The sequence below is a fragment of the Cervus elaphus genome, chromosome 4 (assembly GCF_910594005.1).
Source record: "Cervus elaphus chromosome 4, mCerEla1.1, whole genome shotgun sequence".
Classification (NCBI taxonomy): domain Eukaryota; kingdom Metazoa; phylum Chordata; class Mammalia; order Artiodactyla; family Cervidae; genus Cervus; species Cervus elaphus.
The window spans coordinates 55,862,425-56,961,098 of NC_057818.1; the positions used below are offsets into that span (position 1 = coordinate 55,862,425).

Here is a 1,098,674-nt window from a genome sequence, read left to right on the forward strand (position 1 = left end):
CCTCATATATGAAAATTAAAGAGGAAAAGGGCTCCCTTAACAAAAGGGGGACAGGCCTCCCGGTACCTTGAGCAATACTACCAGGTCTGGGATGAATATTTCTGGATGACTCCTGAGAAAGGACAGTTGATTACCCCTGCTACTATTTGCTGGGAACAAAAAAGAACAGAAACTTGTATTTGGAGACCACCCCCTAGACCCAAAAGAATTAAAATATATGGGTTATTTGCCCCCTGAACAATGTAAACAAATCTTGGAAGTTACCTATCACCCCAATCAGTCTGTTCAGTGGCCCGGTTCCGACTGGAAATATAATCCTGGAATCCGCTGGGTAGCCCCCGATGGGACCCAGTGGCTCTGTGGGCTTAACTTATGGCCATGGTTACCAGTTGGCTGGGTGGGGTGTTGCCCATTAGGATTTGCTTTCGCCCATGGCAGTATTAAGCCTGGCCTACACCAGCCTCCAGTAAACCTGCCTTATCTGCATGCAAGATGGACACGATCTGTGTTCCAATGGTATGACTATCTTGCTGCCTTGTTTGTACCCTCTGTAGGAACAACAGATATCATGGTTAAGGTAGAGGCCTTAACTAATTTCACTAAACAGGCCCTCTTAGACAGTACAAAAGCCATTCAAGCTTTGAACAAAGAACAAATTCAGATGAGGAAGGCAGTAATTCAAAATAGGATGGCATTAGACATACTCACAGCAGCCCAAGGAGGGACTTGCCCTGTAATTAAAGTCGAATGATGTGTGTACATCCCTGACCTGTCTGGAAATGTATCTACTGCCTTGAAGGATATGCAAAATCAAGAGAAAGCCACGTCTAATGAAAATATTCCCTTTTGGACTTCAGTTCTGTCCTGGGCAAAGGGAGACTGGTGGAAAACCATTGTAACTGTTGTTATAGTAATCTTAATCATACTGCTCTGTGGGCCCTGCTTCCTACAATGTCTTGTGAATTTTGTAACCCAGAGGTTGATAGCATTCTCTCATGTGGGTGACAGGAGGGCTAAGGTACAATATATCTCAATGAGTGATGCTCGTTATGGAAACTAAGAGCATCAAGAGGGGGGAATGAAGAAGGAATTCATAGGGCCTGGACTCCATCTCAGGCCTGTCCGTGCTGGCTGTGCTCGGCTGCCTCTCCAGTGGACTCTGAACTCTCTGCTTAGTGCCTGTGAGGACGACAATGGAAGGATAAGACCCCCTCCAGACAGGGGAATCTTGAAGATCACATCCAGGCTACTCATTGCCTAAGAGGAAGCATACTGTAATCACCCCTGTCCCCGGACAGGTCATAAACTTTTTTCGTATCTATCAGGATGTAATCACAGGCTTATCGATTATTAACTGGTTGGAATGTAACTGTGGGCTTATTGACTATTGACTGTTTAAGACACGTACACATGGGGTAGGTGGTGGGTTTGGACACGTACGCATGGGGTAGGTGGTGGGTTTAGACACGTACACATGGGGTAGGTGGTGGGTTTAGACACGTACACATGGGGTAGGTGGTTGGTCTGGACACGTACGCATGGGGTATAAAAGATTTTCACAAATGCTGGACGGGGTCCTTGGCTAAGAGGAGACTCTGCCTTGGGCCCGCCAGCGTAATAAACTGCACTCCACTATCTGCATTGTCCTTCTGAGTGAGTCTGTTTCCCGGAAAGTGTGGCTATAACAGTTGCAGCTCCCAGGCTCTACAGCACACGTTCAGTACTTGCGGTGCACAGATTTAGTTGGACAGCAACGAGATCCAACCAGTCAATCCTAAAGGAAATCAACCCTGAATATTCAGTGGAAGGACTGATGCTGAAGCTGAAGCTCCAATACTTTGGCCACCTGATGTGACAAGCTGACTCCCTGGAAAAGATCCTGATGCTGGGAGAGACTGAAGACAGGAGGAGAAGGGGATGACAGAGGATGAGGTGGTTGGACGGCATCATTGACTCAATGGACATGAGTTTGAGCAAACTCCAGGAGGTGGTAAAGGGCAGGGAAGCCTGGTGTGCTGCAGTCCGTGGGGTTGGAAAGAGAAACAACTGAGCGACTGAACAACAGACTGTGTTGCTCCGAGGCAGGTGGGTTCTTCCCAGATCAGGGATCAAACCCGTGTCTTGCATTAGCGGGTGGATTCTTTACCACTGAACAACCAAGGAAGCCCAGTTGTGTTGTCTTAACATGTGTCAGCTACAAATTGGCACTTGCCAAGAGCACTGGCCAGCGAGTGAACAACAACTTCCCTTGGGAATCGCCAATTCGCAGTTGACAAGTTGGATCCCTGGTCTGGGAAGATTCCACATGCCGTGGAGCAACTAAGCCTGTGCACCACAGGTACTGGGCCAGTGCTCTAGAGGCTGTGTGTCACAACTACTGAATAAATAAGTAAAACGAAAACAGACCACAATGAGATATTTAAAAAAAAAAAACTAAAGATATATTAGGTTAACACTCATTACCTGGGAGGAAGGCTTCCCAGAGATGTATAATTTATCCTTACAGGAAACATCCCTTTAGTGATTAGCTTGTAGCAAAAGCAAAAAATACAAAGCTTAAAGTAAAAGAAACAAGTCCAGTATGGAGTCAGATTTGTTCTTCCCTCTTATACTAGGTTCCGAGGACACCCAATAGCCTATAGAGACTCCATCAGACAGAGAAGTGAGGCCTCTAGCCAACAGCCCCATGAGTGAGCTTGGAACCGACTCCCCCAGCCCCACTGAGCCTTCAGATGCCTGCAGCGTGACTGCCAGCTCATAAGAAAGCCTGAGTCAGAACCACCCAGCTGAAGCTGTTCTGAATTCCTGACCCTCAGACACCAAATGAGGTAGTAAATGTTTGTTATTCGAAATTTTAAAAATGAAGTTCCAATTTTAAGAGGAATTGGGGCGGGGGTAATTGATTACACAGCATGAATAATACACTGGCACCCACATCCGAACAGCAGGTGGAGAAGAGAGATGGACACACTGAGAGATATTTATGAACCAGACCTGGAAGCGGAGCAGAGCTCTCTTGCTTCCATTCCATTGGTCAGAAGCTAGTCACATGACCGAACCTTCCTGCAAGGAAGGCTGGGAAATGTAGTCTCTCCGTGGGCACTGTGCAAGGGGAACGCACATTCTTGGTAGTCAGCTGCCCTTCTCAGCCACCAGCATTCCTCTGCCTGGAGGATTCATCTCCATCACGATCTGGTTCAAATGTCACCCCTTTGGGGAGGACTTTCTCAGTCCATTAGCCCATACCACCTCTCAGTAACAACTCTCACTCTACTAGATTCTCAATGAAATGTGTAAAATTGGGGACTAGGGTTGGGTTTGCCACTAAACACGTCTGATTCATCAGCTATCTTCATCTTCCCCACAACCCTGCTTCCTAAAGTGAGTTTCAGGATCACTTTTGGGATTTTTTTTTTTCCAGGCTGCCGATCAGTACTGTGAAGTCCATAACTTTGATATCCACACACATGCAGGCAATGAAAACTTACATGATCCCAAGGGTTATAAGATACATCTCTACTTCAGAGATGTTAAAATGTGCCCCGTAGGACTTCCCTGGTGGTTCCATGGTTAAGACTCTGCACTTCCAGTGCAGGGGAGTGAGGGTTTGATCCCTGGGTGGGGAATTAACATCCCACATGCCACATAGTACAATAAAATGAAATAAAAATTGTCCCTTAGACCAATGAAGTGCAGGGTATATTGGATACTCTGTCTGTTCAATTCATTTTGCTCTTGGAGGTATCCACGCTAGCTGGTGGCTGCTTTAACCATGCCAGACAGGGCTGTAAATTAGAGCATCATTATTTTGAAATATCCAGCAGGAGAAAGTTCGACTGGGGTTAAAATCCATTTGCCTTATCAAATGGAGGTGGTATGGGCTAATAGATTGAGAAAGGTCTCCCCAAAGAATTGTCAACATTACTCTTGTCAATGAAAGAAAAGGGAAAGCTGTTAGGTTAATTTTTAAGCCTTTATCCAGACATATAACATAAACACAAAACACATGAATAAAACTGAAATGTTTGGTTGCTGAACCAAATTACTATTAATTGGGTGCCTTAAAATGAAAAGAAATTATTCTCTCACAATTCTGGAAGCCAGAGGTCCAACGTGAGAGTCACCAGGTCAAAATCAAGGTCTAGGGACTTCCCTGGCTGTCCAGTGATTAAGACTCCATGCTTCCACTGCAGAGAGCATGGGTTTGATCCCTGATCAGGAAAGTAAAAGCCTACATGCTGTGGCCAAATGTAAATAAGTAAATAAAACTGACAAAGAAAAAAAGGAAATCAAGGTGTGGGCAGGGCTTTGCGCCCTCTGGAGGCTCTTAAGGGAGAATCTGTTCTTCTTTATCTCCTCCAGTTTTCAATAATTCCGAGCAATCCTTGGCTTGTGGCCACATGACTCCAATGCTCTAGGCCAGCATCTTCAAATCTCTCTCTGCTCCATCTTTACATCACGTTCTCTTCTCTGTGTGTCAAATATTCCTCTGCTTCTCTTGTATAAGGATAAACCTGATTGCATTTAGGACTTGCCTGTTGCCCAGGGCTTCCCTGGTGGTTCAGTGATTAAGAACCATCTTGCAATGCAATGCAAACATTGGTTCTGTCCCTGGTGTGGGAAGATCCCACTTGCCATGGAGCAGTTAAGCCCATGTGCCACAACTACGGAGCCCACTTTTTAGAGCTTGCAAGCCAGAACTACTGAGCCTATGCATTCCCACTACTGAAGCCCATGCACCCAGAGCTTATGCTCTGCAACACCTGCTTGCCACAACTAGAGAAAGCTACGTGCAACAACGAAGATCCACCCCGGCCAAAATATAAAATAAATACATCTTTAAAAAACAAAAAGACTTTTCCCAGATAATCACCTATCTTAAGACCTAATTTAATCAGATTTGCAGTAATCTTTTGTTGTTGTTATATAAGGTAAATTGGCTGGTTCCAGGACTTAGACTTGAATCCCACTTAGGACACTTTTCAGCCTACCACGTACCGTTTAAGAAATAAGTATGAAATGAACTCCTTAGCCACCACCACCCAGGTGAAGCAATAGAACATTTTCTCCCCGTTTCTGGCTGTGGAGTGTAATCATGAGAAAATATCAAACAGACTGAAGCTGAAGGTCATTCCACAACTTACTCAACCAATATCCTCCCAAACTGTCAAGGTCATGGAAAGACAAGAGAAAACAGAAAAATCACAAATAGAAGAAAACTAAAGACATAGGATGACTATATGCACTGTGGCATTCTGGATGAATCTTAGAACAGAAAAAGGACAATTGTGGGAAAATTGATGACACTCAAATAAAGCCTACATTTTGTTAATAATATAGTACTGTTGATTTCTTAGTTTTGACAAATACACCATAGTTATTAAGATGTTTACATTAAGAGAAGCTGGGTGAAGGGTATAGGAACTCTGTACTAGCTTTGCAATTTGTCTTTGTAAATATGAAGTTATTCCAAATCAAAAAGTTGACCTGGAAAAAAAACAAACAACAAAAAAATCAGCACCACAGAAAGGAAAGACAAAATAAAAAAACAAAATACACCTTCCCAAAGAAACCTCCTAAACTAAACTAAACTGAAAATAAAAATAAAGCCAAAAACACTAAGTTCATTGGTTGGTGGACACTTGAATTGTTTCCATATCTTTAGTTCAGTTCAGAGTCTGACTCTTTGCAACCCCATGGCCTGCAGCACGCGAGGCTTCTCTGTCCATCACCAACTCCCCGAGTTCACTCAAACTCATGTCCATTGAGTTGGTGATGCCATTCCAACCATCTCATCCTCTGTCTTCCACATCTTGGCTATTGTTAAAAAAAAAAATGCTAAAAAAAATGCTGCTATGTACATCAGGGTGCATGTATCTTTTCTACTTAGTGGGGTTTTTTTTGTGTGTGGGTGGTGGGGGGGATATACCCAGGAGTGGAATCTCGGGTAGTTCTATTTGTAATTTTTGACAAACCTCAATACTGTTTTCCATAGTGACTGCAACCTCCCATATTACTTTAAATCCTCTCTAGATTACTTACTTATAATACCCAATACAATATAAATGCAATGTAAATAGTTATAATTACCACGTAAATACCGCGCTAATAGTAGTCAGCACGCAGCAAGTTGAAGTTTTCAATGAGCCAACTAACACAACACAGCATGAAAAAAAAAATCTCATAAAACAACGTTGAGCTGAGGAAGTCCTATTTTATTTCCCTTTCTCCTCTCATATGTGGCTGGTAGGCGTGTGAATCAACACTTCGGCAAATCCTGATGGTCTGATCTTCCACATGCACCCTGATCCGATCACTTCTAGCCCCTCCGAAGTTACCACCCTGGTCCTGCGGTCACCACAGTCCCCCGGACTCTTCACCGTCTTCCTCAAGGGATGCGCCCCGCTGCCCCCCTCATCGCCCTCTGTCGAGTCCTCCACACGGCCGCCAGAGGGCGCCTGTTCCCATTTACTGACGGTCAAGGTCTTTCTGCTTCCAACTCTCTCCTGGCTCTGGGCTCATTCCTTGCTGTTCTTCAGTCGAGTCCGACTCTTTGCCACCCCATGGACTGTGGCACACCAGGCTCCTCTGTCCATGGGTTCTCCAGTGGGAAATGGAGTGGGTTGCCATTTCCTACTTCAAAATGCTTAGTAATATATAAATATATATAACAACTGTTGGAATATTCATTGGAAGGACTGATGCTGAAGCTGAAACTCCAATACTTTGGCCTCCTGATGTAAAGAGCTGACTCATTTGAAAAGACCATGATGCTGGGAAAGATTGAGGGCAGGAGGAGAAGGGGACGACAGAGGATGAAATGGTTGAATGGCATCACCGACTCAATGGACATGAGTTTGAGTGAACTCTGGGAGTTGGCGATGGACAGGGAGGCCTGGCGTGCTTCAGTCCATGGGGTCGCAAAGAGTCGGACACGACTGAGCAACTGAAATGAACTGAACTGAACTGAACAACTGTTGAGCCTGCGCTCTAGAGTCCAGTAGCTGCAACTACTGAAGCCCGTGGGCCCTAGAACTTGTGCTCCGAAACAAGAGAAGCCACAGCAATGAGAAGCTGGTGCATGGAAATTAGAGAGTAGCCCCTGCTCGCTGCAACTTGAGAAAAGTTCATGTACAGCAACAAAGACTCAGCACAGACGAAATAAATAAATGAATTAAAAAAAATTTTTTTAAAGAACTGCTTGTTGCTAATTAAGGATTCATCATTACATAACACATTCAGTACAACAGTCCAGGACAGAATGCTGGGTGTAGGAACCCGAGGACCCGTATTCCAGCATCCTAGTTGCATCACTAACTACAGACACTTCCCCATTTTTATGTAACATGATGTGCCTGCTCAGTCGTGTCTGACTCTTTGTGACCCCATGGACTGCAGCCCACCAGGCTGCTCTGTCCTTGGGGATTCTCTGGGCAAGAACGCTGGAGTGGGCTACCATTTCCTCCTCCAGGTGTGCTCATTTTTATTTTGGGTTGTCTTTCTGTCAAGTTGTAGGAGTCCTGCTGGGGACAGGGGGCTTGTAGGAGTCTTGGTAGATTCTGAATCTAGACCTTACCAGTTATATGATTTGCAAATACTTTCCCCATTCTGTGAGTTGTCTTTTCATTCCCATGATAACATCCTTTGATGCACGAAATCTTTACTTTTGATGAAGTCCAGTTTTCCTGTTTTCTTCTTCTGTTGCCTGTGCTTTTGGTGTCCTAAGAAATCATCGCCAAATCAAGTCATGGTGATTTAGCCCAGTATTTTCTTCTAAGAGTTTTCTAGTTTTAGTTCTTACATTTACGACTTTGATGATTTAAAGTTTGTATATGGTATGATGTAAGGGGTACAACTTCAGACTTTTGCAGGGGGGTATCTGGCTGTCCCAGCACCGTTTGTTGAAGAGACAACTCTTTCTGCCATTGAATGGACTTGGCTCCCTCATCAAAAATCAACTGGCCATTGATGGATAGGTTTATTTCTGGACTCTGCATCTACTCCATCGATTTCTATGTCTTTGTGTCAGCACCATATTGTTCTGACAACTGTGGCTTTGTAGTCAGCTTTGAAATCGAGATGTGTGAATTCTCCAACCGTGTTCATTTCCAAGATTGTTTTGGTATGTGGGGTCTCTTGTGATTCCCTGTGAAGTTTAGAGTCACCTCTTCCATTCTGCAAATAAGGACTGGGCTTTTATTTCATCTTATTTTGGTGTTTTGATAGAGATTATATTGGGTCCCTAGGTTGCTTTATTGCTTTGGGGACTTTTTTTTTTTCCTCTCATGCCAGGCAGCATGTGGGATGTTAATTCCTTGACCAGGTATGGAACCCTCATCCCTGCATTGGAAGCAAGGAGCCTTAATCACTGGACTACCACGGAAGTCTCAGTATTGCCATCTTAATAACACTGCCTTCCAACCCATGAATTCAGGACATCTTCCCCTTACATGGCATAATGGTAAAGAAACTGCCTGCCAACGCAGCAGATGCAAGAGACGCTGGTTCAATCCCTGGCTTGGAAGATCCCTTGGAGTAAGAAATAACAACACACTCCAGGATTCTTGCCTGGAAAATTCCATGGACAGAGGAGTCTGGTGGGCTATAGTACACTCACAATAGGTTTTAGTGTGGATTTTTTAGTTGTTGTTGGGGAAATCTTAACCAGAGAATTCCCACCAGGGGTGTCCCCTTTAGCATTTTCTTTTTTTTCATTTATTTTTATTAGTTGGAGGCTAATTACTTCACAATATTGTAGTGGTTTTTGCCATACATTGACATGAATCAGCCATAGATTTACATGTATTCCCCATCCCGATCCCCCCTCCCACCTCCCTCTCTACCCGATCCCTCTGGGTCTTCCCAGTGCACCAGGCCCGAGCACTTGTCTCATGCATCCAACCTGGGCTGGTGATCTGTTTCACCCTAGATAATATACATGTTTCAATGCTGATCTCTTGAAACATCCCACCCTCTCCTTCTCCCACAGAGTCCAAAAGTCTGTTCTGCACATCTGTGTCTCTTTTTCTGTTTTGCATATAGGGTTATCGTTACCATCTTTCTAAATTCCATATATATGTGTTAGTATACTGTATTGGTCTTTATCTTTCTGGCTTACTTCACTCTGTATAATGGGCTCCAGTTTCATCCATCTCATTAGAACTGATTCAAGTGAATTCTTTTTAATGGCTGAGTAATATTCTATGGTGTATATGTACCACAGCTTCCTTATCCATTCGTCTGCTGATGGGCATCTAGGTTGCTTCCATGTCCTGGCTATTATAAACAGTGCTTTGATGAACATTGGGGTGCATGTGTCTCTTTCAGATCTAGTTTCCTCCGTGTGTATGCCCAGAAGTGGGATTGCTGGGTCATATGGCAGTTCTATTTCCAGTGTTTTAAGAAATCTCCACACTGTTCTCCATAGCGGCTGTACTAGTTTTCATTCCCACCAACAGTGTAAGAGGGTTCCCTTTTCTCCACACCCAGCATTTTCTATGTATAAGATCATGTTATCTGCAAATAAAGATAATCTTACAACTTTGCAACTTAACTACCTTTCATTTTTTTCCAGCTTGACTGCTCTGAATAGAACTTTGGCTACATTTTTGAGTGGAAGATGCAAAGGCAGCATCATTTCTTGCTCCTGATTTTAGAAAGAAGGCTTTCAGTCTTTCATCATTGAGTATGATGTTTGATGATAGTCCTTCTTAAATACCCAAGCCAGTGTTTCTTTCTTGTTGTTGTTGTTAATTTCATTAAAGTAGAGTTGATTTACAATGTTGTGTGAATTTCTGCTGTACAGAACAGTGATTTGGTTACACACATATATACATTCTTTTCATATTTGTTTGCATTATGGTTTATTACAGGATCGTGAGTATAGTTTCCTGTGCTATACAATAAGACCTTGTTGTTTATCCATCATATGTATGATAGCTCACCCCAAACTCTCAATCCTTCCCTTCCCATCCCAAACCAGTGTTTTCAACACATCTCTGAAAAGGAACCTTGTCAAAAAGTGTCCCCCCAGATGTTTGTAAATTTTTATAATGCAATAAAATTGTTTTTAACCAATCACATTAGAAACTGCTGAAATTTTGTTTGGACTCTGCTCTTCCTTCCGCCTTTGAGACTTTATCCTACAATTGGCCGCCAGATGGCGCCAGAGGCACTTCCTGCGGCGCCTGAGGCCGGATTGCTCAATGATGGTTACTTTTAGCTGAGATTTACTTTCAATACAGGTTTTCTTTTCCTCAGTTTAATCTTATTCTTCATTATTTTGTCTTGTTTATTTATTTATATCACTATTTTTATATGTTACTGGATATTCCTACATAGAACATAAGTGATGTTTATAAGTTTCTCTGATCTTTTCATCACTTAGAACTAGAGTGTAGCATTCACAGTTAGACTAAATCTGATTTTTTTAACTTATTGTTTGTTTTTTAGAAACCAATGAAAATATTTGTATACAAAAGCATGATTATTGAACATGATTAGTGAAACAGGTATTTACAGCTGCAGACTATCGAACTTACAAAAGGGTTTTTTTGTCTTTGTTTTTGTTTTTTTGGCCACATCATGCAGCATGTAGGATCTTAGCTCCACAACCAGGATGGAATCTGCACTGGCTGCAGTGGAAGCATGGAGCCTTAACCACTGGACCACCAGGGAAGCTCAAAATGGTTTTATTATATATTAATCCAAGGAGTTTTGGTGAACTTTTCAGAATTCTGAATAAACTAAATGAAAATTCCCATTTTGCTCTTTCCACTTAGTGTATATTTATTATTTTCTAATGAAGAACATCCTTAAGCATGAAGATGACATAATATTTTGAAAAAAAAAAAACACACACACACATAATTTTTTAAGCCATTAAGATCTACAGTCCCCTAAACATTGTTTATGTTGTTGGTCAGTCACCAAGTCGTGTCCGATTCTGTGACCCCACGGACTGTGGCAGCCAGGCTTCCCTGACCCTTACCATCTCCAGGATTTGCCCAAGTTCTTGTCTTTTGCATCAGTGATGCCATCCAACCATCTTATCCTCTGTGATCCTCTTCTCCTTCTGCCCTCAATCTTTCCCAGCATCAGGGTCTTTTCCAAAGAGGAGGAGCCTGGCAGGCTACAGTCCATTGGATCTCAAAAGAGCCGGACAGGACTTAGTGACTAAACAACACCGACATGGCCTTAATAGATAGGTACTGTGATCTTCATTTTTGAAATGAGAAAACCGAGGCTCAGAGAGGTGCACTCACTTCCCCAACATCACACAGTTTTGGTGTTGCAGCTGTTTAGTCCCTAAGTCATATCCGACAGTTCTTTTGCGACACCATGGACTGTAGCCCACCAGGTTCCTGTCTGTGGAATTCTCCAGGCCAGAATTTTGAAGTTTGGTTGCTATTTCCTACTCCAGGGGATCTTCCCAATGCAGGAATCAAATCCAAGTCTCATGTTTGGCAGGCATACTCTTTATCACTGAGCCACCCGGGAAGCCCATCACACAGCTATTAGAGAACTTTCAAAAAGTTGATCTTTAATTAGGCAAAGTATGAAGGGTATCTGAAATGTGGATGTGTGTGCCCTAATAATTCTCATTTGCACCCTGAGTGTCTTACTCACTGTGAAAAGTGATCAAATGAAGTAATAATGCCAAGTAAGCCTACTGGAATCTTCCTACAGAATGTCTCAGACAGAAAAGACTCTGAAAATGTCTACAAATGCAAAACAAGAAACAAAGTTCTTTTCTGTGATAAACTGCAACCAGATCAGATTTGTTGTTTATTTTGTTATTTAACCAATGGTCACATCAGCTTGCTGAGAGTCAGGCATTGTCCGTGGATAGCCTTTCTCAAACTTTTTGGTCCTGAGACCACTTTACACTTTTAAAAATCACTGAGAACCTTTAAGAGTTTTAGTTCATATGCGTCACAGCTATTAATATTTATAGATATGACATTATGACAGAAAGTGAACAAAACATTCATTTAAAGATAACAATCCTTAGCCTATGGCGTGTCAAACACATGTCTCTGTTTAATCTCAGATGCTACTGCCTCAAGTGACTTTCAAAAAGTGAGGTGAGGAGCGTCCCAGGGGGCACTAGTGGTAAAAGACCCACCTGCTGATGCAGGAGATGCAAGAGACACAGGTTCGATCCCTGGGTCGGGAAGATCCCCTGGAGAAGGAAATGGAAATCCACTCCAGTATTCTTGCCTGGGAAGTCCTATGGACAGAGGAACCTGGTGGGCTACAGTCCATGGGGTAGCAAAAGAGTCAGACACAACTGAGGCACACACACACACACACACACACACAGTTGTGGTCCAGTGGTTAAGACTCTGCCCTTCCACTGCAAGGGGCACAGGTTTGTTCCGTGGTCAGAGAACTAAGATCTTGCATGCCACCCAGTGTGTCCAAACAAAAAGAAAAATTGAGTGGGCTTCTGCCTTGTCTCCTAACAATGGCTAAAGAAGATAAACAAAACACATGCATGCGTGCTATTGCTCAGTCGTGTCTGACTCACTGCGACCCCTGGGCTGTAGCCCGCCAGGCTCCTCTGTCCATGGGATTCTCCAGGCAAGAACACTGGAATGGCCATACCCTCCTCCAGGCAATCTTCCTGACCCAGGGATTGAACCCAGGTCTCTTATGTCTCCTGTATTGGCAGGTGGGTTCTTTACCACTAGCGCCACCTGGGAAGCCCCGTAAATGTTGCCTGCCACCTCGATAACAACGGATGTGGCAGGTCATCCTGCCACAGGTCATCACATCCACCAGGTCATCACATCACAGTCCCCCTGACAGTGAACCCTGAGGGAACTCAGGGCAGAAACAGAATGCCTGCCATCAAGCAGTCAGCTGCTGCAGCCACCCTTCTCCCCAACGATGCACCCAGAGACCAAAGGTGGAAAAGAACAAGACGCTGACCCTAGATAGCGAAGGAGCATAGCAAAGGAATGATTTCAAGGAGCAGACTCTTGCGTCTTCCCATACACAGAAAAGGGCTAAATTCCTTAACTTGAGGTATTCGGTTTTCTTTAATTGACATCATCTCTGTTTTTGGCTTCCCAGGTGGGTCGGCTCAATAGGAAAGAATCTGCCTGCCAATGCAGGAGAGGCAGGAGACTTGGGTTCGATCCCTGGGTCGGGAAGACCCCCTGGAGAAGGAAATGGAAATCCACTCCAGTATTCTTGCCTGGGAAATCCCATGGACGGAGGAGCCTGGCGGGCTACAGTCTATGGGGTCACAAAGAGTTGGACGTGACTGAGCACCCACACAATCTGCTTTTTAAAATTTATTTTTACTTATTTATTTGACTGTGCTGGGTCTTAGTTGTGGCACACAGGACTTTTAATCTTCATTGCGGCATGCAGGATTTAGTTCCTGATCAGGGATGGGATCCGGGGCCCCTGCATTGAGAGCACAGTCTTAGCCACTGGACCACCATATTTCACAGTAATCTCTTGATGTTTTGACTACCTAGTTTGCATTGCAAAAACTCCTATATATCCTGGCTCCCCCACACTTTGCTTCTTTGGAGCATCTCTCATTATCTGAGATGCCATGTCTTTGGCTTAAGTCTTCAGTTTTGTCCACCAAATAAAACACAATTCTGAGTTTTTTTGGGTTTTTTTTAAAGGCGACAGCTACTTACCCTTTCCTGATCATTCCCTTAGGATTCAAATCTAAGATAAAAATCTGGCCTAGGTCTTCATTTGGGACCTGGCTACTAGAATCAGCAGTTTTTCCTGAGGTGCGCAGCTCTGGCCAACAGAAGATCCAGGGAAGCAAAGAAGTTTTGACTGTAAGTCTCTCTCCCTCTCTCCCTCTCTCTCTCTCACACACAAATAATACAATTGCAAATAACAAAAGATAAACCATCTGACAAGTGACTTAAATGGCTTTTTGTTCTTTTTTTTTTTTTTTAAACAAAACAATCCAGAAATCAGAGGCTTCCCAGTTGGAGGAGCCAGGATATTTCTTTGTGCTCTGTTATATTCAGAGTAGGCCTGGCACTCTTGGCCATGAAATGGCTGCAGCAGCTCCAAGCATCACACTTGTAACTAAGCCAAAACATAAGAGGAAAGAAAAGCAGACATAGCCCTTCTGGAGTGTTTAATTTAGGAAGGACAGCTTTCCCAGAGGCCTCCAGGCAAATTTCCTCTTGTATCCTCTTGGCCCACGGCCTTCCCTTGAACAACCCTTGAAAAAGAGAATGAGGGGGGTGTGGCAATGGTTGCCTGCTGTCTCAACAGATCAGAATCCTGGTACCAAAGCTGATGGCTGCTGGACAGGCCACAAACAGAGTCTACCCAATAGTCCCACAGGGTCTCCCCCAGGATCAGAGCTCATGTGGCATACCCCAGGTTACACACTGATAAAATAACAGAAGAAGGCTAGAATCCAGAATCCAGACCTGTAGCCTGTTATGCCTGGCCCTGCAGGGACAGCTCTGAGTATAGAAAGACTCTTTCCAGGTCAAACTGGAGGCCAGGACAAGGGTCCAGACAGGAGACAAGATCTGAGCTGAAGCCAAGAAGACAGAGTCTGGGGAACGAGGACAGGGTTGGGGACTCGGGGGCTTTGGGGGGAAGGGTACAGTGCAGAGGGGTCTGGCAGAGTGACTGAAGTGTACAATGGGGCTGTCCTGCAAGATGGGGAGGTGGGGGAGGCACGGCTTAGCAAGGGAAGATGCTAAGCTCAATTTGTGACAAGTGGAAAAATCTCCCCATCTGAGAAACCACCAGGACTTTGAGGGTTTGGATTGCTGGGCCCTTGAAAATGAAATGGGTTGAACATGTGGGTTCCTGGTTAAGACGCTAGAGCCGCTGAATTGCTTCATTGAAGATGAAACTTAATGTCTTGTTCTTTGGCATTTTATTTCAAAATGGTAGCTAGGGAAAAAAAAAAGAAAGAAAAATCAACTGCAGCACCGGGAGATCCGGCCTGAAAACGGAGATGCAGATTTGGGGTCAAGGTGTATCCCTGACCACAACACGGAGCAGCGGGGAGTACGGGTCCCCAAGGCCTGAGTGGCGGGGCTAGGGGCCAAGACGCCTGGGTCAGGCCCTTATGGCTTTGGGAGTGTAACGTGGGAGCACCTGAGACCCAGGCTTCCCGGCTCCCCCGTCTTTTACTTCATATTGCACTTCAGGTGAGTCATTGGTACGGAGGTGAAGGTCCAACAGGGGCTGGATGCTACAGGTCAGTGGTCCGTGGAGTGGTCCAGCGTAGCCCAGAGCATTACACCGGGAGCATCCATTCATGGGCTTTTGATCCGTGCTATGGGAGAACAAACACAGGCGGAGGTGAGAGGAAGACACACTACAACTCCCAGCAGGCCCTGGGGCATCCTAGCCTGAGTGCCGGCAAAGTTACGCCCCCAGGGCCTCATGGGAAATGTAGTCCGCTTCCCGGAAGCCCACCGACAACCATGGGGAGGAGGAATCGTGGCAAAGATGGCGCAGAGGCCCAAAGGAGTTGTAGTTCTGCAAAGAGGAGTTCTTGTAGGCTCTGAAGGCTCGGGGGGAAAAAGTTCTTCAGCTGAGACAACCTGGATAGGCAGGAGGTATAGTTCTCGGTCCAGATACTCAGGAATTTACAGAAGCTCACAGAAAAGGAGCTTCCAGTTCCAGTGCCAGGAAAGGCAAGATAGCTCGGTTCAGACGAATCAAAATACCTCCAGAGGCTTATGATAGCAAACGTTCTCAGGCCACAGAGTCGGGGCAGAGTCCAGAGGCTGGTAGGAGCAAGATTTCTCAAGCCAGCGGAATAGCCCAGGGCTCCTGGGGATCCCAGGGACTCGGAACTCGGTGACCAGAATGTTGGCTTCAGGTCCCGAGGCTCATGGGAAGGGAATTTCTCAAGCCGGGCTCCCGAGGCTCACAGAGAAGCCCCCTTTAGTCCCAAGAAGTGCTCTAGGCCATAGGGCCTCGAGGAAAGCAAACTCAATCGGAGGCCCAGAGGCCGATGGAAGGAGCCGTTTTCAGCTGGTGGGACTATGGTGGGGGGTGGGGGAGGGGAAGCCTCAGTTCAGAGGCTCGTGGGACGGGAACTTCTCTTGGGCAACCGAGCATCCAGCCCCGCTCCCAGCTGGTGCACCTCACCTGGATCGCCTTCAGTTCCTTGTAGAAGCGGAGGATAAGCTGGGGCCCGTTTTCCATAGTGGGAATGTGGACATGCTGGGGAAGAAAGGGTGGTAAGGACGGGCCCCCACCACCTTCTTCTCCCTGACGGTCCAAGCTGGCCCTTCCTCACCTTGCCTTGGTACAGGATTTGGTGCACGGGGCAGACCTGGCAAGCGGTGCCTGAACCAAAGACTTCTTGGACCCGGCCGTCCTCCAGCGCCCGCAGGAACTCCTTCATGGTGATCTTACGCTCTACCACTCGGAACTCACCCTGCGGGGCAAGACACAAATAACCTCTGAGCCCGGGGTGCTGCCCTGCCGCTCCCTCCGTGTGGATGGTGAAAAAGACAGAGACGTGCCACTGTGCCCCAGTCCCCTCCACCCACCCCCCAATACTCCAGCCCTGCAACACAGCAGTACCCCATCACTCTGGCCACCCGAAGACAGCATGCTCTCACCCAGGTCCGGGCCAGGTCCAGCAGACTCTGTCGGATTACTCCAGGTAGGATGATGCCATCCAGTGGGGGGGTCACCAGTTCCAGCACTGGGTAAGGTGGAAGAGAAGCCGGAGGGGGCGTGTTACCTCACACCATCCCAACCTCTTAGGAGCCTCCCCACTCACAGCCAAGCCCCAAGACCTGCAGCCCCTAAGAATTTCTGCTCCCACCCACTTCCGCCCGGCCTGGGGTTGGTCATGGGTGGGCTCACCCCCATCCTCATAGGTCCAGAAGACGAAGATGTTCATGGTGCCCACCTCAGTGAGCTCGTGATCAGGCCCGTACAGCCAGAGGACCTGCTCGCAGCCCTTCTTTTGTGCCTCCTGCTGCACTAACACGGTGGGCCCGTAATTCCTGGAGGACAGCAACATGGTGGACCAGGTCAAGAGACCTCCAGCCTTCCCCCGATGTGGCCCGATGTGAGTCTTTCCAGACCAGCGCTCATCTTGCTCCCGCCCGACTCACAAACAGCTGTGAGGTCCTTCAAAACCACCTGTGATGTCACCTCCTCTGAGAGGCTTACTGAACCTCCAGGCTGGGTTTCAAGCCTCCTCTGGGCTCTCGTGATCAACTGACCACCTCGATGCTTTCCCGTTTTGCCCTGATTTAACACTCACTGTCTCTCCCCCAGAGCTGACCTCTCACCTTGTCTGCTCACAAGCCTTCCAGGGCTCCCCACTGCCTCTGGGACAAGATCCCAGCCCTTTAGTCCAGTGTCAGGGCTGGGCCTGGTCTGGGACTACCTGTTAAGCCTTTTGCAAAAGCCAGACTTATTTTTATTCTCTGACAACTTCGGTGACTCTGCCCCTCCCCCCTGCCTCCACTGGTGTGTTCCCAGGATTTGAAATCGACCCACTCCAGTATTCTTGCCTAGAGAATTCCATGGATGGAGGAGCCTGGTGAGCCACAGTCCATGGGGTTGTGAAGAGTCAGACATGACTGAGCAACTCACATACACACCACTTTTGTATCCAAGAAACCATCTCCACCCTACCCATTGGACCTCCTCTGTGAGGACTTTCCTGTGTTCTGGTCATCTCCATCAGAGCATGTGCCGCCCTGGATACTGGGGCTCCCACCAGCCTGGGAGCCCCTGGAGGGCAGGGCCCAGATCAGACTCATCTGTGTCCCCAGCTTCACCCAGCACAGGGGTTCAGTTCAGTTCAGTTCAGTCGCTCAGTCATTTCTGACTCTTTGCGACCCCATGGACTGCACCACACCAGGCCTCCCTATCCATCACCAACTCCTGGAATTTACTCAAACTCATGTCCATTGAGTCGGTGATACCATCTAACCATCTCATCCTCTGTCGTCCCCTTCCTCTCCCGCCTTCCATCTTTCCCAGCATCAGGGTCTGTCAAATAAGTCAGCTCTTCGCATCAGGTGGCCAAAGAATTGAAGTTTCAGCTTCAACATCAGTCCTTCCAATGAACACTCAGGACTGATAGCCTTTAGGATGGACTGGTTGGATCTCCTTGCAGTCCAAGGGACTCAGGAGTCTTCAACACCACAGTTCAAAAGCATCAATTCTTTGGCACTCAGCTTTCTTTATAGTCCAACTCTAACATCCATAAATAACTATTGGAAAAACCATAGCCTTGACTAGACGGACCTTTGTTGGCAAAGTAATGTCTCTGCTTTTTAATATGCTGTCTAGGCTGGTCATAACTTTCCTTCCAAGGAGTAAGCATCTTTTAATTTCATGGCTGCAATCACCATCTGCAGTGATTTTGGAGCCCAAGAAAATAAAGTCCGCCACGTGTTTCCCCATCTATTTGCCATGAAGTGATGGGACTGGATGACATGATCTTAGTTTTCTGAATGTTGAGCTTTAAGCCAACTTTTTCACTCTCCTCTTTCACTTTTATCAAGAGCCTCTTTAGTTCTTTGCTCTCTGCCATAAGGGTGGTGTCATCTGCATATCTGAAGTTATTGATATTTCTCCCGGCAATCTTGATTCCAGCTTGTGCTTCCTCCAGCCCAGCGTTTATCATGATGTACTCTGCATATAAGTTAAATAAGCAGGGTGACAATATACAGCCTTGACATGCTCCTTTTCCTATTTGGAACCAGCCTGTTGTTCCATGTCCAGTTCTAACTGTTACTTCCTGGCCTGCATGCAGATTTCTCAAGAGGCAGGTCACGTGGTCTGGTATTCCTATCTCTTTCAGAATTTTCCATAGTTTATTGTGATCCACACAGTCAAAGGCTTTGGCATAGTCACTAAAGCACAAATAGATGTTTTTCTGGAACGCTCTTGCTTTTTAGATGATCCAGCGGATGTTGGCAATTTGATCTCTGGTTCTTCTGCCTTTTCTAAAACCAGCTTGAACATCAAGAAGTTCACGTTGGCCCTCAGGAAACCTCATGAGATATGTTTTGAAAGGACCTGAATGAACTCCCAGCTGGGGCCACACCTGCTGTCCCAACACACCCTACGCCCGCCCTCTGCCTTATCTGCATCCTAACCCTCCGTGCCCTGCTGAGCCGAGGCCCGTGGCAAGACAGATAAACCCACAGGAAGTCCACAGGCAGGCTGGTGGATGCCAGAGCCCCTGGGCATGACAGGAGCTGATGGAGGTTGGGTTTTCAGGGGAGGCTACCTGGAGGAGAGACCAGTGAGCTAAGTGTGAATTCATTTCTAGAGACTTCCCTGGGGGCCAATCTGAGTTTCTCCACTGGACACCCAAAGACACACCCTGGTCTCTGATGCCCCTTGCACCAGACCCGAGGGGTGGGCAAGGCACTACTTACCCTCCCAGCTTGTAGTTGCCGACCCCACCCACCCAGGCCCGGATGAATGATGGATCTGCCAGGAGGGAGATAGGTTTCAAGGCATCTCCAGAGAAGTAGGCGCCCACCGGGCTGAGAATGACGAACAGGAGGGCTCGAGTGGGGTGGCCGACACCTAGCGAGGGCTGCAATGGGCGGAAGGGGGCATCAGGGACCCAGGAATCCAGGCCCCCAGCCCCTTCCCTGACCCATGCCTGGGTCCCCGGCCCTTCTCCTTCAGGAAGGCAACCCACCCCCCAAGTGTGGCTCCCCAGCCCCCCGGAGCCGGCCCACCTCGTTCCCGATCAACACAGGCCGCACGTAGAGGCTAGTGCCCGCGCTGCCAGGGACCCAGTCCTGGTCCACTTCCACCAGCCGGCGGATGCACTCCAGCAACTCAATTTTGTCGAAACTCTGGGCGGGATGAAGATGAGTCAAGGGACCCTCACGACCCTGGCCCCCGCCCATGCCCCCCTACCCCACCCTCCTCGGGCGGCAGGGTCCCCTCACCGGCAGGCAGAGGCGGATGGCCGAGCGCAGCATCCGTTCCATGTTGAGCCAAGGTCGGAAGAGGCGCACGCGCTGGTCCCCGCCTTTGAACGCCTTCATGCCTTCAAAGAGCTGCAGGGAGAGGAAGGGCGGGAGGCCAGGGTTCAGGGAGACAGCTCACTCAGCCAAGGAGAGACAGAGGCTGATACACAGGGATACAGACAGAAAAATACAGCGAGCAAGGAAGAGATTAACCCACTGAGCACAGAGAAGCGGAGAGAGAGAAAAGATCCGACAGACCAGGAGAGGAGACAGCAAAGGACAGAAGCCAGAAAAAGCAGAACAGAGAGACCCAGAGCAAGGAGCATGCTTTGTTTAAACCCTTTCCACGTTAGTGGGACCATTTCTCAGGAATGAGGATGACGTGGAAGTTACCTATTTATTTATTTATTTGGCCACACCACATGCTTTGTGGGATCTTAGTTCCCCCGACTAGGGATTGAACCCAGGTCATTCGGCAGTGAGAGCTCAAAGTCTTAACCACTGGACCATCAGGGAATTCCCAGAAGTTATCTTTTTAAATAGACTTTTTGTGTTTTAGAGAAATACTTTAATAGCCATGGATGAAATCATACAATGTCCACCCAGATGGCCAATGGGAAAAGATGCTCAATATCGCTAATTATTAGAAAAATGCAAATCAAAACTACAGAGAGGTACTACTTCATAGGTCAATATGGCCATCATTCAAATGTCTACAAATAACCAATGCTGAAGACCGTGTAGAGAAAGGGACCCCTCCTACACTGTTGGTGGGAATATAAATTGGTGCAACCATTATGGAATACAGTATGGAGGTTCCTAAAAAAAAAACCAAAAAACTAAAAATAGAGTTGCCGTATGATTCAACAACCCCACTTGTAGGCATATATCAGACAGAACTAATTCAAAAAGATGCCTGCACCCCTGTGTTCATGGCAGTGCTATTTACAATAACCAAGATATGGAAGCAATTTAAATGTTCATCAACAAATACATAAATAAAGATATCACTAAAGAACCACCCCCCTACTCCCACTGAGCCCAGGGCAGTTCTTGGTGAATAGTAGGTTTCTGTTGACTGGATGAATAAATGAATGAATGAAGAATGCAAAATAAAAATAATTGGAGTATTTGGGGGAAAAAAATGTAAAAATAAGGGCAAGAGGTAAGAGAGGGAAGCTGCCTTATCAGATATGAAAACAGATTATAAATCTACAATACGTAAAGTCACATTGACAAATGAACTGACAGATCTAACAATGCAAGATACTAGAAAGTGGATTATCGTATAACTGAATCACTTTGTGTATACCTGAAACCATCACAATATTGTAACCCAACTGTATTTCAGTAAAAATTATAAAAACATGATCAATTCAGTTAAATGGTGCTGACCAACCAAATATCCATTTCTGGGGGGAAAAAAAAATTAACTTTGATCCCTCCTTCATACCTCACATCAGGAAAATTTTCAGGTTTAAATGAAATTTCTTCTGTAAGCAATAGAGGAAAACACAAGAGGACCATTTTATATTTTGAATTGGGGCTGGTGTTCTAAACATGGCAAGTCACAGAAACCAAAAAGAAAAGACTGCATAAAAATAAACAAACTGGGTAGAAACTTTCAACTCACATCACAAACAACTTATCTTTAATACACAAGGTACTCCTCCAAATAAATACAGAAACCCACTCTAATAGAAAAATCAGCCAAGAAAATGGACAGTTCACAGGAAGGAACTAAAAATGGCTCTTACGTTGTGAAAAGATGGTCAATTCCACTCATAATCAGGGAAGAGAAGGCAAATTAAAATTACTTTGAAGTGCCTTTAAAAACACTTAGGAGGTTACACAACATCTAAAAGTTTGACAAGGGTCATCCAGGGTAAGGGGAAAACAGGCCTGGCGGGTAAGTGTGGAAAATGACACAACTTCTATCACAACATCTGTCACAGAAGATATTGATGACTCAACATCTTTCAACAGTTACAAGCACATACACCCTTTGCGCCAATAGTTCCGGAAATTGAAAGGAGAGATATATTTGCTCTTAAAGGAAGTGAAGGGTTTGCTAGTTTACTGCAGTGCTGTTTATAATAGCACAAGACTGAAACAACCTAAGTGTCCAACATGGAATACTACACAGCAGCAGAAAAGGACAAAGCTCTTCAAGGGCGGCTCAAGAATCTCTAGGCTCCATTAAAAGAAGGAAAAATGAAAGTGCTCGTCACTTGGTCGTGTCCAACTCTGTGACCCCATGGACTGTAGCCCACCAGCCTCCTCTGTCCATGGGGATTCTCCAGGCAAGAATACTGGGGTGGGTTGCCATTTCCTCCTCCAGGGGATCTTCCCAACCCAGGGGTCAAACCCACATCTCTTGCATCTCCTGCATTGGCAGGCGGATTCTTTACCACTCTGCCACCTGGGAAGCCCTATGTAAGAGATATCATGAAAGACATGTTTTTTGGATGCTCAACCCCTTCATCTGCACTCACTCTGCTAAAGAAAAAGTATTGGGTCCCCAAAAGTACTTTTGTCCTCCAAAAGTACTGTTGGAGGACATCCTATCATGCTGGGCTGAAAGGAGAGCCAAATAAATGGTGATCTCCAAAAGCCACCTTCCTGGGGGGGACTCTGTAGACATGTCCTGACCATCCGTCCTTTGTATCTGTTCCCCACGCTGGGTCTCCTTTGCACAGAACTGATCCATTCGAATCAAATGTCCAGAGTAGGTGGGAAGAAAAACCATCAAAATTCTGAAAAGAAAAGAAAAAAAAATGCAGGGGAGACCATGCCTAACATTGGAGAACGACTCCGTAAGGGACAAAAATTACTCAAACTGCCAACCAGCTACTAGAACTGCAGTGTGTCCCTCCAAAAGTTTGCAACAAGTAAAGCTTCTTTGGAAAAGACTTTACTTTCAGCCATAGCTTGAAGCTGGAGACTGGGTCAAATGCCTTCTGGGTCATTCTCCTCGTGGGCCCTCACCAAGTCCCACAAAGCCAATCCTCCTCCTCCTATGTCCCCATATCAGCATGGTCCCATGGTCTACACAGTCACCCGACTAAACAAACCCCCAGGCATGGTCCTCAGCCTTCCCTGCCCTTCTCTAGCCCAGCCGGTCAATCCCTGGTATCCCTGAATCTCTCTGCCCCATCCCCTCCTGGTGATCCCCCCGGCTCTGATCTCAGCTTATCCTTCACATGGCCTGAGAGAGGTCTTACTCTACCTGCTCCATGCCTGCTCAGAGTCCTCTGGGGCTCCCAGTGCCCTTGACAAGGCCCCAGCTCCTCTGGGGTTCTGATGACATCCTCAGCCTCCCCGTAGCCTCCAACCCCATGCTTCCCTCCCAAATATACCAGGCTCTTCTTTGGACTGTGTCTTTATACTGATGTCATCTCTCCCTCTAAGGGTCTTGGCTCCCCTCTTTGCCAGGAAAGACCCCACTTTCGGTCGAATCCGAGGTAGGGTAGGCGTTCCTCTTCTGGCCTCCCACAATACCTCAGCTGCCTCCATCAGAGTCCAGGTCCCCCTGGGTGGTCACCAAAGGGTGGGGGTTTTCAAGTGAAGGAACTGGGTCTGCTCATCTCGGGGGACCCGGCATCACCCAACATGGGACCTGGAACATGACAAGCCTCAGAAAAATGGATGAGGAGTGCGTGGAAATGAGAAACACACAAAAAGCAAACCCAGGGAGGTAGACCCAGCAAGAGACCCAGCAAGATGGAAGAGATGCAGGGAGAGACGGGGGAGGGAGGGCAGCCGCCCTGCCACCTGCAGGGAGTAGTGCAGAGCGGAGCAGGCCGGGTGCAGCGTGAGGTTCTGGAAGGGCTGGATTCGGGGCTGGCCCCAGCCCTTCTCCTGGTTCCATTCCACCATCAGCATGTGGTCGGTGAATGTCTTCCCGAACAGCAGGGGCTGGCTGGGGTCAGGCTTCTTATGAGGCTCCTGTGTCATTTCTAGCTGCAGGTCAGCAGCCTGAGAAAAGACAGGGGTCCTAGAGCCTGACCACAGCTTCTAATCTGAAAAACTACAACTCCCAGGAATCCCTGGGGCTGAGAACCAGAGAGAAGAGGGATCTGTCGTCCCAGAGGCTTCTGGGACATGCAGTTTCATCTCTTTCCCATGGCCTGATGGCAAGCAGTTAGGCTAACCCATTGCCACCCACCTTCACCTTTGGACCTTGGATCTTTTGAAGAGGCCCAAAGCTAGCTCCCAGCCCTTGCCTCCCTCAGACCCACTGGTCCAGACCCCCAGCCCCTCTTCCTTGAGATCCAACCCTAATCCCCACTGTCACCTTGAAGCTGGATGAGGCATATCTTCTGGGACCACACAGAAACCAAGGTACAGGGAGAAATCTGGGGGTCCAAATCTGGGGGTGGGGACAGAAGTAAGAAAGGTGATGAGACCAGGAGACAGAAAGAGCAGGGGGTCCTGGCACCCATCTTTCCCACAACCTGCACTCAGGATGTTCCTCGGGCATGCTCTGTCCCAGGCCCAGTGCTTCCAGACAGAGCACACGGCCCTGGCCAGGTCCCTTCCCCTGTCCTGATCAGCGTGGAGCAGGAGATCCCCAAGGAGGCCAAGTCCGCTCCCTGCCCCCACAAGGGCCGTCTCAATAAAGAGCTGAATCGGCTCCCATCCCTTCCTCCAAGCTGGGGCAAAGTCAAATACAGGCGCCTCCTACCCCAGGGAACTTTGGCCCCAGCCCTGCCTGAGCCCAGATCAGACAGAGGACGACAAGAGAAGGTGTGTAGGTAAGTGAAGGCCTCCCTGGGGAACTCAAATCCTGAAAAGAGTTAGAAAAGTGGAGGACCCATAGGTCATGCTCCCCCAGGACCCAGGAACCAGGGCCCCAGTCCTTCCTATTACAGACCCCGGATTCCAGGCCCCCACCTCAGGTTCCAGACCTCCAGCCCCCTCCACCCTCAGACCCAGAATTGCAAGTCCTTCTCTTTGGGAGCATTAGATCAACTGGGCTTAGCTTACTTGAGGCCCCAGTCCCACAACTTGGACACCAGCAATTCCCATTCCCTATGGTCCCCAGGGCTGTAGGGAACTGAGGGGCAGCCACATACACTTGGGGAGCACCCCAGTCATCAAGAGACACTGCTCAGACGAACACTTCTGCTCGGATCAACACTTCCCCTGTGGTCCGGCCCGAGGCCAGAGGGGGAGAGAAGGTCTGTCTGGGTCTAGCAGGATGGCTTCTCCCCTACAGTCTCTGACCTCACGATACCTCTTTCCTCAGCCTGGTGGGAAGGCAGCTGTGATGAGGTTTGGCAGAGACGGAACAGCCTAGCCTACTCCTGGCCTGTGAGCTGAGGGGACAGAACAGATGGGAATGGCCGAAGTCACTGGTCAGTAGGTGAGTCATGGGGAGACGGGGGCTGTGGGTTTGGAATGTCCTAAAGTCAGATATGCAGATGACACCACCCTTATGGCAGAGTGAAGAGGAACTAAAAAGCCTCTTGATGAAAGTGAAACAAGAGAGTGAAAAAGTTGGCTTAAAGCTCAACATTCAGAAAACTAAGATCATGGCATCTGGTCCCATCACTTCATGGGAAATAGATGGGGAAACAGTGGAAATAGTGGCTGACTATTTTTTGGGGCTCCAAAATCACTGCAGATGGTGATTGCAGCCATGAAATTAAAAGACGCTTACTCCTTGGAAGGAAAGTTATGACCAACCTAGATAGCATATTAAAAAGCAGAGACAGGGACTTCCCTGGTGGTCCAGTGGCTGAGACTCTGCACTCCCAAGGCGGGGGGCCAGGGTTCAATCCCTGCTTGGGGATCTAGATCCCACATGCTGCGGCTGGGACCTGGTGCAGCTAAATAAATAAATTTGAAAAAAAAAAAAAAAGCAGAGACATTACTTTGCCAACAAAGGTCCATCTAGTCAAGGCTATGGTTTTTCCAGTGGTCATGTATGGATGTGAGAGTTGGACTGTGAAGAAAGGTGAGCGCCAAAGAATTGATGCTTTTGAACTGTGGTGTTGGAGAAGACTCTTGAGTCCCTTGGACTGCAAGGAGATCCAACCAGTCCATCCTAAAGGAGATCAGTCCTGGGTGTTCATTGGAAGGACTGATGCTGAAGCTGAAACTTCAATACTTTGGCCACCTGATGGGAAGAGTTGACTCATTGCAAAAGACCCTGATGCTGGGAGGGACTGGGGGCAGGAGGAGAAGGGGATGACAGAGGATGAGATGGTTGGATGGCATCACCGACTCGATGGACATGAGTTTGAGTAATCTCTGGGAGTTGGTGATGGACAGGGAGGCCTGGTATGCTGCGATTTGTGGGGTCTCAAAGAGTCGGACACGACTGAGCGACTGAAATGAACTGAAAGTCTAGGCCATGAAGTCTGAGGAGTGGTCCGGGATGTTATGAAGGCCAGACAGCTTCTGGGATGATCGGAGTGTGGGTCCTGAGCATGGCCTCTAGGTGGCGCTCTGTGGCCTGCCCAAGCCAGGGGCGGATTACTGCCCAGGAGGCGGACAAGACACCCGTGGTATGGAGATAACACCCACCAGCAGGGCAGAGGCAGGCAGCAGGTGGACAAGAAAGCAGCCCTCAGAGGAAGGCAAAAAGGAAAAAAGTAGAGAAGAGGGAGAATAAGAGACAAGGAAGTAAAAGACACGGACATTAAGGAACAGGAATCCAAGGCCAAGGGAAGTCAAATTAGATATGATCATAGAGGGGCTCAGCGATAAAGAATCTGCCTGTCAATACAGGAGACTTGGGTTTAATCCCTGAGTCGAGAAGATCCCCTGGAGAAGGGAATGGCAACCCACTCCAGTATTCTTGCCTGGAGAATCCTAAGGACAGAGGAGCCTGGTGGGCTACAGTCCGGGGGTTAAGAAGAGTTGGACATGACTGAGCAACTAACACTTTCACTTTCATACAGAGAGAAGGGAAAATCCCCTGGAGGGGGAAATGGCAACCCACTCCAGTATTCTGGCCTGGGACATCCCTTGGACAGAGAAGCCTGGCAGGCTACAGTCCATGGGGTTGCAAGAGTTGGACACAGCTTGGTGACTAAACCACCACCACCACCATATAGAGAGAGAGACTGAGACAAGACACACGAGGGAGGGAAATTCAGGCATGGTAAAGCCTGGAGAAATCAAGAAAAAAAAAAAAAAAGAAATACTGAAGGCAAGATAAACTGAAGCCATAAGAGAGAGAGAACAGGAAAAAGGAGAGAAATAGATCAAGACCCAACTCCGGGGGACAGCATAAAGTGAAAGGGAGACCTAGGGAATCGAGGAGAGACTGGCAGAGACAGAGCAATGCCAATCCCTGGAGAGAAACAGTCTCAGCGATGTTTGGAGACAGAGATATCCAGGAGAGACAGAGACGAGGAGCAGGAAAACCCACCCACAGGCAGAGAAAAGGCGCCGGGCGCTGTTTCCAGGAGATTATAAATCTGTACTGGCCACAGAGACACTGTCACACTGGGAGAAGCTGCCTTCATCCTCCCAGGATATTTTTCTGGGGGCAGGGTTCTCACCTCACCTCAGGGAAGGTGCCCACCACCTGATACCTCAAACAATTGGGGGACTGGGCCCCAAGATCTCAGATGATTGCTGGGCTTTAGGGACATAGAGGTGTAAAAAGGACTGGGGCTGAATTAGGAAATGAGAAATGGTTGGAGTTGGGGTGGGGTATGCACAGGGCAGGGCTCTATAACATGATGGAATCTCCACTGACCCCAGCACTCACAGCCCAAGGCTGTCCTACCTCCACGGCCCAGGAGTGTCATCATAAAGCCAAGATTGTCCCAGACACAGCCCAGGCTGGTCTCTGTCTCAACTCAGAAAGGAAACATCTGTCCTGCTATCCATCCAGCTAACAGTCCCATATAAAGTCAGGTACAAAGTTAACAGGAACCATTTTTCCCAATGTTAAGCTGCAGCTGTCAAGGGTTATAAAGACTCCCTTCTTCGAGTTGTTATTGTTTCCTTCCTCAGTGAGAAACCTTGTTCTCTCAAATCACAGGCTCTCTGAAGCTCTGCCTGTTGACATGTATCAATAAGAATGGAGGGTCCCACTCTTGGCAGGAGAATCCCTGTCGATGACAATGAGGTACTAACTCTATTTTCAACCCTGGCACAGAGTTTCAGATAAGGGGTTTCCGGGACACAACATTCTACCTCTATCTTTAGTGCCAAGAAAATAGGGCCTTGGGTCCTAGTCCCAGTCCAGACCTGAAACTGAACTCTGCCTTCATCCTGCTCCCACTCCTAGAGGTTCTGGGAATCTTCTCCTGTCGCCCCCAAAGGCTGATTCCTCCCTCCTAACCCATCCTGTCGCCCCAGGCCCATGCTTCTCCCATTGCCGTCTTCTCTTCCATATATCCATCCCTAGAAGTCCCACCTGGGTCCCCCTTCCCACCGATTACTTCTCTCCCTTCATCCCCATTAAAGCCTCGTGCTCCTTTCTAAGGGGCCCCCTCCTCCTTGGCTCCCTGCAGCGGAACCTGAGTGCGGGAGGACCGGCGCCCCATCGGATGGGCCACCGGCGAGTGGTCCACCCGGAAGTGCGCCTCCCCTAAGAGCTCCCCAGACCCCGGCCGCGAACCCACCTGCCTCAATGCCGCTGCAGCCATGGTCTTTGCGGCTGGTATCTGTGCCTGCCCAGGGCGCGGCCCGGGATAAAGACGTTCCGGCCCCGCCCCGCTCACGCCTCCTTCTGTGGGATGGTTTGTCAGCCTAGCACCCCAGGCGGGCCTGGCCTTCCCAGTTGCAGCGCGCCCGCGGGGAGCAGGGCCGTACCGCAGAGCGCATGCGCTAGACCCCGCGAGAAGAAGGGAGTAACTTAAAACACACCCTCCTTCCAGCCCGGACGCTAGAGTGTGCATTCAGCGGTTTTCAGAAATGCATTTTAATAGGTACAGTACCGTGGTGGAGAGCTAAAGGGAAAAGAAGGGAGGGGTGGGGAGCAGAAATCTTCACGTATCGCGATTCTTGGTGAAAAGAAAAACCACGCAATTAAGATCGGTGGGCGCAGGTGTTATGTAAAAATACACTTTTTGAAGGGAAAGGACTCTGAAGAGGGTGGCAGATAGGGATGAAGGGCAAGCTTCACTCTGACCGGATGCTTCCCTGTTTGAATATAGGTTTCCTTTCCAACGAGAAGATATACGTGTACTCTTTGTAACTTTTTAAAGAGAGAGACACCCAGGGTTCACCATGCCTCCTTCCAGCCCTTTTCATCAGGGACGCCTGGAAATGTTCAGTTCCCCAGTTCACCAATGAGCTCCAGTGAGCAGCCTCTAGGCAGGATTCCCTGGTTACGCCCCTTCAAGACTCTCTCCCCAATTTCATGACCCCCAGAGGCAGACAGTCGATTACAGTCCCTGCTGAGTGCGTGCACGCTCAGTTGTGTCCGACTCTGTCCATGGGATTTTCCTGGCAAGAATACTGGAGTGGGTTGCCATGCCCTCCTCCTTCCCGACTCAGCAGGGATCGAACCCGCTTCTCCTGCATTGCAGGCGGATTATGTACCCACTGAGCCACTTGGGAAGCCCTACAGCCCCTCAGGATCTCTCTAATCGCTAGCAATTCAAACCTGTTTCAGTGTTCCCTATATCGTGCCCCGAGGTCACCGTGCGAACCAGCTCCCCCCCCCCCCAAAATCTTCCGTGGTCGAAGTTCCCCCATCGCCTGCATCCAGGTTACTGTGACACCAAACCGTTGTTCCTGTTGTATCCTCAAACTCTGCTCTTTAGGTCACTCTACCCTGAGACATTTTGCTCCCAAATTCTGGTTCCCCAGCACGAAAAGCCACAGGCCCAGGCAGTCAAATTCTGAGTCCTTCCCGGCAGGGTGTCTCCTTGTTTTCCTTTCCACCTGCCCAGTCCTCCTCCCCTACCACCTAGGCTGGAGCCGCAAGGGTGCGGCGCCCAGGCGGCTCCCCGCCTCTGCCACGGCCAATCAGCGGTTGCCGCACACACCCCCGCCTCGGCCAATCCCGCTGCAGCGATGCAGCCCCACCTCCGCACCCGGGGACTCACCCGGGATAGGGCCCCTCGCCCCATCTGAGGGGGAGGCCAGACTCCGCTCCCTCCCAGCCGGGGCGTCCACACCCCCTAATTTCCTCCTCCTCAAACCCTGGAGTCCAGATGCCAGCCCTTTCTCCCTCTGACCCGGCAGTGTCAACCCCCTAGCTTTCTCTTCCCTCATTATTTTTGGTGCTGGCCAGCCTCCTACTCAGCTGCAAGCGAGGTCAAAGCTCCTTTTCCCTAAGGGCCAAGAATAAGGTGGAGGCCTGTTTGCTTAACTCCCTCCATTATCTCCTAATGAGAGCTTAATTGACTCTCCCTTGCGGGCCTTTTTAATTAGCTCGCTGGAGAAGCCGACCTGCAATACTTTTCCCAGGAGCCCTCGGCTGCAGTCTCTTGCTGCAGGGCCTGCCGGGAGTTGTAGTCCCTCGGGTCCAAGCCACGCGTAAGAATGCGTGGGAGCTGGGTGGGGCGGGGTCGGGCGACCCGGTCCTGGCATGGTAGGACTCATAAAGGGCCGGAAATAAATGCAATGATGCCCTCCTCCTGGTTGCAAAGTGCTTTTATGGGAAACTGTGGGGGTGGTTTGGCACATTGGTGAGTGGGCTGAATGTCTACAGTCGGGGCTGGGGTGGGTGGAGTGCTGCACCTGAGAGGCAGAGGGTGGAAACTGGAATTTGGGAGACTGAGTTTGGGGTGGGAGAACCCTCGTCAGGGAGGCCCAGGTGGAAATGTGGGGGATCAGGAAGGGGTGGTGGGGGCCTCCGCCGGGGCGGCCTGGCCTGCCTTGCGCCCATACCCCAGCTCCGCACCCCCAGTCACGAGCAGCTCAGTCCCCGTGCAGAAGCTGGCTTCGGAGGCCAAGAACACAGCAGCAGCCGCCACCTCAGCTGGCTGGCCCATGCGGCCCAGGGGCTGGGGAGAGACAAGGAGGGAAGGAGAATCAGGAGGAGCCCCGCCTGACCTCCACCCCCACACCGCCTCGACCCGGCCCCCACTCTACCTGGGCCAGTGTGCCCTCTCGGATTGTAGCAGTGGGGTCAGGTGTTGAGGCCGCCAGCTCTTCCCACAGAGGGGTCCAGATGTTTCCAGGGGAGATGCTGGGGTGGGGGAGGACAGGGGGTCAGGGACGTCCAATGCACACACTGCCCCTTGGGCTCACTCCCCCAAGAGGCTCTCCACCCACGTGGAGCTGCTCACCAGTTGACACGGACGCCATATTGACTCTCATCCAGGGCCAAGGCTTTGGTCAGGGCTATCACTGCCCCCTGCAGAAGACGGGGCACGGAGAAAGTTCAGACCGGAGGAGATGAGGTTCCTTCTGCCGTCTCCTCCCACCCCTGAAGGAGGGCATGGCAACCCACTCCAGTATTCTTGCCTGGAGAATCCCATGGACAGAGGAGCCTGGCGGGCTATTGTCTACAGGGTCCCAAAGAGTCAGACACGACTGAGCGACCTAGCATGCAACCTAGCATGCGTGCACCCAACCAGGGGGCGTCAAGCAGGGGCATCGGAAGAGGGAAGTCACGCTCTCCCCGCAGGTCTCATCCGGCTGCACCAGGCTCTGTTTCCTGGAAGGCCAGGTGGCCATGCCTCAGGCCATACCTCAGGGCTGAGGCACCTGCAGGAAGGGGCGGGTCTCTCAGCGGCGTACCTTGGTGGCCACGTAGGGAACCGCCTGGGATTGGCCGATCGCCCCGACCAGGCTGGAGATGTTGATGACATTTCCCCGGCTCTTGCGCAGATGAGGGAGGGCGAGCTGGGGAGACAGAAAGCGGAGTAAGCTGCCAGCCTGTCTCTCTGCTCTTCAGTCATGCAAGACCTTGAGTAAATTCCAATTCTATCCCTCCCTCCCTTGCCTTGGGCAAGGCCCGCTCCTATCACAAAAGATTGATTAATGGGTACAAGGTGGCTTACCCCAAGGGATACTCAGAATGGGAAGCTAAACAAGTTCCCTCTCCGGATCACCCCACCAGCTCTTGCAGACCTCGACTCCCTCACAAAACAGCCTCTGCCCCATCCTCAGTGCTGTATCTTCAGATACTCCCCCAAGTGTTCCAACCTCAGGGCCTCTGCACTTGCTATTCTCTCTGCCTGGAATGTTTTTCCTGACATAGCATGTGACTTACTCCTAGGGTGACCAACTCTCCCCAGTTTTCCCAGGACTGAAGGGTTTCTGAGGACATGGGACATTCAGGTCAGGGCTGAAAGGAGACGATCCTATCCCCTCAGCAACTTCAGTGCAAATGTCACCTCCTCAGTGAGCTTTCCCTGACCATGCTCTTTAAAACATCATGTTTTTTTTTTTTAAAGGATGGCTAGGTGTCCAGTTCTGTAGGAGTTTGGCTTACTAATCCTAAGTGGCCATTCACACATACATTCAACACACTGTGACTTTCTTTTTTGGCAGCACCTCATATCTTAATTCCCCGACCAGGGATTGAACCCACACCCCTACGGAGGAAGCACAGAGACTTAACTACTGCACCACCAGGGAAGTCCCTACCATTCTATTTAAAAACTGCAACCTGCCTATCCCTGGGCCCCCAACCAATTAACTCCCTCCTCTCCCCCACCCTGGAAAGCTGAGGTCCACGGGGACTGAGCCAGGCTTATTCGCCACCTCATCTCAGCACTGGGCACACAGCTAGTGTTCAATAAATATTTGTCCCACACTGCTGTGGCCCCTGTCCAACCCTCACGTGCACTCCTTGGCTGGCATCCTCCCCCACCCCTCCACCAAGGTCACCTATGCCTCTGTGTGGCTACATCAAGGACCTGCTAGTCTCTTATCAGCCTGACCTCTGCACCTCCCTCCCTCCCTTCAGACAACCCGATCTGAGAGAGCCTGGCTCACTCAGCGGACGCACTGTAGCACTCACCCTGGCCTGATTCCACTTCCCCTAAATGTTGGGGTTCCTGGGTCCACTTCTTGCCTCCCTGCTCTGCCATGGGAGCCCCACTTCCCTGGGTTTCCACAGGCACCTCCTAAGTCTCCCTCGGGCGCCCCTTGTGGAGCTCCTGACCTGCCACCTGCGGGCATTTCCATCTCTGTCTCAAGGGCAAAACTTAAGTGTTGGGTCCCCCAAACCTGCCCCCATCCCTGGTCCTCAGTCTCTGATGTGGGGTCCACTCCCACTCAGCCTCTCAAAACAGAGTCTCAGGAGATCTGGGTGGCCTTCCAGAGACTCCCCCTCAGGTCCTCAACAGACCCATCACCAAGGTGCTCTTAAATCTCTACAAGTCCCCCGCTCACTAATTCATTCAACCAACATTTCATGAGGACCTATTAAGTGCTGGGTAACGGGGTAAAAGCCGGGGATACTGCAGGAATTAAGACCGGGAGAGATTTCTGCCCTCATGGAGCTGAAGTTGCATGGGGAGGCAGCCTGAAGCAAATGCAAGTGCACTGTGGAATGTTCTAGAGTGTGGTCAGGCTTCCCAGGTGGCTCAGTGGTAAAGAATCTGCCTGCCAAAGTGGAAGACAGGTTTGATCCCTGGGTCGGGAAGATCCCCTAGAGAAGGAAATGGCAACCCACTCCAGTATTCTCGCCTGGGAAATCCCAAGGACAGAGGAGCCTGGCGGGCTACAGTCCATGGGGTTGCAAAGAGTTGGACACAACTTAGCAACTAAACAGTAAATAAAGAGTGTGACTGGGGACACGAAAGCAGAAGGAGAACAGGATAAGGGAGAATGGGACTGTTGGGCTGGGTGCAGTTTCAAACAGGGTGCCCGAGGGTGGGCTTTGGGAAAGTGCGAGTATGTTCAGTCATTTCAGTCGTGTCCAACTCTTTGAGACCCCATGGACTGTAAGCCTCCAGTCGCCTCTGTCCATGGGATTCTCCAGGCAAGAATACTGGAGTGGGTTGCCATTTCCTTCTCCAGGGCATCTTCCTGACTCAGGGGTCGAACCTGTGACCCCTGCAATGGAAGCATGGAGTTCTAATCACTGGATGGCCAGGGAAATCCCAGATTTGAGCATTTTGAGTCCAGGTGTGAGCTGTGGGCATCTCTTAGAGAAAACTATGCCAGGCAGCAGGAACACAGAGTGCAGAGGCCCTAAGGCAAGGCCAGGCGGGGCGTGTTTGGCAGCAACGAGGCCACTGTGGAGGGAGGTGAGATCAGAGGAGTGACAGGGGTCAGATTGCGTGAGGCCTTGAAAGCCACCTCTTCTCACGTGCGCAAATGCAACCGCCTCCTGATGTCAGTTCCCACCCCACTCTGCCCTCTGATTTCTTCCTCATACAAGAGCCAGTGTGGTCTGTTACTAGTAACGATCTTAGTATTCATGGGCTAACATCATCTTCCCGGCGGGCACTAGTAGTAAACAACCTGCCTGCCAATGCAGGAGTAGCAAGAGACACGGATTCGATCCCTGGGTCGGGACGATCCCCTGGAGGAGGGGCCTGGCAACGCACTGCAGTATTCTTGCCTGGAGAATCCCATGGACAGAGGAGCCTGGTGGGCTACAGTCCATAGCGTCACAAAGAGTCCAACAGGACTGAAGCGACGTAGCACGCACATCACCTTCTTGCTCAAATGCTTTCGATGCCTCCCTGTTGCTCTTGAGGTGAAGACCAGATGCCTCAGGGATTTCCCTAGTGGTTCAGTAGTTAAGTCTCCACACTCCCAAATGCAGGAGGCTCGGGTTCTATCCCTGGTCAAGAAACTAAGATCCCACATGCCACTCAGCGTGGCTGGGAAAAAAAAAAAAGACCAGATGCCTCAACAGGGCCTCCAGGCCCCATGTATGTGCCCCTCAACCCCTTCCCTCAGCCTTAGGTCCTCAACAGACCCATCACCAAGGTGCTCTTGAGTCTCTATGATTCCCTTGCTCATTAATTCATTCAACCAACATTTCATGAGGACCTACTATGTGCCAGGTAACAGGGTAAAAGCTGGGGATACTGCAGGAAACAAGACTGGGAGAGATTTCTGCCCTCATGGAGCTCAAGCTGTGTGGGGAGGCAGCCTGAAGCAAATGCAAGTGCACTATGGAATGTTCTAGAGTGTGTTTGGGCTCCTAATTCTCTCTCAGGGCCAGGCCTGTGCACAGCCTGCTCCCTCCCAGGAACATCTGCATCTCTGTGTACCTCCATTAAGGACCCACCGGACTCTTAACGGCCTGACTCCCTCCCCTTCAGACACCAATCTCCCCCACCTCTCCCCGAGTTAACATCTCTCATCTTTCATTTCCTCCAGGACGCCTACCATGACTTCCAGAACACACTCACTCATATAAACTCGTCTCTTGTTTATTTAGTAACAGTTGGCTGCCCTGTGACTATAAACTCCACAAGGGCAAAGACCACGTGGTGCACCCCCGCCCCCAGCCTTTGATGAGTAAATTAGATAAATGAATGGATGGGTCTCTAAGAACCTATCCAGCTCTGAGCGCTTACAACAGACACTCCAGTGCTCAAACACCTTCTGTGAACGCCCTCCTGACAAGATTCCCTTTCCTTAACTATATAAATATCCCAACCTCCTCTGGTGTTTTTTCTAACCTGGGGAATGGCTAACTTTGCGTCAGAATTCGCCAGGGAGGTCAAAGACCCAGAGATTCTGACTCAGGAGGCCTGGGCTGGGGTCCCAAGAATCAATATTTATAGAACTTGCAAGGAGGCGCTTCCCTGGTGGCCCAGGGGCTAAGACTCCAAGCTCGTAATGCAGGGGGCATGGGTTCGATCCCTGGTCAGGGAACTAGATACCTCGTGCCACAACTAAGACTCGGCACTGCCAAATAAACAAATAAATATTTTTAAAAATAAATAAAGGGCTTACAAGGGATGCTGGTGGTGGTGATGATGATGGTGATGAAGGTAATAATGACGATGGTGGGAGGATGATGGCAATGATGAAGATGGTCATGACAATGATGGTAAATGATGATGATGTTGGTGATAGTGCTGATGGAAATGATGGTGATGGTGATTAAATTGATGATGGTGGTGAAGGTGGCCATCATGGTGACGATGGATATGATGAGGCTAATGATGACAATGATGGCAACGGCAGTCATGGTGGGGATGGTCATAATGACGGTGGTGCCAAGGACAGCACCTTACGCATGTGACAAATTTCTTTGCAATAGGCACTGGGACAGAGGCAAGAACAAGCAGACAAAAGTCTTTGCCCTCTGCAAAACCAGATGCAATGGGCAGACTTTGGAGCTTGGTGTGAACAAATCAACTGTATTAATAATAAGACATTTGGGAACAACTAGGTGAATTTAAATAGGGCTTGGGCATTAAATGGTATTAAGAAATTGCTGTTCATTTTCTTAGGAGAGCTAATAGTAATTTGGTCATGTAAAAAAGTCTTAATTTTAATTTTTAACATGAAGTCAAATTTTTCATTGTTAGTCTTGCTTTCTTTTCTTTTCTTTTTTTTTTTTTTGCCACCCCAAGCCACTTGTGGGGGTTTTAGTTCCCTGACCAGGGATTGAACCTGGGCTCTTGAGTCCTAACCACTGCAATGCCAGGGAATTCCCTAAATGTATTTTTTAATTAAAACAGTATTTGGCTTTCCTTTGCCTCTTGGGAGTGGGAGGTAACTCTTGGGTTCATGTTTCCCCGTGACTCCCAGAGTGTCCCCAGGGAGTGGCCCCCACTTGCCCTGGTGATGCCCTTCATTGGCTCCCTGACAACTACTCCCCAGGCTGAAGATAGTGATTCACAGGATTGCTTTCCATCCACCCTGCCCTTCAATCCCCACCTAGGCTCTGCTTCTGGGGGAACCCCAACTAACACAGGTGTGGCCACGAAACTGTGATGATAAGAATTCTAAAAGTCTGAATAAGAAAGTTTCAACATTAGCTAAGACCATGGTATCAGTGTTAGTCTTACTGTGATTTCATAAAAGAATGTTCTTTTGGTTTTAGGAAATGCCCTCCAAAGCACTATGGGTAAAGAGACATCATACATATACTTGCGGACTCAGTTATGTCTTTGCAACCCCATGGACTGTAGCCCGCCAGGCTCCTCTGTCCATGGAATTCTCCAGGCAAGACTGCTGGAGTGAGATACCATTTCCTTCAGGGAATCTTTCCAACCCAGAGGTCGAACCCGAGTCTCTTGTAGCTCCTGCATTGGCAAGTGGATTCTTTACCACTTGCCCCACGTGGGAAGCCCTCAAAATAGATTGCAACTTATTCCCAAATACAGAGATAGAAGGATATAGCAAATGTGGTTTAAAGAAAAAAAAAGTGTTAACAACGGGGAGTCTGGATATACAGGAATTCTCTGTACTATCCTGGAAATATTCTGCACGTCTTAAGGTATGTCAAAATAAAAATAAATAAATGTTCTAATCCATTGGTAGTATTCATGAAGTTCTTACTAATGAAATTATATGATGTCCGGGTAGGGGATGGTAGAAGGCAATGGATACAACAAGCTTAACAAAGTGTTTCTAATATAATTGGACTTCCTTGATGATTGGTTAAGGCTCCCAGGTCAGGGAAGTTCCACATGTCACACAATGTGACCAAAATAAATAAAATAAAATATATTAACCTTGCAAAATATTTATAATTGCTAAGGGCAAATGGAGATGGAGGATTTCTTGGTCTTAAAATCCACCTGGGTGGTTTCTGCCCCAGGGCCTTTGCTACTCTTTTGGCAAGCAAAACGTCCTTTGTCTCTACTTCCTTCACTTCCACTCAAAGTTCAGCTCATGCGTTACCCTTTCCCTACTATTCCTCCCAGGCTTCATTTGCATGTGTATCAGAGACTGCAGACTGAGTAGCCTCCAGAAACAGGATGGAGCAAGGTTCACAAAAACAATGATACCTTGCAGAGAGTAAACTGGGTGCCAGGCATGTTCTGAGGGCTTTGTGGGTATTTAATTTAATCATATTCAATTCTCAGGACAGCCCCAGGAATTAGCTAACGCTATTCAGCTTCCTACTACAGATGAGAAAACCTAGATGCAGAGAGACTGAGTAACTTGCCCAATGTTACAAGCAAGGAGTGACAGAGAAACCGGGCAGGCAGACACCAGATCTAGACCCTCAGAGGTTTCCGCACCAGCCAGTCACAGGTAAGAGTCAGGAGGAGACCCAGGAGGGAGAACTTGGGACTGGGATACAGTGGAGAGTCAGGCCACATCTAGCAGACTGTCACCCTCCCCGTGGGTCCAGTTGGCCAAATTTCCAGGAGAAACCAGAAAACTGGTTGTTTATGAGACATTTCTCTCTCTCTCTCTTTTTTAAATGCTGATAGCTAATGAGGGAGGGAGAGAAAGAAAAAAATACATAGGGCTTCCGTAGTGGGGCCCAGTGGTAAAGAATCCACCTGCCAATGCAGAAGACACAGGTTCCATCCCTGGTGGGAAGATCCCCCCTGCTGTGGAGCAATTAGACCTTCACGCTGCAGCTACTGAAGCCCGAGGAACCTAGAGCCCATTCTCAGCAACAGGAGAAGCCACCGCAGTGAGAGGCCCTGCGCACAGCTACAGAGTCGTCCCCACTCTGCACAACTAGAGAAAAGCCTGAGCACAACAAAGACCCAGCACAGCCAAAAGAAAACTTTAATTTAAAAAAACAACAAATATATATATATATGCACACACATATCCTTTATGGGCTGTGATTTATGCCTGTGTTACTGTACAGAGGTGCTAATCTTCCTCTTATTATTATTATTATTATGCCATGCCCCACAGCTTTCAGGGTCTCAGTTCCCAGACCAAGGATTAACCCCACACCCTTGACAATGAAATCAGAGTCCTAACCACTGGACTGTCAGGGAATTCTGGCTGTGCTGTCACTCAGTCATGCCCGACTCTCTGTGACCCCATGGACTGTAGCCCGCCAGGCTCCTCTGTCCATGGGGATTATTCAGGCAAGAATACTGGAGTGCTAAAAAGAATTCATTTGAATCAGTTCTAATGAGATGGATGAAACTGGAGCCCATTATACAGAGTGAAGTAAGCCAGAAAGATAAAGAACATTACAGCATACTAACACATATATATGGAATTTAGAAAGATGGTAACGATAACCCTATATGCAAAACAGAAAAAGAGACACAGAAGTACAGAACAGACTTTTGAACTCTGTGGGAGAAGGTGAGGGTGGGATGTTTCGAAAGAACAGCATGTATATTATCTATAGTGAAACAGGTCACCAGCCCAGGTTGGATGCATGAGACAAGTGCTCGGGCCTGGTGCACTGGGAAGACCCAGAGGAATCGGGTGGAGAGGGAGGTGGGAGGGGGGATCGGGATGGGGAATACAGGTAAATCTATGGCTGATTCATATCAATGTATGACAAAACCCACTGAAATGTTGTGAAGTAATTAGCCTCCAACTAATAAAAAAAAAAAAAAAAAGAATACTGGAGTGGGTTGCTATGCCCTCCTCCAGGGAATCTTTCCAACCCAAGGATCGAACCCAGGTCTCCTGCATTGCAGGCAGATTCTTTACTGGTCTGAACCACCAGGGAAGCCCACGCATACTGGAGCGGGTAGCCTATCCCTTCTCCAGGGGATCTTCCCAACCCAGGAATCAAACCAGTGTCTCCTGCATTTCAGGCGGATTCTTCACCAGCTGACCTAGGCACCAATCTTAGAAGCTGAACAGAAATTGGGGATAGGAGCCACGGCTGACTGGTTGAGCAACAGATTATCCAGTTTCCCCAGGGATGTTTCACCTGGATCTCGGACAAGATCTGGGTAGCACTTGAGCATCCCCATGCAGGTGACCCCTGACCCACGGAGTGGGCCTCTGACCTCTGATTATATATATATATATATATATATTTTTAACATTTACTTCTTTGGCTGTGCCAGATCTTAGTTGCGTCACGTGGGTATTTTTTAGTTGGGGCCTGTGGGATCTAGTTCCCTGATGAAGGATGGAATGTGGGCCACCTATATTGGAGGTGTGGAGTCTTAGCCCCTGGACTACCAGTGAAGTTCCAGTTTATAGGGCTGTTTTTTTTTTTTTTTTTCTGAGCTCCTTTAGCCTTGGGCTGGAGGGCTCCAAACTGATGTCGTCAGGCCTCAACCCCTGCCCTAGATGCAGGGCTCCCAGGTGGGCGTTTGGTTACCATCTCTCACTCAACAGTCCCCCAGGCCACCTACTTCTCCCCCTATTGGTTCAGAAGGTAAAGAATCTGCCTGTAATGCAAGAGATCTGGGTTCCATCCCTGGGTTGGGAAGATTTCCTGGAAAAGGAAATGGCAACCCACTCCAGTATTCTTGCCTGGAGAATTCTAGAGACAAAGGAGCCTGGCGAGCTACAGTCCCTAGGGTTGCAAAGAGTCGGACACAACTGAGCCACTAACACTTTCACTTTTCACTCCAGAAAAGATAAAGGGAAGAAAAAAGTGAGGAGTCAACAAGAAGCAAGAATGGTAGAACATTGATTGTTAGCATTTGGGTGATGGGTGTGTGGGTTCAGTGATATTAATACAATTCTCTCTGTTTTCATGTGTGCTTGTAAATGCCACAAGAAAAGTTTTATAACATAGCATTTACACTTGCCCATACTTCTCGATCCCCTTACCTCCCTTCACTTTTTGGCACCACACTTATCACTCCCTGACATTATATTGTATTTCCTGGCTTACTGTCTGTCTCCCCCATGAGAATGTTGGCTCCCCAGGGTCACAGCACTTTGTCTATTTTGGTCCCTGCTGCACGGCCATTGCTTAGCATGTGTCTGGTGCTAAGTAAATGTTTGTTTAATGAGTGAATACAGAAGTATTATGATGGGGAATTCCCTGGTGGTCCAGTGGTTAGGACTCCGAGTTTCTACTGCAGAGGGCATGGGTTCAATCCCTGGTTGGGAAAATAAGATCCTGCAAGCTGCCAAGTAGCCCCCTAAAATGTATTATGATAAAAAATAGAAGTAATCAATTAATTAGAATTTATTTCTTTTATTTACTAATGATGGGGCTCCCCTGGAAGTCCAGTGGTTCACCTTCCAATGCAGGGGGTGAACGTTTGATCCCTGGTCGGAGAGCTAAGACCCCACATGCCTATCGGCCAAAAAACCAAAACATAAAGCAGAAGCAATACTGCACCAAATTCAATGAAGACTTTTTAAACGGTCTACATAAAAGAAAAAAAAAAACTTACCAAAAAAGAGAGTAAACTATAATCTTCAAAAATACTTTGATGAAAATAAGCTGTTATCATAGAGAATGAACATATAGGTGTGAAAGTGAAAGTCGCTCAGTCGTGTCTGACTCTTTGCGACCCCATGGACTCTACAGTCCATGGGATTCTCCAGGCCAGAATACTGGAGTGGGTAGCCTTTCCCTTCTGCAAGGGATCTTCCCAACCCAGGAATCGAACTGGGGTCTCCTGTTTTGCAGGTGGATTCTTTACCAGCTGAGCTGTCAGGGAAGCCCCATATAGGTGTAGATGCCACATAAGCAAGGATGATCGGTAAAGGCTTTTCTGAAGATGTGGTATTTGAACTGAGATGGTAAATAGGAGGTGGCTATAGCAAGATTCAGAGGAAAGGCATACAGATAGAGGGGGGATGCTCTTTTCTCCTAATAGCTATTCGTTGGATGGCAAAGCTGTATCTGTTACTGACTCCTTGTCCCAATCCCTCCCTCCATATCCTTAACATCCCTCACCACACCATGCTGGAAGGTTCTGGAAGGTTCCTGAGAAGACGGGACTATGTAGCCAACACGGGTAGCTTTGGCTGGATATAGGGATCTGCGGGCATTTCTTTTCTACGAAGAATGGAGCCCTTCCAGAATAAGATCAAAGCAAGGCACAGAAAACATTTGGCTCTTAGACAAAAATGGGTCTGACAAGCTCATGGTCAGGAGGTCAGCCAGGCCTGGTGGCGGGGACCCCAGCCTCACCTTGGTCAGGGTGTACGTCCCCAGCAGGTTCAGCTCCAGCAGCTGGCGAAAGCCCTGGGCGGAGGTCTCCTCGAGCCACTGTGGAGGTGGGTCTAAGGGTGGGGTGAGAGAAAGACAGAGGAGAGGATGAGGGAACCGTGAAGACAGGAGAACAGGGAAGGGAAACAGGCATGGGGGATGGAGGGCGGGGGTGAAGAGCGTGGGGGGAGTGGCAGACAAGAGGGTCAGGGTCCTGAAAAGGAAGGGAGGCTGCATAATGGTTACTAAAAGAAAAAAAAAAAAAAAAGCAATCCAGCTAGGTTAAGAAGATGGAGTTTAGGATTTCCCTGGTGGGCCGGTAGCTAAGAAGCCACCTACCAGTGCACAGGACATGGGTTCGATCCCTGGCCCAGGAAGATTCCACATGCCCAGGGCCAGCCAAGCCCACGTGCCACAGCTACTGAGCCCAGGCTGCAACTGCTGAAGCCCCAGTGCCCAGGGCCTGTGCTTCACAAGAGAAGCCTCCAACTCTCTAGTTGCAAGCACCTCAACTAGAGAATAGCCCCCTGCTTTCTGAAACTAGAGAAAGCCCTCGCACAGCAACAAAGACACAGCACTGCCAACAAAAAATAATAAAAAATTTTTAAAAGAGGTGGTTTATATGTACAAATGGAATATTACTCAGCCTTAAAAAAGGAAATACTGCCATTTGCAGCAACCTAGAGAAGATTATGCTTAGTGAAATAAGTCAGCTGGAGAAAGACAAATGCTGTATGATATCACTTGTATGTGGAATCTAACACATAATATAAATAAATGTATTAATAAATGCAAAATGGAAACAGACTCAGATATAGAAAGCAAATGTATGGTTACCAAAGGGGTGAAGGAAGGAAGGAGGGACAAATTAGGGGTATACAAGGTGAAAAAACAGAAACAGAAAACCAGGGGTATGCAAACTCCTACAGATACAAACTGCTCTGTATAAAATAGATACGCATACATTTCATACATTCAGCTCCCAACTTCAGGGCTTCTGTGGTGGCTCAGCAGTAAAGAATCCACCTGCCAATGCAGGAGACATGGGTTTGCTCCCTGATCTGGGAAGATCCCACACGTAGCAGAGCAACTAAGCCCAACCACTGAGCCTGTACTCTAGAGCCCAGGAGCCACAACTACTGAAGCCCACTCGCTCTAGAGCCTGTGCTCCACAACAAGAGAAGGCACCACAATGAGAAGCTTGAGCACTGCACCTAGAAAGGAGCCCCCAGTCTCTGAAACTAGAGAAAAATCCGTGCGTCAACAAAGACCCAGCACAGCCAATATATATATATAAACTGTTATAAGAAAAGGAAATCCTAACTTTTGAGAAGGTGGTATTTGGAGTGGGGGTCTGTGGGAGTTAAGTCATGCAGATGGAGCCTTCTTGAATGGGATTAATGCCCTCATAAAAGAGACCCCAGGGAGGTCCTTCGCTCCTTCTACCTGTGAGGCCCCAGCAAGCAGGGCCTCAGCAGACATCAAATCTGCCTCTGACTCGATCTTGGACTTCCCAGCCTCCGGAAACAAACGTTCACTGTTTAAGTCACTGAGTCCATGGTATTTCTATTATAGCAGCGTGAGCAGGCTAAGACAGAACATATATGTGTTATGTGTATAAGGAATATCATGCTCCTGCTCAGTCGCTTCAGTCATATCCAGCTCTTTGTGATCCCATGGACTGTAGCCCACCAGGCTCCTCTGTCCACGGGAGTCTCCAGGCAAGAACACTGGAGTGGGTTGCCATGCCCTCCTCCAGGGGATCCTCCCAACCCAAGATTGAACCTGAGTCTCTTGCGTCTCCTGCACTGCATTACCACTAAGCCACAGGGGAAGCCCAAATATGCACATATGTATATGTGTACAACTATATGTTTCTCTAACATAGATTATAATCTTAAATCCTAAAAATAACTCGCACTGGTGGTCTCATTTATTTCGCAAATAAGGCAATGGGGTTCAGGAGTGTAGGTGACTTGCCTGAGGCTGCCCCACTCCAGGTACCGGAGTTAGGATTCAAACCTGTCCAACTAGCCCCAGAGAGGCTCACAAGACACTGCCCTCTTCTGCCTCCGCCTCTGGGCATCTCTCTGAAAACTGAACTCAGAGGGCAGAGCATCACCTTGTTTGACCTTAGCTGGGAACATGTGCTGCTGGTGACTCAAACTTTTGCCTCTCTGAACTTGTCTGCAAATACCCAGAAAGCCCAGTGGGATTCTGAGGTTATAACCCACGCCCCCACCAAGTAGGTGAGTTCGCAAGTACAGAATCCGTGAATAAATGAGCATTAACCATATCTGCCTTTTATTGTCTATTTCCTTACTTTACAATGTGAATCCCATGAGGACAGGAAGTGCAAGTTTCTCAGTTGTGTCCGACTCGTTGCAACCCCATGGACTATATAGTCCATGAAATTCTTCAGGCCAGAATACTGGAGTGGATACCCTTTCCCTTCTCCAAGGGATCTTCCCAACACAGGGATCAACCCCAGGTCTCCTGCATTGCAGGCAGATTCTTTACCAACTGAGCTATGAAGACAGGAAAGCCTGGTGGATTTTGCTCACTGCTAAATCTCCAGTCCCCAGGACAGAAGGTGGAGTATAGTAGATGCTCAATAAATATCTGCTGAATGGATCAAGCACACGGAGAGAAAGGAGGCACTAGTATCTCTTTAAATCCTTCCAACAAGAGGAGAATGCAGCCCAGGGAGAGTAAGTCAATTGCTCAATGTTGCCCAACCAAGAAAAAAGGCTTCTTTCTACCATGGTGTGTGATCCCAGTCCAATCAGTTCGCCTCTCTGAGTCTCGGTTTAGCAATGTGAGGCATTGTTATGAAGGGTAGTCATTAAGTGGATGGCAATTTCTCTTCAAAGCCTCCACACCAAGCCCTATAAACCATGTGTGGAGAAATATCTTCCCAGTCATGGAAAAAGGGAAGGGCCATCAGCCTCACATCCTAGATAAGAAACAGGCTACAAGATGGAAGTTATTCGTCCAAGACAGTTCCCGTAATTATGAGGCTGAGCAGTTACACTGTTTAGCACAATGACCCTATAATGATGATGAGGATGGTCATTTTCGTTTTAGAAATGTAGAAACGGATGCAGAAAGGGCTAAGGGCACAGGCCTGGGGGCACACAGCAGGGGTGGAGCCAGGATTGGGGTGAGAAGCCAGGAGGTGGGCTGACACCGGTGGGGAACAGCCCTCAGGCCTCACGACTCACGACTCACGGTAGCCAGCATTGTTGACTATGCAATCCAGGCGACCGAAACGGCGGATGGTCTCAGAAACGAGGGTCTGGGGAGAGAGAGATCTTGTGAGTGAGCAGTGCTGGAACCAGGTCTTATAGAGCCAGGGGTCCCAAAGGCAAGGTGGGGACAAGAGTCACAGCTGAGGGGCCAGGGACCAGTGGGCTGGTGACATTCACACTGTGGTCCCTACCCTAGAGACCTGGGACTGGGGACAGATGTCAGAGATACTGACTAGACGGAAGGATGGAAACTGAGGAAACAGAAAAGAATCTTATAGGATGAGACCCGCTGTAAGGAATGTATTTGTCCCAATCCATGTGACAGCTCTGACAGAGCCTTGAAAGAGTGGGAGGTAAAAGCGAATCCTCCCAGGAGACACAAGACGTGGTCAGTACAGTAAGGGAAAGCCTTGAAATGATACTGAGCTGAACCGTACAATAAAGCCAGGAGAACTGGGAAAGGCAGAGGGAATGGCATGTGCAAAAGCCTTCGGGGTGGCCAGGAGAGTGGGGGCGTGGGGAGAGAGAACCAATTGGACATGGCAGGTCGTAGAGACAGAAAATAGGCTCACCCTCACATCTTCCTCCCGAGTCACGTCACAGAGCAGAAAGACAGTGCCAGGAAGCTCTCGCTCCACAGCCCTGCCCCTGGCCTCTGCAGGAAGAGAAGGGCTGGGGGTCTGGACTTCTGAGTCTGGCAGAGGAGGGGTCTGGGGGCCTGGACTCCTCCCAGGGGGTTGGGGATGAGGACTGAGGGACCTTCACTCACCATCTTTGTCACAGATAACCACCTGGGCACCGCTTTCCACTGAGAATTGGAAAAGAAGAGGTTACCACAACGAAGACCTTGGCGAAGGCCTCTGCTGCCCTCTAGTGGCCAACTGGGGTGGGTGGGGCCCGTCTCCCACTCTGCTCCCCTCGTGACCCCAAAGTCTCATGATGACTCTCTAGGACAAGGGGCAGAAGTTGTTTTTCTTTGCGGAGGGGGGGGGGGGAGCAGAAGTTTTGACAGATACTCTTCTGGGTTACTCTAGGTGCCTGCTGGGGCTTCTGAGCCTGCCTTCCTGGGTTCCAGAGTAAACCTGAAATCTGCAAGAGACATCATCCCCCAAACCGCCTGTTTTGCAGAGACTACTGAGACCACAGAAACGGCGTTTGGAAATCTGCCAAAATCCCAGGCCCTAGGCAACCACTGCCTACCTTTTCGTTCACTTTGCAAACCGGATCTTGTAAGATAAGAATCTAGACTCCAGGATGGGACCTACTTTTTCTCACACCCACAGCCCTCGGGGATCCCTCCTCTCCCAGATTCCCAATAATTAGAGCCAGCCAGACCCAACTCACCGAAAGCTCGAACGATCCCGGCTCCTATGCCGCGGCCGCCGCCGGTCACGATGACCACCTTTCCAGCATAGCGCGTTCCCATTGCCATTCCGCCAGACACCGCCTCTCCTCTGTCCCTCACTCCGGGCTTCTATCCACCTCCAAAATCGGGTGAGGTCGTGGGGTCGAATCGTAAATAGGGGCCGGATCCTGGAAGCCCGGCCCTGAGGATGGGGGTGGGGGGCGTTGCCAGGAAAGCTAGAGGCCTGGAAGCCTGGTCCCTCCCTCAGATCCAAGAGTCTGGATGCCCAGACCTTCTTCCCTCAAATTCAGGATTCCTGGCGTCCGGCCGCCCTCTGCCCTCGGACCTAAAAGTCCAGGTCCCTCGTCTTCCTTCAGGCGCAAGAATCCGGTCCCCATTCCCCTCTTCCCCCAGACCCAGTACTCCGGACCCTGAGATTTCCTGCTTTCTCATACCTACAAGTCCAAGGTCCCGGTCCCCTCCTTTGCGACCCATAAATCCACGACCCCAGCTCTAACCGCCCCGCCCCCCTCCAGAGACACCAGGGTCACAACTTCAAACAGACAAAAAGTTATTGACTAAAAAGTTCAAAGTTTTAATCCAAATTTGGACGAGTGTTGGGAAAAGCAAACTTTGGCCACAGAAACCATTTCTAGGTCACGGGAGGCGAGAGGCTCCAGATCTTCTGGTGGCCCCGCCAGGCCACGCCCTCACGCTCTGATTGGCTGCCACTTCTGAGCGGGTCAGAAGCTGGACTGCAGCAGGGTGACTCTCAGAGGCCACGCCCCCTCGTCGGGGGTCAGGGCGGGAGGGGCGGGCCCGGAATCCCAGGTCTGCTCCCAGGAGGCGGGGCCCGCGCCGCGCCCACTACCTCTGGGGGAGAAACCCGTGGAGCAGGAATTGGCTGTTGGAGGAGATCTTCGGGGTGAGGACGCCTGGGGCGTGGGATCCGACGGAGGCGGCGGCGCAGGGGGAAGAGGGTCCCCTCGAGAGTCCAAATTTCCACCTGGAGAGGAAGGATGGGGAATGAGAATGGGAAACTCAGGAATCCAGAAGTCCAGACACCACCCCCCACCCCCCGGCCTTTCCTCTCAAACCCAGGAGTCCGGCCTGCCTGCCCCCTGCTCTCCCAGACTCCGCACTCCTGCACCCCAGCCCCCTCCTGCCTGGAATCTAGCACTCGCAAGCCCTGTCCAGGCCTTTCCTCATCAAGACAAAGGATTCCCAGGGGCCCTCAGACCCCTCCCCATCACGACCTGCGATTCCAGACCTCCGACCCTCCCTCATCCCTAAAACCTAGGAGTCCTAAGTCCCCAGCTCATTCTCACCTGTCATCATTCCGCGCCACTGCGATGCCTCAGCGGCCAGGGCTTGAGAGAGGCTGAGAACTCGCTCCCGGTGCCCTTCGGATGTCAGCAAATAAGGGATGGTGTTCCTTGGGCTAGAAAAAAAAGAGTTTGGGGGAACTTCAGTTAGCCAGTACAGTGAAGGCCACAGTGCCGCGCGTGTCCTTCTGGGAGTTGTAGTCCCTAGCACGTGTCTCTAAAGGATTTTAGAGCGTGGAGCGACCCTCTTTTTTAGAAGCCCTCGTGCATTGTGGGATTTGTAGTCCAGTTGTCCGAAAATTTCTCCGATTTCCTGACAGTTGGGCGGAGTTTGATATAGAACTAGGAACTGCAGTTCTCCCCGCGAACTAGGGTTTTCTGATTCCCCAAGAACTCAACCGACTCTAAAAGATTCTGCGATCTGTACTTTAGTACTCAGGAGACATTAACAGTAATACTACTCCCCTTATCTTTGTTATTTCCCTTCTTGTTGCCGCGATCTCCAATTCCTTACCTGCTCCAGGACCCCGAACTCCTGAGCCATTTCTGGGCTCCTGAGTGTCCCAGGACAGGCTGCAAAGGAATGGGGGCATTAGAATTCCTCACCCCGGAAGTTCCCATGTTCTCATTTTGAGGGTGAAGGGGCTCAGAGGATAAAATTGCCCCAACGATACTGCTAATTCTTAACTTTACCTGAACTCCTGGGAAAGAGGGAAGAGTTTGGAAAATCACCACCCCCCAACCACTTCCCCACGCCTTTTTGCATTCTGGTAAACAGCTTCTTCATATGACTTAGATAAGCCTGATGATGTGAAATTGATATTTTAAGGCAAGACAGGAAAATTAAAGATCAAAGTCTCTGTGTGCTTGTTTGGGGCTCCTCCATCCCTAACGTGCAGTGTGCACCCGGATCACACATTAGCCAGAGCTCCTCAGAGTTGGCAGTGCTTGCTCTGTGCTGAAGATCATTTCTTTTTCCCCTTTCTTCTGACACTACCAATGTAACTTCTTAAAAGAACAGCCTTCTTTCCCAGCTCTGCAGGGGATCACAGCAACTTGCTGCTGGCTTTGCATGTGCTTCCCTAGACTGTGTATCCTTGGTGAACCTTAGGTAAAATATCACTATGTTATTTTGTTTCTCTGTTTGTTTTAACTTATCTGGCTGCATCAAGTCTTAGTTGTGGCACTTGGGATCTTCGCTGCATCATGTGGGATCTTTTGTCAGAGTGCATGGGGCTTCCCTGGGGGCTCAGTGGTAAAGAATCTGCCTGCCAATGCAGGAGACTTACTTGCTCAACAGGAGATGTGGGTTCCATCCCTGGGTCAGGAAGATTGCCTGGAGGGCTACAGTTCATGGGGTGGCAAAAGAGTGGTACACGACTCAGCAACTAAACAACAACAGATTCTGTAGTTGTGGCGTACAGGCTGAGTTGCCCAGAGACATGCGGGATCTTAGTTCCCAGACCAGGTATCAAACCCTCATCGCCTGCATTGCAAGGCAAATTCTTAACCACAGGACTGCCAGGAAAGTCCTGTCAGTATGTCATTTTGATGTTCGATCTTTTTTCTGGAAAACAGATATGAATGTGCCTCCTGACTTCTAACAGATGGTGAAACAGTTCTCAGAACTTTCTGAGAGTCTCTCTCCCAAGTTCTAATCCTGTTTGGCTCAAATAACAGTCCCCTTTTTTTCTTGTTAACTTGATTTTAATAGAATTTTCATCGACAAGATTCACAGATGAGCCCCCTGTGACAAGGCCAGAAACAGACCCTCCAAATTCACATTCCTTTTGTCATAAACGATTAATGAACTTGTTGCCCCCGAAAAACTAGCTAGACATAGAGATCAAAGTTTGATATTCAGCAGATTTGAGATGCCCCCCATTTACAAAAATAATCACAATCACAAAATCACCCCACTTGTCTAATTCCTTCCTAGAAGAGTCTTAAGATGAAATTATCCATGGGGAACTCCCTGGTGGTCCAGTAGGCAGGGCTCTGCGCTCTCACAGCCAAGTCCTCAAACATGGACTGAACCCAAGCCCTAAAATCCCACAAGCTGCACAGTGGCACAGCCTAAAACAAAAAACAAACAAAAAAACCATCCTAAAAAAAAAAAAAAAACCATCCTGCCCAGACACTCTGATCTTCAGATTGGCAGTGTTATCTCCATGGCAATAGAGTAAATACATTTTTTTCTTTTTTCTTTGCCTTTGACAACATAGTAACTGAACAGGAAAACTTGGCCTCCAATCCAGCTCTAAAACCCACTCCTCCCAGAGGAGTGAGAATGCTGGTGAGGATGGAGATGTTGCCTCTGGCCCATCCTGTTCTCCACTGATAAGGAAGACAGGATTCTGAATTTAAAACAGGTACAAGTAAACCTGATATAGAGGAAGGAAAAAATCCCCATTTTACAGAGAGGAAAACTGAGGGTCCAACCAGGAACTGAGAACCCACTGCCGCCTCACTGACCCACCCCTGTTTCCCTCACTTTTTGTTCCGCATCAGGCTGGCGTCTGGCTGGGGACAGTGTCCTCCCCAGGGTGAGGAGCCGGGGGGAGGCTGGGCGAGGAAGAGGCCGTCCACACTCTTGATTTCTTCGGATTCTCTCCAACTGCTCCTGAGCACTCATCCGGGGCCGGGCCAGGGGGACCTGGGGAGATGAGAAACATCTAGAGATTCCAACCATGGCCTCTGTTTTCTCTCTTCCCTGAACCTCTCAGCCTCCTGTGTCTTAGGCTTTCCTCATAGCTCAGTTGGTAAAGAATCCGCCTGCAATGCAGGAGACCCTGGTTCAATTCCTGGGTCAGGAAGATCCCCTGGAGAAGGGATAGGCAACCCACTCCAGTATTCTTGGGCTTCCCTGTGGCTCAGCTGGTAAAGAATCCACCGGCAATGCAGGAGACCTGGGTTCAATCCCTGGGTTGGGAAGATCCCCTGGAGAAAGGAAAGGCTACCCACTCCAGTATTCTGGCCTGGAGAATTCCTGTGTCTTGCCCTTCCCAGTAAGTTCAGCCCAGCCCTGGATCTTGAGGACTTATTTCTACACCTGGAGCCCAGGCTGTCCCTCTGCTGGATATGCTCAAGTCCTTCCATATCCCCCAAGGCTCTCAGGACAAAGGTGTTACAGTTCCTGTGAGACTGGTTGCTACCCACCTGTCTGGCCTCAACCCCATCAGCTGCCCTGTTGGAACCTGTAATGCCAGCCTGATCAACACCCACTCTTCTCTGGAGACAACAAGTCTCTTGGAAGTAATAGTCAGGACTCTGGTTTGCTCATGATTTAAAAAAAAAAAAATAAGTCTGGTTTCAATCAGCTTTGAAAACATTAACATGAAGGATGAGATTTATTGTGTAACTAGATCATCAAAGAAGATCACTTTGGGTTTGCCTGACGGAGGACTCGACAAGTTCTCTAGTGCCCTCAAAACCAGAGGGAAGAGACACACAGGGAGACTGTCCTGTGATAATTGTGGTTATCCACCACAAGCCAGGGAACTCTGTCTGAAGCTTCCAGAAGTATGATCCTGACGACACCTTGTTCTTGGGCTTAGAGCCTTAGGAACTCAAAACGCGAGAGGATGGGGATGAACGGAAGGAAAACTTGAAATCTGGAACATTCTCTATCTATCCGCTTTGCAAGGAGGCTTGCTCTGAAGAGAATGCCACGGGTGTGACCGGAAAACCATTTCCTAAGAGATCAGGCATGTAATGTGTGAGTCCAGTAAACCAGCTCAGCAGAAAAGCTGTCCAGTCAAAACGAAGGAGACAGAGATGGGATAAAATGAAGGAAGGCTGTTGGACATCTGGGATGCTCTGAGCAGGAAAGGGGCCAACAGAGCAACAAACATGTGTTATCCTTCAGGAAAGGGGGTAATTTGGACACAGATTGCACCTAGGGAGAACGCCAGGTGACAGGTGAAGTCATGTTGCCGCAAGCTGAGGAAGTGATCCCTCCCTAGCGCCTTTAGAAGTCGCGTGGCCCCCCTGTGGACACCTAGATTTCAGGCTTCTAGCCTACAGAACTGCAAGACAATACATTTATTGTTTAAGCAAAAAACAAAGGGAAGGGGGTGGGGAGAGAACTGACTGCAGTCCCCAGTTAGAAAATTCTAGGCAGACAGCTTGGATCTTGTTTATTGTAGGACCAATCACTGCAGTTTACTCGCTTTGATTTGATCGATCCTGGGTCACACGCCCACCTGGAAACTGGCCCTATGTTTTTGTTTTTTCCTGTCCAGCCGTGGGGCTTGTGGGACCTCTGTTCCCAAGGATCGAATGTGCGCCTCTGCAGTGAAAGCGAGGAGTGTTTGTTAAACACAGGACTGCCAGGGAGTTCCCCGGCCCTGTCACCTACTTCTTCACAACAGGCTAGACCATAAAGTCTCCCCCAGGGCCAAACTGAAACTTTTACACATCCACTTGTTTCAGAGACAGCCCACATGGGTGGATATTTTTAGCCATTTGGAGCTTGTCTGCTTTAAATTCTTCCTGAAGTTGTAACCAGCATCTGGAGCCATAAGCAGGATTAACTTGTAGCTATAAAAGCCCCACCCAGCCACCCCCACAACAGGCTGCTGCCCTTAGGAAACTCCCCTCTGTGCTGCCAAGCACATCACCTAGATCCTTAAGCCCCTTCTCCAATCTCTTTCTCTCCTGGGAGTCCCCTTGTCCCCGGCCTCTCTCCTCCTGGGCGGTGGCCCCCACGCAGTAATGTCCGGAGGGTCCCTTGCTGTGAGGGACTTATTCCATGAGCAAACCATCAGCCGTGGACCAACTAAAACCCTTTGTGCTCCTGCCACCTACTGGTACATCTTTCCTTGCTCAGTTCTGAAATTCCTGAATTCCCTTGCCCCACCCCTATGTAAGCTGCCCATAGGGTTGGGGGAAGAGACATTCCCAAGATTATTATTATTATTATTATTATTATTTTTGGACATGTGACATCGCATCGCATCGGTTAGTTCCTGGACCAGGGATTGAACCTGAGCCCCCTCCACTGGAAACGCGGGATCTTCACCACTGGACCTTCACCAGGGAAGTCCCCCACGATGTTACTTGGTGCAGCCCCAACCTGATGGCTCAAATGGCAAAGAAGCTGCCCGCAATGCGGGAGATGCAGCTTCAATTCCTGGGTCTGTAATATCCCCTGGAGAAGGGAATGGCTGCCCACTCCAGTATTCTTGCCTGGAAAATTCCATGGACAGAGGAGCCTGACGGGCTACGGTCCAGGAGGTTGCAAAGAATCGGACACAACTGAACGACGAACACTTTTCAGCAATCCTTAACACACACCACTGAAAATAGTTCTTCTCTTCCTAAGAAAGGCCAGATTGAATATTTGGTTTCCACCCGACAGTAAGGAAGCACCAGAAACGCTTTTAAACCTATTCCAATAAGCAGTTATAACTGGCATTCCCCCGCTCCCCTCCATCACCCTAAAAGCCAGCCAATCAGCGCTGGCCCTGCGTAGAACCACCCCTCAACACTCCAGACTCCGCAAGCCCACCCGTGTCCCAACTAGACGCGTATGACATCAACTCTTTGCTTTGCTCAGATCGCTGTGTCTTACAAGAGGTCTGTCTTGGCTGTGCTGTGCTGTCGCTCAGTCGTATCCGACTCTGCAACCCTTTAGACTGTAGCCCACCAGGCTCCTCTGTCCATGGGATTCTCCAGGCAAGAATACTGGAGTGGGTTGCCATGCCCTCCTCCAAGGGATCGTCCCAACCCAGGGATCGAACCCAGGTCTCCCACATTGCAGGCGGCTTCTTTACCATCTGAGCCACCAGGGAATAAATTCAGCTTTGTTTCCTATACAAAGCAGCTGCTTTTTCCCTTATCTGCTCCATGCCTTTGCATGCATAGCCTGTTCCCCTTTGAAGTACTGTTTCCTGCACAGCCAAAGTGTTTTCATTCATCCAGACACAGCTAATTGTTGTCGTCCTCGTTTAGCCGCTAAGTCATGTCCAACTCTTTTGCTTACCTAACCTTATGCTGAGTTCCCCTAGAAAATAGCTTAACTCTGTTAGCTGTGTGTAAGGATTGCATTCATGCCTCTCTCCCATCAGACTCCAGCATCAGGAGTAATTCCTGGCAGGTCCCCCAACACCTTCCACACAGGCTGGCCCCTAGAAAATCAGAATCTTGAACAAATAAGGGGATTTGGGATTTCTTCCTGCACGCGCCAAAGTTTAGGGGGAAAGGGAGAAACAGCAACTCCTCTTGACACTGTACTTGGATTGGTCATCTGCTGAGGGCTTAGTGGGCATCAGAATGGTCCTGCCAAGTCCAGCAGCCATACTTTTCCTGCAGGATCTGTTTGCCAGCTTCAGGATGGGGGGAAGCCACAGAAAAATGGGGTTAGTATGGACTTAACCACTGGCAGTCCTGTGGTTAAGACTCTGTGCTTTCAATTCAGGGGGCACCAGTTCAATCTCTAGTTGGGGAACTAAGATCCCACATGCAACGTGGCATGGCCAAAACAACAACAACAACAAACAAACAGCAACAACAAAGTTGAAAAAGAAACTAGAGATTGTGAGGCAGAGATTCACTACACTGGCAAACTCAGAAACGTAGGTCCTTGAAAATAGGACGTGGTCTGGGGATCTTGCCTTGTAGGGCCTGGCAGTCAGGAAGGGTCTGAGAAATTCACTGACTTGAACTCAACTACCTTCAGTTGGTGGATGGCATTCCGGAGATCAGAGCTCTGTGCTCCCAAGAGGCCATGTGCAGTTGTATGGGTTGCTCACTGCCCAAGGGTTGAGCCCTCCATTGATGGCTCCAGGTTCTGCCCACATAGAAGGGGGCGCCTGTCTCTAATTCACAAAAAGGTATCCTGTAGGCTAATAGAAGCCCTGGCTTCCTAAATCCCCACTTCAGTCTAGACTTTACACCAGCTTTGTCCTGCTTTGCCATGGATAAATTCTTTGCCATGGATTCATTCTTCAGGATCTGTCTGCCTCCAGGAAACAATCCCCAACATGCCCAGGTTGCCTGGAAGCTGTCCCCTAAAGTCCCCAATGATTTGTGTTTGCAAGATTTTCGATCTTCACTGTGTCACATGGAAACTTCAGTTGCAGCATGGGAAGTCTCCTAGTTTGGGCATGCAAACTCTTAGCTGTGGCATGCAGGATCTAGTTCCCTGACCAGGGATGGAACCTGGGCCCCCTGCATTGGGAGCACAAGTCTTAGCACTGGACCACCAGGGAAGTTCCCGACCCCTGCTCTTTTTACCCAAGGTGAGCAGGTAAAACTGGACGCTCCCACTGGTCCCAGCAATGACTTGCTCCGTGAGCGCTGGTGGGAGACAAAGAAACCGAGGCTGTGGCTCGAGATTCTGAAATGGGAGATTACAGCGATGCTGTTGACGACCTTGGGGCTACAGGGTGGAAACTCCCCACAGACAAAATGATGAAATGAACAGTCAGTTCAATGCTGACCTTCAGCAGTTTGTGTTTATGAGCAACCAAGAGACTCTAACCAGTGTACTCAGTTAAAAGGACAGGGCCCAGACAAGACCCTTTATTAAGGAGCAGACAAGGGAATTCCCAGTGGTTAGGACTTGGCACTTTCACTGCTGTGGCCTGTTTGGGGAAGTAAGCAGCTTGGGGCGGGGGGGGGGGGGGGGGGGGGGGGGGCGGGGAAACACAGATGACACAGCAAGAAACTCTACAGAGGTCACCTGCTTCATCCTCAGGAATCCCCCGCCCCCGGTCCTGCCTCTTATGTCCAACTTGATGATGGCACTGCTGGCCTGACCAATGACCTCTGTCCCCAGAGTCCTCAAGCCACCAGATGTCATATGCATTCACTGCGTATGAATAGTTAGGTTCTTGGCTTCCTTTGTACTTGGATGTGTGACATGTTTACTAAACCTTTTCCTGAGGAAAAAAAAAAAAAGCAGCTGATATTATAATCTATTTTTATTCCACTGACTCCTTCACTTAAGTAATTCACTGCTCTGCTTTTAGCTTGACATTTAAATGGCGGTATTATTTATAGCTTTTATCCCATTTCATATGCAGATTCATACATTTTATTAGAGAAATGGTAATGTATTTGATGAAGCATATGCTCCAGAGAGAGTAGGGCATGGTAACCCACTCCAGTATTTTAGCCTGGAGAATCCCATGGACAGAGAAGCCTGGCGGGCTACAGTCCATGGGGTCGCACAGACTTGAAAACAACTGAAGCGACTTAGCACGCATACACACGCTGCTCCAGACACACACAGTACACAGTATAAGCACCAAATTACCAGTCTAGAATCTGCAAAATTTTGCATTTTAAACCTCCGAATTCCCTGGAGGCTCAGTGGTTAGGACTTGGCTCTCTCGCCACTGGGACTGGGGTTCCAACCCTGGTCCTGGAACTAAGAACTGGCAAGCCCGTGGTGGGCAGCCAAAACAAAAACAAAAATGGCATCTGAGGTCCCAAGGGTTTTTAATAAAGTTTGAAAACCCAGTATATCTAGAATCTGACTCCCTCTTGATGTCTCCACTTCTAAGTTAGTGCAAACAACTGTTATCCGTCCCCCCCAAATATCCCACTGGCCCCATCAACCCTGACCCAGGCCGCATCCACACAGTCCATTCCCTCAAGTGGCCGCCAGAGGGCGCCAGTTTCCATTTATGGAAACTCCCGCTCCTCTGCTCAGAACTCTCCATGGCTCCAGCTTACCCAGTGTTAAAGTTAAGTCCTCACGTTGGACCACAAGGCCCAGCACGGATCTGCCCCTATTACCTCTCTGTCCTCATCAGCACCCCCTCCCCCTTACTCGGTTACTCGGTTCCACCCACATTGACTTCCTAGCTGCTCCTCCAGCACGCCAGACTCTCCAGCCCCAGAACCTCAGCACACACTCTTCCCTTTGCCTCTAACGCTCTTCCACCAGACATCCCCAGGGCTCCCTCCCTGACAGAAGCCTCCGCAGACCAAAACAGTTACAACTCCATCCCTTCGCCAATGTTCCAAGTCCCATCCCCAGGCTGTTTTTATTTATTTAGCACTTACATAAAATAATGTATAGTCAATTATTTATATTTACCCCTTCCCACTAGAATATTAGATTCATGAGAGAAGGATGTTTTTTCTCCTCTTGCTCACATTTGGGTCCTGAGTGAACTTTCCTGAATGATGAAAATATTCTATATTTTCACTATTCAACAGGTTAGTTGCTGGCCATGTGTATCTCCTGAATACTTGAATTCCTCAAATGAAAGTGATTTTTTATTTTATTTCATTTAAATTCATTTAAATTTAAATAGCCTCGTGTGGCTACTGGCTACCTTATTAGATAGCAAAGTCTTAGTCACTAAGTCATGTCCGACTCTTTGTGACCCCATGGAATGTAGCCCACCAGGCTCCTTTGTCCATGGGATCTTCCAGGCAAGAATACTGGAGTGGGTTGCCATTTCCTTCTCCAGTTAGATAGCAAAGAGGGCATTTAATAAATATCTGTTGAATGAATGATTGATAAATGAATGAATGAATGAATGAAGTGCTTGCTCTAAGGCACTACTTTCAAACTTTAGGGGCATTCATCTAGTTTGACTCTTCACATCAGCTCTGGGTGGTAGACACGGCTATCAGCTCCATTTTGCAGATGAGAAAATGGAGGCAGAGAGGTTTCTTAACCAACCCAAAGTCACACAAGTTAGAAGTGGCAGAGACAAAATTCAGTTCCAGTGCTCTTAACAAATCTCACTCTCTCTGCTCTGGGGTGTGGCTTAGAACACTCCTCTCCCAGATGTTTCCCCGAGTAGGGGATCTGTGGTGGGCAAAGGGTTACGATGGACCCGAGGAGAGCGGATGGACTGCCTACCTTAGTTCCTGGCTGAGGGGAAGTGGGACGGCGACCCTCAGGACTGGAAGCCCGGGAGACCCTTGGAGATCCAATTCCTGGAGGGGCAGAATGGGATGGGTGAGGCTGCAGAATGCCGAGTGAGTCCCTCCCAACCCCAGATGCTCACCTGAGCGAGGGCTGGTGAGCTCTCTGTCGCCCCCTGGGGGCCTCCCCCAGTCAGCCTCGGGGGACCGGGATGCGCTCAGTTCCAAGGACTCCGTCAGGCTCTGGAGAGGTCAGGAAAGGGGATAATAGATCACTAGGACTACAGTTTTCAAGCACTTAGCAGTAGAGACACTACATAAGCAGGATTAAGATTGAAACCAGGAGCCAGACCTCGTTTTCAAACCTCAGCTCTGCCATTTTGCTTGCTGTGTGACCTTGGGCAAGTTACTTTCCCTCTCTGTGCCACATTTCACCTTTTGACACGAGGACCAAATGGATACAAGTAAGGCCCTTAGAACAGTGCCTGGCACATAACAAGTCTTTACAACCTGTGAGGGGGGGTTAATTAATTAATTAATTTTGGTTTTTCTGGACCTTCGTGGCTTTGCCTAGACTTTCTCTAGTTGCAGTGAGTGGGGGCCACTCTCTAGTTGCAGAGCACAGGCTCTAGATGGCACAGACTTTAGTAGTTGGAGTACTTGGGCTTAGTCACCCAAAAGCATATGGAATCCTCCCGAACCGGAGACAGAACCCACGTCTCCTGCCCTGGCAGGTGAATTCTCAACCACTGGACCACCAGGGATCCCCACACTGGTCCACGTGTGAGGTTTCATAATGACTATGCACCTGGCATGGTGTCAAACACTTTACCAGAATTATCTCATTGAATCCCCTCAGCAAATGTATGAGATGCTATTATTATCCCTATTTGACAGATGGGGAAACTGAGGCTCAGAGAATGAGGTCAGTGACTGATGTCACAAAGACAGCAGAGGTGAGATCAAAACCCAGGTCTCCCAGATACATGACCTGATGATCAGGCTTGGCAACAGTTCTACTCAGCTATGACCACAATGGCTCCTGGGTCCTGAGGGCTTACTCTATGTCAGGCACTGTCTAGTCACACTGTCTTCCTTCTAAAGAACCCTGCAGGAGAAGGAGATGGCAACCCACTCCAGTGTCCTTGCTTGGGAAATCCTATGGGGTGTCTGGTGTGCTACGGTCCATGGAGTCACAAAAGGGTTGGACGCAGCTTAGCGACTAAACAACAACAAATGGCAGTTCTAGCCAAAGTATGAGAATAAAAACTTGTAAGGAATTGGGGGTTGGGGCTGAAACCAAAATCCTATTGTCTACAGATGCGAATGTCTATTTAGAAAAACCAAAATAAACTGCAAGCAAATATTTAAACTAAAAAAAAAAAAAGAACCCTGCAGGGTAGGGATTAACATCAGTGCTATCTGGTAAATGTTTAACAAAAGGCCTCTGGAAAAAAAGAACCCTCCTTTGCAGCAGTTTGCCAATTTCCATGGTGTAAATACTCCCGCCATAGTCAATTTCAAGCTACTGACATGTCATCACTGAGTGTGGAGTTGAGATGCAGGCAACTGGATCTTGTGAGGTGTTCACAACTCACCAAGTTGTTGTGTTGTGGTCCAGCACACCTCTGGACTATGACCATAATACCAAATAAGGAAATAGAAGCTTCCAAAGCTTAGGATATGAACCTGAGGTTGGTTAGCCAATCAAGAGTGAAAGAGGTGAGTGGGTAATGGGTTAGGCCAGGGGCAGACGGGACAGGAAACTGGAGGTGGGAAAGATGTGTGTGGCCTCACCTCCCTCTCTGAGGACTCCTCGCCTTGGAGAGCAGGGGATGGGGAGTCAGGCTCAGTGTTGGAGGGTGGCTTCTGGGGGCCCCCCAGACCTGCCAGCGTGTCTTCCACCATCCACAGTTGCTGCTGAGCAGATGCTCTGTCCTGGAGAGAGGAAAGGAATTTGTTACTCAAAGGTGGGAAAATGCAAGGAGGGATAAAGTTGATAAGCCATGGAAAGGGTCTGAAATCTCCCCATTCTACTGACCCATTACTGTTTATCATAAATATTGTCTTTTTCTGCACTGTTCTGCAGTGTTACCTCTGTTGTAAATAAGTGACCATATAAGTAAATACGAGTCTGTTCCTGAATATTCTATCCCTTTAAGTCTATTTGTCTAAATTTGTGTCAGTACTGCACTGCCTTCTTGTTAACTGTAGCTTTAAGGTCAGACACTATCCAGTTGTGTTAGTCCTCGGGCTTTGTTCTTGGAGGCTGCCTTGGCTTACTCTCGGCCTTCTGCACGTCTAGATACAATTTAAAGTCAGTTCGTCAATCTCCACATATTGTATCGGGACAGCAGATCCCCACTGGGGAAGTCAGGCTGCAGAGACCACGTCTTTATACTACTGTATTTCCTATCCATACACATGGTACATCTCTCCATTTGTATAGGCCTTCTTTAATTTCTCTCAATGACATTTTGTGGCTTTCAGAGTAGATGTCTTGCATATCTTTCATTAGACTTCTTTCAGATAGTTAATTTGTTTATGTTAATTGTAAACACTAGTGTTTATTTATTTTCTAATTGTTTGGTATTAGCAAACAGGAAGATGATTTTTGTACATTATTCTTGCCTTCAGTTACCTTGCTGGATTTGCTTATGCTAACAGTTTATCTGGAGATTATTTTGGATTTTCTACATATACAATTTCGACATCTGTAAGTAATAATAGCTTTACTTTTTCCTCTTTGGTCCTTATACCTTTGATTTATTTGTTAGACTCACCTGTACTGTTTAGGATCCCTGGTACAATGCTAACTGGAACTGGCAATAACATACATCTGGCCTTATTCCGAATATTGGGGGAAAGATTTCAGTATTTCACTGTCAACAACAATGCTTTGTTGTAGGTTTGTTATAGGTGCCTAATCAGGTTAAAGAAGTAGTTTATATTCCTACTTTGCCGAGAGATTTTATCATGAAAGGATATTGAAAGTGAAAGTGAAAGTGAAGGTGGCTTAGTCGTGTCCGACTCTTTGTGACCCCATGGACTATACAGTCCATGGAATTCTCCAGGCCAGAATACTGGAGTGGGTAGCCTTTCCCTTCTCCAGGGGATCTTCCCAATCCAGGAATCGAACCGAGGTCTCCTGCATTGCAGGCAGATTCTTTACCAACTGAGCTATGAGGGAAGCCCCTGAAAGGATATTACATTTTATCAATGTTTTTCCTGCATTTATTGAGATGACCAAGTGAACTTGGGAGAGCAAGGTGGGGCTTGGGGCAGGGGTGCACCTGGGGGGACCCGAGGTGCAGCAGGTACTCCAGGGTCTCTCTCAAGGTGCTCAGCTCCTGCTCCAGGCCGCTGTACGTGTCCCAAACACGCTCTCGCTCCTAAGGTCCCAGAAAAAGAGAGACACAGTTAGCATGCCCACCCACCATATCTTTCCCCATTCTATCTTTTCCTAGCTGAGCAGGAGGAAGTGTCCCCTGGGGCTATATGGACTACAATCCCAAGGGCCTCCTTGCTCAGACTACTGGGAACCCCAGCGTCTATATGGAACCTGCCACTCCAAAGAACAGCTAGTGCAGACACAGAACAGCTTTTCCTGAATCTTCTGAATGACCTCTGCACTCCTCTAGGGCGACAGAGTCCACAGATCTAATGAATTCTTGGAACAGACAAAGCCACAAACCTTACGCCCCACTGGGCAGCAGAAACTTCTTTGCCAGTACCAATAACAACAAGAGCAGCTAACACTTATTCAGCACTTACTTAACATTATTTGGCTCATTAACTTGGCACTGTTCTTAGCTCTCACTTAATTTTTGTGAGGTAGGTACGATCAATGTCTCCATTTTACAGTAACAATGATTACAGCTAACACAAGTAATGCTTACCATATACTAGGTGCATAAGTGTTAAATATTCTGTGATTCGTTTACATATACTTATGAAATCTTCACAATGGCCATAAGAAGTAAATATTACTTTTATCATCTCAAGTTTACAGATTTGGGATCTAAGGTCCAGAGAGGTTAAGTAACTTTTCTAAGGTCAGACAGCAACTGTGAGTGGGAGCTGAGATTCAAAGCCAGGAAGTCCACATCGAAATCACCCCTTTTAAATGGCTAAATTAAATTCTGCTGTTTCTTGGCTGCTTGCACCTCACCCTCTAGGACTGTCAAGATCGTTGGTTTCAAACAGAGGGGGAGTCTCAAGAACTACCTTCCCAAGAGTCTTTGGGGGAAAGTTCCCTTTAGTAACAACTTGTGGAGTCCTGGGGTCTCCTAGGAGGTATGTCCCCTCTCAGATGCTCACCTGGGTCAGGTGACAGAGAGTGGCCCTCACACTGACTAATCGGTCCTGCAGGAGGCGCTGGTGCCCCCAAGCCCTCCCGGGAGCTGCGGCTTCCCTGGTTGTTTGGCCCAGCTGCTGTCGGGTCAATTCCAGGGCTGCTTCTAATTGCTCCTGCACCAAGAGAGAAGATGGTTAGACTTCTGAAACCATACCCAGCCTTAGGACAAGAGAAAAGCTGGCTTCTGGTATCCTCTCGTATCCTGGGCGTCAGGATGGGCTAAGGGCAGGTGGAGAGGCCAAGTGTCCCTCCCTGTCCCGGAGTCCTGTACCTTCTCCTCCTGCCTCTGATCTATCTCCTCCTGCAGCCTCCTCAGGAGCCGGTCCTGCCCACACAACTTGGTCAACAGAGTCTGCAGAAAGGAGGACAGACTGTTCATGGACCAGACATGGCTCTTCGCCCTGCCCACCCTCCCACCTTCCAAAACATTCTATCCCCAGTTCTGCGTATTCAACTAGGGTTGGATCAGGAGCGCTTACATCTGTCTCCAAGCTTTGATGGAAGGTTGAGTCTAGAGGGGGTCCCGGCTGAGGAGAGAGAGAAAAGTTGGGGGTCACACGCCCAAACAAGTCCTCATTGTAGCTCAGTGCTGAGTTGAGCCCTGTTTCTACTGGCAGGCGCCCCTTGTCCTTATTAGCTTTGTTCCAAGCTTTAGCAAAGCAAACCTCAGCGGACTAATTGCCAGATTTTTGGCTTTAGGAAGATCCAGTGGGCTTTGCTACCAAATAACTATAGCAAATACAATAATTGATGGAGAAAATTTAGACAGTTCCTTTGTGATTGAGAATAAAACAAGGATGCTCACTGCCACTGTGACAGTGTAACACAGTACTAGACATCTTGACAAACGCTACAAGTTAAGAAGAAGAAAAGTGTAAAGATAGGGAAGGAGAATGATAAAACCCTTGTTATTTACAGATGAGGCACTCATCTGCCCTGAAAATCAACAAAATGAAAAAAATTATTAAAAGAAAAAAAATGAAAAAACTTTAAAAAATTATTAGAGCAAATAAGTGAATTCAGCAAGGATGCCCGATGTAAAAGGAAGTTACAAACATTAATAGCATATCTCTACATCATCCATAATGATGTAGAAACAGATAGAAAAATAATAGAAAATGGAATAGAAAATAGAATATAATAGGAAAATCATAGAAAATAATTTTTTAAAAAGAACACACCATTCAAATAACTATAAAAACTATCAGAGTTACCTTAACTAACAGCACACAAAATCTCTATGGAAAAACTTTAAGACTCAAATGAAAGATGAAGAATACTCTTGAGAGTCCCTTGGACTGCAAGGATATCAAACCAATCATAAAGGAAATCAACACTGAATATTCACGAAAAGGACTGATGCTGAAGCTGAAGCTCCAATATTTTGGCCACCTGATGTGAAGAGCCAATGCATTAGAAAAGACCCTGATGCTGGGAAAGAATGAAGGCAAGAAGAGAAGGGGAAGACAGATGGTTAGATGGCATCACTGACTCAATGGACATGAGTTTGAGAAAGCTCCGGGAGATGATGAAGGACAGCGAAGCCTGGCGTGCTGCAGTCCATGGGGTCGCAAAGAGTCGGACACAACTGAGCGACTGAACAAAAAGGAGATTGTGTGAATGGTGGAGAGATATTCAGTATACATATGCCTCTGAATTTTCAGCAGCCCCAGGAAACTAACACAGCACCTATGCAGGCACCTTGAAATGCCCAGGCTTCTCTAGGCACACTAGTCAACGAAACGACATTCACTATAGCAAAGAAAGCATGGGAGGGGGCTCTGGCAGATTCAAGGTGCCCCAGGATACCTACCAATAAAACCATGGAAGCCCGGGTCCCAGGAGGCCTTGGAGGCAGTTGGAGATATGTGGAGGTTCCAGAGTGGGCCTGGGAGGAATATTCAGAGATGTTTAGAAATTGGCATGTCTTAGTAACAGATACAGAAAGGATGTGTCTGGCATTGAAGTGCCATAGGAGACTCTCTGAGGTTCAGAACGGGGCCCCCAGAACTTCAACTATCTTCTCTCCAGCTGTGTGCCACTGTGGGGACACGCAGGATGATAATAAACGAACAGCCTGCAAAACAGTCCCAGGGACCAATGAAAGTTGCAGCCTACTCTTACTCTCACATTTGTGGTTAGCTGTGGATTTTCTGGGCTGCAATCCCGTGATGCTCAGAGAAAATAGTAGGTGACCAGCTTGGAAAGATAAAAGTGGAGACACAAGGCAGATGCAATTCACACTGCCTCTCACAGCATTGTACTAGAGGAGCGTATTCTGGACTAGTTCATAATGTTTAAGGGGTAGTAACTGCCAAAGACCAGCCTGAAGACAGCCCTGAGAACCGACAGGAGATAAAGTTCACTGTCCCTTTCACATCTGAACCCAGCTGTGATTACGCTGAACTATAGTCTCCATGACACCCAGGGGCCAATGGCTTAGAGAGGAGCCCGGAAAGGCAGCCCGCTGGCCATATAGGAGTTGCAGGCCCTCTCGCTGCCATCTCTGCTCACCGCTGTTCTGGCCTCTTGACTCCAGTGCTGAGGACTCCTGGGGGGCCTTCCTCCCCTAGCCTCAGAAGAGGGTCCTCGGCGGGGAGTGGGGGGCCTGGAGAGGGTCTGGCGCTGGAGGCCCCAATCTAGGGGAGGCCGGACATCGATGCGACTCAGGGGGGTATGGGGTCTGGCAGAAGGTGCTGCGTCTCCAGAGGAGGGCGGAGGTCTGCGTGCAGGAGCAGAACGGGGTCGGGGGAGGCTCAGAGGAGAGGGAGGACGAGAGAGCGGTGTGAACAGGCTGAGGAGAGGAGAGAAAAGGCGAACTGTGTCGACAAGAGCTCCCTCATCCCACCATCCATCAAGTCAGCCCCGAAGACGTGTCTCCCTTCATGTGTCTCCTTGTCCCTCTGGAGCGGACCCTCCTCTCGTAGCCAGATCCCGAACAATTTTCCTCTTTGTGACATCCCCTCCTTAGGACGACTCAACAGGCTCTAACCCCGCAAGCGTCCAGCAAGTCACACCCACCTTCGAGAAAGCGCTAAGCCACGCCCCTAACCAGTCCCAGCCCTGCCCTTCGGCCACGCCCTCAGAATGCCCTCGGAAGCTCAGCCCCGTAGAACCTTCTCATCCCAGTCTCCCTTGTCCCACTCACTCTGGGCTCCTCGTCCTCCGAATTCGGGGTCCAGATTGCAGGTCAGCCGTGGGGCTGGGAGTGAGCTGCCCGGGTCGGCCACGACCTCTGGAGAGCCGCGCCACCTCTGGTGATTCTGAGCCGCGCCCCTCTTCCGCGCCCCTGTTCACTTCTGGGGGACCACCGGGGCCGCCTGGGCCCTCCCCAGTCTGGGGCCGTGCAGATGACCTGGGTTGCCCACTAACGAATGGACACAGAAAAAGACATCACTCCTTTGAGTCTTATAACAGCCCTTACTCTCATTTCACCGACAAGGACACAGGGATCTACAAGGAAAAGGGGGGAGGTGGTACACTAGCAACCGTTGTCCCCATTTTGCAGATGGGGAAACTGAGGCCTGAGTAGTATATTGTGCAATGCCACAAGGCCCTCCAGGTCGCTGGGCCCAAACTATGGGTCTCTAGCCTGAACACTGGGGCAAGTAGACAGAGACCGCCTAGAGCCTTTCCTTTTTTTAATCTGACATTGTTTAGGTGGCAGCTTCAAGGGGTGGAGATTTCTGCGGGAGCCAATTAGAGTGAGCAGTACTGATGGACATGGAACAGAACCGGACATGGAACAGCGGGACCGGTTCCAAATTGGGAAAGGAGTAGGTCAAGGCTGTATATTGTCACCCTGCTAATTTAACGTATATGCAGAGTACATCATGCGGAATGCCGGGCTGAATGAAGCACAAGCTGGACTCAAGATTGCCGGGAGAAATATCAATAACCTCAGATACGCAGATGACCCCACCCTTATGAAAGAAAGCGAAGAAGAATTAAAGAGCCTCTGAATGAAAGTGAAAGAGGAGAGTGAAAAAGCTGCCTTAAAACTCAACATTCAAAAAACTAAGATCGTGGCATCTGGTCCCATCACTTCATGACAAATAGATGGGGAAACAATGGAAACAGTAACAGACTTTATTTTGGGGGACTCCAAAATCACTGCAGATGGTGACTGCAGCCATGAAATTAAAAGACGCTTGCTCCTTGGAAGAAAAGCTATGACCAAACTAGACAGCATATTAAAAAGCAGAGACATTACTTGGCCGACAAAGATTCATCTAGTCAAAGCTGTGGTTTTTCCAGTAGTCATGTATGGATGTGAGAGTTGACTATAAAGAAAGCTGAGCACCAAAGAATTGATGCTTTTGAACTGTGGTGTTGGAAAAGACTCTTGAGAATCCCTTGGACTGCAAGGAGATCAAACCAGTCAATCTAAAGGAAATCAGTCCTGAATATTCATTGGAAGGACTGATGCTGAAGCTGAAACTCCAATACTTTGGCCACCTGATGCGAAGAACTGATTCACTGATGCTGGGAAAGATTGAAGGTGGGAGGAGAAGGGGACGACAGAGGATTAGATGGTTGGATGGCATCACCGACTCCATGGACATGAGTGTGAGCAAGCTCTGGGAGTTGGTGATGGACAGGAAAGCCTGGCATGTTGCAGTCCATGGGGTCGCAAAGAGTTGGACAGAACTGAGCGACTAAACTGAACCGAACTGAATACTGATGGACAAAGTGGCCGGCGGAGCTCACAGAGAGATACTTTTTGCCGATTGGAGATGAAGTTTCCTGGAGGTGGGACCTGAAGGGCGGAGTCGCCTTAGCTAGAAGACTAGTGATTGGACACTGAAGGTGTCAGGGTCTCAAGGGGAGGAGTTTGATTAGCTGGACCCAGATTGGAGGTATAGGGTCAGGGGCGTGGCCTAGACCTATACTCACCAATCGTCCCCCTCCGCTCGAGAGGCCCGGCCCAGCGCGCGTAGCCAGCCCCGCAGGTCCTCTAGCGTGTCAGCAGCCAGAACGTAGGTCCTCATGCCCGGGTGCTCTGCCTGCGAGAAGAGAGAGCTGGGGGACTGAGACATCGGGCCCTCTAAAAAGAAGGATGCCATGGACCCTGGTAAAGATCTTTTATCTCCAATAATGGATGCTGCATGCCTGTCCCCACGGCCCAGTGCCTTGGAGCCCACTGGGGATGGAGGGACTCACGGTGAAGGTGAAGCGCCGCCCTCGGGGAGCTCCTGGCCCATCTGGCCTGATACTGTAGCTGGGCAGCAGGACGCTTCCCAGGACGCTCTCCTCGCGGCTGTCTGCAAAAGAGAGGCTGGGATAACGGATCACACAGAGACCTGGAGGCCCAGAGACTCGAGGAAAGGGAGATGGGGAGGGGGGGGCCCGCCCACCCCATGCCAGCTGGGGCACTGACCCTTGTAATAGAAGAGGCAATGGCCAGAGAGGACGAACCAGCGGCGTTTCCAGAGCCGGAGCCCGGAGCTGTCCTGGGGAGACAGAGTGGAAGTAGAGAGGGGAGGGGAAAAGGTGGAGATAGCGACACTTGGAAGCAAAGACCCACAGAAAAGGGAGGAGCAGAGACACATATGAGACGTAACAGATTCAGATGGAGAACTGGAAACCAGTGGGTTGCAGCTGAGGGGACATAGATTTTAGACACAGCGGGACCTGAGTATGACTCCTAACCCCAGCACTTTCACACTGTGCCCTTAAGCAAGTCATTTCTCCACTAGGAACCTTATGGTTTCTCATCTGTCATTTGGGGATTGAGAAAATTACAGCAAGACTGGGACAGAAAGATACTTTACCACACACTGGCAGCAGCTTTCTGTAGGATAGTAAGTGAAGTCACTTAGTTGTGTTCGACTCTTTGCAACCCCATGGACTCTAGCCTATCAGGTTCCCCCATCCATGGGATTTTCCAGGCAAGAGTACTGGAGTGGATTGCCGTTTCCTTCTTGGCCCATTTAATATGGCACGTGAGACACAGAGAGGTCAGGTAGGTGCTGCTGAGCCATACCCTGGGTCCCCCCATTTCTTCTGCCAGAACTAATCCATCTCCAAACTTGTGCTCCTCTTCTCTTCCATCCCTTCCCACAGGAGCAGCATGATCTTTTTAAAAAATGTCTATTATATATATTTGTGTGTGTATATATATATAAGACCAGGGATTTCCCTGGTCTTAGTTGTGACACTCCTGATCTTCATCCTGCCATGTGGGATTTTTAGTTGCACCGTGTAGGATTTAGTTCTCCGATCAGGCATGGAACCCGGGTCCCCAATAGGGAGTGAGGAGTCTTAGCCACTGGACCCCTGGGCAAGTCCCCACTCATGATTCCTTAAATTTATAAATCAGATCATGAGAGTCCCCTGCTCAAAACAGAGATGACATCACAGTTAGAATAAATCTCAAATTCCTTACCCTAATTTGCTGCTTTACAAGGCATCTCCAACTCGGGTACACATAAGAATCACCAGCAGGGTTTATTAAAACACAGATCCCTGGGTCCCGCCCCCAGCGTTCTCCAGTCAGTAGATCTGGGGTGGGAGCTGACAATTTGCATTTCTAGAAAGTTCCCAGGTGATGCTGATACTGCTGGTCTGGGACCACTCTTAGAGAACCCTTCCCGGCCTCCTGTCGCTCCTCCTTTCTTTCACCTTGAAAGTGAAAAGTGAAGTTGCTCAGTCATGTCCGACTCTTTGTGACCCCATGGACTGTAGCCTACCAGGCTTCTCCATCCATGGGATTTCCCAGGCAAGTGTACTGGAGTGGGTTGCCATTTCGCTCCAAACACCAAATTTTTGCCTGCTGCAGGATCCTTTGCTTTCAGATTCCCTCTGCTCCCCAGATCTTAACACAGTGGGATCCTTCTTGACATATAATTCTCAGCTCAAATATCATCTCCCCAGAGACACCTTCCCTGACCTACAATCAAACATAGCTCTCATCCTTCAACCACCTTCCAGCACATTTTCCTATGTTATTTCTTCCTGCTCCGTCACTAGGTCATGTTCAACTCTTTGCAACCCCATGGACTGTGGCCCGCCAGGCTCCTCTGTCCATGTGATTTCCCAGGTAAGAATACTGGAGTAGGTTGCCATTTCCTTCTCCGGGATTCTTCCCGACCTAGGAATTAAACCTGCATCTCCTTCATTGGCAGGCTGGTTCTTTACCACTGAGCCACTGGGGAAGCCTGTGTTATTTCTTCACAGCGCTTCATTTCCCACCATTGTAAATCATCGAATCTATTTTTATATACGTTAATTTATTATTCATCCCTGCCATCTTGGATGCAGCTAGATACTTGTTTGTTGTATTTACATGATGTGTGCCCCAGGGCTTGGCACAGGGAAAATGTTCAAGAAGTAGTTATTGCAGGAATGAATGAGTTGACAGAATAAGGGAGGTAGCAGGGATCGGAAAAACAAATAAACATATTTGGAGATTTGGAAGGAGAGAAATGGTGGACAGCCAAGGGCACAGCCTCTGACATCACGTGGAGGGTCCTTTCCCTTGTCTCACTCACTCTACCTGTTTATGAAGCCAGCCTCGGATGTGCACAGGAAGGTTGGGGTCCCTTCTGAGCGCATTGCCCCGCTTGCCAAAGGCATGCACCTTGCTTACTGCCCGGGTGGACTTCTGAGGAGACAAGGAGGACAGAAGTGAACGCGGACTTGGGAAGGGATGCAGTGGGACCCAGGCAACCCAAGGCCCTCGCTCAGCTGTCTTTAGAAACCTGGTCAAGGAGGGAGCTGAGTTGGGGCATTAGAATTGTATGTGCATGGTGCAGAGTTGAGAGACTTTCCATGGGTGGATGGATGTGTCTGGAATCAAGGAAAAGGCCATTGACCACTAGGGAGGGGCTTGGGGAATAAAGGGTCCATTGCCAAGGAGAGCATGCCCTTAGCCACCAAAGCCAGAGATGGAGATCCAAAGCCTTTGGGATCTGAACCAGCAACATGGCTGAGTCCCTGGTGATGGGTCAGCTGCAATCAACGGACACCTTTGATTTGCCAGGGAATGGTATTCCATAGTGACCACATCCAGGTGGTGGTGCGAGCTCCAAATCCCTCCATTCCAACAGATGCCACCTCCCCAACCCCCATCCCCACAGATATCCCAGGTCAGATTCCCAAAGGATGCCCTTCCTTGGCAATGGTGCTGACGAAGGTCAGAGTCAAGTCTACAGAATCTGAACTTGGGAAGCTGGAAATGAGTGAGGGGAGGGACTGGGGGACAAGAAAATGAATGTCACTGCTGAACTTTGGGCTGGGATGATGATTTGGGAGGCAAGTATCTTGGGCCCCACGAGGCCTTAAGGTCAGAGAAGGGTCTTTCCTTTATCAGATTTCAGAACTGGGGAGATGGGATGGCTAGAGACAGGATTTCTTAGTCCCTAATAAAAGTGGACAGTGAGTTCCTGGATGGGGAGGGGGGAGGTCATGGCTGGGGAGTGGCCTTATCCTAGCAACCAGAGTCAAGCAGGGTTGTTAGTCTGGCTTCAAATTAGGAAAATACCACGGGGTGGGGACAGCTGGGAGTGCCTCTGAATTCCTAGCTTCGGCGGGTGGGCAAGTTGGGACCTTGCTAGGTCTGGCAGACCCCATTGCTAAAGATCTTTGCTCTTGACAACCGGAGTCCCTTGGGTGGCGCCGAAAGCAGGGCTTGGAAACAGGAGGATGGGGGAGCCCAGAGCACCCCCCGCTCCTTCCCAGTCCCGCCAAGAAGTCGAACCTTGGTGCTCAGGCCACTGAGCGAGGAGATCGTCGAGGCACTGCTGGCCAGGCTGAGACTGCTCCGAGGTCTGCCGTCCTCCATTGGGGGCTTGGGGAGAGAAAAAAGGGAGCTGTGTGCGCCTCTCTCTGCAGATGACCCGGGTGGGGACAGAGACAGGGTCAGGGGCTTGCAGGTCGGAGGAGGCTGAGGAGAAAGAGCCTGTTGTTTGGAGCCTGGGGGGTGCTGGGGGAGGCCCCGGCCTGGGACCGCATACCAAGAGTGATGCCAAGAGAGGTGGGCGGCCCTGGCAGCTGTGGGGAGGGGTGGAGGGGAGTCATATGTAGCCCGGGACAGAGAATAGGGGCCCCTTTATTCTTGCCCCCCTGCCCTCTGGCCAGGAATTTGACCCTCTCTCTGCTCAGGAACCCCCCCATTCCCTGACTCTTTTCGGGGCTACCCCACCCCCACCCCCAGCTACCTGTCTCCTGCCCTCCCTCCCACATGCACCCCTAAAACATCCCTGCCAAGTCCCAGGACACCAAGAATGTGCACTCTGGCAGCTCCTTGCAGCCCAGCCAGGGGACTTACCGGCTCTGGGGTCCGGAGGGCAGAGAGCACGTGAGGGCAGCGTGGGTGCTGGGACACCCAGCCTCAGTCCCCCTCCTCGGCCGCCTCTCAGGGGCTGCCTCTCATAGCCCTCCGCCCTCACCTGCTCATCCACACCCTTTTTGTCTCTTTGTCTCTGATGGTGTCTCTTCCTCGGACGATCTCTCTTCCGCTTACCCTGTCTCTCTCTCCAGTCTCACCTTCTGTCTCCGCGTCTCTGGCTCTCCAATCTCTTGTCTCTCCCAGTCTCTCCCTCACTCCTTCTCTCCTCTGCAGCACCCCCACCCCGCATACCACTTTCTCTCCCAGTCTTTCTTGTTTCTGTCCAAATCTTTTTCTGGGACTCACGGAGTTCTCCTCTTTAAGTCTCCATCCCCTTTTCTCTCTCTCTCCCCCTCGCTGTCTCTCCCTCTCCCTTACAATCTCTTTCTCTTTCTCTCCGTGGCCCTCCACGACCGCTGTTTCCTCCTCTCCCGGATTCCCCTTCTCACTTTCTCTCTTCCTCGCTCGCCCAGTTTCTCTTTCCTCTCTGCGGGTCCTTCCCTCCCTCTGCCAGCCGCCCACGCGCCTGTCTCCCCTCCCAATCCCAGCTGACCCCGCCCCTCTTGGCCTCCCCACCGCAGCCTGACCTCTGGCTCAGCTGCCCCCGCAGCCGAGGGGAGGGGTTGGGGGCGATTTCTAGCCCCCTCCCCGACCCCTAGATCCCTGCTGGACTGCAGCCTGGGCCACCGGGATCCCATAAAAGCTGAAGTTAGAATTCCTAAATATTTGGCGAGTAGGAACTGGGCCTGGACTCCAGGGCCTCAGTGGGTTGGTCGCTGTCAGGGGCCTGGGTCACTGGCGAGCCCTGAATGGAGATCACTGGGATCTTGGAAGGGGCGGGGGCTCAGACTCCTGAACACTTGGAAAGATGTGATCCTAGGATTCAGGACTGCTGGGCTGTGAATGGAGCTGGGATTTGCAAGGGTGGCTTTAAGTGGACGGGTCCAAGTGTGCCAGCGAGGAGGAGGGGCCCAGATTCCTGAGCGAGCAGGGTCAAGTGGCCAGGGTCAATGTCCACCTTGGACTCAGGTGAGAATTCCATTCTAGACTGAGGATGACCCCTTCAGGAGGGAAACTTGAGTCCTGAGCATATTTTGAAGAACATGATTATGGGGTGGGGGGTGGAGGGCGTGAGTGGGGGGGGGGGTGGTGCGGGGAGGACTGGAACTGTGTTCCTGGGCCTGGAACTTGTGGCAGAAGACTCACCCCCACTCCCATGAGGTTCCGTTGGTGCTTCACAGCCAGAATTTCAGTTTGTGTAAGCAGAGGTTTTTTGTTTTGTTTTGTTTTTATAAATTTGAAGCAAGTGAAACCTACGAGTGGAGACTTGTGCCCGAGACAGGGAAGGGGTCTGAATTTTTGGTTAGGTATCCCCTCACCACGGTAAAGAATCTGCCTGCAATGCAGGAGACCTGGGTTCAATCCCGGGATCAGGAAGATCCCCTGGAGAAGAGAATGGCTATCCACTCCAGTATTCTTGCCTGGAGAATTCCAGGGACAGAAGAGCCTGGCTGGCTACGGTCCATGGGGTCGCAAAGAATCGGGTACAATTGAGACTAACACCTTCACTTTCACCACGTATTTGTTGAGCACCTGCTATGTGCCAGGCAGTGAGCAAAGCAAAGTGCCTGCCTTCAAGGGGCTTATACATTCTGTCTCTTTTGCAATGAATCCAGACTCTGCTGTGACCGCTTTGGGCAAGTGATTTCATTCCCAAGCCTCAGTTTCCCCATCTGTGATATGGGAACAATAATACTTTCCCACACCAGGTAGGAAGCCGAACAGATGGAAAGTGGGAGACTCTAGACGGGGGCCTGGTCTTAAATTAGAGGCGAGGCGTTTGCCTAGAACAAGGGTTAAAAGAGCTCCCTTTCTGCTTCAGCAGTTCACGCGCCTTGAGTGATAGCTCGCTCGCTTGGGGCGTGGCCACGCTTGGAAACACCGCCGCCGCGTGACGTCACAAAGCCTGGAATCTCCGCGAGAAGTCCAACCTTGTTTTCAGTTCCCTTCCCTCACGTTTACGTTTCGAAACCCCGCCTCCCCTCTGACGTCAGCACGTCCGGCTGCCTTGGTCCATAAAAGCGCTGAGGGTAGCGTCACCTCTCCGTGGTTTCCGGCCTGGATGTATTTGTATGTTTCCCTGGACGATCGTACGCCTCTTTGTCGCGACAGCGCTTGCAGCAGCCGGTGACAACTTGAGTCCTCGAGCCCGAAGCCGGAGGGCGAGATGAAAGCGCTGACCTCCCGAGCCGTCCGAACCTGCGATCTCTTGTGGCAACCTCAGCCGGCACTCCTGCCTCCAGGTTGACGCGCAGTCCAGAGCTGGTGAGTTGAGGGGATCGGAACACCTAGGTTCCGAGGGGTTGGGGGCTGGGACCGGACTCCTGGCCAGTTAGGAGGCGGGAGCTCAGACTTGTGAGTTACGGTGGGTATTAAGGAAGGCCTGGGAACCTGAGGGGTTCTGGAGGGGTGGGTGGAACCCCAGGGTTCCGACTTAGGAAGCAGAAAGAATTGGAAACTTGGGAGTCCTGAGGCAGACGGAGGAGGGGTCTGGGAGCCAGACTCGTGGGTCCCCAGAAAAGTAACCATCTAGGGATCGGAATTTTTGAGTTTCCAAGGCGGGGGTGGGTGACGGGGGCTGATTTGTCAGTCCTCAGGAGGTTGAGAGAAGCAAGGACTAGGACTTTGTCCCCAAGAGAAGCAAGTAGAGGACCTGCGTTTTGACTTCCTGGGACTAGGACTTATGGGTTTGAGAGCAGATGGGGCTGGGGGCTTGTTGACTAAGGGAAGGAGAACAGGGGACTCCTGGGTTTTGAGAGAAGAGGTGGGGAAACAAAGGTCAGAGATGGGAGTGGCTGGGATCAGAAAGGAATGTGGGGCAGGAACTCCTGCGTTGCTATTTGTGTTACTATTTCCGTTGCTATGACTCAAGGTCATCCTCTGATGCTATTCCCTTAAATGGCTTCTAAACTTGACCCCTTTTTTCCCTCCCTTTTCCCCAGCCCAGACAGATGGCTCCAAGCCAAATGCCCCATCAGCCTGCCCACTGGAGAGGTACCCACCCCTTCTTCCTCCTGTCCCCACTGATGGGCCTTCTCAGCCGGGCGTGGAGCCTCCTGAGGGGCCCAGGACCTCCAGAGCCCTGGCTAGTGGAAGCAGTAACCAAAGCAGATCAGGGAGGAGCTGGCCTGGAGGATGAAGCAAAGGCTTCTGTGGCCACCTACCATGCCCCCTGGGGCAGGCGCCCTCAAGAGGAGACCAAAGACAGTGGAGCGGCTGAGGAGGACGGAGAAGCCTCCCCGGGGGCCTACCCTGACCTGGAAGCCGAGCGCTCTCTTCCCGAAGTCTGGGGACTTTCAGATGATGATGATGAAAAGTATGGTGGGGAAGAAGCAACTGGTGTCCCTGGAGAGCAGGAAGAATTTATGGATGGCCAGCCTGCTCCCCTGTCCCTCAGCCTTCTGATGAGATCTCTGCCGGACCTTCCTGGGGAGGAGGAATCTAAGGAAGAAGCGGTTACTGGAGGTAAAGAAGTGACCGCATTCTCTTTTCCTCTGTCACACTGGGAGTGTTGCCCAGGGGAGGAGGAAGAAGAGGAGGAGGAGAATGGAGAAGCCATTAGGGTGTGCGGCCCGGTAAATGGAGCCACAGAAGGAAGAACAGAGACTGAAGCAGCCACGAAGACCTCCATGTCCCCCTCATCTGTAGGCTCCCACCTCAGGGCCTGGGAATGTTGTTTGGGAGAGGAGCCTGAGGAGGAGAAGGACAAACAGGCTGAGGAAGGAGATGCTGACCCAGGGCCACACTCCACAAGTCTAGCCCAGAGGCCCTCGCTCAGGACCTGGCAGCATCCATCCAGTGTGATCACAGAGGAGGAGGAGGACAGTGATTCAGAGGAAACGGGGGCTTCCTCTTCTGTCCCAGCCACAAGTGCCTTCCTGAGCGCCTGGGTGTATCGACCAGGAGAAGACACAGAGGAGGAGGATGAAGAGGAGGAGGACTGTGACTCAGAAGCATCTGAAGATGAGGGAGAAGCCGAGGCCTCCTCTTCCATCCCACCCACAAGTGCCTTCCTGAGCGCCTGGGTGTATCGACCAGGAGAAGACACAGAGGAGGAGGATGAAGAGGAGGAGGACTGTGACTCAGAAGCATCTGAAGATGAGGGAGAAGCCGAGGCCTCCTCTTCCATCCCACCCACAAGTGCCTTCCTGAGCGCCTGGGTGTATCGGCCAGAAGACACGGAGGAAGAGGAGGACTGTGATTCAGAAGCAACTGAAGATGAGGGAGAAGCCGAGGCCTCCTCTTCCATCCCACCCACAAGTGCCTTCCTGAGCGCCTGGGTGTATCAGCCAGGAGAAGACACGGAGGAAGAGGAGGACTGTGATTCAGAAGCAACTGAAGATGAGGGAGAAGCCGAGGCCTCCTCTTCAATCCCACCCACAAGTGCCTTCCTGAGTGCCTGGGTGTATCGGCCAGGAGAAGACACGGAGGAAGAGGACTGTGATTCAGAAGCAATTGAAGATGAGGGAGAAGCTGAAGTCTCCTCTTCCATCTCTCTGACAAGTACCTTCCTGAGTGCCTGGGTGTATCAACCAGGAGAAGACACAGAGGAAGAAAATGAGCATGAGGATGAAGATGATGAATCAGGAGCAGCTGACTTGGGACCCAGCCCCTCCCTTCAGACCCAGAGTGCCCTCCTCAGGGACCAGATTTATCAGCCTGGAGAGAAAACAGACAGAGGGGAAGCTGCTGAGAAGTGGGGAGAAGCTGAGCCCTGCCCCTTCCGAGTGGCCATCTATCTACCTGGAGAGAAGCCCCCTCTTCCCTGGGCTCCTCCTCGGCTGCCCCTCCGACTACAAAGACGGCTCAAGTCTGCACAAACCCCCACCAGGCATCCGGACCTTGAACCTCTCCCAAAGACCAGAAAGGTGGGTACTGAGAACTTAGATCCTTGAGGTTAGGGAGGAGAGGGCTGGGAGCTGGCACTCCTGGGTCTGGGGACCAAAGGACTGGAGGCCCCGACTCCTGGCTCCTCCGTGTTGCAGAGGGTTGCATGTGAGCTCCATTGGTAGGGCTGTGTTCACGTTAATGCAATCCTTTGCAAGAGGCTGGCCCCTGTGGGAGGAAGGAGCCTCTGAGCTCATGTCAACCCCAGGGCCCCACCTCTACCTTCAGTGAGTCAGCTGGGGAATCTCTTGGCAGGCGAGATAACAAACCAGATGACAAACGTTGTTGTGCAACTCATTTTTCTTTTGTTTCTCTTTCTCCCCACCTCCCCACCTGCTGCCCTTTGTATCTCGTGTGTGTATGTGTGTGTCTTCCATGTCTGTGCCCGTCCATCTCCAGGTGCGCTTCTCTGAGAAGGTCTCCGTCCATCCCCTGGTTGTCTGGGCAGGACCGGCCCAGGCCGCCCGCAGAGGCCCCTGGGAGCAATTTGCCCGGGATCGAAGCCGCTTCGCCCGACGTATCGCCCAGGTCCAAGAGGAGCTGGGTCCCTACCTCACCCCTGCTGCCCGGGCCAGGGCCTGGGCACGTCTCGGGAACCCTCCCACTTCCCTGGCCACCGTCCCTGCCCCTACCTGGACCTCACCGATGTCCCCCATCCAGGCCACGCCCTTGAGCCACGCTCTGGCCCCTCCCTCCCCTCCATGTGTGTCTCCTAGCCTAGACCTCAGTGGGAGGCGTGGCTAATGTGCAGTAGTTTTTGTGTTAACTATTTATTTATTTGAATGTTAGTTTACATAATGAATAAAGCTTTTTGTAGTAAGCAGCGTCTCTGTGTGTGTCTGAACTGACAGCATCCACTACTCCTCAGTCCCCAAGACAGTTGAGGGGGGAATACATAAAGGCCACACGTCCATGGAGGATAAACTACATTTCCCATCATCCGTTGAATCTGCCTCTTCCCATCCTGAGGCTTCTTTTGAACTAAAGACTGGTGGGTTTTGTCGGGGTGTTTGTTTTTTTTTTTGCTTCTGCCTACATTTTATTAAACCTAGGAAAGTTTTCTCCCCAAAGGGTCTGGGAGCTGAACTCACTAATTCCTAAAAAAGGGTTAAGCTCCAGTTTTCTGTGTGCTCCTGAAATAGACTTATCCTCCCTACTGGCAGATGTGGTGAGTTCCCCAAGGCTTTTATACTTACAAATGTATCTGATTTCACATTTATAAATCCTATGTCCATAAACTGTTTCCTTACCTGTAAAATGCGGCTAACAACTGCGCATACCTTATGAGTTTATAAGATCCCCAAATAAGTCATAATTAAAACAATGTTAAATAACATGTTAAGTGTTGGCTACTACTGTAACTATTCTTTCACCCACACATGCATGTCTTCAATTACCCATCCTACTTACTGCTCCAACTTAAAAAACTGCTCAGCAGTTCAAACAAGAGTGCTCCAAATGTCCTGCACCTGGTCCAGCCTCATACCCTGCCCCTCCCCACTGGTTCCCCAGGCTGATGCTACACCACCCTTTCATTCGGAAAACCACCAACGTCCCTCCCACCTTTGTATGAGCTACTGCCTGATGTGCCCGTCCCTGACCTCTCTGGCTCAGCTAGTTCCTTGTGGTTATTCAAATGTAGCATAAAAGTATATATATTTTAGAGCTGCCTTGCTCTGACCCAGCCCTTATATTTTCCTCCTTTATAGTAGGCGAGCCTTTTAAAAAGACCCATCCCCCATGATCGGACTATGATTTCAGGAGAGCAAGTGTTGCCCAACAGCCCACTCCCTAGAGCACAGAACGGGGCGCCCAGGCGCCATCTAGTAAGTATTGGTTATTAGTAAATTCATGTAAAAGAAGGCATGTTGAGGCCCTTTCTTTAAGTGAGCAGGCACAGAAGCTGATGAGAGTTATTTATTGAATTTACTCACATGCCAGCTTCCCATCGAAACTGGACAAGCAGATGGCAAAGGCTTGGAGTGGGCAAAGTGGGAAGCGGAAGTCCATGGTGAACGTGTCTGGGGCTATACGACCAAACTGGAGCACGAGGTAGTCAGCTGAAGAGGAAGTCAGGAACTGAGGCTGTGTTAGTTCCCTGCCGCGGGCCTCTGAGCCGCGAGAACTACGACTCCCGAGAGGCTGTGCGGCGCCCTTATTCCGCCCAGAATCCCGGAAGCGTGTTTACATGGCCCTCTGCCGAGTAAACTACACTTCCCAATAGGCTTTGCAATAGCGTGGAGTCTGCCCTCCCTACAAAAACGCTCAAGTGCTAATGGGAGAAGTATTTCTCCTCCTGCCCCCTTGCCAAGGTAAATAGGTTCCTAGCAGCTCACGGTCATCCGGATGAACGATCTGGAAGTTCTTGACCGAGGCCCGCGTGACCCGACCATGAAAATTGAGCACGTAGGCGCCGCTCTTGTCGTTCCACGATGGGGGTTTATTTCGCAGCAGGACCAGGCCCTGCCTGGCTCCCCGTTGGAGGCGACTCAGGAGCGATTCTTGTTCCTAAAGAGTAAAGTAGGGGGCGTGGTTAGCCAACTACCAACCAGCTTTTTTCCTCCGAACGCAGAATTTTGAGTCCCTAGTTTTCCCTTCCTAAGGCATATAAATCTGACAAAATCCTCCCGGCTTATGTGACCTTATGTAACCCATCGGCCCCCTCTCCTCTTAGCACCTATGGCCGGTCCCCCAGACCTTCCTCCTCCACTGACCCAGAGATTCTCAAGTTTGGTGGACTCACATTTTGTGGCTGGACACACATTCTCTGGTTCTGGGCGTTGATTTCCGGAATAACAACATTCATTTTCCGGGGCCCTCGGAATCCCAAGACGTTGGTCTCCTGAGGGTGGTATGCTCCATTTGGCCTGCTTCTTTCTCCCTCCCCACCGTTCTACTCCTCTCTCTCATCTCCCCGAACACTCACATAACATACAGCCGCCAGCTCCTCCCTGATCCGAGCAGTCTCCGGGAAAAAATGTTTCCTTTCCGGATTCACCCCATTGTCGAAGATGCTGAACTTGGTGCCCAAGACATTAGATCTGCTCCAGAAGGGAAGTGGTCAGAATAAAAACAATAATTATTCCTGTTTTGCCGTACATTAACTGCTTTCCTATGTCATCTCATCAAGTCTTTCGATCCATCCTCTTATGTAAGACTCATCTTCCATGTACCAGTCCCAGGTCCCTCTCTTCCTTTGGGGAGGATTTTTAGGCTCCTGCCTTGAGGCTTTAGCAACACTCTTCCTCTAAGACAGAACTCACATATACCAACCCTCTTCTGTCACAGGAACTTAGGAATCCCAGCTCACTGCCGCTCAAGAAATCAAATGTCTTTAATGCCAGCCATGCCTCCAAAGTCTTCAGTTCTATCCCCAACCACCCTGGAGTTATAACTTGAAGGACTACATAACCCATCAGTCCCTAAGAGAAAAAGTTCTAGAGCAGGTGGAACTTGTACCCTTGGACCGCTGGGAAGTGTAGTTCAATCGTCCCCTTCCTCCCACCCCTTGCCACCTGTTTAGCACACACATCAGGACTCTGCCCACCTGACTTTGCCCACAAAATTGTCCCCATCCCGAGACAGGTCTGTAGGGTCCAGAGAGATGAGGTAATTAGAGGTTGTGCTCCTTTTCCTCTTGCGCCCCGCCAGAAGGAAGTGCTGTGGATGTGATAAATAGCCCATTAGAATCGACTTCTGATACTTGGCTAGAGCTAGGGGCCCAAAGACCGGGTCTTCCCTGGTAGCAGTGGTGCTAGTGGTAAAGAAGCGACCTGCCAATGCAGGAGACCTTAGAGATGTGGGTTCGATCCCTGGGTCAGGAAGATCCCCTGGAGGAGGTATGGCAACCCACTCCAATATTCTTGCCTGGAGAATCCCATGGACAGAGGAGCCTGGTGGGCTACTATCCATAGGGTCACAGAGTCGAAAAGGATTGAAGCGACTTAGCGTGTACACAGGGGTCCAAAAACAAGGAAATACCATGTCCCAAGACAGAGGAAAGGGTTATAGAGCAATAAGTGTCCTAAGGCTTGCTGGAGAGGAAAGGTAATCAGTCCTGAACATTCACTGAAAGGACTGATGCTGAAGCTGAAAGTCTTTAATACTTTGACCACCTAATGCAAAGGTCTTCTTCATTGGAAAAGACCCTGATGCTTGGAAAGACTGAAGGCGGGAGAAGGGGATGACAGAGGATGAGATGGTTGGATGGCATCATGACTCAGTGGACATGAGTCTGAGTAAGCTCTGGGAGTTGGTGGACAGGGAAGTCTGCCATGCTGAAGTCCATGGGGTCACAGAGTCGAAAATGACTGAGCAACTGAACTGAGGCTTGCTGGTAGATGCAGGAAGTCAGGTGGGTCCCGAAAAGGGAGCCTCATTTCACATCTTAATATCTCCCCCTACTCCTTCGGATATTGGGCCCAGGGCTGAGGGAAAGCCAAGGCAGGGGGCGAACTTGCCTGGCAGGCAGGGCCTGGCTTTAGAATAGGGAAGGGCCTCACTTGGAACATTACAGCAGGACTTTAGTGTTTCATCTGTAAAAACCCAGTCTGGCACTGAGTAGGGGAAAAGTTTCTTTCTGGGGGAGAATGAATAATTGAGAGGCGGTCACACGTGAGACAGAAATGACCTGAGAGGGGCATAGCTTGGCTATCAATGGAAAATCCACGAAGGGAGAAGCTTAGCTCCTGAGAGGGGCTGGGGCTGTCTCAGGATTGGGTGGGACTAGGGCCTAGATTTGGATCAAGTGAGAAGTGAAAGTCGCTCAGCCGTGTCCAACTCTGTGACTCCATGGACTATACAGTCCATGGAATTCTCCAGGCCAGAATACTGGAGCGGGTAGCCGTTCCCTTCTCCAGGGGATCTTCCCGACCCAGGAATCCAACCGGGGTTTCCTGCATTGCAGGCGGATCCTTTACCAGCTTAGCTACCAGGTAAGCCCCAACAAAAGGTGGCCGATATCTGGAGGGTCTGTAAGGGGTGGGGTTTGGGACTCTGAGGGGGCGTGGCCTACCTGTGAGCAAGGCCAGCTCTATTTGAAAGTGGACAACCCTGGGTTATGGGATGGGGAGGGCCTATGCCACTGGGCTCTGAGTATAAAGGAGCCCAGTTCTCTGAAGGGCAGGGCCTGGCGTTGGAGCTGATTAGTCCTAGCTCAATGAAGAGCAAGGCCTCGATTCGCCTAAGTCAGTCTTGACCTCACTCAGACCCTGCGAGGTGGGACTTGTTTCCAAGCTGCCAGACCACACCTTCCGGCCGTCGGCTGCCTCCAGGTAGAGATAGTAGAAAGGGAACATGCCCTTGTCTACACCGCTCTTGTCGCGGCTGATGCAACACTGCACCATGCAACCGCGCATCGCTGGCCGCAGCACATATGCTTTCATGTCTTCGCCCAGCCGAGGGCCTGGGGCGCAGGGAGGCGTGTGGGGCGAGCTCCCCACATCGCCGCTGCCCACACCGTGTGCGCCCTCGGACACCACTTCGACGCCCGTCTCTGGGGATTTCCTCATGGTAAACTCCGGCTCCTCTTTCTTCTCTTCCAGGTCTTCACCCTGGCCCACGCACCAAATTCAAGTTCAGAGAGAGCAGACTCGCCCTCCTCAGCCGGCTCACCCTCCCCCGCTCGCCGCTATGCCAACTAGTGATTGGCCATCCCAGGTCAGGGTTACACTGTCTCTCGACCAAGTTTCTGTCTATTGGTCAAATATCTCAGCTGCCTGCTGATTGGCCAGTACGGTTCAATGCCCAAGATCAAACCCCAAGATCGCTTCATTTGTTGATTGGCCAGTAACATTAGCCACACCCATTTCACCTACCGATTCGAGAATCCTGTTGAAAGCACTGCCCATTCCTTTAATACCCGTGTTCACAGGGTCTATATATTAACATATAATACCGCCCAGATCTTCTCAACTGAAACTGTCTCGATTTCATTCATACCAAAATGAGTGCCACCTGGCCCTTTCCTATCACTATTTCACCCTCTCCAAAGCTCACTGCCTTTTGGTGGGCTGGGTTTTAAGGCATATGCTCACATCAGTTCTGATCCTCTAGGTTAAAAATAAATGGTACACACAAAGAACTTCCGCTAGCCCAAACATAACAGGTTCCACCCACCAGTAAAAAGGGCCCTTGATTGGGCTGCAGAATTTTAGCGCCCCGCGAGCCTGAGACTAGCCCTCCTCCTCCTATATCTTTATTGGCTGTGCCACCTCCCACCTTGTTGGAGGCCAAGTCTCCAAGGCCACCGTCACCATCCATTCCAGGGCTTGATCTGGCACTGGGCACTTCGTATTCATTTCCAACATCCTGTAATTTGCTCTCGTCCTCAGCACTGGCGCCTAAAGGTTAGAAAAAGCCCTGAAAAGACTGAACTCAGGACACCTGGATCCCAGGAGCTTGGGACAAGGTCATCAGTGCTGGCTGGAGAAGGTCAGAACTCCCAGGTTTCCGACTCCTACTTATTTATCATCAACTTCACTTGCCGGATCCTCCTCCTCCCCTATGTGCACAGGAGTCTATACAAGTTGAGAAGTCTGTGACTGCCCTGGATCTAAGGACAGGGAGGGATTAGAGTCCTCTCTTTCCTTTGTCCCAGAGAGAGCATCCGGGAGACTGGGGAACTAAAATGGGAGGAGGGAGCAAATTTGGGGTTATAACTCAGAGTCCTGTTATTGAAATCACTGGTCAAGTCATGAGAATAAAAGGAAATGTCCCTACCATTGAATATTATAAAGAAAAAGGAATGAAATACTGATAATGCTACAAAATAGATAAACATTGAAGCAAGCAAAAGAAGCCAATCACAAGAGATTATATACTGTATTATTCTATATATGAAGTGTCTAAAGAGACACAAATTAAAATAGTAGTACTTAGGTCTGGGAGAAATGGGGGGTGGGGCAGTGACTGATAAAATGTATAGGGTTTTCTTTTGTGGGTAATGATAATAGTCTAGAATTCATTATGGTGTGTGTTGCACATCTCGGTAAATACACTGAAAACCATGGAATTGTAAATTTTTAAATGAGTGAATTGGTATAATATGTGAAATATATCTCAACAGAGCTATTACAGAAAAGGGGGAGGAAGTGCCACATGGACCAGTGGACCAGATTTCACCCGGTGTCACAGAAATTACCAGATCGTTGGTGGGCTGGCCAACCTTTGCGCGACAGAAGAGTCCCCGGAGGCTCTTCACAAGGAGGCGGCGAGGCAGGAACATCCTCCACGGAGACTTCCTCCAACTCCAGATCAGAGCTGCCTGGTAGTCAAGAAAGGGAGGAGAACTGGAGACGGGGATTTCTGAATACCAGGGAAGGAAGAGGGCTGGAGATGCAGATTCCTGGGTATTGGAGGAGAAGGTTCATGACCTGGACTCCTTGCGGTGAAGCATATCCGGGCCCGCGGGGGTCCTTTGGAGACAGCAATGACTGAGTGGTTCTAGACTCCTGAGTTCTAGGGGGAGTGGAGTTCCGGGGTATCAACCGCCCAAGGATTTGAGATTACCTGCTTCTGTCGGCAGTAACAGAGGGTCACGCTCGCCACTGCCATCTCCACCGCAGCTCACGGTGCCCAGGATACCGTGGGATTCAGTGCACAAATGCGCCTCTGGCACATTCTCCTGAAGGAAAGGATTCCTGGGGCCTGGGAGGGGGTCTGGGAGAAGGTGTGGCAAGGCCCATTAACACGAAGCACAAAATCCTGGTCCTCTGAGAAGATCCGCCTCCTCGCTGGTCTCCCAAACCTCGTCCCAGATTGACTACCCAAACCCTCGAGACCAACTCAGAACCCGAACCCCAAGACTCAAACAAGCACAGCCCTACCACTAAACTGTCGCGATTCCGTGTGTAAACAATCCCACGCGGACTCTCCAATAAATCGGCTTTAAATTGCCCAGGCCTGGCCCCGGGGCTTTGCCTACTTCAGCCCTCCGGTTTCTTCGGAGCTGCGTCCCAGCGCTTTTCCAGGCACCTCCCCCAACTCTCCCAAGCCCACGAGTTCCACGACTCCTTAGACCCCGTCCCCACCCGCACTCTCTGGGCGGTCCTCGGCTCTCCCAGGCTCCACCCTAGCCGAATCCCAGAACTCTTTCGGGGCCCGCCTCTACTAGCACCATACCTCGTACTCCCCGAACTCTCACAGGCCCCGCCCACGGATCATCAGGCCCCGCCCCCGCGCTCTAACAAAGCGCCGCCGCCCTCCACGAGCTCCGCCAGGCTCCTCCCCTCTAGGCCCTTTAGGCACCCCCCCTCCACACACTCCCACAGGCCCCTCCCTCCAGCCTGAGCTCCTGCGGGACTCGGGGCAGCTTTCCTCACCGGTGGCAGCCGAGAAGCGCTCCTCCCGCCGCCTCGGTCTCCGCGGCCGCACTGAAGCGTCAGGATTGGCCTGAACCATGAGGGGCTCTTGGCGCTTCCGTCGCTGCTTCTTCTCAAACAGACGCCACTGCAGGAGCGGGAAAGAGGTGGGGTGGGGGTCTAGGAACCGAACCGGAAGACAGGGGTGAAAGGGGGCCTGGGGCAAGGGGAGTCCTTGCATAGGTGGGAGAGTTCCAGGCCTTCAGTCTCTCAGCAACTCCTTCCGTAGAACCCTGAGTCCTGGCATCCAGGCCCCTCCTCCCGAAGGACCTAGGAGTCCTAAGGATCCAGAACCCTTGTTCCTTAGAAATTTTGGAGTCTCGTCACCAAGATTTGCTTCCCGAGGATTCCTAATTCCTGTTTTCTCGTTTCCCAATTGCAAAACTTGAGACTCCGAGAGAGCCAATGAGGACCAGGAGTCCCAGAGCAAGTCCTGGGGGTGGGACTCCTGAGGGGGTATGGGAGATGGAAGGGGAGGGTTGGCAGGATTCCTGGGCACAGTACCTGCTCTTCCAGCTTCTGCAGTCTCATAGCGGCAAGCTCATCTCCCAGGGCCCTGAGAGAGGTGCAGGCTCGTAGTGACAGCAAGCAGGGCACCCCCGTTGCCCAAGAGCCCTTCCCCTTCTTCCCGCTGCCCAACTTAGGGTTCTGAACGCTTGTGAGGTCACAGAAGAGATAGAACCTGAGTCTGCTCCACCAGTGCTGAAGTTCTTTCTCCCTGCACTGGCCTATCTAGAGTCCAGGGGTCAGAGATCTCAAGCCCCTCCTATCTCAGGACTCAAAGCCCCCAGCCCTTCCTCTTTCAGACCCAGGGGTCCTCATCTGTAGCTCCCTCCTGTTAGGTAGGTAGGACCCAGAAGTCCAAGCCCCCAGCCCCTCCCTTCAAGGCACACAAGAAGAGCTGCTGAGCAGGTGTGGGCATAATCAAAGCGCCCCCTTGCCCCCTCCATCTCTACCCTTGCCCATCCCGTTTCCCCCACTCACTCTTTCTTCCATGTATCACTTTTCCGAGACATTCTGGAGAAGCAAAACAAGGAGTCAGGAACCAGACCCAACATCCCAATAGGTGCTGCCCTCCAACACCTGATCTTAAGCTTGGGATTTTCTCCTGGACCCAGGCAACCCAAATTCCAGTGTCAGTACTTGTTAGGGACCCTGAAGCCTGTTTCCAGCTTTCACCACTATCAGGAGCCCAGAAGTCCAGCTTGCTCTTCCCCCAATACCTAACTCTCTCCTTCACCCAGACATGAGAACTCAGGACTCTGGACCCCAAACACCCCATCCCCAGTGATCCCAGACCCCCAGTACCCACCTGCCTGGGATCCTGGAGACCTCTCCTGCTCTCTTGCCTGGAGAGGCTTTTCACATTCACACCTCAATTCCTTGCCTGTCTGGCCAATTTCTAAACATAACTGACCCTCTCTTTGGAAATCAGGGACATAATCTCTGGCTCTCTGGGAAGTAAGCAGGGGAGAAAAGAGGGCTCAGAGGGAGGGCAGGAGATTCCCTTGGAACCTGCCCTGATCCCCCTCCCTTCTGACCCACCCCACGCTCCACTTCCAACAAAGCAATGACCTTTGGCCTCTGCTGCAGCCTGGCAACCCTGCTCCAGGGGTTCTAAATTGGAAGAACGTACAAGTGTTCCTTAAAGGGACCTGCGAGGGGCCTCGTCGCAAGCTCTCTTCTCTCTTACATAAGAAACTTATAATGTGACCTGTGCCAACTACTATCGATCTGTAATTTACAGCCACGTCCAGGCGAGAAAATAAATCAGAAAACTACAACTCCCATGAGCCAAAGAGGCCAAGATGCCCGCTGAAGTAGACTCATTTTTGCCCCGGTCCGAGAGGGAGTTGTAGTTCTCTTTGAAAGTCTCCATTCTTTCTCCTAAAAAGCAGGATATGTGGCGTCAAAAGGTAGGGCTTCCAAGAAAAGAGGCTAGGCTTTCGAGAAAAGGCCAGCGACTTCGACAAGGGGCGGAGCCGCTAGACAGGGGCCCGAGGAACCTGGAGCCAGCGTGGACCAATCAGGCTGCTGAGATCGGGTCCTCTGCGGGAAAGTGGGCGTGGCCTAGGGGGGAAAACACCAAGAAAGCTCCGGAGGTTCTATGCCAGGAAGACGCCCTCTGCGGTGAAGGAGAGGTAAGGGGCTGGAGCGTCCTAGACTCTTCGGTCCTGGGAAGAAGCGAGGCGGGGGACAGGAGGGCTGGAAAACCGGATCTCGGGGGAGGACCCCGGTACCTCTAGGTCCTGGGAGAAGAGGAGGCTGGGGCCTCGACCTTTGGGTTTAGGGAAAGAGGGGGTCGAGATCCCGGATTCCTGAGTCTAAGCGAAGAGGATGCTGGAAGCCAGGACTCCTGGGTCTGAGGAAGGAAAGGCTGGAGGCTCAGACTCCTAGGTCCGGAGAACTAAACGCTTTGAATCTTGATTCTTGGAAAGGGGCGGGGAGCGGCGCTGGAAGTCCAGACTCCTGGGTCCAGGGGGAGGAGGAGTCTTGGGACAAACATATCCCACCTCTCCGCCCCCAACAGACCACGCCGCCATGCCTCCCTCTGGGCCCCGTGCAGCCCTCTTCCTCCTGCCGTCTCTACTGCTGCTGCGCGCTGTTCTGGCCGTGCCCCTGGAGCGGGGGGCGCCCAAGGAGGAGAATCCCGCGACCGAGAGCCCTGTAAGTGGCCCTTCCCTGCTTGCCAGTCATGTGTTTGCAGTGGTACTACAGTTCCCGCTACCCCGTGGCCCCTGGGTGGCTACGGATGTGGCTTGGAGTTTGCCTGCCATTCTTTGCGGTCCCAGGGCTTTGACGTGGTGAAAAACTTGAGGGCGTGTGTGCGTGTGTGCGTGTGTGTGTGTGTGTGTGTGTGTGTGTGTGTGTGTGTGAGATTTTAAGTCTCTCTCTGACTATGAGGTATGGGGAATCAGGTCAGATTTTAGATAGAAAATCTGCATCCCGCCCCCGGGACCCTGCCCCCTACCCCCCACACACCTAAATATCTCTGCTCCTTTAAGACGCCCTCCCCTCAAGAAGGAAGCTGGGGGCGGGGGGGGGGGGCGAAACTACATTTCCCAATAGCACGCTGAGCTGGTGATGTTAGCTAACTGTGGTGTTCTCACGTCAGGGAGCTCATGGGAGTTGTAGTTTAAAGTATGATGGGCATGGGGCATGGAAAATACTCATTTATTCCAATACGTGTCTGTCAAACCCTATGAAACCTATGGTCTTAGGGAATTTGGAACTTTAAAAGAGCCTCAAGGCTAGTGCCCTGATTCGTGGCCCGAATCCTACAGCTTCCAATAGGAATGGACACGTTGCTGTCTCTGGAACAGTTCATTCTGAGTTCCTGTGTGTGGTGTGGCAGGTCCCCACCCAGCAGCTGAGACCTTTGCCCCGTGAATTCTCTGCAGACACAGAAGTGCAGCTTGAGTTCCCTTTCCCTTAGTTCATTTAGAGCAAGCCCCCTGCCCTCACAGACCAGCTTAGCTCACTGGAAAGGCTGGGGCCACTGAGAATGAACCACCAGCGGTGATGGTCAGGGAGGAAGGAGGGATCATTTGAACTGAGATCTGGAGTGCCGGGAAGAATATTCCAGGCAGAAGGAACAGCCTGTGCAAAGGCTGCATGGTGGAGAGCGGAGTGAGTAGAAGGACATAGAGGAGGCCAGTGTGGCTTGAGACAGAGTGAAATAAGGGGAGACTAGGTCAGAGATGGACTGGGGCAGATCACACATGGCCTTGTGGACCATGGTGGAGACTTTATTCTGAGACTAACAGAAGGTTATAAATGGCAATGACCACAATCATAATAATACTGACAGCTCCTACTAAGTGCTGAAGGAAAAAAGTGAAGGCGGCAGCAGAGGATGAGATGGTTAGATAGCATCACCGACTCAATGAACATGACTTTGAGCAAACTCCAGAAGATAGTGAAGGACAGAGAAGCCGGCATGCTGCAGTCCATGGGGTCTCAAGGAGTCAGACATGACTGAGCAGCTGAACAACAACTAAGCTCTGAGTTAAATATTTAGCAATATTAACTCCTCTAATCCTCATAACAGCCCCTATGAGGTAGGTATTCCTTAACCTTACTTTACAGGTGAGGAAGCTGAGGCACAGAGTTAAGTATCTTGACCAAGGACTAAGGCTGCAAGACTTCGCACATAAAGGATGCTCACTTAAAATTAAATTTCAGATACGCAATGAATAATTATTAATATAAGTGCCCTCCATGCAGTATCCATATTCTGAAAGTTATTTGTTGTTTTAGCTGAAATTTAAATTTAAGTAGGCATCCTAGCAGTCCTACTAGTCATTACATGGCTAGTCATTGGCAGATTTGGGATTCAGCCTACTCTGTTTGGTTGAATGATGGCCCCCAAAGATGTCCATGCCCAGAACCTGTGAATATATGGCAAAAGAGTGTTTGCAGGTATGATTGAGTTAGGTGGAGAAGTAATCCTGTATTTTGTTTGTTTGTTTACAGAGGATGACTTTACTTTTATGAAACAGCAACAAAAAAAACCCTGTATCTGAATATATATGACTAGTTGCTGGCATACACAGGGGTGTATCCATGTGTAGAAAGAATTGCAAAAACATTCCATGCTGCAAACTTTGTTTTTCTCCTTGACACTTTTCACTTTCTTTTTCACAGTTCTGTATACTGTAGTATTTTGTTGTTGAGTCGCTAAGTCGTGTCTGACTCTTTGAGGCGACCCCATAGACTGGAGCCTACCAGCTCTTCTGTCTGTGGGATTTCCCAGGCAAGAATACTGGAGTGGGTTGGCTATTTCCTTCTCTATGTCCTGTACTGTTCAGATGGGCCCAGTGTAACCACAAGGGTCCCCTAGAAGAGAGGCAAGAAGGTCAGTGTCAGAGGCGATGTGATGATGTAAGCAGAGGTCAGAGTGAGGCAAGGCCATAAGCCAGGGAATGCAGGCGGCCTCTAGATGCTGGAAGAGGCAAGGAAGCAGACTGTTCCCTTAAGTCTCCAGAATAAGCCCAGTCCTGCTGAACCTCTTTGGACTTGTGACTTCCCGAACTCTGTTAAGAGAATAAATTTTTACGGCTCTAAGTCGCTTAGTTTGTGATATTTGTTAGAGCAGCAGTAGGACGCTATTAAACCCACAGTGACATAGGTGGGCGATCTCTTCCCATTTCTTTTCCTCAACATGTGTAATGATCGCCGTGGTAGACTGAGTGTCTTCTAAAGGCTTACTATGTGTCAGGCTTCTTATCTCATTACTTTTCACCACAGTTCTGAGAAGGAGGGAATTTTATTGTCTGTGGAAGAGTGAGACCCTGGAAAAGGAAAGTGGCAGGGCTAGGACTAAGAGCCCAGGGATTTTTATCAGTCTTTTTCTTTTTTTGGCCTTGCCATGAGGCATGTGGGATCTTAGTTCCCCAACCAGGGATTGAACCTTCACCCCCTGCATTGGAAGTGCAAACTCTTAACCACTGGACCATAAGGAAGTTCTGGTTTTTGTCTGTCTGGTTCACTGGCTGTGTTCTCTTGAACAGTGCCTAGGAAATGATAGGGGCTGGGTGAATGCTGGTTGAATGGATGACTGTGTGTTTCACTGCTTGCCAATAAATTGCAGTATGTCCACTCTGGGGGCATAGTGTTTACCCATGTGATTTTAATTTCATCTCCAGCACAGACAGACCTAAGAGGAGGTGAGAGCTGAGGCCCATAGGATTGGGTAATTTGTCTGTGATTACAGAGCAACCGAGGTTGCTGGCTCCAGAGCCTGTGTCCCAGGGGGGAGATCTCCTGCTCAGGGTTGTGGGGTGGTCTTTGGGTCCTATCTGCAGGGCAGAACCAGAGAGGGGGCCAGGGCTGGCACTGCTATGTTCATCTTTGTTGCCCCAGGACACAGGCCTGTACTATCACCGGTACCTCCAGGAAGTCATCAATGTGCTGGAGACTGACGGGCACTTCCGGGAAAAGCTGCAGGCTGCCAACGCCGAGGACATCAAGGTGCGGTGTGGCTGGGTGCGAGCACGCTGGGTGGGGATGAGGGGATGCGTGCTCAGAGGGCAGAGTCTGAGCCTGGGGAAGTCGCTTCTCCAGGTTGCATAGCTGGGAAAGGATCTGGGCCGGGGGGAGAGGGAATGTGTGGTTAAGTGTGGATGTGGGTGGGCCATGGTTTCCAGTATCAGCTCTATCAGCTGTGTGGCCTCCCTGCACTGTGCCTCAGTTTTCCCATCTGAAAAGTGGGGCGACGACAGGACTGTCTGAGGTAAGACATGTAAAAGACATGGACGTGCACAGTGTCTGTCCTCAGTCTGCACTCTGCAAGGTATGATTCTGTGAGTTCTCAGCAAAGTGCTGTCCACACAGGAAGAATTCAAAACACAGGAGATGCTGTCATCACGCACATCTCCTCTAACTCACCTTAAGCCTCCAGAGGAGTTGGGATTCTCCCCATTTTACAGAGGCGGACCCTGAGGTCCTGGTAGCAGTGTTTGTCCTTCCCAGAGGCCTGGGTCTCAATCCCTGGACTGACTGAGCCCTGAGCCCATATCCTGACCCATCCCCTAAGCAGAGTCTCTTGAAAAGAATGCTCACTCTCACACACACACAGACACACACACAACTGCCTGCCCCGCTCCTCTGCCCTACCCCAAACTCCTTGACCCAGGGCTGATGAGGAGGGCAGCTCTGCTCCCTGCAAACCTCCCAGCATTCCTGGGGTTCTCATCTGTCCCCACTTACCTGGACCCCCCGACAATGGATGGGTGGAACCAGAGGTCAATGAGCCCAGCCCGTCCCGCTGCCTAGCCAGAGAAACAGTAGCCCTAGAGCCTACGTAGCTTGTTCAAGGTCATACAAGTGGGAAATAACGTCAGAAACAGTGGCCACGTAGGCAGGCAGGTTCTGGAGTGGCATGGTGCTGGGTTCCAATCCCAGCCCCGCCCCCTCACGCTCTTCTGAGCAAGTGGACGCACCCCTCTGTGCCGCCCCCCGCCCCCCGCCCCGCACTTTCTCTGTTTCAGGGGCGGGGGCGGGGGGTGTCGTGTGAATCAGCCTTATCTAAATGTCGATCCTGTCTTGGGGGCTTTGGGGCACCCCAGGAAGGCATCAGAAAGCTTGCAGAAGGCTCCAGAGAGGGCGGCTTGACCAGTGTCCCCTCTCTCCTGGGCAGAGTGGGAAGCTGAGCCGGGAGCTGGACTTCGTCAGCCACCATGTCCGCACCAAGCTGGATGAGCTCAAGCGGCAGGAGGTGTCTAGGCTGAGGATGCTGCTCAAGGCCAAGATGGACGCCCAGCAGGAGCCCAGTGAGTGCGGCGCAGTGGGCGGGGCCGATGAGGCGGGGGGCGGGGCCAGTGGGTCAGGAGGCCTCCCTCCCCTGCATCTAGGTGATTTGGGCAGGGAGCGCCTCCGGGGTCTCCTCCTCACCACGTTTGTAAAATCTGTGTAGAAGATTGATCAAATTTTCTTCCTAACACTTTAAAAAATTTTTATTTTTTTTTAAATTTATTTATTTGGCTGTGCTGGGTTTTCCTTGCTGGGCAGACCACCAGTGAAAGAGCAAGGGCTACTCTCTAGTTGCGGTGCAGGGGCTTCTCTTGTGGTGGAGACGGGCTCCAGGCGCGGTGGGCTTCTGTAGTTGCGGCTCCCCAGATCTAGAGCACAGGCTAGATAGTTGCAGCGGTCAGGCACAGTTGCTCCAAGGCATGTGAGATCTTCCCAGACCAGCGATCGAACCTGTGTCTCCTGCATTAGCAGGCAGATTCTTCACCACTGAACCACCAGGGAGGCCCCCAGATTTTCCATTTTTATAAGGACTCCTGTCATATGGGATTAAGGCTCACCCTCATAACCTCATTTTAACTTGATCACCTCTGTAAAACCCTGTCTCCAAATAAGTTCTGCGATACTGGGGGTCAGGATTTCAATCCCTGTGTGAATGTAGGGGCAAGGCAGTTCAACCCATAACGGAGGTTGAGTATCATGTGCTATGAAGCCCAACTAGTCTTCATTCTGCCTCTTCTTAGATGGTGACCTAGGTGTCCCTTTCCCTCTCTGAGCCTCAGTTTCCGCATCCATAATGTGAGATAATTGCGGAACCTATGTGAGACTTTTGTGAAAAGTAAATGCATTAATATATTTAATGTGTTTAGGGAGCAGGGCCTGGCATATAGTACGTATTTGACACATGTTGGTTATTATCGTGGTTATTACAATTTTCAGCATCAGATTCAGTTGTGTTCATTGCCTCCTCCACGAAGCCCTCCATGACTGCTCCAGGCCCATCCGTGCTGTCCTCTGTGACATCCTTCCATGCCCTCTGTGACCTCCTTTAGAGCAGATCCAGCCCATCCAGTCCAGGATAGGGATTTTGGAAGAAGGAACATTCTATGAGTTCATGCTTTTCCCCCCCATCTTCCCTCTCATCCAGATGTACAGTTGGATCACCTGAACCTCCTGAAGCAATTTGAACACCTGGACCCTCAGAATCAGCACACATTTGAGGCCCGGGACCTAGAGCTGTTGATCCAGACGGTAACTTGCAGGGGACCTGAAGGCAGAGGACTGAGGGCAGCCTTCTGCCCTCAGGGGAAGAAGGGGGCGGAGCCCAGGACCAGCCTGCTCACCCCCGCCTGGTGTTCTCTGAGGCCAGCAGGCTGCAGAGGGCTGGGTGTGCCTAAAAACGGCTTCCCCAGATTCTCTACAGGAAGGCAGAGTTGAGGGGTGGGGGGAGTTGGCTCCAGTCACACCTGGGTTCAGATCTCTCCCCTGTGACTGGAGGGCAGGGATTTCCTCTGTGTCCTTGTTGTAGGCAGAATAACAGCCCCTCGAAAGATGTTACCTGTTCACTATATGACCTGATGTGGCAAAAGGGCCTGTGCATATGTGATTAAGCCAAGGATATTGAGATGGGGGATGAGCCTGAGTTATCCCGGTGGGCCCTTAGTGTCATCAAAAGGGTCCTTATAGGGTTCTCTGGCATTCTAGTGTTAGGATTCCAGGCTTTCACTGTAATGGCCCAGGGTCCATCCCTGGTCAGGGAACTGAGATCCTGCCAAGTGTGTTGCATGGCAAAGAAAAAACAAAAATTGAGTTTACTTCTGGATGTTCCCTGGGGGTCCAGTGGTTAGGATTCTGAGCTTTCACTGCCGAGGGTGCAGGTTCATCCCCTGATTGGGGCAGCCAAGAAAAAAGTCTTTGTAAAAACTGGAAAAGTCAAAGAAGAGGATTCTCTCCTAGAATCTCCGGAGGGAGGCACGGCTTTGCCAGCACTGTAATTGCAGCGCACTGAAACTAATTTCAGACTCCAGCCTCCATACTGTAAGATGATGTGTGTGTTTTTTTAAGCCACAAAATTGACTGTAATTTGTTAGACCAGCCCAGCAACTAAACAGTCCTCGTGTGAGAAGTGGAATCCGCAGCCGGGCCTCCTGCGCAAAGCCACGTGTGGGGCTGGGGAGTGGCCAGGGATGCTCAGGCCTGCCCTGGCCTCTGCCTCTCCCTGGCTTACAGCCCTGCTGTAGCTGCCTGGACAGAACCCACTCCCTTCCTCCTAGCCTGAACCTCAGCCTGCTTTCCTGGCTGACTGGAGCGCCATCTAGTGGCCATAAAGATAATAACAGTCATTTGACCTCTGTCCCTGAGGGATGTTTCTGCCGCTTCTTTCCAAAACGTTCTGGAAACTGTCTGCTTTCCTCCAGCCCCACTGTCATTCTCCTGGTCTCAACCCCTGTCATATTGAGAAATGGGCTTCTTGCTTCTGCCTTTCACAGGCATCAACAGGGTTTCTTGGCACTTTTGGCATTTGGGGCTGAATAATTTGTTGTGGGGCTATTTGTGCATTGTGTGGTGTTTAGCAGCATTCCTGGCCTCTACCCACTAGATGCCAATAGACCTCCCCCAGCTGTGACCAACAGTATCTGCAGACATTGACAGCTGTCCCCTGGGGACCACAGTCAGCCCAGGTTGAGAACCTCTGTCTGTTCCCCACACAACAGCTGTATTGGCTTTCTATTGCTTCCATATAACAAATTACCACAGACTCATGGCTTAAAACAACACAAAGGTTTCTCTCATAGTTCTGGAGGACGGAAGTCCAAAATCAGTATCCCTGGGCCAAAACCAAAGTTTCTTTAGAGGCATCTGCTCCTTTCTACCTCTAGCTGCTGGGGGTTGCCAGCATTCCTTGGCTTGTAGACACCTCACTCCATGTCCAGGCATGCTCTCTGTCTTTCTCTGTGTCCTCTCTGTAGACACTAGTCCTTAGAATTAGGGCCCACCCTCATCCAGCAGGACCTCATCTTACCTAATTAGATCTGCAAAGATCCTGTTTCAAAGAAAAGTCACATTCTGCAGTTCTGTTCAGATGACTTCTGAGGTGGGGGGTGGGGGACCCTGTACCACCCACTATGCATTGTTATCTCCAATTTCCAGAGGCAGAAACAGAGGCACAGAGAGAATGAGTGATTAGCCCGAGGTGATACAGCAGCTGGGACTTGCTCACATAACAGAGCCTAGATTTGAACCCTGGACAGAATAATTACAGCCCTCATCATCTTTATTCTCTTAACTGTACTGCTTTCCCTAGTAAGCCACCTCATGAGCTATTCCTTATTATTTATTCCTCCAAAATCTTGAGATTGTGGAGGACTTGAAAAAGGTGAGTTAATGTCACTATTGTGTAACCATCCTCATCTTTTTTTGAGCAAAGAGGGGAGGCTGTGGGTTATGGGGCAAGAAGCGACATCAGGACCTAAGACCCAGCATGGTGGGAGAGGGGCCAGATTCAGAGCCAAGGGCCTGGCGCTCAGAGGTTGGAATTAGGAACTGGGCATAGAGGTGAGGTGGGAATGACCGGCTCCCTTTCCCCAGGCCACTCGGGACCTGGCCCAGTACGACGCAGCCCATCATGAAGAGTTCAAACGCTACGAAATGCTCAAAGAACACGAGAGACGCCGTTATCTGGAGTCCCTGGGGGAAGAGCAGCGGAAGGAGGCGGAGAGGAAGCTGGAAGAGCAACAGCGCCGGCACCGAGAACACCCCAAAGTCAATGTGCCTGTAAGGACCCCCATTCATGCCTAACCCCCACCACGTCCAACTTTCCAAGCTCCACAAGAAAGCAGCTGAAAAATTATAACTCCCAGCAGACCTTGAGGCAGAGCTCCCTTTTAATGTGCCTAGCTACCTCCAGGGGCTGCTGGGAGTTGTAGTTTTCTTGTTTGAGGGGTAAGACATTCGAGGGATGGGGGTAAAAGGGTTCTCTAGCTTCATCCTGTGGGACCCAGCCTTCTTGCTCATGAGCCCCTGGCTCTCCCTTCCACAGGGCAGCCAAGCCCAGTTGAAGGAGGTGTGGGAGGAACTGGATGGATTGGACCCCAACAGGTTTAACCCGAAGACCTTCTTCATACTGCATGGTAAGGTGGGGAGGGAGTCCCAGAACCCAGGTTAACACTGAGGTCTGACCTGTCTGGGGCCTGAATGCTGAAAAGGGGTCTCCCTCATGTCATGGGGCTTAAGAAGGCCAAAGAGTGCTGAGCCCCTCTCCCCTGGTGGTCAGGAAGACCCTGTCGCTCCCTGTTGTTGGGGCCAGGATCTGCATACAAGAGCTGGTCCTTTCTTCTGGGGTACACCAGACTTCTGGGTTGTAAGGACTGATCATTATCCCTAACAGAGCTTGGCTTGGCTAGGCATGGACCCCCCACTTCATGGCAGTCCAGAAGCCCCAGTTGCCCCTGGGGTCCTGTCGCTAAGGCGGGGTTTCTGGGGGGTGCTAAACCCTAGTCACCAGGCCTCCAGGGAGCCCCTTCCACCTGCTAATTCCGGGGCATATTCCCCTTCATTCTCCTCCTGTCTGGAAACATCACCTCTGTGTCCAGCCTCTAATTCCAAAACCTCCAAATACCAGACGTTTGGCTCTGAATCTGGCCCGTGCTAGATCTTATATCCTGATGTCACTTTTTTTTTTTTGACTGTGCCTTGAGGCTTGCAGGATCTTAGTTCCCTGACCAGGGATTGAACCAGGGGCCCTTGGCAGTTAAAGCGCAGAGTCCTAACTTTACAGGACGACCAGGGAATCCCCCTGATGTCACTTTGTCACTTCTTGCCCGGCCCCCTCAGGTGTGCCCAGGATCCCAACGCAAAAGCTATAGCCTGTCACCAGAGCTTAGCAGGGTCTGATTCATTTATTCAACAAATGTTTGCTAAGTGACCTCTAAGGACTGAGCTTCATGGAGACCCTGTAGATACAGATGTGAACAAAAGAAAGTCTCCCTGCCATCACAGAGCCTGTGATCAGGCAAATACTCTATTTTAAGTGAATCAAAGTGACCTTGGAGTGTAAGACACACTTGAATTTTATACAAACTGCCCTTTAAACTGACACACCCTCAATGATAAGATGCCTCCCAATTTCATGGATGATAAAATATGGGGAGCAAAAAAAGGACATTTTTAGAATTGGTGAAGTTGGTTCTATAGTAGATGATCAGAGAGTCACATGTACCATGGAAACAAGGACATCGGAATTTCGGGTCTACAGTGACGATTTTTAGATAGCTTGGTCTGGAAAGGTGTTTGCTAGGTCAGCATTGTCCAGCAGAACTTTCTACGCTGATGGAAATGTTCCACGCCTGTGTTGTCCAATACAGCAGCCACCAGCCCCATGTTGCTTTTTTTTTTTTTTTGCCATACCACACAGAGTACGGGATCTTAGTTCCCCAACCAGGGATTGAACACGTGCTCCCTACAGTAGAAGCATAGAGTCTTAACCACTGGATCACCAGCAAAGTCTTTTTTTTTTTTTTTTTAATGAGAAAGTTTATTAACCCAGCATCCTTTGTTCTTTTTTTTTGAATTAATTTTTATTGGGTCGTAGTTGATTTACAGTGTTGTGCTAATTTCTGCTGTACAGCGAAGTGACTCCATTTTAGCTTTTTTTTAGCTTATTTTTTTAAGCTACTTTCCCCATGTAGATCATTACAGAGTATTGAGTAGAGTTCCCTGTGCTATACAATAGGTTCTTATTAGTTCCCATGTGTTCCATTAGTTCCCATGGCTATTAATTAAGGACTTGAAATGTGGGTTTTACAACTAAGAAACAGAATAGTGGGGGGGGGGGCAGTTAAGTTAAATTTTTAAAATTTTGTGATTGTAGTAAAATATGCTTGACATAAAAAAAAATACACTTGACATAAAATCTACCATCTTAGCCATTTTTAAATGTACATTTCAATCGAGTTAAGTACATTCACATTGTTATGCAAGTGTTTTCATCTTTGCAAAAACTGAAGCTCTGTGTTAATCATCAGTTCCGCATGACCTTTCCCCCAGCCCGTAGTTACTTCTGTTTTCTTTTCTCTATGATTTTTAACTCTTCTAGCTACTGCATAGAAGTGGAATTGTACAGTATTTGTCTTTTTGTGACTGGCTTATTTCACTTAGCATAATGTCAAGGAAATGAGTTTTTCATTGTATGTGATTGTTGTTCATTTAAATTTCATTTGCCCCATGTAGCTAGCAGCCACTGGATGGCACAGCACAGCTCAAGAGAGATGACATTTGAACCAAGACCTCGGTGAAGTGAGGGGTGGAGCCTCACAGATACTTGTCTAAATCGGGGGCACAGCAAACACAGGCAGGGGAGAATGAACTTGGTAGGTTTTCCAAGGTCACTGGAACAGAATGCTGGAAGAGAAGAATGATGAGAAACGGAATTCCCTGGCAATCCAGGGGTTAGGACTCCGAGCTTTTACTGCTGAGGGCTTTTACTGCTTTTACTGCTGAAAAAGGATTTTGAGCAGAGGAACTGACCCCACCTGCCTTAAGTGTTGACAGGATTCATCTGAGTGCTGGGTGCTGTGTCGAGGACAGGCTGTAGGGGCCAAGGGTCAAAACCAGGACCCAAGTCAGAAGTCATGAGATGCTGATGGCTGGACCATGGAAGTAGGAAAGAGTGATAGGATTCTTCTTGAAGGTCAAGCTGGTAGGACTTGGAGATGGACTGGATGAGGACTGTAATAGAACAAGAGTCAAGGGTGACTCTGAGATATTTGGCCTGAGCAACTGGAAGGAATGGGAGAGAAAAGCAAAGAAGACTGGGAGCTGGGTCTGTTCACATCAAGTTAGAGATGTCTGTTAGACATTTAGGTGTCGATGGAGAGTAGGCAGTGGGATATTCAAGTGTGGAGGCAGCTGTGGATGGCATTAAAGTGAGGGAAACCCATCTAAGAAGTCTGGGTCAATTGAACTCTCCTTATGATGGCTAATGTTCTGTGCTGCCCAATATGGCAGCCACTGGCCATTTATGGGTATTGAGCACTTGCCATGTAGCAAGCGGAGAAGACGATGGCACCCCACTCCAGTACTCCTGCCTGGAAAATCCCATGGATGGAGGAGCCTGGTAGGCTGCAGTCCATGGGGTCGCGAAGAGTCGGACACGACTGAGCGACTTCACTTTCACTTTTCACTTTCCTTCATTGCAGAAGGAAATGGCAGCCCACTCCAGTGTTCTTGCCTGGAGAATCGCAGGGACAGCAGAGCCTAGTGGGCTGCCATCTATGGGGTCGCACAGAGTCGGACACGACTGAAGTGACTTAGCAGCAGCAGCAGCATATAGCAAGTGGGACTGATAAACTGAAATCTTACTCTTATTTGATACTGATTTAAATTTAAACAGCCCATCTGACTCATGGCAACCGTAATGGACAAATCTGAATATTTGATAGGAAAGACAGTCCTGACCCCTGGGGTACACCGAAGTGTAGAGGTCAGGGAGAGGGCAGGGCTGGCTAAGGAAAATAAGGGCAGCTGGAGAGGAGAGAATGATGTTTTGGGAGCCAAAGGCAGAAAGTCAAGTTAAGGTGCAGGCTAAAGACTAACCATTGGATTTGCAAGGTCAGGGTTCCTGGATACCGCCATGGGGTCAGTGAGCAAGGCACATATGGCACATTGGCAGGGAGAAGCTTCTCTGGCGATGGGAGTCAGCCCTGGGGTGGTTCTCAGGGAGGTGCCACTGACACCCCTGGATCCTGGGCAAAGGGGCTGATCCTGTGGCCAGATCACTGGTAGCTAGAGATCAAGTTATTCTGTAAGACAGTGGGCCCACGAATGGTCCCAATGGAGCCTGACCTTCATCTATTCCATTCTTGAGATCCTGGTTGGGAAAGGGGTGTCCTAGCATCAGGTCTGTGGGGCACTGAAGCCTGAAGGCTACCATCCTAACAACCACCCTGCTGTTGCCCATCCTCTGAGAACAGACCTCACATCAGCCAGAATTCCTTCTCTAGCAGATCAATAGGGACTTGACCCACTCTGTGCTCGGTCCCCCAAGAAACCTTGTTGTCTCTTCCTCAGATATCAACAGCGATGGTGTCCTGGATGAGCAGGAGCTGGAGGCCCTCTTCACCAAGGAGGTGAGTGTCTTGGAGGCCGTGGGTGAAAAGGATGCCCATATCAACCACATGTCCCCTTAGGATCCTCAGGGTCCCCTCAGGTCCCCCTGGATGTGGGTTCAGGGGGGAAACTACAACTCCCAGCAGCCCCTGGGGCAAAAAGAGGCTGCCAGGAGTGGCAGGGTATCCCAAAGACTGATGGGAGTTGAAGTTTTCTGTGTGTGTGGGGGGTTGGTTAGGTTAGCCTGGGAAGGAGCATACCCTGGACCTCTCAGTACGTCCTGCCTTTCACTTGATTCTTGCAGCTGGAGAAGGTGTACGATCCAAAGAATGAGGACGATGACATGCGGGAGATGGAGGAGGAGCGGCTGCGCATGCGCGAGCACGTGATGAAGAATGTGAGTGGAGGGACCCGGGCTGTGGGCGGGGGTGAGATAGGTAGGTGGAAGGAGGTCCTGCTCCCGTTGCTTACCCTTACCTGGCTCCCCAGGTGGACACCAACCAGGACCGCCTCGTGACCCTGGAGGAGTTCCTCGCATCCACGCAGAGGAAGGAGTTCGGGGACACCGGGGAGGGCTGGGAGGTGAGGACAAGGGCGATACTCTGGGTCCTGACTATCCCTCTCTCACAGACCTAGCCCTTCCTTCAGGGTCTCTGGCCACTTCTCTTTCTCTCTGGGTCTCCCATCCTCAGCTCTCTGTCCCCCCATCCCCCTGGAATTTCTCTCGCCCCATCCCTGATCTTCCCCAATTCTGGCCTTTATCCCCTTTCCCAGTTCTGGTCTCTCTATCCACACACCTGACCCAGGCCTCCCCACCTTCCCTGAATCTCCTCCATCAGCAGGGCCAAGGCTGGTGTCCCCCCTGCCGATGGCCCCTGTTCTCACCCTGCAGACGGTAGAGATGCACCCTGCATACACGGAGGAGGAGCTGAGGCGTTTTGAGGAGGAGCTGGCTGCCCGGGAGGCAGAGCTCAATGCCAAGGCCCAGCGCCTCAGCCAGGAAACCGAGGCTCTGGGGCGTTCCCAGGGCCGCCTGGAGGCCCAGAAGAGAGAGCTGCAGCAGGTGACTGGCCAGGGAAATGGATCCATTCTCTGATCCCTGGTGGCCTTTGTCCTAGTGTGTCCACAAATGGGGAAGGCCTGAGGCCACTATGTTAAATCACCGGTAGATCCATGGGTGGCAGCAGCCGCCATCTTGAGTAAGGGCAGACATTGTTCTCATCCCTGGCTGCTGTGCAGCTGCCATGTTGGATAAGGGCAGTGAGGTTGTAAGCAGGAAAGGAGGGGGCCAAAGAGAGAGGAGGAGGCTTCCCTGTCCCAAGGTGTGACCCAAGCCATGACAGGTAAGGGAGAACTGGATCTTTAACTTGTATTAAGTCTAACTCTCAATGAGAGAGAAAAACTGAAGCCCCTTGAGAAAGGACTGGTCCATGACCACACAGCAGGTTGCCATGGAGACTCAGTATCCTACCATCTTGCCTTTGTGATCTCCCCCACCCCCTGCAGGCTGTTCTGCAAATGGAACAGAGGAAACAGCAGCAGCAAAGCCACAACAACCCAGCCCCCGGCCCCGAGGGACGGCTGAAGTTCCACCCGGACACAGGTGCTGGCCCCTTGGGCCCAGGGGCCAGGGAGGGAGCTGGGGGCCCAGATTTCTGGGTCGGAGGGAGGAGGGGCTGCGATGTCTAGCCCTACCATGTTCTCCCTCCCTTTCCAGATGATGCACCCGTCCCAGCTCCAGCCGGTGACCAGAAGGATGTGGATGCTTCAGAACAGAAGGTCCCAGAACAGACCCCTGAGCCTGCCCAGCTGGACTCACAGCACCTGTGATCGTTCCAGACGCCAACACTCTGGGTTCCTCCCAAGGCTGATGGGAGGGGGGTGGAGTGTCACAATCAAACTCCTCTGGGGACCCGGCCACACCCGTGGCCTCCTGGGGGAGGGGGAACAGGCTGGCTGTTCCCTCCTCATACTGCTGCCTGGGCCCCATATCTGCCGCCTCAGCCTCCACAGCCTTCCAATCTGTGGTCCCCTCTTTCTGTTCCCCCTCCAAGGGACTTGCCTTCTTGTATCCAGTTGAGTGCTCACTGGCCTCAGCCTCACTTAGGGAAGCCCCCTCCCTCGAGGGAGGGTCTGTTCACACCTGCCTTTCTAGTTGGTTTAGCCTTGACGCCCAGGTTGTGGCCACTCCAGCATCCCGCATCCCCACAGTTGCTGGAATCCTGCTTGCTGCTCTGGGCCCAGCTTCTGCTGGTCTGTGGGGCTTCGGTGGCCCCTCAACACCTTTCTCTACCTTTTGTGGGACTGGTGATGCCTCAAAGACAGTGTCTCCCCCATGGCTGGGTGTGAGAGCCAGAAGAATCCTCCGCATTGCTGATCAACTCTGATCCCAGGAGCCCTGCCTCTCCTGACCCCTGGTTTCCAGCCATCTCAGCCCCCTCCCTGATATCATGGCTCCTAGCCCCTTCCTTCCACAGCCCCAGAAGGGTCACAGAACTGACCCCATCCCAGGATTAGGTTCCAGCCCCTCAGCCTTTCTGGCCTTATCTCACACGGCTCCCTGTCCTGCTCTGTATGCTGGTTCCATCCAAATACACTTTGTGGAACAAATCCATGCCTCTGTTTCTTTGGAAACCCTGATTCTTCTGAAACTCCACCTGTGCTTCACCTGTCAAAGCCCTCTTCATTCTTTAAGAATCAATTCAAGCATCATTTCTGAGAGGCTGCATCCTGGCATCTTTGTCCTGTCCTGATGGGTCTGCCCATCAGATATGTATGCCTTCAGTAGAATCCCTTCAGCCACAAGGACAGGAAACCCAAACCTAGGCTTACACAATAAAGAAAAGTGTATTATCACCCCAAACAAGAAGTCTCAAGGTAAAGTGACTCCAAAACCTTCAGGGAACTAGGTTCTCCCATCTGCTAGCCCTGCTGTGGTGGGTGTGCATGGGGGGAGGAGGGGGGAAACTGTACTCCTCTTGTCCCAAAGTAGCTGCAGCTGCTCTGGATGTCATACCTGTCTGCACTAAAAACTGACAAAGGAAATTGGCAGAGGCTAAAAATCAGAGCCTCCTGAGCCCACCCAGAGCCTGTTTACCAGAATGTTACCAAGAATGAGACAGGTCTAGTTTAGCATCCACAAAGAAGAAGAAATGTAAAGGAGGCCCCAATGATAAAAATTATCTGTGAGGGTCATTAACAATACGGATTCTCAGGATTTCCCTGGTGGCCCGGTTGATAAGAATCTGCCTGCCAATGCAGGGGACTCAGGTTTGATCCCTGGTCTGGGAAGACTTCACATGCTGCAGAGCAACTAAGCCTGAGTACCACAACTACTGAGCCTGTGCTCCAGGGCCTGTGTGCTGCAGCTACTGAAACCTGTGTGCTCTAGAGCCCATACTCCACAACAAGAGAAGCCACAGCAATGACGAGCCCTCGCACCCCAACAAAAAAGAGCCCCCGATCGCCACTACTAAGGAAAAGCCCGCACAGCGATGAAGACCCAGTGCAACCAAAATAAATTAAAAACAAAAAAGCAATACATATTCCCAGATCCTGGAATGTTCAAGGAAGTTTACTGGGATGCATCCACCCTGCCCTTAGGAACCTCAACAACGACCTTTGCAAACATCAGCCACAGCCTCTCTGCTTCTCTTGGAAAACTGGAGGCTGGGCCTCAGTGACCAAATCTGGAAAACAGGCTTAAAATGGTAGCCACTTTCCAGCATCCTTTGAAGGATCTAGTAAGCATATACTTGAGTGGCATCTCTCCTGGCCTGAAATACAAGCTTAGCAAATAATAGCTGTTATTAGTATTAAATGAACATGTTTATACAACTAGGGCTTGCCAGGTGGCGCTAGTGGTAAAGAATCCACCTGCCAATGCAAGAGAATCGAGTTCAATCCCTGGGTCAGGAAATCCTACCCACTCCTGTATTCTTGCCTGGAGAATCCCATGGACAGAGAAGCCTGGCAGACTACAATCCACGGGGCTGCAGAGAGTTGAACGTGACTGAGTGAGCACACATATAACTAGGGTCTCTGGGAGCCAGTCTCTGACTCCCGTATCTAAGGAAACCCATTCTAGTCACCCAGGGTGCCTTTTACATTTGGTAATTCTTTGCCTACAAGTGTATCCACTTGTTTACACTCTGTCTCCTCCAATCCATCTAAATTCCAGGAGTATCAAATTCATTGTCTCATACAACAGAGTCCCTGCATACATGGTCAAGAATGGGGTCACCTCTGCCCTGGACCACCACCACCCATCCCTGTCTCCTGTCTGAACTTCCATCCTGTCTTAAATCAACAGGTATCTTGGCCCTTCGTATGTAATCTGAAAATGATCTTTTTGATCTGTGTGCTCAAAGGTTTTACAATGATGTAATCTCTTTGGAATGTTCTTTTGCATAGGAGCTGCAGTTCCTGCTGTAGACAGGACTCAGACTGGATTGAGAGAGGATTTGGGAATCTCAGGAGAGAGACAAAAATGGGGAGCTAGGGATTCCAACTCTTGCCTTCACCTCATATTTGGGTCTCTGCTCCCCCTTTGTAGTAACCATGTGATTCTGATGTTTCGACATCTGGTGTCTTACAGACTCTGGAGGGACTGCCCCTCCCAGAGTTAGCTAGTTGCTAGAGATCATAAACAACTCAGCTGCGAGTGACTGTACATTTCCTACGCAGACCAACCCAGACCCCAACCACCTGCTTTAGGGAGTTTCTACAGTCCCCATAGTCTGGGACAACAGTTCCCTGCCCTAGTCATGCCAGGACCAGGTCCCAGACAATTCAGACAGCTCCTCCACCACAGAGTCTGCTGAAATTATTCCAGTTTGCCAGTCCTAAACCTGCTTATCCTGAATTGCCCATTCCTTCCTACAGAAACCACAAAAGCTCTTGCCCACATTGCTTCCTCACTCCTTGTCTCCTGACCAACCCTGATGGCTTCCTCACGTGGCCCTTTGCAGCATGGCCTGTCCCCTCCTCTTGTTTTGTTGTTGTTTCCTTTTAAATATTTATTTTTGGGCTTCCCTGGTGGAGCCAGTGGTAAAGAATCTACCTGCCAATGCAGGAGATGCAGGAGAGTCAAGTTCTATCTGGTCGGGAAGATCGCCTGGAGAAGAGAATGGGACCCCACCCCAGTATTCTTGCCTGGAGAATCCTATGGACAGAGGAGCCCGGCAGGTTAAGGTCCATGGGTCCTCAAAGAGTCGAACACCACTGAGTGGGCACAAACAAGGGCCTACCGTACAGCACAGGGAACTACAGTCAGTGTTTCATGAAGTGAAGTGAAGCGAAAGTTGCTTAGTCATGTCTGACTCTTTGTGACCCATGGACTATACAGGCCATGGAATTCTCTAGGCCAGAGTACTGGAGTGGGGAGCTGTTCCCTTCTCCAGGGGATCTTCCCAACCCAGGGATCGAACCCCGGTCTCTCGCATTGCAGGCGGATTCTTTACCAGCTGAGCCACAAGGGAAGCCCAAAAATCCTGGAGTGGGTAGCCTATCTCTTCTCCAGTGGATCTTCCTGACCCAGGAATTGAACCTGGGTCTCCTGCATTGCAGGCGGGTCCTTTACCAACTGAGCTATCAGGGAAGCACCTCATAATAACCTGTAACGGAAAAGAATATACATATATACATACACACACACACATATACATACATATTCACAGATACATATATATATGAATCATTTTGTGGTACACTTGAAAATAACATTGTAAACCAACTACACTTCAAAAAAGCTGTTTTGAAAAAACAAAACAAAACACAGTTTAAACTCTCCGTCATGTACCTCCTCACCTTTTTCATGAGCTTTGAGCAACCACCAGAACTCTCATAGTATAAACCCCAATATTACCACTGATGGTGGGTAACTTCTTCCTCCTCCGGGGGATCTTCCTGACCCAGGGATTGAACTCGATTCTCCTGCATTGGCAGGTGGATTCTTTACCACTAGCGCCACCTGGGAAGCCCTAGTTGTATAAACATGTATAAACATGTTAGCAACAGATGGAAATGAATACACAGTAGCTAACAGTCCCAAAACACTTAGAAGGTAGCAGGTGCTATTCCAAACACATTATATATTATAAATAAAATTCATTTTATCCTCACAAAAGCCCTGGGAGGTAACACTCATCACTCCCATTTTACAGATGAGGCAAATAAGAGAAGCCAAGACACTTGCTTGAGGTCTCACAGCTGGTAAGTGGCAGAGTGGGGACTGGAACCCCAGCAGGCTGGATCCAAAGTTCACTCTCTGAAGAATGATGAGGGGTTGGTTTGGGTGGGGGCTTGGGGGGTTGGCACAGCATGTACACTCAAAAAAATTCTGATGAACAAAAGAGTTAATGTATAAATGCTATTGGTCTCTTCCTAGCACACCATCCACCCAGTCATTGCCTGGCTGACAGTTTCTGTGTGACCTTTATTTTCACAGGTTTTTTTCTAAGATTTGAATATGATGCAGGTCATCATCTCCTTTCCCCTCTCCTTCACACTTCATGGCCTGCAGGGTGAGCTCTTTGACCCTTCACACATGGCCCAGTTATTCTCTGTAAATGAATCTTTCATGCATCCCCTAGGCTCCAAGCTCTCAGTTCTAACTGGATTCAGCTTTTTTTCCTGCATGGCTTGTTTCTTCTGTCTGGAAGGCCATCTCTCTTTCTATACCAGGAAAACCTACATCAAAATCTTGAAAAATGCAGGACTTCCCAAATGGTGCAGTGAACGAGAGTCCACCTGCCAATGCAGGGATCACTGGTTCGATCCCTGGTCTGGGAGGATTCCACATGCCGTGGAGCAAGTAAGCCCAGGTTCCACAACTGCTAAGGCCTACATGCTCTACGGCCTGAGAGTCACAGCTAACGAGCCCCTGTGCTGCAACTACTGAAGCCTGCGCACCTAGAGTCTGTGCTCTGCAACAGGAGAAGTCACTGCAATGAGAAGCCCGTGAACCACAACCAGACAGGAGCCCCCAATCTCTACAACTCAAGAAATCCTGCATACAGCAATGAAGACCCAGCACAGCCAGAAATAAGTAAATAAATCAATCCACTCTTTTCAAAAAAATCTTTCAAAATGCGTCTCAATCATGCCCTCATCTGCCCAGTTTTCCTGGTCTTCAGGTTGGGCTACGAGTGTTTCCACCATTATGACATGTATCATCCAAGATATGCAAAAAGAAAAGTGGTTGTCTGAGGAGGCCTTACAAATAGCTGAGAAAAGAAGAGAAGCAAAAGGCAAAGGAGAAAGGGAAAGATATACCCAAATGAATGCAGGGTTCCAGAGAAATAAGACAGATAAGAAAGCCTTCTTAAGTGAACAATGCAAGGAAACAGAGGCAAACAATAGAATGGAAAAGACTAGAGCTCTCTTCAAGAAAATTGGAGATACCAAGGGAACATTTCATGCAAAGATGGGCACAAAAAAGGACAGAAATGGTATGGACCTAACAGAAGCAGAAGATATTAAGAGGTAGCAAGAATACACAAAACTATACAAGAAAGTCTTAAGGACTCGCATAAACATGATGGTGTGGTCACTCACCTAGAGCCAGACAGCCTGGAGTGTGAAGTCAAGTGGGCCTTAGGAAGCATCACTATGAACAAAGCTAGTGGAGGTGATGGGATTCCAGCTGAGCTATTTCAAATTTAAAGGATGATGCTGTTAGAGTGCTGCACTCAATATATCAGCAAATTTGGAAAATTCAGCTGTGGCCACAGACTGTAAAAGGTTCACTTTCATTCCAATTCCAAAGAAAGGCAATGCCAAAGAATGTTCAAAATACCGTACAATTGTGCTCATTTCAAATGCTAGCAAGTTAATGCTCAAAATCGTTCAAGTTAGGCTTCAACAGTATGTGAACTGAGAACTTTCATATGTACAAACTGGAGTTAGAAAAGACAGAGGAAGCAGAAATCAAATTGCCAACATCCACTGGATCATAGAAAAAGCAAAAGAATTTAAAAAAACAAAAACACCTGCTTAATTTACTATACTAAGGCCTTTGACTGTGTAGATCACAACAAACTGTGGAAAATCCTTAAATAGGTGGGAATATCAGACTACCTTACCTGTCTCCTGAGGACCCTGTACGCTAGACAAGAAGCAACAGTTAGAACTGGACATGGAACAACAAATTGGGAAAGGAGTATGTCAAGGCTGTATATTGTCTCCCTGCTTATTTAACTTCTCTGCAGAGTAAATCGGGCAAAATGACAAACTGGATGACTTGCAAGCTGGAATCAAGATTGCCAGGAGAAATATCAACCTCAGATATGCAGATATCCCTCTAATGGCAGAAAGTGAAGAGGAAATAAAGAGCCTCTTGGATGAAGCTCTTTAGTGAAACAGGAGAGTGAAAAATCTGGCTTAAAACTCAACATTCAAAAAACTAAGATCAGATCCTTTTGTAGTTCATGAGCATGATGATTGGGTGTTCACGCTGCTGCGTGACATGTGCCTCCCTCCAAACCTTGTTACGACATCGGCACATTACCTGTCTGACGTAAAAAAAAAAGAAAAGAAAAAAAAAAACTAAGATCACGGCATCCGGTCTTATCACTTCATGGCAAATGAATAGGGGAAAAAGTGGAAACCATGACAGACTTTATTTTCTTGGGCTCCAAAATCACTGCAGCCATGAAAAAAATTTTTAAGTAGCTTTCTTCTTGGAAGGAAAGCTATGACAAAGCTAGACAGCATATTGCAAAGCAGAGACATCACTTTGCTGACAAAAGTCCGCATAGTCAAAGCTATGGTTTTTCCAGTAGTCGTGTATGGATGTAGGAGTTGGACCACAGAGAAGGCTGAGCGTCAGAGAACTGATGCTTTTGAATGGTGGTGCTGGAGAAGATTCTTGAAAGTCCCTTGGACTGCAAGGAGATCAAACCAGTCAATCCTACAGGAAATCAACCCTGAATATTAACTGGAAAGCCTGATGCTGAAGCTGAAGCCCCAGTACTTCGACCACTTAATGTGAAGAGCCGAGTCACTGGAAAAGACCCTGATGCTGGGAAAGACTGAGGGCAGGAGGAGAAGGAGGCGACAGCAGATTAAAATGTCTACAAGGAAAATCGACGAATTTGTTGTGGGTGGAGTTGGCCAGTCTTTTTATTTATTGTTCGCGTTCCTAGCTAAAAATGATCATGGTTGGCTGGGTCTGTTTCTGCGTCTGTAAATAGGGCACAAGAGAATCTTATTCGCAAGTTTGTGGTGAGAAATTAGGGATGAGGAGAGGAAAGCACGGAGCTAGGGGCCTTGGACTTCCACGGGCGTTCTATAAATATTAATAATTAAGAAATATTAGTAAAAATTGGTGAATACATTACCTTTGCTATTATTATCCTCTCTCTCCCTCTGGACAGTTCCTAAGGGTACACGGCTTTCTGAACAAAAGAGAGGTAAGTTCAAAGGGTCGAAGTTGAATGGAAAAGAAAGCGCATCACCTTGTGTCACGTGGCTAGTCTCTGGAGGAGACGACTCTCAAGTGTTTTTGGTCCATCGCTGTTAAGCTGAGCCTCGGGTGCGTACCTCCAATGGGGACGCTATAATTAAATATTCGTCCCCTTTGCCTTGGGATTGGCAGGGCGCACAGGCATCCTGGCCAATGAGGAGCGGCGTAGGAGCAATGGGGGCGGGGACAAGGGCCACGCCCCCACGGAGCGCCCGGCATCTGGTCCTTAACTCCCACCGGGAAAAGGTAGCGACATTTGGGACTCTGGCTTGCGGCGATGGCGCTTCGCTGGGGCATCGTGTCGGCTGGCCTTATCTCCAGCGACTTCACGACGATGCTGCGGATGCTGCCTCGCTCTGAGCACCAGGTCCTCCCTCTCTCCAGAGACCTGGGGAAGGGTGGGAGGGGGGTCTGAGGGAGGAGGGAACTAGGCTTCTGGACTTCCGAGCCCCACAAGGCCGTGAAACAGCCTCAAAATCCGTATCGCTCTTTTCTCCCCTCTGTCTTTTCAACACGAATTACGCGAGGTTTGGGAGAGTCTTGATCTGATTTTGTTGTGTAAGGAAAAAATTTAAATATTAGGAAGTTTAATAATCGGGGTTGAATAATCGTCTGCCTCAGATCTTTTTCCCAAACCCAGGTGTCCAGCCCACGGTCACCTCATCCCCCAGGACCACATCTCCCCTGCCCCGTTTTGGGAGTTGTTAATTTCTCCCTCCCCCGCCAAGGCCTTCTTCATCACCTCCCTCCCATCCACCCGTCTTCCTTACCTGCCCCAGCCCCTCCAGTCTGACTCAGGCGTCCCTCTAGGTAGTGGCGGTAGCGGCCCGTGACCTGAGCCGGGCGAAGGAGTTTGCCAAGAAACACGACATCCCCAAGGCCTACGGATCCTATGAGGAACTGGCCAAGGATCCAGACGTGGGTGAGTGGCCTGGGCGCGGCGGGGGAGAGGGCCGTCAACGGGGGCGCTGCCTTCAGGCTGCTCCGTAGGAGCAGCGAGGCTCTGCGCGATAAGCCAATCCCTCTAGGCTGCCGAAAGGACTCTGGGCTGGGAGGCGGGGCGATAAGAACCGGTTTCGTCTGAAATTATCTGTCCAGCATTAAATAGCGAGTAGGGGCCACACCTCCGCGGTAAAGGCAGGGTTTGAATTTCTGAGCGAGGCCTTTCAGGTTTTAAATACGACCCGTGTGGCTCGGGCTTCTGCGTTCCAGAGGAGCCTGGATGGAGAGGGAGGACAGCATAGTTGGACAACAGCCTGGCTCTGGAGTCAGATTGGCTGAGTGGGCATTTTCCCCTCTTCTGCTTGCCCTTCTCAGGTTCTTCATTTTTGAAACGGGCAAAATAGTAATCTTACTTCTTGGTGGTGTTGTGAGGACTAAGTGAGTTAATACGATAATTTCAGAAGACTGGAAATAATCTGAAGGAAATAGAGTGATAGTCGAGAATGGTTTTGTTGTTGTTTAGTCGCGAAGTCGTGACCAACCCTTTTGCGACCCCATGGACTGTAGCCTGCCAGGCTCCTCTGTCCATGGGATTCTCCAGGAAAGAATACTGGAGTGGATTGCCATTCCTTCTCCAGGAGCTCTACCTGACCCAGGGATCGAACCTGACTTGCCTGCACGGGCAGGCGGATTCTTTGCCTCTAAGCCATCAGGGAGGCCCTTCAGTTCAGTCACTCAGTTGTGTCCCACTCTTTGCGACCCCATGGACTGCAGCACGCAGGCCTCTCTGTCCATCACCAACTCCTGGAGCTTACTCAAACTCATCTCCATTGAGTTGGTGATGCCATCCAACCACTTCATCCTCTGTAGTCCCCTTCTCCCACCTTTAGTCTTACAATCAGCATCAGGGTCTTTTCCAATGAGTCAGTTCTTCGCATCAGGTGACCAAAGTATTGGAGCTTCAGCATCAGTCCTTCCAATGAATATTCAGGACTGATTTCCTTTAGGATGGACTGGTTGGATCTCCTTGCTGTCCAAGGGACTCTCAAGAGTATTCTCCAACACCACAGTTCAAAAGCATCAATTCTTCGGGACTCAGCTTTCTTTATAGTCCAATTCTCACATCCATACATGACTACTGGAAAAATCATAGCTTTAACTAGATGGACCTTTGTTGGTGAAGTAATGTGTCTGCTTTTTAATATGCCATCTAGGTTCAGTTCAGTTCAGCTCAATCGCTCAGTTGTGTCTGACTCTTTGCGATCCCATGAACCGCAACACGCCAGGCCTCCCTGTCCATCACCAACTCCTGGAGTTTACTCAGACTCATGTCAATCGAGTCAGTGATGCCATCCAACTATCTCATCCTCTGTCGTCCCCTTCTCCTCCTGCCCTCAATCTTTCCCAGCATCAGGGTCTTTTCAAATGAGTCAGCTCTTCTCATCAGGTGGCCAAAGTATTGGAGTTTCAGCTTCAACATCAGTCCTTCCAATGGACACCCAGGACTGATCTCCTTTAGAATGGACTGGTTGGATCTCCTTGCAGTCCAAGGGACTCTCAAAGAGTCTTCTCCAACATCACAGTTCAAAAGCATCAATTCTTTGGTGCTCAGCTTTCTTTATAGTCCAACTCTCATATCCATACATGACCACTGGAAAAACCATAGCCTTGACTAGATGGACTTTTGTTGGCAAAGTAATGTCTCTGCTTTTTAATATACTGTCTAGGCTGGTCATAACTTTTCTTCCAAGGAGTAAGTGTCTTTTAATTTCATGGCTGCAGTTACCATCTGCAGTGATTTTGGAGCCCAGAAAAATAAAGTCAGCCACTGTTTCCACTGTTTCCCCATCTATTTGCCATGAAGTGATGGGACTGGATGCCATGATCTTAGTTTTCTGAATGTTGGGCTTTAAGCCAACTTTTTCACTCCTCTTTCACCTTCATCAAGAGGCTCTTTAGTTCTTCTTCACTTTCTGCCATAAGGGTGGTGCCATCTGCATATCTGAAGTTATTGATATTTCTCCTGTCAATCTTGATTCCAGCTTGTGCTTCCTCCAGCCCAGCGTTTCTCATGATGTACTCTGCATGTAAGTTAAATAAGCAGGGTGACAATATACAGCCTTGACATACTCCTTTTCCTATTTGGAACCAGTCTGTTGTTCCATGTCCAGTTCTAACTGTTGCTTCCTGACCTGCACACAGGTTTCTCAAGAGGCAGGTCAGGTGGTCTGGTATTCCCATCTCTTTCAGAATTTTCCACAGTTTATTGTGATCCACACAGTCAAAGGCTTTGGCATAGTCAATAAAGCAGAAATAGATGTTTTTCTGGAACTCTCTTGCTTTTTCGATGATCCAGCAGATGTTGGCAATTTGATCTCTGGTTCCTTTGCCTTTTCTAAAACCAACTTGAGGGGACTTCCCTGGTGGTCCAGTGGATAAGTCTGTGTGTTCCCAATGCAGGGGGCCTGGGTTTGATCCCTGGTCAGGGAACTAGATCCCATATGCCGCAACTAAGAGTTCGCATGCCGCCAAAGACCTGATTCAGCCAAATAAATAAATAAATGTTTAAAAAAAAAAAAAACCAACTTGAACATCTAGAAGTTCACGGTTCATGTATTGCTGAAGGCTGGCTTGGAGAATTTTAAGCATCACTTTACTAGCATGTGAGATGAGTGCAATTGTGTGGTAGTTTGAGCATTCTTTAGCATTGCCTTTCTTTGGGATTGGAATGAAAACTGACCTTATCCAGTACTGTGGCCACTGCTGAATTTTCCAAATTTGCTGGCATACTGAGTGCAGCACTTGCACAGCATCATCTTTCAGGATTTGAAATAGCTCAACTGGAATTCCATCACCTCCACTGGCTTGGTCATAACTTTTCTTCCAAGGAGCAAGTGTCTTTTAATTTCATGACTGCAGTCACCACCTGCAGTGATTTTAGAGCACCCCAAAATAAAGTCTGTCACTGTTTCCAGTGTTTCCCCATTTGCCATGAACTGATGGGACCAGGTGCCATGATCTTAGTTTTCTGAATGTTGAGCTTTAAGCCAACTTTTTCACTCTCCTCTTTCACTTTCATCAATAGGCTCTTTAGTTCTTCTTTGCTTTCTGCCATAAGGGTGGTGTCATCTATCTGAGGTTATTGATATTTCTCCCAGCAATCTTGATTCCAGCTTGTGCTTCCTCCAGCCCAGCATTTCTCATGATGTACTCTGCATGTAAGTTAAATAAGCAGAGTGACAATATACAGCCTTGAGGCACTCCTTTCCTGATTTGGAACCAATCTGTTGTTCCATGTCCAGTTCTAACTGTTGCTTCTTGACCTGCAGACAGATTTCTCAAGAGGCAGGTCAGGTGGTCTGGTATTCCCATCTCTTGAAGAATTTTCCACAGTTTGTTGTGATCCACACAGTCAAAGGCTTTCGCATAGTCAATAAAGCAGAAGCCCTTAGCTCCGTCCAAATGGGAGGCTACAGTTTGACCACTCCAGTAGGACTTCCTACCTGCTTGGAGGAACTCAGGCTCTTGGAAGCTTGGGGACAGGGCCTCTAATCGGTGGGCGGGGCCGGAGGTCTCAGTGGGCGGGGCTATTGATCTCTACCTTTCTCCTCCCGCCCTAGAGGTGGCCTACATTGGCACCCAGCACCCCCAGCACAAGGCCGCAGTGTTACTCTGCCTGACAGCAGGCAAGGCTGTGTTGTGCGAGAAGCCCATGGGCGTGAACGCCGCGGAGGTGCGCGAAATGGTTGCTGAGGCCCGATCCCGAGGCCTCTTCCTTATGGAGGTGAGGGTGGAGGGCCTTTCCAACATCCCACATTAGAGCTGCTCGCCATGGCTAAACGTGGTTGTCGGTCGACAGTTTTGGAGGAACACAAGGGTGGATTGCCAAGAGTTAAGATGACCACAAAATGAACTGGGGCCCTTGCGTTTGTTGGGATGCCGTTGAGCTATGTCAGGGAATCCCCCCATGGGTGGGAGCCATTGCTTTTTGTCCTTAGTAAACGTGGCCGCCTGAAGGACTGCGTCAGCGTCTCTGAAAAAAGATGCCCATAGTGAAAGGGGCACAGAAAACGCAATGGGCTTAGTTTGGGTGGATTTACAGAGTTAGAGATCCGAAGTACCAAGGAACCCCCTACCAAACCTCAATGTCAAACTGCCTTTGTTTTTACCCTTATAGGACTTGGCTAACTATAGGGGCCTTTGACATCTTTCAAATTGCCAGTAATTAGAATGGCCACCAACAGCGATGGCTAATGCCAGAAGATGGCCACCATATGACACCATCTGCCCCACCACCACCCCAAGCCATTTTCATGTTAAAGAGTATTAGGGTTCTTTTTTCTTTTTGGTCACACCAAGAAGCATGTGGAACTTTCCTGAACAGGGATGGAACCTGTGCCCTCTTTGGAAGCAGAGTCTTAACTGCTGGACCACCACCAGGGAAGTCTGAGTACTACGGTTTTTAAACATTTTGCTGTAGGTTCTGCCAGTAGTCACAACAGCTCTTCCCCATGTTCTACCTAGTTATCATACACTAAGTATTGCTGAGCCTCCTAGTCTGCAAAGTTCTATGTGCCAAGAAGTAGTCAAGATGTCAGTGCCAAAATTCTGTGAATTTATTATTTCTTCATTTTTATTGGCACCTAATGTGCACCAGATCCAATCCTAGGAACTGGTGCCAGGGTCCAGGCCCGGCAGGATCCAGGGATACCCTCAGGATGAATGGCATCAGCGAGGGAGAGAGAGAGAGAGAAAGAGAGAGAGAACAGACTGGGGGTGTGCAGCAGAGTCTGGCAATGCTTTATTTTTTACCGTAACTTTTATACCCTAAGTTAGTACATTCCTAAGGGGAAGATAGTTTAACATGACATCAGCTTGTCCTTCATGAAACCAGGGTGTATTCTGCATACTTTTTTGTTTATGAGAGTCTTGTACATTATCTTCTGGCCTTGGGGCCTATTAACATTTTATGCAAGTCAGGTGAATGTAAACCTATTTTCTGTTTCTGTGGTGATCTTAACAGAAAAGTTACAGTCACATAGGGCAACAGTACAGCATGTCACAACATAGTAGAAGTATAACCTTGTTAACATAAAAGTCAATTCTTCTGCAGAAGTTGTCAGTTGAATTTATCTAAGAGGTTTACCCCACACAGACTCTGTGGCTTCAGTGAGGCAGCTTCTGCCTAGCACTCCTGGCTGACAATTAACAACCATCTCATTGTTACCACACTAGGGCTAAGCTTTTATTTTTCTAGATCTTTAACTATATTAACAATGGTTTCCAAAACACAACCTTAGCACATTAAGAGCAAAAACACAGCAAACAAATATTAACCCAATAGCCACTTTTAGAATAATTTTTCTTGTGTTTTCTAATAGGGCTTCCTCACCCCCCAAAGGGCTCTATGTCTATTAGGGACCCTATGTGATCAGGTTCTTTATGCTGTTTTATGATTAGGGTATTATAAGCAGTCATGCATATTAGTACCAAGGGCATAGACGCATTTGCCAAACAAACTAAAATACCAGCAAAGGAGTTTAAATTAAAACACTCCTTTTACCCTGGATAATCTCATAAAATATCACCACCTGGGAAACTTATTGATTAAAGTTCTAAATTGATTCTTATTTGGAAAGAAATCAAGGAAGGCCTTCTGCCTGTGTCACAGAAATTAGGGAGTAGTCTATTGGAGCAAGCATCAGAAAGACAGATATCATATTTAAGGCGAGCGCCGGGGGCAGTTTTTCAGAATCCCTGAAAATCTGATCCGCCTTGCCTGTCAGGTTTTCTCCTCATGACCTTGTCATGGGTGGGATCTCGTGAGCTGGCTCCCAGCAAACTGGGGACTCATAACATATAAGACAGAGGCTCAATTTTCAAGGAGCTCAAGATCTCTTTTGGTCATGGAAATGGGTAACCCCAATGTCCACGGGCATGGGCTTTTGTGGACATAGGACTGAGCAGTTCATGGAACACAGACACCCTGTCCCAGCTTGGGTAACGATCAAGGTGGTTTCTTGTGGGTAGAGGCTGACCTGTGCCTTTCAGAAAAGTAAATTGCATAGGTAAATAGGCCAGAGAGGGAAAACAGAGTTAAGACTTAAAGAAAATAAGAATTGGCAGATTTCATTTCCTTAGTATGAAAAATCTTGGACAAGCCAAGATTTCTGGCTTTAGAGTCAGAGGACTCTAGACTCCAGTTCCCCAGTTGCTAGCTCTGTGACCCTGGGCAAATAATTTGATTCAACTGAGCCTCAGTTTTCTGATTTAAAAAATGGATATAATGATAGCTACCTGGCAGAGATGTTAGGAGGACTCATTATGCACAGCATGTACATATTATCTTGCTCATAATATATACCCAATAAATGCAAGCTGACATTAGGCAATGGGGAGCAACAGAAGGGGACTGGGCAGGGGTGAGACAGGGTCAGCTCTTAGAGAAGGAAAGATCCCTCTGCGCCATGTGGGGATTAGACTGGAGGGGAGAGACTGGGCGTGTTAGTTTGCCAGGGCTGCTATATAATAAAGTGCCACTAATGGACCAGGTGGCTAAAACAACAGAGATTTATTTTCCCAGATTTCTGGGGAGTTCTTTGGTGGCCTAGAGCTTAGGACTCTGGGCTTTCACTACAGTGACCTGGGTTTAAAATTGCGATCCCACAAGCCTCATGGTGAAGCCCCCCCAAAAAAGTAATTAAATTTTTTAGAATTTAAAAATAAAATTTTAAAAAATAAATATTTTCTCACACTCTGGAAGCTAGAGAAGTCAAGGTGTCAGCAGGGTTGGCTCCTCCTGAGGCCTCTCTCTTTGACTTGCAGATGGCCGCCTCCTCCCTGTGTCTATACATGGTCTTCCCTCTGGGCAGGGTTGTGTCCTAACTTCCTCTTCTTCTAAGGACACCAGTCCTATTGGATGAGGGCCCACCTTAATGACCTCAGTTTAACTTAATTACCTCTTTTAAAAAAAACCAGCTCTGGGAACTTCCCTAGCAGTCCTGTGATCAAGACACCATGCTTCCAATGCAGGGGGTGCGTGTTTAATCCCTGGTCAAGGAAATAAGATCCCACATGCCATGAGATGCGGCCAAAAAAAAAATACACACACACATACACATATACACACTCCAAATACACTCACATTAGGAGGTTCTGGGGAGGGGGTGGGCCTCAACATGAATTTGGTGGGGAGACAATTCAACCCATAACATTGGGGGACTGATGTAATGGTCCAGATAAATAAGGACAAGGCCGGCCTTGGGGCTGCAGGACTAGAGAGGAAAGAAGGCGGCAGGAGGGTCAGGCTAGATACAGCTTGGGGACTGCAAGGCTGTGGAAGGAAGACAGACGGGCCTTGTTTGGGGAGTGGTGGGTACCCACTCAAGATTGAGTCCTTGAAGAGAGAAAAACTGGTTGGTTAACTTCTGGGGCTTGATCGCTATCCTTCTCTTTCTGCATCCTGCTTTCTTCCCTCTGTGGTCTGCAGGCTATCTGGACCCGGTTCTTCCCTGCTGTAGAGGCTCTGAGGTCTGTCCTGGCCCAGGGAATTCTGGGGGACCTTCGAGTGGTTCGGGCAGAATTTGGGAAGAATCTCACCCATGTACACCGGGCCACAGACTGGGCCCAGGCTGGAGGTGGCTTGTTAGACCTTGGCATCTACTGCCTCCAGTTTTTCTCCATGGTCTTTGGTGCACAGAAGCCAGAGAAGATTGCAGCTGTGGGAAGGCGCCATGAAACAGGTACGGTCTCTCCTGGACTTGGTTGGTTGGTTGGTCAAGTTACTAAGTTGTGTCCGACTCTGCGAGCCCATGAACCATAATTTACCAGGTTCCTCTGTCTATGGGGTTCTCCAGGCAAGAAATACTGGAGTGGATTGCCATTTCCTTCTTCAGGGGATCTTCTCGGACCAGGGATCGAACCTGTGTCTCCTGCATTGGCAGGCACGTTCTTTACCACTGAGCCACCAGGGAAGATCCTGGACTATATGATGGTAAAAGGAGTGATCCTTTCTTACTGAGAGCAGTGAGCTGGGATAAGTCTCCTCCCTGATGAAAATCAGGTTAGACAGCTAGAGAAACTTCCCACATGAAGCCACCCAAGCCACCTCCAGCCTGGGCTCAGAGCTGAGAGCGTGAGCAGGGTCTGTGCTGGGACTCTGCTGTGTGATGTTGGCCGAGGGACACATCTCTGAATCTTAATCAGTTACCAATTAGTTACCTAATTAGTTTTAATTAGGTAAAATGTCAATAATAGAGTTATCATAAGGAGTTAATGAAGTAACTTTTGAAGCAAATGGTAAGCAGTTATTGAATATAAACAATTATTATTTTTTGCATTTGTCTCAGCCTTTGCTGCATAACAAACTACCCTAGAACTTGGTGACCTTAAATAACAATCATTTATTAGCTTGTGATCCTGTGGGTTGGCAATTTGGGCTGGGCTCAGCTTGAGTGGTTCTTCTGCTGGTCTTAGCTGTATAGCTGCAGTTGGCTGACTGTCCCACTAGAGCTGGATGCTCTAGGATGGCCTCACTATGTCTTGCAGGTATTCTATGGGGAGCCTTGGTTCTCCTTCACATGGCCTCTCCTGCTGGCTAACTCAGGTGCATTCATATGGTGGTCTCAGAGTTCCAGGTGGAGCAACAGGAAGGTGGACCTCAGCGTGCAAACACTTTTCAGACCTTTGCTTCTACCATATTTGCCACAGTCCTATGGCTCAACAGCAGCTCAGATTTCAGAGGTGGGCAAATAGACTTTACCTCTTGATGGAAGGAGCTACTGCAAAGGGGCACTCATAGAGGAACAAGAGGAATTACTGTGGCTATCTTGGCAAACCACAGAAAGCAATGAATAGCCAGGAAAATAGTACTCAAGATGAAGGTCACTCTTTAGAAAAACTGTCTCTGTCTAACATCTGGCCAGTTCCTAGGCTAAATAGTAGTTATAAAATCAGATCCCATTTATTAAGTGCTACCTTAATAAATATTAAGGTTATTATAGATTATAACTTTAGGGTTACTATAGATATGACCTTTCTGATATATTAAAGGTTGTCCCCATTTTACAGATTAGGAAACTGAGAGTGCAGAGAGGGGTAATGACTTATCCAGGGTCACACAGCAGACCTGGGATAAGAACTTGGGCTTAAAAGAGAGCTGAATCAGGGGACCTGCCTGGCAGTCCAGCAGTTGGGACTCTGCATTTCCACTGCAGGGGCTGCAGGTTTGATTCCTGGTCAGAGAATTAGGCTCCCCCATGCCACATGGTGGAACTAGGATCCCAAGTTCCAAAGAGAGAGAGGGCTAAGTCAGTAGACTCCTCCATCTGTGGCCTGCCTGATGTGGAACCAGGCTAGTACTTTACCTGCTGTGTTTAATTTTTAACTAATGCTTATATATCACTTATTGTCATCTGAATAGTCTTCTAAGTACATTGTGCATTTTATAGCACTTAATGTAATACTTGAAATGGCCCTATGAGGCAGATTCTCTTATTACCCCCGTTTCAGAGATCAGGTAACTGATTCTCACAAACCTATACAACAGGTATTTACAGAGGAGGAAACTGAGGCTTAGAGAGATGAAGTCTCTCTCTCTTTACTTTTTTGGCATATTTTTCTTTATTTATTTAGATTACATCTTTACTGTGATATAATTCACATACCATATGATTTATTCATTGAAAGTATATAATTTCGTGGCTTTAGTATAGTCACAGAGTTGTGCATTTATCACTATAATCAATTTTTAAGTTAATTTTTATTGAAGTATAGTTGATTTTATGGGATTTTCCAGGTGGCACTAGTGGTAAAGAACCTGCCTGCCAATGCAGGAGACATAAGAGATGTGGGTTCGACCCCTGGGTCAGGAAGATCCCCTGGAGGAGGGCATGGCAACCCACTGCAGCATTCTTGCCTAGAGAATCCCATGGACAGAGGAGCCTGGTGGACTGCAGTCACAAAGAGTTGGACAAGATCAAAGCAACTTAGCACACACATGCATGCATCATACAGCAAATGTAGCATGGACACATAGTTGATTTACAATATTGTGTTAGTTTCAAGTATATAGCAAAGTGATTCAGTTATGCATATACTATAGCCACTCTTTTTAGATTTTTTTCCCATATAGGTTATTGCAAAGTATTGAGTGGAGTTCCCTGTGCTATACAGTAGGTTCGTATTAGTTATCTATTTTATATAGTATGTATATGTCGATTGCAATCTCTCCCAATTTACCTCTCCAGCACTGTAATCAATTCTAGAATATTTTCATTACTCAAAAACAAACAAACAAACAAACCACACACACCAATTTTCCCATGCCCCTGAGCCTTAACCAACCACAAATCTGCTTTCTGGTTCTATGGATTTGCCAAATATTATTCTCGCATGGAAAATTCCAAGGACCGAGGAGCTTGTCACGCTACAGTCCATAGGAGTCAAAAAGTGTCGGACATGACTGAACACATGGCACCAGACATTTCATATGAATGGAATCCTGCAACATGTGACTTCTGTTTCTGGCTTCTTTCATTTGACGTGTTTTCAGGGTTCATCCACGTGGTAGGACATATCACTACTTCTGGCTTCAGTATCTCTCATTGTCATATTAGAGATGAGATCTCAGGACTTCCCTGGTGGTCCAGTCCCGGGTCGGGAAACTAGATTCCCATATGCTGCATTGAAAAATTTCACATGCTGCAAGTTAAAAGAGCCCAGATGCTGCAACTCAGACTCAGTGCAACCAAATGAACACTTAACATTTAAGGAAAAAAGACATCTGGCCCAAGGTTCTTCAGACGGGACTTTTTTTTCGGCCGTGCTGGGTCTTCACTGCTGCTCAGGCTTTCCCTCATTGCAGCGACTGGGGGCTCCTCTCCACTTGCAGCGCGTGGGTTTCTTGTTGCAGTGGCTTCACTTGTGGAGCACCGGCTCTAGGACGCAGGAACCTTAGTAGCTTCAGCACGTGGGTTCAGTAGTTGTGGTGCATGGGCTTAGTTGCCTTGCAGCTTGTGCGGTTTTCCCAGACCAGGGATCGAATCTGTGTCTCCTGCATTGGCAGGCGGACTCTTTACCAGGGAAGCCCTCGGGCAGGATTTGAGGCCAGGCTTGCCCTTGTCCTGTGCCTTCCCCCAGGTGTGGACGACACTGTCACTGTGATACTCCAGTACCCAGGAGGGGTCCACGGTAGCTTCACCTGCAGCATCTCTGCCCAGCTCTCCAACACGGTCTCCGTGAGTGGTACCAAGGGCATGGCCCAGGTGAGGCATGACTGGCTGAGCTGGGATGGGTCCAAGTCCTGGGAACCAGGGCCCTTAGTGAGAGGAATAGGCCAGTTGTGGCTGTTGGAGCTGGATGGGGACTGAATTTGCCTCTTCCCACACCATTGATAAGAAATTCATCCTCAGCTACTTGGCCATGGGATGGAGTTTGGACCTCCAGGCTCCTTCCTGAGGGTGAACCCATTGGTCTGTCAAAAGTCCTTAGTCCTTTCTTGGGAGAAACCAGTTCTTAGTCACCACCCTCTGAGAGCAGCTATAACCTTTGGAATTGCACTCAGGACAGAATACGGGCATTATCAAATGGCAGCTTCATTGGGGCTTCCTGGAGCCATGTTGCTAGAAAGAAATTCCATTCTCAGCAGAAGAATTTGTACCCTGCCCCAAACTGGAACTGCAGAATCTGCCCCAGCTGTATCTCTGTATTTCCATTTTGACTTAGACTTGGGTATGGGAATAATTTAGGCTTCCCCGGGGGCTAAAACAAAATGGATAAGCAGGTGATGGGTTGTCTCTGCTCCTCCTTGCAAAGGGGATTCCACAGAGGCAATGATAACCTGTCTTCAAGGCCTGAGCATAGGGTTACAGAAAGGTTTCTTCCTGGGGAAATGAACAGACAAGACAGGCTTATACTGTGGCAACCCTGATGCTAAGGAATAATCCCCCCAGCAACCAGGGCAGGGATAGATAGGGTCTAGCCCTCCCTGAGGATGGTGGGTCATCAATGCTTAACTGATAAGAGAGAGACTCCTGAGCAGCCCTGTTGGTGAGGGCAGTAGGAACACCTCTTATCTCTTCTCTCAGCTCCTCGACCCCTGCTGGAGCCCAACAGAGCTGGTGGTAAAGGGGGAGCATAAGGAGTTCCCACTGCCTCCAGCCCCAGGCAAGGAGTTCAATTTTACAAATGGAATGGGCATGAGTTATGAGGCCAAGCATGTCCGGGAATGCCTGCAGAAAGGTAAGGATGTGGAGGACAGGGGTGGGAGGGTGGGAGGGTAGCAGGGCAAGCCCGGTAGTGGAGGTAGGTATCCTCCCTTCCCCTCACCCACTCAAGCAACTGTTTAGAACTACATCTCCCAGGATCCCCCGTGGCATCCGTATGTTAGACCATAAATTATTGTGCCTCATGGGATTCTGGGAATTGTAGTTCTTTTAGTCTATGGGATATGAGTAGGAGGGTGTCCCTAACTGCACTCTCCCCCAGGCCTGAAGGAAAGTCCTGTGATTCCTCTGGTGGAAAGTGAGCTCCTGGCTGACATCCTTGAGGAGGTGAGGAAGGCCATTGGAATCACCTTCCCCCAAGACAAATGCTGATGTATGCCCTGAACAAATAAAGACATGCTGGGAATTCTTTGGCTGTCCAGTGGTCAGGACTCGGCACTGTCACTTCTGGGGCCTGGGTTCAATCCTTGGTCAGAGAACTAAGATCCTGTAAGCGTCAGGCATGGCAAAGTAAATACAAAAATTAAATAAAATAATAATAAAGTTGTGATTTCCACAGAGATCTTGGCAATGGTGGTTTGAGAGGAGCTGGAGAGAGCCCACCATCAAAGAGGTCACTAGAGCATAAATTGGTTGGAAGGATGAGAGTGGGGGAAGGTGGGATCAGGACCGTCCCACAAGCTCCTGGAACAGACATGTGTGGGAAGAGCCACAGTTTGCCTGCCTCAGCCTGTGTGACCTTGGCTGGGGAACAGTGTATGGGTAGAAGGTGTCCCTAAATGCACCCTCCCTAGCCTCTCTCTGACTTTGTCTCGTCATCAGTAAATGGGAGATACCACACTAAACACCCTCTGGTGAGGATTAAATGGGCCCTAGCACATAGCAGGTTCTCTGTAGATGTTAGCCAATGGCCCTTCACTTTGAGGTCAGGCCTCCAGAAGCTCCAGGCTCCCATTAAGGTATAGAGAATCATGGGACTTCCCTGGTGGTCCAGCGGCCAAGACACCATGCTCCCAATGCAGGGGGCCTGGGTTCAATCCTTGGTCAGGGAACTAGATCCCAAATGCTGCAACTAAGAGTTCATATGCAGCAACTAAAGATTTTGCATGCCACAATGAAGATCAAAGACCTCAAGTTCCAAAACTAAGACACGGCACAGCCCAATAAATAAATAAATAAAATATTTTAAAAAAGGGGCTTTGCTGGTGGTCCAGTGGTAAGACTTTGCCTTTCAATGCAGGGGGTGTGGGTTCGATCCTCAATTGTGGAGCCAAGATCTCACATGCCTCACAGCCAAAAAAACAAACAACAATAAAAACATAAAACGGAAGCAATATGGTAATAAATCCAGTGAAAACTTTAAAAATGGTCCACATCACAAAAAAAAAAACTAACATTACAATCAAAACAAAACAAACCTTTGTTTGGAAAAAAAAGGTATAGAGAGTCATTTCTTTTTTTTTTTTTTTTTGAGTCATTTCAACAGGAATGTTCACAAGTATTCAGTGGTCTTATTGGCAAAGCCTAGGTCATATGCCCCCTTGTGTGGCATGGGTAGGAAGTCATTCCCACCCAAATTACAGAGAGTTAGAATGGGGCTATACGTGGGCGCTTGGCCAAGCAATTAGGGTTATCTTTGTTCTCCTAAGAAAGGTCTCATTTCCATATTTAACCATAGTAGTGAGTATAGGTTAGGTTATGCTGTAGTAACAAACAATCTCCAAATCTCAGCTTAGCATAACAAGGTTCTTTCCTCACCTGTGTTATATACTGACTGAGAGTTCTGGACTGTATCTTTCTGGGACCCAAACTGACAGAGCCGCTAGTATCTGGAGTCCTGCTGGTCAAGTGTGGCCAAGGAAAGAACACCCTGGAAGCTTCTGTACCAAAACATATATGCTCTGACATGAAAGTGATACACATAATCTCAGAATGTATTGGCCAAAACTAGTCATGTGGCCTGGATGAACTACAGAGCATCTAGAAAGTTCATATCTACCACATTCCAGAAGATGAGATGGATATATTGGGTTTATGACACTAATAACTCTCACTCTGAGGAAAAAAGAAATTTGGTAGAAATTTCAGAACACTGAGAGACATCCGTGAAATGAGTTTTCTATTGTTTGCTTGTCCTGCTTTGTCATAGGTTTTCTTCTGAGGAGCAAGCTATAAGAAACCTAGACAGCATGTTAAAAAGCAGAGACATCACTTTGCAAATAAAAGGTCCATATAGTCAAAGCTGTGGTTTTTCCAGTAGTCACATACAGATGTGAGAGTCAGACCATAAAGGCTGATTGTTGAAGAATTGATTTCAAACTGTGGTGCTGGAGAAGTCTCTTGAGAGTACCTTAGACAGCGAGATCAAACCAGTCTATCCTAAAGGAAATGAACCCTGAATATTCATGGGAAGGACTGATGCTGAAGCTGAAGCTCTAACGCTTTGGCCACCTGATGCAAAAAGCCGACTCACTGGAAAAGACCCTAATGCTGGGAAAGACTGAGGGCAAGAGAAGGGGGTGACAGAGGGTGAGACGGTTGGATGGCATCACCAACTCAATGGACATGAATTTGAGCAAACTCTGGGAGGTAGTGAAGGACAAGGAAGCCTGGCATACTGCAGTTCATGGGGTTGCAGAGTTGGACATGACTTAGCAACTGAACAACAACATTGTTTGCTTATTCCAAGTCCCACTACGCATCATTCAGCTATCACCATATTGGGTTTCAGCCCTCTGCTTGCTTGGTTTCAACCATTTAATTGTTGGTAGAGATGCCTAGGTATCACCTCTGATACAGAAGTTTCACTGGACACAGGATTACACAGCTAAAGACTGCATTTCCCAGGCTCCCTTGCATGTGAACGGCTTTTGGCCAATGGGATGCCGGCAGCTTCTGAGTTATGGCCTTAAAAGGCAAGGAGGATGGCAACCCTTCTCGTCTCTCCCTTCCTGGTGTGGAGATGTCTTGCACATCGGTGTGTCCACCTTGTACTGTGAGATGGAAGTGCTGTGTTGTGAATGGTGAGGTAACACGCTAGAATAGAAGGCTAGAAGACAGACATGATCATGGAAGTAAGCACGCCCCAAGATCTTCAGGATGTGTTGGCAAACTGGAGACCCAGGAGAGCTGATGTTTAGTTCCAGTCCAAGTCTGCTGGCCCGAATACCAGGACAGTTGATGATGCAGGTCTTGTCTGAAGGCTGGTAGCTCAAGACCCAGGAAAAGCCAATGTTCTAATTTAAGTCCAAGGGCGGGAAGAAAGTTAATGTCATAGTCCTAAGATAATGAGACAGAAAGAATTCTTTCTTATTCAGAGGAGGGTCAGTCTTTTCGTTCTATCCAGGCATTTTATGCAACCTACTTCACTAAGTCTACCGATATAATATTGATCTCATGCAACAACACCCTCACAGAAATACCCAGAATAATTTTAGATCAAACATCTGGGCATCCTGTGGTCCACTCAAGTTGACATGTAAAGTTAACCATCAGGGGCTTCCCTGGTGGTCTAGTGGTTTAGAATCCACCTGCCAATGCAGGGGACATAGGTTTGGTCCCTGGTCTGGAAAGATTCCACATACCATGGAGCAACTAAATCCTTGTGCCACAACTACCAAGCCAGCACTCTTGAGCCCACGAGCCACAACTACTGAGCCCATGTGCTGCAACTACTGAAGTTTGTTCGCCTACAGCCTGTGCTCTGCAACGAGAGAAGTCACTGTAATGAGAAGCCCATGCACTACAGCCACTCACTGCACCTAGAGAAAGCCCTGGCAGCAACAAAGATCCAGCACAGCCAAAAATAAATAAAATAAATATTAAAAAAATTAACCATCATACTTTCTGACACTGTGGAACTATACTCACTGTTACTAGCACTTAGGGTTGCAATTTCTTGGACTGTCACATGAGAGGGAAATAAACTTCTGCATTGTTTAAGCCACTGTTATACTGATCTTTGCTAAAGCAGCTGAACTAGCATGCCACCTTACATTTTCAAAAAGTATCTCCTCTCTCTGCTGATCTCTCTCCATTGAGAAGTAGAGTCTAGTTTCCCTTCCCCAGAAGTGGAGTGGGCTCCTGAATGCTACGTAGCTGTTGCAACATGGCAGAACTGACACTGTATGATTTTGGAGGTCAGATCAGGAAAGGCAGTGCAATTTCTTCTTTGTTAGCTGAAATTCTCTTGAAACCTTCAGCCATCAGGCAATAGTTTGGCTGTCCCAAAGCCACTAAGCTGTAAGGCAGCTCAAACTATCCCACACTAAGAAACCACAGGAACAGAAGGAAATGGCAACCCACTCCAGTATTCTTGCCTGGAAATTCCATGGACAGAGGAGCCTGGTGCACTATAGTCCACGGGGTTTCGAAGAGTCAGACATGACTGAATACACACACACACACACACACACACACACACACACACATGAATATCTGTGATGAATATCTTTCTACCACCTTCAGCTCAACATCTTCCAAAGTGAAATGATCACCTTTGGATTCTCCTGTCAATTTCATTGTCCTATTTTCATCCTTTGTAAGATTTTTTGCATTGGAAAAAAGGTCAACTTTGTCCTCACTCCTACTCAATAGTTTTTTAATATTTATGAAAGTGAAAGTCACTCAGTTGTGTCCGACTCTCTTGCGACCCCATGGACTATACAGTCCATGGAATTCTCCAGGCCAGAATACTGGAGTGGGTAGCCGTTCCTTTCTTCAGGGGATCTTCCCAACCCAGAGATCGAACCCAGGTCTCCCGCATTGCTGGAGGATTCTTTACCAACTGAGCCACTAGGGAAGCCCAAGAATACTGGAATGGGTAGCCTATCCCTTCTGCAGTGGATCTTCCTGACCCAGGAATTGATCCAGGGTCTCCCGCATTGCAGGAGGATTCTTTACCAACTAAGTCACTAGGGAATTCTTTTAATATTTATATGTAATGGCTAACCTTAGAAACTAGAATTCCCTCTAAGATTTAAAAAGATTCTCTGAGCTTTCTTTAACTTAACTGGAAGAGACAACCATATATACAACAATGACAACCATATATACAACAATGAAATTTATAGGGAGAATTGAATGTCGGTATCAGTGGATTTGTGTAACATTGTTTTTGGTGCATGGTTGGTGCCCAATAAATGTTTCTTTGTGTGGATACAAAAAAAAAAAAAAGGAACCACACGGAAAGTCTTGAGGCTCCATGAAAATAGAGAGATGCTCCATCAGGTCCCAACACCCCTCAGTCTCCCTGCTCTTCCAGTTCTAACCATCATCTGACTGCAGAGGTTGAGTGACCCCAAGCTGGAACTGCCCACGGAAGCTGGCTCAATCTCACTATCCATGGGTCTATCAAAGATAATAAAATAATTGTTGTTTTAAGCCACTAAGCACTTGTTACACAGTGACAGGGAACCAGTACATCCAGCATAACTTTTATAACCTGAGAAATGGGTTCATTTTTAGTATGTCTAAGCAGAAATCCTATTCATTGTTCTTCACCTCAGAAACTTACCTAAATCAGCCACCAGGGCCCTCTGACCGTCAATAACAGCATTTACAGCACGTTAGCCCTCTCCTCTGCAGCCCACCCTCGGCGTGCAAAGAGTTCTTCTTTGCCTGGTGTGGTAGTCACTTTCTTTTTTTAAATTGAAGTACAGTTGATTTACAATATTGTGTTACTCTCAAGTGCTGCTGTTGTTTAGTTGCCAACTCATATCCGACTCTTTTGTGACCCCATGGACTGTAGCCCGCCAGGCTCCACTGTCCATGGGATTTCCCAGGCAAGAATACTGGAGTGGATTGCCATTTCCTTCTTGAGGGGATTGTCCCAACACAGGGATCAAACCTGTGTCTCCTGCTTGGCAGGTGAATTCTTTACCACTGAGCCACCAGGACTCTCAAGTGTATAGCAAAGTAATTCAGTCACGTTGTTCAGTCACCCAGTTGTGTCCGACATGTTGTGACCCCGTGGACTGCAGCATGCCAGGTTCCCTGTCCCTCACTGTCTCCCAAAGTTTCCCCAAGTTCATGTCCATTGCATCGGTGATGCCATCCAGCCATCTCATCCTCTGACACCCGCTTCTGCTTCTGCCCTCAATCTTTCCCAGCATCAGGGACTTTTCCAATGAGTCGGCTCTTCATATCAGGTGACCAAAATAGCATCAGTCCTTCCAGTGAGTATTCAGGGTTGATTTCCCTTAAGATTGACTGGTTTTATCTCATTCCTGTCCAAGGGGCCCTCCAGAGTCTTCTCCAGAACTACAGTTCGAAGGCATCAATTCTTCGGCACTCAGCCTTCTTTGCGGTCCAGCTCTCACAACCGCACGTGACCACTGGGAAGACCATAGCCTTGACTATATGGACCTTTGTCAGCAGAGTAGTGTCACTGCTTTTCAACACACTGTCTAGGTTTGTCGTAGCTTTCCTGCCAAGAAGCAATAGTCTTCTGATTTCATGGCCGCAGTCACCATGCACGGTGATTTTAGAGACCACGAAGAGGAAATCTGTCACTACTTCCGCCATTCAGTCATACATATCCATATCCATATAAATATATGTGTGTGTGTGTATTCTTTTTCATATTCTTTTCTAAGCTGCTTAAAATTTTTTATTTCCTTATTTATTCTATTTTTGGCTGTGCTGGGTCTCTGTTGCCACACTCAGGCTTTCTCTACTTGTGGTGAGTGGGGCCTCCTCTGTGTAGTTACCCTGTATGGGCTTCTGGTTGTGGTGGCTTCTCTTGTGAAGCAAAGGTTCTAGGGCACTCAGGCTTCAGCAGTTGTGGCACGTGGGCTCAGCACTCCCGGCTCCAGAGTACAGGATGACAGGCCTAGTTACTCTGTCGCATATAGAATCTTTCTGGACCAGGGATGGAACGCACGTCCCCTGCGTTGGCAGCTGGATTCTTAACCACTGGACCACCAGGGAAGTACTCCGTTATAGTTTATTATTAAAAGATACTGAAGGACTTCCCTGGTGGCCCAGTGACTCAGATTCCGTACTCACAATGCAGGCGTCCCAGGTTCAATCCCTGGTCAGGGAACTGGACCCACATGCTGCAATGAAAGATCCTACATACCACGTGAAGACTGAAGATCTTGCGTACCACCACTAAGGCCCGGCACAGCAAATAAATCAATATTTTTTAAAAGGCATCAAAAATGAAAGAGCAAATGACAATATAAAAAAAATTAAAGTAAAAAAAAAAAAGAAACAAAAAACAGAAAAGAAAGCCCTGTCTAAGTGACACAGTTGACCTGAGACAGCACCCACAAGAACTGGACAATTTTGGCAAATCCATCTCCTTCTCCAGGCTCTGTTTTCCTCATCTGTAAATAGGCTGTACTTATCTTAGATGTGGCTCAGAGGTTAAAGCATCTGCCTGCAATGCAGGAGACCTGGGTTCAATCCCTGGGTTGAGAAGATCCCCTGGAGAAGGAAATGGCAACCCACTCCAGTATTCTTGCCTGGAGAATCCCATGGAGGAGGAGCCCCGGGGTTGCAAAGAGCTGGACACGACTGAGTGACTTCACTTTCACTATCCTAGATGTATTAGTTATCTGTTGTTGTGTAACTGATTGCCCTCAAACCTAGCAACTTAAAGCAACAATAAATGTTTATTGTCTCACACAGTTTCTGAGGGTTGGCAATCCATTGAGTGGCTTAGGTGGGTGGTTCTGGCCTAGGATCTCCCATGAGGTTGCAATCAGGATGTTGGTGAGGACAGCTGTCATCGGAAAGCTTGACTGGGGCTGGAGGATGTGCTTCCAAAGTCGCTCATTCCCGTGGCTGGAGGACTTGGTTCCTCCACATTGTTTCTCCAGAGGATGATTGCTTGAATGTCCTTACAACATGGCAGCTGCTTCCTCTAATAAAGCAAATGATTCAAGAGAGAGCAAGGCAGAACCTGCAGTGACTTTTATGACCTAACCTTGAAAGTTACACTTTGTTATTTCCACAATATCTTATTAGTCATACTGTCAGCCTGTTCAGTATGGGAGGGAACTACACAGGGGCGTGAATACCTGTAGGTCTCATTGGGGGCCCACTGTGGAGTTGGGCTTCAAAGTTCTGATATAGCATCTTTATTATTGTAAACAATTTTGACTTCAGAGCTATTGCAAAGATTCCCCCTCCCCCAACCAATTAACAATTGTACTGTTTAGACATCTGTGGCTGCATTAAAAGCCCTTTCTTTGTATGACAAAACCCACTGAAATGTTGTGAAGTAATTAGCCTCCAACTAATAAAAAAATTTAAAAAAAAAAAAAAAGGAAAAAAAATAAAAATAAAAGCCCTTTCTTCCTTTTCTGTAATTGGGATGGAAAGAGGGCTAATTCATTGGGCTGGAATAACACACAAATAAAGCCAATTTCTAAATTAATAGGAAACACTATTTCTCCCAAGGACATGCTTTCTTACTCACAGAGAAACTTTGTTCTCTAAAATCATCAAGCGTTAAAAATTCTATCAGTAAAAATGCAACATTCCACTCTTGCCTGGGGGATCTAACTTGTTGGATACAGAGTAGCAGCTTCAATTTCCAACTCAAGAGCAGAGCAAAGGCTTTCTGGACCCAACAGTCCACACCCACATTAATCTTGTAGCTTGCAAAGATACAGAACCCTGGTTCCTTTCACAGTCCACCAACTGCTTGGCTTTGAACCTATCATACAGTCGTCACCTAAACTCTACATTTCCTCCAAATCCAATAATAACTCTACCTTTTCCTCTGTCAAGATGCTCCACGATTGCTCTGCTGTGTCATTTCCATCATCTTCATGGGTCAATAAACTTTATTGACGGTCAATAAACTGGTCAATAAACTGGTGTTGTTAGGCTGATGGACTAAGACACTATAATCTTCAATTTCCATGGCTCCCAGGCACCCCTGGGAAATAGATTCCCTTCTCTCTCTCTCTTTTTTTTTTTTTAGATTCCCTTCTCTTATAGGCTAAACCATTCATCATCTGACCCAGCCAATTTTTCTAATCCCGGTTCTTTTTTCTTCTTACTATTTTCTTTTTACAAGGAGATATAATCATTTCCATACATTAAAGTGCATGTCTTATGTGTAGAGATCAAGGAATTTTTAAATATGTGAATGGGCCTCCCAAGTGGCTCAGTGGTAAAGAATCTGCCTGCCAATTCAGGAGACACAAGAGATGCAGGTTCAGTCCCTGGGCTGGGAAAAAACCCCGGAGAAAGAAATGGCGAACTACTCCCGTATTCTCGCCTGGGAAATCCCATGGACAGAGGAGTCTGCCAGGAGATCCCAAAGAATGGGACACCACTGAACACAGCACAGCACCAGCTCAAGTAAGTATAGCACATTTCTAGCACCCCAGGAGCCCCTCTTGGGGTCCCTCTCTGTCCACACCCTGCCAATCTATCACTTTTTGAACTTCAAATTCCTTTTTTTTTTTTTTTTCCCCCCACACACATAAACATTCATAGACGTTAGTCATCTGGAACGTCCTGCCTCAAGAAATGCTATTTTTGACTTCCGATGCTCCTTCTCTCCTGCGAAGGGCTCGAGTCCCCCCTGAAACTTTTGAAAATACTGCAGGAATGAAGAAAAGTTACAGCTGCGACTCACCGCTTAGCCGGTAGAACGGCGCCACGACCAGTTCCTAAAGGGAAACGCAGACTGGATAGTCACGTGACAGGTGCCAGCCCTCCAAGAGCAGGTGAGGCAGGTGCGGTCCGGACTCCGCGCAGCCCTGCGGGGCAGAGGCGCGCGGCGGCCATTTTGAGGGGCGGTCACGTGAGAGGACGTACGCTCAGCGGGGCGCTCACGTGACCAGGGGCGTGCTGCGGCCGCCCGGGCGGACCCGGCGAGAGGCGGCGGCGGGAGCGGCGGTGATGGACGGGTCCGGGGAGCAACCCAGAGGCGGGGGTGAGGCGGGAGGCAGACGGGCGGGGGGAGGGCGAGCCCCCAGCTGACCGACCCCACGATCCCTCCTGCTGGTGTGGGGCCGTGCGATCGCCAAGCACTCCGGCATAGAAACTCCCGGGTCCGGCACTGCCAGCCTCCACCCACTCCCTCCCCGGGGATCCCCGGCTCTCCGGCCTCAGCGTCCCGATCCCTTCCCGCCTGCTGCTCTCTGACCCCCAAGGAGCGGGAGAACCCCATAATCCAAGCCCCGGGGGCAGGCCCGGGCTTGTCGCCGGCACCACTTCCTGGTGGGAGGGGCGGGTCTCCCCCTCAGTCGCCTCAGGCCAGGGGTCTGGACCCGTGAAGTGTTCCCTCAGCCTCCTCCCCCCGCCCCGGCAAGAATGAAGGATAACAGGCCCAGGACCCCTGCCTCTTTCTTCATCGGGGATTCAGTTGCCTGGGCCCCCACTTCACTTTATCTATGAGGGACCCAGAAATGCAGAGCCCCCTAGCGTTGTCCTCCCCTAGAGATCAGGAGCCACTCCAGTTCCTTGGATTCCCCTAGGACCCAAGAGTCCAGGCACCTCTTCCCTCCTTTCTCCTCTAGGGCCCACCAGCTCTGAGCAGATCATGAAGACAGGGGCCCTTTTGCTTCAGGGGTGAGTTTGAGGTCTGATTATTGCGGAACGGATTTGAGGCATGAGGCCCCATTCTGATTCTGCATCCCCACAACTCCGTTCCCACTCTAGTTTCATCCAGGACCGAGCAGGGCGAATGGGGGGAGAGACACCGGAGCTGGGCTTGGAGCAGGCGCCCCAGGACGCATCCACCAAGAAACTGAGCGAGTGTCTCAAGAGGATTGGAGATGAATTGGACAGTAACATGGAGCTGCAGAGGTGTAGCCCCTGGGACCTAGAAGTCCAGCCACTCGGCCCCTTCTCTCTCAGAACCCAGGAGTCCCAGCTCCCAACCCCCATTTCCACTGGGAGACTGGAGTCCAGTCCCACTGCCCCCTTTTCCTTCAGACCCAGAGGTCCAGGGCCCCATCACTCAACTCAGCACTCTGGACTCCCAGCCTTCCATGCCCTAGGATCTTGAAACTCTCCTTCATGGAGTCTTTTCCCCCAGTTTCCATCTTGTGGCTCTCCCCCATGATGGCCTCTTTTGATTTCAGCCTGGCTTGGGCCTCGGGTTTTATCTTTGGTTTGGGGTGGACACCAGAGTTGCCACACTGTGCCTGATCCTCCCTCCCCAACACTGGCTCTCCTCTCTCTTGCAGGATGATCGCGGCCGTGGACACAGACTCTCCCCGAGAGGTCTTTTTCCGAGTGGCAGCTGAAATGTTTTCTGACGGCAACTTCAACTGGGGCCGGGTTGTCGCCCTTTTCTACTTTGCCAGCAAACTGGTGCTCAAGGTGGGCAGCTGCAGGGCCCTGAGCCCAGGGAGGCTCCCTTCAGGCCTATGAGGACCTGGGAGTCAGGAGGTCAACCCTTGGGACAGCCCAGGAACCACAGAGGGAATGGAGAGAGTCAGCTATGGGCCACTCATCAGCTTTTTCATTCATGTATTTATTCACTCAGCACAGGCTTCCCTGGTGGCTCAGATGGTAAAGAATCTGCCTGCTAATGCAGGAGACCGAGGTTCAATCCCTGGGTCAGAAAGATCCCCTGGAAAAGGAAATGGCAACCCACTCCAATATTCTTGCCTAGAGAATTCCATAGACAGAAGAGCCTGGCCAGCTATAGTCTACGGAGTCGCAAAGAGTCGGACACAACTGAGCGACCCACACAGACATGCACATTCATTCAACAACAAACATTTATTGGGCTTATGATGTGTGCGACCTGTACTTGGCACCCAGGACACAGAACAGAACTAGGTTAGGTCCCTGCTCTCAGGGAGCCCATGTTGTATGATGAGTGCTGAGCAAAGTAAACTCTGGTGACATGATTGTGCAAAGGAGCCACAAGACCACTTCTCAGAGGAGGTGACATTAAAGCCTAAGATGGAATGACAAGAAAGATGCAGTGATATATATAAAAATGGCGAAAAATGTATCCGGTAGAGGGCTCAGCACATGCAAAGGACCTGAGGTAGCACCAAGCCTGGTGTGTTGAAGGCAATGAGGAGACCCACGTGACTAGAATAGAGTGAGGAGAGGGAGAAGGTGAGTGATGAGGGCAGATTGCAAGGGGTCTTGTGGGCCTCTGTATAGACCAGCCAGCTTTACTCTTGAGTGTAGCAAGAGTGATTGGCTGGTTTTAAACAAGAGTGAGGTGACCTGATTTATAAGCAGAAAAGATTTTTCTAGCAAGGATTGTTGTTGTTCAATCGCTAAGTCGTGTCCAATTCTTTGTGACCCCATGGACTGAAGCACGCCAGGCTTCCCTGTCCTTCACTGTCTCCCGGAGTTTGCTCAAACTCATGTCCATTGAGTCAGTGATGCCATCTAACCATCTCATCCTCTGTCTAGCAAGGACAGCAAAATGTTAATTGTAGAATCTAGGTTGTGTGTATATGCTTGTTGACTATAAAATTCTTTTGGTTTTTCTGAAGAGTCTTATGATAAAATATTGGGGGAGGGGAGGCCCAGTAAATTATTTTGGCCATTGTGGGTAGAAAAAGGGATCCTGAGGCACAAAGGCAAAAACTGGAAAGCTGACGAGGGGTACCTATAATAGTTCTGGTGAATAGGTGGCTGAGGCGGCAGCAGTGGCGGTGGGGAAGTAGATTCCTTAACGTGTTTGCAAGATTGAGCTGATGGGGCTTGAATGTAAGAGGTGAGAGGGCCAGCAGTCAGGGTGGTGGGAGGGCTTATATGGAGCTGGGGACAACAGGTGAGAAGCAGTGAGATAAAGGATGAGAAGGAAAGCTAAGGAAGTTGAAGAGTACGTCATGGGTATGGAGGGTCTCAGGCCTTACCTGGCCTGAAGATCAGAAAGTCCTCTCTGGGGAAGTGACATCAGACCTGAGCTCTGAGGGGTGACTGGAAAAGGTTGAGGCCTGCTGAGGCAGAAGAATCAGCATGTGCCAAGGTCCTGAAGCAGGTGAAGAATTTGGTGGGAATAAAGATGTGGAAGAAGGGCAATGAGGTGCAGAAACCAAGAGGAAAACTGGAATGTGATCAAGTCAGAGCCATCACACAGGGCCTTGAGGGCCAAGGTGTGCTTTTGATTTTTCATCCGAGGTACCAGGGAGCCATAAGATGGTTTGTGAACAGGGCAGTTGATAGGGACGAGATCCACATTGCAGTTTATGAGGCTTATTCTGACTGAGAGTGGAAAAGAAACTGCAGAAGGGCAGGAGGGAGACAGAGCGTGAGAAGGGAGGCTGGGGGCCAATCGCCCCAGGCAGTAGGGACAAGGCTCAGTCCCTGAGGCCCACCCCACTTCCCACAGGCCCTGTGCACCAAGGTGCCCGAGTTGATCAGGACCATCATGGGCTGGACATTGGACTTCCTTCGAGAGCGGCTGCTGGGCTGGATCCAGGACCAGGGTGGTTGGGTGAGACCTCTAACCCCACCCCATCCCCCCACTCCTCGGGCCCCTGGACCTTCCTGTGCCCACCATAGGAGTGCCCCCTCCCCCATTTTGGGGTCGTATGTCTGATCAACCCCTGATCCACAGGGTGCCCAATGACCTGTCCATGACCCTTGACCTCCTCATGACCTCTGACCTCCTAGTGACCCCTAACCTGATGCCCTGCTGCCCTCCCTCGTGCCTCCCTCCAATTCCTCTGGAATCCCTCAAGTTCTATGATAATCCTTTAACTCCCCCACTCATAGGCCCTTGCCCCTACTCATGCCCTCTGACCCCTCCCTGACCCCTCATGTGCTGGCCCAGGGGCTGCCCCTTGGCTGAGTCGCTGAAGTGCCTGCTGTCCCTGTCCCCAGGACGGCCTCCTCTCCTACTTTGGGACACCCACGTGGCAGACGGTGACCATCTTTGTGGCTGGAGTGCTCACTGCCTCACTCACCATCTGGAAGAAGATGGGCTGAGGCCATCAACTGCCTTGGACTTTTTCTGCATAAATTATGGCATTTTTCAAGGGGGGGTGGATTTGGGGGCCATGGGAGTTTTTCTTACTTTTGTAATTATTGGGGTGGGGCAGGGTAGGGAGGAGTGGTCTTGCGAGGGTGGGTGCAATAAACCTCTTTCGGACCACACTTCGGAGTCTGAGTCACTGGGCCCGCTTCCTGGCTGTTGCAGGACACCAGGCTTCATGCGCTGACCCATCTTTTTCTGAGGGTAACCAGTGCCCTCTGTGGGTCAGTGGCGAGTTAAATCGTGGCTCTGCCCTCAAGGAGCCCACAGTCCTGAGGGGAACCGAGGCGACTTGAATCACCCTTGTCCTTGTCACAGCCCAGGGTGTTGTGTTGGAGGCAGCACTGGGCCAGGCCCCAGCCTGACAGAAGCTGGGGCGGGGGGTGGCGGTTGTGGAGGTCAGGGCAGCAGGGTGCAAAGCAGGCCTCCTGAACCCCAGGAACTAGGGCCCGGAAGCTTCCACCACATGGGACTACAGAAAGTTGTATATTTACTGAGGAGGAGAAACGGGGAAGAAGCGGGTGTTCAGGAGGACTGGGAGAACAGGGGCAGGGCGCAGGCCTTTTGGGGAAGCCCCTGGATGTTGGATGGCTGAGGAGGCTGGAGAGGGTCCAAGGGAGACTCTGGAGGAGGCCTGAGCAAGAATTGTCTGGGCGGAGGAGGGACACGAGCAGAGATTGACAGGTTTTGCGGGGAGGAGTCTGGGGTCTGGCCCTATGCCTTCAGAACCGGAGCCAGCCTGTGGGAAGATGCTGAGCTCGGGAAGAGCCACTGGTCCACTAGTGGCTAAGACTCTGTGCCCCCTAGGTTCAATCCTTGATCAGGGAACTATTAATAGATCCCAAACTAAAAGACCCCTCCTGCTGAAACAAAGATCCTATGTCCTCAACTAAGACCTGGTGCAGCCAAGCAATTATTTTTCTTTTAAAAGGACTTCCCAAAAAAAAAAAGGACTTCCCTGGTGGTCCAGAGGTGAAGACTCCACCAGCCAATGCAGGGAACGTGGGTTCCGATCCCTGCTCTGGGAAGATTCCACATGCCACGGGGCAACTAAACCCGTGAGCCGCAACTACTCAAACGCGCGCTCTAGAGCCCGTTCTCCCCAGGGAAGTGACCACAATGAGAAGCCCACACACCACAACTAGAGTAGCCCCCACTTGCCACAGCTAGAGAAAGCCCACATGCAGCCAGGGAGACCCAGCACAGCCAAAAATAAACGAATAAAGTTTTTAAAAAGAAGGGGACTCTGAAAAGGGGATTATGGAGAATAAGGTCACTGGGATAGCCACAGTTGGTTGTCATCTTTCTGTCCCCCTCTGTGTCTTTGCTTCTTCTGACCCCCTGTCTCTGTCCCTGTCTCCCTGGGTCTCCTGTCTTCCCTCATCCCCCAGTCACTCTCCAACAGCCCTACTTCAGATCACCTTTATCACACCCTTCCTCTCCCTCCACCTGGGAGCACTTTCCAGGTCACTGCTCCTTTAGCCCAAGACTAAAGGTCTTTGGGCTGAGGTATGCAATTTGGTGAATGAATAACTCAGGCCCCATTGTGACTGTGTGCCTGGGGCAACTGCCCCTCCCCCACAGGCTTTCCCCAGAGACACCCAGAGAAGGGGAGAGATGGAGGTCTGATAAAGTAGCTGTGAGGGGAGACTGAGTCACCGGCCCAGAGAGAGGGGACAATATGGCCACAGGCAGGAGCCCAGGGAAACCATCACGGGAACTAAAAAGACAGTAAGACTCAGAGACAAAGCACTCAGGGCAGCACCTTGGGGGAGGCGGCCAGACTTGGGGCCCAGCCAGGCCCAGTTCCCCGGGTCCCACCCAGACTGCAGTCCAACCCCCAGGAGATGAGGTCAGTGAACCGGCCTCACCCGCCCCCCCACCCCCAACCCCCACCCCCTTCCGGAGCTGAGTTCAGCATGACTCAGCGCGGCTGCTAGCCTGGCTCTGGGCCAAGACACCCCTTGAGGACCCCAAATACCAGCCTGGCTCGCCTCCCCCTGATCAGGGGGTACTCTGCCCAAGCTGCTTGGAGAACCTTCTCTGCAAGGAGGGGCCCTGACCTCTGCCCCCAACACCCCTGCGGCCTCAGCTTTCCGCCCCAGCCCGCCAGCTGCCTCCATTAGGGCACTTACAGAGGGTCAAATTCTTGCCTTTGTTTCTCCTTTCCCCCCAACAACGGGGAGCTCCTTGAGGGCAGAGTCTTGTTGTGAACCAGATCTGCCACACAGGCACTCGCCTGGCCCAGATACACTTTAAAAACGTCCAGTGATTGAAGACAGACTTCCATCCACAGGTCCCCAGGCCCTTCTTGTTTACCCGGGAACTAGGGCTTCTCTGTGATCTTGAAGAATGTGTCAGGCAAGACAGGGACAACTTCAGAGAGGTTACTTCAGAGCCAAAAAAGAATTCTCAGTTTCTGGCTGCCTTCAAAATAATCTTCAGGAGATCCAGTCTCATAGAGACTCCCCACAAAGTTCCAGTTCACCCCCTCCCAAACTCAGTTCCCAGGGAAAAAAAAAAGAGAGGCTCCTAAAATAGCCCCTAGGTATTCCAAGTGGCCCAGACTATCTTCCCAGGGCTTCAAAGGATTCTCCAAGACTCCTGACCTCCTTAAAAAGCCCTTACAAGGCTTCCAGAAACATTTCCCCCCCTCCCCACTCTGGGGCTGAACCCCAGGGCTCTACAGCTGTCTTTTTAATCTTGCAGATCACCTCCAGGGTCTAAAGACCTTCCCCAGGAAGTTTCCAGAAAAATAGGGACTTCCACTGAACTCTAAAGCTGCAGAAACTGCCCCCCCCCCGACTTTTGAACCCCAAGGCTCCAGGTCCTTGGGATTCCCAGAAATATCATCTCACAGTTTTCCAAAGTTCTCACTGCTCCAGGGACCCTCTTATCTCCCAGAGCAAATGCCAGTCTTCTGGAGGTTTCCGCACCTCCAAGGGAACCCCCAGGGTTCCAGTAACGTCCATGCTGACACAACGCCAGAATCCAGCTTAACTTTCCTGAGACACCCTGGAGGACCCAGGGATCATTACTTTGCAGGGCTCCTAGTGTCTTCATTAATCGTTCACCTATCAGCGAGACCCCTCCAGAATCCCTTGGCTTCCCAGAATTAGCCCCAAAGCCCTTGCATAATGCGAAAACCCCCCAGCCCCCCATTTCCCATTTCACAACTCCCTTCTGGTACAGGCACATGACTCTCCCACCTCGGGGCGGGGAGCTGGAAGCCCCATCTGCTCCTGATTGGTCACTCGCGGGCATCAGGTCCCGCCTCCCGCCACCGCAGATTGGCCCATCGCTCTCCCTGACCGCCCCACTTCCGAGGGCCCGCGCGCTATAAAAGAAGCCGCCTTGTCCACAGGCTTTTGAAGTGCGCTCGGCGGCCCCGCGGATCTGTCTCTTGCTTCAACAGTGCTTGGACGGAACAGACCCAGGGACGCCCCTTGCTCCAGCCTCCGACTACCCTCCAACCTTTTTTCCAGTCGCAACCTCCGGAGTCAGCCACTCAGCTGTCCGCGATCACCGGGACCAGCCACCATTTTTTAACTCCTTATTACCGACCAATCATGAGCTCCCAGATTCGTCAGAATTATTCTACCGAGGTGGAGGCCGCCGTCAACCGCCTGGTTAACATGCAACTGCGGGCCTCCTACACCTACCTCTCTCTGGTGAGGTTCCCCAAGACTCCCCCAGCCGCGCACCTCCGGCCCTCTGCGCACGCGCTGGCCTTCTTTGTCCCCTTCGATAGTGCAGAGTCCGGTTGCCTGGTCTCGCCTCCTGCTTACCATTGTTCCCGCCATCTCTTCCTGCAGGGCTTCTATTTCGACCGCGACGATGTGGCTCTGGAGGGTGTGGGTCACTTTTTTCGCGAATTGGCCAAGGAGAAGCGCGAGGGCGCGGAGCGTCTCTTGAAACTGCAAAACCAGCGTGGCGGCCGCGCCCTCTTCCTGGACGTGCAGGTAAATAGTGTGTGGGCAGCGGACTACATCTCCCAACAACCCCTTCGCTAGAGACCCCTTGACTGTAGCGGTTTGGGTACCGCATAGGCTCTTGGGAGGCCGAGTTCAGTCTTGTGTGGATTGTTATGGCTGGAAATTGAGGCGCAGCCGTTCACTCAAGACGTGGCGGTCCAGGACGCAGCGTGTTGTGTTTTGGGACGTGTAGTTTGTAGGATACTGAGGATGAAAGATACACGCTCTTGGGCTTTTTTTTTTGTTCTGACTAAACTCTTTACTCTGGCAACTACTGGAAAATCAGTTTTTAGTCTTTTCTAGAGTGTCTAGTACTGAGCTGTTTGTTTTCGTTATAGAAGCCATCTCAAGATGAGTGGGGTAAAACCCAAGACGCTATGGAAGCCGCCCTTCTCGTAGAGAAGAACCTGAATCAAGCCCTGTTGGATCTGCATGGCCTGGCTTCTGCCCGCGGAGACCCCCACGTAAGTATCTCTTTTCATGTCTGCCCATCCTAAGACCTTACTCAGAATGATCCTTACATTCCAGCTAAGCACTGACCATTTGAATGAGCAGATTCTCTTCTTAGACTCCTTCTCCGATCTGTCCCATTATTAGATCTGTAAGTGGCAACATTTTCTCTTGTGTTCCTCAGATCTGTGATTTCCTGGAGAACCACTTCCTAGATGAGGAAGTGAAACTCATCAAGAAGATGGGTGACCACCTGACCAACCTCCGCAGGCTGGCTGGTCCCCAGGCTGGGTTGGGCGAGTATCTCTTCGAGAGGCTCACCCTTAAGCACGACTAGGAGCTTCTGGAGACCAGTGGCCTTTGAAGAACCCACCTAACATCAGGGCTGCCTGAAGCCCCTCTCTGCAGCTACTAGGCAGCTTTTTAACATCCTGGAGCCCTCTCTCAAGCCTTGGACCAAATGGAAACAATAAAGCTTTTTGCAGCATATCCTGGTTTTGTGTGTGTATCATGGTGGGGAAAAGGTGGGGTCTCTTTCCACATAGCTGGCTGGACTGGGCTGGCAGGGAGAAAGGAGTTGATTCTGTTTACTGTTCTAAGACATAACACCTGTGGGGTGTTGCAGTAGTGGGTTCTCTGCTTCACCATGCTGTTAACTGCCCTTCCTAAAATGGTAGAGCCCAGACTCCAGGGAGAGTCTGGTAAAACCTGGGGTTGGTAACTGGAAGCAGACAGCTGTTAATCAGTAACTAGAAACTGGTTCAGATGAGTTAGGATGCCAGGCACTTGCCGAGCTCTGAAAGTTACTGTCTGGGGCTCAATTCTGGGAGGCTCAGTATTAGAGTTGCCAGCTCCTTTATGTGGGTGATTGAGACAATTACTGTGTAGATTACCCATGGTAATCAGGATGCACACCCAGATCTGACCTCCAAAGGCTGCTTGTGTGGAATTCAAGGCACATAATAGGCAGAATCCGGCCCGTGGGTCTGAGCAGCTGAGAGCACATCATGCGAAACAGGTACTGAGCCAGGGTTCAGGGCTCAGCACTATGAAATTATCCAAATAGGAATAGAAGCTTGAAGATGCCTTAGCAGGCAGCTGCTATGTGCAAGCTGGGGCGGGGGTGGGGTGCAGGGGAAGGGGGACAAAAGCTGACCCCTACCTCCATCCTGTTTTTGGTAGACAAAGCACCATGCCCTTTCTGGTAATTCTGGTGGGGGAGGGGACTTCTGGTGTCTGGTGCAAACAGTGGCTAACAGAAGGAGGATAACACGCCCAAATTCAAACAATCAGAGCTTTCCCCTGAAAAGCGATTGGTTTGGAGATGCACATGTAGCCTAGGGAAGATTAGAACTGAAAGTTTTTTCCCACAAATAGCCATCCAGGGGACAGTAAGGCCAAAGTGCAGAGGCCAGAGTCCCTAGTAGAAACATGGTCTGAACTAGTGCTGTCCAACAGAACTTTTTGCAAGGATGGAAATGTACTCCATCTGTGCTGTCCAATGGGGCAGCCATAGGCCACATGTGGCCACCCTTGCATATGACTAGTGCTACTGAGGAATTTAAATAGCCACATATGGCTCATGGCTATCCTGCAGGTCCTTTTCCCAGTGACAGCCCCTTTCTGCCAAAGAGCTTGAGCCAACTTTGCCACTTAAGGTCAAGTCTAAAACAAGAGAGGCGCCTTTGAAATAACAGTGGAATCCAATGGCAAGCCAAATCTCTAAGACAGTAGAGTGCGACAAGGGAACAAGGACCCAGCCATAGGCAGGGGGAAGAATAGGAGGCAAGAGGAGCGGGAGGGTGGGGGAGGAGGGCGGGGCCAGGATTCAGGTCCACCACGCCCTCACGTCAGACTAGACCTGAGATTCTTAAATATATATGTATTTTTTCATCTCTGGACACACTTCAATCACACCCCTTCTGCCTTCCCCTCCCAACTGCAAACCAAGTGCAGCAGACACAGCACAGCACACGTGAGGGGCCCCTCCCTTTCACCAAAGCTGGGGGCAGGGCACAGCTTGGGGATGGAAGAGCCTCGAAGTGAGGTAAATATGGAGGTTCTAGAATCCAGTTGGCTGAGTTCTAGATCGGGGGGATGGGACCAGGATGCAGCACAGAGGCAAGGTTCTAGAATCAGCAGCTGGGACCTAGAACCCAGTGGTTTCATGATGGGTCTAGCGGTTGGGGGTTGTTTGGGGGAGGGTGCAAGAGAAGACAGTCAGTTGTCCTCAGCAGAGGGATTCCCTGGAGGCCACAGGAGTCTAGAGATACGGGGGAATTCAGATTCAGGGAAGGAGGAGTAGGGTCTGGTCCAGAAAAGGCCAGAAAGGCATCTAGACCAAGACGGTGTTCTCCAGTAGGAATGAGAAGACAAGTGGTTCTGCCCCCACTTGCTTGGCCAAAGTGCAGAGGAAGAAGGGAGTTGGGGTGGAGGGATCCTCCAGGCAGAGTTGGACACCCCAGGGAGGGCTCCCTCAGAGTAAACAGGAGTGCACTGGCCTGGAGCCCGTGTTCTGGAGTTGAAATAGAGGACCTGCACTCAGTTAAGTCCCTGAAAGGGCGCCAGCTCTGGACTTGATTGTCTCATTCTCAGGGACGCCACGTGGTTTCCAGTGCTCCGTGGCGCCCTGGCCAGGCCTGCACATGGCAGACTCTGTATGCTGTAGAATTAGTAAGCACACGGGTTTCTAGGAGCCCCAGCATAAAAGGCAACAGAGCAGGTTTCTGAAAACCTCTGGCACCACGGCAGGGCAATGGCAGATCCCTGGCCTCTGGGACGGCCCGGGGGGACTCCAGGGCACAAGAAAGGCACAGTGTTGTGGATACTGGAGTGTTGGGGATTCCAAGAGCGGGGCTAGAGGGGCTGGAGTGTATGGCGGAGGAGGTGGGGCTGTGGACCCCACAGAGGGTTGAAGATCTTGAGTGAAGTTTTCGGACAGTGCCATTCCACATCCATTCTCTGGATAAGGGAGGCAGGGTTGGCGGGGGCGGGCGCAGGAAGGGGTAGTGTGGGGTTGGGAATTTAGTTGCGTTCCTCGCCCAGGGAGCTGGCGGGGCTAAGGGGTTCGCTGGGGGTGCTGAGTGAGCTGGAGGGCGCCGTGTCCACCGACCCGCGCTTGCTCCCGGTGGAAGAGGTGCAGGAGGCGCGGCGCGGCCACTCGGGTGCGCGGATGTTGCGCCGGTCCTTGGCGGCCTCCTCGTCCTCGTCGTAGCGCTCGCCATCTTCATCCGGTGGTAAGTCCCGGGGTTCCTCCTCATCCTCACTCTGGTGCGGGCTGGAGTGTCGCGACAGCGAAGGTGATGGTGGCACTGAGGCTGGCCGTGGGTAGCGGTAGCCCTGGGTCTATATACGGAGGTGTGGGCACAAACCGCAGAATGAGTAAGCAGAGGCCCCCTACAGCCAGCCTGGGCGTCCAACGTCCCTGAGGCCTTATGACTCCAGGAGGGACACCCCGCCTCATCCCCCCACCCCCTTTCTAGCTCCTGGCCCACCAGAGGGACCTTTGGATCCACTTACCGCATCAGCCTCGTGAGGCTCGTAGGTGAAGTATTCTGGAAAGGCCTTGGCCAGCGCCATGTGGCGCGCTGACATGTAGTACTTGTTAGAGGGAAAGAAGGGGGTGGGCATCAGGGGGCAGAAGCAGACCCTGCGCCCGAGATTTGGCGACAGGGCAAGTCCTGGCTACACCTTTAATCAGATAAGCACACCCCCGGGCAATTTCCCGTCGGCCAACGAGGCTCCACCCCTTATGTAGATAAGCAGGGCTGTGAATGGACAGCCTCTGAGCCACACCCACTAAGGGGGTGGGATTCTCCAATCAGGTACCTCTTTGGCCACACCCTATGCAAATAGAGAACATCCAACCCAGGTATCTTCTGGACTTTAGTTTCTTAAAGGGACAGCAAGCGTTACAAAAAAGAGAGCGTGCCCTTTGTGCCAGATTTCGAGGCTTGGGGAATCAGACACCCAGGGCCGGAAGTGACTGATTCACCGGCAGAGGACAGGGAGGGGAGTTATACCCGGCCTAGGTATTTCCAGTCCAAAAGGTCAGAGAGGCGCTCCGTTCGGTTCCGCTGGATAATGCGCTGCCTTCGGCTCTGCTGGCAGAAACTGTAGAGGAAGGAGGTGAGCTGCGAGCAGGAATCATCCAGGCTGCGGAATCGCCGGTCCAGAATGTAGATACCTGTCGGGGCCAGGACGGGGGTCTCAGAGAACAGACTGAAACCTTCATTCTTTCTGGGACTCTGCGAGCACCAGGAGGCCTCCCTCCCACCGGGACTAAGGAGTCCACTCCCTCCTCTTAGTGGCCCAAGAGTCCACGCCCCTCTTTCCCAGTATTCAAGAATTTCGGCTCTCAGTCCGGACGCTGACCGTAAGCTGAGGGGTCTGCGATGTGTTCCTCCATGAAGCAGCCGAACCCGGAGAGGTTGGTGGAGACACTGGGGATACCCATTACCGTGCACTCAGCTGCGGGAAGGTGTGAGAAAGGTCTGCTTACTTTCCTCTCTTTACAGTAGTGTCTTAAATCCCAATAAAAGCTTCAATGGCGCCCTCTACTGGAGCCTTTAACAAGTGCCGGGCGCTGTGCTGAGCAAATCAGAGGCCAGAAAAATCAAGCTGTGCATTAGCCCACGAGTGATAGTCCCTATTTCTTAGAGGAGACGCTAAGAGGTACAGAAAAGGGAATTCACTTTCCCCAAGGGCTCAGGGTAAGAAAAAGTCTATAACTGGGCAATAAGGATGCTAATCTATTGAGCCTGGTACTCTGGGCCAGAGTCGACCATTTTAATGAATCCTTACAACCTGTAAGATACTTTGCTTGCCAGGTTACACTGTTTTGGTTTTCATAGCTTCATAGTCTGTTTTGTTGTTGTTGTTGTTCGTTTGTTTGTTTTGTTTTTTTGCTTTTTTTTGCCACACTGTGCGGAATGTGGGATCTTAGTTCCCCAACCAGAGATGGAACGCCCCCCCAACACCTGCATAGGGAGCCAGGAACCTCAATCACTGGACCACCACAGAAGTCCCCATAGTCTGTTTTGATAGGAGGTAGGATAAGACCTCTCATTATTACTAACCCAGTGTGCAGAGCACGTTCTATACCTCATTTACTACCTTAAAATAATGCTGAGAAATGCTTCAAGGAGTTTATTATACTTCTTATGTAAGTGTTTCTAAAAATATCTGTAAGCTGCAAAAGTAGGCACTACATATGACAAGGCTTATTAAAAAAAAAAAAAAATAGAGGCTAGAGGTAGCACTTCTAGCTCAGTGGGTAAAGAATCTGCCTGCAATGGAGGAGACCTGGGTTCAATTCCTTAGTCAAGAAGATCCCCTGAAGAAGGAAATGGCAACCCACTCCAGTATTCTTGCCTGGGGAATCCCATGGACAGAGGAGCCTGGCGGGCTACAGTCCATGGGGTCGCAAAGAGTCGGACACAAATTAGTGACTAAACCACCACCACCATGGGAAAAATAGGGTTGGGGCTGGTCACATCGTTTTTTTTGTTTTTTTTTTGGTCACATCGTTTTAACCATGGATGAAAACAAAACTGGCAAGTTTCCTAATCATCACATAAGCACTATTTAAAAGATCTGTCAAATTACTCATCACTGAAGAAATACTACATCAAATGTATTTATTTTGCCTTAAAAACATACAGAAGTAGCTGGACTGTTAGCAAACTGTGCATTTAGCTGTTGTTGTTTGCGGAAACCAAACAGTAGCAAACAGAGAAATCACGTGTGAACTCTGACATCAGCCCTCTAGTTACTCATCACATGAGCTGCTGTGTCACAGAAACACATGAACAGACTGTTCCCATTGTTCCTCTTTCGCAAGGGTGGAGCTTGGAGCTCAGAGAGGGTGAGTCCCTTGGCTCAGGATCATGCCAGATGCTGAACTCACCTGGTGTGTAGCCCCAAGGCTCATAGTAGGAGGGGAAGACCCCAAGGTGGCAGCCACGGACAAACTCTTCATAGTCCACAGGGAGCAGGGGGCTCGTAGAGGACAGGAACTCCGGGTGAAAAATCACCTGGCGGTGAAAATCAAGGGCTCAGCCTGAGCACCTTATTTAGCTCCTCCCTGGGTAGAAGGAGCTCCCAGGGTGCTCCCTGGATGGTCCAGAGAGGATGCAAGACTTGACAAAAGCCACACAAGTCAGTGCCAGGACAAAGATAGGAATCCAAGGCTATCTGCCTCAGAAGCAAAGGTTCTTTCTAAACACTGCAATCCTTTCATAAACTAGGGGAGATGGGGAACGTGAGGGCCAGGCTCCATTCCTTATATCACACCCCTTCCTCCTAAACCACTCCCCAACTTTGCCCAACCCCACCCTGGCCAATGCGCTCACCTTGACTCTGTCAGCACTACTATTGAAGAGGCCGATTCTGCGGATGGTTGTCAAGATGGGGTCCGAGGAGTCATCCAGCATATTGTGGGTGCACACAGGAGGGAAAGATTGCCGCTGTAGGGGCCACAAGTGGGGATGGGGGGTCAGGGAAGGGCCAGAGGGCTCCCTCCTTCCCCATAAGCCATGCTGATCCTGAGGATCTGAGGGGACCACAATTCTCACCAGGTTGTGGAGCAACAAACCCAGGAGATTACCAGGAGTTGTAGATTTCCTACTTGGCTCTATCTGTAAAGGTTTTCATTTCCCTTTAACCACCATGAGCTGAAATGAAACTATAATCTTCAGCTGTATTTGAGGCAGAACCAGGGTTAACATGCCTCACAGAATACAGGGAATTGTATCTACACTCGTTCTGTACTCTGGGCTGTCATCAAAGAAACCCAAAGGGATTGTAACTCCCAGCAATTGATGGGGGCAGAGACTGTGCCTTTCAGGGACTGCTTGCTGGGAGTTACAGTTTTCTTATGAAAATCCTGGATCTCCTCTCCACCTCCACCCTCAAAAGCCCACACTCAAAAGAAACCACAGTTCCCACAAGTCACTAGAGGAAGACAAAGCTAGTGCAATAGCAGTCCCAGGGACTGCTGGGATGTATAGTTCTTCGCAGCTCTCCCATCATTCCTCTCATTAAAAAATCTACTCTTCTTCAGTTTACTGACTCCAGGAGCCCAGGAAGTGACAACTCCCAGCAGCCTCATGACAAAAACATCCTCAGTGAGGCCAACTGCCTTTAGGAACTTTTGGAAATTACAGTTTGGCCAAAAACAGGTCACACCTTATCTGAGCAACTTGGCTGTCTTGGTTTCCATTCCCCAGGTAATGGATCACCAACAGTGACCACAGATGCCAAAAACCCATGACTCCAGAGAAAAAAAGAACTCTTAATTCCCAGAAGTCTCTGGGGGCAGGGAGAGTCAAGGCAGCAAAAAAAAAAAAAAAAAAAAAAAAAGCCCCAGGGTCTGCTGGGAGTTGTAGTTCTCATTCTGTGGCTGCCAATTTTTCTCCAAGGTTTCCCATCCCTCTAATTAGCCCCAGGTATGTAAAGAAGCTACAACTCCCAGGGCTATCTGGGAACTTAGAAACAACCAGTGGGAGAAGAAACACCAACTGCTGAGAATTTTCAATGTTCTTCAAGTAGTGTTTCAGCTGACCCCAGTCTACCCCCAGAGGACCAAGAAAACTACCACTCCCAGCAGCCTCTGGGGAAAGAGGTAGAGATCGCATGCAGCAAAGCCCAAAGTCAGCAGGGAGTTGTAGTTCTCATTTTGTGGTGACTTTCACAAAGAGTCCGACACAACTGAGCGTCTAACACTTTCATTATTGACTTTAGTCTAAGGTCCCTTCTACCTTTTGTTCATGGATCGCCCAAGGACTCAAAGGAACTACAACTCCCAGCAGCCTCTGTGGCAGAATAAGCTGTGGGGAATCAGGCTGCCCTAAAGGCTTCTGGGAATTGAAGTTATACCAGTCAGCTCACACCCTTCTGACTTCAAAATTGATTCCTGGAATAAGGGCTTGGCGATAAAGCAGAACTCCCAGCCATCTCTGGGGTCAGAGCTAACATGGCAGTCTGCCTCAGGGACTGCTGCTGGGAATCGCTACCTCTCGACTCGGGAGTCCAAACCATACCTGCGTGGCAAAGATGGCTCTCTTCATCATAGTGAAGTCCTCCTTGTCCAGCATCTTGTTCATGTCTGGAAGGCTCCCCCTGTAAGGCGAGCAGGGGGATGCATCTGGGCATGGGTGACGAGAGGGTTTAGAGCCCAGGAGGATGCAGGGCTGAGGGCAGGGCACTCACACCAGCAAGGATTCGTAAAGCTTCCTCCCAAACTTTTCCTTCACTGTGTTGGCCGTATCCCTGGAGGAAGCAGAGCGACAACATTACATAGAGACCAGCTTCCATTCATTGTTAGACTTCTGGGGCAGCTGGGAAGTTGAGGTCTGAGCAGAGAGAAGCCCTGGGGATTTCTGGGCTGGAGGATGGGGACTCAGGGAATTAGGTCCTGGAAGGTTTGGCTTCCTTGTGCCTTGCATCAGCTGTGTGGCCAGGGACAGATGGCCTTCCCTCTCTGACTACCGTGACTCATCTGTCAGACGGGGATAAAAATAGAAGCAACCTCAAAGGTTTGCAGTGCGAATTCGATGAGGTCATGACAAAAAATGCACAGTGCCCGGCACACAGCGAGCCTTCCAGAAATGTCATCTATTATTAGGATTTGTACTAGTGATGCTAAGCCCCATTTTATTAAAAGGGAAAATTACGTTCTGAGAGGGGACAATGTATGGACACAAGTAAAGCTAGCCAAGTGCCACCCTACAATGTCATTGACATTCCTCTGTTCATGGTCCTCTCAGAGCTCTGGCTTCATTTTCTACCCCATCTCCCTAGGGCATTCTGCTCCATCCCCATTGGCTTCCTTGCTGTTTCTCAAACATGCCCCAGGGCCTTTGCACTTGCTGTTCCCTCTGCCTGAAATGCTGTTCCCCAGATAGACACAATGCTGTCTCCCTCATTTCCTCTCTTGGTCTCTACTTGCTGATACTTTCTCACTGTGACCTGTCCTGACAACCCCATCTCGTACTCCAGTCCTGCTTTTTTTTTTTTTTTTTTTGGCCAGAGCACTGTCTATAGAACTTTCTAGAATGTGAACTCAATGAGGGCAAGGATTTTATCTTTCTGGTTCACAACTGTGTTCCCAGTGCCTGGAACAGCACCTGGCACACAGTGGGAGCTCAAGGAATAGCCAGCCAATGGCTAGTGAGTGGGTTTTATAGGTGAAGAAACTGAGGCTTGGACTTCCTGATGGTCCAGTGGTTAAGAATCCACGTGCCAATGGAGGGGACACAGGTTTGATCCCTGGTCTGGGAAATCCCACATGCCCTAGGCAACTAACCTGTGCACCACAACTAGTGACACCCCACTCTAGAGCCTGCAAGCCACAACTACTGAAGCCTGTGCACCCCGGAGCCTGTGCTCCGCAACAAGAGAAGCCACCGCAATGAGATGCCTGCACACCGCAACTCAAGGGTAGCCCCAGCTCAACATGACTAGAGAAAGCCCATGTGCAGCAACAAAGACCCAGGTGCAGCCAAAAATAAAATAATTAATTAAAAAAACAAAACAAAACTGAGGCTTGTGCAACTAACAGTTCACATGCTAAACTAAAGATCTCATGTGCTGCAACTAAGACTCAGGGAAGCCAAATAAATAATAAATATTAAAAGAAAAAAGAGGTCTTCCCTGATAGCTCAGTGGGTAAAGAATCTGCCTGCAATGCAGGAGACCGAGGTTCAATTCCTGGGTCAGGAAGATCCCTTGGAGAAGGGAAAGGTTACCCACTCCAGTATTCTGACCTGGAGAGCTCCATGGACTGTATAGTCCATGGGGTCTCAAAGAGTCAGACATGACTGAGCGACTTCCACTCCCACAGCTGTATATGACACAATGCAGGGGACACGGGTTCAATCCCTGGTCCAGAAAGATACCACATCCCATGGAGCAACTAAGCCCGAGCTCCACAACTGAGCTGAGCCCACACAGCCAAACTAGAGAGTAACCCCCTCTCATCACAACTAGAGAAAGCCCGTGCACAGCAATGAAGACCCAGCACACCCAAGAAAAGAAAGGAAGGAAGAGAAAGGCTTGAGAGGCTGAGTGGTTGGCCTCAAGTTACAAAGCCAGAGTGGGACGGAGCATGAGCCGAACTCGCTAGTTGGATATCAGAGCCCTGGTCCTGCTGTCACGTTCACCCTGCCTGTGACTGCAACTTCGTACTGCCCCAGGGCTGGAGACATCTGAAGCAAGTGACTTTGCTAGGAATCAGGTTGGGGATGGGTTGATCATGTTACAGATCACAAAACTGAGACTCCAGGAGAAACGGGGGACCCAAAGCACAGAGCTGGGAGTGGGAGCTGCAGGAAATGCTGGGCCAAGGACTGCTGACCAAAGCTGCTTGCGCACGGCCTGGCCCTTAAGGGTTTCCACGTTGAAATTGTTGGTCCGAGCTGGCATGATGAAGAAGGCGACCACCGTCTGCTCGCTGCCATTCACCTGGAGCAGAGGAAAGGGAGGGCCTTGTGTGTGTGTGTATGTATGTGTGAGAATCACATGGGAGAAGGCTGAGACCACCCACCCTTTTCCACCCTCCAGGACCACTAGGACCCTGCCATGTCCCTTCCTGTTAAGAATATAGGACAGAGCTACCATCCCCACTGGGACTCTGATCTTGTTTCTGAGTCATCCCTACACTCCCATTTTATACACAGGTTTCCCTGCCCCCACCTCCCCAGGTCTCCATTCTCCTTCTCCTTGACCCCTTGCAGCCCAGGCCTTACTCTGAGCAGATAGTTGAGCCGGGCCAAGGCCTCCAGGAAGACGTCAGCCCCCTTGTTGGAGAACTCGTAGCGGCCGGCGATAAAGAAGTACAAGGTCTTGTCCAAGTTGAAATCTAGGTGCCTAAAGAAGCCACAACCCAGGGTGAAGCCAAGACCCTCACCCACTCACCCCAGCCTCGAAACTACAAACCCCAGAAGCCACAGGGGCAAAGAATATCTTAGGACAGAGGCATCATGGGAGCTCATCATGGGAACTGTGGTTCTTTTCTCCTTAGACAGGGATTTCCTTAAATACTCAGCCGTTGTGCTGGTGCTCAAGAACTCAAGAGACAGAGCCCTCAGCTCTCCCCTCTGTTGGCCCCAGGAGTCTGGGCTCCCAACCCCCTCCTCTCTTGAGACCTAAGTATCTGGCCTACATACCCATAAAAATGGCCCCGCACAAACTCCTGGATTCGAGCCTTGCTCTGAGCATGGAGGTTCTGGAACTCATGCATGGCAGAGAATTTCTTCACATTCAGTCCATTGGGGGTCACGATATCTGGGATTGGGGGAGAAGGTCCCACATTTCATTTCTTCATTCAGATCAATGTGGCTGAATGAATAAATGAAGGAAAGATCCCTTTCCTTTCACAATGTCTTTGTTTCCATAGCTCCTCTGTGAGTTCCTGTGGTGACCCAATGCCCTACCACTCAGACACCTTCTTGCCCAATGTTGCTTGCTGATATTCAGAAGCCTAACCACAACTCCCATCAGCCCCTGTGAATGGCTAACTAAACAGGGAACAGATCAGCATCAAGACTTCTGGGAGTTGTAGTTCTTTTGTTTCCCTTACGCTACCCTGAGCTGGGGGAATGAATCAATGTCCCCATCCTGTTTCTCTACCTTCAAGCCTCTTTTATGGCCCCAACTGTTTCCTATTGTCATAGAAATTAAAGTGTATCAGTGAAAAACTATAACCCCTACCAGCCGCTGGGGTAAAATTCCAGGAACATAAGGAGCTGTCCAGCCAAAGGCCTTGCACCCATCGACAATGGATGCTCTAGTGTGGAAAGAATAATTGGTTCCAACACTGCTTTTCTCAAAAACAAAATCCAAGGAAACTCCTTCCTCTTTGTAATACCAATATCTATATTAGTCAGTAAAAGAATTTTACCATTTCTGAAATTAAAGAAACTACACCTCCCATTAGCCTCTAGGGTATACAGTCAGGCAGCCTCATATTTAGGTTAGCAACCTATGGCCTTCTGGGAGTTGTAGTTCTCTGCTCTTTACAGCCAAAAAAAAAAAAAAGAAAAAAGTTGGTTCAAGCCTTGGCATAGACTACCTCATTTACGTCTGCAGTCCCCAGCCAATTTCCTACCTGGTTTCCTTTTGAGTAGGTGCTGAGCCTCGATGGCGGTGATCTGGGACACAGTAGTGAAGACATGAGCGCAGTGGGCTGCGGCCCGTTCCATACAGTAGCGGTGATAGATTTGCCTCTCACCTGCTTCCTTGTCCACGTTGAACTGGGCAGGCAGAAAGGGCAGTCAGGTTAGAAGGACTGGGGAAAGACAGAAGGTCCGGTCTCCAGTGTCTTAGGGGAGACGGGGGCTGGAAGCTGGACTCCTGGGTCTGAGGGTGGAGACGACTTGGGATTTGGACTCCTGGGTCCTAGGAGAAGAGGGAACTTGATCCTCTTGGGCTTTGAAGACAGCTTTGGGCTGTCTTGTAACATTGGCAACCCCCATTTGCCACACTCCCAGCTCACATTCTCCAGGTTGTTGTAGAAGTCCACAGCCCCAGCACACAAGTATCGCCCCAGCAGCGTGGCATGGGTGGTGAAAATGGTAGCCACGGGCAGCCTCCGGGCGCGGCACAGGCAGAGCCCGACGCCCGCCAACCACTCGTGGAAATGTGCGACCACATGTGGTTTCTCCTCGCTCTGGGCCAGGAACTGTGGGGCAACAGAGACAGGGCCACTGTGTCTCCATGTATTTTGTGAAGACAACCAGTGATCCCCCACATAGATGAGGAAGCAGGAGAGCAGTAAATCTACACCCACTACTGTACAGAGTGGGTGGTGACCTACTGCAATCCCCATCAGACAAGGACCTCTCAACCCTTGAGGCCGCTGAACTAGCTGACCCATCCCCAGAGGCTGATGGGAGCTGTTTTTTTGACCAACTTTCTAAGTCCCAGCAGGGATGAACTGGAAAGACCAAAGTTTTCCCCAGGTCATGAACACAATTCTTGGAGACCCTTTATGGCAGTCAAGAGTAGACCTGTACCCAACACTTGCTGAAGGACTACAACTCCCAGGATGCCCTAGAAGCAGCCAGTTTATAAGATGTCCCAAGGTGTAGGGGAAAAAAAGCATCTTGAGCCTTTTAAAACCTAAAAGAGGGTCAGTAACAAGATTCCTGGTTCTCAGATAGGCTGGGGATTCCTAAACATCCGGAGCCCCATCTGAAAGCCAAGTCTAGCCCAATATGGGATGAGAGAATTATGACTCCCAGAATTCCCTGGGGTGAGCCTTCCCGTCAAGCCAGCCTCCTCTAGAGCTAGGGGCTTGCAATTTCCATATTTGGAAGACTGGAGTGAATGATTTGGAGTTGAGATTGGCTCTCTGAGGAAAGAAGAATCTAGGCCCCTGGATGTCCATGTTCCCAAAGATTAGAGCTAATCCCTGGATTAAAGGACTACAATTCCCAGAATGCTCGGGCAGAAGAGACACCAACCACCCTCCGACCACCTGGCAACCCTCCAGCCAGGGGCTGATGGCCATTGTACTCTGGGACCTGGGGTCAAAAGCAGTGCCACAGGCATGGACAGTGGGGCCTACCTCACCCAGGAACCAGGTGGTGAGGAAGCCAAAAAGGACGGCGTCGTTGGCCTCCCGGTCGTACCAGGGCACCCCAATGTTGCATGTGTCCCACAGCTCCCCCTTCCAGCGCTCCAGGGCCCAGGCTGAGGCCCCCACATCAAGGAGCACCACCAGGGGGCCCCCCTCGATCAGCCAGCGCCCGAAATACACCTGCAGAGGGAACACAGGAAGGCTTAAGGTTTTGGCCACCTGTCTCTGGTCACAGCATCTGTGTTTCTCCCATCCCCAGGCAGACGTCCGGGCTCATAGCCTGGGTTCTTCTACCTCCTTTTTCTTTACCTGCTGCTAATTTTTCACTCATGGCCTTATTTCTCCTTTTGCTGTTAGTTATTCCTCCCACAATCTTTTCTCATCTCGGCTGTGGCATCTCACCCCATTCCTTGCTTCGTTTCTTTCTTTTCAAGAGTTTTGTTTATTTTTGCCACACCGCACAGCATGTGGGATCTTAGTTCCTGATCAGGGATTGAACTTGCACCCCCTGCGTGGGAAGTGCAAAGTCTTAACCACTGCACCACCAGGAAAGTCCCCCTTGCTTAGTTTCTATAAAGGCTGTGTCCCTTCACTACTTATAACCCACATTGCACATGTCCTGTCTCCGTGCCCCGTACCGCCTTGTTGATCCACCCTGCTAATCATTTCTCCAACCCGCTGCCTTGTTTCTCTGTCCGCTGCCACATTTCTCCCACCAGTCATCAAGCGGCTTTCTCCCATCAACTTTCTTTTCTGCAGCTCACTGGCTGCTTCTTTTTACCCTTCTTGCTGCCTTGTTTCTGATTCTTTCACCATATATGTCACCTGCTTCCTCTTTCCCCTGCCCCCAGCCCATCTTATACTCTGCAGCCTCCTTTCTACTACTACCCGCCCTCCAGGTTGGATTTCTGCCCCCTGCTACATTTCTCTGATCTGCTGGCTTCCTCCAGATTCCTGTGGCCCAGCTTCTGGGCCTGCTGCCACACCTCCATCCGGCTGAGCCACCCTACTCCTCCCCACGTGGCTTTTCCCTGATGCCCCTCCCCCTCCCAGCTGTTGTCTGCCCTTTTGCTGGGGGGGCTATTCTTAGGCCCCCAGCACGTGGACAGCAGCTGCCCTAGGGTTCCTTAGGGACACAGTCCCTCCTGATTGGACTCCAGACCCCATCCCAAACCAGAGGCCGTGAATGAATGAAGGCAAGCCTGTACCTCTCCCTCCCAGAACCCAAACCTGCCCTGCTGCCTTCAGGCCTAACCTCTGTTCTCATCGTCTTCACTGGGTGCCTGGCACTCTCCCCCTCATCTTTTTAATTCCCGACTCCGCCCATCTGAAACTCTGTCCCCTGGATCTGCCTGCCTCTCTTCCTCAGTTACCCATCTTCCTCTCTCCTTTGAGACCCTTCTCTCTAAAACATCAGGCTACCTCTCTTCCCTATCTAGACTCTATTTCCCTGTTGCTCTAACCACTGGGCAACCACCACTTTTTGGGACACTCAGCATGTCTCCATCAGCTATCTAATTTGTCTACCTGCCCACCTCACTCTGCAAGCTGTTTTAAGTAATAATGATGTGATAATAATAACCATGAAGATAATAGCTCACAGACAGCATGAACTGCATGCCAGGACCTGGGTTGAAGACTTTTTATGAGCTATTTCATCCTCCCAAGAAATCTCTACAGTGGATGCTATCAGCATGTTCATCAGTCAAGGTCACATGGGAGGAAGCAGAGAAGGTGAATTTTGTGTGTGTGAACCATTTTTAAAGTCTTTAATGAATTTGTTACAATATTGTTTCTGTTTTATGTTTTGTTTCTTTGGCAACCAAGGATGTGGGATCTTAGCTTCCTGACCAGGGATCAAACCCACAACCTCCTACATTGGAAGGTGAAGTCTTAATCACTGGACTGCCTGGGAAGTCCCCAGAGAAGATGAATTTGAACTTCACGCTCCAGAACAACTGCTCTGACCTCCTGCCTCACCCCCACCCCACACCCACCAGGTTTTCTAGGTCCATCTAGCTCTTTTCCTCTCTCTGCATCTGAGGATCTTGGCCTCTTCCTCTTAGGACCATCTTTTAGTCTGTCTTGTATCTGCTGTCTGTGTTTATTCACCAATGTCCTAGAGCTGGGGGTTCACCCACTCACTTCACAGAGTCCTGTATCTCTCTGAGTGTCTGTCAGTCTTAGCTCCTCTGTGTCTGCCTGGGAAAGTACTGGGCCATCCTGAGTTTCTGTCCAGGCCTCCTTGTCTCCCTGGGGCTGTCCACCCTCTGCTCTTTCTCCTTCTGCTGCCCCCACCCCGTGCTCGGCCGGGCCATGTCCCACCTTGCAGCCCTTGCTGTTCATGGAATCCAGTGTCCTCTTCAGGGCCGGGGTCGGGGGTTCCAGCAGTTCCACCTGGGTCCTCACGCCCTGCTCCGTGTACGGTCCCACCAGGTAGTAGTTGTCACCCCACTCGTCCCCTGTCACCTTTGCCTTCGTCTGCAGCACGGTGTAGATGCCGCCCACTGTGGGCCCAAGTACATGAGGACAGGCCCCAGCTGAGGTCTACACATCTGGGGCCTGGGGAGAGGCGTGGGTGCACAGAAGCCCCGGACCTCTGGCTCAGAGGGAAGAGGGAACTGGGAGCCCACACTTCAGGGTCAGAGGGAGGAGGGGAGAGGGGGTTGATGGATGGTACTCCTGGGTCTATGGGAGGAGGGGGCTGGGGTCAGGACTTGGGAGGGAGGAGAGGGTCCAGGCTGGACTTCTGAATCTGAGAGAAGGGACTGGGGGCCTTGGCTCCCAGGTGTGAGAGAATTATGGGCTGGGGCCAAGGAGGACAGAAGCTGACAAGGGTTATCAGGGTCCAGGTTCTTGAACTGCCAGCTTAAGGGAGCTGGGTTTAAATTCCCAGTCAGGCTCCAGGACACAATAAGGGAGAATCCCTCTTCATGGCCTCATTTAGGTTCCCACAGTTGTCCCAAAGAAGCCAGAGCTGTCACCCCTCACCCACCAGGGACTCTGCCGACCTGTCCCCCAGTTCTCTTTCCCCACATGGGGACACAGGCACACATGCCCCTGCCCCTCCCATGACTCCATTCCAGACTCCTTACCCCTGCAGCCTGGACCCTGGCGAGCCATGGCTCCATGTTTGCAGACACCCGCAGCCCCGCCACCCCCTGCCCCCTTTTCTCTCCCAAAACTCAGCAATGCAAAATCCTAACTTCCTTCCTTCTGTGGAGCTAGACTGCTCCTCGCTCCTGGGTTTCCAGCCCCAGCCTTCTCCAAACCCATAATATTAGGCCCTTTGGAGCCTGGAACCCAGAAATCCAGGCCCCCAGCCACTCCCATCCCAGGGCCCAGCCCCTGACCAACTTAGGACTTCCCAGTCTTCCCCCAATCCAGCGCGCATGTGTCTTCTGAGGCCACAGGTTCCTCTATGCCTCCAAACCCGGAGCTCAGGCACTCAGAACCCTGCCATCCAGGCCCCAACGCTCTCTCACCCTAGGATCTAAGAGTCAGGGTCTCCAGCCTCCTCGTGTATTTACCCTCAAATGACCAGTTCCCCAAATTCTCCCACCACGATGCGTGCATCCCACCTCCAAGTGGGCTCTCTTCCAAATCCGGAGTTACATCCCAAGATCCTTCCCCACCTAGGGCCACAGTTCTTAAGTGCCAAACCTCCCCCTCGCATCTCCTTCCGATCGAGGACCCAAACCTCTGGTCTTTTTCATTTTAACCCCCTCTCCCCTAGGACCCAGGACCTGGGTTTCCAGGCTCCTTTCATCTTACGCGATTCATCCCCTCCCTCCAGGGCCCAGGAGACAAACTCCAGCCCCTCTCCAAGGGCACAGGAGTCACAGGCTCTTTGCCCAGGACCCAAGAATCATGCCATGCAGCCTCGTTCGCTGTTACTCAATATTCCGGGCCCCCATCCCCGCCTGCTCGTCTCGTCCGGTCCCTCTGCCCGGCTTGCTCACCCTTGTTGGCCACCTCCCAGGCCACCTCGAAGAGCACTGTGTTCTCCAGGTCGAATTCATCCTCCCAGTCCTCCAGTCCTGGCAGGGAGGACATGGACAAAGTGCGGTTTAGAGGCATGGCCGACGCGGTTAGAGGGCTCCGGGGGGCCACTGGTGGGGGCCCCGGAGGTGTCGAAGGAATGCACTGGGCAGGGCGCTGGGCCAGGTAGCTGGTGCCCGACGGGAAGCTCGCACCGCCCTCGGCTTCCTATTGCACGACCGCACCCCCGCCCGGAGCGGCCAGACCGGGGCAGCAAGCGGCCGCAGCGTCACTGAGCCCCTTGGGGCTCCTGCAGTGAAACCTTGCGGCCACCAGGAGGCGGTGCCCGCCCCCCCGGCCAACGCCATTGGTCTGCGTCCGGGGGCGGGGCTCCCGCGTCTTCTCATTGGTGGACAGTGTAGCGTTCACTCGGCTCGGCCCCGCCTCCGCCTCGACAGCTGAAGGGAGCTCGGGTGAACGGAGTTTGCTGCTGCGCTAGCTGATTGGCCTTCAACCCTGTCAATCCGAATCTTGTGGCCCCAGAGTTGGAGTGGGAGGGAAGAAGGTCGATAAGGAGGAAAGGAAGCGTGGGGAACGTGTGGTTGCCCGAAGAAGTGTTAAAAGAGTTTTGCAATCGCCTTAGGGAGGAGGCTCTGGGTAAAAGGAGGAGGAGCCAGGAAGCGAGAGGAATGGACGCGGCCTCGGCGAGTGGGCGGGGCCTAAAAAGTGACACCACGCCCCACCAGGAGAGTTTGCATATTTATAAAGAACCACCGAGATTTTTGGATGACTTGGCAGTCTAGAGGGGCCAGAACACTTCGTTCCTAGCGCGTTTCCGTTTCCGCTAGGATATTGGCGGTTGGTGAGCATCATGGCAACCGTGGTGAGTGTCGGCGTGCTGAGGGCTGAGGAGTCTCAAGCAGGGGGCTGGACGGGGACTCTTGGATCTTAGTGGAGAGGAGGCTGAGGACCTAGACTCCTGGGTCTGAGGAAGGAGGGAGCTGGGGGCCCGGGCTTCTGGATCTGAGGGAGGAAAAAAGAAGAGACTAGGATCCCGGCATCCTGGGTTCAAGTGAATATTTACGGTATCAGTGGTCATATCCGACTCCATCATCGTGTAGGAACTCCAACTTCCAATCCTCTGGGCGCAACCAGTGGCCAGTTCTGCAGTCCTTTGCCTTGAAGTCTGATAAGGGTTGTAGTGTCTTGGGCTCCAAGCCATACAACAGTCTTGGGTTTGTTGGTGGTGTGAGTGGTACCTGAGTACAAGGGGAAACACAGGAGGGGCCTGCCGTATGAGCTTCAGATCGTGGAGTTGCTTACCGAGTCTTGAGCCAAAAGAAAGAGTGTTGAGAACGCAGAGTCGAAAATGGCTGTGGGCACAGAGGCTTGAGATCATGTCATGGAATTGTTTCAGCTGTTTTCATATTCCCAGCACTTCATCATGGCATGCCCAGTGTGGATGCTCAATAAGTTATCACTTGAATGAATACATGTGAACTCCGTAAAGGAGAGACCAAGTATACTGGGTCAGGCCCCAAGTACTTTTCTGAGAAACATCTGAATAAAGAAAAGGATGTGGCCTTAGCTTGGAGGTTGGACATGGCTTCCTGGAGGCCTCAGTTCCCATGGTAACCCCAGTCAAATGGGGCTAGGATGGAGATGAGATGGTGCCTGTGGTGTGAACTATGACTCTGTTTCTGTTGTCATGGCAAAGGGGAGTGGATGGTGAAGTGGAAGAGGAAAGGGCAGTGGCCACCCTCCTGAGACACAGTTCCCATGGGTGTGGATAAAGTATTGGAAGTGTGAGGGGATGGTAGGGGCAGAGTTTTGTAATGACCTCTGTTTCCATGGGATCAGTGGGCAGCAGGGGGTAGGAGAGGCTTATGGTGAAAGGAAAGGTTTTGTAGGAGGCAGGTCTGTTTATGTTGGGATGGCTAAAGGTTGGGATTCCTGGATCAATGTCTCTTTTCTGTCTCAAGTAATGTCTGATAGGCTGTGTAGGGGTGAGTGGGAGTATGTTCTCAATCTTCTGGTAGTGGTTTGGGGGCAGTGACCAACCTCCTGTGAGGAAGAGTGGGCGGGAAGGGTCACAAACAGCAAGGGAGGAGGCATGTGACCTGAAGGTGATCAGGAAGTCTGAACTCTTGGTTCCAGAGAGAGGAGGGTTTTCCTTGGGTCCTATGACTGTATCTCCTCTCATTCTGGTTAGGAGACCTGTGAGCAGAAACAGGGTTGTGGGCAGGTGGCCAAGGAGTTGGGTCAGTATGCTGGCTTCTTAGACCTCCTTTCTGTATTCACCCTGGAGAGCCACTGATTTACTTTATATCTCCGGATTTATCTATTCTAGACATTGCATATAAATAGAATCATATGACAGGTGACCTTTTGTGTCTGGCTTCTTTGACTCAGCATAGTGTGTTCAAGGTTTACCCTTGTAGCGTGGATCAGAGGTTCATACCTTTTTATGGCTGAATAATATTATGTTGTGTGGCTACCCGTATTTTGTTTGTCTGTTCATCCACTGATGGATATTTTGGGTTATGAATAACACTGCCATGAGTATCTGAGAGGATCTCCCCTGGGTTCTTGAATTATCCCAGGCAGTGTTTACTGATCTCTCCCCCCTTCATGAGAAGGGATAGTGTCTGAGTTTGCTCTTTGGAGAGCTTGGGACACAGGAGGCCTCTGTACCTGCTTGTTGAATGAGCTCAGGATGTCATTCATTCAAACCCCAAACACTGAGCCCCGAGGTAAAGCAGTGAGATGTGTGCTGTGCCCTTCATGGGATAGAACATCCATTAGAGCCGAGAGCATTGATCCAGCAGTCTCTCTTATGGGTGTGAGATTGACCTACCAGGGGAGGTCCTTCCTTCTGCTTGGATATCCAAAGACCCTAGAACTAGCCAGGCAGGGGCTGGGGCGAGGGAGGGCCTCCCTTAATGACTGATGCTTGATGTAATTCAGTGAGGAGGGTGGGGAGAGCAGGACCCAGGGACCTGCACATGCAGAGGCCCAGTGACAGAGAGCTGGGACTAACAGTGTCATGGGGTCAACCCACCAGCCTTAGTGGGTGATTGCCAAGGAAGGGTCTGGTGTTTGGGCTGCCAGCCTGCCTCTGGGGAGGAGAGAAAAGGACTGTTTCATGGGAGGGGGGCAGGAGGGACAGCTAGGACCACAAAGTCTATACTGTTGCCTCTTCCTCCAACCCCAGACAGCCACAACCAAGGTTCCAGAGATCCGTGATGTGACACGGATTGAGCGTATTGGTGAGTGAGCGTGGATCCGGAACGGGCCCTAGGGTCTGCCTGGCCCCTGTGCCCTTGACCTAGCCCACCTATCCAGGACCCCCAAGAAGGGGAAGTCCCGCACACCATCCCCCATTTCTCCCCCCATCTAAGCAGGAAGGATCCTGAGTTCCAGAGCAGATCAGATTCCCGGGGGTGGGGTGGACTATTACCAGGCCCCAATCCCTCACACCATGCATTGACAGGAGCTAGCAGGTAACCATGTCTTCTGGTTCTTTCTCCGGACACAGGCGCTCACTCCCACATCCGGGGGCTGGGACTTGATGATGCCTTGGAGCCACGGCAGGTAGAGCCCAGGGGGTGGGAAGGCTTCTCTAGGGAGGCCTCAGGTGGAGGGGACCCAGGGCCCTGGGGAATGCAGGGACTGTGTTATGATCTTCCAGATCTTCAGCTGTGCTGTATTTATAAAATTCAGCCACACATAGGTCTCTAAAAGATGGGGATGGGGAAAAGCCTTTTTTTTCTGAAGTCCCAGCCAATAGTTTGGGCCTGAAGGTGGTAGAAATGCAGTAGCAGCTCAGTAGAAAGTCACCTTCCTTATATGTTTTATCACCTCCTACCCCCAGGCTTCCCAGGGCATGGTGGGCCAGCTGGCGGCTCGGAGGGCAGCCGGTGTGGTGCTGGAGATGATCCGAGAAGGGAAGATTGCTGGCCGGGCGGTTCTCATCGCTGGCCAGCCGGGTACTGGGAAGACAGCCATTGCCATGGGTAAGGCACTTCTCCAGGCAGTAGCTCTTTTGGCCTCACCGGATGATCCTCCCATGTAAGTCAGGGTCAGGTTCAGCCGTGTCTAACAGCACAAAATGGCAGTGGCTTAAACACTAAGGGTTTGTTTTGTCACGTAGAAGAATCTGAACATAGGCCAATCCAGGCTTGTTGAGCAGTCCTATGAGGGCTCCTACTGTCTTGCCTCAAGATCACTTGCTTCCATGTCAGGGACACCTCAGGTTGCAAGAAGGTGGCCTATGCTCCAGCCATCCCACCCATACTGCATAGAAGAAGAAGAAGAAAGGAATTGTAATGAGGATGTATCTCCTAGAGGTAGCTCCTTTTAAGCAGCTGTCTCAGGGCACCCACATTCTGTTGCTTATATTTTATTGACTAGAGTTTAATGACCACACTCTACTGCACAGGAGAGAGAGAGACATTAAAACTTTGTTTTACATTTTAATTGGGACCACTGCTACCTTAGTGAAATGGGTGTTCTGGAACAAAGGAAGATGAGCATTGTGTAGACAACCAGCAGTCTCTTTTGCAATCCATTAGTGATTTAAAAGCTTTTTACTCACAACTGTCCCTTATCCTTGTTGAGCTCTTATCTATCCTTCAAAACCGCACTCTGACATCTTCTCCTTGTTGAAGGTTTGCTGGACTCTTCTGTCTCCCCACTATTCTCATCTTTGTGCCTGGATTATGGGGCCAGGCAGTGAGACTCAAGGTGACAACTAGGTCCTCAGTTAAGAAAAAGTAACACTCATATTTGGGGACACCAAGATGATTAAGACCGAAGTCCTGACTATGAGGGGCTTCCAGCCTGGGGCAGGTGTTCGTGGACACAGTCCCGTACGTGTAAAGAGCAGAGGCAGCTTCTCCGATGAAGGGCGATGGGAGAGAATGGGGTAGCAGCTGTCAGGAGGGACATCCCAGGTGAGTTAGTACTGGAACTGCGAGTCCGGAAGTCTGGGAGTCCCCTGGATAGACAGTAGGGAGCACGATACCCAGGTGCAGAGTGTGGCATGCCTCTGGAAAGGGGACCAGGGAGAGTTGCCAGCTCGCACTGCTCAGGAGGGTTCAGTGATTTCCTGTCTGGGAGACTTGGCCCAGAGCTGAGCAGAGCCTCAGGAAGGGGAGCTGGCAGAGAGGCCCGGAGCTTGGAGTGATGGCAGGAACTACCCGCTGTCTGCCAGCCGACCCCAGGCCCCAGAACATAGAGGAGGCCCTTCCCTGTGCTGGTTCCAGGGCACGTGTCAGGGTCACGGTTGAGCACCAGGGCATGCCTACCCGCCCTCATCATCGCTCCTATGCAGAGATGTTGTCCCCTGCCAGCGCTTGTTATTTATGGTTCCCATTAACCAGAGGGGCAGGCTGGTTTGGGGAGCAGCCTAGGCTTCTTAGGATAACTTGGTGCTAAGCATTGAAGCCGGGATTCGGACCTCCACAGTCTCTCTTAACTTTCTCTTTCAGCCCCTTGCCTCCACCCTTGCTCATCTCCCCCAGGCCCTGAGGCTAAATAGCTCTTAGAGATTGGTAGGCAGGTCCAGCATGATTGTAGAGTCGTAAAGTTTATGGTCTGGGCAGCATGGGGTTCCAACCCAGGGCCTCCCAACATGGTCCTCCATCGCTCGCCTTCTCCAAGTCTCCCTGTCTGCCCTGCAGCACCCAGCCCCTCTCTCCTGCTCCTCCTGTCTGAAGAAGGAGAAGAGTTGGTTGGGGACCTGGTGCCTGGACCACCTACCCAAACTGCCTCCCCTCCTCCTCAGGCATGGCACAGGCCCTGGGCCCCGACACCCCGTTCACAGCCATCGCAGGCAGTGAGATCTTCTCCCTGGAGATGAGCAAGACAGAGGCGCTGACCCAGGCCTTCCGGCGCTCCATCGGCGTGCGCATCAAGTAAGCAGGAGTGATGGTGGCTCCCAGCAGCCTCGGGACGCCCTCTGAGGGATGCCAGCTCGTCCTGCACCCAGGGGCCCACAGGGGTGAGCAGTTCCTGAGGGCCCAGGCCACGGGCTATCTCCTTAGATCTGTTCTTTGGCCAGGGAGGAGACCGAGATCATCGAAGGCGAGGTGGTGGAGATCCAGATTGATCGGCCAGCCACGGGGACGGTGAGTCTGCTCCCGAGTCTAGACTACTCCAGGGGCTGGAGGGTGAGGGTGCTGGGTCTGCACTGAGGTCAGAATCCCATGGAAGGTTTGAGATGCAGCTTAGAGTCATCCATATGCCGGCAAGAGAGGGTCGGTTGAATTGATGGCAGTTTGTCTATTTGTGAGGGGCGCTTTGAGCTAAGTGGTAGAACAATGGAAAAGGATATGGAAAAGAACATATATATGTCTAACTGAATCACTTTGCAGTACAGCAGAAATGAACACAATATTGTAAATCAACTATGCTTTAAAAAATAAACCGAGCGGTGGAATGACAGAGGGGTCTTGAAGTTTCTCACAGTTAATTCCTAATAGTTAGGCTTACAGACCCGTTGGATTTGTAGATCCTAATACCTCAACTGTACTCCAGTAAGAATTAATTAACAGAACTTTCCCGATGGTCCGGTGGTTAGGACTCCGCAATTCCACCACAGATTCAATCCCTGGTCAGGGAGCTAAGATCCTATGTGCCGCTCAGCCATAAAACCAAGACAAAGCAGAAGCAATATTGTAACAAATTCAATAAGGACTTTAAAAATGGTCCACATCCAAAAAAAAAATCTTTAAAAAAAGATTTAAAAAACCCTAAAACTTAGCCAGCACCCCCACCCCTGCCCCTTCCTTCTGCCTCTTTCTGCAGTACCTCATAGAAATAGCCACCCTCACCTGTTTTGAGTTTCATTAGCTTTTATCACCCAACTGTGTATTCCAAGATTGCCCATTTTAAAAACTTCATGTCTTTTAAGTCTTCTTTCATAGTCTGGTTTCCCCTTCATCTCTATCTCTCTTTGTCTTAACAGTTTTTCTGTAGGTCTCTTGTTTTTCACCGACATAAAATCACATAACATAAACTAACCATCAACCCTTTCAGAGTCGCTCCTCCTCCCCTCCCACCCCACCTGCAGTCCCTGGCAACCACAAATCTACTTCCTGTCTTAATGGATTTGCCTCCGATGGAATCCGACAATATATGACTTTTTGTGTATGTCTTCGAGGTTCATCCGTGTTTGTAGTTCTCTGTTAAATATTAAGTTACAGGTGTTAATAAAATGCTAAATAAAAGAAAATCTAAAATTGCTTCAATCCATTGACCTGATGCATAGTCCTACCTTCCATTTCTGTGTATTGTAGGAACACCCTCCTCTTTTTTCATTAGCTTCTCATTTTCAGTGGAAATAGACTTAAAGTGAATAATTGCAGTCAACTTGCACTTTTAGCACTTGTAACAGCCTCCTAAGTTAGTCTTATCTATTGGCAATTAAATTTTGAATTTTAAAAACATGGTAAAAAAAAAATAAAACATGATAGAAGACTCTTTAAGTATAGGGAAAGCTATTCCCCAGATAATTCTTTCAGTTAGAGTTTAAAGAGATTACAGAAGAAATCCATGGATATATCCTCGTCAAAATGAACAACCAGGGACTTCCCTGGTGGCCCAGTGGCTGGGACTCTGTGCTTCCAATGCAGGGGGCCTGGGTTCGATCCCTGTTCAGGGAATTAAGATCCACATGCCCTAGCCAAAACCCAGCACAGCCAAAAAGGAAAACTGAAAATGAACAACCAAAACTCCCTTTAACTCCCTCCCCAAACCCACCTGCCACCTGTCCCTACAAAGGGAGCATCTCGCTATGGAAACAACTCCAGGAAACAGGTGCGACAGGACATGCTGGAAAAAGCCCAGACTTGGTGACTGTTTATCCTGTGGGGCGGGAGTGTGACATTTTGTTTTCTTAGCTTATCTGGTGGGGAGGGTGTGTGGCATTTTTGTTTTCCTAGCTTATCTCTTGGGGATGGGGCATGGCATTTTTGTTGTCTTAGCTGTGTTCTTCTGGGTTTGAGGTTAACAAAGGACCACCTTTTATATGGGTATGAAAAACAAATGTTAGAGTGGGACCCCCCCCTTGACCCTTCGGTGGGACCTCAGGTACCTGTTGTTTTTACAGATTTCCTCTTAGGTTTTTGTTTGTTTCTCTTTGGGGGGCATGTGGGATCTCAGTTCCTCAACCAGGGATCAGGCTCACGCCTCCTGCATGGGAATTGTGGAGTTTTAACCACTGGACCACCAGGGAAGTCCCTGTCTGTTCCTTTACTGGTTTTAATTTATTTATTTAGGCTGAGCCAGGTCTTAGTTGTGGCATACGGGATCTAGTTCCCTGACCAGGGATCGAACCTGGGCCCCCTGCATTAAGAGTACAGAGTCTTATCCACTGGACTGCGAGGCAAGTCCCCTTTACTGGATTTTTAATAACAACTTTATTAAGGCACAACTGACCTCCAGTAAGCCACACCCTAGAAAGTTTTCAGGATTTTAGGTTTTGACATATACATGCCCACAAAGCTGTCACCGAGGCTGTGACAGTGGATATCTTCATCAAGCCCCCAGCACTGCCCCATGTCATGTTGGTTCTGAAGCTGTGCTGGGGAGACATCAGGGCCCCCTCTAAACCCCTTACCTGTCACCCCTCAGGGCTCCAAAGTGGGCAAGCTGACCCTCAAGACCACAGAGATGGAGACCATATATGACCTGGGCACCAAGATGATCGAATCCCTGACCAAGGACAAGGTCCAGGCAGGGTGAGCAGTGGGGGCCACACCCGGTGGCCGGGTTAGGGGGCCTCTAGCTCTTCCTGTCCTCACCCCTGCCCTCCTTCCCTTGCAGGGACGTGATCACCATCGACAAGGCCACAGGCAAGATCTCTAAGCTGGGACGCTCCTTCACACGTGCTCGTGACTATGACGCCATGGGCTCCCAGGTGGGCTGGGCTCCTGGGTCCCCTCACTCAGGCACCAGCATGTTTCTCTCTCCCCCATCCCCCAGCGCCAACAGGGTCTGGATCCTCCTGTCACCCCAGCCCTGTGTCTCTGGCCCTCCTGGTGCTTCCCCGTACCCTCCAGGACAGCCAGGGACCCTCAGCTTCTTGGTTTCCGGGTCCTCCAGGAACCCCTGTCCAGTGCTCTGGACTGCCCGAGTCTTTATCCCTCAGGCGTGGGCTTTCTGCATAACCCCCATCTGGATTCCTAACTCCATTCCGGGGAGCCTGTCTCCCCTTGACAGCCCCCCGGGGCCCCCGCTTCATGCTCTTTTCTGCCCTTGTTAACCCTGCACCCCGCCCCGACCCCATAGACCAAGTTCGTGCAGTGCCCAGACGGGGAGCTGCAGAAACGCAAGGAGGTGGTGCACACGGTGTCCCTCCACGAGATCGACGTCATCAACTCGCGCACTCAGGGCTTCCTGGCGCTCTTCTCAGGTGAGGCCCATCCGTCCCACCCCCGCCGGGTGGCCCCCTCCCCTCCCCGCCATGCACCAGGACGGCCTGGCGTTTCCCTCCCCTCCATCCCTCTTTGCCGTCTTCCACTCTTCTCCACCTGTGGTTTGCTTCGTCTCTCCCCGTCTGTTGCCTCTCTGGGACGTCTCTGGCTCCCCGGCCGCTATCATGTCACCACTCCAGCTCGGTCTCTGTGTCCCCGGCGTCCCATCTCTCTCTGCCTTCGTCCATCATCCTCCCCCACCCCCGGCCCTGGATCCCTCTCTCCTCTCTGACACCCTGCCCCCCCACCCCCACCCCGCCTCCCACAGGCGACACAGGGGAGATCAAGTCCGAAGTCCGAGAGCAGATCAACGCCAAGGTGGCCGAGTGGCGGGAGGAGGGCAAGGCGGAGATCATCCCCGGCGTGAGTACCCAGGCCAGGCCAGGTGGGGGGGCGCGGGAGAAGAGGGGTGTGGGAGGTGGGTGTGACGCCCGCCCAATGGCCCCCAGGTGCTGTTCATCGACGAGGTCCACATGCTGGACATTGAGAGCTTCTCCTTCCTCAACCGGGCCCTGGAGAGTGACATGGCGCCTGTCCTCATCATGGCTACCAACCGCGGCATCACCCGGTGAGCCCCCGCCGGCCCCCGAGGAGGCCCCGGGAGAACAGGGAGCAAGTCGCTCGTACCTCACTGCTGCATAGAAATAAAGGGAACAGAACTTGGTATTTTCTCTTGACCTAAGGATACAGTGGAAAAATCCCTGAGGCAGGAAGAGTACCAGACAACGTAAAGCTTGGGCGCCTCTGCTGTGGGGTTTTGCTGTGCCCAGTTCTCCCTGCTGGCTCTTCCTCGCCTCATCTTCAAAAGTCCACAGGAAGGGAGAAGGGAGTGGGGGGCAGAGAGCTCATGAGAGCTGGGGGCCTGAAGGCTGCACCCAGCATGGCCACCTGGACCCGTTGCCCGGGGCTGCTCAGGTGCATGATTTCAGACTTGTGCCAGCTGAAGCCCAGGGAAGAAAGGGCGCGACCACCAGGGGCAAGGGGCAGGTTGTCCCTGGCTCTTGGCTCAGCATTTCCTCAGAAGGAGTTCAGGTGCTGGATATCGTCTCAGCCCCATCCCGTTCCCTTCTCTCGTCGCAAAACACATACTGCAGGGCCTGTGGGATCTTAGTTCACCAACCAGGGATCTAACCTGTGCCCCCTGCGTAGGAATCTTGGAGTCTTAATCACTGGACCACCAGGGAAGCCCCTTATCTTACTAATTTTATTTTTTGGCCATGCCACATGGCTTGCCACATCTTAATTTCCCAGCCAGGATTCAAAACTGTGCCCCCTGCAGTGGAAGCACGGAGTCGTAACCACTGGACCACCAAGGAGTTCCCTCAACCCTGTTTTCAAGACGGGGGACAGCTAGGCCCGGTGACTTCCCCACGGTCACATGTGGAAAGCAGCAGGGCTGGAATTTGGTATCCAAATGAGCATGTTTGTAGCAGCTAAAGGTCAGGCCAGGGGATCAGGGGCGTCACTTGTGAGAGGCTGCAAACCCAGTCACTCCTCATTATCCTGCAGATATCTTCCATATTTGTGATTCTGCTTACTTGCTACAGATGATCTGTAGCCCCCAAATCGATATTTGCCACACTTTGGCTGTCATTCACGGGTGTGTGCAGAGCAGGGAAAAATTGAATGGCCCACGGCAGACAGTCCAGGCGAGGGTCAAAGCAGGTGATGCTCCGCCTCCTAGTTTCAGCTCACATGCTATAATCAAGCGTCCTTTTCTTGATCTACTCGTTGCCACTGGCGTCACACTGTATGCTGTTTGTTCCTGATGATTTTGCACTTTAAAATGGCCCCTAGGGGACTTCGCTGGCAGTCAAGTGGTTAGGAGTCCGCACTTCCAAAGCAGGGAGCAAGGGTTTGATCCCTGGTTGGGAAACTAGGATTCCACATGTTGTGTGGAGCGGCCAGAAAATTAAAATAAATCATAAAGTGTCCCCCAGCTGTCGAATGTCTCTGAGCACAGCAGGGATGGGCCGTATGGAGAAAACACGTGTTAGATAGCATCTGTCGGGGACAAGTTCAGAGGCTATGGGCATGAGTTCAGCATGAAAAGTCAATAATATATACTGAGTCGGGTGTCTTTAAACAGAAACACCTGAAACCAGGCTATCTGGTGGCCAGACATTGTGACAGAGGCTGTCAAGAGCCTAGCCATGTGTTACTGTTTCCTCCAGGGGCAGTGGTTCAGTACTTGCTAATTGAGTGATTGCCCCCAAGTTATAGATCACAGCTCCCACACATAACAGGAATCTGCTATTTCCTGGCGCCGGCCACGTGCCTGACCTTGTGCTCGGCCAGGTGCAGTGGGGGTACAGGGTGGGCCCAGTCCCTCCCTTGTGGAGCTCTGGGTCCAGCAGAGGAGTGGGACCTTGATGCAGTAATCCAAGACCTAGATCTCTAGCTCAGACCAGCCTGGCTCCGAAGGGGGAGCGACGCAGTTAGGGGGCGGTGACGCCAGCCCGAAGCTGAAGGCTCAGCGGTATTTGGCCCAGTGAGTGGTCTGTGGCGAGGGGGTGGGTGGGATGGGGTGTTCTGAGTGTAGAGAAGGAAGGGCCTGGTTCTAGGGGCGTCACCCTGATGGCCCTCCCTTCCTCCTCCTCCCCAGGATCCGGGGCACCAGCTACCAGAGCCCCCACGGCATCCCCATCGACCTGCTGGACCGGCTGCTCATCGTCTCCACCTCCCCCTACAGCGAGAAGGACACAAAGCAGATCCTTCGTATCCGGTGCGGGCGGGGCCCCACCTCCCGGGCAGGACCAGGCTGCCGGCCAGAGGGGCTGGTGTCCACCCTGCTTGATGCGTGGGGACCGCTGAGGCCTGCGGAGGAGGTCACGGCCTGCCAGAAGCAGGGCTGGGCAGGGCATCTGAGCTGTGGCCTCTGATGGGTGGGCGGGGCTCTTTGGACAAGGGCGGGGCTGTGCAGGTGCCTGGCACAGGGGAAAGAGCCCTGAAAGGGGGAGGCTCAGGAGGCCCGAGGTTGAGGTCCAGCTCCTGCCTCGGTGGCCCTTCTCCACGTTCTGGGCTTGCGAGGATTGTTCTGACTCCTCATGGCTCGGTCCCTGGCTGAACACCCCCGCCCCTCCCTGCCCGCAGGTGCGAGGAGGAAGACGTGGAGATGAGCGAGGACGCCTACACGGTGCTGACCCGCATCGGGCTGGAGACCTCACTGCGCTATGCCATCCAGCTCATCACGGCTGCTAGCCTGGTGTGCCGCAAACGCAAGGTGAGCCGCCGAGTCCACCCAGCGTCAGAGGAGTGAGCGGTCCACACGCCACTCCCAGGGCTTTCCCTGGGCGGTTGCATTTAGTCCCAGAACTTAAAAGTTTTTGAAGGCAGGGAACTTCGGGCCCTTGGGTGTATTTCTGTGGCTCCCAGCCTGACATATGGGAAGTGCTGGGTAAATATCTGTTGGCTGCCAGTTGATGCTGTTAAGTCCATTTTACAGATGAAGAAACTGAGGGATGGAGTGGTGGGGCCCACAGCCAGGAGGCGGTCATGGCAGGACGTGACCTGGCCCCTGGGTGGGTCCCCCCTGAGGTCTCGTGTCCCCCATCAGGGCACCGAGGTGCAGGTGGACGACATCAAACGGGTCTACTCGCTCTTCCTGGACGAGTCGCGCTCCACGCAGTACATGAAGGAATACCAAGATGCCTTCCTCTTCAACGAGCTCAGTGAGTATCCCCATCGTGCCTGCCCCGGAGAGGGAGGAGGGAGCCCTGGCCCTGCCTGCTGGGCGGCTCTGACCACGTGGCTTTCCTTCTCCCCACAGAAGGTGAAACCATGGACACCTCCTGAGCTGATCACCTTTCCCCCTCACCCCCACCCCCGTTTTCTACTAGAGTTCTGACACTGTGACTTTGTATAAAATGGTTCTGAAACTGGACCCATCGTGTGTGTGTGTGTGTGTGTGTGTGTGTGTGTGTGTGTGTGTGTGTGTGTGTGTGTGTGCGCGCGCGCGTGTGTGTTCGCGCGCACGAGCCCCTAGAAAGACAACCCCGGAGTGCAGTTTGACGAGTCTTTATTGGGAAGGGAGGGGAGGAGCGTCTGCTGGCTCCGGGAGTTAGGAGGCATGGGAGGTTGAAGTGGGGCATCCTTAGAGGAAGAGGATGTCTGGGAGCGGGGGGTGGTCACAGGCCAAGGGTTGGGTTCTAGGACCCCCACAGTCAGTGCTGCTGAGGCGGCAGGGCCCGCAGTGACAGCTGAGGGCCACGGGGAAGGAGACCATTGGGTCCACGCCAGGTGGGCAGCCGGGGAGCCGAACGGAGGCGAAGCGCAGCTCGTGGTAGGTGCACACCCGCTGGGGCATGGGCGGCAGGATGGCAGGCAGCACCCGCTTCTGGAGGGCGGGGAGCTTGAGTGTCTCCTTGGGGCCAAGCTCTCCCCCGAGCTCCCCCACTGCACCCCACAGATCCCAGACTCAGGCGTCCAGGGGACCCTCTGTGCTCTCCCTCCCACCTGCCCAGCCCGTTCCCCAGGCAGCAGGCCACCCTTCCACCCCCAGTGCCACTTCCGGTCTTCTATGGGCCTGGCCCCGAGTAATCTGCCTGGAGCTGACGTGGCGGCACCCGCCCGCCCTCAGCAGCTCACCATGCTGGGGCAGTAGCCGGCGCAGATGCTGGTGGTGAAAGTGATGCAGACGGGGCAGGCCTCCTTCTCAGCTGCCAGGGTGGCGTTGATGGGCTGGCACAGCGGCCGCAGTGGCCCCCTGGAAGCCCACACCCCGGCCACGCCCAGCAGCAGCCACAGCAGCAGCCCCTGGGACAAGGCCAGTGCCTCAGGCCCAGCCAGAGCCCTCACCCCACCCCCCGAACCCTGCATACATACGTTCAGGGTCCCAGCTCCTGTGCCTGCCACCTTCCATTCAAGGATTTCCCATCCCCATCCCCAGGGACCCCAGACACCCCAAGACCTCAGGCCCCACCTGCTGTCCTCCTGCCAGCAGGCCTTCTGTCCTCCCCACACCCTTCTAGAAAGAGGCCTCCTTCACCAGGTCCCCGGACTTTCCCACTTCCTGCTAGCTGTGGCCTGGATGGAGTCGCAAGGGGCCCTACAGCCTTACCTGGAGCATCTCCATTCTTGGCGCCTCCCCTGCTGTGTTTACCTGGTCTTATACCTGCAGGCTGTGGGGGCGGCAAGGCCACCGGGGGTGGCAGCATGGTGGGGTAACCTGGACACTAATCTCCCCGGGGGCGAGAGGCAGACAAGGTCAGGGAGAGGCAAGAGTGGCTCCATGGCGCACCCCTCCCCCCACTCCCTGAGTGGCTCCCGCACCATGAAGCAGAAGACACCCAAGGAGAAGGTGACTTCACGAGACTCAATCCCCAGGTGCTAGGGAGGTTGTGGTGGGAGTATAAGAAATCAGATACTGGAGGCCCTCAGTTGTGCCGCTTGCCTTGTGAGCGCCTCTACCCATCACGAGGGGACCCGGCCGAGGCTGCAGCACCGACCCCTGACAATTCTCCGATGGTGATTGGCTGCAGCTTCAACCCTGCTCCTCCGGCCAAAGCCTGAATCCGACTTCTTAGGAGGGGCGTAGCTTCAATATCGGATTCTGTGGCCAGAGGTAGTGGGGGTCCACTCGCACCGCCCCTCCAAAAAGGATTCAGTGGGAATCCCACCTGCCCCACACTCGGGCCCCAAAAGCCAGGATGCCGGAACCAAACCCAGCAAAGGGCGTGACTTAGGCTCTTTAACTCATCGAGTAAGATAAGCTGTGCCCCTTCGGCAGCAGAAGACATGTCTTACAACCTCAAGGTACATTTTCCAGGCTCAGTCCCGCCCCCGCAATTGAGCGAATGTTAGATTCGCCCCGCCCAAGGGCCAAGATCTGGCTCGCCCTCAGATGGGCGGGGCTAGCCCCGCCCAGTGAGCCCCTAGTCACGGTCTTCCAGGCTTGGCCCGCCTCGTCTCGGGGGCGTGTCCAGGGCGGGGCTGGCTGGTCTGATTCAGACCAACTCTGGCTTCAAGCTGCCGTAGTTGGAGTTCTCGGTGAGGTAGGCATGAGGCACACTGTAGATGCCTGACACGGGCTTCCAGTGGGGGCCGCCCCAGGGCAGCTCCAGCGGGCAGAAACGGTCCAGCCGGCGGAGTGGGTGCAGCGGGAGGTTGTAGGATTCCTGAGCCAGAGTCAGCGCCCCTCGGTGCGGCACGACGGGCATCACTGGGCGACCGCGAGACAAGCGGATTTTCGGCGGCTGGGGTGGCCGAGAGGAGGACCGACAGGGCAGCTGCTTCTGGCTGTGGCCGCCGGCCTGGGGCGTCTCCCCGAAGTTTGAGGTCATCGAATCCTTGCGAGGATAGCTTGACAACTCCTTCCTGTTGGGTTAGGGTGGAGGCAGGATGGGGAAGGCACAGCTGGATCCTCGAGGACACATTTGTAGGAGTCTGGGACCCTTTAGGAGGCTTGGGACTGGGGAATTATCTGGGGACTCAAACCCCAAAGGAGGCCGGTCTTAGACCCTCAGGGCCATGCCCTCAGATCCGGAACTCCCTCTTGGGCCCTTTGAGGGCTCCTTGTTCCTGAGAGTTGACACTAAGTGAACCAGAGCGCTAAAAGAGGTTGGGGCTGGGTCTGAATTTCTGGTTCTTGCCCGCGCAGGGACTGAAGGCCGAGACTACTGAGTCAGAGAGGGGCAGTCAACGCTGGGGGGCTCGGCGTCCCACCAGCCTCTGCGGAGGTTGTGCAGGGGGACGGGGCCAAGCGAGGACCCAGGCTCACTTCGAATAGGGCCGAAAGTCCCGGGCCGAAGTGGTCAGATAGAGCTGATGGCGGTCCAGTATGCCCCGGTCAGAAATTGTGAAAGGCCGGCCGGCCAGCTCGGGGTTCTTGGTCCAAGGGATTAGAGCCTGAGGAAGATCGGGGGAGGAGGAATGAGCAAGAAAACCTTCATAACCCGTTCCATGCCCTGGCTGCCAGACTGAGAATTCCTCTTTGTTGGGTCTCAACAGCCCCTCTGAACCAGGCCCTGACACCCGCCCCCAGAATCAGAATCCTTGGTCAATTGCACGTCAGTGCACTTCAACTTCGCGCCCCAAGTCAAAACCCTTACTAGCCTCACCTCCAAAATCCAAGTATTCTGCCCGCCAAGTCCCCAGTCACTGAAAGACCTCCCTGGCTCCTCCCCTAGACTGGTCCCGCGGCTGGAATTCAGCAGAAACCATTCCTCCTTACTTTACCCTAAGAGGAGAAGCCAGCCTTTTCTCCGGTACCAAACCCGCCTCAGAATATTCGAGCTCCGCCTACGAGTACTTTAGGCTGCGTAGCTCCGCCCCTAGCTCCTAGGCCCGCCCCAGGATTTACTAGACCCGCCTCAGAGCTGGGCTTTTGGGTTTCCAGTCCCCGCCTCCTCCTGACTCCGCTTGCACAGTGCCAACCCCCTCCCCTAGTCTAGGCAACTTCAGATTCGGTCCCATTCTTGCGCCCCTGGACTTAGAATTTCTTCTGACCCGGCGCTAGGGTCTCAGCCCGGTTCCTAGCTTCTGAGCTCCCTCCCCCCGCCCTAGGCACTCAAAGTTCTGCCAGATCCTGCCACTGCGGTTCTCCGCTACCTGGGAAGGGCCCCCTCGGTGGTGGTCTGCAAGCTCTAGGGGCTGGGACCCGAAGTAGGAGGTGGGGCCCCGGTCCAGGTCGGGCCAGCCGCCGTACTGCGCCTTCGTCTCACTGCACTGGTGCTTGGTGATCAGAGGGAGGCGCCAGCCGCGATGTCTCAGCTGAGAGAAGGCGAGGCGGGGACCCAGCGTGAGGGTGCACGGGATTCCAGCGCAGCCCCCAGCCCTGTCTACCCCGGACCTGGGCATCCCGGAACCTTACTTTTCCCCCTAAATCCTTGATCCCCACAGTCCGGGTGGGGTTCGCAGGTTCTGGGGCCTTGGGCTGTGCGTAGGGCCCTCCGTGGGTCTTAGGCACGAGAGCTGAGCCCGAGGTTGTCTCCCATCTGCTGATGACCTCGTCGAAAGCCCAGACATGCAAGTCCTGCTTTGCGGCTGGGGGCAGGGGCTCCGCGACCGTGGACTGAGCAGAAGGTGCGGGCCGTCAGCTGAAAGGACTCAGGAATCTGGTCAGCTCCCAGCCCTTCCTCCCGCCAGTTCCAGGCATCCGGGTTCGCTGGCGCCTCCTTTCTCGGCCCCAGACCCTGAGACCCTCCTCCTTCGGTCAGACAGGAGTGGAAGCCCCAAATCGCCCAAATCCAGCAAGTGTTTGGATCCCCAGGCTCCTCCTTGAGTCTGGGACCCCAGTCTCCTCTTGGCCAAGAGGCTAGGGTCCTCTCACCTGCACAGTGGGCGGGGGGAAGGACACGGGCGGGATAAAGTGGTGGGCGACGCCACTGCTGGTGAGATGCCAGTTGGGCCAGTTGGGCACCTCGGTTCCAGAGATGGGGGACCATGGGGGACCGTAGCGCAGAGCTAGGGTCCGACCCGCCATGGTCCCACTCCTGCCCCGTAGCTTAGCAGGAGCAGGCTTGTTGTTGCTGTCGCCCCGGGTGACAGAACCCGCCCACCCTGAAGGCAGCCAATGGAGGGCCTATTAGTGTATGGCTGGATGGATAGAGTAAGAGACCCAGGCTTGGAGGAACAGGACTTTTGAGAGAGTGCAGAGTCCCCAAGGGGACAAAAGCTCAGAAAAATGGTGGAGGGAGACCCAGAGGGAGAGGAGGGTAGGAAGTGGGGGGAGGGAGGGGAATAGAAATTCAGAGTTTAGAATCTGAGACCCAGAGACCGGACAGCAGAGAGCGAGGGGCTGAGACCTGGGGGCGTGTCAGAGACCCAGAAATAGAGAAACAGAGTGGAAGGAGGACAGAGTCACCTAGCACATCAGGGAATCCACGAGAAACACTGCCCCCCCCCCTTTCCTATAAGGTCCCAGCCTTCTTAGCTACCTCCTTCCTCTGCCAGGACAGCCCACCTCCAGCGGCAGAGGGGGGATGGGGGTGAGGGGGTGGGTAACGATTTCCAGACTTCCCCGGGGCTCGCCCTCCCTCGCTGTGTGCGCTGAAGGAGTCAGCATCAGCTTCGACTTCTTCTGTCCTGCCTGCCTTTGATTTGGTTGAAAACTTCCACCTGGGTATGGGGGTGGGCGAAGAGGGAGGGGCCCAGAGGGAAATACTTAGCAATAAAGAGGGGGATGTGGAAAGAGTTTTGATGAATGAGAAAAATACATACAAGAGTGAGTGAGAGACAGCGAGTGAGAAGCAGGGACAGAAAGAGAGCTAGTGACCCAGAGATTATGGGACAAGAATTTAGACAGCAACAGCAAAGGAGGTGGCAGAAGAGAGCGGGAACCACAGACCTAGAACACAAGATGTAGAAACAAAGGCAAAAATGCACGTGTGCATGTGCGCAAGTGTGCACATGTGTGTGGCTATGGAGTGGTAATATATGAATGGGTGTTCTGAGGGTGTGGGGTCTACCTCTGAGTTCTCTTGTCTGTTCCTCACTTTAAAACCCTTTTGATCAAAGCCTCTGCCTCCTTAGTCCCCATTTTCTTCCTACCAACCCGTTCTTCAGACAGGGGAAACTGAGGCTGCCTTCTGCGGCTGCCCCAGGATTCCACAGACCCCTCATTCAGGCTTCTGGGGCCACTTATCCTATTGGATTTTCCTGGCTCATTCTAGACTGATGAGCATCCAAATCTCCCCTGATCTCAGCCAGGGGGCAGGTCAATTGGTCAAGACCACATGTCCTACTCAAGCTGGACAATGATAAGGTCTATTTCTTTCTGAGTATATTGCAAAGGCTGGGACAGGGAAGGGGATGGAAACCTGACTCCAACTCCCCACCAAGGCCAAAATCTTAAGCATCCTGACCTCTGGTCATTCAACCTTGCTTGTACTCCTGTCATAGGTAGCTCACTACCTCAAAACAGAGCATTCTAAGCACTTGCCCCATCTGACCAAATAAGATTTCTTATTGAACCCCAGCTCCCAACTAGTTGCCTACATGTTCCAGTTTTTATAAACCCCCCCACACAGTTTTATAATCCCCCCAAGTATCCCCTCCTTGTCAGTCTCTTCAGGTTGGACAAGGTGATGTCCTTTGAGATCACCTGGTCAGCAGCTTAGAAGCTGAGGAACTCCAATGGTCAAATCCACCAGAGTTGATCTGACAAGTTGTATTAGAGTTCATAAACAGTAGACACTCAGAAAATATTGGCTATTATCATCATCGTCATCAATTTTACCCTCAAGTTCATCCAGGAGAACTCCTACTCATCTTTCAAAACCCCATTTGGTTTCACCATCTGTCTTTCCCAGAATGAGCTCTCAAAACCAGAGCATTGTGATTTTTCTTGTGACCATTTGACAAGTTCCCAGACTGAGGCCCAGAGCAGCCAGGCTACTCCTGAGGTCTTTCAGTATCCAGCTCCTTCTTCCTCTACCTGCCCAGTTCCTGGGCCTGGCTCTCAGGCCCGGCCAGTCCGGCTGAGGAGCGTGCAGACACAGGCGGTGTCAATTCGAATCCATCGCCAGCCCACACGGCCCTGGGCATCGGTGGTCAATGCCCGCACGTAGGACTGCTTGGCCTTACACTCAGACACCCAGTGCCTCCGGTCCACACCCCGGCAGCCTCCTCCACCCCCACCAGGGCCACCTTCCCCAGCGCTGGCAGCCTTGCAGCGGGTTTCAAAGAAGTACTGGCGCAGGGGACTGCCACCAGCCGCAGGCACCTCGCCCAGCACCTCCACCTCGCGCCCACGCAGATCCACAGCAGTCCGGCGGTCTGTCACCCAGCCGCTGACTGCGTCACACACGGCCAGCTCTCCACGGCGACTGGCTGGTGCTGTCTCGCTCACCCCTCGCCGGCTGCGGTTAGCTGGGCTGCCGGCTGGCTCCCCAAAGGCCCCAGACTCCAGCAGAAAGAGCAGAGGGGGCCCCGTGGGAGTACCCCTGGACAGGGCCACCCGGGGGGACAAGAGGTCCCACTCAGGGGCTGGAAATGGGGGCAGGGGTGAGGGTGGGGCGTGGGGCTCCATCGGGACACTGGGGAGGAGGAAAAGCAGGAGGATGGGGAGGGAACCTGAGAGGCGGGGGAGCATCTCGCTGAGCACCTGAGGATAGAGAGAGGGAAGCTGGAATTAGGAGGATGATAACTTCATGGGGGGACACATGGCGACTCCAGGGGCATCTGCATGACAGAACCACAGGTTCTAGAAGCTTGGAGGACCCCTATACTTTAGGACTTTGATAATGCCCAACCGCTAGGTTAATCATAATTATTCTACTATGAGTATGAATAATAGCCAATAAAGGGGGAAATATAGGCTCAGAGAGGCTAGTAACCTGTACCAGGTTACACAGCCAGCAAATGCCAGAGGTGGGACTCAAAACATATCCTAGCAACTCCACTCTGCCATCTTGCCTCTACAACCCCAAGGAACCCTATGTCCTGCAGCCTGGATGAGGTTTGAAGTTCCAAAATTTCTGAGAACGGTCATGCCCTGGAATTCCAGGGAGACCCAAGTTCAGCTTAAAACTGCCTGTAAGACGGTAAGACACTTCCTCCCAGGTGAGGCTTTGGTTTCCCTATCCATGAAATTGGGCCAGGGCTGGGAGATGCTGGTGGGGGCATAGATGCTGCAGTTTCTCTAGAACATTCTGGAAGCCTGTGGGTTCTGGGAAAAGACTGAGAAGCAGTGCGTGGTTACCGGACCTGTCAGCACCTCCTCCACCTCCGAGCTCTGGGGCTGGGGGCCCCCAGGCTCCGGGGGGCCCCTGTTGGGGACACAGGTGGCCCCCTCCTTCCTGACATCTCAGGAGAGGGAGGGGGCAACCACCTAGGGGAAGAAGGGAACAGGCAGGTTAGACAGGCAGCGGGGGAGGGGGCCTGAACCCCTGAACACTCCACTTCTCAGTGTTCCTCTGAAAGTGTAGGGGACCAAGAGTCAAGGCTGCAGCCCCTCCCAGAGGCCCCTGCTCTGCCCAGGTGATGGCTCCTGGATGGAAAGCAGATGGGGGGAGGAGAGGCTGAGGATGAAGGAGGCTGGAAAAGATTACATCCTCCTCAGCCCATTCATCTCCAAGACGGGGCGGGGGCGGGGCTGGCCTGGACACCCGGGTCCCCGAGGGCCCACACTTAAGAAGCCCTGGGTCCCCCTGGCTGCTTCCTGGAATGTTCTCTGCTCACAGGACAGGCCAGGGCCCGTTCAAGACGTCTACTGCACATACCTGGAGTGGCTGCCTGCCCTGGCTGGGAGATGGGGAAGTGAGAAGGGGAAAGTGTGAAGAGGTGTACATGCTGACCCAGCCAGAGCCGGGAGCGTGGGTTCCCAGCTGCTTCCTCCCTCAGACCGGGAGTCCTGGTTCCCAAGTGCCTTCTTCCTCAGACCTGGAGTCGTGGGTGCCAGCGGCCCCCACCCCATCCTTTGCAGGAGTCCAGGCTCTTGCCCTCTCCTCGCTCAGACCCCAAAGCCCCGTGCCCCAGCCTTCTCCTCCTTCAGGAACCCAGGTCGCCAGCTGCCTCCCTCAGATGCAGGAGTCAGGCGCCCCAGACCCCTCTTCCCTCGGACCCAGAAGTCTGGACCCCCAGTCCCGTCCTCCTTCAGACCCGAGAGTTCTGGGGTCCAAGCCCATCCTTCCCAGGCACTCAGAAGCGCGGACTCCCCGGCCCCTCCTCTCCCGGGAAGTTTAAGCCTGGGGGTCGGGACTCCTGAGACCGCGCTGGGGGTCGCGGGCTGTCGGTCTCAGACTCTTCCCTCCTGCCTCAGTTTCCTCCGCCAAACCCCGCCCCCGCCGGCCCCGCCCCCGTCCCTCCCTACCCGGGGGCCGGGCGACCCGGACGCCGGAATCCCGGGGGAGGAGGCGCGGAGGCGCTTACCTGGGGCGCCCTCCTCGGCTCCCCCGGCCGTCTCCGGCGCGGCGGCGGCTCCTCCTCCTGCTCGCTGGCTGTAGGGACGCCCGCTCGCCCGCCGGCTCCTCGCTGCACACGCTCCGGAGGGCCCGGGTCGGGGGCGGGGGCGGGGCGGCGCCCGACGGCGGAGGAGGGGCCGGGGGATCCCGCCTTCCACACGCGTGCCGAGACCTCGGAAGCAGGCCTGGCTCGCTCAGCCCTCAGCCCGCCTCAGTCCCAGGAGGCCAGGCGCCAGCCCCCACCTCCCTCCCTTCAAACTCGGGAGCCCGGGTCCGCAGCCCCCTCCTCCCCGCGGACATGGGAGTCCGGACCCCCACCCCTCCTCCCGCAGACGCCGGGAGTCTGGGCCCCCAGCTTCCTCCTCCTTAGGACACCCCCCGCCCAGCCCTTCTTCCTCAGCTCCAGCCCCCTCCTCCCGCAGACCCAGGAGTCCAGACCCCAAACCCCCTCCTCCTTCAGACCCAGGAGTCCAGACCCCCAAGTCCCCTCCTCCCTCAAACCCAAGAGTCCAGACCCCAACCCCCCCCCCCCCCCCCCCCTCCGCAGACCCAGGAGTCTGGGCCTGAGATTCCTTTGCGTTCTCTTGCCAGTTCAGTGTCAATCCCCGGGCAGATTCCCACCCTCTGCTCTCATCCCCGAGTCTCTCAGGAGCTCCAGGCCAGACATTAACCAGCTGGGCTCGGGGAATGATAAGGCCCCGAGGCCCGAGGAGACGGTAGATGCGGGGGTCTCTCCCACATAAGTCCTCTCTGCTGGAATTTCCTGGGTGGGGACTGGGGAGAGGGTCTTGTCCTGAGTTTCAGATAAGAGAAATTCAAGGTATTCTAGAACTTGGAGACAGACAAAGATATGGTTTGGACAGAATGACCTGCCTGGAGAAAGTGAATAGTGACAGATGACGGGAGATGGGGAGAAGAAAAGGGGACAGACTCCCAGAGAGACAGGGAGACACACACCCAGAGAGAGAGAAGGCACAGACCCAGAGAAGGGACAGACACACCGAGGAAAGGGAGAGAAGCCCAGAGAAAGAGAGACCTTAAGACAGATGGAGATTCAGACAGGAGTTAAGAGTCCCCGGGCAGACTTAACTGCTTCACCCCTCCCCTGGAGCTATTTTCAGAAGGAAAACTGACACCCGCCTTGGTGGGTGGGGGGGGGCAGGGGTCATCCCATACCCCTCCCTCAGCCTAAATATAGCATGGCAAGGTGGCAGGAAGGGTGTCCCCGGATTAGGGTGTTCCCCTCACTGCTCCCCATCCCGGGCCAAGGAGACGTAGAAGGTGGCTGCGGTTGTTTATTGGGGTGGGGGAGGGGCCCTGCCCACAAGAGTGTCCATTGGAGTCACTTCCCAGACCTCCCCAGGCTTCCCCCGTCCCTAAGTACCCTACCTGCCCCACCCCCTACCAGAAGTCTATGGAACTTCCATTCTCCGATGGGGTAGTAGGGGTGAGTTAGCAGAGGGATGGGAAGTTTCCGTCTCTTCCTCTCTCCGGGTCTCTATCTCCCTCTGTCTGGGTCCCTGTCCCCTCTGTGTCCCCTGTCCCTCCCCTCTGGATCTCTGGCCCCTCCTCTCTGGTGTCTGCCCCCTTCTCTGGGTCTTTGCCCCCCCTCCCAGGCCACTGCCCTCTTCTCTCCTCCTCTCCCTTCTCCCCTTGGGTGTCTCTGTCCCCTGTTCACATGTCTTTTCCTCTTTGGGTCCCTGTGCTGGGCTCCGTGCCTGCCTCCCAGACTCTGCCTTGTGTCTGTCACTGCGATGGGGAGAGGGGGGTCTGTCTCCATTTCTGTCTCCAAATGTGCCTTTCCCTCCCTTTCGGAGAGAAGTGTTAAATTATTTAAAGGTTACATTATTTTCGACCTTTATCAAATGCTTCCCACAAGCTGTACCTGCTTCTGTCTCTCTGTGTAAAAAGGTGGTTGGATTAAATCAGGGCTTTCCAAACTGAATTTGTTAGCCGCAGACCGAGTTACCCAGAGAGATTCCATAAAGGGTAGGTTCCCCTCAGACCAGTTCAAACCCTCTGATGTGTCACACTGGTGCTAACTAAGATTTCATTTGAACAAAAAAGAAAGGGTGGGGAGGTCTCTAGCTAAAAATAACAACAACAAGTCTCTGTAAACCACTGGGTGGATTTTAATAAATTAATACAAGTACTTTGAATTAATACAAGTACCTGGCACATAGGAAGCCCTATATGTGTTAGTGATTTCACCGTCCTCCTCCTCCTCCAAATGCCCTTTTAGTACTGAATGATCTCTGACCTTGGGTAACCCCCTCCCCTCTGAGCCTCAGTTTCCTCATTTGTGAGAAATGAAGCTGTTAAGTTCCGGTGCTGATCAGCAGGCTGATGGGGACACGTGGGGTCAGGCAGCAGGCCACAAGTCCTGCCCCCCCCCCCCAACTGGAACATTCCACACGACCTTGGGAAGCCACTCCCATGCTTTGAGATGCTGATTTCTCCCCAGGGAAATAAAGCGGGCCCTGCAGTTTGTCTGATATACTTCTTGAACTGCGGGAGAGGTGGCATACCCAATTTGGAATCTTTGTGTGATTCTATGTGTGCATCTCTCTTGGGTTGAGGGGCACTGACTTTTTCTGCCTTTTTCCTTTTTGGTTCTCTTTCTCTGGGGTGCTCTGGTCTCTTTTTCAATTCTAGGTTTCTGTCCCTCTCATTCTGGGTGCCTGACACCCGTCCCCTCTGGGTCTCTGTCTTCCCCTCTCTCAGGATCTTTTTTCCCTCTTTGGATTTCCCTTTCTCTCTCTAGGTCTCTATACCTCCCCAGCTCTCTATCCCCCTCCTCTGGGTTTCTATCCCCCAATCAGGTCTGAACAGAGTACAGTTTCCACCCCTTTTCCCTTGTGGCTCTGATCTCCATGTCTGGAAGCAAAACTCTAGGAGAAGACAGATAGAGAAGGGGTTGGTTTGAATGGCAAAACAAGGCAGGTGTATGGTAAACAGAAGGGGTATCTACATCTTGCTAGTTCACCCAGAAGCCCTCCATATGACCAACTGAATCTACAGATACAGAACCTAGCTCTGCTCCCTCTTATAGTGATGACACTGAGCAAACCAGTTCAGTTGGTCTCCTAGAGTCCACACACTACATTTGCTCCTTGACACATGATTACTTCCTAGTGCTGTTATCCCTAGGGCCACTAAATGCAAGCAAACCAACATGGCCCTAGAGACCTCATACATACACTGCAACTCAACCCATTCCTACAGGACTCAGCGAACACATCTTGATGTAACTCAGCTCAGTTTTACGACCCAAGTGAACCAGCCCTACAAGACTCACATGATTATACAACTCATTACGATCCAACTTAATGTTGCCCCAGAAAACGTCTAGCCACATAAAGCTATGCAATTCAACATGACAGAACCCTGAAACACTTGTACACACTCACATTCCAACCCAACTTGACCTCATATGACCTAGAAAGCTCACATTCTATCACTTGACTCCGTGTTTCTACATGGCTCACAAGTTCACAGAACCTAAAATAACATGGCCCTAGGAGAATCACAAAGCCACTCAGTTTCCAGTTTCTCAACTCAACTCCACAACACCATGCATGAACACACAATCAGTCCCAACAGTGCCATGGGTGACCATCGTACTTGATCCAACATGGCCCCAGGGGACTCATAACACCACAGAACCCTGCACAATGCTGTTGGACAAGACTCCCAACCCAACCCAACCCAACATGGAACCAAGAAACTCACAAAACTATGTGACCAAACCTATCTCAACACTACCCCAAAAGGCTCCACAAGCATTGCACAACCCAGTGCAGTACAAACCAATGGAACCTCCATCTCAACTCAGTATAACCCATTGCCATTCACTGTCACCTCAGGAGGTACCCACAGGAGCTACCAATCCACAACTCAAGACCCAATAAGACTTAGTGTTCCCCAGTTCATTACCACTTAACTTAGTTCATCCTAGAAACAACACCCTCCCCCCAACTTTCCCCTCCTCCCTTCCCGCCCTCCCTCCAAGGAAATGTGAGGTCCTTCAGACCTCAACTGTCCCTCACACTTCGGTGACCATGTGTTTCCCAGGGGGGGCCCAGAGTGGAGGTGGCAGCTCAGACACCTCTCGATCCACCAACCCCCCATTGACCTTGCCCTCCAGGGGGCCACAGGGCTGCGTGTCCACATGGCTGTACATCCCAGCCTCTTCGTCATCTGTCTCCCGGTGGTAAAAGTAGCTGAAGTTGGAGACAATGACCGGCACAGGTAGGGAAATGGTCAGCACGCCGGCGATGGCGCACAGAGAGCCCACTATCTTGCCACCCACAGTGACGGGTGCCATGTCTCCATAGCCAACTGTGGTCATAGTGACCACCGCCCACCAGAAGGATTCAGGGATGCTGGTGAAATGGGAGTCTGCCCGATCCACCTCGGCAAAGTAGACTGCGCTGGAGAAGAGGACCACACCAATGAAGAGGAAGAAGATGAGAAGGCCGAGCTCGCGCATGGAGGCCCTTAAGGTCTGGCCCAAGATCTGCAGGCCCTTTGAGTGCCTGGAGAGCTTGAAGATGCGGAAGACACGTACCAGTCGGATGACTCGCAGGATGGCCAGTGACATGGCTGGCTGGCCCACTCCCCGCTGCCGGGCCAGCTCGGTACCCAGTGCCACAAAGTAGGGCAGGATGGCCACGAAATCGATGAGGTTCATCACATTCTTGAAGAAGGCTGTCTTGCTTGGGCAGGTCACCAGGCGCACCAGCAGCTCAAAGGAGAACCAACAGATGCACAGAGTCTCCACCACAAAGAACGGGTCATCAAAGGGCAAGCGAGGCGGGGGTCCAGGCACTGGGCTGGAGCCGTTCAGCCGAGCCGAGAACTGCAGGGAGGAAGGGATTCAGGAAGGACCATGCCAGGGCTGGGACACACTGGGACGGCCATATTTGTGGGTTAAATATTCAACTACTTCTTTACAAATTGGCCAATAGCCGCTGTCTCCAGAACCCCGCTGACCCAATTGGCAGAACCTTCCTACCAGGACCCCAGGGATCATCCCTGTAAGGCTGACTTTAGGATCCCTGATTCTTCACTGGCAGGGTCTCCTGAAACGATGCTAGAGTGGAGCTCAACCTCGTCCCTTCCGAAATCCCGCCCCCAGCGTTGAATTTCCAGATGGGGAGGGTCTCAGTCCTGGCCTCATTCCCTTCTGCCCTGCCCTCCCCAAACCCAGCCCCAGACCGTGATGGTTAAAGACCTTGTCTTTAATGCCAAAACCCGGGCTCCTCCTCTAACCTCAGTTCACCTTTCTTCACGATGGAGGCCTCTTACCCCAGCCCTCAGGCCTCACCCCTCTTATCTCCATCTCTCTAGGTGGCTTTCTTCAGATCCCAGACCTCAGTGCCTCCAGTCCATCCTTCCCATTGGTTACTGCCAGCCGCACAGACGGCCGACTTTTCAGTTTCTCCTTACCCCTCAGTTTTGATTTCTTAATACACCTTTCCTCCTGCCCTCCACAGGCCGGGTTTCTCACCTACCTCAACGCTCGCCTTCTGATAAGGCAAGTCCTCCTATTCAGATCCTCAGATCCCGCCCCATTAAGCTATATACATTTCCCTTCCCCAGCCCAGCTTTTAATGGTAGAATCCCTAGTCGGGCACTGTCCCTGGGTTGCTCCCCCTCTCACAGCTTCCCAGGTGGCGCTAGCGGTAAAGAACCTGCCTCCCAGTGTAGGAGACTTAAGAGACACAGGGTCGATTCAAGGGTAGGGAAGATCCCCTGGAGAAGGAAATGGTAACCCACTCCGGTATTCTTGCCTGGGAAACCCCACGGACAGAGGTGCCTGGCTGGCTACGGTCCATAGGGTGGCAAAGAGTCGGACACGACTATAAGCAACTTAGCACGCACAGCCCCTCGCCTCCGATTCTGATTCATTTGGTTTTCCAACCCCAATGCCCTGCCCACCCACCGCCAGGCCCCACCTTCCTGAGAAGCCCCGCCTCCCAATGCCCCTTACCCCACCTTATGATTGGCCAGGACCCCGTGGACGCGACTCACCTCCTCCCAAACCCCGCCCCGTCACAGTCAGGCCCCGCCCCTTACCGGGCCAGCGGCAGCCACCGCAGCGAGCCCCGGGTTGTCGCGGTCGTCGCGAAAGTCGGGCAGCGTCTCGAGGCAGAAGACGACGATGGAGACGAGGATGACAAGCACCGAGACGACGGCGAGCACGCGCGCCGCCTGCGAGCTCTCGGGGAACTCGAAGAGCAGCCAGAGTTGGCGCGCGAAGGCGTGGCGGGGCAGGGGGCGCTCGGTCGGCAAGGGGCAGCCCTCATCCTCGCGCAGGCGCGCTAGCGCCGCGCCGCCCAGCCCGTAGAAGGCCACCTCCTCCAGGAAGACGTCGAGCGGCACGTGCGCCGGCCGCCGCAGCCGCCCGCCCGACTGGTAGTAGTAGAGGACCGCGTCGAAGCTGGGACGATGCCGATCGAAGAAGTACTCGCGGCGCGCGCCGTCGTAGAAGCGGCTGCGGCGCACCGGGTCCCCGAGCAGCGTGTCCGGGAAGCGGCCCAGCGTGCGGGCCCGGGTCTCGAACCGCAGCCCGGCCACGTTGAGCACCACCCGCTCGCAGCAGCCGCAGGGCGGCGGGCACCCGGGCTCCATGGCGCGCGCAGCCCCGGCGACCCGCGGACGGACGTGTGGCCCCGACGCCCGACCCGGCCCGGCCCGGCCCCGCCTCGGCCGCCGCCGCCGCCGCCCCAGCCTGGTGTCCGGTGTCCACGCGTAAAAATAGCCCGGCCGCGCGGCCAGGGCGCGGGGGAGGGGGCGCCGTGACCCCGGCGGGGCAGAGGGCGGCCGCGCGCCCTCTGCCGGGGCGCCCGCCCTTCCGCCTGGCCGCCGCCGCGCTGGGGTTTCTCCGGGTTCATTACGCCTTCGGGGCCCCTTTGTCTCCGTCTCCCCATCTCCTGAGACCTCTGTTCTGCGGCCCTCCGGGTTTTCCTGTGTGTGTGTGTGTGTGTGTGTGTGTGTGTGTGTGTGTGTGTGTGTGTGTGTGTGTGTGTGTGTGTGTGTGTGTGTGTGTGTGTGTGTGTGTGTGTGTGTGTGTGTGTGTGTGTGTGTGTGTGTGTGTGTGTGTGTGTGTGTGTGTGTGTGGTCTATTTTTTTTTTTTTCGTCTATTTCTTAAAATGAGCATCTGAACGCCTCTGTTTGGAGTCACAGATTTCCATCTCTCTCATTCTTTTGTATGTCTCTGCTTCTGGCTATGTCTTTGCTTTGGGTCTCTCTGATCTCAGGGATGTATGTCTCTGGGTCATTTTTCTCTGGGTTTTTGCCGTTCTAGAGTCACCTGTGTCTGGGGATTCCTGGCAGTCTGTGTCTTGGTCTCTCTGAATCTCCGTCTTCAGTTTGATTCTTGTATCACTATCTCTCTTTATTTCTTGTTTCTCTTGGTCGCTGTCTTTCATCTCTGCCTAGGTCTTTCTCCTTCTTGTCTCTCTGGCTCTCTTCTCTTATTATCTCTTAGCTCGCTGTGTCTCTGTCCCTGGGATTCTCTGGGGCTCCCTTTCAGCTAGCTTTCTTTCCCTGTCTCTGAATTACTGCAAGTCTCTGTCTCAGGGCTTCCGGACCGCTGAGCCTCTCCGGAGTCATACGTCTGAATCTCTCTCTGACCATCACTCTAGGTTGGCTCGGCCACTGTCCTGGTGGTTGCCCCATCCTGGGGACGTTCCAGCAGCCGCTCATGGGCGTGAGCCCCCCCACACCAGATCCCCTCGCTCTCCTCTCCCACCCCCACCCCAGGGTCTCTACCTGGCTTCTCTGCCAGACTTCCTGAGCCCCAGCAAGGCCTGAGCTGGGGCCCTGAATAGTGCTAAAGAAGGCCGGGCCTGCCAGGAACAGGTGGGGGGTGGGCTGGGGAGATGCTGCAGGGTCACTCCAAGGGACCAAAGGACAGACCGACGATGGCCTTCCAGCCACTGGTGTCCTATGACACCGGGTAAAAATAGCCCCATCGGATGAGCTTGGAGGGAAGCAGTGGGGATTGGACACCCAGACTCCTGGGCATGAGTCCCCAGGCGCCCTCTGCTGGGGGAGAGGAGAGAGCCATTAAAGGTTTTAGCTCCCTAGGAATTTTGGCCCTCTTCCTGTCTGCAGTTTTGCGATATTTTGTCACCATCCATCTGGGTTTGTGTCCTTCTCTGTGTATCTATGTCCCTTTCTTGCATGGTCTTTGACCCTCCCCATGAGTGAATCTCTCTCCCTCCCACCCCCCTCCCATCTCTCTGGCCTTTTCCCTTCTCTCTGGTCTTTTCTCTCTCTGTTTTATTCTTCTCATTCTCAGAACTCACAGAAGCCTCTCTTTGTGGGTTTCTGAACATTTGGTATGAACAGATCCTTCCTCCTTCCTCACACCCTCCTGCTACTGAGCCTGGAGGTGGGCTTACTCTTTCTTTCACCTCCAGAAAATTCTCCCTTCTTTCACTTTCAGAAAATTCTCCCTTCCTCAGCTCCTCTGACACTCAAGCTATCCATGGACACCTCTCCCCAGCCTTCCCTAAAAACTCATCCTTCCCCCTTCTGGCCACTCCCACTCTTTCAGGGAAGAGTTTCAATCCTGGCTCCATATTCATCATTCTAAAACTACTGTCATAGGGAATTCCCTGGAGGTCCAGTGGTTAGGATCCAGCACTTTCACTGCTGAAGGCCAGGGTTCAATCCCTGGGAGAGGACCTGATATCTCACAAACTGCACAGCAGCCAAAAAAAAAAAAGGAAAGCTACAGTCATCCTTGGAAGGGCTGCTATGTGATTTTAGAGGTTAGATCATAAAAGGCAACCTTCCACCCCACTCTTTTCCTTAGGACACTTGTGCAGGCCAGATGACAAGGCCCATGTGGAGAGGACGCTAAGGCACTAAACTTACAGCTAATGAGCAGCATCAGCCTGCGGCCACATGAGTGAGCCATCTCAGAAGCACATCCTCCTGCCCCAGCTAGGCTACCCACTGTAGCACAGATAAGTCTTCTCCCCCCAGCCCTGCCCAGCTCGTAGCCTTGTGAGCAAAATGAATGGTCTTTGTTGTTTTCAGTCACACAGTCTTTGGGTGGTTTGTTACACACACCATGATAATAGATAATCCACATGTGGTATCTTGGTACTCTGAGCCTATCATTTCCATCTGATCTACCCCAGCCTCCTCCCTCCCTTCCTTCCATTTTTAAGGTTTTATCAAGCTACAGTTCAGTCATTTCAGTTCACACAAAGGACTTCCCTGGTGTCCAGTGGCTAAGACTCTGTACCTACCACCCCCCCACACAAAAAAGACTCTGCACTCCCAATGCAGGGGGCCTGGGTTCAATCCCTGGTCCAGGAACTAGATCCCTCATGCCGTAATGAAGATTGATGATCCTGAGTCCTGCAACAAAGCCTTGCACAGCCTAAATAAATATTAAAAAATAAAAGGGGCTTCCCTGATGGCTCAGATGCTGAAGAATCTGCCTGCAACACAGGAGACCCGGGTTCCATCTCTGGGTTGGGAAGATCTCCTGGAGAAGGGAATGGCAATCCACTCCAGTATTTTTGCCTGGAAAATCCCATGGACAGAGTCTGGCGAGCTACAGTCCATAGGGTCACAAAGAGTCAGACACGACTGAATGACTAACACACTTTGAAAAAATAAAGTGTACAACCCAATGGCTCCTATATTCATGAGTTTTGCATCCATCACCACAATTGAATTTAGACCATTTTTGTTATCCCCCCACACTTATCTGTCATCCCTTAATTGAACCACCCACAATTTGGAGGTAATTTGCTACAGCAGTAACAGGAAAATAAGAGACGGTCTCTCCTCTTCCTCGGTATCATTCTTGTTCCTGTGTTACAATAAGACCTTTTTTTAAAATTCGTTTTACTTTTAATTTTGAAATATTTTCAGACTTACAAACAAAAGAGAGGGAAAGATAGCACAGAGGATTCATGATAGCCTTCACCCAGGTTCTCCTAATGTTAGCGTCTTACATTGCCATGGTTACTTTGTTGAAGAAACTGACAACGGTACAATACTATTTACTAAATGATGTTCAAATTGCCTCCATTTTTCCAATTAATGTCCTTTCTTCCTTCTAAGATCCAATCCAGAATACCATGTTGCATTGAGCTTTCATGTCCTCTTAGCCTCCTGCAATTCTGCAATTTTTTCTTTTTTTACTTTTTCCTTGTCTTTAATCACCTCAACACTTTTGAAGAATACTGTTCCTACTGAGGGTCAGTGGACCATTCCTCAGTTTGCATAATAGAGTTCTGCCAAGAGAATGCATTGGTCATAGCAAACACCCTCTTCCAACAACACAAGAGAAGACTCTACACATGGACGTCACCAGATGGTCAACACCAAAATCAGATTGATTATATTCTTTGCAGCCAAAGATGGAGAAGCTCTACACAGTCAGCAAAAACAAGACCGGGAGCTGACTGTGGCTCAGATCATGAACTCCTTATTGCCAAATTCAGACTTAAATTGAAGAAAGCAGGGAAAACCACTAGACCATTCAGGTATGACCTAAATAAAATCCCTAACGATTATACAGTGGAAGTGAGAAATAGATTTAAGGGACTAGACAGACAGAGTGCCTGATGAACTGTAGGCAGAGGTTCGTGAGATTGTTCAGAAGACAGGGCACAAGATCATTCCCAAAACAAGAGATGCAAAAAGGAAAATGGCTGCCTGAGGAGGCTTTACAAATAGCTGTGAAAAGAAGAGAAGCCAAAAGCAAATGAGAAAAGGAAAGATATACCCATTTGAATGCAGAGTTCCAAAGAATAGCAAGGAGAGATAAGAAAGCCTTCCTCACTGATCAGTGCAAAGAAATAGAGGGAAAAAATAGAGTGGGAAACACTAGAGATCTCTCCAAGAAAATTAGAGATACCAAGGGAACATTTCATGCAAAGACCGTCTCAATAAAGGACAGAAATGATATGGACCTAACAGAAGCAGAAGAGATTTAGAAGAGGTGGCAAGAATACACAGAAGAACTGTACAAAAAAGATCTGCACAATCCAGATAATCACGATGCTGTGATCACTCACCTAGAGCCAGACATCCTGGAATGTGAAGTCAAGTGGGCCTTAGGAAGCATCACTGTGAACAAAGCTAGTGGAGGTGATAGAATTCCAGTTGAGCTATTTCAAATCTTAAAAGATGATACTGTGAAAGTGTTGCAAATATGCCAGCAAACTTGGAAAACTCAGCAGTGGCCACAGTACTGGAAAAGGTCAATTTTCATTCCAATCCCTAAGAAAGGCAATGCCAAAGAATGCTCAAACTACCGCACAATTGCACTCATCTCACACGCTAGCAAAGTAATGCTCAAAATTCCCCAAGCCAGTCTTCAACAATACATGAACTTCCAGATGTTCAAGCTGGTTTTAGAAAAGGAAGAGGAACCAGAGATCAAATTGCCAACATCTGCAGGATCATCGAAAACACAACAGTTCCAGAAAAACATCTATTTCTACTTTACTGACTATGCCAAAGCCTTTGACTGTGCAAATCACAATAAACTGGAAAATTCTGAAAGAGATAGGAATACCAGACCACCTGACCTGCCTCTTGAGAAATCTGTATGCAGGTCAGGAAGCAACAGTTAGAACCAGACATGGAACAACAGATTGGTTCCAAATAGGAAAAGAAGTACATCAAGACTGTATATTGTCACCGTGCTTATTTAACTTATGGGGGTGGGTTCTTGTCAAGTTTATTGAGGTTTAATTCACATACAGTAAACTTGATCCTTTACCAGTATACAGTTCTATGAGTTTTGGAAAATGTATAGTCATGTAACTGCCACTACAGTAAAGATTTAGGACCGCTCCATCCGCACCCCCAAAGTTCTCTTCTTCCCTTTGCAGTAAGCTGCCTCCCACACTTCCAGCTCTTGGAAACGACTGCTCTGTTTTCTCTCCCTCTTTTCTCGTAGTTTTGCGTTTTTCTGAATGTCAAATAAGGCCGACCCTTGAGTAACTCCAGGTTGGAAAGGAGTGCTGATGGTCCACCCCGTTGAAAATCTGAGTACTGTGTTTTCTCCATATCCACGGTTCCACTTTCAGGAATTCAAGCAACCAAATGGTTTACTACTACAGTATCGAGTGCTGAAACACATTCACGTATAAGTAGATGCATTGTTTCATTTATATTTGCTCAAGGGTCAAGTATAAATGAAATCATACAGTGTGTAGCCTTTTCAATATGGTTTCTTACACTTAGCATGGTGCATGGAAGATTCATTCCTGATATGCGTATCAGTAGCTCTTTCCTTTTATTTTTTATTGAAGTGTAGTTGACTCTCCTTCTTCTTCTTTTTTTGAATAAGGACTCAAGATTCAGATCCCCTTCTCTCTCTTTTTAAAAATTAATGAATTCATTTATTTTTGGCTGTACTGGGTCTTCGTCACTGTGGGGGCTTTCTCTAGTTGTGGCGAGCGGGGGTTACTCTTCATTGCGATGGCAGGCGTCTCGTTGCAGTGGCTTCTCCTGTTGCGGAGCACAGGCTCTAGGGCATGAGGGCTTCAGTAGCTGCAGCTCATGGGCTCAGTAGTAGGGCTCCTGGACTAAAGCAGAGGCTCAGTAGTTGTAGTATACAGGTTTCGTTGGTCTGTGGCATGTGGGATCTTCCTGGATCAGGGAGAATCCGTGTCTCCTGCATTGGCAGGTGGATTCTTTATCACTGAGCCACCAGGGAAGCCCCATCCTCCTCCTCTTTTTAATTGAATGAAAGATTCTTTAAATTCTACAGAGCTTTACAATTTTCAAAAGTTTCACACACATGATTTCATCTAGTTCCATAATAACTTCTTTTCCCCATCATGCCTTGCCCCCTTCCCTCTCCCTAGGGGTAGTTATTAGTTTGTTTTCTATATATCTGAGTCTTCTCCTTTTGTGTTATATTCACTAGTTTGTTGTAGTTTTTAGATTTCACATATAAGTGATATCATACAGTATTTGTCTTTCTCTGACTTATTTCACTGAGCATAATGTCCTCCAAATCCATCCAGGTTGCAGCAAATGGCAAAATGTCACTCTTTATTGTTGTTGAGCAGTATTCCATTGTATCCTACATCTTCTTTATCTATTCATCTGTTGATTGATGCTTAGATTGCTTTCATATTTTGACACTGGCTCTTTCTTCCCCCCTCCCCGCTTTGGCCCTCCTGCGCTGCATGAGGGGATCTTATTTCCCTGAACAGGGATAGAACCCATGCCCCCTGCAGTCTAAACCACTGCAGGGAAGTCCCAGACCCTGCCTCCTTCTTGAAGCACTTTCCTTCTTGGCTTCCTGGACTCTGGACTCTCCTGGCTTTTTCTGCTACATTTCTGATCCCTCTTACTCAGTTTCCTTTGATGAATCTTCTTGTTTTATCTCAATTCTGACGGAGTGCCTTTAGACTCAGTGCTCAGACATGTTCCCTTCTCCATCTTCTCTTGTAGCGGAGTTCATTCAGTCACATGGCTTCAAGTACCACCTCTACTCCAATGACTCACAAATCTAGGTTTCCAGCCCCAAACTCTTCTGCAACTGCCATATCTTCCAACTTGCAATTCCACAGCTCCATCTGAGTGTCAAACAGACATCTTTGACATGTCCAAACCCAGAACTCCTCCTCAATAATCCCACTCTTCCCCATGTCTTCCCTCTCTAAATGAATGGCACCATCTGTCACCCAGTGGCTTAGCCTACAAACCTAGGAGTGAGGATTATTGTTAATGGAAAATTAGCTTTTCAAAAGTTTTTCCTTAGGGATTTCCCTGGCAGTCTAGTGATCTAGACTTCACCTTCCAAATCAGGGGGTGTGGGTTCGATCCCTGGTCAGGGAGCTAGGATCCCATATGCCAAGTGGCCAAAAATCCAAAACATAAAAAAAAGCAGAAACAATGTTGTAACAAATTCAATAAAGACTTTAAAAATGGCCCACATCAAACACAAATCTTTTCAAAAGTTTTTCTTTAGGCTTGTTATTTTGAAATCATTTCGGACTTACAGAAAATTTGCAAAAGGTATTAATAGCACAGATTTCCCATATATCCTTCACCCAGCTTTCACCAACATCAACTTCTTACATAACCATAGTACAATTATTTGCCAGGAAATTAACAATGGTATATTACCATTGACAAATAATGCTACAGACCTCATTTGAGTCTCAACAATTTTCCAGTGATGTTCTTCCTCCAGTTTAGACTCTAATCCAGGATCCCACATTACACTGAATTGTCTCCTTAATTTCCTCTGGGAATTATTTCTAATAATTCCACTCCTATAGCAACTGAATAACTGAGGTCACCTTCACAATAAATCCTAAATCTTACCACTTCTTTTTACTCCACTGCTACAGTAACTGGGCAGGACCCTATGAGGTCTTCCCGGGACAAACCCCGGCCCTGCCCTTGTCTTCTGCCTGCCTTTTGTAAAAAAACCTTTAGCCAAAGAATAAATTTCATCAGAAAAAAAATGAAAAAGTGCAGAAGCAAAGAAGAGCAGTCAAACAAATAATAGTTTAATCATTAAACAAAGTCAACGACTTTTAGTTCCTCCTCAAGGGCTACAGATAATATTTTGAGCCATCTCCTTTGGGATGTTTTGCAGATACCAAAACCCCCACCAGGTGGAAGAAGTTAACTGCATGATAGTCAGACTGTCGCCATGACATAAGCTGCTTCACCTTGCACAGTTCCCGAACTGCCCTCAAAGAAATGGGAACAAACCGCCTCTGGAACTGAAGATTCAGTTCAGTTCAGTTGCTCAGTCGTGTCTGACTCTTTGCAACCCCTATGAACTGCAGCACACCAGGCTTCCCTGTCCATCATCATCTCCCGGAGTTTGCTCAAACTCATGTCCATTGAGTCGATGATGCCATCCAACCATCTGGTCCTCTGCCGTCCCCTTCTCCTCCTGCCGTCAATCTGTCCCAGCATCAGGGTCTTTCCCAGTGAGTCAGTTCTTTGCATTAGGTGGCCAAGTATTGGAGCTTCAGCTTCACATCAGTCCTTCCAATGAATATTCAGGACTAATTTCCTTTAGGATTGACTGATTTGATCTCCTTGCAGTCCAAGAGACTCTCCAAGGTCTTCTCCAACACTGCAGTTCAAAAGCATCAATTCTTCGGTGCTCAGCTTTCTTTATGGTCCAACTGAAGATTCAGTCAGTTCAGTTCAGTCGTGTCCGACTCTTTGCGACCCCATGAATCGCAGCATGCCAGGCCTCCCTGTCCATAACCAACTCCCGGAGTTTAATCAAACCCATGTCCCTCGAGTCGGTGATGCCATCCAACCATCTCATCCTCTGTTGTCCCCTTCTCCTGCCCCCAATCCATCCCAGCATCAGGGTCTTTTCCAATGCTGTACTTAAAACGATCAAGATGATGTTGGTCAGACAACTGCATGACGAATCTCAAGATGATTGTCAGAGATGACTGTACTGTTCTGTATGTAGCTCCCTCCCTCTGCCTATACATCCCTGAAATGCTCTTTTAAAAGTTCTTGTGGGGGCACTTCCAGTTCAAGATGGTGGAGTAGAAGGACGTGCGCTCATCTCCTCCTGGGAAAACACCAAAATTACAAATAGCTGTTGAATAACCATTGACAGGAGGACTCTGGAACCCACCAACAAAGATAACCTTCCAAAGACAAAAAAGCCACAATGAGATGGTAGGAGGGGCACAATCACAATAAAATCAAATCCCATACCTGCCAGGTGGATGACCCACAAACTGGAGAACAATAATACAAAAGAAGTTCTCCCACTGCTGTGAAGGTTCTGAACCCTAGGCTTCCCAGCCTGGAGATCCTACAAAGGGACTAAGAATCCCCAGGGAATCTAGCCTTAAAGGCAAGCAGAATTAGATTACAGAACTTCCACAGGTCTGGGGGAAACAGAGTGTTCAGTCTTGGAAAGAAAGAAAGTGTTAGTCACTCAGTTGTGTCTGATTCTTTGGGACCCCATGAACTGTAGCCCACCAGGCTCCTCCATCCATGGGATTTTCCAGGCAAGAATACTGGAGTGGGTTGCCATTTCCTTCTCCAGGGGATCTTCCCAACCCAGAGATTGGACCCAGGTATCCTGCATTGCAGGCAGTCTCTTTACTGTCTGGGCCACCAGGGAAGCCCTTGGAGGGCACAAACAAAATCTTGTGCATCCCAACATACAGAAGAAAGGAGCAATGACCCCACAGGTGACTGAACCCAAACTACCTGCTAGTGTTGGAGGGTCTCCTGTGGAGGGGTGGGCTGGCAGGGGCTCACCACAGGGATGGAGGCACTAAAAGCATCAGATCAGGAAGGTTCCCCTTGACCTTAACCCTCTTTGAGTTCATCATTAACCCTACCATAATGCCCAGAGACCCCAGGGCTGGGTCACCCCAGGCCAAGCAACTACAAGGAAGGGAATACAACCCCACACATCAGCAGGTAATTGGATTAAAGCTTTACTGAGCAAGGCCCTGCCCACCAGAACAAGATCCAGTTTTTCCCATCACCAATCTCTCCCATGAGGAAGCTTACACAAGCCTCTTAGCTTCATCCATCAGAGGGCAGACAGAAGACGCACAGTCCCAAGCAGCTAAAACAAAAACCATATTACAGAAAGTGAATCATGATGAAAAAGCAGAAAGTTATGTCCCAGATGAAAGCGAAAGTCTCTCAGTTGTGTCTGACTCTGCGACCCTATGGACTATATAGTTCATGGAATTCTCCAGGCCAGAATACTGGAGTGGGTAGCATTTCCCTTCTCCAGGGGATCTTCCCAATCCAGGGATTGAACCCAGGTCTCCTGAATTGCAGGCAGATTCTTTACCAGCTGAGCCACCAGGGAAGCCCAAGAATACTGGAGTGGGTAGCCTATCTCTTCTCCAGTGGATCTTCCTGACCCAGGAATCAAACCTGGGGTTTGCAAATGCAGGGGTCTCCTGCATTGCAGGTGTATTCTTTACCAACTGAGCTATCAGGGAAACCCATTTGAAGGGACAAGATAAAACCCGAGAAAAACAACTAAATGAAGTGAAGGTAGGCAAGCTTCCAGAAACAGAATTCAGAATAATGATGGTGAAGATGATCCAGGATCTCAGAAAAACAATGGAGAAGATGCAAGAAATGTTTACCAAAGACCTACAAGAACTAAAGAACAAACAAACAGAGATGAATGATACACTAGAAGGAATAAATAGCAGAATAACTGAGGCAGAAGAACAGATAAATGACATGGAGAACAGAATGGTGGAAATCACTTCCACACAACAGAATACAGAAAAAAAAAATGAAAAGAAATGAAGACCCCTAAGACCTCTGGGACAACTTTAAATGAGTGAACATTTGCATTATAGGGGTCCCAGAAGGAGAAGAGAGACAGAAAGGACCTGAGAAAATACTTGAAGACATAATAGCTGAAAACTTCCCTAACATGGGAAAGGAAATAGTCAACCAAATCCAGGAAGCACAGAGAGTCTCAAGCAGGATAAACCCAAGGAGGAACACACCAAGACACATAGTAATCAAACTGACAAAAATTTAAGACAAAGATAAAATATTAAAAGCAACAAGGGAAAAAAATGACAAATAACATATAAGGGAACGCCCATCAGGCTATCAGCTGATTTCTCAACAGAAACTCTACAGTCCAGAAGGAAATGGCATGATATATTTAAAGTGATGAAAAGAAAAAAAAATAAAGTGATGAAAAGGAAGAACCTACAACCAAGAATACTCTACCCAGCAAGACTCTCATTCAGATTTGATGGAGAAATCAAAGGTTTCCAGATAAGAAAAAGTTAAGAGAATTCAGCACCACCAAACCAGCTTTACAACAAATGCTAAAGGAACTTCTCTAGGCAGGAAACATAAGACAAGGAAAAACCTACAGAAAATAAACCCGAAACAATTAATAAAATGGTAACAGGTCATACATAATTACCTTAACTGTAAATAGGATTAAATGTGCCAACCAAAACACATAGACTGGCTGGGTGGATAAGAACATGTGCATGTATGCACTTCCAGTTACCACATCACTCTGCTCGACCCCCAAGTGGTATGTAATTATTTTATATTGTTAAGTTACTCATGTTCCCATTATGGCTTGCAATTGAAATTATCTTTTATTTTTTTGTCTGGGCTACTGATTGTGAAAACTGATAAACATCTTTCACTATTGTAAATAAATAATAAGCAATCAGGGTTTCCCTGGTGGCTTAGACAGTAAAGAATCCACCTGCCAATGCAGGTGATGTGGGTTAGATCCTCGGGTCAGGAAAATCCCCTGAAGAAGGGAATGGCAATCCACTTCAGTATTCTTACCTGGAGAATCCCATGTAGACAGAGGAGCCTGGTGGGCTACAGTTCATGGGGTCACAAAGAGTTGGACATGACTGATCGACTAACAATTACTTAAGCAACCAAATTAAAAAGAGAGAGAGAAAAAAAAAGTTCTTGTGGAACTTCCCTGGTGGTCCAGTGGTTAAAACTCTACTCTCCCACTGCAGGGGGAACAGGTTCCATTCCTGGTTGGGGAACTAATATCCCTCCATGTGGCATGCATGGCACAGTCAAAATAAATAAATAAATAAAAGTTCTTGTGATCTGATTGGTAGGGGGGAGTTGGGTTTTTTTTTGGGGGGGGAGTTGGTTTTTTGGTACATGAGTCCACCTTCTCCCCAGATGCCTGGACTCCTGAATAAAGCAAACTTTCCTTTCCTACTAATACTCATCTCTGGAGTATTGACTTCCCAGCGGTGAGTAGCGGAACCTGAGTTCAATAACACTATCTTCTTAGTTCAAGCCATCATCTCTTCCCTGGAAATTGTAGCCTCCTAAGCATCTGCCTGTTCCCTTTCTGCCTCTTTCCTGCATCTTCTTCTGTCTATTGCCATTGATGTGATCTTTTAATAATGCAAATTATGGTTTGTCCATCTTCTGATCTAAGCCTTTTAGTAAATTCCTATTTATTTTCAATTAAAATCTGCCCTTTTCCCCCATGTGATACTTTATTCAGGCAAAGATCAGCAATGGCTGCTACAAGCAGGGGGTGAGAGATGAGATGGTTGGGGAACAGTGGCAAAATCTCACTGCTCAGATTACCAAGGAGAAAATGTACTTCTAGAGCGAGATCTGTCAGTTAGCTCCTTGATCAGGTGGCCAAATTCAGGATCATAATAGTGGGACTATCTCCAGATGTGATGCAGTTGAAGTCTTCAGTATCACCAGGGAAAAGTTCTTACCAGAAATGCTCAACATCAGTTTATTCCAACTTCAGACTCAATTTCCATTTTACAGGCAAACAGGGGTAGTGGAAGACACTGTAAACACCATGAAGAAATAATCAGAAATCCAGAATGTGGGACTTTCTACTGGAAACTGGTCTGAACTCGGGAAAAACCAACAACATAATTTGGAAAAAGTGTCTCTGTCTGTATCCTATATTAAAGAGAATAAAGAAAAAAAAGGATAAAGAGACAGGATAACCAAATACAATGCATGAAACTTGATTGACTTCTGGTTGAGATTAAAACAAAATACTTGTGGGTCTATTGGGAAAATCTGATTTCTGAATAAATATGAAATAGAGGCTGGATAAACTTTCTTAGAGGTGAAAATAGTTTTGTAGGACTAGATAAACCTTCTCAGAGGTGAAAGTAGTTTTGTGATATAGAAGAATGCCCTTAATCTTAGGAGATGCATGCTGAAACATTCAGAGGTGCAGTGCCTCAGAAATTTACCTTTCAATGATATAGGGGAAAAAAATTATTAAAGCACATTTAGCTGTATTTTCTTTAAACTTTTTATTTCGAAATAATTTTAGAATTTTGGGACGGCTCCAAAAAAATAGTTCAGGGGGTTCTCACATACATACGTAGATAAACCAAATATGTCAAAGTACTTAAAACATAATAGTCACTTAAATTTGTAATAATTCCTGTGATTATTATTAAATAGGCAATTGAATCTATCCAAAAAACTTAAATAATACTTAACTTTTTACAGGTCTACAGAGCCCTAAATAACATGGCCACCAGTTCTCTACTCTCTTCACCAACAACCTGGGACTCCGGCCATCCTTCCTAACTCAGGGCATTTGCACTTGCTGTTAACCCCGACCCAAGGGAAGGGGCCTCTATTTAAATGTCATCTTCATTAGAGCCTTCCATTATCATCCTTTTCAAAAATTTTTTTTTTCTATTTGACTGCAACACACTGCATGCGGGATCTTAGTTCCCTGACCAGGGATTGAACCTGCGCCCCTGCAGTGGAAATGCGGAATCTTAACCACTATACCACCAACGAAGCCCCGTCGCCCTTTTTAAAATAGCTGCTCTTTCACAGCTGAACACCTTTTTCTGCCCTTTCTTTATTGTGACGGCTACTATCAGAAGTTAATTTTAATGACCTTATTGTCTCCCTCCGCACGATGCAAGCTCAAAAAAGGAAGACTTTGTTTAGTCACATGCTTCATCCCCAGAATCCAAACAGTGTCGAGTACATGGTGCGCTAGATGGAGAGGTTATTGACTTAACAGCTTAGGTAATCACATCCTCCACGTAGGGACTCTTTGCTAGGCGGCGGAAGGGTATAATACTGGTAACTGACCATACACGCATGCGCCCAAGATCCGGGAAGTATGTTAGGGAAAGGGGTGGAGCATCGAGAAGAGTCTCGCGGACAGAGGCGGTTGGAGTCCAGAGCGCGAGGTGGAAGGGGACCGCCCCGGGCTCAGCGCGCGTGCGCACTGTGACTCCCAGCCTGCCGCGGCAAAAGCGTCCAAGACGCCGGAAGGCTGGGGTAGTGGCTTCGCGCGTGCGCAGTACCTGCGGCGGCACCAGGGTCCCTGTGAGTGAGTTGTGATTGACTGGCGTAGCGCGTGCGCCTTGCGAACGGCGGAGGGATTTGAGGCTGTTCCCACCCCTTGGCCCTGTCGCGAGCCGAGGCCGCGCGGGCTCGTGAGCTGCGGCCTGGTGCGCGCGCTAGGCGGGCGACAGAGACTGAGGGACGCGGACGCCGCCGGAGTCGGGGCGAGAGCCGGAGTATCCGCTGCTGAGGGGCCGCCGGAGCCGCCGCGAGCCCCCGGACCGTCGCTAGGCCGAGGAGGGCGCCGCGCGGCGGGTGAGTGTGACAGAGTGGCCTTACCGGGTGCGGGGCCGCTACCCACAAGGCCCTGCGGTGGGCCTCGGTCCTTTCCCCGCGGCCGGGTCCCTTTCCCGCGCCACCGTCACAGCACCTTTTTGCACCCCTTATCCAGAGTTCTCTGGTCACTTAAGCTTTCTTTCCATAGCCCCTCTCCCCCTCAGCACTTACCCACAGGCCCTTGCGGTATGTTGCTTTTTTTCGTGTCGCCTCCGCGGACCCTTACCCATAATTCATTTCGCCTGTGGGGTCCAGATCTATTACCCACAACCGCCTGGCTTGAGAGGCTTGCTACTTTTGACCCCCTTTCTTAATCGAAGACTTTCTGCGACCCTCGCCCCGTAACCTGTTAATCCACGGTGTGGGACCACCAGCCGCCACTGCCCTAGACTCCCCTTCTCAGAATCCTTGATGTCCCCACAACCACTCCCGGACCCTCAGCCCCGCGGTTCCTTGCCCAGGACTCTGAGATTTCACTACTCAGAAACCCTTTTTCAGTCTTTGTTTCCCTTACCGGCTTGGCCAGTCTTCACACAGCCCTCCCACCATAACCCTCTTTCATTCAGATTTACTCCTTTTCCCTGTGACTTAGGAACACGCTGTACAGAACCTGTTTTGATACTGAGATTTTGCCTCTACTTCCTTCTTGTCCTGGGAGTCAAGGGGTTATAGGGGCTTCATCTCCCCCAGCCCACCCTAATATGAGGCTTCTGCTCTCAGACTTGGCAAGATGACCCAGTTCCTGCCGCCCAACCTTCTGGCCCTCTTTGCTCCCCGTGACCCCATCCCATACCTCCCACCCCTGGAGAAACTGCCACATGAGAAACACCACAATCAACCTTACTGTGGCATCGCGCCCTACATCCGAGAGTTTGAGGTGAGTTCAGGGAGCAGACTTGGACCTGGGTTGGGTTCTGGGGGGTCGAGGGGCTGGATTGGGGAGTCTAGTGTCTGGCCAGTTTTATAGGCCGGGTGATTATTATTTCTTTATTTAGCTGCGCCCTGTTTTAGTCGTGCATGGGAACTGTTAGTTGTGGCATGTGGGATCTAGTTTCCTGACCAGAGATGGAAATGGAGCCCAGGCCCCCTGCATTGGGAGCGAGGAGTCTTAGCCCCTGGACCATCAGGAAAGTCCCAGTTTTCTTGTCTTGATCGAGGTTCATTATGTATCCAGTGTTGAGTTTTTGTGACAGTTCAGAAGTTTGTGACAGTAACTACCTGTTGAGGATTCAGACTGTCGAGTTAAATAGTCCTTGGCACATTTATTGGCTGTGTAACCTTGGACAAGTGGCAGATCCTCATAGTCCTGTGGTCGCTTCATCTATAGCAAGGGAATGTTTATATCTTCTTTGTAATAATTGACAGAATTAATTGAAAATTTTGTTATGGGGCTTGGCACCAAGCAGTCAGGAAAGGTCAGTATTATTTTATTTACCATTTTTGTCATTAAAGGGTTAACACCAGGTAATGTGTTGTTAAGGTGGTGGTCTTGAGAATTTCAGCTTTGTACCCTCAGGACAAACATAAGTAAATGACTTAGGCTCATGGACCTCAGTTTTTTCGTTTGTGAAATTGGGATAACAACGGTCCACCTCTTAAGGTGATCAAAGAATACCTGAGTATGTTGGCACACAGCCAGAAGTCAGAAGAATGATGATCTGGCATGAGTGGGAAAGGGGAGGAGGAGGAAGTTGCGGAGCAGAAGTTGATAGTGAGATGACAGAAGATTGATTCTTTAGTGAGACTTGCCACCCTCAGTGAACCGGTACTTGGAAAATGTTGTTAGCCAATTAAACTAATTTAATAACTATAGGTGTGTGGCAGACGAGGGTCATGTGCCAGTTACTATTTGGTGAGAGCTTGCTGAGGCCTTTAAGAACTGCCCTGGCCCTCAGAGGGCGTCCAGTTGTTTACCCCCGAGCTCTGCACTGTCAGCTCCTTTTGCTTCAGGCCTGGTCCCGGTTCCTGTCTGTGATAGAGAACGAGTACTGTGATACTCACAGTATGATATGATAGAAGACTGCAGATCGATGCTCTTGACAAATGCAAGAGGATTGTTTTATCTTTTCTAGTATTTTTAGAGAATACAGAGTTAAAGAAAATCACACTTCTAAGTACAACGAGCGTAAAACTGCTCTGTTAGATTGCTGTAGATATTTCTGCATATTTCGTCTCAGTTTTTCTATTTCTCTTGTCACAGACCAGTAACTGTTCACAGATTGCATTGGTCTGTGGACCACGGTTTTTTTGTTTTTTTGAGACCACGCTTTGATCTGGACTGTTCCCCTGCCTCCACTGGCCTGGGAACTGTCCATGTTTGTGTGGGCATGTGTGTAAATGTGCAGGAGAGTGTGGCCAAGATGTTTGTATTTCTTGATTGGCTGTTCCTGGCTGTTTTTCCCGTCCTCCCGCCGCTGTCACCCTTCTTGTTCCCAGGACCCTCGAGATGCCCCTCCTCCAACTCGAGCAGAAACCCGGGAGGAACGCATGGAGAGGAAGGTATGTAATGTTTGCCTTCTGCCTCACGTCTTTTTTTTTTTCTTTTTTGCATCTTACTTCAGGATATTCCCTGACCTCAGGGCCCTTCTATCTGTATTCAGTTGTCTACTTTTCTCCTGACAGAGACGGGAAAAGATTGAGCGGCGACAGCAGGAAGTCGAGACAGAGCTAAAAATGTGTAAGTCTCTTTCCTCTTTTCATCTCTTGTTCAAGATGCTTGTGTTTCTGTCCCCCAGGTCCACCCCAGGACTCTCATCTGGGAATGTGGGTTGTTGTCAGTTCACCTTTTTAGCCTCCAATATTTGCCAAGGCCTATATTTGGTTTAGGCTTTTAAGCAGGAGAGCATGGAATAAGGGCAGACAGGAAGGGAGCCTGGTACTCTGGGCTGCCTCCTGCAGGAGTCTGCACTTAGAGGGGTGGCCACTGCCCAGCTGGGTCTCCCAGGCCAAGGCAGTGAGGTCCAGGCTCATGAGGCAGTTCTGGTTCCACCTCAGCTCTCTGGCCCTTGGGCTGGGAGGGCTTCCTCCCTTCCAGGTACAGGAGGAGTTGGAGTTTGGGGGAGGGATGTTGTAGTCATTAACCAGACTTCACAAAAGAGTCCCATATCAACCTCAGGTGGCCTTTTCTTGTTAGAGCAAGGACTGTGTAGTCAAAAGACGGGTTTTTCTCCCGTGCTCGTGAGGCTCCGGTGAATCACGTCTCTCTGAGTCACATTCCCTGGAGGAGTCCATTGCTTATGGAGCTCGTCAGACAGACACCTGACAGCCAGATACCTGTGTGTCTCAACGCTGAGCTCTGGCCCTCACTGTGTTCCTGTCTTCTTGGATGCCTCAGGGGCATCTTGCACTGTGTCTGGACCACAATCAGGATTTCCTCTCCTCACCAGCCTGGTCTTCTTTCAGTGTTTCCTTCCCTGGAACATGGTCATCCAGCTTTGCAAGTCACGGCCAGTTGTTTCCACTCAGTTTGCTTTTAACACCTTTTCTTGCTGTCTCCCCAGATTGTCGCCAAGACCTACCCATGCTATTCTGTAAATGTCACAAATCTGAACATTCTGTTTCCACCACCACCGAAGGCCCCTCTAGCTTGGACACACAGTCTAATGAATTTACTTATATCTCTGTCCCCCGCAAGTCCTGTGGGGCCTTTTGAAATACAACTCTTGATTATACCTTTCTCTGGTAACGGCTCCCCCCAACCCCGCTTTGGGCTGTCCCATGTTGCCCTCAGGATCTTCGTTCCCCAACCAGGGATTGAATTCGGGTCCTCTGCAGTGAAAGTGCAGAGTCCTAACCACTGGGTCTCCAGGGAATTCCTATACAGCTTCCTTTTGCTTTCAACATAAAGACCAGAGTCCCTTCCCTGCCCATTGAGGGTGCATTCTGCCCATGCTTCCTCCCCTCTTCCAGCCTGCACTGGCGTCTTCTGCCGCTTCTTTCCCAGATGGTCTCCTGTCACTGGTGCTCTGCCCAGGCCATTCCGCCAGTCTCACATGGTACCTTGGTGTATGTGCAACTGCGTTTTATGTCTCTGGCAGCGTCACTCCTCAGGGAAACCTTTCATGGTGCTCGGGTAGAGTCCCCTTGCACACTGAAGCCCTGAGTCCTGCTGCAGCTTGGTCATTTCAGTCTGCAGGACTGACGAACATATATCTTACATTGGTTCACAGTTCATGAAACAGGATTCTGGTGGAGTTTGCTCACCATTGTGGCCCCAGCTCCTCTAGGACCTGCACACACAACTGTTGACAGCAGTTGACTTGGGGAACCTCTCAGCTCTATTCCTGGGGCACAGGCCTTGGAGTCTGACCCCGTGCATTTTAACCCCACCTGTGCCACTTCCAGCTGGGTGGCCTTGGAGAAATCACTTCTCTTGTTGGACATTGTTTTCCTCACTTTAAAAATAGGATCCTTGAAAAAAAGGAAAAGAATCCTGGCATGCTAAACGACACTGAGGATGCAGTCAGTTGAATTTAGTATATGGGAGATTGTATAGGACAAACTTGTGACCCAACTTCCTTAAACAAATGTGAAAACTGGGGAAGCAAGTGGGAAGGGAGTGAACCAAAAGGGTTAAAAAGCCAAAGGACACCTCAGCCAGATGGTCACTGTGGAGCTTGTTTGGGTCCTGACTTAAATGAGCCACCTGCAGAAATCTTGTTTTGAAACAGTTGACATTTGAACACTGCGTCTTGATGAAGATAAAGAACTAATGTTAACTTTTGAAGGTGTATTACTAGTACCGTGGTTACTATTTTTTAAAGTCTTTATTAGCAGTTACAGTGGTATTGTATATCTGGAGTTTGCCTTAATATACTGCTTGGGATAGAGATGTAACCAGTGTTGCCATGTGATAACCATTGAGGTTGGTTCAGAGGGGTTCATTATACTGTTCTCTCTTTCCTTAAGTGTTGAATTTCCCCATGATACAAAAGGAAACGAAAAGGATGGGTCAAGTACAGTAGGCTTTCTCTGCCCTAGGAGCCTCCATCCCCCGGTACAGAAACGGGCTGTGCCTGTCACAGTTAACAGCTACCATTCAAGGGGACCTTACTGAACACTTGATGCATTTCATGTTTTTTACTTACAGCTTCCAAGTGCGGTAGGGTTTGTCACTCCAGTCTTTAAGACAAAGTGAAGGTCTGTGGAGTCTGGGTCCGCTTAGCAAGAGTCAGAGTTCTGAGATACTTCCTCGTTTCTCAACCCCACAGTCTAATCCTTTGAGCCGCTGCTCTGGGCTGCTACATAGATAACGTCTTTGCCCAAGGATTCCCTGAGGGCAGAGCTGCCAGCAGGGTGGAGTGGCGCGAGGGTGTGCGCGTGCTGCCAGTGAACTGCTGATCAACCTCAGCTCGTTGCCACCGTCTTAGCTGAGATTCGTGGGCGCTGTGCTAGCTTTTACTTTGGGTCACGCTCCTGACCCTCTTGGTTAAGCAGAAACCATAGGGTCTCTTGTGCCAGGGTGGTTTCCCTGTGTCTGCTGGGCACCCTTGGCTGCTCATGCAGAAGCTCTGCTCTCTGCTGTTTGGGCTCCATCCGCTCCTGCAGGCAGTGATTGGGTCCCCTGTAATGCCCCTGTGGTACCACCTACCCTTTGGTGATGCTGAGGTTTGTCTCCTGTTAAATACACTTCATGTCAAATGGTATTTCGGTGAGGCCTTTCCTGACCTTCCCAGTAAAATGCTTCTCCCCATCTCTCTGTTATTACTAGATAGAACTGGATGATTGTTGGTCTTAGGTTGTTTACCGGCAGCCTCCCTGCAGTAATAGATGAGCTCCAGGAAGGCAGGGGTCTTTTTTCCTCTTTTTCACTGTTGTTACCCCAGCACCTACGGGAGTTTCAGACACATAGCGCTTAACAGATACCTGTTGGGTGAATGAATGCAGATTGAGACATGTGAGCACAGACAGTTACAACCCAGAGGGATGGGCTTCAGGTGAGGAGGTGAGGGGCAGGCACAGGGGTGGACGTGACCGTCTGAATCAGCTGTGGAATTAGTTCTGTAAGAGTCTGGCTCTGTCTGTGGAGCTGGTTGTTCCTCAGTGGTCTGCCGTAGTAAGGCTGGGAGTTAACCCCATCCGCCCCTTGTGGCCTCAGTGCCGGGGCCTCAGTGCCGGCTGTGGGTTCCTCCCTGAGGGCTTTGAGCCTTTGCCCGGCTCTCTCCTACTCCCATCGAAGGGTTGCTTGATCGCTGGTTTTCCTGTGGGCTGCAGTTGCAGGCCTTGCCGGTGGGTGGCACTGCGGCACTGCAGGTGGTGGAGGATGCCTGGCAGGATCGGGCTGCTTCTCCAGAGATGCCCCTTTGGGCTTAGCTGCTCCCACCTGGGAGAGACTTGGGCCTCAGGATATGTAGGCCTGAAATAGGGGGGGCAGTAGGCTGGCCGCCATCCTGTCAGCTTGAAGTCAATCTCATCCCTTCCTTTAATCAGCCTAAGTCAGCCACTCAGATGGACTCTGCTGTGCTTCAGGGCAGTCAGGGCTCAGAGAGGGGCCTGCCCATGGTGGCCAGGTGACCAGAAGTTCTGGGCCTCTGTCCATCAGTCTCTTTCTTTCTTGCTCTGTGATACTGCTGACAACGTATACTTACAGAATTTCTTTTATCCTGCACAGGGGACCCTCACAATGATCCCAATGCTCAGGGTGATGCCTTCAAGACTCTCTTTGTGGCTAGAGTGGTGAGTCCCCAGCTCCTGACCCCTGGAGCCCTAGGCTACAGAGAGCGTGGGTGTGGACAGTAGCCTCGGTCCATGGGGTGTTTGAGGGCTTCTCTCACTTCGTTTCTGTCTCCTTGTAGAACTATGACACGACAGAGTCCAAGCTCCGGAGAGAGTTTGAGGTGTATGGACCCATCAAAAGGGTGAGTGGACTAGGGCAGGGGTGCTGGAGTTGAAGGTGTGTGGAGGGAGGGAGAAGGCACTGCGTCATCTCGGGCTCCAGCATTCACGGCCTGGGTTTCTGTCCTGCCTGCACGCCCGTGCCGGGGTCTCGGGGTATCGGAAGGACAGCGCGGAGGCCGCGGTGACTCGCTGCTGACTCGGAGCACGCGTCAGCAAGCTGAGCACGCGGTGTCCGAACGGGGCGTGTTGGCGTCCAGCCAGGCCCGCTCTCTTGTCTGCAGCGGCTGTTGCTGAGGCAGTTAGGCAGGTGCAACAGAGACTGTGTGGCCCTGCAAGCTGGAAATATCTGCCCTCTGGCCATTTGTAGAAAATGTGGGTTGATCCTTGTTCTAGAGCATAGCTTCATGTATAACGGACATCTCTTCATTTAGTTTAGAAGTTACTCGATGCTCTGGGCTCTAGCAAGGGCTTGAGGTCATTGTGCACATCAGTTGCTAAGCCCAAGGCCGTTAGTGTATCAGTCACTCTGGGTCCTTGAAGGGATCACGGGAGGGTCAGAAGCATCTGTTGCTGGCATCATCCAGCCCAGAGCCTGGCACACGGGCTTGTGTGATTGATATGGTGAGTTGTCCCCTTGTCAGAACTGACCTCTGCCTCCTGCCACCCACCCTCCAGATACACATGGTCTACAGTAAGCGGTCAGGAAAGCCCCGGGGCTATGCCTTCATCGAGTACGAACACGAGAGGGACATGCATTGTGAGTACCTCCCACTGCACCCTGCCCTCTGACCCTCTTTCTTCTCTGCTGCCCTAGCCCCTTCCCGTCGTCTGTCCCCCACCCCCTCCCCGCCAGACCTGACATTAGCGATGTCTCTTCTCCTCCTCCCTCTGTTTCTGATATATCTTTTTTTTTTGTTTTTTATATACGTGTTTTTTAAAAAACAAAAACCAAAATCCCCCACAACGTGTGTGTGTGTGTGTGTGTGCACCTGGGGAGGTAAGTGTCACACGTTGAACCTCAGGGGCAAGGAGGGAACCCGGTGGGGGCTAGGGCTAGCTGGAGGTGGGGGGAGGGGTCGGATTTTTGGGGAGCCTCTCCCCATTTCCCCCAGCAGATTTGGGGGCGGCCAGATTGCAGTGAGGACTGGCCTTTGAACCTGCCCTCTCCTCCCCCCAGCTGAGCTGGGCCTGGGCCACCCGACCCTCCACCTCCCCACCCCTGGCCCCCCACCCTGTTCCTCGGTGGGCAGTGGGCTGGTCTGCGTGTTCAGCGCCTGCCCCCACATCTCCAAAGCCCCTGTTGAGGCTGCGGCGGCGTCCACATGGGCAGGGATGGGTGGGTGGGGGTGGGCAGGGCTGCGGCGTGTCCAGGGGCCGCCGTATTAATTGACTGTTCTTATTGTCACTGCAGCCACCACGCAGCTGGCTTGCAGCTGATGCTTACGCTCCCCTTACAACACCTCAGTGTATGGTTGGTATAAGGGTTTGTATCATGGGTAAGATCACTCAGCACCGCACACCAGCCCAGCTTAGCCAGGCAGCTCAGGAGCAGCGAGGCCTCCCTCCTCCCGCCCCCAGCCGCCCCTCAGCCTCCCCGCACCCAGAACCCTTTCCTTGGTTGGGTGCCCTCTGTCCCTTCTGGCCCCATCCAGGTGCTCTCCGATAATCTTGCTGGTCCCAGGAGGGGAAAGATGCCGCCCCCACCCCCCCCCATGGGAAGGGCAGCCGGCCTCTCCAGTTGGGCTCGGTTTAACCCCCAGCATGCCTGGCTTCCCGACGGCCGCGGCACGGCGGCGGGAATGCAGTGGGGCCAGGGCTCCTGGTGGAACCCTTCAGCCCGCCCTCCTCTCCCGGCCCTTGCCCCTTCTGCGGGGCCATCACTGTGGTGGCCCTGGAGAATCTTTTTGGTTGCTAGACTTGGGGTGCTCTGCCCACGTCCTGTCTGCCTTGTCACAGTGGAGCCTCCCGAGAGGCTGTGGAGCCTAGCTGCTCTCCAGAGTGCATGGACTTGGGGATTGCTGTGGGAGGGGTCGAGCGACAGGTTGTGAACATCTCAAGGTGTTGGAGCTTTTACTGAAAACCCTTCCACTGGCTGGAGACCTAAGAGAGGGAGAGAGAGCGAAGCCTAGAGATACACACATCACATTTTTCTCTGCTGTTCTTCCCGGGTTGGGCCTCTTCTGGGGTTTGGGACATGACCAGAGCAGGGGTCCTTTGCTTGACTGTGTCCCCAGTCCTGAAATCCCTCCCCCGCTACCCTCCTCTGGGTTCAGGGGCCCAGTGGCCCCTTCCCCTTGGATCGTGGGCAGTACTCCCATCTCCTGGACCCCTGAAGCTGTCCCCTTGTGTGCCAGCCTTTGGGCTGAAGCAGATGGTGGGAGGGAGTGAGAAGTTCAAGGTGGAAAAGTTATTCCATGTGCTGAGAGGGGGTGGGGCCTGTGCCTAGCTGAGTGTGGATTTTATGGGGAAAAGCTGAAGGTGGACAGGTTTGCTAAGGCCTCCCTAGCCGCCTTTTAGAATTCAAACAAGATAGTCCCTTCAGATTCCCAAGTTCCATGGTAACCCTCGTCTCCCCCTCTTCCAAGGCCTCCATGAGGTTTCTTTGGGGTCCACCACTTTCTCTGCCTGCCTCCAGGCGGTGCAGGAGATGTGGTTCGTCTCCCCTCCGGCGGCTCCCTAGAACCCCCTGGATCCCTTCCCCGTAGCTTTAGCTGACCCCATGGTGGTGGGTGTGGGGTCTGTGCGCGTGCTCAGGTAAGCTTGGGGGCTCCAGGTAAGCGGTCCCGTGTCCCCCCCCCCGGGAAGCCCGCCTCCTCGCCAGGCCCCCAGGAGTTGCCGAGCCCCCCCCATCCCGCTCGGTTTGGACACCCGCAAGGCCGGCATCGGTAAATGGCACCTTTTTCTCTTCCTCTGGTTGTTATTTGGGGGGGGAGAGGGCTGGGGCGGGGCCGGGTGCTGTGGCTGGTTGAGGATGACCCCCTCGGCCAGGGCTGGGGGTTGGGAAACAGGGACTTTTTTTGGCCTCCCGAGAGCCCCACTTGAGACAGGCCCGGGCTCGAGCCTGTCCTTGGCTGTGTCCTGCTCACCTGCGGGACGTGCCCCTCCCCACATCTCCCCTCTACTCCGCACCCTTCCTGAGGCTCAGGTCGGGCTCGGCCTCTCCCGGCGCGTGTTGCACTGGGGTGTGGAGGGAGAGCTGGGCTGGGGGCTGGGTGGGTACAGTCTCGGCAGGTAAGGCAGGGATTTTCAGTAGCACCGCACGACTCCCATGCCTCCCTCCACTTCCCTCTGCCCCACCTGCTGTAGGGGGCCCCCATAACCCACCCTCTACTCCCTGCCATCTCCTAAAGATTTCTCCTGCCCCCTTCTGGTTCATTTTCTGTTCTGATGTATGTTCCCCCCATGCTCACCCTCCCCCAACAAAAAACCACAGTAAAGGAAACCGGTGTGAACTGGGGTGCGGAGCTGCCCGGCTGGGCCTCTGCTCCCAGCATGATGTTTCAGGGTGCATGCCTGGGGTTGTGGAGGAGCCCTCCCCCACCGCAGAGTCCAGCCTCAAGTTAACCTCCAGTTTCTTTGCAGCGACTTTGGCCGCCTTGGTGCGAGGGGGCTGCTCTGTCGAAGGGGAGTAGGCCTGGCCTGGGAGCCCAGGGCAGTGGCTAGGGTTAGCATGGTGGTTGGGAGTGGGCTGGCCCCCCCAAGAGTGTTTGGGGGGTGATGAGGAAGCAGGAGGTGAGATGGAGCAGGCCCCTCCCAGGTTGGGAGAGGGTTGTCTGGCTGTCAGTTGCCTGGCTGTCTGGTGGGCCTGTGTGCGTGTGTGTGTGTGCGCGCCGAAGTGTGATGACGTGGGGGTGGGGATGCGATGGAGCGGGCTGTCTTCTGACTAGAGGACCCTCTGGGGACTCCTCCCCCTCCCCTTCCCCGCATCTGTTACAGCCGCTTACAAGCATGCAGACGGCAAGAAGATTGACGGCAGGAGAGTGCTCGTGGACGTGGAGAGGGGCCGCACCGTGAAGGGCTGGAGGCCCCGGCGGCTAGGTGAGCGCGTCCTGCTCTGGCGGGCTTGGGGTCCTGCTGGCTTCCTCTCCCTTTTCTTCCCCCCTCTGCTGCTCTTTGTCTTCTCTTCCCAGCACGGCTGCTGACATTCCTTCTCCCTCTCTCCAGCTCAGCCTCTCGGTCTCCAGCATTCTCCTGGTCTGTTTTTGTTTTTTATTCTGGGTTACCAATTAGGAGCGAGAGTACTGACCTGGAGAAGCCAGTCTGGGATCACATTCTGACTTGCGCACTACCTGGCAGGTGGATTTCTCCCCTTTTCTGTCTCATTTTCCTCATCCTAGAAAGCAGGAATAATCTCAGTTCACTGAGCTGAGCATCTCAGATAGCCAGCTTGGCAAGTGGTGTACAGTGGGGCTTGAAAAGTCATTCTGTCATCCACTTGTACTTTGCTCCTGCTTATCCGTCCTGTTCATTCATTGATTACTGAGTAAATCCTGGGTTGATCACCAACCACATAGCAGGCTTCTAGTCAACAGTGAGATGTGGTTAGCCACTGCCCTCAAAGCTTCCTATTTTCAGTCCCCCTCACTGTCATCTCTTGTTGTCAGTTACCATCTCAGTCAAGGTCAGATTGGTGGCAGGTACCAGAAAACAGCATAAAGGGGTGTGTTGGTATAGAACCCCAGTGTCTCCGGACCCTGTTGGTGTAGAAACGCCAGTGTCTCGGAGCCCAGAGACATGGGATGTCCGTGGGCCTTGAGGACCTGGAAGCTGAGCCTTAAGCATCCAGAGCCACCTCTGGCATCTCTGTACCTTGTTTGGTTGCTGTCTGTGTGAACTGGTCTCTTCTGGGTCTCTCCGCACTGAGCCTGTGTGCCATTCCACAACGCAGTCTTGGATGAGTCTGCGCTTCTGGGTGGGTGGACCTAAGTGGCTCAGCATTGGGCCTGGACCTGGGGCTGAGGTCGTGCCATCCAGACTAGGCTGTTGAGGACCAACTCCAATGAGGGGGAGTGACCCAGTTGTCAGAGAAAATGGTCTTCACTAGGCAGACACCCTAGGTGGGTCCAGTACCCTCTGATCTTATTTCTGCCCCCAGCCTACTGTCTCATGCTTGACTTGCCTTTACTGAGTAAATCACACACGTATCAAGCTGAGTGTCAACTCAATAGATAGGTTCTCATCTCCCTCTCTGGTTTCTTTGGGTTGGAGTGAGTCCTTCAGAGTCTGCTGTTGCCCATTGTAGAATCCTGGAATCTCAGAATCTTCTAGTTTGATTGGCATTCCAACTTTCTGATAGTGATAGCCAGTGCATTTTGACCCAATGTACATGCAAAAAAAATACATTTAACCCGAACAAAAGTTTGATGAAACAGTAATTTATTTTTTCTACAGGCAGTGTATACTAGTATTTTATATTCTGTTTATCTTTTTAAAAAACATGTTGGTTGCATCCTGTCAAATTCAGTGATATGACTCCATTGCTGGGTTGTGACCTGAACATTGAAAACACTGGTCTGTTTCTCTGCATACCAGCTGGGTGGCTTGTCCCCTGTTTGAATGTTTCACGTCCAGGCTGCCTCTTTTCCCTTTTGACCCTCTTCCTTAGATGAAATAGCTTCACGAAGCTTCCTTCCAGGCAGTGGGGGCAGAAGGGTGAGTGAGAGGGCAGCTTCTGGAGTCAGCAGGGAATCACATCTCTGCTCTGCCCTTCCTTGCCGAGTCGCCCTGGGCAAGTGGCTTTTCCGCCTGAGTTTGTTTGCCATGTGAAGGAGGAGGTTAGCTGCTGCTCCTTCCGGTTGTCCTCTTTGCCATTTGCTGCTCGTCCAGCTTTATATCCTGGCTGCTGTATGCAGCAGGTCCAGCGTCCTGATTGAAGGTGCAGTACAGGCTGGAGGGAGAGGCAGCTGTTAGTCAGCTCTCTCTTGCACGTGCGTGTACAAACACACACACACGAAATTGGAAACCCTGCCTGAAGTTCTGAGGAGAGTGTGTGGTCTGTGGGTGGAGAAGGGCCTCAACCGGTAGTCAGGGCAGGCTGAGTGAGGAAGTGAGGTGTAGGTTAAGGTGTGGAGGGTCAGTGGGAGTTAAGTAGAAAGGGAGATGAGACTCCAGGGGAACTTGTGAATGATCCCCAAAACTGGGCAGGAAGGACATGGAGACCATGAGGTTGGAAAATGCCTGGAACCTTTAGAGCCAGGGGCCCTTGCACTGAAAGACAGGGAGGAGGCCGGCCTCTGACCTTGGCTTGGGCGGTGGGGAGCCACTGCGGGCTTTGAGGCGAGTCTCGGTTTCAGTTAGAAGGATCAGGGCTGTGCCTCGGGCTGGGGATAACCGGGGGAGAGGGGCTGTCAGGGGCTGGGGCCTCCCCGGCGGGGGAGGTGAGCTCGGAGCCCGATGAGGGCGCGTCCAGCTGGCGCTGTGCCCTTCTGATCTCCGCACTGCCTGCCGTCGGGAGCCGGGAGCGCCAGGGCCTCAGAGACGCCGGGGCTCGGGGTCCCCGCCCGCCCTGACCACCTGTGTCTGCCCATCCCCAGGAGGCGGCCTGGGCGGCACCCGGAGAGGCGGCGCGGACGTCAACATCCGGCACTCGGGCCGGGACGACACCTCCCGCTATGATGAGAGGTGAGGCCGGGCCCGGTGTCCTGGGAGCGGGGCGGTGAGTGGGGGAGCCCTGCCGCAAACCTCTGCCCACCTCATCCAGGCCCGGCCCCTCCCCGCTGCCCCACAGGGACCGGGACCGGGACCGCGAGCGGGAGCGCCGGGAGCGGAGCCGCGAGCGAGACAAGGAGCGGGAACGACGACGCTCCCGCTCTCGGGACCGGCGGCGGCGCTCGCGGAGTCGCGACAAGGAGGAGCGGCGGCGCTCCAGGGAGCGGAGCAAGGACAAGGACCGGGACCGCAAGCGGCGCAGCAGCCGGAGCCGGGAGCGGGCACGGCGGGAGCGTGAGCGCAAGGAGGAGCTGCGCGGCGGCGGAGGCGGCGGCGGCGACATGGCCGAGCCCTCCGAGGCCGGCGACGCGCCCCCGGATGACGGGCCCCCCGGGGAGCTGGGTCCAGACGGCCCAGACGGCCCAGAGGAGAAGGGCCGGGATCGTGACCGGGACCGACGTCGAAGCCACCGCAGCGAGCGGGAGCGGCGCCGGGACCGCGATCGCGACCGGGACCGGGAGCACAAGCGGGGGGAGCGGGGCGGCGATCGGGGCAGGGATGAGGCCCGCGGTGGGGGTGGCGGCGGCCAGGACAACGGGCTCGAGGGTCTGGGCAACGACGGCCGAGACATGTACATGGAGTCCGAGGGAGGCGACGGGTATCTCGCTCCGGAGAACGGGTATTTGATGGAGGCCGCGCCGGAGTGAAGAGGCCACTCACCGGCTGCTTGGACGTGTTCCTACTCTCCCTGCTGTCATCCTCTCCCCCACCTTCCTGGTCACCACCTAAATCTGCCAGCCAAGGGTAGGAGTCTCTTTATTTGTTTTGGTCTCTTGGATTTAAAAATAAAATTTCTTGTTGATAAGGGGCGCTTGGTTTCTTCACTGCTCTTCCTGTCTTCCCCAGGAGGGTGTCACCTTCTGACTTTAGATGGCCCTACTCTGGTTGGTGTTCAGGACTGGAGCTGTATGAACTAAGGCTAGGGCTAGTCCCGGGACAGCCCAGCTGTTTAAAAGAGGGTAAGGAAGCCCTCCTTAAGGGTCCTTGATGCCTTTGTATCTTCCTTCCTTGTTTTCAGCTCTCCCACACATTTCTTGTGGAGCCGTTCATACCCCTATCTTGGTGCAGGGATGGGGCTCTGGGCCATGTTTTCACAAAGCAAGCATGAGAGCAAGATAAAATGGTAAAGAGAAGAGACCGTCTTGTCTATAAGTGGTATTGGGACAACTGGACAGCTAGCTACATGTAAAAGAAGAAAACATTCTCTTAATGCCATATACAAAAATAAGATGGATTGGGGCTTCCCTGGTAGTAAGTTTTTTAAAAAATGGATTGCTGACTTAAGTGTAAGACCAGGTATTATAAATAAAACTAGGGGAAAACATAGAACACATTGACATAAATCACAGGAATACTTTTTTGGAGCTGACTCCTAGAGTAATGGAAATAGAAGCAAAAATAAATGGGACCTAGTTAGAGGCATTAGAACAGCAAAGGAATCAATAAGATGAAAAGACACCTACAGAATAGGAGAAAATACTTTCAAATGATGCAACTGACGGGATTAATTTCCAAAATATACAAACAGCTCATATTGCTCAATATATAAAATACAAACAACCCAGGCAAAAATGGGCAGATGTAAACAGGCCTTTATCCAAAGATGGCGTACAGATGGCCAACAGGCATGTGAAAAGATGTTCAACAACACTGCTAATTATGAGGGAAATGCAAATCAAAACCACAGGATCACCTCACAGCAGACTGAATGGCCATCACCCAAAGTCTACAAATAAGTGCTGGAGAGGGTGTGGATAAAAGGGAACCCTCCCACACTGCTGGTAGAAATGTAAATTGGTATAACCACTATGGAGAACAGTATTGCGGTTCATTTAAAAATACTTTTTCCTTTAAAAAGAACTCACCATCCCACTCCTGGGCATATATGTCTAGAGAAAATAACCTGAAAAGACATGCATCCCAATGTACATAGGACTATTTACAATAGCAAGGGGAGTTCCCCGGCAGTCCAGTGGTTAGGACTCCACACTTCCACTGCAGGAGGCACAGGTTCAAGGAGACCTGCATGCCATGTGAGTGAAGTGAAAGTCGCTTAGTTGTGTCCAACTCTGTGACCCCATGGTCGATACAGTCCATGGAACTTTCCTGGCTAGAATACTGGAGTGGGTAGCCATTCTCTTCTCCAGGGGGAATCTTCCCAACCCAGGGATCAAACCGGGGTTTCTTGCATTGCAGGCGGATTCTTTACCAACTGAGCTACCAGGGAATCCCGAATGCCACATGGAGTGGCCAAAAAAAAAGCACAATAGCCAAGACATGGAAGAACCTAAATGTCCATCGACAGGAATGGATAAGGAAGATGTGGACGATATATACCATGGAATATTAACCATAAAAATAATGAAATGCCATTTGTAGCAACATGGATGGACCTAGAGATTATCATACCAAATGAAGTCAAAAGGAGAAAGACAAATATGATATGTTTATATGTGAAATCTTAAAAAGATACAAATGATGCATGCTGTGTGCATGCTAAGTCGCTTCAGGTAACTGAAGTGGCTAAAGTAACTGTGTGACCCCATGGACTGGAGCCCACCAGGCTCCTCTGTCCATAGGGATTCTCTGGGCAAGAATACTGGAGTGGGTTGCCATGCTCTCCTCCAGGGCATCTTCTCAACCCAGCGATCAAATCTGTGTCTCTTATGCCTCCTGGATTGGCAGGCAGGTTCTTTACCACTAGCGCCACCTGGGAAGCCCTGATACAAATGAACTTATTTACAAAACAGACTCACAGACAGAGAAAACAAATTTATGGTTATCCAAAGGGGGAGGGAGGAGAGGGATAAATTAGGAGTTAGGGAATTAATAGATACACACAACTATATATAAAGCAAGGACCTACTGTATAACACAGGGAACTACACTCAGTAGATCTTGTAATAACCTATAATGGAAAAGAATCTGAGAAAGAATATATGTATAACTGAATCACTGCTGTACATCTGAAACACTGTAGATCTGTACTTCAATTTAAAAAAACTTAAAGATTTTTTAAAGATGTAAAAAGACTGGGTAGAGGAACTTCCCTGGTGGTCCTGCAGCTAAGACTCTCAGCTCCCAATGCACGCGGCCTGGATTTCATGGATCTCTGGTCAGGGAACTAGATCCCACATACAGCAACTAAAACTTCGCATGCCACAGAAAGATGGAAGATGGAGGATCCCTTGTGTCACAACTACGACCCAGCATAGCATAAACAAATAAATAAAATAAAAATCAGGTAGAGCGGAGGGTCCTCACAGGGCCAGGACAGAAAATGGCCTCCAGTTCATGATGGCAGGTTCACTGTCTGTGTTTTACTTCCTAACAATAACAGAGGAGTAACAAAGCAAGATTCTGTCAGCAGTCGAGAGATGTCAGCTCATTTCTGGATTAAAGACGAAATAGGACAATGGCGAGGACACGTCAGTCTGGTGGCCACTGGAGAAGGGAGCCACCGCAGACCTTGCAGAACACGTACAGAGGCTCAGGACTGCAACTTCAGGTATCACAAGGGTAGGAGACTGGAATAGGATCTGTACGCAGAACGATCACACTGTTTCCATAATCAGAATGCCTAGGAGCTGGGCATTTGCAAATACAAGTTTCTCAGCCTGAAGGCAAAGTTGGCCTGATAATTAGAGGCAAACTGTCAGTGAAATCCAACTGCACACACCAGGTTCTAGTGTGTTTTTTTTAACTGCCTCAGTTTTTACAAGCATATAACCAAAGATCCCAGACATTTGGAAAAAATGTGCCAAAAGAGACCACAAGATAAATAGAGAAACTGGTCCCGGAGAAAACAATTTAGGGAATAATTAAAAAAAAATATACCTCTAACGACTGTGTTTTCATAGATACTCCAGATGTTGAAACCATACTTCTGGAGTTGGTTATGAAAAACAGTCCATTTTGGACTTGCCTGGTATAGTGTGCGTGCTAAGTCACTCAGTCACATCCGACTCTCTGTGACTGTGTGGACCACAGCCCAACAACAGACCAGGTACATAAAGACTGGACAGGGGCTTCCCTGGTAGCTCAGTGGCAAAGAATCCGCCCGCCAATGCAGCAGACACGGATTTGATCCCTGGTCCAGGAAGATCCTACGTAGCTTGGAGCAACTAAGCCCATGCGCCACAAGTACTGAGGAGCCCGGGAACTGCATCTACCGAGCCTACGCTCCCTGACGTGTGTGCTCTGCAACAAGAGAAGCCACTGCAATGAGAAGTCTGTTTGCCGCAACTGGAGAAGGCCCGCACACGGCATCAAAGACCCAGCGCAGCCATAAAGAAAGAAATAAATCTTAGAAAAAAAAAGACTGGACAAAACATATAAAAGTAACTTGTGAAAGGCTTTGGGGAGCAAACAGTTGTAGGCCACACTTGAGGGGGTCTGATACCAAGAAAGGAAAGCATACAGAGGTGAACTTCATATTTACTCTTGGGGGCTCAGACAGTAAAGAACCCGCCTGCAATGCGGGAGACCTGAGTTCGATCCCTGGGTCGGGAAGATCCCCTGGAGGAGGGCATGGCAACCCACTCCAGTATTCTTACCAGGAGAATCCCATGGACAGAGGAGCCTGGTGGGCTACAGTCTATGGGGTCACAAAGAGTCAGACATGACTGAGTGACTAACACTTTCTTTCACTTTTTCCTTGAGGATATTTGCCAATTATTGTGGCAGGACAGACTCAAAAAAGTGATAGAAAAGACTCAGAAAGTGGCGGTCCTCAACTCGGCTGAGCTGACAGAATTTGGACCAGACAGCAGGACTTGAGGGAGAAACTCCCAGATGGGGCACTGAGTCTCAGAATGGACATGCAGTCTTCCCCGCAGGCATCTGCCGATTCCTAAGCGGCTCACTGTCCTTTCAAGACCCCCAGGGGGCTCATCAGAAAGCACTAAAGGAGGCTAAGTTGCTGAGCAGCCATGTAACCCCGGGGGAGACAGGCTGGGTTCCAGGCCTGCAGTGGAGAGATGGCTGTGCCTGAGACTCCCAGAGTAACACAACATTGGAGTTGGGTCACATGTGAAATAGACCAGGCCTAAGAAAACCTAAAACCAGACCTCTCCCCTGCCAGAAGAAAACTGAACTCTCTGTGGAGGAAGGGAGAGCCTACGTGGTTTTTAGTACAAATGTGTGTGTGTCTTAGTCGCTCAGTCATGTCCGACTCTGCGAACTCATGGACTGTAAGTCGCCAGGCTTCTCTGTCCATGGGATTCTCCAGGCAAGAATACTGGAGTGGGTCGCTATTCCCGTCTCCAGGGAATCTCCCAACCCAGGGATCGAACCAGGGTCTCCTGACTCCAGGCAGAATCTTTACCGTCTGAGCAACCAGAGGCTAACCCTTAGTGCCAATACTTAGCATCTATTCAAGGAGGAAAAGACAATAAAAACACGTTGGAATTATCAGAGGCTGAAATAATTATGTTCCCAAAATAAGGAAAAATGGAGAATTTGAATAGATCTTTAAAATTGTAAAGTTTAACAGGAATTTAAAAAAGTCTATTGGAAATTTCAGAACTGGAAACCATCTGCAATTAATTAGTAGACATTTGGTAGTTGATTAGATACTAGATGTGCAAGGGGAAAAAAGAATTAGAGGAACTTTCTTGAAGGACAAATCTCACAATCTTTGTTTCCCCCCAACGATCTTTTTAGGGAGTTATTAATAATAGGGGATATACTTTACCGAAATGAGGGAGTTAAAAAGAGATGATCCGGTTCAGCAGGGCAGTGGAGGGACATTCCAGGACGGCAGTCTCTTGGTTCAGACTGGAGTCAGGACTGAAGTTTACAAGAAGCCTCAGGATAAAAAGACTCAATCAAGTAAGTTGTGATGCAGAGTTTGAAAGAAATTAAGAATGTGATGAAAGAAACAAAAGTAGATAGACATTACAGGGAAAAAAATGGAAGCTGTTCAAGAAAGGAAATGTAATCACAGGACAATACCCGAGCTCATACAACCAACAGTAAGTATTGAATACTTAGACATAATGTGAGCCTTTTATTGACTGACCTAAAAACTGGTACCATAAAACTACCATGGGAAGAGAGGGGAAAGGTTGTAAGAGCAGAAAATCAATATGTAATATATTGTTAACAGCTAAAATTGAAAAATTGAGAAATGATATGTTACTTAGCTACAGAAGCAACTAGCAGGTGAAACATCTACCCCTCATTGCCTCTTGCAGTGAGGAGAATTAGGATGGGGACAGAGGCCGGTGCTTCCCGTTTTCTGTGTGCGTGTGGGTTGTTTTGTTTTTGTTTTTTAATTTTCTTGGCCTCCACACATGGCACGTGGGATCTTGGTTCCCTGACCAAGGATCAAACCCACACCCCTTGCTTTAGAAGTGCAGAGTCCTAACCACTGGACCACCAGGAAAGTCCCATGGGGCTGGTGCTTTTCGATATTCATCCTTCTAGGTCATGTAGTGCTATATTTAAAATGGATAACCAACAAGGACCTACCATACAGCGCATGGAACTCAGCTCAAAGTTCTGTGCCAGCTTGGATTGGGGGAGGGGGGTTGGGGGAGAATGGATACATGTATGTGCAGGGCTGAGTCCCTTCGCTGTTCACCTGAAGCTCCCAGGACATTATTCATCAGTTCTACCCCAATACAAAAGAAAACGTTTGGAAAAAAATTAAAATGGACAAAATATATTTATCCTTCTGTATTATTTCATTTTGTTTTAAAGTCCATAACTATGTTCTTCTGTTGTTGTTGTTAAAATGAAAGGAGAAAAACACTATGATGGCAAGAGGGTAAACAAATCTGCTCTAGTCCTCTCACTTCGCAAAAACCCCTTTCTGGATTCCATCCCACTACTGGTGAGGTTACCTGAGGATGCACTTTCTGCATCCGCTGGTGGCTGAATAGCCAGGCTTCTCCAGCCTCATCTGCCTCTACATGTCTCTGACTCTCCAGAGAATCTGATACCACTGCTCACTTCCTTTTTCAGAAACACTCTCTTCTCATGGTTTCTCCCACCTGAGTTTTCCTCCTACCTCTCCAGCTATTCTTTGTCTTCTTCCTGACTTTTATATATTAGGAGTTTTGAAGACTCTGTCTTCAATCCTCTTCATTCTAGATTCTCTTCTCTCTAGCATTTTTGTTCACTCTTCTGGTGTTATTTAGCAGCTTTGCCTAAATTCTCAGAATTGCTTGCAGGCCTGGTTTACTGCACAGGCTCCTCAGAGTCAAAATATCTACTGTCCTGTCACCAGCATAGACCATCTTAGCAAAAGGCCCCACATGCACCTTAATATCCCCTTCTCCTCCACCTCTCAGGCCTCATATACAATTAAGACACATCCAAACATCTCCAAATTGGTCCACATACCCTCCACACCTCTGCTCATCATAGGATTACAGGGATGACCTCCTGATCTGTCCCCCGATCCCAGTTTTGCTCCCATCCAATCCAGTCTCCACACAGTGTCCATGATGATCTTAACATACACATGTGACTATCGCATTTTTACTTGTAGGAGTTACCATGAAGCCCCAAATCCTTAACATGAATAAGCCAACACACAAGGCGGGGCATCAGTTATATCCTGTCAACCTTTCCGCCTTCCTCATAAACCACTCCAGTCCTTACTCTGCTATCCTGCCATGGGGGCTCTTTCTGCCTGGAAAGTGACCCACGCCGCACCTCTTGAAGATCTTACCTCCAAGGACTTTCCACCAGTGTCCCTCCTAGATCCTCACCTCCCTACTCTCATATCTGTCTACCCGCCTCCACCACCACCCGCGTCATAGAATAAGCTCTAGGAAGGCAGTGGGCTTAGTTGCCCTGCTCACCATCGTATCCATGATTTGGGCCCAATGTGTGACATAGCTCAGTTCAGTTCAGTTGCTCGGTCGTGTCCGATTCTTTGCGACCCCATGGACTGCAGCACGCCAAGTCTCCCTGTCCATCACCAACTCCTGGAGTTTACTCAAACTCATGTCCATTGAGTGGGTGATGCCATCCAACCATCTCACCTTCTGTCGTCCCTTTCCTCTCCCGCTTTCAATCTTTCCACAATGAATGTGGAAAAAACGGATAGAAAGGAGACAGACAGGTGAGGCGGGCAGAACAGACAGATGAGATGGAAGGTGGTGCAGACAGACAGAAGCTGCAATAGGAGGGGTCACTAACCCAACAGCCGGATGGGGTCTGAGGGCAGGGCAGCGAGACAGGACCCGAGGCGGGAGGGCAGGCGCGCACGCCGGGCCCCGCTTCCGCAGGGGGCGCTCGTCGCCGGGGCGTGGCCTCGCGCAGCCCCGCCCTCCTCGCCGGCGACCGGCAGGAGGGTGCCTCGCAGCGGCGGCGCGGACATGGCTGCGCTGGTGGAGCCGCTGGGGCTGGAGCGGGGTAAGCGCGCCCCGCGGCCCTGCCCACCCGGCCCCGGGTCTGCATCCCGATCTCCCGCCCCTCCCCGGGCAAGACCCGGGCGGGTGGGCGGGCCCGGCGGGGGTGGGCGGGGCGGGGCGCCGAGAGTCCGGCCTTCGGAGGGTGTGGGAGGGTCTGTGGGCGAGCGGGCCGGGGAGGGGGCGCCCGCTGCACGCACACCTCTGCGTGTGTGTCTATGGGGATCCCGGGGACGCAGGGCGCCCGGCTGGCCGCAGTCTCTCCTCTGCCACCCGCGGCGACTCTGCGGGTGTCCGGCCAGGACGCGGCTGTTCTTCCCCGGGTCTGCGTTCGCCCTGACTTGATCTCTGGCCGCAATTTCTCCGTGTTCTCTGCGTCTTCGCGTCTCTGACTGTGTGTATCTGTGCGCCCCGCCCCCGCCCCGCAGAAGTGTCCCGGGCGGTGGAGCTCCTCGAGCGGCTCCAGCGCAGCGGGGAGCTGCCCCCGCAGAAGCTGCAAGCCCTCCAGCGAGTCCTGCAGAGCCGCTTCTGCTCTGCCATCCGGGAGGTGAGAGCACCGCTGCCCCGGGGCACGGGGCGGGCGGCCGTGGTCCTCCTCCTGGTCGCCCCAAGCCGAGGGACTACGCCTCCCAGCAGCTACCGGGGCGGCCCTCCTGGGGCGGGGGTGGTGCCCGCGCTTCAGCTCAGGGGTTCTTCGGGAGTTGTAGTTTCCGCCGCTTCGGGGTTGCGGGGCCGGGGCGGACCTTTGGGTGGGAGGGTCTGCGGGCCTGGACGCCTGTGTTGAGGAGCTGGCCTGGCGGCTCCCTGAGGCGGGGCTGCGTCCTCACCAGGTGTATGAGCAGCTCTACGACACGCTGGACATCACCGGCAGTGCTGAGATCCGGGCCCACGCCACGGCCAAGGTAGGCTCCCCCACCCCATGGTCCAGCTCAGCGTCTTCCTAAAGTCAGTCATTCCTGTTTCCTCCTTCATGATTTTTGCCATATCTATCTACCACCTTTACTAGTATTTATAATGTATTCTGATTAATCTCGCATTTGTAGCTTCAGTGTCATATAAAGGTATCTTTGAAAGTGAAAAGTGAAAGTTTTAGTCACTGAGTCCTGTTGGACTCTTTGTGACCCCACAGACTGTAGCCCACTGGGCTCCTCTGTCCGTGGAATTCTCCAAGCAATTAGCAATACAATTAGAAACTAGTATGAAATGCCTGACTAGAAGATAACTTTAAACCTTTACACGATGAAAACAGTTTGGGTTAAACACTGAAATCTTACTAACCCAGGTTAGATGCTGTTTGCTTGGTCGAGGCTTGAGACTCTGTCCAGGCCTTTGTTTCTCTCTGTAAAAAAGTGAGATTGGCAAAAAAGTGAGATTCAAGACACACACACACCAAACGGAGACTTCTCTTTGACAGTCTGAAGTGTCCAAAGTGACTTAAAATGGACATCTTGTCACTACAGAGTGATCTTGTGTTGACTTGTGTGGCAGGCGCCCCATTCTTGAGGAAAGCTCCCTGGCCGAAATCCCTCTCCCGGGCGGGGTCCTAGCCTCCACCTGAATGCGCATGCCCATTGTGGGGGGTCCTCACCTCCCAAGGCTTTCTCATTCCCAGGCCACGGTGGCTGCCTTCACAGCCAGTGAGGGCCACGCACATCCCAGGGTAGTGGAACTGCCGAAGACGGACGAGGGCCTGGGCTTCAACATCATGGGGGGCAAGGAGCAGAATTCGCCTATCTACATCTCCCGTGTCATCCCCGGGGGCGTGGCTGATCGTCACGGAGGCCTGAAGCGTGGGGACCAGCTGCTGTCAGTGAATGGTGTGGTGAGTTGGGGGCTGAGGCAGGGCTGGGGGTCATAGTCTGCCCAAGGGAGCAGAGTCCCTGTTTTTCATATTCACTGAACACACTGACCACTGCCTCTGTGTCTCACCCTGTTCTGGGCTTTGCTGCAGACCCTGAGAGTTCTTAGGGGGCTTCCCAGGTGGCTCAGTGGTAAAGAATCCCCCTGCCAATGCAGGAGACCCGGGTTTGATCCTTGGGTCAGGAAGATCCCCTGGAGAAGGAAATGGAAACATACTCCAGTATTCTTGCCTGAAGAATCCCATGGACAGAGGAGCCTGGCAGGCTACAGTCCATAGGGTTGCAAAGAGTTGGACACTGAAGCAACTTAGCATGCACACATGCTGAGAGTAACTGGCCTCTGCTGCTACCTCCAAAGACACCCTCTCGGGTGAGGGAGATAGACTCTGGTTGAAATAATCCTAAACCAAGGAGATAATGAGGAAGCACAGAGCACTGTGAGAGCCCAGATGTGGCACCAGACCACTGTAGATGAGGGATGTTTTTGGAGATTAAGGAACATTTGAGTTTGTTTGCTTGTTTTGGCTGCTCCAGATCTTGGTTGCAGCACGTGGGATCTAGTTCTCTGACCAGGGAGTGAACCTGGGCTCCCTCCATTGGGAGCACAGAGTCTTAGCCACTGGACAACCAGGGAAGCCCCCTCAAGTTGGGTTTTGAAGGATGAGTAGGAGTTGGTGGAGAAGAGTGTTAGGTTGAAGGTACTGTAGGCAGGGACTGTGGCTCTGCACTCCTGTGAGCTGAAGAGAAAGGGCTTGATTCTGATGGACTAGGACATGCAGATAATTAAAACCACTATGGTTAGAGTAGAAGGAGGCAGAGCTAGATAGGTGGTTGGGGCCAGCCTGGGAGCACTGTGAGCAGTGGAAGGATAGGCTCAGTCTGGAGGTGTAGAAAGACCCCCTTGGGGCTCTAGGGAATAAGAGACTGGAGGCTGGAACACCGAGGATGAGGTCTGAGCTGGGGCCAAGTAGTGGGGACAAAAAACAGGGCAGGAGGGATGGACTGGGGGTCATCAGGCTTCACCAGGGAAGAAGGGGATAAAGATGAGCTGTCTGAACGGCCCCTGCAGAGCGTTGAGGGTGAGCAGCATGAGAAGGCAGTGGAACTTCTGAAGGCTGCCCAGGGCTCGGTGAAGCTGGTGGTACGCTACACACCTCGGGTGCTGGAGGAGATGGAAGCCCGCTTTGAGAAGATGCGCTCAGCCCGGCGGCGCCAGCAACATCAGAGCTACTCGTGAGCCCTTTGCCACCACACCCCTGGGGCTCCTCTGCCTCCCTCATCCCCAGACTCCCAGACCAGGCCGGTAATTTCTGAGACACTGATTGCCACCCCCAGCCCTGGCTCCTTTCCCTGGGATTCTGACCCTTGACCCTGACTCTCACCCCAAACCATTCTGACTACCTTGGGGCCCCCTACTTAGCTCACTCCCACCCCAAGATGGGGAACCTGCTCTTTCCGGAATCCCTCAACCCACTTCCCTGGGCTCTTGGCTCTGGAACCCCAATCCTGGCTCTCTCCCATGCTGAGCTTGGCTCCCCTCTCTTCACCCTCCTTTTAGGTCCTTGGAGTCTCGAGGCTGAAACCACAGATCTGGACCCTCACCCCCTCCCCTGTACAGTATTTATTGTCACCAACTCCTTATTTAAAGATCTTTGACCCTCATTGAGTGTCTGTGTCTGTCCTGCATCCAGGGGTTGGAGTGTCTGGAGATGTGGGAGAGGGAGAGAAGCTGAGGTCGAGACCAGACCCTTTTCAGGGTCTGAGAGCGGAACTTGAGAGTTTTTGCCAGGTCCGAAGACAGAGGCTGGCCGGCTTCCTGGCGATAGGTCCAGGATGGAGGCTGGGACCCGGTCTGGGTCTGAGCGCGGGATCAGAGCTGAAGACAACTCCCCCCAACCCTTCCGAGATTCTGAGGGTGGAAGCCAAGCCCCCTTTCTGTGTAGCTGGTCTGACAGAGGAGTCCTAAAACGCGCCAGTCAGTGGGCGGCCTCTTTGTGGGCGGGGCGGAGCGAACCATTAGCTTAGTCCGCCGGGGGAGCCCTGCCGGCCGCGCAATAGTCTGCGCGAGAGGTGGGGGTGCCACGTGCAGTTCCCGAGGCGGGCTCAGGGGGTGCAGAGTAAGGTGCACTCGCCGACCAGGCATTCACCCCACCTTATAACCCGAGCGCGTGTCTCCGGGAGCCGCCCCCATCTTAAAAGCCATCTTTTACTCCCACCTCGCCGCCCGCCCAACCCTCCTGTCCCGTGCGGCGCGAGGGCAGGCGCGCGCCACCGCCGGAATCCGGGGTCGCGACTGGCGTTCCACGCCGCGCGCCACTCGCTCCAGGTGACATCATCCCCATGCCGGGCTCCGCCTCCCGCCCCAGCCGCCTCACCCCGCATGCCTATTGGCCGACCCGCCTTAGCCCCGCCTCCCGCTCTCCGCCCGCGCGACCCCTCCCAGGCAGCGCGGGGGCGGGGCTTAACCGCCAGCCGGCGCCGACACCACCTCCCATTGGCCACTCGGCGCCGTCTGTCAGTCTCCTGTTAAAGGGGCCACGACCGCCCCAGCGCTGGTTGCTGGGGGGAGGAGGGAGGAGGAATTTTTTGGCGGGGGAAGGTGGGATTTGGGGGGCGCTGGTGAGCACCCCTAGATCTGGCGGCTGCGGCCTCGCGGGGGGAGGCTGAACGGTGACAGGGGCAGGGGGCTATTTTAGGGGGTAAAGGGCTGTTAGACGGTGAAGGGGAGGGGGTCCCCAGCGCCCAAGCCGGAGCAAGAGACGCGGAGCCCGCGCGAGCCGCGGAGACAGGGCTCCAGAGCTACAGATCCGGGCCCCGGCCGCCGCCAGGGGCCCCGCCCGGTCCCCCCACCCCACCCCCCACGTCCCTCCTGCAGCCCAGCTCCGCCCGCAGCCGCCGCGGACCAGGTAGGTAAGAGCCCAGCCCGGCCCGCCTGGCAGCGCCCACCCCGGGGACCCCTCGCCGAGCTTCCCCCGCCTCCCCGAGAACCTGGATTCTCTTCTCCTTCCCCGAGGACCTTACAGCCCAGATTTCACAGCCCGACCCCAGAGACTCAGGCGTGTCCCTCCCGGCTCTCAGAGTCCCCAACCGAACCCTAGGATCCCAGGCGTACTGCTGCCTTGCGCCTCCTCCAGGGCCCAGGAGCCTTAATTTCCCAGGTCAGCCCCGGGAATCCCCTCTGGACCAAGATCCTCCTCCTGGGCCCAGTCCTGGGAGATCGACACCGACCAAGGCTGTGTCAGACTCCCCCAGCTAGAGCCGCCGGCCCCCCCCTCCCCCGGTCGCGTCCGCATAGTCCCCCATTCGGGGACCCAGTCAGCCCATCTCCGGTCCTTCGGCTTGTACAGCCGGCCGAGTCCCTCAGTCCAGGCCGGCTCAGCGGCCGCCCTGGACACAGGCCCGCTCTGGAGCTGTCCATGGTCACCATTCTCGGCAGCCTTGCCTCCCCCATCTCCTGCTGCCGCCGCCGGGGAGGGGGCGCCGGCGGCGCGGGGATCCCCCTCGCTGCGCCTTTGACCTGGGAATACCCAGGCCCTCCCCGACCTGGGCGCCTGGGCCTCAGGATTCCGCTGGCCAGGCTCTCGGCCCCATCCTTAGCACCCCAGTTGCGGTGACCCCAGCTACTACTTGAGGAGTCGGAGCCTGAATGTTCTTGCCTGGTCCACCTTAGGGATCTTGGCATCCAGGGATCCAGATCCTACCCGGCTCTGGGTGCCTTGTCAGCCCTCACTTCCTCTGGTTAGAGGCCCCAGCTGGTAGCCTTCACCCCCTCCAGGAAAGAATCCAGTTTCCCAGCCTTTGCCCCCTTGAGAGACCCAGTTCAAAGCTCTGTTCCCCTCCAATAAGTATACTCAGCCTCCTGGCACCCCAGCATCTGCCTCCTTAGGGATTCAGGCGCCATGATTCCTCCCTTTCAGGGGCTCAGAATGCAATTCTTAATGCAATTCTCTGGCTTCTGCCTGTCCTCCCCCTTGAAGACCTAGATGCCTTGTTCTTGATCCTGCCTCCCCTCAGCGACCCAGGAGTTCAGAACCCATCTCCTGTACTGCTCATCAAAGTCATCTACCCCTGCCCTTCCTTCCAACAAGGACTCAGGCTCCAAACTTCCATCTCCTGTCTTTTGCCTCCACAAAGATTCAGGAGTCCAGTCCCCCAACTGTGACCTCCAAAGTATCTAGCTGTTCAGCTGTTACACTTAGGAACCCAAGTTCCTACAGCCTCACCATTGCCCATCAACTCTGATGGCCTTGAAAACCCCCTGTCTCATCCCCATATCATCTCAGATTTTGGGCTTCCTGGGGTTTCCAATATTTTGCCTGAGACCCAGGTTCTTGAGATGCTTCCAGCACCCCATCATGATTTTTTCATATCGTGATGCCCCATCTTTCAAGTACATTCTCAGACTGATAAGCCGAGCATACATCCCTTGCTCCAGATGTGCTCTGTGACCTAGGTTCACTTTGTGATCTAGAATTGTCTTCCATATTTCCAACTAAACAGGCACCCTGGCAGTGCTTCGTGGAATTCTTTCTAAATCCTAGAATACTCCCAGTGAACATCTCTGTTCCTTTTTCACCCAAGGTATGTTCTAAATTCTAGGTTAGATGCTAAATTCGAGTCATGATGTTCCCCAGGTAAATTCAAATTTCTAGCCAGTGCTCCCAAGCCAAATTCTGATCCCACTTTCCTCCCCTTAGACATGTTCCTTCCTCCCCCACTTCACTTCCTCCCCCACAGATCTTAGTTCCCTGACCAGGGATCCAACCCAGGCCCCAGCAGTGAAAGTGCCTAGTCCTAACCACTGTACCGCCAAGTAATTCCTGACATATTCCAATTTTTAAGAAGCCAGTCTTTGCTTATTTTCTTTTAAAATTTCATTTTGGGTGTGTTCTAGGTTCTAGCCACATCCTTGGCATTGTTCTAGATTCTGTTCTTTTCCCAGGGGCATTCTCAGTGCTAGAATGTGTATGTGTGTGTTCCATTTATGGTCTCTAGCTTTTCTCCAAACTGCACTATCAGTTCTAGAATATGCTTCCATATTTCATTTATTTTTGGGCTGTGCTGTGAGGTATGCGGGATCTTAGTTCCCCAACCAGAGATCGAACCTACACCCCCTGCAGTGAAAGGGCAGAGTCTTGACCACTGGACCACCAGAGAAGTCCCTGCACCTCCCTATTTTATATGCCATCCAGTTCTACAGTCTTAAGTCCCCAGGATTACACTGCACGTTCATTCTTCAGGTTCTGTATTCTAAGCCCATCCATCCCCACCTTCTCTATCTTTTCCCCTAGTGTGACCTTGGCTCAGAACTTGTCCCCTGGTGGATTGTGGGCTTCTTCCATCTGCCACTTCAGCATTCTAAACATGCTCTAGGCTCTCTCTTGTTCTGGAGTCTTCAGCCTAGAAATGTCCTCATTTCTAGAACACACCACCCCCACCCCCACCTCCTTTGCCAGCTCAGTCCTTATGCCAGTAAATTCTCAATTGCCAGAATGCCTCCTTCAGCATTCTCCCCCAGGCAGTTCTAAGTTCCAGGCAAACTTCTTGTTATTTTCTAGGTTTTTTTCTTTGCTCCAGGGCATGTTCTGAATTCTAGAGCAAATATTCTGCCCTCTGAGTTCTAACATTATCTAGACACATGAAGAAACCAAGAATGTGACCTCTGCTATAGTCTGTGTTATACTTTCGTCCCTGGTAGGTTCTGAGTTCTTGTTTATGTCTTCTGACTTAGGTTTGTTAAGCACTGCATTAGGTCTGTCCTTAGATATCATCACCCTCCCCTCTATGTTTGGGGTTCTATGGTGAACCAGACACTCTTGTAAGTTATTGGATTGCTCTTGGCTGGTTCAAGGTTCTAGACCTGGGTTCCAGAATATGCCCCTCTATTTGGTCCCATGTGAGGCTCTTACCACAAGCACATTGTAAATGTGAAAGCATATATCCTTTCTGCATGCTGTACTGTGTCTTTCTAGATTCTACAGTTAACCTTGCTGAGTTTTGTTTCCTTCTCAGGGAATCTGAAGTTCGAGAGCAGCCTCCTGAAAACATCCCTAGCTGCATCTCATTAGTAGGTTCTGAGTTTTAGATACCATGCTGATTTTTTACTTAAGGCTGGCTTGCTCTCTTACAAACATTTTCTTGAATCTGACCTCTCTGTTGGGACTCAGATGTCTAGATTCCTAGATACACCTCTTCAAAGACCCAAGGGTATAGGCACCTAGTTGCCTCCTCTCCCAGGTCCTGGGGCTCTCAGTCTCTACCTCTCCTCCCTGGAGTCCAAGGTTCCAGTCCCAGGCTGTAGATATAGTCCAAATATTGGGTGGGGCTGGGAATTATCCACTCTGAGAACCGGTTATTCCTCTGTCTGAAGGGAGAGAAAGAAAGGAGAAAACAGAGTGAAAGTCCCTCCTGCTTTCGGCTGGGCCAGCCAGACCCGTCTGACCTGATGTGAGCAGGGGGAGTGTCTCAGGAGAGCTTCCTTCATCCCCGCCCACGGCTCATGCACCCAGACTCCTGGGTCCTGGGGGCCTGGATTCCGAGGGAAGAGAAATCTGAAGGCTGAGATTTCTGGGTATACAGTTGGAGACTGAAAGCCCAGACTCTTGTGCCCTGGAAGGAGAAAGATCTGGTCTCTGACTTCTGGGTCTGGGGAGGAGAAGGATGGAGGCTCAGACTCCTCTCTCTGGGGGACAGAAGGGACAGGAGAACCTAGATTCCTGTGACCTGAGGGAAGAAGTAGCTGGATCTAGGATTCCTGTGTAGTGTGAAGTGGCTAGCATGGTCCATGCCATCTTTTTTTCCTTCTGCCTGCAGTGAGTCTTTGATTCTCCTGTAACTAGATATCTAGATACCTGGGCAGTTGAAGGAGGCAGGAATTGGGCTGAAGAGCAGTTGAGGACCATCCCTGTAACATTATACAGGTGACCCCTGTAAATGACCAGTGACCTCATCCTGTGACCCCTGGTTTTGTGACCTCCTGAAGACATAGTCTCCTTCTCCTGGGCCTGAGTTTTCTCATTCATACAGTGAGGTTGAAGGGAATTCTCAGCAGGGCCAGAACAGGTAGACTGATTTTCCCACAGTGCCAGTGATGGGCGGGGCCTGAGCCCCTTGCAGGGGTGGGATATGGACTGGAGGGGAGTGCCTGTGCACTCAGTCATGTCCGACTCTGTGGGACCCAATGGATTTCCCAGGCAAGAATACTGGAGTGGGTTGCCATTCCCTTCTTCAGGGGATCTTCTCCACCCAGGGATCGAACCTGTTTCTCCTGCATTGGCAGGTGGATTCTTTACCACTGAGCCACCTGGGAAGCCCTTGGGTGGGAGGGGACGGGCTTCCAAGCTTTCCACTTTCTCTCAGGGAGTGGGTCATTCGGCCTTTGTTTCTCTTAATAGGCTGAGTCTAGATTTGCTGCCCGTTGTCAGATGAAGTCTGACCTCAGTTTCTCCAAGTGCTCTCACCTAGGTCTGCTTTCCTGAGAGCATTGGGTTTCTGTTTATCTTGCACCATGATCGGAATGGATGGGCTTCTGTTTCTGCTGTGCAGTTGCTTGGGTTGTCTAGCCTCAGTTCTCACTATGTAGTATCCCAGTGACCGTGCCTCAGTTTTGTTGCCTGCGCTTTGACGAAGCCTCTCTCGGTTCCCTGCCCCCTCCCGGTACACGCAGGCCAGCACCGCCGCCATGATGTGCGAGGTGATGCCCACCATCAGCGAGGATGGCCGGCGGGGCTCGGCGCTGGGCCCGGACGAGGCTGGCGGCGAGCTGGAGCGCCTCATGGTCACGATGCTCACCGAGCGCGAGCGCCTGCTGGAGACGCTGCGCGAAGCGCAGGATGGGCTTGCTACGGCGCAGTTGCGGCTGCGCGAGCTGGGCCACGAGAAGGACTCTTTGCAGCGCCAGCTCAGCATCGCGCTGCCCCAGGTCTGGGCGGGGCCAGGGCGGGGCCTGAGGGAGGCGGGGCCTCGGCTCGAGAGGGCAAGGGGGAGGGCGGCAGGAAGGGGCGGGACCTGACTCTTGAAAGAAGGAGGGGCTTGCCTGTGGTGGGCGGGGCCTAGGTCTCTTGAAGGGGCGGGACTTGGCCTAGAGGGGAGGGACTTACTAACCTCCCAGTCCTTTGGGATGAGGGAGATGGGGAAAGGATTGATCTGATTGTACAATTCTGCTCATCACTGGTCAGGAGTTTGCGGCTCTGACGAAGGAGCTGAACTTGTGTCGGGAACAGTTACTGGAACGGGAGGAAGAAATTGCGGAGCTGAAGGCGGAGAGGAACAATACACGGGTGAGGCGTCTTGGGGGCGGGACTTAAGCAGGGTGGGCGGAGCCTTGGGTGTTAAAGCCTGACCCATCTTTTTATACCCTGCCTTGCCTTCCTTTCTTCTTCCTGCTTCCACAACTTGGACGGGTCTCCTCTGGTCCCCTCCTTCCTTCATGTCCCCTCCCCTATCTCCAAAACTGTTCTCATTTTCTGTACCACTTCTTCCTGACCGCCCCACCCCCGACCCGTTATCCCTCTCTTCTCCGGATCTGTCTCTCTTCACACCTCTTTACTTGGCTCCACTTCTTCCCTGTGTCTGCCCCATCTGTCTGAATCCTCTTCCTGCACTCTGCCTCTCTTCCCTTGACACTTTTCCTTGGCCCGGTGCTCTATCCCTGTAGCTTCTCCTAGAACACCTGGAATGCCTGGTGTCCAGGCACGAGAGGTCACTGCGCATGACCGTGGTAAAGCGCCAGGCCCAGTCTCCGGGCGGGGTCTCTTCCGAGGTGGAGGTACTCAAGGCTCTAAAATCCCTCTTCGAGCACCACAAGGCCCTGGATGAGAAGGTATGAGAATCAGAAGAGACTGCATGTAGAACAGAAACCTGTGGTCGGCTGGGGCTGTCTTGAATGGCAGAAATTCTGGCTGTGATTGGTTGGAGATAGCCCAAGTGGGAAGAATGTTGACTGTCTTGAAATTGAAACAGACTATTGCAGACAGAGACCTGATAATGGAAAAAAGTAATGGGATAGGGTATACCAGTGGGTGAAGCTGCCTTACTAGCTGGTTGGGGCTGCACACCTATTATAAATAGAGGAATGATAATGTTGTCCTGTCAGGTCCATCCCAAGGTGTTCTGCATCAGCTATCCTCGATCGGGTCTGATCTCCATCTCACTCGGTCTTGCCCCCATCCTCAGGTCCGAGAGCGGCTGCGAATGGCGCTGGAGCGGGTGGCAGTCCTAGAGGAAGAGCTGGAGCTGAGCAATCAGGAGGTGGGGGTGTGGCCAAGAAGGAGGCGGGACTAGTGAACTACCAATGGGGTGGAGTCGATTGGGTGGGTCCTAGAACCTACTGGGGACAGGACTAGGGCACCGGACCAGTAGGATTTGGCTGTGGAGAACCGGGTTCCTAAGGTGAAATTCACTGGGCAGGACTAAGGGGAGTGGAGGACCGCTCTGTGACAGTGAGCCTAGGGTGAGAAGCAGGGCTGGGGGCGGCTAAGGGAAAGAACCGACTTCGTAGGAAATGGTTGGGTGGGGTAAGTCTGGGCACAAGGACTTAACCTTAGGGTTAAGATTAAGGGTGGCTTCCTCTCTGGTGGGTGGCTAAGGAGAGATACGAGGACACGGGGCCTAAGGGTAGACTATGAGATAAGTGTGGCCCCAGCAGGACCAGAGCCAGTGGGAAGTAAAACGGGGGTTGTAGGACCCCCTTCACCCTGATCTCTCTTTCCTGTTGCCAGACTCTGAACCTTCGAGAGCAGCTGTCTAGGCGCCGGTCGGGGCTAGAGGAGCCCGGCAAGGATGGGGATGGGCAGGTAAGAGGTGGACGTTTTTCCCTCTCCTTGCTCCTCATTGGCCCCCATCCCTGTGGTCCTACTCAGCCACGTGACTTTGTGGTGGTCCCTTTAATGTTTGGTATGATTCTCACAGACCCTAGGCCATCTGAATCCCTCAGACTCTAGCTGACCTTTGACCTCTGATTCAGGTCAGCTAGCTAAATTTGTGATCCCCATGGCCCTTAACTGATCTTTGATTCCCTCTCACCCCCGTCAGCTTTCTCTTTGCATTCTATCTCTGTGTTACCCAATTTGAGTTCTGTGCCTTCCTCCCTCACTGTCCCCATTCCAGACTCTTGCCAATGGCCTGGGTCCTGGTGGGGATTCGAACCGGCGCACGGCGGAGCTGGAGGAGGCCCTGGAGCGGCAGCGGGCAGAGGTGTGCCAGCTGCGGGAGCGCTTGGCGGTGTTGTGCCGCCAGATGAGTCAGCTGGAGGAGGAGCTGGGCACCGCCCACCGCGAGCTGGGTAAGGCCGAGGAAGCTAACGCCAAGCTCCAGCGCGACCTCAAGGAGGTGAGGCCGGAGCCCCTGCTGGGCTGCCCTCTGTCCCTCCCCCCGAAACCCTCCCTATTCCCCTGTGCCCATAGTCACAGAACTCATGAACCTGGATTCAGTCCACAATGAGTGCAGTTTCTTCTCCTCTCTGAGCCTGTTTCCTCACCTGTAAAATGGGATTTATGGCCCTTGTCAGAGAGTTGGTACATGGCACATAAATGGTAGTCACCCAGTATCTGGTTGTAGTTTTTATGTTACCATTGGGAAATTCTCTCCCACCTCTTAGTTGAACTCCATTGGCTGTATTTCACCCCATCCTGGCTGAGGCTCTTTGATCTTAACTCCCACGCTCCAGGGACTGCTGAGAAATGTAGGGCATGGATTCTTTAAAGCCCTGAATGAGAAAGAAGAGAGAGCACTTTTGTTTTCATCATCCACTGGGGCTTTTACCTCGGATTTGAAGTGTGGATGGCCCGAGGGCTTATTAGGAAGTGTGGTCCCACCACACCGGCTTCTAGGCAGGAGCCCATTCCCCATGAGACCCTGGAACACCTTCTCTGGTTTTATAAACCTGTGCTACCTTGGGAGGTCTTGGGGGATGTTGCCTCCCAGATGGAAGGGACTTTTGTTCTCTGTGAGACCCTAGGGCATTTGCTCTGTGATTCTAAATCCGAGTTGTGTCAGAAGTTGCTGAAAAATGTAAAACTTGGGTTTTTGAGTGGGCCAAGAAGAGTGGAGACTTTCCATCCCCTGGGCCTTAGGTCATCCATATGATAAGCCAATACTGTCCCAAAAGTTTATGGGAGGTGCTGTACCGCCATTTTATCTGTCAGGTGGCAGAGGGCAGGCAATGTAACGTTGGCTATTCTCAGGAGCTCTTGGCAGGTGTGGTTCCATCTTTCTGATGCCCAGATGGCAAGGGACTTCATTTCCCAGTGTACCCTGGGGTGCCTGAATTGAGGTTCTAAGCCTAGGCAACCCACAGGACCTTCTGGGAGCTGTAGTCCACGCGGTCCTTTGTCACCTCTGCAGGCGCTGGCACAGCGGGAGGATATGGAGGAACGGATCACAACGCTAGAGAAGCGCTATTTGAGTGCCCAGCGTGAGGCCACCTCTCTGCACGACGCCAACGACAAGTTGGAAAACGAGTTGGCCAGCAAGGAGTCACTGTACCGACAGGTGGGGGCACAGCCGGGGAGGGGCGATAGGGGCGAGGCTGTGGCCCATATGACCAAGCTCCTCCTTTCCCTTTGTCTGTGTCCCCCAGAGTGAAGAGAAGAGCCGTCAGCTGGCCGAGTGGCTGGACGATGCCAAGCAGAAGCTGCAGCAGACGCTGCAGAAGGCAGAGACCTTGCCAGAAATTGAGGCCCAGCTGGCCCAGCGCGTGGCGGCTCTCAATAAAGTGAGGGCGGCCTGGGGTGGGGCCTTGAGTCTCTGGGGCGAAGGGGAGGAGCTTAGAGAAGGCGGGGCCTGGAGTCTGGAAGGGGTGAAGACCAACAGCCTGAATTCAGATGGAAAGGGCAGGGCCTGGGATCTAGAAAGGGATGTGACTTAGAATGGGGGAAGGGCCTAGAGGTTTGGTGGGAGGTGGTCTCTGCTAAGTCGCTTCAGTTGTGTCCGACTCAGCAACACTATGGACTGTAGCGCCCGCCAGGTTCCTCTGTCCAAGGGATTCTCCAGGCAAGAATACTGGAGTGGATTGCCATTTCCTCCTCCGGAGGATCTAACCGACTCAGGGGTGTTTTCTAGTTTGGACTAAAAGGATGGGTGGGACCTGAACTGAGAAGGGGGCAGAGCTTATAGAAGAGGGCAGGTCTTGAGACTCAAGTGCAAGGTTTGGAGTTTTGTGGGGGAGGAGCCTGGAGCTCCAGGGGCGGGGCCTGGAAGCCAGCCATAGAGGAGGTGGGGCCTGGGGCTTGACTGGGTCCTAGTGGGACAGTCAGATGCCATGGGTTCCAACTTCTAGGCTGAGGAACGTCATGGGAATTTTGAGGAGCGGCTTCGGCAGCTGGAGGCCCAGTTGGAGGAGAAGAACCAGGAGCTGCAGCGGGTGAGGGGGCTTTGAGGCTTGGGGGATGAGCCTTAGATGAGGGGGTGGGCTGAAGGGGATGGGAGCTGGGAGCAGGGGCAGTGCTCAGGGCTCAGCACCTGTGCCCTGCTCTCCTCTGGGCAGGCCCGGCAGCGGGAGAAGATGAATGATGACCACAACAAGCGGCTGTCTGAGACAGTGGACAAGTTGCTGAGCGAGTCCAACGAACGACTGCAGCTTCACCTCAAGGAGCGCATGGGGGCACTGGAGGAGAAGGTGTGCCCCAATCTAGGACTCCCATAAACTGGAATCGTGGGGCCCCAGGCCTTTCCCCAAACCATTATATTAGATCTCCCCAAATCTAGGCATCCCGAATTCGAATCTGACAGACTGCTGTATTGCTAGGACCAGCACTATTTCACCCAAGCACCCTAGGGCTGAATTCTGGGGCACCTATACCCCGAATTCTTGGCGTTTCCCCAAGCCTGTAACCCTATGGACCCTCAAACTCTGAATCCACTGAAATTACACAGGATGCTGAATTCTGGGCTCCCAGGGACTCCCCCCTCCTCAGCAGCATCTTCACTCCACAACCCTCTTCCCCTCCAGCTCACCATTCCAGCTCACCCATTACCCTTGGGGGTTCCCTCAGGCCTGGAGACTGCACTGGAGACTGCTTCCAGGGTCAGGCCCCTCACTGCACCCCTGTTCCCCTACAGAACTCACTAAGCGAGGAGATTGCCAACATGAAGAAGCTTCAGGATGAGCTGCTGCTCAACAAGGTAGGGAGGAGCCTGGGGGGTGAGGGCCAGAGAAACAGAGCAGGCGTTGCTGGGGTTGGAATCAGCCTGGCTGGGAGGGGCTGATCTCAGAAGGGGGCAGATTCTGACCTGGCCTCTCCAACCTCCTCCCCTAGGAGCAGCTCCTGGCTGAGATGGAGCGGATGCAGATGGAGATTGACCAGCTTCGGGGGAGGCCACCGTCGTCCTACTCCAGGTGACAGTAACTTTCCTGTGCCCACGGGGCCCCCTTGGCCAAGCACATCCCTTCTGCTTCCCAAGTCTCTCCATCCCCCTCCCTGTCCGCCTGAGACTTCCACCGGCCCCTCTTATTTTTGACCGCTGACTTCATGATCTCTGGCCCCAGACCCTTTTTTCCTGACTTTTCACACAAGATCCTTCTTCCAGTCCTCTGACCCCAAGCCCTTCCACATGACCACTAACCTCTATTTCCTCTTCCTGACCCCTTGGTCTCCACCCTCTCCGTGCCCACAGATCTCTCCCTGGCAGTGCCCTGGAGCTCCGTTACTCTCAGGCACCCACCTTACCTTCTGGCGCCCACCTGGACCCCTATGGGGCTGGCAGTGGCCGAGCAAGCAAGAGGGGCCGCTGGTCAGGGGTCAAGGATGAGCCCTCTAAGGTCAGCAGCCACTTCTGGGGCCTGGGCTGAGCAGGGCCTGGGAGGGCAGTAGTAGGAGGTGGTGCCCAGTATGCAGGGCTCTGGGCGGGGACTAGTTGAGAAGTAAGGTTTCCTGGACCCACACTGTCTTCTCTTCTTCCATCATCCCCACTTGCCTTGATGTCTCCTCATGTGGATGTCCTGCTGCCTGGTGAGAACTTTAAAGGAATGATGGGCTGGGAAGAGGGTTTTTGGGGAGATGACATGCAAGGTGTAGAATCCTAGAATGGATGGGACTAAGTGAAGAAAAGAAGTGGGCTGGGTCAAAGGAAACAGTGGACTCAGGGAAGGTTGTGGGGGGTGTCAGGGGTGATCAAAAAATGGGACCCACCAAGAAAGAAAGGTGGGCTTGGGAAACTGTGGGGACTGGATCATAGGGTGAGGGCAGTTAGTATCAGTGGATGTGGGCAGGGTCATAGAGGGTGGGAAAGGTCAGAAGCAGTGAGGGAAGACCCAGCATCTACCTTTGGCCCCTGTCCACCTGTCATCCTTCTGTCTCCACACAGAGGCAGGAGTGGGAGAGGTCTGCCCCTGCAGGGTCAATGCCACCTCCATTCCCTGGCGAGCTGGATGGCTCAGATGAAGAGGAGGCCGAGGGGATGTTTGGAGCTGAGTTGCTGTCCCCCAGCGGGCAGGCTGATGTTCAGACACTGGCCATCATGCTTCAGGAGCAGCTGGAGGCCATCAACAAAGAGATCAAGTGAGCACTGGCCCAGTTCTCTCTCGTCCTACCTGAGCTAAGTCCACAGCCCCTCTAGCTCTTGAGACTGATCTGAATACCTAAGCCCAACTCCTCTCCTAACCATCCTCAAGGAGTTCTCCCAGCCCAACACTATTCAGGAATCCCTGAGGAAATACCCGGAAGTCTCCTATGTGCTATTTATACATTATATACCCCCCCCCCAAACAGTACTCACAATTTCCCCAAATACCCAAGACTGCATCCTCAGATACCAAAAATCAAAATCCAATCCAATCCATCGAGAGTCCATTATATCACGGCTTTCATGACTTCAAGCAACCATTACCCAGAGACTCCTGGTACCCTAAGCATCTCAACATGAGGTCCCCAATCCTAAACACCTTAAGAACCTCGACTCTAGATAGCAAGAATTTCTACCTGATAAAACAAAAATCCTCAGTTTATTAAGACTCCCCCATCACATAAAGTCTACTTGGATTCCCCAGCAATTCTTAGCAATTCTCTGATAACACACTTTGCATGGGCCCCAGCAAACACATCAACCTGACCACCATCTTCCATTCCAACTTGTTCTGACTGGAGATATTGACTTTCACCAAATGTCTCTATGACCTTCCCAGATCCCAGATTGACTTCAGAGTCCCTGATCTCACCTTTCTCTTATTATAAGCTTGCACTTTCTGTCCTCCTTAGAACTTGACCTCTTGCCCAGGGTCATCCATTTATGATTTTCCAGAGCTGCCTGGTCATCATCAGGGTCATCCTGAAGCACACTCTGGTCATCCTGTCATCCCTAATCTTTCCACGACCTCCCGAGCCTAGCATGGTCCCTTGACTCCCTTTGAACCTGTGAAGCCATCAGGGATCCACCAAGATCTCATTGTGCCTTCCCCAGAATTACTTTTGCTCCACCAAGCCTTCCTGGTCCATTGGGATCCCCAGACTCCCCCTTTAGGACGTGCAATGCAGCACGTGGGATCTTAGTTCCCCAACCAGGGATTGAACCTGCATCCTCTGCATTGGAAGAATGGAGTCTTAACTTCTGGATCACCAGGGAAGTCCCCCCAGGCTCCCTCTCCTATTGCCTGCCTCCGTCCTCTCATCCCATCTCCCCATTTGCCTCCTCAGGTTAATCCAAGAGGAGAAGGAGACAACAGAACAAAGGGCAGAAGAGCTGGAGAGCCGGGTGTCAGGCTCTGGCCTGGACTCATTGGGCCGCTACCGCAGTAGCTGCTCACTGCCCCCCTCCCTCACCACCTCTACCCTCGCCAGCCCCTCCCCTCCCAGCTCTGGCCACTCAACACCTCGTCTGGCACCCCCTAGCCCTGCCCGTGAGGGCACCGACAAAGCTGTGAGTATTCTTAAGTCTCCTCAGCTTGGTGGTGGTGGTGGTGGTGGTGGGAGGTCATAAACAGGGCTCCCTAACAAACAGCAACAATAATCATCACACCAATGATAGCAATCTTAGCTTCCGCTAAAAGCTCAACTCAAAGGGCAAAGGAGGACTTCCCTGGTCGTCCAGTGGTTGGGAATTCGCCTGCCAGTGCAGGGGACATGGATTCGATCCCTTCTCCAGGAAGATTTCACATGCTGGGGGGAGGCTAAGCCTGTGCACCACAACTATTGAGCCTGTGCTCTAGAGCCCATGCGCCACAACAAGAGAAACCACTGCAATGAGAAGCTCATGCACGGCAACTAAAGAGTAGCCTGTGCTCTCTGCAATTAGAGAAAGCATAGGCACAGCAATGGAGACCCAGTGCAGCTAAAAATAAATAATTTTTAAAATGTAAAAAAGGGGGGGCAAAGGGGAGGCTGAGTCACTGGATTCCTGAACCCTAACTTGTACTTTAGTCAGATCTGTTCTACTTTTACCTACTTTAGGCATGAAATTTCTGCATAGGATTTTTATTTATTTTTTGGCCATGTCATGCAGCTTGCTGGATTTTAGTTCTCCAACCAGACCCTGGGCTCCAGTAATGAGAGCACCAAGTCTTAACCACTTAACCACTGACCACAGAATATATGTATATATTCTGTGACTAAATATACATTTGAGAAATACCATGATAGCCTAGAATTGACCTTAGAGGCAGACACAAGAGCTATAACCCTGTTTTATTGCCTTAAACTCAGCTTTCCTATTTTCAGAACTTGTAACTCATTAGATTTCCTTGAGACTGAGCAGATCCCACTCCTGACACCAGAAGCTAAGATAGTAGAAATATGGGCTCATCAAGCTCCAGAGGGACTGCAGTTATTGCCTTTATATTTCTGCAGTTCACTCCCACTTAATCTATCCTATCTTTAGAAGTGATAGTCCAAATCAGGGGTATCCTAGACACCTGGTATACCTCCCAATTAATGAGGAGCCCCCAATATGATCCCTCCAACTCAGTGTAGCAACTCTGCCTCTCTTACAGAACCATGTCCCTAAGGAGGAAGCTGTGGCTCCCCGAGGGGAGGGGCCGGCAATCCCAGGAGACACCCCACCTCCCACTCCTCGCTCTGCCCGCCTTGAGAGAATGACGCAAGCCTTGGCACTGCAGGCAGGATCCCTGGAGGACGGAGGGCCATCACGGGGAAGGTCAGTAAGAATAAGGGACGAGACAGGGAGGGACTTGCTTGGGAGGAGGAGATGGGACTGAACAAAGATTAGAGATGGGATCTACCTTCACTCTGTCCTGCTCACCCAGTGAGGGCACCCCAGATTCCCTGCACAAAGCTCCCAAGAAGAAGAGCATCAAGTCATCCATAGGCCGTCTCTTTGGCAAGAAGGAGAAGGGGAGAATGGGACCACCAGGTCGGGACAGCTCTTCTCTGGGTGAGTCCCGGTTTCCTCTCCCTTTCTTTATTCCTTCCTTCCTCCTTCTTTACATATTCACTTGACATACAACCCTGTCCCCAATCATTTGGTAATGCATTTTGAGCACTGGAACCTTGGCAGAAGTTGAGGGGAGGAGAAGGGGCAAGAAGGGCACTCTGAGGCCTGCCTGAGTGACTGTTGGACAAATGAATTCTTTATTTCATTTACTTGGTTTTTTTTAAAATAGAGTGGAGCTTGCTTGTCTGACTTGTGAAATCCAAGTTAGTCAAATTTTCAGAAATTTTATGAGCTGCTTTGACATCACATTTTGTGGCCTGAAATTGGTGGAATTATTTACACCATGGAAATTGGCAAATGCTACCAATCAGGAAATACCTCTTCTTCCCCAGGAAGCCAGTTGTTAAGTATTTAGCAGCATACCCCTGCCACCTTACCAAGGCCAGTCCAGTGAATCAGCTCTATGTGGGGGATTTCTCCAATTCTTTGCATAGGAGGTGACATTGGTTCCTGTGTGGTTTTATCACTCCCTCTGTGTGGCCTCATTTACTAATCCCTCTGGGCCTCTGCTTTCCTGGCATCCTTCTCAACCCCCCAGCATCAAAGATTCTGCCTCCCCTCTGAGGCTCTCCAAATTTTGGCCCCTCCCTGCCTCCAGCTGGAACACCCTCAGACGAGACACTGGCCACTGACCCTCTGGGGCTAGCCAAGCTGACGGGCCCAGGAGAGAAGGATCGAAGGAACAAGAGGAAGTGAGTGTGGGTGTGTGATGTGTGTGCAGGGGAGGGTTGGTCATAAGTAAGAAAATTCTGGGAAGGGGTGTTCAAGATCCTGAACTTGTTTGGAAATTTGGGAACTCCTAGAGGGTTGTTTTTGTTTTCCCCCTCCTCTTTTCATTTGTGTGTGTGTACATGTGTGTTAGGGGAGGGGGATTACAAAGAGTCACGTGTTTCTGTTTTTAACCTTCTGCCATGTATTCTACATTCATAAAAGTTGTTTTTGTGGAGGCGGGGGGAGCAGTTGGTGAAGGGAGCCATCTGAGAGGGCTAGGTGTCTCTACCCCTGAGACTTCCTGCCATGGCCCTCTCTCTTCAGGCATGAACTTCTGGAAGAGGCCTGCCGTCAGGGCCTGCCTTTTGCTGCTTGGGATGGGCCCACTGTGGTCTCCTGGCTAGAGGTACTGGGGTCCAGAAATGTCCTGACTCTTCATCCCCAATCCCTCTGAGAACCCCATGGCCAGGGCTGGCTGACCCTGTGCCATCCTCCTTGCCCAGAGGTGTCCGGGGAAGGGAGTTGGGGGAGTGAGGCCCTGGGAGGGGTCAGGTTTCTTGTGGACCTTCCTGTTGCTTTTTTTTTTCCTTCTCCCCTCACCCCTCACCACGCCCATCTTGGTCCTACTGTCTCTTTCTTTGTGTCTTCCCATGCCTCTGTCTCTGGGATTCTTTCTCTATTTTTCTACCTCTCTCCTCATCTCTGTGTTTTTGTCATTCCCCGGATTTCTTCCCATGTTCTCTCCCAATGTGTTTTGCTTCTTTCTCTCTGCCTCTCTGCCTCTCATCTCTGTCTCTCCCCATCTCTCTCTTTCCCCTCTGACTCTGGGCTCACCCGCCTGACTGTCCTCCTTCATCTCTTTGTGTCTCCCTCTGACTCTTGATCTCTTTGCTTCACTCCTGTCTTTCTATTTCTCCCCACTTGCCTTTCCCCACCTCTCTGTCTCCCTCTCCCCCTTTCTTTCTGTCCTTCTCCCATTTCTCCTGTGATATATCTCCGCTTCTCTGTCTCATACCACCCCCCCCCCACTTTCTCCCTCTGGTCCAGCTATGGGTAGGCATGCCTGCGTGGTATGTGGCCGCCTGCCGGGCCAATGTCAAGAGTGGTGCCATCATGGCCAACTTGTCAGACACGGAGATCCAGCGTGAGATCGGCATCAGCAACCCACTACACCGGCTCAAGCTGCGCCTTGCCATCCAGGAGATGGTTTCACTCACCTCACCCTCTGCTCCTGCCTCCTCTCGCACCGTGAGTGTCCAGGGCCAATGCCAGCCCCTGCTGTAGGCCCCGTCTACCGTCCTCAGAGTAGCCAATCCTGAGTCCGCTCATTCTAGCTCTGTCTTGTCAGATACACCCTGCTCTGCACAGTCTCTCACCTGGATTATCTCTGAGGGTGGGACACCCTTCAGGTCTCCCTGCCTCCCCTCTACTTCCAACCCTCAGTCTGTCTTACACTCCGCAGCAGAAGGATCCTATCCCGGAGAAAAACCCAAATTCATATGGTTCTCTACAAGTCCCAAGATGAGGGGCCCCTTCCCCAGCTCCTTTTCTACTCTGCTCCTTGACACTTGCTGCTCCCTTTTCTTGGAGCACCCGTCCTTCTTTTTTACCTCCAAGGCTGGCTCCAACTCATCCCTGAGGTCTCAGCTCAAATGTCACCACCTCCAAGAGGCCTCCCTAACTCAACAGCTAACTAGTCACCGGTTCTATCATACACGAACACCTATATTTTTTTTCACCCCATGGCATTTACTGCCTTCTAACATTTTATCATTTTGTTCCATACATAAAATTATGTGTTCCCATGGCTAATTCGGCTCCTCCAGGAGCACGACTGTCTTCCACTCCCCTGTCCAGAAGCTTTCTCCCAACCTCCGTAACACCTCTCGCCCCTCAGTCCACAGGAAACGTGTGGATGACACACGAGGAGATGGAGTCCCTGACCGCGACGACCAAGCCTGTGAGTGCCCCCTGCCGGTGGCCTTGGGGGTGGCACTAACTTTCCCTGGGCAGGGGCCGGGTGGCGGGTGAGTCTGTGGCTGGCTGTCCGTCCGTTTGTCCCTCCCGCCCTCCTCCGCCTGCCCCTTAACCCACCCCTTCTCTCCCCTCTTCCCACTAACTGGTCAGGAGACCAAGGAGATCAGCTGGGAGCAGGTAGGGGGCGCGGGGCGGGTCGTGGGCGCATGAACAGGCTGTGCACGCTGCATGGACGCCCCTCCTTCTCCGAGCCCCGCCCCGCCCCTCGCCGGAGCATTCCATCCTCACCGCGGGGGGGCGCTGCGCGGAGCGCTGCTCTGGGCTGTCACTGTGGCTTGGTGGGGTCGGTGTAGAAGCCCGACTGTTCCATTGTCAGTGGTGCACGGGTCATCCCATTATGGTTGGTTGCGCGGGCTCCAGAGGCTGTTTCATTGCTGTAACTAGAGGGAAACGCTGAGCGGCTCTTTGCCCTACGGCAGAGGGAAGTGGGGCTGTTCCACTGTACTGGGGCAAAAGGGAGAGCATTTGGGGCGGGGTGGGGGGCTGGGCAGGGTACATCAGGCTGAGAAGTTGGGTAGAAGGAGGTACATTTTATTCTCAAGAGAGCAAGAGGTATGAACTCACCTGAGGTAGAGGAGCTATGTTGGGTCTTTGTTTCCAAGAGCCCAAGGTATGGATTGTTTCCTCATGCTGGGAGGAGTGAAGGACTTGGGGTGGATCCAGAATATTGTCCTGGGCCAGATGTGGCATCGGGCTAGTAGTTTTGGGACAGCGCAAGAGTGGTAGATGAAACCGTTGTCCTTTGTTGGGGAGGTAGCTATGCTGGAAGAATCTGTTGTGCGGAATTGGAGGAGTAGTGATATTGGACTGATCCATTGTTCTGAGTTGGGACGATGCTAGACTAGTACTTTTTTTTTTTTTTTTGGACTAGTACTTCTTAAATGTACTGTTCAGATCACCTGAGGCTCTTGTGAGAATGAGGATTTCCATTCAGTAGCCTAGGGTCTGAGATTCCGCAATTTCAGCAAGTTCTCAAGTGATAATGGTGCTTTGAGTAGACAAGGGTCTGTGAGGTCATTATGAAAGAGAGGGAAACAGTTTTGGATTGCCCGTTGTCCTGAGCAGAGACTGGCCATTGTCCTGCTATGGGATAGAGAAAGAACAACCTTGGATTTGGGAGAGAGGGGTTGGACTGTACCCTTTCATACACACATGGGAAGGGGTCAGAAGGCCTGACTGCTCCCCCACCTGCCCATGGCCCCAGATCCTGGCATATGGCGACATGAACCACGAATGGGTGGGGAACGACTGGCTGCCCAGCCTGGGGCTGCCCCAATACCGCAGCTACTTCATGGAGTCGTTGGTGGATGCCCGAATGTTAGATCATCTTAACAAGAAGGAGCTCCGGGGCCAGCTCAAGATGGTGGACAGCTTTCACAGGTGAGGTTGCCTGGCTAGTGGCAACAGTCCAAGTGGGGGAGGCCCCCACTTCTAGAGAGTCTTTGGCAAATAGGACCAGTTATGTGGAATTCATCTTGGACTATCTTTGGTCCTTTAGCCTGGATTGTTAGGAAATCCAGACTCCTGTGCCCCTTCCACTCATTAAGATGGCCCACTAGGAATTGTCCAAGTCCTGAGACAGCTTGGCTAGTTGACCCCATACCCCTTACAGGTTGGCTAACAGGAACTGCTTTTTAAAAAATATCCCGGCTCCTGGGAAGGTCAGCAATCAATAGAACAGATCCAGTGGAGCAATTCCCCAGCCTCTCCCAGAAAACCACAAGCAACAGGGAAAACAGTCACTGGGGTTGTGGGGGCTCTTCTGTGACTCCGCTCTCTGCTACTCAGGGTGAGTCTGCATTATGGGATCATGTGCCTGAAACGGCTCAACTATGACCGGAAGGACTTGGAGCGGAGGCGGGAAGAGAGTCAGACCCAGATCCGAGGTGAGTAGAAAAGTATGAGTCCACCTGGGAGCCATGTGGAGGGGTTTGGGACAGGGTTGGAGGAGGCATAAACAGGGAAGGGAAGGGAGGCCAGGAGAGCCGGGGTGGAGATAGGAAGAGGAAATGGGGTTGGAGATATGGGATAAATGAGAAGGGCCAGGCCCCAGGAAGGGTGCAACTGAGGGTCCCTTCCATCCCCAGATGTGATGGTGTGGTCCAATGAGCGGGTCATGGGTTGGGTGTCCGGGCTGGGCCTGAAGGAATTCGCCACGAACCTCACGGAGAGCGGGGTGCACGGGGCACTGCTCGCCCTGGACGAGACCTTCGACTACTCCGACCTGGCCTTGCTTCTGCAGATCCCCACGCAGAATGCGCAGGTGAGCTGCCGCCGGGCCCGGGGCACACTGGGCATCCCCATCTTGCAGACTGCATGCTGCAGCCTCTCTCCCACCTCTTCCCTGCAGGCCCGGCAGCTCTTGGAGAAGGAATTCAGCAACCTCATTTCCTTGGGCACAGACAGGCGGCTGGATGAGGTGGGCGCAGCAGCAGCAAGCATAGGGTACTCCACACTCCCAGCGGCCCCTCTAGGCTCGCAGCTGAAGGGGTGGGGCTTGACTTGGCCAGGGAGTCGCGGTTGGAGGCGGTGCCAGGGAAGGGGCGGGGCTAAAGGAGCGAAGGGAGCGGGAGAGGGGTGGGGTCAAAAGGAGGAGCGAAGTCGGAACGCGGCCCTAGTCCCTCACTAGCTGGCTGCACCCCTATACCTAGGACAGTGCCAAGTCCTTCAGCCGCTCCCCATCTTGGCGGAAGATGTTCCGAGAGAAGGACCTCCGAGGCGTAACCCCCGACTCAGCTGAGATGTTGCCCCCCAACTTTCGTTCGGCCGCAGCAGGGGCTCTAGGCTCGCCGGGGCTCCCTCTCCGCAAGCTGCAGCCGGAAGGTGGGCGGATCCCAAATGGGACAGCCTCTGCTCCCCTCCCCTTCTTAGATGTCGGGGGAGGGACCATCTCCACATTCCAGCAGCCTCCCCGGGTTCTGAGATGGTCTAGTCCCTTTTTCCCCACCCACGACAAATGGACCGCTCCAACAAGCCAACTCCCTCCTCAGGGTGTGGAATGGATTAATCCCCATACCCCGTTTTCCAGGGTGGGAAATGAACTCGTCCAGTGTCACCTGGGGCATTTTGAAGGAATCTGAGGCTTTGAGAAAGGATTGGAAACTGGCCTGGAGGGAGTCAGGCGGTCGTTGGCTTCTCGGGAGGGGGAATCCAAGGGAGGACGCTTGGGTGGAGGAGGAACTGGGCGGGTGTGTGTGTGTGCGCGCCCGCTTTACTGAACCAATGCTCACTAGGCGGGTGTGTGTGCGCTTTACTGAACCAGTGGTCACTGGGCGGATGTGTGTGTGTGTGTGTGTGTGTGTGCGCGCGCGCGCGGGCTTTTGCGCTTTGCTGAACCAATGCTCATTCTCCCTCCAGGCCAGACTTCTGGGAGTTCCCGGGCAGATGGCGTTTCTGTCCGGACCTATTCCTGCTAGTGTAGGCTTCCAGGTGAGGACCGTACTGGGCGATCTTGGGGATCGGGGCGGCACAGTGGATCTTCACGCCTGGCGTCAATGCAGGTGACCTCACTCGGACGGAAGAACCCTTCAGAGGCTGGGCTGTTTCCCCTCCTGCCCACAGTATGGTCTCGCCGGGGAGAGTTTACTGGGGAGCTCGCGCCGCGGACTGGACCATCTGTACAGACGAACGGGGGATGCTGGTCCCCGCCTCACAAATGGACTGGGCCTGGACCAAACCACATGCACTGGACTGAGAGGGGGGAAGAAGAGGGCAGGAAGAAATCCCGCCCCAAACTTCCGCCTCGCTTTCCTCTACTTTGTAATTTATTGATCAGTTTCCGATGGGAGATGGGTGCCCTTCCCCCGCGGGAAGGGGGCGGGGCTTCCCTCCCGGGCCGCATGCGGGGAGAGGCTGACCCCTCCTCTTTCTTCTCAGTTGCGGGGCCCAAGTCCTCCTTCTTCGTCCGAAAGGAGGGGAGGGAGGACTCGCTGCTAAAAGCCTCGCCCCTTGTGCCACTCAGCCCCGCCCCGCCGCGTCCCGTCGCCGGTGCCTGGGGTCAGCTGCGGGCGGGGTTCCCTCTCTCTCCCCAGTGTCTCGTGTCCCCGAGGCCCCTCCGCCCCCCGTGCTGTGGCCGTGTCCGTGCCCCGGTGGTACGGGGTGCAGAACTGCGCTCCCCGTTCCGCTCCGGCTCCGGGGTTTGCATGGGAGAACCCTCTTTCCACGATGCCACTGGGCGACGTGGCGTGGGGGGAGGAAGGACGGTGGGGGAGCCCTCGCCCCCGACTCTTGGTCGGCCTCCCTGCCCCAGGCGTCACTCAGTGATCACGGGTAAAGAGAACTGTTTCAAAAAGCTCCCGTGTTGACTGATTTATTTATCAGGACCTAGCAAACCAAACACCTCGAGGAGTTCAGGCCCCTTCTCCCTCAAACCCACGACCCCACGCCTGACAGTGAGGTCTCCGGGAGCACGCTTATTCAGAGAAATAAATATGGCTCGTGGAAAGGGGTTGGAGGGCCAGGGAGGTATGTCTGCGCCACAGCCGCGAGGCTGGGTCAGGGTTCCGGAGTTTCCAGCATGTCGGCCAGGGCTCTGGAGAGAAGGACGCAGAGATTGGACAGTCGAAGTGTCCTTAGCTCACCCCAGGGCGCTTAGAGGTCCTTAACTTGCCCGTTTCACCAAGGGGGAAACAGAATCCCAGGGTTGTCCAGTAATTCATAGCGGGACAGCACCTTTCTAAAGGAGCCCTCAAACTTTCCCTTCCATATACTTACTGGTACAGGGACGAGGAGAAATAGTCGACGTAGCTTCCTGTGGGAGAGAAGAGGCTTGAGGGGTACACCACGGGTGAATTTGGGGGTCACTTTTCCCTCAGTCCAGGATCAGGACTAGCTCCGCCCGCCTTTCTGGGTTCCTTCTCCCAAATGAATTCCTTCTTCTGGGACACCTTTGAAGGGCCCACTCCTTCCCTCGGCTCTGGGTGTTTCAGGAGCCCCGTTCTTGCTTTGGCCCCACCCTCTCGGCTCTAGGCTCGCCCCTCAATCCTCTAGGCAATCCTAACCCCTTTAGTTTTGGCATCTATCCCCAACCTTCCTTCTATGCGGGCCCCACCCCTCGGTGCCCCTCCCATTCCCGTCAAAGATGCCCCGCCTCGACCACGCCTCCCCCGCATAACCACGCCCACGGCCTTCCGGTCCCCTCCTCAGGTTGGCCCCGCCCCCACCAGGCCCCGCCCCTTCACCCGGTTTCCTCCTGGGCCCCGCCCATGCTCACCGGGAGAGCAGAGAGTTTCGCAGACCAGCGGGCAGAGGTAGCAGAACTGACAGTGCTGGGGGCGAGGATAGGGAGAGAGAGGTAGGAGGTGGTCAGGGGCGGAGGAGACTAGCTAGGTGGAGGTTAAGGTCAGAGGTGGGATCGGGTTTGGAGTCAAGGCTACATCAAGAGTAAGGGGTTAGGTCAGGTTGAGGGCAGAGGCCGGGATTTGGGGCCGGGGGTGCTCAGCTGGTCCCGGGCCATCCTGAACCTGGGGCATCCGTGAGTCTGGGAGAACGCTCACCTGGCACTGGTCGCAATGCTCTCCCATGTTCTCCTCGTCACAGTGACAGTTTTCACATTCAGTGCATCGCTGGGGGCCAGAGGAGCCAGGTGAGACGGAAATGTTTGGGAGCCGTCCACCAGTGCTCCACCCAGCCCGCCGGACGTTTCCCCAACGTCTCGGCCTCCTCACCTCCAACACTGAGCTCAGTCATCTTCCCCCAACCGGCTTGCCACCCTCTGGTTGCCCTATTGCAAGGTGCTGCAACATCACCTCGTTACCGTGGGCTGGACGTTCGGGTAGTCTCTTCACCTGCTTCCTCCCTGCTCCCCCCACAGGCGGTCAGTCTCCAGTCCTGTCCCACCTCACCCCCAGGCTCTGCCTTGCACCCTCCTCCCTGTCCCCGGGTCTGCAAGTGCAGCTCAGGCCTCACCCTCCCACTCTTGGACCACTGTCCGAGCCTCCTCCCCAGCCTCCTGGCCTCCAGTCTGCCCCTCAGGTGGCCCCAGAAGTGTCTTTGTTCACTCAGAACTGTCCCCGATTCTCCTTTGCTCATGACCCTCCCAAGGCACACCAGAGCCCTGGAACAAAGTCTAGGAACAGCTTGGTGGGTGGATCTGGCTTTCGGACATACATTGCAGAAGGAGCAGTAGCCACACAGGGACCCTGGCTGGTAGTTCCCATACTCCTGGGCATCCTGTTGACCTGTGGGGACAAGAGGGCAGCAATGACCCAGGCTGACTCCGCTCCTCCCCACCCCAATCAGTCAGATCACTTACCCATGTCCTCGCCACTCTCCTCCTCACTGGAGGCCCCTCCAGACACCTCCTTCCTGGTCAGCGGGTTGGGGATGATGGTGAAGGGGAGTTCATCTTCTCCTAGCCCCGCCTCCTCCTCATCTTCCTCCTGGTGGTCTTGGTTCAGTGGGACCCAAACCTCAGCTCTCTCTTCTCTCTTTTCCTCCTTCTCTTCCTCCTCCTCCTCTTCCCCCTCCTCCTGGCTCAGGCTGAGGCCATGCCCTTCCTCCTCATCTTCCTCATCCTCCTGGTCATCCAGGCTGCCATGTGGGGTGCCTTCTCCTCCCTCCTCTGAACCTTCATCAGCTTCTTCATGGGAGCTGTGATCCTCTTCCTTCTCTTCCTCATCCTCCTCAGACTCGCTCTCCCTTAAATGGCTTCTATCCTTCACCCCCATGTGTTCTGGGGACCAGTGGCTAATCTCTTCCTTGATGGACCCTCTGTGGCCAGTCCCCTCATCTCTGTGGTCTTGCTGCCTGTGGCTGGGAGCCTGGTGGCCAAGCCTGGCAGAAATGTCCTCATCTTCCTCTTTGGGGACTCCATGATGGTCATGGCCAGGGGCTGCTTTTTTATAATCTGGGAAGTCCTCCCCCTTAGCGCTCTTGTGGCCTTGGGGTTGGTGGCTTGCAACAGGGTGGCTGAACTTGACTGTGATCTCCTCCTCCTCCTCCTCCTCGTCTCCAAGGCCATGGTGGGTATGTCTGGGAGCCTGGTGCCAGTGTTCAGTGGACACATCCTCACCCTCGTCTTCCTTGTCACCACCGTGATGGTGGTGATGTTCCTCTGAGACAGCTTCATCCTCCTCCTTCCCGTGATCTCGGTGCCTGTGGACTTGATGTCTGTGCTCAGTGGAGACAATATCATCGTCATCTTCGTCATCATCTTCTTCTTCGTAGCCCCCGTATCTGTGGCTGGGGCCATGGTGGTGATGTTCCTCTGAGTCATCTTCATCCTCCTCCTCCCCATGATCTCGGTGCCTGTGGACTTGATGTCTGTGCTCAGTGGAGACAATATCATCGTCATCTTCTTCATCATCATCTTCTTCTTCGTGGCCCTGGTGTCTGTGGCTGGGGCTGTGATGGTGGGGATGTTCCTCTGAGACAGCCTCCTCCTCCTCCTCCTCCCCATGATCTCGGTGCCTGTGGACTTGATGTCTGTGCTCAGTGGAGACAATATCATCGTCATCTTCTTCATCATCATCTTCTTCTTCGTGGCCCTGGTGTCTGTGGCTGGGGCTGTGATGGTGGGGATGTTCCTCTGAGACAGCCTCCTCCTCCTCCTCCTCCCCATGATCTTGGTGCCTGTGGACTTGATGTCTGCGCTCGGCGGAGACAACATCATCGCCGTCATCATCATCTTCTTTGTGGCCCCTGTGTCTGTGGCTGGGGCCATGGTCATGGTCATGTTCCTCTGAGACGTCTTCATCCTCCTCCTTCCCATGGTCCTGGTGTCTGTGGACCTGGTGTCCATACTCAGTGGAGACATTCTCCTCTCCCTCGTCTTCATCTTCCTCTTCTCTGTGGCCTCGGTGGACATGCCTGACGATGTGATGATGGTGATGCTCACTGGACACAACTTCCTCCTCCTCCTCCTCCTCGTCTTTTTGGCTCTGGCTCCCATGGCTGGGGAAGTGGTCCCCGCGCTCAGCTGAATCATCCGCGTCTTCATTTCCGTGGTGTCTGTGTCCGTGGGTCTGCTGAGCATGCTTGGGGTATTCCTCCTCGTCAGAGACGTTCTCATCTCCCACCTCGTGGCCTTGGTACCTATGGCCTTGGGACTCTCTGAAGACATCTTCGTCCTCTTCTCCGTGGTCTCCGTGGCCCCAGAGATGATGCCCACTCTCTGCGGAAACATCCCTGTTCTCATCTCCATGGCCTCCGTGGCTGTGCATTGGGTGGTCAGACTTGCCCGACATGTCCTCTGAGGGCCCCGGAACTCCTGCATGGTCGTCCCAGTTGCTGGGGCCGGGCCCAGCCCCTCTCAGCTGCTGGGTCACGGCAGGGGGGAGGAGCAGGCTGGCCACTGCAGCCCAGAGGACAGAAGTGTGCAGCCATGGCCCGCAGAGGCCCATGGGGACAGACAGTCCGCAGAGCTGCTCCCAGGGCTGGCTCCCGCTGCGGCTGTGGCTGCGAGGATGGATGTTGGGCTCCTTGTCCCTTTGGGGCTCCTTCCCTTTCTGGCTCCCTGTGTCGTTCCTTTGCTGTGTCCCTCCCCGTCTCTGCCCTCTGGTCCTCACAGTCAGCCTCTGGACACCCCTCTGAGGCTGTCTTCAGAGTCCTCTGACCCCCCTCACTGGTCCTCCCTCCCACTTCCCAGCCAATAGGGTCTCTCCCCTCCCCTCTCTGTGGCTAAATTTACTCTAGGCCCTGAGTTATTCTGGGTCAGTCCCCTCCTGCCCCTCCCCTCCTGCGCCTCCTCCTCTCAGCTGGGAAGGGGGTGGATGAAGGGGTCTCTCTTTGGCCAGGAGAAAGGAGTCAAGGGTTTCTGACTTTGGGCTGCCAATGCGTTCATGTTTGGCAGCAGCCAAGACAATAGCTAGATTTTTAGTGGGCCAGTGTGGGGGAGCCTGGACCCTGGGGGAGGGGAGCAGGAGGGATGTATGGGAAGGGAGAGACCCCTGCCGAGGAAGGACTGGGGGGTTAGATTCCCAGGAGTTTCTGGCCAGAATGGGCTACTCTGCTGAGATGGTGGATGCCAGTATGGAGGCCCTGGCGAGGGGTGAGAGGAATCCTGCTGCAGCACGCATACCCGTGACCTCCCGTCCCTGGGACTCAGATCTGGGGGCAGGGGATGGGGCCAGGCCAGGGCTATAAATGTGGTGCGGGGGGGCGGGGGGCTCAGGTTACCCAGGCAGCCACAGCTGTCCCTGTCAGAGAGCTGGCAGGGGACACGTGGCCCTGCCCGTCCGCCTACCCACATCTCCCACTGCTCATCCCAGCACTGCCGCTCCAGCTCTTTGGGGTCCCATCCTTCTTCACGGGTCTCCCTCTCTCCACCGTTGTTTCTTCACCTGCTCTCTCAGGATCCCTGTCCCCCATCCTGAGGGTTCTGTCCCCTTCTGCTCACTCTTGAGTGTGTCTGCGTGCCCCCACCCTATCCAAGCCTTTCTCACTGTCTCTGTGGGTCATGTAGCCCGCCACCCATCCAATTCTCTGCCCCCACCTAAGTCTTTGTGTCCCCCCAACACTTTGTCAGTGTTGTCAGCGGACCCTCTGCCTGATCGCTGCCATTTCCTCTCTGGGTCTTCATCCTCCCTCTCTCTGGACTCTGTCTCTCACTCTCTGGTCCCCGTCCCCCTCTCCCTGGTCCCCGTCCCCTTCTCTGGGTCCCCGTCCCCCTCTCTCTGGGCCCCGTCCCCCTCTCCCTGGGTCCCCGTCCCCCTCTCCCTGGGTCTCTGTCCCCCTCTCCCTGGGTCTCCGTCCCCTTCTCTCTGGGTCTCCGTCCCCCTCTCTCTGGGTCCCTGTCCCCCTCTCCCTGGGTCTCTGTCCCCCTCTCCCTGGGTCCCCGTCCCCCTCTCCCTGGATCTCCGTCCCCTTCTCTCTGGGTCTCTGTCCCCCTCTCTCTGGGTCCCTGTCCCCCTCTCCCTGGGTCTCTGTCCCCCTCTCTCGGGTCCCCGTCCCCCTCTCTCTGGGTCCCCGTCCCCTTCTCTGGGTCCCCGTCCCCCTCTCTCTGGTCCCTGACCCCTTTTCCCGAGTTCTGTTCCATCCTCCGCCCCGCCTCTCGCTCTACGCATCTCCTTTGCTCCCCGCCCCACAGACCTGGTCCCGCCCCGGGCTGGGCGGGGAGGCGGCGGATCCGGTGTGTCCCGGGCACTTCTGGAGCTCCGGGTTGGTGGAGGGGGTGCTTGATGTCAGATAGGTCGCTGTGGCCGCGGCAGCATGGTGGGTGCGGAGAAGGAGCAGGTACAGCGCCGGACCCGGGTCTGAGGAAACAGGGAGCCTGGGCCGGGCCTCCTTGCTCGCAGGGAGGAGGGCGCTTGAGACCTAGATTCTCGGGTCAGACAAAGGAGGGGGGTTGCTGGAGGCCGGGACTCCTGGGTCCCTGGGGACGGATAGAAGGGGGGAGGCTGGGGTGGGGTCGAGTCTCCGGAGTCCGGGAGACGATGACGCTGGGGTCTCGGACCCGGATCTCCCGCTAGGGCGCGGGCGGGGCACTCCGTGTCCGCAGGACTGAGCTGGATCCCCTAACCCCTTGTTCCTGCCCCCCAGAGCTGGATTCCCAAGATCTTCAAGAAGAAGACGTGCACGACTTTCGTCGCTGACCCCACAGATTCGGGGTGAGGAGCTCGCCCAGGGGACAGACCCTCGAGCGTCCGGGGCCCGCTGACCCCCGCACACCGCAGACCCCGCCCTTCGGGTCCTTTCAGTCCCGGGTCCTGTCACTGCGGACACTCCCAAGGGCGTTCCCCGGTGGCTCTGTACCTTGGGGAGGCCTTGGGTCAGTCTGCAAACACTTGCAGTGTTAAACCCCCAGGGCAGGCTTCTGTTTCTTTCCTTCCTGGTATCCCTTCTGGGTGTCTGCCTCCTGGTGTCACTTTCTCTTGTCTTTCTTTCTTGGCTGTCCCTGTCTCATTCATTCATCCCTTCCTTCATTCCTACAAGAAACTCTCACTCAGCACTTCCAAGGGGGAGCATTGTGTTCAAGAGTACAGGCCCCGGCCAGGGTTCACATTTCAACTGAGACACAAATTTTAACTGAGGCGCTAGGTGGCTTCTGGCAAATCATTTTACTTTTCTGGGCATTGTACTCATCTATTCTCTGGGCATAAAAACAGGCTCTATTTCCTGAAGCTATTGTGAGAGTTAAACAAGTTAATGCTTGCGGTATTTTGAAACAGCACCCAGCGCTTAATAAGCCCTGGCAAGTATGTCTGACTCCTACTGGAAGGTCGCAGTTATTAACTAGCGTGCGTAGACCCTGTGCTTGCGCAGGGTGACCTGGGGTGCAGAGTGGCCGCTCTTAGGAGCTCCCGGTCTTCAGTGATGGTCTCTCAAGGGGGCTCTGGCTTTCTGGTGTCCGTAAGACCATCCTTGGGGTATGGGAAATGTCAGTGTTCCTAATTTAGTGTGTGTTCTGTTATGAATATATTATATCAGTGCAGGATGGCTTGAATGATGTGTAAATATAAATACTATTTGGGGGTGAGTGCTCAGAAACTTTTACTGACGGGAAGGGTGGTCAAGGAGGTTTAGAAACCTTTGGTCTGGTGGGAAGAAGATGATTCTAAGGCAAGGAAGTGAGAGTTGCAGAGGACACACCGCTGGTCCCCGGGGGAGCATCTGGTTAAGGCTGGGAGGGGACACAGGAAGAGGGACCAGTGAGGGGGCATTTGAAGGTGATGGAGTTTGACAGCTGAAGGTGGGCTGGATTCCAGGAGTGGGAGCAGCAAGTATGAATCACCCCCTGTTGACATTGTGCATTGAAGAGAGGGCAGAGTTCAGGATGCCAGGGCCATCGGAGAGAGGAGACCAAGGAAGAGGGTGGGACCAGAAGTCACTGGGCCTCAAATGCCACCCTGAGGGGCTGGGGGCCGGGTCTGGGTGTTCCAGGGAGCCCTGGGAGGGGCGGGTCAGCTCTGGGTGTGGAACTCCCTGGGGGCCACGTGAGGATGACTGGGAGTTTGGGAAGCTGGCGAAAAGGCTGGGCAAGGGTCAAGTGGGAGGAGAAGAGGCCTGAGGCGGGCCAGGGCTGTGGGAAGGAGAGGAGGGGTCAGGGCAAAGATTCACGGAGCAGGAGCTTGGGGGCCGATGGATTTGTGGAATGAGGGGCAAGGGGAGGATGGGTCCAGACATCTGGTCTGGGGCTTAGGAACCCCAGAGATGGGAACCCAGGAGCAGGAGTAGGTTTGGGAAAAGATACCAAACTCAGAGTGGGGCTTCATGAGTGGAAGGGACCTGGGGGAACCAAAGGCATGGCAGACCTGGGTCAGGGACTCAGGACAGCTCTGCGACTTCCATCTTAGATTTGAGAAGGGTTTGAGAAGTCCTAGCTGTAGATGGTAATGGCACTGTGGAAGTAGGATGGGGGTGGGAAGAAAGCATAAAATCAGAGGCTGTTGCAAATGGGTAATTCTGTGGCCCACCCCTCCACCTCCCACCCACTGCCATGGAAGAGGGTTCCTTAAAAACTTGTCTCTGAAAGCTTCAAGATAGACACGCTACCTCAAGTCAGGACAGTGTCCAGCACACCCACTTATAATCTTCCACCTGATGCTTCTTTCTCTTCCCTGCCTGGCCCTCGGGAACACTGAGCTTGAGACCCATGTCGGGCAAGGGTCAAGTGGGAGGAGAAGAGGCCTGAGGCGGGCCGGGGCTGTGGGACGCAGAGAGGAGGGGTCAGGGCAAAGATTCAAGGGACAGGAGCCTGGGGGCTGATGGATTTGTGGAATGAGGGGCAAGGGGAGGATGGGCCCAGATGTCTGGTCTGGGGCTTGGGAGCCCCGGACATGGGAACCCAGGAGCAAGAGTAGGTTTGGGAAAAGGCATCAAGCTCAGAATGGGGCTTCACGAGTGGAAGGGACCTGGGGGAACCAAAGGCATGGCAGACCTGGGTCAGGGACTCAGGACAGGTCTGCGACTCCCATCCTAGATTTGAGAAGTCCTAGCTGTAGATGGTCGGGGAAGGCAATGGCACCCCACTCCAGTACTCTTGCCTGGAAAATCCCATGGACGGAGGAGCCTGGTAGGCTGCAGTCCATGGGGTCTCTAAGAGTCGGACACGACTGAGCGACTTCCCTTTCACTTTTCACTTTCATGCATTGGAGAAGGAAATGGCGACCCACTCCAGTGTTCTTGCCTGGAGGATCCCAGGGACGGGGGAACCTGGTGGGCTTCTGTCTATGGGGTCGCACAGAGTCGGACACGACTGAAGCGACTTAGCAGCAGCAGCTGTAGATGGTAATGGACACTGTGGAAGTAGGATGGGGGTGGGAAGAAAGCGTAAAATTGGAGGATGTTGCGAATGGTTAATTCTGCGGCCCATCTCTCCACCCCTCCACCTCCCACCCACTGCCATGGAAGAGAGTTTCTTAAAAACTTGTCTCTGAAAGCTTCAAGACAGACATGCTACCTCAAGTCAGGACAGTATTTGGCACACCCACTTATAATCTTCCACCTGATGCTTCTTTCTCTTCCCTGCCTGGCCCTCGGGGACACGGAGCTTCAGGCCCATGTTGGGAAGGCACGTGGCCCTGGCTCTGGGGAACACCTAGACTCAGGGGAGGCACAGAGGAAGGGAAGGCCGCAGATGAGGCCGGACGGGGCAGTCAGGGGAACGGGTGTGCTCTGCCAAGGAAAAGGTTTTCTAGAATCAGAGCCTTTTAGCCATGACTGGTGCTGTTTCGTCAGTCAGATGAGACCTGAATAGAAACCATTGTATTTGGGGACGTGCAGGTAACGGCTGATTTTATCGCGGACAATTTCGGTTTCGGTGGCCACGCAGAGAAAGGGGTGGGTAGGAGATGAGACAGGCAGACGGGGTGTCCTGGTCCACCAGAGTTTTCTGCAATGATGAAAATGTTCTATAGTCACATCCAATATGGCACCCACTGGCCGTACATGTGTGGCTCCTGATTACTTGAAATGTGACCAGAGCAACTGTGGAACTGAATTTTTAATTGTATTTAATTTTATTTGACTACAAGGAGCACTGATTAGAGGCTATTGTACTGGATAGTTCAGGTTCTGGAACGTTCCTTGACGAAATTTTGCCAGGAAGGGCTCACGGGAAGTAGATGGACAGGAACGAGTGATGGGGGGCCCAGGGACAGGGTTGAGATGGGTGAAAGGGTCAGGTGGGTAAACTGAGGCATGCCAAGACCTTGAACGTTGACTCAGAAAGGAGGAGGGATATGTCCTATAGTTCTCACTCTGCCAGGAGCTGGTGTATTCAGTGTGGTTGCTTGATTCTTTTTATTGTCTTTGCGTGTGTGCGCGTGTGCTAAGTTGCTTCAAGCGTATCTGACTCTTTGCAGCCCTGTGGACTGTAGCCCGCTAGGTTCCTCTGTCCATGGGATTCTCCAGGCAAGTATACTGGAACAGGTTGCCATGCTCTCCTTCAGGGGATCTTCCCCACCCAGGGATTGAACCCTAGTCTCAATTTTTGTCTTCTCCCTTGGCTAGCAAGTTCTTTACCACTAGCACCACCTGGGAAGCCCCTATTGTCTTTACAACTTTTGCTAAATCCATGGACCACTTGTGCTATTCCTTTTAGAAAATTAGTCTAAGTTGTAGCTTACTCTGTTTATACTCCAGTATTCCTGCCTGGAGAATTCCGTAGACAGAAAAGCCTGGCAGGCTACAGTCCCTGGGGTAGCAAAGAGTCGGACACGACTGAGCGACTATCACTCACTCACTGTTTACATAAATGCCAGTCTCCCCTGATATCTGAATCCCTTCTGGCATTAGGGACCAAAGAAGTTTTGGTCCAAAACAAATCCCTCATCTCTCAACCCTCGGTGTTTGCTCTTTTAAAACTCGGGTGCCAATCCCATTAAGTCACTATGGATAATTGTATATTTATTTAGGGGGAAAATGACTTATATATGATCACCATAAATGGAAAATCCATTCCATTTGCCACAAAGAGAAAGAAACAAGCCATAAAAGACAATTACAATAAAAACTAAGCTGAAGTATTTACCTTCTAAATGGACGCTATTGCCAGCCTTTTTCTAAGCCCGAGGCCAACTTTTCTCTGTTATAAAAAAAGTAATACAGAGTTAGGCATGACAAGTATTCTAGCACTCAGCTGAGCCTCTCTTCTTGACAGTAATCAGGAGAGCTCAAAAAGGAATGACTTTCTCACTGTGCTATTTAAGGTTATTTAAAGCTCTGTGTGGAGTTCACAGAGACTGGATCTGGTATGCAGCCCCCACTGGAGGAAATGTTGTTATTCCACTGGCTCCTCACAGCTCTCTGAAGTAGGCTGTGCTATTATTGTCTTTTCATTTGAGGGGGAAATTGAGGCTGAGAGGTGAAGCTACTTGGTCAAAGTCACACGGCTGCCTTGGCCTCTAGAACGCGCATGCTCTCTGAATCACTCTCTTGGTTTCCCTTTTCATGTGAATATCATCTTTCTGGACTGGGGGCAGCAAGCCCCCCCCCGCCATGACCGGCCCCCCTGCACTTTACTTTCTCACTTCAGGCCCTGAAGGCAACAGTGAGGATGGGGCCCTGTACACAGACCTCCCTGCCCAGGCTTGCTTAGCCACCGTGGCTTCCTGCTGGTGGGCGAGGTGACTGCGGCTGTTCTGCCCCAATCTCTCCCTCAGACTGGTCAGAACCAAGGAGGGGCAGTGCCAGGGTCAGCATGGACTGTGAGCGCCTCTGGGGGGGACACACAGAAGTAGGGACATTTCTGCAGGCTGCTTGGGGTTGGTCGGACACTCCTGGGGTTCATCCTCTTCTTTCCTCCTCCCCCCACCCAGGGGGACTTTGTGCCAGTGTGGGCATCCCCGGGGCGCCCACCCCTCTGTGGCTGTGGAGGATGCATTCGGGGCAGCCGTGGTGACCGTATGGGACAGTGACTTGCACACCACGGAGAAGCCCACAGATGCCTTCGGGGACCTGGACTTCCTGGGCGCCGGCCGCAAGATCAGCAATGTGAGGCCAGCATGTCTGGGCAAAGCCGGTGGGACTGCATGCCTCAGCGTCCCAGCTGAACACTGCGTCTCCCCATTTGCCCATCCTTGTCTTCACCTCTCCTGGGTCTCTGTCCCCTCCACCCCTCTGTCTTTTGTAAGTCTTTCCTTCTCTCTCTGAGTCTCTGTCCCAATCTCTGGGTCGCTGTCCCCCCTCTTGGGGTCTCTGTCCCCCCTCTCTGGGTCTCTGTCCCCCTCTCAGGGTCTCTGTCCCCCCTCTCTGGATCTCTGTCCCCCTCTCAGGGTCTCTGTCCCCTGTCTTTGGGTCTCTGGGTCTCTGTCCTCCTCTCTCTGGGTCTCTGTCCCCCCTCTTGGGGTCTCTGTCCCCCCCTCTGGGTCTCTGTCCCCCTCTCTGGGTCTCTGTCCCCCCTCTCTGGGTCTCTGTCCCCCTCTCAGGGTCTCTGTCCCCCCTCAGGGTCTCTGTCCCCTGTCTTTGGGTTTCTGGGTCTCTGTCCCCCTCTCGGGGTCTCTGTCCTCCTCTCTCTGGGTCTCTGTCCCCCATCTCTGTGTCCTCTCTCTGCATCTCTGTCCCCTCTCCCTGTGTCCCTTCCTCTCGTGTGTCCACAGTTCCTCCGGCTCTCGGACCGCACGGACCCAGCTACAGTTTACACTCTGGTCACCAAAGTGTGGGGCTTCCGGGCCCCGAACCTGGTGGTGTCAGTTCTGGGGGGGTCAGGGGGCCCCACCCTCCAGACCTGGCTGCAGGACCTGCTGCGACGCGGGCTGGTGCGGGCTGCCCAGAGCACAGGTGACTGAGGTGGGGGGGCTGTGCCTCCTGGCCCCCCATCTCCCCCCACTTCCCTGGAATGCCTGTCTTCTCCCCTGCCGTCTCTGTGTGGCTTTTGTCTCACTCTCCGGTCTCTTTCTGTGTCTCTGCACCAGCCTGCGTTGTCTCTGGACCTCACCACTACTCTGTGTCCCTGTGTAGGGGCCTGGATTGTCACTGGGGGGCTGCACAAAGGCATCGGCCGGCACGTCGGTGCGGCCGTGCGGGACCACCAGACGGCCAGCACTGGGGGCAGCAAGGTGGTGGCCATGGGCGTGGCCCCCTGGGGCGTGGTGCGGAATAGATACACTCTCACCAACCCCAAGGTGGGATTTGGGGTCTTGGAAGAGGGGGGCGCTGGGGGCCTGGAGTCCTGGGTCTGAGTGGGGAGGGGTCTGGGGCTTAGGGCTAGGGGAAGGGTGAGCGCCTAGTGTCTGTCCCCTTGGCCCTGATGGAAAGACCCCCTGGTCTGGCCATTTGTCCCCCCAGGGCTCGTTCCCTGCAAGGTACCGGTGGCGCGGAGACCCGGAGGATGGGGTCCAGTTCCCTCTCGACTACAACTACTCGGCCTTCTTCCTGGTGGACGACGGCACACACGGCCGCCTGGGCGGCGAGAACCGCTTCCGCCTGGGCTTCGAGTCCTACCTGGCCCAACAGAAGACGGGCGTGGGAGGTGAGTGCCTTCCTCCACTGCGGATTCACTTCCCGAGGCTCAGGATCCCAGTGGTCCCCTCTGGTTGGAATTTGGGGACTGCAGCCAGGGGGAGTTTCTTATGGTCAAGGGCCTTCCCCCATCACTTGCTGTGTTTAAGAAAGTCCTTTATCTTGAAATCTACAATACACAAAGGTGGACAGCTTGATAAGTTTTTAACAAACTGAACCCACTTAGGCAACCAGGACCCAGATCAAGAAACACAATAATACCAGCCCTCAGAAGCCTTCTCCTAACCACACTCAAAGGCCACCTCATCGTGTCGGTCGCAGGGTCAAGTAGTTCTGAACCTGTTTCTTATGACTGGAATCATAGCATCCTCATGTCTTAAATTCCGGCTTCTCATAGTCAATGTTACTTCTGTGAGATTCATCCATATCATTGCATGAATTGCAGTTTGTGATTAACCCATGGATCAAAGAAGGGAAAAAAAAGAAGCTAGGTAATATTTTGAAGTGAGTGATGGTTATGTCATGACATACCAACATGTTTGGGGGTGCAGCTAATGCTTGGGTTTCCCTGGTAGCTCAGCTGGTAAAGAATCCACCTGCGATGCAGGAGACCCAGATTCGATTCCTGGGTCGGGAAGATCCCCTGGAGAAGGGATAGGCTACCCATACCAGTATTGTTGGGCTTCCCCGGTGGCTCAGGCCGCAGAGACCTCCTGCAATGCGGGAGACCTGGGTTCGATCCCTGGGTCGGGAAGATACCCTGGAGGAGGGCATGGCAACCCACTCCAGTATTCTTGCCTGGAGAATCCCCACGGACAGAGGAGCCTGGCGGGCTAACAGTCCACTGGGTCACAGAGAGTCGGACACGACTGAGCGACCTAGCACAGCACAGCACAATGCAGTACCTAGGAGGAAATCTGTAGACTTAAATGCGCATATAATAAAGAAAAGGAAAGGAAGGTCGAAAATCAATGATTTCTCTCCAATTTAAAAAAATCCTAAACAGAAGAGCAAGACAAATCTAGAGGAAGTAGAAGCAATGAAATCATACAGACAAGAGCATAATCACTAAAACAGGAACAAATGTCCAACGTACAAAATCAACTGAACAGAAAGCTGCTTCTTTATAAATGTTCCTTATATTTTAAAAGGTGTCCACCTAATTCTTGAAATTTAATTAGTTTGGGGGGCAATTTTAATCTTATTTTTATCATTTTATTTTTGGTTAATAAGCCATTTTATTTTTCTTCCCACTCATAGAACACACCCTCCCAGAAGAGACAACTCAAAGCTCCTTCCAGCCATTACTCCTTGATCAAAGTCAAAGTATCCAGGGCATACACACTAGTCTATCGGGCCCAGTGGTTCCAGAGTCCGACTCACACATGCAGAGATTTTTTTTTATATATAATTAATTTTTACTGGAATATAGTTGATTTACGATGTGTTACTTCCTGCTGTACACCAAGGTGACTCAGATATCCATGATTTTTTATATTCTATTCCCATATAGGTCATTACAGAGTGTTGAGTAGAGTTCTTATTAGTTATCTATTTTATACATAGTGGGCTTTATACATAATGGGCTTTGCTGGTGCCTCAGATGGCAAAGAATCTGCCTGCAATGCAGGAGACCTGGTTCAACCCCTGGGTTGGGAAGAGCCCTCTGGAGAGGGGAATGGCTACCTATTCCAGTATTCTTGCCTGGAGAATTCCATGGACAGAGAAGCCTGGCAGGCTACAGTCTATGGGGTCTCAAAGAGTCGGCTATGCTGAGCGACTAACACTTTCACTCTTTGTACCTAATGTGACATGTCAATCCCAGTCTCCCAACTTATTCCTCCTGCCCTGCTTTCCCCCTTGGTAACCATAAGTGTGTTTTCCACATCTGTGACTCTGTTTTATAAACAGTTTCTTTCTTTTTTTATAAACAGTTTCATTTGTACCATTTTTAAAAATTCCACATACAAGCAATTATCATATGGTATTTGTCTTTTTCTGTCTGATGTCACTCAGGATGACAATCTCAAGGTCCATCCATGTTGCTGCAAATCACATTATTTCATTCTTTCTTATGGCTGAGTAATGTTCCATTATATATAATATATTATATATATAATTATAATTATATATACACACACATCACATCTTATATACATATACACATATATTTATACATATGGGCTGTGCTTAGTCACTCAGTCGTGTCTGATTCTTTGCAGCCCCATTGACTGCAGCCCGCCAGGCTCCTCTGTCCATGGGGATTCTCCAGGCAAGAACACTGGAGTGGGTTGCCATGCCCTCCTCCAGGGTATTGTCCGAACCCAGGGATCGAACCCTGGTCTCTGGCATCGCAAGTGGAGTCTTTGCCACTGAGCCACCAGCGAAGCCCATTTATTCATATACACGTATATAAACATATACACATCACATCTTCTTTATCAGTTCTCCATCGACAAACATTGAGGATGTTTCCATGTCTTGGCTATTGTAAATAGTGCGCAATAGACATTGGGGAACATGTATCTTTTCGCATCATGGTTTTCTCCAAATATATGCCCAGGAGTGGGATTGTTGGATCATATGGTAGCTCTATTTTTAGTTTTTTAAGGGACCTCCTTACTGTTCTCCATAGTGGCTACACCAACAGTGTAGAAGGTTTCCCTTAATCTTATTTTTAAAATTATCTTTTTGGGGTGTAAACTGACTTTTTGGGGTATATAATTCCGTGAGTTTAGGCATATGTACAGAGATTCATGTGGCAATTCCCACAATCAGGATACACCAGTTCTGTTCCCATGAAGGCATTTCTTTGGTACCCAGCCCTTGGCAGTCACTGATCTGTTTACTATCATGCTGGGCCTCTCTCTTCCAGAAGATATATAAATGGAATATAATATATGACCTTTTGAAATTGCCTCCTTTCACTGAACATAATATTTTAATGTTAATTTAATATTTTAACTAATTTTTAAAAAATCAATATGTGTTTAATATGTGGCAACTTTAATATGTGTTTATTGGAGCTAATCAAACCATGCGAAGGTATGTAAGGAAATTCTTATCATTGCCGTGAGTTGTAGTTTGTAAATAATCCACAGGTCAAAGATGAAGAAGAAAAAAAACGAAGTTAGAAAATTCCCTTCCCAGCTCCAGCCCCCTCTATTGGGGTAATCAGTGTAATATGGTTTGGGATTTATCCTTTTATACCTTCCTCTACATTTATAAAATCTTATGCAGTTATATTTCCACCTCTATGGTCTTTCTTTCTTTTTTACTATACATATACATATCACTTTCTTATAACCATCCTTTTAGGTCTAAACTTCACTATCTTGCATCTCCTTTTAATGGTTGCATGACATTCCTTTATAATGTTTGTTTCATCTGTTATTTAAGTTTTTCTCAGTTGGTGGATACTTAACCTGCTATCAGTGTTTGGCACTACAAACAATGCTGAAAAAATATCTTTGTATAAATGTCCATAATTACATCCCAGTGTTTTATTTTAATTTTTTTAATTAAAAATTTATTTTTCCTGGCTGTGCACCACCACTTGTGGGATCTTAGTTCCCCGACCAGCGAGGCAATGCAGGGCTAATCACTGGACCGCCAGGGAACTCCCAACATCCAGATGTTTAAAATTCTATACAGTAGATCTTGAAAGTGAGATTGCTGTGTGTGTACTAATAGTACTAGGGCACTTTCTCAAAATGTGTAGCAGTTTTCACTCACTCTCTCATCAAGAATATGTGAGTTTCCTTTTCCATTCAGTCTTAACCAACTCTGGATATTCTTGCTTTAATTTTTCTCTTTTTTTGCCAACTTGATGGGCAGAGAGTGATGTATCACTTTAAAAAATTTTTAAATTTATTTTATTTTTGGCTGTTGCTGGGTCTTCATTGCTGCGCTTGAGCTTTCTCCGGTTGCTGCGAGTGGGGTCTACTCTCCAGTTGCAATGTGTAGGCTTCTCATTGCAGTGGCTTCTCTCGTTGCAAAGCTTGGGCTCTAGAACTCAGGTTCAGTAGTTATGGCACATGGACTTAGTTGCCCGCAGCATGTGGAATCTTCCTAGACCAGGGATTGAACCCGTGTCTCCTGCATTGGCAAGCAGATTCTTAACCACTGGACCACCAGGGAAGTCCTGATTTCGCACTTTTAATCTATCTAACCATTGTTAAAAGATATAAACATATTTTGTTGGCTGATCAGATTTCTATTCAATATGAATTGAATATGAAAAGTCTATTCATATTCTTTGCTCTTTTTGAATTAGATTCTTTTTTAATCTTTTTATAAGAATTCTTTGTATCCTGTTGATAGGAAAGCTTCAACTGTTAGATGTATTGTAAAATTTTTAAAAGATACTTTAATTCTGATGTCTGCTTTCATAAAAATTTGATCATTTTAATGTGGTTAGGTATATTTGCTGTTCCTTTCATAGCCCCTTGGTTTCCCTTGGTTTTTTAGAAAAGTCCATTCCACTCCAATGCTATACAAATATTCTAAGTTTTCTTTTTTAATATCTTATACTTCTATATTTAAATCTTAATCCATCTGGAAATGATTTTTACATATTTTGAGGTAAAGTCTACATTTCTTTCTTCCAAATGGGAAGCTGTATTTTCTTCATGACCATTTAATAAATAAACTATCTTTTCCTAGCTAAATTGAAATGCCACTTCAGTTATATATTCAGTTCCTTTATACACCAAACTATTTCTGAACCTTTTCCTCTTCTACTTCTCTATGTATTTATTCCTGTGCCAAAAATACATTTTGTTTACAGCAATTTAAAGATGTTTAAATATATATACCAGAGAAAGTTCCTCCTCACTGTCCTCTTTCAACAATTTTTTAACTCTTCAATATTTATTCTTTCATATTAATTTTAAAATTATTTTGTTCCATTAAAAAAGAAAAGAGGAAAAACATTGCCAACCTCCTTCAACTTCCCTCATTCCCCAAACTGCACTGAATTTATGTTACATTGTGACAGGTTAACATGGTATTTACTTTTCCATTTATTCATACCTTGTCCTTAAATAAGGTTTTATCAATCTTATAAAAATATTACACCTTTCTATACAAATTAATCTCTGGGTATTTTATCATTTTTGTGGAAATGTGGATAAGATACATATTCTTACTAGCTGGAAAAAAAGTTTTTGATTCTTGTGTATTTTTCTTGTATTAATCCACTTAACCAAATTATCTTATTAGTATTTAGTTATTTTGAGTGGAGTCTCTCCAATTTTCTGAGAACGTAAATCATCTTTTCTTCAAATAAATCTTTGTCTCTTCCAGCTTAAAAAAAATACAAGTTTTCACTCCAGTTATTTCATTTTCTTGCATTATTGCATTAGTTCAAGACACCCAGATAAGTGTGACTGGTAGTAATGTTGTCTCATTCCTTATTTTAATGAGACTAGAGTTAATAGAAAACTTTTATGAGTTTGCTATTGGGCTTTGATAAATATCTTTATTGTATTTGAATAGTCCTTTCTATTCTTTATTTCCTTCATTTTCTGTTTGAACTTTCATCCTCTCCTGGCTCCAGGTCAGTTAATCAGTCACAGGATTGACTCATGCCTCATTCGGGAACCCAGGAGTCCAGGTTCCCAGCCCTGTCCTCCCTTGAGAAGTTCAACACTACTGTCTTCGAGTTCCGGCCCCTCCCAACATCATCAAAGGCATGACAGTTTCCATGATGAGCCTCAGAACTGAGGATTAAGCAGAAGCCAGTGTTTGCCCCAGGGACTCCTGGGAAATGTGATTCTCTGCCATTCCCAGCAGAGGCTGATGGGAGCTGACCAAGCCTTCTGCTCCGTTTTCCCTGCAGGGACTGGCATTGACATCCCTGTCCTCCTCCTCCTGATTGACGGTGATGAGAAGATGTTGAAGGTATAGGAGCCCGGGAGGCCTGGGGGCTGTACTCCTGGGTCCCAAGTCCTGGAGGAGAAGAGGGCTGGGAATCTAGGCTCCAGGAAGGGTGGATGCTTTCCTTCCCTAATCTGCCTCCCCCTTTTATTCTGTAGCGGATAGAGAACGCCACCCAGGCTCAGCTCCCCTGCCTCCTGGTGGCCGGATCTGGGGGAGCTGCAGACTGCCTGGCAGAGATCCTGGAAGACACTCTGGCTCCAGGGAGTGGAGGGGGCAGGCGACGTGAACCCCTAGATCTGATTAAGCGTTTCTTCCCCAAAGGGGACCCTGAGGTCCTGCAGGCCCAGGTAGGACACTGAGGGACCAACTCTGGAACCTGAGATGGGCGAGAGCTGGGGACCTGGATTCCTGGGTCTTGAGATGTGAGGATGCTGAAGATTTGGAGTCCTGGATCCAAGGGAAGGGGAATGGGGGCCCAGTCTCCTGGAGATGAGGAAAGCCTGGGAACCTGGACTCTTGGGTCTGAGGGAGAAGAAACCTGGGGGCCTGGACACCCCTAGGTTCTGGGAGTAAAGGGTCCTGGGCACCTAGACTATGGGGTCCTGCAGGGGAATGTTCTCTTTTGTCTCTGTGGCCAGGACCAGGGAATTGGGTGGGGGTGGCAGAATTTGGTATTCTACAGGTGGAGAGGATCATGACTCGGAAGGAGCTGCTGACAGTCTATTCAACTGATGATGGCCCTGAGGAATTTGAGACCATCGTTTTAAGGGCCCTTGTCAAGGGTAAGACTTGGAATCCCCCAACCTCTGCTTCTGTCAGCTCAACTTCGGACACCTCTCCAGTCTTTGGCACTTTACGTATCCTCTCTAATCTACATTGTGCCCCTTTTATCTCTTTCCTTTTGTCAGTACCTTTTGGGGCTTTGCATTGTGCTATTCGACAGTTTTCCCAAGATACTTTCATTATGTTCCAACATTGCTTTCTTTCTGTTGCATCCATCCACCCATCCTTTCATCCATCTAGCCAGCCATATGTACACTGATCTATCTACCCATTATTCCCTTCATCCTTCCATTCCACCATCTGTTCAACCATTCATCCATCTTGCCATTCACCCATTCTTCTATCAATCTATTCACTCATCTGTTAACAATTCCATCCACTCATCATTCTTCCATCCATTCAGCTTTCATTTACCCATCCATGTTTTCATCCATCCATCCATCTTTCATCTATCCGTCCTTTCATCCATCCATCCTTTCATCCATCTATCCATCCATCCTTTCATCCATCTATCCATCCATCCTTTCATCCATCCATCTTTTCATCCATCCATCTTATCCATCCATCCATCTTATCCATCCATTCTTCCATCTATCCACCCAGGCTCACCCTTTCTACCTTTCCTACATGCCTCCAATATGTTTTTAGCCCTGAGGCATGGTGGCATCAGAGAGGAACCAGAGTGCCATCTCCCTGTGAGGGACTTCTGATATTTCACTAGGGGAATGAATGATGAAAACCAAGATAGGGAGTGCAATGGCCACGTGGTCGAGGCTGATGTTGGAGCTCATTATTCATTCAGCCAAGACTATCTTAGGCTTCAGAGATAAAAGCAGTTCCTACCTGGGCTATTTGGACACATCTTAAGTAAAACTCAAGACAAAAACATGGGTGAGGAATTGCTGTCAGAAAGGCGAGAAAAATTCATTTGGGAGGTGGTATTTGAGTTGGGCCTTGAAGAGCCAGTAGAACCTGGAGTTAGTAAGATGGGGTGGTGGGATAAATAAAGGTGGATCCCCAGGGCTCTGTGGGGATGTGGGTGAGGAGGGTCATTTTTGGTGTCAGAAGAGTTTTACATGGGAAGTAGTCACCTAGATAAAAAGAACTCCCAAGAGGCATAGTGTCAATTTTTAATGTGTTCTGAGCCCCAGGTCCCCACCCCAATTGCATGTACCATATTCTGCGATGAGGTAGTTATTTTTGACTTTGGAATCAGATAAAACTAAAATTTGAATACCAGTGTGGCCCCCCCTCTCTGCTGTGTGACTTTGAGGAAGAGACCTTCCCTCTCTGAGCTCTAGTTTCTGTCTTTGAGAAAATTGAGATAATACCTGGCAGGAGTGTTTTGAGCCTCAGCAGTTCCTGCCCCAGGGGAAGTCTGATAAATGGGATCTCTCCTTAATATGATTCCATTTCTTGTGGGGACACATCCTTTAATAGAGGATGGTAATCAGTGAGCAAATGTGATTCATTTCACAGAAGTTAACTCACCAGCCTCCTGGGAGAAAACAAAGCCGCTCTCTAAGATGTGGTTTGAGGGGGTGGTGGTATAAGTCCGTGGCTTGCAGAAGGGCAAGCGATCACACTCTGCTGGGGAAACTGGAGATGGCTGGACAGGCTCAGCATTGGCAGAGTTGAAGGGATGGAGTTTCAGCAGGTGAGGAAGGAATGGGGGAAGGGGATGAATGCTTCTTAGAGTCTAGGAACACCCAGGCCCTGTGCTGAGTGGGTAGCACACGTCATTGCCCTGATCCTCCACCCCTGCCTAGAAGGATCATCTCCCCAGTTTGCAGATGAAGAAACTGATGCTCAGAGAGGGGGATAGTGACTTGCCCAAGGTCACACGAGATTGACTGCACACTTTTGGATCAAAGTTTTAAAGGCCACTTGTTCTTCCTTGTTCTTTTGAATGGCCTCAGGGTCTCCTGAAGCCCTGCTAATGTTTGGATTTTTTTCCTGCTACAGTCTCCTCCTCCTCACAAATACTCCCAAGTTGCAGGAAGCCAGAGTGACTCACGTTTGCTGTCATATCCTGTGCTTTCCTGCACCCAGGCTTTTGCTTGGGCTGCCCCTGCTGCCTCAGAGATTCCTCATTTTAGACGCATACTTACAAATCCTGCTAGTCTTTCAAAAGCCCTTCCTCATTGTCTACCCTCTAGGAGGCTCCCTTGGGTGTCTCCATACCTCTGTGACTGTAGCCTCCTCTGGCCTTGATCACATTCTACACCCACCTCCAAGGGGACTGATCACTCTGAGGGTGTTTATGTGATTCTGGGACACATTCTGGGATTTCCCTGGAATGAGGTTCCTTCAGGGCAGAGACTGTTTCCACTTTCTCTCTCCATCTCTCTCACTGCCTGGCCCATTGTTGTTGCTGTTGAGTCGCTAAGTCGTGTCCGACTCTTTGCGACCCCGTGGACTATAGCCCACCAGGCTTCTCCATCCATGGAATTCCCCATATACCGGAGTGGGTAGCCATTCCCTTCTCCAGGGGATCTTCCTGGCCCTGGGATTGAACCCGGGTCTCCTACATCACAGGCGGATTCTTTACAGTCTGAGCTACCAGGGAAGCCCACCTGGCCCATAGCATACCTCAATAAATGTAAGTGAGTGAAAAAAAAAGTGAAGTCAGTCATGTCTGACTCTTTGTGACCCCATGGACCGTGGCTACCAGGCTCCTCCGTCCATGAGATTTTCCAGGCAAGAGTACCAGAGTGGGTTGCCATTTCCTTCTCCAGGGGATCTTTCCAACTCAGGGATCAAACCTAGGTCTCCTGCATTGCAGGCAGATGCTTTACCCTCTGAACCACCAGGGAAGCCCCAATAAATGTAAAGTGAATATAAATGATTCCTTTTCCTCTTCTTGGGGCCTCTAAACCACTGGTCTGTGTTCTGTCCCTGAGCTGAGTGACTTTATGCTTTTAATAGCCTGGCTTCTTAAAGGCCCCAGACTCTGCCCAACAACACTAACTTTATACGGAGGTTAAATGTCAGGCATCTCAAGAAGAAGCAACACAGATGCTCATCTTGTTCCCAGTCCCGCCCCACCCGGACTTCATGCCCTCTCTCCCTGTCACCCTTTCAGCCTGTGGGAGCTCTGAAGCCTCAGCTTACCTGGACGAGTTGCGTTTGGCTGTGGCTTGGAACCGTGTGGACATTGCCCAGAGTGAACTCTTCCGGGGGGACATCCAATGGCGGGTGAGGGTTGGGGCTGGGAGGTGGGGATCCTGACAAAAGGGATGCATTTTCCCCGCTCCAACTCCTTTGACATCTGGCTCTGTCTTCCATTATGGCCTGTCCAGCCTTCTCTTAATTGTCCATCCGTCTCTGGCTGTCCGTCTGTCCCCATCTTGTTTCCTCTCTCCCCATCCATCCATCTGTCCCTCATTCATGGTTCTGGACTCCCTTCTCCTGTCCTTAACCTCTGACCTCGCCTGGCCTTCTGCCCGCCTCAGTGCTCAACTCCTCCCCCATTCATTCCGCCCCCACCAGTCCTTCCACCTGGAGGCCTCCCTCATGGACGCCCTCCTGAACGACCGACCGGAGTTCGTGCGCTTGCTCATCTCGCATGGCCTCAGCTTGGGCCACTTCCTGACCCCGGTGCGCCTGGCCCAGCTCTACAACGCAGCGCCCCCCAACTCACTTATCCGCAACCTTCTGGACCAAGTGTCACACGGCGCAAGCGCCAAAGCCCCAGCCCTTAAACCCTCTGCGGAGCCACAACTTCCGAAGGTGGGGCAGGTGCTGCGGATGCTCCTGGGGAAGACGTGCGCGCCGACGTTCCCCGCCGGGGGCACCCACCGCAGCGACGGCAGCAGAGAGAACGTAAGAAAGGAGGGTGGGAGTAGGGTAGCCCCAAAGGGGCCTGGGGGCGGGGCTCTGCCGGGGGGAGGTGTGATCAGCGAGCGGGCTGTGCCACTGAACTAAGTGTGGGGTTGATGGTTGGGGCGGAGTCAGGAAGGGGCTGGGGCGGAGCCAACCTCAGCGCGCCTTTCCCGCCCGCAGTCGTTTGTGCTGTCAGACAAGGCTGCCTCGGAACTGATGGAAGCTGTCGCCGGGCAGGCCCCCTGGAGCGACCTGCTGCTCTGGGCGCTGCTGCTCAACAGGGCTCAGATGGCCTTGTACTTCTGGGAGATGGTGAGTGCTGGCTTGACCTATGATTCTACTCTCTCCTACATCCCTGGCCTTTATTTCTACCGGACTCCGGTGCCTGAGCAGGAAGGTTCTGGCACCCCCCACTCCCCTCTCCATTCTTTTTTTTTTTTTTAAACAAGTTTTACTGATTTATTTTTAATTTTGCCCATACTCTGCTGCACGTGAGATCCTAGTTCCCGGACCGGGGATCGAACCTTTATCCCCGCCCACCCCCGCCTTGGAAGAAGGAATCTTAACCACTGGACTGCTGGGGAGGTCCCCCTCTGTTCTTGATATATGACTCTGAGTGCTGCTTCTTTCTCCTGCCTCTCCCATCATGCATTTCTTGTAACTCGACTTTTCCATTCACCATATATGCTGGGCATTTACCCCGTTCATGCATATGCATCGGGGCTTCTCCCAGGTGGCTTGGTAGTAAAGAATCTGCCTGAAATGCAGGAGATTGTGGGTTGGATACCTGGGTAGGGAAGATCCCCAGGAGAAGAAAATGGCAACCCACTCCAGTATTCTTGTTTGGGAAATCCCACGGACGGAGGAGCCTGGCGGGCTACAGCCCACAGGTTCTCAAAAAATTGGACATGTCTTAGCGACTAAACAACAACAAGAGCAACAACAGTACACATGCCTCAATCTCATCCTTTCAAATAGTTGCCTCTGTGAGGAAGTTAGGTGTTATCTGAAGATGATGGGATTCATTTCATCTCCATTGTGCATTGTTGTGCATTACCGTAGTTGCAATGCAGAAGGAGACGGAACTAGAGGCAAGGACACTGCGTGGGAATGTAAAGCTGGGATCCTTCAGGCAGCCAAGATGGGGGCCTGGACTGAAGCTGAAGTGTTGGAGCACATTTGAGAAGTTTAAAAAGAAAGTCATGGTATTCAAGTAGGATCAGATATAGACCTTATTTTTGTGTCAAAGAAGAACCTTGCCAGGAGTTCCTCAGCTTTGGATTATTATATGGTCATCAGCCAAATATAGATTTTTTTTTTAAATTGAGATAAAGGTTCATCAGTGTTATAGCATGTATTAGAATATCCTTCCTTTTAAAGGTTGAATACTATTCCATTACATGAATATACTATATTTTCTTTATCTGTTTATCTGTTGCTGGACATGTGGATTGTTTTGACCTTGTGACTATCGTGGAAAATACTGCTATGATTAGTGCATGAACATCTGTTTGCTTCTTTGCTTTCAATTATTTTGAGTACATGTCTAAGAGTGGAATTGCTGGACCATCTAGGTTTCATTTTTTGAGAAACTGCCGTACTGTTTTCCACAGTGGTGTTACCATTTAAATTTCTACCAGCAATGAACAGTTGTTCTAATTTCTCCACATCTTCACCATCACTTGTTACTTTCTTTTCTCTTCCCCTTTTTTCCTTCCTTCCTTCTTCTCTCTGTCTCTTTCTTTTTTATAATTGTCATTCTAATGGGTGTGAAATGGTACCTCACTGTGGTTTTGATTTGCATTTTCTTAACAACTGATGATGTTGAGCATCTTTTCATGTGATTCTCGGCGATCTATATATTTTTGGAGAAATGTCTCTTCAAGTCTTTGCCCATTTTTAAATTGGATTATCAGTCTTTTTTGTTGATGAGTTTAAAGAATTCTTTATATGTTCTGGGTATTAATCCCTTATTAGATACATGATTTGCAAATACATTCTCCCTTTCTGTGGGCAGTCTTTTTCTTCTATTGATAGTGTCCTTTGATGCACAAAAGTTTTACATTTTGATGAAGTCCTATTTGTCTTTTTTTTTTTTCTTTATTTCTTGTGCTTTAGGTGGCATATCTAAGTAACCATTGCCAAATACAAGGTCATAAAGTTTTATCCCTATGTTTCTAAGAGTTTTATGGTTTTGTAACTATCATATATAATTATTTGATCTTATATGAGTCACTTCTGTCTTGCTGATTTTAAAATTCTCTCTTTGTGTTTGGCTTTCAGCAATTTAGTTATAATGTTTCTTAGTGTGAATCTCTTTGAACTTATCCTACTTGGATTTCTTCATCTTGGATGTATAGATTCATGTATTTCATCAGATGTGGGAAGTTTCAGTCTGTTATATCTTCAGATATCCTTTCTGTCTCTTTCTCTCTGTCCTCTCCTTTTGGGGTTCCCATTATGGCTATGTTAGTCTGATTAATGGTGTCCCACAGATCTCTTAGGGTCTGTTTATTTTTCTTCATTCTTTTTCCTTTCTACACCTCAAACTGGATAATCACAGAGGACCTGTCTTCAAGTTTACAAACTCTTTCTTCTGGCTCCTCAATGCTGCTCTTAAGCCCTTTAAAAGAGTTTTTCATTTCAGTTACTGCACTTTTCAGCTCCAGAATTTATACTTGGTTCCTTTTTGTTATCTCTATATCTTTCTTTCTTTTAAAAAAAATCTATTTATTTATTTGGCTGTGAGAGGTCTTAGTTGCAGCAGGCATGATTTTCAGTTGTGGCCTATGGGATCTAGTTCCCTAAAGGGATTGATTGAACTTGGACCCCCTGCATTGGGAGTTCGGAGTCTTAGCCACTGGACCACCAGGGAAGTCCCTATATCTTTATTTCTATTCTCTTATTTGCTGAGACATCATTCTCCTGGGTTCCTTTAGCTCTTTGTTAATAATTTCTTTTAGCTTTTTGAGCATATTTAAGACAGTTGATTTAAAGTCTTTTTCTAGTAATTCCAGTGACTCAGCTTCCTAATATCTTTTGTCCTGTGAATGGGTCATACTTTCTTGGTTCTTTGCAACCCTCATAATTTTTTGTTGTTGAAAACAGGACATTTTGACTATTATAATATGGCAGCTCTGGAAATCAGCTTAGCTCCTCCCTGCAGGGCTTGTTGCTGCTGCTTGTGGGTTGTTGTTGTTGTTTGGTGACTTTTCTATTTTTGAAAAGTCTGTATTCTTGATATGTATGACCACTGAAATCCAGTTCTGTTAGCTTAGTGGTCAGATAATGACTTGACAGAGATTTCCTTAGATGCATGCAGGTGGGGGAATAAAACTCTCCCACTGTGCAAACTGGCTGTTTGTGGAGCTGTCTTTCAAAACTTGCATAGGCTGTTTACAATTCTGCTTTAGCTTCAGCTTCCTGCTTTGGCTGAGCCTAAAGGTCAGCCAGAGGTGAAAGCTTAGGAGTTTCCTTAGTCTTTTCTGAGCACGCATCCAGTCTCAGTCATGTTTGCAATTTTCTAGATTTCCTGGTATATATAGCAGCTTTTTTTTTTTTTTTTGATTTCTGATCTTATTTATTTGTTACTCTTAGAACATCTCATTTTTGACTGGACTCAGACTTAGAAGTAGAAGCTCTCAGAGAGGACAGCCTCCGTCTCTTGGCAATCTGTTCCTGCCGTTTTTCTTTGGCCTCCTTCATTCTCTTGGCCAAAAGTTTAGCATATTCTGCAGCCTCTTCTTTGTTTTTCTTAGTACGCTGTTTCTTCAGAGCAATACGCCGGCGTTTGTGTTGCAGAACTCGTGGAGTCACGAGACGCTGAATCTTGGGTGCTTTAGTCCTAGGTTTCTTACCTTCTTTGTTTAGGGGCTTTCGCACAACATACTGGCGGACGTCATCTTCTTTAGAGAGATTGAAAAGTTTGCGGATTCTGCTAGCTCTTTTGGGACCCAGGCGACGAGGCACTGTAGTATCAGTGAGTCCAGGAATATCCTTCTCCCCTTTTTTCACAATGACCAAGTTGAGAACACTCAGATTGGCATCCACAATGCAACCCCGTACAGATTTGCGCTTTCTCTCTCCAGTCCTCCTTGGTCTGTAACAGGAATGCCCCTTACTCAGTAGCAGGCGAACTCGGCCATGGGTCAAGACACCCTGCTTCATGGGGAAACCCTGCTTATCGTTCCCGCCACTGATTCGGACCACATAACCCTTCCATTCTTCACCCAGAGCGTCAGCAGCAACTTCTGTGGCCATACGCTTCTCGTAGAAGGTACGAAGTTTTCGTTCATCGTCCACTTCAATGAGCTTCTGGCAGCCAGTGGCCGGGAAAGAGATGTTCAGCTTCATTCTGAAGTGGCCGACAGCCTCCGAGGCGCCACGAAAAAGAGCTATAGCAGCTTTTTTTTAAAAAAAAATTATTTATATTTGGCTGCACTGAGTCTTTATTAACTGTATTCCTGGTGGCTCAGTGGTAAAGAATCTGCCTGTCAATGCAGGAGACGCAGGAGACGCGGGAGACGCGGGAGACCTGGGAGATGTGGGTTCGATCCCTGGTTTGGGAAGATCCCCTGGAGTAGGAAATGGCAACCCACTCCAGTATTCTTGCCTGGAAAATTCCGTGGACAGAGAAGCCTGGCAGGCTACAGTTGATGGGGTTGCAAAGAGACATGACTGAGCACGCACACATGTCCCAGTTCATTGCTGCACGGCCTTTTCCCTAGCTGCAGTGAGTGGGGGCCACATTCTCGTTGTGGTGCATGGGCTTCTTATTACCATGGCTTCTCTTGTTGTGGAACACAGGCTCTCGGTGTGCAGGCTTCAGTAGCTGTGGTTCCTGGCTCTAGAGTAGATGTTCAATAGTTGTCACACATGGACTTAGTTGCTCTGCAGCATGTGGGATCTTCCCGGACCAGGGATTGAATCTGTTTCTCCTGCATTGGCAGGTGGATTCTTTACCACTGAGCTGCCAGAGAGAAGCCCCATGTAGGAGCTTTTTAAACCCCTCACTCCCCCAAGCATCCCCTTTCCCAGCTGTTTCCCTTTGCCCTCCCAGGTTGTTCAGAGTATCTCTCGCTTGCCTTGACTGTTATTATTTGCATCAAGGAGCCAAGGCTAATACGTTTGTCTTTAATATTTTCAAACACCACCTGGGAAGCCACTTCTGCTCTGGGGGAAGCTGCAAGAACAGTGAAACAACAGCCAGCCCTGGAGCCGTCCCTTCAGAGAGCCACCAGCTAGGTTGATACACACAACCATAGTTATTTAAGAGTAAGATCTGGGGCTTCTCTGGTGGCTCAGTGATAAGGAATCCGCCTGCCAGTGCAAGACTCATGGGTTCCATCCCTGATCCGGGAAGATCCCATAGACATAAAAAAAAGAGTTAAGATCTGAGTTGTTCCCTCTGATAACAACAACCTGCAGCAGGAATGTGGTCGCTGTTTTTTTCAAGGCAACCACTGTGCTGGAGAATTGGCAATGATAAGTGGATTAGTTTAAAGGTCACAGTGCTCTTTTACTGAAATCTTTCTTCATTAAGCATTCTCCTGTTTGTTGTAAATTTTATGTTAGATTCCAGAATTCTGAAAAAGTTGATCCTGGCAGTTTTTTCTTTTTTAGTCAGCTTATTTGTTGCCGTTGTGGAGGGACCAAGTTTTGAGGTTCTCTCTGACTGAGGTGACTTAGCATGCATGCATGCATTGGAGAAGGAAATGGCAACCCACTCCAGTATTCTTGGCTGGAGAATCCAAGGGATGGAGGAGCCTGGTGGGCTGCCGTTACTGGGGTTGCATGGGGTTGGACACGACTGAAGCGACTTAGCAGCAGCAGCAGCCTCTGCCATCTCTCTCAACTTACTAGGTGGCTCAGTGGTAAAGAATCTGCCTGCAATGCAGGAGACTCTGGTTCAATCCCTGGGTCGGAAAGATCCCCGGAGAAGGGAATAGCAACCTACTCCAGTGTTCTTGCCTAGAGAATCTCCTGGACAGAGGAGCCTGGTGGGCCACAGTTCACGTGGTCGCAAAGAGTTGGACACGACTGAGCATGTAGCTGTGTTTCAGCAGGTCTGGCCAAGATGTGAGATGCTGTCTTCCTTCTTTCCTTCCTCTGCCATTTTAGGTGACACCTCTGACCACTTCCCGGTCTGTCCGTAATCTCTGATGTCATTTTAATTCTGGCCCAGCCCTGGCAGTTTCTGAACCATCTGACTTCTGACATGTTCCCTTGATGTTCAGTTTCTTCCAGATCCATCTGCAAACATCCTTGGCTTCTGATTCCCTTGGTTAATTTCTGGTGACCTCTGGCCTCTGTCCCTTCCCTTGATCATAAGCGTTCCTCCCATCTTCTTCACCGCCTCTGTGCATCTCACTTCAAACTCTGTCCCTATCCATGACCCCCTGTCTCTGTCTCTCCAGGGTTCCAATTCCGTGGCCTCAGCTCTTGGGGCCTCTTTGTTGCTGCGAGTGCTGGGGCGCCTGGAGACTGAGGCCGAGGAGGCAGCACGGAGGAAGGATCTGGCGGCCAAGTTCGAGGGGCTGGGTGTTGGTGCGTGGGGCCCGGGTGCCTGGGGGCACTGCAGGGAGCAGCAGGGAAGGGGGTTGTAGGTCTCCCCTTTCCGTCTCTAGTAACCCTGCCCCTTCCCCTGCAATCCCCTCATCTCTTCCCTCCCACTGTCTTCCCACGACTCTTCCTCCCTCTCACACGAATGTCCCACACCCAGACCTCTTTGGAGAGTGCTACCGCAGCAGCGAGGAACGGTCCGCCCGCCTGCTGCTTCGGCGCTGCCCACTCTGGGGTGATGCCACTTGCCTGCAGCTCGCCACACAGGCGGATGCCCGTGCCTTCTTTGCCCAGGATGGGGTGCAGGTGAGCATCTGAGACACCCACACAGTCCTCAGCTGGCCTCTGGGAAGTCTGGAGGACGAGCCCCTGCCATGGTGGCAGTCCGTGGTCTTGACCCCCTTCCTGGAGACCACCCCTCCTCCAGAAAGTCTCAGTCCTCTCCCGGAAAGTTTGCTCTTCCCCAAAGAAGCCCCACCGCCTGCCACAGGAAAGCCAACCTTCCCACAGCAAAGCACACCCTCCTAGAAAGTTCTATTCCAGGACTTCCTGGTGCTTCAATGCCTAGGACTCTGCGTTCCTAATGCAGGGGGCCTGGCTTTGATCCCTGGTCAGGGAGTCAGATCCTACATGCCACAACTAAAACATCCCAACGTGCCACAGCTAAGACTCGATACAGCCAAATAAATAAAATAAACAAATATTTTTTTAAAAGTTCTATTCCAGGGAATTCCCTGGCAGTTCAGTGACTAGGATTCTGTGCTCCCACTGCATGGGGTACAAGCTTAAGGGCTGATCAGGGAACTAAGATCCTGCATGCCTGAGCAATGTGGCCAAAAAAAAAAAAAAATTCTATTCCAGAGACAGGAGTACTGGTGACTTTAGTAGGAAGTCCCGCCTCTCACACAAGAAGTCCTTTCCGCTTCCCTGAGAGGTCCCCGTTTCCAGGTTTCAACAATTGAACGGCGTCACTGGACAATTACCTAGTGTTCTAGGTGTAGACAAACTCTGGCTTAGGAAATCCTACCCTTCCTTTGGGAAGCCCAGTATGGCCCCTCTGTCTCTCCCATTCTGCTAATCCTGACATTAAAAAAAATAATACTTATTTCTGATAATTGGGAGTAAATTTCGTACCTCATTATTTGTAGTCAGCCCTGCATTTTTGCATTCTGGTTGTCAGTTTCTATTTTCTTTCTTTTTTGCGAGGGCACACAGTGGCATGTGGAACTTCCCTGACCAGGGATCGAACCACGCCCCCTGAAGTGGAAACGTGGAATCTTAACCACTGGACTACCCACCAGGGAAGTCCTTAGTCCTGACATTTTGAAACTTCTCTCGGTTTCCTTAGTCTAAATCTGACAGGGGTTCAGTGAGTCCCACGCCAAGTATGAGGTTCGCCTACCCAGCAGGGAGTCCCACCTTCATTGTTGGAATGACTTGTTGGCACTTCAAGAACTTTCCCAGAGTCCTTTGCTCTGAATGATGGTTAAACTCAGGGATTCCAGTGTTCACCCCTTCCGTCACCTCCCTGTGCTCCATCTGTGGAAAAGGAGAAAATAATAGTGCCTGTCCTCCTGGGGGAGAGGTGAAGGTGAAGTGAGCTGATCTGTGCACAGTACTTAGCCCAGTATGTGGTGTATTGTGTTAACAAATGTTGGCTGTTTAACTCCACTAAAATCTGAGACAGGTGGTCCTTGTCTTTGACCCCTTTCCCCCCAGCCCCACCCCCAGCCCCACCCCCGCAGTGAGCATTTGCCCTGGGCTGGGGAGCAGGGTGCATTCTTGCCCGGGGTCTTTGGGAGGGGGTGCGGGGGAGATTCAGGCTCCTAATTCTCCCCGGCCCCGCAGGCTCTGCTGACACAGAAGTGGTGGGGGGAGATGGACAGTGCCACGCCCATCTGGGCCCTGGTTCTTGCCTTCTTTTGCCCTCCGCTCATCTACACCGACCTCATCACCTTCAGGTCAGTCCCTGGGGCTAGACTGGCAGGTGGCGGGATTGGGCTGGGGCGGGTGATCAGCCTCTCCTTCCTGCTCAATTCTGGCCGCTTTCCACGTGGTCTGTCCAGTGCTTCCTCTAACCATGTTCATTCCTTCCCTCCCCCAGCCAGGGGACACGTTGCGGGAGGGGAGCTTTCGGGGGACTCTATACAATGCCTCTGCTCTCTGGCCAGGGCTCTGGGGGCAGGTCCCTCTGGTGTAATCCCTCTCCTTCCTGCATGTCTCTGGGTGAGTGAGTTTGGGTCTCTCTGGAGAACTCTCCTCCTATCCTCCCTCCGTCCCCTGTTCCTCACTCTGGGCATCCCTCCATGCCAGGAAGTCAGATGAGGAGCCCACGCAGAAGGACCTGATGCTTGACGAGGATGGCGACGTCAGTGGGGAAGGGCCTGCCGAGTGAGTGAAGCACCAGCCCCGCGCGGGAGGTGGGGGCACCCAGGGCAGCCCCAGGAGCGCCAGACGCTGGGAACACGGCCAGAGGGGAGGAGTGGGGCTTCAGGAGATAGGCGTTTCTTGAAGCCGCTGAAAACACTTGAGGAGGTTTCCCAGATGCCAAGCTGAAGGCTTGGTTCTAGGTTTGGTTCTGCTGCCAAGGAATTCCTCACTGGCAGTCAGTTTGCTTCATGCTACATGTATTTCTGTCTCAACAGAGCAAGTAGAATTGGGTGGATTTGGTTCATTTAGGGATCTTTTGCCTCTTTTATTTTTCTGTCTCCAAGAACTTTGCTCTTAATCTCTGTGCTGCGGTACCCATGAAGGTGTTTTCAAAATCAGAGCCCTAAGCAAATGGAATAGAATACTTACCAATCTTCTGGTAATTCTGCAGAACAGAACCGTGAAGAACTTGGTTCTGAGTCTAGCAGATCTGGGTTTAAATCCTGACTTTGACTTTGTAAGTGGCTCCACCCATGAGCCTCCACTTTCTTTCCTATAAAAAGAAGATTGTATGGTATTTGTCAGCTTAGATTGGGTAATGCTGCATTGACAAAGCATCCCAAACTCTCAGTGGCTGGCAACAGTGAGGATTTCATTGTCATTCATGCTCCGTTTTGGGGTTGTTTGTGGCTCTGCTCTACATGGTCTCCACTTTGGGATAAGCAAGCACCTTCTAGCTGAGATGTTGCTGGTCTCATGGTAGCTGGGAAAGAGACCAGAACCAAATGTGTCCGTCTCTCAGTCATGTCTGACTCCCTCCAGACTCCTCTGTCCATGGAACTCTCCAGGCAAGAATACTGAAGTGGGTAGCCATTCCCTTCTCCAGGGGATCTTCCTGACCCAGAGGTCAAACCTGGGTCTCCAGCATGGCAGGCAGATTCTTTACTGTCTAAGCCACCGGGGAAGCCCCAGTGGCAACCAGGGAGGTATTGACCTTAAAGCCTCCACTTGGAAGTGACACATGTCACTTTTGCCCACATTTCATGGGCAAAAGGTAGTCATATGGTAATTCCTTAGCTCCTAATTCTCCCACTGGGAGGGAACCAAAATATTTGGTCCATAGTAATACAGTGTATTCACTCGCAGTTGAGAAGATCCCCTGGAGGAGGAAATGGCAACAGACTCCAGTATTCTTGCCTAGGAAATCCCATGGAGAGAGGAGCTTGGCGGAATACAGTCCATGGGGTCACAAAGAGTCAGACACGACTGAGCGACTAACACGCGCGCGTGCACACACACACACACACACACACACATCTCTACTTTAACCACTTGAATGGGAAAAGGGAGGAACCTCAGCCCCAGTGTTCTAGAAGAAGAAAATGTTCCTGGTAACTGTTAGAAACATAGTCAGACTGCCAAAAATCTGTAAAACACACCACCAACCGAGAAACAAGTCAAATTTAAATATATTATGTATACATTTTTTTTCTGAGATAATGCACAAAGAATATAAAATATTTGTCAAGGTAGAAGAGGAAACTAAAAAAAAAAATCGGACCTCTGAAATAAATTGGATAGAAGGTCCCAGCGTCAGGATCCATAATGGTGTCCTTGCCCAGTGAGTTCCCAACATTTGTACCATATGATAATGATAACAAGAGATGATGGGGACTTCCTGGGTGGTCCAGCGGCTGGGACTCTATGCTTCCAATGCAGGAGGCCTGGGTTCCATCCCTGGTCAGGGAACTGGATCCCACAAGCCACAAGTAGGACTTTGCATGCCACAACTAAAGATCACAGTGAAAATCGAAGATCCCGCATCCTGCAACTAAGACCAGGCCCAGCCAAATAAATAAGTAAAAATAAATAGAAAAAATAGATGATGCCATAGCACAATTACAGTGGGCAGCCAGTGTACTAAATCATTTTGAAATCAGGTCATTTAATTCTCTCAACAACCGTATGCTATTGTGTCTATTGTTATCCCCATTTTACAGATGAAATAACTGAGGCATTAAGTCACCCACCTCAGATCATGTGATTGACAGGTCAGTGGTGGGAGGTGGGATTTGAACCCAGACCTTCTTGTTCCTGAATTTGTGTTCTTAGCCACTGGGGAGAGCCACCTTCCCGGAGAGCTTTCTTAAAGGACAGATTCCTGGCGCTCCCTCAGTGAAGCATCCAGGAATCCCTGTGTGTGTCTTGTTTGGATTTCAGATGGCAGACTTTGGGGAGCATTCTTACCCACCACATATTTTTGTTACCAGGCCTATTTTTTCCTGTTATTGGGGAGCTAATTCTCCTTTCCTTTTTTATCTTTATTTTTTAAAAACTCTTTATTTATTTTTGGCTGCACTGGGTCTTCTTTGCTGCGCGAGGGCTTTCTTTATTTGCCATGAGTGGGGGCTACTCTCTAGTTGCGGGCTTCTCATTCCAGTGGCTTCTCTTGTTCTGGGGCATGGGCTCTAGGAGCCTGTATTCCCTGCATTGGCAGACAGAGTCTTAACCACTGGACCACCAGGAAAGTCCCTAGTTCTTTCTGCATCTCACTTTCTTTAACTTTTACTATTCTTTCTGCTTATTTGTTTTAGAGCAGCTTTATTGAGATATAGTTCCCAAACATTCAGTTCACCCATTTACGGTGTGCAATTCTGTCGTTCTCAGTATATTCACAGAGTTGTGAAATCATCACAAAATTAATTTTAAAATATTTTCATCACTGCAGCAAGAAATCTTGTATCTATTAACAGTCTCACTCTCCACTCCTCCCTTCCCCAGCCTCAGGCAACCACTAATTTACTTTCTGTCTCTATGGATTTGCCTGTTCTGGATATTTCATGTAAATGGAGGCATATACTATGTGGCATTTTATGACTGGTTTCATTAACTTAGCATCATGTTTTCAAGATTTATCCACTGTGTAACATGTATCAGTGCTTCATTCCTTTTTCATTGCTGAATAATATTCCACTGTGTGAATCTACTACCTTTTATCTATCTGTTCATCAGTTCATGGACATTTGGGTTCTTTCCACTTTGGGGTTTCCTTTCTGCTTGTTTTTTTTTTTTTTTAAGACAGGATGCCTTTCCAAGCCAGTTTATTTTTCCTGTTAGCTTTCTGAATTTATTATTAGTAATAGTATTCATTTTGTTGTTTCTGATTTGAGATCAGAATTAAGAATTAGGATATAACTGGGAAGAGTATCAGAACTCAGGTGAAAAGGGTCAGAGATATGAGTGGACCAAGAAGGTTATAATTCAGGTAAGGCTATACAGTGAGAGATCAGATATTGGGAAGGAAGAATTAACTGAGAAAACTCAGCTGGATAATATACTATTGGGTGTGGGTCAGAAGTTAACATTCAGATATGGAGTTCCATGAAGGAATTTGGTACTTTTCTAAATATGAGGAGATGCAAGAATTGGGTTCATAAGATCACCTGAAAATATCTATCTGAAAACCTGTTCTGCCAGTTTTCCCCAGAGCACAGAGTGCCTCATTCCTGCTCTCCACCCTGAATTCCCTTCAAGGGGTGTTAAATGAAGGTCAGCAGCCGCAGTAGCACCTGATTTAATCCTTGTAGAGGCAGAGGCGTACTAAGTCACTCCAGTGTCCGCCTCTTTGCGACCCTATGGACTGTAGGCCACCAGGCTACTCTGTCCGTGGAATTTTCCAGGCAAGAATACTGGAGTGGGTTGCCATTTCCTTCTCCACGGGATCTTCCTGACCCAGGGATCAAACCCCCATCTCTTACCACTAGTGCCACCTGGGAAGCCCTGTAGAGGTAGATGGCAAGTGCCAACCGTAGTTAACAGAGTTGTCAAACCTGGGGAACCGAGGTCATGAAATGAGGAGGTCAGAGGTTATATTTGAGGGCCAGAGGTCAGGTAAATGGTCCAAGGTCAGACAGAGAGTCAGAGATTGTGAGGGTGAAAGAAGAGGGACTTGGAGCCAAAAGCCAGACAAGAGTCAGAGGTCAGTCCAGAGGCCAGAGATCAGAACGGTGGGGAAAGTCAGGGGTGGAAGCTCAGCAGTGTTGAAGGTAGATTTCAGAGGTCAGAGGTTAGATCAGGGGTCAAAGCTCAAGGAGATGGAGGGCTTCAGACTTCGTTTCAGGTTGGGCAGGAAGGTGGGGAGTGACTGGAAAGCAGGGTGAGGAGGGTAGGACAGCTCAGAGTCCTGATGATGGTGAAGGTCAGGTGCAGAGATCAGGTTGAGCCCTCCTCTCTTCCCCCCCTCTCTCCCGCACAGGCCCACAGACCCCCCTGAGAAGATGCCCTTGGGGGTATTGAGGCCGCCCAGACACAGGGACTGCTGTGGGGGGTGCCCACCGCGCCTGCGCCGCTGGCCGCAGTTCTGGGGGGCACCAGTGACGGCCTTCATGGGCAACGTGATCAGCTACCTCCTCTTCCTGCTGCTCTTCGCGAGAGTGCTGCTCATCGACTTCGGGCCCGAGAGGCCCGGCGTCCTGGAGCTGCTGCTCTACTTCTGGGCCTTCACCCTGCTCTGTGAGGAGTTCCGCCAGGGCCTGGGCAGCGGCCTGGGCAGCCTGGCCATGGGGGGACCCGGGACAGACTCCCACCAGGCGCCACTGCGCCGCCGCCTGCATCTCTACCTCTCCGACGCCTGGAACCAGTGCGACCTGGTGGCCCTCACCTGCTTTCTCCTGGGCGTGGGCTGCAGGTGAGTGCCCTGCCCAGGACCTCTGACCCTCCTTCCTGGGGGTGGGCCGGTGGGGATGGGAGGTGAGGGGTGGGGTTAGGGGCCTCAACTCTTGGCTTCTCTGCAGCAGGCAGCAGCTAAATCCAATTCTGCTGCTGCTTTTCTTTTTTTTCCATTGATGTATAATTGAGGTACAATATTATATCAGTTGTAGGCATACAGTATTGTTATTTAGTTGCTAAGTCGTCTCTGACTCTGCGACTCATGGATTGTAGCCCCCCAGGTGCCTCTGTCTATGGGATTTCCCAGGCAAGAACACTGGAATGAATTGCCATTTCCTTTTTTAGGGGATCTTCCTGACCCAGGGATCAAACCTGCCTCTCCTGCATTGGCAGGTGGATTCTTTACCACTGAGCCACCTGTGATATCTGTTGCAGATGTACAGTATGGTGGTTCACAATTTTAAAACAACTCTGCTTTTTTTTTCTTAAAAAAAACAAGTTTAAAGAACATATGAAAGTGAAAAGACAAGTTGCAGACTGTAAGATGATATTTAGAGCAAAACCACCAAGGATTGGGATCCAGAGTATAAGAAGAGCGCCTACCAAAAAATATATACACGCACGAAATCAGTGAACACAATAAATTAAAAACTGGGACAGAGAATATGAAAAGACAGGTGATAAAGTACATGTGCCATTAGATATGAAAGGTGCCTAACTTTTTTTCTTAAAAAAAAAAAAAAGGCTCAGATCCCACTTTGATTGAACATACTGGCTAAAGATGTTCTATAAGTCGTTTGCTCACACGTGGATATCTGGCTTTGGGGCTGATGGGGCAGAAGGAGCTCTTTGTTGTATTAATAGATCTGGACTTCAAAAGATGTCTCTCTAGTCCTCAACCTGGCCCTGCAGCTGCACCTCTGTCCTGGCCCCCAGACACCAGGCCACACACCGAGTGCCACCCTCACTTTCTCCCTCTTCTTCCTCTACAGTCCTTGGTCCCAGGCCCCATCCTCCTGTCCCCTGACCTCCTCTGTCCCATCCCCAACTCATCTCCATGGCTGCCTGTCCCACCTGGACCCTTGCCCAGCTTCCTGGACCCCGCTCTCTTCCCTGCCTAGTCCATCCTCTACAGGGTCTACAAGGGGCCTTCTATGCCCAGGGCTGGCCTGTCCTCCCTAGCTTCTCGGGGCTCCCCAGCACCACGCCACAGTCCCTGGACCTGGTCTGGGTCTGCCCTTCTCTGCCGGGCTGCCTCTCTGGTTCCTTTCTCTGTTCTTCATCTACACTCCAACCTCTCTGAGAACTACTTACAATTCCTTCTTCACAAGGCCAGTGGCTTTGACCTTGATCCTCGGTATTTTGAATCTGCATGATTATAAAATGGTAATCAGAATTCTACTGACAGATTCTTACCAATGAAGTATTTTCTAGTTACTTTAAACTGCCTTGATCAATTTTATATTGCAGGGCAGTGAAAGTAGCTTCAATTATTTTCTTTTTCAGTTTCTGAAATTATTTCAGTTTGATTACTATTCGAGTAAAGTTTTACAAGTATTTGGTTCAATGTTCGTGTTTTTAATCCATCTCAGATTTTGCTAAAATCTGCTCAAACTTTGTGACTTTAATTCTGTCATGTCTGATTTTCCTGGGTCAAATTTCATCAGGGAAGCCTGAGTGTTTTATCAACTTTCTACTCTCTGATCAATCAGGGTTTCCCTGATAGCTCAGTTGGTAAACAATCCGCCTGCAATGCAGGAGACCCCAGTTCGATTCCTGGGTTGGGAAGATCCCCTGGAGAAGGGAAAGGCTACCCACTCCAGTATTCTGGCCTGGAGAATTCCATGGACTATACAGTCCGTGGGGTCTCAAAGAGTCAGACACACTGAGCGACTTTCACTTACTCCATAAAAATCTTGACTTTCTGCTTATTTCTTAGCTAATTAATAAAACAAATTGTGGGGAATTACCCTGAAGTATTTTCTGTTGCCCAGGTTGGGATATATGTATATATAATGTTAGTTCATTTCTTCTATAGTTTCTAGATCATGTTGTGTGGTGCCCAGAGAGAGGGCAAAGGGAAAATCGAAATATTCTTGGGAATACATTATGTTGTCTTTGGGTCTTGGCACATGCTGTTCCCCTACCCTGAAACGCTTTTCCCTCCTCTCCTTGGCCAGGCCAGTCTTCTGTACTTCCTTTCTGCCTCAGCTTTACTGTCGTGTCTCTGAAAGTCTTCCTTTTTCCTTCCTGGACTCTGGGTTTCTCCTTTGTGTTCCCCTAACATCCTGAGAGCTCCCCGTCATAGTGCTTAGATCATGGCTTTTGTGTCTCTCTTCTCGATGCAAGATTATAAACTCCTCAAGCCATGTCTGTCTCATCTCCCAGCAACTTAAAACATCTCTGAGTATAGTCTATTCCCAAAGAAATGCAGAAGTACATCATTATTGAACAAGATTATGTCCCAGTGTAGAAGAGAATAAAACAGAAACCAGTTATCTTCCTCAGCCATTGCAAGATTCCTCCTTTTTTTTTTCTTTTTCCAAGCTTCCTCCTTTTCTCTGTAATTGCCTCCATCAACAGTTTCGTGAACATCCTGCCTGTTCTTTCTCTATGCATTTACATACTTCTTCTATACACAGATATTATACACAGAAGATACTATATGTTTTTTAAAATTCATTCTTTTATTGAAGGATAATTGCTTTACAGAATTTTGTTGTTTTCTGTCAAAGATACTGTATGTTATGTATTCTTTTTTATGTTATGTATTCTTTTGCAACTTCTTCTTTTTCTCCATAATATGTCCCTGACATTCTTTCCATGTTAATATTTGCAGATATTCCTTATTCTTTAAAAATGCTGCAGCCGATTCCTGAAGAAGAGGTTTTAGCCAGTCATTGCCGGCTAAAGCAGCCAGGAAAGACTTCTCCTTGCCAGATTTAATGAATGAATGAATTCTTTTCATGAGGCAGTGGGACAAAAATTCTGAACTCCAAGAGAGAGAATCAGACCAAAACTTCTCTCTAAAGTGTCTTTCATTTTCTACTTGAGATAACATGAAGTTTTAATCAGATATTAGCTGCTCTGAGTCCAGTACTCTGATGGTTTTTTAAAAAAATAAAGTATCAGCTGTTAAAACACTGCTGCTTTTGAAGAGAGCAAAGAACTTTTTGGTCACAACCTGGTGAATATTTATAGGGGATGAAGGATCCTGACACCCCCTTTGATAATCCGGACAGTTGACAGCAATGACCCTCTATTCTTTTCAATATTCTATTTGACACTCTGAGAGGCATGGTTCCTCTGTGCTGTGTTAAAAATGGTACAAAGTAACTTGACATGAATAATTTTTTCAAACAGCAAGATAAGAAAGTTTTGTAGAACATTGTGCTTCTGTTTATTCCTTGTATTTTGTATCAAGTATCTTCTGAGAGGAAAGGACTAAGGCCATGTGCTAACATTCTTTAGCAATACCACTGATATTTTAGATATTTTTGTCAGGCTCATCATTTTCTAGATGGGGGAAGAATTGCATGGGGAAAAAAAAGTCCAAAAATCTCAGTTTACACAGGACAAATTTCCAGCGTTCTCCAGAACTGAATGGATGAACTGTTTTATTTTGCCAGTCCCTTCTGGATGGACATTTCAGTTGTTTCTAATTTTTTATTATTTCAAAGTTATAAAAGTTTACATCCCGGACATACACTTTGTGAGTCAAAGGGTATAGGTATTTTTTTGGGGGGGGGTATAGGTATTTTTGAGGTTCATTGCTTTTCCTTGTAAAAATAGCTTCTTCCAGCTACACACCCACCATCTGGGTAAGACACTGCCCCCTTGAGGACATGCTTGATGATACCTGGTATTTTCAATCTAAGACTGTAGCTCTCCAATTATTAACCTTTACATGTTTTGCCAATCTGATGGCTAAAAATGACCTCTCCTTGTTCTAATTTATGCATCCAAGACTCCTAGTTGGGTGAGTTGGGCACCTTTCATGTCTAATGGCACGTGTACTTTATCGCCTGTCTTTTCATATTCTCTGTCCCAGTTTTTAATTTATTGTGTTCACTGATCTCGTGCATGTATATATTTTTTGGTAGGTGCTCTTCTTATACTCTGCATCCCAATCCTTGGTGGTTTTGTTCTAAATATCATCTCACAGTCTGCAACTTGTCTTTTCACTTTCATATGTTCTTTAAACACTTTTTATTCTTTAACTTTTCATTTTGAAAAACCCTTAGACTTATAAAAAATGTTGCAGAAACAGCACAAAGAAGTCTCACACACCATTCATCCAGATCCCCCAAATGTTAACATCTTACATTATCAAAACCAGGAGATTTTATTTAAATTTTATCAATTGTCCACTGATGTCCTTTTTCTGGATCAGGAGCCAATCCAGGATTCCATGTTGCCTTTAGTTGTCACATCTCCTTGATTGTCTCTAATCTGGGACAGGTTTTCAGTCCATCTTCAACTTTTACGATAAGTTCAGACTAGTTATTTTGTAGAATTTGCCTCCATTGGAGTTTGTCTAGTACTCCCTCAGGATCAAATTTAGGCTATACATTTTTTGGCAGAAAATTCTGCCTTTCTCTGTCCATCATATTTATGTTATCTCTTAATATGCATATGTTTTATATTTCAAAGTAGTTAATTTTTCAGCATTTTCTTTTGTCATGATTTTGTGTCTTGTATATAGGACTCTTTTTCTTATATGACAGTTATCTTATTTCAAGTTCATGAAGAAATTATTCTATATTTTCTTATTAAGATTTGATGTCTTACCTTTAACTTTAGGTTTTTAATCCCTTCAAAGTTTAAGTACAGGATGATGCAAAATAGGGATATAATTTTCATTTTCCCCTTAGAGATTGCTGACATTATTCACTGTTTGACCTTCTTCTGTGAATTGTGTGTCCTTAGCCTTTATCCATTTTCCTGTTAGGTCCATTGTCTTCTGCTTATTGGTTTGCTGGAACGCTCTCTATCTTGCCATTTATAGGTTGGGCAAATATACCTGCCGTTTTCCCAACTTGATGTTATAGGGACCTCCCTCCCAGCTTTTTGCTAAGGCCGTTTTTCATACAGCCATTATTTAATGGGTACCAGCGCCCTGCGAGGCCCAGCTTGGCAATGTCACGGTGCCAAATTTTGAGTAAACCCCAGGTGAACCGGAGTGGGGAGTGTCCCAGTTCTGGTCCTGGAGAGGCCACATCCTCGCCTTCAGTCTGGTGTTGGGAAGTCTGGTGTTGGGCTTTCTTTGCACCTTGTAACCCTTGAGTGACGTCTGCCGCGTCTCCCCACACCCCAGGCTGACCCCGGGCCTGTATGACCTGGGCCGCACTGTCCTCTGCCTTGACTTCATGATCTTCACGCTGAGGCTGCTGCACATCTTCACAGTCAACAAACAGCTGGGGCCCAAGATCGTCATCGTGAGCAAGATGGTGAGGGGTGGGGTCGCGCTGGTGTGGGCGGGGCCTGAGGATGAAAGGGGCGGAGCCAAGAAGCTGTCATGGATTCGCGGTAACTGAGCGTCTGGTGAGGAGGAGGGGCTTCGGGCACTGGGGCGGGCCAGAGTAGGGAAGGGCGGGGCCAGGCTTGGTCTCATCTTCCTCCTCTGCAGGTGAAGGATGTGTTCTTCTTCCTCTTCTTCCTCGGCGTGTGGCTGGTTGCCTACGGGGTGGCCACTGAGGGGCTCCTTAGGCCCCAGGACCGTAGTCTCCCGAATATCCTGCGCCGCGTCTTCTACCGGCCCTACCTGCAGATCTTTGGGCAGATCCCTCAGGGGGAGATGGATGGTAAGGAGGATGAGAGGACCTGACCTCCAAGTGAGCCCCCCTCCTCCTCCCTTATCTCTCAGTCTCTGACCCTTCCCTCTTTTTCTTTGCGTGTCTGTTCCCCTCTCTTTCTGGGACTCTGTCGCCCTCTCTCCGGGTCTTTGCTCTCCTCCGCCCTCTGGATTTCTGTCTTCCTTGGGTCCCTGTCCCTCTGGCTCCATCTCTGACTGTCTCCCTTCACAGTGGCCCTCATGGAGCACGGCAACTGTTCACTGGAGCAGGGCTCATGGGGGCACCCCGAAGGGAACCTCTCAGGCAAATGCGTCTCGCTTTATGCCAACTGGCTGGTGGTGCTCCTCCTTGTTGTCTTCCTGCTGGTGGCCAACATCCTGCTTCTCAATCTGCTCATTGCGATGTTCAGGTGAGTCCCTACCGCCCTGGTGGCCCAGACGGTGGAGAGTCTGCCTGCAATGCGGGAGACCTGTGTTTGATCCCTGGGTGGGGAATATCCCCAGGAGAAGAAAATGGCAATCCACTCCAGTATTCTTGCCTGGAAAATCCCATGGACGGAGGAACCTGGCAGGCTACAGTCCATGGGGTCCCAAACAGTTGGACACAACCGAGAGACTTCACTACTGCTCTCTGATGATCTGGCCTCACCCAGCATGACCCTTGACCCCAGAGTGACTCTTGATCCCAGCTTAACCCTTGACCCCAGCATCATTTTTGATCCCAGCCTAAGTAATGCTAGTTTTAGTTTCTGAACTCTGATTAAAATCTAATGCTGGCAGAGAAGGAAATGGCAACCCACTCCAATATTCTTGCATGGAAAAATCCATGGACAGAGGAGTCTGGCGGGCTGAAGTCCATGGGATTACATGACTGAGCATGTGTGCATGAGGGTGGAGGGAGATGGGTTGGTAGCAATAAACTGGTCGAACTAAAAAAAAAAAAATCTAATGCTGGCTTGTTCCCAAATCCAGCCAGAGTGTGCTCTTGACCTGGACTTTGGAATCTGATCCACTCTCTGAGTCCAGGCTGAAGATTAAAATTTTTAAAATTGTGGCTATATATATATATATATAACATAAAAACTGCCACCTTCTCCATTTTAAAGTGTATAATGCAGTGACATTAATTACATTTATAACGTTATACAGCCACTACCACTGTCTATTTCCTAAACATTTTCATCACTCCAAACAGTGTAACCATTAAGCAAGGGATAACTTCTCGTTTTCCCCTCCCCGCCAGTCCCTGGTAACCTCTACTTTACTTTCTGTCTCTATGACTCTGCTTCTTGGAGGTAAGTAGAGTCATACAGTATTTGTTCTTTTGTGTCTGGCATAATGTTTTCATGTACCACTACTCCATTCTTTTTTATGGCTGAACAATACTGATGTACTGATAAAAGGCATCCATTAGTTGATCCATTCATCTAATGAGACTTGGGTTGTTCCATCTTTTGGCTGTTGGGGCTAATGCTGCAATGAACATTGGTGTTTACGTATCTGTTTGAATCTCTGTTTTTATTTCTTTTGGTTATATTTCTAGAATAGAATGCTGGGTCATGTGTTAATTCGGTGTTTAGCTTTTCCACATACTTACTAATAGGTGCTTTCCTTATTGAGAGGTTATAGCCATCCTAGTGGGCATGAACTAGTTATTTCATTGTGGTTTTGATTTGCATTTTCCTACTGACTAGTATTCTTGACTGGAGAATCCCATGGACAGAGGAGCCTGGCAGGCGATAGTCCATAGTGTTGCAAAGAGTCAGACATGACTGAGCAACTTAACATGCACACATCCCTCCTATAATCCTTTCAATATGTGGTTGGATTAGGTTTCTAGTATTTTGTTGAGGATTTTTTCATGTATATTCATAAAGGATATTGGTCTGTAATTGTGATAGTTTTATCTGACTTTGATTTCCCTGGTGGCTCAGATGGTAAAGCATTTGCCTATAATGTGGGAGACCCAGGTTCGATCCCTGGGTTGGGAAGATCCCCTGGAGAAGGAAATGGCAACCCACTCCAGTATTCTTGCCTGGAAAATCCCATGGACAGAGCCTGGTGGGCTATAGTCCATGGGGTCACAAAGAGTCGGACACGACTGAGCAACTTTGCTTTCACTTTCACCTTGATATCATCATGGTGATGCTGGCCTCATAGAATGAGTTGGGAAGTGTTCTCTTCTCTTCAATGTTTTGGAAGAGTCTGAGAAAGATTGGTGTTAATACTCTTTTAAATGTTTGGTAAAATTCAAGCCATCTGGTCCTGGGCTTATTTTGTTGGGACATTTCTGATTAGTGATTCAATCTCTTTACTTGTTATAGGTCTTTTGAGATTGTCTATTTCTTCTTGAGTCAGTTTAGGTAATTTGTGTGTTTCTAGTAATTCTTCCATTTCATCTAGGTTGTTTAAATTTTGGCATACAATTATTAACAGCATTCTCTTAAAATGGTTTTTGGCTTCCCAGGTGGTGCTAGTGGTAAAGAATCCACCTGCCAATGCAGGAGACCTAAGAGACACTGGTCCCATCCCTGGTTGGGGAAGATCCCCTGGAGAAGGAAATGGCAATCCACTCCAGTATCCTTGCCTGGAGAATCCCATGGACAGAGATGCCTGGTAGGCTACACATTAGGGTTGAAAAGAGTTGGACACGACCTAAGCGACTTAGCACATACATAATGGTTTTTAGTAAGATTCTATAAGGTTGATAGTAATGTCCCCATTTTCATTTTTGATTTTAGTTACTTGTGTCCAGGCTGACTTGTGAACCTGACTCCAATCTCTACCTAATTTGTGATAGCTTTCCCAACTTGATCTCTGACATCCGACTCTGGAGCCTCCTAACCCAGCTACCAAATGCCTCTGACTTTATTGATCCTGACATCTGCCTTCTGCCTTGGGTTTCAAACAGATATTGACTGACAGGTAATCTTGATCCACTTTTCCAAGCGGCACCTCTACCTCTAGTGACTCTTGATCTCTGGTCCCTACAGCTATACCTTCGGCAAAGTGCAGGGCAACAGCGACCTCTACTGGAAGGCGCAGCGCTACAGCCTCATCCGGGAATTTCACTCTCGGCCCGCACTGGCCCCGCCTCTCATCTTCATATCGCACGTGCGGTCCCTCATCAATCGATTTCGCAGGCGCCGGGCGCGCTTGCCACCATCCCCAGTCATCGAGCATTTTCGTGAGAGCCCGGCTTGGCCCAAAAGAGAGAAACTCAGGGGGCGGAACCTGGAGAGAAAGAAGAGCATGTATATGCAGGAGGAGGACGCTTAGGAGCACTAGTGGGCAGGGCTTTGTCTGTCAGGGGGCCGGGCGTGGGGTATTAGTGGAAGGCCAAGAACGGTGAGGAGGTGCGGTCTGGGAGATCACTGAAGCTCGAGGTTTTGGGTGGGGAAGCTGGGTCTAGGAGCGGGCGTGGCCCAAAGATGGGCAGTCCCTTTGACTCTATTCTTGCCCCACTGTCCAGGGGTCCACCTCTCGAAGGAAGCGGAGCGGAGGCTGTTGACATGGGAGTCTGTGCAAAAGGAGAATTTCTTGCTGGCGCGTGCTCGGGACAAACGGGAGAGCAACTCTGAACGTCTGAAGCGCACGTCGCAGAAGTGAGGGCGGGGCCTGGCCCTGGGCGGGGCTTCTGGCCTCCGTATGGATCTTGATCTCGTGACTTAATTCCTGCAAAGGCCCAGGCTAGAGGCGGAGCCTATGGGGGCAGGGTCCTAGAATGCCAGGGAGGAAAGCTGAGCTCCGGGGGGGTGGGCCTTTCAAGGTGGGCGGGGCTGGTAGGCTGCTGGCACCCACCTAAAACCCTGGATCCCCAGGGTGGACACAGCATTGAAGCAGCTGAGACAGATCCGCGAGTACGAGCAGCGTCTGAAAGGGCTGGAACAGGAGGTGAGGACCCCGGGCCAGGCTGGAGGAGGATGGCTAGGGTGAGGGGCAGCAGATTCCGGTCAGGTCCCCTGATGTCTTCCGCTGCTCCCCAGGTCCAGCACTGTACCCGTGTCCTGGGCTGGGTAGCTGAGGCCCTGAGCCGTTCTGCATTGCTTCCCCCAGGGGGACCGCCTCCCCCAATCCCACCTGGGCCCAAAGGTCAGTGTTTACCGTCTACTTGTGTGTATGTCTGGCGTCTGTCACCACCTACGTCTATGTCCTTGCTTTCTGGGTCTCTGCCCATATCTCAGTTTTTCTCTCTTTCACTGGCCTTCCTTTGTCCCTGGTTCATTCTTGGTCTCCTTTGCTTTTTGTGCATCTTTCTTTTTGCCAGTCTCTTATTTTTTCTGCCCTCCTGTCTATACCCATCGCTTCTTTTCTCTCTTCTCCCAGACTGAGCCCTGCTGGTGGACGTCAAGGAGTAGCTGCCAGGGGGAGTTTTGCTCCCAGAGTAAGGCCTAGCAGGTCCTTGACTCCTGCACCTGGCGACCTTGTCTTTGAGGTGAACCGGATACCCATGGACTATCACCTTGGATGCTGCCAGGGTCACTCAGGGAGTGTCATCCATGCAAACCACGGCAGGCCTGGCTCCTCCCAGAACCAGCCCTATTCTGGGAGGATGAGCCTCTGGAGCCCAGGCGTTCCCTCTCTGAGCCCGCTGGACTGGAGAAGGCTACCGGGTCCTTCTGGTACAGGGACCAGAGTCCGCTCACAGCTCCCCACACTGGGGAAATAAAGCCGTTTGAGAGGAGTAGGGTCTGAATGCTGGATTCTTTGGGGAATTGGTGGGTGGCTAGATCCTTTTGGGATGGCAGCTGAAGCTGGGGGTGTGTTTGGGGTCCTTGGTCCATTTGCTACTACTGCATTTCAGGTCTCACCGGGGCTGTTTCTTCCTCGCAGCCCCACTGTTCCTGTCTGACTCAGGCCCAGCACCTCTTGTCTGCACTGCGTGATGACTGTCACTTCAGTGGGACAAGAACCCCATCCATCTGTACCCCCCAACACCCGTTCCTGCCTACCAGTGCAAAAAGAACTTGGAGATAAAAAGCAAATTATTTCCTGGAGGAGGGGTGGGTGGGCACTGTGTACATCTGCTTTGGCAATAGGGGAACAGATGATGCAAATTTGAGTAGATAACTGCATATGTGTCTTTAAAAAGTCTAATTAGTGGAAAATTGCAGGCCATGCACGCACAGAATTGAGGCAAATATGCATCATTATACATGCCATTTAACTAAACAACCCGTAACAAACTAAACTGGTAATGACAAGGCTGAACCGACAGCAATTATTAGTAAAATAGCAAGAAAGCCACCAACAACACACATCCAGAAATGAAAACCAAAACATCCTTTTTCCAAATTGGAGGAATTCCAACTGTCTGCCACTTTGGGTGCAGAGTAGCTTTGAAATATTGCCAAGTGTTTTGTGGCAACCAGCTATCTCTGGAAGATAACCGAATCAATTTGCAGTAACCCAAGTAGTAATATCATCAGTAATGACGATGGTGGCAACAACAGCAGCTAACAAGAGTGCTATGTGCCTGGCATTGTGTTTAGGTGCTTCCCAGGTGCTAAGTCAAGGAATTCTCATGGAAACCATATAAGGTAAGTGCCGATGTCTCCATTTTGCAGATTAGAAAACTAAGGCACAGTAAAAATTAAGTGACTCACACAAAGCCACAGAGCTAGAAAATGGTCCCCTAGAGAAGGGAATGGCGACCCACTCCAGTATTGTTGCCTGGAGAAGGTGGGTTACAGTCCATAGTGTTGTGAAGAGCACTTGCTATGATGTGCTTACGCGCTCAGTCGTGTCGGACTCTTTGCGACCCAGGTCTCCTGCATTGCTGGAGAATTCTTTACCGTCTGAGCCACCAGGGAAGCCCAAGAATACTGAAGAATACTGAAGTGGGTAGCCTATCCCTTGTCCAGGAATAGAACCAGGGTCTCTTGCATTGCAGGCCGATTCTTTACCAGCTGAGCTACCTGGGAGGCTCTTTGCAGGGCCCCAGGATCACAGAACTTAGTATCTAGAAAGGCTGATTTGAAGCAGCATAGCACACAGCACAAAGGGGACATTAGAGGGAGAAGTGAAAGGCAAAGGAGAAAAGGAAAGATACACCCATCTGAATGCAGAGTTCCAAAGAATGGCAAGGAGAGATAAAGCCTTCTTAAGTGAACAATGCAAAGAAATAGAGGAAAACAATAGAATGGGAAAGGCTTGGGATCTCTTCAAGAAAATTAGAGATACTAAGGGAACATTTCATGCAAAGATGGGTACAATAAAGGACAGAAATGGTATGGACCTAACAGAAGCAGAACAGATTAAGAAGGGGCGGCAAGAATACACAGAACTGTACAAAAAAGATCTTAATGACCCAGATAACCATGAAGGTGTGATCACTCACCTAGAGCCAGATATCTTGGAGTGCAAAGTCAAGTGGGCGTTAGGAAGCTTCACTGCGAACAAAGCCAGTGGAGGTGATGGAATTTCAGCTGAGCTTTTTCAAATCCTAAAAGATGATGCTGTGAAAGTGCTGCACTCATTATGCCAGCAAATTTGAAAAACTCAGCAGTGGCCACAGGACTGGAAAGATCAAGGAAAGGCAATGCCAAAGAATGTTCAAACACACAATTGCACTCATATCACACACTAGCAAAGTAATGCTCAAAATTCTCCAAGCCAGGCTTCAGCAACACATGAACTGTGAATTTCCAGATGTTCAAGCTGGATTTAGAAAAGCCAGAGGAAGCAGAGATCAAATTGCCAACATCCACTGGATCATCGAAAAAGCAAGAGTTCCAGAAAAACATCTAATTTTGCTTTATTGACTAAGCCAAAGCCTTTGACTGTATGGATCACAACAAACTGTGGACAATTCTTGAAGAGATGGGAATACAAGACCACCTGACCTGCCTCCTGAGAAACCTATATGCAAGTCAAGAAGCAACAGTTAGAACTGGACATGGAACAACAGACTGTTTCCAAATTGGGAAAGGAGTACGTCAAGGCTGTATATTATCACCCTGCTTATTTAACTTATATGCAGAGTACATCATGAGAAATGCTTGGCTGGAAGAAGCACAAGCTGGAATCAAGATTGCTGGGAGAAAGATCAATAACCTCAGATATGCAGATGACACCACCCTTAATGGCAGAATGTGAAGAGGAACTAAAGTGCCTCTTGATGAAGGTGAAAAAGGAGAGTGAAAAGGCTGGCTTAAAACTCCACATTCAGAAAACTAAGATCATGGCATCCAGTCCCATCACTTCACAGCAAGTAGATGGGGAAACAATGGAAACAGTGAGACTTTATTTTTTGGGGCTCCGAAATCACTGCAGATGGTGACTACAGCCTTGAAATTGAAAGACGCTTGCTCCGTGGAAGAAAAGCCATGACCAACCTAGACAGCATATTATAAAGCAGAGACATTACTCTGCCGACAAAGGTCTGTATAGTCAAAGCTCTGGTTTTTCCAGTAGTCATGTATGGATGTGAGAGTTGGACCATAAAGAAGACTGAACACCGAAGAACTGATGCTTTTGAACTGGAGAAGACTCTTGAGAGTCCCTTAGACTGCAAGAAGATCCAACCAGTCAATCCTAAAGGAAATCAGTCCTGAATATTCATTGGAAGGACTCATGCTGAAACTGAAACTCCAACACTTTGGCCACCTGATGCGAAGAGCTGACTCTTTAGATCCTGATGCTGGGAAAGAATGAAGGCAGGAGGAGAAGGGGATGACAGGGAACCAGATGGTTGGATGGCATCACTGACCCAAAGGACATGAGTTTGAGCAAGCTCCGGGAGATGGTGAAGGACAGGGAAGCCTGGCATGCTGCAGTCCATGGGGTCACAAAGGGTCGAACATGACTGAGTGAACAACAGCAGAGGGAGAATGGCAGCTGGAGGAGGAAGGGATGGGCTGCTTCCTATTTGCTTCTGGTTCCTGAGCACAGCCTCATAGCACTGCTTTCTCTGATTACAGTTTCCATCTCCCCTCCAGCACTCCCCCGACACGTTCCATGTATGCCCTCAGTCATACCCACTCAGTCACACCAGGCAGCCCCCTTTTCTAGAGTGGGTTTCAGCTCCCAGAAGCACTTCTCCAACAGTTTAGGTTCTGATAACTCTATTCTCTTCCCTTTGTCTCTCCAGTCCTGGGGGTGATAACTACTTCCTGCAGTTTACTATTTCTGTACTAACTCTGTGCTTCTATTTCTTTCCCAGTTTTCTGAGACACGTTTAATATACCCAGTTCAGTTGAGTCGCTCAGTCGTGTCCGACTCCCTGCCACCCCATGGACTGCAGCACGCCAGGCTTCTGTGTCCATCATCACCTCCCTGAGCCTACTCAAACGCATGTCCATCAAGGTGGTGATGCCATCCGACCATCTCATCCTCTTTCATCTCCTTCTCCTCCCACCTTCAATCTTTCCCAGCATCAGGACCTTTTCCAATGAATTGGTTCTTCACATCAGGTGGCCAAAGTATTGGAGTTTCAGCTTCAGCATCAGTCCTTCCAATGAATATTCAGGGTTGATTTCCTTTAGGATGGACTGGTTGGATCTTCTTGCATAGCTTTGACTATACAGACCTTTGTTGGCAAAGTGATGTCTCTGCTTTTTAATATGCTGTCTAGGTTGGTCATGGCTTTTCTTCCACGGAGCAAGCGTCTTTTAATTTCATGGCTGCAGGCACCATCTGCAGTGATTTTGGAGCCCCCCAAAATAAAGTCTCACTGTTTCCATTGTTTCCCCATCTACTTGCTGTGAAGTGGGACTGGATGCCATGATCTTAGTTTTCTGAATGTTGAGTTTTAAGCCAAATTTTTCACTCTGCTCTTTGACTTTCATCAAGAGGCTTTTTAGTTCTTCTTCGCTTTCTACCATAAGGGTGATGTCATCTGCGTATCTGAGGTTATTGATATTTCTCCTGGAAATCTTGATTCAAGCTTGTGCTTCATCCAGCCCAGCATTTCTCATGATGTCCTCTGCATATAAGATAAATAAACAGAGTGACAATATACAGCCTTGACAAACTCCTTTCCCAATTTGGAACCAGTCTGTTGTTCCATGTCTGGTTCTAACTGTTGCTTCTGACCTGCATACAGGTTTCTCAAGAGGCAGATCAGGTGGTCTGGTATTCTCATCTCTTCAAGAATTTTCCACAGTTTGTTGTGATCCACACAGTCAAAGGCTTTGACTTAGTCAATAAAGCAGAAACAGGTGTTTTTTTGGAACTCTCTTGCTTTTTCGATGATCCAGCAAATGTTGGCAATTTGATTTCTGGTTCGTCTGCCTTTTCTAAATCCAGCTTGAACATCTGGAAGTTCACAGTTCATGTACTGTTGAAGCCTGGCTTGGAGAATTTTGAACATTACTTTGCTAGCATGTGAGGTGAGTGCAATTGTGCGGTAGTTTGAACATTCTTTGGAGGAGGAAATGGCACCCCACTCCAGTATTCTTGCCTGGAAAATCCCATGGACGGAGGAGCCTGATGGACTGTAGCCCATGGAGTCGCAAAGAGTCGGACACGACTGAGCGACTTCACTTTCACTTTGAACATTCTTTTGGCGTTGCCTTCTTTGGGATTGGAATGAAAACTGATCTTTCCAGTCTTGTGGCCACTGCTGAGTTTTCCAGATTTGTTGGCATATTGAGTGCAACACTTTCACAGCACCATCTTTTAAGATTTGAAATAGCTCAACTGGAATTCCATCACCTCCACTAGCTTTGTTCCTAGTGATGCTTCCTAAGGCCTACTAGACTTTGCATTCCAGGATGTCTGGCTCTAGTCCAGTGATCACACCATCGTGGTTATCTGGGTCATTAAGATCTTTTTTGTACAGTTCTATGTATTCTTGCCACCTCTTAATCTCTTCTGCTTCTGTTAGGTCCATACCATTTCTGTCCTTTATTGTGCCCACCTTTGCATGAAATGTTCCCTTGGTATCTGTAATTTTTTTGAAGAGATCTCTAGTCTTTCCCATTCTATTGTTTTCTTCTATTTCTTTGCATTGATCACCGAGGAAGGCTTTCTTATCTCTCCTTGCTATTCTTTGGAACTCTGCATTCAAATGGGTATATCTTTCCTTTTCTCCTTTGCCTTTTGCTTCTTTTCTCAGCTATTTGTAAGGCCTCCTCAGAGAACCATTTTGCCTTTTTGCATTTCTTTTTCTCAGGGATGGTCTTGATCCTTGTCTCCTGTACAATGTCATGAACCTTCATCCATAGTTCTTCAGGCACTCTATCAGATCTAGTCCCTTGAATCTATTTGTCATTTCCACCATATAATCATAAGGGATTTGATTTAGGGCATAACTGAATGGTCTGGTGGTTTTCCCTACTTTCTTCAGTTTAAGTCTGAATTTGGCAATAAGGAGTTTGTGATCTGAGCCAGTCAGCTCCCAGTCTTGTTTTTGCTGACTGTATAGAGCTTCTCCCATCTTTGGCTGCAAAGAATATAATCAATCTGATTTCGGTATTGACCCTCTGGTGATGTCCATATGTAGAGTCTTCTCTTGTGTTGTTGGAAGACGGTGTTTGCTATGACCAGTGCATTCTCTTGGCAAAACTGTTAGCCTTTGACCTGCTTTTTGTACTCCAAGGCCAAATTTTCCTGTTACTCCTGGTAGTTCTTAACTTCCTACTTTTGCATATACTGGAAGACCCCTATTTATTTATGTTGAAATATCTCTATGACAGGAAAACTCCAGGTCTTGCAGGTAGAAATCTGAACATGAGTCATCAGATGGAGAGATATAATCTCTATGTCATTTCCACACATAAATCAATTTTGGAAACCAAATGTCCTGGAATTGAAGAGGAGGCTAGGTGTTCTTGAGGAATTATAAAATACTACAAATTTATATTTGAATCTTTCTTACTTGTATATTTTCCCACAAAGCACCCATTTTACTTCTCCATTGCACAGCCTTAGTGTGGTGGGTATCCTGACCCTTTGCATGACCACTGGTGACCACAAAGCACTTATCTTGGTGCTGCTTTTGAAAGCCACAAAGAGTTTACCTGGACCATTATGAAGGTGGAAGATATCCCCTCTTAGGAGTGATGGTAGGTCACTAGCAAGGCCAGTAAGTGACTGGCTATCCATCAACCAAGATTGAGCAGCATAGCCATGATCTGCTAGTCTAGGGTCCTCTGGAGGGGCTTCTGAGTACATGGAACCGCTGTGGCATTCACTAGCCTGTGATGCAAGAGAACCATATCCCTGAGATATCTGCTCTGGGGACTTCCCTGGTGGTCCAGTGGTTAAGACTCCAAGCTCCCAGTGCAGGGGGCTTGGGTTCAACCCCTGGTTGGAGAACTAGGTTCCACATGCCTCAACTAAAGATCCCGCATGTCACAACAAAGACCGAAGATTCCGCCTGCCACAACTGAGACCAGGCTTGGCCTAAATAAATAAATATGTTCTCGGTCGTGTCTGACTCTTTGCAATACCGTGGACTGCAGATGACCTGCCCAAGGACCGACCAGGCTTCTCTGTCTGTGGGATTTTCCAGGGAAGAAAACTGGAATTTCCTATTCTAGGGGATCTTCCTGACCCAGGGATTGAACCCTGGGTTCGGTTTCTCACATCTCCTGAATTGGCAGGTGGATTCTTTACCACTAGCACCACCTGGGAAACCCAAATAAATAAATAATAAAAACAAACAAAAAAATTATATCTGCTCCAGTCTCAGATATGGGAGGAGGGAGAGTGGCCATCCGTAGAATAGGCAAGCCACTAAAATCCTAAACAAGCAGATCATTTGAACAAGAAGTTTATTTTATACAGAAAAGAAAACTCCAGATAAGAGACTGCAGGTCATCAGAGAAAAGGAGGGGCAGGGTGCAGTGAGGACTCCTGAATGCATGTGCTTGGTGACTGGAGGCTGAGGACCTGCTATGTGAAAGGGACGAGTTGGGCTAGAGAGGACAGATGTGAAGGCTGTGCAGAGCTGCAGCCAAAAACTGGAATGGTTTGGTAGCTGCTGTGGAGCAAAGACTTAAGACAAACCAAGGGGCTGATACGCAAACCTAGACTGAACTAGAGAAAAACTGGGTATCAGAGATGTTTTTGTCTCTTTTGGGTGAATACCTAAGATGGGGGGGGGGGTCTGGATCATATAATAAGTGGAATCTTAGTTTCCTGACCGAGGATCGAACCCGGGCCCCAGCAGTGAAAGCTCCGAGTCCTAACCACTGGGCTGCCAGGAAATTCCCCCTGTATAACTTTATCTGAAGTGGCTCAACTCTTTTCCTAAGTGGTTGTACCTTTTGCATTTCCACCAACAATGTATGAGAGAATTTCAGCTTCTCTGCATTCTCACTAGTATGTATAAAAACATACTAGTTATCAGTATTTTTTAATGAGCCATTAATAGGTTTGTAATGGAGTCTCATTGTGGCTTTACTTTGCCTTTCCCAAATGATTAATGATCTTGAGCATCTTCACATGTGCTTATTGCCATCCATATAGCTTTTTTGGTGAAGTGCCAGTTGAAATCTTTCACCCATTTAAAAAAATAGGTTGTTTTCTTATCAATAAATTGTAAGATTTAATGTATTGTGGATACACCTATATCAGATATGTACTTTACAAATGTTTTCCCTCAGTAGGGAGCTTTCTTTTTCATTTTCTTAATAGTGCCTTTTGGAGAGTGGAGTTGTTAAATTAACAATGAAATTTTATCAGCATTTTCTTTTACAGTTGATGCCTTTCTGTCCTGAGAGATCTTTGACAAACCCAAGTCACAAAGATTTTCTCTTTGAATTTTATAGTTTTAGGCTTTACATTTAGGTCTGCAATCTATTTTGGTTTGGTTTTGTGGCCGTGCAGTGAAGCTTGTGGGATCTTAGTTCCCGGACCTGTGCCCTTGGCAGTGAAAGTGCAGAATACTAACCATTGGACCACCAGGGAATTCCCTGCAATGTCTTTTGAGTTCATTTTTATACATAGGTTAAATACGTAGGTTTTATACATACATATACTCAAGGTTGTGTATTTTTGCACATGGGTAACTTAATTGTTTAGCATCATTGGTTAAAAAGACTCTTCTTTTCACTATTATCCTGGCACATTTGTTGAAGATCAGCTGGCAGTAGATGATGTATATAGGCCTATTTCTTTTTTCTTTTTTTGGCCACACCACAAGGCATGCGGGATCCTAGTCCACCCACCAATCTTTTAACCCATGCCCCCTGCAGTGGAAGTGTCGAGTCTTAACCCCTGGACCACCACAGAAGTCCCTGTGTGGGTCTGTTTCTGAGCTCTCTATTCTGTTCAGTACATCTATATCAATCTTTTCACCAATACCATACTGTTTCGATTACTGTAGCTTTATACCACAACAAGTCTGAAATCGGGTAGTGTGAGTCCTCCAGCTTTGCCTTGCCTTTTCAAAATTGTTTTAGTTATCCTAATTCCTTTGATTTTTTTAAAAAATATAAACTTTGGAATCTGGTTGTCAGTTTCTCTAAACCACCTGTTGGGATTTTGTTTGGATTTGTGTTGAATCAACAGGTCAATTCAAAGTGATTGACATCTTAACTGTATTGTATCATCTAATCAATGAATATTGCATCTATCTTAACTTAGGGCTTTGATTCTGTCATGAATGTCTGTGGTTTTCAGCACACAAATCTTGCACATACTTTGTTACATGTATTCCTAGACAAAATGATGTTGTATATGATATTGTTTTTTTAGAATTTCTAATTGCTTATTGCTAGTATACAGAAATACTGCTTTTTTTTTGTATATTGACCTTGTATTCTATGACCTTGCTGAACTCACTTTACTAGTTCTAGTATTATTTTTTCAGATTGTTTAGGATTTTCTATGTCATGTTGCCTGTAAGTAGAGGCAGTTTTATTTTATTTTATTCTTTCCAATTTGCATTTTTTGTGTGTGTGGTAAAATACATATAATGTAAGATTTACCATTTTAACCTTTTTAAATGTATAAATCAGTGGCATTTAGACCATTCACGACATTGTACAATCGTTACCACTGTTGAGTTCCGTGTTTTCATCACCCTAACCTTGTATCCAGTAAGAACTCACTTATTCCCCTCTGTCTCCAGTCCCTTAGCAACCAGCAATCTGCTCTTATCTCTATGGATTTGCCTATTCTGTATATTTCATATAAACGGAATATGTGGTCTTCTGTGCCTGACTTTCACTAACCACACTGGTTCATCGATGCTGTAGTATAACTTCATCCTTTCCATAGCTGAATAATATCCATAGTATGGATATATAACTTCAAAAAATCCATCAGTCCACTGATGAACATTTGGGTTGTTTGTATTTTTTAGATATTGTGACCAACGCTGCTGTGAATGTGCACGTACAGCTTTTTGTTTGAACGGTTGTTTTCAGTGTTTTTGGGGGCATATAACTAGGAGTGGAACTGCTGGCAATTCTACATTAAAGGTTTTGAAGACCTGCCAAATTGATTTTCACAGTGGCTGCTCCATTTCACATTCCCACCAGCAGTGTATGAGGTTCCAAATTCTTCAAATCCACACCAATACTTGTTCTGTTCTTTTCTTTTTTTTTTCGGTTTTGGTCTCCTGGTGGGTGGGCTTCCCAGGTGGTGCTAATGATTAAGAACCACCCCCCCCCCCGCCCCCCGCAAATGTACGTTAGACATAATAGACGCTGGTTTGATCCCTAGATTGGGAAGATCCCCTGGAGGAGGGCATGGCAACCCATTCAAGTATTCTTGCCTGGAGAATCTCATAGAAGTACCTCCATAGCCATTAAGCCAGCCCATTAAAACTGTGATTTCTCTTTCCTATTCACGGCTTCTACATGGTTTCTGTAGCCTGCCATGAAGAGGACATGCTAAAGTCCCTGGATAGGAGAATCCCCTGACACATAGGAGGTGATCAGGCTACAGTCCATGTGGTTGCACGGAGTCTGATATGACCAAAGCGAATTCATACACCCTGTGTGATATTTCACGGTGAGTTTGATTTGTATTTCCATAATGACAAATGACACTGAACTTTTTATGTGCTTTTTAGCCATTTGTATATCTTTGGAAGAAATGGCTTTTTAGTAATGACCTCCACTGCTTCTATAGCACTCCTCACCACCCAATCACAGTTAACTAAGGATGGATGGGTCTTGAAAGAAGACAAAAACAGACCCTACTGTCCAAGTCATCATCTTAAGGACTATCTAGGCTTAGACATGTCATAGCTTAGAAAAGACAAACTGTTGGTCCTGCACTCCCTGACTTCAAAGGATGTTCAACAAGGATCAGTCTTTGTGGAGTTTGCAGACAGTACATCCTCCAGGTGGAAATTTCACTAAAGTTGATGCTGTAGTCCCTGACTAATGCATGTTCCTTAAGGAGGAAAGAGCACTTGAATTCGACTGGTAAGGGTCACCGTGAGGGAAGGGAAGCTGCAGTGACCTTGCAGAGTAGGGGCATTTGGGCCAATTTAGTGTGCTGCTGTGTCTTCCTTTATTGAATATATAATTGGTACTGATTGGAGTCCCAGGTGGCTCATCGGTAAAGAACCTGCCTGCCAATGCAGGAGACACAAGAGATGCAGGTTCGATCCCTGGGTCGAGAAGATCCCCTGGAGTAGGAAATGGCAACCCACTCCAATATTCTTGCCTGGAAAATTCCATGGACAGAGGAGCCTGGCGGGCTTCAGTGCATGGAGTCTTGAAAAGTCCGACACGACTGGGCGAGTGAGCGACTGATGTTTTACTTGTTCATCCTGTGATCGCCCCATAAGTGTCAGGGTATTGTCTCATCCAGGGATTGTACCATGTGTCGTCCTCTTTATGGCAGGATACAGAAACCACGTGGAAGCCCAGAAGAAGAAAGGGAAATCCCAGTTTTAACTGCTTAATGGCTATGGAGGCACTAAGAAGCCATTTCCCAATACCAGGGCGCCACCTGCCGGACGCACCTGCTGCATACACCCCTTTCAAGAAAAGTGCAAGTCAAGTCGCTCAGTCGTGTCCTACTCTTTGCGACCCCACGGACTGTAGCCCACCAGGCTCCTCCATCCATGGAATTTTCCAGGCAAGAGGACTGGAATGGGTTGCCATCTCCTCCAGGGGATCTTCCTGACCCAGGGATGGAACCCGGGGCTCCCACATTGCAGACAGACGCTTTACCGTCTGAACCACCACTATTAATTGCTGTTTTGCCAAAGAATGTTCAAACTACCGCACAAGTGCATTCATCTCACACGCTAGCAAAGTGATGCTCAAAATTCTCCAACCCAGGCTTCAACAGTACTTGAACCGTGAACTTCCGGATGTTCAAGCTGGATTTAGAAAAGTCAGAGGAACCAGAAATCAAATTGCCAACATCTGCTGGATCATCAAAAAAGCAAGAGAGTTCCTGAAAAACATCTACTTTTGCTTTATTGACTAAGCCAAAGTCTTTGACTGTGTGGACCACAACAAACTGTGGAAAATTCTTCAAGAGGTGGGAATACCAGACTACCTGACCTGACTCCTGAGAAACCTGTATGCAGGTCAAGATGCAACAGTTAGAAGTGAACATGGAACAACAGACTGTTTCCAAATCAGGAAAGGAGTATGTCAAGGCTGTATATTGTCATCATGCTTATTTAACTTATATGCAGAGTACCTCATAAGAAATGCTTGGCTGGATGAAGCACAAGCTGGAATCAAGATTGCCAGGAGAAATATCAATAACCTCAGATATGCAGATGACACCACTCTTATGGCAGAAAGTGAAGAAGAACTAAAGAGCCTCTTGATGAAAGTGAAAGAGGAGAGTGAAAAAGTTGGCTTAAAACTCAACATTCAGAAAACCAAGATCATGGCATCTGGTCACATCACTTCATGGCAAATAGATGGGGAAACAATGGAAACAGTGAGAGACTTTATTTTGGGGGGCTCCAAAATCACTGCAGATGATGACTGCAGCCATGAAATTAAAAGACGCTTGCTCCTTGGAAGAAAAGCTATGACCAACCTAGGCAGCATATTAAAAAGCAGAGACATTACTTTGTCAGCAAAGGTCTGTATAGTCAAAGCTCTGGTTTTTCCAGTAGTCATGTATGGATGTGAAAAGTGGACTATAAAGAAAAGTGAGCACCAAAGAATTGATGCTTTTGAACTGTGGTGTTGGGGAAGACTTGAGAGTCCCTTGGACTGCAAGGAGATCCAACCAGTCAATCCTAAAGGAGATCAGTCCTGAATATTCATTGGAAGGACTGATGCTGAAGTTGAAACTCCAATACTTTGGCCACCTAATGTGAAGAACCGACTCACTGGAAAAGAGCCTGATGCTGGGAAAGATTGAAGGTGGAAGAAAGGAATGACAGAGGATGAGATGGTTGGATGGCATCACCACCTTGATGGACATGAGTTTGAGCAAGCTGCAGGAGGTGATGATGGACCGAGAAGCCTGGCGTGCTGCAGCCCATGGAGTTGCAAAGCGTCGGACACGACTGAGCGACTGAACTGAACTGAAGCTCCGTTGAAAGGGACTGCCTGACCCGTGGAGACCTTATGACTGTCTGACTTCATTCCTCCATTTTGGGGTAGGTCAACTATTAAGGTATTAAATGGTTAAATGTAAATGGCATGCTCAAGGACACAGCTAGGCTGATCCTCAGGTCATCTCAGTTTTGCAATTGAAAAGTAGGGGCTTCCTCTTTGGAGAAAACTTAACCCCCACCCCCCACCCCGCCCAAACACACACACATTGCCTGAAGCAAAGCTGCTGGTTTCGTGAGTTCTTGAAAGTGACTAGGCCTGGGTCACTGCTTGTTGGGCTGAGTTAAAAGCCAGTGGTTGGTGGTCCGGTGGTTAAGAATCTGCCTGCCAATGCAGGGGATATGGGTTCCATCTTGGGTCTGGAAAGCTCCTACATGCCATGGGCAACGAAGCCCGTGCACCCCAAGTGCTAAGCCCATACCCTAGAGCCTGTGTTCCATGACGAGAGAAGCCGTCATGATGAGGCCTGCCAATGCAGGGGACATGGGTTCCATCTTGGGTCTGGAAAGCTCCTACATGCCATGGGCAACAAAGCCCATGCACCACAAGTGCTGAGCCCATACCCTAGAGCCTGTGCTCCAGGACAAGAGAAGCCGACGTGATGAGGAGCCTGCGCACCTCAGGGAAGCGTAGCCCCTGCTCGCCACAACTAGAGGAAGCCTGCCTGCAGCAGTGAACACCCGAGGGAGCCAAGAATTTTTTAAATTTATAAGAAGTGGAAGAGGATTCACAGCAGTCATCCAACCCCAGAGCCAAATTTGGAAGACACTGCAGTCAAGGATAAGGTGGGACTTTCTATTCTCCCTCCTGTCCACATGCATCTGGTATTAATGGTTGTTGGACCCATCTCCTAAATAATCAACTCAGAAAGATTTCTGACTTTACCTTCTTCCTCTCCTGGTCCACACGGCTTAGTCGGGAAGGTTGGGCACTGAATGTGGTCCTCCCAGTGAGGTTGCCTCTCTTCTTGGCTGCCTCCTGATAATTAATCTCCTGAGATCTAAGGGGTGGGGGAGTTATATAGACCATTTTGAGAATTTAGGATTCTGCCCCCTGACCATTCTTGGGTCACCTTTCTTTCTGCTGGACGGCCTGGTGGTCATACCCTCCAGGTGGCTGCCTGGTACAAAGTGAACCAACTAGAGAGTTCAAAGTGATTCCTGGTTTAGTCACCAGCATTCTTTTGTCGGCATCATGTGGCCCTAGATCAGGGGTTGGCACACTACACGCGTAGTGTGTGGGATAAATCTGGCCTGTGAGCTAAGAGTGGTTTTTACATTTTTTAAGAGTTGTAAAAATCAAATAAAGAGAATACAGTTGGCCCCCTTTGCATCCACGGGTTCAACCACATGTGATCGAAAACATGTGAAAAAATTTTTAGAAGGCAAAACTTCCCACACTGGGTATTATTTACATAGCATTTATGTTATATTAGGTATTAAGTAATCTAGAGATGATTTAAAACATACAGGAGGATGTGTGTAGGTTATATGCAAATACTACATCATTTTATATAAGGGGCTTGAGCATCTGAAAATGTTGGTATCTGGGGAGTGGGGGAGGGGGGTCCTGCAAGCAATCCTGAGGGACAGGTTTGTATGTCATAGAGACCATGTCCTGAAAAACCAAAACTATCATCTGGCCCTTTATAGGAAAAGCTTGCAGAACTGTCTTAGCAGAAACTACTTGCTGAAGTTCCTCACGTGGCTTCCCCAAGCCAATGTCATGGTCATTCAGATCACAGTTAACAAAACTCACCCCTCCATATGCACACTGCAGGACCGTCCTAGCCAAGACACGTCTTCCACAGCCCACTGCAGAGAGGCCTGAGGCCCCCACCCCACATTCCCCAAGATCACCAATCTCCCCCAACACAGAGGCCACCTCGAATGTCCTCAATTCCCTCCCAAGCTTGTGGGAGCCCCTCAGACCAGGGAATGTAAGTTGCATGCCGGTATCCTAGACGCAAGGATCAAGAAGCACTTAACCCCCTGGTGAGGAAATGAAAAATGATAGGATCCCAGACTGGGAGCCAGACCACCTCGCTTCTCTCTCCACCTGGGTCGCTGACTGGTTGATTTGACCACAGTGCTGTCCTTTCTTTTCTCTGAGCCTCCTGCAATATCCACTTCCTGAAAGGAGAGGTGGGAGAGGGAGACTGGCCACAGGCCTGTCTGTTAATGTCTTGTTCAAGTATTAATAGGGGCAGGGGGCTTCTCATAGCATCTGGGAAGGTGTCCTCCATGCCGGGACTTCTCACTCACCCTCAGCCTCACATAAAGCCACCTTCTGACTACCGCTCTGCATGCAGGACTCATTGTCTACACTGGCCTTTCTCTTACCCTACCCGATGCTTGGCAATACTGATTCATGGTGGCCCTTCCTGACTCTGAGAGGGGAGGAGAGACACAGAGGGGAAGGTGAGGGTGGAAGGGGGACCAGACCCACTCCACTCACCTCCAGCTCCCGGAGCTGGGTCATCCTAGACCCAGGGTCCACGGAGAGTAAGGGAGGAGGCAGGAGGCCATGAGGGGAGTCTCGGGGCAGGTAGGGCCTGGGGGCCTCTGCCTCTTTCAGGGCTCTCCAAACGGGGTTGGAGAAGCCATTACATTGGGAATGCAGGAAGAAAAATTTAGAATTTCTACTTACATTTACTTTTTTTTAACCAGTGAGCAAAACAAATGAAACTTAACTGACATCAGGTATATAGAATAATGGGAGTTCACAGGTAAATTTTCTACCTAGGTTGGGGATGTTTTTTCAGAAAGTGGGCGCTGATAAAGAAGTGTCATAAAAGATGTTTAGACATGTTTCAGATAAATAAAAGGTGCACATGAAGATTTGAGAAGTGATTGGGAACCAGAGTTGGGGATGATGGAAGCCGGCATTGATTCTCAAGGTCATGACCTTTGGGGGGTAGGCAGTGGGAAAGAAGGGTTTTTGCCCAGGAAGTCACTAAGGGGTGTGGCTTCCAGAAAGGGCCTAGGTCCTCCACCCCTGCCCCCCAGTGCCTTAACTCCATGTGACAGAGAGGCTTGCTGTGCTTAGATGCTCAGTCATGTCCCACTCTTTTCAACCCCATGGACTGTAGCCCGCCAAGCTCCAATGTCCATGCGGATTCTCCAGGCAAGAATACTGGAGTGGGTTGCCGTGCCCTTTTCCAGGGGATCTTCCCAACCCAGGAATTGAACCCAGGTCTCCCGCATTGCAGGTGGATTCTTTACCGTCTGAGCCACCAGAGAAGCCCATTCAGGAGGCAGGGTGGTGTTATCTAGCTCCCACAGAAAACCCTAATAAGGTCCAAGTTCTCTATGATTCCCTGTTCCTGATCTCACGGAAACCAGGGGACCCACCTCCTACGGGTGAGGGCCTCTATCCCAAGTAAGAATGAAGCATAACAGCCAGCTCGTGAGGATCAGAATGTTCTAGGCATCCTTCCCTCTTGGTAGGAGTAGTGAGAGGAGAGTTACGGGATAGAATCAGTACGGCCGCCAATTACCAAGTTAGCTTTAGGGATTAGCACACGCTCTGGGTTGAGTGACACTGATCACTGCAAAGTTCCCCACACAGTTCGGCTCAAACAGGACACAGAAGGGTCTCAAAGGCAGGGGGAGCTGGGGTCACCAGACTGGATGCTGTTTGCCAGAGGTTGGCAGTTTGGAGGGTGTGTTTGCAGGCGGAGGCTGACATCTGGGCTGTTCACCCAAAGAACACTATGCCCGAGGCCTGTGCGTGGGGGGGTGGGGTCCCAGTGGACCCATTTATTAACTCACAGCATTGTTGTCTCAGCCTCATTCTGAGAGAGCAGCCCCCGAGAGGTCAGCCACCCCACCAGTCTAGTCTGGTGGCAGAGGTGGGGGCGTTGGAGAGAACGTTGTCTGTCTCCATGGTAAATGGAAGTTGGGTCCTGGGAAGCGCTGTGATGCCCATGCCATCATGGTGCCCCCACTTCGCAGGGGGGAAGGGGCACCAGGTCCAGTCCTGGTAGCAATGGAGGTGACTTCTGAGTTCCCCAAGCCCAGAGCAGAGTGTTCCAGTTAGCAGAAGTGGGGGAGGGGAGGAAAGAGCTTCTGGGTTGTCCGTTTCCTTCCAAGGTCAAATGAGTGATGTCACCGATTGCTAGGCAAGTTTTCCATGTGCCCCTTCCCCTCCTTTTTGGCAGAACCAACTATTTCTGTAGCAAAATGTTCACAAATGCCACCAGTCATTGGACAGATTTGCTGCCTTGGAAAAGGTGGGTGGTGTCGCAAGTTACTGAACAGATTTCTCTTTTGGGCTTTCTTCCTGGGTCTCACTGCCCTTGTTGCTGTTGTCTGCAGTTACCGAGGTTGGGCTCACCTGCCTTGAGACACGGAGGCTGGCACTCCTTATGGTCAAGGAAGACGACAGGGAGGTCAGTAGTGGCAGGCTGAACCAGGAAGAGCTCTCATACTTGACTGGGTCCTGGCTGAGGCACTCTGGCTCAGGTTTCGGGGACCTGAGTAAAGACATACTTAACCCTCTGGTTGAGGTGTTGCTGGTTCTCTCCTGGGACTTCATTGAGTGATGCTTCGGCCTCTGTGAGGACATGGAGGACACCATGGGTGTCTTTTTAGACATTAGTTTTTCAAAGGGATCTGGGGCAACGTACTCCTGGAGGGACCACCACTGGTGGAGTGGGTGGACTGGAATCGGCAGGAAGGTGAGGACGCTGAGGAAGATGACCCAGCCCAGGCTGTTCTGCGGGTAGAGATGTTTTACTTCCTTGTTCTGGGGGCAGAGAGAGAGGAGACCAGGGTGGGAGGAAGAGGCAGCGGTGGTGGGGTCTCAGTCCACATGATGCTGGGGATCAGGGGCTGGCAAGCTGGTCAAAGGGTCCCTGGGGACCATACAAGCCCAGACTTGGGGTCCTGTGGGGCGTCCTCTGACAAGGAGTACCCAAGGTGGGAGAGGGAGGCCAGGGTGGGGCAGTCTTACCCCACTGGTGTTCCAGGCAGTGTAGTAGAGGTGTGTCCCCTGGAAGAGCTGCATGAAGCAGATGGTGAGGAGGGCCAGCAGCCCCGGCAAGGTCACGTAGCACCACAGGAATGAGGAGAAGGGCCACAGAGGGCGGCCCATCTCACTGAACATTTCTTCCCTGAACCTGGGGTGGGGGCAACGGTCAGGGACGTCTGGAAGGGAGCCCTCCTCTGGCTGCCGGGGCCTGGGGTCCTTAGGAGGGTGGGCTTTCCAGGCGTCTGGTTCTCGCACAAGTTCTCAACATTTAAGAGCTGCCAAGTCCTGCCAGGCCCTCCTTGGGGTTGGCTCTTCCATCTAGTCTCCCCATGGGAAACACCCCCCACCCCCAATCCTGGGGGAAAGCATCGCTCCCAGCCTTTTGTCTTCAGCGTAGCCCATGTGGCCAATGGCAGGGTCCCTGAGTCCCCTGGATCCTGACTGCTTGTCCCATTAGGGCCCCCCAGCCCCAGATTCCCTCAGGTCACTCCCTCCTGTACCCCTGCACCCTCAGCCAGACCTCCCTGCTGTGGGAAGGACTGAGGGACCAGACCAGGCCCCCAACTCTCCTCAGAGACCCAGGGTGGGGGGAGGGTTCCCTGGCTGGGCAGACCCCGGGGGCTTGGGCATTCACCTCCCAGCTCCGTAGATCCAGGCCAGGGCCACGTTCTGGAAGACCACGGTGATGACGAGGGACAGTGGGACCACGAGGTCATCAAACAAGTACATTATGTAGCTGCCAGCACGACTGGTGAAGATGAGGCTGCCCAGAAAACCTCCCAAGCAGACGATCGCTAAGGCAGGGGCAGGTTTGGCCACACTTGAGGTCTATGTGCAGGGCTGGGTTCAGGGGTCAAAGTGAGCCCTGGAGACTGGGGGTGGCTGGATAAGGAGGGGCCAAAGGCAAGGCTGTCACTGGGGTGAGAATCCACAGTACCTGTGAGTATCCTGGGATAATCCCTGAAGATGGAGATGGAGTTCTGGAGGGGAAAGACAATGCCTTCCAAGAGCCTCATCAAGTTGCTCAAGCCTGTGATGAGCAGGGCCATGAAGAAGAGGATGGCCCAGAAAGAGGAGCCAGGGAACAACGAGACGACTTGGGAGAAGGCTGCGAGTGCCAGGCCGGGGCCCTGCATGAACTGTGGGGGAGAAGGGCTCTGAGGCAGTGGTGGGTCTGGATGCAGGGACGGAAATGGTGCAGTGATCGATTAGCAATGTCTGCCTTGGGTGGAAGAAAGAGGCCAGAGTGGTGATGAATGGTTCGAGTGCCCTTCTTGGTTTCAGGAGCCATTTGAGCTAAACCTCTTGAGGCCTCGGTTTCCATCTCTAATACATGGGGATCCTGAGGTCAATGTGAGAATTAGAGGGACAGTTTCCCCAGAGGCCTGGGCACATATGAAATGGTGGTGGAAAAGTGATCATAATGGTTACCTAGAAGATGATTGAGTGGCCCCCCACCCCGGCCAAGGACCCTAAGAAATGCAGCTCTCTAGGTCCTCTGGGGCTGTTAAGGACTCCAACTCCCTTCCTGTTCCCAAACACGCACCATTTCCTTCTGCACCTTGATGCTGCAGGATGGGGATAAGTGGACGACCTGTTGCCGGAGACGGCCCGGGAGACTGTTGATCCATTTTATGTAGTCCAGGGTGGGCAGCAGCAGGATGTCTTTTGGGGGCTTGGCATTCTGAGGCAGCACCCCCTCGTCTATCAGTTGCGTCAGCTTTGAGATGCTCCTGAAGCGGGGAGAGAGGAAAGGAAAGGTGGTGGAGAGCTGACTGCAGACCAGGGATGTCAAGGACTGAAGAGGAAAGTAAGCAGCCCAAGATGAGTGCAGCTGAGTAACAAGGGCAGGGACCAGAAGCTAACCACATGGACTTGGGGCCAGTTGGCCTGGGGATCCCACCTAAGAGGCAGGAGATGTTGTATTTGCAGTAGCTAATTCCTCAGTGTTATGAATTGTGTGTCCCCGTCTCCCAGATTCATCCAGTGGAAGTCCTAACCCCCGACTACCTCAGAAAGGGACCTTATTTAGAAATAAGACTGTCGTGGAGGTAATTAAAGATGAGGTTGTATTGTAGTGGCGGGGGTCTCTAATCCATTGTGACTGGTATCTTTCTGTAACAAGAGGTAATTTGCACACACACACACACACACACAAAACACACACAACATGGAGAAGAACACCATGTGAGAATGCCAGTGAGATCTACAAGACAAGAACACCAGAGATTGCCGGCAAATCCCCAGAAGAGGCATGGGACAAATTCTTCCTTACAGCCTGAGGGAGGACACAGCCCTGCCAACGCATGGAGCTCAGACTTCTGGCCTCCAAAGCTGTGAGACATTTCTGTTGTTTTAGCCACCCAGTTTGTGGAACTTTGTTATGGCAGCCCCAGAAAATGAATACACTCAGGATTTTCTCTCTTTGGATCTTAGTTTGGAGTGCTGGGTTCATCAGGCCCGTTCACAATACATTTTCCTCAACCAGCAGAGCAGAGTGTGTTTGATCTTTTTTCTCCTTCATTTTTTAAAAAAAAAACTATTTATTTTATTGGCTGTGTCAAGTCTTAGTTGCAGTACATGGACCCTTCCATTGGGGCCCATAGGCTTAGCTGCCCCGTAGCCTGGGATCAAACCTGAGTCCCCTGCATTGGAAGGCAAACTCTCAACCACTGAACCACCAGAGTGGACCACCACTGGACCTCCTTCATTTTTGAACTTCACTCTTTTCTCTGTTTCTATAGTGGCTCACGTTCATGTGTTTCAAATATGGATTTTACTTTGTGGAAAAAATATGTTGTTTTGTGTGTCATTACTGAAGTGTTGTTGTGCTATAAACAGCATTCTGTTCCTTACTTTTTCTTTTTTTTTTTTTTGCTGATAGCTATATGTTGCTGAATGTACATCAAGTTTATTGCTCCTGACTGCTGAATTGTACTGCATAATACTTATTTACATTCCAAGTAGTATGTCTCCAACTTCTTGTTTTTCTTTTCAAGATTGTTTTGACTAATATACATCCTGTGCATTTCCATATACATTTTAAAGTGATCTTGTCGGTTCTATGGTAAAGTTTGCTGGGATGTGAACTGCCATTTCACTTGGCAGTTTGGGGAGAACTTATATCCTAACATCAATGATTCTTCAAATCCATGAACATAACATAGCTCTTCACTTATTTAGGTCTTTCTCTCAGCAATGCCTTGTAATTTTCAGTATGGAGATCTTGCACATCCTCTGTTAAGTTTAGCCTTAGTATTTGATGGGTTTCGATGCTAATGTAAATGGTTTTGCTTTTTTAAATTCTAATTTAACTGCTGTTTGCTGTTAGCGTGTAGAAAAATTTGTTTTTGTATGGTGACTTTTGTCCTTGTGACTTTCCTAAATGCACTTATTTATTTTAGTTTTTTTTTTTTTTTGGAGATTCTTTTAGGTTTTCTAAATACACACTTATGCCACTTGTGAATAAAGACAGTTTTAGTTCTTTCTATGCTCTACTCTTTTTATATTCCTTTTTTGCCTTCTTTCACTGCTAGGAAATTCACTATAATATTGAAGAGATGTGATGAAAAGAGATACCCTTGTCTTGTTTTTAATATTAGAGGAAAATGTTCAATAATTAACCATTAAGAATGACACTGGACTTCCCTGGCAGTGGTTGAGTTTCCGCCTGTCAATGCGGGGGGCGTGGGTTGGATCCCTGGCCCGGGAGGAATCCACATGCCGCAGGACAGCTGAGCCCGTGCTCCGCGACTACTGAGCCTGTGGTCTAGAGCCCGCGAACCTCCACTCCTGAGCCCAGGCGCCCTGGGGCCTGCGCTCCGCAACAGGAGAAGCCACTGCAATGAGAAGCCCAGCGCAGCTGGAGAGTAGCTCCTGCTCGCTACAACCAAAGAAGTGTGCAGCAGAGAAGACCCAGTGCAGTCATAAATGAAACAAAACAAATGTTTTAAAGAAAGGATGATGGTAACTGTTTTTCTGTTGTTGATATCCTTGACACAATGGTTTTCAGTGGAGGGTGATAACCCCATCTTTTTCCCCAGGGACATTTAACAACGTCTGGAGACAGTTTTGGTTGTCACAACTGAAGCAGGGGAGGGCACTGATATTTGGAATCTAGTGGGTTTGACGTATATCTCTTATTATTTTGTTTTTGATGATTACGCTAGAGCTGTGCTGTCTACAGTGGCCACTAACGAGATGTGGCTTGAGTACTTGAAATATGGCTAATACAACTGAGAAACTGAATTTTAAATTTTATTTAATTTTAATTAATTTAAACTAAAGAAGCTAGGTTATTCAGTTATTGGAAAACCAGCAATTATGTTCAGAACAGCTTAGATAGGTGAAATTACTTTTTCATCTGTGTACTTTTATGAAATCTAAATACAAACTGGGTATTTCCCTTCAGCCTCAAGAATTTCCTTTAGTATTCTCTTGGTATAGATTTAGTTCTTTAAATCTTCTTGGGTCCACTGCACTTCAATAACTGTATAGCAAAGTATGACTTTTATTTTATCCACTAAAAAAATGCTGCTACTGTACAAATATGGACTTTTGCATCCTTCAATATCTTAACTGGAAGAAAAATTCCACTTTGAGGCTTTAAAAAATCCCAGTGCCTGAATGCACTCCAGACCAAGTAAATGAGAATTTCTGCAGGGGGGTGGGGGCACACAGACACAAGTATTTTCTAAGGCTTCCCAAATGATTCCAATGCACAGCCTGGGCCACAACCACTGACTGTGGCTCAGAATGCTCTACCGGTCCTCTCTGTGAGTTAAACAATTGATTCTGAAAACTTCTTTACACCATTTGCCGGTTATAGAAACCTTTGGACAGTCATGGAATCTACCTGACCCAGGGGTTGAACCTGGGTCTCCTGCATGGCAGACGGATTCTTTACCGTCCAAGCCACCAGGGAAGCCCAATCTTTGGACAGTCATGTATCTGAGACTCTTTTCTTGCCTACAAAGTGATGGATATTAGACTATTTTACTATTTCCTTCTAGCTGTTTTTCTGTGAGAGTAATGTGATACTATTTTTGTTGTTGTTGTTGTTATTGGAGAGGTTTGAGTTTGAAGGTCCATGAGGCTGGGGGACTGCTGAAGTAGAGGAAGGGGGACCTCTTTTTGAATCTGCAAGGCTGCGACTACTCACTGCTTGACACAGGCGTGTCCACTGGTGGTGGTCCAGAAACCCAGCACTATAAAGATGATGGACGTAGTCAGCAATGAAGTCCCCAGGTTGATCAGGGTCACCAAAGAGGCCACCTGGGCATAGTTGTCACCTCCAGCCTTGTAGGAGAATAAGATGATGGTGCCCATGCCCAGGCCCAGGGAATAGAGCACGTGGCCTCCTGCTTGACGCCACAGGTCCAGCGAGGCCCAGGCAGAGAACTGTCGATCGGGGTGGTGGGCGAGAGGAGTTTGGGAATGGGTTCAGAGTGCAGAACCACCAGTGGGCTGGCGGAGGGGGCAGGCTGGGGTGGAAACAGGAGGGACAAGAGGTATGCAGGAGACAGAAGGAGAGAAGATGCAGGGGAAGAAAACGCAGAGAAGGAGAGGGAGGGTGAAGGTTTGGAGTGCCCAGCCTCACCTCTGTGGTCACCATACGTCTGAGGCTGGTGGTTGCACCTTCCAAGAAGAGACCTCGGATGAGGAAGCAGAGGAGGATGACGTAGGGAAGGAATACTGAGAAAATCAGCATCTGGTCAGAGAGGTCAGGACAGAGAGCTGAAGTCAGGAGATGTGGGCAGGAGGGGAGCATAGGACAGAGAGGCAAGCATTAGCCAGCAGGAGCAGAGAGTGAGGCGAGCAGCGTTAATGTGGCCAGGATGTGACAAGAGGGAGCTACAGGAGGATTATTCTAAGGAGACAACAATGTTGTTTGGGGGAAAAAAAAAAATCCACCAATCAGGTGGAGGCCCCAGGCAAAGACAGCTTTTAAATGGTAGTGCAGTTGTTGTTTAGTTGCAACGTCTTGTCCAGCTCTTTTGTGACCCCATGGACTGTAATCCTCCAGGCTCCTCTGTCCATGGGATTTCCCAGGCAAAAATACTGGAGTGGGTTGCCATTTCATCCTCCAGGGGATCTTCCTGACCCAGGGATGCACTGCAAGTAGATTCTTTACCACACTGGGGAAGCCCTGTGGTGCAGTTGGATACTATCAATTCATGGGCTTTGGTTTTTCTGGCCTATTTTTGAGTTTAGGGACAAGAACTGCAAAGGGGAGAGGAGCCAGTGAGGCTGAAGACTGGATGTAACACCTTCACAGCTGAAGGGGAAAAGAAGAAATGGAGAAGAGACTTTGTGAGAAAATAATATGCTTAATAATTTTTTTTTTTTTTTTGCTCAGAGATTGATGAGGGAAACTCACCTCCCTGCCACCGTGTGCTCTACTAAGCCTTTAGTAAAACCCACTTTTGTGTGACTGGCTTATTTTGAAGGCTGTAAAGACATGGTGAGCTGGGCTTCCAGGGATGCCTGGCATGAAAGTTGATTGCTTGCATAGATACAGCGGTTAGAAGGTACAGGTAATGTTAACCAAGATAATCTGCCATTACTTTTCCACAGAAGGAGAATATCCAGGTGCCAAGGGGGTGGGTTGGAAATAAGGATTGGAATAAAGTAATCTAAATGAGAAACTTTGAAGTCAGTGCCGATCGGCTCCTTTAGGGGTTAACGGGCACTGTCGAGACTCAGGAAGGTGGGCTCAGGGGCGGCCAGGCTCAGGGCGTGAGGGCGTGGTCTGATCTACAAGGCTGTCTGCAGGTCCCCACATGCAGTGACATGCAGATGAGAGATGAAGAGGGAGTTGGGTCAGTCTGAGGTGCTCTTCTGTGCCACGGATGGGAGATGAGCGGTTGTCTTTGAGAGGAGCAGCGACAACTGCTGAGGGCAAGTGCAGTGTCTTCCTTAGGACCCCTGATAGAGTGGCTGCGTGGTCACCTCTGAGCTTACCCTCTGGGCGGGTGGCGGGGGGCGGGTCATGAGGATTGGAAAAGAGAAGTCAGCAGGAAGGAGTTGGATGGTGTGGGGGCAGGGAGCCTGAGGACCTTTGGACCTGGCAAAAGTGAAGGGGTAGTGAGATCGGCGATCAGAGCGGCTTACCTGCACTGAAATCTTTAGCCCCACCATCATGATTAAGAAGAGGAGGAACCAGACTGTGAAGATGCCCAGAGTGAGGTTCAGGACGAGGGTCTCGACCTCTTCTCCCATGTGGTTTGAGGCATTCAGGGTGGTGTGGTACCAGAAGTACTGGTGGGCTACAGTCTGAAGGCAAGAAAGGTCTGGGGGAAGCCAGTCACTCAGGCACCACCTCACCTGGTGGCTGCCCCTGCTTGTCACTGCCTCCCTCTGGCTCTCACTCCCTGCCTCCTGCTCCCCAGTGCCCCTGCCTCCCTGGGCTCTGCGGGCCCCCTCTCTCCCCCTCCTCACCGGTGACGTTGATGTTCCTCACCAGCGGGCGCTCGTCCCATGGCAGGGGATAACTGAAGGAGTTGCTGAGATAGGAGAGGCTCCAGGTGATGATAATGCTGTTATACAAGCTCACCAAGACGCACACCTGGGGGTGGACACAGTGGGCCTGAAGGGGGGCGGGCTGGGTGGACATAGGGAACCTGGAGACCGTAAGGGGGCTGCTGGGATGCCCCTGGCTGGGCCCTCACTCACCAGTACGCTGGCGTAGCCAATGCCGCCCAGCCAGGGGACAAGCTGCTTCCAAACCTGGATGCTGTCCATGCGCAGACATTTCCCCATGATCATCTCCATGTACATGAGGGGAACCCCGAAAAAGAGGAGCATGAAGAAGTACATCAGGATAAAGTTGCCTGAAGAAGAGAGCCAGGAGCTGGGCTCAGACAGCCAGGAGTCCTGGCCCCCCTCCTCTTAATCTCCAGTCATCTCCTCCCCCAAATCCTCGGCGCCTGGGTGCCCAGTCCTAAAACTCCTTCTTTAAACTCAGGATCCAGGTCCCTGACCTTACCTCCTCCATTCAGATGACACAGGTAAGGGAACCGCCATATGCTGCTGAGACCAATGGAGAAGGCAACCTGGATCAAGATGTTCTCAGCTCTTTTAGTCTGAGCAAAGTAGTTTTGGGTCTTGGTTGCCAGGATCTCCTTGGCTGTGAGCTTCCAGGATGGTGTTGAGGAAGTGTGGCGTTCTTTGGGGGACTCTTCCTCTGATATTTCTTCAAGGAACTCCATGACTTTCTTCTTACAGGCCCACTAACTCCTGAGGGAATCTTGGGGTCACCAAGCAGAGCAGACTTTAAGGAACCTGTCTCAAGATACCAGACTGTAAAACCCCATGACAGAAAAGGTTTTAGAGGGCTTTCCTGGTGGCTCAGTGGTAAAGAATCTGCCTGCCAATGCAGGAGACACAGGTTCAATCCCTGGTCAGGGAAGATCCCACATGCCTTCTGAGCAACTAAGCCCGTGTGCCACAGATATTGAGCCTGTGCTCTACAGTCCGGGAGCCACAACTACTGAGCCCACTCGCCACAACTACTGAAGCCTGTGTGCCCCAGAGTCCTTGCTCCACAACAAGAGAAACCACCGTAATGAGAAGCTCAAGCACTGCAATGAAGAGTAGCCCCTGCTCTCTGAAATGAGAGAAAAGCCCTAGCAGCCAGGAAGACCCAGAGCAGCCAAATATAAATAAACTAATGTTTTAAGAAAGGTTTTAGACCAGTGAAGGCCAGAGTTGCCATGAGTTACTGGCTTTGAGAAAATAATTTAATTTCTCTGACACTCAGTTTTTTTCTCATCTTATAAGCAATAGATTGATTTCAAAATATTTAATAACTGTTATAGCAAGTGGGAAGTGGAATTAAATCTTTAAAGTGCTGAAAGACAATAACTTTGAATTTGGAATTCCATTTCTAGAAAACATATTCTTCAAGAATGAAGATGAAGTAAATACATTTTTGGACTAACAAAACCATGGAGTTTTGTTGCCAGAAGCCTGGCACTACTAAAAATAATACAGACGTTTCTTCTGGAAGAAGAAAATTTACCTCAGAAGAAAGGTCAGACACGCAGAAAAGAATTGAGAGTAATTAAAGTGAAAATATGTGGATAAAATTGAGACTGAAAAAAAAAACAACAGGAACACCTTGTTTAGTTTTAATTAAGTAAAGAACTAAATATATAACAACAAAGATTAGGAGGCTGGTAAATGGTAATTTAATTACTGGAAGTACTTTTCATTGTCTAGGTAGAGGATAAAAGTACAAATAAATATAATTTGATAAAATATATGTATCTTTAATATGTGGGGGAATCATTAAAATAATATAATTCCTAAGCTATCAGAGGAAAAAAAATGGACTAATGAAAACAATCAATGTACAAAGAATGCAAGAAAGAAGAGAAAAAGAAATATAGAATAGATAAGACAAGTACAAAACACCTAATCAGATGGTAGATTTAAACCTAAATCTGTCTCTAACACCAAACACAAAAATAAACTCAAAATGAATTAAAGAAGACCAGGTACTATAAAACTCCCAGAGGAAAACATCAGCAGGACACTCTCTGACATAAGTCGCAGCAAGATCTTTCTTGATCCACCTCCTAGAGTACTGAAAACAAAAATAAAAGACACTTTAAAAGAAATCACAAGCAAGATGAAAAGACAAGCCACAACATGGGAGAAAATATTTGAAATGAAGTGAACCACAAGGAATTAATCTCCAAGATATACAAACAGCTCATGCAGCTTAATTAAAAACAAACAAAAAATACTTCACAAACAGCCCAATCAAAAATGAGGAAAGGGATTTCCTTGGTGGTTCAGTGCTTAAGACTGCACTTCCACTGCAGAGGGTGGAGGTTCTATCCCTGGTTGGGGAACTGGTCATGGCATGGCCAAAAAAGGGGGGTGGAAGATCTAAACAGACATTTCTCCAAAGAAGACACACAGATGGCCAAAAAGCACATGAAAAGATGCTCAACATCACTAATTATTGGGCTTCCCTGGTGGCTCAGACAGTAAAGAATCTGCCTGCAATGCAGGAGACCTGGGTTCAATCCTTGGATTGGGAAGATCTGCTGAAGGAGGGTATGGCAACCCACTCCAGTATTCTTGCCTGGAGAATCCCCACAAACAGAGGAGCTTGGCAAGCTACAGCCCATGGGGTTGCAATGAGTTGGACTAAGTGACTAAGCACTCAGAGAAATGTAAATCAAAACTACAATGAGGTATCACCTCAAACTGGTCAGAATAGCCATCATCAAAAAATTCTACAAACAATAAATTGCTAAATGCTGGAGAGGGCATAGAGAAAAGGGAACCCTCCTACACTGTTGGTGGGAAGGTAAATTGGTACAGCTACTATGCAGAACAGTACAACAGTTCCTTAAAAAACTAAAAATAGAGCTAACATACAATCAAGCAATCCCATTCCTGGGCATATATCCTGAGAAAATCATAACTTGAGAAGATACATGTCCTATACTTTTAAATAAATTGCTTCTTAATTAGCAATATTCCTCCATAGCAAACTTCTGACCTGGTGATTTTACTGATGAATTGTACTGAACATTAAAGAAATAAATACTACTAATCTTGAATTAAAATCTTCCAGAATAGAAAAAGTAGCAAGACCAGCCTAACCTTAATACCAAAACCTGGCAGGGAATTATGAAAAAAAAAAAAAAAGAAAATCACATTCCCAATATCTTTCATGAACATTAATGCAAACATCCCAAACGAAATACTAGCAAATCAAATGCATCAACACATAAAAACAACATTACATCACAATTGAGTTGAGCTTATTCCAGTAATGCAGGGAAGTTTAAAAGTTTAAAAAATATCAATCAAGATAACACAATAAAGGATAAAGTCATAAGATCATCTAAATATTTGTGTAAATTTTTGATAAAATGCAAAAACTATTCATTAAAAAAGAACTCTTGGGAAAGTAGGGCTAAAAATGAAGATCCTTGAATCCTCCTTCCAGCACAGGGGACGTGGATTCTATCCTTGGTCAGGGAACTAAGATCCCATATGTCTCGGAGCAACTAAGCCCATGCACCACAACTAAAATTGAACATTCTTAATTTCATAGAGATTACTTACAGAAAAGCTTACAGCAAACATCAAACTTAGTGATAAAATTTTGAAAGCCTTCCCTTGGAGATCAGTAATAAGACAAGATGCCCACTACCATCCCTTCTAGTCAAACCGAATTTAAAATTTGGATAGGTTAATAGCATCCATGGCCCCACATCTTCAGTTTTTCCTTTATCTACTCCCTTCACAATGTTCTGGAGATCCTCTCACTAAGAGAGGCTGTAATCCACTTTCCTATCGCTTGAATCTAGGCTGGTGTGCCAATTCAGAGACTAGGCTGCAAAAACTTTCGTTGTTACTGCTTGCTCTCTTACACTTTTGCTATCACCATAAGGAGGCATCTAGACTAATCTGCTGAAATAGAGACATATAAACCGGAGCCGGATCACTCCAGAGGTCCCAGCTCAAGCTAGCTTAGAACAGTCAGTACCCCCACACATATTTGCTGACCCCAGCCTAATGACTCATGAGACACAGTAATAAATTCCGGTTGTTTTACGGCACTGAATTCTGAAGTGATGTATTAAACAGCATTTTGACGGTAATAGATAATTGATATGAAGTCCTAGAAAGTAGAATAAGATTTTTTAGAGTATAAAGTTTGGAAAGAGAAGGAAAAGTGTCATTATTTATGTGAAAAATAAAAAGGAATCCATAAGTACATAACTGGATTAATAAGTGAGTAATAACAAGGTTGCTGAATACAGAGTTAATGGAATACTACTAATAGCATTTCTAATACCATCAAGAAATAGACAGGTAATGAAAAAATTAAAGGTAATGTTTATAATAACATGAAGATATTTCAAGTGTTTAAGAACTACTCTAACGAAAGAAAAGACCTTTATACCAAAGCCTACAAATGATTACTGAGAGAAGTAAAAGTTTTGAGTAACTGAAGAGGTATTCCATGTCAACTCAGAAGATCATGGAAATGACAGAATTAAGTAATTCTGATGGGGAAAATGTATACTCATATTGAAAAAACAAAATTTGACTATTAGCTCACAACATACAAAAATTAATCCAGGAAGCTTCTAAAGAAATTAATACAGGAGAATATCTTCATGATTTGGAGGTTAGGAAAGATTCCTTAAACAGAACTTAGAAAGGGCTAACCATAAGGAAAACAATAGGTAAAGGTGAGTTTATTAGAATTTAGTATATCTGTTCATAAACAGACATGGTTAAAACGAAGACTGAAGATCCCGTGTGCCTTAAATAAGACCCAATGCAGCCAAATAAATAAATAAATATTTTTAAAACTAAAATTATTAAAATTTAAAACTACAATTATTAATATATATATGTCTATTTCTTACAAATGAGATACGATTATAGAACATATATATTGGATAATACTGTTAAAAGTAACATGAAAGTGAAAGTGTTGGTCAGTCTGTGTTCGACTCTTCGGGACCCCATGGACTGTAGACCACCAGCTTCCCCTGTTCATGGAATTCTCCAAGCAAGAATACTGGAGTGGGTTGCCATTCCCTTCTCCAGGGGATCTTCCCCACCCAAGGATCAAACCCACCCCAAGGGTATCCTGCATTGCAGGCAGATTAACACTGAGCCACCTGGGAAGCCCCAAACGTAACACAGAGTATATAAATATACATTAATATATACTCTATGAACATATAAGTTATTTCTTACAGATTGGAGATTTATTGGATATATACAGTATACATTTCCATGATATCATGAGTATATAATGAGTATTTTCCTAGGTAATAAGGCATTCTTTAAAATATGATTTTTAATGGCTACGTAATATTCTGGAGTCATTATATAAACCTGACCAAATCTATGGTCTGCTTAAGTCTTACTGAGCATGCTTCACAGCCGGTTTAGTTTAGCACCCAGGGCCCTTCCTGAACAGCCCACTGCTTCCCGCTCCGACTCCCAGCACTGACCCTACCTCCAACAGCAGCCAGCCCCTTGTCACCCTTTCAAGGCTTCTCACCTGCAGTTTGCTCTTTGATTCAGATGGGAGAGTACCAGGAGTCTAGAGTCAGTGAAGGCCGTGCCTATCACGTCCCAACCCTACCGGCCTCAGCCCCATCACCTGCTGGAGGGAGTCGTTGTCTCCAGGGCGGGCCCATCCAAGGCCTGGTTGAGGAGAGAGAAAGGGGGAGAAGATGGGAGGCGAGCTGGGGAGCAGAGAGGGGGCCGGATGGGCCACCAGACTTCTGCTCTAACCGCTGGCGTTTTGCTACCCGGCTTGGGGGCCGACGCTCCCCGCCCAGGTTCAGGGCATCCTGGACCCCTAAATTCCTGGGAAGAAAGGGAGATGGGAGGGGAAGTTCCGAGGCCTGCGTCCAGAGGCGGAGCGGTGCAGGAAGGGGGAACAGACGCCTAGCTCCCAGAGAGGTCAGGAACTGGGACCACCCCCCACCTTTACCCGCCACTGACACGCGCATCTGGACAAGACCGGTCGCTTCTGCGGGCGCTTGGGGGTGGGGCGGCCTGGGCACGCGACGAGGGTATGAAGGTCGGTGCAAACCATTGCCACTGGGGTCAGAGGAGATTTTAATATCTCGCTGTAGCCGAAAGGTGAAGTAGGCAATTTACCTTGAAGATGCGCTCGCATCTGCGGTGCCTGCCCTCTTCAGACCCCCAGCCCAGCCGCTGTGGACTCACTCTTCTAGGCTTCGGACCCACAGTCCTTAGACCGCTGCGGGCGTCTTGGACTTCTCTCTCTGAAGGGAGCCGCATTCCCCATGATTCCCAGAGCTTTGAAAGCTGAGGATCTGCGCGCTTAGGTGTGACGCCTAGTTCAGTTCTTCCCACTCCCTTCACCCCATCATCCCTGCCTTCTTTGAGGATCTTCTCTCCAAGTTTATTCTTTGAGGAGGATCCCTTGCTGTGGCTGGAGTGAGATCACCTGTTGCTAGGCAGATAGTAGTTTGGTGGTATTGCGTCTCTGGGTTTTAATAGGTGAATTCACTACTAAAGATGAAGCATATAAAAAAAAAAAGATGAAGCATAAAGAACTTAATATTCCACCTAAGAAATCAGAATAACACCCAAACAAGCTAGAAACAGTATAATAAAATAAAAGGTGAAATTAATACAACAGAAAGTGAAAAAAGTAAAAAAAAAAAAAAAAAAAAATCTAATCCAAATGCTGCTTGTGAGCCTGACTTTAAAAAAAGTAAAAATAAAAGTATACAACATTAAGAATGAGAAAAACAACATCGTCACCAAAATTAGAATTTTAAGGGAATCCTATATGAAATTCTAGGTCAACAAATCTAAAACCCTAGAGGACACTGACATTATTTAGCAAGTTTAAATTGTTAAAGTGATCCAAGAATTTGGGGGTGGGAGGAATCAATAGAAATGATTTAGAAGATGAGTAAAGATCTACCATTGATACAGGCACTGGGACCAGATGGGTTCAGTGCTGAGTTTTGTTTAACCTTTGAAAAAACGGATTGTTCTAATGTCAATTAAACCATATAACTCAAAGTATGATCCATGAAGAAAAAGGCAGAGGAACCAGAGATCAAATTGCCAACATTCATTGGATCATAGAGAAAGCAAGGGAATTCCAGAAAAATATCTACTTCTGCTTCATTGACTACACAAAAGCCTTTGACTTATGAGAATCACAACAAACTGGAAAAATTCTTAAAGAGATGGGAATACCAGACCATTTTACCTGTCTCCTGAGAAACCTGTATGCCGGTCAAGAAGCAACAGTTAAAACCTTACACAGAAAAACAAACTGGTTCAAAATTGGGAAAGAAGTATGTCAAGGTTATATATTGTCATCCTGTTTATTTAATTTATATGCAGAGTACATCATGAGAAATGCTGGGTTGGATGAACCACAACCTGGAATCAAGATTGCTGGGAGAAATATCAACAACCTTAGATATGCAGATGATACCATTCTAATGGCAGAAAGTGAAGAGGAACTAAAGAGCCTCTTGATGAAGGTGAAAGAGGAGAGCAAAAAAGCTGGCTTAAAATTCAACATTCAAAAAACTAAGATTATGGCATCTGGTCACATCACTTCCTGGCAAATAGAAGAGGAAAAAGTGGAGGCAGTGACAGATTTTATTTTCTTGGGTTTCAAAATCACTGTGGACAGTGACTGCAGCCATGAAATCACAAGGTGCAATTATCAAGGTGCAAGCATTTGTGTATTACCTCCGAGTCGACATTATCTTCATTACCTCCACCATAGTTTGGTCTCAGGTCAAACAACAAGGAGGGAACGCAGCCCTACCCATCAACAGAAAATTGGATTAAAGATTTACTGAGCACGGCCCCACCCATCAGAACAAGACCCAGTTTCCCCATCAGTCTCTCCTATCAGGAAGCTTCCATAAGCTTCTTATTCTTATCAGAGGGCAGACAGAATGAAAACCACAGTCACAGAAAACTAATCAAACTGATCACATGGACCACAGCCTTGTCTAACTCAATGAAACTATGAGCTACACCATGTAGGGCCACCCAAGGTGGATGGGTCATGATGGAGAGTTCTGACAAAACTTGGCCCACTGGAGAAGGGAATGGCAAACCACTTCAGTATTCTTGCCTTGAGAACCCCATGAACAGTATGAAAAGGCAAAAAGATATGACACTGAAAGATGAACTCCCTGGGTCGGTAGGTGCCCAATATGTTACTGGAGAAGAGTGGAGAAATAACTCCAGAAAGAATGAAGAGATGAAGTCAAAGCGAAAACAATGCCCAGGTGATGGAAGTAAAAGTTCAATGCTGTAAAGAACAATACTGCATAGGAACCTGGAATGTTAAGTCCATGAATCAAGGTAAATTCAGTTCAGTTCAGTTGCTCAGTTGTGTCTGACTCTTTGCAACCCCATGAACTGCAGCACGCCAGGCTTCCGTGTCCATTACCAGTTCCCAGAGCTTACTCAAACTCATGTCCACTGAGTCGGTGATAGCATCCAACCATCTCATCCCCTATCGTCCCCTTCTCCTCCTGCCTTCAATCTTTCTCAGGATCAGGGTCTTTTCAAATGAGTCAGTTCTTTGAATCAGGTGGCCAAAGTATTGGAGTTTCAGCTTCAGCATCAGTCCTTCCAATGAATATTCAGGACTGATTTCCTTTAGGATGGACTGGTTGGATGTCCTTGCAGTCCAAGGGACTCTCAAGAATCTTCTCCAACACCACAGTTCAAAAGCATCAATTCTTTGGCACTCAGCTTTCTATATAGTCCAAACTCTCACATCCATACATGACTACTGGAAAAACCATAGCCTTGACTAGATGGACCTTTGTTAGCAAAGTAATGTCTCTGCAAGGTAAATTGGAAGTGGTCAAATAGGAGATGGCAAGAGTGAACATCTACATTTTAGGAATCAGTGAACTAAAATGGACTGGAATGGGTGTATCTACTACTGTGGGCAAGAATCCCTTAGAATAAATGGAGTAACGATCATAGTCAACAAAAGAGTCCAAAATGCGGTACTTGGGTGCAATCTCAAAAATGATGGAATGATCTCTGTTCATTTCCAAGGCAAACTATTCAATATCACAGTAATCCAAGTCTATGCCCCAACCAGTAATGCTGAAGAAGCTGAAGTTGAATGGTTCTGTGAAGACCTACAAGACCTTCTAGAACTAACACCCAAAAAAGATATCCTTTTCATCATAGGGGACTAGAATGCAAAAGTAGAAAGTCAGGAGATACCTGGAGTAACAGGCAAATTTGGCCTTGGAGTATAAAATGAAGCAGGTCAAAGGCTAACAGAGTTTTGCCAAGAGAACGCACTGGTCATAGCAAACACCCTCTTCCAACAACAAAAGAGAAGACTCTACACATGGACATCACCAGATGGCCAATACTGAAATCAGATTGATTATATTCTTTGCAGCCAAAGATGGGAGAAGCTCTATACAGTCAGCAAAAACAAGACCTGGAGCTGACTGTGGCTCAGATCATGAACTCCTTATTGCCAAATTCAGGCTTAAATTGAAGAAAGTAGGGAAAACTACTAGACCATTCAGATATGACCTCAATCAAATCCCTTATGATTATACAGTGGAAGTAACAAATAGATTCAAGGGATTAGATCTGATAGACAGAGTGCCTGAAGAACTATGGATGGAGGTTTGTGACACTGTACAGAAGATAGTGATCAAGACCATCCCCAAGAAAAAGAAATGCAAAAAGGCAAAATGGTTGTCTGAGGAGGCCTTACAAATAGTTGTGTAAAGAAGAGAAGTGAAAAGCAAAGGAGAAAAGGAAAGATATACCCATTTGAATGCAGAGTTCCAAAGAATAGCAAGGAGAGATAAGAAAGCCTTCCTCAGTGATCAAAGGAAAGAAATAGAGGAAAACAATAGAATGGGAAAGACTAGACATCTCAAGAAAATTAGAGATACCAAGGGAACATTTCATGCAAAGATGGGCTCAATAAAGGACAGAAATGGTATGGACCTAACAGAAGCAGAAGAGATTAAGAAGAGGTGGCAAGAATACATAGAAGAACTCTACAAAAAAGATCTTAATGACCCAGATAACCACGATGGTGTGATCACTGGACTACAGCCAGACATCTTGGAGTGCAAAGTCAAGTGGAACTCAGGAGGCATCACTACGAACAAAGCTAATGGAGGTGACGGAATTCCAGCTGAGCCATGTCAAATGCTGGAAGATACTGCTGTTAAAGTGCTGCACTCAATATGCCAGCAAATTTGGAGAACTCAGCAGTGGCCACAGGACTGGATAAGGTCAGTTTTCATTCCAATCCCAAAGAAAGGCAGTGCCAAAGAATGTTCAAACTACCGCACAATTGCACTCATCACATGCTAGCAAAGTAATGCTCAAAATTCTCCAACCCAGGCTTCAACAGTACATGAACCGTGAACTTCCAGATGTTCAAGCTGGATTAAGAAATGGCAGAGGAACCAGAGATCAAATTGCCAACAACTGTTGGATCACCAAAAAAGCAAGAGAGTTCCAGAAAAACATCTACTTTTGCTTTATTGACTAAGCCAAAGCCTTTGACTGTGTGAATCACAACAAATTGTGGAAAATTCTTCAAGAGGTGGGAATACCAGACCACCTGACCTGCCTCCTGAGAAACCTGTATGCAGGTCAAGAAGCAACAGTTAGAACTGGACATGGGACAACAGACTGGTTCCAAATCAGGAAAGGATTATGTCAGGGGTGTATATTGTCACGCTGCTTATTTAACTTATATGCAGAGTACATCATGAGAAATGCCAGGCTGGATGAAGCATAAGCTTGAATCAAGATTGCCAGGAGAGGGGGGAGGAGCCAAGATGGCGGAGGAGTAGGACCGGGAGACCACTTTCTCTCCTACAAATTCATCAAAAGAATAACCGAATGCAGAGCAAACTTCACAAAACAACTTCTGATCGCTAGCTGAGGTCATCAGGCGCCCAGAAAAGCAGACCATTGTCTTCGAAAGGAGGTAGGACAAAATATAAAAGATAAAAAGTGAGACAAAAGAGCTAAGGACGGAGACCCGTCCCGGGAAGGGAGTCTTAGGCGGCCTTGCTTGGGCTAGGGTCCGGGCCTGAGTGCCCTGAGGACAATCGGGGGGAGCTTCTGTGAGGTGCCAACTTGAACTGTGGGAGACCAAAGGAGAGAGAGAAAATTGACCGGCCGGAACACACTGCCGGCCGTTCGCAGAACAAAGGGACGGAGAAAGTCCCGAGAAGAGCTCGCAGGCTGCGGACCGGCCCAGCCCCGCCGGAGGCAGGAGGCAGGGGGGAAGGGAAGGTCGCGGCGAGACACAGGGCGCAGGCACCCGACCGTCGCGGGCGGGGACTGGGGCTGGGGACGCGGAGGGCGGAAGGCGCGCGCACCCGCCTGGCGCCAGCGGAAACTGAGACTGGGTCCGCGGAAGGGAGTGAGTGCGCCACACCTGGGGATAGTGCGCCCATCAAGCCCCTCACTGCCTGGACCGCTCTGACGGGGAAGGCACAGAGAGCAGGCGCAGCTTTTCCTTCCGCGCTTTTGTGTAACACCCGAGGGCTGGAACCTCGCGCGGCGCGGGGCGCGCTCCATATAGAACAGCCGGGAGCCTGAGCAGCGCAGACTGAGAAAGCAGCGTCAGCCCCTTCCGGCAGCGCCAGCCCGCCCCCGCAGGGCCAGCCCCTCCCCGCAGCGTCAGCCCCGCCCCGCAGCGCCAGCCCCGCCCCGCAGCGTCAGCCCCTCCCAGCAGCGCAACGGAACTAGCTACCTGAATAAGAGTCCGCCTCCGGCCGCCTGTGTCAGGGCGGAAATGAGCCTCTGAAGAGACCGGCAAACAGAAGCCAAATAAACAAAGGGAACCGCTTCAGAAGGGACTGGTGCAACAGATTAAAATCCCTGAAGAAAACACCGACTTCACCTGAAGGGCCCTGTAGATATCGAGAAGTGCAAGCTGGAACGAGGAGCTATCTGAAACTGAGCCGAACCCACACTGACCGCAACAGCTCCAGAGAAATTCCTAGACATATTTTTACTTTTTTTTTTATTTTTCTGTTTTTTCTAAGTAAGGAAAAAAAAAAAAAATTTTTTTTTCTTTTTATATTTTTCTTTTTTATTTTTTCTCTTTTATTTTCCTTTAAAATTCCCTATTACTCCCCCATTACTCCTTAACTTTCATTTTCATAGATTTTTACGATTTTTTTAATTAGGGGAAAAAAAAAAAAAAATTTTTTTTTTCTTTCTTTTTTTTTTTTTCTTTTTTTTTTTTTTCTTTTTCTTTTTTTTTTCTTCTCCTTTTTCTTCTTTTTTTTTTCTTTCCTTTTTCTCTTCTATTTTCTATTTTTCTTTTTCTCTTATTTCTTTTAAAGTCCTCTAGTACTCCTCTACTACTCTTCATTTTCATCTTCACTACACTATAACCTTACAAAAAAAAAAAAAAAAAGAGAAGCCCTATCTTAAAACCGAAGATTATTCCCTCCCAATCTTGACTCTCTGTTTTCTACCTCAGAACACCTCTATTTCCTCTTTTCCCCTTCTCTTCCCCATCCAATTCTGTGAATCCTTGTAGGTGTCTGAGATACGAGAACACTCTGGGAACAGACAGCTGCGTAGATCTGTCTCTCTCCTCTTGAGTCCCCCTTTTTCTCCTCCTACTCATCTCTATCTCCCTCCTCCCTTTTCTCCTGTTCATGTAACTCTGTGAACCTCTCTGGGTGTCCCTAACGGGGGAGAATCTTTTCGCCATTAACCTAGAAGTTTAATTATCAGAGCTGTATAGTTGGAGAAGTCCTGAGACTACAGGAAGAATAAAACTGAAATCCAGAGGCAGGAAACTTAAGCCCAAAACCTGAGAACACCAGAAAACTCCTGACTACATGGAACTTTAAGTGATAAGTGACCGTCCAAAAGCCTCCATACCTACACTGAAACCAACCACCACCCAAGAGCCAATAAGTTTTAGAGCAAGACATACCACGCAAATTCTCCAGCAACACAGGAACATAGCCCTGAATGTCAACATACAGGCTACCCAAGGTCACACCTAACACATAGACCCAACTCAAAACTCATTACTGGGCACTCCATTGCTCTCCAAAGAGAAGAAATCAAGTTCCACGCACCAGTACACTGACGCAAGCTTCCCTAACCAGGAAACCTTGACAAGCCAAATGTCCAACCCCACCCACTGGGTAAATCCTCCACAATAAAAAGGAACCACAGACCTCCAGAATACAGAAAGTCCACTCCAGACACAGCAATCTAAACAAGATGAAAAGGCAAAGAAATACCCAACAGGTAAAGGAACAAGAAAAATGCCCACCAAGTCAAACAAAAGAGGAGGAGATAGGGAATCTACCTGAAAAAGAATTTAGAATAATGATAATAAAAATGATCCAAAATCTTGAAAACAAAATGGAGTTACAGATAAATAGCTTGGAAACAAAGATTGAAAAGATACAAGAATTGTTTAATAAAGACCTAGAAGAAATAAAAAAGAGTCAATTAAAAATGAATAATGCAATGAATGAGATCAAAAACACTTTGGAGGGAACCAAGAGTAGAATAACGGAGGCAGAAGATAGGATAAGTGAGATAGAAGATAAAATGGTGGAAATAAATGAAGCAGAGAGGAAAAAAGAAAAAAGGATCAAAAGAAATGAGGACAACCTCAGGGACCTCTGGGACAATGTGAAACGCCCCAACATTCGAATCATAGGAGTTCCAGAAGAAGAAGACAAAAAGAAAGGCCATGAGAAAATACTCGAGGAGATAATAGCTGAAAACTTCCCTAAAATGGGGAAGGAAATAGCCACCCAAGTCCAAGAAACCCAGAGAGTTCCAAACAGGATAAACCCAAGGCGAAACACCCCAAGACACATATTAATCAAACTAACAAAGATCAAACACAAAGAACAAATATTAAAAGCAGCAAGGGAAAAACAACAAATAACACACAAAGGGATTCCCATAAGGATAACAGCTGATCTATCAATAGAAACCCTCCAGGCCAGAAGGGAATGGCAGGACGTCCTGAAAGTAATGAAAGAGAATAACCTACAACCTAGATTACTGTATCCAGCAAGGATCTCATTCAGATATGAAGGAGAACTCAAAAGCTTTACAGATAAGCAAAAGCTGAGAGAATTCAGCACTACCAAACCAGCTCTTCAACAAATGCTAAAGGATCTTCTCTAGACAGGAAATGCAGAAAGGTTGTATAAACGTGAACCCAAAACAACAAAGTAAATGGCAACGGGACCACACCTATCAATAATTACCTTAAATGTAAATGGGTTGAATGCCCCAACCAAAAGACAAAGATTGGCTGAATGGATACAAAAACAAGACCCCTATATATGCTGTCTACAAGAGACCCACCTCAAAACAAGAGACACATACAGACTGAAAGTGAAGGGCTGGAAAAAAATATTTCATGCAAACGGAGACCAAAAGAAAGCAGGAGTCGCAATACTCATATCAGATAAAATAGACTTTCAAATAAAAGCTGTGAAAAGAGACAAAGAAGGACACTACATAATGATCAAAGGATCAATCCAAGAAGAAGATATAACAATTATAAATATATATGCACCCAACATAGGAGCACCGCAATATGTACGGCAAACACTAACGAGTATGAAAGAGGAAATTAATAGTAACACAATAATAGTGGGAGACTTTAATACCCCACTCACAACTATGGATAGATCAACTACACAGAAAATTAACAAGGAAACACAAACTTTAAATGACACAATGGACCAGCTAGACCTAATTGATATCTATAGGACATTTCACCCCAAAACAATCAACTTCACCTTTTTCTCAAGTGCACACGGAACCTTCTCCAGAATAGATCACATCCTGGGCCATAAATCTGGTCTTGGAAAATTCAAAAAAATTGAAATCATTCCAGTCATCTTTTCTGACCACAGTGCAGTAAGATTAGATCTCAATTACAGGAAAAAAATTGTTAAAAATTCAAACACATGGAGGCTAAATAACACACTTCTGAATAACCAACAAATCATAGAAGAAATCAAAAAAGAAATCAAAATATGTATAGAAATGAATGAAAATGAAAACACAACAACCCAAAACCTATGGGACACTGTAAAAGCAGTGCTAAGGGGAAAGTTCATAGCATTACAGGCTTACATCAAGAAACAAGAAAAAAGCCAAATAAATAACCTAACTCTACACCTAAAGCAATTAGAGAAGGAAGAAATGAAGAACCCCAGGGTTAGCAGAAGGAAAGAAATCTTAAAAATCAGGGCAGAAATAAATGCAAAAGAAACTAAAGAGACCATAGCAAAAATCAACAAAGCTAAAAGCTGGTTTTTTGAAAAAATAAACAAAATTGACAAACCATTAGCAAGACTCATTAAGAAGCAAAGAGAGAAGAACCAAATTAACAAAATTAGAAATGAAAATGGAGAGATCACAACAGACAACACTGAAATACAAAGGATCATAAGAGACTACTACCAGCAGCTCTATGCCAATAAAATGGACAACTTGGATGAAATGGACAAATTCTTAGAAAAGTATAACTTTCCAAAACTGAACCAGGAAGAAATAGAAGATCTTAACAGACCCATCACAGGCAAGGAAATCGAAAGTGTAATCAAAAATCTTCCAGCAAACAAAAGCCCAGGACCAGATGGCTTCACAGCTGAATTCTACCAAAAATTTAGAGAAGAGCTAACACCTACCTTACTCAAACTCTTCCAGAAAATTGCAGAAGAAGGTAAACTTCCAAACTCATTCTATGAGGCCACCATCACCCTAATTCCAAAACCAGACAAAGATGCCACAAAAAAAGAAAACTACAGGCCAATATCACTGATGAACATAGATGCAAAAATCCTTAACAAAATTCTAGCAAACAGAATCCAACAACATATTAAAAAAATCATACACCACGACCAAGTGGGCTTTATCCCAGGAATGCAAGGATTCTTTAATATCCGCAAATCAATCAACGTAATACACCACATTAACAAATTGAAAGATAAAAACCATATGATTATCTCAATAGATGCAGAGAAAGCCTTTGACAAAATTCAACACTCATTTATGATTAAAACTCTCCAAAAAGCAGGAATAGAAGGAACATACCTCAACATTATAAAAGCCATATATGACAAACCCACAGCAAGCATCACCCTCAATGGTGAAAAATTGAAAGCATTCCCCCTGAAATCAGGAACAAGACAAGGGTGCCCACTGTCACCACTACTGTTCAACATAGTGTTGGAAGTTTTGGCCACAGCAATCAGAGCAGAAAAAGAAGTAAAAGGAATCCAGATAGGAAAAGAAGAAGTGAAACTCTCACTGTTTGCAGATGACATGATCCTCTACATAGAAAACCCTAAAGACTCTACCAGAAAATTACTAGAACTAATCAATGAATATAGTAAAGTTGCAGGATATAAAATTAACACACAGAAATCCCTTGCATTCCTATATACTAACAATGAAAAAACAGAAAGAGAAATTAAGGAAACAATACCATTCACCATTGCAACAAAAAGAATAAAATACTTAGGAGTATATCTACCTAAAGAAACAAAAGACCTATACATAGAAAACTATAAAACACTGATGAAAGAAATCAAAGAGGACACAAACAGATGGAGAAACATACCGTGTTCATGGATTGGAAGAATCAATATTGTCAAAATGGCTATTCTACCCAAAGCAATCTATAGATTCAATGCAATCCCTATCAAGCTACCAACGGTATTTTTCACAGAACTAGACCAAAGAATTTCACAATTTGTATGGAAATACAAAAAACCTCGAATAGCCAAAGTAATCTTGAGAAAGAAGAATGGAACTGGAGGAATCAACCTGCCTGACTTCAGACTCTACTACAAAGCCACAGTCATCAAGACAGTATGGTACTGGCACAAAGACAGAAATATAGATCAATGGAACAGAATAGAAAGCCCAGAGATAAATCCACGAACCTATGGACACCTTATCTTTGACAAAGGAGGCAAGGATATACAATGGAAAAAAGACAACCTCTTTAACAAGTGGTGCTGGGAAAACTGGTCAACCACTTGTAAAAGAATGAAACTAGAACACTTTCTAACACCATACACAAAAATAAACTCAAAATGGATTAAAGATCTAAATGTAAGACCAGAAACTATAAAACTCCTAGAGGAGAACATAGGCAAAACACTCTCTGACATAAATCACAGCAAGATCCTCTATGACCCACCTCCCAGAATATTGGAAATAAAAGCAAAACTAAACAAATGGGATCTAATGAAACTTAAAAGCTTTTGCACTACAAAGGAAACTATAAGTAAGGTGAAAAGACAGCCGTCAGATTGGGAGAAAATAATAGCAAATGAAGAAACAGACAAAGGATTAATCTCAAAAATATACAAGCAACTCCTGAAGCTCAATTCCAGAAAAATAAATGACCCAATCAAAAAATGGGCCAAAACTAAACAGACATTTCTCCAAAGAAGACATACAGATGGCTAACAAACACATGAAAAGGTGCTCAACATCACTCATTATTAGAGAAATGCAAATCAAAACCACAGTGAGGTACCATTACACGCCAGTCAGGATGGCTGCTATCCAAAAGACTACAAGCAATAAATGCTGGAGAGGGTGTGGAGAAAAGGGAACCCTCTTACACTGTTGGTGGGAATGCAAACTAGTACAGCCACTATGGAAAACAGTGTGGAGATTCCTTAAAAAACTGGAAATAGAACTGCCATATGACCCAGCAATCCCACTTTTGGGCATACACACTGAGGAAACCAGATCTGAAAGAGACACGTGCACCCCAATGTTCATTGCAGCACTGTTTATAATAGCCAGGACATGGAAGCAACCTAGATGCCCATCAGCAGATGAATGGATAAGGAAGCTGTGGTACATATACACCATGGAATATTACTCAGCTGTCAAAAAGAATTCATTTGAATCAGTCCTAATGAGATGGATGAAACTGGAGCCCATTATACAGAGTGAAGTAAGCCAGAAAGATAAAGAACATTACAGCATACTAACACATATATATGGAATTTAGAAAGATGGTAATGATAACCCTATATGCAAAACAGAAAAAGAGACACAGAAATACAGAACAGACTTTTGAACTCTGTGGGAGAATGTGAGGGTGGGATGTTTCAAAAGAACAGCATGTATACTGTCTATGGTGAAACAGATCACCAGCCCAGGTGGGATGCATGAGACAAGTGCTCGGGCCTGGTGCACTGGGAAGACCCAGAGGAGTCGGGTGAAGAGGGAGGTGGGAGGGGGGATCGGGATGGGGAATAAGTGTAAATCTATGGCTGATTCATATCAATGTATGACAAAACCCACTGAAATGTTGTGAAGTAATTAGCCTCCAACTAATAAAAAAATTAAAAAAAAAAAAAAATAAAGTAAGTCCAAAACAAAAAAAAAAAGATTGCCAGGAGAAATAATAACCTCAGATATGCAGATGACACCACCCTTATGGCAGAAAGTGAAGAAGAACTAAAGAGCCTCTTGATGAAAGTGAAAGAGGAGAGTGAAAAAGTTGGCTTAAAATTCAACTTTCAAAAAATGAAATGTTGCCCTAATTGGTCCGGAGCAAGCAACAAAAATTAAGACAGAACACAAAATCTGTTGCAATGGGTCAGGGGACCTGCAACCTCTGTTGGACTGAGGTGCAGAGTCCACTCTGAGTCCAGTTTTTATTCCTAATTGGAGACTACAAGACCTTCTCAGATTTTATCTTTCTCAGGACTCACGCTGTGTTAATCACGTACTCCTAAATGTCATGGACTACACTGACATAGTCCAGATTTCCTTGTGTTTACCCCAGACCATTCCCTTCTGGGCTAGTCTCGGGAACTAGCAGTGCGTAGGCAGCATTAATGCCTGGCGCCGACCTGGTGTTCCAAGGTCCTTGCTTTCATGATCCCAGTCATACTCCGTTCTGGGTCTGACCTTGGGGTTTGGAACAAGGTTAAGAACATGCTTAAGGTTTGGAACATGCTTAAGAAAAGCATGAAAGATAATCATTAACATAGTTTCTTAATATATGCTGTTTTTCCAGGCGCTATTTCTGTGAAATTTCTCAAGGCTGTGAAAGTACATTATTGGGAATTCCCACTACAACGAAGATCCGGTCCCCTCACTTCATGGCAAATAGATGGGGAAACAATGGAAACAGTGACAGACTTTACTTTTTTGGGCTCCAAAATCACTGCAGATGGTGACTGCAGCCATGAAATTAAGACACTTGCTCTTGGAAGAAAAGCTATGACCAACCTAGATAGCATATTAAAAAGCAGAGACATTACTTTGCTGACAAAGGTCTGTCTAGTTAAAGCTATGGTTTTTCCAGTGGTCATGTATGGATGTGAGAGTTGGACGATAAAGAAGACTGAGTGCCGAAGAATTGAACTGTGGTGTTGGAGATTCTTGAGGGTCCCTTGGACAGCAAGGAAATCAAATCAGTCAGTCCTAAAGGAAATCAACCCTGAATACTCATTGGAAGGCCTCATGCTAAAACTGAAGCTCCAATACTTTGGCCACTTGATGGGAAGAGATGACTCATTGGAAAAGAGTCTGATGTTGGGAAAGATTGAGGGCAAGAGGAGAAGAGGGCGACAGAGAATGAGATGGTTGGATGGCATCATCGATTCAATGGACATGAGTTTGAGCAAACTCCAGCACACTTCCATGAAGAACATGGAAGCCTGGCATGCTGCAGTCCATGGGGTTGCAAAGGGTCAGACACGACTGAGTGACTGAAAAACAACACATAAATAGCAGTGAGCTGGATTTAAAACAATTCAGTCTTCAATGTTTGCCTTTTTACGAGCCCATGTATAAATGACTGCAATGACTAGTATGAGTGGATTTATTTCTAATATTTTATCTTCTACTTGTCGCACTTTTTCTTTATTTACTTTTGACATTTTGTTCTGCGTTCTTCTGGATTGATTGCCACCCCCGCTGCTGGCGTGTGAATGCAGCAGCGGTGACTAGTGTTTTCTAACAGCAGTGCTCCCCGGTTCTCGCAGTCTTCTTGTTCTGGTGAATAGAGTGTGAACAAAAGTGACATGCTTCACTCTCAGATCTGGCCCATAAAACTCATTCTCTTTCCACATGCACCAGCTCACTGGAAAGAACTCCAGAACCTAGAGGAGGGAAGGGCCCTAAGATGAAAGAGAGAGCACCACCCCCATTCCAGGCTATATTGTACTGTATTCTGAGGTAAGCAGGAAATAAAATTTGATTGTTGGAATTCATTGAGATTTTGTTTGATCTGTTAGAGAGGCTATCATTATTTACCTTAGCTAGTCAGAAATTATAAATTGTTCCTTTTTTAGTAGTTACCCTTGAAATTTTAACATGCATTTTTATCAAAGTCTAAAGATCGGTGTTTATCATTCTGCTGAGTTTATCATTCTCCATCTCCAGCTATGTATTATATATAGCTGCCCAGTATTTTAGCTATTTGTCAGTTATTTAACCTTACAAATTAACTATTGCTATTTTTGCTTTATAAGAGTTAATATGTGTTTACATTTACCCACATTGTTATCATTTTCTTGGCTTAGCATTTCTTCTGTCTCAGGTCTCAGACCTGCCTTCTGGGATTATTTTGCTACTTCTTGAGATATGTTCTTTTTTTAAATTTTTTAAAAAAAAATTTTAATTAAAAACAAATTATTATTACTTTTTTACTGCATTGGGTCTTCATTACCATGTTCGAGGGCTACTCTCCAGTTGTAGTGCACAGGCTTCTCACTGCAGAGGCTACTCTTGTTGTGGAGCACCGGCTCTACAGCACTCGGGCTTCAGCAGTTACAATGTGCAGCCTTAGTTGCCCTGCAGCATGTGGAATCTTCATGGAACAGGGATCAGACCTGTGTCCCATGCACTGGCAGGCGGATTCTTAACCACTGGACCACCAGGGAAGTCCTCCTTGAAGTATATATATATATTTTTTGATGTATATTCTTTACCAAAGATTTGTGGGTGGAAAAGTGTTGCACTTCCCTGAAAAATCTCTGTTTTGCTTTGTTCTAGAGAAATTGTTTTTGCTGGATTTACGTTTTTTTTTTTTTTTTTTGGATTTACGTTTTTAAGTTGACAGTTACTTTCACCTCTTGGCAGATACTCTTCTGCTGTACCCTGGATTCTCTTGCAGTTGATAAGAAACCAGCTGTGGATTGTCATTCCTTTTCGCACATTTTATTTATTTAGTTTTGGCTGCGCTGGGTATTTGCTGCTGCAGGAGGGCCTTCTCCAGTTCCCGAGAGCAGGGCTACTCTTCGTTGCACTCTGAGGGCTTCTTGTTGTGGTGGCTTCTTCCTGGACCAGGGATCAAACCTGTGTCCCCTGAATTAGCAGGCGGATTCCCATCCACTGCACCAACAGGGAAGTCCTGTCATTCCTTTTGATGGAAGAAATTTTCACATGTTGAAGTATATGAAAGTCATTCTAACTTATACATGATGTAATTCAAGCTTTATGATAACCAAAACAGCCTGCCTGTGGCCTATCAAACATATATGGCTCAGTTCAGTTCAGTTCAGTTGCTCAGTCGTGTCCGACTCTTTGCCATCCCATGAACTGCAGCACGCCAGGCTTCCCTGTCCATCAGCAACTCCAGAAGCTTGATCAAACTCATGTCCTTCGAGTCATTGTACATTTGCTTTAACCCTTTTTTTTTTTTTTGCTTTAACCCTTTTAAAAAGTAAAAATGGAGTAATTGTGGTTCAGGCATCCAAATTGGAGCTGGATGGCCATTGTGGATATGGTTTCAGACAGGTTCCTCCATCACTGAGAACTTGAATTTTCTGGACTGTATCAGACTCAAAGACACCACCAGGCATCCTCAAAACAGTGTCTGCTAGCAGCTGCCAGCTGCAACCTGAGACCTCAAGGTCTTCCCGTAAAACTAGGCAACCATTTTGGACCCTAACCAATCCTTGCTTAATAAACATCTTTATTTCTTGCAGCCTCTGATTATAATCTTGATAAAAAAAACATATAATTTTGCAGTTTTTGCCTTTATAAGCTGCCTCCATCTTGTAGTCTAGCAGAACACAATTTAAGTGCTTCTTAACTCTGTATTTCCAGGGCTGTAGCTCTCAGTTTGGCTCAAATAGAACTCTTTTCCAGTCCTAATAATAGATTTTTATTGTTTCTGTTGATACTTTATAGGTAATGTCTTTTCTGCCTGGTTGTTCTTTATTTTGGGGATACTGCAGTATTCCTTTTATTTAATCTTCTTTTCAATTTGTTATGTTTTATCAGTCCAAGGATTTCAGTCTTTCCTTGATTTGGGGAATATGGTCATCTTTTTAATTGTCTTTATATATTGTCTCTCCCCTAGTCTTCCAAAGATCTCTTTTTGGAATTCCTATTAGAGGTGTGTTGAACTTTGTCCCACTATTCTCCATGTCTCTTAAACTCATATTATTTTTATTGGCGTATAACTACTTTACAATGTTGTGTTTCTGCTGCACAATGACATAATCAGCTATATGTATCAGTTATATGTGCACATATATCCCCTCCACCCGTCTAGCTCACCATAGAGCATCAAGTTGAGCAGCTCCCCGTGCTACACAGGTTCCCATTAGCTATCTATTTTACACACAGTAGTGTATTTATGTCACACCCAATCCTCCAATTCATCCCACCTTCCCCTGCCCTGTGTCCACATGTCCATTCTCTGTTTGCATCTCTATTCCTGCCCTGGAACTAGGTTTACCTGTACCATTTTTCTGGATTCCACATATGTGTATTAATGTAGGATATTTGTTTTTCTCTTTCTGACTTATTTCATTGTGTATGGCAGACTCTAGGTTCATCCATGTCTCTACAAATGACACAATTCCATTCCTTTTTATGGCTGAGTAATATTCCATTGTATATATGTACACATCTTTATCCATTCATCGGTCAATGGACACTTAGGGTTTTTTTTTTGACACTTAAGGTTTAAACTCATATTTTTAACTCCATAGCTTCTCTGTGCTACATCATTATGCTCTCTTTAGATTTGTCTCTCTTCTTAGTTTTCTAATTTGCTGTTTAACCTACCCATTGATGTTTTAAATCCAAATGATTTTTTCATTTCTAAAAGTTCTATTCAAATACCCTTTTCAAATACTCTGATCATTTCTGAGAACCTCTTGCTCCTTGTTCTTAATTTCAACTCTTTCTTTTTGTCTTTAAGTATGTTAAGCACATTTATTCTCTATTATATACTTGATAATTCTGATATATAAGGTTTTTGCAGGTCTGATTCTGCTCATTGTTGATTCTGCTAATCCTCCCTTTAGGGTGCCTCATTTCCTTGAGTATTTTTGTGATTTTTTTTTGTTATCTCATGTTCATTGGTATTTTATTGGTGGGAATCCTATGAAGCCTGGTAGAAGTTGTGTTTCCCCGAGATTAATTATATGTACTTATGACAGGTGCTGGGGCAAGGTGCTATCCACCAGACACCTTTTATGCTCATCCCAACTTGGATTTTTCAGATTATGCCAGTTGTGTGAATTTGAACCAAAATTCCACGTAAGAGTTACAAATTCTCAAAAAGTAAACTATTTTTCTCCTATCAAAGACAGCAACAGACATATGCATTTTATTGTTACTTAACTCTTTTGCAGAGAGTACAGTCCTTAAGCTTTCTATGTACAGGGGTTTCTTTTTCTTTCATGGAACCAAGGCTTTGTCTTCATCTAGCCTTTGAAATAAAAATCCCTAACTTACCAGACAGTGGCAATTCCCCCAAAGTGATTACTAAGCTTTACTACCTTACCTATCTTAATTCAAGTTTAGAATTAATTTTAAAGATCTTTAATCTTTAATCTTAAAGATTTCTTCTAATTTATTCTAACCTCATTTACACATTTGAAGAGGATGGTTGATATGTTTTATGCTACATTTAGGGGTCTTGTAATAAAGTGTGTTTTATCTTATTTTTTTGTCACGGTGCCCAAAATGAATCCTCCTTGGGTTTTCTTCAGTATCTGCGGTCAGCCTCTACTGTCCTCCTCATTCCCTGCCAAATATCCTGTTTCGAAACCCCCAGACCACCTTCGTAGAAAATACGATGTTGTGAAAAGTTTTAAGCCCCTTGGTATTTAAGAGATAACGACAAGGTCACCAATTAGCAGACAGTTAACTGCTTTGCCATAATCAGCGACTTTACTCTGTTCGGTCTAGTGTACTTATAGGAAGAAACAAGAAGAGAGGACCTGGGGTTCTAGCATTTGAATTTAACTGGAAACTGGGATTTTCTTTATGACAAAAGTAAAGTTTCACTGAACTGATTAATTTACCAGGATTATTTTTGCCCTGATTTCATAGGGACCAGACCTTACACAGACCAATTCCAAGAGGAAAGTAGCCCAGGAGAAATAGTATCAGCGTTTACCATTAACCAAATACCGGAAGTCAAGAACACCATTATTATAGGTCTGATGAGGGAAAGTGTGGGAAATACAGGGAATGACTGCTATGTTAATTCCTATCAGGCCAGAAAAACTTTGCCAGTCCAGGAAAACTGGTATTTGGGTCCAGTTACATTAGCAGTTTCTGCATTTGCCTCTTCTAATACAAGTTGCCAACCAGAGAGTTCCACCTTGATAAAGGAGTGATGTTGTGCCAAATGAACCAAGTCTTTATTTCCAATAGGAATTATTCACAGGGCAGAAAGTTTTCCCTCTGTTTTTGGTTTATCCATTTTAATAATCTTTTGTCTTTTTTGCCTCACCTGAAGCCGTGGACCAGCCTTCGGTGAGTCCCCCTTAGCTTCAGGTTGGAAGGTTATTATGGCCGTATTGTGGATCATGGAGACAGGAGAAACCACCCGAATGATGACGGTGTAGAAAAAGTAGACAGGGACAGGCAGGACGGTGATGATGACGAGGAATATAAGCAAGGCTTTAGCCCATGATGGATAAATTCGGGTCACCTCATTTGACTGTGGAGAAAAGGGAAGAAGGTTTAGAATGCCCAGGTTCTCTGAAGTGGAAGGCTGAAGAGGGTAGGGATAGGAGACAAACCAAGACAACAGACTAAATAACTGAATCTCCAGGGAATTAGATGACTGTGACCTAGTTGTAAGAGTGGATTTAGGAGTGGGAGTGGGGAGGAAAAAAGTGGACTGAAAAGTCTCATGTCCATTCCTTAGGGGTTTCTGGCGTCTGGGGAGGGAGGCTCACATTTCTTGAGTCCCAGGCCAAGTAGGTGATATCCTTCACAGACAGGTGAATCAGGGTGCTTAAAAACAGGACTAGCAGCACAAATGGAGACAGAAAACACCACAGCCAACGATAGATGGGGGAGATGGGGCGGCCCATCATGATATTCAGGTCTGTAAGGAACCTGGGAGGAGGGGTCACAAGACTTTGGGAGGCCCATTCAAGCCTTACCCAGCCTTGGTGTGGGGGTCAGTCCAAACCTAACCTGGGAGAAAACCCTTAATATTTCTTAAACCTTTCTGCTCACACCTCCGCAACCAGTCTTCTTGCCTCTAATTCATCCACTTTCAGTCTGGTTTCTGTCCCAGCCCCAGGGTTTTTCTTTTACATCTCTCTCCTCCATCACCCTTCAGGATAAAAGCCCAACTTTCTGAAAGTAGCTTCTTTAAGCCCACACATCCAGCTTTCTTTGGTGCACCTTCTTAATCCCAATACATACAATTCAGGTTCCTTCTGCTTAGAACACCCTTCCCTCTTTCTCTCCCTTGACAAACTTCTCCTTCATCTTTCTATATTCTATTCATGCATCATCTCCTTGACTGACTCTTCTATCTTCTTTAGATAAAAATCTGTGTTTCTAGAGTTCCCTCAGCTGCCTCCATCCTGCTCAAAGATATGTCTTTCTCCTTGGACTCTGAGAGCAGAAACTAAATTTAATTTATCTCAGTATTCCCCAGTACTCACCACAAGGCCTGCCTGGCAGATAGGAGACTCTGAGAAATATTTGAGAATGACTGGTTGCATGAATGAACAAACCGATGCCAAGAGTCACCATCATCTATACACACTGCCACCCTTGGATTACACGGGGCTTCTCAAATGGTAGTGTGCATATGAATCACTTGTTAAAATACAGATACAGATCCAAAGGTCTGGGGTGGAGCCTGAGGGTCTGCATTTCTGATAAGCTTCCAGGTGGTGCCAATGCCACTGGTCCACAGAGCAAGCTTTCAGAAGCAAAGCACTACACATTTCAGATGTCCACACTACCCTGGTTGAAAGAACAGCTCAGGAGCCCCTATGACTTGATGTAGACTGATAGCCACTTTCCCAGTTTACACTGATATTCCCCTGGAACCAGTATGTTCTTTTTTCCCACCCTCCTGGGATCTCTCCATATGCCCTGAGATAAGAGCCTGGCAGTAAGAACAAAAGGGACTCTTAGCTGTGTGGCAGGAAATTCTGGGATTGGAACATCACCTCCTGGCCCCATATATCCAGGCCATGGCAATGGTCTCCAAGATGACAATGAAGAAAAGGGGCAGAGATACCCAGTAGTCATCCAGCAGGTTCACATAGTAGCTGCCTGAGGGCCTCACAAAAAGGAGGCTGCCCAGGAACATAGGCACACAGACACCCACTGGAGAGAAACATCAGATATAAATCAAGGTCAGTATCAAAGCTGTGCTATGTAAGCCCCACTGGGGTTAAACTAAATGATGGCCATAGGTGGGAGTAGGGTCATAGGTCAGAGTACCTGTGAGCAGTTTTGAATGCTCCCTGAGGGAGAAAGTATCCTGGAGAGGGGTGATGATGCCTTGTATGATTCCTATCACAGTGCTCAGCCCCAGGTTCACCAGCAACAGGAAGGTAATGATGGACCAGAAGGTGGGTCCAGAAAACAAAGAGATGATATCACTAAAGGTCACAATGACCACACCTGGACCGAACATAACCTGTGAATGAAGGGAAGAATGGTGAGGGCTCTGAGCTCAGTCTGGGGAGCTCTAACTCCATTTCCATCCTCTCCCCTAGAAAACTATCTGTAGCCCTGTTCATGGATATTATTATACTCATCTGGCCTTGAGGCATGAGGATTTCCTCCTGGTCTAGCAACTCTTTGGGGTTGGGGTGAAGAAGCTTATATGAATTCTAGTGCTTTGTGCTACAAAGGCTACAACTGCCTTATCACAAAAGGATACTATGAATCTTGATCGTGGTTGTCCAAGATGCTTCTGAGAATTGCCTTTCTGAATTCTACAGACACCTAAGCAATGTGGAAGTTTCTGGTGCTCTGGGGGCTTTGAGGGGAACTCTACAGCCCTATTCCCAATCCCCTACCTACCTTATTCAATTCCTTAGATAAGTCGCATTCAGTCAAATTGGGTAGGATTCTGTTTTTGATGTGTTCAGGGAGGTTGTTGAGCCACTTGGGGTAGATGGAGCTCGGATCATAGTATAGACTGTCTGGAGGGTGGGCCTCAGGCGGCAGGACCTGGGCAATGATCAGATCCATCACTTTTTTGGCATTCCTGGGGACAGGAGTAGAATTATATAGGACCATTTGGACTTTGATATAACCTACTCCCTCAGCCTCTAGATGAAAAGGGAAATTACTAGCCTAAAGTTTTTGATTTGATTAAAGTAGGGCCTGCACTGAATCCTAGGTATCCAGGATCCTGCATGATACCTATTTTCATCATCACAGAAATGTTTGTGTGAGGCCAGAGAATTTCTGACTGAGGCAGACTCCTGGAGAGCACTTTCCTACAGTACCATTGAGGGTTTTCAGATTTTTACCTCCTACTAGACAATCTCAGGATAACGTTACGACTTCTTGGCTTTCTTGACCTGCTGGCCTCTTCAACTTCTTTATTCGCAACTCTCAACCTTCTATACTTCAGCTGTCCTCAATTATTAAGCCTCTTTCAACTTGCCATGCTCTCTCAATTGTCTTAGTGTCTTTGGTCCCTGATGCTCTCTCTGCTTAGAACTATCCTACTCTATCTGCACTCAGTCTCCCCCAATTCTACCCTCTAAACTTTCTCCACCTGGCAAATTCCTACAAATGCTTACTCAGCTCGCTACACTCTATTTACTGCCATGGAAATCTATTCATGATCTCTTATGAGAGCAAATCAACAAACTGCAGAAAAGTAGTATGGTATAGGCCAATTTTTTTTAAAAAATGGCATGTTTTTATATACGGGTCTATGAATTGGAAACACTTGAAAGAACACTCCCAGTGATTACTTGTCAGGAAACAAACTCAGCTCAGGATTGCCTCTACCAGGAAACCTTCTCTGACTGCTCCAAGTTAGTAGCTCCCTCCTCTGTGTCCACTCATCATCCCTACTACTAGTCCTCATCTAGTTTGTGATTATCTGTTTACTATTTGCTTCCTTATTTTCTTGAGGTCAGGGATGGTAATCTAGCTTACCATTGGCTGTGTTGCCAGAGCTCAACACAGGGGCTGGTATATAGGAGATGTTTTTATAAACGTCTGATGAGCATTTTTTGAATGAATGTTATAGGAGAAGAAAATGGGAAATAGGCTATGGGGACCCTGGTGCAGCAGGCCCTTTTTTTGTCTAATGGTTCAGCTGAAAGTATCCTCTAATTTGTCCATGGCAGCCTCCAGTTAAGAATGGGGTGAACACACTTTTGAAAACCTCCAACTTTGGGAGTTTCCTAGCTTAGAAAGGCATCTCTGAAAGGGACAGAGGTGGTAGAATTCAGGTATTTCTAAGGTTTGGGATGCTCCAGTTTGAGGACGCCATATTGACAGCCAACTTCCTTGAGTGATGCGAGCCTAGACTGGAGTTGTGTGGGCTAGTTCTAAGACTTCGGTTTTTGTGACGATCTCCATATGAAAGATTGGGCTCACATCAAGTAACATTTTTCGTTGCTATCTGTGACCAAGTGGCCCATTACAGCAAATACAAACACCGTGGTAGTCAGTGAGGCAAGCAAGTTGAGAAAAGCCACAGCATAGGCATCAATGATACAGTTATTGGACCGAGGGATGTACGAGCTGATTGCTGTGAAGCTGCCAAAGCCGGGGCCCAAGGACAAAAACAGCTGGTTTCCTGTTCGGCGCCACACTTCCATAGAATACAGGGCTGGTACCTGAGAAGGAAAGGTACCATGTAAATGGGGATACAAAGAGGAGAGAGACAAGCCAAGATGAAAATGGAAGACGAGAAGAGAGTGAAAGAGGGAGCTAGGAGGGTCTCTATCAGACTATCAACCCTACTATTTGGATAAGAGACTTAAAGGGTGGGTGATGCCTTACCTTGGCAGCCAACAAATTCTTGAGGCCAAAATATGCGCCTTTCATCATGAGACTCCGGATAAGAAGAGAGAAAAGGATGATGTAGGGAAGGAGTACTGAGATATACAGCATCTGAGTAGGAAGTATGATTCACAAAGAAAGTTCAGCAGAGGCAGAAGTCTGTAGAATAAGATCAAAGGCTATTGGGAATCAGAGGGAGGTCAGATTAGAGGGAATGAGAAGTTGGAGATGTATAGGCATCAAGTTAGGAGAATATTAGGGGATCTCAGATAGAAGGAAGTCCACTGAATTAGTAAGTCAGAGGGTAGCTCACCTTCCCAGTGGACTTTGGCCCTTTGATCATGGAGATGCAGATGATTAACCAGATCACAAGGACAGAGGCACTCAAATGTAAGAGTGGTTTCCCATCTACCTCGATTTCATCTGTGGCCTTCAATACCTTCCGGTACCAGAAGTATGTGGTGGGGTTGGTCCGTGCGCATTCAGAATCTGAGGTGAACTGGCCATGGAGGGAACTGCAGGACCAGGTATGCCTCCCCCTTCTTCACATCCACCCACTCCTTCCAGTCCCATTTCAGGGTATTCTCCCAAGGATCCTTTTCCTACTTCAATCCTCTGTCCTTCTCTCAGCCCTCCCATTTGCCCTTTTCTTCCCTCACTTCTCACCAACACTGGAGTTCTGTGATAGGGGGCACAATAACCACGGTAGTGGAGACTGGAAAGACTGGACCAAATAGAAGAGATTCCAGGCCATGAGCACACTGTAGTACAAGCCCACGATGATGCACACCTAGGGACCATGAAGAGTTCTGGAGACCGGAGAAGGGTAGGCTGGCTGAAGGGAGAACTGGGGAACCGAGTGGACTTGACCCTGGGAACTGAAGCACGGGACCCATTCTGGGATGAGGGTTAGGATGGGGATGGGGTGTAAAGGGTAGGCCTGGGCAGCCCAGGGCTCCTCACCATGAAGCTTGTATACCCTACACCACCAATCCAGGGGCTGATGACCTTCCACACACCAATGCTGCCCTGACGCATCCTCTGACCAGCTGCCATCTCCAGGAAGAGAAGAGGAATCCCAACCAAAAACATCATCAGGATGTAGATGATGATAAAACTGCCTGTGCAGGGAAATCAAGGAGGAGCTCTTAGAACCAACCATCTGGCCTGGACTTCTTCATAGGTCCAGGAAAACATGTTCCCCACCAGTGACCTCCCTCAGGGCCACAGGCATCAAGGGTCAACTGCTTCCACATCCCTCACAGTCCCAGATATCTAGCCCCCAATTCCTGGAAGACCAAGATACCTAGTCTCTTTTGCCTTGACCCAGGCCTCTAGCTTCACCATTCTTATGAAACTAAGTAATCAGATATCCTGCTCCCACCCTCCCAAGGTTCTAGGGGTTCAGGTACCTGGCCCCTGCCTAGGTCAGTTTCCCAAATCCTCAGCCCCTATGTATCTCAGAGACCCCAGAGTAGCCAGGACAGGTCTCTGGATCCTCACCCCCTTGTAGGTTCATGATTTCTGGTCCCCAGGCTTACCACCTCCATTGTGAAAACACAGATAAGGAAAGCGCCAGATGGTGCTTAGCCCCACAGAGAAGCCCACCTGGGCCAGGAGGTACTCAGTTTTATTGGCCCAGATTGGTCGTTCATGGGGGGCTCCATCCTTTGGCTCATCTTTGCTTAGGGTCTCCAGTGTGTCTTCATTATCTTCATCAGACCAAACCTGTGCTGACAGAAGGTCAAACTTCTGGCTCTCCTCAGTGGGCAGCTCAGACACTAACTGGTAAGCTGAGGTAGTAGCAGTCAGGGATATGGAAGTTGAAGGTACAGACAGCTGAGATTTCTCTTCCTGAGCCTCCATGTCTTCATTAACAGTTGTCATCCTGGGTGAACTCTAATTGCTGCTTCTGCAGGGATGGGGCCTCCTTCCTCGTTGACCTTAAGGACATTAAGACCTACAGACTTTAGTTTTATGAGCTAAGGGAAGATGAGATTAATCCTGCAAAAACCCCTGAGGCCTCCCCAACCTTCTTATCCTTATGTGGTAAGAATATGGAGTCTCCACTCTGGAAAAGATCTCTAGGAAATAATAACTTGAAACAATACCATCTACAATACCAAAAGACTTAAAATAATTTTATGAGGAATAACTTTATAATGAAAAATAAGCAAGACCTTTACACACACACACAAACTATAAAATGTTGTTGAGAGAACAAAGAAGCCCTAAATTAAGTGATGTAACATGTTCATGAATTGGAAGTCTCAGTAGTCTAACAACGTCCATGTTACCCAATTTGGTCTATAGACTCAATATAATTCTTATTAAAATCACAGCAGGGTCTTTGAGAAAATTGACAAGCGAATTCTAAAGTGTACATTGAAAGCAAAAGGCCTAAACTGGTTAATACAATCTTGATGGAGAAGAAAAAATGTAAAGACTAACTATAAAGATATAGTAATTAAAACAGTATAGTATTGATAGAAGGATCTATGGCACAAATAAATCAATGGAGTAATATGCTACGCTGTCCAATATGGTAACTACTAGCCAGGGGCTATCTAAATTAAAACTAAGTAACATTAACAATTTAGTTCCTCAGTCATACTGCCACATATCAAATGCTCAGTAGACACATGGATACCATATCAGAAGGACAGATATAGAAATTTCCATTATCCCAGAAAATTCTTTGGATACCAGTGGGAGAGCTCAGAAACATACTCACACATATACAGACACCTGATTTACAACAAAGATGGCACTGCAGAGCTGTACAGAAAGGACACTGCTTTCAGTAAATGACTAGTTGCTTGCGCGATTGGATATCTATATAGAAATAAATGAACCTCGGCCTCCTCAACTTCACACATTAAATAAAAATATATTCAGAGCAGACTGTAGTTATACAAAAGGTAAAACAACAAGATTTTAAGATGAAAACCCCAGGAGAATATCTTCATGACTTGAGGGTAGGCACAGATTTCTTAGACAGTGCACAAAAAGCACTAGTCATAAAGGAAAAGTTTGACATATTGGACAAAATTAAAAATAGAAGTGTCTTTCAATCAGAAGTTACCATTAATTGAGTAAACACAGACAAATCACAGAAGATATCTGTAAACATACATGGTGAACAGAATCATGCCCTCTTCCAGGATATCCACATCCTAATTCCTGGAACCTGCCAATAAGTTACCTCACATTTCTATGTAATTAAATTATGGATCTTGAAATGGGGAGATTATTTGGGATTATCTATGATGGACACAATGTAATTACCAGGTCTTTGTAAGGGAAAGAAGGAGATAGCAGGTTCCAAATCACAAAAGGGAATAGGATAGCAGAAGCAGAAATCAGAGTGATATCCTTTGAATATATAGAAAAAAGCCATGATTCAAGGAATGTAGATGAATCCTAGTATGTGGAAAAGGCTAGGAAATGGCAAAGCCTAGGTCCTCTGTAAAGAACACAGGCCTGCTGACAACTTGCTTTTAGTTCAGTGAAACTGATTTCAGATTTCTGACCTGCAGAACTGTAAGATAATACATTCATGTTGTGTTAAGCCACTAGGTTTGTAGTTATTGTTACAGCAACAGTAGGAAACTAACAAAATACATAATCAAAAAGGGCATGTTTTTCCCCTAAAATTTATTTTTAAAAAAACACCCACAAATAAATAACAAAGGCAGGAGGGAAAAAGTGGAAGGAAGGGAACAGAAAGCTCAAACAGGCATATTATCAAAGAAGATATACAAATGGACAAGAAAGAGGAAAAGATACTCAATGCTCAACTTCATTCATCAACAAGAAAATGTAAATTAAAACCACAAATGAAAACAGATGGGTGTATATGTGATAAATCAGGTATGTCAATATGTTAACTGTAGAATCTAGGTTGATGGGTATATGGATGGTCACTGTATAAATCTTTGAACATTTCTGCATGCTTAAGAATTTTTTCACAATAAAATATTTGGGAGGACACCACAATAAGATACCACTATATATCCACTAGACAAGCGAACATGAAAAAGACTGATTAAACCAAATGATGGCATGTGTGGAAACTTCTGGAACTCACATACACTGCTGGTAAGAACACAGATTGCTATAGTGGCTTCAGAAAACTAGTTGAATGTACCCACATACTTTAAATATTTTCATACGTTATCACCCTTTCCAAAGTGGTTATCTAACAGAAATGTGTACATAAGTGCAGCAAAAACCACATTCAAGAATGCTCATAGCTGCAATATTCATAACTGCCAAAACCTGAGAACAACCCAAATATCTTTCAACAGTAGACCTAATAAGTGAGAGTATATTCATACAATGAGACAACAGCAAAGAGTTAATTACAGGTATGTGCAACAATCTGGATGAATCTCAAAAATATTATTTTAAATGAAGGAAGCCAGGAAGAGAAGAGAACATACTATATAATTCTATTTATAAGAACAGGCAAAACAAATTTATGGTGTCAGAAGTCAGGATAGCACGCGCACGTTGTGACAATTTATCTAGCCATAATTATGATTGTACATGCCTTAATATGTGATACTTCAATAAAAGTTTATCTAAAAATAAATGTTTGGGGGAAATGCTGGATTTCTATACAATAACAATAAACAGAAAGTGGATTTTAAAAAGAAAGCACAATAGCAACAAAAACTTTATGACATCAAGAAGTAAATATAAACAACATTAAAAGTCTTAAATAAAAGCAGAAATAGTCTATGTTCATGAGCATAAATACTCAGTACTGTAAAGATGGAATTTCTCCCCCAAATTTATAGATTCAATGCAATTCCAATCAAAAATCTCAAAATTTTTTTTTTCATGAAAGCTAGCAAGATTTTACTCTATATTTATTTGGCTGTGCCAGGCGGCATATGGGATCTTAGTTCCCTGACCAGGGATCAAACTCACACCCCCTGCATTGGAAGTGCAATCTTAACCACCAGGCCACCAGGGAAGTCTCTACAATTTACATAGAGGAATAAAGTGTCAAAAATAATGAAGAGACACCTTCTGTTACTGGCCAAGGTGGAGTGAGCTAACGACATATAACCAATCCTAATTACAGTTAAAATATCTGGATAGAATACAGAAAGCAACTCCCTGAGGACTTTGAAAAGCAAATAGCAGCAGTCAGAATGGGTATTTAAGTTAACTTGAATAATGACTTATAATGCAGAGAATGATTTTCACATATTTTTTCCCTCCTTTGTCTCTGATCCAAGAATAAGCTGAATCATAGACCTATACAACAAGCACTAAGTGAAAAAACTCCAGGAGAAACCCCCTATTTCTCAAGGACCAGGAAAAGGAGCTCCTATGCCTACTCCCAACCCCAAATAGGATGGAGGAAATACCAATTTCCCCTTCACAACCTGGAGGCTCACAAGTATGAACTGCACAAGTATGGAATGAATGCAAAGAAGCACAGCAAGACTTTGAAAACTGAACAGTGATAGAAACAACTGACCAAGCCACAGACTAACCCTAGGGTGGCACACGCTAACCCAAATAGCATCACAAAGGCTATGAAAATTGAACTAACATTGTAACCACACCATAGAAGATATGACAAAATTTGCCATCTGAACTTAACCAGGTTGACAGTCTGTTAAAACAAAATAAGCAAACAAATTCAACATTCTCCAGAGGATATTAACAGGATCTTGAGTCTCAAGACAAAATATTCAAATTTTCCAGGATACAATCCAACATAACTCACCACTTACACACACATACACACACACACACAAATCTGACCATTTCCCATGGGAAAAGACAATAGATGTCAACCCTGAGATGAACCAGATGATGGAATTATTACACAGACTTATTTTAAAAATTTTTATTATTTTTCCAGTTTTTAATGAGGTATGATTGACAAGTAAAAATTGTAGGGACTTCTCTGGTGGTCCAATGGCTAAACTTCATGCTCCCAATGCAGTGGGCCCAGATTCAATCCTTGGTCAGGGAACTAGAACCAACATGCCGCAACTAAAGATCCTGCATGCCGCAACTAAAGATCCCGTGTGCTGCAGCTAAGACCCAGTGTAGCCAAATAAATATATACATATGCAAATATATGTATATATATATACTTTTAAATTATATATATTTATGGTATACATGTGATGTTTTGATATATGTGTACATTGTGAAATGATTACTACAATGAAGTTAATTAACATCTCTCACCTCACACTTACCATTAATTTTGTGAATGTGGTAAGAATACTTAAGATCTACTTTCTTAGTAAATTTCAGGTTTACAATACATCATTAACTGTAAAGTCATTGTGCTGTACATCGAGAACTTACTCATCTTATAATTGAAAGTTTGTTCTCTTTGACCAACAACTTCTTTTCTTCCTTCCCTCTGCCCCTATAATCACTCTTCTTCTCTTTGCATGAGTTAGACTTTTTTAGATTCCACATATAAGTGAGATCATGCAGTATTTATCTTTCTGTGCCTGGCTTATTTCACTTAATGTTCACAAGGGCTTCCCCCCGTGGGTCAACGGTAAAGAATCTGCCTGCCAAAACAGAAGACTCAGGAGATGCAGGTGTGTTCCCTGGGTTGAAGATATCCCCTGCAGAAGGAAATGGCAAACACACTCCAGTATTCTTGCCTGGAAAATCCATGGACAGAGGAGTCTGGTAGGCTACAGTACCATAAGGTTGCAAAAGAGTCAGATACGATTGAGCACAGCACATAGCACAATGTCCATGAGGTTCGTGTTGTCACAAATGGTAGTTTCCTTAAGGTCAATAATAGTCCAGGGTGCACACGTGTGTGTGTGTGTGTACATGTGTGTGCTATTAATACATTTTCTTTACACCACTAAACCACTGATGGACACTTAGTTGTTTCCATTTCCCGGCTGTTGAGGTTAATGCTGCAGTGAATGTGAGAGTGCCGATATCTCTTCACGATTCTGATTTCATTTTCTTTCAACGTATACCCAGAATTGGGGTTGCTGGATCATATGGTAGCTCTATTTTTAACTTTTTGAAGAACTGTCATCCTGTTTTCCATAGTGGCTGTTCCAAATTACATTTCTACCAACAGGGTATAAGGGCTCCTTTTTCTCCACATCCTTGCCAACACTTGTTATCTTGTGACTTTTTGATAATAGCCATATTAACAGATGTAAGGTGATATCTCATTGTAGTTTTGACTCGCATTTCCCTGATTAGTGATTTTGAGCACCTTTTCATATAACTATAGGTGGCCATTTGTATGTCTTCTTGGAAAAAAATGTCTACTTTTGAAGTTGGATTTTTTTTTCCAGAGTTGTTATGAGTTCCTTAGTATATTTTGAATGTTAATACCTTATGGATACATGGTTTGCAAATATTTTCTCCAATTTCATAGGATGCCTTTGTATTTCTTTATTGTTTCCTTTGCTGAGGAGAAACTTGGAAATTTAATGCAGTTGTTCTTGCTTTTGTTCCTGTGTTTTTGGTATCATAACTTCCTCCCTCCAAATCATTAGTTCTAGTTTTATGGCCTCCGGTCTTCAAACAACATAGAATTGTTTTGTATGGGGTTAGATAAGGGTCCCATTTCTTTCTTTTGCATGTGAAAATCCAGCTTTTCCAGAACCATTTATTGAACAGAATATCCTTTTCCCACTGTGTATTCTGGGATCCTTTGTTTAAGATTGGGGATTCCCTGGTAGCTCAGCTGGTAAAGAATCCACCTGCAATAGGGGGGACCCTGGTTCGATTCCTGGGTTGGGAAGATCCCCTGCAGAAGGGAACAGCTACCCACTCCAGTATTTTGGCCTGGAGAATTCCATGGACAAGACTGAATGACTTTCGCTTCGCTTGTTTAATAAGATTAGTTGACTGAATATGTGTGGCCTTATATCCAGGCTCTCTATTCTGTTCCATTGGCCTAGGTGTCTGTCTTTATGCCAGTACAATATTGTTTTGATTTACAATAGCTTTGCAATATGATTTGACATTAGGAAATGATATGCCCCAGCTTTGTTCTTCTTGCTCAAGATTGCTGTAGCTATTTGAGATCCTTTACAATTCTGTACAAATTATGAGATGGTTTTTCTTATTTCTATGGAAACCCATCACTGAAATTTTTTTTTGGGGGGGGAAGACCCATCTCTTTATTTTCTTTTTCCATTTATTTTTATTAGTTGGAGGCTAATTACTTTACAATATTGTAGTGGTTTTTGCCATACATTGACATGAATCAGGCATGGATTTACATGTGTTCCCCATCCTGAACCCCCCTCCCACCTCCCTCCCCATCCCATCTCTCTGGGTCATCCCAGTGCACCAGCCCCGAGCACTTGTCTCATGCTTCCAACCTGGACTGGCGATCTGTTTCACACTTGATAATATACATGTTTCGATGCTGTTCTTTCAGATCATCCCACCCTCGCCTTCTCCCATAGAGTCCAAAAGTCTGTTCTATACATCTGTGTCTCTTTTTCTGTCTTGCATATAGGGTTATCATTACCATCTTTCTAAATTCCATATATATGCGTTAGTATTGGTGTTTATCTTTCTGGCTTACTTCACTCTGTATAATGGGCTCCAGTTTTATCCATCTCATTAGAACTGATTCAAATGTATTCTTTTTATTTTTATTTTTTTAATGTATTCTTTTTCATGGCTGAGTAATATTGCATTGTGTATATGTACCACAGCTTTCTTATCCATTCATCTGCTGATGGGCATCTAGGTTGCTTCCATGTCCTGGCTATTATAAACAGTGCTGTGATGAACATTGGGGTGCACGTGTCTCTTTCAGATCTGGTTTCCTCGGTGTGTATGCCCAGAAGTGGGATTGCTGGGTCATATGGCAGTTCTATTTCCAGTTTTTTAAGGAATCTCCACACTGTTTTCCATAGTGGCTGGACTAGTTTGCATTCCCACCAAGAGGGTGTAAGAGGGTTCCCTTTTCTCCACACCCTCTCCAGCATTTATTGCTTGTAGACTTTTGGATAGCAGCCATTCTGACTGGCATGTAATGGTACCTCATTGAGGTTTTGATTTGCATTTCTCTGATAATGAGTGATGTTGAGCATCTTTTCATGTGTTTGTTAGCCATCTGTATGTCTTCTTTGGAGAAATGCCTGTTTAGACCTTTGGCCCATTTTTTGATTGGGTCATTTATTTTTCTGGAATTGAGCCGCAGGAGTTGTTTGTATATTTTTGAGATTAATCCTTTGTCTGTTTCTTCATTTGCTATTTTCTCCCATTCTGAAGGCTGTCTTTTCACCTTGCTTATAGTTTCCTTTGTTGTGCAAAAGCTTTTAAGTTTAATTAGGTCCCACTTGTTTAGTTTTGCTTTTATTTCCAATATTCTGGGAGGTGGGTCATAGAGGATCTTGCTGTGATTTATGTTGGAGAGTGTTTTGCCTATGTTCTCCTCTAGGAGTTTTATAGTTTCTGGTCTAACATTTAGATCTTTAATCCATTTTGAGTTTATTTTTGTGTATGGTGTTAGGAAGTGTTCTAGTTTTATTCTTTTACAAGTGGTTGACCAGTTTTCCCAGCACCACTTGTTAAAGAGGTTGTCTTTTTTCCATTGTATATTCTTACCTCCTTTGTCGAAGATAAGGTGTCCATAGGTTCGTGGATTTATCTCTGGGCTTTCTATTTTGTTCCATTGATCTATATTTCTGTCTTTGTGCCAGTACCATACTGTCTTGATGACTGTGGCTTTGTAGTAGAGCCTGAAGTCAGGCACGTTGATTCCTCCAGTTCCATTCTTCTTTCTCAAAATTGCTTTGACTATTCGAGGTTTTTTGTATTTCCAAACAAATTGTGAAATTATTTGTTCTAGTTCTGTGAAGAATACCGCTGGTAACTTGATAGGGATTGCAGTGAATCTATAGATTGCTTTAGGTTGTATACTCATTTTCACAATATTGATTCTTCCAATCCATGAACACGGTATATTTCTCCATCTATTTGTGTCCTATTTGATTTCTTTCATCAGTGTTTTATAGTTTTCTATGTATAGGTCTTTTGTTTCTTTTAGGTAGATATACTCCTAAGTATTTTATTCTTTTTGTTTCAATGGTGAATGGTATTGTTTCCTTAATTTCTCTGTTTTCTCATTGTTAGTGTATAAGAATGCAAGGGATTTCTGTGTGTTAATTTTATATCCTGCAACTTTACTATATTCATTGATTAGCTCTAGTAATTTTCCGGTAGAGTCTTTAGGGTTTTCTATGTAGAGGATCATGTCATCTGCAAACAGCATCACTGGAATTTTGATAGGGATTGCATTAAATCTGTAAATTGCTTTGGATAGGATGGACATTTTGACAGTATTAATTCTTTCAATACATGAACACAGGACACATTTCCATTTATTTGCATCTCATTCAATTTCTTTCATCAGTGTTTTGTAGATTTCAGTGTATAGACATTTTACCTCTTTTTTTTTAAATTGTGTTTCACTTTATTGCACATAAAGTGAATTTGCAGATATTGCATTTTTTTCTACAAACTGAAGGTCTGTGGCAACCCTGCACTGTAAGATGATGGTTAACATTCTTTTAGCAATAAAATATTTTAAAATTATGTACAACTTTCAGACATAATGCTATTGCACACTTAATCATATGGTAGTTCACTTTAAAATTTTGAGGAAATATTTTTATAAAAATAGAAAAACTCATCCTAAAATTCATATGGATTCTCAAGGGATCCCGAATAGCCAAAACAATCTTGAAAAAGAAGAATAAAGCTGGAGGACTCATACTTCCTGATTTCAAAACTTACTACAAAGTTGCAATGATCCAAACAGTGTGATAATGACATAAAGATAGACATATAGACAAGTGGATTAGAATGGAGAACCCAGAAATAAAACCCTTACATATACAGTAAATTGATTTTTGACAAGGGTGCTAAGATCATTCAAGGGGGGAAGAATAGTATTTTCAATAATTTGCGCTGGGAAAACTGGATATCCACATGCAAAAGAATGAAGTTGGACCTTTTACCTAATACCCTATAGAAAAACTAACTCAAAATGGATCAAAGACCTAAATGTAAAATCTGAAATTATAAAACTATTAGAAAGAAACATAGGGCAAAACTTACATGACACTGGATTTGATTTCTTGGATATGATACCAAAGGAACAGGCAATAAAACTATATGTAGATAAACTGGACTCCATAAAAAAAATTTTGTGTATAAAACATAATACCAACAAAGTGAAAAGGTAACCCACATAATAAGAGAAAATATTTTCAAAACCATATGTCTGACAAGGGATCAATATCCAGAATATGCAGTGTGTATGCTAAGTCGCTTCAGTTGTGTCCGACTCTGTGCAACCCAATGGATGTAGCCTGCCAGACTCCTGTGTCCATGGGATTCTCCAGGTAAGAATACTGGAGTGGGTTGTCATGCCCTCCTCCACGGGATCTTCCCAACCAGGGATTGAACCCATGTCTCCTGCATTGGCAGGCAGGTTTTTTTTTTTACCACTAGAGCCACATAGAGAACACCACACATTCATTCAAAAACGGTCAAAGGGTTTGAATAAATATTCTTCCAAAGAAGATATATAAATGATCAAGAAGCACATGGAAAGATGCTCAACATCACTAATGTTGGTGGTTTCATCACGAAGTCTTGTGCAACTCTTGCCACCCCATGGACTGTAGCCCACCAGGCTCCTCTGCCCATGGGATTTCCCAGGCAAGAATACTGGAGTGGGCTGCCATTTCCTCCTCCAGGGGATCTTCCCACCCAGGGATCAAACCTGGGTCTCCTGCACTGCGGGTAGACTCCTGCACAGGAGGTGGATTCTTTACCAACTGAGCTACGAGGTAAACTACAATAAGATACTATATCACATCCATGAGAATGGCTACTTAAAAAAAAAAAATAACAAGTGCTGGAAAAGATTTGGAATGACTGGAGTCCTGCACTGTTGGCGGGAATGTAAAATGATATAGTTACTGTCTGGAAAATATTATGAAGGTTCCTCAAAAAATTAAAAATAAAATTGCCACATGATCCAACAATTCTGCTTCTGGCTATATACCTAAAGCAATTGAAAATAGGGTCTTGAGAACTTTGTACATTCATATTTATTCTCATTAGCTAGAACACAGAAGAAATCCAAATGTCCACTGACAGATAAATTGGTAAACAAAATGTGGTATATCCATGTAATGGGATGTTATTCAGCCTCAAAAAGGAAGGAAATTGTGACATATACTACAGCAGGGATGAACGTTGAGGACATTATGTTCATTGCTAAGTCAGCTACAAAAAGACAAAGACTATATGTTTCCACTTGTATGAGATACTTGGAATAGACAAAATCATAGAGACAGACAGCTGTAGAATGGTAGTTGTCAGGGTCAGAGGGGGAGAGTACTAAGGAATTACTGCTTAATGGACAGAGTTTCAGTTTCACAAGATGAAAGGAGTTATGGAGATGAATGATGGTGATGGTTATGCAACATTATGAATGTATTTAGCCACTGAACTGGACACTTAAAAATGGTTGAGATGGTAAATTTTATATTATGTGTATTTTTCCACAATAAAAAAAATGGAAAAAATGGAATGCACAGGGTTTATAGCCAGCTTGGAATCAGATAAGATTGCAGTTTTAAAATGGACCTTAGAATGGATTTTTAATGAATGAAAATGAGAAATTAAGGGATCTGGAACACAGGAAGAGAAAGTCAAAATAAAGGTAAATATAATACTTGGGGAAAAACAAAGCTTTTCATATTTGTAGTTTACCACTTCAGACTGTTAAAGAGGTTTTCTTTTTTTTAATTAAGAGAGAAATAAAATTTGAAGTGGAAAATTCTGACTTTTAGACTGGCAGCTGCTTTTACCTACTTAAACATCAACTTCTGGGATTAATCGGTTCACTGAACAAATATCTGACTGGCTTCCCTGGTGGCTCAGAGGTTAAAGTGTCTGCCTGCAATGTGGGAGACCTGGGTTCAATCCTTGGGTTGGGAAGATCCCCTGGAGAAGGAAATGGCAACCCACTCCAGTATTATTGCCTGGAGAATCCCATGGGCGGAGGAGCCTGGGGGGTCCACAGGGTCGCAAAGAGTTGGACACGACTGAGAGACTTCACTTTGCCCTTGAAAATACATGTCTGACACTGTTTAATCCTTATAGACAGAGCAATAAACAAACAAAAGTCCCACCTTCCTTGAGCTTACATTCTAGTAACTTAAAGTTATCTGTGTATAAAATCTGAAAAAAAAAGTACAGATTTAGAGAAAATTACATACTCTTAGCATACTATCATATCTATTAGCTCTTTAATTTTGTGATAATTCCCTTATGCTTAAATATTAAATTTACCCAACAAATCTGGGGGATTGTTTCACCATCTCCATTTGACACATAAGAAAGCTAAGAACAAGAAGAAAAAGCATTTTGCTGAGACACTCAGAGAATTACCTAAGGATATGATATAAAATATAAACACAGATTTGTTTGTCTCCAAATGCTATGTTCTTCCCACCAGGCCAAGAAGCCTCTCAAGACAGGGACTGGAACAACAGAACCATCAGCAGGTACATCTGGGATTAGTCTTGCTGCCCATGGACCCCAACACAGTGAGAGAACTGTGAACATTTCCATTTTGGATGTGTACAAAGAGTCCTAAAACACGTTTGGCTCAATTTCCTACCTAGACTCTAGGCCCACCAGGTCCACCTGCCCTACTCCCTAGGTAGAAACACATATGTAGGTCTGAGAATGGGGAAATTGATAAGAGACAATGATGAGCTCAGTTTGGGGAAATGATGAGGGTGAGGGCATGTGGGCACCAACTTCTAACTGAGAAACAAACATCAAGAGCCTCAAACTGGCGATTTCCCTGGTGGTCCAGTGGCTAAGACTCCAAGCTCCCAATGTGGTGTGGGGGGCCTGGATTCAGTCCCTGATCGGGGAACTAGATCCCACATGTTGCAACTAGGGGTTCACATGCCTCAACCAAAGATTCTGCAACTAAAGATCCCACATGCTGCAAATGAGACCTGGTGTGGCCAAATACATAGATTAAAAAGAGAGAGTCTAAAACCACATAGAGAAAAAACTATAAAGTAAGATCCAAGAGGCTAAGTAAAAACTCTATAGTCCTAAATTTGAATTGAAAAAAAAAGTATGCATTTATAATATATTTTCAGGGGAAAAAGGATTTCCTACCTGTATCTATTCAAATGGCTTACAAACAATGATCAATGCAATAAACAAACACTCCAAGCACAAAATTGTAATCTCTAAATAGCATTTTCCATTAAAAGGAATTAGGTATTCTTGGGAAAATAACTGATTTCAGATTTGGGCCATGAAATGAACAAGTTAATTTCAAGGTTAATTTCATTGACCATTCAGTCAATACCAGAAAGCAAGGAAATTTTTATATATACTCGGGTCTTGTCAAAAGGGCTCAGGAGTCAACTTGAAGACACTCCCATGGGTCCAAGATGAGATGATTTGAGCATCAATAAGAATGACTGCAATGGACTCAAATACATCAAATAAGTTTAAATCAATGAGTTCAGAGAGATATTAAAATAAAAAATCTCAGTGATCATATTCAGAGGATAGTAGGCAATGAACTCATTATTTAAGCTGGTAAATAAAGGGAAAGAATAAAAACTTATTTTGCTTTTCCTGTACAAAGTGTAGGCCAGGGTAATGAATGTTTGATATGAAGTCCTCTTCCTAGAATTATTCCAACTAAGAAAAAAAGAAAGAATAATAAACTTAGAATACCACATCTTATCTCTTTGTTGAAAGGCGAATCTAGGCAATGATCATCAATGGCTGCTAATACCACAAAAGGAGAGCCATCTGGGCATTTGAGGGTTTTTTGGTCCTCCTAACTGAAATACATAAAACCAATCATGAAGTATTCTTGCCAGAATATTGAACCTGGAAGTAATAAACTTCTTCACCTAATTACCAATTTACTTGAAGCACAGGAAACATAAGAATGTATTAAATAACATCACAAGAGGTAATCAGCAAATTCCAGATGGCCAGAAATTGTACAGGACAAATAACCCAGTTTTATCAATAAATACATTTCAAGGGGGAAGAAAAGAGGGAGGGAGACCTACACATTAAAAGATGCTTAAAAGGTATAGCAATGGATTGCAACATATAAATTTTAGTTGGATAATGATTCAAACCAACTTTTTAAAAAGTTATGAGACAGTCTCTCAAATAGTTAAACATAGAGTTAGCATATGATCCAGAAATTTCACTCCTAAATATACATCAAGAGAAATAAGAACATATGTCCAACCAAAAAAAAAACCACTTCTACATAAATGCTCATAATAGCATTATTATTATTATAATAGCCCCAAAGTGGGAACAAGCCAAATGCCCATCAACTGATAATTGGATAAATAAAATGTGCTATATCCACACAATGGACTACTATTCATCAATAAAAAGAACCAATACATGCTACACATGGGTGAATTTGAAAACATGCTATGTGAAAGAAGCCAGTCACAAAGAGTTACAGATGTTGCATGATTCCATTTATATGAAATGTGCAGAACAGGTAAATCTACAGGACAAAAAGTAGATTAGTGTTCATCTAAGGCTGAGTTTGCCAGCTGGGACAGTTACAGTGCTGGCTAAGGAGTGTGGGGTTTTTGGTTTTGGGGGTAATAAAAATGTACAAAAGCTGTAATGATAGATGCACAACTCTGAATATATTAAAAGCCATTGAATTGTACATTTTAAAAGAGTGGATTGTATGGTATAAGAATTATTGATATATCTCAATAAATCTGTTAAAAAATATAAAGCTACCAGAAAAAAAATTATGAAACAACCAGAAAATTTTAAATATTGAATGGATATTTAATGATATTAAAGGATTACTGTTATTTGTTTTAGGTGTGATAACAGTTTTGCCAGGTTTTTTTTAAAGTGTTTTTATTTTTTAGAGAATATACTGACATCTACAGATGAAATGATAAATTTGGAATTTGTTTCAAAATAATGGAGAGGCATGCAGCGGGAGAGGGGAGAGAGAAAATCATATTTGTTGCAAGTTGGTCATTATTGAAGATGGGTGATAAGTGCAAAGTAATTCACTACATTATTTTTTCATATGTGTTTGAAAATTTCCAAAACAAAATGGCCGGAGGCCACAAGACAATAATCTTTCTCAGGTTTTTACCCCTGACTCCCTGTGTGAACCTCTCTTACTGCAGGGTTCCCGATTAAACTTGAAAATGACAATACCTTTATCTCACACCCCTCTTGTGAGGAATAAAAGTGAAGACGTGTAAGGTTCCCTACCCAAGTAACGGGCTCCATTTTGTCTAACACGGACAGATTCCCAAAAACAAACCAAAAGAAAATCCACTCATCACATATACTGTGTACGAAACCCAATTTTAGACAATAAGAACCCAGAGTAGACAAACACTTATTGTAGACATCAGTCTGCCTATCTCTAATCAGTTACCTTTACAGCAATGTGAGGATATTCCCAATTTAAACATCCTTGACGTTAGGTGTCAACGGACATTCAACAAGTGGTGTGAGGAGAGAAAGATTTAGAGTGGAAGGCAGAAATACACCAAGATCTTCATTCCTCTCCCTTTGGTTTATCCGGTAAAACCCTACTTTTCAATCCTCCCTGCACCGACAGGTTCTATTCCCAAAACTGGAACTGGAGCAGCGGGGTGTAAGCACAGAGGATGAGCTCCCAGTTTCCCAGATAGGAGGAGGCTGAAAACTCAGAGTATTTGATCATGAGAAGGTGACTGCCTCCTCTCTCTGGTTCCCACCTTACCGGACTCAAAAGAACTGGACTTGAAGCAGACGGATCGTTTGGATTGGGGTGGCGGGTGGGGAGGAGCAGCAGGAAGGAAGGAGCGTGGGAGGGTGGGGCTACAAGGTACCGGAGCCAATGGGTGGTGACCCGGAGGTTCACGTCCCTTCCAGCCCTGCAGTCTTCAAGCTTGAGCTCGAAACAGCAGAGGTCCAGAGACATCTGAGATCTCTGCTCTTCCCATTCACCAAACTCACCTAGGGGTCCCACGCTCCAGTGGTTGAGGATGTTCTCTCTTTTCGTCTTTTGTCACAGAAACTTACACAGGGACAACCTCCCTGTGAGTCCTAAGCAATCTGAAGTCCTAGGATCTCTTGAACGTTTAAGGGAAACCCATTACCTGGATCTTCGGAAGTCTCCAAAACCTCCACCCAGAGCCTCCATCCCCAGTCCCTAACAGACTGAGCCCACCTCCTCTTGAGAAGTGCTTCAGCTGTTACGGAGTCACCCCTCTCACAAGGTTTTAAATACTCAGTTATCATTCACTGTGGGGGTTCCCCGCGGCTCATTGGTGAAGAATCTGCTTACAGTGCAGGAGACACGGGTTCAATCCCTGGGTCGGGAAGATCCGCTGGAGAAGGAAATGGCAACCCACTCCAGTGTTCTTGCCTGGAGCATCCCACGGACAGAGGAGCCAAGTGTGTTAATCATTCAGTAGTGTCCCACCCTCTTGCGACCCCATGACTGTAGCCGTCCAGGCTCCTCTGTCCGTGGGATGCTCCAGGCAAGAATACTGCAGTGGGTTGCCATTTCCTCCTCCAGGGGATCTTCCTGACCTAGGGACTGAAACCGGGTCTCCTGCATTGCAGTCAGACTCTTTACTGTCTGAGCCACCAGGGAAGCCCTATCATCCACGAGGCAAATTCATTTGACTTAGCTCGGTGGTAAAACCTGCCATGTCTCTCTTACCAGGCAGATATGGGACCCTGATGGGCTCAGCAATACAGTTTGGTAGTTCCCCAAGCTGGTTGTGTGTCAATTCACAGATACACAGTCCACATGGACTGTTCCAGTCCACAACAGTCCTGGAACCTATTGAAAATTCATTTTTAGATGAATGATAGGGTTACCATTTTCCATCAGCAAGTGCATTAGTATCCTTTACATCTTTATTGAAGTCACCATTTCCTGGGTTTCTTCTGGCTCAAGGTCAATCCTTGGATAAAGCAAGTTGAGTAATCTAGCATTTAATTTACCATGGCAAGGAAAGGCAGGAACTCAGGGCTGGGCATTTGACTCTCAAAAGAATGGAAGCTTCATGAGAGGAAGACTGAACATCTGAGATATTTATAGAAGAAGAAGAAGAAAAAAAAAGATCTGCTCACACCCAGTGCTTAGAATCCCAGTGGACTAATTTATTGACCAACAGCATTATTCCTCCAGATTCATTCCAGAAACTGAGTAGATCAGTTGAGAAGCAGGTTCTGTAGGCATCACCAATGGCATATAAAATGGTAAGTGTATATACTGAGGAAGGGATGGGGAAAACACAATGAAAGTAGTAACCAGGGAGGATGTGGTCTAGGAAACAAACTGCAAAGCCAGGCTCCATGAGCTCCCCCACCCCACCCAAAAATGTCCCTATCCTTGGGAGTAAAAGCAGCTCTGGGTCTAGAGACATCAACAGCTGCAATTTGATGTTGACTTGCCTATTAAGAGCTGTTTTAAGGGATATATGATGTCAGGCCAAATAAATAGTTAGGAAGTCACACAACAGGTTGATCAGCAATTTGAGTATCACCTTGGAGGATTTCCTCATTTTCGACCTCTTCAATGGGTGTCAGTTGGAGACTTACGGGTAAGGACTTGGAGGATATCATAGGCTTGTCCCTGCTGGTGGAGTTGGAGGGAATCCCATGAGTGAAGCAATATACAAAGTATATGGGGATGGGAAGGATGACCGTGAGTGAAAGGGCGAACAATGTGAACAGCCCCCATGATGGGTATTGTCGAACCACTTCTTTTGACTGTGGAGAGATGGGAAAGGGGTTCAGAATGTAGAAGTTCCCAGAAGAGGAAGGACTGGGGAAGGGGAGGGTCAGAGGAGAACCAGGGCAGAGGACTAAGAGTTTTCAGGGAGTTGGAGAATGAAATGATAGTCTTTAGACCAAGAGTGGATTGAAAACTCTAGCACCCCACTCCCTATGAAGGTCAGGGGTCTGAGGGGGGTGACTTACAATGCTTGAGTTCCAGGCCAGATAGGTGATATTCTTCTGAGATAGTTGAAATACAGAGGTCATAAACAGGGCTAGCAGCACAAATGGAATTAGACAGAACCACAGCCAATGCATGATGGTGTACATAGGATGGCCCCACAGGTTAGCAGTGTCTGGGAAGAAACTGAGAGGAAGGGCCACAAGACTGTAGAAGGCCCAGTTGGGCCTAACCCAGTCTTGGAGGGCAAGATCGGCCAGACCTTAGCCCCCCCCCCCCCCCCCCGCCTCAGCTCAAGCCTCATCCTCTATCTTCTTCTCAGTCAATCTTCTATCCCTACTCAAGAAAAAACATTCCTCTACTGCTCAAAAACATTTCATGGATATCGGTGCCCTCAGGATAAAGGCCAACTCCCTTTCATTCATTCTGTGAATATGAGAGTGTCTGTGACATATCAGGGCTTCTTCTAGTTGCTGGGCATCCATAGTGAACAACACAGACTCTAAAAGAGTAACATTTAACCCTCCTTGAGCTTTTCTTAGCTTCTTCCAGCCAATATATTCAGCCTCCTTTACTGCATGTTCTCAATCTCAATGAATACACAAGTGGGGTCCTTTGGTCTAGAGTGCCCTTCTCTCTCCCTCTTTGTCTACATATTCATCTGTCCAGGCTAAGCTCAATCATCCTCTCACCTAGGATGCTTTCCCCAACTCTCCAGATGCCCCTAAATGTCCCTGACTACCTCTACTATAGGCTTTCCATCTTGTACTGGGATTGTCTGCTCATATGTGTCTTCCTCCTTGGACTCTGCACTCTTTGAGAGGAGGAGCTTATTCCATTCATTTGTACCCCAGTACCACAAGACTTTCTTGACACAAAGACTCAAGATACATGTGAGTGAGTTAATGAATGAGTAAACTGACTCCAAGAACCACTGTCAGCTGAAAACACTGCCACCTGAAGCTTCTACCCTTAAATTATACCACGTGGGTGACTACACATCTGCCTGTTTAAAAATTGGGCCTGGGAGTTGTTTGTATTCCTTGTATTTTATTTGGATGTTCCCACTCTTCCTTTCACAGTTATGTTTAATGTTTCTGATTATCCTGTTCCCTCTTCCTTAGTAGCTTTTCCTTGCAGAATTAGACCACATCTCTCAACCTACACCTCTACCACCTTAGTCCAAGCCATTCGTTAGCTCCCATTTGGAATACTACAATAGCTCCTAACTGCTCTCCTTGATTCACTCTTGATTCTTCATAGTCTTTTCACCACACAACAATCAATCATAGGTATCTTTTTGGAAAAAACAAACCTGATAATGTCAGTCCCCTTCTCAAAACTCTTCCATGCCTCCTCTCTCATTCTACATAAAGAAACTAAGTCCTGCCATAGCTAAAAAGGTCCTAACATCATCTCCCATCACTTCTCTGGCCTTATCTCATAGCATTCTATTCTAATCTCTGATTTCCTTCTTGCTCAAAAACTTCAGGAATGATGCTTCCTCTTGCTTTGGTACTTACTGTTTTCCCTACTTGGAATTCTCTCTCAAAATTTTTTTCATGGTTCCTCCTCTCATTTCATTCCGGAGTCTGCTCAAATGTCACCTTATCAGAGAAGCCTTCTCTGCGATCCTATCAAAGTTATTAATAGCATATACTCCCACTCTTGATCATCTTATCTCACTTTTTGATTTTTCTCCTGTCAGTTATCACCTCTTGACATTTGTATTTGTTCATTTGGTTATTATTATGAATCTCTACCACTAGAATGTAAACTCCCTGGGGACAGGGGTGCTTGTTTTACTCAATGCTCTGTCCTTGATGACTGAAACAGTTCCCAGCACATATTAAGCACCCCAGAAATATGTTAAATGAATGAATTAATAAAAAAGTTTTTCAGAAGAGCCTGGAGTTCCCTGAAGTTAAGGGTCCCTATGTCACTCTCATCAAGTGAAAATAGAGGCAACAAGAAAGGGGTCAACCTTCCCTATAGACCCAAGCTATCACCTGCCGGCCTTTCTGGCCCAGTTCACAGCCAAGTTTTCAAATATGATGATGATGATTATAGGGACGATTGTCCAGTAGTCAATCAGCAGTCTGATGTAGTAGCTGCCTGAAGGTCGAGTGAAGAAGTGGCCACACAGGAACATGAGAATTAAGACAACCACTGGAGGGAACATTGGATTTAGATCAAGGTCACAGGTCTAGCTGGGTAACAAGGGCTAAGCAGAGGTGATAGACTAGGGCCATATAAGAATCTGAACGAAGTCAGGGTCATTGATGGGTATACACATGTAGGTCAGAGTACCTGTAAACAGCTTTGTATATTTCTGGACAGAAATAAAGATGTCCTGGAGAGAGGTAATGATGCTATGTGTGATCCCTATCGTGGTGGACAACTCCAGGTTCAGCAACATTAGGAAGAACAGGATGGACCAGGAGATAGACCCAGGAATAAAAGACATGGCTTCAATGAAGGCCAGGAAAGCAAAGTTTGTGCTCTCCTTAATCTGTGAAGGGGAGAAAGGGCAGGAGTTAAAGTGTCCTTGAATTTAACAAAAACAACAAAAATACAGAGACATATTCTATCTTTCCTGAAAAATTTCTTAAAACCCCTGCGTCACTGAGAAAACCAAATTTCCAAGCTGACCCTCTGACATGGAAAACCAATCCACCTAGTATTACTCATAGAAGGGCATTCTGCAAACTATAGTTCTTTGCATTACCAAGGTTGCAGCTTATCCTGGTGCTTCTGGGTTGGTTTGTTTTTTTTTTTTTTTCTGGTGCCAATAAAAGCTGAAATTTCTGTTTTACAAAAGGTTTTGAAGGAACTCTAGGACTCATTCACCTATTTTTACTGACCTTCAAAAACTGCTCCTCTAAGTTGCACTCAGACACATGGCTGAGGACCTCCTTCTTGATGGGGTGGGAGAGGCTGTTGAACCAGGAGGTGAAGATGGAAGTTGGGTTACCAATCAGATTTTGAGGTGGCTGGGCCTCAGGAGGCAGTATCCCCATGTTTACCAGCTTCAAAATTGTTTCAATATTCCTGAGGATAAGGAGTTGAATCACAAAGAATCATTTTGCTCCTTAGAAAATGACCTGCTTTTCCCTTATCTTCCAGATAAGAAAGGACATCATGTTACTGATCTGGGTAAGGTAGAGCCTGCGATTAAACCTAGAAACCACCCACCTTCAAAGTCATGAATTTTTATGAGCCTGGATAATTTATGACCCTGAGGGGATGGGGCAGGAGAAGCCTTTCCTATGGTCTTCTTGAGTCTTATAGAGTTCTTGGAAACTCTGAGTCCCTGCTCTAATGATGGGGTCTTTTATTCACTCCCTACCCCTTATTCACGCCCTACCTCTTTCTTAGACTAGCAGGTGAAAGTCAACCTTCTAAGCTTTGTATAACTGAATGTCAGATAGCATTTACTTAAGTGTACCATATGCATAACAGTCCCATGAAGTTGTATTATTTTGTGAGAAACTTCTTGCACTTTTTGATCTGGGTCCTATTTTCTAAACTTTATCTTACCCCATGACCTTCTGCAGATCTACTCTGCTCACACTTAACTTCTTACAGATTCAGGGCATGACATGCTCCCTCATACTCAAGACCAACCCCCACTCCCACCATCATTCTTCACTTGGGCTAATTCCTATAAATCCTTAAAACTTTAGCTCATTGCTCTATAAGAACTTCAATGGAAGGTTTGCTGATAATAGCAAAATGCAAGTGGCAGAGATCAAACCAGTCAATCCTAAAGGAAATCAACCGTGAATATTCACTGGAAGGACTGATGCTGAAACTGAAGCTTCAATACTTGGGCCACCTGATTTGAAGAGCTGACTCACTGGAAAACACCCTGATACTGGGAAAGATTGAAGGCAAGAGGAGAAGGGTAGGACAGAGGATGAGATGGTTGGATGGCATCACTGACTCAGTAGACATGAGTTTGAGCAAACTCTGAAAGATGGTGCAGGACAGGGAAGCCTGGCATGCTGTAGTCCATGGAGTCGCAAAGAGTCAGACATGATTTAGAGACTGAACAACAACAACAAAGTGGCATTTCTAATCACATTTTAGAAAATAAAATACTATATGCTCTTCTGGTAATAAGCAAGTTAAATATTTGGACCAAACTTCTCACTGGAAATAATTTAAAAGACTCAAAGATATTTTTAAATCTTGAAAAATAAAAATATTGACAAGATAATAAGGAATTATAGTATTGGACAAAAATCAGAGTACAAACAAAAGCAGTGGAGAAAGAAGCCTTGCAAAGCAATTTTGCCTCGAAGGATATGTCAAATACATCAAACCATACCTGAAGTTTCCAGGCATAGTTTGATGTAAAAGCACCAGAGCATGCCCAAAGTAAGGATCAGAATAGAAGGTCTTCCCCTAAATCTGGCATTTCAAAGGGTTGCACCTTTAATAATAAAAAATGAACCAGAAGCTTACACCCAACTGTTCCACACCACAGGGAACACAAGGAAGGCTACTTCAGAAAAGAGCAAAACAAGGGCAAAATTTTAAGGTTCCTGAATGTCATAACCACAGCCAGCCCTAGCTTAAACTTTGGAGCCCAAATATTTGACCCTGGTTGTCACAAAAGCTCAAGTTAGAGTCTTTCTAATGTCCCTATGTATCAAGTAAAAGCAAAAGTCCTATCTGGATGAATATACCCTCTTCTTAGGCCTTAAAAGAATTCTTACAAATAGTAGTCAAAAAAATAGGACATGGAGAGAACTACACACAAAAAAAGACTTCATGAGAAATAGCACAATAAAAATATCCCTAAAGTTACTACAAATATTAGAATTACAAAAAAGTATAATACAACTAAGTTTACTATGCTTAAATAATAAAAGACAAGCTTGGAAATATTTTCAGGGGACAAGAAACTATAAGTTGACCATAAAGATTTTCAAAAATGAAACAGAACCTCTTGAAATAAAAAATAATTGAGATTTAAAAGTCAGTATGGATAATTCTAATTTCACAATTAGGCACAGGGGCACAACTTATCCTCCCACTTTAAACAACTAGGTAACTGGACAAAATGTATAAAACAACTGTTTTTAGACATTAGGTAACAGGCAGTACAGAACTGCGATCCCTGAGAGAAGGAAAACAAATGAGGGGCACCAGGTAATCATCCTGGTTTTCTGCCTGAAAGCACATTCTAAACTGCAGAGCAGAGAAGACCACAAGTAAGCCACGGCAGCCTCACTGAGCTGGGGAGACAAAACGGAGCCCGGGGAGGTCAAGGAAGTTGGAAGTTCCAAGGAAGAATTCTGGAGGAAATGTAGTTACGAAGAAAAAGAATTCCAGAAATTTGCATCTGGCCTGTTGAGTGTGTGCTAAATTTTAAGATTCACACATATAGGAAGAAAATCCGCAAGGCTATATATAAAGAATAACTGGAAAATATCCAATCTGAATGGGGTATTCAGTAGAGAGTCCAGAAGGGCCATGCCTTCCGAATGGGACTGAAGGACTCCTGAAGAAAAGCAGGCTCTAGACCCACCCTACTGAAGCTTAAAATCAAGCCTCAAAAGTATCAAACTGAACCACAAGTGTCACTACTTGCTAGAACAAAGCTCAATCAATACTCATTCAAGGAAGGCAACAAAAAGTCAGACACTCAAAAATACAGAATTCACAAAGTCCAACCTCCAGTCAAAGTAAACAAATGAAGAAAGAGAAAAATGTGACCTTGATCAGTATAAAAACCAGTAAATAAAAGTCATAAAATAGAGTAATAAATGACAGATGAAGGACATAACAGTCAGGGATATTAAAATATCTATTTAAAAAAAAACCCCAGGGCAGGTGACTAACAAGTGGGAGGGTAATTACAATTGTAGAGGTTCTCCCCAGGGAGGAAGGGGTACAAGCCCCTCATTGGGCTCCCCATCCCCTAGGTTCTTCACTGGGAAGACGAACCCCCAGAATCTTTTGCTTTGAAGGTCAGTGGGGCTTATTTTCAGGAGAGTCAGGGCTATGGGAAATAGAGATTCCACTGTTAAAGGGTGCACACAAAATCTCATAAACTCCAGGACTCAGGGCAGAAGCAGTAATTTGAAAGAAGCTTGAGTCAGACTCACGTGCTGATCTGGGAGAGCCTCCCAGAGAGGAGGAAGACAACTGGGACTCATCCTGGGGACAAAGACACCGGCAGTAGCCATTTTGGGGAACTCATTCTACCACAAGGACAGTGAGCTGGCAAGTGCTATTTTGGAAATGTACCTCTAGCTTATTAGTCCCAGGACCCAGATCTATCCACCAGTCAGTTGGCACCAGTCCTGGGATGCCTCAGGCCAACCAGGTAGCTTGATGGAGACCCAGTCCTAACCATTAGAGGGCCCAGGATTCAGCCCCACCCACCAGAGGACAGAAATCATACTGGAATCTTTTATGACCAAACACTTCAGTTCAGTTCAGTTGCTTAGTCGTGTCCGACTCTTTGCGACCCCATGAATCACAGCACACCAGGCTTCCCTGTCCAACACCAGCTCCTGGAGTTTACTCAAACCCATGTCCATCAAGTTGGTGATGCCATCCAGCCATCTCATCCTCTGTCGTCCCCTTCTCCTCCTGCCCCCAATCCCTCCCAGCATCAGGGTCTTTTCCAATGAGTCGACTCTTCGCATGAGGTGGCCAAAGTGAGACTGTGACTAAAAATCAACTACAAGGAAAAAACCGCAAAAATTTAAAAAAAAAAAAAAAAAAACCACAAACACATGAAGGCTACACAATATGCGACTAAACAACCGATGGGTCACTGAAAAAAATCAGAGGAAATTTAAAAATACCAGGAGATAAATGAAAATTAAGACACCACAATCAGTGACAAAAGAGGCAAGAATATACAATGGGGAAAAGACAACCTCTTCAATAAATGGTGTTGGGAAAACTGGATAGTTATAAGCAAGAGAATCAAACTGAACGACTTTTTCACACCACATACTAAAATAAACTAAAAATGTATTAAAGACTTAAACATAAGACCTGAAACCATAAAACTGCTAGAAGAAAACTTAGTATACTTTTTGACATCAGTCTTAACAATGTATTTTCTCAGGCAACAGAAACAAAAGCAAAAATAAACAAATGGGACCAAATTAAACTTAAAAGCTTATGCACAGTAAAGGAAACTACTAATAAAACAAAAAAGGCCACCTATTGTATGGGAAAAGATATTTGCAAATTATATACCAACAGGGGGCTAATATCCAAAATATATAGAGAACACATACAACTCAACATAAAAACAACCCAATTAGAAAATGGGCAGAGGACTGAGTAGACATTTTTCCAGAGAAGACATAGAGATGGACAACAGGCTCATGAAAAGATGCTCAAGATCACTAATTATTAGAGAAATGCAAATCAAGACTACAGCAAGCTATCACCCAACACCTGTCAGAACAGCTATTATCAAAAAACAACAATAAAAAGTGTTGCTAAGGAAGTGGAGAAAAGCAAACCCTTATACATTGTTGGTGGAATGTAAATTGCTGCAGCCACTCTGGAAAAGAGTATTGAAATTCCTCAATAAATTAAAATAGAACTACCATATGATCCAGCAATTTTACTCCTGGATATTTACCCAAGAAAATGAAAACACTAATTGGAAAAGATATATGCACCCCATGTTCATTATTACTTATAATAGCCAAGATATGAACTCAACCTAAATGTCCATAATAGATGAATGGATAATAGGTAAAACTGAATCACTTTGCCATACACCTTAACCCAACGTTGTTAATCAAGTATGCTCCAAAATAAAAATTTTTAAATTGATGAATGGATAAAGATGTGTATCTACACACACACACACACCCCCAAGCTTCCCAGGAGGTGCTAGTGGTAAAAAAAAAAAAAAAAAAAAAAAAATCCTGCCTGCCAACGCAGGAGATATAAGAGACGCAGTTTCAATCCCTGGGTCTGGAAGATCCCCTGGAGGAGGAAATGGCAACCTACTCCAGTATTCTAGCAGGGATAGTCCCATCGACAGAAAAGCCTGGCAGGCTATAGTCCACAGGGTTGCAAAGAGTCAGACACAACTGAGTGACTGAACAACAACTACATATATATATGTGTGTGTGTATATATATATATAATGAAATATTTACTCAGTCACAAAAAAATAAGGAAATCTCGCCATTTGAAACAATATAAATGGATCTAGAGGATATTATGCTAAGTGAAATAAATCATACAGAGAAAGACAAATGTTGTATGAGATCACTCATACATGGAATCTAAAAAACAAATGAATGCACATAACTAACAGAAACAGAGTCATAGATACAATCATAGTTACAGAGAACAAACAGATGGTTTCTAGAAGGGAGGTGTCAGGGGAGGAGAGAAATTGGTGAGGGAGATTAAGTTACAAAATAAATGAGTCATAGGTATAAACTGTACCATGTGGAGAATATTGCCAACATTTATGTAATATCTTTGTATGGTGACAGATGATATCTAGACTTGTATTTTGAAATGTAGAGAAATATTGAATTACTGTGTTATGTGCCAAGAATGAACACAGTGCTGTAGGTCAATTGTACATCAAAAACAAAGAAACTTATAGAAAAAGAGATCAGATGTGTGGTTACCAGATGCATCCGGGCAGTGGGGAGGAGGAACTGGATGAAGATAGTCAAAAGGTACAAACGTCCAGTTATAAGATAAGTAAGTAGTAGGATGGACTGAATCAGAGGTAAGTTGGTTAACTTAAATATAGATCAATAGTATTATACAATCTGAGGAAACGAGGAAATAATATTTTAGAACATAGTGAACAGAGCCTCAGGGGCTTACAGGACAGTAACAGAGAGTTTAACATACATACACGTAATTCAGAGTTCGAAAAGGAGAGGAGAGAATGAGGCAGAAAAAATATTTAAAGAGAGAATGATGGTTAAGTTATTGAAGTGGTGAAAAATACACATTTACAAATTTACAAAGCTTAGCCAATTCCAAGTAGGATGAATATTTTTTGAATGCCTTCTCATCAGAAACTACAGAGTTCAGATGTACATTCTACCCTACTTTTATTTAATGCAACTGAAAGTCCCGTACCTGAAAGGACTCTGAAAAGTAAATGGTAGCAACAGGGAGCTCGGAGAAGGAAAGCCAAATTCAAAGTACCACTGTATTAGCAGTGAATTTACAATGATTTTTCCCTATAGTATCTCCTGACCTGGACTCAAAAGTAGCCTGAAACCAAGAACTGTCTATCGAGTATGGACGTAAAGAATTCCAAGAGAAAAGTCCGATATTTCTGGCCCAAGGAAAAGAGGCCTCAAATTTCAGAGAGAACAAGAGATATCCCCTGATTTTTCTTGCTCTTTTCTGTTTTATCAAACATGTCAGACAATCCTGCAGCGACAGAGGTGGCTGGACAAGTACCTATACATCTGAGATGGAAATCCTCCTCTGACCAAATAAACAGTGGTTCCAAGTACATGGATGAGGGAGGAAAATCCCTGTTACTTTAAATATTTTTTTCTATTGTCTCAATGTGTAGCCCTGGAGGCAGATGAAGTTGATGAAATTAGTAGCAGAGCAGGGAAACTAAAGCTCTAGTTTTCTAGGCAGAAAGCCAAGTAGTGGGGCTTCTTAAGAACTGGAAAGTGTTGGGGAGACTTCAGGTAAGAAGGAGCTGAAGAAGGTAATCCCATAAAGTGTTGTATGAAATTCTTGGCAGCACAGGGTTATATATGACCCTAAACAGCATTCCAAAGACTTGGACAACTAGAAAACAAGGTATATCACTGCCCAGCTTCCAAACTATTAGTGGCACACAACTAAATGGATCCGAACAGCACTGAAATTAAAAACTGAACTGACATTGGGACCACAGCCCACAGAAGGTGGGAAGAAACTTACAACACAAATCTAACCAGGGCAGTTGTCTCATAATACTGTAAAAAAAAAATTCTCCAAAGAAAATGAATACAGTCTCATATATGTTTAAAATAACTATATACAACACAAAATTATTTAATGTATAAAGAATCAGGAAAATCTCAATATATCACAAGGAAAAAGATAATCAATACATAACAATCCCAAAATGACACAGAAGTTTTAATTATCAGACTTTAAAGCAATTATTATAATCATAATCTGAGAAGTCAGAGCAAACACTCTTGAAACAAGTAGAAAGACAGACTATCAGCAGACAAAAGATACAAGAAAAATACTAAGTGGAAAATTTTATAACAGAAAAATACAATAACAGAAAATTCACTTGAGTGGCTAAATAAAAGAATGAAGATGACAGAAGAAATAGTCAGTGGCCTGGCTGAAAAAGTTCCCTGAAACTTTGGCATTTGGTCAAAATCATAAAACTTTAGATTCAAGAGTCTCAACGAAACTTAAACAGGAGTTGATAAACCTATGCCAAGACACATCAAAATCAAACAAATGAAAACTAAACATTAAAAAATCTGGAATACATGGATCTGTGTGTGCGGTTCACTGTACACCTGAAGCCAGCGACACTGTGTATCAGCCACACTTCAGTTCTTTTAAGTTGCTTTTAATCTGAAAGCCACCGAAGAAAAACAACGCATTATACACAGGGGAACAATTTGAGTGACTGTGTTTCTCATCAGAAATGGAGACCAGAAAGAAACAGTACATTTTTTAGGTACTGAAAGAGAAGGATTGTCAACACACAATTCCTCCAAGAAATAAGTGTAAAATAAAGGCATGATTAGATGAAAGAATCTCAAAAAATTCATTGCCAACTTGTCTTTAATATTAAAGAAATGCTAAAAGTTTTTCAGATGGAATGGAAATAATACTGGAGGGAAAATTCAAACTTCAGAAACTAAGCAAGAGCAACGAAAATGATATCCAGGTAAATATAGCTTGATATTTTTCTCCTCTTAAGTTTGAGAATATGTATGTCAGTTGAAAGTAAAATTTATAACATTGTTTGATAGGATTTTCAGTGTATGTCTGGAGAAGGGAAAGGCTCCCCACTCCAGTATTCTGGCCTGGAGAATTCCATGGACTATATAGTCCATGGGGTCGCAAAGAGTCGGACACGACTGAGCAACTTTTTCACTTTCACTTCACTTCAGTGTATGTGGTACAAATGACAACCATAAAACAAAGTGGGGAAGATAAAGGATCTTATGACGATACAGTTTTACATGTCACTTAAAGTGGTAAAATATTAATTCTAATTAAACTGTAAAAAGTTAAGTACACATTTTTATTGGGTTGTTTGTCTTCTCATTGAGTTGAAAGATTTCTTTACATATTCCAAATAACATGTAGATGATCCTTCAACAAAATGGGGGTTAGAGACTTCCCTGGTGGTCCAGTGACTAAGAATCCATCTGCCAATGTAGGGGACATGGGTTCGATCCCTGATCTGGAAAGATTCCACATGCTGCAGGGCAACCAAGCCCTTACACCACAACTAGAGAAAGACCTATCATGGCCAAAAATAAAATAAATTTTTTTTTAAAAAGCTCATTGAAAGTTATATATTTTTTAAAAATGGGATGTTGGGAGAGCCATCCCTCTGCACAGTTGAAAGTCCACTTTTAACTTATAGTCAGACCTCCACATCTGCAGTTCCTCCGTATCCAGTTCTGTATCCATGGATCCAGCCAATCACCCGACATGTAGTACTGTAGTACTATTGAAAAAAATCCACATATAAGTAAGTGGGCCTGTGCAATTCAAACTTGCATTGTGCAAAGATCAACTGTGTACAGAATATATAAATTCCTCCAATTTTGTAACATGTACTTTCATTATCTTAATGGAATCTTTCAAAGAGAAAATGATTTTAATCCCAATGGTGTCCAATTATTAACTATAATAAGGGCTCTCCTACTAGCAGCAATGAGAACTCTATAAAGTATAGAAAAATAGCAGATATAGAGAATGGCAGGCAATAACACTAGGCCTAAGGCAAATTAATAAGAAAGGAATGAATGTGAAGGAGTGATTTCTAGGATATCTTTTTAAATTCTTTAAAACTGAAAAACAAGAGTATATACAGTATGCCATCTTGTGTGTAAGAAAGAAAGTAAATAAGAAAATATACATTTTTCTACTTATTTTTACAAATACCAGAAGGATAAAGTAAAAAATAATGAGCTTCCTTCAGAGGACAGATGGGAATTGGGTTGAAGTGATGGTGGGAGAGTGATATTTCTCTGTATCTTCTTGTATAATTTTGTCTTTGGAATCCATATTAATGTTTAATAAAATAAAATTAGGGGCCCTAAAATGTCATACAAACAGAAACAAATTAACATAACTGTATTTCAAGTGAATAACATAACCACACTGAACTGAGGAGAAAGAACTAGCCCAAATAAGTTTTGAACACAGCATTTTGACCATAAAATTCAGGATAAAGACAAGAAGTTGTCAGCGAACACTGGAACGTAGGATTAGTGTAGTGTGTGTGCATGTATGCATGCTCAGTCATGTCCTACTCTTTGCTACCCTATGGACTGTAGCCCACCAGGCTCCTCTGTCCATGGGATTTCCCAGGCAAGAATACTGGAGTGGGTTGCTATTTCCTCCTCCAGAGGATCTTCCTGACCCAGAGATCAAACCCACGACTCCTGTGTCTCCTGCGCTGCAGGCAGATTCTTTACCACTGAGCCATCGGGGAAGCCATATTCTAGTATCGGAATTAAGCAATGGGTGTGTGTGAGAGACAAGACACAGAGACAGTGTGTTTCCTATCAACACTGTGGAAAGCAGTTTGCATTATCTAGTGAAGCAGACACCCTACTCCAGTACTCTGCCTGGAAAATCCCGTGGACGGAGGAGCCTGGTAGGCTGCAGTCCATGGGGTCACTAAGAGTTGGACATGACTGAGCGACTTCACTTTCACTTTTCACTTCAATGCTTTGGAAAAGGAAATGGCAACCCACTCCCGTGTTCTTGCCTGGAGAATCCCAGGGACAGGGGAGCCTGGTGGGCTGCCGTCTATGGGGTGGCACAGAGTCAGCCACGACTGAAGTGACTTAGCAGCAGCAGTGAAGCAGAAGATAGATGCAGTAGACTGAAGAAACATGGTCATGGTATTTAGCAGCTCTTCCCATCAAGAGACAAAGTCTATTTTCCCACTCCTTGAATCTGGGGTGTCTTTGCGAATTCCTCTGACAAAAAAAATGTAACAGCAGTGACAACAGGAGCATTCCCATGCTTAGGCTTCAAGACATTTTTCTGAATGCACCTTTATTCTCTGTGAGCTGCCATATGAGGAAGCCCAGGCCAGCCACAAGGTGAGGCCTCCTGGAAGAGAACAGGCTTTGCTGACCTGCCAACTGTGCAAGCAGAGTGAGCCCAGCCACCACCATGGACAGCAGGGCCCGGCTGAATGCAGACGTGTGAGTTAACCCACCCACACCCAGGAGAACTTTCCAGTCAACCCACAGAATCATAAGGAAATAATAAACCACTGCTGTTTTCAGCCACTTACTTTTGGAGTGATTTGTCTCACAGTAATAGATAACTAAGATGGCTGGATGGCATCACCGACTCGATGGACATGGGTTTGGGTAGACTCCAGGAGTTGGTGATGGACAGGGAGGTCTGGTGTGGTGCGATTCATGGGGTTGCAAAGAGTCAGACATGACTGAGCGACTGAACTGAACTGAATAGATAACTACACTCCAACAATTTCACTTATACACCCTTTAAAAATGTGCATGTTTTGTAGTGCACGAGGAAAATGTATAATATTTAGAAATGTTTAATGTTTAGAGAAACATTGTTTCAATAGCCAAAAACTAGAAAGATTGTACAAATACCCACTAGTAGTAGCATGGGTAAATACACTGTGATATGTTCATTTACTGGAATATTATACAGCATTAAAAAGCACAGACTAGAGGAAGACACAACAATACAGATGAATCTTCCAAGCATATGTTGAATTAAAAAAGTAAAACACAAAAGAATACAAAGAAAATGGGTATGTAAATAAACAAATTAGACTACATAAATGGATACATTAAACTACTGCTTTGTGTAAATGTTCAAATTAAACTATATTGCTTAGATAAGCATACATATAAGAAAATGTAAAGAAAACAAAGAAGTAATGATCATAAAAGTCATGATAAAGGGTACCTCTAGGAAGGAGGAAAGAAGTTATAATTAGAGACACATGAAGCGCTTCCAAGGTCATTCTAGTTTTTACAATGGATGCTACACATTTTGTTTTATGCATGTTTCTACCCCATGGACTGTAGCTAACCAGGCTCCTCTGTCCATGGAATTCTCCAAGCAAGAAGACTGGAGTGGGTAGCCATTCCTTTCTCCAGGGGGTCTTCACAACCCAGGGATCAAACCTGGGTCTCCTGCATTGCAGGCAGATTCTTTGCTATCTGAGACACGAAGGAAGTCCCTCTATATGTATGTAATGTACAATAAAATGTTTTTTAAAATACTAGAAATACCATTACACTCCCACCAGGCTGGCAAAATTTTAAAGTCTGACCAAGTTTAATCAAGTGTTGTGCAGAAAGTGAAATATACGGAATTCTCACGTACCATAAACCATGTTGAAAATCAGACAACGTATGTTAAGTCTATAGGTGTGACAACCCTACCCAGCAATTCCATTCTTAAACGTGTACATTAGAGAACTCTTGCAGGTGTGCATCCAAATATGCCCAACCTCCTAGAAGGAAAACAGTGGCCATTTGCATGGATTAGAATTACCAGCAATAAATTCAGCTTAGGTTTGCCTCCTCTGGGAGTTCTTCTCTGAGTAGCTCAGGTGGAATGAATAGCTCTGTATTTTGTCCTCCCCATGACTTCTGCTGCTGGTTATAATGAGTTTAAGACCATATAATCAAATATTTAATTCCCCTCCCCTTCTTCCTCCAAATCTTAAAACTCAGTGAAGGCAAGGTCTATGGTCTGATTCACCTGTCCAATCTTCATGTTATACAGAGCTCTTTCTAAATGTCTGATGAATGTTTTTGAAATTAATGCCTAAAGTATTAACAATGGGGATGAATTAAAGAATAAAAAAAATTTAAAAATAAAGGCTCTAGTTCTGAGAGTCCTTTTAGGGTTTAAGTATAATAGACTAACAGAAATCCTTAAATTTAGGAGCTGACAGTAAAGAATGAAGGCATTCAAGAAGTGGAGAGTTCTACAGATGACCGGTTCTGAATGCGATCTGGGACTAGAGTAACCTTGAACGCTTTCATATCTCTGTGGTGGTACTCTGAGGTGAAGAGTTGGCATTCTCAGAGTTTGAAGACTTCCAGGACTAGAAAAGGGCTCTAAGCAGGATGATACATGACAGGGATTCTACTGTCTCTGTTTTTCACTGTAGGGAAATGTAGAGGCTTGCAAAGAGACCTAAGATTGAGATGTGTGAATGTGGGTCTTTGTAGCAACTTTAAGGTTAGGCTCTTTGTGTTTTGTAGTTCCCTGAGGTTGGGATCCTCAACTAAGAGGTTGGCCTTACTTCGCATTGCAGTGGTGCGTGAGCTGTGTGGCCCAGAAGCCCAAGACAGAGAAGATAAAAGGTGTGACAAGCATCATGGAGACCAGGTTAGCCAGAGCCACAATAACAGCATCGCTGAGACAGCTGTTGGACGATTCCATGTGCGAGGCTATGGAGACAATGGAGCCAAAGCCGAGGCCCAAGGAACACAAGACTTGGTTCCCTGCTCCGTGCCATATGCTCGCGTCGGCTATAGTTGATATCTAAAAGGGAGAAGACGAGTGTTAAGGGAAGATGTCAAAGAAGGAGAGGAGAATCTTAAAAGGGTTAAAATGGGGGAGAGGAGACACAGAGAGAGATAATGGGGAAAGGATGCCTAAGGATAGGCAGGAAGTGTCCTCCAAGGCCTGATGGGGAATGAGGAAGATACACCTTACCTTAACAACTGTCATATAGTGAAGGCCAAACACTGCCCCTTCCAGCATTATACTCCGCACGACAAGATAGAGCATTATGAGACCACTGGTTGATACCAAGACACACATTACCTGAATTGAGAGTGGGACAAAGCATGTACCAGTGGGAGTCAACCAATAATCAGCAAGGATCAAAAGTTCTGAATCAGAAATAAGGAGGAGTTAGAAGACAGCTTCTAGCAGGGGTCAGGAGCTACTGGGAGCAAAAAGTCAGAGGGAATGAAAAATTAGGAAATCAAAGAGTAACAAAGTTAGGTGAAAGCCAAAGCATCTAAGAATGTCAAGATATCAAAAAAATGGGTGGCTCACCTTCCCAGTCCACTTGAGCCCTTTAAGCATGAAAGCACCAAGAAGACACAAGGACACGAATAAGGGCAGGGTCAGACTCAACACTGGTGGCCCATTGCTCTCAATGCTGTCTGAGGCCTTCAGAGTCATCCGGTACCAGAAGTACAGGGAAGGCGTCGTCCGTGCACACTCAGGATCTGCAGGGACCTGGCTCTGGAGATGCCTGCTAGACAGGGTGACCCCTCCCCTCTTCTTTAGCCTCCCCCCTTCCCCCTCTTCCTTTCCCCCTTCCCCCCGTTTCTTCCTCCTTCCACAATCTTCCTCTTCTTTATTACTCCTTGCTCCTTTCTCCTCTTCCAAATTTCCTCCTACCTCTCTGTTCTCCCCCCTTCTCATCTTTCATGTCCTCCTCACCAAAGCCACTGGCATTCTCCAGTAAGGGACATTTCTCCCACGGAACGGGAAACTGGAAGGACTGACTCAAGTAGAAGAGGATCCAGGCAGTGACCACATTCAAGAACAAGCCGTTGATGAAGCACACCTAGGGGCCAGGGAGGAGCTGGCTGGGGAGGAAGGGAGGGGTCAGGAACAAGGCAGGGATTTGACAGAGGACTGGGGAACTGAAGGGATCTGACCCATTCCAGGATGAGGGCTAGGATGGGGATGGGGTGTAAAGGGTAGGCCTGGGCAGCCCAGGGCTCCTCACCATTAAGCTTGTATACCCTATACCACCGGTCCAGGGGTTGATGGCCTTCCACACACCAATGTTGCCCTGACGCATCCTCTGACCAGCTGTCATCTCCAGGAAGAGGAGAGGAATCCCGATCAAGAACAGCAAGAAGATGTAGATGATGAGAAAAATGCCTGTGCAGAGGATTCAAGCAGGAGCTCTCAGAACCAGCTGGCTTTTTGGTGCCTGGACTTCTTCATGGATACAGAAAAACTCGTTCCCCACCAGTGACCTCCCTCAGAGGCACAGGCATCAGGAGTCAACTGTTTTCACATCCCTTACAGTTCCAGGCGTCCAGTTCTTTGGTCTCTAATTCCTGGAAGATCCAAACACCTAGTTTTCACCTCTACCCTTGATCCAGGCTTCTAGCCCCACCATCCTCCTGTTCAGATATTCTGTACCTCTACCCCTCTTATGACCCTTCACATTCAGGCATCTGACTCCTATTCTGCTCAGAATACCAAGTCTTTATCCTCTACAGGTCCCAGAGACCTTGGGAGTTTGAAGTCTAGACAGGCCTCCATCTTGCTAGCCCCTTGTGAATCCGTGGTTCCTGGTACCCAGACTTACCACCTCCGCTGTGAAGCCACAGGTAGCAAAAACTCCAGAGACTGGCCGGCCTCATGGTATAGCCCACCTGGGCCAGGAGGTACTCAGCCTTGTTGGACCAGAATGGACGAGTAATGAGGAGTTCACTCTTTTCCTCCTCTGGCACCTGAACTTTCTCGGGTAAGAATCTCTGTCTCAGGACTGGGGCAGCCGCTGCCCCCGTGACAGGGGTTACCTTGGGATGGCTGGCCCTGCTCTGAGCCTCAAAAGCTTGTGTCTCCCATGCCTGAGCCCTCACGGCCCGGGCCTCAAAAGCCTGGACCTCAGAGACCCAGGCCGTCAGAGACCAGGTGCCTGTGCCCTTGTTTTCCAAAGCGTGATCTTCGGGGGAGCTTTCAACAGATGAGACTTTGCCCAGTGACACTCCTGAAGCCTGGGCCTCTGTCACCATTTCAGGCAGACTTTCAGGAGCAGCTCCAACTTTCACAAGGGAGGATTTGATTTTGTGAGTAGACCTGAAGGACATCAAAAACTATATTTTAGGTTTTAGAGTGAAAAGATGACTTAGTTCCAAAACAAATCCTCAACACCTCCTAAGGAAACCTTCCATTTCTGTCCCTGTGTGTATATGCTAAGTCACTTCAGTCATGTCCAGCTCTTTGTGACCCCATGGACTGTAGCCCACCAGGATCCTCTGTCCATGGGATTCTCCAGGCAAGGATACTAGAGTGGATTGCCATGCCCTCCTCCAGGGGATCTTCCCAACTCAGAGATCAAACCCGTGTCTCTTATGTCTCCTGCATTGGTAGGTGGGTTATTTACCACTAGCACCACTGGGAAGACCCATTTCTGTCTCTACCATCACTGAAATTCAAAGCACAAAAGAATCTTTCACATAAGTTTTACTTCTTAGAAACATTTCAGTGCAAGGGATTAAGACAAATAGCCAAGCTAATACACACAAAAAGTTTCTGAAAACTTTGAGGTATACTCCACACAGAGGATAGTACTATTTATAGTGGGCTTCTGAATCAAAGAAAGGACTTTAATATTAAATCTGCCTGGTAAACCAATCTTAGCAAAGCTGCTTTACTTCTCTGAGCTATTTCACCTGTAAAACACTCAGGTTTCTGCTCAAATATCACCTCACCAGAGACGCCTTCCCTGCCAGCCTATCTAGAATAGTAGCTACCTACCCACAACTCTCTCCATCCAACCTACTTTTATTTTTCTTCATAGCATTTCTCACCTCCTGATGTGATTATCTCTTGATGGTTTGTCTGGTCACAGTCTAACCGCGCTCCCCACCCCACTGCTCTGTCCCCAACAAGTGGATGGTGCTTTACCTCATATCTGGGGCCACTTTCCTCTCTGTCCTCTGTGCTTCCACCACTCTGACCTGTTGTTGGCTCTTCAAATGCTCTACAAGAGAACAGGCAAGGATTGTGATGGAAACGAAAAGGAAAAAAACAGGATGTGGAAGAGAGGGAACTGGAGTTTTCTTTCAGAGGAGGAAAGAGGATGCCACCCAAAAGCAGGGGCAGTGAGTAGGTGCCAAGGCAGCACAGGCACATCTGGGTCACAGGGATAAACCAACTGTGAGACACACTGTTTCCAAAGAGTTCTTAAGTAGCTCAGGAAATGCTTACATTTCAATGTTAAAAAAAAAAAAAACACCTCAGATATAAATTTCCATCTTTAGTGCTATTTCTACTACATTTTAAAATGCAATGGAAAAAAAAGAATTAAAAAAATGCAAAGAAAGAAAAGGCTGAAAGAAAATACATTAATATATAGAAGACAAGAGGATTATAGGTATTTTTATAGCCTTCCCTCTGATTTTAAATCAGTCTAGTAAATTGTCTAAAAGTGTTACTTGAATAATCAAGAAAAATACGTATCAATAAATAAAAATTAAAAATAAAATGATGATACTGGAGAAGTAAAATTGAAAGAGCTCCCATCAGCCAAATCTTGGACAACTGGAGCATCAAGATAAATAATAACACAGAATAAAATAAGAATCTATGAATCCACAGTGATATAAATAAGGAAAAGGAAAATCTCTTCCTTACAGTAAAATGCAAACTAATAAATTCATAGGAATGATGAAATTAGAAAATTATCACTTGCCATGAGTAATAATTGACTCAAGCAAGAATTTTTAATCACTGCTCACACAAGAAAGTTTGACAGGGACAAAAATAAGTGCTTAGTATTAATGTGTCTCCCCACAAGATACTCTCCTCCCCACCAAATAGAAAAATAGTATCTTTACAGTGTTAAACACTACCTTAACCACATAATGAAAGTCAATTGATACCATTTGCTTCCTGATACGAGGCACTGAGAAGAACACAACATCATTTCAGTGGTATTCCTGCCAAAAATGTATGACCAGAATCTAATCATTAAGAAACATCACGAACCCAAACTGAGGGACATTCTATAAAGTAACTGACCTCTATGCATTAAAAATGTTGAAGTCAAGAAGACAAGAAAAGACAAAATTGAATTTTAAGTCCAAAATCACAACTGTAAGCCTGAAATTATGTCAAAATAAGAAATTAACACTGGAACTTGAAAAACATCTGGGTTGGACTTCTAGTGTCTGATTCTCATGTAAGAGTTTGTAAGGAGGGCCTGCCACTCCATCTTAATAAGTAAAAATCTGAATAGACTGAAAAACCAGCAACTCTTGTTGGATCCCTAAGGAAAGTGAGCACAGAGGGCAAATCATTGCCCTTAACACTGGAGAGACAGATAGGCAAATATAAAAATTCACTGAATAACAATCAGAGGAAAAAAATCCCCTTGGGTTTCCAGCAAGGGAAGGGGAAAAAAGAATCATGTTAGTGTTATCATATTTTCATAATTTAAAAATGAAGAAAAAGAACCATTTTGAACCACTCTAGAACACTCTGTTCTTAATAATGCCTGCCCTCAAAAGAAACTAGTTAACCAGAGCCTCATCTGTTAACATCAGAGTCAAATTGACCTAGGGTAAGGAAATACCCAACTCCAGCCCACTCTAGACACCCTGTCCCACCTAAAATGGAAGGGAAAAACAAAACCTGAGAAACATTTGTAAAGTGCCAGAAACACAGGCACTAAAAGACAGATCTATGGAGAAGGAAATGGCAACCCACTCCAGTATTCTTGCCTGGAAAAGTCCATGGACAGAGGAGTCTGGCGGGCTGAAGTCCATGGGGTTACATGACTGAGCATGTGTGCACGAGGGTGGAGGGAGATGGGTTGGTAGCAATAAAATGATAGAACTAAAATAAATAAATAAATAAATAAAAGACAGATCTAGTCGCAGGTTTACTGAACATTTCCCCTCACCCTACAGCTCACCACATTACTAAAGGCTGATTTACAGCAGTTTACCATTACATCAAGTTCAGGCTATCAAGGAAAAAATTAAAAGGCATACCAAAAGGTAAAAAAACACAACTTGAAGAGAGAACAGGGATTAGAACCAGACATGGTTGAGATGTTGAAATTATCAGACCAGGGATTTAAAATAACTATGGTTAATATGTTAAGGGCTCTAATAGATTAAGTAGATAGCATGCAAGAACAGATGGGCAATTTGAGCAGAAAGATGGAAATCCTAAGAAAGAACCAAAAAGGACTGACAGAGATTTTAAAAAATACTGTAACAGAAATGAAAAATATTTTTGATGGGTTTATTTGTAGACCAAACATGGCTGAGAAAATAATCACTGAACTTGAAAATATCTCGAATAGAAGCCTCCAAATCTGAAGAGCAAAGAGAACAAAGACTGAAAATCAGCAGGCAGAAAATTAGTAAAGATATATTCAAACTCAACAACACCATCAATCAAAAGGATATAATTGGCATTTACAGATTACTTCATCCAGTAACAGCAGAATACACATTTTTTTCAAGTTCATTCACCACAACAGACCACATTCTGAGCCATAAAACACCTTAACAAATTTCAGATTTGTTATTTGAAGTCACACAATGTCTGCTTACAGTCAACAATCAAATTAAACTAGAACTAGATGAAATAGACTGATTCCTTGAAAGACACAGTCTTCCAAAACTCATACAAGAAGAAACAATCTAAATAGGTCTGTCTCTATTAAAGAAGTTGAACAAATAATAACCTTCCAAAACAGAAAGCACAGGACCCCAGTGGGTTCATTAATGAATTCTATCAACAGTTTAGGGAGTGCTCGCTTCGGCAGCACATATACTAAAATTGGAACAATTTAGGGAAGAAATTATACTGATTTTCTACAATCTCTTGGAGGATAGAAGCAGAGGGAATAATTCTACGAGACCAGCATTACCTAGATACCAAAACAAAGATATTACAGAAAAAGAAAACTAATATCTCTCATTAACATAGATGCAAAAATCCTAACAAAATATCAGCAAATACAACCCAACAATGTACAAAAAGAATTATACATCATGACCAAATAGGACTTATCCCATGTATCCCATGTATACAAGCCTGAATGAATACAACATTCAAAAAGCAATTAATGCAACAACAGGCCCATGAAAAGATGCTCAACATCATTAATTATTAGAGAAATGCAAACCAAAACTGTAATGAGGTACCACTTCATACCAGTCAGAATGGCTATCATTAAAAAATCTACAAATAACAAATGCTGGAGAGGGTGTAGAAAAAAGGGTCTTTACCCCTCCTACACTGTTGGTGGGAATGTAAATTGGTGCAGTCACTATGAAAAACAGTATGGAGGTTTCTCAAAAAACTAAAAATAAAGTAGCCATATGATCCAGCAATCTTGCTCCTGGGCATATATCCAGACAAAACTATAACTCAAAGAGACACATGCACTCCAATGTTCAAAGCAGCACTACTTACGATAGCCAAGACATGGAAGCAATCTAAATGTCCATCGACAGATAAAAGCATAAAGAAGATGTGGTATAAATACACAATGGAATACTACTCAGCCATAAAAAAGAATGAAATAATGTCATTTAATGGGTGGACCTAGAGATTATCATGTGTGCTTAGTCGTTCAGTCGTGTCCGACTCTGCGACACCATGGACTACAGCCCACGAGGCTCCTCTGTCCATGGGATTCTCCAGGCAAGAATAGTAGAGTGTGTTGCCATGCCCTCCTCCAGGGGATCGTCCCAACCTAGGGATCGAACCCAGGTCTTCCACACTGCAGGCAGATTCTTTACCGTCTGAGCCACCAGGGAAGCCCAAGAATACTGTCCTTAAAGGAGAGAAAAGAATAAAAATAGGTCAGAAAAATATATTTGAAGAAATAATGACAGGAAACCTCCCAAATTTGGTGAAAGAGATAGATTTTTATTTAAAGAAGCTTAAAGAGTGCCACATAGGATAAACACAAAGAGAAAAATGTCTAATATGAGCACAGTCAATCTGCTGGAAATCAAAGATAAAGAGAAAAATTTTGAAAGTAGCCAGAGAAAAAGAACACATTACATACAAGGGAACAATACTAAATACTAAATACTATGTACTTCTCATCAATTCCAAAGGGAATTGAACAATATCTTCAAAGCACAGATAAAGGGGAAAAGACTGCCCATCAGAATTCTATAATCAATAAAAATATCCTTCAAAAAAAAAAAAAAAGAAGCCGCAGACTTCCCTGATGGTCTAGTGGTTAAGAATGGACCTGCCAATGAAGGGGTCACAGGTTCGATCCCTGGTCGGGGAAAATCCCACATGCTACAGGGCAACTAAGCCTGTGGACCACGACTACTGAAGCCCGTGCATCCTAGACTACTCTGCAACAAGAGAAGCCACCACAATGAGAAGCCTGTGAACAGCAACTGGAGAGCAGCCGCGGCTCAGGGCACCCAGAGAAAGACCACGTGCGGCAACACAGACCCAGCACAGCCAGAAATAAATAAACAATTAATTTAAAAAATAGATTAAAAAATTTTTTTAAGTTTGTTCTTTAAAAAGGAGACAAAACAAAAACATATTCAAATAAAGAGAGACTCAGAGAATTCATCACAGCAGACCCACAAAATGAAAGATGATGAAATTAGTTCTAAGAATGAAGGTAACAATATCAGAGGGAAATTCAGATCTTCAAGAACAAATAAAGAATGTTGGAGACAGTATATATGTGGGAAATAGTAAAACTATATTTTCCCCTTACTTTCTTTAAAATACATGTGAATTTTTAAAACAAAACTTACTTGTGAATTTTTAAAGCAAAATTATAATTTTTAAAAACTAAAATCATAATTGTACCAATCATAAAAAAAGAACAAAATAATGCCATCTGCAGCAACATGGATGGACCTAGAGATGGTCATACTGAGTGAAGTAACTTAGACAGAGAAAGACAAATATATGATATCTCTTATATTTGGAATCTAAAAAATGGTACAAATGAACTTATTTACAAAACAGAAATAGCATCATAGATATAGAAAACAAACTTATGGTTACCAATGGGGGAAGGGAGAGACAGATGAATTGGGAGATTAGGACTGATGTACACACGCTACTATATATAAAATATATAATTAACAAGGACCTCATGTACAGCACAGGGAACTTTACTTAATACTCTGTAATGATGGATATGGTAAAAGAATCTAAAAAGAGTGGATATATGTATGTGTATAACTGGTTCACTTTGCTGTACAGCAGAAACTAACACAATATTATAAACCAACTATACTCCAATAAAATTAATTAAAAAACAAACAAAAAATTTATAAGTTGTAAGTTTTATACTGCATAGTAGATGTAAAACACATTGAAAGCAGGGGGGCATAAACTGGACATATACAATTGCAAGACATCTACATTATATGTGAATTGATAAAATATTAGCTCTAAATAGACTATAAAAAGTTAAGAATATGACTTGTAATCCCTAGACAACTGCTAAATAAATGTTACAAAGAGTTACAGTTACCAAGGCAAAAGATAAATTAAAATGAATACTAAAAAACTATTCAAACTATCTAAAAGAAGACAGGAAAAACAGAAGCCCAAAATGGACAAAAAGAAAAATAATAAAATGGAAGACTAAAATCCAACTATATCACTTACATTAAAGGTTTTTAATTAAGCATTTCAATTAAAAGGTAAAATTTGTCAGGATGAATAAAAAAGCAAGACCCAATTATATGCTTGTGAAGAGATATGTTGTAAGTTCAAAGACACAGATAGATGAAAGTCAATTACTAGAAAAAGTTATATCATGCAAAACTTTTTTCCAGTAGGTGACTCTTTATTTTTCACACACCATTCTCAAACACACTAGTGTGTGTGTGTGTGTGTGTGTGTGTGTGTGTGTGTGTGTGTGTGTGTGTGTGTGTGTGTGTGTGTGTGTTCAGTCACTCAGTCATGTTCGACTCTTGTGATCCCATAGACTATAGCTTGCCAGTCTCCTCTGTCCATGGAATCTCCCAGGTAAGAAGACTAGAGTAGGTTACCATTTCCTTTTTCAGGGGATCTTCCCGATCCAGGGATTGAACCCCCAACGGCAGGCAGATTCTTTACCACTGAGCCACCAGGGAAGCCCAGTGACCCTATTAGTATAACAAAATTATGTTTGAGATAAAGAATATTATCAGATATAAAGAAGGACATTTACTCATAATAAAAGGTCAATTCATCATGAAGCTAATATTTACAAATGTGTTCAAACATAAAAATCTCAAAATACATGAAGCAAAAGTTTACAAAAGTTAAAGAAAAAATCAATTCCAAAATCATAATATTAATAGAAGTTAGCACTCTTTCAGTAGCTGGCAGGAAAAAAGAAAACGAAAATATCAGTAAAGATGAAGATCCAAAAACACTACCAGCAGCTTTGGCCTAATTGATATTTACAGAACCTCAGAACTGCAGGACACATATCAACCATAAAACACGTATCAATAAATTCTCGAGGATTAAAATCACACAGAGTATATTCTTTGACTACAATGTTAGTAAATTTAAAATCAATAACAACATATTTAAGGAAGCTTCAGATACTTGGAAATTGAAGAAAATTGGGACTTTCCTTGGTGGCCCAGGGTTAAGACTGTGCTCCCAGTGCAGGGGATCCAGGATTCAATCCCTGGTCAGGGAAGTAGATTCCACATTCTGCAACTTAAGATCCCAAATGCCACAACAAAAATCAAAAATCCCGTGTGCCACAATTGAGACTTGCCACAGCCAAATAAATAAAATATTTTTAAAAAGAATATATTACTAAACAATCCAGAGGTCAAAGAATAAATCACAAAGAAATTATAAAACATTTTAAACTGAAGGATAATAAAATTATAAAATGCCAAAATTTGTGGAATACAGCAAAAGCAATGCTTTGAGAGAATTTTATAACTTTACACACTGATATTAGAACAGAAAAGAGGTTTAAAATCATTGTCTGAGGGACTTTTCTGGTGGTCCGGTGGTTAAGAATCCACCTGCTAACGCAGGGGACACTGGTTCAGTCCCTGGTCCAGGAGCTAAAATCCCACGTGCCACGGGGCAACTAAGCCCATGTGCCACAGCTACTGAGCCCACGTGCCATACAGCCCATTCTCCACCATAAGAGAAGCCACCACGATGAGAAGCCTGGGCACCGCAACTAGAGAGTAGCCCCTGCTCACCACCACTAGACAAAGCCTGAAAGCAGCAACAAAGAACCCGAGCACCACACTGAAGACCCAGTGCAGCCAAGAATAAATAAATAAAGGACGAAACAGGAAACAGACAACTGATGAAAGTAAGAAAGCCAAAACTGGTTCTTTGAAATCATCAACTGGGTAAACCCCACAACAGATCGACTGGACAAAAAGAGATATGTACATCACCAATATCAGGAATGAAAGAGGATTATTACTACATATCCTATAGACATTAAAAGGATAATAAGAAAATATTTCATGCCAACAAACTTTACAACTTAAATGAAATGGGGGAATTCCTTAAAAATACAACTTAACAAAACTGATATCCAATGACATGGGAAATATGTATAGTCCTAGGACTATTAAATAAATTGCATTCCTTATCAAAATCCCTCCCACCAAGAAAATTCCAGGCCCAGATGGTTCCAATTAGTGAATTTTATAGAATATTGGAAGAAAAAAAATAACACCAAGTATAAATACTTTGGAAAACAGAAGAAGAGGAAATACTTCCCAGTCCATTTTATAAGGCTACCATCACCCTAATGACTAAACTTGATAAAGATATTAGTAAGAGAGACCATTTCAGACCAATATCTTCATGAACTTAGATGAAGACAAAAATCCCCAACAAAATTTACAAAGCAAATCCTGAAATATACAAAAGGGGTAATAACTAATGATAACATGGAGTTTGTCCCAGAAATGCAAGGTTGATTTAACATACAAAAGTAGCAATGTAGGGAACTTCCCTGGCAATCCAAAGCTTAAGATTCCGTGCTCGCAATGCAGGGGTGCTGCTGTGACCCCTGATTGGAGAACTAAGATTCTGCACATCCCACCACGTGGCAAAAAAAGTAGCCATGTAATTCGGAAATAAACCCATAAGCATATGGACTTTGATTCTTGAAATAGAGTACAAAGACATCTAACTGGAAAAGAAAGGTCCTTTCTGGAATAACTGAATTATCCAAATAGGAAAAAAAAGAATGAAACTCAAATCCTATTTCATGCTATACACAAAGACTAATTTTATATGAATCATCAATCTAAATGTAAAATGTAAAACTAAAAAGCATTTAAAAGAAAACCTAAGAGCCTCAGTCAGACAGGTGCAGAGTCACTTCTGGAAGTAACATCGTGATGGCTGCCCAAGGAGAACCCCACGTTCAGTTCAAACTTGTATTGGTTGGTGATGGTGGTACTGGAAAACTACATTCATGAAACGTCATCTGACTGGTGAATTTGAGAAGCATGTAGCTACCTGGGGTGTTGAGGTCCATCCTCTCTCGTGTTCCATACCAACAGAGGACCGATTAAGTTCAATGTATGGGATATAGCCAGTCAGGAGAAATTTGGTGGACTGAGAGATGGCTATGATATACAAGCTTAGTGTGCCATTATAATGTTTGATGTAACATCAAGCATTTACTTACAAGAACATGCCTAACTGGCATAGAGATCTAGTACGAGCGTTCGAGAACATCCTGATTGTGTTGTGTGGCAACGAAGTGGATATTAGGGACAGAAAGGTTAAGGCAAAGTCAATTGTCTTCCACCAAAAGAAGAATCTTCAGTACTATGACATTTCTGGCAAAAGTAACTACAACTTGGAAAAACCCTTCTTCTGTTGCCAGAAAACTGATTAGAGACCCTAACCTGGAGTTTGTCGCCATGCCTGCTCTTGCCCCACCAGAGGTGGTCATGGACCCGGCCTTGGCAGCACAGTATGAGCATGATTTAGAGGTTACTCAGAAAACTGCTCTCCCGCATGAAGATGATGACCTGTGAGAAAGTGAAGCTGGGGCCCAGTGTCAGAAGTCTAGTTTAATAGGCAACTGTCCTGTGATATCAGTGGTGCAGCGTGTATGCCACTTTATTATATAGCTAAGCAGAATGTGTGCTTAATCTTTGGATGCTGAAGGAGATAGATGGGCTTTGGAGTGAATGTGGCAGTCTAAAAAAAAAAAAACTTTCATTTTTTTGGACCTGCATATTTAGGTGTTTTGGAACACAATTGTTTCCTCCTTGAGTTTCAAATATAAGACTGCTATAGTCACATGACAATACTGAGCAGTGGAATCTTGTTTGTTATCGTCATTCCCATTCCTTTTTGTTTAGAATCAGAATAAAGTTGTATTTCAAATATCAACAAAAAAAAATGAGAGAGTGCCTTCATGACTTAAGGGTAGGCAAAAGTTTCTAATGTAGAACATAAAATGCAATAATCTTTAGAACTTAATCATTCAGATTTCACAAAGTTAAAAAAACTCTGCTCATCAAGAAACTTAAGAGAATTAATAGGTAAAGTTAGAGACTAGGAGAAAATGATCCTGAGATACATAGATGACAAAAGACTTGTGTTTAGGGAATATAAAGAACTACTGCTTAATTAAAAGATATAAAACAGTAGTAGGGGTATAAGAGGGACAAACTACTAGTACATAATAAATAAACTACAAGGATATATTGTACAACACATGGAATATAGACAATATTTTTTAATAACTATAAACCGAGTATAACCTTTAGAACTTGTGAATCACTATGTTGTACATTTGCAACTTACGTAATATATCAACTACATATCAATTTTTAAAAGATGTCCAATTAGGACTTCCCTGATGGTCCAGGTGTTAAGAATGCTAATGAAAAGAACTCAAGTCTGATCCCTGGTCCTAGAAGATTCCACATGTCTCCAGGCAACGAAGCCCATGCACCACAACTACTGAACCCACACACCCTAGAGCCTGTGCTCTGCAACAGGAGAAGCCACCTCAATGAGAAGCCCTTGCACTGCAACCAGAGAACAGCCTGTACAGCAATAGACCCAGCACAGCCAAAAATAAAAATAAATAAGTAAGAATTATAAAAAAGGAAAGAAAGCACAAATAACCAGGATCAGGAATAAAAGAAGGGGACATTATTATAGATGCTGCAGATATTAAATAAATAATAATAATAAATATTAACATTATTGTACCAATAAATTTAAAAAATAGATGAGATACTTAAATCCTTTTTAAAATTAACCAAAGAACTATCTCAGGAAAAATAAAAAAGCCCCAAAGTCCTGCAGCCGTTAAATAACTTGAAAATCTTTCAAATATACATGTGTTCACGCACACACTTACACACACACATATACAAACCTTTCTAATACCAGGTTGTCAGTAATGGCAAATTTTACCAATGTTTAAGAAAGACATGCTTGTCTAGAAAACAGAAAGAGGAACACTCCCCAACTTATAAGACTACCTCAAACTTGATACCAAAATTTATCTGAAAATTTTGAGTTTCAGCCAAAAAACAGCTGAAATACTTCTGAATAAAAACAAAGTGAGAAGTCATGCTCTAACAAGTATTAAGTTTTATTATAAATTTGTAGTAAGACAGTGTGAATGGAGACAAGGACAAACTAGTGGAACAGAATAGAGAGCCTAAAATTAGACCCATCCTTATACAGAGTCTGATACGTGAGAGATATGCCTTAGCAGATCTGTGAGTAGGGGGTGAACTTCTCAATAAATGGTGCTGGACCAACTGGGCATCCATAGAGACAAAAAAAAAAAAAAAATTGGCCCCTACCTCAAATGACAGTCCATGGGGTCGCAAGGAGTTGGATACAACTGAAGCAACTTAGCTAGCACCTCAAAGGATGTGCAAAAATCAATCTCACATGGAAAAAAGAAGTAAATGTGAAAAACAATACTATAAAATTCTAGAAAATGTAAAAGAATGGAGGATCACTGTTATACTACTCCAGGGAACAAAATTACCGATGATGTAAATGGTGCCCTTTAAAGCACAACACCTGGTGTTTCTCATAAAAGACACAATGAGCAATGACCATAAAATTTCAATTTGAGGACTTCCCTGGTGGCACAGTGGATAAGACTCCACCTGCCAGTGTAGGGGACAGGAGTTCAATCCTTGGTTAAGGACGAACCCACAGGCCGTGAAGCAACTAAGCCCATGCACCACAACTATTGAGCCTGCGCTCTAGAGCCTGGGAACCACAGCTACTGAAGCCAGCATGCTGCAGCTACTGAAGCTTGCCCACCTAGAGTCCAGGCTCCACAGCAAGAGACGCTACCACAAGGAAGCCCCAGGGCAGCCAAAAATAAAATAAACAATAAAATTATTTTTAAAACTTCCATTTGATACATTCTACTACATTAAAATTTAGAGTGGCTTTTCATCAAAAGGCTCCAAAAGGAGAGCAGAAAGAAAAACTGTAGAGTGGGAGAATGTATCTGCAACCTACATAACAACAAATGACTAATATTCAAAAGATACAAAAAAGATACAAAAAACATCTACAAATTAGGAAGAAATGGACAGACAACACAATAGGCAAATGGGCAAGGGGCTTGAAAAGCACTTCAAAAATATTTTATAATATTTAAATAAGTATTAAATAATTCATTTAATTAAATTATTCCAATAAATATTACAAATTCTATGTCATTAACAGTCAATGAAAGGTAATTAAAATAACAATGAAATGCCACTGCACACCAACCAGATTGGGAAAAAAATAGAAAAGTTTAGTAATACCACGTGTTGATGAGATGTAGAACAACCAGAAGGGCTCATCCTTAATGTCAGTGTAAATCATTATAACTACTTTGGAGAACAACCTAGTACTAGTAGTAAAATTGAATACACACATACACTATGGCCCAACAACTCCCAATATATTCTCTAGAGAAACTCTTTCACTTGAGCAAAAGAATACAATAATAATTAATGATAACATATTGTGCTTGCTTTGTGTCAGGCACTGTTCTAAATGCTCTATATTTTTAAATTACATCACTTTTCACCATAACCATGTAAGGTAGGCACTATTATTACTCCCATTTTACAAAAGTGAAAAAATTGAAACACAAAGAAGTTACACAACTTCTTCAATTGTACACTACCAAAGAGTGGTAGTCAGGATTGAACACAGTTTGGTTTCAGAAACAGCTCTTAACCAACTACACTCTTCTACTTCTCACAAGAATGTTTTCAGAAATATTATTCATAATTGTCAGAAAGCTGAAAAACACAAATGCCCATCAACAGCAAAGTGCATAAATCATAGACTTTTCAATCAAAAGAATACTATCCATATGTGAAGAAAATAAAGGAACTACAGCTACATGCAACAATATAAATAAATTTCACAATGTTGAGCAGAAGCAGCACAATATAAAATATTCTAGACAGAGAGTCCATATTTCTAAGTTGAAAACAGAAGCAAAATCATGGCAAAAGTATAAAGAAAATCAAGGAGATGATTAGTACAAAAGTCAGACTTGAAGTTATCTCTAAAAGGTAAGAAGGAGTACTTGACTATGAAATGATAATGACAGATCTTCCAGAGTCATGGTAACATTCTATTTCTTGATCTGGGTTGTAGTTACACAGATGTAAGCTTTATAATTATTCATTTAAAACTCGATTTATACATTCTATTCCCTTTGGTGGCTGCGGATTTCATGATTTAGAACGTTAGAAATAAAATATAAAGAAAAGAAGAAGAAATGGCCAGAGAACAAGGAGAAACACCAGAAGGAAATGCTGTCACAAAAAGGAAAAAGTAAAAAAGAACCTCCAATTACCAAGTAAGATAAACCCTAAAGTGTATCCATAGGGAATTCTTTCATTTGGGTTTTTTTTTTAGTGACTTTTAGTCTTTAAAGGTAGTGAAAAACCCATGTAGCATATTATGTTATCAAATGTTAAATCATTCATAACAGTATGTGTCTTAATACTTCTTACTTTTTAAAATTTTATTTTAATCGGAGGCTAATTCCTTTACAGTATTGTGGTGGTTTTTGCCACACATTGCCATGAATTAGCCATGGCTGTACATGTGGCTGTACACGTGTCCCCCTGCCTACCCCCACCCCCTTCCCACCTCCCTCCCCATCCCATCCCTCTGGGTTGTCCCACTGCACCTGCTTTGAGTGCCCTGCTTCATGCATCAAACAGAAATCTTAATTCAATTTGTTCAAAAATTAACCAAGTTGAGGAGGCTGGAGACATTTCTCAGAGAGCCGGCAGCTTACCTAAGAAAGGCAAATCTTCACTATTAACAGATGGTTTGCCAGCAACTGAAATGAACCATAACTCAAATAACAGGAAGTACTTCTGATTCCCCTAATTTGTGTTAACACTGACCCTGACACTGAGTTCCACTAAAAAAAGGAAAACTGTGTTAATGAAAAATAAATCCACCTTTCTTGAAAACATTCAAAAAGTGCAAACAGGTCAATTTACCAGAATCTACAAGTTTTCTGGTAAATTGGTAAATGTGATTCTTACTGAGAGAACTAATTTTCGGCGAACAGATTCTGCAAACGGGCTACCTGCGACCCCGTGAAAGCCCTTTTGTGTTCCTGCAGCTGAGAGGCCCTGATGGTGGCCCAACGCCTGAGACCCTACCTCATCCTTCCGGACAAAGACTCTCCTCAGCCATTGCTTCCAGGGAGCTCTCGGAGCTCCTGGAAATGCCCCCTTACCTCTTTCCCTGTAACTATAAACCCCAAAACGAAAGGAGGGAGCTGGTGTCCAGCTTCTTTAAGAAAAAAGCAGTAACTTCGTCCCCAACAGGCCGGTGAAGAGGTTGGACCCGGTCTCTGCAGCCTGGGAGCGTGAACCAATCGGCTTCCCTGGTTGGGCAGGGACCGCTGGCCTGCGGCCCACGAAGGTCGTGCCTTGGGACGGCCTCAAAGTCGGATCTGGTGAGCGAAGGGGCTGACACCAGTTTCCCAGGTTCTAGGGGAGAAAAAAGGAGGGTCCTCCCAGGCCGTTTGACCCCTCAGCTCCACAGAGCCCGGGCAGTCTGGGAGGCTCCGGCCGGTGGCCTGTTATCCCTTGGCGGAGTCCGATGACCTCAGGGCGTGACGTCCAACCTCACACACCTGAGATTTATGAACGTTTCAGGGATCCCGTAGGCGCCAATTTCACCCTCACCCTCGAGGCCTGGGCTCTTCAGTCAGGTCAGTCAGGCGAAAATGAGGACGTACAAGGTTCAACTGAGAAGCTTAGCGACCGCCTCAGGCCCCCACAGGCCTCACCTCGCGACGCTCCTCGCTCTGCCTCTTGGCGCCTTTCCTGCACTCTTCTGCGCGCATGCGCGTCCCACTGACTGGCGCGAGCGACTCCGTGGCTCCGCTCTTTTCAACAGCTATCTCCCTCCCTGCACATGTAAGTGCATGTACACACACGCTCCTGCTCCCACGCATGCGTCTGTCCATCCCTCCTTTCCTTCTGTTCCCATTGGGTGCCCAACCCCTTCCCTTTCTACCTCCCAGCACTGTTCAGTCCAGCCTCTAAGGCGAGTCCCTAGACTGGAGCATTGGCTTCACTTCCACTTCCTGAGTAATGTGGAAGTAAGAGAGAGGTGGAATCGTTCTTCCCATTCATTTCTTCTTGCCTTCTAACCTTTGACAGTAATACTTAAGGATTCCATACTACTAGCCAAACCCTAAATATATGTCCAATAAGACAGATGGGGACCTTGCCTTCAGAGTTCAGTAATTTGCTGGGCTTAACAGAGAAGAATCGAAAACCCAAGATTTACTCAAAATTTCTGGTCTTAGGACTGCTTTGATATTCTTAAAAATGAAGGACCTCAATTATTTTTGTGGGTTATATTTATATAGATTGTGTTTATATGAGCTATATCTATCAATATTAAAATGAGAAATTTCTGGAATATATATTGGCATCAAAAATCCATTGCATTAACATAAATAACATTTTTAATAACTAATTTCCACACCAAAAATAATTTAATGAGAAGAGTATTTTACATTTCTGCAAATCTCTTTTAACACCTGGCTTAATAGAGGACCGTTGCATTATCATATGTGCTTGGGGTGGGAGGGGTGGGGGCAGCTTGTCAAAATAGCTCACATGCTGTAGCTTCCAAAAAACATCACTGTATACTCAAGAGAAAGTGAGAGTGAAAAGGCAAATAACATCTTAATAGTATTATGAAAATAATTTTCACTTCATGAACCCCTGAAAGTGTCTCAGGAACCACCAGCAGTCCCGAGGCCACATTCTGAGAACCACAGGCTTAGATCATTATGACTGAACAAAAAGATATAAAGAAAAATGCTAGGTGCTATAAAAATACATCACAATCTGGGGGAAATTATGCAATCCTTCAACTCAGAGACCTAATTTGGAGAAATCATGACTGAGTCCAAGCTCATACTACTCATCACACAACAGGCCAATAAATCCAGAGACAAATTGTTGGGGCAGGAATAGAAACTTTATTTGGAAAGCCAACATACCAAGAAGATGGTGGACTAGCATCCAAAAGCACCATCTTCCCAAGTTAAAATTTAGGCTTCTTTTTTTTTTTTCCAGGCTTCTTTTATATTAAAAGAGGAGGTGGGGTATAGCTGGTTGTGGCAAACTTCTTGGTGCAGGAATCTGTTCTTGCAGCTGTCCATGTAGGTCTGGTCACAGTGTTCCTGTAAGCGTCCAACAAGACTATTTATTTTCTATTCTGCAGCCGCTTATCTTCATATGAACGGAAGAGTACTATACTTCTAAAGGTCAGAGCCTTGAGAATGGCCTATCATGTGTATTTCAGGCTATAGGCACATTCTTTTCCAAAGGTGCAGAGCCAGCATGACTAAGCACAGGGAATAGAGCACAAAGGTTAGAGCTAAAGGAATAGATCCAATATGCAGTTAGGGTTGTTGTTCTCTGTTACAAGAGGAGTTCTCTGAGGAAGTAACACTGGAACTGAGACATAAAGGGTGACTTACTAAGTGTAAAATGGAATATGAACATCTCAGTCCCTGAGGCTATGCAAAGGCCTTGGAACAGGAAAATCTATGAATTCTAGACACCAGGAAAAATGTCAGTCAGTAATTGTTTTAAATTTTATGTATTTATTTATTTTTGACTGTGCTGGGTCTTTGTTGCTGCGTGGGCTTTTCTCTAGCTGCAGAGAGTGGGGGCTACCCTGTAGTTGTGGTTCAGGGCCTTCTCATTGCAGTGGCTTCAGAACACAGGCTCTGGGTGCATGGGCTTCAATAGTTGTGGTACATGGGCTCAGTAGTCGCAGCTCCCAGGCTCTAGAGCACAGTGGTTGTGGCACACAGGCTTAGTTGCCCCAGGGCATATGGGATCTTCCTGGGTCAGGGCGCTAACCCTTGTCCCCTGCATTGGCAGGTGGATTCTTTACCACTGAGCCACCAGGGAAGTCTCAGTAAATATTCAGTGAATGATGTACCCTATACTGCCCTAGACCCTCAGGATGCTGTTGTGAAAAAGATTTTACATTTTAGTTGCAAAAGCAGGAAACATAAACAAATAAGAATTTCTGAGCATGGGAGTGCTGTTAAGAAAGCAAAACAGTGTGTTATGAGGGGACAAGACAGAACTGTAGACAGTAGTCAAGTAAGACCTCTCTGAGTAAGTGACATTTGGCAGAGACTTGAAGGAGATGAGGAAAGCAACTAGGAACAACATGAGGAAGAGCATTCCAGGCAGAGGGAACAGCAATGACAAAGGTCTGGAGGCAGAAGTATACTTGACAGGTTCTTGAAATAGCAAGGAAGCCAGTATAACTGGATCCCAGTGATTGAGGGGAAGGTGGGTATTAGGTGAGATAAGAGAAGTGATAAGGGTCAGAGTATTTTATGGAGGCCCTTCGAGGTCATGGTAGGAAGTTGGGTTTTTTTCCTTAGTGAGATAAGAAGCTATTAGAGGGTTCTGAGTCAAGAAGTGACTCATGTTTTAACAGGAGGACCCTTACGGCTTCTAGTCAGACAATAGGATGTGTGTGGGCTAAGGGTAGTTTCCAGGCATTCCTTGGCTTATATCTGCATAACTCCAGTCTCTGCCTCTGTCTTCTCCTCTAGGAATGCCTTTGCTTTGAGTGTCTCTTCTAAGAACATTTGTTATTATATTTAGGGCCCACTCAGATTATCCAGGATAATCTCATTTTGAAATCCTTAACTACATCTTCAAAGACCCTTTTTCCAAATAGGGTTAAAAAAACGAGTAGGGTCATATTCACAGGTTCCAGTGGTTCGGATAAGAACATATGTTTGGGGGACCACATTCAACCCACTACAGTAGGTCTGGGATGAGGACTGAGAATATTAACAAATATTATATCCTTGAGATATTATCAGCCCAGGCTGATGCTACCTGTGTGGGGACCGCAACCAGTGATATAGAGAAGTCAAGTAAGATGGAGACCAAGAATTGACCACATGGATATCATTGGTGACTTTGACAAAAGTGGTTTTGGTGAACAAGTCAGAATGAAAGTCATAATGAGAGACTTGGAAGAGAGGAAGTAGCAGTGAGCATTGCCAAATTTTTAATGGATTTTGTTATCAAGAAGAGGAAGAAGTGGGACAGAGGTGTAGAAGGATGTGTGGTCAATGAATGAGTTTTTAGATGGAAGAAATAAGAGCATGATTGTGTGCTAATAGGAAAGTGTTGGTAGGGAGGGAAATTTTGATGATTCACAGGAAAGAGTCAATCATGTAATATACCACACTAACAGAATGAAGGATAAAAATCATATGATCATTTCATTAGATGAAGAAAAAGCTCTTGAAAAAACTCAACATCCTTTCATGATAAAAATTTCCAACGAATTAGGTATAAATGGAATGTATATCAACATAATGAAGACGCTATATGACAAACCCTCAGCTAACATCATACTCAATGGTGAAAGGTTAAAAATCTTTTCTCTAAGATCAGGAACAATACAAAAATGCCTGCTCTCACGATTTCTGTTCAACATAGTACTGGAAGTCTTAGCCACAACAATTAGGCAAGAAAAAGAAATAAAACTTATCCAAATCAAAAAGGAAGAAAATTTTCTGTTTGCAGACAACATGATCTATTGTAGAAAACCCTAAAAACCCACACACAAAAAAAACTGTTAAAACTAACAAATGAATTCAATAAAGTTACAGGATAAAAATCAACACACAAAAGTGAGTTGCATTTCTATACACTAACAACAAACTATCTTTAAAAAAATTATGAAAGCAATTCCATTTGTAATTGTGTCAAAAACAATAAAACACTGAGAGACCTGTAAATTGAAATCTATAAGACACTGAGGAAAGAAACTGAACAAGACACAAATAAATACAAAGATATCCATGTTCTTGGACTGAAAGAATTAATATTGTGAAAACCCCCATAATGCCCAAAATAATCTACATATTCAGTGTAATCCTGATCAAAATTCTAATTGCATTTTTCACAGAAATAGGAAAAAAACTATCTTAAAATTTGTATGGAACTACAAAAGACCCTGAATAGCCAAAGTAATCTCAAGGAAGAACACAATGGGAGACATCATACTTCCTGATTTCAAACTTTGTAACATATACAAAGTTATAGTGATCAAAGCAATATGGTACTGGCATAAAAACTAGCACATAGACCGGTGAAACATAATAGAGAGCCCATAAATTAACACATGCATATACAGTCAACTAATTTTTTATAAGGGTGCCAAGAACACATGATAGGAAAAGAAGTCTCTTCAGTAAATGGGAAAACTGCGTTTCCAGATGCAAAAGAATGAAACTGAACCACTACCATATACCACTCACAAAAGTCCAGAAGGATTAGACTTAAATGTAAAAGCTGAAACTATAAAACTAGAAGAAAGCATAGGAAAACAGTTCCTTGAGTTTTACCAAATTGGTCTTGGTAGTAGTTTATTGGATAAGACACCAAAGCACAGGAAACAAATGCTAAAATAAAAAAGTGAGATTACATCAAACCAAAGATCTTTTGCATACCAGAGGAAACAATCAAGGGCTTCCCTGGTGGCTCGGTGGTAAAGAATCCACCTGCCAATGCAGGAGACACGGGTTCCATCCCTGGGAAGGTCCCACATGCAGAGTAACTAAGTCCATGTGCCACAACTATTGAGCCTGTGCGCCAGAGCCCGGGAGCTGCAACCACGGAAGCCCAAGCGCCCTACGGCCCGAGCTCTGCAACAAGAAAACCCACCGCAATAAGCCTACACGCCGCAGCTAGAGAAAAGGTGGTACAGTAACAAAGACCCAGCCCAGCCAAAAATAAATAAATACAATTACTTTTTAAAAAGAAAACAATATATTGAAAAGACACCCTTTTCAATGGAGAATGGGAGAAAATATTTGCAAACCATATATCTGAGAAAGGGCTAATATTCAAATTACATAAAGAATTCATATAACTCAACAGCAAAAAAAGCCAATAACTCAATTTGAAAAAATGGGGGAAGGATCTGAATAGACAATTTTTTCTGAAGAAAACATTCAAGTGGCCGATAGAGGCATGCAAAAGTGCTCAACATCACTAATCATGTGTGTGTGTGCATGTGTGTATGCTCAGTTGCTCAATCGTGTCCAGGTCTTTGCAACCCCATGGACTGTAGTCCACCAGACTCCTCTGTCCATGGGTTTTCCCAGGCAAAAATACTGGAGTGGGTTGCCATTTCCTTCTCCAGGGGTTCTTCCTGACCCAGAGACTGAACCCACATCTGTCATGTCTTGCATTGGCAGGCAGATTCTTTACCACTAGTGCCACCTAGGAAGCCCCACTATTCATGAGGGATCTGTAAATCAAAACTATCAAAACCATGAGATATCACCTCATAACAGTTAGGATAGCTGTTATCAAAAAAAGAAGAGATATCAAGTGTTGGCAAGGATGTGGATAAAAAGGAATCATTGTGCACTTTTGTGTGAATGTAAATTGGTGAAGCCACTACGGCAAACAGTATGGAGATGCCTCAAAAAGCTAAAAATAGAAGCACCATATGCTCCTGCAATCCCACTCTGGGTACATATTTAAAGGAAATGAAATGAGTATCTTGAAGGGATATCTTTTCACTCGTGTTCATTGCAGCATTATTCACAATAGCCAAGATATGGAAGCAATCTAAATGTCCTTGAACAGATGAATGGATCAAGAAAATGTGATATATATATATTTCTAATAAATATATTACAATGGAATATTATTCGGCCATAAAAAAGAAGACAGTCCTGCCACTTGGGACAATATGGATGAACCTGAGGGGGACATTAGGCTAGATGAAATTAGTCATGGATAGATAAATACTGGTATCATTTATATGTAGAATCGTTAAAAAAAATTTTAAGTCCAATTTCATAGAAACAGATTATAGAATGGTGGGATGGGTTGGGGAGTAAGGAAAATGGCCTAAGTATATAAACATTCAGTTATAAGAGGAGTAAGTTCTGATCTGAGGATCTAAATGTACAGTATAGTAACATAGTTAATAATACACTATTGTGTGCTAGAAAGTTGCTGAGAGTAACTTTAAGTGTTCTACACACACACACACACACACACAAACACTGTTTACTATGTGAGATGAAAACATGTTAATTATCTTGAGCATGGTAATCATTCCACTATATATATGTATATATATATAATACAGATATATATAATTGTCCTGTATACTTTAAATATACATAATCATACTTGTCAGTTATTCCTCAATAGAATTGGGATAAAACAAAGAAAGCCTAGAGTTAAAAATCAGAATATTACTAATATGAATTGATTTGTGATGACATTAATAAGAAAATAAATTACATTCAGAGCCTTAAAAAAAAAGTGGATGAGATTGCTCAGAAGAGAGAGAGTAAACTAGCTCTCTAAGGAGGTCTGGTTTGCCTGGGTAGATGTTGAGATGGTAGGAACATCCATAATGTTAAATAAACATCGGTGGCGATTTGGGACTTGACAAGTGAGAAGCCTGCAGGATGTCAGGGGAGCTTTCAGAGGCTGCTGGCTGTGGAGCTGAGGCCTAGAGATGATCAGGTATTGCAAACCTGGACCTAACGGCCAAGGTCCTGGGCTCGGTCTTGACTCCAGTGGGGCCTCCCCTTCTCAGGGCCTCGTTGCCGAAGCAGGAAGTACTGCCCTAGGCTCAGCTTCCGCTCTGGGTGTTTTGATACTGCCAAATCACCCCTTTGCACTGGGGATCTTCCCACTTGGGGCCTGCAGTACTTTCACTTCCCCCAGGTGCCCAGCCCCTGCCCCAGCACATGGGAGCACCTTGGTCTACCTTGTTGCCAAGAACTGGACACAGATTCTGAGAGCGGGAAATGATAGGAAGGTGGGGGTGGGGTGCATAAACAGAGGAAGAAGGACAGGCATGCAGATGAGGGGCCAGAAACCAAAGAGGAAGAGGATGCAGACCTGGTGGGGAAGGGGACAGAGATCTAGAGGTAAAGAGAGTGATAAAGATCCACAGATAAAAGAACAGAGATCCAGAGACTGCGAAGGCCAGGAAGTGGTGGGGGGTGGGGACAGAAATGAAGGCAGAGATGGCAGAGCTTTGCAGACAGTGAGGTCAGAGTGTCTGTGAGGTCAGCTGCTGTCCATGGCCAGTCTGGGGTCCTGATGCCCAGAGTAGGTGGGCGGCAAGTACATCAGGATGCCCTATGGGTCCCCCAGCCTGAGCCATGGAGATCTGGGAGGAACTGCCTGGCGTGTCCTTGGTGCCCGTCAATTCCAAGGCCCCTCAGGTACCGGGGTGTGCGTCCCAGTGGGGCAAGCGAGGGGAGATGGGGATGAAGACCCAGAAGAAAGTCACCCTGCATGTAAAGAGGCGGGGGGTGGGGCTCCAGCCCCGGCACTTCCTCTTTCTCTGAGTTCTTCCTTTCTCTTCTGTCTCGGCCTCTCCCCCTCTCTCTCAAGGTCTCTCTGCCCATTCTCCCTGCCACCACCCCTTCTGTCCTGTCCCTCCCACCAGTGTCTCACCCCTCTAGGAGAAGATGTCAGCCCACGATGGCTGCCTCAGCCTCGTCAAGTACCTCCTCTTCGTCTTCAACCTCTTCTTCTTCGTAAGTTGCCTCTTGGCTCCCGAGCCCGGGCCCCAGCCCCTGCCGTAGCCACACCATTTCGTTTCCCCGTGTCGCCCACCAGCCATATTCTCCTCTCCCCAGGTCCTAGGCAGCCTTATCTTCTGCTTCGGCATCTGGATACTCATCGACAAAACCAGCTTCGTGTCCTTCGTGGGTAAGGGGGCTGAGGCAGTCCAGGGCTGGGTAGGGGCATTGGGGCGGAGGGGGTGGAGCGGTCTTCCTGGAGCAGGTATGAACAGGGCTCCCCTCCTAGGGGACTCCTGGGGTCTCTCTCATCCCAGGGAGGCCCATGGTGCCCAGCTTTCTTGTCTGATCTTAGGTTCTGCTCCACTCCTTGCTAAGGCCACAACTTCTGAGCCTCAGCTTCTTCCTCTGGCAAATAAGTTGTGCATACCTATAACAATAATAGTGGCCATTTCTCAGGCACTTAGGTGCCAGACAGCTAAGTGTCACACCTTAGGTGACATGTAGGTGTCAGATCTTGGGCAAAGATGCTCATCAGATTCTCTCATAAGTCTTCCCTCTCTTGAGGTTCAGAGAGGGGAAGTCACTGGATGTCACACAGCAAGGAAGCAGAAAAGCAGATTAACACTAATAATCATTGTAGGAAAATAACACTGGGGTGGTAGTCAAAATCCCAATAACTCATATTTCATAAATGTTTACAGGATTTATTAAATATGAGGAGGACTAGAGGACTGATGTAGAGGATCGGACTGAACACATGTCTCCCATGTGTTCCTCAAAACAACTCTAGGAATAGATATCATTGTTCCCTAGGTCTCAGGGAGATTTAGGTGGCTGATCTAATGTTGCAGAACAAGTGATGAGGCTGAAACTACTCAGGGTGAGGAGGGACTGAAGGAGGAGAGAGAGACTGAGAACAAGAGGGAAAGACAGAGACCAGGAAGAAACAGGGACAGAGATCCAGAAAGAAGGGGACAGAGACCTAACGACAGAGAGGGCCAGAGACCAGAGAGACGGGTGGGAAGGATTCCAGGAGACAGAGATTCAGTGTAGAACAGGGACACAGACTCAGAGAAAAGAATGCCAGGAGCCCAGGAAGAGGCCCCTTCACCCAGGTTACTGTTCCCCACTTGGGAGATGTGTGGGTGGGGAACCGGGCTGTCTGGAGATGGGCACATGGAGCCCAATGTCACTGCCTCTCCTCTCCCCCAGGCTTGTCCTTCATGCCCTTGCAGATCTGGTCCAAGGTCCTGGCCATCTCAGGAATCCTCACCATGGGCCTTGCCCTCTTGGGCTGTGTGGGGGCCCTGAAGGAGTTCCGCTGCCTCCTGGGCCTGGTGAGTTCCCCTCCACCCTTCCACCTCTAGGATGGTCCACATCTTGTCCTTAAATAGGCAGCCCCTTCATCCTGGGGAGTTCAGCCTGACCTGCCCACTCTGTCTTCCTCCCCGCTCCAGTATTTTGGGACACTGCTGCTCCTGTTCGCCACACAGATCACCCTAGGAATCCTCATCTCCACTCAGAGAGTCCAGGTAAGCTCACCTTCTCCTCCCCTCACCTGAGCTAGTGGGGGGGGGGGGGTGGAAAAAGACAGAAGCAAAGGCAGACAAGGGCTAACACAGACAAAGATAAATAACAGAGAAAGATAGAGAAGACAGAAAGACAGAGACTGGTAGAGAGACACAGAGAAGGATCTAGAGACAGAGAAGGTCAGAGAAGGACTCACCAACACAAAGGAAGACAGAGATCCAAAGGGAAACAGAAGCGAGGAAAGAAAACACTTGGAGAAACACAGGGCTCCAAGAAAGAGACAGAAACTTAATGAGATCGTGAGAGACAGTGGCGACACGGAAAGACAGACGGTAGAAACAGGCAGAGAGCGGTCTGGAGGGACAGAGACATAGCTAACCATTCAGTGAAACACCGAGGCTGCCACGAAGAAGCTCAGAGACCGCTAGAGGCTGGGACGGCTACGGAGTGGCTGGAGTGGGTTGGAGCAGAGGGCAGTGGGGAGGCAGGTGGGGAATTCAGCCTCACTCTCGGCCTGTCAGCTGAAGAAGAAAGTGAAGGACGTTGTGCAGAAGACCATCCAAACCTACCGCGCTCACCTGGAGGAGACGGCAGCGGAAGAGAGCTGGGACTACGTGCAGTTTCAGGTGCGTGAGGCCCCCGCCCACCAGGAACCCTCCCTCTAGCTCTGCGATTCTGACTTGGCTCCGCCCTCTGCCTGGAGGAGACGTGGCCCCGACGGGATCCGAGCCCCCAGCTCTAGGACCCTAACGTAACCCTACCCACCTAAGCCACCTCCAGCCCTTGGCGACTTGGCCCAGTCCCCCAGCTCCCAACGCCTGCAGTGACTCCGCCCCCTGCCTCGACAGGACTCCGCCCTCAGTCCCAAGGTCCTAGCCTGACCCCACTCCCTGCCCAGTAGTGACTCTGGTTCCCAAGGGACCAGGCCCAAGTGAGATTCCTTTCCCTGGTCACTCACACGGCCCCGCCCTCCCATCCATCTTTCCCCTGCTTACAGCTGGATTGTACTGCCTACCCAATCCTCCAAAGCACGATTCTGCAGCTCTTCCCCCAGCCCCAAGACCCCCGCCCCCGTGACTCCTCTCTCCCAACCTCATGTACCCCTAATGTCCCTTGGCCCTGCTGTGACCCCACCCCAGCACACAGTTCTGTTAGCCCTCTACTCCCCAATACGACCCAGTACCCAGTCACACCCATCACCTAGTCCTCTGATCCCCCAAAGCATCTTGCATCTCTTTAGCCCTTGTTCCTCTGATTTTTTTTTTTTTTTTTTTTTTTTGTAGTTGCTTTACAATATTAACTTCTGCTGTACCCTGTTCCTCTGACTCTTGTTCTTCTCTCAGCTCCGCTGCTGTGGCTGGGAGTCTCCTCAGGACTGGTTCCATATCCCCAGCATGAGAAGCAACGAGTCCGAAGGGGACCGCGTGCCTTGCTCCTGCTATAACTCATCGGCGACCAATGACTCCACAGTCTTCGATAAGCTCTCCTTCCCCCAATTCAGCCGGCTCGGATCACTGGCGCGGCCCCGACACAATGCCGAAGTTTGCTCGGTCCCCGCGAACAGCTATATCTACGAACAGGTGGGGAGGATGTGGAGCGCAGGACAAGAGGAGTCTGACAGGGTGGGGCTACGGGAAAGGGCTGTCCTACAACAGAGGCAGAACCCCTACAAGGGGCGGGATCTTTTGGAAGGGCGGGGCCTAAAGAAAAGGCCTAGGCGAAAGGACAGTATCTGGAACGCTGATGCCTGGGGAAGGGGTCTTCGGCTTGGACGGACTGAAGCCCAGAAACTAGAGACCCCTGATAACTAGGGAATGGGGCGGTACCTAAAAGAGGGGTTAAGGCTGGACTGAGGACAGTGGACCCCGGGCTTGAGGGCGAATCCCAAAAGGAACCCTACCTATAACCTGTCCCTGTATCCCCAGGGCTGCGAACAGAACCTCTCCAACTGGTTGACCAACAACCTCATCTCCATAGTGGGCATTTGTCTCGGCGTGGGTCTACTCGAGGTGATCTGGTCCCGCCCCCACTCGCGATTGGCCTAGATGGCCCTGCCCCAAATTGCCCGTCCAGTCTCTGGGAAAGGGGCATGCATTGACAGAGCTACAGCCAATCCAGGCCTTTCTGGGACTCCACATTGGGACAAGGGAGGCCTAGCCTCTGTGAGCCCTGATTGGTTGCACAGAGGAGCAGGCGTTCCCGCCCTTCCTCACGAGGCTCCCATTGGTCCTCCTGGGTACATCAGCCCCTTGCTATTGGCCGCAAATCCCCCTTTCCCCGCAGGTGAGTGTAGCCGGGCTGAGCCTGTTACTACCGCGCAGCCTGTTGCACCGCGAACCCCAGCCGCAGGTGCCGGGTACCTACAGTTCGAGCTGCGGGCCACGCCCGAGCACCGACGGCAGCGGCGGGCGCTACGGTGTGCTGAGCAGCAGCGGGCGGAGCGGCAGTCTGTGGGGTGGCTGGGGCATGGCGGACGCCTGCCCCAACTGGGGGGACAAGGCCCCGCTGGGCAAGCTGCCCAAGGTGCTGGGGCCCTGGTCGCTTTGGGATCAAGACGAGGAACAACTTGAGACCGGGAGTGCAGGCGCAGAGATGGAGGCCGAGATGGAATTAGAGGCAGAGACGGAGGAGGAGATAGATGAGCCTCCAGAATAAAGGACCCTGGGCTTTCTCCGGATCACGCTCCTTCTCAGACTCTAGACCCTATGCTAGACAAGGCTGGGCTCCCCCTACCCCACCCTATTCGCCCTTCCTGCTTCAAACTCTATTCCCACCCCTCCCCGGCCTGCCCACATGTTTGGTGTCCCAGCCAATTACCCCTAGCCCTTTTACACTAACGCCGCCACATTCTCCAAACTGCCGTCCCCGAGTCTTTCACCACCAGGCCCATCTCCTACCTACTCCCTTCTCCACACCTCCCAAGGCGAAGCCCCGCCCAACTCGCGGGTCCTCATTTTCTGCTCCTGGCCCCACCCCCTGGATTTTTTTCCCTAGGGACCGGGGTCCTGGAACTCTCCTGGCACCCTCTCGACCTCTCTGACCGCGTCTCCTTTCTCTGTAGCTCAGCTTCATGACGCTCTCCATATTCCTGTGCAGAAACCTGGACCACGTCTACGATCGGCTCGCTCGGTACCGCTAGGCCCCATCCTTCCCGAAGCCCCACCCCGACCCCCTCAAGTGTCCAGGGCATTTAGTTCCCTGGCGCCTGTAAATATTTGTTTAATCCCCAGTTGGCCCCTGCCACTGAGCCCTCATTCCCCTCGGGGGCCCAGGTGTCTGCCTTTCTCGCTGCTGTCACCTCCCCGCCGTGGGACCTGGGGTTTCCGGCCACCAGCTTCCTGTCCCGAAAGACACCTCATTTCCTTGCCTCAGCTGTCAGCCTACCACCTCCCAGTAGATTTATTTTTAGCCCAAGCCCCAAATAAATCCCCTGCGTTTTGGTAAAATAGCTTTATCCTCTGTCAAAACACAAACCAACACATTTGAGGGGGGAGTGGGGAGGAGAGGGAGGCAACACAGTCTAGCCCCACGGCACATTTAGAAGAGGGCATGAGATTAAAAGGCTGCTTGCCCAGCTGAGAAAAAGTCACGACCCTAATACCCACTTATAAATATCTCGTTATATTAAAAAAAATAATAATATATTTCCAGGGCCACCTGACTCTGCCCCTGCACAGAAAAGGTTAACCTTCAATATTTGATATCAGGGTTCCCCAGATGGAGGTGGTAAGAGGAGGGAGATTGAGAAGAGGGAGATGCAGAAAAACAGAGGGATGAGCCCATGTGTCACTGGGGGCCCTCCAAAACATCCAGAACAAAGAAAAGGGAGGGCACCTGTCAGAGACAGAAACCAGTGCTATCCCGGGGATTCTCTCACTTCTGTCCTCAGTGCCCAATGCTCTGGGGTGATCTGTCCTTTCAGACACCCCTGTGAGGTTCCAAGATCAGGATCCATCTTCCCCTCTCAGTCCCAGCCCATTCTACTCACCACCCAGCTTTTACAGTCCTAACAGGGAGCAGTCCCCTCCCCACATTAGAAGCACGGGGAAAGCTGGAGGTCCTGCCTGGGAGGAGAGGGTATTCTGGAGGGTGAGCCACTTTTGGGGTCCCCCTTCAGTCCCTGACCAGGCGATAAATGTGGTGCTGGGCCCCCCGCTCACTGGTGGAGACTTCAAAGACGTAGGCGGTGCAGAGCAACAGTTCCTGGGTGTCTCTGTTTGTCACCACCTGTCAAGGAGGCCAGGAGAAAGGGGTTTGTGCTTGGAACAGAGGGCAGGGAACACTGTGGACCCCCCCAACCGAGATGTCATGAGATAAGGGGTCCCCACCATGTCATGTTCCCCCAGGTCGACGGGATGCCCAACATGCCAGGCTCTAGGTCTGAGGGTCCGCAGGGAGAGGCCTCATATCAGATGGTGTATCAAGTCACAGGGTCATCACACTCCCCAGAGTTAAAGGGCATCCTACCATACATAACATGCTCCATGGGCTAAGGTTAGGTTCCCTGTGAAGGGGGGTCCCCTAAACTGAAGATCCACTGTGGGGCGTCCTTCAGGTCAGTTTTCCTCTTATGAGAATGCTGTGGAACCCCCACCGTATCAGTTTCCCGGGTAAAGGGGTCCCCTAAGTGAAGGGTCAAGCACGAGGTGCCCCCTGTGTCAGTTTCACAGGCTGAGGGTCAGTCGTGGGCACTCCCCTCCACATCAGGGGCCCTGCTCAGGCCAGGCACCAGCGCATCACCTGGAGGATGGTGAAGTTCTCCAGGACGCTGTTCATCATATAACGCTCGGGCAGCTGCCGCAATTTGTGCAGAAAATTCACCAGGTACTCGCACATGGGTGAGCGCAGCAGGCGGTACACGAACCTTCCGTCCTCCAGCTGGGCACGCTCCGTCTGAACCAGGGGTTGGGAAGTAGGAAGGACAGTGACTCAGAGACACAGGGGTTCACCCCCAGAGTCTGAACCCACTCTGTGCCACTTCTCAGATGCCACACCCACTCCCCACTGCCATCTTCTCTCCATTGCCCCATCCGCAGTGACCAAAGATGAAAGCCTGAACCCTCAGGTACCCCATTCAGGATTACTGAGCCTGCAACCAAGGACCCCTCCAGCCTCTCAGAGCTGTCCTCTGAACCCTCAAAGACCTCTGAACTCATGTGATCTCCAGGTCCTCAGATACACTCAAACCCTCCAGAGATGCCCTCCATGAGCTCTCCAAAGCCTGTATGACCTCTGTACTTGAGACCCCTCAAGACCTCAGCAACCCCTAGGTGTGACCCCTAACCGCCTCGCCCTGAGGATTCTTCCATATCCACAAGAAGCTTCTGAATCTTAGTAAATCTCTGTACCACACAGTAACCTTAAACCCTCAAAGTGACCCCATAGGTATCTTTGGAACTCCAGATTAGCTCTAAGTCCCTGTGTGAAAGAGGCTAGGGTACCCCCACCCCACCATGCAAACCCCCAAAGGCCTGAGCTGGTGTGGCTCCTGGTCCATTGAGTCTGCGCCCTCCCGAGTAACAGGTGGCTGGGTGCTTACTCACCCAGAGCTCCACCCCTCCAGCCTCACCTCCACCTTCTCCACCACCTGCTTGCCGAAGGAGCAGACCTTGGAGGAACAGGTGAGGGTCATGTGTTCCAGGCTCTCGTACTGGCTGCTCACTCCATAGAAGCCACCGCTGCTGCCGCCGGCCCCCACCTCCTCACCACTCGGGCCCCAGTTCAAGTCCGCCTGGGGGATGGGGAGGTACAGGCAAGTTGGAAGGGATGGCCCTTATAAACAGTGGGAACTCTTCTCAAGTGGGAAGTCTGCTCCACAGCTTGGTAGCGCCCATAGCTTTGCAGTCACCCATCTCTCTTCCTTAACAAAGTCCCCACCTCTCCAGTTTCTGGGAAAAAAAAAAACCCACCCTTCCTTCCAGCAGTTGGGTCCCCCAATGGCCCTGACCCTCTCTCCCTGGTAACTTCCCCATTAAAGAGGCCCTGGAATTCAAGTTTTTTTCCGGAAACCTGCAACTCAGGAGGTCAGCCCCTTTCAAGAGCCTGGTTACTAAGGAGGTAGTTATTCCCTAGCAACCAGAGGCTCTCCCTCAAGGCCCTTCAAGACCCTGGTTGCTAAGACAAGCACCTACTCCCTAGCAGCAGGGCCTGGTGAGGTCTGGGGAAGCCCGACTCCTCTCTGGAAAACTCTCCCAGGCCCTTTCAGCCAATTCTCAGAGGTCAGATCCCGTCATAATCCCAGTGGCCAAGTGGACAACAGCCCAGGGATCGAACCCTCACCCCCTGCAGTGGAAGTGCGGAGTCTCAACCAACAGACCACCAGGGAAGTCCCAAGGCCAGACATTCTTAGCAACAGGGCCTGGTGGAACCCAGCAAAGCCTCATCCTCTCTTTAGAAACCAAACACTCCAGGATTCATTTGCTAAGGGGCTGGGGCCATTCCTTAGCAAGAGGCTTGGTGTGGTCAGGTGGGACACAGGCAAAACTGAAATGCCGCAAGCCAATCCCCAGGGCCATATCAGTCGCACGACTGGGTGTGGCAAAGTCTAGTGGAGTCTTCAGAGGATGGAGGTCCCCACACTTGCACTGGTCCCATCCATCCCGCCCTGTGGGTAAAACTCCTTCCTGTTCCTTGCTGCTAAGGGGGCTGACACTGGGAGCCACGAGAACTGGTAAGGCCCAGGCTGACTTGGGCAGGTCCCGAGACTGTCTCCGTTAGAGCCAGTGGCCTGAGCTGGGAGGCCATGTGATTTATGAGCCCTTTTGTTTTTGGTGGCGGAACTCACCCAGAACTTGACCAGGAAGAAGGCATGGGGGGGCCCACGATCATACAGCTCCCGCAGACCACCCTTTTTCTCGGGGAATTTGTCGTAGATCTGCCGGACGTCCACACTCTCGAGGGGGGGCGCTCCAGGGCTGGGGCAGTGCTGGCTGATGTGTACAAACAGGTGCCTCTGGTACTGAGGAGGGACGGTGAGGAGTAAGGAGTGGGAGACGGGCTGGACTCCCAGTCCTCACTGCCCAAGCCCATCCCTCACTCCGTCACCATCTGCCACAGCTCTTGCTAACTGTTCCACAGGGCCCAGCTCTCAGGCACTGTCCCCACTCCCTGCTGCCCTTTTACTCCCACATTCCCTCAGTCCCCAAGCCCTGTCCATAGTGCCCAGTTCTCTGCCCTGTCCCCTGATGCCCATCCCCACGGCTCTGTCCTCTCCCACCCTCACCCCAGCCTTCTCCTTGGCCTCCCAGCCTCCAATCTATCCTCTCCAGTTCATCACTCACATGGCTTCAGAGCTGACCAACCCTGCTCTTAATCCTCCCATGGCTCCCCAGTGCCTCCCAGGACAAAGCCCACACACCCTCAACCTGACCCTGTATTAAAGTTTTCATGGATAGATGGATGGGAATCCACACAGCCCACATCAGGACTTCCTATCTGTTCCTTTTTTTTTTTATTTATTTATTTGGCTGCATCAGGTCTTAGTTGTCATATGATGTGGGATCCTCAATCTTTGCTGTGGCATGTGGGATCTTTAGTTGTGGCATGTGGGGTCTAGTTCCCTGACCAAGGATCAAACCCTGCATTGGGAGCGTGGACTCTTCACCAGTGGACCACCAGGGAAGTCCCTCTGTTTCTATTCTTATCACTTCTTTTCATACCCTGAAAATATTCCCCTTCTTCTTTTCCAGAACTAATCCCCCCTCTGATATTCCCAGGCTCAAGTCCATCCAAATCTGCCTTTTCCTTGGAAGCCTCCCTGGATCACAATCAGATGGCATCTCTCTACCCTCCCTTTCCCATGGTTCCCCATCACCCTCTACACAAAGCCTGGGTCCCTCACTCAGCTTGGCAATGCTAGCTTTTCCAGAACCAGCTCCCCCCATATTCAATTATCTGTTTTCCTGAAAACTTCATGCTGTTTCTATCTCCGTGTCTGAAGCATCCAGTTCTGCACATGGCAAACTCCTATATAACCCTCAAAACCCAACTCAAATGTTGTCATCTCAGGGATCTCTTCACTCACTCCCCAGATATGATTCCTCTGTACACTCAGAAAAACATGAGCTTCCCCTATCCCAGCACATATTTGACATCTATCAAAAGACCTATGGTGTGCAAGGCACTATTCTGGGTCCCAGGGCTACAAGGCAAAGTCTCTGACCTCAGGGAGCTACAGTCAGAAACAGGAACATTTTTAAATCTTTCCATAGATGATAGAACCTTCAGAGAATGATGTATGCTATGAAAAAATAAAGCACAGGGATGGGGGAAGAGTGGTGGTAGCTGGCATTTCCATAAAGTGGCTTGGGAAAGCCCATGTGAAAAGATAATCAAGCAAAGCAATGAATGGGTGGAAGGAGAGAATGGGGATATCTGGGAAAAGCACATCCAGGTGCAAAGGCTCTGAACCAGGAGCGGGTCTGGCATGTTTCAGAAAGGGCATGGAGGTCAGTATGGCCAGACCGGAGTAAACAAAGGTGAGAGGACAGGAGGTAAGATCAGAACAGGAATGAGGGTCAGACCACCCAGAGCCTTGTAGGCAACTGAAAGGATGCTAGCTTTTGCTCCAAGTGAGACGGGAGGGTTTTAACCTGATCTAACTTGGGTTTTACCAGGACCAGGATATACAGAAACTGGTGTTTAGATCTCTGTGGCAGATACTGCTGTGTTCACAAACCCCATTTCCTTTTCCCACCACTAAACTACACTTCCCAGGCTCCTTTGCAGTTAGGTGTGACCATGTGACTAAGTTCTGGCCAATGGGATGTGAGCAGACCTGACAGTTGCTACATCCAACTCAGACTCATAAAACTTGCAGAGTTCTTGACTCTCTCCCTTCCACCATCTGCCAGCCAGATGCAGAGCATCCAGCAGCATCTTCTAGAGTCCTAGAAAATGGCAGAGCCACAAATGGAAGAAGCCTGGATTTCCCAAATCATTCCGTGGAAGGCTCCTAACGACCAGCCATATTGAAATGTTAATGAGTGAGAAACTTCTATGATGTTCAACCCCTGAGGGTTGGGAGTTATTACTTCTAACATTCAGTCCACTTGGGCTATTATGGCACCTGTCTCCATCCTAAGCCAGGAAAGCTCACACCTAGAAACATATTTTCTTCCCCAGGTTCCCAGTATCCACCACAAAGCCTAGTGCACAGTTGGCACTCAAAAATGTTTACTTAATGAATGAGTGACGTCCTGAGGGATTTCTCTGGCTTTCCCAACCCATGACCCCATGACGTTCTAGTTCCTTTATTCTAGTAGTTCTCAAAGTTTGGTCCCTAGACCAGCAGCGGCAACATCACCTGGTAGCTTGTTAGAAATGCAAAATCTCAGATCCTACACCAGATCAACTGAATCAGAAATTCTAGGAGTGGACCTAGCAAACTATGTTTTAACAAGCTCTCCATGTTATTCTGATACATGCTAAAATTGAAGAACCACTGCTTTATGCTTCCCCTTGCTAGAACCCTCTTCATTCCAAAACCCTCCCGTGACTATCCCAAAATTGCACTCACAGAGTCAGCTGCATCTGGCGGTTCCACAAAGGCCGAGAACTCCACCAGCTGCAACCGAGCAGTGCCCAGAGCCCGAGCCTGCCAGGCTGGGGGTGATGGGGCGGGTGGGGGCAAAGCGGGAGGTGAGAGGGCTTGGGGGGGCTCGTACCCTAGAAAGAGAGAAGAACAAACAATAAAAATTGCTAACATTGATTGACTCTGTCAAGCACTGTTCTCTCTTGCTTGCCTCCTCTTAGAAGCTGAAAAAGCTAAATACTCACTTTCCCAACCTCCCTTGCAGCTAGAGGTGGCCATGTGACACAGTCCTAACCAATGAGACGTTATAGAAAATCTGCTGGGGGGCTTCTGGGAAGGAGTTTCTTCTTGAATGAAAAAGACAGAACTTTGGGAGGGAGAGCATTTGGCTCTAGCAAAGTCCTCCTTGGGCTGTGATGCCTGGAGTCACAACAGCCATCTTGGGATAAGACAGAGGCCACTAGAGAGATGCCAGTCCTGGTATTGCTGAGCTGCTGAACCAGCATTGGAGCAGTCCACCTCCAGACTTTTTGTTATGTGGAATCATAAAACTTTTACTATTTAAGGCACTATTAATTTGAATATTCTGTAACTTGGAGCCAAAAGCATTCCCACTTGATGAATCTGTGAAACCTGAGAGTTCTTTCACCAATGTGAGTTCTTAGGACCACTCAGCATGGACTTCTGGAAGTCATCTTTGCTATCAGGTGGACACAGCCTGCCAGAGAATGAAGCCACCACAGAGGAAAGCAGAACCAAGCAACTCCTGTTGCTACCATTTGAGCTCCTGTATCCAGCCATGCCTTAACCCCTAACTCCTGAAATATCAGTTACCTGAACCAATAGAATCTCTCCTTTTTGTTTTTTTCTTTTTTTGGTCATCTAGCTTGATTTGGATTTTTATCACTTGCAGCTGAAAGAATCTTGATTAATATATCAATGTCCCCGATATCCTTCAGGTTAGCAAGTGAACAAACATAAACCCAGTAGATCTGGCTACAGAAGCGAGGATCTCAACCACTATAAATTCTGGCACATCTTTCCACACTTCCACAGGCCCTGCCTCGGAGCTAGATCTCAATAAGATGGTATCCCCTAATTCATGGAGGGTAGAAGGAAAGGCAGCTGGAGCTGAGAAGAGAGGGGAAAACGAGGGAGGGTGGAGAAAAGGCTCTTACCTGGGAGGTCAGCAGATGGAGGAGTCAGTGACAAGGAGAACGGTGTCTGCGAGAATGGCTTCACACTGAGGGAGAAAGGAAGCTGGGGGTCAGCAAAAGGAAAGATGCCAATCATACCAGCTATCAATTACTGAGGGACCATGGCAAGCCAGACCCTGTGTAAGCACATTATGGGCACCATTTCCTTGAAGACTCATAGCCTATCAAGGTAGGTGTGATGATTGCTCTTCTCATTTTGCATTGGAGGAAACTGAGACAAACGGGGTCAACTGACCTGCCCAAAGTCACACAGCTGGTATGGCGGAACCTAGGTTCAAACCCAGATCAGCCCCCACCACAAAGCCTGTGATCTTAAGGGGCCCCCAACTTTTCTGGCACCAGGGGCCAGTTTCACGGAAGACAGTTTTTCTCCAGCCCAGAGGTGGGGGCAGGGGGGAACAGTTTCTGGATGATTCAAGTGCATTACATTTATTGTGTGCTCTATTTCTATTATTATTATATCAACTCCACCTCAGATCATTAGGCATTAGATCCTGGAACTTGGGGACCCCTGGTCTAGAGGATATTCTGGTACCTCTCACAAAATGGCAGAAAGAGAACACAAATGGGGTCTCAAGAGGTGAGAAGAAAACAAAACATAGGAAACTTGGAAAAAGAGGAGGCTGAAGGCTCAGGAAGGTGGGGAGAAAAAGACCAGTGGGACATCAGGCCAAAGTTCAGGGTAAGGGAGCAGAACAATAGAATCTAAAACAGTGCTGTCCAACTCACAATAGCCAAACATGGAAGCAACCTATGTGTCCATCAACAGATGAACGGGTAAAGAAAATGTGGTACATATATACAGTGGAATACTACTCAGTCACAAGAAAAGAATGAAATAATGCCATTTGCAGCCACATGGATAGACCTAGAGATGATCAGACTAAGTGAAGTAAGTCAGACAGAGAAAGACAAATACTATATTATATCACTTACATGTGGAATCTAAAATATGACTCAAATGAACTTATCTACAAAACACAAGCAGTCACAGACCCAGGGAACAGATTAGCAGATAGAAACTATTATATATAGGATGGATAAACAACAAGGTCCTACTGCATAGCACAGGGAACTATTTTCAATATCCTCTGATAGACCATAATGGCAAAGAATATGAAAAAGAATGTATATATATGTGTAACTGATAACTTGGCTATATACCCAAAACTAACATTGTAAATCAACTATACTTCAATTAAAAAAAAATTCTTTTTAATAGACATTCTGAAAAACATAATACTGAAAGAAGAAAACTGCCATATGGATCACACTTCAGTTTTATGTTTACATAGGTGATGATTTAATTAACATTCACTGTCCCGCATTTGACTATCAGCTCCATAAAGATGGGATCCCGGTACCCAGTGCAAAGTTTGCTGAACCACCTCTCCTTCCAGCCCAACTTCTCCCCTGCAAACCTATGGTTCCTGTGGCCCCCAGAGACTTGTTCAGACAATTTTCTGTGCCCATACACAGCAGCAGCTCCCCAATGAACTTTCTTCTCTCCCAGCCTGGATCCCACAGCCTGTCTTTCCCTGGCAACACTCACCATGATCCTTCCTCACCATCCTGAGGCCACAGTGCTCCACAAATACCCACCTAGCCTGGATCCACTGCCCCCTCTCTGGGCTGAAGACTCCATTTCCCATGAGCCTCTGTAGCTCATTTCTAGTCTTCTAGACTGACGGACAGGGAGGCCTTGCGTGCTGCAGTCCATAGGGTTGCAAAGTGTTGGACACAACTAAACAACTGAACAACGAACAACAAGACTAAAAGCATATCCTGTCACCCTCAGGGCTCTCAGAGATGAAAAGGGGCCCATTTCTTTCCTTCTGACTCTTGAGAGAAGATAAAGATCCCTGCTCTACTCTCAGGCCCAAGAACCACCTTTATGGGATGAGAATGAGCTTTCCCATGAGCCTCTGGGGCTCCACTCATTCCTCTGGACCTACAGAGGTTCCCAGCACTTTGCACCTACAACTACTGCCTTTCCCATGAGCCTCTGGGACTCAGACAATCTCTCTGGGAGGTCATTACCCACCATGGACATCCTACAGGGACTCTCACATTCATCAAATCCCACACTGAGCTCATTTCCACCCCAAACCCACTCCTCCCCCAGGCTGCACATCTCTGGATGGTCCCACCCACCCCAGTCACCAGCCAGACCCCAAGCACTGTCCTTGCCTCCTCCCTCCTTCTCAGCCCAGCAGGCCCCAGCCTCATTTCTCCTCCTCCTGTCTCTCTGTCCCCGCTCAGACCAGCTCCTCTTCTTCAGACCACTGCCCCAACCTCCTCCCTGGGATCCAAATCCAGACAGCCTGACTCCAGAGTCTATGTTCACAAGGAAGTTGGGAGCTGGAAGTTGGAGTAAGAAAGGTTTGGGTGGAGAGGGAGGAGAGGGTTGGAGGGGGCGGGGGAGCAGGTGCTGAGCTGGAATAGAAAGAACTTACTCAGGAACATTCCAGGGGGGCCCAGAACTCCCCGACCAAAACTGGAAAAGCTCCGGGGTCTGTAGAAGAGACAAAGAAGGGTAGTGTCAATCAATTTCCTGTTGAAACTGCAATCCCATCCCTCCAGCCCTGAACCCCACAGTGCCCACCCAGGCCACCTGAGGACCGGTGGGACCCAGTTTGGCCTGCAGGGAAGGTGCTGAGATGAGCTGGGCAGAGGACATGGTGGCCATTGTCTGGAAAGCCTTGTCCTTGGAAACCTGGTCCTGGAGGAGAAGTTGGAGGCCCATGTTAATGGGGAGTCCCAGTGGATACAGGAAGGGTGGGACAAGGACAAGGCAGGGCAAGCCTGGGGAGATGCAGAGTTGGGGAGTCAAGACAAAGCATTGGGGGCGGGTTCAGGTCCCTCTCACTACAGCCCCCTGCCCCTCCTGGCCTCCTCAGGAATGTCTGTCCGGGTAAGGGAGCGAGTGGGAGGATGGGCTGGGGGACTTACCACATTCAGGGCCTGCCCATGGGGGTGGGGGAGGGTGCCAAAGAAGGAAAGAAAATATAATTTAGGAAATGAGGCCTGAACTCCTCCCACCACCACCCCCACACCTTCCTGCCCTCCCAGCCCCTACAGCCCAGCCACCCTGAGCTGACCAAAGGGAGGAAGGGGGAACAAGGGATGAATATGGAACAAGAAATAAAGAAGGCCAAGCCTAGAGGGGGAAAGGGGCTCCCCCATCCAGAATATAAGACAGCAATGAGGGTTTCTAGGTTTCAGAAAGAGCCAGAAGTGGAGGTTTCTGAATATGCAGACCACAGGATATGAGACTATTAGACCCGGAGGGAAGAGACGCTGAAGGTTTCCCAGCCCAGACAGGACAAAGGGGGAACAGCAAGCTCCAGAAAAGACCAAAGACTGGAAGTGAAGCTTGCAGACTTAGTAAAGGGAAGGGGAGCTTCTGGGTATAAAAAGACCAGGAAGCGGTGGTCCCCAAGTCCTAGGGAAGAGCAAGAAAAGACCTCAACTCGGAAGAGAAGAAAAATGAGGATCTCGGGCCAAGAGGGAACAGGAAATCCAGAGCATGCAAAAAAAAAGTAAAGGGATATGAACATCTCCAAAAGGAAATGAAGATTTCTGGGCACAGAAAGTGCAGGCGGGCCACATGGGAAGATGAACCAGGAGACGAAGAGGAGATCTTCACAGCACCAGAGGGAAAAAGCAAAGAGAACACCAGGGAGAGAAGAGGGAGGGGAGGGGAAGGAAGACAGGAGCAGTCAGAGGAGAAGCCCAACACCCCATCTTTCTTGCCTGTCCTAAGCTAAATCTCAGTCCCCCTCTCTCTATGACATTTTTCTACCCAGGGTCTCCGTTCACCCCCTGGCTGGGCCACTAACCCCCCACCTTGGGTCTCTGCTCTCCTGCTCTGTATGCCTCTCTGGGTGACTCTGTCCCCTCTCCAGGTCTCTGCCCCCACACCCTGGGTCTCCTCTCTTTCTCTGCATCTTTGCTGCCCTCCCTCTCTTTCTGGGTCTCCGTCCCTTCCACCCAGGTCTGTGTCCCCCTTCTCGCTGGTGCCTGTCCTCCTCTCTCAGAGTGCCTGCTTCCCTCTCAAGGTGTCCGTCACAGTTCCTTGACCTCTACCTTGAGCTTGGACTGGATTTCCCTCGATTTCCTTCGGGCCAAAACCTGGATGTGACTAGAGACCTAAGGGAGGGACAAAGCAGCACATTCAGGCCACAGCCACTCACGCCTTGCATCCCCTACCCCTCCTCCCCCGCTCCAGGTGCCCCCACAAAGCTGGTGAACACGAAAGACGACAAATACACAGAATGGGCCCGCCATCTCGGCACTTTGGAATCGATGTGTCCATAAAGGCCTTTCTCTTCTCATGAACACTACTAATCATCCCCAGATCCAGTAAATCCAGGTCTTATTTCCCTTTCACACCTTGTTCTCTTTGGCCCTCTGTTCGGTCTTACCCTCTGGTTCCCATGCAATTGCTAAGAGAACTATACCAAAACAGGCACAGTTAGCGCACCCTAACCAAGGTGCCAAGAGGAGAGACAAAAGCCCATGAACAAGCCCCTCCTCTAACCTGAATCTGCCAGTAGGATGAGAACCTAAGAAGACAAGCCCACCCCAGACAGAAGCCCACCAGACAGTCCTGAAACCTGTTTGCGAGTTCGGGTCTTTCCCGTTCTCAGCTTGATGTAGCGGGCAATCAGTTCATTCCGACCTGAAAAGTCAAAGATGGAAGAGAGTTAGACCTTCAGCAGAACTTCCCAACAGAGAAGACACCAGGGAAGGAGACAGAGGCAACATTTCCACAGCAAGCCTCGGGCTACACGGGAGAGGAGTTATGATTGCAGGCTTTGGAGCCAGGCAGCTTGGGTTCAGATCCCAGTTCTGCCACACACTGGCTCTGTGTGGCCTCAGGCAAATTACTTAGCCTTGCTGGGCTTTGGGTTCCTCATCTGTGCAAACGGTGATGCTAACTCCTACCTGAGTTATCGTGAGCACACGATGTGCTGTTATGTGAACAGTGATGAGAGCTTCCGCCAATGTTCCTTAATATTTTTATTAACCAGTGAGGGCTAAGGCAAAAACGAGGGCTGGACTCACCATACATCTTGCCTTCATCAGACAGGATGATTTTCCGCCGGCCACAGGGCGGGTAGATGGCCAGGGCCTCCTGGAAGCTCTGCTCGATGTCTGGACTCCAGACACCTTCTGCGTCTGGGCCCCCGTCGCCCCCCGCCCCCTCACTGCCGCCAGTGCCCTCCTCGCTTCCTTCCTCACTTCCTGTCCAGCCGCTGCCATCGTCCAGGGGGGCCCCAGCCCGGGGTTCCCCCATCTGGGCCTGGAGGAACACAGAGTTCAGCAAGGTTCCCCGGATCCACCCAGAGAGACCTCAGAACAGAGGCCCAGATCACTGGGTCTAAGGGGAGAGGCTGGGGGCACCTGGACACCCAGATCTGAGGGAGGAGGGGGCTGGAGGCTGAACTCCTGGATCTGAGGGAAGCAGGAGACTGGGAGCCTGAATTACTGGGTCCTGGAGAAAAAGGGGCTGGATTTCTGGGAAGCTTAGGGTGAGAGGGTTCTCTGTGTTCTCAGTGGAGCCTGGATTGTGATGAAGTCTTAAAGACCCCAGAACAATGCCTAGGGTCCAGGAGGGCTGAAACTTTAGCTGTGGATTACTAGTTTAAAGAAGATAGGCGTCAGAGCCTAGCTGCAGGGACGGGGGACGTGGGTGAGATCTTCTCAGTCCCATGCCAAGAACAGGTGCCAGGGTGTGAGCAGCAGCTGCTAGAAAAGGAGGGGCACAGGCCCTAGGAAGGCTGAGGGCAGATCCAGAGACAGAGACTCAGAGAGGACAGAGATCCAGAGACAGGGAACACAGACCTAATGTCAAGGGACAGAGATCCAGAGGGAGGGGGACCAGAAATCCAGAGAGAGGGAGACAGAGACCCAGAGGGAGGGAACAGAGACCCAGAAGGAGGGGGACCAGAGATCCAGAGACAGGGGCACAGAGACCTAGAGAGAGAAGGACAGAGACTCAGGGCAGAAACTCAAGCCAAGACCAGGAAAGACCCACAGAACCACAGACTGGGGGGCAGGGGCGCCCTGCCATCAGGAGAGCCAGAACAAAGGGCCCAGGCGTCCCCTCCCCCAGTTTCCCACAACCCCTATCAGGGGAGGGACTGGCCAGCGAGGGCACCTCCTCTCTGGCCCCCAGCCCCGCCCCTTCCCTCCCCTCCCCCCCTCCCCTCCTCCCCCCCTCCCTGCGCCGTGGGCTCTGATCCAACTCAAGTTCCCAGTGACTTTCCGGAGGCCGGGAACAGGGGGAAACTTTTTCCAATACAGTCAGATCCCGCCTCCCTGGCAGCTCCACGTCTTCCACGGCTTTCCCAGGACCCCAGAGTCCGGACTCCCATCCCCCTCCTCCCTCGGACCCCGGAGCCCCGGTCCAGACAGACAAAGACCCCAGGCCGAGCCCAGTGGCGCTGCGGCATTCAGGACCCCCGTAGGCCAAAATCCCAGCCCAGCTCTCCCCCATGTGGCCAGACAAAGGGACGGAGGAGCCGAGTCAGAAAGGTTCCCCCTAATTTCCCGCCCCAGGTCCCAAACCTCCAGAGAGACAAGATGAAGATCCAGAAAGTCCCGGAGCCCCCTTTCGGCCACCCAGGAGGCCTCTTTTCTCCATGAGGAGGACCAGGCGTCCATAAATGACACGCACAAACCAATTCGGTCAGAAACAAGCATGAGGCCCTTTCTCACTTGAAACCGACACCTCCACAGACACTCACACCCCCCAGCGTCCCCAGTCCTTACTCACTCCCAGGCGCACACTCCCAAACTCAGACACATCAACAGACACCCGAACTCTGGCGAAAGTTGCAACTCCACACTTAGACTCGGTCTCAAGAGCGCAAATTCCGGCCCCCGGTCATAAAGAGGGCGGCAAGCAATTCAGAGACCGTCCCACGAACACCTCAACTCATAAGGTGTAACTTCCCACTCGAAATCACACACCCCAAAGCACGATCCCCGACTCCCGCCGGCGCCTTCCTACCTACCTCCCGGCCTGGGGCTGGGGAGCCGCGGGCGGGCGGGGCTGCGAGGGAGAAAGTTGCCCGGGAGCTTTGTTTGGGAAAAGTGGGAGGGACCGGAGGGGGGGCGGGTCCCGGCGCCGGACAGCGGGAAGGGGGATCCTACGGTGACAGTTTCGGAGAGAATTTTTGCTTTGGCCAAACAGAGATGAAATCTAGCCGGGGCCTGTAAGAATTCAGAGATTCTGATGCTTGGATCCCTGAGAGAGGAGGGGAATGGAGGGTCTGGCCACCTGGGTCTGAGGGAGAATTGATGGGGGCCTGGAAACCTGGAACTGAAGCAAGAAGGGACTGGGGGCCAAGCTTCCTGAATCTGGAGGAGGAAGGGTCTGGGGCCCGGCCTCCCAGCCACCCTCCAGTGCAGTTTGTGTATTGCAGATGTGGAAGTGACTGATATTAATAGAAACACAAAAGAATCTTCCCTGTTCAGTCTCAAGTGTATTTTTGAGGATAGAAGTATGGAGATGGGTTTCTTATTGATTTCCATTGATTTCTCTTGATTGACTGGCCTCCTTGTGACCTCATCAGAGTTAAGGGTCGTGGGCAAGACGACTGGGAGTTTATTGGAAGTTCACGAAGACGCTGACTCCCGAGTCAGCATGCACTAGTGGACTAGAGGTGGCCTCTGTCCCAGGACCAGGAGAGAGCCTTGGTGCCGGAGGAGAGAGATGAGAGTCCCTTAATTATATCCCTTAAAGATGAGTGTTCAAACTGAAGAGGCTAGAGGGGCTGGATCAAGAATCTCGTGTCCTGAGGAAGAAGGGAGCCCAGGTTCCGGGTTCCCTGTAAGGTGGGACATAAGGCTGCTTTTAGGGTTTCTAGGGAGGAACTTTTTGGTGGAACCGTAGAGTTCAGCGTCCCTACATTGCCCTCTGTTGAGCGCATTGATCGTTTCAAAACCTAAAGAAGACGAGAAGGGACACGGAGAAGCTTTCGAAGACAGATACAAAACTAAGCAGTGGGTGAATCAGAAGGACTGTTCAGATACCTGTATTTCAAGAGCAGAGGGAGCCTAGGAATGGAACTGAGGGCTCTAGGGACAAGATCCAGGGCACAGAGGCGAGGCCTAAGTGTGGGGGCGTGGCTCTAAGTCAGGGGCGGGGCCACCTTCGACTGGAGCGAGACTCCACCACGACGGCCAGGACCAAAGAATATGGGCCAAACTGAGTCTCCAGGGCCGAGGTCAGTCGACAGGGACGCGGTCTAACTCTGGGGGTGTGTATTTGAAATCAATGCCCGGCTCTGGCTTAAGGGGCGTGGCTCCTACCTCGGGTGAGACTGCCCAATAGCGGGCCGGCCTCAGGGGTGAGGTAAGCAGATGGGGCGTGGTCAGACAATAGGGGCGGGTCCAGGGCTCGCGGAGCACCTCCAACGCCCCAGTATCCGACCTGGGCTCGAGAACAGAACTGTTTGGATTTAACAGTCCGTGGACGGCGGGAGTCTTGAGTCCGGTGACCGGGCTGTGGTCTAGTATAAAGGCGGGGCCCAGAAGAAGGGGCGGGGCGTGGGAGAAGGTGAGGAGGAATGAGATCTGGATACGAATGTGGGAGAAGGAAAGAAACGAGATCCGTTGTGTGAGACCGAGCCCTGAAGAGCAGGGTCTGGGGGGAGGGGAGGGGCCGGACTGGACGGGGGATGTTGGAGTAGAAGGTAAGGGGAGGGGGGCAAATGGACGGAGTCTGAGGAGTTTCCGGACCAGGGGTCGGGAAGTGTCCTTGTCTAGGGAAGGGGGAGCTCTGATCCCTGTCCTCGCCGCAGCCTCCCGGCCCGCCCCGTCATGTGGCACCAGCTATTCCCGTTGCTGCTGCTCTCCTCTGCCTCGGTGCCCCCCTCCACTGCAGCCCCGATCCGCGATGGTGACGTCCAGGAGAGCTCCTCAGGTTTTCTAGGTCTTCAGAGTCTACTTCAAGGCTTCACACGGCTTTTCCTGAAGGTAAGCGGTGGCCTGAGTTGGGGGAAAGAAGAGAGAAGAGGAACAAGGCTGACAGATGGTGACTGAGGGATGGAAAGAGTTCAGAGAAGAAAGAGTGGGAGAGGGGTCGTGGCCAGGATGAAAGATAGACAAGGAGAGGAGTCAAGGGACAGAAAGATGGATGGAAAGACCGAGAGATAGGAAGAGAGGGAGGGAGACAGGAGGAGAGGGCAATAGGGGCAGAGAGACAGAAGACAGATGAGGGGCAGAAATAGGAAGGTGATGGGACATATGGGGGCAGGAGGTGACCGAGTTAGGCCCTCAGGGTCAGAGGATGGAGAGAGAAGGGGGACCCTAACAAGACTCCAGGTGTCCTGGGGAGTCTGGAGGTTCCACAGCTCACTGATTCCTCCTCTGGCCCAGGATGATCTGCTGCGGGGCATGGACAGCTTCTTCTCTGCCCCTATGGACTTCCGGGGCCTTCCTAGGAACTACCACCAAGAAGAGAACCAGGAGCGCAGGCTGGGAAACAACACTCTCTCCAGCCACCTCCAGATTGACAAGGTGCCTATGCCAGGATGTCCCTCCTGGAGTATCCCCACGATCCCTCATGTTGCAGTATCTGGTGGGGGTGTGGGGAGAGCAAAGAAGGAAGGCGGTTTTGTTCTCACTCTCTCCTCCTGTCCTCACAGGTCACCGACAACAAGACAGGAGAGGTGGTGATCTCTGAAAAGGTGGTGGCATCCATTGAGCCAGGAGAGGGGAGTTTGGAGGGTGACTGGAAGGTTAGGACACACCCCTGGCAAAGTGTCCAAGCCCAAACATTTTCTGTAGTTTAGCAAGAAATGATAGGTTAATGAATTGACTCTCCCACTCCCTCTGTGCTGGACTTCCTCTCTCTGGGCCTCAGTTTTGTCATCTGTCAAAAGGGACTAACCAGCTTTCAGAAATGAGGTTTACAACCTCAGAGATACATCCTCTCTTACTTTAAACCCCAGAGGACTTTGTAAACCAAAGAAAGTGCATTTTTCCCCAAATAAGATTTACCCTCATAAACCTCAAAGAGTGTTTTGATCTCAAAGTACTCAGACTTCCAAGTATTTTTTAATCTGTCCCAAAGAGCTTGGTAAATCTCTTCCTTGTAAACGTCAGAATGTGATTTTTTAAATAATTCCTAAGTACTTTATGAACCCCCAATCCTTTGTGCATCTCACCTTCGTAAACCTCTAAGGGCAATTCTGATCACAAAGTGCTTTTTTTTAATCCTGAAAAGGTTTTAGAACCCTCAAGTGCTTGGTATACCCACATGGTTCTCCCCCACACACACTCCCAGTTTTTTATTTTAAAAATTTCAAATCTACAGAAAAGTTAAAAAAAAAAAAAGTACAATAAATCCGTATCCCATCTCCCACAGAGCAGGGTTTCTCAACAGCATCACTGTTGGTATTTGGGGCCATGTAATTTTTTTGTTGTGGAGGCTGTCCTGTGTGCTATATAATGTTTAACAAAATCCTTGCCCTACCACTGGACGGAAGAGACACCCACACGCCCTCCAGCTGTGACACCCAAAAATATCTCCTCGACCTGATTCACTACCTGTATAACATTTTACCAGATGGACTCTTTTTTACCTTTTTATTTTTGAACCACATGACAGTAAATGATTGACATCACGACACTTCACCCCTAAATCCTTCAGCAGATAACTCCTAGGAATAACACATTCACCTCCATGACCATAGTTCCATTTTTACACCCAAGAAATGTAACATTGATATCTATTATCTCAGGGCTTCCCAGGTGGCTCAGTGGTAAAGAATCCATCTGCTAATGCAGGAGATGCAAGAGATTCTGGTTCAATCCCTGGGTCAGGAAGAACCCTTGAAGGAGGAAATGGAAACCCACTCCAGAATTCTTGCCTGGGAAATCCCATGGACAGAGGAGCTTGGCAGACTGTAGTAGATGGGGTCACAAAGAGTCAGACACGAGTGATCGACACAGCACATACACACACACACACAGCAATTATCTCCGTATTTGTTTTCTAGGGCTGCCATAACAGTCTCACAGATGGGGTGGTTTCAGCAACAGACGTATATTTCTCATAGTTCTGGAGGCTAGGTGTCCAAGATCAAGGTGTCAGCACGGTTGATTCCTACTGAGGGCTGTGAGGGAGACCCTGTTCCGTGCCTCTGCCCTAGCTTCTGGTGGTTTACTGACAGTTATTTAGTGTTCTTGGTGTGTAGATGCATCAATCCCAGCTGTCTTTATCTTCACATGGGGCTCTCTGTGCATTTCTAGGTCCAAATTTCCGGTTTTCATAAGAAACTGGTCGTGTTAGATTAGAGCCCACTCTAATGACCTCATCTTACCTAATGAAAGGCACAGTGAGGCAAAGAGGTCACATTCTGAGCTACTAGGGCAACCTCTTTGGCACCACGGACGAGTTTCATGGAAGACAGTTTTTCCAGAGACCGGGATGTGGGTGGTTTGGGAGAAGATTCAAGCACATTTATTGTACACTTTATTTCCACTATTCTTACTTCAGTTCCACCTCAGATCATCAAGCATGAAATGTCAGAGGTTAAGAACCCCTGTACTAGGGTCCTAATGGACCTCAACACATGAATTGGAGAGCAGGGGGGAGACAATTCAATATGTAACCATCTCCTATAAGGCTTTCCAAACCTCAAGTGACTGAAACACAGACTCTGATTCAGTAGGTGGTTGGCGTGGGACTGCTCATTTGCATACCTAACAGGCTCCCAAGTGATGCTGAGGCTGTGGGTCCACAGCCCTCAGTTTGAGTCACAAGGACCAAACAGACACTGAAATGTCCCTGCTGGACTGAAAGCTGTCCACAAGAGCTCATATGATTTTTGATCCAGTATTCAATCAATTTTGATCCAGGATCACCTGTTGCAACCATGGTCATGATTTATTAATCCCAAAGAACTTTGTATAGTTCAGATTACTTTCTAAACCTCAGGGGATGCTTAATCTGGAAGTGCTTTTGAAACCTCCAAAGTGTGTTTTCAAGCCCAGAGTATATTATAAATGTCAGAGTATTTTTAGTTCTAAAACTCAAGTCCTTTGTAAATAAGGAAAAATGAGCTTTACTGGACTGGCCCAAAAGTTTGGGTTTGCCCATAAGCTTGTATGAAAAGGGCTTTCCCGGTGGTTCAGACAGTATAGAATCTGCCTGCAATGCGCAAGAGACCTGGGTTTGATCCTCGGGCAGGGGTGGGAGGGTGGGGAGAGATTCCCCGGAGAAGGCAGTGACAACCCACTCCAGTATTCTTGCCTGGGAAATCCCATGGACAGAAGAGCCTGGTGAGCTACAGTCCATGGGGTCCCAAAGAGTAGGACACAACTGAGTGATTAACACACTTCTATGGAGCAATTCAAATGAACTTTTTGGTCAACTCTGTAATTCCCAAAGTATTGCATAGGTGGCAGAGTGGGTTGAGTATGCCAGGGGGCATACTGAGGCTGACCCTTGGAGTTTGAGAGGGTCTCCTTGTCCCCCCTTCACCAGGTTCCTAAGATAGAGGAGAAAGAGGCCCTGGCGCCTGTCCCGAAGGCCGTGGACAGCTTCCACCCGGAACCCCATCCCCGAGTGGCCTTCTGGATCATGAAGCTGCCACGGCGGAGGTCCCACCAGGATACCCAGGAGGGCAGCCACTGGCTCAGTGAGAAGCGACACCGTCTACAGGCCATCCGGGATGGGCTCCGAGAGGGGACCCGCGAGGACGGACTCGAAGAGGGCACCCAGAGCGCCTCTCACTCCAAGCTGCCGGCCCGCAAGACCCACTTCCTGTATATCCTCAGGCCATCCCAGCAGTTGTAAGGGTGGGGCCCGGGGAACACCTGCTTGTACCTGCATGTACCCTCCACCAGACCCCAAGCACCATATGGAAATTAAACCTTTTTTCCAGCAGCACTGTCTCCTTTTGGGATCTGTCCCCAGGCCTCAGTCAACCAAGCCTAGCTTTGAGCATGACCGCTGGCTGAGCTGTGACTTCTTGCCCGAGTCTCCAGGTTGTTTCCTCATTCGGACGTCATCTGTCTTCCGGCTGAGCAACTCTGTCCTCTCTCTCCTCTATCACCTCTCTCCCACCTGTACCCTCGGTTTCCATCTCTGTTACCGCCTGCTCTGCTTGCCCTCAGGCTCCCAACTCTCACTCCAGTCCTTTCTGACCACTCTGCATTAGCTTCCTGTCACTGCCACGCAAACCTAGCGACTTAGTGCAAATGTATCCTCTCACTAATCCATAGTTCAGAAATCCAGGATGGCTGGGCTGGTCCTCTGTGCAGGTCTCACAAAGGCAACACCAAGGTGTTAGCCAGCAGGGTTCTTACCTGAGGCCCCAGGATGCCTCTGTTTCCGAGATCATTCAGGTTGTTGGCACAATCAAGTCCCTTGAAGGTTCAACTGAGGTCCCTACTTCCCTGTTGGCTGTCTTCTGGGGCCACCCACTCTTAGCTCCTGGAGGTGTGTCTCCAGTTCTTGTATGTGGATCCCACACCTCAAATCTCACAAAAATACGCAAAAATTTTCTCTGAATTTCCCTTCTGCCCCATCTCCCCTATGCCTTCCTCCTCCCCTTCTAGCAGGAGAGAGTTCTCTGCCTTGAAGGACTCACAGGATTGGATTAGGCCCGCCTGGATAACATATGAGACAGGTTCCAGGAATTAGAGGGGGGCCATCTTTGGGGGAGGGGGCTTCCTTGGCGGCTCAGCTGGTAAAGAATCTGCCTGCAGGAGATCCTGGTTCGATTCCTGGGTCTGAAAGATCCCCTGGAGAAGGGATAGGCTAACCACTCTAGTATTCTTGGGCTTCCCTGGTGGCTTAAACGGTAAAGAATCCACCTGCAATGTGGGAGACCTAGGTTCGATCCCTGGGTTGGGAAGATCCCCTGGAGAAGGGCATGACAACCCACTCAAGTATTCTTGCCTGGAGAATCCCCGTGGACAGAGAAGCCTAGCAGGCTACAGTCCATGGGGTCGAAAAGGGTTGGACACAACTGAGCGACTAAGCGCAGCACGGCATCTTTGGGGGAAGCCATTATTCTGCCCACTGCATGTCCAGACCGTCACCTCCAGCCCCCAACTATGCATGTGCATTTCCACCTCACATCCACACCACTTGTTTCCACTCTCATCTTTTTTTTTTCCTGGCCATGCCACACAGTGTTGGATCTTGGTTCCCAGACTAGAGATCAAACCCACGTGCCCTGCGTTGGAAGTGCACAGTCTTAACCTCCAGACCACCAGAGAAGTCTTCCTCATTTTTATCTTCTCCTTCCCTCTCAAATCACATGCTAACTCCATCTTGACTCACTCCATTCCTCTTTCCCTTTGTCCCTCTGTCTATCCCTCCATGCCTGTCACTTCAGACTCCATCTCTGAGAGCCAGGCCTACTGCCTCAGCCACCTGGAAACTCACAGTCCCTGTCTTGGGCACCCTGTCCACTTTGCCCACTCCCTCCAAATCCTCGGAGCAACTCCTACTCCCTCCAGAACACCTCCCTCAAGAAACACTATTGAGAAGGCACATCTGGGTCTTTAGGTGCTGGGTCCTGCAGAGGAGGCAGACACAACGTGTATTTTCCCCCTCAAAGCCCAGGTTCCAGGTGGAATCACCCTGCACAGAGACTCAGCACATTCAGGAAACTAGCAATGTATGGGTGCAAATAAAAGAGAACTTTCTTTGGGGGGAAAAATAGATTTTTTTTTATTATCCCAAATAAGCATCAGTGTGTCTTCATGAAGAATATCAAAACCTGATTGGCCGTTCCATACCTTCTCTCCCCAACCCACCCCCAGTCCCATTCACTTTCCCGCCATTGACAACTATTTGTGTTTAATGTGTACTTTTAGTAAGTGTATTTTGGTATATTAGTCAGCTAGGACTGCCCTAAGAAAATACCACAGATTTGGGTGACTTAAACAAGAGACATTTACAGATCTGGGGCTGGAAGTCTGAGATCAAGGTGTTGACAGGTATCATGTCTTCTAAGGCCTCCCTCCCTGACTTGTAGGCAGCCATCTGTGTATCTTCATGTGGTTTTTTCTCATGCACGCACACATCTGTGTCCAAATTCCCTCCTCTTATAAGGACATCAGTCATATCAGATTAGGGCCCACCCTAGAGAACGCCTCTCTTTTTTAAAAAGAAAAATATTTATTTCTTTGGTTTTGAGGGGTCTTAGTTGTGGCATGTGGGATCTTTAGCTGTGGCATCTGGGATCTAGTTTTCTGGCCAGGGATCAAACCCCAGCACCCCCTGCATTGGGAGCACAGTCTTGACCACTGGACCACCAGGAGGTCCTGAGAACTCATCTTAATAATTCTTTTTTTATATTTTTTTTCTAATGTGGACCATTTTTAAAGTCTTCATTGGGTTTGTTACAACCCTGCTTCTGTTTTAAGCATTGATTTTTTCAGTTGTGAGGCATATGGGATCTTAGCTCCTCGAACAGGGATCGAACTCCATCTCCTGCACTATATAGCAAATTCTTAACCACTGGACCTCCTGGACCTCCAGGGAAGTCCCATCATCTTAATTATCTCTTTAAAGATCTTTTCTCCAAATATGATAGAATTCTGAGGTACCAGTGGTAAGGGCTTCAACATATGAAATTTCGGGGGACACATTTCAGCTCCTAACAGTAAGTAGTCTTATTTAATATGATAATTCCTTTTGATGCATGTATCTTTAATTTTCATTGGAAAAGACCCTGATAATGGGAAAGATTGAGGATAGGAAGAGAAGGGGGCAACGGAGGATGAGAGAGTTGGATGGCATCACCGACTCAATGGACTTGAGTTTGAGCAAACTCTGGGAGGTAGTGAAGGACAGGGAAGCCTAGTGTGCTGCAGTCCATTGAGTTACAAAGAGTTGGACATGACTGAGCCACTGAACAACAAAAATTTTTAATTTACATTGGTGGTATTACATACGTCATTCCAATGGGACTTTTTTCTTTTCAGTACCATCTTTATTTATTTTCTTGGTCGAATTGTGGAACATGTGGGATCTTAGTTCCCCAGAGAATGAACCCACATCCCCTGCAGTGGAAGCATGGAGTCTTAACCACCGGACCGCCAGGGAAGTCCCTCAGCACCATCCTTAAGATGCCTCCATATTGCACTGGTACATCCAAAATCCACCCAATCCGTTGAATAAGATTCCATGGTCAACCTCGCCACCCTCTCAGTGATCCACACCTGAGTTGCCTCTGATTTCCCACCATTACAAATAATGCTACAATAAACACTGGTCGAGAGCTTCCTGGGGCTTCCCAGGTGGCACAATGTTGAAAGAATCCACCTGCTAATGCAGGAGGTGGAAGAGACACAGGCTAGAGCATTGGGTTGGGAAGATCCCCTGGAGAAGGAAATGGCAACCCTCTCCAGTATTTCTTGCCTGGAAAATTCCATGAACAGAGGAACCTGGCGGGCTACAGTCCATGGGGTCGCAAAGAGCCAGATGTGACTAATTGCAGCACAGAAGCAGCAGCAAACACTAGTATATAAGCCCCTTTGTGGTCCAGAAGAAGGACAGGATGGAGGGCTCTAATAAACAAAAGAATTGCTGGGTTGTAGGGGATATATCTACCTATTTTGATTAGGTAGAATGTTCTGACAAGTCTGGTCCTTCTAGCAGTCCACACATGCATGCTAAGTTGCTCAGCTGTGTCCAACTCTGCGACCCCAGGGACTGTAGCCCTCCAGGTTCCTCTCTCCATGGGATTTCCCAGGCAAGAATACAAGAGTGGGTTGCCATTTCCTGCTCCAGGGAATCTTTCAGACCCAGGGATCAAACCCACGTCTTTTAAGTCTCATTCATTGGCAGATGGGTTCTTTACCACTAGGGCCACCTGGGAAGCCCCCAGTCCCTAAGGATTCCATAAACTTTAACCACATCTGGCATCTGGGGAAACAGATGCTTGTCTGCAGAACAGTTGAAGTATGCATCCACATGTGATCCAGATACTAACATTAAGACACAGGTTTTAAAGTAACTATGATGAATAAGTTCAAAAAATAGATGAAAAGATGGAGAATTTCATCAGAAAACTAGAATCTAAAAGAGAGAGGAAAATAGAATAAAAGAAAGGGGAGAGGGAGATGGAATCCAATGTATATTTTAGAACTTATAAATTACAAAGTCAGTAGATGAGTTTCACAGCAGATAAGACACAGTGGGAAACAGATCAGGAGACAATATCTAGACTGGGGACTTCCCTGGTGGTACAGTAGAAGTCCACACTTTCAGTAGAAGACTTCACACTGTGAGTGCAGGGGGCAAAAGTTCAATCCCTGGTTAGGGGATGAAGATCCCACATGCTGTGCAGCCAAAAATAATAAACTAAAAAAAAAAAAAATCTAGATGAATCACACTGAATAAGGAGAGAAAATACAGGGCATTTCCTGGTGATCTGGTGGTTAGGATTCAGTGCTTTCACTGCTGTGGATCTGGGTTCCATCCCTGGTCAGAGAACTAAGATATCCCACAAGCCAGAAGGCACAGCAAAAAAAAAAAAAAAGAAACAACTTATATCTAGCTTTTAGGCAAATAGAGAAGGGCAGAGACCATTTTTGTATCTGTTTCTTGACTTGTCTTCGGCTCAAAACGATCCTTATGTCATAGTGGGATATTTTGGGGGTGGTATATTCTGCTACCCTTCATTGTATATAATATTAACATACAAAAATCAATTATATCCCTAAACATTATGAACAAAAAGATTTTTACTGAAATTTTAAAAATATGATTTGAATCATCATAAAAAGCAAAATACCTAAGAATAAACCTAACAAAAGATTTGCTAGATCTCTAAACAGGAAACTATGATACATTACTGAGAGTAATTAAAGAAAACCTAAATAAATAATTCATAGTAATAGTATTCATGGCTTCCCTGGTGGCTCAGTGGTAAAGAATCAGCCTACCAATGCAGGAGACACGGGTTCAATCCCTGGTTTGGGAAGATCCCATGAGCTGCAGAGCAATTAAGCCTGTGCACCACAACTATTGAGTCCGTGCTCTAGCGCCCAGGAACTGCAACTACTGAAGCCTGGGCACCTAGAGCCTATATTCCACAACAAGAGAGCCACTGCGATGAGAAGCCCTAGCACTTTGAATAGAGATTAGCCTCCACTTATCCCAACTGAAGAAAAGCCCATGCAGCAACAAAGATCCAGCAGAGGAATAAATAAATAAATAAAATTTTAAAACAGTATTCGTAATTGCCAAAAAGCAGAAACAACCAATGTCCACTGAGAGTAAAATGATTCAATCGTGGCATATTCATAGAATGAATGGAATATTATACGACAGTGAAATGAATGACCTACTGCCATAGGATGGATTTTATAAAGATAATGTTGAGCAAAAGAGGCCATAATTAAGGGTGCTCACCTTTGGAGGGGCAATAATTAGGAGGAAGTGTGAAGACTTCTGGGCTGCAGGCAATATTCTCTTTTTTAATATGGGTGGTTTCATTACTGTATGACTCTATTAAAAGCTTAATTGACCCATAACTTAGAATTTAGCACTTTATGTATGTTACAACTATACTATAAAACGGTTTTTAAAATTATTTTAGGTTTTACAAAATTATCTTCCTCAAAAAAAAGGGGAAATAAACAAGAACTACTGAAGGAATAAAATGAAAAATAACAAAAAAGAAAAAAATGAAAGAATGAAATCATACTAATAAAGTCAGTGGGGTCCACCACTTGTCAGCCAGTGCTAAGAAAACACTAGGCAAGCATTCTTATTGAACTCTTATAAGACTCCATGAGGTGGATATTGTTTGTTCCCATTTTAGGGAAGAAAGGGAGGCTCAGGGAGGTGGAATCACTTGCCAAAGTCACACAGCATTAGGTTTTCTGATTTCAAGTCTCACGCATTTAACCAATCACCACATCACTTGTTAAACAGGTTCTTTCCCAAGTGTTATAACAAGTCAACACCTAATAGCCAAAATAATAACTATCACCCAACAAGAATTACTACTTCAAGCCCTCAAGGTACCTAAAAAGCAATTATCTCCATTTTGAGGTGAGAAACCTGAGGCTGAGAGAGAGAGTAAGCCTTTATGCCAAGGTTACAGGTAGGAAGTGATGGAGTCAAAATTCAAACCCAAGAATGTCTGACTCCAGCCTTATCATCACTCTACACAGTCCAACAGTTTTGAGGCATGGATTCTGTCCCTTCATTCATTCAACCAAAAATGTTTGAGAACCCACTCTGGGCCAAGAATATTCTAGTTCCCGACAGCCTTCTACCGCTAGGAGCTCACATTCCAGTAGGGGGTGACAAAGACAGGGCACAAATCTCAAGGTGGAGAGAGGAACCTCGCCTGGAGGACGAATAAAAAACTAAGTAGAAAAAAAAAAAAAACTAAGTAGAGAGATGAGTCTGAATTATACACTGTGTGTCAAAGGAAGGACTCTCTGAGGAAGTAACAACTGGATGAACGATGATGGGATGAATGGGAGAATGTAAAATGATTTCTGTGTCTGGGCTAGCAAAGAGGCCGAGTGAGTGGGACACGCGTGCGTGCTAAGTCGCTTCAGTCTTGTAAGACTCTTTGTGGCCCTTTGGACTGTAGCCCACCAGGCTCCTCTGTCCATGGGATTCTTCAGGCAAGAATACTGAAATGGGTTGCCACAGCCTCCTCCTAGTGATCTTCCTGACCCAGGGATCGAACCCGCATCTCTTAAGTCTCTTGCATTAGCAGATGGGTTCTTTACCACTAGCGCCACCTGGGAAGCCCGGGTGGGACATCTTTTATCCTAAATGCCACTCGTCAGGAGTCTGCTGGGCTACAGTCCATAGGGTCGCAAACAGTTGGACACGACTGAAGCGACTGAGCACGCTCAGAAGTCAATTTGGGATGTAATTCTCCAGACGTAGAGACGTGGGTTTGATCCCTGGGTCGGGAAGATCCCCTGGAGGAGGGCATAGCAACCCACTCCAGTATTCTTGCCTGGAGAATCCCATAGACAAGGGAGCCTGGTAGGCAACAATCCATAGGGTTGCAGGGTCAAGAGACGATTGAAATGGCTTAGCATGCACTTCTCTCTAGCCTGAAAAGCTGAGGTTATCTTTCCTCTACTCTTTCCTAAAAGGAAGGAATGAAACTGTTTGGGAAAGAATCCTTCGGGGACCTATTAATACATTGTGACTGGAGCCGCAAAAAAGGCATGGAGGTAGTGAGGTAGGACAGACAGGACATCATTGTGACGGTGATTGGCAGCCCGGCATGGAACAGAGGGCAAAAAAGACACGGTTTGGTGGCTGATAAGAGGTGGGGGGGGGGGGGCGGGGAACAAAGGGTCCCTCACGCCAAGCTTCCCTTGCTTCCCATTTCACCCAAGCTTGAGGCCGCGGAGAAGACCCCAGCCTTGGGCACTTCCAGCAGCCTTAATCCCTTCCGCCTTTATCGACTCAGCCAGTACGCATGCGCCCGCTCCACCAGGCTGGGGGCGCGCCCGGGCAGTCCTACGCATGCGCGGCCTCATTGGTAACCGTAGCAACAGAAGAGCACCTTGTCCCGGTGTGCGCCTGCGTCCCGGGGAGGAGCCCGGGAGGGGCGTGGCTTAGACTCCTCGTGCCGTCCCGGTCGAGCTCTGGCACCTTTCTTTTTCCGGTGGGGACAGCGCATGCGCGTCTCCTGAGGACGCAACTGTCGTTTGTCGTTCGTGGCCCTCAGTTGTGTCCCGAGACTGGAACACTGCGACGTGGCTCCAGGTGCGCCCAGGCCGTGGCGAGGCTCCCCAGAATAGCCGTGTCAGAGCCCCTCCCGAAATCCTGGCAAGACCCCAAATCCTAGGGGAGAGTCCCCAATATCAGGGTCTTCCAAGTCTTGTTAAAAGTCTTAAAATCCTGACCAGACTTCCTCAGAGATACTGAAAGGAACCCTCCAGGAAATCTCGTAGATGACCCCTGAAATCCTGTCAGAATCTTCTAGAAATGCCGTCAAACTTCTCCCTCAGAGACTGTCAGAGCCTCTAACTGCTCCCAGGACTCAGGGGAGGCTCCCCAGAGGAGCTGGGAGCCTGGGCCTGGGAGAACCAGGCAAGATGCTGAGTCCCCCTGGGCCGTGAGGGACCTGGAGGTTGGCCACGGTAGAGAAAAATGACAGGAAGCCAGGAGTTGCAGGAACCACTCGGTGCCACACCAGCCCAAGAGGCTGGGAACTTAGTCCTGAGGTTACTAGGGAACCATGGGAGGGCTGGAAACAGGAGAAAGATGGGGTTCAAACTCAAGCAGGAGGCCAACAGTTCCAAATACAGGCTGATGGGCGAAGATGTAAGTAGCCCAGGGTGGTGTGGGAGCCCAGGGACATCACCTAGCCCAGAAACGGTTTCCAAAGGAGGGGATGTGGGAGCCAAGACAGGAAGGGCAGGCGAGAAGGGTGTCCCCCAGGCAGAGACCTGGAGGTGGGAAGAGCCGGCCCAGTTTGGTCAACAGCACAGGGTTCAGGGTTGCAAGTGGGTTTGAGGGTGGGGGAGGCAGGTGGGATCAGGTCAAGCAGGGCCTTCAATATCAAGTCCAAGGTCTAGACTCTGTCCCTGCAGTGCTTGGCAGCCATGGAACAACACTGTGCAGGGGATGGGCCGGTTAGCTCTTGGCAGGATGGACTGGAGCGGGAGACTGGAGGCAGGAGGCTGAGGAAGAGGCTGGGTCAAGGATCCAGGAGGGAAGGTTGAGGCCTGACCCAGAGCTGTAGGGAAGGAGAGGAGGGGACAAAGGAGAATCATAGGGCAGGAGGGACAGGGCTGGGGAACTTGACAAACTGGGGAAGAAGGGTGGCAGGAGGGAATAACCCCCACCCACCAGCCCCACTTTGATCTCTGCCGCCCACTCTTTAGGCCCCCATTTTCCCAGCCCACACCTCCAATCCATAAAGCAGGTCTGAACGAAAGCTGCTCTGGTCGAGGCAGGGGTGGGCAAACAGGTTCTGAGAACCCAGAACGGCCTGGGGCACAGGAGAGGCAGGGCTGGTCCCCACCCTCGGGTGGCTGGTTGAGGAGGCCATTCCCCTGTTTGTCCTTCTAGGAGCTTGGGGAGCAGTCAGTCCCTTTTTGGTCCCTTGCAGTGACGGAGGGGAGCTGTTAGCTTCCCCAGCAGCTGCAGAGCAGCCAGGGTGGCCCATGGACATGCCAGAGGGCCAGGCAGGTGGCCCCACTGCAAAAAGTAAGTGACTGGGCCCCTGTTCGTCCCTTGGGAGGGTGGGGAGGGAGCAGTGGGTGAACAGGGCACCAGGGTCTGACTCAGGGACTTGGACGAGCTGGCTTGGGGTGGCTGAGCCTCCACTTTGAGGCAGGGTGGGATGCAGAGAATGATCCTTGATGAAGTGCCTGCTGTGTGCCCACCTGTCTTTTGGGGAGGCCAAGCTGCAGGAGTAGAAACCTCTGTACGCATGTGCCCGCTGCCTGCAGCACCCCCTCCAGTGACCTACAGACTCACCGTCACTTCTTGCAGATCTCTGCTTTCTGTAAAGGAGCTGCCCTGTTTCTCTCTCTCTCCCCTTTCCTTTGTTACTTTTCTTCAGAGGACTGACGTCTCTTCGTCTGTCTGTTTAGACTTTGTCTCTCCAACTAGAACATGAGCTCCACAGGGCAGGCTCCATTTTATTCATTCGGTATACCCAGTCCCTGGAGCAGCATTGGCCAACATGCAAACCATATATATATATATATATATATATATATATATATATATGTATATACACACACACATAATTTTAAATTTTGTTAGTAGCCACACTGAATTAAAAAGAAAAAAGAAACAGACAAAAGGGATGGCAATCATAGTATGATTTAACCTAATACATCTATTAAGTTTAACCTAATAGATTAATTAACCTAATACATCTGGATCCTTGATGATGCTGAAAGTGTCCTTTCAGCATACAATCAATATAAAAATGTACTGAAGTTATTCTTTTTTTATACTAAGTCTTCAACATCTGGCTTTACACTAACTTTACACTAACATGAGTGTGTGCATGCTCAACTTCAGTCGTGTCTGACTCTTTGCAACCTTATGGACTGTAGCCCACCAGGCTCCTCTGTCTGTGGGATTCTCCAGGCTAGAATACTGGAGTGGGTTGCCATGCCCTCCAGGGGATCTTCCTGACCCAGGAATCAAACCCGCATCTCCTGTGTCCCCTGCATTGCAAGCATATTCTTTACCCACTGAGCCACCTGGGAAGCTACTTTACACCAATAGAGCATCTCATCTCACTCTCACCACACTTCAGGTCTCAAGAATCACTGTGACCATCGGCTGTCCTGCTGATCATGCTGCCCAGGAGCAATGCCTGACATATAATAGGAACCCAGTTACTAACTTTTGAATGATCAGATGGACACAGACCAAATGGGTGTGAAAGTGGCTTCAGGAGGAAGATGTTGGGTTGTCCTTTCTGAAACTCATCTACTAAACAGTGAGAGAGCCCAAGGGAGACTCCCACCCTAGAGGAGAGACACGTCCCCTTTCTTAGAGGCTCCTAGCATCCAGCCTCAAAGCTGGTGTCTTTTCTCTCTGGCCTCAGAAGGCTTGCCATATAGGAAGGCAGGAGGCAGACACCTGGGCAGGCTGACCAAGTGACCAGCATCTGAATGTGTAAACTTTATGTGTACCAGCAGAGGGCGTGCGGCCACTGAGGAACCTGTGGGCAGCTTTGGGAGATTCCCAGAGAGAAGGGAGGGACACACCCAGGAGAGAAGGAGACTGAGGAAAGCAAGGGATGAAGAGAGAGAGAAAGTGACAGCAGAGGAAGGAGAGAGAAGCCTTGGAGAGTGGAGAGTCGCCGAGTTAAGGGAGAAGAAGCACAGAGACTGAGAAGAAGATGGGGGTGGAGTACATGGAGACAGGCGGGTGGGACTTGAGGGCCAAAGAGATGGGGAGGAGGATGGAAAGAGTCAGAGACAAAACTAGAGAAAGAACAGCACAGACAGAGAGGTGGAGACACTGAGGAAGGAAAGAGAACAGGAGAGAAGCAAAGTGACATCTTCCTGAGGGGCCCCAGGAGGCTGAGGGTCACATCTGCGCTGTAGATCCATGCAGCTCCTCAGATCCCATGACATCTGGAGCCAGGTAGTCCTGGGTGACCTCACTGGGCCGCAGGGTCCTCCTGCATGATGTAGGGGGGCACCAGTCTCCCCTAAGTGTAGGTCCTGCTCTCTTTCCCTCGAAGCCGAAGCTCAAACCCGAAGGGGCTGAATTTTTAGCTCAATACAGAGAACCCTTGAAGAGTTAGTGGGATGAGAAATGGCGATCAGATGTTGAACATGTGACCTTGGGCAAGTTTCCCACTTGTCTGTGCCTAAGTATCCTAGCTTGTAAACTGGGGCTAATCATAGTAGCCACTGTGGTTCATGTCAAATGCTCAGAAGAGGCTTGGCTCCTAGTAAATGCTGAATAAATGTTCAGTTTTATTATTGAGCTTCCAGATTTTATTAATATCTTATCTCTTCTCTAGGAGGGAAGTAACCCCCACTCACCCACCCACCCATTTTCCAGAGGAAGAAGCTGAGGCTCAGAGAGACTGAGTCCCTTGCCCAGGTTGCACTTGAGTCTTCCAGACCTTGCAGCCTGCACTCAGCCCTCTGCTACACCCAGCTGTTCAGGGGTAGGCAGGGAGCTTCAACAGTCACTTTCAGCCCTGAGAAAGATCCAGTGGGTCCAGGGGTGGAGAATATATAGGCTCCTTCTATATCTTGGAGCATTTTTTGAGTGCCTCTATGTGTGGGCACAGTGGCTACAGCAGCAGACAGACCCCAGGATGTTCACATTGTGCGGAGGTGGGAAGCAGGAGGTGCTCTTCACTTACACAGACCTCACCCTCCCAACCTCAGGGAGGGGGAGAATCACCCTATCCACCCATTTTACTGGTGGGAAAACTGAGGCTCCAAAAGGAAAAGAGACTTGCCCACAGTCCTGTGGCTGGAACTCGTGAGATCCGAACGACTCCCCTACCACTCACCCTGCCTGGATTGTCCCATCCCCCTTTGTTTCAGGCCCCAGCCCGTGGGCGCTGATGACGCCAGCCAGCCTCGGGGATGTGGGGAGGAGAGACCCAGCCCTGAGGCAGGCTGGGAGACCGGAGATGCTGTGGGCAGGAGGGATCGATCCAGGCTGCCCGCGCGTTATCGGATTGTTCCTGGCTCCTGGGCCCCCTTCACCCTCTGCTTCTCCCAGAATCCTCTCTTCTTCACCCTCCTCTGCCTCTCGCCCCCTCTAAGCCAGGGAAAAGAGGAAAAAAGGCTATAAGAGTTTGTTCGGTATTGTGGGCTTCTGAGCCAATTGGACACAAAGGATTAGATAGCAGGGGGGCACTTCCTGGCCTAAAAGATGGGGGGGCCCCCCGCATTCCCAAATAGGGGGATGGGAAAGGTGATTCAAAGACCCTCACCTTGTGGCCCCCACCAGCCCAAACTCCAGGCAGCTTGGAATGAATTCCTTCCCCTCTGCAGGAGCCCGGAACCAGGGTCACCCCTCTTTGTTGTTCATCATCCCCCCTCCTCACAGATGGGCTGACCCTCTTGTCTCCTCAGTGTACCTCTGGGACCAGGCAGAGGACGGGAGCCTGGGGACACCGCTCAGCTTAGAGGAACAAATACTCAACTCCACGTTTGAAGCTTGTGACCCCCAGAGAACAGGTCAGAGAGTCAAGGAATAATAAGGGATGGAGCTGGGGGGCTGGGAATTGGGGAGCCACAGAGAGAGGGATGGGTTGGGCTGATGTGGGTGACTGTGGGAAGCTTCAGGAAGGAAATGGATAGGGGATGGTGAGGGGAGGAAACTTGGGGGAGGAGGGTTAGCAGAGGAAGGCGGGGCTTTGGAGCCTGGGAGAGGGGGGAAGGGCAGCCAGTGTGGGCCTGGTGGGGCTCAGCTGGTCCTCTTTGGTCCAGCTCTGAGGTGCAGATGACTGGGCCCCGTTTCCAGGTGAAAACATTGACTCGGGGAAGAGAAAGGAGTTGCCCAAAGGCCACAGTGCAAGGGAGCCACCAGCCCAGCCAGTGATCCCCACCTCTTACCCCTCTCCTGCCCCAGCCTCCCTCACAGCCTGTCTGTCCCCAGGCACTGTGGCTGTGACCCATCTACTAGCCTACCTGGAGGCCGTGACTGGACGGGGTCCCCAGGATGCTCGCCTCCAAACACTGGCCTGCAGCCTGGACCCCAATGGGGAGGGCCCTCAGGCCACCGTGGACTTGGACACCTTCCTGGTGGTCATGCGGGACTGGATCACTGCCTGTCAGCTGGATGGGTGGGTCCCCGCACCTCCATCCCCCACCCCACCCCCGCTCCGAAAACCTTTCCTGAGATCTAACCTCATACCTGCTTACCGCAGCCAGCACCCTTTGGACACAGGGACCTGCTGTGGTTGGAAGGAGGCTGAGAAGAGAGAAAAGTAGCGATGAGGTCGGGGTGGGAGGAGGGCCTGAGGACAGAGTGCCTGGGATGGGGAGGCACAGGGAGGCTGAGGGCAGAAATAAAAGGGGCTGGAGAGAGGAGAAGGGGGATGTTGAGGGGCTGACAGAGGCCCTTCCCCATCCCTCCTCCAAGCGCAGTCCTTGCCCCTCCTGCTTTTCCATCTGGCCCCAGGCACTGGCCATCTGGCCTCACCCTCCTCCCCGCGGTGCTTGCTCTCACCTGAGCCGGCCCCTCCTGCCATCGCCCGCAGCCCTGTTGGTGGCTGCTCTGGACTGGGGGCTGCAGGGGCGCTAAGCCTCGTGCCTTTGATCCAGGGGATCAGAGCTGGAAGAGGAGGCGGCCTTCGGGGGAGCCCTGGCCTCCCAGCAGCTGCCATCTGGTGAGAGTGCTATATATAGAATGAAGCAGGCAGGCTCAGGGTCAGACAGTGGGGGCACTTCCCATGGGGGCAGAGCAGGGGACAGGGCCAGACCCCAGGGACGTTTGTTCTAACCTGGCTTTCTAGGTACCTTCGTGACTGCCTCCCCACCTGCCCTGAGCTTTGGGGTTTGCTTTTTTCCCCCTCACTGGTTGTTTTCAACTCCTCCTCCTGACACCAGCCCTATCCAGAGGCCCCTCCCAACTTTCACCATCATCACCCCTCCCTGCACTCTAGTTCCTACATCCTCTGTCCCTCTGATCTTGTCCCCACCTCCCTCCTGGCCTGGGCTCAGGCTGTTTTCTCAGCCTAAACTTTCCATGTCTTCCCTCATCCTTCACTCGGGGTCGGGAAGCCCTGCGGGGGAAGGCCTAGGATGCTGCAAGTGAAGGTCCCTTGCTCTCCAGCATCCTCAGCACAGACCTGCATCCCTTCCCTGTAGAAATCTGATTATGACTCATTACCTGTCCAGTTGTTTTGTCAGTTGATTTGCTCGCCATTCTACCCCAAAGCCTTCAACACAGGAGCCGCTCCATAAAAAACTGCTGGTGTTACTGGTGTTATTTCTCCAGCCTTATAAAAACAAAAGCCAAAAAATAGAGCTTTCTTGACATTCTCTTGAACCTCCTCCAACCTTGCTTGGAGGCAGTCAGGGGAGGGTTGTGAGAAGGGGAGGAGATGTTAGCTCTGGTGGAGGAAAGACCCCTTTGGGGCTGAATGGGGAAAGGACAGGAGGGAGAGACTGGAGGCTAGGGCAGAGGCTGGGGTGAGGGTCCAGGGGGAGAAGGCGCAAGGCAGGAGGAGGGAGGGAGCCAGGATGGCCCAGGGGCTAGGTGAGTAAATGGGGGAACTGAGAGGAGAAACAAGGTTCAGGGCAGCTGAGCTGCTGCCCAGAGTCGGGCATGATGCAAGTGGCGTGGTTGGGCCCCCCAGGGTAATTAGCCTGAGCTCAAGGTGCCCATGAACAAGAGGCTTTGTGGATGGTGGTATAAGTGCAGCCCTAGGAGCAGGTGAGATCACCCAGAGAGAATGCGTGGCTGGGAGCCAAAGGAGGACCAAGGCCAGAGTCCAGGGCTCGCTAACATCTCGGGTCACCTGGGAGCCCACTACCCTCTGTCTCCCTCCAGGATGCCCAGAAGTTGAGGATCCGGCCAATCTGGAGAGCTTTGGAGGCGAAGACCCCAGACCTGAGTTGTATCTATCCTCAGCCCCTCCCTGCCCTTGCCCTGCCCATGCCCTCCAGCGGCCTAGGGCCCAGGGCCTAGCCTAGGGCCTAGGGTCCTCCGGGGAGTGGGTGAGGGAAGCAGGTTGGGCTAATAGCTCAGGGAGAAGAGGGCTGTCTCCTGTTTGTCTGGAGGAGCCACATCTCCCCGCCACCGGCACCTACCCAACCTGGGGAATGGAGGCCAGGGATGCAGACAGTGACCCTGCCCCTTCCCTGCCCCCAGGCCCGCCACGGCCGACCTGCTGAGCAGCCTGGAGGACTTGGAGCTCAGCAACCGCCGGCTGGCTGGGGAGAATGCCAAACTGCAGCGCAGCATGGAGACAGCCGAGGAGGGGTCTGCTCGCCTCGGGGAGGAAATCTCAGCCCTGCGTAAGCAGCTCCGCAGGTAGGCTGGGCCCACGTCCACCCTCCTGCACCCTCCCTTTCCCACCTGCCCACAGGCCCAGGTTCCCTCCCACCTTCTTTGTTATTTGAGGTAGAAACTGGATCTCTGTCGCCCACTCTTTCTCTTTCCTTCCTTTTATCACTGGGTCTCTGTCCCCCTCTTCTCCGGGTCTCTGAGGTTTCTCTGTTGCTCTGAGGGGGTCCACCTCTGTGACCTCTATCTTCCTCTCCTGTGGCCCTCCTCCTGCCCCCACCAGTACCCAGCAGGCTCTGCAGTTTGCCAGGGGCGTGGATGAGGAGCTGGAGGACCTAAAGACTCTTGCCAAGAGCCTGGAGGAACAGAACCGCAGCCTTCTGGCCCAGGCCCGGTACACGGTGGGTTTCAGGCAAGGGGTGCAAAGTTGCTCTCTTCTTTGCACTTTCTTGGAGTCTGAGCAACAGAGCCTGACTACAGGATGGGAAAGGGCAAAGGTCACCCAGGTTTCCTCCCTCAGTCCTCTTCCTGCTCACCCCAGACTTTGAGTTGGATGCTTGCCATCCCTCTCATGGCAAAGGGGGACAGCAGGAGCCAGCAGGGCTCCTCAGGCCCGTTCCCCGAGCCCTGCTCCTCCATGACCCAACCTGAGTCATGCTCCCAGGGGTGGGAGAAGGGCAGCGTCGGGGCAGAAGGGCCCAAAAAGAAGCCTTTGTTCTCTCTCTGGGCTTGGTCAGGAGAAGGAGCAGCAGCGTCTGGTGGCCGAGATGGAGACTCTGCAGGAAGAGGTGAGCTGAGGCACAGCACCCCCTCCCACCCCTTCCCCGGTCCTCAGGATCTCCCTGCCCACTGCCACCCCAACCAAACACCCTTCAGTCTGGTCAGGGAGACCCCAGGATCCCAGTAATGTGTGAATGTCCCTGAAGGTCACGTGGCTACATGTGAGGACTGCTACAGCCAATAAGAGTGTGGGGCACGGGGCTGACTCCTGACTTTAGTGAGGCTGCCGACATAAGCCTGGGCCAGTCCACCTCTCTGTCTGCGTCAGTGTCCTCATCTGTGAAAAAGGGCAAAATAACGGAACCTCCCTGGTTGGATTGTGTGAAATTTAAACAAGGGTATTCTTGTAAAGCCCTAGGCACAAGGCAGGACACATGGGAAGAGCTCACTAGAAGTTAGCTGTTATTGTTCATGTATTAGTATTTTTTTATGATGGGAAGAAAACAGGCCTTACAGTGAATCCTGATTCAAATTCCATCTCTGCCACTTGCACAACAGACAACCGGTAGGCCAGTGACCTCCGCTTCCCAAGCCATAGGTTCATTCTGTAAGAGCAGGGGAGAAGGGTATCTGTTCATTAGGATTGTTGTGGGAATTAAATGGCCATTGTTACCCCAGAGTCTCACACATAACATGAACAGGCCCAGTCCAACCTCAGGTCTGATTCAAGCCTCATTCTATCCGAGACAGAAAACATTATCTTACGTTAATTCTGGGTCCACTTAGTCATTTTAGGGGGAAATAAACCCCACACACAAGGTGGCATCTAAGCTGCTGGAAACCCACGCAGCATCTCAATGCTCCTCATTCAATGTCTGTTCTCTCTGCTGGTCACAAGATTGATGCTCTTTGTCCCATCTGGTCCTCAGCCTTAGTCACCACTGCGTGCAGGCATCCACTGGGAGGCTGACATTGCCTTCTGGTCTCTGGGTGTACCGTCCTAACTGCATGTGATGGTGGTGGCCCTCGTTTGGACCCCACGACCCAGGAATACCACTGGGGGTTCTCCACACCCTTGTGGGGGCACAGAGGAGGTTTAATTGCTTTCTTGTGACTTTTTCTGGTCCTCACTGGGCCTTCTAGGCTTTAACTCCTCACACCACCACCTCTCTTTTGTTACTCACGTACTTTGCTGGTTCACAGACTGAGCTAGGAAACCCCTCTCTCAGATTCTCAGATGTCCCAGAGGTTCTGTGGTTCAACTATATGCATCTTCCTCTCCGGCCCTCTAACCCTTTGCTTGGGGCTGGCCTGAAGGCATTTTCACTGTTTTTCTCTTCTTTGACTCTCCTGAGCTCCTCCCCCAGCCCTGAGAATCTCTGGCCAGTCCAAGCAGTAGAACTCATTCCGTCTGATATCTGTTCATTAGTTCCCCCGAATCTCTTTGTCCTATATCTGTAGTATGGCTTTTACATTCAAACCAAAAAGTATTCCACTATTGTTCCCTGGCTCTTTCATAAAATTCTCTCTGTTAGGGCAGGACAACTGCCATGGCGTGAAGCATGGGCTGCAGGCAGGATGTGACCGTTCCTTCCAGAACATTTCTTTTTAAGAATAAGGAAAGGGACTTCCCTGGCAGTTCAGTGGTTAAGACTATGCACTTGTAATTCAGGGGACATGGTTTCAATCCCTGGTTGGGGAACTAAGATCCCACAAAAAACTTGAAAATTTAAAAGAAAAAAAGAACAAGAAGAAACTTCCCCTGAAGCCCCATGATGGGGCCTCCCTCTTATATCTCATTGGCCAAGAAGACAGTAAATGATTATACCCAAACCACTCCCTGGCATGGGTAACACAGCCACTGATAGGTCTGGACTACTTTGAGCTCCGGGGAAGAAAATGGCGAAAAACTTGCAGCTTCAATATGAAGAACATTAACTGACAAGAGGTTTTGAAGGTTCTGGGCTAGTCTGGCAGCTTTTTGGCTTGTTTGTCTGCCTGTGGCCTCAGGATCCGAGATGGCTGCAACAGCTCCAGACGTCATGTTCTCACTCAAAGCAGGACAAAGAGGGACAAATGCTCCTCTCGTGGCTCTCTCTTTTCATCAGAAGGAGTTTTTCCCAGAGCACCCCCAACTCCACCCCTGCAGCAAGAGACTTCTCTTATATCTCACTGGATCACGTGACAAGAGAGGCTGGGGTAATATCTGACTTTCCTCGGCCTCTGCAGTGGGAGGCAGGCGAGTAAGAGGCAGTGAGAATGGCCTCTGGGTTAGCTGAGCAACCAGGTGTCCGGAATCTGCTAAGATTTCCATCTTGATTCACCTCTAAGCCTGGGGCTGCGACCCCTTCTCCCCCACCCCCTTGGCGAGTGGACCCCCCAGGAAAGCAGGGCAAATGGCAGTCAGCGGTGGTCTCTCCTTCCAGCCCAGAAGGCCTGCTGCCAGATCAAGTGCTCTGAGCAGCGCCTGGGACATCCTCGGCGCTCGATAAATCAGCTATTCTTGGTTCCCTCCCCCTACCTTTCCCCTCTCAGAAGCTGCCTACAGAGCATCTATAGATCGAGTTCTCAAGTTACAGCAGAATAATGTTGGAGTAAGGGACACTCAGACACTCCGCTTTCCTACAGACCCCACAGAGCGGGCGGGGCTCAGGTTACTGCAGAAGAAGCCGGAGCAGCTGAGTAACCAGGTTCCCTGCCTAGCGGTCCAGGATCCAGCCTGCAAATCCCAGCCAGGTGGGCAGATGTTGACACAGCATTCCTGGCCCCGTCCTTCCTCCGCCCTTCACCTGGCAGCCCAGGCCCGCTGAGACACGGAGAGGAGGGCAGCTGACGGAGGACTTGGAGCTGAGCTGCGCTGGGGTGAGGGAGGAGCTGGCCTTGATTTCCCCAGGGGCACCAGGAGGAGGGGTGTAGCCAAGGAAAGTTGACTGCCTCTGTGCTTTCCCCGTATCGAAACTCAGTGCAGGGCTTCCTGTGGTTAAGAATCCACCTTGAAATGCAGGGGATTCCTGGTCTGGGAAGATTCCACATGTCTCCAGGCAGCTAAGCCCCTGCACCACAACTGCTGAGCCCACACTCGAGAGCCTGCAAGCCGCAACTGCCGAGCCCACGTACTGACTGCAGCCCTGGAAACCCGCACACCTAGAGCCTGTGCTCCACACAAGAGAAGCCACTGCAATGAGAGACCCACACACTGCAGCTAGAGAAAGCTGGCATGCAGCACTGAAGACCCACTACAGCCAAAAAATAATAAATATTTAAAAAAACAAGGAGAGAGACTCAGTGCAGCTTGCTAGGTTTTTGGTGCCTGGAAGCTCTAGGCTAGAACTTGGTCCGTTTTATTCTCAGGTCCCATTTTTTGGCCGGTGTGAGCTGCCCTCTGTTGTTTTCCCAGATAACTGTCCTCTCCCTTGAGGACTCAGCCTCAGTACAACCTCCTTGAAAAGCCCCCAGAAGGTTTTTGCAAGAAAATTGTGGGAGCCCACAAGGTCCAGGTCCCAGGCCTCATCAGAGTCTACCTCAGGCATTATTATCTTATGCTTCTTGTCGGTCTCCACTTCTAGTGATGAGCAACTTGAGATGAGGGATGAAGCTGGTTCCCCATTCTCACCCAACCTCTAGAGGAGAGTGAGAGCTAAAAGTGCAGGATTTGGAATCAGACTTAAGTTTGACCTTACTGTCCACGTGAACTTGGTTGAGTTTCTTAGCCTCTACACTCCTTAATTTCTTCTGTAAAACTGGGGATAATGACAGTGTAAACATGAATACTTGGGACGGCCAGACTTTACGTTCTTCCTGAAAGGCACATGTGATGCAGATGTGCCATTGTTGTTGGCATTGTTATTGTTGTGCCATTATTGTTCAATAATGTTGAACATCGTTGTTCAATTGCTAAGTCATGTCTGACTCTTTGTGACTACATTAGTGCATTACGCCAGGCTCCTCTGTCCTCCACTGTTTCCCAGACTGTGTTCAGATTCACATGCATTGAGTCGGTGATGCTATCTAACCATGTCATCCTCTGCCCCCTCTTCTCATTTTGCCTTCAGTCTTTCCAAGCATCGGGGTTTTTTCCAGTGAGTGGGCTCTTTGCATCAAGTGGCCAAAGTATTGGAGGTTCAGCTTCAGCACTATTCCTTCCAATTAACATTCAGGGTTGATTTCCTTCAGAACTGACTGGTTTGGTCTCCTTGCAGTCCAAGGGATCCTCGAGATCTCCAGCACCACAACTCAAAAGCATCGATTCTTCAGCACTCAGCCTTCTTTCTGGTCCAACTCTCACATCCATACATGACTTTTAGAAAAACCATAGCTTTGACTGACACAGATAGCAGAGTAGCACCCATGAAATCTTCCTGCTGAAATATTGAACAAAAATCTGAACAAGGCCCTGGATCTATCCACCAGTTTATAGGAAATAATGAGGCGGGAGGAACATGAAAAAGGTCCTGCACAGGAAACAAGAACACAGTAAAGCAGTTCTACAGGAAAAATAACCTGGTTTCTTCCACAAATGAAGGGCCTGGAAAAGTGCCCGGATTGGGAAGGTGGGGGAAACACTGCCAGGTGAAATGAGACATTTCAACCAAAAGCCATGGTGGACCTTTTTTGGATCTTCATTCAAACAAACTAAATGTGAAAAAAATATTTGTGAGACAACCAAAACCGAAAAAGAGCACTGGGTGTGCGATGATACGAAGGAATTATTACTAACTTTGTTAAGAGTGATCGTTGCATTGTGGTTTTACTAAAGGAAAAGTCTTCAAGTAGCAAACACAAATGCTGGAGTAGTTACAGGTGAAATAAGCCTGGGATTTGCTTTAAAATAACCTGTTTAAACAAAGCAAACTCTTGGTGAATAGAGAAGAAACAAACCAGAAAAATGTATGTAGTTACTGAAATTGGGTGACAAATAATGGGAGTTAATAATTTTTTTTTTTTGGCTGAGTCGAGCGGCTTGTGGGATCTTAGTTCCCTAGCCAGGGATTGAACCCCAAGCCTTTGCAGTGAAAGTGCACTCTTAACCACTGGACCACTGGGGAATTTCCAGGTTCATCACACTATTAGCTTTACTCTTGTGTGTTAAAAATTCATAATACAAAGTTTTAGAAATATCTTTTTAATATAACACAAAATTTTGGTATATGCCAGGCATTGTTCTAAATATGTTTGTGTTCATTAACACATACTAAACATGTATTTGCATGAATTCCCACCTATATAACCTGGGCAGAGTTGCTCAGTCTTTCTGTGAGTCAGTTATTTTTATCTTTATTTTATTTTATCTATTTTGGCCACACCTCGCAGCTTGCAGGATCTCAGTTCCTGTACCAGGGACTGAACCCAGGCCACCGTAGTGGAAGCACCAAATCCTAACCACTAGACCACCAGGGAACTCTCATCTTTATCTTTAAAAGAGGGCACAGCAGTAAGTTAACACCAGCAAGGTGCTCCGTAAATGTTAGCAGTAATTATTAGTTCATTTAATCCTCACATGCATCCCATCATATCTCCATTTTTGCAGCTATTTTTATTTTTTCATCTGCAAATCAGAGCTGAGATCCTATAGGATGGTTGGACGGATTAAATGGGCTGAAACATTAGGAAGTGCTGAGCACAGGGAATGGGGGACAGATAGAGGAAGAGATAGTTAGGGAGTTTGGGATGGACATGTACACACTGCTGTATTTAAAATGGATAACCAACAAGGATCTGCTGTATAGCACGTGGGACTCTGCTGAGTGTCGTGTGACAGCCTGGATCGGGGTGGAGTTTGGGAGAGAGGATACATGTGTATGCGTGTTCACCTTCACTGGTCACCTGAACTGTCCCAACGTTGTTAATCGGCCGTACCCCAATACAAAATAAAAAGTGAAAAAAAGTCTTAGAAAGGCTGCCATTGAAGGACGATTAAAGCCTCATCTAAAAGGCTCAGAAAAAAAAAGTGCCAAGCATGAGGCCTGATGCACATCAGGTGCTCAGCACATGTCTTCTCTGAATATTAACATGGCCATTTGCTGAAGTGACCATGACCAGGGTCCCTTCTTCCAGAATGAGAAGCTCCTGGCCGAGCGGGATGGAGTGAAGAGGAGGAGTGAGGAGCTGGCCTCGGAGAAGGACATCTTGAAGGTGCCACCCCTCGCTAGTGCCTTGACGATTTCCTACCTCCCCGAGGCCCGTTTTTACCCTCACCAGCTTCAACCCCTGTGGTCTGGTGAGATCAGGGACTTGACTCAAGCCCTCAGGTTCCCAGGGCCAGTGGGCAGCTCACCGAAGCCCCTCTCGGTGTAGCTGACGTCCAGAGACGTGAAGGGAGGTTGAGGAGAGGAGCTCCAGGGAGCGGGATAGGCCGGGGAGGGCAGACCAGACAGATGGACGGGCTCCTTCCTCGGCAGCGGCAGCTCTACGAGTGTGAACGCCTCATCTGCCAGCGAGATGCAGTCCTCTCTGAGGTGAGTGGGCTGGAGGGAAGCATGCCTTTGATGTGTCTCCTGCCCCGAGTCCACAAAGGAAAGTCCTCCTTGGTTCTAGGGCTTCCCAGGTGGCACTAGTGGTAAAGATCCCGCCTGTCAATACAAGAGACATAAGAGACGCAGGTTCAATCCCTGGGTTGGGAAGATCCTTTAGAGGAGAGCATGACAACCCACTCCAGTATTCTTGCCTGGAGAATCCCATGGACAGAGGAGCCTGACACGCTACGGTCCACATAACTGAAGTGACTTAGCCATGCATGCATACTAGGCTCTAATCCTTTGAGACTCAGCCCAGAGAGGTCAGAGGGTTTCCAGGGAAGCTGATGCTCTCTTCAGGTCTCGCTCTTACCCCAAGCCCATCCCACGCATCTGATCCCCCTTCCCCCCGGACCTGACCTCAGGGTCTTTGGTGGGTTGAGCCCAGCCTCAGTCAGCTTTGGGCTTTCCCAGCGCACTCGCCACACGGAGAGCCTGACCAAGACCTTGGAGGAGTACAGAGCCACAACCCAGGTAACCCCCTGGCCCGACCACACTCTCCCCGCTTCTCTTTGGCCATCTCTGGGATGCCCTGCTGCCTCCTGTGTCTGATGATCTTTTTCCAAGTCTCCACCTCTTGTTTCTACTGTCACTGCTGATTGACTCTGTGTGTCTCTTTCCCTCTCTGTCTCTCTGCATTTTCACTTTTCCTCTGTCCTTCCTCTCTCTCTATATATATATATATCTCCATTTCCCATCCACTTTCATTCTCTGTGGGTGATATCTCACAGCATCTCCCCTGCTCCTGTTTCTGTATCTCTGCCTGGCTAGTTTCAGTCTCTGCCTCTCTCTGGGTCAGTTCATCTGTCTCCTGGGGTGACTCTTCTCTCTGTCCCTTGTCTTTAAAGTCTCTTGTTTTCCCATGTGTTTCCATCTCTGCTTTCCTTTTCATAGTGTTCCTGACTGATAGGTTACGTTCTGGGTTCCTGTTGCTCTTTACCTCTCTTTGGCTTCCTAAGTTTCTGCTCCTGTTTCTTCCCCTTCTCTTCTTGTCTGTATGTGTCTGGAGGATCCTAAAGAAGTCAAAAGGAGTGTACCTGACCTTGGAAGAGGAGCCCAGTCATGGGGCTGGGGAAAAGGCAGAGCCAGGGGTCCCTCACTTCTTCCTTTGCAGGAACTGAGGCTGGAAATCTCCCACCTGGAGGAGCAGCTGAGTCAGACCCAGGAGGGGCTGGATGAGTGAGTAGAACAATGGGGGAGGAGGAAGCAGGAGGGGAGCCCAAGGACAGGGAGCCCCCACCGTGGCCTCCAGCCCCAGGGTGGGCAGGGCAGTAGCTTCAGCATAGGCTGACTGACAGGTGGCAGGGGGCATGGAGGTAGCCTTCCCCCTCCTGACTGTGTGGCCAGGCTATCCGAAGGAGCCCAGGTGAGGAGAGCAGACTGCACCAACCTAATGCCACCGTCGCTGGGTGTGGAGATCCAGGCCATTCAGCAGGTGGGCCTGACACCCCGAGAACTCCCTAACCCACCACCAGCGGCAACTCTGACCCCGCCCTGACTCCACCCCACCCCAGTTCTCCCAGGACCACCTCGTCCTTAACCTCATCCCTACCCCAGTCCCCACCTCATATCACTGCCCCCCGCCCCCCCATCCTCCTGCCTCAGCCCATCCCCATCCCACCCCTGACCTTCTGCCTTCACCGGCCCCTCCCTGGCCTCAGAAACAAGAGGAGACAGCCGTCAATCTCTCCAGCCCTCTGTGTGGAGTGTGGCCGTGGGAGGAGGTGGTCAGTGAGACGGATGAGGAGGATGAACTTCCTCCTGAAACCCCAGTTGAGGAGCAGGTGAGCACGGGAGGGCCCTGAGACCGCTGGGTCCAGGGGCTGGGAGTGGGGCCCAGGACGCCTGCACTGTTACCCATCCTATGGGCAGGTATGGACTGAGGGCCTCTGGGTGCTGGCCTCAGAGGCCCTGGCCAGACAGGACACCACCCCTGCCCTCCAGGGACTGGCCTGCTGATGTGGAACTGAGCCAAGCAAACATGCACATTTTTCAGAGAACTGGGGCGGGGTGAGAGTCAGGGCAGGGTCAGTTGCTGCTGGTGGTGGGTTAGGGTGTTCTGGAGGTGTCAGGCCCACCTGCATGGGGGTGGTGATTGTTTCCAAAACACTGTTGGAATCACCTTGTTTAAAATGTTACTGCAGTGGAAAGGAAGGAAGTGAATTTTTCTTCCTGATACCATGTAGGTACTTTAAGCATTTACCTTTTGAATATAAGTCATCTTTAAGAAAAAACTTAACAAGCCCACTATGTAACCCTGAATCCAATAATAGCCATCATTTTATGACTTCTGTAATTACCTGAACAATATTTCAAACCTCATTTGAAACAATGAAGACAACTCATCTTCAATGTTCACAGTTGAAAAATGAGATTTGTAATCTATAAGTGATAGGAGGATTTTTTTTTAAATACTGCTAAAAGCTCTATAAGCAATGCTTTATTGTCTTGAAAATTATATTGCTTCCTAGTTGCTCACCACCCTTGAAAGAGAAAGTTTCTCTGTTCACTTTTTCCCTGAGTTGAGAGAATCTTCTGTTGGATTCCTCAATGCCCTCTCCCACTCTCTCCGTGGGGTGTAGGCACCCTCATCCCTCACCCTGTTATTCTTGGGAAACTGAGGCTCAGAGAGAGATCATACAGCTTGTGGGGGGCACAGCTGCATCCCTTAGGGGAAGCATACATTTTTAAAATTACATTTAATTTTGGCTGTGCTGGGCTTCATTGCCGCGAGGGCTTTTCTCTAGTTGAGGCAAGCAGGGACTCCTCCCTAGTTGCTATGTGCAGGCTTCTCATTGCAGTGGTTTCTTTTGTCGAGGAGCGTGGGCTCTAGGGCAAGAAGGCTTCAATAGTTGCAGCATTCAGGCTCTGGAGCACAGGCTCAGTAGTTGCGGCACACGGGTTTAGTTGCTTCTCCATATGTGGGATCCTCCCGGGTCAGGGATCAAACCCGTGTTTCCTCCAGTGACAGGCAGAGTCTTTACTGCTGAGCCACCAGGGAAGCCCCGCAAGTGTGCATTAGAACTTCTGCTGAGAGCTCTCAGACGCCTCCTGGAGGGGGAGACTGAGCCAGGCCTCTGTGCTGCCTGCACTGGGTCCTGGGGACCCCTTGGGGCTCAGGACCTGATAGAGAGATCATGAAGATGGGCCATCCCAATGCACGATGATCTGTGTGCTGGGGGCTTGGGGGGTGGGCCCTGGGGAAGCCCAGAGAAGGAAGTGCCTGTGTGGAGTAGGAGATATCACAGGGAAACTGACGCTTGAGTTTATTTTGAAGAAAAAAGAGGGAAGTTAAGTGGTGTGAGAAAGGAGAGGTCTTCCAGGCAGTGGGAACAGTATGCGGTGAGGACATGGGAGCGTGAAACCACATAACATGTTTGGAGGGTAGAGGGCACTTGGGGGTGACTGGCCAGAGATGAGGTAAGGCTGGATCATGAAAGGAATTCCCTGCCAGTGAGGCTGAGAGGCTGTGCATGGGGAAGGGCAGGTCAGCTCTGGATGGACTGCACAGAAAGATCCCTCTGGGGCCACATGGGAAGCTGGGAGGCCAGAGAGGAGGCTGGGGCTGTGGTCCAGAGTTAGAGGATGAAGCTGGAGCCAGGCCAGGGCCTTGGGATGGAGAAAAAGGGACAGGCAGAGAGAATTAGCGAGGAGAGACAGAGCTGCCTACTCACCAACAGGGGGCTGAGGGCTCTGGGTTCTGGAAAAGGGGGTAGACAGACAGATGCTAAACTCACCTTGGGACCCCCAAGGTGAGCACCCTGAGGGATGGAGGATGCTGCCCTGGGGGCAGTGGGTACACAAGGGTGGAGCTCAGTGATGCATTTAGAAAGGTGTCGAGTTGGTGGTTGAGGCCACCGGCAAGGCTGGATGTCTCCAGAGAAAACGGAGGGGGACCTGGGTGCCCACGACTGGGAACCTGGGAGGAGAAGGGGGTTGGAAGGGAAATGCTGAGCCTTTTTGGGGCCCAGACGAGAGTGAGAGGCTTGTGGGAGTGTGAGAGGTTCGGGGGGACCTGAACTCCTGGTCGCAAAGGAAAAGGGGGTCCTAAAGGAAGACTGGTCCAGCTTCAGGCTTCTGCCCCTGGAGGGAAGGTAGAGCCACCCTCGAGGAGGAGCCCGGAAGAAGGGCAGGTTTTAGAAGCAGGTGGTGAAGCCCAGGATACCTAAGCTTTTCTTTCCCACAGGGAAACTTCCAGGGAGAGTCAGCGCACCCTCAGGAAGGAGGGGAGGAGCAATTGACGTGGTAAGGAGACTGCTCCTTCCCGAGCCGTCCCTCTGCCCCAGGGTGACTCTGAGATGGCTGGAGTAGAGGCCTGGAAGAGCCCCGAGTGAGGCTTACACAGAGGCGTGACCTGTGGGCCCCTTGCTCGCGCAGAGGCGACCCTGGGCCTGCGGACTGGAATGAATCAGGCCAGCCTTACCCCCAGACACTGATAGTTCAGAAGGACATCTAGCCCCTGATCCCGCCTGGGGGGAAGACTTAAAGGAGGCCCTGCTTGGGGTCCTCTGTGAGTGGTATTCATATAGGAGACCCCTAGGCAAGAAGACAGTCGTCAGGCAGATGGGACAGCTTAGTCACTCAGTCACTGTTACTGAACACACTTCTCCAAGGCCCCCAAGGAGCCCTGGGGCAAATGAGACCCAGATTATGCCCCAGGAGAGCACTCAGACTGCTGGGAGACCCTGGGGTCTCTGCAACCACACAGCCTGGGTTCAGATCCCCGCTTAGTTACTTTGTGACGGGATGGGGAGAGCCCCTGCCTTGTGATTGTTAATTGACTGTTCGGAGGCTCATGTGCAGCCTCCGAGGATGTAGAAAGCACCGGATGTCTGGACCCACCCTCCTCCACGGGGCCTCTGCCTTCCTGCAGGGCCTCTCTCTCCCCGCTCCACTCTTTCAGGCTCCTGGCTGTGACAACTAATGAGGCTGCCTGCCACGGCCTCTAATTGGACTTGTCTGGGAAAGCTGAGATTGGGCGGGATGGGGGCCTCCCGGCGCTGTGACCCTCCCTGCATCACCAGGGAATGGAAAGACGACAGCGCTGAGCAGCAGCGGGGCCCAGGGCTGGTGGAGAGGCCGGGCATCCCTGTCTCCCTGAGGCAGGGGAGGGCAGGATGAGCTGCAGAGTGGGAAGCTGGGAGTGAGGGAAGTGGTGAGTGTGTGGCCCAGGGCTCAGATGCTGAGAGGAGCCAGGGCCCCCCCACATGGAAATCCCAGGGGATCAGACAGCTGGGGATCTGACTGGACCGGAGGCTGGAGGCCTGTGAGCCTGGGTGCCTTACTGAATTGGAGTTGAGGAAACAGCTGTATCCTGAGGGTGTTGGGTCTGAAACTGGTAGCTAAGGCTGGATGACTGGATCCCTGGTCCCCAGTGAAGGTGGTGATGGGTGGTGCAGACGTCTTGGCCTCCAAGGGACGCTGGGGTTGGGCAGCTTGTGTCCTGAGTCCCCAGAGAGGTGCCTGTTTCAGGGACTGAGGCAACTGTGATCCCAGGGGTCACAGAGGCTGGGGCTTGCACACCTAAGAGAAATGACTTGGGATGGGGGCAGGGTCCACAGAGTTGACTTCTGGAGTCAGGGAAGCCTGAGCTGGAGTCCCAGTTCTCAAAGAAGACCCAGTGAGACTCAGACTCCCTGAGCATGGCCCAACCCACCAGGAAGGAAGCTGGGGCAGGAGGCAGGGTCTCAGAGATGTCTGAGAACTGGAAGCCCCTGATCACCTGGGGGACCTGCTGGGAAGTGAGAAGCTGAGAAAGCCAATAAGGTGGAGGGGCCCCTGACCCTTTAGGGGTCACACACAGACTCTCTGGAGAATTTGGTGAAAAAATACAGATGCTAACCTACACACAACTGTTTGCTCGTGGGGCTCCACGGTACCCTCCAGGTCCATGTATGTGAAGGCCCCCTGCTTTAAAGGTTCTGCCACACAGCTGGTGAATGGGAGCCAGGCAGGGGAGACAGATGCTTGCAGTGACTTTCTTGTCGCCCCAGGTTACCCAGAAGAGAGGAAGAGGACGGAGCGGAGATCCAGGTCATGGTAGGCAGTTCCCAGCATCATTCCCTCCAGGCCCTCAGATGAGGCTTCTGTAGTCACAGCTCCTCCCCAGCCCCTGCCCACACCCCAAAGCAGACAGAAAAATCATTTGGCTGAGAGTTAACAATGCCTTTGTTGTAGCTAATGAGAGCAGACGGTGCTGTAGAGCGAGGCTTCAGGCCAGTGGGCAGCCAGAATGTTCCCAGGGGACCCCACACACAAACACTGCACACGAGGCCGCAGCCTCTATGCCACAGATGTGGCTGCACCCCCAGATTGCAGAAATGCACACGTATGTGCGCCCACACTCCGGAAGAGCCAGAGCCTCCCCAGCCAGCCCAGAACTCCTGGGGCACTGCACCTGTCGTAGCTGCCCTGCCCGGCACCACACACACCAGCTCCTTTGCTCCTCAAAGCGGCAGGTGACAATCCTGGTTCTCCGGCAAAGGAAGGGAGGAGAGGAAACGTGGTGAGGTCAGAAGCCCGAAGGTGTGCCAGCTTCCGTTCTGGGGTCCTGGGACTCTTCAGGGTCCACATTGACCAAGATGCTCTTCCTGAGCAGCCTGACCCCAAAGCCCACCTCTTTCCCACCATACCACACTCCCATCTGTGGAGACTGGGGCCCACCTCAGCTTCCTCACTGCTAGTGTGACAGCGATCTCACCCAGCTCCCAGGTGGGGGTGAAGGCTACGGATCGCATCATAAAGTGCCTGGCACAGAGCAGATGCATAGTAGGTGGCAGTGGTGGAGACGGGTTGAGGCCGGGGTGTTGGTGGAACTCCTCATTTGTTATTGTATTGTTACGGCTGTAGTCATCGTCCACAGACCAAAGGCATGCGTGAGAAAGCCTGAGCTCTACAGAGGGGACACCCTTTCAGAGAGACACAAGGGAAAAAAACAAGAAACACATGGGGGATGAGGTAGTAAAGTAAGGAGTATTGGAGGCTTTTATCTTAAAATACCTGCTGGGCCTGGTGCAGGGCGGGGAAGATGGACCCAAGGAGTGTCCATGCTGAGCTAGGCCCAGTCCAGGGCTGGGTTCTTGGAGGAGATAGAGTCTTTGACCTCAGGGAGCTTGGGTACTTCCAGAATCAGACAGAACATGGAAATAATAATATTGAGTAGTTCACATAGTTATTGAGTGCTGTCCACCAGGCATTGTTCTGAGCCCACCTCCTGATAGTTTGGGTTTTGCCCACCTTCTCTTTCATTCTCCACTTCAGCCCTTTGAGGTGGGCGTCGTCATCACCCCTGTCTGGCAGATGGAGAAAGTGGGGCCTGACGAGGTGGGGCGATGTGCAGGAGACACGTGGCAGGGAAGTGGCAGAGCTGGGCACCCAGCGCAGCAGCGTGTCTTGGGGAGGCTCTCACACTGAACCTCTGTGTCCCGCCCCCTTGCATGTGCTCACTTCTGCCCAGTGGGCTGACCTGAGACCTCGGGGTCTCAGGTTTGTCTCCTTTGTCCTTCCAGGTGGACCTCCCTATCCATCCAGGAGACTCACACCCTGAAGACATCCTCGGAAACCCTCCTGAGAGGTAGCGGGATCCAGGGGCCTGGGACGGGACTTGGGGGCGGAGGAGAAGACCAACACCATTGCCCTGCCTTCCTTTCTCCTTAGCAGCCCCTCAGAACCAGAGCTGCAGCAAGCCCTGGTGCCCGTGGTGAAGGAGCTGGTCCCAGTCAGGAGGCCGGTCTGGGGCCAGCTCTGCCTGTGCCCCCTGCGCCCCCGGCGGCTCAGGTGCACCCCACAGCGTCTCCAGAAGGAGGGTGGTGGTCAGACGTCTGGGACACCACAGGCTCCCTCGGGCGCTGCCAAGCACTGTGCTGCCTCCCTGCAGGGTTACCCGGCTCCTCCTGGTCCCGGTGCCACTCCTGGGCCTGCTGCTGCTGCTGGTGCTCTCCGTCATGCTGCTGAGCCAGTCCCCGCCCCCCGCGTGGCCCCACCTCCAGCTCTGCTACCTCCAGCCTCCTCCAGTGTGAGCCATGCCCCCACCCCTGCAGAGCAATGTCTAGTTCGGTGACTTCCTGGGGCTCTTTCTACTGTTATTCTCGTGGTTGTGCCACTGTGCCTTGGGATTATCCCACTGTCAGGGACCCCAGATACAGTGCTCCAGGAGCCACACCCCTGTATTGGGTTTTTATGTGAAGTCTCTTGGTGTTTTAATGATAGCAAAACACTAGGGGTTATAGTTTCCTCACAAACCAGGTTTGAAGAAGGGCAGCTGTCAGCCCACAGCTCAGTCTCCACAGCATTGGGGCAGAGTGCTGTAATTCTCTCTACCTCTCTTGGCCCTTCCCTTGTGCTCAGGAGATGACACTGTAGCTTCATAAGTGATGTCTGCAGGGAGAAGGGGACACATCTCTTCCTTTCTATAAAGAAAAGCAATAGCCTTCCCAGAGCCAGCAGCAGACTCTGCCTTGTTGGCCAGAACTGTTCGGCATGACCACTCCTCACTGCAAGGGCAGCTGGGAGACTCCTGGCAGAAAGAGGGAGAACAAGATGTGGGCCAGGGACGCCCACACACACACACAGATGTCACCAACAGCCAGCAGGAAAGGATGTGTCATTTGTTCCTTCAGCTAATTCTTAGTGATCATCTATTTGCCATGGCTAGATCTTAGAAGACAGTAAAACAGACCCTTCAATGCCAGGCTGAAGTGTTGAGTTTTCTCCTGAGGATGACAGGGGTTTGGGGATGTTTTGTTACTTGTTTTTGGTTATTTACTTTGTATTGAGCTGTAACTGACATACAGTGATAAATGGACAAATCCCAAATATCAGCTGGATAAATTATTGTACATGTAAACACCCGTGAAAGCAAAACCCAGGTCAGGACAGAGAGCAGTTTCAGCACTGCAGAGACTTCTTCAGGAGAGCTTTGAGCAAGGGAGGGACCGTGGTAGAGGTGGCTTCAGGCTCTGTGAGAGCTCAGAAAAACCACCTAACCCCGCCTGGAAAGTTAGAGATTTCTTTCCAAATATGGGACAGATTTTGCATTTAGTTTTTAAAGATGGATAAGGTTGGTTATAGTGAGCAGAGGCAGCAAAGGGTATCCCAGGCAGAGGGGAAAAATGAATGTGTAACGACCAGGTGGATGGAAAACTTGTCTGTGTAGAAAGCCATAGACAGCACTATGTTGCTTGAATTAAAAAAAAAAAAAATGAAGCCAGAGATGGATTTGATGCTTTAGAGTTGCAAGAAGTAAGATAGGTAGACAAGAGTCCATTAAACATTTTGAACACCAGCTTCTACTGAGCTCTACTGCCAAGTGTCCGAGAAAGGGCTCTGATCAGAGAAGAGGGAGAATCAACTCTAGGTGGGAAAGAGACCACCTGAGCCTGTACAGGGGATGGATAATGGAGTGAAGCTGGAGGCAGGAAGCAGGGAAAAGGTAGGAGGGCATGAAGCCTGAGCTGGACTGGGTGAGTGGATGGAAAGAAGTGCAGGGCAGACAGTGTCAGAGCAGGAAGGACAGCGCCAGGCCTGATAGGCTATGAAGCGGGGTGAAGGGAGAAAGCAAGGGCCGGCATGTGACCCGGTGACTGGCGGACAGTGGAGCCATTCCTGACATGGAGACCCCATGGGAAGGAATGGGTTTCGGGGGACACTGAGCTCTTGTGGGATGGAGTGTTCCAAGAAGGCTGGAGCCCCGAACCTTGAGCTCTTAGTCTGGAAATGGAGTCTGGGTGTTACTAGCTATGATGGTGATTGAAGTGTGGAGATTGCTGAAATTTCCTGAGGAGAGGGGAGTAGTGTGAGAGAGAGCTTTTCTCTGAAAAGCGTCAAATGCTGAGAAAGAGATGGGGGAGGAGGAAGTACAGGAAGAGCATAGGCCAAGATCCAACAAGACCCAATTACCAGGCCCTTCAGCAAACAGAGGATAAGCCTCCTCATGACATTTTAATTCTGTTTCTCCGTGAAAGTAGAGGAACAATCAGACTTCTGAAGTTGCACATATTTGGGTTCCAGTTATCCTTCTGTCCTTTCCTAGCTCTGACAACCTGGGGAAATGACCTCAGACTGCCAGAGTCTTGTTTGTAAAATTTGGCCAACTCCTTATTTTTGTGACACGTGCATGCTCAGTCATGTCTGACTCTGCGAGCCCATCGACTGTAGTGTGCCAGGCTCATCTGTCCATGGAATTTTCCAGGTAAGAATACTGGAGTGGGTTGCCATTTCCTACTCCAGGGGATCTTCCCGATCCAGGGTTCGACCCCGCGTCTCCCAGGTCTCCTGCGTCTCCTGCATTGGCAGGCGGATTCTTTACCACTGAGCCACCAGGAATACAGTTATTCATTGCTTAGTATTTCTGAGTAACAGGGAAATAGGCCCCACCCCACAACCTAATGGCCAATTAGGGCGCGGTCCGCCTCTCGGAATGCAAATTACCGGAGAACTTGCCAATCACAAAGTGCCAGCCCCGCCCCCTTCCCCCACAATGACGTGCCCAACTCCTCTCTTCTGAAGGCCAATCAGAGCGCGGTCCGCGCGAATTGCCCCGGGAGCGTGGCTCAGAGCCCTCAGCGTCCGGTTAGGGGAGTGGGTTGCCATGGTCACCATTGAGGGGCAGGACTGAAGGGCCAGCGGAGCCTCCAGAGACAGAAAAAAGCGAGGGGCAGATTCTGGTTAGCTGCTTCCTCACTTCCTTCATGGGTGGGCCAGATTTTTCCCCGCCTCCGTCCCATGCCTCCTGAAGCCTGTCACCTGTCTCTCCTCTCCTCCCGTCGCGACTGGCACGGATGAGCAGGGAATCGCGCAGTTAGAACACCCTGCAGAAACTGCTGCAGGCTGCTGCAAGAGAGGCGGAAGCCCTTTTCTTTTTTCGGGTGGGGGGGGGGGGAGGTGTGGGTTGCGCTCCGTGTGGCTTGCGGGATGTTTGTTCCCGACCAGGGACTGAACCCACCCCAGCAGTGAAAGCATCGAATCCTAACACTGTATCACCAGGGAATCCCCAGAAACCCTTTTCTGATAATACATTTTGCTTCCGGAAGGGCGCTATACTTCAGTCTTCTAATTGTATATCTGGTTTAAGTGTTACAATAGATGAGGAAAAGGGAGCTGAAAGGTTAGAAGCTCTTCCCAATACCACACAACTAGGTTTAGGGGAGCCTGGTTTTGAATAGCAAGTACATCTCCAGAGCTCCCACCCCATCCCACCGCCTCCGATCTTTCTACTGTGCCCGAAGTAGAAGTCGGGAAGTGATGAGAGTGAAAAAAAGAAATTCAGAGAAAATGAGAGCTGGGAGAAAGAGATGGAGACCTATAGGAAGAAAGGGGTTTGAGGGGGAAGAACACGAATGAGTCAGGCAGAGAAAAAAGAAAGTGCTCGCTTTGAAGGAAGCGAGCTCGCTTCAGCAGCACATATACTAAAATTGAAACGATACAGAGAAGATTATCATGGCCCCTGCGCAAGGATGACATGCAAATTTGTGAAGCGTTCCTTATTTTTCAGAAAAAGTAATCGAAGAGTTTAGGCATAAAGAAGACGAAGAATCCCCAGAGGGCCGGGAAGCCAGGAGGAAGGAATTATAGAGACTCCGAGAGAGGAGGACAGATACCCAGTGAGCTACAGAGACCCAGAGAAGGGCCAGTGACCCAGAGGAGGACAGAGACCAGGGAGGTTCCAGAGAGCGAGAGAAGAGGGGAGGATGGAGATTCAGGGTGGGTTGGGAGCAGGTATGCGAGTGGAGAGGGACAAAGGCACAGAGTGGGAGCGAGGGGCAGAGCTGGGGCAGTAGTGAAAGGAAGTGGGGCCAAGGGGAGAAAGAATGAGTGGAGGGAAAGATGAGGAGAGAGGGGACAGAGGGGTAGAGGCCAGCGTAGCGGACGCAGGGCCCGCCCCCGTGCACGTGCACACACAGCCCCCCACACACACACACACTCACACACACGCACACGAGGCGCAGGGAGGAGGCGCAGTCGCGAGGCACAGCAGGGTCTTTATTGCGGTGGGGCGGGCAGGCGCTCAGGGCGCATCCAGCACCAGCAGCTTGTGCATGTACGAGTTCAGCCAGTGGCGGCGCTCGAGGGCGGCCAGCAGCCGCGCGCGCTCCCGGAAGGCCGCGTCGTCCGCCAGCGCCAGGCTCCGCCGCGACTGGGGGGTGGCAGGACCCGCCCGAGCCCCGCCGGGGGTGTGGAGTCTGCCGGGAGATAGAAAGAGGCGGTTACCGTGGGTCCCGGCCCGCCTCCCGCCGCCTGTTCTCCCCGCGGTCTAACTCGAAGCCCTGTGACTGCACCAGCTGCGGAGGGGCTCGGTCTCTGTCGCCCTGTTTCTTGCTCTGTGTGGGTCTTCGGCTCAGTGTTCACCAGGTTCCGAGCCTCCTGAGTACAGAGACCGAGTCTGATACCCCTGTCCGGCCTCAGCGCTCGGCGCACGCATGGCACACACCGCAGACCCAATAAACATTGCTCAAGGAACAAACTCGTTCCTGCTTCGACTCCTTTCAAGTCTCTCAAAGCCTTTCTCAGAATCCTTTTGTATCTCTTTGTTTTGCAGATTACCTACCTGTCAACCTCCCATCTCTGTCCTCTCTGGGTCTCTATTTCCCCTTTCTGAGTCTTTGTTCCCCATTCTCTTTGTGTCTCTTTCCACCTCTCGGAGTCCCCACCCTTCCCTGGGAGACTTGGATGTCCCACTTACCTGAAGACCCCCGCGGGAGGTAGGGCGACTCCTGAGGCCGTGCGGTGGCCCCAGGACACAAGAAGCAGGAGCAGCAGCAGCAGCCGCACCCGGGGACCCCTGGGTACCTGGCGGGTCTCCATCACCTGTGGAGAGACAAGAAAGAGCTCGGTGATGCCCGCGTCTGGGCCCAGAAACCAGACCCCATCCCACCCACCCACCCCGAATCCCATTTGCAGGGTGCCCTACCGCGCAGTGGGCTCCCAGCAGCGAGGCTGGCAGCCCCCTTATATCGCCTCCACAGCCCCCGCAGCGGCCAGTGACGCAGACCAGGGGGCCGGGGGCATCGGGTCACCCCCACCCCAGGCTCATTAGGAGCTGCCAGCGGTAATGAGGAGCCGGGGGTGGGGGGCCAGCCGCTGCCTTGGCGGCCACCCACTAATTGGGACCAGGAGCTGGGACCTGAGGAGAATCGGGAGGGGGAGAGACAGACAGACAGAGAAGTGGACACAGGGGGTGTGTCAGAGGGATAAAAATAGAGGCCAGCGGAAGGACCATCAGAGCAGGAGCCAGAGACACAGAGAAAGAGACAGGGGAAGGAACAGAGGAGGGACCGATGGGGAGAAGCAGAGACACAAAGAGATGAAGCAACCATGAGAGGGAAGGACAAAGAATGACAGAGAAAAGGAAAGAGAGGGAGAAAGGGAGCAACAGAGGAAGTAAGGAGAAGGGAAGGAAGAGAGAAAAGAGGGGAAAGGGACCAAGAGAGCAGTTATGAGATGGAGGATCAAGGGGACGGCACTCAGAGAGACAGAAGGAGATGGAAGGACAGCCAGCAGCCTGGGCAGAGATGTCCAGAGCCAAATCCAGGCAGGCAGAGACCAGAAAGACTGAGAGGTGGGAGACGGGGGTAGGAAAGAGGAGGCAAAGGGGACGTGTGGCGGTGGGAGGTGAAGGCAAGTATAGTGACAGGCAAAATCAAGAAAGTCTTAGCAACACTGCACGGAAGGGGAAAAGACAAACAAGGGCCCTGACTACCTGAGGTTGTGTCCAAGCCCTTCCGGGGGAGGAATTTGGGGGTGCTGTGAAGATCAGGCCCATCCCTCCAATACTGGCTTTTAAGAGTGTGTGCTCTTCACGATGGGATGGTAGGCAAAGGTTGGGAAGTCCCAAAAGGCAGCAGCAATCTGGGTCTCTGATTGACAGGACATGGGAACCGAGACTCCTAGTTCCCCAGAGAGAAGGGGAACAAGGCCTGGGTCTGGGAACCTAGATTCCTGGATCTGAGGGGAGAGGGCGGGGCGGGGGGGTCCCAATTCCTGGATATTGAAGTGGGAGGCTATTAGGGACCTGGATGCTTGGTGTGTGTGTAGGAGAGGGCAGAGGGTTGGGGTCCCCGGGTTTGCAGGGAGGAGAGCTTGGTTGGGCCACACCCCTCCACCAGATGATCCAGTCCCTAACTCCCTCCCCCACTCCAGAGACACTATCCTTTATCTCTGGCCCTTTAAGAGCTCAAGCTGTCGCTAGGCTCCCAGGATCCCAAGGGTGGGCATCAGTTGCATCACCTGCGCCCCTGGGACCCTACCTCCTGCCACCCCACCCAGAGCCATTCTGCAGCATTCACCGATCTCTGCATTCAGCTCTGTTCACCTATTGTTATCTTGGACCCCAGTGAGCAGGTAAGAGACCCCAAACCCCAAGTGACCCCATCCCATTTGGGTGTATGCCCACCCCACCTCCACCTAACCACAGACCTAGGTATCCCTGCCCAAGACCAGCCTGAGACCTGGGGATCCCAGCTTCCATCCTCCATAGAGACACGGAGTCCTGCCCCAAGCTGTCTCCTGAAGGCTGAGGAATCCAGACCCCTTACACACCTATCTCTGGAGGATAGGAGACTCGAGTTCCCAATCTCCTTCTAACTCAGGACCCAAGAGTTCCAGACACCCATTTCCTTTCTCTCCTGTAATCCACAACCCACCCACCCCCAAGCTTTGCTCCCTCAAAATTCTAGGCATCTGAACCTTTAGGCCTCTCCTTTCTAGAGAATTAGGAATTTAGATCCACATTGCCCTCCACTGTCTGGTAACAAGGAGTCTGAACCCCCAGCAGCCTTCCTGACCAGGATCCAGGAGTCTTCCGCCTCCTCAGGTTACAGGGATTTAGGCCCCCTTGTCTCTCACACCCAGGTGGTCAGGCCCCCCAGTCATTCCTTCTGACCTCTAATGTAAACAACTGTTGAGTCAAGATATCCCCAGGGCCCTTGAAGAGGAATTGATCCTATGTCCCCTCAGAGGTCTACACACTTCGAAGCCAAAGTCAAAGAGATCTGGGGGCTCGGAAATATGTCTTTCTTTCCCAATTTTCCTGGGACCCCCTTTGGGGAAACAGATAAGGAAATTTACTACGACTTCCAAGAAGCCCTGCGCCTCAGTCTCCCTTAGCTACCGTGGCTTCCACCCCACGACCTACTGGGGAGTTGCAGGTGGCATCTCTTTTTCCTGGCATCGACCTGGGTGGTGCTAACTAGTCTATCTGGGGACCACTGGGCGTGGCCTCCGGAGTGGGCAGAGGCTTCTCCCTGGTGGCTCTGGCCTTAACCCCTTCCTTCCCGCTCCCCTGCTGCTACAGGTATCACCCAGAGCTATGAAATCCTTCAGACCAATCCTCTTCCTTCTCGTCTTCCTCTTCACCTGGATGAGCTCCAAGGCAGCCCCTTTGGTCTCACTGCCTGCGGGCTCCGACTTCTTGGGGATAGACCACCCCTCCCAGCCCTACCCTCCGGCTTCTGAAAATTCCACCCTCTATGGACCTAACCCAGAATCCCCAGGGGCTGCTTATCCTGAGCCCTCCAAGACACCTCATGTGGTTTCCTCTGAGCCCTCCCCCCTTGCCTTCACTGAGACCCCCAAGACTGACCTCCAAGAAACCCCCCACCAAGAGCTTCCTAAGGCCCCCAAACCTAACTCATTCAACACCTCAACACCAGAATCCCTGGACACCTTCCAAATCAACCCCTCCAAAATGATATATCCAGAACTATCTGACACCCCCAAAGCTGACCTGACTGAACTTCCACACACACAATCCCCTGAGGCCTCTACACTTAATCCCTCTAAAACCTCACATCCAGCATTTTCTGAGACCCCAAACCCTGACCCTACCCAAACTCCACACCAAGAATCCCCAGAGATTTCCAAGGTTAACTCCACAGAAATATCACACACAGAATCCCATGAGAATCTCAACTCTAATCCCTCTAAAACCTCACACCCAGCCTTTTCTGGGACCCCAAAGCCTGACCCTACCCAAACTCCACATCAAGAATTCCCAGAGATTCCCAAACTTAGCTTCCCTGAGATATCACTTGCAGAAACCCCTGAGACCCGAAGTTCTAACCCCACCAAAATCTTTGACCCCAAGTCTCTGGAAACCCATGACCCTGACACCCCAAACTCTAAATTCCTCCAGACCCTCCATCCTGACCCTACTGAAACACCCCACCCAGCATCTCATGTAGGCCACAAACCCAACCCCACTGAGATTCCCCAAACAAAATTCCCCACAACCCTCTACCAAGACTCAACAGAGATCCCCACGGCCTCTGACCCTGAAATCTCCACTAGCCTTGCCCCAGAAACTCCTGCACCCTTCAAAGAAGTTACTGCTCTTAATGAGCAATCCCTGAATCCCAAATCAGAAGCGCTTGCAGCCACCCAGCCCACCGCCCTTAAATTGCCCGCCTCAGATTCTCCGGGGACAGTTGATCTGAAAGCCCCCCAGAACTCCAGCCCTAAAGGGCCCGACGCCCCTCCTCCCTCAGCCCGGATTGCCGGGCCCCCTGCTCCTCCAGGGCCCACCAATCAGCCGGCCCCAGCCACCCCGCGGGCCCCCCAGCGGCGCAGCCGAGGTGAGAGAGTCAACACTATCATCGTGTTGGAGCGAGTGCAGGAGACCGGTGAGGGGCTGGGGCCACCCAGGCTGCTGGGTCGGAGGGAGGAGGGGCGGACCCGGACTCCTAGGTCTGAGGGAGAAGGGGCCGGGGGCCCAGACTCCTGGGTCTGAGGGAGGAAGGGCCGGGGGTCTGGACCCCTGGGTCTGAGGGAGGAGGAGCCGGGGGTCTGGACTTCTGGGCCTGAGGGAGGAGGGGCTGGGCGCCGGGACTCCCGGATCCGAGGGCGGAGGAGGGCGGGATCTGGATTCCTGGGTCTGAGGATGAAGGGGGCTAGGAGGTTACATTGCTCAGTCTCTGGGCCTCATTCCTCCAGGCGTGACCCTGGTGGGGCGTCCCCGGGGCGCGGCAGGCGGGGCCCTCTGCCTATTCCTCGCTGGGATCGGGCTGCTCATCGGCATCTTCCTACTGCTGTGGTGTCTCTACCGCCGGGCGGCTCGACACCGGCCCTTCGCACACCACCGCCTCCCGAACGACGGAGATGAACCGGGTGAGCCACTTGTGCAGCGTCCCGCTCCTTGAGTGCTTGCACGTGTCCTTAATCTGGCTTCTCCTGGCACTTAAGGGCGCCCTACCTAAAAGTACAGGTCCCCATCCAAGGTGAGTAGAAGCCCTGACCCCCAATTCTCTGGAAATTTCACAAACATCTGTGAAGTTGCGCCCCCAGCGCAGAGTGGAGTTGCCCCAGGCTGGGGAACTGCAGGTCGCTACAAGCCCCGCCCCTTCCCCCTCCTGGTGCACAGCCTGCCCCGCCCCTGCTGCGCGGACGCCACGCCCCCCTCGCTATTTAAGGCCCCTTAAGCTTATTCGCTTCCCTGGTGGCTCAGAGGTTAAAGCGTCTGCCTGCAATGTGGGAAACCTGGGTTCGATCCCCGGGGTGGGAAGGTCCCCTGGAGAAGGAAATGGCAACCCACTCCAATATTCTTGCCTGGAGAATCCCATGGACGGAGGAGTCTGGTGGACTACAGTCCACGGGGTCGCAAAGAGTCGGACACGACTGAGCGACTTAAGATTATTCGAAAACCCGGTTCCAGTGGAAGCTTGGAGTCTTCGCCCTCGTTTCCCCATCGACCAGCGGCTCAGTAGAGGGGACAGGCCCCCAGTCAGCCCGGGGACGACCTCGCTCCTTTGTCCCCATAGTTATGCATTTGGACGCCCCAAAGGAACCCTACGACCTCTACTTTTACGCGCCGGACGCCTGGGTCCCTTCACACATCGCTACCAAGCAGCCACCGCCTACCCCCCCGCTGCCGCCCAAGCTGCCTCCGCCGCCCCGCGGGGGCCGCCCCCAGCGCCTGGAACCGCTCTCCCCTGCCACCCTCCCCAACAATTTCCTGTGAGCCTCTCCGGACCTGCGCCAGCCCCAGACGGAGGAAGCACCCAGGGGTCCTGTCCCCGGGGTCAGCTTTGCTACCTAGTAGTCCTCTAGGATAGAAGACACCCAGAAAATGCTTTAGATGTCAGCGGAGAACACAGTCTGAGACCGAATAAATCACGTGTTCCCACAGCTGGACAACTCCTCTGGCCTAAGTCCTGGGAGAGGAGGGTGGCTGGGGTCAAGGAGATTGGGGGCCTGGGCTCCTCGGTACGAGGGAGAAGGCGGCTGGAGATTCCCAAGGCCAGTGACGACTGGGTGTGTACACCAAAGCATTTTATTGGGAGAGGGGCAGGGCAGGATTTACAATCACAGAGACAGACACAAAGACACAACCCTGCCCCGGGGAAAAACGCCCCTTTTCCCCAGCCCCATTCCCTTTGCTGGGATTCTGTGACTTCTCCTATACACATGTTCCCCCAAATTCTAAGCCGAAATAGGGGAGTCTGAGAGGGGAAGGATCCCAGATTTGGAGTCATTTAGCCCCTGAGGGACGCAATAAATGGCCACTGAGAAAATGAGGGCAGTTCAAAACCACCCAGGAGAATAAAGTGCAAGGAATTGGGGGGAAGGGGAGCATCTTGAAACCACCATGGGGAAGTTCAATGGCGGTGGTTTCAAACCGTTGAGTTGATGGACTTGAGCAGCCGCTCTTCTTAGACCTGAAAATCGTGTCAGAAAAAGTGCATGGGGGTAAAGAGAGGCATATTGTTAAAACTGCCATTTTGGTTGTTTCCCTAGGCAATGTGCTAAGCTGGGAGGTTTTGGGGAAATTTGGTGCTGCAGCAGAGTCTGCTGGTGGGGGAGGGATGAAGAGGTTTTGGGGGGGGTGCTTGAAACTGCCATTTCCCCTCAGAAACGCTGGTGAGAATCAATCCCTAGAATGGCAGGGATGGGTGATTAGTTAAACCAACTTGGAAAAAGCAGAATACAGTTGGGAGAGATTTGAAACTTCTAGAGGAAGACCTTGAATTTTTTTGAAAGAGGAGGGGGGGTTGAGTAATCTCAGGGGTTAGCCTGAGAGTCCCAGGGGTTCAAGGAAAGGGGGAGGTGCCCAAAACCACAAGAGCGAGGAAGAGTTTGAATTGTCCATTCAAATAAAGCCCTGAAAGGAGAGATTTGAAACCACTGAGGCAGAAAAAAGTGGAGAAGGGAACCTTTAGGGGAATTTGGGTATCCTTGAAACTGCCAGTCTGCAGCTTCACTACCCCTGAGAGGCAAATAGGATGGGAAGAGATCTGACAGCACTGGGAACAAGGGAGAGTGCTTCTTAGGCCTGAGCAAGGACAGAGAGACTGGGGTTCCTTGACACTGTCACTCAGGCCGGAGATGTGAGGAATGGAGGTCCTGGAAACTGCCATCCAGTGGGAGGCACGTGGTCAGTAGTCCCGGACAGGGGGTGGGGGTCTTGGGGGTTGAACTGTGCTGTGTGTAGCCCCATAGGATGGAGGGGGAGCAGGGGGTGCCCCGGGGGGCTCAGCCTCATCCTCCATTTCGCTTTCGTCGCTGCCAGCCAGCTGGTCGTGGCCAACGAAGCCACATTTCTCTTCGCTCATCTCCTCAGGCTCCGCCCACGGCTGCTTCTCTCCCGAAGCGAAGACCCCGTAGAAGATGACGCCCCCATAGTGCACCAGGGAGGCAATGAGGAACACATACTGCCACTCCTCTCGAGTCTGCAGGGTGGACACCCGGGAGGTGAAGTCAGAGGACAGAGGGACAGGAGGGAGGGGCGGGGCTATGGGAAGGGGCGGGGTTATGGAAAGGGCGGGGCTAGGGGCGGGCCTTTTCTCTGGAAAAGGAGCCGGAGATCCAGAGAGGTGACGTGTGTCAGAAAGGTGGTGGACACTGATTTGGAGGGAAAGTGGGTCAGGGCCCAGGCACGGACCTTGTGCTTAGTCATGGCACCCACGATGATGGGGCACACCATGCCGGACAACGTGCCCACGCCGTTGGAGATGCCCATGAGGATGCTGGCATAGCGCGGGGCGATGTCCAGGTGGTTCACGTTGAACCCTGGCGAGGCGAGCCCGGGAGGCGTCACAACCGATTCCCACGCCAGTGACTCCTCCCCCAGCCTAGCCTCCCTGGACCTCCCGGCCGCTCCGCTTTTTCCCGTCTGCCTTTCGCGAGGCTTCGAGGTGCTCTACCTGAGCCAGGAAGTTCTCCACAGAGCTGACCAGAGTCCCCCACCCCCAAGCTGCAGATCGCCGGTTCTCACCGGAGATGGCGAAGCCGCTGAAGCCCACGGCGAGGACTAGGAAGGAGATGGCCACGCCCTTGGAGTGCGAGTAGCCGACCACCAACAGCAGCGTGGCTTCCATGCCAAAGCCTACGGAGGACCGCCCTCTCTGAGCGCAGCCCGCCCCGCCCCGCCTCTCCAGACCCACTCCCGGCTCCCAGCCTCCCCCAGTTTGACCCAGTCCTGCCACTTCCACGCCTGTCCCTGGCTTTGTCCTCCATCCTGCCCGCGCCGGCCCTAACCAAGTCCTCAATTCACCAGTGCCTGGCCCTTGACCACGTGCACAGGCTTCGCTGCCCCAGCTGGGACCTCAATGGCCTCAGCCCTTGACTAGACCACGCCCTGAAGACGGAGGGTCTAAGCCCCACCCAGGCACCTTCACGGCTTCCCTCTCAGTCCCCATTCATTACACTCAGAACTTCGTCTCTCCGGCTGCCCCTCCTCATCACCCAGTTCCCATCCTACTCTGGCCAGCCTCGTATAGGCCCGGTCCTCCCAGAACCAACGTGGTCTCGCCTTTACTTCACCTGGGCAGCCACACCCCCTTGCCCTTCTACAGACACTGCCCCGGAGGCTGCCACCTGAGATTCTGTTCCTGCCAGACCTGGTCTCGCTCCGGCTCCACCTTTTTGGACACGCTCCCCATGGACACGCCCTCTGACCCCACCCCATCCTCCATGGTCCAGCACCCTAGATCCGCCCAGCCGTGCTCTGCCCATCCCAGTCCGATCCCAGATCCAGGCCCCGCCCCACTCACCTCCGCAGTTCATCAACTTGCGCACGTTGGTGGTGGACATGATGCGGCGGCTCCTCAGGAAGTCGGCGATCTGGCCTCCAATGGGCACGATGATGGTCATCACCAGGTGAGGCAACGCTGACACCAGGCCCACCTGCGCCAGCGGGCGCACAGGGAGGCGCGGCTCAGCGGCCACCTGCCTGGGGGTCTCACCACGGCTTCCTGCCTGCCCCCTTTCCAACCCCTTAGGATCCAGGTTCCTCTCCTTCCCGGGCTCACCCTCCCGCCGCGCCCGCAGCCTCCCCTTCACGGCCCAACCTTGCTGATCTCGAAGCCGAACACTTCTTCGAAGTAGGCAGGCTGGGAGATAAGAAGCAGGTAGAAAGTCCAACTACGACAGAAGTTGGCCACGATAATGGCGTAGACTGGCATGGACGTGAAGAAGCGCCTCCAGGGTGTGTTAAACTTCTGTGGTGGGCGAGAGGAGGGAAGGGCTGCTAAGACTGAGAACAGGGCTGGGCGCTCTCCGAGTCCCTTCAGGGATCCCACGATAGTCCCGCAGAGACCCAGATTTCCCTGTCTCACTAAAGCCGCCAAGGAGGAACGCTAACATCCTAACCTCAGTGGTCCTCACGCTGGCGGGTGTCCAGACCGCAAGATAACCTTCAGAGAGTCATAAATGTGGACCCGAGAGTCTCCTTCCACCCAATTATGCCCCCTAATTCGAGCCTCACCCCTCCTGAGGTCTGAGCAAATCCCCACATTCTAATCCGCCTCTTCAGGTTTAACCACGCCCTTCAGTGGTTCCGCCCACCTCGCCACCTAGCCCTGCTCTCGGCACCTGCTAACCCCGTCCTCCCTGGGCTTTAATCACGCCCCCTAGGTTCTAGCGCCAGCCTACTGGCGATCCCATCGTCTCCTCTAAATGTCTGTGGAAATGTCTATGTAGATCTACCAAGATCCACACGCAGTGCGGGTTCAAAGCCCCTCTTCCTCCCGTCTCCCAGCCTTGATAGCTCTCCTCTCCCCACCGCGCCCCCGCCCCCCCAGGCCTGGGCCCGGACCGTGACGGGGTTCATGAGCTTGGCGCTCTCGCCGATGGCGTCCTCGATGTACTTGCGCTCCTCCTCCGAAATGCTAGGGTGCAGCGCCGGGGACTCGTAGGAGACGAGCAGCCAGAACAGGTACCAGAAGATCCCGAAGCTGCCTGGTGGGGGGAGGGGGTCAGGAGGAGGATGGAAGCGAGGTGACGACCAGCCTCGCTCTGCCCCAGCGCCACACGGACCCAGGCGTCCGGGCCCCTCACCGTAGACGTAGAATACAGAGCTCCATCCTGAGTACTGCACCAGGACTCCGGCGAGAGGCATCGCGACCACCGCCCCAGCATAGGACCCTAACGGGGAGGGTGCAGGATGGAGAAGAGCGCATCTTTCCTCAAACGCAGTAGTGCGGATTCCCAGCCCCCACCTTTCTGGGATACAGAAGTACCGGCCACTGCCCCTCCTCCCTCAGACACGTCGGTCTGGGTCACCAGCCCTCTCCTCTCTAAGATCCAAGAGTTCAAGCCCGCAACCCCCTCCTCCCTCCACCGAAGAGTCTAGACTCCAGCCCACCCCACCCCCCACCCCAGCCCCAGACCCACGAGTCTGGATCCCTGCCCCTTCCTCTCACCGCAAAAGGCTGTCGTCGCCAGGCGACTCCGCTCTAAGGGCGGGGCCCATTTGCTCCAGATCCCATGGCAGGCGGGGTACGTGACCCCCTAGGGAAGAGAAAACCAAAGTCAACGAGCAAAGGTGGAGTCGGAACGGCAACGAGGTCATAGGGGGCGGAGCTTTACCTCTACCAACCCCTGCAGGATCCTCACGAAGATGACACAGCCATAGTGGACACGGGCAGCCGAGGGGATCAGCATGTTTAGAGTGGAGGTAGCCACAATAGCAAAGCCGAAAACCCTGATAGGAAAAGTTTGTGTTCCGAGAAGAGTCCAGCTATCCTGCCATACCTAGGACTCTGCCCTTTCCTCCTTCAGCAGGCCAGGTCCCGCGCCCCCAGAACCGCAGGTCCCACTTTCTATGAGAGTCCCCGCTTCCACAATACAAAGCCCACCTTTCTCTAGGGCCTTGGCTCCGAACCCAGGCTCCTCCCATTTTCCCGGAGTCAACCCCCAAATGCAAGGTCACAGCCTCTAACTCCACCCACACACCTGTAGTTTCTGCCCACTTTGAGACATCCCCCCCGCCCCGCTCATACCTGTTAGCTGCGAATTTTTGGCAGATAAATCCTCCGGGAATCTGGGTGACAATGTAGCCCCAGAAAAAGGAGCCGTGTATGAGGCCAACAGTCTCTGGATCCCAGTTGAACTGAGCTTTCTGTGGGCCAAAAGGCACATCAAACCAGCACCCCTGCCCCAGACGCTCTGCTTCTCCACCAGTCAGCACCCGCAGACAATCCCTCGGCCAATCAGCAACAAGGATCCCCTCTCGCCTTCAAAACACCTGCCAATCAGAGCTCGGGCCATCTACCCCAACTTTGCTCCTCCATGTTGCTATGGCCGCACTACCTTAGCAACAGAGCCTGTTGCTACCTAGAGGCCTAGCTCTGTCTGCTTGCCTGCCTCAGGGTCCCTTCTCGGAATGCATAGGAGCCCATATATGCGGTGGGATTCTTCCTCCACTTCTAACCAACGTACAAACCGTTTGCTGATTGGATGGGTTCTAGGAAGAGACAAGAAGTAGCCAAAGGGTTGGGCGTGATTGGAAAGGAGGAGGGGCAGGTAGGCCACAGCCCGAATCAGGAATTTTTTTGGAAGCAGGGGCATGGCCTATATGGAAATTAAAACAGAAAGTCTGAGATGAAGCGGGGCTTTAGGTTAACGTCCAGAGCAGATGGAGAAGGGATGTAAGCAGCGGTGGAACTTCCAAAAAGCCAGAATCCAAATTTACAGCGGGGCTTTCCCTAGCAGTCCAGTGGTTAAGACTCCCCCTTCAAATACAGGGTTCGATCCCTGGTCTGGGAGCTCAGATCCCACATGCCTTATGGCCAAAAAAACAAAACATAAAACAGAAGCAATGTTGTAATAAATTCAATAAAGACTTTAAGAATGTTCCACATCAAAAAAAAAAAATCTTAAAAAAAAATTTTCACGGTGGAGGGACTTCCCTGGTGGTCAAGTGGTTAGGATTCCCTGCTTCCACTGCAAGGGGTGCGGGTTAGATCCCTGCTTGAGAAAGTTCCGCAAGCCGCAAGGTAAGGCAACAACAACAACAAAAAATTCACGGTGGAGCCTGAGTTGGCCCGGGAGTAAGACTCAACGCTGGAACAGGTGCAGGAGACGCAGGCGGAGCAAAGTTGCTAGGATGCCCAAATGAAACAGGAGCAGCCATATCATAGGGAAACAAATGCTTGGCAGAGTCTACACTTTGAAATCAGAGAGGTGAAACAAACAGGAGCGGGGCTTCATTTAGATAAAGGCAGAACTCAGGAAGGGAGAGCCCTGAGGTGAGGTGGAGCTGAGGTTGGTAAGTGCAAGAGCGAGTGGGTTGCCATGCCCGTCTCTAGGGGATCTTCCCCACCCAGGAATCGAACCCACATCTCTTATGTCTTCTGCATTGGCAGGCGGTTCTTTACCGCTAGCGCCACCTGGTTAGGGCCCAGGGTGGGGCAGGGCAAAAAGGCGGGTCTACTCAGGCCGGGACGTGGAAGGGGCGTGGTCTGGGCCTCGCGTAGGCGAGTGTGACGTCATCAGAGGGCCCGGGCAGGATTTTCCCCAGCCTCAGGCAGCTCCCGCCCCGGGGTACCTGCATCACCACGTGGCCCCCGCGGTGGGTCGTGCTGTTGTTGACCATGGAGACGATGGCCACGCCCAGGTTGCAGCGGATGCCAAAGCTAATGCAGAAGCCCAGACCGCTCATGATGGCGATAATGTAGCGGCGAGGGAGGCCAAAGCAGGTGCAATCCACGACCGGCGGGTCCCGGGTCTGCGTCGTGACCGGGCGCCCATCTGCACTCAGCTCCAGAGTCTCGGCACCTTCTTGCCGCTTCTCCAGAAGACTGAGACGAGGCAGCAAGGATCAGATTCGGACGTCCGGGCCCCCAGCCCCCTCCTCCCCATGACACGAGTTGGGGCAAAACTTCTTGCTTTTCAAGACCAGGGATTCTAAGCCCGCAACCCCTCTTTCCCCAAGAGTCCAGCCCCTAACTTCCTTCTCCCTCCAGGGTCCAGGAATCTGGACCCCTGGTCTCCATCTCCCTCAGACCAGGAATTCCCACGCGCCCCCAGCCCCTTCCTTCCTCAGACTCGAGTATGGAACTCCCCAGTTCCCTTCTCCACTAGCTTTGTCACCTCTCAACTCAGTTGTTTTAGACCCAGGCTCCCCTTGTAATCCAAAACCCTGTGCCCCCAGCCCCCACCCCCAAGGCCCAGAGACTCTCTCCAGCCCCGTCTTCCAGATATGAGTCTATTTGAGGAAGCAAAAGGCGCTAAGGAGATGCCTCAGCAAAGGTGTCAAAAGAACAGATGTTTCTCAGCCACATCTGCTATATATACCGCACCCCCTCCCCTGCCCCGGGGCATGCCCTGCCCGGCTTCCAGGCCCAGGTGTGGGGCTGACATCCAGCTGACTCCATTCAGACACTGGAAGCCCACTCCCAGGGATGGGGGTGGGGGGTGGGGGTGAGAGGTCCAGGGCACTGGAATCCAGCAGCCCAGCTGGATATATCTGGGGAAACTTGAGTTCAGGCTGTCAGCCTAGGGGGTGGGGAGGAGTGGCGGGTGGTGTCCTGGCAAGGGACAGATGGCCCTGGTAGGGGGATTGGCTCAGTCCCCAGCGTGACTCTCGCCCCCGCCTGTTCTGGATCCAGGATTGAATCTGTGATGACGGATAGGGTACTTGGAGGGCCACCTCCATTCCAGAGAGAGGCTGCTGGGAGAAAGAGGTGCCCTGAGACAGACGTGGAAAAATTCAAAAGGAGGATGTCAGAAATGGTGTGGGGGGGGGGGAGCGGGTGGAGAACAGAGACTGAGAGAAAGAGGGTCAGAGACACAGGAGGGAGAGAGACTCAGAGAGAAGGGAACAGATACCCAGAGAGGGAGAAACAGACAACTAGTCTGAAAGAGACTGGGGCAGAGACCCTGAGAAAAGATGGGGGGCTTGTGCAGGGGGTAGGACAGAGACCCTGAGAAGGAAAGGGACTGAAACCTAGTGAGGGACACAAAGACAAGTGGGGACAGAAACCCAGGAGAGAGAATGCAGAGACAGAGACCCAGAATGCTGAGAGAAAGATGGAACGACAAGGAGCCTGAGGAGAGACAGGCTGGGGATATGATTTGTGAGGTGTGGCTCCTCTCCGAGGCCGGTAGGCAGCCAGGGGATCGGGCTGGATCCCAGGAAGGGGCTAGAACAGATGGAGGCGAGGGAGACTGGGACGGGGGAGGAAAGAACAGCCAGACGGTCTGGGAGGAGGCGGGTGGAAGAGATGGGAACACAGCAACCCTTAAGATGGGAACTTAAGGAAGTGGGGGAGGGGGTTAAGAAAGTGGGGAGACTGGGGGAACGGACAGAAACTAGAGGGATGAGAAATAAGACCCTGGGCAGGGGACAATGAGCCAGAGAGTGGGGAACAGAAGCCCCCCAGAATGAATAGTGCACGGTTGTAGGGACAGGCTCTCCCATCAGAACAGGTCGGGCAATGAGATTAAACTTTGACCCAGGTTGCCCTGGCATGCTGTTTGACCCTGAAACTCAAGATGGGATTGCAGCCCCTGAAATTTGATATTCATTGTTAATATGAGGACATAGATCTCGGATCAAGGTTTTCTGAACCAAGGAACGCAGTCTCAGTATTCTGTATCTGTAAAATGGGGGCATGAGTAGAATGTGAGGTGACAAAGAGGGAACTTCAAGGTGACATTATCATTTCAAGAGAACTAGAGATGCAGAGGTGAAGGTGGCCCCAATGCTTCATGGAGTGTAAGAATAGATTACTTTGCTCTCTCAGGATGCCTGGAACTCAGGATTAGGGACTCGGTGATGAGGAAAGGCAGCTATTAGGGAGCAGGTAGGGCACTTTACTGGTGGTTCAGACAGTAAAGAATCTGCCTGTAATGCGGGAGGCCCGGGTTAGCTCCCTGGGTCAGGAAAATCCCCTGGGGAAAGTAAGGGCTACCCATTCCAGTATTCTTGCCTGGAGAATTCCATGGACAGAGGAGCCTGACGGGCTACAACCCATGGGGTTGCAGAGTCGGACACGACTGAGCAACTAATCCTTCCAATTTCTTTCAACTAAAATGAAGACGGTGTCTCAGCCTCCATCTCTGGGTCTCTGCCTCTGCTTCTCGGATATTCTCCGACCTCCTACTCCCCCCTCCCCAATCTCTGTCCTCTTCTGTCCCTTTGGTTCTCCCTTACCCTCCCATTGTACAACCGAGAAAACTGAGGCTCAGGAAACAGAAGCAGCATGTCCAAGGTCACGCACAAGCAGCAGTGGGACCTGATCACTTCCTGGCCCTCCGCATCACCCCGCCCCAGGCCTGGCTCTCAAAAAGGAGGCATACTGGCTCCTGTCTCCTGCTGTATTCCCTTTCCCCCCTTGTCCTTGTCCCAAGTCGCCCTGGGTTGCTGTGTGTTTCCTGATCTGAGGGAGTTCTCCACCCACTCCAGCAGCACTCATCTCGAGGAAATCTGCAGTCCCCACCCCAGACTTGGGCAGGAGACTGACCTGGGTTCAAAAGATGCCATGTGTACTCAGCTACTGACTTCCCCCCTTTTCCCAACGGCGCCTCAGTTTCCCCAGCTTCGTCTAGAGGATTAAAAGGAGTCCGCTGGGGGCACTTCCCCCTCTCAGTAATCACCAAAGCGTACCCCAGATGTGATTGTCCTGGACTCAGACTCCTTAGTGACTGTCCTGGTGGGAACCCTGAACTCTGGGGTCTCTAGGGGCTCCCAAGGGAGCTGAGAGAGGTGACGATCAGGCAGAGTCAGAGAGAAACCCAGACACAGGAGAAGCGGAGACTGAGGAAGAAAGACAGCCTGAGAAACACATTCCTCCTGCCTCCATCCCCCTTCCCAACCCCCTCCTCCAGCACGTCTCTCTCCCTCTCCTGACTTCACGCTGATGTATTTTGAGAAACTCGTGAAAGGAGGTGAGAAAAAGGGTGGGGAGGGGCTGGAAGATTGGGAAAAAGAAAGGGTGAGGTTATCTCAGCTCCTCCACCCCCTCCCCAACACTGCGCCATCCTCCGGCCCCCCTCCCTTCTGTCCAGCTTTATTCCTATCTCTCAGGTTACTAAAGGGTGGGGTAAGTTTGGAGCGCAGAGGTAATCTGCAGCAAGCAGGACGAGTGTTAGACTTAGAGAAGGACTTGCGTGGCCTAGTGAGCTGCACTGAAGATCAATTAAAGATAGGGTCAGGGCTGTGGGCCACGGGGACCCCAGGGTCTGAAGGAATGACAGCAGGGGCATGGTGCTGATGAGGCCCCAACTCCTCCCCGCACTGTGGCCAGATATTTTTAGGCTTCTCCGCAGCTGAGTAATTTCTCTGACTTGGAGCCAGGGCTGGGGTTGGGGGTGAGAGACTCAGGAGAGGTGTAGCAGACTGCTCTGGGGACACCCAGGTCATTGGGGTCATCTCCTTGACTGGGAGGAAGTCCCTCTCAGCCCTAGTCTATACCCTTTGGAAAGTTCATCCTACCCCAGGAACCTAATGTTTGGCCTGCAACTCCCTTCTCCCTCAGAGACCCAGGATACCCTGACTTCTTCCTCCCAGCTTAGCTCTCCTCAAGGACAAGGACCAATGGACCTCAATCCGATTTAGCTTCAGATTAAACTCTCTGAGAGATGGCAACTAACAAACACACAAAGATGGAGAGATCTGGGATGAGATAGTAAAAAAACCAGAGAGAGGGCCGGAGTTCCTAAAGGAGAGTGTCAGAAAGCCTAGGGCGGAGAGTTGGGGGACAGAGACTCAGAGAAAGAGACAAAGACCCAGAGAGAGGGTTGTAGAGATCTAGTGAGAACAAGAGAGCGGGACGGGGACTCAGAGATAAAAGGAAATAGAGACTTAGAAAGAGTGGACAGAATCTGGAGAGAGGAGGCAGAGAGAGTACAGGTGAAGGGAGACCCAGAAGCCGGCGAGGGAATCAGAGATCCAAAAGAGGGGGATATATATTTATAATCCCAGAGAAAAGGGCAGAGGGCCTAGGGATGGGGTGGGGCGCAGAAAAATGATGGATGAGACCGGACCGTCGGAGACCGAGGGAGAAAACTGGACAGATGGGTGGCCCTCCCACGCATGGGTACCGCCTGTCCAGCTGTCCATCTGCGCCCAGGTGGGAATGAGCGTCCTCCTCGGACCCTCGCGTTCTTCCACGCCCAGGACCCCCACCACGCTCACCGGTGTAGCTTCCCAAGGGCGCGACCCGCTAGCTTCCGAAACTCCTCCTGGCGGAACTCCATGGTGGCCGCCCCTGCTGCCGGACCCCCCCGCCGATTCCCCCCGCCCGCGGGCCCGGGCGGCCGCGTCCGGGTACCCGGGGTCCGCCCCGGCCCGGCCGGCCCCGCAGCTCCGCTCGGGGGGAAGGAGGCTGCGAGTGCGGGCTTTCTGGGGGCTGTCACCGGACTCAGCATCGGGGGCGGGGTGGGGCGGGACGAGGCCCCGCCCACCTTCTACACCCCGCCCCTTGTTATTCTAGTCCCGCCCACCTTCCCCTGCCATTCATCCAGGTTCTTGCCTCGCCCAAGACCGTGCCTCTGGCTTTTGAACTCGTCTGGGTTGCATCGCTCCCAAATCAGCCCCTTCCCGGAGTTACTTCTCCCTCACCCATTCCCCACCAGCTCCTTCTATCCCAGATTATCTCTCCTCCAGGGTTCTTTCCTGAGATTTGCTCCCGCCACTTGTTTCCCCTAATTTCGTGTTCGCATTTTCATCTTCCTCTAAATAGCCTCCTGCGTTTTGTCCTCCCATCCTACTTCTCCGAATTTCTGTGCCCCCCAGTTCCTCATCCTGCCCAGGCATGCCATCCCCAACCTGCCACATCCTCAGTTCCAACTTTCTCATTCAGAAGGTTCTTTTCTCATTCAGGGAATTCCTTCTCCCTTCATAGATTCCAACCCCCATTTCGATCCACCCATTGTCCCCTCTAGTTCTTCCCTAGCCACCTGTTTCCATCTTTCCCCTTTCGGATTTCATGTCCCTCCAGTTTTGTTTCCCCTCTTGGCCCACCACCCCTTCCAATTCATTTCCGATTTCCTTCCCTCTGGATTCATCTCTCCAGAGTTATACTCCCCCTACCCTCGTTGCTGGTCATTATTCCCTCCCTAGCCTCGGATCTATCCCTGCCCTTTTAGTTCTCTCATCCTGAGTTCTGTCCCCACCCCTTGAGTGTGTCCCCTAGCATATTTCTTTACCCCTGAGTTCTGTCCCCTCCCCTGGGATCTATTCCTGCTTTGAATTTTGCCCACACCCTCTGGAACCCGATCCAGGTATACATCCGTGAGTACCTTCCCGGCCCACGAGTTCTATCCCCTCCCTCTGGGATCTGTCTCCGCCCCCTGGGATCTGTCCCCGCCCTCTGAATTCTTATTGCACCCCTGAATTCCAGCCCTGCCCCTCTGGGGTTGAACCTCGACTGTCCTCGGCCATCTCCAGCCCGCAGGCAGGTCCTGCTCCGCTCCTTTCGCCGCCAGCCCCTTTACCCGACGCCGAGTCCACCTCCAGATCCAGCCCCCAGGAAGGTGCTCCTTTCCCCATCGCCTCCCTGCGTCGGGCCAAAAATGCATTTGGGATTAAAATTTCATGATGTGGCACAGGTCCGCGAGGGAGTGGAAGGGAGCAGCCAGCGCGGCGGGCGGGCGCCAAGGACGGGACGCAGCCTCTCGCCTCTAGCTTTGTCTTGCTGGGTCTTTGGGTGTCACAGTTTTGCCTGTGTTTGAGAAAACCTCGAATTCTTAGGGAGGAGAGGCTGGGGGCTGGGACTCCTGGGTTCGAGGAAGGAGGGAGCCGGGAGCTCGGACTCCAGAGTCTGGGGGAGGAAAAGCCCGCGGAGCCTTCCGCACGCGCCACCCTGCGGCGGCAGAATCCCCGGTCTGGGTGTGGAGGCGGCGGCAGCGGCTCTGAGCCAGGTGTGAAGGTGGAGCAGATGGTGAAGAGGAGGGAGTGGGAGGGGAGCCCGCCGCTGCCAGATCCCGAGCCTTCGCCGGAACCATCACCATGGAGACCGCGGAAGGCAGAGAGGACCCAGCCCCACATTTTCGGGACCCGGGAATGAGTTCTTCAGCCTCCCACGGAGGGTTCCTGTGCAAACTACAAGTCCCAGCGGTCGCTGGACTTCACCGTTTGCTTCTGAATGACCGCATACTCAGAGGGCTGCTGGGAGTTGTAGTTCTTTGAGACAATGGACTGAAGTTGCGTTGCGCCCTCCGTTGGACACGGAGCCCAAATTCGCTCCTACTGAACGTCATCCCCAAACCCATTCCGCTTTCTTACCACCCAGTTCATTCATTTCCAGCCACACTGGCCACCTGGCTGTTCTTTCAACATCTACCACCAAGGCTCCTGCATTTATCTATCCTCCTAGGATTCACTATGGAAGAAGAGGATGTTGGCAATCTATTAACTGAACAAATAGTTCCTACTAATGCTTAAGCTGAAGTTCTAATATTTTAGCCACTTGTTGTGACCATCCAACTCATTGGAAAAGACCCTGATGCTGGGAAAGACTGAGGCAGAATGAGAAGGGGGCAGCAGAGGATGAGATGGTTAGAGAGCATCACCAACTCAATGGACATGAATGTGAGCAAACTCCGGGAGATAGTGGAGGACAGAGGAGCCTGGCAGCCCATGGGGTCAAAAACAGTTGGACAGACTCAGAGAGTGAACAATTGGGGGTCAGGCATTGTCACACTATAGGGTACATCACGCTAATAAGAGTAACACTGACTATCAGGGACCACCAGAGGAGGAAACCAGGGAATATCAGAGAAAACCTGAAGGATTGAAAGGCTTTCCAGGGAAATCGCACTAAAAAGGAAAACTGGGAGGGTGGGGACAAGGTGTGGGTGGAAAGTCAGATGAGCCCTGTGAGGGCAAACAATGAGATGTACTGGAGTAGACCTGGGTAGGTGTACTAGAGAAAAGGATCCTACCAAGGGGAACTACAGAAAGGTGCAAAAAACCAGTGTGGTTCACCGTGGTTAGCCTGAGTGACTGAAGAGAAAAATGGAGTGTGAAGGGGACCAGATAGCACAGAGTCTTGAGTGCTCGGCGGAGGGGCTTGGACCTTCTCCCAGGGGTGCTGGAGAGCCAAGGAGGGGCCATGAACAGGAGCTGGGCAAGGTCAGCTCTGAGACCTTGATGGGGACAAACAAGGAGTGAGACGAGAAGTTAGGAGGCCAGGGAGAACATCCGGGGAAGAGGACAAGGCCTGAGCTGGGGCAGTGACCTCTACCGGACTCCAGTCCAATGTCCATCGTCCCTCCCATTCCCATGTACTCCTAGCCAGACACAAGACAAAGGCAAACATCTTTTATTTCAGTTTTAGAGAAGCCACCACCCTCTCCCCTCAACATAGAAGCACAGGAAAACATCCGGTCAAGAAGTCACTGACAGAAGGGGCATCGCCACCATCAATTGCTGGGGAGAGAAAGCGGAGAGAGGATTCAGAGCCCAGGGGTCCAGCCCCCTGCCCCCTCCACCCTCAGATTCAGGAGTCTAGGCCTCCCAGGGTTCCTGGCTTCCCCAAACCCCAGCCCCCCAGGTACCTTTCTCTTCTGATGGAAGGCTGCCTTGCTCTCATCACAGTTGACCCGCAGAGGGATGTAGGTATCCAGATGGTACAGCTGCTGGGGGCCCCCCATCACCAGGCGATTCTCCCCGACTTCCAGCGACAGCCCCAGAGCACCATCCTGGAGGTGCAGGAGAAATCAGTCCACCCTTCCCTTCCCAGCGGCAGGATGATCAGAACATGACCAGAGAGAGAAGCCTCACATGTTAGGATGCCATATTTAAAGAGTCTAATCTCCCAGAAAAAAGGTGAAACTCAAAGTGTTAGTCACTCAGTTGTGCCCCACTCTTTGAGACACCATAGACTGTAGCCTGCCAGGCTCCTCAGTCCATGGAATTTTCCAGGCAAGAATACTGGAGTGGCTTGCCATTTCCTTCTCCAGATCTTCCCAACCCCGGGATTTAACCTGGGTCTCCCGCATTGCAGGCAGGCTCTTTACCATCTGAGCCACCAGGGATGCCCCGGGAAAAGGTGGGACATATTAATACAGGTCTGAGCACTGTAAGGACAGCACCGGAAGTGGGCCTGCAGCCCCCAGGGGACAGAGCAGGCAGCTGGGCTCACAGGGCAGCACTAGCCAGGCTCACACTGTTCTAGCAGCATTCTTTGGAATCTGTCCCATCACTCCCTCCCCAAGACCCCAGACATCACGGGGATGTGCTCACCAGTTTGGGGAGGTCGATTTCAGCCAAGAGGAGGTCAGGGGCCTCCAGCCAAAGGCTCAGGTGAGGCTTCTCAGGGCTGGGGAGGAACAAGACCCAGAACTCAGGAGAGCCGCCAGGGCTTGGCCAGGACTATCGCCTCTCTTCCTCCCTCCCAGCCCTGGGGCCTCAGGACACCTTCCCAGGGGAAATTCCGCTTCTCTTCCCTCTGTGTTCCCAGAGCCCCAGGACCCCGTCCCCAAGTATGGAGGCAGATATTACAAAGATGTCTGGGAAACAGGAGATAGGAGTCCCGTCGAATGCCTACCGTGCCTCAGGTCTCGGGGAGTTGGGCGTGTACAGGTTCCCCAGCTCCTGGATCCGAGGACGCTGCTGGGAGCGGATATTTTGCTGGGAGATGGAGCCCAGGAAAGGTCTGTTCTTCAGTATGCGCCACTCTGAGGGGAAGGAGCACAGCGCCACAGGGCACATGGGTCCAGGTTTCCTTCTGCTCTTTCTCTTCAGGGGAAGAGGGTCCTGTGCCGGGAGAGCCTCACGGGAGAGGCTCCGCCCTCTGCCTAGGAGGCCAGGGGTCTGACCACACCCCCACGCTAGACTTCAGACAGCCTGCCTGCGTTAGCCCCGCCCCTTCCGGGCTCTCCAAACCCCGCCCCTTATCTGAAATCCTGGGCCCATTTCCCTCTCTAACTCTCCTCGAAACTCAGTCTCTTCAGTCATGGCCAACTCTCTGCGACCCCGTGGGCTGTAATGTGCCAGGTTCCTCTGTCCACGGCATTTTCCAGGTAAGGATACTGGGGCGGGTTGTCATGCCCTCCTCCAGGGGATCTCCCTGAGCCCGGGATCGAACCCGTGTCTCCTGAGTCTCCTGCAGTGTAGGTGGATCCTTAACCGCTGAGCCACCGGGTAAGCCCCCTACAGCCCAGAGGCTAGTATAATCCCTGCCCACACTAGTCCCACGTCTCGCAGGAGCTGCCCCCCTAAACTCCGAGGAGCCTAAACTTCGGCTCCTCCCGGTGGCACTGACCCCACCCCCTCACCTGGATTCAGCTGCAGGCCATATTTGTCCTCAAGGCCCTCCCTGGCGATGGTGATCACGAGCTCTCGCAAGAAATCGCTGTTCTAGGGGTGAAAGAGAGAGAAGAGATGCGGGAGGGCTGAAGGGGTGGAGGGAGAGGCCCCGGCCCAGGCCTCCCCCGCAGCCCCGCCCCCAACCTGCATCCTCCGGAAGAAGTCGCTGTTGACAGCTACGTCGTAGGCGGTACAACCCTGGCCTTCTGCGGGGGAGAGAAAGGGGGTGAGACCCCCCAGCCCTCGGTGGGAACCCCATGGCCCAGACACAGTCAAGGAAAACACAATCAAGGACAGCAGCCACAGACCCAGACAGACCCAGAGACAATTAGGAAGTCAAAGATACCGAACTTGCCAGTCTGGACTCATACCCACCACCTCGTCTCTAGTCTTTTCCCTTCTGGCCCTTTCCCACCAAGTCCCAGAGCTCACCCTGACCCTCCCCAGTTCACAGTCCTCCCAGGGATCCCCAGCGCCACTGGGGGAAGGCTGAGTTCTTTAGCCTGGCGCTGGAGGCCCTGCGTGGTTAGCCCCCTTCCAGCTGCAGAGAATTTCAGTTCTCTGGCACTTCATCCCTGTAAATTTCCTCCCATCACTACTGATCACTGACCAACTGAATCATTTCTCCAGCCTCTGGACCCCTCTCTCCTCTCTGCCTAGAACCCTCTTCTCTATCTTGGCCTGATGAACTGCTCTGATTCCTTCCAATCTTGTATCCAATGTGCCCTCCTCCAGGAAGCCTTCCCTAATCCTTTAGTGGGAGTGAAGAACCCCCTCCAACCCAGCACAGAATCACACCATATTGAAATTGCATCTGCTTCCTCTGCCCTCATTCAAGACTGAGAGTTTCTCAAGGGCAGATTCTGAGTTTTGATAAGTGCTTACTCCCCAAGGCACTGGCCAAGGCATCATCCCAAGAGGCTTCAAGGGACATATGTGAATTGAAAAAACAAGGACATAGAGACAGAAACTCAACAGAAAAGAGATTAGACAAGGCAGTGACATAGAGACAGGGGAAAAGGGTGCAGGAGAAAACAGGGGTGAGTGAGAGCTGGCCAAGGACTAGAGTCAGATCAGCAAATGAGTACCTGCCCGGCCCCACTCTCTCCTGGGGTGAGGCAGAGAGAAGTGCCAGCCTGGCCAGGTGAGTAGAACCAGGACTGCCCAGTGAGGTTGTGGATACCCAGGAGGTTAGAGATATGCCTTGGGGAAAAGGATCAGATAGGGGGTTGGGGGTGCGGGAGAACAAGTTTCTAGGTTCCAAGGGAGGGTGGTCCAGGGCCCTGGAATCTTTGGTCCTAGGGAAGAAAGGACCATGGGGGTGGGGGTGGGGAGTAGATTCCTGGGTCTTCTCAAGGCACTGACTTGCATCCAGTTCTGCATGTGGCTCTCCCAGACTCATGGGGATGCGAAACCCAGCCTGGTCTTCCTCCAGCATTTGAAGCAGCTCATCCTCAGTCAAGTCAGCCGGCGGAGGGATGGAGGGAGAGTGACAGATGTTGATGAAAACCTTCCCTTCAGCTGAGTTGGTCTTGATGCAAAAACCTGGTGGGAGTGGGTTTGTCCTTGACCATCTGTCTCTGCGTGGGTCCCAGTGTCCATCCTTCTTTGATCTGTTCCCCCTCCTTGAGTATTAGTCTTCCACTTTCTGGGTCTCTTCCTTGGGATTTCTCCTTCTCTTTGAATCTCTGGCCCCAAAGTCACCCATTCCCTCTATCTCTTTCTAAAATTTTTATTGGAGTATAGTTGTGTTACTTTCTGCTACACAGCAAAGTAATTCAGTTCTACATACACATATATTCACTCTTTTTTAGATTCATTTCCCATACAGGTCATTACAGAGTACTGAGTAGAGTTCCCTGTGTTACACAGTAGGTCCTATTAGGTTGTTTTTGTTTTGTTTTGTTTTACTTTTTGGCCACTCTTAGGAGCATGTGGGGTCTTGGTTCCCTAACTAGGGATTGAACCTGAGCCCTCTGCAGTGGAAGCTTGGAATCTTAACCACTGGACCACCAGGGAAGCCCCTAGTTATCTATTTTATATATGTGTGTGTTAGTCACTCAGTCATGTCTGACTCTTTGCAACCCCATGAACTGTAGCCTGCCGGGCTCCTCTGTCCATGGAACTCTCCAGGCAAGAATACTGGAGTGGGTTGCCATTCCCTTCTCCAGGGGATCTTCCCAAGCCAGGGATCAAATCCAGGTCTCCTGCATTGCAGGCGGATTCTTTACAGGCTGAGCCACCATATAATAATATATATATATATGTCCATCTCAATCTCCTAATTTAGCCCTCCCCTCTCTTTGGATCTCAGTAACCTCCCTGCTTTCTCTGGGTCTCTGTTCACTCTCCAAGGCCTCTATACTCCGCTACTGTGTCTCCTTCCTCCCTCCTCTCCCCTCCAGTCTGTGTCCACCTCTCTCTGGGACTCTATCCCTCTCTCCTTGGGTTTCTGTCTTTCTCACCAGGTTGAGGCTGTATCTGTGTAGATTCTGGTCTGCTTGTCTGGGCTTGCTGGAGCTCCTTGGAGGCCTGTGTGAAGAAAAACAATTTCCAGGCTTGGCATTTGTGCTCTCAGAACCCTCTCGTTGGTTCCTCAAGTGTTCAGTGAGCACTGTTTACCTATATGAGCTAGGCAGGGCATAGGACATACTATGTCCCCTTCCAACTTTGAGGAACCTGAGGAACAACTCCAATCCTACTCCTATTTCATCCAAAGAGTAGCAAATTTAAACAACTACAACTCCCATAGGCCCTGTTGCCTCCCCAGTGCATGCTGGGAACTGTCGTCCCCTTTCTGAGCGCGCCCTCACACGTTCACAAACACACCACACCAAAAAAAAAAAAAAAGAAAAGAAAGAAATCCCCCGAATCCCCTGGGACCCAGGAGTTCATTCAGTCTGCACCTGCAGCAGCAGCTCCTCGAAACGCGACGTCTCAGCGCCCATCGTCTCTGCATCCTTCAGCTCCGGCACCAGCAGCTTCGAGTCGGCCATGGCCCTGCAACAGACCTAGGCGTCCTCAGCAACCCCGACGTGGGGGGACCTTCAGCGGGAACCGAACTCTGAGGCCTGCTTCCCGGCCCTCAACCGACTCCCGACACCCACAATTCTGTACGAAAATCTGCGAACCTAGCCTGAGACTATAATTTCACTCAGACCAGATACTGCGTCAAATCAAATCTCTCGGGAGCCAGTATCTCTAGACTAAGTGCCAAATATGTAAATAACAGCCACTCTTCCGGTCTCTGCGTAACCAGGAACTCGGGTAGGCCACACTTCCTACTACCGCAAAGCTCATTCACCAATCCTGCAACCGCATTCCTAATCACAAACCAATCCAGTCTAAGTCTGAAGTCACGCAACTCTCTCAACCAATCAAAACTAAATCTTGGTAGTCACTAAATGCCACACTTCCTGTGTAGTTTAAAGGCACACTTCCTCCTCTTCCCGCCCGCCACAAAAGCCACACTTCCGCCCCTTCCCGCCAGCTACATCTGGCTAGATTACTGGGCAAAGCTAGCACACTTTTAAAGCCTTAACCTCAGTGAAGTGAAAGTCACTCAGTCGTGTCCGACTCTGTGTGATCCCATGGACTGTAACCCGCTAGGCTCCTCTGTCCATGGAATTCTCCAGGCAAGAACACTGGAGTGGGTTGCTATTCACTTCTCCAGGGGATCTTCCTGACCCAGGGATCGAACACGTGTCTCCTGCATTACAGGTGGATTCTTTACCGTCTGAGCCACCAGGGAAGCCCCTTAACCTCAGTGTCCATCCTAAAAGACTCCTGTCTGATCTCAATCACCTCGTCCTCAAGAGGTAGATTCGATTCTCAAATAAAGGTATTTGGGAGTAAAATCACACTTTCGATCAGGGTGATGGGAAGACACCAATTCGGCCACTCTTCTAAATCTGAAGGCCTCGTAACTATTTGAAGGCACCCATATTTTCGTTCTGGGATTCCCCGTTGGCTCAGCGGTAAAGAATCAGTCTGCAAAAAAAAAAAAAAAAAATCAGTCTGCAATGCAGGAGCCGCAGGAGACAGGGGTTCGATCCCTGGGTTAGAAAGATCCCCTAGAGGAGGGCATGGCAACCCACTCTGGTATTCTTGCCAGGAGAATCCCATAGACAGAGGAGCCTAGCGGGCTACAGTCCATGTGATCGCAAAGAGTCGGACACGACTAAGCGACTTAGCACACACATTTTCATTCCCCCGCCTTTGAGGACTGCGCATGCTCCAAACTGCACTTCCCCCGAGCAGACCTATAAGCGGAGTAACCGGGTGCTAAGGTGGAGTTATGCCCTATCTCCTGTAGCTCCGCCCTTTGGGCTAGAGGGGGCGGTGCTGCCCTTCGGACCTCCAGGTTCCTTCGGGCAGAGAGCCCCGCAGTCCGTGGAAAACGGTCTGAGAGTGATGGCTGCTACACGCACAGCATCGCGCGCCTGCGAGATCTTCACGACGCTGGAATACGGACCGGCGCCGGAGAGCCACGCATGCGCACTGGTGAGGTCTTGCCTGGATCCGCGTTGCCTAAACCCCTTCGCGGCCGTCAGGGCCCAGTTTTGCGCGCGGACTCCCGTGATCCACCGCGGCAGCTCAGCAGCTCCGCCCTCTCGGCTCCCGCTGCTCCTTAGGATCTAGGCTGGAGGGCGTTCCCTTGGCCCTTTACGGTTGCTGTCTCTTTGCCCTTTAGTCTGTTCTCGCGAGTCTTAGTGTCTGTGCGGTTCCACGCTCCAAGACTCAGTGTACCGCTTCCCCAACTCTTCAGAATCTGTCCAGTGGGTCCTGTGGTTCTTCAGCGTCTCCTCAGAACCTCCTGTGATCCCCGCGGACTCAGAATTCCTGTGGGGCTCAGAATTCTTCTGAGGGCCCTCAGAACCTGCGTCCATTTCCCGTGATTCCTCAGAACATCCTATGGCTCCCGGGGTCCTAGAATTCCAGGAGGAGGTCTCCTTTGACCATCTGGAGACCTCCAAGGAGCCCCCGGGATTCCTCAGGCATCACTTCAATACTTGTGAAGTTCCTATAGTCTCAGGAACTCTCAGAACCCCAGGATGTATCAGAACTTCCTATAATTACCTTCGACCCCGCAGAATTATCTCGTGGGGCTCCAGCGATCCCTCAGAGTCCCCCAGAACGCTCTTGGGGTTCCCTGTATAAGTAGTGAAAGTCGCTCAGTCATGTCCGACTCTGCGACCCCATGGATTGTACAGCCCATGAAATTCTCCAGGCCAGAATACTGGAGTGGGTAGCCTTTCCCTTCTCCAGGGGATTCTTCCCAGCGCAGGGATCGAACCCAGGTCTCTCTCCTGCATTGCAGGCTGATTCTTTACCAGCTGAGCCACAACAGAAGCCCAAGAATACTGGAGTGGGTAGCCTATCCCTTCTGTATAAGTTGAGTGCCTCGAATTTTCTATACAGGTCCCTTAGAATCCCCCATGGAGCCATCCTGATCTCACAGGGCCCTCTGGCACCCACGTGTGAGAAGCTTGGGCTTCTCTGGAGGGAAAGAGGAAGAGGTTTAGAACAGTGGTTCACATGCGTGAAAGAAGATAAGACCAGAGCCTGGTGTGGGCTGTAGAGATGGGGAGGAGGGGATGAGGCAGAGATGCAGGAGGAACAGGGTTTGAGATACTGAGAGGGCAAGGACAGTAGCTCGTGTCTGGCCCTGTCCTTGTCCTCCCACCTCACCCAGGAGGAGTAGGGTTGCAGGAAGGTTGGGCTTAGTTATCACATGGCTATGATGAGAGGGACCTGGGGACAGCCTTGGGTCATGTGCAGGAGTCAGATACTGCCTGTGCCTGGGCCTCAGGTCTGGAGACAGGGAGCTCACAGAAGAAAGAGAATTGAACAGTGGGAATGATAAGATTATTTAGAAATGTAGTGTAGGGCTTCCCCCGTGGCTCAGCGGTCAAGAATCTGCGTGCAGTGCAGATGTGGGTTTGATCCCTGGATCAGGAAGATTTCTGGAGGAGGAAATGGCAACACACTCCAGTATTCTTGCCTGGAAAATCCCATGGACAGAGGAGTCTGGGCTACAGTGCATAGAGTTGCAAAGAGTTGGACACGACTGAAGTGACTGAGCACGCACACAGTGTAGACTTAGATAAGTGGATCTGGGATGGAACAGAGAATTCCCACACCTGGAGGTTGGTTAAAGATGGACTATCCTGAAATAGCAATAATGGCATAATACTCAATAAATGACTTATATTTGTTGGGTGCTTTCTGTGTGCCAGCCTCTGTGCTTAGCAAGTGCTTAGTCACTCAGTTGTGTTCGACTCGGCGACCCCATGGACTGCAGCCCACCAAGCTCCTCTGTCCATGGGATTCTCCAGGCAAGAATACTGGAGTGGGTTGCCATGCCTTCTCTAGGGGGTCTTCCCAACCCAGGGATCGAACCCAGGTCTCCCACATTGCAGGCCGATTCTTTACCAACTGAGCCACCAGGGAAACCCCTGTGTTCAGCATGATATCATTTAATCCCCAAAACAGTTGTGAAAGGGGATTATTGTCATTTAGTGACAGCACACAGAGGCTTAAAGAGGTAAGTAATTGGCTGATGGTCAACACAGCTTAAAAAAATGTCAGACTGAGATTTGAACCTGAACCCTGGATTCCAGAGCCCATGGGCCCCCACAACTCTTACCACCACCCCCCTGCCGCCCTGCAGTTCAACCTTACAATCTGTGGACCAGATTCAACCAGCTAACATGTTTTCTTTGGCCTGAACTTTATTTTTAAAAATGTGCGTTAGTGGACAACTAATTTCAAGTAAACATCCGGGATTCCAGCTTCTCTTGAAAATAAAATTCCAAAGTTTGGCAACCTTTGGCTCACATTCCCTGACAAATATCATCTGGATCCAATAGCTAACTGTCTTTTTAGACAAGTCCTGAGTTCTTAGTCTCTACCAGTGGCCTCTTCTCACCCCAGCATAGCCTGCCAGGACCCTGTGGAACATTCTTTCCAGGTTTTGTTTTTATTTGGGGGGGAAATTTTGCAAACTTTCACAGAGTACTTAAATTATGAACTCTAATTCACCCATCACTCAATGTCAACAGTCATCAACATTTCATCCAGTGTTGTATTTCTTTGTTTTCTCTTTTTTTCCTGGGGTGATTTAAAACCCAATGGCCTGTTAACTTCTCATAAATATTTGAATCTTCATTTCTAACAGATAAGGACTCATTTTGCAACATAACCACCGGGCCATTTTCACATTAGCAACATGAACAGTCATTCTTTAATGTTGTCTAGTGTCCAACTCATGTTCATACATCCCCAACTTTTTCCAAAATGTGACTTTCCATGGGGGCCTTTGAATTTGGAACTTCTGAATTTTTACTTTACTTAAAAATTGTTTAACTTTAAAAAAAAATAAATAAAATTAAAAAAAAAAATTGTTTAACTTTAAAGAGAAATGAGGGCATATTTGGTGGTCCCATGGTTAAGACTTTGCGTTTCCACCAAAGGGGCTGCGGGTGCAATCCCTGGTCAGGGAACTAAGCCTGGCATGCTGCATGGGATGACCAAAAATAAATAAGAATAATAAAATTTTCTTTCTTTTTTATTTTTATTTATTTATTTTTTTACTATCTTTGTTTTTTAAAGAGGAAAACGAGGACTTTCCTGGTGGTCCAGTGGCTAAGACTCCGTGCTCCCAGTGCAGGGGGCTTGGTTCAATCCTTGGTCAGGGAACTAGATCCCATATGCTACAACTAAAGATCCTGCATGCCACAATAAAGATCAAAGATCCCACATGCCACAACTGAGACCCAAGTAAATAAATTTTATTTATTTATTTATTTATTTACTTGGCTGAGTGCAGCCAAGTAAATAAAGAATTTTTTTTAAAAATCTTACTAATTCTAAAAAAGAAAAAAAAAAAATGAGAAGGCCTACCTGGCAGAGTAAGAGAAAAATCAGGAGGCTGAGGCATTGGGGATGCAAAGAGAAAACAGTCTACAGAAAGAAAAAAGTAGGAAGGATATCTTAGATTTAGCAAGGATTTAGGGAAGACAGGACCAGGGAGACAAAGAAACAGGAAGCAGACAGAGAGGGTGAAATGCAGTAAAATTAATAGAAAGTCTTAAGTAAGTGTCCTTCTGAGCATATGATACATAGTGAACCATTTAATTCTCACCACTGACCTGTGACATAGGGAGGGACTGTGATCATCCCCATCTTCCAGGGAGATGTGGAAGCCACCTGGCTTAAAAGTCCCACCTCCCAAAGAGACCCCGTACCAGTGGTACGGCCGTGGACATTGCTTCCAGGGTCCAGGCAAGGGACATGTCCATCATAAGAATGCAGAGCATGAAAGGAACTCTCAGGGCTCTGACTTGCCACTGGGTTGTTGTTGTTGTCCTTGTTGTCCTGTTGCTAAGTTGTGTCTGACTCTTTGTGACCCCATGGACTGCAGCACGCCAGGCCCCTCTGTTCTCCACTCTCTCCCGGAGTTTGCTCAAATTCATGTCCATTGAGTTGGTGATACTATCTAATCATCTCATCCTCTGCTGCCCCCTTCTTCTGTTGCCTTCAGTCTTTTCCGGTGTCAGGGTCTTTTCCAGTGAGTCAGCTTTTCATATCAGGTGGCCAAAGTATTGTAGCTTCAGCACCAATTCTTCTGGGTTGCTTTCCTTTAGGAATGACTGGTTTGATCTTCTTGCTGTCCAAGCGACTCTCAAGAGTCTTCCCCAGCAGCACAGTTAGAAAGCATCAATTCTTCAGCACCCAGCCTTCTTTATGGTCCATCTCTCTCATCCACACATGACTACTGGAAAGCTTTGACTTTGACTTCTGTATAGCTTTGACTATACGGACTTTTGTTGGCAAAGTGATGTCTCCCACTGGATATTTATGGTCTATTCCCAGTTTTCCCAGTCCAGGTATAGTGGATCAGTCAAGGGTCAGTGTTGTCTAGAAATATAACTAATTTTATCAGATTTCCAGGGAAATCATTTCTTTTTTTTTTTTTTTCTTTTTAGCTGCATCAGGATCTTAGTTCCCTGATCAGGGAACAGACCCGCATTAGAAATGCAGATGCTTAACCACTGGACCATCAGGGTCATTTCTATTCAAGAAGGTCATTTCTCCATGGAGAAGAAAAAGTTTTATTAATCCTTTGTTCACATTCTCCATGTGTAAAAGTCAATAGGACATCCTTCATACACTGCTAGTAGGAAATGTAAAATGGTTGCTGTGGTAAACAGTTTGGTGTTCCCTGCGTAAGTTACTCTGAGCATTGCTATATGATCCAGCAGCTCTGGGGTACATGTACCCAAAAGAAGTAGACAGGTATTCAAACAGAGATTTGTACATGAATGTTCACAGCCGTACTATTCACAATAGCCAAAAGGCAGAAAATAACCCAAATGGCCATCAACTGATGAATAGATAAACCAAATGTCATCACTCCAGACAATGGAATATCATATCCAAAAAAAAAAATTCTTTAGCTGAATAAAAATGAAAATACAACATATCAACTTAAAAAACAGAATTTTTAAAAAAATTAAAAAACAGAATTTAAAAATGGTAAATTTAATGTTTTAAAGTGGTAAGGAACCTGCCTGCCAATGCAGGAGATGTAAAAGACGCAGGTTCAATCCCTGGCTTGGGAGGATCCCCTGGAGAAGGTCACGGCGACCCATTCCAGTATTCTTGCCTAGGGAATCCCATGGACGGAGGAGCCTGGCAGGCTATGGTCCATGGGGTCGCAAAGACTGAGTGATTTATCACACACGTGTATTTATGTGTATTTTCTCCCTACACAGGAAAATAACTGATGAGGCAAAAGGGACCGATATTCCCCTCCCAGAGGACTCTGGGTAGGGGTCCAGCTCCCCCAGCCACCTCTCAGACCTCTTTCCTAACTGTCTCCACCTCCCCCAGGCTTGGTTGGACACTCAGGACCGGCACTTGGGTCACTATGTTAATGGACAGTGGTTAAAACCAGAACACAGGAGTTCAGTACCTTGCCAGGATCCCATCACAGGTACATGATGTCCCCCAGACCTGGGAGGGAGAGGCATCTGTGGCCCCAAGCGTCCCCACCAACAACACACCAGTCCCTTTGCTCACGGCCCTGAGGGCAGGGAGCAGCTGGTGGGAGAAGAAGGCTGAGATTTCTGGCTCCTTTTGATAACAGTCCTCCTAGCTATGGTCCTAAGTCCCTGTGGACACTTTTGAAATTGCTGTCTCATAAAATCCCATCCTTGCCTGTGGGCGGCAGTCAGAGCAAAGACCTATATAGATTTATCCCCATTTGTCAGATGATAAAACTGAGACCCAGAGTGGGGCAGGGGACCAGCTTTACTGCCTTGGGGTACTCCTGGGCACCAGAAATGTCAGCCCCCTCCAGTTCTGACAAAGGCTCCACCCACCTTCCAAATGGGTCCCCCCATTCATTTCCCCAGGAGAGAACTTGGCCAGTTGCCTGCAGGCACAGAGCGAGGATGTGGCCGCAGCTGTGGAGGCTGCCAGAGCCTCTTTGGAGAACTGGAGCATGCAACCCGGAGCGTTTCGGGCCCAACATCTGACCAGGTGATGCACTCGAGGTGTGGACCCCAGGGGATGGAGACGGATTTGAGAACAAAGATTCTTTCCCAACATCACACTGAATTCATTGGCAGCTCAGGCTCGTGTTCCCAGCTTGCCTTTGAGCAGTTGAAACATCCGTTTCCCACTGTTTGCTGGGATTTGTAATGACAAAGCCTGATTCTCCAAATATCCTTGGGACTCTTCAGGGAACCATTTCTCAACAGCTTCTTGGGACTGGTGAAGCCCCCGAAACCGTTTTTTTTTGGTTTTTTTAAATATTTATATATTTGGCCGTGTCGGGTCTTAGTTGAGGCATGATGAGTGTGTGCTAAGTCGCTTCGGTCGTGTCCAACTCTTTGTGACCCTATGGACTGTTGCCTGCCAGGCTCCTCTGTCCATGGGACTCTCCCAGGCAGGAATACTGGAGTGGGTTGCCATGCGCTCCTCCAGGGGATCTTCCCCACCCAGGGATTGAACCCACGTCTCCTGCAGCTCCTGCATTGCAAACTGATTCTTCACCACAGAGCCACCAGAGCATGCAGGATCTTTAGTTGTGGCATGCAAACTCTTAGTTGCAGCATATGGGACATGGTTCGCTAACCAGGGATTGAATCTGGGCCCCCTGCACTGGGAGCACGGAGCCTTAACCACTGGACCACCAGAGAAGTCCCACCCCAAAACACTCTTGGGGAAGTTAGAGACAAAGATGCCATTTCCCAAAGAACAATTGAGATTAGAGGTTAAGTTTTCATTCCCTGGCACCTTTGAGGGAGGTGGCCAAGATCTTTACACAGCAACCTGAGGGTTTGAGTATTCCCCAGACTACATTTCTCATCAAGCTTTGGTGCCCTCCACCCCTGGTAAATCGTGTGGGAATACCCCCAAGGGCTCCTGGGAACTGTAGTTCAGGGACACAGGCTGTGTTCTGGGACTCTACCTGGCCAAGGTGCGGTGGGAAATGGGCATCCCCTGCTGCATGCTCCACAGGCTGGCCAAGGCGATCCAGAAGCACCAGCGGCTGCTGTGGACCCTGGAGTCCCTGGTTACTGGACGGGCCGTTCGAGAAGTTCGAGACAGGGATGTGCCCCTGGCCCAGCAGCTGCTGCAGTACCACGCGGTCCAGGCGCACACCCAGGAGGAGGCGCTGGCAGGCTGGGAGCCCATGGGTGAGCCGCCGGAGTCCCAGCCCCTTGCCCCCACTCCCCTCGCCCTCCCCCCGGGGCCTGCGCCCAGTCTCCTTTCTTCCTGCAGGAGTGATTGGTCTCATCCTGCCCCCCACCTTCCCCTTCCTCGACATGATGTGGAGGATTTGCCCTGCACTGGCTGTGGGTAAGTGGTCGGCGGGGGCGGGACCCCTGGGTCTGAGGGAGGAGGGGCAGGGATTCCGGACCCCTGGGTTTGGGGAGGAGGGGCCTGGGGGTCTGGACTCCTGGGTCTTGAGCTGCCACTTCCCCCAGGCTGCACTGTGGTGGTCCTGGTGCCCCCAGCCTCCCCGACGCCCCTCCTCCTGGCCCAGCTGGCAGGGGAGCTAGGCCCATTCCCAGGAATCCTCAATGTGATCAGCGGCCCTGCCTCCCTGGGGCCTGTCCTGGCTGCCCAGCCTGGAGTCCAGAAGGTGGCCTTCTGCGGAGCCATCGAGGTATCTTGAAGTCGGGGGGGCGGGGCCACGGCTGGGGCGGGGCCAGCATGCTCCGCCCCCTGCTGAACACCGTGTGACTCCCCCAGGAAGGACGCGCCCTACGGCGGACCCTGGCAGGCTGGGGTCCCCAGCTGGGCCTGGCACTGGGGGCTGAGTCGCTGCTGCTCCTGACGGAGGTAGCGGATGTGGACTCGGCCGTGGAGGGCATCGTGGATGCAGCCTGGTCTGACCGCGGCCCGGTGAGACTCCTGTGCCTGTGGGGCCCCCATCCTGGGGGCTGGGCATGTCCGTCACCGGAGCTTGGGGCCTCCTGTCTTCTTTCATTTTAATTTTCAGTTCTTTGTGTCTCCAAACTCTTTTATCTTTACACCATCACATGTGCCGGACATCCGTCCTTCAAGTTTCTGAGTCTCCACCTTCCCGCCGCTCCCGGTTCTGCAGATGAGGGGGCTCTGGGTCTATCCTTCACTGTTACTTTAAGCACTCATGTCCAAATCTTTGCAACACCGTGGACTGTGGCTCTACTGTCCATGAGACTTCCCAGGCTCTACTGTCCATGAGATTTCAGGCTCTACGGTCTATGAGATTTCCCAGGCAAGAATACTGGAGTAGGTTGCCATTTCTTCCTCAAGGGAATCTTCCCAACCCAGGAATCGAACCCATGTCTCTTGTGTCTCCTGCACTGGTAGACAGGCTCTTTACCACTGAGCTACCTGGGAAGCCCCTATTGTTCACTCGGACTCTTCCTTTTTCTAAGTGTCCACGTCCTAGATTTCTAACCTCTCCGTTCACTCTGCGTCACCAGCTTTCTGTAACTCCACATCCCGCCTGGGGTTTGGAGCCTCAGGGAGTCTCCAGGGTCCTCAGCCTCTTCGCCCAGACCCTCCTCTGACCTTTACATGTATGGCCCCCCATCTTGGGCCTCTGTGGGTGTGTGACCCATCCGCGTGGGCCCTGAGTTTGTCCACTCTGACCCCTCCCTTTTCCTGACAGGGGGGCCTCAGGCTCCTCATCCAGGAGGCTGTGTGGGATGAGACGATGAGGCGGCTCCAGGAGAGGATGGGGCGGCTTCGCTGCGGCCGCGGGCTAGACGGGGCCGTGGACATGGGTGCTCGGGGGGCTGCCGCCCATGACCTGGCTCAGCGCTACGTGCGCGAGGCCCAGAGCCAAGGCGCACAGGTGAGCCGGGTACAGACTGTGGAGTACTTTGAAGGGGCCTGAGATCTCACTCCCGGGTCTGAGGGAGGAGGGGCCAGGGGCTGACCCCGGGTCTGAGGGAGGAGGGGCCGGGGGCCTGACTCCTGGTCCCTTGGGGAGGAAGGACCGGAGCGGACTCGCAGGTCTTGTCCTCTTTCTCCCAGGTCTTCCAGGCTGGCAGTGTGCCCTCAGACAGCCCATTCTTCCCCCCAACTTTGGTCTCTGATCTGCCTCCAGCCTCCCCGTGTTCCCAGGCAGAGGTGAGCCCTTTGGGTCCCAGAGACCCTACTCCTTCCACCCATCCTTGGCTGGGCATGGGCAGCAGCAGCCGCACACAGAGGTCCCCGGGGCGGCCGTTTGGACTGGGTCTGGGGCTGCTAGCTGCGGACCCCTAGGGTGTCATGGGGTGTTGGAGGGAGGGACCAGCCAGGCCCTCTGAGCCCCTGTCACCCCCTCCAGGTGCCATGGCCTCTGGTGGTGGCCTCCCCATTCCGCACAGCCAAGGAGGCCCTGGCCGTGGCCAACGGGACGCCCCGCGGAGGGAGTGCCAGCGTGTGGAGTGAGAGACTGGGACAGGCCCTGGAGCTGGCCTATGGGTCAGTGGATGCCCGCTGGGGCACACAGGGGGCCTGCTGGGAGGCCCCAGCTCCCGTCTCCGCATCTCCCCCACTCTGTGGGTCTCTCCCCCCATCCTCGCCTCTCTGACTCACCCCCCCCCCAACTTTCTGCATTTCTCTCTGATGTCCCTTGCTCCCCCACAGGCTCCAGGTGGGCACGGTCTGGATCAATGCCCATGGCCTCAGGGACCCTGCAGTGCCCACAGGTGGTTGCAAGGAGAGCGGGTCCTCCTGGCACGGGGGGCAAGATGTGAGTATTCCCCTCCCCGCATGGTACCACCCCTTCATCCAGCTTGTGCCCATCTCACATCCTCTTGACACTGCCCCTCTCCCAGGGTCTGTATGAGTATCTGCGCCCTTCGGGGACCCCTGCCTGGATTCCCTACCTGTCCAAGACTCTCAACTATGATACCTTTGGCCTTGCTCTCCCCTCAACCCTACCAGCTGGACCTGAAACAGGGTGAGCTAGTGTAGGGACTACAACTCCCAGAATCCCTGGAGGGTGGAGGGGAAGAGGGGATCCTCCGGGACTGAAGGGAGGGTCTTTGGGGCCATGGAGCTGGGGTCCCTGCGTCCCCCGTCCCCCTGAGAATTGCGTTCTGAGTCTTAACGGCCTCACCCCCACCTCCCAAGCCTGACAAGAGTCTCAGTTCCACTCAATGAAGCTCTGTGCTCCCCCAGAGATTCACAGGGCCAGGAGTGTGGGTCCCACAGAGGCTCGTGGGAGCCGGAATGGTCCTTCCAGGGAGGGGTGAGGGTGGGTTCTGGGCAGGGACAGCCCAGACCCATCCCCACCCCTCATCCTCCTGCAGCCCAGCGCCCCCGTATGGGCTCTTTGTTGGGGGCCGTTTCCAGGCTCCTGGAGCCAGGAGTTCCAGGCCCATCCGGGATTCACAGGGCAGTCTCCATGGTTACGTGGCTGAGGGCGGAGCCAAGGATATCCGCGGTGCCGTGGAGGCAGCTCACCAGGCCGCCCCCGGGTAAGTTGGGGGTGGCGGGGTGCATCACATGAGATAGCCCAGGGGTCATGGGGTATTAGAGGACGGAATCTGAAACCCCAGGGCTGGACTCCACGCTGCGGAATCTGAGCTCTCAGAGCTGACAGGATGTGTTTCCAGCCCCTCACTCTCCTCCCTGGGCAGACGAGCAGTGGGGCCTGGACCCCCGGGCGAGGGGCTGTGAACAGAGGTGGGGCACCGGGAAGAGCCAGGATGAGGAAGCCAATCCCCAGTGTGCACGGTTGCGTCCGCCCACAGCTGGATGAGCCAGTCCCCAGCGGCCAGAGCAGCCCTGCTGTGGGCCCTGGCGGCTGCGCTGCAACGCCGAGAGCCCAGCCTGGTCTTGAGGCTGGAGAGGGACGGCGTGGAGCTCAAGGTCGCCAAGGCGGAGGTGGAGCTGAGTGTGAAGCGGCTTCGGGCCTGGGGGGCCCGGGTCCAGGTCCAAGGCTGCGCCCTGCAGGTGAGAGGGGTCCGTGGGCCGGCAGACAGAGCAGGCAGTCTGGAGTGGGGTCAGAGCAAGGAGTCCGGAAGGAGCCAGACTGGGGGGTCCAGTGGCTCTCTGGAGGCTGTTGGTGGGACCATCCATGGAACAATTCCTTTGGGAAATAGTTTGGCACTTCCTTAAAAAATTAAATACCCTTTAAACATGATTCCTAGGTATTTATCTAAATAAATGCAATTTCTAGGTTTTATCCCAAGAAAAATGAACTGAACACATGTATCAGTTCAGTTTGTATGAACACATACAAAGACTTATGCACAAATGTGTATAGCAGCATTATTCATAGTAAACCAAAAGAGGAATCCAAATGTCCCCAGTAGGTTAATAGATAAACAAATTATGGTCCATCCATAACCACAGGGACTTCCCTAGTGGCCCAGTGGTGAAGACCCTGGGTTTCCAACGCAGGAGGTGCATGTTTGATCCCTTTCAGGGAACTAAGATCCCACATGTCATGTGATGCAATTAAAAGATTAAAAAAAAATTTTTTTTAAAGGCATACATATAATGGGGTCCTACTCACACTCAGGAAGGAACAAGTTACAGCATGCGTGAAGCTTAAAACGGTTATGCTGAATGAAAGAAGCTAGATAAAAGAGTACGGGCTGTATGATTCTATATCTAGAAAATTCTGGAAAACACAGACTAATTTATAGAGAGAAAGCAGATCACTGGTTGTCTGAGGACAGAGACAGAGGGTTCAAGTAGAGGCAGGAAGGAAGGATTATCCAGGGGTACAAGTAAATTTGGGGGGGTGGAGTTCATTATCTTGATTGTGGTTGTTGGTTTCGTGGGTGTATACATATATCAGAACTCATCAAATTGTACTCTTTAAAGTATGTGCAGTTTAGGTGAATTCCCTGGCAGTCCAGCAGTTAAGGCTTCCTGCTTCCAGTGCAGAGGATGCGGGTTTGATCCCTGGTTGGGGAACTAAGATCCCACAGGCCTCAAGGTGGCGGAGCCAAAAAAATAAAGTGTGTGCAGTTTAGTGATAGTCAATTATTAACATAGTCAGGAAAACCTTACACTTACACACGCACATGCGCACAAGCCCACAGGCCAGGTTTTGAGATCTGTAGACGTTAACTCTTTCTTTCCTAACAGCAAATCTCTGAGGTAGGCACTATTATTATACTCACTTTAAAGGTGAGTGACTGAGGCGCAGAGAGGTTAAGTAATTCACCCAAGGTCACACAGCTGAGGTGTCTACATTATTATGATTGGAGTTGTTATGGAGACACGAACCAGGGATGAGAGAAGAAAAAGGGCAGGTGATAGAGAAGGTTGGAGGAGGGTAGTCAGGCTCCCCTGCTCTGCCCTTGACCTCCTTCCTGTCCCTGCAGGTCGCAGAGCTGAGAGGCCCTGTGCTTCGGCTGCGGGAGCCGCTGGGTGTGCTAGCGATTGTGTGCCCAGATGAGTGGCCCCTGCTGGCCTTCGTGTCCCTACTGGCCCCCGCCCTGGCCCACGGCAACACTGTGGTCTTGGTGCCCAGCGGGGCCTGTCCCATCCCTGCCTTGGAGGTCTGCCAGGTACAGTTGCCCGCCTGCCTACCGCTGCTCCCAGCAGCCTGGGGAGCAGCAGATGGGATGAAAGATGCCCCATGGCTTGCAGAAGCTCAGCTATCACCCCATCCCCCCCTTGGTAACCATGGTAACCCACATCCTGGTACCTGAGCCTTCAGATCTTGTAGTCCCAGTGATGGTTCTCTCCAGACTGTGAGCCTTTATCAGTCATGACCCCAGTCCCATTCCTGCCAGGACCCGCTATGGCCACTCCCTAGATGCTCACTCCTCACCCTCCCAACTGCCCTGAGTGTCTCTGACTCCCTTCCTCCCAACCCTGGATGACCCATTCTCCCATCCTCTAGGAGATGGCCACCTTATTGCCAGCAGGCCTGGTGAATGTGGTGACAGGAGACCGGGACCACCTGACCCGCTGCCTTGCCTTGCACCAGGACATCCAGGCCCTGTGGTATTTCGGATCTGCCCAGGTACTTTTTGCTTTTCCATCTCCAGTGTCTTAAACTTCACCAATAAACTCCTCCTTTTCTGGGATCCTGGCTGCACCCCCTTAGAACTCCCATTGCTAAAGGGGAGAAACTTCTTGGCAACTAGGTTCTGAGGTCCTGCCCCTTTAGAGCCCCTGTTGCTATGGAAGAGAATCTCCTTAGCAACAAGGGCCTGATGCCCAGCCCAACCCACTGGGACAACCCATTGCTAAGGACCACACCCTAGCAACTGAGTCAGAAGCCTACAGTCCACCCTCTTGGTTTCCTGATGGTAACAGATGGAAACTTCTCGTCAACAGTTACCACTGGCCCCATTCCTTTGAGTGTGGGCTGTTGAGGAGAGAAAGTTCCACAGCCATAAAGGTCAACCTTGTTTCTCTCAGCATCTGGAAGGTTTTCTTGCAGGGAGCTGAACCTTTTAGCCACAGAGCCTAGGTCAAGGGTCAAGCCTGTCTTCAGTAATAGCCCTTGTTGCCAAGGAAGCATGTGCTTGCAATCAAGCCAGTAGATATGCTGACCATGCCTCTCTGCCTCTCCCCACACCAGGGCTCCCAGTTTGTGGAGTGGGCCTCAGCAGGAAACCTCAAGCCGGTGTGGGTGAACCGAGGCTGCCCACGGGCCTGGGATCAGGAGGCTGAGGGGGCAGGCCCGGAGCTGGGGCTGCGGGCAGCACGGACCAAGGCCCTGTGGCTGCCCATGGGGGACTGATTGCCCAGCACTCCCACTCCATGTCGGACAGAGAAGACATGGACCCCAACTGACACCAGACATCTGGAACTTGCCTTAGTATGGTTCCGGTACCCTCCAATAAACCCTGACCAATCTTGGCTGTGCTTCTGAGGGGAGGATGGGAGGAAATAGCAACTTCTGGCCTATTGAGACCATTTCATTCAGAGACTCAGCAGCCCTGTGGGCTGGCTCCTGGACAACGCAGTGCTTGTGAAACAGATAAAGGAGACGCAGAAGCTTTGGACAGGGCTCTAGGGACTCTTGTCTCCTCCCGTCTTTTCCACCCAGTGGCTCCTGCTCCCTGGCTTTCCCTGCGTATGCCTTGCCTCAAAAGCTGTGACCTGCTGGTGTAAAATAAACTGCAAACACACACACAAAAGCAATTATACTCCAATAAAAATAATAAAATACAGTGGCTTTCTGGAATAAAATAAAATCGTTGGTAAGTAACTTTGGCCAGTCTCCATGGTGTGAAATCTCCTGCTATGTCAGTCTTAAGTTCCAGATGATTAAACTGCCGACTGACAATTCCTGAATTTTTAACAGTCAGCTCCTATGAGCCACTCCAGCATACTGCTGTTTTGAGAATTCGGTTTTTTTTTTAAATATTCTCTTATGTTTTCATACAGTGTTTTTTTTTTAAATTTTTTTAAATGATGTATTTATTTTTGGTTGTGCTGGGTCTTCAGTTACTACATGCAGGCTTTCTTTAGTTGCACTGAGCAAAGGCTACTCTCTGTTGCGATACACGGGCTTCTCACTGCAGTGGCTTCTCTTGTTGCGGAGCACAGGCTTTAAGCGCACCAAATGAGCTTCAGTTGTGGCTCACAGGCTCAGTAGTTTGGTGCATGGGCTTTAGTTGCTCCGGGGCATGTAGAATCTTTCTAGACCAGGGATTGAACCCGTGTCCCCTGCATTGGCAGGCAGATTCCTATCCACTGTACCACCAGGGAAGAAGTCCTCTTTGAGGATTCTTTTTGACGCAAGGAACCCACTCACACTAGCTTAGGCTAAAAGGGCATTTTTTGGAAGGCTACAGAGATATGGAAAATAGGGCAAGACACACAGATGGGTAGCCAGATCCTAAGAACCTGAATGCAAGCAGGAAGTGTATTCAGGTCAGTCTCTGTGGGTCACGTGATCTCTTGGGTCTCATATCTTTTGGTCTACTTATTTTAAATCCTTCTAGCCATGTGACTTTAGGAAAGCTTCTTAACCACTCTGAGCCTTGGTTTCCTCATCTGTAAATTGGGGCTAATAGTTCCAAGCTCACTGGGTAGATTCTGTGATGGGTACGCAAACATGCTGTTAGGAGTTGATTTTGTCCTGGAACAAATTAAAATGGACAACCTCTTATCAGTAGTTGGCTAAAGCTGGGCAGAATAAATCACCTCTCCCAGAATCTGGATGTTTAGACAGGAAAGACACAAGGAACATCTTGGAGGAAAGTCCCTGGAAGGCGGTAGTTCCTCTGAGGTTTGATAACAGCTTCCTCCCAGATGCTATGGGCTGCCTCAGTGACCTTCCGATTAGTCCTCAGCCTTTAATCAGTCAAGGCCAGCTACAGCAGGTCTCCATAACCCCAACAAAGACTACAGAGGACAATGAATGCCCCAGCCTCAGGAGAAGAAATCTGATTGGCAGCCTGGGGCAGGTATCCACTACTGGTCCAAGCATCTCTGGCCCAGAGGCAAGAGCTCCCGGTTAAGACAGCCATCTAAAAAGAATTCATTTGAATCAGTTCTAATGAGATGGATGAAACTGGAGCCCATTATACTGAGTGAAGTAAGCCAGAAAGATAAAGAACATTACAGCATACTAACACATATATATGGAATTTAGAAGGATGGTAACGATAACCCTATATGCAAAACAGAAAAAGAGACACAGAAGTACAGAACAGACTTTTGAACTCTGTGGGAGAAGGTGAGGGTGGGATGTTTCGAAAGAACAGCATGTATATTATTTATGGTGAAACAGATCACCAGCCCAGGTGGGATGCATGAGACAAGTGCTCGGGCCTGGTGCACTGGGAAGACCCAGAGGAATCAGGTGGAGAGGGAGGTGGGAGGGGGGATCGGGATGGGGAATACGTGTAACTCTATGGCTGATTCATATCAATGTATGACAAAACCCACTGAAATGTTGTGAAGTAATTAGCCTCCAACTAATAAAAAAAATTAAAAAAAAAAAAAAAAAGACAGCCATCTAGTCAGTCAGCAAAAATCAGTTGAGCCTGCTGTGAGTGGCGTGCTCGGGACAGCCATGAACAAGACACGGCTTAGCGTCATGAGCTCATGTAGTGGATGAGAGGCGCGTTCACTTCCTGTCAGTGCTGTAAGGGCGACCACAAGATAGTGGCTTAAATAAAACAATGCAAACGTATTATCTTACAGCTCCCGAGGTCAGGAGTCTGTAGTGGGTCTCACTAAGCCAAAACCAAGCAAGGTGTCAGGGCTTCCCGGTGGTCCAGTGGCTAAGACTCCAAGCTCCTGATACAGGGCGACCGGGTTCAATCCCTGATCAAGGAACTAGATCCCACAAGCTGCAACTAGGATGTGGTACAATCAAATTTTAAAAAAATTATTTAAAATAAAATCAAGATGTCAACAGGGACTGGGAATTTGTCTCAAGGGCACTTGAGAGCCACAGAGAGTCTGTGAACAGAGGAGAGGTAGGCTCAGCTCAGGTTGAAAGACACACAGACATGATCTAAGGTGACAGGTAAAGTACAATAGCAGTAGAAGCAGCTTGGGGCACTCGGAGCCCAAAGGAGACACCTTTCCCAACTTGAGTGTGTGTGTGTCTGTCTGTATAGAAAGTGAAGATGAGAGAGATGGCAGGAATCGCCCCAAGGCAACTGCAATTCTCATTGAGTTTCCCCCCCAGCTTTATGGAAGTACGATTGACAATTAAACATTGTATATATCAGTATTTCAGTTCTACAATGTGATTTCTTATGCACTGTGAAATGATTATCACTGTCAAGTTAATTAACACATCTGTCATCTATTTGTGGTGAGGACAAAAGATCCACTGTCAGCTACTTCTCAGTATATAATCCAATCTTTTTTTTTTTTTGCCACACTGCCTGGCATATAGGATCTTAGTTCCCTGATCAGGGATTGAACCCACACTCACTGGACCATCAGGAAAGTCCCTATTTGTTAATTTTTGAGGGACCTTCACACTTTTTTCCATAGTGGCTGTACCAACTTACATTGCTTCACAATCCCCTCTCCAACATTTCTCTCTTTTTTTTTTTTGGCTGAGCTGCCTGGCTTGTGGGATCTCAGTCCCCTGACCAGGGATTGAACCTGGGCCCCAGCAGTGAAAGCACCAAATCCTAACCACTAGGCCACCAAGGACCTTGCCCTCTCTGTCATAACCTGTTAGCCAACCTAACAAGTTATGTGAGGTGGTAATCTCACTGTGGTTCTGATTTGTATTTCCCTAATGAATAGTGATTGCATTGAGCCTTGAAGGGCAATGAGCATCTAATTAGAAAGGTGTGTTGGGGGTGGGGGGGGTGGAGGGGAGGGCGGGCAGGGAGCATCCGTGGCGGAGGAAACATCATGTGGAAAGGCCCAGAGGTTTGAAACAGCTTTGAAGGAACTAGTGGTTTCAATGATGGCCCCACCAAAATACTTCCTCATCCGTGGAACCTATGAATGTGATCTTACTTGGAAAGTCATCCTTGAAGATGGAAGTAAGTTAATGATCTCAAGATAAGATATCCTGGGTTATCCAAGTAGACCCTGTGTCTAAATACAAGTTTCTTTATAAGAGACAAAAGAGGACTTCCCTGGTGGCTCAGTAGTAAAGAATCCACCTGCCAAGGGGACACGGGTTCCATCCCTGGTCTGGGAAAGTCTTAACATGCCACGGAGCAACAAATCCTGTGAGCCACAACTATTGAGCCTGTGCTCTGGAGCCCAGAAGCCACAAATACTGAGCCCATGTGCCACAATTACTGAAGCCCAAGTGCCCTAGAGCCTATGCTCTGCAACAAGAAGCCACCACAGTGAGAAGCCCCCACATCGCAACTAGAGAGGAGCCTCCGCTCTCTGCAGCTAGAGAAAAGCCCATGCAGCAATGAAGAGCCAGTGCAACAAAAAATAAATAATCTAAAAAGAGAGACAAAAGAGAGGACAGAGAGAAGAGCAAAAAGCCATGTGAAGTTGAAGACAGAAGCTGAACTCAATTTCTTGCCTCCTTCCCTGGAAGTTGAAGGTGAGAGGTTGGAGATTGGAAGTGAGAAGTTCCAGCCCTCTAGTCACGTGACTGGTCTTTCTGGTCCTGCCCAGCCCCCATCCTGAGTCACCTCATTAGTGTAAACTCAGGTGTGGTCAGGGAACCCCTCTTAATAACAAAGACGCCTATCTGGAAGTTCCAGGAAGTTAGAGGTTGTCACCCGAGAAACAGCCCAAGACCAGGTGCAATTTCCAGTATATGACAACAACGCAGAGGGGCCCAGGATCCTTTTGTTCATTCATTTAACAAATATTGATGGAGCACGGGCTGTGCGCCAGTCATGGTTCTAGGTGCTGGAGATCCAGCAGGATAAACATATCCTGGAGTTGAAGTCCTAATGGGGACAACTGACAATAAAGAAGATAAATAAACTGCAGTGGTGTGTCAGAAGGTGATAAGTGACAAGGGAGAAAGCAAAGCTCGGATGAGTGGGGGTGCTGGGAGGGGTTGCAACTTGAAAAAGGGTGGTTGGGGAAGGCTTTGCCTTGTGTATTTAAAAAAAAAATTTGGGGGGAGGGTTGTACCGGGTCTTCATGGCCATGCTCTGGCTTTCTCTACTTGAGGCAAACGGGGGCTCCTCTTCATTACGGCGTGCGGGCTTCTCATTGCGGTGGCTTCTCTTGTTGCAGAGCATGAGCTCCTGGCACACAGGCTTCAGCAGTTGAAGCAGGCGGGTTCAGTAGTTGCAGCTCGCCTTTGCCTTGTGTGTTTGAGCAAAGACCTGAATGAGATCAGGTTGAGCCATGTGGGTATCTGGGGGAAGGGCATTCCCGACTGAGGGAACAGCCAGTGCAAAGGCCCTGGGGCAGGAATGTGCCTGCCTCAGGCCAGTGTGGCCGGACTGGAGAGAGGCAGGAGGAGAGGCCAGGTCTGTCTAGGCCACAATGAGGACTTGGACTCGTGTGACAGGTGTGCGGGTGGGGGGCAGCGTGGAGCAGAGGAGAGAGGTGAGGGGACTTAGCTCTTCACAGGCTCCCTCAGGCTGCACGTGGAGAACAGACAGGCAAGTGAGGACTGAGGCAGGGAGGCTGATGATCAGTCAACAAACTTGCTGATGGATTGGACTGTCAATGGGCAGTGAGAGGCAGAGTCACAGGTCCCCTCCAAGGCTTTGGGCCGAAACACCTGGAAGGATGGAGCTCTCACTTATCTCCCTGTGGAAGGAGATGGGGGTTGGAGAGTGGGGGTGGGGTTTCAAAGCAAAGGTGAAGGGCTCAGGGTGACCGCCTCCTTGCCCGGGCTGCGTTAATTCTAGCTAGAGACAGATCCACGTTGGACCCCCGGCGCCACATTCACTGTGTCCCACCCGGGCTATCAACCCAAGCTCAGACCCCTTGAGCGTTAAGTCCCGCTAAAGCGCCCACTGCGGCATCAGCTGCCACCTGTCACCACCAGGTGGCGCCCCTTGCACCAGCCCGATCCACCCCAGCTCACTCTCCCCCCAAAATTTTCTTTCACTTTCGCTCTCTGGCTGTCACCCGGCGTGGCCCCTTCCACACCCAGCTGGGGCAAGCCTGGTGCGTGAGGAGAAATGGACTCCGGGTCCCCGAAGGGCGGGGCCGGGGTCCCCCTCCTGGAGCTGAGCGCAGACAGCTGGGGGTCGGGTTCCTGGGTCCCTGGCCTGCGCAGAGTTGCGGGCACCGGACGTCGGGGTTCTTAGAAGGGGAGATGAGGAGTTTTCACCGTAACTGTGCTTCACGCAGGAAGCCCTATAGAGTAGGAGGCGGAAACTTAGCCACATCAAAGGACCGAGGGAGGGGCGGGGAGGTGAAGGGGCGGGCAAGGAAGGGGCTGGGGTGTGGGGGTCCGAGACTCGCTCTTCTGTCCCTTCCAAGATCCGGCCACAGGCATGAAGGGCCCCCGGCAGAAATGATAGTGCTGGCGCCAGCCTGGAGCCCAACTGTGCGTATCCCTAGGGGTTAAGGTGGGGGAATGGCAGTGTCAAGATGGGCAGAGCTGAGAGGGGAGGTGGACAGAGTTGCGGTGGACACGAGTGGGGAGATGAACAGGGGTGGGGGAGATGGAGAGAGTTCGGGGGAGATGGACAGAGTTCGGGGGAGATGGACAGACTTGGGGTGGTCAGGAGTGAGCAGATGGACAGAGGTGAAAGATTGACAGGGGTGGGGGAGATGGACAGAGGTGGGGGAGATGGACAGAGTTGGGGGGAGATGGACAGGGGTGGGGGAGATGGACAGGGGTGAGGAGATGGACAGAGGTGGGGGAGATGGACAGAGTTGGGGGGAGATGGACAGAGTTGGGGGAGATGGACAGGGGTGGGGGAGATGGACAGGGGTGGGGAGATAGACAGAGGTGGGGAGATGGACAGGGGTGGGGGAGATGGACAGAGGTGGGGGGAGATGGACAGAGGTGGGGAGAGATGGACAGGGGTGGGGGAGATTGACAGGGGTGGGGGAGATTGACAGGGGTGGGGAGATGAGGAGATGGACAGGGGTAGGGGAAATTGACACAGGTGGGGGGAGGTGGACAGAGGTGGGGCAGATGGACAGAGCTGGCATGGACAGAAGTGGGTGAGATGGACAGGGGTGAGGGAAGAAGTAGGGAGGTGGGGGCAAATGGGGAAGATAGGACTCAGATCTAGGGAGAAACAGGAGAGATGAGCATGAAAAGACAGAGGAATGGGCAGAGATGAGAAAATCCTGGGCAGAGGTGAGCAGAAGTGGAGAGAGATGGGCTGAAGTGCGGAGATGGGAGGTGAGACAGACAGCGGGGCAGAGGAGGGTGAAAACTGTTCAGCACGTGTCCAGAGGCAGAGAGAGATACAGGGAAAGATGGTCGGAGGTGGGCACACAGGAGCCAAGCGGAAAAGGGGTTGAGAAGTGGGAAAGCTGGAAAGGGAAAAGAGGGAAGAGAGAACAGGGGTCTGCAGGGGGCAGCCTCCACGAGGGAGGGGGCCGTGTGTGGAGTCCATGGAGCCCCCGCCCTGCCCGCCCGCAGACCTCCCTTCTGCTGCTGCTGTTACTGCTCAGCCCTGGCCTCCAAGGGACCCCCGACTGCTCCTTCCGCCACAGCCCCATCTCCTCCACCTTTGCCATCAAGATCGGCAAGCTGGTGAGCGTCCCTGTTCCCAATCCGCGCTCTAGGTGCTGTCTCTGGGTCTGACTTCCCCCTGTCAAAAGTTTCTGTGGCCCCCTGCCTCCTCCCTCTGGGTTCCCTTCTGTCGTCTGTCCCTCCATCCTTGCTCCCTTCGCTATGGGTCTCTGTCCCCCTTTCTCTGGGTCCCCATCTCCCCACCCTGGGTCCCCGCCCCCTTCTTTCTGGGTCCCCGCCCCCTCCCTCTGGGATTCTGCCCCCTCACTCTGGGTCCCCGCCCCCTTTTCTCTGGGTCCCCGCCCCCTCACCCTGGGTCCCCGCCCCCTCACTCTGGGTCCCCGCCCCCTCACCCTGGGTCCCCGCCCCCTCACTCTGGGTCCCCGCCCCCTGTCTCGGGTCTCTGTCTCTTCTCTGAGTCCCCACCTCTCCCCTCTCTGGGTCCCCGCCCCCTCTCTGGGACTCCGCCCCCTTCTCTTTGGGACAGCCCCCCCCACTCTGGGTCTCCACCCCCTCACTCTGGGTCCCCGCCCCCTTTCTGGGACTCCGCCCCCTTCTCTCTGGGTCCCTGCCCCCTCTCAGTGGGTCCCCGCCCCCTCTCTCTGGGTCCCCATAGTTTGTTTCCTCCTGTCTGCGCAGGCCTGACCCCGTTTTCTCCCGCAGTCCAAGTACCTGCTTCAAGATTACCCCGTCACTGTTGCCTCCAATCTTCAGGACGTGAGTCACAGACGGGAGGGGCCCAGGATGGAGGTGGGAAGGAGAGATTAGGCCACCCCCTTGCCCGGGACCCAGGAGTCCTGGCCCCCAGCCCCCTCTGCCCACCCGCGGGACCCAGAGCCTGGGTGGTCTCCCCCCCAGGACAAGCTCTGCGGGGCGTTCTGGCGTCTGGTCCTGGCCCAGCGCTGGATGGGACGGCTCAAGACCGTGGCTGGGTCGGAGATGGAGAAACTGCTGGAGGATGTCAACACCGAGATACACTTTGTCACCTCATGTGCCTTCCAGGTCAGCCCTGAGCTTGGGGGATAAGTGCGGGGAGCCTGATGCTTTCCGAGGGATTGGCAGCAAAGGTCTGCTAGGCCTTACTGGAGCTTTCTCCTTGACTGGAAGCACCCCGAGGGAGGTGGAGCTGGAACCTCAGACCTGCTGGGGTCTGGTGTGGGAAGTGACACTTCTTTAAGTACTGGAGGATGCCCAGGGGTAAGGGCCCAAGGCATCAATTCTGCTCATTTCCCAGGCACTGTTGAAGAATGTTGCTAAGGGGTTCTTACCCTTAGCAACAGGGAGAAGGAGGGAAATCTAAACACCCTCCTGATCTGGGTCTGACTGGGTCCCCTTTGCTAGAGGGCGTTGCTAAGGATGCTTCCCCCTAGCAACCAGGGGTAGCAAGGGTCCAGACCCTCCACGAGACCCAGGCCTCACCCTTGACCTGAGGTGACGCTGGGGGTGATGCTGTGGTGACGTCTCCCTCCCCTGCCCCCAGCCCCTTCCCAGCTGTCTTCGCTTCGTCCAGGCCAACATCTCCCACCTCCTGCAGGACACTTACCAGCAGCTGGAGGCCTTGAAGCCCTGGATCACCCACCGGAATTTCTCCCGGTGCCTGGAACTGCAGTGTCAGCCGGGTAAAGCCTCCCACCGCCTCCAAGCCCACCGCCCCACCAACTCCTCTCCCACTTTTACAGTCCCTTACCCAGTCCACTCAGGGCTCCCATGGGCTGTGTGACTTCGGGCCTGTTTCCCCAAGCTCATCCCCCTCTGGGCCTCCGTTTACTTGTCTCTAAGAAGGGAGTAACCAGCCTTGCTTGTTTCTCTGAGGCAACTCTATCCCATAGAAACAGAATGAGAGTCACATGTTTGAGTGTAAATTTTCTTATAGCCATGTTTAAAAAAGTTAAAAAAAAAAAGGTAAACTCACTTATTTTTCAGGATTCTTAATGTTTGTTATTTTTTAGTATGCTATAGGTGGGTTTATTTTTAAAACTTTTTTACATTGGGATAATTACAGATTCACAGGAAGGGGCAAAGAAACATACAGGAAGGTCCTGGACACCCTTTACCCAGCCTCCCCAGTGGTCCATTTTGCTTAGTAATGTTAATTACAGCACAAGAAATTGACATGGGTGCAATCCACAGAGTTTATTCAGAGTTTATCAGTTATGTATGCATAACTGCATAACTGCATGTGTGTGTAGTAAGTAGTGTCTATTAGCTGCTGTAACAAGGTACCACCAACCAAAGTGATTTAAAGAGGAGAAGTTCATCCTCTTATAACTGAGGTGTCAGCAGGACTGGCTCCTTCTGAGGGCTGTGAGGGAAGGATCTGTTTCAATTGTCTCCCTTGGCTTGTAGATGGCCATTTTCATGTTCGTGGTGCTCTCCCCCACACATATCTCTGTGTCTAGATTTCTCCTTCTTATAAGGACACCAGTCATATTGTATTAGGGCCACCACTAACAATCTCATTTTAACTTGATCACATCTTTGAAGACCTGATCTCCAAATAAGGTCACTTTCCGAGGTACTAGGGATTAGGACTGCATCGTATGAAGAAAAATTTTTTTCCCGGCTGTACCACACGGCTTGTAGGATCTTAGTTCCTCAACCAGGGATGGAACCCGTGCCTTGTGCAATAGAGGCTAGGAGCCTGAACCACTGGACGGGACTGCCAGGGAAATCCCTGAGTTTGCGTAATTTGATCCCCATCCCAGAACTCCCACCTCCATCCCCTGGCAACCAGTAATGCTATTGAATTTAATTCTCATAGTTTTATAATTTTTAAGATAATTATTTCAATCACAAAGAGCCCTTTAAAAAGTAATTTATTTATTTATTTTTGGCTGCTCTGGGTCTTTGTTGCTGTGCGCGGGCTTCCTCTGGTTGCTGCAAGCGGGAGCTCCTCTTCCTTGCGGTGTGTACACATGTCATTGTGGTGGCTTCTCTTGTTGGGGAGCACAGACTCTAGGTGGTAGGGCCTCAGTAGTCTTGGCACACAGACTTAGTTGCCCTGCAGCATGTACTGAACCTGCGTTAGCAGACAGATTCTTATCTACTGCACCACCAGGGAAATCCTTTTTTTTTTAAAGCTTTGTGTGTGTGTGTGTGGCTGTGCTGGGTCTTCATTGCAGCACACAGGCTTTCGGTTGGTATGCAGGCTTAGTTGTCCCTCGACATGTGAGATCTTAGTTCCCTGACCAGGGATGAAACCAGCATCCTCTGCATTTTAAGGCGGATTCTTAACCACTTAACCACTGTTTGCTGTTCATATTTACATGCATCACTAATTATCCATTCAACTAAGTTTTACTAACCATCTCCTTGATGCTTGGCATTGGAGACACAGCACAGAACAAGATCAAGTTTGTGTCCATGGGGCACTAACCTGCTGACAGGTTAGTCAGCAGGTTGTCAGGTCAGGGAGACATGATAAACATGTAAACATATAAACAAACAGGAAAGTGTCTTGAGTGTAATGAGTCCTATGCAGGCACATTAAAACAGGGTGGTGGAATCATGGCTTGAAGTGGTCGGCTGGAAAGTCACCGAAAGTTGCAAACAGGGGAACAGGTAGTGCAAAGGTCCTGAGGCAGAAACCCACCTCCCTATTTAAGGAATCAAGAGGGAGCCCCAGTGGCTGAGGCCAAGTAAGCAAAGGGGAAAAGGTGTGGAGTGAGGGTACGGAGGGAATAAAGGGGGCCAGCTCATGTGGGGCCTTGTGAGCCATCATGGCTTCATACAGTGTATCTTTTATTGTTCTATTATCTGTCCATTCACTCAGATATTTAATTTATGTAAATTAAACTATTTGGGCTTCCCTGACATCTCAGCAGTAAAGAATCTGCCTGCCAATGCAGGAGATTTGGGGTTTGATCCCTGGTGCCTGGAGAAGGAAATGGCAACCCACTCAGGTATTCTTGCCTGGGAAACCCCATGGACAGAGGAGCCCGGTGGGCTACAGTCCTTGGGGTCACAAAGACTCGGACATGACTTAGAGACTAAACAACAACAACAAGTACTAGGTTCTGGCGATGTCTCCTGTCACCCTCCTGGAGCTCATAGACTCCTGGGGGAAGAAGATGAATATATAAATCCATAGGTAAGCAATAAACACGTTTGTCCAATTATAAAATGCAGGGAATTTCCTGGTGGTCCAGTGGTTAGGACTCTGCACTTCCACTGCTGGGGGCCTAGTTTCAATCCCTGGTCTGGTCAGGGAACTAATATCGTGTGTGCCCTGAGGCCAAAACAAGCAAAATGATATATTTGAAATAAAGACTTACTGGGACTTCCCTGGCAGTCCAGTGGTTAAGACTCTGAGCTTCCAATGCAAGGGGCACAAGTCTGATCCTTGGCTGGAGAAGTAAGATCCCAAATGCCACCCAGTCAATAAACAAATAAAAGTAAATAATAAAACATTTTTTAAAATGTATAGGGTCTGATTAAACAAGTAAACAAGCATACCAATTTTAAAAAGTTATTAGTGACTATTTTTTTAAATATATTTTTGACTTCGCTGGGTTTTTGTTGCTGCTCTCATTGTGGGCTACTCTCTAATTTTGGCGTGCAGGCTTCTCATTGCAGTGGTTTCTCTTGTTTCGGAGAATGGGCTCTATGGCATGGGTTAAGCAGTTGTGCCCAGGGGCTTAGTTGCCCTGTGGCATGTGGAATCTTCCTAGACCAGGGATGGAACCCATGTCCCTTGCATTGGCAGGTGGATTCTTAACCACTGGACCACCAGGGAAGTCCTATTAGTGACTTTAAAAAAATCAATAAAATGCAACCTTACTACGTACTAGGCACTGTTCTAAGCACTTTCTGTATATTCACTCATTTAATCTTTGTGACAAACTTACGAATTCTGTATAATAATTATACCCACTTTATGGATGAGGCAACTGAGGCCCAGAGAAGTGCGCAGCCTACCCCCGCCCCCTCCCCCAGGTCACACAGCCAGCACCAGGCAGATCTTTCTTTCCCTTCCCTGGCCTGGCCCTTCTTCTCAGTCACCTGACCTCTCTCCTGGCAGACTCCCCGACTCTGCTGCCCCCGAGGAGTCCTGGGGCCTTGGGAGCCACATCCCTGCCGGCCCCTCAGTCCCCTCTTCTGCTCCTCTTGCTGCTGCTGCTGCTGCCGGTGGCCCTCCTGCTGCTGGCCGCTGCCTGGTGCCTGTGCTGGCGGAGGAGGAGACGGAGGACACCCTACCCTGGGGAGCGGGTGAGCCAGCGGGGTGCGCAGAGCGGGTGGAGAGGGTCCAGGGGGCGACCGCAGGTGGCGGATTCCATGGGGGCCATGGTACCCTGCCCCTCCCATCCCTAGGATGCTCTGTCTCCTGGAGGACCCTGTGTTGGTGTGAGGGCTATGGGGGTGAGGGATGACAGAACAGGAGCAGGGAAGCGGTGGGTCAGCTCTGTATGTAAAAAGACCCCTCTGGGACCATGGAGGGGGACAGACTGGGACAGACAGACTGGAGGCCGAGGAGGAGGCCGGGTGAGCGTCCAGGAAGAGAGGAAGGTCTGAGCAGGGGCCGGGACAGGACCACGGGGTGGAGAGGAGGGGACAGGCAGAGTCAGGGGTCAGGAGGGACAAGGCTGGAGGTTGACAGGCTTGGTGGGGTCGGGGGTGGGGGACAGCAGGGAAGGGAAGGTGGCACAGGCAAAGGACTCTGGGTCTGGCCCAGTGGGGAATCTGGGAGGAGGAGGAACAGTCCAGCATTCTGGAAAGACAGAGAAGCTCAGTGGGGCGGGGAGGTATTTGAATATGGGAGTCTACTAGCCAGGAGAGAGCCACCTCCAGGAGCAGGCTCTGCAAAGCCCTCCAAGTATGAAAAAGCTCAGGGTATTGTAGCAACTTTGTCCAGTCTGGGGGTGGGGTGAAAAAAAACAAAACGGCACTGGAACATCTAGACCTCAAAGGTAAGAAAGGGAAGCTGGGATTTCCTACCCCGGGGAAGCAAGAAGCCCCTGAGGCGAACCTGGGAACGGTTGGGGGGTTGTAGGTGGTACCCTGAGGGAGAAAGGCTGGGAGGGGCCGTGGGTTACCCAAGCACCTAAAGGAAACATTTGGCAGCAATCGCTCACCTGTTGAGTGCCTCAGTGCCTCAGGCCTTGTGCTGGAGCTTTCTACAAATTAACTCACTTAATTGAGAAACTGGTGCCCTTATTATCCCCATTTCCCCTCGGCGGAAACCGAGGCTCAGAGAGGTAAATCTTTTGCCGAAAGTCACACAGCTCCTGAGTGACAGCCAAGATTTGACTCTGGGCCCTCTGATTCCAGCATCCATGCCTTTCACTCTTCTGCCTCAGTTTCCTTATCTGTACAAAAGACTCATAATCATCCTTTACTCTAGAGTTGTCAGGAGGTTAAGTGAAAGGACCACGAAAAACCTCCTAGAGCAACGCTGTCCATAGGAAATAGAATACAAGCCACACATATGACTTTAAATTTTCTGGTATCCGCATCTTTTTGTTTTTTAATTTTTAATTGAAGTATAGCTGATTTACCACATTGTGCCAATGCATCTTTTTAAAAGTAAAAACAAACATTACCTTAAAGAATTTATGTTATTTCACCCTGTGTATCCAAAATCTTGTCATCTCAACATACAATCAATACTTTAAAAATCATTGAGGTATTTTTACATTCTTGTTTCCATACCAAGTTTTCAGAATCCAATGTGTAATGCGACGCTCACAGTGCATCTCAATTCATATGAGAAACTTTTATTAGAAATACTTGGTCTGTTTTAAGATTCCATGAAACTTACAGTTGTGTAAGTAGATTCCTATACTCAAGTTCTTTGAAACCTACAAAAGTTTGCCAATAACTGGATCAAGGAACAGTTTCTAAATTCAGTGATTTTTTTCATTTCAGCATTTCTTTTGGACAGTACTTTTTATTACTTTTTGTTTTTGAGATATAATTTTCGATTGAGAAATTTTCCTCCTATCCTGTCCCTTTTCATACCCTGTTTGCCCACGCTCCCAACAACCACACTATTAATTGAAGCTTAACTTACGTGAAATGAAAAACTAAGCTCCTCCGTTTTGCTGGTCACAATAGGAATGCCCAGCATTCACATGGGGCTGGTCTCAAGAGCTGTCTTGGAAAGCACAGATCTAAAACGTTTCCATCATTGCGCAGTTTTCTTGGACAGCAATGCCCAAACACATAGAGTGCTCACGGTGAATGGAGTCGTTTTCAGATATTGAGTCTGTACTTGAGCTTGTATCCTGAGGTTGGTACTTTCCTCTCCTCTGTCCGTGGAACCTCAAACAGCTCAGTGAGTCATCTATCATCCCATTTTACAGCGGAGGACACTGAGGCCCAGAGAGAGCAGTCACCTGCCTGCGGACACAGAGTCGGAACTTGGAGGAAGTCAGCTAGAACCTGGTCCTTTCTTTGGCCACACTGCTCCTGTCACTGTCCCCCCGGGATGGAGGCAACGCCAGCACCCACCATCGGCTCCCCCTTCCCCCCTTTGTACAAAGCCCTTGTCCCCAGGAAATTGTATATAAATCATCATTTTCTACCAGCACTGGCCAGGTTTGTCTGTGGATGGGACACGGTGTGTGTATGGGACGGTTTGGATTCGGGTTTGGTTTTTAAGTTAATGCAATGTTTCATTCAATACCTATTTTCGGAGTCCTCCCGGGGCCCAGAGCCAGACCAGGGCAATGCTGGGACCCAGACGTGAGTCGGAACCAGCCCCGTCCTCTCAGGACTCCTGGTCCAGAGGGGAGAAGACGTCGGCCCCACAGAGCCCCAGTACACGAGGACACACGCTCTAATGCATGTGGCGTAGGCGTAGCCTGTGGGAGCCCCCAGTCTGTACCTGAGGCCAGCCTGAGAGATATCAGGGAGGTGCTCTAAAGGGAAGGACTCAAGCCAGATTTTAGAAAACGGGGGGCGGGTCGGCATCCCAGTCAAGGGACACTGTCAAGGCAAAGGCTTTGTCCACAAAATCCAGAAAGTGAGAAGCACTCAGGCATCTAGAAGTCATTCCTTCATACGTCAGCTCTCAAGCGGAAGACTATCTTCACCTATTTACCAGGTGCGGACACTGAAGCCCATACAGGGCCAGGGGTTTAGTCAGATCACAAGTCAAACAGGCACTGGAATTCAGATCTCTAAGCCTTAGCGGAGCGCTGAAGGGCAAGCCCTCCTTGCCCCCTGCAGGCCACCACGTGCCCTGCAGCGCGACATCGCTTCAGGGGGTAACTGCTTCTCCTCCAGCATTTCTGGCCCCGCCCATCTGCAAACAGCGGGCAACTCACGCGAGGCTTACCAGCCCCTCAAGAAGACTGCAGAAGAGGCTGGAGAGCTCCGCCCCCGTAGAGCCGCCTCCTACCCCACGTGATCTCGCCCGGCTCAGCCATGGCCGCTTAGGCTCGATGGGAACGATACTGATTGGACAGTCGGAAGATGACCCGCCTCCCGGTGGGGCATTTCTGCGCACGCGCCTGACACTCTGGCCAATGAGAAGACAGAAAGCGGCCGTGTTGCGTCACTTCTTCCGCCCCTGTTTCAAGGGATAAGAAACCCTGCGTCTAGGGTTCCTTCTTTCCCAGGCGGCTGCCGAAGATGGCGGAGGGGCAGGTACAGGCTCCGCGCGGGCCGGGGCGGCGTGGGGCCGGGTGGGGTCCAGGCCGGACCGGGGTTGGACCTCTTTTCTCTCGTAAGTGTGCTGTGGAACTTAAGGACGATAACTGAGCAAAGCAGAAAGCTTTCGGGGTAAGAGAAATCCAAAACGGGACTATAAGGCAGTTTTTGCGCTCTGGGTTGTCTAAGAATGCGGCATCGTTTTTTCCTCGAGGGGCAGTCATCGGGGCTTCCTACACAAGAAGAGTTATTTTAAAATTAGGCCTCATTTATTTAGATTTTGGCGGAATTGAACTGGTGTGTCCCCAGCAATGGGAAAGCATGCTGAAGGCGGCTACGCCACCTGGGGATGGTGAGAAGCCGGGAGTAGGCCAAAATGGAGGGTATTTCCGCCCTGCCCAGGCGCCGGTTGCTTCGGCCACGTGAAAGTGCAGCAGGGGGTAATTTGGCACGAAACCTTTGTTGTGGATTGGGAGATCTCTTGCATATGGGGCAGGCACAAATTGCTTTCTTTTGGGATTAGATGGATCTAATCTGCTGGTGTTAGAAACTGGACTGAATGAAATGTTCCAGATCCTTGAGACATTCTTAATTGCTTAATCAGCCAGAGACCCTCAAGGAATGCAGAAACTTACCACTGACTCTTCTCTGGCTCCTTGTGTAACGTGTTGCTGATAAAGGGAGGGAGTGGCTCTGGAAGGGGTGTACATGTGATGGGGTCTGTGGTTCAGGAAGGAAAATTAAGTTTGAAGCCAGGGAAGTGGTAGAGCTCCGAACATGGGTCCCTGCGTTCACATAATATACACTTGGTAAGAGCTGGGACTTCTGAAAAGAAGCCAAGGATTAGATTAGTATTTGAGCCGTTAAAGCTTGCCTGAGGATTCAGAGCTAGTCAATACCAGAGGAAGCTTGGGCTTTTGACTACCCTACCTAGCTTCACTGCCTCTGAACCTGTTTGCTTTGATACTCACACTAGAAAGCTACCTTTGAGATCAGAACAGAATCAGATTTTGTCCAGGTTCTACAGGTTGCATCCAGATTACTGGTTCTTTTAACTGGGTGATCAGTGTTGGTTCATATTGTAGCTCATTCTCTGACCATGGAACATAATCTGGAGATAAAGATGCCTGCCCTTGAAGCAGCTGAAATGTGAGGGGTTGGTTTATTTTGTATCTTACCTGCCCACTGAAATCCTGAGTCAGTCATTTGCTTTCTTGGCCATCTCTAAAGTGAGCCTTAAGTTCTAGTTTTGGGTCTGATATCTGGTTAGCAGGCATTCTGGGAGGTAAGTGAACTAATGCAGAAGAGTAATTGGTTGAGGTGGGCAGTCAAAGTTGTGGGTGCCTTTGAGCCCTTCTGAGCTCTTCAACCTGTCTCCAACAGGTCCTGGTGCTCGATGGCCGAGGCCATCTCCTGGGTCGCCTGGCGGCCATTGTGGCCAAGCAGGTGCTTCTGGGTAAGTCAGCTTGCTGCCCACAGCTCCTACCAGACATGAGCTCGGAGGTCAGTGATGAGCAAAAATCACCATCTTTCGTTTGAGTCTCACGACCGTGAGATCAACCCCATGCACCGCTCTGAGACCTGCCAGCATCCTTCCCTCCCGGGTTGGGGGCTCTGAATTCAAAACATGTTTTGTTGGAGTAACAAATTGAACTTGAGCATGAGACCGGCTCCACCAGTTAGCACTCTGTGACTTGGGGCAGGAGATTCTGGTGTCTCCTTGAGTGTTTGTGCACAGGGGCCAGTTTCAGGCAGGGAGGGGGTCTCCTTTCTGGACAGTAACTGGGCACCTGGCTTCCTTGACCTTTGCCCTCCTTGATTGTTCCATTTTCCATTCCCTCTAGGCCGGAAGGTTGTGGTCGTGCGCTGTGAGGGCATCAACATTTCTGGCAACTTCTACAGAAATAAGTGTGAGTTAGGGCCTGGGAGGAGGTCTGGGGAGGCTGGACCTGCATGGGGCTCAGGCTTCACAGACTTGGAAAGCAGACCCCCTAGTGGTGGGAGAGGCAAGTCCGAGTTCCTTAGCAGGCCCTCAGAAGTGGGGTCGTGGTGATGGAAGGATTACGGTCTGGCTGGGGACTCAGGCCTTACATGCTCTCCCTTCTTCCCAGTGAAGTACTTGGCCTTTCTCCGCAAGCGGATGAACACCAACCCGTCCCGGGGCCCCTACCACTTCCGAGCCCCCAGCCGCATCTTCTGGCGGACAGTGCGAGGTGAGCTGGGCCCAGGGACCGCAGGTGCTGAAGGGGCAGGTAGCCAGTGATGAAGACTTCTCCCACTCGTGTTCGAGTTTCCCAACCGTGAGATGACTCCACATGCACTACCATCTGAGGCCACCTGTCTGCCTGCCCGGGTGGGACAGCGGCTCCCCACGTGCCCCAGTGAGCAGGCCTGCTGTCCTCTGTCCACAGGCATGCTGCCCCACAAGACCAAGCGGGGCCAGGCTGCTCTGGAGCGCCTCAAGGTGTTCGATGGGATCCCACCGCCCTATGATAAGGTGAGCAAGACCCAGCTCCCTCGACAGCACCCACGTGGCTGGCGTCGGTGATGTTCTACAATTACCTACATTGTTTGATCCCTGTGAAAACAGCACCGGCTGAGACGCCTACCCCAGCCAGCATTCTTCCCTGTCTGTCCCTCACTCCAGGTCTCTAAGCCCCTCTCCTTCTCTAACAGAAAAAGCGAATGGTGGTTCCTGCTGCCCTCAAGGTTGTGCGTCTGAAGCCTACTCGGAAGGTGAGTCTCCAGATGTTGCTGAGTGTTACCCTTGGGATTCTGAGGTTTCCTAGGAGGGGTGCACTGAGGGCCCTAGAACTGGCAGATGATGGCTTTTTCTCACGATGGTCTGCGGATGCCACTGCGGGCAGTGCCGAGAACGCCAATGGCTCAGCTGATGCCAGCAGGAACAGGGAGCCCTGCCAGGGAGGGCGCAGCTGTGCCAGGGAGCATGGCTTCCCTGACAAGTTGGAAGTCTCTAGGACAGGATGCTCATCCCCTCGCCTAGTCACCCTGGCCTCCTTTTCTAACAGCTTCGTTTCTTCTCCCTCCCCTCTAGTTTGCCTACCTAGGGCGCCTGGCTCATGAGGTTGGCTGGAAGTACCAGGCAGTAACGGCCACCCTGGAGGAGAAGAGAAAGGAGAAAGCCAAGATCCACTACCGGAAAAAGAAGCAGCTCATGGTGAGGGTGGGCTTGTACTGGGGTGGGGCGGGGGGCACCACGTTCCCTGGAGCTGGTAACTCTTAATCTCTTTGTTAGGCCCTTGGAAGGCTCTGCCTAAGGCCCACTGTGGGATGGGAAGTGGGATTGGGTCCCTGGGATGAGGACAGTCCCAGGGAGCAGTCACTGATTACTGTCATTTTGGCCCCACAGAGGCTACGGAAGCAGGCCGAAAAGAACATTGAGAAGAAAATTGGCAAATTCACAGAGGTCCTCAAGACTCACGGATTTCTAGTCTGAGCCAAATAAAATTGACTGTTTATTCTTCATGCTTGGCCTGGCCTGCCCTTCCTCCATCACCACCCTAGGATGTGGGGGCCCCCAGGGGCTGCCATGCAGGTGCCACAGGCAGACGGGGTATAGCTGAGGGGCGTTAGTCAGTGTAGGCAGGTCCAGGGGCTGCGCAGGCATCGTTGGTCTGCAGCCTATTTGTTCGTGAGACTTTTAAGACATGAACAGTTGGAACAACCAGCCCAGTTGCAATATTGGCAGAACTGAGCTGACGACTTAATTGGAAGGGATTCGCATGACGTCAGGGAGTCTGCTCATGCTTCCCCTGTGGTCGGACACTATACTCTGCAGCTGTTAGGATGAGAATGCCCAAAAAGGGTCTCTGGAAGAGAAGTTTCAGCCAAGGGGTCACAGGCATCGCCCTCGTGTCTTCCCTATATTTTGTGATCCAAAACCAATAAATTATTTTGTTAAAGAAATGTGGCGTCTTTGCAGTGTGTGTCTGCTGTAGAGGCAGGCCCAGGGGAGCAAGGCTCTCGGCTGCCGGGAACTTGGAGGATCAGACTGGCTGTGCTGTTTCCACAGGTGGATCAGAAACTGCCTCATGGAGGAGTCGCCCTTGGTGTAGAGATTTTCCATGCCAAGGATTTTGAGATGCCTGTGGGTTTGTGGGTATTTATGGCCTGTAGAGCCTGGTGGTGCCCATTTTACATAGAATTGTCTCCCTAATTCAGCTGCAAAGTATGGAATTGGCCACTCTTCCTAAAACCAGTCCCTCACTGGGGCGTGTGGGCTTTTCCAGTCTGGACTATGCCAGACTGTAATGTAGAGATTGGTGGGGTATTAGAGAAAGTCAGAAGTTTTTTTGTTTGTTTTTTTTTTTTAAGATTAAAACTAGACCTCTTAGATCTGCCAGGATGAGTCCCTGAAAGGGTCAGGGTACCTAGCCCATGGTCACCTCTCAACACCCAGGGGGGCCCCCCACCCAGCCTTCCTGAGGAGGTTCTGTGTGCTCTGTGGTGTCAGCACCGATGACACGCAGAGGGGTCTGGCTTGACCAAGGTATATCCATCTGTACTGGGAGCAATGCTAGATACCCGCTGCCCTTGGAGACTGGTGGGCAGTATTTGGTGTGTGTTGGTTCACTGAGCAAGTAATAACTTCCACACTGTGCCATTCTATCCTGCTTAATGTACAAAATGTCCAAGACTGGCTCAAGTTTTCTCAGGATCATTTTGCAAATGGGTGGCGTCCCTGGCCCTCCTGGGGGCTCCTGTCTCCAGCAGAGCTGCCTCCAGAAGCAACTGGAAATCCTAGAGTTTACGTCTTATGACACTGTATGTTAAAGCAGCACAATAGGCTGCCCAAACCATTTAATTTTGGCTTAAAAATGTAGAACTTCAAACGACATGCACCATTGGGGCATCCGTGGTGGTCCAGTGGGTAAGACTGCTCCAAATGCAGAAGGCCTGTGGGTTCCATCCCTGGTCAAGGAACTAGATCCCACCTGCTGCAACTAAAGATTGAAACTTAAAACTCAGTAACAATGAACCAATCAACAAAAACTTAGGCCCAGAATTTGAAAATGGCTTTCACCAAACAAGATACACAAATGCTAACAAGCATGTGAAGAGTTGCTCATCATTCCCCATTAAAGAAGACAAATGAAATCTCCAGGCATAACCTGAATCATCCTGTGGGAGAAATACAGGGAATCAGAACCTCTGGGCCAACAGAAGGAATGTTCCCAAAGCGCCCTCCAACAGCACTCTAGTCCCAGATCAGCTTCAACCCCTGGGCTATAGCAATCTTGGGACACTCTGGTCCTTGGGCCAGACACAGGGGAATGGCTTGTTTTAACAGGCATTTCAGTGCTCACTGAAAGTGGAAGAAAGTGCAGTCGCTCAGTCGTGTCCAACTCTGCGACCCCATGGACTGTAGCCTACCAGGCTCCTCCCTCCATGGGATTCTTCTCCAGGCAAGAGTACTGGAGTGGGTTGCCATTTCCTTCTCCAGGGTATCTTCCCAACTCAGGGATCGAACCGGGGTCTCCCGCTTTAACCTCTGAGCCACCAGGGAAGCAGAGGGGGCAGTTCTGTACTCTTAATATTTGCATTTCTGTTGTGAAATGCTAGGAAATGTCTGAAATCTGGCAGAGATGGGGAAATACGCCCTCAAGTGATAACTAAAGTTGGCTGAAGTTTATTACTGAGCACCAAGATTGTTCACACCGCAGTTCAAAAAATTCAAGGTGGTGGTTTGTAACCAGCCTTAAAATAGTAATGAAATTAAAAAGAAATTTTAAAAAATCTGTGTATTATAGGAGGTAAAGGAGAGAGTTAAAACTTAAAAATCAGACAAGGAGACGAAGGCAGAGGAGGGTAAGACAGAGATGTGTGTTTGGTCACAATGCAAAAAGGATTTCCTACTGTTAGTTGTGATCAACACCTAGAAGCTAAGGACCTAAACATCCCCAAATTGCCCTCACCCCCTCAGAGTGAAGCAGTATTTCTTTTATTTGCTCTTCCCTTATCATCAAAATCTCACCAGCTGCTCTTAGCAATTTGCAAAGTATTGAGCATTTAAGACACCAGACAAGAAATCATACCTAATCTCACAACCTGGAGATGTAAACCACTAGGGCAATGTCATGTATTTCCTTCCAGGCTTTTTTCTATATTAACTTTCTTACACAGTTTAGCACATATTGTAGACAGCAACTCCAGGTTCCCCTTTTTTAAAAACTAAATATAAATCCTTTCCAAGTTATTCAAGAACTCTAGAACTTTTTTCTTCAAAAAATAAATTGTAAAAGAACTACAAGGTCATTGGGAGGAAGATATAGCAGGTTTTAAAACAAAAAGTCTCTCTTCCTTAATGCTATCCCAGAGGGACTGAAACAGTGATGATTAAAAATGAACCATTCATCACTTATATGTGAACTCTAAAATAGGACACAAGTGAACTTACCTATGAAACAGAAATAGATTTCATAGAACAGAGAACAAACCTGGGGTTGCCATGTTGGGGGGGAAGCGAGGGATAGATTGGGAGTTTGGGATTAGCAGATGCCAACTATTATACATAGAATGGATAAACAACTGTTTGGCACAGGGAACTATACTCAATATCCTGTGATAAACCATAATGGAAAATATGAAAAAGAAGGTGTGTGTATATATATATATATGTAAAATTGAATCACTTTGCTATATACCTGAAACACAGCAAATAAACTATAATTCAATTTTTTTAAAAATTGGGAAAAAGAGAATATTTTGTGACCCCTGTAGAAGTTTGTTAGGAGCATAGATTGTATATTCTAAATACAGTGCGTAAAAAAAATCTTTACTAGACTTGTAAGTGGGGAAAAAAAAACTCATATTTTCTTCTAGTATATAGCTTCTTTTCTTCGTGGCTTCATTTCTCAAACCTACCGAAATTTTATCCCTACACATCAGAAATTTACGTTGGCATAAAGTAGGAGGTAGGGATCCAACTTTATTTTCAGATGGTTTCACACTTGTCCTAACACAAAATTACTGAATAGTTTGTAGATTCCCCAGGGATTTTAACTGCACCTGTCATCATATGCTAAATTCTCAGAGTTGTATTTATTTTGGACTTCCTAGAAGGTATATTTTAAATATTTACATTAAAGAAGTTAACTTTTTACTTAAATGTGACATAATAGTTGCTCAAATATTTAAATATTTATATTGAAGAAACCAACTTTTATTTTTAAAAGAAATTGCATTTAACACACCCACACAAATATAATAATGTACCAGGATTTCTTTTTTTTTTTCAGGATTTCTTTTTAAATGATTAATTAAAAGGCAATTCAAAGCAGAATAAAACATACATTTAAATCATATATATTGATTATGAACTCAGTGCAACTTTGTACATTGAACTGGAACAGTCTAGCAAAAGCCTAAATCTGAGGTCTTTGGTGACTGTGATGCCTCAGCGAGAGCGCTGGGAAAATTCAGGCCATGACTTAATTAAGGAAGGAGGCATAAAACCCGTGCCAAAGTCAGGAGGTTGAATTCTCCCAACAACGCCCAAATCAGGGTGTTACAAGACACCGAGTTGTTGCCACCACTGGCCAGAAGGGGGCCCAGTGTGCAAAAAGTGCGAAGTGAATGTAAAAAGGACTCTGGTGTTCCTTCTTTAAAAGTTCAGTTAAGTTCATTCGCTCAGTCCTGTCCGACTCTTTGCGACCCCATGGGCTGCAGCATGCCAGGCCTCCCTGTCCATCACCAACTCCCAGAGTTTACTCAAAACTCGTCAGTGATGCCATCCAACCCTCTCATCCTCTGTCGTCCCCTTCTCCTCCCGCCTTCAACCTTTCCCAGCATCAGGGTCTTTTCAAATGAGACAGCTCTTCACATAAGGTGGCCAAAGTATTTAAGTTTCAGCTGCTTCTACATCAGTGCTTCAAATGAACACTCAGGACTGATCTCCTTTAGGATGGACTGGTTGGATCTCCTTGCAGTCCTAGGAACTCTTAATTAAGAGTCTTCTCCAACACCACAGTTCAAAAGCATCAATTCTTCGGCGCTTAGCTTTCTTTATAGTCCAACTCCCATTTCCATACATGACTGGAAAAACCATAGCTTTGAGAAGACGGACTTTTGTCAGCAAACTAATGTCTGCTTTTTACTAAGATGTCTAGGTTGGTCATAACTTTTCTTCCAAGGATCAAGCGTCTTTTAATTTTTTTAAAGGTAGGTGATTAAGAAGGCTGGAGACAGACTGCTCAGGTTAAATTCCCAAATTCCCAACTATGTCTCCGTTTCCGCATCTGCAAAATGGGAATAATAGAACCATCCTTAGTGTGTTAGCACAATTCTGCGCACATGGTAATTGCTATTAGATTTTTGCTTTTCAAAAATTTGTAAAATAATAAATTGAAAAAAATAATAATAAATTGATATTCAGATTTGGACCTGCACTGACCAACGCAATCGATAACTAGCTCCATATGGCTATTTAAATCGAATAAAATTAAAATTAAAAATTGAGGTCCACAGTCACACGCACCCCACTTACAGTGCCAGTGGCTACTGTGTTGGACAGCGCAGACAGAAAACATTTGCATCATACTGGGGAGTACTATTGGACAGCGCTGTTCAACAATTAGCAGAAGGCCTTTTATTTTTTTAATTGAACTAAAATTTTCAACGAAACCACTCTCTGGGGAAAACACGGCCCACAGAAGAAAACGACTCTCATTAAACTTGAGGAAGCTCATGGGTAGTGTCCGTCCCTCACAAAGATGGCGGCTTCGCAGCGCGTGCATGTTCCTGACACTTTCTGGTCTCCCGCCCCGCAAAAAGATGGCCGCCGCCACAACACGTTCCCACCCTGCACGGACACAGACACGAGGTCCCAAACCCCACGCGGTCTCACTCATCTCAGAAACATGGCCGCCTTCCGATAACTCTCGCGATATCGTAGGCTGGTTAAGATTGGCCACGCCTTCCCAACGTGACCTAGCATGCCGGCGCTCAATGATGGCGTAAGACTCTCGCGAGACAGTGGCCGCTTCCCGCCCCTCTGCCTTGAACATCATGGCAGCTTTCGTACTGTCTGCGAATCGCGTGCTTAGGTAGGACTGTTCGCCAATCAGAGTCTCGCCAAGGCACCGCCCCCAGACCGTGTTTGCCCCGCCCCTTCATCGTCACTTCCTCTCTAACCCTTGTGCAGTCGATAAGGAAACCCGGACGCCCCCCCGGCCTTCCTTTTTTCAGGCAGCCGGGAAGATGGCGGACATTCAGGTATGGGGTACGGGCCGATGCCGACACTTCGGGGTCTGGGCTTCACGGGCGCGTCCTGGAGAGCGGGACTCCGCCCTCCAGTTTGGGGGTTAATTTCCCAGGGGTTAATTCAGGCAGAGGGCCGTCGTCTTGGCGTTAATCTCGATTAGCGCCTCCTAAATGTTGGAGGCTCCGCATTTGGGGTATAATTTAAGGTTCAAGGATTTTGGAAGTTATCTTTTTAAAAATCAAGATTTACAGAGTACTTTTTTTTTTTTTGGAGGCCTTAGGCTGTAGGGTTAATCCTTTGAGAACTGACTTTTAAGGGCCACTCCAGGGAACCCGTCAGTTTGGTATTTAATTTTGGAGCCGCGTATGTTATTTAAGGAATGCATCTTGGTTGGATGTCTTTGTGTCTTGAGTAATTTTTGTTGAATAGTTTTGGTGTTTGAGGCATGGTTTTGTATCGCTGAGGCTTTAAGGGCTGAATGCTCCAGGTGGTGGGAGGTGTTTTAGACCAGGCTGATGTAACCCTGCGTTCAGGGTTGAGTCTGAATTAGAGGTGTATTTGGGTTAATGTCTTGGAAGATAATTCTGGGGCACTTGGCGTTCGTGGCCAGCGTTCAGGGAGTTCAATACCCGAGAAGATGGTATTGGGATTTTGTGAAGCTTACCAGGCCAGGTTGATGCCTGCTCGGGTCTTACCAGCTTCCTCCTCATCCCCATAGACAGAACGTGCGTACCAAAAGCAACCGACCATCTTTCAAAATAAGAAGAGGGTCCTGCTTGGAGAAACTGGCAAAGAAAAGCTCCCTCGATACTACAAGAACATTGGTCTGGGCTTTAAGACTCCAAAGGAGGTAAGGGCACCCTCAGAAGAGAGGAGGAGACCCCTGTGTCCCCGCACATGTGCCCCAACTGAGTTAACCTATCCACATCCCATTGGCTGCTGCTGGGAACTGTAGTTTGTGTGTTTAGAGAGGCCACGCCCCTTGTTCTTTTCAGGAACTGTCTTCAGGGCTCTTAACTCTCCTTAAAACCGACTCAATGGACATGGGTTTGGGTGGACTCCGGGAGTTGGTGATAGACAGGGAGGCTTGGCTTGCTGCGGTTCATGGGGTCACAAAGAGTCAGACACGACTGAGCAACTGAACTTAACCCTCCTTATCCCTTCAGGCCATCGAGGGCACCTACATTGACAAGAAATGCCCTTTTACTGGTAACGTCTCCATTCGAGGGCGGATCCTGTCTGGTGAGTGAGGACCTCCGGGGGCTTGGGTTCAGATTCCTGGGTCTGAGGGAAGAAGGGCTGGGGACACTGAGGCTCCAGGGTCCTGGGTTGGGGAAGGGGTTGGCAGACTCCTGGTGACCCCGGGGGGACACTTTTGGCAAATGATGTCTATTTCACGATGGTCTTCAGACGCCCACCCTGGGCAGTGCTGAGAAGGCCACTTGGCACAGCTGATGCTGGAAGCAGGGCTTCCTGGGAACCCTAGTCAGCGGCCCCCTGCTTCCCAGACGCCCTGGGCTGCCCATGGCTCCCTTCTCTGTGGGGCCTGACCAGGAACTGCACGCCGCCCCCCCCCCCCCCCCCCGCCCCCGCCCCAGGCGTGGTGACCAAAATGAAGATGCAGAGGACCATCGTCATCCGCCGAGACTACCTTCACTACATCCGAAAGTACAACCGCTTCGAGAAGCGCCACAAGAACATGTCCGTGCACCTCTCTCCCTGCTTCAGGTGAGCCGGGTGGGCTGCCCTCCTGGGCAGAGAGGAGGAGGTGGGCTGCACAGGAGTGAGTGACCAGACCTGGCTGCCATGTGGAGGTCATCAGCTGTGGGGCGGGTTGTAAAGGGGTCCTGTACCACCGTCTGTGAGCCTCCAGTGTCCTGCAAAACGGACATGACAGATGGAGGTCTTCTGTCCCTGGAAGAGTTGGACCATCCTCTGTGTGGCCTGGGTCCTTACACATAGTTTGTGCTCAGTAATTAACTGGGGGCAGGTGAAACTGGAAATAGGAGCTTGGTTTGGAGGAGCCAAAGTTGAGAGGCTCTGCCTAGAGACAGGAAGATGCCTTTAGGGCCTGCTGAGAGCAGAGCTTCCCCTAACCCAGCCCTGCTCCCCTCCACAGGGACGTCCAGATCGGTGACATCGTCACGGTGGGCGAGTGCCGGCCCCTGAGCAAGACCGTGCGCTTCAACGTCCTCAAGGTCACCAAGGCTGCCGGCACCAAGAAGCAGTTCCAGAAGTTCTGAGACTGGACCTCTGCCCGCTGCCCCAAACACAATAAAGATATTTTCCCCGTCACTGACAGGCTCTGGCTGTCTGTGCCCCTACAAGAGGGAGGGGTCGTCCCCAGGAATTAAGTGGGGTTGTGGAAGGTGGGATTCATCTTCATCTTCTGGGGGCATAAAGATGGGGACCACATCCTGCCTCCTGCCCCCACGTCTGGGTGAAGACAACCTGTATCAAGATGCCGCCCTCCTCTGGTGTTTTGGTCTTTGTTACCTTTTGGTGTTGCGCACATCAGGCCTTTCTACCTGGTGTTGAGCTCCCCCCGCAAGTCTCTGGGGAGGAAGTGAGTGAGGGTGGAGGTTCCTGGGTTCTCTAGACTTTGAGCCTTTTCTGGTCTCTGAGGGGAGGGGGAGGAAGAAATATCCGCCCTCTTGGCCTTGCTGGGTGTCAGCGTCGGTGGGTTGGGTGGGCTTGGGTTCAAAGCTGCCTGTTTCGGAGTTGAGGGTCTTGACCTCAACCTGGGATTGTCTTCTGATGGGAAAGCAAGGCACCTACTTTGCCCCTGCATGTCCCGCCATCCCCTCCTAAGTGAGCACCATGCCCGTTTGCAGATGAGCACACTTATTTGAGGGGACAAGTTCTCTACCTGGGGTCCCAGGAAGCAGCTGAGCTGCAGGCATCAGATGATGGTGACTTCCTTTGCCAGAAAATCCTAGTAAGGAAAATGGCCTTGAGGGCAAGTTGCATAGCAAGGCCAGCCAGCAGTGAGGGGGTCACAGGCGGCTGCATGGATAGGACGTCCTTCAAGGTGGGGCAGACCACATGGAGTGGCTTTGGGTGAGGAGAGAAACTGGAGATGGGGGAAAAATGAGGGCAAGGCAAATGAAGGGGAAGAGATTTCTGGCAGAGCCAGACTGGGCTACCTTGGGTGTCAGGGTGGAAACTCAGGAGATGTGGAGAGCTTAACAGTTGGTATTAGCAGGGAAGGTTTTCTGCTAGAGACAAATGGGGAAAGGAAGAGGGACCTTTGAGTGCCAGACACAGAGATAAGAGATTTGAGACACCCCTGAGCCCACCGTCTGGACACCAGTCAGAGATGCAGAACCACGTACAGAGAACCATGGAGCAGGGGAGGCAGGAGGGTGGCAGGTGCAAAGGCCAAGGAGAGGGAGACAGCGGAGACCCTCACCTGAGCCACAGCTGGCCAGAGATGGAGGCTGAGGCTTAGGGGAGGCGCTGGAGTTACCCCGCTAACTTCACCCCGGAGGCCTGGTGCTGCTGGGATTCCCCAGGTCCCTGCCTCCCCGTACCTGTACCAGGGATGAGACACACACTGGTACAAGGGTTGGGAGACAGGGCCGAGAGGAGAGAGGAGCCGCCGCCGCCGCCGCCGCCGCCGCTGCTGCCTCCGGGGACTTGGCGTCTGGACCGGCCCGGGGGCTCCTTTTTACCCAGGCCCGGTGAGGGCGGGGGTTCCTGCCAGAGGAAGTGGGGCCGCATCAAAGAGGGCAGGAAGGGGCAGGGACGGGTCAGAAGGGGGCACGCCCCGAGGTTCAGCCTGCGAGCCCGCCCCACCTGGTGCTGGAGGGTGGGAGACCCCGTGGAGGGGCACCGGGACCCAGAGAGCAGGGGACAGAGGTGGGGGACAGGGAAAGGCAGATCCGGAGAGACAGGACGGGGAACAGAGACCCCGAGGGGGACCTGAGGCCGCTCCAGGAGCCCCCACCCGCAGGTGTTTCCGTTTGGGGTGGGGCCACCGTGTTTACAACAACAACAGGCCTGCTCCCCAGTTTCCTCCCAGCAGTGGGTTGCTGGGCGTCTCCTTGGCACCCCATTGTCAGGCTACCTAGTGTCGGGTGCAGCCCTGACCTGGTGGGGACCCCCTGATGGTCAGCGCACAAAACCCTTGGAGAAAGACCCCAGGGCCGTGTCAATTCAATGTTCCGATGACCTGGACGAGGACATTACCTGCAGTTCTCTTGTTTGTTTTGGCTGCTCTGGGTCTTCCTTGTGGCGCACCGGCTCCACAGCCCGTTGCAGCGTGCAGCCTTTTTCTAGCTGCGATGCAAGGGCCATAGAGTGGGTGGGCTCAGTAGTTGCCTCAGTAGCAGCATGTGGGATCTTAGTTCACCGTCCAGGGCTCAAAACCGCGTCCCCTGCATTGAAAGGCGGATTCTTAACCACTGGACTGAGGCAGGAGGTAGAGGGGCTCCAGGTTAGACATTAGAGCTGGCCTCCTGTTTGCATTTCATGGAGCACAAAGATGTGGGCTTCAGGCTGGATCCTTGACAACTGCTAGCATTTCCTGAGACGAGATAAATGAGCTCCAGTTGAGGAATTTACAATCAGCCTCCCGTTTGCTCTGCAAAATGGAAGTAACCACAGAAACAGGGTAAATAGCCAGTGTTTGTCTCTTGTAAACACTTTAAGGTAATAGTCAGGGCAGGGACAAAGAGGGGCAAAGCCCTGTTTGAATGAAGGATTATGCGATCTTCACTCCCCCTCTTTTGGGACAAGGGAGCCCCTACACATGTGCAAAAAGGCTCCTTGGAGACCAAAAGTCAGGGGATAACGCCAGGCCAAAATGATTCTTGCTCCTCCCAGAAGCCTTGACTTTGAGGGGACAGAGATCCATCTTGCCTGAGCGGTGCGTGCACACCCAGGGTAAGGGTCCCAGAGTAGGGCAGGTGTGGAAAAAGAAACCAGATGATGGGCTAAAGGTAAACCAGACCTGGAAGAACTGACCTGTATAAACGACTTAACCGCCTCCTCCTCACTGCGGGGGACGCCACACCCTTTGTGTCTGGGTGTGCGTCTCTGCCTTGCTTCTATCTTAACAGAGCAAAACCATTTCTCTGTGCTCTCCCCACACTTGTTGTTGTGCTCTGTCTCTAACAATAAACTTTGTACCTGCCTTCACAGTTTTTGCCTCCGTGATAAAGGCATTTTTCACCGGGGGCAAAGAGCCAGGGGAAAATAGCTTCTAGCCTCTAGTCCTTGCTGGTCTGGTTGCTAGGATTCCAGGCTACCCCGGTTTAATTCTTGGGCAGGGAATTAAATCTCGCTTCAAGCCACTGCTCACTGCTGCCTCAACCAGATCAGGACCACCAGGAGGGTCCCCACCTGCCCTTCTTAGAGCCCCGTGACAGCTAGAGACTCCTGGGCACAGATCACAGCCTCAGAGCTTGCCCTCTGCCTGCCTGCTCCTCCCACCCTCCCTGCACCCCAGACTCGCTCCCTCCTCTGAGCTTTTGCACTGGCTGTGCCCTCTGCCCAGAGCCTCTAACCCCAGGCTTCCAGCTGCTGCTTCCCTCACCCCTTCACCTCTAGTTCTCACCAACCTCTTTCCATTTGGCAGAACCTCCAGCCCTCCCAGCCCCCCCTCCCTGCCTGAATGTCCCACATAGACAGGAAAGCCTGCTCATGGCATATTTGTATATTTGTTGCACAGATCCTGTATGACCTGGCACACTTATTTGCTAACCTGTTAACTTCTGGAATACAAACTCCAAGAAGGAGGGGGAAATCTCTGCAACCCCAGCACCTGGAACAAACTGTGAGTGCGCCGCACACGTTTAGCTGAGTGTATGAATCCTTTTAAGGGTAAATCCCAAATAAATTAATTTTTTAAAAGTTAAACCCCCACATTCTCACAGGCTAGGCTTGACCCCTAGCGTTACCCCAAAACCATCTCTTGGTGGGTGTCAAGCCGAAAGACCCAACTGAGCCAAAGGTCAGGAGAAGGAAGGTTTGTTAGAACTCGCCACAAGTAAGGGGAACACCAGGGACCTTCCCCAAAGGACTGTCTCGCCAGCAGCAAAATTGGGGAAGTTTTAAGCTAAGGGAGCAAGCAACAAGCACATTCATGGCAGGGTGGAGCAGAGGAGAAATCAGCACAGAATTGGGGCAAAGGTCGCCCGAGCCCTAACTGTAGTTATTGAAGTCTGGAGGGGCAATATCATTCTATCCTTCACCTGGGTGGTGCCTTAGTTATTGCAGAACTCAAAAATTGTATCAGATGGTTCTGTATATCCTTTGAGGAGGAATTAGGACTCTGTTTTATTGTTTCTTGACAGCTTTTCCTTTTTTCTGTATGCCCTCTCTTCCAGTAAAGAATCTGTCTGCAGGAGACCAAGGTTTGATTCCTGGGTTGGGAAGATCCCCTGGAAAAGTGAATGGCTACCCACTCCAGTATTCTTGCCTGGAGAATTCCAGGGACAGAGGAGCTTGTCACAAAGAGTCAGACATGACTGAGCGTCTCACACTTTCACACTTTACTTCCCTGAAGATCACGGATTACTGAGACCTATTCAAGGGCAAGCACTGGGGCCAGGCTTAGATCACAAGATGGCTTAGGCCAAAATGGCTTGTCTTACATCAAGAAAGTCATTCCTGGTTCTTTTTCTTCAGGGACCCCTTAACCTATCCACTTACACTAGGTCTCAAGGCACAGAGTAACGGGAAGCAGTGAACATGCACAGAAACCTCCCAATGTTAGCATGAAGACTATAGGCTCTGTTGCCTAGCCCTACCCTCATTAGCTGTGTGACCTTGGGCATGATTCTCTGGGAACCACAGGGCTTCAGTTTCCTAATCTGTAAAATCTTGCCTCCCTGCCCCTTCGGGAACATGAAATAGACTCACCTGTGTTACTGGGGGTAGAACTAGTTCTAGTAAGTGATACTTCTCAAGGAAGTGATTGTGTCACATTCCTGAGCCTATTGTTAGTGCAAAGTCTAGTGAGACCTTGGTGAAGCTGTCACGGAGTCACCTTGGCTGGCCTGAGGACAAGTCTTTGGCAGGGGACTTCCCTGGTGGTCCAGTGGCTAAGACTGCGATTCCAATGCAGGGGGCCCAGGTTTGATCCCTGGTCAGGGAACTAGATCCCACATGCCACAATGAAAGATCCTGTATGCCGCAACTAAGATCTGGTGCAGCCAAACAAATTTAAAAAATAAAAAGTCTTTGGCAGAAGGCCCTAGAAGTATCAATGGTTATGGAATCCTGGATCTACTACAGCAAATCCTGCTGGTTTGTCATGGGATCTTGAGACTATTTTAGCATGCTTCTGGAATATTCTGTCGCATGCCTCTTATAGGTGTCCCCAGTGGTCATTTCCCAGGGAAATTAGCTCCAAGCATGTTTCAAAGCAGGGTCCCAGGTTATGATGACAGCAGGCGTCAGGCCTGTTACATGAAAACAGGGCAGATATGGGTTGTATCATAATGTTTCGCAGCCTCGCATCTATCAGAACAGGCCACAGGAATATTCTGTTATAGCCAGACTGATGAGCATCGTTGCAGCCCCTTGTATTATAGCATGACCTATAATAGATTATAGTGGGAATTCAGGGTCTTGTAACAGGCTTTTTTTTTAAAATTTTCCCTGTGGTCACAGCACATGGTATGTGGGATCTTAGTTCCCCCACCAGGGATGAAACCTGCGTCCCTTGCTTTGGAAGCGCGGAGTCTTAACCACTGGACCACCAGGTACGTCTGATGTAACTGGTGGTTGCAGTACCTGGGTTATATGAGAGCCAGCACGTGCGTATTATGTGTGGAGCAGGCACCTGGATTCATTTAACTAGCCCTAGGGCTGCAAGTGGAATCTAGGAACATGGAATTGGAGCGGCTTCAGATGTGTGAGCAGCCTTGCTGCCGTATGTTAGCACTTCCCTGAGTTTTCCATGATTGGAAAGCCCTGGAGTTTCACATTATAGTAGGTCCCAGCTCTGTGGCATTTAACAGAGACCCACGGATTGTTCCAGGGGTGCGTATAGATTCTGCTAGAACATTCTAGAAAAGTTTTAGGGACCTATTAAACCAGCCCTGAGTCTTTCACTATTGGCTTCCTTCTTTCTGCTGATGCTTCCTGTGCTGGCCCCTGGGGATGCAAGAGTGAGCGAGACAGAGCCAGGGTCTGCCTACAATCTAGTGCAACCGTGGGGACATTCACTGCCTCCTGAGTGGGGGGGAGGCGGTGTGGGGAACAGGTTACTACTGCGCTTTACTATGTGCCCCGTGCCAAACCTTTGATTCATTGAAGCCTCTCTACCGAAGGAGGTACAATTATTATTCCACTTCCCAGATAAACTGAGGCTCAGAGAAGCCCTCCTGAAAGAGAGCAGTTTGGTTTCTAACTCTGGTGTGATTGCATCCTGGGGTCAGGAGGGGGCGCTACAGTGCCGGGGAGAGAGGAGGGGCAGATGTTAAGGTGGTGATTCAAGAAGACAGCTCAGAACTGCCAGGGGCTAGGTCCCCAGACACCAAGGGCGGCATCACGAGTGAGCTCCCTGTGCTGTTGTTCCAAAGGGACCTTGGTTCGTTTTGAAGTTGGAACTAAGCGCCCATATTTTCATTTACCAATGGGCTCTGCACATTTCATAACTGTCCTGCTGCTTTCTATTACTTTCTCATGGGCCCCTGGTGATGTGATAGTAGGACCGCACGGAATCTAAAAGGTATAGGCAAAGGGATGTCCCTGCTGGTCCAGTGGTTAGGACTAGTTGCTTTCAGTGCTGGGGCCCAGGGTTCAATCACTGATCAGGGAAACTAAGATCCTGCAAGCTGCATGGCACACCCTGCAAACCCCACCCCACCCCCCAAAAAAACCATGCATGAGCAGGGATCACTAGAGCATAGGACCCTGGGGATAAGATATGAGACAGCCAGCAGATGCTGTATATGGTCCCTGAAGACACAGCAGTTTCCAGGACACTTAGCAGCGATTCCCAGTGGGCATTAAGGGACCTCGAGAGCTTTTTCTTTTGTAGCAGGAAGGAGGAATATTATGAGGAATGTTCAGGTCGGACCTCTGAGAGGCCTCGTGGCTAAACCCCGAGATCATTCTGACGGGAGGAAAGGAAGATCCGAACGGGGACACAAAAGCGGAGTCAAGGGAGGGCACCCTCCATGCCCGTGACCACGCTAGGCTGGATAGTGTTCCCCCAAAGCTGCCTATGTCCTAGAGCTCCAAAACCTGTGACTACATGACCTTGTTTAATAAAGGGAACTTCGAAGATGTGATTAAATTCAGGGTCTTGTGATGGGGAGATGATCTTGGATTATCTAGGTGGGACCAGTGTCATCACAAGGGTCCTTAGAAGAGGGAGGGTCAGCAAGTTCCTGAGAAATGCAGAAGTTTCTTGCCTGGTCTTCCAGCAATGTAGGAGACGGCAACAGGAGCCATGGGTTCGATCCCTGGGTCGGGAAGATCCCCTGGAGGAGGAAATGGCAACCCACTCCAGTATTCTTGACTGGGAAAAGCCCATGGACAGAGGAGGTTGGTGGGCTACAGTGCATGGGGTCGCAAAGAGTCAGACACATCTAAGAGCACACACATACACATGGTTAAACACATGTGTCAACTTGGCGGGGCCACAGTGCCCAGATGTTTGGTCCAACATTATTCTGGATGTTTCTGTGTGGGTGTTTGGGAGTGAAATTACACTGAAATCAGTGGACTCTGAGTGGAGCCAACCACCCCCACCATAATGTGGGCGGGCCTCGTCCAATCAGTTGAAGGTGGAAAACTGACCTCCCCTCAAGCAAAGGGGAGCCCTGCCAGCAGATTGCCTTTAGATTTCATCTGCAAGATGAGCTCTTCTGAGTTTTCCAGATAGCCTGCCTTTGGATTTGAACTGTAACTGTTTCCGGCCACCTCTATCACATTTTGAACTTGCCAAGGTTCCATGATCACGTGCACCAATTCCTTATACTAAGTCTCTTTCTCTATATATATACATCCTGTTGATTCTGTTTCTCCAAGAAACCCTGACTAATATATCATATGACCTAGCAAGTCCACTCCTCTGTATATACCCAAAAGAACTGAATACAGATATGCAGGAAAAAAATTTTTAAAAAAAACAACAACCAGGGGTACTCTTTTGCCCCCTTCTGATGCCTATGTCAGAAGCTTTCTCTATCTCCTTTATACTTTAATAAAACTTTATTAAAAAAAAAATGAAACAACAACCTTGCAAGCAAATGTTTACAGCAGCATTATTCACAATAGCCAAAAAAGTGAAAACAACCCAAATGTCCATCAACTGCTGAAGGGATGAACAAGTGTGGTCAATCCATACCATAGAATATTATCCAGCCGTGATGAGGAATGAAATCCTGCCACATGCTACCATGTGGATAAATCTTGAACACAGCATGCTGGGAAATTCCCTGACAGACCAGTGGTTAAGACTCTGCCTTTTCATTGTGATCTTCTGCAAGTCCTGAGGGGAGGCCAAAAAAAAAAGAAAAACTCCACAGTACACTAAATGAAAGAAGCCAGGTATAAAATGCCAGATTAATTTGAAATGTCCAGAATAGGCAAACCCATGGAGACAGTAAATTCGTGGTTGACGGGGGCAAGGGGGAGAAGGGACCACTTAATGTGTCTGGGATCTCCTTTGGGATGATGAAAAAGTTCTGGAACTAGATCGTGGTGATGGTCTCACAACATTGTGAGTGCACCAAATGTCACTAATAGTAACTTCTTTGTCTCGTGCACTTTACCACAATAAAACAAGTGAATGGAAGCGTTAGAGCAGGAATGTGGGCTGGAAGTGGGAGGCTGGATGATGCCCCAAGTATGGTGTAGAATATTTGGGTCTGTGCAGTTACTGAGGTCATACCAGAAGATATTAAGGAACTGCAGGGGCTCTTTAAGAGGCCCCGTGAGGGAGGAAGGAAGAAATGTGGAAGCTGGAGGATTTTTATCACCGCAGGCGTTAGTGACCTTGTTGGGGTGGGGGGGCGGACAAGGAGGTAAGGAGGGGACCCACACAGACGTCCCAATTTGGCACTCGGATAATACTGATTCCCAACTTTGTCATGAATTTGCTGGATGGCTGACATTCTCAAGAAAATCAGGAAGCAACAGCACAAGAGAGGGAAAAAAAAAAAAAAGACAAAAGTTTCTCGAGAGAGGCAGAGACGGACACTCAGCCAGCCCGGGCCCCGGGCCCGGGGTGTGCCCTACAGCTGTAGGGGCGGGGTTGGATATTCCTGGAGCCGAGGAGCCGTCGTCTCTGGACAGGATGTGAGAGAGGAACTGGGGTCTCCAGTCACGGGAGCCAGCTGGGGCCGCAGAGGGAAGGGATCGCGGCTGCCAGTGAGTCCAGAGCTGGGGCCCCCAAACCGAGGGAGGAGAGGGCCGGGCGCAGGACCTCCGGGTCTCAGGGACGAGGGAGCCGGCGATCTGGACTTTGGGGTCGGAGGGAGGAGGGGACGGGTCTCTCGGGTCTGAGGCAGGAGGAGGCGGGGGAGGAGGAGGAGGAGGAGGCGGGGCCGAAGTCTGAGCCAGGAATCTCAGCCTATCCAGGCTCTGTAACTAATTAACCAGCGCGGATCAAATTAGTGGGTGAAAGTTCATCGAGGAGGAGGGCCTTGTTGTCATCCTCCCCCTCGGGATCGAGCTCCTCCACCTGCAGCCGAAGGCGCGCGGGGTGGCCGGGCCGAGCCGAGCCGAGCCGGGCAGAGCCGGGCCGGGCCAGCCAGAGCTGCGGGAGGGACGGCGGGTGGGAGGGGGGGGGCCGGGGGTCCGGAGGAGTCACGCGCCCCCTCCCGCCCCAGGTCTCCCACTCAGGATGCGGCTTCCCCGGCCTCAGCCCTGGGGGCTCGGTCTGCTGCTCGTCCTCCTGCCTGGGGCGCTGAGAGCAGGTGAGGGGCTGCCGGGGGCTGCCGGGCACGCGGGAGGTGCCAGCCTCCGGGAAATGAGCGAAATCCGAGGTCCCCCGCTCGAGCCGGGGGACTTCCTTCTCGGCCGCATTTCGTCTGGTTTCCCACGATCTTTTCTCCCTCTGGCGGTCTGTCTGGAAAACACCTGTCCCCTTCTTCCTGGGGCTCTAGTACCCTCTCCGGGTCTGGCCTTCCCCCCTCCTCCCCCCACCCCGCCAGGGTCTGGCCCCTCTGTCTGGGGTGGGGGTGTTTTCTTTCCCGGGGTGTCTGTCCCACCTAGGTCCCCCGCCCCGACTGCTCTCTTCGCCGGCAGAGAACCATCGCTCTCTGCAGTACCACTTCACGGCCGTGTCGGCCCCCGCCGCGGGGACCCCTGCTTTCTGGGTTTCGGGCTGGCTGGGGCCCCAGCAGTACCTGAGCTACAATAACCTGCGAGGGCAGGCTGAGCCCTGCGGCGCGTGGGTCTGGGAAAGCCAGGTGTCCTGGTACTGGGAGAAAGAGACCACCGACCTGCGATACCAGCAGACGCTCTTCCTCCAAGCGCTCCAAGCTCTAGGCGAGGGTGAGACGGGGGCTTCCTGGGCTGGGAGCCTGGATCCCCGGTCCGAGGGAGGAGGGGACGGCCGGCCCCCGCTCCTGGGTCGGGCTCATCCTTGTGTGGGCACCCCAGGCCCCTTCACCATGCAGGGCCTGTTGGGCTGCGAGTTGGGCCCTGACAATGTATCGGTGCCGGTGGCCAAGTTTGCCCTGAACGGCGAGGAGTTCATGATGTTTGACCCCAAGCTGGGCATCTGGGATGGTGACTGGCCTGAGTCCCGGACCGTCAGTATCAAGTGGACGCAGCAGCCCGAGGCGGTCAACAAGGAGAAGACCTTCCTCCTCTACTCCTGCCCGCACCGGCTGCTGGGGCATCTGGAGAGGGGCCGAGGCAACCTGGAGTGGAAGGGTGAGCGACCCCCTGATCAGCGCAGGCCCCCTCCATTCCCACGGCCCCATCCTCTTCCCCAGCCTCTCCCCGCCGGCCTCCCTGCCTCCAGTCCACCCTGCTCTCCCACAATCACATCTCTGAGGGTCGTCCTCCACCCCCAGCGGTCCCCAGCCCCTCTCCTGCACACAGCCCTCCCGTGGCTCCCAGAGCCCTCGGGGCATGGCTCAGGCCCCTCGGCTGGGCTTTACGATCCCACGTGGCATGGCCTCTGCCCCTCGCCTGTCTCCACCTGCCCCACTCGGCCAGACGCAGTCACCCAGGGCCGCTTGAGCTCTCCCCAGCCCTCCCGTTTCTCCACCTTTGCCAGTTTCACTAGTGCCAGAGGCCACTGGTGTCAGGTTCCACTCTGGCCCTGAGGTTTTTTTCTCGGCTCCTTCAGACGCCCACAGGACCTTATGTGACCTCCATTCCATACAGCACGTGTCACTCTGAGCTATAATTACAGGCATGTCTAGGGAATTCAAGGGCTGCAGTTTAGAGCTCTTTTGTCCTCAGCCTCTCCAACATCGAGTTTCCAGCTTCTATCTCAGCCCCCAGTTCAGACTCTCCTCCACCCAGGAGTCAGATGAACCTTTTAAAAACATAAATGAGCTCCCATCCCACCCATGCTTAAAACCAGACCACAGATTCCTGCTAATCCTGGATGAAAATCCAAACTCTACTCCGAGGCCTGCAAGCCCTGCATGGGCTGGCTGCTTTCCACCGCTGTAATTTCACAATGCCCCCAGTGACACTGGACTTCTCCCTTTCCTCCAATATGTTAGGTTCTTTCCTCCCTCAGGGCCTTTGCACCAGCTGTTCCCTCTGCCTTTTTTTTTTTTTTTATTAATTAATTAATGTACTTTGGCTGTGTCACATCTTCCTTGAGGCAGCACTGCAGGCTTCTCTCTAGCTGTAGTGCCCAGACTCAGTTGCCTTGCAGCATGTGGGATCTTAGTTCCCCGAGCAGGGATCGAACCCCTGTCCCCTGCATTTCAAGGTGGATTCTTACTCTCTGGACCACCAGAGTAGTCCCCAGTGTTCCCTTTGCTTTTGATTCTCTTCCTTGGGCTCCAGCAAGGACTGGGTCCTTCTCGTGCTAGAAGTTTGAATGTCCGCTCTTCAGTAGGGCCCTCCCTGGCTAACGGGTGCCCCCCCAATCGCACCCCCATTATTGTCTCTCATGCCACTGTTTTTTTGTCCATTCATTCATTATAGCATCTTTCATCTTTTGTTGTTTTTTTTTTCTTGAGGTGTGACTTACCTATTTAAAGTCCACTGCTCAGGGACTTTGCTGGTGGTTCAGTGGTGAAGACTCTGAGTTCCCAATGCAGGAGGCAAGGGTTTGATCCCTGATCAGGGAACTAGACCCACATGCCACACAGTGTGGCAATAAAAAAGTACATGGCTCAAATTTTTTTTTTTTTTTTTTTGGCTGTGCTACTCAGGGATCAAACCTGTGCCCCCTGCCTTGGAAGCACAGAGTCTTAACCACTGGCCACTAGCAAAGTGCCTGAACATGGAATTTATTTGTCAAGAAGTTTTATATTATGGGTTACAATTTTTAAATAGTTATAGGGCCACTACTCAATTGTAAAATTTCTTCTTGTGTCTGTCTGGGAACGTTGTGTCTCTCAGGAATTTGTCAAGTTCATTTAAATTTCAAGTGTGCTCTCTTGAAATTGTTCATATCCTCTCACTATCTATTGAATGACTGCAGGGCCTGTCTTATTTTCCCTCACTACACTTTCATAGCCTGTTTCCCTTTCATTTATTTGTTTTTAAAATATTCATCTTCAGCTGTGTCTGGCCTTAGTGTGGCATGCAGGATCTTCCCTTGTGGTGCTCAGGGTCTTCATTTTGGCGAGTAGGCTTCTGTCTAACTGTAGGGCGTGGGCTCGGTAGTTGCAGAGCTCAGGCTTAGTTGTCCTGCAGCACGTTGGATCTTAGTTCCCCGACCAGGGATCCAACCCAGGTCTCCTGCATTGGAAGGCAAATTCTTAATCACTGGACCACCAGCGAAGTCCTCCCTTTCATTTACATATACACAAATATTCATCTCTCTGGTAGCTCAGAGAATCTGGTGGTAGAAAATCTGCCTGTAATGCAGGAGACCTGGGTTCTATGCCTGGGTTGGGAAGATCCCCTGGGGAAGGGAGTGGCTACTTACTCTGGTATTCTTGCCTGGAGAGTCCCATGGACAGATGAGCCTGATGGGCTATGGAGTCCATGGAGTCACAGAGAGTTGGACATGACTGAGCTACTAACACACTCCTCTCATTAGAACACAAGCCCCATGAGGACAGGGACTTTTGTCTGTCTTGTTCACTGCTCTATCTCTAGTGCCTGGAAGAGTGCCTGGTATATCCCATTGTAAATGCGTGTATGTGTCATTGTAGGAAGGACTGGAAGAGAGATGGGTACCCTCGTGGTGGGCAGGTTGGATATCAGGACCCCTAAGAAGGCCTTTCCCCCTTTATCGTTATGTTCTCTAGGCTCAGGACAGCATAGGGCACGATCAGGTGTAGTATGGGGGCTTCCCAGGTGGCACAGTAGTAAAGAATCCACCTGCCAACGTAGGAGACGCAAGAGACGCAGGTTCGATCCCTGGGTCCGGAAGATCCCCTGGAGTAGGAAATGGCAACCCGCTCCAGTATTCTTGCCTGGAGAGTCCCATGGACAGAGGAACCTGGTGGGCTACAGTCCATGGGGTGGCAAAGAGTCACAGCACAGAGCAGCGCGAGGCACGCGGTGGGGCCTGCTGGGTAGGGGGGAGGCATGTGTCCGTCTCCATGCACCCCTGCGCCTGTCTGCGCCTAGGGGCTTAGGCCTGTCTGCCTGTCCGTCTGCAGAGCCACCCTCCATGCGCCTGAAGGCCCGCCCCGGCAGCCCCGGCCTGTCTGTGCTCACCTGCAGTGCCTTCTCCTTCTACCCACCTGAGCTGAAGCTGCGCTTCCTGCGGAACGAGCTGGCCACTGGCTCTGGTGAGATACACATGGGCCCTAACGGCGACGGCTCCTTCTACGCCTGGTCATCACTCACAGTCAAGAGTGGCGACGAGCACCACTACCGTTGCGTGGTGCAGCACGCGGGGCTGGCCCAGCCCCTCACGGTGGAGCTGGGTGAGTGAGGTCCCGCTGGGGAACTGTGCTCCCGACTTCCAGTTGTCTTTTCTCCCTCTGCTGCAGCAACCCTTCCTGAGTCTGACTGCTTTCTGCCCCACCGCTGCCAGTTCGTCCAAAGCCTGACAGCCTCTTGTCCTGCGTTGCTTGCCTCCCCAAGTCTGAGTGCCTTCCATCCTGCTGCTGCTGGCCTCATTGATTCTGGCCACTCGTTAACCGCTATGGGAAGTCCTCCCTAAGTCTGACCACCTTCCGTCCTGCTGCTGCTAGTCTTCAGGGAGTCTGACCATTCGTTGTCTGCTGCTGCCAGGCCTCTATGAGTCATGTTCTACTGCTCTGTGCCCACCCCTCCTCTCCAAGTTGGAACACCGCCCACTCTGCTGCTACAGGTCCCTTGATCAGAGTGACTGAGACCCCTCTTGCTACAGCTGGTTCTTATATCCAACCTGGGGGCTTTCTAGATCTAGAACATCCTGGGAGTGGCCTTCCCTTTATCCACACCCACTCCCCACATCCTGGTGCTGGGATCTCTGGGGTTGGGAGGGACTGCGAACCCCCAGTCCCCTGTCCTGACTCAGACATGGCAGAGGGTCCCTTACATATCTCACGACATTCTGACTGCAGAATCACCAGCCAGGACCTCGGTGCCAGTGGTTGGAATCGTCATCGGCTTCTTGCTGCTCCTGACAGTGGCTGCGGGAGGAGCTCTCCTGTGGAGAAGGATGAGGAAGGGGCTGCCAGGTGGGGGCAGGCAGAGGGAGGTGCCTCAGAGAGAGGGGTGGGGACCCCCTCATTCCTGCAGGGACAGAGCGGGACAGAGACCCAGAGAGATGGGGAGAAAGAAAACTGGAGGGGAGAAAGACTCAGAGGAGGATAGAAATCCATAGAGTAGGACAGAGACTGAAAAATACACAAAGACACACACACACACACACCACACATACATCGCACACACACACACCACACACCACACATACATAACACACACACCCCCCACACACACACCACACACATACCACACACACACACACCACACACCACACACACACCCCCCCACACACATACCACACACACACAGCACACACAGCACACACAGCACACACACACACCACACACACACCGCACACACATACCACACACCACACACACATACCACACACACACACCACACACACACACACCCACACACACACATACCGCACACACACACCACACACACACCACACACATACCACACACACACACACCACACACACACCGCACACACATACCACACACCACACACACATACCACACACACACACACACACACATACCGCACACACACACCACACACACCACACACATACCACACACACACACACACACCACACACACCGCACACATACCACACACCACACACACATACCACACACACACACCCACATCCACACACACCCCACACACATACCACACACACACCCCACACACCCCACACACACACCACACACATACCACATACACACACACCACATACCACACACACCACACACACGCACACACACACCACACACACACACACACACACCACATACCACACACACACACCACACACCCACACCCACACCGCACACACATACCCCACCCACACCACACACCACACACACATACCACACACACACACACACACACCACACATATAACACAGACCACACACACACAACACAGACCACACACACACACCCCCCACACACACACCACACATATATAACACACCACACACACACCACACACACACCACACACACCACACACACACCACACACGCCACACACACACCACACACACACACATCACACACCACACACACCACATACACACACATCACACACCACACACACCACACACACACACACACATACCACACACACCACATACACACACCACACACACACCACACACACACACACCACACACACCACATACACACCACACACACACACACTACACACCACACACCACACACACACACACTACACACCACACACCACACACACATAACACACCACACACACATACCACACACACACACCACCCACACACACACCCACACACACACATACCGCACACACACACCACACACACACCACACACATACCACACACACACAGCACACACAGCACACACACACAGCACACACACACCACACACACACACCACACACACACCGCACACACATACCACACACCACACACACATACCACACACACACACCACCCACACACACACCCACACACACACATACCGCACACACACACCACACACACACCACACACACACCACACACACACACACACCACACACACCGCACACACATACCACACACCACACACACATACCACACACACACACCACACACACACACACACACATACCGCACACACACACCACACACATACCACACACACACACACACACACCACACACACACACACACACACACCACACACTGCACACATACCACACACCACACACACATACCACACACACACACCCACATCCACACACACCACACACACATACCACACACACACCCCACACACATACCACACACACACCCCACACACCCCACACACACACCACACACATACCACATACACACACACCACATACCACACACACCACACACACGCACACACACACCACACACACACACACACACACACCACATACCACACACACACACCACACACCCACACCCACACCGCACACACATACCACACCCACACCACACACCACACACACATACCACACACACACACACACACACCACACATATAACACAGACCACACACACACAACACAGACCACACACACACACCCCCACACACACACACCACACATATATAACACACCACACACACACCACACACACACCACACACACCACACACACACCACACACGCCACACACACACCACACACACACACATCACACACCACACACACCACATACACACACATCACACACCACACACACCACACACACACACACACATACCACACACACCACATACACACACCACACACACACACCACACACACACACACCACACACACCACATACACACCACACACACACACTACACACCACACACCACACACACACACACTACACACCACACACCACACACATAACACACCACACACACACACCCCCACACACACACACCACACAGCACACACCACACAGCACACACACACACATACTACACACACCACACATACACAACACAGACCACAGACACACCCCCACACACACCACACACATATAACACACCACACACATACCACACACACACCACACACACACACAACACACACACCACACCACACACACACCACACACCACACACACCACACACACATAACACACACACCACACCACACACACACCACACACCACACACACCACACACACATAACACACACAACACACACACAACACAGACCACACACACACACCACACACATATAACACACCACACACACACCACACAACACACACCCACACACACCCACACACACACCACACAGCACACACCACACAGCACACACACACACATACCACACACACCACACATACACACACACACCACACACACACACGTGGGGAGGGGCAGTCAGAGGCCTGGAGGATTTCAAAGATTCTAATGATCTCCCTTGTCCCTCTTTTCTCAGCTCCTTGGATCTCTTTCCGTGGGGAGGATGTAGGGGCCCTCCTGCCCACTCCCGGCCTGTCCAAGGATGGTGAATCTTAGGATAAAAATGCATTCCCAGCAACTGCCGATCATCCCCCATCCTGGCTGTTACCAGCTAATGTCCTCAGGTCCTTCTCATGCTGTGAGACCTCCGGGAATCCTGGTATTTTTGAGCCTCCGGAAGGAGCCCAATGTCCTCCCTCTGGACTTCTCCTCTCGTGATCTGCCTCAGTTACCCCTCCCGATATATATGGTTCTTTTCCAGCTCCACATATAACATGGGTTTGGGCCCGAATAGTTGTGTTCTCATCGTTTCAACTTTTTTAGGGAATTGTGAGGGGGAATAAATGGTGTAAGCCTTGGGCTTCAAGTCTCTCCTGAGGCTAACTTGTTGCCATAGTGGAATTTGCCAATTTTATATACCAAGTCATGTATTTTTAATGAATAAATTTCACAAATATTTACTGGATGTTTGTGCCAGGCATTTTGAGGAATCCTTGGCTGGAGTCTGATCTAACTTCTTGGTGTAGCGGAAGAGTTGTTCCCTCCTTGAGGGAAAGGAAAGCCTCCTCTGGCTCTTAGGTTCCCTTTCCTAAAACCTGCGGACAAAGGGAAAGAGATAAAAATACATCTCCCGTGAGGCTTTGAAGCTAGAGCAACTGGAGGTGGTCGGGCAGGGCACCCCGACGCCTGCCGGGAGTTGTAGTTCCCCCGGCCGTGTCACTCCGGAGTTGCCCACTTCGCCTTCACTGGGAAGGGGCGGGGCCGAGCCTCGCGGGGACGCGCTTTCCTTTGTGGACGTGGCGAGGGGCGCCCTTGGCCCGCCCTGCTCCCTTTGGCCCCGCCCCACGAGGCCCTCAAGAACGCTCGTTGGCTGGGGGGCGGGGCCTCTGCGCCTCAGGAGGCGGGGCCTGACTGGGGAGCCGCCAAATTAGGCATCTTTTTGGAGAACGCAGGGTGGAACGTAGAGAGCGAAGTGAAGCTATCCGACCCGGTAAAGGGAGGCGGGGGCGGGTGGCCTGTCCAGGGAGGACGGTTTGGGTCCGCTTGGGTGGAGGATTGGGGACCAGGCTGAAAGCGATGCCCGCGAACCTGCAAGATTTCTTTCTGGCCACGACCCTGCCCTGAACTACGCGTGGGAAGTGCGCCACGTCTCCCGCTTGAATCCTACCGTCCTAGGGCTCTAGGACTCCTCTGGGACTTCCTCGGAGGATTCGGTCCCCACAGCTGGTTAACCTCTGAGAATCCCGCCTTCCTTTCCCCTTCCTATCCCTTCTTGTGGCCCAAACTTTGCAGCCAGCTACCAGCTCTGTGTCCTGTCCTGGGTTCCTCCCATCCCCATCCTCCCATCACCTCTCTGTCCTTTTCTCTGTGACTCTGACTCCTAGCCTCCACCACTCCTCAGGGACTGATGATGTGGCCACCCTCACTTCTGCTGCTGCTGTTGCTACTCAGGCGTGGAACCCAGGCGAAGCCATCTCCTGACGCTGGCCCTCATGGCCAGGGGAGGGTGCACCACGCGGCCCCCCTGAGCGAAGCCCCTCATGATGACGCTCACGGGAACTTCCAATATGATCATGAGGCTTTTCTGGGACGAGAAGTGGCCAAGGAATTCGACCAACTCACCCCAGAGGAAAGCCAAGCTCGTCTGGGGTAGGAGAGAGATGGAGGGGGGAGGAGGATTGTAATTTTAAAGAGGGAGGTTAGGAGAGCCCTCAGTGAGAAGGTGATATTTGAGTCACGTGGGTATATGGGGGAATAGCATTCCAGGCAGAGGGAACTGTAAGTGCAAAGGTCCTGAGGCAGGAGTGGGAATGATGTGCCTGGTGTATCTGAAAACCAGAGGTCTATGTGACTGGAGCCCAGGGAGCAGAGGGAGACAGTAGGAGGTAGTGGCAGAGAGAAGAGAGGGATCAGGTTGTGCAGGGTCTTTGGGGCCCCAGTGAGATGAGAGCTATGGAATGGTTCTGAAGGAGGAGGTGAGCCAACTTAGGTTTTAACAGGATCCCTCTGGTTGCCATACAGGGAACAGACTATAGGGAGCAAGAAGCAGAGAGCCCGTTGAGGAAGGGATTGCAGTCTTCCAGGCGGGAGATAAGAGACCAGGGTATCCCAACTCAGGGTGGAGATAGCCGTGGTGGTCAGCTATGCTGACTGGAATATTGTGCATGGATGGAGTTAGATGAAGTAAGCTAACGCATTTGTGGTCACACTTACTACAATACCCAGCACCGTTCAAAGGGCTTACCAGGCTTAACTCATTTAATCCCAACATCCACAGTGTGAGGTATGGTCTATTATTTATTCCCATTTTACAGAGGGGGAAACTAAGGCACAGAGAGGTTATATGACTTGCCCACAGTCACACAGCCAGCAAGAAGAGGTGGCAGGATTTGAACCTTAATGTCTGGCTCTAGAGTCCAAGCTCTTAACCACAGCTCGAACCTCAGGGTAGCCGGAGCAGAGCAGACAACATAACGCTGGAGGGACGGGTCAGCGACCTGGCCAGGGCCATCTCAAATTGGATTCTGGGGACTGGGTCGAGGGGCTTTGGGATGGAGACAGGAAGAAGGGCTCCGTTAGCGGTCGGGGTGGCGAGGACACAGACCAATGACTGGGCGTTACCAGGGATGGGATCTGGGAACCGACAGGCGTGGCCTGAGAGAAGGGCATGAGGTGGGGTGACCTAAAGGGGCCCTGACATGCGACAGGGAGGTGTGCAGGATCAGGCTGGAGCTCGGAGAGGAGTGGGTGAAGGCCGAGCCCGCTGTGTTGGTGGTGATAGTCATAGGGCAAAGCCTGATAACGGCTAGGAAAAACCAGGCGCAGGGGGAGAGTCGCAGCATACCTCGGGACTGCAGGGATATCAGCCTGAGATAGACACGCGCGGCCAGGGAGGGGGCGGGGCAGAGGGCGGGGCTACAAGGGCTATCGGGCCAGGAGATTGGTGGAACCAGCGAAGGGGGCGGGGCGTGAGACGGCGGCCGGTCGGGACCGCATGTTGCCGTGGCAGTCGGAGTTCAGAGTGAGCCTTGGGACGGGGAATCTGCGGTGATGGGCGCCGTGTGACTCTCTGCCCTCCGTCCCCTCCCGGCTCTTTCAAGTGAGAGATGGAACACGCGCAGGGTTGAGAGGTGGGGCCAAAGTGGAGGGTGGGACCCTGGATTGTCATAGGTCCTTCCCCCAAGCCGGCGAGTTGTAGAGCGCAGCGCCAGCCACAGGCCTGCTGCATCTCGGTAAAGAGGTTATCGCCTCTGGGAGCGAGCCTGGATTGAGAGGGCGGAGCCCTAAGGTGGGAGTGGTCCTGGATTGACAGGCTCCTCCCCCCGATTTGCCGGCGGGGACAGCATTTTCAGTCCTATATGGGGTTGGGTCTCGAGCGTCTAGAAGGCGGGACCCGGGGTGGGCGGGGCCCGAGACTGACGTGCGCCCGCTCCTGCTCGCAGGCGCATCGTGGACCGCATGGACCGCGCCGGGGACGGGGATGGCTGGGTGTCTCTGGCCGAGCTCCGCTCGTGGATCGCACACACGCAGCAGCGGCACATACGGGACTCAGTGAGCGCGGCCTGGAACACGTACGACACAGACCGCGATGGGCGTGTGGGTTGGGAGGAGCTGCGCAACGCCACCTACGGCCACTATGAGCCGGGTACGCGGCGAGAACTGACCCCTGGTCCCCTCACACACCGTGACCCGAACCTTTGTGACACCTTCATCCTGAGAACCCCAAGCCACGTTAACCAGATCCCTAACCTTTGGCTTCTGACCCTTGACCAGGGCTTACCCCCAATCCCTGATCTCTGGTTTCTCATTCTGACATCCACTGGGGACCTCAGTTTCTTGACCAGGGACATCTAACCGCCCGAGCCCTATCAGCCTGACCTTTGACCTCTGACTTCTCATCTTGAGAACCCCAAAGCCATTTCTTCTGCCTCTGACTCTGGATTCCCACCTCTCCATCACCAGGCCCCAGCGTTCTGCCCCACCACGGCTCTTATCCTCTGGCACCTAAACCCTCACCCCAGCCTCCCCCTCCAGACTGTTCTTCACATAACCTCAGGGGGATCATTCCACACTCAGAGCTGACCCTGACCTTCCTCTGCTCACAGACTCCCATGGCTCCCCAGGGTCCTCAGGCTCAACCAACCTCAGCCCCACCTCAGCCAGCCTTCCACTTTTGCTTTTCTACATTTTCTGTCCAAGCTAAATGGATCTTCTGCAGGCCCCCTGAACTCACCATGCTCTGCAAACCTCTGCACTCTGCACATACTGTTGTTTCCTTTGCTGAAAATGCTCTTCCCTTCCTCTATTCCCAGCATGCTGAGTCAGTAAACTGCACCAGAGTGTGACTTCAGGGCCCAGAGGGCCAATGTCAACTCAAAGTCCATCCTTCCTGACTGCATAACCTTGGGCAAGTGATTTCCTCTCTCTGAGAGTCAGTTTTCTTCATAAAGTGAGGACAAACAAAATAACTCACTTCTTGTGAGAATGAATTGCAGTTTTATGGATAAAGAGCTTAGCACATCATCAGCTCTCACTGCAAGGTAGCTACTGTTTTTTATTAGTAATCGGTGGAGGTCTTCCTGCCATGACTCCCCTGAGTTGGATCCCTCTATCTTAAAGCCCAGCCCACCAAGACCCCTCCTTCCCCAGGTGAAGAATTTCACGACGTGGAGGATGCGGAGACCTACAAGAAGATGCTGGCTCGGGACGAGCGGCGTTTCCGGGTGGCTGACCAGGATGGGGACTCAATGGCCACTCGGGAGGAGCTGACGGCCTTCTTGCACCCTGAGGAGTTCCCTCACATGCGGGACATTGTGATTGCTGTGAGTGGGGCCTGAGGAATCCGGCTCCCTACCTCCCTTCCTGGGACCTAGGCTTCTGACGCCAAGACTAGCCTCCCAGCACTTACCTTGGGGGCCCCAGTGCCCACCCTCCACCCCCTAGTGTCTAATCTCTCCTAATCTGGCCTCTCCCGTTCTTTTCTTTTCTTAATATTTATTTATTTATTTGGCTGCACTGGGCCTTTGTTGTGGCACATGGGATCTTTAGTTGTGTCCTGAAAATTCTTGGTTTTGGCACGTGGGATCCCATTCCCCGACCAGGGATTGAATGCATGTCCCCTGCATTGGGAACATGGAGTCTTGGCCACTGGGCCACCAGGGAAGTCCCTGGCCTCCCCCTTTCTGTGCTCACATTTGGGATCCGAGCACCCAGCCTACCTTTAGAAAATCACCCACCCCATTAAGTGCCTTAGAGGAGCCCTCATCCAGGCTGAATCCCAGGAAAATTCCAGCCCTAGACATGGAGTATCCACTCTGAGGCCATTTCTGCTTGCCCCCCATCTTCTATTACTTTATGATTTTTTTTGTTTGTTTTTTGTTTTTGCTAATTCTGTCTGTATTATAGAGTGATGGGATTTTTTCCTCCTCTTCTCCCTTTTCTTTTTTCCACTAGACTTTAATTTCTAGAGCCATTTTAGGTTCATAGCAAAGTTGAATGAAAAGTCCAGACATTTCCCCTGTCCCCCTGCCCATGCTAGGGATAGTTAACTTCTTTCACCTCTTCCACCTGGTGGGGGTTTCAGTATCTTTATTACATGAGACATCTCAAAGGATCTTACTCAGAGTATTTTTTAGTATTTATATTTATGTATTAGGCTGTGCTGGGTCTTAGTTGTGGCTTGCAAACTCTTTTTTAAAATTAATTTATTATTTTTATATTTGACTGTGCTGGGTCTTCATTGCTATGTAGACTTTTCTCTAGTTGCAGTGAGCAGGGCCTACTGTCTAGTTGTGGTGAGCAGGCTTCTCACTGCAGTGTCTTCTCTTGTTGTGGAGCATGGGTGTGTGGGCTTCAGTAGTTGTGGCTCTTGGGCTCAATAGTTTCAGCTCCCAAGCTCTAGAGAGACAGATTCTTTACCACTGAGCCACCAGGGAAACCCTCATGCAAACTCTTGGTTGTAGCATGTGGGATCTAGTTCCCCAACCAGGGATTGAACCCGGGTCCCCTGCATTGAGAGTGCAGAGTCTTGGCCCCTCGACCACCAAGGAAGTCTCTATGGCTCAGAATATTATCTGCAGTTCTTGAAGAGGAACTTAATGACCAAACTACTATTATTTTGTCCTGTTTGACTGCTTCCCTTTGTTTCTGCATTTTCTCAGCCCCGGTGCCTCTTTCTCCCCAGGAAACCCTGGAGGATCTGGACAGGAACAAAGATGGCTACGTGCAAGTGGATGAGTACATCGGTGAGTGGGACCCGATTCTCCCCCCGAGGACGCCTGTCCTCTCCCCAGCCACGGGTAGCAGCCGATACATATCAGCCATTAGAGCAAAGACCCTCCGAAGTGGGGACTGCCTGAATCCATTCGCCCAAACACTCACTGAGCATCAGTTGTGGGTCAGGCCTGGGGGACATTTACTGATGATGTATACTTGCTGGGTTGGGCACATTAAAAAAAATTATGTATTCATCTATTTATTTTTGGCTGTGGCGGCTCTTCGTGGCTGTGTAGACTTCTCTCTAGTTGCGGAGAGCATGGGGGCTCCTCTCTAGTTGTGGTGCACGAGCTTCCTATCGTGGTGGCTTCTCTTGTTATCAAGCACAGGCTGTAGGGCGTGGGGGCTTCACTGGCTGAGTCACAAGGGCTCCAGAGCTCAGCCTCAGAAGTTGCGGTGCACAGGCTTACTTTCCTCTGGGCATATGGGATCTTCCCGAATCGGGGCTCAGACCTGTGACTCCTGCATTGGCGAGCAGATTCTTTACCACTGAGCCACCAGGAAAGCCCTCCAGCAAATCTTGATCAAACACCCACTGTGTGCTAGGCCCAGGAAACATTTATTGACTTCCTTCTGTGTGCCAGACCAGAAAAGCATGTCTCAAGAACCTACTGTGTGCCTCAGTTTCCTCATCTTGGAGATAATAGAGCACCTACCATGTAGGAGCTATATATATAGTCAATCCAAAGGCCCATCAATAGATGAACGGGCAAACAGGAGGGGATCCAGCCAGACCGTGGAATATTGTTCAGCTATAAAAAAGAATGAAGCACCATCCATATAACAATGTGGATCAACCTCGAGAACATCAGGCCAAGTAAAAGAAGCAGACATAAAAGGCCACATCGTACATGATCCCATTTATTTGAAATGTCTAGAGTAGGAACATCCATAGTGATAGAAATCAGATAATCAGTTTCCAGGGGGCTGGAGGGAGGGAGGAATAGGGAGTAACTGCCGAATGGCTCCAGGTGTCTTTTGGGGAAATGAAAATGTTCTGGAACTAGAGGGAGGGGCTCCTGCACATTGAGAATGTGCTAAGTGTCACTAATGGTGAATCTTAGGTTGTGTGCTTTTTACCACAATTCAAACAACAAAAAAAAGAACCCCATGTAACTTCCAGTTACTATGGTCATCATTTCCCATAAGAAATGATGACTGGAACTTCTCTGGGGGTACAGTGGTTAGGACTGGGCGCTTTCACTGCCATGGCCACAGGTTCAGTTCATGGTTGGGGAACTAAGATCCCGCAAGCCGTGAGATGTGGCAGGAAAAAAGAGAAGCCTGAAGGTTAACTGGGTAATTGTGTGCCCAGCACCTGCTCCATTATTTTTTTCCCCGCCTGCTCCATCTTTGATGACATCTCTAAGACAGCTGCCTGGTTCAGCCCCCAAGGAGAAGAAGGCATTCTGTCCTAGTTATGGTGGCTTTGTGTCTGGTATAAAAAAAGACTTGTCTGTTTGTAATGTCTTCCGGATCTATCTGTGGGCCCTTGCGGGTGAAGGGTTTTGTGAACATTTACAAATGATTGCCACAAATGAGGGGCTCCTAGAATCTTAAGGGATGTTCTGAGTGTGGTGAGCTGTTCAAAGTGTAGCTTCAAAAGATCGCCTATAAAAATTTTCACTCATTCCTCCTTCCTATGAGTACCTACTGTGTGCCAGGCACTGCACACTCTTGTGTCACGGGTGTATCAACCAAATGGATGGATGATTCAATCAATCAAATAACCAATCCATCAGTGAAGTCAGTTTCACATGTAGCATAGGGATCACCTGGAGAAGGAAATGGCAACCCACTCCAGTATTCTTGCTTAGAGAAGCCCGTGGACAGAGGAGCCTGGTGGGCTACAGTCCATGGGGTCGCAAAGAGTCGGATATGACTGAAGCGACTTAGCACACATAGCATGCATGCATAAGGGATCACCTGTAAATCTGGTTTGTTCCTAATCGGATTTAAACAGAAGAGGAAATGGAGGCAAAGGACAGTGAAAGTTCAGGGATCCGGAAATGTCAGAACCAGGCTGGGAGGTTCTCGGGAGCCGCCCCTGATGTCACCCCCTCTCGCCCCGACTCCCCCATCCCAGCTGACCTGTACACGGCGGAGCCCGGGGAGGAGGAGCCGGCCTGGGTGCAGACCGAGCGGGAGCAGTTCCGGGACTTCCGGGATCTGAACAAGGACGGGAAGCTGGACGGGAGTGAGGTGGGCCACTGGGTGCTGCCCCCCGCCCAGGACCAGCCCCTGGTGGAGGCCAACCACTTACTGCACGAGAGCGACACGGACAAGGTGCGCGGCGGGGGGCCGGCGGGCGGGCGCTGGGGGATGCGCAGAAACTACCGAGACGCGGGCCTGGGGCTTTGGGGTTCTTGTTTGCAGAAAGGAAGGGGGACAGAGACTTTGAGATGGGGAGGGAGAAGAGGGGGGACAGGGACTCAGAGAGAGGGCGATGGAGACCTGGAGGCCATCCTTAGTTTCAGGGAGGAGCCTCCCAGGTGGGTCCATTGCCGGTCCCCTGACCTCTGACCCCCTCAGGATGGTCGTCTGAGCAAGGCTGAGATCCTGGGCAACTGGAACATGTTCGTGGGCAGCCAGGCCACCAACTACGGCGAGGACCTAACACGGCACCACGACGAGCTCTGAGCCCTGAGAGCGCACTGCCGCCTTGTCACCTGGGGCGCCCCGGCGGCCAGGGCCCCACCTGTCCAGCCCTGCAGGAGGTGGACACCGACCTCGGCGTCCCCCTGCCCCTGGCGCTCCACGGACTCACCACTGGGTCAACTTCTCTCCCTGAGACACCGCAGCCCCTCCCAGCTCCCCAAAGGGGCTCACAGGCCCAAATGATGAGATGAGGGACCACCCCTTTCTCACTGGCAGAGTCTCCCAGCCCAGACCAAGGTCCCCCTGACATAAAGCTGAGCCTCCAAAGGCCTCCACCAACCCCCCAGCTCTAAGTCTGAGCCTCACCCCACGCAGCGGAGAAACACACCCCCAAGTGCCCTGAACTTGCCCCCAGCACCTGCCCAAAGGATGTCTCTTCTCTGCCAGGGAGGCAATAAAAGCCAGTGCTGGGGCCTCACCTGTGTGTATCTCTGAAGGGGGGACAGGGGCCTCAGGGGCTGTGACTGGGAGACGAACGTGTTGGGAGTTGGGGGACCGCTGTGGGCTGAAGGAGGGGGCTAGGCATTTGAAGAGGGGGCTCTAGGGGTTGGGCAGGGTTTGAGGTTGTTCCTTAAATTATACATAATGACCCATCTCGGGGAACCCTGTCTCCCAGATTGTTTGGTCGCTCAGTCGTGTCTGACTCTTTTCCATGCCAGGCTTCCCTGTCCTTCACTGTCTCCCAGAGATTGCTCAAACTCATGTCTATTGAGTTGGTGATGCCATCTGAAAATCTCATCCTCTGTCATCTCCTTCTCCTGCCCTCAGTCTTTCCCAGCATCAAGGTCTTTTCTAGTGAGTCAGCTCCTTGGATCAGTGGCCAAAGTATTGGAGCTTCAGCATCAGTCCTTCCAGTGAATATTCAAGATCCATGTCCTTTAGGACTGACTAGTTTGATCTCCTTGCAGTCCAAGGGACTCTCCAGAGTCTTCTCCAACACCACAGTTCAAGAGCATCAATTCTTCAGTGCTCAACCTTCTTTATGGTCCAAATCTCACATCCATACATGACTACTGGAAAAGCCATATTTTTGACTAGACGGACTTTTGTCAGCAAAGGGATGTCTCTGCTTTTTAGTATGCTGTCTAGGGTTGTCATAGCCTCCCAGATACTGAGCACTAAGCCAAAATACCTGTTTAACTCACGGGAAACCTCCTGACTAGGCTCACCTGTGAATGATTGTGGGAAAGAAGAAATGAACACATCCCCTCCAGGCTCTGACCCAGAACCAGGACTTTCTCTCTCCATTTTTAGTATAACTTGGAGAAAATGGTTCTTTGAGACACTAGTCCACCACCTTCTTGGTCTGCTGACTTTGCCCAGACAACTCCTCTCTGGATTTATTGGCCTGTTGTGAGGGGAGCAGTACCAATTTTGGCAAAGCCAACTAGGAGCCTCCTTGCTCCTGGCCAACCTGCCCCTGTTAGGGAATTTTGGGGGTAAAGCCCTAGCAGCTGTGGGACCACTTGTCCTGAGGATCTTCTCTTCAGAATTCCCCAAAGCAGCACCAGCTGCCCCATAGCTTGGCAGTTGGAGCAAGAAATCAACACGTGGGATCCGCTGGGTTCCATACAGTAGGGTAAGTCATTTCTGGAGGAAACCTTTTTCCCCCAGAATAAGCCAATTTGTTTTGTGTTGAAGTGGGGTACCCTGTTGGAGAGAGGCAATGATTGCTGAACTTTTCCCTGAATTGTGGACCGGTTTGTTTGTTTCCTGGGATGCTGGCGTTGGTGTGTGCCGTGTGTGTTTTATTTTTCTTGTGTTTCTGTCTTTGCAAATTGAGGAATGTTTCGACTATCCCTAAAGAGAACCCTCTAGGGCACATTTTGGGTAGATGATCTGATTACAGCTACAAACCCATGACTGAGAGGCAGATAATACTTAATGGGTAACCTTGTGTGACCACAGTACCTGTTAGGATCTCCACAAGAGGGTTGGGGAGGGGTCATCTTGGGACCCTGTGCCCCGTGGACTGTCACCTTTGCTGTGTTAATTCCATTGTCTGCGGTCTCCTGGGTCGTTGGTCTGGATACAGCAGCTCCCCAAGGAGTCACATTGCACGGGGGTTGAGTTGATGGTTCTTGTGATACGTAAAACCTCGAGGCCAAACTTGAGGATTTACTTAGAGTTTTGCTTATGGTCTGGGGTTTTTTATTTCATTTTGTTTTGGTACCATTTCTTTATTTACACACTGATGTCAAATGGAGGAAAGGCAGACAGACACAGATACACATATACAGACAAACATACAGACACACATGCTGATAGACACACACGCACACCTGTCTATCCCTGTCCCACACTGGGACATGCCCAGGGAGAAGAGAAAGGTTTCACTTGGTTCCTAAAATCACTGAAGGCCTTACCCCAGAATTCAGCCCACTTGGTGGATGCCAAGGCCAAAAGTCATCTTTTAATGGTTAGAGATGCTCAGTTGCTATGTATGGTTTCACGGGGGTCTTTGAACGGCTCTGTAGCTACTCTGTGGTGAAGCAAGGAAGAATGATGGAATTATCTAGGTGCAAGCATTTGTGTATTACATCAGGGTGAGAAAAAGACAGTTGTCACTTAATGGTAATAGAAACCCAAGAGAATATCTCTCATACAGGAAGAAAAGGAAGGCAGCAAGTTGACACAAAGTCAGCCTGCCCACTGAGGACCACCACAGAGGCTTTCCTCAAATGCCTTAAGCTGTGGGAAATTTCAGATACCAGCTAGTGCCTGTGGACTTTTTTTTTCAGGATGAGAGGAGGCATATCCCACCCAGACAGAAAAAGCCTCTGAAGTGGTGAAAACCCTCCTTAAAGAAATCATTCCCCAATTAAGATTACCTTACAGCCTTCAATTTTCTTGGGCTCCAAAATCATTGCGGATGTTGACTGCAGCCATGAAATTAAAAGACGCTTGCACTTTGGAAAAAAAAAAAAACCATGACAAACCTAGACAGCGTATTAAAAATCAAAGATATCACTTTGCCGATAAAGGTTCATAGAGTCAAAGCTATGGTTTTTCCAGTAGTCATGTACCAATGTGAGAGAATATAAAGAAGGCTGAGTGCTGAAGAACTGATGCTTTTGAACTGTGGTGCTGGAGAAGCCTCTTGAGAGTCCCTTGGATTGCTGGACTGCAAGGAGATTAAACCAGCCCATCCTAAAGGAAATCAGTCCTGAATATTCATTGGAAGAATTGATGCTGAAGCTGAAACTCCAGTACTTTGGTCACCTGATGCAAACAGCCGACTCATTGGAAAAGAAAGATCCTGATGCTGAGAAAGACTGAAGGCAAAAGGAGAAGAAGGTGGCAGAGGATGAAATGGTTAGATAGCATCACTGACTCAATGGATGTGAGTTTGAGCAAACTCTGCGAGATAGTGAAGGACGGGGAAGCCTGGCGTGCAGCATTCCATGGGGTTGCAAAGAGTTGGACACGACTTAGTGACTGAACAACAACTTCCTTCAAAGGGACAGTGTGCTTGCTTTTGTCTCCAGTGTAACCAAACAGATATCTAAAGGATTGCAAATTAATTGGAAAGTATATTCGTCCTGGAGATTACAATTAACAGGAAAAACTGAGAAAATGAATCCTATGTTAAAGAGGAGCATTAGTAAAATATATCATGAGACTAATTTAACTTTGGGTAAGGCCTGGATAGTAATTGTTTTGTCTTACCCAGAGTTTTAATTGTTATTTGTGGGAGGGTTGGAATTTTTTAATCCCTGTGGCCCAAAGCTTTTAATTATAACATACTGCCACCTAGTGGCAGAAGTTGGAGACTAGGTTTAGGAAGTTCAGTTCAGTTCAGTTCAGTTGCTCAGTCGTGTCGGACCCTTTGCCACCCCATGGACTGCAGCACGCCAGGCCTCCCTGTCCATCATCAACGCCCGGAGCTTGCTCAACCTCATGTCTATGGAATCGGTGATGCCATCCAACCATCTCATCCTCTGTTGTCCCCTTCTCCTCCCACCTTCAATCTTTCCCAGCATCTGGGCCTTTTCTAATGAGTCAGCTCTTCGCATCAGGAGGCCAAAGTATTGAAGCTTCAGTATCAGTCCTTCCGATGAATATTCAGGACTGATTTCCTTTAGGATAGACTGGCTGGATCTCCTTGCACTCCAAGGGACTCTCAAGAGTCTTCTCCAACACCACAGTTCAAAAGCATCAATTCTTTGGCCCTCAGCTTTCTTTATGGTCCAACTCTCACATCCATACATGACTACTGGAAAAACCATAGCCTTGACTAGATGGACCTTTGTTGGCAAAGTAATGTCTCTGCTTTTTATTTTTATTTTTTTTTTTATTTTTTTTTTTGTCTCTGCTTTTTAATATGCTATCTAGGTTGGTCATAGCTTTTCTTCCAAGGAGCAAGTGTCTTTTAATTTCATGGCTGCAGTCACCATCTGCAGTGATTTTGAAGCCCAAGGAAATAAAGTCTGCCACTGTTTCCATTGTTTCCCCATCTATTTGCCATGAAGGGATGGGTCAGATGCCATGACCTTAGTTTTTTGAATGTTGAGTTTTAAGTCAGCTTTTTCACTCTCCTCTTTCACTTTCAACAAGAGGCTCTTTAGTTCCTCTTCACTTTCGACCATAAGGGTGGTGTCATCTGCATATCTCAGGTTATTGATACTTCTACCATATAGGAAGGAGTAGGGCAGATTTGTAGCTTTTTGAGAGCTGCATGGCCACCTGATGCAAAGAGAAAAGCCAACTCATTGGAAAAGACCCTGATGCTGGGAAAGATTGAGGGCAGGAGGAGAAGCGGGTGACAGAGGATGAGATAGTTGGATAGCATCACCAATTTAATGGACATGTGTTTGAGCCTGATCCGGGAGATAGTGAAGGGCAGGGAATCCTGGTGTGCCGCAGTTCATGGGGTCACAAAGAGTCGGACACAGCTGAGAGACTGAACAACACTGTTTGAAAACATTTTTTTTTAATCAAAACAATAGACATAGCAACAAATTTGTAGGGAATAAATTATGATTAAAAGCTGCCCAGGGACTTCCCTGGTGGTCCAGCTGTTGAGATGCCACACTTCCAAGGCAGGTGGCTTTAATTAGTTACTACCCATTTCCCCCCTCCCTTCAGCCCCTCAGTTCAGTCGCTCATTCGTGTCCGACTCTTTGTGACCGCATGGACTCCAGGCCTCCCTGGAGTAGCTTTTCTTCCAAGGAACAAACGTCTTTTACTTTCATGGCTGCAGTCACCATCTGCAGTGATTTTGGAGCCCAAAAATAAAATCTATCACTCTTTCCACTGTTTCCCCATTTATCTGCCATAAAGTGATGGGACCAGATGCCATGATCTTAGTTTTCTGAATGTTGGGTTTTTTTTAAGCCAGCTTTTTCACTCTCCTCTTTCACTTTCATCAAGAGGCTCTTTAGTTCTTTGCTTTCTGCCATAAGGATGGTGTCATCTGCATATCTGAAGTTACTGGTATTTCTCTCAGCAATCTTGATTCCAGCTTGTGGTTGATCCAGACCAGTGTTTCTCATGATGTACTCTGCATATAAGTTAAATAAGCAGGGTGACAATATACAGCCTTGACGTACTCCCTTCCCTATTTGGAACCAGTCTGTTGTTCCATGTCCAGTTCTAACTGTTGCTTCCTAACCTGCATACATGTTTTTCAAGAGGCAGGTCAGGTGGTCTGGTATTCCCACCTCTTGAAGAATTTTCCACAGTTTGTTGTGATCCACACAGTCAAAGGCTTTAGTGTAGTCAATAAAGCAGAAGTAGATTTTTTTTTTTTTTTTTAGAAGTAGATGTTTTTGTGGAACTTTTTTGCTTTTTCGATGATCCAGTGGATGTTGGCAATTTGATCTCTGGTTCCTCTGCCTTGTCCAAATCCAGTTTGAACATCTGGAAATTCACAGTTCACATACTGTTGAAGCCTGGCTTGGAGAATTTTGAACACTACTTTACTAGCGTGTGAGGTGAGTGCAATTGTGTGGTAGTTTCAGTATTCTTTGGCATTGCCTTTCTTTGGGACTGGAATGAAAACTGACCTTTTTTAGTCCTGTGGCCACTGCTGAGTTTTCCAAATTTGCTGGCATATTGAGTGCAGCACTTTCATAGCATCATCTTTTTTTTTTTTTCATAGCATCATCTTTTAAGATTTGAAATAGCTCAACTGGAATTCCATCACCTCCACTAGCTTTGTTCCTAGTGATGCTTCCTAAGGCCCGCTTGACTTTGCATTCCAGGATGTCTGCCTCTAGGTGAGTGATCACACCATCGTGGTTATCTGTGTCATGAAGATCTTTTTTGTACAGTTCTGTGTATTCTTGCCACCTCTTCTTAATATCTTCTGCTTCTGTTAGGTCCCTACCATTTCTGTCCTTTATTGAGCCCATCTTGGCATGAATGTTCCCTTGGTATTTCTAATTTTCTTGAAGAGATCTCTAGTCCTTCCCATTCTATTGTTTTCCTCTATTTCTTTGCACTGATCACTGAGGAAGGCTTTCTTTCTTTTTTTTTTTAAATAAGGAACGCTTCACGAATTTGTGTGTCATCCTTGGGTAGGGGCCATGCTAATCTTCTCTGTATCGTTCCAATTTTAGTATATGTGCTGCCGAAGCGAGCACTGAGGAAGGCTTTCTTATCTCTCCTTGCTATTCTTTGGAACCCTGCATTCAAATGGGTATATCTTTCCTTTTCTCCTTTGCTTTTCGCTTCTCTTCTTTCCACAGCTATTTGTAAGGCCTACTCAGATAACCTTTTTGCCTTTTTGCATTTCTTTTTCTTGGGGATGGTCTTGATCCCTGTCTCCTGTACAGTGTCACAAACCTCCATCCATAGTTCTTGAAGCACTCTGTCTATCAGATCTAATCCCTTGAATCTATTTGTCACTTCCACTGTATAATTGTAAGGGATTTGATTTAGGTCATACCTGAATGGTCTAGTGGTTTTCCCTACTTTCTTCAATTTAAGCCTGAATTTGGCAATAAAGAGTTCATGATCTGAGCCACAGTCAGCTCCCGGTCTTGTTTTCACTGACTGTATACAGCTTCTCCATCTTTGGCTGTAAAGAATATAATCAATCTGATTTCGGTGTTGACCATCTGGTGATGTCCATGTGTAGAGACTTCTCTTGTGTTGTTGGAAGAGGGTGTTTGCTATGACCAGTGCGTTCTCCTGGCAAAACTCTATTAGCCTTTGCCCTACTTCATTCTGTACTCCAAGGCCAAATTTGCCTGTTACTCCAGGTATTTCTTTTGACCTCCTACTTTTGCATTCTAGTCCCCTATGATGAAAAGGGCATCTTTTTTGGGTGTTAGTTCTAGAAGGTCTTAAAGGTCTTCATAGAACCATTCAACTTCCCTCCTCCCTTCAGCCCCTGTGAAAGTGAAAGTTGCTGTCATGTCCGACTTTTTGTGACCCCATGGACTATACAGTCCATGGAATTCTCCAGGCCAGAATACTGGAGTGGGTAGCCTTTCCCTTCTCCAGGGGATCTTCCCAACCAGGGGTTGAACCCAGGTCTCCCGCATTGCAGGCGGATTCTTTACCAGCTGAGCCACAAGAGAAACCCAAGAATACTGGAGTGGGTAGCTTATCCTTTCTCCAGCAGATCATCTCGACCCAAGAATCGAACTGGGGTCTCCTGCATCACAGGCGGATTCTTTACCAACTGAACTATGAGGGAAGCCCCCTTCAGCCCTTGGTAACCACTAATTTACTGTCTCTATGGATTTGCATATTCTGGACATTTTATGTAACAGAGGTCACACGGTATGTGTGACCTTTCATCTGACTCTTTACTTCATATAATGTTTTCAAAGCTTATCCACGTTGTAGTATGGGTCAGAACCTCATTCCTTCTTATGTCTGAGTAATATTTCATTGCATGGATTCAGCCCATTTTGTTTACCCACTCGTCAGCTGATGGACATTCGGGTTGTTTCTACTTTGGGGCTATTAGAGGATTAGTGCCGCTGGAATCATTCATGTCGAAGTTTCTGCATGAGCATGTTTTCAATTTTCTTGGGTCTATGCCTAAAAGTGGAATTGCTATGCTCATTTTTAAAGGGATATGAAAATCTACTCCCACAATATCCCCTTTCTTTTGCATTTTAAAATTTTGATTCAGATAAAGTCCACTCGTTTTGATGTATAGGTCTATGAGTTTTGATAAATCAGTCATCCGACCACCACAATTAAGATACCAAATAGATCCATCACGCCTCCCAAAATTCGTATTATGCCTGCCTTGCAGTCAATCCCTCCTGTTCCCCTAGACACCAACAATTTGCTCCCTGTCTAGTTTTCCCTTTCTAGAAAAGTCTCCCCATTAAAAAATCTCAACCAGTAATTAGAGTTGTCCTAAAATGCTGTCTGTGGGCTGGCTGATGCTGGAGGTCAAGACAAGCAACACCCCCCATGCCCATTTCTTGCTCTAAACTGTAGACCAGTATCTAGAGAACCTCTGCTGAGAAAAGACAAAATTTGTCTCCACTTCCCGTCCCTCCCTTCAGCTTCTGCTGTGGTCTGACTCTTGCTTCCTCTCCTTGTTACATTTGAAATCTTAAAGGAAACCTATCTCTTAGAGTGAGGACCTTGACTTGCATCCCAACCCTCCCAGCAAAGGGTGTCTCAAAGGGCCTGTGAATTAAGGAGTGGGGTTTAGGCTCCTTATGGAAATCTGGGATTTCCAAGCTGCACCTTTAAGTGTTTACTTGGGGTGGCGAGTGGCCTATACCACACATGAACAGGATTGGAGTCCTTGGGTGGGTGTGGTCCCAAGAGAAAAGAAGACTCCGGGTAGTTAAAGGCTCTTAGGAAGGACAGGGATTGGGAGTGTTTAGGGAGGGCTGATCTCTTGTCATTCTGGGTATAAGGGGATGCGTGTGAGAGCTTGCTTCAGTGGAGAGGTGTGTGGGTAGCAGTGTGTAAAGTCTAAGGAAGGAAGGGTAAAATGATAGAGGTTAAGGACAGGACTGAAAAAGGGGATCCAGAGGTGGCTGATCTCTGGGGGAAGCTGGATACAGCTATGGCCTTGAGCAGTGCGACTTTGGGCAAGCCTTCTCAGCCTCAGTGAGCTATTCTGCAAAATGGGTACAAGCATTCTTCTGCCAAGATTGTGGCCAGGACTCGCACACACTGCAGAGTGACAGGCCCCAAGGGGAAGGGCACCTTGAGTGTCAGCAGCACCTGAGCTAGTTTCTGGAGACTGGGATCCCAAGAGCAGCACATGAAGGTTCTAGAAATGTCTGAGGGAGGAAATGCTGGGTTTGGGGGGCTCCCTAGGGTGCAAGGATGACCACCCTCCTGCTGTTAACACTTTTCCCTCCAGCCAGATGCATCCACTGGTCCTACACCAGACATGAGCTTGCCCAGCACTCAAGGACACTTATGAATCTCGTCTGGGCTTTAGATGACAAGATCATTTTCCAAAATGAAAGGGCAGAGACTGTTCAATGAACGGAGCAATCTCACTTTGGTTGAAAAAACTCCTGTGGGAAAGGCCTGGTAGAGGAAGACCTGCAAGGACAGAACCCAGGGATCGCTCTGAGAGGCAGGACTTCCAGTCTTTATTTTTACAGTCTTTGCCATATTTTGCAACTTTTAGCTCTGGTTCTCCACACTGCACAGGGTCTGTTTTTCTGACTCAACGTTATTAAAAACATAGCTTGAAAGGGCCCCCCTGCCCTCCCTGTCAAGTCCGAGCTCCAGGCAGGTCCACCAGGCCTGGTTGCTCTGACCTCCGCCCACTCTTCACACCCACCGTGTACACCGCTGCCTCCCGGCTTTTGCACTTGCGGTTTCCTCTTCCTCTCCACCCTCCAGCCTTCAGGTGGCGGGGGAGGGGGTGTTCCTCACCGCCTTCTCTAGACTGGGTGCCTAACTTTCTCTCACTCACACAGCACTTCATTTCCTTTGGGTGTCTTATACACTTTGCAATGGGAGACACGTGCCGCTGAAGCTCCCAGGCTTCAAATTTGGTTTAACTCAAAAGGAACGCGGGGATTTCCATTCAGCCCGCTAACGTGGCGCCCTCCGGTGGTCGCCGCTCACATTCCGACTTGCGGCCACTCAACCCGTTGACAGCTGTGCGTTTGCCTTCCATTCAGACTTCACTCTTAACGAGAGACCACACCAAACATTCCGAGCCCAGGCTTTCAAAGCGCAGTCATTCCGGAGCGCACGCCATTCCCGGGCTCCTGGGCTCCGGTGCGGTGAATGAATGCGCCACACGGCCAGTCGCGTCCAAGCCCCATTTATTTGGTTTCCCGCGCTCAGGCCTGCATCACCGGCCGGGACTTCTCCGCCTGCAGCTTCACTCCGGAGCCCGCGAAGCCGGTACCGCCCTGTAGGAGGAGAGGGTGCTGTGGGGGTTCCCTAGCCGCGGAGGTGAGGCTGGGCCCTGGCCCCTGGCTTGATGGGGGCGGGGGCTCTGGAAGGAGGGCGGGGTTACCCGAAGGCCAGGGGGCGGGGAGGAGGGGCGCCACTCACCCGCTGCAGCACGATGATGTCGCGGTCCGTGAGCTTATCCCCGGTCACCGGGTCCACCATGTCCTTGCGAATCAGCTTCTCCACGCACTCCAGGGTGACCACGGCCCCACTGCGGTGAGGGTGAGGGTGGGAGGTGAGGAGTCGGGGCACCGCCCCAGAGAGGGGGCCACACCCGCGCCCGCCGTGTCCGGCAGGTCCCCGGGCTGTCCTCTTGGCTACTCACGAGGGGCGCAGCACGGCGCAGGGCGTGGCGTTGCTCAGGCTGTCGCGGGTCACAGCGCACACGTAGCGCTCACTGCGCGTGATGAGCCCCACGCGGTCCACGGAGCTGTCCAGCGGCGTGAAGCGCACCGGCGTCAAGTCGGACATGCGCAGCGGCTTCCCGGACATGGGGCAGGTCACGATGCGCGACTGGGGTGGGGGAGGGAGGCAGGGTCAGCAGGCGGGGCTGGAGCCGGGTGCTGGGAGAATAGGGAGGAGGCCTTCAGGACCCAGGTTTGGGAGGGGGGGCAGGGTGTGAACCTGGCCCTCTCTGGCAAAGAGGGCGCAAGGGCGCCTGCTGGGGCAGGGGCTCACCGGCTTCTCCAGCTTCGTGGCCTTCGCCTCGGGGGTCAGCGACGGGATCCAGAAGCTGGGCAGCGCTCTGTCCTTGTCCTTGCCTGCCGGGCCCGCACTGGACCCGGGTTGGGCATCGTCTGCGGGGGGCAGGGGCTGGGATGCCGCACCCACGGAGGCACCTGTGGGACCCCCCGCCCATCTGCAGGCTCACCTCTTTCTCTCACCTGGGCCGTTCCCTGCCGAGGCGACCTTGGGCGTGAAAGGGTTGAGGGGCCGGCTCACGATGGCTGCCTCCTTCTCCAGGAAGCCCCGCACGTGGTCCTGCGCCGCGGCCCGCTGCAGCGCCTTCTGCTCCTCTCGCCGGGCGCCCCTCTGCTTCTCGTAGGCCTGCAGGTGGCCAGGGACCAGTGAGCCAGGCACCCTCCTGTGGGCTGTGGGTTTGGGGCACCCTAGGTAGGGGCCAGGGTGGATCTCTGAATTTAAAGGAGGGCAAACTGGGACCCACGCAGGGGACACTCCAGGCAGAGGCTCTTAGTGTTTGGTGCAGGCTGGTGGCCGCACAGTCATCTGCAGTGTGTCTCTGCTGCCTTTGCTGGTTCCTCCCACCAACTGTAGGACACCCAAACCATTTCCCGTTTAGCTGGTTTGGGACTCAGTTGCTTCTCCGTCCCTTGGCAGCAGAGTGGTCAACAGCTTGGCTGGAGACAGACCACCAGAGCTCAAACCCTGCCTCTGTCACTGATGAGCTCTGTGGCCTCTAGAAAGCGCTGTGACATCTCCTGGCCACAGTTTCTTCACCCATAAAATGGGCTCACCTTCATCTGCCGGGCAATTTCCTTCTTCTGGTGCAAAATGTACTCTAGGATTGCTTCCCGCTCATAAAGGTAGCCATCTGGGCTGCAAAGAGAGAAGAGGATGAGAAAGCATGGCCAGCAGTTAACAGCCACCCTCCAAACATCAGCTCCTTGTCCTGGAGACCCCCTAAGCATCTTACAGGCAGCAGCTCACTCAGGGCTCTGCTTAGCTCTCTGAGGTGACCGCGCCATTTTAACTCTCCTGGCTTTGTAATGTGCTCCAACGCATAGGGGAAAATCTTGTGCCATAAAGGGTTCGCTCAGGAGGCCAAGGTTATCCACACCCTGCATATTCCAACCAAAGGACTGGCCTGTGCCTGGCTCCTGGGAGGGTACTTCTAAGCCCTTGGAATGTCCTGCCTGGTAAGGGTTTGCCTGGGAGGCATGGCTTATGTGGCATCAGCTGGATCTCTGCAGTCAAGTGAGGGAAGTGAAGTCGCTCAGTCATCTCTGACTCTTTGTGACCCCATGGACTATAGCCTACCAGTCTCCTCTGTCTATGGGGTTCTCTAGGCAAGAATACTGGAGTGGGTTGCCATTTCCTTCTCCAGGGGATCTTCCCAACCCAGGGATCGACCCCAGGTCTCCCACATTGCAGGCAGATGCTTTACCATCTGAGCCACCAGGGAAGCCTCTGCAGTGAAGAGGCAGATAGTGGGAAGCACTTCACGAACTGTTATTACGGGCTGGCAGTGTTCCAGGAGCCCTACTCTCTATTATGAACATATTCTCTTCCACACCCCATGAAGTATACTAGGATCATGCCCAGGTCTCAGAGGGGAACACCGAGGCTCCGGGAGGGCAGGTGGCTTGTCTAGGGCGCCCTGGCTGTACAGCCCCTCCAGCGGTTCCCTTGCCCTTTGCCCCCCGGCCAGCCCACCCACGTGCCCAGCTTACGTGACGACGGGGTCGTGGCAGGGCTGCAGCGAGAGGCAGCAGCAATCGAAGTCCTTGACGGCATCCCGGCTCAGTCGAATGTTCTGGGTGCCGTAGCCTGAGGCCGCTGGGGACAGGAACACACAGAGGGATGGGGAGCCAGGGGACGTGCCCCTGTGCAAACCCGGAGAGAAAGGCACAGCGAGGACCCAGCGGAGGTGGGGGGCACGTGTGCAGTCAGGAGCGTGTGCCCGGGGTCTGCGCGTTGGGGGCGGGGCACACCCACAGGAGGTGTTCATCCCCAGGGGGTAAGTGACAAGACAGACAGGCTCTGAGGCAGCCCGAGGGCCAGCTCGGCGAAGAGGCTCGTGGCTGACTCCCCTCGGGCCTTCTGGCTCTGGGACCAAGCTCAAGCGCCCGCACCTCTCTGGGCCTCAGTTTTCCCGTCTGGAATACGGGCTGACAACACTGATTCCTTCCTCTGTGGGTGTTTAGGAGGCTTAGATGAATTCAAACAGGAAGGCACTTCATGTACAAGGCAGGGAAAAGGTGGCTGGCTCGTGCGGGCCATCATGTTATGATGCTATGACCATCAGTCACGTGGGCTGTGTTAGCACGGTCAGCAGAAAGACACACACAGCAAGCTCAACCAGAGGGGCAAAGCGAGTGCCCTGGGCATTTTGGGGTCCATCTGCCCCCCTGGCAAACCCAGTACCTGTGTCCTTCTTTTTCTCATGGTAGGTGTAGACGGCCCCCGCTGTGCAGTTCTTGCCATGCCGTGTCATCCCGGCAGGGAGGAAGGGGCAGCTGCAAGGCAGCAGTGACCGGAGGGAGCCCACGCAGAGGGGACTGGACCTTTATGGACCCCGATCTGACCTGATGGGGAAGCTGGCAGTGGGGCAGGGGAAGACAGTTTTGCACTCATTAGATGGTTAAGAAAAACCTCTACCCTCAAAAGAAAAAAACCAAAAAGCACTCCATCTTGAAAAAGACCTGAGGTTTGCTTCTGGAAGTGGTGTTGGAAGGGGCACAAGTTGCGAGTTATCCTGAGATGGTGGAAGGAGGGTTACGTGCAATCTGATGGGAAATTCTAGCATCTGAGGCGATGGGTGGGGCGAGAACACGCATGGGAGACCAAAGCGCCCGGCAGATGCTCTGGGATTTCGAGCATGTGTGGATACTACACGCCCATTTCAACTGAGCACGTCTGGATTCGCTTAGGTGCAGTATGCCTGTTGCTCAAATTGTTCCCTCACGTATCACTCGCGTTGGAATAAATTCCGAGTTTTCAAAAACAAGTGTTAGAGGGAGAACTGAGTGCACATGGAATTCTGGTGAATCAGCAAGAAAAACCCAGCTACCCCGACCGGACAATGAGCAGAGCGTGAGAACAGGCGGTTTACAGAAGCAGCTCAAAGACGGGCAGCTGGATGCCTCAAGCTCTCCTCACAGGAAAACCACGAGACATCACTTGACTCCTCTCTCCAAGGTGGCGGGCGGCACTGTGAGCGCTTGCTAAGACCAGGGTGAGGGTTGGTGATAGGAACCCTGCAGGTTATGCTGGGGAAACACCGGCTGGGGGGACTTCTACAAAGTGAGTGCAGGCAATTCTGCACTTGTGTGTGTGTACCCCAGAGACGACGCCCACTAGGGAGCACATGTGAGGATGTTCGCAGTGATGCTGTTTATCCTGGAGGGGAGCTGAAGGCAACTGACTATACCGCCCTGGCGGAATGGACAGTGACTGCCCACCAAGGAAACCATCCAGCAGTGAGATGCAACTGACTGGGTGTGTACAGAGCATCGTGGGTGGGCCTGAAAACGACGATGCTGAGTGAAAAACAAAACAATCGACATGTGCACAAAACACTGTAAACACCTGCAAACAAAAGGATCATGCATATAATAATGGCTGCCTGTGTAAGGGAGGGGACTGACGATGGATGCATGCATGCTCAGTCACTTCAGTCGTGTCCCACTCTTTGAGACCCCATGGACTGCAGCCCACCAGGCTCCTCTGTCAATGGGGTTCTCCAAGCCAGAATACAGGAGTGGGTTGCCATGCCCTCCTCCAGGGGATCTTCCCAACCCAGGGATTGAACCCACATCACCTACATCTCCCACACTGGTAGGCAGGGTCTTTACAGGCTAGTGGAAGGCTAGGGGATTACAAGAGTAATCCCCTTTTAACGAGAGTAAATCAATTGAACAAGCTGAGGGTTGATGGGATCAATGGAGTGAGACTTTCTGCCTGGCCCTGGCTCTCTCCTCGCTGTGACTCTGGACGGGTAGTTCCCTTTCAGAGCCCTTTGGTAGGAGGTGCGGAGAACCATGGGCTGTACCTGACGTTAACTGGATGGCTGTGTGGACTAAATGAGGTCATACACAGAGTCTGGCATATGGAATGTTCAGAAAATACTCTCTCCTGTTCTCTGGCTGCAAGGAGGATCCAGAAGGCAGGGGTGGGGGCACCACCAGGGACTCCCAAAATATAAAAAAGCAACTTCATCTTTATTTCCCTGGTTTGTGATGCTTTCAGAAACTTGCCTTTCTCTTTCAAAACATAAACCTCTCCTGGAACCTATGGACCTTGCACGCCCCCTACTGGCATCTTCCTCCCAGTAGGTACATTGACAGCATAGATGCACAGACCCGTAAGGATGCAGTTGATGTGTTTCGGCAGATGCACACACCCTCCTAACTACCGCCCCAGTCGCGATGTGGAACATTCCTGTCACCCCAGCCGCAGCCACTGTGCTGCGTGTAGAGGCGGACCTTGGTGAAACACCCCAACTCGACCCACGGCCCCTCCTCCAGCTTCCCCTCACCCCCCAGCTTTGGAGCAGGTGTCTGGCACCTGCCACCTCCCCAGCTCACCGGCCACTGCCCTTCTCTGCCCTGGCCCCCTGGCTTCCGCCCCCGTCCCCCCACCCATGATCACTCATGAAGGTCGAGTTCACCTCCAAAGGGACAAATTCCCCACTCTATTCTTAGTTGTCAACTGCCTTGACCCTCCGTGGTATTTGGCACTAGGCTGCTTGTCTTGTGGCCAAGCTCTTTGGCTTTGTGGACTGGGATGTTTTCTCTCTGAGAGGAGAGGAACTGCTAGAGAGGGAGCATTACTTCTCTGGGCTGTCATGGGAATAAGCACAAGGGACACTGCTTGACCCCTGACCCCTGGGCCAACTCCCCGTGGCCTCATCTCATCAATCATCCAACTTCAGCCACCCTCTGGGGTCTGTTCCATCAGCATCTCCGCTTTGGAGAGAGGCAAACGGAGGCACAGAAGTGAAGCCATTTGCCTAGGCCAGTGGTTCTCAAAGTAAGGTCTGCCGAGACCCCAGGGGTCCCTAAGATACTCTCAGGGGGTCCACAGAGCGATTTCCATAACACTAATATGTGTTCGCCTCTGTTCCTCTCATTCTCTAGTGAGCATCTGGTGGAGTTTTCCAGAGGCTGTGTGACTTGTGCTTGTGCAACCTTGGCTTTAAAACACGTCCGGTATACAGAGTGAAAGAAGCCAGGTACAAAAGGCCCTATTGTTGATTCCATTTATAAGAAACGTCCAGAATGGGCAGATCCATAGAAACAGAGACTGGTGGCTGCCACCCACTGGGAGAAGGGAGGACGGGAGTGGGGAGTGGCTGCTAAGGGGGATGGGGTTTCTTTCTGCAGTGATGAAAATGTCCTGAAATCAGAAAGTGGCGATGGTTACAAAAATACTGATTATATGAAAAACCACAGAGTTATATACTTTAAATAGATGAGTGTTTTGTTATAAGAATATTTCAATAAAGACCCTTTCATGTCTGTTTTCATCTTATATTGTAAATCTCTTTTTCCTTTGGCCACACCTGTGGCTTGCAGGATCTTAGTTTCTGGACCAGGGATTGAACCCGGGCTTTCAGCAGTGAAAGTGCGCAGTCCTAACCACTGGACCACCAGGGAACTGCCCTGATATGGCAAACTGTGATAGATAGAACTTCCACAAACAAAAGCTTTTTGGAGTCCTCGCGGATTTTTAAGATCCTGAGACCAGGAAGTTTGAGAACCATTGACTGGGGTGGGCAGGTTTATGGTCTCCTCAGTTAGGACAGGCTCAGAAAATAGAACTACTACCATCTGCTGTCACTAGCACTTCAGAGAGGACACGTCCAAAGTAAGAGCAGCTATTATTTACCAACCTTCCCCTCTTACAGAGAAGAAACCAGGCCCATGGGGCCCCCCTGGCAACAGAGCTGGACTTAAACCCACTCACCCAGGCTCTGGAGCCGCCCCCCCCCCCGGTCACGTGACAGCTGGCAGTCCTCCTGGGGAGGTCACAATCCGAGAATAAAGGCTAATCCACTCCCATGCTCCTACGAAATCTTCAAAATCCACAGTCTAGCCCACTCTTTTAATATGTCTCGATTCAGACAACAATTTTCGCTGGAGGAACTTGCCCTGCATTTAGGTTTCATAAAATTTACAGGAGCAAATGTACACTCACATGTCCTGGTTGTGCCAGACATACTTAAAAGTTTTCCAGGGACTGAATCCAGTTTGGTGCCTGAATTTAAATTAATTAAGTGATTAAAAAAAAAAAAATACAGTCCCTCAGGGCCCTGACACAAGTATCAAAGAGTGCCACAGCCTCTAGGAACTTGTGGCTACTATGTTTAAAAAACATGACCACAATACCATGGATGCATTAATAATTCCTTATCATCATCTTCTATCCAGCTGGTATTCAAATCTCCCTTATTATCTCCCCAGGTCTTTTTCTCCAGTCAATTTGTTTGAATCCTCAATCTCCTGAGGTCAGAGATCCCTCTGAGAACTAAAGAATGAGAAAACTAAGGAAGAACTAAAGGATGCTACAAGTCCCCTCCCGAGAGGAGCATGAGGTCACATGGATGCTGCTGGCTGTCCCAGGGGGCTGGAGGCCTGTGTTAAGGGAACCCAAAGGGCCAATTACACTCAAGGAACTCACAGACAAATATAGGAAGTATCGGAAGCAGGAAGGAGGGAGGCTCCCTAAAAGCAAAAGGGAACATCTGAGATTTTTCTATTAATAGTGATTGGTATTCATCTAAGAGGTTCGGTAAACCCAGCCCTGTTATAAGCATTTTATACATGTTAACTGCACTGAATCCCAGGGCTTCCCTGATAGCTCAGTTGGTTAAGAACCTGCCTGCAATGCAGGAGACCCTGATTCGATTCCTGGGTTGGGAAGATTCCCTGGAGAAGGGATAGGCTACCCACTTCAGTATTCTTGGGCTCCCCTGGTGGTTCAGACGGTAAAGAATCCGCCTGCAATGTGGGAGACCTGGGTTTGATCCCTGAGTTGGGAAGATCCCTTGGAGAAGGGAATGGCTACCCACTCCAGTATTCTGGCCTAGAGAATACAGTCCATGGGGTTGCAAAGAGTCAACTGAGTGACTTTCACTTTCCACCGAACCCCACAGCACAAATGGCTGCTATAAACAAGGAAACAGAGGCAGGGAGAGGTGCCCAGTGCAGCCGGGGGTTGACCCAGGCATCTGCATCTGTGGCCGAGACCATCGCGGGTGCCGCCTGGCTGCAGGTGGCCCCAGGCCCTGTGCTGACTCTCAGTGTGGAATGGGGCAGCTCCTACAGGCCTGGCTCTGCTCCTGGAAATCCCTGTGGGCCTGGGCCTCCCTCTACCCGGCCCTGGAAATCCCATCCGCTTCCTCCTCCCAGGCCCCATCAGGAATTGCCTCCTCTGGGAAGCCTGAGGGAGGCATTCCTGATGCTCTGACAATGCCCTGATTTACCTCCACTACAGCCATCTCAGAATTTCCCCCTCCAGACTAGGAGCTCCCTAGAGGTGGGGCCTGGGCTGGACTCCAGGCTGGGTCCCAGCACTGCCTGGCACCTGGGGGTGGGGGCTGGGCACAGAGATGGCATGACAGTGTCAGTTAACGACTTCCAACCATAGGGCCGGGGGTAGGTGTGTAATCAATGAAACGAACCGTCCATCCAGTCAATGCATCACAAAAGCACTATAAGAACAGAAATGACTGGACTTCCCTGGTGGTCCAGTGATGGGGAAACTTTGTGTTCGCAATGCCGAGGACCCAGGTTTGATCCCACATGCCACCATGAAGATCGAAGATCCCATATGCCACAACTAAAACCCACCACAGCCAAATAAACAAATAAATACTTAAAAAAAAGAACAGGATGGTGTGGAGGGGGACACTGTTAGAAATTAAGAGGGATTTAAAAGACAAAACAATGATTTGAATTGATTCTGATTCAAACAATTGATATTTTTATCAGGGTTGCTTTTGTAAGTGTGATGATAGTATTGTGGCCATGGAAGAAAATGTTCCCGCTTTTTTGTGTGCCTATACGCTTTTTATTTATTTATTTTTTTTTTAGTTCTACCACTTTATTGCTACCAACCCATCTCCCTCCACCCTCATGCACACATGCTCAGTCATGTAACCCCATGGACTTCAGCCCGCCAGACTCCTCTGTCCATGGATTTTTCCAGGCAAGAATACTGGAGTGGGTTGCCATTTCCTTCTCCATATACGCTTTTTAAAATTTAAAAAAAAAAAAAATTGTTGAAAAATTTTTTAAAAGTTGAAGTATAGTTAGTTTAGTGTTGTGAAAATGTCTCTGCTTTTTACACATGTATCCTAAAATATTTAGGGGTGAAATGTCACAATAGACAGACTTTGCCTTATATATTTAGTTTAAAAAAATGCCCAGCCAGTATGGCAAAAATATTAATAAACAGAAACTCTGGCCATATGAATTTTTAATATTATGATCTCACTTCTATGTAAGTTGTGTTAGGTAGGAATTTAGACATGAGCAACCAGGGGAAGACTGGCTGAAAGGGATGCAAGCGGTCTCTAAACTCTGAGACACACCCAGGAGAGGTCACAGATATGCTACAAATATAACCACAGAGACTTTTGAACTCCTGCACGTGTATCCTATTCACACAGTGGATACAAAATGACCACAGGGGCTTCTCCAAGTAACCTTATCCGCGGTTAGGCAGTTAGGAGCCTATTAAGACATAAACAACACAGCCTGCCGCTATACAACTTATAATTATCATTTGGCCTGAGCGTATGCCCATTTCTATTCCCTTTCATTGACTGGTGGTGGGTACAAGCCCTACTTTGAACGGGGCAAAGGCAAAAGGAGGAGACTGGGAGTGTAAAGAGGGAAGCCAAGAGGGCTTGACAGGAAGGATGAGGAGGACTCCTATGGGAGTGTTGGATTAATAAAAGATTATCCGCTTGAGCTGAATGGAGCTGTAACTTGTCTGTTGTTCTACACCTTTTCGTCCATAGCTCCAAATTTTTGTTGCCACGAGACAAGAACGGGAGGAAGAGAAAGAAACTAACCTGACAGGTGGGACATTTTCATAATAAAATATTAAAGTAAAACTGCTTTAAGGATCCATCAAGACCTGAGTTCACAACGAATCAGCAGCACCATCGAAGTGAGAACCTAGGACTGCCTAACCCCAAAGCTCCACAGAGGAAAACGTTAACCTACAGCAACTCCAAGACGGAAGGGCCTGTCAGATGTGCAAGGAGGCAGCGGCGGCGACTGCACAACCCTTCCCCGCCCTCCCCATCACGGTCTGGGAAACTGAGGCCAAGAAAGGGCCCACCCTTTCTTGAGGGGTTGCTCCTCATTCAATATCACTCCTCAGACCTCCCCCAGGAGTCCCAGTCTCTTCCGTGCCCCGGGATCCGTAGCCCATTCGTCTGCACTGGAATTAACACTCTGGGGAGAACTGCCGGATGAAGGTTTGGCTACCTAAAGGGATTTCCGGCACCTCCAATTCGGCTTCAAACTTGAGGCACCTAGAGGGCTCTATTAATGACTGCCAGGAAGTCAGATTTCAAAATCTTGTCCCAGTCTCCCTCAGGACCACAAGACTCTTGCCCACGGGAAGGCAATCGCACTAACACTATTCTTCTACCGCCTAGAACTCACCTCACAGACGACCCCTCCTTCCTCGGTGGCTACTTCAACAGTACTCCTACACCGGAAAGGAGCTCTGTTTTCCCTCCCCGCTCCGCCGCTTCCGCCCGGCGAAGAGACCGGAAGTAGTTCTACCCCTAGTGGCGGAGATAGCTCTTCTGGCTTGGTAAATTCTCCCTTCTTTTTTTTCCTCCCTCCGGAAACGTGAGTGGCAACTCGAGGGTTCCGGTCGGTGAAACTGGCGTGAATAGGGGGCGTGCTTAGTAAATACTAGGCGTTTCCCTGGACGGGCCTAGGCTTTGCATCTCTTCAAGCCTGTGTTTAAGGACTAACCACTTTGCCCAGAAATTGAAAAGCCCGCTTACCAAAGTGTGTATCATCCACTTTTCTGCCGCAAAAGAAGAGACAATAGAGAAGGGACGGCTCCTCTGTCCCCACTTTGTAAATGGAGCAGTTGAGAAATCGGAAGTCAGAGTCTTTCAAATTGTCTCAGGAAGCAGGAATTTACTGCGGCATACCTACCTATCTCTAGGGACTAAGGCATATGTTCCCCTCCAGTTTCTAGATAGCTAGATATCTAGATGTTCATTTCCGTAGCTCAGCCTGGCGAGCTTTCTGGGGAGAGGGGGGAATTGGATAGGAGGGGAGGAGGCGCCTATCCAACACCCTGAGTGTCCCCATGGTGTCAGGAGACCCAGGCTCCCTTTGGGGCTCTGGACGTTATACCCTTAATTATAAGGTCCCTTTATTTATCTATGTATTTTTTTCATAAGGTCCCTTTAAATACTCTGTCCCTTACCTGAGTCCCGCCCCGGGCAGGTAATAAAAAACCCCGCCCCTCTTGCCTGGAACCAGGATTGTGTCGGCTTTAATGAACAAAGTACCCTCCCGTTCCTCTCCCCTCCCCTCTCCCCTGCCCCTCTTCACGGCTGGCCGCAGTTAGCCGAGGAGGCCCCGATTAAGGAGAGGACAGTACTCACAAGTTTAGGCAGGTAAGTGAATGTCCCTGGAGGCAGAGCTTGGCTTGGGGACCTTGGTGACCTGGCTTTGGGCTCTTCTGGTACCCAGAAGTTGGAGCCCCCAAACCCAGGAGTCCAGGATGACTGCCCCCTCCCTCAACTGCTGGACCCCAGGATATGTGCGTCTGGTTTTACTTCTTGTATACTCTTTGATCTCTGTGGGTGGAAGGGTTTCCCTGGTGGCTCAGGCGGTAAAGTATCTGCCTACAGCGCAGGAAACCTGGATTCAATCTCTGGGTCAGGAAGATGGCTTGAAGACGGGAATGGCAACCCACTCCAGTATTCTTGCTTGGGAAATCCCATGGACAGAGGAGCCTGATGGGCTACAGTCCATGGGATCGCAAAAAACTCAGACACAACTGAGCAACAAATGCTGTAGGTGGATGTGGCTATGGGCACAGAGAGATAGGTATATACGTGGAGATTATCAGGAAGAAAGTGATCCAATCCATGGACATGTTTACGAGCGCCTGCTATGTGCCCAAACCCGTGCTGGGTGCTGCACACACAGCTGGGAAAAAGATAAGTTCCTGGTTCTGGTCTCTGGAGGGACACTGCGTTTGCTGAAATCCTACCTCTGAATCTTGCAAACTGTGTGAACTCGGGCAAGTTCTTTTACTTCTCTGTGCCTCAGTCTCCTCCTGTATCAAACGGAGATAATAATAGCACTGTGGTGAAAATGAAACTGAGTTGATAGAGGTAACTGACCTTGAACAGTCTCTGGTCCAGATTACAGGCCACGTAAGTGTCTGCTCTTATAATTCATGGACCACAGAGTCTGATCAGGGAGACCTGGCCTCATTCTTCAGTGGCTGAGGCACTTCTCATCTAACCACACCTGGTTCCTAGTGTCCACAAAATATGAGGGGCCGCCCCTCTGTGCTGCTGCTATACCTGGGATTGGCCACCTGCCTGGACACACCACCCAGTGGGAAGCAAGGCCTAGGTGAGTGTTGAGGGGAAGAGCCAGAGTCCAGGCAGCAACACCCACCTTCCTCTGGCCCAGGAGAAACCCTGCCTCCAGTCGCCTCCTCCCCAGGACCCCATAAGGACTCTCCATCTCCTTAAGTTCAGGCTCCTTCATGTCCCCAAGGACTTCCCTGTAGCTCAAACGGGAAAGAATCTGCATGCAATTCAGGAGACCAGGGTTCGATCTCTGGGTCAGGAAGATCCTCTGGAGAAGGGAATGGCAATCCACTCCAGTATTCTTGCCTGGAGAATCCCATGGACAGAGGTGCCCGGCGGGCTACAGTCCATTGGCTTGCAAAGAGTCAGACACGACTGAGTGACTAACACACACACACATACACACACACACATGTGTCCCCAGTCCTAGGAGCCCTCCGTTTTCTGTCCCTTATGTCTTTTGGACTGCCCTGGAGGCTCAGACGGTAAAGAATCTGCCTCCAATGCAGGAGACCAGGGTTTGATCCCTGGGTCCGGAAGAACCCCTGGAGAAGGGAATGGCTACCCACTCCAGCATCTTTGCCTGGAGAATCTCATGGACAGAGGAACCTGGGCAGGCTACAGTTCGTGGGGTGGCAGACTCGGGCACAACTGAGCGACTAATGCCCTGTGTGTCTTTTGGGCCCAGAGGTCTTCCTGGACTCCCCAGAGGCACAGAGCTTCCTGGGCAGCCGTAAGCGGGTTCCAAGAGCCAATTATTGGGACCTGGAGTTGTTCACTCCAGGGAACCTGGAGCGGGAGTGTCGAGAGGAGATATGTTCCTGGGAAGAGGCGCGAGAGTACTTTGAGGACAATATTCTGACGGTGAGGAGTCCCCGGAGGTAGATTCAAGGGGTCCCCAGAGGAGTACCCTCTAGGACCTGGGGGTGGGGTCCTGCCCCTCAACTCCGTCTGCCTTCCTGCCTCAGAGACCAGGGTGGGCTGGTCTGGGGGTGTGGAATCTTCCAGTTGATGCTTTTCAGCCTTCACTCCTCCTGCCCATTCAAGGATCACTTTTGGGAGAGCTACGTCTACAATGGCAAAGGAGGTGAGTTGGGAGAGCTCTCTCATCCTGTACAACTAGGGCAAGGCTTTACCTGGGAGGCTGAACCACCATCCCCCACCCCAAACTGGCTCCCTCCGGACTCCATGCCCCATGAGTTACTGGAGGAAGTTGTCAAAGAAAGCCCTTCCTCTGAGACTGGAGCCCTCGCCTCAGGATCCCACCACGCCTCACTGAAGGGAGGTCCCCTGTCCCCGGGAAGGGGGACAGTTGGAAGGAGAGGTTACAGCCCTGAGGCCTCAGACTCGGAAGCCCTGGCCCACCTGAGCCCATCTTGGAGTCCAGAGCCTCAGCAGCTTGGTTGCTAAGGGGGTTGCTCCCTAGCAACGGGGCCGGGGTAGGCCAGTTGGTGGAAGCCTGTGTGTCTTCACCTGCTGGATCAGCCCAGTCCCAACCCCAGCCCCTCCTCTGAGTTCTGAGGCCCAGTGGTGGCTGCAGCCTTGTTGCTAAGGGGGGGGGGGTGCTCCTTAGCAACCAAGCCTGGTGTGGCCGGACCAAAGAAGCCAGCAGCACTCACTACCTGGTTGGTCCCCCCTCCCCCACAACTCCATCCTGGCTTTGCCCTGGTTGCTAAGGAGGCCTTCTCCCTAGCAACCACACCTAGCCAGGCTCAGGACCCAAGGCCTCCTGCCCACAGGAGGACCCCCCTCCAGGTACCAGGCATCTCACCCCCCTAGTGGCTTGGTTGCTAGGAGTGTATCCTTAGCAACAGGCTCTAAGTCTGGGCTAGAATCCTCACATTGGTTGCTAGGGGAGGTAACTGGTTTGCTACAGGCCTATGAAGGCCCGGTGGCTTCTTGAATCTACCTGAAACGTGTCAGAATCAGGAAGCCCCACCTTCTGAGTGCAGCTTTTTGTGAAGAGGGCCAAAAGCCTGGGATTTACTGTTTGAGGAAAGTCCCCTGCTACCCAGTCCTAAAGGAAGCTTCCCAGCAGCAAGACCTAGCAAGGCCTCAGAAAGCCAGGGTCCTCCCTGTGCCCCACCCCCCTTTTCCTCAGATATGAAACCTTGATTGCTAAAGGCACTTCACCTTAGCCAAGGGTTCACATGAATCCTAAACCCCATCACTCTGTGACTGATGGGGGATGTCCCCCTTGATAGATGAATTTTTCTGACCTGTCTGGTGAGGCCTCGCCCCTCTGTGGGCTGGCTGGTAAAAGGCACTGCATTCCAGAGGGAACAGGATTGCCAGATAAAATACAGGATCGCTCCCCGCCCTACACCCCCAGTTAAATTTGAATCTCAAATACACAGGGATAATTTTTTTTTGTAGCATATCTCATATATTCCATGAGACATACAAAAAAGTTACTCATTGTTTATCTAAAACTCACATTTAACTGGGTCTCATTATTGTTTGCTAAAATCTGGCAGTACTGAGCGTGGGGACTCAGAAAATTATCTGCTTGAGCTCCCTACCCTAACTAAGCATGTCAACTGCAAACATCCCCCCCCCACCCCCCACAGGACGTGGACGAGTGGATGTCGCAAGCCTGGCTGTGGGGCTGACAGTAGCCATTGTACTCATTGTCCTGGCCAGCCTGGGAGCCTTCTGGTATCTACATGGCCGTCGGGGCCGCAGGCAGCATTCCCGTCCTCAAGAGTAAGGGGGCTTTGGGGGCTGTAGGGCTTTAGAGCAGGGTGAGCAGGGGAGGGAGGGGTCATCCTAAGGAGATGGACCAGATCGGGGGCAGGTGGGCACTGCTGAAAGATCTGAGGAGACTGTCCTGTGAAGAGTCTGTGAGATTCTGTGTCCTGTTGCGGCATCGGATTATATCCACAGTGCTTGGCACCAAATAGGGACTCCATCAATATTTGCTGCCTGGCTGTCTTTGCAGTACCCAGTTTACAAGTGATCTTCATCCTGTGGATGCTGTATCTGATGAGGCTGCAGCCTGTGGTCTGTGGGTGTCTGTGGGATGTCAGTTTCCGGGGTGACAAGACGAGGCTGTCTTTGTGTGTGTCCGTGTGAGTTGTCTAGGTGTGTGTTTCTCAGTGGCAAAGTGTAAGAGAGTGCGTGAGCATCCGCCTCGAAGTGGAGTGGATTTGGAGGTTTCCAGGAAGAGTTTATTGGAAGAGTGGATCTGGGAAATTTGTGCCTGAGTGTTTCTCTGTTGTGTCTGTCTGTTTCTTGTGTGTGTCTGCCTGCTTCTCTGCAGGGCTGTCTGTTTCTCCATGACTCTGCCTGTATCCGGGCACTTGTGTCTGTGAATGAGCCTGTCTCCGCAACTGTTGATTTCTGTGACTGTCTGTCATTGCGTGGTGCTTTTCTGTCTGTAGAGTTCGGTTGAAGGTGACCCTCTTTTTCCCTGGTCCATCTCCCTTTCACCTCTGTCCCCCTACCATCCTCAGAGTCTCTGTCTTCCTAAGTCTGACCTTTTCCCAGGGCGCTCTCTCCTGTAGGTTTCCCCTGCTAACAGTGCACCTTCTGTCCCCAGTGTCGAGCTCATTAGGCCCCTTAGTGATCTGAGCCCGCAGACGCCCCAGCCTCCACCCCCACCCCCAGGCCTCCCCACCTACGAGCAGGCGCTGGCGGCCTCGGGGGTACACGACGCACCTCCGCCCCCCTACACCAGGTATGGGGCTGGGCTTCGGCCTGGGGGCGGGGCGCTGAGGGGAGGGCACGGCCGGGGGAGGGGCGTAGGCTTAGGGGCGGGACTTAGAATTTTGAGCTTATTAGCCAGGTCGAGGCTTGGAGAACGGGGGCGTGGCCCAGCCGTGTGTGTGTGTCTGTGTGTGTGTGTGTGTGTGTGTGTGTCTGTGTGTGTGTGTGTGTGTGTGTGTGTGTGTGTGTGTCTGTGTGTGTGTGTCTGAAATATTATAGGAGGTTGGGCCGTGTGTGTGTTTGTGTGTGTGTGTCTGGAATATTATAGGAGGGTGGGTCTTGAATCCAGAGGGTCCGGGATTGGCTGAGACGCCCAGGGTGGGCCGGAGTGGTCTTGGTTGATGGGGCAAAAACAGCCGGGCCTTTGACTCCGCACTGTTCTCCCCTTGCAGTCTCAGGAGACCCAGCTGAAGAGCGGCTTCGGAGCGGAGCCGGGGTTCTCTGAACCGTGCCCCAGATTCGCACCGGATTCCGGAAACCCCCAGGCCTCTTAAACTCCGGAGCTGAGCTTGGAGGGGTGATGGGAGTAGGGGTCGTCCGGCCCGAGGCCTACTCTACCACACGTGTTTCCGCTGCGTACGGATACAAGCAAGTTCTCAGGCAACGTGTTCCCGCATCCCGGCCCATCGCAGGCCCCCACGGTCTCCTGACCTGGGGTATCCGCCAGCCCCGTACCCGGGGTAGGAGTGCGTGGAAACTTGGACCCAGGAGCGCAGTCCGGGTGCGCAGACTCGCGTGTGAGCGGGTGTGACACGGCCATCGCCCTCAGTGTCACGGACCACGGACACGCAGAGACTCGCCTGTGCACACGCGTGTTTTCCTGCGCTCCCCGTGCGCGCACAGGAGCACTCTGCAATCCAGGAAAAGATGGAGGGGGTGGGCGTATTTGCAAGCGGGCTCGGTTGGGGGCAGGATCGCGCTGCACCTGGGGGACTGGAGTTGAGCTCTTTCCCCAAATAAAAACACCTTGGAAAAGAGATGCAAAAGAGTGAAATAATGCAAAAATTAAAAAAGAAAAATCATATAAACTGAACTGCGTTCCCGGGCGCGTCTGCGCACGGCGGAGCTGGCTTTCTGTACAAACGCTGCACCCTACACCCCCAGGCCCTGCTAGCGCCCTGTGTCTGCCTCTCTCTCTCTCTCTTTTTTTTTTTTTTGCATTTGCACGGGATTGTGGGAGGAAGCGGAGCGCAGCCAGACACCCCGCCGCCCGCCCCCCCTTCCCCTCCCCCCTCCCCCAGCCGCCTTGTGCAAAGATGGCTGCACCGTGAGCGCAGAGGAGGAGGAGGCGGCGGCGGCGGCGGCGAGAGAGCGAGCACCCAGAGCCCGCACCCACCCCGGGGCCGCCCGGGACGCCCCCTCCTGAGCGCGCGCCCCCCCTTCTCTCTTGCAAGGGCTGGGGCAAAGGCGGAGACAGCGGGGTCCCTCCTCCCCCCTCTTTCCCTCCAGGGGGAACCCCCCTTCCCCCCTCCTTGGCTCGGCGGCTGCACCCCCTCCCTTGCCCGCCCCTCCGCCCCTGTCCCCTCCCTCCCCCGCCCGGGGCCTTCCCGGGCCTTCGGCGGCTGCAAAGAAAAAGAGAGAGAGAGAGAGAGAGAAGGGAAAAAAAAGCAACAGCGGAGGGAGAGGCGGCGGAGGAGAGCGCGCGCGCGCCCCCTCCCTCCCTCCCTCCCTCCCCCTCCCCCAATTTCCACCGCGGCCAATTCATGGACAGGAACTACCCCAGCGCCGGCTTCGGGGACCCGCTCGGCGCCGGGGCGGGATGGAGTTACGAGAGGTCAGCGAAAGCTAGGTAAGGAGCCGGGGGTGGCCTAGAGGAAGGGGCCAAGGGGTGGGGGCCCAGCCCGGCCGGGCCCGCCCGGCTACGCGTGCATCGCAAACTCCCCTCCGGCTTGCAAGGGAGCGGCCTTCCTCGGTTTGCAACAACGCCGCCGCCCCAGTTTGCAAATTGCAAACTCCGCCAAAGCCAGCTCCGGCATGCAAAGAGAAAGATGCAGCGGGGAAATGGGGGTGCAAAACAATTTCAGACCGAGAGGCCTTGGGAAGGTGGGAGGGACTGGCGAAGCAAGGCCTGGATTTCCCCCCATCCTTGGATTCCCGGCTTGCTGACCCCTCCCCCTCGTGCCCCAGGCTCTGCTCTTGCAAAGGTGAGAGGGAAAAGAAAATTAGAACGCAGACCTGGGGGGCGCGCCCCCCCCCAGGTCCTATTGTTCCGGGACTGCGCGAGGCCGCGCTACGCGGGGGCCCCCCCCCCCCAGAAATTCCGCGCGCTGAGTGGGCACGGGGCCCCGCCCCCTTCCGAAGCTGGGGTTCTGTGTGTGTAAGGGGGGGGGGTGTCCTGGCATCAGAGACACACCCCCTTGAGCTCCCCCACCCGCAAAGACAGAGAATCCTAGTTGATGGCGAGGAGTGGAGTGTTTGACCTCTTGAGTCCGGGCCATGGATGGGGGCCGCTGCATAGGAAGACGAGGCTGTTTCTCCAGTGTGTGGTTGTGTGTGTGAGCGTGGGCCCAGGCGTACATAGCTGGCAGCCAGTTCACCTGCGAGTCTGCCCCTTTTCTGCTGTTTGTGTCACACTCTCACTCTTCACCTGCCCCCTGCCCCCCTCCCCCACACACCTGGGTTTCCCAGGCTGGCAAGGGCAGGACCCCAAGTGAGTTAGGATTTTCCATGTGGGACTCCTCGCTCCGTGTCTTTCCCCACGAGTGAGTTGAATACTGGTTTACACACATACCTGGCCTTGCATGGGTCCATGCATCTGAACCTCAACCCGGGGGATGGACGACGTTCATGTTCACACTTGTACCTGGTACTTTCCCCGAGTCCTATCCTCACCCCCCCTCCCCCATCCCTGCTGTTGGGGAACAATCTGCGGCTGCCCCTGGCTCGGTATGCACCATCCCGTGAGGTTCAGGGCCTCTGTATTCCCACGTGTCTGAAGAAGAGGGGGAGTCCCTCGGGGGTTGGCCCCAGGGCTTTGTGTCCCCTACAGGGTGGGGGCCCTGGGAGCAAACTCCCTATTTTCAACTTAAGACACTTTTCTCTGACTCTTCAGCCTGTCTGTCTCCTTCCTGTGCATGTCTGTGAGGCTCTCTGGGCTCTGTTTACTGGGGCTCGAGTGGGGACCATGGCTCTTTTAAGTTGGGGACCCCGATTCCCTTGTCTTTTCCTTTATGGCTCAAGGTTCCTTAGGATAACCCCCAGTCAGCTGGAAGATTCTCCCGAACTCCCTGGGGGATTTGCTGAGTTCCTCACTCAGAGGGCAGCTTCGGAGGAAACCCTAACATCTCCCTTTCCACCCCCCACCCCACAGCTTGGTCTATGGCAGCTCCAGGACCTCACACCCCGAGACGGACATCTTACACCGCCAGGCCTACGCGGCCCCCCACCCACTGCAAAGCTATGCCACCAACCACCACCCGGCAGGTACGGCCCCTGTCCCGCCCCGCCTGGCCCTCCCTTCGAAGCGGCTGATTGGCTGCTGAAAGTTCCACCCTTCCTAATTGGCTGTGCCCTCCGTCCTGGCTCGCCCCTTGCCACTTCTTCCCTGATTGGTTGTTCTGAGGCTGGTCAATATCTCGCCGGATTCGTCCGCCCCTCTTTCTGGTCCCGCCTCTTTCGCTCCAATTGGTCCGGTCCTCTCAGCCCCCAAATCCCACCTTCTCTTCCAGGCTTTTCCGCCTCTCCAGCCCACCCCGGTCCCTTCCCTCTGGATTTGTCCATCCTCTTGGTTCTCTGAATTCTTTCTTCCTGATTCTCTTTCTTCCTGATTGGCTCCGATTCTTGGACCTCCCCCTCCTCCCTTAGATTTGCCCACTACCTGATTCTTCTGTGACCGGGCCTCTAGTACCTCGGATTGGTTCTCCTTTGATCCTGCCGCTTCCCTTCCTAGATGGATCAGCAACCAGACTGTTGTCCAGTTTGACCCTAAGACCCTCTTGGTTGGCTCCTTCCCTTTATCCCTCACCCCCACCCTTTTTTTTTTTTAAAATCTGGACCCTCTCACTTGGACTTAACCTCTTTCGACTTGTTCTCTGGTTCTTCCCAGTGGCACCAGTATCACCCCATCTCTTCCCCTTCCTTGTTAGAATTACCTAACTCCTTTGGCCTCCCTTGGACGGCAAGAACTCTCTGTTCTTTTTCTCCCACTTTTTTTTCACCTCTGGATTTTTCTACTCCTTTGTCTAGTTTTCCTCTCCTGGGCTCCCTGCCCTTAAGATTGCATCCTACTCCATCCTGCTTACTGTCTCCTTGTTTCTGTCTACTTTCTCCTCTTTGAATCTGCACCTTCCATCCAGTCCCCTTTGCTGACCCAACTTGCCTTTGGCTTGCTCTTTCTCCGTTTCAACCTTGCCCTATCCCCCACCTAGCTGACTCAACCCCCGCCCCGACCCTTGCCAGGCCTCTCTGGACTCTTCGACACTGGCCTCCATCACGCAGGCTCAGCAGGGCCCGACGCCTCCGTCATGAACCTCATCTCGGCCCTGGAGTCCCGGGGCCCGCAGCCTGGCCCTTCTGCCTCCTCTCTTCTTTCCCAGTTCCGCAGTCCTTCCTGGCAAACAGGTAAGCCCGCTGCCAGCCCAGGAGGGCCAGGGTGGGGCTGGAGTGTGGTCGACTCTGACCTGTGGTCTCCCTCATTCATCCCTAGCCATGCACACGCCAGGCCCCACGGAGCTCTTCATCTCAGGCGCCCTGCCCGGTTCCAGCACATTTCCATCCTCCTCCGCCCTTTCGGCTTATCAGCACCCGGCTTCCTTTGGCAGCCGCCCCTTCCCAGTTCCCTCTTCCCTCACCCTCCAGGATCCCCCGTTTAGTCCCCCAGCTAATGGGCTCCTGTCCCCCCATGACGTGCTGCACCTGAAGCCCTCGCAGGCACCCACGGTGCCCTCCTCGCTAGGTTTTGAGCGCCTGGCGGGGGGTGGTGTCCTGGGGCCCGCTGGTCTCGGCCCAGCCCAAACCCCACCTTACCGCCCTGGTCCCCCAGACCCACCCCCACCTCCCCGCCACCTCCCGACTCAGTTCAACCTGCTGGCTTCCTCTTCCGCTGCTGCCGCCGCCGCAGCCGAACAATCCTCTCCACAGCTCTACAACTTCTCGGGTGCTGCCCCCGGCCCGCCGCCCCCTGAGCGGGCCCTGCCCCGCCAGGACACCGTCATCAAGCACTACCAGCGGCCCGCCAGTGCCCAGCCGCCCCCACCCCCACCCCCAGCCCATGCCCTCCAGCACTACCTGAGCTGCGGAGGAAGCTACGCTTCCATGGGCCATCGGGCCAACTTGGCCTGCAGCCCGCTGGGCGGTGGGGAACCCTCCCCTGGCGCTGGTGAGCCTAGCAAAGCTGGGCCCAGTGGAGCCACGGCCGGGGCATCAGGCAGGGCTGCAGGCCCTGAGGCAGCTGGAGGAGGTGGTGCAGGAGGTGGCGGTGGAGGTTACCGCCCCATCATTCAGTCGCCTGGTTACAAGACGGGCAAAGGTGGTTACGGGGCAGCTGCGGGCGGTGCCAGTAGGCCCCCACCAGCCCGTTCGACCGCCACACCCAAATGCCAGAGCCTAGGTGGGCCAGCAGCGGCCTATGCCACTGGGAAGGCCTCCGGGGCTGGAGGAGCAGGAGGCCAGGCCTATTCCCCCGGTCAGCCCCAAGGGCTTCTAGGACCCCAGGCTTATGGGCAGGGGTTCGGAGGGGGTCAAGCACAGGACTTGAGCAAAGGCCCTAGTTACTCAGGGGGGCCCCAGCAGCCCCCGAGTGGTCCCCCGCCTCCTGGCCTAGCCACGTGTCAGAGCTATTCCCCAGACCAGCTGCAGGGGCAGCTGTATGGGGTGCAGGGTGAGCCGTACCCGGGGCCAGCTGCCCACTCCCAGGGTCTGCCCACGGCCAGCCCCTCACTCAGCTACAGTACTGGCCATTCCCCAGCACTCTCGGGCCATGGAGGCGGTTGGGGGCCCAGCTCCCTGGGGGGCGGCGGAGAGGCCAGCCCTTCTCACATCATCCGCCCACTGCAGTCGCCACCTGCCCCCGGCCGCCCGCCCGGAGTTGGCTCTCCGGGAGCCCCTGGCAAATACCTGAGCTCTGTCCTGGCCTCAGCCCCGTTCCTGGCACCCCCAGGGGCCAGCAGCTATGCAGCTGGAGCAGGTGGCTACAAGGGCAAGGGGGACGGCTCCGAGCTGCTGGCGGGCCCCGGCGGGCCTCCCGCTGAGCGTACGGAGGATGAAGAATTCCTCATTCAGCACCTCCTCCAGGCGCCCAGCCCCCCGCGGACCTCAGGGGCAGATGGCCTGGTGGGCGAAGATGGGGCGGCAGATGCCTCCAAGGGACTTGGGGGGAGTGGCGGGGCTGGGGGTCCCCCAGGCACACCCTACGAGCTGGCCAAGGAAGACCCCCAGAGGTACCATCTGCAGAGCGTCATCCGGACCAGCGCCAGCCTTGACGAGGGTGCCACCGCGGCCCTGGAGCTGGGCCTGGGGCGGCTGAAGGAGAAGAAGAAAGGGCCGGAACGGGGTGGCGAGACCCCCGAGGGGCTGGCCACCTCAGTTGTCCACTACGGGGCAGGTGCCAAGGAGCTGGGGGCCTTCCTCCAAAAGAGCCCTCCGCCCCCCCAACCCACGGCCCAGTCGGCCCAGCCTGCCCCCCACGGCCTCCTCCTAGAGGCGGGGGGCCCCGACCTCCCACTGGTGCTGCCGCCCCCTCCTCCCCAGCTGCTCCCCTCGGTCCTCAGCCACGCTCCCAGCCCCTCCTCCAGTGCTCCCAAAGTCGGCGTCCACCTCCTTGAGCCGGCCGCCCGAGATGGGGCACCCCAGCCGCCCCCGCCACCGCCCCCACCCCCACCGCCCATGCCCCTCCAGCTTGAGGCCCACCTCCGCAGCCACGGCCTGGAGCCCGGTGCCCCCAGCCCCCGCCTGCGGCCGGAGGAGAGCCTGGAGCCGCCCGGTGCCATGCAAGAATTGCTGGGGGCCCTGGAGCCGTTGCCCGCTGGGCCCGGTGACACTGGCGTGGGCCCGCCCAACACCGAGGGCAAGGATCCCTCCGGTGCCTACCGCAGCCCCAGCCCGCAAGGCACCAAGGCCCCCCGCTTCGTGCCGCTCACCTCCATCTGCTTCCCTGACTCCTTGCTCCAAGACGAGGAGCGCAGTTTCTTCCCCACCATGGAGGAGATGTTCGGCGGAGGGCCGGCGGACGACTATGGCAAGGCTGGGCCGCCCGAGGACGAGGGCGATCCCAAGGCGGGGACCGGGCCACCCCCCGGCCCTCCTGCCTATGATCCCTACGGGCCCTACTGCCCTGGTCGGGCCACTGGAGCCGGCCCTGAGACTCCGGGCCTGGGCCTGGACCCCAACAAGCCCCCCGAGCTGCCCTCCACGGTCAATGCTGAGCCCCTGGGCCTGATCCAGAGTGGGCCGCACCAGGCGGCCCCCCCACCCCCGCCTCCCCCGCCGCCGCCTCCGCCCCCTGCCTCGGAGCCCAAGGGAGGCCTGACCTCGCCCATCTTCTGCTCTACCAAGCCAAAGAAGCTGCTCAAGACGTCCTCCTTCCACCTGCTGCGGCGCCGTGACCCACCCTTCCAGACACCCAAGAAACTGTATGCCCAGGAGTACGAGTTTGAGGCTGATGAGGACAAAGCTGACGTGCCCGCTGACATCCGCCTCAACCCCCGGCGCCTGCCTGACCTGGTGTCCAGCTGCCGCTCCCGCCCGGCTCTCTCCCCGCTGGGTGACATAGACTTCTGTCCACCCAACCCAGGCCCTGACGGCCCCCGGCGCAGAGGTCGCAAACCCACCAAGGCCAAGCGTGATGGGCCGCCCCGGCCCCGCGGGAGACCCCGGATTCGCCCACTGGAGGTCCCCACCACCGCTGGGCCAGCCTCAGCCTCCACTCCTGCTGATGGGGCCAAGAAACCTCGGGGCCGGGGCCGGGGCCGGGGCAGGAAGGCCGAGGAGGCAGGGGGCACTCGGCTGGAGCCCCTGAAACCACTGAAGGTGAGGGGGGCTGGGACCCTGATGCCTGGGGGTTGGGGCCACATTGGAGGTTCTTGGGCATGATGGAGAATATGGTATGAACTAATTCCCAGGAGAAAAGGAATCAGAGGGCTCAAACTCCAGAGTTCCATGCTTGGAGAGATCTGAGAGTTGAAATTTGTGTATCCAGAGGGAGGCTGGGAGTTAGTGCTTGTGTTCCTAGCTTCTAGGTCCCACAGGACTATCGATTGTGAGGATCCTGGGTTCTTGGGTCTTGTGGGAGGGGGTCAGTGAGTAATGAGGGAGGAATATCAGTCCTGTCATTCTGGAATCTGAGCAAAAGGGTCTGTGGGCTTGAGTTCCAGGTCTGCAGGCTGAGATTGCTGAGTTTGAACTTCATAGTCTTAGACAGGAAGAGGACTGGGGCCCCAGAGTCCTGAGTTTGAGGCAAGAGGGGACTCAGGGGCCGGGACACATGGGCCCTGACTGCCCACTGCCCCCACATCTAGATCAAGCTGTCTGTGCCCAAGGCCGGCGATGGTCTGGGAGCCTCCTCGGGCGATGCCATGTCGGGAGCTGACCACAACAGCCTGGACTCCAGCCTCACTCGGGAGAAGATTGAGGCCAAGATCAAGGAGGTGGAGGAGAAGCAGCCTGAGATGAAGTCCGGCTTCATGGCTTCGTTCCTGGACTTTCTCAAGTCAGGCAAGCGCCATCCACCACTCTACCAGGCCGGCCTGACACCCCCGCTCAGCCCCCCCAAGAGTGTGCCGCCCACCGTGCCGGCCCGGGGCCTGCCTCCCCAGCCCCCCACCGCCCCCACTGTGCCACACCCCCCACCCGCCAGCGCCTTTGGGCTGGGGGGCGCGCTGGAGGCCGCTGAGAGCGAGGGGCTGGGGCTCGGCTGCCCTTCGCCCTGCAAGCGACTGGACGAGGAGCTGAAGCGGAACCTGGAGACCCTGCCCTCCTTCTCCTCCGACGAGGAAGACTCTGTTGCCAAGAACCGGGACCTCCAGGAGAGCATCTCCTCGGCCATCTCTGCTCTCGACGACCCGCCGCTGGCCGGGCCTAAGGACGCCTCCACTCCGGATGGGCCCCCCTTGGCTGCAGAGGCTGCAGTCCCCGGGCCACCACCGCTCCCGGGGCTCCCCAGTGCCAGCAGCAGTGGCACACCTGGTGAGAGCTGGGAAGGAGGTCTGGGGGCGACCAGGTCTGATGGTATAGATTACACACTGTTCAGCCTAGCTTATAAGTGATGGGGCAGGTGGGTGCCAGGGTCGGAGAGAGCTTTTAAAATTGATGAGAGGGGAACGTGGGACGTGAGAAGAGCTCTAGGGGTTAGAGATGTGTGATAGAGGACAGAAGAGGGCCTGGGGGAGCAGACGGAGACTTGGGCAGGGTTGGTTAAAGAAACATGCATTAATAACGACTAGTCAGATCGTGGGGTGTGAGGCATCAGGAAAGGCTAGGGGTACAGTCAGATCTGAATGGCATTCAGTTCTGAGAGGGCATGTTGGACAAAATTTCAAGGGCTTTGATAGGGGCACTGGGGATGAAAGAGATGAGGTTTGGGGGAGGGCGTTTGGAGCAGTGAATGAGGAGGCTTGGATGCTCAGAGGAGTCTTATGGAATGGTGACGTCTTCTGGAAGGTTGTAGAAAGGTGGGAAGTGGGGAGTAAGACAGTGAGAGACTAAAGGAAAGCATCAAGGAAGAGATGGGAAACACTGGCGGGTTCTATGCAGAGTGTCTGGATCGGCTCTAATGGGAGAGAACATCAGAGGAAGAGAGGGCCTTGGAAGGAAGGCTCATGGCTAAGGACCCAGGGATGGATCAGAAGCAGTTTGAGGAGTCAGGAGATCTCAAGGCATTGGGCTGGGCAGGTGGGGATGTTTCAAATATCATGGGTGTTTATCAGGAAGGAGAGGGCATTGGCAATTCTGAGACTGAAGAGTAGGCTGAAGAAAGGAGAGGGGAGAGCTTGGATAGAGAAGGATGAGACCTCTGAGCAGAAAAGGAACAGGTATACAGAGGGGATGACCCAGCAATCGGGAGGGACATTAACAAATGGGAAGTAAGCAGCAGACTGGGGCCCCAAGGCAGCAAAGGTAATTCTGGACTAAAGTGGACTTTGTGGGAGCCCATTTCAGGGGCTCAGAATCCCCACTGGAGTCTCAGGGAGGGATGCTGGTGTGGCAGAAGGACTGTTGGGGAGCTGGGTGGCAATAAGGAAGGAGCAGAGGGGCTGTTGGCACAGGGAGGGACATTCAGGGACAAGAGACGAGGTGCTGGAATGGCGAATGGTATTTGGAGACTGGGGGCAGGACAGGGCCAGAAGCTTTGTAGGGACCAGGTTGGGGAGCTGTGAGGGGGGTCTGATGGGACCAGAGAGGCCTCCTGGCCATTGCGGAGAGGGGGACACTTGAGTACTGCAGTTGGGCTGCAGAACTGCCCTATGACACTGGGGTCTGTGGAGACCAGGGAAAGATGAGGACCAGAGCGGCATGTCTGCCTGAGTGCCTAGTCGATCAGTCATGTCTGACTCTTTGTGATCCCATGGACTGCAGCCTGCCAGGCTCCTCTGTCCATGGGGATTCACCAAGCAAGAATACTGGAGTGAGTTTCCATGCCCTCCTCCAGGGGATCTTCCCAACCCAGGGTCGAACCCAGGTCTCCCACGTTGCAGGTGGATTCTTTACCATCTGAGCCACCAGGGAAGCCCATTAGGACACTGGAAAGAGAAGTTAAAGGAACGCGGGCTTCTTGTAGGTGTCAGGGGACTGGGTGGGTGTTGAAGGTCAGGGAGAGGACAGTGAGCGGGCCAGACAGGACCCTCTTTGAAGGAGGAGAAAGGGTAACAGAAGAGGAATGGAAAGTAGAGATGGAGGGGGGTTGGGGGCAGAGATGGTAGTTAGGTGAAGAGCTCAGTTTGATCAGGAGGGATGTTGGAGTACAGGGCAGGAGGAGGACTGTGCTGGGACCCCCCAGAATAGTCTGAGAGACTTTTCACCATCAGCAGGTAACAAGTTTGGTGGGGGGGCGGGTTTGAACGGGTCTCCAATCCTGATGCCCCTCTCGCCCCCAGAGCCCCCGCTGCTGGAGGAGAAGCCCCCGCCCTCGCCGCCTCCCGCCCCGACACCGCAGCCGCCGCCCGCACCGCCAGCCCTGCCCTCGCCACCCCCACTGGTGGCCCCCGTGCCCAGCTCGCCGCCGCCGCCGCCACCACCCGCTCCTGCACCGCCGGCCTTGCCGTCGCCGCCCGCCCCCGCGCCCCCGCCGCCGCCGCCGCCGCCGCCCCCACCGGCCGCCGCGCCCCCGCCCACTGAGGAGCCGGCTGCCCCGTCGCCGGAGGACCCGGAGCCGCCCGACGCCCGGCCCCTGCACCTGGCCAAGAAGCAGGAGACGGCAGCCGTGTGCGGGGAGACGGACGAGGAGGCGGGCGAGAGTGGCGGGGAGGGCATCTTCCGGGAGCGCGATGAGTTCGTCATCCGCGCCGAGGACATCCCTTCCCTCAAGGTGAGCCCCCCGGGCGTCACAGGGGACCAGTGAGCCTGCTGCCTCGGCCGCTGGAGCGTTCACGGCGCGCTTGTTGGATGACAGGCTGGGTGCTGGGGACTGCACGTACCGCGGTGGCGGGGCCTGCCCCCTGCACCTCCTGAGACTCGCGGCAGGGCAGGCGGATGGGACTTGCTCGTCAGAGTGGAAGATCCCGGCCTCTGAGCTGTTATTTGGGTGTATATGCGTATGTCACCAGTAAATAGGGTGAAATGATTGTTGGCAGTTATTCCAGATGCTCTTGCTGTGTTAGGGTCATACTAAGGGACAAAGCTGAAGAGGGAGCTTCTAACACAAGCCGATGGGTGCTATAAAGGCTACTTGTCACTTCTAGTTGGAAAGGTGAGGTATTGATGTGACCCGTGCCTGGAGAATCCCAGGGACGGGGGAGCCTGGTGGGCTGCCGTCTGTGGGGTCGCACAGAGTCGGACATGACTGAAGCGACTTAGCAGCAGCAGCAGCAGTACCTATGAAAACGCACACCTATAAAGTCGCAGCTGATGGTTTAGGAATGCCTGTGTGTCAGGCCACATCTTAAACCCTGTTTTATTTTTCTGGCCGCACCGTAGGGCATATGGGATCTTAGTTCCGTGACCAGGGATAGAACCTGCGCCCTTTGCAGTGGAAGCACAGTCTTAATCACTGGAACACCAGGGAAGTCTTGTTAAATACTTTATATAGCCAGCCCATTTACTACTTCCAATTACTTTATACAGGGATGGGCACACTGTCTCTCTCTCTCACACACACACACATACACACACACACACACCCCACCCCCACCCCACCTGGTTTTGGAAATTGTTTTATTGGCACATGGCCCCGCCCACTTATTTACATATTATATACATAGGCCGCTTTTCCCATCCAATAGCAGAGTGGGGTTTTTGCAGCAGAGCTGAGCTGACCCACAAATCCCAAAATACTTCTTGTCTACTTTGTTACAGAAAAAGTGTACTGATCTCTCCTGTGGTCATTTGTTCATTGAACAAGGTAATTGGAACAGAGGGTTAATGTCAGTGCTTGACAAGGGTAGGTGAATTCAGATGCCAGGTGGTGCTTTGCACAGGGCATGGGGTAGAAGGAGTTCTCAGTAGGTCAGCAAGCCATGATCGCCCTGGTGAAGATACCAAAGGCTCAGTAAAGCCATTCTTCATGTGAGTTACTGTCACTGACTGGATATTCACTAGGGGGCCAGAACCATGTATCTTAACTTTAATTTCACCTTGAGTGTTGCTTCTTGTCAGTTACAGATGGAGACATTGTGGAGTGCATTCATTATAAAGATAGGCACTATTATTATACTTTGTTACTGAGAGTGTGTTTTGGGAGATGAGGGTAATGTGCGTTTTCCTGTGTTGTTTTCAATTTATTTTCTTATGGAAAGAGTAGAGCAAATAGAGTAAGGGGGCTGTGTGTATCCAGCACTCAGCTTTTACCTTATCACCTTTTTGTTGGTCCTGCTTCCTCTCCACCCTGGCATTCTTTTTCTGCTCTTTTCTGTTTTTTTTGGCCGCACATCGCAGCATGTGGGATCTTAGTTCCCCAACCAAGCATCAAACCCATGTTCCCTGTATTGGGCATGCAAAATCTTAACCACTGGACCACGAGGAAAGTCCCATCATTCTACCTCCTCCGCCCCAGCCCACCAATCCCAGGCCGTATCTTCTCACCCGTAGTTTTATGGTCTTCGTATCATGGTATTTGATAACATATAAAAGAACATTCACAAGAGATATGTAAGTTGTCAAGCAGAATGAATGCTAGAGTGAACTCTCACATCCCCACCCCTCCACCAGCGACTGGACCATTCCAGATGCCTTGAGTCTCAGTATCCTTCCCTGGCCAGTCCTCCCACCTTCCTCACGGTGTACATCGTTTCATTTAATTTCAAGATTTCTGAGACTCTTTGGCCTTCAGCCTGGGATAAGCGATGGAGATGTCAAATGAACAGCAGTGATGGGAACTGCTACCAGTTCTCAGGGGATAGGATTTTTTTTTTAGTTTATTTTTGGCTGCAGTGGCCTTTCTTTGCTGCACATGGGCTTTCTCTAGTTGTGGCTATCTTGTTGAGGAGCATGAGCTCTGGAGCTCAGGCTCAGTAGTTGTGGAACATGGGCTTAGTTGCCCCATGACTCGTAGGATCTTCCTGGACCAGGGATCAAACCCAGGTCCCATGCATTGGCAGGTGAATTCTTAACCACTGGACAACCAGGGAAGTCCAAGGTTTAGGATTTGGGATATATCACATTCAGAATTTAGTTTGATTTTTTTTCCCCCTTTAATCATGATAACCAATACATATCATGAAGTTTATCATTTTAACTGTTTTGTTTTGTTTTTTTTTTTTTCTGTGGGGGGGCATGCCACACTGTATGTGGGATCTTAGTTCCCTGACCAGGGATCGAACCCACGCCGCCCTCCCCCCCAACTCCTGCAGTGGAAGCACTGAGTCTTAACCACTGAACTACCAGGAAAGTCCTCATTTTAACCATTTTTAAGTGTACCATTCAGTGGCATGTAGTATTTTCACATTGTCCTGCAAAACATTGCCCCCACTTGTAAATGTTATCTTTCTATATAAAGATTACTATCCTTCTTTTACAAGGAAGGAAACTGAGGCTCAGAGCATTAAAGTGGCTTTTCTAGGCTTTTGCAGCTTGGGACCTGGACTCGGTTACTGGCCCTGGGAGCCCACGCTCTCAGCACCAGGGTCAGCTGTTCTCTGGGTATTAGAATTCTAGCAAACACTGGTAGTGCCTCTGGGCACCCAGTACTGGACCAGATGAGCCAGACTCTGGGACCCTGACCATCCCCAGTTTACAGATGAGGAAGTTCACATTTAGGGTGAAGGAATCATTTGGCTGGCGAGTGCCAAGCAAGGATTGGAGCCAGGGCTATCTGATACCACCTCCCAGCTGGCATGGGGCAGGGGAGGGGGCCAGCCAAGGACTCAGATGCTTAAAATACAACACGGGTATGTGTACTGATGGGGAACTCAGAGCCCCAGGATTGAGCCACTCATGCAGATGAGGACTTGTTCGTGTCTCTGGAGTCTGGGCGGGCTGGCAGCATGGTTGTTAAGAGCCCAGCTTTGGCGCAAAATTGATTGGCTTGAATCTGTGCCACTTCCAAGCTGGACTAGGGTTTGACCATCTTGAGCCTCAGTTTCCTCATCTGTAAAATGGGAGCTGATTGTGTTAGAACTCCTTCATACAATGTGAAGACTCAGGTTTTACAGCCCGTCCGGTGTTCTGACTGTGGGTGGCGTGTCAAAAGCACCCTGTAAACTTTGCTTCTGAGACTTCCCTAGCGGACCAGTGGTTAAGACGCCACACTCTCAATGCAGGGGCCACAGGTCCGATCCCTCGTCGGGTAACAGATCCCACATGCCTCATGGCCACACAGCCAAATAAAAACAAAACAGAACTTTGCTTCTATTACTCATCTCTGCTCTTGGGCAAATCTCTAATGTAGAGCTTGGCAAACTTTTTTTGTCAAGGGCTAGGGCTAGAGACTTGGGTTCGGTCCCAGGTTTGGAAAGATCCTGTGAAGCAGGGCATGGCCACCCACTCCAGTATTCTTGCCTGGAGAACCCCATGGACAGAGGAGCTTGGCAGGCTACAGTCCATGGGGTCACAAAGAATCGGACACGACTGAGCAGCTAGGCACAGTGCACAGATAGTAAATACTTTAAGCTTTGCAAGCAGCTTGTGGTGTCTGCCAGGTATTCTTTTGGTTTTGTTTGGTTTTTTATTTTCTTTTTCACAATCCTTTAAAGTAAGAACCATTCTTAACTCATAGATTTATAGAAATGGGCCACTGGCCGTAGTTTATGGTAAAACAAGGGCAGCCCAGTAGAAATAATCATACGAGCCATGTTCTTCATTTCAGATTTTCTTACATTTACATTTATTTTAAAAAAGTTAAAAGATGTGTGAGGTTAGCCATAGGGTTTTCTTTAACTCAGTACATCTAAAATATTTAGTTTCTGGACAGTTTAAGAAGAGTTAGTGAGTTATTTTATGGTCTTTCTTGTTTACCAAGTCTTTGCAATCGATACTATATTTTACACTTACAGAACATTGATTCAGATGAACTGCGTTTCAAGTGCTCAAGAACTATGTGTGGGGAGGGCTTACTGAACTGGACAATGTAGGGTTAACCGCCCTCTCTGCTTCAGCTTCCCCGCCTGTAAAATGGGCATGAAAATATTAACTCCCAGTCCTTAGGAATGGTAAAGATTTATCAGGAGCTAATCTCTAAGCATGTAAGTTTATTGGATGGAGAAAAGTATGTGGAGGGCAGTCCAGGCAGAGGGAATAGTCTGTGCAAAGGCCCTGTGGTGAGGCATGTCTATGTGATGTGTTGGGATGGAAGCGAGGGCTTCAGTGGCTGGACAGCAGGAGCCGAGGCCGGGAAGGTGGGCAGAGTCCAGGTCATGCTGCTAGTGAGATCAGGGGGTGCCTGCTTGAAAATCTGCTCTGGGTTGCCTGGGTGCTTCTCTGCCCCCGGCCAGCAGGGAGGTGGCTGGGAAACTGCAGTCCTGTTGACAGTCTGTCCACTGCCTCAGTTCTGTGACACAGATTCCCCTGTGTCTGACCCTGTAGTTTTCTCCTTAATGGCCAAGCTGGGTGCTTCTAGCTTACTCATATCCTGCTGCTTACTCCCCTTGTCTCAGCTTGTCACCATTCAGATTCCCAGAAGACAATCTGATTGGTCCAGCACAGCATTTGAAGTAAAGATGAGCTTCATGGTGTGCCTGCTGATTGGCTGCCCTTGTCAGGTCTCCTCCAATCAGCTGTGGCTTCCATTGAATGGGGGCCCTGGGTGGGACAACTTTCCCACTTAGGGGAAGTGGGTGTGGTCTGTGATTTGATTGACATGGGGTAAGAAAGGAATGACGTGGCTTTGGGACTAACGGACCCTGTTTGGGGAGAAGGCAAGGAGAATGTCGCCAGGGCCTGGATGATTGGGGGATGGTGGGATCCTGGGAGGAAGAGTGGTTTGGGGAAAGAAGCCAAGCCCAATCAGGATGTGGTGAGTTGAGGGCCCCACGTCCAGTTAAGAGAAATAGCTGGCTCCTTAGAGAAAGGAGATTGGCAGTGGCAAGAGACAGAGGAAGAGGTGCTCTGATGGAATTTTTTCAAAAGCGTCTGAGAACTGGAACAAGGAACATTATATCCACAGTGAGGGGAAAAGGCACCCCTAGTCAGGGGCCCTGCATATTCAGAAACCTGGAAGTCAGAGAGTCTAGGCTTTGTGTGCTGAGCTTTGAGAGCCACCCCAGGATGGCCTGGGGTGGGAGAGAGGAAAGGAAACTGAAGCAGTCTCTGTGCCAGGCTGTGGAATCTGCTTTGGGGGCCCTGGAAGGTTTTGGAGCAGGCAGGATGTAAATGAACTTTTCAATCCTTGAAAAGGATTGGAAATAGCCTTTTTGATCTTTGGGCCTCTGACCTGAGGAGCCAGGAGGGAGGATTGAAAACTGTGGTATCTTCGGGGAAAGCACTTGGGATGAGAGGTTCACAGCCCTGTCTCATTCTGCCTTATTCTTTTTTTTTTCTGCCTCATTCTTATCCAGTGAGATTGCAGCCAAGAACTTCTCTGGCCCTCATTTTCATTAGGTTATTTTAACTCCTCTCTGATCCCCTGGCTGATCTGAAGGATACAAAAATTCGTGGATATAAAAACATTTGACCAAAAACCAAGAGTAGATAACCAGTACGTGGCATTCAGGCTTCTGAGCTGCAGCTGCTGTCAGCGGCAGACATCACTAACTGATCCCAGCACTTGCTGCTCCTGACCCTAGTGCTCAGGGCAGCCATGATCAATCCATTGGAGTTATCGTCTGAATCCTGTCTATCACTTGACTGTGGATTCTTTGAATGCCAGGGCTTGCCTGTCATTTATCTCTGGGTTATCACAAAGCCCAGTGCATATTTCCCACTGTGTTCTTATTCTTTACTTATTGATGCCTGTCAGCTGCTCTTTTCTAGAGCCAGAGCTGTCCTTCACGTCACCTGGTAGTCCTTGATCATCACCCAGCCCCCTAAGGGAAGACACAGGCTCATTTAGGTGTCACTTCTTCAAGGAAGTATTCTTGGATTGAGCCTGAGTCCAGAGTCCTAGGCTTCTGGGACACCTGCCATCAACACATTTATTACTTGTGCTGTTATTTTTTTTATGCCCAAGCCTGGTTCCCAGGTACCCCTCTTACTCCCTGCGATCAGATTCTGGGTCTAACATCCTTTGGTTCTCAGTGCCTTACAGGGATACATAAGCCTTGGGTTTGGGGATGGGGGTCTGAGTGTGCTGAGGGGAGTGGAGATTGGGGAGGCTTTGTGTCACTGTCCTACCCTGCAGTGGACAGGCTGATGAAATAAATGGTCTCAGGTAACCTGTCACGTGTCTATTCTAGGCACAACCTTGCCCTGTTTTGTTCTTTGCTTGTGTTACTACATCTGTAATGACCCCGAAAAAGGCTTTGTCAGCCTTGTTCTCTGCCGTACCATGGTCCCCATCACCATATCTAGAAGACAGTGGGTGGGTGAGTGCTCAGATTCTGTCATTTCTTTGAGTCAGGCGGATGGCTTGTCCCAGAATAGATTCAGGGGACTAGATCTGGTAGACAGAGAGCCTGAAGAACTATGGATGGAGGTTCCTAAACACTGTATAAGAGACAGTGACCAAAACCATCCCAAAGAAAAAGAAATGGAAGAAGGCAAAGTGGTTCTCTGAGGAGACCTTACAAATAACTGAGAAAAGAACAGAAGCAAAAGGCAGAGGAGAAAGAAAAAGATACATCGACTGAATGCAGAGTTGCAGAAAATAGCAAGGAGAAATAAGAAAGCCTTCTTAAGTGAACAATGCAAAGAAACAGGAAAACAGTAGAATGGGAAAGACTAGAGATCTCTTCAAGAAAATTGGAGATACCAAGGGAGCATTTCATGCAAGATGGTCACAATAAAGGACAGAAACAGCAAGGACCTAACAGAAGCAGAAGAGATTAAGAAGAATACATGAAGAACTATACAAAAAAAGGTCTTAATGACCCGGATAACCACAGTGGTGTGGTCACTCACCTAGAGCCAGACATCCTGGAGTGTGAAGTCAAGTGGGCCTTAGGAAGCATCACTATGAACAAAGCTAGTAGAGGTGATAGAATTCTAGTTGAGCTATTTAGAAATCTTAAAAGATGTTGCTGTGAAAGTGCTGCACTCAATATGTCAGCAAATTTGGAAAACACAGCAGTGGCCACAGGATTGGAAAAGGTCAGTTTTCATTCCAAAGAAAGTTTAAACTACCATACAATCGTGCTTATTTCATATGGTAGCAACGTATTGCTCAAAAACCTTCAAGTTAGGCTTCAAACAGTAAATGAACCGAGAAATTTCAGATGTACAAGCTGGATATAGAAAAGGCAAAGAAACCAGAGATCAAATTGCCAACATCCATTGGATCATAGAAAAAGTAAGGGAATTCCAGAAAAATATCTACTTCTGCTTCATTGACTATGCTAAAGCCTTTGACTGTGTGGATCATAACAGACTGTGGAAAATTCTTAAAGAGATGGGAGTATCAGACCACCTTAACTGCCTCCTGAGAAACCTGTATGCAGGTCAAGTTAGAACCGGACATGGAACAATAGACTCTTTCAGAATTGAGACAGGAGTTCGTCAAGGCTATGTATTGTCACCCTGCTTATTTAATTTATATGCAGAGTACATCATGTGAAATGCCAGGCTGAGTGTATCACAAGTGGGACTCAAGATTGCCAGGAGAAATACCAACAACCTCAGATATGCAGATGATACCTAATGGCAGAAAGCAAGGAGGAACTAAAGAGCCTCTTGATGAGAGTGAAAGAGGAGAGTGAAAAGTCTGGCTTAAAAGTCAACATTCAAAAAACTAAGATCATGGCATCCGGTTCCATCACTTCATGGCAAATAAATGGGGGAAAAGTGGAAACAGTGACAGATTTTATTTTCTTGGGCTCCAAAATCACTTTGTACAGTGACTGCAGCCAGGAAATTAAAAGGCGCTTGCTCCTTGGAAGGAAAGCTATGACAAACCTAGACAGCGTATTAAAAAGCAGAGACGTCATTTTGCCGACAAAGGTCCGTCTAGTCAAAGCTATGGTTTTTCCAGTAGTCATGTACAGATGTGAGAGTTGGACCATAAGGAAGACTGAGTGCCAAAGAATTGTTGTTTTCAAATTGTGGTGCTGGAGAAGACTCTTGAGAGTCCCTTGGACTGCAGGACTGCAAGGAGATCAAACCAGTCCATCCTAAAGGAAATCAACCCTAAATACTCATTGGAAGGACTGATGCTGAAGCTGAAACTTCAGTACTTTGACCACCTGACGTGAAAAGCCAACTCATTGGAAAAGACTCTGATGCTGGGAAAGACTGAGGGCAAGAGAAGAGGGCAACAGAGGATGAGATGGTTGGATGGCATCAACAACACAATGGACATGAGTTTGAGCAAGCTCCGGGAGATGGTGAAGGACAGGGAAGCCTGGCATGCTGCAGTCCATGGGGTCCCAAAAAGCCGGATGTGACTGAACGACAACAATCACACCGTAAAGCTGTGATAACTAAAAGCTGGTAGCACAGAATGAACGGCCTATTTGTAACAACATGAACAGAGCTAGAGATTACCGTACTGAGTGAAGTAAGTCAGAAAGACAAACACCATGTGAAAACACTTGTATGTGGAATCTACAATACAACACAAACGAACTTATCTACAAAGCAGAAATAGACTCATAGAGAACAGACTTGGGGTTGCCAAGGGGGCGGTGGGTGCGGAGGGAAGGATTGGGAGTCTGGGATGACCAGATGTAAACTGTTGTATATAGGATAGATAAACTACAAGGTCCTACTGCATAGCACAGGGAACTATATTCAGTATCCTGTGATAAACCGTAATGGGAAAGTATATAAAAAAGAATATGTATAACTGAGTCACTTTGCTATACAGCAGAAATTAGTGCAACATTGTAAATCAGCTCTACTTCAATACAATGAAACAAACAAACAAAAACAATAGAATGAACCACCTGGTTTGAAATATACATTGTCCTCAGTGGTTCAGTTCAGGATTTTCCAGTTTTATGGTGATGCAAATGCAGTACGCATTTAATTTTGAATTCTTTTCTTTTCCTGGGCTAATGATATATGCTTTGATACCCTTGTGATGGTGTGCAGTAGCAGGGAGCAACAGAAACCTCCAGTTCACGGCCAGCCACGCAGTTAAACTGATACACTTTCAAGCCTCCTGTATCCAGACACCTGTTCTGTTTTTCACTCTCAGTCCAGTGTTCAATAAATTACCTGAGGTACTTTACACTTTATTATAAAACAGGTTTTGTGTTAGATGACTTAAGTGTTCTGAGAACGTTTAAGGCCGGCTGGGCTAACCTATGATGTATTTAGGTGTATTCTGTGCATTTTATGACTTAACGATATCTTCAACTTACCGTGGGTTTACTGGGAGGGAACTCCATGGCAAGTCAGAGAAGCTCTGTGTTGGGTGAGCTGTAGGAAGGCAGGGCAAGATTCAAGCTGCAACCCCAGAGCTGAGAGCATCAGGAAGCCAAAGATACCCATTAGCTGGGTCTTCACTGGTCCTTGTTGACGACGATGTCTTTTCTCTAAGGGGGTGTGGAGGGAGGACAGGGGTCAGGAATTGGGTCTGGAAGGGCCGGGATGGGGGTTGACCCTGTGGTCTTGCTGTGCCCCTCCTCAGCTGGCCTTGCAGACCGGCCGCGAGCCCCCACCCATCTGGCGAGTCCAGAAGGCGCTGCTGCAGAAATTCACTCCGGAAATCAAGGATGGACAGCGGCAGTTTTGTGCCACCAGTAATGTGAGCCTGCAGAGGAGAATGGGGACTGGTGGGGGCCGGGGGGCGGGGGAAGGAGCTGGGGTCCCCTCACACATGACTCTGATTTGCCATGATTTGCCATGGGTCTAAGAGGCATCCAGAAGGGGTCTCCACCTCCGGCAGGCTCCCGCGGTAGCCCAGGACAGGCCTGGGAGTCCTGGGTGTTGGGCTGCCCACCTGCGGTGAAGGAGGGAGTTCCTCACGTGCTGCTTTCCTTTCGTAGTATTTGGGGTATTTCGGGGACGCCAAAAACCGGTACCAGCGCCTCTACGTCAAGTTCCTGGAAAACGTCAACAAGAAGGATTACGTGAGGGTCTGTGCTCGGAAACCTTGGCACCGGCCCCCAGTGCCTGTCAGGTACCGTGGAGGTCATGGGCGGGGCCAGTAGGCCTAGGGGTGAAACATGGGAGGAAATTGACATAACATAGAATCAACCATTTTAAAGTACAAAATGCTTCGAAGCAAGAGTCGGGAAGAGGGTGCAGAGACCCAGAGAGTGGGGGCCTCAGAGAGAGGGGGCACAGAAACCAAGTCCGTAAGAGTCTGTGCTTACAGCTGTGGGCTAGGTGTTGGGGGCCAGGGGGGCAATTTGGGTTTCGGGGGCTGCTGAGCACAGTCCCATCTATGTCTCCTTCCAGGCGCTCTGGGCAGGCCAAGGGCCCCGTGTCTGCTGGGGGTAGCGCCGCACCGCCCCCCAAGGCCCCGGTACCACCTCCTAAGCCCGAGAACCCTGACAAGACGACGTCCGAGAAGCCCCCCGAGCAGACGACTGAGACGGCCGTGCCTGAGCCCCCTGCCCCCGAGAAGCCGTCGCCACCACGGCCCGTGGAGAAGGAGAAGGAGAAAGAGAAGGAGAAAGAGAGGGCAACGCGCGCGGAACGGCCGCTGCGGGGCGAGCGGGGCATGGGTGGCCGGCAGATTCGGCCGGATCGGAACCTCACCACGGGCCAGCCTGCCACCTCCCGGCTGCCCAAGTCCCGACCCACCAAGGTGAAGGCCGAGCCGCCCCCCAAGAAGAGGAAGAAGTGGCTGAAGGAGGCGGCGGGCAGCGCCTCGGCAGGCGGGGGCCCACCGGGCAGCTCCTCGGATTCGGAGTCATCCCCCGGGGCCCCCAGCGAGGACGGTAAGGCGACCCCGTGGCTTTCAGAAAGAGGCATGGGTGTGCACTGTACAGAGGGCTCCAGGCAGCGTCAGCAGACAGTCATAGTAGTAATAAATTAAAAATCATAGCCATAGCTGAAGGTTATCTGGCACTTAACCCCGTGACAGGCCGTCCCCTAAGTTGTTTATACATGTTAACTTGCTTGATTTTTTACCGAGGCCCTATGAAGTAGATACTCACATTGTCCTCAAATACAGGTGGGTAAACTGAGACGTCAGGAGAGTTCAGCACAGCTGGGTGTGGAATCCCACCTGAGTTGGCAGGCGTCCAGCAGCGCCTCGGGCTGTGCTTCCACGCTGTTTTGTCTCAGAAGAGGCACGTTCTGGGGCTTCCCAGGTGGCTCAGTGGGTAAAGAATCTGCCTGCAGTGCAGGAGACCTAAGAGACAGGGGTTCGATCCCTGGGTCAGTAAGATCCCATGGAAGAGGGCATGGCAACCCAGTCCACTATTCTTGCCTGTAGAATCCCATGGACAGAGGAGCCTGCACAGATTTCTATAGTCCATAGAGTTGCAAGTTGCAAAGAGTTGACTGAAGTGTCTCAGCGTGCACACGCATAAGCAGGTTCTGAGAGGACTGGGGACCAGCATCTACCCTGGAAGCCCAGAGACTGGTGTTCCCTGTGACCCACTGGGTGACTCTAGGAAATGGGCAGCACCTCAGTGACCTCACCTGTAAAATGGGTTAATAATAAAGTCAAGTGGGTATTCACAGTAAAGCATGTAGGAGGGGTACTCAACTATAGTGGGCACCAGATAGGAGCTCCGTTGCTTAGAATGATGTCTGGTTTATGATGACAGTAACACCTAAAATATATGTACACATATGTATAAAAATATAATAGCTGACTTAGTGCTTTCAAGTGCCAGGCATCATTTTAAGCATTTTGCACATTGGCTCATTTTACCTTTAGATAAACCCTTTGGGGTTAGGTACTTTAGAATTCTCATTTCTTTTTTTTTTTCATTTCATTTTAAAATATTAATTATTTCATTTATTTGGCTGTGCCAAATAAAGTTGTGGTATGTGGGATCTTAGTTCCCCAGCCAGGGCTCGAACCCCGGCCCCCTACAATGGGAGTCTTAGCCACTGGACCACCAGGGAAGTCCCTATCCTCATTTTATTTTCAATGATTTTTTAATTAATTTATTTATTTATTATCCTCATTTTAAAGATGAGAACACTGTGGCCCTGGGAGGTGCCATGACTTGCCCAAGGTGTAGTGCAGGGGTAGCTGTTTTAACGGAGGCTAAACATACCACTAGTCAGTCAAAAGAGAGAGGTGGAATTAATTCTCTTTGCACTGAAGTCCTGATGAGGTAGATTTGTGGAGAATAAGAGGCTCCTCCTCTTGAGGTTGTCCAAGTCCCGGTTTCTTTTCCTCTTGTTGCTCTGCTGCCCCCAAGCTTGCTGGTCAGAGGCATAGCCCAGCAGTCCTACTGCAGTCCTGCCAGTAGGAAACGACCTACGGTAGGGGTGTGACTGACCTTCCAGCTCAGTGCCAGATCTGGGAATGGCCCACATCCTGTCTCCTCTTTATCCCACTGGCCAGAACTAGTCACATGGCCACACCTAGCTGCAAAGCAGCCTGGGAAATCCAGTCTTCTCTGGGTGGTGGGCTCAATCTGACTAGGTGGAGGCACCCTTGGCCATTTACAGCTGGGTCAGGGGAAGATGCTGGCAAGGGAGGAGCTTAACCAAAGACCCAGATTTGCAGGTCTTTTGTTTCTTAAACAGTTTTATACATCTAATTCACGTACCGTGTGGCTCACCTATTTAAAAGCCGCAATTCTTTGACTTTTAGTGTAGTCAGAGCTGTGTATCCATCTGGCAATCAACTTTAGAATATTTTCATTGCCCCTAAAAGACACCCTGCTTCCTTTGTCCATCACTTCCCTTACTCCCCTTCTTCATCCCTAAACAACCAGTAATTTACTAATTTCTATAGATTTGCCTATTCTGGATATTTCATGTAAGGGATATCACACAATGTGTAGTCCTAAAGGACTGACATCTTTGCTTAGCTTGTTTTTGATGTTCATCCATGTTGTAGTGTGTATCAGTACTTCATTCTTTTTTTTTTTTGTAAACCAACTGTAGTTCAATTAAAAATACTAGTTTCAGCCTTTTACCTCGTTGCAACCGAGAAAGCAACATGGGTCACCAGCAGCTCTACTGGAGCCATCCGAGAAAATTCGGCCAGGGTTCTTGCTCTTGCTGGGTCTGCTCAAACCGGCACCGTCTGATCCGGAAATACGGCCTCAATATGTGCTGCCTGTGTTTCTGCCAGTATGCGAAGGACATCGGCTTCATTTAAGTTGGACTAACTGAACTTCCTTAGATGGCTCATCCAGCACATCACCCCTAGATGAAAATAATACTAGCTCTTTGTTTATAAAATAAAAGTTTTCAAAACTTCAAAAAAAAAAATAAATAAATAAAAATAAAAATACTAGTTTCAGGTGTACAACATAGTGATTCAATATTTTTATAGATTACACTCCATTTAAAGTTATTATAAAATATTGGCTATGTTCCCTGTGCTGTATAGTATGTCTCTGTAGCTTATTTATTATTTTACATAGTTTATAGTATTTCATTCTATTTTATGGCTGAATACTATTCCATAGTTTGGATATGCCACATTTTATTTATCCATGGATTAGTTGATGGGCATTTGGGGCTGTTTCCACTTTTTGTCTACTACTGCTGTGAACCTATGTGGACAGCCCAGAATTTTCTGAGCCTGTGAAATGGGAGAAACTAAATTCTACACCCTTCGGGAAGCAGTTCCCCAGCCAAGAGTCAGTATCTTTCTCTCAGTCTGGTTCTTTGTCCGTTCACCCCGTTTGACCAGGAGCCCCTCCAGGGCAGGGTGAGCCTGACTTCTGTCTGGATGCCCTGTGAAGGTTCTGCCCAGACAAGGAGACCTCAGACCAACCCTCTCGCTGGTCTAAGACTGGTGACCCTCCTTGTGCTAGAAGTTGATGTGTCTCCTTGGATTCACAAGGAAAGTTCTAGAAAGAGGCTGTGCCCTCTCTCCCTTCCTTTAGTCCACTCTCAGTATGGCTTCCTCAGCCCCTTTCTGCAGATGTTAATTGAATCCCTACTGTGTGCCATGAACTGGGGGTTCCAACAGCGAACAGAATAGACAAAAACATGTATCCTCATGGGAATTTACAGTCTCCCTGGGGGAGTCAATCAGATAAAGATGTTATGTAATAGAATACAAAACTATGAAAAATCATCAGTGTAAGACCGAGTGGGATTAAGGGCAGTAGAGAAAAATAGATCTGGTAAACAGGATCCGAGTGGGATCCTGGGTGATTATTTTCAGGAGGGGGGGAGTGGGGGGAGGTTTCTGGAAGTGATGTTGGAGCCAAGATCTGAATGCAGCAGGGCTGGGGTGGCGTGACATTAGGGGAGAGAATATTCTGGACTGGGCATGTCTGTGGATCAGGAAAGAGGCCAGGGGCTGGAGGAAGTGAGGGCAGAGAAGGAACAAGACCAGATCCTGGAGAGACAAGGAGCTTGGGACTTTGCGGCCCTACTGGCAGGATTTTATCACGAGCGAGACAGGAGCCATAGAAAGGTTCAGGCCGAGGCTCGATGGGGTCTGACTTCTGCCAAGCGGTCACTCTGGGCTCTTGAAACCACTGTCAGCAAGGACCGTCCATGATGATAAGTCAGGCGGCCATTTCTCGGGCCTCTTCCTAAGGGATCTTTTGGGGTCTTCTCATGCGTGGGCCTCCTGCTTCTGTTTTCTCCCCACTACTCCTTCTTGAGTTACTAGTGGGTGTCCCTCTAGTGCTATCCTTGGGGGATTCTCTGGTTAGGACTCTTGAGGTTTCACCGCAGGGGCCCGGGTATCATCCGTGGTCAGGTAACTGATCCCATGAGCCATGTAGCGTGCACTACAAAAAGTAAGAAGACGGTCTTCTATCTTGTTGCTTGACCTTCCATACCTCTCACTTGGCAGGCTCCCTCCACTTCCATGAGCCCCAGACTCCTTTCTTTACCCTGGCCACCCTCCCAGCCTACCCCCAACCCCGTTCTTCCAGACCTCACTGAGCGGGTCCTAGTTTCTGTATCTCAGATGCAGCCCTACTAGCCACCCACTCACCAGGCCAGACCTGCCAGGCCCCTCACTCACCTCTGTAGCTGGGAAACCCCCAGTCCCACCCCTCCGACCCCAACTGCCCCCACCCCCACTGCCCTGTCCCACAGCCCTGGCCCAGACACTGGCCCTCCTGCCCCTCATTCTCTGTACCTGTCCCTCCAGTCCCATCCCTGGCTTGTTCTTTCCCACCTGTTCCATTGTCCTGGCCTCTCGTCTCCCCCTCTGATCCATCAGCATGGCCTCGGAGAGGTTGCTCTCCAATTACCTTCACCCTTCCCTGCTCACAGCTTTCTCCCATGGCTCCCTAGGACCCCTCGCTAAAAAAGCCCCTGCCCTTTCCACTTCATCTTGGAGGCCCCGCACGGTCTGGCCTACACTAACCTTTGCAGTCTCAGTTCCCACCTCCTCCCTCAACCTTGCCTTTTGTGATCTGATCTCTCGGACTTGATTCACCGGTTTGGAAACCAATTCTGCTGATGCTTTAGACTTTACAGAAACTTCGCAGAACTGGTCAAACACAGAGGTCACCGACCTGAAATACTTTTTTTTTTTTTTGTGACCTGAAATTCTCTTTCTGATCTCTCAAGGTTCGGTGCTTGTGTGACCTTTAATAGCCTTCCCTGACTTGCCAGGCTGAGCTCATGATGGTACCTGTGATTCATCTTTAGAGTTTATTGTCTTGGTATTGGAGAGTCTTCCCTCAGCGGACTCAGAAGTTGAAATAATGGATCCACGTCTCCTTTTTTTTCCCCCCAGAGCGGGCAGTACCTGGGCGTCTGCTGAAGACCCGGGCGATGCGGGAAATGTACCGGAGCTACGTGGAGATGCTGGTGAGCACAGCACTTGACCCAGACATGATCCAGGCCCTGGAGGACACGCATGGTAAGTGGACCCAGACCCTCAACCCCTGCTTTCCTCCCACTCTGTATCATCGTGGGGCTAAGCTCTTCTGATGTCCCTCCTCCCCTTTTAGACGAGCTGTACCTCCCGCCCATGCGGAAGATTGATGGCCTCCTGAATGAGCACAAGAAAAAAGTCCTGAAGCGGCTGTCGCTGAGCCCAGCCCTGCAGGTGCTTGGGGGGCTGGGCAAGTGGTATCTGGGACCTGGAGCTCAGGCCCAGAGGAGACAGGTGCACGTCAGCCACTGTGCTCCTTCCCAGAGCTTTGGGCCCTGGAGGGGGCGATCGTTGGAAGGCTCAGGCTTGGCCAGGAGGATAGTGGAAGGCTGAGCTGTTGCATGTGGATCTCTGGGCCCAGCATCCACGCCCACCCAAGTGGAGGCAAGCTGGATGATGGCCTGGAGGGGTCATTGTCTAGGTCTGGGCTGGGCTGCTGGGCAGGCCCGGCAGAGCATGGTTATGGAGTTCAAATTTGGGGACAAAAGGTGAACTAGGGCCTGGACCCAGGGCTTGCTGGGGCAGAGTGTGAGCAGATTCTGATGGCTTCTCTTGTCAACATAATTCAGGCTCTTTGAATGTCAGGCTCAAGCATGAAGTTGTCTATGTAATTTCCCTTCTGGGATGGGATGTTAGGGTGGCTCCGGAAATTCTGGGAGATAACACTAATCTGGCTCTGAGAATTCTGATGGGGATGTTAGTGTAGTGCTGAGAATTGGGGTGTAAAATATCAGGACGGCTTAGAATTCTGCCATGGAATGTTAGTCTGGCCCTGAAGGTTCGTGGTGGGGGATGTTAGTCTAGTTCTGAGAATTCTAGGATGAATTTTAGGCCAGCTGTAAAAATTCTTATTGATATATTAGCCTAACTGTGAAAACATGGGGTAAAAGGTATTCTGGTTCAGAAACTCTGGGTGGGATGTCAGGGTGACTCTTGAGAAGCCTGGGGTTGAATATTCGTCTGGCTCTGGAAGACAGGGCTGGGCGTTATGCTAGGATTAGAAATTCCACTGTAATGGGAATTCCTGTGGTCCAGTGTTTAAGACTCCACACTTTCACTAATTAGGGCACAGGTACAATCCCTGGTCAGGGAACTAAGATATTGTAAGTCTTCTTGGCATGCCCCCCTCTCAAAAAAAAAAAAAAAAAATTACATGGTAGAACATTAGGGTAGGTCTGAGCATTATGGGATGGAATATCAGTCTGGTTGTATAATTCTGGGTGGATGTTAGAGATTCTGGGTTTCAGGACAACTCAGAATTTTGAGTAGGACATGCAAATGACTAGAAGCTTGGGTGGGATGTTAGCTGTCTCAGAGAGGCCTGGGTTGGGCCACAGAGTACACGATAAGGGTCACCAGCCTGGCCTAGGTTTCTACTGTCCTTGGAGGAAACCGAGACGCTCGGTGTCTTTTCTGATCGGTGGTTTTCTGGGTGAAACCCAGGCATCTGAGAATCTTGAGAACTGGAGAGGTGGGTGGGTCTGGGTTGGGCGTGTCCAGGGAGGTCCCCCTGACCCACCCCCGGATTTCCGCAGGACGCCCTGCACACGTACCCCCAGCTGCAAGTGGAGCAAAGTGGAGAGGGCTCCCCCGAGGAGGGGGCCGTGCGGCTGCGGCCAGCCGGGGAACCCTACAATCGCAAGACGCTCAGCAAGCTCAAGAGGAGCGTGGTCCGAGCCCAGGTGCGTTGGGTAACAGGAGAGGTGGGGCCTGGATGGGAAGGTGGGGGGACGGGGGCGGGGCCTGAAGTTTAGGTGTGTGGGTCAGGGGCGGGGTCTGGGAGTGGGGCGGGGTCATGGGCGGGGCGTGGAAGGAGGGGCTTCCTCTTGCTGGACAGGGTGGCTGAGGCTTCTCCACTCCACTTGCCCAGGAGTTCAAGGTTGAACTGGACAAATCGGGATACTACACGCTCTACCACTCACTCCACCACTATAAGTACCACACCTTCCTGCGCTGCCGGGACCAGGTGAGCCCATGCACGCCCCGCACGCATCACTCTGGGATTCTGCCCATCACAGGCTCCTGGCTGGACCCTGGCAGTCCAGGTCCCCGACCCGTCTTCCCTCAGACCCAGGAGTCCAACTCCCAGCCCCCTTCTCCCTGAGACACTGATCCCGAGGCCCCCAGCCCCCTCCCACCCCAGATTTCCGTTTAATCCCCTGCAGACCCTGGCCATTGAGGGCGGCGCGGAGGACCTGGGCCAGGAGGAGGTAGTCCAGCAGTGCATGCGGAATCAGCCGTGGCTGGAACAGCTCTTTGACTCCTTCAGCGACCTGCTGGCCCAAGCACAGGCCCACAGCCGCTGCGGGTGACCCCACCCTGGCCTGGGGGGGGAACCACCTCCTCCTTGAACCAAGAATGGGGACAGAACTGTGCCCTCAGGAGTTAACCCCTGGGCCCCGTCACTGGGGAAGGGGGGGGTCATTGGTCAGGGTGTGTCCGTGCTGCCCCCAGAGGGCAGAGTTCGAAGTTCGACTCCCCCCCACCTCCCAAGCCCTCTCTACTCCCTCCCCTTTCCCCCCACTGTCGGTGTACAGAGAAATTATTTATATATATGTATAAATGTCTATTTAGTAACGGTTTCCCTCCCCCACCTTGCCCTGATCCCCCCTCCATGGCCATAGCCCCAGCCCCCTCCACCTTGTACATAATGTATAGGAAAAGTCTATGTATGGTTGAGGGGGGCGGGGTGGCTTCAGAGAGCTGGGGGACCCCTTTCCCCCTCCCCGCAAGCCTTCCCTCACAGGCCAAGATCTTTGCTAAAGGCCATTCCCTCCCCAGGGCATTTGGCGTCGGGTGGGAGGGGGAAAAGCATCTTGTTAATTATTTTTAATCTTATTTATTGTACATACCTGGGGCGGGGGTCTGGGGAGGTGGAGGGGGGAGAAGGGTCCCCTCCCTTTGCCCCTCCCACTCCTTTTCTACTGCGATTTGTCTGTGTCTGCCCCCTCCACCCCCATCCCCTTGTCATCTGGATGTGGTTCTATTTTTTATCGGTCTCTTCTCTTCTCCCTCTCTCTAACCCCTCTGCTCCCATCTCCCCACCACCCTTTGTCTCTTGCTCTTTCTTGGGCTTCTGTACAACTCAACTTGTATACACTGTGTACACACAACCAGCCAAACGAAAACCCAACGGCAAACACTTTATCGGCCGGCTGAAGTGCCTCTGTCCTGCGGCGTGGCAGGGCTGGGGGGCGGGTGGCTTGGGCAGAGAGTCTGGAATCTGGAATGCGGCTTTTCTGGAGCCCTGGAAGGTGGTTGAGCTGGGGTCACTGTTTTCCATTATGTCTTGGCTGTGTAACAAATTAGCCCACCCCAAAACTTAATAACTTGAAAACAACAAACATTTATATCGTAAGGTGTCTGAGCTCAGGAATTTGGGAGCTAGTTAGTTGGGTGGTATTAGGGTCAGCCGTGAGGGTGCATCCCTCATGGGTTTGAAGGGGGATGAAGGATCTGCTCTAAGGTGGCTCACTCACGTGGCTGTTGGCTGGAGGCCTCAGTTGCTTGTCATGTGGACTGTGCCATAGGATGGCTTAAGTCTTCCAGACGTGACAGCTGGCTTCCCCCAGAGTGCGTGATTGGAAGGAGAGATCAAGGAGGAGGCCACTTGATCTTTACGTCCTAACCTCAGACACTGTACTCCACTGCTTCTGCCACACTGTTCATTAGAGGAGGGTCGTTAAGCCCAGCACATACTCAAGGAGGGGAGTCAAGCTCTACTTTGTGAAGGGAAAAGTATAAGAATTTGGCAGTGTCATCTTTAAACCAGTCCAGGCCGTGATGGGTGTCAGGAGTTAACCAGCTTCCTCTTGGCTCCCTGAGGTAGGCTTGAGGGTTCTCATACTTGAGGTAGGGTTCCAGGGCGGGTTGGCATTTTAGAGGTCAGCCTGCAGAGTTGAATGTGAATTCCTGTATTCTCATGCCTTCCTGGAGACCTCAAAGAGCTGGTAGAGATGTAGACTCTTGGGTTCTTTCTCAGCCCTGAGTCAGAACCCATTTTTAAAATAAAATCCTGAGAGGATTCTAATATGCATTGAAGTTTGAGGAACAATGTTCTAGAATAAGAGGGTTAACAATTTGGAGGTCAACTGGTGTCTACTAGAACCCAGCCTATAAGGTAGTGAGTAAGCCATTGTTCTAGATCTTGGATGCATCCTCGAAAGGAGAACATTGGTATTCTAAAACTCTGGAGTCAGTGTTGAGAGTGGCTGGTCAGTGGATAGAGATCCAACAAGAAGTATAACGTGGATATTTAGCATTCTAGATTCTCTTCCAGGTGAAACTGAGGAAGAACTCCTCTTCTAGAACCTTGGATATTGGCTAGATCATAAACAATGTGGTCAATTCTAGAGCCCTAGTTTTACAGAATAGAGGACTGCTAGTAACACTGAGGACCATGACAGCGTGAATGCTGTTTACTTTCTAGAATCATGGAATTAAGATGAGTCATTAGTGTCCTTGAACTCTGACCTATAGCACATGCGTGCAGCCTCTGCAAGGGAGTGTCACATTTCTCAGTTCTGGGCTGCCGATGTCAAATTGGGACCAAAGGTCCCTGGACTGCCCCAGGGTAGAATTTGAAGAAATGTTCAGAAGGTGAACTGCGGAGGCAGTATCATCCCTCTGGGGACAGAGTTACCTTGTGGTTGGCCTTCAGAATTCAACTGCCCAAATTCATATATCAGCTCCAGCACTGAGCAGACAAGTTGGATAATAGCCTCCACCCTCAGCTTTGTTACTGTAAAATGGGCTTCTGTCAAGACAAAGGAAAACTTTTTGAAGCTCTGTTCAGTGCATAGCAAGAGACACTGAGAGGTTTGGTTGTGGTCCAAGAGATGGTGAAAAGGGAGGAGAGGCAGAGAACTACAAAGATGGATAAAGAGGGACAGTAAAACCCCTAAGAGATTTGAAATCACTGACAAGCCCAGGGGAGGGCAGGAACCAGAGACAGGCACACAGTTAACCTAGGCAGATGCCAACTGGGCCAGCCCAGCCTCTTTGCTGTTGTCTGATGAGCTTTGGCATGGTAGTGGCTGCAAACTTTCCAAAAATGGCCTGCCAGTTGTCATGTGGGTTTTGTATCTGTGCCTTTTTTAGGGGCAAGCAAGTAGCTTTCGTCACTTTCTCGGAGTGCATCTTGGTCTTCTGAGAAACGAGGTGTCCCAGCCAGAACTTAACCCCAGTAGACAACACAGGAAAGACTGAGGCCTTCTGCTAGCGGCGAGTCAGTGGTAGGAGCCGGAGGGAGAGGAGTTAGCAGGGGTCCCCCTGGTTCCTGTTGAGAGGAGCTCGCCCCTGGCTGGGGCTTAGGTGGAGCTGTCAGATCTTAAATGAAACATCCCCCTGTCCCACAGGGGAGGCCTTTGCTGAACAGAGGTTCTTCTGGGGGAGTGGACACTGGGGAAGGGAGGGGAAACACAGCACAATACATCTGAGCCACTCTTATTCCCAGGGCGGAAGGTTGAACCCAGGCCAGGGATTCTGTGATAATGAAACCCGGAAAGGGATCTTTAGCTAATCATTGTCCTAATCTGGTATACAGAGGGACCTTCATGCTTCTAAGACTAGAGAACTCCATCATCATTCCTGAGCGTGGAGTACCTCCCAGGTGCTGCTTTCATCCTCTGGGTGCAGATTTGGTTCCTAAAGGCCTGTGGCCGTGGGAAGTAACTGCAGTCTCCCCCACTTTGCAGATGTGAAAACAGAAGCACTTGCCCAAAGGCACTTGCCTAGGAGGGTCAGCGCCGGATTGGAACCCAGGCAGCCTGCTGCCAGGGGCCACGTGCGGTCATCGTCCACCCCAGAACTGGGAAGCAGGTTCTGGGGTGGGTGTGAAGGGAGCCTTTGGGGATCAGGGCCCAGAAATTCTGTTGAGACTTAGCCCATGTGGGGGTGGGGGGAAGAGATCATTGACTGTTAACGATAGTCGGGTGGGGACCAAAGTTCCTGGAGACACGGGCATCTTGGTTGAGATTTCTGGTTTGGTGTGTTGGAGTTCAAAGATGGTCTGTCTGGGACTTCTCTGGAGGTGCAGTGGCTAAGGCTGTGTTCTTAGTGCACGGGCCCTGGGTTTGATCCCTGGTCTGGGAACTAGATCCCATGCCAAAACTAAGACTTGGTGCAGCAAAATAAGGAAATATTTTTTTAAAAAAAGATGCCCTGTCTGATGGGCCTGGGCGATGGTGGAGTGCTGTTCTCTGGTTTTGGCTCTAGTCTTCCGAGTTAGCAGCTGCAGTACAGAATTGGGGGTCCTGATCCCCAAACCGTTGTCACCTTAAGATGCCCTACACTTCAGTCCCACCCCCCACCCCAGGGGAGAGGCTGGCAGGAGGGGTGCCTCCACACCAGCCTCCAGTGGAATTCAAGGTTGAGACTCAGATGTCAGCCCAACTGAAAGCTTTCTGGAACTGAGAACCTGCTCCTTAAACACCTGCCCACCTGTCCCTTCTCACCTCTGCAGCCAAACCGCCTTTCTCAATACACATTGGAGGTGGGAGGCAGATGGGCACAGTTCGCAGCAGTTGCTGCCTGTCTCCAAGGTCTCGGAACCTCCTAGAACACCACCTCTGTCTGACAGACCTTTCTGCAGTAATGAGAATATTGTGTGTGTGCCCTGCCCACGGCAGTGGGGGTGGGGTGTGGGGTGCGGGTAGTAGCCACTAAGTCACACGTGTGAATACTGAACTTTTGAGTGCGGCTGTGTGACTCAGGCACTGAGTTTTTACATTGAAGTTAATTTAAATAGCCACATGTAGCTTCCGGCTACCAGACTGAAAAGTGCAGTTCTAGAACGTTCCAGAAAAAAAAGTTTTTTGATTTACCCCCCCCCCGCCCCGCCCCCGCCACCAGCTCCTCCCTGCCTGCCTGTGGGAATCTTAGTTCTCTGACCAGGGATCCCTGCCTTGGAAGGCAAAGTCTTAACCACTAGACTGCCAGGGAAGTCCCCACTCAAACATTAATCCTCATCTCAACAAAAGGCCCAGTGAGACAGAAAAGGGTGGAATCTGTTAAGAGAGGAAGTGGGGGTCAGACGGCCGGCTCAGCTTGTCCCTGCCCTGAGCAAAGGGTCTTAGATCCGATGGTTCTTGCTGGAGCTAGGCTTTAGTGAGTGTGCACAGGCCTTGAGTTCACCCGGTCTCTTTTATAAAAAAAAAACAAAACACCTTCTTGGCAGTGACGTTTATTTCTCTGGGGAGGGGAGTTATATACAGCAGTGACCCGGGTGCCCGGGAGCCCTCACCCTGGGGCTCGGGTGGGGGAAGGCAGCGGTGACAGAAGGCACAGCGTGTGATGGCCCCCGGGAGGGAGGCCAGGAATCGCGGGTGGGGGTGTAGTGTGTCCTGGGAGACCCAGATGGGGAAGGGTGCTCGGCGAGAGCAGCTGGTCCCTACAGGAGGACACAGGGGCAGCCTCTGGCCTTCTTCCTGGGGGCGCTGGGCGGGGAGGGCGGGAGCTCTTGTTCCTGGTACTTCCTGTGGGAAGAGGCTGGTGAGTTTGGGTGCAGTGGGGGCTTAGGGGACGAGGAGGATCACCGGAAGGGGGCTCAGCTCACCGGACGGCCCGCACCAGCTGCTCGAAGGCCTCATCCACATTGAGGCGCAGTTTGGCGGAAGCTTCGAAGTAGGCCACGTGGTGGGAGGCACTGAAGGTGGAGGCTTCAGATCGGGGGACCTGGGAGGGGGGCGGGTGGGATACGGAGGAGTCAGGTGCCTGCAGTCAAGGCTGGTCCCAGCCGGGGTTGGGGGGAGGCAGAAAGATACACTGTGCGCTCTAACTGGGGTAACGTACTGCGGAGGCTCAAGTGAAGAGGAAAAGGACCGGGGTGATCACAACGGATGAGCCCAAGGGGCTGGGTGCCATGTAAGTAGGGAGTCAGAGAAGGTGCCGCAGACCTTCCTGAGTTGTCGGGCAGAGAAAAGTCAGGGTGTTCCCGGCAGAGGCCCAAGCAAAGCTCCAAGGCCTTAATTGAAAAGATGAGTTCTGTGTGGAAATCATAGTCTGTGTGTATAGGGAAATGGTGAGAACGGAGGAAGCAAAGAAGAGGACCACAGGGGTGAGCATCAAGGGCCAGGTGGCCGAGCTGGGGTGTGAGCAGAGGGGCAGCTGGAGCGGGAGGTTGACTGGAGGGGAGAAATCCAGAGGAGGCTGAAGCCAGGCTCCAGGTGGGAGCAAGAGGAGGGGATAGGACGGAACAATGCTGGGGCTGGTGGACCCTGGGGGAGGCACCCTTTTTCCCATTCAACCACCTCTCCTGAGAACTCCCATGTGGGCAACGCTGGGGACTCAGAAGCTATGACTAGTGGGGTGCGTGGCTGCAGACCGAGGGAGTCAGAGGTGGATGTTGATGTGAGGAGCCTCAAGAGGTGTGCCAGAAGGTGCCTCCCAGACTGAGATGGGGTCGGGGTCGGGGGTAGGGGGATCCCAGACCTGGCGCTGTGTTTCCAGATCTGCCTTGTTGCCAACCAACACGACGGGGAAGTCGTCTCGGTCCTTGACTCGAAGGATCTGTGTGAAAAGCTTGCCCACTTCGTTGAAACTGCAGATGAAGCCAGAGGTCCAGCCAGCTGCTCTCTCCCCGCACCCCCTCCCTTCCCCCATCCCATCACTCTCACCTCTGCCTGTCATTAATGGCAAACACCAGCAGGAAGCCGTGGCCTGCACGCATGTACTGTTCCCGCATGGCACCAAATTCCTCCTGGCCAGCGGTGTCCAGGACTGCAGAGAGAGAGAGAAGGGTCTCCAAGGGGACGAGGGTCCCACCCGCCACCCCCACAAGCCCTCAGCCTTGCCACCCTTCCCCCCACCATCGCTCCTGCAGTCCTCACTGTCTAGCCGGGCTGGCACGCCATCCACAGTGCAGATCTTCGTGTAGGAGTCTTCAATAGTGGGGTCGTAGTCAGACACGAAGTAGGACTGGTGGGACGGGGAGAGGACCTCGTTATTGCGGCATCCCAGCAAAGGTGATATAGCCTGGCCTCCGAGCCCTGACTTTCTTGGCCTCCTTCCTTCGGGGTGTCTTCCCCTCCCTGAGTCTGTCTCTCTTTCTCTGGGTCTCTGTGCCTTCCCATTGCCTTCCCCAGACTCTTCGCTCTGTCTCCTGCTCCTCTCTGTTTTTCTGGTATAAAGTACATTCCTGGCATCGTCATTACATCCTGGCTGTGTGGCACTGGACGAATCACTTCCCTTCTAAATCAGTTCCCCTCTCTGAACCTCCCTTTTATTATTTGAAAAATGAGGATAAAAATAGCTGTAGGCTTAACCCAGGATTTGTGAGATTCAGGGAAAACCCCTGTTCAGTATTTAACACATCACTTGGGCATAGTAGGTGCTTGGTTATTGGGAGCTGTTGCTGTGCAGATTATCTGCCTGTCTAGCTCTCTCTTCTCCTACTTTTTCTCTTCCCTCTCCCCCTTCCTCCTCCCTCTGCCCCTTCTCCTCCTCCTCCTCCTCGGGCAGTGTCTCCTCCCAAGGGAAGGTCCCGGTTCCAATCCGGCAGCGGAGAAGCTGCCCCGCCCGCAGGCCGGCCCCTCCCTTCCTGCCCGGTCCCGCCCGCCTCCAGCCAGGCTTTGGGCCAGTTTTGGGTCTGCCCCCTGGGTGCAAGGGGCCCAGGGCTGGGGCCTTTCTCTACACAGACAGGGGCTCCCAGGCAGGTGCTGGCAGGGGTCTCTTGGTGGGAGAGCTCTGCGGTAGCATCTCAGTAGCAGACAGACACCTTTCTCGGGTTTCTCTGAGGTGGGAGGGTTTCCCTTGGCAATGGGGTGGAAGTTTCCCACGCAGAGGTGGGTTTTCAGGAGAGAAGTGATGACCTGGCATCTGGGGGTCTGCAGGCTGCATTCTGCCTGTTAGAGGGGTGTTTGGTGAGGGAGGGATCTAGCCCTAGGGGACTGAGGGGTGTGTCTGCAAAGGGTAAGCTCAGTGGTGAGAACTGGGGGCTGAGCTCAGGAGCATCTGGGAGATTTGCCCTAGAATATAGAGTCTAGAGAGTCCTAAAGACCCTGGAGACGCATTTAAGATATCAGAGACACTCTCAAGGAGCAGGTCTCTCTGGGGGTGTCAGGAATCTGGGGGATTCCTCCATGGAGATGATTTGAGGACTAGCCAGATTTTCAGAGAGGGACTCGGGGAATCGGAGTGGAGGACGACTCAAGATGGAGAAGTGGTTGGTTTTCCTTGGGGAAGGCTGGCGGGGGGAGGGTCTCGGTCTGGGGGGATGGGGAATTCCCAGAATTTGGGATCTTAGAGTTCTCTGGAACGGCCAGAGGGCAGAATCTGACTGGGGGAATCTCAGGGGCATTCTCCTAGTTAGGTTCTGGGTGACTCAGAGGGGAAGCTGGGATCTGGGATTTGGAGGAGATGGGGCTCAGGGTGGGGGGAGGTGGCACCTTGGAGGGTGGGGGCCCGTGAGAGTGCTTAGGGTCTGGATGGGGTGACTTCTGGATTTAGGGTGCTCCCAGGAGGCACCCAGGGTCAGATCAGCAGGGAAGCGGGGTTCTGAGTACTAGGGATGGGGTGGTGGGTCTCAGGACATAAGTATAGGAGGAATGTCCCTCGTGTGTGGGGGGGTGGAGGCCCCGAGGGGCTCAGAGTCACTTCTGAGGGCATTTCTTTTAAGATTAGAAGGCCTCATAGAAGGGGCTGAGTGATGGATCGAGGGGAAACGGGAGCTCTGGGATCCTGCAAAGGGCTCAGTTCTAGGTCCCGGGGGCACCCCCCCGGGTGAGGGCCCTCTACCTGGATGAACTGGATGGTCAGCGCGCTCTTGCCCACGCCGCCGCCGCCCACGACCACCAGCTTGTGTGTCTCGCTGGGTGGGGGGTCCCCGGGTCCCGGCACCCCGCCCCGGGGCCGCCCCCGCCCTGTCCCGGACGCCGCCCCGCTGCTCATGTCGCCACCGCTGCCTCTGCCGCTGCTACCGCCTAGGGGGGAACCGGGCGGGGCGTAGGGGCGGGCCAAGCTAATAAGGCTACTGCATAATCATGAGCTCCAGCGAGAAGGGCTTGTGTCTCCGGGCACTTAAGGAGGAGGCAAGGCCTGGGAAAAGGAGGAGCTATGCTAATAAGGGTAGGCGACCGGCGTTCGCCAAGAAGGGGAATTCCAAGTGGAGCGGGAGAATGCTAATAGAGAGCTGTGCTCACCCGGAGCGGCGCCACGCGCTCTCTGCTGGCGGGCCGCCTGGGGGCGGAGCTATGCTAATAAAGGCCTCATTCTCTCGGCGGACGGGTTGAGAAGATCGTTCGGGGTGGGGCTATGCAAATGAGAAACCCAGGGATGCAGTTTCTTAGGACGCCATCCCCGAGGCCTTGTTCTAGTAGGCGGAGCTCAAGTACTCGCGCGCGGCCGTATATAGGCGCGCTTCGAGAAAGGAGCAAGTTTTGAAGGGAAGCTCAGCCTCCGACTTGGGATCCTAGCCAAGCTCCCGACCCGGATGTCTGGGCTGGATGCTGGAGGCTCCGCCCGCTAAGGGACCCAGGCTTCCGGTCCCTGCTGTCCCAGCCAAGCGGAAGACAGACTGGGAGGGAAGATGGGGCCCTGGAGGGGGACAGCGGCTAGCTGGGCAGGGAGGGGCCGTGAGATCACTGCATTCCTAATTCATGAGCCAGCTCGCTCAAGCCGGGATGCCTGGGTTATGAACGGTCTAGGGTCAAGATTTCTGGGTCTTGAGGAGAAAGCTGAGACCCCAGGGTCTCTAGGAGGGAAACCCAGACCCCTGAGTCCCTAGGAGAGAATAGGGCTGAAGGTTTGAACTCCTGGACCCTTGGAAGGAGGGGGCCAGGGGGTCCTTACTACTAGGTTCGGTAAAGGAGAGAGCTGAGAACCCAGACTCTTGGATTCAGTGGTTGCAGGGGCTAGGGACCGAAAGTCCTGGACCCGAGGGACTTAGTGAACCCGAACACCTGTGTTAGTGTAAGGTATTTGCTTGAGACCAGGAATGGTCTATGGAAGACCAGAGGGTCTGACTCACTCGTTGCGACCCCATGGACTGTAGATTCATGGACTGTAGGCTCCTCTGTCCACGGGGATTCTCCAGGCAAGAATACTGGACGCGGTTGCCATGCCCTCCTCCAGGGAATCTTCCCAACCCAGGGATCGAACACAGGTCTCCCGCATTGCAGGCGGATTCTTTACCGGCTGAACCACAGTCCCATGAGGAGGGAAATATGAGTTCGGATACTCTGCTCTGAGTGAGAGGAGTTTGGGCTTTTCTGTTCTAAATGAGGAAGAGGCTGTAGGGTCGGGCTCCGAGGTTCTAAATTTAGCGAGGACTTGGTATCCGGATTCGGGGATCCCTAGAATGTAGGCGGGGCATCTTCCTACCAGTCCTGCATTTTTTTCCCTACGGCACACTCCTCCGTGGAACTACAAGTCCCTTGCATCTGTCAGGCTGACCGCTCTTTACGTCACTTCCTTTTCCGCCACTCTTTCCGCGCGCGTGCAGGGCACTATGGGGCCTAATCGCGGGCTACTGCAACCCCGCCCACTTCACCCCTCATCCCCTTGCTGTCCCCGCGCGGCAAAGGCGACGCGCGGACTACGCCTCCCGGCGTGCGTCGCGCGCACCCTGCCCATGTGTCCCGTTGGCTGCTGGGAAACTGAGTCCGAAGCCTTCTCACCAGCCTTCGCCGCACCGTGCTCGGTACTTGAAGTCCCGGCAAGCTCGGCGGCGCTTTAGCTCCACCCCTCTCCTCCCTCTGCTCGCGAGCCCCGCCCCATCCCGCCCCGCCCCGCGCCGGGGCCGGAGCCGCAGCCCGAGCGGCGGGGTAAGATGGCGGCGGAGGTCCGGGCAGCGGGGCTCGGGCCTATTGGGGTGGGCGGGGCGGAGTCGGGTCGCTAGTTGTCCAGGGGTCCTCCCGGCACGCCGCAGGGCCTGGAGGGCTTGGCTGGGTGGTCTCGAGCCTGGTAGCGGCGGCAGAAGCTGGCGCCCAGAGAGGGGCCTTCTGAAGGCCCCGGGACGAATCTGTGGTGCCGGGGGGCATCTACGGGGCGTCCCCGAGAGGACTGGGGGCGTCAACAGGGCCTGGACTGAGACTGAAGCTTGCCTTCCATCGTATAGCTGCCTTGGGTCATTTCTGTGGGCACTGTTGAGCGTCTTTATGAGCTGACCGGAGGCTAGGGTCTGTTTAGAGGGTTCTGGGGCCATCTTGAGATCTTGTGATATGTCCCAGGGGTTAAAGAGATCTACAAGAGCTGGGGAGTATTTGCAGAGCCAACTATAGGGCCTGGGCTATGTCTGTTAGCGCTGGGAAGTGTGTGCACGGGCTGACCTGAGGATGCGGCTCACCTACATGGGTAGGGGCCATTTAGGTGGGCCTGGAAGAACTCTTTCAGGACTAGGAAGTCTTTTATAGTCACCCAGAGGAGCAGGATGTACCCACTAAGGGAAGGAGACAAATACTGAGATGTGCTGAGAGAGGCGTGGATGGGTCTCCAGCTGTCTGAGGAGTGTCTAGTCTGGGTGACAGAAGGCTTGGGGCAGTTAGAAAGACCTGGAACCATCTAGGTGGCTTTGAGTGTGACTGCAGGAGTGCAGTCTCTATGCCTGGAGCAAATATGAATGCCTTTGGGGACCCGATAATTGCCTGGAAAATAAGACAAAATTTGGAAAATTTGCTGGGCTGTATTGTACTTGCCCTTTCGAAAGTAATTGAAATGCAAAATGTTGAAAAATTATGCATGGCCCTGGGGCTACAGAGAGAGTTAAAATTAGTCCACACTGGTCTGGGAAAGTCCATAGGATCATCTAGAGTCATCTATTGCAGTGCTTCTCAAACTCTTTTGACCTTGATCTACAGTGAGAAATACATTTTTCATTGAGACCCAGGGTACACCATCATATGAATTTAATACTCAAGTCCCACTAATAATATTTCCATTTACTTGTGCTGTATGGTGAAGAAGCTTGTGTGTTTGATTTGCTTTGATGACAAGCTATTTGTGAAGCACTCAATTGCTACCAAGTTCGGGAAACTGATCTAGAGTGACCAAGCAGTGTCTGCAGAGGCTTTTCAGGTCTTAAAAGATGTAAGGAGCCCAGGGTGTGTCTGCAAAGCCTGAGGCATATCTAAATACACAAGGGAGGATCTTTATACCACAGGGGTTTTGAGGCTATGTAGGTCTGTAGTCAGCTCGTCTTGATTAAGCATCTCTTACCTCTTACGCGACAGACACTGCCCTACCGCGTACATAGTGTGTGCTCCACAACCCCCCCCCCCCCCCCCCCCCCCCCCGCCCCAGAGATGCTGGAGAGCAGCTCCAGGGCTGGGAACTGTCCAGGGGGGCTGATCAGGATGAAAGGTGTCTGTGGGAGTTAGGGAAGGAGGTGCAAGCTCCTAGAGAGCTGGGAGGCGGCACGAGAGCTCTTTGAAAATCTGGTATGAGGCCGACCAGGACCGAGGTTTCTTTGTTTTGCACATATGCAACCAGCAGTGTAAGGGAGACCACAGTAAGGGAAACCTGGGCATTAAAGGCTAATGATAATTATTGTTACTCTGTGTAGAGGGCTTGGGCTGTTAACTCTACGTCAGGAGGCAGTCTCCTTTCTCTGAGTTAAAGTTTCCTATTGGACCCACTTGGAGTTAAGTGGATGGAGTTGGGGGTTAGAGGTTTTGAAGCTTTCTAGGACTGGATGCTGTTTTCAGAGTAGGAAATTTGATGGTTGCGGGGAAACGTACAGTGAAATATTCACGTTTTCTGAAGCCCTAATCAAGCCTCCCCCCACCCCCCGCAATCAGTCTGAAGAGTGATCTTTCAACCTCCACATGTAACCTAAGAATTTCTGTGACAACGCAAAGGCTTTAGCCACGCTTCCATCCAAGGGGTAGATAGGTGATTGGAGGTTGCTCCCTGTGGTGTCTGGTGGACAGCATTCCTGAAATGCGTGTTTTCATTTTCAAGGTGGCATACTGGTTTTGTAGATCACTGTATTCTAGTTCCATCTTCTATGTATAAATACATTCTGTCGGGTCCTTCACCATAGAGGAAAATCGATGCTTGAGGAAGTGGCGTGGCGTTTGAGGCACACGTGAGCACACTGGCACATATCTCAGTTTAAGAAAGGTGGGTTTCCGAGACTTCTGGACACAGTATTCAACATCACAGCTCGCCAGAAAAGAGTCTCGGCTCCTTTGGGGTCTTAAAGTTTGGTTGTGAGGGAAGCTGTGGGAACTGGGGAGTGGGATGTGGACATAGATTGGGAAGGCCGCCCTCTGACAGAGGAGGCAACCGAAACTCAGACACACGAAGAGAGTTGCCCAAGCCCCTCCAGGGTCTGCACTGGGCCCAGGGCTTACTTGCGCCGGCTGGGGATGAGGTGGGGGTGGGGGGAGGAGGGGTGCTGAAGCAGATGCAGTGTTGGAGGCCACCAAGGCCTTCACGTCCATCGCCTCCTTCCGCCACCTGACACTGTGTGCTGCCCATGGGCCTCTACTCCAGACTCTGCCCTGCTCCACCACCAGGTGACCATGGAGGAAGAAGATGAGTCTCGAGGGAAGACAGAAGAGTCAGGCGAGGATCGGGGCGACGGTCCGCCAGACAGAGACCCTACACTTTCTCCTCCTGCTTTTATCCTGGTGAGGCTGTCAGACGCCTGGGGCTGAGGGAGGGAGGGGCGGGGAGCTCAGATTCCGGGGCCCTGACTCCTGGACCCCCCGGGGAGGAGGGTTGGGGGCCAGGACTCTTGGCCTGTCTATAGGGTTTGAGTCTGGTTGTAGAGGTGTCTGGAATGGCTGTCTCTCAGCAGCAGAGCTTGTGACCTTTGGAATGCATCTCTGACTGCTCTTTCTTTCCACCTTCTTCCCCTTCACCTTGCCTTCAGCGGGCCATTCAGCAGGCTGTGGGGACTTCCCTGCAGGGGGATCTGCCAAATGATAAAGGTATGACGGTGTCTGGTTCCTCCGAGACTCCTGCCCCATCTCTGCCTTCTTCCTCCTGCTCTCATTCATACACAATTTCCCGAGGTCTCCCGGGTGCCCCCACTGGTGCTGGCACAGGGAGTCCCAGATGGGTTGGACTCTATGGCTGTCTTGGTGGGGCTCACTGTCTGGTGGAGGGGAGACACAGTCCCCACACAGAGGTAGCCCAAGGCAGCCCAGCTAGGCTAGTGTGAGGAGAGATGGAGTCTGGGAAGGCTTCAGTGAGGAAGTGACAGGTGACCTTGGTCTCTAAGGCCGTAGGAGCACTGTCTGGGGAAGAGGAAAGCCTGAGAGGCAGCAGGCATGCAACCCAGAGGCCACTGGACTGAGTTATGGGTCTTCGGGGCTGGCAGGCGAGGGTGTTGGCAGGAGAGCCCAGTAAAGACTGGGTCACCGCAAAGCTCAGAGGCCAGGCTGATCTGTCTGGACTTTGTCCCGGGGATGGCTGAGGGGACAAATTGGGTGAGACAGTCGGGGCCTCCGAAGAGTGTTGGTGGGACCCAGGTTGGGAGATGGTGGGATGGAGGCCAGGCGAGTAGGCAGATGTTCTTGGTTCCCTTGTCAAGAGCTAGGCAATCTCTTTCTTCTCTGCTCTACAAGGTCTCTGCCTCTAGTCCCCTGTCTCCAGTCCCCCAATCAATCTCTCTCCAGATGGCTCTCGGTGTCATGGCCTTCGATGGAGGCGCTGCCGGAGCCCACGATCAGAGCCCCGTTCCCAGGAATCCGGGGGGACTGACACGGCTACTGTAAGTAATTAGACAGGGCCAGGTACCTGGCCTCCTGGGGCTGGGGCAGGAAGGTCGCTGGGACCTGGGACCCAGAGATGGGGCTGGGGACCCAGTCTCCCGGATCTGGGGTGGTGATCAGGGGCAGTGTGGGAGTGTCTGAGGGCCTGGTCCCTTGGGTCCTAGAGGCAGTCAGGTTGAAGGAATTGGTTGGATCCTCATGTTTTTTTAGTGTCTCAGATGTCTGGGTTACTGAGAGGTTGGGGCCTGGGGAAATGGGATGTGTGGTCCTCACATGAGCAGGCACAAGGTGGAGCTCCTTCTGGCCTATTCCAGGTGTTGGACGTGGCTGCCGATGGCCTCCTTGCGGGGCTGGTGAGCATCCTGGATCCCCCAGACACCTGGGTTCCTAGCCACATGGACCTGCGGCCTGGCGAGTGAGTATCTGGGCTGCTGGACTGGGAGAGGCCCCGGCATGGGGGTCGGACGCACCTCTGAGGCTCCCTCCTCCCTGTCTTGCAGAAGCGAGGACATGCTGGAGCTGGTGGCTGAGGTCCGAATTGGGGACAGGGATCCAGTCCCTCTGCCGGTACCCAGCCTGCTGCCCCGTCTCAGGGCCTGGAGGACAGGCAAAACGGGTATGTGGGGCCAGGGCCACCCTGGCAGGGGGTCAGCTGAGGCATTGAGGGAGCCTTAGCTACTGTTGGTAGCAGTGGTAATGCTGTTTGTGTCATTTAGACAAAACCTGTACCGTAACGTCTTTTTCCTGCTAGACTTCAGGAAAGGCTGTAAACAAGCACATGTTGTAAATAAAGCTGAAACTGACATGAGAGCAGTGAGCGCATGTCCAGGGCTCTGCATATCGGTGTAGCTGTGTTAGAAATTCGGCTCTCTGAGATGGGGGCTTCTCAGGCGCCGACTCCAGGAGGAGAAAAGTCTGAAAGAGGGAACGTTCTTCCTCTAAGTGGCACAGGCAGTTGCTTCGTGGTGGTCCTGGGCCCCAGGACCTTGAGTTTTTGTCTTCCGAGGTGGGCACCTGTCTGAGGGAGTGTCTGCTCGCAGCCCCACACACGGTGTGGGCTGAACGCTGAGCACTATAGAGCAGGGGGTCTGCCAGCTCGGGGCGTCTGAGTCCCCACGGGGCATTTGTTAACCCACGGGTGGCCTGGCCCGGGGACGTGTGTGCGTGCCCAGTTGTTTCAGTCATGTCTGACTCTTTGCAGCCCTATGAACTGCAGCCCGCCAGGCTCCTCTGTCTATGGGATTCTCCAGGCAAGAATCCTAGAATGGCTTGTCATGCCCTCTTCCAGAGGATCTTCCCGACCCAGGGGTCAAACCCACGTCTCCTGAGTCTCCTGCATTGCAGGTGGATTCTGTACCCACTGAGCCACCGGGGAATTCTGACTAATTCCCCGGTTTTGCTGCCACTGGTCCCTGGGGCCCTGATGAGAACCCTGGGTTTAGACTTCCCTTCTGCGTGTACATACTTACTGGGAGCAGTGGGGAGGAGAGGAAGGCAGGGCAGTGGGTCAGCTGTGAACAACTGTTCTGCCAGAGGCTCGCACACCCTGTGAAGCAGGTCACGTTTTGTCTCTTTTTTCCCTCACATATGCAAGGTGACTTCCTTATCTACTAGACTCTGGGAGCATGGTGCTGGGGGCCCATCAGACTCTTGGGGGCCCTCAGGGGTCTTTTCATTTCTTGTATTATTTTTAAAAAGTTTATTCATTTAGGCCGCACCACTCGGCTTGCACTGTCAGTTCCCTAGCCAAGGGTTGAATCCCAGGCCTTGACAGTGAAAGCCCAGAATCCTAAGACCTGGAGCCATAGGGGATAAGTAAACAAGTGGGCGGACACTGTTATCTTATTTACTTATTTTCAGTCAGACCTTATTTACTAAACAGATGGTGGGTGGGATTTGGCCCCTGGGCCTTAAGTGATAGCCATAGGTGTGTCTGGATCCCAATAGCTGTCTTCAATAGGACCCTGAGGTTATGATCTGTTGTGCTTTTTTTTTTTTTTAAGGTTTATTTATTTTTTGCTGCACTGGGTCTTCATTGATGCACTCAGGCTTTTTCCTTCTTTGCAGTGAGCAGGGGCTACTCTCTAGTGGTGGTGCGTGGCCTTCTCATTGCAGTGACTTCTCTCGTTTTGGAGCACGGGTTCAGTAGCCATGGCACTTGGGCTTAGTTGCCCTGTGGCATGCATCAAACCCCTGTCCCCTGCGTTTGCAGGTGGATTCTTAACCACCCGGACCACCAGGGAAGCCCATGGGCTTGTTTTTCTTATCTTAGGTGTTTTTTCGTCTTTATTTGGAATATGTTAAGAATGCAAGAAAAAGAAAAACTCACATGTAGTCCTATTTTGCAAAAAAAAAAAACCAAAAACTGTAAAGCAGCAGATGTTTGGTTCAATTTGCAGGCTTGGTTTTTGCCTGAGGTGGTTGTAATAACAGCTACGGTTGTCAGAGCTCCTGGCCAGAGAGTCCTTGAAGCAGAGATTTTTATCTCTTGTGCCGTTGTACTCTCAGTACCCCATACTGCTCCTAATCGGCGATCAGAAAAAAGTGCTGAATGAATGAGTAGACTCCCATTTCATAGATGAGGAAACTGAGGCAGACAGGGGTTGAGTCGCTTGCCTGTGGGCAGGTTGAGGTTGAGGGCTGGAGCCTGGGGTCCAGGTGGAAAGTGGCCCCTGGTGCTACCCTCTCAGCCCCAGGCTTCTCCAGCACTGTCTACGTGACCCTGCCGAGGTCCCTGCTGGGGCAGGAGCCTGGCTGCTACGTGTGGTTGAGAAAGTGGCCTCTGAACTCTGATTTGTGTGTCTGAACCCTGGCCCCGTCACCTGGCCTGGGGGCAGCCCTGGTCACTTGGCTCTACACATGTGTAACTTGTGGTGTGGAGGCCGTGAAGTGCTTCAAAAGCAAGATCTCGGGAAGGCAGAGGAAATAAGAAACGAAAGCCCGCTGCCTGGCGGGGTCAGTGATGTCTGAGTCCTGAGCAGATACTGCCCCGGGGATGGGGCTCATCAGACGGGCAGGGGCACACGAGGACTCAGCCTGTCGGGGCTCACCGGCTCTGCCACTTTGCACCTTCTCAGGCGCGTAGTAGGCCTTCTGTACAACGGGATGGATTCCCACAAGAGGGGCTTGACCCTGCAGGTGGCCCTAGGTTGGAAGCTGGCTCTCCAGTCCCCTTCCATGCCTCCTGTGGGAACATCAGTGCTCTCGTTGGTCAGGGTGGTCTTGGGTCGCTGGCCTGCTTACCTCTCATAATATGAGAGGGCAGCCTCCAGGCATCACTGACGGAGCTTGCACCAGGATCTCAGGGGAGATCCTCTGGGTCACAGTACCTACAGCCTGGAGCTGTTAGGAGCATCCTCCATGTTGGCTGCATGAAGCAGTGGGAGCAGTGAGGGCTGAGCGAGGGGGCCCAGCGGACAGGGTGCTGACTGCCTGCAGGCCCCTTGCCGCACCGGGACAGGCTCCTGACCCCCGCTGTCTCTGCTCTTCCTTCGCAGTTTCTCCGCAGTCTCACTCTTCTCGACCCACCTGTGCCCGCCATCTCCTCACCTTGGGCACTGGAGACGGGGGCCCTGCCCCTCCCCCTGCTCCCTCCTCTGCATCCTCCTCCCCCTCCCCTTCGCCCTCCTCATCCTCCCCTTCCCCACCTCCTCCTCCACCACCCCCGGCCCCCCCAGCTCCTCCTGCACCCCGGTTCGATATCTACGACCCCTTCCACCCCACCGACGAGGCCTATTCCCCACCGCCTGCTCCGGAGCAGAAGTACGACCCCTTCGAGCCCACGGGTTCCAACCCCAGCTCATCGGCGGGAACCCCCTCACCCGAGGAGGAGGAAGAAGAAGAGGAGGAAGAGGAAGAAGAGGAGGAGGAGGGCCTGTCGCAGAGCATCAGCCGCATCTCTGAGACCCTGGCCGGCATCTACGACGACAACAGCCTGAGCCAGGACTTCCCAGGTGATGAGAGCCCAGGCCCCGACCCCCAGCCCTTGCAGCCGACTCCAGCCCCTGGCACACCGCCCCAGGCCGACTCCACCCGGGCCGACGGAGCCACCCGCCGGCGCGTCTTTGTAGTGGGGACCGAGGCAGAGGCCTGTCGGGAAGGCAAGGTCTCTGTGGAGGTGGTGACGGCTGGTGGAGCTGCCCTCCCGCCCCCTCTGCTGCCTCCGGGTGACTCGGAGATTGAGGAGGGCGAGATCGTCCAGCCCGAGGAGGAGCCCAGAATGGCGGTCTCCCTCTTCCGCGCTGGGGGCCGAGCAGCGCGGCCCCCACCCGCGGCCCCCGCTGCGGCCCAGCCCCCACCCCCGCCGCCCGCCCCCCGGGCCCCCGAGGGGGACGACTTCTTGTCTCTGCACGCGGAGTCCGACGGCGAGGGCGCCCTGCAGGTGGACCTGGGGGAGCCAGCCCCCGCGCCGCCCGCCGCCGACACGCGCTGGGGCGGCCTGGACCTGCGGCGCAAGATCCTGACCCAGCGGCGTGAGCGCTACCGGCAGCGATCACCCTCGCCAGCCGCGGCCCCCGCCCCCGCCGCCCCCACCGGCCCGCCCACCCGCAAGAAGTCCAGGCGGGAACGGAAGCGGAGTGGCGGCGAGGCCAAGGAGGCCGCCTCGTCCTCCTCCGGCGCGCAGGCCGCCCCGCCGGCCCCGGCCTCCCCCTGGGACTCTAAGAAGCACCGCTCGCGGGACCGCAAGCCCGGCTCCCACGCCTCATCGTCCACCCGTCGCCGCTCTCGGTCCCGTTCCACCCGCCACCGCTCACGGAGCACCGACCGGCGCCGCGGGGGCAGCCGCAGGTCGCGGTCCCGGGAGAAAAGGCGGCGGCGGCGGCGCTCGAACTCACCGCCTCCGGCCACCTCATCTTCCTCATCCTCCCGCCGCGAGCGGCACCGTGGCAAGCACCGTGATGGCGGTGGCAGCAAGAAGAAGAAGAAGCGGTCGCGGTCCCGGGGCGAGAAGCGTTCGGGGGACAGCGAGAAGGGCCCTGCCCCGGCGCAGCCGCCCTCCGGCTCCGCCTCCCTGGGCAGTGACCGCGACAGCCGCCGGCGGGGGGCCGTCCCACCCTCCATCCAGGACCTCACGGACCACGACCTCTTCGCCATCAAGCGGACCATCACCGTGGGCCGGCCGGACAAGTCTGACCCCCGAGGCCCCTCCCCGGCCCCGGCCTCGTCCCCCAAGCGGGAGGTCCTGTACGACTCGGAAGGGCTGAGCGCGGAGGAGCGGGGCGGCAAGAGCAGCGAGAAGGACCGGCGGCGCTCCGGGGCGGCCTCCTCCTCCTCCTCCTCCCGGGAGAAGGGATCGCGGCGGAAGGCGCTGGACGGGGGGGACCGGGATCGGGAGAGGGACAGAGACAGGGACAGGGACAGGTCGTCCAAGAAGGCCCGGCCCCCCAAGGAGTTGGCACCCTCCTCGGGGCCCCCGCCAAAGCCCCCGGTCAGCAGCGGCTCGGGCTCCTCATCCTCCTCGTCCTCGTCGTCTTCCCGGAAGGTGAAGCTGCAGTCCAAGGTGGCGGTCCTGATCCGTGAGGGCGTCAGCAGCACTACACCCGCCAAGGAGGCCTCATCTGCCGGCCTGGGCTCCATCGGAGTCAAGTTCAGCCGAGACCGAGAGAGCCGTTCCCCCTTCCTCAAGCCAGACGAGCGGGCCCCTGCAGAGGTGGCCAAAGCAGCTCAGGGCAGCACCAAGCCCAAAAAGACCAAGGTCAAGGCCAAGGCTGGGGCCAAGAAAACCAAGGGGACCAAGGGAAAGACCAAGCCATCCAAGACCAGGAAAAAGATCCGCAGCGGGGGCAGCAGCGGCCCGGTGACGCTGAAGAAGTCCAAGGCGGATAGCTGCAGCCAGGCGGCGGGAGCCAAGGGGGCTGAGGAGACCTCCTGGTCTGGGGAAGAGCGGGCAGCCAAGGCCCCCAGCACCCCGCCCCCCAAGGTGGCCCCTCCGCCCCCTGCACTGACACCCGACTCACAGACTGTGGACAGCAGCTGCAAGACGCCCGAGGTCTCCTTCCTGCCAGAAGAGGCCGCTGAGGAGGCTGGGGTCCGAGGTGGGGCAGAGGAGGAGGAGGAGGAGGAAGAGGAGGAGGAGGAGGAAGAGGAGGAGGAGCAGCAGCCGGCCACCACCACGGCCACCAGTACGGCAGCCGCCGCCCCGAGCACCGCCCCGAGCGCGGGGTCCACAGCCGGTGACTCGGGGGCGGAGGACGGGCCTGCTCCCCGCGTCTCCCAGCTGCCCACCCTGCCCCCGCCCATGCCCTGGAACCTGCCCGCGGGCGTGGACTGCACTACTAGCGGTGTCCTGGCCTGTGAGTGTCCCCCGGGGGCCCAGGGCAGGCAGGGGCAGACAGACGGGATCCGGGAGGAGACGGTCGTATGGGGACGAGCTTGGAGGCAGCAGTGGCTGTGTAATGCCCAGCACCAGGAGGGCCTCAGGTGGGCGAGGGGCAGTCAGCGTCTGTCCGGAAGACTCCATGACGTCTGGGTGCGCTGGAAGAGAGCAGCAGGGGCGGCAGGTGGCTGGGCCGCTCCAGCACAGCCGGGAGGGCTGGGCTGTGGCCTGGGGTCTGCGTAGAGGCCGCCTGGAGTAGGCTTGGTGGAGGAACTGGGAAGAATGGGGAGAGCAGGGTCCCTTAGGGGACACCAGGAGTCTCTGCTAGTCTGGGGAGTGGCCTGGAGTCCTGAGAACACACAGGCTGTGGGTGGGTTCTCTGCCTGAGGCCCCCTCCTCCTGGTTGGTCCTGAGCTGGAGACCTGCAGCCTGTCCTGGGAGCCGGGGTGGGAGCGAGGGGGCAGCAGTGGTTGGGGGAGGTTCATCCTCTCCTCTTGCATCAACTCCCGATCCCCACCTCCTGCAGTGACTGCACTTCTCTTCAAGATGGAAGAAGCCAATCTGGCGAGCCGAGCAAAGGCCCAGGAGCTGATCCAGGCCACCAACCAGGTGGGCTTCCCTGGGGAGGAGTCCCTGCTGCCCCCTCTCCTGTCCCCTGCTTCGGGTTAGGAGAGAACTACAGCAGGCTCTGGGGCAGGGTATCGGCCGGAAGAGGAGCCTGTTGCCTCTGGGACTGTTAGAAAATCAGGGTGGGAACAGGGGCACCAGTTCCGTCTTCCCCTCCTGCTTATCCTCCAACCTTTCCCCACAGATCCTCAGCCACAGGAAGCCACCCTCAAGTCTGGGAGTGACCCCAGCTCCTGTGCCCACCTCCCTGGGTCTGCCCCCTGGCCCCTCCAGCTACCTGCTGCCTGGCAGCCTCCCCCTGGGAGGCTGCGGCTCCACCCCTCCCACCCCCACTGGGCTGGCTGCAGCGTCTGACAAGAGAGAGGGCAGCAGCAGCTCCGAGGGACGTGGGGACACAGACAAGGTGAACTGGGCTTGGGAGAGGTGGGTTGATGGTGACAGTTCTACCAAGATCGCAGGCAGATACTGAGATGCAGGGGCCCGAGGAGAGCTGTGGGCTGATGCCGGCAGATGAGGACTTAGATAAAAGGGAAGTCATTCAATTGTAAGGAAGGAAACTTGTCTTTGATTAGACTGGGTGGGAAAGGGGTGCTAGGCAGGTGTTTTAAGAGTTTCATATAGAGATGGGGTGGGGGTAGGGAGATAGATGGATATGGATATAAAGACACTCGTATTTATACATATACCCACTGCAGTCTGCCCCTTGGTTACCTGTCTGTCTCTCTCTGACCCCAGTCTTTTTGTGTAAGTGAGGCACAGGGTGGTATACAAATGAAAAATGAAGTGTTTGTTGGTGGATGGAGGGAGGAAGAAAGGATACAGGGCAAGCAGGGGTTTTTTCTGCTGCTTTATCTGACTCCTGGGCCTTGGCTTGTGCGCCTTTTTTTGGTCTGGATGCTGGTCACTTGTCTTGTCACCAGATGAAGGCACTGTTCAGCCTTTCTGCAGCCCTCGTACGGTGCCAGAAGGCCGTCAGAACAAACCCTTGTATTATGGACCCCGTGTGAAGGGAGATGGGCCACTGCTTTGATGGACACTTGTCTGTGGCCCGTCCATGGGCTGCAGGACAGGGACAGTGTGGGCTCTGTGATGAGCAGCAGGTACCTGTTCTGCCAGCGAGGCTGCCCTGTTTGTTCCCTGCTGTTCTTGTCTCAGCACATCTGAGACGGAGGTGGGCCACAACACCTTTCTCTTGGCCGCATCTCTAGAACCCACTCCTGTGGGCTAAGGAGGCCTGAGGAGACGCCCTGGGGCGGCCATGGCTCCCCTAGGAGCTTGCCCGGCAGTTGGCATTCTTGTCTCCTGGGAGATGCTGGCCCTGAAGTGTGGGGTGCCCTGCCCTCCCGGGCCTCATTTTGCTGCCCCCATCTCTCTGAGGCAGCAGGGAGCAGCCGCCTGGCTCAGGTCTGTCTCCCTAATAGACTAAACGGCACTGGACACGTGGATCGTGGTCAGGGATGCCTGAGCCAGCCCAGGGTCCAGCCTGGAGGAAATGCTGGTGACACTGAGAGGCCCAGGCCTGGCCTGGCTGGCTGGGGTTTCTACAGCAAGGGCAGACCCTCAGGAGGACTTCACCTCCAGGGGTCGCTGGGTGGTCAGGAAGTCTGAACCAGCAGGCCAGTGAGTGGAGGCAGAGTTCTGCAGAAACTCACCTGCTGTCCCTTCTTCCCACCCTGTCACCACCTCCCAGTATCTGAAGAAGCTGCACACACAGGAGCGGGCGGTGGAGGAGGTGAAGCTGGCCATCAAGCCGTATTATCAGAAGAAGGACATCACCAAGGAGGAGTACAAGGACATCCTGAGGAAGGCCGTCCACAAGGTGGGCCCAGAGGAGACAGATGCGCGGGGGTGGGCAGGGGGAGACACGGAGAGTGGTGGGCGTGAGCGGACAGGCAGACAGTCAGTGGGTCAGTCCGGAAGGTGAGAGGGAGATAGGATTTCCTCCAGCCTACCCAGGCCTGTTCTGGGGGCATCAGGGGACAAGTTCAGACGTCCTGGACCTGAGGGTGGGCCTCTCACCCTGAGGCCCTGGGGGCTGGTGGTGACTGCAGCTGCCCCTTGCCCCCCAGATCTGCCACAGCAAAAGTGGGGAGATCAACCCAGTGAAGGTGAGCAACCTGGTGCGCGCCTACGTCCAACGCTACCGCTACTTCCGCAAGCACGGCCGCAAGCCAGGGGACCCTCCGGGGCCTCCACGGCCACCCAAGGAGCCGGGACCCCCTGACAAAGGTGGCCCGGGCCTGCCCCTGCCCCCTCTCTGAGATTCCGGCCCCGCCCCTTTCTTCCTTCGCTGCCTCTCTGGAATTCTGGACATATTTATGGCTCCGTCTCCCCATGTCCCTCCCCCATCAGTGGGATGATTCGGGGAGGGCTGCTGCGGGAAAGAGAGCCCCCTGCCCCGCCCCATGCCCATCTCCCTCGCCCCAGAGCCTGTGCCCAGCGCCCAGACCCTTTGTTCGTGCCCCTCCCTCAGTTTCATTAAAGATTTCATGAAATGTTACCCCTGAGCCCCATGATTTTTAGTCCTTCTCAGAGTCCAGTTTGGGGAAGTGTTGGGGAGGAGACTTGGCCCAAGTGAGAGGGTGGTTAGCGGGGAGGGTAGACGGTGTGACTTGGGGAATGGGCAGTCGTCACACCGGGCCTCTTCCTTCGTCTGTAAAGTGGGGGCTGTGAGGATTGGGAAAGACCCTCGGCAGGTGAAGCACTTGGAACCAGACCCAGGAGCTCCCCAGCTTGTGCTCTTGACAGAGTGGTAGGGAGGGGAGGGCGGGGTCTCCACACCACCTGATCATTGTCTGCCCTGCTCAGGGCACCTGGGTGCTATCTGTCTACCTTGGAACTGCCCCAGAAACCCGATCTTTGTCCTCCATTCAGTTGGATTCTTTCTCCTGCTTCCCTGAGGCCGGGGTGATCTAACTGACTCCCCGGCGATGGAGGGAAACTGAAGCACAGCGCAGCAAGGGCCACACAGTAAGTCAGGCCTCTGTCAGCCCGTGTTGTTTTTTTTTTAAAGTAGAAGTAAATAGAATTCTGTCACATGGGTTGATAGGACCTTGGAAAGGTGGGGTTTTTTTTAACTTTTTATTTTGTATTGGAGTATAGCCGATTAACAATGTTGTGATAGTTTCAAGGGGGCAGCAGAGGGACTCAGCCATACATACACATGTATCTGTTCCCCCCCCAGTCCATCAGTTCCTATTACCCAGAACCAGGAGTGACGAGGCGAGGTGGGAGCATCCAGCCCATGGGGGTGGGTGAGAACTTCTTTACAAATGGCCCTTGCAGGCCCATACAGAGGGAGCCCCGGGCCCAGAAAGGGAAAGGACTGGCCCGAGGTCACCCAGCAGGAGTTGAGAATGGTACCCAAGGCCCTTGACAGAGTCTCTGCTTCTGGACATTGGTTTGAACTGTGTATAGGCAAGATAGATATTCCAAATTGAGCCCAAAGGCCACCCTCAAAGAGCAGCCATTTTAAGAATGAGACCTGGATTCTGACCTGCCTTGTTTTCCTATTTTGTGACCTTTGTTCCTCTCCAAGACTCAGTCTCTTGGTCTCTAAAACGGGTGACTCACTAGGTCCCAGAGAGGTAAAGTATCAGCTGGCCCCTTGCACAGTGCCTGGCCCTTAGGCCGTGAGCACCTAGGATGTGAGTGGCTTGCACAGGTGGATAAACGGGCCTTAAAGAGGAATAACCTCTTGCTTGGGTCAGGGCTGGCCCAGGGACACTGAACACCAGACACACAGTGATGACCACGGCCAGAACCAGTTTATTGGTCGAGATGAAGGGCTCGGGCTCAGGCCTCCCCAGCGACCTGGAAATCCATGTCCTCGACCAGGTCCTGGAGGCAGGCCATGTACTGGTCTGAGGTGAGGGAGAGTGGGTGGCTGTTGGAAATGTGCAGGTCGACAGTGTTCTCCAGGGAGGAGGCACCCCCTTGCCGCGCTATGTCTACAAGAACCCTGAGGCACATGGGGACAACCTGTGGGAGATGGGGGAGTAATTGTCAGGAGACACCCAACACCATCCACTACCCAGATGGGGTTGAGTAGACTACAAGTCCCAGCATCCCCCACTGTAACCCAGGATGACCCATTAGGCCCAGGCCTGGGAATTGTAGTTTTCCCCATATTCACACCCAGGTTCAGTTCAGTTCAGTCTCTCAGTCGTGTCCAACTCTGCAACCCCATGGACTACAGCACGCCAGGCTTCCCTGTCCATCACCAACTCCCGGAGCTTACTCAAACTCATGTCCATCACACTGTTTATGCCATCCAACCATCTCATCCTCTGTCATCCCCTTCTCCTCCCGCAACCAAGGGAGGCCACAAAAACTCCTGGGCTAAGGCTGCTGAGGAGTTCCTAGAAGCTAGGGCTCAGCAGCTGGTGCTCAGAAGGACTCTTGGGAGCTGAAGTGCCTCACACAGGCTGCTAGGACTTGTAGTCCACCAACTTCCACATGGTTGGGCGAACTCAAAATAGGCTCTGGGAGAAAGGCCATCGGAGGGACACACAGAAGCCCCTGAGGAAGAACTGGCAGTTGCAGAGACTGCCAGAAGAACTATGGGAGTTGTTTCTGGAAGCAGCCTCCCTTTTAGAATCCACTCCTCAGCTCCAGGAGCCTGGGGCTGGCATTACCTTGACCATCAGAAGCCTCTTGATCCACGGCTGGTCCTGGGGCCATGCCTGCCCCACACAGAACCAGAGGGTATAGAGGGGTGAGCGTCTGCTTCCTTCAATGAAGGCGATCAGATCTGGGGGCCGAGGAATAGAGAGTCAGGGATGGGAAGAAGACTTTCTACCTGCCCCCTCTCCCCTCCCCCAAAACCTCATTAACATCCTTACCTTCTCTCCTGATCAAAAGCCCAGCATACCTCTGCCACCATGACTGGGGGCAGTTAATTTGGGGAAAGCCCCTCCACTTATGCACAAGCTTAAATGTTCCTCCTCCCTCCCTCTCATCAAGATGGGGCAGGGAGGTGAACCCCATCCCCACCCCCCACCCTGCCCAGAGCCCCAGTGTTTGGATGAGGAAACAGGCCCAGGAGGGGTGTTCTACTCAAGGATGCTCAGTGGTTCTGGAGTACCAGGTCAGTGGTGGTTACTGCTCTTTAACCCCTCAAGGCCACACTGTCCAATACGTAACCATTAGCCATGGCTATTTAAGTTTTAATTGTGTCTAATTAAAATCAAATAAAACTTAAAATTCACTTCCTCATTTTCACTCACCTCCTCTAAATACTCAGCATCCACATGCAGCTAGTAGATAGCATGCTGGGCAGTGCAAATACAGTGCTATTTACATCACTGCACAAAGGTCTATTCGGATAGCAAGCCTCTAGAGGATATCTTTCTCCTACGTCTGTCTTTCCACCACAATTGGTAATAATGATAACAACTCTGGCAGCTAATTCCCTGAGCAGCTTCTGTATGCTGGGCCTGAGCCCCTGCCAGCTTCGGGCAGGTAGGGAGAGGGAGGGGACAGTCTGCAGATTTCACAGGTTCAGAGCAGCCCATCCTTCTCCCCAGGTTCAACCATAAGCAGAGCAGCAGGGTCTGAATTCAATCCCCAACCTCCTGACCCGAGATTTCCACCACCGTTGCCTTGCCCTGCCTCACTCACCTGCTATGAAGGGCCCCAGGTTGAACACACCTCCTTCCCTGTCCTTCGGGACCTCGCCGTCAGGCTTGTGGCCACAGCTGGGGAGGAGTTCCTCGCCTACGGCCCAGTACACATGGCAATGCCCCAGCCTCTGGGCGCAGAGCCACTGCCCAGCCCTCCACAGGGCCAGCCCCCCGCCCAGGCAGCTCAGCACCCGCTGCACGTAGCCGGTCACGCTCTGGTCTGTCAGGGACGCTGCGGGGTCCGGCAGTTGTATTGGCTGCCCAGGCAGCATCCTGTCCCCTGCTTCTGACCCCACCAGCCGCAGGCCCCCAGGGCAGAAGATGGTCTGCTGGAAGACTTGGCAGCCCCGGTAGAAGGCAGTCACCTCGAATTCCCAATCTGAGCAGCAGCGGCCATACCGTGAAGGGAGAGAGAGCATTAGAGGGGGTTCTCGACCCGGGTCCTGGCCCCTCCTGCCCCGCAGCTGGCACTCACCTTCCTCATTCGCCAACAGCTGCTTCAGGGGGTTTTCAGAGAGTCCTGAGTTTGGGCAAAGAGCAGGGATGTCTGAGTCGGGGCTCAGCAAGAGCTGAGGGGGTTTCTCAGAGGACACAGTCAGATTTGAGGGCCCTCCTTCTAGGCTCAAGTCTATGTCACTCAGTAACTTCTCCACAATGTCTTCCTGGACAGGAAAAAAAAGATCCAGGTGTTCCCATGGCCTTTTCTGGAGACTTCCCACTAACCAAGCTTTGTGTTCAGCCATGTGGAGACCCAGAGAGGAGACAGACCTGAGCTTTGCCCTCAAGGGGCTTCCAGCGTGGGGGAGACACAGCCACCAGCACAGTAAAAGATATACAGCTTAGGTGTATGCTGGGCACTACAATGGCCCGAGGGGAGCAGCTAATTCCAACCCGAGGATCCGGCTCTTTGCAAGCAAGACCTGGGCAGAGAGGGCTTTCCCTGGTGGTCCAGTGGCTAAGATTCCACACTCCCAATCCAGGCAGCCCTGGTCCCATCCCTGGTCAGGGAACTGGATCCCACATGCTGCAACTAAGAGTTTGCATGCCACAATTAAGACCTGGTACAGCCAAATAAATATTTTTTTAAGAAGACCTGGGCAGAGAAGTCTCAGTAGAATTTCAGAGAGGACTTTCCCTGGCACAGACATCAGCAAGATCAAGGATAGCGAGGTTCTGAGCTTACAGGAGGCTGAGAGAACCCTGCACAAGGAGGAAAGCTGTCAAATCCTGGAAAGGTGGGTTGGGGCCTTGAATGCCTGGTGAAAGCTCTGAATTTTCTCTTGATGATGGCGCTGGGAAGCCATGGAAGGGCTGTGAACAGGGAAGGGTCAGGGCCAGACCTGGGTCAGGTTGGGGACAGACTGCAGGGGGGAGAATGGAGCCTGGGGTGACGGTACCAGGGGAAGAAGATGACATCTGGACAGGCTGGTGAGGACACAGAGAGGAGATGGGGTAGAGGCTGAGGGCAGCATGGTTGGGGAGCCTTCTTACCTGAGTATCAGAGGTACTGTGTCTGCCATTGTTGTCTTGAGAGATATCTGGCTCAGGTATGTCCCTGACTCCTGTGGAGAAAAGTGGGGAGTGTAGTGGCGGCCCTGGGGACACTCGAAATCCCATCCCTCTAAGGGAAGCCTCACTTCCAGCACACCTGAGCTCACAAACTCATAGATCTTGTGCGGGTCGTGGGAGTCCTTGCTGTGGTCCTCCGCTAAACGCAACACTTCCTTCCGGTTCAGGGCAGACCGGAAATTCCTCTTCCAGGTGGGCAGGTCGGGCTTATCCTTCCCAGGAGTATAGGCACCACTGGCTTCAGCCCAGGCCTAGGGGACCAGTGGTGCCAAGATAGTGGGGAAGATGACTTAGACCTTGCTCCAGGGGTCCTAACCCTGTCTCCTCTTGCCCTAACACCATCCTCTCCGCTGGCACGTTCTAACTTGTCAAGGTTCCATCCCCAAATTCTCAGATTCTTTGTGCCCCAAGTCCCTCTACCTCTTCCCTTCAAAAACCTGTGCTTGCTAAGCCAGCCTTCCAGGTCCCAATGAATGTCTGCCACCGACTTGTCCGAGGACACGCTCTGTAATAACCTCGGCCCCTCGCACTCTACCTCGGCTTACCACCACCGGTGTATCCCAGTTTGGTGGTAAGAAACCTCAGCTTCAGGGCCAAGTCTCGCCGCTAATATTCCAAGACCGGCCCTCAGAAATCCTACAACCAAGATTCCCACCCCAGGGGCCTCTGAACCCCCAGGATGCATTTCCTTCCTTTTCCGGTTCTATTCCCAGAACCAGGAGACTCCAGTCCTGACTGCTCTCCCACACCAGTCTGCGGATCCTACCACCTTCTCCCTTTCGAGTTCTAACTCCACCCACTTCCACCAGCCAGCATAATAGCGGGCAGCTCCAGGTGCGCTAGCCCCGCCTTCTCGGTCCCGCCCCCTCTGGGACCGCCCCCGCCCCGCCCCCTAGGGGGCCGCCCTCTCTGCTCGCACGCACCTGGAAGATGCCGAAATCCTCCTGCTGGGTATCCTGCCGCAAGCCGTGCTTCCAAGGGATGCGGAAACGCGTGCGGCTCTCGTCCAGCCAGGCCACGCCCTCCCACTCCCCTCGGTCCAGCTGAGATATCAGCCAGGGCAGTATCCGAGGCTTTTGGGTTCCCATGGTCTGGCCTGCGCGCAGAGAATACTTCCTGGGCACAGGCGGCCTCCGAGGCCCGCCCAGTCGGAGGGTTCCGCACCCAGACCTCCGTCTCAAGGGCCACGTCGCAGGTCTCTAACCTATATTTTCGTAGGGTACAGAAGACCTTCTCCCATCCTCCACGGAGGCTCTCTAAATTCAGCGAGGACTCCCTCCCAAGCCCATTTTACACCCCTCCCCTCTTCCCCCCAGCTTCTGCTGTGTAGATATCTCTACTTCCCTCAATTCCGCCGGTGTAGACCTTCTCTCTTCCATTGAATACCTCTCCCTCCCACCTACATCACCCAGTGCAGATACTCCCACCTCCAAGGTAGCGCCCTCTCTCTAGTTACTGCGGTGTAGATGCTACTGACCTGCAGACCTCCACCTTCCGCACTTACCCCAGTGAATAGACCCTTTTACAGTTCCGCCCCGCCGCCATAATCTTTTCACCCATTTCCACCGTAGACCATCCACAGTCTCTCCCAAACAACCTCCCCCAGGGCATGTCCTCACTTTCTAGAGTGGACTGCCTCCCATTCGTAGAGTGATCCTTCTCTCCCGAGATCCGCCAATATAGATGCCTCCTCTCCCCTCCTCCCTGCTATTCCTTCTAAGTTTGTTGGTTTGTTTGTTTACAGCCGACCTCGGCGCCTGCTATTGCTTCACTTTTTTCCCTGCTTGCTTCCCTTTCCCTAGATTACAACAAAACCCGCCTTCTACACTGTCAATGCAGACCCATCCTTTCTCCGGTTCCTCACTCCCGGACGCCACCAGCCCCTCAGTTTTTCCGTGTTACCTAAGTGTCGGGTCGGGGCGTGCAGGGTGCCAGGGCCCAGCCCTGTCTTTGGGGTCCCGTAGCTCTCGAACTCTAAGCTGCACACCCCCACTTCCCGTCAGTTGAGCTTTAGAGGTGGGGCTTCTTTTTCTCTCGATTTCTCGAAATGAAAAGGGCTCGATCGTCGTTTGGGTGACAGACTCCAGAACCAAAGAGGCGGCTCAGCGAGCCGTGACGTCCGCTCACCTCCCACCCCATGCCCTTCTTAGGTTTTCCGACCATTGGCATGCTGGGAAAGTCGCAAGCAAATTAGGCGGCACCCAGCGCTCCGCCCCTCTACGTTTGGGCCAGCCCCAACCCGAGCCAGTGCGCAGGCGCGGGAAAGTTGTCCTAAGAAAGGAAAGTTTATACACGTTCAGAGGAGGAGGAGGTGGCGGCGGCGGGGGCCGAGGACCAGGTGAGCGGGACGTGCGCGAGGGCTTGGAGAGAAGGAAAGAAGAGGGAGTCGGGATCCAGGAGCGGGTAACTCAGTCCTACTCCTCCGGCATCCAAGCGTCTTCAGTCTCCCAAATTCTAGCGTGAATCAGAGTGGAACTACACCTCCCAGCAGGCTGCGCGGCGAACCAGTAACGGACCGAGGGGAATGTTTGCTGCGAAGCCTGCTGGGATTGGTAGTTCTTGATCCTCTACGGACTTGGTCTCTTGGCATCTTCCTTCAGAATCCAGCAGTCGGAGCCCTAGGGCCCCTTCTTCCCCGGGGACTCAGGGGTCTGAGGCCACAGCCCTAACCCTAACCCTTCTCTCTTAGACTCAGGAGTTCAGACCCCCAGCCCTCTTCTCCAAACACTCTAGCGCTCAGGCCCCAGAACCCTCCTCCCTTAGACCCAAGAATCAGAATCCCCAGACGTCTCCTCTCTCAGGATCAAGGTGTCTTTGTCCTTATTCCTCTTCTCTCTCTAGAGACAAGCATCGGGGCCCCCAGACCCCGAAACTTCCATAAAAGACCTGGGATCCCCTTCCCTCTTTGGGGACTCACGCGCTCTGGCTCCCTCCTCATTCAGGGACTAGGAATTTGGGCCCCAGCCTTCACTTCGCTCTGAACCCTGGAGCCCATCCTTCATTTCCTTCTCTCACAGGTGCTCCCATGGCGGGCTCGGAAGAGCTGGGGCTCCGGGAGGACACGCTGAGGGTCCTAGCTGCCTTCCTTAGGCGGGGTGAGGCTGTGGGGTCTCCCATTCCGACGCCACCCAGGTAAGAGCAGTTACCCTCCTTCCTCAGGGAGCTGCATTTGGGATGGACCCCTCTCCAACTCTTGCTCCTGGACTCAGTCTGTCTCCTTTCCCGCCTTTTTATATCTCGCTCTACTCCTTGTCCTGGGGGTTGCAGGGAAGGGCTCTCAGTGGGAGGACAAAGGGACTGCTTGTGAAGAGCTTCTGGGATCACTCTCTGAGGTCCCCTTCCCCAGGAGCCCTGCCCAGGAGGAGCCAACAGACTTCCTGAGCCGCCTTCGAAGATGTCTTCCCTGCTCCCGGGGGCGAGGAGCCGTTCCCCCTGAGTCCCCTCGGCCTTGCTCCCTGCCACTCCGACCCTGCTATGGTTCAGAGCCCGGTAAGAGAGTTCCCTCAATCATCCAAGAACTGACAGGGCCAGCAGCTTAAAGCTGCTAGAGAGGATGAGGAACTAGTTGAAGATCACCCAGCTAAGGGAGTAGCTGTGGGGGTTCTCCAGCACCTACCTTCACCCCTGACCCCCAGCTGGGCTGCTGTCAATTCTGTGAGCGGCTTTAGGAGAGCTTTTGGTCCCTCTCTGTTATCTCTCTCTTTCCACATGTGCTTCCTTGCCCCTAAACTTTTATAGCCACCAGTACTCCCAGTACTGGATTTAGAAAAGGCAGAGGAACCAGAGATCAAATTGCCAACATCCATTGGATCATCGAAAAAGCAAGAGAATTCCAGAGAAACATCTACTTCTGCTTCATTGACTATGCTAAAACCTTTGGCTGTGTGGATCACAACAAACTGGAAAATTCTTAAAGAGATGGGAATACCAGACCACCTTACCTGCCTCCTGAGAAATCTGTATGCAGGTCAAGAAGCAATAGTTAGAACCAGACATGGAACAATGAACTGGTTCCAAATCAGGAAAGGATTTCCTCAAGGCTATATATTGTCACCCTGCTTATTTAACTTATATGCAGAGTACATCATGTGAAATGCTGGACTGGATGAAACTGGAATCAAGATTGCTGGAAGAAATATCAGTAAGTTCAAAAGTGCAGATGACATCACCCTTATGGCAGAAAGTGAAGAGGAGTTAAAGAGCCTCTCAACAAAAGTGAAAGAGAAGAGTGAAAAAGCTGACTTAAAACTCAACATTCAAAAAACTAAGATTAAAAAAAAAAAAAAACTAAGATCATGGCAAATAGATGGGGAAACAATAGAAACAGTGCAGACTTTATTTTGGGGGGCTCCAAAATCACTGCAGATGGTGACTGCAGCCATGAAATTAAAAGACACTTGCTCCTTGGAAGAAATACAATGACCAACCTGGACCACATATTAAAAAGCAGAGACATTATGTTGCCAACAAAGGTCCATCTAGTCAAAGCTATGGTTTTTCCAGTAGTCATGTATGGATGTGAGAGTTGGACCATAAAGAAAGCTGAACACCGAAGAATTGATGTTTTTGAAGTGTAGTGTTGGAGAAGACTCTTGAGAGTCTCTTGCACTGCAAGAAGACCAAACCAGTCAATCCTAAAGGAATCAGTCCTGAATTTTCACTGGAAGGACTGATGATGAAGCTAAAGGTTCAATACTTTGGTCACCTGATGTGAAGAGCTGACTCATTAGAAAATACCCTGATGCTGGGAAAGACTGAAGGCAGGAGGAGAAGGGGACTACAGAGGATGAGATGGTTGGGTGGCGTCACTGACTTCATGGACATGAGTCTGAGCAAGCTCCAGGAGTTGGTGATGAACAGGGAAGCCTGGTGTGCTGCAGTCCATGGGATCACAAAGAGTTGAACACCACTGACTGAACTGAACTGAACTGTACCCCCAGTAGGGAGGCAGGAGACCTGATTTTCAGTCACAATTGCCTGGCCGTTTTGGTTACATGAATCCTTTTCTCCAGTAGCAAAGTAGGAATGAGGAGCGGTGGGAATTGGACTTGATCAAGAGTGATAAGTAGGTTTTTTCTCATACATGAGCCTGGGTAGAACTAGTAATGGCTACTGGAGGGGCTTGCTTGAAGAGGATTTCACAGCTGGGTAGAAGAGTTCTGTGATGAGTTGCCTGAAAAGGACAAGGGATAGAGGGGGATGCTAAGGGTCATTAACCTGGGGTATGCCATGTGTTTGCCTTCCTTAGATGGGATAATCTTCAAGGTCCAAACACTCATAAGTCAGCCTGGGGAAGAGTACAAGGGGTTTTTTTAATCAGGTTTGCTCATTTGTCTTCAGTTTACCCCACTCTGAAGTAGAAATCATTGCTACCTGGCAAGATGATTGGGAGGAGAGAATACATAAGTTCCCGATGTTGGGGCCAAAGTTCCTGAAGACCCATCATTGACTCTTTTCATTCCAGGCCCTGCTACCCCAGATTTCTATGCCCTGGTGGCCCAGCGGCTGGAACAGCTGGTCCAAGAGCAACTGAGATCCCCACCTAGTCCAGGTGAGGTGCAGAGGGACACTGGAGAAGGATGCAGGTAGAAGGGTCACCAGGATTCTGCCCCCAGCCAAATTCTTTTCTGCCTCCAGAATTACAGTGTCCCGCACCCACAGAGAAGGAAGCCCTGCTGCGAAAGCTGGTGGCCTTGCTGGAAGAGGAGGCAGAAGTCATCAATCAGAAGGTGATGGGTGGTCTATTCCCCCTTTAGCTAGGATAGGAATTGCAGCATGGTTCCACACTGGGACCTGAAGTGGATCTGCATTCTCACTGGATGGTCGGACAGGGGACGGTGGGACAAGGCTTCAGTGAAGGGGTGAGTGAAGAGTAAGCCAGGCCAGTACCTTAAATTACTGTCTTTCATTGATCGCTAGAGGAGGGTGGCTTATAGGCAAAGGACTGTGGCCACCAGAAACACATTCTAGGAAAGAGATTGGGACCAGGTGAGGAAGTAAGGAAACCTATGGTGATGGGAAAGGGTGGGAGATGTGGTTTGAAGCTGCTGATGCTGTTTAGTTGCTAAGTCGTGTCTGACTCTTAGCAACCCAATGGACTGTTACCCAAAGGCAGCTGTCTAAAATCTGAAAACCTGATTGACTATATAGGGCAATGACTTAGAATGTAGGAGAAATGGACTGCCAGAGGGAGTGGGCTTGTGTCCTAGAATCTAGTTGGCTCAGGAGCTTGGGCAAAGTGTACGGTCTTATTCATTGTATGGTAGAAGGCAAGGTCACTGTAGACACTGGCTTGGCCTCCGGGATCTCTGAGAAGCCCACAGAAGCGTCGCTAGAATATCAGCAAGCTAGAACACAGCTGGTATAGGGCTTGGCCCTGATTGGCTGTTGGGGCCTTGGCAGGGGCGTGGCTTGGCTTCGCCGGTTCTTGGCCATCTTTCTGGGAGTAGCTCGGCGGAGACCTTATAGTCTAGCTTGTGATTGGCTGATGTGCTGGATAGGGGCGTGGCCTAGAGCGCCAGTTACACCCAGAACTCGCTTGAGGCCACGCCTCCCAGCTTCCTATTGGCTGGCTACGAGGATGTGACTGAGGCTTACCCGGGCTCTTCCCCTCCCTGTCCCACAGCTGGCTTCAGACCCAGCCTTGCAGCGCAAACTGGCGCGCCTCTCTGCCAGTTCCTTCAGCCGCCTAGTGGAGCTCTTCTCTAGCCGAGAGGTCAGCCCTCGCCCAAGCCAAGCACTACCGTGCCCTGGGCCTCCGCCACCTTCCCCGGAACCCCTGGCCCGCCTGGCCCTGGCCATGGAGCTGAGCCGGCGCGTGGCTGGGCTGGGGGGCACCTTGGCCGGACTCAGTGTAGAGCATGTGCACAGCTTCGCGCCCTGGATCCAGGCCCACGGGGGCTGGGTGAGCCGCCAAAGCCTCTCTGGGCTTCTCTTTGCCTAATTGTCATTGTATGTGTGTGTATTGGGGGTGGGGTGGGGTCTTTACCTTCCTTTCAGACATCACGGCTGTTCTCCCGCTTCCGCCGTCCGTCCTTTCTGTGTTTATTGAGCACCTACTGTACTCATTGCCGTGATAACTGCAGATGCCCTGCCCAGCTTTGCCCACTCTGGTATACACAAAAAGTTGTGAGTCAGAAACAAATTTCCTCACCTGTAAAGGCAGGAGAACTCTAATACCTACCTCAAAGGGTTATTGTAAGGATTAAAATGGGATCATCCTTGTAGGTACTTGGTCTTTGTGGGATGACTGTCTGTGCAGCGCTGCCTGCGGGGTTACCTTTTCCCCAATATCCCCCTTCCTTGCTTCCTCTGCCCATCTGCTCAGGTATCACCCCCAGTGAGGCCTTCCCTGGTCTTCACTTAAAGTCGCAGTCACCCCCACACCCTCCCACCTTACCACCTTTGCTCACTGCTTTAAATCCAGCGCTGGGCTCAGAGCTGGATGGGGCTCCTGTGTACGGACTAAATGACCTTTAGCTGCTGTCCCCGTCCCCTTGAACATCAATTGCTGGCTGCTCAATGGACACCATCTCATTTACCGGCCCCATCACTGTCAGGCTGTCATTGCTTCACAGACTGGCAGAAGCTGGCTAGGTGTGTTTGAGGAGCAGAGACGCAGCCAGTAGGGCTGGAGCAGGGTGGGTGAGGGGGAGAGGGTGGGAGATGAAAGCAGGAGAGGCGGCCAGATCGTGCAAGTCTTTAGGCCTTGTGTTCATGCTTAAGAACTTGCACATAGAGTGAGCCAGGAATTGTAGGAGAGCTCTTTGGAGAGGAGGGATGCAAGCTGACTTGGGTGGTCACGGGCGCCCTCTGGCGGCCGTATGGGGATTAATGTAGGGGGCAAGGGCGGAAGTGGGGAGCCCCAGGGAGATGGCAGAGCTGGTCCAGGGAGGAGATGAGGGTGTATCAGACCAGGGTCGGGGCAGTGGAGAATTGTGGACTTAATCTGGAAATAGACCTGACAGATTTTGCTCACGGAGTGGATGGGGAGACCGAATGGGAGACAGGAGTCGCGGATGATGCCGAAGATGCGGACCTGAGCAGCTGCAGAGCTACATCTGATGTCCCCTTAGACCAGGAAGAGCAGAGTGGAGGGGAAGCTGGGGGGCAGGTTTGGGGAGGAGTTAGAGGTGATGGGAGGTGGTCCAGTTAAGGGAGAGAGCCCCTCCAGACCTCAATGCAAGATGATGACGGAACAGTGGATATTAGGGTCCAGAGCTCACTGCAGAAGCTGGTTTAGTCATAAGAACATTTTATTCTTTAAGGAATGATAACAGGCAAGCCTGGCCAGGTACTCAGGCAAGGCCTTTAGTGGAATGATCCCATCTAAACCCCTCAACCACCTTATAGGATTCGATTATTATCCTGGTTTTATGGAGGCTGAGGGAAAGTCCTTTATTCAGGGTGGGGAATTGGAATTAGGACTTTAATGCAAAGTCAGGACTCTTTATTGTTAAAGCTCTAGGACTCTGTTCCCCTTCTTTCAGTCTGTCTCCCCCATTGGTGGGGCTCTGTCTCTCCCACCCACCCCCAGGACCCTGTTTCTACCCACCCCGGGTCTCTGATCCTTTCTTGGGGTCTTCATGCCTCACCTCTCATCCCTGTCTGCCTCTCACTGGGTCTCTGTCCCCTCCCCGTCTCTGGCTTGCCTTCCCAGTCTCTGCTCTCACTCGGCCAGTGTGGACACAGCTGTGAGTGGAGGACGCCTCTCCGCTTACGGGAGTCTGCCACTTTTCCCTTCCAGGAGGGCATCTTGGCAGTTTCACCTGTGGACTTGAACTTACCCTTGGACTGAGCTTTCCCTCAGAAGTTGCTGCAAGAAGTTCCCTCACGTCCCTGCACTCTTTCCAAGCCTTCCTATTCCACTCAGGGCTGTGGGGTGGTGCCCACCCTCTGTTTTTTGCCAAAAAAAAAACCAAAAAAAATCTGTTTAAAATGTTTTCACATTAAAAAACTTTTTCAAGTATTTAATTATGTGTTCTTTCTCTCAAAAACTAAAGGACTAAATAGAGGAGATTTGGTTCAGGGTTCTAGTTTAAAAATTGGGGAAAGAACCAATTCATTCCTTCTGGAAATATTCATTTGGGTCACCTACAAGCTCCTGTCACCTGAACAGCTATCTCCAAAACAAAGCCATGCTCTTCCTTCACGGGGCATCCAGAACGCCATCCGCTTCTCATTTTTCTCTTCATACCGCTCCTTCTGAGCCTTTTTTTGCTGGTGTCTCCTCCTCTACCTGTCTACCAGAGAGTTGTCACCTTCTTAGGGCTATCACCCCCTTCACTGAATTATGTCTGTAAATGCCTAAAATGAAATGTGCAGGATTACAAAGGAAGCCAAGTGCAGTCAAGCCTCAGTATTCACAGATTCGGTATTTTTGAATTCGCCTACTCGTGAACGTTTATCTGTAGTCCCCAAACGAATACTCACGTGCCTTTGCACTCACTGGTAGGTGTGCACGTGCTCAGAGCAGTAAAGGATTGGACTGACCCAGTGGGCACCTTTCAGCTCAGGTCAGGCGAGGCAATGCCTTCTTGTTGCAGCTCTCACACTGTGTACAGACATCCTTTCCACAGTCTATTCAATGCCACATTTTTCACATTTCTGTGCTATTTGTGGTGATTTCGCTGTCCCAAAGGGCCCCAAAGCATAGCCCAAAAGTCCTAGCCAGCATTCTTAAGTGAAGGAAGGCTGCCATGTGCCACAATTAAATACAGTTTGTTGTAGATCATTTTTTTTTATAGTGCTGTTGGCTGCAAGACCAATGTGAATGGGCCCACTATACATTAAATAATGTGTCTACAAACAGAAAATACACAGAAAACCTGATTATATTTTGATGGGTTGAGGAAAGTGTTGTGACAAGACACTTGTGGCAACCTGACCCTGTATTTCCCCCAGGATCAGAGGGGAACGGGGTGTTCGCCAATTCAGTGTTTGTGATGACTTTGTGGGGTGTAACTAGTGCAAGTAAGGATCAAGTGTGGAAATAAAGCTTTCAAGATTAATATAAAAATTAGTGGTATAATAATAGATATGCCTCCTCATTAATTAAAAACACCTAGGGTGGGTCTCATGACCATGATTTCTAAGTAGAGCAGGAATGACATTTGGAGATGGATCAGTTATGGTCGTGTGACAAATCATATACGTTTAGAGGCTTACAAGAACACATTTATTAATCTCAGTTTCTGTGTCAGGGGCATGGGAGCAGCTTAGCAGAGTGCTTGGCTCAGGGTGTGACTATGCTGCTATCAAGGCCTCACCTGAGGCTGGGGGCCTCTTGCCAGTGCTTGTTTCAGCAGAATCATTGTGGCCTCATAGAGACACCCGACTCTTCAATTTGACTCAGGTCTTCTAACCACCTTTCTAATCACACCAACTTCCCAGTGATCTTGTCTATTTCGTGGTCTGTCTGTGGCCTAATGCAGCACTGGCCAATAGAAATATAACATGAGTCATATGTGTTATTTAAAATACAATAGTAGCCCCATGAAAGCAAAGTTTAAAAGTTAAATTAATTTTAACAATAATTTTTATTTACCCCATTTATCCAAAATAGAGTCATTTTAACCTGTAATCAATACAAAAAATATGCACGAAGTATTACAGATTCTTTTTTTACGTGAAGTCTTCAGAATCTGCTGTGTGTTTTAGAGCCATAGCATATCTCAGCTGAGACTTGTCATGGCCCATTACTCCGTTGTCCCATGAGGTTGCCCTCTTGGAGAATGCAGAATTTGACACTTGACAACTCCTCCAGTTTTGCTTCCAGCCCAGACCTCCCCCCTGTACTCTATGTGGTATGGAATTCGCTTAGTCATATCCAACTCATTGCGACCCCATGGACTGTACCCTGCCAGGCTCCTCTGTCCATGGAATTCCCCAGGCAAGAATACTGGAGTGGGTTGCCATTCCCTTCTCTAGGGGATCTTCCCTATCCAGGGATCAAACCCCGGGTCTCCTGCATTACAGGGAGACTCTTTACCATCTGAGCCCCCAGGGAAGCTCCTGTACTCTATACCCAATGACATTAATTTATTCCCTAATGTTGTAGAGAGAATGTGTTATAATTTTTCCTTCTTCATAGCAACACGAGAGCAAAAGTAATTGATTGGGTTTTTGATTGGAAATTGATTGGAAATAAGGAAAAAAAAAAGACACAAAAACTCTGCTGAAACATTTAGAGAAATAGAAAAGAAAAAAAAAATTCCACACAACATACAATGTAGGGGTCAAGATGTCGGTTCAGATAAAGTCTCTGCTTTTCAACAGACAACATTAAGAAAAGGAAAAGACAGGTCACAGATTGGGAGAAAAATGTAGTCAGTATACCTGACAGAGACCTGTATCTAGAATTGACAAAGAATGTTTACAATTGGTGAATAAGAAAACAACTCTGTTTGCAAAAATACACAAAAGACTTGAGCAGACACTTGACAAAAGAAAATATACAAATGGGGGAACTTCCCAGGTGGTCCAGTGGTTAAGGACTCGCCTTCCAATGCAGGAGATGTGAATTCCATCCCTGGTTGGGAATCTTGCAGCAACTACTGAGCCCACATGCTCTGGAACCTGTGCACCACAACTGAAACCCGACGCAGCCAAACTAAAAAAAAAAAAAAAAAATTTAAAGAAAGAAAACATGCAAATAGCCGATAAGCACACAAAAACACGAAAAGGTGCTGAACAACATTGGCGGTCAGGGCAATAATGTAAGTCACAACCAGGAGATAATGTCTTCCTACATAGGAGAGTGGTTAAAATTATAGACTGATTTTATCAAGTGCTGGAGGGGATGCGGAGCACCTAGAACTCTCATGCATCACTGATGGGAATGCAAAATGGTAGAACACCATAGGAAACTTTGGGGCAGTTTCTTATCAAGTTAAACATACACCGAGCGTAGGACGCAACCATGTCCTCCTAGGTTTACCCAAGAGAATTGAAAGTGTACATCTACAGAAAGATTGGGACATGATGGTTCATCGCCACTTTATTCATAACAGCCCTAATCTGGAAACCACCCAGATGTCCACCAAGAGGAAAATGTGATCCAGCCATACAGTGGAATACTCCTCAGCAATAAAAAGGGTTGGACAATCGTTATATGCGACACGAATGAATCTTAAAAACATTATGCTGAGAAAAACAAGATAGGCACAAAAGAGCACAAACTTTTATAGGAAATTTTAGAAGCTGAAAAGATACACTATAGTAACAACATAGTGATTGCTTCTGGGTTGGGTGGGAGGGCGGTGTTGGCTAGAAAGGGTGGTGGAGGAACTTTCTAGGGTGATGGATACATTCCACAAGTGGCAGTTACCTTCATTCAACGAGTAACTTTTTCTACAGGTCGTGGGAAGCTACCTGGAGGAGGTGGCGACCGGGTTGTGCCGGGACTGACTCCTGACGGCCAGACGAAGCGGGTGGGTGTTCCCAGCATGGGTAGGACTTGGCAAAGGCCAAGTGCTTGAGTGGGGTCACTGGGTTTAAAAAACTTGGAACAATTAAGTAGAGGGCTAGAGATTCAATACCTCGACGCCTGAGTCCCATTTCTGACTTGCTTCGGGACCCCGGACAAGACCTCCCTCTCTTTGAGCCTCTCACTGCTTCAGTTTTCCGTCAGGAAAATGGGCACAGGCTCCCTTATTCCCCCTAGGATTCCCTACAAGCTGGGAGAAGACACAGAATGGGCGATGAGTGACAGTTTGCTTGAGCCAATCTCTGGAGCCTAATGCCTGCTTTCCTTTCTCGTGGGCCAATCGTCACCTTCTCCTTGAGGCCAGCTGCTTGGTGGAGGCAGGCCGAAAGCCTCATGACGTCACATCGTTAATAAACCAATAGCAGATATCAAGAGGCGGGTACTTTTGGTGATAGTTCTATTTCAAGATGTCTGCTTAGCGCAGGGTCCGCCGGGAAGCTTAGAGGCGGTACTGGAGAAGGGGCGGGAACTCCCAGTAGATTCTGCCCAATCGTCAGTCGCGCTTCTTGCGATAGACGGGCAGTCTTTCCCATCCCTGTCGACTTAAGGGGGCGGGGTTCGGCACGCCAGACTGGGCGGGCACTTCAGCTTTGATGGGCGTCTGCTTCGCCCAATGGGTAAATGGTATTTCCAGACGGGTCACCTCCGCTGCCAATGAGATCTCCTGGCGGGGTCGCGGTGGGCGGGCCGTGGACCCTCCAGTATAAGGCGGTCCCGGGGGAGTGCAGAGAAAGGGGGGGGTCTCGGCGGCCGGAGGAGGAGTAGACGCGGGTGAAGATGGCGGCAGCCGAGGCCGCGAACTGCATCATGGAGGTGAGCGCCAGGAGCGCCGCCGTGGGCGGGGGGCGGTTTGGGAGTCAGTGTTTTACGCCTCCGCCGTGGGGAAGGGGCTCTGAATCGCCGGATTGGGGTTGAAGGCCCCCGGCCGTACGGAGGGGGGCGCCTCGTGCTCCGTATCCGAGGATACCGTTTGAAGTGCGGGTTCCCTAGCTTTCGGGGGCCTGAGGCGCCACGCCGAGCCGAGGGCCTACTGCCCACTCCCACGTGGAGGAGGGCTGGGGGCGCTTCCGGCCTGGCCCCCACGTGGCCGCGGCACGGTGGGTGGGGAGGGGGTGTGCCGTGCCCGCTGGCCTGGCGGGTTCCACGTGCGGGACAAAGGCCCCGCCCCTGGCCGGGGGAGGGGCGCCCCGCGGGGGGGGCGGAGAGGAGGCACGGACCCTCCCTCCGAGGCCCCCTGCCCTCCTCCCCGGGGATCGTGACAGGCACCTTGGGGTGGAACTTAACGTGGGGACCTCCGCGCAATAATGAGGCTCTTGGGAGGGGCAGTGTGTTTCGACCCTCAACAAACCCCTTCCTTTGACCAGGGCATCTGCTTAGGCATCGGTCCAGGTTTCGTGCACTCTTGCGTTGGGATTGGAGGAAGGTGAAGAATTGGTTCCTTCTGGGACCCCCCAGCCCCACCCCAGTTTCCTGTCTCTGGATTCTCCCCCTCTTTGGGAGCTGGGGGGATGGGGCATGCCCCTGTGACCTCCCTCTGGTTGATGGGGGGGCATCGAGCTGAAGGAGATCTTTCCCGATTAGGCGCTGTGCACCCCCTTGTGGCCATTTCTGGGTGTGTGGGAGGGACATCTTTTTCATGGGGCGTGTCTCTTAAGCCCCCCTCCCCGTCGAAGCCCTCCCGGGCGAGCGGAGGGAGAATCTGTCCTGGGAAGGGCGTGTGAGGCAGTAAAGGCAGCGGATTTACACCCTTCTGACCCTTCCTCTCCTTGGGGTATTTGTGAGGGTGGGAGTTGACCTCCTCCTTCCTGAAACCCTGTTTGAGGGTCCTGAGCCTGCTTGCGTGAAATGGTGTCCCGTGAGGTGTAATTCTCTTGCAGCTATGTGGGGCTTGTCCCGATGCTGTGTCTCAAGCGCTCTGGGGGCATGTCTGGCGGTGATGTCCGTGGTGTAGAGAAATGGGCCCCCGTGGGAGGTCCCCTCACCCGCCGTCTTTCTGTATCCGCGTCATTCGCTGGCTTGGGGAGGATGGAGGTGGGGCTTGGAGCCCAGGGGTTATATCTGTGATTTCACGCTTCGTGGCGCCTGGAGAGTGCTTGCATCTGGAAGAGCTGTAGTCTGTTGGGCCCTCTGTACTCGCACCTCTTAGCTTGTAGCAGTCTCAGGAATGGGAGATGAGGTCCCAAGATGCATACCTTGGGGGGCAGCCGCCAGGGGTCACTCCAGTGACTCCCCCTTAGCTCTCTGCTAGACGAGGGCCTTCTTGGCTGGAGGAAATATCTTCCTCAGAGGTGGATCCAGGACTCGGCCCCTCCCCTGGGGAGTTTCAGGGCCTGAGATGGTGGTTTGAATGGGGAGTAGATGGGCTTGAGGGTCCAGGGTCTGGCCTCCTCCGTGGGACTCTGCCCTCCTGCGCAGAGGGTCATAATCAGGAGATTGGCGCTCCCTTGTTTTGTTTGGGACTCCCTGAGTCCCAGGCAGGAGCTAGCGGCCCGCGTGCCAGCTCTGGTGGGGGCGCCAGTGTGCCACACCTCCTTTCTGGAATCCTCTCAGATGAGACACTGTTTTGCAGAGGTGGCAGATGCCCAGTAGGTACACGCTGCCAGTCCCCTTCGCCCAGCTACAAATGGTACCCCAGGATGAGGCTTTGTGTCAGGAAGTGTCATCTAATCTGGGGAGATTAGACTATGAGGGGGAGTGACAGCTGGCAGTGCCCTTGTGCCTGGCGGGTGCCAGTTCCTCTGGCCTGGATGGGGGAGGCGTGTGTGCTCAGGTGCCTGGCCCAGCAGGGGCAGTGTGGGGGCAGGCCACCATCTCTCCAGCCACAGCTGGGATAGAACCCCCTCCCTGCTCCCTCCACACCTCCCCCACCCCTGTTGAAAACAGTCTTGCCTCTTTACTTGTTCCTTCTCCCACCACTACTCACTAAGGAAAAGCAAAATTGTAGGAAACACCTCCTTCTCCCCCAAGAGCCCGGGTCACCTGGCCTGGCCCTCCCCTAGCCACTCCCGGTAGCTAATCCTTTCTCCCTGTTACTCTCTCCTAGAATTTTGTAGCCACCTTGGCTAATGGGATGAGCCTCCAGCCGCCTCTTGAAGAAGTAAATATCCTTTTGTGAGACCCCTTCCCACATACACATATCTCCTCACACGTCAGGCCCTTTCTAGTGGTCTAACTGTGATCCCTCTGGCTTCAAACCACTTTACCCTTTGCCCTCGAAACACTTAGTCCAGACTCCGTCCAGGTTTTGGCCCCCACTTGGCCTCCCCCAATACTGTGGCTACTTCCTTAACTACATTTACAGCCCCCCCATCCTTTGTCCTTCCCTGCCTGCCCCGCTTCTGCCTTCCTCTCCCCTCCCTTCCCCAGCTGTGGGCTGAGCTAGAGACGGGGGCAGAGAGACTGGAGAGATGGTAGGCCTGGCTGAGGTATCGGGGTTGCCCTCCTGGATGGTGCTCTGGGGGTGGGGGGTTCCTGGGAGAGGCAAGACGGCAGGTGGGGGCTGTAGGGTTGCCGTGGTACGGTTTGGGGAGTGGTTCTGTATACTCCAGGGAGGAGTAGAGACCTGCCTGGAGGCTTCTGAATCGGTGTGGAGCCCCCAGATGTGACCCCATTTGCTCCCATTCACCCCCTCCCAGGTCTCCTGTGGCCAGGCAGAAAGCAGCGAGAAGCCCAACGCTGAGGACATGACGTCCAAAGATTACTACTTTGACTCCTATGCTCACTTCGGCATCCACGAGGTGAGTATGGACAGACAGCTCGTAAGGCTGCCGAATCTTCCGGGGGTGGGGGGTCATGTTGGGGAGGCTGGCGCTTCATCTCTGACGCATGCGCCCTGCCTTCCCTGCCAGCGGGCCGCCCCCTCTGCGCAGGCAGAGCTCACACTCCGGGGTCGCCTCGCGCAGCCGTTGCCTGGGAGACCGGGTTAGCCTGGCGCTCTACCGGTCCTCTCCTGGGAGGCCGGGTTGGGAGTGCGCATGTGCATCTGAGACATCAGCCCCAGGTCAGGGCCTACCGGTCTTTGCCGCCCTCTAGTGACCGGCAGCGGGACTGTCCCCTAGCGGCTCCAAAGTCTTCTCTACCCCTTTTGCACGTGGTGAACGCTGAGGTCCCAGAAAGCAGCAGAGATGGGGTGGGAAGATTTTTCTCTTTCCTTTTCTTTTTTTTAATTGTTATAAAATATGCTAACAAAATTTACCATTTTCACGTGGGCGGTTTAGTGGCTTCGGCTTACTGAGGACTTTTTAAAGTCAAGGCTCTACAAGGGGTTAGGCGGCAAAGGTAGAATCTGCCTAAGATGGGATTTTGGTCCATCCAGTCCGATTTCATGTAGGGAAACTGAGGTGTGTGGAAGGGAAATTATTTGTCCCAAGGGGACTAAAGCAGGTTTGAGGACTGAGCGCTTAGTCCTCGAGTTGATCAGCGTGTTGGAGGCCAGGACACCCTGGTTTTCAGCGGGGGACACCAGTCCCCTCATGATCTCTTTGTTCCCACCCCTGCCAGGAAATGCTGAAAGATGAGGTCCGCACCCTCACATACCGCAACTCCATGTTTCACAACCGGCACCTTTTCAAAGACAAGGTGGTGCTGGACGTGGGCTCGGGCACAGGGATCCTCTGCATGTTTGCTGCCAAGGCTGGGGCCCGCAAGGTCATTGGGGTGAGTGTCCTCAGCAGCCGGCCGGGTCTGGGCCTGGGGACAGAAAGGGGGCCCCTTGGGGCTCAGGGATTGGGCGGAGGGGAGTGGGGATGGAGGGTGGGACTTGGGGGGGGTCTCACCCTCCCTTCTTCCTGGGCCCCCAGATCGAGTGTTCCAGTATCTCTGATTATGCGGTGAAGATCGTCAAAGCCAACAAGTTAGACCATGGTGAGCCCAGGAAGAGAACGGGGTCTTTGGGGAGGGAGCGGGGGATCCCAGCTTCCCCAGGGCCCCTCGGCAAGGGAATGGGGGCCATGGAAGTCAAATTCAGGCGTTCATCCCAGAGGCTCTGGGCTGTGGACAGCCCAAAAATCCCGCCTTCTCAGAACCCACCACCTGATGAACCGTCTTAGAATCTGCGTGTCGAAGTCACAAGCTTAGTGCTTCAGTCTTTTATTAAAGAAATGAAAAGCTCAAGAAGCAATCTTGAGTTTTTTTAGTGAGTGATAGTCACGTGGTTGGCACATGAGGCCCAGAGTAAGAAGTCTCCCACCCGACTCTCAGCCACTCTTCTCTAAGTGCAGCCGGCACTGCCTCCCAGAGAAGTTCATACCGATGAACAGACATGCATGTGTACGTTTCTACACTCAGATGCTGGGTTTTGACACCGATTATGTTTCATACGTGCCCTTTGCGATTTTCACCTGGGTATCATGTATTCAACCCCCTGACACAATGTTGAGAGGATCTTGCTTTTTGATGACCGCCGCCCTCTGTCTTCACATACACCAGATCTGTTAACCAAGTTCCTGGTCAGGGGCATTGGAGCTTCCAAGACTTTCATCCCCCACGTGTAATGTCATCATTAGTCATATATGAACTAATGTTATCTGTGAGGCCACTTCATAAAAGTAGGGTGGCATGGATCAAAAGTGGAAGAAAGTTGGGCAGAAGCTGCAACATCGCCCTTCCCACCTGCAAGGTTTGAGGGGCAGAGAACATGGGAACATGTGGGTTTTCTTGATATGAGGGCCCTTGGCATTCTAGAAGCTGAAGGGGGTTTTTTTAAAAAAGAGAAACTAGTGTAACGAATCCCCAAGTTCCCATCACTCAGCTTTAAACGCCTCCTTTTGAAGCAGATTCCGACTCTAAATCCTGCCATGCGTGTCTCTAGTAGATGAGGCCATTGTAAAAAACATGACCACAGGAATCTCTGGCAGTCCAGTGGTTAGGACTGCTTTCATGGCTAGGGCCCCACTTCGATCCCTGGTCAGGGAACTAAGATCCCACAAGCTACACAGCGCAGCCAGAAAAACAAAACATGACCATGGCTGTTAGTGGCAAAATCTCTCTTTATTTTTCTAACCAAACCCGTGTGTTGACTTTTTTTTTTTAAATTTTACTTTGCTGCGTCAGGCCTTAGTTGCAGCATGTGGGATCTAGTTCCCTAACCAGGGGTTGAATCCTGGCCCCCTGCATTGGGAGCACGGAGTCTTAGCCACTGGACCACCAGGGAATCCCAGGGCTGACTTCCAGTAGATTCCAGCAAGGGAGCTGCTCTGTCCCATACAAAACCCTGACCCAGAAGCAGGTCCTCTGCAGATGGTTTGGCACCAGGTTCCCCATGCGTGTGCGAGGCGTGACAGGGAAGGAAGTGGCGGCCTTTCCTGCTCGGTGTCCTAGAGCGAAGGGCTGTCTGTGCCGGGCCCTGGTCCCGCCTGTTAATAGCAAAATCTTAATGTCACCTAATACCTAATTCACATCAAGCTTCTGTTCCTGCCTCAGAAATATCCCATGATGAATGAATTTTAAAACTAAATTGACAGGGTGTGGCTTCAGCTCACAGAGTTCTATAAAGATGCCCCAACACAGCCCCCAGCCCTTCCTTGAGAAGACAAGGCTGTCCCAGTGGGGTCCCCAGGCCCTGAGGTGCCCCCATGCCCACCGCCCCCAGGGGAGGCAGGCAGACAGCTGTCCTCGGGGCTGGTGGCATGTGCCCTTGTCTGCCCACAGTGGTGACCATCATCAAGGGGAAGGTGGAGGAGGTGGAACTCCCGGTGGAGAAGGTGGACATCATCATCAGCGAGTGGATGGGCTACTGCCTCTTCTATGAGTCGATGCTCAACACCGTGCTCTACGCCCGAGACAAGTGGCTGGTGAGGCCTCCGGCGGGGCGGGCGCATTTCGTGCAGGCTGGGGTCCTGCTGTTGAGCCAGTGTCTGGGTCCAGGCAGAAAAGGAAAGCCATCACAGGGACTGAGTACAGGGCCTGGAGGACATCTCCTACACAGATGTTAGGAGGCCCACGGGCGAGATGGAGGGGGCCCAGTACCGGAAGCTAGACAGGGACAGAGAGATGGTGCTGGAGAACCACAGCAGGCCAGAGGGGTAGGGACTGTGGACCCAGGTGCTGTTGGAGCAGGCCTCCAGGGAGCTGGAGGAGACCTGAACCCCGCATGGAGAGGAGCCACATGGGATCTGAGGGGCAAGGCGCACTGGGCAGAGGATTTCGGCCAGTGCAGAGGTCCTGGGGCAGGAGCAGGTTCACTGGGTGTTGAGCAGTAGGGAAGCTCCAGTAGAATGAGGATTGGGAAGGAAGTTGGAGGTGAGGGGTGGAGGGGCCTATGCAGGTCTCGTGGGACCGCGTGGACGTGTAAGACTTGCTTTACTCCTCAGAGGGGCAGGGTTAGGATAGGCTCTGACCTAGATGCTCCTCAGAGCCATCAGGCAGCCATCTGGGGAGTAGACTGAGGCCGGGGACCGGTGAGGCTGCAGCAGAAGCCCACCTGGGAAATGCTGAGCTCAGACCAGGGTGATGTCGGGGGTGGACAAAGAAACAAAATGGGGCAACCTTGCCGAGTCCCCCCATCCTTCATGCCCTTGCCCTGTTCCCCGTAGGCACCCGATGGCCTCATCTTCCCAGACCGAGCCACGCTGTACGTGACCGCCATCGAGGACCGGCAGTACAAGGACTACAAGATTCACTGTAAGCTTGGGGCCCGGGGAGCTTACAGGGGGGCACTGTCTGGGTGCTGGTTACCCGTGGGCTCACCCCTCCTCCCCGCCTCCTCCCCAGGGTGGGAGAACGTGTATGGCTTCGACATGTCTTGCATCAAAGACGTGGCCATCAAGGAGCCCCTGGTGGATGTGGTGGACCCCAAGCAGCTGGTCACCAATGCCTGCCTCATCAAGGTGAGCGGGTAGTGTGGCTGGGGGTCCCTCAGGGTCAACCGAAGAAGAGCCAGCACCTGGCCCACGCTTAGGGCCATGAATGCTTGCTTGTCTGTGGTCTCGGGAGCTTATATACACACGTGGGTCCCTGATAATACCGACAGCCATCATTTTTCGAGGTTCCCCTTCCCAACCCCCGGTATCAACTCTCACAAACTGGGTGGAGGAGGGAGTTTGTAGACGGAGATGCGGGGGAGCAGATGCCCTGACCAGGCAAGCCTCCATGGCCTGATGCAGGACCCCTGGTTTTACCCTGAGCAGTCAAAGGATTTTAAGCAGGGCTGTGATGTGATCTGTCACACTGACTGATAAGGGATGTGGGGGAGAAGGCGGGAGCTAGGGAACCCTGTTAAGATGCTGCCACAGTGGGGTGGGAACACTGGCCGGGGGCAGGCCTTGGAGAGTGGAATCCAGGCGATTCTCCAAGTTCTTCTAGGAGGTCAACCTGTCAGACTTGGGGTTAGGGTTAGGAGAGCAGGGGATCCAGCAGGGCCCCCCAGGTTTGCCCGCTGGGCTGGAGGTCAGGGAAGGGGGCTCACAAGGCTTTTCCCACAGGAGGTGGACATCTACACGGTCAAGGTGGAAGACCTGACCTTCACCTCCCCCTTCTGCCTGCAAGTGAAGCGGAACGACTACGTGCACGCCCTGGTGGCCTACTTCAACATCGAGTTCACCCGCTGCCACAAGAGGACCGGCTTCTCCACCAGTGAGGCGGGGCGCAGGGGCGCGGGCACAGTGGGGCCTGCCACAGGAGTGGCCGAGGGAGCCCCGGGGGCCTGGAGGCTTCTGATACCAGCCCTGCCAGCCAGCCTGAGCGCACGGTGCTCCAGTCTCTGCACCCGTGAAAAAGCCCGTCCCAGGCTTGATCAGGGTGAAGAGACCACAGTCACTGCCCAGCCTGGAGGCTCTGGAGGGCGACGGGTCCAGTGGAGGGAAGGTGGGGGTGGGGAAGGGCAGGCGGTGAGGGGGGTGAGCCGGACTGATGCCGGCCCACGCCCGCCCCCAGGCCCCGAGTCCCCCTACACTCACTGGAAGCAGACAGTGTTCTACATGGAGGACTACCTGACGGTGAAGACTGGCGAGGAGATCTTTGGCACCATTGGCATGCGGCCCAACGCCAAGAACAACGTGAGGCTCTGGGGAGTGGGTGGGTGGGCTCGGGCACCTCTCTCTGCCTGTTCTGGGGCCCAGGGACCTCTGGGCCCCAAACCCGCCAGCTAGCCCGGCTGCCCTCTGTTCTGCACTCATCTGTCTGCCCTGTGCCCCCCAAACCCCCACCCCCAGTCTGCCTGTGGACCAGTTTCATTCAGCACCTACTGGAAACCTGGGGGCCCTGGGAACCCAGCCATGATCAGGCCGGACCCCTGCTGTTCAAGTTCTAGACACAAGAGAGTCATGTCAGGGCTAGCTGGTGATGACTTCTGTGCTCAGCTGGGAAAGGGGCCGGCAGGTATTGGAGCAGGTGGAGACGGGGCCGGAGGATATCCTGGCCGGAGAGTGGGAGCAAGAAAGGAAAGGAGGTCTGTTTCATCCGCTGAGGCGTGGCAAAGTCAGGAGCTCAGACATGGGTGGGGGACTCCTGGGTTGGCAGGAGGAAGGTCTGAAAGTTGAGGGGCATGGCCTGGGCTGGAAATGTCAATGGCGCAACGCTGCGTGAGCTGGGATGGAGGGGAGCACCTCGCGATGGCCCCCACTTTCTAAGTCAGGGAGGTAAGAGCCGGTTTCAGCAGCTGTTTTCAGCCAGGGATGATATTGCACCCCCCCCCCCCATGTCATCATCTGGAGACATTTTGGGTGCCACAGTTGAAGGGGCATGGCTGGCATCTAGTGGACGGGCGGGGGAGCCGCTCAGTCTGCAGGGCACAAAATAAGACTCCCTCACAGGAAAAGAGTGGTCCAGTAGTGCAAAGGCTGAGAAAACTCAAACCAGAAACTGAAAGAGACCCAAAGAGGGAGGAGGGAGCCGGGGGTGAAGTGCAGTGAGATCCGAGGGGGGGCAGCAGTTCTTGAGGTCATTGGTGGCTTTGCCCAGTCTTTCCAGGGGGTGCTGGGGGCCCAGGCCACAGGGTGAGCCCCAGGAGGGTTGGCCTCCAGGAAGCTTTGGAGGAGAGGAAGAAGGGACAGCGGGGTGGGGCCCCGGAGTTTTTTGAGAGGAGGAAGTTTGCTAGAGAGAGGTTTGTTTCTTGTAAAAGAAGAAAGAAAGAACTTTTGCTGATGGGGATGGTTTTGATAAAGGAAATCTTATGATGCAGGAGACAGCAGCTGCCCCTCCCTTCCCCCTCCATCCCTCACCCACCCCCCCCAAGGCGAGGGATTGGCTGGGTTCCAGGTGGTTTTGAGGATATCACGTTGGAAACCTCACGGGGAATCCAGCACGGGTCGAGACAGATGCTGGGTGTGGGAGCAGCAATGTGGCGTCTCCAGGGAGGGTGTGTGGACAGCTGGGGGCCCGAGGCACCTTGGGCGGGTTGTGCTGTCCTCCCCCTTCCCCCGCTGCCCTGTCTGCCCGCGCTGTCCCAGTCCCCCCTCACGGCCACACTCTCCCCACAGCGTGACCTGGACTTCACCATCGACCTGGACTTCAAGGGCCAGCTGTGTGAGCTCTCCTGCTCCACTGACTACCGGATGCGCTGAGGCGGCGCCCGGCTTCTCCCACCCCAGCCAGGCTGGCCCTGCAAGGGCCCAGGGGCTGCGGTGTTCTTAGGCGGTTTTGGGGCTCCCCCTTCCTCTCCCTCCCTCCCACAGAAGGGGGTTTTAGGGGCTGGGGGTGGGGGGGCACATCGTGACTGTGTTTTTCATAACTTATGTTTTTATATGGTTGCATTTACGCCAATAAATCCTCAGCTGGGACGGCAGCTCAGCTTCCTGGGGGCATGGTGGGGTCAGGGTTCTGTCTGCTGGTGTGTGAACCGCCCAGAAGGCAGAGGCAGCGCCTGCCGGTGGGTGCAGGTCTCTGTCACCACTTCTGTGTCTCTGGGTCTTGCTACCTTTCCCCAGCCTCCCAGATTCCACAGCCTCTACTCTCAAGTCCCAGCTGGCCCTCAGCTCACTTGCAGGGTGGTCTCCATTGGCTCTCAGAGTCTGTGCCCCCCCAACCCCCTCTAATGTGTCCCTGTCGCGGGGCCTCTGTGCCGGCCGGGGGGAGGGCTGGGGTGTGGATTCCCAGCACAGCTGGGCTCTGAGGTTTCCCAGAAGGCCTCTCTCCCGCCTTCCCCCATCACACACATTGTTCCTCTCAGGCTGTTTTTTCCTGTCCAGGACCCTCCAAGGCCAAACCAAGGCTGATTGGCAGTGCCTGCTGCCCTACCCTCTCCACCTGGGGAAACTGAGTCGAGGGGAGGGGTTCAGAGAGTTCTTTGTGGGGGTGGCTGCCTGCTTCCTCCCCCAGCCTGGCTTGGAACTCAGGGGGTTCCCACCATCTGCCCCAGGGTAGAGATGCACAGTGAGACCCCACTGGCCTTCCCTGCTGCCAGTGACTGGCTCTCCAGCCTCTGCTGCAGACGTGGTGCCTGCACCTGCCCACCCTGCCCTTCCCAAGGCCATGTCCAGTCACTGGCCCCCTAGGTCTCTGTCCACACGACCTGGATCACCCTAGACACAACCCATGACTTCTTTGCATGGCTTTCCTACAGCTGCTTCAGTACAGCTGAAACGCTTGGCCTGCTGGCACCCCACACCCATCTACACACATTCCTCCTCTACCAGGATGGTGTTAGGGCCCAGGCTGCCTCCACGACTTGAGGTGCCTCAGTTTGCCGCCTGTCCCAATTGTCAGTGCCCCGCATTGCCCAGCCCCCACTCTGGAAGTCGCCTGTCCCTGACACTGCTGTGGCAAAAAGAAGAGGGTGAAATCGCGCCTTGCAGCATCCCCGCCCCCAGTCCTTTCCAGGAAGCCCTAAACTGCGTCGCCACTTGCAGGTGTCAGCTGCCCCGCCCCTCCTCCCTCCGCCTTAAAGGGGTCGCGTCTCCCGGGGCCTCCCAGGGGCATCGACGGCACCGCGGGTCCCGTGAGCTCTCCTTGGCCGCGGTGCGGGAGGTGGGCATCCGAGTCCTAATCCTGCCCTTCTGGAGTGGTGTGGCTCATTCGGCCTCAGTTTGCACAGTCTGTGAAGTGGGAACGCCCTGATTTCCTGGCTCTAAAGCAGGTGCTCAGGGCATTTTCCAGGCCCGGGGAGGGGGCGGGGCCGCACCCCGGAGGAGCCGCTTCGCCCACCGGTTTCTCAGACGCCGGCCCGCCCCACCCCCACGATGACCGCCCACATCCTCCTTCTGTTACTCGTCGCCTCCTCCATCCTGGGGGATCCGGACTCGGCGGGCAGGTGAGAAACGCCGAGGGCAGCAGGGACGGGGCCGGAGGGAGACCGCGGGGGCCGTGCGCCCTCTCTAGGCCGTTTTCCGCTTCGGTGGAATGGGAAGTTGGCCAGGAAATGGGCCCCGCCGTCTCGGAGTTCTGGGTACTCCCCGAGCCCCCTTTCTCGAGTGGGGTGTTTGAACCTGGTCTTCTCCCACGCTCCATCCCCAGGCGGCCCCAGCCCCACGTCTCCCAGCAGCGCGGGCGCCTCTGTTCCCTGGGCACGTGCCAGACCCACCGCCTGCCAGAGATCATATACTGGCTCCGGTCTGCCTCCACCAAGGAGCCCTCGGGGAAGGCTGGCCGCAAGCCTCAGGACCCCCACAGCTACGGGCGTCGCCGGCGGCGCGAGGCCAGAGTCCCGCTACGTCTCCAGGACCCCAGCCTGCGGCAAGGCCAGAGCAGTACCCAGCTCGCTGGGTGATGCTGGGCACATCTCTGCTCATCCCCTGGCTTCAGTTTACCCATTTGTGTATTGGGGGCCGTGACCTCAAGTTTCAAGACCCCCTAACTCCACCTCCTGGGCTCTCCCCGCGCTGTGACTGGGCTGGACCCACGTGCACACCGGCCCCAGAAGGGACAAAGAATATTAACGTCCAGAGCTGAATAAAACGAGAGTTCCGTGTTTCAGTCGGCTTGTCTGTGCCCATTCTGGCCTCCCAATTTGAGCCTGGTCTCTATATTCTCCGCTTTATCCACGCAATTTCCCCCCCAACGGAAGCCCCTCTGATTAACTTGAATCCGACCCGCTGTAGCACCTCCACGCCAACTGAGCCCCTGCAGCCGCATCCGTGGGTGGTTTTGGTGGGTCTACCGGACCCCAAAGCAGTCCCTTGCCTCCCCTGGGTAGTGGGGCTGAGATTCGCTCCGGCTCCCACGCGCGTGGGCTGAACTCTAAGCTGATCTTTCCTCGAAGAGAAAGAGAAAAGAGACAAAGAGTGGACTCGGGAGCCGAAGAATCTGGGGTTCGGAGGAGAGGTGCTGCGTAGAACAGGGGAGGGCCCAATGGTGGAGAATCATGCGGGTAGGAGTCTGAAGGCAGGGGATGCAATGGAGGCAGGGGATTGGACGCTGGAATTTGAAGGGGGCGGGAACTGAGCGCCGAGAATTAAAGGGGGCGGGGATAGAAAATTAGAAGAGGGCGGGGATAAAACCGGGGGCTTGAATACCCTGCGAGGAACCCGAGAGACAGAAATTGGGGTTCCTGGATGTTGGATAGTCGGAGGCGACTGGAGCTCCGGAAGCGCATCAGCCAAGTCGTGGACTCACAGCACTGGGACTGGACATATGCAAGTGGGAGGCTCCAGTCCGGCGCTCTAAATAGGGGGCGGGGGTGTGTGTGCTTGGGCTTGGTCCCCCAAGATCGATCGGCGGACCGACCCCTGACTCAGCGTGGTAAGTGCCGGACTGTAGGGGCGCGAACTCCTGCGGGGGCCGGAGGATTGCGTCTTGGGCTGGGAGTGCGGGCATCTCCATCACTTGTCCTCGACTCTCGCCTCTGCTCTCAGCCTCAGCATCCCCGAGGCATGCGCAGCAGTGTGCTTCCTCCCCCATCCCCTTCAGCCCGGCGCTGGGGGAAGGGACGCTGGGTCACCCCAGAGCGCATGCATTTATAGAGAACCCCCCCCCTCAACTCTCCTCCCCCACCCCACCCCCCCGCCCCGGCTACAAGTCCCCCACCCCCAGTCCTTGCCTCGGAATGGGAAGCGGAAATGAAGTGGACAATGCCAACGTCCGGCAGGTGTTCATTTCAAAATCGGTTTGGGAATAATGTTTTTCCCGAGATCCTGCAACTCACCCTGGACCAGTTTCCCGCCTCGACCCCCAAATCTTGAAAGTCCTTTGGAGGGGGCCACTGTCCCCGCACCACGTTCTCAGAATAACCACAAAAGGGGTTAACGCGAATTATCCGTCCTGCCTTTCTGTGCATTCACAGAGGTCCCCGGTTGAAGTCCCCCCAACACTGGAGTCTACGGCCAGGACCCTCAAGACCCCTCAGGTGTTAGGGAAGGGTGAGCTGGCGTCCTACATTCCTGGGTCTGCGGAGAAGGGGCTGGGGGTCTGGGGAATGACCCTCTGTCCTCCTCCCAGGGCTGTAGCCTGACATGGCTGAAGCTCACCAGGCGGTGGGCTTCCGACCCTCACTGACTTCGGACGCGGGGGAAGTGGAGCTCGGTGCCCCGGTGTTGCAGGAGATCTACCTCTCCGGACTGCGCTCCTGGAAAAGGCATCTCTCCCGTTTCTGGGTGAGAAGGGCGGCTACTTGGTTTCCTTCCGGGAATCCATTTACCTGCTTCCGGGATACGCGAGGCTCCCTTCCGGGCATCCCGGGTGGTCCTGCTTCTGGGAGTTTTCAGGTCCACTTCCAAGACCCCTTAAAGCCAATTCCGGATTCTCTGTGGCTCACGGCTGGGTTCTTCAACCTCACCTAGGAGAACTGCCATTCACCTGTGGTACCCACTTCTTGAACGCCCTTCACACTCTCCTCACACACACCTGCAAACACAACTTCCACCCCAATTTCTAGATCAGTCCCCTTACCTGTGGTGCACCTCTGATCTTTCCCTTTCATCTCCAGGCTCTAAGCGAAATGCTCCCCATTCCGGAACCCCATGGACTGATCAAGGTCTTGGGTAGCCCACACCCCAGTCCTGAAGGCCCCCTTTCCCAAAGCCCTTGCCCACGGCTCTCTGTGCTACCTCCTTGCCCCTGCTGTCAACCCCCATGACCCTTCCGGTATGTGGTGCACCCTCCCTCTGGTTCTGAAATGTGAACCTCCACCCTCTGGATCCCAAACTCCCACTTCTTGCCTTTGCCCTAGAATGCCTTAGGATGCTCACATCCACCTAGAACCCGTGTCAGCCCTGGGGTCCCCAGTTCTAGAAGTCTGGCACCATCTATGGAGTCTTCCTGGAGAAGGAAATGGCAGCTCACTCCAGTATTCTTGCCTGGAGAATCCCATGGACAGAGGAGCCTGGCGGGTTATAGTCCATGGGGTCTCATAGTTGGACATGACTGAAGTGACTTGGCATGGGCTCATGGAGTCTCCCTGCTGGCCACACCCTGTCTGTGAACACAGGTCTTGAATGCTTTTGGGGTTCATCAGGACTGCGTTTGAGTTCTGACTCTGCCACTGACTAGCTGTGTGGCCTTGGGCAAGCGCGTCTCTCTGAACCTCAGTATCTCCACGTGGGAAACAAGAGTGATGGTAGCACCTCCCTTACGGCACAGTTGCAAGGATTAAACAAACTCTCACATGCAAGCCCTGAGACAAGTGCTTGGCCCATGGCAACTGCTGAGGGTTAGTTTTTTTTTGGCTGTACCTTGAGGCATGTGGCCTGGAGAAGGAAATTGCCATCCCCTCCACTAGTCTTGCCTGGAAAATTCCATAGACAGAGGAGACTGGCGGGCTATAATCCATGGGTCGCAAAAAGTTGGACATGATTGAGCACAAGGCATGTGGAACTTCCCTGACCAGGGTTTGAACCCGCACCCCCTGCAGTGGAAGCGAGGAGTCTTAACCTCTGCACCACCAGGGAAGCCCTCTGAGTGTTAGCTTTTGATTATAATATGGTTCTTCATTTGCCAAATATCCATGGAGCATTTGTGAGGGGCCTGGCACCATTTGGGGCACTGGGGACGTGGCAGGGAGCAAGACAGACAGAGTCCTGCCCTCATGGAGAAGATAAGTACTCAAAACATAGAGTATGTCAGATGGTGACATGCTATAGAGGACGATAATGTGGGCAAGGAAGAGGGAGCATGGAGGTGTTAGAATACACCCCGGGGGCAGCCCAGGGTTCTATCTGGAAGCTGGAACCTTTGAGCAGGCTGGATAGCATTTCTATGGCCATATTGGTTGTTAAAACGATTGTTAAAATAGAAATGTATCTGCTCCAGTAAGTAAATAGCCACTAACCCAAACCCCCAGAGAGCCCCTCTCAGCCCTACTTCTGGGAACCCCTGGGCCTCAGGCCAATCCAGCAACTAAACTGTTAACTTGTGGTTAAATACATAAACACACACATGTATACACACATAAATGGGTATTTAAACTAAGATGTAATTATACACAGAAAAACAAGGATTTTTTTAAGTGCATAGTCCTTGAATTTTGTAGTATCTTTGTAACTGGGGTAATACCTATGTAGCCAACTTTCCAAGAAAACAGCACAGCCATCATTCTTGAGTGTTCCTGGGAGCTCTTTTCCTGCCAGTTCCCCTTACCTCACCCTTGCTGCAAGGCAATCACCATTCTGATTTCTATGCTTATAGACGGATTTGAACTGGTGTTGCTATGTTGAAAAATTTTGACTGTAATGCCTGTATTCAAGTCAGCTCTGAAATTCCTTTCTGACTCAAATGTCACTGATGGCCAGCAGCCCCCACCAGACACTCGTGTTAATATAATTGATCATTGTAATAGTGACTCTTTCCTTTCAGCCACAAAGCTGCCTCTCACCCTGATGGTCACCTGGAGTCCTCACATCCTTCCTCTCCAATCAGGGACCCCAGGAACCACCCTGAAGCCGTAGCTCCTGGAACTGGGTCCCAAGGTGAGGGCTCTGCCCTCAGCAACACCAGAGCTGTAATTCCATAGACTCATTGCTAAGCCTAAATTTCTTCACTTAAAAAATGGGAATCTTGACAGTCCCTGCCTTGAGGGACTGTTGTAACCATTAGTTGTCTTAGGAGAAAGTCTTACTCACAGAAGTCACCACTTCAGCATTGCCGTTCTTATCTTACATACCACATAGGTGCTGTGTGACCTCTGGCGTGTTAGTAATTTCTCTGGCCTTCTGCTTCCTCATTTCTAAAACCATACTAGATAGTAATTGATCTCAGGCTCTATACCAAGCAAACCCTTTTAATCTATTGCTCATCTGGCCCTCATTAAGACCTCTTTTTTGGTCATGCTGAGCCACTTGCAGGGTCTTAGTTCCCTAATCAGCTAATCAGAGATTGAACCCTGGCCATGGCAGTCCTAACCACTGGGCCACCAGGGAATTCCCTCATTTAGAGCCTTCTAAGCAGAGACATTACTTTGCCAACAAAGGTCCATCTAGTCAAGGCTATGGTTTTTCCAGTGGTCATGTATGGATGTGAGAGTTGGACTGTGAAGAAAGCTGAGCGCCGAAAAATTGATGCTTTTGAACTGTGGTGTTGGAGAAGACTCTTGAGAGTCCATTGGACTGCAAGGAGATCCAACCAGTCTATCCTAAAGGACATCAGTCCTGAGTGTTCATTGGAAGGACTGATGCTGAAGCTGAAACTCCAATACTTTGGCCACCTGATGGGAAGAGTTGACTCATTGGAAAAGACCCTGATGCTGGGAGGGATTGGATGCAGGAGGAGGAGGGGACGACAGAGGATGAGATGGCTGGATGGCATCACCGACTCGATGGACATGAGTTTGAATAAGCTCTGGGAGTTGGTGATGGTCAGGGAGGTCTGGCATACTGCAATTCATGGGGTCACAAAGAGTCGGACACACCTAAGTGACTGAACTGAACTGAACTGAAGGGAAGCCTGTCATTAGTCCCATTTTATAGATGAGGAAACAGAAACTCAGAGAGATGTTTTCACTTCCCCCGGGTCACACAGCTGCCACGATGCAGAAGTAGAGGCAGACCTGGAAGAATTAGAAGTCTGGCTCTGGAGCCCATGCTGACTCTTCACTATCCTGGGCTGCTTTTCTAGAACATGGTCTCAATACTGATGCCCAAGAGTTGTGAATTACATGCAGTGGGTCACTTGGGCCAAGCATGTGGCTTTGGTATAGGCGGTTCATTGGCAGGAGATTAGAGTATTGCTTGAGATGGTTTCCAAATGGATATGAAATTCTGAGATACAGCAGACTTCAGAGTATGGTACCCTCATCCATCCGGTTTGAGTGATTGACAGTGCCCTCTGGAGCCAGGAGCCCTGGGTTCAAATCATGCCTCCACCACTTCCCGGCTACGTGGCCTGGGACAAGTTCTCCAAACTTCCTGTCTCCTCCATTTCTTCACCCATATGATGGAGAAACGAATAATTACTATCTTACTGAGTGTGACAGGGGGACGAAATGATTTAGTGATGCTCCTGGTACTTGGGAAATGCTATAGAGAAATTTTCTGATATTAGGAAGCCCCTGTTCTATTGCAATCTAGAGCCCCAGATAGAAGCACTGAAAACATCTTTTAAAAAGAAAAACAACAAAAATAACCATGTTTGCCAGTAACCTCCTTCTGCCAAGCCAAAGGGAGATTGTCCAGTAAATAAATCCCCAATGAGAAGAAGATTAGCAACAAAGAGGATATCGTAATATTTAGTGAGCTCCTACAGTGTGCCTGACTCTGAGCTATGCAACTGACCACCCTGTGCCACCCTACCCCGCCCCTAGCCCTCTGCTTCATTTTCTCCATAGCACCTCCTGCCATCTGACTCATCCCACTAAAGCCTGTATTTATGTAGGTGTTGTCTCTATCCCCCATGAGAGCAGGAATCTTGCTGTCTTGTCACTGCTGTTGGACTGCAGTAAGCCTTTGTGGAATGACATTTCCTCATCCAGCCCTCGTGACAGCCCTATGAGCCAAGTACTGTGATTTGGATTGTTCCCATTCCACAGATGAGAAAACTGAGACACAGAGGTAACGTCACGTGCTTGCAGTCACTCAGCTAGGTAGTGACAGAGCAGAGATTTGAGCCCAGAGGGTGGGGACTCCAGAGCCCAAGATCTAAACCATGACCTCTGGGAATTTCCTGGCAGTCTGGTGGTTAGGACTGTGTGCTTCTCTGGAAGACTGCAGGAAGCACAGGTTTGATCCCTGGTCAGGGAACTAAATTCCCGTAAGCCGCATGGTTTTGGGGGAAAAAAAGTTTATACTTGTAAATGGCACCTGGCCTATAGTAAGCACTCATTAAATGTTAATTATCTCTAGTATGCTTCCCTGGGAGTTGGGAGTTTGGTTAGTTACCCAGCAGCTTGTGGGATGTTCCCTAACCAGGGATTGAACCCTGACCATGGCAGTGAAAGTGAGGAATCCTACCAACTTGACCACCAGGGAATCCCAACCCAACCTTTTCATTCATTCCTCATTCATTCCAAGGCCAGCCCCTGAGCTCTGGACCCTGCTGTATACTGGCGATTGTTTTGCCTTTTTGACAGTCTCACCTTCAGGGTCTTGTCTGAGAGTGACCCTTCCTCCAGGGAGCCCTCCCTGACTCCCTCAGCCTGAGCAACCTGCCTTATTCTATCACCATGAGCACTCACTGCATTCTGGTCTGACCTCCTTGGGGGCAGGACCCAGATCTGTCTGTTCCTCACAGCATCTTGGGCATGCATCTCAATGCTGAGTCAACATCTAAGAGTGGTGCTTAGCAGAGCGGATAACTGATTGAATAGGTGACCTTTCCTCTCCACAGAACGACTTTCTCACAGGCGTGTTCCCTGCTAGCCCCCTCAGCTGGCTCTTCCTCTTCAGTGCAATTCAACTTGCCTGCTTCCTCCAGCTGGATCCTTCCTTAGGACTGATGGAGAAGATCAAAGAGTCTCTGCCAGACTGGTGAGGTTCCCCACTTCAACCCAGTAACCTCCTAACCCCTTTCCCTCCACCCAGGACATTTCTATATCAGCATGTGTGCCTGTTAAAGAAAAGTAATCTCCAAGACTTACCTGGGGTCAGATTAATAAAGGTAAAGCATCAAGTAAAGGGAGGTGATTTCCTCTATTGTCTCTGTACATTTTCCATCCTGGCTGCTTCTTGCTAAAGGGAATGTTGGCAAACTAGACAGAGGCCAGGTATGGTTATATATACTAACAGAAGTATGAGTTCTGCTAATCTACAGTTGTGTGGTCTTAGGCAAGAGACCTCACTATTCTTGGTGTCAGGAGCTTCACAGCCCAAACGAACTTTTGGGCCAACCCAATGATTGGTTTTAAGGTGGTTGGAGGAATTAAACAAAATCATGAATGTGGAATATTCAGTACAGTACTAAGAGGTTATGAAATGGGAGTAGTTGAATGATTATTGCTGTTTGGAAACCAGATATGGGTGAAGTTGCAGGTTCTAAGTCTTATATTAGTCCTCCTGGGGGAAAAGGTTCAAACTTTGTACAGACAGCCTGAAAGGGCAGATCTAGGATCGGAAGTAGAAATTTCCAGGAAGGCTGCTGCTGCTGCTGCTAAGTCACTTCAGTCGTGTCCGACTCTGTGCAACCCCATAGACAGCAACCCACCAGGCTCCCCAGTCCCTGGGATTCTCCAGGCAAGAACACTGGAGTGGGTTGCCATTTCCTTCTCCAATGCATGAAAGTGAAAAGTGAAAGTGAAGTCGCTCAGTCATGTCCGACTCTTAGCGACCCCATGGACTGCAGCCTACCAGGCTCCTCCGTCCATGGGATTTTCCAGGCAAGAGTACTGGAGTGGGGTGCCATTGCCTTCTCCACCAGGAAGGATAGATTTACCTAATCTAAAGAGGGTAAGTGACTCCCTTCAAGTGCTCCAGGAGGGATTTGCTCACAGTCTGTCCTATTGCAACTTTGCAAACATGTTGACTTACTGTATCTTTAGACCAGCCATCCCTAAACTTGAGTTTGTATTAGAGTTATCTGGGAGGCTTGTTAAAACACTGATTGCGTGCTCGCTTCGGCAGCACATATACTAGAATTGGAACGATACAGAGAAGATTAGCATGGCCCCTGCGCAAGGATGACACGCAAATTCGTGAAGCGTTCCATATTTAAAAAAAAAGAAAAAGAAAAAAAAAAAAAAAACCACTGATTGCTGGGCCTGGGGCCCAGGAATTTGTATTTCTGACAAGCTCCCAGATGGTGCTGATGCTACTGGGCCAAGGGCCACACATGGAGAACCTCTGCCTCAGGGTGTAATTTGATATCTGGTATACTGAAAGTCACTCAGTCTGCCAGACTCTTTGCGATCCCATGGACTATACAGTCCATGGAATTGTCCAGGCCAGAATACTGGAGTGGGTAGCCTTTCCCTTCTCCAGGGGATTTTCCCAACCCAGGAATCGAACCAGGGTCTCCTACATTGCAGATGGGTTCTTTACCAACTGAGCTATCAGGGAAGCCTGGTATCTGGTATATTTCAATAGAAATACCAGCTCACACTTATTAAGTTCCTGCCCATTTGCATGGGATGTGATTTTAGAAACTTGGTGTCTCCATATTCCTGAGGGGAGATGCTGGGCGCACCAAGAGAGAGAATCACACCTCTAGCACTTCACCAATGAGGAAACTGAACTTTTTCTGACCGACTCTAATTCTATGGGATATGCCTCCAACAGCCAAAAGATCAGAGTCAGAGAGTGTTAGGAACAGCAGTTGCTGGGTAAGGCTGGAGGGGAGGGATGTTCTGAGGCCAGGAGATGCTGGCCTAGTCTCTTTTTCTCTACTCGCCCCCAGGGGTGGACAGCATCACAGGCTGCGGGGGGTCCTGGCGGCCGCCCTGTTTGCGTCCTGTCTTTGGGGAGCTCTGATCTTCACCCTTCATGTGGCCCTGAGGCTACTTCTGTCCTACCACGGCTGGCTCCTTGAACCCCACGGAGGCATGTCCTCGCCCACCAAGACCTGGCTGGTATGGGAGAGGCAGAACCCTTGATCAAGCCCCCTCTGCCCTGTTCTCTCCGTGGAGTGCCACCCTCGCCGCGCCCCCACCCCACCCCAGCACCTTGGCCCCGGGCTGCAGTGAGGCGTTTAATGAACCACTAATTCCTGCTCTGCGCCAGGCCCTGGTGCGCATCTTCTCTGGCCGCCATCCAATGCTCTTCAGTTACCAGCGCTCTCTGCCGCGCCAGCCTGTGCCCTCCGTGCAGGACACCGTGCGCAAGGTGGGCCAGGTACCCCAGGATGGGGAGGGAGGCTGCCGAGCAGGGAGGGGAGGGGGGTCTATGCCACTTGCCCTCTTCCCCTCCTTGCCCCTCAGTATCTGGAGTCTGTCCGACCCGTCCTCTCCGACGAGGACTTCGACTGGACCGCGGGCCTAGCGCAGGAGTTCCTGAAGCTGCAGGCGTCACTGCTGCAGTGGTACTTGCAGCTCAAGTCCTGGTGGGCGTCCAATTACGTGAGTACCGCATCCAGTAGGCGAAGCTTTTGAAGCGGCTCTCCTAACCCTGCGAGTTCCACGCCCCGCCCCACGCCCCGCCCCACGCCCCGCCCACAATCCCAGGCCCGGCGGCGATTGGCGCTTCACTCCAGATGTGAGGCCATTGAGTCCCGCCCCCAAGGTCCAATAGTTTAAACCTAGCCCAAGATGCTCCAGTATTCTGAGCTCCTCTCACCTCTGCAATATTCTGAACCCCGTCCATCCTGTGCTAACATTCTAGGCCCCATCCCCCACGCTCCCAAGTTCGGAGACTGGGTCTTCAATGATATAGCTCCGCCTCCGGGACCCGCCCACATCTAGAACTCCGCCCCCAGCCCGCTAGTATTTAAATCAGAAATCCGGGCCCCTTCCAACATTTCAGTCCCTCAGCTGGTTTCTCAAGAGTCTAAGCCCTTCCCCTGGAATAGGTATTTTCCTCTCCCTTCTGTGCGCACAGACGCCTACCCTAAACGTACTTGCATCAGATTTCAGGAGCTAGGGTCCTAGCACGCACTCTGAGTTAAACTCCTTAAGAATCTGAGGCATAGATTGCCTCAGGCAGCCAATTGCCCTGTAAGCGGCTTCCAGGCCTCCCATTCTGTAGGAAGCCATAAATAGCCGCCAGGCAGCATGTGATGCACAGAAGGCAATGGCACTCCAGTCCAATTCTCTTGCCTGGAAAATCCCATGGACGGAGGAGCCTGGTAGGCTGCAGTCCATGGGGTCGCTAAGAGTCGGACACGACTGAGAGACTTCCCTTTCACTTTTCACCTTCATGCATTGGAGAAGGAAATGGCAACCCACTCCAGTGTTCCTGCCTGGAGAATCCCAGGGACTGGGGAGCCTGGTGGGTTGCTGTCTATGGGGTGGCACAGAGTCGGACACGACTGAAGTGACTTAGCAGCAGCAGCAGCAGCAGCATATGATGAGCTGGAGGTAGTGAAGAAGAAATAGATGTTATTATTTTTTTTAGGTTCCACATATAAGTGATATCATATATTGGTCTTTGTCTGACTAACTTTACTTAGTATGATAATCTCCATCACTGACTCGATGGACATGAGTTTGAGCAAGCCCCGGGAGTTGGTGATGGACGGGGAAGCCTGGCATGCTGCAGTGCATGGGGTCATAAAGAGTCGGATACGACTGAGTGACTGAACTAATGTTGCTGCAGATAGCAGTATTTCATCCTTTTCAATGCAAGCCTTAGTTTTAGATTTTTTTTTTTCTTCATGTTTTTGGATTAGATTCCACTCTTAAAGTATATGTATATAAAAACACTTAAATAACATAATAATTATATAATGCATAAATAATATACATGTATAATTATATAAATATATATATACACACCATATGTATATTTAATTGATATATTTCATTATACTTGTAAGGCACTGTCAGTTGTAACATGCACCATTATGGACAAGAAAGGAAAAAGAATTAAGTCTAACACATTGCTTTCTTATCACTTATACAGGTCAATCCTCATTATTCACACATTTTGTATTTGAGATTCTTCTACTTATATTTGAACCCCTAATCAGTACACATGGCACTTTCGTGATCATTCGGAGAGTTGTGCAAGGTGGAAAAATTTGGACTTGGCTTGAAGTGCACATTCCTAGCTGAGGTGAAACAAGAGTGGAAGGAACCTGACCCTGTGTTTCCCTTTGGAAAAATGGCTCAGTGTTGGCTAATCAGCGTTCACTGCCACTTTATAGGACATAACGACCTTGAGTAACAAGAATCAGGTGTATATTAAAAAGAACTCACTTAGGGTCATTCCTAGTGATCCAGTGGTTATAGAATCTGCCTTCCAATGCAGAGGACACTGGTTCAGTCCCTGGTTGGAGGAATGAAGATCCTGCATGCAGCAATTAAGACCCAATGCAGAGACATCACTTGCATATACTGTTGCATCACGTGGATATAATGTTACAATATTATACGTATAGTAAAATACACAAGTCTTACATGTACAGCTTAATTAAGTTCTATGTATGTATATAACCAGATAACCCCTACTTAGATCAAGGTATAGAACTTTTCTACCATTTGCTGGAAACTTCTGGATTTTTCCACAATATGTTGCCTATTCTCAGGGAATGACAACTACATCCTGCCTGGTCTAAGTTTAAGGAAGTGTACGATACCATCAACTTAAAAGATCCTGAATGCTTCAAGGAAGACCAGAGATCCTGTGGGCTAAACTAAGACCCAGTGCAGCCAAATAAATAAATATATATATATATATATATATATTAAAAACATTTAATGAAAAGAAAATATCTAGAAGACACTAAAAATCTCTGACCACCTCCCTTTAATTCTTGTCCCTCCCACCATTGCCTGTGAGAAACACTTTGGTCAAAGTCTTTTCTGAGTGTATGTATATATATATTGATACCCAGGGAAATACAGATATTCTTTAAGTATATATATTTTATTTATAATATATAATTTTAACATGTATTATAATATAACATGTTATATATCATATTACATGTTTGATATAGTATATAAACACACATAGCATGAATATCATACATAATTTTAATTATGATTCAAATGTACATAATATAAGATTTGCCATTGTAACTATTTTCCAGTGTACAACTCAGTAGTACTAAGTATAGTCACAATGTTGTGACCCCATGAACTGTAGCCCACCAGGCTTCTCTGTCCATGGGATTCTCCAGATAAGAATACTGGAGCGGGCTGCCATTCCCTTCTCCAGGTATCTTCCCAACCCAGGGATAGAACCCAGGTTTCCTGCATTGCAGGCAGATTCTTTACCGTCTGAGCCATCAGGGAAGCTGGTATATAAATACACATAACATAAATATCATATATAATTTTAATTGTGATTCAAATGTGCATAATATAAAATTTGCCATTGTAACCATTTTCCAGTGTAGAATTCAGTGATACTCCTAAGTATAGTCACAGTGTTGTATAACCATAACTACTATTTATCTCTAGAACTTTTTTTTATCATCTCAAACAGAAACTCTCTGTGCCCGTAGGCAAAACATTCCTATCCCAAGGACTTCCCCGGTGGTCCAGTGGCTAAGACTCCATGATCCCAATGCAGGGGGCCTGGGTTTGATTCCTGGTGAGAGAACTAGATCCCACATGCCATAACTAAGACTCAGCACAGCCAAATAAATAATTAAAATAAATATTTTTTTAATACTTATTTACTTCTTAGGCTGTGTCCGTCTTAGTTGTGGCATGTGGGTTCTTCTGTTGCGGCATGTAGCTTTCTCTCTAGTTGTGGCCCGTGGCCTCAGTAGTAGTGGTGCACAGGCTTAGTTGCCCCGAGGCATGTGGGATCTTAGTTCCCCGATCAGGGATCGAACCCACATCCCCTGCATCGCAAGGCTGATTCTCAACCACTGGACCACGAGGGGAGTCCCTAAATATTTTTTTAAAATTCCCATCCCCATTCTCTGAAGCCCCGGGTAACCTCTATTCTACTTTCTGTCTCTATGAATTGGCTTATTTTAGATTTTTCCTAGACATGAAATCATACGCTATTAGTCCTTTTGTGTCTGACTCATTTCACTTAGCATGTGCTCAGGGGTCATCTGTATTGTCACTATGCAGAATTAGAACTTCATTCCTTTTTATATTAACATTCTGTTGTATAGATAGACCACACTGTCTGTTCTTCCACTTGGTGGACAGGTTGGGTCTTAGTAGAATTTTCTTTTTTAATAAAATGGGATCATTTCACATGTCGTGTTGTGTGCCTAGCCTTTTTCACTGTGCAGCCTTTCTTGGTGCCCAGTCTCTGTCAGTAGTATAGCTGTAACTTGTTCTTTTTAAACAGCTGTTATTCCATAACATGAGGGTAGCACGGTTTAGCTAACTGACCCCCCATGGATCGACACCTAGGTTATTGGTAGTTACCTATCTTGATGCCTGCTTCATTGAGCTCCACGCTCCCCATTTGACATGGCAAAGTCTGGAGGGACCACCCCCCTCCCCCATTTTCCCCTCACCCTTGACCCCAGCCACTCCAGCTGTGTGTCTCTCCTGCCCCACTCCCAGGTCAGTGACTGGTGGGAAGAATTCGTGTACCTGCGCTCCCGGAACTCACTGATGGTGAACAGCAACTATTACATGATGGTGAGAAGGGGAGACGGAGGTTAGGAAGTGGGCAAGGGATGGGGTTCATAGTTCCCCCGGTCTAGGGTCCGGGTGTCTGGCTAGAATGTGGGGTTTAGGGTCAGTGACCCCAATCACACTCTGGAATTCACCATCCCGCCTGTTGGGATCAAGACGTGTGTTTGAGGTCAGTGCCTCCATCCTGCGCAGACCTGACCGCAGGCGTTTTGCCTGGCCTGGCCCGCAGGACTTCCTGTACGTCACGCCCACTCCCGTGCAGGCGGCGCGCGCGGGCAACGCCGTCCACGCCCTCCTTCTGTACCGCCACCGCCTGGACCGCCAGGAGCTCCTGCCAGTAAGAGGGCTGCCCCCGCCGGCTGGGGACGGAGGCTGTGGTCCTGGGAGGCAGGTCACGAGCCCGTGATCTCCTGCAGACTTTGCTGATGGGGATGCGACCCTTGTGCTCCGCCCAGTACGAGAAGATATTCAACACCACGCGAATTCCCGGGGTCCACAGAGGTGAGCCCCCTCTACCCTCTCGTTGATAGAAGTAGAACAGTATAGTGGCTAAGAGCACGCTCTCTGGAACCAGCCTGCCGGGATTCGAATCCCAGCTCCGTAACTCCCAAGCTGTGTGACCTTGGGCAAGTTATTACCCTGTCTGAGCTTGAGTGTCCTCTTCGCTCAAATGGGAGGATAACGGTACCCGCAAGCCACTTGGCAAGTGGCTAACAAAGGTCCTTATTCTTACAACGTATCCCCCCCCCCAGATCACATCCGCCACCTCCGTGACAGCCGACATGTGGCCGTCTTCCACCGGGGCCGGTTCTTCCGCGTGGGGACCCACTCGCAAAGCCGCCTGCTTTCCCCGCGGGCCCTGGAGCAGCAGTTTCAACGAATCCTGGACGACCCCTCTCCCGCCTGCCCCCACGAGGAGCATCTGGCGGCCTTGACCGCTGCTCCGAGGTGAGGGTCAGAGGTCTGGGGGCCCGAGGCCCCGCCAGAATCTTGAGGTCGAGGGCCTGGAGGAGGCTGGGCAGCGGGGAGGGGGGACTCAGTCACTCCTCTGGCAGGGACACGTGGGCCCAGGTGCGGAGGTCTCTGAAGACGCAGGCCCAAGAGGCCCTGGAAGCCGTCGAAGGGGCCGCTTTCTTTGTATCACTCGACTCGGAGCCCGCGGGGCTCACCAGGGAGGACCCCGCAGCTTCCTTAGATGCCTACGCACACGCCCTGCTGGCCGGCCGGGGCCATGACCGGTGAGTCAGCCCGCAGATCTGGCCCCCACCCGACCTGCGACCCCAGACCCAATGCAGTGAGACCTGGGGACCTCTGAGGCCGTTAACCCCTAGACCTGGCACCCCAGATCCAGAACTGCAGATTTCAGGACCGCCAAACTTCTGACCTGGATTCTCAGACCTTGAGAAACTCTAGACCCAGACTCCAGACTCAGAATTGCAGACCCAGGGACCCCAGATCTGAGGATTAATAGGTGCCAAACCTAGGGCCCAGGGAATCTGCCAGCCAGACCCTAAGCCTGGGGACCTCAGGCTCAGAACTGCAGACCATAGAATCCTGAGCCCTTAATGCAGGTGTCCCAAATTCAGGACCTCAGCCCTGGGACCCCCGACCTAGAGATTCTCAGATAAATTCTTAGATGCCCACCAGGCACCACTCTGATTTCTGAGGCCCCTGGGAGAAGTTCCCTAAGCTCTCAGCACCTGTAAACGCTGAACATTTTTTAAATTTTTTTCTGAATTTTTTTTTGAACTTTAAAAAAACATATTCTCTCAAAACCCCTGAACCCTGTGATCCTGAGATACATTTCAGAGACAATCAGAACCCCCTTCTAGAGACCCCTATCTTCTTATGGATCCCCACACCAGGCCCCCAGCCCTGATTCCTAGATCTCCCAACCGAAACCCACTCAGTTCCCACAGAGAGTCCCCCGACTTCCCTCCTGGCCTCTTTGACTCTTTGGTGACCGTGCTGAACTCTCTCCTGGCAGCTGGTTTGACAAATCCTTCTCCCTAATCGTCTTCTCCAATGGAAAGCTGGGCCTCAGCGTGGAGCACTCGTGGGCTGACTGCCCCATCTCAGGACACATGTGGGAGGTAGGGCAAGCCAGCTGGCCCTCCACCCTGGGGACCACCACCCTCACCCCACCATTTCCAAAGACCTTCCTCTCCAGTGCCTTAAGGTTAGAGGGAAAATGGAGACTCAGAGAGAGGCAGACACCAGACCAGGCTGACCCAATAAAGAAGGGTATCTAGGATTGAAAATGGAAAGTGTTAGTTGCTCAGTCTTTGTGACCCCATGGACTGTAGCCAGGCTCCTCTGTCCATGGAATTCTCCAGGCAAGAATACTGCAGTGGGTTGCCATTCCCTTCTTCAGGGCATCTTCCTGATCCAGGAATTGAACCCTGGTTTCCTGCATTGCAGGCGAATTCTTTACCATCTGAGCCACCTGGGAAATACATCTAGGATTATGACTTTTTTTTTTTTTTTTTTTTTTTGCTGTGCTGCTCCATTTGCAGAATCTCAGTTGCCTGACCAGGGAAGGAACCCAGGCTCCCACAGTGAAAGAGTCGAGTCCTAACCATTGAACTTCCAGGGAACTCCCTTTGACCTTTCTTTGACAAACAGGCATTTGGGACTCAGAAAAGGGAACTGATTTGCCCAGAGTCACAGAGTCAGAAGTTGTTGAGTGAGAATAAAAATCCAGGATGTTCGGAGACCAGAGTGAGGGCTTCCAACCATATCACCCTGAGTCAGCAACCATCCTCTGGCTCTGGGTTGCTGTGTGACCTTGGGCAAATTACTCCCCTTCTCTGAGCCTCCGTTTCTGCCTCATCAAGTGAAAGGGTTGTGTTTTCTTTCATCTTTAAGCTCCTGTCCAGTCCTGAGACCCTTAGCCTCTCTCTTTTCTCTATTTCATTTAGTCCTTAAACCATTGGGGGTGATGTCTACATCCCACTGGGTTCTGAGTCTTCTGTAGTGTTGCATGAGGGGTTAGCTGGGGCCCAGGGTGAGGATCAGGCATGTATGAGAGGAAGGAGGGCTGATTCTAGATCTTGAGAGCAGCCTCAGGTAAGCACTGATTCCTCTGTGCCTGCTTCTTATTTTAAAAATGGGATTTTTTTTTTTTTTTTGCTTTTGATTGTGTTGGTAAATGACACTCTCATTTCAGTTTAACCTCAGACCCTTCCTGTCATCTATCATCTCTGCATATCATACTTTGAACCAGTCAGAAGTACAAGGGCAGTAAGCACCAACTGAGTATTAGTATTAGTCTTGCTTTCAATGCCTGTGACCCCAAGATCCCACCTGTGACCATCCAGAGGTTTCTGTTTCTCAGAGACTGAGGGGACTTAAGAAAAGGGGGGCCTGGTTCAATGCCCCTTGCTTGGTCCAGAGGGAGGAAGGACTCTGACAGTTTCTGTTTGCACACAGTTCACTCTGGCCACAGAATGCTTCCAGCTGGGCTACTCGGCAGATGGTCACTGCAAGGGGCACCCTGACCCCTCGCTGCCCCAGCCCCAGAGGCTGCACTGGGACCTTCCAGACAAGGTGAGGCCAGGTTTCTAGGTTCCTCTTCCACATCCCCAAATTCCTGGGTTTGCCTCTCATCTCATCTCCACCCCCAGTCTCAAGCAAAAAATCAATCCCATCCCTAAGCCCAGTTCCAAACCCATACCCCAAATCAAGCCAAACCCAAACCCCAATCCTGTCTCCAATCTAACCCCATCCCAACCACATCCTCTATTCTAACCCTAACCCCAAACTAACCCTCTTTCCACCACCCCTGCTCAACCCCAATCCCCACACCATCCCCAACCTCAATTTAGTTCTATCCCAACTCAGACCCAACCTTGTCTCCATCCCAAACTCATATCCACATCCATCCCCAGCACCATTCTTTTTTGATTTATTCATTCATTCGGCTGTGCCAGGTCTTAGTTTGATCTTGCGGGGTCTTTTTGGCATGTGGGATCTTTTCACTGGGGCATGCGGGATCTAGTTCCTTGTTCCTGGCCCCCTGCATTGGGATCACGGAGTCTTAGCCACTGGACTACCAGGAAAGTCTCCCCATCACCATTCTTAAATTCAATCCCATCCTCAACCCTAATCCCATCCCATGCATCCTAAGTGGCCTCAGTCATGTCCAACTCTTTGCGACCCCATGGACTGTAGCCCGCCAGGCTCCTCTGTCCATGGGATTCTCCAAGCAAGAAGACTGCATTGGGTTACCATGCCCTCCTCAACCCCATCCCATACCCAACCCCCATTCATATCCCATCCTATACCCAATCCCAACCCCATTCCCAACCCTAATTCAGTCCTCATTCCCAGCTCCATTCCCTGTCCGTCCCATCCCTGTCCCCAAACCTCAGTCCCATCCTGACCTTCACTGCCAGTGCCAGCCCCAACTCTAACCTCCTCCTGTCTGTAACCCCAGCCACTCCTCCTCCCTCCTTCTTTGGCAGATCCATCTATCCATCTCTCTAGCCCTGAGGGCAGCCAAGACCTTGTCTGGAAACATAGACTGCCACGTCTTCCCCTTCTCCCACTTCGGCAAGAGTTTCATCAAACGCTGCCATCTCTCTTCAGATAGCTTCATCCAGACCGCCTTGCAGCTGGCCCACTTCCGGGTCAGTTGGGTTCCTAACCCTAGCCTCCCTCTCAGAACCTCAGTTCCCTTGGGGGCCCAAGACCCATATCGTCGAGCTCTTTCATGACTTCTTGGTGGTGGGTCTGCCATCTTGATTAAGGGCTCCATCCAGCCCTCTCCCAACTGTATGTTCCTGGGCGGAAGGAGGCAGGAGGTCCACACAGAGGTGGATCAGGCCTGTGAAGGCTTCCAGAGCCTAGCTGACAGGCGCGTCTCCTCCTTGTCCCCCAGGACAGGGGTCAATTCTGCCTGACTTATGAATCCACCATGACTCGCTTGTTCCTGGAAGGTCGCACAGAGACGGTGCGTTCTTGCACAAGGGAGGCCTGCAACTTTGTGAGAGCCATGGAGGACAAAGAGAAGACAGTGGGTGTGGGCCTCATTTGAGGCTTCGGTCATTTCCACCTTCTCATTCATACATTTACAAACATTTAAGGAGCACCTTCTGAGGTCCAAGCTCTGTGATGAGACAGGGGAGGAACAAGCCGAGTCTCTGACCTCAAGGAGCTTGCTGATGGGGGCAGAGAGAGGTAGTTCAGCATAGTGTACTACATGCTTTAATGGGGATCACACAGAGGGCACGAATGGGCACCCCTGTTTCCAAAGTGTAGGTCTCTTTATTTAACCTCTGTGTGACCTTGTAACTTTCATTTGTACCATTCCTCATGTTCCCTACATAATCTCTCTGCTCAGAACCTCGCAGGCACCTCTGTTTCCTCTCCCCCTACTTGTTTTGAGGCTCAGTGAAGGGAGTTTGGGCCCTAGATACCTGGGAACCCACCTGATTCTGCCTTGCTGTGTGACCCTGGGCAGGTGACTTCCCCTCTCTGTGCCTGTTTCCCTGCTGCGAAGTGGAGTTGATACCTCTGCCTTGCGGGGAAGTTGCAAGCTGGGTTGAGGCCGGGGGTGTGACAGGCCCCAGCAGTAAGCCCACTTCCTGTCTTTCCATGACCTGTGACCTCCCCGGGGGGCCCCAGGACGCACAGTGCCTCGCCCTGTTCCGCCTGGCGGTGGATAAGCACCAAGCTCTGCTGAAGGCAGCGATGAGCGGACAGGGGGTCGACCGCCACCTCTTTGCTCTCTACATCGTGTCCCAGTTCCTCCATCTGCAGTCTCCATTCCTGGACCAGGTTGGGAGGAGGGAAAGGGTTAAAGAAGAGAAGGGAGGCACTTCAGGGCAAGGACGGTGATGTTGGAAAAAGGAGGTATCAGCAGAGGAGAGAGCTAGGGAGGCCAGGCAAGAGAGAAAGGGAAGGAGTGGAGAGGGAAGAGGGGCCTAGAGAAGGGGGCACGGTTATGGAAAGGATGTGACGGGCGTGGTCAGGGTGGAGGGGCGGGGCCAGTGGGAGAAGAATGTGGTCTAGAAGACCGCAGGGTCAGGAGTTGAAAGGGAGGGGGCGTGGTTAGGGGCGGGGACACGGGGAGAGGGCGTGGTCTAGAGGGAAAAGAGCGCAGGGTGACGTCAGGAAGGGGCGGGGCAGAGTGGCACACCTTGAAGGGAAATTGGCAGTTCAAGCCGCGGTGGCTTGTCTTTAGCGCACACGGGACTGACTCCTGTCCCTCAGGTTCACTCAGAGCAGTGGCAGCTGGCCACCAGCCAGATTCCTGTTCAGCAAATTCACCTGTTCGACGTTCACAATTACCCCGACTATGTCTCCCCTGGTGGTGGATTCGGGCCTGTGAGTGGAACTGGGCCCTGAGGGAGGAGGGGGTGGGGGGTCCGCCCTCCCGCCTTGGCAGGGGGATGGGACCTGGGGCTGTGTTGTTCCTGTCACTTGCTCCTCTGCAGGCCGATGACCACGGTTATGGCGTGTCCTACATGTTCATGGGCGATGACGTGATCACCTTCCACATCTCGAGCAAAAAATCAAGCACAAGAACGGTGAGGCTAACCCACCCCGGCCCCTCCTCCCTCGGGACTCCCACCTCCCTCCTCCCCTGCAGCTCAGGATTCCAGACTCCCAGCTCGCCACCTGCCCACGATCCCGGAGTCCCAGTGCTCAAACCCCGCAGCCCTCAGGCCCAGGGGCAGGGACCCCAGCCCTCTTGCTTCTCAGCCTCTGGGAGCCCCTCTCCCAGCTTCTCTTGCACGTGACACATCTCTCCTTCCAGGACTCCCACCGGCTGGGCCAGCGCATCCAGGACGCCTTGTTGCATGTGGCCACCCTCTTCCCGGAGGGGCACCATCTTAAGCGCAGGGGGTTAGGGGAGGAGGACTCGGGTTAGGGGAGGAGGACTCGGAGCACAGCTGTGGTTCTCTCCCCTGCCTTACCAGGGGCTCCAGGGCCCTCACAACAGCCACTAACTTTTGACGCCTTCCAGAGGGGAGCTGGTCTCCCCAGGAACTAGGGGGAAGGTCTCTGCGGCTGGGCTGGTGCAGGACAGAGGCAGCCTGTCTGGGTTTGGAAATCCCACATCCTGACTAATAAAAATGTGTGAGCTGGGGGTGTGATGTCCGCTGTGCTCTTGGGCTGGGCAGGGGTGGGTGAGGTGAGGGTCAGGGTGGAGGAAGAGAAAAGTTCCCATCCATCCCCAGGCTCCGCCATGAATTCCCAGTTACAGTCACCATGTCAGCTATAACCCTGGCACCTGCCTAATTTACTGCCTTTCAGCTTCAATCACACCAAACCCAACCATGCAAGACCCATCCCAATCAACCCCACAAGCTTTCATGAGCTCAGTTCCTGCTGCCCCAATACCAACTGCCCACCCTATATTTTAAAAATATATATACTTATTTGGCTGTCCTGGGTCTTGACTAGGGATTGGACCCGGGGGCCCCTGCCTTGGGAGCACAGAGTCTTAGCCACTGGGCCACCAGGGGAGTCCCTGCCCACCCTAAACTTAAAAGGTTGAGAACTCCCAAATGAATCCCCCAATATTCTTATTGCTTCTAGAGACTGCCTGCATTCGTCGGTTTTGATTCCATCTTCCATCTTCACAGCCATCGTCGTTGCATCCCTCTGTCCCTTTCTCCACTAGTCACACCTCCTGTGACTTATTCCTGCCATCTAAGGACCCTTGTGGTTAGACTGAGCCCATCCAGATGATCCAGGATCAGCTCTTAATCTCAACTCCAACTGATTAGCAACCTAATTCCCCTTTGCCATGTAGAATAACATATGCACAGGGTCCAGGGCACTTTGGGGGAACCATTGTTGCCTGCCACAGGTGCATCGATGAAACCAGATAGGCCATGAGTTGGTAAGTGGTGAAACTAGGGGAAAGGTCATTGGGGTGGGGCTGGTTCACCAGTGGTTAACAAGCCACCTGGTGGCTGCAGAGAGCAGCTTCGGCCAGAAGGCCTGACATCAGGGGGGCTCCTCAAGGGCTGCGGGGCTCGGGGCGGGGGGGCTCCTAGTTGTGCTTAAGGCTGAGCATTTCAAACAGATACTTGCCCAGCCAAGCCTGGGGACCAGCCAGCCTGCGGAGGTCAGTCAGATAATCACCCATCCTGCAGATAAGTTTCACCTGCTCACCTAGGCTGAGGCTCCAGGAAGTCACAGAGGTGGAAGCCTGCATAGGGAGAACCCAGGGTGTGCAGATCCATATGGACCTGGTTCATGGAGGTTCTTCTCCATGAACACGGAGGCTTCTGTAGCATCCTGGGTTTTACCCCACTCATCTTGATACAGCTTCTGCCCGTCTAGGAAGAGGGCATGGCAGCCATGCTGGTTTTGCAGTTTCAAGAGATGGTGGGTGCCCTGGCGCTTCTCCTAGAGCAGTTCGAGGAAAAAGGGGCTCATGCCCTCAAGTCGCATTGCGGCAGTGGAAAAAGCAGCCCAGAGGTGGGTAGGTGTAGGAGGCCTGCAGATACTTGTTGACCAGGTGGTGGACGGCGGCCTCCACCTCGGTGAAATGATTCTGACGAATCTGGGAGCTTCATGGTTGATCGGAAATAAGGAGTTAAGCTCAAAAAATGGTGTCGGCTGGTCTCGGTGACCGAGGATAGCTGAGTAGCTGATTCCAAAGACTGCAACTGGAAAAAGTGTTGGAGGGTGGTGGGAAGCTGGAGGAAGGGGCATCCCTGGGTCTGTTGCATCCAAACACTGTGGAAGGAAGAGGGTCTGTGAGACCACCACATGCACCCTCTAACAGCGGTCCCCAACATTTTTGGCAGCTTTCGTAGAAGACAATTTTTCCATGGACCAGTGTGGGGGTGGGGGGATGGTTTGGGGATGATTCAAGTGCACTACATTTATTGTGCACTTTATTTCTACTAGTATTGCAACAGCTCCACTTCAGATCATCATGCATTAGATCCCAGAGGTTGGGGACCCCAGTCTATAAAACCCTTCAAAAGAAAACACAGGCGCAAGGCTTCATGACATTGGATTTGGCAATGACTTCTCAGCTTGGATGTGATAGCCAAAGCACAGGCAACGAAAGGAAAAAAAAAAAAAAGATAAATGGCATTACAACCAGATTAAAAAATTCTGTGCATCCAAGGACACACAATCAATAGAGTGAAAAGAGCTGGCATGATGGGAGGCTATAATTTGCATGTTGTGTATCTGATAAGGAGTTAATATCAGATATATGACATGACTCCTACAATCCAACAACAAAAGCCAAACAACCCCATTCAAAAAATAGGCCAAGGACTTGAATAGACATTTCTGCACTGAAGATTCACAAATAAGCCCATGAAAAGATGTTCCTGGCAGTTGCCAGGAGCTGGGAGGAGGGAGGAATGGGGAATGAGGAGGTTTTGTTTAATGGCTACAGTGTTTCTGTTTGGGAGGATGAAAAGCTCTGGACATAGACAGTGGTGATGGTTACACAAGTTGTGAGTGTAATTCATACCACTGAATTAGACACTTAAATATGATTAAAATGGTAAACTGTATGTGATGCACATTTTGCCAAAATTTTGAAAGCCAGTCATTCAGTGTGCTCACAATCATACAATCTGGGTTGAGTTGGACTCACTGGCCTTGTTATGGTCACCAGTCATTGGTCAGTGCATCAAGCTGAAGGGTCACCTGGGAAATGGGATGGCCAGGGCTTGCTATCTCTGTGGGGTATCTTCAATAAGTGTTCCCCAAAGAGCAGCCTGATTTGTTATTTTTGTTTATTTTTTGATTTGTTCTTTTTAAAAAATTACTTGTTTATTTATTTTGTTCTTCTTTTATACGAGTTTTAAAAGATACTTAGCTGTGCTGGGTCTTTGCAGCATGCAAATTCTTAGTTGTGGCATGTGGCATCTAGTTCCCTCACCAGGGATCAAAGCTGGGCCCCCTGCACTGGGAGCTCAGAATGGAATCTTAGCCACTGGACCACCAGGGAATTCCCAGTGTAACTTTATATTTTAACGTACTGGCTGTAGACCCATCTTATTACTCGTCTGTAGAAACAAAAAATCTTTGCTTCTCTCATCTATTTGTTTCTTCAGACCTTTAGAATAATTGGGTCAATTCCTTTAAAAAATAATCTCACTGGGATTTTGATTGAATTTGCATTAAAACCACAATAGAATTTGGATAGAATTAACATCAGCACAACATTCAGCCTAGTTCTCCGGGAAAATAATTAGTCTCTCGAGTATTCAAGGACTCCTTAAAAGATGTATTTGGGCCTTAGGGGTACGGAATTGGATTACTCATAATCTCTGATCATTGGCACACACTACTGTTACGTGTGCCAATTATTAAGCTATTATCTCTTGGATTCAAATCCGCTCCCTTGTGAATCTGGGACTCTGGGACTCTGAAAACCACACTTTTTCTTTGCCAACAGGCTGTGTTCGACTCTGCCAGTAGGGGGCACCAAAGGGACTGAAGGAAGCCGAGAGGCTGGGCTCTTCCGGTTTGCTCTCTGCTTATTTCCTTCTCATCGGTTATCATCCAGCATAGCTTCTTTATCCCAACTGAGGCATTTCCTTCCTGCAGCAGCTGCTAAGTCTAGTTTGCAGTTTTTCCAAATCTTGCGCACCCTGAGAAATGCCAGTACCATTTTAGCATGCTTTCAGAGAAGGCCCCAGTCCCTGCTGGCCCTCTAAGCTCAGATAACATCTGCACCAGTTGAGCACTCTCCCCTCCTCATTGTCCTCCTTGGATTTCATCTTCGGTGAGCCTCTCACCCAAGTGTTTAGTTTTCATAATTCTAACCCATATTCTGTTTTTTTCCCTTCACCAGCGTTATTAGCTGCTTCTACTGTCACGAGTTATTACCACTATGATACCATAGGGCTCTCTTTTTGCCTTTTCAGTTTCCTAGTTACCAACTCTTTATACCTAAGTAATATTTCCTTATATGAAATCAACTCTGTGAAAATAACCAGTGTGATTTCTGTCTCCTGAATATACCTTGGCTGACATCAATATTTGCAAGAGGAAGTGAATTCTTAAATTTGGTTTGGGAAATGGTTTAGTTGGTTCTTAGGATTTGAACATAGTGCTGAGCTCCTTGTCAAGAAATGGAATGCTAATATTCCACAGTCTGCAGTGGCATCATGTTAGCATCTATCTTGGCTGTTGTGAGGTTCCAATTGAAGTCTGTGACTTGAGGGATGAGTGGCTGCTGCAATGAACCATCAGGGCACTAATAATGGCCACAAGGAGAGTGGCATTCAGTGGCTTCTTCTGAGTGCCCTGACATGCTCAATGAAAGAACATTATGAGCTCAGATCTTTGCAATATTGCTTCTATGTTGGTTTTTTTTTTTTTTTTTTTGGATTGCAAAGCATGTGGGAACTTAGTTCCCCAACCAGGGATGGAACCTGTACCACCTGAGCTGAGATCTTTAAACTCTCAGCTCCAATCACGTTCAGCGAACCAATCAGCTTCCGTGAAAACCCTAAAAGAATTTCACATTTCTTGTAAACACAGGGTCAACATGGTTGAAAATCTAACACAAGCTGCAGCTGTATGGATTCCAGAATTACATACCAAGTTGAATTAAAAGTCTCGCTAAGTCTCTGGTAGGAAGGTTGGGGCGTTGATTGGGAAGGAGTGGAAGCCTGAGACTTACAATGGGAACATCTGATGGAACACAGATAAATTTTGAGACGTTTGAACTTTCTTTGTTCCCACTTCTCCACACGGGCTATCAATTCATTCTCGACTCCCCTTTCAAGCAGAACTCATCAGAAGAGTGTACCATCATTGACATCCCATCGGCTGAGGATCAAGTCAGAGTGAGCACAGATGCTGGTGCGTGGCATGTGCAGTTTTACTAGCTCTCTTTTGGTGCCAAACAGGAGACTGAATTCATGCCAGCATGAGGGGCCATTTATTGCTCAGGGGTTGGGCCCCCACGTTTTGGGGGAGTTCCCCCACCACTTCCTCCCCCCATTGTCCCCGTGGACCCCTCAAGTGGCAGGTTGCTGAGCTGATCGTGGAGGGAGCACATTTTCAAGTGTAGATAGTCCACAGTGGCCACCTTCTCCCTGTAATGAGACAGTGGGCAGTTAGTGCTGGTGAGGCCAGAGGCCTTGGGGCTGAAGTGGAAGGCAGGGGTGACTCAGGCCCTCTCCCCAAGACCTCACCCTCCTCCCATGCCCTCAGCCTGCTTCCTCACTCCGGCTTCATCTTGTCCGTCAGCAGCAGGTTCTTGGCCCGCAAGGCTTCGTCTTGGGCCAGCCGAAGGGTGGAGCTCAGGGCCTCTGCCCTGACGTGTTTGGCCAAGGCCTGGCGCTCCAGCTCCTGGGGAGAGGAGCGTAGGCGCCGCTGGGCTTGCTGGACTGGGCTGGGGGTGGAGGGGGGATCTGGATTGCGAAGTGCAAGGGGTAGGGTCCCCTGGGGCCCGCATCCCCCACCCCCGGAGTATCCCATCATGCCTTGAGCCTGAGGCTGATCCCAGCATCCCACAATGCACTGGGCCTTCCCGATTCTCTTGTGCACTAGACTTGTACCTGTCCCACCGTCTGTCCTCTATTGATTGCACTGGCCATCTTTGTCCCTGTAAGCACTAAATCAGCATCTGTCACATTGTTCCTTACTGCCCATGAGCCATCATGCGTTTGATGTCTGGGCCCCCATCTCGCATCACGTCGTGACCATCTACATCCCATAATTCACAAGACCCCACATCTCCTATCTATCAGGCCAGCCTCTCTATCACAATAATAGTCCTCAGTGCTCTGGTGCCCTGTGTCCCACAATGCACCAGGCCCCAGGTCCTTTACTGCCTCATTTGTCCATCTCACCCAATACAACTCATATCCCATAATATACTAGATCGCTATGTTTCAGAATGTATACCAGCCTCAGATTCCACCTGCTATTGCGCCTGTGTCTGTGTGCAATGCCTCAGGAAGAGCTGTGCTTCCATTTCCCATACTGTGTTAGCTTACTCTGAGCTGTATGCACTGGTTCCCCGTCTGACCGCAATGATCCCATACAATGCATTGCCTCTCAAGGTTCGTGGAAAATCAGGCTTATATTCCACGAAGCTATAGACTGGTGTCTGTCTTCTCTGTCCCACAGAGCACCAGATCCGGGTTCCATGATGCTTTGGGCCCAAGTCATCACCCAAGCTTTCATAATGACTGACCTATGACTCACTAACCACCAAACTGATCTTGCCCCCTGATTCTGACATACCAGAGCCAACCGTTCCCCCAACACCTGCTGCCCCCAGCTCACCCTCCCCATCCTGCCAGACACCAGCAGTATCCTTGCACCTGGGGCTCCCCTCCCCCTGCCCTGATCACAAACTGGCCCATGGTGGCCCATAGTCCTTGGTACCAGAATCTTCTTGTGTAGCCTCTGGCAGCTGGGGCAGGCAGGAGCCAGGCCTCTCTGCTTCACCTCGTCCACTAGTGGAGTCAGCGCTCGTTCCAGAAGCTGCTGCAAGGACTCCGTGGACAACTGCTGTCCCTGGCTGGGGAGGGGTAGTCACCGGGTGAAAGAGGGCTCAGATCAGGATGGCCCAAGCCTACCGGCCCAGCCTTCACCCAGGCCACCTTCCCACCATGCACTGGGGCCAGACTACAGTGCATCAGGTGTACTTATAGCTTCCACCAGCACGGGGAACTCCCACAGTGCCTGGGGGTTCCCACTCCCGACACCAGATGGCCTTCAGCATGTCAAAAACTCACATTTCCCACAATGCCCTAGTTAAAATTGATCCCATATTGTATGGGAAGTGCCCCCACTGTTCCTAATACAGGTTAAACATGGTCCTGTGCCTCTCCAATACCCCAAGGTCTCACACTTCCCTACAGTGCACTGGGCAACTCTGCCTCCCACCAGTACCACTGCCCAACCTTCCCATGATGCACTTGGAAATCCAGGATGCTTGAAACAAAGCAAGACTTTCTCATGTTGCGCAAGACACTGACTTCACCGTGTGGGGAAGGGGAGAAATGCGACTCCCCAGATGCAGCAAGACTGGCCCATCCTATGATACATGGGGCTGCCCTGTCTCCCACAATGCATTTCCCTCTCCAGTCATGCTAAAGTCTCATCTCCTTCGATGCTTTGTCCTCAATATGACACAGAATGCACCTGGAGCCAGGCGCTGCCCCCTTACCTGGCACAGCGGGTACAGGAGCCTTGGGCTCCCCGATCCAGGTTCATAGAGAGGTCAGACACTCTCCGAGAGCTCTGAAATTGCCGTCCAAGCTCCTCCAGAATTGGTTTCACTGGGCCCAGTCCCTCCAGTTCGCTCCTCAGTGAAGCCACAGACACTGCAGACCGCTCCACCCTGAGATGTGAGAATAAGCGGTGCAGTGAGGTCACCTCTCAAAGAGAATACAGGCGTCCTCCAATTTCTGAAAGGTCGCTTTATCCCAGTCCGTTTTTTTGGAAAGACCTACATTAGTACCTGTTTTCACTAACCAAAAGAAATCAGAAAAGGATTTTTGCTTTTATGAAAAAAGCACAAAGCATTTTTTTGTTTGTTTGTTTTTTTAAAGCATTTGTTTTGTAGCAACCTCTTGTTGTTCATTTGCTATGTTGCATCCGACTCTTTGCAACCCATTGATTGCAGCAGGCCAGGTTTCTTTGTCTTTCACTGTCTCCTGGAGTTTGCTCAAAGTCATGTCCCTTGATTCGGTGATGCCATCCAACCATCTCATCCTCTGTCATCCCCTTCTCCTGCCCTCGATCCTTCCCAGCATGAGGGTCGTTTCCAATGTGTCGGCTCTTCTCCAATGTGTCAGCTCTTCGCACCAGGCGGCCAAAGTACTGGAGCTTCAGCTTCAGGATCAGTCCTTCCAATGAATATTCAGGGTTGATTTCCTTTAGGATTGATTGGTTTGATCTCCTTGCTGTCCAAGGGACTCTCAAGAGTCTTCTCCAATACCACAGTTGGAAAGCATCAGTTCTTCCGCGCTCAGCCTGCTTTTACAGAAGCAGGACACATTGCAAGCAGTGGGAGTGGAGCCACCAAGCTCCTCCTCTGAGAACTACACTCAGTATCTCGGCATCAAGCCACCATAGCTTTGAGCTGCGTTCTGCGGGCATCTGTGCTTTACCTCAATTTATTTTGTGCATCTGTTGGCAAGATGTATTCTAAGGTAGTTGTTTCTTAACTTTATGCTATTTTGGCTTACCAAAGGTTTCACAGGAACCTCTACTTTCGTATAACAGGGTGAAGGCCCAACAAGGCTCCACCCAAGATTAGCCCAGCACCTCTGCCTCCATACAGTTGGCTATACCTCGCCACACGCACAGCCTCTGCTCTGACTGGTCCATCTTTTTCTTTTTTTTCTTTTTATTTCGGGAATGCCTCTCTTTGTTCTCGAACTGGTTTGCCCTGTTCCCATTTGCCTCCCCTTGCCCTTTTAAGGTACAGTGAAAGTGAAACTCGCTCAGTCGTGTCTGACTCTTTGCGACCCCATGAGCTATACAGTCCATGGAATTCTCCAGGCCAGAATACTGGAGTGGGTTGCCATTTCCTTCGCCAGGGGATCTTCCCAACCGAGGGATCGAACATTGCAGGCGGATTCTGTCCCAGCTCAGCTACCAGAGAAGCCCCTCTTTTGTAGTGGCTCCGCCCCTCAGTCCTTAGGTAGAAAGCACCTCTCCCTCCTCTCTAATTGGGGCCCCCACCTGTCAGTATTACAGTCTCCACCCGATTGGCTCCAGCTGATTGGCCCTTCACTCAAGGCTCCGCCCTCCCACGTTCCCACAGTGCTCCCGGGTGGGCCTTTACATGGTGCACAGCTCGTCCGCCCGGCCCCGCAGCTCCTGCAGGCCCCGCGCGGTCTGCGCCTGCTCGCGCTGCGCCCGCTCCCATTGGCCCAGGAAGCCGTCGAGCCTGCCACCCAGACCCCCAAGCAGCCGTAGGGCCTCCTGCACGGCTCCCTCCTCCTGATGCCACCGGGCGGTCAGCGAAGACACCTCCCTCCTGCAGGGGCAGAGGTAAGGAACCCGTCAGGGCTAAGTCTGGACAAGCCCCGGTCCGCCCGGCCAGGGGCTCCGGACCCACCCAGTCCCCGAATTCTCCCGTCCTGTTCATGTCTTGGAATCCTCTCACGTCCCCCAGAATCCGGCCCGGAAAGAATCCCCTTGTCAGATATCCTGGCTTTCTCTCGGCCTGCCTCTCAGCCCTGCATCAACTGCTCCAGACACTGCCTCCTCAAGATACCACTCGCCCCAACCCTGTCCCCCTGAGTTTGGAGCCACCTGCCACCTCCCCAAACTTCGCCGACCTCATTTTCACGGGCCTCCCGGCCTCCCCGCCACCAGTCCTATACTCACTTCTTCGAAGTCCTGCCCTTCCGGGTCATCGCCCCAGAACACTCCTTCCTAGGTTCTTCGAGGCTCCACCCCCCAGGCCCATCTCGAGATCCCACTCACCTCAGCTCCTCAAGGCCGGCAGATACCTTCTGCAACTCTTGCTCGCTCACGATGGGCCCCTCCCCTGGCCGGGGCCCCATTCCCCAGCCGCCTGAGGCCAGGCCTCGCGGTCGCGGGGGTTCGTCGGGGCTCCCGGGTGGACCGGAGCAGCCTGGGGGCTGGGTGGCGGGGCCCAGGCCGTGCCTGGAGAGGCCAGCCTCCAGCTTCTGCTCCAGCTCCTGTAGCTCGGCCTCCTGCCTCCTTGGAGTCTCATCCTGCAGTTGCTGCTGGAGGTAGCGCAGCTTCTCCTGGGCGGGGAAGGCAGGCAGGGTTAGCGCGAGCATCCTGCCCCTTGCCTCCCACCACTGCCACCTCCACCCCCACCCCCAGATCCGCCCAATGAGTTCCTGACACTAGAAAGTAAATGGATGTGGGGACCGATTAGGGAGGGAAGTTCCATTAGAGGCCCAGCTGGAGTCTCAACTCACCTTAACCTCTAAATGCCCGCCTCTCTGTCTCCATGTAGCCCTCCACCCCAACTCTAATCCTCAATAGGCCTCAAACTCCAGTCCCTCCTGTTTAGGTAGAACAACTGAAGCTTTTCCAACATTCTGTTGGGAAATCAGTGGGCGTGTGGGCAGGACAGGCATTCCCACTCCAAGTCTGACATGAATTCCTCTCCCTGGGACCTGAATATGACTGTGCGTGGAGAAGTATGACCATGAACACGAAGGGACAGGGGTGGTGGTGGTAAAGGTGGTTGGCAGGGCTGGAAGTCCTACCCGAAGTCCACCTTGAGTACCTCACATACTTGAGTAACTTCCTCAAACCCTTAGACCCCTCCGCCTTACCTCCAGCAGGGCAGAGTTCTGCTTCAGGACGTTGGTTTTTATTTCAGCGTCTTCCACCGACCGGGTCACCTTCCGGCAGTTCTCCTGGGTCAGGACACCAGGGCAGGGGCCCTGCCTTCCCATTCCAGTTCCGTCTCCCAACCCTTATCCTCGTTATTTTCCATGCAGGCTCCACCCCACCTCAGCCAAGACATGCCCACTTCTTCCGCAAGGACTGCCTCCACCCTTGGTTCCCTTGGCTCGCTTGGCTAAAGGGTGGGTTCTTCCTTGGACCTCTCCCATGCTCCCTGTCTGCTTGCCTCCATCTCTCTCCTGTCGACCACTCTGCTCCTCCCCATTTCCTCTCACCCTCTTCCTACTCCTGCTCCCTTCTTTCCGCCCCGCTCCTGCCCCTCGGCGGCTCACCTTGAGTTGACTACAGTACCCTTCTAGTTCTTCCGCCTCTTGCCGCCTTCTCTCTAAATTCTCACTCAGCACAGAACACTCACTCTGGAGCATGGAAGGGAGGAGGGGTTAGCCAGGGCCTCCAGGGGACACCCCATGGGAAGGGGGGGAGAGGTGGGAACATCCCTTTCCCTTCTGAGCCTCAGTCTCCCCCAACTGGGCTATGGGTGCATTGAGCTGGAGAAGAAGGGGAACGTGGCCCGGAAGTAGAGGAGGCGTTGACGGGGGACGGAGTGGTTCTCACACCTGCAGCGTCTGCACGTGCTGGTTGACCCGGGTGGTCTTCTCCTTCAAGCTGGTGATGGAATCTTTGGCACGCACCAATCCACTGTTGACCCCACTCTGGGGAAGAATGGGAGACAGCCAGGGGTCAGTGGATGTAGGGGAGCAAACCCCAACCCCAAAAGAAAGTCTTAAAACTGGCTTTACACCTTGATTCTGCCCTGGAATAGCTGGTGGAATTGGGGGCCAGGGCTGCGCCTCTTTGATTCTTGGTGTTCTTGCTCCATTAAGCCAGGGGGCAGACTCTTTTTCTGCTTAGTGGATGGGAAGAAAAATAAGTAGGATCCAGGAGGGAGTGGGGGGTGGGGGGTTGCTCAGACATGTGGGAGAAGGAGGATGTTCTTAACCTGAGATAAATGCCTTTGGGTCCAGAGACATAAATAAGATAAACTGTTAAAACACATGCCCTGTCTTTCTCTCCAGGCAGTGGAGGATTCTAAAGATAACCCACTTTCCAAATATAAGCACTCACTATGCACCAAGTCATGCACTTACCCACGTTTTCCCTTTTATTCCCCACAACTGCACCTCTTGAGGTTATTTTGGCTCATTTTGCAAGGGAGGCAAATGAGGCTCAGAGAAGGGATGTCCTTTGTATTCCCAGGTACATGGTACGTGAGGTGCCCTTGTCGGAATTTATACTCAGAACCAGAACCATTGTTTTAAACCATGATGCCATGTGGCTGCTGATCATAGATAGCTACCTTATGTTATCATAAAATGCTTTGTGACCCCTGTCAAAAAAACCCAGCTCAGGAAGGCTGCATGTGACAGGATCTTCACTCTCCTGTCTTCCACATTTATAGAAGAGTTAGCCTGGCACATGACTGCCCAGCCAAAGACTACATTTCCCAGGTGCCCTTGCAGCTGGGCATGCCCATGTGACTAAGTTCTGGCCAATGGAATATTAGTGGGAATAATGTAGGCAATTTCCAATTCATGCCTTTAATAAAGGAAAGTAGGGAACATACCTCCCTTTCTCTCTCTATGATGTTGATGGCTAAAGTCAGAGCAGCCATCTTGGACCATGAGATGGAGGACACAAGATAAAAGAATACTGAATTCTCAACCCTGTGAAGCTGCCATACTCAATTCCAACCACTTTTTAATACTTTACATGTGAGAAGGAGAACATTTTCCACCTTGTTTAAACTATGCTACTTTTGGGACTTCCCTGGTGCTCCAGTGGCTAAGATTCTGTTCTCTCAATGCAGGGGGCCTGAGTTCGATCCCTGGTCAGGGAAGTAAGATCCTCCATGCTGCAACTGAGAGTTGCATAAACACATGCCACAACTAAAAATATCCTGAGTACGGTAACTAAAGACCCCACATGTCACAAGGAAGACCCAGTGCAGCCAAATAAATATTTAAAAAAAAACAACACTGATACTTTGTGTCTTTTATGTTACAGCAGCCAAACTTGTGACTTAGTAACTGAGCCTCTAGAACCCTGGGGCCTCTAACCTGCTTCATTCGAAGAGATCTGCTATACTTGAGATGTTTATGTCAGCAATAAATTATCCTGCTTCAACCAGATATTTTGGGTTTCTTTCACAGCTGCTTAAGTAATACACAAAGAAAAAAGAGAACAAGCTTCCTCCATTGTAAAATGGGAACAACTTCACATTTCCTGCACAACTGCTCTGGATAAATACCGTGATAAATCCTGTATTAAGGTGATATCAGCAAAATGGAGGAGTTGGAAACCCCCAAATTACATCCCTCAATGAAAACAATGAAAAAAAGTGACCAAAACTGACTCAAGTCATTGGGAAGATTACAACAATCATAAATATATATTGCATCTAATAGAGCTTCAAATCACATGTATCAAAAACTAACAGAATTGGGAATTCCCTGGCAGTCCAGGGGCTAGGACTCAGTGCTTTTACTGCTGAGGGCCCAGATTCAATCCCTGGGTCAGGGAACTAAGATGCCACATGCAGTGTGTCACAGCGCCCTCCCCTCCCCATCCCCCAATAAAGAATGAATTGAAAACTAGAAAGTAGATCAGCAAGGAGATAGAAGACTTGAACATTATAAATCAACCAAACCTAACAGACATCTATAGAACATAACACAGAATAGCAGAATAACACATTCTTCTCAAGTGGAATGAAACATTCTTCATGTGGTCAAGGACAGACCCTAAAGGATATAAAAACAAAGTGTGCTTTCTGACCTCAAAGACCTCAGTAGAATGAAATTAGGAATCAAACGCAGAAGGAAATTTGAGGAACTCACAAATATTGATATGGAAATTAAAAAACACACTCATAAATAATCAATGGGTGGAAGAAGAATCACAAGAGAAATTATACTTTGGAATGAGAGAAAATGAACAAAGATTAGAATGGAGAAGATGAAACAATGGAACAGTAGAGGAAAATCAGCATACCGGAAGTTGTTTTTAAAAGATCGACAAAATTGCCAAATTCTTAGCTAGACTAACTATGAAAAAGAGGAAGAATACTCAAATCACTAAAATCAAGAAGGAAAAAGGGGACATTACTACCAGTCTTAATGGTAAGAGAAAGGATCACAGGCGAACTCTATGAACAATTGGATGCCATCAAATTTGATAACCTAGATGAAACGGAAAAAATCTTTGCAAAACACTAACTGGAGAAGAGATAGGACATCTGAATAGCCCTATAACAAGTAAAGAGTTTTGAGTTAGTAACTGTAAAACTTCCAACAAAAAAAAGCCCAGATGACTTCACTGGTGAATTCTACCAATTTTTTTTTTTTTTAAAGAGTTGCTGCCACTTTATCTCAAACTCTTCACCAAAAAAACAGAAGAGGAGGGAACTAACTTATTCTATGAAGCCAGTGTTACCCTAATACCAAAACCAAAGACATCACCAGATAGTAAAACTGCAGACCAATATCCCTTCTGAAAACAGCCACAAAAATTTCAACAAAATCCAGCAGCATATAAAAAGGATTATGTGCATGTGTGCTTAGTCACGTCTGACTCTTTGCGACCCCATGGACTGTAGCCTACCAGGCTCCTCTGTCCATTAGATTTTCCAGGTAGGAATACTGGAGTGGGTTGCCATGCCCTCCTCTAGGGAATCTTCCCAACCCAGGGACTGAATCTGAGTTTCCTGCATTGCAGGCAGATTCTTTACTCATTGAGTCACGTGGGAAACCTTTAAAAAAAAAAAAAAAAGAAAAGGATTATACATTACACCATATATAATTTACCCCAGGCATGCAAAATTGGTTCAACATGAAGATTAACTCATGTAACATATCATATTAGTAAAATACAAGGTGAGGGTACAATACAATCATGTCAATGAATACAGAAATAGCTTTTGACAAAATCCAATACCCTTTCATGATAAAAACAACAACAACAACAACAACAAAAACAAACAAAAAAAACACTCAAACTAAAAGTACAAGGGAACTTCCTCATCCTGGTAAAAAGCACCTACAAAAAAAAAATAATTAAAAACAATAAAACCAACAACAAAGCCATAGTGGTTTTAAATACACCCACAGAGGTTCTCCCTGCTGCTGGCTAATTTTGCATAGCAATTAGTACTGACTTTTCAAAATCAGTTCGAGAATGTTCCACGTAGACCCTCAAAGGTCTTAGATAACCTCTTGCCTACAGATTTCAAACCCAAAGGGGAAGAACTTGCATAATTGCTAAATTCCCAGTTGGAGCGGTCTGGAAGAGGATACATAATACAAAACTATACGATACGTTAACTCAAACCCTCCCCGCACCCAGGCAGCAAGGAGCCAGCATATGCAAAAAATAAAATAAAAAAATAAATAGACCCATAAATTTTTTGAGGCTGTTTCCAAATGTAGTACCTTACTCCCTCACTTGAGTGTTGGCTGGACCTAGTGACTCATACCCAGTAAATAGCATAAGTCAGAGTGATGGTATGTGACTTAAGAAACTAGTTCACGAAAGGAACTGTGGCTTCCTTCTTGCTCTGTCTGGCTCTGGAGGATGATAACTGCCAGGCTGTAAGCAGCTCCTTCTGGAGAGGCCCATGTGGAAAGAAACTGAGGCCACCAACCAAGAGTATATGAGTGCGCCATCTTGAAAGCACCCCCTCCATCCCCAGTCAAACCTTCAGATGACTCTGTGTGCTTAATCGCTCAGTTGGGTCCAACTCTTTGTGACCCCATGGAATGTAGCCCACGAGACTCCTCATCCATGGGATTTTCTCCAGGCAAGAATACTGGAGTGGGGTGCCATTTCCTCCTCCAGGGGATCTTCCCAACCCAGGGATCAAGCCCATGTCTCTTGTTATCTCCTGTGTTGGCAAGTGGATTCTTTACCACTGGTGCCACCTGGGAAGCCATCAGATGAATATGGCCCCTGCCAAAATCTTTTTTTTGTTTTTTTCACGGAGCAGCATGTGGGATCTTAGTTCCCTGACTAGGGATGAAACTCGCACCCCCTGCAGTGAAAGCATGAGGTCTTAAACACTGACAGGCCAAGGAAGTCCCACCCTGCCAAAATCTTGACTGCAACCCTAAGCCAGGAGCACCCAACTAAACCACTCCAGATTTGTTTTAAGGTCATGGATCGCTTGTTTCACTGCAATCACTAACAGATACACAGAATGATATTTTAGAACTGAAGACCCACAAAGTCTTGGAATTCTTTTTTTTTTTTTTTTTAAGTCTTGGACTTTTTGTAGGTAGAGGTTCTGGAAAACTAGGAGAGCAGGTCCTGGGGTCAACTCAGTTCTCCCACTTACTAGCTATAAGGCCTCAGGGAGGGGACTTCACTTCTCTAAGCCTCTGTTTCTCTCCTTGTAAAACAGGGAAGGACTAATCGCTACCTTCACGGAGCTGCTGTTGGGAAGAGTACAGGCTGACCCAGAAAGGCCGCTGGTCAACACGTGGGAAAAGAGAAAGGGCACTGGAGAAAAGCTGGGGTCACTGGAGGTGAGTTTTAGCTTCTCTGAGAGCAGATTTGGGAAATAGTGAAGGCTGAGCCCGTCAGCCTTGGCTGGAAAGTGAAATGGTGGAAGTGCATGCATACCTGCTCTGTCGCTGCAGTGGCGTCTGCCTCTTTGCCACCCCATGGACCATTGCCCACCAGGCTGCTCTATCTACGGGGATTCTCTAGGCAAGAATACTGGAGTGGGTTGCCATGCCCTCCTTCAGGGGATCTTCCCGACCCAGGGATGGAACCTGCGTCTCCCGCATTGTAGGTGGCTTCTTTACCACTGGGCCACTGGGGAAGCCCCACGGTGGAGGTGGGCAGCAGCCAGATCTGGAGATAAACCCCTCCTCCTTGGCCACCCACACGCCATGCAGCTGGGCAGTCCAATTCCCCATTCCAAGCCTGCCTCAATTTCCTTTCTTGTCCAATGGGAATGATGATACCTTGGCAGATGGTGGTGAGGAAGGGTCAACAAGATGTTAGGATCCATAAGGCAAGCACCATGATTAGTGTCAGCATCATTAAAAGTAATGACAATAGGACATGACCTACCAAGAAGGGGCTTAGCACTGAGATCGCACAGCTGCCTCAGGGAGGTCTGCAGGCAGCAGGACAAATGGGAAGCAAGGCTGCAAAGACCTAATCTGTCCATTTCTGCACGGAGGCACTGACATTTCCTAAAAGCAATACCACCTCCTCAGTTGCATCCTCTGGCCTCATAAAGATGTCAGAGCTTAAGCTATGAACCAGGAACTTCCCTGTGTGAGGACTCTGTCTCTCACTGCTATTGGCTCAAGTTCAATCCCTGGCTAGGGAACTAAAAACCCACAAGCTGCACCGGCATGGCCAAAAAAAAAACAACAAAAAGGAAAACACAAACCAAAGCTGTCTGCTTCACCATCTTCTTCCGACCCTCCGTCCACTCTGGGAATTGTCATTCTCTCCCCGGGGGTCTCCATCACTCAGGGCTGTCTTCCTCTTCTGTCCGGTTCTCTGTCCCACTTCTCTCTATGGTGTCCATTCCTTCCTTCTCTAGGCCTCTGCCCACCTCCTCTGTCTCTGGTTTTCTGTCTCCTCCTCAGTTGGTCTCTGGCCCCCTCCCTAGGTCCAAGTCCTCCTCTCCCGGGGTCCCTGTCACCCCTGCCCCGGATCTTGGTCCTCCTTGATCTCTGGGTTTCTGCCCCCTCCTCTCAGTCCATCTCCAGCTTTCTCTCCTGATATAGCTCTGATGCTGTGTGCCAGTCCCTGTTACTGCCCACCTCTTCACTGTTCTTGCCCAAGGTGCTGCCTGTCAGTAATTTTCTCCATTTTACGGAGAAGCCTCGTGGAGGCCGGGGCTCCCCTGCAGCCCGACAGTGAGCTCGCAGCTGCAGCAGACCTTGATCTTGGCCGCCCAGGGCTCTTTCTCAGGCATCACAGTCCTCTGGGGGATGTGACTCAGAAATAGCTCCAGTGGGAGGTGGACCTCTGCAAGAGCTGCCTGAGCGATGCTGGCAGCGAGGGGGAGGAAATGCCTCCTGGGCCATCCATCCCAGCTGGACTCTCTGCCCGCTCCCTTCTCTCGACCTGGTCCTCTTACCCGGGACCTTCGCCTGGCCTCCTCTCTGGCCCGTCTGCCTTCGGTCTCTCCCCTCCAAACATCTCCCACCTGGGCCCAGAGGCATCTCCTAAGGAAAGAAAGCATCAGACCCACTAAACCCCTGGTCCTGGCCCTGCTTCTTACAAGCTCTCTGACCTTGCAGGGGGTCACTCCACCTCTCTCTGCCTCACTAATTATTTTTTTTCTTCTTCAAATGGGTCATTATTCCCTTTCCTTGCAGAACTTCTCAGAGAGGAAAATGAGAACCCCTCCCCACCACAGGGATGTGGCACAGTGCCTGGCACATAGTAGGTGCTCAGTAAATGGGCACAGAGCCCAAACTCCAGTGTGGCTCGTCTCCCCTTGCCCAGGAACACTCAATGGCTCCCTATTGCTCTCAGGAGAATGTCCACACTTCTCAGCCTCTGTGTTCTGTGTTCCAGCCCCTGCCAGCCTCACCTCTCCCACACACCACAATCGAGCCACAAGGGCCTGTTCCCCCCAGGGCTCTTTTCAACCCCTGTCCTTCTGTTTATGCTGTTCCAGCTAGGTGGAACACCCTTCCCTGTATTCCACCTTGCTTATCTTCAAGATCCAACCTGGGAGTTGCCTCTTCCAGAGAGAAAGCCTTTCTTGACCACGGCCAGTTGGGCCAAGGCCTTGCTCTTCAGGGCTCCCACAGTGACCTCTACTGCCGCCATCAATGCGGGGTGCCTCCCCCCACCCCTGACTCCTAAACCTGGCCCCACTACTTAGAAGCTGTGTGACTTTGGGGGTGCTGTCTAACCTTCTAGAGCCTGAGTATCTTCATATGTGAAGAGAGGATAACAACAACTAACCTGTATTCTGTGCATACGGCTGACTCTTGGGCTGCACATTTTACATGAATGAATTGCATTTCATTGTCATGACAACCTCATGAAGAGGGTGAAGTTCTCTACCGAACTCTGTCTTATGTGCTGTTGTATTTCCCGCTCCTAGACCGGTGCCTGACACATTTGTAGGTGTTTAAGAAATATTTCTTGAAAGAACATACACATGTGTCTCCATTTTACAGATGAAGAAACTGAGGCTCCGGAACACAGAAAGTGTTCAGTATCTGTTAATGAATCTTAGTATCATTATAACCAGGGTTATTGTAAGTGTGATTCTCAATGTCTGTGTCAAGCCTAGTTCAGAGCCTGGCCCTGGAGAAACCTGGCAAGGGGTGGAAGGTGATAGGGGTGTTAAAGGACTAAGGTATAGCACTGGTTAAAGAATCTGCCTGCAATGCAGGAGACACAGGAGACTTTGGTTCAATTCCTGAATCGGGAAGATCCCCTGGAGTTGGTCAGGCAACCCACTCCAGTATTCTTGCTTGGAGAATCCTGTCAACTGAGGAGCCTGGTGGGCTATAGTCCACAGGATTGCAAAGAGCTGGACACAACTAAGCATGCACACAGGTAGCATTCTATGCTGTAGTAAGAAATTCTCCAAATTTTCCTAGATTTTGCTCACTTTGCAGTTTTGTCACACCTTCTGAAGTGGTCCCCTCTGAGAACTCATACTCATCCTTCAAAGCCCAGTGCCAACACCACCTCCTCCAGGAAGCTTTCCCTGATAACCTAGTCTGGTTTGAGGGGCCCTTTTCTGGGATCTCTGGTGTTACCTCCATCATGGAATTTATCATCCCATCTGTATCTGTCACTCCCACCAGACTGGGAGCTTCCCTGGAGCAGGGACCTGGCCCGATTCCCAGCTGTGACCCCAGCCTCACTCAGGGCATTTGGAAGTGACTGAATGAATGAAAGTCCAGCTTCCAGGCAGCAGGCATCATTTACCCCTAATGGAGCAGATTCGTGGCTGCCTGTCAGGGCCCTGTAGGGTGACCAGAACTTTCTCATTTCCAATCATGAAGACTGCCACCCCCCGATCCTCAGTTGTCTACCACCAGGGTGAGGACCCTGGTCTTCCCCAGCCCAGCCAGGGGTCCCTCACCAGTATTTCTGTGATGTCTGGGTCATCTGGGGCCCAGGGTGGGGTAGGGGAGGCAGGGGGCACGGGCAGTGCCAGTGAGCTGCTGTCTTCCATGGTTGAGTCTGTCCCCGAGGAGTCAGTGGGCTCCATGGCCGCCAGGTTGAGCAGGGACACATTGGTGCAGGCTGAGGACCGTTTGAGGTTCAGGCACCAGTGCATCGGCTCATGGGACATCCGAGGCTCAACCCTGGGGCGGAGAAATGGGCAGGAGGGTCAGGGTGCGGCCCCAGCAGGGCACTGCCCCTCCCGCCTCCCTGCCTGCACATCCCCTAGTCCCTCTGACTCCATCCCCACTACCTTCTTCCTCTTACACTCTTGAATCCCCCTTGGCCACTGGCCCCCTGCCTGCCTCTCCTCTGCCCCGTCCTCTTCTTCCCGACCCCTTCCTCCAGCACCCACGGTGGGATTCGTGCTCTGTTGGAGGCAGCTCTGGGCGCTAGGACCCCAACAGAGTGCAACAAACCCACCCGTGGAACGACACAGCCTTCTTTTTCTTCGCGATCCCCTTGACTGGGCTGGTTACCCCCCCAGGAGTCTCGGGGACCAGCTGGGAGCGGCTCTCGACCCCCGCGTGGGGGTCCCCGGCCTCATGGATCTCTTTGGACTGCCAGATTGTCTTCACCACCACGCTCGCCATGGCGTGTGGGTGGCCCGGCTGCCAGGGGCTCCCTCCTCCGAGACTGTCCACCTATTCTGACCACTGCCCCTCAAGGTCCCCGGTCCCCACAAGCCTGACTCATAAAGGACCCAACCACTGGGCTCCAGTAAGGTGGGGGGGTGGGGAGCACAGGGGTGGAAACGTGACTTATCACCTTCCCCCGGGGGGCTCGGTGAACTCTTCCTTGTCTGGGTTGCTAGTTCTGCCCTGATCTTCCCCCCACTTCAGAACCATAGTGAAACTGATTCATTCTGAACGGTGGACTAGCTCACTGTTTCTTGGGAGGGGTCCAAATTCCCTTTCCCCGAAACTCTGTTTCAGCACTGTCCCCACTCACCCCCAGCCCCGCCATCCGCATTCAGACTTGATTCATCGTGTGGGACTTGTGCCCAGGGTCTGGGGGGGGGGATGAGGATTGGAAAGGAGGGTCGCTGGAGGATCTCACATTCTATGGGAGGTTGGAAGGGAACAGACAGACAAGCAGTAGAAACAAACTAAAAATAGCAGGTGTCCGAATGTGATATGAAGGGAATCAAAACCGGGTTACGGCAAAGTGGACATTTGTCCAAGCTCATCGATTTGTGTGCCTGGGATCTGAGCCTCTTATTGTGTGAATTCTGTGGATTAAAAAACCCCCCAAAACTAAGGACTTCCCTGGTGGTCCAGGGGTTAGGACTCTTCACACTGTCTTCTCTCTGGATCAGTTTCCAAATTTCCTCTCTTTTAAGAACACATACTGGATCAGGGCCCACCCAGATGACTGCGTCTTAACTTGATCATTGCTAGAGACCCTACTTCCGAATAGGGGCGCATTCACAGTTATTGCAGGTTAGAACTTGAACCTCTTTTGCAGGATGTAATTCAGCCCATAACAGGGTTGACATGTATTGATGTCTACAACTTTTTTTTTTTAATGGTTTATTGAATAAAGTTGACATATATTTTTGTTGTTGTTGTTTTTTTTTTTTTTTTGGCTGTGCCGTGTGGCTTCCGGGATCTTAGTTCCCCAACCAAGGATTGAACCCCAGCCCCAGCAGTGAAAGCAACAAGTCCTAACCACTGGAATGCCAGGGAATTCCCTGTAGCATTTTTTAAAATTAATTAATTAATTAATTTTTGGCTGCACTGGGTCTTCATTGCTGCTTGGGCTTTTCTCTAGTTGCAGAGAGCAGGGGCTAGCTCTAGCTGTGCTGTGTGGTGTTGTGGGCTTCTCACTGTGTTGGTTTCTCTTGTTGTGGGGGACAGGCTCTAGGGCTCTCGGCCTTCAGTATTTTGTGATTCACAGGTTCTAGAATGTGGGCTCTCTAGTTGGGGCGCATGGGCTTATTTGCTCCATGTCACGTGGGATCTTCCTGGATCGGGGATCAAACCCCTGTACATTGGCAGGTGGATTCTCAACCACTGAACCATCAGGGAAGTCCCCCTGTATCATTTTATAAGGGTCCACATATAAGTGATATCATTTGGTACTTGTCATTCTCTGACTTACTTCACTTAGTGTGATAATCTCTGTGTCCATCTGTGTCGCTGCAAATGACATTATTTTGTTCTTTTTCATAGCTGAGTAATATTCCATTGTGTATATAGACCATATCTTCTTTATCCACTCCTCTGTTGATAGACATTTAGGTTGCTTCTGTGTCTTGGTTATTGTAAATGGTGGGCTATGAGCTCTGGAGTGCATCTGTCTTTTCAAAGGAGAGTTTTTCATCTTTTCTGTATATATGCCCAGGAATGGAATTGCTAAAACACAGTTTTAAAAAATACTGGATAATGTATGCAAGTATAACAGGGAGAGATCACTTTAAATCCCTAAATCCGGAATTTCTCTCCGAAGAGGGGCCATTCTGTTGTGACCCGAAGGACAAGCCAGCCGCAGGGAAAGCCAGGGTGGGCAGGGGGCAGGAATGAGTCTTCATGTTGTTGTTTAGTCACTAAGTCATGTCCGACACTTTGCAATGGACAGCAGCATGCCAGGCTCCTCTGTCCTTCACTGTCTCTTGGAGTGAGACAGGTCCATTGAGTCGGTGATGCTCTCCAATCATCTCATCCTCTGTCGCCCCCTTCTCCTCCTGCCCTCAATCTTTCCTAGCATCAGGGTCATTACCAATGAGTCGACTCTTCCATCAGATAGCCAAAGGAATAGGCCAGTATGGCTGATGCATTTAAGCTGGGGAGGGACACAGCTGACTGATGTTGTAAAAAGCACCCTGAGTGGCCAGGATGGAAGCAGGGAAAACAGTGTGGGAGGTCATAGCATGGTTCCAGCAAAAGACGATGGTGATGGTGGTCTGCACAGGGGGAGGCAGTGGCTGTGAGAGGAAGTGGCTGGATTTCGGGTGTGTTCTGGCTTTGGTTTGGTGTGAAGGACACGGCGGGGTCCTTTCTGGTAAGAGTGCCTGGGTGATTGATGGTGGGCCCATCTACCAAAATGGGAAGATGGGGGATGAGCCGTTTTTCTGGTGAAAATTGAGTTGATTTGCTCAGGTCAGAATCTCAGAAACTATCGTGGTTCAACTTGTGAGCTCTTCGAGGGACTTCTGGTGTTCTCTTTCTTTGTGCTCCATCCTGAAACCAACAAGGACTTGTCTAAACCTCAGCTAGACCCCCACACATGAGCTTCTTCATGATGGTCTTAAAACTTAGCAAAGAGTCACCTGCTGAGCCCTTGCACCCCAGAATGGTCTTGCTCAAATCCGGTCTCTAATTTTCGGCCTCTGATAATGCCCCGTGGCTGCTGAGCGATTGCGACATGGTGAGTCTCCACTGAGATGTGCTATGTTTATAAACACCAGATTTCAAACACTTAGGATGATATGTCAGCTATGTTGAAATCATAATATTTGGGTTGTTGTTTGTTGTTGGGTCACTAAGTCATGTTCAAATCTTTTGCGACCAAGGGACTATAACCCACCAGGCTCCTCTATCCATGGGATTTCCCAGGCAAGAGTAGTGGAGTGGGGTGCCATTTCCTTCTCCAGGGGATCACTCTGACCCAGGGATCGAACCCGTATCCCCTGTATTGGCAAGCGGATTTTTTACCACTGAACCATCTGTGCTGTGCTTAGTCATTCAGTCGTGTCTGACTTTTTGTGACCCCATGGACTGTAGTCTGCCAGGCTCCTCTGTCCATGGGATTCTCCAGGCAAGAATACTGGAGTGGGTTGCCATGCCCTCCTGCAGGGGATCTTCTCAACCCAGGGATCGAACCCACTGAGCCACCAGGGAAGCCCAATATTTGGGTGCGAGGGGTTAAATGAAATATATTATTAAGATTCATCTCACCTTTTTACTTTTTTAACGTGGGAGGAGCATATTTGTGACTGTTTTTGTGGCTCCCACTGCATTTCTTTTGGAAGGCGCTGCTCTAACTTGGCACTGGTGAGCCCATGAGCTCCTGTTGGGGGTGCCAAATCCATCCCCATGAAGTCTACGAAGAGGGTGGCTTTTCCCTCTTCCTTAGGGACATAATTCTGTTCATCTGGCTCTGGATGTCTCTCTTTGCATCGCCTGAAAAGCAGACTAATTCCAACCCACTACTATCTATCTGGTATCTATCTATATTTAATGGTGTTATCCTCAGGGAGAAAAGTGCTTCTTCCCTTGTCATGAATGGACTCCTCCAGTCCTTGGATTGTTTGACATTATCTTCCATAAAAAGGAGTTTTTCCAACTCCTATTGGTCCTAATAATTTGTTGTTGTTGTTTATCGGACCATTCTATATAGTCTTTAGGGGCAGACAGCTTCCCCCGACACCAGAGATGTTTGTCCTCCTGGAATCCAAAATAGACTTTCCCAAGCCCCATCCCTGGAAGCCCAAATGGACGAATCCATTGAACCTGGAAGATGGGCTCTTCTGCCCCGTCCCCATCCCCGCAGGGGATGTTCCCGACCCGTGACACTCCCTTAAGGCTCAATCCAAGCATACTAGGCTTCTGATATTGGAAAAACCTGACGGGGGACTTAGTTCTTCTAGGTGTTAGAATGGACTCTTCCAGTTCCCTTTGCCCCAAATTTCTCAATAGCCCAGGGCGTTGGAGTTTCTGAGGTTTTGGCGTTGGAGTTTCTGAGGTTTTGCCTTCCCCAAATACAGTCTAACGAGGAAGGTCTCTGGAGCGACAAGCGGTGTTGGTTGGGCCAAACAAAGCGGGTTCACCGACTGCTTTCCTTATCGAACGTTCTTCATTCATTACCAGGTCCCCTTCTTGTTCAGGAAGAACTCAAAGTCTGGTGGAAAGACTCGCAATTTGTATTTGATATCTATTTAATGGTGTTACAGTTGCAACAACAACAAAAGCCATTGTTATTAGAATGCCAGAATATAGTTTAATCCCGAGCTCTGTGACCTTGGGCATGTCATTCAATCTCTCTGGACGTCAGTTTTAACCTCTGCTTAATGGGAGTAGACTTGAATTACTGTTTCCTCAGCTCTGGGATACTAGGCTTCCGGAGAAGTTAGGTCCCAACATCTCGGCGGCTAGAGAAGGGAAAGGAAGGAAGAAGGGAGGGGGAGGAGGTAGGGACGTCTCCCTGGAAGAAGATTTAAGGAGTCCGGGGGTGGAGGAGAGGAGGCGGGGAGAAAAGGGAACAGAAAGACGCTTGCGCAGTAAGCACCTCACGCTCTCCCGCCCCTCCCAACTTCTTCTCTGCAGCAGGGAATTGCAGGAGCCGCTCCACCTATCCCAGCCCAGGCGAGTAACGACCCCCCTTTCTCCTTCCTTCTCTACGGATCGTCGCCCTCCTCCTTTGCCCCGACACCGGCCCAATCCGCGACGCCCGCGGGGGCGATCTACCCGCCCATTGGCCTCCGTCAACGTGAGTCCTGCCTCTGCAAGTCCACGCCCCCTCCGTCCTTCGCGTCAGTCCCTCCCTCCTGGGAGAGCCTCCGGATCCAATCGGTCCCTCACCCGGCCGAGCGGAGGGGGCGGTCCCACTGTACGTCACGAACTCCGCCCGTCTTTTGGTCAACGCCCCCACCCCCTCACTCCCCGAGCGGAAATAGCGGGGCGCTGGACCAATCGGCACCGCACGCCTTTGCCCAGCGACCAATGAGACAGGCGGAGGGGTCGAGCCTGCGTCTGAGCGCCAGTAATTGCAGCCTATAGGCGGCCCTGAGAGCGCAGGCCGGCGGAGGCGAGGGGAGGGGCCGGGGGCGGAGCCGCGGCCTGCCCGCCCGCCCGCCCGCCTGCCAGCCCGCCCTCCCCGCCCGCCCGCCCCCCGCCCCGGCCGGCTCGTCTTCTCAGCGCTGCCTGGGGTCCTTTCCTCCCGGTCCCCCCCGCGCCTGCCAGCCCCCGCTGTGCCGTGCCCTGCCCGGCCAGGCCTGGAGCCGACGCCACCGCCATCATGCCGGCCGTGTCCAAGGGCGATGGGATGCGGGGGCTCGCCGTGTTCATCTCCGACATCCGGAACTGTGAGAGCGCGGCCGGGGGAGATCGGACAGGGGGGAGAGCGTGGAATTGAAGGGTTCGGGGGTGGGTTACAGAGGGGCCCAAGGGTTAGAAATCCATTGCGGCCATAGAGTGAGAGGCGAGAGAGGCCACCGGGGTGGGGGGGTGGAAACTTAAGGGTGGGTTGAAGTGAATGGAGGGGTTTAGGGTGTCATAGTGTGCCTCTCGAGGTGTCGACGCGGAGTGGTTAGAGGCGTCGCGGAGGGTCTTAATAGAGAGGAGATTAGTAAAGTCCCGGGAACAGGGCATGGAGGTGTCCCCTGGGAGTGGAAGGAAGGCTGGGGGATCGTATTAGCGGTGGGGTTAGAGAGATTCCCTGTTGTAGATGGAAAAGGAAGAAGGTGCATGGGAGGGAGGGCGGGTGGGGGTACCCTGTGGAGAGGTAGAGTAGGAGGAGGCCAGAGAGGACTGGGAGGATGCGAAACACAGGAAACCTAAAAGGAACCGGGCTTGAGGGCCTGGGCAGGGGGTGTCATAGAGGCCAAGGGGCTAGACAGGTCACGGAGGCGCTCAACTGGTTCATAGAGAGGACTTGAGAATGATAGAAAGTCCCAGGGATTTGGGGAGGAGACATGGGAACAAGGGAGACTCTCTGGGACCTTGGTGAGGCATAGAGGGGCTCCTGAGTGGAGGATTGCTTCGGAGACGTAGGGGGCAGTGGAGAAGGGGCTCGAGGGGTTACTGAGGGGAGCATGGAGGAGGAGCGCTGCAGATGGAGAGTCCTGGAAAGAGGAGGTCATTATAATGTGGGGACTTGGGGGAAGTGCCAGAAGGGAGAGAGCTCAGATCTCAAAGAAAGGGCCTGGGGGGCCTTAGAAATCCATGGGGAAGAGATCTGGACAGCTGGGGGGCGTGGGGGGAAGCCTGGTTCCAGAGGGGTCATGGGTCAGGGAGCAGGACGGCTCTGAATCTGGAGCCTTCTCCCCTCTGACCACATCAACATGGGGACAGCTGTCACCAGCAGGAAGAATGGTCGTGACTATGGGAGGCCTGGCGCCAAGTCAGCTCCTAGCTCTTGGGAGCGGGTGTTGGTGTTTGGAGCTGCCAAGAGCTTCAGAGGCTGTATCCGCACAGGCTCCAGGGTCAGCCAGGCTTGGGTTCGAGTTTGAGTGCTCCCGTCCCCTTGTCTTGTGACCTTGAATGAGGGACTTCACCTCTCGGTTTCCTCATCTGTCAGGAGGGACTGCTGATGGCCTCTTCCTGATGGGGTCGTGATGATAACTGTATGTGAGTGAGGCATTTCACACATTCCAGGCACTAGATATCTTGGCTCCTATTTTTGTTGTTTGGCCAAATCTGAGGAGCGGCCTCTGCAAGTGCCCAGTGATGATTTTAGAATTTAGCAGGTATGGGATGATCTGGCACATAGTAGGTGCTCAGCGAGTGAGAAGGGTGGAAACTTGGGTATCAAGTGGCAGAGGGAGGTTATGTTTGTTAGGAAAGGGGTGGAGCATTGAGGGGTTGTGGGTTGGGGGTGGGCAGCTGTTAGAAGCAGGTGTGCATTGCCTCTGACACCTACCTTGTGACCCTTGGCAAGTCATTCAACCTCTTGAAGGCTCCATTTTCTTGTCAGCTGACTCCATTGACCAGAACATCTTGCCTCTGAAGATTCATTCATTTGTTCTCATTTGACAAATGCTTTTTGATCACTCCAATGTGCCAGACACTTCCAGGGACGAGGGCTACCACAGTGAACAGAAATTCCTGCCCCTTGGAGCACTCGTGCCGGGAGAGAGATTAAAATATAAACACGGAGAACTGCAGACGATGACTAGTGATGACTAGTGCTGTGAAGAAAAATAAGGACGGGAAAAGGGGGACGGTAACAGGATTGAGAAGGGGCAGGCAGTACAGATTTTGGAGGCAAGAGGGGTCCAGGCAGCAGAATGGCATGTTCAAAGGTCCTGAGGTTGTAGCACACTTGGTGAGGGTTCAGATAAGAGCGAGGGGGCTTGTGTGGTTGGAGCCAAGAGAGGGAGGGAGGGAGAGGTGGGAGATAAGGGCAGAGAGGGAACAGGGAGCGGGTAGGGTTTTGTGGGCCATGGGGAGCACCTTGGGCTTTCTCTGAAGCGAGGGTGGCGGGAACATTTTGAGCATGGGAGGGCTGGGAGCTGATTGATGTTTTAAAATAGTTCCTCTGGCTGCTGGATAGAGAATAGACCCAAGGAGGTAGGAATGGAAGCAGGGAAAGAATTAGGGGGCTGTTGCAGGCGTCCCTGCTCAAGATGGTGACTTACTCGACTGGGTTGGGAAGGAAACCGTGAGAAGTGTGTTTGGATTAGAGATAGATCTTGGTGGATCTACAAAGGGATTAGATGGTGGGGATGGGGAAGGAAAGAGAAAACAAGTGGGTGTCACCGCTGGACCCCAGAGGGAAGCCAGAGGATGGAGGAGAGACTCCGACTTGGGGGCAGTGGAGGCTGTTTAGCCAAAAGAATCAGGACTGGAGAATCAGGGTGCCCCTCGTCCTTGGTTTTCTCATTGAGTGTATGCTGAATGGCTGGTATGTTTCAGACCTTATCATGGGTGCTGGGAACACAGTGGTAGATAGGACAGACTTGTCTGTACCCCCATGAACCTCCCAGCCCTAGAGGGAGACAGGAACTGCATAAAAATTGCAGCTGTCCATCTCCCAAACACTTGTATATGGATGTTCACACAGCATCATCGATGACCGATAGCCAGAGAGCGCAAACAAACCCAGATGTCCACCAGCAGATGGATGGAAAAACACAATGTGGATACCCACACAACAGAATATTATTCAGCCATCAAAAAGAATGAAGTACTGTAGAGGCTACAACATGGATGAACCTTGAAAAACATCATTTTAAGGGAAAGCCAGACATAAAAGGCTACATATTGTAGGATTCCATTATAAGAAATGTACAGAAGAAGCAAATCCAGAGAATCAGAAAGTAGTTGAGCGACTGCCTAGGGCCTAGGGGGTGATGGAATGTGGAGTGACTTCTAATGAGAACAGGGTTTCTTTAGGGGGTAATGAGAATGTTTTGGAGTTAGATGGTGGTGATAGATGGACAGCACTGTGGATCTACTAAAGAAACCCTGAATGGCTCTGCCAAGTGGTGGGCTGTGTGCTATGTGAATTGTATCTCAATTTTTCTTTAACTGAAGTACTATTGATATACAATCTTGTGTTAGTTTCAGATATACAGCAAAGTGATTCAGTTATCCGTGTATATATTTTGTTCGCATATTCTCTTCCACTGTGGTTGAATATAGTTCCCTGTACTATACAGCAAGTCCTTTTATTTCACGTATGCCGCTGTCTGATGATCCATTAAATTAATTTTTTTTATGTAACATAAAGTCAGATCTAAATATATTACAAAGCACTCAGGAAGGTATATCTTGTTGCCCCTCAGAAAGTCATGTGAAATTTACTTTCAGAATTGATATTGACTTGTTTACAAGCCCTATCCTGACTCCCTTCTTGTTCTCATCAAAAATTTTATATTTATTATATTTATTTATTTGGTTGCACTGGGTCTTGGTTGCAGCATGTGGAATCTAGTTCCCCAAACAGGGATTAAACCCAGGCCCTTTGCATTGGGAGCTTGGAGTTTTAGCCACTAGACCACCACGGAAGTCCCCCAGTTTTTTGTTTTTTGTTTTTTTAAGTGGGGAAAAAAAAGCTTGTAGCTGTCCTAAGTCCAGTGAGGGAGAGGGCCATGGTGTTGGGAGAACAGGAGCTGTCTTATTGCCTTGCCCAGACAATGTGGAGGAGTTAGCCAGGCCAGAGGAAGGGGAGGTGAGCTCTGAAGTCAGAGGGACAGCACGTGCAAAGGTCCTGAGGCCCTGTGGAGACTCTGCACTAAGGCCTGTGTGGCTGGTGCAGAGAGGGATGCGATCTGACCTTGGGGAGGTGGGCAGAGGCCAAGATGGTGTTTGTCCTGAGAGCACTGGAGAGGGTTTCAAGCCTGAGTGAGGGGAAGAGTAGGGTCAGGGGGCAGGTGGAGGACAGGAGGAGAGTGGAGTCCTCCTACTGGAGGATTGGCACAGTGGAGCTGGGGGGAGGATCTAGAAGGGGATGAAGGCAGGCTTTGAGGAGAAGAGCCAGGAAGGGCAAATTCTGCAGATAAGAAAGGGAGGGGTGAGGCCAGGCCCAGCCTGAAGGCGTGGTCCTGTCTTGTCTGGAGGGGGAGTCTGGCCTCCAGACACTTATCTGCTGGGAGCTCCCTAAGGCAGGGGCTGGGTTCCCTGTCTCTAGGGCCCCAGCCCTCCCCAAGCCTGAGGAGAGTGCAGGCCGAGCTCTCCATGGGGGGCACATTTCACCACAAACTGTGACCCATCCTATTTGTGGCAGTCATTCCCAAACCCTGGAACACAGGCCCTGGTCTCATTGCTCCCTGGGTCCCCAGTTCCACCTTCTTCAGGGCCTGGCCCATGGGAGCCCTTTTGAGGTATTTGCTGATTGAATGAATGAATGAATCTATCTTTGTGAGCACTGATTGAGTGCCAGATGCTCTTCTAAGTGATGAGACTGCAGTGGTGAACAGAAGTCCCCTCCCTGTGGTGCTCCATTCTAGCGGGGAGATGGACCAACCCACAAGTAAATATACAGGGTTCAGCTGTTCAGAGTGCTGGGAAAAAATAAAGCGAGGAAGGAGTGTAGTAGGGACGAGGTCAGGGGTGGTGCTCTGGTATTGGCTGGTCAGAATCTCTCTCTGAGAAGGTGAGGTGGGAGCAAAATTTGCTGGGTGAATTGGCCCATAGAAATCTGGAAGAGACATTCGTGGCTGCACAGACAGCTTGTGCAAAGGCCCTGAGGCAGGACTGTGCTTGAGGGATAGGAATGTGGGGAGAGGGTGGGAGCTGTGGTCAGAGAGGGAACTAGTGGATCCAGTAAGAACTTTGCCTTTACACTGGGCCAGATGGGAGCCAGGGAGAGATTCAGAACGGTGAAGGAATAGGACTTGACTCAGCAGAAGGAATGAGTCCCACTTTGGTGGTGCTCCAGCATCAGTGTGTTAAAGGAACTGGCTTGATGCCGGCAACAGACAGATCCAGGCCTGAGCCCCCTTTCTCCCTCTCGCTGTGTTTCTTGTGACCTCGGTCCACAATCGCATTCAGCACCTCCCCTGTGTCAGGACACGGGGCTTCCCAGATGGTGCCAGTGGTAAAGAACCTGCCTGCCATGGCAGAAGATGCAAGAGACGCGGGTTCGATCCCTGGGTCAGGAAGATCCCCTGGGGGAGGGCATGGGAACCCACTCCAGTATTCTTGCCTGGAAAATCCCATGGACGGGGAGCCTGGTGGGCTACAGTCCATGGGGTTGCAAAGAGTTGGACACGACTGTAGCGACTGAGCGCTGTGTCAGGACTGCCCTGGCCCCCACCCCTGCCCTTGGGGAACTAGCGTTCCCAGGCAGAGGCCCAGGGTTTACAGAGCAGCACATGCCCCCTCATGTATTGGGAAGCAGTTCAGGAGGTCTTTGCAGCTGAGCTCAAGCTGGGGAATGACAAGGTGTGACTTGGTTGCTCAAGGAGAAAATTCTCTCTAGGGGAAGTTGAGGACTTTGATAACATCTAACCTAGGGCTTTCATGTGGCAATCCACATATGTACATTTTTTTTTTAAGTTGTTGTTCAGTCCATGGGGTCACAAAGAGTCCGACACAACTGAGCGACTGAACTGACTGACTGAACTGAGTCAGTGATGCTATCTAACCATCTCATCCTCTGCCCCCTACTTCTTTTGCCTTCAATTTTTCCTAGCATCAGAGTCTTTTCCAATGAGTCGGAAATTAACTATACCTCAGTTTTTAAATTGAATTTATACACACATACACACACACACACATATATATCCTTTTTAAGGTTCTTTTCCATTTTAGGATATTACAAGATTTTGAGTATAGTTCCCTGTGGTATACAGTAGGTTCTTCTTTATCTCTTATGTATAGTAGTGTGTATATGTTAATCCCAAACTCCTAATTTATCCCTCCCAACTTCCCAGCTATCCCCTTTGGTAACCTTAAATTTGTTTTTTATGTCTGTGAGTCTGTTTCTGTTCCATAAAGAAGTTCATTTGTATCATTTTTTTAGATTCCACAGATAAGTGATATCATCTGATACTTGCCTCCCTCACATATTTGTTACTTCACTTAATATGACAATCTGGAGGTCCCTCCACATACAGACATTTAAATTTTCCAGGAGTCACATGAAAAAAGTAAAACCGGGGAAATTAACTTTAACATGTTTTCTTTCCTTTACCCCGGGATGGCCCAAATATTATCTGAATGTGTAATCGATATTTTTTCAATGATTAATGAGACAGTTTATGTTCCTTTCTCCACTCGGAAGCTCCATTTTCATTGGAAATAACTTGCTCTGTCTGAATAGTTCATAAAACTTGTAGTTAAAAAGAAGCTTCACAAGAGGGTCCAAGTCGTTCCAAACATACTTTTCTGGTAACTGAGTGGAGGATCAGTTTTTAATTTTTAACTTCTTACAAGTCAATTAGGAATCCAGTCCCTCAGAGGCACCAGCCATATTTGGAGTGCCTAGTGGCCGCGTGTGGCCAGTGGCTCCCCTAGCGGACGCAGCAGGGACAGCAGGTCGTGAACTTCACAGGGATCCAGTGTCAACAACAGTCTCATCTCCCAGAACCCTCTTTGAGGACTCCGGGCTGTCCGGACTTGTGTGGGAGACAGCAGGGCGCATCCTAGTAGAGAGAAACATTTGTTCCTTTGTGCTGTAAACAGCAGTTGTCTGGAAGGCACTGAAGGGCCTGGCAGTGAGGCGCCGGACAGTGCCTGGGTTACCTGACTGATGTGAAAGCGTGACAGTCCCTTCACGGCAGTCAGGGTTGGTGAGGGTCCCTTTGATGGCAGTGACAGGCGCGCCCCGATGCCCCCGGTTACCATGTTCAGGGAAGCTGCAGCTCCCCAAGCCAGGAGTCCCCTGGTACATCTGGAGTGTTCAGCAGTCACCTACCCTGACCTGTAGCCAGACGGTGGCCTCCTTCCCTCCTGCACGGCCCTCACGGGAACAGCTGCGGGCAGAAGAGGCCCCTGCCCTCCCATGGCTCCCAGCACCCACAGGGAACCCCACAGTCCACCCCTACCTGCTGTGCTAGCCCCCCGGTTTTCACACAAGCTGACCTTCGTACCCCAAGCACACCTCCCCTTATTTCTGCTTGGTGCATTTCAGCCTCGTCCATTGAGCCTCAAATCTCAGGAGTGGGATTCCCTGGCAGTCCAGTGGTTAGGGCTCCACGCTTCCCCCGCAGGGGGCACAGGTTCGATCCCTTGTCAGGGAGCTAAGATCCTGCATGCTCTTCTGTGCAGCCACCAAAAAAAAAAAAAAGTATCCCAGGAGCTGGATACCGGGAAGCTTTCTTCCTCCCATATGATTCTAGGCTCCCAGCCCTCACTGTGTTTGCCTCTGTCAAAGTTTTCCACGTTATCTCTGTCAGCCTCTCCTCCAATCAGGGAGCATCCCCAGGGCAGAGCAGGTATGACATCCCTGAGCCTGACCCAGGGAATGTTTGAGGATAAAGGAATGTTTTTAAAAAACACCCTGAAGTGCTTACATGCCTCCTGTGACAGGGAGCTCACCTTCTGTTGCAGGCTGGCCCTGATGATGAAAAATTTCTTCAGGCAGCCCAGTTCTGTCACAGCTGCCTATAGCCCCTTTCTCCCATGCGTTACCCTCAGCAGCACCCAGGTGCTGTCTCTGGGCACCTGGGCACTGGATATTTGCTGAAATGCACCAAGCAGAAATAAGAGGAGGTGGGCACTAGATATATGCAGAGGTTATGTGCTCTGCCGGAATGCCCTTCCTCTGGGCCGGAGAGCATTCTCTGTTGGGAGATCTGATGCTTTGTAATTTCTGTGAATTCTTTTTTATAGGGAAGTATATTGGTGATCCAGAAGACAATATCAAATAGATGTGGACAATTTAAAGACTTTTAAAAGTTTATTTTTAATTTTTACACGTAGCAGCCACTAGTATTTTTTATTAAAGGAGTGAAATGTCCAACTATAGTATAATTGAATAATTCACTCAGCTGACTATCATAAATTTTTTTTTTTTTTGGCTGCACTGGGTCTTAGTTGTGGCCTGCAGGCTTTGGGGTGGGCTTAGTTGCTCTGCTGCATGTTGGTTCTTAGTTCCCTGACCAGAAATTGAACCCATGTCATCTGCATTGGAAGGTGGATTCTTAACCACTGGACCGTGGGTAAGTCCCTTCATGTTTATTTATTTGGCTGTGCTGGGTCTTACTTGCAGCACATAGGAGCTTTAGTTGAGGCCAGCAGGGTCTAGTTCCCTGACCAGCTATAGAACCCGGTCCCTCCGTGTTGGGAGCGTGGAGTCTAAGCCACTGAACCACCAGGGAAGTCCCAAGGAATTCCTGAATATTCTTTAAATTTTCCGTATCTGTTTGACATTCTATTCTATGTCATTGATACACTTAACTATAAAAACGTGTTAATATATATTCCTATACAAATATATTTATATATTCACTTACACACATATATATATATATAGTATATCTATGAAAAAGCTCACAGATCAGAAGTGATGAATTTTGATGAAAACAAAATTCATCAAAATCTGATGAATTTTCCCCAGCTGAACACAGCTGTGTAACTGGCCCCCAGATGCAGGAACAAACATCCACAGCTCCCCAGCACCCCCTGCTCACTGCTCAGTCATCCAACACCCTTGGTTAGTTTTGTCTGCTTCTTGAAGCTTTTAATAGATGTGTAAGCAAAAGCCAGGGCTCTAGTGTCGGAAATGTAATTACCATTCAGATTTCCATTTACCTGTGGTAAAATAAAGGTTAGGCAGCCACCATGTGGTATGTGGTCCATTTATAAAAACTGTTTTTTTTTTTTTTTTTCCTTTTCTGGTCCCTACAGAATAGCTTTAAGGCAACTCATTAGAGTGAGTGTTCCACGTTGGGAAGAATGAATGGAGCATGCGCACCACATGCGAGGCCCCGCCCTGCGCGGGTGCCATTCCCGCCCCTGCCCCGCCCCCAGGGGAGGCGCTGTCCTGACGCCCAGGCCACACTCCCCTGGGCACTCAGCAGCGTGGCTTAGTTCTCCCTGGTGAACTGCGCCTGAACTCGCCTCATCTTTCACGGCCCTCCTCAAATGTCCCCTCCTCTCGGCAGCCACCAGCAAGGCCCCAGGGCTGCCCCCGTGACCTCCATCCACGCATACCTTGCTCAGGTGTGAGCAGGAGGTATGCAGCCTGTGCCCCACCAGGCCTGGAGGCCTTGGGGGAGGCTCAGAAGTGCCTGATCTCTGTAGTTCCAGGGGCCGGCGTGGCCCCCCTCAGCCTGCCCCGCAGGGCTCAGGAAACGTGTAATTAATAAATGAAGCATCAGATGGGCTCTGGGACCACACGGGCCGGTTCAACCTCATCACGGAGATACTGGCCCTTCATCGCCTGGGTCCCAGAGACCCTCCTCCGTCCCTGAGGACTGAGAGCAGGTCACTGTACCTCTTCAGGCACTTTGTATTTTTTCACATCGTCTTGTCTTGTCTTTCCTGAGCTCAGCCACTCAGTAAGCCTGTGAAACGTGGAGTCATTACTAGAAAAGTGACCCACTCTTGCCCTCAGGTGGTTCCCAGTGTGGTCTGGGGACGGGGCAGACCCAGACACCACAGCAGCGCTGGCCCGGGCAGTGTGGGGAGCCCGGGGAAAGCCTGAGAGCAGTCCTACCCAGAGTGTGAGCCGCATGTGTGGTTTTCAACTTCCTCAGGAGCCACATTTTTGTTAAAAAGCAGAAAGGAATGGGCCAAATTAATTTTAATGTATTTATGTAACTTGATACACTTAGGCACTCAGTCGTGTCCGACTCTTTGCAGCCCCATGGACTGAAGCATGCCAGGCTTCTTTGTCCTCCACTGTCTTCTGGAATTTGCTGAAATTCATGTCGGGTCTGTGATGCCATCCAACCATCTCATCCTCTGTCACCCCCTTCTACTGCCCTCAGTCTTTCCCAGCAACAGTCTTTTCCAGTGAGTCAGCTCATCACATCAAGTGCCCAGAGTATTGGAACTTCAGTTTCAGCATCAGTCCCTCCAATGAATATTCAGGATTGATTTCCTTTAGGATTGACTGCTTTGATCTCTGTGCTGTCCACGGGACTCTCAAGAGTCTTCTCCAGCCCCACAATTTGAAAGCATCAATTCCACAAGTAATCAGTATTTAGATTTTTTTTTTTTTTTTTCATTTAAAACCACCCTAATGGCAGAACGTGAAGAGGAACTAAAGACCCTCTTGATGAAGGTGAAAGAGGAGAGTGAAAAAGCTGGCTTAAAAATCAACATTCAAAAAACTAAGATCATGGTGTCCGGTCGCATCACTTCATGGCAAATAGATGGGGAAAAAATGGAAGCAGTGGCAGATTTTTTCTTGGGCTCCAAAATCACTACAGACAGTGATTGTAGCCATGAAATTAAAAGACACTTGCTCCTTGAAAGAAAAGCTATGGCAAAACTAAATATCAGTATTAAAAAGCAGAGACATCACTTAGCTGAGAAAAGCTGGTCTAGTCAAAGCTGTGGTTTTTCCAATAGTCATGTATGGATGTGAGAGTTGGACCATAAAGAAGGTTGAGCTCCGAAGAATTGATGATTTTGAATTGTGCTGCTGGAGAAGACTTGAGAAGAGCCCCTTGAACTGCAAGGAGATCAAACCAGTCAATCCTCAAGGAAATCAACCCTGAATATTACTTGGAAGGACTGATGCTGAAGCTGAAGCACCAGCACTTTGGCCACCTGATGCGAAGAGCCGACTCATTAGAAAAGACCCTGATATTGGGAAAGATTGAGGGCAGGAGGAGAAGGGGACAGCAGAGGATGAGATGGTTGGATGGCATCACTGACTCAATGGACATGAGTGTGAGCAAACTTCCCGAGATAGTGAAGGACAGGGGAGCCTGGTGTGCTGCAGTCCATGGGGTTGTAAAGAGTCGGATACAACTTAGCAGCTGAACAACAACCAATAATTGATATTTTAAACTTTGTAATGAGATAGTTTACATTCCTTTTTACCCCCCACTGAGTCTTCTAAATGTGTTTTTGTCACTCATTTCATTTGAGAGCAGGCACCTTTCAGGTGCTCAAGAGCTGCCTGGCTGACAGCTGCCATATTGGACAAGGCAGCTCTAGCATCTGCTTAGAACTGATCAGGAGGTGCTAATCAAAGGGGGCTTCCTGAAGGAGTTGATAGCTGAAGTGGGGCTTATGGGAGCTTCCCTGGAAGTTGGGAGTAGTTGGTGAGGCAGGATTTCTAAAGAGAAGGAGAGGACATACTCTTACGTGCTCATTCATTCATTCATTCATTCATTTTAACCTCCTAGTTGCCTGGGCGCAAGCCATGGGTCAGAGCAGTCTCCACCCTTCAGATGACTAGCCATTTATTTTTATTGCTTATAATATTTATTTGTATTTATTTGACTGTACCGGGTCTTAGTTGCAGCATGTGGGATCTAGTTCCCTGACCAGGGACTGAACCCAGGCCCCCTGCATTGGGAGTTTGGAGCCTTGACCACTAGACCACCAGGGAAGTCCTGACCAGACATCTATTAAGAACCTGCTGTATGCTGGGCACTATTCTAGAAACTGCCTCATGATGGCTTGTAATGAAGGGGGAGCCGAGGTTTGACAGTAGAGAGAAATGGTTAGGCAATGTGACATGTGCCAGGGAGGACATTTCTTAAAATGAGGAAACTGAAGAATAAAGCATTGCCTTTAAAGAACTGTCCAGGAAAGGCCGCGTGGAGGAGGTGACAAGAGCTGAGACCCAAATGACAAGAAGAGAATTGGACAGATGGGCATAGCAGGTGCAAAGGCCCTGGAGGTGGGAGGGCGTGTGGAGTGGCCCTGGAACTGGCGGAGGCCTGCCAGGCCGGACACAGCGAGATGTGAGGGTGACCAGAGCTTGCTAGCCCCGGGGTAGAGTCCCTGCCCTGGGAGGCAGGGAGGCTGCTGCAGTGATCCAGGTGGGCGGGCATGGGGTCTGGACAAGATGGTCATGGTGGAGGTTGCCTGGGCTTGTGTTCTGAAGGTCGAACAAAGAGGATGTGGCAACGAGTGACGGGGTGAGGACACCTAGGTTTCTCTGCTCGGAGGAGCTGAGTGAGCGGTGAAGCCTGTCAAGGGTGAGATGGTGAAGTCTGGCTCAAGTGGAACTGGGAAGCTGGAGGAGGGACACAGCCAGCGGTGAGGGCAGCCGAGACCGGGTCACTGTCCAGTCAGATCGTGGTCCGATGGGGACTTCCAGGCATCAAGGAGCACAGAGGCTCGCGGGGCCCGGGGAGGCCCTCTCGAGTCCGCCTCTGGGTGGATCTCGGCAGAAGAGTAGGGACGTTGCAGACAGACGTGTAGGGGGGAGGGAGGAAGTGGGTCTGTGGGCCAGGCTTCGGGGGTGGGATGGGGTATGGAGAGAACTGGCAGGTTGTGAGGAGGGACCAGGCGACGGCAGGGGAGGGCAGCGTGGAGCTCAGGACGCAAGGCCTGGTGAGCGAGTACAATTGGGACGCTGAGGGCAGAGGAGGTTTTCAGGGGGTGCTGAGCTCAGCGGGGATGTGGGGTTGAGGGCCCTCGGGGCCAGCCTGAGGGCAGCCGATCTCTTCACTCATTCATTCATCACACATTCTCTACCAGGGGCTTATTTCAGCTGGGGGCTGGTGCAGAGCCATGGATGCGATGGCAACAGGAGGAGGAAGAAGGGAGGGGGTCAGGGATCACTCCAGAGTGTGTGCCAGGCTTTTCCCCTGGGTGGTAGGGACCCCGAGCGCAGGTTCTCGGTTCCCTGAAGCTCCCATATAGAGATGGAGTCCCAGGCCTGACTTCAGCCCCCAGACCGGGACCCCAGCATAGAGAGGATCCGCCCTTCCACCTGGGAGGATCCTGGCCCCGGAAAGTGAGGGCAGGCAGCTCCACTCTCTGGGACCCTCCTCACCTGCCCTGCCTTCTCCTTCCCAGGTAAGAGCAAGGAGGCAGAGATTAAGAGAATCAACAAGGAACTGGCCAACATCCGCTCCAAGTTCAAGGGTAGGCTGGGAGCTCGTCTCCTAGGTCTGCGGGAGGAGCGGGCTGGGGGCTGGAATACCCAGGACTTGTAAGTATGATCCTTCCTCACTTTTGCCACCCTGTCCTCCTTCCTGTGACCCCAGGGGACAAAGCTTTGGACGGCTACAGCAAGAAAAAGTACGTGTGTAAACTGCTCTTCATCTTCCTGCTTGGCCACGACATCGACTTTGGGCACATGGAGGCCGTGAACCTGCTGAGCTCCAACAAGTACACGGAGAAGCAGATTGTGAGTCTGGGGAGAAGGGGCTGGGGTCTGGACCCCTGGGTCTGAGGGAGGAGGGGCTGGGGTCTGGACCCCTGGGTCTGAGGGAGGAGGGGCTGGGGTCTGGATCCTGGGTCTGAGGGAGGAGGGGCTGGGGTCTGGACCCCTGGGTCTGAGTTGGGAGGGGCTGGGGGTGTGGACTCTGGGTCAGTTAGCCACAAGGCCCCAAGCTCCCCACCTCCTTCGCGCCACCCAGGGTTACCTGTTCATCTCGGTGCTGGTGAACTCCAACTCCGAGCTGATCCGGCTCATCAACAACGCCATCAAGAATGACCTGGCCAGCCGCAACCCCACCTTCATGTGCCTGGCCCTGCACTGCATCGCCAACGTGGGCAGCCGCGAGATGGGCGAGGCCTTTGCCGCTGACATCCCTCGCATCTTGGTGGCCGGGTGAGGCGCTGGGGACCCAGCTGGTGGGGTGGGCTAGACAAGACCCAGTCCAGTTTGAGGGTCAGAGAGGTGGTGTCACCTGCCCGAGGTCTCCCAGCCGGGACGTGGGGATTACGCTGGGCGTGGTGACAGCCCCGTGGGTGTCTCCTGTCATCTCACCAATCCGACTCGGCCCTGTAAGCCAGCTCCCCAACAAAGCCAGTGAGATGTCTGTCTAATGGACCTTTTCTTTTTCATATTTATAAATTATTGTTTATGTACCATAAGAAAAAATAAGGTCAAAAGTACAGTTTAAAAAAGTGGAAATTTGTCACTATTTATTAATAACTTACTATTCTTGCTAAGAACTAGAAAAATGTATTGTCCCAAATAAGAAGCAATTGAAAGGCTTGTAGAGTTTCTTAGGCATTTTCCTTTGACTCTCATACAACCTTGGTTACCATATGGTATAAGATAAACCAATACAAAGGGAGTGAAATAACCTTTTTATAAAAATAATAGAAAGCACAGATCTAGTAATGAGAAACATTAGAAATAAATATAATGATAGTGTTAGTTGCTCAGTCATGTCTGACTCTTTCCAACCCTGTGGACTGTAGCCCACCAGGCTCCTCTGTCCGTGGAATTCTCCATCAAGGATACTGGAGTGGGTAGCCATCCTGCAAAGTGAATTAAATGACTTTTTGCTCACAGGAATGAAAGGGCTATCACTGAAAGTGATAAAACTTGCAAAATTTCTGATTGACCTTTAACATCTGGTGAAGAAGAGGCAGTGACCTTAAATCATGTCGGTGACAGCCTTCCAGAACTTTTGTCCCTTCTCCATTCATTCATTCAACAATCATCTATTGAACATCTATGTGTGAGTTGCCGTGCTCGTTGCTGGGGACGTAGCCATGACCAGAGGCAGACACGGTCATCATCCTCCCAAGTGTTCACGGTCCAGAGGTGGGGGATAAACATTGATTGAATAATTGCAGGATGAAACATATTACTTTCTCTCAGAACCCTGCTGTGGGGCACAGGAGCCTAAGGGCATTTAGTGGGAGCATCTGAACTAGGCTGTGGGTCGGAGGGCTTCTCAGAGGAAGTGGCATTAGGTTGAGACCTGGGTGAGGAGGAGGAGTTGGCTGTGAAAAAGGGAAAGGCATGAAGGGCAGTGATCAGCCTGTGATCTTTCTGAATCAGGAGGGTGTTGAGCAACTGTTTCTTGAGCACCTGCAAAGTCCCTGGCTCTGTTCTGGGTGTTGGGAGGCAGGAGGGAGCTGGGGGAACAGTTGTCCCCACCCTCAGGGAGCTGGCATCTGAGAGGGGCTCCAAAGAGCAAACGCATAGGCAGAGAAGTGAGTTGAGTTCAGACAGTGACAGCTACACTGAAGAAAACAAAACAGGTGGCAGTGTGGGGGGATGGCTACTTAAATCAGACTCATCAGGGAGGGTGTCTGCATGGAGGTGCCGTGTAATTGGAGACTGGAATGATGAGGAGAAGACAGTCAGTCAGAAGTATCGGAGAAAGTGTTCCAAGCAAAAGGAGCAGTAAGTGCAAAGGCCCTGGGATAGGCATGAGCTTTGTATTGGGTTGGCCAAAAAGTTTGCTTGGGTTTTTCCGTAGTGGTGTTTGGATTTTCTTCTGATCAAAATGAGAGGCAATTGGTGTGTTTTGAGCAGATAAAACTGTTGGTGTTTTGAGCTGGATTTTGCTTAGGGCATTTGCTGAACTGGGTGAAGCAGGGTATTGGTTTTGGGGCCCTGCAGCCTCTGGGAATAGAAGACAAAGCTTGTTCAAGCAGAGGCTCCAGAGGCCACACTTCAAAGTGAGGGTGACCTAGAAATAAATCCCCTTAGGGACTATAGGCAGAGTTACCCCTTTCGAGTCTTGGCATGGAACAGGCCACAACTCTGGTTTTCAGCCTGATTTTCCCTCTTGGGTGATCCATAGATCCGTAAGCGAAGTTTAGTTTAAAGAGATACATACTGCTAGTACCCTACCCACCTGCTAGTGCCTGACAGATGCAAACAAGTCTTTTCTGGAGAAAGCCACCTTCACCACAAGCCTCTATGATTTCCCTAGATGAAGCTCCAAGTTACATGAGAAGCTCACAGTCGAAAATCACTAAATGCAGGCTGCAAGGCACCATGAAGGAGAGCCAGCAAAAAGAAAACAGAAAATAACAGTTGAATTGGAGTTTTCAAGGAATTCTGTGGTGGTCCAGTGGCTAGGACTCAGCATTGTCACTGCCGAGGGCCCATGAACCTGGTCGGGGAACTAAGATCTCACAAGCCACATGATACAGCCAAAAATAGAACTGGGAGTTTTCATAAAGAAAATAAGTGGTTTAGTTTAGCAGCAGAGTAGACAGAACCAAAGCAAGGATTGTAAATAGAGACATGTTAATCAGAATGCAGCCCAGAGAAGCAAAGAGATGGAAAAATTTAAGAGAGGCTAGGACGCGAGAGGGGAGAAGGGGATTCGAGCTCACGCCAAGGCCCCTGGCCTGCCGGGCCTCCGTGGTTGGTCTCCCCCTTTGAGAGCTTCCTGGCATCGCAAGCGGCCTTTGGGTGTTGTTGCCCCTGGGGTGTCGGGGGTTGAAAAAAAAAAGAAGAGAGGCTAGGAGTCAAGGGAGATAAAGTCTAACAACACCATTCAGAGTTCTAGAAGGAGAAAAGGAAGAGAATCGTAACAGGCAGTGTTTGAACAGATGACAGCTAAGAATATACAAGAATCAGTGAAAGCTTGATCCTGAGATTCAGATAGCCTAGAGACTGTAGGGGCGCCAAACCTCCTCTGAGCTCCTCCCACACGCAGGCCCACCTGCCTCCGGGCCTCCACAGGCTCTTCACTCTGCCGGGAACATCTGTGTAGATTTTTAGTGTTTTCTCTCGGTTTTCTGTTCACCTGGTGCCGCATCAGTGAGGCTTTCGTCCTAAACACCGTCCTCAGAGCTCCTGCTGTCGCTGGCCCTGGAGGAGGCTACTGAACCCCAACGGCGTCTGTTGTAGGGTGGGGCTGCCCTGGCAAGAACATAAGCTCTCTGAGGACACACTTTGGACCAATTTGTCCACCAATCTGTCCAGTATTCTTGCCCGGAAAATCCCACGGACAGAGGAGTCTGGCGGGCTACAGTGCATAGAGTTGCAAAGAGTCAGACACGACTGAGCTGCTGAGCACGCACACGCATTCCGCAGTGCCGACGGGTGGCCGGTGCCCAGGCGGTGCTCAGATGAGCAGACGGCAGCTGAGTGAAGGTGCAGAGCCACGCCTGCCCTGCCTGTGACCTCATGAGGTTACTAAGATGCAACCCATTTTGCAGAGGAAGAATTGGGGGCCCGGTGGGCCGTGACGGCAGCACCAGATGGGTTCCTGGGTCCACCAGGCTCTTGCCGCCTCTCGCTGGACACCCTTCCTGGGAGGAGTGAGAGAGGAGGAGGGCGGTGTGCAGGGCTGGGGTCGCACTGACCCCCACCCCCACCCCACTCTGTGTCCCCACAGGGACAGCATGGACAGCGTGAAGCAGAGCGCGGCCCTGTGCCTGCTGCGGCTCTACAAGGCCTCGCCCGACCTGGTGCCCATGGGCGAGTGGACGGCCCGCGTGGTGCACCTGCTCAACGACCAGCACATGGTAAGGCCCCTGCCCCCAAGACCCAGCCCTCCCTGGGCACGCCCCGGATGCCTGAGGCCCTGCCTGTGTCCCCGACACCCACCTGGCCACTCAGGGGTCCTGTCCAGTGTCCCCAGCATCCATCACTCACCCCACCCCTCAGAAAAAAATCCAGCCGCTGTTTCTGACACCCAGAGTTTCCCCCACGTCCCAGCGCCTGCCCAGCCAGCGTAGAGACTCAGACCTCTGTCCCCTCCCCCGATGCCCCAGTCCCCCGAGGGCCCTGACCTGCCTCTCTCCTGCCCCCGCAGGGCGTGGTCACAGCCGCTGTCAGCCTCATCACTTGTCTCTGCAAGAAGAACCCGGATGACTTCAAGACGTGTGTCTCCCTGGCCGTGTCTCGCCTGAGCCGGGTAGGTGTGGTATCCACGCCGACTGCGGGAAGGTGGCCCTGGTGTGCCTGTTCCCTGGGCACCCCTCTGGTCCCCCTCATGCTCCCTGAGAGACCACCCAGCCTGGCGGTTAAGAACTAAGAACTTAGCAGAGCTAAGTTCATCCCTGCTTGGCCACTTCCTGGCTATGGGGCCCTAGGCAAGTGGCATCACCTCTCTGGGCCTCGTTGGCCTCATCTGCTTGAAGGGGGTGATTCCAGGTGCCTGTCTCAGAGCATAGCTGCTGTGAGTTAACCTGGATAGCATGTGAGCACAGCGCCCAGGGCACTGGGAGCTCCCAGCAAGGGAGGTTGCTCTCCTGCCTCCCTCCCTCTTGCGCCCTCTTGTTTCCTCCTGCTGCTTCTCCTGCTTTTCCTTCTCATGCATCTTTCTTTCCCTCCTGGGCACATGCCCCGAGGCTGCTTCTATGCTCAGCTCTGTGCGGGCTGACACTGGAGACACAGGTGAGTGAGACCCAAGCCTGCCTTCAGGGGCTTCCTCTCCTGTTTGGAGGAGGGATGCGTTGCAGGACAGACCAACTCAGGCACAGACTATCATACAAGGGACAGTGTGTGTGGTCATGGAGATAGCAAGGACGTTGTAGGCCCCCAAAGAAGGCACTCTACCCAGCCTAGAAGTCCAGGAAGGCTTCCTGGTAGAGGTGATCCTTGCCTGAGTTGAAACTTGGAGTAAATAGAAACATTTCCTGAGCAGGTAAAGAGAGGCCTGGGTTCTCAATCAAAGAAAACAAAACATTAGCTCATTCGTTCAACCATGTTTTTCATTCATTCACCACACATTCAGATACTCCTGTGGGCCACGCTTGGTAGGAGAGACACAGACAGTGGAGGGGGGGCAACTACTGTCATGGAGGGGGCTCAGAGCAGGATGAGGCTTGCTTCCTGGAGAAGGGGTTTTCATGGTTGCATAGGAGTTTGCCGTGAGGACGATAAAGTCACACGCTCTTTCACTAATTCCCCCACCCCTTCGCTGAGCCCTTCTCTTGTCTGACTGTGTAGTAGGCCCAGGGACCCAGGAAAGGGTCAGACTCAGTTCCTGCTCCTGAGGAGCTTCCGGTGTTGGGGGAGAGCCACAAGGGAGCCTGCTCTAGGGAGCTGGTGAGGTCCAGCTGCTAGTGGAGGTGGCCCAGGGTGTTGTGAGGTGCCGAGCTGGCATCAGGAGTTCACAGAAGGGGATCGGATTGGCCAACATTCCCGGCCTACCTATCACCAGCTCTACTTGAAAAGATTGACCAGTCCTAGCTTGGGCTTAGATCCACCCGGTCACACTCTGTGTCCCCGAGGCTTCCTCACCACCCTCCCTGAGCCTCCAGTTTCTGCTCCATAAAGGTTCACGCTGTGACAGCTGCCCCTCCCCGTTCCCCTGCCTCTGCCCACCCCTCTCTGCCCCCAGATTGTCTCCTCGGCCTCCACTGACCTCCAGGATTACACCTACTACTTCGTGCCGGCGCCCTGGCTCTCTGTGAAGCTCCTGCGGCTGCTGCAGTGCTACCCGCCACCAGGTACCAACAAGCCCGCACGGGCTGGGGCCTGGAGTCCCCCGACTCCAAGGCTGGCCAGGGGGCGGGGCACCAGGGGTCTGTGTCAATTTCCCGGAGGCTGGCCTGGTGCCTCCAGCCCCTGATCCGAGGCCGCAGTGGGGGCAGTGCCGAGCCCACGGCCCACTCAGGCTCTGGGACCAGTATGTTGTTGAGGCAGTGAGGGGCCGGGGTGGGGGGTTACCTGCAGCAGGGAGTGCTCCCCCCAGCACAGGGAACGGACAGATCGCTGTTGATTCCCCTGCCATGGCCCAGGGGCCCTGTAAAGCCAGACTCACGCCCCCGCCCGGAACGTCGGGGCTCTGTTACCTCTCTTACAGATGAGCAGACCAAGGCTTGGAGAGGGGGGCCTTGCCCAAGGCCACCCAGCACATCAAGGGGTAACTCCAAGCTGTGTGGTAGGAGTCAGCGTAGCTCTGTTAGGGGTTTTCATGCCCTCAGTGCTCGTGGTCATGAGCGCTGGTGTGGACGAAGGGCCTGCAGTGAGCAGGTGCTGTGCCAGGGTGTCCAGCCGCCTCCTGCAGAGCTGGTGGGGGGCAGCTGTCTCAGAAACGGAGGCTTAGAGATGAGGCATCTTTCCAGGCCCTCAGTTCAGTTCAGTTCAGTCACTCAGTCGTGTCCGACTCTTTCCAACCCCATGGGCTACAGCACGCCAGGCCTCCCTGTCCATCACCAACCCCCGGAGTTTACTCAAACTCATGTCCATTGAGTCGGTGATGCCGTCCAACCATCTCATCCTCTGTCGTCCCCTTCTCCTCCTGCCTTCAATCTTTCCCAGCATCAGGGTCTTTTCATATGAGTCAGCTCTTCACATCAGGTGGCCAAAGTATTGGAGTTTCAGCATCAACATCAGTCCTTCCAATGAACACCCAGGACTGATCTCCTTTAGGATGGACAGGTTGGATCTCCTTGCAGTCCAAGGGACTCTCAAGAGTCTTCTCCAACACCACAGTTCAAAAGCATCAATTCTTCGGCGCTCAGCTCTCTTTATAGTCCAACTCTCACTTCTATCCATGACTACTGGAAAAACCATAGCCTTGACTAAACAGACCTTTGTTGGCAAAGTAATGTCTCTGCTTTTTACTATGCTGTCTAGGTCGGTCATAACTTTCCTTCCAAGGAGTAAGCATCTTTTAATTTCATGGCTGCAATCACCATCTGCAGTGATTCCAGGCCCTGGGCAGCGACAAAGAGCAGAGCCTGACCACTGAGTCTGTGCACGTAACCCCTTCCCTCATGTGGGCCGGGCTCCCCCGGAACGTCCCGATCCTCGGGTGTCTGACCTCACAGAGCAGTTTGAGGGACCCTGTGCTGAGGTGCTCAGCACATAGTAGGTGCTTCAGAAACAGTGCCCTTTGATTCAGCCAGGGTGCTGAGCACCTGCTGGGGATGGTGGCTGGTGTGCGGCCCTGAATCTCCGCAGCCAGTCTGCACCCTGTAGCAGAGTGTACGTGAAACCGAAGGCCCTTCTCAGCCTGGGAAACCAGGGATGAATTTTGTCGTGAGTCCCTGGGGAAGGCTCTCCCAGCTGAGCTTCTTTGCTCACCCCTTAAGAAAAGGTACAGCTAGAGCCCAGGCCCCGCCTCATAATTTTGGGGTGTGCCCAGGGCGGGCTTAAAAAATACAGTCCACGACTGCAAATTAACTATGATTATGTCTTTGTCATTTTTTGCCCCACACCTGGAATAGTTGCGCCTCCCACTGCCTGTTTTGTAAACAACGGGAGAGTTTTGGGTTGCGGTGTGTCAAACGTTCTGGATTCGGCTGATTGCTCTCTGGGTCCTTTAGCTGGTTTTCTGTCTCATGAATTTCCTGATAGATCTGGTGCCGCATTGTTTGCTAGAACATTTGCCAGCTGTTCTGTCCACTTGGGGTCACCTCACGGGCGAGGGGATGGCAGTTCTCCGGATTTTGTGAGCTCTTGGTTAGCAACTGTCTCAGGCGCTCAGACCCCTCCGTGGGAAGGGCCGGGCTTAGGGGTGTCTCTGGGGAGGGTTCCTGGTGCTGTCTGCTCTGTGAGACTCCTACAGGGCCTGGGTGCTGCAGCGGGGGATGGAGGGCTCCCAGGGTCCGCCTCTGGCCCAGCAGAGTTAGCACAGAGCAGAGCGAGGGCCCAGGTCTAGGGTCCTGTCCTCCATCAGCCTCCCTGTGTGGCCTGGGGGCCCCAGAAGGGCTTGGGGGAGTCAAGACACCAGCCCGAAGCTGCTGGGCCCTCCCTCTTCCTCTGGAGGATGGGGGCCATGGCGTGGGGGGCCCTACCTGCAGGGAGCTCAACCCGGGGCGTGCCCTCCGTTTCCTCAGAGGACGCGGCTGTGAAGGGGCGACTGGTAGAGTGCCTGGAGACCGTGCTCAACAAGGCCCAGGAGCCGCCCAAGTCCAAGAAGGTCCAGCACTCCAACGCCAAGAACGCCATCCTCTTCGAGACCATCAGCCTCATTATCCACTATGACAGGTGCCTGTGGGGGCCAGACTCCCAGGTCCTAGGGGACGGGGTCTGGGAACGTGACTTCGAGGTAGGAGGGCAATGTGGTTGTGGGGTGTTGCCGTGACTCACGGGCGCTGGGCCCTTTCTGCGGGGCAGAATTCCTGGCTCTCCATATCTGTGTTGGACGGCCCAGGTGTCGAGTCCCCAGGCATGGTTGTGACTGGGACAGGGCAGGAACTCAGAGTGGGGTCCTGAGGGGGATGCAAGATGCATCGGCTGGGGCCAGTCCTCCATCTGCTCACATCAGCTGTGTGTTCTCACCGCCCCCGCCCCCCATCTCTCCCTCTCGCACTGGCAGTGAGCCCAACCTCCTGGTTCGGGCCTGTAACCAGCTGGGCCAGTTCCTGCAGCACCGGGAGACCAACCTGCGCTACCTGGCCCTGGAGAGCATGTGCACGCTGGCCAGCTCCGAGTTCTCCCACGAGGCGGTCAAGACGCACATCGACACCGTCATCAACGCCCTCAAGGTGCGACCTCTGGGCGCCTGTCCCGGCCACACTGACCTGGCTTGTGGCTCCTCTGCTCCCTCGGAGCTGCTCGGGGATCCAGCGGCCCTGGGTGACCAGCCCAGGTCAGAAGGGAGCCTAGAACATGCCCTACCTGCTCTCCTTCCTCAGACGGAGCGGGACGTCAGCGTGCGGCAGCGAGCGGCTGACCTCCTCTACGCCATGTGTGACCGGAGCAATGCCAAGCAGATCGTGTCAGAGATGCTGCGGTACCTGGAGACGGCTGACTACGCCATTCGTGAAGAGATCGTGAGTCCTGGGAGGGGCCGGGCACCCAGACTCCGGGGCCTGAGGGAGGAGGGGCCCCCCTCCAGGTGGGGACATGCTGGGCATCAGATGTGGCGAGTCCACACCCCAGTTCCCCTGCCTGGGACACACACGCACGCCTGACCTTCCCTCCGGCTGGTAGGTCCTGAAGGTGGCCATCCTGGCTGAGAAGTACGCCGTGGACTACAGCTGGTACGTGGACACCATCCTCAACCTCATCCGCATCGCGGGCGACTACGTGAGCGAGGAGGTGTGGTACCGTGTGCTGCAGATCGTTACCAACCGCGACGACGTGCAGGGCTACGCTGCCAAGACCGTCTTCGAGGTCAGCGCCCCCGTCTCACCCCACAATGGGGCATCAGGGCAGAGCCAGGATAGCTGGGGCTGTGGGGCCAGCTGGCCCGGGCCTCATCCTCAGAGGGGCCGGGCCACCACGGGCCAATGTGAGGGTCAGCAGGGCACAGGACGCCCGGTGTGTAGTCACTGGTCCCTGATTTCCGCCAGTTTCCCGCTCTTTCCGCTCCAGACAAGAGTTCCCATTCAGCTCCGTTTTATTCCCAGCTCAGTTCAGTCACTTAACTGCTCGGTGCCTCAGTTTCCCCAGCTGTAAACCCACCCACAGCAGTCACCAGGCTTCTGCAGTTAATAGGAGTCAAGGGCTCAGTGGAGCGCCGGGTACATGCTGAGCGCTCCTGAGCCAGGATGCTGCTGCTCACCGCTGTTCCCGCCCGCAGGCGCTCCAGGCGCCCGCCTGCCATGAGAACATGGTGAAGGTTGGCGGCTACATCCTCGGGGAGTTCGGGAACCTGATTGCTGGGGACCCCCGCTCCAGGTGAGGGGTTTGGGGGTCCAGGGCCCACCTGGGGTCCTGGGAAGGGTCCCTCTGAGGGAGGCGGCACCTCCCACAGGGGCTGCTGGGAGAGGGCGGTGCAGCCGGCACCCACCGACATCTGCCCACTCTCTGCAGCCCCCCGGTGCAGTTCTCCCTGCTGCACTCCAAGTTTCACCTGTGCAGCGTGGCCACGCGGGCCCTGCTGCTCTCCACCTACATCAAGTTCATCAACCTCTTCCCGGAGACCAAGGCCACCATCCAGGGCGTGCTGCGGGCCGGCTCCCAGCTGCGCAACGCCGACGTGGAGCTCCAGCAGCGGGCCGTCGAGTACCTCACCCTCAGCTCGGTGGCCAGCACGGACGTCCTGGTCAGAGCCCAGTCCCCAAGTGCCCCGCCCCTGTGCCTTGCCCCCACTCCCGCTGGAGACCGGTGCTGACTCCCGTCCCTGACCGAACCCTGCAGGCCACGGTGCTGGAGGAGATGCCACCCTTCCCCGAGCGCGAGTCGTCCATCCTGGCCAAGCTGAAGCGCAAGAAGGGGCCGGGGGCCGGCAGCGCCCTGGACGACAGCAGGAGGGACCCCAGCAGCCACGACATCAATGGGGGCGTGGAGCCCACCCCCAGCACCGTGGTAAGTCCCGGGGAGCTGGGCCGGGGGCGGGGCAGCTGGGCCCGGCCAGGCCAGCCCCTTCTCACCTGCCTCCACGTTGCCCGCAGTCCACACCCTCGCCCTCCGCCGACCTCCTGGGGCTGCGGGCAGCCCCTCCCCCCGCGGCCCCCCCGGCCCCCTCGGGTGCAGGCAACCTCCTCGTGGACGTCTTCTCCGACAGCCCAGCCGCCCAGCCCGGCCTGGGGCCCAGCCCCGAGGAGGCCTTCCTCAGGTACCGGCCTTGGGCCCAGGGCGGCCCCCTTTTCATCTGCCCCCCACCCCAACTCCCCTCTCCCTGAGCCTCGTGTCTTCCCTGGCTGCTGCCTGCCCCGGTCTCCCCCATCCCTCCCTCCCTCTGGGCCTCTCTGGGCTCTCGCTGACCCTGGCCACCCTTTGTTGTCCTTCCCTGTCACCGTCTCAGCCTGCTCTTCCTTCTCCTTCTCTCCTCCCGTCTCTCTCTCTTTCTCTCTCCGCCCTCTTGCTGCCTCTCTGGGATTGGCTGCCTGCCACGCCTGTCTTCTCTTGTCTGCTCTGGGATTGGATGGCCCAGCGAGCTGGAGCCGCCTGCCCCTGAGAGCCCCATGGCTTTGCTGGCTGATCCAGCTCCAGCTGCTGAGTAAGGGGTGGCCTCAGGGGGTTGGGGGGCAGACTTTTGTATCCCCCCGGGAGGGTTAGGGGACTGGGAGCTCCCAGCAGTCTCTCCTGATGAGCTGCGAGGGCTTGGGAGTGAGAATCAGGGCCGTCTGGTATAGGGTAGGGGGGTGATGGCTCCTGCCAGGGTCCTCTTCCGATCAGAGGCAATTGCCAGTCTGATTGAGGGGCTCTGTGGGGAAATCCAGGTATGTGGATTCTGGGCTTCTGTTCCTTCAGGGCTTGCTGTCTCCCACCACTAGCTCTGGGCCTTGACCTCTAGTTCCCCAAGCCCCCTCCCATCTCCCTCCTTTCCCACCTGCAGCGCAGGTCCTGAGGACATTGGCCCGCCCATCCCCGAAGCCGATGAGCTGCTGAATAAGTGAGTTGTGGGTGAGGTTGGGGACGGAAGTAGGGATGAGTGGGGAGCACAGAGCAGAGCCCAGGCAGGCACCGTTATCCTGACCCCCCACTGCCCCACGCAGGTTCGTGTGCAGGAACAACGGGGTGCTGTTTGAGAACCAGCTGCTGCAGATTGGAGTCAAGTCAGAGTTCCGGCAGAACTTGGGTGGGTCCAGAGGGCAATGGGGTGAGGTTTCCGGGAGACCCCGACTTGGGGAGGACATGGAAGGAACTCAGATGGAGCTCTGCCTCTCACCCCTGCTCCCACAGGCCGCATGTATCTCTTTTATGGCAACAAGACCTCGGTGCAGTTCCAGAACTTCTCTCCCACTGTGGTCCACCCCGGAGACCTCCAGACTCATATCCTCTCGGCCTGGCCCAGCCCTGCTCCTCCAGGTCTGCCTTCCTGGCAGCCGGGAAACAGATCCAGATCCCTCTTTGGCCCCCTTACTTGAGAGCCTGAGCCCATGGTACTTCTCTGAGATTTAGCATCATCTGTAAGAGGGATTGAGCCTCTTTCCCAGGACAGGAGAGGACACTGACATGACATGACAGGGATGCAGGAGGTGTTATTTCCTGAATCCCACATGCTCTGGGCATCAGTTGGTCCCTGTCAGGCCCCTCGCTGTGTCCTAACCTTTTCTTCCATCGGGTTCCACACCCATGATTCCAGTGCCTCGGCCAGTCACTTGGCCTCTCCGATCCCTACACTCCCTTCGGTGAAGTGTGGATCCTCCTCTTCCTTCTCAGTCTTGTTTTGAAGATCAGTGTGGCTGGAAGACCCTGGAAGGGTGGCTGGCATGAAGGAACTGCTTGAGCAGTGTCAGTCCCCTGTCCCCCCTTCTCTGGGCCTCAGTTTCCACAACTTGGAAATTAGAGTGATTATACCCCAAAACTTGAAGACCATTTTAGCTTTGTTTCATTCAACATTTCCAGAGACCTCCCGGAGGCTCAGCTTTGTGCTGGGCAGGGGCGGGGGGAGAGACATAAGACCCCAACTTGCCAATGGGTTGTTGACACAAAGGTAGATGGTGGTAGTAATACTCATTGCTACCATTTCAGTGAACTTACCTTGTGCCAGACACACTGACAAGTACTTGTGGGAGATTATTTCATTGACTGCTGAGGACACTTACATCCATTTCGACGATGAGGCTAAGAGAGGTTAAGTGACGTCTTAACCTCTAAGAAGAGCTGGGATTCAAACCCAGGTCAGCCGTCAGAGCCAGGGCGTGACCTGTGCCATAATGGAGGTGGCTGAGCCCGGTGTGGAAAGCCAGAGGCACCCAGGTCAGAGGTTTGGATTAGGAAGGACTTTGGAGCTGGGTCATGTTAGATGAGCCCGGGACGGCAGGGCTGGGCCCCTCAGAGACCTGCAGGCTGGGGCCGCCAGGAAAATTCTGAACCATCAGGTGATGATGGTGAAGTCCCTTTGCCCTCCTCGGCGCCCCTCCATTCCTCCCCACTCCCCCACTCGCATTTCTGGCTTCCTTGACCACGGGCGGGCACAGCTGGCCGTGCAGACCAAGCGGGTGGCCTCGCAGGTGGACGGCGGGGCGCAGGTGCAGCAGGTGCTCAACATTGAGTGTCTGCGGGACTTCCTGACGCCGCCGCTCCTGTCGGTGCGCTTCCGGTGAGTCAGGAGGCGGGGCGCTGCCGGGTGGGCGGGGCCTTCAGGACGAGGGCGGGGCCTGATGAGCCGGCTCTCTCTCCCAACAGGTACGGGGGCGCCCCCCAGTCCCTCACCCTGAAGCTCCCAGTGACCATCAACAAGTTCTTCCAGCCGACGGAGATGGCGGCCCAGGACTTCTTCCAGCGTTGGAAACAGCTAAGCCTGTGAGCCGCGGGGGAAGGGAGCCAAAGCCGCCCTCAGGGTGGGCGGGACTGGGGCTTCCAGATCCCTGACCTGGACCTTCTCCCGCCCCTAGCCCCCAACAAGAGGCCCAGAAAATCTTCAAAGCCAACCACCCCATGGACGCGGAGGTCACTAAGGCCAAGGTGAGAGGCTAGACAGGAGAGGCACGGGGTCTACCATTCCAGTCCTGCCTCTCCTCTCCCGAACTCTGGGATTTGGGGTGCGGTGGCTGCTCTACTTGAACCTGTTTTCCCATCGGTAAAGTGGGACTAATTTCCACTCCCAAGGGTTTGGGGTAACTGGAATGTTGCTGTCTGGGAGCTAACAGAGATCGGGCACCCCCTGTACCCCTTAGCTCCTGGGGTTTGGCTCTGCTCTCCTGGACAATGTGGACCCCAACCCTGAGAACTTCGTGGGGGCTGGAATCATCCAGACTAAAGCCCTGCAGGTGGGCTGTCTGCTCCGGCTGGAGCCCAACGCCCAGGCTCAGGTGAGTGGTGGTTCCCAAGGCCGCCTGCTCCGCGTGCATTCTCTGCTCTTCTGTCTTCCTCTCCCTTTTCCTCCCCGCTTTTGTCTCTCTATATCCTTTACACCCTTTGTGACCTCTTTTTACCTTTCATCCTTTCCCTCTCTTATATCACCTTTCTGACCCCTTGATCCTTTCTGTCTCATCATTTATCTGCCCTGTATCTAACCCCTCTCCCCCACGCTCTCCATCCCCTCTGCCTCCTCCCTGAGTTGCCCTGTCCCCCCTAGATGTACCGGCTGACCCTGCGCACCAGCAAGGAGCCCGTCTCCCGTCACCTGTGTGAGCTGCTGGCCCAGCAGTTCTGAGCCCTGGACTCTGCCCCCCGGGGATGTGGCCGGCACTGGGCAGCCCCCAGGACTGAGGCAGCTTTGGTGGATGGGGCAGCGAGGGACCTCTTCTGGTGACAGGGAAGACCCTGGGGTTGGGGGACGCCCAGGAACTTCCTCCGGCCTTTTGTATTTTTATTTTTGTTCATCTGCTGCTGTTTACATTCTGGGGGGGTAAGGGGGAGCCCCCTCCCTCCCTTTTCCCCCAAAGCACAGAGGGGAGAGGGGCCGGGGAAGTGGGTGCCTCCTCCCCTCCCACCCCATCCCTGTCATAGCCCCTCCTGCCCCCTCCCCTTCCAGGGGCTGTGTATTATTGTGAGCGAATAAACAGAGAGACGCTAGTAGCCCCCATCCTTGTCTGTGTCTGGTGCTCAAGTCCAGTGGTCAGAGGAGTGGGGTGAGGGCATGCAGAGTGTGGGTGGCCAGGCCCCGCAGCCCATATGTGGGGCTTTGAGCAGACAGCAGCAGCAGCAGCCGCCGTGGCCCCAACTGCAGCGCCACCAGCCGCCATCCTGTGCCTGGCTCCTCAGTCCCCGACACCAAGTAGCAGGCTCTGGCTACCTGGGCCCGGTGGACAGCCTCTTCTGCTTTCTCCTCTGGCTGCCCCGGCTCTGAAGGAAGGACAGCGAGGGTCAAGGTGACCAGTGAGGCCTGGACAACTAGGATGCCAACCTGAGGGAGCCACCCCCATCCTGGGCTAAGTTTGACATCTGATGGAAGAGCCTCCAGCTCCAGCCAGCTGTCAGGACTTGAGATCAGACTTTCTCCCCCTCTTCCAGCCCCAGTGCCCCACTTTCCTGGGGATACTCTGTGTGCAGCTCCAAGGAACCTGGTTACAGTACAGATCACAGACATGCAAGAGATGCTGCCCAGGAGCCAGGCACTGGCCTCCAGAGGACCCCACCCCACTTGGGAAGCAGGTGCGGAGGTGGAGTCGCACGGCTAGGAAGGGGCAGTTCTTTACTCCTCCAGGGAGGACTTTTCACCATCTTGTTAACTCATCAGGGTCTTTGCTGGGATTGTAGTATCACTCTAGGTCCCTTTCTTTGGGCCTCAGGTTCTGCGTGACAGCTTTTCCTCCTGGACCTGAGTTCTGTGGAGTCTACCACCCTTCTCCACCCAAAGCCTGTATTTTCAGCAGTAGAGCGGGAGCGTGTGGATGTGGAAGCCAGGCTGCCTGTGTTTGAATTACAGCTGAGCTCTGCTGTTTAGCTAAACCTGTTAGCTCATCTATAATACGGAAATGATGTGAAAGTTGCTCAGTCTTTTCCAGCTCTTTGTGACTGTATAGTCCATGGAATTCTCCAGACCAGAATACTGGTGTGGGTAACCTTTCCCTTGTCCAGGGGATCTTCCCAACCCAGGGATCGAACCCAGGTCTCCCACATCACGGACAGATTCTTTACCAACTGAGCTATAAGGGAAGCTAGAGGAAGAAGTGAATCAATACACAAGCAGCACCTGGCAGGAGATGAGGTCTCGGTGTTTAGGGTCAGCCAGGAGGCTCTGAAGCCTGCAGGCTGGGCCCTCCCTGCCCTTCCCTTCAGCTCTCTTCCCTCCTTGCCTGTGTACATGCCCAGGGCTCACAGATAGCCATGCCCAGTCCACGCTTCTCCTACTGCTTTCCCCTCTCCCGCCTCTTACTCCCGCCTCGTGAGAACTGGGACCCAGTGCCCCAGCCTGTGCAAAGGTGTCGCTGTGCCCGCCGCTGACCTGGTGGGAAGTGAGTGGCGGTGACCAGGGTGTAGAAAGAGCGGAGAAGGCGCCGGCGGTGCTCTGGAGACGGTTCTGAAGGAGGAAGAGGGGCGCGGTAAGGCAGAGCCCCTGCCCAGCCCCCCGCCCCTCCCGGCCCCCGCCCACCTCCCAGTCACCTTTATCCCGAGAGGGCTCCACTGTGAAGAGACAGCGTTTCAGTTCCAGGTGGAGGAGCAGCAGCCTGTGAGGAAACAGGTGTCACGGCCAGGAAAGAGGTGCTGAGGACCCCCAACCCACTCCCCCTGCCGCGCCCTACCCGAGGATGTCCGCGTGCAGCGGGAAGCCCGCGGGCAGCGCTCGGGGTCCCAGCGGCAGGCAGCCCCGCAGCGGCTCCAGTAGGGGCTGCCACCAGCGCTCCAGAAGCTGCAGGGGGCGTGGTCAGCAAGAGAGGCGGGGCCCAAGGGCGAGGTTGGGGGGGTACCCAGGGGAGGCAGTTTGGCCAGGGAGCTGGGGAGGAGACCACAAAGGCAGAGAGGGCCGCGGGAGGGAAGAGAGAGGGGCCTGGAAGGATGGGGAAGAGGGGCCCCGGAGGCGGAGCCCAAAGGAGCGGGGCCACTAGAGGGTGGGGCCTGTGGGGGCGGGGCCTAGAGAGGGCGGATCTACGAGGGGCGGGCCGGACACAGGGCGGGTCCAGGGTAAAGGCGCACTCGCCTGGCATGGTGCTCAAAGGAGTGCCAGGGCCCGCGAGTAGAAAGGTGAACTAGAAGCAAAGCGGGACGGAGCCCCGATTCACCTGCGCATCCAGCTGGCTGAGGTGAGGCCGCGGGCCGCAGAGCAGACACAGTTCCAAGTCCGGCAGAAGCGTCAGGGTCAGCAGCCGGTGCGGAACCTGCAGCAGCGAGGGTGGGCTGGCCGGAGCGCCTCCTCTTCTCTTCGCAAGCCCGGTCTCCTAGAGGCGGTCCTCCAGGTCCCACCCCTGGCGCGCTCCTCCCAGCCCTCACCGTTCCCCCCTGCCCGCCCCACCCACTCACTCACCGTGGGGCTCCCGTGCGGCAGGTACACCGGGTAGTCGCGAGCGGCCTGCGGCGGCAGGGACCCCACCAGCCAGGGGAGCAGCACGGCCTCCGGCATCCCCAGCCGCCACCAGCTCTCGGTCGCTGCCACCACCCGGCCCGACACGACCAGGCTGACGAAGGCCGTGCCCGCCGCCTCAGCGAACCCGGAGAGGGCTTCCTGGGTAAGGGAGGCAGGCCGGCCGCGAGTCAGAGAACGAGAGCAGGGGCGACAGACTTCCCAGGTGGGTGAGTAGGGGAAGAGACCGGCGTACAGTTCAAAGCGAGCTTGGTGGCCGTGCTCCTGTGTCTCACCCGCCCTGGGCCTGAGTTCCTTCACCTTCACATGCAGCTACCGTCCCCGAGTCACACAGTAAAATTAAACAGGTAGGGTGACCGCTGCCTAGTCTGACACGTCCTTTTAACAGCAGCAGCCACGGTTTATTGAGTGCTATTAAGTGCCAGGTGGGTGCAATCTACAAGCTACTGAAGCTCAGAGAGGTTGTCAGCTGCCCAGAGCCACACTGCTGGGAGGCAGCCATGCCAGATGAAATCAGATCAATATTTAAGGAAGAGCAGATAGAGATTTCCGTGGAAGAAAGAACAGGATGTGCCAGGGCAGAGAAACTGGGGAGTTGTAGGGATTTGTGAGACTGATGAGGCAGCTGGGAGAGGGTGGACTGTGGAGTTAGGAGTTAGCAGAGGTTAGGGCAAGAAGGCAGGCGGGCATCAGATTCCTCAGGTCCTCAACATGAGACTAAGGGGCTAGGACCTTGTCCTGGGGCTGATGGAAGTCTCGGGTAGGCTGTGACCAGGGGAGGGGCAGTGTCAGCTCTATGTGTAGAAAGATCCTTCCGGGGTCAAGTGGGAGCTGGACTGGAAGCCAAAAGGATAGGAAGAGGCAATGGTCCAAAGATAAGAGGACGGACACTGGCCTCTGACACAGGGCCAGAGGGATAGTTTTAAAAGTTTACAAGGCATTCCCAATACCTGCAGCAGGGACCCCTCAGGAGGAATCACACAGTCCACACACTGGGTCAGGTCCCCGATGAGCTCTGAGTCCCCCAGGAAGCTGTCGATGAGGCGGTAACTGGCCTAGCAGAAGGGAAAATGGAGGAGCCTAAGACCCAGGTGGCACCCAAATCTGCTGGCTCCCCCCAGAAAACTGGCCCACTGAGCCTTCCTGGGGGATGTCAGACAACCAAGATGCCTTGGGAGCCCAATGGATAAGGCTGCCCCAGGGGTTTCTGGGAACTATAGTTCCCAAATATCAGTGACCAGGTATCCTAACTTCCCATCCTCATGTCCTACAGCCTCACCCTCAGCTCCTTCTTCAGTCTCTCTACGTTGCGGATATTGGTTAGCTCTTCAAGTCCCACGAGAAGAACCTAGAAGAACCATATAGGAGAGTAGGGGCCCTGGACAATTGGTTATAAGACAGGAGGGGTTGGGACTCAGACTCCTGTGTCTGAGGGAGGAGTCGGACTGAGGGCCAGAATTCCTGGGTTCTACAGGAGGCTGTTGGGAGTCTGGACTCCTGGGTCTGAGGGAGAGGGATGCTGAGAGCTCAGATTCCTGGGGTTGGGAAAGAGAGTTAAGGAGGGACTTCCCTAGTACTCCAGTATTCTTGCCTGGAGAATCCCATGGATGGAGGAGCCTGGCAGGCTACAGTCCATAGAGTCACAAAGACTCGCACACAACTGACTTCTCTCTCTTCCCTAGTGGTCCAGTGGTTAAGACACTGCACTTCCACCCAGCAGGGGGCAGGTTCAGTCCCTGGTCTGGGAACTATGATCCCACATGCCACAGGGTGTGGACAAAAACAAACAAGAACTTTTTTTTAAAAAGAGGGTTAGGGAGTCTCACCATGGCCCCAAACACCATCTGGAGTAGCCTCTCCAGCCTCAGCTCCGAGGTGCCCTCCTCAGACGACAGAACAATGAGGGTGATGCTGTGAGAAAGGAAGGTGAGAAGTATGAGTCCAGGCCAAGTAAACAAGGCAAAGAGGAGAGTAGGTCTACCCTGGATCCATGCCCCAGCACAACCGGCCTCTCGTACAAAGAAGCTCAGCAATCAGGCTGAATGCCTTGTCAAAGATCCCACAGCCCAGTCTCAGCTGGCGCTGGAGAGCTGGACAGCTTGGGGGTCATCTTCAACAGGGGCTGTCCCCCTGGCCCTGCCCCCAAGCTGCTCTTGGAGACCTGTCGTGGAAGCTCTTCCACACCACGGTTGTGTCTTCCGTCCTCGCAGAGCTCAGTTGCACCTCGAGATTCTGCCCAAACATGTGGACTCCATTGAGGGAGCCGATGACAGAGAATGGGAGCTGGGGAAAGATTGGGAACTTGAGACAAGAGCCCCCCAGTTTCCTCCTCCTTGAGAACCAACTACTCAGGCCCCCAACCCCGTTCCTCTCTCTAGAGCCCCTGGCCCCTCCTCTTCAAGGAACCAGGATTACTGGTCAATTGCACCTTCGACGGTCTAAACACAACTCTGAAACTTCCCCAGCCTCTACTCCCTTGAGGACCCAGAGTCCTTCTAAATCCCTGCTATTTCAGAGATCCAGGCGCCCAGGGTCCCACCTGTTGGCGGGCGGGGGCGCCACCGCGGCTGCTCCTGCAAAACAGGGGGACCCCGCTAGATGCCGCGAGGCACAGAAGATGTATCGTGCCCTCGGTCCCCTCCTCCCCCATCTGGAACGCTCGCCACCCAGTCCCCTCGTCGGGAGAGTCAATGCCCGCCTCGGAGCACGCCCATAGTCACACGAAGTCGGGCTGCTGCTGTCCGGAGCCGCCAGAGGGCGAGATAGGGAGCTGATTGGAAGACGACTAGATTCCCGCCTTCCTCATCCCAACTCAAACCCCTCCTCAAGCCCTTTTCCAGCACCTCCCCCCGAGCCCCGTTACGCTCTCTTCCGCCCCAGCCGGAAGTCACAATACCCCTAACAAAGATGGCGGCTTTGTATTTGCTAAGCTGACTGGTCGCTACTTGAAGCGATTTGACTCTATTTAAAGAAGAGGATGAAGAGCCCAATTTGAAGGTAGTGACTACTCCAAGGCGCTCCCTCGTAACCACCACGTAAGCGAGTGTGTTTCACATTCTGAATTGACAAACAACCGTACCACACTCAAAGATGGCGACGATGCCGAAGCGTTGCCTAGCAACCGCTTTAGCTTGGCTTTCTCTTTTATGGTAGGAAACACTACGGGCTCAAAGATGCCGACCGCGCCTTGGGGTTTCCTAGCAACGACCAGTCTTATTTTCCTTCTAAGGCTATAAATAGTTGTGCCCCTCTCAAAGATGGCCGCATGACGAATCACGAGCAATCTTCCTTGGAGCAAAATTGAGAAAGACACCATCTCCCCCCTTACTTTCGAGGATGGTTTGGTCCGGCAAGAGTTGCCTAGTAACCAACAAATGACTTGGTTGTTTTTGTTATTAGAATAAGAAAGATGAAATCCTTTATATTCTAGAATCGTAAAATAATATTATTTATAATGAATTTACACATGATAGTGTATAGTGCAGAATGTGAAAATACTCCTACCGAAATCCTTTCCCTGAAATAAAAAGTTAACAGTTTAACACAGGATATTCACGTTTTCACAGATACTACTGTGCTAATGTTGTTTTCAAACTTTGTTTTTCTCATGAAATTGTATAAATATACTTCGTCTTTTTAAAATGTCTTATCCTAACCTATATCATGGATGTAACAAAATATATTTAGCTCATTCTATACTGATGTAAGTTAGGTTCTTATCACTATGTGTTTAAAGGTATAAAGTAAATATTCATTAAGTTATCAGTTAATCAGATCGTTTTTCTCAGAACAGCTGCCTTCATTTCTGCAAATACATTTACAAAACATATAGTTGTATTAAGAAAGCATTTATTTCTTTTAAACATGTTTTGCCTGCATTCTGGATTTGATTTCTAATAGCTGATAAGAAATAAGACATTTACTTGTACATTAAATTACATGAAACTTAAAGAGGAATAAAGTGCATAAAATAACACATGAAGTAAAATATCAATTTTTCCTTGTAGTTCTATGAATTTCTCCTTTAGTCTTCTTATATTTATTTAGAGTTCTGATATACTTAGGTTTATTTCTATCACTTTACTTTTTTTGGTAAGAGGTAGAACACTCCATAGACAGCATGGGGACTATCTCAGAGGCAAGAGGGACCTATTTCTATCATTTTATTTGTATATTTCTTGTTGTCCTGCCTTTTCCATGCTTATTTCCTCCTTTTAATGGATTTGTTTCCTCAGTCCATTTTGTCCTCTTTCTTCTGGCTTCAAATTTATACATTAATTCTCTTTTATTATTTTTGAAATTTTGCCGTCACATTTAATTCAGCAAAAGGTTAAAGATTTTTAAACCCTCTCTCAAAAAATAGAAAGAATGTGACAAGTTAACTCCATTAAACTCCCTCCAGACTAAGCGACTAGTGTTGCTAGCATTCTAATTTGACTTTTTAAAATGCCTTCATTGAATACTTTTTCTTATTTTATGCAGGCAATTGTAATTGTATGTTTATGATTCATTTTGTCCTCCCTGTTCCTTCTTGCATTTCAGATCACTTTCCAGGGATAGTTGAAAAATTTCCAAAAAAAAAATAAATAACAAAAAAAAAAGAAAGAAAAATTTCCTACTTCCTAGAGGGTTTCCTACTGGAAAACTCTTTCTCTACTCACAATATTTCTAATACCAAATGTGTAGGTTTTCCACACCAAGCAGTTCCCCAGTTTTCTGTGGACACAGACTATCTTTTTTTTTTTTTTGGACACAGACTATCTTATAAGCCAATTACATTCTGACACCAACCACCTAGAGTTACATACACACACACTCACATCCTTAAGGTCTCAGATCCACAAGACTACAGCCACTTCACACACCAGTTAGAACTAGTGGGTCCCCAGGTTACCCACACTTTGGTCTGAGTGGCCTACATGTAACAGGGATCCCCATGGCCCCCTCTTCTTATTGCCCTAACTTGGCTTCTATTCACCATTGCTGAATAGAAATGCGGAGATAAGAGTTTTGGGTGAAGTAGAGAAGAGTAGCTTTTATTTCTTTGCCAGGCAAAAAGGGACCATAGTGGGCTGATGTCCTAAAGACTGTGTGACCCACCCTGGAACGGACAGTGAGGAGTGTCACAGTGTTCAGGAAGCAGGGTATGATCAGCTCGTGGACCATTCTTGGATTGGTTAGCATTTAGGTGAAGTTTCAAGCATCATCAATTTTCTGGTTTCAGCCAGTCTAGGGTCTGCATTTTTGTGGTCAGCAGTTTTCATCTGGAGCCGGTCTGCTTCCTGTAAAAAACAACTTAGGAATGTGTGTCAGGCCTTTATCTATATCTTTCAGAGAACTGGGATTTTGCTGGTTCTGCTGTGTGGCAGAATTATAGTCTAAATTGTTACCAGTTCCCCAGTTCAACAGCTATTCTTTGTTTCTACATCTTCATATTTCCAAATCATTAACTTTTGGGTCAGCACTTTACTTCAAAAGACAAGGACACAGGGCTTGAACACTATTTCATTCTCATGTTCAATAATTTGATGTTAGGGTTCACAGAACCCACGGAAACATTTTACTCACTATTGTTGGTTTATTATAAAGGATATTACAAAGGATAAAAATGAACAGCCAGGGGAGTGATAGATTGGGACTTTGGAATTAGAGACACAAACAATTACATGGATATGGAACTTCCCTGGGGGTCCAGGGCTAAGATTCCACACTCCCCATGCAGGGGGCTCTGGGTTTCAACCCTGGAAATGGCAACCCACTCCAGTATTCTTGCCTGGAGAATCCCACGGACGGAGGAGCCTGGCGGGCTACAGTCCATGGGGTCGCAAAGAGTTGGACACAACTAAAGTGACCGAGCATGCACGTGGCACGCACAGGGAACTAGATCCCTTATCCTGTCACTAAGAGTTCACAGGCCTCAGCGAAGATTTCATGTGCCACAACTAAGAACTGGCAGAGCCAAATAAATAATAAAAAAAGAACTTGGCAAAAGTGGTGGGATGTCACTTCAGAGATTAGCTTATAAAGATGGCAACTTCCATCCTTCTTTGTATTCTCTCTCTTGCCCTCTCTTGTTCACTCTGATGCAGCCAATGCCATGTCGTGACTGATCTAAAAAGAGGTCCTTGTGAGTCAGGCTGGGACCTGAAACTTGGGAACCTTTCCTAGAGCGCTTGCACTTAAGCCAGACATCTCCTTGAGCAAGAGGATACAATGAAACTATGAGACTAAAAATAACTGCATGCATAATGTTTTCCCAGTTGGGGAAAATTATGTACATATGTGCAAAGTCGCTTTGTGTCCGCCTCTTTGCAATCCCATGGACTGTAGCCCACCAGGCTCCTCTGTCCATGGGATTCTCCAGGCAAGAATCCTGAAGTGGGTTGCCAAGGTCTCCTTCAAAGGATCTTCCCCACCAGGGGTCAAACCTACGTCTCCTGCAGTTCCTGCATTGAAAGCAGATTTTTTTTTTTTTCTTTTCACTGCTGAGCCAAAATAATGATGTTCAATAAGATACAAAAAGGCCACAAACCAGTTGCCACTTCTGAGGCTCCAGGAGCAAAAGGAGGGTACTGTGCCCCGCACACAGCACCACCAAGGGGCGGGCAGACCACCTAAGCCACCTTTCCAGCCCAACCCGTCCCCACCCTCACCTCATTTAAAGAACCAGCCTACTTCCCCTCACAAGCTAGCAGGGGTGCCTGTTTCTTGTTCTTTTCCCTCCCTCAAGCTAAGAGTCTGTGGGAGGGTCCCAATAAAGCCTTGCCTGAATTTCTCATTTGGCCTCTTATCAATTTCTATTGATTAAAAAGTCCAAGGACCCTGGTCAGTAACACATGGAACCTCTAGTCAATAACCTGGGAGGAACTGAACCCTGCCAACAATGACAAGAATGAGCGTGGGAGCAGGTCCTTCCTAGCCGTGCCTTGAGATGATTACAGCCCTTGCTGACCCTTTGATTATAGCCTGTAAGGAACTCTGGAGCATGGGACCCAGCTAAGCCACATCTCAATTCCTGATCTACAGGAACTTCAAAGTAACAATGTTGTCCTTTCATGCCACTAAGTTTTGGGGTAATTTGTTACACAGCCCAAGGTAACTTAAGTAGTGTCCTTTATTTCTATTATTTTGCATATTGTGGTACCTTTTGAACCTGGCAATTCCTGTACCTGAATCCTGGGGGTGGGGGTGGGGCTGCCTCCTGTTAATTTTTGCTTCTGTGAGTTCTAATTTCAATCCTTGTCTCTGCAGCTGTGGTCTTTGTGCTATTGATCAGAGTCCTCTAGGGAGGATTCACCCTCCAGGTCATCACAGAGTGTCAGGCTGGGCTCCCCGTGGTGTTTAGCAACTTCCCACTATTTTACACATGACTGTGTATATATGTAAATGCTACTTTCTCAATTCGTCCCTCCCTCACCTTCCCCTACTGTGTCCACAAGTCCCTCTACTAGATTCATCAGTACCATTTTTCTAGATTCCATATGTTTGCATTAATATACTTGCTTTTCTCTTTCTGATTTACTTCATTCTGTGTGAGAGGCTCGAAGACTAGCCCAGAATTAGATCAGCTGCTGTGGAAGGCCATTGCTTAGCTGAGGAACTACACCAAGTTTTTCACATCACAGCTGCCATAAGGTTCTTGGTAATGCCAATGAGCACCTCTGGAATTTCTTTTCCAACCCTATCTTTTTTGTTGTCAATTTCTGTTTCCATTCTGGGGGAGGTGAGATCCTTAAAGACTACCCATACCTCTTATGAAACCACCAATGTCGCAAAAACAATGTCATATCATCTAATTATCAATGCCAGAAGCTGAAGTCCAAGCTGAAATATCTCATTGTTTGTTTTACTATTTGTAATCCATTAATGGTAACAATGGTAACGGTTAAAAATCAGTTAAACAGAACCAACTTTGCATTCAGCTTATCTAAAGGAAAGTTTCCTTATTGTTAGGAGGGAATTTTAGGTACCATTTCAAGCTCCATACCTGTTGATCACTTTGCTTTTCTCCAGTTTACTTTTATCTTCCTTATGATTTTATTAAAATTTAATTACACTAGCATACAAAAGAAGAGATCTGCTTTAGATTTAAAGGAATTTTAAGATGTCTAAACACAGGTTCGGTCATTGTTGGATCTTGATGCAAATAAAACAACTATAAGAAGACATCTTGTGAAAACTGGGGAATTTTGATTATGGATTTAAGTGTTGGACAATACCAAGAGATAAAAATTTTGTTAGAGGTGTTAATGGCATAGTGGTTTTCTGCAACTTTTTGGAGATGCCTATCTAGCACGTAGAGGTAAAATGATACGATGTTGGGATTTGCTTTACAAGCGTTCAGCAAAGAAAATAAAAGGGATCAATAAAGTACATGTGACAAAATGGTGACACTGCTGAGTGCAAAGCAATGCAGTCTTTTACCTTGAAATATATTGACAAACTGTATTGGAGCAAGCTGTTTAGTTTTCATCTCCACTAGATCACGTCTGAGCCTGCTCATTTCACCCAAACCTTCCCACCCTCATGGACTTATTTCTCCAACATTAATTAACATGACAAAGATAAAATGACATATCATTGGCCCCTGTGTTAACACTTATCAACTTGTGAATATGAGCGATTTTCTTTTAATATTTTTTTTGCGTATGGGAAAAACCTTAGTTTCCTCCCCAATTAAAAAAAATAAAGTATTTCTGTTTTCCTAAGTTTTTATTGATTAGTAATACGTATTTGGGTAGTAAATTTCTGTCAACACAAGTGTTACAGTGACTTCCGCAGTTTACGGTATCGTTTTCAGCTTGGTTTATGAAGTCTTATGAGGACAAACAGTTCAATATTTTCCGTCCTCTGGCTTTGCTGTAATGATAAGAAACTCTTTTTCTCCCAGTCTTCAGGATTATACAGTGTTATGGTTTCATTTGTTATATTTACATTTTTAATCCACCTGGAATGTATTTATGTCCTAGGCTAGTTTCTGGCTCTTCTCCCAGAAAACAACTATCAGGTGTTGCTTAGCAACCTCCACTTGGGTTAGAGTTCGGCTTCTTTTAGTGGGGAAAAAACAGCTGCACTCCCTTCAGAGTTGATTTGCCACCTTAAAGCGTTGCCTAGTAACCCCGTTTCAGACGTGTGATTGGACCCTTCACACGACCCACCCACCCCCACCCCCCAAGAACCAGAAAGAACTTAACTAGAAACCTAATCTGTCTTTTTAGGAAAACAAGGGCAGCGTATGCGTTGCATAGCAACCAGATCTCCTGGCCCTTTCACTGAAAGCAGTGTCAGAAAGGTCGCCCCCCTCAAAAATGGCGTCTGATGCGCCGCTTTCAGTATATTTCGCCCTCGAAAGTTCTGCCAATAATTCGAACTTCCACCTCTGGTCCCCGAAGGAGTTCTCTAGGTACTTTTTGAGTCTTGCACACACTGGGTGCGACGGAGGATGGAGATAAACCCACCCGCCGTGAGCGCCCCGCACAAACATGGCCGCCAGCGCGCCGCCAGCGCCGAGAGGCCGTCCTGCGCGGGGGCGCGCGAGGCGCAAGCGCACTTCCGCTCAGCCCGCGGCGTCTGAGGCGGCGGCGGCGGCAGCGGCGGTGGCGGCGACGGCGGCGACGGCGGCGGCATCTGCGGCGCGGGGCATGGTCCCCGGGTCGGAGGGCCCGGCCCGCGCCGGGGGCCTCGTGGCTGATGTGGTGTTTGTAATTGAGGGCACGGCCAACCTAGGGCCCTACTTCGAAGGGCTCCGCAAGCACTACCTGCTCCCGGCCATAGAGTGAGTGCCGTTTCCGCGGCCCCAACCCCGCCCTCCGAGTTTAGTTTTTCTCAGTCTCTCTCCTCATCCCGACCTTTCACTTCCGACCCTCACAGGTATTTTAATGGCGGTCCTCCTGCCGAGACGGACTTCGGGGGAGACGTGAGTCTTGGAACTCTCGAGTTTGAGGGGAGATGGGAGTCCGGACTCTCGGGTCTGCGGGAGGAGGGGGCGGTACCTGGACCCTGGGCCCGAGGTGGGAGGGGCTTGGGTCTGGACTCCTGGGTCAGAGGCGGGAGGGGCTGGTGTTTGGACTCCCGGGTCCGAGGGTCTGGGGTCGGGATTCGTGGGTCCGAGCGAGGAGGGGCTGGGGTCTAGGACTCTGGTTTCCAGGAGAATGAGGCTCGGGTCCTGGGTCCGAGGGAGGATGGGCTGGGGTCCGGACTTCTGGGTCCCAGAGGGGAGGAGGCTCGGGTCTTGGGTCCGAGGCGGGAAGGGCTCGGGTCTTGGGTCCGAGGCGGGAAGGGCTCGGGTCTTGGGTCCGAGGCAGGAGTACTGGGGTCCGGACCCCCGGGTCCGAGGGAGGAGGGACTGGGGTCCGGACTTATGGGTCCGAGAGGGGAGGAGGCTCAGGTGCTGGGCCCGAGGGGAGAGGGGCTCGGGTCCTGGGTCTGAGGTGGGAGTATTGGGGTCCGGACCCCCGGGTCCGAGGGAGGAGAGGCTGGGGTCTGGACCCCTGCGTCAGAGAGGGGAGGGACTTGGGTCCTGGGTCCGAGGGGGGAAGGAACTGGGTCCCAGATGAAAAGTTCTTCTGTCCTCCCCTCCCAGTATGGGGGCACCCAGTACAGCCTCGTGGTGTTCAACACGGTGGACTGCGCTCCAGAGTCCTACGTACAATGTCACGCTCCCACCAGCAGCGCCTATGAGTTTGTCACCTGGCTCGATGGCATTAAGTGAGCTCTTTTCTCGGCTTCGGGAAGGGTTGGGGGAACCTGGGAGGGACCGCAGAGGAATGGTGGCGTGGATTTGAGCTGCTGGATCCAGCACCTCACATCAGTTGCTAAAAAGGGTTGTGATGGGGATTGTAGTTTTGTCCCTAGGTCACTTCAGTGGTTGGTTCTGTATGCTCAGCTGATGTTGCTCTCTGGCTTGGAAGTAGAAAGAACTTCTTGGTCAAGGAGGCCTGGGGAAGTCCAGCACCCCTGTCCTACTCCTCATGTGTTCTTCCCCTTTCTGTCTGTTGCTTCTCCTGTCTACTCTAGTTTTTCTTTTTCTACTAGGGGCATTGAAACCTGAGTGCAAGAGGGGTGGGACTAAGACTCTGTGCTTTGAAATGACTTTTGATACTTCACACTGCAGGTGCAGACAGCCTGGGGCCACTTTTCAGTTCTACCACAACAGGACTCCCAGACCCACGAGTCCCTGTCCCCTGTGTCTAATAGAACTTATCTCTAAAAGGGGAACGGTAATAGTACTTATAGTCATCCTGTTACTATTCCAGTGTTGAGAAAACAGATTAAAGCTTAGTGACTTGGAAATTCTCTGACGGTCCACCAGTTGGGACTCTGTGCTTCCACTGCAAGGGACATGGGTCCGATCCTTGGTGGAGGAACTGAGATCCCACATGCTGAGGGGCACAGCCAAAAAAAAAACTAGTGGCTTGTTTCCTTAAGTAAGGAATTCAGGGGTGGCTTTGATGGATGGTTCTCACGGTCTCTCGTGGGATTTCAGTCATGATGAGCTGGGACCGCAGTCATCCGACTGTTTGATCGAGACCAGAGGATCCATTTCCAGGGTGGCTAACCCTGTGGCTATTGGCTAGAGGCCTCAGTTCCTTGCCAGCTGTTATTCCTAAGACATCTCTCCATGGGGCTGCTTGAGTCTTCTTCCAACATGGCAGCTGGCCTTCTTCAGCCTGAGCAATCCAACAGAAAGAGCAAAAGGAGGCCACAGAGCTTTTCATAATCAAATCTTAGAAGTCACACACCATCATTTGTGTCACATCCTGTTTCATATACAGGTCAGTTCTGTTCAGTGTTGGAGGGGGCATGAATACCAGGAGATGGCGCTCATCGGAGATCTGGTTCTGGTGACACTGTAGGGAACTTTGGGCATCGAATAGTGGATGACTGTTGAAAACAGTGCCTGACACAATTAAGTGCTCCCTCAGCTTTTGCTGTTCTTTTGTGTTTTGGTTTCTTGGTCTGCAGAGGGATAACGGTAGTCCATATCGGCACTCTGGGGAGGGTCACAGAAGCTAATCTTTGTACTGTGTTCAGCTCAGGGTCTGGTCAGAGTCCATTAAACAACGCGGATTTGTGGGCTGCTGTTATCTTCATTCACCCCTGCAGAAAATGTTTGTTGAACGCTTCGTTTGTTTCAGGCTCCATGTGCTAGACCAGGCGCTGCACGTTCACGTTCCCCTCTCATGGTGGTTTGAATTCATGGTCCAGGTAGAGCAGGGTCTCTCACCCTCAGCACTGTTGACCCTTTGGGCCAGGTGATTGTTGTATGTATGTCGTGGAGGGGTAGGGGGCATTCCTGTGCATTGTAAGGAGTTCAGTAGCATCCCCGGCCCCTACCCCGCAAATGCCAGTGGTCCCCTCCCTCCCCAGTGTGATAAACAATAAAAACAAAGATGTCTCCAGACATTATCAGATGTCCCTTTGGGGACAGAATCCGCCCCAGTAGAGAACCTCTGGAATATATTGTGGTGAGATTTGAATACTGCGGAATGGGGGCTCCTTGAGGTTCAAGTCCAAGTCTGATGTCCCTCAAGTCTCTAGCACCCAGCACAGGGCCTGGCATGAAAGAGCCCTAAGGAAAGGTTTGTAGAACAAGTGAATGAACGAATGTCCACAATGTACTTCATACTCTGGTTCTCCCTGGTAAACGGCTATATAAACATCAAGACCCAACGCAACGTCCTTCCCTGATTCCAGCGAGCCGTCAGCTGCTCTCTCCTCTGCCCCATTGCTCCCAGGTGTTTCCCTGTTACAGCTCCACACCCTGGGCTGTGAATGCCCAGGTCTTGGGTATTTCTCCTGCTGTTTGCCTCCAGCAGGGGCCTGAGACCCAAGAGGCCTGGGAGACCTTTGCTGAATAAATAAACGAGTGAAAGCTTTAGGGAAGAGAATCACCAGGAAAGTGAACTTTATGGTGGATGTCAAGAGGAAGAGTCGAACCCCCTTGTTTAAAATGTCAAGGGCACTAGGAAGATAAGAGGGAAATACTTTGTGAACACTTCCATCCCATATCCACCCTCTCCCTTAACCAGCTTAGAATACACTGTCTGTTTAACCAAAGAAGAAAGCTTTGTGTGCTGCCTGCTCACCAGAATCCTCCCAATCAGCCGATAAACACTTTAAGCCATTATTGAATATTCATAGTCGGCACTGTTTTATCAGGTCCTGTGTAACCATCTAAATTCGGTTTCTGTGACGTTCTGGGGAAGTCTGTAACAGAGATCACAAAGAAAGTCAGCAAGTCTTGTCCACGTGGAGAAATCTTATCTTTTCCTGAAACATCCATTACTTACAGTACAAGGCAGGCAGTGTGATTTTTGGAAAGTTCTTGCTTTGAGGAGTTTCATTTCTGATGTTACATTTCCTGTCTGACGAGTGAGGTTACATTTCCTGTCTGACGAGTGAGGCGATTCCCCCACCGCCTACAGCGAGTGATACAGCATCAGGAGGGACAGCCCAGTTGTCTTCCCCATAGTTTTGTGACATTGCGTTTATGCCTTCATTCGTGCACTGGTTTGTGCGTTCATTCATTCAGCAGACAATTTGTGGGGCAAATTGTTTCAGGTACTGAGGGGGCAGGAGGCAAGCAGGGTCCTGGCCCTCTGGAGCTAGTGTTTCCATGGGGTGACAGGCTGCGGCAGTCATTGGTCAGAGCTGGCTGCGGTTCACATTCATTCATTTTGACTAGTCCCTCTGGGGGGCTCCAGGGGAGGGGCTTCTTAGGCTGTGAAAGTGGATGACAAGGACTCAGGGGTATGACCTCAGGAGGAACAATTGGAGCAGGGCGTGAGGATAAGGAAGCAGTGGGTCAGAGCCCACCTGTATCACCCAGGACACTTTCATTTTTCACTTTCACTTTCTATTTCTAATCTGAGGGATTTATTTGAAATTTTTTGATATTTAAAAACCTACTTCCCAACCGTCCATATATTTTTTTTTCCTGCTCCCCAGTTTTAAGTTTTTCTTAGACAAAATATTTGTTCTGTGTCTTTCTCTGAGCTGGTAACAGATGGCTTATGTTTAATATTCATTAAGGGAAAAAAAAAAAAAGCAAACTCTAGGGTCTCAGAGTGGTCAGTCGATCTCACTTTCCTTCAAATTATTATTTGTTTTTAGAAATTGAGGTGAAATTCCCATAACACAAGCAGTCATTTTCAAGTGGACAAGTCAGTGGTATTTAGTACATTTAAAATGTGCAGCCATCTTCTCTGTTTAGTTCTGGAACATTTTATCCCTCTAAGAGAAGACCCCGCATGCCTGCGGCAGCTGCTTCCTGTCTCTCCCCCTACCCCTCACCCCTACCCTTAGCCCGGCCAGGAAGATGGCTTGATTTCTTCCAGCACAGGCAGTTGGCAGCAGGGTGGATCCAGGGTTGGTTGATTCATTGGCCTCTGCCCCAGCTCTGTGGTGTTAAAATTCATGTGCAAACCAGAGTCTGGATGGTGAGGAGGAGGAGATCTGGGGAATGGGTGCTGGGGAGGAGGAGCGGTGTGGGCTGAGTGTGGGAGCAGAGGACCAAAGTCTGCACTGGGGAGGAATTCAGGTAGAGCACAGAGGGGTCACGCTTTGGCGGCTCACTTACTCAGGAGGCACTTCCTGGAGCCCGTGTGTCCTCAGGCACATCGTGGAGCTGGCTCAGGTCTCACAGAGGGCTGCGCTTTCTTAGGGGCAGGTAGGCTGCAGGAGGAAGCTTGATAGTCACAGTATTGGGGGACATGTGCTGTGATCGAGGTTGGGCTCTAAATTCACGTGGCAGGTGGGGAAGGCTTCCTAGAGGAGGATGACATGGGAGTTGGGATAGATGTGCAGGGTTTCCACCTGGGCCAGAGTGGGAGGCGGTGTGTGGTCTTTGGGGGGACAGCACAGGCAGAGACTGGGGTGTATGGCGGATGACAGACTCCGGGGGCATCCAAGACCTTCTCGGATGTACCCAGGGGGCGATGGAGCGAGGTGGGCAGGGCCCGGGGCGGGGCGGGCTCAGCTCTGTTCTTGATGACCAAGGCTGGATTTGAAGCCATTTGTTTATGTAACACACAGTTCCAAGCCCTCCCCTGTGCCATACTGGGGGGCGGGGTGTGTGTGGCTGGGGACAAGAACAGTCCAGACCTCATCCATGCTTGGTGGGGGAGACACAGACACAAGGGCCATGGTGCAGAGCCACAGGACCCAGTCTGCCCAGATGTCCCCCGCGGCAGAGGGTCAGCCTTGCCATCACGTGACCCAGAGAGTCATGGCGGTAGCAGCTGCCGTCCGGCAGAGGCCTGCCACCCACCCCACAGGGACGGACACCGGTGACCCCTCTGTAGATCAGGTGGAGGAGAGACCAAGTCTGTGTTTATAGTTTCCTTGTCATAGTTTCCTGGGGCCGCTGGGACAAAGTACTGGAAACAAGGTGGTTTATAACCACAGCAAGTTACCGTCTCTCAGTTCTGGGTCCAGGAGTGTGAGATGACGGCGGGGGTGGGGTGGGGGGAGTGCCATGCTCCCTCTGGAACATGTAGGGGAGGGTCGTCCTTCCTTGCCTCTTCCAGTTTCCCGTTGCCCCAGACGTTCCTTGGCCTGTGCAGTGTCCCTCTGATCGCCATGTGGCGTCCCGCCCCCTCTCTCATCACATCCATGTTCGCTTTCCTCTGAGCATGTCTCTGCTTCCCTGTCCCCCTTATACGGACACTGGTCATATTGGGTTCAGGCCACCCTTCCGACCTCATCGTGGCCTGTTCACCTCTGTAAAGACCCTGTTTCCAAATCCGGTTGCATCCTGTGGTAGTGGGGGGTCAGGACTTCAGCATACCTTTTTGAGGGATGCAGTTTCACCCCTAAAGGTGGGAGGGCAGAGGAGGCCCCACAGCAGGCTGGGAAGGTAGGGGAAGGCCAGGCAGACGGCCCAGCGCGGGGCAGGCGCGTGGGGACTGGGCCACAGCGTAGGCTCCTGGGCTTAGCGTCCTGGGTCCTTACTCTGTTCTGTCCTCCGATGGGGCCTCTTGCCAGAGGGACCCCCTCGCAGGAAGTGACGAACGTCCCCTGTCCTTGTGTCAGCACTGGGGATAGGGCGGGACACTCCGAGTGCCCCCATCCTGAGGGGCACAGACTGTGGAGAGGCTCGGCCCAAGTGTGGGCCCCTCCTGGGGACTGGGGGGTGGCGGCCCTGGTCATCCCAGAGGCTGACCACGTGCCCCCTGCAGGTTCATGGGTGGGGGTGGCGAGAGCTGCAGCCTCATCGCTGAAGGCCTCAGCACGGCCCTGCAGCTGTTCGACGACTTCAAGAAGATGCGGGAGCAGATGTGAGTGTGCCCAGTGCGGGGCCCACGCCCATCTGTCCACCTGGCCCGTAGGCTGCTTGGTGGGTCACAGGCTCCACCCCTGGCCTCCCTGGGGCGTTGGGTGGGCTGTCTGTGCCGAGCACTGGGAGCCAGAGGCAGGAGGTGTCCCCTGGCCCACTCCCTGTCTCGGAATCCTCGTCTGAAAGGGGAGCTGGCTCGGAGTGCGCCTCCTGCCTTCCCTGTGGCTGGGTGACTTCCAGCAACTCAGGAGGCTCTCTGGGCCTCAGCGTTCTCAGCTGGGAAATGGGTTCCCACTCTGGACTTCCTGGGGGGTGGAGGACTTGGTCACTGCTGCTGCTGGCTCGGGTCTTTCCTTGGGGTCCCTGCGGCCATCCTCTCCCCACCTTTCCTTGTCCCTGGTAGCGGCCAGACACACCGAGTCTGCCTCCTTATCTGCAACTCGCCCCCGTACCTGCTGCCTGCTGTCGAGAGCACCACGTACTCAGGGTGCACGACGGAGACGCTGGTGCAGAAGATCGGAGAGGTGACGCCTCCTGATCGGAGGGAGGAGGGCTGGGGGCTGCCGGCCTGGGTCTCAGGGTGGGCACAGGCGCCTTCGCCAGCCCAGCTGGCTCTGTGGGGAGAGCTGCAACCCAGAATCGCCCAGGGCAGCTAGTCTAGGTCTTGGGTCTCCTGTCCCAGAGCCTGGCGGGGACTTGGCCCTGAGGCTTCATCCTGACTGCTTGTCCCCTCTTGTGCAGCGAGGAATCTACTTCTCCATCGTGTCCCCCCGGAAGCTGCCTGCCTTGAGGCTGCTGTTTGAGAAGGCGGCTCCTCCAGCCATGCTGGAGCCCCTGCAGCCGCCAGCAGACGTGAGCCAGGACCCACGGCACATGGTGCTGGTGCGGGGGCTTGTGCTGCCGGGTGAGCCTGGGGGCTGCTGGGGGGCACAGGGTTGGGGCGTGTCCTCCCCGGCTCCCTCTCACTCGGATGTTCTTCGTGTCTCTCAATCCCCTTCTTAATGGGCTCTCCTGATCATCCTCGGTGCTCAGTCGGGGGTGGCTCAGCCCCAGGCCCCCTCCAGCCCAAGCAGCCTGTGCCCCTGCCTCCAGCTGCACCCGCGGGCGCCACACTCTCGACAGCCCCCCAGCAGCCTCTGCCACCGGTCCCCCAGCAGTACCAGGTGTGGACATTGCCAGGGGAGGGACGTGCTCCTAGGGCTTGGCGGAGACCCTGGCCCCTCGGGAGAGGCCTGGTTGGAATTGTTAAGCCTTGGGGATTAGGGGGTATCCCCTGAGACACCTGCAGGGGGGACTCTTCAGGCCAGGAGTCACGTCCTCTTAGGATGTTGGCGCTGGGCAGGATGGCCCTCACCAGGCCCTCCCCTCTGTCATCAGGTCCCCGGGAACCTGAGTGCCGCTCAGGTGGCTGCCCAGAATGCCGTGGAGGCGGCCAAGAACCAGAAGGCGGGGCTGGGCCCTCGCTGTGAGTACTGGCAGGGCTGTGGGCTTGGGCAGCCAGGTCTCCGCACCCCCGCCCACATTGCTTCCCTTGGTCTCTCCCACAGTCTCGCCCATCAACCCTCTTCAGCAAGCCACTCCAGGAGTGGGTCCCCCCTACAGCCAGACCCAGGCCACCCAGCTGCCCCCAGGGCCCCCTGGTGCCCCCAAGCCGCCTCCCGCTTCCCAGCCCAGCCTGGTCTCCACCGTGGCCCCAGGCCCGGGCCTGGCCCCCCCTACACAGCCCGGGGCACCGTCCATGGTAGGTGCCTGCCTCCTGGCTGCCAACAGTGCAGGGGGAGGAGAGGTCGGCCTTCCTGAAGAGGGCCCGAGGGCACGTGGGTCTTGTTGTTTGAGGTCCTCGGGAGCTCACAGAGCCTGCACTACAGGCGAGGCTGAGACAAATGGGTCTGGGGGTAGAATCGTGGGGCTGGTACTCTGGGCGGGTAAAGACTGTTCTGAGGAGCCCAAAGGGTCCTAGGAGTCCAGGGTTCTCAAGAGAACCTGAATTCTACAGGATTAGAGCATCTGTGGTCCCAGGTGTGGCCCAGTGGTGTTCTGGGCCTGGGGGTACATAGGAAGGGACCTTTGTCCTCTTCTGCTTGTTAGCCTGGCCCTCTCAGGACAGCCCCTCTCAGGAGATGGTCTGACCCTGCCCTGTGGCCCTTCTCTTTCCCCTCTGGCAGGCGGGCACTGTGGCCCCGGGCGGGGTGAGCGGCCCTTCCCCGGCCCAGCTTGGGGCCCCAGCCCTTGGCGGGCAGCAGTCAGTCTCCAACAAACACCTGGCCTGGAGCGGGGTCCTCGAGTGGCAGGAGGTGAGCGGCTCCCTCGGGCCAGCCCTGGTGTGTCGCAGGGCTGGACTGGCGCCCCTGGGGTCATGGGATTTGTCGTCCTCAGGATAGTCCGGAGGAAGCTTGGGATGTGTAGCTCAGAGTTCAGGGTTGAGAGAAGTCTCAGCTTCTCGGTCTAAGGAGGACCCAGGAGATCGTGGCATGGAGGGGACAGTGGGTGGTGGGGTTTGCAGGCAGGAGGAGGAGGCCCACATTTGTGAAACTTGAAGGCTGGAGGATTGCGAGATTGGTGGTCTGATGAAGGGGTCCAGGGCTTGTGGGCCTTACTGGGGGGTTATCCTGAGCTTTAGGGGCTCCCTGGGAAGGGCGGAGAGGTCAAAGGGATGGAGGCTCAGGGCCCTTCTCACCCAGACACGCCTTTCTTTCCCCCTTAGAAGCCCAAGCCCGCCTCCGTGGATGCCAACACCAAGCTCACCCGGTCACTGCCTTGTCAGGTCTACGTGAATCACGGCGAGAACCTGTAGGTGTCCAGGGCAGGGTGGGTGGTGAGCCGGGGTGTGCGACTCCTGACATGTCTCCCGGTGTCGCCGCAGGAAAACAGAGCAGTGGCCCCAGAAGCTGATCATGCAGCTCATCCCCCAGCAGCTGCTGGTGAGTGCTGGCGGTGGGTGACCGCCTGCCCCTCCGCCTCTGTCCTCCCCTCCTCAAGGCCCGCTCCACACGCCCGCTGACCTGGGTGTCTCCCGCAGACCACCCTGGGCCCTTTGTTCCGGAACTCGAGGATGGTCCAGTTCCACTTCACCAACAAGGACCTGGACTCTCTCAAAGGCCTCTACCGCATCATGGGCAACGGCTTCGTGAGTCGGGTGGCCGGGCGGTGGCTTCCTGTCCCCCTGGGCCCAGGGAGCCATTTTTGATGGTGGGGCCACCTTTGTGATGCTGGGCTCTTCAACTCTGCGCCGGATTGAGGTCTCTTCCACATTAAAACTGTGGCAGGGAGTGATAGGAGCCATCGGAGAAAGCTCTGGGCTCTGACAGGTTTGCGAGGTGTCATGGCTTCCTGGGGCCAAGAACAGCAGAAATGTGTTCTCCCGCACTTCTAGAAAAGAGAAATATAATCAAATCAGAGTGTAGGCAGGGCCACGTGCTCTAAAGGCTCTGGGCGAAGACCCCTCCTTGCCTCCTGCAGGTGGTAGCCCCAGGCGGGCTTGGCTTTAGATAGCCTGAGTCCAGTCTCCTGTTCTCATCGTCTCGGCCGTCCTCACTGTGTGTCTTCATGTGGTGGTCTCTTTCTGGTGTGTGTCTGTCTTCTTATGAGGACACCTGTTATTTGGACTGGGGCCCACTTGAATGGCCTCATCCTAACTTGTTACCTCCACAAACACCCTGTTTTCAATAAGGTCACGTTCCCAGGTGCCACGGTCTGGAACTTCAACATGTGTTTTTGGAGGACACCATTCAGCTCATTGCACTAAGGGAGGGTCTTGAAATAGGAGCAGAACCAGTTACTGAGTCCATTCTGTGAACCCAGCTCTTTTCCACGAGAGAGGATTCCTCATAGGTTACCTCATGGATCCTTCAGGAAAATTCTCTAAAGAAGGCAATCCTGAAAAAAAAAAGAAGGCAATCCTGAGAGTTAAGAATGCCTCCAACTGCAAGTCACAGCACACCCAACTGGCAGAGGTTTTAGAACAGATAGGTGCTTGGGGTGAAGGCTTGGACCAGCAGTTTATCATTTCTCGCAGTCTTGTGTGGGTCCGCTGGGCTCAGCTGGGCTAGTCCTGCTCGGGGTCTTTGATGGGGTTGCCATCAGATAGCAGCTAAGATTGTGCTCACCTGAAAGCTCATCTGGGCTGGAGGTCAAGGTGGCCCTCTCTCATGGTGCTGCCCGTCAGCTGGGGTTCAGCTGCGCCTGGTCATCCGAGTGCCTCCTTGTGGCCTCCCCGTGTGGCTCAGGCTCCCTCACAGCATGGCATCTGGGTTCTGAGAGCCTGGTACAAGCAGGCATTCACTTGTGACGTGCAACAGGACATCCAGAGGAGGGCACTCTCAGGGTTAGGTCTGTAGCCCCTTTTCATCAGGGCCAGGATCTCTGGGGTTCTCCTTGTTTCTCTCTCGTGGCTGTGAGATAGTTTCTGAAGCTCAAGGAATCCTGTCTGACTTGATGTAGGAGGGCAAGAAGGAGGTGTATTATCAGCCTGTATTTCCCCTTCTTTAGGAAAGCACATTCCCACACACACAAGCAGGCTTCCCTTCATGTCTTGGGCTAGACCTGGGCCCCTGGGCCACCCATAGAGACAGAGGAGACCACGGGGGAGCAGGCACCAGTGAGGGCACTGGGGCCCAGACGGGTTGCTACCCAAACTATCGGGGTTCTCCTCGCAGGGAGGGGGCAGATGTTAAGCAACTAGCAGGGTCTACCTTGCCTGAGAAAGTGAGACTGGCTTGGCCGAGGTTCCTTTCACTGGTTCCCTAAGCTCCTCAGCGCCTCCTCCACTAAGAGCCCTCTCCCAGAAGCCTCGCGTGTTACGGCCTTGCTTCACGTTCACTAGCGTTCCCTGGGCACTTCCTGTGTAGCCAGCCACGTGCAGGACGGCGGGTGTGATACCCAGGTCCATCCCTTGAGGTGTGAGCGCCGCCTCCTGCAAGTCTCACTGCAGACGCTGAGGTCGAGGGGGTGTGGCGCCCCAGGGGCCTCTCGGACTCCTGTCAGTCAGGGTGTCTGCCACCACCATTGAGCACACACTTCCCGTGTCAGCTTTGTGTAGAATTCCCTCCCTCTCAGCTGCGAGCCCTTTGAGGGGGGCAAGATTGGAGGGGGCTTCCTCTGCTCTCCACCCAGCCATTAGCAGGGGCCCAGCTGCACCCTGTTCCTTCGGGCACCCAGCTCTCTGGAGCAGCCTCAAGCCAAACTTGGAGTCTCCGCCACCTTTCAGAGCAGAAAGCTGGCTGCTCCTGGCCTGTGGGGCTTCTAGAACCTTCTAAAACCCAGAGAGGTGGGGTGCCGCCTCCTGCAGGGTGTGACAGTTCGATCCCCTCCCGCAGGCGGGCTGCGTGCACTTCCCCCACACGGCCCCGTGCGAGGTGCGTGTGCTCATGCTCCTCTACTCGTCCAAGAAGAAGATCTTCATGGGCCTCATCCCCTATGACCAGAGCGGCTTTGTCAATGGCATCCGGCAGGTCATCACCAACCACAAGCAGGTGCAGCAGCAGAAGCTGGAGCAGCAGCGCGGGGGTGAGCGACGTTGCAGCTCCCCGCCCCGGTGCCTGTGCTGCCCCCCTGGGCCCCCACTCTGACGGCAGGACCCCCGGGGCTCCGGGGCTCCGGGGCTGGGCACGTCCTCCTCCGCCAAGTTCAGTCTCAGCCCATGTTTCCCTGCAGCCTGTCTCCTATATAAGGAGTGTTCTTGTTGAATCTCTTAAGACACAGTTCCTTCTTGAGGGGCATAAAGTTTACATCCTAGACACCCCGCCCCCCAGCCCAGGAAAACGTTCCCGGCTCCTGACAGGGTCCCATTCAGGGCACAGACCCTCCCCGGCACGGGGATCCCCGCCCAGCCACTGACCTGCTTCCTCTCTCCCCACACAGATGGGGGCCCAGCAGGCACCCCCTGGGCTGGGTCCCATTCTGGAGGACCAGGCAAGACCCTCGCAGAACCTGGTGAGGACAGGGTCGCGGTGGGGGGGTGTGCAGAGGACGCCGTGATTCTGACCTCGCCGAAGAGGTGGAGGGGTCTGGGGGCTCCGTCCCTCACCCCTGTTCTTCCCGTCAGCTCCAGCTCCGCCCGCCGCAGCCCCAGCCTCAGGGTACCGTGGGGGCCTCTGCGGCCACTGGGCAGCCCCAGCCCCAGGGTGCTGCCCCGGCCCCTCCAGGCGCCCCGCAAGGCCCTCCTGGAGCAGCTCCCGGCCCACCCCCTCCTGGACCCCTCCTCCGGCCCCAGAATCCTGGGGCCAACCCCCAGCTGCGGAGCCTCCTCCTCAACCCGCCCCCGGTGAGATTCAGGGAAGGGGGCATATGGGAGCTGGGGGTCCTGGGCTTGACAGTTGGATTCCTTTCCTCATGGAAGCGGGAGGTTGGTTTGATGGGAGCGAGTGCCTGGAGGTCGGCCCGGCCCTGCCCCACCCGTCCTACGTGGGCTTCTGCTGAGATTCTGAAGGGAGACCAGAGGCCGCACCAGGGAGTGAGGTGGGTGGGCGCTCTCCGCCGGGGCCTCTGAGCCACTTTCTCTGCCCGCCCCCCAGCCCCAGACTGGGGTGCCCCCCCCTCAGGCCTCCCTCCACCACCTCCAGCCGCCAGGGGCCCCTGCGCTGCTGCCCCCGCCGCACCAGGGCCTAGGGCAGCCCCAGCTGGGGCCCCCTCTGCTTCACCCGCCACCGGCCCAGTCCTGGCCTTCTCAGCTCCCCCCACGGGCTCCACTGCCAGGTAAGATGTTCGGGGGAGGCTGGGGCCTGGGCTGTGTCCCAGTGTCCCGTGACTTCTGGGGAGTGAAGTCCTGGGACCCAGGAATAGCGGGAGCCCTTGCAGCTCATGGGGGCTCCATGGGCCCCCGGGAGGTACAGCCCAGGGCACTGAGAGCCAAGGCAACAGGCGCTCTCCCCCCCCCCCGCCACTCCCCACCTCCGTGTCCTCCGGGGTTGCTGGGAAAGTCTCAGGGCCTGAGAGTTGTGCTGGGGACGGGCCCCCACAGGCTCTCAGGAGGCAGACAGCCCAGGGCCACGTGGGGTCAGGAGGCGCCTCTGGGGTCCCCCCGGGGCTCCCTCGACCCCCCCGTGCCTCGGGCCTCCAGAGGTGGAGGGAGGACTCAGGCCCAGGGCCCTCCCGGGCCCCAGGGACCACCGGGAGATGCAGTCCCTTCCCACTGCCCCCCAGGTCAGATGCTGCTCAGCGGGGGGCCCCGGGGCCCGGTCCCCCAGCCGGGCCTGCAGCCCAGCGTCATGGAGGACGACATCCTCATGGACCTCATCTGAACCCCGACACCCAATAAAGTTCCTTTTAACACACGCCCCGGCTCCCGTCACTGACATCCCCCAGAACTGGGCAAGAGGAGATGGGGGGAGACACCTCTGCCCTTGTTCTTGCTTCAGCAGACGCCCCCGAGGCCCCTGGCTGGTGAGGCCGGGGCCTCGGTGGTAAGTCAGGCCCTCTGGTGCAGCCTGGCTCTGGGGAGGTGAGGAGGCTGTAGGCAGAGGTCCTAGGACCACGAGCGCCCATGGAGGTAGAGAGGGTACCAGGCGGGCCCAGAGGACGCCTGTTAGTGGCAGTCAGCGAGGCCGTGAAGGAAGGCAGTGACAGTCTAGGTGCCGAGATGACAGAAAGGAACGTGTGGGGCAGGAGGAAGCCTGGAATGGTCAGAGGACAAGTCAGTCGAGGCCTCTGGGAGCACGAGCCTTTGTGGGGGAAGGCAGGCCTGGAGAGGCAGGCAGGCGTCAGGCGGGGAGGGAGCTCATTCCAGACTCAGCAGCTGGAGGCTTGTCCGCGGGACGCGGCAGGGCTGCAGCGGGCCAGGCTGGGGGCCAGGGCCAGGTCGGTTGGGGGTCAGCCCCCTGGGGGCTGCGGGAGGTGAGGGGGCAAGACAGGAGGTGGGGAGGAGCCGCGGGTCATGTTCCTAGGGAGGGAGAGGCCAGAGGAGGGGCCGGAGTTGGGGGGCAGGAGGGCTGAGGCCACAGACTGGCGTGCCCATGTGCAAAAAATTGCGGGTAGAGGGTGGGGTCCAGGGTGGTCCCCAGGACCTGGCCTGAGTGCTGGTAGACGGTGGGCCTCCCTGAGGTGGGAGCCGGGAGAAGGAGCCAGTGGTGATCGCTGATGGTCCGGGACATCCGAGGGACCGGGGCCACGCTGGGAGCCCGGGGAGTGTGCTTAGCGGCAGCCTGTGTGCTTTGGTGGTTGAAGACGCAGGAACGGGAGAGGTCTCGTGTGGAGAGAGCAGGCAGAGACCAGGCTTCCAGGGCTTTGGATAGAGTGGACAGTGGGGCCATCCTGGTGATGGGAGACCCGGCGGGGCTGTAAGGAAGAGGTACAGGTTTGGGGTGCAATGAGGCAAGGGGCCTGAGGCTGTCCTTAGGGAGACATCCCAGGGGCAGCTGCTCTGGCCTGTAGGCAGAGACTTAGTTGTCTGTTGTCAGACCAACCCCGGAGCAGTGATGCTCAGAATGTGGTCCAGAGGTGGACCACCAGCATCTGCATTGCTTGAGATGCCTGTTAGCATCAGATGCCCAGGTCCCTGTCCCAGGAGAGAGGTTGCAATCTGGTGGCCCCTGGGCCACTCTACAGATGAGTTTTGTTTGGCCTTCCCTGTGTTAGGCTATGTGGCATTTTTTCCCTAATGAGTTAGTTGTAAAAATCAGGATGAGTCTCTTGCTCAAACACCCACACACCCACACATACACACACAAAATCTGCAGTCTCGTCTTCTCTTGACAAGTCAGAAGATCTGGCTCCCCTGGGGCCACCCTCCTGCCCAGCAAACAGTGGGCTGGAGCCGTCCCTCTCCGTGGGGCGTGTGCTCTCTGGTTCGCCACAGTCCCCACCACTCCCTCCTGACTCCCCCACCACGAGGCAGGAGGCTGTCTCCTTCGGCATGGGGCTGGCACGGTTGGTGTCCCTGGGGTAGTATTCGGAGACAGTGAAATCTTTCTTGTACCCATGTCTCTACCAAAAGTGGCAAAACGAAAGAGAGAACGAGAGGGCCACGTGTTTCGAGAGAAATGGGAGCGAGCCTATTTCTTTGTGGAGGTGAAGAGCATGCCTACGTGCTTAATATGCAAAAAAATCGTGTCTGTGTTGAAAGAATACAACCTGAAGCGTCACTATGAATCGAAGCACAGTAAGAGTTTCGACCAGTACACAGAGCAGACGCGGGACGCGCTTCTCAGCGAGCTGAAGAAGGGCCTCAAGTGTCAGTAGGGCCGCTTTCAGAAAGCCGACGGGAGCAGCAGCACGGCTGCCGCTCGAGGGTCCGGAGTCACGTGGCACAAATTACCCGGGCGTTCCAGCCCACGGACATCCAGTTTATAAGGGAGCCAAAGAGACGCCCCCCGAACAGAAACCCCCGTCTGCTTGGACTGTCGTCTGAGTCTAGCAGGCATCCGCGTCTCGCGGGAGGGGAAGAGAAATCTGAAGATTGACAAGTCCAGTTGCTCGACCGCGTCAGATCAGTCATGGCCTTTACTATCTCTGCTCATGAACTATCACCACCCAGTTAGCTTTATTTATTTGTGGTGTGGAGAATCTCGATGTGACCGAAGAAAGCTGTGACATGGTGCCAAGGCAGGCCCGACCCTGGGAAGTGACTTGTTTTCTGTGTGTCAAGAGAAACACATTTTTCACGAAAGCTGGTCTAAACACCTAAGCACAGCTGCAGACCGCGGTGGTGATCAAACCATCTGTGTCACGGGGGACGCAGGCGGGTCGCCTCGATCCGAGATGGCGTCATTGGCACAGACTCAAGGCAGGTCATGGCATCAATTACCAGGCACCGACCTTGGTGTGAAAGGTCAGTGGGGTGGGATACGTGACACGGCACCCGTGACAGGCTTTTTGTACTTTAACCACGGGCAGGCTGGTGACGAACTTGACCCAGTGTCTTTTATAGAAGCTCTGCGACCTTGTCGTCATGTGACATGGGGAAGCAGTCTGAACTGTTGGAGTCCATCAACTTGGCTCATTTCAGGTGAGCCAGAACCCACACCTCGGTTCCCCTGAGAAGGTCAGTCAGAGACTTTGGGTCAAAGTTCCTACCCGTCTGAACACTCTTTTTCTCCCAAGGACATTCACAAACAGCTACTTGAATGTATGATCGTGTTCATCCAGTCCAGGCAGACATGGGGAAGCCGTTGGCAGGGAGGATTTTGACTCCCTTCTGTTGGCTGCAGTTGGTTTCCAGAGAGGAAAGGCATGGCCTGGACAGCGTTCATTCAACTTGTGGGGCTAGAGACCAAACTGCCCCAAGGCGCCCAGCCTCCAGACTTGATGAGAATGAACTAACACTGTCCCATTTGCTCTTCTTGGTTACTGTCGATCGTGTGAACGCAAACCGCAAATACTAGCTGCTGAACTCCAGGGCAGGGGGCTGCTGGTCGCTCAGTGGGTTCCCTCAGAAGATGACAGCCCCTCACCACTCTCCAGTAGTCGTCCTGAATCTTGGTGTTCAGATGCACCCACGCTTGTGAACAGCCGTTTTCCGTTAAAAAACTGAATCAAGTTCAATGCCGCTCCCAGCTTCAGGAGTCCAGGTCGAGTTCTCAGCCACCAGTCCCGCCCTTGACATCTGGGGGTGGCATGGATGAGGCCCGCCCCCTGGCTTCGTAGTCCAGGGAGCAGAAGAATTACAAAAGAGAAAAAAAAAATTCAGTAATTAAATATTTCTATTTTTCAATTTGTATTTTTTCAATTTGGATTTAAAAGATAAACTCCAGTTCCATACCTGTTTGTATTATGTTCCATGCATTCACCAGCGTTCAGTAAAGATTCCATTTGATTATATTTCTGGCCGTCGACTTTTCTTATACCTGGCGAGTTCACTCATTTATGTGGCCCACCTGGCTCCTGCAGGCATTTGAGTTTACGATCCCAGCCCTAGAGTCCTCTAGAACCGTCGAAGCGAATACTCCAATGGGGGAGGGAGGGAGGCTGGGCTTCAGCATCAAACGCAAGCCCCCTCGGCGACTCTGGTGTGGACAAGAGGTCGGAGGGAGAGTGGGCGAGGTCTCCCCCGTGGCGTGCGTTGCAGGGGTTCTCGAAAACTCAGATGGCTCCAGGGGCCAGGCAGGTGATGGAAATGCGTGACACGGACGGGTGTAAGACGACAGGGACTGACGGGGACTGTGGCGAACTTGGGGAGTGCTTGCCCCGCCTCACAGCATTCAAATTAAAACAAACAAAAAAACACTGTGAGGACCAAACAAAACCCGCTGGTGGGTCTCAAGAGGCCGCCGGGCCGCCATTTTGTGACCTCTGGAACAAGAAGACGCGAGGACAAGGCCAGAGGCCAGAGGAGGACCCACATGTGAGGGCTGGGCCCCGGCTGGGGGACAGGAGGAGCCGGCAGGTGTGTTCTGGAAGCCGAGAGTTTCCAAGGAGAGAGTGACCGCCTGGCGTCCAAAGCCACCAAAAGGGAAGAAGACTAGCAGGGCGCAGGCCATGCTGTTCCCACCAGGGTGGACATGGCCCCGTGGGCAAACACAGACACTCCTCGAGGCCTTCCGGGACAAATTGATCAAACAAACCAATGGCTGTTCCCAGTCACTGGGGGCCCTTGACCTCAGCACCCAGTTAGATGAACTGAAGACTGTCACGTGTCATCACCCCATACTGTATCCCAGAAGAGAAGCTAGCCGTGGGTTACGGCGTGCCCAGAGAGAGGAGGTGCACGCACAGAGCTCACCTCCACATTTCACAGCCCAGGTGTAGACAACAGCCTCTCAGAACCAGCCAGCACCAAGAGAGCAGGACTTTCCGGAAAGTTTTTCTCTGAGCATGAGATATGGTTAAAGCTGCTGCAGTGTAGAAGTAGTACAGACCTTAAACATCAGGGCTGAGATTCCAGCTTCTGTACCAATGAACTGTGTGGCTTTAGGCAGGTCCCCGTGCCTCTGAATCTCTGACCCCATGTGGCTAGAAGTAATTCCTGCAGGATTGAGCCCTTGAAGGAGAGCTGCCATTAGCCAGGTTGCCATCACTGGTCAAAATATGCTCCTAGAGGGCAAAACTATGTCTAAAAATGCATGCTACTTTGTCAGAACCACCAGGGCATCCATGACAGTTGTAATTTGGGTGAGTGACTGGTTAGAAACATTTCATTTCTGACCAATTTGCTTTTCCGGCCAGGCATGCAGGGCTGGAAGCAAGACTGGGAAACTGATGAGAATTCTTCTACAGGAACAGATCTGGAAAAAGTGGGAGAACATAATTGGGAAAAAGAAAAAAAAGCTAGATCACTGACACATTAATGGTTAGATATCTGTCTTGGGTGAGAGAGTGCCCACCTCCTACTTCTATGAAGAAAGTTTGAGAAAAATGACACCCTCTAAAAAACATAGTTGTCTCAAGGTACATAAAACTCACTAATATTTTCCTATCACCTTGGGCTTTTAAGGAAATCTTAAAATTTTATTGAGTTACATAGGAATCTAGTTTCACAAAGATGGAAAAAACCCACCGAAGTGTAGAACAAAAAGTGGAGTATTGTTTCATACCTCATTCTCCCCCTCTCACTTCAAACACTGAGCAAACCACCAGCCTCCTCAGAGGCAGGTTCATCAGTTTGGTGTTTGGGTTTATACGCTTACGGTTGTAGATACACATTGATAGTTTCTTAAATGTTTTATGTAACTGAGGTCAGTTTCTATCTGTTCTTTATCTTGCCTTCCCCACCCCCACCCCCACCCCCGCTTGAATCATGGCCATTCCTCCACATCATTCAATACAAGTAACTCTGTGTCCTGTTGGTAAATGGTTGCTTCCCCTGGTGCATTAAGTGGACACATTCCAATCCCACAAACCATCCAGTCTGCATAAACTGCCTGTTGATGTAACCATTCCATGGCTTAAAACAATAGCATTTGCTGTCTCACAGTTTCTCCATCAGGAATCCAGGCCCAGCTTAGCTGATGCTTCTGGCTCAAGTCTCTTGAGGTGGCAGTCAGGCTGGGGCTGCAGTCTCATCTGAAGGCTCCACTGGGGGAGGGCCCGCTTCCAAGCTCGTTCACATGCCTGGGGGCAGGATCTTTTTTTCACCTTTGCCTGGACACAGCGCCTCAGTTCCTTGCTTGCTCTTGACTGGAGGTCTCGCTTGGTTCCTCACCTTGCAGTCCTTTTCATAAGACAGACAAGGTGGAAGCCAGTTTTTTTTTTTTTTTTTTTTTTGTAACCCAATAGTGGAAGTGATAGCCTATCACTTTTGCTGTATTCTGTTCATTAGAACAGTTGCTAGGTCCAGCCCACACTGAGGCTGAGGACAATACAAAGATTATAATACTAGGAGGTGGGGGTCATGGGGGCTGTCTTTGAGGCTCTTTGCCACATTCTTCGCGGCAGCTGGATAGCTGTATAGTTTTCCACTATTATAAAAAGTGCCGCAGAGAATCAGCATGAACATGTATCTCTTCCCCTTCATTTGTATAGGCATTCCTTTTTTTTTTTTTTTGGCCACACCCAGGGGCGTGCAGGATCTTAATTCTCTGACCAGGGATCAAACCTGTGCCCCATGCAGTGGAAGCGAGCTTTATTAATCACTGGACAGCCAGGGGAGTTCCTATTCAGGAATTCCCATGTGATATATTTCCAAGTGGAGAATTTCCAAATTGAGGTGTATGCCGATTCTATTCTTATTTACTTCACTTATAAAAAATTCAACTTATTTTTTTGCATAATAAAGCCTCCTGTGGTTCACACTTTTAGAGGCCTCCAAATCAATCCAATGCATGGTCTCTCCCAGCCCTCTCTGGAGACTAGTTACCGATTTCTTGTGTGTTCTTTGGAGATCTGGACTAGCTGGTAGAAGCGAACAAAAATATATTCGTTTTCTGGCTCTTCTAGCCAGTGGCAGCTTGCTTTATATTGTTATAAGCAGCTTTATGGAGGTGTATGATTGAGTTTGGATATATGCATCCACTTGTGAAAGAATCATTACAAACAAGGTAGCGGGCATTCATCACCTCCAAAAGTTTTCTTGTGTCCCTTCAGTTTTCTGTGTATTATGTGTATGTGTGGTAAGGACACTTCAACAGATCTATCCTCTTAAATTTCAGTGCATGGTAGAGTGTCAGTAAGCACAGGCTCTTTGTTCTACAGAAGGTCTCTAAAACTTACTCTGCCTTGTTCTGTAGATTACTTTTTTTATATGAGAATCTTTTTTATCTTGCTGGTTATACCAGGACAAAAAGCCTTCTTTTTTTTTTTTAATGGACCATTTTTAAAGTGTTGAATTTGTTACAATACTGCTTCTGTTTTATGTTTTGGTTTTTTGGCTGTGAGGTATCTGGGATCTTATTAATAACTCCTAGACCAGGGATCAAACCTGCACCCGCTGTATTGTAAGCATGGGATCTTAACCTCTGGACCACCAGGGAAGTCTCTCATCCATTTGTATGGCTGCATAGTACTCCCCCCAGGAATGCCATCATTTTCCCAGTCGGTCTCTTATTGGCTATGTAGAATGTTTCTGGTCTTTTGGGGTGCCCATTTTAATTTTTTAGCGGGGTGCTCATTTTAAACTGCGACCGAACTGCCAAATTGCCTCCTCCAAAAATATAATGTGGTATGTCAGTGATTGTACCAACTCATTTCTTGCCAGTTCACCAGTGTGAATGATACTGCGTGGGAAGAGGCTGGGCAGAACACGGCCGTCTCAAGGCACCTTGCTTCTGAAGGCAAGGAGAAAGCCCTCTGGGCTTGGAGATGGGCGAGGTCCGGGTTTTTGCAATGTGGGAGTGTTCGGAACAGTGCCTGTTGAGGGGCAGCTGGTGGCTGTTGGTTTCCCTATCTGCAGAATGAGATGATAAGGTTGTCACTCTCATGGCCTAGTGTGTAAGGGTTCAGTGAACTCAGACGGGAAGTTCTTAGCAGTGTCTAAGACATTTATTATTATTATTGCTTTTTCAAGGATGATATGTTTTTTTTTTTTTTAATTTTATATTTTTGGCCGCACCGCACACAGCATGCAGGATCTTAGTTCCCCAACCAGGAGTTGAACCCACGCCCCCTGCAGCGTAAGCACAGAGTCTTAACCACATCAGGGAAGTTTCTCCAAGAATTATATATTTTTAAATTAAGTTTTACAGGCAGGCACCAGCTCTGACAACCAGGCAGCCTCCCAGTTTTCATACTGTGTCACATGCTTACATAAACTGCACCCATAAACCATAAAAAGTAATTTATCATTTCCAATTCTTTTTAAAAAGTGACAGGAGAACCTGAAGACACTTATTAAGCAAACTGAAGGCTAGACCTTCCTAGGTTTTTATGAGCTTTTCTGTTTAATCATTTACAGTTACTTTGCTTGCAACTCATCTGGCAACATTTTTTTAAAGCAACTCACTTTTATTCTTTCCAATTCAGGCAACACGCTTTGCATGCAAACAACTCTCTTGTATTAATATTTAATTCATTTGATAGGGTGAAGTTATTAACTGAGGCTTAACTGGCATAAACAAGTTTGGTAACAGACAGCTACTCCTCAGGAAATGTACCGCTTTAACAGATGGGAGCAGAACAGCTTAGTCATAATAATAGCCAGCTAGGCTGGGCAGATTTTACAGATACGATGAACCGTGTCTTACAAATTGGCAAATTTGATAAGCTAGATGGTTTCAGAGAGCTGTACTGTACTAATTACAGTAATTACTAATAGAATTTCACCCTGTGTTTTCATTTCTCATTCTGACATGTTGCCATTTTGCTCATGCTGGAGTGGATCCTGGCACACCTTTCTCCATGCTTATACAAAATCCTAGGAATTCACACCAACACATTGTCCTGATGGGATCTGAAGTATGGGAAGGCATCAACTAGGTGGAGAACAGAAAGAGCACAGAAGAGGTCAGTCTAGAGACAGCAGCAGGGGTCCCACCATGTGGGGCCTTAGAGGAAGAGTTTGTAATTAATTCTAAGGGCACTCGCAAGCCACTGGAGTCTTTTTTTTTTTTAATTTTTCTTTTATATTTTTATTTATTTTTGGCTGCGCTGGGTCTTCATTGCTTTGCGCGGGCTTTCTTTAGTTGCGGTGAGCTGGGGGCTCCTCTTGGTCGCAGCGCACAGGCTTCTCACTGCGGTGGCTTCTTGTCTCAGAACACAGGCTCCAGGTGTGGCCTTCAGCTGTTGCAGCGCGCAGACTCAGCAGTTGTGGTGCGCAGGCTTAGCTGTTCTGCAGCATTGTGAAATCTTGCCCGAATGGGGATCAAACCCGTGTCCCCTACATTGGCAGGTGGACTCTTATCCACTGTGCCACCAAGGAAGACTCATTGGAGTCTTCTGATGAGTGAAATGAAAGTCAAGGTGACAGGAGTTAGAAGGCTATTAACCATGCGAGAGACCACAATGGCCTGTACTAAGAATGATGAGAATTGAGGGTTTAGGGAGATTAAGGAGGAGAAAGGGCCTTCTGTCCCTGCAATTCTTCTTCCTACTGCCAGCAGTGGGGTCTCCTGACATAGTCAGGCCTCTAGAGGTAACTGTTGATATCTAGTTGGCTGTCTGGGTCCAGAGAGTAGTGATTCCCTATTTGGCCACAATCCAGGTCAGATTTGGGGCTCAAATATGACCTTACCTGGGGCTTCTCCTCCCATCTGATTGCTCCTCATAGATCTGAACTCTAAAAGGATGGAGTGTCCCAGCCTCTGTACACACACACATCCTCGTGATCTCATTCATTCTCATGAAACACTGAAGGCTCTCAAAGTTGTGTCTCCAGACCTCCCCCCATTTACACTGTTTAGTCAACACTGCAAATGTACCACGTAGAAACAGAAAATAGATTGAGGAGAAGGGGACTTCTGTCCCTACGATTCTCCTTCCTACTGCCAGGAGTGGGGTCTCTTGACATAGTCAGGCCTCTGGAGGTAACTGTTGATATCTAGCTGGCAGTCTGGGTCCAGAGAGTAGTGATTCCCTATTTGGCCACAATCCAGGTCAGATTTGGAGCTCCATCTCTGCCCACCCCACCCTGCTCCTCCCACAGTCATTTCCCTTTCACGAAATGACACCTCTGTACAAGCAAAACCCTTGAAATTACTTCACCCTCTCACTTTCACTCCCTGCACAAGTCCTTTGGGCTTCAGCTTGAAAATACATTGTGAAGGTGTGTACTTCCACTGTGGCCACACTCCCTGCGGTCTAAGTCACCTGTGACTCTCAGCTGGCTTATTGCCATAGTCTCCTATCTGCCCTCCTGTTCCACTAGCCCTTACCTCATATTCAATGCAGCAGCTGGAGGGATCTTTAAAAAAATAGATGTTACTGTTTCAAAAGGTTGCATATGGTAAGAATTCCAAATAGTCTACAAGAACAAACTGAATCTCCTTTCCATGTCTTTGACTCTTCCATCTGCTGTCTTCTCTCCTCAGAGGTGACTCTGGATCCAGCTTCTTTTGTAGACTTGTAGAGACATTGTGGGCATGACTCTATGCATTTGTGAATGATTTGTTTAAAATGTAAATGAGACTTTGTCCCTTCCTTGATAAAAAACCTTTTGATGGTTCCCCAGCAAAGTGAGACTAAAATCCAAATTCCATCGCGAGGCTATAGGGCGCTGCTTGCGGCACCTGGCCACTGTCTGCTTCCTCAGCTCTCCTTGACCCTCTCTGCTCCAGTCGTGCTCCACGCCTCCCCCACCATCTCCCACCCCCCCACCCCCGCTTTCCTTCTACTCTCAGGATTTGTGCCCTGGCTGGTCCCTCATCTTAGCACACTCTTGCAGCCTCTGTGGACTTGCAGGCTGCCTAAAGGTCACTTTCCTGACTTCTCACGGTCACCATCCTATCCCCCATAGAGTGCATTTGCTCTATTTGTAACACTTCACAAAATGCGATTATTTATTTTCTCCAGTGGGCCTGGTCTCTTTGTCACAATTGGTGCCCAGCACAGAACTGGAAATGGCACTAATAATAATGATTTTAAAAGGAGAAAAACCATCATTTAGGTCGTTACTGTGCCAAATACCGATCTAATACTTCATCAACTCTTTTGATTCTCATAGCCATTTTAGGGTTAGCTAGTATCCACATTTAAGAAACAAGGAAACTGAAGCAAGAAATGTTATACACAGCTACTAGCATGTGAATACGCAGTCCTTTAATCGCTGAGTGAATGAGCGAATCAATGAATGGCCCTGAGAGGCGAGTGGCAAGGAGAAGTAGAGGGAGGCGGGCGGAGCCTAGGTCGCGGGAGCCAATGGGCACGCAGCTGTGGGACCGCCGGCTCCGCCCAAGCCGCGCGGAGGCCGCTGGGAGTTGTGGTCCCTCGCCCGCCTGGCCACGTCACTGCCTTGAAACCCTAAGTCCTCTCCTGAGTTTCTGGAGCGATCCGTATTTCCGAACCTCTAGGCCGGTTCGCTTGCCTCCAGGCCTATTATTCCTTCCTTCCTCTCTTTCTGACGCGTCCCGACGTAGTCTCCCGGTTCCGTCGGCCTCCCGGCATGCCCCCCCCCCCAGGCCCGGAGCCCGCTTGGTATCACCCTCTACATTCATTCCCCGCCCCCCGCCCCGTCTCCCTTCGGTGTGGCCTCCCAGCCCCGCCCCCTGAGGTGGTTTCTTTCACGTCTTCTCAGCCCCTCCCCTTCGTGCGCGTGCGGCCCATTGTTCCGTCCAATTGCCGAGTTCCCCGCCCCACACACCCTTTCTCGGGCACCCCCGGCCCTGTTTGGTACGCCCCGGCCACGCCCCCTCGCGGACGCGGTTGGTACGCGCCGCGCGCCCCTGCTCGCCGCAGTGGTTTGGCCGCGGCGACCCCTCTCCGGAGGCGCGTCCCCTGCGCTTGGTACAGCCCGGCCCGTCTCCCCCGGAGCCGCGCGCCCGCGCCCCTCAGTCGGCGCAGCCCGCAGCCCCCCGTGAGGCCCGTGGCAGCCCCCCAGCCCGCTCGGCCCGCGCCCGCCATGGTCCGTCCGCGCCGCGCCCCGCACCGCTCCGGCGCTGGGGGCCCCCTCGGGGGTCGAGGCCGCCCCCTGCGGCCCCTCACGGCGCGCGCTGCCCGCTCGCGCTCCTGGCCGGCCAGCCCTCGAGGCCCGCAGCCGCCGCGGATCCGGGCTCGCTCGGCCCCTCCCATGGTGAGCCCCCCGCCCTTTTTCCAGAGCTTTCCACGGCCCCGCCCCCGCCGGCCCCTCCCCCGGGCTGGCGTCTTTGTCCCCAGCTCCCACCCCCTCGGGGGTTTCTCCGGTGACCCGAAGGGTGGTCCCACATTGGGACCCGCTTCCCCCGTGAAACCCCCCGGGTGGTACGCGCCGGGCTCTCCCCTTTGTTTCGCGTTCGGGATGGGGTGGCGGGGGTGGGGTACGGGGGCGGTAAGGGCTCAAATTACTGCTGACTCCGCGGCCTGATTTGAACGCTGGGTGGGGGGCGGGCGGACGGTCGGCGTGTACTGTTGTTTTTCCAATTGGAAAGTTGCTCTCTCTCCGCGCAGAGAAGCTGGAGATGGGGGAGGGGCGGGGGGAGATGGCGGCTAGGGGCCCCGTGTCTCGCACTCGGGCGCCCAGGTGTTGCCCTCGGGGGCGTTCTGCAGGGCGCCCGGGGCGTGTGCGCCGGGGGTTCGTTTGCGCGCTTGCCCAGGTGTGGGATGTCCCGCTGATCGCGGTAAGCCCAGATCTTAAACATAAACACAGCTTCGCAGGGACGCTGAGTTAGACACGCTTCCCCAGACCCACAACCTGTACATGCTTTTAAAAATTTTTCGTAAGGTTTTTGCGGGGCGGTAAATTCACACATCGCGACGTTTAAAAACACGCACAGCTAAACCGTGACACGTTTGTTCAGATGCGCCGCTTACCCTAACCTGGGGCTAATTAATAAATACCCTGCCTCACCGTTGTACGTGGCGGGGACCTGTGGCAGCTGCACACCAGCCTTAAGCAGGTTTTCTCGGTGTTAAGAGTCAGATGCCCGGCCTCTGAACACCTCTCTGCTCTTAACATCACCCTTCACTCCATTGCTTCCCTGGGGAGGCGGGTTTCTTAGCGTTCATGTCCGCCTGTGAACAAGCGTCTCCTGGGTCCTTAAACGTGCGTCTTAAGGCGTTCATCTCTTTTCTCAGTACTAAATAGGCTTCCTGCGCAGTGATTAGCAAAACACATGTGGGAGGCACAGCCAGGCTTTACACACACCTGTCCAGATGTGACAGTCCTTTTAGGATTGTATTTAGGTCTAGTTCTTAAACGTGACTCTCCACCTTGATGCTCATCCTGCGTTCGGTGAGACCTGGGCTTAAGCTTCCCTGATCTTCACACCGCCCCCCCCCCCAGATTAAAACGTGCTCAGTCTGATGGCTAGAAATACGGTAGAGTTTAAACAGGTGTCCCTGGTGCTCATATTACCCGGGTCCTTAAGTGCGTTTGTCTGGATCCCAGAGGCTTCTACAGTTGTGTGATCTAACTAGTTTCTTGGATGTTTTGGGCTCTGGCTGTGGTGCCTGCGCCCCAGGGCTCCGACAGTCTATCTCCATCTCAGGAACACACACCACCATGTTCTTAGAGCGGGAAGCTCTCTGCCTTTCTTCCTGATCTCACTGGATTGTCTGAATCCCAGAACCACCTGCCCACATGGAGAGCTCAGATTTCTTTGCCTTTTAAGCTCTTGCGAAATACAGTTTTTCCTGTCTCATATTCTGGGGCAGAAGACACCTGTGTGCATTATAGGAAATTTGGAAAAAATACTCATTAGTAGTAAGATGAAAAGTAATAACCACTTTTATTTTTTCTGACTGCCTGGAGGCACCTACTAGAGAAGTTTTCAAGAGTTTCCTGTTGACCGGCTGTCCTAAGCGCTCCCTTGTTTGTTTTGAGATGTTTTTGGTTGTGTGTGTGTGTGTGTGTGTGTAAGGTGACTGGATAGTGCCCCATGTGTAGGATGTGTCCTGCTTGGTTTTATTGCCGCAACATTCTGGTGTTTTGCACATGCTCTCAAGACACTGTGTTTGGGAGATCCTCCGTTTGTTGTCCGGCTCCCGGTTCCCAGAGGGTTCTGTTCTCTCTGCTTCCGGTCACTTCCTCCTGCCTCCCCAGGATCAGCCTGAAGTGGCTGCAGCCTGGGCTGTGTGAAGGAGGGCTGGAGCCCGCCTGGCGGGAGCCGGAGGGGAGCCTGGATTTTCTCTCTAGGGCCGCAGGAACCGTGGAAGAGAGTTCTGTGCTTGGGCGGGATGGGGCAAGCCGGTGTGCCAGCCAGCCAGAGCCCAGTCTGGCTGTGCATCATGGGCGTGTTCTGAGGCGGCTCCGGAGCCCCAGAGAGCTGCTTCTGAGTTGCATCTCAATAAAGGGACCCAAAATTGATGATCCTGGGAGGATGAGTGGGGCACATCTCTTGAAGGGGAGGGCATGGCAGGCCAGGGTAGAGCCTGGCCTGAGCAAAGGCTGAAGGGGAAGCAGCTGGTCGCTTTCAGGCACCAGTGTTGGGGACAGGCAGGCTCCGGCCAGAAAAGGACAGGGGGCGGGGGGACCACCCAGTCCGGGTCTAGGTTCTGGAAGGAAGGGTTTGGAGACTGCCTGGGGTGGTTTGCGCAGGGGGCCTGGGGTCTGGACGTTGGGGTGTTCCTTCTGGGGTGGGTGGAGAGCAGCTCCTCAATTGCCTCCCCCTCTTCCACAGCAAGGTGCTCGAGTCTTTGGGGCCCTGGGCCCCATTGGGCCCTCCTCGCCCGGACTCGCCCTCGGGGGCCTGGCTGTCAGCGAGCACCGGCTCAGCAACAAGCTGCTGGCCTGGAGTGGAGTCCTGGAGTGGCAGGAGGTGAGCACCTGTGGTCGGCACCTTGGGAGTCTGCGGGGTGGGGGCTGACCTGGGGGTCTTGCAGGTGGGGGGCCAGCCTGCACAGCGGGCGTGTCCAGAGACCCCTCTGCCCCCAACACAGAAGCGCAGACCCTACTCGGACTCCACCGCGAAGCTGAAGCGGGCCCTCCCCTGCCAGGCCTACGTGAACCAGGGCGAGAACCTGTGAGTGCAGGTGGGGTGCGAGGGCGGGCGGCAGAAGGGGTGCGCTCTGCTGACCCTCTCCTCCTGCAGGGAGACTGACCAGTGGCCGCAGAAGCTGATCATGCAACTGATCCCGCAGCAGCTGCTGGTGAGACCCCACCCTCACCCGCCCGCCCCCCGTGGCTGCGAGCACCTGCCCAGCCCTGACCCTGCTGCCCCCGTGTCGCCCCCAGACCACCCTGGGCCCCCTGTTCCGCAACTCCCAGCTGGCACAGTTCCACTTCACCAACAGAGACTGTGACTCCCTCAAGGGGCTCTGCCGGGTCATGGGCAACGGCTTCGTGAGTGGGGCAGGGGTGCTGGGGGGCGGGCAGGGACAGAGGCCCTGGGAACACTGTGGTGACCAAGCGGTAGGCAGAGCTCTGCCGGGACAGTCGAAGCAGGTGGCAAGGTCCTGGGAGACCTCCAGGGGCATCCCCGTCCCTGTGAACCGGGGTCTCACTGCTTAGAGGGGACAGCAGAGGAACCCAGCTCCCCGCCAGGCCGGGGCGGGCGCTGGGCACAGGAGCAAAGGGGGGGCCTGGCCAGCCCTCCAGGGAGCTGGGAGCTTGTTGGGGGTCACAGCCCCTGGCAGGGACCTGGAAGTGGGGCTGGCGGAAAAGAGCTGGAACAGGGAATAGTCAGGTTCCTCATCTGGGATATCCTGGGGGGAGGCCAGGGCGCTTGTGTAAAACTGAGGCAGTAGTCTGAGTGTAGTGAGTGCTCAGTAAACTGGAGCTGGTGAGGTTGTTGAATCAGGGTTCAGACACAGCTGGTGTGGGCCCGTTACCAGCAGCTGCCCAAAGGGAGCTGCCTGGAGGGCTCCACTCTGGGGTCTCTCCAGTCCTCAGTCCCCTTTGGGACAGACCGCCTCCCGGCTGTGGTCTTCAGGGGGCGCTGTGCGGTCTTCTTGGGGTTGTGACAGATGTGGGGTCTCTCTCCTGCCTGGTTACCCGTGTTCAGCACTGTTTGCTGAGAAAGCGCTTGCTCCACCCCGATGGGGATGGGGACGCTTGTGTGGCTCAGGTTCTCCTGTAGTCCCACCAAGGAGGCAGTAGCTTCTCATGCAACAAGCGTTTATGTGGCACTTGCTGTGTGCACTGTTATGCCATCGTACAGATGGGGAAACTGAGGTGCAGAGGTGACTTGCCTTGGGTCAAAGCTAGGAGGAAGCAGAGCTGGGTCTGCTTGCAGGCTCTGGTCTGGCATCTCCCCCAGGTGTGGTGGCCTCTGCTGGGCCCGGGCTCCCAGGACAGGGCTGGTCTGGGGTGGGGGGCGGGGCGTGGGAGATGGAGCCCTCTCAGGACCCTCCCCCCTCCCCGTGGGGCCTGTCCTGACCCCAGATTCATGGTGGGGGGGACACCGAGGTGCAGGTCCATAGGTGCTCAGGATGGCGGCCCCGGGTCACTTGGGCGGTTTCTGTCTCTTGATGCCCTCCCCTCCCGCAGGCGGGCTGCATGCTCTTCCCGCACATCTCTCCGTGCGAGGTGCGCGTGCTCATGCTCCTCTACTCGTCCAAGAAGAAGATCTTCATGGGCCTCATCCCCTACGACCAGAGCGGCTTCGTCAACGCCATCCGGCAGGTCATCACCACCCGGAAACAGGTGTGCCCCGGGGCTGCCGCTCGCAGGGCCCGTGGGGCGCGGGGAGCTGGATGGGCTCGCGGGCACAGCAGTCTGGCGGAGTGGGGTGTGTGCACGCCGTGGCTCACACCTCACCAGCGGTTCACAGCGTCCGCTTCACCCAGAAGTGTCCCAGCCGAGGGCACGGGGGTTGCAGGGTTGGCCCAGTGCTGGGGCGTCCTCCAGGCCTGTGGGCAGCCTGGCAACAGAAGCCCGGTAGGGGTCCGAGGCGGGGCTGGGCCCTGGGGCAGCCTCCAGGTTCCCAGGCTCCTTCCTTAGGGAGCCCGGGGTACAAGCCCACCTGTCTCCTCCCACAGGCAGTGGGACCCGGCGGCGTGGCGGGCCCCGTCCAGATCGTCAACAACAAGTTCCTGGCATGGAGCGGAGTCATGGAGTGGCAGGAGGTGAGGCCGGGGGACCTTGGGACCAATGCTTCGTCCCTGACCCAGGGCACTTCCCACTCCTGACCTCTTCCCGTCTTTCCTCCCAAAAGCCCAGGCCTGAGCCCCACAGCCGGTCTAAGCGGTGGCTGCCCTCTCACATCTACGTGAACCAAGGGGAGATCCTGTGAGTGGCGGGTGGCGGTCAGGGGTCGGGGCTGGCGGACATGGGCGGGGCTGGCGGGAGCCCCCCTCCTGACCCGCGGGTGCGTCTCCACAGGAGGACGGAGCAGTGGCCTCGGAAGCTGTACATGCAGCTCATCCCGCAGCAGCTCCTGGTGAGCGGGGAAGGGTGCCGCGTCCACCCCCGGGGTGGGGGCGGGCAGAGGGCGCTGCCTGCTCCACGCGTGGAGGAGGGTGGGGTGCTACAGGCCTGCTTCGGCGGGTCCCAGCCGGGGCGATGTGCGGGGTCGTGGGGTGGCCGCCGGCTGGGGGCCTCATGGAGCCGCCCCCGGGCCCCGCAGACCACGCTGGTGCCGCTCTTCCGGAACTCCCGCCTGGTGCAGTTCCACTTCACCAAGGACCTGGAGACGCTGAAGAGCCTGTGCCGGATCATGGACAACGGCTTTGTGAGTGGGGCGGGGTGCGCGCAGGGCTGACGACCCCCAGACAGCGGCTCGGTGTGCAGAAACTGAGAGGAGACGGAATGAAAGTTCCCCCCAACCGGCCGTGGGAAGCGTGCAGTGCTCTGGGCCTGGACAGGACTTGTCCTGACCCGGGGTCACAGATGGGGAAACTGAGGCTCAGAGGCCGTGCCCGCACGTGCTGGGCCTCTGGGGCCTGCTGCGCTGTCTGGGTTCCCCCCTGCTCCCAGGTCCTTACCTGCCCCATGTCCTCTCCCTTCCCTGGGACGGGGTCTGTCTGCCTCCAGTTTGGGCTCTTAAAGCCCTGGCGCTCATCTGCTGCGCGTCTCAATTGGTCTCTCTGCTCTGCAGGCCTCAGTCTCTCCATCTACGAAGTGAGGGCGTCGGGCTTCTGGGCTCCTGAAGCCACAGCTGTCCGTGTCCAGTTTTGGGTGTTTGCTTTACTGGTCCCGGCTGTCCCCAGCTCAGCTTAGCATTTATTTTAAATCAGCTGAAGGTGTCATAGCTGTGCGTTCGTGCTTTTGAGGGACTAGCTGTATATGCTTTCTGTTGTAAAGAGTTTAAAGCAGAGTTCCCTCAGGGAGACCCCGCAGCCTCTCAGCTCTGGTGGGTGCTGGGAGGGCCGGCCCCCGTGGTGGCACACAGCCCTTTCTGGGGGCCTCAGGCTCTCAGCCAGGGAGACAGGGTTGGTGACCCCGGGCCTGCAGAGGGCGAGGATCTGGCGAGGGGTCAGGAGGCGCTTGGTGCCTGTGGGTGCTGTGCTGCCGAGCCACGTGGTGCGTCACCCACTGCCCAGCCTCCCTGCCCCCTGCTGCCTGTAGGGCTTCCCGGTTGGAGGTGGCCCTGGGGCCCCGCTGGCTGGCTGCTAGCACGGGGTGGCTCCTGTGCGGTGCTGTCCGTCACAGCTGTGGCTGGTCCTGGGCGCTTACCCGGCTGGCGTTGGGGTCACAGGATCACCGGAGTGTGCTGGGCGGGCCCTCGGGGAGGCATTTCTGGCTTCTGTCTCGGGTCCCCTCATGGGAGTGGTGACAGGGCTGGGGACGGCCCGGAGTGCTCCGTGCTCTGGCCGCGGAGCGCGCAGAGGACCGGCGTGACCGCTCTGCACCGCCAGGCCGGCTGCGTGCACTTCTCCTACAAGGCCGCCTGCGAGGTCCGCGTCCTCATGCTTCTGTACTCCTCGGAGAAGAAGATCTTCATCGGCCTCATCCCGCACGACCAGGGCAACTTCGTCAACGGCATCCGGCGCGTCATTGCCAACCAGCAGCAGGTGCTGCAGCGGAACCTGGAGCAGGAGCAGCAGCAGCGAGGGGTGAGGGCCCCCCGCGCCCCTTCTGATGCCCCTTCGCCCCACCCCCTGCCCTGCCCTGCCGCTGACTCCTCCCTGCTGTCCTTCCCCACAGATGGGGGGGTAGTGGGCCCCCCCGGGGCCGGGCCTCTCCAGGAGTCACAGATGAGGCCCCTGCGAAGACTGGTGAGCGGCAGCGGGCCGGGGGCAGGAGGGCCCCATGGACACACCTGCGGTTGGGAGGTGGTGTGACCCTGGCCTCTAGGAGACCCGAGAGGGAGAGGCCCGCCTGCCCCCCTGAGCCCCCAGAGGCTTCCAGCCTGGGGCAGGGTCAGGCCCTTCCTTGGACCCTGGAGCCTCAGGGTCAGGGCCGCAGGGTGTGGGGGCCCCCCACCCAGTCCCGCTTTCTCGCCCCCCCCCCCCCCCCAGGTCAGATGCTTCTGAGCAGGGGCCCCTGGGGACTGCGCCCGCCCTGCGAGATGGAGGACAGTGTCCTGCGATCTCTCCAAGGACAGCCCCCCCTGTACGTTTCCCCAATAAAGTCTTTTAAAAGCCTTCTGGCCATTTGGCTCTGTTTAGACCCCCGGCTTCGGAGAGGCTGGCCCCTCTCACCGGAGCCGGGAGAGGATGCCACCACGCACGGAGCTGCCCGCTGCTCCAAGTCTTCGGGGTTTCTCCTGCAGCTGCTCCAGGCTGCCCTCCCTGCCCTGTGGCTTCCAAGGACCTCCCTTGGCTGGAAGCAGATACAAGGCAGGGCCAGGCAGGTTCCAACTGCCACCACCGTAAACCTCCGCAGCCCACGAGAGGCAGGGGCTCCCAGGGGGGCAGTCCCCCCAGTAGTGCCTTCCTGGGACCCTGGGCCCAGCAGGTCTGTGCTACTGGCCTAGCTGGGTGATCCACCCTTCTCCCCAGCAAAATGCTGGCCAAGCGTTAGGGGAAAAAAATCAGCATTTATTGTGGGGAGGGGCGAGGGCCGGAGGGCGCAGGGTGGCTCAGCCTTCTGAGAACTGGCGGTATAGCCGCTCAAGCTGCGGCGCCACGTGCAGCCGAAACGGGATCTCCAGGACAGCCGCGAAGCCTTCGGCCAGCGTGGGGGCCTCGAACTGCTTCCTGGCGGCAGAGGTTGCGGGCTGGAGGCGAGGCCCAACCTTGGGGCTCAACCCGATGTCCCCCCACCTCACCCTGCGGCCCTCACCTGTAGCCGTAAATGACAACATCAGACACGGGCACGTGGGAGGAGTCCGTCATCTCCCGGAACTGCGGGGGCAGAGGTTGGCTGGTGAGGCCAGGGCTGGGGGTGGGGGGTACGGCGGGGGGCAGCTCGGGCCGCTCGCTCACCCGGTTGTTGTGGCGCGCCTGCTCCACGGTGGCACTGAAGAGGAAGCAGCGGCAGGGCACACCCGCATCCCGGGCGCACTTGATGTACCTGGGGGAGGGGAGGGGAGGGGAGGGCGGGGGGCTGGTAAAGGGCCTGGGGCCGCTCTGCAGGGGCCTTCCCTGGGACCCTGGTACCTGGCCCGGCTCTGCACGTCGGGGTTTGTGTTGTCGATCACGACCGGTTTCCTTTGCTTCAGGGCCGCCTCACATGCAGTCACACAGCGCTGCCACGAGCCCAGAGTGTCCTGGAGACCCAGAAAGTGATCAGGGATGGGGCCTGGGAGACCCAGGGGGACAGGGATCCAGAACCGGCGGGGGGACACAGAGGCAGAGTGACGGAGTCGGGGGAGAGTCTGAAAGGACAGCGGTCCAGGGAGCAGAGACCAAGAGGACAGTTCCTGCAGGGTTAGGGGCACTGAAGACCAAGTCCTACCCTGTTCACGTGGACGTATCCAGCTGACACGAGATGCTCCCGGAGGAAGGTGGACTTCCCGGCTGTGAAGGGCGCAGGGTTAGTGGGACTTGAGGAGTCAGAGAGGGGCTGGGGCTTCTGGGTCAGGGAGTCTCACCCCCAGGAAATCCCACGGCGATGACCACCTCTGGGTCTGAGCTTAAGAGGGAGCTGGACTCGGGGAGGTAGAGAGGCCCAGAGCGGGTGACGCTCCTCTGGGAGGGCAGACAAGATAAGAGACGGCACCCCATCCCTGTGCGCCCCCCACCCTCCCCCCCTCACCGCCCTGCAGGCCTCACTGGGTCAAAGGCTGGGAGCTCGAAGCGGGCCGCAGGCCACTTGAGAAAGAACTCCTCTGGTGTGGTGAAGGGCAGGCCCAGGTTCAGGGCGAACTGCGGGCAAGAGCGCAAGTCAGCTGGGGGGGGCGGCGGGAGGGGTGGGGGCAGGCTCCTGGAGGTGGGACGAGGTGGGGCACTCACCAGGCGGTCTGCACAGGAGAAGTCTTTCTTCTTGCGCCCAGGGGCCCAGTTGGCTGGGCGTCCCGCTGCGTCTGGAACAGAGCCTGGTCTCCACCAGCATCCTTGGGGGCACCCCTGCCCCCCGCATCAGCGCCCAGCACCCACCACCTCCTCCCCAGCCCCAGGCCCTTACCTCCCACAAAGATGCTGTCCCCAATGGAGATGGACACACCCTCGTTGGCCTGGGCAGGGACGGGGACACACGAGAGGCAGTAAGGAACTCACGCCCACATCTGTCGCACTAACGGGTCCCATCAGGAGGTTTGCTCTGTCGGGTCTAGCCTCTGAGACCTCCGCCACTTCTCACCCGCTTTGCCCGACCATCCTGGCCACCCGTCTGTTCCACAAGAGGCCGCCAGAGGGCGCCCGTCCCCACCTGGCGCGGCTCCGGACCCCACGCAGTCTGATGCCCCTCACCCGTTCAGCCGTAGCCACACAGGCCTCCTCCCTGCCCGAGAACACACCCAACTCCATCCACCTCAAAATCCTTGCACTTGCTGTTACTCGGCTCTTTCCTTAGATGACACACAGCTCCCTCACTCACGAGCTTTAAGCCTTTACTCAACCAATACCCAGCCTTACCCTCACTGTTTACACATCCATCAACACACTTGTCGTCCACGCCCTCCCTAGTCTGGGAGCACCCGGGCGGAGGCAGGTCTGTCTAGTCCACTAATATGTTCAGCTCAAGAAGCTTTGTTTGTTCTGAAGAACAAACCCATCAATGAATCCAAGAGTAATTTCTCTCTGGACCACTCTGGTTGTCCGAGTTTAAGACCACTTGCCTCACCTACCAGTATTAGGACATGATAGCAAAGAAACCAAGGCGGCCAGACCAGGCGGGGGGTAACAGGGAAGGTCATGGCGCAGAGACCTGGAGTGGGCAGGCGGGCAGGGAGCCCAGGGAGTCAGAGGCTCACCTGCTCCTGCAGGTGGTCCCACATGCCGCTCACCGGCTTCCGGTACAAGCCTGCGTGCGTGGCCACCAGCACCTGTGGGTCGGGCGGGAGTCAGACGCGGTCCTTGACTCTGCTCAGACACCCAGAGGAGCCCTTCAAGGGCACCTGAGTCCCAAGGACACTACACCAACACTCACCAAAGCGAGCGTCACTTACAACGCGTCTGTCAGCATAACCACCCCCGGGGCCCCCACCCCATCTCCAGCTGGCTCACCATGTCACACCTTCTCCCCGGGTCTCTGTTTCCTCCTCTCCGGCCCACCGCACTATCTCTGGCCCCTGTCTCAGCCTCTCTGACCCCCACATAGCCCTTCAGCCTCCCAAGCAGCCATACCTGAAAGGGGACCCCCAGCTTCTCCACCACAGCCTCCACCTTGGCTTTGAACTCCTCCGCGCGCAGCTTTCCACGCCCGATGCCCATCTGGTTGGTGAAGATCACCAGCTGTGAAGGAGATGGGGTGTCACCAGGGCCCCTCCTCATCAGGCCCGGGCCCACCTTGTGAATCGGGGCACACACCTTGTAACCCTCGGTGGCCAGTTCCCGGAGCTTCCGTGGAATCTCCAGGTACAAGATCCTAGGGCGGGCGAGGAAGTGCAAGGTGACCTGGGGCCCGGATGCACCTCACCACCCCCTCCTCCTGCCTCCAGTCACCTCCAGTCACTGGGGCCAGTGGGAAAGACCTTCCCAGAACGGGTGGTGATGAGGGTCCCGTCCAGATCGAAAGCAGCCACCTGGCGTCACCCAGAAAAGAGGAAGAGCAGCACTGTTACACCTCTGGTCCACCTCGCTCGCAGGCTGGTTCGCGTCAATTCTGCAAGCTGGGACTGTGACCGCCCGCCCCTTAAAGATGGAGAAACCTAGTCACAGCGGGCCTGCCCGTCTTAGGTAAGGACAAGGCCGCCACCTGGACAGCAGAGAGTGAAATCTCCCCTTTCACCTCCCATTCCTCCCGAGACCCTCAGTATTTCAATCTTTAAAATGGGTTTCGTATCCGACCCAGCCTCCTTCCATGGCTTATTTTCACTTCGGAGGGCTAATTACCATGAAAATCCAAACAAGAAGTTTTGTTTGGGTGTTAACTGGACTGTGCCACGAGCTCCCTCAGTCTTCAGTTTGGGCCTCACCTTGCCCCGGGGCTTCACATCAGGTGCTGTGAACACCAGCAGTTTCTCGAAGGTCTCCCAGCCAGGGGATGACTTCCTCATCCGCTTTTTCTGCTGCTCCACATTTTCCTCCTCTCCCTCTCGGGTCCCAGGAGGGGTGCCTGGTGGAGTGTCTGGCTGGGATTCTGGAGTGCGGGCTTCTTCCCAGCGCAGGGTCAGCGGGTGGAGGCCATTGACCAAATACAGCGTGTCCCCCACCCCCAGAGAGCCCTTCAAACCCGGTCTCAGCTCCTGGGTCCCGGCAGTTGAGGGGTTAATTCCCAGCTGTAGAGAGAGGCGGTAACTGGAGCTGGTCCCACCCCCGGCAACCTCCTCCAATCAAATAACCCGGGAAAGGACTCGCCCTTCTCCACCAGCTAATCAAACCCTTGAGCCCCGCTGGTGTACCGCCAATCAGGCTCTGTAAGATTAGCAGCCTCCAGTCTTACCAATTTAAATGCGGATGGATGTTTACCCGATGGCAGCGGGCCACACCTGTTCCCCTCCCAGAGTCCGGTTTTCCCAAGTGGGCCCGTTCCCCGCCGGGTGGCGATTCTCCATCCCCTGCACCCCCACCCCCAGGCCCGCTGCCTCTAGTTAAGGAATCGGTACCTGTTTCACTGCCACCGTCCGAGCCTCAGGGTCAGCGACCAGCTCCACTGAAGATGGAAGGGGTGGAGTCAGGACCTGAATCCTCGAGTGACTGCTTCCCTCCTTACTGGGGAGCACGCCCCGCTTCAAACCACAGGATGGGGCCATAGCACCCATTCGGCAGGAGGAAGCAGTTTATTTTCTAAGTAGGATTGGCTCGCTCCTTGACATGCAGTAGCCAGATAAAGGCCTTACAATTACCTGGGACACTAGTCCTCGCCTAGGGACACGGCAGGTATTTTTCTGTGTGGATATGGCTTCTCCTTGACAACGCAGGACTTTGACAAGGTGCAGATTCCGGGCTTGGCCCGCTACCACCCATCTGTGCTTAGCAATATGCACTTTTCTCCACAGAACCGGCTCTCTGCTTAACAAGGGTCGTGGCCTCATTCAAGTCTTCGCGGTAGCTTGTGAGTATCCTTCTCTGCCCAGTGACAAGTGTCTCGGGATGGGCTCCATCCGCTCCCGTCCAAGGTGTCTGGCTAAACCCAGGTCAGGCATACCCTTTTTTCTTTCTGTGCTCTCCACAGGGGGCACCTACCAACTTCGGGACTGGCCGTACCACGCAGTTCCGCATGGTGGCCAAGCATATCCCCTCCTGTCTATCTTTCCAATTGCCTGTGTTCCCGCTCGTTAAGCACGCCACACCACCCGGTCCAGCTCAGGCCCCGCCCCGCCTACCCTGGTTTCGGGAGCACTTCCGGTCGGTAACCTGCGTCAAGGGTCCCCGGCCCAGAATCAGAGCTTGCCCGTCTGGGGGCAGGAGGATGGGAGGAGCTCCCCCAGCGGGGCTCTCCAGCCACAGGCGACCCTGGGCCTCCAGCCTGGCCATTCTGGGAGTCGGCCTAAGGGGAAATAGAGAAACAGGTTTGAGTGGCAGCCCGCAGTTGCTACAGGAAGTCCCGCCTCCTTCCGCCCTCTCCACTAGGAATTCCCTTCTTCCGCTAAAGGTTCCGGAAGTCCCACCCACTCGTCGGCCTCAGGAATAGCTCGGTTTCCCAGGCGACGACGCCCCACTCTACCTCCTGGAGCTTGGACCCCAGCTTTCCAGGGCAAAGGCCGAAAAACTCGCGCTCTCGCCTCGGCCCCACGCTCACCCCTGCCCACCGCTTGGCTCATTCGCCACTTCCGACCGGGGAGCTCTTGCCGGAGGCGCTGTGCCGGCGACTCGGCTGGCTGCTGTCTCTCCGCCCACGGAAATGACTCTGCCTACCAAAGTGGGCGGGGCATTGGCGCCGCTGCGGCGTAAGCCCCGCCCCCTCAGGCCCAGGGACCCTACGGTGTCTCTGCATCTCTGACCTTCATCTCCCCTGCTGCAGTATGAGACTCAGGCCAGTAGGGGGCAGTGGATTCCATGCTCACAGATTTTCCTCTTTCCGCGTTAAGTCTTTCATTTCTTTCGAAGGAGATAGTTACAGCAGGAGGAATTTCTCTTTAAGGTTATTGTCAGTTGACGAAACCTTGCCGGGACAGCAGCCCTACCCTGCAGTGCTGCAGTTTTCTCATCTACAGTGTGAGGATAATCGTTTTCACTTTGTGGGGTTACAAAGAAGATTAAGTTAGTACATGTAAATAACTTGTAAAGGCGTCTAGGTAATAGTTTACCCTGTTGAAGTCTTGTCTGTTGTTAGCATTCCATCGGTGGTGATCTGATGAGAGAAGGGGATTCCGCGTCTGCATCCTCAGACCAGAAGCCATTTGTTCTTTTACCTCCAGCTGTCTTACATTAGTCCGAAACCTCCCGGCCTCAGCTGGGGGTTCCTGGCTTTTCCTGGGCACTATGTGGGCTCAGGAGACCGACTCAAAACTGTTATAATTCCGAAACTTACAGCCCTGAAGATTGGGATTCCACGATTACACAGGAATGGAATCCTTTCTTCCACCCTGTGTATCTACCTTTTCTTGTTTGTAAAGTGGGGACGAATCCAATTCCCAACTTTGCATTGAGAAGCAATGAGACCTGCTCATTTGGCTTCGAAAAATGTTGAATGAATACCCAGAACACACTTCATATTCATTTGTCAGAGGTAAAACTCTTTAATCTCAGAGCGCCCCTCCCAACTCCCGATCCCCACCCCCGACTCTCTCCCCCAAACCAGGGCCGGAGAGTGAGGCCCCCTGCCCCCCACCTTGGGTGGACGAGGGCCCTTTAAGGCACCTGTGGGGGTGGGGGGAGAGGGGCGGGAGCTGGTAACGTCCTGGATGCAAGGACGGGTTTGCTTGGCAGGCAGTTGTGGGATGTAACCAATGAGAGGGTGTCAGACGCAAGAACCGGATCAGGCCATCCCTGAGGGGACCAGAGGGACAATTGTCGGGACTTCGGCGAAAATCAACGCCAGCCCCAGTAGTGTAAAGAACGTAAATGTAACGCCACAGGCCAATCCTGGGTACAGGAGGAGTCGGCTACGCCCCCAGGAGGCTAGAGCCAATCAAATGGGGGAACTCAAGAAGGGTGGATGAGTCTCTCGGGAGATTGGTCAAGCCCTTTACAGTGTTCAAGTCAATCAAATGAAGGAGCTGTCCATTCGCTATGCTGAAGTGGAGAACGATTACCCAATTCTGGAGCTTGACTCTTTCGGGAATGGAGCCAACGCCTGGCGAATTAGCCACGCCCCGGTCGCGGAGCGAGCCAATTCCTTACTAAAAAGCAATCTGTCGCTGGGCAGAGAGCAGACAGACCCAATCCGGAAATTGGATAGGCCCCGCTCGGCGGCGCGGGAGTTCCCGTGGGCTGGAAGGGTGGCGGGAATCTGCAGGGACTGGTCAATCCTGGTGGCCCGGGGCGTGGGAGGCCGGTCCCGGATCTGACTCGGATTGGCGGGCCCCGGGGGCGGGACAGGGGTGTAGTGTATGGGTGGGACGGACGCCGGGCCGGGAAGCTCCTTGGGCCTCAGTATTTCTGCTTCAGCTTCTGGAAGTCGCTGGTGTTGAGCCGTGGCCGCGGCAGGTCCCCGAAGACCTGAGTGTCCTCGGCCTCCCGCAGCACCAGTGCGCGCATGCTCGCCGCGATACGGTCCAGGTCCGGCGAGGAGGGCTGCGGGAACGGCGACACGGATGGGATCAGAGCCTGCGCCCCAGGGCTCCAGATCCTCTCCCAGCACTTTGCCCCTGCGACGCCTACGGCCTGGCAGGCCCTTCATCCTGTCCTGCTCCATTTAGGGCTCTGCTACCCAACTCAAGGCACCACCTCCTCCAGGAAGCCTTCCTGCCCCTCTTCTCCCCGCATTTTCAGCCTGGTCCTTTGTGCACGCACAGCAACCTGTCTCACCGCGGTCCTTCCAGAGTGGAAGTGCTGCCTGGGTGCTGACCATCGAGGCTGTGTGCACCCAGAGTCTCACGTCTGAGGACCGGGTTTGGGACTCAGTCATGTTCTAATCAGGCTTCTGCCAGCCACTAGCTGTCAACAGGGATTTTATCTCCCTAGGTTTCTGTCTCCCCTCTGAAAAATGGGGCAGATAGCAGGGCGTGGGCTAATCACCACAGTGACTGCTAAAGAGAGCTGAACGACCAAGTTGCCAGGGCTGTAGAGAAAGGAGCCCCTCCCTGTTGGGAGGGGTCCTCACTCTACCTGCAGCCTCGGCACCCAGGTTTAGGGACCCTGTCACCCTTGGCTGGGCCTGACGCCCAGCGGAATGAGAGAGGCCACAGACGGAAGCCGGACTCAGGCCCTCTCGGAGGCCAGCCCAGGACCCAGCACTCAGGCCTCAGAGGTTCAGTTAATTATGTTTCCACCACCAAACAAGGACGGCAGCAGCCAGTGAACCCTGCCAGTCTGTAAAGGAGGACGCTGAGTGTCACAGGGAGGGGGAAACCACAGGACCCAGGCCTCCTCCCCCCAGAGCTGTTTTCCAAAAGGAAGCAGGGTTCCAATTCCAGCTGAGTCTCAGGAAGTCACATGTACCCTCAGTGCCTCAGTTTCCCTTCTGCTTCAGAGCTTTAGTGATGGGTAATGAGGACCCACCCAGGCCAGCCCAGGAACCTATGTAGGATGGTGTGGGAGGAACAGACGACAAGGGAGGGGGCACAGATTCCAAGAGGGGCCAGAAATATGAGGGGTGGGGGCAGAAAGCAATCTGACCCTGCTGAGCCTCAGATTCCCCATTTGGAGGGGACACCAAAACGCCTGCGCCCTGTCCAGATCAGGTATTCTGCTAACAGCGCTGTTTGTGGAAAGGAGAGGCCGGTCTCCCTCTACAAGGCTGCTGCTGCTGCTAAGTCCCATCAGTCGTGTCCAACTCTGTGTGACCCCATAGAGGCTACGATCTAGTTAAAAACTGCAAGGCTCTGGCCCAAGAACCAGCCTGGCGAGGAGGAGGGGCAGATCAATCCTGGGAAACGTGGCATCCATGTCTGAGGGCATCCCGGAGGAGATGCCTCTGAGCCCTTCCCCACACCCTCCTCCCCGCCTCCCCCACTTGCCCCTCACCGGCCCGTTCTCCTCATCGGACGACCGAGCTTCTGTCCTCTTCTCCTTGAAGGCCCAGACGGGCACGGACACAGGCAGGGACTTGGCATACTGCTGCGTGGGCAGGGCTGAGGCCGGGGGCACCGAGTAAGCTGGGGGGCCAGTGGGCGTCTCCTCGCTCAGGCTGCCATCTGGGAGAGAGTGTGGACTCCAGCCTCTGTCCCTGCCTTGAGCCCAGCTCCCCTCACCCCCACTCCGGGGACGGGGAGAGTCTGCAATACTCACCGTCCGTGCTCTCTGGGTCTGACTCACAGAAGGGGGGAAGGTCCTGCAGTGTGGTGTCCTCGTCCATCACAAAGAGTCCTGTGGGTGGCGTCAGAGGCCCGGCCACTCAGTGCCTGCTGCGCTCTGAGCGCTCTGGACTGCGGCCACTGCCACCGCCTCCCTGTCCCCTGCACTGGCCAGGCCCCTGCAAGCCTCGGGCCTTGCACTCCTTTCCCCTGGTTGTCTGGCTGGCCTTCGGCAGAAATAAATCTAGTTTCTGTCTATCTGGCATCTCCCTGGGTGAAAACAACTGGTTGGATGAACACAAAATCTGTAAGATTAATTTGGGATGAACTGACTCAAAATACAGGCTGAGAGAAAGACGAGATGCTTATGATCCCTGTTTGACAACCAGGACCCAATGGTGCAGAGAGATTAACTTACTTGCCCTTAGTCTCACCGCTAATAAGGATCTGAACCTAGGTCACCTGGCTTCACAGTCTGAGCCCCTAACCCCATGGGTTTGTCCAGCAACAGTGAGAAAGTCAGCCACTGGTAGTAACAGTAACAAGTAAGTAACTACTGAGTTGAGCCCTCCACCCACCCACCACTGGAGAACTCCTACTCATTCTTCAAAACCCTAATGTTACAGTCCAGTCTCTGGGAAGCATCCAAGCTCTTGTTTCCCCCACTGCAGCCAGTTGCTCCCTCCGCTGTTGCTTGTACCCCTGACCCTCTTTAACTTCTGTGTCTGCTCTCACAGGCATCAGGCACCCCAAGTTTGCAAACCAGTCCTGTCCTACTCATGCTCCCGGCTCAGAAGGTTCCCTCCCCGCCCGCCCCACGTCCTCTACAGGGCACTGCTTCATGTCAGGACTCTTAATTCCTTGGCCAGACCCGCAGTACCTAGAGAAAAGGCCCGGAGTGGGCTTTCTCTGTGCCCAGCACCTCCCAGCAGAGCTGGTCCCAGGAAATGATGAAAGGAAACCGAGGCTCAGGGAGGAGAAACAACTTGCTCAAGGTCACAGCGTGAGTCACAGGCCAGCCCACAGGACAAGCAAGCCGCACCCCTCCGGGAAAGCCCACCGAGGAGGCGACTGACCAAGAGCCACCCGGCCCCTGCCGCCTCACCTCCATTATCGCTGATGCCCTGTCGCTCCCCAGAGGTCTCCGTCTCTGTGTGTTCATCCTCGTCCTCGTCGTCTTCCTCTCTGGCAAGGGCAGGCCGGGGTGGGCTTCGCGCGGGGCTGGGCGGCTGCGGTGCTGGCGGGGGCACAGGGGGGCGGGCTGCGGCGGCCGCCCGGTGGGCCAGGGCGATGTCGTGGAGGCAGCGGCGGGCGGCCTCGGCCAAGGCCCCTCGGCCATGGGCCGCGTAGGCACAGGGGCCCGGGCGGGGTGGCGGGGGTGGCGCGGCCGTCAGCAGCACCAGCTCCGTGCCCGTCCGGGCCCGGAAGCGCTCGGCGGCCCCCACCACGGCCTCCCACAGCTCCTCGGGCCGCCCCGACGCCATCCGCGCCCTGCGGGGCAGAGCAGGACAGAGGAGGCTGAGGCCCAGCGGATTTCACTGTCCACCCAGCCCCACGTGTTCACCAGGCCCTGGACTCCACGCCCGGCCCTGCTCGTCACCTGATCCCAGCTGAGTTCCTCATCTCCCCCCCTCAACCGACCCCCGCCCTCCGTTTCTGCAGGACTCCGCTCCATCCAGACCTCCAGGCCCTGTCCTGGGCCCCCTGCCCCATCCTCACCCTGTCCCCTCAGCCCCCAACTCTCCTCTTAGCCCTGCCCTGGCCAGTATAGAAGCCATCAGCCACACGTGACTAGGGAGCACTTGAGATGTAACTGATCCAAAATGAGACGTGCCGAGAGGGTGAAATCCACACCGGACTGTCAAGGATTACTTAGCATAAAAAGGTAGGATGTAAAATATCTCATGAGCAATCTAAGCTTGATTAAATGTTGTAATGACGACGTTTATTTATGCTGGCTAAATAAAATAAGAGGGTAAAAGTGAATCTCATCTGTTTTCTTTCTACCTTTTTAATGTGGCTCTTAGAAAACGTGAAGTTATACACATGGCTCAGATCACACTTCTGACCGACTATGCTGCCCTGCACCGTGGTCCCAGCCTCCAGTCCAGTAGGCACCCAGGCCCCGGGCTGTGTGTGTGTGAGGGGGTCCTTTTACCCCCAGAGCTGACCCTGCTCCAGCATCCCCTGGACAAGGTCACAGGCCCTCAGCCCAGTACCGGAAGGCCCACCCCGGCCTCACATACTTCCAGACTCCTGAGGCCCAAGGCCTTCAGTCAAGGTGAACCGCCCCCCACCCCCGACCTGGACCACTTGTCTCCGTGTACTTGTCACTCCTGCACCCACCCCGAGCTCAGGGCGTCTCCTCCCCATCCACGGGCTCCCGCAATGTCTGAATGATCCCCATTCTAGCCCAGATCCCTCTGGGAGCACTGCTTGGATGGATCCACATTCATTTCCCCAACCAGTGTGGGAGGCCCTCGAGGGCAGGCCTGTCGGATTCACCTCTGAGACAACACCAGCCTTGCCTGGCACAGGGCAGGTCTCAGAGAGCTGGAGTGGAGCAGAAAATGGGATGCCGGCTGCTTTCTGCACCTGGGCTCTGCCCACAACGTCCTTCCACTTCCAGCAGGTCCTCTGAAAGTCTCCCTTGATCCCTCAAGATGGATCAGACGCCTCCCCTAGACCCACAATGCCCTTGGCTACCTCCATTACAGCTCTTGTCACACGAGCTTGTGACAGCTGTATCTCTGGCTGCCTCCTCCATCAGACTATGAGCCACCCGAGGTCAGGGATCTGTGTCCCCAGGACAGGTTCACCCTAAGTAGATGACCTGCTTGGATGCATCTCCTTACAAGGGGAGAGAACAAGGGACCCGGAGCCTGACTTCCCACCCTGATTGCTGTGTGACCTTGGGCCACTGAGTGGCCTTCTCTGTGCCTCACTGTCTTCTCCCTGTAAACCAGTGGTTGAGCTAGGGCTGCTGGGCCGCGAAGGAGCCTCCCCAAAGAGGCAGCAGGCTCCTCCTCATCAGAGGGATTCGAGCTGGGCTGTGATCTAGCCCTCCAGGGTCATACAAGTTAGATTTCAATTCACATCCTCTTTGTGACTCAGGATGAGAGAGGCCAGAGTTTGCTGAGCACTTGCTCCGTGCAGGGACTCTGCACCGGTCATGACCCCTCCTACCTACCTACCAAGGTGGGAGCTCTTACCTCACAAACAAGACAGTCAAAGCTCACGGAGTACAAAGCCCCTGCTGGCAGCCACATGCAGTGAGAGCACAACCACTGCCAGTCCTGACAGGCCCTGGAGCAAGTTTACACCACACCTCCCGGGCAGGGGCCCGGGTGTAACCCAGTCTCATCCCACCCTCTCACCACCCCTATGAGGGCGGAGCTACGATCATCCCACTTCACAACTGCAAACTGAGGCCTGGGGAGACTCATTGACCAGGGTCAATGTCTTGACCAAGATGGAGGGCTGGGACCTGGATCAGTCATCCTGGATCCAGAACGTGTTCTTAATCCTAAATGCCACACTGCCTATCTTATGAGGAAAGATTTATGGCTTCCTAGTCCAGAAGGGAAAAGCGAGGCTCAGAGGTTTAAGGCACTGGCCAGAAGGAACACAGCTAGAAAGGGCAGAAGTGAGGTGAAACTGTGGTCTGCTTGACAGACTCCAAAGCCCAACCGAACTGGGAGGTACCCAGGGTCTCACAGCCACTCCTTGGGTCCCACTTGATGGAGAAAACTGAGGCTCAGGGCAGGAGAGTGAGTGGCTCAAGGTTGCACAGCCTGGTAATGCCAGGCCAGGGGGCTCCTCCTTGGGATATCAAGATATGGCTCCTCTCCTAGAGGAGATCTGAGAGCAGATCAAACTCCGAGAGCCTGGGAATACCTGGAAAGAGTCAAGTGGGAATGAGCTGGTCATGAGAGCCCCACTCATACCTCAAAGATGAGGAGGAGAGCGACTTACGCAGACCTCTCTGCCAAGGCTTGGGAGTCTTGGGGGCAGGGGGGTGTCTCTGGCATTGGTTACCTCAAAGGAGAGTAGCCAAGCCAAGTACGCCCCGCCCCCCCCCCCCAGGAGAGTCTCCCACCCCTTCAGGTTCCAGAAGTCCTGTTATCTTCCACGGAGCTGATAGACGGAAGACCCCCTCTCCCGCCAAATAGAGGTATTTAAGATTAGGGAAGAGTCAGACACGATTGAGCGACTGAACTGAACTGAAGATTAGGGAAAGAGGGAGGTGAGACCTGTCCCCCACAGGAGGAAGGGACAGGTAAGGCAACTGACTTTTTAGAATGAGGTGGGGGGTGAGGTTAGGAAAGGGACTCCAGGAAGAGATGAAGAAAGAGGAAAAGTCCCCCAAGGAATGAGGGAGGCTAGCATGCCAGCGAAGTCCCCCCAACCACCTGTCAAACTGGAATTAAACCCCTTCCCCGCTCCAAGGTGGGAGGAACTCGGGGATACACCCTGTGGCCGGGGGCAGGTGAATATCTGGGGTCGTTCTCTACCGCTCACAGAACTCGCTACTTGGTCCGGGGGCTCAGGTAAAGACCCACTTCGCTAGGAAGCACACAGGAAATCCCGCCCAGGTGGGGGCCAGGACCGGAAGTCCCGCCTTTGGACGGGTGAGGGGCGCCCCGCGGCCTCACCGAGTAACCCCCCGACCCTGTGGACATGGTCCACGCCTAAGTCAAGAATCCTAGTGGGTCTGAAGACCGGAGGATAAGGCTGTCCAAGCTTTGCCTAGAGTCAGACACGACGGTTCCCGCGGCCGACACCTTTCCAGCGCTCAGCGTGAGGTCACTGAGCGATCTCTGCCCTCTGATCAACGCAGGCTATACCCTTCCCACGAGCGGCTCGCCCACCCAGTGCCCCTCTCCTCCGGACGGCCAAATCCTCCCCACACCGCGGTTCACAACGCCGCCTCCACTCACGTGCCCGTAGCCAGCATGGCCGGCCCGGCACCGTCACCGCCCTCAAAAGACATGGCGGTACCTTACGTCACTTCCGCATCTTTGGCCCGCCTCCACTTTGCACACTCCGCCTCCCTAACCCCAGACGCCGGAGACCAACATGGCGGCAAAGGTGCTTCGCCGGATCCTAGTGGGGCATTGGCGACGGCAGGGTGTCCATAAGAAAGATGGTGAAAGAAAGGCTTCAACTTTCTTAGACACAAACCCAGATTTCGACTTGTCGCCCCAAAATATGGGGAAAATGCTACATGCACACTCAGGACTACAGTACACTAACTCAAGCGAGCTACCGTCCCTCATACACTAATAACCTCTTCCACAGAACTAGTGGAAAGCAATGTCCATTAATGACATGGCAACCAGCCAGACATCATTTGTCCATAACATATACATAGGTTCCCCAGCCTATCCCCCTTCAGCACCAAGACTGGCAAAGAGCCGATATGGCAGCCTCTCTTGCTTCAGTTTGCCCAGTTTCAATATGGCGGCTGAGACCACTTTCGATGGTGACTTAGGAATTCGTCTGGGACTGCTTCGTTCCCGGGGAAACTGACGGTTTCATCCCTTTAACCCGAGTCCTTCAGGGCCTCTTGTGATGCACAGCTCCTCTCACCTTTTCTTTTATCCGTTTCTTCCAGGACCCTGCTTTCGCGCCCCGCAGAGAGATGGGACTGCCCCGCATTAACATGGCCTCAGCTCGCCGGCCTTGGCCGTGCCCTCGAGCAAAATGGCATCCTTTTGGCTTCGATGCCAGCATGCAATATGGAGGAAGGACTAGGCCTCTCGGAGTCCGCTTGATCGAGGGGGGTGGAGCTCTTGGATCCGCCCCCTTGTTTACTTCGTGGTGAGGAATGTACTACTGCGCCTGCGCACTGGTCGCTCCGCCTCTAGCGTCTGTGGCATGTGACTCAAAACCTCGTGGTTCATGCTCAACCACCCCATTCTGGAAAATGGTTACACCCACTCCTGTTCTAGAACAGATAGGGACGCTACCACTGTCTGGGCTTGCAGGGAGTGTCCAATCCGGATGTGACAGCACGCTGACCCGGAAAAGGAGGGGGCCGGGGCAGTGTGGCCTCGGCCGCGGCTATGGAGGGAGCCGGTTACAGGGTAAGTACCAGAGACGCATTCTTTCTCTTCTGTCGATGCGAAACTTCCCCCTCCGGTGACCTACTTCTTTCTCAGGCCTTGCAGGGATTCTGGGAGCCCGGCACATCCTTGACAAGCACACCATTCCCTTAATAAACGCGCTATCACTCCTTCCTTCCACTTCCTAGGGAGACTCATATTTAGCTCCGCCCCTTGGGCTGCTGAGGCGCTCTTCTGGGCCCCGCCCTCTTTGGAATGCACTTTTGCCCTTCCCCGTCTTCCAGGGTCCCAGAGAAACCTGGTCGGTATTCTGGCTTCACCTCGCCGACCCCGTCCCCTAGGTAAAGGTACCTCGGGGTCCCGCCCCCTGGTGCATAGCTTCTCCCCTCAGTCTGTTCCCATTGGCTCTCTTTGGGGCCCCGCCCCCTTTGGGCCCCGCCCCTTAATGATTCCTGTTTCCAGGTGGTGTTTGAGAAAGGAGGCGTGTACCTGCACACCAGTGCCAAGAAGCACCAAGACCCGGACTCCCTCATCGCCGGCGTCATCCGTGTTGTGGAGAAGGTGGGCCTGGAGAGAGCAGGGCTCGGGCAGGCCCAGAGCGGGATGGAGGGCGGCACCTGTAGGAGTACAGTGTGGGGGTCAGCGATGGGATCTTAGGAAGAAGAGGTGGCTTTCTAAGGCTGAGAGTTCAGAACTGGGAAGAAGTTTGGAAATAGGGTTTGGGGAGTTTGGAGGGTAGCCTCTCCAACCCCTCTTTCTTTCCCACAGGACAATGATGTCCTCCTGCACTGGGCTCCTATAGAGGAGGCTGGAGATTCCTCCCAGATCTTCTTTTCCAAGAAGGTAGGCTTCCCTGGCTTCCTCTTCTCCACTTGCTTTTTTCTAGGACGGAGCAGTCGAAAGCATTTGAAGGACTTGGGTAGAATCCCAGACCTACCACTGGGGAATGTATAAGCCTGGTTGGGACTTAAGTTCTCTCTGCCCGCCGGATTCCTCTTTGTGAAATGAGGCTGAAGAGGCCCATTCACTGAGAGAAAGCAGACACCATGGGATTTTGGCCGTGGAGATGGCGCCTACCGCCTCACCCCCTTTGCTGTTTGGGACAGCCCTGCCAGGGTGCAAGAGGATAACTCAGTCTGTGGATTCAGGTCCCAGGGGCTCTCAGCCCATAAGGACTTGAAGGAGCATGGAAAAAGGAAAAGGGTCCAGCAGGGTACCAGTCACATCTATCCTTCTCATCAGGAAAAGCAAGAGATTTCCCAGAAGCCTCCTGTATTGGTTAGGAGTTGCATTTGGGTGTTCATAAATGAAACAGGAATGCTAATGGCCTAGGGAAGATAGCAGCTCATTTCTCTTTTTCTTCCAAGCCCAGAATGCAGCAATATAGGTTCATATGGTATCAGTGACTCAGCTTCCTTCCATCTTTGCTTCGTAATCCTCCACACATGGCATTTATCCTCACCATATCCTTGTGGTCCAAAAGGGTTGCTGGAACTCCAGCGTTTTTAACTGTTTTTGTTCACTTTCCATGTGTATCTCAGGTGGGCAAAAGAGTTCTACTCATCATGATTACTCAAGGAAGTATGCTGCTAAAGCAGCCACCATTCCAAAGGTCTCCATTTCTAGTGGTAGAAAGAAGTCTCTAGAAGTCTTGTCCTGGCAGTTAAATGGTCCGTCTTGGAAATGATACATCCAGCCCTTTGGCCAGAACTAGGTGCCTGTCTCCGCTCAGCCAGTAGAGTTCAGTGAGCTATAATCCATCCTAATGTATGCCCGTGAGACGGACAGCTGCAAGCATTTGACAGCACTACTAATTATCACTGTTCTGTGTAAACGTTGGCAAAAGTATAAAATTCTTCAGGTGACAAAACAGAGGGCAGAAACTAACCAGGGGCTAGTTTGGCAGCTTGTGGGCAGCTGTCTGTGCTGTTCCTCAGCCTTCCCTTCATGGCACCCAGAGGCTCGCCTGAATAGGATGTTCACTCCTGTTGGTGCCTTTTAATCAAGAATTTCCTGAGCTGGGTGACCCTGAGGGCAAGTACGGTGCCCTCTTTCTGCCTCAGTTTCTTTTTGTTCAGTGGGGCTACCTCCCAGGGTGGCCTCGAGGCTCAGATCTGGAATCCATGAGCCCTTAGTCTCTTTTCCTGCCTTCCCCCAAGGACACCAGCGGGGGTGACTCCTGCACCTCTGAGGAGGAACCGACCTTTGATCCCGGCTATGAACCTGACTGGGCCGTCATCAGCACGGTGCGGCCACGGCCCCGCCATTCGGAGTCCCCGAGAGGTAGACCGAGGTGGTTCCTGGCCCTGGGGGTGGGTGGGCAGGCAGAGAGACATGACTTATCCTCAGTGGTCATGGCTCCGTGGGCTTTGCTGCCCACGGTCAAGATGGCCACCCACACTGGCCTCCATTCCCGGAGAGTGGGTGGGGGTGCAGGGTGGTCGCCAGCCCACGTCCAGCATGGCCAGCGTCTCCAGGATATGCAGTCTGGTCGACCCCTACCCCAGGCTCCCTGATTGTGGGCACCCTCATGTAAGTCCTGCCCCTGGAGTCTTCCAGACTGTGGGGCAATAGTCGCAGGGGGACAGGGCAGTTCAGGCCATCCTGGAGTCACACGGTGGGGCTGGGGGCACCAGAGGAGGTATCTAACCTCCAGGAGATGGAGAAGCGTTCCAGGAAGAGGTGTTGCCAGAGCCCGGCTCTGGGGGGCACGTGAGCGGTTTCTCTCCCCGCAGGCAGGGCAGCCGGGGCAAGGCCAGAGGTGTGGGGCACTGGGAAACCACAGCCTTTTGCTGTGGCTCGAGTGTGGGGTCCAGAGAGAAGACAGGGTGGGAGGTGAGACAGACAGGGTGCAGGGAACAGACCGGAGGGGTTGAGGGGAGCCTGGGGAGATTTTGGAGCAGGCACGTGTCTGCTCCGGGCTCCCCTTGTTTTCCTTAGTCCTTTCCTGGAGGGCCTGGGCTGACTGGGGCGGGGATGGGGTGGGGGGAGGCGCCTTAGGAGATGCCTGAGCCCCTCCCCGCTCCCCGTCCCCCCCAGGTGCGGAGCCCAGCTCCCCCCGGGGCTCCTGGGCCTTCTCGGTGAGTCTGGGGGAGCTCAGGTCCATCCGCCGTTCCAAGCCGGGCCTCAGCTGGGCGTACCTGGTGCTGGTCACGCAGGCCGGTGGCTCCCTGCCCGCCCTGCACTTCCACCGCGGGGGCACCCGCGCCCTGCTCCGCGTCCTCAGCCGCTACCTGCTCCTGGCCAGGTGAGCCTGCTCCCGGGCCGCAGCCTGACCCCTCAGAACTGAGAAGGAAATACAACCTAGACTGATTTTCAGCGCAGAAAAAAAAAGAGAATCGAGTGGCGTGGCGCGTATAACCCCGGGATAAAGGGTAGTTTGGCATCGGGCAGGACCTGGGCCCCAGATCATGGAAAGAGTTGGTCTGCTTTCTCTCTGAGTTTGTATCACCTTCTGTGGGGCCCGGGGGTCAGAAAGCACCTCTAGCCCACACCCCAGCAGTTTCCTGGGGGCTGTCCCTCCACGGCCTGTGCCCGAGTCGGTCACCCCGGCCGGGTGGTGAGAGGGCCTCGTTGGCCAGCCCTGGGCCCTGGGCCGCCCCTGGGGTGCAGTCGTGGTCTCAGGCCTGGGCTGGAGATTCCCCACGGGCAGTCAGGACGCTGGCTGGGGTCGCCCACACGCCCCCCTGCGCCCCCGCAGCTCCCCGCAGGACTCCCGCCTCTATCTCGTGTTCCCCCACGACTCGTCAGCGCTCTCCAGCTCCTTCCACCACCTCCAGCTCTTCGACCAGGACAGCTCCAATGTGGTGTCTGTGAGTCCACGGGGCCAAGCCAGCGGGCAGGGACAGTGCGGGGCGGACCGTGCCGGCGGCTGGGCTGTGACCACCCCTCCACCCCGTCCCCAGCGCTTCCTCCAGGACCCCTACTCCACCACCTTCAGCAGCTTCTCCCGTGTGACCAACTTCTTCCGGGGAGCCCTGCAGCCTCACCTGGAGGGGGCCTCCGCTGACCTGCCCCCGGCCCCAGACGACGAGCCCGAGCCCGGGTTCGAGGTCATCTCCTGTGTGAGTGTCAGCGTGGATGCCGCTGCTCTCGCAGCCACCTTGGGCATGGGGCCGCGTTGCCCCAGGCTCGCATCCTAACAGCACCGCCCTCACCGGGCTGCTTGACGGACTGTGCGGAAGGTGCTTGTAGCCTGTGCGCCTCGTGCCTGTTTTTAATGGGGGCGGGGGGGGGGGGAGGGGGGGCGGTAACCTTGTCACCGAGTCACGAAAGAAAATGCTTCCAGCCCTACATGTTCTGTTTGTCCGTCCAGCTAAGAAAGGCTCTGAGATGCCTTGGAGGGGGCTGGGGTCTGCCGGGCAGCTGAGGCCCTGGGCTCACCCGCCTCGCCTCATATCCCCCAGGTGGAGCTGGGGCCGCGGCCGGCCGTGGAGCGGGCGCCTCCCGTCGCAGAGGAGGAATGGACCGGCCACGTAGGCCCCGAGGGCCGCCTGCAGCGGGTCCCAGAGCTGAAAGCCCGCATCTTCTCAGGGGTGAGGAGCCAGGTGGGGGGGCAGGCCGGGGCAGGGCAGCGGGCAGCCAAGGGGAGGCCCCTCTGAGCTGCCCTCCGCCTCTGCCCCCCAGGGTCTGAGCCCTAGCCTGCGGCGTGAGGCCTGGAAGTTCCTCCTGGGATACCTGAGCTGGGAGGGCTCGACGGAGGAGCACAAGGCCCATGTGCGCAAGAAAACGTGAGTGAGAAGGCGTGGCCCCTGCCCTGCTGGGCTCAGCCCTTGCTGCCCCAGCCGCCCAAGTCCACTGGAGGCTTTTGATCAATAGTATATCCCTTGATCGCAGTGATCAGGGACATCAGCCCGCACACAGGGGGATGGAGGCAGTGGGCCCATATCTGATGCTGTTTTCATCCCTGGGCCATGCGATACCACGGATGCGCAGCAGGCTTCTTCCCCGCTGTGCGGCCACCTCTCCTGGCTTATCTTGTGCCTCTGCTGTGTGTCCTGGCCCCTGCCCCTGGGGCTGTCTGTCCACTGGGGCTAACAGACTGTGAGCAAAAGCCCACAAGGGTGTTGTGTATCCCGAGAGATGCCGCGGAGGGGAAGTGTGTTGGTGAGCTGGGCTGAGCCCCGCGGGGCGAAGCAGCAGGGTGTCCTTACTGCTCCCCTTTCCCCGTCAGGGACGAGTACTTCCGCATGAAGCTGCAGTGGAAATCTGTGAGCCCTGAGCAGGAACGGAGGAACTCACTGCTACATGGATACCGCAGCCTCATCGGTGGGTGGGGGTGGGGATGGGGCTGCCAGGCCAGAAATGAGATCCTCTAGGGGTGAGGGGGAGCAAGATAGGGGCGAGCAGGGGTGAGTGGCCAGGATGGTGAGGTGAGGCGTGGGGGGACGCTCCAGGCTCCCTGGGTTGAAATCTGCCCTCTATTCACTGAGATATCTTGGTAAGTGATGTGATCTCCCTGGGCTGCTGTGTCCCCATCTGTCGCTGGTTTGGTGACTGTCTGCAGCTGGGAGGGCGTGGCCAGCCCGTGAGTGTGAAGCGCAGCACCTCCTGTGGAAGCAGCCCAGCGGTCTCTGGAGGGCCCACAGCTGCCTAGGCGTGCTGGCGGCCGGCAGGGATGGGACCCTGGTCCTTTCACACCTTCACTTTGTCCCCTGTCCCCGCAGAGCGGGACGTGAGCCGCACTGATAGGACCAACAAGTTCTACGAGGGCCCCGAGAACCCAGGGCTGGGCCTGCTGAACGACATCCTCCTGACCTACTGCATGTACCACTTCGATCTCGGTGCGAGGCAGTCCGGGGAGGGGCTGGGGGCCGGCCCTCCAGGGGGCCGGGGGGCACTGCTGGCCTGGGCGCGGCCCTGACCCCGTGTCCCCCCCAGGCTACGTCCAGGGCATGAGTGACCTTCTGTCCCCGATCCTCTACGTCATCCAGAACGAGGTGGACGCCTTCTGGTGTTTCTGCGGCTTCATGGAGCGCGTGGTGAGGCTTAGGGCGGGGGTGGGAGGCAAGCCCCCTCACAGGCCCCGGGGGCTCTGGCTCTTCACGAGGCCCTCTGCCCACAGCACGGGAACTTCGAGGAGAGTCAGGAGACCATGAAGCGGCAGCTCGGGCAACTCCTGCTGCTCCTCAGGGTGCTGGACCCGCCGCTCTGCGACTTCCTGGGTACGTGTGGCGGGTGGGGCCAGGGATGGTAGGGCCAGAGATGACATCCAAACGTGTGGATGTGGTCCAAACGAGAAACAACCCCCCAGAACCCAGAAGTGATGTGTAAAAGCAGGATTGCAGTTTGGAGCAAAACCTCAATAAATGCAGATGTGGGCACCCCCGTCCCCGCTGCACAATCAGGTGGCTCCTTCGTGCCCGTCAGTCACACTTCTCAGAGGAGGACCTGGCTGTGGTCCTCGCAACTCCCAGCTGCACCTAGCTCTTAGCTCCACTCGCTCCTGAGCCAGGGATTGGAAACTGGTTCTTTGGGCTCTTGGGAGTGGGACAGCTACATTTTGGCTGTAAAATTTGACTGCATTACTTGTTCAATGTAAAAAATGCAGGAAATTCAGGGAAAGGAAGTTGAAATTGCTGTTGCTAGAACTGTTCTTTTGAATGCAGATGATGATAAATAAGCTAGTTGATTGGTGGACATTTCTTCACAGAAATTCAGGGTCATGCTGGGAAGGAGAGACGTAGCTGGTCTCAATTCACTGAAGAGAAAACTAAGGCTTTGAAAGCACATGCCCCTTTCAGGGATACTTGAATGTTAGCTGCCTCTCTGTGTCACTTGGAAGTTTTCTAAACCGTCAGTTTTTATCGACTACATGGTGTTCTGTTCAGTTTAAGGATGTACAAGAGTAGAGTTAGCCTGACCCGCTGGACATTTAGGTGGTTTGTAGTTTTTCACCATGATAAATCTGTATTTGTGGATAATGTCTTTAAATTCCAAGAAATGATTTATATCCACACATATTTGTACATTTTTTGAAACATTCATCCCCATCACTGCTTTCCTGGAAAGCTCTGCCAACTTACATTTTTGCTAGCAGTGTACACCAGGGCCCGGTTCCTCACACCCCTCCCCACCAGCTTTGGGTGTTGACCAGATTATTGTTCTTCCTCTGAATGGACTGGTTTTACTGCCTCCCTTCCTCATGAGAGTGGAGACCAGGGGTGGCTCCTCGCGTCTGGAGCCTGGAAGGCAGGATAGGAAAGGCTCCCTCGGACCTGGGCAGCTCCCCCCACCTCCTTCCCAACCCCACCCTCCACCCCCACGAGCTCTCCATCCACTTGCAAGCCTGGTGCAGGTTCTTACCACCAGCGTGACTTCTTAGAGTCCAGTCCGAACGTCGGGTGCCCTGTGAATTAGAGCGGGGTTGGGGTTGATAGATGGCATTGCCCCTCCCACCACTGTCTCCCGCTCCAGACTCCCAGGACTCTGGTTCTCTCTGCTTCTGCTTCCGGTGGCTGCTCATCTGGTTCAAGAGGGAATTCCCCTTCCCAGATGTCCTCCGACTGTGGGAGGTGCGCCAGCTGGGTTGAGGGGGAGAACTGAGGCAGAGAGACTGGTGGGCGGGCGGGGAGGTTGGTGGGAGGTGGGCAGGGCATGGGGCCGACCTGGGTGGGGCCTGGGGCGGAGGCTTTGCCCGTGATCCCTCCCTCGGGCACGCCAGGTGCTGTGGACAGGGCTCCCCGGCCCCAATCTGCACCTGCTGGTGGCCTGCGCCATCCTCGACATGGAGCGGGACACCCTCATGCTTTCCGGCTTCGGCTCCAATGAGATCCTCAAGGTGAGCCCCTGGCTCCCCCGCAGGCCCATCAGGGTGTGAGCTCCGTGGAGGTGGGCATCGCCCCTGTGCCACAGCCCCTTTGGGTGGTGGGTCCTCAGAATAGGATTGTTGAAAGTGTGGTCAGCTAAGCTGTGAGCACAGCGGCTGGGGGACGCCTCTGTGCGTCTCCTACCCCGTCTTACCCCTGGCTCCCGCAGAGAGCTTTTGGCCCCTGCAGGAGTGGGCCCCCACCCCTCCCCCAGGGCATTAGTGTGGGGCGGGCCCTTCCCCTCCTTGTATGCTGTGCCTGGCAAGCAGCCTGAGAGCATGACCTCTCCTGATGCCAGGGCTCCACTGTGAACCCTAAGAGGGCCAGCCCCTTGTGTCTTCCACTGGGTCCCCAGCAAGAAGCAGAGTAGGCCCTGGGGCGGTGGTGGTTGAGTGCTGGCTGGCAGGTGGGCCTGACCTCACCCCCCACACCCCCACCCCACCTGCCCCCCGCCCTGCAGCACATCAACGAGCTGACCATGAAGCTGAGTGTGGAGGACGTGCTGACGCGGGCCGAGGCCCTCTACCGGCAGCTGACTGCCTGCCGGGTGAGTCCCTGACCCCTCCCGATACCACCCCCAAACCTCCAGGAAACCTCTGACTTGATGCTCCCTACCCCCCACCCCCCAACCCTCCAGGAGCTACCCCACAACGTGCAGGAGGTCCTAGGCTTGGCGCCGCCTGCAGAGCCCCAAAGCCCCTCGCCCCCTGCCTCCCCACTGCCGCTGTCGCCCACCCGGGCCCCACCGGCTCCGCTCCCCTCCGCGGACACAGCCACGGCCACGCAGCCCGACAGCAGCCTGGAGATCCTGCCTGAAGAGGACGATGACGAGGAAGGCGTCGACTCCTAACCGTGCTGGGCTACCGCAGCAGCCCCACAGGACTAGACACTTTATCCAGCTCCCGCCCCCGCCCCTGCCAGAGCTGGGGACACAGGAGCAGAGGGGCAGGGCCCTCCACCCACTCCTCCCTTCTCTTGAAACTGACACTTTCCTGTCCAGGTGGCCTTGAGAGGTTGGGGGAGGAAGGCCACCACGCTGCCTTGGCCCTGGATGGGGAGGCGGGTGGTGGAGGCTCATGGTCTCCCCAGACCGTTCTGCAGAGTCGATGTCTGACCGTTGTGACCCTGATCTGGCAGATGAGGTGTAAGAGGCAGCCCCTTGGGGGTGGGTGACTGGTGGGGGCTTGTGGAGGCAGCGCTCCCTTACCTGCCTGAGTTTGGGGCTTTTGGAGGAGCGAGGATGGGGTACTGGTGTGCAGCCACCACGTAGTAGATGAGCTGGGGTACATCCCGGACCTAACTCAATGGGAGGGCCTGCGGAGCTGCTCGCTCGGGCCCTGTCTACCAGCTTCTTATGAGAAAAATAAACTCGTGTTTCACCCACTGTCAACTGGGCTTTTTGTTACTTGCATAATGATCCATTGGTGTCATTTACAACCGTGATGGGCACTATGATTACCACCATTTACCAGTGGTGCAAAGCGGTGTCCATCCTGTACCTCCTACTACCCCAAGTGGAGCCCCACGGCGCAGGAAGGAGGAGGACCGCTTCCGGGGCTCCCGGACAGGTGCAGCGCCTTCTACCGCGGAGGTTCACGGTTCTCCTCCCTGCGAAATGGGGAAACGGTTGAGCCAGGGAGGGGGCGGGACCACACGGCTGATTCCAAAAGTACTTTAATATTGGCTCTTCTTTGAGGTCGAGTGCGCGGCGGTTACCGCATGTAAGGCTGGAGAGTGGGTGCCCTGCCCACTTTCGAAGGGGCACCGGTGGTGGTGGTGGCGGTGGTGGGCGGGCGCCAGGTGCCCATGCCCCATCTTGATGATCCGGGGCTCCTTCTGGCGGCTGCTAGAGCCAGAGCCGGAGATCCGACTGTTGATCAAGACCGCGGCCCGCAGAGCCGACTTGACGGCCGTCTCCACCCAACCGTGCGGATAGGCCGTGTGCTCGCCGGCGAAGTAGATGCGGCCATAGGGCACCGACCAGTCGTACTCCCGCCCCTCGTCCTTGCCGGTTTGAAAGAGCGTCGGCGGCTGCACCACGAAGCCGCCCTGGCTGTGCGGGTCCTCCGCCCAGCGCTTGACGATACCGGTGCCGTCCCAGAGTCGGTATACGATGGGCCCGTGCAGCGCCGCCACGTCGTCGAGCGCCAAGCGCAGCGATTCTGCCAGGCTCCGGCCGGCGAACGGGGCCGCCGAGTCCGACCACGTGTACGAGGCGAGCAGCAGCGCGCCGTCGCCCGGCGCCGGGTAAAAGATCACCCGCGACGGGCGGTCGGTGCTCGAGTGGCCACCCTCGATGTGTTCGTCGTGCCAGAAGGGCCGGCGGAAGCTCAGGAACACCTTGGTGGCCGGCACATAGTGCAGCCCTCGTACCGCCTCCTGCCGCTTGCGCGTCAGCGGCGGCGTGAAGGTGATGCGCTGCAGCGCCGGCCCGCTCACAGTCAGCAGCACCACGTCGGCCGTCATGGACTTCAGGTTCCGGGTCCGGCGCGAGGACTTGATGTGCACCCTCACCTCGTGCGTGCCCTGCTTAATCGCCACGACGGGCGCGTGCAGCAGCACCGGCCCCGACAGCGAGCTCAGCAGCGCGCGCGGCAGCAGGTCCCAGCCGCCCACGATGCGGCTGTACCTACGGGCGGGGCGCGAGCAAGACGGACTCTCGGGCCCCGCCCCTCCCCAGCGGCCCCCATCCCGGGGCGCTCCCCGCTCCAGGTCTCACCTGCTGGTTCCCTCTAATTCCCTGCCCCCTCGTCCACCGCCGCCCTCACCCGTCCCCGACGTCCCTCGAGGCCGGGAGGTAGAGCGGTGTGACCCGGACACGCCATCTCGGCCCCTCTGTACCACGCCCCTCTCCGGGAGCCTTCCTTCCTTCAGAAGACCCGGGACGCGGGGAGAGTGCAGGCGGGACCTAGCATGTCTCCCCGCCCCCACCCGGCTCCGCCCCTCTACGGACCCCGCCCTCTCGTCAACTCCGCCCCCTCTACGGGCCCCGCCCTCCCATCGGCCCCGCCCACTTGTGGCCGCCCCGATCCGCCCCGCCTTCTCACCGGAGCCGGTCGCTGAGGCAGCTGTGGGCCCGCAGGGCCTCGGCGAAGCTGAGATAGAAGAAGCCGTCCTTGGACATCACGTCTCCCAGGAGCCGCACGGCCGGCTGGCTCAGGTTCCCCTCCCCGAGGAGGTATTCCTGGGGACGGTGCGGCCCGGGTCAGGGCCCAGGCAGGCCAGGCCGGCCGGCTCCGTCCCTATTCCCGGGCGGGGGCGGGGGGCTGCTCCCCGCGGAATCTCTCGGTTTAGTGTCGGTTCCCTGGACCTTGACGATACGGTCCCCCCTCTTGTGACAGATGAGGGAATCCAAAGCCCAGAGAGGGGCGTGTCCAGCCTCGTAAGGAAAGGAGGTGGTGGCAAGCCCAAGCCCGGCATCCCCGGTTCCTGCCTTCTGACTCCGCCGGCGCCTAAGCCCCAGGAGCACCCTCCTTGTCCGACTCCCGCTCAGATAGCGACACGGAGGCCCCTACTCACCAGGAGCGTGTGCCTTTCAAACTTCATCATTGCCTTCTTGCAGCCCAGTGTCCGGAGATCTTTGATGGCCTGTGTGGGACAAGCAGACGGTGCTGAGCTGTGGGGACAGGACCAGGGAGGCCCTGCCCACTTCTCTTGCCCACGGCCGCCCGTTTACTGCTCTCATTCAAGCCAGGACGTTGCCCATGCTGTGCCCTCAGCTCTGCCCTCCACTGCAACTCAGTGTCTCCCCCTGGGAAGTCTTTCCGAGTTACAGCGTCACACAGCCCTGGTTGGGTGTTATTCTGCCTGCCTGTCCAGCTCCCGCGCTCCTCACAGGCAGGGATGGTGCGGTCTCAGTTGGCCCTGTGTCCTTCTGGTGCCCAGTAATTACTTGTCATCTGGATCGCTGTGCATCCAGATGGAAGCCGAGTCCCTCCTGCTGCACCCATCAGCCGTGACAGGGCACGACTGCCCACGGGGAGTTATTCTTGGCACCTCCCCTGCCCCAGCCTTTCTGTGGCTCCCCAGCACCTGCAGCCAGAGTTCCAGCCCTCAGCCTGGTGTTCAAGGCGGCTGCCAGGCCCTTGGTCACCATCCCTTAGGGCAGCTCCGGCCTACAGGGCAGTGTCCTGTGCCCAGGCCACCCTCTGGTCCCCCCACCTCCACGCCCCTGCTCCTGCTCCCCCATATCATCTCTGCTGGGCACCTGAGTGGCCATCGTTCACTGCTCTGTTCCTGTCCCGGAAGCCTCCTGCCTCCTCTGATTTCAGCCCTCTCCTTTGTCCACCTGGCTTCTCCCAGGTGGCCAGGGAACTCCCCGAAGGAGGTGTCCCTTCACTCACACTCACCCTTCCCCTCATGTTTTCCTGGACTCCCTAAACTGGGCAGTGCCAGGGCACAGAAAAGGCCTCCACTAAGTGCCCACCCTTGAGGTGGTCCAGGCCACTGAGAAGGGGATGGGAGATGGGGATCAGCAGTATTTAAGGGGAGCCTAAAGACGGAAGAGCCAGTGACGGGAGACCAGAGGGAACAGGAAAACGGCAGCCAGGTCAGGAGGAGGCGTGTGGCTAAGGAGGACAGGGCAGGGGACCAGGGCTGCAGGGCTCGCGGACACGCCTACCCTGTTGAGAGCCATCTGGTAGATTTCTTCGGGAGAGCGGCCCTTCTCCTTGGGGTTCAGCTTGTAGCCTAGCTTCTCGGGCATTTTCTCCACCACGTAGTTACGCAGCTTCACCTCGTTCACCTCTGTCCACGTGTTCTCGTCATACTGGGTGAATTTGGTCAGGTTGAGGCCCAGGCTCTTGCAGAGCTCGTGGAGGATCCTGAGGGGGTGGAGGTGCCCGTGAGGGTCGGGCGGGGGCGGGGAGCCCTCTCTTCAGCGGGGCTTGGAGAAGGGTAGGGGGTAGGTGAGGCAGCTGGATATGGGGTTTGGGGATGGGCATGAGCCTGGGCAGGGCTAGATTGGGGGTCTTCGGTGCCAGGGACCAGAGACTGAAATGAGAACAAGGCTGGAAGGCGGAGGGTTTGGGTTTGGAGTGGGAGTTCGGGGCTCACTTTCACTGGGGATGAAGTGGAATAGCGACAGAACGGGCTGGATGGGGGTGGGAGCTGGGGGTGGGGAAAGGACGAGGGTCGGGGAGGACAGAGCTGGGGGTCTGGAAGGGCTGGACACGGTGGCCTGAGCGCTTCAGGGGTGCAGTGGTGGGGCTGGAGGCGGGAGGCTGGGAGGACAGAGTTGGGGGTGGAGTCTAGGCCTGACTTGACCAGGGCAGCAAGTTTGGGGTCCGGGTTGGTGATGGAGCCGAGCATCCAGCTGAGTCTGGGCTCGGGCCTGGGCGGGGGTGGGGGGTTGGGATGGGCAGGGGGCGGGGGCTGGGGTGGCCCCGCACCTGCCTGGTTGCCAGGCCTGACCTCACCTGTGCGAGCTGGGCATGCGCATGGCCCCCAGCTCCCCAATCCAGCCTGTCTTCCGGTCGCGGTAGGTGAGGATGCGGCCCCCAATCCTATTGTCTGCCTCCAGGATGGTGACCTGGGGAGAGGTGGCAAGCAAGTCCTTCAGCTCTTCCCACTGGCCCCCATCTCCAATCTGTGGCAGCCCCCCTGCACCCCGCCTTCCGTCCCCACAGCAGCACAGACGGAGACTAGAGAAGGACCCTTTTTTATGGGGAGGTGAGGGGCTTGGCGGGAGAACAGAAAATCACAGTGAACATGTACAGTGTGACGGTTGGTTTCCAGACTGCAGCAGGAAGGCTGCTGGGCAGATTTCAGAGGGACTTCCCTGCTCAGGGAGTGGGGAGATTCCTTGTACAGACTGAAGCCATTGACCCGGCCCATACTCATTCTTGGATTCAGTGAGGGGGACAGTGGTGCGATTTCAGGGGGCACTTCCCCTGTCTGGACTCTCCCTCCCTCTCCACCAACACAAATCCCCCCCAGGAGCTAGGTGGAGGTTTCCAGGGACTTCCCTCCAGGATGAGAGCAGGGCAGGGAAGTCAAAGGTCTCTCAGCACAGACATGCACCATCCCTCTGGGTTTCATGTTACTGCAGAGGGTTCCAGGCCCCCGACCCCCAGACCACAAGGAAAGCAGAGATCCCCCTCCCCTCCCCCCATCAGCCTCTCCCCTCAGGAGGGACATGGCTGGGTCCCTCCACCCGGGACTCCCAGATGCAGCAGCAAAGACTCGAGGTAGACCTCCAGCATTACTTCTCACCTTGTGTCCAGCATCGCTGAGCACCTTGGCGGCCACCAACCCGGCCACGCCCGCACCAACCACAACCACCCTCCGGGGCTTCAAGGTTCGATTGAGGCCCAAGGTCACGACTTTGAGCAGCTGCTCGTAGTCAGGGTCGTGCATGCATTTCTCGAAGGGGTCATAGATGTGGGCCGTCTGCCAGTCCAGGGAGGCCACCAGGCTGAGGAAGACGGGGACCAGGGCGAGGAGGCGCCAGGCTGGGGGCAGGAGGACAGGGTCAGTGGGCAGGTCGGCGGGTGTGTGGACAGGGGGTGGTGGAGCAAAGCGGGTTCTGCCCCCTCCCCTCCCGACTTACCCAAGGGGTCCATGACTCTTGTGTCTGGGTTGGAGATGTGTCTGGGTCAGAGGGGAAGCAAGGCTGCTGTCACAGGAGCCTGCGTCCCCCCAGCCTGACCCGCTGGGGGCTGCCAGCTCCCACCTCAGCCCTCGCCCCTAGGGCCGTGTGCGTCCCCTAATCCTGGGCTGGCCAGCTCCTGTCCTGCCCCTGTTTCTCCTCTGTCCGCCCTGTCTCCCTGTCCCCCATCTGGGTCTGTGGGGCCCCGTCTGTCCGCAGCCTCCTCGCCACCTCGGGCTCCCCAGGCGCACCCCTCTCTCCTCCGGCCCCTCCGCTGGTCTGCCTGCTGCCGCGTCTCCCTCGCTGGCCTTAAACCCAGCGGCACCCCGCCCTCCCCTCCCTTTTGGGAAACCCAGCTGTGGGAAATGAAACTCCTTTCCTGGGTGGCAGGTCAGATGCTGAGTCTAGTCGAGGCTGGAGTGGGTGGGGGCGGGGAGAGCACATCAATCTGTTTTCTTCCTCTTGCCCCAAATAGTTCAGGGGCAGCTGGGCGGCTGCAAGTACATGCTCAGGCAACCGTGCTGAGCGCGGGGGCTGCCCCCGGCCCGCTCCGAGCCCCTGGTCCCCCTGAGCTGGCCCTTGTGCCTGCCCTCTGCTCTGCCTCCTTCTCGGGGTGGGGGCGGGGGTGGGTGCATTTCTGGCCTTGGGGCAGCGTGCTCCCAGGGACAGCTGAGTCCTATCCTGAGTCCTCCTTGGTGTCAGCCATCTTGGTGCCCTGGAGGGTCCTCGCTGGCTCCCCTCCCATCCCATGTGGCCGCTCTGAACCTCAGTTTCCCGCTCAGTGACTGCTGCCATGGGGGAGCCCAGGGGGATTCAGTGAGGACCCCTCAACCCCAGCCCTGCACCAGGAGTGCTCCCTGCGCCTGCGCTGGGAACCACTGTGCCGCCTCACTCAGGCCAGGGCGTCGGGCGCTTCTGTCTGCCCTGCCTTCGGCCATCGCCACCGCCGCCTGTGTGTGCTCTTCTCCTGAGAGGTGAGCTGCAGGCAGGGAGAACAGGCTGACCTGCCTCCAAGGAACCCCCACCTGGCTCACGGCTTTGGGGCTTTAGTCGGGTCCTTTGAAGGGGTCGGGGATGGAGAGGCGATTGTGGGGACTTTTCTTGGGGTTGGAGGAGCGAGCACAGGAGGGGTGGGGTTGGGGGGGTGGTGGTGAAGAGGAAAGCCAGAGGGCGGCAGGTCCTTGCAGCTGATGGGAAAATCCAAACCGTAAATCAAAGAGGGATGTGGTCTGGTGGAGGTAGGGGGGTGGGGAGTGCACAGAGTGAGTCAGAAGGCATCTGAAATGGATGGGTGGGGAGGTGTGGCCAAGAAGGAAACAGAATCAGTGAGCTGGACAGAGCCTCGGAGACACAGAAAGCCAAGGGCGAGTCAGCAGAGACTGGAGGCAAGAGGGACTTTCCCCTGTCTGAGCGAGTCTGTGATCAGAGCTTTGCACTGGAGAGAGGCGGAATCTGAAACTGAGAGGGGACCGGGGAGCGCCCCAGGACCTGCCCAAGGCCCCAGAGCTGGCAGGCCTTCCCATCACAGAGCCCAGCGGCTTCCTTAGTCAGGCCCTCTGAGGGAGGGAGCTGGCTTGTCCCAGCGGGGCGGAGGTGGGCATTTGCACCAGGGGCCCCCGTGGGGAACGGCAGAGCTGGGAGTCTGGCTGATCTCAGGTCCCCGTGCCCTGCCCAAAGGCCCCTCTGCTCTATGGCCAAACAGCACAGCGATGGCCCCACAGGGAAAGGAAGCGGCAAGAACACGGAGGCAGAAAGGGTGGAGGCAGCAGAGCCAAGGGGCCCCAGGCGTGTCTGGGCGTGTCCAGGTGGTGTTCCTAACCACTTAAGTTATTAGCTCAGGCTGTGGACTGGGGACGGGCCAGCCGGGGACGGGCCAGCCGGTGGGACCATCTTTGCGGGGTGCTCCCGTGCACTGCAGGATGTGAGGACCACCACTGGCCTCTGGATGCCAGGAGCACTTAGCCCCTCAAGGCTTAACCCCCACCGATGTCTGCATTCCCAGGCTGGGGGGAAGCACTGGGCTGGGGTTTGGATGATGTTGGGTGAAACGCCCAAGAGCAGCCAGATATGGTCCCGGGAGCACCTGGCAGGATGGGAAGTGCCGGAAGGCTGGATAGCAGAGGTTACTTTGGGGTCAAGAGAGTATGAGTCATTTGGGGATTGCTTGGGTAGAAACGGGACCTCCCAGAGTCATTCCTGATAATATCAAAGAGATTGGTGTTAGGCTTGATTTTGGGGTAAGAATTAGGGGCAGGAAAACGGGGGTTGGATTGGCTTGGGTTTCCAAAGCTTGTGAGCAGGAGACAAAAGACACACACCAGGCTTCCCACCAAATCCAGCACCGGTTGCTTCAGCTGATTTGGAGGTGCTTTTGGTGTTTCTAAGAAACAATGTCAACCCTCTGAGATAAAAACTGTCTTTTGGGAGAAAGACCTACCTTATTTGACTTGCTTCTGGAACCTCGATGACAGTTCTAACGGGATTAGCTCACCTCTGGAGCAGCCAGAGACCTGGCTCTGGCCCCCCAGGAGCCTCCACGGCCCCTCAGGACAGCTAACAGTGATGGCGGCCACAGAAGTGGGCGAGGGACAGGGCTAGACCCTCACATATGTTCTTTCCTCTGGGTCAGTTAAAGACCCTGAGTTGTTCTTTAGTTGCTCAGTTGTGTCCGACTCTGAGACCACATGGACTACAGCCCGCCAGGCTCCTCTGCCCATGGGATTTAACTTTCACCATGTCTCAGAGGAGGGCAGGGCCTACCCGGGGGATGCCAAGGGCCCCAGGAGGGAGTCAGGGGTCCCAACCTGGATGGGCAAGGGGCATGGAGAGTGGAGGGCAGACAGACTCACCTGAGGCCCCTGAACTCTGGCCTGACTGGCAGACAGGAGCCCCTTCCCCTAGGGTGCCACGCCCCTCCTTCCCGGCTTCCAGAACCCCGGGGCTACCGTGGGGACACTCACTGCACGGCTGGCTCTGGCGGGCTCTCTCAGTGCCCATGGCCTTTCTGCTTAGCCCGGGACGGACGTCATCATCGGGCGAGGGTGAAACCGGGGTGGGTGGCTCTGGCTCTGTCCTGTTTTCCCTGTTAGACTGGCAATGCCAGGGTCCTGGTGTGGGGTCGGATCAGCTGGGAGGCTGTGGAGCCTAGGCCCTCCTGTCTGGAAATCTTTTTGTTATGAAAAATTTTAAATATAAATAAAAACAGACAGACTAGGATGATGAAGCCAGGTGCCTTTATCACCTCTTAGTCCATCTTATCTCATTTACACTCTCTCCCTCCCCCACTGGATTACTTTAAAACATTACTATTATTTGGGAGGTAAATGCTTGAGGGTATTTCTGTAAGGCAGGGGTTGGCAAACTTTTTCTATAAACATTTGAAGCTTTGGGGGCCACGTGGTCTCTGCCTGGCCTACTCAACTCCATCATTCCTCCTGCAGTCATATGTAAATGAATGGGTGTGGCTGGGTTTCAGTAAAACTTTATTTACAGAAACCGGAAGTGGGGCCATAGTTTGCCAACCTCTGCTCTGAAAGATATAAGAACTATTTGATTTTTACTAAAATTCCAGTATCATTATCACATTTAAAAATGACATAAAATCAATGCTTATACTTCCCCAATTGACTCAAAACTTTTTTTTTTTTTTTTAGAACAACACAGTTGGTTTGAATCAACAAAGAGCCCACACTGCATCTGAGTGATACTATCTTTGTCAGTAATTATCACTTTCAGCTCAGTGGATCTGAGGTCTGTGTTCCTAGAACTGGGAGAGTTGGGGGGATCTGATGAGACCCCACGGCCCCAGGCTTGGCCTGAGCCTGGCAGAGCGGCCCACCAGATCTGATCTCTGCCGCAAGGACATTTCTGGACGTCATGGGGCTGAACCAGGATGGTGGCTACGGTGAGGTGCGGGCAGTGCCCAGGTGAGGCAGGAGTCCAAAGGGACCAGGGCTGAGGTGTGTGAGGACTGTGGGACAGACAGGCGCAGGGGCAGCTCGGGACAGTTAGGTCTGGGCGGTGTCCATGAGCGGACCTGACTTGTGAGGGTGAGGCCACTCGTGCCTGGGACGTTCTGCAGAGCCGCTGGTCTGAAGGAAGACTTGGGCTTTTTTTGGCTGCGCCGTGCAGCAGTGTAACTTCCCTGACCAGGGATTGAACCTGTGGCTCCTGCAGCAGAAGCAGAGTCTTAACCACCGGACCACTGAGGAAGTCGCAGGAGGGCAGACTTTGAAAGCACCCAGGCAATTTCGAGGTTGACTGAAGACCTCAGGAGCGGTGGTGTGCCGGAGCCGGCTCACACCTTTTCACAAGAGCCATTTAATTTGCAGACCTTTTTGCGGTTTTGGTTTGTGAACCATTATTAAAAGATGAAAACATTTACCATGAGTCTTATTAAAAACAAGGGTAAAACTCAAAACCCATCCACCCCTTAAGTATTTGATTACCTTTTACTATTACATATATACTCTCCAGGTAAACTGGTTTTATCTACACAGTGTGCGTCCATTTCCCAAATTTGTGTTCTCCGACTTCTGGTGGCTTGAAATCATCCACAGTGGGAGAATTCACACTGTGGAAATGGGTACGTGCTACCTCTGACCCTGGAGGACCAACTGCTAAAATACTGACCAGCACACCACTGCTTGGGGATCATTTGTTTCAACCTCCTGCTGGAGATCAAGGGTGCTCTCCCTCGGGAAATGTTTCAAACACTGACTTTTTGATGCCCAGGGGTGCCAGAGGAAGCAGGGGCGTTCTCCCGGGGAAGCGGATGGGCTGTAAGCTGTTTGAGGGCATCTTGGGAGATGAAAAGTCATAACCGTAAACCCCCAGTTGCTACTCTTCTCCCTAAATAGGGAGAAAAAATGCCATAACCACTTACTGAGAAAAGAGATTCACCTTTTTAAAAGCCTCTGACTCCAAATTTAGTCACCACTTTCTTCATGTTAATGAATGAAGAGGAACTTAAGAAGCCATGTGTCTGCACTGACAGGGAAACGCATCTGTGTTTTCTTCCTGGAAAGGGAAATTGCAGTTACAATGAAGTCAGCATCACGGGGTGGCATCCAGTCACAGTGGCTGGCCCTGTTGCAATCTTGGGGGCTCCCTGGTCCCCCAGGAAGCCGTTGGGGGCCATTCTCCCCATGGTGCCCGAGTACCAGAACCACCCCTCCTGCATGGCTGTTGTACCAATTTATTACAACCACCTGCGTTCTTCAAAAGCCTTGTGCGCGAGATCCCTTGGGGTGTGGGAGGAAAATATTAAAACTACAATCTTTTTAAAAAGATTTTTTGATATGAAGCAATTTTAAAGTTTCTGTTACCATGTTGCTTCTGTTCTACATTTTGATTTTTGGGCTGCAAGGTGTGTGGCATCTTAGCTCCCCACAATAGACTGAACCCACACCCCCCGTATTGAAGGGCAAAGTCTTTCAATCTTTCAATCACTGGATGGCCAGGGAACTCTCTTTGATTGAAAAACAAACTAAAAAAAACAAGAAAGAAATTAGGCTTCACTTGTTTAACATGCAAAGTAATAGGTATATGCTACGTATTGGAAATGCAAGCTCAAGGAATTTGTTTTTCCTATCACGACTGTGTGGCCCCTGCCAGGGTGACCTCATGGGTGGTTCCATTTTTGAAACCCCAGTGCCAGACTGGGATCTGATGTATAGCAAGTGTTCCAAAGATGGATACTGAATGAATACATGTAGGTAAAATACTACTTCCTAAGGGGACTCAAGGGGGTGGGATACGGGTACCGGATGGGGTCACAGCTCCCAGACTGCACAGAGGGCCACTGTCGCAGGGGGTGGAGCCTTCGGAGAAGCAACTGGGATTGCTGGGGTCTCCCGCCTCTGGTTTGTTTCCCCTCCTCTTCCGTGGCTTCTGCTTGGATGAGACAGTGGTCTCTAGAAGTCCAAGATGGCCCAAGGAAATGACTCACGGTCATGACTTTGGGGAACTGGACCATATATGTCCAGGAACAAGCCCTGGGCACTCCAGAGCCAAAACACAGCTTAAGTGTGAGTGAGCCAAGGGAGGCCGGAGGGCAGACTTCCCGCCCTGCGCCACGAGCAAGATCTGAGTGCATTCCCCCCCAAGCATGACCTGGAACCTACTCTTTTCCCAACTTTCTTCTAAGTTATCCACAGAAACAGCAGCTTTTAAATTCCACAATACATTTTATTTAGAAAAGCAACATACAGCCGTAGGTATTTCAGAGAGTACAGCAGAATGTAAAGACAAACACAAAAGACACCTGGGACACAGCTGGCTTCTGGCCACTGGATCTCACTGGAACCGACCAGGTTTGCCCTGACTCTGGGAGGCTCAGAATCAAGTCTGTGGCTGCCCCTGGCACCCTGGCCACTTCCACAGGCATTCATTTGGTGGGCAAGTGTTTTATGCTGTCTCATCTCTACTGTTCATCTGTGTGACAGGGACTGTGCTGAGCACACAGGGGGGACAGGAAACAGGCCCACAGGGCACACAACCTGGTGGTGAGGGGAGAAGTGAGTAGTCTGCACAGTCTAGTGTGGCCAGTGTTACCAAAGGTGTGCGGTCACAAGCTCAGCGTGGGGGGCGGCCCGCAGGACGGCACCCGACCCGGCTTCAGGGTGGCTGATGCGGCGTGTCAGCCAGGCAAGGGGAGACCTCTTTTCTCTTCTGACCTGTCTCTCCTTTGAAATCCTACATCCCACTGTCCACTCCATCCACAAGCCACTTCTTTGAACTGCGCACACTCACTCCAGGCAGCTGGCTCCGTGAGGATGGAGCTCTCCTTCCCTTATCTCTGACTCTGGGTCTGGCAGAGTGGAGGCCTGGTGCTCTGGCTGGGAGACAGGCGGCTCTCTGGCGGCTCAGCCCTCCTCCAGCACAACTGGAGGAGGGTAGTTGTAGCAGGTGGAGAAGGTCTAGGCCATGGAGAAACCACACCTGCAAGGAGGCTGCTGCCTGGACCAGAGCGCTGAGAATACTTTCTACTCACTAAGAAAAGTCAAGCCACAGAACAGTTCTATCAACAGCGCAACTGTTTGAAAGACAGAAACACACAAATATGTATTTCCCTGCACCCCAACAACGCGACAGTAACCCCACCCCGCCCTGGGCAGCGGGCTCAGTCGAAGGTGATGCGGAAGCTGCGCTCCTGCTCCTTGCGCCGGCCCTCGCACACCTTGGTCACCTCCTCCACCTTCCTCTGCAGCAGCGCCGAGTTCTGGTCGATCCACTGCAGCGAGTCCATGTGCGCGTTGAGGATCTTGCAGATCTGCTGCAGCGGGTCGCTGGTGTCGGCCGGGCCCCCCGCCGTGTTCAAGTGCTCGATGATGTCCTTGAGGTCCTGGGCCATGCGCTTGAGCTGCGCGTCGATGTTCTCTGCCAGCTTGTAGGTCTTCTCGCGCTCCTCATCGGCGTGCTGCAGGTGCACCGTGCCGCTCTGCTCCTTGACCGACTCCTCCAGTGGGCTCAGCAGGTCCTCCAGCTCCTTCTGCTGCGACAGGATGAAGTCGAGCTCCTGGTCCAGCCGCTTCTGGTCCAGCTTCACCTTCTCCACCTCGCGGTGGAGGCTGGTGATCCTCTCGCCATTCTCGATCAGCGTGCGGTCCCAGGCATTGACTTGCGTGGCCTGCTGCAGGAAGTGCCGCTCCTGGTCTTCCAGCTCCAGGCTCCACTTGTTGATGAGACTCTCCAGCTGGGCGTAGGTCAGCGCGGCACTGGCCGACCCCCCAGCAGCTGCGCTGGGGCCAGAGGGCGTGCTCCCAGAGGCCGCCGTGTTGCTGGGGATCCCGGCTGGAGTCAGCGGCTTTATGTTCAGGGAGAAGCCGGTGGTGCTGGTAGTGGCGGCAGTCGTGGTCGTGGTGGTTGCCGCCGTGGAGGTGGTGGAAGCTGCTCCAGGGGGCTTCAGGTTGAAGCCCAGCGTCCCCGCTCCCGCTGTCCCCGCAGTGGTCGCTGGGGTGCCAAGGGAGAGCCCGGTGGCGGTGGACGAGGTGGGAGCGGCTGCCAGCGAGGTGAAGAGCGAGGGCCCGGCGCTGGCGGTGGTGGCGGCGGGGGTGGGCGCGGCTGGCTGGGTGGCTCCCGCTCCGGTAGCTGCCGGAGTGGCAGCGGTGAAGGGCAGCCCGCTGAGGGCTGGAGGCTGGGCCGGGCCCCCAAGGGAGCCTACGTTGAAGCCAGAGGTCCCCGTCTGGGATGCGCTCCCACTCGTGAACGAGAAGCCCCCGGACGTGGACGTGGTGGGCGGGGCAGCAGATGCGGTGGTGGAGCCAAACACAAAGCCGCCGGGCGCCGCGCCCTGGGCGGACGTGCTGGCGCTGGAGACCGCACCACTGAGCGTGCTGCCCCCGAGCCCGAAGCCGCTGGGCTGCGTCGGGGCTGGGGCTGCGGCCGTGCTGCCCAGGCTCAGCTTTGGGGTGTTGCTCCCTAAGGAAAATCCGGTGGCTCCTGCTGCAGGCGTCGTGGTCCCAAAGTTGAAGGCCGGGGTCTGTGTCGCGGGAGTCTGGGTGCTGAGTGAGAACAGGCTGGTGGAAGGGGTGCTGGCGGCTGACTGGGAGGGAATCCCAAAGCTGAACCTGCCAGTGCCGGACGTGGAGGAAAAAAAGCCCGTAGTGGCCGTGGTCGTTGCGGTCTTCGCGGTGCCAAAGGTGAACCCGCCTGTGGGGGCCCCAGTGCCTCCAAAATTAAAACCGCTCATGGCTCCAGACTCTGGGGACAGCAGCTACTCCGGCTCCAAAGCAAATCCACCGGTGTCTGCAACCTTGGGAAGATTTGCAAAGCAGGGGAAGTGACATGATCAGACGGCAGATCTGGAAAAAACCACCTCAGTGGCACGATGGAGCTTGGTCTGAAGGGGGACGGGACTCAATTCTGATAAGCGGCGCTCCTCTTCCTGCTGTGTAACCTAATCAGGCCCTGCTGAACTAGGAAAGAGGGACAGGGAGTACAGTCCTGCCCCTGGGGGTCTAGCAGGGTCAGCACCAGCAGGAGGCCCACTGCTCGGGGCAGGGGAGGCTGAAGAGCAGGCGCCTCTGGTGAGCGGGATTAGAACCACACAAGAGCCTTCGGGACCTGCCCCCCAGGTCTCCCTGCTGACTGCAGGTGGGTGGAGGGTACGCTGATTTGGCTGAGCACCACCCTGAGTGCCCCTCTGAACCTCAGAGACCAGCCCCCGGAAGCTGAGCTTACGACAGGGCCTTGGATGCCAAAGGCTCTGTCTGGGCACACCCTGCGCCGTTTAGGAGGACAGAGGGCACGCGGGCGCAGTCCCCTGCCCTCCTAACTCGGGGTGGGCAGGAGACCCGAGTGCTCGGAGCACCTGGAGCCCCTGGCCGCAGGGGCTGGTTTCAAGGGGACGCGGAGATTTGAGCTGGCCAAGAGACCGCCCCCACCTGCAGGTGCGGGGCACGGAGGATGAGCATCGGGGGACAGTGAGCGTCGCCAGAGAGAGCAGAGAGGAAAGAGCGAGAGGGCAGAGTATGAGAGCTGCCAGAAACCCCAGTCCTGCTCACCAACCCCGCCTGGTCTTCATTAGAAGCTCCGGGAGCCAGCACGTCCCTGTTCAGTCAAAGGTGACTGCTTTCTATTGGAAAAAGCCCTGAGCAAAGCCACCTGGTAGCTGGAAACTCAAAGGTGACTTGGAGAAGAAAGAGTTGGAGGGCATCCTGGGTAGAGGCGTTTTCAGGAGAGTGATCACAGGCTAAGCACTGACGGCTGGCGGGCTGCTCACGTAAGTGACATCTCCTGCTGTCTGGAGGCAGAGATGGTGTCCCCACATCCGAGATGAGGAAACTGGGGCTCAGGGGGCTGCGGTGATCTACTAGGAGCTGACCCCAGGTCCAATCCACCAAGCTCCTCATCCAGCACGGGCACCAATTAGGGGGTCGACTGGGCATCAGATATAAGGGAAGCCCTGCATCCTATCTACTGATACAGCCTCTTAACTATACTCAAGAAACACTGGGAATGACAACAAAGAGAAGCAGAACAGAAATTTACTACTGCAGTGTGATCTCAGCTATGGAAAAACCCTGAACAAGGAGGGCTGGAAAGAAATACACAGAGATGTGTCTGGGATCTGTCTTTGGCTGGTGGGACTACACATGGATGGCCTCTCCCTGCTAATTTGCAGTAGTTTTCAAGTGCTCATTCCTGCCTGTACAATAAACATAATTGATAAGCTAGGTTTTTGAAAAAGATCCTCGAATTATAGTGTAAATACACTCTGAAGAACCAGCTAACCTGTGCAGCTGGGTTCTAGAATCACAATTTGAGCAGGACAGACGGGATGACTGAATTAAACAACCTCCCCCAGGCTGGCACTCGGTCACACCTTGTCTCGGCTGTGGGGCAGCGTTGGATCCCAGAGGTTGTGCTGAAGGCAGCAGGGGAGCCAGCACATGGACATAACACCAACACCATGCTCGGCCACAACCAAAGACGTGGCCCTCCAGAGACATGCAGGCCCCACTCCCCGGAACCTGGGGATGAATGACTCTAAGTGGCAGGAGGAATTTTCAGATGTGACTAAGGATCTTGAAATGCGGAGGCAGCGATGGGACTACAGAAGAGACCACCCGAAGGTGGAAGCAGAGGCTGGAGGAACGTGCCTTGAACTTGGAGACAGAGGATGGTGCCACAGGCCAAGCAATGTGGGTGGCCTTTACAAGCTGGAAAAGGCAAGGAAACGGATCTCCCCTGCAGTCTCCAAAAGGAACCAGCCTTCCTTGATTTCAGCCCAGTGAGACCGATTCTGGACCCTGATCTCAACTTCAAGAGAATAAAGGTGCATCGTTTCAAGCTGCTAAGTTTGCGTATTTGTGAGAGCAGCACAGGAAATGAACACAGCTGGGGAGCACAAAGTGCCTGACGGGCATGAGGGGGACCCTGTAACTCCTGAGGACGCCGAGACCCAGCGCCCTCCTTAGGAAAGTGGAGTGGCCACTGCGGACCTGGAGTGTGGCCGAGTCGGGAGGGTGCGGTGCTCACGACCACGGTCCCCGCGCAGACACAGGCCGCCCTGTCACCTCTGGAAGCCGGGGAAGGAGGGAGGGAGCCCCGAGGGGCCGTGAATCCAACCCAGCTGCGATGTCCTCAGGAAAAGACTGTGGTGGTAGCTGGCCCCAAGTCTAACACGAACGCACAGTCGGCTACCACTGTGCAGCGGGGCCTCGGGCTGCGTGGCCCATCCCCCGGTTGAGATGAGCGTGGTCTGCGGGCGGCTGGCTCGGGCACTGGCAGCGCCATGTGCCCAGCAGTGTCACCCCCGCACGCCACCCCCAGCCAGTTTCACACCCATCCTACAAGGAGGTCGGATGATGGCCCAGATCGGGGAGGGCAGGCTCAGACGGAGGTAAGCTGCAATCCCACTGCCAGGTGGGCACTGACCAGCTCCCCACACCCCGCACTGCAAAGCTCTCTTCATTTCTACTTCATCAAGCGGGCCCCCCGGTCACAGGGCCGGCAGCCCTGCTCAGGGGGCACTGCCACCATTCTGTACCCAGCTTCCACTCTGCTCCCTCACATGTTTATTTTCTTCTCATCTAAAAGCAGCTGCAAGACGGCTTCCTTGTTTTCAGGCATGAGGCTGGGCTCCTTGTTTGGGTATGAAGAGACCCCGGCCCAGTTCACTGCAGAGCCGTCTCGAGCTGAGTCTGTTACCAGCGAGTGGACAGACGTGCCCGGACACCCACACAGCTCAGTTCGCAAGAGTGTGCTCAGGAGAGCTTTTGCTATTAATGAGCTGCAGCTAAAATTTTTCCAAAAAGCATTTATAGAAAGTTTTCACTTTTTATATGATTAAGAAACCACAAAGAAGATCTCCCCCACCCGCCCCCGCCCTGGTGTCTTGTCTGGTTTAACGGTTCACTGTTTATTAAATGCCTCATCTCCTTCCAACACCTCGGATGCCAAGGACCCAGGAAGAGTGGTGTACACATCCTGATGCAGTTCGTCCTGGGTGTTACTGCTCACTTACCACTGACCCCCAGAACGTTGCGAGTTTCTCACAGATGTGGTCAAAAACACACAAAAACCCCTCTGCCCTTTATGAGGGCTTTTCCACTGTTACCAAAGGGGTCAGCTTTCCTAAAAGAGAAGCGGATGCTGTTGAGGGGAAGTGATGCTGTTCTTGGGAAGAGGGGCAGGTGGGCCTGGGGGTGGGTGCTCAGCGCAGCGGGTTCTCTAGTCCATGGGGCTGCCTCGAGGTCACTGAGGGCGTTACTGGCAGAGCATCTAGCCGCACACTTGCTCTTGTTTTCCAAACCACACCCAGGTGCCTGCACAGTCCCGAGTCTGGGATTCCCACGCACAGGCGCAGCCCATCCCCAGCTTCAAGGACGCGGGTTCTGTGTCGTCCGTCACTGCCGCCTTCGCTCAGATTCACCAACCTTCCCTGTCGTTAGTTCTTCTGCCTCTCCAAACCCGAGCTGCACCTGCTTTATTCACTGCAGCACGTACTCGGCCCTACCCTACGTTCAGCGACAGCACAGCAGGAAACGGTCCATCCCCGGAGGCCGGGGGGCACCGAGAGCATGCTACAGGGATATGCGAGCACCTGCTCTGCACAGACAACGTTCAAGGCCCTGGAGACACGGCTGCGGACGAGACAGAGGAGCGTCTGGGAAGACAGGAGAAAAACAGACGCCACGGAGGAAGCCCTCGGTGTGTCAGATGCGGCTCAGTGTCCTGGAGGAAAGACCAAGGGGGGCGGGGCAGCGGGGTGCCAGCACAGGGGCGAGGGGGTGAACCAGGGTGGCCAGAGCAGCCAGAACAAGTCCCAGCGTGGGACCAGGGTGGCCGGGGCAGGTGGCACAGTTCTGAGTCCTGGGCTCCCCTTTCCTTAGATACTCGGAACAGGGGTGTCTGTCTGGGAATGAATACAAGGGAAGGGAGGACCTCAGCCTTGGACCAAAAGGGAAGATTAACCCTAATCTCAGAACCTGAGACCTCGCGTGGCAACAAGGGACGTCACGGATGTGATTAAGGATCCCAAGTGGGCAGACGGCCCTGGCTTTCGATGTGATCACGAGGGCTCTGAATGGAATCAGGAGGCAGAAGAGGTGAGCCAAAGGGACTGTGACCCCGGAAGGATGTCCTGAGAGCCGCTACACTGCTGCTCTGGAGCTGGAGGATGGGGCCACGAGCCAAGGAGAGCAGGTGGCCTCCGGGAGCTGGAAAAGGCACAACCCAGACTCTCCCCTGGGTCCACACAAGGAACACAGCCCTGTGCACCCGACTCAGGCTTCTGATCTCGGGAACTGCAAGCGGAAATATTTGTGTTATCTTAAACTGCCAAGTTTGTGGCAACGTGTAACAAGTGCAACAGGAACTTAACACAAGAGTGGGGGACAAAGAAGGAAAAGGGCGGAGCTTGGTGAAGGTAAGTGAATGGGAAACCCGTCCTGGCGTGGGGCTGAGGAAGGGGCGGGGTGAGGGTGCTGGGCCTGGCAGCTGCAGGCGAGGGGGTAAGAATAGCTGTGGTTCTGGAAACCTGGACATCCTCTGCCGCGGGGCGACCTCCTGGGCCGTGGACGTGTCAGACACCCAGCAGCGATGGGCCGCGTGTGAGAGAGGGAGGGGCAGGGTGGCCTGGAGCACTGAGGGGGGCTCGTGGAGTGGCAGGGTCAGCTCCACAGGGCAGGATGTCCCTGTTCTGCTCACGCTTCATCTGCAGCACCAAGGACAGTGCTGGGGAACTAACACTGACGGCCGCTCACTGCGGGCCACCGCTGCGAGCAGGACCGGCCAGGAGCAGTAGGGACCGCACAGCGAGCCTTCCTGGGTGGGGGACAGGCTCAGAGAGGAGCCGTGACTTCTCCAAGGCCACACAGCAGCAAACCCGAGTTCCCGGAAGGGAAGTGAGCTCCTTCTGGCGCAGGAGGTGAGCAGGTGTCAGAAATCAGTATGAGAGGGGCAGTGGGGTGCTCGGGCAGACGCGTGGCCGAAGGAGTGACACACCTCCAGGCTGCCGGCCGGGGTCAAGGGCCGGTCACGGAGGAGAACTGGCAGCAAAGCCAGAGGACCCTGCTTCCTGCCGACACCCCGCAGCCCTTCACCTGTCACCTCAGAAGCTCGAGCGACCCTCCCAGAACAAGGCTTTTCCACCAGGCCGGGGCAGCTGCCGCCCCCCAGCCCGCCTCCTTCCTTCATGACAAACTCTTCTTCACTCGGGGCAGCAATGAGTCCGGCCAATGGGCTCCATCCCAGGGCCGTCTAGTTACCGATGGGCCGGGAGGAGGGCAGTAGGCCCACAGCGGTCGTGACACGTCCAGCCCGCGCTCTCTGTCAGCGCCTGGCAGGACACAGCCCAGCACTGAGAGGCAGGCGCTTCAGCCTGCTGGCCCGAGCGCCTGCTCCTCCACTCCCAGCCCTAGGGTCTTAGTTGTAAGCTCATCTCCTGGGCCTGTTTCCTCATCTGAAAAAAACAGGATGGTGGCTCCAGAATCATATGGTCTCTGGGAAGATGAAACAGTCAGCGATTTGTGTCAAGCACTTAGCACTGTGTCTGGTGCATTCTTGGAGCCCAGAAAACCTACTATTGCAGTTAATAATATTGCAGTTGTGGGAAGAGACCCAGCAACCGCTCCTGGCATCCCGACCACAGCCACTTGGTGGCGCTGCCCACAATGCCGAGCCCAGCCAGGCCCAGGCAGGACAGGCAACTTCTGTGCCAACTACACTTTCCCTGTGGAATTAGCTCTTCATTTAAGACTTGGAGGAAGTGCAGCCATGGGCTCGGAGAGACCAGAGGAGGGAAGGAGAGAGGGGAGAGAAAAGAGAGGAGATCAGACATCAGTGGTCATCAGCTGGGCCGGTACCTCTGCGGTGTGAGTGCAGGGATCCCCTGCCTGCCCCCACCACACCTCCCCTGGGCTGTCTCACCACAGGCCAGGCCCAAGCCCACGAACTCCTGCTTCTTAAATCTCTCTTGAATCGGATCTCCTCTCTCCCTTGAGTCAAAAAAAAACCCCTCTAAACTTCAGGGGATAGATGAGCCCAGAGAGCCTGCCTTGCAAGAATGGACATCAGCCGATCAGGGGCGAGCTGCCTGCTACCCAGACCTCAGCCGGGGCAGAGTCTCAGCTGTTCCAGGTTCCAGAGCAGCGAGGCGGCACGCAGGGCCCGACCAGAGTGCAGGGTGAAGTCACGGGAGAGACCCTGAAGGGACAGAAGACTCATCCAGGCTGTGGGGGGGCGGGGCGGAGGGGAGACAGCACCAGGGGCCGGGCAGGAGCTGCTGGGGACCTGGGCCAATCCGCCTGGCTTTTACCCAACCGCCCTGCCCGCAAGGACCAGCCAATCCCAGAGGCAGGAACCAGAGCCCCGCTCTCGGGCAGGCTGCAGCAGACGCCTCGGCGCTCCCGGCTAGCTAGAGGCCCTTCCTCCTCCACGGCATGAGGAGTCCACACAGGGAGTCAGGACAGAGACCAGCTGCCCTCTCACCTCCTCAGGCGGCCGGGGCTCTGGTCCTGACTTCCGCGGGCCTGCTCCTCCGTGTGGACGGCACCCTGGAGGCCTCTGACGCCTCCCAGGAGGCACGCCTGCCTGCCTGCCTGTCGGGGGGTGGGGAGGAGGGTCTGTGGGAAGCCTGGCCCCTGTCCTGCCGCCATGCCCTGCTCACATGAACAGATCCCCAAATGGCCCCGCACACCAACCCCCCAGGAGGCCTGCTCACATGTGTTCTGCTGGGGGGTGTTTTTAAAAACAAAAATTACATACTTTTTGTGAATAGTTTGCTCACATGGTTCTATGTTCAAAAGGTACAAGAGGGGTCTCTGTGGTCCCCCCTCACCCCCACAGCTACCTCTCTTCCCTGGAGACAAGCTTTCAGGTTTCTTGGGCCTCTTTCCAGAGATTTTCGACACATTTAAGCAAATGCAGTTTGCACTCTCTCCCGCTGTGCACACAAGGCTGCATGAGCCAGGAGCACTCCGGCACTCTTTTTCGTACTGACAATATTTTAGAGGTCATTTTAAGCAGGCTTATCATCCTCACTGGTGCTTCCAAGCTGGCACAGTGGTAAAGAATCCACCTGCCATAGCAGGAGACACAGCTTCAATCCCTGGGTCAGGAAGATACCCCGGAGAAGGGAATGCTATTCACTCTAGTATCCTTGGAGAACTCCACGGACAGAGGAGCCTGGTGGGCAGCAGTCCGTGGGGTCTCAAAGTCATACACGACTGAGCACGTACACGTATCATCCTCACTAGACGGAGGAAGCGCTCTCAGAAACCCCTCAGCTTCCTGCCCCTTGAACTGCCTCCAGCTAGTACAAAAACTGCTTCTTGGACCCAGAGGTTCTCAGCTATCTGCTTCTCCCTTTCTTCCCTGGAAAACAGCCTCTCTACCACAAGCAATCACCTCACCACTAATGAGCAATTACACTCTCCTTCTTACTTCTGAGGCCCAAACTTGCACCCGAAGGAGCTCAGGTGGTGGGAAATGGCAATCCCCACGGGGAAAACAAATCAGGTTAGACGTGTGGAAAAGTCAGGAAACAGCCAGAAGGGTAGATTTTAAGGAAGATTCTAGAAACACTCTTATAGGACTAGGGGGAAAAAAAATAGGACTAGACAAGATCTTGTTCTTGTACTGAAAGATTTTTCTCCCTCCACCTAACTGCATTCAACATTTAAATTTTAATGGAACAATCAATACACCAGTCCTTTCTTTAAAATCTTGTTTTGGCCATCACCGACAAAGCCAAGAGTCCCCTGATCACTATCTGTCACCCCTGGTCCCCAGGCCTGTGAGGTACTCTGGTGAAAAGCAGTCGTATATTTCATCTACATACGCTTGCACACGTGTTCACAGCCAGAGGAAATCATTTTACTCACATGTTTTCTCTACTCCCAAAGGATCATACTGCATGTGTCACTCCACAATTTGTAGTTTTCAACAGGTTTTTCATTCCTTACAGCTTCTATAAACCAGTAAGCTAGAAGGAATGATAAATAAAATGTGGTGTGACTAGACCACATTTACCCATGCCTCTAACAATGGGCAAGCAAGTTCCAGAAAAACATCTACTTCTGCTTTATTGACTACGCCAAAACCTTTGACTCTGTGGATCACAACAAACTGTGGAAAATTCTTCAAGAGATGGGAATACCAGACCACCTGACCTGCCTCCTGAGAAATCTGTATGCAGGTCAAGAAGCAACAGTTAGAACTGGACGTGGAACAAGAGACTGGTTTCGAATTGGGAAAGCAGCACATCAAGGCTGTATATTGTCACCCTGCTTATTTAACTTATATGCAGAGTACATCAGGAGAAATGCTGGGCTGGATGAAGCACAAGCTGGAATCAAGATTGCCAGGAGAAATATCAATAACCTCAGATATGCAGATGACACCACCCTTATGGCAGAAAGCGGAGAAGAACTAAAGAGTCTCTTGATGACAGTCAAAGAGGAGAGTGAAAAAGTTGGCTTAAAGCTCAACATTCAGAAAACTAATATCATGGCATCCGGTTCCATCACTTAATGGCAAATAGATGGGGAAACAAGGAAAACAGTGACAGGCTTTATTTTCTTGGGCTCCAAAATCACTGCAGATGGTGACTGCAGCCATGAACTTAAAAGACGCTTGCTCCTTGGAAGAAAAGCCATGACTAACCTAGATAGCATATTAAAATGCAAAGACATTACTTTGTTGACAAAGGTCCATCTAGTCAAAGCTATGGTTTTTTCAGTAGTCACGTGTGGATGTGAGAGTTGGATGTGAAAGCCGAGTGCCGAAGAATTGATGCTTTTGAACTGTGGTGTTGGAGAAGACTCTTGAGAGTCCCTTGGGCTGCAAGGAGATCCAACCAGTCAATCCTAAAGGACATCAGTCCTGAATATTCATTGGAAGGACTGATGCTGAAGCTGAAACGCCAATCCTTTGGCCACCTGATGCGAAGAACTGACTCCTTGGAAAAGACCCTGATGCTGGGAAAGATTGAAGGCAGGAAAAGGGGATGACAGAGGATGAGATGGTTGGATGGCATCACCGACTCAATGGACATGAGTTTGAGTAAGCAACGGGAGTTGGTGATGGACAGGGAGGCCTAGTGTGCTGCAGTCCATGGGGTCACAAAGAGTCGGGTACAACTGAGCAACTGAACCGAACTACTGATGGGCATTTAGGACGCTTCTGGTTTTTCTTTACTATAAACAATACTCCCAACAAGCACACTCACTCATGCTTTCTCAGGCACAGGCGCAGACACTCTTCCAGGGCAGATCCCAGAAGAAGAACTACTGGCCACATATTTGCATCTTGGTTTTACTAGGGACAACCAAACTACTCCCCAGCTTGCCTATATCTGCTTTATTCTAACTGGCAGTGCCTGAGACAACCATTTCCCTACAACCTGTCAGCACCCGAAGTTAGGAAAGTTCTGCCAATCTGGTGTACCAACCGCATTTATTAAAAAATAATGATAAACGCACCAGCCATTAAGTGCTGTTATGTGCCGCGTGTGTGGATAATCCACAAACATACCTCATTCATTCAGTCAACAAACATCCACTCAGACTTGGGACAAGAAAGGCCTTGAACTGGGCAAACAAAAGACAACATGGCATGGCCACCTGTCCTCAAAACCTGAGAGTGTTATAAACGTGATGAAGGAAAAGCTACCAGAATTGAAAACAGCTACTCAAACAAAAACTTGTGCGCAGATGTTCTCAGCAGCATCACTCCCAAATGACCAAGAGGTGCCCATGCGCCGACCTCTAACGCCCCGTGCCTCCATCATGCCGCTCCGGTCCCACAAGCCTTCCTGCCGCCCTTCACACACGCCTAGCGCACTCTTCCTTAGGGCCTTTGCACCTGCTGCTCTCGCCCCGTGGCTTACTCCCTTACCTCCTTCAGGTCTTTGCTAAAATGTGAACTGCCACCTCCTCAGTGATGGCTCCCTTGGCTATCCTTAGGAGCCCAGCACCACCTGAAATACGATACATTCCATTATAGATCTCATTTGGTGTTTGTCTCCCCGTTAGAAGTGGGCTCCACGAAGGGCAGGATTTGGGCCTGTGTCTCCACTGCTGCACCCCAATGTTTGGGACAGCTGCGGGCCCCTGCAGGCACTCAGCAAACGCCTGTTCATCGAGTAAACAGGGCCAGGTTGCTTTGCGCCAGGTACTATTCCAAGTGCTCTTCACATACTAATTGGTGTAGCTCTACGATGTTCCTACCATGGGGTAGGTACCATTAGCATCTTTCCAGAGTTAAGAAATCTGCTCAGTGTCAACATAAATGTCGAAGTCAGGGTCAAAAAAAAGGTCCCTGTGCTCTAATTCAGAGCTTACTGAGGGTAACAGAGAGACAGATTATTGGATGGCATGGTAGACACTGCGCAAGGGCTTTGGTGAGAACCTACTAGAAGCTCAGGGGAGGGGCAAGGACACCGTCCTAGGGAAGGAAAGGATGTTTAAATCTGTTTTGAAGGATGTGGAAGAGTTAGCGTGAGAAGAGGTTAGATCAGTAGCTCATTTCAGGCCAAAGCTCAGATGGGCAAGGGTCTGCTGCCTTGAGGAACAGTGGAAGATGCCCTGTGTCAAAACCACAGGATGCCGAAGAAGGTATACAAATAAATGGCTGATAAGCACTGGAAAAGCATCCTCAGCCACTGGGAAATGCAAATCAAAACCATACTGAGATACCAGCTCACTGATGCCACTAGGATGACAATAATAAAAAAGGCCGATAACAGCAAGCCTTGGGGTAATCTGAGCCCTCACTCATCACTAGTGGGGGTGTAAGACGGTGCAGCCACTTTCGAACAGTCTGGCAGTTCCTTAAACACAGTTATCCTGTGATCCAGCAATTACACTCCTGGACCTCTCCCAAGAGAAGTGAAAACATATGTCCATACAAAACTAGTACACAAGTATTCTTTAACAGCTGAAAAGTAAAAACAACCCAAATGACCATCAATTGGTGAGTGGATAAAATGGAATATTATACAACCTTACAAAAACCCTATTGATATATGCTACAAAATGGATGAACCTAGAGCACTAGACACCTACTGTATGATCCCATTCACATGAAATGTCCATTACAGGCATATCTACAGAGACAGAAAACAGATGAGAGGCTGCCTACAGATGGGGGCATGGGGAGTGCCTGCTAAGAGGTATGAGGTTTCTTTCTGGAGTGATAAAAATGTTCTAAAATTACATTGTGGTAATAGGTTCACAACTCTGAATGTACTAAAAACCACTGAATTTGTATAGTTTAATAAATGGATGTGAATTATTCACTATTTCAATAAAGCCATTAAACAAAGCAACCAAGCATGGGATGCCAGGGAGGGGCTGAGAAGGAGGGGCTGGGAAGAGATGCTTCTAAAGGCGGGACTGTGTTTTCTTCTGGGGATGAGTGAAGCTGGTTGAGAACAGGCTGGGGAGGAGACTGGAGAAAGCTCCAGTCAGCTGAGGCCAGCAGGGGGCTCCAGTGGAAACACAGCCTGGAGCAGAGAGACCACCCAGACAAGACTCGGAGAGGGAGACTTGCCAGGGCTGGGGGCTTTATGACACGTGTGTGCTTGCAGGTAGACAGAAATCCACGGCCCTGTGCTCCCCCTGCCAGCCTCCCTCCTGCAACCAACACCCGCGTCCCAGGGGAGAGGCAGTGATGTCACTGGGGGAGGGAGGGAAAGGGAGGTTGTGGCAGAGGCAGTTGGCATGGAGATGGTGTCTCTGGGAACCAGGTAACCACCACCAGAGGTGGGAGGCGGGGTGGCTGTGACTCTGTGATTAGAACCAACCACAGCCCCTCCGTGTCCCTGGCAGCAATTGCCGCGCTACCATTTCCGGACACTTAGCTTGGGCCTTGTCCGCTCTGCTTCACCTGTACTGTTGTGTGTCCCTGCTAAGTCGCGGCCCATTCTCTGGCAACCCTACGGACTGTAGCCCGCCAGGCTCCTTTGTCCATGGGATTTCCCAGATCAGAATACTGGAGTGGGTTGCCATTTCCTCCTCCAGGGGATCTTCCTGACTTAGGGACCGAACCCACATTTCCTGCATTGGCAGGTAGATTCTTTACCATTCAGTCACCTGGGAAACCCTGACCTGTACTGACTACAACCCAAAGAGCAGAACCACCAGCGTTTCCATCTTACAGACAGGCAAGCTGAAGGCAAGAGAACTTCAGTAACTCGCCCAGAGTCGCCCAGGCGGTAGCACTGAATGAGGCCGCCCAGAGCTGAACTGGGGCCTCAGGAGCCTCTCCAGACGGACCTTTTCCACCACCACGCAATGCTCCCTCTATTGCTACATCCAGTACCCCTTCCTGCTCCCTGACGACATTCCAGGCCATCTCGTCACCTTCCAGACTAGTTCAGTGGTTCGGGTTTCACTCTCAAATCCAGTTCAGTGCTGTCCGTTTCCCCACTGCAGGCTGGACACCTAGAGACCTTGAGGGAAGGGGAGCCTACTCCTGCTCTGGGTGGGAGTGGGCAGGAGAAGGACAAAAGACTCCTCAGCAAATCTAACAGGTCTGAGGTCCAGGGCCCTGCTGGCCCGCAGATACCCCCACGGGGCCATCCTCACGGGTCTGTGACGCTTCCCCGCTGAGCTCCCCTGCCCCGGCCTCCACCCTGGCTCCCCCCGTGACTGGCCATCCAGCAGTGCCGGCTGCCTTCTCTCGGCCTCACTCCTTTCCTCTGAGCTCGAAGACCCCAGGGCGGGGTACAGGTGGCCCCCACGCCCACCCCCATTGGGCAGGACGAGGCTGTCTGCTGAGAGAGGGATGAGCAGCCCTGACAGCCGCCGGGCGCTCTCCTGCTGGGCACCAACAACTCCACGGATACACGGGGCAAGGCCACGCGGGCCACTGGATCACGGCGCAGCTCAACACAGACCAGAGCACAAACGCTGTCCAAAGCACAAAAATGACCCAACACCACCCTCCTGACTCAGAGCTGACAGCCGCTTCTTCATTCAGCATGGCACTGGCTCCACGGATAACCAACACTGGTCACAGATGTGACCCTGCTCCCTGCTGGCCTCTGATCCAGAGTGAAACCCACCTCCCTGAACCCTCCCCAGTCACTCAGCCCAGCCCAGCCCCTAGAAGTCCCCTTGACCACAGCCCCTTCCTGAGATGCCCCATGGGCCCCCAAGGTGGGCACCCCAACTGCAACAAGCAGGAAACCCAAAGTTTAACTACACGTGTCCGTGGTGGCAGCTGGTTGGGGGTACGGACGGCTGACGGAGGCCTCCAAGCCTCCTAGATGACTCCAGAGACCCCTTTCCCTGCTCTCCACAAACACTGCCCTCCACGACTTTACACAGGACCCAGCAGCGTCTGAATGAGGCTGGCACTCTTTCAATCTGGGTCAGGCAGGCCGGTGGTGGTGACCCTGCCCTGAGGAATTTTCAGTGTCTTTTGTTCTCTGCCCTGGCAGAGGAGGACATATTTTTGGGGTGTGTGACGGGGCGACTCTGCACGCAAAGGCCAGGGAGGGCCCTTGGCCCCCACTTCTCCACACTCGCAGTTCACTGGGGTTTCTGTGATTCACGAACCTTTTAAAACTTGGACCTTGTAGAAAGGTCTAGGTTTCTCATTTCTGTAAAGCCTGAAGCTCCGCACCACCAGGCTGGCACGTGTGCCCACGGGGATGGCGTCGTCCGAGGCCTTCCTGCACTCTCTTGGGTCCTCCACTCTGCTCCTGTCCCTGTTCCACTGATGCGGAACATGGGGAGAAGCGAGTGTCCTAAGGGCCAGGGTACTGTGTTGCCAATTACCTTCAGTTTGCCCTGACCAGTCTCTGCACACACGTGATGGAGGGGCATCCCAGGGCTGGCAGCCTGTAGCTCTGAGGAAACTGAGGCTCTGAGAGGGAGGTGTGGTTGGGATGGCTATGTCCCCATCCTAATCCTTAGCATCTGTATGTTACCCTATATGGCCAAAGGGACTTCACAGACGTTATACTCAGGACCTTGAGATGAAGACACTATTCTGGGTTATTGGGGTGTGCCCCAGAGTGCTCACAAGGGCCCAAAGGCAAGAAAATGGATTCTCCCCTAGAGCCTTGAGAACAGGAGTCCCCAACCCCTGCGCCATGGACTTGTACCAGGCTGTGGCCTGTTAGGAAGCAGGCTGCAGAGCGGGAGATGAGGGGTTGTTCTCCACGAAACCCGTCCCTGGTGCCAAAAAGACTGGGGATCACTGTTTCAGAAAAACCCTTTTTAGACTTCCAGTCTCCAGAAGGGAAAGGGAATCGATGTGTGTTGTCTGAAGCCACCAAGAGAAGGGGCTTTGGAGGACTCTGAGCCGCCAGGCCACGCGGCAGACCTGTGCTGCGTGCCTGGCCCCTGCACTGCCCTTTCCCCAGCTGAACTGGCCTTGGCCTTCCTGTCCCTGTTTGCCAGGACGCCCACTCCCAACCCTTGCTCCTGGCCTGCATGATCTAGACAGCTGCCCAAGGTCCTCTTCAGGGAACACAGAATTGAATTCCCCAGTTTCTGCCCCTCAGCAACTCATTCTTAAAGGAACTGATTTGAGGGCTTCCCTGGTGGCTCAGCGGTAAAGAATCCGCCTGCCGATGCAGGAGACACAGGTTCAATCCCTGGTCTAGGAAGATCCCACATGCCCTGGAGCAACTAGGCCCACTCGCCCCAATTACTGAGCCCACACGCCCCAGAGCCCATGCTCCTCAACAAGAGAAGCCACTGCAACGAGAAACCCACGCCCTCCAACAAAGGCCCAGCAAAGCCAGAAAAGGAACTGATGTGGGACTTCCCTGGTGGTCCGGGGTTGGGACTCTGCTCCCGCCGCAGGGGGTGGGGCGTGGGTTCAGTCCTCGGTTGGGGAACTAACAGGCTGCATGTTTCGTGGCGCAGCCAGGAAAAAAAGTTTCGATGCCTCGTGAGGCCGCAGCAGAGGGCTGGGGGCTGTGAGGAACAATTCCTGGGAATGAGGAGGGTCCTGACTCACGCTCTAAGTGCTCAGGGAAACAGGTACACAGACGTCTGCCTTCGAGGGGCTCTGAAAGCAGACCGAAGTGTGGTAGGAATAGGAAGAGAAACGACCACGGGCTGGCCGTGAGTAAGTGCTGGGCTTTACCTACAGCATTTCACATAATCCCCTCAGTACCCAAGCCTTGGAGAGAAATAACGCTCATACTTAGGCAGGCAGACCCCTTTCTAGAAATTTTACATACATTTACATATTTAATCCTCACAATAAGCCTATGAGGTGGGTGATCTTATCCCCATTTTATGGATGAAGAAACTGAGTCACACAGAGAGAAGATGCCACCTGCTGAGGGTCAAAGAAGCAGCGGACTTGGGATGTGAATCTAGCAGGCTGGCTCCAGAGACAATGCTCTGAGCCACCTTTCCCCTGATCAAAAGGCCAAGGAGCCACCAGAGCCACTTCTAAGAACGAAGCAGAGGCCCAGCAGTCAGGGCCACGACGGCACCCTTGGCCAGGATCAGGTGACATGTGTGCGGGACTGAAACCTGGGTCCATCTGATGGAGACCCAGTGCTTCTCCCATCACACCAGGCTGTCATCTTGATTGGGAAAGCAGCGGGTTCTGCCATAGAACAGGCAAGGAGAGCCTCCTATGGGGCATGGGGCTTGGAGAAGGGCAGGTGACAACCACCAGAATTTGGCAGTAGTAAGCAGCAGCAGACATGAGGTGAAGGTCCAGGTCCAGCTGCCTCCCAGCAGGCTATGTCCTGAGCTGGGGGTCAGGGACCCCACATGTCTGAGAGGAGACAGGCTCTCCCTGGGGCCTGCAGGCCTTTGGAAGGTGTGCGGCAGGGGCTGGGCTCTAACCAGCAGTGTGGCCCTGCACAATTCCTCTCGCCCCTCTGGGCCTCCGCCTTGCCCCCTGCGAGCCCCTTGGGTCAGCCTCTGTGATCTGAGCCCCGTTCTGGCATCGAGCCTGATTCCCAGGCTTCTGCACAGGCTCTCCTTCCTCCTCCCTAATCCCCTCCCTTACTGGACTGGGGCGTCTCCCCAATCCAGGGCTTCCTAACCGTTGCCAGGTGTGCAGCCGGCCCCCAGAGAACCCCCCCACTCCCCCTCCCCATCAAAGAGCCAGGGTGACGCAACCTCCCTGCAACTGCCACCTCACTCCCCAAGCCTGGCTCCTCCGCAATGAAAAAGAGTCCCCAGCAGCCCCACCCAGGCTCCCAGCCTCAGCTCAGGAGCTGAAGGGCCGGGGGGCAGCTGGACCCCAAGTATGTGGCCAAGCTGGGGGAGGCGGAGTCATCTGAGTCCCGGGAGGACCATGGATCCAGATGAGGGGTGGGTGTGGGGAGATGGCGCAGGGTGCCAACACCTGGGCTCACAAGCACCACTGATGACCCACTGCCCAGAAGCTGAATAGGCTGGCAAGGGCTAGGAGCTCAGAGTGCTTGCTGGCACCCGCTCTGCAGGGCTGAGTCAGGCCGCGTGGGCAGGGTGACTGGCACCAGGACTCAATTCTGTGGGACCCAGCTGGAGAGAGAAAGAGGCACATGGGGCAGGGACCGCCCGGCCAGGGTCTTCTCAGTCAGCAAACTGCAAGCAACTGGTATATTAACAAACTATCTGACCTGACCACCCTCTCAAAACCCCAGAGTCCCAGTCTATGCTGCTGCTGCTGCTAAGTCGCTTCAGTTGTGTCCGACTCTGTACGACCTCAGGGACAGCAGCCCACCAGGCTCCCCTGTCCTTGAGGTTCTCCAGGCAAGAACACTGGAGTGGGTGGCCATTTCCTTCTCCAATGCATGCATGCATGCATGCTAAGTCGCTTCAGTTGTGTCCAACTCTGTGCGACCCTATGGACAGCAGCCTATCAGGCTCCTCCGTCCACAGGATTCTCTAGGCAAGAATACTGGAGTGGGTTGCCATTTCCTTCTCCGAGTCCCAGTCTATGAGACAAAACCAAATAGAGGAACAGTCCACAGAATATCCAACCTGCACTCTTCAGAAACATCAAGGTCACAGGAGACAAGAAAAGTCTGAAACGCCTTGACAGACCAGAGGTTGCTGAGGAGACGTGAAAACTAAGTGTAATTCGGCATCCTGGGGGGATCCTGAAACAAAGGAAGGGGTTAGGGAACAACAGGTGAAATCAGAAGATAGGGTGGGCGAGGGGGTAGGTCACAGAAAGACTAGCATTGCCTCCTGAGTTGTGACAAACACACCAGTATAACACAAGATGCCCACGGTGGGGAGACTGTGTGAGGGGTTCCTCGGGAACTCTCTATATTGTCTTTGCTGCTTTGTGGTCAATCTACAATTATTCCAAAATAAAAAGTTTATTTAAAGAAAAATTACCTAGTCTACCAGTTATAATCTAGAAGGTCTTCTGATAAAGAGAAGACTGGGGGATGACTGTGCCCCCCTGCTGCCAGTGGCCTGTCCAATGGTCTCCCCCAATCCCACCTCCTAGTACTCAACACGGAGGAGTCAGTCCTTACTTCTTACTTAAAAGACCTTTAGAAGCACTACTGCTGGGCACTGGAGATAAAACATATCCACCTTAATAACAACAATGAATCCCTTATGTAACACCTCACTCTGGGCCAGGCACTAGTCCAAGGGCACCTGACCTGGATTAATTCATTTAATCCTCAAAACAATACTAAGAAATAAGTACTGTTGATGGCCACACACGTTGGCCATTAGCACGTTTCTATTAACTCCATATTTGATTCTGGAACTATTAATGGAAAGCAAGACACATGGAGGGAAATTGCCAGTAAGCTAGTAAGCCAGGTGTAGTCAAGGGTTGAATCCAACAACTTGGCTCCAGAGTCCGCGCTCTTAACCATTACTGTTTCCTTGGTAAAAACAGCCCCTATAGGGCAAGAGCTGAAATACAAGCAGAGTGGATAAAGTAATCTAAGAGAATGTGGTCAGATCCCAAGAAAGACTTCCTGTATGCAAGAGTAGCCTGTACTAGGGATGCAGTATACAATAAACCTAATTAATACTACCACATGTTGTGTATGAAAGCTGTTACACGAGTAAATCCTAAGAGTTCTCATCACAAGGAAAACAGATGTATTTTTTTCTATTTCTTCAGTTTTGTATGTGTAGGAGATAATAGATGTTCACTACACTTAGTAATCAATTTATGAGGTATGTTCAATCAAATCACTATGCTGTACGCCTTAAGCTTACACAGTGCTACAAGTCAATCATATCCCAATAAATCTGGAAGAAAAAAAAAAGGGCACCTGAACTTGAAGGAAGAAAAAAAGAAAAAAAAGCCTGCATGTCTTCATTCTCAGATAACTCTCAAGATCAAGGTCCCCTGCCTTCTCTGGATCCTGATTCAGTCTCATAAGCACTCGGAAAAGCTCAAGTCCCGGTGTAACGTCCTGCTGTGGATGAACGGAGGTGGATAAAGGACGGGTTTCTACAGCACAGGAAAGACCCACAACCACTTGGGTTGGGAGGGTCCAGCGCACCAGGAGGGGATGACCAGGAAGTCCCATCTCTTTGAGCAATGGATTACAGATCTTCCTATTTCTGGCAGACCTGCATGACTGATAGTGGGGGGGTGGGGGAGCTGAGGTAGAGGACAATCTGAAAGGGAGTCTAGGTGGGGGGTATGGACAAAAGAAGGAACCAACTGGCCTGAAAGGAATGCTGAGGATAAGCGTTGAGGATAGGTGGGCAGGAGACAGAGAAAAGATAATAAGCCTGAGGGCGATAACTGACTCCCTGCAACAAGATGGGGCTAAGCGTCCATGTTGTGAATGGGAAAGGGCGGGGATGGCTGGGAATTACCTTGGAGGAGGTAAAGGAGACACAAGGATCGCCTTTTAGCAAGTGTTGGATGGTCTAGCGTCTGGGATTCCTGCCAGGGGGGTTGGAAGGGGTGACACCGGGCCCCAGGATTCCTTCCTGCTCACAATACGAGGTTGAGCGAGCATGTATTAAGTGGGATCTCAGTTTCACAGGCGTCGACTTACTTGATTCTCACTAATGACCCCACCAGGTAGAGTTGATTATTCTCCGCATTTTACAGATAGTCCCCTATCTAGGCTGCTAGAGAATTCAGGTCATTTGCCCAAGGCCACCTTCGCCGGCCTGTGATTTGAATAGAGCGCGCTCTGTGACTCACGCCAGGTTCTAAGCCACAGGAAAGGTTCTCAGAGTGGTACGGCAGTTGAAGAATGAAGAGAGTAGCATGTGGCTGGCCGGAAATTCGCGAAGCAGGGGAAAGGAAAGGAGAAATGAACTGGCGCGAGTGTCGGGGAAGAGGGGTTACCGGGTCACCAGAATCAGAGGGAGCAGAGGACCGGATCCCAGAGTCAGAGAGAAGGGTGGGTCAGAACCCCCGGATTAGGGAGAAAAGCGGGGCTAGATCCACGGGTCAGGGGAAGGAGAGACCTGAACCCCCGGGATCGAAAACCGGGATCCGATTCCCGAGGGTAGGGGTGCAGGCCCGCCTCCGGGTTGGGGCCACGCGGGGCGGGGCGCGGAAGGATCCGCGCAGGCAGTGCTGCGCCGTCCGCCGTATATCTGTGCCCAGTCCCGGGGGCCGCCTCATTCCCCATCCTCAGATCACGGTCTTTCCTCACGCTACCGCCACGCCGCCTCCGCCCGCGTATCCTCGGCCATGGCTCTGTAGCCGCGACCCCTCTGTGCCCCCGGCCAGTCTCCGCGCTCACCGCGCCTGCGCTCTCCGCTCCTGCCTTCTCTCTTCAGCCGAGGCCGCCGCCGCCTCTTCTTTGCGCAGCCATGGAGTGAGTAACCGCTCGCCCCTCCCTCTCCAACCGCCTTTCCCGCCCTTTCGAAGCTCGCGGCCCTCGCGACTGAGTCTGGGGGAGGGGTGGGGAGACTGAGGGATCACGGTCGCGCAGGCGCAGAAGAGGGAAGACGCGCGTTCTCGCGCGACGGAGCATGCGCACTCGGGCGGGTGCGTTCTTCCAGACAATTGGTGTTTAAAGAAGATAGCCCACGTGCGTGTGCGCCTGCGCACTAGTTCCCAGACACGGTGGCCTCCCCCCCGCCCCGACCGTCTGCGAGCGATTGCTCATGCGCAGCTTGCCCACCTGAGGCTGTATTTTTGCGCAAAGGGCGGGCATTAAGCAGCTGCACAGGCACACTGGGCCCCATGAGGGCGGTGGCTAGAGGGAGCTATGGCGCGGCTCCGGAGATGGCGCATGCGCTGTAGCCTTCAGCGAGAGAGCCGCCTCCCACTTTGCTCAGGCGCAGAGCTCATCTTCTCTCCCTTTCATTTAGGCACGTGCTGGGGCGGGGACTGGTTTAGATTGACAGGGGAGAAGGCGGGGATTAAAAACGACTGGTTTAGGGGGCGGAGCTAGGGTAAGAGGCGTCGCCGAGGACGGGGTTGGGGCGGGGTTACCCATTGTGGAAGGGGCGGGGCTAACAAAACCTTTTGCTGAGGGGGGGGTGGGGTTTCTGCTTGAGAAAGAGGCGGGGCCTCTGGGGAATCTTCAGGGAGAGGTGGAGCTAAAGTAAACCGTGGGGGTGGGACTTCGAGAGACAGTGGCAAGCAGCCCCAAAATTCAAAGGGAGGACGGCGATTTGAACGGATAACTTTGACGACCGGGCGGGACAAGGGGGAATTCCCATGGGAACAGATTTGAGCTGGACTCTAGGGAGGGTGTGGGGCCTAAAAGTTATATTTTAGAGGAAGAGGTGTGACTGGAAGAAAATTCCCCTGGGATTGAGCGTGGTGTTTTTTTTTTTTTTTAATGAAAGGGAATATTACAGGATAAGTGGGAAGGACTTTAAGGAAATTCCCTTGGGAGACCATTAGGTTTCTGTATTGGAAGGATTGGGTCTTGGGAATTCTGAGAAATAAGCCAAGCGTAAAGAGAATTCCCTTGGGAGTGGGTGGGGCTCAGATACGAGGAAAGGACAGGTTTAGAATTCTGAAAGGGTCTGGGGGTGGGGTTGGCTTGGTTTCCCTGTGCCTTTGGCAACAGTAGGTGAGGCTGATCCTGACCCACTCACTTTCGGTGTCACACTTGTAGGTCCTCCACTTTTGCCTTGGTGCCTGTCTTCGCCCAGCTGAGCAACCTCCAGAGCCTCCTCCCAGCTGTTGGTGCAGCGTCTTCCATTGCCATCGGTGCCCCGCGCCCGTGCTGCAGCCATGTCACTCCTGGCGACCCTGGGGCTGGAGCTGGACAGGACCCTGCTCCCAGCTAGTGGGCTGGGCTGGCTCGTAGACTATGGGAAACTCCCCCTGGCCCCTGCCCCCCTGGGCCCCTATGAGGTCCTTGGGGGAGCCCTGGAGGGCGGGCTTCCAGGGGGGGGAGAGCCCCTGGCAGGTAAGAGCAGGTGAAGAATGGAATTGGGGTGAGCTGGCGGGAGAGGGGAGAAGAAAGAATTCATTCATTTGATAAATATTTAATGAGTACCTATAATAGGGCTTCCCCAATGACCTGACTTGACCTGGCTCAGCAGGTCAAGAATCTGCTTGCAAGTCAGGAGACACAGGAGACATAGGTTCAATCCCTGGGTTGGGAAGAAACTCTGAAGAAGGAAGTGGCAACCCACTCCAGTATTCTTGCCTGGAAAATCCCATAGATAGAGGAGCCTGGTGGGCTACAGTATATGGGGTCACAAAAAGTTGGACATGGCTGAACAACTAAGCAACAACAACAGCATAATATGTCAGGCACTGTTTTAGGGGATACAGCTGGGAACAAGACTGACATGATCCCTGCCTTCTTGGAGCGCACACTCTTCACTGGGGAGATACGCAAGAGACAAATTAAAATATGCATGGGAATAAGTGGGAAACACTTAGCTGAGTTTAAAAATGGCAATGAGAAAAAAAAAAATAAAAATGACAACGAGGACAAGTTTGGCGGGGGGAGCCAAGAAGCCCTCTCCCAGTCAGTAACATTTTGGCTGAGACCTAAGGAGTGGTAAGGAATGACCTGTAAAAAGATCCAAGGGGAGAGCTTTTCAGGTGCAGGAAACAGCACAAGCAGAGCCCCTGAAGCAGGAATTATTTCATTCATTGCGGACATCGGTGCTAAGTCACCAAGTTGTGTCTGACTCATTGCCCTATGGACTGTAGTCCACCGGCTCCTCTCTCTGTTCATGGTATTCTCCAGGCGAGAATACCGGAGTGGGTTGCCATTCCCTCCTCCAGGAGATATTCATGACCCTGGGATTGAACCTGCATCTCTTACATTTCCCGTGTTGGCAGGTGGGTTCTTAACTTCTAGCACCACCTGGGAAGCCCATTTTATTCATTGGTGGTGGTTTAGTCGCTAAGTTGTGTCTGACTCTTGCGACCCCATGAACTGTAGCCCACCAGGCTCCTCTGTCCATGGGATTTCCCAGGCAAGAATACTGGAGCAGGTTGCCATTTCCTCCTTCAGGGGATCTTCCCGACCCAGGAGGTCTCCTGCATTGCGGGCAGATTCTTCACCAACTGAGCTATGAGGGAAGTGTATCCCAAATGCTTGGTGCATAGTGGGATTGCAGTAGTTAAAGATGAAACAGGGTGTGTTTACATGTGATCTCGTTTGCCATTTATGAATAAACCAGAGAGTAAATCAAGAAACCAGAGATGCAGGGTAATCAGTAAGGAGGATGTTGGAACAGTTGAAGAAATGGCTGGTTGACTGTTTTGTCATTTGGATCATTGATGGTTGGTTGGTTAACGGGTTGGTTAGATGTTTGGTTTATTGGTTGGTTGGTTGGCTAATCTGTTAACTGGTTTGATGATTTGTTGATTGGTTGGTTGACTGGCTGGCTGGCTGGGGGTTTAACTCAATGAATGGGATGAATGAGTTGGGCATGACTGAGATCTGGTTGGGTGGAGGATTAGGAAATCAAGGAGTTTTCTGTCCCTCTGCAATCCTCCAGGAGATGGCTTCTCTGACTGGATGACCGAACGGGTCGACTTTACAGCCCTGCTCCCTCTGGAGCCCCCCATGCCCTCAGGTGCCCTCCCCCCACCTTCCCCACCCCCACCTGACCTGGAAGCTATGGCTTCCCTGCTCAAGAAGGAGCTGGAGCAGATGGAAGACTACTTCCTCGATGCCCCTCTGCTCCCACCATCCTCCCCACCTCCGCCGCCGCCCCCGCCCCCGCCGGCACCTTCCCTCCCTCTCCCCCTACCCCTGCCCACCTTTGACCTCCCCCAGCCCCCTGCCCTGGACACCCTCGACTTGCTGGCCATCTACTGCCGCGGTGAGGCCGGGCAGGGGGACTCGGGGTTGGCGCCCCTGCCTCCACCTCCGCAAGCCCCGCCCCCGCCCCGGCCCGCCCCCTACCCCAGTCCTGCGACCAGCCGAGGAGACCGCAAGCAAAAGAAGCGAGACCAGAACAAGTCCGCGGCTCTGAGGTACCGCCAGAGGAAGCGTGCAGAGGGCGAGGCCCTGGAGGGCGAATGCCAGGGGCTGGAGGCGCGGAACCGGGAGCTGAGGGAGAGGGCGGAGTCGGTGGAGCGGGAGATCCAGTATGTCAAGGATCTGCTTATCGAAGTGTACAAGGCTCGGAGCCAGAGGACCAGGAACAGCTAGCCGGGCGGGGGCTTCGGGCTGTCGGGGGCGCTGGTCTTCGGCGCTGGTCTTCGGCACCGGGGCGGAGCGGGGAGGGTCCCCAGTCATCCCCCTGCCTCCAGCTTCCTTCCAAACCCTCCCTCCCCCTCCTCTCCCTCTCTCCCCCTCCCCTTTTATTCTTGCCTTCCCTTCCCGCCCCCCCCTCCCCCCCCCCGGAATCATGAGACGTTTGGCATGAGTCAGCATTTACACCCTTCAAGTAACATCTGAGGAACAGAGGCCCATGGGGAATTTGGGAGGCAGGGGAGAGCTTGGAAAACCGGTCTCTCAAGCAGGGAAGTGAGCCCAGGAAGCCCTGCAGAACGTCTGTGCAAAGGAGAACAGGGAAGCCATCTGGAGACCAAGTCAGGGAGGGCTCAAAGAAAGGTGCCCAAGGAATGAGCAAAACAAGCCAAGTGACCTTGGGAACTACATTTGGAGGTGGAGCCAAGAGGTAGCCGACTTGGCAGAGCAGGTGCATATTTGGGGGGTCTGGGGGAGTGGCGGTAATGGGTGACGGGGTGTACATTTTAGCTCTGGGAGGAAATCAGTGTTTTGTGAAGGTGTTGGGGGAGGTGCGGGAGGGCAGGGACTGATTGATCATTTTGGAAGGGGGCTTTGTGAGTGGAAATAAAAGGAAGAATTTCCTCTGATTATGTGCGTCTTGTCTTTGAAAGGAGAAGCTGGGGGGAGGGCAGTCTTACACCAAAGACAATAATGATAATAATGGAAAGAACATAATCCTTACAGTCAAGCACAGACTTTCTACCCAAGGTCAAAGCCAAGACGAGACTGAACTGGTAGAGATACAAGACCCGCTTTTAACTTCCATTTAGTACATAGACAGTGAAAGAAAGAATAGCCAAAGGTGCCAGCTCCCCATGGTCCTTGTCACCAAAAAGGGTGATGCCAAAGGGGCCGGGTGGCTGGAGCACAGTTATGGGGCACCGGGTGGTGAAGAGCAATGGCGCTGCGCTGTCGGGAAGTCAGGAGGTAAGTGGGCGGTGACCTGGTAGTGGAGAGTCGGATCTGGGTGCTAACACTTTCTCCATGATAATCTTTATGAGCTGGAAAAAAAATTCATGCAGGTGGGCACCCATTACAGAGTTGGGAATCAATTTAAAGGGTTCTGACCGGTGTTTAAAGATACGAATAGAACAGTAGAAAATACCACTATGTTGATTTAATATCTTACTTTGCATCACGGTAAGAAAAGTTTGAAAGCCACTGGTAGACGGCAGCCAGCATCATACAGTGATTTTCAGACACTGCCCACTAATACAACCGCTATCAACTCACTTTGAGATGCCCGATCCCGCTCCGCCCAAAGATTCCTGCCTCTCGGCGGCTCTGTCTTAGCAGGACTCTACCGCCAGGGGGCGCCCGTGCCCCGACGTGAATGAGTTATCTATTCTCTACTCGGCCCAACCCGTGATCTTGGGGTTCCCTCTCGCCCCGAGGGTCGGGTTTACTGGGACTGGAAGCCCTGACTACGAATAGAATTTCCCGAACAGAGGACGGCAGGAGGGCGCAGGCGGTCACAAAGGGATGTGGCCATCCTAAGATACCCCTTATCCGTTCATTCCACAATGTTCATTAAATGCCTCCGTGCACCTCCCAGAGCGCATATTCGGTGGGGGAGAACGGACAAGACCTCAAATTCACCACCCTGCCTGTGCAGGGAGGCCTCCTCGCCTAGACTGGTGTGGGACAACCCGGGTGGAGTCCTGCTGGCTTGGAGTCCTTGGGCAGCTTGCACAGCCTCTCTGTGCCTCAGTTTCCTCTGTTCTAAAATGGGCCTAATAACATCTGCTTCATAGGGCTATCATGAATATTAAATGAATTAATATTTGTAAATTACTTTGAAGGATCTGGTATATTTGTTAAATCAATTGCTAAAAATTCCCATTTTACAGAAAAGAAAACAGGATCAGAGTAGGGAAGTGAATCACCAAAGCAATATTTTTTTCTCCTAAGGAGAACTCTTGAGTTGAGCCCAGTGATCCCCAATTCCCAGCCCAGAGGCTTTTCCTTGGCATTGCACTTGGGGTAGAAGTAAACCCCGTTTCCTTGGCACAGTGGCGGGGTGGGGGGCGGTGTGGCTGCTGAAGCCAGTGAAATACTCTAGCAGAGCCCAGGGCTCAACAACACAACAGTCAGTGTTGGAATCACAACTGAAACTAGCGTGGGGCCCTGTCTCTGGGTCAGCAGAATAGCCAGACAAGTAAATAAATCATTTTCTTACCATCAGCGACATCCACACTGCAGTATAGATGTACAAGGAGAGGAAAGTGAGCTGGTCAATAAGATTCACAGAGTTGCCTCTTCAGTACTGAATTGTGATGACTATGAAGTAAGGCTGGGCATGGCATTAGCCCGCATTCAGGAGAAGGGGATCTAACAGGGCCAGAAGGTGCAGGCTAATTACATGACCAGGTTCCAAGATAGCTGTATCACCTATACCTGCTGCTCTATGGTCTTGCCCCGAATGTTCAACCATGTTCAAGTTCCACTTGGAGTTCCCTATGACCATCTTGGGCTTCCCAGGTGGCTCAGTTCAGTTCAGTTGCTGTCGTGTCTGACTCTTTTGAGACCCCATGGACTGCATTACACCAGGTTTCCCTGTCCATCACCAACTCCCGGAGCTTGCTCAAACTCATGTCCATCAACTTGGTGATGCCATCCAACTATCTCATCCTCTGTCATCCCCTTCTCTTCCTGCCTTCAGTCTTTCCCGGCATCAGGGTCTTTTCCAAGGAGTCAGTTTTTTGCATCAGGTGGCCAAAGTATTGGCGTTTCAGCTTCAGCATCAGTCCTTCCAATGAATATTCAGGACTGATGTCCTTTAGGATGGACTGGTTGGATCTCCTTGCAGTCCAAGGGACTCTCAACGGTTTTCTCCAACACCACAGTTCAAAAGCATCAATTCTTCAGTGCTCAGCTTTTTTTATAGTCCAACTCTCACATCCATACATGACTCATACATGACCCAGGTGGCTCAGTGGTAAAGAAATCCACCTGCCAATGCAGGAAGAAAAAAGTTATCGCTACCAAAGAAGAAAGCAGGAAGAGGGATAAATTAGGAGTTTGGAATTAACAGATACAAACTGCTATATATAAAATAGGCAATAAAAAGGGACCTACTGGATATAGCTCAGGACCTACTGGATATAGCACAGGACCTACTGCTCAATATTTTGTAATAACCTATAATGGGAAAGAATCTGAAAAGGAACATATATATGTATATATTTAACTGAATCACTGCCGTACACCAGAGACTAACACATCGTAAATCAACAGTACTCCATTTTTTAAAAATCCGTAATGTACAATTTACGATTTTAACCATCTTAAAGTGTGTAATTCAGTGGCATTTGTCACATTAATAATGTGGCATTAATAATAGTGGCAACCATCACCATTATCTCATTCCAGAACTTTTTCATCCCTTCCCCCACCCCCAAACAGGAACCCTAAACCGGTTAAACAGTCACCCCCAAATCTGCTCTCCCCTCAGCTCCTGGAAACCACTAATCTGCTTTCTGCCCCTATGACTTTGCCCAGTTTGAACACTTCATATAAAGGGAGTCATGCAATACTTATGTGCAAGAACAGAGCCCTCAAAGGTATCCAGATCCTAATCTTTGGAAACCTGTGGGTGGTCATTTCTGTGGTGGAAAGGACCCTGCTGATATGGTTAAGCATGTTGAGATGGGGTAATTATCGGGGATTCCCTGAGTTGGCCCTAAATGTAACCACAAGGATTTTCCTAAGAGAGGTGGAGGGAGATTTGAGCACAGAAGAGAAGGAAGTGTGATGGAAAAGCAGATGAAAGCAGAGTCAGGCAGAGGAAGTGCTATGCCATTGGCTTTGCAGATGGCGGAAGGGGCCCAGGAGGCAGGAAGATGCATTCTCCCCTGGAGCCTCTCAAGGGAGCAGGGCTTCAATTTCAACTCAAAACAACACAAATACATTCTCTTATGGTTCTGGAGTCCAAAAGTCCAAAGGGAGTCCTCAGGGGAATAGCATCAAGGTGTTGGCAGAGGTCGTTTCTTCCAGAGGATCTTAAGGTGAATCTCTTCCTTGCTTTTTGCAGGTTTGGTGGTGGTCTCACTTGTTTAGTCACTTAGTTAAGTGTGACTCTTTCGCGACCCCCTGGACAGCAGTCCCCCAGGCTCCTCTGTCCATGGTACTTCCCAGGGAGACACCAGGGAAGCCCTGAAGGTATCACTACAGTCTCTTGTATTACTGTCTACTCCTTTCCCCCTGCTGTGGTCCAAGCTCCCTCTGCCTCTCTCTCATAAACCTGTGATCACAGTGAGGGTCCACCTGGGGAATCTCTCCATCCCAAGATCCTGAACGTGATCACCGCTGCAAAGGCCTTTTGTCCTGCAAGGTAACATAGTCACAGGTTCCAGGGATTAAGACGGGGACGTCTCTGGGGGCCGCTCTTCAGCTGATCAGAGACACTGTCTTTTAGAATCCTCCACCTGGGATGGGACTTAAGAAGTGGCCAACTCAGACGGCGTTTATACTTTTCAGGCAAAGAAACAATAAATCTGTGAGGAATTGACAGGATAAAGAGGCACTGGGGGCCCAGTTAGTGAGACGCTAGAGAATTTAGTCTTGTGACTGGAAATTAAAGCAGTAACCCAAGGTTTCCCAAGGTTGGTTTGGGCTTCCCTGGTGGCTCAGATGGTCAAGAATCAGCCTGCAATGTGGGAGACCTGGGTTTGATCCCGGGGTTGGGAAGACCCCCTGAGGAGGGCATGGCAACCCACTGCAGTATTCTTGCCTGGAGAATCCCATGGACAGAGCAGCCTGGCGGGCTGCAGTCTGTGGGGTCGCAGAGAGTCGGACACGTCTGTGACGAAGCACAGGAAGCTTTCTTTATTCAGGGTTCTCGGCTTGATCCCCTATGTCTGCTGATAAGGGCGTCCTCCTTCCAGGTGTGGGGAGGGTACCTTTCACAGGAGAGATTTATTTCCTGCTTTCAGGGAGAAAGAAAGGGGGGTCAGAGTGTCTTATGTTTGCCACCTTTTTCTTCTTTTTAAAAAATCATTTATTTTTGGCTGCATCAGGTCTTAGCTGCACGGGCTTCTCCCTAGCTGAGGCTTGTGGGTTTAGTTGGGCCGTGGCATGTGGGATCTTAGTTCCCCGACCAGGGATCGAACCCACGTCCCCTGCACTAGAAGGTGGATTCTTAACCCCTGGATCACCAGGGAAGTCCTGAAGCATATTTTGAGATGGCCCGTCCTGGGCCCCAAACACACTTGCAGACACGTGCAAGAGCTTACAGACACACACATCTGGGGTACACTCTCCACCCTACTCTTTCTCCCGAGATGGGTAGAACCCTATATCCAGGCAGCCAGACCTAGTTTTCAGGCCAAGGAGACCCAGAGGCAATGACGTCTCCCGCAGCAGAGAAAGAAGAGAGTTCCTGACTTGGAGTGACACCTGGGTCCTAAGCACTCACTAAGTGCCCAGGCCCTGTGGCCCTGGGTCTCCCTGGAATCCAGCCAGCCACTGACCTCCCCGCTCCCAGTCTTTCTGGCCATCTATTGGACAAGCAATGAACAGTCTACTTGATTTGAAAGAAGGGAAGTGTTCTGGGCCCATTTTGCAAGTCAGCAGAAATTGGAAAACTGACTCAAAATAAGAAAGCAGAGACAGAGGTCCTGGTGCTCCTTCTCCTGCGAGCCTGTCCCCCGAGGGCTGCTCTCCATGGCCCCCAGCCCGGCGAGCAGATGACACAGTAGCAACGGCAAGAGGAGGGACACACAGCTTGGTACCAGCGGGGACCATTCAGTTAAAAGTGATGTCGCCTCCTGTTTGAGAAACCACGCAATAGGGAAGTAAAGTGAGGAACTGGTTATAGATGAAAAGGAACTGCGCGTTTCTCTGTGCATTTCCCCTGTTTCCTTCTATGTATTTGTAATAAACTCAGCAGTTTTCCTGGTCAGCAACTTTCCATCCTACACAAACTCTGGGCTCTGTGAGAGCTGACAACTGTGGGGCGGGGTGCAGGGGTGCGCCTGAGATTGTGAGTTCTGGTCCCCAGGTTGGACAGACCCTCACAGGTGGCCACTGTCGCCCCCACTTAGGGAAACCATGGCTTTTTGCACCACAGTCTGAGGAGGGAAACAGACTGTTCTGGGGATCCCCCCAAACCACTCTGAAGTTTGATGAGTCACTGGAAGGACTTAAAAGAATTCAGAGAAATTGTCATACTGATGGTTTGTTACAACAGAAGGGTACAGATAAAAATCTGCATACCCGGGAATCCCCTAGTGGCCCAGTGTTTAGGACTTTGCACGTTCATTGCCCAGGCTCCGATTTTGGTTTTGTTTTTTTTTTCCAGGCTCCGATTTTGATTCCTGGTGGAGGAACTACGATCTTGCAAGCCATGTGGTGCAGCCAAAGAGAAAAATAGAGTAGAATGTTGTTGTTGTTTAGTCACTAAGTCCTGTCTGACTCTTTTTGTGACCCCCCCCCCCCCATGGACTGTAGCCCGCCAGGCTCCTCTGTTCATGGGATTTCCCAGGCAAGAGTACTGAAGTGGATTGCCATTTCCTTCTCCAGGGGATCTTCCCAACCCAGGGATAGAAGCCAGTACCCTGCATTGGCAGGTGGATTATTTACCACTGAGCCACCTGGGAAGCCCATAGAATAGAAGAGAACAGAAAATAGAATAGAATAGAATCCGCAAAGGAAAAATTGCCCAAGGCAGTATTGAGGGGAGACCGGGCACACACTTCCGGTGGGCTCTTCCACTGTGGACAGTGCTTGACTTTCCCAGTGCCATGGCCTGAATCGTGTCCCCTCCGGTTCATACGTTGAAGCCCTAACTCCCACACGTGACTATAGTTGGAGAGGAAGACAAGAGAGCAAGGTTACTGAGGTCCTAAGGGTGGGATCCTTGTACAAGAGGATTAGTGTCCTTATAGGAAGAGACGTGAGCGTTCTCTCTCTCTGTCTCTCTGCCACGTGAGGGGACAGGGAGGAGGCAGTCATCTCCCACTCAGGAAGCAGGCCCTCACTAGGTACCTTGGTCTTCATCTTGGACTTCTGGCCTCCAGGACTGTGAGAGAGTACATTTCTGGTTTCTCTCATTTTCCCCCCATTTATGTTGTACAAGCTGCCCAGAGTGTGGTATATTGTGCCTGGTGTGATTAGTCACTCAGTCGTGTCTGACGCTTTTCGCCCCCGTGGACTGCAGCCCACCAGGCTCCTCTGTCCATGGGATTCTCCAGGCAAAAATCCTGGAGTGGGTTGCCATGCCCTCCTCCAGGGGCTCCTTCCAACCCAGGGATTGAACCCAGGTCTCCTGTATTGCAGGCAGATTCTTCACTGTCTGAGCCCCCAGGGAAGCCCAAGAATACTGGAGTGGGTAGCCTATCCCTTGTCCAGGGAATCTTCCCAACCCAGGAATTGAACCAGGTTCTTCTGCATTGCAGGCAGATTCTTTCAGCTGAGTGGTATGTTATGGCAACTCAAAGCAGACCAATACACCCAGCAACGACGTGTGATAACACAAATGCAGCATAGACCTTGGAGTCCAGTGTTTTTACTGGGGGCCTGTTATAGGTTTGTGTCCCCCCCAACAAAATATGTTCAAGCCCCAACCCCCACTCCCTGTGAATGGGACCTTATTTGGAAACAAGGTCTTTGCATGTGATCAAGTTAGGTGAAGTCATGGGGGGGCGGCTGGACCCTAATCTAATACGAGGGCTTCCCAGGTGGTGTTAGTGGTAAAGAACTCACCTGCCAATGCAGGAGACATAAGAGATTCCGGTTTGATCAGGGAGATCCCCTGGAGGAGGGCATGGCAACCCACTCCAATATTCTTCCCTGGAGAATCCCCACAGACAGAGGAGCCTGCTGGGCTACAGTCCACAGGGTCGCAAAGAATCAGACACGACTGAAGCGACTTAGCACGAATGCATGCAATCCAACATGATTGGTAGGTATTCTTATTTAAAAAAAAAAAGGGAAATGTGGACACCGAGACACGCATGCCAAGGGCTTAGCATTCCCTCCCAGTTGCTGGGCAAAGCCCACACCTCTCTTTGGATGAGGTTAATTCTCTCTCTTTCTTTTTTTTCTGGTTGTCTTAGTTCCCAGTCCAGGGATTAAACCCAAATCCCCTGCAGTGGAAGCATGGAGTCTTAACCTCTGGATTGCCAGGGAAATCCCGAGGTTAATTCTTGACTACATGCATTACCAGTCACTTGGGGAGCCGGGTTGGATGCCAGGAGAGTGGCCTTAGATACACGTCCTTTGTTGCTATTTTGTTCTGACCTTCAGGAGAGGGATGGACGCTTATCAACTCAGCCTCTGGGCAGTGCTGACCATGCTCTCCTGTTACGGCGGGTCTCAGTCTGGAAGCTTCTCACCGGAGATGCCTAAATCTTTTGCAGGCCCCTGAGCAAAATGAAAATGTGCGGCCCCTTTGACAAAAAAAAAAAAAAAAAGTAGGAAAAACCTTTTTCCTTAACATCAAAAAAAAAAAAAAAAATTGACGTGGGATTTCCCTGGCTGTCCAGTGGTTAAGACACAAAGCTTCCACTGCAGGGGGCACAGGTTCAATCCCTGGTCAGGGAACTAAGATCCCACAAGCCATGCAGTGTGGCCAAATTAAAAAAAAAATCGTTGTAAAATGTCCATCACGTAAAATTTACCATTTTAACCATTTTAAAGTATACAATTCCGTGACATAAAGTACTCTCATGATGGTGTGCCACCCTCTGCACCATCCGGTGCCAGAACTTTTACATCTCTCCCAAAGGACACCCCTACCCATCAACAGTCACAGCCACAGCCCCAGGCAACCAGTAGTCTACTTTAAAATATAGGTCCCTTCCGAGCATGTGGCCCTGTGCAAATATATATATGTTATAATAAATAATAATAATAAATTACAATGTATATATATTAATGTATTTATCTGGCTGAGCCAGTTCTTAGTTCTTTGATCTTCATTGCGGCATGCCAACTCTTAATTGCAGCACGTGGGACCTAGTTCCCCAACCAGACTATGGATTGAACCCCTTGCAGTGGGAGCCCAGAGTCTTAGCCATTGAACCACCTCAGAAGTCCCTCTTCACAGTGTTTTTAATTTACTAGCTAATGTCCAATTCCCCAGGTTTGACTGGGGGTTGGGGGGGGGCGGTGAGCAGTGTAGACTCTCACAGGCTCTCAAAGCAGCATATTCCAGACTCTCTCTATGCCCAAGGAGGGGGATGGAGGTGGGACGGGGGCTGAGAACCTGTCCCTTGCTCTAGGCTGTCCCTGGGTCGGCCTGGTGTGATCCAAGCTTCCAGTTCCCCAGGTGTGTGCTCCTTATCCCATGAGATTTCACTTACAGAACACAAAGTCCAAGATCAAAATTATTAGGAATTCCAAGATGACCACCTTAGAGCATCAAACCTCAATCAGGAAGCCCTTCAGAGCATGGGGCCCTGGGTAAATATTTCACTTTTTACTGTGGAACTGGAGGCCTTGTGTGGACACAAACATGTCCCCAGGACAGGTGGGGAGGTTGTGTCCTTTGGGGATCCTGGGTTTGGGGCAGGCAAACAGGGAGGCAGGATTTGTGAGGTCTTGCCTTCCTCTGCCCTCAGCTTCTTCATGGAGTCGACATTTGCCTGGCAAATGAATGAATGACTGAATCCCTGCCTCTGGAGCCCTCCCCACCCATTTCCCTTGAGAGCCCCACTAGCCCGGGGCTGACCCAGGGTGGCCGCGTCCTGCATTAGACCTGTCCTGCAACGTCCAAGCATGAAAGGAGAAGTCAGAAGAGATGTTTTCCAGACATCGGCAGCTCTGAGCTTCCTCTTTCGCTCATTTGTGAATGGTCACATTCCCCTTCCTGTTGGAGCTTCCTTCACGGACAGACAGGCAGGTCCAGAAACTGGACGGCCCTGGGAACTCCTGGCCCCTCGGACATGGAGAGGCTGTTGCTGCTGCTGCTGCCCCCGCTGTGGGCGGGTGAGTGGGCCGTGGGGACAGCGGGTCCCAGGCTGGGGCTGGGGCTGGGGCTGGGGCTGAGCCTCTGTGTTCCCCCAGGGCCCCTGCAGAAGGAGTCACCATACCAGCTGCAAGTGCAGGGGTCGGTGACGGTGCAGGAGGGTCTGTGCGTCTCTGTGCCCTGTAAGATCTCCTACCCCCGGCTTGACTGGACCGACTCCACACGTGTTTACGGGTCATGGTTCCGGAAAGAGGATAGATCCCAAGAGGACGTTCTTATGGCCACAGACAACTCAACCCGGGGTGGAAAGAAGAAGAGAAATATCCCATTCCACCTCCTCGGGGACCCCAGGGCCAACAACTGCTCCCTGGGCATCGCAGACGCCCGCAAGAGGGACAGTGGAAACTATTATTTTCAGCTGGGAAGAGAAGCTGCAGAACACAGTTACAAGAATAACCAGCTCACTGTGAATGTGGTCGGTACGGAAGGGTCCCCAGGAGCAGAGGTCAGGGAGGGTGGGAAGGATGGACCCCGTGGCCCTCCATCTCTGAGGGCAGTGGGGGACAGTGGCCCCAGTCAGATCAGGGTGGGCACACACAGGGGTCCCCCTTGGGGTCTGGCCTCTCCGTCTCTCCTCTCCAGCGCTAACATGGACTCCCGATGTCCACATCAAGGAGCCCCTGGAGTCCGGCTCCAGCAGCCGCCTCAAATGCTCCCTGCCTGAGACCTGTGACTGGGCCACGCCTCCCACCATCTCCTGGACCGGGGATGCCCTCAGACCCCCGGGACTGGACTCCAAGGAGGCCTATAACTCCCCGGAGATCTTGCTCACCCCCCGCCCGCAGGATCATGGCACGAGCCTCACCTGTCGGGTGACCTTCCGCAGGGCTTCTGTGAGCGCAGAGAGGACTGTCACGCTCAACGTGTCCTGTGAGCACTGGGCCAGGCCCGCGGGGTGCCTGCGGGGCTGGGAATGGGCGCTGGTGACCCCAGGCCAGGGGCTGAGGGGGCCCTGTTCCGCTTTGCTTCCGGTTCTGCGCCTCCGGGAAGTGTGGGGGGCCCTGGGAAGGGGACCGGGGCAGGGGCAGTTCTGACTCCCTTCCTCACCGCGGCGTCTCTGCCCCCCAGATCCCCCCCAGAAGCTGACCATCAGCGTCTCCGGAGGAATTGGCACAGGTAGGAAGGGTGGGCCGTGGAGCATGGCAGGGATCGCAGAGAAGGAAGAGCTCCCGTTCATTCCGGATACATGCAGATGAACCTCAGAAACATCACCTTAAGGGGAAGAAGCCGGATGTTTACATGCCACGTCCGGAAGACATAAATCTATAGAGACAGTCGTGGTCGCTTAGGGCTGGGATAATGGAAGGACTGGGGGAGATGGCTGAGGGGTGCGGAGTGTTTCAGAGGGGGTCGTGAAAATGTTCTAAAATTGACTGTAGTGATGGCTATCGTGTGACTTTCAAGTGGTATGTAAATGGAGTTATATGGTTTGTGAATTATATCTCAATAAAGCTACTTAAATATGCGCTGCAATACGTGAACCATGAACTTCCAGATGTTCAAGCTGGAACACAGATCAAATTGCCAACATCCGCTGGATCATCGAAAAACCAAGAGAGTTCCAGAAAAACATCTACTTCTGCTTTATTGACTATGCCAAAGCCTTTGACTGTGTGAATCACAATAAATTGTGGAAAATTCTGAAAGAGATGGGAATACCAGACCACCTGACCTGCCTCTTGAGAAATCTGTAGGCAGGTAAGGAAGCAACAGTTAGAACTGGACATGGAACAACAGACTGGTTCCAAACTGGGAAAGGAGTACGTCAAGGCTGTATATTGTCACACTGCTTATTTAACTTAAACACAGACTACATCATAAGAAATGCTGGGCTGGAAGAAGCACAAGTTGGAATCAAGATTGCTGGGAGAAATATCAAGAACCTCAGATATGCAGATGACACCACCCTTATGGCAGAAAGTGAAGAGGAACTAAAAAGCCTTTTTAAGAGGAGAGTGAAAAAGTTGGCTTAAAGCTCAACATTCAGAAAATGAAGATCATGGCATCTGGTCCCATCACTTCATGGGAAATAGATGGAGAAACAGTGGAAACAGTGTCAGACTTTATTTTTTGGGGCTGCAAAATCACTGCAGATGGTGATTGCAGCCATGAAATTAAAAGACACTTACTCCTTGGAAGGAAAGTTATGACCAACCTAGATAGCATCTTAAAAAGCAGAGACATTACTTTGCCAACAAAGAAAGGTCCGTCTGGTCAGGGCTGTGGTTTTTCCAGTGGTCATGTATGGATGTGAGAGTTGGACTGTGAAGAAAGCTGAGGGCCGAAGAATTGATGCTTTTGAACTGTGGTGTTGGAGAAGACTCTTGAGAGTCCCTTGGACTGCAAGGAGATCCAACCAGTCCATCCCAAAGGAGATCAGTCCTGGGTGTTCACTGGAAGGACTCATGCTGAAGCTGAAACTCCAGTACTTTGGCCACCTCATGCGAAGAGTTGACTCATTGGAAAAGACCCTGATGCTGGGAGGGATTGGGGGCAGGAGGAGAAGGGGACGACAGAGGATGAGATGGCTGCATGGCATCCTCGACTCGATGGACATGAGTTTGGGTAGACTCCAGGAGTTGGTGATAGACAGGGAGGTCTGGCGTGCTGCGATTCTTGGGGTTGTAGAGTCAGATAGGACTGAGCGACTGAACTGAACTGAAAGCTGCAAAAGCTACTTGTGGGATCTCTTTGCAACTTGAAAAAAATAAATAGGATAGAGAAATAGAAAACAGGGCTTCAGAGTCTGGGCTCAGCTCTCTCTCTCTGTGTCTGTCTCCTTCGGTCTGTCTGTCTCCCTCTCTCTGAGTGTGCCTCTGTTTCTCTCTCTCTCCAGAGCTGGAACACCTGCAGAACGGCTCATCTCTTCCTGTTGTGGAGGGAGACTCTCTGCGCCTGGTCTGTGACACCGACAGCAACCCCCCGGCCTCACTGAGCTGGTCCCAGGGGAGCCGGACCCTGAGCCCCTCACATCCCTCGAGCCCTGGGGTCCTGTCCCTGCGACGAGTGGAGTCGGGCCACGATGGTGAGCTCACCTGCCGAGCTCAGCACCCTCAGGGCTCCTTGTGGGTCTCCCTGCATCTCTCTGTGCAGAGTGAGCTGGGGGTGGGGTGGGGCGGGACAGGACACGCGGGCGCAGGGAGGGGACAGACACCACTGACTCTGCTCCCTCTCCGCAGCCCGCCCGCAGCTGCTGGGCCCCTCCTGCTCCCAGGAGGACGAGGGTCTGCGCTGCAGCTGCTCCTCCCGAGCCCGGCCGGCCCCCTCCCTGCACTGGCGGATCGGGGAGGGGCTGCTGGTGGGGGAGCTCAGCAACGCCTCCTTTGAGGTCAGCTCCAGCTCCGCCGGGCCCTGGGCCAACAGTTCCCTGAGCCTCCGAAAGGGGCTCAGCTCCGGCCTCAGCCTCAGCTGCGAGGCCCTGAATGTCCACGGGGCCCGGAGCGGGTCTGTCCTGCTGCTGCCAGGTCAGGGGTCTGTTGTAGGGGGAGAGGCTTAGAGGGGACGGGAGTCATCCTGACATTTGGCGGGGAGAGGGGCCTGGGCGGGAGGGTTGAGAGGCAGGGGTGGGGGCAGAGAACTGTCCTTCGGCTGGCTAGGGGCTGAAGGGCAGGAGAGCTCAAACTCTATGGGAGGAGGGGGCACGTGAGTCCTGGGGCTTGGACGGGAGTCACCCTCAATCTTGCTCATCTGCAGGGAAGCCCAGGCTTGGAGGAGAATTTGTTCTGGGGGCCATCGGGGGAGCTGGCGCCGCTGGCCTGCTCAGTCTCTGTTCCTGCCTCATCTGCTTCACGTGAGTGTCGTCTCTTGGGGGATGGCGAGTGCAGGGTGGGGAAGGGGACGGAGCCTTGGAATCCCTGGAGGAGCCCCTCTGGAGGAATCTTCACGGTATGGAGCTTTGGAGAAGCGGGTCATGGGGCAGGCAATCAGAGCAGGGTCTGTCCCCACCGTGCACCCCAGCCATCGGCGAAGGACGCCTGTTGTCACTATGAAGGTCCTGAGACGAGGTGCGTGCCCTGCCTCTTGGCCTTGGTCTGCCCGTCCAGCCTGTCCCTCTCGTAAGTTTTCCTATCTTTTGGCTGCTCCACGAAGCACGTAGGATCTTAGTTCCCCGACCAGGAATCGAGCCAGCAGTGGAAGGGCCGAGTCTCAACCACTGGCCACTGGCCTGCCAGGGGAAGTCCCAGCCCCTTCTAGCCTCAAGTGGGGATGGGGAGGGGGTTGGAACGGGGGCAATGGCCACCCTGCAAGCTCTGAGCCAGCTGGGCTGCTGAGAGGTCCTGGCTTCCCCTCTCAGACTGAAGACCTGCAGGAAGGCAGCCCGTGAGAAGGATGAACCCTGCACACTGGGTCCCACCTCCCAGGTGAGTGGTGAGGTCCCTCAGGGTCCCAGCTGGCTGACTCCCCACCTGGCTGACTGCCGTGGCCGCAGTCCTCGTGATGACTCAGATGCTCATCACGACCCACACAGGCTTTTCCTCTTGGGTCCCATCAGCATGGGGCTTCCCAGGTGGCTCAGCTGGTAAACAATCCACCTGCCAATGCAGGACACATGGGTTCTATCCCTGGGTTGGGAAGATCCCCTGGAGGAGGAAATGGCAACCCACTTTAGTATTCTTGCCTGGGGAAAGTACCTTGGACAGAGGAGCCTGGTGGGACACAGTCCACAGGGTCGCAAAGAGTCAGACACGACTTGGCAACTAAAACAACCCATCAACACAGCCACTCAGCCCAACGACCTGGGAGCCCCTCCCTTTTGCCCTCTGTCTCCTCTGGACCACTAATCCCTCTTACTGATTGTATTTACTTCCAACTGGGCCCTCCTCCTTTCTCTCTGGACCCCAGACCCACTTTCCCCCCACTTCCTACCTCGCCTCCCCCAAGACAGGATGCCGCAAGGATCTCCCCAAAACAACTACTATGTACTACCTACAAAATCAAGTTCAGGGGCCCCCAAGATACCAGCAGGTAAGTTCTGAGACAAACTTATCAGGCAAGACATTTCAAGGGCTTAGAGGTTCCCTCCCAGGTGCTGGAGTGAAAGGTCAAATTTTCTTCAGGCAAGGTTAACTCTTTCTGGCATAAGATCTTTCGATTATAATACTCATAATGGGGGCTTCCCTGGTGGTCCAGTGGTTAAGGCTCCACGCTCCCAATGCAGGGAACTAGATCCCACATGCTGCGGCTGAGAGTTGGCATGCTGTAACTAAGACCCAGTGAAGCCAAATAAATAGATAAACATTACCAAAAAACAAGCAAACGAAAAGGCTTATGCTGCAGTTTGGGGGTTGTGTCTGCCTGACTCTGTAATGATGCATGGTCCCTGAGGTGAGCTCAGGCCTAAGCAAATCCCTGACCTTCTTATGCCATCCATCCCATTCCAGTCCTATTAGATAGTAATATAACTGACTACAGCTTGCATGTCTGCTCCCCCTACTGCAACCGTGAGGTCGGGGGTGGCATCTTCTTTGTTCCTCACTGAATATCCAGTGCCTGGCACCAGGGGAGCAGGTCCATAAGGCAGCACTGGAGTCAGAAGGACCTAGAATAAATCTTGGCCTTACCAATGATTAAACGTCGGGCTTGGGGACATTTACTTAGTTTCAATTTCTCCACCTGATATGTGTGCACTTAATCGCTCAGTCGTGTCCAACTCTTTGCAACCCCATGGACTGCAGCCCACCAGGCTCCTCTGTCCATGGGGATTCTCCAGGCTAGAGTACTGGAGTGGGTTGCCATGCCCTCCTCCAGGGGATCTTCCCAACCCAGGGATCAAACCCAGGTCTCCCTCATTGCAGGTGGATTCTTTATCGTCCGAGCCAGCAGGGAAGTTTATCGACACAGCCCCTATTTATCTCCACCTGACAAGTGAGGATAACAGTGTCTCCCAAGTAGACTGTTGTGAGGAATCTAGGAGACTGGCAACTGATTACCAAGTGCCAGGCATTAATACTCTCAAGCATTGAATGAATGAATGAATGAATGGGGGCCCAGCCAATGTTTGGAATGAACAGGTGAAAAGACTGAACGTTCAGTTTCCAGGTTCACTTGTGGGCCCTTCTTGCTCTCTCCCAGCTCTTTATCCCTTTTTAAAATTTTTCAATCGTTTATTTTCATGTGGCTGTGTCAGGCCTCAGTTTCGGCGTGCACATCTTTGATCTTCTGTGCGGCATGTGGGATGTTTAGTTGTGGTTTGTGGGATCTTAGTTTCCTGACCAGGGCCCCCTGCACTGAGTGGGCGGAGTCTTAGCCCCTGGCCCACCAGGGAAGTCCCCAGACCCTGTTATCCTAATATGACGCCCTTCTTTCCCCTCCATGCAGGGTTACCAGGATGAGTGTCCTCCAGGCAGCCCCCTGGCCTACCCGCCCCCAGCGGCGGCTGCCCCCCTCTCAGGGGAGGAACAGGAGCTTCATTACGCCTCCCTCAGTTTCCTCGAGCTGAGACCCTGGGAGCCTCGGGACCAGGCCACCACCAGCACCACCGAATATGCAGAGATCAAGATCCTTAAATGACAACCCTGCCTCCCGCAACCTTCTGCAACCTCTGGCTGGGGGACCCAGGGCTTCTCAGGGAAGAGAGACATCAGGGATGATGCCTGAGAGAACAGTTTTCCATGTACATGGGCTACCAACTAGCATATGCAAGTCCCGCTGGTGGGGTGATGGGCGGAACTGGGCTCACGTCTCAGACCCGTCACCAAACACGCGTCTGAGTTTGAACACATCACCTTCCTTCTCAGCCTCCTACTCTGTAAAATGGATATCACAAACCTAACTCACAGGGTTGTTGTGGGCATCAAGGCAGTAATTAACATATAGTGTCCAATGGGGGTGAATGTGCAAAGGGCATCGCACCCAAGGTCAAACCTCTTCCCTGGGCAACCTGCTGGGATAAGGGTCTGGCATGCTGGGCCAAATGGGGACCACTCTGCAGGGCTATCTAGCTCCAGAGGTGCCTTCCCCCACTCCCAAGGCTGAGCAGAGGTTGTCATTAGGCAGGATCACATCCCTAGGCTCCATGTAGCCCACCCCTTCCTTCCCTTCCACTCACACTCACCCCTGGGGCACTTCCTATGAACACACTGCAAACTGGACTTTCTCTGAGCCTGCTTCCTGGAAACCCAACTTGTCTATTTTCTCGGACACAAAAATCATTCACTGATTATCTGAAATAAATGACAAGGGTTCTTTTTAATTCTGTGTCCTTGATATTTTGGTTCTTAAAGAGTTTTTTTTTTTTTCAGAATCTGCTTATAAAATTCCTTGCAGTTCCATTCTGTGTCCATTTACATTAATATAGTTTTTACAAGAGTCACAGCCAACTGCTTTTGTTCTTTTTCCCACTGAGCGTCCATTTAACTTTTTCCATTGTTTCCATTCATGAGGGAACACGCCCAACAGTAGCATGAGGAGCCAAGATAGGAATATGTTTTAGCATAAAGTTAATAATTTCAGGCTGTAACTGCTCTACAAACTAGAGGTGCTGAAGGACGCAATTCCATCTTTCATGGCACATTTTGCCTTGCCATTTTTCAGGATTAGGTTGCATCTCTTGATCAATGACCTTTAGAAATGGTGTCCAGACTTCCCTGGTGGTCCCGTGGTTAAGAATGTGCCTGCCAACGCAGAGGATACAGGTTTGATCGCTGCTCCAAGAACTAAGATCATTAATGCCAAGGACATCCTCCTCTTCTTTCAGAGGCTGGGATGATCTGTCAAAACCTGGGCTCTGGAGACAGGTAAAGGCTGCCTCAGGGACAGGGAGGGAGACTGTCCACTGTCCACACTCTTGCTGCTCTGCCTGGATGTGGGCTTCTCCTGTTGTCTGAGCAGCGCTGGTCCTGCTGGCTTGGCTTGCTCAGAGAGGGGAGGGGAGGACCGGGGTGGGGAGAGGAGCTGGACCTTGGCCAAGTGCACTGAGGGCGGGAGGGTGGTGGTGGGGGGGTGCAGGCGTCGACTGTGATCATCCCTCCTGCCTGATCTGGGATCCCCAAGGGTGGCTGACGTCCCTCTTCTCTTGTGGACTCACGAACACAGAGGGGCTGCCAGTGGGAGATTTTCTGATGGGCTTTTTCACTCATTGAGGAATACCTCCTTCTGCAAAGGGTTATACACCCTTCCTTTCAACCAGGAAATGGTCATCAGTCCGCTCATTCTTCCTTCCTCTCCAGAGAAAGGAGAGAATCAAGGCTTCTCTGAGCAGTTTATCCCCCCTTCCAGCCTCTGAGTCTTCCCATCCCAAAGCAGGGCGCACAATTTAAGATATCCAAAGTGAAATTCAAGGAGGCATGTTTATCTCCTCCTCCATTTTTCTTTTTAATTGAAGCTCCTCCTCCTCCTTGATCCTTCTCAGTCTAATTATTTGCCACATGCTGCTGGCCAACCCGCCTCTGACATCTCTCCCCAGGCTCTCTCTTTCTCTGTCCTGTGGCCTCCTCCCTGGTCTCTCTGTGTCCAGGCTCCCCCCAAAGGTGCCCTCCAGTCTGGAGGACCCTCATTCTCCATCACAACCCGTGCTTTGTCTTCAGAGTGCCGACCACAGCCCCAAGTCATGTCCTTTCGCTTGACTGTAGGCTCCATCAGCTCAAGGACCTTGGTGCCTAGGTCTGGTTCGTCAGGATCCTCTGGGCAACATGATGGGTGTCGTATAGTATGAACTCAAGACATGTCTGCTGAATGTTTGTTGAATAAGAGGAAGGGTGAATGTGCAGAAGAGAAGGGTAAGTGGATGAGAGAATGACTGGTAAATGAGTAGACGGATAAAAGGGTGAATGGATGGAGGGATGGATGGACAAGTATATGGATGGGTGCATGGATAGACAGATGATGGATGGTAAGTGAAAGAATGGATGAATGAGTGTCTGCTCAAAAATGTGGACAGATCTATGGAAGAGTGGAGGGAACTCCCTGGTGGTCCAGTGGTTAAGAATCTGCCTTCCAATGCAGGGGATGTGGGTTCAATCCGTGATCAGGGAACTAAGATCCCACATGCTCTGGGGCAACTAAGCCCTCTCACAGCAACTAAGATCCGACACAGCCAGATAAATAAATATTTTACAAAAAGAAAGAGTGGATGGTTGGATGAAACACTGAAGAGACAGATGGATGGATGGGGGGAAAAATGAGCTAAATTTTTCCAAAAGGGACTTCTTTTGCAGACAGTCAACTCTCCAGGTTCCAATGAAACCATTTATTGTCAAAGCATAGTGGTGCCAATGGCAGCGTCCCCACTGAGGGGACCAGCCCAACCCCCATCTGTGACCGGGGGGTCTTCTCCACCCGAAGCCTCAGGGGCTGGCGGGAGACAACAGCTGAAGGGAGGGATAGTCGAAAGGAGGGAGTTCACAGTATCTGGGGCCTAACTTCCGGGTTCCCTGAGGCTGATCTAGACCGATGATGAGCAGTTTCACCTGAAGAAGCGGCAGGAATGCACATTTGAGGGCTCTTTCGAGAAGCTTATCTGTGATTCTACAGCAGGCCTTGAGTCACATAGCTCCTTTTTTTTTCCTATTTCAAACCCCAGGCTGAAAGTTCTAGAAGACAATAAAAATGGCTGTCAGTGTCATTCATTCAAAGGGTACCCTTTAAGCCCCTACTGTGTGATAGCAGCTTCCCATCAATACTTTTCTAGGGATGGGCCACACCACCACAAACAAGAGGACCAGGGAGGCTCTGCTGGGCTTATAATCTGGAGGAGAGTTGTGGAGACACGACAGATTAAACACACGCTTCCCCCCAGGAGGGGACAGGGGGTGTGCAGAAAACAGGAGACACGATAAGGGAGGAGGTGGGGAGGCACCTCACTGGGGCGATCAGGGGAGGCCTCGGGATCTGATGGGCGGTGATGAGAAGGAGCCAGTCATGGCAAAAACAAAGGGGCCAATGGTCACAGGCCGTGGGGATGGCGCATGCCGTGGTCCTGAGGTGGGACTGATCTCTGCCTGGGCTGGAATCTGAGGGGAGGACGGGCAATCGGGCCAAGGCAGAGGCAAGAGGATCCCCAAGTTGCTCCAAGGTCCCCGGGCTCCTTAAGGAGCATCTCCTAATTTCCTAACCAAGGGAAAAACCTGCTGCTGAGTGAGTGGTCCTCAGAGACTGAGCAAACTGGAAACTATGGTCCTGAAAGGGGCCGTTAGGTTTGCTTTTAAATTTCAACTTTATGGGCTGGATGGGGAGGTCGGATGGCCTGCTCGGTAAATATGACTGGGGCCTCTATGAGCCAGGCCAGCGATGTGAGTGGGGAACAGAGATGCAGAGACAGACTCGACCTGGTTCTCACGGAGCTCATCACCAGCAGGTGACTATGACAAGTGACCATGCGCCAGGGGATCCAGGACAGGGGACGGAGGCAGAGCCCTGGAGAAGGTGGACTAGGAGGAACTTAGCAACTGCCCGGAGGGACAGGGTTGAGGGACAGGGAGAGAGGGCTGTGGGACAGGCCAGAGGTCTCTCAGACAGCTGTGGGGGTGGGGACAGAGACTGGGACGGGGCAAGCCGGGTGGAGGGGGTCATGCCTTCATTTCTGGAGAGTGTGGTTAAGGTGGAGTGTGCTAGGTTCCTGAACAAACAAACAACCTGGCGTTTCTGGAGCGCTCTGCGCCCAGGCACGGGCGTAAACATCAGACGGCATCAGTGGAGACAGCGGGGGTTGCCAGGGACAGGGTTGAGACCCCCCGGTTCTTCCTGCTGGAACCCACCTAGAGTACCACCTGGAGGTCCAAGGGGTCATAGGCAGATACCCGCAGGTCCTGCAGCAGGGCTTCCAGATTGTTCCTCAGTGTGGAGTAGGGCGGCTTTTCCTCGTACTGGAGGGCCATCACCACCTTCAGGTACTCCTGCAGGGTCTCTGCGGTCAAGATACGGGGGAGGCCTGAGGGGGGTGGCCGCCCAACCCAGAGCCCGGGGGGCTGTGCCCAGGGAGTCTCAGTCATGGTGCTCCTTTGCTCAGTGCTTCCTCTGTGCCTGGCACCACCGCAGCCATGTAATAGATTTTTATTTTTTTTAAACATTAAACATAAGCACCGGGAAAGTGGTACTGAGAGCAGCAGCATGCCTGTAACCTAGCGTCACTGATAGGGATAGAACAGGACACTGTAGGGAAACAACAGCCAGTCGAGACGGCGATGGTCAGATTCACTGCCGTCCCATGGTCCTCTTGCTCTGGTCTACATTCTGTAAACAATGACTCTGCGTGGTTATGGAACGGCTGAGATCGTTTATAGCACTGCGCAGGAGAATCATGCCTATAGAAGCACCACCTGAAAAGCCCTTGCCGCGCAAGGTGGGTGACGTCAACCATTAGAGAAGAATAAAGCCTGTCTGCCGAACAAAGCATGTCTGCAGCTCCTCGCGTCTTCTTCCAGCTTCTTCCTATCTGCTGCCTGGCTTGCAGCTGGCCTACCCTGGGCTCAACTATGGCAAGACAGATAGTTACTCAGGACATTGTAGAAGTCCCAGTAGGGGACTATAGATAGAGAGGAAACCTAGGCAGCTTTGGAGACTAATGCTGCCTCAAGAAAGCTATTGGGGCTTCCCAGTGGCGCAGTGGTAAAAGAATCCGCCTGCCAACGCAGGAGGCACAGGTGATGTGAGTTCGATCCCTGGGTTGGGAAGATCCCCTGGAGGAGGAAATGCAACCCACTCCAGGACTCTTGCCTGAGAAATCCCATGGACAGAGGAGCCTGTCAGGCTACAGTCCGTGGGGTCGCAAAGAGTAGGACACGACTGAGCAGGCACACACACACAGAGCCTGCTTAATTCTGGGGCAGAGCCCACTTGCCTGCTGGCTTGCACCTCTCACGAGCATCCTACATTAATAAATCTACATTGTGCCTATCATTTTGCCTCTTGCTGAATTCTTTCTGAGCTGAGACAAAAAGAATCTGAGCCTCGGTAAGTCCAGGCATCAGGTGAGTGATTCCAATTAAAAGACCGTGGGGTCAAGTCCTAATCTGACATGCATGGATTTATAATCAGCTATCAACTCACGCCGACCTTATTTCATCAAAACCCCTACTGCTTCCCCCTCCTGTATTGTTTTAAATCAAATCCCCGCTGATTATATGATTTTATCTCTATTTGGTGTGTATCTCTAAAATGGGGGCCAACAAGCTTTTACTGTGAAGTGCCAGAGAGTAAATATTTTTGGCTCAGAACGCAGGGAACCTGTGAGGGGAAGACCAAACTCAGCTGTTCTCCCACAAAAGGCCCAAGAAGGGAGGCGGGGAAGCCAATGCAAATGACTATGCACCAAGACTGCTTTATTGATGGATACTGCAGCTTGAATCTCACAGGTTTCATGTGTCATGAAATGATGTTCTTTTGATGTTTTTTCAAAAGATACAAATGGAATTATAAACAAAACAGAAACAGATGTATAATTAGAAAGGCATTTTGTCATATGAAACATGTATTTCTAATTATAATCCGTTACTCACATACATATATATAACTACAACTATGTATCACTGAAGCTAGTATCTCATTAAGCATTTCCTGAACTTGTGCAGGGCATTCATACTTTTCCCGTCTTTTAGGTTTTGCTTATCTGTTTATTTTTGGCTGTGTTGGGTCTCTTTGCTGTTCTCGGGCTTTTTCCAGTTGCAGCGAGGGGGAGCCTGCTCTCTAGCTGCGGCGCCTAGCCGTCTCGCTGCAGCGGCTCCTCTCGTGGCAGAGCGTAAGCTCTAGGGTAAGTGAGCTTAGCAGCTGGGGCTCCCAGGCTCTGGGACGCAGGCTCAGCAGTTGTGGCACACAGGCTTAGGCGCCCCTTGGCCCGTGGAATCTTCTCAGCTCAGGGATGGAGCCCATGTCTCCTGCACTGGCAGGAAGATTCTTAACTACTGGACCACCAGGGAAGTCCTTTAACTTAAAAAAAACCCACCTGATCCTCCATCCCTGAGAGAATTGCTGTTCACATTGGCTGCACATCCTCTCCAATGCTTTCTTCTCAGATTTTCTTCTCTGACGAGATCTTTTAATAATGAAAATGGGATCTGACCTTGTGTGGTTTCATATATATATGTATGTACGTATGTATTTGGCTGCAAGGGGTCCTACAGTTGTGGCATGTGGGATCTTTGATCTTCGCTGCGGCACGCAGAATCTTTAGTTGCAGCATGTGGGATCCAGTTCCCTGACCAGGGATCGGACCCGGATCCTCTGCACTGGGAGCTCAGAGTCTTAACCACTGGACCACCAGGGAGGTCCCTGTCTTTTTCACTTTTAAAATCCCCATTAAATGGATTTCATGACTGACTAATGAGTCACAAGTGAAATTTCAGCTGACATTAAGTGTATTTCACCACAACTTAAAAAATATCCATAAAATTCTATAAGTATTGACACACAAAATCTCCACGGAATCTTCTTAGATGGAAAAGTAAGTCAGAGACAAATACAGGTGATATGATTCCATTAAAAAAAACCCACACATTATGTGTATGTGGTTACATGTGTGTGTGTGCGTCGCTGCTGTTACCGTTCAGACACACTCCTGAATCTGGCTGGGGGGGAGACTTGTTTCTACGAGGGGCACAGATACACGTGTGATTTGGGAAACTCAAGGGAAATAGAGGGGTGTGAGGACGGGTACCCCGGGATGGGCCCGAGTCCTGGTCCCTCTGCGGCCCCCGCTGGCTCCCTCCCTTGGGACATACCTGAGGGGGTGATCCAGCGACTGCACTGTCCCACGAGGCCCTCCGGGTTGTCAAGAAACCTGAAGGGACAGAGGCACGCGTGAAAGGCCTTTCAGGGAAGGAGAGTCACCTTTTGAAACAGGATGTCTGGTAGACGTGCCCTAGTTTTCCTTATTCTCATCAGTTGTGACCTAGAACAGGAGTCCCCAAACTTCGGGATCTAATGCCTGATGATCTTGAGGTGGAGGTGATGTAGTAATAATAGAAATAAAATGCACAATAAATGTAAGGCGCTTGAATCATCCCAAAATCATTCTCCCACCCTCCACCAGTCTGTGAAAAACTGTCTTCCACAAAACCAGTCCCAGGGGCTAAAAGGTTGGGGACCGCTGCTCGAGAGTCACCTTGGACACTGGATGAGTGAATTCTGAACGAGGCGTTTAGGGGAAGCACAGGCTTCCAACTGCAACATTTTTACCAACTTATCAACACATTACCTGGTTTTGCCTGTGTGTGTGCCTGTGTGCATGCTCAGTTGCTTCAGCTGTGTCTGACTGTGACCCCACGGACCAAAGCCCACCAGGCTCCTCTGTCCATGAGATTCTCCAGGCAAGAATACTGGAGTGGGTTGCTATGCCCTCCGCCATGGGATCTTCCCCACACAGGGATCAAACCCACGTCTCTTAAGTCTCCTACATTGGCACGTGGGTTCTTTACCACTAGCACCACCTGGGGTGCCCATTTGTAAATATATACATATATAAGTACACACACACACACCCCTCCTGGACCATGAAAGAAAAATGAAAAGTTAGTGGGGAGGGATAAATTAGGAGGTTGGGATTAACATATATATACTGGTACATATAAAATAGATAACCAGTAAGGATCGACTGTATAACATAAGGAACTCAGTATTTTGTAATATACTATGTGCAAAAAGAATCTTTAAAAGTATATACATGCATATATATACATACATAACTGAATCACTGGCCTAGACAACAGGCTGGCTCCCCACTGTCTGCAGAGTGGTGCTGTGATACCCTTCCCCTCCTCCACAGCCCAGAAGTCCCTCAAAGCCTCTTGCTCTCCAACCCTTTCTGTTCCACCCCTTCCCATGGCTCTGGGCCCAGCTCAGGCCTCACTTTCTGCATGGACCCCGGCCTCCTCCCCAGCTTTCCATTCACCTCCCCACAGAGCCCCAGAGAGTCTGTCTATGCCTCTGCACATACCGCTCCTCTGCCCCTGGCTGCCTTTCCCCACCTCAATCCCCAGTAAGTGGCCACTCTCCCTTCTGGACATGGCTCGAGGGCCTGTCCCCTGGAAGCTTCCTCTGAACCCTCCCAGGCAGAGGAAATGGGTCCCTCCTGAGTGCCTGCACACAGGTCCATGGATGCCTTACAGCAACTGTCACATGTGTACAAGGACGGGGTCTGATGCATGTCTCTCGGGATATATGAGGTAAAAGACTGAGCAACAGAGTGATGGCATAAAAGGGCTGTGCCAGCCTCAGGACAGCGTAAATTGTGTGAGCACTTCCCCCACACAGGCTCTCACCGTCGGGATCTGTGGGACCTCTCTGCCCAGCTGCAGGCTTAAGAGCAGAGACCAACTCCAACCAGAGTCTGTGCTTTCCCAGCTGGGGGTCTTGCATGCCAGAAAGCCTTGGGGAATCAGACTGCCTCTCATCTGTCTCTGTTATTCATTCATTCTGTCATGAACTAGAATTTACAAAAAAAAAAGAATACATATTTGCTGAGTGAATGGGAAAAAAGCCACATACACCAGTAACGTCAGAGAGGACAGTTGAAAAGTGCAAGTGTTAGTTGCTCAGTAGTGTCTGTTTGAGACCTCATGGACTGTAGCCCGCCAGCCTTCTCTGTCCACGGAATTCACCAGGCAAGAACATTGGAGTGGGTTGCCATTCCCTTCTCCAGGGGATCTTCCTGAGCCAGGGATCGAACTCAAGTCTCCTGAGTTCCAGGTGGATTCTTTACCATCTGAGCCACCAAGGAAGAAAATGTGCATATCTCAACACTGCCCCCTTGTGGTCCCTCAGGTCAGCTGACAGAGGCTGGGCTGTGGGGTCTAGAATGAGCCCCGCATCACCACTGACGTTTCCCAGAGGAGCATCTTCATGTTCCCGGCCCTCCTTCTGTGGTTGTGGTTGGGATCTGGGGCTCTGGAAAGGACTGTTACCTATTTTCTCAGGGCCTCTTGGTAGGAGCAGCTCAGTCTCATCGCTAACACAGCAGTGTGTGTCAAGGAGCAGTTCACAGACTTCAACCATGCTAAACATGTCAGCGACTGGGCTGTGTCCTCCGACTACCTGTGTCGCTAATTCTGAGACTCGTTTTCACCTGGCTTCATTGCAAAAAATACAAAATTACTGGAAAACTAGGAAATAAGTGCAGAAAGAAAAGAAGAAAACAGGGCAACGGGCTTGTGTTATGGCAGGTACTGAGGCTGCCCTTCAATGCAGAGATTGCCTGCGGAAGCCTGGTTGCTGAGGGATGCTCTCTCTGTCCATCTCTTCCCCCTTCTGCAGAGATGTTAGGGTGTTATTAGCACCCAGGTGGGACCGCCTCACTCACCTTCTAGAGTCAATTCACCTGTCACCACTGCCGCGAGACCTGCCCTGGCCTTTAAATCTAAGACAGCAGGCATGCCCACACCCTGCCAGTGCCACTGGCGGATACCCAGGGCTCTTAACTGCCTGCCCCACCCTCCGACCTCTGACACGCTTTGTGTTCCACTATCTCTTTATTCGCTGATGTGAGTTCCTTGAGGGCAGGGGTGTCTGTCTTAGTTATTCTGTATCCCCAGGCCCTAGAAGAGCCTAGTGCAGGGAAGTGCTCAGTGAGTATCTGGTGAGTGGAGGATGGCTGCATCCAAACGCCACTAATCCCCTGTGATGAGCCTCTCACACTTGGGAGGTACCAGCTTCCAGGTGAAAGGGCCTCCTCTGGAGTCAAAGGGCCTGGGAGTGCCTCTCATCAGCTGTGTGACCCAGGCTGATCACCTAAGATCTCCGTGCTTCAGATGGGGAGAGCACTTGCCTCAGAGCTGACACAGGGAAGTCGTGGGCGCATTGCCCAGGGCAGAAAAGCATAGTTAGCCATGAACAGGTAGTCACGGACAGGCCAATGTGACAGGTGTCCCTTCCTCAGAAGTGAACAAGCAGGAGGCCCGATGCAGTGGGGGTGAGGGAAGGGCTCCCTGGGGAGTGACGACTAAGCTGAAACATGACGGAGAATGAGATCTGGGGCGGGGCACCACTCACGCCAATGGAACACACACATACGGGTGCGTGTTCGATTGGCATAGATCAAGCACAACATATCTTTCAAGGACACAGCTACATCTAAAATTACTTGAGGAGAAGCACTGAGCTTCTTTAGAAATGTAAAAAGTTAAAGAAATAAAGCATTAAGTGAAAGAAGGAGAATGAGATTTAGAGCACAAGACCATTTATGCAAGTCAAACGCACTCATCACACGTTTAAGGAAAAAAAAACCTTGTTTAAGGACACAGATGTGCCTATACCTTATTTAAAAGCAACAGTCAGAAGCAGTAAACTCGACACACATGTAACTATGGGGTTAAACTGGAAGTGTTGAGTGAAAAAAGCCAGAAACGGTGAGATTCTTAGCAGAGTAACATTTATGCAAGTCAGATACAGTGCCACGACTGTCATGCAAGTTTAAGGATACAAGTACATTTAAGCAAGCATATCAGTAGGACACATATATATTCAGTATGTATGAGTGGGTATCCATGGTTGAGTAAAGGAAGATGGGAGATAATAAAGGGGGCAAAATGAGAGGCTCAACATGAACCACCGACACAGCATGCTCGAACTGAGAAGACAGACAGACTCGATGCCGTTCCCTGGAGAGTTTTCTCTCTTTCCACTCTCCCAGGGCTTCTGCGGACAGCTCCTGAGACACTGCTGAAGTTTGAGTCTCCATTTGAACTTCAGGTTTGCACTTCAGATGCGATACCCAACCATCTCCTGAATGGCTCCTCTTGGGGTAACTCTCCTGCCCCAAGCCTACAGAGCTCGAATCCCGAGCTCTGGACCGGCAGAGCTGCCCTGAGTCTAGTTGTCTGCCGGTCCACACACTCAGCAGCACCTCCCCTTACAGCCAACAGCCCCTCTGTCCTTGGTGCTGAACCGCGCACCCACCAGCCCCTCCCCGTACCCCCACTGCCCTCTGTCCTTGGTGCTGAACCACACCACCCAACACTTCCGGTTTTATCCCACTGTCCTTGGTGCTGAATGTCTAAAACAGAACTAGCAAGATCGGGTGGTTTCACACGTGGAAGTGAGGGAAGTGTGGACACCAGAGGCCAGGGTTGCCAGATACTGAGACAAAGCCCAGGCCTAACTGCTCAGGCTGCCCATGTGTCCCTGTGGGAGTGAATGAATCATGGTGTCCTGCACACGGTGAGCATTTTCTACAGGCCAGGCTCTGTGCTGAGTGCTGTGCACCCAGCTCCCTCAAATCCTTCCACCCTGAGGTGGGCGCTAATAGGATCCCAGCTCATGGAGGACACTGACGCTTGTGGAGGTTAAGCTGCCCACCCAACACCCTGCAGTGGTGGGGCCGGAGTCTGACCCCAGGCAGTGTGGCTCCAGAGCCCATGCTCTGGTCTGCTGGAATAGATGAGAGCATGTGCCTGAGAACTGCAGATGCCAGAGGCTGCCTCGCCCTCTTTTCTGTTCCCTGCTGGGTTCTGAGCTTCTGCCCCACCTGCAGGGATGGCGGACCAGCACTGCACTCTGCTGACCCCTGGACTCACTTCTGTTTCAGCTTCATGATCTCCTCGGTGTTGGGAAGGCAGTTTGTCCACGGCAGGGTCCCATAGAGCCACTTCAGCAAACAGTAGCCCAGGGTCTGGAGGTCACTGCGGCGGGAGGGCCCTGGGGAGGGAGGGAAGGAGGTGGCCACTCAGGCAGGCGTTCTGACATGCCCACCCTAATCCTTTCTCTCACCAACTCAAGCATGTGCTCACACACGCAACCCACCCGAATATACGGGCTCTCAACTGCTCACCCACTTTTCACTTGTCTACTCTCACGCCTTCAGGAGTCTCTCAATTACTCATTCACTACCTTGGTCATCTCTTCATCCCTGCTTTCACTAGCTCACTCCCTCACCTACTTGTCTTTTATTCATGAACCTATTTGTTCCATGAATCCTCAGAACCTTGGGTGACAAGCCCCTTCCCACATTCTTTTCTTTTTTAGTATTTATTTATTTAGCCACACTGGGTCTTAACTGTGGCATGTGGGATCTTCGATCTTCACTGCAGCATGTGAACTCTTAGTTGCAGCATGTGGGATCTAGTTCCCTGACCAGGGGCCCCTGCATTGGGAGTGCAGAGTCTTTGCCACTGGACAACCAGGGAAGGCCTCCTTCCCATATTCTTAAATTCCAGACAAGAGTTTGGTTGGCTCCCAGCCCTTGACAGTCCAGTGGAGAGACGTAACAGGCATGAAGGTGCCTAGAAGGATGGCCACTGAACTCAGCCTCACTTGGGAGGGAAGGACAAACAGAGCAGACAGTGGGGTTTGGTTTTCTTACACTTCCTGAAGCACATGATTTAGAGAACACTTCACATAAGCATTCGACAAACACTGCAAGCTGTGTTGGACCCTCTGCCCCTGGTGCTGGCGGCACACACACCGTCCCTTCCCTGGGGGGCTCAGCGTAATGGGAGGACGCGGGCAGGGACATGGGTGGCCCTAGTTTTAAGGGGTTTGGGCAAGAGAGGCCCAGCCTCCTCAAGGCGTCTCCTCAACGTGCGCTCTTCCCTCCCTATGTGGTTTCCCGGGATGATCTCACTCCTGTCCCTGGGCTTCAACTGCAACTTCTGAAATGCTGCTGACATCTGGGTCTCTGGGTCTCACTGGTGTGCTGCAGAGATGGATAATCAGTGGTTTACAAGTGCGTATTCAGCAGCCCCTCCTGGATGACTTTGGGGCCCCTCTCGCATTCTAAGTCCACACGGATCCTGAACGTGGACCTGGGGACCCCCAGGGCTCCCTAGCAGTCCTCGGTGTTGCCCCACAACGCTCTGACGTGTGGGGATGCTGTCCATGGTTCTGACCCCTACCATGGCTCCCCGCCTTAGCGGGACTCCTGCGTTTGGCCACCTGCTGTCCATGGCTGTGCCAACCGAGGGCTGCCCTTGTCTGAGGAGCATGTCTCCAAGCTCCTGAACCCCTTCCCTGGCCCCTTACCGCATCCCTTGTGCAGGTCCATGCTAATGAACTCAAGGTCCCCCTCATGTGGGCTCCTACTGCCTTCGGTGTAAGCCACGTGTCTGCCACCTGGCGAATAGCGGAAGGTGAAGCCGTAGCCTGCCAGGGTCACCTGTGTGCACGTGGGGAGAAGCCATACAGTTTGAAGATTAGGAATCTGTATTCTGAAGTCAGAGATTTCAATTGTGGGTGCAATTTGGAACAACCCAATGCCAAACAGTACAGGAGGATGTGGAAAGAACCCAAATCAGTCATTCCCATCACTGCTCAGTCCCAGTTCCCAGAAGTAAGCACTAACAGCTTCTCATATGTTCATTTTCTTTAAATAATCAGCAAACGCATGGGGGTAAGAAGGATGCTCTCATTTTCCTCAGAGGGATCGCACCGTACCTCCTGCTGGGCACACAGCTTTCTGAACTTTAATAGTGTGTTAACTGCAGAGCCAGACAGACCAGATTCCAATGCCAGCTTGGCCCATCAGTGCCCATGCAACGCTGGGGAAATTATGAAACTCTCTGAGCTTTGATTTCTCTATTGGCCAAATGAAGGTAATGATAGTCCTCACCTCGCAGGGTTGTGAGGAGGCTTAACTGGGTTTAAAACACAAAGTGCTTAGCCACCAGACACACACAGTTAGTCACATCAGCCTTCTAATGGCTACCTCTTATTCTGCAAATGGAGAGGGGACACCTGTTGGCTTTGTCCACGCGAGACCTACATTCTTTGGTCACAGTTTGTGGTGGTCACTTTTATCCGTCAACCTGACCGGGTCACAGGGTGCCTAGACGTGTCGCCAAAGGTTATTCTGGGTACGTCTGCGAGGGTGTGACTGGAATGGATGGCAGACTGCCCTCTCTAGTGTGTGGGCCTCGTCTCATTGGTTGAAGAACAGAACAGAAAGGCTTAAGTGAAAGGGAATGCCCCTTGCCTGTCCGCTTGAGCTGAACATCAGCATTTTCCTGCCTTTGGGTTTGAACAGAAATACTGGCTCTTCTCAGGTCTTGAGTCTGCCAGCTTTTGGACTGGAACTCACACAGGTGTTTTCAGGCCATTGGACTCTGACTAGAAACATACCATTAGCTCTCCTATTCTCCAGCTTGCCAACTGCAGATTTAGGGCCCCTGAGCTTTTTGAATTTGAGTCAAATTCTTATACTCTCTCTGTATATATACACATACACACACATATACACACATACACATTCTGTTTCTTTTTTTTTCTTTTTGGCCTCCTGCTATGTGGGATCTTGGTTCCCTGACCAGGGATCAAACCCATAACCCCTGTATTGGAAGCTCAGGGTCTAAACCACTGTACTATCAGAGAAGTCCTAGTTTTGCCTAATATGGTTCTAGGATTTTTCTCTGAGACCACCCCTCTCCAACTCTCAGTCCAAGTGATTGAGGTGGGGTTCACCCAATCCATCTCCACTGGGGTTGCTAAATGGAGGGGATTTAAGCCTCATTTGCTGGTGGTTATTTTGTCATCATAGCAAAGAGGGACTGCCTGATAATGAGCAATGCAAACACAAGAAGAGCCCAGGGACAGAAGATCCAGTTTCCTAATGACAGGGTCTGAATTTTTAGAAATCAGCCATGCCTGAAGCCAGTGAAGTCCTGGATTTTTCCACTCCAAGGAGCAATAAGTTGTACCTTCCTTTTTTTAAACTAATCCCCCCCTTTTTTTTTTCTGCTTAAGGCATGTTAAATTTGGTTTCTATCATTAGAAAGAGTAATTATGATTTACTTTAAATACTAATCAATATGCTATCAGAAGTATATATATTACGGTTTTCCCATTTTACTGTCAGAATCAGTGTTGTCAGGAACATTTTGTACGTGTATCTCTTTTTTTTCCTGTTTTATTTTTGGCTGCATCGGGTCTTGGTTGCGGCCCTCGGTACCCTCACCACAGTATGAGGGATCTTTCATTTCGGGCTTCTCTCTAGTTGTGGTATGTGGGCTCAGCTGTCCCGAGGCATGTGTGATCTCTGCCCCCTGACCAGGGACTGAGCCTGTGTCCGCTGCATTGGAAGGCGGATTCTTAACCACTGGACTACCAGGGAAGTCCCTGTAATATATCTTTGAATATATGGAATGGATAAATTCCTCACAGAGGAACCGGTAGATCAAAAACATTATGCAGTTAGCTCCATCAATCTTGCACAACCAAACGACAGTTGGTGGAACCTGCTACCCAGGTCCGCTGCTACCTCCACCCTGACAGCTGGCAGTGGGTGGCCCTCTTCTGTGTACCGACTACCTGTGGAAATGGTAGTGAAATTAGTGTGAAATGCATGTTTAGCAAATGTTAGGTACTGTATTTGAACCAATAAACGTGAATCCTTCTGCAAAAAGACAAAAATCCATATACATTTAAAATTTTGACTGCTGTAAGAAATTACCTTCCTAAAAGTTCGCCTGAGTACACTTCCAAAAAGGAAAGAATTCCTGTTTCCTCACATCCGTATCAGCAAGAGATATCCTTTTTCTTTTTAATTTTGTCCACCCAAAAGGTAAAAGTAGTAGTGTATTTTAAGTTTAATTTCCATGATTACTAGAATCTAATAATAATTGCGGGAGGTTGAGCATTTTTTTCATACATTTAACTGACCTGTGGATTTCTTTTTCTATGAACTGCTTTTCCTATCCTTTGTCCATGTTTCTACTAAGTGGCTTATCTCTCCTCATTTACTCGAAGAAGCACTTTATTTTATACATGATGGATAGCAGTTCTTTGTCTGCAATAAGCACTGTGAAATAAATGCAGGTTTTAAGACAGGTGAGACCCGGAGCCCAGAGAGCCCCTAGGGAGGGTGAGGATCTGGCAGTTACCTGGCACAGGTTCTCTGGATTCACAAAGATATTCTTAGCTGTCATGTTGCCATGAACGTACTCATTCTCATGGAGGAACTCCAGGGCATCCAGCTAGGGGAGGAAAGCAAGCATTTTTGTGAGAAGTGCTGATAACACAGAGAGGCTCTGATGCGAAGCCTCGGAAGGAAACCCCACTGCTGGGCCTGGGGTCACATGGTCCTGCTCGTCATGGGGGTGGTAACAGTGGCAGATTGCCTGTGTGTGTGTCCAGCTGCCTCAGTCATTTCCAACTCTTTTCCGCCCCATGGATTGTAGCCTCCTCTGTCCGTGGGATTCTCCAGGCAAGAATACTGGAGTGGGTTGCCCTCCTTCAGGGGATCGTCCCAACCAGAGATCGAAACCGTGTCTCCTGAGTCTCCTGCGTTGGCAGGCGGACTCTACACCCACTGAGCCACCTGGGAAGCCCCAGGAGTGGATTGAGCCTGACCAATTCTGAGTGAAGCATTTGGACGCCCTCCCTGACAGCACATCTAAGAATGTCTTAGAAGACATGAGTCTTCTAAATTCAGTATTTAGAAGTTTTTAAATTCAGTATTAAAGCTGACATTTCATTTTCCATCAATCTCTTGTATCTACTGGGTTGGCCAAAAGTTTGTTTGTCCTCAAGCCAGTAAGGGAAAACCCAAATGAACTTTTTGGCCAACCCATTATTTCTTAGTTGATCAAAATCTCAGGAGGGAAAAACGTTGGTTACTTATTGACCCTTGCAAACAAACAAACAGACAGACAAAACCAACACTCATGTTCACCAGAGAGGTTTTCTCATTCGTCCAAAAAAGCAGAAATACATTTAGTTGAGCAACTTGTACTTTTATTTCTAGCCCCGACTTTCCCACTGAGCTCCGAATGCATATACTGAACCCCCAGGTGCTCGCTGTATCCTGACTGCATCCCCCTTGACGCCAAGGCTTAACTGCCCGTCCCGTTCTGCTGCTTCTACAGACACGCCGCCCCCAGCCCGGCTCCTCCTCAGGCCTGGTCCTCTCGTGCCCACCTCACTCAGCCTCCACCTCACCCTCCCCAGCCGTGCCCACGTGGCCCATGGGTCCTTCTACACCCCGAGCTGACGCTGCCCCTGCCCGTCCTCAGTCCTCGCGTGGGTCCCCGCCCCTCAGCTTGGCGTTCAGGGCCCTGGGTCCTCTGGTCACTGCTGAGCCGCCACGCCAACCTCAGCTCCTGCCTTTCACCCTCTACACGTCACACGGCAAACACTGCGTGTAAAGACCTCCGAGACTCATCCCGCTGGCTGCTTATTTATATTTTTCACTTATTTTTATTTATCTTTGGCTGCCCTGGGTCTTCATTGCTGCGTGCGGGCTTTCTCTAGTTGTGGCGAGGCGAGGGCCACTCTTGGCTGCAGCGCCCAGGCTTCTCACAGTGGCAGCTTCTCTTGCTGCGGAGCATGGATGGGCTCACTAGTTTCGGTGCATGGGCTTAGTTGCCTTGCACGGCACCTGGGATCTTCCCGGACCAGGATCGAACTCATGTCCCCTGCACTGGCAGACGGATTCTTAGCCACTGTGCTACCAGGGAAGTCACTAGGTGTGTATTTGGCTGTGCCGGGTCTCACGTGTGGAAAATGGGATCTTCCTTGTCACATGCGGGGTCTTTAGTTGCAGCATGTGAACTCTTAGTTGCAATATGTGGGATCTAGTTCCTGGAGCAGGGATTGAACCCAGGGTGGGGGGGAGCCCTGCGTTGGGAGTGAGGAGCCTTAGCCACTGGACCCCCAGGGAAGTCCCTCCTCCAGCAGTTTAAGTTAGGTCCTCTTCTTCTTCGTCACAGCATGGGGACACTTGTATCCAGAGCACTTTTCACTATTGGTGCAACTGTGGCTTAAACTCATCCTCTCCCACTAGACATAGAAACCACGTCTGTGCTGCCCCGCACTGCACTCCCAGACCCTGGGACAGTGTCTGACACTCAGCAGGGACAGGATAAATATTTCATGGGAGGATGGATGGAGGAAGGAATGAATGACAGAGGTTCTGTGTGCTCTCCCCTACATGAGCCTTTGCCTAAGCTACTTCCTTAGGCTGGAACACTCTCCCCATGTATTCCCACTCCCACCCTACCCCGCACCTTGCTATTCCCCACTCTGGCTTAGAAATACACTCCACCAGGAAGCACAGCTGAACCCCCAGTTTAGGCTGGGACCCTTCCTCCAACTCCCACAGCCTCCTGAACATCTCTCACGGCATCACTTATCGCTCTGGTTCTAAAGGTCTGGTGTTCAGCTGTGCCAGTCACCCGCTTGCCCCAGTGTCCAGCGGAGGGAGATGCGGGCTGAATGTGTCAAAGAGCGAACAGACTGGTAAACTAGGCCACCATGACCTGGACAGGAGCCGGAGACCCTCTGGTACCTACCAGCCGGCAGGCCATCTGGAACACAGACCTCACCGACATCACGTGCTTTGGGAAGTCATCCAGGATTGACTGAAGGCTCCTCCCCAGGATGGGAAACACCAAGAACCTGGAAGACACGGGTGTCCCAGGAGGTGGGAGAGAAGACTGGGGCAGGGACAGAATATAGTTCACCAAGGATGGACTGTGGCTGGGGACTACCAGGTCCCAGTCCAGGGTGAGATGAAGGGTTGGATGGGTGGGGGGTCGGTCTGGCTCAAAGCTGGGGGAGGAAGGAAGCGACTCAAGTGGCTCCAGGGTCCCAGCCATGCCTGGGCATGAGACAGAGAGAGGGAGGAAGCAGCCAGCGAAGCGCGTGCCAAGTGAAGCGACTCACCTGTACTTGTCCTGGTGAACGCCGAAACCGATGCAGGTGGGGATGGCCAGCTGTGGGATTGAGTACAGCTTCTTCCACTTGTTCACTGCGGGAGGCAGGGGCCTGAGAGGTCAAGGCCCACCTGGCCCCACACCCACAGCAGCCCACAGCCCACTCAGACCAGAAGCAGAACGCACCTGAGTCCCGGCCAGACCCTGGGTCTCCTGCTTGGAGACACCGCTTCTGTGGGTGGGTGAGGGCTAGGGGGGCAACGACATGGGGTGTGAACGTGGTTTTGAGAAAGCACTGACAAATCTGGAGTGAGTGGAAGGGCTAAGAGTGACCGTGTAACCCATGAATTCTCACACAGAGCTAATGAGATCGGGAAAAGTCTAAACTGGTCACTGTGTCACTAGAGGTCTGGCCAACCTTTCAGGATCTCAGTTGAATGGTAGAGATGGAGCAGAGTGCTGATGAAAGTTTAATAACTGGTTATTAAGGAAAAAAATAGCCCTGATTTGTGTTTGCGGATTTCCGTGGTATAAATGCTTCCCAGTACGGCCAATTACTAGCTACCAGTGTGGTATCATCGAAGATAATGAGTTGGGCAGAGAGGCAGTAGCATGCCCTTACATGCTATTTCCATCACATGGATACAGTGAATGGAAGCAACTTCAAGAGTATAGATAATAGGGACTTCCCTGGTGGTCCAGTGGTTAGGACTCCATGCATTCACTGCCAGGGTCCAGTTCAATTCCTGGTCAGGGAACTAAGATCCCACATGCTACACAGTCTGGCCAAAAAAAAAGCACAGAGTGTAAATAACAGATAATGGAAAATGTAGACAGATAACAAGGAAGTGATAAACTTCCACGGGTGTTTATCGCCTTCGTTCCTTTCTGTGTCACGTTCCGTTTATTTCTGGCTGTGTGGGCTCTCGGCTGCTGCGAGGTCTTTTCTCCAGCTGTGGCGAGCTGGGGCTGCTGTCTGATGTGGGGCACAGGCTCTGTGGCGCGGGCTCCAGTAGCTGTGGTTCCCGGGCTCTAGACCACAGGCTCAGCAGTGGCAGTGCGTGGGCTTAGATGCTCTGCACCATGTGGATCCTCCTGGGTCAGGGATCAAACCTGGGTCTCCTGCATTGGCAGGCGGATTCTTTACCACCGAGTTACCAGGGAAGCCCACTCTTGTTCTTAACCTGACTGTAAATTGATATAATTAATTACTTTATTATTTATTTGGCTGCTCCAGGTCTTAAGTTTGCAGCATAGGAACTCCTAGCTGAAGTGCAGCATTCAAACTCTTAGATGTGGCCTGCAGGATCTAGCTTCCTGACCAGGGACTGAACCTGGGCCCCGTCCGTTGGGAGTGCAGTCTTAACCACTGGACCACCAGGGAAGTCTCTGGCACAATTAGTTTATGACGGCTCTGTTTTAATAACTGGCTTACAGTATTTCTGAAAATTTAATACTCGGCTCTCAAGAGCTGGGACAACGAGCCAGCCTCAGCCCATTGTCTGTTGTCTGTCCTCTGAGGCCCGAGGGGTGATGGGAGCAAACCTGGGCCTTGAATTTCATCCCCACCCTTCCCACACAGTCAGGGAGAAGGCAATTGTTCTGACCAAGCTGGTGCCTCCAACCTCTCCCCCACTTGCCCACTTCCCTGAGGAATACCTTGCAAAGGCTTGGCAGCCCGCTGGAAGAAGTTCTGTTCGTTGAACAAGCGCCCATCCTTGGCATCCTAGGGGGGGAGGGGCAGGGAAAAGGCTGTCACACTGGAATCTCATAGGCAAGGGCTCCCAGATCATCACTGGCCATGGGTCATCCCAGGGTAATGCCAGAAACACCCTAGGTTCCCCAAGTCTTGCACATCAGAACCAGATTCCCTAGGGTGCTTCATGTGACCACGTATCAGAGACTTTGAGTTACTGCCTAGGTTCCTTTTCTGACAGGATCCACAAGTTTTCCCTAGACACAGGCCCTTCAGCTAAAAACTACATTTTTCCAGTCTCCCTTGCAGCGAGGAATGGCCACATGATCAAGTTCTGGCCAATGGGGATGTGAGCAGAAGAGAGATGGGCAACTATCAGGTTATGTTTTCAAAGGGCTAGGGCAGGCTCTCTCCTTTCTCTTCTCCTGTTCCAGTTGGCTGGAATGCAGATGAGATGGTAGGAGCTGGAGCAGCCATTTCAGCCCATGAGATGATTATAGGTGAAGGTCTTGGAGCCACAACAGAGAAGGAAAGTAAGCCCCTTGTTTATGGAACCACCGTATCAGCCCTGGGCCACTGCCCCAGACTTCTGAGTGAAAGAGCAATAAGATATTATTTTTGTGTAAGCCATTATTAACATTGGGTCACTTTTCCCAAGCAGTCAAGCCACATACTTTAACTAAATACAACTAGTAAAGCTGGGTTCTTAAGACCACAGGATCAGAGAGAGCTGGATTCAAATCCGAGCTCTGACATTTATTCATTTTTTCTATAAAGTACCTATTATGTGCCTAGTATTCTTTTGGTTATTGGTGATAGAGCAGTGAACAAAGCAACTTGGACACTGGTGCCCCTGGGCAAGTGACCAAGATTTTATTTTCTTGTCTGTTAAATGGGGGAAATTGGTGACTACCCTAAAGGTCTGGTTATCAACCAGGGCTGGGCACAGAACAGGCTCTCAGCAGGTAGGTGCTATTACTCATCTGTGAGTCTGGCTCTGGAGCCCTCACTCCAAATCACTCACAGGGCCTCCATCCAGATCCAAGGGAGGGCACCTGAACTAGCTGTCTCAGTTTTTGGGTGCTTGTGCAGATCACATGGCCAGAAGGCATCTGAGTCAGGTCTCCGGGACAGACCCGACTGCAGCCTCTGAGGGGCCCTGCGTCGGAGAACCCAAGGCCCAGAGGAAGATGTGCCCCGCCCAAGGTCCCACTGCTCCCTGCTGGCCAAGGCTGTGCTTTTTGGCCTGCCCAGCCCAGCCCAGCCCAGCCTTCCCCTTCCCTCAGGGCTGCCCACCCAACCCGGGCCCACTCACTAGTTTAAGTGAGAATCTTTGTTTCTGGGGGCTTGACCCGTTGCCGGTGGTGGAGTCAGACTCAGCTGTGGATGGAGAAAATGAGCGAGGTTATCATCTTCAGGGAAGGTGAGGGTCATTGTCCTCTGAGTAACAAGCAGCAGTTGTGGCTAATGAGTTCCCATGGGGTCAAGTGCATTCTCGACTTTCAAGACCTGAACCATCTCATTTTCAAACAGCTTCCTTCTTTCTACCTCTTTCTCTCTCTAAGACACAGCTGTGCACATGTGTGGGTTCCCCTAGCAAATCACTGAGCCTGGGGGTGGTCCTGAAGCCCCTGACTCAGCCGCTGTATGCATGTGTCTGCATATACGGGTGTGTGGCTGAACCACATTGACTTCATCTTGACAGGGCCATCTTAGGCCCACTCTTCTGCCCCCTCCCCTTAGTCACTGAGCTTTTGCTTATGAGGAGTGTACCCAAACCAGCTGCGTTCCTCATTAACTTTAACTCTTGCTTTCCTCTGAAAACTGGAAGAACGTCTTCTGCTGACACAGATGGTTAATGGTTCATGAGGAATAATGGTCATGAGATCCCTGGGGGAGGAACCCCCTGGTTCCTGTGGGCCTAGACGTGCTTCTCCCTCAGTAGTCAGACTATAGCTTTAGCTTCGTCCCCTTTAAAGCCCTCAGCACCCTTCTGGCAAAACAGAGCACAGTTGCAAATGCTTCCAAATTGCTGACCACTGAATCCTATCCATATGTAAGTTACCCACGATAATCTTCATAACTGTACTTTATGTTTTTTCTTTTTTTGGCTGCGTTGGGTCTCAGTTGCCGCACTCAGACTCTCTAGTTGTGGTGTGTGGGCTCAGAAGTTGCAGGATTAGCTGCCCTGCGGCATGTGGGATCTTAATTCCCAGACCAGGGATAGAACCCGCATCCCCTGCATTGGAAGGTGGCTATCTTAACCACTGTACCAATAGGAAAGTCCCTCCACTTCATTTTTCTTTTTTTTAAATCTCAAGGTTCCTTTTCAGGTCAGGGGACACTATTCAATATTCCTGTCTTTCACCACTACATAAGCTCCCCTCAGGGGAGGGCCCCTGCAGCAGCCTTCAGCCCCTCAGGGATCCCCTGAGCTCCAAGTCCCAGGGCAGCCCATATCCAAAGGCTCATGGCAGGCGATAGAAAGGCCCAGCGGTGGTGGCCTAGCACAGAACCATACTGAAGGACCACTTCTGCTCCTGCCTCACCCACTTCCTTCCTTTCCCATCTTTAGGAGTTGATCTCCCCCTGGGGCACTTCCTCGTAAACAATCTTTGAGCTCGGCCCTTTCTGCTTAATTAGACTCTGCAAAGTCTCCTGTCTCCTAAGGGTGCACTTTGCACACATTGTTTCCTTTAAGGCTCCTGACAGCCCAGGAAAGATCTGTGTGCTCAGTCATGTCCAACTCTTCTGCGACCCCATGGACTGTGGCCCGCCAGGCTCCCCTGTCCATGGGGTTTTTTGGGTTAGGGATACTGGAGTGGGTTGCCATTTCCTCCTCCAGGGGATCTTTCTGACCCAGGGATCAAACCAGAATCTTTCTACTACCATGGCTGTCGTGGCTGTCGTTAGCTATATTAAATATATATACAGGCTGCACTGGGTCTTAGTTTCAGTATGCAGGCTCAGCTGCTCTGCGGCATGTGTGATCTTAGTTCCAGGGATAGAACCCACGTCCCATGCACTGGAAGAGCAGTTTTAACCAGTGGACCACTGGGGAAGTTCTCTTTTTTTTTTTTTTTAAAGAAAGAAACGGGAAATTTTATCCAAGCCAAATTTGAGGATTACAACCTGGGAAGAGTATCTCAGAAAGCTCTGAGAACTGTTCTGTGTTCCCACTTCACAGATGAGACCAGAGAGCTGAGGCTTAAGGAGGCCACATGATACGGGAGGCTCTGTGCCAGGCAGATCTGGCTTCAAGTCCAGGCCTTCCGTCAACTCTGCGTGACTTGGTGTCACACAGGCTAACCCCCTCTGGGCCTCTCTGCTCCACGTCAGTAAAAGCAGGAGCAATGAAGCTCATCCCGGAGAGTGGATGCAACGGTTCGGAGGGCAGGACAACTGGTACAGCTGAGCAGGAATCACAGCCAGCTTTTTTTTTCTTGGCTGTGCTGCATGGCTTGTGAGATCTTAGTTCCCCGACCAGGGACTGAATCCGGGCCCTCAGCAGTGAGTGCAGAGTCCTAACCACGGGGCCACCAGGGAACCCCTCAGTGTCACTTTTTTTTTTTTTTTAAATGTTTATTTGACTGCGCCAGGTCTTAGGTGCAGCATGTGGGATCTAGTTCCCTGACCAGGGATTGAACCCGGGCCCCCTGCATTGGGAGTCTTAGCCACTGGACCACCAGGGAAGTCCCAGCTTCATCCTTCATATGAGCCACTCCAGGGCCCCTCTTCCCAGCCTCAGAGCCCAGCACCACTCTGGGCAGGCTGGGAGCACTCAGTACGTGGCAGCTTTTAAAGTATCAGCTGAGGGCCCGCAGCTGGTGAGTGGCAGCGTGGCCTCGGCCGAGACGCACCTCATTCTGGAGTTTGTGAACTGAACTGTCGCCCAGGCTCCCAGCCGGCTCTCTGCATCATCCCTCCGTTTTTCTCTTCTTCCCCACCCTTCCTAGCCTCCCAGGCGGGTGCCGTCTAAGACACTGAGATAAAGGGCAGGGAGGCGGTAAAGTGGCTGAGCAGCCATGCTTGCCCACAAGAAGCTCCGGCTGGAGCAGGGCGGAACCAGGGCTTCCTGAGCCAAGGCTGAAGGTGGCCTGAGCTCGGCCTTTAGGAGGGAAACTCAGGAAGGTGCTGGATCTCGGGGGAAAGGGGTCCTTCCCACCTGTGCGGAGGGCGCCGGAGGGAATCTCCGAAGGGCAACCAGGAAATGGCCGGGGCACCTCGTAGGCCTAATAGCAGGATCTGTCTCACAGAGTCACCTCGAGGTCTGAGGGTAAGCACCACTCAATCAACCACTGGATGAAAGCGTTATCCTACATGCCCGACACTCAGAAGCAGGTAGCAGCTGAGTAATTTAAATTGCCAGCTCAGTAGCAGCGGGCAATTTACATACAATTTCCCTGCACTACTCTCCCGATTATAAAGGGCTTTTCTCCTCCACCCTTCTAACTGTCCCTCCCGCTGACAGCTGGAGGGCCAGCTGGGAAACTCCCATTACACACAGGAGCCAGCAGGGACCTAGGAAGGGCGGTGGACATGGCCGAGGCCCCTGGAGAGCCTGGATGTAAACCCCTGGAGCTCCAGATGCTGTGACCTGGGAGACCCCTGGTGCATGCAAACCTGATGGATGTATGGAAGGTCCCTACATGTGCCAAAGGCAGACAAGGGTGTGGCAGGCAGGCAGGTGGCAGCCTCTGATTGCCAAGAGACAGGTGACCTTGAACTTGGAGCAAGAATGCCATGCTGGCATCCATCGTAACCACAAAAACTGAGAATTCCCTGGGGGTCCAGTGACTAGGGCTCAGTACTTCCATCGCGAGGGCCTGGATTCAATCTCTGGTTGTGGAACTAAGATCTCGCAAGCCTCTCAGCATGGCCAAAAACCCCAATCCCCACCCCCCCAAAACAAAACCAAAAAAACAAACCAGAATGACAACAGGAAGCATTTATATGCTGTTTGCTGTTTGTGTATTGTTCTACTCAGCTCTCCAACGACAACCCTGTGAGGTCAATATCAAAGCTCTCCATTTTGCAGGTGAGACAGGTTGGGAATCCGCCTTCCAATGCAGGGGCTGCGGGTTCGATCCCTGGGTGGGGAACTGGGATTCCACATGCCGTGGGGCAAACTAAGCCTGTGTGCCACGACTAAGACCTGACGCAGCCAAATAAGTAAATGAGTGAAAGTCGCTCAGTCGTGTCTGACTCTTTGTGACCCCATGGACTGTAGCCCACCAGGCTCCTCTGTCCATGGAATTCACCAAGCAACAATACCGGAGTGGGCAGCCATTCCCTTCTCCAGGGGATCTGCCCGACCCGGGGATTAAACCCGTGTCTCCTGCATTGCAGGCAGATTCTTTACTGTCTGAGCCACCAGGGAAGCCCAAGTAGATAAACAAATGTGTTTTTTTTTAAAAAGAACAGTGATCCCACCTGAGGATTACTAGCCGACAGTCTTTCCATCTTTGGAGGGTACCCTGGGACAGCCTGACTCTGGTTCTCAACGGCGGGAGGTTCTGCCCCCCACTGGGCATCCGGCAATGTCTGGAGACAGTTCCGGTTATCACGACGGGGACAGGGGACTGGTGCTCCTGGCAGCTGGGGGGTGAAGGCCGAGGATGCTGCTAAACACCCTGTCATGCACAGGACACTCCCCACATGAACGCCAAGGGTGCCGAGGCTGAGAAACCCTGGCCTAATTTATAAGACGGTAAACGGCATGCTTAAAACGAGCTCCAAGGGACCCCAAGGGGAACCCATGGAAAAGAAAGGCAACCATTCTCCCCAGAGCAGCTGAAACTGAAGACCAGGGAGAGGCTCAGGGATGCTGCTGGGAGAAACACACAGGTGTGTTAAGGGGCTGCAAGTGGAGAGAACCAACACTTTGCAGGTGTGAGGAATTTAAGGCCCTTGTGCTGTGGGGCTGTCCCGGAGGTTGCAGGGGGCCCTAGTGTAATCAAGGGCTTTCCAGGTGGCACTAGTGGGTAAAGACCCCGCTGGCCAATACAGGAGATGTAGGAGATGTGGGTTCAATCCCTGGGTTGGGAAGATCCCCTGGAGGAGGGCATGGCAACCCACTCCAGTATCCTTGCCTGGAGAATCCCATGGACAGAGAAGCCTGGCGGGTCTCAGAGTCAGACACGACTGAAGTGATTTAGCACGCGCACACACACAGTGTAATCACAAGGGTTCTTAGAAAGAGGGAAGCAGGGGGAGATCTGACCACAGAAGAGGAGAGGGCAATGTGATGACAGAAGCAGAGACTTGGGTGATGTTGCGCTTTGAGGATGGAGGGGCCACAAGCCGAGGAATGCAGGCAGCCTCCAGGAGCTGAACAGGCAAGGAAACGGATTCTCCCCTGGAGCCTCTGGAAGGTCCAGTCCTGCCCATATCTTTTTATTTTTTTGGCCATGCCGTGAGGCATGCAGGATCCTAGTTCCTCAACCAGAGACTGAACCTATGCCCCCTACAACATAAGCATGAGGTCTTAACCCCTGGACCACCTGGGAAGTCCCTCTGCCCACGTGTTAACTTTAGCCCTGTGAGACGGATTTCAGACTTGGGACCTCCACAACCAGAAGAGAATAAACGTGTGCTGTCTTCAGCCATTAAGACTGTGGTGATTTGTGATGGCAGCCACAGCAAGGGACTACAAGGCGTGCATCTCCATCCACAGGGGCACAGACCTGGAGGGCGGGCCTGAACTTGAATCCTAGCTGCTTCTAGGGAGCAACTCTCCAGGCATACCATGGCGAGCAGCTGCAGAAATGGACGAGAAGCCTCTATACTGGTCCTCCCAAATTGTGCCAGGGAGACCAGGGAGGGTGATGTTACAATTCAGTGTTTGACAAAGGGAGAGAGAGTGCCATCTCATAGGACTGTTATGGGAATAAGATGAGTTAACAGACATAAAGGAGTTAGCAGGGAACGCCCAGAGTGGGCTGGAAGTGTCAGCTACTATAATAAAAATCACTATCCTGGTTGCTGCTGTTGTTTTACTGTCAGTTTTCAACTACATCCTCCCAGACTGGCGCAGACTGGCAGAAGCCAAGGGTAGCCTGTCCTGGGGTAATGCTGCCCCGAAGCACATCCATATGCAGCCGCCCACCCCACTGTGCCCATGCCAGCACCTGGGCCTGGCACCAGGTGGGTATCTGCAGAAGAATGAATGATGCTGGCGGGCTGGGGCTGGGAAGGGGTTTGCTCTTTTCATCAAACAACCCGAGCCACAGAAGGTGAAGACACACGGCCCAGAGCCTGACCTTCCACTGCGGGGTGCTGGCGTGAGGACATGGGTGGCTTCTGCCTGCAGATGCCTCCTGGCTTGTCTGTCTTTCTCCCTCTTCCCTCCCTGCCCTCTGGGGCTCTCCCCATCCTTCCTCCAGCCTCTTTCTTGCTGTCGGTTCTGCCCTGCTGTCCCTTCCTCTTCCTGTGGCAGCAAAAACAGAAATGAGTGAACAGGCTTCAGCACATACCAGCCAAACAGGCCCGCAAGAGTTTAACAATCTTGGTTATTGAGCTGGTACTACTAACAAACACCTGTGGCTGGACTTGCCCTTCACAAGGCTCATTACTCTCTGACTCCACACAGATTACGCTCTGCACCTGGCATTCTTCTCCTCCTACACTCTCTTGTAGCAGTCTGCATTTCAGAAAGAAGGTCACGGGCTGATAACTTGAGGGACACCACGCCCGGCTGCTGAGCTGCCTGATGTCAGCTGCGGTCATTTTGAAACTTTGCAAAGAAAGAAAAACAAAAAAGCAAGATCTTCACTGGGATATAAAACCTCTCCCTACTCACCAGAGAGGGGAGCACAGTTCTTGAGGTGCTAGCCTGTTGTGATAAAGCCAATTCTTCTCTTTCCTTCAAACCCTGTCTCTGTAATATTTTTTATTTGGCATCGATGGACAGGCGGTCAAGATTTTGGCAACATTCCCTCTATCCTCTTCTCATTCCCTTTCACTCAGATGCCTTCCTCTTCCCTCCCTCCCTCCCGCTCTTGTGGTGTAACGGTTACAAAGGCAGAACATCTACGTTCAAGTCCCAGTTCTGCCACTTTGAGGCTGTGTGACCTTGGGTGAGTGGCTTCCCCTCTCTGTGCTCCAGGGGGGTAGGATGAGATAACATGAGTATCTCCCCCTAGCGTGGCTGGGAGCAATAAGTGGACCCAGAAGAGTGTCCCCTCCTGCCCCCCCCACCTCGCCCTTGCCTCCTGTCCCTCCACGACTAACGCTGCCTCTGCTTGACAAGATCCCTCTACAATTTTCCAAGCTCATTGCCTCTGTCCCTTCTTGTGCTTCAGGGTCAACAGCCCCAGGAGGTGGGCAGGACACTCTCTCTCACTTTTCCGATGGGCACGCTGAGGGAGAGCTGCATGCCCAGGCTCACTCAGGGCACCGGAGCCAAGTCACGACTCCACCCAGGTCTGTGTCCAATGCCCAGGCTCTAAGGCAGGACAACCAACCTGAGGCTCAAAGCTGCCTGCACAAGTGTCTGCCTGGCACTTCCAAGTCCAAGGTTTCCTCTCAAAATCCACATTTCTGGCTTTTCCTGACAACCTGGAAGCTCCCTGGAGCCAGGGCTAGTCGTTAACACCTCTGGGTTTCACTTTGCTCATCGAGAAAATAGGGATGATGACCATACTGACATCGTGAGGCTGTTGAGAATTAAACTGATTAACATGAAGCAAACATATGTCCATGTGAAAACCTATACACACACATGTTCACAGCAGCATTATTCATGATGGCCCAAAGCGGACACAGTTCAAACCAACCGATAAATAGAACCAGATGTGACATAGACACATCTTATTCAGCCATAAAACAGAAAGCAGTTCTGACAAAGGCGACAGCGTGGGATGGACCTTGAAAACATCGTGCTGAGGGGAAGAAGTCAGACACAAAAGGCCACACAGTGTATCACTTCATTGACCCGAATTGTCCAGAACAGGCAAATCCAGAGAGACGTAAAGTAGATTAGTGTTGCCAGGGGATGAGAGTGACTGTTAAAGGTACAGGGTTTCCTTTTGGGGTGACAGAAATATTCTGGAACTAGATGGTGGTGATGGTTGCACACCATCCTGAATCTGCTAAAACCCACTAAACTGTAGACTTTATGGTGAATTTTATGTTATATGAATTTTACCTCAATTTTAAAAAAGGCAAAAAAAATCGCAGAAAACCACATAAAGTGCTTACTTAGACAGGGTCTGGTCTACAGTATGCACGCAGTAAATGTCAGGTTGCTTAAGACTAATATTTCCAGTGCAGTTATTTTTTTCTTCATTGAAACAAGGTGTCTGACTGCATTTTTTTGCTTACCTACTGACAGTTTTTAAGCTTGGCCCTGCTTCTTCCCCTCCTGCTGATAAGAAAGCCTGGAGCTCCCTCTTTTGCTACTGGTGGAGATTCAAACCACACGAAGCTCTGGCTCATGTAGACTCCTCATCCCCGCCTTCCGTCTTAACCACAGTAAAAACCTGTGCTGGGTGCTTTTCCTTGATCTTGTAGAGCTGTTCCCTGCCCCCCACCTCCTATCTCATAATGCAAGCAATAAACCCTTCATATCCTCATTCATTGATTCCAACCAACTCTGGGGGGCAGGGTCCATCCTATCTCTGGTGGTAGACATGGGTTTCTCAGGTAGCACTAGTAGTAAAGAATCCAGCTGCCAGTGCAGGAGACATAGGAGACGCAGGTTCGATCCCTGGGTCAGGAAGACCCCCTGGAGGAGGGCATGGCAACCCACTCCAGTATTCTCGTCTGGAGAACCCATGGACAGAGGAGGTTATTGGGCTACATTCCCTAGGGTCACAAAGAGTCAGACACAACTGAAGCGACTTAGCATGCATGCATCCATCCTATCTCTGCAGGGCGGACAGAGCAGTCATCAGTGCTCTTATCTCCCGGCCACACTGGGCTTGCACTCCCGTGTGAGGACAGTAGCAGCCTCTACACAGGGCACAAGCTCTCTGGTTGGCCACAGTCCCCACCACTCCTAGTCGCCTGACTCCCAGCCTCCTGCTCTAACTTACTCTACCTGCCCGGAGGCTGCAGGCACCTACGCTTAGGCAACTACGTCTGCAGTCCCAAATCCATGAGAAAGCTGCCTTGAGGCAGGCCTGCTGCTGGGATACACTGTTATTTCCGTTCTCAGAAAGGGGTTCTCTCCCCTCTGCCTGGGCTCCAAGACAGCCCACCCAGCCCAGCCCCTGGCGCCTGTGCAGACTGTACCTTCATAGAGAATGCCCTGATCATCCCTGGTCTGGAGGCATCTCAGCTTCCAGGGCCGCCCACTCTTGTCTGTCAGCACCGTCCCCACTGGCAAAGCCTCCAGCGAGGTGGTCATCCTGCTTCGCTTCAGGGTCTGAGGGCTTTGTCTGGTCGTCTGAGGGCTGCTACGGGGAGTTGGGGATCTGCTCAGGTTCCCTGCAGGAGGATGGTCAGAACAAAGAAAAGGCAGCCATGGGGATGGTAGGGAGCTGTAAGCAGGGAGGGGAGAGGTCAGCTCTGGCCATGGAGAGATGGCTTGCAAGGGCAGCCTGTAGGCAGGGCGGCGGGGGAGGATGCTGGGAGGACGGTCCAGGAACAGGGAGGGAGGCCTGAGCAGAGGCATGATGCCCCACTGGCAGATGACCCTCTTCTCCCCCCATCGAGAGTCAGGCCAGGTTGAGTAAAACTCTCACCTTTGGGTTTCCCACTGGTACTCAAGGTGTCTTCAGATCCAGAACTCTTGCCTTCCGAGGGGAGGGAGAAGGAGGGGGAGGTAGCATAGCTGGACCATTTCACTTTCTTGGAAGATGTTTCGGAACTGGTGTTCCTTTTTCTCCTTGAGCCTAGAGAGGCAGACCAAATGCAGACTGCAGTTACAAAGGTCCTTTCAAAGAACCATTAGACCAGAAACCCTGAGATCATATTCAACCACTCTTTTCCCTTTGACCCTCACAGCCAAGTTCTACTTCTATCACCTGAATAATCTAAGCAAACCCTTCCTTTTAGTTATTCTTTCCTTCACGGGTCTGAACCCCTTTTATACCCTCGAGCACTGTGTCACTGTGTGATCTCCTTCACATAATCTCTTCAGATCTATCTTTCAATTCACTATTCTCCCTTAAGCTGTGTCTGCTGCTGCTGCTGCTAAGTCATTTCAGTCGTGTCCAACTCTGTGCGACCCCATAGATGGCAGTCCACCAGGCTCCCCCGTCCCTGGGATTCTCCAGGCAAGAGTACTGGAGTGGGTTGCCATTGCCTTCTCCACCTGATGGCCAGGATGCTATTTATTTGGTTGTGCTGGGTCTTAGTTGCAAGATGTGGGATCTAGTTCCCTGACCAGGGATCGAACCTAGGCCCCCTGCATTGGGAACACAGAGTCTTAGCCACTGGATCACCAGGAAGTCCCAATATTTATTTTTATTATCATAGATTTTATTTGGTTCTTTAAAATTCTGCCTAATCATTTCTAACTAGTTTTTGTTCCTTCATTATCAATAAGATTTCTCTGCACCCAAATCTGTGCCAGGCATGGTCGTGGGTGCTGTGCAAGAAACAGGTTAAAGGCACAATCAACAGAGCTTACAAACCATGATAAATTCCTATCCTTATAGAGCTTAAAGCTGAACAGTAATATAAATGAGTAAAATAATATATTTAAGGCTTCCCTGGTGGCTCAGTCAGTAAAGAATCTGCCTGTGATGCAGGAGACTGCCTGAAGCGCAGGAGACTCAGGTTCGGTCCCTGGGTTGGGGAGAGCCTCTGGAGAAAGAAATGGAGCACCAGGAAAGTCCCCTGACTTTGTTTTAATAGGATCCTTTGGACTGCCACTTGAAGAGAACCATAGATGATGGAGAAGAAGCAGGGACAGCAGGAGGAAGAAAGCTTCTACGACAATACTGGTGCGGGTGAGACGGACCAGGGTGGTGGGAGGCAGTGGTCTGATTCAGCAGTGATTTTTAAAGGGAGAGCTGATGAGATCTGCTGGCAGGCTGCAGTTGTGGGGTGGGAGAGAGAGAGAACTTGTAGACGACTCTAAGGGCTGAGAAACTGGACAAACTGAGCTGCTGTCACCTCGATGGGGAAATCTCTGGAAGGGGCGGACAGGGCGGCAGGCGTATGAAAAGGTTGGTTCTGGGCACATGGAGACATGGATGGGACATCCAATAGATATCAAGCAGGCAGTCTGATTTATATGGATATCGATTTCAGGGGAGGAGTCCAAGCTGGCGACAGAAATGAGTCAACTGTCAAGTTTAGAGCCGTGAGTCTGCTAAAGATACCCGAGGAGAGAGAGACTGAGTAGAGAGAGTGAGCCTGGGCTCTGGGCTTTGGTATCCACGCAGGGTCTGGCAGGCTGCAAAGGCGTCTGTCTTCTCTTCCTAAATGCATGCACACACACATCACCCCTCCTCCAGGGAGAAGCGCAAAGATGCGGTTCTTACCTTGGGAGGATGATGTAAACAGTTTAACAAAGGACTGGGACTCCTCATGCTTCTCTGTAGGCAAAGGTTTTCCGCAGTAGGGGCAGAATTTGAATGTTGCTTCAATACCTTTGCCACAGTCTGGACAGATCATGCTAGAAAACAGAATGGAGGGGGGACAGGAAGCTGAAAAACTTAATCTATTGCTGTCAAGTAGTCACCTGAGTTCCTCTTGGTGACAACATTGCAGAAGGAAGAAAAGTTATCATACCCGGAATACCCTCTCAGAAAGTAGCCTTATTTTTTTTTTTTTTTCTGGCCACACCTTGTGGCATACTGGATCTTAGTTCCCTGACCGGGGCTCGAACCTGTGCCCCCTGCAGTGGAAGCATAGCGTTATAACAACTGGACCACCAGGGAATTCCCACAAAATGGCCACTTTTGAAATGAGTTCCTGCCTCCTGTGTCCAGTCTCTCCCTAAGGGCCCAGGGCAGGTACAAAGCAGAACAAACGCAGGGTGAAACTACAGAGCTCACAAAAGGTATAGGAATGCCTTGAGGTCAATAAAAGTTGGGCAGGAGAACTTCTCCAATCATGGAAGCATTGAGGGTCTTCAATTTTAATTGTGATGCTCATTTCTTGAACCACATGATAGAGATGGAAGAGACGTTTAGTGTTAACCAGATAGCCACATAAGCCCCCTTCAATTCCCAGGGTTCCTTACAGTGAGACTTGGGCCATATAACTAATTCTGGCCAATGGGGTGTGAGCAGAAGTCATTTTCCGGCCAAGGCAGTTAAGGGCCCAAGTCCTCTGCCAGCTGTCCTCTGCAGGGATGGCCCGGAGGAGGCCACTTACTCCAGACAGCATAGGCATGAGATGAAGGCCAGCTGCCTGGTCCACACTGAAATCCCATGATTGGCAAGTAAACTTTCCTTGTATAAACCACAGGGTTTCAGGGCTTATTTGTTACTGCAGCATAGCCCACCACACCCTGACTAACTTAGTCAGATAATGGGTGTTCATTATGATACCCTCTAAGCCTTGGGTATTTCTGGAGTATTTCCTAATACTTTAAACAAAAATCAAAGCCAAAATCACACACACAGATTGTGACAAATGAGGACACAGCAGGTACATTCACTAGCTTGGGCAGCCACAACTCACTCCCACAGACTAGATGGTTTAAACGACAGGGAATTTATTTTCTCACAAATTTGGAGGCCAGAAGTCTGACATCGAGGCATCAGCAAGTTTGGTTTCTTCTGAGGCCTCTCTCCTTGACTTGCTGATGGCCACCTTCTCACTGTGTCCTCATGTGGTTGTCCTTCTGTCTGTGTTCTAACCTCCTCCTCTTTTAAGGGTACCGATCATATTGGATTAGGGCCTATCTTAGTCTGTTTAAATGGCTATAATAAAATATTACAGACATAGGACTTCCCTGGTGGTCCAGTGGTTAAGAATCTGCCTTGCAATGAAGGGGACGTGGGTTTGATCCCTGGTTGAGGAACTAAGATCCCACATGCCATGGAGCAATTAAGCTTGAGCGCTGCAACTAGTGAGCCTGTGTGTCACAACTAGATACCCAACACTGCCAACAAAACCAAACCAAACAAAAAAAGCCCATAGCCTGGGTGGCTTATGAACAACAGAAACTTACTTCTCACAGTTCTAGAGACTGGGAAGTCCAACACCAAGGCACCACTGTGGTTGGGTCCTGATAAAGGCCCTCTTCTGGGCTACAGACTGACAACTTCACCCTGTGTCCTTATATGGAGGAAGGGGCTGGGAAGCTCTCTGGGTCTCTTATAAGGGCATTAACTCCACTTATGAGAGCTCCACCTTCAAGACCCAACTACCTCCCAAAGGCCCCACCTCCTAAAACCATCACATTGGGCATTTCAACATATGAACTTTGTGAAGACACAAACTTAGGGAGGCCCCTTTGTGAGGGGCTGCCCTAAAGACCTCATTTTAATTACCTCTTTAAAGGCCCTATTTCCAAATATGGATACATTCTGAAATACTTAGGTTGAGGGTTTCCATGAACGAATTTTTGTGGGACATAACTCAGGTCATGAGAGCAGGATGAAACTAGTTCATAAGAGAAGTAGAGAAACTCAACAGGGATAACAGTACAATAGGCATTTTCTTTCTTTTTTTTTTTTTTTTATATTTATTTATTTTATTTATTTATTTGGCTGTTCCCGGCCTTAGCTGCAGCATGTGGGATCAAGTTCCCTGACCAGGGATTGAACCCTGGCCCCCTGCATTGGGAGCACAGAGTCTTAGCCACTGGACTACCAGGGAGGTCCCTTTTGTGGCATTTTCAATGAATATATTTTAAACAGTAAAAGTAAAAAAAGCAAAATAATTTTATTTGTTCTTAGTGTACAGTCCTGGTTATTAGCTGGGATATCAAAATCAAAGTCAAAATAAACTTTTGCTCATGACTTCATTTAACCTTGCAAGACAAAGGTTTTTTCTTTTTACTTTTGTTTATCTTTGACAAATAACAACTGTCTATATTTAAAGTGTAAAACTTATGTGTATATGTATATGCCTGTGTGTGTGTTGAGTCGTGTCCAACTCTGTGAGTCCACAGACTGAAGCCCACCAGGCTCCTCTCCCCATGGGATTTCCCAGGCAAGAATATTGGAGTGGGTTGCCATCTCCTCCTCCAGGGGATCTTCCCGACCCAGGGATTGAACCCGTGTCTCTTGGGTGTCCTGCACTGACAGACACATTTTTACCCACTGAGCTATCAGAGAAGCCTAAATATATATATATATATATATATATATGTATATGTATACACACACACACACACACACATATATATATATGAAAAACTGAGATTAAAACAGAGTAGTTCAGGTATAAAAAAACAAAACTGGGTGGTCACTGAGGATCTGTGAGAACTCGAACTTTCTGTGAATGCTACCTAACCCAAGGACACAAACCGTTTTTTGAAACATCTGCTACCTGGCATCTTGTGTCTCAGGGTTGTTTCCCCTGTAGCCAAACAACCATTTTGGATGCCAACTAATTCTTGCTTAACAAGCACCCTTACTTCTTGCCAGCTCCAATTGTAATTCTTGATAAACAACTCATGTAACTAACTGTGGCCTTGCAGTTTTTGCCTTTAGAAGCCTCCTCCACTTGTAGTCCGACAGAACACAATTCAGGTTGCTTCTTTTTATTATTTTATCAAAACACGAATATATGTATCCCTTTTTAAAATAAAAGTGTTTACTGAATTTTTCACAGCATTGCTTCTGTTTTACGTTTTGTGTCTTTTGGCAGCCAGGCATGCGGGATCTTAGTTCCCCATCAGGGCCTGAACCCGCACCCCCTGCACTGGAAGGCGGGCTCCTGACCACCTGACCACCAGGGAGGTCCTGATGTATTTCTTTATTAGGATGCTCTCCGGCTGCAGTCCTAACAAACTTCAAATAAATGCCTATTTTAATCAGGTCCCCATTTCTGAAATTTTGGTTAACAGTATACATTATGAAACAATTACCATAATAAAACTAATTCACATATCCACCACCTCTCATAATTTCAACTTGTGTGTGTATGTGTGTGTGTGGTGAGGAAACTTGCGACCTACTCTCTTGGCAAATTTCAAGTATACACTCACATTATTATTTACTATAGTTTCCATGTTATACACTAGGTCTCCAGAACTTAATTATCTTACAATAGGAAGTCTGTACCCTCTGATCAATAATATCCCTTTTCCCCCACAGCCTCTGGTAAGCACTATTTCACTCTGTTATCATGAGTTTGACACTTCTTTTTAGATTCCACATATATGTGGGATCATGGCATATTTATCCTTCTGTGCCTGGCTCAATCCAATTAAAACTTTTTCCTTTATTCACTTTAAAGGCTGGTCTCTGTTGCAATTGCAAAGAGTGGAGTCCTTACAGTCCCAGGCTTTAGTCCCAGGCTGCTTGGATTTGAATTCCAGATGTGCTCTTTGCTGGGCATGTTACTTAGCCTCTCTGTGCCTCAGTCTTCCCAATGGTGAAATGGGGCTTTTAACAGTTCCTATTTGACAGAGTGGCTTCCTGGGTGCCTCAGTGGTAAAGAATTTGCCTGCCAATGCAGGAGATGCAGGTTTGTTCCCAGGGTCGGGAATATCCCTAGAGGAGGAAATGGTAACCCGCTCCAGCATTCTTGCCTGGAAAATTCCATGGACAGAGGAGCCTGATAGGCTGAAGTCCATGGGACTGCAAAGTCAGACACAACTGAGCCTGCTCACATTTGAAAATGGTTGGAGGCATAAGTGGAATACATTTCTACCAACTGCTAAGAACAGGAAAGTCTTTTATGTTACTGGTTATCATCTTCCATTTGTTAATATTTCTATTCCTCCCTTTTCTCTTTCTCTATCTTAAGCTCTGAGCCTCTCAGATCTCTCTAGTTCTTCTTGGGGCAGACTCATGAAAACCCAGTGTCTGCCCTTGAAACCACTGCCATGTCCATGATAACTTTCCTCCTAGGAATGAAGTCTGAAAGAAGCAACACACAAGAGATGGAGCAGGAACAGGCTGCTGGTGGGGAATAGGCTTTCAGGGGCATGTGCCCGAGGGGATGGTACCTTTATGGGGTCACGATCTGGCCCTCAGATTCACTGGGCTGGAAACTCCATCTTTACTGTGTCCTGTAAATGAATAAACGTGGAGAGGCTGACTCAGGCTTGCTGTACATGGGAGTAAAAAATAATGATCGATGTTTATTGAGGATTGGCTATGCAACCAACACATGCTAAGTTCATTCATTTATTCAATGATTATTCACTGAACTCCTACTACAGCAAAAGGAAACCAACAGGCTCCTGACCTGACAAAGCTCATTCTAGGGGGGAATACAAGCTTAATAAACAAATAAGCAAGTAACTTTAAAAAGGCACATGAGGAAAGAACTATAGTAAACTCTCAATAAATATGTAAAGAATAAAGAAAGGATTCCGAGGGCTGAAGTCACCATTCCAAGGTCATCTGGCTAGCTCAGGGCTCAAAACCAAGGCTCCAACACTCCAGTCTTTTTTTTTTTTCAAGTCAGTCTTTATCATTCATTCATACATTTTCTTTATTGATTTGCTCAATATTTACTGAACATAAGGAATGTGTTAAGTATTGTATTCCTCCTGGCAGGTCCTGAAACGCAGTATAGCAAAAGAGCTAATGGCTAGACCCCACCTTAGGGCAGGAGGAATAACAGTGAAAAAGATTTGCCTCGTCCCCGCCCTCTGCAGGGACCACGGATGACGTAGCACCAAGGCGGGGCTTCCGTCACACTTTCCATTAGCTTGGCCAGTCTCCGTTGTATCCACGCCCACCACTAAGACGGGACAGCTGCAGCTGACAGGTATCTCGGAGACTAGAAGATTCTCTTATCCTGACCCGCGATCCCCGCTCCTGAGGGCTCAGTCTTCCACAAAGGGTCGCGCTGACGTCACAGACACCACGACCGAACTGTGGCTAGGCCCCTACTCCGCCTCGTCTTCCCCTCACCTCTGGATTTGGTGAGCTGAGTGGGCAGACAGATATTTGCAGCCAGACTCTTTAGACCCTCCAGGGGAACTGGGACTCACCTTCTCAGTTGCCCTGCGGAAACTTCCGCTAGGGCGGGAGGCGCTGCGCGCGCATCCTCTCCCCCGAGGGAGGACTGCGCCCGCGCAGCCTATGCCGACCTCCCGACTGCCCGTGGGCTGTGCCTGCCTGGGAACTCCATTTCCCAGGCACCTTTGCGGCAGGCCAGTACGCCGACTCAAGGCTGGGGGAGGGATTATTCCCTCATCGTCCAACCCTCATCCACCTTTTGTGGAACGCTTCCTGGTTCTACTGCGCATGTGCCAACATAGGCCAATCGTAAGGCGGGATGAACTCCGATGCATTTTTCCCTCCAATCAGAGGTCACAGTCTCATTTCTCCCGCCTCAACTCCGCCCCTTACCTTCGCGCGTCTTCTCAGGAATTGTTTTCTCCTCAGTGTGTTTCCATGATGGCACTCTGCCTCCTTCAGAAATGGGAAACCCTCTCAGTCTTCTCGAAAAGGCAGAAGACTGATTTGGTTGCCCATCAAAAAGTGGTCTACAATACCCAAATGCCACCTGGGGCCGATTGTTTTTCTAGTCTATTTCCCAGAGTGCTAAGCGGGCCCACTAAAGACAAGGAAGCTGGTGGAGATGGGAAGACAAGGAAGGCCTCCGCACAGCCCTCTGGGAAACGGAGTCCTCGCTCTGGCGCAGAGGGTGAAGTAGTCGTGAAGAAATTCTCCTGGCACCGGAAGTGGATAAGAGGAGGCGCGTGTGAGAGCAGTCGCGTCTCCGCCTCTCACCCGGCTGGCGTCGTGTCTGTTAATCCGGTGGACTGCAGTCTCGAGGTGAGGATATACCGGGGCTGGGCTCACCGAGGAGCCTTGTGGGCAGGGTCCTTTCTGAGGGGTGACGGAATGCTCCTGCGGCGATTTCGTCTCTGAGCCCGTCGCCTTGGGCTGTAGTTATCTAGGTGGAGTCTTGAAGGTTGGTTCGGAGTAAAGAATCAGAATCTTGCTAACGTGCTTCACTGGTAGAACAGTTGGTAAAGAATCCGCCTACAGTGCAAGAGACCCAGGTTCGATTCCTGGGTGGGGAAGATCTCCTGGGGAAGGGAATGGCAACCCACTCCAGTATTCTTGCCTGGAAAATCCCATGGAGAGAGAAGCCTGGCAGGCTTCAAGTCCTCGGGGTCGCCAAGAGTCGGACATGACTTAGCGACTAAACCACTACCACATCTTGCTAAAGTGCTTTCCAACCCTAACCGGCCGCCCTGAGAGGAACGATTATATTTCATTTTATTCTTGGATGATGAAACTGAGACTGAAGAAGGTAGTGAGTTGCCTGAAGTCGTTGGCAGAGCTGGGCAGGATCTCGGGGGATGAATGAATAGGAGTTCTTTAGGAATTCAAGATATTTACCATTCATTTGAGCGCTGTCTGTGTGCCAGGTGCTGTTCTCACATTTTCTCTTGTAGTCTCCGCAGCAGCTATCCTGTCGTCAGAATTTTCTAGACTTTAGAAAGTTAATGGTGTGGGTATTTCATAGTTGGGGCTCAAGGCTTCCCAGTGGTTCAGCGGTAAAGAATCCGCCTGCCAATTCAAGAGACGTAGGAGACACGAGTTCTATCGCTGGGTAGGGAAGATCCCCTGGAGGAGGGCATGGCAACCCACTCCAGTATTCTTGCTTGGGGAATCTCATGGACAGAGGAGCCTGGCAGGCTACAGTCCCTAGGGTTGCAGAGTCAGACGCGACTGAGTACGGGGGCACGCAGGTGGCTCAGTGGTGAAGAACCCGCCTGCCGATTCAGGAGATACGAGTTTAACCCCTGGGTGGGGAAGGAGGAAGAAATGGCAGCCTGCTCCAGTGTTCTTTCCTGGGAGACCCCATGGACAGAGAAGCTTGGCGGGCTACAGTCCATCTGGTCGCAAAACAAACAACAGTATTTCATAATGTGAGGCGAGCAGAAGTAACGCCATGGCAGGCAGCTTAGATTAGGAGTAGGCCTTCCTACTTCTGTGTGGTAAGATTATCAGACCACCTGGATACAACCAATCAGTTTAACACTGACCGCTGTTTGCCAATTAGGAACAGGGCGGAATCCCCCCAGGAAAGTCCCGCGCCGGCGCAAAAGTTTTGAGTGTGTTTGACCAATTAAATTGCTTTGCAAACTTGTAACCAATCCGCTTAAACCAACTACGAAGGGCGGCGTGTGCTCACCCTATAAATTTGTGTAACAGCTTGGGCTCGGGGCTCTGACCCTGCACCACTGCGTTGGATGCAGCAGGAGCCCTGACTCGAGTCAGCAATAAACTTCCCTTTTTGCGAGTTGCATTGTCTTGGAGGCCTTCTCTCTTCCCGCTCGGGGATTCGGACATCGGGCATAACAATAATTAGGCCACACCCCCAATGATATCTAGGGCAATTCTTGGAAATTGAATATTTCTGCTGGAAGAGCCATTAATATTCACACTGAAGGAGAATAAAGACTATGCATAGTCTGTGGCGATTTGGGTTCAGTTTGACTACCAATTTATGAATGAAGTTCTGGTTCTAAGCCTTTTGTTTTTAGAATTGTAGATAAGAGATTGTGGTTGGTTTTTTTCTGCTTCATTTTGTACATGTAGAAAGTGACACACAAAAAGGGTGAATGATGTGGCCGTGGTCCCACACCAGGAAGAGGCGGGACTCCCTGACTCCAGGGCCTAAGACTTTCCAGTCTGGTGATGATTTGCCTTAAGTTACTATGACAGAGTGGTTTACCTTGAGCTTCACCTCAGGGCTCCAGTTTCTTCCCTCCCAGGGCTAAGAGTTTATGAGATGTGTACAGAATGGGATTTGGAAACTGTCCATAGGGTTCTCGAATTCAGATGTCTGTGAGGGCCAGGCAGATAACGGAAATGAAGAGAAGAGTCTGGGTGAGGACTGTGGGGCCTCTCAGAGAGATCATCCCATCTAAGGGGTGGAGAGCTCTAAATGGCTTCCAAGAAACTCTGTGGGAGTTCTGTGGGAATGCAGACCCCATGTGGCCAAATCTTAGGATGTTTCAGAAACTGGAAATTGAATTTTTAGGTGAAATCTCCCAGCTTTTGAGTTTGGGATTACTTAGAAGAATTTTCTGTCAAAACATTCTGTGCCAGGGCTTGCCTTGTGGCTCACTGCATGCTAATGTAGGCGACATGGGTTCAATCCCTGGTCTGGGAAGAGCTCACACGCCATGGAGCGGCTGAGTCTGTGTGCCACAACTACTACTGAGCCTGCCCTCTAGAGTCTTATGAGCCAATACTGCTGAGGCCTGCATGTCCTAGAGCCCGTTCTCCATAACAAGGGAAGCCACCGCAATGAGAAGCCCACACACCACAGCACAAAGTTGACCCTGCTTGCCATAACTAGAAAAAAGCCTGCACAGCGATGAAGACCCAGTGCAACCAAAAATAAAAAAAAATTTTAAAGAAAAACAAACCAAATGTTCTATGCCAACTCAGGCCAGATAAAACATCTGTGGATCAGACATAGAACAGACTTGTGGTTGCCAATTGGGAGGGGGCCTGAGGGAGGGAGGGATTGGGAGTTTGGGATTAGCAGATGTAAACTACTATATATAAGATGGATAACAAGATCCTACTGTATAGCACAGGGCTCTGTATTCAGTATCCTATAATAATGGAAAAAATATGGAAAAGAATATACATGTGTATAACCGAATCACTGTTGTATACCAGAAACTAACACATTGTAAATTATACTTAAATTTTTTTTTATATCTGTGGATTGAATTATACTCACAAATCAAGTCTTAACCCCTTTGTGAGGAAAATCATTGTTGCATAAAATATTAGCTATTATAGGCCTGAGGTTTCTCTGGTGGCTCAGTGGTAAAGAATCTGCCTGAGATGCAGGAGACCCAGGTTCGATCCCTGGGTTGGAAAGATCCCCTGGAGAAGGGCATGGCAACCCACTCCAGTATTCTTGCCTGGAGAATCCCCATGGACAGAGGAGCCTGGCAGACGACAGTGCATGGGGTCGAAAAGAGTTGGACATGACTGAGCGACTTTCACTTCACTTCATAGGCCTATCACATTCCATTATCTGCAGTCACAAAATCTAGAAAGCTCTCGCGGTGCCACCTCCGCCCTGCTGCTGCCGCCCCACTGGCCCGGCCCACCACGCCGCCCATGGCACCATGGTTCCTAGAGGGAGCGCTGGGGCCCAGAGGCCTTCCAGGGCGCCTGCCGCCTCGGGCTCCAGCTCGGGGCAGAGGGGATGCAGGTTCGATCCCTGGTCAGGAAACTTAAGATGTCCTGCAAGCTGCTCAGCCAGGCCAAAAAAAAAAAAGAATGGAAGCCACTCCCCTTGAGAAAAACCCTCTGGAGAGAATCCCGCCTTGCCTCAGCTGGTGACTGCTAGTCAACTTCTTCCTTCATCTCCTGGAGCAAGTCCTAAAGGGCTTCCCCAGTGGCTCAGTGGATAAGAATCCACCTGCCAGTCCAGGGGACGTGAGTTCAATTCCTGGTCTGGGAAAATTTCGCTTGCCACAGAGCTGCTAATCCAGGTTGCAGCACAACTAGTGAGCCCATGTGCTGCAACTACTGAAGCCCGCACACTCTAGAGCCTGTGCTCTGCAACAAGAGAAGCCACGGCAATGAGAAGCCTGAGCACTGTGACTAGAGAGTAGCCCCTGCTCGCCACAATGAGAGAAAAGTCCTTGCACAGCAACGGATACCCAATAAAAAAAAAATAAAATGTATTTCATTGTTTAAAAAAAAAAATCTAGAAAGCTCTGAGAACCAAACATTTTTTCCATGAAATTGATGCCTGAACCTGACTAGAAATGCTGTGATTTATTACTTTGAATTATCCTAGCTAGAGTGGATATTTTTACCTCCACTCTGGGAATATTGAAGTGTTCAGTTATGAAATGTTCCCCTTTTTCCCTGCCCTCTGCACTGGGATTTTAATGAAATATACCGTATATGGTGGATTACCTTTTTATAATCTGAAAATGTCTGAATTTAAAGCATACTTGGCCCAGAGGCTTAAGAATTATGGACCCATGTTGTTGCTTCATGATGTGGAATGCTTTCAACACCTGTAGATATTTGCCACTTAGAAAGTACATAGAGGCCACACCAGTGTACAGTGTTTTGCCTATTACAAGTTGAGAATGACCCAGTGGGCAGTGACCATATTTTTTTTTTTTTAAGTGAAGTAAATAGAATGGTAAACATCCTAGTCCACCCTACTTTGTAAGATGAAGTATTGTTTCATGAAGCTTTTGTTCAGTTATGTATGCAAATGAGAAGTCATAGTATATATTGTCTGTGTTACTGTGGGTCATAGTTAAAAAAAAGTTGAAATCGTGCTGTTGTAGAAATAGCAAGTCTTGGAGGCTCACCTGAACTCTAGTCTTCGAGATGATAAAAGTCCCTACTGTGTGCCAGGCACTGTGCCCACAGTGGTGAGCAAGACAGAAGGTTCCAGCAAGGTGAGAGATCTGAATGTCCACATCTCCTGCATGGGTATTTATGGACTGTACTTAACCCTGACAAGTGCTAAGGAGGGCTGTGAAGTTGCTTTCTAGGCTCTGAAGTGCTGGGGCTGGGTGCTTTTAGTAAGTAGAATTGTTGTGATTCCTGCAGGGAGACACACGTCCTCACTCCTCCTCCTGCTTCCGGACGATTTGGGAGCTCCTCCAGCATGGCCAGAGAGTCAGCCCTAGGAGGAAGGCACACTTTCTCCCAGTTTCCTAGTCCTTTCTGCTGCCCTGCCAGCCAGGATTGTGGAGGGGAAGGAGGGGGAGCTTAAATGAGGACCTGGTTGTTTGGTCCCCATCAGCTACAACTGAGGTGAGTCAAGTGTCCCTCTCATCCCAACCTGTCATTCCCCAGAGGCTGCACATCTGGCCTGCCTTCTTCCAGCTCACTGTCTTAGGATGGCCCCCCCTCCCCGCTCCCAATCAGTCTCAAAGGAAAGCTCTCACACTGTCACTGTCCTGCTCAGTACCCTACCAGAAATCCTTATTGCCTGGTACCTTTCCAGAAATCCTTATTGCCCTCTGGATAAAATCCAGGTTTCTCAGCCCATCCCTGCATGACTTGGGTCCTGCCCCCCTCTTCCCTCCTCTTCAGTTTCCCTCACACAAGCTGTACTATTCCCTTCTTGGCCTTGTGTGAAAATGTTACTCCATACTTTCCAGCTTCCTGCCTTTGATCAGACTCTTCCCTCTGCTAGAATATACTGTGGCCACTATCTCCAGCTGGTAAATCTTCCACAGCCTTCAAGACTCAGTTTATTCTCCCCACCTTTCCTGGGCAGCGTTAGCTCCTCACGGCTCTGGTCTCCCAGGTCACCCCTGCCTCCTCCACTGTAACACAGATCCACCAGGTTGGGGTGTCTCTGCCCATATCTGTCAGTCCCATCAGACTCTGCACTCCACAGGGACAGGTACTAATTGGGACTCATCTCTGGGTCTCTAGAGATATCACTGGTCTGGCACACTGGAAGCCTTGAGGTGTTTGTTGAATGAATGAATGAAAATGGAAATGAAACAGAAACAGACTCACAGACATAGAGAACCAACTTGTGGTTGCAGAGAGGGGAGGGGGTAGGGGAGGGATGAATTGGGAGTTTGGGATGAGCAGAGACAAACTGTTATATATAGAATGGGTAAACAACAAGGTCCTACTGTATGACTCGGAACTATTCAATATCTTGTGATAAACTGTAATGGAAAAGAATATGAAAAAGAATGTATATACAACTGAATCACTTTTCTGTACAGCAGAAAATAACATTGTAAAACAACTATGCTTGAATTTTTAAAATAAAAAAAATTTAAAAAACTTAAAATCTTGAACACTGAAAAAAGCAAAAGTCAAGGTAGGTGGATGTTAGGATGAGGCAGACCTGCCTCTGTGACCTTGAAGGGACAGCATGTCTCCTTTTCTAGACTCCTTGTCCTTGCCTAGAAAATATGGGGTCTCACATCTGAAGCTTCTCACAAGATGACTTTTGCCAGAGGCCTGGCATGTGGCGGGTGAGGGTGCTGAGGAGAGCTCTTGGCCCCTCCCTGACCCCAGTTCTGCTGCATTCCAGGAAATTGCCACCCTCAAGGACGTAGCCATGGACTTCACCTTGGAGAACTGGGAGCAGCTGGGGCAGGGCCAGGGAGATCTGTTCTGGGACATGGCGCTAGACAACTACCAGAACCTCTTCCTGCTGAGTGAGTGCCACCCCTGCCCTGGGGAGTCACCACCCTGCTCAAGGATCACCCATGGCTCTCTGTCACCCAGGGGGTGAGCTCCTGGTTCCTGAGCGCCTCAGATCACTGTGCTCAGTTGCCTGATTCTGCGACATCAGCAGTGCCTGGTGACCTTTTTGATTGTCACCACTTGGGAGGAGTGGAGGGTGTACTCCTAGAATTCAGTGTGTGGAGCCTGGGGTGCTGCCACACACTCCAGAATTTCAGGGATTATTCAACCCCAAATGTCAGTAGTGCCTGGGAAGAGAAACCTATGCTTGCCCTCCGGCTCCATCGGCACTTTCCTCTCCCTCATGGTAGAGGAATTCCTCCAGCTGATGCTTCAGGGGCTTCGCTGCTTTAAGACAAACTGCGACCCCTTGAGCACGCCCTGCCTCTCCCCTGCCTGGCTTGCTCACCGCTCATTTTATGGTCTGTCTCCCTGTGCTGGGGTGGGCGCCTCCTGCGGGCAGCAGCTCGTGCTGCTCCCTGGTGGAGCCTCTGTGTCTGGAACAGACAATACTGGCTTTGGGGGCTCAATGAATAGAAGAGGGAGCAACAGGAATCACTGTGTCAGGAACTAGGTCTTGTGCCAGGCCAGCACTTAGAATGCTCTCCTCTAGTCCTCCAGACACCCATCTATGTGTATTTATTAGCAGTGTATTCCTTTCCTGTAGCTGCTTTTACAGATGCCACAAATGTGGCTGAAAACAACATACACTGACTCTGTTCTGGAGGTGGGTCTGACTGGGCTAAAATCTGGGCATGGGCATAGTTGGTTTCTTCTGGGGGCTGTAGGGGAGAATCTCTTTCCTTGTCCTCTTTCAGCTGAAAGCCGAATGAAACCTACTTGCTCTGCTCACGGCCTCTCATCTTTGAAGTCAGCAGTGGCTTTCTCCCCACTGTAGGATGCATCCCCTGGGATTCCAACTCTGTTCCCGCTCTTGAGGAAGTTTGCAGAGGGTAGGGAGCAGAATTGGTCTTAGGGACCCCCAACACATCCCCATCGTGGGGCCCGTCGTATGGAGGCCTCTGGTATGTCCAGTCCACGGGAGAGTGAGTGAGTCACGGATGACTGAGGAGGTACATGACTCTCACTGGCAACTCTCTTTTCTCTCTCAAGAGCTGTTACAGATCCTTTGTATCCCCAGCCCTGGTGGTCACGGCTCTGATCACCCTGGATTATGACTGGGTCCCTCTCCTCCACTGGGCCAGGAACCCTGCACAGCTGGTTTGGGTGCTGAGTACTCATCTGGACAGCCAGGAAGTTCCTGCTCAGCAGCCCAATGGCCCCCATGCTGATGTCATCTGGTTGGTGACAATGCCTTTCTCTCCCTATAGACCCCCCAGACCCAACCTGACCTTCCATCCAGATGGTGGGGAAAAGCTGGAGGCCCTTGTGAAAGAAAGCTCAGAGTCAACAGATGCTGGTGAGTGGGCAGCCAGGGCCCCCTCAGGGAAGGGTGGAGGGAGCTCACAGGGTGTGGTCCTTTGGTGGGCCCTCTGTCTTTGGGACCTCCATCCCCAGTAGGTCTCCTCACACATCTCCACCCCCTGCTTCTTGGTTTCACTCTGCCACGCACTGGCTTCAGGTTGGGGAGCCTCACCCTGCACACCTTATCTCCGTGTACCTCTATGTTCAGCACGTGACTGTTTTGGTGCCCTTCGTCTGTTCCCTCTGCATCCTTCCAGACTCAGCAGGGCTCAGCATTCCATTCCCTGAGTCAGTCTCTCCTCCTTTGTCTTGTGCCCCTTGAGCACTGTGGACCTCCCTGTCTACCTATTTCACACTGAAGAAGAACCATGGGAGAGTCAAGATGGTGACTGTCCAGCAGATCACGACTCACAGCCTTTTGAGTGTCATAAACCACCCCCAGGTAAAACCTACAATTGCAACGAATGTGGCCAGAGTTTTAGCCAAACCTTTCATCTCTCTCTGCATCAGAAGACCCATACTCAGAAATGCTACGAATGTGCCAAATGCAAGGCACCTTTCAACTCCAACAGATACCTCCTCCAACATCAGAAAATTCGTGCTGCAAAAATGAACACGGAGGATCAGGAGGGTGGGAACGCCTGCAGGCAGAGCTCCTTGCTTGTCCAACAGCAGTCTGTTCACACTGCAGAGGAGCCTTATAAGTGTGATGAGTGTGGGAAAACCTTTAGCCATAGCCTGGCCCTAAAGATCCACCAGAGGGTTCACAGTGGAGAGAAGCCTTACAAATGCAACGAATATGGGAAAGCCTTTTCCGGAACAGTCACCTTAATGAACACCAGAGGGTTCACACGGGTTACCGGCCCTACAAATGTCACAAATGTGTCAAGAGTTTCAGCCGGCCTTCCCACCTGATTCGACACCTGTCCATTCATACTACAGAAAAGCTCTACAGCTGTGCCAAATGCAAGAAGACCTTCAGCTGCAATGAACACCTTGTTCAGCACCAGAAAATCCATGCTGTGGAAATCCCCTACGAATGTCAGGAGTGTGGTGAGCAATTTGTTTGCTGCTCGACCCTAACTTGCCACCAGAGCATTCACACTAGAGAAAAAGGACTCAGTGAGAGCCAGGATATCTTATATGAGAAACCCGAGCACAGAGAGCATCCAAGGATCTGTGGGAAGTGCTTTAAGTGTAACAAATGCGAGAAAACCGTCAGCCGCAGAAAAGACCTGACTCAGCACGAGTTGATTCACACCAGGGTGAAGCCCTTTGAGTGTAACCAGTGTGGGAAAGCCTTTGGGCAAAGTTCACAGCTCATCCGGCACCAGAGGATCCACTCTAGATTGAGATCATACAGATGTGGGGACTGTGGGAAGGCCTTTATCTACAGTACCTCCTTCATCAAACATCAGTCCCTCCATGGGATCGAGCATCCCTTTAAATGTAACGAATGTGGAAGGACCTTCAGCCAAAGTGCACGTCTCTTAGAACATCAGTTAGTCCACACTACGAAGAAGCCCTTGAAACCTAAGAAGTGTGACAAAGTCTTGGCTCACAGTAACCACCTTATTCAGCATCAGGGAACTCAGGCTGGAAAGAAACCCTTTGAGCAGAATGAATGTGGGGAAATTATCCAGGAGAGCTCATGCCTTTCTAAGCACCAGGGAGTTTACACAGATGAGAAGACCTATACATGTGACTGTGGGAGAACCTTCAGCCTGGGTGCTCAACTCATTTACCACCAGAGAGTTCACACTGGAGAAAAGCCTTACATTTGTCAGGAATGCGGGAAAGCCTTCAGCCAGAGCTCGTGCTTCTCTAAGCATCAGAGAGTTCACAAAGGTGAAAAGCCCTATAAATGTGACAACTGTGGGAAAGCTTTCAGTCAGGGTACTCCACTTATCCAACACCAGAGGATTCATACTGGAGAGAAGCCTTACGTTTGTTAGGAATGCAGGAAAACCTTCCGGCAGTGCTCGTGCTTTTCTAAGCATCAGAGAGTTCATACCAGGGAGAAGCCTTATGTGTGTGCTAAATGTGGGAAAGCCTTTGCCCAGAAAACAAATCTGATGCAGCATGAGACAGCTCACACAGGGGAGAAACCTTATGCTTGTGGTGTGTGTGGGAGAGCCTTTCGCCTTAGGGCCCATCTCAGTCAGCACCAGAGAATTCACACCCAGGAGAAGCCATATCAGTGTCAACATTGTCAGAAAGCCTTGTGCTGCTGCTTAGGTCTCAGCCGACAGCAGTGAGTTCACACTCCAAAGTAGCAGATAGCAATCCTCCCCATGACCCCTGGGTAGCAGCAGGCCCTGAGATATCTCAGAGTGTGTTCCTCCAAGGCCCGAAGTTGAAACCATCCCAGTGTAAGCCCCTCCCCCCCATGAGTAATTAATCTCTCTAGTAATAAAGATTGATTAGAAAATTTGCACACATTTCATTAAAACAATGAAAACTGGAGCTTTGGAAGTCAGGTAGAGTGGACCCTGTTTACTGAGTTCAATCCCAGTTCTGTCACCTGCCAGGTACCTAAGTGACCTACAGAGAGTCTTGGGGATTCACTATCTGTATCTGTAAGATAGGCACAATCCTAGTTACTACCTCAAAAGACTACTGTGAACATAAATAGATGCAAAGCACTTAGAACCAAGTACCCAGCACATAGTACTCACCAAGTGTGAGCTACAAATACACATCAGATATAACAAATACACTCTTTTACAATAGAGGAAAGAGATGATTCGGCAACCCTCTTTCTATTCAACTGCAGTTACTGTTGTTACTAATATTACACATGGCTTTAATTTTCAAAGTTTTCCTTCAGTATACCCTTGGCTTAATTGTTTCCAAAATGTAAGCCGTTTGTTCTTTACCGAAAAGAAAAAAAAAAAATCTATTCCTTCCCTCCATCTCAGGTCTGTCCTAGTACTTTGTTAACTAACCCACAAAAAGCCAAGAAGAATCTCTTAACATCTAATATCTCACAGCAAGAATTTTCCACTCCTAGCTTCCCAAATCTCTTACTCAAAAGGATCCCCTCCACATCCACATGCTATCCCTTCCCATAGTCTCCCATTTTAAATGGTTGGTTAAATGATGAGACCAAATTTATCATGAAAGTTAAAGCTGTAAACCGCTGGATTCAGTTAGGAAAGCTGCAGTGGATATCATTGTCTCCACATGGTTCACACAATCTATGCAGAAGATGTACTTGGTGCAAAAATAGTGATGCACAGAAATGACTTCTGGAATGTTCATCCTCCATCATTAGTCCAACCTGGCCACTCACAGGCACTTTACTATAGGGTCCAAGTTGGGGATCACCAACACTTTAAAGTCCTGCCCTTGCCTTGAAGCTTCTGGAATCAAAGGGAAATGAATGGTCTCATTTCATAGAGGAGTGCTGTCTGTTGCCAGGTGATTCCTTGGAGTTGGAGCCCTTGCATTCACTGCTCACTGTGGCCAGGCCTGTTCTACAACTGAGTCTCACTTCAGGGAACCACATGACCAGCTCTTTTGATGGCACCTCCTCAGCTCTGAGCTTTTGTGTACCACTTGCTACATGATCCAGTCACCTGTTTACTGAAGCACAAACAATCTTACAAAGATACTGGACTCTGGCACTTTTAATATTCTTTCATATTTTTGGTGCTAAAAAATGTTCAAGAGTCTATGTTCTGGGCCCCTGGGATATTTAAAACCTTGCACCTTGAGTTGCACTGGTTGGTTTTTTGAAAATGGGAACTTACCGGCTGACCACACCACCGTGGGGAGTGTACTGGTTTTCAAATGGCTGAAAATGTCCAACTTCTCCCTGCCTTTTGTATCTGAGCAACAGGCCTGATATATACCCAAGGGGTGGGGTAGGGGTGGGAACTCAAATTGCTAAGTGTGTTCAAGCAAGAGTTTTGACACCAAAGAGAAGTCAGAGGCCCTGTGGAAAGCTGGCAGCCATTTGTGTGTATGTGTTATCTGTGTAACTAATGAGCTGTGTTCTGTGGACCAGGGTAGAAACGCCTACCCTCATGTTTGAGTGTGTGTTCTCTGATTAAAAGTTTTTTTACTTTCTAAGGGTTGATTGCTTTTCTGCGCTCAGTGTCACACACCCGGCCAGGGGCTGGGCACACAGTCACTAACTGTCAAGTGCTCACAGTTCTGGGAGGGGAGGGCTCCTGATGGTGAAAACCGTCCCATGATGAGATGATTAATTCTGTTTCTCCAAAGCCCCAGAGGGTCAAGGACAGCTAGGGAGCCACTCATTTTCAGCTGTTTGTCAGCATATCATCAACCAGTAATTTTCCATCCTCATTAGTTCTGCTTAATCAAGGAGGAGGTGTGGACTGCATGTTGTTTATTCTTTTCTAGTTACAAAGATACAGTTGGGCTCAGGTAAGAGTTGTTGCTAGAATTTAACATTATTTTGCTCTCCTGGTACTTATTTTATTTTCCCTCTCCCCCTTTATCCTCTACTGGTGAGAGATACCAGTTCCCCACTCCTGGAAAGGTAGGAAGTCCTCTTTAAAAATAGATCAAGTTTTTTTTTTTTTTAAAGCTGATCTGAAGGGAAATGTATGGCACACATCTGCACCTAAAAAATTTGATGGTGGTGTATCACTGAGGTTGGGGAACATTCACCTAAAGCCTTGCATCCTGCCAGTGGGTAAACTAGATTATGCTATGGCAACCCAGTCGTGTGTCAGTCACAGTGACTGTTCATTTCCCTCACGAGTGCTTCATGTTCACTGTGGGTTGGCAGGGGTGGTATCCCCTCTATCTACCCGAGAGACCAGTGTTGCCTTTTGAGTCTGTTGATCCCTCTTGGTCACCCCAATGAGAAAGTAGCTTTAACACTGCCTCAACTCCAGGACTCCAAACTGCACTTTGGGTGGGCAATGCTGTCCATTGAAAATGTTCAAATTTCCATTCATGGCAAGTGATACTGATCATTCAATCATAGTTGTGGTTGAACGTTTTTAAGGCCATAGACTGAAATTAATAGAATCTTCAGACAGGCAGTGGCATCTTAGGAAGATGGAAGTTAGCCATTCATAAACCAAGGAGGTGGCATATGGATACCTAACATTAAAAGTTATTGGTCTGGGAAAATCATACCTATTAATAGAAATGGTGGTTTTAAGGAGCTGGGGGAAAAGGCAGTTTTACAAAATGCCCACTTAATAATGGGCAAAGGATCTGAATGTAGATTTCTTCAAAGAAGATGCACAAGTGGCCAACAAGCACATGAAAGATGTTGAACAGTCAGTTCAGTCGCTCAGTCGTGTCCGACTCTTTGCCACCCCATGAATCACAGCACGCCAGGCCTCCCTGTCCATCACCAACTCCCGGAGTTTACTCAAACTCATGTCCATTGAGTAGGTGATGCCATCCAGCCATCTTATCCTCTGTTGTCCCCTTCTCCTCCTGCCCCCAATCCCTCCCAGCATCAGGGTCTTTTCCAGTGAGTCAACTCTTCGCATGAGGTGGCCAAAGTATTGGAGTTTCAGCTTCAACATCAGTCCTTCCAATGAACACCCAGGACTGATCTCCTTTAGGATGGTCTGGTTGGATCTCCTTGCAGTCCAAGGGATTCTCAAGAGTCTTCTCCAACACCACAGTTCAAAAGCATCAATTTTTCGGTGCTCAGCTTTCTTCACAGTCCAACTCTCACATCTATACATGACTACTGGAAAAACCACAGCCTTGACTAGACGGACTTTTGTTGGCAAAGTAATGTCTCTGCTTTTTAATGTGCTGTCTAGGTTGCTCATAACTTTCCTTCCAAGGAGTAAGCATCTTTTAATTTCATGGCTGCAGTCACCATCTGCAGTGATTTTGGAGCCCAAAAAAATAGTCTGACATTGTTTTCACTGTTTCCCCATGAAGTGATGGGACCAGATGCCATGATCTTAGTTTTCTGAATGTTGAGCTTTAAGCCAACTTTTCCACTCTCCTCTTTCACTTTCATCAAGAGGCTTTTAAGTTCCTCTTCATTTTCTGCCATAAGGGTGGTGTCATCTGCATATCTGAGGTTATTGATATTTCTCCTGGCAATCTTGATTCCAGCTTGTGCTTCTTCCAGCCCAGCGTCTCTCATGATGTACTCTGCATACAAATTAAATAAGCAGGGTGACAATGTACAGCCTTGGTGTAATTTTCCTATTTGGAACCAGTCTGTTGTTCCATGTCCAGTTCTAACTGTTGCTTCCTGACCTGCATACAGATTTCTCAGGAGGCAGGTCAGGTGGTCTGGTATGCCCATCCCTTTCAGAATTTTCCACAGTTTATTGTAATCCACACAGTCAAAGGCTTTGGCATAGTCAATAAAGCAGAAATAGATGTTTTTCTGGAACTCTCTTGCTTTTTTTTTTTTTCTCTCTTGCTTTTTTGATGATCATTAGCAAAATGCAAATCCAAACCACAATGAGATGCTACCCACTAGGATGGCTATAATCCAAAAAAAAAAAGTCAATTCCCTGGTGGTCCAGTGGTTAGGACATGGCACTATCACTGCTCTGGTCCCAGGGTTCAATCCAGGTTGGGGAACTAAGATCTCAAAAGCTGCATGGTGCAGTCAAAACAAAAACAAAAAACAGCCATTATTACATGAAGATTTCCTTTGGGGGGGGGGGGCTTACAACATTTAATTGCTTGGCTTTGAAAATTATGGGTAGACTTACCTCTCTGTTGGTAAAGAAAGTCCCAACAAGATAGAAACGAATTGTTTCCTTTGTATCAAAAACTGTATAAAAGCAAATCTCTGCTGAGTCAGAAAACTTCCTTGTTTGGTAAATGTCAGCTGTTACAGAGAAACAGAAAAGAACTGATAAACTCACCAGGAAAACAGTATCACAAGGCTTGGGCCATTCCATTCCTGAGAGATAATTTACACCTGGTATAACAAAAAAGTGAAAGTGTTAGTTGCTCAGCTCAGTTCAGTTCAGTCGCTCAGTCGTGTCCAACTCCTTGCAACCCCATGGACTGCATCACCCCAGACTTCCCTGTCCGTCACCAACTCCCGGAGTTTATTCAGACTCATATCCATTGAGTCAGTGATGACATCCAACCATCTCATCCTCTGTCATCCCCTTCTCCTGTCTTTGATCTTTCCCAGCATCAGGGTCTTTTCCAATGAGTCAGCTCTTCACATCAGATGGCCAAAGTATTGGAGTTTCAGCTTCAGCATCAGTCCTTCCAATGAACACCCAGGACTGATCTCCTTTAGGATGGACTGGTTGGATCTCCTTGCAGTCCAAGGGACTCTCAAGAGTCTTCTCCAACACCACAGTTCAAAAGCATCAATTCTTCGGTGCTCAGCTTTCTTTGTAGTCCAACTCTCCCATCCATACATAACTACTGGAAAAACCATAGCCTTGACTGGATGGGCCTTTATTGGCAAAGTAATGTCTCCACTTTTTTTCTTTTTCAGTTCTACCACTTTATTGCTACCAACCCGTCTCCCTCCACCCTCGTGCACACATGCTCAGTCATGTAACCCCATGGACTTCAGCCCGCCAGGCTCCTCTGTCCATGGACTTTTCCAGGCAAGAATACTGGAGTGGGTTGCCATTTCCTTCTCCAGGAATGTCTCTGCTTTTTAATATGCTGTCTAGGTTGGTCATCATTTTTTCCCAAGGAGTAAGCGTCTTTTAATTTCATGGCTGCAGTAACCATCTGCAGTGATTTTGGAGCCCCCCAAAATAAAGTCAGCCACTGTTTCCACTGTTTCTCCATCTATTTGCCATGAAGTGATGGGACCAGATGCCATGATCTTAGTTTTCTGAATGTTCAGCTTTAAGCCACCTTTTTCACTCTCCTCTTTCATCAAGAGGCTCTTTAGTTCTTCTTCACTTTCTGCCATAAGAGTGGTGTCATCAGCATATTTGAGGTTATCGATATTTCTCCTGGCAATCTTGATTCCAGCTTCTGCTTCATCCAGCCCAGCATTTCTCATGATGTACTCTGCGTATAAGTTAAATAAGCAGTGTGACAATATACAGCCTTGATGTACTCCTTTCCCTTTTGGAACCAGTCTGTTGTTCCATGTCCAGTTCTAACTGTTGCTTCCTGACCTGCATACAGATTTCTCAGGAGGCAGGTCAGGTGGTCTGGTATTCCCATCTTTTTCAGAATTTTCCACAGTTTTGTGATGCACACAGTCAAAGGCTTTGGCATAGTCAATAAAGCAGAAGTAGATGTTTTTCTGGAACTCTCTTGCTTTTTTGATGATCCAGTGGATGTTGGCAATTTGATCTCTGGTTCCTCTGCCTTTTCTAAATCCAGTTTGAATGAAAGAGTTGCTGTGAGGGATGTTTCTCAGGGGAAGGATCTTGAAAAAGGCTTTAAGGGTCCAGTGGGAGATCGCCAGGAAGAGAAGGAAAAATGCTATCTTTACTTACCTGGCCAAAATTTAAAGTTGTATGACAGTCTTGAGGGTGTGAGGAAACTACCACTCTTACCATACAAGTGGGGATGGTAATTTACTTCAGCCTTGAAGTAAATCAGTCCATTAATCGGTGACTATTTTCTGAGAACCTACCACGTTTCAGGCAGTACTCTAGACTCTGGAGACAGTGATTAAAGACACAAAAGGCAATAAAGAGGAAACACATAATAGGAAATTAAAAGTTCAGATCAGTTCAGTGGCTCAGTCATGTTCGACACTTTGTGACCCCATGGACTGCAGCATGCCAGGCTTCCCTGCCCATCACCAGCTCCCAGTGCTTACTCCAACACATGTCCATTGAGTTGGTGATGCCATCCAACCATCTCATCCTCTGTCGTCCCCTTCTCCTCCCGCCTTCAATCCTTCCCAGCATCAGGGTCTTTTCCAATGAGTCAGTTCTTTGCATCAGGTGGCCAAAATATTGGAGCTTCAGCTTCAGCATCAGTCCCTCTAATGAATATTCAGGACTGATTTCTGTTAGGATGGACTGGTTGGATCTCCTTGCAGTCCAAGAGACTCTCAAGAGGTTTCTCCAACACCACAGTGCAGAAGCATCAATTCTTCAGCACTCAGCTTTCTTTATAGTCCAACTCTCACATCTATACATGACTACTGGAAAAAACATAGCTTTGACTAGACGGACCTTTGCTGGCAAATTAATGTCTCTGCTTTTTAATATGCTGTCTAGGTTGGTCATAACTTTTCTTCCAAGGAGTAAGCATCTTTTAATTTCATGGCTGAAGTCATCATCTGCAGTGATTTTGGAGCCCCCCCAAAATAAAGTCTGTCACTGTTTTCATTGTTTCCCCATCTATTTTCCATGAAGTGATGGGACCAGATGCCATGATCTTAGTTTTCTGAATGTTGAGTTTTAAACCAACTTTTTCACTATCCTCTTTCACTTTCATCAAGAGACTCCTTAGTTCTTCTTCATTTTCTGCCATAAGGGTGGTGTCATCTGCATATCTGAGGTTATTGATATTTCTCCTGGCAATCTTGATTCCAGCTTGTGCTTCATCCAGCCCAGAGTTTCTCATGATGTACTCTGCATATAAGTTAAATAAGCAGGGTGACAATATACAGCCTTGAGGTACTCCTTTCCCGATCTGGAACCAGTCTGTTGTTCCTTGTCTTTTCTAACTGTTGCTTCTTGACCTGTATACAGGTTTCTCAGGAGGCAGGTCAGGTCGTCCCATCTCTTGAAGAATTTTCCAGTTTGTTGTGATCCACACAGTCAAAGGCTTTGGCGTAGTCAATAAAGATGTAGATGTTTTTCTGGAACTCTTGCTCAATGATCCAACGGATGTTGGCAATTTGATCTCTGGTTCCTTTCCCTTTTCTAAATCCAGCTTGAACATCTGGAAGTTCACGGTTCACATATTGTTGAAGCCTGGCTTGGAGAATTTTGAGCATTACTTTGCTAGCATGTGAGATGAGTGCAATCGTGCAGTAGTTTGAACATTCTTTGGCATTGCCTTTCTTTGGGATTGGAATGAAAACTGACCTTTTCCAGTCCTGTGGCCACTGCTCAGTTTTCCAAATTTGCTGGCATATTGAGTGCAGCACTTTCACAGCATCATCTTTCAGGATTTGAAATAGCTCAACTGGAATTCCATCACCTCCACTAGCTTTGTTCGTAGTGATGCTTCCTAAGGCCCTCTTGACTTCACATTCCAGGATGTCTGGCTCTAGGTGAGTGATCACACCATCATGATTATCTGGGTCATGAAGATTTTTTTTGTATAGTTCTTCTTTGTATTCTTGCCACCTCTTCTTAATATCTTCTGCTTCTGTTAGGTCCATACAATTTCTGTCCTTTATTGTGCCCATCTTGTGTGCATGAAATGTTCCCTTGGTATCTGTAGTTTTCTTGAAGAGATCTATAGTCTTTCCCATTCCATTGTTTTCCTCTATTTCTTTGCATTGATCACTGAGGAAGGCTTTCTTATCTCTCCTTGCTTTCTTTGGAACTCTGCATTCAGATGGGTATATCTTTTCTTTTCTCCTTTGCCTTTCACTTCTTTTCTCAGCTATTTGTAAGGCCTCAGACAACCATTTTCTTTTTTTGCATTTCTTCTTGGGGATAGTCTTGATCACTCCTTCCTGTACAATGTCACGAAGTAAACAGGCAAAGGAGTGAAAGGAATGAAAGGGTGATCAGGAAATATAATTATTTGACGGTAATGGTGAAACAAAAACTATGTAAATCTCAAATGCATTGTAGAGAAATACTAATGTATAGCAGCTTTACCTGTAGATTTCTTCTTCCTAGTGTTTGTCACAACTTGAGCTAAGGTTTTCTCGACTTACCATAGAAGGCATCTCAAAATATTAGGGTAAACAAGATGGATGCCTTGTTTGGGTCCTTTAGGCTACTTGAGGTAGTAGACTGTCTTTTTTCCACAACTTTATTTTTGGTTGTGCTGGGTCTTGGTTGTTGCACGCACTACTCTCTGTTTGCAGCATGCAGGTTTACTGTAGTGGCTTCTCTTGTTGCAGAGCACAGGATATGGGGCACATGGGCTTCAGCGGTTGCAACTCCCAGGCCCCAGAGCACAGGCTCAATAGTTGCTGCACGTGGACTTAGCTGCTCTGTGGCATGTAGGAATCCAACTCGTTTCTCCTGCACTGAGGAGATTTTTTTTTTTTTTTTAAACCACTGAATCACCAGGGAAACCCTAAACTGTCTTTCTTCTTTGAGTAGTTTTGAGTTTTCTGTTACCTGAAACTCAAACATCTTTTGTAATATAGTTTACTAGTCTCATTTTAAGTACAAAGAAACTGGATCAGTCAGCAAGACAATGGCAAAGGCAAAATTCAAAATTAGGTTCTCTTAGACTAAAAATCCAATTATTCTACACTAATATGTTAGTAAAAGAGGGGTGAGTCTTTGAGAAGGAAATAGACCAAAAATGCCGAGAAAGTTACATATGTTGTGGAATATATTCTGATGAGTTTAAAGATGCCACACTGCTGACTTTAAGGATGAAGTGGCCACCAGCCAAGGAATCAGTGCAAGTGATTTCTAGAAATTGAAATTTTATACCATAAGACATAATAAATGCAGAAGGAATAAAAATTTAATTGTTAAAAATCATAGAAGTACTAGAATAAAATATAGGAGAACTTTTTTCATAATCTTGGGCATGAGGAAGGTCTTTCTTAGCATGACAGTTGATCCAAGAAGTATGAAAGAAAATAGAATTGAATACATAGAAAGTTTAAAATTCTATATAGCCAAAAATAAGCAAAACTAAGAGAAATAACAAACTAACAAAATACCAAAGAATTAATATGTATAATACATAGACTTGTTCCTGTAAATCAATACAAAAATGCAGCCCAATTAAAAATGGGCAAAACATACAAGTAAGCAATTTGAAGAAGACAAAACATCAATAAGTGTATAAAAATATCATTAATCTCCCTATCAATAGGATATTTTTAATTAGATTAGAAATGTTAAAAATAATAAGACTAATACTGAGTATTTATGAATGACATGGAGGAACAAAGAAATAGGCACTCATATACACTTTCAGGAGTCATGTAAATTGGTTTATCCTTTTCTGAGGATTATTTAGCAATAACTATCACAATTTTAAATATGGACATTCTGTAATCCCATAAGCTTACTTCTAGGAATTCATCTTATGGGGATAATTTGCACAAGTGTTAAATAACGTATGTCCAATGATGAAAAAGTAAATAAAACAAATATCCAATAACAGAGCTTGGTTAAATAAATTCAAGAAATTCTAGCATGAAATATTATGCAGCTGTTAAAAATGGCAAATGATGACATAGATATATACACATGTATATATAATATTTTTGTAAAACATGTACTATATATTTTTTGCATTGTCATGGGAAAATATTCCCATTATATCAAGTTAAAAAATTGTTTCTAAAATCACATATCTGTGATTATACCAATAAATATTTTATGTGTGCAATACCATTCTCAGTCACTTCAGTTGGGTCTCTTTGCCACTCCATGGACTGAAGCCCACCAGGCTCCTCTGTCCGTGGTATTTTCCCAGCAAGAATACTGGAGTGGGTTGCTATGCGCTCCTCCAAGGGATCTTCCCAACCCAGGAACCCACTCCAGTATTGCCTGGAAAATTCCATCAGAGGAGCCTGGTGGCCTATAGTCCAAGAGGTTGCAAAGAGTTGGACATGACACTTGACTCTTGACATGACTCATGACTTGGACATGAATGACTAACATTTTCAGTTTTCATATACTTCATAAGAACAGAAAGGGAGAAACAGCAGAAAATTGAGAGACCTTATTAAAGATCCCAGCTGACGATGCATCTCATTTAGACCACCCCATACCTACCACACCACCTGGAGACACTGTAAGGTTGAGAAATAGGGGGGAAGCCACGGTTTTAGGGTGAAGCCCTTTAAATGATCAGAAGCTGTCCCAGCTGGTGATAAATGGTGCCATCCTTCCAGGTAAGTAAAGGAACCAACTCTTTTGATACATAGTGTTAGGGCTCCTCTCTGGGAAGAATTTACAACTGCTGATGAAGGCTGAATGGAATCCAACAGAATCACCAGTCTGTTTCACTCGCAGGCCCTCTAGTCAGCATGAGTTCTCTGATCAGCAAGCTGCGTGCTCCAAGAAATGGCTTTCTCAAAATCACGGCAGACATAGCCACCATGCATAGTATGAAGTCTCTGGTGTTCTGCCAGGTGTGGTCCCCAGTTGAAGTCCTCTCCACATTTGTTACATGCAGAGTGCTTGCCACCCCTGTGAACTTTCTGGTGTTGAATGAAGTGTGAGATCTGGGTATACGTTTTCCCACAGTTCTTACACTTGTAGGGCTTCTCCCCAGTGTGAATCCTTTGGTGTTGAATAAGGTGGATGCTCTGGTTGAAGGCTTTCCCGCATTGCTTACAGGCATAGGGCTTCTCACCTGTGTGAATCCTCTGGTGTTGAGTGAGGGATGAGCTGTGACTGAATGTTTTCCCACACTCCTTACACTTATAGGGTTTCTTGCCCGTGTGGATCTTCTGATGCTCAATAAGATGGGTGCTCCGGCTAAAGGCTTTCCCACACTCACAGCACTCATAAGGTTTCTCTCCCGTGTGAGTCCTCTGGTGCTGAATGAGATGGGAGATCTGGGTGTATGCCTTACTGCAAACTTTACACTCATAGGGCTTCTCCCCGGTGTGAATTCGCTGGTGGCGTGTAAGCGAGGAGTTCTGGCTGAAGGTTTTCCCGCATTTGTTACACCTGTAGGGCTTTTCACCAGTGTGAATTGTCTGGTGTTGAATAAAGGAAGAGGTATGACCGAAAGCCTTTCCACAGTCATTACAGACATAGGGTTTCTCCCCTATGTGAATACTCTGGTGCCTCATGAGGTGGGAGATCTGTGTGTAAGCCTTCCCGCAGTCGTGACACTCATAGGGCTTCTAGCCAGTATGAATTCTCTGATGCTGAATCAGTGACGAACTGTGGCTGAAGGCTTTGCCACACTCGGGGCACTCATAAGGTTTCTCTCCAGTGTGAACTCGCTGGTGCTGCGTCAGCGACGAGCTGTGGCTGAAAGTCTTCCCACACTCATTACATTTGTAGGGTTTCTCTCCGGTGTGGATTGTCTGGTGCTGAGTCAGGGAGGAGGTGTGACAGAAAGCCTTGCCACATTCGTCGCATTTGTAGGGCTTCTCTCCTGTGTGGATTTTCTGGTGGCGGGTGAGGTGGGACACCTGGGAGTAGAACTTTCCACACTGGTGGCATTTATAGGGTTTCTCCCTCGTGTGGCATCGCTGGTGCTTGATGAGGGAGGAACTCTGGGTGAAGGCTTTCCCACATTGCTTGCATTTGTAGGGTTTTTCTCCAGTGTGGATCCTCTGGTGCTCAGTGAGTGATGAGCTCTGGGTAAAGGTCTTGCCACACTCGTTGCAGGCGTAGGGCTTCTCTCCCGTGTGGATGATGTGGTGCTGGATGAAATACGAGCTGTTGCTGAATGCCTTCCCACAATCATTACACTTGTAGGGCTTCTCTCCAGTGTGAATTCTCTGGTGTATAATGTAGTCAGAATGGTAGATGAAGGCTTTCCCACATTCTGTGCAGTTGAATGATTTCTTCTCGACAAAGGTCCTTTGGCATTTGAGGCTCTTTCTTGACCCGGTCCACTTCTGAGGCCTCTCTCCCCCAAGCACTCTTTGCTTCCTGATGAAGGCTGAGGTCCTCTTGAAGCTTCTCCTAAGCTCGTTGCAGTCAAGGCCCCTCTTCTCATGGGTATCTTCCTTGGGAGTAGCGAACAACCACCTCAAACACCTCTCCTGCTTGCCCTGGTCTTCCAGCTGACAGCCACACGTCCAGGACTCCCCCAGCTTGGCATCTCCAAGCACTGCCCTTAAAATTCCCTCCATCTTTGCCACTGGGGAAGCCACCTCTTCAGAAATACTCTTTTTTGGAAGCATCTCCTGATTAGTTGCAGAGCTTGTCTCCAAGTCTGAAAGAAATGGAAAATATCAACTTCATCTGTCCCAGGACAAAAGAAGCTGATTATTTAGATATGGCATTGTAATCTCAAAAAGATTTCAAAGTTCATATTGCTAGTTCAAAAGGCATGAGGTAGACTCATGTTGTGACACAGAAGGATGGACTCAGTATATTCTAAACACACAAAAAATTGAGTGGCAAAGCAGTTTATGTGCATAGTGGTTTCTTAGCCATAATGTGTAACACATTTTCACAAATCAATAAGAAAAAGATAAATAGTCTAATGAAATAGTGAAGCAGGAATGTGAACAGACATTCTGTAGAAGAAAAACAAGTGGCTGATAAATACGTAAAAAGATGCTCAACATTAGTGGTAGTCTAAAAAGTCAAGTTACTCAGATGCCATTTGATACTTTTTAGATTGGAAAATATTAAAAAATATTCAGTGTTGGCAAACGAGGATGGTAGGAGCATTCTCATACCATTGCTGGAGGGCGTGTGCAGGGAGAGTTAACACAGAAGGTCCACTTTACTCAGTTTTTATTTCTCTCTGTAACCATGGCAATGACACTTGGCTAAACTCTGAGCACTGAACTCCTGGGATGTTTACACAGCTACAGGTTAATTATCTTTTTCTGTGTGCCCGAAACCATGGGTCAAAATGTAGTAGGCTATCGGCACTGTTTACTGTAAGTGGAGGATTCATGACGTCCATCTGGTGCCTGGTTCGTGGTCCTCACCATGGCCGGTTATTAGCAGGTATATGCTAATGTTGGGCTTCCCAGGTGGTGCTAGTGGTAAAGAACACACCTGCCAATGCAAGAGGTGTAAGACACACAGGTTTGATACCTGGGCTGGGAAGATTCCCTGGAGGAGGGCACAGCAACCCACTTTAGTATTCTTGCCTGGAGAATCCCATGGACAGGAGACTGCCAGGCTACAGTCCATAGGGTTGCAAAGAATCAGACGTGGACTGAAGCAACTTAGCATGCACACATATAGGGTAGAGCATGTGTTAGAGCATCTTTTCACGTGCTTGTTGAACACTTGGGTGTCTTTGAAGAAAATGGCTATTGAGATCCTTGGCCCACTTTTTTTCTTGTATTTATTTATTTGGCTGCACTGGGTCTTAGCTGAAGCACTCAGGATCTTTAACTGCAGCATGCAAACTCTTAGTTGCAACATGTGAGATCTAGTTTTCTGATCAAGGAGGGAAACTAGCCCATGCACTGGGAGTGTGGAGTCTTAGCCACTGGACCACCAGGGAAGCCACCCCATTTTTAACGAGATTGTCTTTTTATTATTGAGTTGTATGAATTATCTGTCCCTTGCCAGACATATAATTTACAAAATTTGTCTTGTGTTCTGTGGGTTGCCTTTTCTTTGCAGTGTCTTTGAAGCAAACAGTTTTTAAATTGTGATGGTGTCTGATTTACTTTTTCTTTCGTCACTTGTTCCTTTGATGTCATATCTAAGAAACCATTGCCTAATCCAATGACATCAGGATTATTTTCAAAATCCCACATTGCATTTAGTCGTCATATCTCTGGGGGTGAACCCACTACCATCTACTCGTTTGGTGATTTTTCTGGAAGGATTTACATGACTCAACAAGTTGAATGCCCAGTTAAAGTTTCTACAGCAAAGTATATAACAAATATGTGTGTGGGTAAAGGGCTTCCCAGGTGGTGCTAGGGGTAAAGAACCTGCCTGGATTGCAGGAGACCTTAGAGACATGGGTTTGACCCCTGGGCTAGGAAGATCCCCTGGAGGAGGGCATGGCAATCCATGCCAATATTCTTGCCTGGAGACTCCCATGGACACAGGAGCCCGGTAGGCTACAGTCCATGGGACTGCAAAGAGTGGGACATGACTGAAGCGACTTAGCTAGAGAGATCACATGCAGGCTTCTGAGTCATCCTCTCTGCAAGAGTCACGTGGATGTGCTTTTCTCTACTGATGTGAACTTCAAAGACACATGGAGATGTTCTCATCCATGGAAACCCACTTGAGTCTCAAGAGTCCAGAGTTCTCTAACTTAGTCCTCATAAAAAACGCAGTGAAGTGGGTACTATTAGTGTCCTACTTTACAGATAAGCACCCAGAACTTACGTCACTTGCCCACAGTCACATGGCCTGTCAGTGGCAGAGCTCGGATTCGAACTCAGAGTCTGGCTCCAGGGCCCACACTCACTGCCGCGTGAACCAGTGCAGTAATAGCTCAAGCAAGTAGCTGTGAAAGCATCAAGAAGGGGCAGGTCACTCAGCCTGGAAGTCAGGGGGGGCCTCCTGGAAGAGGTGACCTGTATCCTTGAGGAACATGAAGGCGTTTGCCAGGCAGACAAAGCAGGGAAGGGTGTTCCAGGCAGAGGGAACAACATGTGCGAAGACCCAGAGTGGGAACACATGTTCAAGTTGAGGGCGGGACAGGGGCTTTGGTGAGTGAGGTTAGGGCATAGCGTATCACCACAGGTGGATGGTGATGAGACATGAGGCCAGAGACGGAACGGGCTGGACCATGTAGTAAGGCCTCAAGTACCAGGTTTGGGCTCGGACTCAGACTCGGGGCACTGGGGGGTCACAGGAGGGCTGTAGGCAGGGGAGGGATGGGATCTGGGGCTGTCTGTGAGATGAACCACAGGGTGTAAGGCCAGAAGCTGGGAGGCCAGGAAGGAGGCTGGCGGGGGGTGTCCAGGTAAGGTTCACTGAGGCCTGAGCCAGGGCTGTGGGGTGGGGGGGAACTGGGCAAAGAGGGGGCAGGAGGGACAGGACTGGAACCTGATGTGATGAGTGAAGGGGAGGGAGGGGGCAAGTCCTGGTCCCACAACAGGACGGACAGTGATGGAAACAGAGATGCTTCTGTCCCCTCCTCTGATGAGGCTGTGGGCTAGTAGGGGCAGAAATCTGGCTTCTTCCTGTCTCCTAACATGTCAGGCCAGGTACCACTTCTGGGTACCACAATGATAACCACTGGAGCCTATTCTGAGCATGGGGTTTCCTGGGTGAGAGGCGCCAGGCTGCCCTCTACATGTTAACTCACTTACTCTTCCCAATTCCAGGTACTGTCATTGATCCCATTTTGCAGATGAGGAAACTGAGGTACACAAGGGCTAAATGACTTGCCTGAAGGTCACAGAGCCAGGAAGTAGTGGAGCTTGGATTCAAATGCAGGGCCCAAAGTGACAGCCTGTATATTACATTCCCTCACTCTTGAATAACCATCACTGATCACAACAGATGGGGTAGGAAGATGTCTCACACCTGCTAGACACACTTACCCACCTGGACAGGTAACTTGCTGGGTTTCTCTCCTCTCCATCCTGGGCTCTTCCCCTTGCTCCAGACGGGAGATCACATCGGGTTTGGCCCCAGGAAACCCTGCCCCTGGAAAAGACACAAGACTTGGCCATGGATGCCATGGTTACAGGGAGGCCTTAGGGCTGGGCCCCAGGCCCTGGGTCTACAGAGGAGATGCATACATTGGATGCCTAATGATTGGAAGATCTAATGGCCAACACTAAACTTGATTACTGAGTGCTTACTCCATTCCAGAGAGAGCCTGAACCCCGATGTCACTGTTTAAGCTTCCAGCTCTGTGTTCAAGTTGAATGCAAAATACATACCACATTTCGAAGACTTGACATGGAGAAAAAAGGAAATGACCTCATTAATAATTAATAGGCTATTATGATGTCAACATCGCCCACGTGATCATATTTTGGCTAGATTGGGTGCCACAAAACAGATAACTAAAATTCATCTCATCTGATTTTTTTTTTTTCCCAGGCCTGCTGTCTTTGGGCTTCCCAGGTGGTTCAGTTGTAAAGAATCTTCCTGCCAATGCAGGAGATGTGGATTTTGATCTCTGAGTGGGGAAGATCCCCGGAGAAGGAAATGGCACACCACTCCAGTATTCTTGCCTGGATAATCCCATGGACAGAGGAGCCTGGTGGGCTATAGTCCATGGAGCCGCAGAGTCAGACATGATTTAGCAACTAAACAACAAACAATTCCTTTCTTCCTGCACTGGGGGGAAGTGTTCCCCTCACCAAATTATGCCCCCAGGGACCTCAGCACGTGACCTGATTTGGAACGAGGGGCTTTGCAGATATAACTAATTAAGATGAGGTCCTAATGGATTAGGGTGGACCCTAATTCTAATGACTGGTGTCCTTATAAGAATAGAGACACAAGGACACATTGGGAGGGAAAAAGGCCAGGTGAAGACAGAGATTGGGGTAAAGCAGGTACAGGGCAAATGAAACAGATGTTTCATTCTATGAAACAAACAGACTCATAGACATAGAGAACAGATTTGTGGTTGCCAAGGGTTGGGGGGAGGGCAGGAGGGAAGGACTGGGAGTTTGGGATTAGCAGATGCAAACTATTATATATAGAATGGATAAACAACAAGGTCCTACGGTATAGCACAGGGAACTATATTCAACATCCTGTGACAAGCCAAAATGGAAAAGAATATGAAAAAGGATATATATATATATGTATAACTGAGTCACTTTGGTGCATAGCAGAAATTAACATTGTAAATCAACTATATTGCAATAAAATTTTTTAAAAAAGAAGCAGAAGGCAGGGGCACTGGCTGAAGGGTTGGTGGGACAGGCAGAAGACTCGGCGCCTGGGTATGCTGGAGATTCTGGCAGAAGCCGTTGGAGAGGCAGATGCATGGGCCACCCAGCAGGGGCCCGGGAGAGGAGCAGAGAGGACCCCAGTGAATGAATGCCCACAGTGAAGCAGTGGGTGGGCACAGAGGCCATGAGAGGAGGGCAGGGGGCAGAGACTCACCCAGAGAGAGAAGGTTCTGGTAGTTCTCCAGCATCACATCCCGATACAGCTCCCTCTGGCCAGGCCCCAGGCGGCCCCACTCCTCCGGGGTGAAGTCCATGGCCACGTCCTTGAAGGTCACTGATTCCTGCAAGGGCCAATATTACATCACAGAAGGGCATGTCTTTCTAGAATCCTGGGGTGGGACAAGTCATGGGTCAAAAGCCTACCACTTGCTCTCTGGCCTGAAACATTCTGACTCGGCAATTAGGGTGGCAAAAACCCGAACGAACTTTTTGGCCAACCGTATAGAACACAGTCCCCCATCTTTACCGCCATCTGGTGGAAAGTTGTTATACTACACCAGTTATTTCTAGCATATGACAGTCGACTGCCATCTGCGTGTAAATTGCTATAATAAATATACCGATGTATGAGGGAGGATATGCAAATCACGCCATTGAGATGAGGTACCCTTGTGCAGTGCGTAACCTACACACCTGACAACCCTGAGAAACACTTAAAAAACTACCCAGTCATTGTGTGCCAGAGCTATTCCTAAGTCACACTCCAGCCTAGACTCCTACGCGACCCCAACCCCCACTCCTGACTCCAAGAATAAGGCTCGGGGGTGAAGCAAAGCCATCACTACCCACTTTACCTGGTAACCAAAAGGCTGCTGAGCATTAGAGGATTGATTCTTAGACCTCATCTAACACCCCACCCAGTTCAGAGCATACTGTGGCCCACCCCGCACCTCCCAGTTTCAGAGAAATCCTATCATTGTATCTCTCCCAGTACTGAGAGAGGCAGAAGGTCTTGAGGGCACACACAGAGGCAGGGAGGCCCTCTAGGGCCCACAAAGTTATCTCCGGGAAGAGGGAGCCCAGACTCACCTGGCCCTTGCTTGTCAGGGTCCTGATGGCCATTGCAGGGTCCCAGGAATGCATCCCCCAAAGAAAGGACCAGACCTGAGTCCACAAAGCTACTAGAGGGAGACAGAGCAGAGAGGGCATCAGTTCTGGCTTGGACAGACACTCTGCCAAAGACGTCTCATGACAAAGGGGCCCCTGGTCTCCTAAGAGCCAAGGCAAAGGCTCAGGGCAGGCTGCCTGAGGCCTCCATTCTATAACCATCACCATTCACAATCAAGGGGTTCAGCCCACTGCACCCAAACAACGGCTCTCAGAGAAGCAGCTACAGTTATCCCCAGGTGAGGAACTCTGAGCCCAAGAGGCCAAGGTCGTTGCGCAAGGTCACAGAAAGATCAAGTGTTGGAGTGAGAATCAAATCCAGAAGTCTGCTCGCAGAGCTAATTCTTTTTTTTACAGATTTGCTTTGTTGGGTCTTAGCTGCATCTTGTGAGATCTTTCACTATGGCACATGGACTCTTTTCGCTGTGACCCAACAGCTCAGTATTTGTGGCATGCAGGCTTAGTTGCTCCCCAGCATGTGAGATTTTAGTTCCCAGACCAGGGATCAAACCCATGTCCCCTCCATTGCAAGGTGGATTCTTAACCTCTGGACCACCAGGGAAATCCCAACAACCCCTCCTTTTGGTCTTATAATTTTTATTTATCTTAAAAAAATTTTTTTAATATTGGAGTAGAGTTGATTTGCAATGCTGTGTCAGTTTCAGGTGTAAAGCAAAGTGATTCAGTTACACATACATATTATATGTTCATTCTTTTATGGTTATTTTCTCTTACAGGTTATCCCGGAATATTGAGTAGACTTCCTTGTGCTCTACTGTAGGCCCTTGTTGGTTATCTATCTTATAGACAGAAGTGTCTTGTAATTTTTAAATTGTGGTAAAACACATAGAAAATACACCATTTTAACCATTTGAATATATACAACTCGGTGGCATTTAATGCAGTCACAATGGTGTGCAACCATCAGAGCTATCTAGTTCCAGGACACTTTCATCATCGCCCTGAAGGGAAACCTTGTGCTATTAACCAGTCACCCTTGAATCCCCCTTCTCCCATGCCAGCCTCCCCCACCCTCCATAATGGCTAGTCTTTCTGTCTCCATGCATTTGCCTACTCTGGACATGTCACATAAATGGAACCATCCATATATGACCTTTTGTGTCTGGCTTCTTCCACTCAGCACAATGTGTTTAAGACTCATCCATGTTACAGCACACAATCAGTGCCTCATTCCTATTTTATTTTTAATTGGAGGATAATCACAATATTGTGATGGTTTCCCTTTAAAAAATTTTTTTTATCTGGACCATTTTTAAAGTCTTTATTGAATTTATTACAGTATTGCTTGTGTTTCATACTTGGTTTTTGGCCCCGAGGCACATGGGATCTCAGCTCCCAGACCCCTGGATTGAACCTGCATCTCCTGCATCGGAAGGTGAAGTCCTAACTATTGGACTGCCTGGCAAGTCCCTCCTCATTCCTTTTAATGGCTGAGTAATATTCCATTGTATGGATGGACCACATTTTGCAGAGCTCCTTTTACCTATCCCAAAATCCTGCTTCAGGATCCTGGACTCCTGGTTAAAATGTCATTTAAAGAAAGATTCCAGCTACTGAAACCAAGTTCAAGAATCCTCTACAAAGAGAAGTTGGTGTTCAGAGACTTTCTTGGTGGTTCAGTGGTTAAGACTTGACACTTCCACTGCATGGGGTACAGATCTGATCCCTGATCAGGGATCCCATATGCTGTGTGGCACAGCCAAAAGAAAAAAAAGAGACAGAGAGAGAGAAGTTGGTGCTCAGCCTGTGGTCTCCTGCATTCATTCATCAAACATGCTCTGTGCCCCATGTGAGTAACAGGATCTGCTTAGGGTTTTAAGGGCAGAGAGATGAGTGAGATGTGATTCTGCCCCCAAGGGACTTTCTGCCTGTGGGGAAAACAGGCATGGGCAATAGACCAGGTGGTGGGCTGAATAATGGTCCCCAAACATATCCCTTGGATGAACTTTTTTTTTTTCATTTATTTTTATTAGTTGGAGGCTAATTACTTTACAGTACTGTAGTGGGTTTTGTCATACATTGACATGAATCAGCCATGGATTTACATGTATTCCCCATCCCGATCCCCCCTCCCACCTCCCTCTCTTCCCAATCCCTCTGAGTCTTCCCAGTGCACCAGGCCCGAGCACTTGTCTCATGCATCCAACCTGGGCTGGTGATCTGTTTCACTATTTGGATGAACTTTTTTAAAAATATTTATTTATTTGGCTGCACTGGGTCTCAGTTGTGGCATGCGAACCCTTAGTTGCAGTATGTGGGATCTAGGTCCCCAACCAGGGATTGAACTTGGGCCCCCTGCATTGGGAGATCAGAGTCTTAGCCACTGGACCACCAGAGAAGGCCTAGGATGAACTTTTTTTTTTTAATAAGATTTTAAAGATTTTTTTTTCATGTGGACCATTTTTAAAAGTCTTTATGGAATTTGCTACAATACTGTTTCTGTTTCATGGTTTGGTCGGCTGTGAGACATGTGGGATCTTAGCTGCCTGACCAGGTTGATCAAACCCACATCTCCTGCTTTGGAAGATGAAGTCTCAACCACTGGTCCACCAGGAAAGTCCCCCAGGATGAACTTTTGATGTGATTAAGATAAGCATCTTGAGAAGGGAGGGCCATCCTGGATTATCTGGCTGGACCCTAAGCATGATCACAAGGGTCCCTATAGGAGGGAGGCAGAGGTCAATCTGACATGGAGGAGAAGGCGGTGGGACAGATGTAAAGAGGAGTGGCATCAGAGAGACAAGGCACCATGCCTCTAGCTTTGAAGCTGGAGGAAGGGGCCACTAGCCAAGGAATGCAGGCAGCCCCCAGAAGCTGGAAAAGGCAAGGAGAGGAGATGGATTCTCCCCTGGAGCCTCTGGTGTGGTGGGGAGCATAGCTCTGCTGACATCTTGATAGTCGCCCAATGAAACCCAGTGCAGACTTCTGGCCTCCAGAACTGCAGGAGAACACTGCAGCTCTGTTGTTTGAAGCCAGTAAGTTTCTGGTAATTTGTTACAGCAGAAATGGGGAACTAACACAGTTCAGAAATAGACCCAGAGTCTCACAGCTGGCAAACAGACATATATTATACACACTTAGCTACACAGGAATGCATGCATCTGAGGGCTGAAACCAGTGGGTGAAATTTTCATGAAGGTCTTACACAGGCTTAACTCTCCTCACAAGTCACTCATTACTGCAGAGTCCCCTTATCCACGATTTCGCTTTCTGCGATTTCAGTTACCTGAGGTCAAGTGTGGTCCAAAAACACTGAGTGGAATATTCCATAAAGAAACAATTCATCAGTTTCAAATCACACACCATTCTGTCCAGCTTTGTCCCACCTGGTATGTGAATCATCCCCTTGTCCAGTGCATCCTGCCAGATGTTGTTCAGTTGCTCAGTCATGTCTTAACTCTTTTGTGACCCCATGGACTGTAGCCCACCAGGCTCCTCTGTCCATGGGATTCTCCGGGCAAAAATATTGGAATGGGTTGCTACTTCCTACTCCAGGAGATCTTCCTGACCCACGGATCGAACCCATGTCTCCTGTGTTGGCAGGCAGATTCTTTACCACTGAGCCACCTGGGAAGCCCCATCCTATGTGATAGCCACTTAGTTGTCTTGATTGACTCTTGAAGTATCGCACTGCCTGTGTTCAAGTAGCCCTTATTTTACTTAATAATGGCCCCAAAGCTAAAGAGTAGTCATGCTGATGCTGGCCACTTGAATATGCCAAAAAGAAGCTTGAAGTGAAAAGGTGAAAGTTTTCAACTTAATAAAGAAAGAAGAAAAAAATCATGCTGAGGTTGCTAAGAGCTAGGGTAAGAATTAATCTTCTAACCGTGAAATTGTGAAGAAAGAAAAAGAAATTCAGGACTTCCCTGGCATCCAGTAGTTAGGACACTTTCACTGCCATGGCCCCGGGTTCAATCCCTGGTCAGGGACTATCTCACAAGCCGCATGGCACAGCCAAAAGAAAAAAAAAGTCAACCTGCAAAAGTTAGTCACAGTGCCTAAGAGCTTAGTTAAGATGCAAGAGGCATTAAATTTGTACAATGAGATTTTTTTAGAGATGATATTCATAAAAGTTTTATTATAGTATATTGTTATAATATACAATTATTATTTTTAATCTCTTACTGTGCCTAATTTATCAATACAACTTTATCATAGGTACAACTGTTTAGAAGAAACATGGTGTGACAATTAATAAAGGGGAACCTCATTTAAAGTGGAGCTTCCCTGGCAGTTCAGATGGTAAAGAATCTGCTGGCAATGCAGGAGACGCAGGTTCAATCTCTGGATCAGGAAGATCCCCTGGAGGAGGGAATGGCTACCTACTCCAGTATTCTTGCCTGGAGATTTCCAAGTACAGAGGAGCCTGACAAGCTACAGTTGCAAAGAACTGGACATAACTTAGCCACTGAACACACATAAAACTGGAAAAGATGTACACTGTATCTCCTTCAAGAAATTAACTACCGGCAAGCAACTAGGCCAATGAGAAACCATAATCACCTGGAAATTTCACTTTTCTCCAATGGACTTTTGTTAGAAACAACTCTTCCCAAATTCCTTGTTTTGTTTTTTTCTCTATAAAATAAAGCTCCCTCTCTCATTTGTTGAACTTCCCATGGCTTTTGCTATAACCTTCTTTTCCAGAATTACAATTCTCTGTTATTCTTGAATAAGCCCATTTTGCTGGTAAAATAACTGGTTGTTTTATTCTTTAGTTAACAATGGTATATAGAGGGTTCAGTACTTTCCGAGATTTCAGCCATCCACTGGGGATCTTGGAGTGTATCCTCCAAGGGGAGGGTGATTACTGTAATTATAAAATGAAGGTAATTTTTAAGCAGAGAAACTTGGCAGACACATTAGCCAAGTGATCAAGACCAATGTGACCAGTGATGGCCAAGCTGACATCACAGGCTGCTGGTCTGGTAAGGACACAGCATCATTCCTAAGGTATTCCTGTCAAAAGCATGTGATCTAAATCTAAACACAAGGGAACTTCCAACATGTCTAAACTGAGGGACCGTCTAGAAGCACACGGTGTGTTATTTTCAGGATTGCTGAGATCGATGAAGGTCAAAAAAAGACTGAACGGAGGTTCCGTCTCCAGGTTATCGGAGACTAAACGATAGGACCACGAATGCAGTGCATGATATGGGATTTTTCTTTTGCCATTTAGGACATTATTAGGACAATTATCGAAGTCTGAGGAAAGCTTGCAGAGTAGCTAATCAGTTGTATTTTACGGATGTTCACTTCCTCGTGTGATCGTGATGCAATGGTTTTGGAGGAAACTGAAACTTTGTTTTTAGAAAAAACACAGAGACTTATGGGGGCCGGGGGGCACACAGAGACCCAGAGAGAAGGGGACAGACTCAGAGATAAAGAAGCAGAGACCTAGGGAGAGAGAAGGAGACAGAATGGGGATTAGGGTGATGGTGGGATATTAGAGAGGGAAGATGAGACCCAAAGAGGGGAACAGACGCTCAGGATCAGGACAGGCACCGAGGGCGTGACCGTGCAGAGCAGGCTAGGGCTTTGGGGTTGGACATCCCTGGGCGTGAGCCCAGGTCGACCACTCATCAGCCCTGGGATCTGGGAGAAGCCTTGGAATCTCCCTGGCCTCTTTCTTCACCCGCCAAGTGAAGAACTGGTACACACTCCTTTCTAGGAAATCGCAACATTTCTGCACTCGGATAGACTCCTCGAAAACAGCAGGCGCCCTTGTCAGCTCGGAAGCAGTTATGGAATGAGAACGACGCCCCTTTTCCCTAGGCAACATAATTCTCCTAAAAGAAAAGGGGGGAATGAGAGAGTCATTTCCTAGGCAGGGTGATAAGAAGTCTAGGGGTCCCCAAGGAGAGAGAGGTCTGGGATATTCAAGGAGGAAGAAAGGACAAACTTTTACTTTTTTTCCTCTACATTCCTTAGGATTATATAACAATAATGTATCCTGCCTGAGGACAGTCTTTGGATTAAACCCTCTGGCTAATTCTGTTATCTTAAAACAAATTATGGGAGTGGGTCTGGTCTTTACAAGGATGTATCCTGCCTGAGGACGATCTTTGGATTAAACCTTCTGGCCAACTCTGTTATCTTAAAATGTAAATTATGGCAGTAGGTCTGGTGAGGTCTTTACAACCTCCAGACATTCTTTGGATTCATTGGAGAGTATATAACTCCACTGCTAACACTAGCAAAGGGGGTACTCTTTTGCCCCCTTCTGATGCCTATGTCAGAAGCTTTCTCTATCTCCTTTAAACTTTAATAAAACTTTATTACACACACACACACACACACACGAAAAGAAAACAGCAGGCGCCCAGTTTCTGTGCGCTGAGTGGAAGACAGTCGGCTCTGGGGCCGCCTCACGAGCGGCAGGAGGGGGCGGGGCGCTGCCCACAGCGCCCTTCCCCTCCCACCCAGGCGGACTCTGGCCCGCCCCCTACGTGCCTGCCTGCCTGCTTGGTCCAGCCCACACCCAGCTGCTACCTCTCGGATCCGCCAGATCCGAACTCACCTGTGCGCCCCCGCGGGTGGTGCACGGCGGCCAGGCCTTCCCGCCCTCCTTCGAGCCCCGGAGAGCGCCTGCGCGGTACCACAAGGCCCGGTACTTTAAACTCGGTTTCGCAAACTGGACCACATTTCCCGGAAACCATTGCGGCTCACGCTCCTCCAGGCCTCGGGTCTCTGAGAGCGCGGGAATGCTGGGAAATGGAGTCCAGAAATAGAATGTCGGGGGAGAGAACAGGTGTAAATAGCTGCTTTGCAGGCCCTGAAAACATGGTATTTGGGAAATGTATGGCTCTACTGGCACAGTGAGTGTTCCTGTTATAGCCAGAGTCTTTCACTGTCCTCCACAGAAGACGACGTCATAGGCAAGTTAACCCATCTAACTGAAATACCTCCTGCTAAAGTAAGAGTCTTCAAGACACCACTGACGGTGAACGAATCGAGTCTGTTACTCAATTGTTCAATTTTCCTGGGCAACCGCCTTTCTGTTTGGTTCAGTTTCACTGTAGATGGGGAGATAAAAAATATCCTCTGCATTGGGTTGTGAGATTTGAATAGGTTGAACTAAGTAATGCCAGTAGAATATGTGATGTAGATGGAAAACACCATCTACATCAAGTTATTAATAGTTCCCATCTCTTGCTCTTTGTATTTTCTGTTCCCTCTGTCCACAATATCCTCTCTCTTCTACTTTTGGAAAATTCCTACTTTTCTTGCAGGAAAAGCTCTTACAGCCTCCTGTAGGAAACTTTCCTCTATTTCTGTAAGTGAAAGTGGGATCACACTGCTTGCTGCTCAAAAGCCAATAAAGAGACAAGGCTGGTGGAGAAGAAAATATGCTTTATTCTGGATGCTGGCAACTTGGGGGGAACTCTGCATTCAAATGGGTATTTCTTTCCTTTTCTCCTTTGCTTTTCGTTAGCTCCCGGTCTTGTTTTTTGCTGACTGTATCGAGCTTCTCTATCTTTGGCTGCAAAGAATATAATCAATCTGATTTCAGTGTTGGCCATCTAGTGATGTCCATGTGTAGAGTGTTGTTCTCTTGTGTTGCTGGAAGAGGGTGTTTGCTATGACAAGTGCGTTCTCTTCGCAAAACTCTATTAGCCTTTGCCCTGCTTCATTCTGTACTCCAAGGCCAAATTTGCCTGTTACTCCAGGTGTTTCTTGACTTCCTACTTTTGCATTTCAGGCCCCTATAATGAAAAAGACATCTTTTTTGGGTGTTAGTTTTAAAAGGTCTTGTAGGTCTTCATAGAACCATTCAACTTCAGCTTCTTCAGCGTTACTGGTCAGGCCATAGACTTGGATTACTGTGATACTGAATGGTTTGCCTTGGAAATGAACAGAGATCATTCTGTCGTTTTTGAGATTGCATCCAAGTACTGCATTTTGGACTCTTGTTGACTATGATGGCTAGTCCATTTCTTCTCAGGGATTCATGACCACAGTAGTGGATATCTGAGTTAAATTCACCCATTTTAGTCCATCTTGGTTCGCTGATTCCTAGAATGTCGATGTTCACTCTTGCCATTTCCTGTTTGACCACTTCCAATTTGCCTTGATTCATGGACCTAACATTCCAGGTTCCTATGCAATATTGCTCTTCATGGCAAATAGATGGGGAAACAGTGGAAACAGTGGCTGACTTTATTTTTGGGGGCTCCAAAATCACTGCAGATGGTAATTGCAGCCATGAAATTAAAAGACGCTTACTCCTTGGAAGGAAAGTTATGGCCAACCTAGACAGCATATAAAAAAGCAGAGACATTACATTGTCAACAAAGTTCCATCTAGTCAAGGCTATGGTTTTTCCAGTAGTCATGTATGGATGTGAGAGTTGGACTATAAAGAAAGCTGAGTGCCAAAGAATTGATGCTTTTGAACTGTGGTGTTGGAGAAGACTCCTGAGAGTCCCTTGAACTGCAAGGAGATGCAACCAGTCCATCCTAAAGGAGATAAGTCCTGGGTGTTCATTGGAAGGACTGATGTTGAAGCTGAAACTCCAGTACTCTGGCCACCTGATGCGAAGAGCTGACTCATTTGAAAAGGTCCTGATCCTGGGAAAGATTGAGAGCAGGAGGAAAAGGGGACAACAGAGGATGAGATGGTTCGATGGCATCACCGACTCAATGGACATGAGTTTGAGTAAACTCCGGGAGTTGGTGACGGACAGGGAGGCGTGGAGTGCTGCGGTTCATGGAGTCGCAAAGAGTTGGACACGACTGAGCGACTGAACTGAACTGAACTTGGGGGGATGGCGGACACCCCCACACACAACCAGTGGACAAAGCTTTTATAGGCTGAGAGAGGGGACTACATGCAGACACAGCACAGTCAGCTCTGACGGTCATCTTGAAGTTGGTCATCGGTGGGCTGACTAGCGGCATCTTGATTATTTTAAGTACAACTAATCTTCAGATCCAAGATCAATTTGTTCCTATTTCCTTGAGGTCAATTCTCAGAACAGTGGCAGTTTATGTCACAGCTACAGTCTGGCCATCATGTATATAACTTCTTCCACGTGATGGGGATGGTATTTAAATATCTACAAGACAGCTCATAGGATGTGGCTCAGACTATTAGCTATAACCCCTGAGAAGGAACCAAAGTTCCTTAACCATGTTTAAATACTAAACTCTTATTTAGTCTTGTTGCATTATTTTCTGTTTTTTTTCTTCTGCATTTTCTCATTTTTCTGATGATGCTTATTCTTTAGTTGAAGTTTTTGCACAGGAAAAAAAAAAAAAAAGGCTGGCTGAGGACATGGGGGAAAGGACCATGGAGTCCTGCTCCATTTCATTGCTATTTGGCCTAGCCAGAATTGGCAACTCCCACCCTTGGGTTCCCACCACCTTGATAGTATAATAATTGCTGTATTGTAATTATTAGGTAACTATCTGTCTCTCCCACCCCAGACTGAGCTCTCCTGGAGCTCTCATCACACTATAATTTTTTTTATCACATTATAATTTATGAACAGTTTAAGTACCCATCTATTGTGCATTACTCCAAGGAAATTCCCAGGAACATAGGCAGTGGCTGGACCTGTAGTGTGAAAATATTTCTAAAAACCAAAAAAACACTACTACCCAAGCAAAAAGCATTTTGAAGCCACCAGCTTAGGCTCTCTTCATCCCCCCAAGCTAAAACCTTTCCCAGGGTAGGCATTGGTCTGCCCACCAGCTTAAGAAGTGAGCATCTCCGAAGGGGCTGCAATACCCCCAAACACAGGCCAGTGGTGCAGGTGAAGGGGACGGCGAGCGCATCAGGAGCGACGTGGCCTCCTGAGAAGTACGCCTACACTTGGAGAGGCTGGAAACAACTCTAAAATCCTCTCAATTGGAGATGGTTCTGTTTCAGAGGTCACCTCCTCTGTTATCTCTCTTCAAGACCGCCCCAAAGTGAGCTCTACTGTGCAGGTATTAAAATTGGTATCTTGGCAACAGGTAAGATAGGTATCAGGCAACAGGCAAGCTTTTGACCTTTATGGTCGCACCACAGTGCTTCTCCTTTCAGATGCATTTCCCCCCCCCCAAAAAAGTAGGAATGCTTGCCCCCTTCAGGTCCTCATCGTAGGTTATCGATCACTCTTGAAAGTCTAAATAACTTCTACTTTGAATTAGGGCAATTGGAATTGACAGATGAGTGAGACATGGTCCCAACCCTTGAGAAGCACTCAGTCAGGGGAGCAGAGCCGGACACCAGCTGAGGCAGAGTCCTCCAGATACTGATGGAGACATAGAGGAATTTGTCACAGACTTTAATAAACTTCTTTTCCTTTCCCCTTACAGACCTCAAAACCAGCGCCCTACTGAAGCAGGAGTTTTCGGTTTCGCCTGTATGTAATAGCCCTGGTCAGAGAGAAAAAGCCCACCGGTTAGAAAAAGAACTTCAGACCCCCACCAGGTCTACCGACCACCCAAAACCATCCCTCCAATCATCGGCTTTATTTGGCTCAGCCAGTGACATCATGAGTCTCCGGGCAGATTTCCAGGGTTCTCAGCCAATCAGTTACATGAGAAGGGAAGAGAGAAAAGTTGGGACTGGGAGAGAGGGTATAAAATGTGGAAACAGAAAGAAGGGAAAACGACAGGAGGCTCTGGATTGAGGACCCAGGAAAGAGATAATGGGGCCCAGGGGTGGGGGAGGAAGCAGAGAGGAGAGCGAGAGATGGTCAGAGAGATATGAAAGAAAGGAAAAAGAGATAGTGAGGGGGCGGAGAGACAGAGGCATAAAGTGACTGTGGAGAGATTCCCAAATGAGAGAGTGACTGATCCAGGGCAGTGCCTTTCCTTGAGGGGCCCAGTGGGGGCATTTGGCGACCTCAGGAGAGGGCAGGGATGACTCACGAAGCCACGATGACACCGAAGGCCAAGACAGCCAGACACACGGAAATGATGCTGCCAGTCAGGCCAGGATTCCATTGGAATTCATTTTTCTTATGATACTGCAGGTCCATGCGGGGCTGCCCGTCGACTGGGGTGGAGGGGCGAGCGGTGGGGAGGGAGGGGAAACAGCCCGACCTCCAAGTCATCACCCTTCCTTGGGCATGCACCCACACCAATCTGCTCACTCGGCAACCTGGCCAGGGTCAGGCCCCTCTCCCGCTTCTCCCTGCTTGGTCCCTGCCCTTTCCTGGGTCTGAGTTTTTCATTCATCCATTCCTCATATTCTGTGTCCCAGGCATCGTTCTAGGCTTTTGGGATACTGCTGGGAATTCCTGTGGCAAACATCCTTGCCCTCATGGAGCAGTCAACATAGCAGCACATTGACAGTGAAGAGCCCAGCGCCAAATGCATCTCATTGGATGGTGGGTGGAGGTGGCGGGGAGGACTTGGTGAAAATGCTAGTCCCTCAGTTCTGACTCTTTGCAACCCCATGGACTGTAGCCTGCCTGTTTCCTCTGTCCACAGAATTCTCCAGGCAAGAATACTGGAGTGGGTTGCCATTCCCTTCTTCAGGGGATCTTCTTGACCCAGAGATAAAACCAGGTCTCCTGCAGTGCAGGCAGATTCTTTACCATCTGAGCCACAGGGAAGCCCACATCTCACAGGGAAGTGATCCTTTAGTGTGTGATCAGGGAGCTGTCTCTGAGGAGGGGAATTCTGAGACTTTATTGAAGTAAGGAAGAGAGAGGAAAGTGAGAGAGAGAGTGGGAACAGCATGTGAAAAGGTTGAACATGACTTTTCAATCTTGATGGATTTATAGCAGTTCACTGTATCATGCTTTGTACTATAAAGATACATATTTTTAAAGCCTCTGAATGAGTGAATTCAGCACATCCTGCCATAGTCCCCAAGTATGGCACTGGCTATAAATAAAATGCTTTTCAAGTACCTGCCATTTTGGCCTTAGAAGCATTGTAAAGTTACAGAGGAGGAATTAGGAGGAGGAAAGTGAATTTCAGAACATGGAAGCAACTTCTGTGCCATACAGTAATCAAATGGCAAGGGAAGTGTTCAAGGTTGTATGTGGGAGACCTCAAAAGCCATATTCAGGAGTTCTCTCATGGTCGGGTGGCTAAGACTCTGCCCGCACTCCCAATACAGGGGGCCGTGTGTTCCATCCCTGATCAGAGAATTAGATCCCACATGCTGCAGCTAAGACCTGGTACAGCCAAACAAATAAATACACAAACATCTTTTTAAAAAGCCGTATTCACTGGGATGTGGCTGACTTCACCTCTCATGCACCTGTCCCATGCCTTCCCCTACCCTAGGAGCTTACTGAAACAGTACTTTGCTCTGATGCATTTGGGACTGATCATCTGACAATGTAAACAATCCAGGACTTCTTCTTTCAGCAAGCCTGAGCAAGAGGAAAGGGAGAAGTGGGATAAGGGGAGATATCAGAGGACTGGCAAAGGGCAGGAAGGCAGAAGGGGAAAGAAGAGAGGGAGTCCCTTGGCCTTCCTGAATTTGGAGGTCCCATTTTGCTCAATGCACTGATGGGTCACATTAAAAATAATAAGTACATAATTACTGAAGAGTGGAACTCAGTTGTGTAGTTGACTTAACATTCAGTTGGTAGACATGTGATTATGTTAAATTGATTTTAAATTAAATGTCTACCGAAAGAATGTGTGTACTTCTCTATTCCTATTCTGCTGCCCCTGGAGGCACAGACTGGCTGCCTGCTCACTCATGTGCCTTCCCCGCTTCCTGACACACAGGAAGACTACATTTCCCAAGCTCCTTTGCAGTAGTTTGCACCCATGTGACTGAGTTCTGGCCAATGGAAAGTGGGCAGAGGGATGTATGTCACTCCCAGACCTAGTTATAAAAGGCCCTGCGGGATTCTCTATTCATTCTCCCTTCTGAAGCTAGCTTAGCAGCCATGACATAGGTGCAGCCTGGACCCTTGAGCCACTTGGAAGATCTGTTCAACTCTCAATGGAGTTTTGGCAAAAGAGAAATAAACCTTTTCTGTTAAACCACTGAAATGTAGGGGTTTATTTTTCATTACAACATAGCCTATCCTAGCCTAAAATCTCCCCCACAAATCCTTTTTTGAAGGTTGCAATGACTTTCATAAGCCCTCAAAAATCAGATATCCCTTGGTGCCATATCTTTGGGGTGGAGGAAACACCAGGTGGAGTAGGTGTGATAGCAGGGCTTGATTTGGGGGGGACAAGGTCAAAAGGGGGTAAAGTGAAGTGAAAGTTGCTCAGTCATGTCCGACTCTTTGTGATTCAATGGACTATACAGTCCATGGAATTCTCCAGGCCAGAATACTGAAGTGGGTAGCCTTTCCCTTCTCCAGGGGATCTTCCGAACCCAGGTCTCCCACATTGCAGGCGGATTCTTTACCAGCTGAGCCACAAGGGAAGCCCAAAAGGGTAGGAGGGTAGCAAAGGGAAGAACAGACAAGAAACCCAGGACTTACGGCAAATTTTGGGATCGCAGGCTGCAAGAGAAAAGAACAGAGGTGACTTAGATTGGGCCAGCAATTTAAGAATTTAATGGGAAAGGACTGGGAGAGGGAGGAAGGAGTGAGATTGGAAAAGGAGAGAAGGGATTTTGGGGGAGGCAGAGAAGGCTGAGTCATAGGCGAGTTAAGAGAGGAGTTTGGAAGACAAGGTGGGAGAAGGGAATCAAGTGGTGATGAGGAAGGGGAGAAAGGGGCTTAGTGGAGAGAGATGCCACACCTTTTAATTCATATGATCTTAACACTTTCTTGAGTTCCTTGATTACCCTCTCCCTAAGAGTCACCAGCTCATCCAGCAGAGGCTCATCTGAGGAAGGAAACAGATCCTTATTTGGTGGGAGGCACTCAGCAAGCCGCCCCACCTGCAGCTTCAAAGAGAGGGGGTGATAGGAATTCCCTGCCGGTCCATTGGTTAGGACTCTGAACTTTCACTGCCGAGGGCAGGTGAAATACACCATCAGGTGTATTTCAGTTGAGATACACCATCTCAACTGGTGTATCCCCAGTTGAGATGCAGACAAAACAAACATTTAAAAGAAGAGAGGAGGGATGAGGAAACTCCTTTTCTAAGCAAGACTGTCTATTCCTCTAGATCCACTGGGAAAATCTATGGCCTGGAGGACCTACATCTACCTTCTGATCCGCTGCCAGGACCCAGGCTAAACCATCCTCCTGTGGCCTCAGTTTCCTCATCTGGTAAGTAATAGAAGGGTGGACTTGAGCACCTCTCCTCTCCTTTTCCCTGACCTGCTCTCTTTTCTTCTATTCTGTCTACATTCACACCTTCATGATTTCATCCAGCTGAATAGCTTCGTATATTACCTGGACATGCACTGTCCAATATGGCAGTCACTAGATACACATGAGGATTGAGCACTTGAAATGGGCTAGTTTGAATTGAGAGATGATGTTAGTATAAAATGTATGCTGGATTTCAAAGACATGGTATGAAAAAAATAACTGTACGATGTCTCAATAGTTTTTGTGTTGATCTCATGTTCAGACGGTAACATTTCAGGTATTAGGTTAAATAAAATCTATTAAAGTTTATTTTACCTGCTTCTGTTTACCTTTTTCAAAGAAGTGGCTACCAGAAATTTTTAAATGACCTGTGTGACTATTTGTGCCTCACATATCTCCATTGGACACCACCGTTCTATATACACTGATGCCTCCTGAGCTGGTGTCACTAACCTACACCACTCGCTGATATCCAGGGGTATATATCTAACTACCCATTCAGGATCTCCACCTTCAATGTCTAACAGGCATCTTAAACTCAATGAGTCTAAGACTGAACCTTGATATCCTCCTCCAAACCCACTTCCAACTCCATCTGTGAAGACGAAGTCTGTTCCATCTTCATTGAGGGAACCATCATGTTTCTAGTTACCCAAGCCAAAATCCTTGGTGCTTTGACCCTTTTTTCTTACATTTCACATGCAATTTGTCAACATGCATTTGAGCAAACCCTGTCTGTGAATATTCAAGAGAGGTCCAGAAATCCAACATTTCTTACCTCCTCCAATGCTGCCATCCTGGTGCCAGCCATCATCGTCTCTTGCCTGGGCCATTGATTGCTACAACCTTCTCACTGGTCCCCCAGCCTTCCCTCTTGCCCCGCTAAATCTGTTCTCTGCAGACAGAGGGACCCCATTAAAAGCTCAGGCAGTTCACTAGCATCACGGTTCTGCTCAGAATCCTCCTATGTGACCCAGAGTAGAAGTCAAAAGTCCTGATTATTATAAGTCCCTACCAATTAATGGGTACCAATCTATGCATGCCCACCCCGTTACCTCTAGAATCTCATCCTCTACAGTTCTCCCTTGCTCTCTGTTCTCTCCACTCCAGCCTCCCTGGCCTCCTTGAGGTTCTATGAATATGCCAATCATTGACCCATCTCAGGTATTACAGTGGTTATCCTTTCTGCCTTCAGCCTTCTACCCTAGACTTCTACCCCTTCATAGTTGCTTCCCCCTCTCCTCCACATCTTTTCTCATATGCTGATCTTTCAGTGACAACCTTCTTGGCAGCCCAATTTTTTAAAAATCCATCCTTTTATGTATTTATTTTTTTATTTTTGGCTGCACCACGCTGCATGTGAGATCTTAGTTCCCAGACCAGGGATTGAACCCAGGCCCCTTGCAGTGGAAGTGCAGAGTCTTAACCACTGGACTACCAGGGAAGTCCCCTGGTTGCCCTGTTTTTACCTGCAAGCCCTGCCCCTATTCCCAGCACTCCCTATCCCCTGGTCCCTGCTTTATTCTTTTCTCCATGGCATTTGTCCCCATTTGACATACAGTGTAGTGAAGGGTGAACTCAGGAGGCCTGAATTGTTCAAATGTGCACATTCCACAAAAGCTTCGGCTCTCAGCTGACTCCCTACCTCCTGGGAGGTAACCTCTAAGTCCTTTGGAATATCCTGCTTGTCAAGTGTGTCTTTCTTTACTTGGGAGCCTTGGGCCACACCATATAGTCTATGCTAACGATGTGATTCATGGTGGTGGCTGTGGGCCACAAGGTAGCAGGTTGATCTCTGGGGGAGCTGGAGACAGAATAACTAAGATCAGCCACTTGGGTGTTCCATGCCTATGTAGCCAACCTCCAATAATATTAGTTGGTAGAATCATTGACCCAGGCTCTTCAAAGATGCCATTGTCATAAAAGACAGCTGAATCAGAACAGATCCAGGATTGAAAGAAAACTAGCGATGAATGGCATGATTGAGACAATTGGGAACATTTGAATGAAGATTAATTATTAGATGATAGTATGGAATTGTAATATAAATCTGTATACACTGTAATATAAATTCCAAGTTACATTCATTGTGCAAGAGAATGTCCTTTGTTTTTAGGAGATTGCCTGCTGAAGAATTTAGAGTTGAAGTGTCACTAACTCTGAAATGGTTACACACACACACACACAGACCAAATGTGGCAATAGGTTACCATGTAGTGAAATATTAAGAATGGTGATTTCCCTGGTGGCTCAGACAGGAAAGTGTCTGCCTACAATGCGGGAGACCCAGGTTTGATCCCTGGGTCAGGAAGATCCTCTGGAGAAGGAAATGGCATCCCACTCCAGTAATCTTGCCTGGAAAATCCCATGGATGGAGGAGCCTGATAGGCTGCAGTCCACGGGGTCCCAAAGAGTTGGACACAAATGAGTGACTTTACTTTCACTTTACAGTGGCTAAGACGTCCTGCTCCCAATGCAGGGGGCCCTGGTTTGATCCCTGGTTGGGGAACTGGATTCCACATGCTGCAACTAAGACGTGGCACAGCCAAATAAAACTATTAAAAAGAATGGTATGTAGGTGCTTATTGTATTATTCATGCAACTTTTCTATCAGAATTTCTTCCAAATATAAAAATCATTTTTTTAAGAGGTGAGAGCTTTAAAAATGACTATGTTTAGGCCCCGTCCCCTATATTCTGATTTAATTGGCAGGGGCTGCTGCCTGAGCTCCCAGACTGTTTTAAAAGTTTCCCACGGGATTCCAGCCTACAGCCCGAGTTGAGACCTGCGGCTATAAGCTTTTTTGTGAAGTTCCATCCAGACAGTCAATATTTTCAGCGTTAAAGGCCATATGGTCATTGTTCCTACTCAGCTCTGCCTTGCTGAGCAGGAGCAACATAAACAATACATACATAAATGGGTGTGGTTGTGTTCCAATAAAACTTTATTTGCAACAAACAAAAAAACGGGGCTGGCATGTTGCCTAACCGCTCTGAGCCTCAGTCTTCCCCTCTGTAAAGGGCAGATCACAACAACGCCCACCTTGATGAACTGTCCTAGGCTTTTCTAGAACTTTGTCAGACACACAGTAAAGGCTATACGTGCGATTGCTTTTATTTTTATATGAAGAGAAGGCCTAGTGGACCGGTGGAAAGGGAGGAGAGGCAAGGGAGCTGGGAGAAGGTTTTCCCTCTTAGCTCCTACCTCTCAGAGAATTAGCCATTAAGTTGCTTGTTTGATTCTTGACAAAGGACGCCACTAGGTCCAGATGGTCTATCCCTGGGGACGAGAGGGGAGGAAATTCCCGTGGGTCCCTGGGAAAGCCAAGGGACTGGCCCCGCCCTCCCCCTCTCGAGGGCGTGGCCTCCCCGCCCAGCCTCCAGCTAGCCCACTGGGCCCTTTCGCCAAGGTCCAGGGCCCTCTCCCCGCCCCAGCACGCACCCACTCTGCCCACAAAGGCGTTCAGCGCGTAGTCCCGGAAGAAAGGCCCTTCCATGCCCCGCAGCACGACCTGAGCGCGGGCCTGCAGCTGCCCTTGTTGGAACCGGCTGGGGATGAGGGCGAGGCGCAGCTGCTTCAAGGCCTCCCGCACCGAGTGGTCACACTGCAGGCAGCCCCAGTCTCGGCGGGCGCTCAGGCCCAGGAGCAGCAGAAGGGCCCAGGCCAGAGGCATGGCGGGGCCTTTGTGACGTCACAGAGGGCACCCCGGTCGGCCCCGCCCCTCAGGCAGAGGCGGGGTCAGGGAGGCCCAGGGGAGTGCGCCTGGGGCGGGTTGGCTGAGCACCTACTATGTGCCGGGCGTGGAACTGGAGCTAAAGAGACAGTCTTCAAAACCCAGAAGTCTCTGCCCTGCCCTCTTGGATCTAACATTCATTCTTTTACCTTATGTGTACTGAGCACCTACTGTGTGCCAGATGCTCCTCCAGAAACTAGGGTTAGAGCTGAGAAAAGCAGGAGATCCTTGCTGTCTTCACCACTTACATTCTTTAATTCAACAGATATTTACTGAACACCTACTATGTGCCCGGCCCAGTTCTAGGTGCCTGATGGAGCTCGGAGGCAAACAGAGATAGTCTCTACTCACATAGTTTACAGTTAAAGAAATGTCAGTGGAAAGCCCACTCTGTACTGGGCACTGGAGACAGACTGAAGGAGATGGACACAGTTCCTGTTCATGGGGTTCCTTCTGGCAGAGGTGGAAGGGGGTGCAGCCAGAAAAAGAAATGTAAAACCTAGTAAACAGATTAGTAAATAAGATCATGACACAGCATTAAGTGCTGAGAAGCAAATAAACCTTGTGATATATGATGAGCTCCTGGTATGCTAGTGCCCCAAGGTCAGGGTTGTGTTCACTGCTCTTGTCTAATGTCTGACACGCCCTAGGTGCTCCATAAATATTTAACAAATTCAGTGACTCCACAGAAGAGGAAAATGTACATTGTTTTTGCCCTGGGTTTTTTTTTTTTTTTTTAAATCTTCAAACCTAGAGAAAATTTGCAGGAGCAGTACAATAAATACTTGAATATACCTTATTAACACTCACATCCACTGTATCTCTCTCTCTCCAAAATGAAGTAGGGCAAAGGCTAACAGTTTTGCAAACTTTAAGAGGGTCATAGCAAACACCCTCTTCCAACAACACAAGAGACAACTCTACACATGGACATTACCAAATGGTCAATACTGAAATCAGAGTGATTACATTCTTTGCAGCCGAAGATGGAGAAGCTTTATACGGTCAGCAAAAACAAGACTGGGAGCTGACTGTGGTTCAGATCATGAACTCCTTATTGCAAAATTCTGACTTAAATTGAAGAAAGTAGGGAAAACCACTAGACCATTCAGGTATGACCTAAATCAAACCCCTTACGATTATACAGTGGAAGTGACAAATAGATTCAAGGGATTACACATGATAGACAGAGTGCCTGAAGAACTACAAACAGGTTCGTGACATTGTACAGGAGGCAGTGACCAAGATCATCCCCAAGAAAAAGAAATGCAAAAAGGCAAAATGGTTGTCTGAGGAAGTCTTACAAATAGCTGAGAAAAGAAGAGGCGCTAAAGGCACAGGAGAAAAGGAAAGATATACCCATCTGAATGCAGAGTCCCAAAGAACAGCAAGGAGAGATAAGAAAGCCTTCCTCAGTGATCAATGCAAAGAAATAGAGGAAAACAATAGGATAGGAAAGGCTAGAGATCTCTTTAAGAAAATATAACATACAGAGATTAATTAAATGTTAGTTTCAGTTAAAAATGGCAAAGGATTTGAATAGATACTTCTCCAAAGAAGAGCTAAGAATGGCAAATTAGCACTTGAAAAGATGCTCAGCGTCACTGAGCGTTAGGAGAATGCAAATCAGAACCACAGTGAGAGGACCTTCCTGGTGGTGCAGTGGATAAGAATCCTCCTGCCAATGCAGGGGACACGGGTTCGATCCCTGGTCCAGGAAGATCCCTCGTGCCAAGGAGCCGCTAAGCTTGTGCACCACAACTGCTGAGCCAGTGCTCTAGAGCCTGTGAACTGCAACTGCTGCGCCCACATGCAGCAACTACTGAAGCCCGTGTCCCCCTGGAGCCTGTGCTCCGCAACAAGAGAAGCCACAACGAGAAGCCCAGGTACCACAGTTACAGAGTAGCCCCCGATCTCCAGAACTAAGCCCAAGGACAGCAGCGAAGACCTGGCACAGCCAAAAATAAATAAAGAAATGATCAAAAAATAAAAAAACCACAATGAGCTACCACCTCACACCAATTAAGATGGCTCCGATCTAAAACCAGAAAATGACAAGTGTTGGTAAAGATGTGGAGAAATGGAACCCTTGTGCACTGTCTTTGGGAATGTAAAATGGCACCTCTTCGATGGAAAACGGTATGGATGTTTCTCAAATAATCAGAAATAAAATTACTATATGACCCAGCAATTTGACTTCTGGGTTTTTTATCCAAAAGAATTGAAAGCAGAGACTGAAAAAGATCTTTGTACACCCATCTTCATAGCACCATTATTTACAAAAACTGAAATGTGGAAGCAATCCATCGACTAACAAATGGGTAAACAAAACGTGGTGTACACAAGCAGCGGGATGTTATTTAGGCAAAAAGGAAGGAAATTCTGATATATGTGACAGCATGGGAAAAACTTGCTGGTCACTATGCTGAGTGGAATAAAGCCAGTCACAAAAGACACATACTGCATAATTCTGCTTGTACAAGGTACCTAAAATACCTCAAGTAAATTCACACTCAGGATATTTAATATTGGTTTGACTGGTTTAGCCACATTTGGACTTTCCTAAATGCCTCCTGATGCTTTGCTGCTTCACCTCCTCTGAGAAGCCCTCCCACATTACTCCTCCCTGTCTGCCTCTGTTATCCTCTATTTTGGGGATCAGCCTACACCCTGAAAGGGCCAGGTTGTAAATATTTTAGGATTTGTGATCCATAGTTCCCTTGCTACTGTAATACGAAAGCAGCCACAGACAATATGGATATGAAAAGATGTGGCTGTGTCCTAATAAAACTTTATTTATAGACACTGAAATTCGAATTGCAGGTTTTCACATGTCACAAAATATTATTCCCACTTTTTTTTAACCTTTCAGTTGAGTCGCTCAGTCGTGTCTGACTCTTTGTGACTCCATGGACTGCAGCACGCCAGGCCTCCCTGTCCATCACCAACTCCCAGAGTTTACTCAAACTCATGTCCATTGAGTCGGTGAGGCCATCCAACCATCTCATCCTGTCTCCCCCTTCTCCTCCTGCCTTCAGTCTTTTCCAGCATCAGGGTCTTTTCAAATGAATCAGCTCTTCGCATCAGGTGGCCAAAGTATTGGAGTTTCAGCTTCAACATCAATCCTTCCAATTAATATTCAGGACTGATTTCCTTTAGGATGGACTGGTTGGATCTCCTTGCAGTCTGAGGGACTCTCAAGCGTCTTCTCCAACACCACCGTTCAAAAGCATCAATTCTTCGGCACTCAGCTTTCTTTACAGTCCAACTCTCACATCCACACATGACTAACATTTAGAGATGTAAAAGCTATTTTTAGCTGAAGAGTCGTGGTGGTTTGCTATTAACTCTAATTCATTATCCTGTTAGTTTCTGCCATAACATTAATTATAATTTATAATTATTTTTTCTTTCTTTTATATCATCTGATAAGCCCCTTGAGGCCAAGAACCACGTGTATCTTCTTCACCAGCATGTCCCCAACCCCCAGGAGGGAGCCTGAAATCTATTCAAATTTAGATTAAAAAAAAAAGGAACCTCAATTCAGTTATCGAAACCCCTTTAAATGTGTTTGGAAAAACATTTAAGTATGGGAATCTACCTCTTCAACTGTAAATGTAATGAAATCTAAATAGAGCTCAAGTGTTTTTAATGAAAAAACTAGAGTCTACATTGATCTGGGCTGTCCTGAGAACATTTTAAAGGCTTAGTACAATAATAGGTAAACTAGTTCAATAATTTGTATATTGGTTGCAAGTTGAAGTGATAATATTTTGGATCTATTGAGTTAAAGAAAACACTATAATTAGTGTCACCTGTTTCTTTTTATCTTTTTTTTTTTGGCCAGCAGAAAGTTTGAAATCACATGTGGGGCTTGAATTATGTTTGAATTAGACATTGCTGGTCTAGCACATAGATGGTGCCAATAGGTATCATTTGAATTGAATTAGATATGATTCTAATTCTAACTGAATTAGCTGGGGTTAATGGGAAGAATTCTCCAAGCCAGGCTTCAGCAATACATGAACCATGAACTTCCAAATGTTCAAGCTGGTTTTAGAAAAGGCAGAGGAACCAGAGATCAAATTGCCAACATTCTGTGGGTCATTGAAAAAGCAAGAGAATTTCAGAAAACATCTATTTCTGCTTTATTGACTATGCCAAAGCCTTTGACTGTGTGTATCACAATAAACTGTGGAAAATTCTGAAAGAGATGGGAATACCACACCACCTGACCTGCCTCCTGAGAAATTTGTATGCAGGTCAGGAAGCAACAGTTAGAACTGGACATGGAACAAGAGACTGGTTCCAAATAGAAAAAGGAGTACGTCAAGGCTGTATATTGTCACCCTGCTTGTTTAACTTAAATGCAGAGTACATCATGAGAAACGCTGGGCTGGATGAAGCACAAGCTGGAATCAAGATATGCTGATGACACCGCCCTTATGGCAGAAAGTGAAGAACTAAAGAGCCTCTTGATGAAAGTGAAAGAGGAGAGTGAAAAAGTTGGCTTAAAGCTCAACATTCAGAAAACTAAGATCATGGCATCTGGTCCCATCACTTCATGGCAAATAGATGGGGAAACAGTGGAAACAGTGGCTGACTTTAATTTTTTGGGCTCCAAAATCACTGCAGATGGTGCAGCCATGAAATTAAAAGATGCTTGCTCCTTGGAAGGAAAGTTATGACCAACCTAGACAGCATATTAAAAAGCAGAGACATTACTTTGTCAACAAAGGTCCATCTAGTCAAGGCTATGGTTTTTCCAGTGGTCATGTATGGATGTGAGAGTTAGACTATAAATAAAGGTGAGCACTGAAGAACTGATGCTTTTGAACTGTGGTGTTGGAGAAGACTCTTGAGAGTCCCTTGGACTGCAAGGAGACCCAACCAGTCCATTCTACAGGAGATCAGTCCTGGGTGTTCATTGGAAGGACTGATGTTGAAGCTGAAACTCCAGTACTCTGGCCACCTGATGCGAAGAGCTGACTCATTTGAAAAGATCCTGATCCTGGGAAAGATTGAGAGCAGGAGGAAAAGGGGACAACAGAGGATGAGATGGTTCGATGGCATCACCGACTCAATGGACATGAGTTTGAGTAAACTCCGGGAGTTGGTGACGGACAGGGAGGCGTGGAGTGCTGCGGTTCATGGAGTCGCAAAGAGTTGGACACGACTGAGCGACTGAACTGAATGGGAAGAAAAATAATGACTCAAGGTGTAATGGGGAGATTAGACCACAAGAGGGTGCTCTCACCCCAGTGAAATTCTCTTTTCCACCTGAGAAATCTCACTCTTGGCTTCCTGCCGCCCTTGCCTACCTTTCCCAGATGTAGCCACTTAAAATTACAGCTAATGGGGTGCAGATTAAACTTTGAGACATGAATCGAGATATGACCTTGCCTGTTCTTTCCTTTTTCCCTATTACCATGCCTCAGGCAGGCAGGGAGGCAAGGGGCTATTTGCCCTAAGAAAAGAAGTTGTCAGAAGGGGATCGAAAACAAAGGTGGGGAAACAACTGCAAATTCCTCCGCTTCTAAGACCCAAAGCCTCAGGTCCAGGTGGGAGGCAGGAAGCATCAGGGAGCAGAACAGGTTTGGTGTCTCTGATGATGTAGCCACGCTAAAGCGCCATTTGGTAGAACTTGGTTAACTTGATTATCTGCAGGCGTCACAGTCTGGCAATCCCACTGTTTTTAGAGAAGAGGCTGAAGTCGTTCTCACACTCGCCCAACAGGGAAAGAGATGTTCAACCCACTGGTGTTTCTAGTGGAGGGGGGGGGGGGGTCAAAGGCAAGCTGGTGTTCATCACCTGGGAGGAGGAGGTGTCTGTGGGCGTCCAGAACGGGGGGTTCTGTGGGTGGGGAGCAACAGACTAGGCTGTGCTCACACACCAGGAAAACATCTGAGTGAAAAATACTTAAAAAACAACCCAGTGCTGTTTATATAAATGTAAAATGCATGTGTCCTAAATAAAAACACACAATTGTAAGGGCACCTGCAAAGAAAAGAACCACAATGAACATGATAAAATAGTGACTCTGGCTGGGAAGGAAAAGAAAGCAGGTGGTGAGGGCAAACGACTAAATGAATAAGAAATAGATAAAACACTGACTTTTGTGTCAACCAGGCAGTTAAGGGTCCTTCTGGGGTCAGACTGCCCGTTTTAATTATTATTAGTTAAAATTAAGCTCTGCCACTTAATAATTGGGAGCCCTCAGTGAGATTGGGTAATTCTCTCTGTGCCTCAACTGCCTCATCCATAAAATGGGATAACAAGAGTCCCGAAGTTATAGGGTTCTCCCAAGAATGAAAAACATAGAATATAAGAAGGCTGAACGTCGAAGAACTGATGCCTTTGAATTGTGGTGCTGGAGAAGGCTCTTGAGAGTCCCTTGGATTGCAAGGAGATCAAACCAGTCAATCCTAAAAGAAATCAACCCTGAATATTCATTGGAAGGACTGATGCTGAAGTTGAAGCTCCAATACTCTGGCCACCCGATGTGAAGAGCAGACTCATTGGAAAAGACCCCGATGTTGGGAAAGATTGAAGACAAAAGGAGAAGGGGGGTGACAGAGGATGAGATGGTTAGAGAGCTTCACTGACTCAATGGATGTGAATTTGAGCATACTTGGGGAGATAGTGGAGGACAGAGGAGCCTGGCAAGCCACAGTTCATGGGGTCCAAAGAATCGAACACAACTTAGCAACTGAGCTACAACAATATAAAGAGTTTACAATAGTACATAGCAAGGGCTATCTAACAGCTGGTTATTTTTGTACCTTTTACGAACTGAAGATTATTTACTTAATCTTCTGCACCTGAAGTTATTAGAAATGGAAAGGAACAGGGAGGCCTTTTGAGCTGGGGGAGGGGAGAGAGTTGTGAGAGAAAACAAGATTTGCATGTGAGCATGGGGACTTCTGCGTATGGCAGGGGTGAGGGGGCATGTAAGATGCTTGTATTAGTCAGAGGGCTGGATTATGCTTCCATAACAAATAGCCTGCATATCTCAGTGGCTTAAAACAACAAACTTATTTTTTTGTGATGTCATTTTGGCTGGCTGGTCAGAACTCTGGCAGAGGGGGAAAAGGAAGAGAACCCACAGTTCTTAAATGCTTCCACTCTCAAATGACACCTGCTTATTGGCCAAATGAGTCACAAGGCCACCATCACACTTTACCAGAATGAGGAAGAATGATCTTTTAGGAGTCCAGAAGGATTAAGGGTTGGAATATTTGTGAGCAGCTTGAATGATCAGCTTGAGGCCTTCTTTAAACTTAGGGACCTGAGAGGTGAGAAAACTTATCCTGAATGTCGAGGGCTGGCTCACAGAGAAGACCAGCCTGTCAGAAAACTTCTCTCATGCCATTATGGTGGGGTAGTGTAATAGTCAGCTACAGCTCTGTAACAAAGTACCCCCCAGAAGGAGAGGATGGGACGAATTGCGAGAGCAGCGCTGAAACATGTACATTACCATATGTAAAATAGATAGCTAGTAGGAAGTTGCTACATATCATCGGGAGGTCAAGCTAGTGCTCTGTAACAACCTAGAGGGCTGGGATGGGGTGAGGGGTGGGAGGGAGGTTCAAGAAGGAAGGGACATATGTATCCTTATAGAACCAACACAACATTGTAAAACTATTATCTTCCAATTAAAGGAAAAAGTACCCCCAAACACACTGCCTGAAAACTACAATAAATGTTTGTTATCTCACAGTTTTCCGTGGGTCAGGTATTAGGAAGTGGATAGCTCTGTCACAGGGTCTTGTGATGTTCAGCCTGGGCTGCAGTCATCCGAGGGCAAGACTGGGGCTGGAGAATCTGCTTCAGGATGGCTCGTTGGCAAGCTAGCACTGGCTCTTGGCAGAGAGTGTTGTATCCTTGCTGTGTGGGTCTCTCCACAGGCTTGCCAAGGGTCCACAATGTGTAGCAGCTGGCTTTCCCCAGAGCGAACATTCCAAAAGAAAGCCAGGAGGAAGCAGCCATGTCTTCCGTGACCTAGTCTCTGAAGGCACACACCACTGCTTCTACCATATTCTATCTGTCAGAAGCAAGCCAGTGAGTCTGGCTCACATTCAAAGCAAGGGGAATTAGTCTCCAGCTGGGGACTTCCCTGGTGGCTCAGACAGTAAAGCGTCTGCCTACAGTGAGTGAGACCCGAGTTCAGTCCTTGGGTCGGGAAGATCTCCTGGAGAAGGAAATGGCAACCCACTCCAGTGTTCTTGCCTGGAAAATCCCATGGACGGAGAAGCCTGGTAGGCTACAGTCCATGGGGTCGCAAAGAGTCAGACACGACTGAGCGACTTCACTTCACTTTGAAGGGAGGAGGGTCAAAGAATGTGTGAGTATATTCTAAAACCACCCCTGGCGGCCATATGGTGAAATGGGTGTGTGTCTGGACATCAGAAGTTGCCGTAAACTTCTATAGGCTCAGGGGCACAAGGGAAATGGGGGTAGAAACTGCTAGTTGTTTAGTCGTGTCCGACTCTTTTGCAACCCCATGGACTGTAGCCCTCCAGGCTCCTCTGTCCATGGGATTTTCTAGGCAAGAATACTGGAGTGGGTTGCCATGTCCTTCTCCGGGGAATTTTCCTGGGCCAGGGATCGAACCTGGGTTTCCTGCATTGGCAGGCGGATTCTTTACTACTGAGCCACTAGGGAAGCCTGCTAGTTGCCACCAAAATCTGATGTTCCCCTTGAGCGTGTGTTTAATTCAAGTCATTCTCGTGCCAATCACTCGGTCACAGAACAACACCTTACAGTTGCTGAGTCCTTACTAAGCATCAGGCACCGTCCTAAGTGCTTTCCATTTAATCTCAACAACGACTCAATCAAGGCAGGTACAGTTTGACCTCCATTGACAAACAGGGAAACTTCGGAGTAGAGGCTAAGTAAACTCTTCTAAGGAGGCACAGCTAATAATAAAAACAGTGGGAGGGCTGGGATTTGAACCCAGGCGTTCGGGTTCCAGCATCCAGCCTCTGGAACACAGCACTGTATCATAAAGAAAAGACGTTATGCTCCACGCACCCATTGTGATTGTAAAAAGCGGTGCCCGCTGCTCCATTATTTTCAGAGGATTTCCTGTGCTCTCTGAACCTTGTAAAGTAATTGACATAGAATGGTGTATTGCCTGAATGAAGGCATGATTTAGCACATTTAACGGTCATGCCACTTAAAAAAAAAAAATCTCCATTTGACAGCGGTGGAAACTCAGGATTAGCAGGGTCAAGACACTTGCGCTGGGTCGAGTAAATAGAGACAGAAGCAGGAGTGGGACCCGGCGGCCAAGGACGGGGTCGCGGCCATGAGCCGCTTCCCTGGGCAACACCAGTGGCCTGGTTTGGCGTTGGCGCGAGGCAGGCGGGAAAGAATGCCAGGGAAAGGATCTGGGAGGGATTTGGCTCTGAGCCGGGGGGAGGAGGAGGAGGAATGAGAGATGTTAGTGCCAGCGCCCGGGGTGGGGGTGGGGTGGGGGTGGGGTGGGGGTGGGGTGGGGTGGGGTGGGGTGGGGTGGGGGTGGGGTGGGGGTGGGGCAGGGGGCCGTTTCCCACCGTCTGCAGCCCGGGCCCCGCCCCCACGCCGCAGTCCACACCGCGCGGTGGCAGAAACAGTGGCCTGATCTCAAGCACTGCCGTGGGAGGAGAAATTGGGACAAGCCCTTTGGAAGACTGTTTGGCAGGATCCGGTAGGGCTGGCCGTCTGCACGTGCCCCACTCGGCGTGTGCCGGTGAGAAATGGGTGCACGCGGCCGCCAGGGGGCCAGGAATGCCCCCAGCCCCCATTCTCTGTGAGGATCCCCAAACCAGCCCAACGTCCGTCAGCAAGAGACTCCGCTGGATAAACCTGCTGTGTTCTTTTGTAGATTAGTAAAAATGCATTCCTTTCCCCATTTCAAACCAATCAAGGCTTTCCTTCCCTTTCCAGTAACTGGGTGTTAAAAGGGGCTTCCCAGGTGGCGCTCCTGGTGAAGAACCCGCCTGCCAATGCAGGAGATGTAAGAGACGCGGGTTCGATCCCTGGGTCGGGAAGATCCGCGGGAGGCGGGCACGGCAGCCCACTCCAGTATTCCTGTCTGGAGAATCCCATGGACAGAGGAGCCTGGCAGGCTACAGTCTATGGGTGGCAAAGGGTCTGACAGGACTGAAGCGACTTAGCAGGCACCCAGGTGTAATAAACAAGTGTTGCAGCTTTATGGTTTTTTAAAATATTTTTTGGTTTTTAATGAAAATTTTTAATTTTTATAATTGTTCATCGACATTGTCTTTTAAATATTTAAAATATTCTTAAACTGTGAACCTTGCTAACATCTCTGTGTTGCCCCTTTGCCAACTCTGTACTTGGACTGTTACTGACCCTCCCCTTCACAAGCCCCTCATGGACATACACTTTGCCTAATGAGGTTCATTTGGGCCTCTGGTGTCAACCCTCTGCTGCTGCTGCTGCTAGCGAAGTTCTCTACCACTTATTCATTAGCAAGAATACAAGGTTGGACCTTTCAACTGTTAGAACACAATTTTTTAAATTGGCAGGCGCAGGAATGTGGGGCCTTTTTACATTGAGCTTTTGCTAATCCTCAGAGGGTGGCTCAGATGGTAAAGAATCCACTTGCAATGGAGGAGACCTGGGTTTGATCCCGGGGTGGGGAAGATCCCCTGGAGGAGGGCATAGCAACCCACTCTAGTATTCTTGTCTGGAGAATCCCATGGACCGAGGAGCCTGGTGAGTTACAGTCCATGGGGGTTGCAGAGTCGACCACTCCTGAGCAACTTACACTAACTAATGAACTTTGCTGGTGCAGTGAGCCGTTGGTGGCACATTCGTCTGATGGAATGCTGCAAGGCACTGAGATGCTTTCCAGACACGCACACTCACTCCAAGGCGCATATCATGCTTGACAGGCAAGGGAAGCCACACGCAAAAGAAGATACCATCTACCATTCCATAGACAGAAAGCTCAAAACAGGCCAAAGCAAATATCAGGGTCAGACTGATTGCTTGGCCAATAAATGGAGGAGAAAATCATCAAGTGATGATGGGGAAGTGAGGAGGGCGGGCCTATGACAGAGCGGCTGGCGGGACTCTTTCTTGACCTGCTGGACAAGGGTTTCATTTCATAGCCATCAATTAAGCTGCCAATTGCAATTTTCAAATTCATGTATATACTTTATTCCAGTAAATAAATAACAAAGACTGGTTGTATGGCACAGGGAACTATCTTCAGTATCTTGTAAATAACCTACAATGGAAAAGAATCTGAAAAAGAATATATATTTATGTACAATTGAATCACTTTGCTGTATACTTGAAACTAACACAATATTGTAAATTAAGTCTACTTGGATTAAAAATGGTTAAAAAAATTGTAGTAAAAGACATACAACACAACCTGCTGTTTTCACCATTTTTAAGTATACAAATGTGGTGGCATCTATCGCATTCACATTCTTGTGCAGCCATCACCATCATCTGTCCCCAGAACATTTTGCATCTGGCAAAACTGAAACTCAGTACCCATTAAGCTCTAACTCCATTCTTCTCTGCAACCCACGGCGTCCAATATTCTAATTTGTCTCTGTGAATTTAACTACTCTGTATGTGCATGCAAGCTACAGTTGTGTCTGACTCTTTGTGACCCCATGGATTGTAGTCCGCCAGGCTCCTCTCTCCAGGGCATTTCCAAAACGAGAATACTGGAGTGGGTTGCCATTTCCTTCTCCAGGGGATCTTGCCAACCAGGGATGGAACCTGAGTCTTCTGCATCTCCTACATTGGCAGGTGGATTCTTTACCACTGAGCCACCTGGGAAGCCCTTAACTACTTTAAGGACCTCATATAAGTGGAATCATGCAGTATTTGCATTTCTGGGACTGGTTTATTTCACTTAACATAATGTCCTTAAGGTTCATCTATGTTGTAGCCTGTGTTGTAATTTCCTTCCTTTCTAAGGCTGATTAATATTCCATTGGATGGATAGACCACATTTTCTATATCCAGTCATCCATCAGCGAACATGTGGGTTGCTTTGACCTTGCATTTTATGTCCTTTTCTAGATGTGTGTTATATTTCACAATAAAGAAAAGCTTTATAAATAAATAATGTGCATCAAAAAGCTAAAAATAGAATTGCCATATAATCCGGCAATTCTACTCCTGGGCATTTATCCAGACACAACTACTGTTCAAAAAGATACCCCCACCCCTATGTTCATGGTGGCGTTATTTACAACACCAAGTCATGGAAACTACCTAAATGTCCACTGATAGATGAACAGATAAAGGAGCATCTATATAGTGGAATATCACTGAGCCACGAAAAAGGATGAAGTAATGCCAGTTTTAGAAACACAGATGGCCCCAGAGACTACCACACTGTGAAGTATGACTAAGACAAAAATCATGTGATGTCACTTATGTGTGAAACCTAAAATCTGACACAAATGAACTTATCTGTGAAACAGAAGCACACTTACAGACACAGGGAACAGGGGAGGGAGGGGTGGGGCGTGAGAGCCTGGAAATCTGAGATGAGGAGATGCAAACTGTGATATAGGGATGGATAAACTACAAGGTCCTACTGTATAGCACAGGGTACGCCATTCAGTATCCTGAGATAAACCACCATGGGGTTGAATATGAAAAAGAATGTGTGTATGTGTGTATATATATCTATATATCTATATCTATATATATATATATATATGTAAAACTGGGCTTCCTGGTAGCTCAGCTGGTAAAGAATCTGCCCTCAGTGCGGGAGACCTAGGTTCGATTCCTGGGTTGGGAAGATCCCCTGGAGAAGGGAACAGCTACCCACTCCAGTATTCTGGCCTGGAGAATTCCGTGGACTGTATAGTCCAAAACTGAATTACTTTGCAGTACAGTAGAAAGTGGCCTTCCCTGGTGGCTCATAGGGTAAAGAATCTGCCTGCAACGCAGGGAAGCCAGGTTCGACTCCTGGGTCGGGAAGATTCCCTGGAGAAGGGAATGGCTACCTGTTCTAGTATTCTTGCCTGGAGAATTCCATGGACAGAGGAGCTTCATTTATTATTTATAAATCAACTATGCTTCAGTTCAAAAATAAAAATAAATAATGTGCAATGCCGTTTGCTGAATTAACAGTGCATGTGTGCGCGCGCGCACACACACACACACACCCCTGACCTGTGCCTGGGTGTTACCCCGAGGCAGAGCTAGCGCCTGTCACCTGGGGCATCTCCTAGGGCATTTCTCCCCTGGTTCAGTGACTCTCACACCCATGGGGTGGGGCACCCTCACACCCACAAACTCCAGGCTCCACATACCGTCACACCCTCCAGCCAGTTTCCTCTCAAGTCTGTCACCCGCCCTGGGCTGGGGGGCGGCTACCCCATTTCTGTTCAGACATTGGCTTCGAGGCTGCTCCTGGGGCCAGGGCACCCCACACCCTCCCCAGGTCCCTCCTGTTCTTCAAGCTTGGTGCCTCACTCTGTTTTTCTCTCTTTTTTGGTCTTTCCCTCTCTCTGGGTCTCTGTCCTCCATCACTGGATCTCCATCTTCCCATGGCTCTCCTTTCTCTTGGTTTACTTTTTCTTGTCCTTCCTTCCTTCCTGCCCCATCCTTTCATCTCTGTTCGGGGAGCCGCATACTTGCTGTGTGACCTTGGGCGGGAGCCTTTGCCTCTCTGTGCCTTAATTTCTCATCTGTGCTGTGGCACTCACAGGGCTGATTTGAAGCTGAAGGGAGTTACCACGTATCCTCAGGGCACCTGGTATACAGCTGGGGCTCAATCAAGACCACAACCAACACTGGTGACTCTGCCCCAAGCCCTGGGCTAAGATTTCAGACACGATGACACATTTACCCCTCACAGCATCCCGGTAAAGGAGGTAAGACATTGCCCTCAGTTTTCAGATGAACAGACTTAGGTTTACAGGTTAGACTTGCCCAAAAATCAAACGAGTAAGTAATGGGGCCAGAAATTGAGCTCAGGTCACCTGGCCCTGGCCCCACCTCTCTTGCTGAGCTATGAGGCTTCCCTAGTATTAACTTATGTTTATCAATAAATATCAGAATTTCTGAGGGCCTACTGATGTCTAAGTCTGGATGATTCTTCCCGTGGGAGCCATCCCATGCACTGTAAGATATCCAGCCGCATCTCTGGCCTCTGCCCTTGAAATGCAAGTTGTTTTTCAGTCACTAAGTTGTGTCTGATGCTCTGCGATCTCATGGACGGCAGCACGCCAGGCTTCCCCATCCTTCACCATCTCCCAGAGTTTGCTCAAACTCCTGTCCATTGATTCTGTGATGCCATCCAACCATCTCCTTCTCTGTCGGCCCCTTCTCCTCCTGCCCTCAATCTTTCCCAGCACCAGAGTCTTTTCCAATGTGTTGGCTCTTTGCATCAGGTGGCCAAAGTATTGGAGCTTCAGCTTCACCACCAGTCCTTCCAATGAATGCTCAGGGTTGATTTCCTTCAGGATTGATTGGTTTGATCTCCTTGCTGTTCAAGGGACTCTCAAGAGTCTTCTCCAGCACCACAATTTGAAATCATAATTTCTTCGGCACTCAGCCTTCTTTATGGTCTAACTCTCACATCCATACATGACTACTGGATGCAAGTACCACCCCCATAAACATGAGCTGGAAGCAGCAGGAGAGGTGTCCCATTGATCCATTCAGAAATTCTGATTGGGAAGACTCAGCCTCTGTCCTCTCCCCCAGCCACCTCCCTGGTCTTCCTGCCTCCAGTCTCACCATCTAGCCCATTCCAGGGCCCCAGAGATAATCCAGTCCCTCCTTTGCTCTCTGCCCTCCCATGGCTCCCCAGTGCCCCCAGGACGGAGCCCAGCCCATCGTTGGAGACACCTGGCATCTCCTGCCCTTGCGCACCATTTATCACCGTTACTGTGTAGACTCAAGCACTCGAGATAGCCTGACTCACACCTCCAGACCCTTGTCCAGGCAGAGCCCTCTGCCCAGAATGCCTGCCCCATTTTTTCCTTCCGCACTTGCCCAGTGGACTCAACTCCACGCCCAAGACACAACCTTGCATGTGTCCTTTGACCAGCGACTCCAATCTATGAATTCAGCTTTCAGATAACACTCATGCATGAGCTTGAAGAACTAAGCATGTGAATATTCACCATAGCCCCATGCATCCTAGCAGATTAGAGGGGAAATGACCTAAACGTTCATCAGGAAGGGACTGTCAGAAAAACCCCAGGAGGAGACTGTAAAATAAACAAAGTTGAAAGATGCCCGCAATTGCAGATGGAAGCTTCTTCAAGGTATGTTATGAAGGGGAAAAACAAGATGCAAAACCAAGTGGACTCTGTGCTCTGCCCTTTCCTCATTTGCTGTGTGAATTTGGGAAAATCACCTCACCTCTCTGAACCCCCGTTTCCTTGTCTATAAAATGGGATAGTCATCATAAAGACTGAGGTGAAGATTACTAACAAATCATGAGGAGGGAACCACACATATAAATATTAAATGTGAGTTTTTAATGTTAGGGCAGAGGTTGGCAAACTTTTTCTGTAAAGGGTCAGTTAGTAAATATTTTTTGCTTTGCAGGCTATATGGTCTTTGTTGCAATGACTCAATGCCGTTCTCATTGTGCAGAAGCACAGATAATGCATCAAGGAATAGACGAGGCTGTGTTCCAATAAAACTTTATTTAGTACAACAGACGTCTGGCCCATGGGTCGTGGTTGAGATGTGTATTAACATTGAAGAAGAGGTAACTGTTTATTTTTAAAGGTTTTCTATGCCCCTCCAACCGCCAAACTAATTTATCAGACTGTATTGTGATATCGGTTTCTCTTTCCCTTTAGGGGTCCAGCCCTCCCCACGCCCAGACCTTGAACTCTCTGAGCAGGAGCCTTATCTGAGCTCTGTGGGTCTCCAGAACCCAGCCTCCACCCCTGTTCTAGGAGCAGAGCAGAAACATTGGTTGGATTCATTCATTCATACATTCATTCACAGAGACAACACATGCAGGCACTGTTCTAGGCACTGAGGCTATAACAGTGGCCAACACAGACACACATCCCTCGAGCTTATTCCAAAGGGAGAGACAGACCATAAATCAAATGAACACTTTAAATGTGTAGTTTTAAGAATCTGCCTTCCAGATTCAGGAATGAAGAGAGAAATTTTGAACAACTAGAATATTCTGAATTTTGTGATAGTTTGAACATTGGAAATGAGAAAACTTTAGGACTTGGGATTGTTAGGTTTCTGACTTGAGTGACGGAGAATTTGATGATGTTGTCAAGAGAATTAGAAGGGAAATGGACTTGGTGGTGGGGAGGAGACTTTGAGGTATATTTGGGACATGTAGATTGACATGTCTACCAGCTAGTTGGATATAAGTGTGGTGGTTAGGGGAGGGTTGAGGACTAGCAACATTGATTTGGGAGTTACAGGCAATAGTAAAAATTTTTTTTAAAATATAAATTTGATATTGTACTTAAGCCTTCACTTTCATTTATTTGTACACTTAAAGCACAATTCACCACATTCTCAATTTCCATTTTATTTTTGCCATTACCTGTCATTTCATTTGTATCTATTCTTGTTGGTCTTATTTTCTTGGCATAATAAATTGGGATTTTACCCCTTAGAAAGAAAAAAAAAATCTGCCTTCCAATGCAGGGGATGCAATTTCGATTTCTGGTTGGGGAATTAAGATCCCAGATACTTACTGTGGGGCAACTGAGCCGATGCACTACAGCTAGAGAAGCCCGTGTGCTACAATGAACACCCAGTGCGGCCAAAATAAAACCAGCCAGCCAAACAAAAACATGTAAACTATTAGATGGTCTTATGCACCAAGGAGAAGTAAATAAAGTGGAAAAGAGAATGAGACCAAAGAGGGCTGCTGATAATTTCCATCATTTTGCCAGGGGAGGCCTTGGTAATGAAGGAGACGTCTGGATGGAAATGAAGAAGTGAGGCAGGAGAGTATTCCAGGGGAAGGCTTTCTGGGCAGCGGGCACAGCATGTGCGAAGGCCCTGGGGTGGGAACATGCTTGGCATTTTCAATAAACAGCTAAGAAACCAGTGTGACAGCAACTGAGTGTATGCAAGAAGGAGTGGAAGATCCGAAACAGGGTGAGAGGGGAGATGGGGTGGGTCACACATGCCTTTATAGACCTAATGGTGAGCACTTTGCCTTTCCTCTGAGTGAGGTAGGAGCCAGGGGCGGTGTCTTGGCTGGCTCAGGCTGCCATAAAAAAAATACCACAGACTGGGTGGCTCAGACAACAGGAATTTATTTCTCACAGTCTGGAGGCTGGGAAGTCCAAGATCAAGGTGTCAGCAGATGCTTTCCCCAGTAGGAGCTGTTTTCCTGGCATGCAGATGACAGTTTCTCCCTCTGTCCTATGGCAGAGAGACCTAGACTCTGGTTTCTCTTCCTGTTCTTATGGGGGTAACAATCCCATCCTGGGGGCTTCAGCCTCATGACCTCAGCTAAACCCGATTATCTCCAAAGACCCCACCTCCTAATATTGTCACACTGGGGGTTAAGACTTCAACAGAAGCCTAAAAAATATATATTTCTTTTTATTTACTTATTTAGCTGTGCCAGGTCTGAGTTGCAGCAGGTGGGATCTAGTTCCCTGATGAGGGATTGAACCTGGGTCTCCCCTGCCTTGGGAGCAGGAAGTCTTAGCCACTGGACCACCAGGGAAGTCCCAACAGATGCATTTGGGAGGGACACAAACATCCATACAGGGAGAATTTTGAGCAGAGTGGGGGATGAGATCTGTCTGAAGTTTTAACAGGATCCTTTTGGCTGCCAGGTAGGGAATAGGCTCTGGATGGAAGCAGGGAGCCCATTGAGGAGGCGATAGATGAGTCTGGAGGGATATATAGGATGACTGATGAATGAATGTGTAAAAGAATGAGTAAATGCAGGAGTGGAGTAAGCAGGAAGTGTGCTTGTCTTTTGAAGATAAGAATAGAGGGTTAGAATCCTGCCTATATGGTTTTAATCAAGGAACATCAGCCTCTTGGGTAAATGGAAAACCTGTTTATAATGACCTGAGCCTGGAACATAACTCTGTTTTGCCTATAAACTTGAAATACCTCTCACTCAGTTTGGGTTTATACCAACTGTTCCAGGGGTGTGGCTGGTATGTATACTGAGAGATTTTACACCGTCCTGGGAACATTAGCAAGAGTTGACCGCCGTTTGGGGAAAAAAAATCCCACATCTGATAGTAAAGCAACTCCTGGTTTTTGACCTCCTTCTTGTTCCTCTGTCAGGCTGGGTTGGTAACTGTTGCTTTCATGTTGATTGTTATTGCATACAAACCCTGGCACCTTCTTTATGTAGCCTGGGTCTCAAACTTTAATGAACATATAACTCCTCTGGGGGTGGAGGTGTTTAAGTGCAGATTCTAAATTACTTTTTTTTTTTCCCCTAATGCAGATTTTGATCACCAAGATCTGGGTGAAGCCTGAAATTCTACATTTCTAACAAGCTCCTTAAAAAAAAAAACTTTATTTTTTTAATTTAAAATTTGTTTTCGGTTTTGCCGGGTCTTAGCTGTGACACCCAGGATCTTTGATCTTTTTTGTAGCATGTGGGATCTAGTTCCTCCACCAGGGATTGAAACCTCAGCCCCTTGCACTGGGAACGCGGAGTCCCAGCCACTGGACCACCAGGGAAGTCCCTGATTCTACATTTCTAACAAGCTTCTCAGATTAGCTATGCTGCTGACCTGCTGCTCCACGGATTGCCCTTCTAGAGTCAGGCTCTGGAGCGGGAGTTTCTCAACCCCGGCACTCCTGACATTTGGGGCTGACATCCTGGGCACTGTAGGATGTTGAGTTCCATCCCTGGGCTCCACCCACCCCTCCTCCACAGTCATGACAACTGTCTTAGTCTGTCTTTAACAAAATGCCATAGACAGGTAGCTTATAAGCAGTAGACATTTATTTCTCACAATTTTGGAGGCTGAGAGTTGAAGACCAGGGTACCAGCCTGGTTGAGTGAAGGCTTCTCACTGTATCCAAACGTGCTTGTAGGGGTGGCCCCCCACTTTTTTAAAGTTTTACTTTAAATTTTTTTCTTTTCATTTATGTGGCTGCACCGGGTCTTCATTGTGGCAGGCGGGATGTTCAATCTTTGTTACGGCATGCCCCCTGCATTTGGAGTTCAGAGTCTTAGCCACTGGATCACCGGAGAAGTCCTTTGGGGCCCCTTTTATAAGGAGCCTAATCCCAGTAGTGAGGGCTCCATCTTCATGACTTAATCACTGCTCTAAGGTCCCACCTCCTGATACCATCACCTTGGTACGAGGATTTCAACAGATGAATCTCTAAGGGACATAAACATTCAGACCTTAGCAACAATCAAATGCTCTCCAGACGTTGTCAAGCGTCCCCTGAGTGACACAATTGCTCCCTGTGGAGAATCACTGATCTAATTAGAAAAAGATTAGAAAAAGTTTGACAACCCCTGCACTAGAATGTTTCTTAGCAGCCCGATTGTAATACCCCCAACTGGAAACTACACAAATACCCATTCACAGTTGGATGAATAAATAGTGTTGTCTTCCTACAATGGAATGTCATCCAGTGGGGGCTGACAAGCTTTTTCTGTTAAGGACCAGATAGTAAATATTTTCAGCTTTCTGTCTCTGCCTCAGCCACTGTGCCATGTGAGTGGCTATGGACAATAGTAGATGAATGGGTGTGGCTGTGTTCCAATAAATCTTTATTTAAACAAACAGGCAACAGCCTGGATCTGGCCTCCGGGCTGTAGTTTGCCAACATCCACCACACAACGAGAATGAGCAATCCACAACAGCGACTTCCCTGGTGGTCCAGTGGTTAAGATCAGCCCTGCAATGCAGGGGACACGAATTTGATCTCTGGTCAGCAAACTAGGATCCCACATGCCACAGAGCAGCTAAATGGGAGAGACAGCTATCCTCAAGCCCCCATTCCACAGCTAGAGATCTGTGGACCGCAGTGAAAGATCCCACCTGATGCAAGGAAGATTGCCAGTGCCGATGCTGCCAAATAAATAAATACATACATACAAAAAATCCACAACATAGAACCTGGATTATTGTCGTTGTTGTTCCATCACACAGCCGTGTCCTACTCTTTTCCACCCCATGGAGTACAGCACGAAGGCTTCCCTGTCCTTCACTGTCTCCCGGAGCTTGCTCAAACTCATGTCCATTGAGTCGATGATGCCATCCAACCATCTCATCCTCTGTTGTTCCCTTCTCCTCCTGCCTTCAATCTTTCCCAGCATCAGGATCTTTTCCAATGAATCCGCTCTTTGCAGCAGGTGGACAAAGTATTGGAGCTTCAGCCTCAGCATCAGTCCTTCCAAAGAATATTCAGGGTTGGTTTCCTTTAGGATTTACTAGTTTGATCTCTTTGCTGTCCAAGGGACTCTCGAGAGTCTTCACCAGCACCACAATTCGAAAGCATCAATTCTTTGGCACTCAACCTGCTTTATGGTCCAACTCTCAGAACTTGGGTGCATTAGTTAAATGAAAGAACAGGATGTCCTATTCCATTTATATGAAATTCAAGAACAAGAAGAACTGAAAGAAAAAAAGAGAGCAAAAGAATAAAAAGAACAGGAAGAACTAGTCTATGGCGTTAGAAGGGAGGACAAAGGTGAGCCTTGGGGGAAGGAAGACAAGGAGGGCTTTGGGAGGGGATGTCCTGCTTTTATAATATGGTTTCCTAGATGCACTGGCTTTGTGATAATTCATTGAGCTGTGCACCTATGGTGTGACCCCTTCTTTTGTGTGCCTGTTAGTCTAAATAAAGCTGGTAGGGGCGTTGGCTGGACTACAGCAGCTGGGACTCCCCAGAGGCCCCCTGACCTCTCGCTGGAATCGGGATCTGAGCCGTTTTGCAGCCTCACAGCTGTTGGGGCTTCTCAGAACTGATGGGAGTGAATTCGACATGGTGGAAACATTCTCAGATTCTTACGGGAACCACACCCCCATGAGTCTACTGCCTCTTAATCTCACTGGTTTCAAACCAGGAAATGAGCAGGAAAAAAAAACCCCAACGAATTAAACACATCCAAGATACCAAGGGGAATGTCATAAACACCAGGTGATGAAATTTATATGTTTCTCATAGGAGAACGCTGTCAGCTCCTCTCCTTCAAGCTGTGACCTGAGTGGCAGAGAGACCTTCCCAGGCCACTCTATCTGAGGGAGCAGCCCCTCACCCCACCGCTTCCTGTCCCCCTTCTCCGTTTGTGTTTTATCTTAGTGTGTGTGAGGGGCTGAATTCAACACATCCCAAGAGGATATGTTGAGATCCCAGCCTCCAATAGCTCAGAATGTGACCTTATTTGGAAATAGAGTCATTGCCCATATAATTAGTTAAAATGAGCCCATACTGGAGCAGGGTGGACCCCTGATCCAATGTGATTGGTGTCCTTATAAAAAGAACACCTGGTGAAGACACAGCACAGGCAGAATGCCATGTAACAATAGAAGTAGAGATTGGAGGGCTGCAGCTGCAAGCTGAGCAATGCTAAAGATCGCTGACAGCCATCAGCGGCTAGGAAGAGGCAAGGAAGAATCCTTTCCTACAGGTTTTAGAGGGAACACGTCCCTGCGGACACTTTGATCTCAGGCTTCTAGCCTTTAGAACCTTGAGACAATAAATCTCTTTTGTTCTCAGCCATCCAGTTGCCCCACTCAGCATGGGGCATCTTAGTTCCCTGGCCAGGGATCGAACCCATGCGCCCTGCATTGGGAGTGCAGAGTCTTAACCACTGGACCGCCAGGGAAGAACCCTGTGGTACTTTTTTGACGGCCACTCTAGGAAACAGATACAGTGTATGTCACCCTCTGGTTTATTTGCCTTGTTTATTCTTGTCCCACTGGGATGCAAAACCCATGGAGTTAAGGATCGTGTGTCTTTCTTGTCCACTGCTGCATTACCAGGGACTAGCACAGAGCTTGTCATCAGTAGGTCCTCAGTATATGTTTGTTGAATTAATTTATTATTTTTGAAAATGTAGATCAAGCACTTTCTTTGTATTAATACATCAGTGCACGGTGTGGACAGAGAGGTTGGCTAAGGCGTTGAAACTGTCCTCAGTGATCTCCCATCCCAAGGGGACAATTACAGAACACAGAAATAACTGGACAAATCTATGTGAAATGCATCTGAAGACTTCCCAGTTGGCCCAGTGGCTAAGACTCTGGGCTCCCAATGCAGGGGACCCAGGTTCCATCCCCGGTCAGGGAACTAGATCCCACATGCTGCATGCAACTAAGACCTTACTTACCAAAACTAAGACCCAGCAGAGCCAAATAAATAAATATTTAAAAAGAAAAAAAGAAATGGATTTGGAGGACAAGGCTCTGGAGACTTAGGAAATAGATTAGTGTGGGTTGGGCAATGAGGGAATACTTTAAGGAGGAATCTGGGTTTGAGCTGAGCCCTGACAAGTTGAATGATGTCCCCAGCCCTCCAAAGATGTTGGAGTCCTGATCTCCAAAGATCCTGGGACAGATTCTCACAGCCCTCACATGGAACCAACCGCAGCTACACCTTGATTCTGAACTTCTACATTCCAAAACTGTGGGATAATATGTCTGTTGTTTAAGGCACCCATTTTTGTAGAACCTGGTTATGGCAGTCCTAGTAAACTACCACAGAAGGGCAAAATTCAGATAAGTGGAAGAGAGAGGTTGGGCATTCAAGCTGAGGGAACAGACTGGGTAAAGGTAAGGAGGCAGGAAACCATTGGGCATACACAGAGGAGAAAGAACAGGTTAGTTCAATGAGACTGTTCCATGCTGTATTACAGGATGCTTTATCTCTAGGACACTTAACCCAGGCACCTCAACCCTGCATCCCTAGGACACTGAACCTCCTTCTCAGTCCCAGGCAGAGAGGATATTTGAGTTGGGTGTTGAGGGATGAATAGGAGTTCACCAAGGACAGAGGGGAAGGGAATTCTGGGAAAGGGGGCAGTGCTTCTGCAGAGATGAAAATTGAAGGGCTGACATATTGTCCTAGAAGCACTGGGAGCCCTGGGAGGATGGAGCAGGGGATGAATTCTGGGTGTAGAAAGACCTGGAACCATATGAGGGACAGGCCATAGGGGAAACCTGGAGGCCTGGGAGGAGGATGAGGTAAGGGTCTGAACTGAGGCTGTGGCCCTGGGGATGGAGAGATGGGCTTGGGCAGAGACAGGGACAAGATGGTCCAGCTGTGGGGGTGGGCAATGAGAGGCAGTGATGATGGTGTCCCTGTTAGCCAACCTAGATGACTGGATGTATTGGAGAGGCCATTTACCAGGAGAGAAAGTAGAGGTATTATACAAGATCAGGCGCGTTCAGGGTGATATGGCCGTAGACAAGTAGAGGTATTAGAGCAGGTTTGGCAGGAAAGATAATGAGCCCTGTTTTAGGCTAAGTGCAAGGCACACCCATGAGAGACTTTCTTCTAGGATGACTGGCCCCAAGTAATGTGGAATTTAAAGAGTTAATTCCTCTGCTATTTGGAAAAGAAAGGGCTTGTTTAAAGGCTGGTATAGTCAAAGCCATGGTTTTTCCATATGGAAGTTATGGTTTTTCCATAGGAAGCTATGGTTTCCCTAGTAGCTGTGGGCTTCCCTAGTAGCTCAGCTGGTAAAGAATCTGCCTGGAATGCAGGAGACCCGGGTTTGATTCCTGGGTTGGGAAGATCCCCTGGAGAAGTATTAGGCTACCCACTTCATATTGTTGGGCTTCCCTGGTGGCTCAGCTGGTAAAGAATCCACCTGCAATGTGGGAGACCTGGGTTCAATCCCTGGGTTGGGAAGATCCCCTGAAGAAAGGAACAGCTACCCACTCAAGTATTCTGGCTTGGAGAATTTGTGGGGTCGAACTATACAGTCCATGGGGTAGCAAACAGTTGGGTAAGGCTGAGCGACTTTCACTTTCACTTTTCACTTTCATGGTTTCTCCAATAGTCGTGTACAGATGTGAGAGCTGGATCATAAATAAGGCTGAGTACCGAAGAACTGATGCTTCTTTTTTTTTTTTTAATTTTTTTTTTTCTTTTTGAACTGATGCTTCTTGAAGAGAAGGCTCTTGAGAGTCCCTTGGACAGCAAGGAGACGAAACCAGTCAATCCTAAAGGAAATCAACCCTGAATATTCATTGGAAAGACTGTTGCTGAAGCTGAAGCTCCAATACTTTGGCAAGCTCCAATACTACCTAATGGCAAGAGCAGACTCATTGGAAAAGACCCTGATGCTAGGCAAGATTGAAGGCAAGAGGAAAGGGGTAGCAGAGGAGGAGACGGTTGGATAGTATTTCGGACTCAGTGGACGTGAGTTTGAGCAAACTCGGGCAGATAGTGAAGGACAGGGAAGCCTAGCAGTGAGCCAAGAGGGGGTTGCAAAGAGTAGAACATGGCTCAGTGACTGAACAACAACAACAAAACTGTCTTTCTCTCTTTTCCTTTATGTCTCTGGGAATAAACATACATCAGATAACAGTCAAGAAAGTACCTGGCACTCAGTAAATACTCATTAGATGGTAACTGAGTGTGTACTTTTTTTTAATGTAATGAGTGCTTATTAGTGCCAGACAATTATTATTATGGTTGGATTTTTTTCTCATTTTCACCTCTTCTTTATTTCTTCCTCTCCTCACCCTAGTGGAAGGCAGTTGTCTGCCATAATAACACATTTGTGTAATCTTAAGAAAGGCAGTCACTTCTCCAAGAGACAGGTTGATTTCCCTGTAGACACTTCTAGAACTTTCCACAAAGGGAACTGTTGCATGTCTGTGCTGCCAACGCAGTAGCTATTGAGCATTTGAAATATGGCTAAAGGACTGCGGAACCAGATAGATATTCAATCTTATTTAACTTTAATTCATTTAAACTTAGACTTACGTGACTAGTGGCAACCATGATGGTTATATTAACATGACTGACAGTGCTAAATGTGGATGAAGAGGTGGAGTGGCATGAACACCCATTTTTTGCTGGAAGGAATGTAAACTGTAGGCAGAGTAATATCCCCTAAAGATGTCCATGTCCTCATCCCCAGAACCTGTGAATATTACCTTATGTGACAAAAGGGACTCGGCAGATATGGTTAAATTCAGGATCTTGAGTTGGACAGATTCTCCTGGATTTGAAATGGAGCAGAACCCTACCGTCCTTGCCCACTGCCCCTCATGCACCTCCCCAACCCCGTGTCCTCTGCCTGCCTTTTGTCTGTGGAAAGCTTTAGTCAAAGAATAAGTTTAATGAGAGAAATAAGAAATGCAGAAGTAAAGGAAAACAGTCAAAGGAGACTAAATAATAATAATGTAGTCATTAAGCATAGTCAAGGGTCTTTAGTTCTTCCTCAAGGGCTATGGGCTTCCTTGGTACCTCAGTGGTAAAGAAACTGCCTGCAAGGCAGTTTTTTTTTTTAACAAGTAATTTTTTTTATAGGAGCAATAGGAAGCTAATACAGTCACCTCCGGAAAAGGTGTGGCATTTTCTTAGACATTACATTCACATCTACTTTGTGACTATGAAATTCCACTCTAGAGAAATGAAAACTTGTATCCATGGAAAAGACTGGTAGAAGAATATGGACAGCAGCTTTATTCATAATAACCCCAAACTGGAAATATGTGTCCATCAACAGGAGAAGGGATGAACAAATGGGTATATGCATAGGACGGAATACCAAACAGTGATAAAAAGGAAGCAATTACAGGGACCCCCCCCTGGTGGCCCAGTGGTTAGGGATCTGCCTTACAATACAGGGGATGTGAGTTCGATTCTTGTTCAGGGAACTGAGACCCCACACACTGCAGAACAACTAAGCTCTGGCACCACACAGGAAGTTCCCGCATGATGCAATGATGCCAAATAAATAATAAAAATAAATTTTTTAAAAAGGAAGAGGTTACTGATTCATACAACAGCACGGATAAATATCAAAAGCATTATGTGGAGCGAAGGCAGCCAGATACAAAATAACACCTACTGTAGGTTTCTGTTTATAAAAAGTCTAGAACAGATAAAACTTAATCTAAGGTGATAAAAATCAGAACAGTAGTTGCCTGGGGTGGGGTGGAGGCAGGGATTGACTGGGAGGGAACATGAGGTGACTTTCTGGGGCATGACACCGTTCTCTATATTTTTATAGTTGGGTGTGTATTTGTCAAAACGCACAGAATGGTATCCTTAGGACTTGTGCGTTTTGCTGTATATAAAGAAATTTGCTCATAGAAAGATCCACTGAAGAGACAACAAACTCCAGCTGATCATGTGTGTGATGAAGTGTGTAGGATGAACTGGCTGATTATTTAGTGAGTGGATGGATGACAATGTTTCTCAACTTCAGCGCCATTAGCATTTGGAGCCAGACAATGGGGGGCCGGTCCTGTGGGTTGCAGTATACTTAAGGAGAGTCTCTCCCACAGGTTGTGACAATTAAAAAATGCTTCCAGACCTGGCCAAATGTCCTCCCTGGGGGAAAATTTGTTCCTGGTTCAGAACCACTGAGAAAGAAGGAAGTGTAATAAAGCAAATACAGTAAAAGGGTAACATCTGTAGGATCTAATTAGTGCTACTGTGTGTTCATCGCATACTTTCTTCCCCCAATGTTTCTATATGCTTGAAACGTTTCACAATAAAAATTAGAGAACAATGCACATGCCCTACCATCCAGCAATACCGTGTATTAGAATCCACCCCAAAATAGTCGGACACCACTTAGCAATTCAACAACAGGAACAGAGAGAAACAATTGGTGCTTGTTTCAGAAAGGCACATATTAGAACCTCCACACTCTCCCCATTTCCTTGTTTATAACAGTGAAACACTGGAGACAATCTAAGGAGGTCTATCAATCTAAACGTCCATCAACCCCTATCAACTGGGGATTGTCTAAAATAGACTGTGGTGCATTTATGCTATGGAATTCTGTGCTGCCTTTTTTTTTTTAATGAGAAAGACATGAATGTACTGACACAGAGGAATCTTGAGGATATATGACAGTGCAGCGCAGCTTGTAGACCCAGACAAGGGAACTGCAGGAGTGATGGATCTGCCCTGCATCCTGATCGTGGTGGTGGTTGCAGAGCTGTCAGCATCTGTCCAAACGCACAGGATTGTACACTAGAAAGAATGAACTCTACCTCGGAAAATTGTACATATACTGATGACGTGTCTGTGTGCCGTGTGCTCACTTGCTCAGTCATATCCGGCTCTTTGCGACCCCATGGACTGTAGCCCACCAGGCTCCTCTGTCCATGGGATTCTCCAAACAAGAATACTGGAGTGGGTTGCCATTTCCTTCTCCAGGGGATCTCCCCCACCCAGGGATTGAACCTGGGGCCTCTGGCATTGTGAAAAGTGAAAGTGAAAGTCATTCAGCTGTGTCTGACTCTTTGCAACCCCATATAGTCCATGGAATTCTCCAGGCCAGAATACTGGAGTGGGTAGCCTACCCCTTCTCCAGGGATCTTCCCAACCCAGGAATCGAACTGGGGTCTCCTGCATCGCAGGTGGATTCTTTACCAACTGAGCTATCAGGGAAGCCTGCATTATAGGCAGATTCTTTACTGTCTGAGCCACCAGGAAAGTTCATATCGATGATGTGATTATTTATTCATCTATAAATAAATTATACCTCCATGAACCCAACATGACCATCCTGAGAAAGAGTCTGTAGGTTTTATCAGAAGGGATCCATGACAAAGGCAAGGATCGTCTGGTGTGGAAAGGTGAGTTCATGTGAGTGAATTGTGGGCATTGCCTGAATCACCTTACAGTGGGAATGAAAGAAAGGGAAAGACGGGCATTCCAAGGAGAGGTCCTTGCGTGGGCTCAGGCTGGGGCTCAGAGGTGGGCCCCAGGCCAGGTGCACCCAGGAGGATGGAATGCAGGGACAATCCAGGGGAGTGGGGAGGAGAGGAGGCAGGACCCAGGTAGAAACCAGATGGGGACTCTTGCCATATATGGTTTCTACCTTGTCACCAGGCTATTATTATGTACAGCCTGCTATATATTCGTTAATGATACACCTGCCTTATCTGCCCTCCCAGCCTGCACTTCATTCAGGTGGGAAGACAGTCCTGGAGGCCGGAGGGACACTGGCCGCTATGTCGGGCTCTGAGGAAACCAAGCGGAGCCAGCCCTGGTCCCCGCCCTTGAGGAGTTCCCCGCCCAGTGGGGGAGAGCGACAGGTGAGTGCCCCCACGTGGGGAAGAGGCTATACTGGAGGGACCCCAGACACCAGCAGAGCTCCCTGCCAGAAATCATGGAAGACTTCCTGAAGGGGGAGGCCTTTCCCAATGTCCTGAGGCCAATCTCAATCCCAGTATTGATGCTAATAATCTGATAACAGCCCCCACCTTGATGGAGTGCTTGAAATGTGCCAATTTCACTGTGCCAAGCACAGGACCGGAATCAGTTAATTTAACCTCCCAACAACTCTATAAGGTAGCTACCGTTACCATTATCCCCCTTCTACAGATGAGGAAAACTGAGGCACAGACTTGGTTCCCCACCCTCCAAATGCTCCTGCTTTGGTTGGGGAGACATGGACAGTCTCAGTCTAGTGAACGTGGGTTCTAATAGGGGTAAGATGAGGCATTGGTGGGAACCAAGGGAAGGAGGAGTGGAGGGTTTGGGGAGACCCCAACCCCGAGGAGAGACGACCTCCTGAGATGGAGGATGGAGTTAAATGCAGACTTGCATCATAATTTCAGTCCTGGTCTCTCTCTCATTTCTCTAGACCCTATTTTGCTTTCTTTTTTCTTTTTCTCTCTAATTCTCCTGCTCACTCCTGTCTCCTCCTCAGTATCCTTTTAACAAAGCCAACACATTTGACATCCATGCATCCTTTATGTATAATCGCTTGCACACCGGGCAGCCTGACTTGGTATGACTCTATCTTCTAAATTGATATGCAAGATAAATTATATCTTTTAAATGGTGCTATAGACCTGGTTTTGGGTCTCACTCTTTTCACTCGATATGTTCTTAGGATCTCTCCCTCTTTCCATATGTAACTCTGATTTTTTGCTTCTTGATCACCGTGGGGCAATCCTCTCCCTTTTACCTGCCCATTCCCAAAGGAACAGACGCCGTGGCTGTCTCTAGGTCCTGCTCCCACCCACCTCGCTGCCTTGGGCATCTTTGGATATGTCTTCTTATGTCACCTGTGCATGCTTTCCTGTGGGTACCTCCTTAGAAATGGGGTTGCTGACACAGAGGATAAGTGCCTAGTTGATGTCACAAAATTCTGTCCAGTCATCTAAGGTGGATCTTGAGGTCCTAGAAGCATTTCAAGCCAGGCAGAGAAGGGTGGGGAAGGGAGCAACCAGTGCAAAGGACTGGGAAAGTCCATAGTGTGTCCAGGGGTCAGGAAATTATAGGGGAGCCCCTCCCCTACGGGTGGATACTTTCACAGAACAGCCGGGTAATAAATACTTGACCCGGATTGGTTTCTTTTTCATTTTCTTTCCTAAAAAGGAAACTAGTATTTTTGTGGATGTCAGTTTGACAGCTTCTATTAAAACCTTAACTGCATTATACTCTTTGACCCAGCAGTATCTCTACATGTCCATAAGGAAGGAGGAAGAAGGGCATTCACTGGGCTTTCTTTTGTAAGGTTGAAACCTGGAAAATCACTGAAAGCTCCACCAATTGGAGAGAAGTCAAAGGAATTAGACTGTGATTGTGGAATACTATGCAGGTGCAAAAAAGATTAAGGTGAAATGTAGGAGCATAAAGTCTCCCAAGACATTGATAAGCTAGAAAAATAAGTCACAGTTCAATATATCAAGTATAATTCCATTGCCTGAACATAAGAAATCAGTGGGAATATTTCCTTAAATACTTGCTTCTATGTATTCATTAGAGGTTGCAAAATCTTTCTGTAAAGTCTCAAAGAGTAAATCTTTTCAGCTTCGAACATCACGCCGTCTCTATCATAATTCAGCTCTGCCCTTGTAGTGTGAAAGCAGTCATAGATGATAAATAAACCAATGTGCCAATGAAACTTTATATACAGACACAGGCAGTAGACGCCTGATGTAAATAAATAGCACATGTTTTTAGAAGGCTCTTCACCAAAGTATTATCACGGGTACATACAAAAGGGGAAGTGAGAAGGAAGATGCTGGTCGAGAGAAATATTATCCTCTTATTTGAATTTTTTCCACCTTGTGTAATGAAAAATTTGAATGTGAAAGGGAAGGAATGTTTTAAAAGTAGCTTGGTGACCTTTCCTCCCTCCTTGATGATAAGGTAATGGTCGTCATTTTGCAAAACGTCAGCAGCCTGTAAAAATGACTGGGAACTAAAAGTTCCCCATCATCCCACCGGCTTGAGCAGAATTTCTCTTTTATTTATTTATTTTGGTTTTGGTTGCCAGGGTCTTGGTTCCTGGGCACTGGTTGTCTCGAGCTGTGGCAGGCGGGGGCTACGCTTCGTTGCAGTGCTCAGGCTTCTCACTGCCGTGGCTTCTCTTGTTGAGGACCACAGGCTCTAGGGCACGCAGGCTCCAGGAGATGCAGCACCTCAGCTCAGGAGTTGCGGCTCTCGGGCTCTAGAGCACTGGCTCAGTAGTTGCAGAATCTTCCCAGACCAGGGACTGAACCTGTGTCTCCCAAACTGGCAAGTGGATTCTTATCCATTGTACTGCCAGGGAAGGCCAAGCAGAATTTCTTAAAGGATTTATTTCATTCATGCCATAGCTATTTATGGAGTGCTGAGTAGGTCAAAGGAACTGTTCTATGTGCTGGGACAGAGTTTTGAATAAAGCACAGTCCCCATCCTCTATACTGCTGAATATCCTGTGATCAAAGAGAGACGGACAGGAAATACCAAACGAGGTAAATAAGTTAATGACATAATATGATGGACAGTTCAAAGTGCTACAGGAAAACAGACAGGAGAACAAGTGAAGGGGGTTGGGTTGCCTTGGGGCTGGTTGTGATAGTAAACAGAATGGTCAGAGAAGGTCTCATTGCCAAAGTGACATTTAAGCAGAGAGCTGAGTGAATGAAGGGAGAGAGTCATGCTGCTCTCTGGGAGAGAGCTTTCCAGGCAGAGGGAACAGCCCATGCAAAGGCCCTGAGGTGGGAGCATGGGTGTGTGCAAGGAATGGTGGGCAGGGTGGTACGGCTGGGGCAGCGTGGGTGAGGGGGAGAGGGTGGGGGGTGAGGTCAAAAAGGGGACACAGCGGGCCAGATCCTGAAGGGCTTGGAGCCCCGGTGAGGACTTTGCTTTTATTCTGAGTGAGGTGGGAACCACAGCAGAACGTTGAGCAGAGGGACGTGAGCTGACTTAGGGTAACGGGCTGAGAGAGGCAACGAGCAGAAGCACGGGGACCAGAAAGAAGATGATTGCCATGGTCCAAGCAGGAGATCATGGTGGATGTGACTGGAGTGGTCACAGTGGGGATGGGGCAACAAGGGATCAGATCCTGGAGACTTTTTGAAGGTCAAGTTGACAATATGTGAGTTGGATGTTGGAGGTGAGGAGCAAATAGGAATCAAGGATGATGCCAGGTGCTTTGACCCAGGTATGACCAAGAATCACGTACCACAAGATCACCTGGGAACTTGTAGAAATGCAGGTGCCTGGGCCCCACTCAGGTCTACTTAATCGGCACCTCTAGGGTGGGGTGCAGGAGCCCACTTTTTGAGTCAGGTCCTCAAGTGAAGGCTGGGGACTGCAGACCCCAAGGTAACCATGATGGCCCCTCTGGGGGTTCACTCGGGGACAGGACATCGGCTGGCTGAGCGGGTTCCCAGATTGGAGTCCCGCCCTGTCACTTCCTAGCTGTGAGGCCTGGGGTGACATCTCCCAGCCACAGATTTCCCCGTCTGTGAGAGGGGACTGTGACAGCACCTGCCTCCTAGAGCTGATGTATGATCTCAGTGAGTTCCTGTGTATAAAATATTTAAACTGGCTTTGGCACACACGAGCTCCCAATAAAGGGCAGCTATAATTAGCACCCTCTTCCAAAGATGATAAAGGCCAGGCGAAGAGCCAAACTGATCAGCAAGAAGTCATGGTTTCCTGCAGACTCCAGGGAACCTGGCCCCGTGTCGAGGGGTACAGGGACAAGGTGCTGAGTTCGATCCACTTCTCATCTTTCAGAGACCCCCATCTGGTGGGCAAGGAAGTGCCAGGCTCAAACAGGCAGGACCCAGGGAGGTCAGAGTATGTTAGAGGAGGGGCAGGGCCCAGGGTGGGAGCAGGAACTGATCGTGATCTGACAGTGATGGGAACAGATACATTCTAGGCAGATACAGCACACAGGAGGACAATGCTGTGGACATTTGTAAAGGTCGGAGGTGCCAAGAATGTCCCAGCAAGTTCAAGGCTTAAGAGGAGCATGGCAGAGTGGCTAACTGCATAGACTCTGGAGTCAGACTGCCTGGGTTCAATTTCCAGCGCTGTCACTTTCTAGCTGTGTGATCTGGGGCAAGTTGCTTCACCTCTCTGAACCTACTACCCAAGCCAGTTCCCTGTTGCTGCATAACGGAAAAAAAAAATTAGTGACTCAAAACAACACATATTTATCATTAATAGTTTCAATGGGTCAGGAAATTCATAATATTACATAGTAAATTTTTTGTGGAGAATACACACCAGATTCTACTGGGGGGTACATCTGGCTAAGGAAATGAGGTGGAGGATGCCTGTCTGTAAAGGTATTCACAGACAGATTATTCCAATCCAGTGTGATCACAGCATCAACAGGAGAGGGAGCAAACTCCTGGGGGGCATTGGGTGCAGTGAGACCAGGAAGCTCTCTATACACTCTGAGCACAGAGCAGGCCTTGAGAAGTTGACCTGGAGTTTCCTGGGTGAATAGATAGAGGGGCGTAACGAATAGGAGGCACAGCATGTGCAAAGGTATGGAGGCATGAAAGATCATTTATCCATCCGTCCATCCATTTGTCCAGCTTTTCCTCCATTTATGCATTAATTGATTCCTCCAGCCATCTTCCCACTTATTCATTGTGTATACTCTTCATTCATCCATCCATCTATCCATCCATCCATCTGTTCAAACAGTCATCTATGCCCTCATTTATCCACTTATTCCATCAGTTACACACCCACTCATTCATGTATTTATTCATCAGTATCCAAAGTCAATGCAGGAGACCCCGGTTTGATTCCTGGGTTGGGACGATCCCGTGGAGAAGGGATAGGCTACCCACTCCAGTATTCTTGGGCTTCCCTAGTGGCTCAGCTGTTAAAGAATCCACCTGCAATGTGGGAGACCTGGGTTTGATACCTGCGTTGGGAACATTCCCTGGAGAAGGGAGAGGCTACCCATTCCAGTATTCTGGCCTGGAGAATTCCATGGACTGTATAGCCCAATGGAGTCACAAAGAGTCAGACACAACTGAGCGACTTTCACTCACCTCAGAGATCCAAAGTCATATGATCTTTTCACTCCAAATGCCACCTCCTCAGGGAGACTTCCCTGACACTCTTTCTAAAGAACCCCCCAACACTGTCCCTCTTTTACCCTCCACTCCTTTTTCTTTGTAGCACTCACCCCGACTGGTCACTGTACTCTCTTATTGTGTGTCCATTCGTCTGGTGTCTGTGTCCACCACCAGAACACATGCATTCATTCGGCAAGTATTTGTTGAGGATCGACTGAGTGCCAGGCTCTGTTGTAGGCACTGGGAAGACAGACAAAAATCCTCACCTGTGCAGAGCTGATATTATAGTGGGGGGCATTGGACAACAAGTGTAGTAAGTAAATTACTGGCAGGTTGGAGAATGCTGAGTTGTTGTGGACTTCCCAGGCGGCACTAGCGGTAAAGAACCTGCCTGCCAATGCAGGAGATGTAAAAGATGTGGGTTTGATCCCTGGATCAGGAAGATCCCCTGGAATAGGGCATGGCAATCCACTCCGGTATTCTTGCCTGGAGAATCCCATGGATAGAGAAGCCTGATGGGGTGACAAAGAGTCAGACGTGACTGAAGCGACTTAGCCTGCACCCATGAGTGTTGTGGTCAAAGAAAATTCAGAACGAGTGAGAGGTATTAGTGATCCAGAGGAGAGGTTGCTCAGATAAGTCGTCATGGACAAAGTGATCTCTGAGCAACAGCTGAAAGGAGATGAGGGAGCCAAGTGGTTTTCTAAGAGAACTGCATTCCAGGACAGAGAGAATGATGTGCGAGAAAGCCATAAGGCAGGGGTGAGCTTGGTGTGGTGGAGATTCATTGAGCAGGCCAGCGTGGCTGGAGCAAAGTAATCAAGGGGGAGAGGGAGGAAGCTGTGAGTAGAGAGGGGTCAAAGCAGGCCAGGTGGGGTAGGACCTTGCTTTAACTTTGAGACTGGAGCCAGGGGTGGACGCTGAGCAGAGGAGGGACAAGATCTAACTTAGGTGTGAACAGGTTCCCTCCGCCTGCCATGTAGGAGATCGATGTGAGCTCTCTAAGGTCTGGAACTACATCTTTGTTCCTTCCATCTCCTTGGCTCCTGGAACAAGGGTCTGCAAACTATGACCCACAGGCTAAATCCTTGCGGTTCCTATTTGTATAAATAAAGTTTTATTGAAACAAACCCACACCCACTTGTTCACATATGGTGGCTTTCCTGCTAAGTAGAGTAGTTACAGCAGAGACCATCTGGCTCTCAAACCTGAAAATATTTACTGTTTGGCCTTTTACAGAAAAACTGTGCTGACCCCTGGTCTGGAACAAGGCCTGGTACATAGTAGGCACTCAGTAAACATTGGTTGTCGCATAACTGAGCCGGTCTCTCATCTGTGACCCACACAAGGCTGCCAGCTTGCTCTTGTCTCAGAGCCAGTTCCAGTCACATGCGGGAGAACAACAGCCCAGGGACCAAAAATAAAATACTGGAACCATTCACATCTCTGCCACGGAGGAATTGCTCGGGCAGGAATATAGTCAGGACACACAGAGAAACTTCGCATACTCTTTGCCCTTTTATTTTTCTTTGTTAAGACTGGGGGCTCCTTTACCCCTGCCAGGCATGGAAACTGCTCCCCCTATTTCTTTCTAACTTAAAAAAATCCCCCAAACCCTCTTCCATAGAGAAGCCCCCCCACCCACCCCTGACTTTCCTGTCTCCTCTCCTGTCAACTCCAAAGTTTTGTTTTTGTACATGACTTAGGTCCCAGCTGTTTTTTTTTTTTCCCCATGCTTCTGCTGCCCATTACTCAGATTCTGCATAATGAGGCAGTTATGAGTTAAGAATAATGGGCTGTGCCAGCTGGCATGAATCCCTCTGGGAACTGAGAAAGCTCCCACACTCCTATTTCCTTTTCTTCTTACACACATTGATCACAGTATTCTATCTGTCCTCACTTTCTGAGTTCCTTCTTTACTGCAGTTTGTCCTGCACCCTCAGGATCCACAGACAAATTAGAGCCAGTCCCTGAGAGCTGGGAACTCACAGTTTAATGGAGACAGTCCCAGTGCCGGGAGTGAAGAGACGGATGCGTGGTGGGATGCATCCATCCATCATCCGTGGTGGGGATGACTTGACCGTCAAGGGAATGAGTTTGAAGTTTTATTCTGAGGACCCTCTCTTTCAGACGTGGATGGAGGCCAGATGGAGGGCTTTGAGGGAGCAGGGTGCCTCCTTCTGACTTGGTGTATATTCTGGTGATCTCACATAGGTATCCACACCCCAGATGCTGGGGCCAGATTGCTTGTGTTCAAATCCAGAGGCTCAAATCCAGAGACTTTGTAACTGTGTGGTCTTGGGTAGGTTTCCCTCAGTGTCCTCACTGTAAAATGGGTATGACTAGTACCTACCACTTAGAGTTATTGGGAGGATCGTGGGATTAATACATACAAAGAGCCTAGAACTGTGCCTGGCACACAATTGTTGTTTAGTCGCTAAGTCGTGTCCCATACTTTTGTGACCCCATGAACTATATATAGCCCACCAGACTCCTCTCTCCATGGGCTCCTCTGTCCATGGGATTTCCCAGGCAAGAATGCTGGAGTGGGTTTCCATTTCCTTCTCCAGGAGATCTTCCCAAGTCATGAATCAAACCTGCATCTCCTACATTGCAGGCGGATTCTTTACCACTAAGCCACCAGGGAAGCCCACCCGGCAGAGTCGGCACTCAGTAAACATCAGCAACTATTAAAAGTGCTTAGCAACAGGCATCCTATTATCATTTAGTGATGTCATCAATTACCCTATAGATTGAGCAGAAAGAATGACATCTCCAGTTTAGACCCTGGGTGGGAATGATGACATCACCAGTTACCAGGTAGAAAATGGTTAGAATGTACACGCCAGAGGTTTCATTCCCACTTGAATTTCTGTTGTGTCCCAGTCCACACTCTTCTCTGGGGCACATGGGATTATCACCTATTTGCGCCTCAGTTTTCTATTAATCAAATGCAGATAATGAAAGCACCAATCTCATAGGATTGTTGAGAGAATCCAATGAGTTAGATGCACACAAAGGCCACAATGTTCAGCACACAGTTGGCACGCAATAGACAGCAGCTCCCATTAGCCTCATGGCAAGAGGACTCCATGGTGGACACGCTGGCTAGGGTAACAGGTGCTCTCCTCTCTGTCTGGGAGTCTTGGCTAAGAGCACAGGCTCAGGGGTCTGAACTACCACAGTCTGAGACCAGATCTACCTTCAAGAGCAGACAGGAGACCCTGGGCACGTTGCAGGCCTGAAAGTGGAGATAATGACAGTGCCAGCTCACAGGACTGGCACGAGGAGGCATCAACATGATGATGGTCATGCTCCCAGCACACAGTTAGCCTTCGTACACGTGAACTGTATAATCACTGAGGATATCCTTGGAAAGGTCCTCCCCTCCGTGGAACCGTTTGCCCATCTGCAAAGAAATGGGCAGTGACCATGGCAATCTCAAAGCTTCTTGCCTATAAGGACTCACCTTTGCTCTGGCTGAGTGTAGGTGTTGGGAGTTGAATGCCATCACCGGTGTCTGCCCTCATCCCAGCACCAGCTCTTTCCTTCTGTTTCTTCACTCTCCATCTCTTACCTGTCAACTTTCCCCTTTCTCCGGCTTCTTTCCCTTGTTCTTTCTCTTTCTCTCTTGGTTCTCTCCTGCATGCTATCAGAAGACTGTTTGTAGAGCAATAAATAATGATAGTAATAATAATTTGTTTATTTAATCTTTCCTCCATGCTAGGACAGCTCTTTGCACATATTAACTCATTTAATTCACACAAGGACTTGTTACTGTTGGTTCAACAAACACTTACGGAGTTCCTCTTGTGTGCCAGGGCCTGAGAATCCAGCTCAGAGCAAAAGAAAGATCCTCACCTTCGTGGGACTCACGTTCTAGTGGGGAGATAGAAGATAAAAAGGTAAACAAACATCTCTTCTAGTGCTATGAGGGAAAAAATCCAAGGAAGTCAAAGGAAGAAAGTGAAATGTTTTCTACAGGATGGTTGGAAAAGGCCTTCTGGAGGAGGTGTATGCTTCCCTGGTGGCTCAGATGGTAAAGAATTCTCCTGCAATGCAGGAGACCCGGGTTCCATCCCTGGGGCGGGAAGATCCCTTGAAGAAAGGAATGGCAACCCACTCCAGTATTCTTGCTTGGAGAATCCCATGGACAGAGGAACCTGGTGGGTTACAGTCCATGGGGTCGCAAAGAGTTGGACACGACTGAGGGACTATCACACTTTTCTGGAGGAGGTGACACTGGATCTGACCTGATGATGTGAGGTGGGGCAGCCATGCAAGATCTGTGGGAAGAAAGTGCCAGTGCAAAGGCCCTGAGGCAGAACCATGCCTGGGGAGTGTTTGAGGAGTTGAGGAACAGCTGGAAAGCCTGTATCCCTGGAGCTGAATGAAGGGGAGTTGCTTTCACACAGGGCCCCCTGGGACCACATCATGCAGGGTCTTGTGGGCCACAGTGAGGACTTTGGCTTTTACTCTGACAAGGAGCCATGAAAGGTTCTGAGCAGAGGAGGGGTGCAGTCTGGACAAAGTTTGACAGGATCCCATTGGCAATAGGCTGTGGGGGGAGGGGATGGGGAAGGTGGGGGCAGAGAGATCATCCTCTCCATTTGACATAGAAAATAAACAGAACCTCAAAAAACGGCCAGCAACCGGCTCAAGCCCCCACAGCTGTTGAGCAGTGGAGACAGGTTGGCAGGCTGGCTGGGACTTGAGTGCAGTGTAGTCCACCCTCCCCTCCCTCTCCTCAAGCCTAGCTGCTCACCCCTCCTGAAGTCTCAGTCAGTGTACGCCTGTAAAATCAGGACACAGCTCAGAGACCATGGTACACGGCTCACCAGCAACATGCTAGCTCCAGACGTGGACACCACCTCAGAGTTCAGAGGAGCCTTCACTTTGTGGCCTTGGGAAAGTGCCTACCTCTCTCCCGAGCCTCTGTTTTCCCATCTATCACTTGGGAAGCATTAACCAACGTCTGGGTGTAGCCTGGTGGTTAAGAGCGCAAGTTCTGGCGTCAGATTTGGCAGGATCTGAGTCCTCGGTCTGCCACTTGCCAGCTCTATAACTTCCAGCAATTAGACATCCTCTTTCTAAGCTTCGGTTTACCTCATCTGGAAGATGAAGATCTTAACAGCACTAATTCCAAGGGGGTAGTTGTAAGGATTAAATGAGATCATGCGGGTAAAGCGCTTAGCACAGCTCCTGGCACACATCAGGCACTCAATAAATGATCATTATTATCATTACTGACAGTAATGCCCACACCTCTGGGTGGGTGAGAACCTGGAGAGTGCCTGGTGGTACGCGGTCGTCGTTTGACAAAAGTGAATTCTCTCGCCCTTCTCTCATGCCTGCCGGCTCCCGGGGGACCCAGGCATTCCGGCCTCCGGCCGCCCCCCCCCCCACGCCGACCCTTACAAAGGCCCTCATTCATGACTGGTGCACAAAGCGGCTCATTCACCCGGGTCCCTTGGGCTTCCCGCCCCTGGCCGCCCCTTGTGCCTCGCCATTGGTCGGACCCCCTGCCTGTCAGGCTTCGGGTCTTGCCTGCGACCGTGCCGCCTAGCTCCACGCTCCGGAGCCGTTCTTTTCCCACGGCTGGCACACTCCGGCAACTTCTGATTGGCCCCGCCCGCCAGCCGCTCCTCTTGATTGGCGGGTGCGCACCCTGTGGGCGAGTCCATAGCTTGTCGCAGCGGGCGCCGATTGGCCCCTGTTGCGCTTGTGTGGGCGGGGCTTTCTTGGCTGGCCCGCCCCTCCTTCTCCCCAGGCCGAAGCCTCGGGACGGCCCTGGAAGCCGGTGAGTGCCCGGGGCCCGCTGCCCGCTTGAGGCGGCGGGGAGTGGAACTGGGTCCCGGGAGGCTGCAGCTCCGGGGTTGCGGTCGGGGCTCCGGAGGCCGACGCGAGCTGCGGGGGAGGGGCGGTGACGTGGACACTCACCTTGCGCTCAGCCGGACGGCAGCGGGGGGCCAGGGGACGGGGTGGCGCTGGGCGTCTCCAATCGCCCCCACAACTCGAGTTCCTCCTCTAGGAGAGGCCGGGTCGGGGTCCTCGCTGGAGGCCCCAGGCCTGTTTCGCAGATGGGGAAACTGAGGCTCGCTTTTGGGACATTGGACGCTTTAATACTGAGTCATTGCCTTCAGTCCCCCGCCCTCGATGACTGTGTCTCTGTCTTCACGTGTAAAACTCGCGGACCGGAGACAGGGATCATCGTGACTGGCAGAGCTGAGGGGTGGGGAAAGACATCTTTGAACCCCCGCGATGTACTTGGGCACTTTTATTTTTATAACTAAATAATTAACTTTAGATTATATTAACTCGAGATGGGTTGTATTGCACCCATTTAACAGGGAAAGAAAAACAGGCTGCACAGAGGTGGTGACTGCAGGGCGACAGGGCTGAGAACAACACTTTGAAGACCTACTGTGTGCTGGGTTCCTTAACCTTTTTAATCCAACACTAGTCCGCTAAGGAAGGCTGTAGTTCCTAAGAAGTAGATGGGGAAGGAGGTTGAGAGTTACCACCTAGGAAGAGGAAATTGACATCTTTGAGGACCTACTACGGGTTCCACCCAAATCTCCTCTTTAGAAAATGGTATGGGCTTGTACCCCAGCCCTCCTTCTTACTGGCTGTGTGACCTTGAGCCGGTTACTTCCTTCACCTCTCCATGCCTCAGTTTCTCCAGAGAAATGGAGATACTGATTGTCCTTATCTCACTGGTTTTTGAGATCATTCTATGAGTTTGGTCAGCTGTTCTAAAAGCAGGAAAACCCTCGGCCCATAGTAGGTGCGCTTAGTTACCATTATTTAGTCCTCGATTCAGAGAACTGAAGCTCCAGAGTCTAGAAAAGCATGTTCTCGTCTTCTTCGGTACTTCTCTATCTCCCTGTGGATTGTACCGCCCCCCGTTTCCAGGGTTGAGGAAACTAAAGTTCTGCGTTATTAAATGATGTCTCCTTGCATTGCTTGTTTAAACGCTGGGCTGGGCACTTTCTCCCATATGGGTTTATTCATTTCATTGGCCCCCATTCGCGAAGAGGAAAGCCAAAGCCCAGAAAGCTTGAGCGGGATTCGAACCCCGGTGTCCTCAGCCTTCTCCGCTGCGGGCCCTTGACCTTTGCTCGCCCAAAGGAGGAGGGGCCCTGGCGCCGCCGCCGCCGCCCACCTGGCAACAGGCTCATCCCCGCCTCTCCCCATCCCCCTGTCTAGGGCAACTCCGGGATCCGCCCCCTTCCCCAGCCGGGCAGGTGCTAGGTGACATCAGAGCCGGGCTCCCTCCCGGTGACGCGACGTGGCCCCGCCCCGCGCTGGACCGCCGAGGTAGCCGCACCTGGGAGCTCTGAAGAGGCCGGGGGATTCCTGGGCCCCCTCCCCAGCTTCCCGCTTCCTGTACCAGCCGGCGCCCCCCAGGTAGCCCGGAGGGTCCGCGGGGTGAGGCACTTGGGTCTTAGGGAGATGGGGGTTGGGCGCTGGGATTCCGGGATCTGAGGAGGGAGTCGGGGGCCAGGAACCCCAGGTCTGGTTAAGGACGGCTCTGGGAGGCTGGGCTCGTGGGTCTCCAGGGAGGAAGGCGCTGGGAACTGGACTCCCCTGAGAGCTGGAATGTGTGCATCTTGAGGGAAGAGGGGGCTGGGAGCCTGGACTTCTGGGTCTGAGGGAGGAGGGGTTGGATGCCCAGATTTCTGAGTCTGGGGGCAGAGAGTACCCTTGGATCCTAGCACTAGAGTGAGGTCAGAGGGCTGGATGCCAAGGGCCCCAACCCCTGCCTCAGGGGCGGATCCCTGGCTCCTTCTCCTTTCCAGCCAGCAGTCCCTGCCCCTCCCAGGCAGGTGCTTTCACCTGCACTGGTGACAGAAATGAGTCCTGGCAGAGGTGTTCCTGCTGGTTAAGGAGGGTGGGGCTGCCAGAGGGCCAGGCCACCCCATCAGAGCTGTTATCAGCCCTCAGAAGCTGGTCCCAGGCGTCTTCATCTCTAGCCTCTTCGCCTCTAGCCGGCTGCAGTGAGGTGAGGGGGCTGGAATTCACAGGTCCAAAGGAGGAGAGGCCTGAGCGTTCCTGGAAATATAGTCCGCTGGGGGCCCAGACTCCTGGGTCTGGAGGAGGAGGGGCTGGGGGCCCAGATTCCTGAGTCTGGAGGAGGAGGGGCTGGGAGCCTGGACTCCTGGGTCTAAGGGAGGATGGACCGGGGACTCAGACTCTTGGCTCTAGTGAGGGGAAGCACAGGGTTGGGTGATTGCAAAAACTCCCAAACCCTTCCTGGTCAAAGGCCGTGAGCTGGAGAGGAAGTGGGTGGGGTGAGGGTGAGGGTAAAGTCCCAGGGATGGGACTTGGCTCTGAAAGGATGAGGGCCACTCAGGAGGCCTGGAGTCAGTCTGGGCGACCTGGGGCCTGGGAAGTGGAGAGAGATATGGCATTGGATGGCGGGAGACGCCCGCTATTTGAATGCAGGGGCCTGGGGTTCGAGGCCAGAGAGCAGCAGGACCAAATGTCATAGGGTGAGGGTGGAGGCCTGGGACCACTGGTGGTGGGGAGAGGGCCTGGGGGTAAGAGGGGCGTGTGGCCTGGAGCTGAGTGTCCAGGTAAGGGAAAGACAAGAACCTGATGAGGCCAGATCCGGAGATGTCCGAGAGGAGCTGGGTGTTTGGAGGGACTTCTCCAGAGATATGTTGAGGTGGGGCTGGGGGGCCTGGAGGGCAGAGGCAGAAGCACCAAGGTGCGGCAGACGGAGCACTGGGGGGTCCTGTGACTGGCGCGTGGGCAGCGATGTGGCCGTTTGAGGCCATGGGAGACAACAGAGTCCGGCTTCTTCAGGAGCAGGGCACAGTGAGGGACAGGGGGCACGGTTTTCCTCACGGGTGCTTAAACTGCTCTGGAATTGCCAAGCCCTGTTCCTGCTGGTCTGCAGCCCCTTTAAGGGCGGGAAGGGGTCTAGCACAGGCTGGCTCAGATCTGAAAGCTCATCTTGGCTTGTGACTGTTTGAGATGTGTCTGAGACCAGATTGACCCCAGACCAGGTGCTCCTCAAAGCAGGGCCTGACTCATCTCTGGATCCCCAGACACTCTGGGCAGAGCTCAGGACTTAAGAAAACTTCAGGGAATGTTGAGTGAATGCAGAAGTTAATGAATGGGGCCAGCCCATGATAAAGAGAAGGATTTGAGGTTGCAGGGAAGAAAGCCACTGCTAACGAAGTGATGAAATTCAGGTCTGTTCTGGGGTAGCCCAGAGGTGGTGAGAGAACCTGGGTTACAGAAATCAGGTTGACACCCTCCTGATCAACCTATGAGGTCAAGTTCCTCAGCGTGACCCAGTCTGACCCTCTTTGTCCCTAATCTTTCCTTACCTACCACCCTTCCTCCCTGGGTTACCTGGCTCCAGCCACACTGGCCTCTCACAATGAGGGCCACAGACATAGAGGCACATGCCTGCCCCAGGGCCTTTGCATGAGCTATTTTCCCAGCCTGGAATGCTGTTTTGTCTGACATTCCCATGGCCTGCTCCCTTCATCTCCCTCAGGTCTTTATTCAGATGCCACATCAGAGAGGCTTTCCTTGGCCACCCCAATTAAAACTTCAATGCCCCTCAACCGTAACAGTCCCTGTTCTCTGCTTCATTTTCCCCCTTGGCATGTATCATCATTTAACATACTGTATAATTTACTTATTTATCTTTGAATCTGTCTCCTGGGATTAGAGCAGCACTAACTCACAGAAACACAATGCAAGCCAAATGTGTAATTTAAAATTTTCTAGCCACATTAAAAATAAAGAAATAAAAAGGAACAAGTGACGTAAGCGCTAATGATGTATTTTTTTAATGCAATATGTTACCAAATGTAAGAAACACGAGTGAGCTTTTTGTTGTGCTGTTTTTGAAATCGGGTATGTGTCTTAACACTCAGAACCCATCTCAGCATGGATTCTCCACTTCAACTCTCCAGTAGCCGCACATGGCCGTGGCTCCTATGATAGCCAGATCAGGGCTAGAATGTAAACACCTTAGGAAGGCAGGAATCTTTTTCTGGCTTATTCTTTGCTATATGACTGACACCTTGAACAGAATTATTTTTAGAAAAGAATTTTTTTTTAGAAAATTTATTTTATTGAAATATAGTTGATTTACAATGTTGTGTTAATTTCTTCTGTGTAGAAAAGTGATTCAATTATACATATATATTCTTTTCCATTATGGTTTATCACTCTATATTGAATAGAGTTCCCTGGACTGTACTGTAGTACCTTGTTGTTTATCCATTCTATCTATAATAGTTGGCATCTGCTAATCCCAAACTTCCGATCCTTGCCTCCCTCATCCCCCACCCCTTGGCCTCCACAAGTGTATTCTCTGTCTGTGAGTCTGTTTCTCTTTTCCTAGATAAGTATATTTGTTACATATTTTAGATTCCATATATAAGTTATATCATATAGTATTTGTCTTTCTCTGTCTGACAATTCATTTAATACGATAATCCCTGGGTCCATCCATGTTGCTGCAAATAGCATTGCTTCATTCTATTTTTTGAATGGCTGAGTAGCATTCCATTGTATATATGTACCACATCTTTATTCATTCATCTGTCAATGGACATTCAGGTTGTTATTCAAGAATTACTGAATTGGGAATTCGCTGGCGGTTTAGTGGTTAGGACCCCCAGCTTTCAGTGCCAGTGACCCCTGTTCAGTCCCTGGTAGGGGAATCAAGATCCCGGAAGCCTCCTGGTCCAGCCACACACACGCGAATTATTGAATGAATGAATGGATAGAGAGGTGGATGGTGGAATGGGTGAAAAAGGTCTGTGAACCCATTTTGCAGAAGTGTAAATTGAGGTCTGGTGGAGAAGGCAGTGGCGACTGTCTGGGGGATTTGAGGTGGGGATGGAACACCTCCGTGACCCTGGTCCTCTGCTCTCTCCCTGCAGACCATGGCAGCAGTGACCGTGTCGGTGCCCGGTCGGAAGGCGCCCCCCAGGCCGGGCCCGGTGCCTGAGGCCGCGCAGCCGTTCCTGTTCGCACCGCGCGGGCCGGGCGTGGGCAGCGGGCCCGGGGGCTCGGCCGCGTCCCCGCAGGTGGAGTGGACGGCACGGCGCCTGGTCTGGGTGCCGTCGGAGCTGCACGGCTTCGAGGCGGCGGCGCTGCGGCACGAGGGCGACGAGGAGGCCGAGGTGGAGCTGGCGGAGAGCGGCCGGCGGCTGAGGCTGCCCCGCGACCAGATCCAGCGCATGAACCCGCCCAAGTTCAGCAAGGCTGAGGACATGGCCGAGCTGACCTGCCTCAACGAGGCCTCGGTGCTGCACAACCTCCGCGAGCGCTACTACTCCGGCCTCATCTACGTGAGTGGTCTCCTTCCCCAGGAGGGCCTTGCCCGGGCTGGGGGTGCTGCGGGGGCTGGGTGTCAGCACCCCAGCTGGAACCGACCTGAGGCTGCTTCTAATTCTCCCCTCAGGTCGGGTGACGATGCCCACCCTTAGTTGCCGAATGATAAATTACTGGATTACCAGGACTGCGTCAGACCCCACTGCAGGTGTCTCATAGTATTATACAGTAGATGGTCCTTACTGGGCTTCCTTCCCCTGTGGCTCAGTGGTAAAGAATCCTCCTGCAATGCAGAAGCCCCAGAAGAAGCAGGTTCGATCCCTGGCTGGGGAAGTTCCCCTGGAGAAGGAAATGGCAACCCACTCCAGTATTCTTGCCTGGGAAACCCTGTGGACAGGGGAGCCCGGCAGGCTACAGTCCCTGCGGTCCGGGAGAGTCAGACTTGACTGAAGCAACTGAGTGAGCAAGCAAGGCACTCTAAATATATTGTTTCAATACACTTGCACAATTATAAAGCACTTTGTCCCCAGGTTACAGATAAAGAAACTGAGGCACAGAAAAGTCAAATTCCTTGACCAAGGTCACTCAGTTGGGCTTGGTAGTCTGGCTCCAGGCTCCACCACTTTGCTATTAGGGCCTTTTAGGATTGAGACAGGACTGGTCATAGTGAGATTGACTGTGGCCTAGTCACTGTTAACCTTTTAATGTCTCACACTGTTTAATCTTAACAGCAAGCAGGTGGAGTAGGGCTGTGGTTCTTAGCTCTGCCTTCTTGTTACAGTCAGCTGTGGAATTTTTACAAAATACCAGCACTGGAGCCCTGCCCCACCCCGTTTGAATCAGACTCTCTGGGGGTGTGACGTGAGCACTGGTATTTTTAATAAGCTTCCAGGGTGGTTCTAATGGGCAGCCAGAGTGTCCTTCAGAGCAAACAGGATTAGAGATGTTGACAAGGAATGTCGACAGTAATAATGAGAAATAATGATCATGGGTGGCTAGCAAATATTTATCGAGTACTTACGATGTGCCAAGCACTGTTCTAAGTGCTGCCTGTGGGTTATCAGCTCACTTCTGGGCTGGGGACTTGTCCTTATCGCCTGATGTTTTGAGAATGTTAAGTGACTTGGGTCCTAGGTCACATGGACGTGAAGGATTTGAACCCAGGCAGCTGGCCCCAGAGTCACACTCTGAATATCAGCTTAGAGGGCTGGAGTCTCACTGCCTTGCTCATTGAAACTGGCCCCTCAAGAAAAGCCACAGAATATCTTGCTAAGACCATAAAAGGAAAAGTGCTGGTTTTATATGTTTTAAAAACCACAAAACTTTCATGAAAGTAATAAAAGAATATGTCACTAAATGATGAGATGTATCAAAAAAATAAAAATAAATAAGCTGACCTCAGTATCCACCACATTAAGGGTCACAAGCACAAGATGAGGGTATTTTTATGATTTCTGACTCCTGTTTGGGAGAGAGACTGAGGCTGTGAGAGGGACCAGTGGCTGGCTCAGGGCCCCTCAGCTTTTGGTGGCAGGGGTGGGATTTGACTGCAGGATTGTCTGGCCCTGCACCGAGGTGACACGTTCTGCAGCCTGTGTTAGGCCCTTAGGATTCCTCGCTTGCCTTTGTGAGCCATGGGAGCTCTGTGAGCCTCTGTCTGGGCCACTGCCCTGGACCTCGTCAAAGTCAGGGGATCAGAGAGGCACCCCAAACCCTGAGCCACCCCTTTCCTGTTAATACAAACTCTGAACCCTCACAGCAACGTTGTAGGGTATCTCCTATCATCCCCATTCTGTCGGTGGGGACACTGAGCCTCAGAGAGGGGCCTAGACTTAGGCCACGCCCCACCAGCTACCAACCAGCTTAACTGGGATTTGAACCCAGGCTGTCTGACTCCAGACCCCCCATTCTATGCACCATAGTGGGAAGATTGTTGGGAAAGTTCAGGGGTGAAAATGGTGAGGCCTGAGTGAAGGCTGTGGTCTGAGAGTCAGAGAATTGGGGCCTGACAAATGAAAGTGAGATGGAAGTTTCTGGAAGCCCAGACAGGAAACAAATTGGGCCTTAACAACAATCATTAGCACTCAGGGAGGGCCTGCTTTCTCCATGAGGTGCTGGAGATACTAAACGTCATTTCAGGATGATCTGGTTGACCCCTGCTCCACATGCGGCTATGAGGTAGGGCTTATCACCTCCTTTGCCCACGGCTTGGAGAGGAAAAGACATTGGCCCAGGAGTAGTTAACAGCTAACGTATTAGGCATGCCAAGGGGCTTCGCTGCTTGTCTAGTGGTTAAGACTCCATGCTTCCACTGCAGCGGGTGCGGGTTTGAGCCCTGGCCAGGGAACTAAGATCCTGCATGCTTCGAGATACGACATAATTGAGTAACTAAATAAATAAGCACACTCAGGGCTCCAGGGCCCACGCTTAGCTCGGTACTTGCAACATGAACTTGTGGGTAGCTCCCCGAAGCCCTGTATAGAAGCACTGTTCCCATCCCCGTGTGATCAAAAGGGGACCCGGAAAAGTTAAGGTATGTGCTCAAGCCTCCCAGCTAGAAGATTCGGATTCAAGCTCCACCCGGCTTGTCCTCAGGCCATGCTTAGTAAATACTAACTGGCCAAAGGGAATGACAGTTCTTCCCAGTGGAAAGGGAGAGGGAGGTGTCCGGGATTCCAGAAACCCAGTTCCTGCCGCTCATAGGCTATTTGGCCTTGTGTGGTCCCTTCCCTGGGATGCCCAGGGCAGAAGGGGACCCCATCTGCTGGATACTGCCCTCTGCTCCGGGAGGCACCTGAAGATGCTTGGCGTCATGTCACTCTCAGAATCCTTCCGAGCTCCATTTCTCCAGAGCTGGAAACTCAGGCTCGGAGCGGGCAAACATCTGGAGTCAAGTCACACAGGCTGGAAACGTGGGGTGACGGAGCACCTGAGTCTGAGTGAACTCTCAGCTCCCCGGTGGGCTGGGAACCTGAGAGTCTCGGCGCCATGACAGGAGCGTCTTTTACTGCCCGCCCTGCCTCGGGCTGTCTGGTTTTTATTCATTATCTTCCTTAATCCCCACCGCCTCTGTAATGAGGTGGGGAGGGTTTCTCAGGGAGGAAACCGAGACTGAGGCGAGAGTCGCTGGGCTGAGGTGGGGCGGTGGCATCGGGGAGTTGGACCTGGTGGGTCCGCCTGCAGAGTCCTGCTCCAGGCCCTTCCCGCCAGGTTTCTGCAGCTGTGCGCCGGCCACTCAGGTGCCCCCGGCCTTCTCTAGGCACACCGGCCTCAGCCCTTTGCCCCCTGGCCCTGGCAGCCAGCTCAGGTTCCCTCTAGGGTGTCACGCTAGTGACAAGGTATGGCTGGCAGGAGGGGGCTGGGACGGGGATGGGGGTGCAGGGGGTGGGCTCCTCCGCCAGCCAGAAGTGGGGGCCGGGGCGCCAGCAGCCATGAGATACCCTCCCTGGGAATGTGGTCCGGCCGCCCCGCCCTTTGAGAGCTCCGGGGAGCTGCTGGCGGGGCGGGCAGACACCCAGCAAACCGGTTGTTCTGCTCTGGGCTGGCCACCCGCCCTCCCATCCTTAAAAACTTGGCACCGGGCAGCCTGTGGTGGCCACACCCTCACTCTACTTGAGAAGCTCAAGTTGTCTGGGAGCTTAAAGCAGTTCTGCTATCAATGGACAAGTAAACAGCTGGTCATTTAACTCGCTAAGTAGCTAACTAGCTGCCTAAGTGGCTAGTTGGTTTCATAGTTAACTAGCTGAGACCCTGGGGCTTCCCTGGTGGCTCAGTGGTAAGGAAACTGCCTGCCAGTGCAGGAGACATGGATTCCATCCCTGGGTGGGCAAGATCCCCTGGAGAAGGAAATGGCAACCCACTCCAGTGTTCTGGCCTGGGGAATCTCATGGACAGAGGAGCCTGGTGGGCTACAGTCCATGAGGTTGCAAAGAGTCGGACATGACTGAGCAACTAATCAACAGCTGAGCCCCTAAGCAACTCTCTGGCTGTATTAGCTAGCTTAATCCAGTTAAGTTAGCTAGTTAGCTCTCTGGATTGTGTTAGCTAGGTGGTCAGCTAGTTCTCTAGCCGGTCTAACTGCCTTGACCCGTCCTGTCTCTCGTCGACCTGAGGCTCTGTTAGAGCTGGAACAGTGCTTAAATGATTACCAGGTCCTGAACTCAGGCCCAGCAGGTGTGTGGACAAATTCAGGGCATCCATGAACTTGGATGCAAAAAAAAAAAAATTAGATCTTTATTTTCACGCACCTCAAACCTGAAATTTAGCATGTCCTCCAATAAGAGGGAACCACCAAGACCATCGTGGAGGCAGGTCCTGCGAGTCTGTTATCAACAGAAACCGCAGACATGGTGCCGTCAAGTTTCAGCGGCTGCAGATACAGGAAGCACTCTTCCAGAAATATTCTATGTGTATTCAAGCAGATTCGGAAAAGTGTTCTTGCAAAGCTCTTACCTTGTTTCCTCTCTGTGATATTGTTTTGGAGATAGTTCTCTGTCTGTAGATGCCAGAAACCTCATAGGAATCCATTGTATGCCCATGCATCCAGATCGTTTCCGGTCCTTCGTTATTTTAAAAGAATGATGCTACAGATGAACTTGCACTTGGTCCTTTCGTGTGTGAGTCCAAGCAGTGACAGGGCTACAAAGCCTCCATTCTCTCCCCTTGTGAATCCTCATTCGTACAGCACCTTTGTGCAGTTTGGAAAGCTTCTTTTCAACCATCAGCCTGAAACCATAACAAACGCTTAAATCTACATTGTCATGTGTGAACGGCAGTCCCTTTGCCGGATGTTGTTGTGCAGTGCACAACCTGCCCAGCTGTACATGGCAACTCTGTCTGCCCCTGGGTCGCAGGCAGGCAGCTAGCTGAGGCCCTCTCTCTTCTTGCCCGCTGCAGACGTACTCCGGCCTTTTCTGTGTGGTCATCAACCCATACAAGCAGCTTCCCATCTATACGGAGGCCATCGTGGAGATGTACCGGGGCAAGAAGCGCCATGAAGTGCCGCCCCACGTGTATGCAGTGACCGAGGGAGCCTACCGAAGCATGCTTCAGGGTGAGTGTGGGGCAGGGGCTGTTGGAGGTGCCTCTTCAATGGGGACTGGGCTGGGGGTCAGGACTAGATGTCAGCTCAAGGATTCCAGACTCTGCAAGGCTTCTTTGTGGGGCAGGAGGGAACACAAATGGAGGGCTGAGTGGGCAAGGTTCTGCCTCCTACCAGACAGGCAGGCCCCTTTTCATCTGCCTCTTTGTTTACCCGTCTCCTCAACAAGTATCATTTGGAAGTTCATTGGTTCCAGGCTTCTACAAAAATTCCTCTTGAAACAGTGACTCTTAAGAGTGTTCATTCATTTAATATTTATGTTACTGACATGATCTACATTGTTATGACTGAATGGCCACCCCTTAGACAATGGGTAGCATGGGTTTGCCATGTACAGCTGGGTAGGTTGTGCACTGCACAAGGATATCCATCAGAGGGATGCCATTTACTCCATGACAGTTGATCACTCCAGGCAAAATTCCATGATTCCATGTATTATACATAATATACTCATTATCTATATATTGTAGGTCATCTATTTTAATAAATATTTAAATTAAATTAAATTAAATATTTAAAAACATATTAAACATTTTAAAGTTTGTATCTTTCTATCATATGACATTAATAGTAGGCAGCATATAAGCTGTATTTACAAAGCAGTGGTTCCCAGAGTGTAGTGCTCTCAGCATCACTTGGGAACTTGTTCGAAATGTCATCTCGGCCTTTACTCTTGACCTGCAGAGTCAGAAAGCCTAGGGAGAGGCTCAACAGTTCGATGCTCCATGGGGGCAGGGACCTCGCCAGTTCCCACTTGGTGTCTAACACTTAGTAGGTGGTCTGTGTGGATTTATTGAAGGGATGGCTCAGATGGTAAAGAGTCTGGCTGCAATGAGGGAGACCCAGGTTCGATCCCTGGGTTGGGAAGACCCCCTGGAGGAGGGCATGGCAACCCACGCCAGGATTCTTGCTCGGAGAATCACATGGATAGAGGAGCCTGGCGGGCTGCAGTCCTTGGAGTCACAAAGAGTTGGACACGACTGAGTGACTAACACAGCAACTTGTCAGATCCAGGATGAATGGAGGAGGAGATGGTGGGGACCGAGCTGTGCTCTCTGCCCTCAGGTTGGGCAGATGACCCCCCAGTGGGCCATCAGTCACCGTCACTACCTTCTGTGGCCTGTTTGCTATTAGAGGCTGAGCCTGGGGTCTAGGATCTCACCCTCACATCTTTGAATCTCATCATTCAGCCCAAGGCGGCACATGGTAGGGGCTCAAATTGAAGTTTGTTGAATGAATTACATTCTGTTTGGTTGGAGTTTGTTGTCTTCATTTTACAGGTTAGGACACTGAGGCTCAGGGAGGGACAGCTGCTTTCCCAGAGTCACACAGCCAAAAGAGGCTGAGTCAGGGTCAGGTATTAGAATCTAGGAGGATCATATGTCAAAAAACCCAGCTTTTCCTTAGCCCTTAGGAAGGATTTTGAAAAGAGGGTGGCCAGCATCTCGCTGGAGAAATCCTCCCAGGTGACCTGTCCCCCTCTGTCCCCTACAGATCGTGAGGACCAGTCCATTCTCTGCACGTGAGTAATCCTGAAGGACTCCCTGGAGGAAGTGGGATCCCGGCTGGGCGTGGCTCTGCTTGGAATGGACGGGGCTTAGCTGGTGACTTGGGCTGACCCTTTTTGCTTACCTTTGTGCCCCCTCTTAGTGGGGAGTCTGGGGCCGGGAAGACAGAAAACACCAAGAAAGTCATCCAGTACCTCGCCCACGTGGCATCATCACCAAAGGGCCGGAAGGAACCTGGTGTCCCGGTAAGTGACCTGCCTTGGGACGTACTCTAGAGCTTGCTACCAGATGCTCCCTCCCTCTCAGGCTCTGCTTCCCCTTGTAACTAACTCCCCGCCTCTCTCATGGAATAACACAGTCGTAGGCCTTCTCCTGGCTCCCCCTGCCCCCCCCACCCCGAATCCCTACTGTGTGCCTGATATATAGTGCTGGGAGCCGAGGCAGGTTGGACACAAAAATTGCAACAGCCAGTCCTTGGCCTCATTGACACTTGGAACAGTGCCTCTGGCACATAGTAGGAGCTTACATCCCAGAGCACCCACTATGTGTCTGGCCTATTTAGCTTCCTGCAGTGCCCAGGTTTGCTTTGTAAGTGAGCATTTATATATAGCCCTAGTCCTTTGACTTATATTACTGTAACACCCCAGTGAGGTGGATGTGTTTTTTTCCTGCATTAAAGATGGGAAAGCAAAGTCACACCTAGGGTGGGTTGTCGGTTGTCCAAGGCCACATGCCCAGGAAGGGCTAGCCCAGATTCAAACCCCAGGTGATGGGGCCGCCGCCCACTCCCCACCCCCAGGCACCCCGCTCCACAGGGCCAGTTTCCCCAGCCCCTTGTCTCTCCATCCCACCCCCTGCCCCCTCCCTCAACCTCAAGTTCACCTCTGTGTCTGTCCATGTTCCATGTGCCGTGTCCCGGTCCCTGTCTCGTGTCCTGTGACCTCCTCAGGCCTCCGCCAGCGCCGTGTCTTATGTGAGTAGCAGGGAATCACCTCGAGTCCTGCCACCCCTCATACAACCCGGTCACCCCAACCCACAGTCTTCCTGGCAGACAGGTCCCAAGGCACTGACGGTCACCCCTGCCCGGAGGCCACATTGTCACTTTTGATGGTCCTACTATGTGCACAGCAGGCGCCACACTGTCATTTCCTGCAGCCCTACTGTGTGCACACACCCAGGGCCCCCCACTGTTGCTTATGGCAGCCCGACTATGTAGTGAAGGACAGGGAAGCCTGGTGTGCTGCAGTTCATGGGGTTGCAGAGTCAGACACAGCTTAGCGATTGAACAACTGTGTGCACACACCCAGGACCATTTAGTGTGGTCCTACTGTGCATGTGCAGACCCTACCACATCGCTGTGTATATTAGCCCTCCTGTTTCTGTGCAGAGCGGCCGCAGATCCCAATGGGAAACAACCCAGAGCCTATAACTACCCCTTATTGTTGATCTGCTAAATGTATGTAGACAGAGCCCACAGACACCACGCATTCACACAGCCCAGTGACCCACACTGCCATTCATCGTAGGTAGGCCTACTGTGTACACCCAGCTCAGGCTAGTGTCTGAGGGCTCAGAGGGCATTTAAATAAATAGTCGGAATCTTTGAGAACCTGGCTAGGAAGGAGGGGAAGAGGATTGTTGTGTATTGAGCACCTACGGTATTCCTGGCTCTGTCACCGAAGTGGCTGTAGGGAAGCTCAGAATAAAATCTCTAGCCAGGGGGGCCTGCGGAGGGATAAATTGGCAGTAGGTATTAACAGATGCTTACTACCATATATAAAATAAACAACAGGGATTTACTATATAGCACAGGGAACAATTGGACTTCCCTCTTGTCTCAGACAGTAAAGAATCTACCTGCAATGTGGGATATACGGGTTCAATCCCTGGGTTGGGATGATCCCCTGAGGAAATGGCAACCCACTCCAGTATTCTTGCCTGGAGAATTCCATGGACAGAGGAGCCTTGACAGCCTTGACAGTCCACGGGGTCGCAAAGAGTTGGACACAACTGCACAACTAGTACTTTCATAGAAAAAGATAGTCAATATTTTGTAAGTTTTAAGGGAAAAGAATCAGAAAAAAAGTATATATATATCCAAATCACATTGCTGTACACTTGAAACTAACTCAATATTGCAAACGAACTATACTTCAATTTTTAAAAATTGCTGTCTTGAAAAAAAAAATATCCCCACTCAAGGGTTAGCCTGATTGGGGGAGGACACTACCATTTCTTGAATGTGTACTATGTGTCAGACAGTTTGAAGAAAGTTACATAGATGGTATAGATTTTTCTTTAGTTCCACAAGTGATACATGAGTATGCATCCACTGTAACAACAACAACAAACAAACCAGACAAAATGAAATTCCTCTTTCCTTCTCTCAGTCCTCTTTCGTTGGAGTGGCTTACTCTGTTGACAGTTTGGTGTGTATCCTTGCAGACCTTTCTCTAAATGTCTACAAACATGTATCTATACCTATAGATATGGGAGTCTTGTTCTGTGGTATTGTTTTCTCGGTTCTTTTTTTTTGTTGTTGTTGTTATTAATAGGATCACATTGTAGGTGTTGTCCTGCGACTTGCTTTTTGTTGTTTTGTTTCCGCTGGACAATGGATCTTAGAGAAGTTTCCTCATTCCCTTCACAACAGACTGAATGGCAAGCCCAGATCCGGGAAAGCTGGCACATGCCCAGACAGACACACAAAGGCCCCTCACACACAGACACTCAGCCAGACCCCCCACCCAAGCGGGGCCAGTGCCCACCTACCCCCGCTCCCCGCCCCCGACTCCCGCCACTGACTGGCCATCCCCCGACCCCCTGCAGGGTGAGCTGGAGCGGCAGCTTCTTCAGGCTAACCCGGTCCTGGAGGCCTTTGGCAATGCCAAGACGGTGAAGAATGACAACTCCTCCCGCTTCGTGAGTGCTGGGGGAGGGAGGGGCCTGGGCTCCAGTTAGTGAAACGGGAGCTGGGAGCAAAGGAAGGTGGAGCCGGGGGAGACAGGACGTGTGGGTCCGTGAGGGAGGAGGGACCTGGGGTCCACGGCTCCTGGGCCTGAAGGATGAAGGGGAACTGGGGACCTGGGTCCTAAGGAAAGAAGTCAGAGGCGCGTGGACCTTTAGTTCTCCCCGGGAGGCGCCCCCCACCCCACCCCGGCCCCCGTTGGAACCTCATGATCGGGATGGGGTTCAGATGGAGGGAGATAGTCAAGAGACAGGCTGACTCTGGGAGGGGTGAGTGTGGGTTGGGGGTGCCCCCCCAGGCCCGCGGGACCCTCGGCTAAGCCCTCCACCCGCCTCCCTTGCAGGGCAAATTCATCCGCATCAACTTCGACGTTGCCGGGTACATCGTGGGCGCCAACATCGAGACCTGTATCCTCTCACGGCCCCGAGGGGGCGCCCGGGACGGGGAAGAGCGGCGGCGGCCATAGAGGGCGGCCCTCAGGGTCTCACCGCGTATAGGAAACAGGGGTCCCCGCTCGCCCAGAACCCTGGCTGCCTGCTGCCGACCCTGTGCCTCCGTTTCCCGCTCTGCAGAAGGGGAGGGACACTAGAACCTCAGGAAGGGGCAGGCGCAGCATCTCCACGTTGGGGCAGGACAGCGGGGCCTCCCGTAGCTTTTAAGAGAATGCCCTCCCAGCCTCGCCTCGGGGAGCACAGAGAAACGGTGCAGCCAAAGCGGAAGGCGTGTGGGGGCCGACACCGGCTTCCAGGGCCCTGGCCCCGTGGAGTCACGTGGGACATGCTTAATCCCCAGGCGTTCCAACACACGTGAAAGGCTTTCTACCAGCTACACTCATCAGAGATTCGGCGCCCGGGGTTTTTATTGGGGGCTGGTCACGTAGGCACCGCCTGCCCAGCGCGAACCCAAATTTCAGAATCCGGGAAGGCAAACAGATGTTCAGTAGAAAGCATGTTGGTTTACACAAACAGTTTATGTGCAGGGAGCCCCTGCTGTCGGCCTCCTGAAGTTCAGATTCCCAGACACCAGCCAAAGACGGGCCTTGCAAGCCTGCTGACTCCCCCCAAGCTGTGTCCTACTTTCTCCACCTGTGCCAGGAACGCTCCCTAGAAATTTACAAGATAGAACCCAGAAGGTCCAGGAGTGCAAAGCTTAAGAGAACAAGCGAAGACATCACACCAGCCCGGTGTTCGAATCCCAGCTCTGTAGCTTTGAGGCTGGGGGCCCTTAAGCCCTCTCTGGGCCTCAGTTTCCCCATCGGTAGAAGGGGGCAAATCATAGAACCTACCCTTGAAGGGTCTGAAGGACAGTGTGAGGTACCATTCTTAGTACGGCTCCTGCCACATAAGCACTCAAGAATGAGTCACCTGGGGACTTCCCTGATGGTCCAGGGGTTAGGACTCCCATGTTCCCAGTGCAGGGGTCCCGGCTTCGATCCCTGGTCAGTGGAACTAGATCCTGCATGCTGCAAGTAAGACCCGGTGCAGCCAGTAAATAGATATATAGTTTAAAGTTTATTTTTAAAAAAGGAAGACTGAACTATCTGAGACTTTCCTGGTGGGTGGTCCAGTGGTTAGGACTTGGTGCTTTCACTGCCAAGGGCTTGGGTTCAATCCCTGGTCTGGGAATTAAAATCCCACAAGCCGCTGCAGGGAGGGGCCAAAAGAAAAAAAAAAGAGAGAAAAAAAAAGAATGAGGTATCCTTATTAGAAATGAATGATTAAGTTAGCACTGTCCTTATAGTGTTAATATGTTAATATTGTTGGTTAATAATTATGAATTGCAATGTGGACAATATTAATAACAAATCATATTTCCATCCCCGGGGTGTTAGTTCACTCTCCCATACCTGCCCCCTCTCTTTGTCATCCAGGGAGAGATTGGGAAGCAGTGTGCTGGCAAAGAGTTTTTCCTAAGAGGGCGTGTGTGTGTCTGCTCAGTCGTGTCCGACTCTTTGCGACCCCATGGACTGTAGTCCACCAGGCTTGTCTGTCATTGGCATTTCCCAGGCAAGAATACTGGAGTGGCTTGCCATTTCCTTCTCCAGGGGATCTTCCCAACCCAGGGATCAAACCCAAGTCTCTTGCATCTCCTGCATGGGCAGGCAGATTCATTGCCACCATAGAGGCTTAGGGAGTAAGGAAGCAGGGACCTCGCTGTCAAGACCCTGGCCCCATAGACTCTATTGCTGCCTGGTAACCACTTCCTTGGGGTCAAGGTCTCGTGACCCCTGCAGCCACCAGCTTCTGATCCCCACAGTTCCTATGGCCCATCACCCCACTTCATGGCGCTTCCTGCTCACATAGCTTCTTAAAGCTCAGGGCTCTCTCTGCCCCGCCCCCTCCTCCATCCTCACCCTGATCCTCCATGAACCCCAGGCTCCAGCAGCCTCCTCTGTTCACCTGTGTTTTCCCTGTCAGCTTCTGAATGCTAACTTTCTCCTGTCCACACTCCCCAACCTCTTGAGGCTGCTCCCACTGGGCATGGTTCTCCTGCCTGGCTGTCTCTGCCTCAGGGCCAGTGACCAGACTGTGGACTGATGCTCTCGAGGCTGGTGACACCCCCAAAAGATGGATTGATCCCTTTTACACCAGTATTCCTCATGACCAACATTTCTGGAGGGTTGACCTTGTGCCTGGGGCCACCCTGAGAACTCTCCGTCTGTTAACTCAATGCCTCGTATCTGTAACCCTGTGAGGCAGATGCTATTATTTTTTAAGGCTTTTTTTTTTTAACATCCTTGTTTAATTAGTTACAACACTGCTTCCGTTTTATGTTTTGGTTTTTTGGCTGCAAATGTGGGGTCTTGGTTCCCAGATCAGGGATTGAATCTTCACCCCCTGCCTTGGAAGGCCAAGTCTTAACCACTGGACTGCCATGTCCAACTCTTTGCCACCCCATGGACTGCAGCCCGCCAGGCTCCTCTGTCCATGGGATTTCCCAGGCAAGAATACTGAGTTGCCGCTTTGTCCTCCAGGGGATCTTCCTGACCCAGGAACTGAACCCATGTCTCCTGTGTCTCCTGCATTGGCAGGCAGATTGTTTACCGCTGGGCCACCTGGGAAGTATCATGTGCTTGGTGGCCCATGAGCATAGGACACAGATGGCTACACCAAATATCAATTGTTTTATTTTCCTTTAAGGCATCTTGCCAATTTTTAGTGTCTAAACCAGCCATCTGGCTTTCCCAGAAGGGAGAAGCTGAAAGCCCCAGTATGGGGAAACTGAGGCTGGGAGGGTCATGATGACAGGAGGTTTTTTTTTTTTTGGCTACGCCACATGGCATGTGGGATCTTAGTTCCCTGACCAGGGATCAAACCTGTGTCCTTTGCACTGGAAGTGCAGAGTCTTAACCATTGGACCGCCAGGGAAGTCCTGATAGGAAGCATTCTTATCCATGGTAAGACAAACCAGGTACCTGCCCAGGGGTTGGCTACATGGTGATTCATTTACCCCCACAGCACCTCAGGGACTCATGATGGGTGTTAGCGTCAGGCCCCTTGCACAGGTGAAGAAACTGTGCCCGAGGCTAAAGTGACGCATGTCCACAGTTACTGGTCCAGTTAGCTTGCCCGCCAGGTCTGTGAGCGCCTCTATCGTTCCATGAGAGAGTGGGGGGGTACTCTCCCAAGGGGGTCCCCTCCTCTGCGGCACCTTGACTCGGCCCCCGCCCAGACCTGCTGGAGAAGTCGCGGGCCATCCGCCAGGCTAAGGACGAGTGTAGCTTCCACATCTTCTACCAGCTGCTGGGAGGCGCCGGGGAGCAGCTCAAGGGTCAGTAGTCCTTCGGATCCTGGGGGCTGGGTGCGAGTTGCATGCGGGCCCCCTGGGGAGGAGGACGTGGGGGGCACTAACCTTTGTCAAGCACCTGCTCTATGTCAGGCTCCTGCTGGGTGGCGGCTTCTCTCGCCTCCCGGATCCCTCTGCCTCTCAACTTCACCACCCCTAGACTCTGCTGTCCTTTGGTTCCTGCTGTCTCCTGGGTCTTGCTCACTCCAGCTCCGCGGCGACACAGCTCCTGCCCACCCTATCCTGAACCTCCACGGGGCTCCGCTTCCTCCAGCTGCGTGCTGTGACGAATCCAGCTTTGCCGCTGCGTGGTTCCCGATGATGATCGTGGTTTGCGTGGCTTTTGAGCTCCTGCCTCCCGGCTCCTGCCTGAGACCCCTTCTGCCTCCTGCTCTGCGCCCCTCCAGCCCTCTGAGTGGGGAAATGCACCCCCCTCCCCGAGGCTCTCTCTTCTATGGCGGCCCCGCTGCCCTGAGGCTCCCTGGCGTTCTGGCTCCTTCCACCTTGTAGCTTGGGCCGCCTCCTGATCCCTCAACACCCAGCCTTCTGCTCCCGGTGGCTTCCGGACCCACACACGCTCTGCCGCCCGAGCCCTGCTGTCCCGTGGCTTCTGCTAACTCGGGCGCCCGCAGCCCTGTTGCTTCTGCCGGTGGGCGCCTCTCACCTGCTCTGGGCAGTTCTGCGTCTTGAGAATCACTATGAAAGGAGGGAAGAGGAAAGGTCTGAGATGTGCTAAGTTCCCACTTCATGGCCGGCCCTTCCCACCATACCCGTGAAGAAAGGATCCCGACTCATTTGACAGGAAGAGACTGAGGTTCCTAGTGGGGCAGTGATGCTCGTCCTCGGGTGGCCATTTAGGAAGCCAGGACACGAGTCTGATGCTGCGGCTCATACTTGACCTTGGCCCCTGCCGTTACCCCTACAGCTGACCTGCTCCTGGAGCCCTTCTCCCACTACCGCTTCCTGACCAACGGGCCGTCGTCCTCGCCGGGCCAGGAGCGCGAGCTCTTCCAGGAGACGCTGGAGTCCTTGCGGGTCCTGGGATTCACCCATGAGGAGATCACCTGTGAGTGAGCCCAGACCCTGCCTGGTAAAGGGTGGGGGTGGACTGCACGGGCAAGAGGGGCACCTGGCCGTTTATGACTCGGTTTGAAAACTGAAACAGGGAATGGAGGAGGGAGGGAGCTTTAAATAGGGGATCAGGAAGGACATGGTGAGATGGTGATGTTTGCACGAAGGTCTGGAGAGCTCAGATGTGTATGTTGGTGCTATCAGGGAAGAACGTACTAGGTGGGGGGGGGGGACAGTATGTGCAAAGGCCCTGAGGCAGGAAAGGCATGGTGTGTTTGAGGCATTGAAACTTCTCGAGGGACTTCCCTGGTGGTCCAGTGGTTAAGACTCCAGGCTTCCACCGCAGGGGCACAGGTTCGAGCCGTGGTCAGGAAACGAAGATCCTGCATGCTGCTCAGTATGGCTGAAAAAAAAGAAAGATCCTTGTCTAATTCTCTAATGGCCTCAATTAGTCAGTGACCCAGGTGGGTGGGGAGATGAGGCCACAGAGGCAGTTGGGGCGGGGGACTTTGTTCTGAGGGCACTAGGGAGCCATGGGAGGGCTGGGAGCCACAGAGGAGCAGCTCTGGGTTGTGCGGAGGACGGACTGGAGGCCGGAGGAGGCTGAAATGAGGGTACAGGAAAGACCCTGACTGGCCCTGAGTCTGCCCTGGAGCCCTGGGGTGAAATACTCAGCTCATCAGCCCATGTTCTGCTGTTTGCCCCACCTTCCTCACCAAACAGTATGTTCTGAGAGTAGTTTGTTTGCAGTACTGTGCCAGGGCTGCCATCACAGAGTACTATAAACAAGTGCCTGCGTATGTGCTAAGTTGCTCAGTCGTGTCCCACTCTTTGAGACCCCATGGACTGTAGCCCTCCAGACTTCTCTGTCTGTGCGATTCTCCAGGCAAGAATACTGGAGTAGATTGCTATGCCCTCCTCCAGGGGATCTTCCTGACTCAGGAATCCAACCTGGGTCTCTTACATCTCCTGCATTGGCAGGTGGGTTCTTTGCCACTAGCACTGTCTGGGAAGCCCAAATGAGTGCCTTGAACACGTGAAATCAATTATCTCCCAGTTCTGGAGGCGGGAAGTCTGAGATCAGAGTGTCGGCGGGGTTGGTTGGCCCTGGAAGATTCTGCTGTCTTCCTCTCCCCTGGCTTCTGGTGGTTTCCTGGCAATCTTGGCATCCCCTGGCTGGTAGAAGCATCACCTGATCTCTGCCTTCAGCTTCATGGGGCGCGCCTCCCTGCCTGCGTGTCTGTCTGCAATCTCCCTTTTTTATAGGACGCCCGTCATTTTGGATTAGGGGTCACTGCACTCCCTTGTAATCCCGTCTTCACTTAAATAATTGCAGCTGCAATGACCCAATACCCAAATCAGGTCACGTTCTGTGAGGTCCCAGGCGTTAGGACTTTAATATATTTTGGGAGGGAGCAGAGGGACAGGGTTCAACCCGTGACATGTACGTAGAGGGCAAATCTCAGTCTTTTTTGTGGCTGCCTGGCATTTCATTGTTTGGATGAACTGTGCTTCCTTTTTCCAGTCCCGTAGAGAAGGACCCTGATTTCCAGGACTGAGCAGGAGCTGGACTGGGTCTCATTCTCCTCTGGTCTCCGGCGCTGCAGGAGGCCCTGGGAGCTATTGTTGGCTCCAGGGCCAGTGGGGAGGGCTGGAGACCCAGTGCCAGCTTGGCTGTCCACCCAGGCTGCAAACAGGCCGGGCTTCCTCGGGCATATTGACACAGGGTCCCAGGCCTCCTCGCTCGATTTCCCAACCGCAGGTTGCGTAACTGCCCCGCCTGTGTGTCTCCGCTCTCCATCCTGAGCAGCTGACAAATTTCTGGAGGGAAGTGACGGTGGGGGCCTGGGCCCCTCAGGTCCCTCCTGGCCTCTGGACACAGGTCGCCTCAAGTAACCCTCCTGCGGTGTGGTGGGCATGGCCAGCAGCCCCGATTTTTGCAAACCCGAGACAAAAATTTTGCAGCACTGACTGCGTGTAATGACATAATCTGAATATGATCAAAGGTCATCGTGTGAAAACCGAGTCTCCCCCCAGCCCCCCTGAGCCCTAGTTTTCCCGCTGTTAAGCTTCCTGCATCTCCTGCCAGAAATATCTTAGGCACGAAAGAAAAGACACACATTATTCTCCAGTTCCAGGACTGAGGTTCAGGCATGTGTGTGTGCTCAGTCGTGTCCGACTCTTTTCGACCCTGTGGACTGTAATGCGCCAGGCTCCTCTGTCTGTGGGGTTCCGCAGGCAAGAATACTGGAGTGGGTAGCCATTTCCTCCTCCAGGGGTCATCCTGACTCAGGGATCGAACCCACATCTCCTGCAGTACTCTTTCACTGTATTGATGAACTGTGACTCTTGGAACGTGTCTGCCCCTTGCAGACACACTGTTTAGGTGACTGCATCCCATTGCTGTTGGGATGACACCTACCCCCAAAAAGGGGCCCAAAGTATTCTTGTTATAATTTAAAAATTTTATTTTTGGCTGTGCTGGGTCATCACTGCTACTTGGGTCTAGTGAGTCCAGTTGCGGCGAGGTTGGGGGCGGCTCCTCTAGTTACAGAACATGGGCTTCTCACTGCAGTGGCCTCTCTTGATGCAGAGCAGGGGCTCTAGGGTTCGGGCTCAGTAGTTGTGCCGCCCAGACATAGTTGCCCTGTGGTATGTGGGTATCTTCCAGGACCTGGGATCGAACCCATGTCCCCTGCATTGACAGGTGGAGTCTTAAACCACTGGACCACCAGGGAAGTCCCAAGAACATCCTTAGAAGTAGATCTTTGAACTCACAGGTGAACAGAGCTGCAGCATCAGTTCTTAGCAACGAAATTCTGAGTCCAAGGAGAAGTGCCATTTTTAAATTTTATCCAGCTTTGACGGACATATAACGACTGTTTGAGATATCATTCATATACCAAACCGTTCACCTATTTAAAGTGTATGAGTCAGTGGCTTTTAGCTTCACAGAGTTGTGCAGCCATCACCAAAATCAATTTAGGACATTTTCAGTGACCCAAGAAGAACACTTGGGCCTCTTTGCGGTCTCCTGCCCGTTTCTACCACTAGCCCCTGAAGATCATGAATCCCCAGGCACCAACAATTACCTGCTCATGGCTTCATGGTCTTCAGCTCTAATCTCCATCCCGTCACCGCCGTTTTCCTTCCCCCCAGGGAAATACCCGCTGTTTTTAGAATCGTGCTGATTCGACCTCGCCGCCGTCCATAAGGGGGCGCTCGTTTCCAAACCCTGCCTCTGCCGCACCTGTTCCCGGACGTGGAGGCCGGCAGCCAGTGTTGTCCCCTCTTTTGCTTCTGCTGGTGTGGCAGGTGGATGGGGTCTCATAACAGTGTGCTTTTGTATCTCCCCTCCAAGTAGTAGGGTCAGACGGTTTTATTTATTTACTTTTTTCTCTAGACTCTCTGGACAAAAGAGGAAACAGACATACCTAACCCTGGCAGTCCAGTGGTTGGGACTCGTAGGTTTGGGATGGCCCTGGGTTCGATCTCTGATCTGGCAACTAAGGTCCCACGAGCCTCACAATTCGGCCAAAAGACAAAAACGAAAAAGGAGACAGAGGTCCAGGGAGGTGGGGTGTCTGCCTAGTCACTGCAGTTGACCAGGAGGTGGTAGAACCCAGTTTGACTCCAAAGCCAGCCCGTTATCCCTTCCCAGAGAGGCAGGTGGGTGCCTCTGGGTCACCCTCGGGAGGTCCAGGGCAGAGAGCACTGGAGGCCGGTGGAGGGAGGCCCTCCATCCCCTCCACACTTCCCGTCCACACTGGCACCGCCAGTGCCAGCGGGGAGGTTGCGCAGGGAGCCTGGCACGCAGAGAGGCGGCCTCGCGCTCACGTGAGGCCATCAGAGCATCGCCAGCCCCGTGCCCCCACCCTCGCAGGCCGGGGCTTGCTTGCGGTCGGCTGGGCTGAAGTCACCAGCCAGCGCTGACTGCCAACCCTCAGGCGTCAGGTTCACCAGGTGCTCCGCACCCACGCAGGTTGCTAAGCCAACCGTGAAAGGCCATTTAAAGGCCACAGGGGGAACGCGAGTCTGAGTCGGGCCTGAGCTAAGGGTGAATGATCATTCAGTTGATGGTGGCCTTCCTTGTCCGTCTATCAGGAGATGTCCTCATCTATTTATGAGGTGTCTTTCTTCTCCCCCCCCCCCCCAAACCTCCCAGGGTTTCCGGGATTCTTGGCTGTCCCCCTCTAGCCAGCCCCCTGACCCCAGCCCCGCCCCGCCCACTGTGCTGCAGGGGGAGGGGGTGGAACCCGAGGTCCAGAAGGCCATCCTGCTTGCCAAGGTCACACAGCAAGAGAGCCCTTTGCTGTGCATTCATTCATTCTTTACTCATTCGACGCCTGATGGAGTCTGCGGGCCGGATCTCTGCAGGCACTGGGGGAAAGGAACTGTGGCCAAAAGAGCGCTCCCCTGCCCCCTGGAGCGCTGAGACCCAGGGAGCATCAAATGACACAAATAGATTAAAGTCGATCCAGTGGAAGAGTGACCCCTGGAAGGTGCATGGTGCGGTGACTGTGACGGCCAGGGGGCTGGAGAGGCGGGGGCGTGGTGTCTCGGGAGGGGCGGGGCAGCCGCTGGACGGGGCGGCGCTTGGCTGAGCCCTGTTGATCAGCAGGAATTAAGCAGGTATAGATGGTACTACCGGGCTTCCCTGATAGCTCAGTTGGTAAAGAATCCGCCTGCAATGCAGGAGACCTGGGTTCGATTCCTGGGTTGGGAAGATCCCCTGGAGAAGGGAACCCACTCCAATATCCTGGCCTGGAGAATTCCATTGACTGTATAGTGCTGGAAGACCTGTAGGAGGAGGGAAGTCCCAGGGTAAACGCCTGGGGGCAAGAGAGTGTCACATGTTGAGAACGTGGTTGGCTTGGCTGGTTGGAGGGAGGGGACCCTGGGCTGGAGCCGGTGGGAGGATTAGGGACAGGGTGTACCAAGGATCCTGACAAGGGATTAGATTGAATCCCAAAAGTAGCGATGACTGTGGAAGGGATTCTTCCCCCCTAAAGTGGCAAGCTGAAGTTCATTCACAAACCCATTGATGGAGGGCTTAGAAGCAGTTAGAAGATGAGTAAGGAGCCAGTAGACAAGGAGTTACGACCTTGGTGGAGGTGGAAAGGAAAAATGAACATTGCTGCACACTCCGGCGTGCCCCACAAACTCTACCAAAGCCTTTTCCGTTTTTCCTTTGAGGGCTAGCATTTACATACCAGTAAAATTCACCATTGTCAAGTACACAGCCCAGCATTTGTATTAATAATATATTCCCAAGGCTGTGTGATCATCACTGCAGTCTCACTGTCTAATTCCAGAAACGGACTCTTTTCTCAGCAGTGATTTTGTTTTCCAGACTAGGTCTCATATTTGAAAGGGTATGAAATTTAAAAAAAAATTAAAGGTATGTGATCATTCCAGTGTCCTGGGCTCCCAGTAGGCCACCTCAGTTAGCAGTTTCTTGTGTGTCATTCAGAGCAAGACTTCTTGAAGCTGTCAAGCCAGTGACCACCACCCTCTCCACTTCTGTTTTCAGAGATTTTAAAGAATATTTATTTATTTGGCCACACCGGGTCTTACTTGTGGCTTGTGGGGTCTAGGTCCCCAACTAGAAATCTAGGTCCCCAACTAGAAATCAGCTAGAAATCTAGGTCCCCAACTAGAAATCAGCTAGAAATCTAGGTCCCCAACTAGAAATCAGTCTTCGCCACTGGACCACCAGGGAAGTCCCTCAGGAATTTTTTTTTAACCCTCTTTATTTTGAATAATTTCAAGTTTACAGAAGAGTAGTAGGGAGTCCACAAAATTGTTGCATGCCTTCTCCCAGACTTCTCAAGCATCACCACTTGCTACATCTACTTTATGCTCGTCTGTCTTTCTAATTACTTGTTCTGAGTTGTTGAGAGTAGGGGTGTTGCCCAGGGACCCCTTCACCCTTCGTGTTAGTTTCTGATGGCCGCTGACACAAATGATCACAAATGTCATGGCTTATAATAACACGTTTACTCCTTGACCAAAAGTACTTCCCTCCCCTGGTCAGAAGTCGAAAATCAATCTGACTGGTTAAAATCAAGGTGTCAGCAGAGTTGGTCCCTTCTGGAGGCTCCGGGGAGATTTGTTTTCTTGTCTTTCTAAGCTTCCAGAGGCCACCCACATGTCTTAGCTCGTGTCCCCTTCTTCCATCTTCAAAATGCAGTGCTCTCGGGAATTCCCTGGCAGTCTAGTGGTTAGGCCTTAGTGCTTTCACTTCGAGGGCCCAGGCTCCATCCCTGGTCGAGGAACTAAGATATCTCAAGCTGTCTGGCCGGGCCCAAAAATAGAAAACAGAAACAAAGTATATCACTCTAACCGCTGCTCATGTGGCTGCCCCATCAGCCTCCCGTTATAAGGACCCTTCCGATCACATTTAGGGTCCACCTTGATAATGCGAGATTCATCTCCTGTCTTGAGATCCTCAATTTCATCACATCAGTTAAGTCTGTTTCTCCCTTCGAGGTAACATCCGTAGGATTCAGGCTGTGGACATTTGGGGGGGGGCATTATTCATCTCACCACCCCCTGAATCTGTCAGTGCATACTCTGACACAGACGCAGTACGGTGTCATCGTTAGGAAATGAACATTGGCATTATGGGTACTGTTTATCTAATCCATAGACCTTATGCCAACTGTCCCAGTAATGTCTTTTATGGCAAAAAAAATCTTTTTTCACAGACCTTATGCCAATTTCCCCAGGAATGTCTTTTATAGCAAAAAAAAAAAAAATTTTTTTTTTGTTACACACACACACACGCTTCCCCAGTCCAGGATCACACGTGTTGCATCTAGCTGTCACACTTTACTCTTTATCCGTCTGGAACGGGTCCTGAGTTTTTCTCTATCTTTTGTGACCTTGACACTTTGGGAGATTACAGGCTGGTTGTTTTCTCAGTGTGGGTGCACTTTCTCTTGATTAGATTCGGGTTACGTGTTTTTGGCACAGGTCTCCCAGAAGAGTTCCCCGCCTTCTCCACCTCCCACCACGCCCTTTTCCTGAGTAAACTTTGTGCAGAAGCTTATGTAGCACAGACACCAAAAAGTGAGCTTGAAGCACCCAGCTTGGGAAAATTTCTGCAAGTGACACCCCGTATGACCAGCACCTCGAAGTCCCCGCAAGCTCCTTCCAGTCGCCAGAAACCCCCGTAACCTGGCGTCTAACAGCATAGAGTTATTTTGTTGTCGTTGTTCCATTGCTCAGCCATGTCCGACTCTTTGCGACCCCGTGGACTGCAACACATCAGGCTTCCCTGTCCTTCACCATCTGCCTGAGTTTGCTCAAACTCATGTCCATCGAGTCAGCAATGCCATCCAATCAGCTCATCCTCTGTCGCCCCCTTCTCCTCTTGCCCTCTTGAATTTGGAACAGATTATTCTGCCTGCTCTTGAATTTGGAACAAACAGACAAACAGTCTGTGCACTTTCTTTTTCTTAAAAAAAAAAAATTATTTATTTGGCTGTATTAGGTCTTAGCTGAAGCACTTGGGACCTTTGAGTCACGTGGACCCTTCATTGTGCCGCCGGACCCTCTGGTCGTGGTGCAAGGGCTCAGCTGCTCGGCAGCGTGTGGGACCGTAGTTCCCCAACACAGGGGTTGAACCCAGACCCCTTGCATTGGAAGCAGGAGTCTTAACCACTGGACCACTAGGGAAGTCCTGACCAAATCTAGATCCAGTTCTGAACAAAATCAAGACCCATGTTCCTTTGGATCCCACAGTGACTACCCTCTATTAAAACTAAACACCAGACATTTTCGTATGTATGTAAAACAGCTCGGATTAGTCTCAGAGCATCTGAAACCATTATTCATAGACACGAATGTCCACTGGGATGTTTCAGAATCACTCGGGACGTGGACATCTCTTTGTGATACAGATGGGCTGCGTCTGGTGCCCACCCGCGCAGTCTCTGTGATGTCCAGAAACACCCCAATATGTTGCTGGGGTGGTGCCCATCCCTGTGCCAACCAATCCCTGCACGTTCCCAGGGTGTCCTCTAGGGGGCAGCATTGCCCACTTATGGCGAGATGTCTAGCCCTTTTGGTGCCTGCGTGCTAAGTCACTTCAGTTTTGTCCAACTCTTGGGTGACCCCATGGACCATAGCCGGCCAGGCTCCTCTGCACAGACGTACAAATACAATCCATCTTTTACAGCGTCCGAGTTGGAGAAATCAGCTACACACGACAGTTATTTGTAACCCCCAAGCCAACAGTCCTGGTGTTTGTGTGGTCCTTGGCATCATTCATAGAGGAGTGAAAGTTTTGAGCTGCCCAGGGAGCACCCAACCAGGTTCCAGGGGCTGCATTCCGCTTTCTTGTTCTAGTTCACACTGCAAACCAGTATCCTTTCTGCAACCTAGTGGGTGCCACGTTTTTCACTTTGGGGATGCTTTTTGTTTGGCGATTTCACTGTTTGAAATGCTCCTCCAAGCGTAGTGCTTAATGCCATCTGGTGTCCCTAGGAGCAAGAAGACTGTGATGCTGGGTACAGAGAAAATAGGTGTGTAAGAAAAGCTCCCTTCAGTTTCCAGTTATCGTGAATGTTGGTTGTGAGTTCAGTGTGAATCAATGCTATACATCAGATAAGGTGGCCTTTTAAAAATTTTTATTGAAATATAGTTGATTTACAATGTTGTGTTAATTTCTGCTGTACACCAGAGTGAGATATATATATAGTATTTTTTATATTTAAATCTTATACACATCACTTTATAAAAGGGACATGTGTGCATAGCCCGCCAGGCTCCTCTGTCCATAGGGTTCTCCAGGCAAGAACACTGGAGTGGGTTGCCATGCCCGCCTCCAGAGGATCTTCCTGACCCAGAGATCAAACCTGTGTCTCCTGTGGTTCCTGCATTACAGGTGGATTCTTTACCACTGGGCCACCAGGGAAGCCCAAAACGGATATGAGCAGACACCAAATGGCAATAAAGCAAACCTCATATATAAAATCTCCTGGAGAAGGGAATGGCAACCCACTCCAGCATTCTTGCCTGGAGAATCCCATGGACAGAAGGTCCATAGGGTCGCAAAGACTCGGACATGACTGAAGCGACTTAGCATGGACGCACGTCTATAAAATACAGAATTCATTTATCCATTCAGGTGTTTTAAGACGTGCCTGGAGTCAGGTGGTGGTGTAATTTGACATAGGGTTTTAAGCTAGATTTCTTTTTAAAATTTTATTTTTGTAATTGAGGTGTTGAAGTATAGCTGATGTATTATGTGTTAGTTTCAGATGTACAGCAAAGTGATTCAGTTATACGTATATATATCCTTTTTCAGATTCTTTTCCATGATAGGTTATTACAGGAGACTGAGTCTAGTTCCCTGGGCTGTGCAGTAGGTCCTCGTTGTCTCAGGTAGGCTTCTAAGGGGCTAGTTCACACCTTGGGCCACGTGTCGTGACCTCGCTCTCTGCTGCCCCCTAGCCATGCTGCGGATGGTCTCGGCCGTTCTCCAGTTTGGCAACATCGTCCTGAAGAGAGAACGGAACACTGACCAAGCCTCCATGCCCGACAACACAGGTACCGCCCCCTGGCCTGCTGCCCACCGTCATACAGACCTGCCTCCCCCGGGCCCGCCCTGATTTCCTGCCGTTGGCTGAATCTTTACTGAGAAAACACCTTCCACTCTTTACTTGATTATACAGAGTGTGAGCTCTGCTGAAAATGTGAACACCACCAGTGTGCCAGAGAGGGGGTGGGCAGGGTCCCCCATCATCTCAGCCCCTCCCAGGGTGGGCCCAATGAGCCCTGGGCGTGTCTCCTCCTCGCCTCTGTGCTTTGCTTTTTTTTTTTTTTTTGCCTTTCAAAAGCAGAAGTATAGTTGATATTCATTTTTTTTTCCTTTTTCTTTTTATCCAAATGAAAATAGCTCTGCTTCATTATTATGATAAAATAATACAATCTGGATGGGGAAGAAACTCTGGCAAGACAGCGAAGGATAAAGGCAGGGAAATTACCCATAATTACTGTTCACATTTTGGGGCAGCTGTCTCTGGGTTTTGTTCTATGTCTGTATCAATGAGGAGATAATTATCACAGAAATGGAATTGTGCTTGACACCCCCTTCCCCTCAGGATGGGAAGAGCTTGCTGTCCTGATCATGAAACCCTATGGGCTCATTTTCAAAAGCTGTATGACACAGGGCATATGAAGAAATGGGCATCCCTCTCTCTCTTTTTTTTTTTTTTGGTGGTCGGGGGATCTATATCAATATCAATGCGGAACCATGCAATATTCAGGATCTTCATTCTGAACCAGGGATCAAACCTGTACCCCTTGCAGTGGAAGCTCAGAGTCCTAACCACTGGACCACTAGGGAAGTCCAGAAGGATCATCTCTGACAGTGTCATTGATCTGAGCTATTTCTGTGACATCTGGTGGGTTCAGACACCCAGCAGGTGTTCAGTATGAACTCATTCATTCATTTGGTTTACAAACTGGGGTCAACAAAGACTTTTAAAATGGTCCACATTAAAAAAAATCTTAAAAAAAAGTACACACGGAGGGCTTGGAACCCTGTTAGGCTATCTTGTTACTGGCAGCGTAGTACTCTGTGCTGGGTTTGTTTGTTTGTTTTTTTTTCATTTTAAAATATTCTTGTATAAGGGAAAATCACTGCAGATGAATTAGAAATTGCAGTTGCAGAGAGAGACAGATTTAAATCTTCATCACCTCTCAGAGATAACCACTGCTGAAAAACTCCTCCTAGGTGTTTTTCCTTTTTGCTGGTGCTGAGTATTTGTAGTAGCTAACTTCCCATGATGCAAGTGATAGAAGCTTCGAAACACTTCTTAACGATCATTTTAATTCACAGGCGAAAGAAGAAACACACTTGCCTGCACAGTGCTGTCTCCATCTTCTGCCAAAAGAGCCGTTAACATTTTGGCAATTATTTTTCCTACAAAATAAGGAAGATCAATGAATTTTTAAAGATTTCTTTTGGGTTTGGCCACCTCAATGAATTGTTATGCCCAGAGCTGTCCCCCCAACATTTTATTAAGACACCTTCCAACGTACAGAAAAGTTCAAAGAATTTTATACAAAGCACTCGGATCCACCACTGAGATTCTACCATTGACATTTTACCACATTTGCCTCATTGACTATCTTTCCATCCTCTGCTCACTTGTCTTTTTTTCCTGGCACATTTCAAAGTTGCAGATACTGATAAAGACCCTTCAGCATGGATACCACTTACTGGCGTCCAACATTTGTTTACAATTATTTCTTGAACTTGAAGTGAAACATACATATCATGAAATGCACATGGCTTAAGTGTACCATGTAATAATTTATAATTATCATTTACTTATTTATTAAATAATTATGTATAATAATAATATTTAGTGACTGCAGAACACTCGTTCAAATGGGTGGACCCTGACTCTAACCAATCCCCAACGTTGGGCATGCAGGTTGTTTCCTGGTTTTCTCGATCATAAACAACACCGTGATGAACATCCTCTTAGTCCAGCCTTTACTCACCTCTGGTTTATTTTTGCCAACTTGGGGTCCCAGAAGGAGAATTGTTAGGCCAGAGAACACACACTTTTAGGACCCCTAATGCCTCTAGCGGGAAAGGCTGGGGTCCCACCAACAGCTTGGGGGTCGCACCCTCTCCCCCACTCCTCGCTGTCCCCACCTCCCAGTGCTGACCCCATCTTGTGCGTCTTGCCCTCAGCTGCGCAGAAGCTCTGCCGCCTCCTGGGCCTGGGGGTGACGGATTTCTCCCGTGCCCTGCTCACCCCCCGCATCAAAGTTGGCCGGGACTACGTGCAGAAAGCACAGACCAAGGAACAGGTGGGCGAGGCTGGGGGCAGTGGGTGCAGGGAGGGTCCTGGATTTTTAAGCAGCCTATACCTGTTCTTTCTCACTCACTCAGCAAACTTTGGCTGAATATCTGTTCAATTACCGACTCTGGTCTAGGTGCTAGCATAAAGGCAGTCATGGAAACAAGGACCATGCCTTCAGGGAGCTCAGGGTAGTAAGGAATCAGATAACAGAAGAGACGGGGATGCTTTCTATGCAGGAGGGGGTTGGGGTCGTCAAGAAAGCCTTCTCAGAGGAGGTGACATTTGAATTGAGGCTTGGATGGTTTAAGATAAAGGGAATAGCAAGTGTAAAGGCCCTGAAGGTGGAACAGGCTTGGTGAGTTGGGAACATTAAGGAGATCAGTGAGGCTAGAGAGCTGGGGAGAGGGTGATAGAAGCTGCAGCCAGAGAGGTTGGAAGGGGACAGATTATCCAAGGTCTTAAGGGCTACAGTAAGGAGGTGAGTTTTATTCAAAGTGCTTTAGGAGGCTAGTGAGGATGTAAGCTGGGGACCAACTTGATTCAGTTTGTCTTTTATAAAAATTCCCTTGTCTATTATGTGGAGAATTGGCTCCAGGGGGCACCGGTGGAGGCCACTGTCATAGTCTAGGCAAGTGATGATAGCAGAACATACACAGGTGATGCAGTGAGGGTGGGGAGAAGTGAACATGGATCAGCTATTTTCAGAATCCAGTTCTGGGGTAGAGGCCTCTGCCTGACCCTCGAATACGAGTGCTGGGCACTCGAGGTCCTAGGCGCAGTGGGGAATAGGAGACTGAGTGTCACTTTGACCCAGGTTCCATGCTCAGTGAAAGAGTGGTTGGAGAAGCTGAGGCACAGAGCTTTATTCGCAGGCCTCAGGTCACACAGCCTCTAAATGGCAGAGCTAGGATTCCAACCTTGGTGTCAGGCCCCAGATCCCACTCTCTTACCTGTGCTACAGTGGAAATTGGTTCAAGCGTTGGGTGGAGGATTCATGAACTAACGAGCCCCCAACACCTCATACAGGGCCCGGCACACAGTAGGCCTTCAGTAACGGTCCACCAGTGTTAATGTCATCACTCTCGATGAACCTCAAGGGGGCGGCTTCTGCAACCAGGGTCTCCGCACCAGCCCCGGGGGGATGGACCAGGGCGCTGAGGGGCAGGCGGGTCCTCACTGTGCGCCCCGCCCCGCAGGCTGACTTTGCGCTGGAGGCGCTGGCCAAGGCCACCTACGAGCGTCTCTTCCGCTGGCTAGTGCTGCGTCTCAACCGAGCCCTGGATCGCAGCCCCCGGCAGGGCGCCTCCTTCCTGGGCATCCTGGACATCGCGGGCTTTGAGATCTTCCAGGTCTGCTCTGTGTGTCTGGCGGGAGGCCGGGAGGGCTCCCACGCTGGCCTGGCTCCCCTTCTCTGGGTCCCTGTCTCCCTCTCTCTGGTCCCCGTCCCCCTCTCCCTGGGTCTCTGTCCCCCCCTCTGGGTCCCGCCCCTCTCTCTCATGCGTCCCCGCCCCCTGCAGCTAAACTCCTTCGAGCAGCTCTGTATCAATTACACCAATGAGAAGCTGCAGCAGCTATTCAACCACACGATGTTCGTGCTGGAGCAAGAGGAGTACCAACGCGAGGGCATCCCCTGGACCTTCCTCGACTTCGGCCTCGACCTGCAGCCCTGCATCGACCTCATCGAGCGGCCGGTGAGTGCACGGCTCCTCCCGCCACACCCCGCCGTCACCCGGCGGTTCACCCGCATCTCCTCTGCCTTCCGTGTCCTCTGCCTTCCATGTCGCTTTGGTCCAGCCCCTCCCTCTCTCCCAGCCTTGGGCTTCTCCATCAGTTAAATGGGGAAAACGGCCTAGATCTGTGTGACCGCTAGATGATTGGAACCCAGAACGTTCCTACCACCGGCCGGCTGGAATTGAGGGCTGATTGACAGCCAGAACTGTGATGGTGGTTCTCCTGTTGGCTAGTAGGTCCCAAGTGGCACAAGAGCTAAAAATTAGCAGCAACCTAAGTGTCCAGTTTTGGGGATCGGACTTAACACTTCTCCCTGCTCTGTCTACGGTCAGGCCAACCCCCCAGGACTCCTGGCTCTGCTGGATGAGGAGTGCTGGTTCCCAAAGGCCACGGACAAGTCCTTTGTGGAGAAGGTGGCCCAGGAGCAGGGCGGCCACCCCAAGTTCCAGAGGCCAAGGCACCTGCGGGATCAGGCCGACTTCAGTGTCCTGCATTATGCAGGCAAGGTAGGGAACAGGGAGTGGTGGGGCAGCCTTGAGGCATGCGGGTGGGAGTGAGGATGGAGGGAGGATGCAAGGGGAAGGCAGGGGCCACCTGGTGTCCACCGGAAAAGTCCCCGTCAGGCCAGGGGCCAGGAGCGAGGACTCTATCTGATGAAGTCAGCAAAGCCTTCCTCAAGGTGGGGGTATTTGCAGTAGGTTTTGAGGGATGAATAGGAGTTCACCAGGTAGAGAGTTAGGTGTATTTTATTCACTCATTTGGCCAACGTATGCCTTTTGTGTGTGCAGCCCTGTGCTGAGCAAAGTTGGGGACCCATGTCAGACATGATTCTGTCCTCACAAAGTTCCTTATCTGGGAGGAAGACTAATAAAGACCATTGGGATAAAAGGCTGATGAGTGCCTTAACAGAGGCAGCTACAGAGAGTATCAAAGGCCAGAGGAGGAAAGCCAAGGAAGGTCTCACAGAGGAGAGTGATGCTTGATCAAGCTCTAAATCAAAGGTCAGGGACTTCCCTGGTGGTCCAGTGGCAATTCAGGGGGCCGGGGTTTGTTCCCTGGTCGGGGAACTAGATCCCACATGCCACAACTAAGACCCGGTGCAGCCGAATAAATAACGAAAGGGCCAGCAGACATTTTCTGTCACTCGTTTCAGCTTTGGGGAACAGACAGTCTCTGGCACAACTGCTCAGTTCTGCCATCATAGCACAAAAGCAGCCACGAGTTCACACATAAATGAAGGCTATATTCCAATAAAACTTTATTTACAAAAGGAGGTGGCAGGCTGAATTTGGCCTGTGGACCGGGTCTATCTGGCAACCCCTGGTCTAAATGACGAGTAAGGTTGAGTGGAGGGGGGCGGAAACCACACACCCCAGGGCTGGCCGGCAGGAGACCCATGTGTCCTGTCCTAGAACTGTTGTTTCCCACACATTTTCTAAGATTTCCCGCAGGCCCAGGGCTGTGCTGCACTCACTCAGACTCAGACCCTGGCCTCTGGGAGCCACCCCGGAGAGTGGGGGAAGGAGGGCACAGCAGGGACTCCTCGTGGTCCAAGATTGTGACTCTCCCGGGAAGGAGCCGGCCCTGTGAAAATCCACGGGGGGCGAGTCACAGGAGGCGGGAACGGCAGGCGTCAAAATCCTGAGGTGGAAAGGAGCTTGCACGTTTGAGGAGGAGTGTGGCTGAGAAAATAAGAAGTGATGATAGTGGATGAGGTCATGGAGGCGCGGGCAGAGTTGTCTCAAGCCAAAGGCAGAAAGGGAGGGGAGCCAGGCGGCGAGTGGCTGAAGTTCGGGAGGGAGACACAAGGTGGCGCCAGCGCGCTCGTGAGCGGTGAGCGCGGCCCCCGCACCCCTCCCCACCCCCAATCTGGGGGTTTTCAGAGCTTCTGCGAGGCTCCTTGGGAAATCCGAAGAGCCTCAGTCCATTCCCCCACCACCCTCCTCTGCCCGATCTCATTCAGGTCGACTACAAGGCCAACGAGTGGCTGATGAAAAACATGGACCCCCTGAATGACAACGTCGCAGCCCTGCTCCACCAGAGCACAGACCGGCTGACGGCGGAGATCTGGAAAGACGGTGAGGACCCGCTTCCCCGGCCTGTCCTTGGAGCTCTGCGAACCCCTTCAGTTTTGTTTCACAGGCTGAGTTCTGAACCTGAGTTGTCTGCTCAGATACAGAACTGGTACCAGGACCGACAGTCTCACAATAGTGTTTCCAGTTAGTGACTGAGGGATCGATATTTCAAACCAGCTTTGCATTCACTGATAAAACACCCAGCTTAATCAGAAATGAGACAAGGATGCTCCCTGACAACACTGCTGTGAAATACTGTTTTGGTGATAGTTTATGCAATCAGACCAGCAAAATAAATGAGCATGTGAATAGTCAAAAGGAAGCTATGAAGTTAATTGTAGATGTCATATGTCCATCCCGCCCCCCGCCCCTGGCAAAAAAAGATCAAGAGATTTGAATGAAAAGGAATAAATAACAAGAGAACTCAGATGAGTGATATTTTACATATTAGTTAACTTTCATACTTTGCTTTCCCTTCAGGGATTCAGGGAAGAAGGAAGGAGCAAAAACCAAGAGATAGTTTTGGTTTCCTGCTCCAACAAGACCCATGTGAGTTTGGCCATCAGTCTTTTCAGATGGACACTCCTAGGAGGCAGATAGAAAAGCTATGTCCATGCTTGTCCCTGATCCTTGGAGGAAGTTTGAGAGATGATTTATAAAACTAGCAAAACCAGCATCTCCGTTTCCCCTGATTCCAGGTTTCCAGAATCTGTCAATTGTCTTAATCTTTTATTGAAGTGAAAAGCATAGTAGTGGAAATGTCAGCCCATGCAATTAGACAAGAGAACAAAATAATCAAGAAGAGTCGTTCCAAAACAGACTCAGAGCAAAATGGCATAGGGCATCTTGATACAGTCAGCTGATTTTAGACAGTATCTCATGCCGTTTATACAAGAAGATTTGAAAAGCAGTATTTGAGTTTCAGTAACAGAACCAGAAGGACTTCCCAGGTGGCGTTAGTGGTAAAGAACCCACCTGCCAATGCAGGAGACATAAAAGACACAGGTTTGATACCTGGGTCAGGAAGATCACCTGGAGGAGGAAATGGCAACCCACTCCAGTATTCTTGCCTGGAGAATCCCATGGACAGAGGAGCCTGGTGGGCTACAGTCCATGGGGTTGCAAAGAGTCAGACACAACTGAGAGACTTAGTATGCACACACATGAAACAGAACCAGGTTCTGCCGAGAAACATCTCCTTCAGACTGAAAATCTCCCCTCTCAACTTCTTAAAATTCATGCCCTATTCATGGCCACATGATGTTCCCCCAACCCCTCACATGCTCTACCCCATATATGCTTGGTTCTCAAAGGCTCCAAGAGAGAAAGTAGAAGTGGTAAAGCCTCTTGATTGTCCTAGTCTGAAATCCAGCACAGTATTGTCTCCTCCACAATTCTCCCAAACAAAGCAAGTCTTAAGATCAGCCCAGGTTTGAGAAGCAGCCAGTCCCAGAGTGGGATGGGGAATTGGGGCCATTTCTGCATCAGTCTTTACTACAGCTGCCCTGAGTCCAGAGTCGGCTTTGCTTTCTGGCATCCTGACAGCCCAGCATTGGGTACCCAGCATCCTCGGCAGCTCAGGGGAAGAGACCAATGAGACCTGCTCTCTTCAGAGAGGCAAACGCAACAAGCTGGGTGGGAACCTTGGCTTAGTCCTGAGCTTCCTGGCAGCCAGGGCAAAAAGGGGATACCTAATAAAAACAGATACAGACCCAACCTCTAGGGAGAGAGGTTTTCTCCCCCTCCCCCAACCCTGGGCATTAAATTCTCAGAGGACATTTATCCTTTCAACCAACATTGGTGCCCTCACTAGTCAACATAAATGTGAACAGGACAGTCTCCCTGGCTTAAAAGTTCATGGTCCAGTGGTTAAGACTCTGCCCTTCCAATGCAGGGGCTCAGGTTCAATTCCTGGTCGGAGAACTAAGATCCCATATGCCGCACAGTGTGGCCAAAAGGAAAAAAAAATTAATGGCCAAAGTCAGGTTTCCCCTCCTCCTGCTTTGCTGTGTGCTGTTGACTAATAACCCTCTCTTCTTTTTCCTTCCTGCCACCTTCTCTGTCCTCTCATGCTGCTCCCCTTCGCATCTCCCACCCCATCTCCCTGCCTCTCCCCCCATCTGTCCTCACCCCCCAGAACACGGGGGCTTGCAGCAGTTCTCTTTCCTTGGCTCCTTCCCACCGTCGCCCCCAGGATCTTCAGGGAGGCACGGCTCTGCCATTTCTCCATCAGGGGGTGGGTGTTGCTGTGCGTCAACGGGTGAGATTTCCTGGACGAGGAGGGTGGGCCCTTCGGACCGGGAACCTGTTTTGAATGTCTATCCCCTTTCCTTTCCATCCAGAGATCTCCCCCTCTTCTTTTTCCCCCTCTTGTCGGCTCCCTCAGCAGTTTTCAGATTCTTCATAGCAGCACAAGGCCTTCTTTGAACTAAACCGCATGTAAACATACAAACAATTATGATGGTATTAAGTTCATTCAGGGTTTTTTGTAATAGTGTACAAAAATCTGAACGAATTTTTTGGCCACCCCTCTGTCAGCTGGCATTAATCCAGCATATACTATGTGCTGAGCACTTTTACTATTATTAACACGTGGAACCCTCCAAACACCCAGTCAGGTGTTAGTGCTCTTACCCCTGTTATAGGTGAGGATGTGGAAGCCCAGAGAGGTTAAGTCACCTGTCTGAGGTTACACAGCCAGTAAGGGGCCGAGTTGGGATTTGAACCCAGAGCCTCCCCTCTTACCTGTCCTTTTGGTAATAACTAGGGGCATGGCGGTGGGGGCAGGGAGACTTAGACCTGGGGAGGAAAAATGTCATATCTGAACCCCCACTGTTCACCAGGCTCTGCTTTCTGGGAGAATCATCTAGTTGAGTCCATAACCCTCATGATTGGGGATTGCAGGCTATCAGATTCTGCCCCAGCTGCAGGTCCTGGAACCACACGTGATTTCATACATTGAATTTGTGACAAAGGAGTGGCTGTTGCTCACTAGTTGAAGTGACACCATCAAATAATAAAACACAGTTACGGAACTTTCCTGGTGGACCAGTGGTGAAGGTGCCATGCTTCCAGTACAAGGGCCCTGGGTTTGATCTCTGGTCAGGAAAGTAGGTCCCATATGTGACAAGTAAGACTTGGCCAGCCAAATAAATAAATAAATATTTTTTTAAAAAGACAAAGTTACCATGAAATCAGGCCTTTCTGGGAAAATGGTGACTGTGGAGGCAGTTGGTGTTGTTTGTTTTTTCTTTTCTTTTTTAAAATTTCTTTTTTATTTTTTGGCCTTATTTTAAATATGATAATAAAGCCACCTTTCACTGCATTTTTAACATGACACTGTTTTAAGTTCCTAAAAATGCGCCTGTGGTTATCACCCTTTTCCTTCTCGGTACCTCAGTTTCCTCATCTGTAAAATGGGGATGACTCTTATAGGCTTATAAACAAGCCGATGTATGTCAAGTGCTTTGAGCAGAACCTGGCAGAGAATCAGTGCTAAGGAAGCATTTGCTATCATCATCATTTGTTGATAAGGAAAATGGAGAAGAAGGGTCAGGGTTTGAGAGGATTCACACCATTTTGGTTCAGATTCTGGGTCTTCAGATCCTAAACTGTGTGGCCTTGGGCACAGTTTTCCAGCTTTCTGAGCCTCAGTTTGCTCGTCAGTGCAATGGGCTGATAATACCTGCCTTGCTAGTCTATGAGAGATGGTTCATATGTAACGTATCAGGCCTTATAAATGTTATCCTTGACTTCGGCCAATTCAGTCCCCTAAAACTGACCCCTGACTTTATTCTTTCTCCTACAGTGGAGGGCATTGTGGGGCTGGAGCAAGTGAACAGCCTTGGGGACGGCCCACCTGGTGGCCGCCCTCGCCGGGGCATGTTCCGGACAGTGGGACAGCTCTACAAGGAGTCCCTGAGCCGCCTCATGGCCACACTCAGCAACACCAACCCCAGCTTCGTCCGCTGTATCATTCCCAACCACGAGAAGAGGGTGAGTGATCCAGCCCGGGGAGAGAAGATGGCTCTGGAGGGAGGAAAAATCCCAGTCACTGAATTTGGTTGGAGCTATGTCTGGTCCCAGGCTCACTTCTGACTGTCTGTGTGACCTGAGTATGTTGCTTTCCCTCCCAGGCTCATGGCCCTGTTAGGAAAATTTATTCATTCATGGGGCTTCCATTTTATCGAGCACCTACTAAATGCCAGGTGGTAGGGATACAGTGAAATCAAGGAGGGCTCCCTGGAGGAGGTGAGGTCTGAGCTTGGAAGGATAAGTGGTATCTCAAACAGAGAGCTGCTTGTGCAAAAACCTAGTAGTTGGTGGGAGTATGAAATGTGCAAGGGATAGAAAAAAGGCCACTGGAGCTGGGGAGAGGTGTCGGGAGACCATGCCTGGCCTCCCAGGCTATCAATAAGTTTTCTAGTTGGGAAAATCAGAGAACTGACCCTGTAGAGAAGGATCAACATAAGAGAAGATGAAACTACAAAATTAGGTGCTTGGGGCTCATACTGTCCTCAGAAGGTAGGAGCTGCAGTTATTGGGGAGGTGGCTCTGTGTGCATCTCCGATCTCTGTAAATACTGTGCGTGTGTTAGTTGCTCAGTTGTTTAACTCTTTGCGACCCTATGGACTATAGCCCGCCCGGCTCCTCTGTCCATGGGATTCTCCAGGCAAGAATTCTGGGGTGGGTTGCCAGTTCCTACTCCAGGGGATCTTTGCAACCCAGGGATCAGACCCACATCTCTTGCATTTCCTACATTGGCAAGAGGATTCTTTACCCCTGTGCCACCTGGGAAGCCCCTCTGAAGTTGGAATGTGGCTTAACAATCAATGACCTGTCAGAGTGTAATTGACAGGAGTTTTTCTTTCTTAGTGATATATAAAATAGCAGTGTGTTTTATAATTGAGGGTGCCTTATATTTGATGAAATATGGCATACACAGACTCAGCCGCTTCTCCATAGAGCCCTGGTCCTTTTAAGTGGAAAATGGCGCTTAGAGTCTAAGATGTGGGTGTTTGGTGTGCTCAATGGTATCAAGGTGTCACTCCAGGGGGATTCCAGTTGTAGCTGAGGTTGGTTGATCTAGAGGTTCCATAAAAAAAACTGGTTATTGTGTTGACTACTCTGGGGGCCTGGGCAAGGCAAGAGTTATCTTTTAGAATGCATAATTTTTGTAGTGTTTAGATTTTTACTGAGTGCCAGGTAGTAGGGATACAGTGAAATCAGGGAGGGCTCCCTGGAGGAGGTGAACGCTTCCTGGGTTTCCTTGGTGGCTCAGTGGTAAAGAATCTGCCTGCCAATGCAGGAGACCAGGGTTCCATCCCTCGTTGGGAAGATCCCCTGGAGAAGGAACTGGCAACCCACTCCAGTATTCTTGCTGGGAAGTCCCATGGACAGAGGAGCTTGGTGGGCTATAGTCTGTGAGGTCACAAAGGAGTCGGACACGGCTTGGCAACTAAACAAACAGCAACAACAATATTTATATATTTATTTGGGTGCACTGGGTCTTAGTGACGGCATGTGGGATCTAGTTCTGCCAGCAGTGATCAGACTATGCCCCGCCCCCTTCATTGGGAGCCCTGAATCTCAGCCACTGGAGCAACAGGGAAGTCCTTGAAAGTTAACTACCCAAAATAATAATGCACGTGCTTTGTTCACCTTCCTAGACTACACTATGCAAATTCAGTCCTCTTGTGCTCCTTCCCCTCTACTCTTGCTCTTTGCCACGTAATGCTGTCAGTCATTTACTTTTGACGTTTATCAGTGATGTCTTGTGGAGAAGGAAATGGCAACCCACTCCAGTATTCTTGCCTAGAGAATCCCAGGGACAGAGGAGCCTGGTGGGCTGCTGTCCATGGGGTCGCACAGAGTCGGACACGACTGAATCGACTTAGCATGCATGCATGCATTGGAGAAGGAAATGGCAACCCACTCCAGTTTTCTTGCCTGGAGAATCCCAGGGACAGAGGAGCCTGGTGGGCTGCCGTCTATGGGTCGCACAGAGTCAGACACGACTGAAGCGACTTAGCAGCAGCAGCAGTGACGTCTTGACCTCACTTATTGTCAGTCTCTTGCAGTGGACAGTGAGCTTCCCCGGGGGCAGGCATGTCTGCCTGGCACATAGTAGGTGCTCAGTAAATTATAGGTTGGTGGTTCAGTTGCTAAGTCATGTCTGACTCTTGCGACCCCATGGACTGTAGCCTGCCAGGCTGAGAGTCCATGGGGTTCTCTAGGCAAGAATACTGGAATGGGTTGCCATTTACTTCTCCAGGGAATCTTCCCGACCCAAGGAGCAAAGCCGCGTCTGTTACATCTACCTGCACTGGCAGGCGGGTTCTTTACCACTAGGGCCACTTGGGAAGCCCAAAATTATAGGTTGAACCAGATGAAATTACCTACCGTTTTCGACCTGCCCACCTGCGTTCCGCTGCCGGCTGCCGGCCGGTGAGTGGCGCCCCCGTGTGGCGGCCGCTGACCTCGCGCGTCTGTTGCTGCTCTCCGCAGGCGGGGAAGCTGGACCCCCGGCTGGTGCTGGACCAGCTGCGCTGTAACGGCGTCCTGGAGGGCATCCGCATCTGTCGCCAGGGCTTTCCCAACCGCATCCTCTTCCAGGAGTTCCGGCAGCGGTGAGCGGCATCGGGCGGGGTGGGGCCCGGTTTGGAAGCCACAGCATCTGCATCCAAAGCTCCTCCCTCCCCGGCCGCTACTTCTGGGCGGGGCGGGGGTGTGGCCTCGGTGCGAGGGGAGGGGCGGGGCCTCTGGGCGAGTGCCTTTGGTTGCTGAGTCTCAGCTTTCTGTGTTGTGGGAAAGCAACGTCCCCTTCAGTGGGCTCCCCGAGAGAAAGCGCATAGAGCACTACGTTGCAATCGCAACAACCATTTCTTTTAAAAAGGCAGTCGAGCAAGAGAGAACAGAAAATATCAACATATAAGATCCCTGGTGATTGAGAAACTCTGATAAACACATTTCTCAATCACCAACAGAAACTACAGCACATTAATACATGATATTAATATATTGTGTATATGATATTTATGTGGATGTATGTATACAGTAAATATTAAAACAAAAATTATGCTTCACATAAGCTGTATGTAGCAGAATCATTCGCTAGAGAATGAGAGCCCCATATACAATTTAAAAGTTTCCTATTAGCCATTTATTTATTTATTTATTTATTTTTTCAGTGGGTTTTGTCATACATTGACATGAATCAGCAATAGATTTACACGTATTCCCCATCCCGATCCCCCCTCCAACCTCCCTCTCCACCCGATTCCTCTGGGTCTTCCCAGTGCACCAGGCTTGAGCACTTGTCTCATGCATCCCACCTGGGCTGGTGACCTGTTTCACCATAGATAATATATATGCTGTTCTTTCGAAACATCTCACCCTCACCTTCTCCCACAGAGTTCAAAAGTCTGTTCTGTACTTCTGTGTCTCTTTTTCTGTTTTGCATATAGGGTTGTCGTTACCATCTTTCTAAATTCCATATATATGTGTTAGTATGCTGTAATGTAGCCATATTTTTAAAAATGAAAAGAAACAGGGGGAATTAATGATAACAAGAGAGTTTATGTAATCCAATACAGCCAAAATATTAGATCATTTTAACATGTAATCTGGAGAAGGAAATGGCAATCCAATCAGGTAATCTTGCCTGGGAAATTCCATGGACAGAGGAGCCTGGCAGGCTACATACAGTCCATGGGGTCACAGGAGTCAGACACGACTGAGCACCCACGCAACAGGTAATCAACATAAAAATTTAGTAGTGAGACATTGTGCATTATTTTGTTTCTTACTGAATCTTTGAGATTCAGTGTATGTCTTCCACCCATAGCACATCTCAGTTTGGACACAAAATTTCCAGTGGCCAAAGGGAAATATACTCCTATTAAGGCAATGAAATTGTGTTTAAAAGAAAAATATTTTGCACTGCATCAGTTTTTAAATTTGTTTCGTTTAATTAAAATGAAATGCAATCACAAATGCAGGTCCGCAGTCGCCCCAGCCATCTTTGCAGAGCCCAGCAGTTGCATGTGGCCAATAGCAGTACATTGGACAGCTCAGGTCTGCAATTTCCTCCGCAAAGTGTGGTCCCTGGATCAGCAGCATCAGTATCACCCAGCAGCTTATTAGACATGCATATTTTGGGGCCCCTCCCCAGACTTACTGAATCAGGATCTGCATTTTAACAGGATCCTTGGTGACTGAGAAACTCTGATACACGCAGGTGCACACACACACATTTCCCAATCACCAGTTAAAAAATATGGCATATGAATATATGACATTAATACATCATGCGTATGATGTATATGTATGTGTGTATGTTGTATATATCATATCCATTGTTTTTAATGAAATGTCATGATCCAGGGAGAGGGCACAGCAGGGGAAAGGCGCTGAGGATGGACACGTATGTGTTTAATGAAATGGACACAAATTTGGATTTGCACAGAGAAATGTGAAAGAAACAGCTATAAGGCACTTAACTGAGGACCTGACACATAAAAAGTTCAAAAACATCAGCCCCCGTTTGTTATTATTCTTACACTTCCAAGACACACCTTTTACATCTCAATGACCTATGCACGTATGCGTGCGTGTGTGCATGCGTGCTAAGTCGCTTCAGTTGCATCCAACTCTTTGCAACCCCATGGACTGTAGCCCACCAGCCTCCTCTGTCCATGGGATTCTCCAGGCAAGAATACTGGAGTGGGTTGCCATTTCCTCCTCCAGGGGATCTTCCCAACACAGGGATCAAACCAGGTCTCTTAGTCTTCTGCATTGGCAGGGGAGTTCTTTACCACAAGTGCCACCCGGGAAGCCCCAATTTCCTTTGGTGTTGGTGTAATTAAACACTTGTAATCAGCACGTGGTGTATCCCAGGAGGGGAGCTTTTACTGATGACATTGCTCTTGGTGATATCAATGCTCTCAGTTTGGTGAGCGACCCTTGGTGATATTGGAATGGTTCTTTCTCTGACTGTTCCTGTTGTCATTGTTATTTGCTGTTTGTCCCTCTGAGCCCAGTGCCTGGCCATGGGGACAGCTTGCTGTTACTCTTCACCCTACCCCACCCCTCTCTCCCCATTGCAGGTATGAGATCCTGACGCCCAATGCCATCCCCAAGGGCTTTATGGATGGGAAGCAGGCCTGTGAGAAGATGGTGAGTGAGAGGTGGAGTGCAAGTGTGTGTGTGTGTGTGCATGGTCTCAAGTGGTGGAGGTTGAGCTGGAAACCTCCCCTCTCCTCGCCCCTCCTCCTCACAACCCCCCCCCACCCCCACAGATCCAGGCTCTAGAATTGGACCCCAACCTCTACCGCGTGGGACAAAGCAAGATCTTCTTCCGGGCAGGCGTTCTGGCCCAGCTAGAAGAAGAGCGGGACCTGAAGGTCACAGATATCATCGTGTCCTTCCAGGCAGCTGCCCGGGGATACCTGGCTCGCAAGTAGGGCTCCACACTATCTCTTGGGGTCACATTGGCCAAGACTGATTCAGGGAGGGTTGATCAGATGTCCCCAGAGGCTGGTTCAGGGAGGGGTTGACCAGATGTCCCCAGACGTGCTGCAGGAAGGAGTTGACCAGCTGGCTCCAGATGGCAGGGCCTCTGGGATGGTAGAAGAGCTGAGAAACAAAAGGATGGAACCACTAGACACCTAGGCTTCTTGGTTCTACAGTCCCTGAGGCTCCTGAATGATGTTGGGACCACACAGAAGAGCTCAGTTCAGCCATAGGGTGACCAAGCATCCCAGTTTGCCTGGGACTGGAGGTTTCCTGGGATGCATGATCTTCATGCTAAAACAGGAAGCCCCAGGCAAACTGGGTTGAGGTGGTCACCCTAGTGGCCGATACCTCAAGGGACTCCAATCTGGAGGGGGAGACATACGCCAGGACAAAGTGTCACAGTCCAGGGTGAGATGTGCTTCAGTGGGGGTCGTCCAGCTACAGGGAGAGGCCCTGCAGACCAGGTAGATGAAAGACCATGGGGAAGGTGTTCCAGGCAGGAGTGACAGCCTGCCAAGGCCTGGTGATGTGAGAGCCTGGCACATTTCAGGAAGGTGGGGAGTTTTCAGGAAAGTTCCCTTCTCCCTGGGAACTGGCCCAGAGGAAGGATCAGAGACTAAAGGACTCCCCAGACACCAGGCTGAGGGGCAGGGACTGTGTCCGGGGGCAGTGGGGAGCAGCAGAGGGCCAGGTCAGCTGTGGATGTAGCAAGACCTCTCTGGAAGCATGTCAAGGATGGGCTGGAGGCTGGGAAGGAAGCTGGGGTGTCCGGTAGGGTAGAAAGTGAGATCTGAACTGGGGATGGGGCTGTGGGGCCAGAGTCAAGGGTAGAAAGACTGATGGACTGCACACACGATTTACCGACAATAGAACAATGCCCATGGCTGGTGGGGCTAAGTTGCTTGTCATGTCTGACTCTTGCGACCCCATGGAATGTAGCCCACCAGGCTTCCCTGTCCATGGGATTCTCCAGGCAAGAATACTGGAGTGGGTTGGAATCTTCCCAGCCCAGGGATCAAACTCAAGCCTCTTTCATCTCCTGCATTAGCAGGCAGGTTCTTTACCACTAGTGCCACCTGGGAAGCCCAGTAGGCATTTAATAATGGTTGCTAAGGGGACAGGGCCTGGAGGAGCCAGGTCTCCCTTCTCCCACCTGCCTGTCTCCCCACTCAGGGCCTTCCAGAAGCGGCAGCAGCAGCAGAGCGCCCTGAGGGTGATGCAGCGGAACTGTGCGGCTTACCTCAAGCTGAGACACTGGCAGTGGTGGCGGCTCTTCATCAAGGTGAGGGCACCTGGAGGGGTGACCCCAGTGGCAAGGAGACAGGTCCTTGGGGCCAGATCTGCTTGGGCAAGTGACTTCCTTGGTTTGGGCCTCAGTTTTCTGCATCTGTAAAATGGGACCAATCAGCCCAACTCTTGTTCCTTGGGATTCTTCAGTTAACAAGTGACAGAAAATCTGAATCAAAGCAGCATGGGTAATAGATGCGGGATAGCTTTAGGTGCGGCTGGGTCTAGGGTTGAGTTGGGTGTCCCTAAGATCCCCTAGAATTCAATGATTCACTGGAAGGACTCACAGAACGTAGAAAAGCTGTTACACTCATGGTTACAGTTTATTACAGTGAAAGGATGGACATTAAAGTCAGGAAAGGTAAAAGGTGCATGGGGACAGCCCAGACTTCCATTTGGGTTCTTCACGTGTGGGTGGGGCTGGCCTGTCTCTCCAGCCAGAATCACACAGTGTAAAGTGCGTCTTTCACCACGGACTTGGACTAAGAACTTTGAGGCACACTGTGAGTGGCCAGTGACTGCTGCAGGCAAAGTGATCCTGTAGCAAAATGGGGTACAGTTAGTGCTGCTTGTCATGTACCCTGGACTGTTCTAGACTCTTGGTAAATATGAAGTCATCCATGCATTCTGAAAACCCTGTGAAATAGGGGCTGTTATTATTCCCAATTTTTTTTTTTTTTTTTGGTTTTTGGCCCGAGCAAGGGACATGTAAGATCTTAGTTCCCCGACCAGGGATCCAACCTACATCCCCTTCATTGAAAGCACAGTCTTTCTTTTTTTTTTTCATTTATTTTTATTAGTTGGAGGCTAATTACTTCACAACATTGCAGTGGGTTTTGTCATACATTGACATGAATCAGCCATGGAGTTACATGTGTTCCCCATCCCGATCCCCCCTCCCACCTCCCTCTCCACCCGATTCCTCTGGGTCTTCCCAGTGCACCAGGCCCGAGCACTTGTCTCATGCATCCCACCTGGGCTGGTGATCTGTTTCCCTATAGATAATATACATGCTGTTCTCTCGAAACCTCCCACCCTCGCCTTCTCCCACAGAGTCCAAAAGTCTGTTCTGTACATCTGTGTCTCTTTTTCTGTTTTGCGTATAGGGTTATCATTACCATCTTTCTAAATTCCATATATATGTGTTAGTATGCTGTAATGATCTTTATCTTTCTGGCTTACTTCACTCTGTATAATGGGCTCCAGTTTCATCCATCTCATTAGAGCTGATTCAAATGAATTCTTTTTAACGGCTGAGTAATATTCCATGGTGTATATGTACCACAGCTTCCTTATCCATTCATCTGCTGATGGGCATCTAGGTTGCTTCCATGTCCTGGCTATTATAAACAATGCTGCGATGAACATTGGGGTGCACGTGTCTCTTTCAGATCTGGTTTCCTCAGTGTGTATGCCCAGAAGTGGGCTTGCTGGGTCAAATGGCAGTTCTATTTCCAGTTTTTTAAGAAATCTCCACACTGTTTTCCATAGTGGAAAGCACAGTCTTTTTCTTCTTCTTTTTTTAAATTTGTGGCCAAACCAGTGGGCATGTGGGATCTTAGTTCCCTGACCAGGGGATCGAACCTGTGCCCTCTGCATTGGAAGGCTGAGTCTTAACCACTGGACCACCCGGGGAAGCCCCTCTCATCCCACTTTTATAGATGAGGTGACAAAGCCAGAAGTGGAGGAGCTGGCATGAGAACCCAGGAATGAGGCTCCCCTCAGAGTGTGAGCTGTTAGCTTCCAAGCCCAGTGGCCTCCCACGGTGGGAGCCAGCCATCCACACCCCATCCTGTCCCCACAGGTGAAGCCGCTGCTGCAGGTAACGCGGCAGGATGAGGTGCTGCAGGCGCGGGCTCAGGAACTGCAGAAAGTGCAGGAGCTGCAGCAGCAGAGTGCCCGCGAGGTGGGCGAGCTCCAGGGCCGGGTGGCGCAGGTAAGGGGCGGGGGCATCGGGCGGTGGGCGGGCCGGTGGGCGGGACCGGTGGCGGTGGGCGGGGCTTCCGACGGAGTCCACGGCAGGAATAGATTGCCGGCGGAGTTTCACTGGGGCGGAATGGGGGCGGAAACTGTGCTGTGGTGAGCAGTGAGATGCAGGGAGCAGGGTCCTGGGGATGTAGCCTGGGTATCTGGTGGGAGTGGGGCTGGTGCTGCTGAGACGAGATGCTCAGGTAGCTGGTCCAGCACGGGGTCAGGGCAGGAGCCCAGTTTCGTGGTGGGGCCGCCCTCCGCAGGCGGGGGATCTTTCACTGTTGCCAGTATTTCTGGTATCTTAAAATAACGCCGAAGCAAAGCCCTTCTCGTTCATTTTTCCTGTTTGCTTTTTCGGAGTTATTTCCTTTGGTTGAATTTTTAGGCGTGGGAGTAGTAAATGCAATGTGAGCTGACAGAAAGTCCTCCAGAGGCCATTTGGATGGAGGATGGACTGGAGATGGAGAAGCTGGAGGCTGGGAGGCCGGGAAGAGTCCACTGGGAGAGGATGAAACCTGAGCCTGTTAGGGTTATGGGGACAGAGTGGGGTGGCAGGGCAGGAGGGATGGAGGGGGACTGACGGACTATAGGGAAGTGAGGGAGACGGAGGAACCCAGAGGGCTGACTCGGTGACTAGGGCTCATCCTGAGATGACGGGCAGGTTGGGGGACTGTCTTCCATCCCTCCCTCCTGCCCGCCCCAGGCTCCCAGGGAAGACTAGATCAGGGGGCAGGAGACCCTTGTGCTCCGCGGAGGGCCATCCTGGGAGCACTGCCTAGCAGCCGCTGACCCCCCGCCACCCCGTCCCCAGCTGGAAGAGGAGCGTGCCCGCCTGGCAGAGCAGCTGCGCGCAGAGGCAGAGCTGTGTGCTGAGGCTGAGGAGACCCGGGGGCGGCTAGCAGCCCGGAAGCAGGAGCTCGAGCTGGTGGTGTCCGAGCTGGAGGCCCGCGTGGGCGAGGAGGAGGAGTGCAGTCGCCAGCTGCAAACCGAGAAGAAGAGGCTGCAGCAACATATACAGGTCTGCCCACCCCACCCCCCTGCCTGCGTGCCCGGGCCGCCTCCCCCACCCCTTCTGTTGACCCCACCCACCTCTGCTTTTGCAAACCCTGCCTCTTAAAAACAAGTCTCAGTTCAAAGTGGCTTAAGCAAAAGGACTACTTTTGTTTGCTCGGGTCAAATAATGGGAGGCGCTGGAATGGGTCAGCTTCAGGCATGGCTGGATCCAGGTGCTCAAGCAATTGCCTCAGTACCCTGCCTCTTTCCACCTCCTGGCTCCGTTTGCCTCTGTGCTGCTGCATTCCGAGGCTGGCTGCCCCCCCCCGTAGTTCCCCTTCAAACCCACAGATGTGTTCTACGCTTAAGGCACATCTCAGTTCAGATGCTGAATTCTCACTGGCAGGACTTCATCTGCATTTGTGCTTCATAATTTCTTCAGTGGAAACAAGTAGATTCACATCCCCAAGTTGGGCCAAACATACTTCAAAGTTTCCCAATAATTAACTGAGTGGTTTTCAATTTAAGAGAAGCTGAGTTAAATTGGAAATTCAGCTCCTCAGTCAGACTGGTCATATTTTGAGAACTCAGTGGTGTTTTAATCACTGCCTCTTGACCCCATTGGAGAGGGAGAGCCCTACCCTGTGGTTATGGAGATGGCCTCACACGCCACACCTGATCCTGGACAGATGTGCAAGAAAGCACGTTACTGGTCACAAATGCTCACAGCCTGAGGGAGGCGGCCGCTGTGACGAACAGTCACGGTGGGCTTGCACTCAGGAACGCAGTGAACCAGCTGCTGCTGTGGGAGGCAGGCTTAGTAGTAACAAGAGAGTGAGGTGACCCTGGGTTCCTGCAGGAAGATGTGACTGGTTTGTCTGATTAATTACGTTATCTTTTGGTGCACGACATGGCGTGCGTGATCTTAGTTCTCCAGCCAGGGACCCCACCCCCATGCCTCTGAACTCATGCCCCCAGCATTGGAAGTGAGGAGTCCTAACCATTGGACCACCAGGGGAGTCCCAATTGCTTTGTTTAAATAATTCCAAGGACTAGCAGGTAATTGAAGTATATAGATAGGGATAAGCAGATACCCTGTCTGGTCCCCAGGATATAATATCTGTACCCTGTATAGATATTGTATATAGATATCTATACAGACAGTGTAGACAAGGTATAGATATTGTATCCTGGGCACCAGGTTCTATGCGTTGAACAGTGCCTGGCCCCCCTACCAGGCACTCAATCAATGTTTATTGAGCCAATGAATGAAAGTAATGGTTGGGTCCTTCCCAGCCCCACCCAAGTGTGGCCCTGTCTGAGCCACACGCCCTGGGGGTCTGTGAGCCATCCCCACCACCCCCATCCTTCCCATCACACCCCAGTCCCCAGCCTCTGGGTCCTCACCCCACCTCCTCCACACTCCAGGAGCTGGAGACTCATCTCGAGGCTGAGGAAGGGGCCCGGCAGAAGCTACAGCTGGAGAAGGTGACAACGGAGGCAAAGCTGAAAAAGTTGGGGGAAGATCTGTTACTCTTGGAAGATCAGAACGCCAAACTGAGCAAGGTCAGTGAGCCCCGAAGGGTGGAGGGTGTGGGCCCACTGGTGGGCTGGGTCCGTCTCTGCATCTCCCACCCCCAGCATGCCCCACCTCTAGGAGTCTTTGGACTCTCCATCTTGGCTGTGTCTCCCCTGAACTTTTCCCATCTCCTAGCCTCTCTGTCACAGCCTCACTCCAGCCAGTGTTTACTGAGCAGCTATTGTGAGACATTATTTATCTCTGTGTCATCAGACACCCCAAAGCCTCATTGCTAAAAACAACCCCCATTTCATTACATCCCATTGTTCTGTGGGTCCGCTGAGCTGTGGTCCCCTTAGGCAGTCGCCATGACGTGATGGCAGGGGCTGGAAGGTGATGCCTGGGTGCTCCTTCATGCGGCCTCTCTGCTCACAAGAGAGCCTGGGTTTCTCATCTGGCAGCTCACGGCTCCTAGACAAAGAAGCAGAAGCAACCAGGCCTCTTAAAGGCTTAAGCCTGGAACTGACATCGCTTTCTCTGAATACTATACATCAGGTGTTGGCAAAGGTTTTCTCTAAAAGGCCCGATAATAAACATTCCGGGCTCAGCAGGCTGCTCTGTTTCTGTAACAGCCACGCAATTCTGCCCTTGTAATGTGAAAGCAGCCACAGATGGTCTGTGATCAAATGGGCGTGGCTGCATCTCAATAAAACTTTATTTATAAACACAAGCAGTGGGCCAGGTTTGGCCTGCAGGCTGTGATATGCAGACCATTGAGCTTAAAGCAGACTCAATCTAGATTCAAGGGGTGGAGAATTGGAACTCTGCCCATGGCTGGGCATGTGGTGAAGAGTCTGCTGCCATCTTTAACCTGCCCAGGGTTAAACCCCTGTGCTAGGCACAGGGAATATGGCATTGAACTAACTAGAAAAACATTTCAGTCTTCTTCACAAGGTCATGGGCAAGGGGGATGCTAGCTGAGTCACCCCAGGAAATCAACATAATCATACATTGTGAAATAATTATAAACTGTCAGAAAAGAACAGAAAACTATGGAAGGGGATGCTCTGACCTGCACTAGGCGTGGTCAGGACAGGCTTCCTGGAGGCCGTGGTGCCTGAGTTGAGAGCTCAACGATGCACAGGAGTTTTCTGGAACATTCCTTGAATGCAGTGGCTCTTCTCTCCTACTCTGTTCTATGTCTTCCTTTTTAAGGTAGTGCCAACCCACTGCCTAGATTTCCAAAACCACTCACAGTATGGAAAATGCTGCTCAAAAACTACAGAAATAATGAAAATAAATAAAAAATAATAAAAAGACAGAAAAGAAAAAAGTGCTGTTCCAGGCCAGTGCTTCTCAAACTCCCATGTGCCCAAGAATCACAGGGAGAACTTGTTAGAGTGCAGATTCTGACTTGGCAGGTCTAGGGGGGGGGACCCCGAGATTCCATTCCTAACAAGCTCCCATTTGGTGCTGATGAATCGGACCTGGAGTAGTGATGAGGCTCCAGAGCTCACCCGTGCACGCAGCTGAAGTGCAAGGATGTTCAGTGCAGTGATGTTTATAATAGCAGGTGATGCGAATCAACATGAGCATCCATCCGAGGTCCGATGGGTTAATGAATCGGGGTATCCTTCCAATAGTGGGAGCGTATGCAGGTAACAGTCCAAGAACTGATGGGGGTGGCATGGGATCATAGACAGTGGAGAAAGGGAAAGGAGGGAAGGGGGTGGGAGCCGGAAGGGTCAGGGAAGGAAGGAGGTGAGCAGAAACACAGATGGGAATGACACCCAAGATGAGTGTCGAGCCCCTGACTCCCACCCCCACCTCCCACTATGCTCAGGAGCGGAAGCTGCTGGAGGAGCGTCTGTCCGAGTTCTCATCCCAGGCAGCCGAGGAGGAGGAGAAAGTCAAGAGCCTCAATAAGCTTCGACTCAAATATGAGGCCACCATTGCAGACATGGAGGGTGAGCCCTGCACCCCTCCAGTGGGGGGCCTATGCACGCTCCAGTAGGGGCGGGGGTGGAGTAGGGGGGACAACCCTCATGTGCTGTGGGGCCTCAGTGGTCATATCTGCTAAATGAGGGCAGGAAGGAAGGCTGGGGACAGGTTGTGTGTCCTCCCTCCTAATCCAGTTCTCTTCCTCTCTCCTTGGTATCTTGGGTGACTCGCTCTAGCTGATGGTCCCACTGTTTCAGACACTTTTTTTTTTCCTCTCTGTCCCTTGCTGAGGATTCAGAAGCAGAAACAGAAGGGAGGGAGCACGGAGGAGGCTGGGAAGGCCTGGAGAAGAGGACAGGGCAGAGCCAGCCAGCCAGCCGGCCAGCCGGCCAGGCGGCAGGGGCTGGGGGTCGGGGGGCGAGAGGGGAGGACGGCCTCGGGAGTCTGGTCTGGGATGGGGCCAGTGGGCTGTCCCAGGGATGGGGAAGCTGGGAAAGATGGGGAGGGGTGGAAAGAGAGTCTGAGCTCAGCTTGACGCCCCGAAAGTGCGTGCGATGATTGGGGCGAGGGGGCTGGGGGTCTCCCTGGGGTGTGGGTGTGGCTCCCTCATGCGTGGCCCGCCCCGCCTCCCGCCTCAGACCGCCTCCGAAAGGAGGAGAAAAGCCGCCAGGAACTGGAGAAGCTGAAGCGGCGGCTGGACGTGGAGGGCTCGGAGCTGCAGGAACAGATGGCGGAACAGCAGCAGCGGGCGGAGGAGCTGCGCGCCCAGCTGGGCCGCAAGGAGGAGGAGCTGCAGGCCGCCTTGGCCAGGTGCGGGGTGGGCCGACGGGGCGCGCGGCACGAGGGCGCCGCCTAGCGGCGGTGGAGGCGCCCGGCTGAGACCCGCTCACCCACAGAGCCTCAGTGTACCCTTCTGTAAGATGAACACAGCCAGAGTTCCAAGCCCGCCTGCTTAAGGGAAAACTGAAAGCGGACCCTGCGTGTCTAGTAACTTAACAGTTTCTTGCACTGAGGCCAGAAAATGCTTTTATCTTCTTCTCCCCACCCCAATCCCCCAGCCTCTCAAAGCTGAACAACTCAGAATCCGCTGTGATTGTATAAGTGATCTGGCCGTCTTAGGAGTCATAATCATCATAATGTCAGTCATTCACAATTACTGAGCGCTTACTGTGTGCCAGATATGGCACGCACTGTTTCAGATGCTTTTCACCCTTGTGACCTTAGGCGCCATTGTATATGGATGCAGCTGGAATTCAGAGCAGCTACAATGTTGGGGAAACGTGCATTGCAGAATCGATGCGACACGGGTTGGTGGGGGAGAGTTAAGAACGTGCACCCTCAAATCCCAGCTCCTCCCCTTTCTGGCCACATGACCTTACCCGAGTAACATCACCTCTCAAGTCTTAGTTTCTCCATCTGGAAAATGGGGGGTGATTATAGAAGCTCTCCCAGGGTTAGTGTGATAGTCACTCAGTCGTGTCCGACCCTTTGTGACCGCATGGACTGTAGCCCACCAGCCTCCTCTGTCCATGGGATTTCCCAGGCAAGAATACTGGAGTGGGTTGACATTTTCTTCTCCAGGGGATCTTCCCGACCCAAGGATCGAAACCGAGTTTCCTGCGTTGCAGGCAGATTCTTTAGCGTCTGAGCCATCTGGGAAGCCCAGGGTTAGTGTGGGGGTTAAATAAGGAAGCGCTGAGGACATGCTTGGCACACCCTAAGGCCTCAGTTGATGCTGTGGTGTGTCTGTTCCTACTTTCCATTATTACTGTTATTTTTTTGCCTTTTGCATTGAGGTGAAATTCGCTTAGCAAAATTAAGCATTTTAAAGCACACCACTGAGTGGTGTTTGGTAATTCACAATGCTGTGTTATCACTGCCATCACCTCAGAAAAAAATCCCATTAAAAACTCCCTCCCCAGCTGCCCCCTCCCCCCAGCCCTTGGCTACCACCGGTGTGCTCTCTGTCCACCTAGGTTTGCTGGTTCTTGCTACTTCTCATAGGTGGAACTGTGTAACGTGTAGCCTTTGGCACTTGTATTACTGTTTCCATTGCCATTCTTGTGGCAGTCCTGTGACGTGGGCAGTCATGCTGTCTCACAAACCGGGAGCCTGCAGTTCAGAGAGCTTGTCACTTGCCAGGGCAGGTGGCCAAGCAGGGGGACACAAACTGTGATCAGCATATTTCCCTGAGCTGTCTAACCTGCAGCCCACACTGCCCCTCCATTCGGCTCCTCTTTGCAAGAGCTCGATCCTGGCGGGGTCATGAGGAGGGGCTCAGGGGTCAGCCACCCACTGACCATGTGACCGGGGCAAGTACTTTCCCGCCCTGTGCCCCAGTTTCCTGCGTGGGCGTGAACATCACACGGGATGATAAGGCAAAGGGCTCTCAGGCGGAGGGAGCTTAGTAAGTATCCTCATGATAGCAGTGGTGTCATCCCCACTTTACAGCTAGGGAAGTCGAGGCTCTGAGTCCTAGAGGCACGTGTCCAAGGACAGAGCTGAGATTCGAATCTGGAACTGGCCGTGTCTTGTCCCTCCGCCCCCCCCAGAAATCATCCCCACTCCCTACCTGTCCCCGTACGAACCCCCTTGGTCCTTGTCCACCCCCAGGGCAGAGGAAGAGGGTGGAGCCCGGGCCCAGCTACTCAAATCCCTGCGGGAGGCGCAGGCTGGGCTGGCCGAGGCCCAGGAGGACCTGGAGGCCGAGCGTGCGGCCAGGGCCAAGGCGGAGAAGCAGCGCCGGGACCTGGGCGAGGAGCTGGAGGCACTGCGGGGCGAGCTGGAGGACACGCTGGACTCCACCAACGCGCAGCAGGAGCTCCGGTGAGGCTGGGCGGCTGGCAGCTGGCACCAGTTGGATACCTGTGGAGCCGGGTTGGGAGGAGAGGAAAAGGACATGGGTCCAAACTCTCCATCTGCACAGATGTTGAGTCATTCACCAGTTGTTTTCTGGGCACTGGCTCTGGACCAAGCTGGGGACATAAATGGATCAGACTCAGGCATTGCCCTCTGGAACTCCCAGTCTAGGAGTTGGCAGATTCAGGCAAAGACAGACCCGGTCCAGAGCTAAGTGAGCTTTAATGGAGTAGGACAGGCCATCGTGGATGATCAGAGAAGACCCCTGTATCACTCTGTGGGAGGGAGTTGAAGAAGACTTCCTTGAGAAGGGGCGTTTTGAATAGGGTTTTGACAGATGCGTAGGAGCTCACTCTTAAAGCCACACTCCTCCTGCAGCATCACCACCCATGCTCCCCGAGGAATATAGAATGAAGTCCCCATCCTTGGAGGGAAAGAAGAGGAGGCACAGCCGGCTGGCGGGGGCTGCCCTGAAGTCCCAGTCTTGCTCTGGTCTGAAATTCTATTCCCCGTCCCCCTTGCCCAATAAAAGGTCCAAGAGAGAGCAGGAGGTGACGGAGCTGAAGAAGGCTCTGGAGGAGGAAACGCGCCTTCACGAGGTGGCAGTGCAAGAGCTGCGGCAGCGCCATGGCCAGGCCCTGGGAGAGCTGGCAGAGCAGCTGGAACAAGCCCGGAGGGTGGGTTGGGACGGGGCTGGGGTTTCTGGGGAGCCACGGGGCGGCGAAGTGGGATGCTGGGTGGGGGAGGTATGTCTGGCTGGTCCTAGGCCAGCCCCCTTCTCTCCTCAGGTATTCATGTCTCCGATCCATCTTTTTTTAAAAAATAATTGTATTTATTTATTTATTTTTGTCCGTGCTGGGTCTCGCTGCTCAGGCTTTTCTGTAGTTGTGGTGAGTGGGGGCTCCTGTCTAGCTGCAGTGCTCGGGCCTCACTGCAGTGGTTCCTCTTGTCGCAGAGCAAGGCTCTAGAGCTTCCAGGCTTCAGTGGTTGTGGCTTCCAGGCTCTAGAGCACAGGCTCAATAGCTGTGGCCCCGGGGCTGAGTTGCTCTGTAGGCATGTGGGATCTTTCCGGACTGGGGATCGAACCCGTGTCTCCTGCATTGGCAGGAGATTCTTTACCACTGAGCCGCCAGGGAAGCCCCCCTGATCCATCTTTCATTCAGCGAACCTTCGCTGAATATGTGCTGTGTTCCCGATGTGATATTGAGGGCCCCAAGTATGAACCAGACAACCAGTAGCCACTTTTATTGTGGAGCTGATGTTTTAGCAGGAGAGGCAGAGTGTAAACAATCTAAACAGATTCATAGTACATATCAGGGTTATAAGTGCTATGGGAAAATGATGAACAAAAAGGGGGTTCAGAATGCTAATATGGGGCGAGAGGGGTATTTTGTGATTTGAAATAGAGAAGGCCATGGAGAGATTCTATGAAAAGGTGACCTATGAGTAAAAAACTGAAGGAAGGGGCTTCCCAGGAGGCTCAGTGGTAAAGAATCTGCCTGCCAATGCAGGGGACATGGGTTCGATCCCTGGGCCGGGAAGATCCCACATGCCTCGGGACAACTAAGCCCTTGCACCACGACTATTGAGCCTGTGCGCTAGAGCCCAGGAGCCAAAACTACTGAAGCTCGCATGCCCTAGAGCCCACACTCCACAGGAGAAACCACGGCAATGTGAAGCCCATACATGGCACCTAGAGAGCAGCCCCTGCTCACCACACCCTGAGAAAGCCCCCTCGAAGACACAAAGACCCAGCACGGCCAAAAATAAATATGGTCACATCAAAAAAAAAAAAAAACCACTGAAGGAAGCGAAGGGTGATCCCATCTTGGCATCCTGGGAAACATGTTCCGGGCAGAGGGAACGGTCAGTGCAAAGGCCCTGGGGCGGGAGTGTGCCTGGGTGTTTAAGGAATGGTGAGGGGTTCCAGAGGAAACAGTGCAAAGGACATGGGGCATGCCTGTGCCTGGCCACGTAGAGAAAGGGAGTCATAAATCGCTGCCATCTCTCTCCCACCTCAGAGCAAGGGCACATGGGAGAAGACCCGCTTGACTCTGGAGGCTGAAGTGTCTGAGCTGCGGACGGAGCTTAGCAACCTGCAGACCGCGCGGCAGGAGGGTGAGCAGCGGAGGCGGCGCCTGGAGTCCCAGCTGCAGGAGGTGCAGGGCCGCGCGGGAGACGGGGAGCGGGCCCGAGCAGAGGCTGCGGAGAAGCTGCAGCGAGCCCAGGTGAGTGGGGCGCCCAGCTCAGCGGTGGTGTCTGCCGTGTGGCTTTGGGTGAGATGCCTGCCCCCTCTGGACTTTGGTTTGGTCCACATCAACCCTGCCGTCCCTGCCAACTTTTTCAGCATTATCACACATTAACGGCTAGTATCTGGTGAGTGGTTGCTATACACCAAACATCCTGTGTATTTTCATTAAAGCCTCCCAACCCTCCTCTGAAGGAAGTGCTAATATTGTTCCCATTTTACACACAGGGAAACTGAGGCCCAGGGAGGTGAAGCTGGTTGTCTAAGGTCCCTCAGAGCCAAAGCGTGAATCCAGGCATGACTAACTGGATTGCAGCTCTTAACCCTGCCACAGCGCCCACACTTCACCTTCTTATCTTCTGGCTGTAAATAATCCATGGTCTGATTAGAAAAACCCAGGGCGAACACTTGAACCTGTAGGTAGAAAATATCATACTGTGGTTGTTAGGAGAGATGTGGGTTTTTTATTTTAATTATATTATGTTTTTAACTAAATGACCAATACCTGTTTATTGCTGAGAACACGAGGCCAGGAGCTGCATCCAGGATCATTGTGGTGGTGATTTGGGTCCCAGGAGAACAGCTTTATTGAAATATAACTCACATACTGTATAACTCACCCATTTAAAATCAAACCAGTCCGTCCTAAAGGAAATCAACTCTGAATATTCATTGGAAGGACTGATGCTGAGACTGAAGCTTCAATACTTTGGCCACCTGATATGAAGAGCCGACTCTTAGAAAAGACCCTGAGGCTGGGAAAGATTGAGGGCAGGAGGAGAAGGGGGGGGCGACAGAGGATGAGACTGTTAGATAGCATCACTGATTAAATGGCCATGAGTTGGAGCAAACTCCAGGAGATAGTGAAGGACAAGGAAGCTTGGTGTGCTGTAGTCCATGAGGTTGCAAAGAGTTGGACACCACGGAGTAACGGAACAACGAGTTTTAGTATATTCACAGAGTTGTACATTTATCACCATAATCTAATTTTAGGACATTTTCATCGCCCTGGGAAGAAATCCTGTATGAGAGTTAGGGTTAAGGTCCCCCAGTCTCACCCCCTGCTCCAGCAATCACTAATCTACTTTCTGTCTCTTTAGATTTCCTATTCTGGACATTTCATAGAAATGGAATCATACAATACGTATCTTGTGTCTGACTTCACTCACTGAGCATAATGTTGTCAAGGTTCATCCATGTTGTAGCGTCTCTCTGTACTTCATTATTTTTATGGCTGGATAACATTCCATTGTCTAGCGAGACCACATTTTGTTTATCCAGTCATCCATGGATGGACATTTGGGTTGTTTCTACCTTTTGGCAGCTGTGAATACTGCTTCTGTGAACCCCCCTGTACAGGTTTTTGCATGGACTTGTTCTCATTTCTCCTGGGTACAGACCCAGGAGCGGAATTGCCGGGCCCTGTGGAAACTCTGGTTTGACATCCTTGGTGGCTCAGATGGTAAAGAGTCTGCCTGCAGTGCAGGGGACCAGGGTTCGATCCCTGGGTTGGGAAGATCCCCTGGAGAAGGGAATGGCAACCCACTCCAGTATTCTTGCCTGGAGAATCCCATGGACAGAGGAGCCTGGTGGGCTATGGTGCATGGGGTCACAAAGAGTTAGACAGGACTGAATGACTAACGCTTTCACTTTCACATGGAAACTCTGCATTTAACCATTTTGAGGAGCTGCTAGACTGATTATCGCGGCATCCGCACCCTTTTACATCCCCACCAGCAGTGGGTAGTGGGGATCGGAGGCAGGGAAGCAGGGGGCTTGGCTGGCAGGAAGCTGCCATTATAAGACGCCCCTTCCCCACAGGCTGAACTCGAGAATGTGTCCGGAGCCCTGAGCGAGGCCGAGTCCAGAGCCATCAGGCTGAGCAAGGAGCTGACAAGCATGGAGGCCCAGCTCCACGATGCCCAGGTGACCCCAGCCCCCATCTCACCACCCGCTCCCCAACCCAGACCCCCACCCCCACCCTCCTGCCCACACTAAACATCATCCTCCCGTCCACCTTCAGGAGCTGCTGCAGGAGGAGACCAGGGCGAAGCTGGCCCTGGGGTCCCGGGCACGAGCCCTGGAGGCGGAGGCAGCCGGGCTGCGGGAGCAGCTGGATGAGGAAGCGACCGCCAGGGAGCGGGCGGGCCGCGAGCTGCAGGCCGCCCAGGCCCAGGTGAACAGCCCTGCAGGGAGATCCCCCACCCGGCTCCTCCTGGGGTCCCTGGCTCACAGGGTGACCCCACGGGCCAGCGTGTCGCAAGCCAGACCGCTGCAAGCCAGGCTCCCCTCCTCTCTGTCCCCACAGCCCCAGCCCTGCGCAAACTTCATCCTGTCACCTGCACCCTCCTCTCAGCCTCCCTTCAACCTCCCTGCCTCTAATCTCTGCCCTTCTGGCTCATCCTTCACATGGTCCTTCTAAAGCCCGAGCGGATGCAGCCTTTTCCTTGGTCACACACCTCCCAGGGCTCCCCAGCTACCCGCCCTGGAAAAAAACCCATGCCTCTCACCAGGTTGTCAGAGACCCTGCATTCTCTGGGCCTTCTTTCATCGTTAGCTGTATTCATCTCTCATCTCTCTTTCCTCATTTCATGTGGGAAAACGCTTTTCATCTTTTAGGACTTAGCAACCACCTCTCCTGTTCTAAGAAATTACTCACTACCCCTCTCTGAGCTCCCATAACCCTTCTTTCTCCTTTGTCCCCACTCTGGTCACCCTGACTGGCTAGAACTGTCATTGCCCATGAGTCCCCCTGCCAGACTGAAAGCTCCTTGAAGGTGCAACCCCATCAGAGTTAGATCTGGGTCCCCAGCCTAAGCCAACATAGTGCCTGATGTATGGGATGCCTTGAGAAATGCCTGTTGAACGAATGAGTGATGAATGTATGCCTGTGAATATCCTTCTTTAACTGGAAAACTCCTATGTATACTTCAAGATCCATCACAAATGCTCCCTCCTCCAAGGAGTCTCTTGAATGTTATGGATAGATTTTTGAACCCGTCTGGTGGACACCTGTGGCTTCCCTATTTCTACCTTAGCCTCTATCACCCTGGTTGTGACACTCAGTCTCCCCCATCAGACTGGGGATTCCCCAGGACAGAACCCAGGTCTGATTCATCTTCTGGGTCCTGTGGGAACCATTTTAATGTCCTAGAGGAACTGGGGCTCCAAGAACTCACAACCTCATCCCTACTCTTCAGATAGAAGTGCCCAACAGAGTGAATCATTTCCCTCTCTGGGCCTCAGTCTCTTCATCTGGAAAATGGGGCCCTACCAACTCACACCTGGGTCGCAGACACGGGTGCCACCCTCCCTCTCTCTCCTCCACCCCCAACCCCAGCTCTCAGAGTGGCGGCGGCGCCAGGAAGAGGAGGCAGGGGCCCTGGAGGCAGGGGAGGAGGCTCGGCGCCGGGCGGCCCGAGAGGCTGAGGCCCTGAGCCAGCGCCTGGCAGAAAAGGCGGAAGTGGTGGAGCGGCTGGAGCGGGGCCGCCGGCGGCTGCAGCAGGAGCTGGACGATGCCACGGTGGACCTGGAGCAGCAGCGACAGCTCGTGAGCGCGCTGGAGAAGAAGCAGCGCAAGTTTGACCAGGTGAGGCACCTTGGGTTAGCCACCTGGGGAACTGGGATGCTCACCCCCGCTGCCCGTCACGGTCATTGTGAGCCATCAGTTACAGGTGATGTCACAGTTCAGCTGTGAATCTGCAAGGACCTTTGGGCAAGATGCCTCTTCCCTCTGAGCCCCTGTAGAATAGAACGCCCATCCGTCCTGGCTTATGTCTCCTGCCCCCAAATAATTACTGCTGGTACCCACTGTTACTCCCAAAAGTGTCCTGCAGATAACACCAGAGGGTATACTTGGGAAGGCAAAATGAAATAACACATCTTGCTTCTGCTGCTGACTCACTGTGGGCCTCAGGCAAACTGCTTGTCCCATTTCAGCCTCAGTTTGCCCGTCTAGAAAATGGGGATAAGGGAATTCCCTGGCAGTCTGGTGATTAGGACTCTGTGCTCTCACTACTGTTGTTGTTCAGCCACTAAGTCGTGTCTGACTCTTTGTGACCCCATGAACTGCATCGCTCCAGTTTGATCCCTGATTGGGGAACTAAGATCCCACAAGCTATACAGTACAGCCAAAGAAAAAAGAAGAAAGGAAAAATTGGAAGTGGGGATAATACTGAGCATCTGACAATGTAAGGATGGAATAAAATTCTCAGACCCCCAGAGCATTAAGATCAGGCAACCCTGAGGTTCACATCCCAACTGGGGCCCTTTCTGGCTGTGTGGCTTGGGCAAATTGCACAATCTCTCTGCCTCATTTTCTTCCTCTGGAAAATGGGAGAGTCCTTATTTTTGCCTTCATTTCTGAAAGCTGTTTTCACTGGCTGTTGAATTCCAGGTTTTATTCTTTCCACACTGGGAAGAGATCATTCCATGTTCTGGGGCCTCCACTGTTTCAGATTAAAAGTTAGCAATCATATAAATCATGGTTTCCCTGTGATGTGGTTTTCTGGCTGGTTCAGACTTTTTTCTCTTTATCTTTGCTTTTTAGCAGTTTGACTATGATATGCAGCTGTGGGGTTTTGTATTTATTCTACTTCAGTTCGCCAAGCTTCCAACAGGTTTGGATTAGTGTTCTTGATCAGACGTGGAAATCTTCAGCCATTATTTTTTCAAATATTTTTCTGCCCCATTCTCTCTTCCCTCTTCTTCTCAAACTCCAAATACATATATGTCCATTTGTTTAATACTATTCCATAGATCATTGAAAAAACTTTTAAAAGAATTAATTTGTGTTTTATATATATATACACACATATAAGGTTAAGCAGGAGGTGGCAAGAGTAAACATTGACATCATAGCAATCAGTGAACTAAGATGGGCTAGAATGGCTGAATTTAATTCAGATGACCGTTATATATACTACCATGGGCAAGAATCCCTTAGAAGAAATGGAGTAGCCCTCATAGTCAACAAAAGAGTCCGAAATGCAATATTTGGATGCAGTCTTAAAAACAACTGAATGATCTCAGTTCATTTCCAAGGCAAACCACTCAACATCATAGTAATCCAAGTCTATGCCCCAACCACTGGATGCCAAAGAAGCTGAAGTTGACCAGTTCTATGAAAACCTATAAGGCCTTTTAGGACTAATAGCAACAACAACAACAAAAAAGATGTCCTTTTCACCATAGGGGATTGGAATGCAAAAGTAGGAAGTTAAGAGATATGTGGAGTAACAGGCAGGTTTGGCCTTGGAGTACAAAATGAAGCAGGGCAAAGGCTAACAGAGTTTTGCCAAGAGAACAAACTGGTCATAGCAAACACCCTCTTCCAAAAACACAAGAGCTGACTCATCGGAAAAGACCCAGATGCTGAGAAAGATTGAGGGCAGGAGGAGAAGGGAATGACAGAGGATGAGGTGGTTGGATCCCATCACCAACTCAATGGATATGAGTTTGAGCAAACTCCAGGAGATGGTGAAGGACAGGGAAGCCTGGCATGCTGCCGTCCATGGGGTCACAAAGAGTTCGACACGACTTAGCCACTGAACAGCAACAAATATACATATAAATATATATATATTTGCATGTCTTATAAGTTTTATTGTTTATCAATTGCTATGTCATAAAAAAACAGTGAAGGTTTGAAGTACGTTTTAAATTTTTATGTATTTTTTTTCCTACTATGACTACAAGAGGAAGAAAGAAAACCCTTTCTTCTCTTGGGTATATAAAGCGAGGGGCTGATCAGTTTGATCCATTTAAAGTTTTGCCTTTTTTTGGCTCAAAATTTCCTTTCATTTAATTTTTTTAAAACTTGAAGTTGAAGTGTAGTTTATTTACACTGTTGCATGAGTTTCAGTTGTACAGCAGAGTGATTCATATATTTATATACGATACATATATTCCTTTTCAGATTCTTTTACTTATGAGTTACTAGAAAATATTGAGTTTCCTGTGATTTACAGCAGGTCCTTGTTAATTATCTGTTTTATATATCGTAGTGTATATCTGTTAGTCCCAGATTCCAAATCTATCCATCCCTCCTTTCCCCTTTGGTAACCACAAGTTTGTTAGTTTGTTTTCTATATCTGTGAGTCTGTTCCTGTTTCGTAAATAAATTAATTTAATTGCATCATTTTTTAAAGATTCCACCTAGAAGTGATATCACATGATACTTGTCTTTGTCTGGTTTACTTTGCTTACCATGATAATCTCTGGGTCCATCCATGTTGTTCTAAATGCCATTATTTCATTCTTTTACCTGGCTGAGTAATATTCCATTGTATATATAGACCACATCTTCTTTATCCATTCCTTCATCCATGGATATTTAGCTTGCTTCCATGTCTTGGCTATTGTAAGTAGTGCTGCAATGAACACCGGGGTGTATGTATCTTTTCGAATTAAAGTTTTCTCCAGCTCTATGACCAGGAGAGGGATTGCTGCATCATATGGTAACTCTAGGGCTTCCCAGGTGGCACACATGCTAAAGAACCTGCCTGCCAAAGCAGGAGACACTGAAGTCTCAGGTTCCATCCCAGAGCCAGGAAGATCCCCTGGAGGAGGGCATGGCAACCCACTCCAGTGTTTTTGCCTGGAGAAGCCCGTGGACAGAGGAGCCTGGTGGGCTACAGTCCGTGGGGTCACAAAGAGTCCGACAGGGCTGAAGGGACTCAGCACTCTGGCACATGGTAACTCTATTTTTAGTTTTTTAAGGAACCGCCTCACTATTCTGCAGAGTGGCTGCACCAATTTACATTCCCATCAACAGAGTGATCCATTGAAGAGCGAGCTGGTCCCGGACCCAGTGGCAACTTTAATCCCTCTATCTCCCTCTTGTGTCTCTGCCTCTGTCTGTCTGTCTGTCTCTCTGTCCTTGGCCCCTCTCTCTTCCCCGTCCCCTTGTACACTCCTTTCAGCTAACCTGTCTCCCCCACCCCATCTCCCTCACCCCGGAAGCTCCTGGCAGAGGAGAAGGCAGCAGTCCTGAGGGCGGTGGAGGAGCGGGAGCGGGCGGAGGCCGAGGGCCGCGAGCGCGATGCCCGGACGCTGTCGCTGACCCGGGCCCTGGAGGAGGAGCAGGAGGCGCGCGAAGAGCTCGAGCGGCAGAACCGCGCGCTGCGGGCTGAGCTGGAGGCGTTGCTGAGTAGCAAGGACGACGTCGGCAAGAGCGTGAGTGGCCCCGGGTCCCCGGGACACACACACATGCACACACGTGGGCAACCACGCTTCCCCACCCTAGCCCACCCCGTGACGCTGGGGCACATAAGCACACGTGTGTGCTCTCCCACCCGGAGGGTGAAGGGAACCGGCCTCGGAGAGTCCCCGTGTTGGCCCCCCAGACACACGTGTTCACGCACACACCCGGGAAGTGAGGAAAGCCAGGTATCAACAGGCAACAGTTCATGGGCCCAGCACACGGGGAGAATCTTCCAGAAAAAATACACGTGCACGCGCTGAGCATGAGAGCATCTTAGAAAACATCCATGTGCAGGTGTGTGTTCACAAAATGTGCGCGGACTCTCCCCTTAAACACACTTGCTCACGTGCACACAGCGAGCAGGAGAACCGCCCATGCCGTGTGTAGGTGACTGCAGTCAAGAAGGAGCTAGGATGGACATGTCACCTCGCTGCCTCCCCCTGGTCTATCAAAGCTCCCCTCCCCTCTAGCCTAGCAGAGGGCTCCGGGCCTGGCCTCCCGCCTCCTCGGTGGTCCAGGGGCGCAGGGCTCACTCTCGTTCTGCCCACCCGCCTCCCAGGTGCATGAGCTGGAGCGAGCCCGCCGCGTGGCCGAACAGGCGGCCAACGACCTGCGAACGCAGGTGACGGAGCTGGAAGACGAGCTGACGGCGGCCGAGGATGCCAAGCTGCGCCTGGAGGTGACCGTGCAGGCCCTGAAGGCGCAGCATGAGCGGGACCTGCAGGGCCGCGATGAGGCGGGCGAGGAGAGGCGGCGGCAGCTGGCCAAGCAGGTACAGGCAGGGCGCCGCGCAGCTCGGCGTGCCCGGAAGTCTCACCCACGTGCCTGCGACTCTGGGTTTCTACCCAAGTCCCGCCTACTAGCCAGCCACCCTGCTGTTCCCCAACCCACTCACCCACCATGACCCGTGACCCACACGCACATCCTGTTGATCCATTCAGACACCCTCCATCCACTAACCGGTCCACCCAACCACCATCCCATCTACTGAGCCAACCCCCCAGCTGCCCATACACACCCAACACTTCTACACAACCAACTCTGCATCTGACTTCTCCATCCACCCAATACCCGTTCCAATCAACCTCCTCTCTCCAATCCAACCGCCCCAGTATCTACCCACCTCCTCCACACCCCCAACCAACACATATACCCATTTTTTACCTGCTCATTGACCAGCTTGTCTTCACCCCACTTCTTCTGTGACCTTTTTCCTTCTGTGACCTTACTCCTCCCTTTTTCATTTATTTCTTCACCTGCTTCCTCATTCACTCCGTACTTCTCTCTCTGCACATTCATTCATTCATTCTTCATTCAGTGGAGGAATTTCCTGTGGTCTGTGGTGGGCAAGGCTTTTCACTCCGTGAAGTGTACTGAGCGTGGGAGGGGCAGGTTAGCCCTGAGTATCAGAAAGAGCCCTGTGGGGCCATGTGGGCAGCAGACTGGAGCAGGGGAGACTGGAGTTGGGAAGCCCAGAGCAAGTGATGAAGAGATGATCCAAGGCCAGGATGGGGGCAGTATCTGAGCGCTTCTTTTTAAATCTCCCTTGGCCCCACTTATCCAGCCATGGGTTCATGCACGATTTTGTCCTGAGGGCACCAGGAAGCCGGCCACAGGAGGACTATGAGCAGTGTCAGCTGTGATTGTAGAAGGACCCTTCTAGAGCCTTCAGGAATGAACTGGAGGGGAGTGGTGGGAGCAAAGAGGAGGCTGGGGCAAGCGGGAGGGATAAGGCCTGAGCTAGGGCTATGAAGTTGGAGAGGATGCTTGAGTTTGAGGTGGAGAGAGGCAAGGGGCAGGAGGAGTGGGGCTGGAGACCTGGGCAGGGGCTGGAGGGTAGACATCTATGCCACTGGCCTGTAGGGGGAGCCTGGGCCTCCTGTCCTCTGAACCCGCCCCTCCCGGCCTCCCCTCTCCCAGTTGAGGGACGCAGAGGTGGAGCGCGATGAGGAACGCAAGCAGCGGGCTCTGGCCGTAGCCGCCCGCAAGAAGCTGGAGGCCGAGCTAGAGGAGCTGAAGGCTCAGACCACGGCCGCCGGGCAGGGCAAGGAGGAGGCGGTGAAGCAGCTTCGCAAGATGCAGGTAAGGGGTGGGGCTGAAGCCGCGGAAAGGGGAGGCCCCGCCCTCGCTCCAGCTCCAAACCCAGCTCGCACCCCGCCCTCTCGATCCCAGGAGCAGCACCCACGTTAGGCAACAGCTCTAGAAACATCCATGCCTCAAAGGCTCATTTGGTTCTTTTTATATTTTTTAGTTCCTTTACTTAAATTGCTTAATGTTTGGGACTTCCTTGCGGTCCAGTGATTAAAGCTCTGCGCTTCCACTGTAGGAGGCACAGGATTGATCCCTGGTCAGGGAACTAAGACCCTACATGCCCCTGGATGGGGACATAAATAAATAGTGGTCAGGTAGCAAAGTGGCCAAAAGTGTAAACGCCAGGGTCAGGCAGCCTGAGTTCAGGTCGTGACTCTGCCACTCACCACCCTGAGTGCATTGCTGAACCTTTCTGCGCCTCAGTTTCTCCATCTGTAAACTGGGTAGGAAAATAGTCCCCACCAAGTGGAGTTGTGAGAATTAAGGGTGTCAGTATGTGTACAGAATAGAGACTGGCCCTAGGTAAGTGATCGGTGTTTTCCATCACTTTTTTGTGGCCGAGTTGCTTGACTTGAGGATTTTAGTTCCCCCACCAAGGATCGAACCCGCGCTCCCTGCAGTGGAAGCTCGGGAGTCTTAACTGCTGAACCGCCCTGGAAGTCCCTCCCAACTCTATTGCTACTCGACTCCACATAATTATCCCTACTTTACGCTTGCTTTAATTTTGATGTGCTTCTTTTTTTAAAGAGGTGAGGCCCAGAGACGGGGGGGGGGGGGGGGGGGGCGGCGGGGTGGGGACCAGCCCATGGTCACACAGCCAGCGGCTGGGAGCGGGCTGCAGAAGCCCAAGTCCTCAGGGCTCTGCTAGGTCACAGGGATCCCCCACGGGGCTGACTGCGAGGGTAGCGGGGCTGGGGGGATTCCCTGTGAGGCAGGACCTGGCTAGGCCCGCTCACTCGCTCCGTTCCGCTCAGGCCCAGATGAAGGAGCTGTGGCGAGAGGTGGAGGAGACGCGCAGTTCACGAGAGGAGATCTTTGCCCAGAACCGGGAGAGTGAGAAGCGCCTCAAGGGACTAGAGGCGGAAGTGCTGCGGCTGCAGGAGGTGATGCGAGGGTGGAGGCGATGCCAGGGTGGGCGGGGCTCAGGAGGGTGCAGACTGGCGCAGGTGGGCGGGGCTTAGGAGGGTGCGGTCGCGGTGGGCGGGGCCGCGGTGGGCGGGGCCAGGATGCTCCAGAGCCCCGCTAGGGTCCTGAGCCAGAAAGCCTCAAGGTCGGTGTGGGGATGGGCTAGAGCGGAGAGAATGGAGGCAGGGAGGCTGGAGAGGGACGATGAAGGCTGAGCCGGGACGCAGAAGAAGGAACAGTCAGAGTGAAGGGGCAGGAGGGACAGGGCTGTGGGTGGTAAGAGGGCAGAGGAGGGGAGGAGAGGGGGTCTGGCCCAATGACTGAGGGAAACTGGAGGAGGAACTGGTCTGAAAAGAGATGCAGGGCTCAGTGAGGAGGGCATGAGGGTGAGGGACCCTGGCGGGCGGGCGGCAAGAAGTGGACACGGATCAGGGGCTGCGGAGATGGATATAGGAGACATCTGCTTATAGACTGAAGCTCATTGCAAGGTTATCCAGGGGTAGCATGTTCAAGTGCAGTGAAAAAAACATCAAGAGACTTGAGGCGTGAGGGGTAGGGAGGCCAGTGCTCAGCCAGCCTCCCATCACCACAGCTGACCACCTGCCTACTTTGCTCATTGCAGGAACTGGCCGCCTCTGACCGTGCCCGGCGGCAGGCCCAGCAGGAGAGGGATGAGATGGCAGATGAGGTGGCCAACGGCAGCCTAAGCAAGTGAGTGGCCCATGGTAATGTGGGGCAGAGCGCCCTCTTCTGGCCATCCTGCCCTCCCACCTCCCCCCACCTTGCCCTGCCTGTTCTCCCTAGAGCTGCCATTCTGGATGAGAAACGTCAGCTGGAGGGGCGCCTGGGGCAAATGGAAGAGGAGCTGGAGGAGGAGCAGAGCAATGCAGAGCTGCTCAATGACCGCTACCGAAAGCTGCTCCTGCAGGTAAGCACAGCTGGGTCACCCCCTGCCAGCCTGAGTCCCCACTGACCTGGGACCATAACATCTTCAGTCCTCTTTTTCAATCCACATAGGAAAAGGGAATATTTGAGTTGGGTTTTGAAGGTTGAATAGGAGTTCTCTAGGTGGGGGAGGAATAGATGCATTCATTCTGTTGTATTTCTGAGGCTTCTTGAAGGCTGGATTCAGGGAGCATGATGCTGGTAATATAGGATTCATTCCAAGGCCTCTTCTCCTGGCTTATAAGTGGTGATTTATAGGTGGCCATCATCTCATCCTGCAATTACTGGGCTCGACTTTCTGTGCATGTGGGGGGAGCGAGAGAGAGCAAGCTATCTGATATCTCCTCATAAGGGTACTAATGCCATCATGGGGGCCCCATCCTCTTATCCTCATCTAGTCCTAATTACCTCCCAAAGGCTCCATTTCCAGATACGCACTGGGGGTTAGGACTTCATATGAATTTGTGGGGCAACAAACATTCAGTCCATAATACACCAGTTCCCCAGGAAGCTAGCCTGGTGATCTCAAAAACATTTAGAAGTCAACCTGGAAAGGGTCCCAACTGGCCCCAAATGGAGCAGCTTGAGCTTCAACCAGGGTTATAATTACAAGTGATTTAAATCCATCAAATCTGTTTAAACCCTCAAGTACACAATGACATTTTTAAAAAATACTAATTAGTCACTGTATTAGCTGCCTGAGGTTGCTGCAACCAACTGCAACAAACTGGGTGGCTTAAAAAGACAGTAACTTATCCTCTCACAGTTCTGGAGGTCAAAGGTCCAAAATCAAGGTGTCATCAGGTTTGTTCTTTCTGAGGGAGCATCTCTTCCAGGCCTCTCTCCTGGTTGCTTGTCAGCAACCCTTGTCGCATAGATCCATCAGCCCGGTCTCTGCCTCTGCCTCACATGGCCTTCCCTGTGTCTTCTTTGTGTGTCTGTGCCTCCTTCCCTCCTTGCAAAGACACCAGGCATATTGGATTTAGTGCGAGGCTGTTCAGTTGCCAAGTCACGTCTGACTCTGCGACGCCATTGACTTGAGCCCACCAGCCTTCTCTGTCCATGGGATTCTCTGGGCAAGAACACTGGAGTGGGTTGCCATTTCCACCTCCAGGGGATCTTCCCGATCCAGGGTCTAAACCTGCATCTCCTGCATTGGCAAGTGGGTTCTTTACCACTGAGCGACTAGGGAAGCCCATTGGATTCAGGGCCCACCCCAATCCAGTGTGGGCATCCCAGGTGGCTCAGTGGTAAAGAACCCACTTGCCAATGCAGGAGACGCAGTAGACTCCTGGTGGGCTATAGTGCATGGGGTCACAAAGAGTCGGACACAACTGAGCAACTAACACACTTAAGAAAGGATGGAGGAGGAAACTGTAGATTAAAAGAGACTTAAAAACCATGTACAGAAAAATTTTAATGGGCAGGATTCAACTATAGAATCTAGGGATGCATCTTTGAGTAATAAAAATCAAAAGAAAAAAAAAGAAAAGGCAAGGAAGTGATCACCCTAGGAGTCAGGAGGGGGGAGTTCCCTGGTGGTCCAGTGGTTAAAACTCTGCACTCCCAATGCAGGAAGCTTGGACTGAACCCCTGGTTTGGAAAATAAGATCCCACAAGCTGCATAGCACATCCAAAAACAGAAAAATGTCAGGATGACATGTTTGTTTGGGCTGAAAGGAAGAGGTTGTTAGTAGAGTGGATACATGAAGTTCTATTTTTTGACCTGGGCAGGGGTGACAATGATGTTTGCCTTTTATTAACCTATGCTGGAGTGGGTTGTCATTCCCTGGTCCAAGGGATCTTCCCAATGCAGGGATCAAACCTGGGTCTCCTGCATTGCAGGCAGATTCTTTACCATCTGAACCACCAGGGAAGCTCAACCTATTAAGCCATATAGTTGATCTGTTTTTTACTTTTTCTGTATCACGGTTTTATTTTCCAATAAAAGGTTAAAAAAAATAGTATATGCTAATCACCACGTCGGTCTCTTCCTGTGAGGGTGAAATGAAGTAAAGTATGAATCAGACTGCATCTGACTCATTTCCGTGTCCCCAGCATGGGACCTCACTCAGAGTACGAGATGAATAAATAAATAGGCACTATTATTAGGGGTGTGGTTACACATTAGCAATATAGTAGCTCCTGTTAATTGAGCTGGCATTTCTCAAAACGATCCTGCATATCATTCTACCAAAACCACCTGAAGTGCTTGTTGAAAATGTGGATTCATGGACCTCATTCCAGACTTGCTGAATGAGAATCTCTGGAGGGTAGGATCCTGTGGTCCTTTTCTTTTTTTTTTTTTCCACAAGCTCTCTGGATGAGCCTGGTGCAAACAAAAATGTGATAACCCTTGGAATAGACTCATTCACAGTCAAAGATAGAGTCAGCAGCATTTAAACAAGCCTGTGATAGTCATCTGGACTTGTTTATTTATTGGGCTGGGCTATACAGCATGTGGAACCTCAGTTACCCAATCAGGGATCGAACCCGAGCCCCCTGCATTAGAAGCCCAGAGTCCTAACCACTGGACCACCAGTCTCCTCTTGTGGTCTTATTAAAATAGCAAAAACCTATCTAAAAGGTTAAAACCCAGAGCTGGCACTGCTGTTGGCTGATAAGCCAATCAAGGAAAAGCACATTTATTGAGTGTTTAGTATGTGCCAGGCTCTGTGCCATGCACTTAACAAGCATCAACTCACTTAATTATGGGAGGTTCTGGCACTTACCTCCCACCTTCCCTCCGAGACGCCGCCATGACAGTCCTGCCTTCCCCACTGCTACAGGTAGAATCACTGACCACAGAACTGTCAGCTGAGCGCAGTTTCTCGGCTAAGGCAGAGAGCGGGCGGCAGCAGCTGGAGCGGCAGGTCCAGGAGCTCCGGGAACGCCTGGGTGAGGAAGATGCTGGGGCCCGAGCCCGCCAGAAGATGATCATCGCTGCCCTTGAGTCTAAGTTGGCCCAGGCTGAAGAGCAGCTGGAGCAGGAGAGCAGGTAAGTGGGAAGGGAGGGCACAGCTGGAGGGCAGCCCTCACGTTCTGGGCAGTGAGACAAAGGGGAGCTGTGTTACAAGCACCTGGTTTAGAAACATCCAAAAGGCATCCTAATATTAATGGTTGATGATTTCCTGTATCATTTAGGATGCTTTGTGCTGCAAGTAACTGCATTCCCACTGTATAATTTAAACAGTAATGTAGCAGTTAGCTATAGCTGCATAGCAAGTGTTAGTCACTCAGTCGTGTCCAACTCTTTGTGACCCCATGAGCTGTAGCCGGGCATCTCTGCCCTTGGGATTCTCCAAGCAAGAATATTGGAGTGGGTTGCCATTTCCTTCTCCAGGGGATCTTCCCGACCCGGGGATCAAACCTTGCTCTCCTGCGTTGCAGGCAGATTCTCTACTGTCTGAACCACCAAAGAAGCCCCATATGCAGGGAAGCTGCCTAACAAACCACCTTAAAATTTCAGTAACTTAATACAGCAATCATTTATTATTGTTCATGAGTCTTTGGAATGGCTGGTAGGTTCTGCTGACATGGGTTTGGTGAGCCTCACTCACGCATCTTTGCTCAGCTGAAAGTCAGCTAGATGGATTTGCTGATCTTGGCTGGGCTCTCACATGTCTACAGCCTTGCCTGGGACAGCTTGGCTAACTTGTCTCTGCTCTAGGCCGACCCAGGCTTGTTCATATGACAGAGTGAAGGTTCCAAGAGAGAAAGTTTCTTAGGGCCTAGACTTCGAACTGGTACAGTGTCACTTCTGCCACATCCTTTCACTAAAACAAGCCATGTGGCCAGCTCAGACATGAGAGAATATCCAGTCATGGTTGCCAAGCACCACCCATTGCTGCGGGTCCCCATCACATGGACTTCACCCTAGTATGATGGTCCATGCAGGAGAGAATGGATGAGCATCAGGATAGGGAAATTCAGGAGACAGGAGGTAAGGATGGTGCCAGGTGTCTGACCTGCAGATCTAGGTGGATCGTGGGGAACTTGGAGGAGGAGCAGGTTTGGGAGAAGGCATTGAGCCCAGTGCAGGGTGTACAGGGTCTAGGGGCAGCCGAGGCTGGGGGCTGAACCAGGCTAGAGCTCAGGAGACAGATTTAGTGGACACCAGGCTGTTGATGGTTGTAGAAACCTGGGGCACAGCTGAGTGTGTCCAAAGAAAAGTGTGTGAGTGAGAAAGGAAGACAGCAGAGATGGTTAAGGATGGAGTTTTGGGCTCCCAGAGTGTTCTACAAACACAAAGAGCTTGAAAAGGAAATTGAGAGAAAGAAGAGAGGGAGAAAGAAAATTCCAGGCCAGGCAGAAGGGAGCTCAGGTGGGAGATGATAGGTCCTGAACTGGGGGCTGGGGCTGTGAAGCTAAGGAGGGGGCAGGGCAGAGTCGAGGGGGTAGTGGGACAAAGTTTGGGTACTGACAGGCCGGGGGTAGGGCCAAGGAGAGAAAAGGGGTGAGGATGGTGCCTGGCGGTCTGATTTGGAGACTTGCTGTCAATCGGTAAGTTCTCTGAGAGGAGGAGGGTTGGGAGCGGGGTGGAGGATACAGTTGAACATGAGAGACCTAGTAGGATGTGGAAAACTGGTGTAGACATGGAGACACACTTTTAGGAATATCAAGCACCTTAGCTGAAGTCAAGGATTAGATGCTCTGGTGGTAGCCTGGTACCCCCAGGCCTCAGTAGACTGTGGGAGCCAGTCATGGGTGGGTGGGAAGGTGGGCAGAGGCCACTCACTCCGAGAACAGGCAGCCACTGGACGAGGCTTGGCAGGGGTAGAACCCCAGGTGAGCAATTCTTTTGATTCTCCCCTTCGTGTCTCTCCTCAGGGAGCGCATCCTCTCTGGCAAGCTGGTGCGGAGGGCTGAGAAGAGGCTTAAAGAGGTGGTGCTCCAGGTGGAGGAGGAGCGGAGGGTGGCTGACCAGCTCCGGGACCAGGTGAGCGGCTGACGGCAAGGAGAAGCAGTGGGAGTGGGGGGACCACTGACCGAGAGGTAGCATCTCTAGAGGTAGTGAGCTCCCATCACAAGAGGTAATGTGTGGGTACTGGACTAAAACCGAGTGCAGACAATGTCCTGGGGCTTGGAGCATCATTGGAGAGCCTGAATTAGTGACTTTTTGTGATCTGTAAATTCTGGAATCTAGGAAAGCCCTGGTGGGGAGCTGAGACAGCTAATGAGAGGGAAGAAGTTAAATCCTACCCAGAAGCTAGGCCACAGCTTAAATAATAAAATGGTGTTTATTGAGAGCTTTCTTTAGCCAGTGCTAAAGACATAACATGTAGTAACACTTAATTCTAATCAGAACTCATGAGGTAGGTACTATTATTTTCCCTCTTATTCATGTCAGAAAACTGAAGTAACTTAATCACAATTATTTATTTAGTAAGAGATGGAGCCAGAGTTCAACCTTCAGCACTTTGGCTGAATATCTGTCCCCTTAATTATTTATTGATCAGTAAATGTGTCCCACATACTGTGCTACCTACTTAAACAAAAAGACAGCATGCTTGCATTCTCTCCTCAGCTCCATTTCACAGGTGAGAAAATGGAAACTTTAGAAGGGGGTATAATTTGCCCCAAATTCACAGTTAATAAAGACAGTATGGATCAGGTCCTCCTAGATCCTCTTGCCAGCCTCCACCCCAGGCTCAAATGTAATTCACTCTATGTGCTGTGCCCTTAAAAGCTCAGCTGTGTTTTATTCACCAATTATTTCACAAAACAATTGTTGAGCACCTGCTACTTGCCAGGCATTGTGCAAAGCATTGGAGATATGGCTGTGAATGACACAGAGAATGTCCCTGCCCTCATGAAGTTCACATTTTCAACACAGGGAGAGGAAGACACTGTAAACCTATAAACAAGCAAAGATAATCATAGATTGTGAAAGGGGTTATGAAGAAAAAAGAGAATAAAGAGAGAGGGGGATACAGAGGACTGGAGAATCCTCCCTAGATTTGGAGGGAGGTGGTCCGGAAGACCTCTCTAAGGAAGTGACATTTGAATTGATACTGAAGGGTGAGAAAGAGCCGGGAACAGGGAATAGCTTGTGCAAAGACCCTGGGCTATGGAAATCAGCTCAGTGAGTCCCCAGCAAAAAAGCAGAGCAGAATAACTTGCAAGAATGGGGTTGGGGGTTGAGTGATAAATGAGGTTAGAGGAGTTGGCTGGAGGCAGATTATGTGTGTCCTCTCCTTAGAGAGAGAGATGGCAGGGTCTGGGGGAGGGTCTCACTACAGATGGCTGGATCCATGTGATTATGGGAAGAAGACCCTGCAGGGGCCTGGAATGCCAGGCCCAGGTGCTGGGACCTTGTCCCAGCGGCACTGAAGAATCACAGGAGGACCTTGAACAGGGCAGGGGCAGGGGCACATCTGAGCACAGAGAGACCCCTCTGAGGCCGAGTGGTGGGTGGTCTCGCCTTTGAGCCTGACCTGGAGGCTGGTGAGAGGATCCAGCAGAGCAGAACAAAAGCATGAACAGAAGGCAGGGTGTGTGACAGTCAGGGTGGAGGAGGGAGATGTGGGGCGCTCTGGGTGAGAGCCGCACCCAGAGACATGACCCGACGCCCCGACTCCCGCACAAGCTGGAGAAGGGCAACCTTCGAGTGAAGCAGCTGAAGAGGCAGCTGGAGGAGGCCGAGGAGGAGGCTTCGCGGGCCCAGGCGGTCCGCAGAAGGCTGCAGCACGAGCTGGAGGATGTCACAGAGGCCTCCGAGTCCATGAACCGGGAGCTGAACACGCTGAGGAACCGGCTCCGGTGAGGCCACCCCGTGCACGCGCAGCCCCTCTGCAGAAACCCCCAGCTCCCCCGTCTTTGCTCTGTGCCCCCCTCCCCATGTTATTCTGTTTCTCTGTATCCCCCTGCCTCTCACTTCTCTCTCCCCTCCTCCCGTAATTGCCTCCTGGTCTCTCCTACTCTCCCCCGCAGGCGCGCACCCCTCACCTTCACCACCCGCACCGTGCGCCAGGTCTTCCGGCTGGAGGAGGGCGTGGCGTCCGATGAGGAGGCGGCGGCGGCGGAGGAGGTGGAGCCGGGGTCCGGGCCTTCACCCCCGGAGCCCGAAGGGTCCGCGGCGGCCCCGCCGCAGTGACCCTACCCTGCCCCCAGCCGCCGGACCCTCCCTCCTTGGCCCCCTCTCCGCAGGCGCCTGTCCTGAGAACCGCCCTCTGGCTTCTTGCACTTTGGAAACGGTGCCGCCTTCCGGCATGACAGCACTTATCCAGCCCAGCCCGGGGGTCCCGGGAGACTTCCCCGTGAACCTCTAAACAGAGGAGCGGGCAAGCAGGGATCGCAGACTGGGGCGATCTCACTTGGGAGAAATTCGGGTGTGGTCGGCAAGCTGGGGTCCCATCCAGCTCCAAATCCTTCCTTAGGTTTTGAATGATCTTTGTTAAGAAGGGAGCTTGACTCTCCACATCCCTTCCCCTTCCCCTGCCTCCCCCCACCCCCTCCCTCTTTCCCTCTCCCTGTCTCTCCACTTAGCCACTGACCCTGGTACTTATGAGCAACGGCACCCTGAGCTCCAGGCGGCCCTCAGCCTTTGACCCTTGCAGAAGGGCAGGATAAGGGGACCTCACACATCCCCCCTCCCCTCAGGCTCCCTCCCGTTGCTCTTGTGTGATCACAGTTCAGCTGGAGTTTCCCATGGGGGCTGGAGGAGGCCCCATACCCTCCCAGCCTTCAAACTGTGGCAGAAATAAACTCCAACCCCGACTGGACCCCGCTGGCTATGTGTGTTCCTCCAGGGGTAGGGAGACAGGACGGACAAGGGGCTGTGCGGGGTCGGGGGGCAGTGGGTTGGTTCTGATCCAGCTGGTTGGTGTTGGGGGGCCTCCAGCTTGCCCAGCATTTAATGTGGAAGGAATCCTTCCCCTCTCACCCTGCCTCCCTCCGAGGTATCCCCTCCATTATACAGATGGGAAAACTGAGGCTCAGAGCTGCAGGGTCCCTGGCTCCACGCCTCCCAATCATCGAGTGGTAGGAAGGGGAGCTGCACTCTAGCTGACCCTCAAGTCTTTGCAAAGCAACGACCATAGGGACTGCTAAGCTGTTTGTTGAATACTATTTACGGGGCTGTGCTAAACTTGGGACATTAGTCTCAACCAGTAGGTGTAGAGATTTCATTGTTTTCCAGTGTCTAGAACACTGCCTGGTGTAGTTAACCTTTTTATATTTGCTGAATGACTAGATCACCCCCTCCTTTTTATATTGGTTAAACGAATAGATCACCTCCTCCACTTTCTGAGTGGTGGAAGCAAGCTCAGGGAGGTTGAGAGACTTGCCCAAGGACGAACAGCTACTAAGAAATAGAACCCAGTCTGGCTTCAGAGTGGGTAACCCCTGAGCCCACACAGGGGACCCAGGTCCATCCCTTTTCTGGAGACTAGAAACCCTCGTCTATGAGCTCACATGACCCACCTGGGGTTTCCAATTAGGGCTATCAGTTCAGTTCAGTTGCTCAGTCATCCAACTGTTTGAGACCCCATGGACTGCAGCACGCCAGGCCTCCCTGTCCATTACCAACTCCCGGAGTTTACTCAAACTCATGTCCATTGAATCGGCGATGCCGTCCAACCTTCTCATGGATCCCCATTTTTACCATCAGGGAAACTGAGGCAGATAGTTGCCCACCCCCAAATCACAAGGTGAGAGCCAGCGATGACGGGCATGTCTGCACCCTCAAAGTGCATGTCCTTGCCATTTTAGTACGACCCCTGCTGTTAAAGACCCAGCCCTTAGGTCTGCCCCCAAAGCCCCCTTCAGGAGACCTTCTCTGCAGACAAGGAGGATGAAACTTTTAAATGAAAAGGAAACTTTTATTTCGGTGGGGAGTGGCAGGGTGGGTGGGAAGGGGGGGCATGACACTTTTTCTTTGGGGCGGGGGGGGGGGTGACATGCGGCAGCTTCTGCATCGGGCGGTTCATGCACCCAGGGTGGGCGTGGGGGAGGCTTGGGGGAGGGGCCACGCCGACCCCTCCCTCCCTGCCCTGGGGGTGGGTTGAGAAGACCCGCCATTAGCACCAGAGTTGGACGATTTGCAGACCTCCCCTCCCCAGACTGACTCCGGACACCCTCCCCCATCCCTGAGAGCGCCCCCTTGCCGCTCCCCCCCCGCCACCCCAACGACAGGCCAGGCCCGCCCCGCCCACTTTTGAGTGAAAAACTTATTGCTGTGTGTGTGTTGGGGAGGAGCCGCTGTGTTCAGAAAGACCCCCGCCGTTCATTCCTCCCCAATCACCCCGCCCCCTGCCCCGTGTCCGTGCGTTCCCGGAGCGCAGGAGGGGTGCGACATGCGTGTGGGGAGCGCGTCATGCAGCGCATGCGTGTAGTTGCAGGCACCCTGGCGGCCGGGGGGAAAAGGGGCGCGGGACTTGGAAGTTGTCCCTTTAGCTCTCTCTCTCCCTCCCCGACTCCCACACTGTTGACTTGGGGGACGGGGAAACGAGAATAACGTTTGTAGAGGTTTGTAATGATTGTGGTTATTTTCAAAAGCTGAACTAAAAAGCTGGGTACGTGTGGCAGATTGGCGAGCCGGGGAGGTGGGGGTAGACGTTGGGAAGAAGTCCGTACCCTTTAGAAAAATCCTCACCCCCTTTCCCCGCACCTTTCGGCTTCCGTGAGGGTCAGGGGTATCTGGGGTTTTAAGAAGTTAAACCCTTTGGCAATATAATCAGTCTCCAACCCCATACCCTGGTGTCTGAAGCCCCTAGCCCTTTACCCCGCCCCACCCCGCTCCCACCAGAACCCGCCCCACCCCTCGCCCCTGGTTCGCCAGGGTTCAGGGTCCGAGGGAAGAATGGGGGGACTCAAAATGCCCCTTGCATAGGAATCGTTGCATCAAGAATCGTGCTCAGTGACATCCCCCCAACCCTCGGGTGGGGGGTGTTCCTGAGGCCGGTGGGAGCAGAGGGAGGGAGGTTGCTAATTCCGTGGGCCCCCAACTCCAAAAAGGGGAGTCCCCTAAGGACTCTGGGACCGGTGTGGTCTCTGGGCTTGGGGGAGGTAGCGCATCCTTGAGCCAGGATGGGATGTGAGAAATGATTTTCCACCCGCGAGCGTCGGGGGTTGAGGAACGCGGGGGAGGGGCTAGCTGGAATCCCAGCCCGGGTGGATATGTCATTGTTTCCCAAGCTTCTGATATTCCAGCGTTCCTCCACTCGGGAACAGCCTCTACATTTTAAATGTAAACACCTCTAACCTAAATAAACGGTGTCCTGGCCAAGCAGCAGTATCTGTCCAGATACTTACAGGCTTATATGCGAAATGCCAGGAAAGACAAAACTTTAAAAATAAGTGTTTGTCCTTGTACTGCTTAAAACCTTAGCACGTCACCAGGGGTGCAAATATGACCCTCTGGGAAACACTGGCGTCTATGAAGGTGCCTTTGGGACACCATTTAAAGAAAGGGGCTCTTGGAGGGGACAGGGTTAGCCATAAGAAGGGGGTGCCCCGGAAAGATCTGGTTCCCTGGAATTGCAGGCAGGTTGAGCCTATCTTGGAAATCTAGTGTCAGGGGAACCTGAGCTGGATGTCTGATGTCAGGTTTAGGGGTGTCCAGGAAGTGTTCAGAGTGTGGCAAAAATTGGAGCATCCCGAAGGCTGAACGTGAGTTCAAGGGCTGGGTCAAGTCTTGGAGGTTAAGGTGCTGGGATGCAGCCCAGGGGTTAAGGACTGGGCATGGCGGGGGGGGGGGCGGGGGGGGGGAGCGGGTAGCATCTGTGTGCAGAGAGGTTAAGTCCCAGGAGCGTGCTGGGATTTGGAAGATGCAGGGTGCCAGAATCAGCCTCAGGAATCCTGAGGGCAGGTCTCCTGTCCTGGGAATCTGGGGGGGGGGGGGGGGGGAGCAGAATTTTGTGTGCTAGGGCCAGAACATCCCAGAAAACCGGGATGGGAGGTCTGAGTCCATGCAGCAATAGAGGCGAGCAGATCCCTGGGGGTGGGGTGGGGGGTAGGAGAGGCGGATGAAAGAGTGAAATTCACCAGCGGGATGCTCCTAAAGGCTGAGGGAGCAGCTGTCCGCAGGCCCTCCCCGCCCCCCGCTCCATGCCTCCGCTTCTACCATCTGAGCTCAGTTCCCGTTTTTGGCTTGGGTGACTGTTCCTCCTTCCCCCACATTGCTGCTAATTTTTTTTAAAAAAAATCAGTGCGTGATGGGTTGCCCTCCTGGGGTGAAGGGTAGGAGGCTAGGAGACCCTCCTGTGGTGTGGTTTAAAGGCCAGCCCGACCCCCTTGGAGGTCCCCACCCGCTTCCCACAATGTCCCTTCCCTCGCTCGCGGCATGCAGCCCCTCGCGGCTTATTGCTGAGGTGGAGTTGGACAGGGCAGGGGTCCAGGTTGGAGGAGGCATGCAGAGTAGGGGGGAGGCGCCCCAAAATGTGATTGGCATAATTTGGACGTATTTACAGGACTTGATGGGGCGGGGGGGGGGGGTTCCTATGGCTCATGGAGACCTGAGAAGGCTTTTTTTTAGGAGGGGCAAAGAGTTGGGGGGACGGGTTTTGGCTCCTCCCCCTCCATCCTGGGGGCCCAGGTCGGGGTGAGGGGCCCGGGGGTGTCTGCTGGCGTCGTCGTCTCCGTTGCATATTATTAATGACTTTTTTTGTTTTTTTTTTGTAAAAAAAAAACCCTTTCCCCCACCTCCCACCCCCAGCGCCTTTGACCTTCTTCCCTGTCACCCCCGAGTCCCCCCACGGGGGGGAAGGGAGTGCTAGAGGATGGAGGGCAGGGTTGGGGGAGCGCGGCGGGCGGCCCTGGGGGAGCCGGGGGGAGTGGCAAGGGGGGCGAGGCGCAGGGACACCCCGCTCAGGCCCGCGATGCTGCTCAGGCTGCGGGATTTCTCGTAACCTGGGGGCGGGGGGAAGGGCAGAAACACAGGAGGAAGCGAGGAGATGGGGGTGAAGGCGGAGGGTCCAGCAGACAGCGGGACCCCAAGACAGAGGGAAGCAGGAGAGAAACAAAAAGAAGGGATACGAGATGGAGAGACAGAGACAGAGAGAGATGCAGGGAGAGGCAGAGACGGTGGAGACAAGAGCCGGACACCAGGACACAAGACGACAGATGGCAAGAAACGGGTAGATGGACAGAGGCGGACCAAGGAGATGGACAGAGAGAGAAGTGAACAAATCGGACAGTCAGTTGGCATCAAGGAGAAGGTTCAGACATGGGGAGGGGGGAGAGACTCAGGGTTAGGAGACAAGGTGGCACTCACCGAGCCTCCCCCACCCTACCCCCACCGCCGCCCGGCCCCCCCACCCCCTTCCCCCTAGTTGGCCCCCTCGTCTGAGGCAAAAAGGTGGGGGGGGGGGCAGCGAGGCAGATGGTGGGCAGCACGGGCATGGGGAGGGAGCTTGGGTGGAATGCCAGTGGGCGAGCAGCTGGTGGGGAGGGCTTGGGAGAGGGTGGGTGGGGCCGCAGGCGGTGGGGGGCTAACCTAGATGGAGAAAGAGGAGGACGGGGCATGGGGGGGCTGGGCTGTGAGGGGCTGAATGGAGCGCAAGTCAGCAGTGACCCCTGAGTGGGGCCGCGGTGTGGTGGTGCTGAAGGACAGCTCCAAGAGCAGTCTGATATGGCAAGGCTTCACCGAGCGTTGTAATGGGCTGTCTTTAAAGGCTAAGGCTTTCAGATGGGAAGGTCCTGACAGTGTCTTGATACTCAAGGGATCTAAGGCTTAGGGGCAGGTGTGGGGTTTCTTGAAAACAGGAATGTCTTGAGAGTTCTGCCAGTATCTGGGCTGTTCTAGGGCTTTCCTAGCCAGTACCAAGGGATCTGTCTGGATGTGGGCACCTTGACAGGAGGAGACAGGGCCTGGGTCGGGGAGTCAGAAGCCCAGTATCTTGGAGTCACCCCCTCCCAGCCATTCCCAATTGCTAACCTGGGGGAAAGGGGCAGGGGGGGATCGAGGGTCTCGCGAGGTCTCAGGCGGTGACAAGAGCTGGGGACAGAAATACACAGAGTCACGGAGGGGGGAGGGTGGCCAGGGAGAACCCCCCAACACAGCCTCACTGTTGGGGGGCCGGAGAAACGCCGGGATCTCTTCCTCCTCTCTGGTGTTTTCCGAGGGAGGGGAGCAATGAAATGGGGGCGGCCAGAGACATCAAATATGGGAGGAGCTTCCGGGGTGGCTTTCGGGGTGGGGGGGAAGATGAAGGGAGAGAGGAGGGGGAGTACTGGGGAAGAGTGGGGGCGGGGGGGGGAATGCGGGTCAGGTGCTGGACCCAGCAGCACCTGAGGGAAGACAGAGAAGGGGGCTGATGGAGTGGGTGGGGACCAGGTCAGGAGGAAGGGTCTTGAAAGAAGGGGGGCTAGGGAACAGTGGAGGGTGAGGGAGAAGCTAAGAGGACGGCAGGCGTGGAAGGGGTAGGGATCCAGGACCTTGGGGGAGGGAGTTTAGCCAGCCCCATCAGCTCCAGCCATTATTTGAGTTCAATGAATGGATTTTGGCATCAGAGGCAAAAGAAGCAGAGACCTACCCACCTCCCCCCTGCCGATCCCCCCACTCCTCCCTTACCCACATTCCCAAGTCCTCCTGCCCCACCCCTCAATTTCATAGGGGCCCATCCAGACCTGGGGGTGGGGGAACAAAGGGAGTAGGCAACAGGGCTGGGTGCAAGCGGGGGTGGGGGGGCTGAGATGGGAACAGGGAGGTGGGGGTTGGTAATGAGATGACAGGGGAGGATGATGGGGGAGAGGTGGGGGGCGTTGCAACAGGAGAGGTCCGGGAATGGAACAAGAAGAGCCAGACAGTCCCCTCTGGACTAGGAGCCTGGAAGCCTGCTTCTTGTCCTGCATCTGCTCTGTGGCTGGGGGTTGGCCATGGCCCTCTCTGAGTGTCTGTGAAACAAGGGGATTTAGATGCAGTTCTCCTTGAAGGCTCCCTGAGTCCTGCTCTGCCGTCTCCTTAGGCTGCGGCTAGGGATTCTTTAAGCTGTATCTCTGCATTTGCAAGGAAGACTCCATAGGTGTCTGTTGAATGAATGTGATGGACCAGGTGCCTTCAGGTGGCTTCTCAACACTTTTAAGATCAAATCCAGCCTCTCACCATAGCCAAAAACACTTCCCTCCAGGCTCCTCCCCTCTCCTCTCGGCCATTCAACTCCAACCACACTTTCCTCCCTGCTGTTGCTTTAACAAACCAGGGGCATCCCACCTCAGCACCTCAGGGCCTTTGAGCTCGCTCTTTCTTCTGCCCACTGGTCCTTTTTGAGCTTCAAGTTTTAGGTCACCGTCTCAGAAAGACCTTCACAGACGCCTTTATTTGACCTGGTTAGAGTAATTATCTTGTTTGTTTTCTGCTTCCCCCATTCATGGAGTGGAGAAATTTCCCTGTAAAGGGCCAGATAGTCGATATTTCCGGGGCTCTGTGGGCCATTACCATCTCTGTTGAAACTATTCCACTCTGCTGTTGTAGACAGTGGCCGTGTTCCAATGAAGTTTTATTTACAAAACAACTGGTGCACAGGTTTGGCCCTTGGCTATGGTCTGTCGCCACAGGGCTCTAGAGTATCAGCTCTGTGATGGGAGATCTGTGCTTTGGGCCCTGCCAAATCTCCAGTGCCTGGAACTATACCCTCAATCATTAGCTGCTGAATGAGTCAAGTTAGGGGTTAGCTGGGGTTGTTGTGAGGATTATAGAATATAGAGCATGTGGAAAATGCGTGGTTATGTTTGCTGGATAATTCGTCCATTGTCCCCTCACGCTCTCTCTGACCTCCCCACTGTCCAGTCCTGGCCCTTTTCCTCTGCCTCTCTTCTTCCCCAACCCCATAGCTCAGGCTTTGTCCTCTCCCCCAGGACCCTCATCCCAGCCTGCACCTCAGCCTCCCGACCTGCGGTCTCCCCACTCCAGTGCCTCCTCATGAAGTCCCAGAGTGGACCTCAGTTCAGTTCAGTCACTCAGTCATGTCCGACTTTGCGACCCCACGGACTGCAGCACGCCAGGCCTCCCTGTCCATCACCAACTCCCAGAGCTTGCGCAAACTCATGTCTGATCTGCTTCTCCCCAGATCCCAGGACAGGGCTCCTCAGCTCAGCCTGCTCTCCTGCCTCAGTTCTGGGTCAGCATCTGCCTCTCCCACCAAACTGGGGGTCGGGGGTGGGGTTGATACGCTACCCATTGATTCCCCACGCTCAGCACTGTGCCAGGAACATGTGTGTGGGTACTTGCTAAGTGCTGGCCAAGCCACGAGTGACTGCATAAGTGGCTCAGTCCTTCTCACCTCATCCTGTCCTCAGAAGAACGTTCTGGGTGTGTGCCCCCTTTTATTGATTAAACAAACAAAAGCAAAACCAAGGTGGGGAGGCAGGGGAGAGATGTGGATGGGGGTGAGGATGGAGGTCAGTCGTGAGGCCGTTGGGGTGGGGGGGTCAGGCACATGGTGGTGAGGGGCGGGGTGAGTTCTAGCAGTTAGTTAGAGGCAGGGCAAGTCCTGGGCAGATGGGTGTGGGGTCAGTGTCAGGGCCGGGGGTTACTTGGATGGAGCTGTTCACAGTGAGGGGGTGGGAGTCTCGGTCAGTGGGGGCTGCATGATCTCAGATGGGTTAGTCGGGAGGGAAGGGGTTCAGAGGGGTGGGGGCTACTTACCCCGGGGGGAGGGGGTTCGTCCACTAGGGGGATATCCAGGCTGCAGCGTTGGCGTTGAGGTCGGGCAAGAAGCTTGGGGGGCCTGGCTTACGCCAGTCTGGGGGGGGCAGTGGGGGAGCACCAGTGGCTGGGGGTGGGGGAAGAGGCCAGAGGGTCCGGGGTGGGGTGGGGGGGAATGGAGATGCAATAAAGACAGGTGAAGGGTCAGTGGTGAGGAAATTCGGGGGAGGGGGTCTGAGAGGGAGGGAGTTGGGGGCCAGGAGGTGGGGGAAGGGAAGTCCAGCACCTCCTCCCCCATCTCCCTCTCTGCCCTCCCCTAGGGGAGGGGAGAGAGGGAGGGTCCCGGGGGGGCGGGCAGTGGGGGGCACCTCACCTTTCCGGATGGAGCCATCAGGGGATGGGGCGTAGTCGGTGAGGAGGAAGCAGGCTCGGTCCCGGCCATAGCGGCCCCGGCTCCCAGGGGTGATGGGACTCTTGTCTTCCGGGGACATGGCGGGCTGGTCAATGGCCGGGCAGTCCTCATGGGCCAGCGCAGCAGCTGCAGGGTCCCCGTTGGGGCGGGGATCTGTGTCCGGAGGGGCAGACAGAGACACAAAGGCGACAGTGAGGTGTGGGAACTCATGGAGGAGAGGGCGCCAGAGGTGCTGGGGGTCAGGGGGTGTGGCTGGCGTGTTTGGGGAGCAGGGTCGTGGCCAGGAGAGTGTTGAGTCTTGGGAAGGATAGCAGGGAAGGGTGTCGAAGGCCAGGAAGCGGAGCCAGGCCAGGCACTGGGTGTGGAGAAGACCTGCACTGGGTGAGGGCGTTGGGTGTTTGGAGGAACGGGAACAGGGAAGAGGTGTTTGGGAAGTGAGCTGGGCACTGGTGGGCTGCGTGGTTGAAATGGACCAAACGGGGCACAGTGAGGCTCAGGTGCGTGCTGTGGGATAGATTTGGAAGGATGGTTGGGAGGGGCGAGCAGGCTGGGAGGTGGTTCTTCAGGGAGGGGTGTTGGACGCTGGCAAGGGCACAGCGGGGAGGCGTTGGGAAGGTGACAGATGAGGGAGGGGGAGGTGGGGGTCCCCTAGGCTCTGACTCTGGCTATTTTTAATTGGTGTGAAACTGGGTCAGCGGCTGAGGGAGCAAGATGGGGGGCCGGGTGGCCCAGCTCCCTTTCTTGACCTATTTAAGGCATGGGGGTGGGGCCCCCCCAGCCTCTCCCTCCCCCAAGACAGATGACCCAGTCGCTGCTTCTGAGACACAGACTCCCCTGGGGGGAGGGACGCACAGGCTCAGTCAACTTTCCTCTCATTTCCTTCATCACATAAGCTGCAGCTGCCCTGGCCTCTGTCTCAGGCCCTCGATTCCCACGTGAAATTCCCTCCCTGTGTCTCTCCGAACCCCCCTTTTCTCTGAGTCCCTCTCACCCTGATCACTCTGCCCTCCTCCCAGACCCCCTGAATACCTTGGCTGCAGGTCTGTCTCTCCCTAAAACTCTTTCACATGAAACCTGCTTCTCCATCACTGTTCCCTTTCCTCTTTCCCGTGTCCGTTGCTGACCACCTCCGAGCCTCAACACATACCTCCTGCCCCCCTCAGCACCACCCCACTTCTGCCTGCCCGCTCCCCCAACCCCCACCCCTGTGACCCCTCCTCACCTGCCCGGTTGATCTCAACCACTTCCTCCTGAGCCAATGGGCAGGGCTCCCCAGGGGCCGGCAGAGGAGGCAGCCCCATGATTCCGAGCCCACCCGCTCCCCCCCTGAGCAGCCCAGGGTGTGTGTGGGGGCCCGGCGGGTAAGCCCCGGCCACAGTCACCCCCATGGAGGGCGGGGTGATGGGGGGTGGGGGGCTGATGCCGCCGCTGCCATGGTGAGGAGGGAGTGGGGGGGGCGGGGGCGGGTCGGGCTTGCAATAGTTGGGCGAGCCAGGCTGCGGGGGCCGGGGAATGTGTTTGTTCTTCTTCTTGGGCAGCTTCTGTTTGGCCATGGCCAGCGAATAGTACATGCCGAAGTTGTTCACAATGACGGGCACTGGCATGGCGATGGTGAGCACCCCAGCCAGGGCACACAGCGCCCCGACCAGCATCCCCGACCACGTCTTGGGGTACATGTCTCCGTAGCCCAGGGTTGTCATGGTGACCACGGCCCACCAGAAGCCGATGGGGATGTTCTTGAAGTAGGTGTGGTTGGAGCCCAGGATGTCGTTGGGGTCGGCGCCGATGCGCTCGGCATAGTAGATCATGGTGGCGAAAATGAGCACGCCCAGGGCCAGGAAGATGATGAGCAGCAAGAACTCGTTGGTGCTGGCGCGGAGCGTGTGGCCGAGTACGCGCAGCCCCACAAAGTGCCGCGTGAGCTTGAAGATCCGCAGGATCCGGACGAAGCGGACGACCCGCAGGAAGCCCAGCACGTCTTTGGCAGCCTTGGAGCTGAGGCCGGAGAGCCCCACCTCCAGATAGAAGGGCAGGATGGCCACACAGTCAATGATATTGAGGCTGCTCTTGAGAAATTCCACCTTGTCTGGGCAGAAGGTGATGCGCATGAGAAACTCAAAGGTGAACCAGACCACGCACACGCCCTCCACGTAGGTCAGGAAGGGCTCCGTCTCCACCTCCACATTGGTGATGTTCTCTGGCGGAGCCCCAGGGATCGGGGAGGCTTGTGTCACTGTCTTGTTACTGATGTGGATGAAGCCCTCGTGGGTCTCCAGGCAGAAGGTGGTGATGGAGATGAGGATGAAGAAGAGGGAGGCGAACGCCACATACTGTGGGGCAGGGTGGGAGAAAGAGGGCGAAAGGTGACCCAGGCATCTGGTCGACCAGCCATCTACCCAAGACCCACCCAGTGGCCCCTTTCTCAGACCCAAACTCCAGGGGAATCCGGGTGTCCCAGCCCCAATGCGTCCATCACTTCTTGCATCCTGTTCTCTCTAAAGCTTGCAAAAGGATCAGAGGCAGCTCTCCCCCAGCTCGGGAGAGGAGCTGGCCCCAGCCGCAGCAGCAGATGGTCCACTTCTTTCCTGGAAACAGCAATTTCTGGCTCTGTGCTCTGTCTCCTAGACCACCCCCCCCCACCCTCCTGTTCTCTGTGTCGTATCTCGGGGTCCCTGGCAGGGTCCAATGATTCTGCTGGGGGGTGGGGGAGGGAGACTAAAATCATGCATCCTGTGTCTCAGGGCTTTGGGGCTTGGCTTGGAACTGGGGGGGAAGGGAAAGGGGAGAAGGTGGGTGGGGAAGCAGAACTAGGAGGTGGTTAAGAGTAGGAAAGCCTGGGTTTGAATCCAGCTTTTTTTCTGCCTAATTGGGCAAGATTAAGCCTTCTGAACCTCAAGTTTTGGTGTTTTATTTTTACAGGGATATTGTAAGGATTACATTAGATGACTATACAAAGGACTTGGCTCCAAAACCAGTGCTTGAGCTTTTGTTAGGGTATAGGGGCATCAGTTAAAGGGGGGCCAAGGAAGAGACCTCAGGTATCAATATTTAAGGACCATGATGCTAATGACTGGGTCCAAGAAAACAGAGAAGGTTGGGTGAGCCCCTCACCCAGAGAGAACAGCGAAGGGGTGGGCCCACAGATGAGAGGAGCAGTGTCAGGGCTCTGAATAAAGAGGGAAGTGAAGGGTCAAGACTGAAAAAAAGGGATGATGGGGTGGGGTTTAAGGCTCTGGAAAGGAAGGGAATGTCCAGGGCTTGGGCATAGAGGAAGGGGAGAGGACAGGGCTAGGTCCAAGGAGAGGTGAGGGGACTGGTCAGAGGTATGACCTGAGGTATGGGGTGCCTGGGTCATTTCAAGATGGGGAAGGATCTGTGTCCCAAGCGCTCAATGGTGTGGGTTTTGATGAAGGCCTTGAGGACTGAAGGCAGGATCAAGATCTTGAAGGCCTCTAGGAATGGTAGTTGGCTTTATCAAATATGTAGAAGAGAGGTCAAAGCAGTAGGGTTAGTCCTGAGAGAAGGGGATGGGCGTTGAGGCAGAGGGAGCTTTAATCAGATGGGTAGACGAGAGAGAGGGGCTGGGCTGCAGAGAAGAGAGAAGAGCCAGCATTGGGCTGCAGAGATGACCCTAGACCTTGGGGTAGCCTGGGGGGAGGGAGGGTCAGAGCTGGCCCTCTGCCCCACCCCCCCCTCTTCATTTCTCCGCAGTGGTTTAAGAGGCCAGAGGCCGGCGCAGAGCGCATGCCCGGTGCTCCCCCCGCACCCCACTCGGAACCCGGTGCACCGCGCAGGCTGCGGCACCGCAGTGGGGGCGGGCCGGCCGGCCCAGGGGGCGGGGCGCGCGATGGCCAGCACCACGGACAGCTCCCCCGCCGCAGTGCGCAGCCGCAGGGACTGGGAGCAGTCTTAACCCCTACCGGGCAGTAGCGGAGCAGGCGGTGCGCAGCCGCGGTGCCGCTTCACAGAGGGAGGCCACGGGCCAGGAGCTTGAGTAACTCCTTCCCTCCCGGGACACAGAGAGAAAGGCCAGCACCCGCCGCAGTGCGCAGCTGGACAGAGTCAGGACTGGTTTACCCCCTTGTCCCGAGATGGTTCAAAAGCAGAAGGGGTAGGAGGGCATGCAGTCCCTGTAAGAAGGAAGGGGAGATTACGGAGAGGGGAGCGAGGCGGAAGGAAACCGGACCCTCCACTTTGCTCTGGCTTCAGCTCTCGACTCTCAGACTTTCACTTGAAGGCTAGAAAGTGCTACACGGACACGCAAAACACAGCTGTAAAGTAAACAAATGTCCTCCGGAGCTGTCCTGAACCCCTAGCTTCACCTCAGGACCCTTCAATGGGGTCACAAGAGGGTAGGGCGCCCCAGGCCATGGAGGGAGGGTGACAGGCCTGAGGGGGCATCTAGGGCCACTTCCCTTCCGCACCTCTTCTCCCCCACCTCCCCCCACCCCAAACCCAAATCCTGCCAACTCAGCGCTTCCTGGGGACCAAACTTTATGCGGTGCCTCCGGGCCCCCCTCCCTCTCAGTCCCTCCCCCGGCGCGAATGCGGCACTGCGGCTCCGCGTCCTTCCCGGCCCAGGACGCGGCACGGTGGGGGGAGGGTGCCGGACGGCTCCTCCGGGTGTTTGGGTCCCCAGGAGGTTCGGAGGGGGGCTGGAGTCTCTCCTCTTTCTCTCCTTTCTCTAATTCCCCCTATCTTGAACTGTCCTCTCTCCATCTACCCAGGGAGGAAGTTAGGAGGAGGAAGAGGTTTAAGTGAGAACTAGGGGGGAGGGTAGCTATTTAGCCAAAGAAGTTACAGATTTTTGAGGAAAGTTTTTTAGGTGGGAGATGAAGAGATCTTTGGAGGAAGTCTAGAATTTTGAGGGCAACAAGGCGGGAGACAGGATAAGGCTGGAGTGTGGGCTCTTTGGTTCACTTTGTAGGGAGGTGGGTCAGGACGGGCTGAGGAGCCCAGTTCTAGGCTTCAGACTGGGTAGTGGGGGGCGGGGGTTTTGAGAAAGATGAAGCGAGCAGGGATTGGAGCCGGGGATGGGGGGACAGGTGGAAAGAAACCAAGAAAGAACTGGGAGCTATTTTGAGAAGGAAGTTTTGGGTCTGATAACCTGAGGGTCCCAAGGATTGAGGTTAGGTAAAAGTTATGGAGCAGGGAGGAAAGTCATTTACTGACTAGGAAAAAGGCTGGGAGGCTGAGGATGGGGGTAGGGGTGGGGTTGTCCCAGAGATAGAGAGTGGGCTATGCAGTTTAAACAATGGAACGGAGAAGCTGGGAGAATCTGTGGATGAGGCAGAAGCGATTCTAGAGGGCATATGGGAAGTTCTGGAGACGAAAGACATTCTGGGGGCTCGGGACTCTTCTGGAGACATTGAGGAGGAGTGTGAAAGCCTTGGGGGAAGTCTGGAGCTGTATTGAGAAATCCTCAGGAGAGGAGTTGGTGTGAAGGATGCGAGAAGGGATGTGAAACACAGAGGGGGCAGCAAGGTTCCAGGAGAGAAGATGCCCCAAAACTCAGTGTTGCAGTGGGGGTGAGGGGGGAGTGTCCTAGCAGGAGCAAGTGGTTTGGAGGTTCAGAGGGGTCCGGGGCACTCTGAGAGTGGGGTGGAAACTATTCTGAGACTTAAAGGGCAGAAGAAGCAGAGGGGCTCAAAGGTAACTAGGAGACACAAACTTGGAGAGAGGCAGGGGATTCGGAGACGGGCAGAGGGAGAGAGAGGTGCTGGGAGAGCCTGCAGGACTGAAGGCTGGAGAACTGAAGAGCAGGCTTCACGGGGTCTGCAGGGGATGGAGACAGTGTTCACAAGCCCTGGGACACTTTGAGGGTTAGGAAGCGATGTCTTCTGAGGATTTAGGGAGGTCCAAGAAACTGAAGGCTGGGGGGAGAGTCTGCTGAGAGTCTGAGAGGTGAGAAGAGGTGAAAAGAGTCTGGGAAGACTCTGAGGGTCGAGGAAAGACCTTCTGAAAGCTCTCTAGCGGGGTCCAGGAAAGGAGGGGGTGGGGCTGTTCAGGGAAGTTGTTTAGGAGATTGGCCCATCAGAGAAGAAGTTTCTAAGCGTCTAGGATGGACTAGAGAAGCAGGGTGGGGTTGAAACAGGTCTGGAGGGTTCTGAAAGTTGGAGAAACATCTTCTGAGAATCTGGGGATGGCTAGAGAGGGGGATGTGTTCAGAGGGGTACGGGAGACCCAGGAATGGGGTAAGAGGCTTCTAAGAAACTGGGAGGCTAAGAGACCAGGAGGGTCTGACAGGGGCCAGGGGCTGAGGGCAAGGATGGGGAGCTCCCTGAGGGTCCGGGAGCTCTTGGAGAGGGGAGGGGAATGGGGGCTCTGAGAAAGCGCTCACCCTGGCGGCCCGCGACGAGTAGGGGTCCTCGAAGAGCGCCCACACCCGGGGCTGCCAGCGGCGCCACCACGTGCCGCCCGCGCCGCCCGCGCCCCCTGGCGGGCCCCCGGCGCCGCCGCCCGCGTCCTGGAAGCAGAGGCGCTTGAGCTCGCCGCCGGCGCCGTCCAGGCCGCCGCCGCCCGCGCCCGCCTCGTCGTCCAGACCCGCGTCGTGGGCGCCCGCGGCGTTGGCAGCGTTCGCGGCGCCCGAAGGGTCGGGTGCCTCGAAGGAGTCGAGCGCTTCCTCGGCGTCCCGGTGCTGCCGGTAGGTCATCCAGCAGCAGGCCTCCACGTCGGTCTCGTCGATGCCCCAAAAGCCGAGCTCCTCCTCGAAGAGCGGCCCGCACACGTCGGCCGGGCAGTGCAGCTTGCCCGTACGGTAGTAGTTGAGCACGTAAGCGAAGACACCCGGATGCCGGTCAAAGAAGAACTCATCGGCGCCCGGGTCGTAGTCGAAACGCGCCGCCGCCTCGGGCTCCGTCAGGCCGGCCAGCCGCGTCCCCGGCAGGGTGCGCAGCGTCGAGCGGTACGTCTCATGGCGCACGCCGCCCACGTTGATCACGATCTTGCCACTGTCGCCACCGCCGCCGCCGTGCCGCCCCATGGCCGCCGCCGGCAGCCCGGGGCATGGCTCGGCGCGCCGGCCCCCGGGCCCGCGGGGTGCCGGGGGGCCCGCCGGGGACGCGGCGGGGCCGGGCTGCGCAGGTTGCTGCTCTTGCAGCAACGGCGGTGGCGGCGGCGGCGAGGGCAGCGGTGGCGGGGACTCGGACGGCTGCGGCGGCGGCGCCGGCTGCTGTTTGCTAGCCGCCTGGCGCCCGCGGAAGGACGAGACGCAGACTGAGCTCAGCATTGGATGGGGGGCGGAGCGGCAGGGGCGGGGCGTTGTAGGGGAGGAGCCACGGGGGGAGAGACAGATGTGACTGGGTGAGAGGAGGTGATGGAGGAAGGGGGCGGGGCCGAAGGGAGGGAGGAGCTGAATTGATTGGTTTTTGAAGGGGTGAGGGCGGGGCTGAAACTGGGAAAAGGCCCCAGACTCCAACACTGCCTAGATGGACGGGGCGGGGCCACACATGCGACACACCGATTGGGTCTTTCTGAGATAAGGGGCGGGGCCGAGCGAGGTGTTAAAGGGGCTGGATAGGAAGCGAAAATTGCCTGGTTTGGCCGCACTAGGAGAACAGAGGAGGCGGGGCTAGATGTGAGAAAGAGATCTGATTTAACTAAAAAAAGGAGCGGGGTGGGTAGAGGAATAGGGCTTGTCCAAGCTATTTAAAGGGGCCTGACGGTCCGAGACTGGCGGAGGCAGGGCTTGGGCCACAAGGCGGATGGCCGTCCGAATTGGATAGAGACGGGCCTAAAGAGCCGGCAAGCAGTACCTGGTGGAGTGGGGCAGATGGAGACTGCCGGGTTGGGATCCTAACATTGCTTGGACGGGGCAGAGCGGATCTTAAGAAGAGGCAGGGCCACAGAAATCAGAAAGTCCTAATTCTGGGAGGATGAGAGGGCGGGACTGAGCGAGGGGCGGGAACTGGAAATGAAGAGTGGCACTGGGCTGAACTGAAAAGGAACAGAGAAAGGGGAACAGGGACTAAGACCCGGTAGAGAGGGGACGGAATGGGGCGAGGCCTGGAAACCTGAGAGCTTCTGACTAGGTCTAATGGAGGAGGAGAGGTAAAGAAAGTACCGGGTCAGAGCTGCAAACTCGGCCCGATTAACCGGGGCTGGACCGGAAGAATGTCAGGATGGATGGGAAGAGACTGAGAGGTGGGTGGGGTCCACGAATGGTAGTAAACGTCTTGAATTGCCTGTGGAAATGCAAGACTAAGAGAGGAGAGGGGCTTTAAGGGTCTTGAAAGCAACCAGGGTAGGCGGGGGCGGGGCAAGGCTAAGAGTGTAGAGAATGGCTAAGGAAAATGTGAGACCTGCAAAGAGTACAAGGCTATCGGGATGGACGGAGCGGTGGAACCTAAAACGGGAAATCTTGGAGGCCAAATAACCTGGGAGAGAGTCCTAAGGGTCAGCAGGGCCTTAAAAGGGGGAACGCGGTGAGGGAAAGGGGACAAGGTATAGATAATGGCAGACTGCAGCCAGGAGAACCGAGGAATGGATGAGAACTGGTGAGGAGAGTCTTAAGGGAGGCGGATGGGAGAAACTAATAAAACACCTGGAAGCACAGTCTAGGCTGAGGCAACAGGCAGGGCCGATAGGAAATTGGGCGGAGCCAGGTGTCGGAGCGTCCGGCAGAGAGGGCAGGGGGATGGGGGCGGGGCCAATGGAGGGCGGGACCAGAACTAGGCGGACCGCCTAGCAGCGGTCCGGCCCCGCCCCCTGGGCGGGCCTAGCCGCCGGGTGTTCGGGCGCAGGCGCGGGGCAGGGGCGGGGCCAGCGGCTGCGGCTGGGGCTGCGACGGCCGGAGGCGGTGCCTGTGGGAGGGAAGGGGGCTGGTCAGGGGCTGCGGGCCTCCCCGCTCTGCACTATCCCCGGCAGGTGCGGCGGCTGGTTGGTATCGCCTCCTTACCCATCCCCGCTCCGGCTTCTGTGTCTCTCATCAATGTCTCTTTCTCTGAATATTTGTCCCCCCGCCTCTGCCCTTACTCCTTTGAGACTCTGGCCCCTGCATTCTAAGTCTCTGCGCTCCCTCTGGGTCTCTGTCCCCCTCCTCTGAGTCTTACCTCTCTGCTCTCTAAGCCTCAGTCTCCTCTCCCCGGACCATGGAAGGGTCTCCCCACCCTCAATGTCTTTCTCTTGGCCTCTACCTTTTTCTCTGATTTCTCTCTCTCTCTGGCCTCTTTCTCCTCTCTTGGGTTCCTGAACTCCTCTCTCTGGTCTCTTTTCCCTCCTGTCTCTGTCCTTCCTCTTTGTGTTCCTGTCCTCAATACTCCCCTCGCCCCAGGGCTTCCCCCCTCCTCTCTCTGGGTCTCTGTCCCCCCAGCTCTTGTTCTCTGACCACCTCCTTCCCTGTGTCTTTACCCCCTCCTCTGTCTCTTTTGCCCCTCTGTCACTGCCTTTTCTCTTTCTGTCCTCTCTCTCTTTTCCTCCCTTGGGTCTCTACCCCCTCCCACCCGTGCCTCTTTGACCCCTTTCTGAATCTGTCCCCCTTTTTCTTGGTCTCTGTCCCCACTTCTTTGGGGCTCTGTCCTGCTGTCCTTTGGCCTCTGTCCCTCTCCTGGATCTCTGTCCCTCTCTTTCCGGCTCCCACTGCATCACCCTCTCTAACCCTCACCCTGGCCAGGACTCGAGGCTGCGTCACTGCAGAGTTGCAGAAGTGGGGCCCGTCCTGCGGACCTGGGAGGTAGTTTCCTTCGACTCCCCCACCCCCAGACCTAGGATCCCCCACTACCCCCTGACCCAGTGTTCTCGGGCAGTCCTCAAGCTCCCATGGGACCCGGGAAGACATCGGGACTTCTACTCTTCTCTGCTCCAAATTCTTGTATATCCCTAGGCAGAAGCTGTGAATCCTGAGGTGAAGGAATGGGCTTGGGTTGAGTGAGGCTTTGTGGGCAGGTGGGGGTGGTGATGGATGCTAGGGTAGGGGTTGAGTGGGCATTAGGGGCTGGGAGTAAGCTCTGGGGTAAGGACCTAAGTCAAGTATCACCCCTTATTACCCCCACCCCCACCCCACCCCAACTCTATACTTTTCTGCATTTGACAGCAGCCAGGCACTGGATCAAGTTACCAAATCAGCGTTTTTGCAGAGGTCAGAAGGTGTGGAAGAAGGTGCCCGGGCAGAAGGAAGGGGAGGAGGAAGAAGCGAGGAGGCTGGAATAGGGGAGAATATGGAATGAAACTCTGGATTAGAGACCATGGGATGAGGGGAAGAGGTTCGGTCAAGGATGATCCAGATTCCATCGGGCCCCAGGAAACGTGGATGCCCTCACTTCCATGTGGTCCTCTCCCAGGCCCCACCGGCGTATGAGGGGGGATTTATGAGCCTGGATTCTCCATCCATACGGAAGGCTTGTGACGGCATAACAAGGGCTTGAGTTATGGGACACCAGCTTGACAAACAGACCAGAGGGAAGTGGACTCGATTTTTGGCGACAGACACCAGGGGAGGGGAGGTCAATGTCTGTTCACGTCTTCAAATCCTTTCCCCACCCCTCTTCCTTCCCAATCTATCCTTTCTCAGGCCTTCAAGACACAAAATTCCTGAAAGCCCCAAACTCTCACCCTCGTCATCCTTGGCGCCCCCTCCTAACTCTCCCTCTCTCATTCCCCAAAGCCCTGGAATTGTTTCTGACTTCCAAGACCCCTTCCTTGTTCCTCCGCCCACATTCCTACCAGATCAAAATCCAGGACGGACAGTCTACCCCGGGCACTAAAGCTGAAAATGTGGGAACTCTCTGACTCTGATCCTTGATCCCTCCGAGAGACCCTCTGAGTACCTCTCCGCTGTAATCTTTGAGTCCCCGTCTCCCTTGTCCCCCGCCTTCAAAACTGGGACTTGGGCTGTCTTACCACCCCCGGACCCTTGAGCCTTCTCCCCCCACCCCTCCTCCGTACTCACCCCAAGTCGAAGCGGGGCGGGGATGAGGGAATCCGGGGCTGGCGATGGGGGGAGGGGTGACCCAGCCCCGGCAAGCTCCGGGCAGCTAGAGGCTGCGGAGGAGGGTGGGGGGGTGACATCATCGCCGGAGGAGGGGCGGCTCAGCTCCCCCCACCCACCCGGGGGCTTCAAGCCCCGCCTTTATGGCGTACCCAGGGGTCCCGAAATCCCAAAGGTCGAGAGGAGGAATAGGAGATAAAGGGTGCGGGAATGGTATGCCCTCCCCTTAGAACAAAGGTTGGGAAACCCTTTACGGTTTCAGACACCCCCCCACTGCCACCTGTCGCTGCGGTCGCGACCTGTCGCCTCCTACGCGTGTTGTGGCTACGCCCGCCCACGTCAGCGCGTGAACACCGCTCAGACTACAACGTCCGTGATGCTCTGCGGCGTCGGCTGCCTTTGAGAAGAGGCAGTGTAGGCGAGGGGCTTCATGGGCTTCGTAGTACAAGGTCCTCCCACCGGTGTGATCTGGGAGAAAAGGAGCAATGCCTTTCTGTCTCAACTCCAGAAAGCCGGACACTAACTTTTTTTCTCCCCCTAAAAAAAAAAAAAAAAAAAGAAAGAAAAGAAAAAAGGAAGCGACCTCGGTAAGTTTGAGGTAAATAGTAAATTTTTTTTTAAATTAGGGAGTGCGCATGCGCTTAACCAGGGCCTCAACCGAAGGACTGCGCCTGCGCAAGCTCGCCCCTTCACTGTCTTGGTCCTCGAGGTCGAGCGCGGGCCAGACCCACTCGAGCGCCGCTTTTCCTGTCGCCACGGTCGAAGACAGCCACGTAGCTACCCAAGAAGACATCACCGAGGATCCAGAAGGGCCCTGAGGGCGGAGGCACGTCCAGAGCCGCGAAGCCAGACAAACAGACACTGAAGCCACTCCGAGTAATCTACAAGGCGATAAGACCAGTCACAGGTGTCACGGCCACCGGCCTGCCTTTCTCCTAGAAGCCAGAGCATCGCCCTGCCCACCACTAGATATGTTTCTGTGCCGCCAGCTTGGACGTAGTGACGTCTCACTCCCAGCCCCACCCTTCCAGATGCGTCACTCTGGCGTCATTGTGACGGCCACCTACCTGGATGACGTAGTCCTGGGCCGTGAGGTTAAACCAGACCCCCCCAAGAAGGAAGGAGACTGTGGGGAGCGTTGGGATTTTCGAGCACTCGATGTAGTACTGAGGAAAAAGAGGAACAAGTCCGAGATGAGGGATTCCTTCGCGGCTCAAATTTTTTCTGTGGCTCCCCAGTGCAGCAGGGTCATGTCCATTTTGGGCAACTAGGTGTTAAAGACCTTGTGTGGTCAGGCTCTACTGTATTATGTAGCCTTACTGGCTCTTCCTTACTCCTGTATAATTCTTGCCACTTATCCTAGGCTCCCATTTGATCAGGTCCTCTTTTCCTTTAATTGAAAATCAAAAACTGGTAGCCCACGGGCCATATTGGGCCTGCAGGTATATGTAATTGGTCTTACACTCATCATGTTCACTCACTCTCATCCAGTAAACCTGGGTCACCGTCCTCTTCTATACACTGTGACACTCAGGATAGACTCTAGGGAGGTGTCTGCTTCCTCCCGCTAGTCCCCCAACCTCTCACAAGGTCCAGTGCTTTCTGCCCTGGGATGCCCTCCTACCCATCTGATTCCCACCTTCAGGCCAGAGCATCCTGTACAGTGACCACTGTTAAATCCCTGTGAGTCTCCCCAGCCCACGTGCACCAGCCACCAGGTCCTCACCTCCCCCATCAGCAGGGGGATTGCCCCAATGGCTTTCTGCAGGGCCCGGATCTCCTCAGTGGGTCCTGTGATGAGAGATGTGCCTGTGTCCAGAATGGCAGCACAGCCCCGGGCACAGATAGTCAGCCCTGTGCCCACCTGAACACTGTGAGGAAGAAATGGGCAGTCATTAGAGCTGGCATCCTAGGAGGCAAGACCCCCAGCCCTGTCCTCCCTCAGAGCTAGGAGTCCAGGCCCACAACCCCCTCCTCCATCAGACCCAGGGAATCTGGATCCCTGACTCCCTTTTCCTCAGGACATTGGAGTTTAGGCTCTAGCCCACTCCTCCCAGACCTAGGAGGCCAGGTTCCTCACCGCTCCATGTGGATCTGCCAAAAAGCGGGGATCATGACTGGCACAAAGGTAAGGGGTGGGATGTAGTGTGCTGGGTCTGAGCCACCCAGGACCAGCTCTCCTCCGTCAGCTGCCTCAGGGTTCCTGCAGAGGCAGACAGTTGTAGGTGTCATGGGAATTTCTCCTGTCAGCCCCAAGAATGGCCAAGGGAGGGACTTCATGCCAAAGGAATGATGTCTGGGATCTAGTTGGGATAGTGGGATGCAGGCAGGACCTCAATGTGGGGACTGGAAGCAAGGCAAGTAGTGAAGAGAAATGGGG

The 1,098,674-nt window shown here is 51.0% G+C and overlaps 70 protein-coding genes, 5 long non-coding RNA genes, 11 other non-coding genes and 2 pseudogenes across 196 annotated transcripts in view; 49 read left to right on the forward strand and 39 right to left on the reverse strand.

Moving 5' to 3' along the window:
* Nucleotides 1-14,870: 14,870 nt before the first annotated feature.
* On the reverse strand, nucleotides 14,871-28,795 carry BCAT2 (branched chain amino acid transaminase 2). 2 transcript variants are annotated; one of them, XM_043899735.1, is made up of 11 exons: nucleotides 28,529-28,795; nucleotides 24,235-24,309; nucleotides 23,712-23,915; nucleotides 19,917-20,027; nucleotides 19,701-19,820; nucleotides 19,389-19,552; nucleotides 16,846-16,988; nucleotides 16,596-16,681; nucleotides 16,268-16,408; nucleotides 16,117-16,191; nucleotides 14,871-15,292 (listed from the first exon to the last, which is right to left on the reverse strand). In XM_043899735.1, exons 1-11 carry the CDS (start codon nucleotides 28,550-28,552, stop codon nucleotides 15,254-15,256), a joined length of 1,182 nt encoding a protein of 393 aa, XP_043755670.1. In that variant the 5' UTR covers nucleotides 28,553-28,795; the 3' UTR covers nucleotides 14,871-15,253. The 2 variants fall into 2 exon arrangements, with proteins under 2 accessions (XP_043755670.1, XP_043755671.1); XM_043899736.1 differs by lacking the exons at nucleotides 23,712-23,915; nucleotides 24,235-24,309 and having other exon boundaries at nucleotides 28,529-28,787.
* LOC122692294 lies at nucleotides 24,660-46,388 on the forward strand. Its single transcript, XR_006340624.1, has 3 exons — nucleotides 24,660-24,694; nucleotides 25,189-25,305; nucleotides 46,085-46,388. It is a non-coding gene; the product is annotated as an uncharacterized LOC122692294 (long non-coding RNA).
* HSD17B14 (hydroxysteroid 17-beta dehydrogenase 14) lies at nucleotides 30,494-46,979 on the reverse strand. 3 transcript variants are annotated; one of them, XM_043899739.1, is made up of 10 exons: nucleotides 46,851-46,979; nucleotides 46,395-46,532; nucleotides 45,820-45,858; nucleotides 45,623-45,705; nucleotides 45,031-45,097; nucleotides 41,782-41,873; nucleotides 31,602-31,706; nucleotides 31,148-31,215; nucleotides 30,951-31,047; nucleotides 30,494-30,862 (listed from the first exon to the last, which is right to left on the reverse strand). In XM_043899739.1, exons 2-10 carry the CDS (start codon nucleotides 46,480-46,482, stop codon nucleotides 30,689-30,691), a joined length of 813 nt encoding a protein of 270 aa, XP_043755674.1. In that variant the 5' UTR covers nucleotides 46,483-46,532; nucleotides 46,851-46,979; the 3' UTR covers nucleotides 30,494-30,688. The 3 variants fall into 3 exon arrangements, with proteins under 3 accessions (XP_043755674.1, XP_043755673.1, XP_043755675.1); XM_043899738.1 differs by lacking the exon at nucleotides 46,851-46,979 and having other exon boundaries at nucleotides 46,395-46,838; XM_043899740.1 differs by lacking the exons at nucleotides 45,031-45,097; nucleotides 45,623-45,705; nucleotides 46,851-46,979 and having other exon boundaries at nucleotides 46,395-46,838.
* PLEKHA4 (pleckstrin homology domain containing A4) lies at nucleotides 46,970-71,756 on the reverse strand. 5 transcript variants are annotated; one of them, XM_043899730.1, is made up of 21 exons: nucleotides 71,304-71,754; nucleotides 71,183-71,187; nucleotides 70,613-70,702; nucleotides 69,410-69,517; nucleotides 67,292-67,364; nucleotides 67,075-67,175; nucleotides 66,808-66,917; nucleotides 65,060-65,278; nucleotides 64,426-64,705; nucleotides 63,725-63,799; nucleotides 62,391-62,438; nucleotides 62,183-62,263; nucleotides 61,875-62,024; nucleotides 60,848-60,946; nucleotides 59,352-59,492; nucleotides 57,698-57,797; nucleotides 57,550-57,626; nucleotides 50,215-50,376; nucleotides 48,235-48,293; nucleotides 47,724-47,836; nucleotides 46,970-47,401 (listed from the first exon to the last, which is right to left on the reverse strand). In XM_043899730.1, exons 3-21 carry the CDS (start codon nucleotides 70,694-70,696, stop codon nucleotides 47,139-47,141), a joined length of 2,343 nt encoding a protein of 780 aa, XP_043755665.1. In that variant the 5' UTR covers nucleotides 70,697-70,702; nucleotides 71,183-71,187; nucleotides 71,304-71,754; the 3' UTR covers nucleotides 46,970-47,138. The 5 variants fall into 5 exon arrangements, with proteins under 5 accessions (XP_043755665.1, XP_043755666.1, XP_043755664.1 ...); XM_043899731.1 differs by having other exon boundaries at nucleotides 64,426-64,633; nucleotides 71,183-71,756; XM_043899729.1 differs by having other exon boundaries at nucleotides 71,183-71,754.
* Nucleotides 71,757-73,312: 1,556 nt separating this feature from the next.
* On the forward strand, nucleotides 73,313-77,009 carry PPP1R15A (protein phosphatase 1 regulatory subunit 15A). Its single transcript, XM_043899734.1, has 3 exons — nucleotides 73,313-73,567; nucleotides 74,245-76,170; nucleotides 76,589-77,009. Exons 2-3 carry the CDS (start codon nucleotides 74,254-74,256, stop codon nucleotides 76,931-76,933), a joined length of 2,262 nt encoding a protein of 753 aa, XP_043755669.1. The 5' UTR covers nucleotides 73,313-73,567; nucleotides 74,245-74,253; the 3' UTR covers nucleotides 76,934-77,009.
* Nucleotides 77,010-78,091: 1,082 nt separating this feature from the next.
* Nucleotides 78,092-140,360, reverse strand: TULP2 (TUB like protein 2). 6 transcript variants are annotated; one of them, XM_043899746.1, is made up of 13 exons: nucleotides 85,862-86,228; nucleotides 85,534-85,566; nucleotides 85,054-85,105; nucleotides 84,511-84,637; nucleotides 83,699-83,848; nucleotides 83,331-83,453; nucleotides 82,409-82,530; nucleotides 81,439-81,741; nucleotides 79,737-79,849; nucleotides 79,116-79,230; nucleotides 78,933-79,031; nucleotides 78,526-78,697; nucleotides 78,092-78,249 (listed from the first exon to the last, which is right to left on the reverse strand). In XM_043899746.1, the coding sequence occupies exons 2-13, from the start codon at nucleotides 85,563-85,565 to the stop codon at nucleotides 78,116-78,118; spliced, it is 1,542 nt and encodes a 513-aa protein (XP_043755681.1). In that variant the 5' UTR covers nucleotide 85,566; nucleotides 85,862-86,228; the 3' UTR covers nucleotides 78,092-78,115. The 6 variants fall into 6 exon arrangements, with proteins under 6 accessions (XP_043755681.1, XP_043755679.1, XP_043755678.1 ...); XM_043899744.1 differs by having other exon boundaries at nucleotides 83,355-83,453; nucleotides 85,534-86,228; XM_043899743.1 differs by having other exon boundaries at nucleotides 85,534-86,228.
* On the forward strand, nucleotides 86,369-102,516 carry NUCB1 (nucleobindin 1). Of its 2 annotated transcripts, none has more exons than XM_043899749.1 (13): nucleotides 86,369-86,690; nucleotides 87,080-87,216; nucleotides 90,415-90,522; nucleotides 91,691-91,823; nucleotides 92,948-93,051; nucleotides 95,389-95,574; nucleotides 95,840-95,930; nucleotides 99,868-99,926; nucleotides 100,211-100,303; nucleotides 100,396-100,488; nucleotides 100,799-100,969; nucleotides 101,413-101,509; nucleotides 101,624-102,516. In XM_043899749.1, the coding sequence occupies exons 2-13, from the start codon at nucleotides 87,091-87,093 to the stop codon at nucleotides 101,734-101,736; spliced, it is 1,374 nt and encodes a 457-aa protein (XP_043755684.1). In that variant the 5' UTR covers nucleotides 86,369-86,690; nucleotides 87,080-87,090; the 3' UTR covers nucleotides 101,737-102,516. The 2 variants fall into 2 exon arrangements, with proteins under 2 accessions (XP_043755684.1, XP_043755686.1); XM_043899751.1 differs by lacking the exon at nucleotides 86,369-86,690 and adding an exon at nucleotides 86,711-86,946.
* On the forward strand, nucleotides 108,321-108,425 carry LOC122693004. Its single transcript, XR_006340809.1, has one exon. It is a non-coding gene; the product is annotated as a small nucleolar RNA U13 (small nucleolar RNA).
* On the forward strand, nucleotides 109,590-123,098 carry DHDH (dihydrodiol dehydrogenase). 2 transcript variants are annotated; one of them, XM_043899752.1, is made up of 7 exons: nucleotides 109,590-109,739; nucleotides 110,183-110,294; nucleotides 113,935-114,098; nucleotides 117,804-118,056; nucleotides 121,454-121,578; nucleotides 122,401-122,554; nucleotides 122,801-123,098. In XM_043899752.1, exons 1-7 carry the CDS (start codon nucleotides 109,650-109,652, stop codon nucleotides 122,908-122,910), a joined length of 1,008 nt encoding a protein of 335 aa, XP_043755687.1. In that variant the 5' UTR covers nucleotides 109,590-109,649; the 3' UTR covers nucleotides 122,911-123,098. The 2 variants fall into 2 exon arrangements, with proteins under 2 accessions (XP_043755687.1, XP_043755688.1); XM_043899753.1 differs by having other exon boundaries at nucleotides 113,935-114,047.
* Nucleotides 125,106-132,309, reverse strand: LOC122692302. Its single transcript, XR_006340625.1, has 3 exons — nucleotides 132,140-132,309; nucleotides 130,170-130,408; nucleotides 125,106-125,817 (listed from the first exon to the last, which is right to left on the reverse strand). It is a non-coding gene; the product is annotated as an uncharacterized LOC122692302 (long non-coding RNA).
* Nucleotides 132,333-136,584, forward strand: BAX (BCL2 associated X, apoptosis regulator). Of its 2 annotated transcripts, XM_043899754.1 has the most exons (6): nucleotides 132,333-132,439; nucleotides 133,026-133,077; nucleotides 133,168-133,314; nucleotides 133,698-133,833; nucleotides 135,818-135,922; nucleotides 136,312-136,584. In XM_043899754.1, the coding sequence occupies exons 1-6, from the start codon at nucleotides 132,406-132,408 to the stop codon at nucleotides 136,414-136,416; spliced, it is 579 nt and encodes a 192-aa protein (XP_043755689.1). In that variant the 5' UTR covers nucleotides 132,333-132,405; the 3' UTR covers nucleotides 136,417-136,584. The 2 variants fall into 2 exon arrangements, with proteins under 2 accessions (XP_043755689.1, XP_043755690.1); XM_043899755.1 differs by lacking the exons at nucleotides 133,026-133,077; nucleotides 133,168-133,314 and having other exon boundaries at nucleotides 132,353-132,439.
* Nucleotides 139,786-141,375, forward strand: FTL (ferritin light chain). Its single transcript, XM_043899756.1, has 4 exons — nucleotides 139,786-140,133; nucleotides 140,278-140,424; nucleotides 140,775-140,900; nucleotides 141,071-141,375. Exons 1-4 carry the CDS (start codon nucleotides 140,032-140,034, stop codon nucleotides 141,221-141,223), a joined length of 528 nt encoding a protein of 175 aa, XP_043755691.1. The 5' UTR covers nucleotides 139,786-140,031; the 3' UTR covers nucleotides 141,224-141,375.
* A 1,378-nt stretch (nucleotides 141,376-142,753) lies between these two features.
* On the reverse strand, nucleotides 142,754-158,754 carry GYS1 (glycogen synthase 1). 2 transcript variants are annotated; one of them, XM_043899741.1, is made up of 16 exons: nucleotides 158,431-158,754; nucleotides 156,794-156,975; nucleotides 154,457-154,648; nucleotides 153,383-153,568; nucleotides 152,996-153,140; nucleotides 152,055-152,172; nucleotides 151,635-151,755; nucleotides 151,244-151,350; nucleotides 149,098-149,157; nucleotides 148,929-149,007; nucleotides 147,240-147,353; nucleotides 146,795-146,921; nucleotides 145,261-145,356; nucleotides 144,909-145,072; nucleotides 144,406-144,486; nucleotides 142,754-144,231 (listed from the first exon to the last, which is right to left on the reverse strand). In XM_043899741.1, the coding sequence occupies exons 1-16, from the start codon at nucleotides 158,546-158,548 to the stop codon at nucleotides 143,911-143,913; spliced, it is 2,211 nt and encodes a 736-aa protein (XP_043755676.1). In that variant the 5' UTR covers nucleotides 158,549-158,754; the 3' UTR covers nucleotides 142,754-143,910. The 2 variants fall into 2 exon arrangements, with proteins under 2 accessions (XP_043755676.1, XP_043755677.1); XM_043899742.1 differs by lacking the exon at nucleotides 158,431-158,754 and adding an exon at nucleotides 157,564-158,067.
* A 190-nt stretch (nucleotides 158,755-158,944) lies between these two features.
* On the forward strand, nucleotides 158,945-171,811 carry RUVBL2 (RuvB like AAA ATPase 2). Its single transcript, XM_043899757.1, has 15 exons — nucleotides 158,945-159,332; nucleotides 161,664-161,718; nucleotides 161,988-162,043; nucleotides 162,324-162,465; nucleotides 164,238-164,367; nucleotides 164,514-164,580; nucleotides 167,087-167,193; nucleotides 167,279-167,372; nucleotides 167,744-167,867; nucleotides 168,197-168,291; nucleotides 168,378-168,496; nucleotides 170,534-170,653; nucleotides 171,022-171,151; nucleotides 171,485-171,599; nucleotides 171,698-171,811. The coding sequence occupies exons 1-15, from the start codon at nucleotides 159,321-159,323 to the stop codon at nucleotides 171,721-171,723; spliced, it is 1,392 nt and encodes a 463-aa protein (XP_043755692.1). The 5' UTR covers nucleotides 158,945-159,320; the 3' UTR covers nucleotides 171,724-171,811.
* Nucleotides 171,812-171,929: 118 nt separating this feature from the next.
* LOC122692308 (lutropin subunit beta) lies at nucleotides 171,930-173,109 on the reverse strand. 2 transcript variants are annotated; one of them, XM_043899763.1, is made up of 3 exons: nucleotides 172,988-173,109; nucleotides 172,516-172,683; nucleotides 171,930-172,264 (listed from the first exon to the last, which is right to left on the reverse strand). In XM_043899763.1, exons 1-3 carry the CDS (start codon nucleotides 173,000-173,002, stop codon nucleotides 172,022-172,024), a joined length of 426 nt encoding a protein of 141 aa, XP_043755698.1. In that variant the 5' UTR covers nucleotides 173,003-173,109; the 3' UTR covers nucleotides 171,930-172,021. The 2 variants fall into 2 exon arrangements, with proteins under 2 accessions (XP_043755698.1, XP_043755697.1); XM_043899762.1 differs by lacking the exon at nucleotides 172,988-173,109 and having other exon boundaries at nucleotides 172,516-172,778.
* A 747-nt stretch (nucleotides 173,110-173,856) lies between these two features.
* Nucleotides 173,857-177,957, reverse strand: LOC122692306. The gene is made up of 5 exons (XM_043899759.1): nucleotides 176,198-177,957; nucleotides 175,739-175,939; nucleotides 175,477-175,638; nucleotides 174,647-174,774; nucleotides 173,857-174,243 (listed from the first exon to the last, which is right to left on the reverse strand). The coding sequence occupies exons 1-5, from the start codon at nucleotides 176,348-176,350 to the stop codon at nucleotides 173,874-173,876; spliced, it is 1,014 nt and encodes a 337-aa protein (XP_043755694.1). The 5' UTR covers nucleotides 176,351-177,957; the 3' UTR covers nucleotides 173,857-173,873.
* Nucleotides 177,958-178,085: 128 nt separating this feature from the next.
* Nucleotides 178,086-181,131, reverse strand: NTF4 (neurotrophin 4). The gene is made up of 3 exons (XM_043899760.1): nucleotides 180,739-181,131; nucleotides 179,575-179,698; nucleotides 178,086-178,972 (listed from the first exon to the last, which is right to left on the reverse strand). Exon 3 carries the CDS (start codon nucleotides 178,958-178,960, stop codon nucleotides 178,328-178,330), a length of 633 nt encoding a protein of 210 aa, XP_043755695.1. The 5' UTR covers nucleotides 178,961-178,972; nucleotides 179,575-179,698; nucleotides 180,739-181,131; the 3' UTR covers nucleotides 178,086-178,327.
* A 1,753-nt stretch (nucleotides 181,132-182,884) lies between these two features.
* KCNA7 (potassium voltage-gated channel subfamily A member 7) lies at nucleotides 182,885-187,536 on the reverse strand. The gene is made up of 2 exons (XM_043899758.1): nucleotides 186,852-187,536; nucleotides 182,885-185,631 (listed from the first exon to the last, which is right to left on the reverse strand). The coding sequence occupies exons 1-2, from the start codon at nucleotides 187,404-187,406 to the stop codon at nucleotides 184,816-184,818; spliced, it is 1,371 nt and encodes a 456-aa protein (XP_043755693.1). The 5' UTR covers nucleotides 187,407-187,536; the 3' UTR covers nucleotides 182,885-184,815.
* Nucleotides 187,537-201,644: 14,108 nt separating this feature from the next.
* SNRNP70 (small nuclear ribonucleoprotein U1 subunit 70) lies at nucleotides 201,645-216,257 on the forward strand. 2 transcript variants are annotated; one of them, XM_043899765.1, is made up of 10 exons: nucleotides 201,645-201,882; nucleotides 202,624-202,780; nucleotides 204,340-204,402; nucleotides 204,526-204,580; nucleotides 208,514-208,578; nucleotides 208,698-208,760; nucleotides 209,416-209,497; nucleotides 212,677-212,778; nucleotides 215,274-215,361; nucleotides 215,468-216,257. In XM_043899765.1, the coding sequence occupies exons 2-10, from the start codon at nucleotides 202,634-202,636 to the stop codon at nucleotides 216,093-216,095; spliced, it is 1,293 nt and encodes a 430-aa protein (XP_043755700.1). In that variant the 5' UTR covers nucleotides 201,645-201,882; nucleotides 202,624-202,633; the 3' UTR covers nucleotides 216,096-216,257. The 2 variants fall into 2 exon arrangements, with proteins under 2 accessions (XP_043755700.1, XP_043755699.1); XM_043899764.1 differs by having other exon boundaries at nucleotides 201,647-201,882; nucleotides 215,441-216,257.
* On the reverse strand, nucleotides 214,106-223,419 carry LOC122692310. Its single transcript, XR_006340626.1, has 3 exons — nucleotides 223,263-223,419; nucleotides 221,144-221,256; nucleotides 214,106-214,627 (listed from the first exon to the last, which is right to left on the reverse strand). It is a non-coding gene; the product is annotated as an uncharacterized LOC122692310 (long non-coding RNA).
* A 290-nt stretch (nucleotides 223,420-223,709) lies between these two features.
* On the forward strand, nucleotides 223,710-227,335 carry LIN7B (lin-7 homolog B, crumbs cell polarity complex component). 5 transcript variants are annotated; one of them, XR_006340627.1, is made up of 6 exons: nucleotides 223,710-223,818; nucleotides 224,243-224,361; nucleotides 224,624-224,716; nucleotides 225,427-225,636; nucleotides 226,743-226,976; nucleotides 227,232-227,335. XR_006340627.1 is itself a non-coding variant. In XM_043899766.1 (6 exons), exons 1-6 carry the CDS (start codon nucleotides 223,782-223,784, stop codon nucleotides 227,251-227,253), a joined length of 645 nt encoding a protein of 214 aa, XP_043755701.1. In that variant the 5' UTR covers nucleotides 223,710-223,781; the 3' UTR covers nucleotides 227,254-227,335. The 5 variants fall into 5 exon arrangements, 2 of the variants coding, with proteins under 2 accessions (XP_043755701.1, XP_043755702.1); XR_006340628.1 differs by having other exon boundaries at nucleotides 226,743-226,972; XR_006340629.1 differs by having other exon boundaries at nucleotides 224,645-224,716.
* A 90-nt stretch (nucleotides 227,336-227,425) lies between these two features.
* Nucleotides 227,426-228,015, reverse strand: C4H19orf73 (chromosome 4 C19orf73 homolog). Its single transcript, XM_043900613.1, is given in 4 exon segments — nucleotides 227,426-227,566; nucleotides 227,568-227,783; nucleotides 227,785-227,864; nucleotides 227,907-228,015. Coding segments are annotated over 4 exon segments (546 nt in total).
* Nucleotides 228,016-228,249: 234 nt separating this feature from the next.
* Nucleotides 228,250-250,094, forward strand: PPFIA3 (PTPRF interacting protein alpha 3). Of its 8 annotated transcripts, none has more exons than XM_043899771.1 (30): nucleotides 228,250-228,579; nucleotides 233,340-233,594; nucleotides 233,851-233,952; nucleotides 234,330-234,494; nucleotides 234,848-234,922; nucleotides 235,393-235,467; nucleotides 235,781-236,002; nucleotides 237,017-237,163; nucleotides 237,252-237,386; nucleotides 237,951-238,034; nucleotides 238,158-238,289; nucleotides 238,733-238,795; nucleotides 238,930-239,009; nucleotides 239,288-239,432; nucleotides 239,978-240,171; nucleotides 241,303-241,525; nucleotides 242,595-242,758; nucleotides 242,868-242,995; nucleotides 243,654-243,747; nucleotides 244,091-244,172; nucleotides 244,814-245,014; nucleotides 245,664-245,726; nucleotides 245,894-245,920; nucleotides 247,008-247,183; nucleotides 247,592-247,689; nucleotides 247,891-248,066; nucleotides 248,154-248,222; nucleotides 248,455-248,626; nucleotides 249,161-249,232; nucleotides 249,365-250,094. In XM_043899771.1, exons 2-29 carry the CDS (start codon nucleotides 233,355-233,357, stop codon nucleotides 249,217-249,219), a joined length of 3,591 nt encoding a protein of 1,196 aa, XP_043755706.1. In that variant the 5' UTR covers nucleotides 228,250-228,579; nucleotides 233,340-233,354; the 3' UTR covers nucleotides 249,220-249,232; nucleotides 249,365-250,094. The 8 variants fall into 8 exon arrangements, with proteins under 8 accessions (XP_043755706.1, XP_043755705.1, XP_043755708.1 ...); XM_043899770.1 differs by having other exon boundaries at nucleotides 228,251-228,579; nucleotides 249,304-250,094; XM_043899773.1 differs by having other exon boundaries at nucleotides 228,251-228,579; nucleotides 239,984-240,171; nucleotides 249,304-250,094.
* A 2-nt stretch (nucleotides 250,095-250,096) lies between these two features.
* Nucleotides 250,097-254,365, reverse strand: HRC (histidine rich calcium binding protein). Its single transcript, XM_043899778.1, has 6 exons — nucleotides 252,057-254,365; nucleotides 251,912-251,982; nucleotides 251,299-251,367; nucleotides 251,016-251,070; nucleotides 250,517-250,553; nucleotides 250,097-250,334 (listed from the first exon to the last, which is right to left on the reverse strand). Exons 1-6 carry the CDS (start codon nucleotides 254,143-254,145, stop codon nucleotides 250,298-250,300), a joined length of 2,358 nt encoding a protein of 785 aa, XP_043755713.1. The 5' UTR covers nucleotides 254,146-254,365; the 3' UTR covers nucleotides 250,097-250,297.
* Nucleotides 254,366-255,833: 1,468 nt separating this feature from the next.
* TRPM4 (transient receptor potential cation channel subfamily M member 4) lies at nucleotides 255,834-297,711 on the forward strand. 5 transcript variants are annotated; one of them, XM_043899779.1, is made up of 25 exons: nucleotides 255,834-255,976; nucleotides 256,283-256,350; nucleotides 261,502-261,676; nucleotides 262,282-262,462; nucleotides 262,643-262,806; nucleotides 262,970-263,153; nucleotides 268,986-269,047; nucleotides 269,182-269,373; nucleotides 269,709-269,808; nucleotides 272,895-273,007; nucleotides 273,302-273,634; nucleotides 273,815-273,946; nucleotides 280,051-280,180; nucleotides 280,356-280,501; nucleotides 282,044-282,156; nucleotides 282,509-282,586; nucleotides 286,821-287,252; nucleotides 292,551-292,683; nucleotides 292,863-293,037; nucleotides 293,260-293,437; nucleotides 296,021-296,214; nucleotides 296,500-296,632; nucleotides 296,849-296,921; nucleotides 297,014-297,119; nucleotides 297,354-297,711. In XM_043899779.1, the coding sequence occupies exons 1-25, from the start codon at nucleotides 255,953-255,955 to the stop codon at nucleotides 297,356-297,358; spliced, it is 3,624 nt and encodes a 1,207-aa protein (XP_043755714.1). In that variant the 5' UTR covers nucleotides 255,834-255,952; the 3' UTR covers nucleotides 297,359-297,711. The 5 variants fall into 5 exon arrangements, 4 of the variants coding, with proteins under 4 accessions (XP_043755714.1, XP_043755715.1, XP_043755717.1 ...); XR_006340630.1 differs by lacking the exon at nucleotides 297,354-297,711 and having other exon boundaries at nucleotides 296,021-296,281; nucleotides 297,014-297,081; XM_043899780.1 differs by lacking the exons at nucleotides 262,282-262,462; nucleotides 262,643-262,806.
* On the reverse strand, nucleotides 277,204-278,024 carry LOC122692316 (40S ribosomal protein S6). The gene has a single exon (XM_043899784.1). It carries the CDS (start codon nucleotides 277,985-277,987, stop codon nucleotides 277,238-277,240), a length of 750 nt encoding a protein of 249 aa, XP_043755719.1. The 5' UTR covers nucleotides 277,988-278,024; the 3' UTR covers nucleotides 277,204-277,237.
* Nucleotides 297,712-314,722: 17,011 nt separating the features above from the next.
* LOC122692789 (orphan sodium- and chloride-dependent neurotransmitter transporter NTT5-like) lies at nucleotides 314,723-323,655 on the reverse strand. Its single transcript, XM_043900615.1, has 11 exons — nucleotides 323,433-323,655; nucleotides 323,120-323,277; nucleotides 322,886-323,012; nucleotides 322,559-322,737; nucleotides 321,045-321,155; nucleotides 320,607-320,845; nucleotides 316,992-317,178; nucleotides 316,383-316,584; nucleotides 316,080-316,239; nucleotides 315,428-315,593; nucleotides 314,723-315,220 (listed from the first exon to the last, which is right to left on the reverse strand). Exons 1-11 carry the CDS (start codon nucleotides 323,653-323,655, stop codon nucleotides 314,723-314,725), a joined length of 2,250 nt encoding a protein of 749 aa, XP_043756550.1.
* Nucleotides 323,656-347,621: 23,966 nt separating this feature from the next.
* Nucleotides 347,622-369,137, reverse strand: LOC122691183 (orphan sodium- and chloride-dependent neurotransmitter transporter NTT5-like). Of its 2 annotated transcripts, XM_043897899.1 has the most exons (7): nucleotides 369,072-369,137; nucleotides 353,779-354,180; nucleotides 353,201-353,358; nucleotides 350,288-350,437; nucleotides 349,700-349,898; nucleotides 349,423-349,582; nucleotides 347,622-347,942 (listed from the first exon to the last, which is right to left on the reverse strand). In XM_043897899.1, exons 2-7 carry the CDS (start codon nucleotides 354,122-354,124, stop codon nucleotides 347,930-347,932), a joined length of 1,026 nt encoding a protein of 341 aa, XP_043753834.1. In that variant the 5' UTR covers nucleotides 354,125-354,180; nucleotides 369,072-369,137; the 3' UTR covers nucleotides 347,622-347,929. The 2 variants fall into 2 exon arrangements, with proteins under 2 accessions (XP_043753834.1, XP_043753835.1); XM_043897900.1 differs by lacking the exons at nucleotides 353,201-353,358; nucleotides 353,779-354,180; nucleotides 369,072-369,137 and adding exons at nucleotides 351,830-352,071; nucleotides 352,238-352,851 and having other exon boundaries at nucleotides 350,288-350,474.
* Nucleotides 369,138-373,269: 4,132 nt separating this feature from the next.
* SLC6A16 (solute carrier family 6 member 16) lies at nucleotides 373,270-404,586 on the reverse strand. The gene is made up of 11 exons (XM_043900616.1): nucleotides 404,506-404,586; nucleotides 390,135-390,210; nucleotides 388,810-389,303; nucleotides 388,216-388,373; nucleotides 387,924-388,050; nucleotides 387,531-387,706; nucleotides 387,183-387,293; nucleotides 386,767-387,008; nucleotides 374,129-374,315; nucleotides 373,575-373,776; nucleotides 373,270-373,379 (listed from the first exon to the last, which is right to left on the reverse strand). The coding sequence occupies exons 2-11, from the start codon at nucleotides 390,137-390,139 to the stop codon at nucleotides 373,270-373,272; spliced, it is 1,812 nt and encodes a 603-aa protein (XP_043756551.1). The 5' UTR covers nucleotides 390,140-390,210; nucleotides 404,506-404,586.
* LOC122692317 lies at nucleotides 398,576-399,223 on the forward strand (annotated as a pseudogene).
* A 6,682-nt stretch (nucleotides 404,587-411,268) lies between the features above and the next one.
* Nucleotides 411,269-417,275, forward strand: CD37 (CD37 molecule). 6 transcript variants are annotated; one of them, XM_043899794.1, is made up of 9 exons: nucleotides 411,269-411,283; nucleotides 412,166-412,311; nucleotides 412,414-412,486; nucleotides 413,512-413,636; nucleotides 413,757-413,831; nucleotides 414,351-414,455; nucleotides 415,173-415,409; nucleotides 415,755-415,838; nucleotides 416,891-417,275. In XM_043899794.1, exons 2-9 carry the CDS (start codon nucleotides 412,243-412,245, stop codon nucleotides 416,966-416,968), a joined length of 846 nt encoding a protein of 281 aa, XP_043755729.1. In that variant the 5' UTR covers nucleotides 411,269-411,283; nucleotides 412,166-412,242; the 3' UTR covers nucleotides 416,969-417,275. The 6 variants fall into 6 exon arrangements, with proteins under 6 accessions (XP_043755729.1, XP_043755730.1, XP_043755728.1 ...); XM_043899795.1 differs by lacking the exon at nucleotides 411,269-411,283 and adding an exon at nucleotides 411,473-411,487; XM_043899793.1 differs by lacking the exon at nucleotides 411,269-411,283 and adding an exon at nucleotides 411,679-411,693.
* On the reverse strand, nucleotides 417,265-431,673 carry TEAD2 (TEA domain transcription factor 2). Of its 6 annotated transcripts, none has more exons than XM_043899789.1 (13): nucleotides 431,604-431,673; nucleotides 429,649-429,886; nucleotides 429,198-429,262; nucleotides 428,668-428,730; nucleotides 427,531-427,542; nucleotides 427,193-427,300; nucleotides 427,035-427,093; nucleotides 424,540-424,604; nucleotides 423,347-423,495; nucleotides 420,614-420,787; nucleotides 419,399-419,560; nucleotides 418,570-418,722; nucleotides 417,265-418,056 (listed from the first exon to the last, which is right to left on the reverse strand). In XM_043899789.1, exons 2-13 carry the CDS (start codon nucleotides 429,878-429,880, stop codon nucleotides 417,943-417,945), a joined length of 1,356 nt encoding a protein of 451 aa, XP_043755724.1. In that variant the 5' UTR covers nucleotides 429,881-429,886; nucleotides 431,604-431,673; the 3' UTR covers nucleotides 417,265-417,942. The 6 variants fall into 6 exon arrangements, with proteins under 6 accessions (XP_043755724.1, XP_043755725.1, XP_043755723.1 ...); XM_043899790.1 differs by having other exon boundaries at nucleotides 431,560-431,642; XM_043899788.1 differs by lacking the exon at nucleotides 431,604-431,673 and adding an exon at nucleotides 431,363-431,594.
* A 1,018-nt stretch (nucleotides 431,674-432,691) lies between these two features.
* Nucleotides 432,692-437,488, forward strand: DKKL1 (dickkopf like acrosomal protein 1). Of its 4 annotated transcripts, none has more exons than XM_043899801.1 (5): nucleotides 432,692-432,818; nucleotides 433,395-433,569; nucleotides 433,972-434,112; nucleotides 434,241-434,282; nucleotides 437,087-437,488. In XM_043899801.1, the coding sequence occupies exons 1-5, from the start codon at nucleotides 432,790-432,792 to the stop codon at nucleotides 437,396-437,398; spliced, it is 699 nt and encodes a 232-aa protein (XP_043755736.1). In that variant the 5' UTR covers nucleotides 432,692-432,789; the 3' UTR covers nucleotides 437,399-437,488. The 4 variants fall into 4 exon arrangements, with proteins under 4 accessions (XP_043755736.1, XP_043755733.1, XP_043755734.1 ...); XM_043899798.1 differs by having other exon boundaries at nucleotides 432,694-432,818; nucleotides 434,241-434,333; XM_043899799.1 differs by lacking the exon at nucleotides 432,692-432,818 and adding an exon at nucleotides 432,970-433,150 and having other exon boundaries at nucleotides 434,241-434,333.
* A 7,602-nt stretch (nucleotides 437,489-445,090) lies between these two features.
* KASH5 (KASH domain containing 5) lies at nucleotides 445,091-469,062 on the forward strand. Of its 4 annotated transcripts, none has more exons than XM_043899802.1 (20): nucleotides 445,091-445,318; nucleotides 446,630-446,767; nucleotides 450,136-450,240; nucleotides 450,662-450,848; nucleotides 451,330-451,394; nucleotides 452,561-452,627; nucleotides 452,882-453,043; nucleotides 453,300-453,417; nucleotides 453,754-453,804; nucleotides 459,791-459,868; nucleotides 460,135-460,191; nucleotides 460,663-460,722; nucleotides 461,363-461,427; nucleotides 461,596-461,683; nucleotides 461,910-462,032; nucleotides 464,435-464,493; nucleotides 466,242-466,287; nucleotides 467,757-467,821; nucleotides 467,905-468,024; nucleotides 468,125-469,062. In XM_043899802.1, exons 2-20 carry the CDS (start codon nucleotides 446,725-446,727, stop codon nucleotides 468,264-468,266), a joined length of 1,701 nt encoding a protein of 566 aa, XP_043755737.1. In that variant the 5' UTR covers nucleotides 445,091-445,318; nucleotides 446,630-446,724; the 3' UTR covers nucleotides 468,267-469,062. The 4 variants fall into 4 exon arrangements, with proteins under 4 accessions (XP_043755737.1, XP_043755738.1, XP_043755740.1 ...); XM_043899803.1 differs by having other exon boundaries at nucleotides 445,179-445,318; nucleotides 467,908-468,024; XM_043899805.1 differs by lacking the exon at nucleotides 467,905-468,024 and having other exon boundaries at nucleotides 445,179-445,318.
* Nucleotides 469,063-471,629: 2,567 nt separating this feature from the next.
* LOC122692919 lies at nucleotides 471,630-471,736 on the forward strand. Its single transcript, XR_006340732.1, has one exon. It is a non-coding gene; the product is annotated as a U6 spliceosomal RNA (small nuclear RNA).
* A 406-nt stretch (nucleotides 471,737-472,142) lies between these two features.
* PTH2 (parathyroid hormone 2) lies at nucleotides 472,143-473,067 on the reverse strand. The gene is made up of 2 exons (XM_043899807.1): nucleotides 472,928-473,067; nucleotides 472,143-472,427 (listed from the first exon to the last, which is right to left on the reverse strand). Exons 1-2 carry the CDS (start codon nucleotides 473,047-473,049, stop codon nucleotides 472,253-472,255), a joined length of 297 nt encoding a protein of 98 aa, XP_043755742.1. The 5' UTR covers nucleotides 473,050-473,067; the 3' UTR covers nucleotides 472,143-472,252.
* Nucleotides 473,068-473,080: 13 nt separating this feature from the next.
* On the forward strand, nucleotides 473,081-478,331 carry GFY (golgi associated olfactory signaling regulator). Its single transcript, XM_043900617.1, has 4 exons — nucleotides 473,081-473,225; nucleotides 476,088-476,864; nucleotides 477,175-477,348; nucleotides 477,999-478,331. The coding sequence occupies exons 1-4, from the start codon at nucleotides 473,081-473,083 to the stop codon at nucleotides 478,196-478,198; spliced, it is 1,296 nt and encodes a 431-aa protein (XP_043756552.1). The 3' UTR covers nucleotides 478,199-478,331.
* Nucleotides 478,332-478,492: 161 nt separating this feature from the next.
* SLC17A7 (solute carrier family 17 member 7) lies at nucleotides 478,493-489,820 on the reverse strand. Its single transcript, XM_043899808.1, has 12 exons — nucleotides 489,599-489,820; nucleotides 485,006-485,258; nucleotides 483,459-483,577; nucleotides 483,046-483,160; nucleotides 482,880-482,967; nucleotides 482,515-482,601; nucleotides 482,273-482,415; nucleotides 481,527-481,676; nucleotides 481,230-481,362; nucleotides 480,452-480,562; nucleotides 480,119-480,246; nucleotides 478,493-479,906 (listed from the first exon to the last, which is right to left on the reverse strand). The coding sequence occupies exons 1-12, from the start codon at nucleotides 489,658-489,660 to the stop codon at nucleotides 479,613-479,615; spliced, it is 1,683 nt and encodes a 560-aa protein (XP_043755743.1). The 5' UTR covers nucleotides 489,661-489,820; the 3' UTR covers nucleotides 478,493-479,612.
* Nucleotides 489,821-492,712: 2,892 nt separating this feature from the next.
* PIH1D1 (PIH1 domain containing 1) lies at nucleotides 492,713-499,202 on the reverse strand. 4 transcript variants are annotated; one of them, XM_043899812.1, is made up of 11 exons: nucleotides 499,074-499,199; nucleotides 498,580-498,706; nucleotides 497,623-497,716; nucleotides 497,182-497,248; nucleotides 496,082-496,261; nucleotides 494,861-494,922; nucleotides 494,686-494,767; nucleotides 493,956-494,085; nucleotides 493,652-493,727; nucleotides 492,964-493,107; nucleotides 492,713-492,835 (listed from the first exon to the last, which is right to left on the reverse strand). In XM_043899812.1, the coding sequence occupies exons 3-11, from the start codon at nucleotides 497,710-497,712 to the stop codon at nucleotides 492,794-492,796; spliced, it is 873 nt and encodes a 290-aa protein (XP_043755747.1). In that variant the 5' UTR covers nucleotides 497,713-497,716; nucleotides 498,580-498,706; nucleotides 499,074-499,199; the 3' UTR covers nucleotides 492,713-492,793. The 4 variants fall into 4 exon arrangements, with proteins under 4 accessions (XP_043755747.1, XP_043755746.1, XP_043755745.1 ...); XM_043899811.1 differs by lacking the exon at nucleotides 498,580-498,706 and having other exon boundaries at nucleotides 499,074-499,202; XM_043899810.1 differs by lacking the exon at nucleotides 498,580-498,706 and having other exon boundaries at nucleotides 498,979-499,131.
* Nucleotides 499,088-513,406, forward strand: ALDH16A1 (aldehyde dehydrogenase 16 family member A1). The gene is made up of 17 exons (XM_043899809.1): nucleotides 499,088-499,219; nucleotides 504,614-504,716; nucleotides 505,138-505,264; nucleotides 506,249-506,427; nucleotides 506,513-506,590; nucleotides 506,719-506,900; nucleotides 506,987-507,139; nucleotides 507,894-508,079; nucleotides 508,262-508,357; nucleotides 508,557-508,693; nucleotides 508,859-508,964; nucleotides 509,050-509,174; nucleotides 509,527-509,694; nucleotides 509,971-510,172; nucleotides 511,558-511,743; nucleotides 512,082-512,204; nucleotides 512,769-513,406. Exons 1-17 carry the CDS (start codon nucleotides 499,130-499,132, stop codon nucleotides 512,928-512,930), a joined length of 2,403 nt encoding a protein of 800 aa, XP_043755744.1. The 5' UTR covers nucleotides 499,088-499,129; the 3' UTR covers nucleotides 512,931-513,406.
* A 5,196-nt stretch (nucleotides 513,407-518,602) lies between these two features.
* On the forward strand, nucleotides 518,603-527,778 carry FLT3LG (fms related receptor tyrosine kinase 3 ligand). Of its 3 annotated transcripts, none has more exons than XM_043899814.1 (8): nucleotides 518,603-518,722; nucleotides 519,041-519,107; nucleotides 520,161-520,274; nucleotides 520,917-520,970; nucleotides 521,112-521,255; nucleotides 521,734-521,872; nucleotides 525,274-525,461; nucleotides 527,555-527,778. In XM_043899814.1, the coding sequence occupies exons 2-8, from the start codon at nucleotides 519,075-519,077 to the stop codon at nucleotides 527,759-527,761; spliced, it is 879 nt and encodes a 292-aa protein (XP_043755749.1). In that variant the 5' UTR covers nucleotides 518,603-518,722; nucleotides 519,041-519,074; the 3' UTR covers nucleotides 527,762-527,778. The 3 variants fall into 3 exon arrangements, with proteins under 3 accessions (XP_043755749.1, XP_043755752.1, XP_043755751.1); XM_043899817.1 differs by having other exon boundaries at nucleotides 521,788-521,872; XM_043899816.1 differs by lacking the exon at nucleotides 518,603-518,722 and adding an exon at nucleotides 518,730-518,921.
* A 976-nt stretch (nucleotides 527,779-528,754) lies between these two features.
* On the forward strand, nucleotides 528,755-532,331 carry RPL13A (ribosomal protein L13a). 2 transcript variants are annotated; one of them, XM_043899818.1, is made up of 8 exons: nucleotides 528,755-528,842; nucleotides 530,229-530,301; nucleotides 530,690-530,755; nucleotides 530,957-531,058; nucleotides 531,257-531,342; nucleotides 531,522-531,581; nucleotides 531,901-532,023; nucleotides 532,216-532,331. In XM_043899818.1, the coding sequence occupies exons 1-8, from the start codon at nucleotides 528,828-528,830 to the stop codon at nucleotides 532,300-532,302; spliced, it is 612 nt and encodes a 203-aa protein (XP_043755753.1). In that variant the 5' UTR covers nucleotides 528,755-528,827; the 3' UTR covers nucleotides 532,303-532,331. The 2 variants fall into 2 exon arrangements, with proteins under 2 accessions (XP_043755753.1, XP_043755754.1); XM_043899819.1 differs by lacking the exon at nucleotides 528,755-528,842 and adding an exon at nucleotides 528,954-528,977.
* On the forward strand, nucleotides 530,346-530,429 carry LOC122692952. The gene has a single exon (XR_006340763.1). It is a non-coding gene; the product is annotated as a small nucleolar RNA Z195/SNORD33/SNORD32 family (small nucleolar RNA).
* Nucleotides 531,098-531,182, forward strand: LOC122692951. The gene has a single exon (XR_006340762.1). It is a non-coding gene; the product is annotated as a small nucleolar RNA Z195/SNORD33/SNORD32 family (small nucleolar RNA).
* LOC122692953 lies at nucleotides 531,382-531,452 on the forward strand. The gene has a single exon (XR_006340764.1). It is a non-coding gene; the product is annotated as a small nucleolar RNA SNORD34 (small nucleolar RNA).
* On the forward strand, nucleotides 531,662-531,748 carry LOC122692963. Its single transcript, XR_006340770.1, has one exon. It is a non-coding gene; the product is annotated as a small nucleolar RNA SNORD35 (small nucleolar RNA).
* A 5,485-nt stretch (nucleotides 532,332-537,816) lies between the features above and the next one.
* RPS11 (ribosomal protein S11) lies at nucleotides 537,817-540,363 on the forward strand. Its single transcript, XM_043899820.1, has 5 exons — nucleotides 537,817-538,079; nucleotides 538,787-538,918; nucleotides 539,235-539,310; nucleotides 539,667-539,796; nucleotides 540,188-540,363. Exons 1-5 carry the CDS (start codon nucleotides 538,065-538,067, stop codon nucleotides 540,309-540,311), a joined length of 477 nt encoding a protein of 158 aa, XP_043755755.1. The 5' UTR covers nucleotides 537,817-538,064; the 3' UTR covers nucleotides 540,312-540,363.
* LOC122692961 lies at nucleotides 539,446-539,532 on the forward strand. Its single transcript, XR_006340769.1, has one exon. It is a non-coding gene; the product is annotated as a small nucleolar RNA SNORD35 (small nucleolar RNA).
* Nucleotides 540,364-549,182: 8,819 nt separating the features above from the next.
* FCGRT (Fc fragment of IgG receptor and transporter) lies at nucleotides 549,183-558,264 on the forward strand. 6 transcript variants are annotated; one of them, XM_043899821.1, is made up of 8 exons: nucleotides 549,183-549,402; nucleotides 549,864-549,950; nucleotides 550,249-550,530; nucleotides 550,639-550,914; nucleotides 553,788-554,057; nucleotides 554,368-554,446; nucleotides 554,682-554,798; nucleotides 557,776-558,264. In XM_043899821.1, exons 2-8 carry the CDS (start codon nucleotides 549,878-549,880, stop codon nucleotides 557,846-557,848), a joined length of 1,170 nt encoding a protein of 389 aa, XP_043755756.1. In that variant the 5' UTR covers nucleotides 549,183-549,402; nucleotides 549,864-549,877; the 3' UTR covers nucleotides 557,849-558,264. The 6 variants fall into 6 exon arrangements, with proteins under 6 accessions (XP_043755756.1, XP_043755758.1, XP_043755761.1 ...); XM_043899823.1 differs by having other exon boundaries at nucleotides 549,203-549,402; nucleotides 550,282-550,530; XM_043899825.1 differs by lacking the exon at nucleotides 549,183-549,402 and adding an exon at nucleotides 549,433-549,501 and having other exon boundaries at nucleotides 550,282-550,530.
* A 383-nt stretch (nucleotides 558,265-558,647) lies between these two features.
* RCN3 (reticulocalbin 3) lies at nucleotides 558,648-567,150 on the forward strand. 2 transcript variants are annotated; one of them, XM_043899828.1, is made up of 7 exons: nucleotides 558,648-558,789; nucleotides 559,201-559,448; nucleotides 561,242-561,444; nucleotides 562,449-562,621; nucleotides 563,983-564,043; nucleotides 566,161-566,360; nucleotides 566,607-567,150. In XM_043899828.1, the coding sequence occupies exons 2-7, from the start codon at nucleotides 559,207-559,209 to the stop codon at nucleotides 566,712-566,714; spliced, it is 987 nt and encodes a 328-aa protein (XP_043755763.1). In that variant the 5' UTR covers nucleotides 558,648-558,789; nucleotides 559,201-559,206; the 3' UTR covers nucleotides 566,715-567,150. The 2 variants fall into 2 exon arrangements, with proteins under 2 accessions (XP_043755763.1, XP_043755764.1); XM_043899829.1 differs by having other exon boundaries at nucleotides 558,711-558,789; nucleotides 559,184-559,448.
* Nucleotides 563,776-563,848, reverse strand: TRNAE-CUC. Its single transcript has one exon. It is a non-coding gene; the product is annotated as a tRNA-Glu (tRNA).
* A 6,062-nt stretch (nucleotides 567,151-573,212) lies between the features above and the next one.
* On the reverse strand, nucleotides 573,213-573,319 carry LOC122692917. The gene has a single exon (XR_006340730.1). It is a non-coding gene; the product is annotated as a U6 spliceosomal RNA (small nuclear RNA).
* A 2,929-nt stretch (nucleotides 573,320-576,248) lies between these two features.
* LOC122692332 (nitric oxide synthase interacting protein) lies at nucleotides 576,249-587,581 on the reverse strand. Its single transcript, XM_043899830.1, has 9 exons — nucleotides 587,450-587,581; nucleotides 580,191-580,363; nucleotides 579,497-579,602; nucleotides 578,561-578,642; nucleotides 577,970-578,132; nucleotides 577,764-577,882; nucleotides 577,411-577,598; nucleotides 577,188-577,296; nucleotides 576,249-577,042 (listed from the first exon to the last, which is right to left on the reverse strand). The coding sequence occupies exons 2-9, from the start codon at nucleotides 580,258-580,260 to the stop codon at nucleotides 576,971-576,973; spliced, it is 909 nt and encodes a 302-aa protein (XP_043755765.1). The 5' UTR covers nucleotides 580,261-580,363; nucleotides 587,450-587,581; the 3' UTR covers nucleotides 576,249-576,970.
* Nucleotides 587,582-588,273: 692 nt separating this feature from the next.
* On the forward strand, nucleotides 588,274-594,047 carry PRRG2 (proline rich and Gla domain 2). 2 transcript variants are annotated; one of them, XM_043899845.1, is made up of 7 exons: nucleotides 588,274-588,429; nucleotides 589,232-589,402; nucleotides 590,051-590,226; nucleotides 590,410-590,449; nucleotides 591,933-592,068; nucleotides 592,904-593,041; nucleotides 593,463-594,047. In XM_043899845.1, the coding sequence occupies exons 2-7, from the start codon at nucleotides 589,318-589,320 to the stop codon at nucleotides 593,479-593,481; spliced, it is 594 nt and encodes a 197-aa protein (XP_043755780.1). In that variant the 5' UTR covers nucleotides 588,274-588,429; nucleotides 589,232-589,317; the 3' UTR covers nucleotides 593,482-594,047. The 2 variants fall into 2 exon arrangements, with proteins under 2 accessions (XP_043755780.1, XP_043755779.1); XM_043899844.1 differs by having other exon boundaries at nucleotides 589,306-589,402.
* Nucleotides 594,048-594,297: 250 nt separating this feature from the next.
* PRR12 (proline rich 12) lies at nucleotides 594,298-623,776 on the forward strand. 2 transcript variants are annotated; one of them, XM_043899831.1, is made up of 14 exons: nucleotides 594,298-594,859; nucleotides 596,381-596,493; nucleotides 597,469-597,630; nucleotides 597,716-601,035; nucleotides 601,524-602,190; nucleotides 604,098-604,528; nucleotides 614,318-614,434; nucleotides 614,676-614,809; nucleotides 615,091-615,575; nucleotides 620,489-620,614; nucleotides 620,706-620,803; nucleotides 622,165-622,311; nucleotides 622,500-622,595; nucleotides 622,795-623,776. In XM_043899831.1, the coding sequence occupies exons 1-14, from the start codon at nucleotides 594,774-594,776 to the stop codon at nucleotides 622,939-622,941; spliced, it is 6,129 nt and encodes a 2,042-aa protein (XP_043755766.1). In that variant the 5' UTR covers nucleotides 594,298-594,773; the 3' UTR covers nucleotides 622,942-623,776. The 2 variants fall into 2 exon arrangements, with proteins under 2 accessions (XP_043755766.1, XP_043755767.1); XM_043899832.1 differs by having other exon boundaries at nucleotides 594,625-594,859; nucleotides 601,545-602,190.
* Nucleotides 616,755-618,048, forward strand: LOC122692340 (40S ribosomal protein S29-like). Its single transcript, XM_043899846.1, has one exon. It carries the CDS (start codon nucleotides 617,768-617,770, stop codon nucleotides 617,927-617,929), a length of 162 nt encoding a protein of 53 aa, XP_043755781.1. The 5' UTR covers nucleotides 616,755-617,767; the 3' UTR covers nucleotides 617,930-618,048.
* Nucleotides 623,777-627,796: 4,020 nt separating the features above from the next.
* RRAS (RAS related) lies at nucleotides 627,797-631,654 on the reverse strand. Its single transcript, XM_043899843.1, has 6 exons — nucleotides 631,364-631,654; nucleotides 629,458-629,545; nucleotides 629,245-629,347; nucleotides 629,060-629,168; nucleotides 628,185-628,303; nucleotides 627,797-628,104 (listed from the first exon to the last, which is right to left on the reverse strand). Exons 1-6 carry the CDS (start codon nucleotides 631,514-631,516, stop codon nucleotides 628,020-628,022), a joined length of 657 nt encoding a protein of 218 aa, XP_043755778.1. The 5' UTR covers nucleotides 631,517-631,654; the 3' UTR covers nucleotides 627,797-628,019.
* A 1,590-nt stretch (nucleotides 631,655-633,244) lies between these two features.
* SCAF1 (SR-related CTD associated factor 1) lies at nucleotides 633,245-646,730 on the forward strand. 2 transcript variants are annotated; one of them, XM_043899834.1, is made up of 11 exons: nucleotides 633,245-633,390; nucleotides 636,085-636,198; nucleotides 636,444-636,501; nucleotides 637,192-637,286; nucleotides 637,602-637,702; nucleotides 637,788-637,903; nucleotides 640,785-643,580; nucleotides 644,130-644,212; nucleotides 644,415-644,633; nucleotides 645,921-646,049; nucleotides 646,300-646,730. In XM_043899834.1, exons 2-11 carry the CDS (start codon nucleotides 636,091-636,093, stop codon nucleotides 646,489-646,491), a joined length of 3,897 nt encoding a protein of 1,298 aa, XP_043755769.1. In that variant the 5' UTR covers nucleotides 633,245-633,390; nucleotides 636,085-636,090; the 3' UTR covers nucleotides 646,492-646,730. The 2 variants fall into 2 exon arrangements, with proteins under 2 accessions (XP_043755769.1, XP_043755768.1); XM_043899833.1 differs by having other exon boundaries at nucleotides 633,390-633,407.
* A 1,248-nt stretch (nucleotides 646,731-647,978) lies between these two features.
* IRF3 (interferon regulatory factor 3) lies at nucleotides 647,979-653,519 on the reverse strand. 2 transcript variants are annotated; one of them, XM_043899835.1, is made up of 8 exons: nucleotides 653,326-653,519; nucleotides 652,347-652,519; nucleotides 651,503-651,674; nucleotides 651,346-651,416; nucleotides 650,330-650,516; nucleotides 649,853-650,233; nucleotides 648,868-648,983; nucleotides 647,979-648,211 (listed from the first exon to the last, which is right to left on the reverse strand). In XM_043899835.1, exons 2-8 carry the CDS (start codon nucleotides 652,509-652,511, stop codon nucleotides 648,026-648,028), a joined length of 1,278 nt encoding a protein of 425 aa, XP_043755770.1. In that variant the 5' UTR covers nucleotides 652,512-652,519; nucleotides 653,326-653,519; the 3' UTR covers nucleotides 647,979-648,025. The 2 variants fall into 2 exon arrangements, with proteins under 2 accessions (XP_043755770.1, XP_043755771.1); XM_043899836.1 differs by having other exon boundaries at nucleotides 652,347-652,627; nucleotides 653,326-653,518.
* A 112-nt stretch (nucleotides 653,520-653,631) lies between these two features.
* On the forward strand, nucleotides 653,632-663,856 carry BCL2L12 (BCL2 like 12). Of its 5 annotated transcripts, none has more exons than XM_043899841.1 (7): nucleotides 653,632-653,761; nucleotides 654,441-654,555; nucleotides 654,770-654,912; nucleotides 656,888-656,974; nucleotides 657,061-657,152; nucleotides 658,049-658,327; nucleotides 663,781-663,856. In XM_043899841.1, the coding sequence occupies exons 2-7, from the start codon at nucleotides 654,449-654,451 to the stop codon at nucleotides 663,829-663,831; spliced, it is 759 nt and encodes a 252-aa protein (XP_043755776.1). In that variant the 5' UTR covers nucleotides 653,632-653,761; nucleotides 654,441-654,448; the 3' UTR covers nucleotides 663,832-663,856. The 5 variants fall into 5 exon arrangements, with proteins under 5 accessions (XP_043755776.1, XP_043755773.1, XP_043755775.1 ...); XM_043899838.1 differs by lacking the exon at nucleotides 663,781-663,856 and adding an exon at nucleotides 660,083-660,391; XM_043899840.1 differs by lacking the exon at nucleotides 663,781-663,856 and adding an exon at nucleotides 660,170-660,391.
* A 708-nt stretch (nucleotides 663,857-664,564) lies between these two features.
* On the forward strand, nucleotides 664,565-674,625 carry PRMT1 (protein arginine methyltransferase 1). 3 transcript variants are annotated; one of them, XM_043899848.1, is made up of 11 exons: nucleotides 664,633-664,723; nucleotides 666,954-667,007; nucleotides 667,546-667,647; nucleotides 668,411-668,566; nucleotides 668,710-668,773; nucleotides 670,559-670,701; nucleotides 671,443-671,530; nucleotides 671,621-671,736; nucleotides 672,331-672,481; nucleotides 672,782-672,903; nucleotides 674,326-674,625. In XM_043899848.1, exons 1-11 carry the CDS (start codon nucleotides 664,688-664,690, stop codon nucleotides 674,407-674,409), a joined length of 1,116 nt encoding a protein of 371 aa, XP_043755783.1. In that variant the 5' UTR covers nucleotides 664,633-664,687; the 3' UTR covers nucleotides 674,410-674,625. The 3 variants fall into 3 exon arrangements, with proteins under 3 accessions (XP_043755784.1, XP_043755783.1, XP_043755785.1); XM_043899849.1 differs by lacking the exon at nucleotides 666,954-667,007 and having other exon boundaries at nucleotides 664,565-664,723; XM_043899850.1 differs by lacking the exons at nucleotides 664,633-664,723; nucleotides 666,954-667,007 and adding an exon at nucleotides 667,215-667,335.
* Nucleotides 674,626-674,770: 145 nt separating this feature from the next.
* ADM5 (adrenomedullin 5 (putative)) lies at nucleotides 674,771-676,756 on the forward strand. Its single transcript, XM_043899851.1, has 2 exons — nucleotides 674,771-676,094; nucleotides 676,298-676,756. Exons 1-2 carry the CDS (start codon nucleotides 676,024-676,026, stop codon nucleotides 676,548-676,550), a joined length of 324 nt encoding a protein of 107 aa, XP_043755786.1. The 5' UTR covers nucleotides 674,771-676,023; the 3' UTR covers nucleotides 676,551-676,756.
* A 515-nt stretch (nucleotides 676,757-677,271) lies between these two features.
* Nucleotides 677,272-697,443, forward strand: CPT1C (carnitine palmitoyltransferase 1C). Of its 8 annotated transcripts, none has more exons than XM_043899852.1 (20): nucleotides 677,273-677,521; nucleotides 678,063-678,138; nucleotides 678,218-678,372; nucleotides 683,534-683,673; nucleotides 685,535-685,706; nucleotides 685,858-685,959; nucleotides 686,055-686,192; nucleotides 690,273-690,350; nucleotides 690,577-690,684; nucleotides 690,764-690,848; nucleotides 691,100-691,295; nucleotides 691,403-691,585; nucleotides 692,335-692,440; nucleotides 693,780-693,896; nucleotides 694,814-694,978; nucleotides 695,230-695,364; nucleotides 695,976-696,128; nucleotides 696,564-696,677; nucleotides 696,788-696,880; nucleotides 697,111-697,443. In XM_043899852.1, exons 3-20 carry the CDS (start codon nucleotides 678,232-678,234, stop codon nucleotides 697,222-697,224), a joined length of 2,340 nt encoding a protein of 779 aa, XP_043755787.1. In that variant the 5' UTR covers nucleotides 677,273-677,521; nucleotides 678,063-678,138; nucleotides 678,218-678,231; the 3' UTR covers nucleotides 697,225-697,443. The 8 variants fall into 8 exon arrangements, with proteins under 8 accessions (XP_043755790.1, XP_043755794.1, XP_043755787.1 ...); XM_043899854.1 differs by having other exon boundaries at nucleotides 678,063-678,125; XM_043899856.1 differs by lacking the exons at nucleotides 677,273-677,521; nucleotides 678,063-678,138 and adding exons at nucleotides 680,570-680,682; nucleotides 682,611-682,758 and having other exon boundaries at nucleotides 678,234-678,372.
* LOC122692902 lies at nucleotides 684,747-684,853 on the forward strand. The gene has a single exon (XR_006340716.1). It is a non-coding gene; the product is annotated as a U6 spliceosomal RNA (small nuclear RNA).
* A 912-nt stretch (nucleotides 697,444-698,355) lies between the features above and the next one.
* On the reverse strand, nucleotides 698,356-701,062 carry LOC122692792 (annotated as a pseudogene).
* A 1,146-nt stretch (nucleotides 701,063-702,208) lies between these two features.
* Nucleotides 702,209-717,521, reverse strand: TSKS (testis specific serine kinase substrate). Of its 5 annotated transcripts, none has more exons than XM_043897905.1 (11): nucleotides 717,294-717,521; nucleotides 716,788-717,013; nucleotides 708,269-708,364; nucleotides 707,984-708,067; nucleotides 707,579-707,662; nucleotides 706,749-707,035; nucleotides 706,102-706,296; nucleotides 704,476-704,649; nucleotides 703,689-703,824; nucleotides 702,520-702,687; nucleotides 702,209-702,388 (listed from the first exon to the last, which is right to left on the reverse strand). In XM_043897905.1, the coding sequence occupies exons 1-11, from the start codon at nucleotides 717,461-717,463 to the stop codon at nucleotides 702,311-702,313; spliced, it is 1,698 nt and encodes a 565-aa protein (XP_043753840.1). In that variant the 5' UTR covers nucleotides 717,464-717,521; the 3' UTR covers nucleotides 702,209-702,310. The 5 variants fall into 5 exon arrangements, with proteins under 5 accessions (XP_043753840.1, XP_043753837.1, XP_043753839.1 ...); XM_043897902.1 differs by having other exon boundaries at nucleotides 702,488-702,687; XM_043897904.1 differs by having other exon boundaries at nucleotides 702,520-702,644; nucleotides 717,294-717,490.
* A 5,155-nt stretch (nucleotides 717,522-722,676) lies between these two features.
* AP2A1 (adaptor related protein complex 2 subunit alpha 1) lies at nucleotides 722,677-751,079 on the forward strand. 2 transcript variants are annotated; one of them, XM_043899860.1, is made up of 24 exons: nucleotides 722,677-722,895; nucleotides 735,911-735,979; nucleotides 736,102-736,244; nucleotides 736,477-736,670; nucleotides 740,161-740,290; nucleotides 740,581-740,682; nucleotides 742,114-742,222; nucleotides 744,560-744,710; nucleotides 745,042-745,210; nucleotides 745,361-745,498; nucleotides 745,659-745,841; nucleotides 746,251-746,348; nucleotides 746,484-746,715; nucleotides 746,811-746,978; nucleotides 747,065-747,228; nucleotides 747,547-747,612; nucleotides 747,952-748,008; nucleotides 748,112-748,194; nucleotides 748,299-748,388; nucleotides 749,538-749,661; nucleotides 749,748-749,864; nucleotides 749,957-750,026; nucleotides 750,239-750,373; nucleotides 750,640-751,079. In XM_043899860.1, exons 1-24 carry the CDS (start codon nucleotides 722,829-722,831, stop codon nucleotides 750,715-750,717), a joined length of 2,937 nt encoding a protein of 978 aa, XP_043755795.1. In that variant the 5' UTR covers nucleotides 722,677-722,828; the 3' UTR covers nucleotides 750,718-751,079. The 2 variants fall into 2 exon arrangements, with proteins under 2 accessions (XP_043755795.1, XP_043755797.1); XM_043899862.1 differs by lacking the exon at nucleotides 747,547-747,612 and having other exon boundaries at nucleotides 722,678-722,895.
* Nucleotides 750,859-756,369, reverse strand: FUZ (fuzzy planar cell polarity protein). Of its 2 annotated transcripts, XM_043899863.1 has the most exons (11): nucleotides 756,065-756,368; nucleotides 755,687-755,808; nucleotides 755,352-755,436; nucleotides 754,805-754,873; nucleotides 754,476-754,580; nucleotides 753,469-753,666; nucleotides 753,227-753,322; nucleotides 752,750-752,856; nucleotides 752,610-752,674; nucleotides 752,452-752,526; nucleotides 750,859-751,349 (listed from the first exon to the last, which is right to left on the reverse strand). In XM_043899863.1, exons 1-11 carry the CDS (start codon nucleotides 756,173-756,175, stop codon nucleotides 751,123-751,125), a joined length of 1,260 nt encoding a protein of 419 aa, XP_043755798.1. In that variant the 5' UTR covers nucleotides 756,176-756,368; the 3' UTR covers nucleotides 750,859-751,122. The 2 variants fall into 2 exon arrangements, with proteins under 2 accessions (XP_043755798.1, XP_043755799.1); XM_043899864.1 differs by lacking the exon at nucleotides 754,805-754,873 and having other exon boundaries at nucleotides 756,065-756,369.
* Nucleotides 751,346-751,996, forward strand: LOC122692347. Its single transcript, XR_006340631.1, has 2 exons — nucleotides 751,346-751,658; nucleotides 751,796-751,996. It is a non-coding gene; the product is annotated as an uncharacterized LOC122692347 (long non-coding RNA).
* Nucleotides 756,370-763,073: 6,704 nt separating the features above from the next.
* MED25 (mediator complex subunit 25) lies at nucleotides 763,074-780,556 on the forward strand. 2 transcript variants are annotated; one of them, XM_043899865.1, is made up of 18 exons: nucleotides 763,074-763,300; nucleotides 763,396-763,441; nucleotides 764,108-764,232; nucleotides 769,707-769,805; nucleotides 770,208-770,328; nucleotides 770,546-770,708; nucleotides 770,837-770,967; nucleotides 771,182-771,269; nucleotides 771,352-771,545; nucleotides 771,970-772,098; nucleotides 772,509-772,594; nucleotides 772,668-772,725; nucleotides 772,824-772,931; nucleotides 775,120-775,308; nucleotides 775,664-775,735; nucleotides 775,848-776,066; nucleotides 776,317-776,497; nucleotides 778,734-780,556. In XM_043899865.1, exons 1-18 carry the CDS (start codon nucleotides 763,167-763,169, stop codon nucleotides 778,976-778,978), a joined length of 2,388 nt encoding a protein of 795 aa, XP_043755800.1. In that variant the 5' UTR covers nucleotides 763,074-763,166; the 3' UTR covers nucleotides 778,979-780,556. The 2 variants fall into 2 exon arrangements, with proteins under 2 accessions (XP_043755800.1, XP_043755801.1); XM_043899866.1 differs by lacking the exon at nucleotides 778,734-780,556 and adding an exon at nucleotides 776,945-777,075.
* A 7,879-nt stretch (nucleotides 780,557-788,435) lies between these two features.
* PTOV1 (PTOV1 extended AT-hook containing adaptor protein) lies at nucleotides 788,436-796,201 on the forward strand. Its single transcript, XM_043899870.1, has 13 exons — nucleotides 788,436-788,831; nucleotides 791,356-791,493; nucleotides 791,615-791,697; nucleotides 791,767-791,824; nucleotides 791,910-792,017; nucleotides 793,164-793,319; nucleotides 793,655-793,741; nucleotides 793,831-793,904; nucleotides 793,998-794,055; nucleotides 794,242-794,346; nucleotides 795,473-795,670; nucleotides 795,762-795,832; nucleotides 796,076-796,201. Exons 1-12 carry the CDS (start codon nucleotides 788,661-788,663, stop codon nucleotides 795,771-795,773), a joined length of 1,248 nt encoding a protein of 415 aa, XP_043755805.1. The 5' UTR covers nucleotides 788,436-788,660; the 3' UTR covers nucleotides 795,774-795,832; nucleotides 796,076-796,201.
* A 375-nt stretch (nucleotides 796,202-796,576) lies between these two features.
* Nucleotides 796,577-801,978, reverse strand: LOC122692351 (polynucleotide kinase 3'-phosphatase). Of its 2 annotated transcripts, none has more exons than XM_043899868.1 (17): nucleotides 801,843-801,978; nucleotides 801,427-801,590; nucleotides 800,707-800,753; nucleotides 800,077-800,379; nucleotides 799,604-799,683; nucleotides 799,469-799,526; nucleotides 799,286-799,393; nucleotides 798,913-798,984; nucleotides 798,126-798,174; nucleotides 797,954-798,024; nucleotides 797,774-797,866; nucleotides 797,593-797,689; nucleotides 797,457-797,518; nucleotides 797,159-797,268; nucleotides 796,985-797,072; nucleotides 796,842-796,903; nucleotides 796,577-796,756 (listed from the first exon to the last, which is right to left on the reverse strand). In XM_043899868.1, the coding sequence occupies exons 2-17, from the start codon at nucleotides 801,575-801,577 to the stop codon at nucleotides 796,639-796,641; spliced, it is 1,569 nt and encodes a 522-aa protein (XP_043755803.1). In that variant the 5' UTR covers nucleotides 801,578-801,590; nucleotides 801,843-801,978; the 3' UTR covers nucleotides 796,577-796,638. The 2 variants fall into 2 exon arrangements, with proteins under 2 accessions (XP_043755803.1, XP_043755804.1); XM_043899869.1 differs by having other exon boundaries at nucleotides 801,768-801,924.
* Nucleotides 801,979-802,758: 780 nt separating this feature from the next.
* On the reverse strand, nucleotides 802,759-811,168 carry AKT1S1 (AKT1 substrate 1). 4 transcript variants are annotated; one of them, XM_043899872.1, is made up of 5 exons: nucleotides 811,033-811,168; nucleotides 806,546-806,931; nucleotides 805,436-805,513; nucleotides 805,172-805,341; nucleotides 802,759-803,779 (listed from the first exon to the last, which is right to left on the reverse strand). In XM_043899872.1, the coding sequence occupies exons 2-5, from the start codon at nucleotides 806,922-806,924 to the stop codon at nucleotides 803,636-803,638; spliced, it is 771 nt and encodes a 256-aa protein (XP_043755807.1). In that variant the 5' UTR covers nucleotides 806,925-806,931; nucleotides 811,033-811,168; the 3' UTR covers nucleotides 802,759-803,635. The 4 variants fall into 4 exon arrangements, with proteins under 4 accessions (XP_043755807.1, XP_043755806.1, XP_043755809.1 ...); XM_043899871.1 differs by lacking the exon at nucleotides 811,033-811,168 and adding an exon at nucleotides 810,381-810,585; XM_043899874.1 differs by lacking the exon at nucleotides 811,033-811,168 and adding an exon at nucleotides 810,312-810,395.
* Nucleotides 811,169-811,362: 194 nt separating this feature from the next.
* TBC1D17 (TBC1 domain family member 17) lies at nucleotides 811,363-820,706 on the forward strand. The gene is made up of 17 exons (XM_043899867.1): nucleotides 811,363-811,529; nucleotides 811,971-812,069; nucleotides 812,277-812,351; nucleotides 813,668-813,791; nucleotides 814,548-814,755; nucleotides 815,209-815,320; nucleotides 815,414-815,572; nucleotides 815,915-816,043; nucleotides 816,135-816,238; nucleotides 816,682-816,776; nucleotides 817,175-817,291; nucleotides 817,389-817,489; nucleotides 817,573-817,672; nucleotides 818,925-819,022; nucleotides 819,172-819,288; nucleotides 819,777-819,863; nucleotides 819,954-820,706. The coding sequence occupies exons 1-17, from the start codon at nucleotides 811,509-811,511 to the stop codon at nucleotides 820,164-820,166; spliced, it is 1,959 nt and encodes a 652-aa protein (XP_043755802.1). The 5' UTR covers nucleotides 811,363-811,508; the 3' UTR covers nucleotides 820,167-820,706.
* Nucleotides 820,707-820,974: 268 nt separating this feature from the next.
* On the reverse strand, nucleotides 820,975-854,652 carry IL4I1 (interleukin 4 induced 1). 7 transcript variants are annotated; one of them, XM_043899878.1, is made up of 10 exons: nucleotides 854,521-854,652; nucleotides 830,808-830,924; nucleotides 828,866-829,071; nucleotides 825,867-825,907; nucleotides 825,530-825,768; nucleotides 824,734-824,846; nucleotides 823,938-824,139; nucleotides 822,836-822,904; nucleotides 822,364-822,500; nucleotides 820,975-821,945 (listed from the first exon to the last, which is right to left on the reverse strand). In XM_043899878.1, the coding sequence occupies exons 4-10, from the start codon at nucleotides 825,877-825,879 to the stop codon at nucleotides 820,991-820,993; spliced, it is 1,728 nt and encodes a 575-aa protein (XP_043755813.1). In that variant the 5' UTR covers nucleotides 825,880-825,907; nucleotides 828,866-829,071; nucleotides 830,808-830,924; nucleotides 854,521-854,652; the 3' UTR covers nucleotides 820,975-820,990. The 7 variants fall into 7 exon arrangements, with proteins under 7 accessions (XP_043755813.1, XP_043755814.1, XP_043755812.1 ...); XM_043899879.1 differs by lacking the exon at nucleotides 828,866-829,071; XM_043899877.1 differs by lacking the exon at nucleotides 825,867-825,907 and having other exon boundaries at nucleotides 828,866-829,063.
* LOC122692358 lies at nucleotides 822,371-830,286 on the forward strand. The gene is made up of 2 exons (XR_006340632.1): nucleotides 822,371-822,494; nucleotides 829,559-830,286. It is a non-coding gene; the product is annotated as an uncharacterized LOC122692358 (long non-coding RNA).
* Nucleotides 832,074-855,077, reverse strand: NUP62 (nucleoporin 62). 2 transcript variants are annotated; one of them, XM_043899885.1, is made up of 2 exons: nucleotides 854,905-855,077; nucleotides 832,074-834,660 (listed from the first exon to the last, which is right to left on the reverse strand). In XM_043899885.1, the coding sequence occupies exon 2, from the start codon at nucleotides 834,595-834,597 to the stop codon at nucleotides 833,029-833,031; it is 1,569 nt and encodes a 522-aa protein (XP_043755820.1). In that variant the 5' UTR covers nucleotides 834,598-834,660; nucleotides 854,905-855,077; the 3' UTR covers nucleotides 832,074-833,028. The 2 variants fall into 2 exon arrangements, with proteins under 2 accessions (XP_043755820.1, XP_043755819.1); XM_043899884.1 differs by lacking the exon at nucleotides 854,905-855,077 and adding an exon at nucleotides 854,521-854,654.
* ATF5 (activating transcription factor 5) lies at nucleotides 854,336-859,034 on the forward strand. Its single transcript, XM_043899886.1, has 3 exons — nucleotides 854,336-854,595; nucleotides 855,853-856,149; nucleotides 857,705-859,034. The coding sequence occupies exons 2-3, from the start codon at nucleotides 855,972-855,974 to the stop codon at nucleotides 858,361-858,363; spliced, it is 837 nt and encodes a 278-aa protein (XP_043755821.1). The 5' UTR covers nucleotides 854,336-854,595; nucleotides 855,853-855,971; the 3' UTR covers nucleotides 858,364-859,034.
* A 9,190-nt stretch (nucleotides 859,035-868,224) lies between these two features.
* SIGLEC11 (sialic acid binding Ig like lectin 11) lies at nucleotides 868,225-875,609 on the forward strand. Of its 5 annotated transcripts, none has more exons than XR_006340636.1 (10): nucleotides 868,225-868,377; nucleotides 868,456-868,836; nucleotides 869,000-869,287; nucleotides 869,486-869,533; nucleotides 871,254-871,511; nucleotides 871,597-871,881; nucleotides 872,111-872,207; nucleotides 872,375-872,472; nucleotides 872,712-872,778; nucleotides 874,736-874,810. XR_006340636.1 is itself a non-coding variant. In XM_043899910.1 (9 exons), the coding sequence occupies exons 1-9, from the start codon at nucleotides 868,335-868,337 to the stop codon at nucleotides 874,925-874,927; spliced, it is 1,659 nt and encodes a 552-aa protein (XP_043755845.1). In that variant the 5' UTR covers nucleotides 868,225-868,334; the 3' UTR covers nucleotides 874,928-875,609. The 5 variants fall into 5 exon arrangements, 2 of the variants coding, with proteins under 2 accessions (XP_043755845.1, XP_043755846.1); XR_006340637.1 differs by having other exon boundaries at nucleotides 872,375-872,421; nucleotides 874,736-874,800; XR_006340635.1 differs by having other exon boundaries at nucleotides 872,375-872,778; nucleotides 874,736-874,822.
* Nucleotides 875,610-877,589: 1,980 nt separating this feature from the next.
* VRK3 (VRK serine/threonine kinase 3) lies at nucleotides 877,590-914,145 on the reverse strand. 4 transcript variants are annotated; one of them, XM_043899920.1, is made up of 15 exons: nucleotides 914,008-914,145; nucleotides 912,651-912,713; nucleotides 908,059-908,192; nucleotides 906,310-906,459; nucleotides 905,858-906,052; nucleotides 896,937-897,001; nucleotides 895,585-895,651; nucleotides 893,936-894,020; nucleotides 893,563-893,668; nucleotides 891,154-891,246; nucleotides 888,302-888,434; nucleotides 886,858-886,978; nucleotides 882,070-882,128; nucleotides 879,112-879,260; nucleotides 877,590-877,947 (listed from the first exon to the last, which is right to left on the reverse strand). In XM_043899920.1, exons 3-14 carry the CDS (start codon nucleotides 908,189-908,191, stop codon nucleotides 879,112-879,114), a joined length of 1,356 nt encoding a protein of 451 aa, XP_043755855.1. In that variant the 5' UTR covers nucleotide 908,192; nucleotides 912,651-912,713; nucleotides 914,008-914,145; the 3' UTR covers nucleotides 877,590-877,947. The 4 variants fall into 4 exon arrangements, with proteins under 4 accessions (XP_043755855.1, XP_043755853.1, XP_043755854.1 ...); XM_043899918.1 differs by lacking the exon at nucleotides 914,008-914,145 and adding an exon at nucleotides 913,647-913,749; XM_043899919.1 differs by lacking the exon at nucleotides 914,008-914,145 and adding an exon at nucleotides 913,567-913,668.
* Nucleotides 913,738-922,601, forward strand: LOC122692389. Of its 2 annotated transcripts, XM_043899956.1 has the most exons (3): nucleotides 913,738-914,436; nucleotides 922,170-922,258; nucleotides 922,472-922,601. In XM_043899956.1, the coding sequence occupies exons 1-3, from the start codon at nucleotides 913,738-913,740 to the stop codon at nucleotides 922,476-922,478; spliced, it is 795 nt and encodes a 264-aa protein (XP_043755891.1). In that variant the 3' UTR covers nucleotides 922,479-922,601. The 2 variants fall into 2 exon arrangements, 1 of the variants encoding a protein (XP_043755891.1); XR_006340640.1 differs by lacking the exons at nucleotides 922,170-922,258; nucleotides 922,472-922,601 and adding an exon at nucleotides 919,228-920,181 and having other exon boundaries at nucleotides 914,178-914,436.
* On the forward strand, nucleotides 922,552-927,574 carry ZNF473 (zinc finger protein 473; the record flags this gene model as incomplete). Its single annotated transcript, XM_043899924.1, is given in 2 exon segments — nucleotides 922,552-923,074; nucleotides 923,077-927,574. Coding segments are annotated over 2 exon segments (1,665 nt in total), but the record flags the coding sequence as incomplete, so codon positions are not given.
* Nucleotides 927,575-933,544: 5,970 nt separating this feature from the next.
* Nucleotides 933,545-949,554, reverse strand: LOC122692365 (zinc finger protein 345-like). The gene is given in 5 exon segments (XM_043899901.1): nucleotides 933,545-937,188; nucleotides 940,461-940,562; nucleotides 941,985-942,111; nucleotides 942,860-942,951; nucleotides 949,479-949,554. Coding segments are annotated over 4 exon segments (2,166 nt in total). The 5' UTR covers nucleotides 942,914-942,951; nucleotides 949,479-949,554; the 3' UTR covers nucleotides 933,545-935,305.
* A 3,661-nt stretch (nucleotides 949,555-953,215) lies between these two features.
* IZUMO2 (IZUMO family member 2) lies at nucleotides 953,216-960,813 on the reverse strand. Its single transcript, XM_043899985.1, has 7 exons — nucleotides 960,582-960,813; nucleotides 960,345-960,419; nucleotides 956,620-956,706; nucleotides 956,358-956,378; nucleotides 955,200-955,280; nucleotides 953,821-953,947; nucleotides 953,216-953,322 (listed from the first exon to the last, which is right to left on the reverse strand). Exons 1-7 carry the CDS (start codon nucleotides 960,811-960,813, stop codon nucleotides 953,280-953,282), a joined length of 666 nt encoding a protein of 221 aa, XP_043755920.1. The 3' UTR covers nucleotides 953,216-953,279.
* On the reverse strand, nucleotides 958,512-958,584 carry TRNAG-UCC. Its single transcript has one exon. It is a non-coding gene; the product is annotated as a tRNA-Gly (tRNA).
* Nucleotides 960,814-988,928: 28,115 nt separating the features above from the next.
* MYH14 (myosin heavy chain 14) lies at nucleotides 988,929-1,077,096 on the forward strand. 6 transcript variants are annotated; one of them, XM_043899891.1, is made up of 44 exons: nucleotides 988,929-989,057; nucleotides 998,114-998,197; nucleotides 1,005,209-1,005,619; nucleotides 1,010,499-1,010,655; nucleotides 1,012,198-1,012,225; nucleotides 1,012,354-1,012,456; nucleotides 1,013,161-1,013,184; nucleotides 1,015,041-1,015,133; nucleotides 1,015,523-1,015,586; nucleotides 1,018,852-1,018,950; nucleotides 1,019,891-1,020,031; nucleotides 1,029,499-1,029,594; nucleotides 1,031,756-1,031,874; nucleotides 1,033,064-1,033,216; nucleotides 1,033,385-1,033,558; nucleotides 1,033,931-1,034,104; nucleotides 1,035,562-1,035,676; nucleotides 1,037,811-1,037,909; nucleotides 1,039,482-1,039,669; nucleotides 1,042,181-1,042,302; nucleotides 1,044,781-1,044,850; nucleotides 1,044,973-1,045,133; nucleotides 1,046,363-1,046,471; nucleotides 1,048,281-1,048,412; nucleotides 1,049,259-1,049,465; nucleotides 1,050,869-1,051,006; nucleotides 1,052,803-1,052,926; nucleotides 1,053,539-1,053,710; nucleotides 1,055,514-1,055,726; nucleotides 1,056,292-1,056,436; nucleotides 1,057,781-1,057,987; nucleotides 1,059,829-1,059,933; nucleotides 1,060,031-1,060,183; nucleotides 1,061,348-1,061,596; nucleotides 1,064,971-1,065,183; nucleotides 1,065,771-1,065,983; nucleotides 1,067,132-1,067,293; nucleotides 1,068,277-1,068,405; nucleotides 1,069,050-1,069,138; nucleotides 1,069,232-1,069,355; nucleotides 1,072,162-1,072,370; nucleotides 1,074,203-1,074,311; nucleotides 1,075,962-1,076,134; nucleotides 1,076,306-1,077,096. In XM_043899891.1, exons 1-44 carry the CDS (start codon nucleotides 988,974-988,976, stop codon nucleotides 1,076,466-1,076,468), a joined length of 6,297 nt encoding a protein of 2,098 aa, XP_043755826.1. In that variant the 5' UTR covers nucleotides 988,929-988,973; the 3' UTR covers nucleotides 1,076,469-1,077,096. The 6 variants fall into 6 exon arrangements, with proteins under 6 accessions (XP_043755826.1, XP_043755827.1, XP_043755828.1 ...); XM_043899892.1 differs by lacking the exon at nucleotides 1,037,811-1,037,909; XM_043899894.1 differs by lacking the exons at nucleotides 988,929-989,057; nucleotides 998,114-998,197 and adding an exon at nucleotides 1,000,039-1,000,092.
* Nucleotides 1,077,097-1,078,179: 1,083 nt separating this feature from the next.
* On the reverse strand, nucleotides 1,078,180-1,092,613 carry KCNC3 (potassium voltage-gated channel subfamily C member 3). Its single transcript, XM_043899900.1, is given in 6 exon segments — nucleotides 1,078,180-1,081,222; nucleotides 1,084,959-1,085,064; nucleotides 1,085,066-1,085,085; nucleotides 1,085,332-1,085,523; nucleotides 1,086,593-1,087,700; nucleotides 1,091,711-1,092,613. Coding segments are annotated over 6 exon segments (2,451 nt in total). The 5' UTR covers nucleotides 1,092,599-1,092,613; the 3' UTR covers nucleotides 1,078,180-1,081,085.
* Nucleotides 1,092,614-1,096,886: 4,273 nt separating this feature from the next.
* NAPSA (napsin A aspartic peptidase) overlaps nucleotides 1,096,887-1,098,674 on the reverse strand; it is a 6,553-nt gene continuing 4,765 nt past the window's right edge. Inside the window, exons 6-9 of the mRNA XM_043899923.1 lie at nucleotides 1,098,375-1,098,497; nucleotides 1,098,021-1,098,165; nucleotides 1,097,362-1,097,460; nucleotides 1,096,887-1,097,175 (exon numbers count right to left, since the gene is read on the reverse strand). Coding sequence (XP_043755858.1) covers nucleotides 1,096,984-1,097,175; nucleotides 1,097,362-1,097,460; nucleotides 1,098,021-1,098,165; nucleotides 1,098,375-1,098,497 — 559 coding nt within the window. The 3' untranslated portion in view covers nucleotides 1,096,887-1,096,983. The remainder of the gene's footprint in view (nucleotides 1,097,176-1,097,361; nucleotides 1,097,461-1,098,020; nucleotides 1,098,166-1,098,374; nucleotides 1,098,498-1,098,674) is intronic.

Bases quoted from the DNA above. Each gene is read 5' to 3' on its own strand.
- ADM5 (XM_043899851.1), top strand. From the start codon at position 676,024: ATGACCGCCCACATCCTCCTTCTGTTACTCGTCGCCTCCTCCATCCTG. The intron at 676,095-676,297 runs GTGAGAAACGCC...CTCCATCCCCAG, and splicing joins GATCCGGACTCGGCGGGCAG to GCGGCCCCAGCCCCACGTCT.
- RCN3 (XM_043899828.1), top strand. From the start codon at position 559,207: ATGATGTGGCCACCCTCACTTCTGCTGCTGCTGTTGCTACTCAGGCGT. The intron at 559,449-561,241 runs GTAGGAGAGAGA...TCCTGCTCGCAG, and splicing joins GAAAGCCAAGCTCGTCTGGG to GCGCATCGTGGACCGCATGG. The intron at 561,445-562,448 runs GTACGCGGCGAG...CTCCTTCCCCAG, and splicing joins CTACGGCCACTATGAGCCGG to GTGAAGAATTTCACGACGTG.
- PTH2 (XM_043899807.1), bottom strand. From the start codon at position 473,049: ATGGAGACCCGCCAGGTACCCAGGGGTCCCCGGGTGCGGCTGCTGCTG. The intron at 472,428-472,927 runs GTAAGTGGGACA...ATCTCCCGGCAG, and splicing joins CCTCCCGCGGGGGTCTTCAG to ACTCCACACCCCCGGCGGGG.
- LOC122692308 (XM_043899762.1), bottom strand. From the start codon at position 172,746: ATGCAGGGTTCGGGGGGTGGGGTGAGGGCTCTGGCTGGGCCTGAGGCA. The intron at 172,265-172,515 runs GTGAGCTGCTGA...CCCGCCCTCCAG, and splicing joins CCGGCTACTGCCCCAGCATG to AAGCGGGTGCTGCCTGCCAT.
- DHDH (XM_043899752.1), top strand. From the start codon at position 109,650: ATGGCGCTTCGCTGGGGCATCGTGTCGGCTGGCCTTATCTCCAGCGAC. The intron at 121,579-122,400 runs GTGAGGCATGAC...CTCTTCTCTCAG, and splicing joins GTACCAAGGGCATGGCCCAG to CTCCTCGACCCCTGCTGGAG. The intron at 122,555-122,800 runs GTAAGGATGTGG...ACTCTCCCCCAG, and splicing joins CCGGGAATGCCTGCAGAAAG to GCCTGAAGGAAAGTCCTGTG.
- RUVBL2 (XM_043899757.1), top strand. The intron at 167,373-167,743 runs GTGGGCTGGGCT...CCGACCCCATAG, and splicing joins ATGACGCCATGGGCTCCCAG to ACCAAGTTCGTGCAGTGCCC. The intron at 171,600-171,697 runs GTGAGTATCCCC...TTCTCCCCACAG, and splicing joins CTTCCTCTTCAACGAGCTCA to AAGGTGAAACCATGGACACC.
- FUZ (XM_043899863.1), bottom strand. From the start codon at position 756,175: ATGGGGGAGGAGGGGACCGAGGGCACGATACATCTTCTGTGCCTCGCG. The intron at 754,874-755,351 runs GTGAGACTCCCT...TGGTTCTTCTAG, and splicing joins AGATGGTGTTTGGGGCCATG to GTTCTTCTCGTGGGACTTGA. The intron at 754,581-754,804 runs GTGAGGCTGTAG...CCCTTCTGCTAG, and splicing joins GACTGAAGAAGGAGCTGAGG to GCCAGTTACCGCCTCATCGA.
- NTF4 (XM_043899760.1), bottom strand. From the start codon at position 178,960: ATGCTCCCCCGCCTCTCAGGTTCCCTCCCCATCCTCCTGCTTTTCCTC.
- HSD17B14 (XM_043899739.1), bottom strand. From the start codon at position 46,482: ATGGCAATGGGAACGCGCTATGCTGGAAAGGTGGTCATCGTGACCGGC. The intron at 31,216-31,601 runs GTACGCCGCTGA...CGTCTTCTGCAG, and splicing joins TTCCCTACGTGGCCACCAAG to GGGGCAGTGATAGCCCTGAC. The intron at 31,048-31,147 runs GTGAGCAGCTCC...CCCCCACCCCAG, and splicing joins TATGGCGTCCGTGTCAACTG to CATCTCCCCTGGAAACATCT.
- LOC122692340 (XM_043899846.1), top strand. From the start codon at position 617,768: ATGGGTCACCAGCAGCTCTACTGGAGCCATCCGAGAAAATTCGGCCAG.
- CD37 (XM_043899794.1), top strand. From the start codon at position 412,243: ATGTCAGCCCACGATGGCTGCCTCAGCCTCGTCAAGTACCTCCTCTTC. The intron at 413,637-413,756 runs GTGAGTTCCCCT...TCCCCGCTCCAG, and splicing joins TCCGCTGCCTCCTGGGCCTG to TATTTTGGGACACTGCTGCT. The intron at 415,839-416,890 runs GTGATCTGGTCC...CTTTCTCTGTAG, and splicing joins TCGGCGTGGGTCTACTCGAG to CTCAGCTTCATGACGCTCTC.
- NUCB1 (XM_043899749.1), top strand. From the start codon at position 87,091: ATGCCTCCCTCTGGGCCCCGTGCAGCCCTCTTCCTCCTGCCGTCTCTA. The intron at 93,052-95,388 runs GTAACTTGCAGG...CCCTTTCCCCAG, and splicing joins TAGAGCTGTTGATCCAGACG to GCCACTCGGGACCTGGCCCA. The intron at 101,510-101,623 runs GTGCTGGCCCCT...CTCCCTTTCCAG, and splicing joins GAAGTTCCACCCGGACACAG to ATGATGCACCCGTCCCAGCT.
- SIGLEC11 (XM_043899910.1), top strand. From the start codon at position 868,335: ATGGAGAGGCTGTTGCTGCTGCTGCTGCCCCCGCTGTGGGCGG. The intron at 868,378-868,455 runs GTGAGTGGGCCG...GTGTTCCCCCAG, and splicing joins GCTGCCCCCGCTGTGGGCGG to GGCCCCTGCAGAAGGAGTCA. The intron at 872,779-874,735 runs GTGAGTGGTGAG...CCCTCCATGCAG, and splicing joins CACTGGGTCCCACCTCCCAG to GGTTACCAGGATGAGTGTCC.
- IRF3 (XM_043899835.1), bottom strand. From the start codon at position 652,511: ATGGGAACCCAAAAGCCTCGGATACTGCCCTGGCTGATATCTCAGCTG. The intron at 650,517-651,345 runs GTAAGAAGGCTC...TTTCCTGTCCAG, and splicing joins ACAGTACCTCTGATACTCAG to GAAGACATTGTGGAGAAGTT. The intron at 650,234-650,329 runs GTGAGTGCCAGC...GCTGCTGCTCAG, and splicing joins GCTGTTGGCGAATGAGGAAG to ATTGGGAATTCGAGGTGACT.
- KCNA7 (XM_043899758.1), bottom strand. From the start codon at position 187,406: ATGGAGCCCGGGTGCCCGCCGCCCTGCGGCTGCTGCGAGCGGGTGGTG. The intron at 185,632-186,851 runs GTAAGGGGCGGG...TCCTCCCTGCAG, and splicing joins CGGTGGCTGCCGCTGGCCCG to TTCTCGGCTCGGCTGAACGG.
- LOC122692351 (XM_043899868.1), bottom strand. From the start codon at position 801,577: ATGGCCAGGCTGGAGGCCCAGGGTCGCCTGTGGCTGGAGAGCCCCGCT. The intron at 797,690-797,773 runs GTGAGGCCTGCA...CTGCCCTCCCAG, and splicing joins AGCTCCCAGCCTTTGACCCA to AGGAGCGTCACCCGCTCTGG. The intron at 796,904-796,984 runs GTGAGCGAGCGG...CTGCCCCCGCAG, and splicing joins AGGCGCGCCACAACAACCGG to TTCCGGGAGATGACGGACTC.
- LOC122692316 (XM_043899784.1), bottom strand. From the start codon at position 277,987: ATGAAGCTGAACATCTCTTTCCCGGCCACTGGCTGCCAGAAGCTCATT.
- LOC122692306 (XM_043899759.1), bottom strand. From the start codon at position 176,350: ATGGCGGGTCGGACCCTAGCTCTGCGCTACGGTCCCCCATGGTCCCCC. The intron at 175,940-176,197 runs GTGAGAGGACCC...CCTTCTGCTCAG, and splicing joins TCCCCCCGCCCACTGTGCAG to TCCACGGTCGCGGAGCCCCT. The intron at 174,775-175,476 runs GTAGCGGAGAAC...GATCTTCCTCAG, and splicing joins ACCGAGGGGGCCCTTCCCAG to GCTCTAATCCCTTGGACCAA.
- ALDH16A1 (XM_043899809.1), top strand. From the start codon at position 499,130: ATGGCTGCTACACGCACAGCATCGCGCGCCTGCGAGATCTTCACGACG. The intron at 504,717-505,137 runs GTACATGATGTC...TCATTTCCCCAG, and splicing joins TTGCCAGGATCCCATCACAG to GAGAGAACTTGGCCAGTTGC. The intron at 508,358-508,556 runs GTGAGCCCTTTG...CACCCCCTCCAG, and splicing joins CCCCGTGTTCCCAGGCAGAG to GTGCCATGGCCTCTGGTGGT.
- MED25 (XM_043899865.1), top strand. From the start codon at position 763,167: ATGGTCCCCGGGTCGGAGGGCCCGGCCCGCGCCGGGGGCCTCGTGGCT. The intron at 771,270-771,351 runs GTGAGTACTGGC...TCTCTCCCACAG, and splicing joins GGCGGGGCTGGGCCCTCGCT to TCTCGCCCATCAACCCTCTT. The intron at 772,726-772,823 runs GTGAGTGCTGGC...TGTCTCCCGCAG, and splicing joins TCATCCCCCAGCAGCTGCTG to ACCACCCTGGGCCCTTTGTT.
- PRRG2 (XM_043899845.1), top strand. From the start codon at position 589,318: ATGAGGGGCCGCCCCTCTGTGCTGCTGCTATACCTGGGATTGGCCACC. The intron at 590,450-591,932 runs GTGAGTTGGGAG...CACCCCCCACAG, and splicing joins CGTCTACAATGGCAAAGGAG to GACGTGGACGAGTGGATGTC. The intron at 592,069-592,903 runs GTAAGGGGGCTT...TTCTGTCCCCAG, and splicing joins CAGCATTCCCGTCCTCAAGA to TGTCGAGCTCATTAGGCCCC.
- ATF5 (XM_043899886.1), top strand. From the start codon at position 855,972: ATGTCACTCCTGGCGACCCTGGGGCTGGAGCTGGACAGGACCCTGCTC. The intron at 856,150-857,704 runs GTAAGAGCAGGT...GCAATCCTCCAG, and splicing joins GGGGGGAGAGCCCCTGGCAG to GAGATGGCTTCTCTGACTGG.
- RRAS (XM_043899843.1), bottom strand. From the start codon at position 631,516: ATGAGCAGCGGGGCGGCGTCCGGGACAGGGCGGGGGCGGCCCCGGGGC. The intron at 629,546-631,363 runs GTAGAGGGCCCT...CCGTCCCACCAG, and splicing joins TGACCATCCAGTTCATCCAG to TCCTACTTCGTGTCTGACTA. The intron at 628,304-629,059 runs GTCTGGGATCCC...CCCCCCTCCCAG, and splicing joins ATCTGGAAACACAGCGCCAG to GTCCCCCGATCTGAAGCCTC.
- TSKS (XM_043897902.1), bottom strand. From the start codon at position 717,463: ATGGCGAGCGTGGTGGTGAAGACAATCTGGCAGTCCAAAGAGATCCAT. The intron at 708,068-708,268 runs GTGTGAGAACCA...TCCATGCTCCAG, and splicing joins AGCACGTGCAGACGCTGCAG to AGTGAGTGTTCTGTGCTGAG. The intron at 702,688-703,688 runs GTACCAAGGACT...CTCCACCCCCAG, and splicing joins GGCTACACAAGAAGATTCTG to CCCAGTCCAGCAAGCCCAGC.
- LOC122691183 (XM_043897899.1), bottom strand. From the start codon at position 354,124: ATGACAACTGTTAATGAAGACATGGAGGCTCAGGAAGAGAAATCTCAG. The intron at 353,359-353,778 runs GTAAGCCTGGGG...TTCCCTGCACAG, and splicing joins GTGTTTTCACAATGGAGGTG to GCAGTTTTATCATCATCTAC. The intron at 350,438-353,200 runs GTGAGGAGCCCT...ATCATTGCCCAG, and splicing joins TAGGGTATACAAGCTTCATG to GTCCTGCCGCCTGAGGCCCA.
- SLC6A16 (XM_043900616.1), bottom strand. The intron at 388,374-388,809 runs GTAAGTCTGGGT...TCCTCTGCACAG, and splicing joins GTGGCTTCACAGCGGAGGTG to GCATTTTTCTCATCATCTAC. The intron at 373,380-373,574 runs GTACTCTGACCT...CTCGACCTTCAG, and splicing joins ATATACAAAGCTGTTTACAG to GCAGCTACTACATCAGACTG.
- PLEKHA4 (XM_043899730.1), bottom strand. From the start codon at position 70,696: ATGGAGGACGGCAGACCTCGGAGCAGTCTCAGCCTGGCCAGCAGTGCC. The intron at 67,365-69,409 runs GTAGAGTGAGTG...CTGTCTCCCCAG, and splicing joins GAGGCTGGCTTCATAAACAG to GACAGCTCCGGGCTCCGGCT. The intron at 64,706-65,059 runs GTGAGTGGGACA...TCCTCTCCTCAG, and splicing joins CGGAGGACGAGGAGCCCAGA to CCTGTTCACACCGCTCTCTC.
- AP2A1 (XM_043899860.1), top strand. From the start codon at position 722,829: ATGCCGGCCGTGTCCAAGGGCGATGGGATGCGGGGGCTCGCCGTGTTC. The intron at 735,980-736,101 runs GTAGGCTGGGAG...CTGTGACCCCAG, and splicing joins CATCCGCTCCAAGTTCAAGG to GGGACAAAGCTTTGGACGGC. The intron at 749,662-749,747 runs GTGAGTCAGGAG...CTCTCCCAACAG, and splicing joins CTCCTGTCGGTGCGCTTCCG to GTACGGGGGCGCCCCCCAGT.
- LOC122692332 (XM_043899830.1), bottom strand. From the start codon at position 580,260: ATGACACGGCATGGCAAGAACTGCACAGCGGGGGCCGTCTACACCTAC. The intron at 577,599-577,763 runs GTGAGCCCCTGC...CCCCCACCCCAG, and splicing joins CCACGAAGCTGGAGAAGCCG to TCGCGCATCGTGACCTGCCC. The intron at 577,043-577,187 runs GTGAGTGGCGCC...CTCCTCCTACAG, and splicing joins ACATCATCGTGCTGCAGCGG to GGCGGTACCGGCTTCGCGGG.
- GFY (XM_043900617.1), top strand. From the start codon at position 473,081: ATGCCCGCGTCTGGGCCCAGAAACCAGACCCCATCCCACCCACCCACC. The intron at 473,226-476,087 runs GTGACGCAGACC...CTCCACACCAAG, and splicing joins CACAGCCCCCGCAGCGGCCA to AATCCCCAGAGATTTCCAAG. The intron at 476,865-477,174 runs GTGAGGGGCTGG...TCATTCCTCCAG, and splicing joins GGAGCGAGTGCAGGAGACCG to GCGTGACCCTGGTGGGGCGT.
- RPL13A (XM_043899818.1), top strand. The intron at 530,302-530,689 runs GTAAGTCAGCTT...CATTCCCTCTAG, and splicing joins GGCCAAGCAGGTGCTTCTGG to GCCGGAAGGTTGTGGTCGTG. The intron at 531,059-531,256 runs GTGAGCTGGGCC...CTCTGTCCACAG, and splicing joins CTTCTGGCGGACAGTGCGAG to GCATGCTGCCCCACAAGACC.
- PIH1D1 (XM_043899811.1), bottom strand. From the start codon at position 497,712: ATGGCCGACTCGAAGCTGCTGGTGCCGGAGCTGAAGGATGCAGAGACG. The intron at 493,728-493,955 runs GTAGGCATTCGA...GTTCCTCCCCAG, and splicing joins TCCCCGAGACCTGAGGCACG to CCCTGAGAAGCCTCACCTGA. The intron at 493,108-493,651 runs GTGAGCACATCC...CTGCACCTCCAG, and splicing joins AAATCGACCTCCCCAAACTG to GATGGTGCTCTGGGGCTGTC.
- TBC1D17 (XM_043899867.1), top strand. From the start codon at position 811,509: ATGGAGGGAGCCGGTTACAGG. The intron at 813,792-814,547 runs GTAGACCGAGGT...CGTCCCCCCCAG, and splicing joins CCATTCGGAGTCCCCGAGAG to GTGCGGAGCCCAGCTCCCCC. The intron at 819,864-819,953 runs GTGAGTCCCTGA...CCAACCCTCCAG, and splicing joins GGCAGCTGACTGCCTGCCGG to GAGCTACCCCACAACGTGCA.
- IL4I1 (XM_043899877.1), bottom strand. From the start codon at position 828,902: ATGGGCACTGAGAGAGCCCGCCAGAGCCAGCCGTGCA. The intron at 824,847-825,529 runs GTGAGAAGTAAT...ACCTCTCCCCAG, and splicing joins TCAGCGATGCTGGACACAAG to GTCACCATCCTGGAGGCAGA. The intron at 822,501-822,835 runs GTGAGTAGGGGC...CACCGTCCCCAG, and splicing joins TTGAAAGGCACACGCTCCTG to GAATACCTCCTCGGGGAGGG.
- TULP2 (XM_043899743.1), bottom strand. From the start codon at position 85,607: ATGTTGGGTCTGGTTCCTGACTCCTTGTTTTGCTTCTCCAGAATGTCT. The intron at 79,850-81,438 runs GTGTGGTCTGGC...TCACATCCACAG, and splicing joins AGGCAGCCGACGGCCGGAAG to CACTTCCTTCTGGCGGGGCG. The intron at 78,698-78,932 runs GTGAGTCCACCA...TTTACTCTTTAG, and splicing joins TGTGTGTCCAGCCACAAAAT to GAACAAGAATCGCTCCTGAG.
- BCAT2 (XM_043899735.1), bottom strand. From the start codon at position 28,552: ATGGCTGCAGCGGCATTGAGGCAG. The intron at 20,028-23,711 runs GTGGCAGGGCGG...CTCTCCCTGCAG, and splicing joins CTCTGCACTACTCCCTGCAG to CTCTTTGAAGGCATGAAGGC. The intron at 16,682-16,845 runs GTGAGCCCACCC...CACCTTACCCAG, and splicing joins CTGGACCTATGAGGATGGGG to TGCTGGAACTGGTGACCCCC.
- TRPM4 (XM_043899779.1), top strand. From the start codon at position 255,953: ATGGTGGGTGCGGAGAAGGAGCAG. The intron at 269,048-269,181 runs GTATAGGAGCCC...TTTATTCTGTAG, and splicing joins GTGATGAGAAGATGTTGAAG to CGGATAGAGAACGCCACCCA. The intron at 280,181-280,355 runs GTGCGTGGGGCC...TCCCACACCCAG, and splicing joins GTTCGAGGGGCTGGGTGTTG to ACCTCTTTGGAGAGTGCTAC.
- VRK3 (XM_043899920.1), bottom strand. From the start codon at position 908,191: ATGATCTGTCCAGACTGTGGCAAAGGTATTGAAGCAACATTCAAATTC. The intron at 906,053-906,309 runs GTGAGAGTTTTA...ATCCTCCTGCAG, and splicing joins TACCAGTGGGAAACCCAAAG to GGAACCTGAGCAGATCCCCA. The intron at 893,669-893,935 runs GTGAGTCGCTTC...CGTGTCTTCCAG, and splicing joins GTTCACCAGGACAAGTACAG to GTTCTTGGTGTTTCCCATCC.
- PRR12 (XM_043899831.1), top strand. From the start codon at position 594,774: ATGGACAGGAACTACCCCAGCGCCGGCTTCGGGGACCCGCTCGGCGCC. The intron at 614,810-615,090 runs GTACCGTGGAGG...GTCTCCTTCCAG, and splicing joins CGGCCCCCAGTGCCTGTCAG to GCGCTCTGGGCAGGCCAAGG. The intron at 622,312-622,499 runs GTGCGTTGGGTA...CCACTTGCCCAG, and splicing joins GGAGCGTGGTCCGAGCCCAG to GAGTTCAAGGTTGAACTGGA.
- KASH5 (XM_043899802.1), top strand. From the start codon at position 446,725: ATGGACATGCCAGAGGGCCAGGCAGGTGGCCCCACTGCAAAAA. The intron at 451,395-452,560 runs GTGAGAGTGCTA...GTCTCCCTCCAG, and splicing joins CTCCCAGCAGCTGCCATCTG to GATGCCCAGAAGTTGAGGAT. The intron at 461,684-461,909 runs GTGGGCCTGACA...CCCTGGCCTCAG, and splicing joins AGATCCAGGCCATTCAGCAG to AAACAAGAGGAGACAGCCGT.
- MYH14 (XM_043899891.1), top strand. From the start codon at position 988,974: ATGTCGGGCTCTGAGGAAACCAAGCGGAGCCAGCCCTGGTCCCCGCCC. The intron at 1,031,875-1,033,063 runs GTGGGCGAGGCT...CCCGCCCCGCAG, and splicing joins AAGCACAGACCAAGGAACAG to GCTGACTTTGCGCTGGAGGC. The intron at 1,055,727-1,056,291 runs GTGAGGCTGGGC...GCCCAATAAAAG, and splicing joins AACGCGCAGCAGGAGCTCCG to GTCCAAGAGAGAGCAGGAGG.
- SCAF1 (XM_043899833.1), top strand. The intron at 636,502-637,191 runs GTATGACGGTGT...ATCTCTCTCCAG, and splicing joins GGATCTGCCAAATGATAAAG to ATGGCTCTCGGTGTCATGGC. The intron at 646,050-646,299 runs GTGGGCCCAGAG...CTTGCCCCCCAG, and splicing joins TGAGGAAGGCCGTCCACAAG to ATCTGCCACAGCAAAAGTGG.
- BAX (XM_043899754.1), top strand. From the start codon at position 132,406: ATGGACGGGTCCGGGGAGCAACCCAGAGGCGGGG. The intron at 133,315-133,697 runs GTGTAGCCCCTG...TCTCTCTTGCAG, and splicing joins AGTAACATGGAGCTGCAGAG to GATGATCGCGGCCGTGGACA. The intron at 133,834-135,817 runs GTGGGCAGCTGC...CACTTCCCACAG, and splicing joins CCAGCAAACTGGTGCTCAAG to GCCCTGTGCACCAAGGTGCC.
- LIN7B (XM_043899766.1), top strand. From the start codon at position 223,782: ATGGCTGCGCTGGTGGAGCCGCTGGGGCTGGAGCGGG. The intron at 224,717-225,426 runs GTAGGCTCCCCC...TCTCATTCCCAG, and splicing joins GGGCCCACGCCACGGCCAAG to GCCACGGTGGCTGCCTTCAC. The intron at 226,907-227,231 runs GTGAGCCCTTTG...CCCTCCTTTTAG, and splicing joins CAGCAACATCAGAGCTACTC to GTCCTTGGAGTCTCGAGGCT.
- FCGRT (XM_043899821.1), top strand. From the start codon at position 549,878: ATGCGGCTTCCCCGGCCTCAGCCCTGGGGGCTCGGTCTGCTGCTCGTC. The intron at 549,951-550,248 runs GTGAGGGGCTGC...TGTCCCACCTAG, and splicing joins GCCTGGGGCGCTGAGAGCAG to GTCCCCCGCCCCGACTGCTC. The intron at 550,531-550,638 runs GTGAGACGGGGG...TGGGCACCCCAG, and splicing joins GCTCCAAGCTCTAGGCGAGG to GCCCCTTCACCATGCAGGGC.
- FTL (XM_043899756.1), top strand. From the start codon at position 140,032: ATGAGCTCCCAGATTCGTCAGAATTATTCTACCGAGGTGGAGGCCGCC. The intron at 140,134-140,277 runs GTGAGGTTCCCC...CTCTTCCTGCAG, and splicing joins CCTACACCTACCTCTCTCTG to GGCTTCTATTTCGACCGCGA. The intron at 140,901-141,070 runs GTAAGTATCTCT...TGTGTTCCTCAG, and splicing joins CTGCCCGCGGAGACCCCCAC to ATCTGTGATTTCCTGGAGAA.
- CPT1C (XM_043899852.1), top strand. From the start codon at position 678,232: ATGGCTGAAGCTCACCAGGCGGTGGGCTTCCGACCCTCACTGACTTCG. The intron at 685,960-686,054 runs GTGGGCCAGGTA...CTTGCCCCTCAG, and splicing joins TGCAGGACACCGTGCGCAAG to TATCTGGAGTCTGTCCGACC. The intron at 686,193-690,272 runs GTGAGTACCGCA...CCCCACTCCCAG, and splicing joins CCTGGTGGGCGTCCAATTAC to GTCAGTGACTGGTGGGAAGA.
- LOC122692789 (XM_043900615.1), bottom strand. From the start codon at position 323,655: ATGGAGTTCCTTGAAGAAATATCAGAGGAAGAGTCCCCCAAAGAACGC. The intron at 323,013-323,119 runs GTGAGTGAGGGC...GTCCACCCCCAG, and splicing joins TTGGCTACGCCAGCGTACTG to GTGTGCGTCTTGGTGAGCTT. The intron at 322,738-322,885 runs GTGAGGAGGGGG...GGCTTCCCCCAG, and splicing joins GAGGAACATCAACGTCACCG to ACCTTTCTTGCCTTCAGACT.
- LOC122692389 (XM_043899956.1), top strand. From the start codon at position 913,738: ATGCCGACCTCCCGACTGCCCGTGGGCTGTGCCTGCCTGGGAACTCCA. The intron at 914,437-922,169 runs GTGAGGATATAC...CTCTCCCTATAG, and splicing joins CGGTGGACTGCAGTCTCGAG to ACCCCCCAGACCCAACCTGA.
- RPS11 (XM_043899820.1), top strand. The intron at 538,919-539,234 runs GTAAGGGCACCC...TTATCCCTTCAG, and splicing joins GCTTTAAGACTCCAAAGGAG to GCCATCGAGGGCACCTACAT. The intron at 539,311-539,666 runs GTGAGTGAGGAC...CCCCCGCCCCAG, and splicing joins TCGAGGGCGGATCCTGTCTG to GCGTGGTGACCAAAATGAAG.
- TEAD2 (XM_043899786.1), bottom strand. From the start codon at position 429,880: ATGGGGGAACCCCGGGCTGGGGCCCCCCTGGACGATGGCAGCGGCTGG. The intron at 429,263-429,648 runs GTGAGTCCAGCC...TTGACTTTTCAG, and splicing joins TGATGAAGGCAAGATGTATG to GTCGGAATGAACTGATTGCC. The intron at 419,561-420,613 runs GTGAGTTCCGCC...CCCATCCCCCAG, and splicing joins TCTTCCTGGTCAAGTTCTGG to GCGGACTTGAACTGGGGCCC.
- AKT1S1 (XM_043899871.1), bottom strand. From the start codon at position 810,433: ATGTCTTTTGAGGGCGGTGACGGTGCCGGGCCGGCCATGCTGGCTACG. The intron at 805,514-806,545 runs GTGAGGCGGCAG...CGCCACCCACAG, and splicing joins GGGCATCAGCGATAATGGAG to GACTCTTTGTGATGGACGAG. The intron at 803,780-805,171 runs GTGAGGGGCAAG...CCGTTCCCGCAG, and splicing joins CCGATGAGGAGAACGGGCCG to CCCTCCTCGCCGGACCTGGA.
- SNRNP70 (XM_043899764.1), top strand. From the start codon at position 202,634: ATGACCCAGTTCCTGCCGCCCAACCTTCTGGCCCTCTTTGCTCCCCGT. The intron at 202,781-204,339 runs GTGAGTTCAGGG...TCTTGTTCCCAG, and splicing joins CCTACATCCGAGAGTTTGAG to GACCCTCGAGATGCCCCTCC. The intron at 212,779-215,273 runs GTGAGCGCGTCC...GCCCATCCCCAG, and splicing joins CTGGAGGCCCCGGCGGCTAG to GAGGCGGCCTGGGCGGCACC.
- PPFIA3 (XM_043899771.1), top strand. From the start codon at position 233,355: ATGATGTGCGAGGTGATGCCCACCATCAGCGAGGATGGCCGGCGGGGC. The intron at 236,003-237,016 runs GTGAGGCCGGAG...TCACCTCTGCAG, and splicing joins TCCAGCGCGACCTCAAGGAG to GCGCTGGCACAGCGGGAGGA. The intron at 239,010-239,287 runs GTGACAGTAACT...CCGTGCCCACAG, and splicing joins CCACCGTCGTCCTACTCCAG to ATCTCTCCCTGGCAGTGCCC.
- GYS1 (XM_043899741.1), bottom strand. From the start codon at position 158,548: ATGCCTCTAAACCGCACTTTGTCCATGTCCTCCCTGCCAGGACTGGAG. The intron at 147,354-148,928 runs GTATGGTTTGGA...TGGCCCCTACAG, and splicing joins GAGCCATCTTTGCCACGCAG to CGGCAATCTTTCCCTCCTGT. The intron at 144,487-144,908 runs GTATAACTCCCC...CCCTCTAACAAG, and splicing joins ACTGGAAATACCTAGGCCGG to TACTACATGTCAGCGCGCCA.
- DKKL1 (XM_043899798.1), top strand. From the start codon at position 432,790: ATGGGCCAAACTGAGTCTCCAGGGCCGAG. The intron at 432,819-433,394 runs GTCAGTCGACAG...TCCTCGCCGCAG, and splicing joins ACTGAGTCTCCAGGGCCGAG to CCTCCCGGCCCGCCCCGTCA. The intron at 433,570-433,971 runs GTAAGCGGTGGC...CCTCTGGCCCAG, and splicing joins TCACACGGCTTTTCCTGAAG to GATGATCTGCTGCGGGGCAT.
- FLT3LG (XM_043899814.1), top strand. From the start codon at position 519,075: ATGATAGTGCTGGCGCCAGCCTGGAGCCCAACT. The intron at 520,275-520,916 runs GTGAGCGTCCCT...TTTCTCCCGCAG, and splicing joins CCATCAAGATCGGCAAGCTG to TCCAAGTACCTGCTTCAAGA. The intron at 521,873-525,273 runs GTAAAGCCTCCC...CTCTCCTGGCAG, and splicing joins GGAACTGCAGTGTCAGCCGG to ACTCCCCGACTCTGCTGCCC.
- NUP62 (XM_043899885.1), bottom strand. From the start codon at position 834,597: ATGAGCGGTTTTAATTTTGGAGGCACTGGGGCCCCCACAGGCGGGTTC.
- SLC17A7 (XM_043899808.1), bottom strand. From the start codon at position 489,660: ATGGAGTTCCGCCAGGAGGAGTTTCGGAAGCTAGCGGGTCGCGCCCTT. The intron at 482,602-482,879 runs GTGAGAGGAAGG...CCTCCCCGTTAG, and splicing joins GGCGACGACAGCCTTTTGCG to GGTCCTATGCTGGGGCGGTG. The intron at 482,416-482,514 runs GTGAGGGGCCCG...TCCCCCCACCAG, and splicing joins CTCTGTATTCTACGTCTACG to GCAGCTTCGGGATCTTCTGG.
- IZUMO2 (XM_043899985.1), bottom strand. From the start codon at position 960,813: ATGCCTCTGGCCTGGGCCCTTCTGCTGCTCCTGGGCCTGAGCGCCCGC. The intron at 953,948-955,199 runs GTAAGCTCCTAG...CCTCCACCCCAG, and splicing joins CAGAGCAAAGTACTGTTTCA to TCGACGGGCAGCCCCGCATG. The intron at 953,323-953,820 runs GTGAGTCATCCC...CTCTCTGACCAG, and splicing joins TTCGGTGTCATCGTGGCTTC to GGCTATTACATACAGGCGAA.
- PTOV1 (XM_043899870.1), top strand. From the start codon at position 788,661: ATGGTCCGTCCGCGCCGCGCCCCGCACCGCTCCGGCGCTGGGGGCCCC. The intron at 791,825-791,909 runs GTGAGACCCCAC...TGTCGCCCCCAG, and splicing joins TGATCCCGCAGCAGCTGCTG to ACCACCCTGGGCCCCCTGTT. The intron at 793,905-793,997 runs GTGAGTGGCGGG...GCGTCTCCACAG, and splicing joins GTGAACCAAGGGGAGATCCT to GAGGACGGAGCAGTGGCCTC.
- PRMT1 (XM_043899848.1), top strand. From the start codon at position 664,688: ATGGCGGCAGCCGAGGCCGCGAACTGCATCATGGAG. The intron at 671,737-672,330 runs GTGAGCGGGTAG...CTTTTCCCACAG, and splicing joins CCAATGCCTGCCTCATCAAG to GAGGTGGACATCTACACGGT. The intron at 672,482-672,781 runs GTGAGGCGGGGC...GCCCGCCCCCAG, and splicing joins GAGGACCGGCTTCTCCACCA to GCCCCGAGTCCCCCTACACT.
- HRC (XM_043899778.1), bottom strand. From the start codon at position 254,145: ATGGGCCTCTGCGGGCCATGGCTGCACACTTCTGTCCTCTGGGCTGCA. The intron at 251,983-252,056 runs GTAAGTGATCTG...TTGTCCCCACAG, and splicing joins GGAGAGTGGCGAGGACATGG to GTCAACAGGATGCCCAGGAG. The intron at 250,554-251,015 runs GTGAGCATGGGC...TCTCTCCCACAG, and splicing joins CGAAACTCTCTGCTCTCCCG to GAAGCTACGTCGACTATTTC.
- BCL2L12 (XM_043899838.1), top strand. From the start codon at position 654,449: ATGGCGGGCTCGGAAGAGCTGGGGCTCCGGGAGGACACGCTGAGGGTC. The intron at 654,556-654,769 runs GTAAGAGCAGTT...CCCCTTCCCCAG, and splicing joins CCCATTCCGACGCCACCCAG to GAGCCCTGCCCAGGAGGAGC. The intron at 658,328-660,082 runs GTGAGCCGCCAA...TTGCCTTCCCAG, and splicing joins TCCAGGCCCACGGGGGCTGG to TCTCTGCTCTCACTCGGCCA.
- PPP1R15A (XM_043899734.1), top strand. From the start codon at position 74,254: ATGGCTCCAAGCCAAATGCCCCATCAGCCTGCCCACTGGAGAGGTACC. The intron at 76,171-76,588 runs GTGGGTACTGAG...GTCCATCTCCAG, and splicing joins CTCTCCCAAAGACCAGAAAG to GTGCGCTTCTCTGAGAAGGT.